Genomic DNA, 1,056,074 nt, shown 5'->3' on the forward strand with positions numbered 1-1,056,074 from the left:
ATGACCTTCTTGGCTTCTTTCTGGTCTATTTGCGGATTCTCAAGAAGCATGGGCTTGTACTGTGGGTCACGTTGCCAGCTACTGTTAAAAAGGGTGCTGCAAGGACACTTTGTACACATGGACACACACCCAACTGCTGATAGAGCTCTTAAAGATAGTGGAATCAAGCATTATGGGGATAAGGCAGCAACAGGATACTGATTGTGGATGATCAACCATGATCATAATGAATGGTGGTGCTGGCTCAAAGGGCCGAATGGCCTACTCCTGCACCTATTGTCCATTGTTTATTGACTATAAAGATTCCACTTTTCATGCCTACCTGCATGGCACGCCATCCATACCTTGTCTTGTCTTGCCTTATTGTGCCAAATAGCGCAGTCACGCAATCAGGCAGCTCACTTTCCTGGTTAACAGCAATGACCTAAGCCCTTATAGGTACCTGTCAATCAAGGGCTGCCATAGTCAGGCATTAGGTTGGAGTGGTCTTGCTCAGGGGTCCATGACTCTGTTGCCAGGAAATAAGCCACTGTCAATCCTCTGTCTTCTTAGCAGCCAATTCAAGGTGTAGGGCTAACACATTTGAGGAATGCATAGCCATCAGTCACGTTTATCCAGCACTGTCCGATTAGGTCATTCAAGAGGGTAGGGCCATGGTCAATCCATCAGGTTCAAGCGCAGAAACTAAATGGAAAGAAATGATTGAAAGTTTGGAGAGGGGAAAGCACCACAGCCACAGGAAAGAGATTTTGCAAGGTATTCCTCTAGATTAGGTGCCGGAGCTTGGGGGGAAAGTGTATGACAATTCTGAAGGGAGGAAATAGAATATGCAAAAGGGGTTGCAGTAAAGCATGAATGGGAAGTACTATTGTGATCGAGGGGAGGAGGGTTCATCAGGAGCTCCTTGGCTTCAAGGTAGGGTACAGTTCATGAGCACATCTGGTATAGCCGCCTCATATTGCAGGGTTTTGGGGGTAAAGTGAGTAGGTGCAGGGTCATACAGACATCTTGGTTGGGGACCTAGGAGGTATGATGCCAATGCAGCTCATGCTAAGAGCTGTCAGGAAGGGGATCTGGACATTCGGGGTCTCACTAACACACACAGATTGGGACTGGGAGCCACAGACTCATGAACACTCGCTGTTGGCTTCCATCTTGCTGGAAATAGAAACAACATTTTGAAGAAGAAAATGGCTGCAAATAATTTTGGCAGTGGGTGTGGTAGTGATTTGAACTGTGAGCAAGAGCCTGCAGGATCCATTCATGTGAGGGTCTTTAAAGAGAAACAGATTCATGCATGGTACTGGACACAAATGTGCAGGGTCCCACATTCCTGAGTTTCCTAGTAAATTAGCCCCCTGTTTGCTGTGCACCTCCCTGCCCTACACATTACTGACTGATTCATTCACAGTAAAACATCTGGAGACGTAGACCAGGGAAAGTGATAAAAGAAGGGAATATGTCAGTAGGACCTTGTTCCTTTTGCAGCATCATGCTGCAGAAGGCCTATAGCACCGTTATGATGTGTCCTGTATGGACATAAAGTTATGCATCATGCTAGAATAGTTACATTCAGGGCTTAACAGAGATAGAAACTATCAGATTTAATACTCAAAGAGTGGAATTTACAGAAAAGTGCCAGATAATGTAATTGTCACTTGTATCGCAAAAGTGCCCTGATACAATTTTTGCTTCCTGTCCTGCCCACTACATCTTAGTGTAGTCTGTGATTGTACAGCTGGCCTGGAGGGAGTCTCTTCAACACTGGAGCATGATGACCTTTTAAGGTTTGGTTAGGCAATCCTGGAGCCATTTGTGTCTGGTCAGAATATATATGTCAAGGGTCTTCTTGCTGGATGCAAGTAGACCCTCCTCCCTGTGAACTTCCAATAATCTTGGTGGGGGGAGGTATGAAGCAGGCAGAGCAAACATGGAGAGTGTGACCACCTCTAGAGTATCCTGAGAGTTAACTTCTGAGGGACTCAATGCCTCCTGGCATCATCCTTTCTATTTGTGAGGAAAGAGATGGACCTGTTGTGTAAGAAAGCAGGCACTTCATCCAGATGCATGGTCAGGAATAGGTGCAGAGGACAGGTATGTGGGATGCAACAGCACTTATTACACACAAGCTGCTGCAGGGCAGCAAGTTATGCAATCATCTGGCTACATCTAAGGTCATATTGGCAGCTGCCATGGCGAACAAGGTTCACCACCTCCAAAATCTGCTAGAGAGTTGTGCACACTTGCACTCCATTTCCCATAGAGTACACAGCATGTTCCCTGTCCCTCTGTAGTCATGCTTTTGGTGCTGTTGACCAATGGCTCATGTGTTTCAGTACAGGTGTTAGGAAGAGAGTTTACTTTGGCTCAGTCACAGTAGAAAAATTGGTGATATAGTTCCTGTCAAGTTTTGGCTTGGAGTGAAGCTTACAGGTGATGGTTCTTCCATGTTGTCTTTGGCTATCTATATGGTACAGATTGTGAGCGAGGATGTGATATTGAAGATCCCTTGCAAGTTGCAGCAATGTATTTTGCAGAAAGTATACCAAATTAATGCCCCAGCCTTCCCAACCCAGTGAAGCAGATAGCAACTTAGATGGGCACTAAGAATGGACAGCTTCAACTTGTCTGGCAGAAGACTTAGGAGTATTTATCTTCAATGTTTCTGCTTAAAGATTCAAATTGCCTGGGATCAATTTTCATTATGTATGGCATTAGTATGGTCGAAATCCAATCAGGAATAACATTTGTACAGGCTTATGACTGGTGTAGGTAACAGTTGACTATGGAACTTAAAGCCCCCGGATATGTATCAATTCTGATACTTGGAAGGCAGAATGTTTCATTGCATTTAGCTGGTTCCATAAAATAAGTTTAGCAATAAAATTAGCAAAAAATACAATTATGAGGCAGTTTTATAATAATAAACTAGCAATGGAAATGAGAGGTTCCTAATCTCCTCCAGCCTAACTTAATATAGTGTGTAAACATGATTGCCATGAAATATAATAGGCCATCTCCCAAAAGGAGGATGGGATTGCGACACATGAATAACTCATGCCTCTTGCTTCTGATGTAGGCTACACGTAAACTTTGTGCTGCTCTAGTATTGAAATGTGTTGTTGTGTAGCTCTATGGCTGAACAAGGGAAATATTGTATGGAGCTAATAAAAACAGGAAGTGCTGTAAAAACTCAGAGATCTGACAGCGTATGGGGAGAAAAGAAACTAATTTAATGTTTTGAGTTCGATATGACTTCAGAATTGAAAGTGGTTGAAAATTGAGATTTGTTTTGTGTGTTATCTGTGTCTACAGCATAAAGAAATCCAATTTGGTTTTATTTCAGATTTCTAGCATCTGCAGTATCTTATTTTAATTTCTCATAAGGGACTTGCCTGAATTTCAGTCCACATGCACTACGTTAAACAGTGCTGTCACTTGCAATTGCTGAATGCATATTTAGCTGTACTTGTTGAACGGATTACATTAACAGAAGCATTGTGCACCGAAGTGATGATATTAGTCTTTAAACAGCATTATAAGCCGCCACCAACGGACATATAGATATTTCTCCAACACCTTAACCACCACACAGCCTGGTATCCTCAGAAATCAGCCTGAGCTAAAATTAAGATGGAAAATACATTAAAGCGAGGATTCAAATGAATAACTGAAGTGGACCAGAAATTGCCCATCAGCCAAGTGTTCTACAGTCAGACCAAGCAAAGCACAAGCGAGGTTCCGAGGGACTCTCAGGAAGGCAGCCTAGACAGGGATAGGTATTCAAGTCTAGTGTGGGAACCTTAGAGATATTGACAGCTGTTGATTTCCCTACATACTCCAACCACAATCAAAACAACTGCCAGATATTTCAAAGATACCTAGCAGGTATTGGTCAGGGAACCAGTGGTGGACATTATCCGCCCAGTGGTGGAGGAAATTCTACTGGCAGGTCACAAGAAGGGGTTAAAGGCCTGTCTCAGGTAGTGCCAGAAGAGGTCACCATGCTTTAGTCCTGCATGTCTTTTACTTAAGAGAGAGTGCAACAAGAATTTAGTTGAAGCCTTTCCCAACTACAGCCACTTCCCATACCTTAACAACATGGAAGAGAAATCCAGTAACGGACTCATCAATAATATGCTTGCTGCCAAAATGGGACAAATGTCTCCTTATCTGACATGGAAGAAAAATCTCAGCCAATATCTTTTTAAAAAGTAGCCCAAATGGATAGGATTCTCTAGAACCCAAATTGGCTCTAGATCATGTGTTCTATAGCCAGAGATATATGGCAAAAAACACATAACAAAATAAGAAAGAAGACCACTAAGATAACCATAGCCATAGCAATGGCAATGGCAATGGCATTCAGTCTAGAAGATTCCTACGGCCAACCAGCTAAGTTTAGATTGCAGGAATGATTAAAAATCAGTATGATGAACTGGAAAAGTTAAAACTTGTAATGAAAGAGCAGGATACCAGAATACAGAAAAACCTGATCCATATGGGACAGTTCCAGTCACAATTTGAAAGAGCCTATTCCAGTGCGAGGACAGCCATTGGGTACTGGGAAGCCGTTTCAGTGTGCATTTACAAGCTGGAACAACAGGGTAGGGAGCTCTAAGCAAAAGTACAGGTTCTCTTAGTCTGGAACACAGAGGAATGCACACCAGACCTTAGTATAGAGCATTCAAAGTGTCAGAAACAAATACAATCTCTAGCAAACCAGGTCCCCACTCAGAATAGAATAATGTGTGCCTTCAGGGTCCTACCTCCCCATGGAGACACACACAGACACATTTGCACCAATCCACCACCCCACAGACGGACACCACTGCCATCTTTCTCCCAGATTGATCACCATGTCATAGAATCATAGAAACATACAGCTCAGAAACAGACCCTTCGGTCCAACCAGTCCTACTGAATATAATCACAAACTAAACTAACCCCACCTGCCTGCTCCTGACCCACATCCCCACAGCCCATTCCTTTTCATGTACCTACCTAAATGTCTTTTTAATGTTGTAATTGTACCCACATCCATTCATTCCACATGTGAACTAACCTCTGAGTAAAAAAAAAGCCCCTCCTGTCTTCTTTAAATCCATCTCTTCTCACCTTAAAAATTTGTCCCCTAGACTTGAAATCCCCCATCCTAGGGAAAACAAAACACCTGCCATTAATTCTATCCATATCTGGCTTTATTTACTAAACTTCTATCAGATTGCCTCTCAACCTTTTACATTCCAGTGAAGAAAGTCCCAGCCTATCTGATTTTTCTTCTTAGCTCAGACCTTCCATACCTGGCAACATCCTGGTAAATCTTTTCTGCACCTTCTCCAGCTTAGTCCAGCAGTCCATCCTACTGTACCTGAGGACCAACAACTAGGGAGGGGCTCTTTGACAAGATGAAGGTAGCGGTCCTCACCCCCACACAGTAAGACAGACCCCATACAGGCTCTACATAAGTGCCAGAAACAACAAGGGGAACGACCCTACCAGCTTTGCCCAGAAACTCTGGGTCCAATTTATCCAAGTTTTTGGGGGCTCAGCCTGCACCTCTCTTACCAATGAACAACAAAAAAAATTGGGCCTGATCCCTTGTCTCGCATGCCACAGAAAGAGGGAGAGATGTATGTTGGGAATCAACTTCTCCAAAGACTCCTATAATGAGGCTTGTATCCTCCATAAATTAATCACTATATGGGAAAGGGACGTAAGGGTATAGCAGATATCCAGAAAATCTGTCCGCATAAGCGCAGGATGGGTTTTTTATAGCACTATCCATCAACCCTACCCCAATCACAACCACCACCACCAGATTAGAGTAATGAAGTAAGCGGCATGAATGCACCAAGGAATTCCAGACAGGCTCCCCCTGCATACAAGCTCCCTACCCTCAGAAGAAGAGAACTCTCACATATGAACCCCAAACCCAATCTGTGCCAAACTGTGGCTGAACCGGTCACCTAAGATTCCAACCCGGCAATGAGAAGTTTTGAAAAAGGGGCCATCCCACAGGTAACCATGCTGGCAGCAGCAGCTGGAGCAAAAGCAGGCTGTGGCTTATACATTGAGGATGAAAGGGGCAACACTGTAACAGAAATAGCTTCAAATGAGTGCACATAGTAGCTCATCAGGAACAGCTCCTGCCATCACTAAACATCTATTTGCCCATTGGATGACAACCCACCCCTCAACACTATATCCTGCATACAGGGCACATTTATCTTGCTTTTCTTTTATCCTCTTTTCTGATACATAGAGCATCCAGGAATAAGCGACAATTTGACAATTTTCTAATGTCATGTAGAATACAGTGTTGGATACCAGACCAAGATATTTACAAAAGCTATTATTGTTCTCCATTTGGGAAATGCACCAGAACTGTTATTGCAGTACAGCGCTGCGACCCTTCCAGAACATTCGCTGTGTATTAGGTAAAAACGTAGTGCAGGCACCAGGGAAAACGATGTACTCAGATACCCTCAGATACCATAATATGTGTAGATGGGACCCTCGGGATCCACTCTGCAAAATCGGTGTCACAAACAGCTCATGGTATACAGGAAAGTCCATGGGAGTTCCACATTGTTTTGTATGAGTGTGGGCATCACACATAATTGATGCAGTTTTTCTAAGAACGGGAGCATGGTTGTGGGATGCCTCGCACACAGCCCAGAGAAGAGTCAGAGTTAGGACAGCAATGCCCCGGGAAGCTCCACCAGAGAGAATTCCTAGAGTACGAAATTAAAACGGGCTAAAACCAGAAATAAAGGATCTTCCCCCAGCATGTCCCATACACACACCAGGCCCTTACAGAGGACTGTCATTAAACACACAGCTGAAATCTTGTTTGATAACATTTGGATCAAAGAATCCCTACAGTATGGAAACAGGCCATTCAGCCCAACAAGTCCACACCGTCCGTCTGAAGAGCATCCCACCCAGACCCATTCCTCTACACCTGATTTCCCCATGTCTGACTCATTTAACCTAAACTTCCCTGGACACTATGTCCAATCCACCTACCCTGCACATCTTTGGACTGTGGGAGGAAACTGGAGCACCCAGAGGAAACCCAAGCAGACATGGGGAGAATGTGCCAACTTCACACAGACAGTCGCCCAAGGGTGGGACCAAACCCAGGTCCCTGCAGCTGTGAGGCAGCAGTGCTAACCACTGAGCCACCATGCTGCTCCCATCTCACTGACCAATCCTCTATTCCCTACCTGCATTCACCTATCACCTTCCCACTTACCCTCCCCAGCCCCATCCCTCCTCTATTTATTTATTTCTGAGCTTCATTCCCCCTCCCCATTTCTGAAGAAGGGATCTGACCCAAAACATCAACTTTTCTGCTCCTCTGATGCTCCCTGGCCTGCTGTACCTCTCCAGCTCCACACTGTGTTATCCAAACAAATGGGCAGGGTCACCATGAATGCCTATAATATGCAGACAGTGGTTATAACGTAGATGGAACTCCCAGAGATATCATTATTGTCATTTCTATTTGTTCTGATTACCGAATGTTGTCTGTGCATCACAGTCCTGTATAGATTATAACAATAGGATTTTTCTTTCTTTGTACATATAGTTATATCACATTACAGACACAATAGCTTCCCCACAAACATGTAGGCTTGCCTGACAACAAACAGATCCAATTTTTACAATTAGGTTTGAATTTCATTTGCATTAGCTTTTCATTTAAAGGGGAGGAAATGTAGCCACTTCCTGGCTGATACATTGCTAATTTGGACAAACTACAAGAGATGTTAGGTACATTGACCAAGTAAAACTCTGAAGTTACAAAACCTAAACAACAGACGCAGCGTACACACAGTAGCCATGATATTAGCATAATTTAAAAGGCAATATTTATCCTGGACAGACCTATCCCCAACAGTTTATCTACCAAATAAAGGAGGTCCCAGACAGAAAGGAACCAGGTCCTGCAGCACAAAGAAACAAACAGTCGCATGGCATACAATGATTGACGATGTGTCAAACTAATAAGTGAGTCTCCCCTGATGAGCCAGAACCATAGAAAGTTCCAGAAAACCTTCCAAAAATGTTTAAAAACTCGGTTCACTTACTGACCAATCTCTTGGACTCTCTTGAACTTTCTGAGGAGACTGGCATGGCAAAAGGCATGGATCTACTGACCATCCAGACAGAGAGAGGAAGAGAGACATCAACTTTGCAGTCCCGCAGAGACAGGGGAAGTGGCTGCACAATTCTACAAGATCACAAGTCTCAGGAAGTATTGTAAGCTTAAAGAGCTGAATAGGATTAGAGACAAGATAATAAAATGTGAGGCTGGATGAACACAGCAGGCCAACCAGCATCTCAGGAGCACAAAAGCTGACGTTTCTGGCCTAGACCCTTCATCAGAGAGGGGGATGGGGAGAGGGAACTGGAATAAATAGGGAGAGAGGGGGAGGCGGACCGAAGATGGAGAGTAAAGAAGGTAGGTGGAGAGAGTGTAGGTGGGGAGGTAGGGAGGGGATAGGTCAGTCCAGGGAAGACGGACAGGTCAAGGAGGTGGGATGAGGTTAGTAGGTAGCTGGGGGTGCGGCTTGGGGTGGGAGGAAGGGATGGGTGAGAGGAAGAACCGGTTAGGGAGGCAGAGACAGGTTGGACTGGTTTTGGGATGCAGTGGGTGGGGGGGAAGAGGCTGTGGGTGGGAGGTCCCCTGTGGTGATGAGGTCGTGAATGGTGTTGGAGATGATGGTTTGGTGCTCGGCTGTGGGGTCATGATCGAGGAGGCGGTAGGAGGTGGTGTCGGAGAGTTGGCGTCTGGCCTCGGCGATGTAGAGGTCAGTGCGCCATACTACCACTGCGCCACCCTTGTCTGTGGGTTTGATGGTGAGGTTGGGGTTGGAGCGGAGGGCTGCCCGTTCTGCGGGGGAGAGGTTGGAGTGGGTGAGAGGGGTGGAGAGGTTGAGGAGGTTAATGTCTCGACGGCAGTTGGAGATGAAGAGGTCGAGGGAGGGTAGGAGGCCTGGGGGTGGTGTCCAGGAGGAGGACTTGTGTTGGAAGCGGGTGAAGGGGTCAGTGGAAGGAGGGTTGGGTTCCCGGTTGAAGAAGTAGTCATGGAGGCGAAGACGGCGGAAAAACTGCTCTATATCCAACCGTGACTGGTATTCGTTGATGTGTGGTTGTAGGGGGACAAAGGTGAGCCCCTTGCTAAGGACTGACCGTTCGTCCTCAGTCAGTGGGAGGTCTGGGGGGATGGTGTAGATGCGGCAGGGCTCAGTGTGGCTGTCTCCTCTGGGGTTGCTGGCTGTGGAGGTTGTGGGCGGAGCGATGAGGTCGTCGGCCGTGGGCGGGGTTCCGTCGGCGTCGGCCGTGGGCGGGGTTCCGTCGGCCGTGGGCGGGGTTCCGTCGGCGTCGGCCGTGGGCGGGGTTCCGTCGGCGGTTGGAGGATGGGGGTGGGCGGCAGCAGCTGCGGTGAGGGTGGTGTGTGGGGTGTTGTACCTGGACGTGGAGGTGGTGACTGCGGCAGCGGTTCCGGAAGTTCTGTGGCCGGCGGAGGCGGATGTGACGTCATCAGTGGGGTCTCCGGCCGTGTCCTCATGGTCAATGGCGGCGGGTGCATGGTGGGGGAGGGGCAGGGACAGAGTCGGGATTTAGGAGGCGCAGGAATCCTCTTGTGGGTGGCAGGGGCCCGTGAGTTGGTTGTACTTACGATTTTTGGTGTCCAGTAAAGCTGAGTGGAACTGGGTGTTCAGTCTGTGGATCCTGCGGAGGATGAAAAACAGCAGAGGTCCTTTGCAGGTCTGGGAGAGGGAGGCTCTGAGCTGGGGCAGGCTGGATTGCAGTGTGTGGAGGTGCCGGCGCATGGCTGCGAGTGTCTGTTTCAGGACTCGCAGGGAGAAACGCTTCTGAAGGGTCTGAATATTCTGGGTGTAGAGGTGGTCACGGTTGGGACCAAATTGGGAAGGCTGAAATGTGGACTGGAGTCCCTTGGGGATGATCTGGTTCCGTAGGCAGGTGCTGAGGAAGGTGATGTGGCTGTGGTACCTGGTTTGCTTCAGGACATGGTCGAGCAGTTTCAAGGCCGAAGAGATGCAATGGGAGAGAGATTCCCTGAGGTTGGTCCGGAGGGAGGAGGGTAACTTCTTCAGGTTAGGCATCCCTGGAAGAGGCTTCGCAGTGAGGTTAAAATAGTATCAGAGATAATGGGAACTGCAGATGCTGGAGAATTCCAAGATAATAAAATGTGAGGCTGGATGAACACAGCAGGCCAACCAGCATCTCAGGAGCACAAAAGCTGACGTTTCTGGCCTAGACCCTTCATCAGAGAGGGGGATGGGGAGAGGGAACTGGAATAAATAGGGAGAGAGGGGGAGGCGGATCGAAGATGGAGAGTAAAGAAGATAGGTGGAGAGAGTGTAGAGGGGGAGGTAGGAAGGGGATAGGTCAGTCCAGGGAAGACGGACAGGTCAAGGAGGTGGGATGAGGTTAGTAGGTAGATGGGGCTGCGGCTTGGGGTGGGAGGAAGGGATGGGTGAGAGGAAGAACCGGTTAGGGAGGCAGAGACAGGTTGGACTGGTTTTGGGATGCAGTGGGTGGGGGGGGAAGAGGCTGTGGGTGGGAGGTCCCCTGTGGTGATGAGGTCGTGAATGGTGTTGGAGATGATGGTTTGGTGCTCGGCTGTGGGGTCATGATCGAGGAGGCGGTAGGAGGTGGTGTCGGAGAGTTGGCGTCTGGCCTCGGCGATGTAGAGGTCAGTGCGCCATACTACCACTGCGCCACCCTTGTCTGCGGGTTTGATGGTGAGGTTGGGGTTGGAGCGGAGGGCTGCCCGTTCTGCGGGGGAGAGGTTGGAGTGGGTGAGAGGGGTGGAGAGGTTGAGGCGGTTAATGTCTTGACGGCAGTTGGAGATGAAGAGGTCGAGGGAGGGTAGGAGGCCTGGGGGTGGTGTCCAGGAGGAGGACTTGTGTTGGAAGCGGGTGAAGGGGTCAGTGGAAGGAGGGTTGGGTTCCCGGTTGAAGAAGTAGGCATGGAGGCGAAGACGGCGGAAAAACTGCTCTATATCCAACCGTGACTGGTATTCATTGATGTGTGGTTGTAGGGGGACAAAGGTGAGCCCCTTGCTAAGGACTGACCGTTCGTCCTCAGTCAGTGGGAGGTCTGGGGGGATGGTGAAGATGCGGCAGGGCTCAGTGTGGCTGTCTCCTCTGGGGTTGCTGGCTGTGGAAGTTGTGGGCGGAGCGATGAGGTCGTCGGCCGTGGGCGGGGTTCTGTCGGCCGTGGGCGGGGTTTAGAGATAATATTGTTTTGTGGCTATTGTAACTTATTTCCTAATAAGGTTGGGATTATTTTGCATTGGTACTGGTTTATGTTTATAGTGATTTGACAGCTTCTGTATTGTGGAACAAGTGGGAAAATTCATTCATAACATTCTAGTTGGAATTGTCTAATTTGTATTAAGGAGGAACTAGACATCACAATACAGATCTACTTGGAAGGGAAAAAATTGCTTTCTCACCAGTAACAGCCATGTGATAGATTTAACTTCCTGTGAACAAAGTTTTCCCACTTGAAGATATTCATCACCTTTTTGTCTTAGCAATTACTTTGATTTTGACAACTGTCCAGAATTTGGAGACCAATTTGCACTAATCTTAGATACTATATTACAACATTTAGTTAACATTTGTGAGACGACTTTCACCATCTAGTTTTTTATTTTATCAGAGCAGGTTGGACATTCAAAAGTTTAAAATGGTCCTAATTATATAAATCACTTGTTTGTTTTGTAAGGTAAAAAACACAATTGTACTTCAAAGAAGTGAGCTTGGCAGCTATGATTCACTAATGCCATGGTTGATATAATTGAGCTTGATGCTCTCTTTCCCAAGAATACAGTTTTTCTCAGCTACCACATCCGCTCACGCAATTAGGACAAGATCATTTCCACCAGCCAGATCAGCTGGGCCCCTGTGCAGTTCTGCATTTCCAGTAGTTTGTATTCCCTTACGTTTAATTTCATACAGAATACCAATTTCCTACATTTCACCATGATTGACCATAATTTAAGATGCCTGAATCTTAAACTCTGGATTGCTTGAGACAACAAGATATAGAGCTGGATGAACACAGCAGGCCAAGCAGCATCAGAGGAGCAAGAAAGCTGCTGTTTCGGGTCTAGACCCTTCTTCAAAAATGAGGGAGGGGAAGGGGATTCTGAAATAAATAGGGAGAAAGGGGGAAGTGGAAAGAAGGAGGATAAAGGAGGAGACAGACAGGTCAAGGAGGCAGGGTTGGAGCCAGTAAAGGAGAGTGTAAACAGGGATTAGGGAGGGAATAGGTCAGTATAGGGAGGACAGACAGGTCAAGAGGGTGGGATGAGGCTAGTAGGTTGGAGGTGGTGTTGGGGTTTGAGGTGGGAAGAGTGGATAAGTGGGAGGGCAAGTTAGGGAGGCGGGTACCTTCTGGGCTGGTTTTGGGATGTGGTTGCGAGAGGGGAGATTTTTAAGCTTGTGAAGTCCACATTAATACTGTTGGGCTGCAGTGTTCCCAAGTGATATATGAGATGCTGTTCCTGCAACCTTCGGGTGGCATCATTGTGGCACTGCAGGAGGTCCAGGATGGACATGCCATCCTAGGAGTGGGAGGGGGAGTTGAATTGGTTTGCTACTGGGAGGTGCAGTTGTTCAGTGAGAACCAAGTGTCGGTGTTCCACAAAACGGTCCCCAAGCTTCTGCTTGGTTTCTTCGATGTAGAGGACGCGGGGAATAGCGGATATATTATACCACTTCAGCAGATGAGCAGGTGAACATCTGTTTGATGTGGAAGGTCTTCTTAGGGCCTGGGATGGGGGTGATGGGGGAGGTGTAGGGGCTGGTGTAGTACTTCCTGCGGTTGCAGGGAAAAGTGCCAGGTGTGGTGGGGCTGGTGGTGAGTGTGGCAGAGACAAGGGAGTCCCGGAGAGAGTGGTCCCCCGGAAAGCAGATAAGGGTGGGGAGGGAAAAATGTCTTTGGTAGTGTGGTCAGATTGCAGATGGCGGAAGTGTTGGAGGATGATGCGTTGGATCCGGAGGTTGGTGGGGTGGTACGCAAGGACTAGGGGGATTCTGTTTTTGTTGTTGTTGCGGGGAGGGGTTTGAGGGATGTGTTGCGGAAAATGCGAGAGACATGGTCAAGGGTGTTTTTGACCACTGTGGAGGGGAAGTTGCACTCTTTGAAAAACGAGGATATCTGGGATGTTCACTTCGGAACCCTGCAGCCCAACGGTATCATTGCGGACTTCATTCAAGCTTCAAAATCTCCCCTCACCCGGCTGCATCCCCAAACCAGCCCAGCTTGTACCCGCCTCCCTAACCTGTCCTCATACCTATGAATCCTCCAACCTCAAGCCCCACTCCTATCTCCTACCTATTAGCCTCATCCCACCCCCCTGACCTGTCCGTCCTCCCTGGACAAGCCTATCCCCTCCCTAACTCCCCACTTACACTCACCTTTACGGGCTCCAACTCTGTCTCCTTGACCTGTCTGTTTCCTCTCTGCCTACCTTCTCCTTTATCCATCTTCTATCTGCCTCTGCCTTTCTCCCTATTTGTTTCAGATTCCCCTTCCGCTCCCCCATTTCTGAAGAAGGGTCTAGACCCGAAACATCAGCTTTCCTGCTCCTCTGATGCTGCTTGGCCTGCTGAGTTCACCCAGATCCACACCTTGTTTTCTCAGATTCTCCAGCATTGGCAGTTCCTATCATCTCTGGATTGCTTGCCAAGATCTCTGTGTTTCTCCACTTCTATTCCTCTTTTAAGGTGATCCTCAAGAAACCACTTTGACCAACTTATTTTAATGCCTCCTGCTGTCACTGTTCACCGTCAATTTTACTTACATTAAGTAATTTGGAACTTATAGAGTTTAAGGAGCTTACAGTGTTAAGGAGCTATATTAATGCAGTATCTTGTTTAGACTGTCAACACTGAGTGTAAGACCAATTAAAGACTAATGCTGAGAATAATTTCAGCTGCCCTCAAAACCAATGTAAAAATATAAGATAGGAATTAAGGCAGTAATCAAGAAAATGACAGCTCCTATGGAATGGATTCCAGTTAAACAACCCAAAAAGCTGAGAATTTGTTTCATCAAAATGATCTAAATGAAGCTGTGAAACTCCTGCATCCTGTTTCTTTGTTTATATAGATGTCATTGCTTTATGCCAACCATTAAAAAGGATTTTGCTATAACGTGTAAAAGCATAAAATCCTCACAGCAGACAGCCAAATATAATTTTTACAGGTATTTCAAGCCATTGCCAGATTTGAGTATTTGGGAGTCAGTCAGGGTTCAAACCTTCCAGGATTTCAACAACAGTCAGGCCAAATGGCAACTCGAGACCTGCGTAAAGTAAAGTCGTGTTACCTCAATTATGCAAAGTGGATGGGAATGACCAAACACATTTTCATAAACACAGATGCATATGCAACACTGGCGAAGTCGTTTCTTCACCACAAGTGGCCAATAAGAAAGAGGTGAAATTATCACCCGCATTGATCAGAAATCAACCATCAGTCCAAGAAGTCCACAGCACCCCAGCAATGAAGCAACAGTAGATACTGCCACCGCAACACGTAAGATGAGAACAGCACTTCTTGGAGAAGAATCGTCGCCCTGATGACCTACAAATGACAATAAGCACACATATCATTAAGTGACCTACACAATTTAAACAGAATAAATTTAAACATTAAAGTGTAATGCTGCTAGTGCATAAGAACATTCATGTATTTCACATAAATAATGTAAACTGTAGCATGTGCATTTCTTTTTGTACAAAAGGAGGGATGTTTGGGATTGAAATTCAAAGCTGTAATACTGCATCAATGCTCATAGTCATGTGACCTAAATTAGAACCCCTACAGTGTGGAAACAGGCCCTTTGGCCCAACAAGTCCACACCAACCCTTGGTGCATCCCACCCAGACCCATCCCCCTACAGGGGCCCGAACACTACAGGCAATTTAGCTTAGCCAATCCACCTAATCTGCACATCTTTGGACAGTGGGAGGAAACCAGAACACCCCAAAGCAACCCATGCAGACATGGGGTGAATGTGCAAACTCCACACAGACAGTTGCCTAAGGGTGGAATTGAACCTGGGTTCCTGGCACTGTGAGGCAGCAGCGCTAACCACTGAGCAACCATGTCACCCAGAGGCATTCACTGCAGGTACTCATCTTACAACCTGTTCAAGCAAAACTGTTGGCCTGTGAACTGGATGTCAAGGGTAATGGATGATATGCAGAAAAGTGGTTTAAGTGGTTTTAAAGCCACAATTGCTTAGCCATTATCTTATCGAAAAGTGAAGCCTACTCAAGGGGTTAAGTATCCTATCTCTGCAGATAATTCTCATGTTCTTTAGACTTCTAACTTTAAAATGAATTTTAGCTTAGCCAATCCACCTAATCTGCACATCTTTGGACAGTGGGAGGAAACCAGAGCACCCCAAGGCAACCCATGCAGACTCAAAAGAGTTTGGCAGCTTCTGTACCTGTTGCCAAACAAAATATTCTAGAATTAAATAAACCATTCTGAGATAATGTTTTTATTATCATATTTTAAAATTAAGATTAGAACTTAAAACTATTTTAAAACATGAATTGTACATTATAATTACTAGGTCTCTTTGAATCCCAGAATTTCCCTTACTCATTATGCATTTGGCAACATCTAATTATACTACAGCAGAGTGTGCATCATTCTCTTGTTTTTTCATACAAGCATTAATTGTGAGAAGCAGCTGCATTTCTGATAAGTATAAATCAACATTTAAAATTTGAGACATCCCATCAGTTCTGGTTTGGTGTTACTTGTAACAGCTATATTGTATACAAATCAGTCAATGTATACATTAATTAATGACATTTTAAAAATACACTAGATTTTAGCACCTTTATGGTCCTTTTTAAAGAGAATTTTAAAAAAAATAAAATTTCTAGTAGTGATTAATTGCTGATGAGCAATTCCAGTTGCTATTGTGAACTAACGCTCCAAGAAACCCTTTAGAAGAATTGATTTCTGACAAATCCGCAAATTTTTATTCATAAAAATCTGATTTGATAAAATTTATTCCCAAAGGTATGAGAAGATCTGCGATTAAACAAAGACATTTTCAGGCAGATCAAAACTGATAGGCTTTCCTGAAATGTTTAATAAATATAAAAGCCAAAAGTGTATCTGCAACAATCCAAGTCATTCATCCAACTCAGGCAAAGACTATTTAAGCCTTACTGAGAAGCATGATATATAGAGAGCAGTTGTATGACCCAAAGCTTATTGATCAGTAACCTGGCCATTTCCTAATTTATTAAAGAGGAGATACAGCCATCTCTCCTAACCACTCACCCAGCATCGTAGCTGTTGGTGAGACTGAGACTATTCTAGAAATGCTGCTGCTTCTGTTTGTACTGTATAAGTAAGATATAAAGGATGACTACTTTCCACATAACAACATTTTTGAGTGAGATCTTAAATCTCAGGAAAAATGATTTCCTTAAAGGAAATGGAATGTCAATGGAAGAATGCCAGCAACCAAAATATTTATTTGGTACTTAGGTCAGATCAACTGAAGCTTTCCCTCCCTCACAAAGTAGAAAGGTGTGTCTGCAAATCTCAACATGTCATATTTCATGCAACCCTTCACTATTCTGAATAACACAAACGTCCAACCCAATTTAAAAAGGACTTCGTCCTACAAGTTTGAAGGGGGACTGGGCCTGCAGAGATCATTTTGTGCAAATCCAGGAGTGAAACAGAGTTTTTGAAATGTTTAAATTTAGTTTTAATTTAGCAGCAGTTAAGATGAGTTTTGGCTTTCGTTCTCCTGAGCTTTCCCAAATCGTTTTCATTCTTTTTAAAGTATTTGTCTATTTCCTATCAAAATGCTTTTAGAAATTTTGCTTCTATTACAGTTTGTATTAGACCATTCCAAGTCCTAATAATTCCCTTTATTTCAAAAACCTTTCAGGATCTCTTTTAGCTCTTTGTCTGAGAATTTACAGTGTTAAGAATTGACCATTCAGTAAAAATCACTTTTCTCTTATGCCTTATTCATACCTTTCATGTTAATTATTACATTCCATTTAGGCTATGTCACACTTTGCACAATAAAATGTGGATTTTTTAATGTGTCTTGAGGGTCAATGTAGTACGTTGAACACTAAAAGAAATTATCTTGTTATTCTATTCAACCCAGAAATAACCTTCTAATCACTACTCTCCATCACAAGACTCACTTACTTCCTCCCACATTTCCTCTATTTCAACTTATGTTACAAAAAAAACTCTTAACCATGCCTTTGTGACCTCCAGACATGAATATTTCAAATGCTGCCCAACTAAACTCCTTTCCTCCATATTCAGTTTGCATCAAATTCATCCAAAATCCTGCTGTTCCACAATTCTCATGTTTGTGTCTACTTTTCTGCATGATTGAACCTCTCAGTTTCTCATGTAATCAGTTCTGGGCATTCTTCTGTCCTCCGCTGGCTACAATTGGCAACATTACCTTCTGTTACCCCTCCTAACATTTACTTTGATTCAATAAACACATTTCATTTCATTGTACAGTTTAGTGAATTGCCATGGATGCTTTTCCATGCTAAAAGCTTAATATAAACGCAAATTAGATTAGATTAGATTCCCTACAGTGTGGAAACAGGCCCTTCGGCCCAACAAGTCCACACTGCCCTTGGAGCATACCACCCAGACCCATCCCGCTATAACCTTCACACCCATGAACACTACGGGACATTTAGCATGGCCAATCCACCTAGCCTGCACATCTTTGGACTGTGGGAGGAAACCTGAGCGCCCGGAGGAAACCCACACAGACACGGGGAGAATGTGCAAACTCCACACAGACAGTTACCCGAGGCTGGAATCAAACCTGGGTTCCTGGTGCTGTGAGGCTGCAGTGCTAACCACTGAGCCACCGTACCACCCCGAACTAAAAATTAAAAAATAAAAAATTATTTTATTGAAGGAGAAATTAGATAACAATACCTGTGACTTTTATGCTGTTAAATATTTGTGACTGTAAATTCTATTCCGTAGATTTGAGGTTAAATTTTAGGTTGGTCCTTCTGTCAGATCTGAAGAGCTGCTGCACTGTCAGATGTGCCATCTTTTCCATGAGATATTAAAATATGATCCTCTTTAACCTCTTAGCTGGGTATGAATAATACCATGTTGTTTTATAAAGGACAGTATGAAAGATCTCTCTGATTTTCTGGGTGATATTTATCCATCCTTCAAGACCTAAAAACAGGCTATCTGGTCATAATCTTGTTTTTATTCATGTTATCTTGCTGTGGGTAAATTGATTGTAGTGTTTCCTTTGTTACAACAGTGACTCAAAATAAAAACAAATTAGCTATAAAACACTACATGATAATCTAAACACTTTGTTTATGGGCAATGCTACTGTTAGGTGAAATATTGAAATCCACAAATGTGAAAGGTGGGAGAGCTGAACCCGGCCAAGTGTGACAAAATTGATTTTGTCTGTTGCACTGAACTTTGTTTCAAGTAGGAAACATGTTACCAGACCACAATGATTTTTTTACAGTAAGTTTTAAATAAATTGTATCTGCAAAAATACATCAACCCAGCTGTAAAATTCTTGGGATATTGGCTCTTCTGAATCTCATATGGGTACATATGTAATGCATGGCTGATCTTTGCTTGTCCGCAGAAAATCAACCTGCCTGGGCTGCGTATTGGTGAGTGTGGTTGTGGTTTTAGTTTGACTATGCTAAAGTACGCTCTGAAGAAACATATCTGAAAACTTTCATTAGATACTCTTATGTGCGCATGTAAAAAGAAACCTCTCTTTCTGGTTTCTGAAAACAAGTCACCAAAGACACGAATAAAGGAAACTAGGCAATCTTCTTTTAAATAATTGCAGAACCAAGAATCTCCAAACAATTATTCAATTGTCAAATTCAGTGTGACCAGCATCACTTATATTAACGGCTGCAAAGTTTCAACTCTATTGGTCACGAACAAGTCAAGGAATGACATGACTATATATTGTTAATCTTACATTTCGCTTGGACTCTTGTCTTATTTCTAACCTGTGTGTACGTTCTGAAGAAGGGACACTAGATCAAAATGTTAAATCTATTTTCTCTCCACAGATGCGGCCAGAGCTGCTGAATTTCTCCTACAATTTCTGTATTTGTTTCAGATTTCCAGCATCGATAGCTCTATGTTTCATATTATCATGTATGTATATCATGTTTTATTATTTTTTCTCGCATTTTAGTCTTTCTTTAATTCAAGAATGCCTGGTTATGTTGGATCTTTTTAAAACGTAAATACATTTGGGTTTGTTAAAAAGCATTCACAAGAGAATGGATGCTTCTTAAAATAGCCTTATTGTAACCAATTGAAGAAACAGTTAAGTAAGGAAAGGGAGCCATTTCAATCCTCATTCAGGGCTGTAAACATTTGGGGTAATCCATCCAGAATCGTAATGATTTGGGGACCCTCCTCTGGATCCATTCATTACAAATTCGGTCTTCTCTCTGTAATTGTGCACACAGATGAAATGAATGAATCAGAGTCAGGCAAGTAAATTGCTCCTTTGAAAACAATTACTAACAATGCAAAAAGGTTTTCTTGACTATGAACCTCAAAAGTATGGGAATGTCTACTTTTTGGTGTCAATGCTCTTCTATAAGTATTAGGGGACATTGCTTTGGATGAACTTTTTGGTTAAAAGTTCTGTCCCTTGAACAGTTAATATATTTGGTGAGGCACCCAAAAACATAGAAAACCCAAAATTTTAAAGGAGATTGCTCATGATCAGAAAGTGTGTAAGTAGAAAATGAGGATGTTAAAACAACAGAGCAGCAGTGGAGAGATTAAAGTTGGCTGTATTAGAATTTCAAGAAAGAGAAGGCGAAGAAAAAGATGGAGGGAAAGTAATGAGGGAGAGAAAATGAAAGAAAGAGAAAATGAGTGGTACGGAGAGAAAAGAGAATTTCAGAAAATTGAGATAAACAGAGTTTAAACTAAAAGAGTGCAAACTGAGGAGCAGGAATCCTACTCTGTCTTTCAATTAAAACAGTAGCTCAGAGTCAAGGCCTGAAGCAATTTGTCCATTTAATTTCTAAATTTGATGAAGTAGAGGTGAAAGCCTTCTTCATTTTTTTGAACAATTAGCATTACAATAAAAGTGAACAGTCCAATACTGGTCCTTGTTGCTGCAGAGTGAACTTGAGGGAAAGCTCATGAGGTTAATATTCCTCTGCTTAAGGAAGGTGCCATCAACTATGTGACAGCAAAAAGAGCTGTAGCATCAGATGCATACTGTCAGGAATTCCACATTGTCAGGAAATGGCCTAACCAGATGCACCAGAGATTTGAAAGGATTTTAACAAGTGGTTGTGCGCAGTTAAGATGGAAGCCTCTAATGACATCCTCTATTAAATAATTCTCCATGAGGAGTTTAAAAACTCCATACCCATCACAATAAGGATATACCTAGAGGATCAGAGTGACAAGGTACAGGCAAGAAACCACAATTACAAATGATGAGAAATGTCTTCGCTCAGAGAGTGGTCAGCCTGTGGAATTTGCTCCAACAATCAATGTCAAAACACAGCCTACTTTCAAGGAGTTGGATATAGCACTTTGGTGTAAATGGGTCAAAGTAAATGAGAGAAAATCAGGAGCTGAATGACCAGCCATGATCATAGTGAATGGTGGAATAGGCCTGTAAGGCCAAATGGACTGCTCCTGCTCCTATTTTGTATGTTTCTATGATTGGCTCATCAATCCACAAAAATGAGTACAAGAAAAAAATCCTTCCCTAGTCCCCCTCAACTAACCAGAAAGGATTGTGCTAGAAGTGATAGAACACTGAGCATTCATGAGAGAGATGGAAATGCTTGAACAGAAAATGTGCTGAGATGGAAGATGAGGCCAAGAGGCCCCAGTGTTTTAACTTGCAAATGTCTAAGTCAACTGCTAAATTTTGGAGGAAAATCCAACGGGATTTACTGGGGCACAGCATGTCTTCCAGAGAGTGAGGGTGAAGTTAAACAAATCTCAGACAGACCTAGATTTTTTGAACCAAAGAAAGAGCGACCATCACATTTTCCCTAGGTCAAACAAACAAGCCTGCAATGATACTCAGAGTAGTCAAAATATACTGCTGGGAAATGCATGGGTTTATAACACTTGGGAGTGCATTAAGTTAAAACTTGTTGTGAAAGAACATAAGAAATAAAAACAGGAGTAGGACATTCAACTGCTCAAGCCTATCCTGACATTCTATAAGACTCTGAATGGTCTACACAAGGTCCCAACTCCTTTTCATGTCAGGCTTTCATAGCCCTCAACTTCTCAGTATTCAAAATCTACCTAGCTCCTCTTTAAATACTTTCAATGATCTAGGTTCCACAACTCTCCGAAGTATCAAATTCCAAACATTCACTACCCACTAAGGGAAGAAATTCCTCAAATCTCAACTTTAAACAAGTGTTCACTTATTTTGTAACTATGGACTGTGCACCACTTTCTCAACAGCAACTAGGGATGGATAATAAATGCAGGCCAGCCAGTGACACTCATGTCCCATGAGAGAATTTTTTAAAAATGTCCTCATATTCTAGGTTCCCCCACTAGTGGAAACACATTCTCAACATCTGTCCAGCCAAACCCCCTTAGAATCTTGAATGTTTCAATAAGATTACATCTTAGTTTTCTAAACATTAATGAAGGGAAAGTTCCAACCTGTTTAGCCATTCTTGATAAATCAATCTCTTATCCAAGGATTCAGCTCAGTGAATCACTTTTGAACTGCTTCCAATGCCAGCGTATCCAATGGAGACTAGAACTGTGCACACTGCTAAAGGTGTGGCCTCACGAACACCCACCTCAGCTATAACAAGACTTTTCTATTTTTAAACCTCAATACCCTCGAAATAATTACCTGGCACACTTGTGTGATAATTTTTGGTTTTTCATGCAGGAGAACACCCTGATCCCTCTGGTCTGCACTTTTTAAAAGTCTCTTTCCATCTATTTTTTTCCAAACAAAAGTATGTCTTTTGATTCTTCCTAGTGAAAGCTTGACCTCACATTTTCCCTTTCTCCAAGTCATTAATAAATATAGTAAATAACTGGGGCCTAAGTAGACTCTATTTGCAGTATAAATATTGGTTTTCCCCTTGAATTGATGTTTTTACAAATTGCTGATTGGTATATTCTCTCCCCTTCCTGTCCACCTTCCACAAGGATCATTCCTCCAGGACATTCTGGTCCACTCCTCCTTCACTCCCAACACATCCCCAACTGCCCCATGGCACATTGCCCTGCAACCAGTGAAGGAGCAACACCTGCCCAATCACCTCCTCCCTCCCCACTATCCAACGGCCCAAACATACCTTCCAAGTGAAGCAATACTTCACCTGCATTTCCCAGAATCTAGTCTACTGCATTCACTGCTCACAATGTGGCCTCCTCTACATTAGGGCAACAAAGCATAGGCTGGGTGACCACTTTGCGGAACATCTACTTTCTGCTCGCAGAAAAGGCCTTCAGCCTTCATGTAGTCTACTAATGTGGTCTACTGTGTCCGCTGCTCCCAGTGTAGTCTCATCTATATCAGTGAGACCAAGCAGAGGCTCGGAGGCTGCTTTGTAGAGCACCTGTGCTCTGTGCGCAACAAACGCCAACACCTTCCAGTTGCGAACTGTTCCTGTTCTCTGGACATGCCCATCCTGGGCGTCCTCCAATATCACAATGACACCACCCAGAAACTGTGGAGTAGCACCTCATATTCTGCCTTGGGAGCCTACAACCCAATGATCTCAATGTGGGCTTTACTAGTTTCAAAGTCTCCCCACCCCAGCCTCATCCTATGACCAACCCTCCCTCTCATCCCCACCTCCTTGACCTGTCTGTCTTCTCTCCCACCTATCCACTCCTCCCACCTCACTGACCAAACCCCACCACTGCTTACCTGCACTCACTTATGACCATCCCACCTACCTTCCCTAGCCCCACCCCATTCTCTCTATTTATTTTGGAGTTCCCTTCCCTCTCTCCTATTTTTGAAGAAGGGTCCTGATCTGAAGCGTCAGCTTTCTTGCTCCTCTGATGCTGCCTGGCCTCCAGCTTGTGTTCCTCCAGCTCCGCCCTGTGTTATCTCTGATTCCAACATTGGCAGTTTTCCCAGATACCATCAACTCTAAGAAAAGCTCACCAGACCTTAAATATTAACTCTGATTTTTAATTCATAGATACTGCCAGACCTGCTGAGCTTTTCCAACAACTTCTGTTTTTGTTCCTGATTTACAGCATTCACAGTTCTTTCGGTTTTATTTAGCTTGTTCAAAGACGCAGCACAAATATGAGTCAAATAGTCTTATGACTACTGCAAAATTGAGTGTTTCTTTTCTATGATACAACATGTATGGCATTTATTTTTCATTAAATGCATCAAGTATTTTTGGATCTGAAGTCTATCCTCCATCAATGAATAACGTACAGCGTGACCCACTTGTGTAGTGCACTGGACATGAAGCCTCACTTTTCTCACAAGCATCTCAAAAATCAAAAATTTTAAATAGTACACAAAGATACCTTATTTTACTTGATTTTCAAATCCAGTTTGATTAAAAAGAATGGACCAGGTTAACAAAAATGACTATTTGTAACAAATAATTCGACTCTAACTATAGGTAAACAGTAGACATATAACACTATTGTTTAGTCTTGTTATTGTCTAATCTCTTATAAACCCTGCCGTGCATACATACAGACTTGAAAAAGAAAACATGAGTTATGGACAGAGGGAAAAATTTGAAAAGCAGCTCAGTGGTTCCTGTTCACTAGAGTTGCTGAGATGATTCTTGTTCAGGCAGAATTGTGCTTCTCATCCATCCTTCTCCACATACTTTCTCTGTTTTACAAGAGGTACGGGGTAGCTGGTTAGCTTATAAAAGATTTCTAACTCATTAGTTAAGAGTCACAACCTATAGAAACTGCTGAGGAAAGGTAAACTTAGATTTTCTTTGTGCTTCATGTGGCTTATTGAGGAAGAGGTTCTACACTGATTGTCATCCAAAGACTTTGCTGTATCTTGTTCGTAGCCACAAGCTGTTCAATTACCTTAGAACTGGCCACATGGTTATTAGTATGCAGAAGGCCTTTGTCATTGATAACTTGTCATTAGACTGTGGAATTAGCAGCTTCTTGATGCCAACTTGGGATCCAGCTGTATACAACCCTTCAGCTCCATCTCATCTACAAACTGTACTTCACTCATTGTTTCATAAGCAGCTGCATTAAAAGATGCTAGCAATGAATGTCAGGTTATTTGCTTTCAAACATGTATCTCCAGATATCTTCTGTTTTTAAAGGCGCTCTTTTCTCATTTCAATCTATAATTAAAAATGTGGATGATATAGTCTTTACGTTCATTGAAAAACAATCGTGTTGACAATCATTTTGAAAGTAACTTCTCAGCGGTAATTTGAGCCTACTTCCAGGTTTACCCTGGAAAATATTGTGGATATAATGCACAATATTGATATAATTCTAGTTGAAGTTACCTAGCTGAGAATATTTAATGCATTTACAGCAGCTTTAGAAATTCACTGATTTGTGTTTTCTGTGCTAAGTTATGCTTATAGCATTGATCTCAGCACAATGGCAGCATTATGCTCCCTACAAGACTGAATGTGACCTATATGGCCCAATGCAGCAGAACTGGCAGTGTCAGGCAAGCCAGAGGCCAGTTTGAGTCAGCATGATATCATTGTTATCAACATGTTGTTCCATCACCTGACGACATGCTATTTTAATTCAATCTGTGCCACAAAGTAAGCTTGTTTAGCTTTATTGAACTAAACTCAGGTAACAGTAGAAAGAGATTATGCTGTTTGCATGAAAATGTTCAGTAGCTGCCTGGCATGACAAGGTACGATGCAGAAAATTTATCTAGCTGACAATCAATGAGCTAGTTCACAACATGGCCCTGAGTTACAAGCCAGTGATCTCATAACTAAAGTAGCTGATGTCATTCCAAATTAAACAGAATATTTGAGATACGCCTTCTTATAAGAAAACTAAAAAGACGATTGATTAAGTTGAATTTCTGTGTTAGTAAATTAATTTATTTGAAAATAAGCTGGACGATTCGAGAAAATTATACGTAAAGAAAAGTTTACAATTGCACATTATTGTTCATGTTCTTAAGATAGTCCAACCAACCTACTTTTGAAACTGTTGTTTTGTAGGTAACATTGCAGCCAAATGACACATACAATCAGTCGATTTGTTTAAATGATGCTATTAGACTGATTAATGTTGTTTTTGAAAATGTATATTTAAGCACAAAGGTACAGCCTTAGTTTAACATCTTATTTAAAAGAAAACATATTTCTCACCCAGCACATGCTTTAGCTCTGTGCGGATTGGCATTGAGAAGTTCAGAATACATTTTTGATAACTGTATTTACTATACTGTGTTTACTGTTCTGGTTTTGGATTTAAAACTGAGAATTACAGTTTGTTTTCCACATGATTTTCTGTTTCTCATTTGGAGTTAAAATGGCTTTAACTGTTGCAGAACAGATTAACCAATAAACCAGAAACATTAGTCCATAAGTTCAACTGTGAACTACAGTTGGATAATTTTCAAACTGCTGAAATGATGTAAAGGTAGTCAGGGCAGCCTATGAAAGGCACTGAAGAATGTGACAGGGTGAAGAAAGACTGGTTTCCTGGGTAGGCATTGGAAGCCCGAGATAAAAGAGTGAGGCCGACCTTCACTGGAATTAAGTTCCCATTCTACAGATATCTTATTCAGTGATCATAGAAGGAAATGGCAGAAAGCAGCAGGATCAGTTAGCTCAGCACTGATTCTGATGAAGGCTCCTTGCAATGTTGTACACTAAATTCTCAACAGCTTGCCATGAAATCTTGCAGACAGTCAGCAAACAGCCACTCTTTAGATGAGGAATTTACTTAGAAGTATTAGAATCAACATCACATGCTTGAAACAAAGCAGACACACAAAGTTACTACCTCCTCTTAGTTCAAACAGTTGCTGTTCGCATTTAAAATAATTAAATAAATGAGCAGCATTTGAATTTAACGCTGCTCATAAAGGGAGCAAAGAATAGTACAGAACAGGAACAGACCCTTTGGCATGCCAAATCTGTGCCGGCACCGGATGCCTTTCTAAGCTAAAATCCCTTTGCCTCTATATGGTCCATATCACTATATTCCTTGCCTACTCACGTATCTGTCAAGATGTCTCTTAAACTTTGATATTGTATCTACTTCTACCACCTCCTCAGGCAGTGCATTCCAGGCACTTACAACTTCTGATGGAAAAAAATCTTGTCTCTTACATCCCCTTTAAACTTTCCCCCATTTATCTTAAACTTATGTCCCCTAGTACTTGATGTTTCTACATGAGAAAAAGAGACTCTAATTACCAATGCCTGTCATAACTTTGTAAACTTCTACCAGGTCACCCCTCAGCCTCTGACATTCAAATGAAAACAAACCACATTTATCCAATCCCATCTCACAGCTAATACACTCCAAACTAGGCAACATCCTGGTAATTTTTTTCTGTACCTTCTCCAAAGCCTCCACATCCTTCTGGCAGTGTGGCGATCGGAACTATATACAATTTTCCAAATGTATCCTAATAAATTCTATACAGTTGCAACATGACTACACTGATTTTTATAACCTATGCCCCGAATGATGAAGGCAAGCATGCCATATGCCTTCTTGACCACCTTATCCACTTGCATTGCCACTTCCTGGAGCTGTGATCTCTCTTTATGTTAATGTTCCTCAGGGTTTTGCCTTTTACTCTTTACTTCCTTCTTGCATTGGATCTTCAAAAATGCGTCACCATGCACTTCTCCAGCTAAATGCCATCTGCTATTTCTCCACCCAAGTCTCCAGCCCATCTACATCCTGTTGTATCCTTTGACAATTCTCCTCACTATCTGTGGTGCTGTCCATAAACTTACTAATCACCCACATTCTCCTTCAAATAGTTTAAATATATCACTAACAGCAGGGGTCCCAGTACTGATCCCCATGGAACAAGACTGGTCACAGAGTTCCAATCAGGGAAAAAAAACCCTTATATTGCTACATAATAAAATGTGAGGCTGGATGAACACAGCAGGCCAAGCAGCATCTCAGGAGCACAAAAGCTGACGTTTCGGGCCTAGACCCTTCATCAGAGAGGGGGATGGGGGGAGGGAACTGGAATAAATAGGGAGAGAGGGGGAGGCGGACCGAAGATGGAGAGCAAAGAAGATAGGTGGAGAGGGTGTAGGTGGGGAGGTAGGGAGGGGATAGGTCAGTCCAGGGAAGACGGACAGGTCAAGGAGGTGGGATGAGGTTAGTAGGTAGATGGGGGTGCGGCTGGGGGTGGGAGGAAGGGATGGGTGAGAGGAAGAACCGGTTAGGGAGGCAGAGACAGGTTGGACTGGTTTTGGGATGCAGTGGGTGGGGGGGAAGAGCTGGGCTGGTTGTGTGGTGCAGTGGGGGGAGGGGATGAACTGGGCTGGTTTAGGGATGCAGTGGGGGAAGGGGAGATTTTGAAACTGGTGAAGTCCACATTGATACCATATGGCTGCAGGGTTCCCAGGCGGAATATGAGTTGCTGTTCCTGCAACCTTCGGGTGGCATCATTGTGGCAGTGCAGGAGGCCCATGATGGACATGTCATCAAGAGAATGGGAGGGGGAGTGGAAATGGTTTGCGACTGGGAGGTGCAGTTGTTTGTTGCGAACTGAGCGGAGGTGTTCTGCAAAGCGGTCCCCAAGCCTCCGCTTGGTTTCCCCAATGTAGAGAAAGCCGCACCGGGTACAGTGGATGCAGTATACCACATTGGCAGATGTGCAGGTGAACCTCTGCTTAATGTGGAATGTCATCTTGGGGCCTGGGATGGGGGTGAGGGAGGAGGTGTGGGGACAAGTGTAGCATTTCCTGCGGTTGCAGGGGAAGGTGCCGGGTGTGGTGGGGTTGGAGGGCAGTGTGGAGCGAACAAGGGAGTCACGGAGAGAGTGGTCTCTCCGGAAAGCAGACAGGGGTGGGGATGGAAAAATGTCTTGGGTGGTGGGGTCGGATTGTAAATGGCGGAAGTGTCGGAGGATAATGCGTTGTATCCGGAGGTTGGTAGGGTGGTGTGTGAGAACGAGGGGGATCCTCTTGGGGCGGTTGTGGCGGGGGCGGGGTGTGAGGGATGTGTCGCGGGAAATGCGGGAGACGCGGTCAAGGGCGTTCTCAATCACCGTGGGGGGGAAGTTGCGGTCCTTAAAGAACTTGGACATCTGGGATGTGCGGGAGTGGAATGTCTTATCGTGGGAGCAGATGCGGCGGAGGCGGAGGAATTGGGAATAGGGGATGGAGTTTTTGCAGGAGGGTGGGTGGGAGGAGGTGTATTCTAGGTAGCTGTGGGAGTCGGTGGGCTTGAAATGGACATCAGTTACAAGCTGGTTGCCTGAGATGGAGACTGAGAGGTCCAGGAAGGTGAGGGATGTGCTGGAGATGGCCCAGGTGAACTGAAGGTTGGGGTGGAAGGTGTTGGTGAAGTGGATGAACTGTTCGAGCTCCTCTGGGGAGCAAGAGGCGGCGCCGATACAGTCATCAATGTACCGGAGGAAGAGGTGGGGTTTGGGGCCTGTGTAGGTGCGGAAGATGGACTGTTCCACGTAACCTACAAAGAGGCAGGCATAGCTGGGGCCCATGCGGGTGCCCATGGCCACCCCCTTAGTCTGTAGGAAGTGGGAGGAGTCAAAAGAGAAGTTGTTGAGTGTGAGGACGAGTTCCGCTAGGCGGATGAGAGTGTCGGTGGAGGGGGCCTGGTCGGGCCTGCGGGACAGGAAGAAGCGGAGGGCCTTGAGGCCATCTCCATGCGGAATGCAGGTGTACAGGGACTGGACGTCCATGGTGAATATGAGGTGTTGGGGGCCAGGGAATTGGAAGTCCTGGAGGAGGTGGAGGGCGTGGGTGGTGTCACGGACATAGGTGGGGAGTTCCTGGACCAAAGGGGAGAAAATGGAGTCCAGATAGGTGGAGATGAGTTCGGTGGGGCAGGAGCAGGCTGAGACGATGGGTCGACCTATTGCTACTCTCTGTCTTCTATGACTAAGCCAGTTCTGTATCCATTTTACCAACTCACCATGGAATGCATGTGACTTCACCTTCTGTATTAGCTTGCTATGAGGAGCATTATCAAAGGCCTTGCTAAAGTCATAAGATGACATATACCCACTCTACCCTCATCAATCATCATTGTCACTTACTCAAAAAACTCAATCAAGTTTGTGAGACAATGATTATCCCCCCACAAAGCTGTGCTGGCTATCGCTAATAACTCCATATTCTTCCAAATGTGAACAAGTCCTATCCCTAATATAATAGTTTACTCAAGAATTTCCAACAATTTAGTCTATTGGATAAAATATTGAAGGAGACTGACTTAAAATGACAATGCTGTCAATGGTATGAAGAATTGACCTTGAAAGTATAACAAAATGTATTTTGAAAATGGTCACTTTGCAAATATGGTTTCGACCTTTATGAAATTGATGGTATTTCCTGAATAGTGTGTTAAATTAGAGTCCTAGGCCAATTCTGGTAGTGGGTACCTATTCTTTTACCCTTCCCTTTCAATAAGCTGACTTCCTTAATAATTGGACTTGGTGGTCACCTACCAAATTTGTATTAATTAATGTAGTATACCTTTTGGTTTATATAGGGTCTAACATTGCCTTCAGGAGTTTGAGTGGTAAGATAAGTGTGTTCATTAACCCTTGGTCCGGTTGAGGCTCTTAAGTGGCCACATTATTGTAACTTCAGTATTTCAGCATCACCATTTTCTCACAGCAAGTGAAGGTACAAACCAAATCTGGCATGTGGGGTGGTACCTTCCATCAATTATTCTGTGCCTTTCAAGAAGAAGCTCCTCAATGAGTCAAACTTATTTTAAAGTTCTGCCTCAGTCTTTCAAACCAGGTCACTCAAAACCTTTGTCCCCCTCATTGAGGTCTGCCAGCCAGGCACTGCTGATACCCTGGACTTAGTTTCAGTCCGGCCTCTATTAGCTTCTCTTCTTCAAAGGGAAAATCTAACCCTTAACCAACTACTCCCTGAATCTGAGATAACAAGGTGTAGCGCTGGATGAACACAGCAGGCCAAGCAGCATCTTAGGAGCAGGAAAGCTGATGTTTCAGGCCTAGACCCTTCCCAAAATGTCAGCTTTCCTGCTCCTAAGATGCTGCTTGGCCCGTCGTGTTCATCCAGCTCTACACCTTGTTATCTCGGATTCTCCAGCATCTGCAGTTCCTATTATCTCTCCACTCCCTGAATCATCTCTCTTGAGTCATCAGGTGGCAGAATGGGAAAATGTGCCATCTGAAAAATTTGCACTGTGAGTTCAAGAGATTTCTGGTCCAATAAACAAAATTATTCTCAGAGTGAAGCTGACACATTATCATGCAGAAGATTCCCTTTAATATGGTCACCCAAAATATTTCATCAATTCTATGACCATTTTAAAGCATTGGATCAAGTTACATTCCCATCCACTGAACTGTGCAGTTTTCTTGCTTTAGCATATTGAATATAACCAGAATTCTACTATTCCCCACTGACAGGTTAGCAGGCATCAAACTAAAGGTGTAAATCCCATTACTCATCTGATTTTATGAGCAGAAGGTGAGGACTGGGGCAGCCTTTCAGCCTTTGTCCTAGTTGATGTTCAGTTAAATATCTCCTCGTCCTCAACAATTTTCTCGCAATTGCAAGTTGTCAATTGCAGCTTGAGAAATGCCTTAATGATGCCACCATGACTTGCATCAGTCATATTCAGCTTCCTGTAAGACCAAATGCACTGAACAAAATAGATGCTGAGAATCCTCAACATGCAAGCCAGAACAGGTACTTGGCTTTAGGGTTTGATGAGGAGAAATTTCTTCATGCAGAAAGTGGTGGGCCTGTGGAATTCTTTGTGACAGAAAGCAGTTGAGACCATAAAATTAAATGTTTTCAAGAAGAAGTTAGATTTAATTCTTAAAGCTAAAGGATTCAAGGGGTATGGGGAGAAATCAGGAACAGATACAAAGCTGGATGATCAGCCGAGATCATATTGAATAGCTGAAAAGCTCAAAAGACTGAATGACCTACTCTTGCTCCCATTTCCTATGTATCTATGTTTGTAGCTTGCTGCTGGCTGCAACCATCTTCCATTTTGCTCAGTACTAAATACCATCTTAGGGTATAATCATTGGCCACCAGCTGTATTCACGCATGTGAACGGACATTGGCATCCAACATTTGCCATCTCCTCATGACCATTATGGCACCTCATTGATCCACTTGCAGACTGTTCAGGAAGCATAGAATTTCAATGCAGGGTGTGCCATCAATTCACATTGAAAAGCCGTTGCAAGGGCACTTAGCATGTAGGAGCAGACACCCAGCTCACCAATTGAACTAGGCTGTATCTCAGGACTGCATGCTTGTTCTCTTAGCACTCATGTACTTAGCTCCTACTGTTTGCTTATAGCATGCATGCCTTGCCTTTCTATCCAGTGCATCGCTTGTTAGTGCATTGGTGCTTCAGTCAGAATGAAAAGCTGTCAGTATTGCTCTATCGATGCTCTTTTGTGCATACACAAAGGCATTGCTTGTCAGTAGGGATCTGACCAAGGGATTTCATTATGAATGGCATACCAAGATATCATTCTAACATCTGCAGCAAGTGCCAGCTGCCTGCACTGCAAATACACAATACATTTATCCAACCAAATGGCCATGCCTGAAAGTGGATGGGGCTAGTCCTTAGTCCAGACAAGAGGGGGCTACTGTGTGTCAGGGATCCCAGTATCAGCAGTCACAAGCACAGACTACACATAGTCTAGGGGCTTGGCCGCTGTCAGTTGCCTGTTCAAGTTGCTCATGGTCACGGAACTGTTCAACCACAATCTGAGTAGTGGGTAATGATCACTCCTATAGGTCCAACAATAGATGACGTTGTTGATTTGATCACCAAGCTGGCTTGATTTGGTTCAGACATTTCATCACCATGCTAGGTAAAACTATCAATGAGGCCTCAGATGAAGCAACTTTGTTCTACTCCACTTGGAATTTATACTGTCCCGTCCATTATGGTAAGTTGTGTCATTTCCAGTTTTAATCTGTACAGATTTGTACATGGGGCCCAATTCTGTATGTTTGTTGACTGTGTTATGGGTTGAGAACCATGCCTCTAGGAACTCCCATGCTTGTCTACGTTTGGCTTGGACTACGATGGTTATGTTGTCCCATTTAAACTGATGGCCTTCATTGTCCGAGTGTACTGAAATTAGGGAAAGTCTGTCATGTTATTTTGCTGCTAGCTGATGTCCATGTATTCTGATGGTTAGTCTCCGTCCCGTCTGTCCGATGTCATCAGAGGCCTCACTGATAATATTACCTAATATCGAGTTTTGAGAAGATTTGTAGCTCAGGTTGAGGTTCTGGATGTGAGTTTGTTCGCTGAACTGGAAGGTTAGTTTTCAGACATTTCGTCACCTTTATTTTTATTTGAAAAAATATACTTTATTCATAAGATGTACAAAAAATAAAACATTTATACACCTACCCAGTCATGCAAGCCGCTCCGGGTTACCCGGGGGTACGTACACCAACTAAAGGAAAAAAACAAATAAAGTAGAAAAAACAACAAAGCAAAGAAAATACCCCAGCAGTTGTCACCCCGCACAGTCCCAGTTGGCCCCCTGACCAGTTGGGGAAGGCACCAGCTGGGCCCAGTTACCAGATAGGGCCCTTTTTTCTATTCTGGACTGGGGGTTTCAGACCGTGGTCTTTCCCCACCACGCCTTGGCGGTGGCTGCCCCAAGCTTTAGCGCGTCCCTCAGCACGTAGTCCTGGATCTTGGAGTGCAAAAGTCTGCAACATTCGGTCAGGGTCAGTTCTTTCAGCTGGCAGACCAAAGAGCGTCTTTCATCGCATTGATGGTCCTCCAGGCGCAGTTGATGCTGGTCTCGGTGTGCGTCCCGGGAAACAGCCCGTACAGCACAGAATCCCGCGTCATGGAGCTGCTCGGGACGAACCTTGACAAATACCACTGCATCCCCCTCCAGACCTCCTGCGCACAGGCACACTCCAGAAGGAGGTGATCGACAGTCTCGCGCCCGCCTCAGCCACCTCGAGGGCAGCGTGCGGTGGCGCAGAGATTCCGGGCATGCATAAAGGATCTCACTGGCAGAGCCCCTCTCACCAACAGCCAAGCAATGTCCTTGTGCTTGTTTGAAAGTTCTGGCGATGAGGCATTCTGCCAAACGACTTTGGCAGTCTGCGTGGGGAACCACACGAGGGGATTCACCCTCTCCTTTTCCCGAAGGGTCTCGAGGATACGACGTGCTGACCACTGTCTGACGGCCTTGTGGTCAAAGGTGTTTCCTTTCAAAAATTTCTCCACGAAGGACAGGTGGTACGGAACGGTCCAACTACTCGGAGCGTTCCGTGGCAACGAGGCCAGGCCCATTCTTCGCAACACCGGGGACAGGTAGAACCTCAGTAAGTATTGACACTTGGTGTTTGCGTACTGAGGATCTATGCACAGCTTGATGCAGCCGCACACATAGGTAGTCGTCAGGGCGAGGGTGGCGTTCAGTATGCCCTTTCCCCCATTTTCCAGGTCTATGTACATGGTGTCCCTGCGGACCCGGTCCATCCTCGACCCCCAAATGAAGTGGAAGATGGCCCGGGTGACTGCAGCGGCGCAGGTCCAGGGAATAGGCCAGGCCTGGGCCACGTACAACAGTATCGAAAGCCCCTCACACCTGACAACCAGGTTCTTACCCACGATGGAGAGGGACCGGAGCGTCCACCTGCCCAGCTTCTGCTTCAATTTGGTGATAAGCTCCTCCCAAGTCTTAGTGCACGCCCCAGCTCCACCGAACCAAACACCCACCACCTTCAGGTAGTCTATCCTGACGGTGAAGGGGATGAAGGAGCAGTTGTCCCAGTTCCCGAAGAACATGACCTCGCTCTTACCCCTATTGACTTTGGCACCCGAGGCCAGTTCAAACTGGCCGCAGATGTCCAATAGTCTACTCACCGACCGACGATCGGTGCAGAAGTCGGCGACATCGTCCATGTACAGGGAGGTCTTGAACTGAAGGCCTCCGCTGCCTGGGATACTCACGCCCATCAGGCTCACGTCCTTCCTGATGGAGGCGGCAAAGGGCTCCACACAAAACACGAACAAGGCAGTAGAGAGCGAGCAGCCTTGCTTGACTCCAGATCTGACAGGAAAACTGTCCGATTCCCACACGTTGATCGAGACTGCACTAACGATGTTGGTGTAGAGCAGCTGGATCCAATTGCGGATGCCCTCCCCGAACCCCAATTTGGAGAGGACGTGCCTCATGTAAGCATGAGAGCCCCTGTCGAAGGCCTTCTTCTGGTCCAGGCTGACGAGGCAGGTGTCCACCCGCCTGTCCTGTACTTAGCCGATCGTATCCCTGATGAGCGCGAGGCTTTCAGCGATCTTCCTGCCCGGCACAGCACAGGTTTGGTCAGGGTGAATCACCAACTCCAGGACAGACCTGCCCCGGTTGGCTATGACCTTGGCCAGGATTTTGTATTCCACGTTCAAAAGTGAAATGGGACGCCAATTCTTAGTTTCTTCCCTCTCCCCCTTCCTCTTGTAAATGAGAGTGATGATGCCCTTCCTCATGGACTTACACATTTCCCCTGCCCGAAGAAACGCGAGCACGTCTCGTCCTGCTCCACGGAGCAGACCCTGGACCGGAAGATTATCCGGGAGCCCTCCGCGGCGAAGAGCGAGGCTTGCTGGCCCCTCACCTCGCGGAGGTCCTCCGTGACATCGGCCCCCATCAACTGCAGAAGGAGCAGGTTCTGCACCCTTTTCTGGAGTCGCGACAGCTTTCCCTGCCTCTCTCTCGCCTTCTGAACACCCTTGAGGACAAAGAACCTCTTGATGTTCTCCTTCACCGTCTCCCACCAGTCGCCTGGAGACTCAAAGAGGAGTTTCACAGTTCTCCAACCGGCGTACTCCCTCTTAAGCTCCTCGACGTTCTCTGGGGTCAACAGAGTCGTGTTGAACTTCTACGTCCCCTTGCCGGCCGGCTGGTCGTCCTGTAAGTGACAGTCGGCCAGCAGGAGGCAGTGGTCAGAGAAGAACACCGGCTCGACTCCGGTGGACCTGACTGAGAACGCCCGTGACACAAACAGGAAGTCTATCCTTGAGCGAATAGACCCGTCTGGCCGCGACCAGGTGCATGTCCGCTGCGCTCCGTCTGCAGGGGTGCTGAAGACGTCGAGCAGCTTGGTGTCCTTCACCGTGCCCAACAGGAATCTGGACGTGACGTCCAGTTGACTCCCCCCACCGGCTGTCCCCACTCCGGATCTTCCATCTGCATCGATGATGCAGTTGAAGTCTCCACCTAGGATGACCGGCCTGGACGTTGCCAGCAGGGGTGGAAGCCGCTGCAAGACGGCCAACTGCTCACTCCGTACCGCTGGGGCGTACACGTTGATCAGCCTCAGGGGAGCGTTCCTATAGGTGATGTCAGCCACTAGGAGGCGCCCCCCCCCCCACCGCCTCCTGAACTTGAGAGATGGTGAAGTTGCGCCCCTGCAGCAGAATAGCCTGGCCCAAGAAGCGACAGTCGTTAACCCCCGACCAGATCGAAGGCCCACAGGTCCAGGCGCTGGACCATCTCCTGTACCTGCTGAGGTGCAGTATCCCGTACTCCTTCAGAAACAGGAGGTCTGCCCAGACGGTGGTCAGGTAGGCCAACGTGGACACACATCTTGCGGTGGACTTCACACTGCGCACATTAATGCTCGCAACTCGTACCCCGATTGTGGGCAGTGACCACAGTACCCTCCCCAAGTCCAAGGTCCAGCCCCTCCATCTGTCTCTTCATGCTCATTGCCCGGGATAACTGCTGGACGCTCTCCGGGCTCAGGAAACCGACGGTGCTGCCTTCCGGGTGGCATCCCCCCGTCAGGGGTACGGAGGCAGGAGAGTCCGGCTCTGGGTCAGGCTGGGGACGCGCTGTTTCCTCCTTCCTGCCTGGAAGTTCCGGGGGTCCCTCCAATGCCCCAGCAGCACGTGACTGGGTGTCGGAGGGAGCCTCAGGACGCCTCCCGTCATCTGGAAGCGTGGTGCTGCTTTCCTTCCCCCTTGAGATCTTTAACTTCTGCTTCGGGCGGGCCCTCTCCGAATCCCCCTCGTCAGAGGAGCTCTTATAGCCCCCGTGTAGCTGCCTCTTCCCGCCTGATGGTTGCGGTTCCTGGGCCTGCCGACGCGCCTTCCTCCTCGCTTTCCGGACCGTCGGCCACTCCCCTGGGTCACCTGTCGCCGCCTCCATTCACTCCGGGTTGTCGGGGCGGGGGGAGCAGAGCCTGCAGGGGTGCTTTGCTGGCCTCGGGTCTGTCCTGCGGGGCTGGGCCCTCCTGCACGACCTGGCCCTCCTGCACATTAGTGGGGTCCTTGCTGAGCCCTGGTGCCTTCCTCTCCTCCGGGGGGGCTGGCCCCTCATTGCCCTGCCGGCGACCTGGGCGTAGGTGGTACCCCGCTGCGAGAATGCCCTATAGAGGTGGCCCGCTTCCCCGCAAAGGTTGCAGCTTTTCTCTTGGGGGCAATCCTTTGCAAGGTGTCCCTCCTCCCTGCAGTTCCTACAGATGGTGGCTTTGCAGTCGGCCGCCACGTGACCTGACCTACCACAGGCATGGCAGACTTTAGGTTGCCCTGCGTAGGTCAGGTAGCCCTTGCTCCCGCCGATCGCGAAGCTGGACGGTGGGTGAACGACGTTCCAGTCCGCACCCATCCTCAGCGTCACCTTCACCTGCCTCTTACTGGTCCAGATGCCAAAGGTCCCCTTCCACCTTCATGTACCTTCCAAGGAAGGTCAGGACATCAACTGCTGGCACATGCGGGTTGTGCATGTCTACAATCACCATACGGCTCCTCTGCGCTGGCATCACAAACAGCAGGACAGCGGTCAATACAGAGAGGGGGCCCTCACCTCCTTTCTCCTTGAAGACCTCCAGGAAGCGCTCGCAAAGCTTGGCACTCCTGAAGGTCACATCGTAAAAACCTCCTCCGGGGAAATCATGCAGGCAGTAAATGTCCGCAGCAGCGAACCCACAACAGTCAAACAGGACCCTCTTCACGAAGAAGGTGCGGTCCACAGGTGCACCTTCATCCACCTTCTTCACGGAAACGTGGATGGTGTTCCGGACCCCCTGACCTGGGGCACGAGCACTTGCCGCAGCCATCGTTGCAGGTTGGCTGCTCCCCTGAACCAGCGTTAGGCCGAAGCCAGCATTAAGATCCACTGGTTGCAAGGGTGCACAGCCAACCCGATGTCTTCCTTTCACCTCCAACACAGCGCTCTCCTCCTCTCGGTCCACAAGAGAGTGGGTCTTTATTTTGTTCCAGATGTAAGCTGGTTCACTGGGGTTGAAGGAGAGATAATGGTAACTGCAGATGCTGGAGAATCCAAGATAATAAAATGTGAGGCTGGATGAACACAGCAGGCCAAGCAGCATCTCAGGAGCACAAAAGCTCCTGAGATGCTGCTTGGCCTGCTGTGTTCATCCAGCCTCACATTTTATTATCACTGAGGTTGAAGGTGTGTTCCCAGATGTTTTGTCACCATTCTAGGTAACATCAACAGTGAGCCTCCGACGAAGCGCTGGTGTTATGTCCCGCTTTCTATTTATCTGTTTAGGGTTCCTTGGGTTGCTGATGTCATTTCCTGTTCTTTTTCTCAGAGGATGGTAGATTGATTTGGAGCCAATGTGTTTGTTGATGGAATTCCGGTTGGAATGCCATGCTTCTAGGAATTCTCGTGCGTGTCTCTGTTTGGCTTGTCCTAGGATGGATGTGTTGTCCCAATCAATGTGGTGTCCCTCCTCATCTGTATGTAAGGATACGAGTGATAGTGGGTCATGTTGTTTTGTGGCTAGTTGATGTTCATGTATCTTGGTGGCTAGCTTTCTGCCAGTTTGTCCAAAGTAGTGTTTGTCACAGTTCTTGCAAGGTACTTTGTAGATGATTAGCAACCCAAGGAAACCTAAACAGATAAATAGAAAGCGGGACATAACACCAGCGCTTCGTCAGAGGCTCACTGATGATGTTACCTAGAATGGTAACGAAACGTCTGAAAACTAACCTTCCAGCTCAGCGAACAAACTCACATCCAGAACCTCAACCTGAGCTACAAATCTTCTCAAAACCCGCTCGCACCTATGGGCGCAATACGCTAAAACCGGCCCAAAGATGGGAAACCAATGCCACCCAACAGAGTGCCACCCGCGAACAGCTGTACTTCCTGCATGAATGCCTAAGGAAACAGGTACTACCTAAATGTCTCAAATACAAACCTCCCCTTAACACCCCACTAGCCAAAAGAATAGCCGAGCAAAACGGCAGCAGAATGCTTCGAGAAATGATCAATGATGCCCACAACAGACTCCGTAAATACAACCGAGAAATTTCGCGCCAAAAAACGTTACTCACTAACGCGACTGACCATGAATGGACAGACACAGTACAACGAGCCATAGACATCAGACAACGGCAAACACAGAAAACGAGAAAACTAGACCCGCAGAAAAAAACTAGACAAATTCACACAAAATAACAGACAGCACAGAAGCATGGATAAAAAAACTTATCTGACCGACCATAACAGATACTGAAAAAGACGTCTTAGCAAGAGGATTAAATTACAACTTCCGGGATGCGGACAAGAAAGATTTCTGAGCAGCGTTAGAAACAACACTGAAAGACAACAAACTCACGGAAGAAACCCAGCAAACCATCAGACAGACAGTCGCACCAACATTAAGCAGGAAAAAGGAAGAAAACACACGCAACACATAAGAAAGGAAAGCCCTAAAAGGACTCGAAAGATAAAAACATCGTTATCCTACCTGCAGACAAAGGACGCTTGACAGTCATTTTAAACCGAACAAACTACATTGAGAAAGCGAACGCACTGCTTGCAGATACCGACACTTACCATCAGGTGGCGATAGACCCGACGCCACAACTAGAGAACCGAATGACAGCCTCACTCAAAAAACTTCAAAAATTTGGAGAATTAAACAAGAGAGACTTCCAAAAAATGAAACCAGGTGGATCCAACACACCACGCTTCTACGGACTACCAAAAATTCACAAACCAGGGGCCCCCCTCAGACCCATAGTGTTGCTACCTGGAACACCAACCGACAGATTAGCCCAGGAACTACACCAAAGACTGAAACACCTAGTAGAAGACTCCCGCCACTCCATTCACTCCACCCAAGAATTCCTGAACACCAAAGACACCAAGATGGAAGAGGATGAAATAATGGTATCCTTTGACGTAACAGCCCTGTTCACATCCATCAACATCAACCTGGCCAAAGAAACACTGACTACACTATTAGAAGAACCGAAGACACATACACCAGACACCACCAACCTCATCAGCAGGGACAACATCATCAAGCTAGTGGACCTATGCCTCACCACCCACTTCACTTTCAAATACAAAACCTACAAACAAACTAATGGTACACCCATGGGATCTCCGATATCAGAGTTCTTAGCAGAGGCAGTAATGCAGAGACTCGAACAAACAGCTCTGCCAATCATCCAACCCAAACTTTGGGTCCGCTACGTGGATGACACCTTTGTCATCACTAAACAAAACAAATTAGAGGAAACCTTCAAGACCATCAATAATACCCTTACTGGCATAACATTTACAAAAGAGGACGAAAACAACAAACTGCCATTCCTAGATGTCACAGGAGAGCGAACAGTCAATGGGGAACTTCAAACCAGCGTCTGCAGGAAAACAACACATATGGACCAAATACTGAACTACAGGAGCAACCATCCCAACACCCACAAACGAAGCTGCATTAGAACATTATTCCAACGAGCCACTACACACTGCAGCACAAAGGAACTACGAAGAGCAGAAGAAAATCACCTATACAGCGTATTCAAAAAGAATGGGTACCATATGAACACAGTCCGCCGATTTCTCAGCAACAAACCCAAACAAACAGACAAAATGGGCCCAGAAACCATAACCGCTCTCCCCTACATCAAAACATTTCCGAAATGACTGCCAGACTACTCGGACCTCTTGGCATGAGGGTAGCTCAGAAACCCACCAACACACTAAAACAGCAGCTAATGAACTTAAAAGACCCTATACAGACAACAAGCACAACAAACGTCATCTACAAAATACCTTGCAAGAACTGTGACAAACACTACATTGGACAAACAGGCAGAAAGCTAGCCACCAGGATGCATGAACATCAACTAGCACAAAACGACATGACCCACTCGTATCCTTACATACAGATGAGGAAGGACACCACTTTGATTGGGACAACACATCCATCCTAGGACAAGCCAAACAGAGACACGCACGAGAATTCCTAGAAGCATGGCATTCCAACCGGAACTCCATCAACAAACACATTGATTTTAGCCAATCTGCCATCCTCTGAGAAAAAAACAGGAAATGACATCACCAAGGTAGGAAATGACATCAGCAACCCAAGGAAACCTAAACAGATAAATAGAAAGCGGGACATAACACCAGCGCTTTGTTGGAGGCTCACTGATGATGTTACCTAGAATGGTGATGAAACATCTGAGAACAAACCTTACAGCTCAGTGAACCAGCTTACATCCGGAACAAAATAAAGACCCACTCTCTTGTGGACCGAGAGGAGGAGAGTGCTGTCTTGGAGGTGAAAGGAGGACGTCGGGTTGGCTGTGCACCCTTGCGACCAGTGGATCTTAATGCTGGCTTTGGCCTAACGCTGGTTCAGGGGAGCAGCCAACCTGCAACGATGGCTGCGGCAAGTGCTCGTGCCCCAGGTCAGGGGGTCCGGAACACCATCCGTGTTTCTGTAAAGAAGGTGGATGAAGGTGCACCTGTGGACCGCACCTTCTTCGTGAAGAGGGTCCTGTTGGACTGTTGTGGGTTCGCTGCTGCGAACATTTACTGCATGCATGATTTCCCTGGAGGAGGTTTTTACGATGTGAACTTCAGGAGTGCCAAGCTTTGCGAGCGCTTCCTGGAGGTCTTCAAGGAGAAAGGAGGTGAGGGCCCCCTCTCTGTATTGACCGCTGTCCCGCTGTTTGTGATGCCAGCACAGAGGAGCCGTATGGTGACTGTACCTATGTACAACCCGCATGTGCCAGCAGTTGATGTCCTGACCTTCCTCGGAAGGTATGTGAAGGTGGAAGGGGACCTAACTGACATCACGGACCCCTTTGGCATCTGGACGAGTAAGCGGCAGATCAAGGTGGTGCTGAGGATGGGCGCAGACGGGAATGTCGTACACCCACCGTCCAGCTTCGCGATCGGCGGGAGCAGGGGCTACCTGACCTATGCAGGGCAACCTAAAGTCTGCCATGCCTGTGGTAGGTCAGGTCACGTGGCAGCCGACTGCAAAGCCACCATCTGCAGGAACTGCAGGGAGGAGGGACACCTTGCAAAGGATTGCCCCCAAGAAAAAAGCTGCAACCTTTGCGGGGAAGCGGGCCACCTCTATAGGGCATGCGCGCGGCGGGGGACCACCTACGCCCAGGTAGCCGGCACGGGCATTGCGGGGCCAGCCCCCCCGGAGGAGGGGAAGGCACCAGGGCCCAGCAAGGACCCCACTAATGTGCAGGAGGGCCAGGCCATGCAGGAGGGCCCAGCCCCGCAGGATGGGCCCGAGGCCAGCAAAGCACCCCTGCAGGCTCCGATCCCCCCCCCCGACAACCTGGAGTCGATGGAGGCGGCGACAGGTGACCCAGGGGAGTGGACGACAGTCCGGAAAGTAAGGAGGAAGGTGCGTCGACGGGCCCAGGAACCGCAACCATCAGGCGGGTAGAGGCAGCTACAGGGGGGCTATAAGAGCTCCTCTGATGAGGGGGATTCGGAGAGGGCCCACCCGAAGCAGAAGTTAAAGATCTCAAGGGGGAAGGAAAGCAGCACCCCGCTTCCAGGTGATGGGAGGTGTCCTGAGGCTCCCTCCGACGCCCAGTCAAGTGCCGCTGGAGCACTGGAGGGCCCCCCGGGACTTCCAGGCGGGAAGGAGGAAACAGCGTGTGCCCAGCCTGACCCGGAGCCGGACTCTCCTGCCTCCTCATCCCTGACGGGGGGATGCCACCCGGAAGGCAGCACCGTCGGTTTCCTGAGCCCGGAGAGCGTCCAGCAGTTAGCCCGGGCAATGGGCATGCAGGGACAGTTGGAGGGGCTGGACCTTGGACTTGGGGAGGGTACTGCGGTCACTGCTCACAATGGGGCGAGTTGCGAGCATTAATGTGCGCAGCGTCAAGTCAACCGCAAGATGTGTGTCCACGTTGGCCTACCTGACCACCATCAAGGCGGACCTCCTGTTTCTGCAGGAGTGCGGGATACCGCACCTCGGCAGGTACGGGAAATGGTCCGGCACCTGGACCTGTGGGCCTTCGATCTGGTCGGGGGGTAACGACTGTCGCTCCTCGGGCCTGGCTATTCTGCTGCGGGGGCGCAACTTCACCTCTCAAGTTCAGGAGGTGGTGGGGTGGGCGCCTCCTAGTGGCTGACATCACCGATGGGAACGCTCCCCTGAGGCTGATCAACGTGTACGCCCCAGCGGTACGGAGTGAGCAGTTGGCCGTCATGCAGCAGCTTCCACCCCTGCTGGCTACGTCCAGGCCGGCCATCCTAGGCGGAGACTTCAACTGCATCATTGATGCAGATGGAAGATCCGGCGTGGGGACAGTGGGTGGGGGGGAGTCAACTGGACGTCACGTCCAGATTCCTGATGGGCACGGTGAAGGACGCCAAGCTGCTCGACGTCTTCAGCACCCCTGCAGACGGATAGCAGCAGAGGTACACCTGGTCGCAGCCAGACCGGTCTATCCGCTCAAGGATAGACTTCCTGTTTGTGTCACGGACGTTCTCGGTCAGGTCCACTGGCGTCGAGCCGGTGTTCTTCTCTGACCACTGCCTCCTGCTGGCCGACTGTCATTTACAGGACGACCAGCCGGCTGGCAAGGGGACGTGGAAGTTCAACACGACTCTGTTGACCCCAGAGAACGTCGAGGAGCTTAAGAGGGAGTATGCCGGTTGGAGAACTGTGAAACCCCTCTTTGAGTCTCCAGGTGACCGGTGGGAGACAGTGAAGGAGAACATCAAGAGGTTCTTTGTCCTCTAGGGTGTTCAGAAGGCAAGAAAGAGGCGGGGAAAGCTGCCGCGACTCCAGAAAAGGGTGCAGAACCTGCTCCTTCTGCAGTTGATGGGGGTCGATTTCACGGAGGACCTCCGCTAGGTGAGGGGCCAGCAAGCCTCGCTCTTCGCCGCGGAGGGCTCCCGGATAATCTTCCGGTCCAGGGTCTGCTCCGTGGAGCAGGACGAGACGTGCTCGCGTTTCTTCTTTCAGAAGGTGCACAAAGAGAGCTCTGTGCTTAGCCGGCTGAAGGAGGACGACGGCTCGGTGACGTCGTCTGGGCCCGACATTTTGAGGATCAGCAGATCCTTCTATGCCGGACTGTTCGACACGAAGCCCACGCACAGCACGGCCTGCGAGTCGTTCCTGTCGTCTATCACGGAGGTCTTAGACGATGGCACGAGGGAGTGGCTGGACCGGCCAATATCCCTGGACGAGCTGACCAGAGCCCTCAAGTCCTTGGAGAGGAATAGGACTCCCGGAAGCGACAGCTTACCGGTCGAGCTGTATTCCGCTCTGTGGGGCCTGGTCAGCCAGGACCTGCTGGAGGTGTACGATAGTGCGCTTCGGGCAGGGGAAATGTGCAAGTCCATGAGGAAGGGCATCATCACTCTCATTTACAAGAGGAAGGGGGAGAGGGAAGAAACTAAGAATTGGCGTCCCATTTCACTTTTGAACGTGGAATACAAAATCCTGGCCAAGGTCATAGCCAACCGGATCAGGTCTGTCCTGGAGTCAGTAATTCACCCTGACCAAACCTGTGCTGTGCCGGGCAGGAAGATCGCTGAGAGCCTCGCGCTCATCAGGGATATGATTGCCTACGTACAGGACAGGCGGGTGGACACCTGCCTCGTCAGCCTGGACCAGGAGAAGGCCTTCGACAGGGTCTCTCATGCTTACATGAGGGACGTCCTCTCCAAATTGGATTTCGGGGAGGGCATCCGCAATTGGATCCGGCTGCTCTACGCCAACATCATTAGCGCAGTCTCGATCAACGGGTGGGAATCAGACAGTTTTCCTGTTAGATCTGGAGTCAGGCAGGGCTGCCCGCTCTCTCCTGCCTTGTTCGTGTGCTGTGTGGAGCCCTTCGCCGCCTCCATCAGGAAGGACGTGAGCCTGAAGGGCGTGACTATCCCAGGCAGCGGAGGCCTTCAGGACAAGACCTCCCTGTATATGGACGATGTCGCCGTCTTCTGCACCGATCATCGGTCGGTGAGTAGACTATTGGACATCTGCGGCCAGTTTGAACTGGCCTCGGGTGCCAAAGTCAATAGGGGTAAAAGCGAGGTCATGTTCTTCGGGAACTGGGACGACTGCTCCTTCATCCCCTTCACCGTCAGGACAGACTACCTGAAGGTGCTGGGTGTTTGGTTTGTTGGAACTGGGGCGTGCACTAACACTTGGGAGGAGCGTATCACCAAATTGAAGCAGAAGCTGGGCAGGTGGACGTTCCGGCCCCTCTCCATCGCGGGTAAGAACCTGTTTGTCAGGTGCGAGGGGCTTTTGGTACTGTTGTATGTGGCGCAGGCCTGGCCTATTCCCTGGACCTGCGCCGCTGCGGTCACCCGGGCCATCTTCCACTTCATTTGGGGGTCGAGGATGGACCGGGTCCGCAGGGACACCATGTACAAAGACCTGGGAAATGGGGGAAAGGGCGTACCGAACGCCACCCTCGCCCTGACGGCTACCTTTGTGTGCGGCTGCATCAAGCTATGCATAGATCCTCAGTATGCAAACACCAAGTGTCACTACTTACTGAGGTTCTACCTGTCCCCATTGTTGCGAAGGATGGGCCTGGCCTCGTTGCTGCGGAATGCTCCGAGTAGTTGGACCGTTCCGTACCACCTGTCCTTCATGGAGAAATTTTTGAAAGGATACACCTTTGACCACAAGGCCGTCAGGCAGTGGTCAGCACATAGTATCCACGGGACCCTTCGGGAAAAGAAGCCGGTGGATCCCGTCGTGTGGTTCCCCATGCAGACTGCCAAAGTTGTTTGGCAGAATGCCTCATCGCCAGAACTTTCAAACAAGCACAAGGACATTGCTTGGCAGGCGGTGAGAGGGGCTCTGCCAGTGAGATCCTTTATGCATGCCTGGAATCTCTGCGCCACCGCACGCTGCCCTCGAGGTGGCAGCCGGGGCGACGAGACTGTTGATCACCTCCTTCTGGAGTGTGCCTATGCGCAGGAGGTCTGGAGGGGGATGCAGTGGTATTTGTCGAGGTTCGTCCCGAGCAGCTCCGTGACGCGGGACTCCGTGCTCTACGGGCTGTTTCCAGGGACGCACACCGAGACCAACATCAACTGCACCTGGAGGACCATCAATGCGGTGAAAGACGCTCTTTGGTCTGCCCGCAACTTGCTGGTCTGCCAGCTGAAAGAACTGACCCTGACCGAGTGTTGCAGACTGGCGCACTCCAAGGTCCAGGACTACGTGCTGAGGGACTCGCTAAAGCTTGGGGCAGCCGCCGCCAAGGCGCGGTGGGGAAAGACCACTGTATGAACCCCCTCGTCCAGAATAGAAAAAAGAACCCCATCTGGTAACTGGGCCCAGCTGGCGCCTTCCCGAACTGGTCAGGGGGCCAACTGGGACTGTGCGGGGTGACGACTGCCGGGGTGGTTTGATTTGCTTTGTTTTTTTTTTCTCTGTTTTGTTTTTTCCTTTAGTTGGTGTACGTACCCCCTGGGTAACCCGGAGTGGCTTGCATGACTGGGTAGGTGTATAAATGTTTTATTTTTTGTACATTCTATGAATAAAGTATATTTATTCAAATAAAAAAAAGTGACGAAACGTCTGAAAACTAACCTTCCAGCTCAGCGAACAAACTCACATCCAGCATATTACCTAGTACGTTGTAGGGGAAGGTTCCATGGGGCTGTGAGGGTGGTGTTTCAAGTGAAATAAGAGTAAACCAGGATGTCCCAGAGGAAACGGTCCCAAGAAAAGGTGGACAAGGGAGGGGAGGGTAACATATTTCTGGTGGTGACATCTCACTCGAGGTGGCAGAAATGGCATCTGATGATCTTCTGGATGTGGACGTTGGTAGAATGTTAGGTAAGGACAAAAGGAGCCCTATTGCTGTTGTAGAAGACAAGAGAGGGGGTGAAGTCGGAAGTGCGGGAGATGGTTTGGATCTGGTTGAGGGCCTGTCGACAACAGTGCTGGGGAATCCTCAGTTTGAGGAAGAACGTAGATATTTCAGAGGCTCCCTTGTCAAACTTGGCCTCATCAGAACATATGCAACAGAGATGGAGGAACTGAGAGAAGGGAACGGAGTCTTTGCAGGAAGCAGGGTGAGAGGATGTATTGTCCAGGTAGCTGAACGAGTTGATGGGTTTGTAATGGATAGTAATGGCCAGTCTAACTCCAAAAAATGGAAACAGAGATGTCAAAGAAGGGAAGGGACCACCAACATCTATATCCAGATCATTTGCCACCTCCAGCATGATGCCACCATTGGACACATTATCCGCTCCTCTCCCTTGGCCACCTTCCACAGGGGCCATTCCCTCCGTGACACCCTGGTCCACTTTTCCTTCACCCACAACATCAGCCCCACATCCCATGGCACCTTCTCCTGCAACCATCAAAGGTGTAACACCTCTCATTTACCTCCTTCCTCTCCAGTGTCAAGGGTCCAAACACACCTTCTACATGAAGCAGCACTTCACTTGCATTTCCCACAATCTAGTCCAGTGCATTCACTGTTCAAATGTAGTCTTCACTACATTGGAGAAATGAAGTGTAGACTACGTGACTGCTTTGCAGAACATGTATATTCTGCCCGTAAAAAAAACCCAGAGCTTCCAGTTGCCTGCCACTTTAACATACCACTCTGTTCCCTGGCCAACATCTCTGTCTCAGGCTTGTTACATTGTTCCAGTGAAGTTCAGTGCATGCTGGAAGAACAATGCTTCATTTTCTGCTTGGAGACCCTGCAGCCCTCTGGACTCAATAATGAGTTCAATAACTTTGGGGCCTGAATTCTTGCATGTCCTAGAACCTAACCCACACACTTGTTGTCACTTAGCCTGCCATTAAACACTGCCTATTGTTATCCACTAATAGTCTCCATTAACAATTATTCACTGTCTTAGCCAGATCACTATTGACTCCTTTGTCTTTCCAACTGTTTCTCTCTCTTTTGGGCCTCTATATCCACTTATTGTTTACTCCTTACCCCTCCACCCACCATCTTCTGCATATTACCTGACATTTTCCTAGGTACTATCAGTTATTAGGGAGGGTCACTGGACCTGAAACTTTAACTTTGATTTCTCTTCACAGCTCTGCCAGATCTGCAGAGCTTTTCCAGCAACCTATTTACAGTATCCAAAGTTCTTTTAGTCTTTATTTAGGAAATTAATAAATGCCATCTGTACAAGGTCACACCAGTTTAATTTGTTTTCTGATGATATGGTCAGTGCTATAGCCTGGGCAGTAGCGTTTGGTAACTTAGCTGGTTTCCCCAGGTGTAGGCTACCATCACCTAAGCAGATGTGACACAATACAGCAGAATTCATCCACAGGAAGAAGTTAGGCATTGCCAAAAGGAGACTAGAAGTTGAACTTTTTTTGCCTTGTGCTTATCAGAACTAGGACACAAGAAATGGGCTTAAAAGAAAACAGATACCATTTTATACAGAATGAGCGGGTGCTGATTAGTTTGGCCATAATTAGCACAGACAGCAAGAACAGTTAACTGTCAATCCCAATTCTCAGGTTAGGTACATAGATTTTGATAAGGCGATGTCTTGCTTTGGGGATGCAGTAGAGTCTCTTTTGATCTCTTAATTTGAAAAATGTGCAATTCCTTTTACCTACATAAACTGGGTCTTAATTAAGACCTTAAGTGAGGCCATAACTAAGTTAGCCTGGCAGCTATCATAACTCCTACTTACAGGATCTCTGCCATATACCTAGTGCATTTGGTGGTCCAGGTGCTTTATAAAGCTGGTTACTGGAGGACAATGAATACCCACTGTGAATATGGCTCATGCCATAATCATGCAAGCCCATAACTGATACAGAGCGCTAATATAATGCTGCCCATACCGCGTCCGGCACTGTTGTGAAACAGACAATAAGGTTTCAGAGTTTGTGGTTCCACTGCTTGAATTAGCCTGAAGGGTTGAGGAGGTTGTGCCATCCAGTATAATCCAGACAAAGTATCCCACATCATCCTGGTGTGCTGTGCTCAGCAAAATTGGAGCAGGAAATGAGGTGGTGTGATGGTGATAAGCAATTGACAGTGTGGGATTAGTCTTCTGAGGAGGAGGACAAGGACATTAGGGAGGAGCAAGCTCTATTTGTACATGCCAAGACTCATATTGTTCAGTTGTTAAAAGCTGATAAAAAGCTGGTTCTGAGGAAGGGTCACCGGACCTGAAACGTTAACTCCGCCAGACCTGCTGAGCTTTTCCAGCAGCTTTGTTTTTGTAAAAGCCGAATAGAACTTGATTTATAACTGGTTCCAGTAAATAACAGTTAGGTGCAACAGACCACTTGGCTTGTCAAACAGACATCTGTCATGATGTTAGAATTTTGTCTGCAGTTCTGGCGTGACCTGCATCCTTATTCATTTGCAATTGCTTTTGCTGGTTTAAATAAAAGTTCATTTTTGGAATTATCCAATTAGTTACTTGTGTTGAAGTTCACTTGTGAGACAATGTTAAGATGTGAGTCTACACGGGGAACAGTATAGCAGTGACCTAGAGACTGTACTTAAATGGGATGTATCTAAAGCCAGATAAACTGCATGTCATTGTGTTTGAAGAGTGACTAGGGTAGGAAAATCATTTGTGTGCAAGGGAGTATTAGCCTATGCATTATGAGCAATGTGGCTTTACAACTGCTGTGCCGTTACATTACCAGAGAGGAGTAACATTGGCTGGGTGCAATAGCCTTTCAAAGAGGGCACAAACGCAAGAGAAGTCAATCTTTGCACAGATATCTGCTGAATAACAAGTTGTTCTGAGAATGGCACATAATAAAATGGGATGGAATTGGGCATGAGGAATATCATAGAGTAAGTAACTAATGAGGCAAGTTTGGTAAGATATGATGAGAAAGCTCACTAGGTCTCAAGGTGAGAAAACATCTGAAAAACTCAACATAACTCAAATTTATCCAAATTATTGTTAGATTCTGCAAAATTATTCTCAATGGTGCAGCTGAGATCATTGGTCATTAACTTCCTGAGACTGAACTTCTACTCAAAGAGGTGAAGAAGGCCAAACTCTAGCCAACAAAAGCTCAACAGGACATTGAATGAATATGGGCAAAACAGGGGTTTTGGGTACATTCTTTTTGAATTCTTGAAAACAAATTGTGAAACTATGTCATTTGAAAATCCTGCTCTTAATGCTCATAAACGCCACTAGTTTAGCTAAACATGACATAGGTAAATCATCGATAATAAAATGTGAGGCTGGATGAACACAGCAGGCCAAGCAGCATCTCAGGAGCACAAAAGCTGACGTTTCGGGCCTAGACCCTTCATCAGAGAGGGGGATGGGGAGAGGGAACTGGAATAAATAGGGAGAGAGGGGGAGGCGGACCGAAGATGGAGAGTAAAGAAGATAGGTGGAGAGAGTGTAGGTGGGGAGGTAGGGAGGGGATAGGTCAGTCCAGGGAAGACGGACAGGTCAAGGAGGTGGGATGAGGTTAGTAGGTAGCTGGGGGTGCGGCTTGGGGTGGGAGGAAGGGATGGGTGAGAGGAAGAACCGGTTAGGGAGGCAGAGACAGGTTGGACTGGTTTTGGGATGCAGTGGGTGGGGGGGAAGAGCTGGGCTGGTTGTGTGGTGCAGTGGGGGGAGGGGACGAACTGGGCTGGTTTAGGGATGCAGTAGGAGAAGGGGAGATTTTGAAACTGGTGAAGTCCACATTGATACCATTAGGCTGCAGGGTTCCCAGGCGGAATATGAGTTGCTGTTCCTGCAACCTTCGGGTGGCATCATTGTGGCACTAGGTAAATCATCCCTTGATTTGCTCTAAATCAGTGGGCCTCCTTTGGAATTATACAATGTCAGCCAAATTTATGGAACTATGGTTGGGTCTGTTGCGACAAACACAACTTCAGAACGGTATGTTGTCTCCCTGGTGCTAGAATCAAGGGTGCCTCAGAGCATCCTGGTGGGGGAGTGTGAACAGCCAGTTGTTGTGGTTCACAGTGGTACCAATGTCATATGTGGAAAAAATGGGATGATGCCCTAAAAGCAGGATAAGCGTAACTACAATAGATGAGGTGTGAGATGGCTATAATGTATTGAAAAATGTTACTGAAAGGAATGACAGTGGATAGACAACGGCTAACATTCAAAGAGAAAATTGGTGAAGTAGAAACTACAAAAATGTTCTTTTTCCTGTCTGTGTTAAGGAAACAGTAGCCAAACTATGGCCACAATGGGAGTTAGAGATAGTATTAGTTGAAAAGAGGCATTCAAATTGGCAAGAGAAAACAATTGACGTGATGATAGGGGAGAGTTTAGAGGTCATCAAAGGTCAATCAAGTGATTGATTAAGATGGAGAAAATAGAATATGATATTGAAGTGAGCTCGCAAGGAACATAAGGACTGGTTGTAGAAATTACTGTAGGTATGTAAAGAGAAAAAGATTGGTGAAAACTGATGTAGTTCCCTTAGACTCAGAAACAGAGGAAGTAATATTGGGCAACAAACAATGGCTGACAAACTAAATTCACTTCAGTCCTCACAAAGGATGACATGAATAACATAACTGAAATTATTGGGAGCACAGCAGTTAGTGGAAGGGAGGAATTGAAGCAAATTTTAGAAATAGTGTTGGAGAAATTGTTAGGATTGAAGGCTGATAAATCAACAGGCCCTGATAATCTACATCCCAGAGAGGTTGTAGAAATAATGGCCAATTTCCAAGATTCTTTAGATTCTGGAACAGTTCCTACAGATTGGAGAATAGCTAATGTAACCCCACTATTTAAAAAGGGAGGTAGAGGAAAAAACAGGGAACGATAGATCTGTGAGTTTGACTTGCAGTCCTGGGGAAGATCCTAAAATCCGTTACCAAGAATTTTACAGCAGGGCATTTAGAAAACAGTGGTAAACAGAAAAGAGAATCAGGCACAGTTAGCATGGATTTACAAAAGGAAAATTATGCTTGACAAATTTCCTGAAATTCTTCAATGATGTAACAAGGACAGTAAGTGAGGGGATCCGATGGATATCGTTTATTTGGACTTCTGGCAAAATCCCATGTAAGACAGTGATGCATAAAACTAAACCATTTGGGGTAGTGTATTGAGATGAATAGAAAATTGATTAGCAGATAGGAAACGAAGATTAGGAATAAATGATAATGGGAACTGCAGATGCTGGAGAATCCAAGATAACAAAGCGTGAAGCTGGATGAACACAGCAGGCCAAGCAGCATCTCAGGTGCACAAAAGTTGACGTTTCGGGCCTAGACCTTTCATCAGAGGAATAAATGAGTCAGTTTTTATCGGGCTAGTCTGGCACCGTGGGAATCGGCACTAGGATTCCAGCTAATCTCAATAAATGCTTATGAATTAGATGATGGAACTAAATGTAATAGCTCAAAATTAGCAAATGAAAGTTGGATGGTAGGCTGAGCTGTGATGAGGATAAAAAGATATTGCAGCATGATTCGGACAGGCTGAGTGAGTAGTCAAATGTATGGCATATGCAGTGTAATGTGGATAAACGTGAGGTTACCCACTTTATTTTGTAGATATAGAGAGGCAGATTATTATTTTACTGGCTGTAAATTGATAGCAAAATGTTCAACAAGGCATGGGTATTCTTGTGCACCAGTCTCTGAAATTAAGTGCGCAGGTACAGAAGGCAGTAAATAAGGCAAACTGTATGTTGGCTTTCATAATGAAAGGATTTGAGTGGAGGAACAAGGACGTCTTGCTGCAATTATACAGGCTATTAGTGAGGCCACACCTGGAATAATATGCACAGTTTGGTCTCCTTATTAGCGGAATGATCTTCTTGCTATGGAGGGAGTGCAGCAAAGGTTTACCAAATTGATTCTTTCGATGGCAGTACTGACATATAAGGAGAGATCGTGTTGGTTAGGACTGGATTTTAGAAGAATTGGGAGGCAGGGGATTTCACAGAAACCTATAAAATTTTAAGAGGACTAGACATTTTAGATGTAGGAAGGATGTTTCCGATGAAGCTTGAGTCAGAACCTAAGACGATAGCTTAAGTAAAAGAGATAAAACTTTTAGGACTGAGAAGAGGAGAAGTTTCTGTCCCCAGAGAATGGTGACCCTATGGAATTCACCGCCATAGAAAGTGGTTATGTCCAAAACAAACATTTTCAAGAAGGAGGTAGGTACAGCAGTTCTGGATAAAACTATCAAGGGGTATGGGGAGAGTGCAATTAAGCAATTAAGTATTAAGCTTGATGAGGGTCAACTGTTCAAATTATTCCTGCTCCCATAGAACATAGAACATTACAGCACAGTACAGGCCCTTTGGCCCTTGATGTTGTGCCGACCTGTCATACCGATCTCAAGCCCATCTAACCTACACTATTCCATGTACCTCCATATGCTTATCCAATGACGACTTAAATATACCTAAAGTTGGCGAATCTACTATCATTGCAGGCAAAGCGTTCCATTCCCTTACTACTCTGAGTAAAGAAACTACCTCTGACATCAGTCCTATATCTTTCACCCCTCAATTTAAAGCTATGCCCCCTCGTGCTTGCCGTCACCATCTTAGGAAAAAGGCTCTCCCTATCCACCCTATCAACCCTCTGATTATTTTATATGTTTCAATTAAGTCACCTCTCAACCTTCTTCTCTCCAATAAAAACAGCCTCAAGTCCCTCAGCCTTTCCTCATAAGACTTTCCCTCCATACCAGGCAACATCCTAGTAAATCTCCTCTGCACCCTTTTCAAAGCTTCCACATCCTTCTTATAATGCGGTGACCAGAACTGTACACAATATTCCAAGTGCGGCCGCACCAGAGTTTTGTACAGCTTCACCATAACCTCTTGGTTCTGGAACTCGATCCCTCTATTAATAAAAGCTAAAACACTGTGTGCCTTCTTAACAGCCCTGTCAACCTGGGTGGCAACTTTCCATCTTCTATATTTCTTTGGCTGTGACAACAGACGTTACTGTCATTGATTCTGGGAGTGTATCCATAACCAGGCTCACAGTTAAATACACCAGGAACTATATGAAGGCAAATAGGTTGTAAATCATTCAACTTTTATTTCTGAAATCAGGGTTTTTTTTGGTGCAGATAAATGGCTTTCACTTGATCACAGTTTTATAATAGAAAATGTATTTTAACTTACAAGACACGGGAGTGAGGAGGGGGTGCACTTGGGTTGGGGGTTGGGTTGGGGCGGAGGTAGCAGGTTTTAAATTGAAACCAAAACATACAGGAAATGAACAAGATATCTGTTCCTACCTAAACCACAGGCAAGATGGCTTATACATTTCCATTCGACCTTCTGTAAGCAACGATGCATGCTAAACAATTGTTTTCCTGAAACCTAGAAGCTTTAACATGGAAATAGCCAATAGCTCAGACCAGTTAAAAGATGCCAACTTCAAAATATGTGCATAATGGCTAGAGTAGGCCAGAAAATATTTATAAGTTGCATGACTTTATAAAAAGGAGTACCCTTCCCTAAGAGTTAGTAAGAACTGCTAATGCTGGGGTCAAAGAAAATAGTGTGGAGCTGGAGGAACACAGCAGGCCAGGCAGCATCAAAGGAGTATTTCTGAAGAAGGGTCCCCACCCGAAACGTCAGCTTTCCTGCTCCTCTGATGCTGCTTGGCCTCCTGTGTTTCTCTAACTCCACACTGTGTTACCCATCTCTAATATGCCTGCTCTGGTCTCCTTAAGGATCACTAGTTAGCCTAGATAGTGCCTGGCCCAACACAGCAGGTACTCAGGACGCACGCACCTTTCTGCCCCTTTCCTATGCATGAAAATTGCAATGAGAATCTTCAATCTGTATAGAATCCAATCTGTATAAAACCCAAATCTAAGGGCTGAATCGGGAGGACTTTGGCATTAAACCTTCTCATATGGGAATATATCTCTCAGCTGAGAAATGCATAAGCAGCAGTTGAAAATCTGTACAATTCCATTGCTAAGGTGAACTAATGTAAAAAATTTGCTTTGGGAAGAAGTATAAAATATTCAATGACATAACAATGACTTAACTGACAGAAAAGTAGGTCTCAGTGCAGAACAAGCCATTGGTTTCCTTTCCGAACTTTGCGCTATTGCTCAGGGTGGACCTCATTGCTTATATGAAAATAATCTGTTATTTTAGGGGTTTAACTTTTCCTTTCTATTTGTACACATGATCTCACCTAGAACTTAAATACTATTTCATAAAAAACATGGAGAAATTTTATCTTAACAACAGTAACATTATTTTGTAACTTTAAAAACTGAGTTTCTTACCAACAAAAATGAAATGAATTCTCTTCAGTAATAGAATGTGAGGCTGGACGAACACAGCAGGCCAAGCAGCATCTCAGGAGCACAAAAGCTGACGTTTCAGGCCTAGACCCTTCATCAGAGAGGGGGATGGGGGGAGGGAACTGGAATAAATAGGGAGAGAGGGGGAGGCGGACCGAAGATGGAGAGTAAAGAAGATAGGTGGAGAGAGTGTAGGTGGGGAGGTAGGGAGGGGATAGGTCAGTCCAGGGAAGACGGACAGGTCAAGGAGGTGGGATGAGGTTAGTAGGTAGCGGGGGGTGCGGCTTGGGGTGGGAGGAAGGGATGGGTGAGAGGAAGAACCGGTTAGGGAGGCAGAGACAGGTTGGACTGGTTTTGGGATGCAGTGGGTGGGGGGGAAGAGCTGGGCTGGTTGTGTGGTGCAGTGGGGCGAGGGGACGAACTGGGCTGGTTGAGGGATGCAGTGGGGGAAGGGGAGATTTTGAAACTGGTGAAGTCCACATTGATACCATATGGCTGCAGGGTTCCCAGGCGGAATATGAGTTGCTGTTCCTGCAACCTTCGGGTGGCATCATTGTGGCAGTGCAGGAGGCCCATGATGGACATGTCATCAAGAGAATGGGAGGGGGAGTGGAAATGGTTTGCGACTGGGAGGTGCAGTTGTTTTTTGCGAACTGAGCGGAGGTGTTCTGCAAAGCTGTCCCCAAGCCTCCGCTTGGTTTCCCCAATGTAGAGGAAGCCGCACCGGGTACAGTGGATGCAGTATACCACATTGGCAGATGTGCAGGTGAACCTCTGCTTGATGTGGAATGTCATCTTGGGGCCTGGGATGGGGGTGAGGGAGGAGGTGTGGGGACAAGTGTAGCATTTCCTGCGGTTGCAGGGGAAGGTGGTATCAATGTGGACTTCACCAGTTTCAAAATCTCCCCTTCCCCCACTGCATCCCTCAACCAGCCCAGTTCGTCCCCTCCCCCCACTGCACCACACAACCAGCCCAGCTCTTCCCCCCCACCCACTGCATCCCAAAACCAGTCCAACCTGTCTCTGCCTCCCTAACCGGTTCTTCCTCTCACCCATCCCTTCCTCCCACCCCAAGCCGCATCCCCTGCTACCTACTAACCTCATCCCACCTCCTTGACCTGTCCATCTTCCCTGGACTGACCTATCCCCTCCCTACCTCCCCACCTACACTCTCTCCACCTATCTTCTTTACTCTCCATCTTCGGTCCGCCTCCCCCTCTCTCCCTATTTATTCCAGTTCCCTCCCCCCATCCCCCTCTCTGATGAAGGGTCTAGGCCCGAAACGTCAGCTTTTGTGCTCCTGAGATGCTGCTTGGCCTGCTGTGTTCGTCCAGCCTCACATTTTATTATCTTGGAATCTCCAGCATCTGCAGTTCCCATTATCTCTCTTCAGTAATAGTTTGGCTAGATTTAGTCAATTTTCCAGAAAAAAGTTGTGCGTAATACAACACTTTAATTAGCACTCAACTAGCAATTTTCATAGAAGATCAGAAAGGAGGTTGAAACAGGGAATAGAAATGTCAAGCTGAAAATTGAATACTATGGGGCAAGGCACTGTCGGGAAAGTTTATGGGATTCTTAGGGATCTGCATTTCAGTTCCTAACATGCTGTCATGAAACTGCAGAGGAGCAGTGAGTATTGATATTAGTCATTATCTCAGTTTACTAGTTGAAAATATTTCATTCATTTGTAAAGAAAGCATTTTTAGTTTTGCTTCTAATATCAAATAGAGGAAATCTGACCAATTGTTCATACAGTACGGAAGGAAATTCACTCTGCATCTGGTGTTGCCGTGAAGCTAATACCAAAGTCAAATCAAGGAGCATTTCATTTTCTAACCTTAGTGTTCAGTAACTAGACAATACTTAGCTCAGAAAAATACATTTGAAAATACATTTACCCTTTCTGTGGAGTAATTCCTGATTTCCATTCTACATGCCACAAATTGACTTTTTATGAGCACAATCAGCATTTAGCACCTAGTGTGCCTCATTAACATTTGTTGCCAAAGATCAGTATGGTACTTAACTTTGCTTGATGCTCCAAAGTTACCTTACTAACAGCATAGCACAGGCTGTTCTCAACATATGTGCAATAACAACAGATGGCTCCCTCAATTGTAAGGTCAGCAGCAAATTTAAAGGGGTTCAAGAATATAAATACATTGATCTGTGGGTCTCTCTCCTGCTGGCTGAGTGTCTTTTTTCTGACACTGGAATTCATTATTGTTCTCATGGGTAAACTTTGTAGGAGGGAAGAGAAACATCATTTTTGGATTACAAGTCATAAGTAACTAGAAGACAGCATAGAGTTTGTGATTATTGTATTGGACGGAGATCAATTAGGAGACAGTTATGCACATGTAGTTTTGAATATATAGTTGTGGAGTTCGGCCAGTTCTTGGATAGTGCTAAGAAAAGTTGGGAGATGACGGATAACAGTGTTCAATGACAGAAGAAATAATTACCCAGTCTACACTTGAATTTTATTTCACTGCCAATTTAAAATGAGGAAACATCCCTGAGGTAAGCAGGTTTCAAATATACACCAAATGCTTTGCATGGATGCTCAGTGTTTTGGGCAGAGTAAGCTGGTTTTTAGAATGAATTGCAATTGATTTCACATCTTCATATAACTATAATTTCCATGTAAATTTCATGAAAATATTAGTGTGAGATTCAGGCAACAGGAAGATAGGGAGCTTAGTCACTTTAAGCAGCAAATAACAACAAACTGTTGCAGCATTTAAAGACCTGCATCCAATGTAAGGGCCAGCTATAGTTGGTTTTGCAAGTTCTTTGATCAAAATTTTGTAGAGCAGGTAAACTGAAGGGACACTTCCATCAATCCACCAGGCTCCTTGAATCTAGATGTACTGGAGGCTATGTTATGGAAAGGAAATCCCAGTTACAAGAAGTGATGAAAAATCTAAGCGCAACTGTTAAAATACAGCAGAAGATGATGACTCAATTCTAAATTACTTGAAATGCCTCACACAAATGGCACAAAGTGCACTTCACATACTTTTAAATGTTGTACTATGTAATTATGAAAGGGGGAAAGAAAACTTCCTGACTAAAAAAAATTTATAAGGTAAGGCAATTATGGATTGAGCCTTTCGAAGAGAAGCAATCTCTCATGCTGATTGGCGTTTTGCCCCTTTCTTTTTATGAAAGATTACAACTCTGCATTTTTGACAGGAGATTTCAATTGGTGTTCTTTAAGAAATGCTGAAGTACTTCCATTCTGGCAATTCTTTTGCAATTCTTATAGAGAAAGGGAGGGTGGGTGGGAAAGGAGGGAGCAGGATGAGATTGGGTGAATTGAGTGGATAGAGAACCGAATAGGGTAGGGCTTAAGGCCCCAGAAATGTCAGGTCAAGGTCTGAGGTGTGCAAAGCGTTTAGAGAATTGTAGTTGGAGTTGATTAAATTGTTGCTGATAAGTTAAGCAATGAATTTGATGGTGTAACTTTTCTTTATTAACTATTTACTTAATTTGTTTGGATCCGTTCAAGTACTCTCACTTAAATGGACACTTTCAGCAGGTTCCAGACGTAGAGGATTTCCCAGCAAAATTTTCAATTTCCAGGGCAATTCCTTTAGAGTATGCTACGATGGAGCTTTCCATCATACAACTCCTATTTATGCTGGAATAGTGGCTGTTTGGTTAGGGATACGTTTGAGTCGATATTTATAGCCCTGTGCGTAATATACCCAGAAAACATTTCTCAAGCAATTATTTCGCTGGTTGCTGCCAGCCTATTGATGTTATCTTATCCAAATGATCACATGACTTCTATTTTGAAATGTAAAACATTTGTAACTTTTCCAGGAGAAATTAAACTTGTTAAAATGTACAATCGTTGTGAATTTCATAATTTTGAACAAATATGAAATTAAGTGATGGACATTAAAAAGCAAAAATCTCTGACCATTATTAAAAAATTACACCAGAAAATATATCTTACACTTTCAGCAATCAAACATGCTTCAATAATTTCTAAAGAATCCATTGTTACAAACTATGCTTTGGTGCACTTCAGATTTATGTTATTGAAGATTGGGTATAACTGCACTTATTTGATCATTTACTAATTTTAATGTATTGGAAAATTAACTCTCCAGTACAGTCCTGAGGGTGTGGGGCATTGTCAAAGGTGCAAACCTTTGGATGCTATATTAAGCTCTCTATGATTCTATGATGAACTTTCATCCCTCACAGGTGGACACAAATGATCACTTGGAAAGTTTGAAAGGAGAGTGGAATTTGCTAAAGCCCTGACCAATATTTATCCATCCAGTTAACAACAAAGTTTGTGAAAACTTACTGTGCTTAAAATGTTTGCAGATTTTCTTACATTATAGCAGTGTTTAGAACCATAGAGTTGCAGAGCAGGGAAACAGACTCTTTGCTTCAATGTCCATGCCAACCAGATATCCTAAATTGATCTAGTCCATTTGCCAGCATTTGGCCCAAATCCATCTAAACCTTTCCCGTTAATCAAGCAATCCAGATACCTTTTAAATGCTGTAATTGCACCAGCCTCTACCACATCCTCTAGCGGCTCATTCCATACATGCACCACCCTCTGCATGAAAATGTTCCATCTTTCATTCCTTTTAACTTTCCCCTCTCACCTTAAACATATTCTCTCTAGTTTTGGACTCCCCAACCCTGGGAAAAAGACCTTGGCTATTCACCATATCCATGTCCCTCATGATTTTATAAACCTCAATAAGGTCACCTCTCAGCCTCTGCAGTTCTCCCTATAGCTCAAACCCTCGAAACCCAGTAACAACCTTGTAAATTTTTCCTGCATCCATTCAAGTTTAACGGCATCTTTCCTACAGCAGGGAGACTAGAGTTGTATATAATATTCCATTAGAGGTCTAAACAATGTCCTGTACACCCACAACATGACCTCCCAACTCCTATACACAATGCACTGATCAATAAATACAAGTGTAACAAATGCTTTCTTCATTACTTTGTCTACCTGTATCTCCACCTTCAATGAACTATGAACCTGAAGCCCAAGGTCTGTTTGTTCAGCTACATTCCCCATGACCCTATCATTAAGTGTGCAAATCCTGCCCTCATTTGCTTTACCAAAATGGAACACTTCACATTTTCCTAACTTAGACTTCAACTGCCACTCCTCTGCCCATCAGCCCATCTGATCAAGGTCCTGTAGTATTGTGAGATTACCTTTTCACTATGGATTACAGCACCAATTTTGGTTTCATCTGTAAACTTACTAACCATTCTTCCCCTACTCACATCCAAATCATTTATATAGATGAATAACGTTTACAATCCATAAGTTCTTCATTCACTCTAAAGTGCTACTAATCCTCCTGAGGTAGTAAATTAGGTAAGGACAGAATTTCATAAATTTCTGCCTTTGTGTTTCATAGCATGCATTGTGTCTCTGTGCAGCAACAATGCTGTGGTCAACAGTGTGCACTGTGTCTCTGTGCAGTGATCAGCACTGAAACGTGTGTCGCTATGCAGAGACCGTGCTGCGATCAGCAGTTAGCAATGCGTTTCTGTGCAGTAGCAGGGCTATGATCAACAGTAGGCAGTGTGCCTCTGTGCAATGGCACTGATGACAAGTTGGCAATGTGTCTTTGTGCAGTGGTAGTGCTGTGGTCGGCAGTGAGCAGTGTGTCTCTGGCCAGTGGCACTGATGATGAGTTGGCAATGTGTCTTTGTGCAGTGGCAGTGTTGTGATCGGTATTGAGCAGCGTGTCTCTGGGCAGTGGCTGTGCTGAGATTGGCAGTGAGCAATGTGTCTCTGTGCAGTGACATTGCTGCAATGGGCAATAAGTACAATGTTTCTGTGCAGCAATCAGCAGTAAGCACCATGTCTCTGTGCTTACAATGCAAAAGCTCTTCATTCATTGTAAAAAAAAATGAGGTGATGCATTTTGTAAGGCCTAATCTGGAAAAATGTGAGGTGATGCATTTTGGAAGGTCTAATCCAGATGGAAAATATACAGTAAATGCAGAACCCTTAAGAATACTGGTAGACAGAGGGATCTGGGTGTACAGATACACTGGTCACTGAAAGTGGCAACTCGGGTGGAGAAGGTTGTCAACAAGGCATATGGCATGCTTGCCTTCATCGACCAGGGCAATGAGTCTAAAAATTGGCAGGCAATGTTACAGCTTTATAGAACCTTAGTTAGGCTGCAGTTGGAATATTCTGTTCAATTCTGGTTGCCACATTACCAGATGGATCATGACTTTGGAGAGGTACAGAAAAGACTTACCAGGATGTTGCCTGGTATGGAGGGCATTAGCTATGCGAAGAGGTTGGAGAAACTTGGGTTGTTCTCACTGGAATGATGGAGGTTGAGGGGCGACTTGTTGAGCCCTACAAGATTATGAACAGCATGGACAGACTGGACAGTCAGAAGCTTTTTCCCAGGTTGGAAGATTCAGTTACTAGGGGCCATAGGTTTAAGGTATGAGGGGCAAGGTTTAAGGGTGATGTATGAGGTAAGTTTTTTACACAAGGGTGTTGGGTGCCTGGAACTTGCAGCCAGGGGAGGCAGTGGAAGCAGATACGATACTGAATTTTAAAGGACATCTTGACAAATACTCAAATAGGATGGGAAAAGAGGGATACAGTCCTGGAAGGGTAGGGGTTTTAGTTGTGAAGGGCAGCATGTGGGTGCAAGTTGTTGAGCGGAAGGGCCTGCGCCTGTGTGGGAATTTTCGTTGTTCTTTGTATCCTCCCGAGGTAATTAAAAATGGATAAGGGCAGAAATTTACAACCCCCGATTTTGTGTTACATAGCATGCATTCTGTCTCTGTGCAATGGCACTGCGTTTATCAGCAACGTGCAATGTGCCTCCGTGTTGTGATTGGCAGCCAGTGAGTTTCTTTCCAGTGGGCGTTCTGTGATCAACAATGAGAACTCTTGTTCTACTCCTGTGCAGCAGCAGTGCAGCGATCAGCAAGAAGCACTGTGTTTATGCAGTGGAAATGAAATGATCAGTGTTATTTCCGTGCAGTGACCGTACTGTGATTAACAGTTAAGCACTGTGTCTCTCTACAGAGATTAGCAGTGTACAGTGACAGTGAGCACTGCGCCTCCGCGAAGCGGCCGCTTTGGGGGTTGTATTGGGGGCGGGGCCGGGCCTACGGTCACGTGACACACTGTTTACATCCTCAGCTGTTTTGCCGTCGGACTTGAGGAAGAACGTTGGTGAGACGGAGATAGGCCGAGAAGGGGCTCTAGCCTTGCGGCCTCATCGTCCCCGTCCAGCTTTCACCAAACGGTGTGTGTCGGGGGCGGGGGAGGCGGCCTCATTTGTAAAGATATGTGTGAGGAGGGCGGTGCTGCTGTCAGCCCGCTTGTCCCTTGCCGGGTGACCTGGAGTTTCTGACTCTCTCCGGTTTGAGGGGAGTGTTCTTATCCCTCAATCCCTATCACAACTAGGTTCCCGGACGTCCTCCCGGCCCGCAGTCTTTGCAGGAGGCCTGACGCCTGTGACGGGGGACGGGGTGACGGGGAAACGGGATTTTGCAGGCCCGGTTTTTGGAGACTGTGAGGAGCAGACAGACTGGCTCCTTTTGTTTTTATTTGCTGCACGATGCTACAGATATATGAGCAACTGAGCCCTATGATCACGGTCTGTCTGCCCACACAGACCAACTGCTTCACTCTGAACTCTCCCAAAGTCTGCCAGCGTTAACTACTCTCCCTTTGATCTCTTCTGGAGGAAGTACTAATCTCGCCTTTTCACAACTGGCTGTGCTTTGTTGTATTTTTCCAGTCATTGAAGTCCTGAGTCGTGAACTTAGCATGTAAACCGCCAGGGTTTCTGCTAACGTCGTCATTTTTTTTTCTTGGCAGTGATCTCAAATATGGTATGCTGGGAGTTGAAGTTTTTAAGGGACTTATTTATCCATTTAACTATTCACGCAGTAGTCAAAGCAAACATTCGGAGAGAGAAGGTTTTAAATACCGCCTTGTATTATTTCTGCTGGTGAAGCGGACAATCGACATGTGTTCTTTTTGTTTGCAGGTTTGAAGAAAAGACCGACGTGGAAATGCTGCTGATTTTTATTTTCTATAACTTTGCTTGAGATTTGCTGCCAAATGTCCAGCCTGTACCTATCAAGGTTATGTTATTGTTAATCATACACTATTGTGAGGAAGGCCACTAGATTTCTTTTTGGTCTGGACATGACTGAGGTTTTGTGCATGTTTATCTGAAACTTGAGTATTTTTACGGTACCTTGTTGAATTCATGTTAACTTGTTGTAAAAGTTGTTTCATAAATTCTGACTGGGTAATCAAACTGCAGGAGGCCTTTTGATTCGTTGCAAGTGGCGTGTAAGACCCTGTGCTCAGCTTGGAATTCAGTTTGTTACTTAGGGTCCTGCTAGTAATAGGGCACAGTGTCATTTCTCTGCTTGTGAAACAGTTTTTCAGCAAATCATAATTAGGATTCAAGTGAAGAACCATTGTCCCAAAGGTCTTTGCCTCTAAAAGCAATGAAAAAAAAACAAAAAAAACTACAAAGAGCCAATGTTTTTGCTTTGATTCTTCATGTAGAGCATTGGAAAATTACCTGTTCTCATTATTGCCTTCCTGAAATTAAGGTTGTGCATCTGCAGCTGAAGGGGTGCGTATTGAGAAAATGAGTCCATGTATGTAATCTGAAGAGAAGAAAATGCTTCATTACAGAACTTGAAGTTTTGCTTAAGTTATTATTTGTTTCTTTTTGTAATTTTCAAGTTATTCCTGTTAGATGCATGGAAACAAATCAGCCCAGTGTACCAAGAAAAAAAGTCTCAATGCTGGAGTTAAATAAGAAGTAGGAGAGCAATGAGTACTGGCTTGGTGTTTATGTCTTTTGAGCAGTTCCATTTATTGAAATTGTTTGTGAGAGTATTGTATTTACTTGCTATTCAACTATGTGTATTAATGAAAAGTTTAAAGCATTAGGGAAAGTTTGAAGCTGGTTAGGAGGTGACTGCTCAAAGTGGAATGTATGATAAATACACTTCAGAAAAGTAGCTTATAGAAAACCAGTTCTGAAGCGATACTGGTAATAAAATTTTATTCATTCATAGGCTTTAGCATTGAGTAGTATGGATTGGGCCTAAGACATTGTCACAATGCATGTTTATGCAGAATACATTGAAATTAGAAATCATTTTTTAAAAACTTTGAAAGCATAGATGTTTTTAACAGGAAATGCTGTATTTTTTTTTGAAGATGCATGATTGCATGTATGAATATATTGCTGCAATCTTTTGGGCAGTATGTTTTCTTGTGCCCTGTTAGTGATTTTTTTTCAAAAATATTTTTGTGGCTATGCCATCACATTCTAATCATAAAGGCTCACAAACTTAATTGAAATGAGTAGATATACTCACTACAGAAGCATGTTCTGGCAAAAAGAAAACTTGTTGCTTCTAACTTTTTCTGTTTTTAAATCCCTGGTATAAAGGAATTGCATTATAGAGAGCCTGAGAATATCGTTTGTAAGATATTTCAGAAGTAAATATGATAAATCTATTTGATCTGTTGCAGGTGCTTATTTTATCCACAATTTTAATATGAAATGCATCATGGTGGAACTGGAGAATTTGCTTTGCACTTTGAAGTTGAGCGACTTTATGGGTGAAGTTTCTTTGGCTAAGAATAAAATTAAACATTGCACTTCGTTTATTGCACTGAAGTAACTAAATTTCTGACTTAAATTGACACAAGTAAAGCCTTAGAATGATATTTTATCAACTTTCAACACTGAAATTGAAATAAGAATAGGCCATTCAACCTATTTTCTCATCCAGTTACAACATAGCTGATCTGTATCTCAAATCCACTTATCATTTGTTCCATTTCTCTTAATGCTCTTTCCCAGCAAAAATTGGTCGGTTCCAGGCTTGAAGGTTCTAATTGACTGAACATCCACTATTATTGTGTGATCAGTCAGTGCCAACACTCTTCCATGTGTAAAAACCAAAAGAACTGCGAATGTTGTAAATCAGGAACAAAAACAAAGTTGCTGGAAAAGCTCAGCAGGTATGGCAGCATCTGTGAAGGAGAAAACAAAGTTAACGTATCGGGTCTGGTGACCCTTCTCAGAAGTTCTGAGGAAGAGTCACTGGACCTGAAATGTTAGCTCAGTTTTCTTCTTCACAGATGCTGCCAGACCTGCTGAGCTCTTCCAGCAACTTTGTATTTTTACTCCTTCTCTGTGTATTTTGATGATACCCAGCAGTGCCTTATGACTATCTCCTTAGAGTCATAGAGACATACAGCATGGAAACTGTCCAACCAGTCCATGCTGAATGTAATCCCAATCTAAACTATTACCACGTGCCTGGTCCTGGCCTATATTCCTCCAAACCTTTCTTTCATGTATCTATCCAAATGTCTGTTAAACTTTGTAATTGTGCACGCATCCTCCACTTCCCCAGGAAGTTCATTCCATGTGCAAACCACCGTCTGTGTATTAAAAAAATTGTATCTTTGTCTTTTAGTCTCTCCTCACACCTTAAAAATGTGCCTCCGAGTCTTGAACTCCCCCCATCCATGGGAAAAGGCAACTACCCCATTTACACTAACAATACCTCTTGTTATTTTGTACACTTCTGCTAGGCAGCCTCAACCTCCTATGCTTTAGTGAAAAAAGAAGTCCCAGCCTTTGTTTTTTGTAACTCAGATCTTCCATTCTTGGCAGCAATCTGATAAATCTCTTCTGAATCCTCTCCAGCTTGACTATATCCTTCCTGTAACTGGGCAACCAGAACTGGACACAGTATTCCAGAAGAGGCCTCACCAATGCCCTGTACAACATGCCTTCACAACTCCTATGGACTGAGCAAATCCCTTTTGATCCTCCATTGTTTCTGATTTGGGGTTATATGTTTGGTATCAGTTTTTCTTTTTATGAACAGAAATTCCTTCCAATTAAACAGTGGGAAGAGCAAAATAATTTGATCCTAGATTTCCGGTGCAGCTCTGGCTGGCCATTTGCTTTGTGCCTCCATCGACTTGAACTCATTGCATTTGTTGCTGTCCATATCCTGATCAGCACCAAGTCCACTTCATCCTTTCAGCTATTTTTGCTGACTTGTTCTAGCTCCTAATCTGCCAGTGCCTTCACTTCAAACATTTGTTGTTTTTAATCCTTCCGTGGCTTTGTACTTCCTTTATTTTATGTAAATTACCACCTACAATCGTCAGACATTTCTATCCTTTTAACTTTTTTAGTTCTCCTTTCCTTTTAAGGCACTTCTTAAACTTGCCTCTTTGACCATATCTCTTCTAATGTCTCCATATCGCTTGGTGCCAGATTTTTGACTGATAGCACCAGTGAAGAGCTTTAGAAGGTTTTATTGTGTCAGATCTACCATATAATTGCAAATTGTCATCAATGCCTCGATTTCCATTGTGTGCTGTGTAGAAAAACTATTTCCTGATTATTTTTCATTCCAAAACAGCCTGCTACAGTTTTAAGATTGTACCTTATCTGCATTCTCTACCCCCCAGCAAATGGTACTTTCTGTTTATTCACTTCTGAAGTATGGGTGAGCCTGACTGAGCCGGCATTTCTTGACAATTGCTTGTTGCCCTTAAGAATGTGGTGATGAGCTGCCTTCTTGAGCCACTGTGATCCATTTTGCATAGGTAAAACCACAATGCCATCGGGGAGAAGATTCCAGAACTTTGACCCAGTCATGTACGGTGCTATCAATGATATATTTCCAAGCCAGTATAGTGGGTGGTTTGGAGGACAACTTGCAGATGGCATTCCCATGTATTTTCTGTCCTTGTCTTAGTAGATGGTGATGATCACAGGTTTGGAAGGTACTGTCAGAAGGGCCTGGTGAATTTCTGTAGTGTTTTTTGTAGGTGATACATACTGGGGTTACTAAGTGTTGGTGGTGAAGAGAATGGATGTTAATGAATGTGGTGCCAATTGAGTGGTCCACTTAATCTGGAATGTTGTCAAGCTTATCTAGAATTGATGAGTTCACCTTCAAATAGACAAGTTGGGAGTATTTCAACACACTTCTGACTTGTGTTTTGCAGATGATAGGCAGGCTTTTGGGAGTTAGGAGTTGAATGACTCACGGGATTCCTAGCTTGTGACTAGCTCTTATTGATGCAGTATTTATATGGCTAGCCCTCTTCAGTTTCTGGTCAGTGGTAACTCCAGGACCCTAATAGTTCAGGATTCAGTGATGGTAATGCCATTGAATGTTTGAGGGATGACGGTTAGATTATCTTGTTGGAGCTGGGCATTGTCTGGCACTTGTAGGGCGTTAATATTATCTGCCACTTTTCAACCCAAACCTTTATATTGTCCAGATCGTGTTGTACTGCTTCAGCACCTGAGGAGTTGTAATTGGCGCTGAACATTGTCCAATCATCAGCAGCCATCCCCACTTCTGAATTTATGACAGAACGAAGGTTATTGATGAAACTGAAAATGGTTGGGTTTAGCACCCTCCCCAGAGGAGCACCTTGCATAGAGTACAAGTCATCAGGATTGTTGCTGAAATGTAGTCAGCATCTGTAGTCTTCACGGTATTCAGTGCTTTCATCCGATTCTTGATATCATGTAGATTGAATCGAATTGACTGAAGGTTGGCATTTGTGATGCTGGAGACCTTGGAGGCAGCTGAAATGGATCATATCTTGGCACTTCTGGTTGAAAACTGTTGCCGTTGCTTCAACCTTCTCTTTTGCATAATCGTTCTGGGTCCCCCCTCGTTGTGATGGGAATATTTGTGGAGTTGCTTCCTGAAATTAGATGTTTTAATTGTCCACGACTATTTATGACAGCAGAACTGCTGAGCTTTGATCAGTTGTGAAATCACCTAGCCCTGCCTTTCACTTCTACTTGTGCAGTTTTGCATTCAAGTAGTTCTTTTTTACCACATTACCAGGTCGACACCTCATTTTTAGGCAAGCCTGAAGCTGCTCCTGGCATGTTGTCTTACACTGTTCATTGAATCTGGCTCAGTGTTAATGTTAGAATGGTCAACATGTCATGCAGTGCAGTTACAGATTTCACTTAAGTACAGTTCTGCTAATGATGGCCCGCAGCACCTCTGTGGATGCCCAGTCTTAGTTGCAACATCTGTTTGAAGTCTATCCTATTTAGCACTGTGATAATGTTAGTTAACAAAATGAATAGTATTCTCAGTGTGAAGGCTGGACTTCATCTCCATCTCCATAAAGACTGTGCGATGGTCACTCTTAGCAAGACTTTCATGGTGTGTCTGCTGGAGATAGATTGCTGAGAATGAAGTTTTTATACTTTTCCTTCTCATTGACGTCCCTCACTACCAGCATATCAAGTCTGGCAGAAATGACCTTTAGGATTCAGCCAGCAGAGTTGGTGCTGGATGGTGAAATCCCCTACTTGGAGTATTCTCTGTGTCCTTGCCACCTTGAGTGCGCCCTCCAAGTTGTAATCAATATGGTGGAGCATTGCTCCATCAGATAACTCCTTCTCATATCCACAAGTCAAGTGGCTAAAAAGCTGGACATTTCCTTGTCCATGTTACTTGTGATGCCATGACACTTCATGGCATCTGGAGTCAATGTCGAGGATTCCCAAGCAGCTCCCTTTTGAATATATACCACAGTACTGCCACCTAGGATGGATCTGCCCTACTGTTAGGGGTAGTAGTGATGATAGTGTGGTTGTTATCTTATATGTTATAAGGTGTGATTCTGTGAACGTAACTGTAAGGCTATTGGTTGACTAGTCTATGCAAAAGCTTTCCCAATTTTGGCACTAGCCTTTTAAGTGTTAATAAGGAGCACTTTCAGGGTCGATAGGGCTGTATTTTCAGTTGTCATTTTGGTGGCTGGTTCAATGCCAGGCGGTCCATCTAATTTAATTTTTTTTTCTATTTTGTTTGATACAACTTTATTGCCTACTCAGCCATTTCAGAGGTCTGTTAAGAGTCAAAAACATTGCTATGGGGCTGGAGTCAAGCTTAGGCCACTTCAGGTAAGGACAGCAGTTTCCTTCCCTGAAGGATATTAGTGAACCAGTTGGGTTTTTACAATAATTGGCATAGCCAATGCTGGCCTCTTTTAATTCCTGATTTTAATGTTAATTGGATTCAAATTCCACTATCTGCTGCTGGGGTATTGGATGCTGGGTCTGTAGAACGTTATGGAAGTCTGGATTTGAGTCCACTCTTACTCATCATTTTAAAGATCTCAACTTTCTAAGGTCAAGGAATGACAGCATCATACTCAATTTCATTGTGCTGTATCCGTCCAAGGCTATATTTTCTGATGCATGAAGCCAGGTATTGTTGGAAGTTGGTAGTGTAGTTGTAATGCCACTGGACTAGTAATGCAGTACTTCAGGCTTATGTTTTGTGAGCCTGGGTTTGAATCCCACCATTGCAGATTGTGCAGCATCACATAATTTTTATTGTACTTCATCTCCATTGACAGGCCAGTATTCCTTTTGGATACTTACCTGTAACCGGCACTGAAAACGTGAAACACTTGTGGAGGCAAATGTACTAAATTAGTATATTAGTAACATACTGTGCTCTAGTGAAATAAATAAATAGTTACAATAAAGAATGTAGTAATGAAATTGGGTACAATCAAAATTGAGTATAATAATGAAGCATTGCAGATGCTGGAAATCTGAAACAAAAACAAAATGCTGAAGTAAATCAGCAGGTCCGACAGCATCTGTAAAGAGTTTTTGCTTTAACTCTAATGACTTTTTTTTTCAGAGTTCACCATTCCAAAGAAGAACCATTGGACTCAACATTAGCTTTGTTTGTCTCTCCACAGATGATAGCAGACACATTGAGTTTATCCAGCGTTTTGTTCTTGTTGAAGTTTTCCGGCATCTGCAGTATTTTTCTTTTATTTTGTTAAATCAGATCGTATTTATGCGACTTGTGGGATGAAGTTGATGAGGGTTAACATGTTTGCAAATTTTTCTCAAAGTGGGTATCCTCAAAGTTCTGCTTAATAGCCTCGTTAGTAAAACGCAAGTTAAAGTCGCAGTGGCTGGTGCAGAGCAGTGAATGGTTAGGTATGGAAATGACTAATATTTTTACATACAATGAAAAAAAATCAATGGGGATTTACTAAGCACAATTCTAACCTTCTAACTGCAATACTCAGTACGGTTGTCATTAGCGACCAATTAACACCTGTGCATGGACGTACATAATCATTGAAGATGACAGCCCAAATTAGAAGGATTTGTGCAATCCTTGACTTCAATTAACATAGACTGAGTACAAAAGCAAACAAATCCTGGTTAAGCCTCAGTTGGAGGCACTGTGCCCAATTCTTTCTACCACTCCTCGGGAAAGATGCCCTAGACCTTCAAAAGAGGACAGAATAGATTTACTGGGATGAGAAAATGGAGAATATATGAACTTTTTCTCCTTAGGAGCAAAGAAAATATAATATTGAAAATCTTAAAGATTTGATAGAGGAATGAAGAATACTTGCAGCAAAGAATTACTTCTGTTTCCCAGCCTTCTATCTGTGATATAACAGATAACTGTGATGAAAGAACCAGAAGTAACATACATTTTTTTCTAATGTGTTTGAAATGTTGTGATCTGTGATATACCTGGCAGTGGAAGCATACTCAATCATTTTTAAAGTGATTGGATAAATATGTTAAATGGGGAATTACAGGACTAAAGGAAGAGCGTTGAGGTAATGGTCTTCAGGAATTTGATTGAGTAGCTCTCCCATGGGTCCATGTACTTTTACTTCTCCTGACCTCCTTAGCCTTCCACTATCAAGGAAGCTCTGATTTGTTTTCTGAACTAAACAGAGACATGTTAAAGTGAATCTGAGTGAATGCTATCTGGCATGTTTGATTGTAAAGGCAGTTACAATTCATGCATTTGACAAGCCTACCATTTTCTTATCTTTTAATTATGGTCCTTGCCATTACCTTTAAATTCATTTATAAGAAGTGGGTGTTGCTGGCTAGGCCTGGCAAATGTGATAGTGAGCTGCGTTCTTGAACCACCAATTCTTGGAGGGTAGGGACAGGCGCATGTTTGTTATGTGGGGAGTTCAATGATTTTGATCTTTTGATCATGAAGGAATGGTGATGCAATGTCACTTAGGTATCTGTAGGTGGTGCTGCTTCCATATATCAGTTGCCTATGCCCTTCTAGCTGTTATAGATCATTAAATTTAGATGATGTTGTCAAGCAAGCCTGGATGAGTTGACTTTATCTTACCCACATTAACCTTTGCCACTGTCTTTTTCATTGTTATAGTTTTTTTTCTGTTGGCTTTCGAATCCCTTCTCTTTGGTTCATGTTGCTTTCCCATATTTGTCGCCTTTTAATGCCTATTTCCCCATGTGCTGGATTTCCACTCCGCTGCATTTATGTGAGGCATACTGCCTCGTGATTTCTTGATTAACTACACAAACAAAGGCTTTATACTGTGCCAAATACCTATTGAATATTGAAATTACAAAGTGTAGAGCTGGAGGAACACAGCAAGCCAGGCAGCATCAGAGGAACAGGAAAGCTGACATTTCAAGTCAGGACCCTTCTTTGGAATCCCGAGCCGAAATGTCAACTGTCCTGTTCCTCCTCTGCCTGGCCTGCTGTGTTCCTCCAGTTCCACGCTTTGTTATCTCTGACTCCCAACCTCTGCAGTTCTTGCTATCTTACCTGTTGAATATTTACCACTTCAGTAGACTTGCTTGTTAATATTTGAACTCAATTTACTGTACTGTGTATTGTCTGCACTTGTTTTTTTTCAGTCTTTGATGTATAATTTCTGAGTCCCTTGTTCAAACTTATTTTCAAATTGAATTATATTGGCCAAGATTTTGTCAAAATAATGGGGAGGCTAATAGCATATATGTATAGGAACTGCAGAAGGTTTGTAAAAATGTTAATTTGGTTTCTGTCTATTTGAATTACATTGAGTGGTCTAAAATTGCTCTATTTGCATGGTAGAGTTAGAACTAAACTTGCCGTAGAAAGTTAAGCCATATAATTTTAAGCCCAAGCACTATTTTAATAGTTTGTCATCTTATCTACAAATTTTCACTGTACGATGTTAAACAGTAGCAGTATTCCATCTACAAGATACTCTACAAAAATCCAGTAAAGTTCCTTAGACAGCACCTTTCAATTGAGTCACCTAGAAGCTTGAGTGCAGCAGATATATTGAGATGACATCATCTTGAAATTCCTTTCCCAGCCACTCGCTACCCCGTATTGAAAATATACTGCCATTCTTTCACTGTTGTCTGTTAAATTCCTGGAACTCCCCCTCTAATGGCTTTGTGGGTATATTCGCACTAAATGAACTGTAACGGACTGAATGGATAGCCGACCACTTCGAGGGCAAGTAAGGATGGGCAGTGATTGCTGTTGCAACCAGTGAAGTCCACATCACCAAACTGAACTTTTTAAAAATAAAAGGCAGATGTCAATTTCTCCCAAACTGAAATTTATTACTTTGAGTATTACTTGTTGGAGGAGATTGTAGAAGTATAAAATTTAAACTTTTTTTTATTTTCATACATCCTTTTTCTCATGCTTGTACTCGCTACCGTTATATTTTTTTTCTTTTTGTTCTCCGTTTGATATTAAATTCAGTCAGTCTAACTTATAGTTCCTTGGCAGCCCTGCTGTTTATTTTTTAAACTTAAATTTGTTTGGCTAAGTAGATAGAGTTTTGCCAGTGCCTGACTCTTTCACTGGGCTCTTACTTGTTCTTTTGCAACCGTTCGTCTCTCACACAAAATTGGAAATCTTAAATGTATAAGGATAGGCCTACTGATGAATCCTAGCTCACTTTGACCATGATTTTGAAAGATATTGCCAGCTTGTTGAGCAATCCTGGTTTGGAATCAAAAGAGAAGAGAAAATGCCAGAACTGTTTAACAAGTCTTATTTTGTAATCTTATGACTTTCAGTGAAGGCTGAGGAAAGAGTGATCATATTCTATGCCCCACTCAGAATTAACATAGCAAGCAGCTAGAAGTTCTGCTAGCTTCCAGACTAAGCAACTCACCCAGTGGCCACAAAAACAAAGTTGCAAGAAAAGCTCAGCAGAACTGGCAGCATCTGTGGAGGAGAAAACAGAGTTAACGTTTTGGGTCTGGTGACCCTTCCTCAGAACTGATGGTGGCTGGGAAAACGTCAGTTTATATGCAGAAAATAGGGAGCTGCGTGGGGTAGGGAGTGAATAATAGGATAGAGCCCAAAGAGAGAGAAAAACAGTTGGACAGACAAAGGAGATGCCAACGATCAGCCTGGGAGGGTGAATGGGGACTGTTAGTGACTGAAAACGGGGAGGTGTGTAGTGGCAGGCTATGTGGTAATAAGGCCTGGTGTGTGGGGTGGGGGTGCTGGGACATGGGGGAATTTAGGCCCTAACATTATTGAATTCAGTATTGAGTCTGGAGGGCTGTACGGTCCCCAAGCGGAAAATGAGGTGTTGTTCCTCCAGCTTGCACTGGGCTTCACTGGAACACTGTAGCAAGCCGGAGACAGAGATATTGGCCAGGCAGCAAGGTGGTGCAATGAAGTGGCAGGAAACAGGTAGTTCAGGGTCTTTTTTGCGAGCATAATGTAGATGTTCTGCGAAGCGGTCGCCAAGTCTATGCTTCGTTTCCCCAATGTAGAGGAGACCACATTGTGAGCAGCGAATGCAGTAGACTGGATTCTTGGAAGTGCAGATGAAGGTACATTTTGGCCCTTGGATACTGGGGAGGAAGAGGGTAAATGGGCAGGCGTTGTACCTTCGCCAGTTACAGTGGAAGGTGCTGTAGGGCTATCGGGAGGTGTTGGGGGTGAAGGAGGTATGGACCAGGGTGTCCCAGATGGATTGGTCCCTGCGGAAGGTGAGCAAAGGAAGGGAGGGGAATATGTGTAGTCCCAGTAGTCATGAGTGAGTACAGAGCATGCAGTTGAAAGAAATATGTTGAAAGAATGTTTTTTCATTTGTTTATATGAAGTAAGCAGCACTGACCAGGCCAGCTGTCAGCGTCTGTTGCTGTTGGTGAGGCAGTACCATGAACCACTGGGCCCTTGGTGTATAAGAACACTCAGTGATATTAGAAAGGGAGTTCCAGGATTTCGATCCAGTGACAGTGAAGGAACAGTGATATATAGCTTGGGAATCCTTTATCACAGAATGTTGCACCAATTGGCGGTCAGATCGAGAATACTTTCCTCTTTTGGGTCTGCTGTAAACCTTCAGGTCCTTTTGGAAGGGAAAAATTTGTTAGACCTTAACTGACTTAAAAAACAAAATTGTTTTTTTTTAAACCCCAGAGAGCCAAGTTCAGCGCATCTACAGCTCCATTTGGAGTTGGGGGTGGGGAGGCGGAAACTTTGCTTGCCCCAAACGAAGCTGGAAGCAAATCCCCCCCCCCTCCCCCCCCCCCCCCCCCGACCACCGCCACCACAACCACCACTACCATCACCAAAGGGCTGGACCTCAGCTTGTGTACAAGTCTGTTTGGGTTTGCTTCTGAAAAGACCTTTTGGTTTTTAGGTCTTCTTGATTTTCTGATAGGTAGATAATTGGTACCTGACCTGTGGTTCCAAGTCAGGATGGTATGTGGCTTAGAGAAGAACTTGCATCACCTACAACTGCTATTCTTGCTGTTCTAAATGACAGAGATAACATAAGGAAGGGCTGCAACAGGAGCCTGAGTAAGTTACTTCAGTGCATGTTATAGTGAATATTGAAGGTGGCAGCTGGAATGCCAGTCAAATGAGTTTGCTTTCTCAATGTTGCTGGAGCTGCATCCCATCCAAGCCAATGGAGAGAATTTTTCCACACTCCCTTCCAATGTGCTATATACATATTACCATCATGATCTATCAACAACTTGAGGATTGCTATTTGTCTAGAATTGTCATTCACAATATGTATCAATGCTTCAAATGAGTAAACTAAACATAGTACCTCCCAGTTTTCAGTCACCACAAAGCTGGGTAAGATGGTAAACTGCGGGGAGGGCACAGATGCTTCAGTGTTATTTTGACAAGTTGATTTGAGTGAGCAAATGAATGTCAGATAAAGTATAATGAGGATTAATGCGAAGTTATTCTCTTTATGTAGCAAAGCAAGAAGCCGATTAAAATCTCAATGATAATAGATTGATAATGGGGAAGGTGCAACAAGACACAATATCCTTGTCTATCAGTCTCTAAAAGCATGTAAGTGCAGCACTTGTGAAGAAGGCAAATGTTGTGTTGGCCTTCATAGCAAGAGGACTTGTGTACAGGAGCAGGGTTGTATTAATGCAATTGTACAGGACCTTGAGGAGACCACACTTGGAGTACTATGTGCAGTTTTGGAATCTTTATCTGAGGAAGGATGCTCTTGTTGTGGAGAGAGTGAACCAAAGATTTACCAGACTGGCTCCTGGGATGGCAGAAGCGACGCAGGAAGAGATCGTAGAGTCATTAAGATTAAATTCACTGGAGTTCACTGGGGAATTTCATTGAACCTAATACAATTCTATCAAGACCAGACTGGATAAACGCAGAGAAGGTGTTCTTAATGACTAGGGAGTCCCAGAACCAGAGGCTACTGTCTCAGCCTACAGGGTAGGTCATTTAGGACTGAGGTGAGTAATTTCTTCACCAAGGGAGCAGTTGATCCTGTGGAATTTCCTGTTGCAGAAAGCAGTTGAGGCCCAAATGTTGGAAGTTTTCAAAGGATTTGAGGAGAAAGCAGGAACAAGGAACTGTTGGGTAATCAGCCATGATAATATTGAATAGTAGAGCAGGCCCGAAGGGCTGAATAGACTACTTCTGCTCTATTTTCTTTGTTCTGAAACCATATATAAAACAATTGGAACGGGGCAGAAACTGAACACTTGTATGAGAAGCTCTTCTTGATTCTGAGAGTATTTCATCATATATCTGACATGTGGCTTTCAGATATTGGAGAGTTAGGAAGTGAGCTACTTGCAACAGGATTCCTAGACTGTGATCTCCTGCAGCAGTATGAATACTGCACTGTATTTATATAGCTAGTCCAGATTTGCTCTTTGGGCTCAGAGAGTCCTCAGGATGTTGCTGTTGCCAGTGTTCAGCAATGGTGATGTCACCGAATGTCAGGGGGTAATGATTCAATTCTGTCTTTGAGATTGTCGTTGCCTGCATTTGTGTATCACAAATGCACTCAACTGGATGTTGCCAAGGCCTGGCTACATTTGAATATGGGCATTCATGTATTTGAGGAGTTACGAATGGCGCTAAACATTATGCAGTCAGTGAGCATTGTCTCTTTTAACCTAAGGTTGGAGGGAAGATGGATGAAGCAGTTGGAGATGGTCGAATTTGGGATACAATTCCTGAGAAACTCCTGCAGAAATCCTTTAGACTGAGACGTTTGACTTCAAACAATTACCACCATCTTTCTTTGTGGTCAGCAATATTCTAAGCAGCAGAAATATTTTGACTCCAGTTTTTACCTTAACTCCTTGATGCCATTATCTATCAGATGCTGCCCTGGTGTCAAGTATTGTCTTTTTTTTTGCATCAAGGCTGTAATGAGGTCAGGATCTGAGTGGCCCTTGTGGATCCAAAATTATTTTATGTTAACCTAGTATTCCTTTGCAACTGCTGCTTGGTAGCACTATTGATAATGGACTGTTGAAATGATAGTTAATCAGGTTGGGTTTATCATGCTTTTTATGAAAAAGCTTAGAACTAGAATTATATTTATTGTCACATACTCGCATGAGTATGGTGAAAGGTTTACAAGTTGCCACTTACAGTGATATCTTGGGTACCAAGTTACCTACGTACAGGTTCTTAAATACAAATTCTTAGGGAATAGATAGAAAAATAAAGAAATAAAAATCCCAGAAATAAATTAGAAAAATAGAGAGAAACGAGTTCAGGATAACAGTCCTTTCAACTCAGACTGTGCTGAACTTCACCTCATGGAAGCCTGAGTCCATGATGGGGCCAGGAGTCTGCACTGAAGTGATTTAAGCTGTAATAATTGGAAATAAAATATCTGCCTGTTTTCATCATGTATACCTGCAGTTGCCCAGGAAGTTGCTGTGGGAGGAAATGTGGGTGATCAAAAAACAGATAAAGGTATCAGGGAAGAAAGAGAATTTCTTTTAGAATGCGAAGGCAAAGGGGAAAGATATTTTGTGGATCACACAGGAGATGCTGAAAATGGTACAAAATAATCTGAATGTAGAGGTTGATTGGGTGGAAGGTGAGACCAAGGGTGACTCTATTGTTATATTAGGAGGAAAGGGAATAGGTGTCAACATAAATGTGGAGAAGGTGCGTAATGTGGACGAGGGTCCTGTCTGCCAAGATAGAGGGAAGTCCTCAATTGGTGATAAAAGAAGGCGTATTGAATGTGCTGGTGCAGGAGGTGGCAAATAAACTAATTTTTTCCACTAGGTGTTGAGATGGAAGGAAATCCTAATCAACATACTGTGCAAGTCACTTCACTAACGCTAAGCTTTGGTTAATGGGTTACTTGGAAATGGAACCTGATGTTCGTTCAAAAACTGCTTTCTGAAACACTATGCCAAATGCATTTTGGAAGTTCATTAGTTTTGCTCGTTGAACTGTTCCTCTCCTCCCACTGTCTGAAAATTTGACATCTGCATGGCAGCCCCTTTTTTGCTTTATGTAATTCATTGCCCCACTACAATTTTAATACAACTGTAATTTACAAAAATATGCTGACATCATAAATATTTTAATTGCTAACATTATAATTTGCTCTTTTTTTCTGTTGCAGTGGTGCTGTAGAAATGCTCCCACATTTATCTCAAATTCAGGTTTGGGAATCGTTTGCCTTGGCTTTTGGCAGTAGAAGTGGATCCAATGTCTTCCTAGATAGACTTATTTGCAGTACATACTAACTTAACTCTCTGTGCTTCACATCAGTTCTGAGAATAAGTTTAACTTACTTTTGGGTAAGTCCTATAGCATATTCAATCTATTGTATACTGATCTTGATATTTTCACAGTTCAACTTGATCTTACTTTCAGTGTTCACATGTTGCTTTGTTTGTGATGTATTTCTCCTTTACTAAATATCAGTGAATTAGGTATTTACCTAATTATTATTCATTACAATATAGATTTCATATTACTAAAAGTCATTTTAAAGTACATTCTGCTTTTGCTATGACTAAACCTGAGACTTTGGAGTCTGCATGCTTAAATGCTCATTGCCTCCATCAACTGAGAATTAGAGATTTTGAAACTAAAGCTGCCTAGAATTAACAAGTTAAACCAAAATGTCAGAGAATGAAGAAAGTGAAGGAAACAGGTCAGAAAAAGCCAATGAAAGTAGAAATGTGGGTTTTAAGAATAAAACAAATTGGAGTCAGTCCTTGTAACAGGAGAGATGTAAAACTGATTAGTTTTTTTTTAAAATGCTGTACTACTGGGAGGGAAGACAAAATTAGTTTGATAGTTAGCTTGTATGTATATCTAGCCTTTCATGTAAAAGGCAAGGGGAGGCGATTGGCTTTTGGTATTATCACTAGATTATTAATCCTGTGCTAATGTTATAGGGACCTGCATCCTGCCACAGCAGGTAGTGGAATTTGAATTCAATAATAATCTAGAATTAAGAATATAATGATGACCATTTCATAGCTTCTGACTGTCAGAAAAAACCCATCTGGTTCACTGATATCCTTCAAGGAAGGAAATCTTCCAAGCCTTATGTGATCTGGTCTACGTGTGACTCCAGATCCACAGCAATGTGGTTGATCCTTAATTGCCCTTTGAAATGGCCAAGCAAGGCCCTCCAGCTCAAAGGCAACTTGGTGTCGCCCATAAATGCTGGCCAGCCAGCAACACCCATGTTCCATGAGTGAATTTAAAAAAAAAAACTTCGCATAAAAATTATATTTAGTGCCTTTTGCTACATTGTACTTCGATAATATGCTCATTTCTGAGTAAGTTAGGGATTCAGGACGGTTCCAGTTTGCTTTCCTGTATAGTCAACCAGGAAAAGTTTTAAAGGATTAAAGCCTACTCTGGCTCCTGAATGACTATCAAAACCCCTTCATTCCAATGATCTGACTACTCACAACTGCCTATCCTGTTAGCTTGCCCACCACATGCTACGCTTCCCTCCTTTGTAAGAAGCAGCTTTGGAACTTTAAACCTCTGAATACGCCAGTTACTGCTGTGAAGAAAGAGTCTATGCTTTTACCTCCAATGGTGATCCTGTGCTGTGTTGAAACATTGTCCCATTAAAGGTGCACTCCATGTTTCTTGAGGCTTGAGTCAGAATTTCACCACAAACAGTATTAGGAGTGGCAAGCACAGCAATTTCCATTCCTCCAAAAATTCTGGTCCATAACTGTTATGATGCCACGGTCTGACCAGCTTGCTGATGACCTCGCTTGTTGAAACTGAGAAAAGCTACATTTAAATATTTTGAAATGGTTTGAAAGCTTGAGAGTTGAATCTAATAAACAGTTTGTTGTGATAGATTGTTGGGATGGCAAGTCTCTTGCAATGTCAGTCTGCAAATTGCTGATTTGCTTCTAAGTGACCTAGAAAATGGGGCAGGAGTGTTTGCCAAAATTACAGCCCACAAAAGTTTATGCATTACTGACAAATTAGGTATTAAACTAGGAAGTTGGCACTGTAAATGCTGATTTGGTTAATTTTTGTAGTATCTAATTGTATATTCTCCTGCATGTTGGAATTTGCAAAGTAAATACGTTGAAACAAGTAGAAGTGTTTTTTTTCAAAGCATGTGTGTTCAATCTGCAAACTTGTCAGTCATTACTGAAGCTGCAATAAATAATGATTTTTTGTTTTGTAATTTTTAGTTGTTTTCCTAATCTAAATCGTCTTAGACTAGATCAGTACTGTGCAATGCTTTAAATGACTTTAATTTAAATCTGGGTACCGATATGTGTGATGGAGCAGGAATTCGATCAGGGTGAAAGACAAGTACAGTTCACAACATGAGGTACTTGATAGTCAGTGTTTTCAGTTGTATATAAATCCCTCTTTTTACAGTAAATTTAAATGTTTAATATTTAATATCACTTTGGACTACAAACATCTTTTAAATGATGGGGGAGCCCAGCAGCATCAGTTCAAAAGTTAAGGCTGAAGAATTTGCAATAATCTTCAGTGTCAAGAATCCTTCTTGGCCTCCTCCACACATCTCAGAATCACAGATGCCAATTGGTTCACTTCATGTGATGTCACAAAATGTTTGGAAGCATTAGATACTGCAAAGGCTATGGTACTATTACCAGAATGCTATTAGGGCTTAAGACTTGTATTATGGGACATGCTGCGTCCCTCGCTGAACTGTTCCAGTGCAGCTGCAATACTAGAATTTTCCTTTTTTCTTTAATTCACTCGTGGAACATGGGCAACACAGGCTGGCCCACATTTATTGAGGGTGGTGATAGGGAGTTGTGCTGGAGGGTTGGTTTTTGGTCTGGAGGCCTGTGATTAGCGGTGATCCACTTTTTTGTTTGTCATTTTATAAAAATGATTTGTTTGGGAATATAGGAGGCATGGTTAGAAAGTTTGCAGATGACACCATGCTTGGTGTTGTAGTGAACAGGTAAGAAGGTTATCTAAAACTACGAAGAGATTTTGATCAATTACATCAATAGACTGAGGAACAGCAGATGGAGTTTTATTTGGACAAGTATGAGGTTATGCATTTTCGTGATACAAACAAGGACAGGACTTGTACAATTTATGGTAGGGCCCTGGGTAGTGTTGTAGAACAGAGATCTAGCAGTTCAGGTATATGATTCTTTGAAATTTGCATCACAGGCAGATGAGGTAAATGTAGCAGACTTGCGTTCATTGCTTGGACCATTGAGTATAGAAACTGGGGGACATCATTTTGAGATTGTACAGGGTATTTTTGGGGCCTCTTCTGGAGTACTCTGCAGTTCTGGTCCCACTTTTATGGGAAGGGTATTATTAAACTGGAGCGAGTTCGGAAAAGATTTACCAGGATGTTGCCAGGAATGGAGGTTTGAGATATAAACAAAGACTGGATAGGTTGGGACTTCTTTGACTGGAGTGTAGGAAGTTGACGGGTGGCTTTTAAGATTTGTGAAATCATGAGGGACAAAGATAAGGTGAATAAACAGGGCATTTTGCATAGAATGGATGAGTTCCAGACTAGAGGGTATTTTTTAAGGTGAGAAGAGAAGGATTTAGAAAGGACTCGAAGGGCAAATGTTTTTTACACAATGGTTTGTGTGTGGACTGAACTGTCAGAGGATGTAGCAGATGCAGATACAGTTGAAACATTTAATCAAGATTTGGATAAGTTAATGAATACGAATGCCTTTGAGGGATATGGGTCAACTGCAGGTAGGTGGGATGAGTTAAGGTTGGGAATATGGTTGGTGTGGACTGATTAAACCTTACCTAAGGTATGGTGACCCTCGGGTTAAACGTGGAGGAGCCCTATGTTGGGGCTATGGTGCCTTTACTTCCTTGTACAAGGCTGATCCTAATCCTGTTAGACAGTGGCAATTATTTTAAACAATGAAGAAATATCTATGATTTTTAGGAAAAGCGATATTAACAAAGATGGAAGACTTGAATTCTGCTTTAGATTGCAGATTCTGCTTTTTTTAACTATACATGTTATGACACATTATAAGTTGGTTATGATGTGGCTTTCTTAATGATTCACATTAACTACTACTTAGACTGTGCTTTCTTTGACATACTCAAATTTTCATGACATGTTTTCTTGTAAAATGCGTATGCAACCTAGCATGTTGATGTGCAGTGATGTTTGCTATCAGAAATTTTAGTGTCTCATTAATCATGTTTTGATTTTCCTTTTTTATGTATTTCTGCTTATCTATTGTGAGATTCCATTGGTACCAACAACACTCTTCATTTAAGCAACCATTCTTCATACATGTAGCCAGATACTAAGATTAGATCAGCAATATTTTGTATTTGGATTTTTATTGTCTATACTCCTGACATTTATATATTTCTATTCTACATCAGAGTAGTTGCTCCCTGTTGATAACTAATTACAAAGTAACGTTAGAGAAAATGCCTACTCTAGTGAATTTATTTGATCTTTATTCCAGGAGTGTTTTTAGGATAAGAATTGTGCTTGATGTAAATCAACAATTTCAACTAGACTTTAGATTAAAGGGTTTGGACAGTTCATTGCAATCATTAAGGTATTTTTGTCCAGTTAGAGTTTCACAGGCAACATGGAAACATAGTGTTTATTATTATTTCCCCACAAAAAGATCAGTGTCAATTGATTGATTATTGACTGATGGCTGAGTTGGAGGTGTTGCATGACGTGGCAGGACTCACTGCAAACAATATATTACACAACAAATCATGCTGATTTACAGTTTATTTAAAAAAAGTTTGAGCAAACAACTTGTGACTGAAGTTGCAACACCTTCCCAAAAGTCCGAATGATTTTCCCCATCAAACTACACTGATTGAAGGCTAGTTATAGTGCCACTTGTGTATACAATTAATTTGTCACTTTTATAATAATATGGTGTTTGGATATGATTGATAGAGATTAATCCATCTCCATTTTGGCAAGGAATCATGTATGGCCACATAAGGATTAATTAAGTATCAGAGATAATGGGAACTGCAGATGCTGGAGATTCCAAGATAATAAAATGTGAGGCTGGATGAACACAGCAGGCCAAGCAGCATCTCAGGAGCACAAAAGCTGACGTTTCGGGCCTAGACCCTTCATCAGAGAGGGGGATGGGGGGAGGGAACTGGAATAAATAGGGAGAGAGGGGGAGGCGGACCGAAGATGGAGAGTAAAGAAGATAGGTGGAGAAGGTGTGGGTGGGGAGGTAGGGAGGGGATAGGTCAGTCCAGGGAAGACGGACAGGTCAAGGAGGTGGGATGAGGTTAGTAGGTAGCTGGGGGTGCGGCTTGGGGTGGGAGGAAGGGATGGGTGAGAGGAAGAACCGGTTAGGGAGGCAGAGACAGGTTGGACTGGTTTTGGGATGCAGTGGGTGGGGGGGAAGAGCTGGGCTGGTTGTGTGGTGCAGTGGGGGGAGGGGATGAACTGGGCTGGTTTAGGGATGCAGTGGGGGAAGGGGAGATTTTGAAACTGGTGAAGTCCACATTGATACCATATGGCTGCAGGGTTCCCAGGCGGAATATGAGTTGCTGTTCCTGCAACCTTCGGGTGGCATCATTGTGGCAGTGCAGGAGGCCCATTGATGGACATGTCATCAAGAGAATGGGAGGGGGAGTGGAAATGGTTTGCGACTGGGAGGTGCAGCACATCCCTCACCTTCCTGGACCTCTCAGTCTCCATCTCAGGCAACCAGCTTGTAACTGATGTCCATTTCAAGCCCACCGACTCCCACAGCTACCTAGAATACACCTCCTCCCACCCACCCTCCTGCAAAAATTCCATCCCCTATTCCCAATTCCTCCGCCTCCGCCGCATCTGCTCCCACGATAAGACATTCCACTCCCGCACATCCCAGATGTCCAAGTTCTTTAAGGACCGCAACTTCCCCCCCACGGTGATTGAGAACGCCCTTGACCGCGTCTCCCGCATTTCCCGCGACACATCCCTCACACCCCGCCCCCACCACAACCGCCCCAAGAGGATCCCCCTCGTTCTCACACACCACCCTACCAACCTCCGGATACAACGCATTATCCTCCGACATTTCCGCCATTTACAATCCGACCCCACCACCCAAGACATTTTTCCATCCCCACCCCTGTCTGCTTTCCGGAGAGACCACTCTCTCCGTGACTCCCTTGTTCGCTCCACACTGCCCTCCAACCCCACCACACCCGGCACCTTCCCCTGCAACCGCAGGAAATGCTACACTTGTCCCCACACCTCCTCCCTCACCCCCATCCCAGGCCCCAAGATGACATTCCACATTAAGCAGAGGTTCACCTGCACATCTGCCAATGTGGTATACTGCATCCACTGTACCCGGTGCGGCTTTCTCTACATTGGGGAAACCAAGCGGAGGCTTGGGGACCGCTTTGCAGAACACCTCCGCTCAGTTCGCAACAAACAACTGCACCTCCCAGTCGCAAACCATTTCCACTCCCCCTCCCATTCTCTTGATGACATGTCCATCATGGGCCTCCTGCACTGCCACAATGATGCCACCCGAAGGTTGCAGGAACAGCAACTCATATTCCGCCTGGGAACCCTGCAGCCATATGGTATCAATGTGGACTTCACCAGTTTCAAAATCTCCCCTTCCCCCACTGCATCCCTAAACCAGCCCAGTTCATCCCCTCCCCCCACTGCACCACACAACCAGCCCAGCTCTTCCCCCCCCACCCACTGCATCCCAAAACCAGTCCAACCTGTCTCTGCCTCCCTAACCGGTTCTTCCTCTCACCCATCCCTTCCTCCCACCCCAAGCCGCACCCCCAGCTACCTACTAACCTCATCCCACCTCCTTGACCTGTCCGTCTTCCCTGGACTGACCTATCCCCTCCCTACCTCCCCACCCACACCTTCTCCACCTATCTTCTTTACTCTCCATCTTCGGTCCGCCTCCCCCTCTCTCCCTATTTATTCCAGTTCCCTCCCCCCATCCCCCTCTCTGATGAAGGGTCTAGGCCCGAAACGTCAGCTTTTGTGCTCCTGAGATGCTGCTTGGCCTGCTGTGTTCATCCAGCCTCACATTTTATTATCTAAGGATTAATTAACCTATTTTTTCACTAGAATCCCTGCAAGCATGGGTCAGTTCTCTGAACTTGCAAAGTGTCTAGCAATTAAATTAGCTGGACAGATTTACAGTATGTAAAACTCTAGAGGGCTGTCCAGTTTCATTTGATTCAAGGCATTACAGATAGACATTTTAAAATGTATAAACATCAACAGGATTTTAAAATGGGCTGCGGTGATCTTGTCTAACATGACATTTATAATTTTGCGCAGTTACATTTTCTGTTATTGTGCATGTGCCTAACTAACTAGATAACGTCTAAGAATTATTTATTAATTCCTTAATGGAAAGTGCAGATGTATTGGCCACAAGAGATAACACAGTATGGAGCTAGAGGAACACAGCAGGCTAGGCAGCATCAGAGGAGTAGGAAAATTGACAATTCAGGTCAGGACCCTTCTTCAGAAATTTCTGATATTTCTGAAGAAGGGTCCTGACCTGAAATGTTAACTTTCCTACTCCTCTGCAGCCTGGCCTGCTGTGTTCTTCCAGTTCGACACTGTTATCTCTGACTCCAGCATTGGCAATTCTTACTATCTCTTGGCCATAAGTATGTTTTGCCCAGGAAGAAAAAAATAGCCTCTTAGATTCAAACCCATGGATGGAATCTGTTTTGGGACAAGCAAACAGAAGAACAATAAAGTCAGTGCTATTCTACTCTTTGAGATCTCATATATAGTGATATTTGAAGTTTGCTTGCCCCCCGATCTGTTTAGCTGTTTAGTCTCTTGATGTCATTGTGGTGAATTTGTGTTGCATTCTCTCTCACCCAGTGTGTCCACTGCTAATTGTGCAGTAAGGTATCTGGGAGGAGAACTAGTTAGAGTTTGGCAGTGCATTTGACGTAAAATAATATGACTAAAACCTGAAGCATGGCTTTTGTGTTCTGAGTAGTGCAGGCTTTGCAGATTCAACTTGAAACAGATAATTTTGTTTGTTTGTCGCAGGTAGTTGGCCTAAAAATACTAAGTACTTCTAAAATTTATCATTGTTATCTCATACTATTGTTTTACCTCAACTTCCTGAGCCCCATGTCTTGTATATTTCCCTTTCGTGTATCATCCTATCAAATGCCTTTTATTAAGTATACCATTTCAAATGGTTGCCCTTTTTATCTATACTATTAGTTTATCCTTCAAAAGCACTCTACATTTATTCGAGCTTGATTTCCCTTTTGTAAACCATAGTGACTTTGCACTTTTGTCTGATCATAAGATTTTCTTTGATAAGATTTTTTTAAAGGAGTTTCTGACATTCTCTCAGTCACTGATGGTAGGTTAACTAACCTGTACTTCCTCATTTTATCCATTTGTTACTTGAGAAATGAAGAGTGTTACATTTACAAACTTCCTACTCCTGATGAGACCATTCTAGAATTGACAGAATGCTGAAAAGTCATAATGACCATATCAGTTATCTCCGCAGCCACTTTTTTACCCAGAAACTTCAAAGTTTGTATAAATGACTTGGAGGAAAATGTGGTTGGTTTAGTTAATAAGTTTGTGGATGATACAAAGATTGGTAGAGTTGTGAATAGTTAAGACTGACAGAGTACATAGCAGGATATACATTGGTTTGAGGCATGTGCAGAAAAATGACAGATGGAGTTTAACTGGGACAAATGTGAGGTGATGCATTTTGGAAGGCCAAGTACAGGTGGAAATTATACAGTGAATGGCAGAACCCTCGTGAATATTGAAATGTGGATGGATCTGGGTGTGCAGGTCTGCACATCACTAAAGCTGGTATCGCAGGTAGATAAGGTAGAAAAAAGGCCCATGACATGCTTGCCTTTATTGGAAGGGGCATTGAGGATAAGGAAAGGCATGTTATGCTGCAGCCTTTCTGAACTTTAGTAAAGCCACACTTGGAATGTTGCATATAGTTCTGCTCACCACACTACCAGAAGGATGTGGTTGCTTTGGAGAGGGTACAGCTAAGGTTTCTCATGATGTTGCCTGGTATGGGGGATTTTAGCTATGAAGAGAAGTTGGATAGACTGGGTTTGTTTTCACTGGAATGCAGGAGGTTGAGGGGCAATCTGATAGAATTTTATAAGATTGTGAAAGGCATGGATAGAATGTAAAGTATGAGGCTTTATCCTAGGGTAGATGGGTCAATTACGGGGGGGACACAGGTTCGGGGCACAGTGCGGATCAATTTGAGATGTGTGAGGTAAGCTTTTTACAAAAGGTGGGGAGTGCCTGGAATGTGCTGCCAAAAGAGGTGTTAGAAGTAGACACAACAGCATTCAAGAAGCACTTGGATGAATACATGAATGGGAAGGGAATAGAGGGGATACAGATCCTATAAGTGAAGATAGTTTTAGTACGGAAAGGCAAAATGTGTTGGAAGGCTTGAAGTGCCGAAGGGCCTGTTCCTGTCTGTTCTTTGTTCTCTGCAGAAGATGCAGTTTGTAATGATCTGGTAAACAATGGTTTTATCCCATGTTCCCTTGGTAAATAATAGGACACAAGCACAAATAAACTTCTTGGTTGAGAAATAGTGGTTGAGAATTTTTAACTCCAGTTGTTACGCAAATGGACTTTATCCGAAAAAAAACAGTAGTGAAGGACCTGTGGGACTCGATATGGGCAGCAGAGTAGCTAATTGAGAAACACTCAGGCTCGTGCAGTTGAAGGGGGATAATGCGCTCAGCTGTATTAGACAGTAAATTGTTTGAGAAGGCTGAGACCATCGTTGTGTAAGATTTCTTATGCTCGTTATAATTTTGATAAGAGGAATTTTGGGACAGAAATATGACTAGAGATTCAAACCTGAGGAAAGGCATAAATTTGGGAGGCGTTAGTACTTTCAATGATGTTGAAGTGAAGTTGTAAGTGATGACTTACCTGGCAAGAGTGGTAGAATTAATGTTCTCTGAGTGGGATTCTAGCAGGTTTGAATGACGAAAACTGTTGATATTAGCAAACATGGAAACTTAGAAATTGGATGGTTATTAATATAGCGGGAGTGGAGTTGAAGGAGTTGTACATAGGGTTGAATAAGCATCTTTGCTTCAGTGGGCAACCGGAAGGGAGAGGCAGGTGATCAAATAGTCTCCAGTCTTGCTGACGAAATCCATTAGCGTCTCATTATTGAAAGTGAAGCTGGGGAATTCTGGATGTTAAGTTTGAAAAGATTGTTTTTTGTTTGCTTGCATTAGAGAAAATAAATTAGCATGTTTCTTTGCATTTCAGCTGAAACTGCAATAATGAGGGATTTTAGCAGACAGAAATAAGTAAGAAAATTTCTGAAGGGCTGAATCAATCTCCATTTAAAGAAGGAAGGTTTGATCAGGAATAGTCAGCACGGCGTTATCAGAACTAGGTCATGTCTAACAAATTTGATAGAATTTTTTCAGGAGATGATGAGTGTAAATGAGGGTTGGTGCATTTATTATAATTACAACAAAGCCTTCTGTAAGATACCATGGGGAAACTGCAAAGATAAAAGCACTTGGGATCCGGGATAACTTGGATCTGAAATTGGCTTGGTGGTGGTAGAAGGCTGTTTTTACAGCTGGAGGCTGATGTTGATTGGTGTAACACAGGGATCGCTGCTGGGTCCTTTATTGTTTATGATATATGTAAATGATATAGAAAAAAAAATCTGGACAGGATGATTCGGGTTAAAAAGATCTTTACACATGACAAAGATTGGCTAGGTGGTTGACAGTGCAGAAAGGATGTCTTGGGTTACAGAAGAATATAGGCAAATTGGCCAAATGAGCAGATCAGTGGCAGTTGGAATTTAACCTTGATGATAAATTTTAAGTGATACACTTTGGCTGAAGTAACAAGACAAGAGCATATTTGGTGAATGGCAGGACACTAGGAAACTCAGGAAAAGAGATCTCGCATATTCACGGACCCCTGAAGGCAGCAGGACAGATTCGACGGGCACATTAAGATGTCATAGTATATCAGAGCTATGGATGCAGGTTTTGACATTTTTATTGGTGCAGACTCAATGGGCCAAAGGACCTCTTCTGTTTGGTATGATTCCAGGAGCGGCACTCCTTCGTGTTTAGCTGTGTGTGTCCGGATCTGGTTAGCCCACATTTTCATTGAAGTCTGTGTTCCTCAGATTCGAAAGAAGGGTAAAAGGATAGAAAACTAAGGAGAGCTGTGTGTAGGCTCTCTGAAAGTAGCTTTAAAGTTGTAGCATGTGAAATTGCTGATATTAGAGAAGCATGCAGCAAAGGCAGACTGGTTTTAATGAGGAGTTTTAGTTTGCTTATCCAAATATGAGCCAGGTAATATTTCAGAATGGCAGTGAATTTCTTGAATGTATCCAGCGAGAGATTTTTCTTTGGCCATCTTTTTTATATAGTATTCTCAGCTGATGGATCATCGGCATTAACTGTAATATTATGTTATTTAAAAAATATGGTTATTGATTTTTTATGATTAAGTTATAAAACTTTTTACTTAAGATGTGGCTTCTGTGTTTTTATTTGCAAGAGGTTCCTTGTTGCATTTTCTGTAGAAATCAATACATTGCATATTTTTCAGGGTGAGGTTCAAATAATCTCTGTTTTTAAAATATTCATATTACCAAGCCTAGGAAGCAAGTGAAAGCAGTTAGAAAATGGTTTTCTTTCTATATTAGACTTGAAGGAAACTGACTAAGCAACTTGGCATTCATGATTTGTGGATAAGCATTGTTCTTAAAATGTAAATCTGTACCATTAATTTCATAGAATCCCTGCAGTGTGGAAAGAGGCCCTTTGGCCCAACAAGTCCACTCTGACCCTCAGAGCATTCCACCCAGACCCGTCCCTCTAAAACCCATCAAATCTACACATCCCTGAACACTACAGGCAATTTAGCGTGGCCACTCCGCCTAGCGTACACATCCTTGGACTGTGGGAGGAAACATGTGCAAACTTCACATAGTCGCCTGAGGGTGGAATTGAACCCGGGTCGCTGGTGCTGTGAGACAGGAGTGCGAACTACTGTGCCGCTGTTTTTCTTCAGCTAGTTTGTGGAACTTGGAAATTAAAATTTAAGTGTGTTAGTATATTTGCTGTTTGTAAGGAGATATTGAATCTGCTCCCACATGAATACTAATGACAGTGACGTTTACCTTGCCACCAGTTTTCTTGAATGCCCAGCTGCTTATGTGCTATCAGTTTAGATGTTTAGCATCATTTTAGATGAGCCAGAAGTTCTCGCAGCTGAATGTAGGATAGATGCTGTCCTATTCATCCGCCATTACATTATTTTAACAATAACATCTGGATTGCCCACAGGACTTCAGCAAAATCTCAAAATTTGGCTGTGTTAAGTTTCTGCCTGTCATTCATGTTGCACCAAGATCTTTTTTTTTGCCTTTTTTGAAATGTCATTTTTGCCTGATCTACGCTTGTATTCTGACCTGCTACAAAATCTTCAAACTCAACTTCTTCATTCATTCATTCAGTCTAGGCTTAGCTGTTTCTTTCACATGTGTTCAGTGTATAATAGCCAGAACAGGCTATAAGAGATATCAAGGAAAGGGCTTGTGGAACAGAAGAGGGAATTATTTAAATAAGTTTAATAAAAGGGATTTCAGGTTGTTGTGCAAGATATTTTAACCCTATCCAACCTTTTGTAAATTGCAGGCATTTAGTTGCAGAGTTAATTTGCATGAAGTATAATTGTATTTTGCAGGTTTCTACACATTGCACTGTGCTGCAGTATTGTGATGTTGCCCTAAGGCATCAGTGTCCAGGCTTGCGAAGTGCTACACTGTTGTCATCGACTGCTCATGCATTATCAAACAAACTCCATGTTCTAACATTTTGTGGATCTGAGCTGATTTCCAACGCAAGGAGCCATGGGTGGAGCAGTGAGTGCTGGTGAAGACAATGATGATTTAATTGATAACTTAAAAGAGGCTCAATACATTCGTACTGAGAGAGTGGAACGTGCCTTCAGAGCCATTGATCGTGCAGATTATTATTTGGAGGGATATAGGGACAATGCTTATAAAGACCTGGCTTGGAAACATGGCAACATACACCTATCAGCACCTTGTATCTACTCTGAAGTCATGGAAGCACTGAAACTTCAACCAGGATTGTCTTTCCTGAACCTTGGCAGTGGTACTGGATATTTGAGTACAATGGTGGGCTTAATTTTAGGTAATTCAATTTTTAACTACTTCAGTGTCTGTTTTAAAATTTGAATTCTGATTTGCCATTGTGCAGAGTTGTCCAGAAATATTAAGGTAGTAAGCAATGATTTGTCATAAAATCTAGTGCCAAAGAAGTCACTGATTAACCAAATTATTTATATAGAAAATGATAGCCAGATGTCTATGCTTTATTTTGCATTGTCAGTAAATAGCACTTCTGTCTGCCAATAATCAAAGGTTTTGAATCTCAGCCCACATTTGCACAACTATTCCCTAAACTTAAAGCATCAATGAAAAATAGCTTTTCATTTTACTTTGCAGTCCTTGAGCTTTGGGTGCTAAAGTTGGAAACTTGCACTACCTATTGGTACAGTAAATAGAATTTCCACGATACCTTGGAATGCTGCTGCTACACCATCTCTGCATCCCCCAGCACTCCATCAGGATTCTGGGCCTTTGCTTAAAAAGGGATGGGTGGGAATTGAGGAATTTTGAAGCAAATATACAGAAATGTTTTGTTGCATATTTGAGAAAGTGGACATAATAAATTGACGGAAAATATTTTGGTTGCAGTGTATGAGCAATTTTGAGACAATTTATGTGGCAGGCATACATGCTTGGGAGGGATAGGTAACTTTGAACCCATGGTTTCAAACTAGATGAGGTTTCCTTCCCTCTGCTGGATTTTCTAGAACGTTCAATCAAAATAGTTAATTTTGATTAAATAGCAACTATTTTACTGTTTCATGCTAAAACTGAGCTGGTTTGAGGATGGGCCACCATTATTTTTTACCCAGCAGTTTCTGTATTAACAATTGTGCAGTGGTTTAGTTATTTGTTGTATACAAGACTCAGTTGTTGTGCTTCGTAGGCTTAATAATAGTCACTGAACCACATATTGTTGGTCCTCTCTAGATTTTGAGTTTTGTGTTAAGATCAAGATACTTGTATGCTTGCTCAGTATTCATAATGCTAATCAGCTTATATACACCTCGTATTTAAATCTATGCAGAATTTGCTGTGTCCTTCTACAATTGGAGTTTTGCTTTTACCAGTCTCTCTCTCAAACTCTTTGGATATAATTATTCGTCTCGTAGTAACCACGCAAGTCTCTTCTATTTAATTACAGCAGGGGAAAGAATATTGGCAACTGTGTAAAAATAATATTGAAATATATATAGGAAATACTGGAACTAGTTAGCATGTCAGGCAAGCATCTACTTTTTTAAACGAGAATAATATTGTCCTGATTATTTGTAAAGTTTGATACAATTCTACAGATTCTGACCATTAAATATACTTTAATGAGCATAAACAGCGAAAATGCCTTTAGTACTTGAGCTACTTTTTGACATTTTTATTCCACGAGATGGTGCAAAAGTGCATTTTTCAAATTGCTATTTTCAATGTAAAATTAATTGCATTTTTAAATGAGTAATTGTGAAATGTGTGAAGATGATAGCATTGCAGTAATAACTGCTCATTAACAGGACTAATAATACTGCAATGTCTAAGATTTTTTTTCCTCCTGATATTTAAGGTGCCAGCAAATGGTGCAACTGGAAATCCTACAATGCTTTTACGCTGTGCGTAAAATTCTTGGCGCTGCTTTTGAAGTTTAATTCTGGTTTAATGAGGCTGTCAAAATGAAAGGCCATTATCTCTGCCTCTCTGACATTACTCAACCTCTTCCTGCCTCAGCACTGACATTGCAATATCATCTTTTTTTGAAACCTTCATCCATATCTTCATTATGTCTAGACTTGACTATTTCGAAAACAAACTCCTGGCTGATCTCCCCCATTTATACCCTATTTTTAATTTGAGGCCATTCAAAACTCTGCCTGCATAATAACTCCATACTCATCCTGCAAGGTTCTTGGTCAAATAGCATTTTGATTTTTAGAGTCCTTTGTATTTAAATTCTTGTATGGCCTGGGTCTTATCTAGGCAATCGTCTCCAACCTCTCAGCCCTCTGAAATGTCTTTAATTCTATTGTGTGTGTATTCCAAATTGTAATTGCACCATAATTGATGCCATGATTTAAATTGTCTTGGCCCTAATTTGTGGTTGCTCCAGCTTGCTCCTTTTTGCCTTGCTCCTTGCTTTTCTATTTTGACCCTTGCGCTTAGCTAGAGAGACCTGTGTTGAATTTTCTGACTTAATACCTTCTTTATGTAACTTTATACCAGGCTCTGGTTTATAATGCAGCTATGGAGTACCTTAGGATGTTTACTGGTATTAAATAGCCTATATAAATCCAAATTTTGTCCAAAGTTAGAGGGAATCAATTTGATATGTCAAAGCATTTAAAATTTTATAATAAACTGAGTGTAGATAAAACATTTGCAAAAAAACACACAATTCCAAGTGAGTTTCTCTTTAACAGGATGAAGTTGGACCTAAGATAACAAGGTGGAGAGTTGGATGAACACAGGCCAAGCAGCATCAGAGGAGCAGGAAAGCTGATGTTTTGGGCCTAGACCCTTCGGAAATGGTGGGGGGGTTGAGGGATCCTGAAATAAATACGGAGAGAGGGAGAGGTGGATAGCAGTTGGATAAAGGAGAGGATAGATGGAGAGTAGACAGATTGACAAAGAGGTGGGTATGGAGTCAGTAAAGATGAGTGTAGGCGGGGAGTTAGGGAGGGGATAGGTCAGTCCAGGGAGGATGGACAGGTAAGAGGGTGGGATGAGGCTCATAGGTAGGAGATGGGGGTGGGGCTTGAGTTAGGAGGAGGGGATAGGTAGGAGGAAGGACAGGTTAGGGAGGCGGGGACAAGCTGGGCTGGTTTTGGGATGCGTTAGGGGGAAGGGAGATTTTGAAGCTTGTGAAACCCACATTGATACCATTGGGCTGCAGTGTTCCTGCTCCTGTGCTGCTTGGCCTGCTGTGTTCATCCAGCTCTATACCTTGTTATCTCAGATTCTCCAGCATCTGCAGTTCCTACTATCTCTTAAAGTTGGACCGGTTTGGTTTGAGTGAACTATTTAGCATTTGGGATCCATTCGATCTTCAATCACTCGGTTATTGATTGAGTGAACTGTTTTGCCACTTCAAAGCTAGTTAACAGTACAAAACAGTTCTGTGCAAAGTATGTTTCTTCAACATTGTTGTGTGTGTGTAGTTGAAAATTTTTTATTGCCTGGTTACATGAGGGTGGCATAGCTTTCTTCAGAATCGTCTTATGTAATGAAAGCCATGCTATATTTTAAAATAAATTTGTCTGAAACAGTTTCTCATTCTTTACCCAATTTTCTCTAAGATGTTCTTATGATGACTAAAGTAAATCTTTTTATTGAATGAAATTATTTGTGCATAACTCGGATGTGAATGTAACATCCCTATTATAATTGCTCATAGCTTTAAGTTTTGTTTTGAGTTAACCGATAAATGTTTTTGAGTTTCTCACGTGTTCGATTACCAATGGTTAATGGTTGATTGTAAGGTTAACCAAGGCTTTTATTCATTGGAAGGTTTCAGAGTATAGTAAATGCTTTAAATTACATTGAGGACTGGATGCTGTTTTCAGAAGAAAGACATTTTAACCACCATTGGAATATTCCTGGTCCTATGAAGAAGGAAACCAGGCATTTAGATCTGCTGCCAGGTGTTTACCTCTGCTATTTTTGGTTGTGATTTTCTTGCCTGTTGCCCCTTTTCCACTGTCCTAAACCACTGCATTGTTCCAATTCTCAGAAGTTTTTACTTTTCTTTAATAATGACTATTGGTAGCTTCAGGTGATGTTCTAGCAACACCCAAGTTGCGCAATACCTACAACGATGATTCTGTGTTTTTTTTTAGCATAACAGCTATTGACCTTCTGCTTTACTGTAATCTATCCTTTTTGGTGTTTCCTCTTTCTTGGCTTTAGGAGGAAAAAAATGAGCAGGACCAACTAAGAATTGTAAAGATGCCTAAGAGAACATACACCAGAGTTATCTCAGACTTGCACCCCATTTCCATGATCTCCTATAGTTGTAGTTACAGTTAATACAACTCTAATGTTCTACTCAAGTTGTTTTGAACCAGACTCATGAATTAATATTATGGTTTTTCATACTGCTAGTTTCCTTGTGTCTGTGGTGCCAGAGCAGCTAGTGTTTGATACGAGGAGCATCAGTTCATATGAATGCATGTTATGTGAAAAAATACAGTAAAAATGCTTGTCCTTTCTGCATTGCTCATAACTCATGGGTGAATTTTAAAAAAAACAAAAAACTAGTTACTGTTACACTCCTACCCACTTCTGATGACACTAAAGCCCAGCGATGTTTGGGTGACTAACGTGTAGTGTGGTTCGTGCTGTCAACCAGATTGTGATTACACTTTAGAAGGAAGACATTTGGAAGGCTTGGTTAAATCACTAGGAACTCTCTAGGACGTAATTAATCCTCACATCATGTTGTGCTGTGTGCAGCACACAATTGTTGGTAGTCCTTCTAAAAAACTTTTCTGCGTTGGTGACAAACTGGATCTGTTGCTCTTTAATGTTCTAAGGAATCATTTAGCAGCTCACTGAGGCAGCTTTGTCTAAGTGTAATTAAAGATCTCAGTGATGAAAGTTTTAACACAACTTTGTGTTCATGAGCAATTAAGCGTGTGCATCATATGTATGGTTATTCCGTTAATCAATCAGAATAAATGTGACCAGACAAAGATGTTACTTTAGTACAACAAGAATAGTCAAATATTTCTGTTTATGTTTATAGAGATAATTATTTAAATAGTTATGTACACGTTCCTCCTGTGCATACCCGTGCCTACCTTGTTGCCTTTAACACTCAATTTTTTGGCGCTCCCTCCAATACCGGATCTATTCTTGTGGGTGGCAGTTTCTGATTGAAGTATTACAGTAGTGTCTTCTGGGGATGGAGGCAAGTCTCATCTTTTAAACCGAAAAGTACCAGCCGTCAAATGCAGCTCTCATTACCAACCTATTGCTTAATGAATTCTGTTTGCTGCAGAAGGGCTAGCATGGGAGTACACTGGCATCGTCCTTATACCTGCCATTCCACTAAGGCTGAGGATATTGATCTTGACAATTTTCAGGTTTACATAGGAGCACAGGTAAGCCATTCATTTTCTTGAGCATGTTTAGTTATCAGTATCATGATTGACCTGTACCTCTACTCCATCTAACTGACACATTCCCCAATACTGTGACTGAATAAAAGTCTGTCTAATCTCCGTCTTGAAATTTTGAATTGACCCAAAGCCTTTTGGAGGAAGAGTTTTGCAATTCTCCTAGTTCTTGTTAGTACAGAATAAACTGTACTTCTTCTATTTCAGAATTGCATAAAGTTTCCCAAGATATTTAAACTTTTTCCTGCTGCACCAGCTGTGATTTTCCTGCCTTGCCTGACATTCTTGAATTGGCCAGATTGTGTAATTTTATTAATCGATCTTCTAAAACTCTTTGCTGGAACTGAACCCTATTGTTTGTTGCACTGTTGGTTCCGGCCCAACCCATGACCTGAATGTGGGTTTTGTCATGACTGCTGAGAATAAAGTGTTGGAAATCAAGCCCCATTCATCCATGAGTTGTTGCAAGTGTAAAAGATGACTCACTCAATTTCTAAAGATGGTAGGAACTGCTGATGCTGGAGAATCTGAGATAACACGGTGTGAAGCTGGATGAACACAGGCCAAGCAGCATCAGAGGAGAGGAAAGCTTGATGTTTCGGGTCGGGATTTCCCCCCCACTTCTTTTTTGAAAAAGGGTCCTAACCTGAAACGTCAAGCTTTCCTGCTCCTTTGATGCTGCTGGGCTTGCTGTGTTCATCTGGCTTCACACCGTGTTATCTCATTCAGTCTCTAGGATGGTTTATGTCTAACAGTGGACAATTCCTAAGATAAAAGACACTCACTCGAACCAGGTTATAATTGTCGAACAAGAAACAAAAATTTTATGTTAGAGGATAGGTTTGTTGGAATAAATGAAGGGAAGAAACACATTATTAATTACTAATATGAAAACATACTCCTTTTAAATCCAAACATGTACACATTCATTCACAAATAGGTTAGTCAAGGAAAAAAAGTATTATTTTAGGAATACAATGAGTGGAAAATATGAGTAAAATGTCACAATGTCTGTCGATCAGAGCCCAATCCAAAAATGGGTGAAAATAAGTGACTTTCACAGTTTTATTTTGGATTTTGGCAATGATACAATGCTTTTAACAACCGCAGGGAGCCACCATTTAGTCGTTGGTCAGTTGGAGCTTGGCTTGAGTTACAGGGTTTTTATTCTTTTTACAAGTCTGTTATTTTTCCATTCAGGCAGAGAGAGTGCATAATCTTGCTGACAAACATAAAGCTCTCTCTCTGTCTCTCCTCTCAGTTCTGTGATAGACTGTCACTAAAAATAATCCACAAACTGTTGCTGGGGCAGTTAGTTACCATTGATATTGCTAGTTGAAGAGTTGATTTCAAGATTCTTAGTTTTGCTGGTCAATTGTGAATCTGATATTCTTATTTCTTTTGACCACAACTAAATTCCAGTATTTGGAGAAAGAGAGCATCCTTTTGTTGTCCTCTTCCTTTTGTCTGGCTTACTAGCTGTCTGACTTTTAATGCTCTGAATAAGAGAGTCCCTTTACCTGCAAGATAGGGGTGATTGGAGGATTATTCATCAGTTATTACCTTGGCATGCTAACAGTTGAACCCAAGCTGTCATAGGTGCATTAGCCCACTAGTCAATAAGCGCACTCCAGTAAAGTTGAAACCAAATTTTTAATCCTCGCTCCTTGTGTACTCTTCAAGGGGAAAAACATGAAATGTCTGGAGATTGGGTTGGAATCTGCAAAGGATAGCTTGCTGTTGAGAGTTGTCAGTTCCTTATTTTTATATTCACAAGTTCTGTTTTCGTTCTTTTTTCTTTTACTACTTGAAGAAGTGATGTTTTAAGTTCCCTTTGCATCTTTAGGTATGTCATTAATGGATCTATCTCTTCATGTAGCCATTCAATTGCCATTTTTAGCTTTATCAGCCCTTTTTCACAAAGCAAACTTTTGATTTAGAATTTTTAAATATCCATGGTACTCAGACCTGTGATCATGCTAACAGCTACAGGGAGAAGTCTACGGTTTGACACTCATTACCTATTTCCTTTTGGGGAGCCACACCAAACTTAACTATAAAAATCCTCCTTCTGAGTTATAACCATTCGAAGATTATGAAATACTCCCAAGTGCAAATTAATTTTACTTCAGTAGTATTTCAGTGCTTGTCCTTTCGCTTGTCCTTTCAGCAGTCTTCTTTATTCCTGGACCCTGGCTTATATAATCAAATCCTCAATGCTGATGACATATAACAGCCAATATAAGTAGGTATGACATCTAAAGTGGCTCATTACAAGATTGCTCCATTGTACTAGTTTTGCATAGAATTATGTAGTAAATACAACACAGAATTAAAGACTATATTTAGTTGGCCAAGCTGGATCACACCAGTGCTCTAACAAACCTCTTGCCACCTGTGGATTTGAGTTTTATAGAAAAGCTTGATAGGTTCACTTTTTTTTTTAATTTTCCCCACAGGAACATAGGATGTTGAGAGGTGACATTGTCAAAGTTTATAAAATAATGAGGTGTTTAGGATAACTGTCTTTTCCCTAAGGCAATTTCAAGACAAGGTGGACCTTTTCCAAAGTGAGAGAAGAGCGAATTAGAAAAGACATAAGGGTGGTTTGCATGTGAAATGAACTTCCTGCAGATGTGGGTACTAAAAAACATTTAAAAGACATTTTGGATAAGTACGTGAATAGGAAAGGTATGGAGGGATATTGGCCAGGAGCAGGTAGGTGGAACTAGTTTAGTTTGGGATTATGATTGGACCAAAAGGTCTGTTTCCTTGCTGTATGACTGACTGACTCTATCCACATCACTAACTGTTTATTTTGTCCTTGGGCATTTATGTATTTTCTTCTTAAAGTGAAAAGTCGCTTATCATTTATCAGTTGTTTGAGAGTTCTAAAGAAGAACTTTGCTGGCAAAAACAAGTCTCTAGAAAAGCTCAGCAGGTCCAACATGGTCTGTGAAGAAAAATCAGTGTTAATGTTTCAGGTCCAGTGACCCCTCCTCCGAACTCAGTTCCTCAGTTTTGAGGAAGGGTCACTGGACCTGAAACATTAACACTGTCTTCTTCACAGATGCTGCCAGACCTGCTGAGCTTTTCCAGCAAATTCTGTTTTTGTTACTGATTTACAGCATCCGCATTTCTTTCAGTTTTAATCTTTTCCTGATGATTGTTAGCATGCAGTTCTGCCAAATTGTTACTGTTAGGTGTAATATTTCAGTATTTTCACATATAGTTAAAGGGTGTCAATAAAGTTAGATGAGTGATAACTTGCAAACAAACACCATTTAACACTGAAGTGTGGAGCTGGAGGAACACAGCAGGCCAGGCAGCATCAGAGAAGCAGGAAAACTGACATTTTGGGTTGGGACCCTTCTTCAGAAATGAGGTTCATTTCAGCCCATTTCTGAAAAAGGGTCCTGACCTGAAACATCAGCTTTCCTGCTCTGATGCTGCCTGGTCTGCTATGTTCCTCTAGCTCTACACTGTGTTATCTCTGACTCTGCATCGGCAGTTCTTACTATCTCCATTAACTATCAAAATTTATTCTAGATTCGTTACACGGTTTGTGAAAATTGATTAAATCCTATTTTTGTGTAATATTTTGGCATGCTGAATAGTTCTTATGCCTTACTGTATGCATCCCGTATCTGTTAGAATGTGATATTTAAGTGCTCCTTCTGTGAACATGGTTTTCTGTGTGGGAGGCAAGTGAGAGGAATGTTAATAGAGGAAAGCTTGTCTTCATATATCATTATATTTCATCACTGTGGTGCACCTGCACTAAATGACTGCAGTTGTTCAAGAAGGTGGCACATCGTGTCCAAGGCCAAAAAATACTGGCTTAAAGCGGTGCCCAATATCTTATTAATCTGTATTACTGCTACGTTGTTCTTATATGAATATGTTCTTGTAAAGGACTGTGGAACGTAATGCCTTGTGGTTCTCTTAAGTGACTATTGGTCAGGATATTAAGCAGTAATCAGAAGAGAGAGGTGCTGGATCTGATTGAATTTGCAAGGTGGGGGACAGAATTTCTTTGGTCAAAAGGTCAGTGCCATATCACTGGAGAAATATGGCAAAATAAAATTGGGAAGGTAATGTATCTTCGTTCATGCCCAAGCAGGCATTCAGATCCTTGTGCACTTGATGGGGAAAACCATTTGAACCAGCCGAGCTCGTCCTCTCCCTCCACTGCATCCTAAAACCAGCCCAGCTCGTTCCCGGCTCCCTAACGTGTTCTTCCTCTCACCTCTCCCCTCCTCCCACCTCAAGCCGCACCTCCATTTCCCACCTACTAACCTCATCCCGCCTCCTTGATCTGTCCATCCTCCTCGGACTGACCTATCCCCTCCCCACCTCCCCACCTATACACTCCTCTCTACCTGAACCCTCTACCTATCCCCCTCTCTGAAGGGTCTAGGCCCGAAATGTCAGCTTTTGTGCTCATGAGATGCTGCATGGCCTGCTGTGTTCATCCAGCTTCACACTTTGTTATCTTGGATTCTCCAGCGTCTGCGGTTCCCATTATCTCTGAGCTGCTCCACTGATGGATGTGATGTGCTGCTTAAACTATCTTCGTAAGACAACTTTCGTTGAAGTACTTCCAACATATGTAGATCCTTCCTTGTAAAAGAAAGCCACACCGGTATATAGCACTTCAGATATCTTGGGCATATGCTACATAACAGAAACGTAGTTTTTCAACTCAGTTTGCAATAAATAAGAACATTCTGTTAGCTTTCCTAAATACTTTACCTGCATGTTGGCTTTGCCGATTCTTGCACCCAAATCCCTTTGCAGCCCAGAGATTGCCAATTTCTCACAATTTAGACTTTTCACTGTAACTGTTTCACATTTTCCCATATTATACTTCATTAGAAGGTCTTGTCAACAGACCTTAACCTATCTATATCCATTGTGGCTTCCTCCATCCTCTTCACAATTTGTTTTTTTTTAAGATTAGATTAGATCCCCTACAGTGTGGAAATAGGCCCTTCGGCCCAACAAGTCCACACCGCCCTTTGGTCCATCCCCCTATAACCCACACACCCCTGAACACCACAGGCAATTTAGCATAGCCAATCCACCTAGCCCACACACCTTTGGACTGTGGGAGGAAACTGGAGCACCCGGAGGAAACCCACGCAGACAGGGGCAGAAGGTGCAAACTCCACACAGACTGTTACCGGAGGCTGGAATCAAACCCAGGTTCCTGGTGCTGTGAGGCTGCAGTGCTAACCACTGAGCCACCATGCCGCCGTTTTACTACCTATCTTTGTGTCAGTAGCAAATTTTTAAAAATGAGTCTTCCGTTCCTTCATTCGAAGTCTTAGAGTCACAGCACAGAAACAGATCCTTCTGCCCAACCAGTCTGTGCAGAACATAATCCCAAACTAAACTAGTCCCACCTGCCTGCTCCCGGCCCGTATCCGTACAAATTTTTCCTATTCATGCACTTATCCAAATGTCTTTTGAATGTTGTAATTCATTTTATGTAAACTGTAAAGTCAAGGTTGCAGCACTGATTTCTGTCGCATAGTACTTGTGCATTGCCAACAGAAATTGGCCCATTTGTAGCTGGGTGTTGTTAGGCAGTTAATCTCCCGTGCATGCCAATTTGGTGCCCCAATGTCAAAAATCTTTATCTTACGCAATAACCTTTTTGTTTGAAAGGCTGAAGTATGTTTGTTTGGATGGTCTGAAAACATGTATTATCATGGTGGCAAATTCCTGCACAAAGTTCATGCTGCTACTTTCATTTGATCTTCAGCTAGAGTTTCCCACTTGTTGTGATTTTTATATTCTGAAATTTGCCTTTCCTTGGCATCATCTTTTGAGTGCACTGCTAGTTATTTGGCAGTACCTAACTTCTCATGCTGCACATTTTTAGGGGTGTGCCCAAGCCAATGGAGCAGCTTTGCATGATTAGCTTGAGCATGTTTGCTTAAAATGGATGACTCCATTGATAAAGTTATCCTTCCATATGATGTTAAGAATGCATACCAGAGAGAAGTTTATTGAGCCTTCCTTCTTGCTAGATGTAAATTTACCTGGCTTAATTGACATATAGAATTATGCTGGGGATAAAGACTTTGTAGATAAACACCTTGATCTTACAGGCCACCAAGTTAACCTTTAAAAATTCCAGGGAATATAATCCTTCCTTTTAATTTAAATTCTTTGGTGTCCAGGTACCTTCCTGGTATTTTATGCTGCAATACCTCCAAGTATAGTATTTGTACTGTAAGGTGTGAGGCCATTCTGCTGCAGAAGTACAGCATTTTTAAAGGGCAAAAGATCAGTCTGGCCCATTGGTTCTTCAGAGATAGTAAGAACTAGTGATGCTGGAGCCACAGGTAACACAGTGTGGAGCTGGAGTAATACTGCAGGCCAGGCAGCATCAGAGGAGCAGGAAAGCTGACATTTTGGGTCAAGACCCTTCTTCCATAAATGGAGGAGGGGAAGGGGCCTCTGAAATAAATAGTGGGGGGGGGGGGGGGGCGAGGTGTTTGGGCTGGGGAAGGTAAGTGGGATGGTGATAGCAGGTAGGTAGTGGTGAGGAGTGATCAGTGAGGTGGGAGAGAAGACGGACAGGTTAAGGAGGCGGGGATGAGTGGGTGGGTTGAGCTTTGGATGAGAGAGTGGGTTGGGCTTTGGATGAGGCTGGGGGGTGGGGAGATTTTGAAGCTATTAAGTCCACGTTTAGACCATTGGGTTGTAGGCTCCCAAGGCAGAATATGAAGTGCTGTTCCTGCAGTTTCCGGGTAGTGTTGGGGGAGGAGGCTCAGGATGGACATGTTGTCCAGGTATTGGGCGGGGAAGTTGAAGTGGCTCACAACTGGGAGGTGTTGTCGTTTGTCGCGAGCCGAGCATAGGTGCTCTACAAAGCAGTCTACAGGCCTCCGCTTTGTCTCTCCAATGCAGAGGAGGCCACATCGGGAACAGCGGATACAATAGACCGCATTAGTGGATTGTAGGTGAACATCTATGGAAGGTTTTTTGGGGCCTGGGATGGAGATGAGCGGGGAGGAGTAGGGGCAGGTGTAGCACCTCCTGCAGTTGTAGGGAAAGGTGCCAGGTGTGGTGGGGCTAGTGGGGAGTTTGGAGCAGACGAGGGAGTCGTGGGGAGTGGTCCCTCCGGAAGGCAGATAATTTGGGGAGGGAAATATATCCTTCCTAGTGGGATCAGATTGCAGGTGGCGGAAGTGTTGGCAGTTCTTATTATTTCTACAAGAATATGGAACTTATTACTATTGAAAGTAGTTGCAGCAAAAACCCTAAATGCGTTTAAGGGAAAATGAAGCAAGAATGAGGGAGAAAGGACTAAAGGGCTACACTGAGGAATCAAAAGAATGAGAAGACGCGTGACACACCAAACCTGTTAAACTGAATTGCCTATTTGCATGTAATGTAGTGTCTATGTTTGATGTATTCTCAAGCATTCAGTGGATAAAAACAGCATGAGCTCGTTGTAAGAAGTAATTTTTCCCATTGTTGAGCACCCATGCTTTTTAGGCCACTTGAGCATTTATTCATGTTCAGCTGAAATGTCTGTTCTCTTGCCATTTCCCAACACGTTGTTAAACTGAGCACCTGCTTGCCTGTCAGGTGAATATAAAAACATTTGTGTACTGTTGAAATGGAAATTTCTTGACATTTATCTCAAAGAACATTATGCAAGTTGAATTCCTTGAATTACAATGTTTCCTTTGCATTAGACATTGGCACTGAAAAATATCAACTCATGGGTTCAAAAGTAACAACAGGCAATTTTTTTCCATTTTAGAATACTTTACTTTTCAAAAATAAAATTGTAGCCATGGAAGAATCAGTACGATATGATAATTGCCACTCAGTGTTTCCATTTACTCCAGTTAAATTTCACAAGCTAACCAGAGTCACCGGTTTTGAGGACGGACGTGATTGTGATGTTGAAGCCATAATCAGACCAGCCACTGTCTTATTGAATGATAGAGCGGGCCCAAGGGGCCAAAGAGACAACTCATCCTAATTTATTCAATAAATAAATCAAAGACTTTCTGAACAAAAAAGACATCAAACTGGGTAAACACTGTAATATTGACTTTCCCATTCCTTTTCTTCCTCCTTCTCATTCATAATTCCTGCCCTTTAACACCTCATCCCATAAAAGGCTATTTATTGTTGAACAGTAACAGCACCTTTTGCTGTCATTCCATGCCATACCACGCCGATACTGGAGTAAGCTAGTATTCTCTATGTTGGGATGAAATGTTTGCACCAACTTCTGCCAAAAGCTTGACATGTCCAATACCACATTCAGGTGTAATGGGAAGTTTGCCTTGAATGCCTATTATCTAAACTTGGTTGTTTGATCCATTTGGCTTGAGCTTTAAGCTTGCACTGACCGAATAAATATAAACTCCTGTAACATTGAAGTTTATTATGCTCATGTCACCCAAACCTGCAACATGATTGCTCTGGAAGATTTTTCCAAAGGGATTCTAACACTAGTCTCAACTGGCAAGTTAGACCTTCTATGCCCAAACCAATATCTGTCTTGACAAAACTGATTTGATGTATAAAAATTGACTGCACTCAAAGTGGATTGTCCATCATAAACCTTTTGATACTTGTCAGTTGAACAGGTAACCTGAAATTTATTTTAACGTTTAATATCCCAAAGATATTAATTCCAAGCACACACGTTTGCTCAACTGATTGGGTTTACTCAGAAGGGATCTCGGCAGGGAGTAGGACGCACAGTATGGCTTTTTTTAACAGCAATTCTTATTCTTCTCAACACAATATCCTCTGATTATATTATCTTGGACATTCGTCAGGGAGCTTTGAGCTCTTTTATTTTGTGTTTTATTTAGTGTTTTATTAAATGTAATCTTGCATAAACTTTTTATCTTCATGTTGATGTTGGCTAGCAAAATTGGCTCATTGTTTCTGATGGTAACAGGTTGAAGATCTCATTCTAAACAAAAAAATCTAATCTTTTCTCCCAGTACTTTGTAGCTCCCAGCAATATGTAAGATCTTTACTTGATATTGGATCTTGGATTATTTCAGCTGCTGTTGTAATGCTCTCTCAGCTGCTTCTCAACCTCTGTAAACTTCAGTTCATCCAAAATGCACCGGGTAGTCTCTTGTCTCTCACTATGTTGTTCTTGCCCATTTCTGCTGTCTTTGTTGACCTATAGTGGCTCCCTGTAGTAGAGTACTTAAGTTGTAATCATCAACCCTGACTTTTTTTCTGCAATAACCTTCCCTTGAATTCTGCTTCACTAATTAATTCTGACCTTTTCGCTCATTAACATCTTCCTCCTCTGTGCCAATAATTGATGGTTGTGCTTAAAGTGCCATAACTCCTGCTCAAGAATTCCCTCCAATGTCCCTGCTAAACTCCTCTGCATTTTAACCTGCTTTTCTTTTGCTAATAAATCTTCTGTGAAACCTTTCACAAAGCTGTTGGCCAGACTGTTGATGTTTCTGTTTCTGATTTATGCTTCTGTTTAGCACTTTGTGATGTTATCTACCATTTTACAGCAAGTATTTATATAGTCTGTATTTAGCTATCATAAGGAAGTTTGATGTTTCTGTCTTTTGAAGAAATGATGTTTGTTTATGAATTTTTAAACATTGTCTTTAGGTGACCTATACCTGTTGAGTTAACGATCCGGGGGTTAGAAATATGGTTCTAAGCAAGATGCTATAATGTCTTGGAATTGGTTTCAAGCTCACACCTGATGATAAAACAAAGTACTTACATGGCTTTAATGAAGTCCCAGATGCAAGCACAAGCAGTTTCCATGTCTCTGATTCTATTACAATTTTCATTTCAGTTTATATCCACTTTAATTATCTTCTGTAGGTCACTACTGCCACGATTATGCAGCACATATTTAATGCAATCCAGGAAACATTACTTTTCAACTTTATAATAAGAATTTTCACTCTAGCAAGGCCCAATAGATTTAAGGGCATTATTGCAACCGATTCGATAGGATTTTCTGCCTCCAGATCTATTGCCATGTCTCTGTTTGATATCCTCTTTGCTCAAGTTTATTTAGGCCTGATGTTATTAGATTCCCTATAATGTGGAAACAGGCCCTTCGGCCCAACAAATCCACACTGCCCCTTGGAGCATCCCACCCAGACCCATCCCCCTATAACCTGAACTATGGACAATTTAGCATGGCCAATCCACCTAGCCTGCACATCTTTGGACTGTGGGAGGAAACCGGAGCACCCGGTGGAAACCCACACAGACAAGGCGAGAATGTCCAAATTCCATGCAGTTACCTGAGGCTGGAATCGAACCCGGGTCCCTGGCGCTGTGAGGCTGCAGTGCTAACCACTGAGTCACCGTGCCGCCCAAATACATGGATTATTTCCTAAAACATTTGTAGTGTCGCTGGCAAGGTCAATATTTTGTTTGATTTCTAATTCAAGTAAGAAGATGATGTATCATCTTGAATTTATCCAATCCATGTAGTGAATGGGATCCCACAATGTGTTAAAATGCATGAATTAGGAGCAGAAGTAGTCCTCCTTCAAGCTCCTTAATCTTGTTCCATCATTTAGTAAGATTAGGGGTACTGTACTTGTGTTTCGAATTGTGCATTCCTACTTATGCCTGATTTAATATTTTGTTTCCTTTCCCTAATGAAATTCTGCCTTAAAATTTACTTAATGACCCAGCCTCCTTCATCGCCTAAGGGAGAGAATTCCAAAGTGGCACAACATTCGTTTTCATTTTTTTTTAGGGATCGGGATCCCAATGTTAGGAATATTTCTGGAAACTACTCCACGTTGCATCAGGGGCTGATGCATGCCCGGAGCAATTTGAGGGGGTGGGCAGTTATTGCCCCATATGGTACCTCTTGTTAAGGAGAACTGGCAGTCTTGAGTTCAAGAGATGGGTGACCTGATGGTGTGCTGGTTCCTCGTCAGCTACCAGGCGATCACCTCCATCCATCAACTGGGTTTTGACCTCAACTGGAGAATGCCAGGTCTCAAGATTTCTAGTCAGGCAAGTAATCACCATACCAATGCATCACATTTGGCTTCTGTTTGTTTGAGGAAGTGTAAATGGATTTGCTTGATATTTTTTTCTGGAATTTTCCAATATCTTAATTTGTAAAAGATTTTAGACTTGGCCTCCAGATCTTTGGCTGAAGTTTAGAAGAATGATATTTTTCAAGAATTCCCTTGCAGCAGTCTCCTGCACAACAAGTGAAATGACCAAATCTGGTACTTTTGGGGTGAACTGCTGTTTAGGTCCAAATTAAAGAATAAGCCTTTTGTCTTTTTGTTCTAGGAATTCAAGTCATTCTACACTAATAATGCAGCAACTTCTTTTTTGGTCATGAGATACATGATCTGGTGACTGCAAAAGTACTGCTGTGCACTCCTGAAATATTTAAATAAACTCATTTGTAGCCGATTTGCCTCTGGCTAAGCTGGTAGTAATTCAACCAGATCAGAGAACCCACTGTGGTTAAATTCTGTGTATCAGCCTAATTTGGTACAGCTGTTGAGGAGAGGTTGGTCTGGTTTTCTAACTGAAAGGGAAGAAAAGAAACCAAGCTCAGCAAATGCACACAATGTGATTTGTCCAATGATGTGCATGAACGACTAACACTCTAAAATGTATCTTGCAGTTAATTGAAATCCATAAAGCCTTGCCAGCTGTTTTCAGGCTCACTTAATAAGCTGAAGCTATTCAAAGTGTTGAGTTGAATCATGTCATTTTGAACCTTTTTAGAGGAAAGTTGGTGGTACTAAATGGAGTGAGAAAAGATGAGCAGAAAAGAATTTCAGATAGACAAATTAATTGTTCATTATATCGATTTTTTTTCCATTAAACAGCTAATTTCTATAAGATATAAATGTGTTCTAAATAATACATATTCACTTATTCAAATATTCATTAACTTAATAGTAAATTGAAACAAAAGTATAATGTGATGATCCACCTTTTTGAAGAATGACTAAGATTTTAATAGCAGGCACAGATACAGGAGCTAAAGTAATTAAAAGTTGTGTTTACTGTTCATTGTTTCTCACCATTGGGTAATTGTAAAGGAATGCTTTCTGTAGGGAATTTGATGTGGACAAACAGACTGGAAAAACACAGCAGGTCAAGCAGCATATGGAGGAAAAGCTTAGTTAACGTTTAGGGCATTACTCATCCTCAGGACTGGATGTAGGGCTAGAGAGAGCTGCAGATAAAGGAGTGGGAGGAAAAGGATGGAGATGGAATGGTGGTGATAAGTGGATACCAGTGATAGGTACAACCTGGTTGGTTGACAGGAGGGATGAATCCAGTTGGTGGCTGGAAGGGAGTGTCAGAAGGTGGAATGGAAGAGAGGAGACAGGGCTGGAAGAGGAGGTGAGGGATGATTGCCAAGGTTATTTGAAATTGGAAACTCTGTTGAGCCCTCCAGGCTGCTGGGTGCCCCCAGGTGGAAGATAAGGCGTTGTTCTTCAGATTTGCGTTGCAAGTCACTATGACATTAGAGGAGGCAGAGGACTGGCGTGTCGGAGTGGGACTCGGACGAGGCATTGAAATGGCTGGTGACCGGAAGGTTAGTTTGGCTGTTACGGGCCAGATGGAGATGCTCAGTAGAACAGTCACCTAGTCTACTGATGTAAAGACACATTGGGAGTGCTGGATGAAATAAACTAGGTTGGAGGTGATGCAGGTGAAGCTCTGTCTCACTTGAAAGGCCTGTTTAGGGTCTTGAATATAGGTGAGGGAGGTGTTGTGTGTTCAGGTGTTGCATCTTCTACGGTTACAAGAGAAGGTACTGGGTGGGTTGGAATGGTTGGTGAGGAGTGAGGTGCAAACTGAGGAGTAGTGAAAGGAATGGTCCTTCTGGAAGGCAGAGAGGGGTGGGGAGTGGAAGGTGTTCCAAGTGGTGTGGTCTAATTAGAGTTGGCAAAAGTATTTGAGGTTGATACATTCGATGTAGAGGCTGGTGAGGTAGAAAGTGAGGACGAGGGGGCGCTATCGTTATTATGTTTGGAGAGGGTGTGGTGTTGGTGGTTAAGAGCTGAAATGCGGTGGAGGGCTGCCTGGATGCTGGTTGGGTGGGGGTGGAGGTGCGAAGGGCATTGTTTGTTTGAAAAAGTGGAAATCTGGGATGCTTGGGAATGGAACGACTTGTTACAGCAGATGTGATGGAGGAATGGGAAAATGGGATGGCGTTGTTGCAAGATGCAGTGTCGGAGAAGGTGTACTCTAAGTAGTATTGTAGTATGTGGGTTTATAGTAAATGTCAGTAGGTAAGCTGTCACCAGAAATGGAAACTGAGAGGCCAAGAAGGGGGATGAAGCTGTCTGAGATAGGCCAAGTGAATTTGAGAGTGGAAGTTGTTAGTGAAGTTGATGAACTGGAGCAGTTTAGCCTGGGTGCAGAATGCAGCACCAATGCAGTCATCGATGTAACGGTGGAAAAGTTGGAGCAGTACCAGTGTACGCACTGAAGAGGACTGTTTGACATAACTGACCTACAGGTGGGTGTAGCTGGAGCCCATGTGAGTGTCCGTGGCAACCCCCTCAATTTGGAGAAAGTGGGGAAAATTTGGAGGAAATTTTTTTTTTGAGGCTAGGCGTATGGATGGGTCTGTTGGAGACGAACAAAGTGGGGGCCTGTAGGCCGCCCTTGTGGGGTATTGCAACGTTTAGGAATTAAACATCCATAGTGAAGATGAAGCGCTGGGGGCCAGGAACCTGAACTCGCCAAAGAGGTGGCAGGGATGGTTTGTGTCCCAGATGTAGGTGGGAAATGCCTGGACCACGGGGGAGAGAATGGAGTCAAGGTAGGAAGAGATGCGTTGGGTTGGGTAGGAGCATGCAGAGATGATGGGTCATCCGGGGTGATTGGGGTTGTGGATCTTGGGGATCAGGTGGAACCGGACAGTGTTGGGCTGGGGGACTATAAGGCTGGAGGTGGTGGAGAGGAGGTCATTGAAAGCGATGAGATCATGATGGCCTGATGGGCCATGGTGCAGTCACCGTCAAGGGGGATATAGGATGTGATGTTGGAGAGTTGGCGTTTGGCCTCTGTGGTGTAGAAGTCCATCCTCCAGGCTACCACTGCCTCATCTTTGGCAGCGGGTTTGATAGTGAAACGGGCATTAGTGTGGAAAGAGTGAAGCACTGCGGGGGAGTGGGGGCTCGGGGAGTGGTGCGTGCGGAGAAATGGATGGCGTGTTGGCAGTTAGCAGTGAAGTGGTCCAGGGCTGGTAAGAGGCCGCCGGCAGGGGTTCTCCAAGAGGAGGAGGAGGGGAAAGGTTGAAGATGGGAGAAGGGGTCCCCGGAGGGTGGTTGGGAGTCTTTTATCGAAGAAGACAACATGGAGCTCCACATTGTGGTGGAAAACCTGTCTTATTGAATTATTGAAAAATAAAAACACTTGAGTATGTAGAATAAGATAAAGGCCCAAAAGATATGTGAGCACTGTTTAGATCTGAATTGTTAATTGTAGTACCCACATTGTTGATTAAGGATACTTGTCCTGCATTGTATCTGCAACTGCACCTATAGGTTTGACCTGAGAATTTTACCACAGTCTTAAACTGCTGTGACACAGATTCACTGTCTTCAGAAGTATAACTTATTTGTTCTTCAAGCTAAGAGATTTGACATAAGCTAATAATTTGGCTATAGAAAAGCAGTGGGTGGAAAACCGTTTGCAGTCATGTCACATTCCACAAAAGAGCACAGTCGTCCCAGTTCCCAGTCCTGCCACCCAATTCATTAGGGTTGATGATGGCACAGTGACTCACTGGCTAGCACTGCTGTCTCATAGCGCCAGGGACCTGGGTTCGATTCCACCCTCGGGCGACTATATAGAGTTTGCACGTTCCCTCTGGGTTGTTCCATTTTCCTCCCGCAGTCCAGAGATGTGCAGGTTAGGTGGATTGGCCTTGCTAAATTGCCCATAGTGCCCAGGGATGTGTAGGTTAGGTGGGTTAGACAAGGGAAATGTAGGGGAATGGGTCTGGGTGGGTTGCTGTTCAGAGGGGTAGTGTGGACTTGTGCCGAATGACCTGTTTCCACACTGTAGGGATTCTATGAATCTATGAATTGGAGTTGCCACAATTTGGTGGGTCCAATTGATTTTTCTAACGCAGCTCCTGAGAATAATTTGCACATTAGTGCTGAAGGTTGATTTTGATGTGCATGATAAGATCATCGGCAGTTGTGTTTTGCATTGAATATTTTGAGTTTTCTATAGGGACATCTGTCAATCTTTATTTCTGTATCTGTTGGATTGTGGTAATTATCTGTTATACCCAGTGTCTTGTGCATTCTCCATTCACCATAGCTGTAGAAGTGTAGGGGATGACCACCTTCCCATTAGAATTTAAAGACAGCTCAGAGCCAGTCAGAGACTGGTATTCAGCAGCAAGTAAGTCATACCTGTCTCCCCAAAGGTTTAAACAAAGATTTAAACAGCCCACTTGAACACCACCCAACAAACCACTAGCTTCAGCATTCACTCCATTCACCACTGACACATAGTACGCACTGCTGTCACTATCGTTGCGATACACTGCAGCAACTCACTGAGGGTTCTTAGCATCTTCCAAACCTGTCACTTCTGCTAGCAAGAAGGGCAAGACCATCAGATGTGTGGGAACACCAGTATCATCTGCAGGTTCATCTCCAAACTGTATAACATTCTGACTCGGAACTATGTCACTATTCGTTCCCTCTTGCGAAGTTAAAATCCTGGATGTGCCTAACAGCATTGCGGGTGCCCTGTCCCCTAAGGACTGCAGCAGTTCAAGAAGGTGGCACAGCCGTACCTGCTGCAGGATGGTTGGTGATAAACAATACTTGTTGATCCATCTATTGATATTCATATCCTATAAATGAATTTAAAAAGCAGAAACAGCCATCAGCAGCATCCAGCTACTGAAAGCAGAGACAAATAATATATAGCATGTTAAAGACTTTGTAACATGAACTTCAGGCTGTTGTGGGAACTGGAATGTAGTAGAAATGTTAGGTAATGAGGAAAGAAAGCAACGCAGAGTACAGATTTTTGGAAAATGTGCATTGAAAAGCAAAAGTGCTGTTTTTCATATTTGGAGCTATGGGAAGCTAAGGAATCCCATGATAAATGAAAAGAACTGTTTGTTTGTAAACTGGCAGAATGGTCACCTTTCTTTTCCTGTTGCAGTTACATAATGCTGACAGAATAGCTAACTCCAGTTATAGCATAGCAGCAGCAATGAACCAACAAAGTGAGTATATATTTTGCTGATTGCTCGATGTTCTGTAATGAGTCACTGTGCTCAATTTGTCCACACTGATATTTGTGCTGTACTCCAGCCTACTTCTGTCTGTTTATTCAGCTCTTTCAGTATCTACACTCTTTTTATCCTACTGTACTTATCTAGCCTTGTTTTAAATGCATCTACACTCGGGTGTCACCTGAAGTTGTGATTGAGTTCCTTAGAGTGAAAGCTTTAGTTGATACAATTTCCCATGGATATTGATATGCAATCTACAGTTGAGCTGTGTTAGACATTGTTTTGGTCTGGACATAAAGAGCACAAGAGTTGAGATACTTTACTGTACTTGGACTCCTCCTAAAATAAGACAATTCAGCACATCCTTTTGTATGATACAAACGCTCCTGCATTTTTAGATTGATCGAGCTCCATCTAATGGCACATGTTAATTAGTGCAGGGAGCTGCGAGTCTCACCACCAGATGGCGGTATCGGTGCACGTTCAAATAGAAGCCAAGGAACGGGGTAATAAAGTGTGAAGCTGGGTGAACACAGCAGGCCAAGCAGCATGTCAGGAACACAAAAGCTGACGTTTCGGGCCTAGACCCTTCATCAAAGAGGGGGATGGGGTGAGGGTTCTGGAATAAATAGGGAGAGAGGGGGAGGCGGACCGAAGATGGAGAGAAAAGAAGATAGGTGGATAGGAGAGTATAGGTAGGGAGGAGATAGGTCAGCCCAGGGAAGACGGACAGGTCAAGGAGGTGGGATGAGGTTAGTAGGTAGGAGATGGAGGTGCGGCTTGAGGTGGGAGGAAGGGAAGGGTGAGAGGAAGAACAGGTTAGGGAGGCAGAGACAGGCTGGGCTGGTTTTGGGATGCAGTGGCTCCCGCGTCTCCCACATTTCCCGCAACACATTCCTCACACCCCGCCCCCGCCACAACTGCCCAAAGAGGATCCCCCTCGTTCTCACACACCACCCCACCAACCTCCGGATACAACGCATCATCCTCCGACACTTCCGCCATCTACAATCCGACCCCACCACCCAAGACATTTTTCCATCCCCACCCTTGTCTGCTTTCTGGAGAAACCACTCTCTCTGTGACTCCCTTGTTCACTCCACACTCCCCTCCAACCCCACCTCACCCGGCACCTTCCCCTGCAACCGCAGGAAGTGCTACACATGCCCCCACACCACCTCCCTCACCCCCATCCCAGGCCCCAAGATGACTTTCCATATTAAGCAGATGTTCACCTGCACATCTGCCAATGTGGTATACTGTATTCATTGCACCCAGTGTGGCTACCTCTACATTGGGGAAACCAAGCGGAGGCTTGGGGACTGCTTTGCAAAACACGTCCGCTTGGTTCGCAATAAACAACTGCATCTCCCAGTCACGAACCATTTCAACTCCCCCCTCCCATTCTTTAGATGACATGTCCATCATGGGCCTCCTGCAGTGCCACGGTGATGCCACCCGAAGGTTGCAGGAACAGCAACTCATATTCTGCTTGGGAACCCTGCATCCCAATGGTATCAATGTGGACTTCACCAGCTTTCAAATCTCTCCTTCCCCCACCGCATCCCAAAACCAGCCCAGTTTGTCCCCTCCCCCCACTGCATCCCAAAACCAGTCCAGCCTGTCTCTGCCTCCCTAACCTGTTCTTCCTCTCACCCATCCCTTCCTCCTACGCCAAGCCGCACCTCCATTTCCTACGTACTAACCTCATCCCACCTCCTTGACCTGTCCGTCTTCCCTGGACTGGCCTATCCCCTCCCTACCTCCCCATCTACACGCTCCTCTCCACCTATCTTCTTTTCTCTCCATCCTTCCTGGCCTCCCCTCTCCCTATTTATTCCAGTTCCCTCTCCCCATCCCCCTCTCTGATGAAGGGTCTAGGCCCGAAACGTCAGCTTTTGTGCTCCTGAGATGCTGCTTGGCCTGCTGTGTTCATCCAGCTTCACACTTTATTATCTTGGATTCTCCAGCATCTGCAGTTCCCATTATCTCTGAGCCAAGGAACAGGAACAGTTGGAAACAGCCTATTGGACCTAAAGTAAGAAAAAGTGACAGGAGACATGGCCGTGAGGGCAGATTATGTTGGTAGGCGCAGCCAGGGGAGAAGAGGTCACTGTCTTTGCAAGTCAACCTTGGCTTGCAGTTCCTCAGAATTCTCCAAATATATATGGCATTGACCATGTTCTTGTATCCAATAACTTGCATAGTGTTAAACTCAAAATGATGACTAGATTAAAATAAATCCCAAAGGTAAAATAACATTAAAGAGAAACAGCATTAAATGGGATGACATTCTGTGTACTATTTGCTTTAACCACTCCACATGGTATCAATTTCCATGTTCTCTCAATTCTGAGTTCAAGATGTTTCTTCTGAATTTCCCATTTGATTTGTTAGTGACATCTAATTACCCTGTTATTGATATATGGAACACTGACTCTGTCAAGCCTTTTATAGATATTTTTTAATCTGCTTGTTCAGGGATGTAATTGCACACCTCTGGAGCAGATGAGACTCGAACTCAGCCATCCTGGTTCGGAAGTGGGGACACTATTATTGCATTACAGGAGCCCATTAGACCTTAATTAGAAGATATCGATTAGATCACAACTTAGCCTTCTCTTTTTCGAGAGAAGCACTGGGCTTGTCTGTCCAGTGTTTTAATCTCCTTTTCTTTATAACATGGAACTGGCACAATACGTGATGGCAAGCAGAATTATATGTACACTGTCCAATATTTTTATTCCTTCATGAGATGTTGGTGTTGCTGGCTGAGCCAGCATTTATTGCCAGTCCTTTAATCCTCCTGGACGAGATTCTCATGAGTTGCCTTCTTGAACAGCTACAGTCTTCAAGGTGCAGGGATATTGACTGAGTGACAGTAACGAAAAGGTAATATTCATCCAAGTCAGGAAGGCATGCCTCGGAACTTGGTATTTCCATGCATCTGCTATCCTCATCCTTCTCAATGGTAGAGGTCACTGGATTTGGAAGATACTGAATGAGGAGCCTGGGTGAGTTCCTGCAGTGCATTTTATATTAGGTACAGCTGTGTGTCACTGTGCACCAGGTGGTGAAAGAATTGAATGTTGTAGGTGAATTGGGTGCCAGTCAGGTAGGTTGTTTTGTCTTGGATTGTGTCAAGTTCTTGAGTGCTGTTGGAACTGCACTCATCCAGGCAGTAGAGATTATTCCATCACACTGCTGTGCCTTGTAGATGGCAAGCAGCTTGAGATGAGATGAGAGCAAGAGAATTCCAAGCCTCAAAGTTGCCTTTGGGGCCACAATGATTACTTGGCACAGCCAACTCTGTTTCTGGTCAATGGCAATCCCAGGATTAATGGGAAATTCAGCGATGCCATTGAATTTCAAGGAGTTATGGGTGGTCTCTTCCCCCACCCCTCCCCTTTTTTTCCTCTGTCTGTCTCACTGTTGTTTGAGTTGATCATTGTCTGACATGTTACAAGCCAAAGTTGCATATTGTCTAGATCTTGCTACAAATGATATGGTTGTGTTAATGTCCGAGGAGTGATAAATGATGCTGAACTCGCCAATCACCTGCAAACATCCCACATTTGACCTTGTGATGGACAGAAGGTCATTAACAAAGCAGCTGAAAATTATTGGGCCTGGGAACCTACTGAGGAACACCTACAGAGATGTTCTGGGGCTGAGGTGACTGTCCATCAATAACCGCAACCATATTTTTAGCTAGGCATACTGCACTCAGTAGATGTTTTTCCCTCATTCCTATTGATTCCAGATTTGCCGGAATTCTTGATGCCAGACTCCATCGACTGCTGCCGTGATGTCAAGGTCAGTCACACTTGTATCATCCCTGGAATTCAGCTCTTCTCTTTATGTTTGGGCCAGGTCTGTAATGAGTTTAGGAGCCAGGTGTGGCCCTGGTGGAATCCAAACTGAACACCAGAGGGCAAGTTATTGCTGTGTAAGTATTGCTTTACAGAATTGTTGTAATACTTTCTGTCACTTTACTGATCAAGGGTAGGCAGATAGAGAAGTAAATGGCTATGTTGGATTTGCCCTGCTTTTTGAGCATGTGACATACCTGGGCCATTTTCAGTACTATTGGATAGAAGGTAGTATAGTTGCTCTACCAGAACAGCTTAGCTAAAGGTGTCAAAAGTTCTGGAGCGCAAGTATTCAGTACTATTGCTGGAATGTTGTCAGGGCCCATGACCTTTGCAGTATCCAGTGCTGCCAACTGTTTCTTAATTTTCTTGTGAAATAAATTCATTTGATTGAAAAAAACATCTATGATGCTGAGGACCTCCTGGAGGACACAGAGGAATTGTTCACTTGGCACATCTGGCTGGTGTGTTGGCCTTTCCCATCATTGACGGTGGAGATACTTGTGGTCTATCTACCACTGTTCATGACTGGCAAAACTGCAGAGCTTATGTCTAATCCATTTGGTCGTGGGATGTAGCTTCACCAGGTTCACACCTCAGTCTTGGGTATGTCAGATGTTGTTTATGGTAAGCCTGCCCCCTCTCTTCACTGAACTCTGATCAATCTTCCAGCATGATATCAGTGCTGAAGTGGGATATATATCCATCAGATTACAGGTTTAGGATGTGTATAATTCTGTGATTGTTTGCTTGCAGATCCAGTTGTTCCATAGTGTGCAGACATTTCATTACTATTCTAGACAACATCATCAGTGCAACTTCTAATTGAAGCATTTGTGTTCTGCTCAATTCCGAACTTGTGATCCTGTGGTGTGGTGGGTCTCGTCACTTCTGATTCTGGCCTTTTTTTTAAATAGTGGTCTGTATACGGGTTCTATTTCAGTGTGTTTGTTAATGGAGTTCAATGTCGAGAAACAGACCTCCAGAAATTCCCTTTCATGACCGTCGTTCACTTGTCCCAGTACAGTCACTTTGTCCCAGTCGAACTCATGGCCTTCATTGTCTATGTGTATTGCTCATGTCTTTTTACTGCCAGCTGGTGTTCATGTATCCTGGTCGTTAGTTTCTTCCCTGTTTGACCAATGTAATGTGTGTTACACCCGCTACATGAGATTCTGTATATTCTGTTGACTGTTGGTATGGAGTCTTTGGCATTTCACGTGGTGTTAATGTAGGTTTGTGTACAATCGTGAACCTACACAGTCTAAGGAGTCTGGTTGTCATTTCCGATATATTTTTGATGTAGGGTAGAGTTACTGGTGTCTTCTGTTCTACCTTGTCCTCTAACTTTTGTTTGTTTTTGTAGACATCAGCAGATGAAACATCTTGGGTATCTGTTGTCAGTAAATACTTTGTGCTGGTGTTCGTCTTCGATTTTCTGGAGTTCTGGAGTGTTGCAGTGTAATGTGGCTCATTTAAATAGTGTCTTAATGCAGCATTTGTATATGGTGGTTTGGTTGCTTATTGAAGAATTTGGTCCCTGTGTGTGGCCTTCCTGTACGCGCTAGTCTGGAATCACTGATAATCTCTGTACCATTATATCGAAGAATGGGACCTGTGTGTTGTTTTCATCTTCTCTCTAGTGAATTTTATGCTTGCAAAGATGTTGTTGGTAAGTTGGTGGGTTTCTTATACTTCTGGTGCGTTTGATTATTACGAATGTGTCATCCATGTAACAACCATAATTTTGGTTGGATTATAGGAAGAGCTGTATGTCCAGTATCTGCATCATTGGCTTCTGCAATGAGACCCAAGATGGATAATCCCATTGATGCTCTGTTGATCTGATTGTATATTTGGCTATTGAATGTGAAGTGCATTGTGAGGCATAAATCTAGTAGTTTCAATAATTTGTCCTTGCTGATGATGTTGGTGCTGTTCAGGATCAGTGCTCCTGGTCCTTCCAGTAGTGTGTCTAGTATCTCTCTGGCTAACTGATTGTCAATGGATGTAAGTAGTGCTGTGACATCAAAGGAGATCATGGTTTTGTCCTTTGTCAATTTTTGTGTCCCTCAGCTATATGAGAAATTCTTGGGATGTGGGGATCTGCTAATGAGGTGTTTTAGTCTCTGTTGTAATTCCCTCGCTTGCTTGTGTGTAATTGTGCCTGGTAAGGAGACTATTGGTCTGAGAAGCTTGGGGAATCCAAAGAAGCGGGGGCTGTTTGACCCATCTTGGTTTCGTGCTGACATAGTCAATATTAGTAATCTCTCCTGCATATTGAAGTTTCTTGAGTATCTGTGTTATCCTGTTCTCTAGCTGTGGTATGTATATAATTCTGTTGGTCCTGAAAGCTTAGAATGCCATATTGCTGTCCAATCTTGGATTTGCCCGCTCAGTTTGTAGTCTGCCCCATCTAGTTGTAGTGCCATACAATATACTAGAGGGTTTTGTCAATGTGAAGATAGATAGGATCTCTACAGGATCTGTGGTGTGGTGATCACTCTCAGATTCTCAGAATCCCTACAGTGTAAAATCATTTCAACAAGTTCACACTGACCTTCAGCGCATCCCACCCAAACCTATCCCCCTATAATCTATATATTTTACATCTCCCTGAACACTATGGGCAATTTAGCATGGCCAATCCACCTAGCCTGCACATATTTGGACTGTAGGAGGACACTGGAGCACCTGGAAGAAACCCATGCAGACACTGGGTGAAAGGCAACAGTCTGTGTGGAGTTTGTACAGAGGATGGAATTGAACCTCAGCAGTGCCACCACTGAGCCACCGTGCTGCTCCTACTGATACTTTCGTGACAGACAACTGCAGTGAGCAGAGTGGTAAGAATGAGGTGAATAAGACTTCTCTAATATGGTTACTTCCCTTGCCACCTTCAGATTTAGTCGAAGAAGACTTGACCAGTCTCATCAGTAGTGGTGCCATATGGTTGAATTTAGAATACAGATGGAGAGTGTGAAGATAAAATCCAATACCAGGGCCCTCTGCTTGACTACAATAGAATGAGGGAGGACTTGGCTAATGTAGACTGGAAACAAAGATTTTATGGTGGGGCAGTTGACGAGCAGTGGAGGACTTTCAAAGCAATTTTTCAAAGTGCCTCAAGGATTGGTGTTGGGACCGCAATTATTTACCATTTATGCAGATGATTTAGAGTTGGGGACCACGTGTGAGGTGTCATAGTTTGCAGATGACACTAAGGTGAGTGGCAGAGTAAAGTGTGCAGAGGACTGTGAAACTTTGCAGAGGAACATCGATACATTGGGCAAAAGTCTGGCAGATGGAATACAATGTAAATAAATGTGAAGTCATACTTTTGGTAGGAGTAATAATAAAAAGGATTATTACTTGAATGGTAAAAAGTTGCAGCATGCTGCTATGTAGAGGGACCAGGAATCACAGAAGGTTGGTCTGCAGGTACAACAAATAATTAGGAAGGCAAATGGAATTTTGTCTTTCATTGCTAAAGAGATTGAGTTTAAAAGCAGAGAGGTTATGTTGCAGCTGTACAAGGTGCTGGTCAGGCCACACCTGGAGCACCGTGTGCAGTTTTGTCTCCTTAATCGCAAGGACATACTGGCACTGGAGGGGCTGCAGAGGAGGTTCACTAGGTTGATTCCGGAGTTGAGGGGGTTATCTTATGAGGAGAGATTGAGTAGATTGGGATTATATTCATTGGAATTCAGAAGATTGAGGGGGGGAATCTTATAGAATCATATAAAATTATAAAGGGAATGGATAAGGTAGAAGTAGAGAGGATGTTTCCACTGGCAGGTGAAGCTAGGACAACAGGGCATAGCCTCAAGATTAGAGGGACCAAATTTATTACCGAATTGAGAAGGAACTTCTTCACCCAGAGGGTTGTTAATCTATGGAATTCCTTGCCCAGTGAAGTAGTTGACACTACTTCAGTAAATGTTTTTAAAGCGAAGGTAGATTTTTTTTGAACAGTAAAGGAATTAAGGGGTACAGTGAGAGTGCACATAAGTGGATCTGAGTCCACGAAAAGATCAGCCGTGATCTTATTGAATGGCGGAGCAGGCTTGAAGGGCCTAGTCCTGCTCCTAGTTCTTATGTTCATATGTCAAGCTGTCTTGATAGGGAATTCAACGCACACTCACGCAGAATATATATGTGCGTTTGTCACCTTTAGCATTTCCACCAGTTCGTGCTCAACATAGAGGAACACTGAATTCTGAGCAAGGTGGTTCATGGGCATCAGCAGAGGTTTCCTTGTTCATGTTTGACATGATGTCATGAGATTTCATGGAGTGCAGCGACAATGTTGAGGACTTCTGGGCAACTTCCTCCCAGCTTTATTGACTGTAGCACTGACTCTGATGGATCTACTCCACCAGAGGGACAGGACATGCAATGATAGCAGTGCTAAATCATAGTAAGAGACACACACAGATTTTTCATGACTGATGTTATACATTTTTGATTTGAATATATATCTTCATTCAAAAATCCCCTGCGCTGGTAACTACCTTTTGTTTAGTCATATGTACTCCTCCAATTCACTTTGTTTTCTAACTTGTTGTGAATGATGTGAGTATTCCTGCGAAAGTTATGAATGTGAGGATTAGATCTTGGGACGGGGCCGTAGAGTCGGACAGGGCCGAATTACATTTTTGATAACACATTTTATCCTTTTCCAAAGTCATTAATAACAAGTGAACACTTTTTTTGTTTTAGACAATGTGGTTTTGTTGGAGCAGCTCATTTTAATTCACCCTGACTAACTTGATTTATTTTTGTTGGTGTTGACTTGAGAAATAAACATTGATCAGAGAACCAGAAGAATTTCACCTTATTTTGAAAATGACTCCAGTGTCTCTTTAAACATCCATCTGAGAACATTGGAACCTCAGTTTAATGCCTCGCACTTTTGTTTTTAGAAAAACGCTCCCCTCGCGATGTCATTCTCACTAAGCTGTTGCACTGGTGTCATTCTGAATTACTTGTTCAAGTCTTGCAATGGTCTTTAATTCACAACCTCCAACTCTAAACGCACAAGTACTGAGCCAAGTTGATTTTTTTTAAGAAGGGTTAGAAATTTTGCTTGTTCTTAACTAATGAGCTAAATGGACTAATTGACTTTTCTGATCCAGATTTAGATTGTGTTGTGAAACATGATTGTTGCATGATACATTATGGGTTCCAGTCTTCTGATTTCTTTATAATTCTTTGCTGTCTAGGCCCTTTTGGGATAAACCATGGAATTGAGATTCATGCTGATGTAGTAGATTATGCAACAGAGAAGTTGGACAATTTTATAAAAAACAGTGACAGTTTTGATAAGTAAGTATGGAGTTATTTGAACTTATTTTCCTCAGATTTTGTTCTCCCAAGTTCTACTAAGTTTTTTTTTCTCCCAGATCTGAGTACACAGATGCTGGTTTTTTGTTTTTTCTTTTTTTTTGTTGAATAATCTTTGTGTTTGGTTTCACACAAATTTTGTGGTCTTTGACAGTAGCCTTTGTTCTTAATGATAACATGTTCTTATGATAATATCCTGAGATATAGTCTTGACCCAGAAATAGAAGTACAACATTTTATTTTGTTGTTTTGTGAAGAAGAACTTGAGGATTTAGCAAAAACAGCAACTTGTATTTGTAGCGTATTTTTAGAATGTTTAAACATCACAAAATGCTGCTCTTGGGTATTATAAAATTAGACCAAGCAACGTGAGAACAAATTACGTAAAAAGACTGGAAGATGAGTCTTAGAGGTGGATTGTAAAACATTGCCAAAAATGGGTTGCATAGGACCAGGGAGTGCAACAATCTGAGCAATTTTAAGACTGGACGAGATATTATAATTATTAGCAAGGTGCCAGATTGTTGAAAGATTTGAAGCCAAGATAAGCATTTTTAAAAAAAAAAGCCAAACTGGGAGCCATTATAGGTGAGTGACCAGAGGATTGTTGGACAGCATTTAGAGCAAGTTGGAACATGGGTATGAGAGTTTTTGATCTCAAATTTAGGGAAGATAGATGTGGAAGTTGGCCAGGTGTGTATTCAAGTGAGAGTAGGAACCAACCCTGAACTCCTCAGGACTGTACCACCATTCTAGATCTTGAATGCAAGAAGTGTTAGGAATAAGGGCGATGAACTTAGAGGATGGATCGGTACTTGGAACTACGATCTTGTGGCCATTACAGATACTTGGATAACACTGGCTGGAATAGTTGTTGGATGTTCTGGGATATAGATGTTCCAAAAGAAATGGGGAGAGAGCTATAAGTGGTTGAGCATTGCTAATCAGGGATGGTATCACAGCTGCAGAAAGAGAGGTCATGGAGGAGGGTTTGTCTACTGAGCCAGCATGGGTGGAAGTCAAACAGGAAAGGAGCAGTAACTTTATTGGGAGTTTTCTATAGACCACTCCTCCCCCCCCCCCCCCCCCCCCGCCCCAACACCACCACCAGAGACACTGAGGAACACATTGAGAGACAGTGTGAGGAAAGGTGCAGAAGTGATAGGGTTGTTGTCATGGGTGACTTCAACTTGCCTAATATACACTGGAACCTCCGAAGTGCAAATAGTTTTGATGGAGCAGATTTTGTCAGGTGTGCACAGGAAGGATTTCTGACTCAATATGTAGATAGGCTGACTAGAGGGGAGGCCATATTGGATTTGGTGCCTGGCAATGAACCAGGTCAGGTGTCAGGTCTCTTGGGGGAGAGCATTTTGGTGATTAGATTCCTTACAGTGTGGAAACAGGCCCTTCGGCCCAACAAGTCCACACCGCCCCTTGAAACATCCCACCCAGACTCAGACCCATCCCCCTATAACCCCCACACACCTGAACACTACGGGCAATTTAGCATGGCCAATCCACCTAGCTCCGGTTTCCTCCCACTGTCCAAAGATGTGCAGGCTAGGTGGATTGGCCATGCTAAATTGGGTATACCCAAGGTTACTGCAGAAAGCAAGGGAAGAGATTATTGTCCCTTTGATGATCTTTGTGTCCTCACTGTCCACTGGAGTAGTACCAGATGATTGGAGGGTGGTAAATGTCATTCCCTTGTTCAAGAAAAGGTATAGAGATAATCCTGGGAATTACAGAATGGTCAGTCTTACTTCTGTGGTATACAAATTATTGGTGAGGATTCTGAGAGATAAGTATTTATGATTATTTGGAAAAGCACAGTTTGATTAGAATTAGTCAGCATGGCTTTGTGAGGGACCGGTCATGCCTCACAAGCCTTATTGAATCCTTTGTGGACGTGACAAAACATATTGTTGAAGGCACAGCAGTGGATGTGGTGTATGTGGATTTTAATAATGCAGTTGATAAGATTCCCCATGGTAGGCTCATTCAGAAAGTAAGGATGCATGGGATTCAGGAGAATTTGTCTGTCCAATAGAAGACAGAGGGTGGTAGTAGATGGATAGTATTCAGCCTGGAGCTCGTTGACCAGTGGTGTTCCGCAGGAATCTGTTCTGGGACCTCTGTGTTGTTTGTGATTTTTAGAGTGACTTGGATGAGGAAGTGGAAGGGTGGGTTAGTAAGTTTGCTGATGCCATGGACGTTTGTGGTGTTGTGAATAGCATGGAGGGCTGTTGTAGTTTGCAATGGGACATTGACAGGATGCAGAGCTGGGCAAAGAAGTGGCAAATGGAATTCAACCTGGAAGAGTGTGAAGCGATTAATTTTGGAAGGTCAAATTCTAATGCAGAATATAGGATTAGTGGCAGGATTCTCGGCAGTGTGGAGGAACAGAGGGATCTTGGGGTCCACATCCATATATCCTTCAAAGTTGCTACCCACGTTGGTTGAGTTGTAAAGGAGGCTTATGGTGTGTTGGCCTTCATTTGGCAAACGAATTAAGTTTAAGAGCGGAGAGGTTATGTTGCTGATCTGTAAAACCCTGGTTAGACATCACTTGGAATATTGTGTTCAGTTCTGGTCGCTTTATTACAGGAAAGATGTGGAAGCTTTAGAGAGGGTGCAGAGGAGATTTACCATGTGGACTGGAATGAGAAAAGAATGAAGGAGCTAGGGCATTTTTCATTGGAGTGAAGGAGGATGAGGGTGACTTTATAGAGGTGTACAAGATGACGAGAGGCATAGACAGAGTGGATAGTCTGAGACTTTTTCCCAGACTATTACAAGGAAGCAAAATTTTAAGGTGATTGGAGCAAGGTACAGGGGAGATGTCAGAGGTACGCTCTTCACACAGTGGTGAGCATGTGGAATGCGCTGCTGGCTGTGGTAGTGGAGTCGGATACTTTAGAGACTTTTAAATGAATCTTGGATAGGCATGTGGATGATAGTAGAATGTAGGGTATGCAGGATAATTTGATCTAAGTAGGATAATGGATTGGCACAACATCGTGGGCCGAAGCACCTTTACTGTGCTGTATTGTTCTATGTTCTATCTTTCATTTCTGAGAAACACGTAACAAAACATGGAGGTTCTGTCAGTAAAATTTCCTTCCCTAAAGGACGTTCATGAGTCAGACAGCCTTTTACAACAGTCAAATTAGTGGTTACCATTAGACGAGCATTTTAAATATTTAATTCCAATTTCACCATGTGGAATTTATGCTGATATCTTTAAAGCAGTAGCCTGAGCTTCGGGTGTGGAGAAATTTCTCCTCATTCTTGGTCTAAAAAGGCTTCTCCTGAGACTCCAACCCGTGGTTCTAAACCTGCACAGCCAAAGGAAACATCCTGTCTTCATCCACCTTGTCCATTTAAGAATTTTACATATTACAATATAAAGATATTGCATTCTCCTGAATTGTCAAGAATATAGGCACACCCTCCTCCATCTATCCTTCTTGGACAATCCCTCTGTCCCAAAAATTAGGGTTCGTGAATCTCTGCTGCACATTCTGAATGGCAATTTTATCTTTCCTTTTGGTAAGAAGACCGAAATGGTATGCACGGATCTGGATGGATTTTAATCAGGATTCTGTTCAGTGGAACAAGACATATTTACTCTGCTTTTCATGTCGTCTTGTGATAATTGCATATGTATGCTTGCCTTCCTAATTACTTGCTTCATCTGCAAACATATCCAGGTCCATTCAGATGTCACTATTTATCAATTTCTCACCATTCAGGAAGTACTCTGCAGTCCTCGTTCCTCTTAGCAAAATTAACGTCAGCATTATATTGCATTTACCATGTTTGTGCCACCTCCAATTTCCTGCTGAAATTTCCTTGAAGCCTCTTTGCATCATCCTGAAAATACATTCCCACATAATTTTGTCATCGATAAATTTGGAATATTACACTTGGCTCTGACAGACAAATCATTGTAGATCATGAATAACCTGGACACAAGCATTAATCCTTGCATTTTACAATGCCTACCAACCTAAGAATGACCTGTTGTATAAAAAATATCATTCTTTGTTTTATTTCCATTAACTGATTCTCACTCTGTGTATATTCAGCCCTACCCCATGTGCTGTAATTTTATCTATTGATGTCCTGTGTAGAACTTTATCAAAAGCCTTCTGAAAATCCAAACATATTGCACCTGGTTTCCCCTTCATCTGTTACAACTTGCTTGTTGAGCATTTCCACTTGTAATTATGTTTACCCTGCTCAATCAGATCATTATTTCTAAAGTGCCCAATTATCACATCCTTTATAATGGATTATATTACTTCTCCCTGCTACTGATAATCTAGAGTCCTGTGTTTCCTTCAATTAAATTTCAATCTACAGGCAGCAGTCTTCCTTAGGAATTGCTACCATTGTTGCATCCATCCGGTTCCATTCTAATCCGGCTAATCATAGTCAAAGAAATCATCCAGGGCTCCTCTTTCCATTTCTGCATTGAAATCTTTGCTGCCCCCCAAGAATCTGTCCTTGAACTTCCATCTCTCGCTGTTGGGCTGTCCCTTGGCAGTAGCATCCGAAAATACTGTGCAATTTCTGCAACGGCTGGTGACAATCAGTACTACTTCAAGACCTCTGTCAAACTGTCTACTACCTCTATGTTGCCAGATACTTCCTTGAAACAAAATTCAGTACAGAATGAACGTACCCAGTCCCATTTGTCTGTATTTGGTCGATATCCCTTTTAAACCCTTTTTATTCATGTACCTGTCCAGATGTTTTTTTAAATGTTGTAATTGTACCTACCTCTAACACTTCCTCTGTCAGATCGTTCTATGCATGCACCACACCCTGCATGAAAAAGTGGCCTGTTAGGTCCTTGCTAAATTTTTGTCCTCTCACCTTGAACCTCTGCCGTGATGTTTTGGACTATCCCACCTAGGAAAAGGACCTTGGCTATTCACCCTCTCCATGCCCCTCATGATTTTATAAATCTCTGTATGGTCACCCCTCAGCCTCCAATGTTCCAGGGGAGAAAAACTCTAGCCTATTCAGCCTCTCTCTTTATCTCAAATCCTCCTGTCCCAGCAACATCCTTGTAAATATCCTTTGTAAATCTTTTCTGCACCTTCTCAAGTTTAACAATCTATGACAGGGTGACCAGAATAATATGCTATAATTCTAAAAGTGGCACAACAATGTCTTGTGTAGCTGCAACATGATCTCCCAACTCCTATATACAGTGTTCTGACAAATGCCGCTGCCTTCACCCAGTCTACCTGCAACTCCACTTTCAATGCGCCTGCACCCCTAGCTTTTTATATTCAGCAACACTCTCCAGTACCCACTGTAGGCTGTCTAAGTCCTGCCCTGATCTGATTTTACCAAAATGCAGCATGTCACATCTATCTATCTGCCACTCCCGTTGGCCCATTTGATCAAAGTCCCTTTGTGCTGTGAGATAATCTTCTTCATTGTCCACTACACCTATTTTGGTGTGATTTGCAAACTTGCTAATCGTATGTCCCATATTCATATCCAAATCGTTTCTATGAATGATGAATAGCAGTGGAATCAACACTGATCCTTGTGGCACACCACTGGTCACAGGCCTGTAGTCTGAAAAGCAATCCTCTACCACTTTTTCGTTCTGTTTCCTACCTGTTCTCATTATTTTAGTTGTAAAAAATAGATTGAAGGTCATTAACTACATTTTTACTTAAAAAAAATTGCCGTTCTGCATGTCAAAAGTATTGATGTTGTTTTGCCATATTTTGGCTAGAGCCACTTATAAAATGGGGGTGGTTGTCCATATGGTCTCCTGCCAAGCTTGTATCCATTTACAAAATATGTAGTAACATGTTATCGTTGTTTGTAAATATTTACTTTTAAATCCTAGGTTTGAATTTTGTGAGCCAGTATTTGTGGTTGGGAACTGCTTAGATGTTTTGTCAGACAGCCTACAGTATGACCGTGTGTATTGTGGAGCCGGAGTTCAAAAGGATCATGAGAATTACATGAAAATTTTTCTTAAAGTTGGTGGAATTCTTGTTATGCCTATGGAAGATCAGGTGATGTTACCCTTTAGAGTGATATTCAGCAATTTATTTACCCGTTACATTGTCTGTCATTAATTCAGTCTTTAACACATCAGAATGCATACAGTTCAGTCGAAGCTTCTTGCCTATGAGATCAGAGTTCAAATCTAACACAAACTAATAGATTCACAAACCAAATACTGCAGATGCTGTAAATCTCCAATAAAACAGGAAGTGCTAGACAAACTGAGCACAAAATGAACAGTTTACCTTGTTATTCAAATGACTTGGCTGTTTATGTTTTGACATTTTAAAAACAATCTGATTTCTGCTATTTAAAACCTTAACTTACTGAATTATCAGCTAATTTTTCTGAATGAGTGGTCTTGAGTGCAGAGCCTCCCTATTAGGGAAGCACATTAGGCAAACACTGTTGACTACTTGTAATACATTGGAAAAGGATTAAAATTAAGAAATAATGATCTTGAAAAGTAGATTATCAGAACTTGTCCATGATTACGTTTGAGATTTGAACCCATTGTCCCTATCCATGGAGACAAATTGAAATCCAGATCGCCATAATTCTGTCTATTTAAAAAAAAGCGAGGCTGTCTGCGTTCAGTTCTTATTGATGTACATTGACAGAATAAGTCAGACTGTAATTTATCATTAATTTCCAGTAAATTTGCCTGGCAATTAATTTGGAAATTGTGTTGAAAGAAAAACTATATTGATGGAATAGTTGTTATCATATTGTATTCATGCTGTACTTTGGAGGTCCGAATCAACTACTGTACCAAAGTGAAAAATCATAGTTTACCTAAACTTTGGCCTATGCCAAGAAATGCAGAGATAAGCATTATAAAATATTTTTACTTATTTATGATATGACTACTCTTGCCTGAAGGCATTTCTTCCTCATTTGTTAGTTTTAATACAACTGTTATTCATAAAATCACTACAATGTGGAAACAGGCCCGTTGGCCCAACAGGTCCACACCAAACCTCAGTGCATCCCACTCAGATCTATAACTTATGACCTACCTAATCTACATATCCCTAAACACTACGGGCGAGTTTGCATGGTCAATCCACCTAGCCTGCACTTCTTTTGGACTGTGGGAGGAAATCGGAGCACCTGGAGGAAACCCACGCGGACACAGGAAGAATGTGCAAACTCCACACAGTCGCCCAAGGGTGGATTCGAACCCGGGTCCCTGGTGCTGTGAGGCAGCCTTGCTAACCACTATGCCACCCTTGTTGGCTCAATAGCAAGTCTGTTGAATTAGAAATGTCGACAAAATCATCATCAATAACAGTAGCATATCCAAGCTGGCTTCAACAGTATGTTGCAGAATTCAGAATGTCTGTTGCTTAAGCGAGTCGGTGTTGCCAAAAATCTGCTTTACGTTTGTAGACATGTAGAGCAAAAACAAAACTCAAGATTAGCAGTGGAGACTACTTGCACGTTTATAGAAACAGTGGATCACAAAGCACTGTTTTCTGTATCCTGAATGAGATTTATGTGTACCTCTGTTTATGAACTTGTATCACTTATCAAATGTCATCCTTCAATACAGCTTACTCAGATAATACGCACGGGACAAAATACATGGGAAACCAAAAATATATTGGCTGTTTCATTTGCTCCTCTTATCCAACCAACTAGATCAGATTGCTTCAAGTCAGAGAATGTAAAACTTCGTAAGTAATCAAAACTTTTCTTCAACAAAAAATTAACTTGTTATTTTGCTGTTCAAGCATGGGATCATGAAGAACAAGTGTTATTCCGACAAAATAAACACACCTGTAATGTTACTGGCATGCAATTAGCATTAATGTATGAAATCATTTGAGATGCTGTAGTTTAAATGTAAACTATTAGAAATACTAAAATTGTACAAAAAGATCATTTGAACCTCGTAATTTTAACACCCAAGCAGTTAGTCTTATCTTTGAGGACTAAGTACATGTAGTTGTTGGCTAAGAAAGTCTAAACTTTTATTTTGAAGGAATCTAATTTAATTTGTGATTGATATTAAACTGAAATCTACACTTAAATTCAGTACTTACAAACCTTGAGGGTTTTTTTCCCCCAAGAGTTCCAGTGGAAAAAGCAACTTAATTAAGAATTAACTGAAACTGGACTCACCTAAAAGCTTATAAAGCCAGTCAACTTCATGCAACTTAGTGCTGAGTGTGACTTACAATAGAGTGCTGGAGTCAAATGAAGGTTGGATTTTTTGGTTGTTTTTTGCCTAAACATTTTCAGCTTCCAGGAATTGTTTCTTGCTCTGCTACAGGAGAATAAGCTGGTTAATTGGTGAGCATCTGGTAAGTGATTAAGGCTTATTCAACTCCTGAGCTTCAAATTGGTGTAACAGCAGTTAATCAGATTAATAAAATAATAAGAACATAAATATAAAGCTAAGTACAATAATTAAATAGTTCCTTAGAACATGTTAAACTTGGATGGACAGGTAATGAGTCACAGTTGCAACATTGATACCCATTTTGTCCAGTATGTATTTGCAATATATGTTTAAAGTACAAGCAGCTTCAGCTCAGACTTTGAGCTGGAAGCTGAGCTACAGACATCAGCACGCATCAAGGATTCGTTTGTACCAGGATGGAGTCACATCACTTCGGTTTAGATTATCTGAGTTGGCAAGTATTCAGAACTAGGTGAATGTGACTGGGTCTGCTTATCTGCCTCAAATGAGGGCAGGAGCGCAAGACCCTCAATTATTGCAATTACCCAACAGTTTGAGGGTCTTTCATCTTGTTTGGATGAGCATGACACATGCAGGATGGGTGAGCTACCTAATCATGGCACCATAATGCAGGAAACCACTTGAGAACAGAGTAAGAAAAATATAGGTCAAGTAAGGATCAAGGCAGTGAGAAGGATTGACACCATTCTCTATAGCAAAAAGCCAGGACATTTGTGTTGTCTGAGTGGTACACTTCTGGGCTAAAGTTGACACAACACAAATTCTTGAAGTGTGGGCAACATTTAGGAATGACAGGAAAATAGGAAGAAGTAAATGTTTGGCTTTGTTATTAAATGATGCCATGTGCAAAGTAGAGAGGGATGATGCAGTCAGGCAGAGCAATATTGAAAGAAGACTAAATTGTGAGGGGTACAGGCAGGTGATTTTGTGGCCACAGAAGAGGCCCCAGGATGATGTGTTGCCTCCCGGGTGCCAGGGTCAGAGTTGTCTGAGCAGTTGAGAATGTTCTGAACGGGGAGAGTGAACAGCCAAAGGTCATTTGTGCATATTGGTACAAATGACATACATAGAACATAGAACAATGTAGCAACAAAGGCAGTGGGGTCCTGGAGTTAGGTAAGAAGTTAAAAAGCAGGACCTCAAGGGTAGTGATTCCATGATTACTCCCAGTGCTACGTGTCAGTGAAGAAAGAAATAGAAAGGCCAGATGAAATGCGTAGCTGAGGAACTGCTATAGGAGGCGGAATTTTCAGTTCTTGGGCCTTTGGGCTCTCTTCTGGGGTGGAGCTAACCTGTACAAGAGGGGCAGGTTGCACTTGAACTAGACGGGGTCCAGTATTGTTATGGTAAGTTTTGCTAGTATTATCGAGGAGCGTTTAAACTAGTTTGGCTAGAGACTCTGAATAAGGGAGCAGCCATTGAGAAGTCAGGGGAAAACGCATAAGCCATTGAGAGCAAGTTTACTATTCAGGATAGCCAGGGGTACAGTAGAGGGAGGAAAAAGACTTTTGGTTTAAAGCGCGTTTATTTCAATGCATAAGACCTGACTGGTAAGGCAGATGAGCTCAGAATATGGATCGGCTTTGGGGACTGGGCTATTTATAGCCATAGCAGAAAAATGGCTGCAAGAAGGGTAGGACTGGCAGCTCAATATTGCAGGATAGGGAAGCTACAGGTGTGACAGAAGTACAAGTGAGGAAGGCGAGTTGCCCTTTTGATAAGGGAAGATATAACAGTACTAATTTAAGATTTTCTTAAGGGACCATCAAATGAGGCCAAGCTAACAAGGTGAAGAACTGGATGAACACAGCAGGCCAAGCAGCATCAGAGAAGCAGGAAAGCTGATGTTCTGGGTTGAGACCCTTCTTCAGAAATGGGGGAGGGGAAGGGGATTCTGAAATAAGGAGGGGGGAAGTGGATAGAAGATGAGTAAAGGAGAAGATAGGTGGAGAGGAGACAGACAAATCAAAGGTGCAGGGATGGAGCCAGTAAAGGTGAGTGTAGGTGGGGAGTAAGGGAGCGGATAGGTCAGTCCAGGGAAGACTGACAGATCAAGGGGGCAGGATGAGGTTTGTGGCAAAGAGATGGGAGTGGGACTTGAAGTGGGAGGAATGGTTAGGGAGGCGGGGATGAGCTGGGCTGCTTTTGGGATGCGGTCGAGGGGAGGAGAGGTTTTGAAACTTGTGAAGTCCATGTTGATACCCTTGGGCCGCAGCAAAATGTGAGATGCTGTTCCTGCAGCCTTTGGGTGCTATCATTGTGGCAGTGCAAGAGACCCAGTATGGACATGTCGTCCAAGGAGTGGAAGGGGGAGTTGGCTCTTGGAATGAAGGCCTGTGACTAGTGGTGTGCCACAGGGTTGTTATTTGTTATTTATATAAATAATCTGCATGTGAATGTACAATGCATGCTTAGTAAGTTTGCGGATGATACAAAATTAGGAGGTAATGTTGATGGTGAGGGATGTTGTCAAAAATTACGGCAGGATCTTGATCAGGTAGGAAAGGGGGCTGAGGATTGGCAAATGCAGTTCAGCACAGGTAAGTGTGAGGTGTTGCACTTTGGAAAGCCAAACCAATGTAAGAGTTATACAGTAAACGGTAAGGTCCTGAAGAGTGTTATGGAACAGAGGGACCTAGGAGTACAAGTACAAAGTTCGTTGAAAGCGGTATCACAGATGGGCAGAGTTTGGAAGAAGGCATTTAGCATGCTGGCCTTCATTGTTCGAGGCATTGTATGCAGAAGTTGGGATGTTATGTTACAGTTGTACAAGTCGGTGGTAAGGCTGCACGTGGAGTATTGTGTACAGGTTTGGTCACCCTGTTATAGGAAAGACATAGTTAAATCTTCTTTGCACATTTTCTAGCTTATGAGGATGTTACCAGGACTAGTAGGCCTGAGTTATACGGAAAGGTTGGCCAGGATAAGACTGTGTATTCCTTGGAAGCTAGGAGAATGAGGGGTGACCTTGTCGAGGTGTACAAAATCAAGAGGGGCGTGGAAAGGATGAATGCATATAGTCTTTTTACCAGGGATAGGAAATTGAAAATGAGAGGGCATAGATTTAAGGTGAGTGGGGATAGATTTAAGGAGGCCCTGAGGGGTGACTTCTTCAAGCAGAGAGTGATGCGAATATGGAATGGGCTGCCAGAGAAAGTGGTTAAGACAGGTCCAATAAGAACATTTAAAAATCTTTGGGATAGTTACATGGATGAGAAGAGTTTAGATTGATACAGACAAAATGCAGGCATTTGGAACTAGCTGAGTGGGGGGACCATGGTCAGCATGGACCAGTTTGGGCTGAAGCGCCTGTTTCATGCTGCATTACTCAATGACTCTGTGATCTAAGTTCAGGAAATCAAGATGTGGTTACAGTTTGTATGGCAATGAGAAATGGTAAAGGCAAGAAGTCTCTTGTGACTGTGGTGTACAAGTGCCTCACTGTAAGTGGAGTATAAAGGGCAAAATAACAAGAGCTTATCTGAAAGGCACAATGGTAATGAATGGAGATTCTAATCTATGTAGCACCTAGAAATGTCACATGGACAGAAGTAGCCTAGATGAGGAGTTAATTGAATGTTTTCAGGATAGTTTCTCTGAATAGCATATTCTAGAAATAACCAGGGAGAAGCCTATATTAAATGTGTTATTGTGCACGGAGATGGATTAATTAATGATCTCCTAGTGAAAACATCTCTAGGTAGCCAGTACCACAGTTGAATTTTATTTGCAGTTTGAGGGAGAGAAGAGAGTGTGCTTGAGGCACTGTGGGCAAATATGAAGGAGTGAACGCAGAGCTTGCTGAAGTGCATTAGTAAATTAGTTTAAAGAACAGGTCAGTAGAAATGCAATAGTTGATAACTTAACTTAACGTTTTACAATTTGCAGAATAGGCAAATTTCAGCGAGTAAGAAGAAAAATGAGGATTGGATCTATCTCCCATGGTTAACTAGAAAGGCTAATAATAGTATCGGACTAAAAGAGAAAGCGGGTTTGTGCAAAGACAGTTGGCAGGTCAGAAGATTGAACAGAATAGCCCCACTTCTGTTGAAGATTATACATAGCCTTCCTTTGCTATTTGCAACATCATAGGTGAATAATAAAATATAGTAATTAAACAAGAAAGCTTTTTCTTCCTTTTCCGCAGCACCAGTGACTGTACGATGCCTCCAGGACTTGGCAAGAATTTACATTCGCCGCAATCTTAGGAACTTGATAAATCAAGAGATTCAGGCCAAAGGCATTCCTCAGAAGGCTGCACCAAAACGAAAACGCAAGAAGCTTCGTAGGCGTAAAATTGATACCTATGTATTTGTAGGCAATCAATTGATACCTCAGCCATTTGACAGTGATGAGGATGACAAAATGGAAGAAAATAAAGAAGAAAAAGAAATGAATGAAGATCTCAAACAGGAAGAAGCTTCCCCAAATTTACTTCGAGAGAGAATTCTGAGTCTGCCACTACCAGAATCTTTGAAAGCGTACCTAACCTTCTATAGACAAAAATAGCACTGAACAAAAATAATCCTAAAGGTATCTATGTTCACTGGCTTTTCAAAATCTCAAATGTAATGTAGCATTTTTCTCAAGTAATCACTCCAAAAATGATATTTGCTTGACTATAAAGGAAACAGGTTTCAAATAGTAAATGTATGATTAAATTGGTTGAACTTGACTACTTTTAATTAATCATATCAGTTCACGTTTGAAGATTAAAGCAGAATACTCCTTCAGATATACACATTAATCTTGAGATTTCTGATGGCATAATAACTTTTTGATGCAAATAATATCACATTTTCTATGAGAAGATGAAAAGTAGGTTTTTTAAAGTTGCATAAAGGTTTTAAACATTTAAGTGGTGAATGCCATTTAATATAACTTGATTAATCAGATTTGCTACAGCAATTAGCAATTTTTACTTTTATTATCACTTCTCTTCGTAAATCATGCATGTGCAACCAAATGATAAATAAGTCATAAAGCAATGTACTTGTTTAACATTGAACTGTGTTAATCTAAAGGAATATTTCTTCTGACAACGCAAAAAAAAATCATCTGAGCAGTTTAGTTCAAAAGTGTGGATTTATCTGTACCATCGATAATTGTGCAGCTACTTAATGATGTGTTTACTGCCCACAAGTAATATATGGCAGGTCCTTTTAATTGGGCTTTGATACAAGTAATTGTTCCATATTCTAATTACATGTATGAGGATGAATAATATTAAGACTCAAAATATTGTACAATCTCCTTATACTGCAATGCACTTTAGAATTTAGGAAAATTTTAAGTTTGCCAAGACTATTCTTGACAAAACTTGCTCTGTGTTTTATTATTTTTGAGCTATATTCTTCAAGTCTTAGAAATTGAAAATGCTGTTACCTTTTTCACTTTAAAATTACTTTGGGAAAGTAAATACCCTTAAATAATACTCTGGGACCTTAGGAATTATGTAGCAAACTTGCAAAAAAAGTCAGGCAATATACCATCGCCACTGATTTGCTTACTGTAGTACTTTGCTCATTTGCACCTCTCCTGAAACCTTAGTTTGGGTACAGCTCAAGGAGAGGTCACTGAGGGATATTTTCTTGATAACACGTACAGTAGGTTGTACTTGGGTACCAAGATGATTAATCCATGGTGGATTGTGAACTTGGTAATGATACTTGGAATGACATTCAGGTAAATACTAGGCTTTTTTTTACAGACATTGAAAAACCTTTTATCTGCACTGTTTGTCGTTTGATCTATTATACAGTAGTTTAAAAAAAAGGTGTATTTTCATAGGTAATGTAATTTTCTGCAACTTTGATCAAGAAATATAAATTTATGTTTAGAAGTGTTGCTTTTGGTGTCAAATATGTTTTTTTTTTCATTTCATAGAACTGCTACTCTTTAAATAGTAATTCTATGAAATCTAAATTTAAATGTTTGCTTCTGTATACATTTATTTGGGGAAATATTTTGCAATAAAATTGATATTCTTTGTCATTTTTGTGTGCTCACAAGTTTGTAACGTCTGATTTTTGATCCCGAAAATTGAAATCAAAATGTTCCTTTTAAAGTTTTTGGTAAGATTTGTCATTCGGATTGTGGATGAGGTTGTAGACTTGTTCGCCAAGCCGGTTCATTTGATTGCACGTGTTTTGTATTCCTGCTAGGTAACATTGTCAGTGTGTCTCTGGTGAAGCATTGTTGTTCTGTCCTGCTTGTTGTTTCTATGCCTCAGTTTGCTGGGGTGGTCGGCATTACTTCCGGTTCTGTTTTTCATTGAACTGGACCTGACATACAAACCAATGTATTTGGAGTTCTGGTTGGAATGTCAGGCCTCCAAGAATTCCCTGGCATGTCTGTTTGGCTCATGCTATTATGGATGTGTTGTCCCAATCGAATTTGTGTCCTTTGTTCATGCGCAATACCCTCAAACTGGCTGAAGATGGGAGACAAATGCCATCTGCTGGAGTGCGACCTGCGAATAACTGTACTTACTGCATGAATGCCTCCAAAGCAGGTACTACCTCGGTGCTTAAAATATAAACTACCTATCAACAATCCACAGACATGGAGAACAGTTACACAGAATGGGTACAGAATGATGAGGGTTATGATTAACAATGATCACAACTGCCCTCACAAATACGAGTGGGAAATTGCTTGCCAAAAAACTTTGAACTCCAACGCAACCGACCAAGAATGGACAACCACACTGGAATAAGAAATTGCCATACAAGAACAAAAGACCAGAACAAAAAAGAACAGTCCTACAAGGAAAAACTATCCAAGCTCACCCACAACCATGACATGGACAACATGGAAACATGAATCAAGAATATCTCCAACTGACCACTTACAGACACTGAGAAGACAGTCCTAGTACGCGGACTGAGTTATAACTACAGAGACACAAAAAAAACTGATCTCGTGGCTGCACTGGAATAGACTCTGAGGAAATAAAACAGACCATCAGACAGACTATATCCCCAACACTGAGGGGAAAAGGTAGGTGGAACACACTCTGAACATGAGGAGAAAGCCTTGAAAAAATTCCAAAGACAGAAACATCACAATCTTAAATGTGGACAAAAGATACACTATACTAATCCTTAATAGCTTTCTCAATCTATTGGACTTTAACTATATACTAGTAGATATTGACACCTACCAACACATAGCAATAGACCCAGCACTGCAGTAGGAGAACCAGAGAACAACCCTGAAGAAATTATACAACTTGGGAGATATCAGCAAAACAGACTACCAAAAAAATGAGGCCAGTGGGGTTCAACACACCGCTGTTATGGAGTCCCTACGGTACACAAGCCAGGAGTCCCTTTCAGATGTATTGTCTCACTACCAGACGCACCAACGTATAGACTAGCCAAAGAACTACAACGGAAACTGCGATGCTTAGTTGACAATGCTACACATTCCATCCACTCCTCCCAAGAATTCCTCAGCATCCTTAAGGCTACCATAATAGAAGAAGACAAGGTTATGATATCTTTCGATGTAACAGCACTGTTTACATCCATAAACATTGACCTAGCCAAAGAGACAATTGCCACACTGCTGGACAAATCAGGAAGGAAGGCAGGCATCCCATGACAGCAACAGCAACAAGGACAGTACCCTGAAACTGCTGGATCTGTGCCTCACAACCCACTTCACCTTCGACTATATATTCAAACACATCAACAGAACACCAATGGGATACCCAATATCAGAACTGATTGCAGAAGCAGTAATGCAAAGGTTAGAATGAACAGTGCTTCCCCACTATACAACCCAAACTCTGGGTCTGCTATGTAGATGACACCTTTTTGATTATCAAATGCACAAGACCAGAAGAAACTCACTGACACATGAACAACATTCTCACCGGAATAAAATTCACAAAAGAAGAGAGGAACAATAACTGACGACCCTTCCTAGACATAATGGTTGAACTCCAGACTAGCGTATACAGAAAGACCACACATACAGACCAGATACTTGATTGCATTGCTAACGACCCCAATACACACAAACGGAGCTGCATAGGCCTTTATTCAAATGAGCCAACCCACACTGCAGCAACAACAGAATTGCACAAAGCAGAACAAGAGCACTTGTATGGAGTTCTTATAAGGAATGGATTATCATAAAGCAAAATCCGCCGTTAGCTCCGCAACAGACCACAAGAAGAAGACACACCATGGCCAGACACACTAGCCACCCTACTGTACATCAAAGACATATCCAAGAAGACCACAAGACTACTCAGACCCTTGGTATCAGGGTGGTCTACAAACCAATAACTACCTTGCGACAGCTACTGACAAATGGAAAGGATCTCATACTCATAACAAATAGCGCTAATGCAATATACAAGATACCATGCAAGGACTGAGAAACATTAGGCCAAACCAGAAAAAAACTGACAATAGGAATACACGAACACCAATTAGCAACCAAGACATGACCAATTGCCATTGGTCTCAATACACCACAGACAAAGAAGGGCATTAATTTGACTGGGACTACACATCCATGATTCACAAGCCAAACGGACATGCCAAAGAGTTCCTGGAGGCCTGGTATTCTAACTGCAACTCCATCAACAATAGACAATAGGTGCTAGAGTAGGCCATTCGGCCCTTCGAGCCAGGGCCCACCATTAATTATGATCATGGCTGATCATCCACAATCAGTATCCTGTTCCTGCCTTATCCCCATAACCCTTGATTCCATTATCTTCAAGAGCTCTATCCATCTCTTTCTTGAAAATATCAAGAGAGTTGGCCTCCACTGCCTTCTGGGGCAGAGCATTCCATATGCCCACCGCTCTCTGGTTGAAGAAGTTTTTCCTCAACTTGGTTCTAAATGGCCTACTTTATTTTTAAACTGTGTCCTCTGGAGGCAGGAAGCAAGTTTCCACTGATGGGTGAGTCCAGAACCAGAGTGTCCAATCCCTTAATAATCTTATACATCTCGATCAGATCCCCTCTCATCCTTCTAAACTCAAGTGTATACAAGCCCAATCGCTCCAATCTTTCAACATATGATAGCCCTGCCATCCCAGGAAATGACCTCGTGAGCCTATGCTGCACTCCCCCCAATAGCAAGAATGTCCTTCCTCAAATTTGGAGACCAAAACTGCACACACAATACTCCAGGTGCGGTCTCACCAGGGCCCTGTACTGCTGCAGAAGGACATATTTTCTCCTATACTCAGTTCCTCTTGTTATGAAGGCCAGTATGCTATTAGCTTTCTTCACTGCTTGCTGTACCTGCATGCTTGACTTTCATTGACAAGAACACCTAGATCTCATTGTACTTCCCCTTTACCTAACACATTTGATCTGCACCCAGTATACAACCCACTGAAAAACAGAACTGGAAGTGATGCCAACCACCCCAGCAAACTGAGACATATAAATAACAAGCGGGAATGAACACCACGGCTTCACCGGAGGTGCATCGGCGATGTTACCTAGCAGGGTGACAAAACGTCTGAAAGCAAACACCAGTTCACTGAGCAAGTCTATACCTAAAGTGTACTTTTTAAAAAATGTTCAGAAAGGCACCAGAAAATGAGTTTCGTCTGACTTTTAATGAGCTATTGCATTTTATAAAGTTGTGAATAGTTATTCGCTGAAATATTTACAGATCAATGATTCAGATTTTCCCCGCAGCACTGTCTAATGATATGTTCCATAAACTCCTGCCCATTTTGTTGTTCTTAGTTTTGAAATGAGTTGAAGGATCCCACCTTCGAAGGGACTAGCATCAAAATAAAGATGCCATTTTTAATCATGTTCTGCTCAGTTTAACGGTGGTAAATCAAGAATGCCAATGTATCTGCAGCTACACCTGATTTCATTACACTATGCAGATTCCAAATGGAATTGAATAATCTTAACAACAGTGATCGTGTGCTAACATAGGTGTAGTGTAGGCAACCATTAGATGTTGATGGGAAAGGGGGAAATAGAGAGCATACTGTTGAATAGTCATTTTGGCATGTAGTGGGAGAGTCCTACAGAAAGTTTCGGTGATTTTATTTAGTCAAAAAAAAACCTTTCTAGATTCCATTCTGAAACTATTCAAATGGGTAGACATTTTGTCACCTATCTTTTCTGGACCCAGCGGTAGACACTTGCAGCCGGAGTCACATGCCCTGACACCGTGGAGAACCAGGAATTATCTTTTCAATTGTTTTGTTTTTCTGTGTAGAAATGGACTGTTTCTGTATACTAGCTGATTTTTATTTTTCACTTCTGTCACGCTGTCTGTCTCACTCCTGTGATTTGACCAATAATTACGTCACTGTCCTGATTGAAATTAGGAACAATTAACTTTTAAAGCATTCATGGAGCAAATGTATTATGGAGTACCTAAATTTATTTGATCAAGGATATCCATGGAAATTGTATATTTGATTTTGGCATTACAGTTCATTGAATTTAGTATATTTAAAACAAAGCCAATAACAACAATGCTGCCTTATTGAGACCCTCATGGTTGGACAAATCAATTTTTTTTTCGTACATAGTTACCATACTTGTGTTAAAACATAATTAACTAGATAATAATGAAGTGACCTAACTACAAGGTTGTCTTTAATGAAAGAAAAAGGATTTTTAAAAAAAATCTTCTAATTCTGAGAAACATTGTTATTTGACTCTAAACTGTTGGGTGAACTTTAAAAGTTGGTTGATGGGGTGGAAGGAAGTTTCTAGATAGATGGGAAGGTAATTGTGTTTAAAGATTCCTAGAGTCCTTGAGGGTTAGATTTCTTTTTTAATTGAGTCCTGACAGTTTAGCTCTGATCTTGCTTCTTCAGGCAATGGTGAATATGGTAGATCTTGTGTTTGCAATGAATGATCAATATTCCAAGTTGCTTTGCACTAGGCAGTGAGTTTTGATTTTGATTGGGTTTGATGAAAAACAGGCAGGAAGGGTGGGAAAGTGAGTCTTTACAGTACTTGCTTACAAATCCATTTTTCCTTCTCCGTTGCTACACCAGCCAGCCAGTGCTGAAGGTTCATTTGTATATTCCCATGTCTACTCATTATAATGCGTGTGAATTTAGTATGATGCAAATTTCTTGACACTGTGCTTAGTGTCTGGTTTCATTGTTTCAGTGCTGATGATTTTAGTAGACCCTTCATAAAGCTTGCTTCAGCATCTGGTCGTGGCATTGTTTTAGATAGTATTTGACTTTACTTTAAAAAGGATTTTGATTTTAGCCCATATTTTCTTGAAGTAACGCATGAACGAGATGAGGTTTTACAACAACCCAGAAGCTTGCAATCATCATTACTAATGTCATTATTAATTTGACTGAATTTAAGTTCCCCAGTTGCTGTCATGTGACTTGAGCCCATGTTTTACCAATAATTAATCTAATCCTTTAAACTGCAGACTTTAGTCCATAAAGTTCTCAGGTAATGGAAATCAGGTGATGGACATTGAATATCAATAGTCCATTTTTGCCATTATCATAACAAAAAATATTGCAATAGCCTTTACATAAATTGGAATACTTTACATTTACTGAAGATTTGTGAGTTTCTCCTGAGATCTTCATGTAATTGAACAGGCCAGTTCACAACCAATAAACTTTAAGATGCATGAGCCAGTGGGATCTGGAGTGCTGGATTTTTGTACTTTCATTTCTACCCTGCTTCATGGTTAAAACATTTGGTCTGAGCATGTTGCAGCTTAGTGGATAAGTTATCATCATTTTGAATGATTGACCATAAGCTTCTCCCCTTCGTTGATGCCTGTGCTGCCACATTTCAGGAGAGGAGGTGGTGTACAGGTAATTTCACTGGATTAGTTATCCAGAGCACAGCAGGCTAATCTTCGAAGGACATGCGTTTGAATCCCATCATTGGTAAATGGTGAAATTTGATTTTTTTTAAAATCTAGAATGAAATGGCTGCTCTAAAGGCGAATATGTAACCATCTGTTGTAATCATATAAGTCATAGAATCCCTGCAGTGTGGAAACAAGTCGTTCGGCCCAACAAGTCCCCATTGACCCTCAGAGCATCCCACCCAGACCCATACCCCTACAACTCACCGCACCCACACATCTCTGATCACTATGGGCAATTTAGCATAGCCAATCCACCCAACCTGCACATCTTTTGGACTGTGGAAGGAAACCGGAGCACTTTGGACGAAACTGTTTAAAAACCCATCTGGTTTTCTGATGCCCTTTTTTAGGGAAGGAAATCTGCCATCCTTCCCTGGTCTAACATGTTGGTGACTCCAGACCCACAGCAACATGGTTGACTCTTAACTGCCCTGTGTAGCAATTCAGCCCTGTCAAGGGCAGTTGGAGATGGGAAATCCAACAAAGGTCTTTATCTAATGAGTGAAAAAGAGAGCATGCTTGAGTGTATTTTCTTTGTCTTTCTAGAACGCTGGTGACTTTGGAGTTCAAGAAACACGTCTGAGGTGGAGAGGTTTTTTCAGCCATCCAAATGCAGCATGCATTCCATAGCTGATTTTGTAGGCATTTTACCTGAAAGCTTGAAGAGGACACAGCATTTGTCCAATGGCCCTGTCATTGAATCTGAAGAATACAGTGATGGCATTACTGGTCAAATTTATTTAGTTCTCATCTATATACTTTCAGGACTCAGTGTTCCCTCTAAACTGTGCAACTGCTCTGCTCCTCCAATAACCCATGCTGTTTGATGGCTAGCGCATTCACTTCCAGTGTCTGTAGTTGCTGCTATAAACGGTCTTTGGAGATCTGAACATTGGCTTGAGAAATTAGAGAGAAAGTAGCCTGCAACTCCTCTGGACACTAGAATGTTGTTTCATAGTGTTTTATTCTTGAAACAGTTGCACTGTTGTTCATAGAAGGCTGAGTTGGTATTGGATCTCGTTGGTGGCCTTCTGAGAGATGTGGCTGCTAGTTTATGGGAATGCTCAACATTTTCTAGACTTGCCTTCAATGTATATGAAGGTAGAATATTTGATAGACCAAGTCTGTCCATTGAATCATACTCATGTAGTACAGAAAAGGCCCTGTGGCCCATTGAGTCTGTACTAACAGAAATGTCTTGCTACCTGCAGTGGTCCCACTTCTTAGAACTAGGCCTATAGCCTGAAATGATACGACACTTCAAGTGCTTTTTCAATTACTTCTTAAAAGGTGTGATGTTTCCCACCTTAATGATCTTCCCAGGCAGTGCATGTCCCCATTTTCTTGTTGAAAGATGTTTCACTCAAATCTTCTCTTAAACCTGCCTTTCACTTCCAAATTGTGTTCCTTTGTTATTGACCTTTTGGCTAAGGGGAACAGCTGATTTTTGTTCCCTGTCTCGGTGCCTCTAATAATCTTAAAACCCCTCCATCAGCTGAACCCCGCTCAACTTTCTCTGCTCCAAAGAAGAAAAAAGGTATCCAGCCTCTCGTGGCTGAAATACTCCATCTTGTTTATTACCAAGAAAAAAAATGAATCAACTATCCATTTATATACATCCAATCTCGTAGTTACAAAATGCAATGGTGAGTAGAATGTTGTGTGTGAATTGGGTGGGACGCAAAGTGAAATTTTCTGTAAAATTTACAATTACCTCTGGTGATTGTCCAGCTGGAATTTAGGAAGACACTTGGTACTGGTCAACATTATAGTCAAATGTATAGGAACTCTGTCCATAAGACAGAAGATGTAATAAAAGTATGGACAAACCTAAGCTTTTCTGTTTATGTATAAAATTTATGCGGAAGGATCTACATTTGCAAATTAAGGGTTGTAAAAATGTGTTTGTGCAATGCAGGAAAGATTTAGAACAGGAGACAGTGCTAAGCATAAGGATTACATGGGTGGTGGCGCAAAAACTTCATTTGGATTTCAAGGAGGGACTACTCAGAATCTTGTCAAATTCTTACGTCCATAAGTGTAGACCACTCAGTTGGAACTCCATGGCCCAATTCTTGGAAATGAGTGGGAGAAAAGACAGACAACTGTTCTGGTGTGCTGAAAGGGCATAAGATCTTCTGCCTGGAACTATTATTTAGTCGTTAAGCGCTTACTATAAATTTGATCCATTTTTTTTAAAAAATGCCTTTTTTAAATCATCTTAACCAGATGACTGCCTGCCACCCAGCTGTCCCAACTGATACTTGATTTGATAATTGAGTGACATTTTGGAAGGGAAAGTCAGGTCAAAACTTGCAGTGATTAGAAAGTAAAATGTAATCAAAAGTAGGGAAGATTTGAAATCATTGTGATGGGTAGGGAATAAAGATAATAGGGTGGGAAAAGCCACTGTTGGCAGTGAAGATTTTTTTTTAGTGGGGGGTGCGAAGAGACAGCAGCTACAACTGACATAAGGATAATGTACACTCCCTTGAGAGGCTGAGGAAACTCTTCCCTCGGAAATTAGATCTTTAAGCAGTAATTTCTACGCCTACTAATGTGGTGCTTATTTGGGTACTGCCTTATTTGTGAAAGAATAGACATTCAAGCAACTGAAGCCATGCCTAATGGCTGTTTTTATCTTATTCCATCCATTTGTTAAACTTGGGCAGACCAAACAAGCAAATGAATGCATTTTGAACAAACAGACTATGGGCAGTGCTGCAGTTTGGAGGGACCGAGGTGGACATGTCCACCAAGGGCGGCATGGTGGCTCAGTGGTTAGTGCTGCTGCTTCACAGCACCAGGAACCTGAATTCGATTCCACCCTCGGGCAACTGTCTGTTAGGAGTTTGCACTTCCTCCCCGTGTCTGCTTGAGTTTCCTCTAAGTGCTTTGGTTTACTCCCACAGTCCAAAAATGTGCAGATTGGGTGGATTGGCCATGCTAAATTGACTATATTGATCAGGAATGTGTAGATTAGCGAGGTTATAGGGGACTGGGTCTGTATGGGATGTTCTGAGGGTCAGTGTGGACTTGTTGGGCCGAAGGACCTGTTTCCACACTGTAGGGATTCTATAATGATTCCCTTTAAGATAATGGAAGCAGGTAGTTGATTAAGTAGTGGGCAAGTGGGGCACATGAATTTATGAGCAAAGTTAGAGTTTAAGAGCAGGGAGTTATGCTGAAATGTATTAAAAAGTTGGTTAACAACAGCTGGAGCATTGTTTGTATTTCTGGATCCACATTATAGGAAGGAGTTAATAGGAGAGGGGACTGAGGAGTTTTGAGGATGTTGCCTGGGCTGGAGGGTTTCAGTTATGAAGAGATATTGGGTAAACTGGGCTTGTGGTGGGGTTGGGTGAGTAGTAAGGATGATAGAAACTCTCCGTACATTTAAGAAATATTTCTCTGTATGTATGAGATGCAAAGGTATTCAAGGCTATGGGGCCATGTACTAGAATATTAGATTAGATTCCCTACAGTGTGGAAACAGGCCCTTCAGCCCAACAAGTCCACACCGCTCCTTGAAGCATCCCACCCAGATCCATCCCTCTATAGCTCCTGAACACTAAGGGCAATTTAGCATAGCTGATCCACCTCGCCTGCACTTCTTAGGACTGTGGGAGGAAACTGAGCACACCCATGCAGACGCAGGGAGAATATGCAAACTCCACACAGACAGTTGCCCAAGACTGGAATCAAACCCGGGTCCCTGGCGCTGTGAGGCTGCAGTGCTAACCACTGAGCCACCGTACCACCCATAGTTAATGGGTTGCTTTTGATCATAGATTTGATGGGCTGAAGGACCATTCTTTTTTTCTGTGCTTTGACCTTGATGACATTTTTTTTGTAGATTGAAGCGCAGCTCTTTGAAGTAACTTGAGTGTTATTAATACAGTGGGTAGATATGAGAATGGATTGAACTTCAAATGGTCCTCTAGTTAACCTGTGTTTCTTGGTGCTACTCATGTAAAAGTAAACATTCTGAAATGAAATTTTAATGCTCGACTAGCAGGTTTTCTTGTATCAGTTATACATCATTGACAAGTTGGTGGAGTGGTAAGAGTGACAGGTGACTTTCAGGGCTAAGAAAAGGGTACAGTATCCTCAGCTTCATTAATGGGGATAGGGTATAAGAGCAATGAGATGATGTTGAACGTGCATAAGACACTCGTTAGACATTGGCTCATGTGTTATGTACAATTCTGGATGTCATGTTTGTAGGAAAAGTATGTAAATACATTGGACAGAGTGCAGAAGCAGTTTACAAGAATGAAATTTCTCATCCCTTGAACCAGCTATGAGAACAAATTGAAGAAGCTAGGTCTGAGCTCCTTCGAGAGAAGAAGCCTCTGAGGAGATCAACCAATAGGTTGTAGAAATCATGAATAGGCCAGCAAGTATAGATACGGAGAAACTGTTCCCACTCCTAAAACAAATAAGAACAAGGGGTCATCGATTTTAAAATAATCTGCCAAAGGAGCAAGAGTGATATGAAGGCAAACATTTTCACTGTGAGTATTTAGTGTATAGAATGCATTGTTTGGAAATGTGGTAGAGCATAAACTATTTTTAACCCTTCTAATAGCTTGGTTTAGAGACTGATTTGTACGTAGCTATATTTACTAATGATACGAAGATTGGTCAGAAGACAATTGATACAAAGAATCTGTAAAAATACATAGATTGGTTAAGAGATTGGGTAAAAACTTAACAGAATACAATGTATGAAAATGAGAAATTGTCAACTTTGGACTGCAGCAGCATGTTCAAATGGCGAAACATTGCAGAATGCTGTAGTACAGAGGAATCTGAGAGTTAGTGAGAGTGTACAGTAAGTCTGTGGATAAGTATGCTGAATGTTGAACTTTATGGAAAGAGAATGGAATACTTACAATATTTAATGGAATATAGAATAGTTCTATATTTACTGCTTTGTGAAAAGACCAAATCCCCTCTGACTTTGGGAATCTGCTTCCTCCCTTTCTTTCCTTCACTCAAGGTTATTGTGTAACAGTGATACCCTATTAAGTTATTGTACGGCATTATTATGCTTTCTGCTGGTGGCGCGGTGCTCCACCTCCGTGTTAGTGAAATGATTACTGAATCTAAGCATTATTAACTTACTTATTCCACCTCTGCGAGTTACGTGGTTATTCCCCAGAAGTGTTAATGGTATGATTACTCCATCTCAGTGTCAGTGATGTAATTTCTCCACCTCCGCATCTGTGTTTGCTTCAGTGTCGCTGATCTGATTACTTTAGTTTCAGTGATGTGTTTACTCCATCTCTGCATCAGCGATATGATTCTCCACCTCATGTTAAGTGATTTGGTTCCTGTCCCTCAGTCAGTTACATGATTACTCTACTTAAGCATTAAGCACATGATCACTCAAACTTAGTGCAAATGATATGATTACTGTACTTCAGCGAGAGTGACGTGATTACTCCCATCTTGATTTCAGTGATGTGATTTTTATCACCTCATCTTAGTGACATGATTGACACTGAAGTAAAATAATGTTGGGACTAGTCTCCCTCAGTGTCAGTGTTGTTATTACTCCACTCCAAGTGTCAGTGATGTGATTACTTCACCTCAGCATCAGTGTGATTACTCTACCTCAATCTACGTGATTATTTCAGTGACAATAACATGATTGCTTTACCTCAGCATCAGTTACGTAATTTCACTACCTAAACATCAGTGGTGTGATTACTGTACCTCAGTGCAATTGGTCGGATTACTCCACCTCCCTATGGTTACATGAGAGTCAGTGACAAGATTACCCCACCTCAGTGCAAGCAGTAAGATTATACCATCTTAATGTCAGTGACGTGATTACTCCCCCTTAATGCTAGCGATATGATTAGAATATGATTGATGCCACAAGTGAGCAAGATGAGCGTAAAGTGGAATCAGCCATTTTCATGAGACTTGGATTGTTTTGCATAGTATTTTATTAATTCTGAATCAGAGGCATTTAAATTCCCAAATGTTGTTGATCCCTGAGGCATTGTAAAGCCAAGAAAATGGAGGAGTCTGTGCATCATGTCTTATCTCGTGACTTGGGTATTGAGCACATGAGCTCCTCAACTGAGAGGATGTCCACCCTTCTGAAAAGACAGACATAGTGCCACTCTGATAGGCTGCAATAGCTGCACACGGGTATGCAAAGAAAGTAGGAGACTTTAGTATTGAGTATGCTGTATTGCTGATGGTTCAGAGATCCTTGGAGAGGATGTCAGCTGCATCAAAGCTGGTGCCTTTAACCAATGTGAAAGGGCACCGTGAAAGTGCTGGGATGGTTGAAGACGCTGAAGAAGTCTACTTCTCAGATGGCACCAGCAACAGCCCTCACCTTCTCGGTTTTTTAAGGTCAGGAATCATCCATGCACTAAGACCCAGTGACAGAAGTCGCCCCTGCAATGACATCAGAACATCCGTGAGGAAGCCGGAAACTACCAATATCTTAGCCAAATGGAAAGATAAGGGATAACAAGGTGTAGAGCTGAGTGAACACAGTAGGCCAATCAGCATCAGAGGAACAGTCAAGCTTTCCTGCTGTTCTGATGCTGCTTAGCCTACTGCGTTCATCCAGCTGTATACCTTGTTATCTCAGATTCTCCAGCATCTGCGGTTCCTACTATCTCGGAGAGACAAGGGAGCAGGTTTCCTACATTTCATTCTGAAGCACGGTGGGAACAGATCTAAGTTGAGCGCATAAGCACACAATGCCAGATCCCCATTTACCCTTTATGGGTGCTGGGGGTAAGGATTTTTTCTATATTATGGTTAGTTTATCATATTTTTGATGACATTGACCCTACTTGTGTGTTTTTAAAGTTTCTTGACCAAATTGAAATGAAATTTAAGGGGGGTGGGTGGGGATGGCACCAATCCATCAGTTTGGTGTGTAAAAGTCCAAGACCCTTTTATTATAATCTTAAATCTTTAATTTTTATTTGGCTGCAGGCAGTGACTGCAATACTGACATATGGCCAGTGCTTCCAGAAATGGTTTTCTCTATAGATCCTCGAATCCACGCTTGCAGCCATGTGCCAGCATCTTCTCTCACTGCAGTTAGCCTTACCCTAGCTCCGAGCTTCTCTTTTTCGTAAGCCTGAAAAGGACCTGTACTGTTTTTCATTCTACACAGGATCCATACCCACATTGCTTTTTCTCCACCCTATTGGACATCAAGGATTGTAAGTACACCAAACTTGCTGGTCCTTACCTCCAAACACAGACACTATCCAATACCCTAGACCTAGCCCTATTCACCACCTCATTCTTAATTCATCCAATGCCATGAACAATGTGGTCACGTGAACTGCTCCAGCTGTCAGCGCTGACAACATCTTTGCTGCCAACAGTGCCGCTTCCAACACCGACTACATAATATCTGCTTATGTCGTTGACCACATCGCTATTTCCACTTCTGTCCATGTGACTGTTCCCGTACACCTACCCACTCCCAGCTCCAGTTTTACACCTAGCGCCAACCCCAAGCCCTGCCAGAAATTCACCATCTGCCCCCAGGCCTCCCCCTCACTTGAGGACGAACATATCAATGAATTCTGTACACATCTGGATGTCAAACTTTTTTTTCTGCTACCTCTGCCTCAGTGCCTATTTCTTTGACTGTGAGTCTAACTCACCCTCTGCAAACCTCTTATCCTGCCTCCAACAAATCCCATCCTCCTGGACATCACCCAGTGGCCTCCTACTCTCCCTCAACCTCTTTATCTCCAACTGCCATCGCAACATCAATCGCCTGAATCTCTCTACCCCTCTCCCTCCAACTTCTCCCCAGTAGAATGCGCAGCCTTCTACTCTAACCTCAACCTCACCATCAAACTGCTGATCAGAGGGGGTGGGTTGGTGCGAGGCGGTGTTATGGCAGACTGACTTCTACATTGTGGAAATTAGGTGTCCGCTGTCAACCTCTTCTCACCATCCCCTTGATTTATGATTCTCACCCTGATCACCAAACCATCCTCTCACAGACCATCAATAACCTCATCACCTCAGGTGACCTCCCACCCACAGCCTCCAACTTCATCATTCCCCAACCCCCACCATCTGTTTCTATCTTCTTCCCAAAATCCATAAACCTGACTGCCTCAGTTAATCCATTTTCTCTGCCTGCTCCTGCCCCGTTTTAACTCCTCTCCACGACTGCATTTTTTTCTCCCTGGTCCAGGAACTCCCCACCTACATTCAGGATTCTATCCATGCTCTCAACCACCTCCAAGACTTTCAATTCCCCGGCACCCAACACCTCACCACCTTCACCATGATATTCCAGTCCCTGTACATCTGTATTCCCCACACAGATGGCCTAAAAGCCCTCCGCTTCTTTCTCTCCTGCAGGCCCAACCAGTTGCCTTCCACCGACACCTTCATCTGCCGAACGGAACTTGTCCTTACTTTTGACTTTTCTTTTAACTCCTCCCACTTACTACAACTAAAGGAGTGTCTATAGGTACCTGTATGTGTCTGAGCTATGCCTGCCTCTTTGTATGGTATTTGGGACAGTCCCTCTTCTGCTGTTAGACTGGCACCGTCTCTCACCTCTTCCTTCACTATACTGATGAATGTGTCGGTGCTGCCTTCTGCTCCCACAAGGGGCTTGAACATTTAATCAACTGGATTAACACGTTTCACCCCAACCTCAAATTCACTTGAACCATCTCTGACACCTTCCTCCCCTTCATGGACACCTCTGTCTCCATTTCTGGCAACCGTCTCATTTATTTCAAAACCACCGATTTCCATAGCTACCTTGACTGTACTTCCTTTCACCCAGCCTCCTGCAAGAATGTGATCCCATATTCTCAATTCTTTGCCTCTGCCACATCTGCTCCCAAGATGGAACATTCCATCGCCAGGTGTCCCAGATATCCTTGTACTTCAAGAACCACAGCCTATCCTCCCTCCCCAGCAAAAATAAGGACAGAGCCCATCTGGTCCTCACATGCCACTGCTTCAACCTCTGCACCCAACACATTATTCTCCACTACTTCCACCACCTGCAAGCTGACCACCCCCCCCCCCACCAACTAAAGAGATTTATCCCCCCCCCAAACCACATCTGTCTTTCGTAGGGACCACTCGGTGACTCCCTCATCTGTTCCAGCAACCCCACCACACCTGGCATCTTGCCTTGCAACCAGAGGAGGTTTTACACCTGCCCCTACACTGCCCCTCTCACTTCTGTGCAAAGCCCCAAACAATCTTTCCAAATCCGACAGGGATTCACCTGTATGTCTCCAACCTGTCCTACTGTAGCCATTGCTTCTGATGTGGTCTCCTCTACATCGGTGCGACTAAGGGCAGATTCAGTGACTGATTTGCAAAGCATCTGTCCTCTGTATGCTATAATCAGCAACATCTTCCAGTTGCCGAGGAGATAGTAGTTGCCAACCACTTTAACTTCCCCTCTCACTCCCTTGGTGACATGTCCATCCTGGGCCTATTCCAGCGTCACAATGATGCCACACGCAAACAGGAGGAACAACACCTCATATTCCACTTTGGGAGCTTACAGCCTGAAGGCTCCCATGTAGAATTCACCAGTTTTGACATCTCCCCAGCCCGGGTGTCATCCTATGTCCTGCCCCCCTCTCTCATCCTCATTTTCTTGACCCGACATAACCTGTCCATATTCTTACCCACCTGTCTGACCAATCTCCACAACCTCCTACCTGAATCCACCAATTATCCCACCTACCTTCCCCCAGCCCTAGCCCACCCCTATTTATTTCTGAGCTCCACCCTCCCCTCCCCCCACCAGTCCTGATGAATGGTGTAAACCCAAAACGTCAACTTCCCTACTCCTCTGATGCTGCTTAATCTGCTGTGTTCCTCCAGCTCCACATAATATTGACTATAGTCAGTGAGTATCTGAATACAAATTTGAGACCAACTGCTTGGATGGGTGCACTCTCCCGAAACATGGCATTCATTCAGTTGGAGGACCGTCAACTCTGGTCTGCCCGAAACATGTTAGCTTTCCAGAACAAGGATTTGACCCTGACCTAATGTGACAGACTGGCACAATCCAAGGCCCAGGTCTCTCTGCTAAGGGACGCACTAAAGCTTGGGGCAGCTGTCACCAAGCGACAGTGGGGAAAGATCACTGTCTGAGGTCTTTCTATGAAGTTAAATGAGAGTTTGTTCAGTTATCAGGCTTTCCATGGTACCTCAATTATATATAACTATAACCTTTAAACATGTAAAAGATGCCATTGGTTTGTTTGTTGGACAGAGTCAAATGTCATTATTTGTTTTCTTCATATACTACTGTACAGAACCAAATTGCTTTATGGTTTTTTATGTATATATTTTTTAATGAATAAAGTATATATTTCTGAAATTTGAAAAAAAATGCAGTGATTGACTGGTATGTAGTGCACTCAATGTCAGCATAGTACCTCCTTCTGTGCTACTCTGGCCTCCAGCCCAGGAGATGCTTCTACTGAGTGTGCGAGAAACCTGCTCTCATTGCATTTTCCTCAGCTCTCGCACATTTGTTCACCAGGAATGTCTCCTTGTGTGGGGGAGGGGGCAGAAACCTGGCCACCTTTCTCATCACCTACAAGTGTTTCCTCCCACCCCTCCCAATGTTGCTAATCACACATCACTTTGTACCCTTCCCTTGAAACCTATATCACATTCAAGGTGTAATACAGCATTGGCCCTTTGGCTGCACTTCCAAAACTGTGCTCCACACTTGTTCCAGACATTGCCTCCCACCCTCTCGGAATTTGATATTACAAGCCAGAGTGTCAAAAGGTTCAAATGAATCAGAGCAAGAATGACAAATGAAATAACCCTACAGAGGCTGGTATCCCATCACCAAGGCATTCTTTATTTACATATGAGCAGTCCTTGACTATAATACTGCCTCATACAGAATCAGGCACCACCATGTCAGTATCTCTGACATAAAAAGATTACATGTCAGCCAGGACTCCCTGAACGGAACAGGCTCACAGTCCCAATCAGGAAACTTGCACTCTATGATGTTTAGTTTGCTGACCTTGCTACAATCACTTCAAGATATTGATTAGTTTTATGTCATCGAGAGATACTTTACAAAGCAAACTGAAGGCTCATCTTACGAAAGATAAACATGACTTGGTATAAACAATGAACATGGGATAAAAGTACGCATGAATTCAAAGCCAACCAACAGAGGGCAATAAAATGTGAGGCTGGATGAACACAGCAGGCCAAGCAGCATCTCAGGAGCACAAAAGCTGACGTTTCGGGCCTAGACCCTTCATCAGAGAGGGGGATGGGGAGAGGGAACTGGAATAAATAGGGAGAGAGGGGGAGGCGGACCGAAGATGGAGAGAAAAGAAGATAGGTGGAGAGGAGAGTATAGGTGGGGAGGTAGGGAGGGGATAGTTCAGTCCAGGGAAGACGGACAGGGCAAGGAGGTAGGATGAGGGTAGTAGGTAGCTGGAGGTGCGGCTTGGGGTGGGAGGAAGGGATGGGTGAGAGGAAGAACCGGTTAGGGAGGCAGAGACAGGTTGGACTGGTTTTGGGATGCAGTGGGTGGGGGGGAAGAGCTGGGCTGTTTGTGTGGTGCAGTGGGGGGAGGGGACGAACTAGGCTGGTTTAGGGATGCAGTAGGGGAAGGGGAGATTTTGAAACTGGTGAAGTCCACATTGATACCATATGGCTGCAGGGTTCCCTGGGAAGGAGATCATCTTCAACACCATTCATGACCTCATCACCTCAGGGGACCTCCCACCCACAGCCTCCAACCTCATTGTTCCCCAACCCCGCACGGCCCGTTTCTGTCTCCTTCCCAAAATCCACAAACCTGCCTGCCCTGGTCGACCCATCGTCTCAGCCTGCTCCTGCCCCACCGAACTCATCTCCACCTATCTGGACTCCATTTTCTCCCCTTTGGTCCAGGAACTCCCCACCTACGTCCGTGACACCACCCACGCCCTCCACCTCCTCCAGGACTTCCAATTCCCTGGCCCCCAACACCTCATATTCACCATGGACGTCCAGTCCCTGGACACCTGCATTCCGCATGGAGATGGCCTCAAGGCCCTCCGCTTCTTCCTGTCCCGCAGGCCCGACCAGTCCCCCTCCACCGACACTCTCATCCGCCTAGATGAACTCGTCCTCACACTCAACAACTTCTCTTTTGACTCCTCCCACTTCCTACAGACTAAGGGGGTGGCCATGTGCACCCGCATGGGCCCCAGCTATGCCTGCCTCTTTGTAGGTTACGTGGAACAGTCCCTCTTCCGCACCTACACAGGCTCCAAACCCCACCTCTTCCTCCGGTACATTGATGACTGTATCGGCGCCGCCTCTTGCTCCCCAGAGGAGCTCGAACAGTTCATCCACTTCACCAACACCTTCCACCCCAACCTTCAGTTCACCTGGGCCATCTCCAGCACATCCCTCACCTTCCTGGACCTCTCAGTCTCCATCTCAGGCAACCAGCTTGTAACTGATGTCCATTTCAAGCCCACCGACTCCCACAGCTACCTAGAATACACCTCCTCCCACCCACCCTCCTGCAAAAATTCCATCCCCTATTCCCAATTCCTCCGCCTCCGCCACATCTGCTCCCACGATAAGACATTCCACTCCCGCACATCCCAGATGTCCAAGTTCTTTAAGGACCGCAACTTTCCCCCCACAGTGATCGAGAACGCCCTTGACCGCGTCTCCCGTATTTCCCGCAACACATCCCTCACACCCCGCCCCCGCCACAACCGCCCTAAGAGGATCCCCCTCGTTCTCACACACCACCCTACCAACCTCCGGATACAACGCATCATCCTCCGACACTTCCGCCATTTACAATCCGACCCCACCACCCAAGACATTTTTCCATCCCCTCCCCTGTCTGCTTTCCGGAGAGACCACTCTCTCCGTGACTCCCTTGTTCGCTCCACACTGCCCTCCAACCCCACCACACCCGGCACCTTCCCCTGCAACCGCAGGAAATGCTACACTTGTCCCCACACCTCCTCCCTCACCCCTATCCCAGGCCTCAAGATGACATTCCACATTAAGCAGAGGTTCACCTGCACATCTGCCAATGTGGTATACTGCATCCACTGTACCCGGTGCGGCTTCCTCTACATTGGGGAAACCAAGCGGAGGCTTGGGGACCGCTTTGCAGAACACCTCCGCTCAGTTCGCAACAAACAACTGCACCTCCCAGTCGCAAATCATTTCCACTCCCCCTCCCATTCTCTTGATGACATGTCCATCATGGGCCTCCTGCACTGCCACAATGATGCCACCCGAAGGTTGCAGGAACAGCAACTCATATTCCGCCTGGGAACCCTGCAGCCATATGGTATCAATGTGGACTTCACCAGTTTCAAAATCTCCCCTTCCCCTACTGCATCCCTAAACCAGCCTAGTTCGTCCCCTCCCCCCACTGCACCACACAACCAGCCCAGCTCTTCCCCCCCACCCACTGCATCCCAAAACCAGTCCAACCTGTCTCTGCCTCCCTAACCGGTTCTTCCTCTCACCCATCCCTTCCTCCCACCCCAAGCCGCACCCCCAGCTACCTACTAACCTCATCCCACCTCCTTGACCTGTCCATCTTCCCTGGACTGACCTACCCCCTCCCTACCTCCCCACCTATACTCTCCTCTCTACCTATCTTCTTTTCTCTCCATCTTCGGTCCGCCTCCCCCCTCTCCCTATTTATTCCAGTTCCCTCTCCCCATCCCCCTCTCTGATGAAGGGTCTAGGCCCGAAACGTCAGCTTTTGTGCTCCTGAGATGCTGCTTGGCCTGCTGTGTTCATCCAGCCTCACATTTTATTATCTTGGAATTCTCCAGCATCTGCAGTTCTCATTATCGCCAACAGAGGGCAATGTTGGCTTTGGTAACACAAGCCAATGAACAAATTGCTAATATTTTACAAATCCTTTTTATTTGTTAATTAGCAGCTGATGCCATAATGGTAAATATTTAAGTATATATCAAAACAGAAATATCTTTACTATATAAATTGCACAGTCTAAGCTTTTTCACTCCTTAGGAACAATAAATCCTTATTTTAAAAAAACCCATTAATTTCAAAGTAACTGATCCTACTGAGTAACACTAACCTGGTCCTAATTACTATCCAGTGATCCGTACTAAAAGAATGTGTAGACTATAAGCAATGATCAAATCTATAATGATTTTAATGCTCGATTGCTTATTATGATCTCTGTCTGAAGTCACACAATAACAATTGCTCTTGGGAGGTGCTCATTCAGCTAAACGATGATCAGCTTCATTTAGGAAAAGTAAAGTTCAAGTAAAACAACGAGAGGGAGGAAATAATCTGATGCAGATTACTTTACCAGCTTTCAGTTAAATATAAACAAATGCAATAAAACCTTTGTTTGTTTTTAATAAGTTTTAATATCATTGTTGTAAAAGTATACATGTACTTTAAATCAGCAGTGATATCTTAAGCAATGTTTAAGGAGCAGGGTTGATTTACTTGTTCAAATCAGTTTCATTTACCTGAAAAATTCCTGATGCAACATAGAAATACCTTCAAAACAAACATCAGTAATTTTATTTTATTCCCTATTTCACCTTGATCAAAAGATAGCTTTGTACACATTTACACAAAATTAGAATTGAAATGGTCACACATAAGCTAAATATATATGTTTTGCATCTAACAAGAATTCTGTTTTGACCACTGCTTCATCTAGGTAAAAGATGTTTGTTCAAGAACAACGTATTGCTGATGGTGGATATCTGAAATAAAAACAGAAAATGTTAGAATGACTCCGGTATGATCCAGCAACAGCAGACAGGAACAGCCAGAGGTTGACAAAATGATGTGAAAAGTGCTGAGGGGGATGTCTGACTTGTTCTGGTGCCACAGCAAATTGCCACCTGTGGGAACTTAGTGTTATGACCAGTTAAGGGCTATCTCTTGTCAGTGAGGGCATATTATGTTTTGTGGAAATGCTTGCTGCTGTGTGGGGAGATGGTCAGCTCAAACCTGATGGGTTCTTGGAGCAGTGACTGGATGTGAAGTGGAGTCCTTCTCCTTGGGCACGCCATGATTCATGGAAAGACTCCTAGTTGCAATGGTCAACCCAAATTTAAAAGAACATTAAAACTAAGAGCAGGGGAAGGCCATTCAAGCCCTTGAGCTTGCTCTACCGTTTAATACCATTTTTCCGTGGGGGGACACAAAATGATTCTTTTACCCCCTTTCATCCCCTACAGCAGGACTCCTCCAGTCATAGAAAAACTTGATACAATATTTGACACAGGTTAGTGGTCTTTCATTTTCAATTCAAATTTCAATTTTCAATCAGGGTTAATTAATTAAAAGCATAGGCTTCGGTAAAGAAAACAAATGTGGAAGTCTGTAATAGGTTGAAGGGCAGTTGAAAACAGTTGATCATAAAAGGCCAAGGGCATTGGTTATGGGAACATAAAGAATATGTGAGATGCGAATGACAAAGTCATGAACACCTATAACAAAAGCAAAAGAGGTCAAGGTAATGAAACGGGCAAATGACAGGAAACAATATGTGGAAGGAGAATGGAAGAGCCTAAGGTTATCATTCTCCTTTTGTTTTTATTAATACATGGTATTGGGGTGTCCATAGTTGCTCTTAGGAAGGTGGTGGTGAGATGCCTTCTTGAAGCACTGCAGTCCATTTGGTTTGGGTAAACCCACAATGCTATTGAGGAGGGAGTTTCAGGATTTTGATCCAGCAACACTGGAGGAATAGCAATGGTGAATGATTTGAAGAAGTAATTTGCTGTTGCTCTTGTGTTAGTGGTCGTTGGTTTGAGAAGCCCTTGACCTAAGAATCTTTGGTGAATTTCTGCATAGTATCTTTTGCCAGGTACATAATCTGGCTACTGAGTGTCAGTGGTGGAGATAGTGAGGAGTATCATTAAAACAGTCAAGTAGGAGACTTCATCCTAGTTGTTGTTGGATGTTGTTGGAGCTGCACTCCTCGAACAAGTGAGGAATATTCCACTTCTGTCTTGTAGATGATTGGCAGTCTGTGGGGAGACACAAAATGAGTTACACACTGCTTGATTCCTAACCTCTGACCTCTCTGGAATCAAGAAGGCTGCAAACTGCTTAAATGAAAGATGAGGTGCTGTCCTGGTGCCTCCCTTGGCCTTTGTTGTAGAAAGTTAAGGACAGAGGGGTCAGAATGGGAGCAAGATAGAAGATCAAAATTTCAGGCAGCTGACAACTCAGGGTCAGACGTGCAGACTAAGCAGTCATCTATTAGCATTTAGTCATCCCAATGTAAAGAAGACATTGAGAAGAGATTGTTAGTGCTGTATGTTACGAATTCAGACTGTGTTGGATTCAGTGGTGCCAGTCAATCCCAATTTTGACAGGCCTAGACTCATACACCCTATATAATGTTGCACAATATTTTTAGGATGATATAACAATAGGATTCCATTCTGACCTAGCCAGAATATTTGTATCATGCACACTTGTATTTTTTTTTAAACTGGTTGAATTGTTCAATACAAATATTAGAGGTGAGTTTTGAGTCCATCTCTGTATGACCAACTCGTCTGGCTTTAATATTCTTCTGGCCAGCAGCACTTTCAGTTATGAGACAAGGTCTCTGCCGCTCTCCAGGAAGATGTCCAGTTTCTGGTAGCTGCCAATCAACTGCAACTTGGAGCCAATGCTGATAACTATTCTTAAACTGAGGAGGAGGTGATTTTTGCTGGATCTACATTTCCCAGGGGCTTAATGTAGGTTCCAAGAGGAGAGGAGTGGTTAGGCTGGTGCTGGAAATGGGCAGGGAAATCTGCATGGGCTTAGTTTTTGTTGGGGTGGGAGCCACTGGGATGAAGGCTCCAGTTGGCACCCAGGACCCAGAAAGATTCCCTCTGCTTTAAAATCACTGCCAACAGGGACAAACATGACAAGCTATATGTTTGTGTTTTACTCAGTATACTATTTTTCTCCATGTTGCAGAAATTTTGTTTGTACAAATTTGGATTAACAAAATTGCTGCATTTGAAATTGCCCATTTGTCATTCCAAACCTGTTATGTGATATGATACACAATACGGTGTTTGTGATCAGTCTGTGTGTAAACTATGAACCCATACATTGTGTTTCACTGGGATGGTACAATAGACTTGCAGGATTAATTGCATCCCTACAAATTCTGTAAAGCTATTCTTTGAAAGTTATGACTGTAACGTTTTAGTATGACTTCTCTCTGAGGACCACCCTGTGGTGAAGGTGACGAGACTTGACTTAATAAAAGTTAGCAATCACCATTAGGATGTAATGTATGTGGTGGAAGAGCAATTAGTTTTATTTGCTGCTGAATGAATTGATCACAGAAGATAACTTATGCAGTTACAATGTGTTACAGCTATTGTTCCTTAAAGACATAAATTTCTGGTAAAGCTCAACAGGTCCGGCAGCATCTATGGAATGAAATCAGAGGTAACGTTTTCGGTCTGGTGACCCTCAAAACTGACGATAGCTAGACAAATGTTGGTTTATTTGCAGAAAATAGTGTGGGGGAATGGGGTAAACAACAGTTGGGGATAGAGCTGAAAGTGAGAAAAGAACAGTTGTACAGACAAAAGAGTGGATAACAATCTGGCTACGAAGGTGAATAGCTATTAATGGAGACAGTTAATCACTAACAGGGGGTTGTGTGTTATAGCAGACTGTGTGATAGCAAGGCATGATACGTAGGGGTAGGCGCGAGGACATGGGACAGTTCCAGCCCTAAAGTTTTTGAATTCTACATTGAGTCCAGAAGGCTGCAGGGTCCACAAGCGGAAAATGTGGTGTTGTTCTTCCAGCTTACGCTGAGCTTCACTGGAGCACTGCAGCAAGTCTGAGACAGAGACATTGGCCAGGGAACAGGGTGGTACGTTGTTCTCAATTGTTTGCACTCCATTTTGCTCCTGGCTGTCTGTACACTCCCTCAATGTGATCACTGTTGAACTGTGTCTGCACGTGCTCTATCTGATTCAGTCAACAGTGTAAATTGAACAGCCACCAAGGATGTACAACCAATAATATTGTGCTTGCAATCTGAGATAGGGTCCTAGGGAAAATGCAGGAAAGTGGAATTGTATATTTTCAGGTTAGCCATGATGTCATTGAGTGAAAGGACAGACTCTGGGCTGATTTTCTATTCCGATGACCTGTGGTTCTACGGTTGCTCCAAATCTCAAGTTCTGAACAATTTTCACTGCAACATTATTGAGTAGTTTTTATTTTCATAACTCTGTTCCTCCCTATGCCCTCAATCAACTTTGGCCAAAAATATTTAGGGTTTCTAACTATACTGGATTAATAATTAAAATCGTTGCCATTTTTTGGCTATTTTGAACTTGATAAAATTTGAGTAATTTTAAAAGTATGATCTTACACTAACTATACTTCGTGATGTTTTTATTGAGGTTGGTTGGGTCGCCAAGCTGGTTTGTTGTTCCACAGATGTTTCATTATCGTGCTTGGTAATATCTTCAGTGCAGCCTCTGATGAAGCATCGGTGTATTTTCCCGCTTGGTTTTTAAACTCTGGGGCCCGTTGCAATGGATTGCCTCACTTCCGGGTTTCCTCCATAGTGGAATGTATATGGGTCGAGTTCAATGTGTTTATTAATAGCCTGCTTCATGGAGGGCCATACTTGAAGGAATTCTCATGCTTGTCTCTGCCTAGCCTGTCACAGGATCTTGGTATTGTCCCAGTCGAAGTCATGGTTCTCCTTCTCCTTGTTTTTTTGTAGTTCTTGGTGTTCATAAGACACAACCAATACTCACTCATCTCAATCCACATGGACAAGGAGAACCATGACTTCGACTGGGACAACACCAAGATCCTGGGATAGGCTAGGCAGAGACAAGCACGAGAATTCCTGGAAGCATGACACCCCATAAAGCAAGCTATTAATAAACACATTGAACTCGACTCCATTTACATTCCACTATGGAGGGAACGTGGAAGTGAGGCAATCCATCGCAATGGACCCTAGAGTTTAAAAGCCAGGTGGAAAAACACACCGATGCTTCATCAGAGGCTGCACTGAGGATGTTACCAAGCACAGTAACGAAACATCTGAGGAACAACAAACCAGCTCAGTGAGCCAACCAATCCCAACACCCACAATCCAAGCTACAAATCTACTCCAAAACTTGTGATATTTTTAATTCAGAACAAATTCTGCAACAAAATTGTGACAAATAGTTCTGCATAGTGTTATATAGCTGATATTTTAAAGAGCATCAAAATTACTTTAATAGGTTTAACTATGTATCGCAATTATTTTTGTAAGCGTCTAGTAGAGTTTCATTGTTATTACAATAAACTCCTCTCCGGCTTTGAATAAAGACATCATTATAAACCAAAAGGAATTTGAGCATAAGTAGTATAATTCTCTGATAAGAAATGACGCCAAACAATCGCCCCATCCCCCAAACTTTAAAATGTGATTTTATGATATGATTTGATTTGATATTGCAACGAACTGTTGAGATCAGAGTATTTTTGTTAAATGGAAACCATATGATTGAATGATTGGAGTGTAGAAGGATGAGGGGGAATCTAACTGAAACTTTCAGAGTATTGAATGGCCTGGACGAAGTGGATGTTGGGAAGATACTTCCATTGGTAGGAGAGTCTAGGACCCAAGGGCACAGCCTTAGAGTAAAAGAACATTAAAACTAAGAGCTTTTAGAACAGAGATAAGGAGAAACTTCTTTAGCCAGAGAGTGATAAATCTATGGAATTCACTGCCACAGAAGGCCATGGAGGCCTGGTCATTGAGCACATTTAAAACTAAAATAGATAGGCTCTTGATTATCAAGGGGATCAAGGGTTACAGGGAGAAAGCGGGAGAATGGGGTTGAGGAACTTATCAGCCATGATTGAATACCGGAGCAGACTCAATGGGTTGAATGGCCTAATTTCTGCTCCTATATCTTATGGTGTTATGGCCTTATGATCATATTTCTAAAACAAAAGTCAAATGATAAATAATGAAACATACCTGTGCAATTCTATATTAACTCCTTATAATTTTTCATAAGTTTCTGACACTAATTTTTACACTCTGGTGATTTATTTGCATTACTGTATATAAATAATAGATGTGAATGCATTGACAAGGAAATCACAACCATTATCAAAGTAAAATTAATAAGTAAGGCCCCTGTATGGATAATGTTTATGATCCTTCTTTCTGTCTGATTCTAGAACAAAATATATGTCTATGAGCTGAAAACCTTTTTCATATATCTCTTTTAACTTTAGTCATGAAAATCAAGGAGAAGTTGATCGTTGGTTTGGACACAGTTAAGTAAACAAGAAAATCAAATACAAGGGTCTAAACTTTGCACGCAGACATTAAGCCCGAACAAAAACTTTGATAACATTGTACAAATACCCTTTAGAAAAGAAACTCCATTGGGGCGAACACAACTGCATAATTTTTGTTCAGTACAACTAAATACATATTTAGCAATCTCACTGTCTAGATTGCACAATGTAGAATGTTCTTTTTAGAACAAACTGTAGGAGTCGATTATTGATCTTAATGCATGAAAAATGTGCATTTCTTTTACATTATTATTGATCGTTAATAACCACCTCAACTCCTAGATCTACAGTCTCCAGAGATTCCTGTCCATATAGAGGCAAAACTGCACGCAGTATTCAAAATATGGTCTCATCAATGAGCTGTATAACTGAAGCATGCTGTCCTTACAAAGATATTCAATTCCTCTCATTAATAAGGGGCTGAATCCCACCAGCTTTCTTGATTAAATGTTGCACCTGCATACTAACTTTTTGTGACTCATGCACCAGAACATCTAAATCCCTCTGCAACTTCAAGTTTTACAGTTGCTCTTAATTTAAGTATTTCACTCTGCTTTGTATGTTTCTTCCTGTTAAAGTAAACAATTTCATGTTTTCCCACATTAACTCTATCTACCAGACTTGCCCACTCACTCGCTGTGTATCCATCTGCAACTTCCTTATATCCTTTTAACGGCATTGTTTCCTACCTGTCTTAGTGTTGTCTGTGAATTTAGCTACCCTTCCTTCACTCCGCTCTTACACTGTTGATGTACATTGTAAAATGTGGAGCTGCAGCAGAAGGTCTTGCAGGGTTCTACTCATTACATACTGTCAATCAGGCACATTTAGGTATACTCAATTTACTGTCAGCTAATCTTATATTTGTGCGAACGTCTTACATATGAGCTTTTATTTTTTTCTGATGACCTTATCAGAAACCTTCTGGAAATCACAGTTCAGACGCCTATAGTTATTCTTTATCTACAGCACGTCCAATGGATTGGTTAAATATGATTTCCCATTGATAAAACTGTGCTGACTCTTCTTGATTACCCTGAATTCTTTGTACCCTCTATTGGTAAAACAGATGCACAATATTTTCTCAGGTAATCTACTATTAATTTCTATTCTCAATCTCTATAGGGTCAACACTCGCTTTACTTTCCCTTCTCCATTTTAAATAATTGCAGAAACTGTGCTATCTCTTTTTGCATTCCTAGTTAACTTCCTCTTAAACTCTAATTTCTTCCTTCTGATTAAACTTTTAGTTTTTCTCTGTTCCTTATACTATAACCTATCATTCTTAAGACTCATCTTTATGCAGTTTAATGGTTTTTACTTAACCCTCAATTATAGCTGTGGACTTGATCACATTATTTGGTAATAAAAATGTTAGAACAGTCAGTACATTGCATATAGGAGTTAGGTGGTCATGGTGCTGCTGTACAGTACATTGTTTAGGCCACTTTTAGAATACTGCATGCAATTCCGGTCTCCCTGCTTTAGGAAGGTTGTTGTGAAATTGAAAGGGTTCAAGAAAGATTTACAAGGATGTTGCCAGGGTTGGAGTGTTGAGCTAGAGGGAGAGTCTGAATAGGCTGGGCTATTTTCCCTGGAACAGTGGATGCTGAAGGGTGACCTTATAGATGTTTATAAAATCATGAGGGGAATGGGTAGGGTTAATTGGTAAGGTCTTTTCTCGGGGTAGGGGGACTCCATAACTAGAGGGCGTAGGTTTAAGGTGAGAATGGAAAGATTTATAAGTGACATAAGGAGCAACTTTTTCCACACAGAGGGTTGTACATGTTTGGAATGAGGTGCCAGAAGCAGTTAAGGAGCCTGGTACAATTACAGCATTTAAAAGGTATCTGGATGAGTATTTGAACAAGAAGGGTTTAGAGGATTATGGTCCAAATGCTGGCAAATGGGGCTAGTGTTTTTTAGGACATCCAGTCAGCATGGACGAGTTGGACCGAAGGCTCTGTTTCCATGCTATGACTCAATAACCAACACCAGTGGTTGATCCCTACGAATATTTGAAATTACAAAAGATATTCAATTGGAAGCAAAAAAAAGGATAATGTAAAATGTGTTCAATCCTATACAGTTCAAGTGCAAAAATAATAATATTAATCATGTTCAATTGCTTAATGGGTTAATAAAGCACCCAAGGATCACTGAGTCACGCAGATCAAGAAAATTCTATTTTATCTCAAATAAACTGATAATAGCTATAAAAAGGTGGTAAAAATGCTGATAAATTGTAGGGAGAAAGGAGAAGTATGCAATAGCTGGAGGTAGAGCCTAGACAAAGAGAGAATAGCAGTTAGGCAAAGGGATGGATAATGGTGAGCCAGGGAGAAAGAAAAACTGATAATAGGGACCATTAGTAGGTGAAGGTGGGTTTGCTGTGATAAAAGCAGTCTATGCCATTAGCAGGGCCTGCAGTATGGGGATGAGTAAATGACATGGAAGAAGGAGTTCAAGTTCTAAAACTGTTGAACTCTATCGATTCCTGAAGGATGCAGGGTCCACAAGTGGAAAATGAAATGTTGTTCTTCCAGCTTGCACTGACCCTCGCTGGAGCACTGTAGCAGACCTGAGATGTTGCTGTTCTTTCTCTCTGGGCTCCACCTCCACCTAACGTAGACGCCTTCTACCACCCTCAACCCTCACTGACGCACTCCTCCCCATTCCCCCTCTTCAGCATATATGCCAATTTTTCCTAGCTACAATTGGCTCTGAAGAAGGGTCAATGAACCTGAAATGCTAACTCCACTTTCTCTCCAGAGATGCTGATAGATCTGCTGAGTTTCTCCAGAAATGTTTTTTGTTTCATATTTCCAGCATCTGCAGTTCTTTGTGTTTTTTTAACAGAATCAACATTCTGGTGTTGATCTTTAGAAATTATTTAGCATATTTAGTTATTATCATAAATAAATAAATACCTTCCTTGTCCAGTTTTAGTTTCCAAAATGTTCTCATAGTTTTCGAGGGAAAAGGCAAAAGAGGTTAAATAAAAGTTAATATTTCTGACCTACAGCTTAATAACAATGCTTAGCCTTGCCTGTAAAGTGGAAGATTTTGTGCTTTACTTCATTGCTGAGATGTATAAAGGACGTTGGTTTAAAGTTGCATCTTTGAAGTGAGTCCTTTCTTGTCCCTCCCTGAAATGCCTCAGGCTCTTATGTAAAAACAGTACTGGTAATTTTGTATCTTTACATCATTAGAATTACAGTACTGCAGTTCTGGCAGTATTTTTGTGGATAAAGCTGCTGGAGTTTTTCCCCCCTGTTCTGTGCTGAAATTTGATCCTGGTGGTGGTCTGATTGGACGCTTAGACTGCCTTAAACTTGCCCAGACTTCACTCACTGTTTCATTTCAGTTCTGCAGCTTGAGACACAGCCTCTACTCTGATCTCGCTCAGGATGGGAGGAAAATGTTTCCTTTTTTTAACTATTTTCTTTCTTCTCTTCCCTGCAATTTTCTGCTGCCCAAGCCGGTGCCTTTGCTTCAAAACCACTGTCCGTTGTATGCACTTGATGCTGGATCATATCCCTAAGGTAGCACCGCAGACTGTCATCCTGTAAGTGCAAACTTTTTCTTTTGAGCTTTTGTGAAAACTTGCTTCACAAGCTGAGTTCAGTTAACTTCTGACTTATTAAAATTGTGTAGATTAAGGAACTGCTTAGTCTAAATTGAAGCTGATGAAATAGGCCAGACGAATTTCAGTTTAAGAATACGTTCAAAACATATTTGGTGCTGCTGATAAGACTTTTGCAGATAGTTTTTACTTCCATTTAGAGCTGTAACTTATGCATTCTTTTTCCATTATGAAACTGATGTTACAATGACTGCTTTGGAATGAATGGAGAAGTACAAGAAGAATGCCAACTAGATTGAAGTGCATTTATTAGAATCTGCTGAGATTTGTTTGGGTTTTTTTGCAAAATTAGTTTGTCTCGTTCTTAAATTACTGTAAACCTACAATTTTCAGATTTGTCAACATAGGAATAGTTGCAGTTGATTTCAGCTCATGGAAAAGGGATATTTTAATAAGGTGAGCAAAAAAAACACCATTTTCAGACAGACATTGTCTCTGTTTGAAAGCTGTTAAGTATTTTCTGCAAATTGTTAATAAATTCAGCTTTATTTGCTGATAGCTGAAATAATAATCTCCCCCTCTGGACATACTTTAAATCTGTAAGGGCAGCTTGACATTTAGGAAAGACAGCTCTATGGCAGTATTGAGTTTTGAAAATTAATATTATTTGCTGGAGAGGTTCTGGAATTATACTGATTTCTGACGTGAGCAAGCCCTTTTCACTGTTTTAGTGAACCTATCATATCTTTTTGCTATATTTCGGAAGTTCATGGTAATATTTACATTTCAAAATTAAAGTGTCAACAACCAACAGTCATTAAAATGAGTGTTAGGGTTGAGCCTGGAGAAGACATGGTTAAAGGCTGTTACTACCCTCTGACGGCCATCATTTATGCAGCATAGTTTGTGCTGGAGTGAGGCCAGCAGGAACTCCACCCCACTCGGAAATGAACCTTATATTTTCTAAAACTTTTGGATTAATATCATTCTGGATGGTTCACAGAATCTCATCCAACTAAATCTATTGCTATGGATCCAAATAAGGATAGTGTAAATGGGTTGCTCGTATGTCATGACCATTTTTTCGGAATATCTGTGGGAAATCGACCACTTATGTGAAGTGTATGGTGGATGGCTTGTTCTACCCCAGGATAGCTGGAATGTGCTGCAGAGAATCAAGTGCTTCTGATGTTTTGTCACACACAATTTTTTTTTGAAATGTACTATTTGATCCAGTAGAAGAAATGGTACAGTGACACTTCTCCAATGTATTTGACCTAATGAGTAGAGGAAGCAGTTATGACAGCCCCTTGTGGAGAGAGGGAAGTGTGGTAGTAAAAGTGTCTTGCTGCTATCACTGGCTGTTTGATGTTGAAATCAGAATTTTACTCTAATTCTCAGGTGTGTTGATTTTTGTTGACCCTCCAGCACAGGTTACCTGTTAAGTGCGGAGAAAGGACAGTTCAAGACGTCATGTTTATGCAAGCTACATGGAAGGACTGAAACTGGTCCTGAATATTGTGAAATTTTAACAAAGGACGATTAATCCACTTTCTTCCAGATTACTGGCCTGAGAATAAAGATGATATCTACCCCACCAAGAATCATTCCGTGCCCTGACAAAGGCCAAACAACCAATATAGACCTTTGCAAAATTTTGGACCACTCAGGTCAGCCAAAACGTCTGTACCCTTCCATTTGGGAAAAATAAAGAACATGCAGGAAACAAGCAAGGCGCCTTCAGATGTTCACCTTTGCTACTGTCTGAAGAGAACCATCCTTGCAAGGCAGGTTATAGAGCCATAGAGTCATAGAGAGGTACAGCACAGAAACTGACCTTTTGGTTCAACTCATCCATGTCAACCAGACATTCTACATTAATCTAGTACCACCTGCCAACATTTGGCCCATTTGCCTCTGAATCCTTCCTATTCATTTACCCATCCAGGTGCCTTTTAAATGTTGTAACTGTCATAAGTGCCATACCTAAAGCTACTAAGTGTTATACCAGGTCATTGGTTTTGTCTTTGACTTTAGCTGCTGCTACCAGAAAAATCACTAATGAGCTGATTTGCAGGAAGGCAACCCATAGTTTCAAGTTATACAGTGTTTTGACATAACTGAGGAAGTCCCCATGTTGCCTTTCTTTGCTTACACATGTGCTGTATGTCAAAAAAGAGCGACAAATGAAAACACAATGAAATTAAACATGCGAAAAACATCTTTAGTTTTCAATTTGTTCACACAGTAACTTGACCTTGTAAGTTTATAGAAATTGAAAAAGTGTTGAGTTAGCTGTAGATAAACATCATAATTGTTTTCTGCTTAGCGTGATCTCTTTGGACATGTCCATCATGTCATCAATGCAATCAATTCTGTTTGCTGTGTTTTTGAGCTGCAGTGCAAAATCTGGAATATCTGGAAGCCTTTGTGGCTTCAACTGGTGGAACAGGCAAGGCTGAAGAGGCTAGCATTCATCAGACTCTACAATGTGATCAGGGTCATAATCTTATGTTATTCGTTGATACATTTTTGCTCACCTTTTTGACCCTTGCCTCAAAAATACTACAGGTCTTTCAGGCATTTTTATCTACCTCAAACTGAAATTAGCAAAACAACGTGCCTTATTTAGATTTCCTGTCTCAAAAATGGCAGATTTTTTTGTCTCATCTGCAGTAGTGCAGACTGTAGCATTTACGCTGCCCTGGCTCACTTTCCACTATTTCATGTTTCAATTTTTAAACATTATCCGGTAAAAGAAAGTGAAACAGTCTGATTTCATTTGTTTAAAGATGTCTCATTGTGCACACTTGTTCAAGGTGTGTGTAAGGCTGATCTGCAGCCACCACTGCAGGCTTGACCAGGATTAGGTGACCTAGTGTGGCCTAACTCTTCTTTGGTTGATACGATTACCTAACAAGTGTGCACAGTGCAGTTAATCTGGAATTCCCCAATCTAAAACTTTGGTTTATCATGGACATCCTTTTATTGGATTTCCTTTTCTGCCAGTGGGAATGGCTGTCAATTCCGTGCAACCAAAATTAACAGAATTTGACTCATCATGATTCACTGTTCTGACAGCAATTTGTACAGTCTGCTTTTAAATTGTATCTGTGAGAGACAACCATGACAGGTGAAATATGTTGACAGCCTTGGAGTTAATGTCACTGTAAGACTTTCAATTAATGTAAATGATATTCTTTTGGGATATAATTATTAAGTAAAAACATAATTACAATACAATTTCTTGTTGACTGTGGTTGAGATAGATTTGGGTTTTGTCAGGATACATTTGAAAACTACAATAGTTGTATCTTTCATGCAGCCAGCATGATTTTGTTTGTGTCTGTGGGTCTATTTTAATAGAGCATTCGGAGGAGCATTACAAGTCGACATCTTACTCCCAATCATAGTGCAAGATAATGGATCAGATGACCAACAGCTTGTCCAAAGAAGTAGGTTCTAATGCATGTTTTATAGGAGGAAAACAATGTAGAAACACTGAGCGGTGGAGAAAGGGTATCACAAATAGCGGAGAGCTTTGAAAATTTGGAGGCACAAAGGGCCACAATGGGAGAAGAACAAATATTTCAGAGGTGTATGGGGTTGGAGGAGATAACACAGATAGGGAAGGACAATACCTCGGAAGGATTTGAAAACCAGCATGAGAAATTTAAAGCCAAGCCATTGCTTTACTGGGTGCTAATATAGATCAGAGAGCACAGATGACGGGAACAAGATATGAGTTAAAACACGGGAAACAGGTCAATTTGATGGAGTCCAGCCAGGAACTGCATCTTAATGGTGTGCCTGGATACAAAGAAGGAAGATGAACTGAGATGGGAGAAGTTGAAGAATGTTACAGATGGAATAGATGGTCTTTGTAGTGGCATGACTGATCAGATGCTCATTTTGGAATTGAATGTGACACAAAAGTTGTAAATAGACTGGCTTAACGCTAGACTTTTACATTGGTAGCTAGGGAGCAGAGATTGGAATGGAGACCGAAAATAATGCTTCAGTATTTGCAATGTTTAATAAACGACATTTCTTATCCAGTACTGCATGATGGATAGCAATGTGATATTTTTGCAACAGTGGAGGACATGAGTGAAGTGGTGGTGACGTAGAACTTGGGTGTCATCAATGTACATGTGAAAACCAGTACTGCTTTCTATTAAGTCAGATCTAATAAAATAGGGTGCAGATTCTTAAAAAAAGGATAGATAAACCAAACTACACAGTGATTTCTAATGCATAGTATGCACAAAACTCCAGATCAAAGCGTAACTGTAATGTGAAAATAACACTAAAGCAAAATACTGTCCAAGCAGAAAATGTGAAATAAATATCAAATGTTGGAGAAACTGAGTCAAATTTTGACTCAATCTCATTCTTTTTCAGGTATTTTCTGAAGAAGAATCATCATACTGGATTCCATGTTAACTCTATTCTCTATGAATAAATTTCTCCAGCAGTTTCTGTGCTTTTCATCCAAAATAACATTTATCTATAAATGTTATTCATTTGTATTTAACTGTATCCAGATCCAAACACTTGGGGAATTAGCAAAGGATTTGTTTGCATGCACGGAGTTAAACTTCCTAGCATTAACATAGGAATGATTCATTGATGGTGGTTGATGGATGAAAAAAATACTTTGGATGATTTGATGATGGGGAAAAAAACCTGTATGGTTTTATGTAAGAGCACTTTTGGAAATGAAAAAATAATATTGGGTTGGGATACTGACACAATCTGACGTCCTCCAGCTTTGAGTATTGAAGTTGAAGGCAGGCAGTGAACTCCCTTGGAATTATTGGTTAAGTTTGTCAAGTTAATTAAAAGCCAATTAAGAACTAGTTTAATTCTCATTTCTTCAGGTTTCAGTAAGGGATCATCTTCCTGACATGGCAATAGCTATGGTGAGTTTGCAGTTTGAAGCACTTCTTCTGAAAGTGCTTTCACAATTGACAGGTGATTATCAATTTATTGTAAGGCACTTCATCAATGTAATTCTTCACTTAATTTCAGTTGAACTTTCTTTGAACACATAATGGGAGCAGCCTTTACAGCTCCGCCTTCCACCTCTGATGGTCAAAAATGACAGCTCTTCACCACCAAGTGGTCCAGAAACAGCAGTAGCAACATAAGTAGTCTCTTACTCAACCACTGTTCTCCACTACGTCACAAGTGTGATTGGCATTGCAATCCAGCTGTAAAGAGACAAGGCCTCTTACTGAGAGCTTCTCGTCACTACTAACATCTTTAGCCTCTTGGAGCAAGACCTCTTTTTAATTGGAGCATATGAGTATGCACTGACAGTAGTTGACAAGGCCTGAGCCTATGGAAGCTGGTATCCCAGCTGTGTGGGGTGGCATTCAAACGAAAGACATTACCGAATGAGGTAGGTCGAGGTAACTTTTGGTAAACCCTTACCTCCCCTTCCTGATGCCTGATTCCTCAATATAGGCACAATGCGCACCTTTGAATGAGAAAAGATCGCACTCTGGTTTGTATTTTGATCTCCCTGCATGGCAGATCCTCTGCCAACCACTGGTTGAGTACTAGTAGTGGCAGAATAGGGTAAGTGTATATTCATTTCCTAATTAAAGGTCTACATTAGTGCCTCCGTGAAACGGCTGTCTCCCAGCGAAGATCCCCCACACCCCCCACCTGTCTTCTGATCAAATGCCACCTTGCTACTTGAAAGAGTCATTAACTTTCACCCAGAGTGCAGGTTTTGCCATTTAATAATTTTTTAAAAATGTCAATCACTTTTCCCGCCCTCCTTGGATCCTCACATCTATTGGAGGAATGGTATTCCTGTTCTGCTGACTTTCTACTGGGTCAGAAAGGTTGCCTTCTGCCAGAGTTGGATCCTCTGTACAGTCCTCTCGGATCCCACAACAGGGCGGCATGGTGGCTCAGTAGTTAGCACAGCTGCCTCACACAGCGCCAGGGACCTGGGTTCAATTCCAGCCTCAGACGACTGTCTGCATGGAGTTTGCACATTCTCCCTGTGGCTGCGTGCGTTTGCTCTGGGTGCTCCCACAGTCCAAAGATGTACAGGGCAGGTGGATTGGCCATGCTAAATTAATTGCCTATAGTGCCCAGGGATGTTTAGGTTAGGTGGATTACACATAGGGAAATCAGGTGTAGGGGAATAGGTCAGGGTGGGATGCTTTTTGGAGGGGCGATATGGACTTGTTGGACTGAATGGCCTGTTTCCACACTGTAGGGATTCTATGATGATATCCAGGTAATTATGAGGGAGCATTAGAATGGTTTTACTAAGATGCCTCTCCATTCTTCTGTTTACTACAGCTTCAAAGGTCCAAGCACTGGTGAACCCTTGGAATCCAGGCTCTGACCCCTTCTTAATTAAAATGCATCTTTCCTTTGAAAGAACTGACGCACTGTCCCACCTGCTGTCCTTAATTGGTGACACAACCTGAGATGATTCAAAAGTGATCCTATCATTCCGTCAAGGATTCTGCTCTTAATTATCTGCAATATATTATTTGATATCTCTTTTGGTCCACAACATTATATACACATATTTGTAAAGTCATGGTTGAGATGATCACACTTATAGGAGGTTACATTAGTATTTCACAAGAATGGTTTTTTAAATTAACATTTCTGGCGTACATCATACATTTACCCATGCAGCGTACTTTAAAATGCTGAATCTAATTGTTTTGTTATGGGCCCTTTAGGATTGCCTGAGCTTTGGTTGGGGGTAAGTAAATAATGAAATTCTGTCTGCATGTTTTTGCAGCTTGACAGGATTAGCTAATCACTCTTAGCTTAGGGTGAAGGTTTACATTTAATTAATTGCTCTTGTCATGCTGATCTACAGTTAGTGTTTAAAAGACATTTCTTATCATGTACTTATCCAAATGTTTGAGGAGATATGGGCCAAATGCGGGCAGGTGGGACTAGTTTGGTTTGAGATTATAGTAGACATGGACTGGTTGGACCGAAGGGTCTGTTTCCATGCTCTATGACTCTATCTACGTTGCCTTCGGGGTGACAGTGGGAAGGGCTGTGGTGTGTTTGGGGGACAGGATTAGATTTCATTTTTTGAATGATGACTCTTGCCAGGACATCCAGGAAGGTGCTCTGGTTCTTCTTGGCATACAACAGAGGCTATGTGTTACCTGCTTCCACTGGGCACGTGTTGCTTGGATGCTTTCCTCAAATCCTGTTGTGGCAATAGTTGTGCATGATAAGGTGAAATCTGCACCTTATCTGTAACTAATAAAATACAGTATGAAACTTGTAAGCAACATAAACATTTAAAGTACAGTATTCATTTCTTAAAACAAGCACATTTTTGTCAAGATAATAAAATGTGAGGCTGGATGAACACAGCAGGCCCAGCAGCATCTCAGGAGCACAAAAGCTGACGTTTCGGGCCTAGACCCTTCATCAGAGAGGGGGATGGGGAGAGGGAACTGGAATAAATAGGGAGAGAGGGGGAGGCGGACCGAAGATGGAGAGTAAAGAAGATAGGTGGAGAGAGTATAAGTGGGGAGGTAGGGAGGGGATAGGTCAGTCCAGGGAAGACGGACAGGTCTAGGAGGTGGGATGAGGTTAGTAGTTAGATGGGGGTGCGGCTTGGGGTGGGAGGAAGGGATGGGTGAGAGGAAGAACCGGTTAGGGAGGCAGAGACAGGTTGGACTGGTTTTGGGATGCAGTGGGTGGGGGGGGGGGAAGAGCTGGGCTGGTTGTGTGGTGCAGTGGGGGGAGGGGACGAACTGGGTTGGTTTAGGGATGCAGTTGGGGAAGGGGAGATTTTGAAACTGGTGAAGTCCACATTGATACCATTAGGCTGCAGGGTTCCCAGGCGGAATATGAGTTGCTGTTCCTGCAACCTTCGGGTGGCATCATTGTGGCAGTGCAGGAGGCCCATGATGGACATGTCATCTAAAGAATGGGAGGGGGAGTGGAAATGGTTTGCGACTGGGAACTGCGTCCCTAAACCAGCCCAGTTCGTCCCCTCCCCCCACTGCACCACACAACCAGCCCAGCTCTTCCCCCCCCCACCCCCCCACCCACTGCATCCCAAAACCAGTCCAACCTGTCTCTGCCTCCCTAACCGGTTCTTCCTCTCACCCATCCCTTCCTCCCACCCCAAGCCGCACCCCCATCTACCTACTAACCTCATCCCACCTCCTAGACCTGTCTGTCTTTCCTGGACTGACCTATCCCCCCCCTACCTCCCCACCTATACTCTCTCCACCCATCTTCTTTACTCTCCATCTTCGGTCCGCCTCCCCCTCTCTCCCTATTTATTCCAGTTCCCTCTCCCCATCCCCCTCTCTGATGAAGGGTCTAGGCCCGAAACGTCAGCTTTTGTGCTCCTGAGATGCTGGTTGGCCTGCTGTGTTCATCCAGCCTCACATTTTATTGTCTTGGAATTCTCCAGCATCTGCAGTTCCCATTATCTCTGATATATTTTTGCCAAGACAAGTTTTCCCACAGTACACAGTGACCAACATAACAAGAATTTTGTGAGCAAAACTGGACACTGTTAAATAGTTTGCTCACCACACAATTTCTATTTTACTCTCAAGGTGGAGAAGTTATTGTATTTCCATCAAGACAAATATTTCAAAAAGGGTTTGTTTTCTCATAGTGATAATGGGAACTGTAGATGCTGGAGAATCCAAGATAATGAAGTGTGGAGCTGGATGAACACAGCAGGCCAAGCAGCATCTCGGGAGCACAAAAACTGACGTTTCGGGCCTAGTTTTCTGATAATGTTGATTAATGCAAGTATGCTTGAGGAAGAAAATTGAGTTGCCTTTTAAAAAAAAGTATGGCTAGCTTTTTAAAAACAAAATAAAAATATCAATCCTTAAAAAAGAGATATTTTTGACTAATATTGAGGATGAATTCTTTGCCCACCACAGAACTTTCCTTCGAGTGCTGGATCCAGCAAACCAGATTCGGAACAGTTTATGCCACGAGAGAACATGGCCTTTGTGGAAAAAAGTTCTTGGCCATCTTCCCATTTGTTTAAAATGCATAATTGATGTAGTCTTCTATAATGTGCATTTTCATTTGCATGTGACGTTATTGTGTGGGATAAGAAGAATGCCCTTCTACAAAGTTGTGTGCCAAACATCTTGAAGGTTTTAACTGATCATTGCTAATCGTCTTGACATGGATATTTTCATTAGGTCAAGGATGATCAACTTTTTTCCCTGTATATATCATAACTTTTTTAAAATCCTATTTTAAAAGGATGCATTTATTAAGTTTTGCTTTTTTCCAGTCTTCTGAGTCAAAATGCTGGTTATAGGAAAATGTTAAACTGAGTTTGCATTTTTGTAAACACAATAGGCTGTGTTTTCCCCTAGCTGCATTGTGGTAGCCCTGAAGGTGGTGGCGGGTTAACACTGTTGTTGAGAAAGGATCGGGCTAGTTGTATTTTGAAGGCAGGCGTTGGGAAGATAGGAAGTAAGCTACTGGCACTGAGGTGACACATGGCAAAGTCCTACGGACTAGTGGGTGGTGTGGCAATGGCTACTAGTTATAATTTAGGCAGAATATCCAGATTGCTTCAACACAAGAACACCGTCAGGAAGGCGTATAAAGCAATTGAAAATAAAATGGTTCAACAATGGTGGCTCCTTTGAAAACAAGGCACAGAGGTCATTGTAGACTGCAATAAACAGTTGAAGAGATGGGTGGAATAATACCTTGAGTTGTAGTCACCAATAGCATAGAATATGGCATTGAGATAAATGATCAGTGATGGTCTGGAAAGACAGAACAGACTCATAGGGCTGAATGGCCTACTTTTGCTCTTATGTTCCTATGTTGCCATTCTTCTTGAATCCTCAAACACAGGCAACTGACACTACTGCAGCAGCTTGTGGACTTTGCTATCTCTGCTGGAGGATGAATAATGGATCACAAAGGGTTCCAATGTCATCAAACATGGTTGTGCTCTGCCACCATCTCTCATTGACATGTTCTTCTCTTTGATGCTGTCATGATTTAAGATCATCTACAGAGAATGCTTATTTTCAATGTGAAAGTTGACAGAAATATCTTCATCCTTGCCCACCTGACATTCAGGACAGAGGTATATCAAAACCTTCTCAGAGAGTTGTTTTATACTGTTGATTTATTCTCCTAACATTGCATACAAAGGAATAACTTTTTCTGGGATGTGGACAGACTGTTTTATATCTGTAAAGAATTTTGTTTGACCATCAGCACTAGGAGAATAAATATTATAATCCAGAATGTTGTTATACTGACGTCAACCAGCATTTACAACGTTAAACAGAAATGTCTGTGAGCTCTACGGTCAAAGGAACACGTCATTGATGCTGAAATCAACACACAATTGCAAATGGTGCAGTTGTTATGTTTAAACTCAGTAAGTGATCACAGCAACAGCAACCTGACTGAAAATATCAAACTGAGTCCACCAAATTTGTGACTTCCGTGCAGTACCCCACAGTTGTAAAACTTGGACAAGATTTTATAGAAAACAGGATAAAAGGCTGAACAGTTTTTGTGTTTGTTGTCTCAGTCATACTCTTGCCATGTCTTGGTAGGAAAAGGTCACCAACTTTGAGGTCCTGAGTATGCCAAAACAAATCTGCTATCTGAGGAGCTCGAACAGTTCATCCACTTCACTAACACCTTCCACCCCTACCTTAAGTTCATCTGGACCATCTCTGATACCTCTCTCTCCTTCCTGGACCTCTCAATTTCCATCTCCGGCAACCACCTGGAAACCGATACCCATTTCAAGCCTACTGACTCCACAGCTACCTAGAATACACCACCTCCCACCCACCTTCCTGCAAAAATGCCATCCCCTATTCCCAATTTGCTCCCAGGATGAGGCATTCTAGTCCCGAACATCTCAGATGTCCTTGTTTAAGGACCGCAACACTCCACCACTGCCACACCCCACCCACACCCCCCACCCCCAGTGGTCGAGAATGCCCTCAACCGTGTCTCCCACATTTCCCACAACTCATCCCTCACACCCCCTCCCCACAATAACAACCAAAATAGAATCCCCCTCGTCCTTCCATACCACCCCACCAACCTCTGGATCCAACGCATCATCCTCTGACGCTTCCACCATCTGGAATCCAACCCCACCACCACAGACGTTTTTCCCTCCCCACCCTTATCTGCTTTCACACTCTCACTGTGATTCCCTTGTCTGCTCCACACTCCCCTCCAGCCCCACCACACCCAGCACTTTTCCCTGCAACCACAGGAAATGCAATACTTACTCCTACACCTCCCGCTTCACCCTCATCCCAGGCTCCAAGAAGACCTTCCACATCAAGCAGATGTTCACCTGCACATCTGCTAACCTGGTATACTATATCCACTGTTTTAAATGTGGCCTCCTACACATCGTGGAAACCAAGGGGAGGCTTGGGGACCGCTTTGCAGAACACCTACGCTTGGTTCACAACAAACAACCGCACCTCCCAGTCAGGAACCATTTCAAGTCCCCCTCCTACTCCTTAGCCAACATGCCCATCCTGGGCCTCTGGCCGTGCCATGATGATGGTACCCGAAAGTTGCAGGAACAGCAACTCTTATTTCGCTTGGGAAACCTGCAGCCCAATGCTATCAATGTGGACTTCACAACCTTCAAAATCTCCCCTCTCCCAACTGTATTCCAAAACCAGCCCAGCTTGTCCCCACTTCCCTAACCTGTCTTTCCTCCCATCTATTCCCTCCTCCCACCTCAAGGGCCACCCCATCTCCTACCTAGTAGACTCATACCGCCCCACTTGACCTGTCCATCCTCACTGGACTGACCTATCCCCTCCCTAACTCCCCATCCACACACTCACCTTTACTGGCTTCACCTCCGCCGCCTTGACCTGTCTGCCTGCTCTCCACCTATCTTCTCCATCTTCTATCTGCCTTCCCCTCCCCCCTTTCTGAAGAAGGGCTTAGGCCCAAAAAATCAGCTTTTCTGCACCTCTGATGCTGCTTGGCTTGCTTTGTTCATCTAGCTCTACGTCTTGTTATCTCAGATTCTCCAGCATCTGCAGTTCCTACTATATCTGAGTGCAGGACATCTGTGCTGTCTTACCACAGTGATTAATTGGATGGATGATGACTTTATACCCAAGGTTATTTTTCTGTAAGGTGAACTGACCATGAGCAGTGACACTCTTTGACATGTTTTTTTGCTTCTGGGCATCTGAGCCTCCATACCTCTACTACCAGGATACCTGCATCTGAGCTGTGAAGATAAGTGACATTGACTACTAGGACGTAGTCGCTGACAGTCATGACATCTAGCAGCTGTTTGTTGGGCAGAACATTGGAGGAAGTGAGTAGAAACAAAAGGTCAATTGGCCAAGGAGAGTGATGAGAGAAAACAGATCACTGAATTGTGCACCTTCTCATTTGACTGTCTTCCTTTGAAGTAAATCAAGTGGAGACCACCATGTCAGAGTGGAGTTCCTGATCCATGCCTGATGGTGCTAAACACAAATTTGATCACCATGATGCAAAACTCAAGACTTCAAGACTGACTGCCATCATGGAATGCATAATTTCGTTAATATATTCTGTTTCTATAGTGAGAGATTTTCTTGATTTCATGGATGTCTGTGCTAGCAAATGAAATAATTTGCCACAGTTATTGACAACATTATGTAAATTTCTTTGGATGTTTTTTCAAATGCTTCTCAGAAACTGAGTCAAGGCACATTGTTGAAGGTTTTTTTTCATGGCACACAGATCAGAGGCCCACATTGTGGATATTTCTTTTATATGCGCAATAGGAACAAAGTTTGAGTCTACTCCAACTCATTTCTTTCAGGATTCATGTTATCAGAATATTTCTTGTCTTTGTTGTAGAAAAATGGGCTGAATTTAAACCCTGAAATCACTCCTGAAATAATGTTTGGGAAAGAAATAACTGAGATTCAACTTACAATTGATGCCTTCTTGCCGAAGTGATGAATGCTGTTTAGAAACTGCTAAATATTGCTGTGGTTCTTTGAACAACAGGAAATTCTTGTCTAAAAAATCCAAAAAACTGTGATGCTGGCAATCAGAAACAAAAACCAAAGTTATGGAAAAATCTCAGCAGGTCTGGCGGTATCTGTGGAGAGGAAGCTGACAATATTTGAGGTCCAGCGACCCTTCTTCAGAAAATCTGGAGTGAGTCAATGAATTTGGCCTGGAAATGTGCAGCAGGTTATTTTGAATCATAGTGTTTGCATTATTAATATATTTTTAATAGCTAATTTATTTGCAGTTGTAGAATATGTCTGCACCCAGAATCGGAACATATATGTTTCAGAGTATTTTGTAATCAGAACATTTGTTTTTGAGATTCTTACTGAGAAGAACAATACAAAATTCTTCTCAGCTGTTATAATGAGAAATGAAAATAAAACATGCATGAACATTCTTAAGACTATAATGCAAAATTATTACACAGAAAAAAATACACATCATCAAACCACTGTCTTGGTTAGTCCAGTGAGTATTAGAAAAGTTTTAATGTCTTATTTACTGTATAATATTTGCTGAGGCCATGCTTTCCAATGTAACAATTTCCTATTGAATTTCTAATGAATGCTCAGTGCTTTATACTAGAACAGGGTGAAAATACATAGTGCCTTGTGCTTAATCAACATGAATTCCCTTTTTACAACTGAAAATAGGCCTGAACAGTCATTATAATCATTAGTACACAGGACAGAACAAAATGGAGAGTAATCGTGGCAGTTTAAGAATTTGAAGTCTGGCACTTCATAATATTCCATGACTGTAACCAATTAAACACATGATTGTTTTTATGACCACTGGGAGCCTAATAGAAGAGATTCCACAGGTTGGAATTATTGTTTGGTTGGATACAAAAGGCAACAGTACAGTTCACTGTTAAGTGAAAAGTTTTAATGCATGAACAGAAAATGCATAACCAAGCTTAAATTCTTTATTTTCATTTTAAAATTTTTTTTGGACAATTCATCATTAACTGCTGAAAGCATTGCCATTATGAGGCAGGGGAAATATGTTGTGCCAGGAACACATGCTGTTTGGCACAACAGTTGTTTCAAAGTGATGAAAGATATCTCAACTGAAAATGGGTTTTTGCTGACTCTGTCAGATATTCAACAATACCTACATGACTTAATTGAAACCTATCATAGCACTATTACACCTTAAACAGCATTAGGTTCATTGGATTATATTCATCTTGAATAAACACATATTTTTAATTAGCCTACACAGCAAAACATGGTAAAAGCACAAACATATCGACAAGCCCAGTATATTTTTCATATGTGAGGCAAAATCAAAGCCAGATACATTGAAACAAATAGATTAATTGCTGGAATAACTCAGAATGAAGTAAGGTGATTGGACGCTAAAGATTAACTCTGCTTTCTCTTCACAGATGCTGCCAGACCTGATAGGTTTACCCAGAAATTTCTCTTTTTATTTCAGATTCATCATTCACAGTTCTTTGTTTTATTTCATATATATTGAAGCCTGTCAAAACTATCTTCGTGTCTTGATATATTCAGTTGGGAAAGTTCTGTTTAAAAAAAATTCTTAATTTCAAGTTTTTGAATGAGATGTGAGAATTTGTTAAAATTGTGTCTGTTTGAAAATTTTCAACACTAGTATTAAACTTTAACTGTTTCTATTTTTAGGAGACATTTACAAATCTAATCTGTGGAAATAGGTCTCACTGGCAAGGCTGGCACTTTTCTGTAATTGACCTTGAAAAGGCGATGCTGAACTGATGCTAGTCGTGTGGTGTTTGTGCATTCACAGTACTGTTGAAAAAGGATTTCCAATGAAGGAACAGCAATTTTTTTTTGAGTCAGGATGATATGTAATTTAAAGAGTTTGTATGTGGTGTTAATGTGCACCTGTTGTTATTCTCTTTCTAGATGATAGAGTTTATGGATTTGCAATGTGTTGCCAAAAGTACCTGAGTAAATTGTCATAATGCATCCTGTTTATAATACAACACCAGGTTATAGTCCGGCAGGCAAATGTGATAACAAAAACGTTCAGAGCCTCGCTCCTTCTTCAGGTGTTAGTGAGGTGGTGTCAGTCACAGAATTTATAAATAAAAGGTCAAAGAGCCACACCACTAGTAAGGATATATTTAAGAAAACTAAGATGCTGTTAAATTTTTAAACAGTTAGAAGGTTTTAATCATTTAAATGTATCTGTAAATCCCTGAATTTCTTTCATGTCATTGCCCTGGGAGAACTAAAGGTTTTATCAGTGTAAAGAAAAGGTGACATTTTAGATCAGAGAATGTGTCTTTGATGTGAGACTTGTTTAGAAGCTGTTTGTGTTTTGGTTTCGAGTCAGATTGGTTTTATTTCAAAAGTAAGAATTTATAAAAGGCCACATTGACTGACTGTGGAGAAAATGTGTGCTCTTTGAACAAAATAAAATGTATCTGCAAATGCAAATTCACACAATAGATTTGTGTGTGTGTGGGGGGGTGCGTGTAGGGGAGAGAGAGCGAGAGGCAGGTAGACAGAATATGTGTGTGAGTGAAATGGAGAGGAGAGAGAGAGAATGTGTGTATGTGTGTGTGTGTGTGAGAGAGAGATGACAGAGAGACAGGTCGAGAGAGAGTGCGCACGTGTGGGGGGTAGGGAGAGAGAGACAGTGCGCGCGTGCAGGTGGTGGGGCGAGGGAGAGAGACAGTGCACGCATACGTGCGAGACAGAGAGAGTGCGCGTCTGCAAGGGGAGGCATGAGGGAGAGTGCGTGCGAGGGGGGGGAGAGAGTGCGCGCATGTGAGGGGGAGAGAGAAAATGCGCGTGTCCGAGGGGGAGAGAGAGATTGCGCGCTTGTGAGGGGGGTGCGAGGGGGAGACAGAGTGCGCACGTGCAAGGGGGAGAGAGAGGGTGTGCGCATGCGAGGTGGGGTTGCGAGGGGGAGAGAGGGGGTGCGCGAGCGCGAGGGGTTGTGGAGATAGTTTCCTTGAGGGGCCGCAGGACACTTTGTGTGGTATATTTGTGAGGGGGAGGGAGACTGTGTGTGTGGAGTGGGTGTGGGTGTGTGAGCGGGGTGAGTATGTGTGACTGGGGTATGTGAGCAGCGTGAGTGTGTGTGTGTGTGAGTCACTTGGGTGGGTTTGTGAGCGGGGTGTGTGTGTGTGCGTGCTTGTTCGAGTGGGTGTGTGTATGACAGTGTATAATGTGGTGTGGTGGGGTTACCTGTAGTGTGACATGAACCCAAATCACAGTTGAGGCCATCCTCATGGGTACCGGACCTTGCTACCAGCCTCTGCTCAGCGACTGTGTTGTTGTGTTTCCAGAAGTCTGCCTTAGAGGACGTTTGCTTGAAGATCCGTGGCTGAATATCCTTGACCGCTGAAGTGCTCCCTGACTGGGAGAGAGCATTTGTTTTTGACGATTTGTTGTGCATTGTCCATTCATCTCTTGCCATTGCATCTGCATAGTTTTGCCAATATACAATGCCTTGGGGCATCCCTGCCCGCAGTGTATGAGATAGGCAATGTTGGCTGAATCACATGAGCATCTGCCATGTACGTGGTGGGTGGTGTTCCCAGGTGTGATGGTAGTGTCCGTGTCAATGAACTGACATATCTTACAGAGGTTACTATGACAAGGTTGCATTGTTTGTGTTCTATGTCCTGAAGGCTGGGTAGTTTGCTGCAAATGATGATCTGTTTAATGTTTGGTGGTTGTTTGAAGGTGAGAAGTGGAGGAGTAGAGAAAATCTTGGCAAAGTTCTCATCATCGTTGATAATGTGTTAAAGGCTGCAAAGTATGTGGCATAGTTTTTCCACTTCCAGGAAGGGTATCAGATATATTCCATGTCTGTCTTCTGAGGAGGTCATTATGTTTTCTCGCAGTGGAAGGTTAGAACTGGCAATCAATGAGTTGAGCATTGTATCCTGTTTAATGTAAGCATCCTTCAACACCTTCAGGTGTCCGTTGTGATCCTCCTCATCCAAACAGATCCTGTGTATGTGTGGGGCTTGTCTGTAGGGGATGGCTGTTTTAATATGTTTCAGCTGAAAGCTAGAGAAGTGCAGCATCATGAGGTTATCTGTGGGCTTGCGGTAGAGTGAGGTACTGAGATGTCTGTCCCTGATGGAGATGTGTGTGTCTAAGAATGAGACTGATTCTAAAGAATAATCCATGGTAAGTCTGATGGTGAGATGAAACTTATTGATATTGCTGAGTAGTTGTTTTAATGATTCCTCGCCATGAGCCCAAAGGAAGAAAATGCCATCAGTGTATCTGGTGTATAGTGTTGGTCGGAGGTCCTGTGCAGCAAAGAAGTCTTGTTTGAACCAGCGCATGAAAGTGTTGACACATTGGAATGCAAATCTAGTTCCCATGGCTGTATCAAGTGTCTGGTGAAGAACTGGTTGTCGAAGGTGAAGAAGTTGTGGTCAAGAATGATGTCTGGAATTTGACTGTTGAGTACTGAGGCTGTTGTGGTGATGCTAGTGTAGAGTGCCAAAACGTTCATTGTGACATGGAGTGTTCCTGGTTCTACTGGTCCATCGGTGCTGAGCTTCTGTAAGAAATCCATTGTGTTAAGACAGAAGCTGGGCGCTCCCTGTACAATAGCTTTCAAGATGCTGTCGACATAGTCAGAGAGGTTCTTACACAGGGTCCCATTGCTTGATACAATGGGACGTCCAGGTGTGTTGGTTTTGTGTATCTTTGGAAGGCAGTAGAAATCCTCACGTGGGAGGTACGTGGGATGAGAGCGCGTAGAGTAATCTGAAGGGTTAGATGAAAAATCTTGATCAATCTGTTCAGTTTATGGGTGCGTTCTTTGGTCGGATTGGCAGGTAGTTATCTGTAGTGTTCCTGTTTGTTCAGTTGTCGTTACATTTCCCTGCAGTAGTCCATTCTATTTTGTATGATGGTGGCTTCTCCTTTGCCCACTGGTTTGAAGATATTGTGATTGCTCTTGAGAGTCTGGATGGCGTTGCGTTGTGCCTGGGTGATGTTTTGTGCTACCTTGTGAGCACCTTTTTATGGCAGATGAATCTGGTGTTCATGCATTCTCTGATGGCTCACACATACCTGTCAAGCCCTAGGCAACGGCCCTCTAGAGGGGTTCAATTTGACTCCTCCTTTGCCTGCTCCCCATGGATCTCTCTGTCGACTGGTTATCTCATTAGGCTCACTGCTGACATCTTGAAAGATTCATCTGATAAATTTCTCTGTTGAGTTGCCTGCGAGACCAATGGGGTCCATTTTGGTGTGGGGCAGAAATTGAGTCCTCGGCTGACAACTTTGATCTTGTCTGGTTGAGGAGTGTGGTCAGATACGCTGACGATGGATTTTCCCGTGCTGGTACTGCTTTCTGTGGTACCAGGGGAGACTTGGTTATTGCCGGTGGTGATGCCAAGTTCCTCTTGCTGTAGAGTTGATGTATGAGACGATTGAGGAGTTTGCGAGAGGTGCTACAGCAAAGTCTCTCAGCGTAATCAGTGTTGTACGTTGACTTGAGTGGGTTTGTGATCTGTGGTCCTTCTGGGATCTTTTGTGCTTTCTTGCATTTCTGTAGAAACTTCATGTCTATGTCGATATGTGCAATCTTCTTGGAGATCCTCTCTACTTTAAGCTGGCAGTTGGTGGTGTCTTCAGTGGCTATGATGTGGAGATGCTGGTGTAGGACAGTAATGGACAAGGTCGCACATCACACAACACCAGCCTGTAGTCCAAAAGGTTTATTTGCAAACATTAGCTTTCAGAGCCTCCTTCAGGTGTTAGTGAGGTGATATCAGGCACAGAATTTTTCAATAAAAAATCAAGATGTCACACCACTGATGAGAATGTATTGAACAAACCTAAGATGCTGTTAAATATTTAATCAGAATGTTTTAATTGCTTAATTTTGTAAATGCCTGAATTCCTTTGAAGTCACTGCCCTGAGAGATCTAAAGGTTTTATGAGTGCTCTCTCTCTCCTCTCTTTTTTCCCTCCTCTCTTTTTTCTCTCCTCTCTTTTTTCTCTCCTCTCTTTTCTCTATCTCTCTCTCTATCTCTCTCTATCTCTCTCTCTATCTATCTCCGCCCCCTCTCTTTCTTCCGCCCCCTCTCTTTCTTCCGCCCCCCCCATCTCTTCCGCCCCCCCCATCTCTTCCGCCCCCCCATCTCTTCTGCCCCCCATCTCTTCCGCTCCCCCCCATCTCTTCCGCGCCCCCCATCTCTTCCGCCCCCCCCATCTCTTCTGCCCCCCCATCTCTTCCGCCCCCCCCCCATCTCTTCTGCCCCCCCATCTCTTCCGCTCCCCCCCATCTCTTCTGCCCCCCCATCTCTTACGTCCCCCCCATATCTTCCCTCTCTCTCTCCCCCACCCTCCTTCCTCCCTTTTCTCTCCCATCCCCCAAAATTTGTATTTGTGGATACATTCTATTTTACTCAAAATGTACACAATTTATAGACTGTCAGTCAATGTAGCATTTTATAAATTCCTACTTTACAACTAAAACCGGGCTGATTCCAAACCAAAACAACAGAAATATTCTGAAGAAGGCCTCACACCTAACATGCATTGTCATTACACTTTACCTTTACCTTCATTTCTCTCACAGTGACTTGAAAGGACTTTGGGATTTACATATACAAATTAATCAATTAAAACCTTCTTACTACTTACAGATTTAACAACATCTTAGGCTTCTTTAACACATCCTCAGCAGTGGTGTGACCCTTTGATAATTTCTTTATAAATTCTGTGTCTGATACCACCTCACAGAAGGAGCGAGGCTCTGAAAGCTTGTGTTTGCAAATAAACCTGTTGGACTATAATCTGGTGTCATGTGATTTCTGACCTTGTCCACCCCAGTCTGACATCCAGCACCTCCACATCATGGGTATAATATACTCTGCTACTTCTTTGTGCTAATTATGATGGGAGTAAATGTTGTAACGTGCTAAATGGAGCAGACTGCTTTGATATTTTTTCCCTCAATAGGTTCAAGTCCTTAATTTTGTTCGAGCCGCACATACCCAGACAAGTGGAAAGTATGTTGACACTCCTGACTTCTACCTTGCAGAAAGTGCACTGGTACTGGAGAATCAGAGAGTTTTAAATTCACAAACTCTGGCCTGCTTTCGTCACTACAGCCACATGAGGGATCTAGACAGAACCCACATGTTGTTTATTGAGAATTATTTTATGTTCATTGTAGTGAATTTGTTTTTCATAGCTTTGAGCTTCAAGGAATGTAGTTAGATTTCCTCTTGTTGGAAGTTTTCATTGCCTGGTCCTTTGAATGTTACTTGCTCCTGGGAATGATATATCCTGATGGGCAGAGTTTGGTTTTATTTATTCATGGAATAAGGGAGTCACTGGCTACGCCAGTATTTATTGCCTAGCCTTAATTGCCCAGAAGGCACTTATAAATCAGCCACATTGCTGTGGGTCTGGAGTCACAAGTATGCCAGACCCTGTGAGGATGGTAGTTTTCGTTGCTAAAGGATTTTAGTGAGGCAGATTGGTTTCTCTGATCAGCAATTATTCCTTGATCATCATTTATTGAAATCAGATTCGATCATCAGCTATGGCAGGATTTGAACCTGGATCCCCAGAACATTACTTGTGTCTCTGGATTAACAGTCCAGTGATAAAACCACTAAGCCATCACTTCCCCTTAATCATGTGATGTCACTTAACCCTTTTGAGTACTGAATGCCTTGTACAATATTTTACACTTATCAGCCCAATCTTGAGTATTGTTCCTCTTTAATGTAAATGCAAGTAGGCTTTTTCAAGAACAAAAACAGAGTTGCTGGAAAAGCTCAGCAGGTCTGGCAGCATCTGTGAAGGAAATAGCACAGTTAACGTTTTGGGTCCGGTGGCCCTTCCTCAGAGCACTAGACCCAAAACATTAGCTCTGTTTTATCCTTCACAGATGCTGCTAGACCATCTGAGCTTCTCCAGCAACTTTGTTTTTGTTCCTGATTTACAGCATCCACAGTTCTTTCGGTTTTTATTTTGACTTTTTCAATATCCGAGGAGTTGTGAATGGTATTGAGAACTATGCAACCATCAATGAATTTTCCAACTTCTTAATCTGTTATGAGGGAACTCTATTCATCAGGTGTCTGAAAAATAGTTGAGACAAGCATATGCTTTGACTTTAATTGAATTTTTCAAATAATAATTAAAAGATCAATTTATTCCCTGCACTTATTTTGTAAATTTAATGTGTGAGAACTAATGGGTGAGAAAGCCATAGTTCAAACAATACCTGCCTTTAATGCAAGAATGATCATCCAATGAAACAAGTTCTGTTTTTAATTGGAAATAATGGATTTTCAAATGTTTATTTTGCTTATCCGCTGCTTACAGGTATTTCCATAGCAATCTTTTCTTTTATTTGAATGAAAAAGAGAGCTTTGAGGATAGTGAAACTGCAGAGTTAAATTATGGGGCTAATAGTATGTAGCTAGTAGCTTTGCTTCTTTCTGACACTTGACCAATTTCAACTGTGATTTAATGTTTCTGGAAGGGACTGAATGCAACAGATCTTACCAGTCAATACATGTTTGATATTATATAACTAAGTAAAAGATCAATATATCAGTGTCTGAGAGGCAACTTGATTTAATTATGTTCACTTAAGTGCTTGTCCCTAGTTAGTAAAAGGGAGTTTATGAATGTCATACTACATATATTGATTTTTTTCCTTTCTGGTCTAATGCACCCAAGAAAAGGGGGAAGTCACAATATTGACAGGCCACATCCCATTGAATTGCAAAATTGTTGTGATATGATCTACCACTGAAACGTTACTGAAAAGTAAAGCCAGGTAGCCTGTGGAATCTTTTCTTCATAAATGATGTTTTGCATGAAGTGAATTCCTTTATAATTCTCCTGTGCATTCAAAAACATCTTTGAGGCAATTCAATTAAAAAGAATGCTGTTCTGAAAGCACTGTTGGAGCACATTATTTTTAATTTGTTCAGATGGGTTAACGGCTCATTCATGAGTAGTGCTGCCAAATTATCCTTAGAAATGAACACGGAAGTACCTCACCTTAGTGCACATTTCATTCCCTTTGCAACCTTTTATACTTCTCCCAAGTGGTGTTCAACATGACAGTATATTCATCAGCCAGGAAGGTGGGCCTCAGTGTAATTAGAAGGTTTCCTTGTCTACTTTTGACGTGATACCACAAGGACCCATGGGGTCCAGAGTCAATGCTCAGGACTCCCAGGCAACTTCTTCCCAATTGTACATCATTGTGCCACCACCTCTCATGAGTTCTTCCTGCCAATAGGAATGGTGGGATGATTAGCATGGTGTCTGGCCCAGTCATACTCATGGAAACCTATCTTACAGATAAGTGTTGTTTGACTAGTCTATGGGACAAGTCTTGTATGTTATTGAGGAGGACTTTGATGAGGCGACCAGGCTTTAAAGTTCTTGTATAGATCAGAACAGCTGATGCTGGAAATTGAAAGCAAAAACAGAAATTGCTGCAGAAACTCAGCAGGTCTGGAAACATCCATGGAGGGAGAAACAGAGTTAATGTTTAGAATTGTTCTGAAGAATGTTCACAGGATTGGAAACTTTAACTCTGTTTTCCACACCATGCACAATTTATCGAGCCTGTTAAACACACTTTTGCAAGTAACTAAATGGCATACTTTCGTAGTTATGGTATCAATCTACAAGCATATTATTTTGTGATGTCGGCATTGCTGACGGGACCAGCATATTTAATTTCCATAGAGAAGGTGTTGATAACTGCTGCATGCAAGAAGTACAAGAAGGGAGTTCTAGGAATTGAGACTTAGTAATGGAAAAAAACAGATATAAATCTAGTTCCAAGTCAAAGTGGTGAGTGGCATGAAGTGGAACCTACAGGAGGTGATATAGGTTATGAATTTGTGATGATATAGGTTATGGGTTTGAGTGGTTCAGTCAAAGCAGCCATGTTGAGTTACTAAAATGCATTGTGTAGATAGTACACATGGCCATTGTGTATCGATGGTGAAGGAAGTGACTGTTGAAGATGGTAGATGGGGAGACAGAAAAGCTATCTGCTTTGACCTGGATGTTGATTTCTACTCAGTTCAAGTTTATTCTATTTTTCATGTGCCTTTCCGATTTGATACAACCAAAATTGTCTCTGAAAGGAAAACCTGAGTTGATATTAGAAGCCAACCACTGCATAAGTCATTTTATATGATACTATAGTTTATACATTGAAGTATTTTATGAAGATAAACACCTAACCATTTTGAAATTAGATGTCTACTTTCTAAAATGTGTGCAATGTTTAAAAAAAAATAGAAAATTGGTCGGTAGTATGCGCCTGCAAGTGAGTGAGTGTGAAAAATGTAATTTAGCACAGGCTAGTACCTGGTTAATAATCCTTTCCAATGATAATTCTGGGGTTAGTCCATACTCTAAAGAACTGGGAGCCAAAGTTTAAATTCAGTAAGATAGCATGGACACTAATTTGGCAGCTCTTCAGTTTGGTTTAGCATGCAATTATAAAAATTACTTCAATTATTACTGAAATTTATCAATTATTATTAACAACTTTTTTGAGGTACAATGCTTGAATTGAACATAAATCACTTTGTTTAAGTGACTATAATAGAAATAGTCAGAAGTCCATTGACCATAGACCGTATGACGTAGGAGCTGAATTTGACCCATTAAATCTGCTCTATCATTCGATCATGGCTGATGTTTCTCAACACCATTGAGAAGGTCGCGATGAACCATCTTCTGCATGCAAAAAGGACAAGAAGGGAGTTCCAGGAATTGAGACATGGAATTGAAAAAAAATAGAAATCTAGTTCCAAGTCAAAGTGGTGAGTGGCATGAAGTGAAACCTGCAGGAAGCGGGGTTCTCCCTGTAACTCTTGATCTCCTTACAAATCAAGGGCCTATCTCTGTCTTAAATACACTCAATGATTTGGCATCTACTGCTTTCTGCATCAGTGAGCTCTACAGATTCACTTCCTCCTCATTGATGAAATTCCTTCTCATCTCAGTTTTAAAGGGTCATCCCTTCACTTTGAGGCTGTGCTCTCAGGTCCTAGTCACTCGCACTAGTGGAAACTAGTGTCAGCTCTGTCAAACCCACGCAGATTCTGTAAATTTCAATGAGATCACGCCTCATCCTTCTAAACTCCATTGAGTATAGACCTGAATATACAACCACTGCTGATATGACAAGACCTTTATCCCAGAATTCATTGCTGTAAACCTTCTCTAGACTTCTTTAGATACGAAGCCAAAAACTGCTCATAATATTTCAAATGTGGTCTGATCACAGCCTTATACAGATTCAGCCATACATCTCCTCTTTTGTATTCTAGCTTTCTTGAAATGAATGCTAACATTGCATTTGCCTTCCTGACTACCAAGTGAACCTGCATGCTAACCTTGAGAGAATCCTGAATTAGAACTCCCTAAGTTCCTTTGTACTTCAGATTTTCGAAGCCGTTCTAGTGAATAGTCTTTGCCTGTATTCTTCTAATCAAAGTGCATAACCTCACACGTTCTCACATTGTATTCCATCTGCCACTTCTTTACTCACTCTCCTAACCAAGTACTAGTACTCAGTAAGGGGCATCAAGTTGCTAAAGTTTTACCTGATCATACAACTGCTCTCTCATCAAGTTGCTAAAGTCTTACCCGATCATACAACTGCTCTCTCATTAAAGATAACCAACTGATGGTGATTTAACCTGAGGGCCACCATATCCAGGTGAGGGGAAAGATTGAGAAGGAGAGTCCTTCATTGTAACCTCAGCCGGCGCAGAGAGTGAATTCATGCTTTCGACATCACTACCTCACAACAGTTGTTATAGAGTTATTGTGTCGCCATAATGTTATCAGACCATAGGGCTGCTCTCTCATTAGAATGAGAGTAAGATGACTGGTGTTGATTTAACCTGAGGGCCACCATATCTCAGCTGGTAATGGGAATTGAACCCACACTTTTGGCATCACATTGCCTCACATAAGTAAGGGACATATGGTCAGGATAACAAGTATGAGTGACCCATTGACTGAGTAGATCAGTGAATTTTGTTTGTGTGGGAATTGAGTGTGCAGGGGCAAAGATGATTTTACTAGTTGCATTAAACTTCATTTAAAATGTGTGAAGTATCAGGCAGATTTCAGAACTAGTAAGGTTTTGTTAAATAGTTGAGAGGATTAGTATTAAGTGTTTTTCTTTAGTAGCAAGGTTAGATAAATTAGGTAAGGGTGGAGGGGTAGCACTGTTAATTGGTGGCATTGGAAGCATTGGTGATTCCTGATGTGACCTTTATTCAGGAGATCAGGATGTAGAGAATCAGTTTGCTTGGAAATGAGGAATAGTGGAGAGAAATCATTAGAGGGAGTAGTTTGCAGGCTGCCCAATAGTAACTACAATTTAGGATGAAGTATACAAGAAAAAATGGATGCTTTTCATTGCAATAATCATGGGTAATCTTAAATATAAACTGAAATGATCGAAATAGCAATGGGCGCCTGAATGAGTAGTTAGAGAATAAGATTTAGAGAAATTTTTACAGTGGCATATTCTAGAACCGATTAGGTTTCACTTGTCTTGCTTTTGTGCAATATGATTGTATTAATTAATTATTTCTATGCAAAGGCACCTTGTGTAGAAGCAACCAAAGTATGATTTGATTCTTAGAAACAGTTTGAAAGGAAGAAGTCTCAACTTCTCCAATCTATTTCCCTTTCAGAAAAGAATGTTTAGAGGAGATCTGTTAGCTGTAGGCAAATATCATGAAGAGTCTGTGCAGAAATGAAAGAAACATCTGGAAAATTGTTTCAATACAGTGAATGGTTAACTTGTGGTATGGGCTGCCTGAGAATATAGCAGGTCCGATTAAAGACTTTCAAAAGTCAATTTGACAGTTATCTAAAACAAGAACTCTGCAAGCAGGTTTGTGGGATGAATGTGGAAGTATGGCAGTTAAGTGGAATGTTTATTCAGAGTCAGTTGAGACACAGTGGGCTGAATGGCATCCTCACTATAACAACCTGTGATTTAGCTCAGTATCTTTCTTTTTCCCTTTGCAGCACCTTAGGACTTTTTCTTATAAGTATTATTGTTTCAATGATGGTGGGGTATTATACGAAGGTCTATTTTTACTATCAACCTATTTATTGCACGATAAATTTAAAATACCATATTTACTATTACCAACTCTCTTCATATAACACTGATCTCCAATTGTCATCTGTGAAACACATCAAATGATTACATTTATTTCATGATTCTGGAATAGGTTGTCTTCAGATCCATCACAACTGTATTTTCTTTGACCCTAAGGGGCTGAGAATTCAATGCCCAAAATAACTCTGGGCCCTGACCCAAGAAGAGCTTTGTTACTAGTTTAATTTTTAAGCATAAATGGTATAATAAGCCAGGTAGTGATTTGGCAGTCATTTAAGTACATCAAGCCTCTCAAGGAAGAGTGTGACAGATCAGAATATAGACATGGTTAGTAAGTTTGCAGATGACATCAAAATTGATGGTATAGTGGACAGTGAAGGAGGTTTACTATATTAAAAAGGGATCTTGATGAAATGAGTCAATAGGCTGAAAACTGGCAGATGGAATTCAATCTGGATAAATGCAGGCTATTGCATTTTAGTACAACAAACAAGGATTGGGCTTATACAATTAATGTTAGGGCCTTGGGTAGTGTTATAGAACAGAGGGATCTCGGGATGCAGGTGCTTAATTCTTTGAAGTTTGTGTCACTTATAGACAGGGTTAAAAAGGCATTTGGCATGCTTGCCTTCATTGCTCAGTCATTTGAATTTGGGGTTGGGAAGTCATGTTGAGATTGAACAGGACATTGGTGAGGCTTATTCTGGAATACTGTGTCAAGTTCTGGTTGCCTAGTTAAAGAAAGGATACTATTAAGCTGGTGAGGGTTCAGAAGAGATTGACCAAGATGTTGCTGGGTACGGAATTTGAGTTAAAAGAAAGGCTGTATAGGCTGGGACATTTTTCATTGTGGCGTAAGAGGTTGCGAGGCGACCAGATAGAAGTTTATAAAATAATGAGGGGTATAGATAGAGTTAATGGTAGTTTTCTTTGATGGGGATTTCAAGACTAAGGGACACATTTTTAAAGTGAGAGGAGAGAAATTTTAAAAAAAGACATGAGGGGCAATTTTTTTACATAGGGGGTGGTTCGTGTGTGGAATGAAATTCCAGAGGAAGTGTTGGATGCAGGTTTCATTGTTGAAAAGCTGTTTGGATAAATAGATGATTAGGAAGGGTTTGGAGGGATATGGACCAGGAGCAGGCTGGGGGTACTCGTTTAGTTTCAGATTATGGTTGGCATGGACTGGGTCGACTGAAGGATCTGTTTCCTTGCTGTATGACTCTATATCAACAATTTTAGGGGCTATTGCTGTGTTGTCATTTTGAACAGATTGCTGCTTAGAAGCACAGTGGCCTTACTTGGTGACACAGGATCAATGCTTCAGCCAACATTGGTAGCCCCACAATTTGTTGTAGAAAACACTGCAAATCAAGTTATTTCGGCCCTGCAATGAACTTGACAGCCGCATGCCAATGTTCATATGGGTTCTGGAGAGAGTGTTTGAAAGTTTTATTCTGTTTCACATAGATCCTTACACTAGGAGTTTAAGGGGCTGTTAATAGGAAGTCACATTTTAACCTGCTCTCCACCCCCCTCCTCCACCACCACCCACTCCCCGGCAGCCAGCTGAAAATTCAAGATTATGTTCCAGAGATATTCAGATCTCAACTTGGCCTCCAGATTCTTCTTTCATAGGCTGCTCTCACCATGTTCTGATCCTGCACTTCTCTGAAAACTAACCAACTATATCATTTATGCAACATTACAGCATGTCTTACTATGGTTTCCTTGCTCAGCCAAATATAGAATTGATTGTTAAAACTTCATTTTAATTTACAATCTGTATCTGAAATGCCACCAAATATTAACAAAGAACCGAATAAATTTGTGAAATCATAGAGCGCAGAAGAAAATCATTAGGTCCATCATTGCTTTTATATGTATTTTTCTGTGCTATCTAAATTTTTCCAAATCCTCAGTGGATCCCTATGTTCTGCACCCACCATCCTCCAAGAAATATAATTAAAACCAGCCTGAATTCCTGAATTTGTACCATGACACAAGTCAGACAAACACACACACTCAAAAATGCAACAAGACATTGTACACTTTGCATTGCATCAATGAACTGATAGAAATTCATAATATACAAGTTCTAGCTTTCAGGTTTTGCAGTCTCAAAGGTAATCATTTTTTTCATTCTACTCATGATGCTGAATCATCTACAATATAAGATTCCTTTCAATATAACAAATTTGTCTTGAAGTGGGAAGCAGTGGGATAGCAGTAATGTCCCTGGAATAGCTATCCAGAACTCGACGCCAGTGTTATGGGAAATGAGTTTGAGTCCCATTATGACAGATGGTCAAATTTGAATTCAATACAGTATGGAGTAAAAAGCTGATCTAATGGCAACTAGCTAACCACTGTCAATTGTCATCAAAACTCATCTGGTTCACTAATGTTCTTTAGGGAAGGAAATCTGCCATTCGTACCTTGTCTGGCTTTTAAGTGACTGCAGACTGACAGTAGTGTTAACTCTGAATACCCTCTGTACTGTTGGGGATGGGCAATGAATTGTGAGCGAATTTGTAATAATAAAGCTCACAAATGATTACCTAAAACCTTAAACTGAAATTATTTGTTCAGAATGTTAACACACCATTTTTATTTTTGTGGTTTTCCTTTACATTTATTGTTTATAATATTTTTCAATCAACATAAGAAACATTAAACAGAAGCTGAAAATACTTAGCAGATCAAGCAGGATCTGAAGAGTCATAGATTAACTTTAATCAAAACAGAGGTCTGATTCGTGGTACTGCATTGAATCATAAATGACTTATGTTATTCCTATTCAGGATAGCGTCATAGAGAAGTATAGCACGGAAACAGACCCTTTGGCCCAACTTATCCATGCCAACCAGATATGATTATAGTCAAGGGATTTCTTGGTAATTTGGCAGACATTATCAGAATTCTAGTGCTCTGGAGCTGTTGACTTAAAATTTGTATCAACTGATTATTTTGTACAACTGGCAGACTTTGTTATTTGCAGATTGAACACAGTCCGGCCAACATTGATGCAGTGACAATGATGCTGAATGGATGTATGCTTTGAGGCTTATGTAGTCTCCACTCCTTTGGCAGCTAATTTCAATGTAAAAAGGGAGCTATCTGCTTGATCTGAATATTATATAAATCATCTAATAGTATTTAAGTTTATTGGGTAGTTTAACGGAATACCTGGGAACATTTAAATTATGATCTTTGCAACTGACTTGAAATTCACTGCAACAAGTGTAAACTTGTATTGGTGTGAGGCAACTTTCTGGGATATGTCCCACTTTCAAATTAGAACTTTGGCACTAAGTAGGTGACATTTCAGAGAGTGCTGAGGGTATGTTGTGCTGGTAGAGACAATAGAGGGAGAAATTAACATCTATAGCACTCCATTTTTTTAGGAGTTACATATGCATCTGACACATACAAATAGGATGCAGGATTTCTGCATATATCTAAACAGAAGTTTGCCAAAGATCAACTTGGCGAAGGGGTTTGCATAAGTGACCATCAGTGTGTAAAGTGCACAGATAAGACACACATCAGTACGCACCATTGATTCAGTGCCAGTGCTGACAATTTCAGTCTCCATGCTCCAGCCTCCATTCTGTCTCAACCTTTCACAGCTGCGCACACCCAAAGAACAATGACTGGAAATCCCATTGCAACTTTTGAATGCAATTATTAACTACTTACACGTTAGTCATGGATTGTTTCTTCTGTCTGATGGTACAATTATACACACCTTTGGAGCTTTTGTACACTTGCCTCCAGTTTGAAAATTTTAGTTGGAATTATCTGAATGTGGTTGCAGCTTTTAAATCAATGGAGAAAACACACCTGGTGAATCAAATCACTCCCAGGTACTTGGGAGCATGATAAGGCTTTTACTGGAAACTGATCAGGAGACTGATGAGAGGCTGTGAAGAGCAGAACATGCTGCTACAATCGTGGAAGGGGTCTCTGGAGGAGAACATACCTGCTGAGGGGTATTGCCATAGTACCCATTTTGCCTCTACTTTAGTGAAGACTGTGCTTGAGATGTCCATGCTTCATTAACATGTTCATAACAACAATCTACCAACCAATTAAACCACAACTGCAACCTCATTCTAGGGTTGAGGTAGCATTGCCTGCAGGGCAGCAAAATCTCAACTTTTATGTATCTGACCACCCAATAGGCTCTCTCTCTGGAGATATAAACAAATCTTAACTTGCAGCACATGAGATGTCACTAAGGCTCTTCGTATATAGAGACACCTTTATCTCACATCCTTCTGTCAGAGATAAATAATTACAGTGAGCTTGAGTTTTCTCATGAATTGTTGGCTTTCTCATGGTACAGAATGCCATTTGCCACATGTAGATTGCATTGTGTATGCCTCACATACTCGAGCTTTTCATAAATTGAAAGAAATTCAATTCATGTGTAAAGCTGTGTGGCCACAGACAATGCATTGTACACAATCAACTCTCATGATTCCTTCACTGAGTGGCAGTCCCTTTAGTATTTACTTACTGTCATGAGGCAAATAATAGCTACTAGCTGATAAAAGGTTCTGTAATTAGCATGTGGCTAACATTTCCAGAACTATCCTTAACACACATGCATATAGCAGATCTACTACAAGAACATATACGATAATATAGAACATATCTCTGTTAGTCGTAGAGATCTACATCCCAGAAAAAGGCCTCTTTGCTTGGCATAACCTCTATGCTCTTAATGTCTGTGCCTTGACTTATTAAGGCGAGAATGCCATATTCCTTCCTAGCCATTTTATCCACCTATCCAGAAACCTTAAGGGACCAGTGTTACATGCACACCAAGGTCCCTCTAATCCTTTGTGCTTCTCAGGTTCCAACATTCATCATGTATTCCCTTGGAGATAGTAAGAGCTGCAGATGTATTCCCATGCCTTATTTGTCCTGCTCAAATGCATAACCGCATAATTATCCAGATTGAAATCCAGATTGTACTGGAGCATTTCTTCCAGTGTCTGGATCCATTTTAAAAGAGGCAACCAGTACCTTGTTGTTTGCTGCCACTACCACTTGAGCAGGTGTTTAGGAGATCTCCTGCCCACTGAAGATATGGAACATATATGTTATTTTCACCTTTTGCATCAAGGTCCCCAGTGCATGGCCTGACGAAATTGGTATATTCTCCCACATAGTGAGCAATTGCTCAAAATGCCACAGTTCAGATACAGTTTTGTAAAAATTGAATCTCCCAAAGTTTGTTGCATCCACAATGCATATCACTTTAAAGACTTATAGAACAGCTTACTGACACAAGCATGCAGAGTGAAGGTAGTGCACAATAATCATTTGAAGGAGCAGGTAGAGCCAGTTCTGTGTGCATCACAATGAAATGACATGTGTTAATTGTGTACTGATCCCCATGCCTGTTTTCAGTGGTTAACCTATTCCCTTAGATTTTTTAGATGAGCAGTTTACCTGGGGTCTGTCTACTTAGATGAACCAAAATATACCAAGGCAAAAATTTTAAGAGCCAGGAGTTCTCTCAATTGGCTGGATGACACTCATCCTCAATCAACAGCAAAGCAAATGAACTGGATATTCATGTCTTTAGTCTAGTAGGACATGGTTGTGTACAAACTGCCTGTTGCTGCACTTACCCACAAAAATCAACAGGAACTAATCTTTGAAAAAGCAATCTATTGGCTATGCCACATCTACATTGGGACTGAGAGGATGATTGTTTCTTACTCAAGGAAGTGTTGCTGTTAGGTCGGCTTTTATTGTTAACCAGAGATAATCACTTTCTTGTAAGAAAACACACTAAAATGCTGCAAAGTTGGATATTATTTGAAGGAAGATACCGAAAATAATGCCTGAGAGATGCAGAACTGGTCCAAGCATAATTGTGGTTCAAGGAAGCATAACGTTCTAGTAGACTGAACAGCTTCCCATTGATTCCTGTTACACAGAATTCCTGAGGCAGGCAAACATCTCAGCTTTTAAAACTGATCCAGGTATAGGATGTTCCTCAATAACCACTCAACTCTAAAGTTTTCAATCCTTAGCATGCTGCATTTGGCTGAGAGCATTTATGCAGAATTTTTTTCAATATTTGCTCACAGTTTCATGCTTTAGAGTAGTTAAGTTCTTTTGGCTGGATCTAAAAATTTACCTAAGTAGACTGGCGTACAAATGTTTGAACCACCTAACTTTTTAAAAAAATCTATACAAATGATGAGCCAAGTTATCTCTTTATCCAAATATTCTGCTCACTGGCAACATAAAATGCCTTTTCTATACAGCTTTATCGAACAGTTTAATCTGTTAGCAAAGAAGAATTTATTCAGTATCGGCATTGGAGTTTTACTGATTCCATTTTAGTGATAAAATTGTAATGAAGTGGGAAGTGGGCAAGAGGGAGAAATAAATAACAGAGTTGGCTCATCGAGGTGCTTTCCCCCTTTCACCAGGATGTCCATTGGGAACCAACTGTATTTGCTAGCAGTTTTCCCATTTCCTGCCAATTTGAGAATGCCAGCAATTAAAGACCTTAAATGACCATTAATTGATCACTTAAGGGTCTTAACCTGACACTTCTGCAGTTAGCTTCCTGCAAACTGACTGATTTCCTAAATGGATAACCAGGGTGGTCCTGACCCGAAACGTCAAGCTTTCCTGCTCCTCTGATGCTCCTTGGCCTGCTGTGTTCATCCAGCTTCACACCATGTTATCTCAGATTCTCCAGCATCAGCAGCTCCTACTATCTCTCTGACCAACCTGCTGGCTTTGGGAGGCGGCATCATTTGTCCCAAACACCAGGGGTGAATCATCAAAGGCTTGGTTTCTGAAATTTCCCTGCCCTTGCCTCCTACACCACCCCATCCTCGCCATGAGGCTCTCACCCAGCGAGCAGCATTACATCCTCTGAGTAGGCCTCACTTGATGGTCTTTAGGACCCAGATGCTGCTGACCTCTGTCTGGTAGCTACCAACAAACTGGGACACCACTGTTGAAGACTGCAATAGTTGAGGAAGTTGGCCAGTCAGATTATAAGCAGTCTGGTATACAACGTGGTGAGCATTCACAATGGTGGAATTTGTGAGTTTTTTGACACACCCACCTCACATTTAATCTCAGAAAAGGGAAGTCACAGCCAGTGGCTTGTTGCTCAATATTTTAAGTCTTAATGGAAAAGTTATGTAATATTGTCTTTGTGGCAGAGTCGTAGAAAATCTGTCAAAATAACGCAATGATAGTGCAGTGGCAAGTGCATAACATGGCAGAATGGAATAGATGCCTGAGGTTTTCCATATAAGTATTTCTTGTGATTTCTCCAGAGTACATAATTTACACAAATCAGTGTAAAACAATACTTTATAAGTTGATCAGTCAGATTGGAAAGAAACACTGTGACCAATATATGGTTTCTAAGCAGGAAACATTCACTTCTTGGGCACAAAATCGAACAAAAAGGGTTGGAAGCTATAATAAGCCACTATTTTCCTGATTACTTGATATCTCATGGAGTTGAATTCTCAGAGCGAGTGGAGATGCGTAGCTCTGAATCCCACACCGTGGAATCCTAAGCAAGTATGATGTTGAATGAAGTACTAGGTAACAAAACTTTCCAACTCATTTCCTTTGTCAACACTAAGCAACAACCATTCGCATGATCATCAAGAAGTGTGTCTCAAGCCGTGCATTTAGTCCCTCTTTAGTTCAAATGATCATCTTATTTTTAAATATAGGTGCAGTAGGAGACCATTTGGTTCCTCAAACAGGCTCCATCATTCTTTTGAAGGAGGGCTGATCAGACCGCAGCCTTAAATCCACTTCGATGTTCAGATTTTACTGATTCAACCTTGAATATATTAAATGACTCAGCTGTACTAGTGCTTGGGAACTGATTTCCAAATACGTAACAACCCTTTGACAGAGGAAATTCCTTCATCTTAGTTTTGAAAGAGACTCACATTATTTTTTAAACTGTGTCACTATTTTTCACAAGGGAAACTCTTCGCATTATTCCTATCAAGCTCTGTTAGAATCTTTTATGCTTCAATAAGATCACTTCTCATTTTTAAAAATTGGAATAGGTGCTGTTCTAACAGTAGGACCCCTTCATCCTAGGAATCAACCTAGACTATATTACTTTCTCTGCATGGATGTCATTCTCTACGTAAGGTGACCAGACTGAACACAATACTCCAGTTGTTGTTTCACCAATGCCCTGTATTCATACTTCCATACTTCCTTGTTCCACTATGTTGTAATATAGGCCAACACTGCAATGGTATTCTGGTTTCCTTTCTGTGCCTGCAGATTAAAATTTTTTCTTTTATGTATGAGCACACCAGATCTCTGACCCTACAACAGTACAATACTTCTTCAGCACTTAAGAACGTGGCCCTAGAAATAATGGTTGCATTTATAGTCAACTCTCAAAATTCTACACCCTCGGGAACAGTTCTATGGATTTTAATGTAAGTAATGTAACTGCTACTTCTTTTTAAAAAAAAGTGGTAGAAAGAAAACAGGGAATTATTGATTGGCTAGCCTGAATCAGTAGGAGGGAAGATGCTAAAGATTTAATAGCAAAGCACGTGGAAAACAGTGACATAATTGCACAGAGTCAGCATGATTTTATGAAAGGGAAATTATGTTTGACAAACCTATTGGAATTTTTTGGAGATGTAATTCATAGAAGTGAAGTAGTTAATTTGGACTTTCAGAAGGCATTCAATAAGGTCCCACATACGTGATTAGCATGTAAAATGTCCATGGGATAGGGGTACCGTACTAACATGGATAGAGAGCTGGCAGGCAGACAAAAAACAAAGAGTAGGAATAAACTGGTCAATTTTGAGTGGCATTCAGTGACTGGAGGGGTACCAATGGGATTAGTGCTTGGACCCCACTAATCACAAAGTAAATTAATGATCTAGGTGACAGAACTAAATGCATTATCTCCAGGTTTGTTGACAAAGCTGGATGGCGGGTGAACTGTGAGGAAGATGCAGAAATGCTGAAGTGTTATTTGGACAATTTGAGTGCGTGGGAAAATGCATGGCAGATGAAGTAAAATGTGAATAAATGTGAGGTTATCCACTTTGGTTGCAAAAATAGAATGGAATTATTATCTGATGGTGAAAGATTAGGAAAATGGGAGGTGCGTTGAGACCTGGGTTCCTTCAACACTAGTCACTAAAAGGAAGCATATAGAAGCAGCACGTAGCGAGGAAGACAAGTGGTATATTAGCCTTCCTTAGCTTTCAGGAACAGGAATATTTTGCTGCAATTGGTGAGACTACCCCTGGAGTATTGTGTGCAGTTTGGTTTCCTTATCCGAGGAAGGATATTCTTGCAACAGAAGAAGTATGGCAAAGGTTTACCAGACTGATTCCTGAGATGGCAAAACTGGCATGGGAAGAGAGATTAGGTGATTTAGGATTATATTCACTGGAGTTTAGAAGAATTAAGAGGGAATCTCATAGAAGCCTGTAAAGTTCTATCAGGACTAGACAGGGTAAATGCAAAAAGGCTGTTTCTGATAACCTGGGAGCCCAGAAACTGGGGTGATAGTCTCAGGAGAAAGTGGAGGCCATTGAGGATTGATCCAAAAAGAAATTTCTTCAGTGAGAGACTGGTGAGGTTGTGGAATTCTCTGGCACAGAAAGCGATTAAAGACAAAACATTTGAATGTTTTCACAGAGGAGATAGATATAGTTCTTAGGGCTAAAGAGATCAAATGATATGAGATGAAAGTGGGAACAAAGGACTGACTTGGATGATTATTCATGATCATGTTGAATAGTGAAAAAGCAGGCCAAAAAACCAGCACTTGTTCCTGTTTTCTATGTTTCTATGCATGTCCGACAGCACAGTGCTTCCTCAGTATTGATCTTGAGAGTGTTGGCCTTGATTACTGGGGACTCAAGTATAGATCTTCAGATTAAGTTAGTGTGAGAGAGGTAGTGCTACTCACTGAGTTGCAGCTAAACAATACCCATTTGCATTTACAACCTCTAATCTTCCCAAAACCTTTCCAGGTCAATGAAATGTTTCTACTTAGCAATCACTTATTTAACATAGTTGTCAATGTGTACATAGCAAGGTGCCACTATTACCAGCATGATAAATACATACCCCTCACCATTACAATCCCATCCCTTCATTCTTTCCCTCCCTGGGACCAGGCAGAAAGCATAACTTTACTATTTGTTAACAGTGCCATGGGACATTGTAGCCACTTGCCAGTACCACCATTTCCCAGGCCCCATATCCTGAATCATTTCTTCCTTGGTCCCTGTCAGGAACTAAGTCTTATTAAGTCATTTGAACCCAGGAGTACTAAAAGGCTTAGTTTGTGTCAATTGGAATATATTTAGATTATTTGAATCTTGAAGTTTTAATCCTTGATAAACAGCAAAAGCAGTTGGAGACACAAGAACACTTTCAATTAGAGTATCTTAGAATAAAATCACTAATATTTCGTTAGATATAACTATTGTGACCAAATCAGAAATCCAGTAATGAAAGTGAGATCATATTCACAGACTATCATTTGACTGCTGTCCTCAACTTGTGTCTGCCACAGGCTACCTTGCACAGGGACTTAGGAACAAGACTAGGCCATTGACTATTTGAGCCTGCTCTGCCATTTGATAAGATCATAATAAATCTGACTTCAGTCTCAATTCTACTTTCCAATCTGGTCCCATGGCCGTCGACACCCTCATCTACCAACATCAATCTAACCAGGCCTTGAATAATTTCAATGACCCTGCCTCCACTGCTGTCTGGGGATGACAGTGGCATAGACAAAAGAGAGAAAGAAAATCTCCTTTTTGTTTTTAATCTCTGTCCCAATTATAATTCCTCCCATAAAAGAAAGCACCGTCTCAGCAGCTGCCCTGCAAGTTCCCTCAGAACCTCATTGTTTCAATAAGAACATTTCTCATTCCTCTAAACTCCAACTGGTATAGTCCCATCCTGTTCAATGTTCATAAGATAACTCCCTCTTCATTCTAGAAATTTGTTAAATCTTTGAGCACAGCTGTAGGCTGTCATTCTTAATGTCCACTCCTGTAACTGCTGTTCAGAATATGAAGCAGTATTATAGCAATGTACAAACCAACGCATAATTTTTCTCTTGGGAAAAAATGAATACTTTTTGATTCTGTACCACTGATTATTACTTTTTGAGCTATAATCTTTTGACTTATAAACTGTTTTGTTTGAGTTTTGGTTTATTGAAATAAAATTTGATATCCAGTATGCATGTGTCGTTGTTTTCTTGCTTGTGTTTTTCTATTTACACTCAAACATTTTTTTTGCAGCAAAAATAAATTTTGTAAAGCTATATTCTTGGTGTGGTCTTGTACAAGTGTTGCCTAAGTTTAAAAAATCAAGTCCAGGGTCAAAAGCCCAACTCGCAGAGCTTGTTATTTTCCACAATGGTTATCTTTTGTGTCCTTTCTCTGTTAAGCTATACTGCAGGAGAGGAAGCCATTGCTAATGTGTTACTAAGGGCAAATGGTGACTGGTAGTTTTACAAATACTAGCCTACTGTCATTTTACCCGCAAATTCTGTGGATTGTGCTGGAGAAACTCACCAGGTCTGCCAGCATCTGTGGAGAGAGAAAGAGAGTTAACATTTCAAATCCAGCATGATAGTACTTCAGAACCAATTCTCCACAGATACTGCCATCTACATTAATCCATGTTCGATTTGTTGCATTTGGATCTGGAATTTCTGCATTAAAGACATTGCTGATGATCCTGACCCTTCTATTTTTAATAAACTCATCTGTATGAGTATGTGATTCATTTTGGAAGGTCGAATTTGAATGCAGAATACGGGGTTAATGATTGGATTCTTGGCAGTGTGGAGGAACAGAGGGATCTTCGGAACCATGTGTGTGGATCCCACAAAGTTGTTACCCAAGTTGATAAGGTTGTAAAGAAGGTGTATGGTGTGTTGGCTTTCATTGGCAGGGGAATTGAGTTTAAGAGCCGTGAGGTTATGCTGCAGCTCTATAAAACTCTCGTTAGACCATACTTGGAATATTGTGTACAGTTCTGATCAACTTATTATAGGAAAGATGTGCAAGCTTTAGAGAGGGTGCAGAGGAGATTTGTCAGGAGGCTGCCTGGACTGGAGAGCAGGAAACATTGAGGGAGGTACAGCTTTTTTCATTGAAGTGAAGAAGGACGAGGGATGACTTGATAGAGGTGTACAAGATGATGAGAGGCATAGATAGAGTGGATATTCAGAGACTTTTTCCCAGGGCGGGAATGACTATTATGAGGGGACATAATTTTAAGGTGATTGGAGGAAGGTATAGGGGAGATATCAGAAGTAGTTTCTTTACACAGAGAGTGGTGGGCGTGTGGAATGCGCTGCTGGCAGTGGTAGTGGAGTTAGATGCTTTAGAGATTTTTAAGCAACTCTTGTATAGGCACATGGAGGATAGGAAAATGTAAGGTATGCAGGGTAGATTGATCTTAGTCGGATAATAGGTTGGCACAACATCATGGGCTGAAGGGCCTGTACTGTGAGATACTGTTCTACGTTCATATTCTATGTGTGTTTGTAATGCTTGTTAATGTTGACAACTCAAAAATTAACTGGAAAGAAATTTGGCAAGCTGAGTCAAAAACAAAATACTGATCTGTTGTCATGATATATTAACCTCTAATTTTTAAAGTTGGATATTAACAGACCTGCTGTGTATGTCCAATTCTGTTTTTTTCTGTTATGGTGGCCCTCCATAGAATCTGAAAATGAAAAGAAATAAAATGTGCAGACTGGTTTATATTTGGTGATGTTATCAATTAAAGAAATGGCTGCAGAGATATTGAATGCTCTGGCTATGAGTTTTTAAAAGTACTTGGGATTCTGGTAGCAGATTAGAAGTCCACAATGTGCAGTGCTCTTCAAAAAAAGGAGGAAAGAGAAAACAAAGAACTACAGGCCTGTTAACCTGACGTCAGTCATTTGAAAAGAGTTGGAATCTATTGCTAAGGAAGTTTTAATGTAATTCGCATATCGTAGTTTAAGCAGGCAAAAAATCAACATGGTCACATAGAAGGGGAATCGAGTTTTGACTGTTTCTTTGTTGAAAATGTATCTAAGAGGGTAGTTAAAGGAGCACTAACAGATATAGTAGTCCAGCATTTCCATAATTCACTTGATGAGGCACCACAGAAAAGATTACTAGGAAATAAAAGGGCTTGTGGTGTTGGAGCTAATATATTGGTATGGTTACAGCATTGGTTAACAGACAGGAAACAAAGAGCATATAAATTGAGCATTCTTAAATCGGCAACACATAATTAGTGGGCTGCTGCAATGATCAATGCTGGGGCCTTAACTATTTGCAATCTATATATTAACGACTTAGCTAAAGAAAGACAGCAATATGTCTAGGTTTGCTTATGATTCAAAACAAGGTGGAGTTCTGATGGGTTCACAGGGAGGCTGAAAAGAGATACAGGTGTGTTTACTGAATGGACAATGAGAGAGTAAATGGAGGAGAGTGGGGGTGGGGGTGGGAGTGGGGATGGGTGGGCGAGTGGATTATGAGTAAGTTTGCAGATGAAAAAGATTGGCCAGGTTTGTTGACAGTGAGGAAGAAGTTCCTAGGTTCCAGGAGTATGTAAATGGATTGTTCAAATGGGAAGTGATTGACAGTTAGAAATCAGATAAGTATGCATTTGGAAAAAGTAACAAGACAAACAAGTAATGAATGTCAGGAAACTATTAAGCTCAGATGAACAGAGGGAGTTTGGGATGTTTTTCCATAAATCCCTGAAGGTAACAGGACAGGTAGTTAAGCAGGCATATGAGACTATTTAGTTTGGAGCTCCCTTCCCCCTCCCCCATTTCTGAAGAAGGGTCCCGACCCAAAACATCAACTTTTCTGCTCCTTTGATGCTGCCTGGCCTGCTGTGCTCCTTCAGCTCCACACCTTGTTATCTCTGACTCCAGCATCGGCAGTTCTTTCTACCTCTGAAATGAGACACTTGCTTTTGTCAGTTAAGGCATAAATTGTAAGAACAGGGAGGTTATATTGGAGCTGTAAAGTACTTTGGTTAGGCCACAACTGGCCACATTGCTGTGTATAGTTCCTGCTCCTGCCCTATAGGAAGGATGTGATTGCACTAGAGAGACTGCAGAAAGGATTCACCAGAATGTTACCTATGATGGAGTCTTCCTAAATTATACGGGACTTTTGAGAGACCACCCAAGGTACTGTATGCATTTTACCTTTCCATATCAAATAAAGAGGATATACTTAGAGTCATAGAGTTACGTAACACGGAAACAGACCATTGGACCACTAGTCCATGCTGACTAGATATCCGAGATAAATCTAGTCCCATTTGCCAGCATTTGACCCATAACTTCAAGACACTTGAATAAATTCTGATTTATTATTTATTCTCAAAACAATAAAAGTCCTTTTTAAAACAATTATCATCAAGCAGACAATATGTTTAATCCATGCATATGTCTGAAGATTTGCATGCTGCTGTTTTTGACTCTGAAAAGATTATCCATTTCCCCATAGACTACACAATTTGCAAATAAATCACAGGTTTCAAAATAAAACCTCATTGCAGACAGACCTCAGGAATGTAAATAAAATTTACCGAATGCCTTCACAATGTCTTGATTTAAGAAAAGCAGGTGTTCCTGTGGTTTTTCTAGTCTTACCCAGAGGAAAGGAATAATCTGACCTCATTTTACACAAGAAAGTTCTGTTGAATGAATATGACTACTGAATAAACCATTGACATTAAAGCAGGGTACATGACCAATCTGGTGTGCGATTGAGCAGTGTTGTGAGAAAATAATTAATTGACAAGTTTCAGACAAATCAACACTAACCATATTGGCAGGTATCACTAACAATGCTGTCAAGTGGCATTTACTCAGCTATTTCCTGTTCCCTGAAGCAAGAAATCAGTGGCATGAAAGTTCAGTGCAGCTGTAACTTTTGATGCTACTGGCATGAAATGACCACTGTAGTCCCTCAAGCAAACATGACAGTGTATAGATTTGTGATGGTATCACAACATACAGAATCAGCACTGACCCAAGAAAAGATGTGAATCTGGACCCTACAATTTCTTTAAAGATTCTGTTGACAATGAGAAATGGAGTTTTAGTGTGTTGTTTTATTTATAATATTGTGGATGGTTCAAAAGTTGCAGTGGAATTTGTCACAGCTGTCAGAATATTCATAGTTTTCAGTGCAGGTTGTTTGATGTTGGCCTGAGGTCTCCTTAGCTGTTTAATTAAATAAAAGCTTGCTGTTTACAGAGCATCAACCAGGCATGGAAAAGCCACCAGGAATAGACGTGTAATTCAAGCAGCATTGAATTTATTATACAGCATGGCAATGGAATGCACTGAATGTCACTTTCACTTGTTGAAGATGTTTCTATTTCCTCAATACAGTGATTAATCTAATGATGATGTTGTGAAAGAGGAGATTGTTATGGCAGAGGGATATCAGAATTCACGTAATGTCGAGGAGGGGTGCAGTCAATCCATGGGAGATGAAAATTAAGTATATCTTCTCTTGTTTTTAGCGCATGGTTGTGTAATGAAAGCTAACCAGGCAAAGGTTTATCTCATTTGACCATTGGTGTTAATTTTCCAACATGTACAAAGCCCAGATACTCCATTTCCTTATGGCCATGTAATGTTTGCATTCACCGAGGCAATCAGTTTGTCTCGCACTGTATAAAATTATGCTGCCCTCAATGAATGAAACAGAAAGTGCTGAGAAACACAATCAAACCAATGCAAAATATTGTTATGATACCAGCTATATTAGTCCTGGATAAGCCAGGCCCCTGACTGAAATCTGGTTTGATAGACCATATTTTGCTTTCTCTTTAAATTTAATGTGGTGGCCTTTCCTTGAAACATAAAACCAAATCTGCAGCATTGTGTTCTTAACAATAAAGCATAAGTTTATTATCAAACAAATGAACATAAAACAGAACAAATCAAGCTATTTGCATATTACACAATTTGAAAGATTTTGAAACACATGTCAAAACAAAATTCTATCTATCATATCTCTTTATAGCACTCAAACGTCAAAGCGAGAGTTGCCTTTAGTTTACTTCACATTTATAGGTGAAACTTACGTGCTGATTTCAATTCCTGGTCTTGAGGGCTTGATAACCACTTCCTTGATTATTCAGACTTAAACTTACTAATCTTCAGAACTAAGATTTCTGATCTGGAATTTCTAAACTAAGACACTTACACTGAGGTAACCTATTTCCCAACTGTTAATGAACAAATGCTTTCTCCAGGAAAAGTGGTATTACATCTGACCTCAGCCAGCTCTTCTGTGTACTGAAATAAACATTTTCCAATCTATAGATGCTTCCTAAGCAAAAATTACTCCATGTTTCCACTAAGCGAAAAGCAATATAATGTCCTGCAATGTTTTCTCCCTCGAATCATTAAACTCTCTCAATACAAACAAGTTCTCGTTATCATTGCGGGAAACCCTGGTCACATCTTATGGAACTCGAGATCTGGTAAGTGGATGCAGTGTATATGTAAATTGATTTGATTGATTTTGATTTTATTGTTATGTGTACTCAAGTACTAAAGTACAGGGGTACAGTGAAAAGTGTATCATGTCGTCACACAATCTTGGCACCATCTTGGGTGTAAGTACCTTGGTACAGAATTTTAAGAATGAGGTCAAATGAAAGAGCAAAGTTAAAAGTAGAACACTGCAGTAATTATACTAGAGTGGCACCTTCTTAGTTTTAATTAGAAAATAAATAAATAAAGCTACAAGTTCAAATATTGTAATCTTTCTAAAGTGCTTAGCCACGATAGGACCACACTTTAATGAATCACCTTGAGACCAGCAGTCCATGCTGGGGCCGTGCCGGGCTGAGAGACCACAATATACACTATGCAGGGCCAAGAAACTGCCATGCTGGGCCACTGAGAGATCGCCATGCCAGGCCAAGAGGCCGCCATGCTGGGTGGAGAGTCTGGCACCACAGCTAAACGTCTGCCATGCCAGACCAGAAGGCTGTTGCACCAGGACTGTAGGTTGCCACACCAGACTGAGAGGCTGCATTGCAACACGATGAGGCTGCCATACAAGGCTGGGAGGCCACTACGTAAGGCCAGGATGCTATGACACCAATGCCTATCCAAACACACTATCCTTGACTGACTCTCTTGTCACAGTCAATTTTTAATACACTATTTTTCAGTCTGTCAGAATTTGCAGTGCAGAGGGCATCATTCATTCTTTTCCTGTACAGTAAGCAGATTAACTTCAGGTTGTATCACACAATAAAACTCCAGGCTAAGGCAGTAAACGGGTAAGCTCCCAGTTCAGTGCTGTAAGACTTAACCTGCAGCCATTTGAGTATATTTCAAAACTGGAAATGCAGGATTCATGAAATCATCTCTAACAGCACTGCAGTAAGGTTCTCCTTGAAAAAAATAGTGCTATAATTACAACATACTTGTTTTATTTTATTAACATGGCGACACAGATAATGCTTGTTTATTTAACCAGTGTGTTTTGTGTCATAATGTTTGGCATCAAAATCATTTTGGCAGATGTTATTTTCAAATAAGAGACAGTTTTTGAAAGTGGAAGGTACCTCCGGGAAATCTGTTGCATGAAGAAACAAAGATGTTTTGGCTTTTTAATTCTAGCTTTCACTCCTGCTCTGTAATTAAAGAATTACAAATGAAAGGAAAGAGTTTGTTGCGTGATGGATTCCTGCTTTCTGGAAAATTGGCAGATGAATTACTGAAGCATCCAAATTAATTTTACTGATGATGGACTTAAACTGTAAATTTTCAGTTAACTCACTTTAGAGGTATGTTGTATCCTAATGCTTGCTTTTATCTGTGTCTTAAATTTAATTATAAGAATAAACGATCTGCCAGTAGGAGTGAATCATTTTTCATTTTAGCTTGTTCTATTGTTCAGTCCAACTATGGTTGATCTTCAGCTTGAACTTCACTTTTGATTCACCACAAGACCAAAAATCTGTCAATCTCAGACTTTAATATCTCAATGATGAAGACTCCATAACTGTTTGGATAGAAAATTCCAAACATTCCAAATCCTCTGAATGAAGACCTTTCTACTTATCTGAGTGCTAAATGATTTGTCCCTTATTCTGAGACTATGCCTTTTGGTCTAGGTTTCACAGCTACAGGAAAACACCATTTGGTGTCTACACCTGTCCTGCCCAGTTAGATTATTGGATGCATCAATGAGATCATATCTCATTCTTCTAGATTCCAGAGTAAATAGACTGAATTTACTTACATAATCATCATAAAAGCAACCCTCTTCCTCTTAGGGACCAATCAAGTGAAGCTTTGCTATAATACTTCCAATGCAAATCTTTCCTGCCTTAAATATAGACACCAAAAGTGTGCATACAACTCCAGGTGTGAACTTGTAGTGATTGCAATGAAGTCAGGCAGGTGGACTTCATAGAATATGAGTTCCCTGACTGGGGCTGTTCATCTGATCCAATCAGGGAGCCCTGGCTGACAGATAAGAACAAGAGTGTCAAAGATCCTGTTCACTCTGAAAGCTGGCTCTGAGGGAGCTGGATCAGTGTCAAGGACTCACCTCATGTAAACTTCGTGACAGGATATCCTCCTCTGTGGAGTTGTTCTAGTGGAGATTAGAGAAAAGCACTCTCCTGAAGAAACTGGCTCATAACAGTCATCTTTGAGTTGGGGTAAACATTTCAAACATTATACCGTTATTTGGGAAGACTGACTCATTCAATATTGTCAGTAAAGACTGGACACAGTATATGGAAGGAATGTGTTGTTTTTCCAGGGTAAATGACATGAGGCAGATGAAAAGCAACATGTAATTCTCCTGATAGCTTGTGGATCCACAGATTTTTTGGTTATTAGGGTCCTAACTTTCCTTGGGGCACCAGTGATTAAAAACTTTCAGGAGTTGATGGATTTTGTTGAGAAATATCATGGCACCACGCCTTCTCTAATTCTGAGGCAGTGTTGGTTTTACTCATCTTTTCGAGAACCAAGGGAATCCATATTGGGATTTTGACTAGGTTAAGACAGCTGGCAGATGCATGTGATTTTGGTTAACCCTTAATGAGATGCTGAGAGACCATTTGTATGTGGGATTGATGTAGCCATGCAAAAGCACCCACTAGCTGAAGCCCAGCTAGACTTCAAAAAGGCACTACACTTGGCTTTATCATTGGAAAGTGCAGCAAGTGGAGCATATGAGTTTCAGGGTATTCCAATGGAAGTGGATACCTCACCAATCCAACTGATTTTAGGGAACACTACTTGAGTGAAGGTAATTGCATAGCTTCGCTCAGGACATATCTTGAACAGAAGAATTGTAGGTCAGCCTACAGTAAAACACCAAAACAAAACAAGCCTTGACGAAACGGTTAAAATATTCTTCAGGAACCAAACTGGTAAGCCATTGTAGTTGCTGCTGGTATGTGGACTTGAGACAGCAAAAGACCCCCACCAGACCTAACCTGAGTAAAAGAACTCAGAGGTCAGTATCCAGAAGACTCTGGAAAGTCCATCTCTAACTGGTTTGGAACAGTTAAATTGCTTAGCAAAATCTGAATTAGACTCAATCAAAATAAATGCCTCATTAAATAGTCACTCAGTTCTAATGGAGTTCAATACTGATGTGGCGTTTCAGTGATCGCACAATGAGTCTTTAACAAAATTTGCTATGGACTCTAACCCTTAAGATTGGGCAAGACCTCAGATAGACTGAGAAGCTATACAAAGGAACTTTTACAGATTAGGGTACAACCTCGGTTCCTGTTTCTTATAAGAAACGGCTTGTTTAGTTACCACTGATTGTAGTAAAGGCTCGGGCCCAATTTTCTTGGGGTAAAAATAGTTCATAAAGTATCATCTAAAAAGGCTCAACATTTGTTTTTCAATTAGAAACTAGCTACCTGAATGAAGTCCTAATTAAATACCCAGAAGTATTTTAGGAAGGTCTAGGGACGATAAAAGGAAACAAGGCCACCTTACGTGTTTACCAGGAAGCAATTTCATGATTCTGCAAGGTCCGTCCAGTGTCATTTGCCTTTCAGGTGAAAGCTGAGGCAGAAATCAGAAGTCTGGGAATCATCAAAACATTCCAGTTTTTAGAATGGGCTAAAACTATCAACTGAGTTTTCGCCCATTGATTATGAAGCCCAATGAGTTCACCTTTGTGGGGATTCTAAACAAATGGCAAAGTGCTTTATGCAGCTGGATAAATACCCAATCCCTTGCATAGAGGAATTGCACACAAAGATGGCAGAAGGACTGTCCTCAAAAAGAATCAAGGGCTACGGGGAGAGTGCAGGAAAGTGGTGTTAAAATGCCCATCAACCATGATTTAAATGGCGGAGTGGACTTGATGGTCCGAATGGCCTTACTTCCACTCCTATGTCTTATGGTCTTATGATCTTATGGTCCTTCACAAAGCTGAAATTGAGCCATGCGTACTCTCAATTGTACTTAGATGAAGATTTCCAGAAGTACATTACAATTCATGCCCATAAAGGTTTGTACCAATATACGAGAGTGCCATTTGGGTATTGTCGGCCTGTACAATTTTTCAGTGGATGATGGAGAATATTTTACGAGGTCTACCCTGGACCTTTATTTATTTAGATGACATGCTAATAACAGGGAAGACCAATAAGGAACACTTAACGAACTTGGACATAGTCGTTAGATATTTCTCTCAGGCAGGCGTATTTAGAAGGGAAAAATGTATGCCCCAAGCACCGCAAGTGACCTACTTAGACTACAAAGTCGAAAAGACTAGGAAGATAAAGTGAGGGCACTTTATCTGGCTCCCACATCTGTAATGGACCTGAAGTGTTTCCTTGGGCTGGTGAATTGGAAGCTCATACATAACCTGACCTCCATCCTGGCACCTCTATATCAATTCTTAAAAAATGTCAGCCTTGGAAATGGCTGCGTAGCCAAGCCATAACCTTCGGCGAAGTATAGAAATGGCTATCATCCTCAAAAGTGTTGGCACACTATGATCCCACACGAGATCTGCATGACATGTGATGCCTCCCCATATGACATTGGGGTAATATTAACTCATACGTAGCCCTATGAAGAGGAATGCTGAATAGCATATGCATCCAGGACTTTGGTTAATGCAGAGTATAAAGACACCCAGACAGAGAAGAAGGTTTGGTAGTCATGTTTGGGGTGAGGAACTTCCACCAATGCCTTTACAGACATTTTCTGGATACACTTCCAGTCACAGCTGACAATATCTGACTTAGGATGCAGAGCAATCCAGTCCTGGCAAAACTGAAATAGCTGATGGTGAGGGTGTAAACCAAAAGGGCCGTCACAACCAGAATTGAAACCTTTCTGGACCCAGAGAGACCAGATCATGGTAGAAAATGACATATTATTATAGGGAGCAAGTGGGATTGTTCTGAGCAAAGGTGGCTGCCAGATGCTGGCTGAACTCCTCCAGGGACATGCTGGGTTCCCCATATGAAGTTGTTAGTGAGAAGTTTAGAGAAGTTTAGTGAAGAGGATTAGATGCAGACATAATTGCCAACAAGGACAAAAATAACCAACAACGTCATCACCCCACATTTGTGGGAATGGCTGTGTAAACCCTGAACTCAGTTACATGTTGACAGTGAAGGCCCTTTCATGGGCTCAATGTTCTTCGTCAGTGTGGATGCCCACGCAACAGTGGGTGGATGTGCACGGAGTTATTTCATCAAACACGGGGGTAATGATAGAAAAACTAGACATGTCTTTTGCAACACACAGACTTCTGGAAGTCTTGGTCACAGATAATGGACCATTGTTTACCATGAGGGAATTTGAGTATATCCTAAAGTTGAATGTTATTTGAAATATAAAGATAGCTCCATACCATCCATTATCCAATGGTCTTGGAAGAGTGCAGTTCAAACTTTGAAGGCAGAGAGAAGACCCCCCACCTGGTTAAGTCTGATCTTCCCAGACCTTGGGGGGAGGGTGAAATGTCATCAGGACTGCCAATGCCAGACACAAAACTCCACTAGAATGACAGATTACTTCAGGGGATGAAGTTTGATATAGGAACTACAGGAATGGCCCTGCTTGGATAAGAGGCAGGGTCAATACATCACAAGGTCCAGTGACGTATAAAGCAATGGCCCTGAACAAGACCACAGAGTAAATGAAAATTGCAAGCTCACAAATATTGCAGAAGCACAATGTACCCAGCTCCTGGATAGCTTCTCCGACTGTACCAGAACACGTTGTTTCTCTCTCTCCATCAAGCAGTGAAGATACCTCAGAATCTGAGATGTACAAGTCAGATGTCACCACCTTGACACCTTTGCCATCTGAAGAAAATGAATTTCTCCCAAGATGCTCTGGGTGCAAGAGGGGAGCTAGTGTGCATTATGCACTGCCCGTATCAGAGGATGGGTTGGAGGAACCTGACCCAGTGTTAAAGTGCCTCAGGAGGAGCTACAAAACAAAAGGATCAGCCTATGTCCTCAGACTCAGAGGAAGAGGGATGTAGTCATTGTAAGAATGTCAGTCAGGTGGACCTCATAGAATGTGAGTTTGCTTTTTGGGGCTGTTAATCTAGTCCAAACAGAGAGCCCTGGCTGACAGATAAAAACAGGAGTGTCGGATCCTGTTCACTCTGAGATTTGGTTCTGAGGGAGGAGAATCAGTGTCAAGGATTTGCAACGTTCAAATAAGAAGTTACTTGCTGATGGGATACCAGTCTCTGTGAAGTTATTTCCATCTGACCAAAGTGCTGAAGGATTCTAGTAAAATTCTTCTTCTTGTCCTTGCAATGAAGGCCAGCATGCCATTTGTCCTCCTATTTGATTGTCACATCCATATGCTTTTTGAATGTTGTATATGGGAATACCCAAGTCTCTTTGAGCAACCACATTTATAAATTTCATGCCTCTTAAAAATATTTTGATTTTTTATTTTTACTTATAAAATGAACAACCTAACATACTCCAGCCGCCACCTGTTGCCTCTTCTTTCAACCTGTCTCCATTTCTTTGCCTCCTTTGTGTGCCTTCACAGCTCACATTCCCTTCCAGCTTTGTATCATCAGCAAATTTAGATACATTACTTACTTTCTCTTCTTCCCAGCCATTAACATAAACTGCAAATAGCTGAGGCCCCCACACTAATCCTTATTGCATGCCATTAGCTATGACTTGCCAACTTGAAAATTCCCCAATTATCGCTAGTCATTTCTTTCCGTCCATTAACCTACGCTTTATCTCACAAATATATTGCTTCTAATTCCTTACACACTTATCTTGTGTATTAATTCTTTATCTGGAATCTTATGGAACACTTCTTGGAAATGTGCACACATTGCATTCACTGGTTCTCATTTATCAATCCTACTAGTTAGAATCCAAAGTACATTTCATAATTAGACAAATGCTCTTTCGATTTTGTAGCATGATGTAGAGTTTGTCTGGTCGTTATTGATTTTCTAAGTATACGTTAAGATTCCATGATTAATAGATTCTAACATGTTCCTAAGAACGAATGTCAGACCAACTGGACTGAAGGTCACCATATTCTTTCTTCTAATTTTTGTGATTAATGACTGTGACATTTTTAACTTCCAATCTGCCGAGATCAGCTGTTTAGAGAGGGCATTCAATTTATATCTTCTCCTCTGAAGTCAAATGCAAAATATCTGTTGAGTATTTCTGCTGTGCCCTCCTGCCTTGCTTCTCTTCTTCAAGTTGTCCTTTATAGCAAGGGTTCAAGAAAGGGAAAGAGTGAGCAGAAGGGGAAAAAAAGTCCATAAGCCCCGTTTCCGAGCTAGTGGACTTGTACTTCCTTGACATCAGAGGTGTAGCTTCAGACAGAATCTGGATCTTGAACTGGAAAGTAACTCCATGGGAGGAAAATGGTACCTGGGCAAGTTCAGGAGTGGAGAACAGGCCATATCTGGGAGTTTGGGAGTGGGTGAGACCGCAATTTGGAATTCAAGTTGGGAAGGAAAGCCCATAATTTGGAGGTCGTGTCAATCAGGTCAGACAAGAAACATTGTTAAAATTAATCTCAGGATACTCAAATGACATTATAGCCCATTTATTGACCTAAACATTGTTTAATAAAGCATGTTTTAATGCAGACTCGCTGTATTCTCATAAGATTTTTCCAAATCTGCTTTCACCTAAACCTGCCCCATACACAACCCCAGTCAACTTTTAGTTTAAAGCCCCATCCATTGTGTATTTACACAGATCACAGGGCACTTATCCCAGTTCAGTTTAAATGGGCCCATTCCAAAGAAGCAGCTTCTTCTTTCCTCAAACATGGTACCATTGTCCAATCTCAAATGCTCTTCTTTAAACCAAGTGTGAAATTCTCTAATTTTCTTGACCTTATGCTAATTGACCAATGGCTCAAGGTGCAAAATAACAATCCAGAGACAATAGCCTCTGAGGTTCTGTGTTTTACTTTGGAGACTAACTCCTCAAAATCTCTCAGCAAAGCATCATTCCTAGCTTTACCATATTGGTTCCCATATAAATTTGGCTTTAACTGATAATGCTAACTTAGCAGCTAAGAGCATAGCTATCAAATGTTATCTATCACAGGACACGAGATCACGTATCCTTTAGACATCATTACCTTCCTGTTGTGAACCTTTAGCTTTACAGTAAACTAAAATCTGCTTCCTGGAGAAGTGAGCTTTTTACTTCAAACTGAAAAGTAACAATCCAGCATTTTAAAGTTGGTACTGACACTGGGCAAAATTAATATGAAAGCACCACTGTAGAACAAAGATGTCAAGACCCTAAATAGATCCTCACATGTCAAAATTTTCATCATGCTTGATTTGAATAGAAGCATGAGAATGACATTGTTTTAAATCATTTTCATTTCTTGGGAACAAGAACTCATTTCAATGTTATCAGAGATAATGGGAACTGCAGATGCTGGAGAATCCAAGATAACAAAGTATGAAACTGGATGAACACAGCAGGCCAAGCAGCATCACAGGAGCACAAAAGCTGACGTTTCGGGCCTAGACCCTGCATCAGAGCCTCTGATGAAGGGTCTAGGCCCGAAACGTCAGTTTTTGTGCTCCTGCGATGCTGCTTGGCCTGCTGTGTTCATCCAGCTTCACACTTTGTTATCCACTCATTTCAATGCACTGCCTAAGGTTGTAAAAAGGAATAGAGTTGTAGAGTCATAGAGTCATACAGCATGGAAATGGACCCTTTGGTCCAGTTTGTCCATGCTGACCAAGTTTCCAAACTAAACCAATTCCCACCTGCCTGCATTTAGCCCATACCCCTTGAAATCTTTCCTATTCATGTACCTATCCAAAATCCAAATGTCTTTTAAATATTGTCACAGTACCTGCAACTACTACTTTCTCTGGCAGTTTACTCTACATATGAACTATACCCTATGTGAAAATGTTGCCCCTCAGGTCCCTTTTAAATCTTTATTCTCTCACCTTAAAAATATGTCCTCTAGTGTTGAACGCTCCATCCTAATGGAAAAGACCTTTAATATTCACTTTATTGTATGTCCCTCATGGTTTCATAAACCTCTACATCAACCTCCTATGTTTCCAAGAAAGAAAGGTCCCAGCCTATCCAATCTCTCTTTATAACTCAAAGCCTCCAATCCAAGTAACATCCTGGCAAACCTTTTCTGAGTCCTCTCCAGTTTAATAATATCCTTCCCGTAGCAAGGTGACCAGAACTCTACACAATACTCCAAATGTGGCCTCACCAATGTCCTGTACAACCTCAACATGATGTCCCAACTCCAATACTCAGTAGTCTGAGCAACAAAGGCAAGTGTGCTAAATGCCTTCTGAATCTCCTTGTCTTCATATTCGCAACTTTTAAAGAAAATTAAATACATAGAAGTATAAGTAAAGTCCATAAATTATATACTACGACAACTCTTTAAGATCACCAAGAGATTCGTCTGGAGCTGCCTAGGGATAATTACATTTTTTTTGTAAAACGCTCCCCTGTACATTAGTAGGTTTAGAAGATATTCTCAGGTTTCTAAGCTAAAGAATAAATCATATCTGTCATCATTGGCAAAACTTCAAATGATAATCCATGACATGACATTTAGTTTGCATTAAAATAAAAACAAGGCAATTGATTGACTTTGAACTATTCCGTGAATGCCCATGGACATTTCCACTAAGTGCTAATAAAGGTGTGTCTGTCAATGTTTTCATTGTACTTGCATTATTCATAAGATTGTTTTCCTTTTTTAAGGGCAGCCATTCTTACGAAAAGTTAAATTTTTTCAAGTATGAAAGCCATGTATGCATTTAAACCAAAAGATGCACATTATTTTAAGTGGAAAAAAAACTCTCATCTACCAATATTGTGTCATCTTTAACAATGACCTCAATGTTCTCATCAAGAACAGGTGATGTAATAATGAAGGAGATGCCCTTTTAAAGATAAAATTGCTCTTTTCTGCAACCCGCTGTACAGATCTATCTGTGTAATAAGAGCTATGAATTGGAGAATGTAATTATCATATTTTAAGTTGCAGACAATATACATATTGCAAGCCAAGACAGGACCCTAGAAAATGATTGTTGCTGCAATTTGAAGTAAAATTTCAGGTTCTTCACTTACTTCAGACAATTAAATGTTTGTATTTTGCAAAATGTGCTCTAGTTTTTCAATAGCCTAATTTAACACTCTGGAGTTCAACTGAAGGAATGTATTGGACATGATGTGATGAACGTCTATTTTTAATACCAGGCATGAAACAAGTCTTATTGCATCGGGAGACTGTTTAGATACCCATTAACTTCAATGAGTGGGTATAAAATGAGTGACTTAGCGCCTTTTGCCTGTCATTTCCCAGTAGAAAAAAAACAAAAGTTAACCTATTTCAGGGTAAAATTGGTCTTTGGAATAGGAAAAATTATTGGTTGTGCAAAATTGGCAATCACTTTCTCCATCCTTTCAGACCCTAACCTCCACCATCATCACCTGTTTTCTTTATCTATGACAGTAGTAGAAAAGAGAATACAATGATTCTAAAATTGCCTGACTATTCATTCGGCACTGAAGAATGATTTCACCTTCAATGGTCCCAAATTAGCTTGTAAAGTATTTAAGCTGAATCTATGGGACAGAAAAGTAGATTATGGCAATGAAGGAGAATTTTACATGTAGACCTAGTTAAAATGCTGTTTATGGTGATATGTTCTTGGCTTTGGTCCATACTTAGGTAAGAGAGAAGCCCAGATAGAGAGAGTAATATTATTGCTAAACTGCAGCTGTAAGCCAGGCGTCTGTAATTCTGAAGAATGTGACAGAGAATACTAGTAAACTCTATCCCGGATACTTCGCCGTCACTTCATATTAAAGAATCTTAGGCTTGCTGAAATCACTACAGAGCTGTAACAAATTACTATGCATTGAAATGTGGACAGCTTACAAATGATTCATATACAAAGCATGTGAATTCAGAATTGCATGTTTAGTTCAGCAGAACAAGTATCAGGATACTAATAGCATACGTAAATGTTTTGCCAAAATACAGCCTCCCACTCAGGCAAGCAGTCCTCAAGGATTATGAAAATTACAATTTGGCATGAAGTTGGCAATTTTGGTAAAATCAGTTGTTGAGGAGAATCCAGCATAAACAAGTTACTCATCCTGGCGTTATATGCTAAAATGTATTGGATAATTGCAAGTGAATATCCTCCACATTCCATAGAATCAAAGGGCATTATTTACAATTCACTAAACATAGGAAAGGGTTTAGTGACGCCCTAAATAGCCTGAGGCTTAATTCCCTGGAGCGTCAGAGGCGGAGGTGTGACCTTATAAGGTCTATAAAGTCATGACAGGCATCCGTAGGGTAAACAGTTAAGGCTTTTTCCCCAGGGTAGGGGAGTTCAGAACTAGAGAGCATAAGTTTAAGGTGAGAGGAGTAAGATTTAAAAGGCACCTAATAGGCAATATTTTCACACAGAGAATGATGTGTGTATGGCAGGAACCGCCAGAGGAGGTGGTGGAGGCTGGTACAATTACAACATTGAAACGCATGTGGATGGATAAACAGGAAGGGTTTGGAAAGGTTTAAGCCAAATGCTGACAAATGGGACTAGAGTAATTTATCCTATCTGGTCGGTATGGACATGTGGCACCGAAGGATTTGTTTCTGTGCGGTACATCTCTATGACTCTATAACTAGTTTTAGAAATAACTAATGGAAATAATTGTTAACCATGAAAACCATACTCCAAAATTTATTCCTGTAACCTTCATTCCAAATATATATTGTTGTTTAAAGCATTATTCCTTGTCAAATAATCTACTCATGTTGCTGTGACCATAACTAAGAAACTTTCACCAACAGGCAGACTTTATCATGTTTAATTAAAACTGAAGTTTTGATTCACTGGTCAGCCTTTCCTGCATGAAGCAATGCTCATTGGGAACATTCAATGGAAAACCATGGCACCTGAGACTATAATATTCAAATAAAAGAATGCTCCTAAGAGTATGATATTCAACTAAAAGAACACAGAGCTGAAGGCATATATCTCTTTCCTTTAAGCGTACTGTTCTGCTCAAAGGATGATGTCTCAGAGAATGCTTGATGGTTTGGTTCTTTAGTATTGCTCATGGAAATAGTGGCCAAAATTTTATTTGAGGCCATATATTTCTAGCCACCAGGGCTGTAAGCACTGCGGTCTGATGTGGTAGTTCCCAGGAGGCCACTCATGCTACCCAGTATGTGGTCCTGGGTACAGGTTATTTGAAATCGTTCACTTGCACCAAGCCTCCTTTGTCATTGCTTTGTCTTGGACTTGTCTAGTGATGGTGATAGAGGATACACAATCATACAATATACAGAAAAGGCTTGTTTTTGGATAACAAGCAGATTTAATGCACAGTAGTGATAACTGCAACTCTATTTCGTCAGGCGTAATTACTAGGGCTTTGGGGAGCTTGTCCAGATACATCTGCTTTAATTTTAACTTCTTCAAAACTGTAACCATAACTAACATTTAAGAACAGCAATCAATCGAGTGGCAGACACCAATGTTGCTGCCTGGTTTAGAGGACCAGCAGCTCACCAGCATCATCAGGGTTGCTGGGAGTGGTGGCTGCTGCTAACATTGCACGTGGAGGAAGGTGGCATATTTATGAACGTACAACCTCAAAGAAAGATAATTGGGACCTAAGAGTGCCCAGGCCTGAAACAGAAGTCATTCAGGGTTGACTGTGCTAATGCCAGGGGGTAGCCATCCATTAGTACAGATGGAATTTCTATTGGGTCAAAAATAACCCCCTCCACTCCAACCCAATCTTGGGAGCTCACTGAAAGACGCCTAAGGTTTTGCTGAATGGTCTTCCAAGTGACTGCAGAAGCAGAAGGAGTCCCACAACTGGGTACTGATTGGACTCCAGGCAGGTGGGTTTTCTACCACCTTTCCTGCCACTGGAACAATAGCATGATAATGAGAAAGCAGCAACCATGTGACATGATGCATTTCCACGCCATTTTGCCTATCTGCTTTCAAGCCCATCCCAATCTACACATTAAATTTCAACCAGCATCTTGCAAAAAAGAAAATTACACTTTTTAAAAAAATAATGAAGATGTGTTATTTCCTATCTATGTCTTTCTATTTTTAAAAAACTGTGCAAGAACCTGGGGTTTAAAGCCTTCAATCTATACTCAAACATAACTTGTAACCAAGCTCCGGATCTGCCAAATTTACTCCATCGTTTATTATTACAAAACATTTTCTCTGCAATAATATAAACATTGTTTGAAATATCACTTAGATTTTATAGAAAAGTGATATGTCTCCAGTGTGAGGCAAGAATTCCTGATGTTCCTTTTTAGATCAAGTGAAAGCTGTTTGCAGATGACAGTCATAATTCCCTTTCACACAGCTGACCTGGGTATATTAGATGACTGCAGTAGCCTTGTGGTTGGTAAACTGGTAGGTTTAATATGTGTACTAATTATTAGTATTACTAATTAATTACTAATTAATAATATAATAATTTTCTGAAGAAGGGTCTAGTCCTGAAACGTTAGCTTTCCAGTTCCTCTGATGCTGCTTGGCCTGCTGTGTTCATCCAGCTCTACACCTTGTTATCTCAGATTTAATATGTGCCTCTTATTAAATTCCAGCTGGTTACTGGTTCAACAATGGAAGTAATGATAGTGAATGAGTTCAATCCTAAGGAAGGATACACAAAATATATTGTTACTAATACATACACGTAACATTGATACAAATAATGCTATTAATTTCTATTTTGGTATAAGATTAAGAAATAGCATATTATCTAAATGGTGGCAGATTGCAGCTCAGATATGCAGAGTGATCTGGATGTTCCAGTGCATAAATCACAAAGATTAGTCTTGCAGGTACAGCAAATAATTAAGAATCCCAGTAGAGTGAAAAGATTCATTTCAAGGAAAATTGAAGGTTATACTTCATTTATACAGATCTTTGGTGAATCTATATCTTGAGCACTACAGTTGGTTTACTAGATCAGAAGAAACTAAAAGCTGCAGATGCTGTAGATCTGAAGTATAAACAGGAAGTGCTATAGAACCTCAGCAGCCGTACGGTATGTAAGGAGACAGTGTAGTAACAAATTGCGAAGAAGGATCATTGGATTTGAAATGTTAACTTTTGTTCTCTTTCCACATATGCTGCTGGACCTTCTGAGTTTCTCCAGCACTGTATTTTTAATTTAATACACTAATACCTGGAATGGCTGAATTGTCTTAAGTGGAAAGCTTGGACAGGCTGAGCTCGTATCTGCTGAAGTTTAAAATAGTCAGAAGTGAGTTGATTGAAACAAATGAGATCCTGAGGGGTCATGTCCTGGTGAAAAAGGTTTTTCCTCTTGTAGGATCATCTGGAACTAGAGACTCACTATTTATAATAAACAGTCTCCCATTTAAGACAGAGATAAGGACTGATTTTCCTCAGATGATCATAAGTCTTTGAGGTGTTCTTCCTGAAATGTTGGTGTAAGCAGAGTCTTTGAATATTTTTAAGTTTGAGGTAGATAGTTTCTTGATAAACAATGAAGTGAAAGGTTATCAGCGTAGTCCAGAATTTGGAGTTACCAAATTAACTGTGATCTTACTGAATGATGAAACAGGTTTGAGACGCTGAGATACTTTCTCCTTAAGGTACTTAAATATTTCTATGTTCATTGCTGCTTTTAACCACAGCTGCTCTTTTAACTTATTCTCCTCTTCGTATTAAACACATGATTAAACAATATAACTGCACTGTCGTTCTCACCTGTAATGCATGTTTACATTCACTTTCCAGCTTCATTTCCAATACTAAACACTTGATTGCAATCAGAAGTACAGACTGGGACTTTTATTTTGTTTATGATTATCAATTCAGCTTAGAACAGGTTTTTAACCTTAAATTAAACCTTACTCAGCAACAACAATAGATAGTTGGCTTGCTCACTGAGCTGGCTGGTTGTAGTTCAGACGATTTTTCACCATGCTAGGTAACATCATCAGTGTGGTTTCCGATGAAGCACTGGTGTTTTACTCCGCTCAGTATTTATATGATCCTGTCTGTTAGGGTGTTTTAAGTCATTTCCATTTTTTTTTGCAAGAGTGTGTATATGGGGTGTAATTCGACTTGTTTTTTGATAGCAATCCGGGTAGAGATCAGGCCTCCAGGAATTTTCGTGTGTGCCTATGGTTGACTTGAGCTAGGATCGCCACGTTGACCCAGTTAAAATCTTCCCAAGACCCTTCAACAACAACAAATCATTCTCCTATAACATGACAATTGCGTTCTTGTGTAATCTATAGAAAATCACCATATAAAATCGTATTACAGGGAAATCAGTGTAGAAAATCACCATACCTGTACAACAGAAAGTTCGCATTAGCCAAACAGGGTCCACAATTCATCAATCACATTACAGCCAATTTGTGTTAGCAAAACACGTGTTATAACAAAACTATGTGAATATGTTTATGAAACACGCCAAACCTCACAGCAACATCATGAAGCAAAATTAGATATTGAGTCACAAACAGTGATGTTATGGCAGATGACTGAAAGCTTATTCAAAGGGAGAGATTTTAAGAAGTGACTTTATGGGAAGAAGAGAATGAGGGATAATTTTAATTCCTATGATGTGGGCAACACTGACTGAGCCTGCATTTATTGCATATCCCAATTTCCCCTTGATCTGAGTGGCTTGGTAGGACCAGTTAAGAATCAATCACATGGATTTGGAACTGGAGTCACATAGACACTAAACAAAGTAATGACCCACTGATTACCTTCTCTAAAGGGACCTAGTGGAACAAAGGTTACTTTCAATGAGATTTGATAGTCATTGAATGGTTACCATTAGACTAGCTTTCCATTCCAAATTTTTTATTGAATTCAAATTTCATTATGTGCCATCATCTGATTTGAACCCAGATCATTAGCTTGGGTTTCCTGAAATTCTAGGTCAGTGGCATTGTGCCACTTTGTTCCCTTGAATTCAACAGTAGAAATCAGGGCCTCTGAGGGCATGGCCATTGATGGCAGAGTAATTAAGATTGAAGTTGTTGAAGAGGACAGAATAATATTATCACAGGTATCTCAGAGTTGTAGACTGGAGCATGTCACAGAGATAGGAAGGGGCACATCCATGGACTTACATGAAAAGAAGATAAGAATGTAAACCGAATCACCAGTTGACAGGAATCCAAAGTAAGCCACTATCATTGGAGATACAGACAAGTCATTATAGATCAGATTTGAGTGATCCTGCCACAAGTACATATTAAGGAGATCTTCAAAATGCTCTAGAAGGCACAAATATAACAGAATTTGCCTCAAATGCATTCTACGTAAACAAAACAAACAAAAACACATTGACGCGGTAAATATGTGAATTTCTCTTTATTTTCCAATTTGTTCCTGTGTTGACAATGACCTGCTCTTGTATAACAAAGGCATTGAAAAGTGTTGGAAGTCAGCTTTGTGAAAACATAGTTATCTTTTTAACCCAGTGTACTGTATTCAGAGGAGTTTGCCACATTATCACTATAGTCAAATACGTTTTCTGTATTTTTGAGCTGAATTACTAGCTCCAGGAGTGCCCTTTCTGATGCTGTTCCTGTAGGCATCTCCTGACCCAGTTCTTTGGGTATCCATTATCCTTGAACACTTGGAAGAGGTATTCTTCCTCCTCTTGGAAATTCAAAATCTTATCCCTGCCTCCTGTTAAAAAAAAAGGATCTGTTGGAACTAAGGCAGCATTTCCATATCTTCTCCTGCCTGGCATCTTTAAAGGCCCCAGGAATCAGTTTGACATATATTAAAAATTGAGCTATAGTTTTAGCATAAGTCTCAGAGGGAGACCAGGTTGGTGATCCTAAAGTTTTCTTTTTAAATCAAACTATGCAATTTTGTGATGAGTGAAAAACAGTGCAAGTTAATTAACTAAATTGACCAAATCGCTAAAAAGTATCTTTGGTTTCAGTCAGTATTCGTAACAAATATTAAAACACACAGTTTAGAACACTTCAGTTTAGAGACACCAGGTGGTTCGTTGTGTAGTCTGTCATAAAGAAGTACTAGTCAGTTAATTTGGGTTCAGCTGCTTGAAATGATTTTTTTGTTGCTTTTCTATGGGAAAAGAAATTGTGACAGTAATTTCCAAATCCTATTGTGAAAACCAAATTCTGTTCATTCACCGATTCATAAGATGGCTTTTAGTTTACCTTCTGTGAAGACGGGATGAATGTACATGATCACGCATGGAAAATTATAATGGGGTTATTTAGAACTAAGGTTGTCTATTAAAGCTCATGTTATGATTTAATTTGATACTTGGTAGTTAAGGATGCAATTAGAATTGTAGCAGGTATAAGATCAATTTTTCGAGTGGCAAGTGATGCTAAATTTGAAAATCTGTCTAGCCTAAAACCAAAAAAATTGTTAACTGTATCCTATTTAATTCCAGATTGAACTGAATGTCAATGCGGTGTAGGTTTGATTCTGTGGTGACAGCAGAATCAGGTGCTGACTTCTTTTGGTTCTGCAGAATAAAAACTGCCAGTATTATGACATTTAATATTACCACAGTATTTTGTGTCTCACCCTATTGAGTTGGAATCTGAATTCTGGTTGGGGTTGTCAGGAAAACCATTCCAAAAAAAAGTCAGTGGAAAACATTTCAATGGGCACCTGAATTTCCAGAAACAGTTGATGCTTTAAGAGTCTGTGGAAGCCATTAGTGGAGGTTTTGTAATTGGCCACTTTTACTCTGGAGAGCAATACATACTTAAATCCTAAAAATAACATTGTTAAGTGTGATCTAATTATTTCAGTGAAGTTAAGTAATTTTGCACATTTCCAGATGGCATTACTTATTTGCTTTGGTCCTAATTCATAGGAAAAGCATGTGAATTAAAAAGCATCTGTTCTCCAAATAAATGGTGAATGACTCCAGGATTACAAAACCAGGGTAACTTATCATCAGATTCAACCATAATGTAAGAAATGGCTGGTTTTCTTTGTATCATGTTAGTGGTACATTCAATAGTTACTACAAAACACCTTCTATATTTTACCTGGTATCTGTACTTTTATTTACTTTTCTATGATGTATTAATATCACCTTTGTGGCACAATTTATTTGCATGTTTGTATCAATGTTTTCATAGTTCATAAAAATTCAATTTACCAATAACAGTTTGAGCAGCAACTGAACTCTTCGACACTGAATTCAATCATGAAGAAATGTCTCTGGACTTGAATTGTTAACTTTGTTTCTCTCATCACAGAAGCTGCTAGACTCACTGAGTTTCTCCAGCATTGTGTGTTTTTGTTTGAAATCTCCAGCAGCGGCGATATTTTGCTTTAAAAGTGAGCCACTGCATTTGGCTTCGGCTTCCTTGGTTAATTTTGGATTTCTTTTTACTTCTGTCAACACTAGTGGCACCTAGTATTTTGAATGCACAACTGAAAATATGTAAAATTTATCAAAGTTTATCAGAGGCTCTGATGAAGGGTCTAGGCCCGAAATGTCAGCTTTTGTGCTCCTGAGATGCTGCTTGGCCTGCTGTGTTCATCCAGCTTCACACTTTGTTATCTTATATTAGATGGGAGCTCATTTCTTTGATCTGAATAAATGAGAAAATGTGAGTGAGGAATTACTTCTGGGCAAGGCTGGAGGTACTAAGTGACACCTATGTTTAACAAACATTTATAGCAATGATAGAAAGTAAATTCAAACTGTGTGGGAGGTCATAGATATTCTCTGTCATATGTACATTTGCATACTGAATTGATGGAATATAACAATGCATTTCTTCAATAGATTGACCTAGGGCCCCTACAAGTCTTCTGACATCATTTCCAGTTTGTTGTTTGTGGCGTTGTTTGCAGATGGTACCTCTCATTATTCTCCATGGGCAGTTCGCTGAGAAGCAGTGGAGAACTCCCACTCACCATGTTTCACTTGCTCAGTCAGAATTCCAATCAGTTCGTTGGAGAACCAGGCCATTGATCTGTTGAATGGTTTGTGGATACAGTTCTTTCTCCAAACTCCACAATTTATCTACCTCTCTCATTCTTGAAAGTCCTCCTCAAAACTTTGTATTTTGAAAAAAACTTTAAGCCTATCCTTTTAATATTGTGTCCTTTGTCTCAGCATCCATTATTTTCTGACTGTACCTCGATGAAGAGCACTGAAGTGCTTTGTTAAGTACAGTATATAAACACAACCTTTACACATTTATGTGTCATATTAACATTTTAAATGCCCTGCCAATACCAGTTACTACAGTTACAGCTAAGGAACCACGATGTTCTCAGCTGTTAATAAATACTTTCCATATTATTGGACAGAATTAAACATATTTTCTAGTCAATTGACATCTACCATAATGTTTTCATATTACATTTACTCTGAGGAATGCAGCAGATGTTTGCATTTGATGAAATAAGGGAGAATTTATCTTTTGGATTTGGAAGATCATTTAGTATTATAATCAAGTTTTATTACACTGTCACACAACACTAGTTCTTTCAACAGAAATTGGGACATATTATAAAGCATGACATCAACCATGTTAGTTTCTCTGCTGCTCTCGCTCATTCTAACTTATGTTCTTCTGAGGTTTTGGAATTCTGACTTCATAGGTCCAACTGTAACATTGTCATCAAACTTGCTGACAAGAATGGTTGCTGTTGCTACGTGGCTTATTAAATGTGACTTGTCAGAGGCTGAAGACCACCTTTCTGACTTGCCATTAGTGTTGCCTAGATATGACCTTTACTGAACATCAAGCTACGTTTTTTCTGAATTGGCACTGACCTCGTCTCCTCTGAAGATTGTCCCTCCATTGCTTCCAGCTCAAAGGCGCCCAATTTCAAATTACCTCTTTCACAAAATTCACATGCCAGAACTATCCTGGTAAATTCAACATTTCAGCCTATTCAAGTTTCATGAACTAAGTGCTTCCTATTTAGACATTTTTACTCCTCTTGCCCAATCTCTTCCTATTTATCAGAGATAATGGGAACTGCAGATACTGGAGAATCCAAGAGAACAAAGTGTAGGGAGCTGGATGAACACAGCAGGCCAAGCAGCATCTCAGGAACACAAAAGCTGACGTTTCGGGCCGAGACCCTTCATCAGAGAGCCTTCATCATCTCTCTTCCTATTTATGTTCATGTTCCTTTTAAAGACTTCTGTCACTTTATCAGGTTCATATCATAACTATCCTTTTTAACATTCTTAACATCCAACCCCTCTATGCCCAGGAGCCAACTTCAAGTGGGTCTTCAAGCTCTTTGATTTGATTTAATTTGATTCATTGTAGTCAAGTGTACCTAAGCACAGTGAAAAGCTTTGGTTTGTGAACAGTACAGCATAGCAAACAATCATAGCGAATCATAGCAAACAAGAACATACAGATCATAGGCTGCTTAGACAGAGTGGGGCATACAGGTTAGACTGCACTGGGAGATGTGCAAAGCAAGATCAACATTGGCAAGATCAATATTATTTGAAGTTGGGGAGTCCACTCATCAGTCTAATAACTGCAGAGAAAAAGCTGTTCTTGAACCTGTTGGTGTGTGAGTTCAAGCTTCTGTATCTTCTGCCTGATGGAGGAAGTTGTAGCAGAGCACTACTGGGGTGGGAGGTGTCTTTAACAATATTGGCAGACTTTCTGCAGCAACGAGAAGTATAAATAGGGTCCAAGGCTGTGAGGTTGCCTTCCATGATGGTTTGGACTGTGCACACAACCTTCTATTGTTTCTTCCAGTCCTGGGCAGAGCAGTTGCCATACCAATCCGTTATGCACCTGGATATAATGCTTTCTATGGTACGTCTTTAAAAGTTGGTGAGGGACCTCATTTCTAAATTTCCTAAAATGCCTGAAGAAGAGGCAGCATTGCTGTGCTTTCTTGACTGTTGCATTTACATGGGACAGAAAGGAATGGGATGAGAGAAAAATGTGTGAGAAATTAACAAATATGGTCAAGAACCTTGACAACCAGTGTGAAGCACGGGGGAAAATCCTCACTTAAGGAAGAAGGAAAGCATTAAGGAATTGTTAATGTGGAATGCTCTATTGAGTATCCAAGTGCAACTGAGAAACATGAAAATTGGCACGCTTACAGTAAAATGATGAGTGAACAAGAGTGGTTGTAACTGAGGGACATTGTAAGCTACATAAGAACATAAGAAATAGAAGCAGCAGTAGGCCATCTGGCCCCTCAAACCTGCTCCACCATTCGATTAGATCATGGCTGATCTTCTTGTGGACTCAGCTCCACTTAATAGTCTGCTCATCATAAATCCTTAATTCCTTTACTTTTCAAAAATCTATGTTTGCCTTAAAAACAGGACAGGTTGTCAGTTATCATTATACCTGGGAATTTGATGCTCTCAATCCTCTAATTATTGACCACTCTATCGAGGTGCATTGTTTCTCTTCATCTTCATCAATCCGAAGGTCAGAAGCAGGAATGTTCACTGATGATTGCATAATGTTCAGCACCATTCATAACTCCTTTGATGCTGGAACAGTCCATGTCCAAAGGCAAAAAAGACCTAGACAATATCCAGGCTTGTAGGGGCAAATTACTGCAGTTCAGGCTGAAAAGTTGGAAGTAACATTTGTGCCACACAAATATGAGGAAATGATCATCTCCAACATTTCTAGCCACACTCCCAGTCAACACTGACCAGATATTGAACTGGCCTAGCAATATAAATACAGGGTCTAGTTCTATTGAACTGGCCTAGCAATATAAATACAGGGTCTAGGTAGTATCCCTGCTTCTGGGCCATGAGACTTGGGTTCAAGTCCTACCTTTTCCAGAGGCACATAATAACATTTCTGAACCGGTTGATTAGAAAACAGGTACATTAAAAAGATTTTTAAAACCTATATAGAGAGCTAACAAAGTGTGGAGCTGGATGAACACAGCAGGCCAAGCAGCATCTTAGGAGCACAAAAGCTGACGTTTCAGGCCTAGACCCTTCATCAGAAAAGTGGGAATGGGGAGAGGGTTATGAAATAAATAGGGCTGGGGGGGAGGTGGATCGAAGATGGATAGAGGAGAAGATAGGTGGAGAGGAGAGTATAGGTGGGGGGGATATGTCAGTCCGGGGAGGATGGACAGGTCAAGGGGGCGGGATGAGGTTAGTAGGTAGGAAATGGAGGTGCGGCTTGAGGTGGGAGAAGGGGATAGGTGAGAGGAAGAACAGGTTATGGAGGCAGGGACGAGCTGGGCTGGTTTGGGGATGCAGTGGGGGCAGGGAAGATTTTGCAGCTGGTGAAATCCACATTGATACCATTTGGCTGCAGGGTTCCCAAGCGGAATATGAGTTGCTGTTCCTGCAGTGATAATGGGAACTGCAGATGCTGGAGAATCCAAGATGATAAAATGTGAGGCTGGATGAACACAGCAGGCCCAGCAGCATCTCAGGAGCACAAAAGCTGACGTTTCGGGCCTAGACCCTTCATCAGAGAGGGGGATGAGGTGAGGGTTCTGGAATAAATAGGGAGAGAGGGGGATGCGGACCGAAGATGTAGAGAAAAGAAGATAGGTGGAGAGGAGAATATAGGTGGGGAGGTAGGGAGGGGATAGGTCAGTCCAGGGAAGATGGACAGGTCAAGGAGTTGGGATGAGGTTAGTATGTAGGAGATGGAGGTGCGGCTTGAGGTGGGAGGAAGGGATGGGTGAGAGGAAGAACAGGTTAGGGAGGCAGAGACAGGCTGGACTGGTTTAGGGATGCAGTGGGTGGAGGGGAAGAGCTGGGCCGGTTGTGTGGTGCAGTGGGGGGAGGGGATGAACTGGGCTGGTTTTGGGATGCGGTGGGGGAAGGGGAGATTTTGAAGCTGTTGAAGTCCACATTGATACCATTGGGCTGCAGGGTTCCCAAGTGGAATATGAGTTGCTGTTCCTGCAACCTTCGGTTGGCATCATTGTGGCAGTGCAGGAGGCCAATGATGGACATGTCATCTAAAGAATGGGAGGGGGAGTGGAAATGGTTTGCGACTGGGAGGTGTAGTTGTTTATTGCGAACCGAGCGGAGGTCGCGACTGGGAGGTGCAGTTGTTTATTGCGAACCGAGCGTAGGTGTTCTGCAAAGCGGTCCCCAAGCCTCCGCTTGGTTTCCCCAATGTACAGGTAGCCACAACGGGCACAGCGGATGCAATACACCACAATGGCAGATGTGCAGGTGAACATCTGCTTAATGTGGAAAGTCATCTTGGGGCCTGAGATGTGGGCGATGTTTGAGGTGTGGGGGCAAGTGTAGCACTTCCTACGGTTGCAGGGGAAAGTGCCGGGTGTGGTGGGGTTGGAGGGTAGTGTGGACCGGACAAGTGGTCTCTCCGGAAGGCAGACAAGGGTGGGGATGGAAAAATGTCTTTGGTGGTGGGGTCGGATTGTAGATGGTGGAAGTGTCGGAGGATGATGCGTTGTATCCGGAGGTTGGTGGGGTGGTATGTGAGGATGAGGGGGATTCTCTTTTGGCGGTTATTGCGGGGACGGGGTGTGAGTGATGAGTTGCGGAAAATGTGGGAGACATGGTCGAGGCTGCTCTCAACCACTTTGGGGGTGGGGTTGGAGGTGGGATGTTGCGGTCCTTGAAGAATGAGGATATCTGGGATGTGCGGGAGTGGAATGCCTCATCCTGGGAGCAGATGAGGTGGAGGCGAAGGAATTGGGAATAGGGGATGGAATTTTTGCAGGATGGTGGGTGGGAGGAGGTGTATTCTAGTAGCTGCGGGAGTCGGTGGGCTTGAAATGGATATAGGTTATATAGAGGGCTGTTGTGATACAGTGGGACCATTCTTGCCTCTGAGCCAGAAGACCCAGGTTTAAGTGTCACCTACTCCAGAAGTGTGTAAGCACAAATTGGTTAGAAAATATCAATAAATACAGTGGCTATAAGAGCAGGTCCAGGAGTCCAGCAGCGAGTAAGTAACTTCCTAACTTCCCAAAACCTGCCGCCATCTAGAAAGCGTAAGTCAGAAGTGTAATGGAATACTCCACACTTTATTTGATGAGTGCAGCTCCAGCAACATTCAAGAAACTTGACTGCATTAGCTTGCTTGATGGGCATTATATCCACAAACATTCAAGTTCTGCACTATTGATGCTCAAAAATTCTCCTGGACACATTTTAAAAATGTTAACCCTGCAAAGCCTTTCATGCTTTGTCTAACACAGTTAATTTTGGAGAAATTGAAATCTCTTGCTATTATTACCTATTATTTTTACACTTCTTTGAGATTTGCCTACAGGTCTGTTGCTCTATCTTTCCCAGCCTATTTGGAGATCTCTTATTTTACCTCTCCCTCCATCTCCCCAGAATATCGAGCTGCCAGTTCGCCATCTCTCAACCATGTCTTTGTAATAAAAATATGACATGCCCATACATTTATCAACATTCTCAACTCATCTGCCTTACTTGCAAAACTTCTGGCATTAAAATATATGTCATTCAGTCTTGCCACACTCCCTTGTGCCTTAAATTGACTATTTTTGCACAGCCTTACAGATTGACGTGGTTCTTCTCCTGTCTGCTTTTCTGTGTATGGCCTCCTACAGATCTCATCTTCATTTCACAACACCCTGCCAAATTGGTTCCAGCTCCTACCAATTGTACTCAATAAGCTCCCTGCTCCCCTTCTGATTCAAGTGAAACCCATTGGGCTCATAGGGGTTTAATCTTTCTATGAAATGGACCTAGAGATCCAAGGATCTAAAGCCTTCCCTCCACCACTATATCTTCTATCCACCTACTCCTGTACACAACTAACTCGTGGCACCAGAACCAAAATAGAGATTATATCCATTGAGGTCCTGCTTTTTAATCTACCATTGGGCTCCCTAAAATATTGTTGCAGAACCTCATCCCTCATGGTTGTTGATCTAAATGTGAATTCCAATCTCCAACTGTACAATGTCCCACTTCAGAATGCCCTACAGCTGTTCAATGACATCCTTGACCCTGGCCCCAGGAAGTTAATACACTAACCTGAAGTCACATCTGTGGTAGCAGAAAAGCCTGATTATACCCCTTACTATTGAATGACCAACTATTATTCTTCTCCCTCTCTTTCTACTTATCCTTTATGGCTACACTCCCCAGAGAAACTGTGTAGGAGGATGTGCTGTGAGGAGGGTGCAGAATTGCTTCAGTGCAATTTGGACAAGCTGAGTGAGTGGGCAAGGGCATAAATTTGAGGTTATCCACTTTTGGTAACAAAAACAGGGAGGCAGATTATTATCTGAATGGCGATGAATGGGAAAGGGGGAGGTGCAGTGAGACCTTATATACCAGTCACTGAAGGTAAGCATTCAGATCCAGTAGGTGGTGAAGGAAGCAAAAATTATGTTGGCTTTCATAGCAAGAGAATCCCAGTGCAGGAGCATGGATAGCTGGCTGCTGTTGTACATGGCGTTGATGAGACCATTCCTGGAGTAATGCATGCAGTTTTGGCCTCCTCATCATAGGATCTGGACAATAAGGGAGTGCAACAAAGGTTTATCAGACTGATTCCTGGAATGGATGCATTGATGCATGAAGAGAGACAGAGCTGGTAAGGATTATGTTCATTAGTTTAGAAGAATAAGGGGTTGAGAGATCCCCTACAAATTTATAAAATTCTAACAGATACGACAGGCTAAATAGTCCAAATATCATGCAACACAAAAATAGACCCTTCATTCCAACTCATCCATGCTGACCAAGTTGCCCAAAGTGCATTAATTCCATGTGCCTGCATTTAGCCCATATCTCCCTAAACCTTTCCTATTCCTGTACCTTGCCAAATGTCTTTTTAATGTTGTTCGATTCCAGCCTCGGGCGACTGTCTGTGTGGAGTTTGCACTTTCTCCCCGTGTCTACGTGGGTTTCCTCTGGGTGCTCCGGTTTCCTTCCACAGTACAAAGATTTGCGGGCTGGGTGGATTGGCCATGCTAAATTGTCCGTAGTGTTCATGGGTGTGTGGGTTATAGGGGTATGGGTCTGGGTGGGATGCTTCAATGGTGGTGTGGACTTGTTGGGCCGAAGGGCCTGTTTCCACACTGTAAGGAATCTAATCTGATCTAACCTTCTTAACTGTCCAATATTGCTTCCTATCACATTTACAAGTCCAAGTGTGATAAAGCCCCCAGCTTTAGGAATTGGACTTGCCAGTTACACAAACATGCCAGTGTAGTCAGAATCACTCATAAATATAATCAACAAGGTTTGATCAAATCGGAGGAGGGTGAGATAGAGAGATGAAGAATAACTCAATTCAGAAATTTCTTAAAGCAGGTAAAGTTATATACAAATAAATCTACAAACAAGTTTCCTCAGAATGAATTTGTATATCAGAAGAACAACAATTGTAAGAGAAGTTTGTCTGGGATTATGTTTATAATAAAGTATGGCAAGGAATTTTACTGTTCCTGAGACCACACAGTTATAGTGGAAAGGCATGTAGAATGGCATGAGTAGTAAACCTGCCAATACCCTCCCTTTGCTGAGCTGCTCCACATAGTACAGTAAATGAATAAATCATCAGGCATACCACTGACCTAAGGTCTACTGAGGCCCTGAACTGCCCTTAAATAACCAGTGGGAGCATTTAATGAAATGATTCAAAATATTCTCCACCCAAACTGCACATAGGGGAAGGTAGTATGAAGGAGACCATCCTACTACTTCATCTCCAGTGAAAAGGCAGGAAGAAGGAATGGGGTATCTCATTTTTGGGATACACACCTCTCTACAACCATTGTTACCGACACCTCTACTACCATACTGGCCATCAAACACCTGAGCAGAGCAGGAAAATGTTATCTGTCACCATGTGGCTAATTGGAAACAGCTAAAGTCAGAGAATAAGTTATGTAACGTTATCTTTAAAACTGTAACAATCTTAAAATATTGTTTGTGTGTAAGTCAAAATTTCCAGACCTGTAAGGGTATAAGATTTATTTTTAGATATGTATACATTGCTATTTACATTTTAAAGAAAGATTCAGAAGGTGTTAGAGGATCTTCACAGAACACTATCCCATTTATTGCAGAGGGCAGTTAAAAACCAACCACATTTCTGTGGGTCTGGAGTCATATGTAGGCCTGACCAGGTAAGGATGGCAGCATAACAGGAGCAGGAATAGTTGTTGCATGTTCTGGGATATTGATGTTTCAAAAGAAATCAGGAGGGAGGTAAGAGAGGTGGGGGAGTGGCATTGCTAATCATGGATGGTATCACAGCTGCAGAAACGGAAGTCATGGAAGAGGGTTTGACTACTGTGTCAGTGTGGGTGTAAGTCAGAAACAGAAAAGGAGCAGTCACTTTATTGGGAGCTTTCCCCTTTAACGACAGAGACACTGAGATTGGGAGGCAGATTTTGGAAACATGCAGAAATAATAAGGTTGTTGTCATGGGTGAATTCAACTTCACTAATATCAACTGGACCCTCTGAAGTGCAAATGGTTTTGATGGAGCAGATTTTGTCAGGCCTGTCCAGGAAGGATTTCTGACTCAATATGGAGATAGGCCGACTAGAGGGGAGGCCATACTGGATTTGGTGCTTGGCAATGAACCAGACCAGGTGTCAGATCTCTTGGTGGGAGAGCATTTCGGTGATAGTGATCATAACTTCCTGACCTTTAATAATGTCATGGAGAGTGATAGGAGTAGAGGGTATGGGAAAGTATTTAATTGGGGGAGGGGGAATTACAATGCTATTAGGCAGAAACTGCAGAACATAAATTGGAAACAGACGTCCTCAAGAAAATGCACGGCAGAAGTGTAGAGGTTTTTAAGGGAGTACTTGCTACAAGGACTGGATAAGTATGTCCCACTGAGGCAAGGGAGGGATGGTATGATGAAGGAACCTTGAATGACAAGACATTTGGAACATCTAGTCAAGAGGAAGAAGGAAGCTTACTTAAGGTTGAGGAAGCAAGGATTGGATAGGGCTCTAGAGAGTTACAAGGTATCCAGGAAGGAACTGAAGAATGGATTAGGTTAGCTAGAAGGCATGAAAAAGCCTTGTCTAGTAGGGTTAAGGAAATCTCCAAGACATTCAGTACTTATGTGAGGAACAAGAGGATGGCCAGAGTGAGGGTAGGGTCAATCAGGGATCGTGGAGGGAACTTGTGCGTGGAATCAGAGGACGTAGGGGAGTTTGTTAATGAATGCTCTGCTTCAGTATTCACCAGTGAGAGGGACCCTGTAGCTTGTGAGGATAGCGTGAAACAGGCTAATATGCTTGAACAGGTTGTTAGGAAGGAGGTTATGCTAGAAATTTTGAAAACATGTGGATAGATAAACTCCCTGGGCCGGATGAGATATACCGAAGGTTTCTGCAGGAAATGAATAAGGAGATTGCTGTTCGGGATGTGAGCTTGCTTGCTGAGCTGGAAGGTTAGTTTTCAGACGTTTCGTCACCATTCTAGGTAACATCGTCAGTGAGCCTCCAACGAAGCGCTGGTGTTATGTCCCGCTTTCTATTTATCTGTTTAGGTTTCCTTGGGTTGGTGATGTCATTTCCTGCATTGGTCCTCTGAGAAAAAGACCAGGAAATGACATCACCAATGCAGGAAATGACATCACCAACCCAAGGAGACCTAAACAGATAAATAGAAAGCAGGACATAACACCAGCGCTTCGTTGGAGGCTCACTGATGATGTTACCTAGAATGGTGACGAAACGTCTGAAAACTAACCTTCCAGCTCAGCAAGCAAACTCACATCCCGAACCATGACGTGAGCTACAAATCTTCCCAAAACTCGCTAGATTGCTCTACCTTTGGCAATGATCTTTGCATCCTCACTTCCATTGTCCAGAGAAGACAGAAAGGTCAAGGAGACAGGGATGAGAGGGAGATAGGCAGGATAGAAGACGGACAGGTCAAGGAGGTGGGGATGTGAGAACCTGGGGAAGGTAGGTGGGACAGTGATAGATGAGTGCAGGTAGTTAGTGGTGGGGATTACTAGCTTCAAAATCTCCCCATCCCCGGCCTCATCCCATGATCAACCCTCGCTCTCATCCCTGCCTCATTGACCTGTCCATCTTCTCTCCCACCTATCTGCTCCTCACACCTCACTGACCAATCCCCACCACTGCCTACCTGCACTTACCTATTGCCATCCCACCTAGCTTCACCAGCTCCTTTCATCCCTGCCTCCTTGACCTGTCCGTCTTCTCTGCTACCTATCTCCCTCTCATTCCTGCCTCCTTGACATGCCCATCTTCTCCCCCACTTATCTGTCCCTCCCACCTCACTGACCAATCCCCACCACTACCTACCTGCACTTATCTATCACCATCCCACCAAGCACCCTCAGCCCCACCCATCCTCTCAATTTATTTCAGAGCTCGCGTCCCCCTCCCTCATTTCTGGAGAAGGGTCTTGACCTGAAACTTCGGCTTTCCTGCTCCGCTGATGTTGCTTCAGCTCCACACTGTGCTATTTCTGACTGCAGCATCGGCATTCTTACTATGTCTGTTCTGGGACCTCTACTCTTTGTGATCTTAATGGATGACTTGAATGAGGAAGTGGAAGGGTGGGTTAATAAGTCTGCTGATGACACAAAGGTTGGTGGAGTTGAGTATAGTGTGGAGGGCTGTTGTAGTTTGCAACAGGACATTGACAGGATGCAGAGCTGAGCAAAGAAGTGGCAGATGGAATTGAACCTGGAAAAGTGTGAAGTGATTCATTTTGGAAGGTTGAATTTGAATGCAGAATACAGGGTTAATGGCAGGATTCTTGGCAGTGTGGAGGAACAGAGGGATCTTGGGGTCCACGTCCATAGACCCCTTAAAGTTGCTACCCAAGTTGATAGGGTTGTAAAGAAGGTGTATGGTATGTTGGCTTTCATTGGCACGGGGATTCAGTTTAAGAGCCATGAGGTTGTGCTGCTGCTCTATAAAATGCTCGTTCAACCACACTAAGAATGTTGTGTTCAGTCTGGTCACCTCATTAAACGAATGATGTGGAAGATTTAGAGAGGGGCAGAGGAGATTTACCAGGATGCTGCCTGGAATGGAAGGCAGGCCTTATGAGGAAACGTTGAGGGAACTAGGGCTTTTCTCGTTGGAGAATTGATAGAGGTGTACGAGATGATGAGAAGTATAGATAGACTGGATATTCAGAGACATTTTCCCAGGCCGGAAATGACTATCTTGAGGAGGCATCATTTTAAGGTGATTGGAAGAAGGTATAAGGGAGATGGCAGAGGTAGGTTTTTTATACAGGAAGTGGTGGGTGCGGAGTATACACTGTCAGTGGTGATAGTAGAGTCAGGTACATTAGGGACATTTAAGCAACTCTTGAAGAGGCATACAGATGATAGTAAAATGAAAGGTATGCAGGTTCAATTTGATCTTAGAGTAGGGTAATTGGTCAGCACAACATTGTGGGCCAAAGGGCCTGTACTGTGCTGTACTGTTCTATGCTCTTTCCTTCCCTGAAGGACATTAGTAAACCAAACAGGTTTTTCTGGCAATCAACTCATGATCATCATTAGACTCTTAATTCCAGATTTCTATTGAATTCAAATTCCACGATCTTCTGTGGATGTCAAACCCAGGTCTCCAGAATATTTCCTGCGTCTCTGGATTAGCAGTCCAGCAATTATACTTCTAGGCCTTCATCTTGTTCTAATTTATAATATCTGATCTGTTAGAATAAGCACACAATACCATCAATTCTTCCATTGGATTATACTCTAATTGTCAATATCAATAACAAAGATGGATCGAGGGGTTAGCATTCAGATTTGAATCTTTAACCTGTGCAGATCCTTTTTCCTTAAGTTTATTTTGTATAGGCTTATGATATGTACGACAGCATAGCATTAGAAAAAGTGAACAAATAAAGAGTCCTTGAAATCTTAAGGAAATTTTTCTTACATGAATTTATGTTTAACTTTTAGCTCATCAAATGCACATTTGCAAAATTGTCAACTTCATCTTAAGCTTTTGTATCAAACATTCAAATAGTATTCAGAATCCATTTGTCTCATCTCTGCTTCACATTCATAGCAAGAATATGAATGCAATCCTTGTACAATCTGTACAAGGGTAGAACTGTTCCTCTAAACCCTGGCAATGCATGATATTTAAACTAACCTGCACTGATGAATGCTGTACCTTTGCCATATTTGATCTTGGCTGTTTAATCACATGGAATGAATGGTTCTTTTACTGCAATATTTTCTTGAATGAATGAATGAACATTCAAAATTACTTTATTAATTTTCCTATTCTACCTGATGCTTGTCATTTTATTCACATCAGTGAAATTTTGGATGATTCCATTAAATGATTTTTTAATGCTTGTGATTGCTCTATTGTACCCGTCAGATTGCCACTACTATTGTTTCAAATCTTTTCTGATTCAATATGAAGGTTGCTGGGGATACAACATACATGCTGTCAATGAATGTCTGTGACTGATGTGTATTCCTTCCATAAATTTGTTGCTATTGCATTTCCCATTTCTCTGTAGTAAAAACAAGAAAAAAAAAGCCTTTAAATTATTTTGTCTAAAATACAAATTTGAGCTGGACTTAAAGTTTAAGCTTTATACATAAAAATCTTTTACAGGGTGTGAAATTCATGGACTCTTAATCTGCTGCTGTAGCAGATAGATGGTCCGATTCAGTTTCCGGACAATGGTAACTCCTGGCACCTAGGTAGTAGGAGAATTCAACATTGATAATGCCATAAATGTCAGAGAGGGTTGATTAGATATTCTTATAATAGAACTCCTCCAATGTGGAAACAGACTATTCAGTCCAACAAGTCCACACTGACTGTCTGAAGAACATTCCACTCAGATTCACTCCCCTCCATTTCTGTAACCCTGCATTTACCATGTCTAATTCACCTAACCTACATATCCCTGGACACTATGGGCTATTTAGCATGGCCAATCCACTTAACCTGCACATCGTTGGGCTGTGGGAGGAAACCAGAGCACTCGGAGGAAACCTGCGCAGTCATGGAGTGAATGAGCAGGGTCCACACAGACAGTTACCTGAGGCTGGAATTGAACCCAGGTCCCTGGCGCTGTGAGGCTGCAGTGCTAACCGCAGAGGCACACACACACACACACACACACACACACACACACCTTGGATGTCGAACCTATCTCATGTCCACTATATACACTCCCCAAAGTGAGATTCATACCCCTAGATCAATGAGCCATTGCATCCTCTTGTTGCACATTATCATTGCCTGGCACTTTATGGACATTGACTGCTTCAGCATCTGATGAATTACAATTAGTGTTGAACATTGTGCAATTGTTGTGGTGCTTCAGTAGTATCCCTTCCTTCAGGTCAGAAACTCTAATGTAAGTCCCACTTGCCTAGGAGGTATAGCTCAACATCTGTGAATGTAACCACTCCTGATGGAGCAAATGTTCTTGGAACAACTGAAGATGTTTGGGTGTACCCAGGAGAGATTTTATCCTATATTTTTATTGTTTTTAAATATGATTGAATCTCCTGTCGAATAACTCCATAGTAAATCAGGTAGGGTGTTGTGTTATATAGCCAGAAAGATGGGATAAGTCATAAAATGTAAGTGCACGGATTCTCCTCTTTGGGTAGAGCTATAGAAGCAGCTTGGCAAGTTAGATATCTTACACTTAACTCTTGATCCACCCATACATATCTCTCTGCCTATGAGTTACTAATGATGCATGGCAGATTGTTGGCAGGATTGATGTCACCACAAACATGCTTGCCAGTGCCAGATGGAAATGACAAATTTTCCCTTGTCAGAGATATGACTGTAGCAGCAGGTCAGACAGATAACACCTGAAAGGTTCTTATGATGAGATTAATGTCTCAGTTTGTTTTCCTAACAGAGCTTAAGCTAAACAGTTCCAATTAAATGTGTTTTCAAATCTTGATTAGTGCATGTAGTCTATTTCATACATGAATGATAACTTTCGTGTCAAGACCTCAAGGAAGAACTCAGACAACTGAAAGAATATTTATTGGCTGCTAAATTCAAAATTTGGAGATGGATGTTACCAGTGGGCTATCAGTGCTTGAAAAAGAAAATGGTGTGTGCTAGTTAAATAGCATGCTCTACAATTGGTGGTATGCCTATAGTAGGCCTACCCACTTCACAGTTTTATGAGCAGCATGGATCATAATGGTGGGTTGCTCGCCCATGGTTCAGCCAGTTAAGGTCCATTTAAAGGTTACATCTCACTCCATTCAGATTTAATAGATGCGTGTGAATGGTTTGAATCCAACATGTAAACGACAAACAGGCTGCTGCCCAATGCAAGGTGCAGGGGAGATGTGTTCCATTCTGGCCAATGCAAGGTGCAAGGGAGATGGTGGACAAACAGGAGGCTGGAAGAACACAGCAAACCAGGCAGCATCTGGAGGAAAAGAGCAGTCAACATTTTAGGTACTATTCTTCTTCAATATACCCAAACTGTGGACTGCTCCTGTCCTCCAGAGGCTACCTGGGTTGCTGTTTTCTTTCAGCCTCCAGTTTGTCTACCTTGGATTCCAATATCTGCAGATTTTTTCTCTTGAAGCAAGGGAGATGGTTTTTCCTTCTGGTCAGTGCAAATGCAAGAGAGATGCTGTGCTGTTCCAATTCCCCAGTGCATTAAGAGCTGACCGATGGTTTTCTCTGCCTCGTGTACCGTTCTTCAGCCCCTGCTAGGTAGGATCACCGACTTAGCTGGAGACCCAGCCCATCACTGAACACCTCCACATAGCTGCAGTATCAGCAAAGGTCATTGCTAGTATTTCAGCACTGCTGGCCATTGTCTCAGTAAATCATGGACATTGAGTACTAACTATCATGGTGATCAGTCTTCTATGGTTAGCTTAAGCATAATCCTTTATCTTGATTTGAAGTTTGAATAATTAGATCTATATCAAAGTATTGTCTAAATATTAATAGCTAACCCAGTATCAGCTTATATAATGGATTGGAATTTACTAGATTTAGAATAGACTTGGAGGCTAGAAGGCTGGTATGATGACAAGATAGAGATGGAATGTATGCCTGTTGTTTTCCCACTACCATGCCATCTTAGTAGAGCCAGGCAGACATCCTTGTTGCCTATGACCTGAATGAGCCACCTCAGTAATCAAACAAGAGTCTCTGCCTACCCCTGCTCACAAATAAGCAGCTTTGTATGTGTGGGATGGGGTTGGGAGATACAACATTGGGAAACCGCTAAGCAGTCCCTGGTGAGCCTACCAGTAGGTTCTGGATTATGGATCTGCACCTCAGACCTCTCACATGTCCGTAATGACATCCCTGGCAGCAATGGCACCACCTACCCTTTGCAACTTCCCATCTCCCAATATTTCCCCCATATCTCATCCTGGTGTGATGGTTAAGGATTAATTGTACTCCACGTTCAGCAACAAGAGAATGTTATTTGTAACTTTAGGTTATTTCATTGTTGTGAGAATGCAGGTATCTTACTGGAGTCATCCTGGAGACCAGTTACTAGTGCTGTACCGCAATGTTCGGTGTTGGGTCCACTGCTGTTTGTAATTTTTATAAATGACCTGGATGAGGGTGTAGAAGGATGGGTTAGTAAATTTGCAGATGACACTAAGGTCGGTGGAGTTGTGGATAGTGACAAAGGATGCTGTAGGTTGCAGAGAGACTTAGATAAGCTGCAGAGCTGGGCTGAGAGGTTGCAAATGGAGTTTCATGCAGACAAGTGTGAGGTGATGCACTTTGGTAGGAGTAACCAGAAGGCAAAGTACAGGGCTAATGGTAAGATTCTTAGCAGTGTAGATGAGCAGAGAGATCTTGGTGTCCATGTACACAGATCCTTGAAAGTTGCCACCCAGGTTGACAGGGCTGTTAAGAAGGCATACAGTGTTTTAGCGTTTATTAATAGAGGGGTCGAATTCCGGAACCAAGAGGTTATGGTGAAGCTGTACAAAACACTGGTGCGGCCGCACTTGGAGTATTGTGTACAGTTCTGGTCACCGCATTATAAGAAGGATGTGGAAGCTTTGGAAAGGGTGCAGAGGAGATTTACTAGGATGTCTCCATCTCAGGCAACCAGCTTGTAACTGATGTCCATTTCAAGCCCACCGACTCCCACAGCTACCTAGAATACACCTCCTCCCACCCACCCTCCTGCAAAAATTTCATCCCCTATTCCTAATATCTCCGCCTCCGCCGCATCTGCTCCCACGACAAGACATTCCACTCCCGCACATCCCAGATGTCCAAGTTCTTCAAGGACCGCAACTTTCCCGCCACAGTGATCGAGAACGCCCTTGACCGCGTCTCCCACATTTCCCGCAACACATCCCTCACACCCCGCCCCCGCCACAACCGCCCAAAGAGGATCGCCCTCATTCTCACACACCACCCCACCAACCTCCGGATACAACGCATCATCCTCCGACACTTCCGCCATCTACAATCCGACCCCACCACCCAAGACATTTTTCCATCCCCACCCCTGCCTGCTTTCCGGAGAGACCACTTTCTCCGTGACTCCCTTGTTCGCTCCACGCTGCCCTCCAACCCCACCACACCCGGCACCTTCCCCTGCAACCACAGGAAATGCTACACTTGCCCCCACACCTCCTCCTTCATCCCTATCCCAGGCCCCAAGATGACATTCCACATTAAGCAGAGGTTCACCTGCACATCTGCCAATGTTGTATACTGTATCCACTGTACCCGGTGTGGCTTCCTCTACATTGGGGAAACCAAGCGGAGGCTTGGGGACCACTTTGCAGAACACCTCCGCTCAGTCCGCAACAAACAACTGCACCTCCCAGTCGCAAACCATTTCCACTACCCCTCCCATTCTTTAGATGACATGTCCATCATGGGCCTCCTGCAGTGCCACAATGATGCCACCCGAAGGTTGCAGGAACAGCAACTCATATTCCGCCTGGGAACCCTGCAGCCTAATGGTATCAATGTGGACTTCACCAGTTTCAAAATCTCCCCTTCCCCCACCGCATCCCAAAACCAGCCCAGTTCGACCCCTCCCCCCACTGCACCACACAACCAGCCCAGCTCTTCCCCTCCACCCACTGCATCCCAAAACCAGTCCAACCTGTCTCTGCCTCCTTAACCTGTTCTTCCTCTCACCCATCCCTTCCTCCCACCCCAAGCTACACCCCCATCTACCTACTAACCTCATCCCACCTCCTTGACCTGTCCGTCTTCCCTGGACTGACCTATCCCCTCCCTACCTCCCCACCTATACTCTCTCCACCTATCTTCTTTTCTCTCCATCTTCGGTCCGCCTCCCCCTCTCTCCCTATTTATTCCAGAACCCTCACCCCATCCCCCTCTCTGATGAAGGGTCTAGGCCCGAAACGTCAGCTTTTGTGCTCCTGAGATGCTGCTGGGCCTGCTGTGTTCATCCAGCCTCACATTTTATTATCTTGGATTCTCCAGCATCTGCAGTTCCCATTATCTCTCTCTCCTTTACTAGGATGTTGCCAGGTATGGAGGGAAGGTCTTACGAGGAAAGGCTGAGAGCCCATCGATGGGATAGTGGATGATTACCTCCGAGACGGACGTTCTGTCGCATACTGGCTCGATAACAACTCCTTCCATGAAGGCAGTTACATCAGCTGTTTCATCGCCAGTCTCATTTATCGTTTTTTCGTCTGTGCCCTGCTTTATGTCTCGAAAACTTTTGTTGTAGAAGGTTTGGGTGGTTATGCTTGTCTCAACTGTAGGGTGGCTGCCCTTACGGTGCCTTCTACAATGTTATCTATGTCATCCGTTACAGGGTGAGCCGGCCCCTTGGGAGGGGTGACCGGTCTCAGCTCCGTGTAAGGTAGGAGGTAACGTCTCAAGGTCGCTGTCTCGGTCTGGACCGAGATGGACCTTGTTGTAGGTTTTAAACATGTACAACCTAATGACTTATCACAGCTGGCGGTTGTGGACAAGGCTGCGGGGGGGGTGGGGGGGGGCGGTGGTGGGTGGGTGGGTGGGGGGGGGATGTATATCCAGGACGCTCCCCAGCCGGACTGCTCCAGTGAAACTGGAAGAATCATACTGGTTTTTTTGAGGGTTGGTCTGTATAGACCACGGCCGTCTCGTACTTTTTCTGGTCGTTTTGTCACCCAGCAGCCTGGACTGCTGGGCTTACCAGTGGGGCCAATGGGGAGGCACGACATTACCAGTGGGGCCAATGGGGAGGCACGACACACACTATGCGCCAAAAATATGTCAAAACGTCATAGTGGGCAACTATGCGATCTTGAGGCTGTTTTCATTAGAGGGAAGAGGGTTGAGAGGTGACTTAATTGAAACATATGAAATAATCAGAGGGTTAGATAGGGTGGATAGGGAGAGCCTTTTTCCTAGGATGGTGACGGCGAGCACAAGGGGGCATAGCTTTAAATTGAGGGGTGAAAGATATAGGACAGATGTCAGAAGTAGTTTCTTTACTCAGAGAGTAGTAAGGGAATGGAATGCTTTGCCTGCAACGGTCGTAGATTCGCGAACTTTAGTCGTCATTGGACAAGCATATGGACGTACATGGAATAGTGTAGGTTAGATGGGCTTGAGATCGGTATGACAGGTCGGCACAACATCGAGGGCTGAAGGGCCTGTACTGTGCTGTAATGTTCTATGTTCTATGTAATTCATATAGGGCAAGTATATCAATTTAACCCCCAATAGATGACAAAATATATATTTTGCTGATGCTTAATTTGTTGATGAATAATGAAAAGCACATACGTGTGCAAATTTTATTTCAGTATTTTAAAGGTTTTTCATGCAGTACATACGGTCAGACATTAGCATTAGCAACACAATGTTCAAGAACATCAGAGTGGGTTGGAAGTGCTCTAGTTAGTTAATATAGTCATAGGGATGCAAAGTAGAATGATTGGAGACTTTTTAATGTAAATGTGTTTGAGAATAAAATCTTTTGAAGGTAATTTTGACTTATTAGTTTGTAATAACAGGACTTAAACTTGGGGTCTTTGCCGGCAATTTGAAGAATCAGGTTGGACTCCTTGGAGATGTATTTAACTTCTGTCCTGCCTTATCACAAATGGTTATTGGGAATAATAAGCCACTTTAAAAAAAAAGGCAAGTATTTGAAAAGAACCAAGGATAGGGTAGAAGAGAAAGTCAGAAAAATGAGGAGAGAGAATAGATACCTTCTGTTGAAGAATAAGTACTGGCAGAGAGCATCTGCTGTGATTTCATAATTAAAAACAAAATCTGTGTTGAGAAACTAATGTTCAGAAGTAATCTGTTCAAGATTTTTTTTTTGCACATAAACCACAACAGCAGGCAATCATGTTGGTTTGTCCTGGACTTGTTTATATATACCTCTTGAGCGGATCAGCCAAAACGCACAGCAGATGTTCCTTCATGTTAAATTATTTCTGGTATTATAGTTTCATGTCTGTAGAGTATTAAATGGAGGGTAGTGTCCCATGGTGTGTAACTAAACTGTGCCATTTTATGTAAGTATTCATAACAATGTAAGGTGCCAAACCACACCTCCACTGAGACATATTTAGTAGAATAAGGCTGAATCTTAATGATTTTTTTGGCAAAGTATCAGTTTTGTTCTTTTCACGAGATCTCTTACCATATCTAACAAAACCCGCCTCACCAACTACCTATCCCATTCCTAGAACACCCCTCTCATACGATTCTAACCTCAACCTACCATTCACCATTCTTGCGCATCTCACAACTGGCTGCATATATTCGTTGAAACACTGACATTGCTGTCATCTGCACCATAAAAAAGACTTTTGTCACTTGGGTGAGCACTGGCAATTCAAAGCTGTCCTGCTCATTAAAGGACAGCCTTCCTGAAGATTTCTGAGAAGGGGAAAATAGGCCATGATTCCCTGACAGGGACCTGAGTGCAGGTGGATGGGAGGTTGCAGAGGAGAGGCACCTCTTCTCAGGATTGGCCCTGGCAGCCTGGGCAGAGGTTTTCACCTTTGTTGTGAGGTCTCCAAGACAAGGTATGGGTGCTGTGAAGATCAAGTAAGTGCTAATTAAGCAAGTGCTAAGAGAAAAAGCCAGCACCCCTGAGTTGTAGCCTGGTCCAATCTGTGAGCTGGGTGCCTGTTCCTGAATACAAAGTTTACTTACAGCAGCCTGTCAGTATTATTAACAGTGTGTCCTGCAGTGAAGGCCACTACATCCAAAGTTGTCTCCATGTGGGTCAGGGAGGTCCAATGAGGACCCTGACGGAGTCTTGGATATTAATGACCTTGGGTTAAGGAGTGTGTGCACGTGGTGACAATGTACTGTGTCCTAAGGTGCTGCTTCATGATGACCAATATGGAGGATCTTTGCAGCCAGCAGGCAGCCAAAGCTGTAGCCTGCTCTGAGTAACACTTCGAGAATTTTCAGCATTTAGTTTACTCATGCCAGGTCATTGGATTGGAAGCTGCATAATAACAAGGTGAGATCTGCAGTTAATAAGATTTAAAAGCAATCCACTTAATAGAATGCTGCCTAGCAGGAATCTTAGCTTGATACTTAGAACCTAGTGAAAAAATATAGCAAGTTGCTTCTGATGTTGAGATAGGCTTGTAGGCTTCGCTGGACTTTTTATATAATTCTACCTGTCATATTTCCCTCATAGCCTACTTCACTCAGGCCTCTATAAACGCTGTAGTATTTATACAATAAGAGAATCTGATCAGAAAAAGTTGATTAGTTTTCTTCAGTCCTGAAACTTCTTATTCATACTGCCAAACAAAGTCTTTGAGATTAAAGCTTGGTCATGTTTTGCTGAATGCTGGTGTAGTGAGTGGGAGAATGGATGCAAATAGCTCAGCTGACTAGAACATGATGCAAAATAACATCAACAGCCAGGGTTCAACTACCATTCCCTACTCTGGCTGTTTTAAAAATGGAGGCCTACCTCCTTTCCTTTCTCAAGGGTAATGTGAATGATACACCTCGAGCTACCTAACCAATTCTGTCCCTTTTCCCTACTCCCTTCTCCCTTTTCCCTCCTGAGATATCTGTGGTTCTGTGCGGATGATAGATAATCATCGCTCTGAGGCACTGATGTCAGTTTAGCACCCAGACAAAAATATTAACTGAGATTAACCAACTCAAGGTTGAGTAAAGACGTGAATGTTCTCTGGCCTAAATTACTCCATGCTATGCTTTGCACTTCATTTATGCACTATCCTAAGCAGAAATCTCAAGAGGGATCCTTCATATTTGAAGCTCCATTGTTACTTTTCTACTCATTTAAAATTGCGTTTTCCAAAAACCTGGCACTATGGAACCATGATTTCTCATGTAAGTTAGTTGTAAGGAAAATGACATATAAAAACATTGATGCAAGAACACATTAAGGGATAATAGTTATGGAGTTGTAAGGAGCATCAGGATCTGCTGTTTAAGTAAAGATGGTGACTACTTTGGAACATTGAAACCGAGGAGAGATGAGGGTTGGTGTAGGTGTTTGAGGTGGGGGTCTGCATGTGACACATGCATCAACTTCTTAGAAGTTGTAATTTATTTTTCTCTCCTGCCTGAGTTGAGCAGATCATTTAGAATTCTTTCAGTTAGAACGTTACAATGTATCGAGTTAACACAGTGTGGAGCTGAAGGTACAGAGCAGGCCTGGCAGCATCAGAGGAACAGGAAAGTTGATGTTTCTTCAGAAATGGATCCCGATCTGAAACATCAACTTTCCTGTTCCTCTGATGCTGCCTGGCTTTGCTGTGTTCTTCCAGCTCCACACTGTGTTATCTTTGACTCCAGCACCCGCAGTTTTTACTATCTCTCAATGTATGGGGAGTTGGAATTGCCATTGGATCCTCCACTGGTCTGAACAAATTGCTTGGGAGCTATGTGAATCTGTGTTTTAAAGGTTGTTCCTTCTTTGGTTTCATCTCCTGCAGTAGCAGTTCCACTCCTGAATCTGTAAAACAGGACCTGCAGTAGGTCCTTCAGATATTCTCCAGGATAAGGACAGCAGGAAGGAATCTTCAATAGTGGCCTTTCGTCCCTATGAGTCTATTTGCTAGTCAGTCAGATAACGGTACAACTGTACCTTACTTTATCCAGCTGCCATTATAGATATTTTATCATGGTAATTTAAAACTGTCTCACCATGTGGAGATCCCATGGGAATAGATATTAAGCAGATTTTACTTCACATTGAATATTGCCTTCCATTCACTTCAATCAAGAATAAATCAGGCAGCATGTAAAACCAGAACTGTAGGATGGGTAGTTAGCGGACGGGTCGGATGAAAACTAATCCCAGCATCTCCTGCACCCCCCACCCACCATCGCCTTCACCTCCTCCTCAATCCCATCTCAAGCCTCCATCCCGCTGTGACAATGAAGCAAAGAGAACATTAACAGCGTATGCCACTCCACTTAAACACCTGACTGTCTTCATTGGCATTTTGAACAACAGTTCTGCAAACTGTTTATCAGCCCAGATTTGTTGCACAGCTAAATTTCTTCTTTTTATTGCATGCAGTAGAACATCTCAAGTTTTACTTGACACGTATAATGTCACGAGATCAAATATTATTGACATAATGTACATGTTTAATTTGTAATTCAAAACAAAACAAATTTTACATGAACAATTTTTAAAACTATAGCCTGTCTTTTGCTTCTGATTTCCAAACCGCACATCATAATAAATAGCTCTCATGAACAATTTTATTCAGGCCCGTTACTTGACAACAGGAAAGCTGGCAATATGGACAGTAAGTGTCAGAGCATATCTAATATTTTCCAGCTTACATGCCATTTTGCCAGCGATGGGAAAGCTAACAGATCTATCATCTGCCAGGAACCCACTAAGTTGTTAGGTTAAGTAATGCTGACTGCCTGTGTGAGCATCTGCCCATGTTGGACAAGCCTACCACTGCATGGAAAATCTGCTGGATAAATGCTACTTCTTCTCCTTGATCACTAACTTTGGCTTCGTCCAACCATATATTCTTTCCCTCCAGGATACCATGCTAATGTGGTACCCACATCTCACTGCTACAGACTCAGCACAAGCTCATAGTTCTGTTGCTAAGGGCCAGCACTGCTAAGGGCTGTGTTGTTGCTCTTAATTGAATAACGTCCAGGTCATAGCCATTTAATTGGTTGGTTATGGCAACACACCACTGAAAGGTCATGCAACTAGGCAAAGCACACTTGCCTCCCACTTTTGCCTCTATAAAATAATGTCTGCTTCCTGCATGAAATTTTCCCCAGTATTTCTCCCAGAAGTAATGTAATAGAGTTCCACAGGCAACAGTATTTGGACAACAACTAGAGCTGTGGCATATTAACACCCTGGATGAAAGAACTAAAGGCATTATTTTTAAGTTTACACATGACATCAAATAGGTTGGGGGACAGGTATTACTTAGGATGTTTGGAGGTTATAGAGGGACTTGGATTTGGTTAGGACAGTAGGCAAGCAAGTGGCAGACAGAAAACAACATTGGAAAATGTGAGGTCATGCACTTTGGTAGGAAGAGTAGAGACATAGACTATTTTCTAAATCTATTTATTAGTTATATTAGTTGAGGCTTAATGATAACCACAAAACTGGGAGGAGTCATGTTGTTTTTCAGAAAGTACCATTCAGAAAGTGAATCACAGCAACGATCTGAGAGGATGCCTCCAAATTGAAAGCCAATACCTTCAACAGGGCAGCACTCTGTCAATTCCAAACCAGCTGTCAGCCTACATTAGGTGGTCAAGCCTCTAACGGCACCCCTGCCCTCCAGATTTAATGGTTAGAGTGCTCCTTCTGGGTTAATGTTGACACCAATTGAAGGCATTTGACCACTCAGTAAATAAATGTAAATTGTTTAGGTAATTGGAATCTTAAGAACAGGCAAGATGGTTATGGTTTATATCTCACCATATTCAAAAGGATTCAGTCGAATTTTTGAGAATTAATCTAGCTGGAGTAAAGTGTTATAATGGAGTTTCAAAGGCATCAGGATAGTTTCAGTGTTCTGTATTTTAAATACCAAAGGGAAGTGCACTTTAACCTTTACTTTCCTATTTTCTTTGGAAAACTGTGAAATAATTTGTGTTATACCTTTAAGGATTGAAGCATTTCATTCATTTATTTTAACCTATGCTTTTGCATGACTCAAACAGGTTAGCCACATTATTTCCATTAAGGAGAAAATTCCAAACTGGAATTGCTTGAATTATTTCCTTTACACCTAAGTTGTTCTGAGCTAAGATAAACATTGTAAGTCTCTTTGATTTGCTTGTGGGTAACTAATACATCATCCTTGGAGTTGGCAGATGACAGCATTTTGAAAAAATAATTTGCAGACTTTACTCTGAAAGCAAAAATGACTGTTGGGTGATAGTCTCTAAGTGCAGGAATACTATTTGGGAGTAGAAGAGTCTACTGTGCAATTAAGACAAGTGAAACATTATTTTTCCCTGTAAGTGTTTTTCATTTTAATCTTCTTGGAGTTACAACTGCCAGAGCATATTGTTACAACCCAACCCTGGGTTACATTCTGGAATTCATTCCAGTTCCTGATGATGTACCCCAAAGTGTTAAGCTGCTAGGTTAGGAAGGATGAACTAACTACCCTTTTATTCATCCACGATCTTGGAATTAAGTGTTAACATAGTTCACAGTACTTTGGGGTTCTGATCCATTGTTTTAACATCATGGGGTTCTGATACGCAGGATAAAAATATTATGTACAAAGAAAAGAGACTTTATACAAGCCGAAGATCGTAGAATCACTATTGTGTGGAAAGAGGCCATTTGGCCAATCTAGTCAACATTCACCTTCCAAACAGCATTCCACCCAGGATCCTACATGATCACTGTAATCCTGCACTTACCATTGCTAACCCACCTAGCCTACGCATCTCTGGACACTATGGACAGTTCAGCATGGCTAATCCAGCTAACCTAGATATCTTTGGACTATGGGAGGAAGCCAGGGTACCCAGAAGAAACCCATACAGACACAGGGAGAAGGTGTAGATGCCACTTTGTCACCCAACACTGGAATTGAACCCGAGTCCCTGGCACTGTGAAGAACCACTGAACCAATGTGCTGTCACATTATGATGGGCAGTGATATAATAAATAATCATAGGTTATTTCCATTTGTCAGAATCATTTCAGCAAGGCACCTTCATTGATATGAAGGTCCAAATTGAGAACAGAAGTAGGTAATCAACCTGCTTCAGCATTCAATAAGATCATTGCTGATCTGATTATAATCTCAAATCCATGTTCCTGCTGACCCCAATAACTTTCATGCCCTTCCTTAATCATAGTCTACCAATCTCTGCCTTAAAAATATTCAAGAATTGTTGTTCAGGAATAGTGGTGCAAGCATAATTTGAAAAACTTGTGACCCTCAGATAGAAAAAGTGTCTCAGCTTTAAATGGGTAACTCCTGATTTTTAAGCTTTAATTTTAAAATATCTCACGAATTGATGAGATGGGACTTAGCAACATTTATTCCTATGGATAAATGTTAAAATGTTAAGTTCTCTGGTTCCAAGCATATTTTGAAAGAAATTTATTTAGTTATTTTATGAAAAAGATAATTATCTGAAATAGATGAATATTAAAGTATGTAGAAATTTAGCTAGAAAATAGGATTTGTTTAGAGGGTTCCCAAGGAGAAAACATTGGATGAATAGCTTACTTCTATGCCATAACGTTCAATGATTTCATTATAATGGCTACCATTTACTAAGAGTTATAAGGTTATATTGTATTCCTTATGCCTATTGCGTTTAATTTTTTTGTAAATTTTCTTTTCATGAATTATTAGCATTCCCCTCACTCTGAGATGAAACCTCATTGTTTCTTTTTACTTATTTCAATACAAAGTGCATTTGGTATTTGAAAAGTATGTTGAGACAATGTGGGCAAATTTTATATTTCCTTGTTTGGCAGATTCCAGGCAGAGATTATGAAGATGAGGAGAACGAAATACTCATTGCATTGTTGCTTGGTTTTGATTTTTACTGAGCTGATTTTTCAAGCATATCATGTGCCATCCTGAAACTTTAAATTAAATCATTATGTAATTAAATCAGTAAAATCCTCATGAAATGTTAACCTGGAAGAATGTAACTGCTGCATGATCAATGAAAAAAGGAACAATGGTGAGAAAGATGATGAGAAGTGGGAGGTGGCAAGCAGGGGAAATAATTGGGTTAGTTAGCCTGAAGAGACACGCTCACCCTTATTTAAGTCCTGGGTGAGCTGGCCAGTTGAGGACTTCATTCACCTGCCATCAATTGATGCCCTTAAGTATCAAATAATCCTCAGCTAAGGGCTGCAACTCACTGTGTACTCAATTACTTGCCTTGCTAGTGTTGGGGGATTTCAAATTCCTAAATCTTGAACAGTCGGAAGCACAGATGAGGCTCAACAGGGTGGCCTGCAGTCTCCACCCGGTGAGAAGACGATAAAAATGTTTTGCTTGATCACTGCCAGATCCTCCAAACAGTACATCACAATGATGGTCATTAGGAGTTAGCTGTAAGCCTTTGGTCAGAAATCTCTGTGGACCTGAGATACTAGTGTTGAGGCCAGGGAACTTGTCTGTGCTCTGTCAACACTTAGAGAGAGTTTGGCCCATGCTATGCTGAGTTATCTCAGTGCTTGTTGACAGGTGTTAGACAAATGGGAAAATCATACCAAGTGTGGTTTGAGCCACAAAGTCCTTGTGAAATAAGTTTTTAAAGCATCTCTTTCAAGGCCCAGAGTGAACAGAAGGAACCCCACAAGTAAATTAGCAGCTTTTCACGTTCGGACACAACCACGTTCCTGAACTGCAATTACCTTAAGAACATAAGTTGATACCCTGTGGTTACCTTAGAAACTGAGCTGCTTCCAGATCCCTGTTTACTGCCTATTTCCAGCCATTAGAGTTGCATAGTCAACTAGAAGCATGTTCTTGAGATGAGGTCACATTCCTGACTGAAAAGTTTACCCTCTGTATATTGAGGATCAGATTTGGAATAGAATCATATGGATTGCCATCCTTTTCTCTAAAAGAGCACTTTATTATTACTATTATTATTATTATTATTATTTTAGCTGAAACCAGGAAGTCTCTTTCTTCAGTGAATCTTTCTTCAGTGAAGTTGACTGCTACAGATGTCTTGGCTGTTAACCAAGCTGAGATTTTCAAAAAAATCTCAGTGGGGAAATTGTGTACTTTCAGGAAAGAAGCTATTTAATAAAATTAGGTCATTGATTTAAAAATAATAAAGATGTGTCGTAAAAGACATGGTCAATGCACTTGATCATTTGATTAAATACTACTTAAGAACATTGGCTATACTTAGCCATTGAAGTAAATCTATCAACAATCATTTACCAAACTATTTCAAAGATTTATATAAAGTCATGTAATTGTTAATCCATGCCTCTTTAAATGCAATGTCTGTTTTCCCTTGATGTTTATCTCTCTCTGTCAGGGCTGCAGATGGTCATGCTGATTCTTTGCCTCGCTTAGTAGAATTTATTTTTCATCTTCAATATGAGACACGAGAAACAATTTGGATCCAGAATATTACTTGAAATAATGGAGGTTGCTAATTCTGTGCAATATATACAAAAGTAGCTTCCACCCATTGATTTTCCATGTTCCACTGAATAACAAAGAACATCTTTGGTCTTCAATGTTTAGGTTATTTTACAAGTTAGTTTTACAATTATAACTAAATGACTTCCTTTTAAAACATAAAGGACATGTAGTTGTTTCCTTTTCTCTGGTTTCATTTAGATTAATCCGAGATTTTACAATCTCCAATCTTGCTTCTTGCTGATGTTGTCTCTCCCCTGGCTGACTGAGTTGTAATGATTGTGTTGTATGATTAACTGATAACAGCTGTTGTGTCTTCTTGTTCCCTGAAGTTTGAAATAATCAAAGTTTTAGATTCAGAATTCTGGAGCTTTATCAATTTCTTTTTGCTCCCCATGCTAGTGGACTGATACATTGTTACTTAGCACCTATTGCAAAGTAGCAGTAAATGTGGCACTTAGAAGTGTAAATATTTTCAAATAAACCTGCTCAGTTATTATTACACACATATGGATTGGGTGGGAATTAACTCTAATAGCAATTAGTTCCAGGCTCTTTTCGACTAATGTAACAGCTGTTCCAATCTGTCTTGCCCACAAGAGGAATAGAACCATAGAATGGAACTATTGAAATTTTACAGCACAGAAGAGGACCATTCAGCCCATCTTGTCAGTGCTGAGCCAAAGATACCCAAATGCCCCTTCCAATCCTATCTTCTACCTTATAGCACTTAAGGTGCAGATTCAGGGACAATTTAAAACAGTTTAGGGTTTCTGCCTTTATCACCAACTTAGGCAGATAATTCTAGACACCCACCGGCATCTGTGTAAAACCGTTTTCCTCATGTCTGCTCCTTCTGCCGCTTAGCTTGAATCTACGTTGTCTGTTTTTTTTGATATCTCCACCAAGGGAAACAGGTTCTTCCTTTCTGCTCTATCTCTAGCTCTCATAATTTTGTAAGATTCAATCATGTCATAGAGTCTCAGAGCCATACAGTACAGAAACGTATCTGTCCCGACCACGTTTCCCAAACTAAACTAGTCACACTGCCTGTGTTTGGACCATATCCTTCTAAACTTTTCCTATTCAAATACCTGCCCAAATGCCTTTTAAATGTTGTAACAGTGCCTGCATCTATCACTTCCTCTCGCAGTTCATTCCATACGTGAACCAGCATCTGTGCGAAAAAGTTGCCCCTCAGGTCCCTTTCAAATCTTCTTCTTCTGACCTTAAAAATGTCCCCTCTAGTTTTGAAATCCTCCATCATAGGAGAAGACCTTTACTATTTGCCTTATCTGTGCACCCAATGACTTTATATTCTCTATAAGATCACCCTTCAATCTCCTACGCTCTAGTGAAGAAAGTTCCAGGCTATCCAGCCTCTCCTTACAATTCAAACGTTTCAGTTCCATAAACATCCTGGTAAATCTTTTTTTGAACCCTCTCCAATTTAGTAATATCCTTCCTATAGCAGGGCAACTAGAACTGTACACACTACTGCAAATGTGGCCCCACCAATGTCCTGTACAACCTCAACATGACGTCATCCCGCAGCCTTCTCTGATCCAAGGAAAACAATCCCAAACTCTCCAATCTCTTCTCATGGCTTCAATTTTTTTTTAGCTCTGGCAACATTATAGTAAATCTTCTCTGCACATTCTTCAGAGCAATTATGTCCTTCCTGTGTTGCACTGACCAGAAATACAGAATGTACTCCATTTGTGGCCTTATCAGTTTCTCATACAGTTTCATCATTAATTCACTACTAATGTACTCTATACCTCTGCCAATGAAGGACAGCATTTCATATGTCTTCTTTACAGTCTTATCTACCTGTACTGCAACCTATAAAGAGCTATGCATTCAAGTGCCAAGATCTCTCACTTCATCTACCCCTCTTAATATATTCCCATTTATTGTTTGTTCCCTTTTACTGTTTGACCTCCTGGAATGCATTACCTCACACCTATCAGATTTGAATTCCAGCTGCTACGTTCCTGCCCATTCCAACAATCCATTCATATCATTTTGGAGCTTTCAGCTATCATCTACATTACGCACTACATGGCCAATTTTTGTGTAATTTGGAAATTTCCCAGTTGTCCCCCATGCCGTTCAAGTCCAAATCGTTAATGCATAAAACAAACAGTAGAGATCCCAGCATAAGCCCTTTGGGACACTACTTGAAACAGCTTTCCATTCACAAGGACAACTATCTATCATTATCCTTCATTATCTGTTACTAAGCCAACTTAGGGTTCAATTTAACACATTACCTTGTATCCCATGGGCTTTTACTTATTTGACGAGTCTGCTGTGTGGGACCTTGTGAAATGCCTTATTAAAATCTATGAATACAACACACGTTATGCTATCCTCATCAATCTTCCTTGATACTTCCTCAAAGAATTTAATCAAATTTGCAAGACATGATTTTTCCTTAACAAAGCCATGTTGACTATTCCTGATAGGCCATGCTTTCTAAGTGACAGTTTATCTACTCTCTCAAGATGGTTATAACAGTTTGCCCACTACTGAAGTAAGACTAACCATCCTATAATTGTTTAACATTTCCTTTGCACCCTTTTGAAATAACAGAACCACATTTACATTCCTCCAGTCCTCTGGCACCTCACCCTTGCATAGTGAAGATTAGAAAATAATCTTCAGATCATCTGCTATTTTCTCCCTGACCCCTCTCAACATCCTAGAGAGCAATCCATCCGGTCCTGATTACTTATCCGCTTTCAAGGATTCCATTTCCACTAATACTCCCGCTTTGTCCAATGTTTCATATTGCTCCTCTTGGATTACTCTATCCACATCATACCTTTTCTTTATGAATATGGAGATGAAAAAATAATTTAAAATTCTTCCCACATTTGTTGCATTTTCATACAAGTTCCCTTTTTCATCTCTGATAGGTTGAACTTCTTCCTTAACTATCCTCTGGTTTTTATTTACTGGCAAAACATCTTTTGTGTTTTCCTTTATCTAGCTGGTTAATGTTCTTTGATACCCTCTGTTTGATTTCCTTATTTATTCACTTGATTTGCGTACTTTTTGTACTCCTGTAGGCTATCTGCACTGTTGAATTTTTTGTGACTATCATAAGAATTATTTTTCTGTTTAATCTGGCCCCGTATTTTTCTAGATAACCACGGCAGTCTAGATTTGGCAGTATCATTCTTATTTTTGGAGGGTACATGTCTGCTTTGTGCCTTAAAGCTTTTTGAGCCTTCCACTGGTTTACCACTGATTTATCCTTCAGCAGTCTTTTCTAGTCCACCTCAGCTAAATCACTTCTTTGTTTTGTAAAATTTGCCTCCTCCCAGTTAAACTTTAACTCCTAATTTTTCTTTGTTCTTTTCAATGATAATATTAAATTTAACCAAATTGTGGTCCCCGATATGGTCGCCCACTGTCACTTCACCCATTCGCCCATCTTCCTTTTACGAAACTAAAGGCAGAATTGCATCTCTTCTTATTGGGCTTGTCACATACTAGTTCAAAAAAATTCTTGGGCACAATACGTGAATTTTTCACCCTAAATTTTCCTTATTGTTTGAAACCCAGTTGATATGGAGATAATTAAAATCTCCCACTATTATTGCCATCTTATTCCTACGTGCAGAATTTGGTTTACATACATGTTCTTCTAGCTCCCTCCCACAATTTGGGACTCTGTAGTATACTCTTAGTAGTGTGGCTCCGTGTTTTTTTTATTTCTAAGCTCAACCCATAATGCCTCATTTGTTAACCCATTTTGTATAACATTCCTTCTCGCAACTGTAATTGATTATTTAATAAATACTGCTAACCAGCCTCTCTTTTTTGTCACCAAGTCTAACCTGTTTGAAAACTCTATATCTAGCGATGTTGAACTGCCAATTCTACCCCTCCTTTCACCATTGTAACAGGATTGTATCATGCTGCCATGTCTCTATCTGTAGCCTTAGTTCATCTGCTTTGTTTGTAATACTCCTTACAGTGAAGTATAAACAGCTCAAACCCAGCAATTTGCTTTGCTGGACAATTTTTATTTCTTGTTTCTTTTGTCTTTCTGAGTTGTTGACCACATCACCTGCTAATGTTCCGCCTACCATTTCCCAGTCTGAATTTGACTGATCTAAGCCTACTCTTTGGTTCTCGTTCCCCTGCCATATGAGTTAAAGCCTCAGCAGTGGAACTGGCAAAAGCCCCAAGAGGATATTTGCCCCAGTTCTGTTCAGATGCAATCTGTCAAGCTTATACAAGTCCCACCTTCCCCAGAATGATCCCAACGCCTCAGGAATCTAAACCCCTCCCTGGCACGTATTTCTCCAGTCACGTATTCATCTGATCTATCCTCTTATTCCTGCTAACACTAGCATATGACACTGAAAATAAACCTGAGATTACTATGTTCGAAGGCCTGCATTTTAATTTATCTCCTAACTCCATATATTAAGCTTGGCTGTTTCCTTTGGGTCCATATCACTGTCTGTACTTCCCAGACTGAGAATGAGCACCATGCTCGTTCTTTCAGCCTCACCTATTCCCTTTCTCACCCAACTTCCTGTTTTCACCCAACTTTAAAAGCACTGTCATTTAACCTAACAGCAGTCACAATACAGGAATTAGACTGTGTTGCACAGAATTTCCAATTCAGAAGGAAGCCCTTAGATCTGTTACATTTATCTGACATTCCTGTGTAAATGTAAACAGCGTTTATAAGTACTGCTCTTAATACAAGGATGGAATGGAATTGTGCTGGCTTTCTCTTATCTGCATCTTATCTTTATGTTCAGTTCCTCTTACATATTATGCTGCTGGAATGAATATGGTGCATATTTTTTGAGAGATTTCCTACATTCTTTGGCACCAGTGATTACTTCTCCTGCATGGTCTTGTACTTAGTGAATTTTTTTTATTCTGTTGATTATTTGTAGGGGAACAATGTGGTGGCTGTAGAATCGGTCATTTCTCCCTCCGTTTCTAGTTCACCTCTTTCAAGACAGTGGTGGAGACTGAGTCATTACTTAGCACAGATCATTGCACTGCAAAGAGATTTCTGGATCCTTCATGGTTGTCTGATTGCATGTATGCAGTCATCTCCCAAGAAAGTTGGAAGTATTCTGTCTTAATTATACGTAGATGAAGGGTAATTTTCTCCTTCAGTTTATGGGCACTCATCTGTGTACTAAGTTTCAGCTGATGAACTCCATGATGACATAATTGAGGGGGTTGAACAGTTTGACCTGTTAAATCAGTTTAATTGCCTGTCTTCTGTTTTCTGTTGAATGTGAATTTTAAGAGAAATTTGCCTGTGCCCAGAATAGATTGAAATATCTCATTGTGTTCAATCTTTTCCTTTGCACTGAGAGACATACTTTGGGGTATGTGCCGTACTTGATTCTTGTGGTGAATTAGAGTATATTCAATGCAGTAAATTCATTTTTCTCCTCGTGGCAGGATATAAAGAAGGATAATATTGCTGTTGATTTCTTCAGGCTGATTACACATTTGCAAATTAAAAATTATTACTAGACAGCAGCTTTCAGATCAAAGGTTTACTTTTGGAGCAAGAGACTGTGGTGAATGAAAACACCACAGTTTCACATGTAGATATATCATGAATATCCATTCATGCCAAATTAGCTTTCTGATCTAATTTAAAACTGACTCCCATTGCTCTGAATGTTTTCACACCCAAGCAACAGGTTGAAAAACAATTTTGTGTATTGGCTGCTTCTTGTTGAAATAATTGGCACAGTGTGTGGTTTCTATATAGGGTAGTCAAATCACTATCAGCTTTACACCAACAATTTATTCATTACCGCAATGATATCATTTTTAATCTATAAAACTTCAGATTTCTATTATCTAGTTAGAATGGAATTTAATGCTATTCCACACAATATGTTTGGAGGGAGGCATTTAATCAGGGCGGTATGGGAACTCCACACCCTTCTTGTCACCACTCCAATCAAGTCCATGATGAGAATGTTCAATGAAAGCTTTTCCATGTTGTTGCCAATTAATATGTGAATAGGCAATTAATGTCCACTAAAGGACCCTATTCTGTTGCCATTAGTATTTGACCATTGGTGACCATGTCATGTGGGAAGCCCAAATTGCACTCATACCCAACCCCAGCGTTTCTCCATCTGAGACCCATTTCCTGTAATCATTTACTTGTGCCTAGACCCAGGGGGATCCTGGAGCCTGGGTGGATTCATTGCTGACAGCTGCCACCCCTATTCAGTGGTGCTGCAGATCATTGAATGGAACATGCCCCAGGAGTCTTCAGCCTCAACAAGATCCACCTCTTCTGAATTAAGTGCCCAAAAGAGGCAACACAGGACTCTCGTCACTGGGTGAAATTCCTATCACCTCCATTAAGTATCATCTCACATGTCAGATGGTTATTGGTAATGCAAGAAAGAGTCTGCTTGTACATTCAGCTCTATACCAATACTAAGGTAGCATAGCAACTGGAAAATTCTGACTCTAAAGCAAAACAAAGTGAGACTCCAAAAGGGATTTGCAGTCTTGCCATGTTTGGTTGTTGATAAAAGGTAGTGCACAATCTTGTCAGTGAACATGAACAACTTTTACTAAGTCTGTACACCAAGTACAGGAGAGAATAAGAGCGGACATCTCTGGAGCTATGTGATCAAACTCATTGTGACATAACTTCTTTAGTACATGCTCAGCAACAATAACATGATCCTAATGTTTGACTCACCTTTGTCAATTCTATAAACACCTAAATAAATAAAATCTTGTAAGATGGCAAATGTCTCAAAGTATTTTGTTAAGAAGGCATAGCTCTTCTTATAAAACAGTTGATGTTCCAGCTCAGAAGAGTGGCAGGGGAAGAGAAGTTGAAAATTCAATGCTTGTTAAACATTTCTAAAATCCAAATTTTAAAACTAACACTGCCACATAAGAACTACCAAACTCTTTTCACGAGCAGATTTTTAACTGGGACTATGTGCATTTCAGCTTCTAGTCAAATAATAAATTGCATTTATAAAGTATACAATATTTGAAGGCACTTCACATTTGACACTGAGCCATCGAAGCAAAGAAACAGCAAGTAACAAAAAACCTGTTCTGAATAGACACATCAGACTTGAAACATTAACTCTGTTTCTTGCTCCACAGATGCTGTCAAATCTGCTAAGTCTGTTCATCATTTTCTGAGTTTGTAATCAAAACTTGGTTTGAGAGAAAGCTATGAAAGGGCTGTCTTAAAGAAGAAAAGAGACTTGGAGGTTTGAGCAGGAAATTCCAGATCTTAAGGTACTGTCAGCTGAAAATACAGTGGAGTAGTTAAGAACAGGAATGCACAAGCCAAAATTAGTAGTGCAACTATTTAAGAGGTTTTTAAGCCTGGAGGAAATTTACAAATAAAGTGTCCTATCTAAATGTGTCACAACATGGCATAGCAACTGCTGTTCCCAAGACTATGAGAAACCACAAAGAGTTGTAAACACAACCCAGTCCATCATGCAAATCAGCCTTCCATCCATTGACTCCATTTGTACTTCCCACTGCTTTGGGAAAGCAACCAACATAACCAAAGATCCCTCCCACCCTGGTTATACTTTCATACACCCTCTTCCATTGGCAGAAGATGTAGAAGTTTGATTACACGTATGAACAGATTCAAGAACAGCTTCTTCCCTGCTGTTATCAAACTTTTGAATGGACCTCTCAAGTGTTAATGTTGATCTGTGTGCCTGTCTGTCTGTCTGTCTCTCTCTCTCTCTCTCTCTCTCTCTGCACCTTCTCTATGGCTATACCACTGTATTCTGCACTCTCTTCTGCTGCCCTTTGTATCGTACACTCTTCTTGCATAATATGCAAAACTACACATTTCACTATATTTCAGTTTGTGACAACAAAAGATCAATTAATCAAGATGGGGAGTTGAAATTAAGACTAAGAATTTTAAAATTGAGATCTTTCTTAAATATGAACTGAGGTAACTCAGTGAATACAAGCGAGGTGAATGACCAGGACTTGCTGCAAGTTAAGCTGTTCACAACAAAGCTTTGGATTACCTTGAGTTTACTGATGGTGAAAAATGAAAGGTCATCCATTAGGATGTTAGAGTGGTCAAGTTTAGACATAGCAAATGCATAGATTATGGTTTCAACAGATGTGATAAAGCAGGGACAAAGTGCTCCGTGTTACAAAGATAAAATTAGGAGATTTTAATGATGTCAGGTACAAGTTTGGCAGTGTAGTAGGAATGGAAACTTGATTGGAATGATTCAAGCATGGTGCTTGTGATAAAATGATATCTATTTAGGAAGTAATGCATGTTCAAGGATTTTGGGGAGGCTGGAGGTAGATTCCTAGTTTGCAGGGATAGAGGGTCAAGGGATCTTTTGAGGAGTGGTGTGATTTTGTCTGATGTTGAGGAGAAAGGGACCACCCCTAGTGAGAGAGAACCATTAACAGCTAATGTGGAAGCTAAGAAGAAAAACCGATGGTCAGCAGTTTTTTGAGAATAAGTTTAACAGAGCAGAAGGATGGTCTCTAAGACAATTTTGGCTAGGAAAAAGCTAGGGGAGGAGAGGACTAGATAGCGATATAAGTACAGGTCTGTGATCGTGGATTTGTGGGATTAGGGGATGGTTGAAGTTTGACTCATTGGGCTGTTGAAAGGAGGGAAAGTGGTAGAGGCAGCCAGTTGGATCATATTTCAACTTAGACGTTGAAATTGACATTGCATTCTTTGCTGTTATATGAAACAGTATTTCTGATAGATCTGTGTTTGCAGCTTATTTTAGGTTCAAATATGTTGCCAAATCTGTTCATAATTCACATGATAATTTAGGCTAACTTTATTGATCCTGTTGTGCCAAAAGGCAGCTACTTTTAGGGAGCAGGAGTTGGAAAAAGCACTGAACATGTCTTGGCTTTGTGCATATGATAGCTTTGTCATCTCCTTTATAATTAGTACTGCATTTTTATAAAGTAACTTATTTTACTATACTTATAGAATATATTCCATGAAGGTCAAATTTTTACACCATATTTTGTTGCATCTTTAAAAAATGGCATGAAGTTAAGGAACAATCAGCACATTTAAAGCCTAAGATATCATAGCTGTGCCTGCCCATTCACCAACGACATTGGCTCAAATTGATAAATATTGAAAGTTATGCAGGCACATCCAATTCACAGAAAATTAATCAGATCCAGTTGAGCCAATTACTGTCCTAACAGTCTACACTCAATTATTAGAAAAACAATGGAAAATGATGTCAGTAATACTACCCTGTGATACCTGCAGAGCAGTAACTGATGGTCAGCTTATTTTTGGGTACAGTAGGATGATCCATCTAGACTTCATCAAAGTCACAATCTAATCATGCTCAAAGCAGAATTGCAGAGGTGAAATGAGGGGAACTGGATTCTGGGTAATCCAAGATGGAGGATGGGAGAAAACCATGGCTGTTAGAGTTGCTTCTTTAGAGGTTTCTTTGAGTGCCAGAACTTAGTTTCTCGACTTCTTGGAGCAGTAATTACTGCTTTATAAACTGTTACTATTTCTATGAACTTTGAAGAAAATATAAACAATGGCTCAATAAAACAAGGGAAGTGAATAAAAAGGAGCAGCGAAGCTACATGAACAAAAACAAAATTGCTGGAAAAGCTCAGCAGTCTGGCACCATCTGTGATGGAAAACACAGAGTTAACATTTCAGGTCCGGCGACCCTTCCTTAGTGAAGCTGCATAACTGTCTGAGCAGCAGTGAACTTTCACAGCCTACAGCTTCTGCTGTGTAGTTTCAAGTATCTCTGAACATTGGAGTTTGGTCCATGAAAAGTAAACAAACAATGAAAGTCACAGCTCACCTTGGAGAAACTCAGCATCAGGACCTCCAACAGCTAAATGGTTTTTAAATGTAACCCTACTCTGTTTTTTCAAAGTCTACCATAGTGAGTAGGGTGAATTCTTTGTTTGATATGCATGTTTCACTAGGATCTGTCTCTGGGTTAAACCCTTCTGATAAATATTAATTATAGATGTCAAGTTACCCTAGAGCAGTAAGATTGTGCTATTTTCTGGGTCTGTAGATTGTTAAGGTGCAAAGATGGCCTTTATTAGAGTAATGTGCTTTTTCTGTTGGATGTCGGAGATTGGAGAAAATTTCAACATAACTAATGATTATGTCTGCAGTAAGTTTGTTTGCTTGCGATTTCTACTGAATTGTATGGATAGGTTAGAGTGGCAGTTAGAGGCAATGATAAATTCACAGGAGCTGGGGGAGTGATGGATGGCAGTTTCAAGAATGTAGAAAAACCACAGAAAAATTTGAGATAGGTGAATTATCTCTAGGAAAGCTAGGAGGGATAGATAGGTAGTGCAGGAGTCTCCTGTGGCTATCCCCATCTCATACAAGTATGCTATTTTGGAAAATGTAAGAGGAGATGGATCCTCGGGGGATGTGTCCCTCACAGCCAAGTTTCTGGGACTGAGGATGGCGCTAATGTAATGAGGTGTATGTCAAGTTTGAAGCGATCAATTGTGATGGGGACTGTCTAGTCTGAGGCACAAATAGACATTTTTTGTGGATGATAACCAGATATGAAAGTGTTGTGTTGCCTCCTGGGTGCCAGGGTCAAAGATGTCTTGGACAGGGTGCAGAATATTCTCGAGGGAGAGAGAGGGAGAGAAAAGGAGGTCTTTGTACACATTGGATCCAAAGACATAGGAAGAGAACAGGACAAGGGTCTGAGGCAAGGAATATAGGAAATTAGGCAGGAAGGTAAAACGTAGGTGTTTGAGGGTAGTACTATGTGGATTACTCCCAGTGCTATGTGCTAGTGAAAGTAGGAATAGAAGGATAGGGCAGATGAATGCATGGCTAAGGAACTGGTGCAGGAGAGAAGGGTGCACATTTCTAGATCATTGGAATCTCTTCTGGGGTAGAAGTAACCTATATAAGAGGGGTGGGATGCACCTGATTTGGATGGGTCTATTATAGTAGCAGGGAGATTTGCTACAGCTATATGAGAGCATTTAAACTAATAAGAGAGGTGTGGGGCTCAGAGAGGTAGTGAGAAGAGGGATCAGTCTGAAGCTAGTGCAATTGGGAAAAGGAGCAATTCAAACAGTCAAGGCAGGCAGGAGCAAAACAAAGAACGAGGTAGGACCGATAAATTACACTGCATTTATTTTGAAGCAAGAAGTCTGTCGGGTAAGGCAGATGAACTCAGGACATAGTTGGGAATATGGGACTGGGATATCATTGCTATTATGGAGACATGGCTCAGGAATGGACAGGTCTGGCAGCTTAATATTTCAGGGTATAGATGCCTATAGGATAGAAAGAGAAGCAGGAGAGGAGGGGCTGTGGTGTTTTTGATTAGGAATAACATTATGGCTGTACTTAAGGAGGATATTTCTGGAGTATGTGCAGTGATGTTATTTAGGTGGAACTGAGAAAGGGATGATCACCTATTTGGGATTGTACTATAGAAACATCAATATTCAGCAGGAAATTGAGAAGCAAATTTGTACATAAGTCTTAGTTGTCTATAAGAATAATAAGGTTTTTATAGTAGGTGAATTTAACTTGCCGAACATAAACTGGAACTGCCATAATGTTAAGGGATCGGACGAAGAGGAATTTGTTAAGTGTGTACAAGAAAATTTTCTTATTGCATATGTGGATGAACCTACTGAAGAAGGAGCAAAGCCTGACTTCCTCTTGGGAAATAAAGATGGGGCAAGTGATCCTTATTGCAGAAATGGAAAAGCTTCAAAAATGAGATGAGAGAGTCCAAGGACAGTAAGTCCCTGTTAGGGTGAAGGGCAATGCTAGGAGATGTAGGAAATGCTGGATGAAATTGAGGTTCCGGTCAAGGAAAGGTCAGGATCATTTCAGGTATAGACAGTTGGGATTAGGTGAATCCTGAGAGGAGTACAAGGACAGTAGGAGTATACTTATGAGGGAATTCATGAGGGCAAAGAGGGGACATCAGATAGCTTTAGCAAATAGGGTTAAGGAGAATCCAGAGGGTTTCTACGAATACATTAAGGGCAAAGAATTAACCACGGAGAAAATAGGGTCCCTTAAAGATCAGCAAGGCTGCAAATATGTGGAACCATAGGAGATGGGTGAGATACTAAATGAGTATTTTGTATCAGTGTTTACTATGAAGAAGGATATGGAAGTTTGAGAGCTTGGGGAAATAAATCATGATATCTTGAAAAATGTCTATATTTTACAGAGGAAGTGCTGGACGTCTTAAAATGCTTCAAGGTAGATAAATCCGCAAGACCTGATCACGTGTACCTTAGAAATTTGTGGGAAGCTAGGGAAGTGATTGCTGGGCTCCTCCCTATCTTCAGTAACCATGGATGAGGTATTGTGGCTCAGTGGTTAGCACTGCAGCCTCACAGCGCCAGGGACCCGGGTTCAATTCTCGCCTTGGGCGACTGTCTGTGTGGAGTTTGCGCATTCTCCCCATGTCTGCGTGGGTTTCCTCCGGATGCTCCGGTTTCCTCACACAGTCCAAAGATGTGCCGGTTAGGTGGATTGGCCATGTTAAATTGCCCGTAGTGTTCAGGGGTGTGTGGGTTATAGGGGGTTAGTTCTGGGTGGGATGCTTCAAGGGGCGGTGTGGACTAGTTGGGCCGAAGGGCCTGTTTCCATACTGTAGGGAATTTAATCTAAAAAAGAGGTACTGGAAGGCTGGAGATTGGCTAACATGGTGCTGTTATTTAAGAAAGGTGGTAAGGAAAAGCCAGCGAATAGCAGACTGTTGGACTTGACATCATTGGTGGGCAGATTGTTGGAAGGGATTCTGAAGGACAGGATTTGCATGTACTTGGAAAGACAAGGACTGAGGGATAGTCAACATGGCTTTGTATGTGGAAAATCATGTCTGATTAAGTTGATTCAGTTTTTGAAATAGTGACAAAGAGTATTGATGAAGGCAGTGTGGTGGACATTGTCTATGGAGGCTTTAGTAAGGCATTCAACAAGGTTCTTCATGCTAGACTGGTTAACAATGTTAGATCACATTAAATACAGGGAGATCCAGCTACTTGGATACAAAATTGGCTCAAAAGTAAGAGACCAGAGGTGTGCTACACGGATTGGTGGTGAGTCCATTGCTTTTTGTCATTGATATAAATGATTTGGATGCGAACAAAGGAGGTATGCTTAGTAAATTTGCAGATGACACCAAAGTTGTTGACTTGGGCAGCTAATAACGTTGCTTCAGAGTACCATTGGACCTTGATCAGATGGGTTAGTGGGTTGAGTAGTGGCAGATGGAGTTTAATCTAGATAAATGTAAGGTTCTGCATTTTGGTATAACAAATCATGGGAGGACTTATAAACTTGAAGTTAAGGTTCTGAGGAGTGTTGCCGAACAAAGAAACCTTAGAGTGCATGTTCTTAGTTCCTTGAAAGCGGAATCATAAATAGATAGGATAGTGAAGAAGGCATTTGAGACACATGCATTTATTGGGCAGTGCATTGAATATAGGAGTTTGGAGGTCATGTTGCAGCTGCACACAACATTGAATAGGCCACAGTTGAAATATTGCATTCAATTCCAATCTCTTTACCATAAGAAGGATGTTGTTAAGCTTGAAAGCATTCAGATAAGATTTACAAGGGTGTTGCCAGGCTTAGAGGATTTGTGCTATAAGGATAGACTGAATAAACTGGAACTAATTTCCCTGGAGCCTTAGAGGCTGAGGGTTGATCTTATAGATGCTTATAAAAGGGGCATCAACGGGGTGAATGGTCATGTCATTTTCCTCAAGGTCAGAGAGTCCAAAATGAGATATCATAGGTTTAAAGTGAGAGAGGAAAGATCCAAGAGGGACCTAAGGGGCAACCTTTTCATGCAGAGGGAGGTGCGTGTATGGAATGAACTGCCAGAGGAACTGGTATAGTTGCAAAATTTAAAAGGCATCTGGATGGATAGATAAATAGGAAGGGTTTAGAGGGATAACAAGGTGTAGAACTAGATGAACACAGCAGGCCAAGCAGCATCAGAGGAACAAGAAAGCTGACATTTCGGGCTTAGACCCTTTTTTTGATTCTTTTGAAGAAGGCTCTAGGCCCAAAACATCAGCTTTCCTGCTCCTCTGATGCTGCTTGGCCTGCTGTGTTCATCCAGCTCTACACCTTGTTATCTCAGATTCTCAAGCATCTGCAGTTCCTAGTATCTCTGAAAGGGTTTAGAGGGATATGGGCTAAATGCTGGCGAATGGGACGATGTTTAGGATATCTCGTCAGTGTGGAGAGGTTGGGACGAAGGTTCTATTTCTGTGCTGTCTATCTTTATGACTTTGTGACTATGAGTGAACGACCTCGACATGAAGACAGCTTTGACAGAGTGTGATATCGAATCCTAGAGTCAATGGATATCGCCATTGGCTGGTGTCATACCTCACTCAAATCAAGATGACTGCAGTAATTTGATGACCATCTTCTCAGAAACAGATATCACTGTCGGGGTTCCTCAGATTGGTGTTCTAGGCCCAAATACCTTTAGCTGCCTCATCAATGACCTTCAGTAGTGGTGACAAATACTGATTAATTTCAGCATTCAGTAATGTTCACAAATCCTGAAACATGGAAGCCATCCTTGTGCAAATGCAGCAAGACTTACACCACCCTTTAGGCTTGGGTTGATGTGTGGCATGACTATTGCTTGACACTTCTGGACCAGAAATGACCATGTCCAAAAAGAGCAAATCTAGTCACCTTCCTGTGACATTCAGCAGCATTGCGATCTCTGCGTTTTCAAGATCAATATCCTGCAAGTTACCCATGGCCAGAACCCTAACTGGACTAGCCATGTATTCACTGAGGTAGCAACAGCTGGTCAGAGGCTGGATGTTCTGCAGTGGATAACTTGCTTCCTCAGTCTCTGAGGCCTTCTATAACTGCACATAGGTCAGGAGCATAATGGAACACTTTCCCCTCACCTCAATGGATGTACCTCCAAAAATATACAAGAAACTTGACACTATCTAGGATAAATTTGCTCATGTACTCTGTACTCCAGCCATGGCCTTAAGCAGTTACTTCCTTCACCAATGGCACACAGTTGTACAACCTACAAAAAGTACTGCAATAACTTGCTAAGCCTCATTCAACTGCACCTTCTGAAACTGTGACCTTTCTAACACAGAAGAACAAGGATGGTAGATAAATGAGGGCACTAACTGCAAAATCCCCAAATCAATGGCTTTAAATAATATCACTGTCCTTCACTGCTACTGGGTCAAAATCCAGGAACTTCTGCTTATTGCTTTTTTGCTGCTCTTACACTGATTAGACTTCAACAGTTAAAGAAGGTGGCTCACCACCACCTTCTTAAGGACAGTTAGAGATAGGTGAGAAATGCTGGCCTTTCCAGCAATATGCATATTTAATAAAATAATTAAAGCAAGAATTTGCATGGATTAGTGACAATCTCTGGCACACAATGAATATTTCCTTTCTGTCACAACAGATAGCCATATTAGATCAGTTGTGTCCTTCTTCCATTATTCATTTTCAACAGAGGCTGATCTCTACCTCAGCTCCATTGATTGGCCCTTGTTCCATATTCCTACATTGTCTTATCTATGAAAACTCAATCTATCTTATTTGGACAATTGGAGTTTCCAAATATATCAACAGCTATTTGGGAAAAGATTCCCGACTTCTTACATATGTAAACTGGCTTGCTGAATTCTTTCCAGAATGGCCTGCTCAACCTTTAAGATTGTACCATCCTTTATACCAATACACTACCAGTAGAAATCTACTTTTATGATTTTATTGAACAGTCGTTCTCATTATAATGGAGTTTGCATGGCAGATGTAATTGGAAAAGATTGAAATCTGTTCATATCAACTAAACTCATTAGCTGCTACATTTATTCTGTTGTTCACATTTCTGTACTAATTGCATTTTATTTGTTGCCTTTACAATATTAAGTTCTGCCAGCATTGCAGTAAAAAAAAGAAAGTTACAAATCCTGGAAATCTGAAATGGCAACAGAAAATTTTATAGAATAGGCCCAAAATATCTGGAATGAATAAGGATAAGTTCCTTTCAGGTGTTCAGACAAAAAAAGTTCTGCATCCAAAACAGTGAAGCATTATTTTTCTTTAAAGACTTAGTTTCCAGTGTTTTTAATAATTTTTATTCATTCACTTGGCGCCATTTTATTTAAAAGTTATATTTTAACTGTCCACTGTGTGACTTTAGTGGGAACCAATAACCATATCTGAAGAGCTCCAAGTCCAGCTTGTAGATTTTTAATTTATGCAATGGGGACTGTACATTAGTTTCCTATTGAGATAAATCCCACTTAATTAAACCCTGTATCAAATTTTGCACAAAGGAGATTGCTGTAATTTAGTTAATAATTAATAAAACAAAGCAATAGCCAGCATTGGAAAGCTTCCTGTTGCTTATCCAACCAGGCCAATCTATCCGTTGGGAGTTTTGTTTTAACTGGTGGGTTATCTCGAGCTAAGTGGATGGAATCTGATCTCCCACTGGCAGGTCTGTGGACATAGCTTATGTTCGGGAGTAGTGCTCGGGAGCAGTGCTCGGGAGCATTGCAAAACTGCTTGATACAACTATCAGATTGCTTAATCTGTCAAAAGGGATTAATTTAATTCCTATCTACTCTTCCTATGAGTGTCAAATCCATCTGAACCCCAAGAGACCATTCTCACCTCTCACTGTGGAAATAGGATAATCACTCAGAGCAATGTATTGCAACTTTGAAACAAAGAATGATACTGATAATACTTAGCAAGTGAGCAGAGCCTGTGAAGCAAACTGACAGGTTAACATTTCCAATATGAATATTTCTTCATAAGTGAAATATCCTTGCAATCTTTTTTGAGTATAAAAACACCTCAAACGTTTAGAATATTAACAAGACATTGATATGAATAAAACCCAAAAGAACCGTGGATGGTGTAAATCAGAATCAAAAACAAATTGCTGGAATAATTCAGAAGGTCTAGTAGCATCTGTGGAGAGACATCAGAGTTAACATTTTGGATTGCGTGACCCTTCTTCAGAACTGTCCGAACTTTTCCAGCAATTCATGTGAATATCTAGGCCAAGATTTGATTGAACAAAAGTAGATTTTAGAAGCATAGCATTTTGAGTGAGATTCATATATAGATGCTTGACAGCATGTTGCCTGTCACCGAGGAATATATAACTAATCAGGTGTGGTTTAAACGTAAGGAGTCTCTCATATGGGACTGAAATGAGAAGAAATTTTCTCTGTTAAGGCCATTGGTGTTTGGAATATCTCTTTCTCAGTAACTGTCCAGGGTAGATCATTTATATATCCAAGGATTTTTGATTTTTGACTGACAAGGAAGTCCAAAGTTGCAGGCATCAGTTTAGAAAGTGGAACAAAGACCACCATTGGATCAGCCATGATCTTAGTGATTGATGGGCCTAAACCTATTTCTATTCCAATTTTTTTAATGTTCCAGTGTTCTTTAAGAGTATGACATGTAATTTGATGTGAATAAGTTTGAAGTAATACATTTTGCTAAGATGGCTAAAGAAAGCCAATGTAAAATAAAAATACTCTGGAGGAGTTGCATAAGTAGAGAAACCTTGTATTACAGAATTAAGGACTGGTTATAGACAGAAGAGGTCATTTGGCCCAACATGCTAGTGTTGGCTCTCTGTAACAGCAATGCAATCAGCTCACTCCCCTGCCTTTTCTTAATAGTCCTGCTCTTTCATGCTCCAAGAAATTATTTCCTTTAGAAAACTCAATTGAATGCACTTCCGTCACACTCTTTAGATAGTACATTCCAAATCATAATCACTAGCTGCATGAAACTAAGATTTTTGGTAATGATGTCGCTACTGCTTGGGCTAATCACCTCATTTAAATAAACAGTTCAAAATGCACAGTGAAGATACAAAGTACTAAGCAACAAAATCATGAGGAATATTGCTCACCACACAGACACATCTCCTACATTATCCCTGTAACCCTGCATTTTCCATGGCTAATTTAGCTAGCCTGTACATTTATAGACACTATGTGCAATTTAGCATGGCTAATTCACCGAAACTGCACATCTTTGTACTGTGGGAGGAAACTCACATAGACAGGGGAGAAAATGCAAACTCTACGCAGACAGTCAGCTGAGGGTGGTATTGAACCCAGGGCCACTGACTGCTTTTCCATCGTACTCAATCCCTCCCTGTTGTTTCATTACATGAAAAAAATGGATTCTTGGACTACAAGGACACAAAATCTTCTACTATGGTATGAGCAAGCATTTGATTTGACCATGGCCTGCACTCCAGGGCAATTGACATACCTACTGAGTGACTATGACGACATCCCCTGACTGACATGGACCCACTCGACCCAACGAAAGACTGCTCCTGATTGACTTTCAGACATGGCCATTTCCCAGAAGTACATAGAGTATGTTTTCCATGTAAGCTGCCAGCATTGTGCTGCACAGTGCCATGCCCACAAGCTTGGTTGTTCAGCACTGTTGACACATATAAGCTAGCTGTCACCTTTCGTATTTAAAAGAAATGCAAGACAGGCTGGCAACTCCCAATTAAGGTCAACATGACTGATTGCTTAAAAAAAAGCAAACTATGAACTATAAAATGCATTATATGTATTTGTATGAAGGCTGTGTGTGTCCAAATGTGAAAATTGACCGGATAGAAGCATACAAGTCCTAGGTGTCACTGACCTCCATGTAAAGCCCTGAAGAGCTGAAGTATATTTGAATTGAGAGCAGGATGGTGATATGTCAAGGTTGGTGCTTTGCTGTTGCCACCTTGCATGGAAGAAGAATTGAGGATCACTGTATCCATGGAGCATATTGCCATCAAACATGGATGATGGCAATGAAAGCATTTGGCAAGATTCCACTCTGACCTTTATGTCAGGAATTGGTTTCTTAAGGAAAGAAAAGTTTGGAAGCTTTGTGGAAATGAGGTGAATTGGGATATTTGTGAGACAGAAATACGTGGAAATGAAGTAATTTCCATTCATTAGACAGATTTTCAACCTGCTGTCTGAACCATAAAGAGAAAAGTGGAAAACTTCTCATTGATGTTTAAATTCTAATGTTTTTCCATATTTTCCCAAATTTCTCACCAATGTCCATGTTGTGCAGGTGTGTGGGACATTCCACCGATTGTTTCTCCACCTGTACTCAATTTCATTAAATCTGTTTGCTGTAAACTAATTGTTCCAGAAAAAGAATTAACCATTTTGTACTAGGTGCTCATAAAAGAGAAGTGATTTGCTGTGATTCCATCTGGATATTGATGAAAATGCGAAACAGGATGGGGTGGTAGTACATGCTTAGCTTGTTTGAAATGCCTTTATTAAACAATGAAGTGAATGCTCCTGTATCCACATACTGATTACAATTATTTTTGTCTAGTGATGGACCAAATTTTTCCAGCTTTAAATCTAAACATCAATCCTACATAAATTGAACATTGAATTGCAATTAAAGAAATTGTAGGATATTAATAAATCAGAGTTATTGCAAAGGGTCTTCTGGATGTAGACTGATTAAAAGATTCTTGTAAGCTCCCACTGTAAATGGTCCAGTTGATGACACCTTGGCTATATTCTGATATTAGAAGGCAAGAGCTTGTTTCAAAAATGTTTCGTATCCACGCTGTAACTGTGGTCAGTTCAAGCTCAGAAAATTAATAATTATTGCAGTGGAAGGAAGCTAACTATTTAATTAAACTAGTCTTAATAAGTTGCATTATATTTTAAAATCACGTCACAAAGAAAAGGTATTCATGTGAAATGCTGCATTAACTGCTTAAGGCACTGATGTCATTTTTAAATTCTACAATGTAATATGCTGTGTTCTTTCACCAAGTTTTTATCTCTTTGTTTGTGTTAAGATTTATAAGGAAAATCACATATTTATAGATGTGAGTTCTTCTCCTTCCTCCCTGCAGGTAGATAAGCTCAGTGATAGCCTACAATGTACCACAATAATATAATTAAATCTATTAGGTAATGCAATGGGTTGCTCCCTGAGCAGACAGCCAGAGTCATTTGGCAGAATGCCCCATCGCCAGAACTGTCCAACAAGCACCAGGACATTGCTTGCCTGGTGGTGAGAAGGGCACTACCTGTGAGACCCTTCATGTGTGCCTGGAAACTTTGCATCATTGCTGCATGCTGCTGTTGAAGCGGCTGCAAATTGGGGCCGTAGGTAGAGACTGTCTCATGTCTTCTGCTGGATTGTGCCTTTGCAAAGAAAGACTGGAGAAAGAAGTGATAATGGGAACTGCAGATGCTGGAGAATCCAAGATAACAAAGTGTGGAGCTGAATGAACACAGCAGGCCAAGCAGCATCTCAGGAGCACAAAAGCTGACGTTTCGGGCCTAGACCCTTCATGTGGAGAAAGATGTGTTTTTTTTTGTTGAGGTTTGTCCTGAGCACCTCCATGACACTAGACTCTGTGCTCCACAGTCTCTCTTCTGGGATGCACACTAAGGCAAACTGTGCCTGGAAGACCATCAACTTTGGTCTGCCCATTACGTGTTGGTCATCCAGAGCAAGAAGTTGACCTCAATCGAGCATTGCAGACTGGCACATTCCAAGGTCCAGGACTATGTTGTAGGGACACACTAAAGCTTGGGGCAGCTGCTACCAAGGCTCAGTAGAGAAAGACCACCTTTCTGCTGAATTTAAATGGGAATCTGTTCAGTTATTGGGCTCTCTGGATGCCTCAAATGTGTGTGTACTTGTATAAGTAAGAAATGTGTTACATTTGTTTGTTCTCTGTATTTAAAGACTGTAGTGAAGTGAAGTGCTCTAGTGACTATGTGTGTATATAACAACTTTTATGAATAAAGCATATTTTTGAGATTAAATGAAAATGAGAGATTGATTTTGTTTATGAAGTAACTCCACAGAAGCCAGTATCACATAACCAAATCACCATTTATTTACATGTAGAGAGTTCTTGATACTGATCCAGTTCCGTCAGAGCCAGTTCTGAGCATGAACAAGATATCTGACATTTCTGTTCTTATCCATCAGCCAGGGCTCCCTGACTGGACCAGATTAACCGCCCCAGCCTCACCTGGAGCAGATCACGCCCAATTTTCCTGTGTTCCCTGGTGGTCAAGTGGTTACGATTCAGTGTTCTCACTACTGCGGCCTGGGTTTGATTCCCAGCCAGAGAATGGCAGCTCTGTTAGGGACGGCATGGCAGTTCAGTGATAGCACAGCTGCCTCACAGCACCAGGAACCTGGGTTCAATTCCACCCTGGGGCGACTGTCTGTGTGGAGTTTGCACACTCTCCCCATGTCTGTATGGATTTCCTCCCAAATCCAAAGATGTGCAGGCTAGGTGGATTGGCCATGCTATATTGCTCATAGTGTTCAGGGATTTGTAGATTACTTCTAGGTGGGATACTTTGAGGGTCAGTGTGTATTTGTTAGGCCAAAGGGTCTGTTTCCACACTGTAGGGATTCTATGATGAAGACCCATTTGCCTCTTCAATCAGGGAACCCGTATTCCATGAGGTCCACCTGGCTGACCTCATTACAATAACTACAGTTTCCCTTGGTTGAGCAGCCCAGAACTTTGGTATGCAACCTCATTTTACGGAGCCAATCATTTAGGAATAAGAGAAGTAGAATTTTCTTCTCTGACAGCATTATGAATTTTTGGTATTCTTGATCCCAGGTGGTTGTGGATGCTCCATTTTTGTGTACACCCATGACTGAGATCATTATCTTCTTGATTTCTTAAAGAATTAAAAGGCAGAGGGCTGGGTGGGATGTGGAGTTGGGGCAGAAAATCAGTTATGGTTGTAATGGAAGAAGGGATCAAATGTCTACTGCTGGAAATATTTCTTCTGTACTGTATTCTATCTATCTTTATAGGTTGTTGTTAGCCTGACCATTGTTGTTTTCTGTAAAACTATTGAGTGTATAAATGGAATATTTCAATTGGAATGCTGAGTAGGCAAAAGCAAGCAAATTTTATTTTGCCATGTTACTATATAATAAATCTATCAGCAAAGTCCCTCCTTTTAAATTGTCATTAAATTGGTTGAAAGCAACATGCCATTTTTAAAATAATCTCAAGATTCAAGTGCCTTTACTGATTATTGTAACGGTTCAACATGAACAATAGGAAACATCATAACAAGAGGTCAGTGGGAGCAGTAATTCTAGTCATAAATTCCCAATCTCTTTAAACTTGTGTGCTATGGGTGAATTTATTCACTAGGTTGCCAGTAATTACTGTATTTGACACTTCCTCCCTATAATGTCAATTCCTAGAGTTAAATGTTACTATAATGATCTGTTAGCAAGAAAATTCTGTCTGCATTGTATGTGTTCATTGAAATAAGTTTTTGTCAAAGCATTTCATTGATGATAAATTCCCTGATCCTGAAAGACAGCAGGAATGCGAGTGTTATTTTTCTCTGCTTTTGGCCTATAAGTCATGTATGCACTGCGGCCTGTGTGCATGACTGGAGTAACTTTTTGTTTTCTAAGTATGTCTAAATTGCAACCCACAGACCTGACAAGTTCCTATTTACCAGCCAACATTTCTTTGTTTTCACATTTTTGTGCAATTATTGCTTCCATTTTGCTCATCTTCAGTGAACTATTTAAACATCCCATGCCTTGCAGATTAATAAAGTTTATAATTTGGGCAATGACCAAGCAATCTAGCGGTATTTGCACGATTCAGTAGATTAAAAGGCACCAGAGGCAAGGTCAGAATCAATTAGCCAGAAGCAATTAGGCCACTGGAAGACAGCATGACAGATCAAGTCCAGTACAGATAATGCAACAAATTCTTCAGTATGTATTCCATATATTTCTATTTATAAATATAAAATATATGTGATGTTTGACATAAATTTAACATCCTGGGCATTGTCTGAGGCTGAATTTGACTGTTTGCAATTTGATGGCATTTTTACCCCTGACCTGAGTCTCAGGCATAGGCACTAACATGGATGATGTTTTAATTGTATCAGTGTGAATTGTTTAGGCAGGAAACTTTTCAGAGTCAGTGAACTGACCTGGCATCTACTTAAGAGGAAAATATCTGATGCAGGCTGCAGGACAAGGTAGCCTGATTCAGGTTTTGCCATAGAACTGAAGAATGAACCATTGCTGAGAATCACACAGTCTTGGGACTGGTGGAGATTACTCAATTCCTGACTATTAGAAAGTATGTCATTTCCTAGAGTAGGAGATTGGGATTATCCAGTTCAGTGTAGGGTAGGTTCCAATCCTAAAAGATTGATCATTGACCTACAGTTCCCAAGTCTTACTGTGATGCTACTTACATTCTCCCTGATGCTTCTGCTTTTGCCTCAATTAAGTTGTTGGGTCTTGTAGCATCTTCCAAATCTATGACTACTCCCATCCAGAAGGACAGATGCAGCATGTATTCCAAGATGACGGAGGAGCAGGACTCCTGAGCTGGAGCTTGTCTACTCAATCTGTTTCTTTTCTTCCTCTCTCTTTTTGTGTTTTTTTTCTTTTTATTTAACCTTCTGACTGGGATGAAACTCAGCATGAACTTTCTGCCTCAGCATTTTGGACTCGAAATCCTGGCTTCAGCATCGACTTGGACTCCTAGCTTCAGCATGGATTCAACCCCCAACAATCCTGGCCCAAAGTGAAGCCTGATGCTACCTCAGCTGAAAGAATTGTTATTCTATCTTGTTATTCTGAACTCTTATTTCTCCATTTTTCTAAATTATTGCTGGACTTCTTATTTCTTTATTTTACTGCTTGGTACCTAAGATGGTGCCGTAAGTGGCGACTTGTAAAGTTTTCATTGTACTCATGTGAGTACATATGACAATAAAGCTAATTCTAATTCTAATATGAGAAAGCTATAATCTGCATGTTTTCTTCCAAGCCACTTACTATTCCGACTTGGAAATGCAGCACCCTTCCTCCTGTGTCACTAGGTCGAATTCCTGGAGCTCCCTCTAATGTTGTAGTGGGTTTATCTACACCAAATGAACTGCAGTTATTCAAGAAGGCAGCTCACTACCACCTTCTCAGGGACAGCTAACGATGGGCAATTAATGCTAGCCCAGCCAGCATTCTAGCATCCCTTGACACATAATGATTAATCATGCGACAATATTTACTATTTTGGCAAGTACTGACCATGATTTGCTGCCCTTGTATTACCTGTAATGCCAGATTCCATACATGCTTCATTGTAATATGAGCATATTGTCCAAGGTGTTCCTTGGATTTGATCCCTTTATCTTACAGTAGTGGTTAGGTATCCTTTTTGGAGAGATAAGTCACACTTTGGGATTGGCCTTAGACAGGCTTTCTGCACTGCATCTCAGAATCCGGGCAGCCTCTTCCTGGGTCACCTTGTCTGACTCCAAATCCAATTCATATAACCACGCCTAGAATCTGAAGTTGTTATGGCAATTTTTAAATGTTGAGTTTGCAAAGTCAGCATTTCTTCCAACTCTGTATCCCTGACCCACTAGCAAAAACTGGGGGCCTCAGGGTCCTGTCCCCTGAATTTAAAATGTAACTTTTAGTTAAATTTTAACTGTAAATATAAACTACGTGTTTAGATTTTTAGTGAGAGACTTAGACTTCTATTCCCTCAACTCACCAAGTGCTCAGCTCTCCATTCAGGCAGCACTCAGTCTTCAAGATATTTTAGTCAACCTGTCCAGGCATATTCTGACAAATGTATGGGCTATGTGGGACTTGAACCCAGGCCTTCTAGTCTGTTGGTAGGAATACTACCACTGCAGATTTGTAATGCAGAGTAATACCTACAGTGTGGGTTCAGCACTTGCTGATGTCATCATGAAGGATACTCCTTATCGATCTCTTCCCCCATCACAGGCAGGGTGACCCTCAGGTTAAACCACCATGTCTCTCTCTTTAATGAGAGAGTAACCCTATGGTCTGCTTGGACTCTGATGAATTTACAATTACCCCTCCATCACAACAGCCTTTGTCATCCTTTGTCAAGACGCACAAGCACTGGACTGAGGTCAGTTCTGAGGTCACCAGTATTACCTGCAGCACTTAAATCTTTTGGCCTTCATTTCTGCTCAAATCCTACAAAACCGCATTATCTTCAGACATTTTCTACACATTTCAAATCCATTGCCAACTTTCGGGGTCCATATCTGTCTGCACAGTGATCGATCTTCTGAGAGTCCATGCATCATGTTCAGTAAATCTTAAAGATTAAATTCTAGAGATAATGGGAACTGCAGATGCTGGAGAATTCCAAGACAATAAAATGTGAGGCTGGATGAACACAGCAGGCCAAGCAGCATCTCAGGAGCACAAAAGCTGACGTTTCAGGACTAGACCCTTCATCAGAGCTCTCTGATGAAGGGTCTAGGCCCGAAACGTCAGCTTTTGTGCTCCTGAGATGCTGCTTGGCCTGCTGTGTTCATCCAGCCTCAGATTAAATTCTAGAGTGGTTCTAGCATTATATAACTGTACTCAAGTAAGATGCTGGTCTCTGTTGGAGAGGAGGGGAGAATCATGGTGAGGAAAATAAAGATGGTAAGAAGTACATTATGAATTTTGTTACTATTTACAAACGTGAGAAGGCATAACTTTAAGATAATAAAATGTGAGGCTGGATGAAAAGCTTTTGTGCTCCTGAGAGGCTGCTGGGCCTGCTGTGTTCATCTAGCCTCACATTTTATTATCTTGGATTCTCCAGCATCTGCTGTTCCCATTATCACAGGCATAACTTTATTTAAGTTAATTATACAGTTTATTTGTGCTTCTTTTGAACTTGTTGATAATTCTACATTTCAAAGCAATTATTATTTTGCAGTTTATTTATTCTTATGGTATATCGTATGCCTAAGGGATGTAGGGCTTAATGTACCACATATAATGATTTACCCATGCAACTAATTCACATTAAAACTCCAGTTGCACACAGGCCATTGTGATTAGACTATAATGTGGAAGCTGGCTTTGTTTTATTAATGAGGTACTTTAGTTGATTTTGACTCTTCATCCATATAAATGCAAATGTGAATGCTGATGAAAAGTTTTTCCACATGTTAACTCTGCTTTTGTTTTTAAAACAATGACTTGAATTGATAAGCTGATCCATTCAGCAAATTGTTGATCAACATGACTGAGCTGATAACAGAGAATGCCAGTGCCATGGAAAGATTGTATTTGTCTTTCTTCTCGCTTTGATCTTCAGTTAGAGGAGCTAAAGAAAACAAAGAGAAATATTTGCTTGGTGTCGGATTCAATTCCTTATGAATTTGCTGCAGTAAAATAAATGTCAATGGGAAAAGGCTGCTCTTGTGCTCACCAAAATGTATGCTCATTGCATTCATACTTTTGGCTTGGAAAATGGAAACTGTCTTTAAGCTTAAGACTTGGTCAATCTGGGATCCAGACACTTTCTGTTTGGGGGAGCAGAGACAACAGGTTAGATTTTGTCAAATATGGCTTCAATTTTAACAAACTGAAATAATAAAGTCAGCTGCAAGAATGAGGTGACACTAAAGTTATGTCAGTGCAGTGCAACAGTTGACAGTAGAGTTGACTTCTGTAATTCCGTGCTATTAAAGAAAAAATGAATTCAGTCAGGATTCTTGCTTCATTCTGCTGACACTTTTGAAAAGTGTACATTGGTTATCAGGTAAAGACTGGAGTGGATGCCGCTGTGGAATCTGCCATGACTACTTTTAATTCTGGGGAGTGGCTCTTTGAAAAGCTACTAGTCACCTGCGGAATCATACCGCAGAAACAATCGCCAGATTCTGGAGAAAAAGAACAAAAATTATTTTCCAAACATCTCCAGTAATTTGATGAGGTGTTGGGGAACTGCATTCAAAGCCTAGTGCGATGACTCTATTGACCATGATTTGCTGCCCTTGTATTACCTGCAATGCCGGACTCCATACATGTTCCTCCATAACATGAACAACTTAACCAAGATGCTCCTTGGACCTTATCCCGATATCCTATGGTAGTGGTTAGGTATCCATTTTGGAGATATAAAGAACACTTTTTGGGATTGTCCTTAAGCAGGCTTTCTGCACTGTAGTCTCAGAAACCAGGCAACATCTTGGCTCTGGGATAGTAGGAAATGCAGATGCTGGAGAATCTGAGATAACAAGGTGTAGAGCTGGATGAACACAGCAGGCCAAGCAGCATCAGAGGAGCAGGAAAGCTGACATTTCTCAGAAATGGGGGAGGGGAATGGGGCTCTGAAATAAATACGTAGAGAGGGGAAGGTGGATAGAAGATAGATAAAGGAGAAGATAGGTGGAGAGGAGACAGACAGGGCAAAGAGGTGGGGGTGGATCCAGTAAAGGTGAAAGTACGTGGGGAGTTAGAGATTAGATTCCCTACAGTGTGGAAACAGGCCCTTCGGCCCAACAAGTCCACACCACCCTTTGACGCATCCCGCCCAGACCCATCCCCCTATAACCCTCACCCATGAACACTACGGGCAATTTAGCATGGTCAATCCACCTAGCCTGCACATCTTTGGACTGTGGGAGGAAACCGGAGCACCCGGAGGAAACCCACGCAGACACGGGGAGAATGTACACACTCCACACAGACAGTCACCCGAGGCTGGAGTCGAACCTGGGTCCCTGGTACTGTGAGGCTGCAGTGCTAACCACTGAGCCACCGTGCCGTCGTGGAGGGGATAAGTCGGTCCAGGGAGGACGGACATGTCAAGGAAGCGGGATGAGTCTAGGAGGTAGGAGATAGGGCTGGGGCTTGAAGTGGGAGGAGGGGATAGGTGGGACGAAGGACAGGTTGGGGAGGTGGGGACCAGCTGAGCTTGTTCTGGGATGCAGTAGGGGGAGGAGAGTTTTGAAACAAGTGAAGTCCATGTTGATGCCATTGGACTGCAGGGCTCCCAAGCGAAATATGAGGTGCTGTTCCTGCAACCTTTGGGTGGCATCATTGTGGGACTGCACGAGGCCCAGGATGGACATGTTTTCTAAGGAATGGGAGGGGGAGTTGAAATGGTTTGCGACTGGGAGGTGCAGTTGTTTAGTGTGAGCCGAACGTAGGTGTTCTACAAAGTGATCCCCAAGCCTTCGCTTGGCTTTCCTGATGTAGAGGAGGCCATATTTGGAACAGTGGATACAGTATGCCACATTAGCAGATGTGCAGGTGAACATCTGCTTGATGTGGAAGGTCTTTTTCGAGCCTTGGATAGGGATGGGAGGTGGGAGGTATATGGGCAGGTGTAGCCTTTCCAAAATTCACAAACCTGTCTGCCCTGGCAAGCTATGCCTGCCTCTTTGTAGGTTATGTGGAACAATCTCTCTTCTGTACATACACTGGCCTTAAACCCCACCTCTTCCTCCATTACATCAAAGACTGTATCGGTGCTGCCTTGTGCTTCCAATTCACCAACACGTTCTACCTCAACCTTAAGTTCACCTGGACCTCTCTCTCCTTCCTGGACTCCTCTGTTTCCATCCCTGGCAACCACCTGGAAACCAATATCCATTTCAAGCCTACCGATTCCCACAGCTACCTAGAATACACTTCCTCCCATCCACCTTCCTGCAAAAATGCCATCCCTTATTCCCAATTCTTTTCCTTCCACCGCATCTGTTCACAGGGTGAGGCATTCCACTCCCGAACATCTCAGATGTTCTTGTTTTTCAAGGACTGCAACATCCCCCCACTTAGTGGTTGAGAACACCCTTGACCGTGTCTCCCACATTTCCCACAACTCATCCCTCACACCCCGAACCCGCAATAACAACCAAAGCCCCCTCATCCTCACATGCCACCCCACCAATCTACGAATCCAATGCATCATCCTCTGACACTTCTGCCATCTGCAATCTGATCCCACCACTAAAGACATTTTTCCCTCCCCACCCTTATCCACTCTCTCTGTAACTCCCTTGTCCGCTCCACACTCCCCTCCAACCCCAGTACACCTGGCACTTCTCCCTGCAACTTCAGGAAGAGATGCTGCTTGGCCTGCTGCGTTCACCCAGCTCTACACTTTGTTGTCTCTCTTCCTCCCACCTGTCCCCTCCAATCCCCTCCTCCCACCTCAAGCCCCACCCCTATCTCCTACCTAGTAGCCTCATCCTTCCCCCCTGACCTGTCCCTCCTCCCTGGACTGACCTATCCCGTCCCTAACTCCCCACCTATTTTCACCTTTACTGGCTCCACCCCTACCAATTTGACCTGTCTGTCACCTCTCCACTCCTCCTTTATCCATCTTCTATTCTCGTCCCCCCGCTCCCTATTTATTTCAGAATCCCCTTCCCCTTCCCCATTTCTGAAAAAGGGTCTAGGCCCAAAATGTCAGCTTTCCTGCTCCTCTGCTGCTTGGCCTGCTGTGTTCATCCAGCTCTACACCTTGTTAGCATCTTGGCTCTTTCAATTGTTTACTTTCTGTAACTACTTAGATATGTTTGAGGGCATACACTTTAAAACCAAATATCTTGTCTTTGATCGCGTATTAGAAGGAATTACACCCCTTTCTCAGTTTTGCCAAGCAGAAGCTTTGTTGGGATATAAAGTAATGAAGTCAAACAACATAACAGCTTCTTAAATGAGCACTAATTGCCGTGTAGTACCACACTAAGTTGATTTTGTAATACATTGGCCCCAGGTCCCCCAGTATTCTTGGTTAAACCCTTCATGGCCTAATTCCATCCTGTCTCTATAACTTCCTTCCCCCGTTTATAGTTCTAAATCTGTATTTTCTTGTGCATTTCTCTCTTGTTTCAACTTACCAACTGTACCTTCAGATTTTTCAATGTGGCACACTGTGATCCCTGTCTGAATTTTCTCTGCCTGTTCATCTTCCTTACCTTGTATGAAATTCCCTTTAACATTCATTGCATTCGCCAAGCTTTTAGTTGACCTTCTAATACTTGCTTCTTTGGCTTGCCATCCATTTTGCTCTGATTTTCCTTGTAAAGTGCCTTGAGTTTTGCTTGTGTATTAAAGGTGCTGTGTAATATAAATGTATATTGTTGTTCCCTTAAATTGAAAGGGATTTCTGGGCATTCTGTATGATAACACTTCAGCCTGAATTGTTGGCAGTTTGTGACATCAGAAATAGGTGGTATTCACTAGCTGTAAGAAATGGTTTGAATTTCTGAGAATTTTCCAGAACCTCAGAATGTCATAAACATTCCCAATGTCCTTTTTGAAGTATAATCACCACAAAAAGAAAGTGAAATGCCAGACATGCACTGTAGTGTAAAAAACAGTCATATGGTCTTAAATTATTCCAATCCCCTTTAGGTCTGAAGAAGTAGTATTGGAATCAAACATTAACTTTGTTTCTTTTTCTGTTGATGCCAAACCAGCTGAGTTTCTCCAGCATTTTTTTTGTCAATCATGTAACATATTTTCGTAGTTATTGTTGTTAAGGACATTAGCAAAGTTTTCTTGTTACCTCGAATAGTGGCATAGGATTTTTTCGACCTTCCTGAGAAGGCAGGAGTGTGTCCAATTTAGTAGCTTATCCAGATGATGGCACTTCTATCAGTATAGCCATTCTTTAATACTGCATGCAAGTTTTGGCCTATGTAATGTGCTGAAATCCTAGAAATGAACATGAGCCAATGACCTTGTGATTCAGAGGTGAGAAAGTTATTCCTGTCACCTTCGAATTGCTGAAACTGCTGAATTGTAAAATGCAGGGTGTCAAAAGAAGTCTTAAGTTACACTAACATAAAAAAGACAACCTTTGCTACCATAATTATGATGAAAGCTTATACTTTTGCTTGAAAGCTTGAGGCAGATTCTTAGTCTTTTAGCTGAGAACGTATTGCATCTATTGTTTACTTTGTGTAGAGGGGTTTTTTGCCACAAGGCCAGGCAGTTTTCTCACCATACCTTACCACACTCAGTGCACTAACTTCCTACTCTGCGGCATCTGACACCTCTGAATGTAGCTCTATATTACCACATGTATTCCCACAACAACTCACCACTTAGCAGATATTTGCTGGCCAACCAGCATCCCTCATGCTGGTGCCATCTTTAAAAAGTCACTGTGCACCAGGACAAACATTGTTATTCCTCTCACTAGCAGCATTATGGCACAGAAGCCACAAATCCATGCTATGCACAGCACATAGCCAGCAAGGCCGACACACCTTTGCATTTATGACACCATTCTGTTTCCATCATTGCTGTATAACCCACCAAACTACACAGTTTACATATCTGTACCTACATCCTTCCTGAACACACTCCAAGTCACCCCTACTCTGTTATCAATACTCACTGTAGACCTGCGGTCTGTCGTTGCCCAAAAAGGAAACATGGTATATAAATAATCAATTGGACAAATACAAACTTAAGCTTATATCAACAGCCAAGAAAAGGGAGCATAAACACAACTAATAGAGGTTTAAGGTGGCTCCACAATGTAAGCCAACTGTGGCATGATGACAAATATTTCTTTACAATCCAGAATTGACTGTTGCACCCAGCTATCTCCTACTGGGACCAGTGTCAATCAGATCCTTGTCTGGCATGTAGCACTTGTTGCAGCTGATCTCCGTCATGGACAAGGGGAAGCCTCCTGCTTCCCAATGTCCTCAACCTTCTCAGAAGAATGTTCACATTCCCCTAGTTCCTCAACATTTATCACATCTGTCCATTCTTTGCTGCCATTGTGCAATGTAGAACACAACACATGATGATGTAGCACAGATTGACTGGACTATATTGGAGGTTCTCCCAGAAGTCCAAAGAGTAGAATTACATCTTCAGCAACAATAAACTCTTTTTCGTCATCACCCTCGTGGAAGCAAGGGCAGCATTATATTTGGGCTGGGCATCAGTCCGAGCCATGGCGTCATGAGCCATGATGACCAGGGTAGTCTTTGTTCCCTGGTAACTGGCCTTGTGAGTGCAGCCTTGCATTCCTTCAAATGTGAGAGGTACAAGAGTGGTCCAGGATGTAAGAGTCATGGCACCTGCCAGGATAGTGGGCATACAGCGCAAGGATCACTGGTCACCTGAAAGTTAATGGTTGGAACCCCTTCCTGTTGATGAATTCTACAGCATTTGGATACTGACCTCTCTGCCCAGTGTGTGCAGATGATTGCGCTGTACATGTGGTGAAAGACAAAGATGTTCCCAAGCCCTATTGTCCAAGCTGTAGCACTGACCTGACTGTATCATGACATATGAAGCTGGTGTCAGGAATGTGCCTTTCCCATCCCCAAGAAACGGAGTCAGGGCTGAAAACCTTTTGAACCTTCTGCAGCCATCGCCCTGAGGGCTCCTATAGTAGCAGCCACTCTCTCGGCTGGGTGCTCTTCATCCTCCTTGAGGTTTGCTGCTGCTCTTGGGTTTGCTGTTGGTATGTGCCCTCCTGCCCCTGCCTTTGCTTTCTTAAGAAGTCAACCACAACAACCAACATGTCACCAATGAGAGGGCATAGGATTCTCTGACCTGTGTTGGGGATATACTGAGTGAAAGAGGTAAGTGGTATAATGTTCAGACGAGTGTTGACCACGCTCCACCACTCCACTGAAACAAGCTGCATTCTAGTAATGAGGGCCATCTCTCTGTCAGTCGTTCAGCTCCTGCTTCAGCATACAGACTAATTTGGTGAGGGGCCAGCACATTCCTTCAAAAAGGGAGTGCCTGGTGTGGTTTGAACTTCTTTCCAGCCCTGATCCAGTCAATCATTCATCTTCTCATTGTATTCAGTACAAACCAGTCAGTACAGATGGTGAAACAATGTCTCTACCTCCCACAATACCCTTCGAAGTTGCACAAATAATTGTTTGTCTTTGGCCAGTATTCACCTCTTCCAGCCATCCCTGCTAGCTTCAGCATCATTGAGATGCCAATGTTAATTTGCAAGCACAGATGCCTTGGTGCAAATTGCCTTTGACCAGCATTTGACCAGCAAATGTCTGCAAATCAAACGTAGCTGGGGTTTGCAAATTTCTGATTTATGTATCAGTTCCTTCAGTGTCCTAGCATTCGGCGGATGTGAATCTCGTGCTTTTGCCAATCAAACTGACACTAACTGTAACCAATCTGGGTGTTGTCCCATCCATTATCTAGTGGCACTTCACTTCTAGAGAATGGCAAGGGATACAGGCAACGCTGTCACATGGGACTCTGCTTGAACGGCAGGTCTCTCTCACAAGCAGTCCTACCTGCCCCAACACTTCCCCTCTTGCGTTATTCTGACAGTTAATTTCCAAACAATCCCCTCTCTGAAGATTCACCATTTGGAATTTTGCCTCTATCTGTCCTTTCTGTCTCCTGAACATTGGCATTTCAAATTGGTGATGCACATTCTGCTCCTCTGGGCTTCTCCTGTGGAGATCATAGAAATGGTCACAGCCACTCATCATTTCCCCACCTTTCGTCCTGTAATGTACTATGGCTTCCAATCCTATTTTGCATTCCACCCTCCACCACCACCCCCACCCAACCCCTGCATCTTGAGTTTGCCACAATTTTATTTGTATCAAACCTCTAACCAACCTTGATAACTAGCTCCTGGACATCATTGTGTCTTCAGCTCTCTGAATAACAATGCTATTTCCCCCAGGCAGCTGACTCATGCTGTCAGTGGTAGATTAATGTCTTGCATCATGACATTCTATTATTACGTCTGCCCACCCTTTTGTCAAAAGCTTGAATGATGGAGTGAGATGCTCCCAAGGTTGATGTGGGCCTTGTCAGACTTGTTCACAAATCTGCCACAAATCTTACCATAGCCCAAAAGCCCTACAAGAATCTGTCTTTAGCTTCCGATATGTAGTTAACTGAGTTTTAGGTTTTAGGTTTCTAGTTCTACAAAGATAACAACTTTCAAGGTCAGAAACTCTTTGATTCTAGCAATGAGTCAGAATAGTCCAAGAAATCATGTGACTTAACTGCACAAGAGAAGCTACCCAGTGAGGTAATTGCAAAAGTGTTTCATCCTTTACTGATTACAAAAAAAAAGGCTAAAAGCAGGTTCAGTACAGAAGTAAACATTTATATGAGCAGATGTACTGTTTGACACCTTAAAAGTAATCAAAGCATTTAGTTTATTCTTAGAATTCAGGGAAACAAGTCAGTGAGCTCATCTGTGTCTGTATGTCTCTGAAAGACACAGTGATGGAAAGAATCACATCCGATGAATATGCAGATATTCACTGACAGATGCAAAGAATAACACATATGTTTGTGAATCAGAATATTGTTAGGTTAAGTATTGTGGATTTAGCCATGTATTCTTTAGTTTTGACTCGAAGCAATTTAAATCAGTTTCTTATTTCCCCTAACTTTCATGAGTTACTTGATTTGATTTATCAAACTTCTTCGAGTGCAGAAGAATGGATATCAGTCCTGATCAGTCCTCTGAGAGGATATCTCGCCGAAGTTATGTTTTAGTACATACACGATAACAACAGACAGAAGCTAAAGCTTAGGTTTTTTTTAAACCTTTCACCTATTTTCAACAGAACAATTATACATAGATAGAAGTTGAAGCAAATTCTGGGCTTTGTCCGAATTCCAAAATACATGTAATTTTATTGTTCAAATCTTCAGCCTAGAAATTACCACAACCTTGGAGTTTGCCTGAAATTGGCCTCATCTTATTAACTGAGATAGATTATCATAGCTCCAGAGGGATGAGATCAATTTGAACTTGTTAACTTATAGACAATAATCCTTCACAAAGTTCTCTTAAAGAAACTGCTAGGACAGGAAGAGACTTGCACAGAAGTCTGTGATTCTGTAATGAATTTATTGCTTTCTCCTATTAACAAAAAAAACATGGTTTTTGAAAGGCAGTGATGTAAAAATGAATACATCTTGCTTAACTTTTGTGCAGAAAATAAAGCATACACATTTAAATGTGGCATGATCTACACCCAATTGCTTAGGCCCAATTTATGTCATTACTTAAAAAAGGTATTGGGTTATTCAAATGTGTTAATTCAGGTGTTAATCAACTCCTTTCTGAAGTTAGTCACCTAAGAGGATTCCTCAATGGTCCTTGCATCCATCAATTAAATACTGCATACTTAAAAAGTTATGTTTTTAAGAAATATTGACATACGAATCCAGGAGCATCAATGCAGTCCCAATTCCACAAGTGTCACGGTCACAATCATCTCCCATTGCCCCCTTTCATCTCCGCATTCAAGAAGTGTACACAGGTGACTGCCAGTGAGGCATGCTGTCTAAAATCAGGCAAGCTGGCTCTAGAGATGGGATCACCCAAGCTTTTTGGCTGAAGACAGAGAACAGGCTTCAGCAAATTTCTACCCCATCGTATTTCATACAGTTGCAACGTATGACTTTTACATCCCTGTTTTCCAAGGATGTTTCAAAGTTATCTCAAAATGCTAATCTGGAAGTGTTCGATAAGATAATGGTTCTGAAAGTGCTAACATTTCAGTGATTACACCTTTTCTAGTGAATCATAGAATCTGTGCAATGTAGAAAGAAGCCATTCAGCCCACCAAGTCTGCATGAACCCCTTGAAAAGCATCCCAGCTGGACCTTGTCCCTATAACATTGCATTTCCCATGGCTAATCCACCTTGCCTGTACACCCCTGGACACTAAGGGCAATTTAGCATGGCTCTGGACTGTTGGAAGAAACCCATGTAGACAAGGGGAGAATATATAAACTCCAGGCAAACAGCTGTTCAAGGCTAAGATTGAATGTGGGTCTTTGACACTGTGAGACAGCAGTGCTAACCAATGAGCCACTGTGCTGCCCCGATGTCACACAGTTAGTGTGTGGAGACTGGCAGCTCTGCTCTAGTTTTCATACAGTAATATAGCATGGAAACAGGCCTTTCAGCCCAAACTGGTCCATGCTGACCATGGTGCCCACGCAGCTAGTACCAATTACCCGCATTTGGAGGGATATATCCCACTATACCCTTTTCATTCATGTACCTATCCGAACATTTTTTTAAATGTCGCTATTGTACCTGCCTCAACCACTTTCTCTGGCAGCTAATTCAGTATACATACCACTCTCTATGCGAAGAAGTTGCCCCTTGGGTCCTTCTTAAATCTTTCCCCTCTCACCTTAAACTATGCCCTCTAGTTTTCAATTCCCCACCCCTGGGTAAAAGACTATGTGCATTCATTATATCTATGCCCCTCATGATTTTCTACACCTCAATAAGGTCACCCCTCATTGTCCTATTTTTCAAGGAATAAAGTCCTATCCTGGCCAACCTCTTCCTATAATTCAGGCCTACTAGCACTGGCAACAATCTCATACATCTTCTTTGCACACTTTCCAATTTAACTATGTCTTTCCTATTCAGGATCACCAAAACTGTACACAGAACTCCTAGTGTGGCCTCACCAATGACCTATTCAACTCCTATACTCAGTGCTTTGATTCATGAAGGCCAGCATGCTAAATGCCTTCTTCACCACCCTGTACACCTGTCGTACAGCTTTAAACAAACTACGTACTTGTGCTTCTAGGTCCCTTTTTTCCACAACATTCCTCAGTACCTTACCATTTATTGTAAAAGTATTGGTTTGCATTGTATTGGTTTGACTTTCCAAAATGCAACACCTCGCGCTTGTGGTATTGAATTGCATTTGCCATTCCTCAGCCCACTTCACCCATCTGATTAAGATCCTGCTGTACTTTATGATAGTTGTCTTCACTAACATTGACACCTTCTAATTTTGTATTAAGTGCAAACTTGCTAATCACGCCTTGTACATTCACATCCAGATCATTTATATAAATAACAAATAATGAAGGCCCCAGCACCAACCCATGTGGTGCACCAATAGTCGCAGGTGTCCAGTCGAGAAACAACCTTCAACCATCACCTTCTGCTTCCTATCATTGAGCCAATTTTGAATTCAATTAGCTAGCTCTCCCTGGATCCCATGCTGCCTAATGTTCATGACTAGCCTGCTGTGCGGTACCTTATCAAAGGCCTTACTAAAGTCCATATAGACAAAGTCCACTGCCCTACCCTCATACAACCTATTGGTTACCTCTTCAAAAAACTCTAAAAGGTTTGCCAGACATGACTTCCTGTGTCAAAGCCATGCCAACTGTCCCTAATCAAACCTTAACTATCCAAATTATGGTTGATTTGTCCCTCAGTATCCTATCCAATAACTTGCCTACCACTGATGTCAGGCTCACTAGCCTGGAATTCCCTCTGTTGTCTTAGCTACCTTTCTTAAACAATGAAACAACATTAGCCATCTTCCAGTCTTCCGGAACTTCGGAGGGAGCTGATGTATATGCACCTGCTCGCTAAGTCCTAGTAATGTGCCTAACCAAATGTAGTTATAATTATTGCCATCATGCCATAAAACGTCTTCTTATCCAAGAACAGTATCTCTTCTGGATCACTCTACAGTGGTGTACCCTTCTCCAAAAATCTCTGAATAAGTCCAAAACAGAACAAAGGCAAAAGAGGGTTAATGATAGTGAACAGCCTCAATCAATCCTTACCCAGGGCCACATCAGGAAGTAGCCATCTGGAAAACAACCACAGAATGTGTGACAACACTGAAAAGAAAGTATCAGTCATTAAATATAAACAGAAGCCTGATTACCATTTGCATATCAAAAGTTCAATTCTATGTATTAAATTGCCATTAGGGAGAATTTTGTCATCGTCCAGATGTTAGAATTCAGAAAAACACCACATTGTAAAATTGAAAATTCCTGAATACCTCATTCAAAAACAATGCAAAAATGTAAATAACGACCAAAACATTATTATTTAATTACACCTTGTAATAATTTTCATTTCTGATGAGTGGAAACAGGTTTATAATTTGTTAACTGAGTAATGCAGTTATTTTAAACCTTAAGATTCTCTCCAGACAGCAATTTTTGTGTTCACCCTTTTGTTATTACATGCGGGACATTAATGTGAATGTTAAAAGACAGTATGAAAACACTAGTGGCTAACAAACACCACTTCAATTTGAATTCTGCCCATTGCTAATGGCTTTCTATCTGTGCTGTAAGCAGTTGTCCTATGTGAAGTGAATTTGAATAGATTTCCTTTTGGGGTTGGAGCTCAGAACAAAATTGCTACTTTAATGTAAATATACCGAGAAGGATTGGCATGGGAGTGGATAAAGTAACATTGGCTCTGTTTCAGGGCAGAATTATATTAGAAAGGGAGTGAAACTATTCAATGCTGACTGCAGGAAAGGGCACTGGAATCACCTGGCATCATGCCATTTTTGCTAGAATTGTGTCCTGGTATGGTTATTAAAAATTGCAGATGGGAGAGAGTGAGCACAAGGATAGTCTTGAATTGACATTGTAAACTATGTGAGTTTGGTAATGTACTTTCTGCCATCGTCTAACCTCTGGAGTAAATTGTAGACCCTTTGCCCAGTCCGAAGCTACTATATATTGTAGCTCTACATATCTCATAACCGATGAATGACCATATAATAACCTAAATTGTGTCGTGATTGAGGATTCAGAATGCAGAAAAGCAATGCTTTTATAGTGTAAAATGCTGCATTGCTAATAGGATCATTGAAAGCTCAGTATGTTTGCACTTGAAAGCTTCCATTCTTATATGGAAATAGTAAGCTAAAGGAAGTACATTACTAGCATTCCTTTATTTCTGCAGAGGGATGGTATAGTGTAGGGAGTGGGGTAGATGGAGACGAAGGAGGGAGCAAATCCATAAGCAACTCAGAACAACAAATTGCAACATGCCTTCAATATAAGAAAATATGCCACAACGCTTTGCACGAGCATTTTAAAACAATATGACACTGAATCATATAATGAGACATTCGGTTAAGTAATCAAAAATTTAGTTAAAGAAATAGGTTTGCACCAGTGTGTAAAATGAAGAAAGCAAGATTGAGAAGTAGAAAAAATGTAAAGTGAAAATGCTAAAGTTTAGGTCCCAAGAATCTGAGGGTATGGCCATCAATGGTTCACTGAATTAAATTTAAATCTGGAATGTGCAAGAAGCCGGACTGGAGGCATGAAGAGATTTTGAAGGGCAGTGAAGCCACAGAAGATTATGGGGAAAGGGATGGGTGAGGCCATAGATGGATTTGAAAATGGGGATAAGAATTTTAAAATGAGTTTTAACCTGACAGGATGCCAATTTAGATGAGAGAACACGGTGGAATTTGGGTGAAATAAGATAAGATGGAGGCAGCAGAGTTTTGGATGACATCAAGCTGAGGGAGGGTAAAATTTGAGTGAGCAGTCAGGGATATGTTGGGAGAGTCAGGTCTAGAGGTAATAAAGACATGAATGAGAGCTTGAGCAGCAGTTTCAAAGCGAAAACATTAGCTAGAATCAGTAGAAAACTGCAACAATGTCTACCTCTAACCAGAGTGATCAGTTTGTACATGGAGCTTTTGGAAGAGTTAGTAACTTATATCAGAAATAACTGTATGACTCAGACATTGAGCATGCCGCAGTTGTCACATGTTGTGATTTACCAATGACAGATGACCTCTGACTTGGGAAGCTAACTGAGATGTGGCCTCTTCGTTCAGTTTCTATTGGCTGTTGTCCTGTTTCTACTATATGAATGCAGATGCAAGGCCATCCAATGAATTAATTCTGGATTTTGAATGTATTGAGGCACAAAAGCATGCTAAAGTGCACATTCCCACTGTATAAATTGCAAACACAGAACCACAACACATTTACAAGCAGAGTTGAGGGGATTTCTGTCACATACCTTCATAACTGCATCATGGCACATCTCTGATCCATTTAGAATATGGGTCTGGACTTTTATGCTGCACTTTACATTGAGAAATGCTTTACAAAGCACTTTGCATACCCAACTTGTTTGGATCAGAGTGCATCTCATGGATCTGCTCTGTTGGTAGTCAATCACTTTGTGCTTAAATTAGTACTCACAGCATCACTGCCTTGCCTTACCTTGCCATTTTACACTTTGAACCCTCAGCTGGAGTACCAAGGCTCACAGTACTTCTACCTTGACTTGCCTTTTCATGCAGACGCATAGCCATGTAGTTTGTAGTGGTTGTCAGGAGTCATCAGTCAAGAAGGTGGTCACATTGCTGCATATCACTGTTCTCTGTCAGTCTCACGTGTACACCACATGTCAGCAGTTTACAAGCAAACACGCAAACAGTCATTTCTCAAAGCCTAAGGGGTGTAGTCATCACTGAAATCAAGGGAGATACCTTTCATTCAGTAGGTTGGGATTGTGTGGGAAGAGGGGTTGGAATCCTGGCACAGTAAGTTAAAGGCAGAGTCCAATATCAGTCCAGGGACTTGGACTAGTCAGGGTCAGTCTCTTTATAGTCCAGAGCCATGGTCAGCCTCATGCCTCCAGTCCAATCAGTGCGGACAGTCTCGGGAAGACAGTCAGGAACCTGCACAGAGATTAGTCATGGGTCTGGTCATTCACTGTTCAGGGCTGACTGTCTAAGGAAGGTAAGGGCGCAGGCTGAGGTCAATCCTGGTGGTTCATCAAAGGGATTTATGAGGAGCCATTGCTGTAGGACTGAGGAGAATTTTAATTTTGGGGGTTTAAAGGGGATAAAAATTGTATATGAGGATAATTCAGTACTTACAGAAGGAAATGATAACGCATTGAACTGAAAGTGGTAATGTGACTACTAAGTCTGGCACAATAACTCAATGCATGAGAGGAGGTGAGTAAATTAGAGAGAAGTAGAGTTAGGTAGATGAATTGTTTAGGAATGCAGGAGCATTTAAAGTTGATGGGTTTGACAGGGAGGTCTTCGAGGAAGGGAATGTTTACATTTTATGGCCCATCAGCAGTAAGAGACTGAGCCTGGACTCACTCTGTAAAGAGTGACTGCTTTTTAACTTGCATTGGACTGTGAACAACCAGTGTTCAATGAAATTGAAAATGACCATTGGCAAAGTAAATGTTTTGTTCTGTGAGGGAGGATGACTTCATACTTGGACAATATGAGGCCTTTTACAAATTAATGGCATGGCTAAGTGAAAGAATTTCCTCATCTCAGTCTTAAATGCCTTATCGAGATTACATCCAGTAAATGAGGTATGTGGGTAGGCACGTCCATCAGAGTTTTCTGTGGCTTGTTTCATCAAAATATTCATCCACATATTTTGCAACAGAACTTATATGACAACCTCTTATTCTGTGGAGCAACTTGTGTACTATGCTTTCCCTTTCATCTTCTGTGTACTTTTGCCTGGTATCTCACCACAGGGAGATCCTTCCTCTGACATATGTTCAGTGTAAGTATCTAAAACGGTGACTGCAATTGTAAGATTGAGTGCCTCTTTATTTTCATTGTGCTCTTCCTCTTCCTTCACTGCTTTAGCAGAAGATGACAGAGAATAGTTGTGCGAGTTTAAGGATTAGTTATACAGGTCTACTTGTTACTAAACATTTCCATATTGTGGCGACTGTGGCTTCAATTATACTATTTCTTATGGACGTGAACATTCTTTACCTTGTATATGTGTAGGCACATTTCTTCTCCAGTACTTTCCTGTAACCTGGTATTAGGTATTGTGTTCTGTTGCAGGAAAAGGAGGAATTGCATCAGCGAGCATAATGCAATACGTTTGAGTGATGTGACCAAATGACTTGAAAAGTGGCCAGTGTTTATAAGTTGTAAACTGTGAATATGAGATTGAGTCCTGAAGCAACTGCTCAACTCCAAATGTGCTTGCAATAGCAGACTCGCAGGAGGTTGGTGGAAATTATTTAGGTATGCCTCCAGATCATTCCTGAAGATATCAGACTATCAGCATTGACTCATGGGAGGCCCAGTTCTTCAACTGATCAAAATGCAGAAGTTTTTTTCAGGAAGGCACTTCATTAGGAGCATGCAGAGCTAGGAAATGAGACATCGAAGAGAGAACATACACTTCCAAACAGCACACCTTAGTCCTCCAAGCAACACCTGCCACACATGTATCAGAGACTTCCGATCACGTATTGGACTTGTCAGCCACTTCAGAACCCCTAAATAAGTCATCCTCAATCCCAAGGAACTAAGAATTTAAAATAATGTAGAGTGAATTTTAGCAGTTGGTTTGTGTAAAATGAATAACTTGTCAAATTTATGTATATTTTTCCTGAATTTACCAATATCCTGCATATACTCTAGGAGTACATGTCAGTGATTGGAATACTTAACTGTTAAACTGTAAATATTTTACTGGCTGCTATAAAATCTATTCAGTCATTATAGAATAATCATGTTTCAGTTTTTTTTCAGACCAATATTTTTTAAAAAATCAATTTATGACATAGGTTTCACCTTAATTTTCTGGTAATAAAACAAAATTATTAGACACCCTGTGGACTATAGCAACATTCCTGAATAATTTGTGTTGAGGTCTATAATTTTAATCAATGCTCAGAGCAAACGAGTCACAACTGCAGTGAACTGCAATAATAAAAGCGACTTGTTTTCTTTTTGCCACTGGCACACATCACTGAAACGAAACAGAGTGGCTTCATCTCTTTGAATACTGAATGTCTTCTGGATCTTGCACGTTTGTCAACAGCTAAAAATGAAGTCTTGTTCACTGGCTACACTGTGGAATGCTGAGACAGGCTATAACATGGAGTAACAGAACACAGGTCTGCATTTGCAATTGTCCACATAGTAAGCTCCAGATTTCAATTACATCCCTGTCGGTAATTGACAAATAGAAGTCAGGCATTTCCTCTCCGGGAAGTGAAAGAAAGACACAAAGATCAGTCATTCCATGAAAGAATATTCCATAAGAACTTTTAAGAAGGTCTTTCACTTGCTGTATCAAAGTTGGAATTGCTTTACTTACTTATAATATGTTTATCTTTGAGTACAACAATGAAATGAGAGGGACGAAGCAAAAATTTCTCTACAGTTAACACTTCACAGCCCATCACACTGAGAACGAATGTTGAGAAGTATAACTGCTTTATTTTCCAGAGTGTTTTTAATTAACAACTTGTCAGCATATAAGAAGGAACTGGAGCATCAGAGCCACAATAATATTGAATTAAGCCATAGCATCAGTATCAGAAACTTGTGTCTTTTTGGATAGAGGATCAATTGTACAAGCTACATTTGACCATATTTGGTAGTATGATAGGGTAAAGATTTTCAAGATTCTCCTTCCTTGACTGTGGTTACTAACATATAGTATTAGACAGGTTAGAACCCAGAAAATGCTGAAAAAAAAATGATATTTTGACCATCTAGCGGAGCTGAAGGAAGCAGGATTACTGTTCCAAGGTGACATTTAATTATTGGAACAATCCAGTTGACACAATAGACGAGATTTAGCTGCAAGCTTTGGGATCCTGACTTTGCGACCACTGCGTGAGTTAATCCTGAAATATTGATTATTAAGGAGATAAAGGGTTTTAGCTGAAACAAGCATTAAGAATATATTGTCTGAGGAGCATTGGATTGAAATCTGCTAGAGTGCAATGAGAGTGAGTAAAATCCAACCAGGAAAAAATGATAAAATCAAAATAGTTAACGGAGAAATCCAGGAAAATATTAAAGATCACTGTTCTGAAATATAGGAGTGTGAATTGATTGGTTATGCATGTGACAATAGCAAATTAGATTAAAATGATAATGATATTTCAGGGCAAAGGTAACATGCAAATTCACTTGGCAGTTAGGAAGGCAAATTGAGTTTTTTCATTTGTTTTGAGAGGGCCAGAATACAAGAGCATGGATGTACTGCTGAGGCTGTGTAAGGCTGTAATCAGACATCATTTGAAATATTGTGAGCAGTTTTGGGCCTCACATCTAAGGAAGGACGTGGTGGCCTGGGAGGGTGTCAGGCAGTTTACAAGAATGATCCTGGGAATGAAAGGCTTATCCTATAAGGAATGGTTGAGAGCTCTGGATCTGTGTTTGATGGAGTTTAGGAGGATAATGAGGAATCTGATTGAAATTTATAGAATACTGAGAGACCTAGATATTGTAGATATGGAGAAGGTAGAGATGCAAGGACTTACAGGCACAGTCTCAGAATGAAGAGATAATACATTGAGCTGGGATGAGGAGGAATATTTTTAACAAGAAGTTGGTGAATCTGTGAGCTCATTGCTGTAGACTACTATGGAGACCAGGTTATTGAGTATATTTAGACAGAGGTAAGTTCTTGATTAGTAAGTGGATCAAGAGTTACACGGAAAAGGCAGGGGAATGGGGTTGAGAAACATATTAGCCATGATCAAATGGCCTAATTCTGCTCCTATATCTAATGGATTTATGGTTGTAAAATAATAATTATAATGCAGTGATGGCTTTGGTTTGACTAGTGCTCTGAACTTAGCATTCCTGGTTAATACACTTGCAAGATTGATGGAAAGAGATAAAGAGGTCTGGGGTAACAGTGCTGGTACAGGATTCTATTCAGAATTATCTAGTGATTGTATTAAAGTGTAATTTATGTGGATAGAGTTAAAAACTAGGAAAGGGAAAAAAAACAATTTTTTTTGGATTGAACTTAATGGCTTTAGTGATGCCCATGGGCAGGTAAACTGGTGGAAACCCCAATGTAGCCATTTGCAGCAGCCTTAATGGGATTAAATATATATCAGGCAGTTAACTTGGATATTCCTGAAAAGAACAGCATGTTTTATTAAAAAGTTTCATCTTGCACTGATCAGGACATTTTGCAAGAATGCAAATTCAACGGAGAAACCAACATTTATAATACATGAGGGAGCAGTACTAATTGGTTGGGAAGTGGACTCTGATTAGTAGAGATGTCGCTGTGGAGAAAGCTCCCATTACAGAAATGCTCCATTACAGGAATCTAAAGTGCCAGCTGCTGTGTGATCATAGTTGGTGAATTATTATTGTGTATACACACAGTAATTGCCCTTTGTGTGGGTTTGTATGTTCTAGAATGTGACAATTCAAGGAGATGGCACCTGATGGTTATTGGAGAATGACCTTGTAAAGCTGTAAGGTGAAAGGTCTGCCTAGGGACTTCAGTATCTCAGCAGGGATGGCAGTAGTCTGAGCTGGCTGGCTTTCAGACCACAGCGAGGACCCTGGGAGAATGAGCACTGCCTTCCTAATGGAAGTCACCAGCCTTCTGCTCTTTGGAGCCATTGCTACTGCCATTACACCAGAGTGATGCCTAAGCGATCCTGATAGTTTCTTGGATTGGAATTTGATGAACTGTGGTGACACCATTTAAACCCCATTGTGCAATATAATCCTTGACCATGACAAAAGTCTGTGTTCCTACTGCAATACTCAGACATTGCGTGAATGTTGCAAATGCTATAAGGACATTGTTAGAAAGCATTTGGATAATCAAGAATCACCATAACCAACTCTATGATGCTTAACAACTCCATAATAAAGTTATAATCTTGTGTGTGTCATAAAAATAAAGAGTTGTTACAATCCAGCACAATCTTTAGTGAAAATTGCATTGGAAACTTCACAACATTAACTGACCTACTCTTTAACAGTGCGGCAGCTTATTTGCCATTGTATGACATGGTGAATGGATTAAACTAATCGCAGTGTCAGTAGGGACAAAAAGGTTATTTTCGAACAACAAAGCTTCTGCTCTGTTCCAATGTTTCTGTGGTAGAGAACTGTTTGGGAACTGGTTTCATTAACTTTTAAGATATTTGAGACCAAGAAACTGATTTTCTATTGAGTAGATTTTGTGTAGAAGCAAAGTTAAATGCTGAGGTCTATGAATTGGACCCATTTAGAGAGAGTCACAGAAGCTGGTCAGTTAATTAATTGTCTCAAATTTTCATGTCAAAATAGGGTGAGGCTGCTATCATTTGTGATTGCAAATGCTATAGCAACTTCAAACAGGGAAGATGTGGATGTTAAATGTAGAAATCCCAATATTTTCAGAGATATGTTACTATACTTCTAACTTGTTAGATGGCATGTTGTTGTCAGGCTTACAAGTTGAATGCATTTGATTGGTTTAGATTACTGTACTACTGACAGTAGGTACAAGTGAAGTTGTCACAAAGTCACTTCAAGTCTGAGTACCGTTTTAACAGCATGAAAAGTGCTTATGAAACTCTTCAATTCTTAAGAATTTTTCCTTTCAGTCACTTTTTCTCTAAATTCAATCTTTCTTTCTCTCTTTATTTCTCCTACTGTAGCTTATTTGACATTGAAGACACCATTATAATTCACCCTACATCTTAGTCTTTGCACCATTAATTTCACAATAAATCAGCCTGTTTGGATATAGAAATGCACCTGTTCACTCGGATCCCAGATGCCCTATAAAGAGCAAGCGCCACTTTCATCACTCATCCCAGCAACTTGCATCAGAAAATATCATTGCCATTAACAGGCACAGACAAGCTTAATAGACAGTGAGTGCTGTTCAGTCTCCTGCCACAGGAACTGTTGGATCATTTGCCAGTAAAAGGGTGTGCATGCAATCTGTAAAAATGTGGAAACTGTGCAATGATTGAAAATATGCTTTCAGCTGTGAAAAGATCCACAGAACATAATTACACAGTTTTATGTCATGTATAAAAAAGATTGAATAAAAGAAATGCCATTGGGGCCTTTTATATGTTTGTTATTTATTCAATACATTTTACTGCAAAAAAAACGCAACTCTGAGAATGCCATCTTTCTATTTCAAATTAGTCACGGTTATTATGGATGGGCTATAATAACACCTACTCCTGCTACACTACCTATTGTATCTTGCTGCCTTATGAGTATAATGGGATGCTCCAAGGGGCGGTGTGGACTTGTTGGGCTGAAGGGCCTGTTTCCACACTGTAGGGAATCTATTCTAATCTAATCTAATCTAACCAGGCTTGATTGATTCAAAATGGGACTGGCACCAGTTTCTGGGACCTCCTTTGGAGGGGAATTCCTATGCCTATTAAAAACACATATTCTACTTGATGAATTGTATCCCACAACAATGCTCCCAACCTTGAAAGACAATCTAATTGAGGGGTGAACTTGTTGATTTCAAAGCAGTGTAGTTTCCATGATCAAACAGCTAAGATAATATACAATTAAATTAAATATTGATTGTGTTTCAATGATCACTGTTAGATGTTCTCTTGGGTAAAATTTCATCACTGCACAAAGTAAAATGCAGGACATTTTGGGGAAGCTTTGCAAATACTAGCATGTTTTTCAGTGAAGTTTAGATTAATGGAATTAATAAGAAGTACAGACTTAGCGTTAATCAATCTTTTTCACGTTTATTTTCTCCTTTAACAATCCATTCAAGAGTTTGGCTTCTTATGAAAAATGTTTAAAACAATTGGCTACAAGTATATTTATAAGTCCTCATTCAGTTCAAATGTTGAATGAATTCTATGTTGTAAATCTTTTTATTTGGTAGTTTTATTCATAAGTTAGCTTTCCATTCACAATATTGATATCTGAATTTACATGTGATGCCATAAAGTATGTTTTATGAACATTCTCAGCACATACATTTGGCTGCCAGGATCTCATATTGGGAGTTTAGGAGCAAGGCTAGTATGCTGTGCTGGATTTTATATTCATCTTAATCATTCCAATCCTGCAGGGCTCACTAATTTCTGTAACACCTTTCAATGCATGCTAGAACATAAATTTAAAGAAATTTGATGAAATTTAGACTCCAGGTGCCACATAATATGTATTGCAGATTTTGGTATTACGTATAATACCACACCCTGAATGCATCCAACTTTTTAACTAAGATAGATATATTCCTGAAAGAAGACTTATCTGTACTTTAGCAGCAGAACAAATCACAAGGGGTCTATAGCTCCATAAGCACAAAGATGTTTGTTGACCCTTCACTAGTCTACTGGAATTCGGGGAGTTCCTTCAATTTGTCTGGGGATAGTAGGCATTCATAGTTCTAAGGCTTACATTTGTGATTTTATGGGACGTGAGCGCCATTTTGTTCATCATCCATTTCTGCATACTTTGCTCGGCCTTTTCAGAGGGCAGTTAAAAGTTAACCACATTACTCTGTTCTGGAGTTAAAAGTATGGATTGCAGACTTTCTCTGTTAAAGGCAATAGTAAACTAGACTTTTGTTTTACAACAACCAATGATCACTTCTACTGAGTCTAATGTTGTATTCCAATGTTTTATTAATCTAAATTCCACCAGCCATCTTTGTTGTATTTGAACATAGTTGTTTGACTCTCATGTCTGTTGACATTACCACTACACCACCACATTCTGCCTGGGTCATTGTGGACTGGCTTGGATTGAGGATTGGCTGTCTGACAGAAGGCAGACAGTTGGGATAAAAGGCTCTTTTTTCGGAATGGCAACTGGTGACAAGTGGTGTCCCGCAGGGTTCAGTGTTGGGGCCACAGCTGTTCACCTTATACATTAATGATCTGGATGAAAGGACTGGGGGCATTCTGGCGAAGTTTGCTGATGATACGAAGATAGGTGGACAGGCAGGTAGTACTGAGGAGGTGGGGAAGCTGCAGAAAGATTTAGACAGTTCAGGAGAGTGGTCCAGGAAATGGCTGATGAAATTCAATGTGAGTAAATGTGAGGTTTTGTACTTTGGAAAAAAGAATAGAGGCATGGACTATTTTCTAAACGGTGAGAAAATTCGCAAATCAGAAGTGCAAAGGGATCTGGGAGTGTTGGTCCAGGATTCTCTAAAGGTTAACTTGCAGGTAGAGTCCGTAATTAAGAAGGCAAATGTAATGTTGTCGTTAATCTCAAGAGGGTTGGAATACAAAAGCAGCGATGTGCTTCTGAGGCTTTATAAGGCTCTAGTTAGGCCCCATTTAGAATACTGTGTCCAATTTTGGGCCCCACACCTCAGAAAGGACATACTAGCCCTGGAGCGTATCCAGCGTAGATTCACACGGATGATCCCTGGAATGGTAGGTCGAACGTATGATGAATGGCTAAGGATCCTGGGATGTACTAATTAGAGTTTAGAAGGTTGAGGGGAGATCTAATAGAAACTTACAAGATAATGTATGGTTTAGAAGGGGTGGACGCTAGGAAGTTGTTTCCGTTAGGCGGGGAGAATAGGACCCGTGGGCACAGCCTTAAAATTAGAGGGGGAAAATTTAAAACTGAAATGAGATGACATTTCTTCAGCCAGAGAGTGGTGGGCTTGTGGAATTCATTGCCACGGAGTGCAGTGGAGGCCAGGACGTTGGATGCCTTCAAGGCAGAGATCGACAAATTCTTGATCGCAGAAGGAATCAAGGGCTACAGGGAGAGTGCAGGGAAGTGGAGTTGAAATGCCCATCAGACATGATTTAAATGGCGGAGCTGACTTGATGGGCTGAATGGCCTTACTTCCACTCCTATGTCTTATGGTCATATGGACCATGACTATCTGATTGGAGACAGGCCATCTCCTGAAGGGAATGTGTCAAATACCCTTGGTCTATCCTTTTGAAAAGCTACTAATGATTACAAAATACAGTAATTGAAACTCTGTAGAAAGTGCTTAATACAGGATATACGTGGCGTTTTGATTTTATTCATCTTGTAGCCCCAATTCATCACTGACACTTATGTTAATTTTTGTTGTCATAAACATGACGTAAAATGGGAAAGAAAATACAGGAGCTCTGGATGTGAGTTTGCTCGCTGAGCTGGAAGGTTAGTTTTCAGACGCTTCGTCACCATTCTAGGTAACATCATCAGTGAGCCTCCGACGAAGCGCTGGTGTTATGTCCCGCTTTCTATTTATCTGGTTAGGTTTCCTTGGGTTGGTGATGTCATTTCCTGTTCTTTTTCTCAGGGAATGGTAGATTGGCTCCAAATCAATGTGTTTGTTGATGGAGTTCCGGTTGGAATGCCATGCTTCTAGGAATTCTCGTGCATGTCTCTGGCTTGTCCTAGGATGGATGTGTTGTCCCAATCAAAGTGGTGTCCTTCCTTATCTGTATGTAAGGATACGAGTGATAGTGGGCCATGTCGTTTTGTGGCTAGTTGATGTTCATGTATCCTGGTGGCTAGCTTTCTGCCTGTTTGTCCAATGTAGTGTTTGTCACAGTTCTTGCAAGGTATTTTGTAGATGATGTTTGTTTTATTTGTTGTCTGTATAGGGTCTTTTAAGTTCATTAGCTGCTGTTTTAGGTCTGTTGGTGGGTAACCAAAACCTACAGACAAACCAACGGTACACCCATGGGATCTCCGATATCAGGGTTCTTAGCAGAGGCAGTAATGCAGAGACTCGAACAAACAGCTCTGCCAATCATCCAACCCAAACTTTGGGTCCGCTACATGGATGACACCTTTGTCATCACTAAACAAAACAAATTAGAGGAAACATTCAAGACCATCAATAATACCCTTACTGGCATAACATTCACAAAAGAGGAGGAAAACAACAACAAACTGCCATTCCTAGATGTCACAGTAGAGCGAACAGCCAATGGGGAACTTCAAACCAGCATCTACAGAAAAACAACACATACGGACCAAATACTGAACTACAGGAGCAACCATCCCAACACCCACAAACGAAGCTGCATTAGAACATTATTCCAACGAGCCACCACACGCTGCAGCACAAAGGAACTACGCAGAGCAGAGGAAAATCACCTATACAGCGTATTCAAAAAGAATGGGTATCCTATGAACACAGTTCGCTGATTCCTCAGCAATAAACCCAAACAAACAGACAAAACAGGCTCAGAAACCATAACCACTCTCCCCTACATCAAAGACATTTCCGAAATGACTGCCAGACTACTCGGACCTCTTGGCATCAGGGTAGCCCACAAACCCACCAACACACTAAAACAGCAGCTAATGAACTTAAAAGACCCTATACAGACAACAAATAAAGCGAATGTCATCTACAAAAAAACTTGCAAGAACTGTGACAAACACTACATTGGACAAACAGGCAGAAAGCTAGTCACCAGGATACATGAACATCAACTAGCCACAAAACGATATGGCCCACTATCACTCGTATCCTTACATACAGAAAAGGAAGGACACCACTTTGATTGGGACAACACATCCATCCTAGGACAAGCCAAACAGAGACATGCACGAGAATTCCTAGAAGCATGGCATTCCAACCGGAACTCCATCAACAAACACATTGATTTGGAGCCAATCTACCATCCCCTGAGAAAAAGAACAGGAAATGACATCACCAACCCAAGGAAACCTAACCAGATAAATAGAAAGCAGGACATAACACCAGCGCTTCGTCGGAGGCTCACTGATGATGTTACCTAGAATGGTGACAAAATGTCTGAAAACTAACCTTCCAGCTCAGCGAGCAAACTCACATCCAGAACCTCAACCTGAGCTACAAATCTTCACAAAACTCGCTAAAATACAGGAGCTCTCAGAAAACCATCTTAACTCACTGGACCTTAATTCACTACCCTAAAGAATCCCTACAATGTGGAAGCAAGTCATTTGGCCCATTGAGTCCACACTGATCCTTCGAAGAGCATCCCACCCCAACACTCCCACACCCCCTAGACACACATACCTAGGCTATCCCCGTAACTCTGCAATCCTCCTAACCTATGCATCCCACAACACTATGGGCAATTTAGCATGGCCAATCAAACTAACCAACACATCTTTATATTGTGAGAGAAAACTGGAGCACCCAGAGGAAACCCACGTAGACACAGGAAGGATGTGTGAACTCTAGACAGGCTGTTAGCCAAGGGAAGAATTGAATCCAAGTCTCTGGTGCTGTGAGGCAACAGTGTTAACCGCTGAGCCACTATGCCATCCCAATATTCTCTGTCAGAATATCCAGAACCAGGTATGATGGAAAATGCGTAGAAGACAAAACTCACCATTTGGGATACAGCTATAACTAGCAAGTTAAAATCAGTTGACTTATTTATTACCAGTAAAACAGCATTTTCAATGGTTAATGTTTGAATTATAATGATTATCTTGCAGGGACCTGAGATTTAACAGGATCAGAGAAATTCCACCAGGAGCCTTTAAGAGGCAGAAGAACCTGAACACACTGTGAGTGATTATTCAGTTTGGCTTGTTAACTCATTCTATACAGTTTGCAAGAATACTATGGAGATACACCTGCGGACAGGGATTCTGCATTGCAGATCAAAAAGAATATGTCACTTCTGTCACTATCATTTGTTCTAAACAGTGTTATATTTTTCAAGCTAAATGAAAATAAAATTATTGTACATATAAAATTGAGCTCATATAAAATCGACCACAAGAGTTTTGCTGAAAAAGCTAGTTTTTCATATACCGAATGAAAACGTCAGTGCTAGTTTATCAAAGGCCAAAGCCCAAAAATTTCAGGGAAAGAAATCTGAACAATCACATTTAAAATCTCAATTCATTACCAATGCGTTTTTGGAAAAAAGTTACAGTTATTTCATTTCCTCAATCTTCTACTTGTAAATTAATGCAGGATCAATGTGGATCCAACTTGATGCTTGTAATGAGTGGCAGATCGGTGAGCAGTAAAAAGCAATAAATACTGAGATTAATGGAGAGAAGAACTTCTCTGGTAGTTTATAGAGTTAATTGTAGGGCCTTGGGAAGTGTTACCAAACAAAGAGACTAGGGGTGCAGGTACATTGTTTGTTGAAAGTGGTGTTGCAGGTTGACAGGGTAGTAGAGATTGCCTTCATTAGTCACTGCATTGGGTGTTGGCATTGGGATGTCATTTTTGCAGCTGTACAGGCCACTTGTAGAATATTGTGTTCAATTCTGGTGTCCCTGCTATAGGAAATAAACCTGAAAGGGTTTAGAAGAGTTTTACAAGGATATTGCTGGGATTGGAGAGTTTGAGCTCTAGGGAGAGCCTGAATAAGCTGGGGATTTTTTTTCTGGAGCATCAGAGGCTGAGGGGTGACATTATAGAGGTTTATAAAATCATGAAGGACATAGACAGGGTAAATAGCCAGGGATTTTTTTTTCCCAGAGTATGGGAGTCTAAAACTAGAAGGCTTAGGTTTAAGGAGAGAAGGGCAAGATTTAAAAGGGACATGATGGGCAACTTTTTCACGCAGTAGGTGATACATGTATGGAATGAACTGCCAGATTAAGTAGTGGAAGCAGGTACAATTACAACATTTAAAAGACATGAGTACATGAATAGGAAAGGTTTAGAGGGATATGGGCCAAACTGTGGCAAATGGGACTGGATCATAGTGTCATAGAGTCCTGTTGCACAGAGGCTGGTCCTTTGGCCCAAAATGATCCATGCCAATGAAAATATCAGTTGTACTACTCTTTACAACTTTCCCTAGATGTTCATTGTTTTATTCCGTCAATGTCCTTAGACATGGTTTTTGTGTAAGACATTGCAGATGTGAAGCTATAACATAGTGAGGTCGTTGACTTGCTCACCGAGCTGGCTTGTTTTCATTCAAACGTTACATCACCATGCTAGGTGACATCATCAGTGATGCTCTGATGAAGTGGTGTTATTCTATTCCGCTTGGAATTTATACAGTCTTGTCTGTTATGGTGAGTAGTGTCAATTCCAGTTTTGATCTGTATGGGTTTGTATATGGGGTCCAATTCTATATGTATGTTGATTGCATTATGGGTGGAGAACCATGCCTCTAGGAATTCCTGTGCAGATCTATGTTTGGCTTGGGCTACTGTGGTTACCTTGTCCCAGTTAAACTGATGTCCTTCATTGTCTGAAAGTACAATAAAGTACGAGGAGAGTTTGTTGTGCCATTTTGCTGCTAGCTAATGTTCATGTATTCTGATGGCTAGTGTCTTTTCTGTCAGTCCTATGTTAGAACATAGAACAGTACAACACAGTACAGGCTATTTGGCCCACCATGTTGTGCCGACCTATTATCCTACTAAAACCAAAGCAAACAAATTTCTTTGTGATGATGTAATGACATTAATGTACAATTCTATGATTTCCATACCATGAATCAGGGTACTGACAATCAGATTCATATTAGGGCATACAGTGCCCTCTGTTACTGTCTATTTAGTAGGTATCTGCAGATGAACACACTGGCCACACTGCCCTATATCAAGAATACATCGGAACTGACAACAAGACTCCTAAGACCACTAGGAATCATGTTAGCACACAAGCCCACAGCCACCCTATGACAAACACTCACAAGGACTAAAGACCCCATTCCCACAACATGCAGAATGAATGTGGTCTATAAAAAAACCAAGCAATGACTGCCACAAACATTACATCTTTTGATAACAAAATGTGGGGCTGGATGAACACAGCAGGCCAAACAGCATCTTAGGAGCATAAAAGCTGACATTTCAGGCCGAGACCCTTCATCAGAAAAGGAGGATGGGGAGAGGATTCTGAAATAAATGTTCTGGATGCAGATATGGTCACGGTCGGGGAGAAATTGGAAAGGCTTGAATGTAGACTGTAGTCCATTGGGGATGATCTAGTTCCATAGGCAGGTGCTGAGGAAGGTGATGTGGCTGTGGTACCTGGTTTGCTTCAGGACATGGTCAAGTAGTTTCAAGGCTGATGAGGTGACAAGAGAGTTGCAGTGGGAGAGAGATCCCCTGAGGTTGGTCCGGAGGGAGGAGGGTAATTTCTTCAGGTTAGGCATCCTGGAAGAGGCTTCACAGTGAGGTTAAAATTGTGATCAGAGATAATAGGAACTGCAGATGCTAGAGAGTCCAAGAAAACAAAGTGTGTGGCTGGATGAACACAGCAGGCCAAGCAGCATCTTAGGAGCATAAAAGCTGACGTTTCGGGCTAGACCCTTCATCAGAAAAGGGGGATGGGGAGAGAATTCTGAAATAAATAGGGAGAGTGGGGGAGGCGAACTGAAGATAGATAGAGGAGAACATAGGTGGAGAGGAGAGTATGGGTGGGGAGGTAGAGAGGGGATAGGTCAGTCTGGGGAGGATGGATAGGTAAAGGGGGCGGGATGATGTTAGTAGGTAGGAAATGGAGGTGCGGCTTGAGGTGGGAAGAGGAGATAGTTGAGAGGAAGAACAGGTTAGGCAGGCGGAGACGAGCTGGGCTGGTTTTGGGATGCAGTGGGGCAGGGGAGATATTGAAGCTGGTGAAATCCACATTGATACACCTTAGGCTGCAGGGTTCCCAAGCGGAATATGAGTTGCTGTTCCTGCAACCTTACGGGTGGCATCATTATGGCACTGCAGGAGGCCAGAATGGACATGTCGTCTGAGGAATGGGAGGGGGAATTGAAACGGTTCGCGACTTGGAGGTGCAGTTGTTTATTGCGAACCGAGCGTAGGTGTTCCGCAAAGCGGTCCCCAAGCCTCCACTTGGTTTCCCCAGTGTAGAGGAAGCCACACTGGGTTCAACGATGCAGTATACCACATTGGCAGATGTTCAGGTGAACATCTGCTTGATGTGGATGGTCATCTTGGGGCTTGGGATGGGGTGAGGGCGGAGGTGTGGGGACAGGTGTAGCACTTCCTGCAGTTGCAGGGGAAAGTGCTGGGTGTAGTGGGGTTGGAGGGGAGTGTGGAGCGCACAAGGGACTCCCGGAGAGAGTGGTCTCTCCGGAAAGCAGACAAGGGTGGGATTTGAAAAATGTCTTTAGTGGTGGGGTCGGATTGTAGATGGTGGAAGTGTCGGAGGATGATGCGTTGTATCCAGGGGTTGGTGGGGTGGTATGCAAGGATGAGGGGGATTTTGTTTTTGTCACTTATTGCGGGGGCGGGGTGTGAGGAATGAGGTGCAGGACATGCGGGAGACACAGCTGAGGGCGTTCTTGACCACTGCGGCGGGGGGGGGGGTGGAATTTGCGGTTCTTGAAGAACGAGGACACCTGGGATGTGTGGGTGTGGAATGCCTCATCCTGGGAGCAGATGCGGTGGAGGCAAAGGAATTGGGAATAGGGGATGGAATTTTTGCAGGAAGGTGGTTGTAACAGAGGAAGAGGTGGGGTTTAGGATCAGTGTAGGTGCGAAAGAGGGACTGTTCCACATAGCCTACAAAGAGGAAGACATAGCTTGGGCCCATGTGGGTAGCCATGGCCACCCCCTTTGTCTGTAGGAAGTGGGAGGAAGCGAAAGGGAAGTTGTTGAGGGTGAGAACGAGTTTGGCTAGGCGGATGAGGGTGTCGGTGGAGGGGGACTGATCGGGTCTACGGGACAGGAAGAAGCAGAGGGCCTGTAGGCCATCTCCATGCGGACTGCAGATGTATAGGGACTGGGTGTCCATCGTGAAAATGAGGTGTTGGGGGCCAGGGAATTGGAAGTTCTGCAGGAGGTGGAGGGTGTGGGCCGCTCCAATCCCAACCACACCATCAAACCTGCAGACAAGGGAGGTGCAGTTGTAGTATGGAGCACTGATCTTTACATTGTTGAGGCCAGATGCCAACTTTCCAACACCTCCTCCTATCGCTCCCTTGATCATGACCCCATCCCCAAGCACCAAACCATCATCTCCCAAATCATCCATGACCTCATCACATTGGGTGACCTCCCACCCACAGTCTCCAACCTCATTGTTCACAAACCTGCACATCCCGCTTCTATCTCCTTCCCAAAATCCACAAACCCACCTGCCCTGGTCGACCTATTATCTCCGCCAGCTCCTGCCCCACCGAACTCATCTCCACCTATCTGGACTCCATTTTCTCCCCCTTGGTCCAGGAACTCCCTACCTACGTCTGCGACACCACCCACACCCTCCACTTCCTCCATAACTTCCAATTCCCCAGTCCCCAACACCTCATTTTCACCATGGACGTCCAGTCCTTATACACCTGCATTCCCCATGCAGATGCCCTACAGGCCCTCTGCTTCTTCCTGTCCCATAGACCCGAGCAGTCTGCCTCCACCGACACCCTTGTCCGCCTAGCCAAACTCGTCCTCATCCTCAACAACTTCTCTTTCGATTCCTCCCACTTCATACAGACAAAGGGGGTGGCCCAAGCAATGCTAGCCTCTTGGTAGCTTATGTGGAACAGTCCCTCTTTCGCATCTACACTGGCCCTAAACACCACCTCCTGCCCCAATACATTGATGACTGTATCGGCACCACCTCATGCTCCCAAGAGGAGCTCGAACAGTCCATCCATTTCACCAACACCTTCCACCCCAAACTTCAGTTCACCTGGACCATCTCCAACATGTCCCTTGCCTTCGTGGACCTTTCTGTCTCCATTTCAGGCAACCATCTACAAACCGATGTCCGTTTCAAGCCCCACTGACTCCCACAGTTACCTGGAATACACCTCCTCCCACCCACCTTCCTGCAAAAATTCCATCCCCTATTCCCAATTCCTTCGCCTCCACCACATCTGCTCCCAGGATGAAGCATTCCACACCCGCACATCCCAGATGCCCTCGTTCTTCAAGGACCGCAAACTCCCCCCCGCAGTGATTGAGAACGCCCTCAACCGTGCCTCCCGCATTTCCCGCACCTCATCCCTCACACCCCGCCCCCACAATAAGCGACAAAAACAAAATCCCCCTCGTCCTCACATACCACCCTACCAACCTCCGGATACAACGCATCATCCTCCGACCCCCACCACTAAAGACATTTTTCCATCCCCACCCTTGTCTGCCTTCCGGAGAGGCCACTCTCTCCGGGAGTCCCTTGTCCGCTCCACACTCCCCTCCAACCCCACTACACCCGGCACTTTCCCCTGAAACTGCAAGAAGTGCTACACTTGCCCCCACACCTCCTCCCTCACCCCATCCCAAGCCCCAAGACGACCATCCACATCAAGCAGATGTTCACCTGAACATCTGCCAATGTGGTATACTGCATCCGCTGGACCCAGTGTGGCTTCCTCTACACTGGGGAAACCAAGTGGAGGCTTGGGGACCGCTTTGCGGAACACCTACACTCGGTTCACAATAAACAACTGCACCTCCAAGTCGCGAATCATTTCAACTCCCCCTCCCATTCCTCAGACGACATGTCCATCCTGGGCCTCCTGCAGTGCCATAATGATGCCACCCGTAGGTTGCAGGAACAGCAACTCATGTTCCACTTGGGAACCCTGCAGCCTAATGGTATCAATGTGGATTTCACCAACTTCAAAATCTCCCCTTCCCCCACTACATCCCAAAACCAGCCCAGCTCGTCCCCGCCTGCCTAACCTGTTCTTCCTCTCGCCTATCCCCTCCTCCCACCTCAAGCTGCACCTCCATTCCTACCTACTAACCTCATCCCGCCCCCTTTACCTGTCCGTCCTCCCCAGACTGACCTATCCCCTCCCTACCTCCCCACCCATACTCTCCTCTCCACCTATCTTCTCCTCTATCTATCTTCAGTCCGCCTCCCCCTCTCTCCCTATTTATTTCAGAACTCTCTCCCCATCCCCCTTTTCTGATGAAGGGTCTAGGCCCGAAACGTCAGCTTTTATGCTCCTAAAATGCTGCTTGGCCTGCTGTGTTCATCCAGCCCCACACTTTGTTTTCTTGGATTTTCTAGCATCTGCAGTTCCCATTATCTCTGATTGTATCTTTTGATCTTCCGCTGCTGCATTCTAAACATTTCCCAATCGTCATGCTTTCTACTGTTTTTTTGGCTTCTTCCTTTGGACTGCTACTAAATTTAATTACTCATTTTAGCTTTGATTGGGCCACTTTTTCTTGTGGGTTTTTGCAAATCTGCTGTAAAATTTGTATTCATTCTTTTAATTAACCTAGACATTACTTGTCTGTTACAATCTACTTTGGCTAATTGATACTTAGCATATTTTAGATTTTTGTTCTTACTACATTTACATGTATTGTCACCTTCCAGCTTGACATTTATAGCTCAAAACCATCTTTTTCAGACATCTGCAGCCTAGCTTCGCACAATCTCAAAACTACCATCAAGCCCCAGTTGAAATTCTCAACAATTTTAACATGGAGCATTGCTCCGCATTCCCATCATTAACTTTTCTGCAACATTAATTGGACTCCAAATCCTTCAGCCCCTCTCTTGTTGTCCAACTGCATAGGATTGGTTTTAGATGGTTTCTGTTCTGTATCTGGGCTCCTTCAAACCAAAAGTCATTTCATGGGGATTAGAATATCTCTCTTTTTGATTTAACTGGAAAATTCTTGCTATTAATCATATTAAGTTTATTACACTATAAAAACTATTTACAAATGACATGAATACGGCCTACACTACAACAGAGACTGTTTGGAGTACACAGCGTGTCTCTGACAAGTTACTGCTTTACTCTGATTAAAAGTTCCTATGACATCGTCACAATAGGCGCTGCTTACTGCACTCAGTTAATGGTTAACCCTTTCAGGTCCACATAAAATAGGTCCAATCACACCAATTAATAGGATACACAATATCTCCAAGAAAAACTTCACTAGTTGCTTCTAAGAATCTATTCTCCGCTCTATTCTTCACCTGAATGTATGATTCACTTGATCACAATTTTTTTTTCATTTGCTGGATGTCAGCATCCTGGCTGGCCAGCATTTATTGCCTGTCCTGAGTCGCTTCTTGATCAGCTGGTGATGAGCTATCTTCTTCAACTACTACAGTCCATGTACTGTAGGTTGATCCACAGTGCCATTAGTGAAGGAATTCTAGAATCATGATCCAGTGGCAGTGAAGGAATGGTGACATATTTCCAACTCAGAATAGTAAGTGGCTTATAGGGGAACTTGAAGGTGGTGGTGTTCTCATGTATTTGCTGGCCTTGTCATTCTAGATGGAAGTGGTAATGGGTTTAGAAGGTGCTGTCTGGGGATCTTTGGCAAATTTCAGCAGTGTATTTTGCAGATAATACACATCAGCATTGTGGTGGAAGGAGTGGGAGTTTGTGGATATTACTAATCAAGTCGGCTGCTTTGTCCTGGAAGTTTCTTGAGTGTTGTTGGAGCTGCATCCATCCAGGCAAGTGGGGAGCATTCCATCACACTCCTGACTTGTGCCTTGTAAATGGTGGGCAGTCTTGAGGAGTCAGGAGATGAGTAACTCACAACAGTATTCATAGCCTCTAGCCTGATCTTGGTAGCCACCGTGTTTACATGGTGAGTACAGTTGAGGTTGTGGTCAGTGGTGATCCTAAGCGTGTTAATAGTGGGGCATTCAGTGATGGTAATACCATTGAATTCAAGGAGCAATAGTTAGATTGCCTTTTATTGGTGATGGCCACAGCCTGGTGTTTGTGTGACATGAATGTTACTTGCCACTTGTTAGCCCAAGCCCAGATATTGTCTGGATTTTATTGAATTTGAACATGGACTGCTTCAGTATCTGAGGAGTTATGAATGGTGCTGAACATTGTACAATCAGCAAACATCCCCACTTCCAATGGAAGGAATATCATTGATGAAGCAGTTGAAGACGGTTCGGTCTGGGACACTATCCTGGGAGACTACTGCAGAGTTGCCCTGGAGTTGAGAACACTGACTGCAAAGCTACAACCATCTTTCTATGTGCCAGGCATGACACCAACCAGTGGAGAATTTGCCACTGATTCTGATTCAATTCAGTTTTGCTCTGGCTCCTTGATGCCAGACTTGGTCGAATACAGCCTTGATGTCAAGAGTTGTCACTCTCGCCTCATATCAGGCATTCAGTTCTTTTGTCCTTGTTTGAACCAAGGCTGTAATGAAATCAGGTTCTCATCCAGGTTTTGTGTTCTCACAAATTTTCTCTGATGGTTGATTGTCTCAATGTTGTCTTGGTCAAGTTAAACTTAACTTTCCAGTACAACATGAGGAAGCTACATTTTGTTTCTATCAAAAACTCTGATTGCCAATATCTCCTTTCACCTCATCAGCTAATTTCTCAGGCTGATGCAACTTTAATTTATTAGTCTCTGATCTGAGCATTAAAGTCTCCATCCCATTTTTTCTGCCAAGACAACCTGTGTTGCATGCATTACTGCTACTACCTCCACGCACCATCCCCAGTCTATAATATTCTGCCTTCACTTGTGCCTGGGCCTCTCTTTTGGCACTGATTTTTTTAACTGTACACTTGTCCCAGCTTTGAGCAATTCATGAGAAATCAGCTCGCTGATCTCTGTCCACTTTTCTTAAACAACTGCTATTTATATAGCACCTTTAGTGTAACAAAATATCTCTGGATATTTCACAAGAGCATTAAACATTTTGAGACTGGAACACATGAGATAAAATGGGGAAAGTGGCCAAAAGTTTTGTCAAAGAAGTATGTTTTGATGGGAATTTAGAAGTTGGAAAATTTCAAAGAGATGAAGGAGTTTATGGAGGAAATGGCCTTGACTTACTTAGACATGGCTGCAAGTAAAATCGAGGATATTCAAGTGATCAGAATCAGATGAGCACAGGTTTTTGTATGGTTGTGTGGCTGTGGAAGATTTCATAGATGGGAAATGATGAAGTAAAGGAAGATTTGAAAAGAAAAATATTTAGAATCAAGGCATTGTTTATCCAGGAGCAGAGGTGGTTTAGACGGCACAGAGGTGGTGGGGGAACTAGACTTGCTGCGCATTACACCCCTACTGCAATTCTCTCTCACTGTCCTGGAGAATGAGGCTGTTGGAAATGCGGAGCCCTCAAAAATACTTCTCCTGCCAGTGAGAGATGGCCAGAACCAAAGAGGGGAGTTGGCAGTGCTGCAGTGGGGACTTTGTGGCAGCACTGCAAAAGTTAGAATAATGAGGGGCAACTGTCTTCAATGATAGAAGGATCTGTAACAAGAGAACATAGATAAAGAATAATTGGTGAAAAAGATTTAGAGGGGAGATAGGGATAATTATTTTTAAAAATGTGCATATATATGATCTAACAGTTATTTCCTGAAAGGGTGAAGGCAACAGATTAAATAAAGGTTTTCAAAAGAGGATTGAGAATTGTACAAACAGGTAATATGATTTTCTTGTTTTATTCCATCTGTTTTAAGATTGGATCAAGATAGGAAATCTAGTTTGTTTTTTTAATTAACACTTTTTTTCTTAACCATTCTCAGACTTTTGCCTTCCATATATTACATCCACTAAAAACTTCAGTGGCCACCAATTCTGTGTTCAGCAACCTTATTTAGCCTTCAATCCCTCGAAGCATTCAGTGTTTTAAAATATTAACTCATGGGCTGTGGGCATTGCTGGGTAGGCCAGTATGTATTACTAATCCTAGCTGTCCTTGAGAAAGTGGTGGTGAACTGACTTCTTGAACTGCTGCAGTCCATTTATTGTAGGTAGACCCACAATGCCACTAGGGATGGATTTTGACCCAGCAACACTGAAGAAATGGCAATGCATTTCCAAGTCAGGATGATGAATGCCTAGGATGGGAACTTGCAGGTAATGGTGTTCCTATGTTTTTGTGCCCTCATCTTTCCAGAAAGGTGTGTTTGTGGATTTAGAAAGTGTTGTCTAAGAAGTTAATGTGAATTTCTGCAGTACATCTTCCAAAAGCAGCTACTGAACATTGGTGATGGAGGGAGCGGGTATTCGTGGATGTGGTGCCAGTCAAGTGGGCTGCTTTGGCCTGGTTGGTGTCACACTTCTGGAATGTCTTTGGAGCTGCACCCATCCAGGCAAGAATAGGGAAAGTGTTCCATCACACTCCTGATTTGTGCCTAGTAGAAAGACAACAGGCTCTGGGGAGCAGGAGGTTTAGTTACACACTGCAAGTTTTCTGGCCTCTGACCTGCTGTTGCAGCCACAGTATTTACATATCTGTCGGTGTGAGGCTGGAAAAGCACAGTGGGTCAGACAGCTTCGGAGGAGCAGGTAAGTCACCGTTTCAGGCCTGAAATATTGACTTACCTGCTCCTCAGATGCTGTCTGACCTGCTGTGCTTTTCTAGCCCTACACCAATAGGCTCTGGCTTCCAGAAACTGCGGTCCTTATTGTCTCACAGTACTTATATGATTAATTGTTTTTAGTTTCTGCTGTGCTGCATGGCTAGCACTCAGTACCATTGGAACTATTTTTGAAAACTTGGAAGCTTTTATTCTCATCTAGAAAACCTTGCATGTCGGAGCCCTCTTTGTCTTCGCTGTCCGATCCATTATTATCTGTGTAATCTCTACCAGCGCAAATTGTCGCCCTAATTTTGGTTTCCATGAAACCTTCTTTCTCTGTCTCCCTCATTGGTAGTCAAACCATCAGCTTCCTTTTTGTCTGGAATCCTTCCTTGACCTTTTTGCTTCCTGACCACTTCTCTTTATCATCCCACTAAATCTTCCTCTTCCTGAGAGTCCATTTTTTGAAGTGCCTTTTTAAAAATAATTAAAGGCAATATATAATTATACGTTGTTTTGTTGCCTTCAAAGTGAAGAGTTCATAATATTTTTTGTGTGAAGCACAATCATTATAAAAATGAAACTTAACTGAAGACTTAATTTATTTTCATCTCACATATCTGTATTCATTCATTCATTTAGACTATATGACTTACTGATAGGGTGGCACAGTGGTTAGTATTGCTGCCTCACAGTACCAGGGGCCTGGGTTCGATTCCACCCTCAGGTGACTGTCTGTATGGGGTTTGCACATTCTCCCTGTGTCTGTGTGGATTTTCGCTGGGTGCTTTGGTTTCCTTTCAGTCTGAAGATGTGCAAATTAGGTGGATTGGCCAAGCTAAATTGCCTGTAGTATCCAGGGATGTGCAGATTGGGTGGATTAGCCATGGGAAATGCAACATTACAGTGATGGGGTAGGTACAGGTGGGATGGTCTTCAGAGGGTTCGCCTGGACCTGATAGGTTGAATAACCTGTTTCGACACTGTAAGCACTCTATGATAATGAGATTAATGAACACTGGAGTTGATTTAACAGCTTTTGGTATTGCAGGTTGGATAATAGGAAATGGGAATTAGTGGGTAATAGATATTTTTCAGAGGATAGAATGTTTGTAGCAGAGTTTCCACAGGGATTGTGCAGCACTGTATCACATGCCTTTTGGAAGTTCATGCAATTATTTACAGCTTTGCACTCAGCATCTCACCATTTTGCCCCTTCAAGAAAAAAATATTCTAGCAATTTAATTAAGTGCAACATTCCCTTAAGAAATTTGTGCTAGTTTTCCTTAATTAATCTGTGTTAATCCATGGACTATTAATTTTGTCCCATATTATCATTTCTGGAGGTTTTCCCATTACTGCAGTTAAACTGATTGGCCTGTAGCTCCTGGTCTTTTCTTCGTACAGATGTGAATATAGATTAGAGAATGGGATGTATTCAGAGATTTGCTGTACTGTCTGCTGCTTTAATTTTAACTGTCTCTGATAGGATCCTCCCTTATCATTAAATCTCATTTTAACCTTTGTGATGACATATATTTAAATGTGCTACATGTGTAGCTCTCACCCTCACATATATCCCACAGTGATGCCATCTGCTGTTCAAGTTAAAAACCTAGAGCTGAAGCTGCTTCAAATGACATTTCCTGCATAAATAGGAAGTGTCTTGAATGGAGTTCTTAAGCACTGGACAAAACATGTACATCAGTGGTTAGAGCACCTCTACCATTCCTTTATTTCTTCATTAGTAGCCTTGTTGCTGCTAATAAATAAGACTAATGCTAAGAAATGTATCCAATACCAATACAATTTTACTGATGCAAATAAAATTTATTCCCTATAATAAACCTCACTAATACTGCTAAACCCATGATACTAAACACAACTTTGCAGTGGTAACTACAGTGAGTAAAAATACAAGAATCCTCAGCTAATTGCTTGTTAATTGTTTTTCATTGTTCACATTTTTAAATTTACATTTGTTTAGATTCAGTCACTAAGTGTACTCAGGACCTTTCGGGTCAGTACCCTTCATCAGGAAATGCTCTGTGAAGGGAGAGAATTAAAAAGTTCTGATGAAGGGTCCTGACCCAAAACATTGACTCTCCTGCTCTTCAGATGCTGTCTGACTTGCTGTGCTCCTCTAGCTCCATATTTTATCAACTCTGACTTCCAGCATCTGCAATCCTTGCTATCTTCTACTCACCACCTTTACAACTTATGACTCAATGTTACAGTTTGAGGTTTTTTTCAAACCTGTTCTTCTGCACACTGTTGTAACTACAGTAATCTATCCCCACTCTCTTCTAGTTAACAGTAGGCTATAAGCTTTATCTATTGCCTTCACCCTCTCTCAGATAACAATAGATCCAAACAACAGTCTGTTCCCTCTGTGTTCTCCCCTATAACTATAGACCCTGAGCCTGAATTCATTTTTATCCTCTCCCTTCCCAGCGTATTGCTCTGCAAATCTGCTGTCTCCACTCTTTCCCAGGTAACAGTAAACCCCAAGCCTTGGTCTTTACACCCTTTCCTTCTGGTGCATTGCATTATGAGTCCACTGCATCTGCTTTCTCCCAGGTAACTTGTTCCTTGGGGTGAACATTTTTCTGTAAGTTTAAATATACTGAAATAATTCAAGTTTGCATGTGCTTGTGTTGCATTAATGAAACTTTTGGAAATCATAAATCGTATTAGCCGTGTTTTCTGGATAGCAGAACAAACTTGACAGACTAAATAATCCTATCTCTACCCTGTTACAAAATATAGTTCTCACTCTCACCTATGCAATTTAATTTTTAATTGCTACCACTAAGAGTCTCAGGGTTTAATTACAACAACACTAGATGTACCTCGTTGACCAATTCTGTGGGTTTTGTGACGTATCTCTGTGGCAGTTGTTGGAGATATTCATTACCAAGTGCAGCACAGTTAGACGAGTCTCCAGGGTATTGAGTTTGCTTGCACCATTTCCCCCACCCAGCCAGATTTCTACAAGTTTAGGTTGTTTGATCTAAAAGGTACAATAGAAGATAAGATGCCAGATCAAGCTAATGAATTAGAGAGCAATATTTTTGTTCTCCTAATGACAAAAATATTCAAATTCTTACCTCCTAGGTTTATAAGGACATTGAAACACATAATTAGTCCGAACAATGACATGTAAAATATGATAAACTATAAAAGTATTTACTGTATCACATTTAGGCTATAACATGCTGATTTTTAATATCCACATTTCCCAAATTAAACTATTAAGAGCTCCATCAAACAAGGCCACAATCTGAATAGCTATATTCCTTTTCACAGAGAGGTGGTGATTATGATGTTGTCGTATTACAGCCCTAGCTGTTACCAGTAACAACAACAGCATCTCAAATAAAAAGGGACTGAAAGTCTGCTGTAAGCTTTCCCAAAACAATGTTGAGCATTTTTACTCATTTTCTTATAGCACCATCGGTAAACAATCTGGTTGACACTTAACTGCTCTTTAGGCAATTAGGAATGAGTAATAAAAGCTGGTCTGGCCAATGACACCCATATCCTATGAATGAATAAAAAAATGTAGCTTTACCATTGTTTCAGAAATGACTTTTTTTTTGCAGAATACACATTCACAGTTAGTTTCTATGTTAGATATTGATAATAGAATGATTTCTTCTGCAGTTGACATTCTAAAGAAGGGCCAACTTAACAGCCAGTGTTGTCTTGTGAAGAAAGGCAATGCAACACGAGATTTAAGAAGTTCATTTATTAATCTAATACTCTGAGCCTCCAAATCCTTCACCAGAATTGCACCTACAACGGAGGGTGGAATAGAGCTGGGGTCATTGGGCATGATTGGATTGTAGCTAGGACATAGGTGAGGGTGGTTTGGTTGGGGAGTTGACAATATTGGTTTGCATGCCAGCCCAACAGAGAATAAAGGGAGTCCATGCTTTTCAGGATGACAGTAATAGACAAGTCTGTGTCAACACTTCTGAACCCACCCTCAATATGGCATCTAGTGCTGATGTTTCAGCTTTCCTTGCAGTATAAATAGGCTTGGATTATTACTTGCTTTCAAGCAGTTTCACACTATTTTGGATACCAGTGCTCCAAAGGGGCTTGCAGAGCCTCAAGGAAATGTATGCTCCACCTGATTTCTTAGATTGCTGAGGTATGTGGTAATGGCAGTGTTTGAGATGGTACAATTCCAAGATATGCTTTTTAGATGCTTAAAATTCTCAACAGTGAATGTCAGCAGCCTTTTGCTCATCATATATGACATAGACAAGCTGCAGAGCTGGGCTGAGAGGTGGCAAATGGAGTTTAATGCAGACAAGTGTGAGGTGATGCACTTTGGTAGGAGTAACCGGAATGCAAAGTACTGGGCTAATGGTAAAATTCTTGGTAGTGTAGATGAGCACAGAGATCTCGGTGTCCACGTACACAGATCCTTGAAAGTTGCCACCCAGATTGACAGGGTTGTTAAGAAGGCATACAGTGTTTTAGCTTTTATTAATAGAGGGATCGAGTTCCAGAAGCAAGAGGTTATGCTGCAGCTGTACAAAACTCTGGTGCGGCCGCACTTGGAGTATTGTGTACAGTTCTGGTCACCGCATTATAAGAAGGATGTGGAAGCTTTGGAAAGGGTGCAGAGGAGATTTACTAGGATGTTGCCTGGTATGGAGGGAAGGTCTTACGAGGAAAGGCTGAGGGACTTGAGGCTGTTTTTGTTAGAGAGAAGAAGGTTGAGAGGTGACTTAATTGAGACATATAAAATAATCAGAGGGTTAGATAGGGTGGATAGGGAGATCCATTTTCCTAGGATGGTAACGGCGAGCACGAGGGGGCATAGCTTTAAATTGAGGGGTGAAAGGTATAGGACAGATGTCAGAGGTAGTTTCTTTACTCAGAGAGTAGTAAGGGAATGGAATGCTTTGCCTGCAACGGTAGTAAATTCGCCAACTTTAGATACATTTAAGTCATTATTGGACAAACATATGGATGTACATGGAATAGTGTAGATTAGATGGGCTTCGGATTGGTATGACAGGTCGACGCAACATCGAGGGCCGAAGGGCCTGTACTGTGCTGTAATGTTCTATATCTATATCTATATCTGTATTTACATTACAGCCACTAGGATGGCACTGTGAGAGAGCATTTGGTCAAATAAAGACATCTCAAAGCTCGACACAAGGCAAATGTGTGAAGGTGGTGTAATTTAGGAAGTGATGTTAGACAGAGCCATAGGTACGTTGTTTTAGTTTATGACTTTTATTTCAGGAGTTTGGTCTGAGGAGCCTGGGATGATACGCAACAAATCGATTGAAAGGCGTGGAATTGTGGAGAATAAGATCTCAGGGAAAACCCAGTCTAAAAATCTACTGATAGATAATTTGTCTGGTGCAAAAGGGCCCCTAATACATACGCACTTTCTCCATTTCCACCTCCTCCTCTTTGGCACTATTTACCCCTATCCTCCATTCACCTCTTCCTCCATATGAGCTCTCTGACATTCTACTGGTGTGAGCTGCCTGATCATAGTAATGAGTTCATGGAGAATGCAACAGATCGCCATAAACTTGGAAACATGCTTTGAGGTTTGACGGTTCATTGGAGGGAATTGTTGTTTTGGAAAACTGACCCTTAGACCACATTGTTCCATGGTGGCTGGTTGATGGAGAAAAGACAATAGCCAGATGTAGGTTGGATCTGCATTGTCACCCAGCAGCCAGCCTCTGATAATTCATGGTCAACAGGTATGGCTGACTGATGGCGAATGACTGCATCACGTTTATTGCCAACATTGTAGGCATCCACTGACAGAATCTTTAGTGCATTGTTACATGCTAACTTTTCATTAATTGAGTGGTAAACTAATGTTTGTGATATTTCTCTACTCTCCACAGTCTTTCATCCACTTGGGCAAAATCAAAAGAGATAAGCATTTCCTAAGAGAGATCATTGCTAAATTAAGACATCAACTCAACTTTCTTGACTTGTCTCCATATCCCTTGATTCCCTCAGGGCCCAAAAACTTATTGATCATGGCCTTGATTGTCAACCTTGCCTCGATTGGTAGCACTTTTGCCTCTTAGTCAGAAGGTTGTGGATTCACATCACCTTTTGGTATTTGAGCATAAAAGTTGATGAGGGAGCACTGCACTGAGAGGAATCAGCTTTCTTTCAGATATAAGATGCTGGAGAATCTGTGATAACAATGTGCAGAGCTGGATGAACACAGCAGTCCAAACAGCATCAGAGGAGCAGGAAGGCTGATGTTTTGCACCCGAAACGTCAGCCTTCCTGCTCCTCCGATGCTGCTTGGCCTGCTGTGTTCATCCAGCTCTGCACCTTGTTATCTCTATCTTACTTTGTGTTAAATTTGACTCCAACTGGTGGGAGGGTTTTCAGTCTGATTAACATTGACTGCAGTTTTACTAGGAGTCTTTGAGACAACATGGTCAAATGCAACCTTGACATCAAGTGCAGTCACTCTCATTTCACCTCACCTCTGGAATTCAGCTCTTCTGCCTATTTTTGAACCAGGCTATAATGACGTCAGGAGCCAAATAGGCCCTGGAGGATCCTCAATAGAGCATCAGTGAGCAGGGTATTGCTAAGCAAGCGCTACTCGGTAGCATAGTTGATAATTCTTTCATTTTGGATTTATCCCTCTTTTTGTGTATATGACATGGCTGGAAAATTTTTCATATTGATTAGTATGTGCCCCTTTCTATCTATGGGACAACTTGGCTAGGGCCACAGCTAGCTCTGGAGTACAATTCTTCAGTACTTTTACCAAAATGTTATCAGCCGCCTAGGCCTTGTAATATCCAATGACTTCAGCCATTTCTTGCAATTACGTTAAATACAGCGTGAAGATGAAAGGTCTAGGCCCGAAACGTCAGCTTTTGTGTTCCTAAGATGCTGCTCGGCCTGCTGTGTTCATCCAGCTCCACACTTTGTTATCTCAGATTCTCCAGCATCTGCACTTCCCATTATCTCTTGCAATTATGTGAAGTGTATCAAACTGACTGCAGATTGGCATCAATGATACTTTGGACTTCAGTCACCTGGTCAATACATTACAAGCACAGTATGATTGGAACCTTGCCTGCTTTTGGATTGTAAATATTCCATAATCCACTGAAGCATAAGTGAGCGAATAGAAACTTGTAAGTGAAATCACCTCCTACGTCTATTCATGGTTCTTGTGGTGAGGTCACGTGCCAATCTTAAATGCATCCGTTTAGTTCAGTTTCTCTATCCAAAAATGGTGTGCATGGCTTTTTCTCCCATTTTAAGGGATATTACATTGGAATATAGCTAAATGGGTCAGATTTCAGCCAGTTTGTAATTACCTTTCCTGTATTCTTCTGAGAGGAAACCCACAGCAGAGACATTAAGCCATGGAAAATCAGACAATAACTTTCCTTCTAAATGACCAGAGGTTTTGTTGACAAGACTCAACTCGTAGCAGAATCTTAACAAAGAACAATGAGAACAAAGAAAATTACAGCACAGGAACAGGCCCTTCGGCCCTCCAAGCCTGCGCCGATCAGATCGTCTGTCTAACCTGTCATCTATTTTCTAAGGGTCTGTGTCCATTTGCTCCCTGCCCATGTACCATGTACCTGTCCAAATATATCTTAAAAGACGCTAACATGTCTGCGTCTACCACCTCCACTGGCAACACGTTCCACGCACCCACCACCCTCTGTGTAAAGAACTTTCCACGCATATCTCCCTTAAACTTTCCTCCTCACACTTTGAACTGTGACCCCCCAGTATTTGAGTCCCCCACTCTGGGAAAAAGCTTTTTGCTATCCACCCTGTCTATACCCCTCATGATTTTGTAGACCTCAATCAGATTCCCCCTCAATCTCCGTCTTTCTAATGAAAATAATCCTAATCTACTCAACCTCCCTTCATATCTAGCACCCTCCATACCAGGCAACATCCTGGTGAACCTCCTCTGCACCGTCTCCAAAGCATCCACATCCTTTTGGTAATGTGGAGACCAGAACTGTACACAGTACTCCAAATGTGGCCGAACCAAAGTCCTATACAACTGCAACATGACCTGCCAACTCTTGTACTCAATACCCCGTCCAATGAAGGAAAGCATTCCATACGCCTTCTTGACCACCCTATTGACCTGCGTTGTGACCTTCAGGAAACAACGGACCTGAACACCCAGATCACTCTGTTCATCAATTTTCCCTAGGACTTTTCCATTTACTGTATAGTTCGCCCTTGAATTAGATCTTCCAAAATGCATCACCTCGCATTTGCCCGGATTGAACTCCATCTGCCAAATATCTGCCCAACTCCAGTCTATCTATATTCTGCTGTAATCTCTGACAGTACCCTTCACTATCTGCTACTCCACCAATCTTAGTGTCATCAGCAAACTTGCTGATCAGACCACCTACACCTTCCTCCAAATCATTTACATATATCACAAACAACAGTGGTCCTAGCACAGATCCCTGTGGAACACTACTGGTCGCAGGTCTCCAACTTGAGAAACTCCCTTCTACTACTACTCTCTGTCTCCTGTTGCCTAGCCAGTTTTTTATCCATCTAGCTAGCACACCCTGGACCCCATGTGACTTCACTTTCTCCATCAGCCTGCCATGGGGAACCTTATCAAACGCCTTACTGAAGTCCATGTATATGACATCTACAGCTTTTCCCTCATCAATCAATTTTGCCATGTCCTCAAAGAATTCTTTTAAGTTGGTAAGACATGACCTTCCCTGTACAAAACCATGTTGCCTATCACTGATAAGCCCATTTTCTTCCAAATGGGAATCGATCCTATCCCTCAGTATTTTCTCTAAAAGCTTCCCTACCACTGACGTCAGGCTCACCAGTCGCTAATTACCTGGATTATCCTTGCTGCTCTTCTTAAACAAGGGGACAACATTAGCAAGTCTCCAGTCCTCCGGGACCTCACCCTCACATTGTTATTACCTACAATGGACTTTTAAAGAAATTTCCTGCAACTGTGCTGTAAACATGTATTTCAGAGCAATGTTTGTTTAGCTCACTGCCCATAAAATTTTGATCATAAAGTTACAGGAGAGAATATTATTTGGATATTGGGAAAGTGTTTGCAGGCCTTAGGCTTCCAAAGGCTGGGAAACAGAAGTGGACAAAACATTCGCCATTATCATCACTGAATTTCTCATAACAATATCAACATCAACTCAAATAAAAAGCCAAAATAATGAGGGGTTATTACTTCCTGGCTCAAAGTACTATTGCAAATGATCAACAACCTGTGCTGATAATTGCATCAGTGGGAATTTCAGTTGCCTATAATGCTATAAGCTGTCCTAGACCACAGTATGTTCTCCATGTTCACAATTTATTCAAAAAGGCAGCAGTATTCTGAAAAGTTCAAATGTTAAACACTTATAGTGAAAATCTCAAAGCTCCCTTTCTAATTAGCAGAAAACTAATCTCAGAAAAGCCATTTTTTTTTCTTTTTCGAATCAAATGTTCACATAGCTATGTTGATCAAAGCCTGAAGCTTGATGGAATGTTACTTCTTTAAATGATATCTTATGGCTTACCATACAAAATAAAAATGAGAATATTTGAAAATGTGATCATGTTAAAGTATATTCGATGTTTTTTCTGAAAGGCTATCGATGATTTCTATGGCTCAGTAAGTTGTGAAAAAATACTTTCCCACCTACAAATTCCTGGACTAGGAACTTCCCGTTTTTAAACTAGGTCTGAAAGTGATTGAGTTTGCAGGAGGGAGGACTGTGAGCTACAGAGATGGGAAGACTGCAGGATCTTCTGACAATCAGGCAGCTGTTTGGTTGCTTGCATCCCAACTACTGGAGATAAAAGCTGGGCGCTGTAGGAAATCCCAGTTTTTATGAGTTGCTGACCAGTTTGTGGTTGGCAGCTCCAGAATTTGGTAGACCTGGGTCAAGACCATGGCTGCTGCTGGGACAATGACCCTGCCCCCTGGATGGGTGCTTGTCCACTGGAAATGTTGTTTGGGGAATTTTCTGTGTTGGGGACAGGGGGAGATGGGATTAGGGGAATTGGAAACAAGGACAGGAAGATGAGAGATAACAAAGTATGGAGCTGGATGAACACAGCAGGCCAAGCAGCATCTTAGGAGCACAAAAGCTGACATTTCGGGCCTAGACCCTTCAACAGAAGATGCCTTCCCCCCTTCATCAGAAGATTGCTTCCCAACTGTCTATCCAGGTCTAGTCCCTCCATTGCATGCAAAGGGCCTAGGCCCGAAACATCAGCCTTTGTGCTCCTAAGATGTTGCCTGGCCTGCTGTGTTCATCCAGCTCCACGCTTTGTTATCAGTGGAGAATGAGGACATATTTTCAGCTACAAGACAATCAACAAGTGATTGGCTTTTTTGTTTCTTTTTAAACTGATCTAAACTATGGCTGTGTGTTGTGCCATTAAAGTAATTGGTTATTAGCTACAATATTGAAATAAGGTTAAAGACACCAAGTGCATGTGTTCAATTCTGCAACTGGCTGAGATTATAATGAAAGACACTCTTCCTCACCCTTTCCTCTCATCTGAAGCATGGTGAGTTTCAGGTTAAACCATTACCAGTCATCTCTTTCATGAGATAATAACTTTTGGTCTTCTGGAACAATACCAACTTTACCTTCTTCAAGTAAATACAAAACATTTTAAAATAGCAGGTTTGGAGACAAATAACCAAATCTGCTTTGAGAAATGTAATACAAATGGAAAAACTTCATTTTCCAGTGTAAAACCACATTTGTGGGCTGAAAAACATCAAAAGAACTTGGGCTGGATTTTCAATTACAAGTCAGGAATCCACAATGGAGACCAGTTCTAGTCCTGGCATTGCAATAGCAACCCATTGTATAGCAAGGGGCTCTTGTGGTAAAGTGGTGGTGTCCCTGCCTCTCAGACTGTTCCTGAGTTCAAGACTCACTTGCTTAAAGACGTGTGACAAACTATCTAAAAACAGGTAGATTAGAATTTTCCTCCAAACAGCTGTAGGGGTTGGGCTGTTAAATTTTCAATCCCAAAATACTTTGGCATTCATGGAATAACCTTTTTCTGCCTTAATTGGATATTTAGTCAGACTGCTCTGTATGGAAATGAGGTTTTCAAAGGACATGCTCAGTTTTAATGAAGGCAGAACAAAGTGTTTGGTCGAATGTACTTTGCTAAAAATGAACTGGTTTTACTCAAAACTGTAGAAATCAATCTGAAAAAAATGGCAATTTTGATTTCCTGCTAAATTTTTACCAGAGAATTGAGTGTAACTGTTTATGTTAATTTTTGCAGCTCATGCGTTAATTTTTAGTGCATGCTGGTTAAAATGGTGATCGGGGAAAGTGAGACAGGCACAGTGGTAAAGGGGACAGTCAAGACCAAGATGGCAGCTACCTTTGGGTCCTTTACTTGCCCCAGTGGATCATTCTGTTGGCCACAGTTTATTTGAGGAAGAGCACTCATAGACTGCAGGCAGCAACTTTTACCTACTGATTTGGCCTTATGAAATGGTCCTGTTTACTCCTAGTTATACACTACTGTGGTAGGATACGGCTCTTAAGTGACCCTTAAGTGGCAATGCAACAGCCCCAGTTAGTGCTGTGTTGAGAAGGCCACACTTAATCCCTCCACTGTGGAGGGAAGTGTAGTGTAGGAAAACCAAGAAGGCAACAGACTCAACATACGAATGCTCCCTGCCAGATAATCCAGCCCCAATCCCCATGCCTCAGGGTTGACTCCAACATTAGATTCTGCCCATGGTATGAGGTGAGTTTTATGGGGCCCTATGGTCATCTCCAAAAACTAAAATCCTGTCAGAAGAGTGCCTATGAGAAGGCCATTTTAGACTGTGGGTTATTGATTAGTTCAGGCTGAGTTTTGAGGAACAATTCCTGATTGTACAGCATCTCTGTAGGCCCAGAAGTTGTAGGTTTATGCATGGCTCACTGCTCATAATACAGCCAGTCCCTGAAGAAGAGGAGGCTCTGGAAGCTGGCCTTCAGTTAATTCTGGAGTGCCAACATGGTTTGATGGCAAGGTTCTAACATGGAGAGTGAAAGAGGAAGAGAGTGGAGGTAGAGGAGGATTTGGTCAAAGGAGGAGTTACAAAACGGGGGGAAGGGGTATGTGACGCCTTCAGGAGTCCTCCCCTTCTTGCTTAATATTGGCTTGGCTGTAAAATGTAACAAGTTAGCATCCTCCTGCCATGGATAAGATAATGGTGGGAGTGGAATTAAATACTCTCATATCCCTTAAATGGCACATTAAAGTCACATTTGAGGTGAATGGGCCACACTGAGAATAGTGGACACATTGGGTGTATGTTGTAAGGTGACACGCAGGCTATGGTGTTGTATTTTTCTGAAGCCCTGATCTTCAAACCTACCATTGGACTACCATTAACTCAAGCCCAACTTTACTGATGGCTTTAAACACACAAAGCAGCTTATAGCCACAATCATTTTGAGAAGATTTTCAATTTGTGACCACCAACATCTGGGATGTTATAGGAATTTTGTTTTGACCACTTATATACCAACCCTCAGCTAGTTAGCCAAATATTTTACTTAGTGTTTGTTGAAGGATAGACTTTGGGGGAAAGTGTTGAGAACTTCCCACAAGACCATGGAAGCCTGGCTCTGCTGCAATGAAAATGTTTTTTGTTGCTGAAATTTTGAATAAATAGCAACCAACTTGTCAGTGGAAATATAAATGTTTGCATCTGAAATGTAGATTCAGTTAATCCTGAAATGCTGCTGACATTGGATAGTTTATATTTTGAAATTGTACCCAGAATTTCATCACATATTCTCTATTCTCCATTCTCAAAATGGCCATTTACCAAGTTTTTCCATTTGTATTACATTTCTCAAAGCAGATTTGGTTATTTGTCTCCCTCCAATTGTGAATGATCAAACATCCCACTGTTCATTCTAGATATAACACAAAGATCAAGCACAGCTTCTCACAAAAGATGTTGATGAGCACAAATCTACTATGAAGGAGTGATTGTGTCCTTTGTCTGGGAGGTGAGGTGAATACCTCCTGAACTTGTCGGTACTGCCAAATATTTGAAATACTTTATCCACAACCTTTAGATCTTCACTCTGCTCCACTTCCTGAGGCAGAAACTGACAGTTATATTAGATTAGAGGATGTATTGAACCTGCTTTTCTCCAGTTCTCTAAATACTCAGCCATGTTCTTATTATTCCTGTTGCATTGCTCAGTATCACATGCAAACATCACTGACTTCTGCTTCCTGTCTTAAAAGTTTTTGTCATGAAAATCACTGAAGACATGCAATTCTTTCCTTTTTCATTTAATCTTGTAGTCTAAAGTTCATTCGGTTAATTTTACACATAGCAACACAAATGCAGCTAAATTCAAACGTTCCTTCCTGCCCCAGGTCCCTGACACCTAATGGCATAATTTCATAAATACCCCTAAAACTTTTTTTAATTGTGGAATATTATGATTAAGTATTAGCTGTCCATACACTTGAATTGGTCCAATTTCTGTAATAACTCAACGGAAACACTGGTGAAATTCAAAATTCTGTGTTTCTAATTTACTTTTAATTCCTCTGAGTATCAGTATGTTTATCGCTGTCCCAACTGCCATAACCCTGGTTATGTTATGACCATGATGTTTTAGGTCCCTTGAATGAAATGACAGAGTACACTTTCTCACCCTCTTTGATCAAACTAACCATTTCTTGCAATGTCATAATCAACATGATTGTGAATGTCTCAGCTATTTTTCAGTGCATTTTCATTCTTCATTCACAATACTGGTTACCTTACAGATGACACATCCAGTTTGGATACTCAGCAGTATTGCTCCACATATTACACCAAATACAAACCACTTCCGTGCATTTAGGCTATCTTCTTAAAAGGCCAAGGAATTTTGTCTGAAAGTTTTTGATTAGAATCTTCTTCTGCAGCCTCCCCATGCTTTTGTTTTATTTACTCAAGGGATGTGGGCACCTCTAGCATTAGTTTCCCATCCCTGATTGCCCAGAAGGCAGTTAAGAGTCAACTACATTGTTGTGGATCTGGAGTCACATATCAATCAGGTAAAGATGACAGATTTCCTTCCCGACAGGATGTTTTCTTTTCCTGACAATCAACAATGGTTTCTTGGTCATTGTTGGACACCAAATTCCAGATTCTTTATTGAATTCAAATTCCATCATCAGCCATGGCAGGATTTGAAGCTGGGTCCCCAGAACCTTATCAAAGTTCCTGTGTTAATAGTCTAATGATCATTCCACTTGGACATCATCTTCCTCTTTTATGCAATGCCCAAATTCTAATATATATTCTCATCAGTATTGACAAGTACCTAAACATTTGGAAAGAAAGCTATTGTTTGACTATCTTAACTGCTATTTTCTGGCATTCACTGTGTTCATTGATTCCAAAATTGACAACGCATTGGTGGGTTATTACCAGGTGGATTATGTTTCTCATGTGTGTTCACATATGTCCTATTTTCTGACCTTTACTTGTCATTTTGCTTATCAGAAAATTCACTGTTATTGTCCACTAGCTTGGGGTGCTGACACCAGTTTAGGCTCCAATTGGTGGGAGTTTGCCCGTGTTCTAAAAATGAGGTTTATATCAAACATACAGATAGGATCAGGGTTAGTACTTTTTCATCACTATCCTGCTTTTGTTCAGTTTATGCTAGATTAGAAATTCTAGTTCCTGCAAAACCAAGCAAACAGCTGACTTGTGGATTCTTCCATGGTGTTGGAGAAGGTAAAGGCAAAGTTGACATAGTCTTACCAGATCATAGGTCTACTTGCTCATTGCAGAAGAGTAACTGGAGTTTGTTTAACCTGATGGTCACCATAACTCAGGCAAAGGAGGGGTTGAGAGGGAAAGTTCTTCACAGTAACATCAGCCATTGCTAAAGAGTTGATAACAGGAAAGAATGGAACCTTTAAAGACAGGATTATTTAATAGTAATTATCTAAGAATTTCTGCTTGTTGCTATAGACAGGAATCATTCTTTTTACAGAACTTAGAACATAGATCGGTACAGTACAATATGGGCCCTTTGGCCCACGATGTTATGCCGAACATTTACTCTAATCCTAAGATCTATCTAACCTCCACCCTTACCTTATACTATCATCCATATGCCTATCTAATAGCTGCTTCAGTGCCCCTAATGAGGCTGACTGTACTACCCTCTCCGGCAATGCATTCCACACCCCGACCACTCTCTGAGTAAAGTACCTACCTCTGACGTCTCCCCTATATCTACCTCCACTCACTCTAAAACTATGCCCCCTCGTAATAGCTACCTCCACCCTAGGAAAAGGTCTCTGGCTACCTACTCTATCCATACCTCTGATCATTTTGTACACCTCTATCAAGTCACCTCTTATCCTTCATTGTTCTAAAGAGAAAAGCCCTAGCTCCCTCAATCTTTCCTTGTAAGACCTTCCCTCCGTTCCAGGCAACATTCTGGTAACTCTCCTCTACACCTTTTCCAACACTTCCACGTCTTTCCTGTAATGAAACGACCAGAACTGGACACAATAGTCCACAATAGTCCAGATGTGGCCGAACCAGGCTTTTGTATAGCTGAAGCATAAGAGGTAGAATGGTAATGCAACAGGCAAGAAGTAGCTGTCTGGTCTGTAGACTAGTGACCAATTACCGATCACAAAGTCTTACTGCCTGTCAACAGCAGTGTGGTTGGTTCTTAGGAAGCTGAATATCTTGGATCTGTAGACAAGGCAAGGAGAAGCTGTCAGATCTTCGCCAGCTAAGGAGTTTTCTCTTTACCGTGCAATAAAAGCCAATTCAAGTAGAAGAAAATCAAATTAACTTTACTTCAGTCATCAGAAGCTATGATTTTTAATTGATGTGTCAAGAGACCTTTTATGAGTGTGAACCAGCCACCCTGTGCCTCCTGCCAACAAGCAAAAGCACCCCAAGAAGGAAGACCAGAAAACGATGTTCTGCCAAGTGCAAAAACCACCTCAGCAAGGCCTATGAACTACTTCAAAGACAGAAATTGCTGGAAAAGCTCAGCAGCTCAGGCAGCATCTGTGGAGGCAAATCAGAGTTAGTGTTTTGAGTCGAGTGACCCTTCGTCAGATGAGAAAATGGGTCACTCGACCCGAAATATTAACTCTGATTTCTCTCCGCAGATGCTACCAGACCTGTTGAGTTTTTCCAGCAATTTCTGTTTTTGTCTTCTGTTTATAGCATCCATAGTTCTTTCAGGCTGGATTAAACTGCTTTCCTGGTTTTTTGGCCCACCACCGTAACACCCATCTAATTTTTCCTGTGTATATATACACGTGTGTGTAAAGTGAGTAGGTAAGGTGGACTTGACAAAGAGGTTAGTGTTTTAACTAGTCAAGCTAAATGCCAACAGTTCATAATTGTATTTCTGTAGCCAGTCTCTACATTGTTGTAAGAAATAGTAATTATTGTTAAGGACAGAAATCTGTTCCATGCTTTTTCTCAACCTAGGTCTAAAATACAGGTAAATTGGGGAATAATGCAAATTTTTCAAAAAATTCTTCAATTTTTATGATGACTCCTGGATAAGTCGGACTTGACTTCCAGTGTATGTAACGTCAGTCACATGTACTTCCACAGGGCAGATGAGATAGTTAGAGATTCAGCAGAATCTCAGAAAGGAGGCAAGAGCCCAAACACAGTGTCAACAGACAGAGGATCTACTCATTCCAGATGCTTGAACTCCAGTTCTTCAACAGTTTCACATGTGCAGTCTCTGAGAACAAGCCCTCTTCCTCATTGAAGGAGGTCCATGTATTGTCAATGGTTGAAAAAGTGTCTGTGTTCGGATGCTTCACCCCCTGATCACAACCACCCTAGGTCTCTCTGCTTCATCAAATTTTGCGCTGTCTTCTCTTGTAAATGACAGAGGGTGTTGAGAATGCTGATGTTGGTTTGTATGCAGAGTCGGGAAGGAAAATGTTTAAGGGGGATCACTGTGAGGTGTGAGAGGAGAAGTTTCTGAATATGAGTGTTGGGTGTTTACAAGGGGATTTGAGGTGATTACAGAGAAATGAGTGGAGCTGAAAGGTGTGTTTGTCTGAGCAACTCTGTGCAGAAGATGGCCAGGAAAGTCAAAATGTGGTACCTGCTAATATACCACTTCACTTACTCACTTTGCTCAGGGCATGGATTCTTTAGAGGAACCGTCTCCAGGTTAAAGGGCAACAGTCCAATGATTACTATTAATTACCAATTACAATTCTAAATCAAAGTGCTAAATATTTTATATCATTTTACATGTGGAGACACTAAACAATTTTATTGTAGTCTAAGTAACTTAACCTTAAGGACTATAAATTAAACATTATTAGCATGGTATCCAATTGTTGTAGAGAATGAATTACAATCTGGACTTTGTACCCCTTTATTTTGCCAGAACCATTGTTCCCTATTCTGTAACCATCTAATCATCCTTTAGGATACTCAGTAAAAGTAAATTTAACCGTAACTCTTCATTCAAAAAGACTAAAAGTAGTTAAGTAAACAGAAAGCTTTGATTGCAATTCCAGAAGGTTTATTAGAAAGTAAAATTATACTTAACAAACTCTAAGTACTTTGGCTATAAGTCCTTTTTCTTACTCTCTGGTGTTGGTGTTTCTGAGCATATAGAGAATCTCTTGGCACTTTAACACAAATTCATCTATAGGCCTTTTATGAAGTTTCAAATTTTTACCCTTTTCTGACTAGCACTCCAACTCCCATTCAGAGCCAGACTAGTCTGGGGGACTGTGGTGGTTGTTCATGTGGATGCTGGAGATGGGAGAGGGTGTAGGGGGGCAGCATGGCGGCTCAGTGATCAGCATTGCTGCCTCATAGCACAAGGGACACAGAGTTGCTTTGGGCAACTGTCTGTATGGAGGTCAGGCATTCTCCACACATATAGTTGGTTTTCCTCTGAATGCACTGGTTCCATCCCACAATCCAAAGATGTGCAATTTAGATGGATTGGTCATATTAAATTGCCTGTGATGTCCATGGCAGTGCAGACCAGATGGTTTAGCTGTGGGCAATGCAGGGTTACAAGGGTGAATCTGAGTTGGGGTGTTCTACAAAGGGTTAGTGTGGACGCAATGGGTTGAATGGCTTGCTTCCATACAGTAGGGATTCGATGATTCTATAACTGTAGTCTAATTTGATTGGTTTTTAATTACAACCTTATGCTGCTAAGTCTCTTGTGAACAGTCATTTTGATATTGCACAAGACCCAATTCACTTCCTCTTATCTAATATTGAATTTTTTTCACATGATTCTATTAATCTCCATTGAAACAACCTGTTGATGGCATCAGGATCTGTGTCTTTCAGCTGGCAGTGATCACTGGAGTGTGCTTTAATTTCACATGCATAGCCATGTAAATTACATTAGTAAATTATAATCACTGAATATTTATGCTTCTACTTTACTAAAACTAATTAAACAGTGCTATAACTTAATCAATACATGCATAAATCATTGTAGCATATAATCAATATTTCAAGAATTCATTGTAACTGATTAATTTATCCTCTTCCAATGATAAAATATTAAATTCACTGATTGACCAGTGTGTAAGTGCTACCTAAATCTATCTATATCGGTAGGAGAGTCCTGATTATTTACTTATTTACATACTTTGACCCTTCCTCACTCTTGCTGGCACCTGGCATCATGTAATGGCTTGGCAGAGTTAAAATAACATAAAATCCTAGGGATAATAAGGGAATCAGTACTCGACAAAATTCCTCGCAGGCCACAACAAAAATGTTCAAGATTGCCTGAGTTCTACCTTTAAAGATATTCATTTGCTATATGATACCGTCTTTGACAAGCTAAGAACTGGTTCCAACTTCCTCTTAAAGGAATGCTAAAAGTTAATAGGCACCACACCAGCTGGAAATAGATTCCAGGTGTTCACAAATCTTGGGAATAAGAGGACTCAGATAACATTCAGTTCATTCATAAACATGCCAACTGTTTAAACTTATCCCCTAGTTCTCATCAATCTGTTGAATTAACAATCACACAATGGCATGCTATCCAGCTCCTGAATTGTTTCACAGACCTCTATCAGGTTCTATCTGAGTCAATGCTCCTCTAAATAGATCAAGGTCTATTAACCAATGTTAAAATTTATAGAGCAGCTGTACAGTAAAACATATTTTAAGTTATTAGGTATAAACATATTACCGTTTATACAGAATAATATTTGGACGTGATGTTTATGTTATGTTCAGTACTTAGCGCAAGAAGTACTTCTGAAATTATTAGCATAGCGATGATTTCAAAAATGACTAAGATACTGGGATGTTTTTGACTTCCCCATTGGGTTTGTTGCATGACGAAATAATGCTGTATTTATGATTTCTGGCAAGATTCTCAAACAGTTGTACCTCTTTGAATTGAAGTAAAACAATGCCTAAAAATATAATTCAGAACAAACACATTAAAAAAAACTATGTATGTATTAACTTAAATCATTGAATTTGCTACTGCAATTGCATTATGTACAACTTATACAATTGTGGATTCTTCCAAATATTGATTTCCTTGTTCAGTAAATAACAATATGAAGGTGTATTGAGTATAGGAGTTGGAAGGTCATGTTGCGGCTGTACAGGACATTGGTTCGACCACTTTTGGAGTATAACATGCAATTCTGGTCTTCCTGTTATAGGAAGGATGTTGTGAAACTTGAAAGAGTTCAGAGAAGATATACGAAGGTGTTGCCAGAGTTGGAGTGTTTGAGCTATAGGGAGATGCTGAGTAGACTGGGGCTAATTTCTCTGGAGCATCAGAGGCTGAGAACTGATCTCAGAGAAGTTAATAAGGTCAAGAGGGGCATGGATAGGGTAAATTGGCAATGTCTTTTCTCCAGAGTTGGGGTATTCCAAAACTGGAGGGCATAGGTTTAAAGTGAGAAAGGAAAGATTTAGAAAGGACCTAAAGGGAAACTTGTTCATTTGGAGGGTGGTGCCAGTATGAAAAGAATTGCCAGAGGAAGTGGTAGAGGCTGATACGATTACAACATTTAAATGGCTTCTAGATGGGAATATGAATAGAAAGCATACAGAGGGATGTGGGCCAAATGCTGGCAATTGCAACAAGATTTATATCGGATAGCTGGTTAGCATGGACAAGTTAGACCAAAGGGTCTGTTTCCAGGCTGTATACCTTTATGACTTTATGATCACAAAACAAAAGAAAAGCTGTTATTTGTTCTGGGTCTTTCAGAATTGATCAAATAAAAATACCAAAATATCAAATTGTCTGCCAATATATGTTACAAAATTAGTAATTCTCTTGAGAGGACAGTATCCTTTCTGAATTTTAAAACCAGGTTTTCTTGCTGTTATTTGCTTGGTGTAAATCTAAAATGCCTCCATATATCTATATGTTTTGAAAGCAATGTCTCAATCAGCGTCATATTTGTATTGAAAGCAGATATTTTGATTACCAGACAATCAATGGTCTTATCATTTCATGCTGTCTGTGATTAATTACAATTAATTATATTTGTATGCAACATCTATTATTTATGAATTACATTAACTTTCAAGGCAACGTCAGAAAAATACAATTCAGGAATCCATTAGCTCACCTTAAGTTAATTTTTAACATATCATGCCTAATAATGAACTATTCCATCTGTATATATTCTGTTTATACATATGAAATGAATCAAGGTTTACACCTGTTTTTAATAGTGGAATAAATGCTTTGGAATAAAATCAGAATTATACTCACGTGCAATGTGTAATTATGCCATTGCTGTTATGTTTTTGCTTCTTGCACATTCCTGTTTTTAATTGCTCCATCATGGTAACCATGCTTATTTTGCACTATGCATCATGGCCAGAAAGTCATTTTACCTTTAAGTGACATGTTCATCGTCTCATCACTGTGAGATACTACGCACACTGTCAGTATGAAGGCCTCATACTCCATTTTACCCTGGAATAATTTGAATCGTGCTGCTTAATTGTAATTGTTTGCTGTAATAAACACTTGTTGGATTCTTCAATACCACACTATCTGCACTTCTGATATGAAATGAGGGATAACAAAGATGCTGCTTCATCAGGTAAACACAAAATCAAATCACACTATGATTAGCAAAAGTGGCCTTCTGTAAAAATAACTTCAAGGTCTTAGTGGTAGATATTTGGAAACTTAATTGAAGACCGACCTGACAATAGTTTTAGTCATCAGAGAACTGGGACAATCAGAAGAATCTATTTCCGAGAAGCAATTTCTCCTCATCTCAGATCTGAATGGCTCACGCCATATCCTTAGGTCCTACCACTGATTCTGGTCTCCTTGGCTATTAGAAACATCCTTTTCTGTGTTTTCCTCACTAACCCAGTTTGAATTTTCTAGGTTTTTATGAGATTCCCCCTCATTCTTCTGAACGCAAGTGAATATACTCCTCACCAATCAAGTCTCTCTGCATATGTCAGTCCTGTGATTCCAGGAATCAGTCTGGTAAATTTCCATTGACTGCATTCACAGCCAGGACATCCTTCCTCATATAAGGGGACCAAAATTACATATGGAGACTAGATCAGGTTTACTTCCCCTAAATGACTTTTGTGAACCAAATGGGTTTTAATGACATCTGACAATAGTTTAATCATTACCATATATTTTTAATTAATAGTATTTATTTTAAATGCAAGAGGGCAAGCCAGGAACAGCAGTGGATATTCTTAAAAATAAGTGCTAACCTACTGAAGCCTCAAAACAGGTCTACTTACATGCCAAACAGCATAAGCAGCAAGTGATGGAAATGATAAGTGGTCCTAAACCAACAAAATCCGATTTGAGCTTTGCAGTCCTTCCAGATCCAGCCATGAATAAGGATGAACAATTGAACAACCCTCATTGAAGGAGGAAGCTCAATGATAGGGGAGCCCAGAACATCAACGCAAGTGAGTAGGTTGCAGCATTTGCAACAATCTTCAACCAGAAGTGTGGAGTAGATGATCTGTCTGTGCCTTCTCCAGAGATCTCCAGCCTTACAGCTGCCAGTCAAGTCCATTCTGTTCACACGATGTTAAGAAAAGGCTGAAGGCACTGGGTGTTGCAAACCCTATGGGTCATGAAAACATTCCAGCAAAGGTGCTGAAAGCTTGTCCTCCAGAACCTGCTGCATCCGTATCCAAGCTGTTCCTGTGCAGCTGTAATACTAGCACCTGTTGACAATGTAGAAAATTGACAGGTATATGCTGTGCACAAAAAGCAGGATCGATCCAACCTGCCAATTACCACCTGCTGGCAAATTGGTAAGGATGAGCTGGAGATAATGGGAACTGTAGATGCTGGAGAATCCAAGATAATAAAGTGTGGAGCTGGATGAATACAGCAGGCCAAGCAGCATCTTAGGAGCTCTGCTTGGCCTGCTGTGTTCATCCAGCTCCACACAAGGATGAGCTGGAGTATGTTTTTCCCTCTTGTTGGTTCCCTCACCACCTGCCACAGTTCCAGTCTAGAAATTATGTTGTTTAGGATTTGACGGGCTCAATCAGTCGCTGCTGAGCCATTCTTGGTGGTGGACATTAAAATCCCCAGTACCAGAATAATTTTGTGTCCCTGCCATGCTGTGTGCTTCTTCCAAGTATTGTTCAACATGGAGCAATCCTGATTCATTAGCCAAGGGAGGATGGCGTATAGGAGGTTTAACCTGAAGCCAGATGACATTATGGGATCCAACGTCAATACTAAGGACTTCCAGGGTAACTTCCTCCCGTCTGACCCACCAGTGAGATGGGACATATCCAGGGATGGTGGTGGTGGTGTCTGGAACCCTGTCTGTGAGATATTATATGTATGAGTATGACTGTGTCATGCTGTTGCTTGACTAGACTGTGAGACAACTGTCCTAACTTTGGCACTAGCCCCCGGATATTAGTCAGGAGGACTTTGCAGGGCCGACAGCACTGTTTGTGCCATTGTCTTCTCCAGAGCCCAAATTGATGTCAGGGAGTCCATCTTATTTCATTTCTTTGTTGAGACTTTGTATTGATTGATACAACTGAGTGGTATCCTACGCTAAATCAGTGGTCAGTTGGGAGTCAACCACATTGCTGTGGGACTGAAGGCCAGACCAGGTGAGGATGGCACATTTTGTTCCCTGAAGGACAATAGAGAATGGGATGGGTTTTTTCTGACATTGACAGTGGTTTCATGGTCATCGGTAGATATTTAACTACAGATTTTTTTTCTTGAATTCAAATTCTACCATCTGCTATGGTGGGATCCAAACTCAGGTCTCCAGAGCATTAGCTGAGTTTCTAGAATAATAGTCTAATGATAATGCCACAACGTCATGGCCTCCCCTATAATTGTTGGTGAAAATCAGCAGGAGGTTTCCTTGCCCATGTGTTATCTGATGACATTTCATAAGGTCTGGAGTAAACCTTGAGGACTCCTGAGGCAACTGCTTCCCGACTGTGCATGACTGTCCTACCACCTCTGATAATCCTTGGTGTGTCTTGCTGATCGAACAAGACCGACCCAGGCGTTTTGTTTTTATTCATGCATCGGCTATGGGTGTCACTGGCTCGGCCAGCATTTATTGCCCATCACTAGTTATCATTGAGAAAGTAGGGTGAACCTGCTTCCTGAACCACTGCAATCCACAGAGGGAAAGTATATCTACAACCCTGTTAGGGAAGGAATTCCAGGAATTTGATCTAATGACATTGAAGGAACGATGATACATTTCCAAGTCTAAATGGTGAGTAGCTTAGAGGGAAACTTGAAAGCTGTGATGTTCTAATACATTTGTTGCCCGTGTTCATCTAGATGGTAGTAGTTATGGGCTTGGAAGGTGCTGTCTGAGGAGCCTTGGTGAATTTCTGCAGTGCATCTTGTAGATTATGTACACTGCTGATACTGAGTGTGGATGATGGAGGGAGTGAATGTTTGTGAATGTGATGCTAATTAAGTGGAGAGCTTTGTCCTGGATGTTGTCAAGCCTCCTAAATTCTGTTGCAACTGCAGTCATGGTCGAATAATATTAAAGGTAAAGTCATGTGGCATCAGGGGTGAGCTGGCAAGATGGGTACAGAACTGACTTAGTCATATGAGACAGAGGGTAGCAGTGGAAGGATGCTTTCTGGAATGGAGGACCGTAACTAGTGGTGTTCCACAAGATTCAGGACTGGGACCTCTGATGCTCATGATGTACATTAATGATTTGGAGGAAAATATAGCTGGTCTAATTAGTAAGTTTGCAGATGATACAAAGACTGGTGGAGTTGCGGATGGTGAGGAGGATTGTCGGAGGATACATCAGGATATAGATCAGTTGGAGGCATGGCCAGAAACAAAACAGCAAATGGAGTTTAATCCAGACAAATGTGAGGTGATGCATTTTTGAAGGTCAAGTACAGGTTGATATTATACGGTAAATGGCAGACCCTTAGGAATATTCCTATGCAGAGGAATCTGGGTGTGCAAGTCAACAGATTACTGAAGGTGGCAGCACAGATAGATAAGGTAGTAAAAGAGGCTTATGGTATGCTTGCCTTCATTGGAAGCGGCATTGAATATAAGGATAGACAAGTTATGCTGCAGCTTTATAGAACTTTAGATAGGCTGCACTTAAAATATTGCATGCATTTCTGATCACCACACTACCAAAAGGATGTGGATGCTTTGGAGATGGTACAGAAAAGATTTACCAGGATGTTGCCTGGTATGGGTGATTTTAGCTATGAAGAAAGATTGGGCAGATTGGGTTTGTTTTCACTGCAACAGAGGAGGTTGAGGATAGAAGTTTATAAGATGGTGAATGGCATGGATAGAGTGGAAAGTATGAGGCATTTTCCCAGGTTGGAGGGGTCAATTACTAGGGGACACAAGTTCAAGTTGCGAGGGGATTAACTTGAGAGAGATGTGCGAGCAAAGTTTCTCATACAGAGGAGAGTGATTGCCTGGAACATGTTACCAGAGGAGGTGGTGGAAGCAGACACAATAGCAACATTCAGGAAATACCCAGATGAATACATGAATAAGAAGGGAATAGAGGGATACAAATCGTGTAAGTGAAAAGTTTCAGTATGGAAGGGAAAAATTTTCAGGCTTGGAGAGCCATTGGGCCTGTTCCTGTGCTGTATTGGTCTTTTTTTTTGTCCATCTAGGCAACTGGGGAGTATTTGACCACACACCTAATTTATATATGTAGATGGTGGACAGGCTTTGGGAAGTCGGGAGGTGAGTTATTCACTGCAGAATTCCTAGTCTCTGATCTGCATTTAGCCAAAATATTTATGTGGCTCATCCAGATCAGTTTCTGGTCCATGATAACTCCCAGGATGATGCTAATGGAGCATTCAGTGATGATCATGCTCCTCTCTGATGAAGGGTCTAGGCCCGAAACGTCAGCTTTTGTGCTCCTGAGATGCTGCTTGGCCTGCTGTGTTCATCCAGCTTCAGACTTTGTTATCTTGGATTCTCCAGCATCTTCAGTTCCCATTATCTCTGATTGAATGGTAAAGGTTGGTGGTTAGATCCATGTTGTTGAAAATGGTCATTGCTTGGCATATGTGTGGCATGGCATGAACATAACCAGCCACTTGTCAGCAGAAACCTGCATTTTGGACTGCTTCAGTATCGGAAAATTCACAACCAGTGCTGAACATTTTGTAACCTTTGTTGAACATTCTCACTCTGACTTTATGATGGCTGGGTATGGCCATTATCCTGAAGAACTCCTGCAGAGATGACCTGGAGTAGTGATGTCTTACCAGCTCAGACAATGTCTGCGACTTTGTAAGTATAATTCCATGCTGTCAGGCTGTTGGTTAATTAATCCATGGAAAAGCTCTGCCAATTTTGGTGCAAGCCAGTAGATATTGGTCAGGAGGACTTTACAACTTTGACAGGACTACATTTGACACTTTGCCTGGTGAGGGTTGGCATTCTAGTTCCATTCTTTACTTCAGAATTTGTAGTGTTTTGATAGCCAGCAAGGATTTCTAAACAGGATGTCATATTCTGCTGACTTCAGAGAGTTTTTTGCAAAAGATCACTGGAAGGGTCTATGAGGGTAACATGATGTGGTGTACATGGACCTTCAAAAGACATGCAATACTGTATGTAACAACAGGCTGGTGAGAAAAGCTCATGAAATAAAAAGGACAACAGTAAAATGGATTCAATGTTGATTAAGTAAAAGGAAAAAGTGGAAAATGCATATATTTAGGACAGAAGGATAGTGTGTAAAGGAGTTTCCCAGGGATCAGTATTGGGAGCGTTCTTTCTGCCAAACCATTGGATGATGGATGGTATGGAGTTGTCCTTATATGATTTTAGGAAATGCGCAAATTCCCTGCTGGTAAATGATGGCCTGTTATCTATGACTAGCAATTATAGAAGTCTGTGTTGCAAAAGATGCACGCTGTTCTTATATCACCATCTCTGGATATGATAAATGAACTCCATGCATGTGCAGCCATTTTGAGTGAGCTTCCACAAAGGCTAAGCACTTTGAGTCCATAAAAAGACCTGCATAGCCGACATGTAATTGAGTTCAGCGTTTACCCACAAATGTGTAATTTTTGTTTTTGTTGGCACTCTGGGCATTGCCCCACCAATGCAGCCATGTCTGCATTGAATCCAAGCCACCAGACATAACGTCTCACCAACGTCTTTATTTTGGAAACCCCCAGATGACCCTGATGGAGTTCAGCCAGTATCTGGTGACAACCTTTGCCCAAGACAATCACTCTTGCTCCCCATAATCATGTGTCCTCTGCTGTGATCAGGTCTCTCCAGGTCCAAAAAGGCTTCAATTCTGGTTCCCTTTTATTTCCCTCATCATCACCAGCTATTTCAGTTTTACCAGGACCAGACCTTTTTGTGTCCAAAATCTGATATTGTCAGCTGTGGCTGGAAATGTGTCCAGAAAATTTAAAAACATGACAGACTGTTTCAGCGGCGGTATGATTGGTGTTGTATTTGCCAGCAAGTGGCAGTTCAATGTATCTGCATTTGTTATTTAATGTTCCAGACAATATTCAAACTTGTAATTTGTATGTACTTAGTATAAGAGCCCAATGCTGAATTCGACCTGTAGCTATGGGTGGCACTGCATTTTCCTCTTTAAGTAGACCTAACAAACCCGGGGTTTGGGGTTCATTATTATTACAAATTTATATCATAAAAGTTATTGGTGGAACTTCCTGACTCCAAATATCCCTGCCAAACCTCGTTTCTCTATCTGGGCTTATTAATGCCTTGCATTAGTTGAAACCTGGATGCACAAGCAATTGGGCATTCTTCTCAACTGGGCCACCTGTGAGTTAATACTACTCCAATGCTATATGGGGGAGGCATTGCACGTCAGTCCCAGATCTCACATGGGATCATAGAATGCCCACAACTTAGAGGATGATAGCTGTTTCTTCACTTGCTTAAAGCCTATGGCTTGGCTATGTGACCATTTCTAAGGCTGACCCTTTTTTTTAAGAATTGATGCAATGGTGCCAGGATGGAGGCCAGGTTATGTATGAACTTTCCTTGGGCCACTGAATTATTATGGAAAGGCCTAGGCTCTGCTACAGATGTGGGAGTTGGGGCACCTTTGATCATCCTGACTTTATCTTCTAATAGGTAACCCAGTTTTGTTGATTCTGTGGTCCAAGTAAATCATTTGAGTGCCTGAAACACACATTTTTCCCTTCTAAGGCATATGCCAGCCTGGGAAAAAAACATTGAAGGACTATTTCTAAGCTCTCTAAGTGTTCTTTATTGGCCTTCCCTATTATTCACAGTCGACTAAATAAATGGCGACCTGGGGTAGACCTTGTAAAATGTTTTCCATCTTCTGTTGAAGTATTGCACAGGACAACGATACACCAAATGCAGTCTCGTATATTAGTATTAATTGTAGCATTCTTCTGAGAATCCACATCTAATCACTGTCATAAGTACGCATGGGCCATGTCCAGTTTTGTGAAGGATAGCATCCCCTGCCAGCATTGCACATAAATCCTCTATGCGAGGGATCAGGTATTTATCCAGCTGCGAAAAACAGTTTGCCATTTGTTTAACATTCCTATAAAGGGAAGCCAATCTTATGGTTTTCACAATCAATTTGACTGGTGCTGCCCATTTCGCAAACTGGACTGATTTGATGGTTCTTTCACTTTCCAACCTCCTGATTGCTGTCTCTATTTTTGCATATGAGGTAAATGGCACTGGGCGGTCCTTGCAGAATCATGGCATTGCTTCCTGGTCAACATACAGGGTGACCTTGACTCCTTTGATAGTCCCTCGACCTTGATGAAAAATTTCCAGGTATTTAGTTAGGTCTTCAATCAAGCAGCTATTTTCTAATCAAAAAACATATTGAAAACCCTTGATGCAACTATTTCAGAGGCGGCTCTCAGAGTGATCACAACCTCTGACACTCTTGTTCAGACCTGTCAGCTAGGGGTCCCTGGGGCTGTTCACCTGGTCCAATCAATCAGGGAACTCATATCCTCATATCCTACAACCTGACTGACCTTGTTACAATCACTACAGCAAGGAATTGGCAATGCTCACATTGTAATGAATAGTTCTTTTGCTGAGGGTTATGACAGTTTACTTATTTCTTCAGAATATGATCCCATCTGGCATGAAGCTGCCATCACCAACGTGTTCCTCACCCTTCACACAAATACTATTAAACATTTTTGTATGATTTTTAGTGTGCACTGAACACTGAGAAACAAAGCAGTGACTAACAGTTGAGGTAATTACTAATTCCATAATCTGTATTACCATACCAAAATTTAGCTGAATAGCTAATAATTGGCAAAAATGCTGCTAAAATATAATGGAAGCCAATAAGCAACATCATTCATTCTTAATTAAGCAAATCAGGTTTAATATAGCATTTATTATCCTTACATTTCCATCCATAAAATATAGTTTACCAACAATTTTGTGGAGAAAGGACAGCCTTTGCTTTTCAGCTGCAACCTGTTAGGTCTGTCGATTGAAGCATGGATTTTCCACTTTCCCTATACAGTAAACAACCAATTGATGATATAATGAATACCTGCTTGCAACATAAAGTTCCTTTTATACTTACAAAGCAAAATTTTAAGTCCACTTTTTGTTAAAATCCCCAACTATGTGATCTGCATCAACATGAGTGTTTCTTGTGGCCTCAAGTGAGATTACCAATTACATGCCTATTAATATCAAGTTTTGAATACTTTGGCTGTGCATTAGGGTTTTATTGGTCTGTTTAAAATCATTACGCTTAAGCCCTCTATAATGAGCTTGCACTGGAATCAACAGCAAATTTGCCAGGTAAAGGAGACCATTGCATGGTTATCTTTGCGGGATGTTTAGACCTAATATTCTGGATTGGCATGAGGAGTGAAATGTGTACATCCATAAGCCAGTGTACATGATCGACCCAACTCTGGAGAAAAACAGAACATGACAACTTGCTGCAGTTATTGGACTCAAGCTGTTATATATAATAATCATGCCTCTGTGGTGTATTTTAATAGTTTATTGACCCAAACAGCACTTAAAACTTTATGACTGACAGTTCAGCTAACTAGTCACTTGTATGGCAGGCACATTAATCATATTCTGCTCATGGCTGTAAAAGATCACTTGATCCAAAGGCAAACCACGGAACAACGAAACTATTTGAGCTGTTTTGGAATGTAATTAATTTTTAAAATTTTGATCCATTCACGGGAACTTAGCCAGGACCTGTTATTCCCTTTGTCATACATAGACCTAATTCAACTTTATTCAATGTAATTCTTTTTGATTTGCGTTTTTTCTACTACTTCCCCTAATCCTTCATCTCCACCGCATCTGCTCCTAGGATGAGGCATCCCGCTCTCATACATCTCAGATGTCCTTGTTTTTTAAAGACTGCAACATCCCTCCACTTAGTGGTCGAGAACTCCCTCAACCATGTCTCCTGCATTTCCTGCAGCTCATCCCTCTCACCCCGTCCCTGCAATAACAACCAAAAGAGAATCCCCCTTGCCCTCACGTGCCACCCCACCAACCTCTGGATTCAATGCATCCTTCTCCAACACTTCCACCATCTGCAATCCAACCCCACCACCAAAGACATTTTTCCCTCCCCACCCTTGTCTGCTTTCTGGACGGACCACTCTCTCCATGACTCCCTTGTTCGCTCCACAATCCCCTCCAATCCCATCACACCCGGCAATTTTTCCTGCAACTGCAGGAAGTGCTACACCTGCTCCCACATCTCCTCCCTCTCCCCCATCCCAGGCCCGAGAAGACTATCCACATCAAGCAGATGTTTTACCTGCACATCTGCTAATGTGGTATACGGCATCCACTGTACGCGTTGTAGTCTCTTCTACATTGGGGAAACTAAGTGGAGGCTTGGGAACTGCTTTGCAGAACACCTACGCTCAGTTCGCGATAAACAACTGCACCTCCCAGTCGCGAACCATTTCAACTCCCCTTCCCATTCCTCAGATGACATGTCCAACCTGGGCCTCCTGCAGTGCCACAATGATGCCACCCTTGCGTTGCAGGAGCAGCAACTCACATTCCGCTTGGGAACCCTGCAACCCATTGGTATCAATGTGGATTTCACAAGCTTCAAAATCTCCCCTCCCCCTACTGCATTCCAAAACCAGCCCAGCTCATCCCCGCTTCTCTAACCTCTTCTTCCTCTCACCTATCCCCTCCTCCCACGTCAAGCCACACCCCCATTTCCTTCCTACTAACTCATCCCGCCTCCTTGACCTGTCCATCCTCCCTGGACTGACCTATCCCCTCCCTACCTCCCCACCTACACTTACCTCTACTGGATCCATTCCTGCCTCTTTAACTTGTCTGTCTCCTCTCCACCTATCTTCCCCCCTATCCATCTTCAATCTGCCTTCCCCGTCTCCCTATTTATTTCAGAATGCCCTTCCCCTCCCCCATTTCTGAAGAAGGGTCTAGGCCCGAAACATCAGCCTTCCTACTCCTATGATGCTGATGGCCTGCTGTATTCATCCAGCTCTACACCTTGTTATCATTGAAATGAATGAACCTATACTCAAAGAAATCACAAGAAACAACAATCTTGATGAAATTACCAGCTAAGGAAGATCAACAGCTACGTTTGAGCATGAGATTTCACAAAATAGCAACAGTAGAAGAAAAAATGTGCAAAAAGGACACATTGTACATACATATTTGAGGAGGAAACATGAAAAAGACAATGTAAAAACACTGAAAAAAACAAAGAGTAGATAGAAAATTTACATGGCGCAAAACGCACATGATAAAAAACCTAGGCCATCTGTCCACTAGCCATTCATGGCAACACCTATCAATACTGAGTCACTCCCTTACTGAATGGCAATGTAATAAGTATGGAGGTGGATACCAGAGCAACAGTTTCATTGATACCTGAAAGTGTGTATTAGAGGCAGATGAGTCATATTGTACTGCAACCCTCAAAAATTGTACATATGCATACACAGACAAAGTGGTGACTTTAGGGTGTCGGATCAACTCAAGTGTTGTGTTACACGGTCTGTTTGAAGGAAATGAGATTTTCCAGTTTTATTGAGCATGGTGGGAATGTAGTCAGAAACAATCAAACCAAATAGTTGTCAGATCCCTTGTCAGATTCTGAGGTATAGCCAATTTATGTGAAACCAAGAAATAGAAAAGGGCAGATAATTTTGGTGGGATTAGTTTATGTACCACTCAGCAGCATTGATAATGTAAATGACAACATATAACAAGAAGTTAGAGGTACATGTAACAAGGGGTATTTCAATTTGCGTGTAAACTGGGTAAAGGTGATTCGCGCTAATGTTTTGAAAGACAAATTCTTGGAACATATAAGAAATGGTTTTCCAGAATAGTATGTTGTAGAATGAACTAGGAAATTGTTTGTTTCAGATCTTGTATTATGTAATAATCCTGTTGTAAATAAACCTTTAGGAAAGAATGACAATAATATTATAATATTTCTTAATGACTTTGAACGTGATGCAATTCAATCAGAAAATAGAATCTTAAATCTAAATAAACATAACTTAGGAAGATATAACAAGCAAATTCACAACAGTAGATTGATAAACTATTTTAAAAGGTATGCTGGTGTACAGACAATGACTAATAGTTTAGAAGAAAAATAAATCCTTTCAAGAGAGAAAATCTGGTAAAGAAAGTGTTCTAACTCTGGCGCATAAAATAAATCAAAGAATGTATTAGATTAAAGGAAGAGTATTTTAAATTTACAAAAACATTGTAGCCTAAGGATTGGGAACATTTTGTAAATGAGGGCCAAAATAAAGATTGAGAGCTCATGAGAACCATAAAAATGGACAGTCAGAACGTTCATGAGCTCGTAAAATGGAAAAGACATGCAAAATCAAATATGAATCCATTACAAACAGCCAGAAAAATTGATGAAGCAAACAGAGAATGCTTGGAGGAACTTAGCAGATCTGGCAGATTTTATGCAGAGTGAAACAAAGTTAATATTTTGAATGATCTGATTTCTTCAGAAATTGTGAGACTAAGGAAATAGCAGAGAAACTAAACAAAACAAATACTTTATGTCTGTCATCACAAAGAAAAATGCTCAAAGCAAGAGTAGTAGAGAAGCTAGGGATTAGTGTAAACAAAGAACTGTAAGATATCACTACTAGTAAAAATGAGTAAAAATAAAGTACTGGAGCAATTAATGGAACGGATGAGATGTATCCTAGTGTTGAAAGAGGTAAGTATAGAAATAGTAGATGTGTGGGCATTCATATTTCAAAATTCTACGGGCTCTGGAATAGTCCCTTTGACTGGATAGTGGTGAATGTAACCTCACTGTTTAAGAAAGGAACAGAGAGAAACTACAAGCCTGTTAACCTAGTTGTGGGAAATCCTTAGAGTCTATAAAAAAAGAGTATGATAACAAGACTGTTTGAAAATTCTGGTAAAATTAGGCAGATTACACATGGATTAATGAAAGGGAAATAATATTTGACAAATCTATAGGATTTTTTTCATATTTAGCTAGCATAATAGACAAAGGAGTACTGGTGAATGTAGTATTTATATTTTTACAACATGCCACGCAAAGGATTAGAAAAAATTATAGCACACACGATTTGTGTGGTATGGTACCATAGATTAAGAATTGATTGAGAGCAGACAGAAGTATGAGTATGAACAAACGGGTTAGTTTCTTTTGGCAGGCTTGGACATGTTGGGTATTGTAAGGATCAGTGCTTAGGTCCAAGCTTTTTACAAGTTATATGAATGATTTGGATCTGGCAACTAAATGTAACATTTCCAGGTTTAGAGGTGACGGAAATCTAGGTGGATAGTGAGTTATGATAAGTTTGCAAAGATGCTTCAAGGGGATTTAAAGAGGCTAAGTGATCAAACAAAAAATGGCAGATGAAATACAGTTTGAAAAAATGTGAGGTAATTCATTTTGGTCGGAAAATCAGAAATGCAAAATATTTCTTAAAAAGAGAGAGGCTGTTTCTGCTGTATGGGCACAGCAAGAAATTAAGGCAGCAAATGGTGTATGAGCCTAAATTACAAGAGGATTTGAGTATAAGATTACATGTCTTTCTGCATTTATTTATGAAATAGCACTTCGAGTGTAGTATACAGTTATTATATTCAGCTGTACTGCAGTTCAGTGGTTGGTAACGATGCCTCCAAGCACCAGAAACCCTGGTTCAATTCAAGCTAATGGGTGATTATGTTGAGTTTGCACATTCTCCCTTTGCCTGCATGGGCTTTATTCTGGTGTTCTGGTTTCCTACAGCCCAAAAATGTGCAGGTTGGGTAGGTTAGGCCATGCTAAATTGCTTCATAGCATCCAGGATTGTGCAGGCTAGATGGCCATGGTAAATGTGTGGTATGGGAACAGGGTGGAGGGGGGAAGCATTTGGAAGGTTGGAGTAGACTCACTGGGTGGAATGGTCCCTATATGCACTGTAAGAATTCTAAGATTTTAAGGTCTCTCTATCTCAGGAAATGGACTTCTGCCATTGAGTGAATGCAACGTGTGTTCACCTAACTGTCCTATGAAGAGAGAATGGGCAAAATGGCCTTGTATTCTCCATAGTATCGAAGAATGAAAGATGACCTCATGGAAACATTCAAAATGCTCAAAGCAATAGTTGGGGTTAATACTGATAAGATGTTTCCTCTGGTTGGGAAGTCTAAAACCTGGGAGCACAATTTGAAAATAAAAAGGATGAAGATCATTTTTGTTTTAACTTGAAGGTTTTTGAATCTAATTCCCAAGGTAGAGCGATTGTCTTATGAGGAAACACTAAATAGACTGAGCCGCATCCTTTTGAGTTTAGAAAAATAAGATGTGATCTCATTCAAACATACAAATTATGCAGGGATCAACAAGGTAGATGAAGAGCTCAGTTGTGACTGTGACCTCCCACAAGACAGAGCATCCCTGAAGAGGTCAAATGTCCCAACAAACTCAGGAGCCCTTGGCTTGTGACTGAACACAATGAAGAAGATTCATTTAGGAAAGCACCAAACCTTTGAGAGATTTTGTTGAAAACACATAGAGGCAAAGTTAAGTCACAAAGGAAATGCACAAATATATCAATACCTTATCTACCCAACTCTTCAAGTACCACCTATTTTAAATGTAACAAAGTCTGCAGATCTAAAATTGGATGCACCTACATAAAAGTTACCCACCTTTTTCCCCATGCTCTTCAAAATTTTCCTTCAGAAAATTATCTAATGCACGTTACAATAAAATAAATAGAAGTAACTACTGTTCCATCAAGCCAAGCATTCCAAATCCTAACTATGTGCTATGTATAAAAGATGAAGAAATAGAAATAAAGACATGAAACAAAGTCAAAAATAAATCTATAAAACTAAATTTAAAAATTAATGATCCAATAATAATTTGCCAAATGCTGGAATTAGACTGAATAGACTAAACTATTATATTTCTGGACCACGGTGATTTATTTGTATTGAAATTAGAATTAACATTCTCTTCAATGGATACCAGTGCTCTTAATTAGCGGCCTTGACGTCCGAAAGTGGGTTAAACAGGCCATCTATGTGCGAGTCCAGAAGGTTCTTAAAATAATGAGAAGTTAATCTTTTGTTGTGAATTTTGTGTTTGAGGCATACTGGTCAGAGAAGACAAAAATCAAGGATGGTCTTTAGGTTTAGACTTTGAACCGTAGGACTAATTGTATTGATTATACATGAATGCCAATTAACGTCCGTACATGAATATGCCAGGCTTAATAGATAAAGACAAATTATCTGTTGTATGCTCACGTGAGTTTTTTTTTGCACACAGAGTTCTAACTCTGCCTACCTTCTTATTCATGCACAGTGATGTGCAGTTTTGTGACAATGCAAATTTGCTTCAGGATCTCGAAGCCCATAAGCAGCGGTTATCTCAAGATAACAAAGTGTGTAGCTGGATGAACACAGCAGGCCAAGCAGCATCTCAGGAGCACAAAAGCTGACGTTTTGGGCCTAGACCCTTCATCAGAGAGGGGGATGGGGAGAGGGTTCTGAAATAAATAGGGAGAGCGGGGGAGGCGGACTGAAGATGGATAGAGGAGAAGATAGGTGGAGAGGAGAGTACAGGTGGGAAGGTAGGGAGGGGATAGGTCAGTCCGGGGAGGACGGACAGGTCAAGGAGGCGGGATGAGGTTGGTAGGTGGGAAATGGAGGTGCGGCTTGAGGTGGGAGGAGGAGATAGGTGAGAGGAAGAACAGGTTAGAGAGGCGGGGACAAGCTGGGCTGGTTTTGTGATGCAGTGGGGGGAGGGGACGAGCTGGGCTGGTTTTGGGATGCAGTGAGGGAAGGGGAGATTTTGAAACTTGTGAAGTCCATATTGATACCATTGGGCTGCGGGGTTCCCAAGCAGAATATGAGTTGCTGTTCCTGCAACCTTCGGGCGGCATCATTGTGGCACTGCAGGAGGCCCATGATGGACATGTCGTCTAAAGAATGGGAAGGGGAGTTGAAATGGTTTGCGACTGGGGGGTGCAGTTGTTTATTGCCAACCGCGCGGAGGTGTTCTGCAAAGCAGTCCCCAAGCCTCCGCTTGGTTTCCCCAATGTAGAGGAAGCCACACTGGGTACAGTGGATACAGTATACCACATTGGTGGATGTGCAGGTGAACATCTGCTTAATATGGAAAGTCACCTTGGGGCCTGGGATAGGGGTGAGGGAGGAGGTGTGGGGGCAAGTGTAGCACTTCCTGCGGTTGCAGGGGAAGGTGCCAGGTGTGGTGGGGTTGGAGGGGAGTGTGGAACGGACAAGGCAGTCACGGAGAGAGTGGTCTCTCTAGAAGGCAGACAAGGATGGGGATGGGAAAATGTCCTGGGTGATGGGGTCGGATTGTAGATGGTGGAAGTGTCAGAGGATGATGCATTGTATCAGGAGGTTGGTGGGGTGGTATGTGAGGACGAGGGGGATTCTCTTAGGGTGGTTATTGCGGGGGCAGTGTGTGAGGGATGTGTTGTGGGAAATGTGGGAGACACTGTCAAGGGCGTTCTCGACCACTGCAGGGGGCGGGGGGGATGTTGTGGTCCTTGAAGAACTTGGACATCTGGGATGTGCGGGAGTGGAATGCCTCATCCTGGGAGCAGATGCGGCGGAGGCGGAGGAATTGGGAGTAGGGGATGGAATTTTTGCAAGGAGGTGGGTAGGAGGAGGTGTATTCTAGGTAGCTGTGGGAGTCGGTGGGCTTGAAGTAGACATCAGTTTCTAGCTGGTTGCCTGAGATGGAGACTGAGAGGTCCAGGAAGGTGAGGGATGTGTTGGAGATGGCCCAGGTGAACTTGAGGTTGGGGTGGAAGGTGTTGGTGAAGTGGATGAACTGTTCGAGCTCCTCTGGGGAGCAAGAGGCAGCGCCAGCCGAACTCGTCCTCACCCTAAACAGCTCCTTTTTCAATTCCTCCCACTTCCTACAGACAAAGGGGGTGGCCATGGCTACCCACATGGGCCCAGGCTATGCCTGCCTCTTTGTAGGTTACATGGAAAAGCCCCTCTTCCGCACCTACACTGGCCCCAAACCCCACCTCTTCCTCCATTACATTACATTGTGGGTTACAGGGGGATGGGTCTGGGTGGGATGCTCTGAGGGTTGGTGTGGACTTGTTGGGCTGAAGGGTCTGATTCAACAGTATAAGGATTCTTTGATTCTATGATGATAATCTCTAATTATCTGAGCCTACTGGCTGATTTCTATATTAAGAATATGTGTCATTGATATACCATTATTTTCTAATTATTTTATAAACTCTGGTCCAGCTATTACTATTTCCTGGTATAAAATGATCAACCTGTATTATTCACGTATAAATGGACAGCCAATTAAAGGAAATGGAGCAGAAAATCACGTATACCATCACGATAAGGATGCAAAACATCCCAAGTCTGAAATAGCTAAAGTTTGCTTGGATTTTGATTTTTGTTCAATGGGAAATAAGTGAAAGCTTTAGTGGTTAAGAGTTAACACAGTGTGGTGCTGGAGGAACACAGCTGGCCAGGCAGCATCAGAGGAGCATGAAAATTGATGTTTCAGGTCAGGACCCTTCTTTGGAAATGGGAAACAGGAAGGGAGCTCAGAAATAAATAGAGAGGAGGAGTGGGGCTGTGGAAGGTAGGTGGGATGGTGATCGGTGAGTGCAGGTCGGCAGTCGTGCTGATTGGGCAGTGGGGTGGGAGGAGTGGATAGGTGGGAGAGAAAATGGGCAGGTAGCGTCAGGTCAAGGAGGCAGGGATGAGAGGGAGAGTTATGCGTGGAATGAGGCCGGGGTTGGGGAGATTTTAAAACTGGTGAAATCCATGTTTAGGCTGTAGGGTCCCAAAGTGGAATATGAAGTACTGCACCTCCAGTTTGCGGGTAGTGTCATTGTGACACTGGAGGGGGCCCAGAATGGATATGTCACCCAGGAAGTGGGAGCTATAAAATGGTTTGCAGTTGGAAGGCATTGTCGTTTGTCACACAGTCTCCAAGTCTCTGCTTGGGCTCACTGATGTAGAGGAAGCCACATCAGGAACAGCAAATGCAGTAGACCAAGTTGATGGGTCTGCAGGTGAACCCTTGTCTAATGTGGAAGGTTTGTTTTGTGCCTTAAATGGGGGAGATGTAGGGGAAGTGTAGCACTTCCTGCAGTTGCAGGGAAAGGTGGTGGTTAGTGGACAGTATGGAGCAGATGAGGGAGTCACAGAGAGAGTGATCCCTCTGAAACCCAGATAGGGGTAGGGAGGGAAATATCTCTTTGGTTGTGGGGTTGGATTGTACGTGGTGGAAGTGGCGGGGAATGATACGTTGGATATGGAGTTTGGTGGGGTGATTTATGAGAACAAGGGGAATTCTGTCTTTGTCTTTGTTGAGGGGAGGGGTTTTGATGGCAGAAGTGCAGAAAAGGCAAGAAATGCTGTTGAAGGCATTTTCGATCACTGGAGGGGGGGATGTGACGGACCTTGAAATAGGAGAACATCTGGGATGTGCGGGAGTGGAACATTCCATTTTGGGAGCAGATGCGGCGGAAGAAGAGGAATTGGGAGTAGGCGATCACATTCTTGCAGGAAGGTGGGTTAGAAGAGGTGTAATCCAGGAAGCTGTGGGAGTTGGTAGGCTTGAAATAGATGTCCATTTTGAAGTGATCACCAGAGATGGAGATAGAGGTGCCCAGGAAGTAAAGGGAGGTATCTGAGATGGTCCAGGTCAATTTGAGGCTGGGGTGAAAGGTGTTAGTAAAGTTGATGGTCTGTTCAAGCTCCTCATGGGAACATGAGGTAGTGTCAATACAGTTATCAATGTAACGGAGGAAGACGTAGGGGTAGTGCCAGTGTAGCAGCAGAAGAGGGACTGTTCCATGTATAGCTTGGGCCCATGTGGATACCCATGTCAACTTCCTTAGCCTGTAGGAAGTGGGATAAAAACAGTTTCAGGGTGAAAAAGATTACCAGAGGATTGCAGAGGACGAGAGATCCACTGAGATCTTTCTGGAGGGAGGAGGGCAACTTCTTCAGGGTGGGCATTCCACAACTACCCAGTTCAAGGACCATAACATTTCCCCTCCAGTGATCAAAAATGTCCTCAACTGCATTTCTTGCGTTTCCTGCACAAACCTTTTACCTCAGACAGGGGTTCAGTGCTGTATTGTTTCTGACTCCAGCATCTGCAGTTTCTGCTATTCCCAATCCTTCAGTGATTCCCTTGGAAATGAACAATGTAGAAAGACCTACCCCTCCCTACCTCCCCACCTACACTCTCTCCACCTATCTTCTTTACTCTCCATCTTCGGTCCGCCTCCCCCTCTCTCCTTATTTATTCCAGTTCCCTCTCCCCATCCCCCCTCTGATGAAGGGTCTAGGCCCGAAATGTCAGCTTTTGTGCTCCTGAGATGCTGCTTGGCCTGCTGTGTTCATCCAGCCTCACATTTTATTATAATGTAGAAAGGCAGTTGAGTCAAGACTTTTGCCAGAAAGAGTAGCATTTCAATTCTAACTATTACCTACCTGATATATGGTGTTTCACTTCATTCAAACACATTGCATGATTTTTTTTTCTTTGTTGAAGATAAAAAAAATGTGATGATAAAGTCACAAAATACTTTGATTAAAAATAATGTTCTTGTTGCTTCAAATCTCTTTGATTGCTTCTTGCTCCTCGTTTCATCTTTCCCTTTTTTAAATCTGTTTGTTCTTTTAAAATTCTACTCATGGTTTTAACAGAATTTGAGTTGAGTCACTATTTTAAAACTTTACACTGTGCTTTCCAAACATAGATCAATTGATCTCTTCACTCATTCAATGCTAACAGCCTTCAACATTTCATTATAAATATCTAAACAAGAAAGCACAGATTTACATTAAGAAAAACAATCAAATTATGATCCCCTAAAATGTAATTCTTTTAAAATTGATTAATAATCAACCATTTCTTAGTTTCATCTGTGTACATAATCACAAACTTTCTGAAATGAGTCATAGAGTCATACAGCATGGAAACACACACTTCGGTCCAACCAGTCCACACTGACCATGTTTCCAAACTAAACTAGAGCCACCTGTCTTCTCTTGGCACATACCTCTCCAAATCTTTCCTATTCATGAACTTATCCAAATGTCTGTTAAATATTGTAAATGTATCCACAACGTTCCCTGGTAGTTCATTGCTGTATACTTGCTGGATGTGTAGTTGAGTATTGTGTGTGTTTTAATGCATTGTAATGTTCAAAAGTGTTGCAGGATTACAACAGAGTGTAGACAGTGCACCTTGAGCTGCCCACACACACCCACATCCTTGCCACTCTACAACAATGGCTCAACTTTGGCTGGGGAAAGTAAAAGTCATCTAAATGATGTTGTTATTCATGCACAAATTTGACAGAAGATTGTACTGAAGAGAAAATCCCCCATGAATTGCAAATTGTTGCAAGTTGCTGGCCAATTAACCCTATTTGTTTCACAGAAATGAAATGTCATGCCTAGCCTTCCTATGATTTTCAAGAGTTTGTTGCATTTTCACTTTAAATATCCATTGAAATCACTACAGAAATATAAGTTTAGTAATTAAAAATATAATTGCCTTTTAATAACATGCTAATTGTTAATGACTGCCAAACAATACCCTGTCCAAAAAGCAAAAGAAATTAAGTGGTGTCTTCATTTATCCAGGTTAGAGTCAGAGGATGATACTGTACCGAATGTGGCTATTCATCTTATTATGTCGGTGTTGGTTCTTTGAAGGAGGTATCCAATTAGTTCTACGTCCCCCTGTTATTTAATGCCCCGTTGTCTCTGCTTCCTCCATTATTTCAATTATTGCATTCCATGTAACAACTTGATTATAAAAGGCCTTCTGGCATTCTGACTCTTTTGTCAATTGTGTTAATTCTGTATCCTCTGGTTTTTGCGTTATTTGTTGTTGAAAACAGTTCCTCCAGTTTGCTGTCAACACCATGGGTAGTTTTCAATGCTGCTGTCAAAAATCCAAATAACTTTCTCAGCTGTGAAAAAAATCCCAACTTCTCTGACCTCTTCACATCATGAAGCCTCTCATTGCTGATGCCATTTTGACAAAACTTTTCTGCATCCTCTTGGAGATGCACAAAATTAAGCATCATATTTCATGTGAAACCCCACCAGTGTTTACTAGAGGGTGGGCATAGCTTCTTTCCTATTCTCTCTCTCTATTGATAAAGCTAAGGATCCCAATGCTCTTTTTTTAACAAAAAAAAATTGATTTGCCAATATGTTCTGCCACTTTCAAATATTTTGTATATCCATTCTTCAGTCTTCCTGTTGATGCAATTGGCAGAGGGATTGATTTTAAGAGCTGCGAGGTTATGCTGCAAATCTATAAAACTCTAGTTAGACCAAACTTGGAATATTGTGTTCAGTTCTGGTTACCTCATTACAGAAAAGATGTGGAAGCTTTAGAGAGGGTGCAGAAGAGATTTACCACGATGCTGCCTGAACTGGATGGCAGGTCTTAAGAGGAAAGGTTGAGGGAGCTAGGGCTTTTTTCATTGGATTGAAGAAGGAAGAGAGGTGACTTGATAGAGGTGCACAAGTTGATGAGAGGCATGGGTAGAGTGGATAGTCAGAGACTTTTTCCCAGGGTGGAAATGATTATTACAAGGGGGCATAATTTTAAGGTGAATGCCGAAAGGTAAAGGGGAGATTTCAGAGGTAGGTTCTTTACAAAGAGAGTGGTGGGTGTGTAGAGGTATCTAGGCTATTCCCCGCCTCATCTTTAAACTCCAATGAACATAATCCTGACACAATCTCTCCTCATGTATCAATCTTGCCATCCAAGGAATCAATTTGATAAAACTCCATTCCTCTCTGCTACAGCAAGGGCATTTTCTGATAAGGAGACAAAATCACCTCACACAACATTCCAGGTGTGGCCTCAACATTGTCCAATTACAAGAGCAGCAGATATCCTTGTTCCTATACTCATGTTCCACACAATAGATCTATTGGCAAAATTAATCAATCTCTGGTTGGAAGGGATACAATATTGTTTAATGAGTAGTCCTGCTGAAGTTTAGATTAGATTCCCCACAGTGTGGAAACAGGCCCTTCGGTCCAACAAGTCCACACCGCCCCTTGAAGAAACCCACCCAAACCTATCCCCCTATAACACACTCACCCTTGAATACTACGAGCAATTTAGTATGGCCAATCCACCTAGCCTGCACATCTTTGGACTGTGGGAGGAAACCGGAGCACCTGGAGGAAACCCACGCAGACATGGGGAGAATGTGCAAACTCCACACAGACAGTCGCCCAAGGCTAAAATTGAACCTGGGTCCCTGGCGCAGTGAGGCTGCAGTGTTAACCACTGAGCCACCATGCCACCCCATGGACTGTAACTCTTTCAACAATAAAAAAGCTTGGAGGCTGAATATTCTATCGAGCATTCACACCTATGCCTTGACAAATTACAATTGTTTGGTTGTTTCGAATTTAACTAAACATTTGGCAGTTAACTTTGCCCTGCTGAACTCTGTATGTGGCAGTTCGGCTACTATTCAGAATCCACTTGACAACCAGTAAACACCTTCTTCTCTACAGTATTAATATTGCTAATGTTATACAATTTAGGTACTTCAGCAGAAAAAAAGTTATACATCTGAGGGGATAATAAAATGTGAGGCTGGATGAACACAGCAGGCCAAGCAGCATCTCAGGAGCACAAAAGCTGACGTTTCGGGCCTAGACCCTTCATCAGAGAGGGGGATGTGGGGAGGGAACTGGAATAAATAGGGAGAGAGGGGGAGGCGGACCGAAGATGGAGAGTAAAGAAGATAGGTGGAGAGGGTGTAGGTGGGGAGGTAGGGAGGGGATAGGTCAGTCCAGGGAAGACGGACAGGTCAAGGAGGTGGGATGAGGTTAGTAGGTAGCTGGGGGTGCGGCTTGGGGTGGGAGGAAGGGATGGGTGAGAGGAAGAACCGGTTAGGGAGGCAGAGACAGGTTGGACTGGTTTTGGGATGCAGTGGGTGGGGGGGAAGAGCTGGGCTGGTTGTGTGGTGCAGTGGGGGGAGGGGATGCACTGGGCTGGTTTAGGGATGCAGTAGGGGAAGGGGAGATTTTGAAACTGGTGAAGTCCACATTGATACCATATGGCTGCAGGGTTCCCAGGCGGAATATGAGTTGCTGTTCCTGCAACCTTCGGGTGGCATCATTGTGGCAGTGCAGGAGGCCCATGATGGACATGTCATCAAGAGAATGGGAGGGGGAGTGGAAATGGTTTGCGACTGGGAGGTGCAGTTGTTTGTTGCGAACTGAGCGGAGGTGTTCTGCAAAGCGGTCCCCAAGCCTCCGCTTGGTTTCCCCAATGTAGAGGAAGCCGCACCGGGAACAGTGGATGCAGTATACCACATTGGCAGATGTGCAGGTGAACCTCTGCTTAATGTGGAATGTCATCTTGGGGCCTGGGATGGGGGTGAGGGAGGAGGTGTGGGGACAAGTGTAGCATTTCCTGCGGTTGCAGGGGAAGGTGCCGGGTGTGGTGGGGTTGGAGGGCAGTGTGGAGCGAACAAGGGAGTCACGGAGAGAGTGGTCTCTCCGGAAAGCAGACAGGGGAGGGGATGGAAAAATGTCTTGGGTGGTGGGGTCGGATTGTAAATGGCGGAAGTGTCGGAGGATAATGCGTTGTATCCGGAGGTAGGTAGGGTGGTGTGTGAGAACGAGGGGGATCCTCTTTGGGCGGTTGTGGCGGGGGCGGGGTGTGAGGGATGTGTCGCGGGAACATAACCAGCCCAGATTGAATAATAGAGTTGTTCACATAATTGCTTTAATTGGTCCAGGTACAAAAGAAGTTAAGAAAATTCACTTTTTTTAATATCCTGGAATGAATAAATGATTTGAAAAAAAGCAATTTTTCAATAATTTCTTCCCTCTTTCCAGGGAATGTTTTGCAAATATTTGCTCGTTGTAGTCTATTAATCACCAACCAGTGGAAAGGATGTAGAGAAACAAATCTGCTGGGAAATTGCAGAGGGATGGCAACCTTATAGACTAATCAAATTGGGAGACTTCAGTTATCCAAATAAAGAGTGGGATACTGTTTGTGTAAGGGGCAGCAAAGGACAAGTATTTCTGGCTTGTGTGCAGGAGAATTTCCGATAGTAGTGAACTGTTAGACCAGGTTCTCGGAAATGAGGTGAGCCAAGTAGATCAAATGTCAATGGAGGAATATATAGGACACAATGATCATTGCAAGTTTTGGGATGATGTTAGAGAATGATGACCATCAATGAAAAGTAAGAAAAATTACTTGCTGGAGAGCTGACTGAGATGGGCCAAGAGCAGAGCAGGGCAAGATTGGCTGGAATGAATGATTGGCAAGAAAAAAATGACCTGAACAATGGGCAGTCTTCAAAAAGGTGATGGTTCACATACAGACAGGGTATATTGCATCAAATGGGAAACAAATCCAGGGTTCCCAGCATGACAAAGACACTAGAAATAATGAAAAAAATTGCATTTTATGTAGAAAATGCAATCGAGAACCAATAGGAATACCCAAGGTTCAGAGGGGATGTTACAAAGCAAATAAGAGAAGTAAAAGAATTTTGAGAAAAGACAGGCAGCCAATAGAAAGAGGTGTTCCATACTCTTCGGTAGACATGCAAATAATAAAAGAGTGAGTTTAAAAAAAAGAACTGGGGTCAATTAGAGACCAGAAAGGGATTTACACATGGAGGCAGTGAGCATGGCTGATGTGTTAGATGAATGCTTTGTTATCTGTCTTTTCCAAAGAGGGGTGCTCTCAGGCCATAACGACAGAGGAGGAAAGGGTTCAAAATTGACAAGAAAGAAGTGTTAGATAGACTGTAGGTCCTTAACTTTGACCAGGCACTTGAGATTCTTCCGAAGATTTTGAAGGAAGTGCAAGTAGAAATTACAGGGACCCCCACCATAATCTTTCAGTCTTCCCTAGTCGTGGAAAATTGCAATGTTCAAGTGTAAATTTGAAGGCCAGTCAGGACAGACAAATTAGTTTAACCACTTTGGTGAGAGACTTCCAAAAACAAGCATTCAGGATAGAATTAGTTGTCACAAGAAAGGTGGGTTAATAGGGAAGGAACAGCATAGCTTTCTTGAAGGAAAATTGAGTTTACTAAATTGTTGAAATTTTTTCAAGCAGTAACAGAAAGGCTTGATGAGGGTAACATTGTTACGTGGTGCACGTGGACTTTCAGAAGGCATTTGATACTATACCACACAACCGACTTATGAGTATTATTATAGTTCATGAATAAAAGGACAACAGCAATGTGGATACAGAATTGATTGAATGATGTGAAACAGAATAACGGATATTTTCAGGCTGAAGGAATGTTTGTAGTGGAGGACCTCAGGGGTCAGTTCTGGGCTTGTTGCTTTTCCTGATATTTATTAATGACCTAGATCTTGAGCTGCAGGAGACAGTTCTAAAGTTTACAGATGACTCAAATTTGCAAGTGTCATAACTGTAAGGAGGGCAGTGTAGAACTTCAAAAGGGAACAGGCAAATGAGTGGACGGGTAGGTCACTGATAGGGGTTCATGCTGAGTTTGAGGTAATGCACTTGGATTAGAGGAACGCTGAAAGACAGTACAGAATAGGGAATACAATTCTAAAGGGGATGCGGGGGCAAATGTTCCTGAATCTATATGTGCACAAATCATTGAGGATGGCAGGACTGGACAAGAGCAAAATTAATAAAGTATACAATGTTCTCAGCTTTATTAATGGGGCATAGAATACGAGGGCAATGAGGTGATGTTGAACTTGTATAAGACTCTATTTAGACCTCAACTGATATATTATGTACAGTTTTGGGCATCACATTTTTGGAGAGATGTGAATGCATTGGAAAGAGTGCAGAAGAGATTCCCAAAATGTGGTTCCAGAAATGAGAAATTTCAGCTATGAGGATAAATTGAAGGAGCCAAGACTGTTGGAGAGTCCCCTTTGGAGAAGTGAATGTTAAGAGATCTGATAAAGGTTTCCAAATCATTCGCAGTCTAGATGGAGCAGATGAGGGATAAAAACTGTGTTTAACATGAACAAGAACCAAAGGGCATAGATGTAAAGCAATTGTGAAAGTAGCAAATGTAAGGTGAGAAAATACTTTTTCACATAGTGAGTATTTAGGGTATCTTATTTACTAGAATTCCTACAGTTTAGAAACAGGCCCTTCAGCCCAACAAGTCTACACTGACCATCAGACCATCCCATCCAGACCCATCCCCACCTAATATATACATCCCTCAACACTACGGGCAATTTAGAATAGCCAATCCACCCAACCTGCACATCTTTGGCCTGTGGGAGGAAACCAGAGCAAATCCACGCAGACACGGGGAGAATGTGCAAACTCCACATAGACAGTTGCCCGAGGGTGGAATCAACCGGAGCCCCTGGCACTATGAAGCAGCAGTGCTAACCACTGAGCCACCATTATGGAAGAAGATCTTGTTCAATTGCAGCAAAATTGGACATTTGTCAGGCTTGGGCTAACAAATGGCATAAAACATTCAGAACAACACAAATGGCAAGCACTGACCATCGCCAACAAGAAAGAATGTATCCATTGACATTCAAGGGCATTACCAACTCTGAATCTTCCACTATGAACATTCTCTGTGTTATCATTGACAAGAAACTGAACTGAACTACCTACTTAAATACTGTGGCTACAAGAGCAGATCAGACCTTAAGAGTTCTGCAGCAATTAACTCACCTCTTGACTCCCCAAAGCTGCAAGGTGCAAGTGAGAAGTGTGATGGAATAATTTCCATTTGCCTGAATGAATTTAGCTTCAACACTGCTCAAGAAGAGCTGAATGGAAATTTGGAAGTGACAAATTTAGAGCGCTACAGAGATAGGTCTGGAGAATGGAACTGGCTGGGTTATGCTTTTGGGAGCTAATACAGACGTGATGGTTTGAGTGGCTTCCTTCTGAATGTAAAATTCCATGATTCTTTAAGAGGTGCAATGAGGAATTTACAGGAGCTGGAGGGTGTGATGGATGGCAGTTGCAGAAAGGGAGAAAACCACAGATGCAGTCATGTAGATGGGTCACCTCCAAGAAAGGTAGGAGGGGTAGGCAGGTAGTGCAGGAGTCTCCTGTGGCTATCCCATCTGAAACATGTATGCTGTTTTGGAAAGTGTAGGGGGTGAGGGACTATCAGGAGAATGTAGCACCGACAGCCAGGTTTCTGGTACAAAGACTGGTTCTACTGTAACAATGGGTACATCAGATTCCAAGCATTCTATTGTGATAGGGGACTGTCTAGTCAGAGGCACAGAAAGATGTTTCTGTAGCCAACTATGAGACATTGGAATGGTTTGTTGCCTTCCTGGTGCCAGGATCAAGGATATCTCAGAAATGGTGCAGAATATTCTCAAAGGGGAGAGAGTCCAGCAGGAGATCATTGAACACATTGGAACTAATGGCATAGGGGCAGATGCATGTGCGGCTGAGGAGGTGGAACAGGAGACAATGATTCACATTTTTGGATCATTGGAATCTCTTCTGGGGTAGAAGTGCCCATATAAGAAGAATGGGTTGTGCCTGAATTGGAAAGGGACTAACAGACTGGTGGGGAGATTTGGTAGGGCTGCTCGGGAGGATGTAAACTAGTAAGATTGGCTGGGGGCCACCCAGGGAGATAGCAAGAAAGAAGATTAGTCTACAAATGGTGCAGTTAGGAAAGGAGCAATCAAACAATCAGTGCAGGCAAAATAAAGCAGAGAATGAGATAGGACTGATAAATTAAACTGCATTTATTTCAAAGCAAGAGGCCTATCAGATAAGGCAGAAGAACTCACAACATGGCTGGGATAGCATAGCAATTACAGAGATATCATTCACGGATGGACAGGACGGGCAACTTAATATTCCAGGTTATATATGCTATAGAAAGGATAGAAAGGAGGGCAAGAAGGAGGGGAAAAGAAGTTTTTGATTAGAGATAACATTATAGCTGTACTTAGGGAACATATACCTTGAAATATGTTCAGACAGATTATTTGGGTGGAACTGAGATTTAAGAAAGGGATGATCACTTTATCAGGATTGTACAATAGAGCTCCAATAGTCAGTGGAAAACTGAGAAGCAAATTTGTAAGGAGATCTGTAAGGAGTATGTCTAAGAATAACATGGGTGGTAATGGTAGGGGTTTTAACATTCCAAACATAGACGGGGACTCCATAATGTTAAGGGCTTCAATGGAGAGAAATTTATTAATTATGTACAAGAAGATTTTCTGATTCAGAATGTGGAAGTACCTACAAGACAAGGTGCAAAACTTAACCTACTCTTGAGCAATAAGGTAGGGCAGATGACTGAGCTGTTGGCGGGGGAGCACTTTTGGGCCAGTGAACATAATTATATTAGCTTTAAGCTACTGATTGGAAAGGATAGAGCAGATCTAAAAGTTAAAGTTCTCAAGGGAGAATGGGTAATTTTGATGGTATTAGGTAAGAACTTTCAAAAGTTGATTGGGGATGGTTGTTCATAGGCAAAGGGATGGCCAGAAAATGGGAAGCCTTCAAAGATGAGATGGGTCAGTTTTTGTCCAGAGTGTGCAGGAGGACTTCCTGACACAGTATGTAGATAGGCCAACAAGGGGCAAAGCCACATTAGATTTGGCACTGAGTAATGAGCCCGGCCAGGTGTTAGATTTGGAAGTAGGTGAGCACTTTGCTGATAGCGATCACAATTCTGTTATGCTTACTTTAGTGATGGAAAGGGATAGGTGTATACCACTGGGCAAGAGTTATAGCTGGGGGAAAGGCAATTACGATGAGATTAGGCAAGATTTAGGGAGCATAAAATGGGGAAGGAAACTGCAGGGGATGGGCACATTAGAAATGTGGAGCTTATTCAGGGAAAAGCTCCGGTGTGTCCTAGATAAATATGTACCTGTCAGGCAGGGAGGAAGCTGTAGAGCGCGGGATCCGTGGTTTACGTAGGAGGTGGAATCTCTGGTCAAGAGGAAGAAGAAGGCTTATGTTAGGATGAGATGTGAAGGCTCAGTTAGGGCACTTGAGGGCTATGAGGTAGCCAGGAAAGACCTAAAGAGAGAGCTCAGAAGAGCCAGGAGGAGACATGAGAAGTTGTTGGCGGATAGGATCAGGGTAAACCCTAAGGCTTTCTATAGGTATTTAAGGAATAAAAGAATGACAAAAGTAAGACTAGGCCCAATCAAGGATAGTAGTGGAAAGTTGTGTGTGGAGTCAGATGAGATAGGGGAAGCGCTAAATGAATATTTTTCAACGGTATTCACTCTAGAAAATGACAATGTTGTCGAGGAGAATACTGAGATACAGGCTACTAGACTAGGTGGGATTGAGGTTCACAAGGAAGAGGTATTAGAAATCCTTCAGAAGGTGAAGATAGATAAGTCCCCTGGGCTGGATGGGATTTATCCTCGGATCCTCTGGGAAGCCAGGGAGGAGATTGCCGAGACTTTGGCATTGATCTTTGGCAATGAACTCGTCATTGTCTACAGGAATAGTGCCAGATGATTGGAGGATAGCAAATGTGGTTCCCCTGTTCAAGAAGGGCAGTAGAGACAACCCTGGTAATTATAGACCAGTGAGTCTTACCTCAGTTGTTGGTAAAGTGTTGGAAAAGGTTATAAGGGATAGGATTTATAATCATCTAGAAAAGAATAAATTGATTAGGGATAGCCAGCACGGTTTTGTGAAGGGAAGGTCATGCCTCACAAACCTTATTGAGTTCTTTGAGAAGGTGACCAAACAGGTAGATGAGAGTAAACCGGTTGATGTGGTGTATATGGATTTCAGCAAGGCATTCAATAAGGTTCCCCACAATAGGCTATTGTACAAAATGCGGAGGAATGGAATTGTGGGAGATATAGCAGTTTGGATCGGAAATTGGCTTGCTGAAAGAAGACAGAGGGTGGTGGTTGATGGGAAATATTCATCCTGGAGACCAGTTACTAGTGGTGTACCGCAAGGGTTGGTGTTGAGTCCACTGCTGTTTGTCATTTTTATAAATGACCTGGATGAGGGCGTAGAAGGATGGGTTAGTAAATTTGCAGACGACACTAAGGTCGGTGGAGTTGTGGATAGTGACGAAGGATGCTGTAGGTTGCAGAGAGACATAGATAAGCTGCAGAGCTGGGCTGAGAGGTGGCAAATGGAGTTTAATGCAGACAAGTGTGAAGTGATGCACTTTGGTAGGAGTAACCTGAAGGCAAAGTACAGGGCTAATGGTAAGATTCTTAGCAGTGTAGATGAGCAGAGAGATCTCAGTGTCCATGTACACAGATCCTTGAAAGTTGCCACCTGGCTTGGCAGGGCTGTTAAGAAGGCATACAGTGTTTTAGCTTTTATAAATAGAGGGATCACGTTCCGGAACCAAGAGGTTATGGTGAAGCTCTACAAAACTCTGGTGCGGCCACACTTGGAGTATTGTGTACAGTTCTGGTCACCGCATTATAAGAAGGATGTGGAAGCTTTGGAAAGGGTGCAGAGGAGATTTACTAGGATGTTGCCTGGTATGGAGGGAAGGTCTTACGAGGAAAGGCTGAGGGACTTGAGGCTGTTTTCATTAGAGAGAAGAAGGTTGAGAGGTGACTTAATTGAAACATATAAAATAATCAGAGGGTTAGATAGGGTGGATAGGGACAGCCTTTTTCCTAGGATGGTGTCAGCGAGCACGAGGGGGCATAGCTTTAAATTGAGGGGTGAAAGATATAGGACAGATGTCAGAGGTAGTTTCTTTACTTGGAGAGTAGTAAGGGAATGGAACGCTTTGCCTGCAATGGTAGTAGATTCGCCAACTTTAGGTACATTTAAGTCGTCATTGGACAAGCTTATGGGCGTACATGGAATAGTGTAGGTTAGATGGGCTTGAGATCGGTATGACAGGTCAGCACAACATCGAGGGCCGAAGGGCCCTGTACTGTGCTGTAATGTTCTATGTTCTATGTTCTAGATAATGAGAATCCAGCAACAGTATGTTCCTGTTAAAGTGAAGAGCAAGGTTGTTAGGCGTAGGGAATATTGAATGACTTGAGGTTTTTGTCAGGAAAAAGAATGATGCATATGTCAGGCATAGACAACAGAGATCGAGTGAATCCTTAGGAGAGAACAAAGGTGGTAGCTGTATAATTAAGAGAGAAATCAAGAGGGCAAAGAGGAGATATGACAAAGCTTTGACAAATAGGGTTTAGGAGAATCCAAAGAGATTCTACAAATACATTAAGGATAAAAGAGTAAAAGGGAGAGAACAGGACACCTTAAAGATCAGCAAGACCACCTGTGTCGAACTGCAGAAGATGGGGAAGATACTAAACAAGTAATTTGCATCAGTGTTTACTGTTGAGGAAGATATGGAAAATAGAGAATGTGGGAAATATTCCTTGGAAAATTTCCATATTACAGAGCAGAAGGTGCTGGATGTCTTAAAACATATAAAGGTGGATAAGTCCCCAGGACTTGATCAGGTGTTCCTTAGTGCTTTGTGCGAAGCTGGAGAAGTGATGGTTGGACCCTTACTAAGATATTTGTGTCATCAATAATCGCAGGTAAGGTGCCAGAAAACTGGAAGTTGGCTAATGTACTACCATTATTTAAGAAAATTGGTAAGGAAAAGCCAGGGATTTACAGATCAGTGAGCCATCAATGGCGGGCAAGTTGTTGGAGGGAATCCTAAGGGACGGGATTTACATATATTTGGAAAGGCAATCACCGATTAGGGATAGTCAAAATGGCTTTTTGTGTAGAAAGCTGTGTCTCACTAACTTGATTGAGTATTTCTGAAGAAATACAAAGAGGGTTGATGAGGGCAGAGCAGTGGTCATGATCTATATGGGCTTCAGTAAGACATTTGACAAGGTTCCTCATGGTATACCGGTTAGCAAGAACAGAACACGGAGTACAAGGAGAACCAGCCATTTGGCACAGATCTGGCTCGAAGGTAGAAGGTGGTGGTGGAGGGTTGCTTTTCAGACTAGAGGCCTGTGACCAGCAGTGTGTTACAAGGATCAGTGTTGGGCCCATTGCTTTTCTTCATATCTGTAAATGACTTGGATGTGAACATAGGAGATATGGTTAGTAAATTTGCAGATGACACCAAAAGTGGAGGTGTAGTGGACTGCGAAGACGATTACCTCAGAATACAATGGGCCTTGATAGATGGGCTAACGGGCCAAGGAGTGACAGATGGGGTTTAATTTAGATAACTGTGAGGTGCTGCATTTTACTGGGAAGAGTTGCTGAACAAACCTTAGAGTGCAGGTTCATAATTCCTTGAAAGTGGCGTCCCAGGTAGACAGGATAGTGAAGAAGTATTTGGTAGGCATACCCTTATTGGTCAGTGCATTGAGTATAGGAGTTGGACGGTCATGTTGTAGCTGTACAGGAGATTTTATTAGGCCACGTTTGGAATACTATGTCTAATTCTGGTCTCCCTTCAATTGGAAGAATGTTGCATAACTTGAAACAGTTCAGAAAAGATCTACAAGGATGTTGCCAGGGTTCAAGGTTTTGAACCTCAGGGAGAGGCTGAGTAGGCTGGGGCTATTTCCCTGGAGTGTCGGAGGCTGTGGGGTGACCTCATAGAGGTTTATAAGATCATAAGCAGCATGGATAGGGTGATTAGACAAGGCCTTTTCCTCAGGTGAAGGAGTCCAAAACTGGAGGTCATAAATTCAAGGTATGAAGGGAAAGATTTAAAAGGGACCCAAGAGCTAACCTTTTCATGCAGAGGGTGGTGCGTGTATGGAATGAGCTGCCAGCGGATGTCATGGAGGCTGGTACAATTGCAACATTTAAAAAGCAGCTCGATGGATACATGAATAGGAAGGGTTGAGAGGGATATGGGCCAAATGCTAGCAAATGGGACTAGATTAATTTAGGATATCTGCTCAGCATGGACGAGTTGGATCAAATGGTGTGTTCCCATGCTCTAGAACTCTATTACTCTATGACAGTAAGTTTAATGCCGTCAAGGATAAAACAGTACACTTGATTGGAACCACATTCACAAACTCCCCCTTCCACTAACCGCAAACTAAACTAATCACACCTGCCTGCTCCTGACCCAAATTCTACAAAAACTTTCTCATTCATGTATTCATCCTAATGTCTTTTAAAAGTTGTAATTGTGCCCATATCTATCAATTCCTCAAGAAGTTCATGCCACACGTGAACCGCCCTCTGCGTAAAAAATTTGCCCCTCATGTCTTTATTAAATCTCTCTCCTCTCACCTTAAAAATGTGCCTCCTCATCTTGAAATCCACCTTCCTAAGAAAAAGGCACCTACCATTAACCTTATCTGCACTCCTCATGGATTTTATATCAAGTCTGAACTTACTATGCTCCAGTGAAAAAAAGGGTCCGTGTCTATCCAGCCTTTCTTTATAATTGAAACCTGGCAAACATACTGGTAAATCTCTTCTGAATACGCTCCAGCTTAATAATATCCCTCCTATAACAGTGATTAGAACTGGTATCGTATCCAGAAGAGGCGTCATCAATGTCCTGTACAACCTCAACGTGACTTTCTAACTCATATGCTCAAAGGACTGAGCCAGAAAAGCAAGTGTGCTAACACGCTTGGATGTTTCTGTCAAGTCACTTCAACTACAAGAACACACATGTATTTTTTTATTCCACTTGTGGGATGTAAACGTTGCTAACTGGCCAGCATTTGTTGCCAATCCATAGTTACCATTGAGAAAGTGATGATGAGCTGTCTTCTTGAACTGCTGCAGTCCACCTGTTGTGGGTTGACCCCCAATGCCATTAGAGAGGGGATTTCAGGATTTTGACCCAGTGACGGTGACAGACCAGTGATGTATTTCCAAGTCAAGATGGTGGGTGAAGTGGAGGGGAACTTGAATATGATGGTGTTCTCATATATCTGCTGCCCTTGTCCTTTGAGATGGAAGTGATCATGGATTTGGAAGGTGCTGTCTGAGGATCTTTGGTGAATTTCTGCAGTCCACCTTGTAGATAGTACACGCTGCTGCTACTGAGCATCGGTGGTGGAGGGAGGGTTGCTTGTGGATGTAGCGCCAATTGCGATGGTTGCTTTGTCCTGGATAGTGTCAAGGTTCTTGAGTGTTGTTAGGGCTGCACTCAGCCAGGCAAGTGGGGAATATTCCAGCATACTCCTGACTTGTGCCTTGCAGGTGGTGGACAGGCTTTGAGAAGCTAGGAGGTGAGTTATTTGCTGCAGTATTCCTAGATTCTGACCTGCTCTTGTAGCCGTTGTGTTTATGTGGTGAGTCTGATTGAGTTTCTGGTTAGTGATAACCCCCAAGGCATTGACAGTGGGAGATTCAGTGATGGTAACACTGTTGAATGCCAAGGGAAGGTGGTTAGTTTGTCTCTCATCCGTGATAGTCATAGCCTGACATTTGTGTGACATGAATGTTACTTTCCATTGGCAGTCCAAACATGGATATTGTCCAGATCTTGTTTCATTTGAACATAGACTGCTTCAGTATCTGAGGAGCCAGGAATGGTGCTGAACATTGTGCAATCATCGAAGAACGTCCCCACTTCTGACCTTATGATGGAGCAGCTGAAGATGGTTGGGCCTAGAACACTACCCCGAGGCACTCCAGCAGAGAAGTTCTTGAGCTGGGATGACTGACCTGCAGCAATTATGACCATTTTCCTACATATTAAGTATGACTCCAACTACGGGAGAGTTTGACCCCTGATACCTATTGATGGCTCATATATCTCTATAGGATGCATCTTCTGGCTTTTAGACTGCTTCCTTAGTGCTCACTCATTTTGCACTTCTTTAGGAGGCTACCAAAACCTGTGACAAACTGTGGGCTTTTTTGCGGGGCAGACAGATTATTCCATCTGATGTACTGAATAGTCAAGGTGTGTTGGTTTATGGCTCTATGCTATATCACACTACTGCATGCACCGACAGCTTAGGTGCACTGCATGTACGTCCACAAAATGGCCAGTCTCAAGAGTCAAAGTGGATTAATTCTTAATGCAGTAAAGAAGGAATATAGCCCACGAGGGGTAACTGCCACAGTTAGTCAAAAGGTTCAGCAGAATTCAATCCAGAGGACTGGTCACAGTAAGTGAGGTGAGGTGAGAGTGACAGCCCTTGAAGTCAAAACTGTATTCAGTTGAGTATGGCCTCAAGGTACCCTAGCAAAGCTGGAATCAGGGCATCAGGGTGCAAACTGTCCATTGGTTGCTATCATATTTGGCACAAGGAAGATGATTGTGGTTAGAAGTCAGTCATCCCAGCTCTAGAACATCTCTGCAAGAGTTTCTCAGGGTGGGTGTCCTAGGCCAACCATCTTTAACTGCTTCATTAATGACTTTCTCTCCATCATAAGGTTAGAAGTTTGTGGATGATTGCACAATTTTCAAACAGCTATCCCATCCCCTCAGATAATGAAGCAGTCCACACTAAATGCAACAAGATCTGGACAATATCCAGGCTTGGGCTATCAAGTGGCAAGTAACAATCATGCCAAACAAATGCTAGGTAATGGTAAACCGCTGCCCCTGAAATTCCACGGTGTTACAATCCTTCACTGCCAGCATCCTGGGGCGGGTTTAACATTGACCAGAAACTTAACTTGACTTACAATAATATTACAATGATGACAAGAGCAGTAAGTAGCAGTAAGTAACTCACTTTCTGACTCCCCAAGGCCTGTCCACTATCTATAAAGCACAAGTTAGGAGTGTAATGAATTACTTCCCACCTGCCTGGATGGGTGCAACTCCAACAACTCAAGAAGCTTGGCACCATTTAGAACAAAGCAGCCCACTTGGTTGACAGCATATCCACAAGCATCCACTCCTTCCACCACCAATGCATAGATATCAGTCTTGTGTACAAAATACAAGATGCACTGCAGAAATTCATCAAGTCTTCTTAGGTAGCACCTTCCACATCCATGAGAGATAATGGGAACTGCAGATGCTGGAGAATCCAAGACAACAAGATGTGAGGCTGGATGAACACAGCAGGCCCAGCAGCATCTCAGGAGCACAAAAGCTGACGTTTCGGGCCTAGACCCTTCATCAGAGAGGGGGATGGGGAGAGGGAACTGGAATAAATAGGGAGAGGGGGTAGGCGGCCCAAAGATGGAGAGAAAAGAAGATAGGTGGAGAGGGTATAGGTGGGGAGGTAGGGAGGGGATAGGTCAGTCCAGAGAAGATGGACAGGTCAAGGAGGTGGGATGAGGTTAGTAGGTAGATGGGGGTGCGGCTTGGGGTGGGAGGAAGGGATGGGTGAGAGGAAGAACAGGTTAGGGAGGCGGAGACAGGTTGGACTGGTTTTGGGATGCAGTGGGTGGAGGGGAAGAGCTGGGCTGGTTGTGTGGTGCAGTCGGGGGAGGGGACGAACTGGGCTGGTTTAGGGATGCAGTTGGGGAAGGGGAGATTTTGAAACTGGTGAAGTCCACATTGATACCATTAGGCTGCAGGGTTCCCAGGCGGAATATGAGTTGCTGTTCCTGCAACCTTCGGGTGGCATCATTGTGGCACTGCAGGAGGCCCATGATGGACATGTCATCTAAAGAATGGGAGGGGGAGTGGAAATTGTTTGCGACTGGGAGGTGCAGTAGTTTGTTGCGACCTGAGCGGAGGTGTTCTGCAAAGCGGTCTCCAAGCCTCCGCTTGGTTTCCCCAATGTAGAGGAGGCCACACCGGATACAGTGGATGCAGTATACCACATTGGCAGATGTGCAGGTGAACCTCTGCCTAATGTGGGATGTCATCTTGGGGCCTGGGATAGGGGTGAGGGGGGAGGTGTGGGGGCAAGTGTAGCATTTCCTGCGGTTGCAGGGGAAGGTGCCGGGTGTGGTGGGGTTGGAGGGCAGTGTGGAGCGAACAAGGGAGTCACGGAGAGAGTGGTCTCTCCGGAAAGCCGACGGGGTGGGGATGGAAAAATGTCTTGGGTGGTGGGGTCGGATTGTAGATGGCGGAAGTGTGTATTCTAGATAGCTGTGGGAGTCGGTGGGCTTGAAATGGACATCAGTTACAAGCTGGTTGGCTGAGATGGAGACTGAGAGGTCCAGGAAGGTGAGGGATGTGCTGGAGATGGCCCAGGTGAACTGAAGGTTGGGGTGGAAGGTGTTGGTGAAGTGGATGAACTGTTCGAGCTCCTCTGGGGAGCAAGAGGCGGCGCCGATACTGTCATCGATGTACCGGAGGAAGAGGTGGGGTTTGGGGCCTGTGTAGGTGCGGAAGAGGGACTGTTCCACGTAACCTACAAAGAGGCAGGCATAGCTGGGGCCCATGCGGGTGCCCATGGCCACCCCGTTAGTCTGTAGGAAGTGGGAGGATTCAAAAGAGAAGTTGTTGAGGGTGAGGACGAGTTCGGCTAGGCGGATGAGGGTGTCGGTGGAGGGGGACTGGTCGGGCCTGCGGGACAGGAAGAAGCGGAGGGCTTTGAGGCCATCTGCATGCGGAATGCAGGTGTATAGGGACTGGACATCCATGGTGAAAATGAGGTGTTGGGGGCCAGGGAATTGGAAGTCCTGGAGGAGGTGGAGGGCGTGGGTGGTGTCACGGACGTAGGTGTGGAGTTCCTGGACCAAAGGGGAGAAAATGGAGTCCAGATAGGTTGGCTTCTTGCTGGAAGGACAAAGGCAGCACATACGAGGGAATAACATCATGTGTAATTTCCCATCCAAGCCACTAATCATCCTGACTAGGGAAATTTATCACTATTCTTCCCCTGTCAGCTGGGTCAAAAACCTGGAATACCCTCCCTGGGTCCACCTATAGCACATAGACTGCAGCATTTCAAGAAGGCAGCTCACCACCAAAGTCAACTATGGGCAGAAAATAAATGTTAGCCAGCCAGTATAACACACATCGCACAAGTGAAGAGAAAAAAGAATCCTGCAGATCGTAGCAACATGTGCTATGTCGGTTGGACTGTTATTGAGACATCAGTCTGCAGCTGACCTGACAAAGAAAGGGACTGAGTATGATGCAGATGGACAAAAGTGTGTTGATTTATAAGTCAGAAAATGTTAAGTGTGGGTGAGAGGAAATGCAGAGGGCAGGACAGTGTTAGCAATTTGGGAGGATCAGATGGATTAAAGCTATGGAATGGCCATGATGAGTGCCATACTGATGTTGCAGTCATGAGTCTTGATGAGAGCTGTGTGCAATGGGACAGTTAGAGAGAGTTCTGGTCCCGTGAGTGTGAGGGAGCAACAAGCATTTCTGCATCTCCTGTCACACCATTCCATCTGAAAGACAAGAAGAGGCCAATTGCATAATTAATGAGCTAAAGAGCGGAAGATTGCGTGTGAAAAGTCAACATGAGTCATGCTAGAGCAGCTGGCATGAATCTCACAAAGAAAATGACAAAAATAAAGGGGAAATTCAGCCTTTAAATCATTAAGATAATTTTATTTATTTGCTTAGAAAGTGGCCAAGTGAGCTTTAGACTTAAGGCATCTGGATATACCAGTACTGCAGTTATTATGCAATTTGCCTGATTAAAGTTGCTTATCAGTTCATCACATTAATACAAAACCAGTTTTAGAATCTAACTGTTCAATGCCAAAGCTTTTAAGTGCCCTCTAGAGCAGTCTGCAAGAATCTAGGGCAATTATGTTACTTTTTTCAGATTATGATCCTCAAAGGAGTCCAATCAAAAAGCAACAATAATGTTGGCGACCAGTGACATATTGACACAGCAGAATATATATTTGATAGCTTCACTCCTAATTATTATCTTTTGTTGTCTGACCTCATGAAAAGCAAATCATTCACATAAACATTTATTTCAGAAGCTTGTCATTTGTTCAGTTGGCTTCTTGAAGGTACATATATGTAAAGGATGGAAAAGCTATATCCTTTTTTAATGAACCATTATACAGGAAATAATTTAACGAATTTTCATAGAATTCCTACAGTGTGGAAACAGGCCATTTGACCCTATAAGTCCACACTGACTGCTGAAACAGCATTCTGCCCTATCCCTGTAGCCCTGCATTTCCCATGGTTCATCCACACATCCCTGGAAACTACAGGCAATTTAGCATGGCCAATTTACCTAACCTACACGTCTTTGAACTGTGGGAAGAAACCAAAGCACCTGTAGGAAACCCATGCAGAAATATGGAGAATGTACAGTCTTCACACAGACACCTGACGCTGGAATTGAACCCGGGTCCCTCGCACTATGAGGCAGCAGTGTCAACCATGGAGCCACTGTGCCACATTTTCATGCACAGTAAGGTTCAATTAAGTGAAGAAAATGACCAGTTAATCTGTGTCATCTGATTTTAAGAGAATAATAGATTTTGCCAAGATGAATTAAATCTTAAAAGAGGAAAAGATTCTGTTGTGTAGTAACACTTTGTTTCCATTTTAGGAATTGATATAAATTATAATTGAGCGTGACTTTGCAAAAGAACAGCTCACAGAATGTGTATATCAATTGACTAGACCAGCATTTGTTACTCACGCCTAATGGTCAATATTTATTGTCACTCTCTAATTATCCCTTCAACCCAATGGCTTGCTGAGCCATTTCAGAGGGAAGTTAGGAGTCAATCACATTGCTGTATATCTGGAATCTTATATTTAGACCAGACAAGGTAAGAGTGGCAGATGTCCCTCACTGAAGGACATTGGTGAACCAGATTTTGTTTTTTTTGTTGATCAAAAGTAGCTAAATCATCACCATTTAGGTCAGATTTTTTATTCTAGGTTTTTACTGAATTCAATTTCATCTCCTGTCCTGATGCAATTCAAACCCATGTCTCAGAACAGGCATCAGGAGTGAGCTGGCAAGGCCCCTCATGGCCAACTGGTACAAAAGGTGAAGTCACATGGTTTTGAGGTGAGCTGGCAAGATGGATACAGAACTGGGTTAGTCATACGAGACAAGAGGGTCGCACTGGAAGGATGTTTTTGGACGATTATGACTAGTAGTGTTCCACGGGGTTCAGTGCTGGGACCTCTGCTCTTTTTAATCTACATGGGTGATTTGGAGGAAAACGTAGTTAGTAAGTTTGCAGATGATAAAAAGATTGATGGAGTTGGGATTGGTGAGGAGGATTGTCATGAGTCACAACAGGATATAGATCAGTTGGAGGCATGGGTAGATACATGGCAGATGGAGTTTAATTCAGACAAATGTGAGGTGATGCATTTTGGAAGGTCATGTACAGGTGGAAATTGTACAGGGAATGGCAGAACAGAGTATTGTTATGCACAGCATTCTGAGTGTGCAGCTCCATAGATCACTGAAGGTGGCAGTGCAGGTAGATAAGATAGTAAAAAAGGCCAATAGCATGGTTGCCTTCGTTGGAAGGGGCATCAAATATAAAGATAGGAAAGTTATGCTGCAGCTTTATTGAACTTTAGTTAGGCCACACTTGGAATATCGTGTGCAGTTCTGGCCACCACGCTACCTGAAGGATGTAGAAGCTTTGAAGGTGATACAGAAAAGGTTTCCCATGATGTTGCCTGATTTTAGCCATGAGGAAAAGTTGGATCTACTGGGTTTGTTTCCACTGGAACTCAGGATGTTGAGGGACGACCTGATATAAGTTTATAAGATTGTAAATGGCATGGATGGAGTGGAGATTATCATTATCATTCTTTTTCCCAGGATGGAGGGGTCATTACTGGGTGACACAGGTTCAAGGTGCAGTGGGGGTCAAGTTAAAAAGTGACGTGTGAGGCATGTTTTTCACACAAAGAATGGTGAATGCCTGGAACATGCTGCCAGAAGAGATGGTTGAAACAGACACAACAGCAGCATCTAAGAAACATTTGGATGAACCCATGAATAGGAAAGGAATAGGAGTATATGGATTCTGTAAGTAAAGACAGTTTCAGTATAGAAGGACAAAATGTCACAAAGGTTCTGTTCCTGTGCTGTATTGTTCTTTGTTAATCTGGAATGTAGATTACTAGTCCAGTGACATTAGTGCTACACCAACAGCTCCTCTACTCCCATGACAATGATAAAGTGTTCATAATAAAAGAATGTATAGTTCTGCAGCAGTGAGACATCCGAGGTACTTCAGAGGATCATTATAAAAAAAAAGACACTGAGTCACACAAGAAGATGACCTAAAGTTTAGTCTAAAAGGTAAGTTTTACAAAGTGCCTCATTTGAGATTAGTGAGATAGAGAGGCATAGAATTAAACGGAGTGAACTCCAGAACTTGGACTGTAGGTCAAATGTAGGCACACCCCGACTAATGCCAATATTAAGTGCAATAGTGCATGATTTTCATGCTTGGATCAATAATATTTTGGGATTTTAAAGTGGAGAGAGAAAAATAAATTTTGGAATGGAGGTCCTACAGATATGGTGAGCCACTGAAGCACTATCACAAATTAAGATAGCAGAAAAGGTTTAGTCCAAAATGAAATTTCTTGGGATGTGCCTCCTTTGACTATTATACAGTCAATTCAGTAGGAAGAAAATATAATGATAATTAAAGCTTAGATTTGTTTGGCAACACTTTTTCAAGTGCCAAGAAAGATTGAACCTATACTATCCTTGAATACCAGGTTATTGGCAGTTTAGATATTGAGGAGTGTGTCTCATCGTAGGTCTTTCATGTTTAATTTTTCTTAATGTTTGCTTTCCTGTTAGTGTGGTTGTACAAGAAGTAATAGGATAGATTTTTAACTTGCTTCACAAATGTAATATTTGAATTAAAAATCAAATGGTTTTTATAATGGCCATTAATGTCCTTCATGACTAATAATTGTTTTTGATAATTAAAATAAATGTAGATTTGTATTAGTAATGGCAAATTCACGTGCCACAAATAATCATTGAGAGTTATTATTGTTAGATATTATGTTGAAATTTTAAGTACAAAAATCATTTTATCAGTGAATTAATTCTTAAGCTTAATTTTTGGAATTCACATAGCAATTTTGACATATATGGTGGAGTAGTCAAAGCACTGACCGAAGAAGGGAAAACTTTCTTCCTTGTACAATGTGTAACAAGAACCTGTTCTTTCTAAAGAACAAGTCCCTCGTATCTTGGAATGGAAAAAACCATGAAAATCAAAATTAATATTTTGTTTTCTATTCATACAGATTATTGAACAATAACCAAATCAAGAGAATACCAAGGAAAACATTTGAAGACTTGGACAAACTGAAATACCTGTAAGTGTTTAAATTTGTGTTGTTGTTCTAATGATGTTACACATCATAAATGAAATCTATTTCAGTCCTCCGTATTGTGGTCATTGTATTGATTTTGATTCTGGACCAGCAAATTATCCATAACTGGCTGCCTGATACTGCTGGCAGAAGGTCCAGTCTGTTTTGAAGGCTGGAACTCATTATCATGCTGTCAGGATAGGTGATATGTCAGAATATTGACTGAACTGGACTAGTCATGTAAATATTGTAGCTACACGAACTGCTCAACTGTTAGACATCTTGAAGTGAGCAACGCACCTCTTGAGCCTTCAAAGCCTTTGCACCAGATACAAATTACAGTTGAGAGTGTGATGGAATACTCTCCAATTGCCTGGATGAATGTAGCTGAAGCAACATTCAAAAAGCTTGACACCATCCAGGACAAAGTAGTATGCTCGGCTGGCAGCACATCCACAAATATTCACTTCCTCCAGCACCCGTACTCAGTAAGTGCAGCATGTATCATCTGCAAGATGCACTCAAAGTTACAGCTCATAAAATAAATTGCTAGTTCACTGACATTACTACTATGCTGCTGCCTCCTGAACATATACACTTAGATCTCTGTGCTCCTGTGCACCTTTCAAAGTTTCACCCTTTATATTCTAAAGTATCACATTGATCATTCTATCAAAATGTATCACCTCACACTTCTCCATATTGAACATCATTCGTCATGTATCTGTCCACTTCACTAACTTGTCAATGTCCTTTTGCAGTTGTAGACAGTCCAGTTTATAACATTTCCAAGCCTTGTATTGTTTGCAATTTTTGAAGTTGCCCCTTCTGCATCAAGGTTTAGATATTTGACATACGTCAAGGAAAACAAGGTTCCCAGAACTGACCCTTGGAGATCACTATAAATCCTGCTCCAACCTGAAAACATATTCATTAATTGTTAGTCTCTATATCCTATCCCTTGGAAAAATTTGTGTCCATGTTGCTACTGTCCTATTTATTCCATGGGATATAATGTTGCTCACAAGTCTGTTCTGTGGTACTGTATCAAAAAAGTTTTGAAATACACGTCACTCATCTCAACACTGTTACACTCATCAACTCGTTCTGTTACCTTTTAAAAAAGTTTTAAGTTGGTTAAAGATGTTTTTTCCTTGAGAGATCCTAATTAGTAGCTATGTTTCCGTGTGACTATTAATTCTATTCCACATTGCAACTATTTTAAGAAGTTTTCAAACCACTAATGTTAAATTGATTGGTCTGTAGATTTCTGGGATTATCACAGAATCCCTACCCTGCAGAAAGAGGCCATTTGGCCCATCCACTCTGCACCAGCCATCTGAACAGCATCCCACCTAGACACACACCCCCATTCTATCTCCGCATTTATAATGGCTAATCCGCCTAGCCTAAAAATCCCTCGACACAACAGGGCAATTTAGCATAGCCATTCTACCTAACCTGCAAAGCTTTGGACTGTGGGGAGGAAATTGGAACACACAGTGGAAACCCAGACAGACACAGGGAGAACTGGCAGACTTCACACAGTTACCCAAGGCTGGGATCAAACCCAGGTCCCTGGCGGTGTGAGACAGCAGTGCTAACCACTATGCCACTGTGTTGCCTTTGAACCTTTATCCTTGAACCTTTTTTGAACAGGGATGTTATATTTACAATTCTCCAGTCCTCTGGCATCACTGATGAGTTGAGGGAAGACAAAGATAATTGCCAGTGCTCCTGCAATTTTCTTTAAAAATTCTTGGAAGCATCCCATGGAAATATCCCATCTTACTACTTTATCTAATATAAACATTGTCAGCTTATTCCAATGTCACCTCCTTATCAATTTTAACCCTTCTAATGACCGATAGTACATTTGCTTTATCTTTGTCCACTCCTAACTTGATCCTCCAACCGCCGACGGAACCCCGCCCACGGTCGACGCTAACGGAACCCCACCCACGGTCGATACCGGCGAAACCCCGCCCACGGCCGACGGAACCCCGCCCACGGCCGACGACCTCATCGCTCCGCCCACTACCTCCACAGCCAGCAACCCCAGAGGAGACAGCCACACTCAGCCCTGCCGCATCTTCACCATCCCCCCAGACCTCCCACTGACTGAGGACGAACGGTCAGTCCTTAGCAAGGGGCTCACCTTTGTCTCCCTACAACCACACATCAACGAATACCAGTCACGGTTGGACATAGAGCAGTTTTTCCGCCGTCTTCACCTCCATGCCTACTTCTTCAACCGGGAACCTAACCCTCCTTCCACTGACCCCTTCACCCGCTTCCAACACAAGACCTCCTCCTGGGCACCACCCCCAGGCCTCCGACCCTCCCTCGACCTCTTCATCTCCAACTGCCGTCGAGACATTAACCGCCTCAACCTCTCCACCCCTCTCACCCACTCCAACCTCTCCCCCGCAGAACGGGCAGCCCTCCGCTCCCTCCGCTCCAACCCCAACCTCACCATCAAACCCGCAGACAAGGGTGGCACAGTGGTAGTATGGCGCACTGACCTCTACATCGCTGAGGCCAGACGCCAACTCTCTGACACCAACTCCTACCGCCTCCTCGATCATGACCCCACAGCCGAGCACCAAACCATCATCTCCAACACCATTCACGACCTCATCACCTCAGGGGAACTCCCACCCACAGCCTCCAACCTCATTGTTCCCCAACCCCGCACGGCCCGTTTCTATCTCCTTCCCAAAATCCACAAACCTGCCTGCCCTGGTCGACCCATCGTCTCAGCCTGCTCCTGCCCCACCGAACTCATCTCCACCTATCTGGACTCCATTTTCTCCCCTTTGGTCCAGGAACTCCCCACCTACGTCCGTGACACCACCCACGCCCTCCACCTCCTCCAGGACTTCCAATTCCCTGGCCCCCAACACCTCATATTCACCATGGACGTCCAGTCCCTGTACACCTGCATTCCGCATGGAGATGGCCTCCAGGCCCTCCGCTTCTTCCTGTCCCGCAGGCCCGACCAGTCCCCCTCCACCGACACTCTCATCCGCCTAGATGAACTCGTCCTCACACTCAACAACTTCTCTTTTGACTCCTCCCACTTCCTACAGACTAACAGGGTGGCCATGGGCACCCGCATGGGCCCCAGCTATGCCTGCCTCTTTGTAGGTTACGTGGAACAGTCCCTCTTCCGCACCTACACAGGCCCCAAACCCCACCTCTTCCTCCGGTACATTGATGACTGTATCGGCGCCGCCTCTTGCTCCCCAGAGGAGCTCGAACAGTTCATCCACTTCACCAACACCTTCCACCCCAACCTTCAGTTCACCTGGGCCATCTCCAGCACATCCCTCACCTTCCTGGACCTCTCAGTCTCCATCTCAGGCAACCAGCTTGTAACTGATGTCCATTTCAAGCCCACCAACTCCCACAGCTACCTATAATACACCTCCTCCCACCCACCCTCCTGCAAAAATTCCATCCCCTATTCCCAATTCCTCCGCCTCCGCCGCATCTGCTCCCACGATAGGACATTCCACTCCCGCACATCCCAGATGTCCAAGTTCTTTAAGGACCGCAACTTTCCCCCCACAGTGATCGAGAACGCCCTTGACCGCGTATCCCGTATTTCCCGCAACACATCCCTCACACCCCGCCCCCGCCACAACCGCCCTAAGAGGATCCCCCTCGTTCTCACACACCACCCTACCAACCTCCGGATACAACGCATCATCCTCCGACACCTGCGCCATTTACAATCCGACCCCACCACCCAAGACATTTTTCCATCCCCTCCCCTGTCTGCTTTCCGGAGAGACCACTCTCTCCGTGACTCCCTTGTTCGCTCCACACTGCCCTCCAACCCCACCACACCCGGCACCTTCCCCTGCAACCGCAGGAAATGCTACACTTGTCCCCACACCTCCTCCCTCACCCCTATCGCAGGCCCCAAGATGACATTCCACATTAAGCAGAGGTTCACCTGCACATCTGCCAATGTGGTATACTGCATCCACTGTACCCGGTGCGGCTTCCTCTACATTGGGGAAACCAAGCGGAGGCTTGGAGACCGCATTGCAGAACACCTCCGCTCAGTTCGCAACAAACAACTGCACCTCCCAGTCACAAACCATTTCCACTCCCCCTCCCATTCTCTAGATGACATGTCCATCATGGGCCTCCTGCACTGCCACAATGATGCCACCCGAAGGTTGCAGGAACAGCAACTCATATTCCGCCTGGGAACCCTGCAGCCATATGGTATCAATGTGGACTTCACCAGTTTCAAAATCTCCCCTTCCCCTACTGCATCCCTAAACCAGCCCAGTTCGTCCCCTCCCCCCACTGCACCACACAACCAGCCCAGCTCTTCCCCCCCACCCACTGCATCCCAAAACCAGTCCAACCTGTCTCTGCGTCCCTAACCGGTTCTTCCTCTCACCCATCCCTTCCTCCCACACCAAGCCACACCCCAGCTACCTACTAACCTCATCCCGCCTCCTTGACCTGTCCGTCTTCCCTGGACTGACCTATCCCCTCCAAACCTCCCCACCTATACTCTCTCCACCTATCTTCTTTACTCTCCATCTTTGGTCTGCCTCCCCCTCTCTCCCTATTTATTCCAGCTCCCTCTCCCCATCCCCCTCTTTGATGAAGGGTCTAGGCCCAAAACGTCAGCTTTTGTGCTCCTGAGATGCTGCTTGGCCTGCTGTGTTCATCCAGCCTCACATTTTATTATCTTGGAATTCTCCAGCATCTGCAGTTCCCATTATCTCTGATACTATGCTCCTTTCTAACTACCTTAGGTCCTCCTTACTACTTCCTGACCTACATTCCTTTTCATCTACCACAAATTTAGCAGTACTTTCTGTCCTTATTCTAGTCACTAACGTAAATTGTAGAATGTTGAGACCCCAGCGCTTTTCCCAAGGGCACATTATTTGTTAAACCTTGCAAATCAAGAAATGTCTCACTTATGTTTAGTTTCTGTTTCATGTAGCTAACCAATCTATTCATGCCAATATGTCAACCCTACACCAGGATCTTTTATTTTCTACATAATTGATGTAGCGTCTTATTAGGTTTTTCTGGAAATCTGTGTATAGCAGAATCACAGTTCCCATTTATCCACAGTTTATGTTACTTCATCAAAGAACTCAACAAATGCTTAAACAAGACTTCTCATGTTTAACAATATCTGTGGTGAGAAAACAGAGTTATTGGTTCATTGACCCTTCTTCGTTAACTCTGTTTTCTCCCCACAGATGCTGGCAGACCTACTGATTTATCCCAGAAATTTCTGTTTTTGTTTCTGATTTCCAGCATGTGCAGTTCTTTGTTTTTTTTTATTTCTCTTTCTATGTTGTCTCTGCCTGATTATCTCGAATTATTCTAAATGCCCTGCTATATGATAAATATTGAACCAACTCACCTGTGCTACAGTTCTTTCTGTCCTCCACTAATTTTAATGAGGAAATTACATTGCCATTTTCCAATAAAATATGCTGCTCTTTAGAGCTAAAATCTCAGTCTGACATCCAGATGTTTGTGAGCAAAATAACTTAATCTTTAATTCAAATGCAGTTACCGCCTCTTGCAGATAATCATTTGGCCTGAAAGTGTAAGAATCAATTAATGTTTTACGTTGCTGGATATTTCCTGGGAGGATTCTTCAGGATTCCTCTGGAGATGTCATTTTGTAGAAATTCTACAGATTATCAGAGCATACATGCGGGTCCAGTCAGCATTTATAGGATGAATGGTGATAATGGTGGTCATGTCATGAAAATGCAATGCACTAGAATTATAGGAGATAGGAATTTAACATGACTGCTGTTAATTAACTTTGCTGGTACCATAGGATACCTCAAAGGACATTTCTTGAGAATATGATTCCATTATCTGGCCTGTTTATCATCTGAAAACATTCTTGCCTCACTTATCCACCAACATTATCTGCTTCCTTCCGACAGTGCGAGGGGTTTGCAGACAAGAACTTGCTGCATGTAGTGGTATTCATCTTTGCGCTCAGCTTTGTATCTGTCATTTCCCTCAGCCTCAGCAGTGGTTGTCTGCATTAGCTTTTACCTGTTTCTTGGACCAATCTTTGCAGTATATTTTCCGAGAACCTTTTCAACAATTTAAGTATTTACAGGACCTAATTAATTATAGTACTTGTTGTGTTCCACAAGTGTTCGCTAAGGAATCCAGACTTTTGCATCAATTATAAAGGGATGAATGGCAAATTGTAGCATGGGTTTTATTTTTCACCAGTTAGGGAATATGCGATCAGCTCCCTAAGTTGTATTATTATCCCCTGCTACTTCCTGTGCAGTGAAATACTTGCTAGGGCTTCCAACTGTCAGTCTTCATCAAGTCTACTTCCCTCTAGTTGCTTTCCATCATAACTCATGATCTATGTAAGAAATTGATAAAGGCACTTCCTGGCTATCCTTGATAACAAAGTGTGAAGCTGTGTATCCTTCATGCAGATGGCCTCAAGGCCCTCCGCTTCTTCCTGTCCCGCAGGCCTGACCAATCCCCCTCCACCGTCACCCTCATCCGCCTAGCCAAACTCATCCTCACCCTTAACAACTTCTCTTTCGATTCCTCCCACTTCCTACAGACAAAGGGGGTGGCCATGGGTACCCCTATGGGCCCAAGCTATGCCTGCCTCTTTGTAGGTTACGTGGAATCAGTCCCTCTTCCGCACCTACACAGGCCCCAAACCCCACCTCTTCCTCCGTTACATTGATGACTGTATCGGCGCCGCCTCTTGCTCCCCAGAGGAGCTCGAACAGTTCATCCTCTTCACCAACACCTTCCACCCCAGCCTCAAGTTCACCTGGGCCATCTCCAACACATCACTCACCTTCCTGGACCTCTCAGTCTCCATCTCAGGTAACCAGCTAGTAACTGATGTCCATTTCAAGCCCACTGACTCCCACAGCTACCTAGAATACACCTCCTCCCACCCACCCTCGTGCAAAAATTCTATCCCCTATTCCCAATTCCTCCGCCTCCGCCACATCTGCTCCCAGGATGAGGCATTCCACTCCCGCACATCCCAGATGTCCACGTTCTTCCAGGGCCGCAACTTTCCCCCCGCAGTGTTCGAGAACAACCTTGACTGCATCTCCCGCATTTCCCGCAACACATCCCTCACACCCCACCCCTGCCTCAACCACCCCCAGAGGATCCCCCTCGTTCTCACATACCACCCCACCAACCTCCAGATACAATGCATCATCCTCCGACACTTCCGCCATCTACAATCTGACCCCACCACCCAAGCCATTTTCCCATCCCCACCCTAGTCTGCCTTCCGGAGAGATCACTCCCTCAGCGACTCCCTTGTCCACTCCACACCCCTCCAACCCCACCACACCCGCACATGATGTTCACCTGCACATCTGCGAATGTGGTATACTGTATCCATTATACCCAGTGTGGCTTCCTCTACATTGGGGAAACCAAGCGAAGGCTTTGGGACCGCTTTGCAGAACCCCTCCGCTCGGTTCGCAATAAACAACTGCACCTCCCAGTCGCAAACCATTTCCACTCCCCCTCCCATTCTTTAGATGACATGTCCATCATGGGCCTCCTGCAGTGCCACAAAGATGCCACCCGAAGGTTGCAGGAACAGCAACTCATATTCTGCTTGGGAACTCTGTAGCCCAATGGTATCAATATGGACTTCACCAGCTTCAAAATCTCCCCTCTCCCCACTGCATCCCAAAACCATCCCAGCTCGACCCCTCCCCCCACTGCATCCCAAAACCAGCCCAGCCTGTCTCCACTTCCCTAACCTGTTCTTCCCCTCACCCATCCCTTCCTCCCACCTCAAGCCGCACCTCCATTTCCTACCTACCACTTCATCCCACCTCCTTGACCTGCTCATCCTTCCTGGACTGACCCATCCCCTCCCTACCTCCTCACCTATACTCTCCTCCCTACCTATCTTCTTTTCTCTCCATCTTCAGTCTGCCTCCCCCTCTGTTCCTATTTATTCCAGTTCCCTCTCCCCATCCCCCTCTCTGATGAAGGGTCTAGGCCCGAAACGTCAGCTTTTGTGCTCCTGAGATGCTGCTTGGCCTGCTGTGTTCATCCAGCTTCACACTTTGTTATCTTGTATTCTACAGCATCTGCAGTTCCCATTATCACTTATTCCTGGCTATCCTTGACCTCATTCACACTAAATTCCAAATGAGCAATGTTCCCTTTTTATTCCAATGCATTGGACGAACTAAACACCAAAGCAGTGTAAGTGGAGATACCAATGATGGACTAATGTTGGGGATTTCTTATAAATGCATAGTAAACCCGTCACACATCGTTACAATGTGCTGTGTATTGGACAGAGCATTGAATAAAGTGGATTCATGTATGAAAGAGAGAGTCATTTTGGAAATGCTAAGAATAGTAAGAATTATTCAATCAAGATATTTGAGGAAAATATTTTATAGAAAATGAGAAAGGGACAGATAAATGGTGTTGTAGTAGATAGCTACAAGAGATGATCTGGCACATATTTTGACAAATATTGAATATTAAAATAATGTATTTTGTATAGTGTTTCTACAGTTTAATTCCTGATTTTTTTCAGCTATCTGTACAAGAACAACATTCGTACAATTGATAAGCTGGCATTTAAAGGGCTTATGATGCTGGAGCAGTTGTAAGTAAAATTCATATTTATGAATATTTTAGATTTTTTGTAATATTAGTGATACATCTCTATTACTTTTGAAGTCTTTCGCCCTGAGTTTTCTAGGAGTCTGCCTCAATCACAGATCCTGAAGGTGAGTCCAGCATTACCAAAAGAGACAGATATATGCAAGTGTTCTTTTGCAATGTTTGCAATAAAATGCCTGTATTCGTTCTGCTTGCAGTATTTGCAGGCTCTTTTGCACTACAGAAATGCAACCAGACATTTCAAGGAGCTTTACAGCTGTTGAAGTGCTTTCCAAGTGTAGTGACTATTGCAGGAAACATAACTGCAAATATGTGCAAAGTAAATTTCAACAAACAGAATTATCCTAATGAACACCACCTATTTTGGTTTTGTGATGTTGGTTATTGGTAAGTATTGGCCAGGACACCACCAATAACTGCAGTGCTCGTCTTCAAAATAGTGCCATGCATTCTTTTGCATTTACCCAAGCAAGAAGATGAGTTTAGCATCTCATTTTATAGATATCACTCCCAGCAGTGAATACTTCTTCAGTACTGCACTGGAGTGTCAGCCTTAACTATCTGCTGAAATCGTGCAATGGGAATTCAACACAAAATCTAATGACTCAAAGGGCGGGTGCCACCAACTGAACCACAGACAATTTTTTAGTCCTAGAAGAGCAATTGTGTTCTTGGGCTTTGTTAAATTAATCTGCTGTGAACTTAGTTACAGTATGTTAGGAAAGCTTTGATGTCTTTACTAAGCTTAGAATGGTACAGTTGCTTGCAATGAAATAACATTGGTTCTACTTGATTAATTAAGAATAACTTTCCAGGACTTCCCTAAAAAAGTTGTGAAACTCTACCCAAATTATTTCTTTTAAGTAAATGCACTCACGATAAAATCAAATTTTACAAGATTATGGTGAAACCAGGTTTCATCCCACTTCCTGGTCACCACTGTCAGAATTCAGGTTTTCCACCATTTCGAGCCCCAGAAAGTTCACAGCCTTTGTTTTTAACTGTTGTTTAATTAGTTTCTCCTTTCCATTTTATCTACAAATCACATTTAATGCAATTGTTCCAGTGAGATGAAATACTGTATCAATTGATGCAATGGTATTTCTCAGTTTGAGCATTCTCCAAACTCCGATCACTAACCCAACAGTTCCCTTCATTCTGTACAGATGCCAAACTTCCACTCTCAATATTACAGTTGCAAAGGGCATTCCCTCACAAGGGGGGTTAGTGGATGCAAAATTGGACTCTGTAGTACCTGTCTATGAACGCTACAGATGCTGTTCATATGCGCATAAGAACGCATGCACAAGACATGCTCATGCACACATGCGCACGCACACATGCGCACGCACACATGCATGCACACAGTGATATTGACAAAGCAGTTAACAGGGACATGGCAAGTGTGCTTCAGAAGTATCCAGGATAAGCAGACCATGATGCCAATTAAAAGGCAACACTGGTTTGGTGCCAATGTTGCCATTTTGAAGCTTAATGCTCCAACCAGTGCCCTCGCCCAGCTGAATATATATTTTAAAGAAGGAGCTCTCATTAGTGCTATTAAATGGGATCATCAATGAATTTCAGGTTAGTTTTGGTTGATTCATACTGGCTGTGATATTGGTTTTAAATGTTCCTTTATTTCCATAGTTCTGCAAGTTGTAGAGGTTTTCAGAGGATGATAAGGCAGATGCTAAAGGACATTATACTGACTCCCAAGTTCTTCCGTACAAGCCAACTGACCTCTGACATGGGTGCACTGGTCAACATTTCATCCATAACCAAGAGACAAACACAGGATACACAGAGCAAGAAGAGGGAGATGAAGGAATGGTCCCAGCACCGATCCTTGTGGCATACCACTGGTTACAGGCCTCCAGTCTGAAAAAAACAACCCGCCTCCACCACCCTCTGCCTTCTACCTTCAAACCAGTTCTGTATCCAAATGGCAAATTCTCCCTGTATTGCATGTAATCTAACCTTGATAACTAGGCTACCATGAGGAACCTTGTCGAAACCTTACTGAAGTCCATTTGGATCATGCACACTGCTCTGCCCTCATCAATCCTCTTTGTTACTTCTTCAAAAAAACTCAGTCAAGTTAGTGAGGTATGATTTCCCACGCACAAAGCCATATTAACTATCCCTAAACAGTCCTTGTCTTTCCAAATACATGTAAATCCCATCCCTCAGGATTTCCTCCAACAACTTGCCCACCACCATTGTCAGGCTCACTGATCTATAGTTCCCTGGCTTTTTGTTAGCACTTTTCATAAATAATGGCACCGCATGCTGCCTCACAGTACCAAGGACCCAGGTTCGATTCCACCCTCGGTTGACTATCTGTTTGGAGTTTGCACATTCTCCCCATATCTGTGTGGGCTTCCTCCAGGTCTTCTGGTTTCCTCCCACAGTCCAAAGATGTGCAAGTTAGGTGGATTGGCCATGCTAAATTGCCTATAGTGTCCATGGGTGCTTAGGTTATTTGGGTTAAACATAGGAAATGCAGGCATAGGGGAATGGGTCTGGGTGGGATGCTCCTTAGAGGGGCAATGTGGACTTGTTGGGCTGAATAGCCTGTTGGGAGTCCATGATTAGCCAACCTCCAGTCTTCCGGCACCTCACTTGTGACTATTGATGATAAAAATCTCTCAGCAAGGGGCCCAGCAATAGCTTCCCACAGAGTTCTAGGGTGCACCTGATCAGGTCCTGGGGATTTATCCACCTTTATGCATACTAAGACCTCCAGCACCACCTCCTATATAATATGGATATTTTTCAAAATGTCACTATCAACTTCCCCACATTCTCTATCTCCCATTATCCTTCTCCACAGTAAACACATGCAAAATACCCATTTAATATTTCACCCATCTTCTTCAGTCACACACAGCGGTAACCCTGCTGATCTTTAAGGAGTCCTGATCTCATCTCAGCTACCTTTTTGTCCCGAATGTATTTATAAAGTCCCTTTGGATTTTTCTTAACCCTATTTGCCAAAGCTATCTCACATCCCTTTTTTGCCCTCCTGATTTCCCTCTTAAAGTATACTCCTACTGCCTAAATACTCTTCTAAGGTTTCACTCAGCACCTGCTGTCTATATCTGACATACCTTAACCAAAATTTCAATTCCCCTCGTCATCTAGCATCCCCCACACCTACCAGCTTTGCCTATCACCTTAACAGGAACATCCTTTCCCTGGAGTCTGATTTTCTCATTTTTGAAGGCCTCCCATTTTCCAGCCAACTCTTGCCCCCGCACCACTGACCCCTCAGTCACCTACACTTGCCTTATTTCCCATGAGTAGGTCAAGCTTTGCACCTTCTTTAGCAGTACATCCACATACTGAATCGGAAAATTTTCTTGCACACACTTTACAAATTCCTGTCCATCCAAGGCTTTAAGAGTGGCAGGTCCCGTCTATGTTTGGAAAGTCAAAATCCCCTATTCTAACAACCCTATTATTAAAGACCCTTAAGCCCTTACTCAGTTGTGCATTGCCCCTTAGATCTCCCATGCTCACTCCATCAATATTGACTATGTATAGAACAAATGAGTCATGTAAGGAAGTTTTAAAATGCTTGCTAAAAGTCACCCATTCAAAATTCCCCATTGAAAAGACGTTGAAATTATTTCAGATGCCATTTCTGCCACGTCCAGCAAGGTGCCACCACCAGGCACAAATTCTCTTCTCCTCCCTTGTCCATCTTTTGCGGGGACCGTTCTCTCTGGGACACCCTGGTTCACACTTCCTTCTTCCTCAACACCCACCCCCACTGCCCTACCGCACCTTCCTCTGCAACAGGTGAAGGTGCAACACCTGCCCATTAACCTCCATCCTCCCCACTATCCAAGGGCCTAAATATATCTTGCAGGTGAAGCAATACTTCACCTGCACTTGCCAGATTCTAGTCTACTGCATTTGCTGCTCACAATGTGGTCTTCTCTGCATTGGGGAAATGAAACGTAGACTGGGTAACGGCTTTGCAGAATATTTATGTTCTGCTTGCAAAAAAGACTCTGAACTACCTGTTTGTTGCCACTTTAATGCACCACTCTGTTCCCTGGCCAACATCTCGGCCTCTGGCTTCAGTGTTCCAGCGAACCTCAACACAAACTGGAAGAACAACACTTCATTTTCTGCCTGGGGATCCTGCAGCCCTCTGGATTCAATGTCAAGTTCAATAATTTTAGGGCCTAAATTCTCCCATGTCCCAGCCCTCTACCCAACAGACCAGGCCTTGTTACCACGCAGCCTGCCATCGTACACCATCTGTTGTTAGTCACTAATAGTCCCCATTAACAACTATTCACCCTCCCAGCCTGATTGTTATCAACTCTTTGTCTATCCAACTGCTGTTCTTTTTCTTCAGGCTCTATCCTATCATTTGCTCCTCACCCCATCCTCCTCCTGCTTTTTTCTGCATGTAAACTGATGTTTTCCCAGCCACCATCAGTTCTAAGGAAGGGTCATCGGACCCGAAACATTAGCTCTGTTTTTTTACCCTTCACTGATGCTGCCAGACCTGCTGAGCTTTTCCAGCAACTTTGCTTTTGTCGTTGAAATTATTACAACCTTATAAGGTGATCAATGAGACACTGCCACTCATACCTTCAGTCGCAAAATATTTATTCAACTTCACACCTCTTAATCTCGTTCAAAAAAAATTAGAAGACCAAAAAAAAATAATAACTTGCTAAAAATTCAAGGCAAAGATTCTCCTTGATGCTATTTTGACACTTTGCTATATACCTGCTTCTCCAGATTGCCTAAGTATGAATGTTTGGCTGAGCTGTGAAGCTAACTAAATGTATCAGCTGAACAATTGTTTGTTTGCACTGGCTAATATAAAGTATTGACAAACAGGAGGCCGGAAGAATGCAGCAAGCCAGGCAACACCTGGAGGAAAGGAGCAGTCAATGTTTCTGTGCAGATCTCCCCTCCAGGAAGCTGATACCTAAGTTCACCTTTCCCCATGAAAACCATCTCTAATGTCTCTAATATATGTTTAGTGTCAATCCTCAGCCCTAAGCCAACTTAATAAAACACTAATGAAATGTCACATTGCAAATTGAAACATATCTTAATTATTCATTATGTTTTCACTTTTTTAGCCTCTACATGAATTCATTCCACACAAATATTTTAGTCTAAATTCTCCAATGCATTCTGTCCAGTTTGTATCTTGATAGGAGTGCTGGAAATTTACTCATTTTATGCGTCATTTCTCTTTAGTTTGGAAAAGCAAGATCCTCCCTGAAACAGCTAAAATATTCCCTTAAATTGACAAACATGGTCAGGAATTTCCTGCCTGCTTTTCCTCAGATTTAAGCATGGAGGGTATTCAGTCATATTTATGCTAAAATGAGTTAGATTCTGATAATAAGGGTGTGAGGGTTTGTGCAGCAGCCAGGAAATGTGTAATGACAGGATTCTTAAGGAGGCTGTTGAATGTAATGGTAGCATCTGATTTTTTTTTAAAGTAAAAGGTCTGTTTCCAAAATGCAGCCAGCCAATATGAAGACTAGCTAGCTGTAGGTTTCAGGCAAAAGCCAAGGTTAAATGGTCATGATGAAATTGTTTATCAGGATCTTGGTGGTGGAGAAAGGGATTCAGATCTTGGGTTGGGCATAGAAGTTACAGATTAGATCCCAGGCAATGTGGGTATTTAGGCAGTTGGCAAGGTTATGTAGATTACAGACAAGCATTAGAATGGAATAAAGATAATGTTGAATTTGTCAATTTGCTCTTTGGGTAAGCTCAACTGTTCAACAAAATTATAAATGATCTTTTACTTCAACTCCCATCTTCCATCATGGTCCTGATATACCTTAATACGCTATTAACTTCTGTCTCACCCACTGTATATTTATAAGTAGCTGCAGAGAAAGAATTCCAAAAGTTCACAGCTGTTTGGCTGTAGAAATTTTTCCTCATCTCAGCCTAAATTGTCAACTCCTTATTTTGAGATTGTGACCCTATTATGTCGATTTTCCAGCCAGTGGAAACATTATTGCAATATTTAGTCTAAGAACTTTGTGGCTGTGATTTACATTGCCAGGGGGAGATTCAGGACAAATCACACCACTGTGAATATGATCGTTTAAAAATAGCCTCTTATATTTCCAATGCTTAGTCTGGGGACACACAGGTTTGAGATTCTGAGTGGATGATCCAGGAAGTACAAATGATGTTGTTGGCTGCCGAGGAGGGATGGGCAAATAGCCAACTGGGACTCCTGCTTTGTTTTCATGCATGCCTTACACTATCAACCCCTTATTATCCGTGCCCCATTTATGCCATCTCCTGCTCTTTACTTACCTCTCATGACTGTTCAAAGCCATGTACCAACTCATGAACCATCAACATATTCCCCCATTATCCTTTGTATGTTTGTTTTTGCCAACCTATGCTCACCCGTCCATCTTTATTAGTTCCTAATACTTCCATGCTAATCTACCATGGTTCCTCATACTCCAAATTCTGCCAAAATCATCAAGTGTTTTTATAGTCTCAATACCAACTCATACCTATCTTTCTTTGCCCTTTCTTCCCATGCCAACTCTCTTAGTATCTCCAAAGGCATGGATATAAAATAAAGCTATCAGTTTATTGATCATATATCTATTAAAATATATATTTTCATTTTATCCGTTGAAAGCCTTCAACTAATCCCTTACATAACCAACATTTCGATTCTATTGCAGTTACATCTGCCTAGCATAACACTCACTTAATAGCCAACCAATTCTGAACACAATAGTTTTGGAATCTGTCATATAGCATAAATTCTATAATATTTTATGTTAACATGTACTCTTAAATCTTTTTTTAACTAGACATTGGACAGCCTTTGATAACTTTGAATGTACCAATAGTTTTATGCATATTTTAAGCACAAGTGTGCCTTTGCACAAACCCAAAGGCTGGCTTTTTCCTCCCAAAGCATATCTTATCTTCACCAAAGAGGGAGAAATATAGAATATTTTTCCAACATTTTTGTCTCACAACTCTTACTTTAAATTACTCCAAACACTCCCCATGACCTATCAGTATTAAATCTAATGCCCTCTAGCCTCACCTATAGCCTATTAGCCCTGAATGTTATGATATTTCAAGTGCTCATCCAAGTACTTTTTAAAGGGTGTGAGATTTGGTACCTCTACTGTCATGTACTGCAGTGCATTCCACATTCCCTCCTGCCTCTGGATGAAAAACATGTTCCTCAAATCCCCTCTAAACCTCCTGTTCTTCACTTTTCAGTTATGGCTGCTCGTTACTGATCCTCCGACTAAGGGAGAACGGCTACTTTTTATCCATCCTATCCACATCTATCATAACCTCATGTAGGCCTATCAGGTCCCCCTCAACCTTTCCTGCACCAGTTAAGACAACCTGAGTCTACCCAGTCTCTCTTCATGGCTAAAATACTCCATCTCAAGAAGCCCCCTGGCGAATCTCCATTACTTTCCTTCCCGTGCTACCACATCCTTCCTGTGGTGTGGCAACCAGAACTGTACGTAGTGCAGTGCAAGATGAATCTTTGACCAAGTGTTTTTTTTCAATAATAGTCAAGTTTCCTATTTGTTTACTGTCAATCTTTTTTACCTTAACAAACATTGTATGTTTTAACATGATGGAAGTTTTTCTTTCTTTCTGAATGTTTCAATTGATAATTAAACAACTTCTTGATTCCATATAAATACATATACACTCCAATCTTATATTTGTTTTCCATAAGTTGATTTTACAGGGCAGCACGCTTAAAAATGTGCAGTTTAAGTGGCCTGGCCATGAAAAATTGCTCATAAGTATCCAGGGATGTGTAGACTAGGTGGTTTAGCCATGGGAAATGTAGGGTTACAGGATAGGAGTTTGAGTCAGTGTGGACTTCTTGGGCCGAATGGCCTGTTTTCCCACAGCATAGAGTCAATGATTCTATGATTAAAACTTGAAGAATAATCTGTGTTACTTCTTGTTTTCTTGACAAGGCACTTCATCAATCTGATTAGGTGCTTAGCCTGCTTGAGGTTGGATGGCAGTAATCTGCTATAGTGGGCTAAACATCACAATAACATTGGAATGGTGACAATCATGCTTATTTTACATCAAAGACAGTGCCACTGATGAAAAGATCAGAAAATAATTGTGTCTTTAAAATCAATTTATTCAGTTGAAGGCAGCAATGCCAGAATATGTTTTTGGTCAAGTTTCATTTTCTTCTTTGAATTACCTTATAAAATGTATAGCAATAATGAATAAAGGAGTTTCAGTGCTTAAATGGACTTTTGATAACTTTAAACAATTTATATGATTTTAACAGAGTGTAGCACTTTCCATTTTTATCCAGTTAACCAAGATGAGCCAAGTATCTGTCTAACTGGTGATCTCTTCATTGCCAATGAATGCCAGACAAAATCTTTAAGCTTGCCAGCAGCTGTACTGTCTGTTAACCATATCCTTCCATCTGTTCTTGGCAATTATATTTGTTAAGAGTGTTTCTGCTGAATTGTGTTTAGGATTTTAGTCTGGCTATTATATTAGTGCTTTCCAAGACTGATTACTTGAATGTCTTGATGTGGTGTTTCAATCCAAATAGGACATCACCTGCTGGGAATGATAGAGAATTACCAAGAGGATTCTTTACTGGCCTAAAATAAAGCACACATGTCAGAGTCCAGAAAATTGTCAGTTGCTTGGAACATTCCCTAACTGCAGTATTACTTTTATCCTTCTGCCTGCATCTAAACAAAAAGGTTTGGATCTTCAGTGTGGTGAGGTGTATTCAACAACAGCAGGATTGCGTAGCTCATTCTAATGTTCTTCAAGCAATTCCTCCTTTTCATCAAACATGAAAAGTACCAAGCATTTAAAGCCTCCAAATTATGAGACTCCCACAGCTGAAGCCCCTCCTGAGCTGACAGGCTCTCATTACTACCTGCTGTCTTGAACAGACGGAAAATGTTGTATGCTTTTTAACTTTTAAATGTTGAGCCCTGGCGGAAGTTTTCATACCAACCAGTAGTGATGTGGTTTGGGCCCAGCATTGGCCCCATTAGGTAAGTTGGAAATAGTTGTTTTTTTATTGCTTTCTGTGGGCAGGACAAGCAAGAATTCATCTGCTGACTCATGCAGGAAATTTTGGACGCTCCTCAACTGTGACCTTGACAACACTCCCATGATCGCAGTATGACATGGAACAACTGCCAGCTGATCTTACTACTTTTCAATTGTTGACAGGTTGTAATTCTTACAGTCCGGTTAGGGATCATTAACATTTCAAGAGAAATCTAATGCCAAGTTACGCAATCAACAGAACTATGTCATAAAATTCTATTTTCCAATAAAAAACACGGATTGGAATTTTACTATTTGAAATTCAAGAATTAAAGCAAGTGAGTTTCTTTGTATCATATCCACTGCATTCTGGGGCAAATTATTGTAAAATCATGCAATTTGAAGCTCATAACTTTTTGTCACAAGATGTTGCATGAATTGTTTGGTGAATTGTGTATTGAATGTGATGGACATTGTCGCTGCTAATGGAAACATCTGGCATCCAAGGCTCTAGCACCATATCTGAAGGCCAGCTATATACTATACCACTTCAGATACTGCAAGATAGGAGCATTGCCTCAGCCTCTGGGCAGTTGCATGAAAAATTTCAGCAGATGGCACACAAGCAATTTAAGCTAGCCTCTTGCATTATGGAGAAAGCTGACACTGGCAGATAAAGCAAAAGAGAGAAGGTCAACCCTCTTCCCTGCTGACTGCAACAGTTGAACATCTCTCCAGACCCAGATATTCCAGGCAGTAATAGCAGCAAGGGTCAGTTCTGCTTCCATTGTGCAAAGGGGTAGGCAGCAATGCAGAAAGAAGGCCAATGATATCCTGTGCTCTGCAAAGGTAAAGTGGCACCTTCTTCTGTCTGCTGCTCCACACACAGGCATTACTCACTTCATTCTTCCCACTACAAATGTATTTCACCAAATGTAATGGATTGCAACCCTTAGAATTATATTCATCATGTTAATTATTTTTTGATGACATTATTTGTACTTTATTAATTGGAGTATATTTAATTGCAAAAATGTTTCTAAACACTTGTAATCTATTTACAGTTAATAACAAAAATAACTATGTAAATCAAATCAACTACTTAATGAAGATTGCTAGTTTTATTGTATCTTTTACATGTCATGTCTATAAATTCTGTAGTTTTATGTCCTGACCTGTATTTAACTGTCATATGTATGACTATTAGCAGGTATGAGGATGTAATAACTTCTCTTAGTTCAAACACTTTAATGGTAAACAGTCAAATAGATTCAACTACTTTTCAAAAAGTTGAAATCTTATGTTAATCGCTTAAGATGAAACTTAGCCTTAACAAAATTAAAAGTAACAATCTCAATCTCTGTTCTTGAATCGATTGACCTCATCAAGTGTGTTGTCATGAACCCTGGTGCCTTTGGAGCTAGAGAGAGAAAAAAAAGTTGTGATTATTCCTATCATGAAAAATATGTTAATGGGTTGAATGCAGTATTTGTCACCTTAAACAAATATCAATTGACAGGTTGCTATTTATTGGTATTTGCTACGCAACCTGTCTGTCAGAATTTTATGGCAGTGACACATTATTGAATATTGACTGTGCAAAAGATGAAAAGCACAGGATATTCTTCCTTAAACAACTTAAAGTGATAAGCATGTCACTTTAGAATTAGTATTTTTTTTCTCTATCCCCTCTTTTGTTTCCTACTGCAATAAATTGGAAGGTTTTCTTCTTGTTAATAATATCTTGTATTTTGAAAGTTATTCAGGTTAACTAACCATGGAAAGTTGTTAAATTCCAATGCCTAAATGTTGTGTGCACCATTTGGGTATATGTTTAACTCTAAGTTTGAAACTGAAAGGAATCTCAAATGTGACAACTTAAATGATTAATTATTAGTGACTTCATTTTTACATGGTGATTGAATTCCACTCCTTAATTTCCATTCAGCAGGATCTCAGACCATGAATATAGTTTTGGGTAATACATGCATCTAAACTCTGAGAGAATGTCAGAACTCACAAGTGATACAGTCTGAGCAAATAGTTAAATAATCTTTAAATGTTGGATTTAAAAAGTTACCTAGCTGCAGATAAGGAATCCTCTATCTGCTTTATAATTTCCTTTTACTAACGTTGAAGAGGTTTGGTTGGATTGTAAGAAACCAGATGCAGTGGTAGTGACAGTAATGGTTGCAACTAAAGACAGCCTGTAGCACTGAATGTTCAGAAAGATGCCAACTGCTTTAGATATCAGGAAATTACAAATTCTAATCCATGTGCATGAAGTCATATTGTTAATGTTATAGCAAAATAGAGGGACGAACAATTAATTCTCCCCTTTCGAATCCATCATCACTCCGGAAAAGTTGGGAAGAGTCCCAGTTCTTACAATTAATGCTCTGTGTGAATCATATAAGAAAAAAGTGTAAGCGTAGTAACAAGACCATAGTAACAAGAACAAGTCAGTGCTTAAAGCATTGATGCTTATATCAGGTTTCCAGTCTTAGTTGCATCTTCAATTTGAAACAGCTTAGGTTGGATTCTGAAATAAAGCACATCCCAGGATTCAATTCTGAATGCTAACTCTTAATGTGAATTGTTTCAACAGATACATTCATTTCAACCACATAGAGATACTAGAGCCAGAAACCTTTCGTGATCTTCCCAAACTGGAGAGATTGTAAGTGATGCATGGACTACTGTTTCATCTGCTATATGTGTGTTTTTGCCTAGAACTAACTTTAGAACTAACTAATTAACCTAATGGCTTTTTGCATTGTGCTGGAATCCCAAGCATTTCCAGTCTCACATCCCTCAAAGAAGTGGATTATAGTATATATTTAGTTTTAACAATGTTATTCATAAGACACTTTGATATTTCTGTCCCGAGTAAAGGAATGCTCAATGGAAAATTCATGACCTGTCCGAATGTCAGTCTCCCCTCTTTAGTTAATGTTGAAGTGGCCCATGAAATTGTCGCTAGAACTAATGTCACAATGCTGTGGCTTTAAGAGGTGTATTTTTTCCTTTGTTTTGAAGAGAGGTTTTAAGGCAGAGGTGGAGCAGTCTACCAAGCCACTGGAGTAAGTAGCTTGGCGGCCTTGGGTTTATTTTTAAAAAAAGCTTTGGAACAATAGAAGCAATCTGTGTGGGTCTGGTCAAAGTCTCACAGAACCAGGATTTTTACTTTTAGTTTTCAGTAGTTACAGGTGGGGTCTTGAAGAGTTAGAAGCTATTCTTTTACTTCTCTCAGTTACAGCCAAACGCTGGGGGTTCTCTTCCTGCTATTCGAGTTGCATGTGAGATAATCTTCTTTCTGAATTTGTCTTTGGCCAAGGGTGTGTTTATAGGATGTTTCTATATTGGAATAATTAATTAATTATATTTACTGTATCTATTATTCTGTTAAGTTTTCGAGTAGAGCTAAGTTATTCCAATTTCTTCTTTCTTTTGTTATATATTAACTGTAGTCGATGAATAAAGTGTCTTTTGCATTAAATCTGGTAGTTTGACCAATCAAATTACATTTGCCTTTAAAGTAAGAAAATATTGGAGTCTAGACTATTTTCCGAATATTCTGTGGGTGTTTGGTCTGTTCTGTGACACCATGTTGAAAAAGGAGGTTGATATTTTTTCTTCATGTCCTAACTGTGTGTTTGCAAACTTGGGTTCATTGTGTGGGTGGATGTGTGTATTAAAATTGACTGTTTCTAAGATAATTGAAAATATCAAGGGTGAATGAAAATGCATTTCTCAAATATGTAATTGAGAATCAGAGGATCGAGACAGTAGCAAGAGAAATAGGTATTTGCTGTGAATGTTATCCAACTGATGTAGAAGCATCTCACCTAAGCTAAGGTTGGCGTAGAATTTCACTGAAAAAATTCCAGTGTAGCCGTATAAAACAAAATAAAACAGGAAAATAGTATTTAAGACCAGGCAGGAGTAAACCATTCAGCCTGTTGAGTTTACCGAAGTGTGAAACTGGATGAACACATCAGGCCAAGCAGCATCTCAGGAGCACAAAAGCTGATGTTTTGGGCCTAGACCCCCCCTCTCTGATGAACGATCTAGGCCCGAAACATCAGCTTTTGTGCTCCTGAGATGCTGCTTGGCCTGCTGTGTTCATCCAGCTTCATACTTTGTTATCTTGGACTCTCCAGCATCTGCAGTTCCCATCATCTCTGAGCCTGTTCAGTTTGCTGTGCCATTCAATAAAACAATGTCTAATCTGGTTCTGGCCTCAACTTCACTTTCCTGGACATCATAATCTTCCTTATTCATCAAAGATGGATTAAACTCTGCCTTGAATAAATTCAAAGGCCTAGCCTCCACTGCTTTCTGGGGAAGGGAATTCACATCAAAGTCTCACTGAGAGTAAAAATACTTTTTCACCACTATCTTAAAAGGGAGATCTTAAATTCTTAAACAATGTCACCTAGTTTCAATTTCCTCAAAACAGGAAACATCCTCTTGGTATCCACCCTACCAAGTCCCCCTTAGGATCCTCTGTGCTGTGGTAAGATCATCCCTTTTTCTTCTAACCTTCAATGGGTATAGGCACAATCCGGTTCAACATTCATTCACAAAGAAAAGCCTTCTTCTCAGGAGTGGGTTGACTGAATTTTCCCTGAACTGCTTCTCAAGCAATTATCTATTTTTTTTATCAAATACGGAAACCAAAACTGTTCACAATGCTCCAGATGTGGCTTCACAAACATGCAGCACAGTTACAATAAAGCTTCACTACTTGTAAATTAAATTCCCCTTGCAATAAACAATAACATTGCATTTGCCTTCATAATTGCTTCTTGTCACTGCATACTGACGTTTTTCTGATTGTGAACCAGGGCGTTCCAGGCCCTCTGTGACACCAAGTTCTGTAATCTCCATTTAAATAATACACGGCTTTTCTATGCTATCCAACAAAGTGAAGAAGTTCACATTTTCTCAAATTATACACTCAAATTTTTGCCCCTTCACTTTAGCTGTCTTTCCACCTCTACTTGACATTTTACTTTCTCCTATCTGTCTACGAATCATTGGCAAATTTAGCAACCGTGCGGTCAAACCTTTCATCCAAGCCACTTTGTAATTTATTTAATTGTTTTTATTACTTAAAACTTTCTGATTAAGATTACAGAGTATATGCCTATGTCTAATAAAATCTTCCAGAAACATTAATGAAATGCAATAATCTGAGATTCCTCATGAAGACAAATATGTTCTTCAGACAAAAAAAATTTGCAATTACCCATAACTTTAAAAATATTTATGTTTAAAACTGCTTTTCTGTATAATTGAAACAATATTTAAGATGTATTTTTCCTGAAGTCAGACATTAGGCTGTCAGACTGGAATAATTAAACATGCAAAAATCTCTTGAGATTTTCAGCAACAGTGATCATAAGATATCAGAGCATAAGTAAGCCATTCAACCCACTCCAACATTTGATGAGATTCTGGTTGATCTAATAAGCTTCAACTCCACTTTCCTGCCTTGATTCCCTTACTCATTAAAAATCTGGCAATCTCATCCTTAAATACACTTAATGATCTAATCACTACAGCCGTCTCTGGTTTAAAAAAATCTTCAGGTTCATTACCCTCTGGAGGTGTAATTCCTCCTCATCTCTGCTTTATATGACTGAACCTTCATTCTGAGATTATACCCTCAAGTCCTAGAATCTCCCTCAAAGGGAACACTCTTTCCACATGTACATTTCCAAATCCTCTAAGAATCTTGTATGCTTCAATAAGGCCTTCTCATTTTCCTAAACTCCATTGAATACAGGTCCTAACTACTCAACATCTCCTCATAAAATAATACTTCCATACCTGCATTAACGTAGTGAACCTTCTCTGAACTGCCCCCAATGCTAATATATATCTTGCATTAGATAAGGGGGCCAACACTGTTAATAGAATTCCAAATGTCTGACGAGTACCTTGCATAGTTTTAGTATGACCTCCCTATTTTTAATACTCAAATCTCTTTGAAATAAAGGTCAACATTCCATTTGCCTTTCCTATTACTTGTTGAACTTGTATGCTTGGTTTTTGTGATGTATGCATGAGATCTGCCAAATCCCTCTGTGGTGTAGCTGTCAGCAGTGTTCCTCAATTTAAATAATTTTCAGCTCACCTATTGTTCCACCAAAATAAATAAAGTTACATTTTCCCACAGTATATTTCAACTGCAGGGCTTCTGCCTACTTGCTTACCCTATCTACGCATCTCTGCAGACTATTTGTGTTAACCTCACTACATATGTTCTCACCCATTTTTGTGTCATCTGCAAACCTGGCTACAGTACATTTTCTTTTCTCATCTAGGTCATTAATGTATATTGTAAATAATTGCAGCACCAACATCCATCCCAGTAGCACTCCACCAGACATAGATTACCATCTGAAAATGCCCTTTTCCTAACTTTCAGTCTCCTATAAGTTAGCCAATCCTGCTAATATTGTATCTCCAACATCATGGTTCTTACCCTCCTAAGTAGTCTTTATATGTGGCACCTCATTGAATGCCTTCAGGAAATGCAAATATATTACATCCACTGCTTCCCCTGTATCTATCCTGTTTATTACCTCCTCAAAGAATCTAATAAATTTGCTTGCCACGATTTCACCTTTGTGAAGCCATGCTGACTCTGCTTCATTATATTTTGTATTTCTAAATGTTCTGCTATTCAATCCTTCTGAAATAGAATTCAACATTATTCCAAATAATAAATGCTCAGCAAACTGACCTTTGACTGCCTGTTTTTTTTTTCTTTTGTCTTCTTCCCTTTCTAAATAAAACATGTAGAAGACATTGGCAGTTTTTCCATTTTCCGACACTTTTTCAGATTGTAAGGTTTCTTGGAAACTACAATAAGTGCGTCAATTCTCTCTGTAACTATTTATTTAAATATCCTAAAATGAATTTATTTCCTGTCTTTCTGGCCTTACGATTTTTCTGTATTTTTTTGGATTTTTATTCATAACTTCTACTAAGAAGATTGTTGAAACTAAGTTTTCAACTCATCTGTTATCTCTTAGTTTCCCATTGCAATTTCCCTTGTTTTGTTCTGTCAAGTTTAAAGAACTTAGACACTTTAGATTTCCTCCTACTTTTTGTTTAGGGATATTATTATATTTATTTCCTGTTGTTTTGGCCTTATGAATTTTCTGTTTTTTTTTGGATTGTTATTCATAACTTCTACTAAGAAGACTGTTGGAACTATTTTTCAACTTATCTGTTATCTCTTAGTTTCCCATTACAATTTCCCTTGTCCCATTCTATGAGGGCTGAATATTCACTTGGTTTCTCTAAGCCTTTTTATATATTTAATGAAGCTTTTGCTGTCTGTCTTAATAAACTTTACACATTTTAAAACTTTCCCAACTATCTGGCTTACCATTAACCTTTGCCACATAATATTTGCAGTGCTATCTCCAACTTTCCCAGTTAACCATGGTTGGCTTAATCCCTTCCTAGAATCCTCTCTTCTCATTGGGATATGTCTTTTCTGTGAGCCACGAACTATTTTCTTAAATATCCTCTACGTTTCCTCAACCATCGTTGCTGCTAACCTCCTATCCCAGTCTAATCCTGCTAGTCCCCAATCCTTTGTAATTACATTTAAGTTTAACACAGTTGTTTCTAACCCAAGTTTCTCCCTCTCAAACTGAATATTAAATTTTACTATGCTCTGATCACTGTTTCCAAGTAGATCTTGTAATCTGAAGTAATTTATTAAACTTGCTTCACTACATATCACCGGAACCAAAATAGCCTGTTCCCTGGTTGGATTCATGACATATTGTTCTAGGAAACAGTATATAATGCTCCCTATGAATTCTTCCTCATTGTGACCTCTGCCAATCTAACTTTTCAAATCTACATGTGGATTTAAGTCACCCATGATTACTGGTTTTGCCTTTGTTATATGGCCCTTATTTCTCCTGATTTACTCTCTCTCCTAAAGTATAGCTAATTTTGGGGAGTTACAGATGCTCCTACCAGCATCCACATTCCCTTTTCATTTCTTTTCTCTGCCCATATGGATTCTTCATCTTTCGGTTCAGGATCATGTCTCACTTTCATACTAAATCTATTCAGTACTAACAATGGTAACACACCATTCTTTCTTTCCTCTCTGATGAAGGGTCTAGGCCTGAAACGTCAGCTTTTGTGCTCCTGAGATGCTGCTTGGCCTGCTGTGTTCATCCAACTTCACATTTTGTTATCTTGGAATTCTCCAGCATCTGCAGTTCCCATTATCTCTGATTCTTTCTTTCCTTCCTGCCTGTCCTTTCAAACTTTGATCTCCTTGTAACCTAGCCTTCATAACGGCTGTAAGAACATACCCATTACCAGGCATTTGTGCTGGTAATTAATTTACTTTACTCGGAATGCTAGAATGCATTCTTGAATAGAAACATTGATTTTGGTCTTTTACCAGTATACTTTTCCCCTTGCTTAACTCTGTTTACTATATTGATTCTATATTTATACACTCTGCCTCTTCGTTTTCCAACCCTGCTTATTGTTGCCTAATTAACTGCCCCGTAATACTTCCATATCCTCTTCCTTTGTAAGCCAACATTGCCTTTCACTTAAATTTTCTCCCCCACACCCCCCCCCCGCAATTAGTTTAAAGCCCTCTCTGCAGTCTTAGTAATTTGATTCATCAAAACACTGGCCCCAGCACAGTTCCAGTTCATCAACCTTTTAGAATTTTGTTTTTATTTACATAATACCTCTTCTGAAACTCTAGCGTTAAAAATCCTTTTTTTTCTTGGAACAGTTACTTTATACAATAAAGATTTTTAAAAATGGGATTTCTAACCCAAACTAGTTATAAATCACAAAATGAACTGGATTATTTCACATAATTTAGCATACACTGTGAAGGGTTACGTGGTGAATAAAATACATTGCAAATTGTATTGAATAAAGACTGTTCATAATGTATCAAAGTGATCCGTGAGCCCTAATTGCTGGTGAACAAGCTCCTACAATCAGCTTCTATGGGAAATGAAATGTAAGTTTCTTGATGTTTGCCTTAGTCCCAATGACTATCATTCTGTTTGATTTGCATTTATGATTTTTTTCAAGTAAAATCAAATGACATTAAATTTCTACATATACTCTGTAGATTAGTGCAATGTGTTTCAAAGCTGTTATATATCAGACATTGTCTTGTAAATCAGAGTACTATTGTAAATGTAAGATAACAAAGTGTGAAGCTGGGTGAACACAGCAGGCCAAGCAGCATCTCAGGAGCACAAATGATGAAGGGTCTCGGCACGAAACGCCAGCTTTTTCTCCAGCATCTGCAGTTCCCATTACTATTGTAAATGTGTTGCTTTTCACTTAGATAGAGGAAATGGGTATGGTTTTATCTGCATGCAGGTATAAATATATTGAGAAAACACAACAAAATTATTTTCACAAAGTACACAGACCACATGAATAATCATCAAAATTAAGCACTCTGTAACATTTATTTCCCAATTTGCATTATAGATTTGCCCACAACAAACACATTTAAATATTACAATATACAATATACAATAGTAAAATTGAAGTCACTGAAGTTTTTTGCCACATTTCTTTATGAGATGTAGATATTGCTGACTTGGCCAGCATTTATTGTTGACCCCTAATTGTCCTCAACTAGGTTGTGTTGAGCTGCATTCTTGAACCACTGCAGCTCATGGTGGTAGATACATCCACCGTGCTATTAAGATGGGAGTCGGAAGAGAGATTAAAAATATATTTCAATTGAGAAATTCCAATCTACATGAAAAGGTCTTCTTCCAACATTAAAACAGCAAAATACCTAGAGCCAACAACTAATGAAATGGTTCATGTTTTTAATAGGCTAAATTTCTTAGCAAAACTAAATGATTTGCCCTGGATGCCAATTACGTTGGGAGTAAAAAAAATCTTGATAGTGGTTGGAGGGGACTATACCAAGGGGTAAGAAACTGTTCACTGTGGTTGTGACTGAGGATTCTGAAGGCCTGTGTTGACAGCCAAAAGACTTCCGTTCGTGGCTAGATGGAATATTAATGAGGGAAGAGGAAGATCGAGTTGTTGTGTTCCATATTGGAATCAATGACATGGGTGAATCCAGGAATGATGTTCTACTAAAAGATTTTCAGGAGCTAGATTTCAAGTAGAAACACAGAACATTAAAGGTAATCATCTCTGGATTGTTACCAGAGCCTCATGCCAATTGGCATGGGGCAAGCAATTAAAAAAATTAAATGTGTGGCATAAAGACTGAAGTGGGCAGATATTATTTCAATTGATAGGGCACACAGGGAATAATGAAATATTCCATTGAGAAGGAAGCCCGAAACGTCAGCTTTCTTGCTCTTCTGATGCTGCTTGGCCTGCTGTGTGTTCATCCAGCTCTCCACCTTGTTATTCTATTTAGAAGATCTCAATTTAATTTGGGGTAGGATCTGTGTCCTGGTCAGTTATGAGCATGGCTGTAAACAGTGTTTTAAACTAACAGACTGGGGTGAGGTTGAAGAGAAATTTCAAAATCCAAAGAAAAAGTTTGAGCTTTGGACCACTGTAACAATGTAGATAAAGACAGATTCAGAGAGAAAAGAATAGAGGGTTTAACAAAAAGTGTACCTCAATGAATAAAGTAATTGCAGGGAATAGAGGGAAACAAATGAAATTAACTTTGCCTGAATGTATAATTGGCAATAAGATAGAGAAGTTAATGACATAAATAGATGTAAATGCTTTAAATTTAATTAACAGCGACAGAGACATGGTTGGAAGGTGATAGACGTTAGGAAATAAATATTCTGGGTTGGAAGGTGATAAATGTTAGGAAATAAATATTCTGGGATAGCCAGTATTTCAGAATGACACACTTAATTGAAAAGGCAGAGCGATAATTTTGGTCAATAAGGATGACATGAAGATATTACTAAAAAAGATTTTAGCGTCAAGAAACAATGAAGTAGAATCAGTTTGTGTAGAATTTAAGAATAGCAAAAGTCAGAAAATACTGTTGGAAGTAATTTATAGCTCCCCAAACTTCCGCTACACTAAGGATAGATCATTAAACAAGGAATTATTAGTAACAAAGAAAATGTAAAAAAAATTGAAGATGTGGGGAGAGACATTGAAGTTTTCAAATAGACAAGGACAATCAAATCAGCAAAGATGGCCCAAAAGATGGTATACGTGACTGTTGCCATGGTGACACCAAAGAAACCCCTGACATGTGCATATCAGCTCCTTAGCATTCTCAGTCCACCATTGGTTCGAATTTCCCTTGTTCTTCTTTGAAACTGCAGTTTTGCTGTTTGATGAGTACTCCTCATTGTCATGCTGCTGATGTTGTTTCATCTAGCTTGTAGAGCTTTCCTTTATTAATGAGGACTTGGACAATGTGGTCATTCTCATTGAACCAGTCTCGGTGGTTTCTGGTCTTATAGCTAATGGCTTATTCATAGCACAAGATAATACAGCTCTTTCTAGATTTCCTCCACTCCATTAAAATTAATAACTTTGAAGATTTTTGAGAAGATATTGTTGGACTTTCGCCAGTCTGCTCTGCTCTTGAAGCTCCTCAAGGTTGAGCTGCTTTCTAAATTGTTTCTTTGTCTTAACTGCTTCTGATGGCATTTAGTGTACAGTACATGAGCCAATGATCTGTCCAGCAGTCATTTGGACTGGTCACTACTTTGGTAACGAGGACATTGATTTAGTCTCAGGATTGGACAATGACGTAGATGATCATGTGCCAATGTGTTGGTGATGACCAACCTGTGATATACATTTGGTGAGCTGGAGAATCCCATTGGAATTGTAATTCTTGATTCCTTCCTTTCTGATAGTTCCATTCCAGAGTCGGGTGTGCTTTCAAATCCTGGTGTTGGACCAAATCCACCAAATTTTACCTAGTCACCTTTTTACTCCCTCTGTAGACTCTGACATCCTCACTTGTCTTCCCACTTATTTTTGTGTCATTCACTCACTTGGTAATAGAACAATCTTTTTCATTGTCCAAGTCATTAATATATATTCCAAGTGAATACGCATCAAATTTAGCTAGCAAAATGTGGGGCTGGATGAACACAGCAGGCCAAGCAGCATCTTAGGACCACAAAAGCTGATGTTTCGGGCTTAGACCCTTCATCAGAAAAAAATCAAATTTAGCTTAGGGTTTCACTCCGTCAAAGGGTATCAAAGTGATCAGTCACAAATCTGTCAGACTACATATAGGGGAGGTTAATTTCCTATTAAGCTTAGACTATTAATCCAGGACCCAAGTAATGTTTTGGAGACCCCAGTTATAATGCTGCCACAAAATCCGTTGAATTGAAATTGAGTAAAAATTTGGAATTAAGTATCTAATAATGACTATGAAATCATTTTTGATTGTTTCTTAGAAAAAATATCTGATTCACTATGTTCTTTAGATAAATTTAACAAGAATAGCTTATTAGTTACATTGAAATGAGCTAATAGTTTTATTTACAGTGATACATATTTAGGGTTTTGATTGAAACAAATTGTGCCACAAATGCTTCTGCTTAGAAATGGCATATTACAGCTCACAAGTACAATAATTTTGTAGAAGTTAGCATAATATATTTGAAGTTAACTGATTGGATAATGATTCAATATATTTGACAGGCATGGGCTCTGACAAGCACATCCACTCCCGGTGTAAATGGTTGAAATGCTGCCAAAGTAAATTAATGGACAAGTCAACCTTTCTGCATTTTCTTTAGAAAGTTCTGGAAAATGAAGAATTAATGGCTTTGCAATGTTCACTGAATAGCAATCTATTCATGCCTTTGGCCCTATATCCAGGATATTTTGTTAATTTAATGTTAACTCATCATATATATACATTTTTTCTGAAAAGGGTTTAGGCCTGAGATGTCAGCTTTGCTGCTCCTCTGATGCTGCTTGGCCTGCTGTGTCCATCCAGCTCTACAACTTGTTATCTCAGATTCTTCAGCATCTGCAGTTCCTACTATCTCTGATATATATACATTTGTTCTGTGAACAGCAAGCAATGACATAATAAGAAGAAATTTCATGTGCTAAATACCTAAACTCCAGTCAGCTCTAATTTTCAATAAAATCCCATTTCAAAAGGTTAGTACGAAGGCACAATGCTTTCACTATATTTTTAATTAGACCAGCACAGATATAGTTAGGACTTGCTGATTAAATTGTAGCAGAGATAAAAAATGTAAGGTTTGTGCAAAGGATTTGTGCCAAAGATTTCAATTCCTTCATCCGCTCAAAGGATGTTTCCTAATGAGCATCTACCCAGCAAGTTTTGTTTCTATTCAATAGAATTTAGAACTTAGTTGTAGAGGTTATGAGAAAGTAATTAGTTCCAAGCAGCTGAGGTTAGTGGCATTAAAAGATAAAAATGTGGAATTGAAATTTAAGTAAGGGATTAACTTTGGTTTGAGTAATTGGATGAGGTTTTGTAGAGTGTAACGTGATAGAATAGTATTGCTGAAACTGAAAGGAAGGATCTATAAGATCATTGTAAATCCAGCCTAGATATGTCATGCTGAAATTTGGATAACATCAAGGAGAGAGGGACAACAATTAGATACTACTGAGATGCATTTGTGTGTAGTAGTGAGAAAGAAGAAAATTTGTAACCGGGACATCACAGGGTCAATGAATATTGTGGGAGTAGTGAAGAAAGTAGTCAAGCAGAAATTGAAATGTTGTACAGAAAGAGAGGAAATTAGGAGCAATATGTAATGGAGATGGTGTCTCCTAGAGGAAGTGAAAGAGGAAGGCCTAAGATTGGATTAAAAGACATGATGACAAGTAGGAGGGAATAGAGACGAATGATTGATCAGTATTGTGGTAATCCCAAGTAAAATATGAGAAGCTAAAATAATAATAATCATTATAATTATTAAAATTCAGGATTTATTTATTTAATTTAGCTTGACTTCAAAACTTTAGTTAGTCCTAATAGCTGATGCCTGATCCCAATAACACTGGCTGAAATACAACTTTTATGGAAAAATTCTCCGACTATATAGCAAGCTACAATATTCATTCAGTTGATTCAGTGCCATCAACATATCCTTAGTCAACCTATTGCTGTGTTTTCGTAAACTGTCATTTATAATATTTAAGACATATCACAATAAGTACAGGCACAATGGTAATACAAATCTTTAAAACCAAATTCTGACGTCTACCTTTTGAAAGACAGAAAGTCAAGATACTTCTGAGGGTCACTAAATATCTGTTGTGGATTCAGAAACTATTATATCTTGACAGAATACAAAGATGACATTCTATATGATGTGACTCACTACGGATAAAGGCAAATGTAAAAATAAAACCTATTCGATATTGTAAGATACGATTTACCTTTCAAACACAAAGGCCTTTGACTGATTGAAACACAGAAAAAGAGAAACAACAATCTAGATTGTTGTTTATTGAAGTCCAACAGTACATTTTTAACAGTGACTCAACACAACATGCGAGACAGCAATCTTTGCTCACTGCTAAAAGGTGACATTTAACAAAAATCAAACCAGTTTTTGAGTGAATTCCATTGAGAAATTCCTGAAAATAAATCAGGTCCCACAGCCACAGTATCTAAGCAGCCAACTAATTTGCTACAATGTTTTGAAAGAGAGCGCAGATATCTCTTCTCCAACCTGTTTCGCCTTAATGTTCACTTGAGAAATCGTCTCCAGACAGATCCATTGCAAGAAACTACACAGCTGCTGAGGGAACACTATTTTCTAAAAACTTTCAGACCAGCCAAAGCATCATCACAACCAAAAAATATTCAGCTTAAATAAAGTAGAGACTGAATTAAACTTTATTTTTACATCTACTGTTTATTTTCAGTTGTATCTGAATTTGTATTTATCTGATACTCTATCTGATCACACAACACCAAGTTATACTCCAAAAGGTTTATTTGAAAACACCAGCTTTCAGAGCATAGCCCCTTCATCAGGCTTTTTTTTTGTTAGCCTCCAGGGCATAAATGTGAGAAATAAAATAACCTTTCATTTTTAACTATACAAAAGCATTCACCTGGGTTATTAAAATTGAGTAAATCAGTTCAGGGCCAAGAAGATATATCCACATGTAAATATGTTGATCATAGACAAAAGGAAGGTATGAAATTTGTTTCTGACAACAATTATGGACACAATTATTTTAATCTGGTTTCTACAATTACATTATGCAGTACAGTTAGGACAATTACGACCATCTTTGTAAAACAGTAAATTGGTTAGAAGGGCTTTAAGCTGACCTGAAATACTACATATAAAATTGCTAATTTTTTAAATTTACTTTGCTGTTGATACATAGATAGGTAAGATAGGTGGACAGTAACTTGTCAAATGGACATAAAGAGTCTTCAAGGGGATTTATATGGGTTTGTGAGTGGTCAAAGTATTGGCAGATGCAGAATAATGTGGGAAAATGTGAACTTGTCCATTTTCAGATGTATGTTATTTGAATGGAGGGATAGTTCAGAACTACATGGTACAGGGTTGTATCATGAACCCTGGTACATGAATAATCAAAGTAGTTTGCACTTACCCCAAGTGATAGAAAGCAAAACGATATATTGATAATTATTGCAAATGAAATGGAATAGTAATGTAGGAAAGATTTATTCAGCTGTGCAAGATCTTGGTGAGACTACTTGAATATTGTATGCAGTTTTGGTGTCTTTATTTGAATAAAAAAAATACATTATCCGCATTAAGTGGTTAGCACTGCTGCCTCGCAGCACCAGGGACCTGTGTTTGATTCCAGCCTCGGGTGACTGTGCAGAATTTGCACATTCTCCCCGTGTCTGCGTGAATTTCCTCCAAGTGCTCTGGTTTCCTCCCACAGTTCAAAGATACGCAAGTTAGGTGGATTGGCCATGTTAAATGCCCATGGTTTCCAGGAATATGCAGGCTAGGTAGATTAGCTATGGGAAATTCATGGTTACAGGATATGGGGTTGGGTCTGAGTGGGATGCGGGTCAGAGGGGCGGTGTTACTCTAGGGCTGAATGGTCTTCTTCCACCTTTTAGGGATTCTATGATTTTATTGAAGCGCTTAAGAGAAGGTGCACTCAACTTTTTATTCGGATACAGGGCTTATTGTATGAAGAAAGGTTGAGCAGGTTCAGCCTATACACATTAGAATTTAGAAGAAAGATAAGTGATTTTATTGAAATATACAAGATTCTGAAGGGAATTGACATGGTGGACCCTGAGTGATTGTTTCTCCTCATGGGAAGACTATAATTAAGAAGTACAGTTTAGGAATTGGGGAAAGGACCTCATTTAGGACTGAGATGATGATGTTCTTGTCTTCTCAGAGGTCATTAGTCTGTAAAATTCTCTTCCTGGGATAGCAGTGGAGGCTTCATGTTTGAATATATTCAGGGCTGAGTTGAATAGGTTTTTGATCAATGAGGGAGTCAGTGCATATCAGTGCAGACAGTTGAGGTCACAATCAGATCAACCATGATCTTAGAAAATAGCAGAACGGGCTGTAGGGACTGAATAGCCTACTACTGCACTAAATTTTTCTTTTTTGTGTTTATGTATTTATGTAAGTATAGTGAATAGTACAAACAAAAACATAAATCAATCACAGCCATTCACAAATATCTCACCTTATTACACTTGAGATCACATGAGGGAATGGAAGTGTTGACTACCACAAAATCAGTCAGAGTTTCACGTTCGTTAATAGCAATATCAAGTTAAAAGAATATGCAGGAACATAAGTGAGACCAGGTGAGAATTAAATGGCCATAAATGGAATCTTGTCACTAGGCAATTGATTGTGTGAATTTGAAGATGCTCTGTAATTGATCTTTCAACTGAATCAGACATTCCATGTTGGACTCCCAGGCAGGCACAAATAATAGAGACAAAAAAAACCTGCAGTTACTGGGATCCAAGGTAGACAAATAGGAAGCTGGAAGGACACCTCTTGTTTATCTACCTAAGTATCAATAAGTGTGTCAGATCAGATCATAAAGATTAGTCTGTCAGAACATACACTAATCCTCAAATTGGATAGAAAACACTAGTCTGTCACACCAGAGGATAGAAGATTAATAGTACAGGTATACAATGCGCTGACTAAAAGAAATTCCATTCAGAAAGTACTTCTGATCATGACTTAGAAATATTCCAAATGCTAAATAAATAATGAATCAATTTGAACTGAAATCATATCTGTTAAGTAGACAAATGGTTGCATATAACCTATCCATTTTTGTTTGTATTTGGCAAGGTCACCAGGGAAATACATTCATTTCTTTGAATAGGCCATAGGATCTTTAATATCCATCAAGATGGATAAATAAAGACCTGGTTGACAACTCTGACAATGCAGAACACTAAGATATCAACCTAAACTATGCACTCAAATCCTAGATCAGACATGAACCTCTTACCTTTGGGGCAAGTGTACTAACAGGGATTGTGGCTGGCACTTGTTCAGTGAATGGTAGCTCAGCTTATTTTATTAAAGAAAATCATTCATCTGTTGTGGTCATCGCTGGTTCAGCCAGCATTTATTGCCCATGTTATTTGTCCTGGTGAAGGTGGCAGTGAGCTGCCTTCTTGAACCACTGCAGTCCGTATGGTGTTGCTTGACCCACAATACTATTAAGCAAAGATTGGTATATTACTATGTGCATGCTAAACTTGTGAAAACATTTGTTGCGTGAGCTTTGTCAGACATGATTGTTCTGTATAGTCAAAGCCCATAAAAGTCTACATTGTAACTAAATTGCCAGCCAGTTAAAAGATAAGGTTAAACTAACCAGCTTGTTTTCAGACATGGATTCCTTTTTTTACAGTGTGCTACTAAGAGAGTAAAGAAAACATAATAGAAATAAGTAATGCAGTTAGTTTACAGAAATATTATTTTCTTTATGCAATACACTTAATAAGGAGCAAACTTGATTATTTTTATTAACTTGTCTTGTTCCTTTCTCAGATTTTTACACAACAATAAAATATCAAGAATTCCTGCTGGAACTTTCACTCATCTGAGTTCACTAAAACGACTGTAAGTGCTGTAGACTTCAGCCAATTGCTTAACATTGGTCTGGCTTTGTATACTATTTTAGAAATTTATATTTTTGAGTTGCATAATGTGTAGATTCCTCAATATGTTTGAATTGCTGATATGATGTATAATTGCAACTATTATGTGGGAAACCACTGTATTTATGAATTTACCTGTGGTATCTTTAAATTAGATTTTGCTGCTAACAGTTCCTGCCTTTATTTAAGTCACCCCTGTGTTTTTCAGCTCAACAGTACTTGCCCACAGAGTTGCTGAAAATGTGACTGTCAGCAGCACACTAAGGGTAACAGCAATGGAAAACCCACATGAACAGGGTACCACACCAACACCCAACCAGATAGGCAAAACAAATGAAAGAAGATTAAAGAGGAAGGTGAATTCAAAGTCAAATCAGATAAGATAGACAAATAGAGACAGACACACAGGTTAGGTTAAAGGGGAGGAAAGAGACAGAAAGTAAAAAGAAAGAGAAAAAGAAAAAAATTAAATTGTGAAAAAATGTAATAATGAAGGAATAAGACTCCACACTTGTAGCAGTAACTTTGTAGGAAGGCTGATTGAAAGCTACTATGTTGTTAAAAAGACAGGGTGACATGGTGGCACATTGGTTGGCACTGCTGACTCACAGTGCCAGAGACCCAAGTTTAATTCCACTTTGGGTGACTGTGTGAAGTTTGTATGTTTTCTCCATGTTTGCATGGGTTTCTGTGGGGCACTCCACTTTCTTCCCACAGTGCAAAGATCTACAAGCAAGGCTAAATTACAACACTATGTCCAGGATTATGCAGGCTAGGCGGCTGTGGTGAATACAGAGTTACGAGTGTAGGGTGGGGATTGGGTCTGGTGGGATGCTCGTTGTTGGGCAGTGCAAACTTGATAGACGAAATGACTTCTATCCGTAATGTAGGGATTCTATGATACTGACACTGCCAATCACTAGCTGCAGGGTTTAATTCATATCTACTGTACAAAAACAGTAATATTCAATGTATGCTAATGACATCTAACTACAAAGATCAGTTTTTCAGATAGATTGACATAATCCATCAACTTCTAGCTATATGCACTTACCCATTTATCTGCTCCTTGCTTGAAATTGCTGTACCCTATCCACATAGCAAAGCAAATGTCATTAGCCTAACCTTTACTCTGCAACAAAGTTGGACGTAATGCATTTCAAGTTTAACAATCATAGTTCGTCAGCAGCATTTTTAAGGTATGCAAACCACTGAATTACACAACTGACAGCACAGCAAGAGAGAGACCATGTAGTGGTGTTTACACTGATCATAGTCCTCCTACTATCCAACAGTTTAAATTTAAGCATTTGCTTTGTTAATGATGCATGAGCCAAACCCTGCCCTCCTCTAGAAAATGAAATGCTTCTGAAAAGTAAATGTTGCATCTTACATGTATTTGAAAAGGCAAGGACTGATTATGGATAGTCAACACAGCTTTGTGTTTGGGAAATCATGCCTCACTAACTTGATTGAGCTTTGTGAAGAAGTCCTGACGAGGATTGATGAGGGCAGAACAGTAGTTGTGATCTCTGTGGACTTAAGTAAAGCATTCAACAAGGTTCCTCCTGGTAGACTGGTTAGCAAGGTTAGATCACATGGAATACAGAGAGAATCAACTTTTTAGATACAGAACTGGCTCAAAGGTAGAAGACAGATAGTGGTAGTGAAGCGATGCCTTTCAGACTGAAGGCCTGTGACCAACTGTGTGCCACAAGTATTGGTGCTGCGCCCACTTATTTTTGTCATTTACAGAAATGTAATTTATTTGAACACAGGAGATATGGTTAGTAAGTTTGCGATGACACTAAAACTGGAGGTGTAGTGAACAGCAAAGGTTACCTCAGAGTACAACAGAAGCTTGATCAGATGGACCAATGGGCCAAGGAGTGGCAGCTGGAGTTTAATTTAGATAATTGTGAGGTTCTGCATTTTGGTTGGGCAAATCAGGGCAGGATTTATGCTCTTAATGGTAAGGTCCTGGGGAGAGTTGCTGAACAAAAAGACCATGGCGTACAGGTTCATAGTTCCTTGACAGTGGAGTCAAGAGTAGACAGGATAGTGAAGAAGACATTTGGTATGCTTGCCTTTATTGGTTTGTGCATTGAGTATAGGGTTGGGCAGTCACGTAGCAGCTGTATAGGACATTGGTTTGGCCACTTTTGAAGAATTGAATGCAAGTCTGGTCTCACTGCTATAGGAAGAATGTTTGAAACTAGGAAGGGTTCAGAAAATATTTACAAGGATGTTGCCAGGTTTGGAGGGTTTGAGATATCGGGAAACACTGAATAGGCTTGGGCCATTTTCCCTGGAGCGTTGGAGGCTAAGGGGTAACCTTACAGATGTTTATAGAGGGGCATGGTTAGGTTATCTAGGCAAGGTCTTTTCTCTGGGGTGGGGGAGTCCAAAACTAGAGGGCATAAGTTTTAAGGTGAGAACGGAAAAGGGACTATAAAAGGGACCTAAAGGGCAAACCTTTTCATGCAGAAGGTGGTGCGTGTATGGAATGAGCTGTCAGAGGAAGTTCTGGAGGTGGTACAATTACATTTAAAATGCATCTGGATGACATATGGATAGAAAGCATTCGGAGGGTTATGGGCCAGTCTGGCAAATGGGACTATATTTATGTAGGATATCTAGTCAGCATGAAGGAGTTGGACTGAAGGGTCTGTTTCCACGCTGTATATCTCAGTGATTCTATGACTCCTATGCATGGTGAATCCAACTTTTTACTGTATTCTTTATTTTTTTTCTCCCTTTCTTTGCCCATATTCAAAGCTTGAAATCATCCTGTAAGAATAAGTTTTTTGCAGATCTTTGTTGATAGTTTACGGGTTGACATAATAAGTAGCTGAACTCTGTTGACTAGGAAGGTCCTAGGTTTGTTCCACATACTGTGCTGCATTAGTTAATTGTAAATTGACCTCAGTAGCCTGGATGAGGAAAGGGGGAAATAGAAGTTGGAGTGCAGCCCCTAACTGCTCTGTAGTGGCCCCTGTTGGAAATGCGCTTATGGGATCAGATGGGCTGAAGAGTGGATTTGGCTGTGAGAGCATTATTACAATTTGCCTGACAAATCTTATTGTCCATTTTGTGCAAGAAGGATCACTTTGATTGATACCATGCTTAGTGGTCTGCATGGATCTTCTGAAGTGTAGGAAGAAGAGGGACAATGTTGCTTTAAAATGGAAAAAAAATTGAATTCAACACTATTTGCACGATGTAATATAGGAATGTTACACCATGTCTTGCAGGTAAAGAGAAGTACCATAATTTTGTCCTTGTCTTTATGTGATTGCAGACGCTTGGATTCCAATGGCCTGGTCTGTGATTGTCAGCTAATGTGGCTGGGAGAATTACTGAAGAGCTATGCCCAAAACAGCAAAACGCAAGCTGCGGCAACATGCGAGTATCCCAGGGAATTACAGGGCAGATCAGTTGCCTCAGTAACAAAAGAGGAGTTTAACTGTGGTAAGTTTTATGGCAGGATGGATGATCTCGATTATATATCAATGCTATATCTTTTATAGGCTAAAACATAGAATGGAGAAAATGAACAATAAATAAAATCAAACTCATTAAATACATGAAAGCTCTTAAAATTATGTTGCATGTCTATAATGTTCCTTTATACTTGTTAGGAGATTTCTTCACAGTTTTTTTATGTATTACTTCATCATTTTGAAGGTAGAATTCCAATTCACTCAAAAGTAATTCACTTAAAGCAAATAAAAACTGAGTCCTTCATCTCATTTAAAAAGTAATCAAGAAAAATCTCTTTCCCATATTAATGGACAAACACTTGTCATTGTACAATGTTCCTTTGTTTATTATTTTAAATTGATAGCACCTATGTTAAAGAAGGTCTGGTACTTGAATATAGGCTGATACCATATATTCTGTTCATAGAGATATGCATCCAATAAATGAGGAAGAAACTTTATACACAAACTAATACTCAGTTTGAGCACTGCCAGGGTCCAAACAAAGATGAAAAATTTGAAGCACAGATATGCGGTGAGAATTAATGTCATTGAGACCAAGGCAAAATTTAACCAAATCTGGCATCAAAGAACCCTAGCAAAATTTAAGTCAGTGGGAATTAGGTGAGAACTGATTGAATCATACCTAACACAAATGAAGATTCTTGTAGTTGTTGGAAGCCAATCATCTCAGTCGCTGAAGAATTCCTTAGAACAATTATTATGGCCGAAATACATTCAACTTCTTCATCAATGGCCTTCCCTCCATGATAAGGTCAGAAATGTGTATGTTTGCTGATGATTTTGGAATGTTGGTAAAACTCATAACTCCCCAAACACTGCAGCAAACCATGTCCATATGCAGTAAGACCTCGAAAACATTCAGGTTTTGAATATGTGGCAGGTAAATGGCCCATCCCACAGAAAAACTTGCCATTCAATAGGATTTCCATTGCTGAATGTGCAGTCTCCTGAATTAGTGAAATTCCAATACTTAATAGGTTCCTTTTCAAATCTGACCCACAATTTACAAAGTGCATTGCAGGTCATCCATCCTTCTTTGACAGCATTTTCCAAAGCTGCAACCTCTATCATCTAGAATAACAAGTATAGTACTCATGGGAACAATACCACTCCAACTTTTTCTACAAACCATGCATGAACCCAGCCTCATACTTTTTCACTGCTCCTACCTTGTCACCAAGTCAAAGTTCTGGAACTCCCTTTGGAATAGAGCTTTGGGCACATCTACACCAGTAATGGTTCAAGGTAGCTCACCACTAATGTCTGAAGGGCCAATTTGCTGCATGATCTACAAACTTTTGACTTGTTGACATTTTTCTTCATACAAAGTGATCAGAGTTTGAAATTCTATTTTGCAAGTGCCAATTGATGCTATAACAATAATAAGTTTTGAACCTGAATTTGACTGATTTTTGTCAGTTAAAGGCTTAACAGATTTGAGTGAAGATGATTTATGGATATGGATAATGATGGGATAGTGTAGGGGGAGGGGCTTAGATTAGTTCACAAGTCGGCACAACATCGAGGGCCAAAAGGCCTGTGCTGCGCAGTATTGTTCTATGTTCTATGTTCTATTTATGGAGTAAGTTTGCAGATCAGCCATGATCTCATTGAATAAATAGGTTTGAAGGGCACACAAACTACTGCACCTCCCAGTCGCAAACAATTTCCACTCCCCCTCCCATTCTTTAGATGACATGTCCATCATGGGCCTCCTGCAGTGCCACAATGATGCCACCCGAAGGTTGCAGGAACAGCAACTCATATTCCTCCTGGGAACCCTGCAGCCTAATGGTATCAATGTGGACTTCACCAGTTTCAAAATCTCCCCTTCCCCAACTGCATCCCTAAACCAGCCCAGTTCGTCCCCTCCCCCCACTGCACCACACGACCAACCCAGCTCTTCCCCTCCACCCACTGCATCCCAAAACCAGTCCAACCTGTCTCTGCCTCCCTAACCTGTTCTTCCTCTCACCCATCCCTTCCTCCCACCCCAAGCCGCACCCCCATCTACCTACAAACCTCATCCCACCTCCTTGACCTGTCCATCTTCCCTGGACTGACCTATCCCCTCCCTACCTTCCCACCTATACTCTCCTCTCCACCTATCTTCTTTAATCTCCATCTCCGGTCCGCCTCCCCCTCTCTCCCTATTTATTCCAGAACCCTCACCCCATCCCCCTCTCTGATGAAGGGTCTAGGCCCAAAACGTCAGCTTTTGTGCTCCTGAGATGCTGCTTGGCCTGCTGTGTTCATCCAGCCTCACATTTTGTTGTCTTGGATTCTCCAGCATCTGCAGTTCCCATTATCTTTGAAGGGCTTAACAGTCCAGTTCTGGGCGCCCTATTATAGGAAAGATGTGGATGCTTTGGAGAGGGTTCAGAGGAGGTTTACCAGGATGCTGCCTGGACTGGAGGGCTTATCTTATGAAGAGAGGTTGACTGAGCTCGGTCTCTTTTCATTGGAGAAAAGGAGGAGGAGAGGGTACCTAATTGAGGTATACAAGATAATGAGAGGCATAGATAGAGTTGATAGCCAGAGACTATTTCCCAGGGCAGAAATGGCTAGCACGAGGGGTCATAGTTTTAAGCTGGTTGGTGGAAAGTGTAGAGGGGATGTCAGAGGCAGGTTCTTTACGCAGAGAGTTGTGAGAGCATGGAATGCGTTGCCAGCAGCAGTTGTGGAAGCAAGGTCATTGGGGTCATTTAAGAGACTGCTGGACATGTATATGGTCACAGAAATTTGAGGGTGCTTACATGAGGATCAATGGTCGGCACAACATTGTGGGCTGAAGGGCCTGTTCTGTGCTGTACTGTTCTATGTTCTATGTTCTATTACTTTGTTTTTAATTCTCTATCTGCTTTTAAACACATTGATTAAATCACATCTAAACGACCAAAGCTCATTGGATTACAAGTTAAGTTTTTGCAATGAATAATAATTTTACCCCTTAGTCCTTGCTATCATTTTGGTGGCTCAAGTCTATGCTGTTCACAAGGCCACTTTGAATTTCTTCAGGTTAGGTGTTCAAAATTGACCTCAGTTCCGGAGATAAGATCTGATTGAGGCCCATTACAACTGAGGCATAACAATCTCACCAACGTAAAGCCCAAACTTCTATGAGCTTTATTGATTACTTTTTCTACCGGCTGACTAGGTTTTAGTGATCTGTGACCATCACCATCTAAGTATTTTGCGCCTGTTTAGCTCCTGAACTCTCGTTTCTCACTACTAATAAAAAATCCAATTTTCCATGTTCAGATCTAAATCTTTTCCTGTGGTGAACTATATCTATCTGTCCATTTGCGAAGAAAAGCATTGTTTATTCATTTATCCAAGCTATTAATCTGTATGATGAAAGATTGATGCTATGGCATAGACTGTCACGAACACTGCTCATCACATCCTGCTATCTTAGTATCTCACCTCTGAACCAATGACTAAATCGTTTCACAAGGACCCCACCAATTTGCATACAGTCTGCAGAATATGTGTGTTTAATGGATCAGATGTTTTCACATGTTTTATAGTTTCTTCTTTCTGCTTTATTGCTAAGGCCCCAAATTACTGTGGGATGGCAGATTATGGTTGGTTAAATATGAGGCTGGAGGATTTTTACATTCCAGCCATACCTTCTCAGTTGCCAGTCTATGTGCCTGAAGGCTAAACCATGCTGGGAATGTGAACACATCTTTCACTTTACTTCCCCAAGTCTATGAGAAGCTTTAGAATCATGCCCTGGGGGGATGTGAAATTTTATCTAGTATATTACCAATAGGCCTTGCAGAGCATGAATTTTTTTCACCTAAAAGCTGATGTAGGCCCTTATGAAACTTTAGGAAGGTCTCAATATGTGCAAAAGAAAAGTAATTAGTCGTTAAAGCAATCGGCAACCTTTCCATTGTGTCCCATAGCATCCTTTGAAATGGCAACTAACATTGTGTTTGAAATAGTTTCACAGAAGTCAATATCCCAATACCAACTCATCTTTTACTTACACGTACTTAGTACTTGACACTGGGCCAGCTTCCTCAGAGCCAGCTGTCAGAGTGAACAGAACCTCTGACACACCTGTTCATATCTGTCAGCTAGGGCTCCCAGATTGAACCAGATTAACATCCCCAGTCAAGGAATTTATATTCTATGAGGTCCACCTGGCTGAGCTCATTATGATCACTGCAGCATTCAACCTTCTTGTCTCTTTAGATGTTATCGTATTATCTTACATAATATAGCAAATGCTTCATACACAAAACATTTATAGTGTAACCTACTAAAGTAATGTGTTTTGTAAAATTAAATATATTTGCTGGTTCAGAGATTTACTCTGGGTATCAACAATTCACACTTCCAATTACCGTTTGCACACAATTCATTTATTTGACACTCAAAAAGGAGCTTATATTCAATAAGACTTAAACTTGTGAGATTCTCCAGTTAGATCCTTCAACACTCACATGGTTACACCACATTAATCAAGTTACAGGCTTGGAGTGAATGCAGGAGTTGAATATCACTTTACTCAAATTATCACTAACATGTTTCGCGCTTGACCGTAAAAGTTTATACAATCAGTTGAACTCCACTTTAAAGGTTCAGCTTGTTCCACCAGCCGTCTTTTTCAGACACTTGTCTGGTTGTTTCTGTTTTTTTACCATTAAGTTCCTCCTTTTCCCCTTCAAATGTCATACTATTAATGGAGTTTGGGGGTAGGAGATAATAGACATGTCTGTATCTATCTGCTTTGACTATTAAATAGTCCATTTCTGAGATTCGGGTCAAGTTAACATCTTGTGGCATTAGAGTTGAGATATTAGAATTTTCAAAGCTAAGATTTTCAATTTCAACAGTCATGTTGACATAATGTTTATGTTTAAGCACTCAAGTAGCCATTTTCAGCATAACATTAAAAAAAACTTGCTTCGTAGAAGTGCATGTGGTAATTTATTTCAAAATATTTAAGCAATGTGATTCTTTATTTAGAATATAAATGACAGGTAACTTTAAAGAGGGGTGATGAAAAAGTATGCATGTTTAACAGGAAGCACAAATTACTTGTAAGCAAACATGGCAGTTTGCACTAATAGCATGTAAATACTACGTTAACTGGTGCACTGTTGGACCATTTGCAGCTGAACCAGATTTACAATTAAAATAAAACAAAAGATGCTGGAGATCACAGTGGGCCAGGCAGTATCCATGGATAGAAATCAAGCTAATGTTCTGAATCGAGATGACTCTGCATCTGCAGTAATTTGCTCCTACATTTAAACAAAGCTCTTTGGATTAACTGGCCAATAACAGTTGTTTGTTCATCAGTTTAGTAAATTATGACCTATATATCTAAAGGCATATTGTAACACATTGTAACACAATTTGATTTCACCATTTTATTTCAATTTCAGCTTGTATTTAGAGGAAGCTAAACGCTGTTGAAATGAATGAAAATAGACTTCAATTTGGCTTTGATTTTGTCGAACATCCCTGATTTTAATTGCTCCTTCATTGGTATCAGTACCTTCAGCTGCCTCAGTCAAAAACTCTGCAGTTCTTTATATCTTCGGTAACTGTTACTTTCCTGTCTGTTTTCTCCTAAAATGTTCCTTAAAATATGTTTATTTGATAACATATTAGTTATCAGTCCTTGTGCAGCTAGGTGTTAGATTGTGTTTTATAGTGCTTCTGTGAGCACTTTGGGTTTTATTCTGTTAAAGGTGCTGTGTGGACAGATGTCATTGCTGTTGTATTTGGTAGGAAGCAAACACTCCAACATTAACTCCACACCTACTTATTTCAACATTTTCAACTTCCAATTTGGTTTGTTTTACAAAATTCAAGTCATTAAGTCAGAAGTTGAAAACTGTTTGGAACTGTCATTAATGAAAAATATGATATATAATTGTAAGTTGTGCTGTCTGTTTTCTTAAAATATTCATTTCCATTGGATTTGTATTCCCTTACAAAGTAATGTCTTTATGTTGAAAGTAAATTTTGTTTATGTATATAAATCAAACTAATTCTGCTTTATGTGACTTATTTGCTGAATTGGACTAAACTAAATTTTTTTCACTGAAGTAATTTCCTTCTTAACTTTCCTAAACTGTCCTTTCTCCAGAGGGTGCCATGGGCACCCGCATGGGCCCCAGCTATGCCTGCCTCTTTGTAGGTTACGTGGAACAGTCCCTCTTCCGCACCTACACAGGCCCCAAACCCCACCTCTTCCTCCGGTACATTGATGACTGCATCGGCGCTGCCTCTTGCTCCCCAGAGGAGCTCGAACAGTTCATCCACTTCACCAACACCTTCCACCCCAACCTTCAGTTCACCTGGGCCATCTCCAGCACATCCCTCACCTTCCAGGACCTCTCAGTCTCCATCTCAGGCAACCAGCTTGTAACTGATGTCCATTTCAAGCCCACTGACTCCCACAGCTATCTAGAATACACCTCCTCCCACCCACCCTCCTGCAAAAATTCCATCCCCTATTCCCAATTCCTCCGCCTCCGCTGCATCTGTTCCCACGATGAGGCATTCCACTTCCGCACATCCCAGATGCCCAAGTTCTTCAAGGACTGCAACTTTCCCCCCACAGTGGTCGAGAATGCCCTTGACCACGTCTCTAGCATTTCCCGCAACACATCCCTCACACCCCGCCCCCGCCACAACAGCCCAAAGAGGATCCTCCTCGTTCTCACACACCACCCCACCAACCTCCGGATACACCGCATCATCCTCCGACACTTCCGCCATCTACAGTCCGACCTCACCACCCAAGACATTTTTCCATCCCCACCCTTGTCTGCTTTCCGGAGAGACCACTCTCTCCGTGACTCCCTTGTTCACTCCACACTGCCCTCCAACCCCACCACACCCAGCACCTTCCCCTGCAACCGCAGGAAATGCTACACTTGCCCCCACACCTCCTCCCTCACCCCTATCCCAGGCCCCAAGATGACTTTCCATATTAAGCAGAGGTTCACCTGCACATCTGCCAATGTGGTATACTGCATCCATTGTACCCGGTGTGGCTTCCTCTACATTGGGGAAACCAAGCGGAGGCTTGGGGACTGCTTTGCAGAACACCTCCGCTCTGTTCGCAATAAACAACTGCACCTCCCAGTTGCAAACCATTTCCACTCCCCCTCCCATTCTTTAGATGACATGTCCATCATGGGCCTCCTGCAGTGCCACAAGGATGCCACCTGAAGGTTGCAGGAACAGCAACTCATATTCCGCTTGGGAACCCTGCAGCCCAATGGTATCAATGTGGACTTCACCAGCTTCAAAATCTCCCCTTCCCCCACTGCATCCCAAAACCAGCCCAGTTCGTCCCCTCCCCCGACTGCACCACACAACCAGCCCAGCTCTTCCCCTCCACCCACTGTATCCCAAAACCAGTCCAATCTGTCTCTGCTTCCCTAACCTGTTCTTCCTCTCACCCATCCGTTCCTCCCACCCCAAGCCACACCTCCATCTCCTACCTACTAACCTCATCCCACCTCCTTGACCTGTCCGTCTTCCCTGGACTGACCTGTCCCCTCCCTACCTCCCCACCTGTACTCTCCTCTCCACCTATCTTCTTTTCTCTCCATCTTCGGTCCGCCTCCCCCTCTCTCCCTATTTATTCCAGTTCCCTCTCCCCATCCCCCTCTCTGGTGAAGGGTCTAGACCCGAAACGTCAGATTTTGTGCTCCTGAGATGCTGCTTGGCCTGCTGTGTTCATCCAGCCTCATATTTTATCATCTTGGATTCTCCAGCATCTGCAGTTTCCATTATCACTTTCTCCAGAGCAACTGTTTTACACAGTCAGGCCTAGCCAAGACTTCTGCAACCAGGCAACTGCGCAAATGAAACTCGAAAAGCTTTTATTTTCAAGCTATGTTATTTCTACAGGACCATCTAAATGTCATGTAACATTGGTGGGAAAACACCTGAGAATCGTTCAGTTTAGCTTCTATCTGAAAGTCTAAAGCAGTGCTGTGTTTAATTTGTTTGTTTCTAAACTCACCCAATATAAACAAAACCTCATTACTCTCCAGGAAGTCTCTCTCAGACTGTATTTTAAAATATGACTGCAGAAATACTTGCAAGTAAATCAATAACCCCCTTCACACTCAGAAAACGTGCCAATAGTTCAACGTTTAAAAATCCAAAACAAATGATATTAAAGCATATATTAATCGTTCACCTCACAACACTAAAGTTGTGAAAGATCTGATGGAAACTGCTTTTTTCAGCTTCAGAAAATGGTGAGGGCAAGCTGAATTTATCTCAAAATTGATTAGTGCCAGAAATTTTCATTTCAGTTGCTCAAGTTTTCATAATAGATGTAAGTGACATTAGAGATTATGGTAATGAAATGTTTTGGTCGAATTTGTAAATTGTCTTCTCTTTAAGGAATGAGGCAAAAATAATTTGAAAGGTTTTCTCTTTGTTAGCTGATCTCAGTCTCAGCAATAACAGGGAAGCTCCAGTTGTAGGGAGAAGAACCTGTGTGCACTTAAACTGTGCCACAGTAAAAGTCATCACTTTCAAAAGTGGGGTAGAACAGATTTGTACTTTGTGGGTTGATATAATTTCTTGCATGTTGCCCCATATGATTTTCCTTTCTGAGCTTTGCTGTCCTAATCATGCAGAAACCTTATATTTTGTACATTTTATATCATGCATTTGTGTCAGGCTATACGTGTTAAATCTGAATTCCCTTTCTGTTCAATGTATAGTTACTGATTTAGTAAATTGTATGTTTTATACTTGCAACATGACTGTTTTGGCAAGGCTGACAGTTATTACCCATCTTTAGTCTCCCTCAGGTGTTTGTAGTGAACTTTCTGATTGAACTGTAGTTAGTGGTTGAATAAAACTGACTCATTTGCTAGGTTGCCTCAAAGAGCAATTAAGAGTCAACAGCTTTTGAGTTGGCCTGAAGTCAAATTCATGCCAAACTGGATAAGGATAAGTGGTTGTCTTTCCTGTAGGAGGTTAGTGAATCAGTGCACAGTGGGTCAGCATGGTGGCTCAGTGGCTAGCACTGCTGCCTCTCAACACCAGGGACCCGGGTTCAATTTCTCCCTTGGGCGACTGCCTGTGTGGAGTTTGCACATTCTTCCCATGTCTGTGTGGGTTTCCTCCAGATGCTCCGGTTTCCTCCCATAGTCCAAAGATATGCAGGCTAGGTGGCTCGGCCATGCTAAATTGCCTGTAGTGTCCAGGGATGTTTGGGTTATACATGGGGATATGCAGGGGTAGTGAAATGAGTCAGGGTGGGATGCTTTTTGGAGGGGCAGTGTGGACTGGTTGGGCCAAATGGCCTGTTCCCACACTGTAGGGATTCTATGATTCAGTGGAGATTATGGTCATGTGGACTTACACAAGTTTCTTATTTCTGGATATTTTTAAACAAAATTCAAATTCACAGCTGCATAATGGGATTTGAACTCATTTCCTTCCTTATTAGTTTAGTTCTTGGATTAGTAGGCCATTAGCGCGATCCCTATTCTGTTATTAGATTTAGTGGTCCATTCACATAATCCTTAAAGTATTTCTGTTATACAATTATTATTAGGATGTTAACATGATCTACTATAGCACTATTTACACAAATGGGTACTTTTCTCCTTGGCAGAAAGGGCTATTGCCTCCATATTTGCATCTTTTAGTGATGTGCACGGCCTCTGTGATTGGGAGTACCATTTGGACCGATGTTGCTTATGCATTTTTGTCAAGTGATACTGTCGCAACATTGTTTCTGGTTAATTCTCTGGAATACTAAAGGAATCCACATCAGGATGTGAATCAATATGTATTTTCCCCTATTGCAAGCTCCTAATTGCTGTATGAGCATTCCAAGTCCTGTTCACCACATTCATAGAATTACCTGCAGTGTGGAAAGGGTATTCGGCTCACTGAGTCCACATTGACCTGACCAGACCCATCCCCTACCATAATCCTGTAACACTGCATTTCCTATGGCTAATCCACCTAGCCTGCACATCCTTGGACTCTATGGGAAATTTAGCATGACTAATCCACCTAAACTGAACAACTTTGAAGTATGAGAAGAAGCTGAAGCACTCGGGCAAACAACATATACACACAGGGAGAATGTGCAAATTTCACGCAGACAGTCAGCTGAGGCTGGAGTTGAACACCCGTCCCTAGCACTATGAAGCAGCAATGCTATCCACTGAGACTGAGGAAGCCCCAGATGTTTGGCCTTTGAGATTCTAAGATATTCTCCCACCAAACTCATATGACATTAAGGTGGCCCTTAAGGCATTCTTCAGCAATTACCTTTTTCAGACCCTTTTACACAAATATATCGTTAATTAACCATGTTTTCAGGATTTGTCAAGTGCAGGCATTTGCATAAGGGAGAGAAATGCAGTCAAACCGATTTCTTGATTATAACAGCCTTAAATTACAAGAAACATCCACATAAACTAGGGTTACCACGGGAGTGAAAAGCTAAGAAGCATAGATTAAATAGAAAGCTGATTTTGTAGTTGGATCATGATGTGTTTATGTCTGGTAGTTCAAACCACTGTAAGAATTTGAGTGAGGTGAAATAAATTTGATCAAAATTTTGATTGATTTCATTGTCACATGCACCAAAATACAGTGAAAAGCTGGTTTATGAGCAGTACAGGCAAAGCACAATAAACAAAGGAAGTACATATCAAAAAGCTGGGAGGCGTACAGGTTACATTACTTGAGGCTAGAGCCCATTCAACCATCTGATAATGGCTGGAAAGAAGCTGTCCCTGAACCTGCTCATGCATGAGTTCAAGCTTCTGTACAACTGCCTGATGGAATGGGCTGTAGGAGGTCTTTACTAGGTTATGATGGGACTTTGATGATATTAGTCATCTTTCCACGGCAGTGAGCCATGTAAATATAGTCGATTGATGGAAGTTTCTGTGATGGTATGAGCTGTACATACCAACTTCTGTAGTTTTGTACGGACCTGTGCAGCAGTTGCTATACCAGATTGTTTTGCATCCATGTACCTGTAAAAATTGGTGAGGGAGCCTATGGATGTGCCAAATTTCCTGAGCCGCCTGAGGAACAAGAGGCATTGTTTTGCCTTCTTGTCTGTTGCATTTATGTGGGAAATTCAGGACAGGCTGTTGGTTATTGTCACTCTGAGGAACTTGATGCTCTTCACTCTCTCAACCATAGTTCCGTTGATGTAGATGGAGGCATGTTCTCCTCCTTTCTTTCTGAAGACGGTGATCAGTTCTTTAGTTTTCCCAATGTTGAGAGATAGATTGTTTTCATTGCACCACGTCATCAAGCTCTGTATCTCCCTTCTGTATTTTGACTCATTGTTGTTGGATGGTGATGTCATCAGCGAACTTGTAGATGTTTGTTTGGAATTTGGAAACACAGCCATAGGTGTACAGAGAGTACTGTAGGGAGCTAAGGATGCATCCTTGGGGGGCTCCAGAGTTGATTGTTTTTGTGGTGGAAGTGTAGTTACCTATTATCACTGATTGCGGCCTATAGGTCAGAAAACGGAGGATCAAGTTGCAGAGGATAGAACTGAGAACAAGATCATACACTTTTTGAGATCACTCTAGAGGGGATAATGGTGTTGAAGGCGGAGCTATAGACAATGAGCAAGAGTCTGACATAAGTGTCTTTGTTGTCCAGATTTTCCAGGGATGAGCGTAGGGCCAGGAATGAGCGCAGGGCTAGGCATATGGCACCTGCTGTGGACCTGTTATGTCAGTAGGCAAATTGTAGTGAATCAAGGCAGGGTTGATGTGGGCCATGACCAGCTTCTTGAAGCACTTCATGATTATTGAAATGAAAGCTATTAGATGTTAGGCTATCCCCTCCCTACCTCCCCACCTATACTCTCCTCTCCACCTATCTTCTTTTCTCTCCATCTTCGGTCCGCCTCCCCCTCTCTCCCTATTTATTCCAGAACCCTCACCCCATCCCCCTCTCTGATGAAGGGTCTAGGCCCGAAATGTCAGCTTTTGTGCTCCTGAAATGCTGCTGGGCCTGCTGTGTTCATCCAGCCTCACATTTGATCATCTTGGATTCTCCAGCATCTGCAGTTCCCATTATCACTGTTAGACTATAACCTGGTTTCGTGTGATTTTTAATCAAGACTATTGTGACCTAAGTCTTTTCAGTGGTCTGGGGACTTTAGATGGCATACTTTCTCTCGCTATCTCTCTCTATCTCTCTCAAACACACACACAGACACAGACACAGACACAAAAGCACAAACATGCACGCAAATGCATATAAATCCATGGGGTGAATTATTTCATCCAAGATGTTTGTGTACATGCAGATACATTCTATTTTGTTCAAAAAAGAAGTGAATGTGAGTCAAAGGGAGAAATCTTTAGGTACAAAGTGAGAAATCCTTAAAAAAATAGATTGCATGTAAAGCTACATTGTGCAGGAGATGATATGAGCGCTTATAATTAAGCGAGAGCAATCTGTTGTTTAAAGTATTTGAATTTAAAAATACCTTCTTGTTTGAAGTATCCTTCACATAATTAATAGAGGGTTTGTTACAGTAAGTGAAATCTAGTCCACCAGTCTTCTTACCATTAGCTTCATGACAGTTTGTTTCTTTTAGCACATCAGTTTCTCTGCGGGTGATAACACAAGGATCAGTCTAACTCAGTTTGAAATAAAATGAGGTACTACAGATCTATTCACTCATTTAATTTGATTTGATTTATTGTTATTGTTACATGTACCAAGATACAGTGAAAATTATTTTTTGCATGCTAGCCAGACAGATCATAGCTGGCATAAGTACATCAAGGTAATAGAAATATAGAAACATAGAACACTACAGCGCAGTACAGGCCCTTCAGCCCTCAATGTTGTGCTGACCTGTGAAACCAAATTGAAGCCCATCCAACTTATTCTATTATTATCCATATGTTTATCCAATGACCATTTAAATGCCCTTAAACTTGACGAGTCTACTACCGTTGCAGGCAGGGCATTTGATGCCCTTACTACTGTCTGAGTAAAGAACCTGCATCTGACATCTGTCCTATATCTATCACTCCTCAATTTAAAGCTATGTCCCCTTGTGCTAGCCACCTCCATCTGAGGAAAAAGGCTCTCACTGCCCACTCTATCTAATCCTCTGATCATCTTGTATGTGTCTATTAGGTCACTTCTTAACCTTCTTCACTCTAACAAAAAAAGTCTCAAATCCCTCAGCCTTTCCTCATAAGACCTTCCCTCCATACCAGGCAACATCCTGGTAAATATCTGCTGCACCCTTTCCAATGCTTCCACATCCTTCCTATAATACGACGACCAGAACTGTATGCAATACTCCAAGTGCAGCCGCACCAAAGCTTTGTACAGCTACAACATGACCTCATGGCTCCAAAACTCAATCCCAATACCAATAAAACCTAACACACCATACGCCTTCTTAACAACCCTATCAATCTCAGTGGCAACTTTCAGGGATATAGAGTAATATGCAGAATATAGTATTAAAGCTACAGAGAAGATGCAGAGAAAGGATAAATAAGGAGTTATATTTTCGTTCCAGAGAATGCTACACGTGGTCAGCTCTGGAGAAGATTTTCTTTTCTTTGAGGAATTTCTTGAAGAAGAGTCATTTTTATTCAGTTACTCAATTAAGTGATTGATTTTACTTAAATTTTATTTGTTGGAGTTTTTCATTTTTTTCCATTTTAGCATTATTTTGTGCAGGTAATGAAAGGTAGTTTATTTTATATATGAGGTGTTATTGAAACATCCAGTTTTTGTAGGCTTAATGTGATTAAGGCCATACATGAGGAACAGAGTGAGGTATCTAGTAGATTTAGCAAAGTTATTACCCAGCAACTTCAGTCAGATAGATGGGTCACTGTCACGAAAAGTGTAAGAAGGTAGTTCAAAAGTTCATGGTGGCTATTCCTCTACCAAATAGATACCCAGCTTTTGAAACAGTTGGAGTTTTAGAGGGATATGAGCCAGGAGTAGGCAGGTGGGGCTAGTTTAGTTTGGGATTATGATTGGCATGGACTTGTTACACCGAAGGGTCTGTTTCTGTGCTGTAGGACTCGATGACTGTAACTCTCTATGAGAGTTCATAAGTCTGATAACAGTGGGGAAGAAGCTGCTCTTAAATCTGTCAAAAAAATCTTATTTTTGTCACAAGAAATGCTAGAATAAGTAACAAACATTGTGATAATTGGTACAAAAACAGAAATTGCGAGAAGAAGATATAAGTGGATTTAGCTCACCCAGGCCAATTAGACAAACAGTAGTGTCAGAATGTGGTCAAGGGAAGTGCAAGGAGGTCCTTATGGCAGTGGTGCCCATTGCTGTTTGTAGGTCCTTGAAACACAGGGAGCCTGAAAGCAGAGACTCAGGGCAAAATAGGTGGCCTGGGGTCAGAAATGGCCACTCAAGGGCATCAATTGTTCGAGACGTTCTATATCCCTGTCTGAATCAGGAGAGACTGGAAGGAGACATTTTGTCTACACCACTGCATCCTTCTCAATTAAATTAATTCCCACCCACCTCACAATTGCTCCTGGGGGTGAGAAGCATTTACTTCTGTTCATTATGTGCTCATGGCAAATAACAGTAAAGCACACTGAGATTCACAGGGAGTGTAAACCCTCAACCAAACAGCTGAAATCATGATTGCCTATTCTGAGTGTAACCACAACCTCAAGTCTCTGTTCATCAAGAGTCCCACACCTCATCTTTCCACCTTCCCATTGCCACTTCATGTCAAGGTATAGTGTTTGGTCATTACCAAAGATGACATGAACAATAATGTTTTTACACAGGTACTGGTTGAATGCCAGTGGGTGAATGTGATGAAGATGGATTCAGTTGTGGATTTTAAAAATGCTTGTATCTAAAGGGAAAATGTGTGTAAAGTAATGGGGGAGAAAAAGCAGAGGAAAGGGACTAAGCTAAGTTACCCTTGCAGTGAGTTAACACTGGCACACCAAGTGAAATAGTCTTCTCCTATGCTTAAATATTTTATGATAACAGAACATGGTGGAATAGTCTAGCAACTCATTCAGTTGTACTAAACTTTTAAGGAGAAAACAAAAGGAAGAACAATAATGAGTGGACCAAATGGCCTTTGTACTGGAAATAACAGCAGCATGTGCAGCCTTGATGACCCTGAAATTCCTCCATACCAACTTCTGGATGCTTATGCAAAAACGGGGAGAACTGTCCCCTAATGTGTCAAGTAACAGCATGATATCATTATACCCACTGAATCACACCTTGTGGGCTATGTGACTGACCCCACCATCATCACTGGGTTTGTCCTATACTAGAACCAGGAGAGATCTATCAGTGTAGTAACACATGAAATCTCATGGCATTAAGGTAAACATGGACAAGAAAATCTCCAGCAGATTACCTCCTGCTACTGTCCCACAGCTGATAAATCAGTTCTGCTCTATGTTAGAGACTACCTGGATAAAATACAGTTGGTGGCAAAGGCAGAGAATGCACACTGGATGGATTACTTCAATATCCATCACCAAGATGTGTGCATGTATAGAATGAACTGCCAGAGGAAGTGGTGGAGTCTGACTCAACTATAACTTTTAAAAGGCATCTGAATGGGTATATGAAAAGGTTTTAGAGGGATATGGGCCAAATGCTGACAAATGGTGCTAGATTAACTTAGGTTATCTGGTCAACATGGACGAGTTAGGCTGAAGGGTCTGTGATTCTATCACTGTATACTAGTCTCACTATGAACTTAACTGACAGACTCTGGAAGCACATAGAAAGACATTGCTGCTAGACTGGGTCTGTTGAAGTGGTGTGGGAACCGAATCAAAAGAAAAGTATACTTGAACTCATTGCCACCAATCTAACTGTTGCAGATCCAGCTGTCCATGACATTATTGGTAGGAATGACAGTCACCAAGCCCATGTAGAGACAACGTTCTGTCTTCACATTGAAGATATCCTCCACGATATTGTGTGACATTTCCACTATGCTGAATGGGATAGATTCAGAACAAGTTCAGCAGCCAAAACTCTGACATCCATGAGGCAGTTTGGACCATCAGCAAAAACAGAATTATATTCAAACATAATCTGTAAATTTTTGATGCAGCCTATTGATTCATAGAATAATACAGGACAGTAAATCAAATAAAGTGCCAGGCATAACTTTACCTTAATATACACTTCCACCAGCTTTAAAGCAGCAGTGTAACGAAGTGAAACATTCATACATTATGTTCTTATCTTCTGAGTTAATTTTAATAGTGTGCACTGTTAGAATCCTGCAAAGTCCAATGTACTGGAATGGAATATTTTTGTTTTAAATAAGTATACTCTTTTGGTATGCATGTAATGCAACTCTTTTTTTCCAGCAAGGCCACGAATTACTTCAGAACCACGGGATGTGGACGTAACCTTAGGAAACACTGTTTACTTTACCTGTAGAGCTGAAGGGAATCCCAAGCCTAAAATTGTCTGGCTACATAATAAGTGAGTATAGTTGGAAAATGTTTTGGGCTATAATTTTAATGCTAAGATGTCAGTGAATGACCTTCTTTAAATATAGTCTTTATTCATTGGTACAGATGGCCCTTAATAATTATTTATTTTTTAAAAAATAGAAGTTTGATGAGATGCAATTCTAATGTATGTGATAAAATTGCTAACATTGAATTGAAATTCTATTGAAATACAATCTTACGCTGCCAAGCAAATAATTCAAACAATAAGAAAATTAACTTATTGAAAATAACTGGAGAGTTTTTAATCAAAGCATTGTAAGGATGAAGTAAAAACTCCTACATAATTTTTACCCAGGCTATTTTCAATTTGTTATGAAAAAGGGGAAAGGAAAAATTACAGGATTGAAAATGTCATGTTTTTCCAACTGAAGCTCACCCTTTTTTTAAGCAAAAAGATTGATTTACACTGAAAACCATTCTCACAAACTTTTTAGCCTTAAAATTACAGCAAAAAGCGAACATTCCATGAACTAATCAAATTATTTTGAAATAAGACTAATTACTAACTGCTCTTCCTTTCTCCCAATATTGGCAGCACTGCTTTCAGTTAACTAACTAACTGTCATATCAGGAGCAGAGGAATGCTAAAATGGAGGCTCCAAGACAACAAAGTGTGGAGCTGGATGAACACAGCAGGCCAAGCAGCATCTCAGGAGCACAAAAGCTGATGTTTCGGGCCAAGAACCTTCATCAGACAGAGGGATGGGGAGAGGGTTCTGGAATAAATAGGGAGAGAGGGGGAGGCGGACCGAAGATGGAGAGAAAAGAAGATAGGTGGAGAGGAGAGTATAGGTGGGGAGGTAGGGAGAGGATAGGTCAGTCCAGGGAAGACGGACAGGTCAAGGAGGTGGGATGAGGTTAGTAGGTAGGAAATGGAGGTGCGGCTTGAGGTGGGAGGAAGGGATGGGTGAGAGGAAGAACAGGTTAGGGAGGCAGAGACAGGTTGAATTGGTTTTGGGATGCAGTGGGGGGAGGGATGAGCTGGGCTGGTTGTGTGATGCAGTGGGGGGAGGGGGCGAATTCGGCTGGTTTTGGGATGCAGTGGGGGAAGGGGAGATTTTGAAGCTGGTGAAGTCCACATTGATACCATTGGGGTGCAGGGTTCCCAAGTGGAATATGAGTTGCTGTTCCTGCAACCTTCGGGTGGCATCCTGTGGCACTGCAGGAGGCCCATGATGGACATGTCATCTGAAGAAGGGGAGGGGTAGTGGAAATGGTTTGCGACTGGGAGGTGCAGTTGTTTGTTGCGAACTGAGCGGAGGTGTTCTGCAAAGCGGTCCCCAAGCCTCCACTTGGTTTCCCCAATGTAGAAGAAGCCACACCGGGTACAATGGATGCAGTATACCACATTGGCAGATGTGCAGGTGAACCTCTGCTTAATGTGGAAAGTCATCTTGGGGCCTGGGATAGGGGTGAGGGAGGAGGTGTGGGGGCAAGTGTAGCATTTCCTGCGGTTGCAGGGGAAGGTGCTGGGTGTGGTGGGGTTGGAGGGCAGTGTGGAGTGAACAAGGGAGTCATGGAGAGAGTGCTCTCTCCGGAAAGCAGACAAAGGTGGGGATGGAAAAATGTCTTGGGTGCTGGGGTCGGACTGTAGATGGTGGAAGTGTCGGAGGATGATGCGTTGTATCAGGAGGTTGGTGGGGTGGTGTGTGAGAACGAGGGGGATCCTCTTTGGGCTGTTGTGGCGGGGGCGGGGTGTGAGGGATGTGTTGCGGGAAATGCGGGAGGCGCGGTCAAGGGCGTTCTTGACCACTGTGGGGGGAAAGTTGCAGTCCTTGAAGAACTTGGACATCTGGGATGTGCGGGAGTAGAATGTCTCATCCTGGGAGCAGATGCGGCAGAGGCGGAGGAATTGGGAATAGGGGATGGAATTTTTGCAGGAGGTTGGGTGGGAGGAGGTGTATTCTAGGTAGCTGTGGGAGTCGGTGGGCTTGAAATGGACATCAGTTACTAGCTGGTTGCCTGAGATGGAGACTGAGAGGTCCTGGAAGGTGAGGGATGTGTGGGAGATGGCCCAGGTGAACTTGAGGTCGGGGTGGAAGGTGTTGGTGAAGTGGATGAACTGTTCAAGCTCCCCTGGGGAGCAAGAGGCGGTGCCGATACAGTCATCAATGTAACGGAGGAAGAGGTGGGGTTTGGGGCTTGTGTAGGTGCGCAAAAGGGACTGTTCCACGTAACCTGCAAAGAGGCAGGCATAGCTAGTGCCAATGCGGGTGCCCATGGCCACCCTTTTTGTCTGTAGGAAGTGGGAGGAATGGAAAGAGAAGTTGTTGAGGGTGACGACGAATTCGGCTAGGCGGATGAGGGTGTCGGTGGAGGGGGACAGGTCGGACCTGCAGGACAGGGAGAAGCGGAGGGCCTTGAGGCCATCTGCATGACGAATACAGGTGTATAGGGACTGGACATCAATGGTGAAAATGAGGTGTTGGAGGCCAGGGAATTGGAAGTCCTGGAGGAGGTGGATGGCGTGGGTGGTGTCACGGACGTAGGTAGGGAGTTCCTGGACCAAATGACTGTATCAGCGCCACCTCTTGCTCCTCAGAGGAGCTCGAACAGTTCATCCACTTCACCGACACTTTCCACCCCAACCTCAAGTTCACCTGGGCCATTTCCCACACATCCCTCACCTTCCAGGACCTGTCAGTCTCCATCTCAGACAATCAGCTAGTAATTGATGTCCATTTCAAGCCCACCGACTCCGACAGCTACCTAGAATACACCTCCTCCCACCTACCGTCCTGCAACAATTCCATCCCCTATTCCCAATTCCTCCACCTCCACCGCGTCTGCTCCCAGGATGAGACATTCTACTCCCGCACATCCCAGATGTCCAAGTTCTTCAAGGACCGCAACTTTCCCCCCCGCAGTGGTCAAGAATGCCCTTGACCGCGTCTCCCGCATTTCCCGCAACACATCCCTCACACCCTGCCCCCGCCACAACCGCCCAAAAAGGATCCCCCTCGTTCGCACACACCACCCCACCAACCTCCTGATACAACGCATCATCCTCCGACACTTCTGCCATCTACAAACCGACCCCACCACCCAAGACATTTTTCCATTCCCTGCTTTCCGGAGAGACCACTCTTTCCGTGACTCCCTTGTTCGCTCCAAACTGCCCTCCAAACCCACCACACCTGGCACCTTCCCCTGCAACCGCAGGAAGTGCTACACTTGCCTCCACACCTCCTCCCTCACCCCCATCCCAGGCCCCAAGATGACTTTCCACATTAAGCAGAGGTTCACCTGCACATCTGCCAATGTGGTATACTGTATCCATTGTACCCGGTGTGGCTTCCTCTACTTTGGGGAAACCAAGCGGAGGCTTGGGGACCGCTTTGCAGAACACCTCTGCTCGGTTCACAATAAACAACTGCACCTCCCAGTCGCGAATCATTTTAACTCCCCCTCCCATTCTTCAGATGACATGTCCATCATGGGCCTCCTGCAGTGCCACAAGGATGCCACCCGAAGGTTGCAGGAACAACAACTCATATTCCGCTTGGGAACCCTGCAGCCCAATGGTATCAATGTGGACTTCACCAGCTTCAAAATCTCCCCTTCCCCCAGCGCATCCCAAAACCAGCCCAGCCTGTCTATGCCTCCCTAACCTGTTCTTCCTCTCACCCATCCCTTCCTCCTGCCTCAAGCCGCACCTCCATTTGCTACCTACTAACTTCATCCCACCTCCTTGTCCTGTCCGTCTTCCCTGGACTGAACTATCCCCTCCCTACCTCCCCACCTATACGCTCCTCTCCACCTATCTTCTTTTCTCTCCATCTTCGGTCCGCCTCCCCCTCTCTCCCTATTTATTCCAGAACCCTCTCCCCATCCCCCTGTCTGATGAGGGTCTAGGTCCGAATCGTCAGCTCTTGTGCTCCTGAGATGCTGCTTGGCCTGCTATGTTCATCCAGCTCCACACTTTGTTACCTCTGTTTGTTTAAAAGCCTGGTTAGGAGCTATTTGGTCAATTCTGAGGTGCTTTGAAGATATAATGTTTAATGCACTGTGAACACGAAATTAGAAAATCTGATTGACTTCTCTGTGCTGTAACATTGATCAGGGCCACAACTAATGTCCTAAAGGGTTTTTTGCTGGTGTGGTTTAAACTAAAATGGTAGAGAGATGGTAACCTGTACAGGGAGACAAAAACAGGAAACAAAGGCAAAAGAAAATAACAGAATATGAAATAAGGAAAGTGATAGACAGAGAATTCAAAGGCAATAATCAACTAGGGCCATGATGCAAATTAACACAAACAGGATTGGAATGTTAAAAAGAAATGTCTTGTGTCTTAATGAGTGGAGCATTCATAATCAAGTACATGAATTCATTATACAAATAGATATAAATGGACATGATATAACTGAGATTGTTGAGATACAGCTTCTGCATGAAACAAGTTTTCAATTTTCAGGAAGGTCAGGCAAAAAAAGAAAAAGAGGTTGGGTAGTATTGAAGATTAAGTAGGAAATAAAAGCAACAATGATAGCCCTGGTGAAGTAGAATATATATGGGTGGAGCTTAGAAACACCATGGGTAGAAAATATAAATCCCAAACTGTAGTGGTAATGCTGGGGACGGCATTAAACAGAAAATTAGAACTGCTTGCATAAAAGGTCAGCAGTAATCATGGGAGACTTTAACTCCGTATAGTTTGGTCAAATCATATCAGTAACAATACTGGAGAAGAGGAATTCATGGAATGTGTGTGAAATGGGTATCTGGATCAAAATATTGAGGAACCAACTATTAAACAGCCCATTCTAGACCAGGTCTTGTAATGAGAAATGAAGAATTTGCAGCCTTGCTGTGTGAGGCTCCTTGAAGAAGAGTGGTTGCAATATTGTAGAATTCTTCATTAAAACAGAAAGTGACATAATCAATTCTGAGACTAGGGTCCTGAATCTCAATAAATGAAACAATGACAGTATGAGGTATGAGCTGGGGAAATGCTGGTTAAAGGCATAACAGTGGATAGGCAAACATTTCAAGAATGCAATAATGGAGTGCAACAATTGTTCACTTCCATCTGGCACAAAAATAAAACAAGAAAGGTTTTCTGACCATGACTAACAAGGGAGATTAGGGGCTGTATTTGATCCAAAGAAGGGACGTATGAATTGGCCGGAAAAAAAACAAGCAGACATAATAATTGGGAGCAGATTTAAGTTCAGGAAAGGAGGGCAAAGGGATTGATCAAGAGGGGAGAAAATAGAGAAAAGGAGTAACTTATGGGGAACATGCAAACTGACTGTAAAAGCTTCTATAGATATGTGATGAGAAAAAGATTAGTTGTAGATCCTTTACAGGAAGAAACAGGGGAAGATATAGTGGGGAAGAAGAGATGGCAGATCAGTAAACTACAAACTTTAATTATCTCTTAATAAAGGCCCCAAATATTTTGGGACATGCAGGGTCCTATTGCTGGATATACTGAGTGATATCAGTGTGAATAGAAAATAGTGTTGGCTAAATTGATAGGAGTAATGGCTGTAGAAACAGTGGATGCATTCTTGAGCATCTTCCAAGTTTCTAAATTTTCTGAACTGTTCCTGAAATTTGGAGGGTAGCAAATGTAACCCTGCTATTTAAAATGGATGTGGAGAGAACAAGCAGATCATTAACCAATGAGTCTGGTATTGGTTGTAGGGAAGCTGCTAAGTGTCTGTTATAAGATAAATTAATAATAAAGCACTTGGAAAACAACCACAGGATCATACAGAGATGGTTAGATTTATGAAATGGAAATCAAATTTGACAAAACTGTAAGAAATTTTTGAGAATGTAACTAATTGAATTGATAAGGGAGAACCAGAAGAGCTGAATTTTAAGAAGGCTTTTGATAAGATTCCACATAATAGATTGACATATAAAATTAAAATACATGGGATTTGAGGTAGATACTGACATGGATAGACAACCAGTTGGCAAACAGTAACAAGGAGTAGGAATAAATGGGTCTTTTTCTGAGAGGCAGGCAATGATTTGTGGCGTACCACAGAGATCTGTGTTGGGATCCTGGCTACACAGAATGAATATTCATGATTTAGATAAGAGAGCTAAATATAATATCTTCAAGTTTTCAGATGACACAAAGCTTGGTTAGAGGGTGAGCTGTGAAGAGGATGCAGGGATGTATTAGTGTGACTTGGACAATTTGAATGAGTGGGAAAATGCATGGCATACATGGTATAAAGTGGATAAATGTGAGGTTATTCATTTCGATAACAAAAACTGGAAAGTAGATTAATATCCTAATGACAATAGATTGGGAAAGTGCGAGGTGCAATGAGACCTGGGTGTCCTCATAAATCACACTGAAAGTAGGTCGAGATAACAAGGTGTACAGCTTGATGAACACAGCGGACCAAGCATTTGTATTTTTAGTCTCCTTCTGAGGAACACTTTTCTAAGTATGGAAGAAGTGCAATAAAAGTTTAGAATGAAGAACAGCACAGGAATAAGCCCTTCAATCCACCAAGAATTTGCTAACATATACTGCCTTTCCAAACTCAGAACCATTTACTACATTGTCCATATCCCTCTACTTCTGCCTATTCATATGTTTATCAAGATGCCTCTTCACCACTGATATTGTATTGGTGACCACCACCATCTCTGGCAGTACATTCCAGGTACTTACCACCCTCTGTGTAAAAAAAAATCTTGCCCCTCACATCTCCTTTAAAATTGCCCCCTTTTTAATCTTAAAAATGAATCCTACTAGTTGACACTGCTACGCTGGGAAAAATATCCTGACTATTCATCCTATACATGCCTCTCATAATTTTGTAAACTTCTATCAGGCTGCCCCTCCTCCTTTGATGTTCAAGTGAAAAGAAACTGAGTCTGTCCTATCCTTCTTTCTAGCTAATACCTTCAAAACAAGGCAATATATTGGTAAACCATTTCTATACCTTCTCCATAGCCTCCACATCCTGCTGATAGTTTGATGACCAGAACCACAATATTTCAAATGTAGTCTCAGTAAAGTTCTATACAATTGTAACATGACTTGCAAATTTTTATACTTTATGCCCTGAGCAATAAAGGCAACTATGCTATATGTCTTCTTGACCACCTTATCCACTGTGTTGTCAATTTCAGAGAACTATGGGCCTGTATATCTAGATCTCTCTACATGTTAATACTACTAAGGATTCTGCTAATTACTGTGTACTTGTCTTATGCATTAGATCTCCCAAAATGCATCGCCTCACATTTGTATGAATTGATCTCCGTCTGCGATTTCTCTGCCCAAGTCTCCAGTCTATCCATATCCTGATGTATCCTGTCACAATCCTCTTCACTACCCGTAGCTCCTCAAATCCTGATTTTCATGGAACATCACTGGCCACACATCCCCAACCAGAAAAACATACTTCCACTCCACTCTGTCTTCTATGACTAAGCCAGTCCTGTATCCATCTTACCAGCTCAGTTCAGATCCCATGCAACTTGACCTTTATCGTCAGCCTGCCCAGAGGCTCATTGTCAAATGCTTTGTTAATGTCCATGTGGACAATATGGACAATACTCTCATCAGTCATCTTTGTCACTTGCTCAAAAAAACTCAATGACATTTGTGGGACATGCCCTTCCCTATCCGAAGGCATGCTGCCTATTGCTAATAAGTCCATATTTCCTCAAATGTACGAAAGTCCTGTTCTAAGGAACTTCACCAACAATTTTTCTACTACTGACGTAAGGCTGACCAGCCTGTAATTTCCTGGATTATCTCTGTTGCCTATCTTAAACCAGGGACATGTTGGCTTGCTTGCCAAGCTGGCTGGTTATCATACAGACGTTTCGTCACTGTGCTGGGTAACATCATTAGTGTGGCCTCCAACAAAGTGATGTTGTTCCACTCTGTTTGGCATTTATATGATCCTGCCTGTTAAATTGGGTTGTGTCATTTCAGTACTTTTTTGCACGGGTTTGTTTACCGGGTCTAATTCCAAATGTTTGTTGATTCCATTACGGTTTGAAAACCAGGCCTCTCTGAATTTCCGTGCCTGTCTGTGGTTGGCTTGAGCTAGGATGGTCACTTTGCTTCAGTTAAATTGATGGCCTTCATTGTCCGAGTGCACTGAGATGAGGGAACATTTGTTGTGTCGTTTTGCTGCTAGCTGGTGCTCGTGTATCCTGATGGCTAGTTTACTTCTGGTCTGGCTGATGTAATGCTTGTTGCAATCATTGCAAGGTATTTTGTAAACTACGTTGGTCCTGCCTTTCATAGGAATGGGGCCTTTGGTCCTTGTGAGTGATTGTTGTACTATGCCTGAGAGTTTGTAGGCTACTATGGCCTGTACATAGTAGCCATTGAAGTTTCATTATTAGTTCTGATATGTTCTTGATATAAGGTAGTGTGGCCAGTGTCTTGGAGGGTAATGTGTCCTCTTGGCATTGTCTATCTTGTAGGTACCTGTGGACGAATTTGTTGGGATATCCTTTGTTAGCAAATATCTTGTATAGGTGCTCTTCTTCCTTCTTGCGTAGTTTTGGCAAAAGGATCAAAGAGCCCATACCCATGACATGCAGGACCAATGTAGTTTACTGACATCGACTGCAACAAACATTACATAAGCCAGAATGAAAGAAAAGTAGCCATCAGGATACACGAACACCAGCTAGCAGCAAAACGACACAATGAACTTTCCCTCATCTCAGTGCACTCAGGCAATGAAGGCCATCAATTTAACCTGGACAAAGTGACCATCCTAGCTCAAGCCAACCACAGACAGGCATGCAAGTTCATATAGGCCTGGTTTTTAACCATAATGCAATCAAAAAACGTGTGCAATTAGACCCTATATACAAACTCATGAGAAGAAGAATTAGAAATGACACAACCCAACATAACAGACCAGATCATATAAATTCCAAGCAAAGTAGAACAACATCACTTCATTGGAAGCCGCACTGATGATGTTACCTAGCATGGTATCAAATGTCTGTATGATAACCAGTTAGCTCAGCAAGCAAGCCAACAATTTCAACCACAACCTGAACTATAAATCTTCACAAGGACCTTAAATGATATTGGCTATTCTCCAATCTTATGGGATATTTCCCGTTACTAAAGATATTACAAAATTTTGGCACAAGGCCCCAGCAATTTCCTCACTTGCCTCACTCAGCATTCTTGGATAGATCCCACTGGGACCTGGGGACTCTGTCTACCTTTAATGCTTTTCGAAACCCCCAATACTACCTCTTTTTTACATTGACATGCCTAAATGTTAACATGCCCCTCCTGATACTCACCATCCACATTCTCGTTTATGAATACTGATGCAAAGTATTCATTAAGGACTTCACCCACTTCCTCCACCACCATGTATAATTCCTTCTTTGATCTTGAGTGGACCTTCCTTTTCCCTCAATACCTTCTTGCTTCTTATGTATATACATATAAAATATCTTGGGATTTTCCTTATTCCTCTTTGCTAAAGACATTTTGTGGCACCTTTTAGCCATCCTGATTCCATTTTTGAGTTCTTTCCAGCTATCTTTATATTCTTTGAGTTGTCTGGCATGACTGAAGTATTAAGAGAGACTAGATTAGTTAGGATTATACTCACTGGAGTTTAGAAGAATGGGAGTGGGGGGAGATCCCATATAAACCCATAAAATTAAAACTAGACTAAACAGGACAAAACACAGGAAAGATGTTCCTGATGACCAAGGAGCCCAGAACCAGCCGTCGCAGACTAAGGATCTGGATTAGGCCATTAAAGACTGAGATAAGAAGAAATCTCTTCACCTAGGGAATGGTGAGCCTGTGGAATTTTCTACCTCAGAGAATAGCAGAATCCAAAACATTGTTTTCAATAAGCACTTAGATATAGTTCCATATCTAAGCTAAAGAGATCAAAGTGTAAGGGGAGAATGTGGGAACATCCATGATCATTTTGAATGGCAGAGCAGATTCAAAGGACCAAATGAACCACTCCTACTCCTGTTTTCAATATTCCCATGAAACCATGTACTTGAATACATGTTACTCTTTTCAATTGAAATTTAAGCAAGATTGTATTTTCAAATTTAAGCAGATTGTATTTTCAAATCAAAATAAATCCATGTTTTTAAAATAAGCCACATATGAATGGCTGCTTAATTAAATGTACAGCATCATAAATGTTTCCTTAAAAAGTTTCAAACAGCTTATAAGATGTCAAGAGGGTTAGAAAACCATCATTAGGACAAACAATAAGCTATGGGGCCATACATGTTGGCCAATATTTTTGCTATCCTTTCAGCATGTTATCTAATCATGAAATGTCCAGAGATGTCTCTCCATTCATCATTCTATTACAGATTTAACCTCATGAGGGTTCTTCTTATGTGCTATCCATGTATTTAATTTTTGAGGAATCAAATTTATCCAGTCATCTCTTCATGGTCCCATCTGACTAATGGTTAATGGCGTGTTTGTTCTACAGTTTTTAAGAAATAAATCATAGTTCATTTAGTCACTTTATGGTCAGCACTCTTAGGTTTAAAAAAGGGTAAGGTATCTTGCAAATAATAAGATGTAATGACAGAAAAATAGGTGGGAAGGCAAATGGTGAGGATAATATAAAGAGTTTGCAGCAGGCTATAGACTGGTTAAGAGAGTGAAAAAACTTGGCAAATGTGGGAAATTGTGAGGTCGTACACTTTGTCAGATAGAATAGAGATGGCGAATGTTATCTAAATGGAGAAAGCCTGCAAAAGCTACAGCACAGAGGGATTTGGGTGATATACTAACATTATTAGGTTGATCCAAGTTGTGGATGGACTGACTTATGAAGAGAGGTTGAGTAAGTTGAGCCCTTACTTCTTGGGGTTTAGGAGAATGAAAGGCAACCTTATCAAAACCCACAAGATTCTTAGAGGACTTGAGAGGGCTGATGAGGAGAGGATGATTTTGCTTGTGGCAGAGTCGAAGACTAGCGATCATAATTTCGGAATAAAGGGTCACCCATTTAAGTTAGAGATGAACTGGAACTGGTTCTCTGAGAATACTGAATCTGTTGAATTCTTCGCTGTAGGGGCCTGTGAGGCTGCTTCATTAAGTATATTCAAGGCTCAGATGGATTTTTAATCAGCAAGGGCATCAAAGATTATGGAGAAAAAAGACAGGAAAGTGGAGTTGGTTATCAGATCAGAAATTAACTCATTGAATGGTGGAAATATTTGATGAGTTGAATGGCTTACTTTGACTCCTATATCTTATGATCTTATGGTCATAATTCATCAGTACAGAGTATGTTGATTACGTTAGTTGTTGGTGACAGCACTGTTGTCGGGGAATTAGCAACAAACTGACCATCACTTCAGTGTGAAATGTGGCCCATGGGCTCTGTGTTCACTGAGGGAGCTTAGCACATTCTTTTTAGCATTCCTGTCTGTTTTCTGATACATAATCACATTAAAATGGAAGGGCTATAATGTTTGGGCAAAATTCATAATTGACATTTATGCTATGCCATATAGTTTCCTGCAGCAATGGCATAATGAAAATCATGTCCTTTTAATTCACTGAAGATACTATTATGCTCAGCGATCCATGACAGTAGTGCATTCAGTATTTGTCTCATTTCTTTGGGGCTTCCACTGATCCTTTGCCAAAATTACGGATCATTGTTGAGATCAGGAGAATGACTTCAAAAATTGCAATTGCAGATGTAATCCTCTGATATTAGTGGAATTGATATTTATGTAGTTTACAATGTGGCTTAGAAAGAATTTGAAATTAACTGTCAGAACTGTCCCTTGCACGGCCATTAAAATGTTCATTTCTATTGACAACATGAATGGAAGGAATAGAGATCCCTCAGTCGGATTCAACGAAGTCATAACTGGCAAATATACAAATAGAAGAGCAGACATTCAAGTGCATATTTCTGAATACCTAGACTTTTATTTATTCCAACAGTATAAAAAAATCAATGGGAGGACTCATCATCTGTAGTCAATGGAAAAGAAAAGCATATATTTATTAATGATGAATGACCAATAAAAAGATTTGACAGAATATAGCACGCTAGAAAATGACTAAAAATTAAAAAGGAAGGAAAACAACATTTGAGCGGAAGTTACTGAAAAATATAGTGAAAAATCTTACAGTGGTCTGAACACCATGGACTATAGTGAGAAATGTTACAGAATTTCTGGTGAAGCCTATCTTGACACTGGCAACAATTTGTTCCATCTTTAATAAAGTTCCAGGCATGACATGGGATTTTTGCTAGCAGTAAGTGACCTATTAAGGGCGATTATTACTTGTTATTGACCTTAATAAAAGCACATGTCACCTCTTTAATTTGCAGTTTCCTATCTTACGACTCTCTGTAGTAAATTTGATGGCAAGAATTCTCAGCACAGAAGTCAGAGCAGATACCTGACGACTTCTGTTACTCAAGATGCAATCCACGGTCACCAAATGCATGTTCTCCTTGTCCATGGGCATTGGCATCCTCTCAGGATTTTTATGGCATTTCTGTGATTTATTTGCAGGACACTTAGGAGATGCAGATCTGCATTGTAGAGTGCACAAACAACCAGCTTTGAAAGGTTGTTGGAGGGACACTTTCTGTACAGGAACAGGCACCTACCTCACAGATTGACCAGTCTGCATCTCAAGGATGCAAACTTGCTCATATAGCACACATACAATTGGAGTTTGTTTCCTCACAGCATCTATACCTCCTTGTCTTGCCACACCATAACGTACCTGTGAAGACATTTTTACTTTGGTCAATCAGCCAAACTTTAAGGTTATGAGTTCTGCCATATTGACATGTTTTCTTCAACAGACACATTATCTGGCTGGAGGTGTGGGGTACACGTTGCTATATGGCACACTGAGATATCAACAGTCTTACATCCAGTTTAGGGAGAAAAGTGTCAATCAGAGGATCTCTATACATTAAGTCATAGGCACAATCAGCACAATCAGCGGGGCCAACACAGGCAAATACATGATACAAACCACAGTCATATTTAATTTGCAATCATTTCATTGTCTATTTGCAATTCATGCAGAATTAATACTTGTCAAAAGCAATTTACACCATGCCACTGATCCTTGAAAATTGAACGTTGACTTGATGGTGCAGACGTTAGCAACAATGATTGAAAATGCGGGTGACTGCTGGCTAAAGGCCAACCATAAATTGTGAAGTTTCTAAGGCTGCTATGGGAGATGGAAGTGATCACTTCATCACCTGTCATGTAACTATGACAACAGACGTTATTGAATTCAGTGATCCTTCATGGTTGACGTGGTTCTGATATCTGAAGGGGATGTAATGTTTTGAATACTGAGCCCGTGCATGACTGAAACTGACTGAATGGTGGAAACATGACCCTCATTATTAGAATGCAGCATGTCTCAAAGTGTGAAGAGGTGTGCTCAACCCTCATCTGCAGGGTGTGCAACCATTGACTGTTCTAAGCACTAAGAACCTATTTTGTGCTTTATTTTCACAAAATAGGTCTTTGCCAGATGCTCTGCCGCTGGTGGAATGTTTGTCCGTTCCTAAGAAAGTGAAAGAGAATGCAGGAGGACCTGAGTTTTTCAAACCCTGACTTAATTTGATGGGGATGAGTAAGATTACATGTTAACAGATTCTCTGTATGTCCTGGGACACTGTGACAGAACTGTGCTGGATGGTAGGGCAGAACCTGGAAGCTGCAGGAATGAGAGGCCAACCTCTTCCAGTGTCCATGAAAGTGACGTCAGCTTTAAAGTGCAATATGACTGGCCCTGCCTGGGAGTGACGAGTGACCTGTGTAGGATCTCTGAGTTGTGCATTCACAATGTGTCAGGACAATAACTGATACCAAATGTTTCCAAGATCACACCAGTTCATTTCATTCCTGATGATGGAGTCAATGCAGCAGACTGGATGACAGGATTTGGGAAAAAGCTGCTTCCCCCAGGTACAGGCTGTCATGAATTGTACACATATCTGATGCTTAAAGGGTCTGATCATAACACTGCAGAATGCATCAACAGGAGTGGGCTCCATTCTGTTAATGTTCAGGCAAACAGTGATTGCTTAACCAGAACCTTGAGATGTGTGTCCTACTACTCTGATAGTTGCCATGACGACTGCGTACTGGAACCTGGCATGATTGAGGGCCCTGTTTGGCCGATAAGGTGAGTTACTCAGGGACAACAGATACCCACTGCAACCATGGCAATGGTTGTGCAACCTGCTGACACTCAGAACCCCCTCATCTCAGCTTTGCAATCTACCACTATTCAGGTAGTAGTGGAGAATTTAATTTCTGCTCACATTATACTCATTTATCAGGTCTTTATTCATTCCCTTAACCTAATCCTTCTTATGTTCTCTTCACAGCATACTTTCCTAATAATCATTGTATTTAGCAACTCATTCTTCAGTCTCTTCATCTAAGTTATTTATATAAATTGGAAAAAGTTGAAGTACTAGCATTGATCCTGGTAACATGTCACTCATTACATCTTAGAAACCAGAAAATACCTGCTCTCTTGTTTCCTGTTAGCTAGCCAAACTTCCAACCATATCAGTTTCTAACATCTTTCCCTATTATCTTCGATTTTCTGCAATTATCTTTGACATGGTGCATTATCAAATTTGTTCTGGAAATCTAAGTAAAATATATCCACCAGTTCCTCCTTAACCACAGCACGTTACTTCCTCAACAAACTCTAACAGTTTGGCTAATCATAATTTTCTTTCACAAAATCATGTTGGCCTTGGCTGGTTACTTTGAATTTTCCTAAGTGCCCTGTTATAATGTCTTTAATTATAGCATCAAACACTTCTACTATGATATATGTTAATCTAACTGGCATGTTCTTTCCTGATTTCTGTCTAACTTACTCTTTTAATTAAGGTATGCTTTTAAAATATAATAAAATCTTCCCTGAATCTGAGGAAAATTTTGTTAACTTAAAGCCAATGCATCAATTATCTCATTAGGTAATTCTCTTAAGACCTGAGAAAAAAGTCCATTAAGCCCTCTCAGTGTCACTTCTCTAGTGCAATGCAGTTTCTATTTTGAGTTCCTCCCCCTTTTTAATTTGCTGATTTACACTTTTTTTGGGATGTTACTTGTGGGATGAATAGAAAATACTTACTAATTTGCGGTCTCCTTAGTTTTAATAACTAAATCCCCAGACACACTTTCCTTAGGACCGATCTAACTCTGTTGCTTATAAAACTTTAAAAAATGATCAATAAGAATTTTTACTATTTGTTCTTATGAGCAACATCTTAAGTTATTTTGTTGAGTTTGTTTGAAGTTTCTTGCCTGATTAACTATCTATGCAGTTCTTATCGCACCACTCTTACCTGATTTTAGCTCCATCTTACCACTCACCATTCCTGGAATAATTCACAACTCAGTAGATATCAGTTAAGAGGCTGGCATCCCTGGCATACATGCCATCTTGGAATGGTGTCTATGCTCGTACACGAGTCTTGGCTGACACTTTCTTGCACTCACAGCCCCTTTCTGTCACCCCAGTCACTGTTTAACCAACCAGCATTACAGTTTATCTGTCTTTTGATAATCCAGTCTAAGCACCATCTAGAAATCACCACTACACTATTCCCAAAGCCCACTGTCGACCCACATCTGGTCATTGTCCAGGGAGTGAACATCACATACAGGCAAACAATTGGACAATTCAAAACATGATCTTCTAAATAAAGTGTCAGTAAAAGTGAATATAACAAACTAAACAGAGGCTAATGTTTGCCTCTGTAATGTAAACTAAATGCTGGCATCGTGACCAATAACTATTTTGCATTCTGTAATGGTCGGTGGCACATAACTCTCATCTGCTGGAACTGGGTGTCAATTAGGTCTTGTCTGAGCTTCCTCTTCCTCACAGTCCTCATCCTCCTTGGACTGCAGAATACAGCAGGCCAGAATAGTGAGGCATGCGCTAGCTGGACTACACTGCAGCACCTCCACTACACCAATCCAAGCAGTGGAACCTTATCTTTAGAAGCTCGATCATCTGCTTCATCATGGCCTCGGTCAAAGAATGGGCAACATTGTATCCGCACTCTGTGGGTTGACTTGTGAGGAAAGACTGAACAGCTAGGCTTGGAGTTTAGAAAAGTCAGCAATGATTGGATTGAAATTTTTGATATCCTGAGGGGTCTTGACAGGGTGAATTTGGAAAAGATGTTTTCTATTGTGGGAAAATCCAAAACAAGGGAGTGGTTTAAAATTAAAGATTTAAGATGGATATGAGAATGTTTTTTCTCATAATAATGGTGCATGAGTCTTTCCACAAATAGGCAGTGCCAACAAAGTCCCTGAGTTTTTTTCTGAGCAAGATTTAAATAGATTCTTGTTCAGCAAGGGGTGAAAGTTTATTGAGGTAGGTTCCTTCCAGATGCCAATTCTAATCTGAAATAAAATTGGCAAGTACTGGAGAAACTTAGGTTTGATGACATCTAGAAGCTAGTATCTGACAGCATCTGATATGACTCCTTCAGAACAGTTCTGAATTTACTGTTTTGGAAATTATACTTTAATATATATGAAGTCATTAGCACTCATAGAGCCCAAGTAAAGGGTCAAACCCAGCTGCAACTTTCAGTCGAATTTTCTGTAATGGGAAACACCCTGCTTTGAGAATGGAAGGTTGTAAAATCAGTCATAACGTTCTAATCTCATACTGGCTTATTTCAAAAGGCGGTTTTAAATAACGAGTAATTACATTTTTCTTATGCATTTGACATTACCTTTTAAATTTTTGAAGATAGAAATTTTAAATGCCTTAACACTTTTTACAGTTGCTTTTGACAGTTATTTTTTAATCTGTCACAGTTGCTTTTGACAGGATTGTCATTTCCAATGGCATTTCCAATGAACTTGAAAGTTGATCAGTTAGCGTATCTTTTTAGCACATTGATATCAACTTTTAAGTATTATTATGGCATCTTGCCTCTCTCATAACGTCTTACGTCTCCTAATGATGTCCAGGGTATGTCTTAGCTCTTGAATGGGATATAAAAGCCTAAGCCTAACTTTTTGACCTTTACAATCAGTTTCAACTTCAGTAACATGCCAACTTAGAGTTCTGTAACAAATATGCTTCCAATTTTGCTACACATGGCAACAAGAAAACCATTTTTCTCTGCTTTTGTATGTTACCCAAAATTAAGCAGAAGAGTTCATGTGTCATGTGAGACAATGTTCACTGTTCATATCCATATGTTTTTTTTAAGCCATGAATTACACATGAAAAATGACATTCGTCGGAATTTACTAGATGATGGTACCTTGATGATTCAGAATGCACAGGAATCTGACCAAGGAACATATCAGTGCATGGCCAAAAATGAATTGGGAGAGGCCACAACTCAAGGCGTTTTACTACGATACTTTGGTAGTCCAAGTAAGAATCAACAACTTTAGTGTGTTGTTTGTTTCTTTCCTGTTTTATTTATTCATTTTTTTCTTACAGCTGCTTTAACTTGAATTCTAAAAGAGATATTAAGCATTTTTTTGTTATTTTTCAGGCTTTTTTTTCTTTCTTTGTGGAAAAACTGTGAGATAACGATAGTGTTTTTTTTAAAAATAAAGTCATGGTGCACTGCTCTTAAAATAAACCCATAGCAATAGATATTAAAGACTTGTATTAAAACTAGTTTGCAGAATTTCCCAAATCACTACTTACTGTAACTAATATAATATGGGTCACCCACTCATAGTAAGGCAGAGTGACTACAATACCTCAAGAAATAGGAACAGACTATTCAGCCCCTCAAGCCTGTTCTGCCATTAAATAAGATCGTGGCCACATTCCTGCCTCTTCCTTGTAACCTTTGATTCACCAACTGGATCAAGAATGTACACATCTCAGCCTTAAATATACACAAGAATTCTGCTCCCATCTCTTTGTGTCGCAAAGATTTCCAAAGACCCTGTGAGAGAAGGCTTTCTCCTCATCTCAGTCTTAAATTGGTGCCCCTTTATCTAAGTGTATACTTTCTGGTCCCTGACTCTCCTATTAGGGGAAATATTCTCTCAGCATTTACCCTGCCTGTTTAGCCTTTGTTCATAAGACAATCCCTCTATAGCAGGGATCATCCAAGTGAATCTTCTCTGAACTGTCTCCAGTGAAAGATAACTTTCCTTAAATAAGGAGACTAAAAGATATTACTGCAGGTATGATCTCATTAGCACCTTATAAAGTTGCAGTAAGACCCCCTATTCAGACTCCAGCCCTCTTGAAATAAGGGCCAACATTCCATTAGACTTGTTTACATGCCACACCTGTGTGCCAGGTTTTTGTGTTTCATGCACAGCTATGCCCTGAGTCCCTTTGTGTTGCAACTTTCTGTAGTTTTTCTCCATTTAATTATTACTCTGATCTTTTGTTCTCCCTTCCAAAGTGAACAGCTTTGCATATTCCCACATTATACTCCATGTGCCAATTTTTTGCCCAGTTACTTAACCTACCAATAAGTCTGTGTAAACTGTTTGTATGCTTCTCACAACCTGCCTTTCTACCTGTTTTTGTGTCGTCTGCAAATTTGGCCACAGTTCTTTCACTTCCTTCCTCCAAATCATTAATATATAGTGTAAATAGTTATGGTCACAGCACATATCCCTGTGGAATCCCACTGGTCACAGATCACCAACCAGAAAAAGAACTCCTTATCCTCACTTGTCATTCCCTGTTCGAAGCCAATTCTCAATCTATGCCAAAACACTACCTCCAACACCATGGAATCTTATCATAAGACCTAACATTTTGTGAATTATCTTGTTGAATGCACTCTGGAAGCTGAAATTAAAAAAAACTACTGGTTCACCTCAAACCACTTTGGTTGAGACATCATCAAAAAACTCTCATAAATCAGTTAGACATGATTTCCCTTTCCTGAAGCCATGTTAACTCTGTTTGATTAGATTACGATTTTCCAAATGTTCTGCAATTACTTCCTAAATAATTGATTCCAATACTTTTCCAAAAACAGATGTTAGGCTAATCAGCCCGCTTTTTGCTTTCCTCTTTTTTTGAATAGGTGTGTCACATTAACAGCTTTTCAATCCTTTCATAATTCTCCAGAATCTAAGGATTTTGGGAAATTATAACCATTACATCTACTATGGCATAACATCGAGGGCCGAAGGGCCTGTACTGTGCTGTAATGTTCTATGTTCTACGTCTGTAGCTATCTCCTTTAGGATCCTAGAATGCAAGTCATCAGGGCCAGGTGACTTATTTGCCTTTAGCACCATTGGTTTGTCCGGTAATAGTTCTTTAGTAATAGTGATGGTACTTCATCAAATCCCTATAGTGTGTAAGCAGTCCATTCAGCCCACCAAATCCACAGCAAACCTCCAAAGAGCATCCCTCCCCCTACCCTATCCCTGTAACCCTGCATTTCCTATGGCTAATCCAACTAGCCTGCGTATCCCTGGGCGCTATGGGAAATTTAGCACGGCCAATCCATCTACCCTGCACATCATTGTACTGTGGGAGTAAACCGGAGCATCCAGAGGAAACACACATAGACACAGTGAGAATGTACAAACTCCACACAGATGTTTGCCTGAGCCAAGAATCAGACATGGTTCCCTAGCACTGTGAGGCAGCAATGCTAACAGCTGAGCCACTGTGCCACTGTATTTAATGCCTCCTCTGTATTCTTTGGTATTAATAGAATGCTTGAAGCATTTTGCAGTGCAAGGATTGATGCAAAATATGTCTTTAACTCTTCTGCCATTTCCTTGTTCCCAAAGCCATCTCCTTATGTATATTTTCTAAGGGGACTATGTTCATTTGAAGAAAATTCAATTGTCAGATTTTGTATTTGTCATTAGTTAGACTTCATAGTTTATTTTCTCTCTTCATTATCTTTTTAATCTGCTTTTGTTGGAGTCTGAATTTATCCCAGTCTTTGGAACTGTCACTGATTTTGACCTCCTTATATGGTTTTTCTTTCAACCTAATACTCTCTTTAACCTCCTTGGTTGGCCATGGTTGGTTTATCCCAGTCTTAGAATATTTCCTATGTACTGGGATGTACTTTTGCTGAGAATCATGAATTACCTTCACAAATGTCAATCACTGCTTGCTTACCATCATTCCTGCCCAGCTCACTTTTAGCTAATTTCATTCTCATTTCATTACAATTCCCTTTATTTAAGTTAAACACAGTTGTTTCCGACCAAAGTTCCTCCCTGTCAAACAGAATATTAAATTCTATCATGCTATGATCGCTACTTCCTAGAAGATCATTTATTTAGAAGTTATTCATTAAATCTACTTCATAACCCATCACCAAATCCAAGATAGCCTGCTGCCTGGATGGCTCAATGGAGCTATCATTAATGCTCTTCATGAATTTGTTATTGTTAGCTTTTCCAATTTGAACATTAAAGCTGCTCATATTAATGCTGTATTTTTTTTACATATTATTCTGTGTTGATTTATTGCATTTCCCATAGCTGGCTACAGTTTGGGGGTGGGTGGGGGGCGGGTGTGGGTCTGTACACTACTCCTACCGATGTCTTCTTTTTCTTTCTCCTCCACCAAAAATAGACTCTACATCATCTGAGACTAGATCATCCATCTCAACTATACTAATTTAATTTCTTCTTAACAGTGATATCCTGTCACCTTTTCTGTCCCTACTGCCTTCTGAGAGATAAAATATCCCTGAATGTTATGTTCCCTGTTTTGATCATCTTGTATCCATGTTACTGTAATGGCAATTAGATTGTATTCATTTATCTTGATTTGCATTATCGGATCCTTTTATTCATTTTGAGAATACGTCAGTTGATTTAAAATGAAGTTTGATTAGATTTGCAATTTAATCAGTAAGTTTACTTCCAGTTAGTAAGCAAAAAAAGTTAGAAATCCTTTCATTCTTCGTTTCAAAACCTGGAGGAACACGTGTGAGAGTTAGATCATAAGACATAGGAGCAGAATTTAGGTCATTCAGCCCATTGGGTTTGCTCCGTCATTCAATCAAGGCTGATAAGTTTCTCGACTCCATTTTCCTGCTTTCTCTCTGTAACCCCTGATCCTCTTGACAGTCAAGAACCTATCTATCTCCTTCTTAAATATACTCAATGAACTGGCCTCCATGGCCATCGAACTACCACTCTCTGGCTGAAGAAGCTTCCTCTTATCTCCGATGTAAAATGTCTTCCCTTTATTCTAAGGTTGTGCCTTCGGATCCCAGCCTCTCCTACCAATGGAAACATCTTCCCAACGTGCACTTGTCTAGGCTATTAGGTATTCTATAAGTTTCAATTAGACCCACTGCATCGTTCTAAACTCCATTAGACCCAGAGTCCTCAAACGTTCCTCATATGTTAAGCTTTATATTCCTGGGACCATTGTCATGAACATCCTCTGAACCCACTCCAGGGCCAGTACATCGTTCTTGAGATATGGGGCCCAAAACTACGCACAATACTCCAAATGTGGACTGAATAGACCCTTATGGAGCTTTAGAAGTATATCCCTGCTTTTATAGTTGAACCTTCTCAAAATAAGTGCCAAAGTTGCATTTGCCTTCCTAAATACTGACTCAACCTGCAAGTTTACCTTGAGTGAATCCTGGACTAGAACTACCAAGTCTCTTTGCCCTTCAAACTTCTGAATTTTCTCCCTATTTAGAAAATAATCCATGCTTCTATTTTTCTTACCAAAGCTCATGACCTGACACTTTCCCGTGTTGTACTCCATCTGCCACTTCTTTGCTCACTCTCCCAATCTGTCCAAATCCTTCTGCAGCCTCCCCGCCTCCTCAATACTACCTGCCCCTCTCCATGTCATTGTATCATCTGCAAAATTAGCCAGAATTCCCTCAGTTCCTTCATCTAGTTCATTAATGTGTAAAGTGAAAAGTTGTGGTCCTCACACTGACTCGTGCGGAAAATCACTTGTCCTCAGCTACCATCCTCAGAAAGACCCTTTTAACACCACTCTCTGCCTTCTATCTATGCTAGTATCTTGCCCCTAACATCATGGGTCCTTACCTTACTCAGCAGCCTCTTGCGCAGCACCTTGTTAAAGGCCTTCTTGAAGTTTAGATAGAGGACATCCATTGGTTCTCCTTGTTCTAACCTGGTCGTTACTTCCTCAATGACTTCAGACAGATTTGTCAGGCATGACCTCCTCTTGATGAAGCCATGCCGACTTTGCCCTCTTTTACCATGCATTTCCAAGTATTCAAAAATCTCATCCTTCACAATGGACTCTAAAATCTTACCCACAACTGAGGTTAGGCAAGTTGGCCTGTAATTTTCAGTCTTTTGCCTTACTCCCTTTTTAAACAGGTCTGTCACATTATTGATTTTCCAGTTCTATGGGACCCTCTCTGACTCTAATAATTCCTGAAAGATCACCACTAATTTCTCCACTGTCTCTTCAGCTATCTCCTTAAGAACTGCAGGGTCTAGCCTATCTGTTTGTGGATTATTTAGCCACTTCTGGCCATGCAATTTTTTGTAGCACTTTCTCCTTGGTGATGGCCGTCATATCCAGCACTGCCCCTGACTCTCTTGAATTTTTGGGATATTACTTTTGTCTTTCACTGTGAAGACTGACGCAAAGTAATTAATCAGTTCCTCAACCATTTCCTTGTTCCCCACTATTATCTCTCCAATGTCATTTTCCAGTGGCCCAATGTCCACTTTTGCCTCTCTTTTTCCCATTATGTATCTACAGAAACTATTACGGTTGTCCTTTATATTACTGGCTAGCTTACCCTCATCTTTAATCTTCTCCTTCCTTTTTCTTTTTTTATTGCTCTCTGTAGATCTTTGTAAACTTCCCAATCCTCTGGTTTTGCACTGCCCTTCGCCACATTATGTGCTTTCTCTTTTACTTTACGCTATCACTAGTCAGTCATGGTTGTCACATCCTCTCTGTACCATGCTTCTTTTTCCTATGGATGAATGTTTGCTGCGTCTCCTGAATTACTCCTAGAAACGCCTGCTATTGCTGTTGGCTGGCTTTCCTGCTAAGATCCTCTGCCAGTCAATTCTGCCCAGCTCCTCCCTAATGCCTCTGTAGTTGCCTTTATACAGTTGTAATACTATTACCTCTGATCCTATCTTCTCCCTTTCAAATTGCAGAGTAAATTCAACCATATTATAATCACTGCCTCCTAAGAGTTCCTTCATCTTAAGTTCCCTTATTAAGTTTGCCTCATTGCACAACACTAAGTCCCGTATTGCTTGTTTCCTAGTGGTTGAAAAGGGAGGGGAGTGAATTTTAATTGTGGTTCTGTATGTGATCTGAAATATGCTAATGCAAGTTTCATGGAAATCTCTGAGAATATAATTAAGGGTGCAGTTGTGGTAACATCCTTAGATGGTAGAGTAAAAAAAAATTCAGCTGCTCCACAGGTGGATAATAGCACCTCTGGGTAGATTGATTCCAAAATATCTGTAATTGATTCAGTCATTTTTCTATGTCATGGTGTTTTCAGGTCAAATTAATATAATCTGCATAACTGTTGAAAAAAATGGGTCAAACTTGTGAAGTTTGAGAGGCAATTCAAAAGTATTCAAATTCAAAACCCTCCAACTCCTTGGATCTCCAATGGGCCTATATTAAAATGAGCAATGAACGATAAGTATGGAGCTGAATGAACCATCCACCATCCCAGGCCCCAGGAAGACTTTCCACATCAAGCAGACATTCACCTGCACATCTGCTGATGAGGTATACTGCATCCGCGGTACCCTTGTGGCACCCTCTACATTGGGGAAACCAAGCAGACGCCTGGGGACTGCTTTGCAGAACACCTACGTTTGGTTCACAATAAACTGCTGCACCTCCCAGTCGTGAACCATTTCAACTCCCCCTCCCATTCCTTCGATAACATGTCTATCCTGGGCCTCCTGCAGTGCCACAACGTTGCCACCCAAAGGTTGCAGGAACAGCAACGCATTCCGCCTGGGAACCCCACAGCTCAACGGTATAAATGCGGATTTCACAAGCTTCAAAATCTCCCCTCCCCCTATTGCACCCCAAAACCAGCCCAGCTCATCCCCACCTCCCTAACCTGTTCTTCCTCTCACCTATCCCCTCCTCCCACCTCACGCCGCACCCCTATTTCCTACCTACTATCCTCATCCCGCCCCCTTGACCTGTGCATCCTCATCGGATTGACCTATCCTCTCCCTCCTCCCCACTTACTCTCACCTCTACTGGCTCCATCCCCGCCTCTTTAACTTGTCTGTCTCCTCTTCACCTATCTGCTCCTTTATCCATCTTCGATCTGCCTCCCCCTCTCTCCCCATTTATTTCAGAACCCTCTCCCCATCCCCCTTTTCTGATGAAGGGTCTAGGCCCGAACCGTCAGCTTTTGTGCTCCTAAGATGCTGCTTGTCCTGCTGTGGTCATCCAGCTCCACACTTTTGTTATCTCGGATTGTCCAACATCTGCAGTTCCCATTATCTCCGAATGATTGGTAAGTCATTGCTGGCTAATCGAATTCTCTGAACCATCACTTGCTTCAATAAATTTTCTTGAAACTTTCGTTACTGTTCAGATTTTGAATGGCTTGATCAGTTCTTCATAACCATTTTGACTGTAGTAAAAGACCACATTATTGTATTGTCATGTTCCGATGCGATTGATGTTATATTGTTTTTAAACAAATCTGAGAAAATTAGCAACCATCATTTTATAAAGAACATGTATTTTAAAACGTTTCTTATTCCTTTTTTCTGTGATGCCATCTGATGCTACTAATTAATATCCCAAAAGCACAGATCTTGCTTATGATAACGTTAACTGACCTTGTGTGATCTAAAAGTAATATACAATGGGGACTCTGAAGAGCTGAATTTTTCTCTGCTGCTCCATCCACAATTGACAACCTAGAAATGTGGAAGAATTAGACAAAGCGTTTCTATCTGGATCTCGTTTTTGTTCCTCCTCCCACTTCTGGATAGCCTATTCCTATTTGTTCTATGTAACTATAAGTGGCTGTTTTTGGTCCCAGATTTCTGTCCGATTTCACTCTTTATTAGAACATAGAACAATACAGCCCAGAACAGGCCCTTTGGCCCTCGATGTTGCACTGACCTGTGAACTAATCCAAGCCCATCTCCCTACACCATCCCATCATCATCCATATGCTTATCCAAGGACTGTTTGAATGGCCCTAATGTGGCTGAGTTAACTACATTTGCAGGCAGGGCATTTCATGCCCTAACACCCTCTGAGTAAAGAACCTGCCTCTGACATCTGTCTTAAATCTGTCACCCCTCAGTTTGCAGCTGTGCCCCCTTGTACAAGCCAACGTCATCATCCTCGGAAAAAGACTCTCACTGTCCACCCTATCTAATCCTTTGATCATCTCGTATGTGTCTCTTAAATCCCTTCTTAGCCTTCTTTTCTCCAATGAGAACAGGTCCAAGCCCCTCAGCCTTTCCTCATAAGACCTTTGCTCCAAACCAGGCAACATCCTGGTAAATCTCCTCTGCACCTTTTCCAATGCTTCCACATCCTTCCTGTAATGGGCCAACCAGAAATGTACGCAATATTCCAAATGAGGCCACACTAGCATTTTGTACAGTCGCAGCATGACAACATGGCTCCGGAACTCAATCTCTCTACCAATAAGACTTAACACACCATATGCCTTCTTAACAGCACTACAAACCTGGGTGGCAGCTTTCCGGGATCTATGTATATGGACACCAAGATCCCTCTGCACATCCACAATATCAAGAATCTTTCCACTGAAGCAGTATTCTGCCTTCCTAATATTCCTCCCAAAGTGAATCACCTCACATTTATCTGCATTGAACTCCATTTGCCACCTTTCAGCCCAATTCTGCAGTTTATCCAAGTCTCCCTGCAACCTGTAACATTCTTCCACACTATCCACCACTCCACCGACTTTAATGTCATCTGCAAACTTACTAACCCATCCACCTATGCCTGTGTCCAAGTCATTTATAAAAATGACAAACAGCAGTGGTCCCAAAACAGATCCTTGTGGCACACCACTAGTAACTGGACTCTAGGCTGAATATTTTCCATCAGCTACCACTCATTGCCTTCTTCCAGAAAGCCAGTTTCTCATCCAATCTAAATCTCCCTCAATCCCATGCCTCCTCATTTTCTCCAATAGCCTACCATGTGGAACCTTATCAAAGGCTTTACTGAAGTCCATGTACACCATGTCAACTGCCCTACTCTCATCCACATGCTTGGTCACCTTCTCAAAAAACTCAATGAGGTTTGTGAGACACGACCTGCCCTTGACGAATCCCTGTTGACTATTTCCAATCAAACTGTTGCTTGCTAGATGATTATAAATCCTATCTCTTATAATCCTTTCCAAAACATTTCCTACAACAGACATAAGGCTGTCTTGTCTATAATTACCTGGGTCATCTCTACTGCCCTTCTTGAACAATGGCACAATCCTCCTGTCCTCTGGTACTAAACCTGTAGACAATGATGACTCAAAGATCAAGGTCAAAGGCTCCACCATCTCCTCCCTAGCTTCCCAGAGAATCTTCGGAAAAATCTCATCCCGCTCAGGGGATTTATCTACCTTCACACCTTCTAGAATTGATAACACCATCTCCTTACTACCCTCAACCCTTTCAAGTCTAATAGCCCGTATCTCAGCCTTCTCTTCTACAATATTCTCCTTTTCCTGAGTGAAAACAGATGAGAAATATTTGTTTAGCACCTCTCCGACCTCCACAGGGTCCACACACAACTTCCCACTTCTGTCTTTGACTGGCCGTATTCTTACCCTAGTCATCCTTTTATTCCTCACATACCTATAGAAAGCTTTAGGGTTCTCCTTTATTCTACCTGCTAATGACTGCTTATGTCCCCTCCTTGCTCTTCTTAACTCTCTCTTTAAATCCTTCCTAGCTAATTTGTAACTCTCCATCACCTCATCTGAACCATCTCATCTCAACGTCACATAAGCCTCTCTCTTCCACTTAACAAGAGATACAATTTCTTTAGTAAACTTCTTTATTGCCTTCTATATCAAATATTAGCTTTCTATATTAACTTCTAAATTAAATTTATTTATTGCCACTGTCTCTATAAACCCAAGGACACCCAGAGAAAGTTAGAGATATTCTGAGGTAATAGGGATAAGTTCCCTAATTCGGTTCAAGAAGAGGATTGAATCATAGTCTGTTCCCATGTGACCGTCAGTGTAAATTAGATTATTTTGTTATTAGATCAGACTGTCAGCGTATTTTAGATACCACTCTTGGTTGGAGTCTAAATGAAGTGTTGTGCTTGTGGAGCTCTTCTTGAAGTTCTATTTGACTCTGCATTCATCTGTTCTGATGCTATTTAAAATGCTCCCCTCAATCATTTACAGAAGTTCCTATTCCAAATAATTCCAGAATAAAAAAAAGTTATTCTTGTGTGTGTGTGTGTGTGTGTGTGTGTGTGTGTCTACACCAGTAGAGCACAATTGAGAAAGATTAAAATAAACAACCCTGCTGCATTAACCATTTGTACTGAATATTTAAGATAACATGGTAAAGAGCTGGATGAACACAACAGGCCAAGCAGCATCAGAGGAGCAGGAAAGCTGACATTTCGGGTCAAGACCCTTCTTTTTGAAAAGGAAACGTCAACTTTGCTGCTCGGCCTGCTGTGTTCATCCTGCTCTTTACCGTGTTATCTCAGATTCTCCAACATTGGCAGTTCCTACTATCTCTGTACTGTATTTTTAGCCCACTTGCCAGTGAAAGAAGATTAATTTTATGAGAAAAAATGTTTGAAATATTTAAAATTACTACTTTAATGCCGCATAATTCTCTCTGTAGCGAAGCCCAGTTTTGTGATTCAGCCACAGAACACTGAAGTCCTGGTTGGATCAAGTATCACTCTGGAATGCAGTGCAATTGGACATCCCCAACCTCGAATTACATGGACTAAAGGAAATGGAGAGCTCCTCCCTGCCCACTCCAGGTACACCACAACACCCTCAGGTGGCCTCTTTATTCGGAATGTTACTCTCCAGGACCATGGCCAGTTCATTTGTCACGCCAGTAATAATCAAGATTCCATCCAATCCTCAGCATCCATCATTGTACAAGGTAAGCGTGACTGTGCTGTTGCTGAATAATGATGCTGGGTTATAAAGGAATGTCAGCATTTGGAAAATATGTTCTGATTTATTTTCATAATATACAAATGTGTATTTACTAAGCTGGGTTTTCCAAAATTGAGCAGTGAAATGATGAAAAATTAAGACCTATGATAATTTTCCATTCCCATCTGCTTTTTAATGAGTTGAAACGAAAGGTAAGGCTGCCAAAATCTGTTCATTTCCCTATGTAAATGTTTGCAGTGTGCCTGATGACCGATGCTCCTGGCAGTTGTGCCTGGGGCAGGAAAGAAAGAATCCCACTGGTTCTTCCGTAAATTCTGCCAAGAATCCACTCTATCTGAGTAATGAGCTCCAAACCAAGAAGATTAATCAGATTCATGGCATGTTTAGGACAGTGGGTAGAATATCCTCTCCAACTGTCTTCCAATGGAAGGAGTGGTATTAGGTTTATTAGTTCATGTTTCAAAAGGTTTACATTGTTTTATTGCAACTAATATGATAAACTAATGGTATTTCAGAAGTATAAAAAGAAGTTTGAAACAATATTAATGCTGTATTCTTATTGACTGAAATTATTTAGGTGCTTGGAGATCAATTCACGTGATGATGGCTCCTCGATGTCTGCTAATTTAAGCATGTATATTGATGTTTCATTTTAATTCAGTTCAGATCATTCTATGGGATTGCACTGACGAAATTATGATTTTGGATTGTGTCATTCCTCCTTCAATAGTTATTGCAATATTTTCCTATTGTTAATTTTATCTCCTAGTTTTGCAGATGGTGCATACATAATTTATTCTACAATGTATAGTAGCTAAATTTGCCAATGACACCGTGACAGACAGGAAAGTAAGTTGCCAAGAGGAGGTAGAGAGTCTATAGGTTAAGTGAGGAAGGAAGCATTTTGGCAAAATGAATATAATATGAAGAATATAAAATAGTCTATTTTAGCAGGAAAAAAATAAAACAGTATGTTACTTAAATGAAGAGAGACTGCAGGACTTGTAGGAACACCTAGCATCAACTTCCATTTGTAGATGAGAGTTTTAAAATCCACCACCCTTTGCTAGATCAGTTTTAGGTTTAAATCTGAGATTGATAATTTTTTGTTAAGCAAAGGCACTGAGAGATATGGGCTAAAGGCAAATATGTGGAGTTAGACCACATATCAGCCATTATCTCACTAAATGACAGACAGCTGAATGGCCTTATCCTGTTCCTATGCTCCAAGATGCATCCTAATATCTCTCCTGAATGGTCTGACCCTAATTTTTAGATTATGCCCTCTGGTTCTAGAATCTGCAATTAATAGTTTATCTTTATCAGCCTGGGGGCTTTGATCAGATCACCAGTTAAAATTCTACATTCTAAAGAATACAAAGCTAATTTGGATAACCTCTCTGACCAAGGGCAATATATCCCTCCTAAGGTGTGGTGCCCAGATCTGTTCACTGTATTCCAAGTGGTGTCTAACCAGGGTTTTGCATGTCTTTATACTCCAGTCTTCTAGATATAAGGCCAGCATTCCATGAGCTTTCTTGATTCTTTTCTGCATCTGTTTGTGGCATTTCACAGGTCTATGCACCTGAAATTCTAAGTCTGTTTGTATCTATTGTATTTAACTTCATATCAGGTCGAAGATCCCCTGATATATCTTTTTTTGGTCCAAAAGAGATAAATTCTGACATTGATATCCATCTGCCACAATTTTACCCATTTCCCTAATCTGTCAATATCCCCTTCTAATTTTATGCTGTCATCTACATTTTCCACAATGCCATCTAACTTTGTATCGTCAGCAATAACTTTCAGTGCCATTTTCCAAGTTGTCAATAAATAACTTGAAATTTGAGGCCCAAATATAGGTCCACCAAACATCATTAGTCATATCCTGTAACCTTGAGTACCTACCCATTATTCCTACTTTCTATCAATCAAATTCTTGGCCATGTCACTAATTTACCATTAATTCCTTCGGCCTCTACTTAAGTTAACAGTCTTTTTCATGGAGATAGCAAGAACTGCAGATGCTGGAATCAGAGACAACACAGTGTGGAACTGGAGGAACACAGTGGGCCAGGCAGCATCGGAGGAACAGGAAAGTTGACATTTCGGGTCTGGACTCTCCCCCGTCAACTTTCCTGCTGCTCTGATGCTGCCTGGCCTGCCGTGTGGCTCCAGCTCCACACTGTGTCATCTCTTACATGGGATTTTATCAAATGTTTTTGAGAAGTCCAGGTAAACAACATTTCCTTACCCAACATCCACTACCTTAGTCATCTCTTTGAGATGTTCAATGAGGTTTATCAGGCATGAGCTCCCATCACGAATCTATGTTGGCTCTGATTTACAAGGTATTTTCAAGGTATTCACTTACCCTGTCTTTGATTACAGACTCCAACAATTTCCCCACCACAGATGTTAGGCTAACTGATCTGTAACTCTCTGGTTTTTCTCTTTCACCCTTCTTAAGAAGCAAAGTGATATGCAATTTTTTGAACCAGAGGAATGACTCCTCAATTTAGGGGACTTTTTAAGATTATAGCTTGGGTGTTTGCAACATGCTCCCCTATTTCCTTTGATACCCTTGGATGGAAACCATCCTGTCCTAGGGATTTGTCTATATTTAATTCCATTGATTTCCTTATTCTCGAAGTTTTACCTGCATTAATGTTATATAACCTCTGTCCCCCTTACACTGTCAATTTTGTCTGGACTCCAGCAAGCTATCCTTCTCTTCTACTATAAATACTGATGCAAAGTCATTATTGAACAGGTTTGCCATTTCCCCATAGTTGTTCACAATATCTCCACTTTCATTCTTTAGTGGTCCTGGCCAGCCTACTTTCCCCTAATGTGACTGTAATATTTCTTGTCCATTTTCATGTCCCTTGCAAGTTTTGTTTCAGAATCACTTTTACTAGATCTTGTAATCTGATTTGTGACCCTTCAATAGTCTTTGTATCTTTCCTGTTCAGCATGATATTTGCTGGTTTTTGTGTTTTTGTAGGCCCTTTCTAGTAGTTTTCTGTTGTCCCTCGTTTCTTTAGTTATCAATGACTTTTTCCCTGTGAAATAGAGCTTTTCCCTCTCAAAGATATAAGCTAGTTCTGAATGTTGTTAAATGTTTCGTTAAACATCCTCCAGTATTCTTCAGTTGTTTTACTGGCAGATTTACCCGTTCTTTGTGGAAAAGTCTGTCTCATCTCATTAAGGTCAGCATTACCAAATCTAAACTTCCAGTATGTGCGTTATGCTTTTTGCTTTCAATCACTTCATTGAATTTGATATTTTTATGATCACTGTTTGACAAATGACTTTGTGGTACAAACGGATCTTGGTGTCCAGATACATGAATATCAGAAACCTAGTATGCAGATACAGCAAGTGATGAGGAAGACAACTGCATTGCAGAAGAATGGATTATAAAAGTAGGAATTGATGAGATGATGTCTGGATACTATGTACAATTTTGGCTTTTTTTAAAGAAAATCTATATAACTGCTTCAAAATCAGTTCAATGGAAGTTCGCTTGATTCATTCCTGGGATCAAAAGTTTTATCAAGAGATTTTCTTATGAGGATGAGTTGAACAGGCTAGACCTATATCCTTTAGAGTTTAAAAGAATAAGATGTGGTCTAACTGATTTTGAGGGAATTAGATACAGCATAGTTTAAGAATAAGGGGTCTTCCTTTTAAGGTGGAGATGAAAAGTATTTGCTTTCTTCAGATAACAAGGTGTGGAGCTGGATGAACACAACAGGCCAGGCAGCATCCGAGGTGCAGAAAAGCTGATGTTTTGGGTCTGGACCCTTCTTCATTTTCTGAAGAAGAGTCCACACCCGAAACATCAGCTTCCTGCTCCTCTGATGCTGCTTGGCCTGCTTTGTTCATCCAGCTCCACATCTTGTTATCTCAGATTCTCCAGCATCGGCAGTTCCTACTATCTCTGCTTTATTCATAGAAGTTATTTGAAGCTGTGATTTTGTATTTACACAAGGATTGGTTCAATTTTTGAAACAAATACGAGGCATGCGTTATGGGTTGCCGACTAAGTGAAGACCAAATCAGATCAGCCAAGATCTTATTGAATGATGGAGCAGGCTTAAGGCCGAGCAGCCTACGTACTGCTCCTACATTCCTGTATTGTCAGGTGCTAGGTAATTTATCCTGCTCTCTGTTGGAAAGGTTTTCCTGGAATTCAAAACGTGGGCATCCCTTTTCATATTCTCCTCATGCAAAAACACTTGCACTTCATCAGCCAACAAAGAGGAATTGAATGCTTTGTCATTCCATCAATTGATGTGCATTCCATTTCTTGCATTCATTTGGGCCTACCAACCCTTAATTTTTCCCTGTCTCCTTGGTAAATTTTGAAGAGACTTCCAGATATTTAAGTCAATTTCAACATTAATAACATTCAAGCTTTATCACAGACTCATTGTAGAATCCCAAAAGACTCCCAGACCTCAGGTTTTCTTTTGCTACATTCTAATTCTTTAATGTCAATCGAACAGTACCCTTCTTTAGTAAGATATGGATGGATTTTAAAATCAGTTTATTTAATGGGGAGTATTTTGTTGAACATCTTGAATCATTTCTTTAAATTTTTAATACATTTTGTCTATTGCTTTCATGGATCTTCTTTTTCCAAAAATACCTTTCCAAATAAAAAATGTTTTCAAGCTGTTCTTTGTCGAATTCTTAGCAGGTTCTCATTTTAATATTACTGATCCATGTGAAACATACTATGGAATCATTCATGTCACATTGGAGAGAGGTGTTACCATGGCCTTGTAAAACTGATCATTAATTTACTTTTTTGACGCACTTACAAAATAATTGGGCTTCTTAAAGGCCAATCTATCATCATCTACCGCTACACTTACAAATATGTATAATTCTTTATTTCAGTGTAATTTGCTAAGAGTGATGATTAAAACCAATGCTGAACATTTCAGACAATACGTGCTGAAGGGATCTTGCTCTCAGAAGCACCAGCATGTTCTAAAGCCTGTCAGTAATGAAAAATAGATGTATGACACGTCAATGCCATTATGAAGAGGTATAAAAAGTGAGAGGACTTGGTGGGTGTGTTTCTTTTATCCCGATGCAAGACCGCAGCACAATGGCTCAGTGATTAGTACAGCTACTTCACATTGTCAGGGATCCAGGTTTGATTCCAGCCTCAGGTAACTGTTTTTATGGAGTTTGCACATTTTCCCCATGTCTGTGTGGGTTTCTTCAGGGTGTTCCGTTTTGTCCCACAGTCCAAAGGGATGCAGGCTAGATGAATGAGCCACAGTAAATGCAGTGTTACAGGGATGGACCAAATGGCCTGCTCCCACGCTGTAGGGTTTCTATTCGATCCTAAGGGGCAGTTGTATATTGACGGTGCAGAAATGCAATAACATATTCATAAGTTGTTGAAGATTGTTAAAAGAACTGTTTTTTTTAGCTGTGGGTCATTTGATAGCATCCATTCATTTGAATTAGAAAGTTGTCTGTACATGTCCTGCTCCCAATACTTGGGTAAAAAAATGGAGAATTTATTGAGGAAGTGCTGCGATGTTTCAGGTTTCCTTTTTTTCGCAAAGTTACGTGGAAAGCCTGCCTGGTCTCTTAGGTAGATTCAAAAAAATGCCAGAATTTATTCCAAAGAGGACGTCAGGAGTCCTTACATTTTTTTTGTGGGATCACGCTTTATGCAACTTGTTATATGTGATTGCTTTAGTGTAACAGTGCCCCATGAATTTGATAACGAGGTAAGACTTGGAATGTTTGAGGTTCACTGATCGTTGAAAGTGATAGGACAGGTATTCTCAGCTTTATTAAAAGGGGAAGAAAATATAACAACAAGGAATTCATGTTAAATATTAGATACTTGTGTAAGATACTTATTACACCTCCAATGAATTATTGTGCACAATCAGTGGCCGCTATTATAGAAATGATATAAATGCATCAGAGAGAATTCAGAAGCAATTTAGCAGAATGGTTCCCAGTAAGAGAAATTTCAGTTACGAGGATGGATTGAAGAAGTTGGGACTGTAGTCCTTGGAGAGTAGAAGCATGAGAGGTTTTCAAAATCATTGGAGGTTGGATAGAGTAATCAGGGAGAAGCTGTCCTACTCGTAAAAGGGCATAGATTTAAAGTAATGTGCAAACAAAGCAAGGGTGATGTGGGAAAAATGGTTTTGCACAATTTGTAGCTAATGCATTGATTGAAAATGCAATGGAGGCAGGTTCATTTGAAGCATTCAAGAGGGCATTAGATGATTATTTGGTCAGAAATAGTGTGCGGGGATATGGGGAAAAGGCAAGAGATTGGCACGAGATCATCAAACCAGTGTAAACATAATGGACTGAATGTTCTCACCGTAACATTTCTGTAATTGTATGTGCACTAGGCCATCTTCACAATAGATTTCTATCTCCTTCTCTTTTGATTCCCAGTGGTTAGTGCATGCTTACAATGACAACATGTCTGGTAGTGGCAGACAGATAGTTAAGTTGTTTAGTGAGCTACTTGGTGGTCTCTTCATGAAAGGTCTACAAACTTAATCCTTCCGTTTGAGCCTCCCATTGTGTCCACACCCCAACAAATCAGACGAGGTAGCCACACCATAAGAGTTTGATAATGCATTGCTAATGATTGTGATTTAATTGACCCAGCAGAGAATGGCATGGCATCTTTGCATGGCCCAGCCTTGCCGAGTGTGGAATTTGTGGGTGTGTATTTCTATGAGCTTTGTGATGTATCAACCCCTGCCTTGATACTGATAAAGGATGGTGGATAGTGCTTGGCCATGAGCAGCACTTAGTTTAGTCACAGAGTGAGGCTGTTGGTTTCCCTGTGCCCTGTTTGGATGTGCATAGTCATTAATTGACTATTCTCCTTAAATTAAACTGGCAAATACCTTCTGAAATGGCTTCTTGTCAGAAATGACCCTGAAAATGGGGTCCCAAAGCCCATGGGAATATTCAATCCTATATTTAAAAAGTAGTCAATTGATTGTAGGCACAAAACCCAAAATTGCTGGAAAAACTCAGCAGGTCAGGCAGCGTCAGTAGAGAGAAATCAGAGCTTATCATTCAGGTTCAGTGACCCTTCTTCAGAATAATTATGAGTTTTTCTAGAAATTATGTTATTTGTTTCTGATTTCCAGCATCTGCAGTTATTTTAGGTTCTTTTGTTTGATTGTAGGTGCTTTGCGGTGACTTGAGTCATGAAAGAAGTCATACCACACAGGTCGCTATTTTTTATGATCTGATATCCAAAACATGTTTCACAAATGTGGCCTTACATATGTTCCTCAATGTGCCATATTTAAACTGAATGTGGTTCAGTATCAAAAACAGAGTTATTCTTGTAAGTAAATGGCAGCTGACAACCGTGAAAAGAAAACTGATAACCAGCTAAAGAAGTACTGAATAACAAGGAAAATTGACTCAAAGTCTTAACAGATTGGCTAGCACTTTGGAGAGGGAAAGGTAGACCTAAAATCTCCTCAGATGCTACTTGACTTGCTGAGGATATTTTCAGTATTTTCCTTTGCTATCAAAAAGATGGTGAATTACAAAAAAAATCTTAGAACTGTAACTCAGCCTGTAAGTAAAATTCGAATGCCTTATTGGCATGAGCATTTGCCTCCTCAGTATATAGACTTGGCAAATAGAGACTATAGTGATACAAGTATGCCTGGACAATGCCTTAACTGGACCTTTAGCCACTGGACTCTCAGGCAATAGCATATGGGAAGGAAGGGTGAGAAGTTTGCCCAGCAAAAGAATGGAAAATATGAACAAATCTTCCAAGTATTGATGACTGAGTGAAGAGGAAATATTTGGCAAGTTCAAGTAGTGTGCAGAATAGCGAGTGGCATGTGTCACAGTGAAGGGAGAATGGGGTAAGTTTAACTCATGACTGCCTACTTCTTCTTAAGCCTGAGGGAGTAGGGTATTGTTTGGTTTGCAGTTCTCCCTTTTTACTCCCATTCTTAACTGAGGTAGGTCGAGGGGTTTACCCAAATCCTGGTTTTTGTACACCAATAAACCCATAGCAAAATAATAAAAGATTGGTTTAATAACTAAATATGGAGAATTTCTTAGCTATACCATTCTCTCTCTCTCTCTCTCTCTCTCTCACACACACACACACACACACACACACACACAAAAGCATTTAGGAAATTCAGAAAGACAAGACAGGAGAGCTTATAAATGAAAAACTCTGGAAAACACAGGGGTATTAAAAATTGGTTATAATTTCCGATGCTCCAGTGAGCTGGGCCCAAGAAAGTGTAAGTATCTTTCCAGCCAGCAACCTGGAGAGATCAGGGTCCAAGGCAAGCTGACAATTCAGATTGGAGGCTTGCTGTCCCTCTAAAGGAGAAAAAGCAACTGATTTAGAATCCCAGATTTGTATACTTAAACATTTTAATTGTTTCTGATTTCAGTCATGTGACAATGGCAATCATTTCAAGTGCTAAGAGCCCATCTCATCTAAGAGTCCACCAAGATCATTTTTTACATAAATTAATTAAAGCACATAAATTGTGAAGAAAATGTAGTTCTGTTTAGGATTTCTCTGCATTCATTCTGTCAGCAAATGTGAGAATGGCCCAAGTTAGCAATATAATCTGGAAAACACTGCATGGAATAAAATTAATTTTAAGAAAGTGTGTTGGTTCTCTGTAATTCCATTTCAGTCTTTTGCCTACCTATTATTCTGTATCACTGAATGGAAAACAGAAGTGAAACAGAAGAGTTTGTGGTAGTGGGAGGGCTGAGAGGGGAAATGGTCTCACTAGATTTTGAAAGAGAACACATGGTTATTATTGACTTTCTTGTCTTCATAAGTCCCATATGTGTAAATCTTGTTTTAGTTACGCGACTAAACAAAGAGCAAAAGGCAGGGTAACACAGCAGAAATCTGTCAGCTCATGTAGAGTACAGGGAACAGTAATTATACAAGGAATGGCAATTCATTAGAGACTTTGTATTGTATTCCTCAAACTAACTGAGGTAGTTGGCAAACTTAAGCGCTGAAGTCATTTCTTTATGTAGTTAGCAGTTGAATGCCAATGCTAGCTCATTATACTTTGCTTTAATTTAAGTCACAAACCAGCCAATCATACGAGTGACATTGTTTGATGCCAAGTTCATATTCCATCACACAAAATAGAATTGGCATTACCCAAAGTGAATAGCCACTTTTTGTTTACATTGTTACCTTCTAAACTTCAAGCACCGTGTTATATGGAAATGTTATTCTGGGATGTTGTTCAAAGTTTTAATTTTTTTTAGCTAATCTTAGCTGTCACTTTAGTGTCCAGTGTTCAGTCACTCTCTTGAGGGAGACTGGTCCAAGTGTAACATTAATAACATGTATTATTACATCAGCTTTAAAATAGGAAATAATTACAAGGGCAAGTGGAGAGGTAGACATTCATCGTCATTATACAGGCATCGGCTGACTTCAGATCCATCGATTATCTTGCTAAAGGGCAACATACAGATGAGAAATAGGAATGGCTCAAGATAACAATATAAGGGACAAAAAAAGAGAATGCAATCCTGAAGGTGAACTGCCTATAATTGGATGCCTATATCTGGAACCAAACAAATGAATCAAACAACATTCAAGACTTTAGAGCTATAATTGACAATGTTGGTGGTTACAGAGAACTGCGTGTAACATAAGATTTGAACATGCACAAGGCCCAAAAATCATGAAGTAAGGATTCCTTTTTCTGATTGCATCAGGTCAATATAAACAGGAGGAGAAATATAAATAAAGAAATATTGACACTATATACATGGGTTGATCATTCCATTTATCTGAGGAATTCTTTTTTCTCCCTGCCCTCCCTTCCCATCAGCCCTCTCTCCACCAAAAACACTCTTTTCCAGCAAGATTTTGTTTTATCGACCCCAGATGTCTTCCTTCAGCATCAACATCAGTTTATGCCCCAAAGAATTGCTCAGCTCTCCTTGCTCAATGTCTTCCGTCATTGTCGCTGTCAGCTGCTGGAGGTCCTGTTACTTAAGGGCGACAAAAATGATTGAAGTATCAAGGTGAGGATTACAGATATGATTAATGTTGGCCTAGGATTGTTAGGTGTTGAGGGAAAGGTGAAAATGAAAGATTCATACAGGATTGTTTTCAGTAAGAGAGTAGAACAAAGATACCTAACGTAACAACATGTTCAAGGATTTTGTAATAGATAGAGCCAGAGATGGGGTAGTAGTCAATGAAGCAAATAAGTCATTTTCTTTTTGAGGTTGAGAATTCCACAGGCTCACCATGCTCTGATTAAAGAAATTTCCCCTCATCCCAGTCCTAAATGGACTACACATTCTGTTGAGACAATTGGCAGCACTTGTAAACATATAGAGATGGTGCCTTACGCACAGGAATCATTTATAGTATCACTGGGGGATAGGCATAGATTTGAATATTTGAGGTTGCCACTGATTGCCAACAATATGACTCTGTCATTGTCTCAGTGATTTCTCCATGTTATCCAAAGATCAGATATAACAGCAGAAAAGAGCTTTTTTTTTCTCTGCCTGGTTCTCTTTAATAGAAATTTGTATTTCACAAAGTAGGTGGTTTCATTACTTCCTATGCACATCATAAATTGTGCAACCAAACTTCCACTACATGTTAATAAAGTGTGAAGCTGGATGAACACAGCAGGCCAAGCAGCATCTCAGGAGCACAAAAGCTGACATTTCGGGCCTAGACCCTTAGGCCCAAAACGTCAGCTTTTATGCTCCTGAGATGCTGCTTGGCCTGCTGTGTTCATCCAGCTTCACACTTTATTATCTTGGATTCTCCAGCATCTGCAGTTCCCATTATCTCTTCCACTACATGTTGCTAGCATGCGAAGATCCCAACTAGAAATATATAGTTGGAAAATTATTCCAAAAATGTTCTGTCATGTATGAGACATGGTTTCAAAAGCTTTCATTATAAGCTGTGCTTTAGTATGTGTTGAATTGCTAAATACTTGCAATAATTTATTTTCTGTCTGAGAGAAATTAATTTTGTGAGCAAGCTAAATGAAAAACACTTGAAGAACTACTATAACCTTGGAATGAAATAAACAATAGCTTGAGTCCCTGTGATATCAATTTCCATTTTCATTTCTGAGGAGAATTACATGCAACATTTTCACTCATGTATTTAATGTGGTGTTGCCTGTGTTGTTGGCTGCGACTAGCTGTGATATCCGTTGTCTTCCTTGGACGCAGCAACACCAGATATTGTCCTCAACGGCAAAGCTAATCAGGATTTCTCTTCTGCTCCTTCAACAAAATGTCTCACCCCAATATGCAAACATAAAATGCTACAAAGACTCAGCATGTCTGGCAACAACTGAAAAAGAATTAGTGTTTTAAGTCCAATAACAATGTATCATTCCCTGTCCCTTTATGTGCCTGTTTAACTGGATTTCCTATTTCTCCTTCTCTTCTACTCAGTCCCATTTTTTCTTTACAAACTCAGAGGGGCAAATCTGGGTTACGATAGTGCAGTTAATGGGAATAAAATACAGAGATTAGAAAATGTATTGCAAAACACTATTGCCTATCACAAAATCACAATCTATTCCATGTCTTTCTCGCAAACACTGTATATAAAGATAGAAAAAAGGAGCAACAGTGGGCCACTCAGCCTAATGAGCCCGTTGCAGCAGTCAGTATGATCATGGCTGATCCTATATCTCAATACGGTATTCTTGTTCTCTCCCCATACTATTTGAGGCTTTTAGTGCCTATGCATTTCTTTATTAAGTATATTCTATGACTTGACCACACAGCCTTGTAAGGTTGAGAATTCCACAGGCTCACCATGCTCTGATTAAAGAAATTTCCCCTCATCCCAGTCCTAAATGGACTACACATTGTGTTGAGACAATGATCTCCTTCTCAAACATCCCCTCTCTCAAGCAGGGGGAGCATCATCCCTGCATTGTTAGGCCAGCCCTGTCAAAAGTTTATGCATTTCAATAAGGTCCTCTCTCATTCTTCTGTGTCCCAATACATGCAAAGTCAGAAGTCATATGACACCTGTTGGACTATAACTTGATGTTGTGTGACTTATAACTTTGCCTACCCCACTCCAACACTGGCACCTCCACATCATGGCTACCATTAAGTAAAGGCCTCTTCAACTCAGTCCGTCCTCAGAAGTCAATCTTGCCATCTCAGGAATCAGTATGGTGAACTTTTACAACATTCTGTTTAAGGCAAGCATTTCATTTCCTAGGTAAAGGAATCAAAATAATGCACAATACATCAGGTTTTGTCTCACCAAAGCCCTATGCAATTACAAATGTCATAAGACACCCTTTCTCCTGTACTCAAATCCTCTTGTGATGAAGGTCAACACACCATTTGCCTGCCTAACTACTTACTATACCTATTTACTTCCTTTCGATGATTGATGTAACCAGGACTCATTGCAAATCAACATTTCTCAATCAATCACCGTTTAAAAATACTCTGCCATTCTGTTTTACCTACTGAAGTGGATAACTTCACAATTATCCACGTTATACAGTGTCTGCTATGTATTTACCCACTCACTTAACTTGCCTAAATTTGAAGCCTCTTTACATCCTCCTCACCACTCACAATCCCACCTAGATTTATATTTTCATTACACTTGGGAAAAAATGACATTGGACTTCCTCAATAAAGCATTGATATACATTGTGCCAGCTCGTAACACCATGTACCACCTTGTACCACCTTGTACTATCTTCAAATGGGCCTCTGAGGGAACCTACTCTAACTTTTGCTTTTATTCTTCCTCTCAAGTTCCTCTCTATTCATTTATACAGCAAGAGGACTCCTTTCTTCTCCTTCTCCATCCTAAACAACATCTTTTATTTTCCTAACCCACCCCACTCTCTAACCTCTCCTGGGTTATTGGCTGCTGCGCTCCTAAAATTTGAAATATTGAAAGCTTATTCATCAGTGCTTATGTATTGGTTATTGTAGGTTATCTGAAATAGAAAGCATGTCACTTCGTAAAGCTATGTTGTAGCTTTTGGCAATCACTGTCTTACAAATGACTGTAGTCAGTTGGTATCTAAATATAAATGACATTATTTTGTTTGCTATTATAATGGAGTACATTCATTTTAAGTTGGTAAAATAGGCTAATTTCATTGTTAATGTGGTGGTCAGGGGTCAGTCATATTGGGTTAATTGAATGATTAATTCAGTTTTTTATGTTTACACAACTATAAGTAACATGTACGTTATCATTTTGTTAGAGATTGGTAGAATTTATTCTTTATTCATTCACGGGATGGGGGCATTGCTGGCTAGGCCAGTATTTATTGACCACTCCTAATTGCGCAGAGGGCAGTTATGAGTCAACCACAATGCTGTGTGTCTGGAGTCACATGTAGGCCAGACCCCCTAGGTGAGGATGGCAGTTTCCTTTCCTAAAGGACATTAGAATCCAAATAGCCTGCATCACAAATAACTGCTATTGCTGATACATATTTTGTATACTAATGTTTATTTTCAATGACTGCAAATAATAGTAGTTCTCATAAGATGGTAACAAAACAATTACTGTAAATGTGGTTTTCTATTGGAACAAATAGGGGTGATATGTATTATACTTGTACTTTACAGAATATTTTGTTACCAGTGTAAATATAAGGCCCACTAAGGGCAATTTTAATATTATTTGAACTACATATCAAAACTTATTTTCAAGTTTTTTTCAGTTGTGAATGTCACATTTGTTGATAATGAATACTCATGCATCATATGACACAAACCATTGCAATCCTCATCATAAAACGGTTGTTTAGATTTTTTTTAGCAAAGTGTGCAATGAGAGTGAAGTAGACTTTGGTCTTTTTGTGGCATCAGCCTGTAATACACTGTAACAATATAAAAAGATGTTTGTTTTAAAACAGCTGTGTCCTTCCCTTTTGAGCTTTTCGTACCAGTTGGCCTCATAATTTTCAAAAGGCAATCTGTACTCCTCCCTGTTCTCTAAAATCAAACACAATTACTTTGAAACTGCCCATGGCAGACTACGGTTTTAAAAATGTGTTTACTATAGTGTAATGGCAGTTTTCAATTTACTTAGCTGTGCACCAAACGTACCATAAATCAACGGCTGCACAATATATGTTCATGGGGAGACACAAAGCACATGCTTAAAAAATACAAAATATCAAGCGTGTAATAAGGATATTTAAATCAGAAGGAAAAATACAAAAATTGAGATAAACACAGAAATCTGTGTACAAAACTAAACAATTGTTGGCTGGTTACAATATGTAGAGAGATACCTTGGCCTATTGTGTCCACACTGGCTGTCTATATTCATTACCTTGCTCCACTCCCCCTCCCTGTAGCTTGCTGTTTTTTTTATCTCTAGTTGCTTATGCAATTCCCTTTTAAAAGTCACAACTGAGTCTATCTCCAGAACCTTCTCAGATAGTGCATTACAGATCATAGCCACTCACTGCACAAAAATATGTTTTTTTTCCTTGTCAGCTTTGATACTTCTGTCAATCACCTTAAATCAGCATCCTCCAGTTCTTGACTCCTGCTCTAATGGGAAGAGTTTCTCCCTATTTAGTCCATCTAGACTTCTCATGATTTTGACCACCTCTATCAAATCTCCTCAAACTTCTGAAAGAGGAACACCAGCAGATTCCCTAGATTGTCTTCTTAACTGAATTCCCTCATTTCTGGAAAATTGTTAGTATGTCTGCACCCCGTCCAAAAGCTTCATATCTTTACTAAGTGTGGTGTCCAGAATTTTTATTTTACATGTTCTTTCATTAGATATAGGCATTGCTGGCTATGCCAGTATTTGTTGCCCATCCTTAATTGCACTTGAAATGGTAATGGTGGTGAGCTGCCTTCTTGAACTGCTACATTCCATGTGATGAAATGACTCCCACTGTGGTCATAGAAAGGGAGTTCCCGGGCAATTTTTGTCACTCTCTCAAGCTCTTTTTTGGATTTTGAGCAGATGGCCCTTATTAGTACCTAGCCACCGCAATGAAAATCCAAAGATTCAGGCAGTTTCTCACAATTTGAGTTTATAGAGTTGAGATTTTTTTTTGGACATACATTTCCCAACTCAGGATCGAATATTTAGCCTAATACTTCAGTTGATGTTGAGCCAGTGTTACGTAGAAACATAAAAAATAAGAGTAGGAGTAACTCATTCAGTCCATTGAGCCTGTACTGTAATTCAATATGATCATGGTTAGTTATCCAACCCAGTACCCTGTTCCCATCTTCTTTCTAAACTTTTTGATCCCTTTAACCATAAGAACTACATATTTTGAAAATATTTAATGTTTTAACCTCAACTTCTTTCTATGACAGAGAATTCCACAGGCTCACCTTCTTTAGGTGAAGAAATTTCTCCTCATCGCAATCTTACATGTACTACCTCATATCATTAAACTATGATCTATTGCTTTGGTGTCCTCAGTCATGTGGATTATCCATCCTGTGGTAGACAGGGGTCAGTCATGTAAATTAATTGAGTGAGAATTATTTAAGTTTCTATGAGATTCCCTTCTCATTCTTTGAAATTGCCATGAATATAGTCCTTACAGATCCAGTGCCTCCTCTTATATAAATCCTGCCATCACAGGAATCAGTCTGGTAAACCTTCAATGCACTCCTTTCATGGCCAGTATGTCCTTCCTCAGATAATGAGACCAAAACTGCATGCACAATTCCAGGTCTCACCAAAGCCATTTACAATTGCAGCAAGATATCCCTGCTCCTGTACTTGAATCCTCTTGCTATGTAGACCAATATACCATTGAGATCTTTGCTGCATGCTGCACCTGCATGCTTACTTCCATTGACTGATGTGCAAGGACATCCAGGTATCAGTGCAGCTGCTCTTTCCAAATCTATAATCTGTGTTTGCTAACAACATAGATAACCTTACATTTATCCAGATTATGTTTAATTTAATATGAATTTGCCACTTACTTGGGGGAGATGATTACCTGCTGGAATTATTGCTGGACTGTTAGCCCAGAGACCCAGATAATGTTCTGGGGACCCAGGTTCAAATCCCGCCGCAGCAGATGGTGGAATTTGAATTCAATAAATATCTGGAATTAAAGAGCCTAATGACAACCACGAATCCATTGTTGATTGTTGGAAAAACCTATCCGATTCACTCATGTCCTTTAGGGAAGAAAACTCCCACTGTTACCTCGTTTGGCCTACATATGACTCCAAACCCACAGCAACATGTTCGACTGTTATGGGTAATTAGGGATGGGCAATAAATGCTGCCTGGCCAGCAATGCCCTCACTTTGCGAATGAATAAAAAGAAACTCTACTTGTCTAAATGACACTGAAGCATCTCTACATCCTCCTCCCAGTTCAGCCTCTCAACCAGCATTGTGTCATCTGCAAACAAAGAGATATTACAATTAGTTCCTCATCTAAATAACTGGTGTCCAAGTACTGACTCCTGCAGTACCCCATGAGTCACTGGCTGCCTCTCAGAAAATAATCTGTTTCATCCTACTTTGCTTCCTGTTTGTGTTTTTTAAAAGTTCATCATAACTTCCAAGATTTTGTACTCTATGCCTCAATAAGAGAAGTAATGTGCATTAAACACAGGGACTGATTTGCATTTTGAGTAGGCTGAGCAATTATTTCACTTATCCAAAATTCCTAGTGACAGGCCAGCAATAATATGACATCCATGCTTTCTTGACATTTTGTGAGTGTGACACAAGTACTGAAGTTGGTCTCGAATGCTACTGACTGGGGATTGGAATGATTTGCTGTAAGGTAACTGTAAATCCAAGGACCCTCTTGTGTGAATGGTTTGGTAGCTGTTTGAAGAATTTTTGTACTCTTCCTGGTCAGACAAAAGTCAGTATAAAAATAGAAATTGGGATGGTTTTTGTGAGGACGGTTAGTGAGGCTGCTCTTAATTGAGTATCAAAGCAGAGAGAGTATATGGTGTTTACATTTTCCATTAGCACCAGAAAATTGTATCAAGGTGCAATGTGCATTTGCTAGATTGCTTTTAAGTGATTAAAAATGAAATGTAATGTTAGAAAGTGAAACAAGTGATGTATACTGCGATGGTCTGCATGAACATGGATTGCACAAAATCTTGCTACTTCTTGTGATATAAAAGTTCAAGAAGCTACATTGCTTTGTGAATGCCAAGATACTGGTACAGAGCTAACAAAACAGCCTGGATGACCTCCAGTGCTTTTTTGGGTATGGGTCAAGAAGGTAGACAAAATGTATCAATGGAATAAAGGCGAGATTATCATTGTTAGTGGCAACTGCCACAGGAACCCTGACATCACTGGCCTCGAGAACATCAAGCTGATGTCGTTGCCTCCCAACACCATTGCCAAGTTCCAGCTTTGTGCTTCCAGGTTTGGAGGTAATTTGGTGACCTTTACTGAAGATAGCTGATCTCTCAAGTTATCAAGACCATCGATGAGCAGCATGAGGAAGGCATGGAAGATGATGATGGAAGCCATAACTGCCAGTGCTTCTCAACATTGGGTTCAAATGGTTTATGACTGAGTAAGAAACAAGAGCGAGGAAGAGCAAGATGAGGTCAATAAACCCAGTGGTGAGGCTTTGTTTCACTTGCTTGTGAAAGGTAAGAATGAAAATGGCAGCAGAAACGGCCGTAGAAAATTATGCTGAGGCAAAAGAAACCATATACTGCACAAGGATCTGTCGGATGAGTCAATCAATAGATGTTTTGCATTCTTCAAATAAAAAGTTCTAGGACGCCAAATGACCCTGAAGCATCTGAAAACTTCAAGCCCACTAACCTAGTTGCTTCTGTAGTTGAAATCACAAAGGCTGTAGGGATATTCAGAAATTTCATCCTTAAACTTGAAAGCATCAAAACCATGTTTATTGCATTGATGAATCATCTGAAGCCAACACACAAAGCTAAAAAAGATTACTAAGGTTTTTAAATCTAATTCACAATATTTTCCAATGCCTTTTATGGTGCAAAGTCATTCCCTTGAAATGTATGATCAAATTGAAAATAAAGCCATTTTCAGATATTTCTTGGTTTACTTAGTTTTCATGGAGTTTTAGCAATGATTGTCTTCTAGGGAAGTTGTGTGACAAAGGGGACTCTGAAGCCACTTTGGAGCATTGCATAGCCTAGATTTGGGATTGGGTTCCTTATGATTTGACTCACTATGATTTCACTCTATTAGGAGAATTGAATATCCCCATTATTTAACTCTAACATGCTTGCACTCTAATTTATTTGTAAATCCCCTCTAGTCGGTGCCCTATAGACTTATACTGGGCAAAGTAATGTTGTCTTTATTATTTTTTAACTCAAATCGAATGTTAATGACTACATAGAATTACTGATGTTTAGTGCGTCTTGTGCATGAGAAGCTTAATTCCAGGACTTCTTGCTGTGGTTGAATCCAAAGAAATGTCTTCCTGGGCCATTTCAGAGTGTGGCTAAAAGCCAAACAAGTTGCTGTGGATCTGGAGGCTATATGGTGGTATGCTTTAAATGTGGTTTCTCCCAAAATAGCTGGACCACTAATAGGTCAGAATGTCAAATGTATCAACAACTGACTGCACCCTGGCTTCTGGGATCACTGAGTGGGGGAGGGTGGGTGAGATCTGTCTTCTCTAATATTCATTAATAGGTTATGGGAATTCCTAGATAGGCCAGCATTTGTTGCCCATCCCTAATTGTCCAGAAGGCAGAATAAATCATATTACTCTGAGTCTGGAGTCACACATATCACATATGGGGGTGGCACAATGGCAGAGTGGTTAACGCTGCTGCCTCACAGCACCAGGGACTTGGGTTCGATTACAGCCTCGGGCGACTGACTGTGTGGAGTTTACACATTCTCACCGTGTCTGCGTGGGTTTCCTCTGGGTGCTCCAGTTTCCTCCCACAGTGCAAAGATGTGCAGGGTAAGTGGATTGACCATGCAAAATTGCCCATTGTATTCAGCGAGGTATAGATTAGGTGGGTTATAGGGGGATGGGTCTAGGTGGGATTCTCTGAGGTTCGGTGTGGACTTGTTGGGCCGAAGGGCCTGTTTCCACACTGTAGGGATTCTATATCATATAAGTTGAATTACACATGGAATATTTCTGCAGCAACCACAAAAACGGAATAGAGATTCAGGATGGATAATACCCTGGTCTATAATCTCAGGTGCAAGATCCAAGAGACTCCATTCTTCCCAGGGTCAGCCACTCCAACCAAGGAGGCATGGATGGAAGTGGTTAAGGAATTGTAGTCCCTCCAGGTTGCAGATGGTGCACAAAGAGAATGTGGTCTGGTGATGGCAGGAAAAGTGAGTTGTAAGTTTTCTAACATTTTCTGCTTCCATGTCCCGCAGTGCAGTTTTCCCCAAATTCTCATTTCTCTCTGTCTGTCTGTCTCTCTCTCTCTCTCTCTTTCTCTCTCACACACACACACACACACACACACACACACACACACACACACAAAAGTCGTGCATCTTCACAATAGCCCCTATCACCACCATTTCTGCTTCTCTCAACTCTTTCAAGGGTCATTTGTACTCGTCTGCTAACTACAAGTAGGAGAACACATTGACTGCGTTTCATAGGGTTTCATGGAATCACTACAGAGTGGAAGCAGGCCATTTGGCCCATCAAGTCCACACTGACCCTCTGAAGGACATCCCACCTAGACCCATGACCCACCCACATTTTCCCTGTAACGCTGCATTTCCCAAGGTTGACCCATCAACCTGCACATCCCTGGACACTATAGGCAATTTACCATGGCCAATCTGACTGACCTGCATAGCTTTGGATCATGGGAGGAAACCGGAGCATCCGGAGGAAATCCAAGCAGACATGGGGAGAATGTATAAACTCCACACAGTTACCGGAGGGTGAAATCAAACGTGGGACCCTGGCACTATGAGGCAGCAGTGCCAAACACTGAGCTACTTTGCAGCCCTTTCTGCCCTATCACTGGGAAACTAATCAATAATATTCAAAATTGCTGAAAAAGTATGGAGGACATTGGGTCTGCGTCCACTTGTGAGCCTGTCACATATGATTATCCATGAGAGTTACTACTTTCCAGTAGAGCTCCATGCCTGAGAGGTTGTTGCATTTATGACATGGACAAACTCTTCCAGCTTTTGATAAGGCTGTCCCATGCCTCAGAAAACTCTGGCACCTCTCACTCCTAGTCCATGAATTTTCACTTCATGTATGGCTTCTGAGATTCACTATCAAGTGGAGCCTAGCAGAAGCTATCCACTAATGGAGATACTCCATATTTATCATTGCCTCACTCACCTGATGTTGCTCACTAGTGACAAAATGCTGCCCGATAGTTGTGACTATCTCTGTGCTGGTGGACAGGGTGTGTGACTCAGAAAATAGTGCATCCGTGGAGAAGATCTCAATAATGAAGCACATACTTAGGATTATTTCCAAGACATCAAGCATTTCAGAAGTTGACATGATCATTTATGAATGCAATTGCACAACTGAAGATAGTAATCAGATCCAATTTCATGATTACATGATGTTTCACTCGGTCTTTGTCATACCCTCATCTTTCCCATTGTAATTTCTTAGTCTGCTACCACTCAGCCAAACTCCACGATTTCCTTCTGCATTGACACTGGAATGTAATGGACGCAGCACACTTCGTTCAACATCTTTCCTGGGAGTTATAACTTCTCATTTCTGGCAATATGTTAAAAAGTTAGAAATAGAAGAGTTGAGCGACATGGTGGCTCAGTGGGTGACACTGCTGCCTCACAGAGCCAGGGACTCGGTTCAATTCCAGTCTCAGGTGACTGTCTGCCTGAAGTTTGCATGTTCTCCCTGTGTCTGCATGGGTTTCCACTGGCTACTCTGGTTTACTCCCACAGTCCAAAGATGTACAGATCAGGTGTATTGGCCATGTTAAATGTGGGGTTATGGGGATAAGTTAGGGAGCTGAGTCTGAGTGGGATGCTGTTTGGAGGTTTGGTGCAAACTCAAAGGGATGGATGACCTCTTTCCGCACTGTGGGGATTATATGAAATACATTATGAAATACATGCTCTTCCTTCAGGAATCAGATGTTCAAGGTCATCACTTTGGCCCTGAGCACAAGTGTTTTCTATGAAGTGACATTTATCTATGTAGCTGTCAGTTCTCTGTCTTTCTGCGCAGAAGCCTGTTTAGGAGGTGAGAGAATCATTATTGTGAGACTTGCAAGGCCTTTACCCTGATCATCATCAAGAGGTACTTGAAGCATCTAGGTCTTGTTCATGACAATGCAACTGTTGACCTCCTCAGCTACCTCCAGCTATGGCTGATTGCTCATTCTAAGAATAAGAAGACCATGAGAAATAAGACAGTCTAGCTGGTCTCCTCACCTTTCTGTCCTCCAGAAACGGATCCTGTGTTGTTCCCTCAGTACATCTGAGAATAGTACCCAGGAGATATTTGTTAATAGCCTTGTACAGCCCTTCCCTGTCTTGCTTGCATTTTCTAGTGAAGCCATTTTCGAATTGAAATAGTAGCAATCTCACTGCAAACATTGTGAACGTTGCTGGCAGGCTTTTAAAACTTCTGTGTTCATTCACTCTGCTGACTCGCCTCCCTGCTAGCCATCAATGATTCGATAGCAACACCAGAGGCAACTTTCTACCTGAATGCCTTTGGAAGATTAGTTTGGAAGGGCCCCTACTCTCATATCTAAGACTTCTGATCTAGAAGAAAAAATCCTGTCATGCAATTAACTAGGATGCTATGATTCCACTCTTTGTTTCCATGTTTCAAAACAGATAAAACATCAGATAAAAATACAGTATAAAACACATAAAATGCCTTTCAGACAGGCTCACATGCAAATGAGCTCTTATTGCAAGTGTGGATACTGCCAGCAATATATTCATTGACAAAGACACCATTCACAGAGATCTGGCAAGTCAGTGAGGCAAAAATACATCCAAAGGGAGGAGTTTTGAGAAATTTGTTTTAAATGTAACTTCAATAAAGTACTTTACATTTAATGTTTTCTCATGTGAGTTATTGGTATTTACTAGATGTTTAAATGTAAATAATCAAGTTTATGGGGCAAATAAATTAGTTCAATTCTGGAAAATAATGTGATCCTGATTACCCAGAGTACTGATATCCATTTGGTCAAATTGACTTGATGCCTGCTGCGCAGACATTTAGCAGACTATGGAAAATATTGTCAGTAATTGCCTATTGTGTTGAAGATTCACTCATAAGGTATGTGCTAAGCTTTTTATTGCCACAAAGAAATTGAGCTGCTTGTTAAAAAATAAGGCTTAAGTGCCTGAACACAACTGTGACAATAACATTGCTAAGGAATAGGCAGCATAGAAATAAAAACAGAAAATGCTGGATATCAGTAATCAGATAGCATCCATGGAGGGAAGCAGTTAAAATTTCAGGTCAAGAACCTTTGACCAAACCTCTCCACAATGCCAGAGTGCGAGCCTGAAGAGAGATGGGAGCCATTCCAGTGTAGTTACACAACTGTAATCTGTTTAGCAATGTGAAAATTTGTGCAAATATGCCTTATCCCTAAAAAAACAGAACACATCCAATGGCAAATCATAAACAAAATGATGAATGTTAGGCATAGTTGTAGAAGATAATCATTTCAGCTATAACTATATGACTATAGGAGTTCCTCAGGATAATTTCCTAGGCCTAACCATCTTCTGCTGCATCATCAATGACCTTCCCTCCAACATAAGGTCAGAACATTAAACAGCCCAACTAAGATGCCTGCTGTAATCTTCTGACTGGATTTAGCAGTCAGGAGCTTCTCAAAAATGAAAATCAGCCAGACTGTCTATGCCTCTTTTAATTCATGAAGGAACTAAAATGTTAACTATGTATTATAAATTGTCATAGAGATTACATTTGTCCAAGAAAATGACCCTACACAATTGAATTTTAAGTGCACCTATCCTGCAACAAGTTATGTTAATCATCTTCTGTTTAATCCGTAAAATGAGATATAGTCTGTTGCAAACCTTTGTCTAAATGGTAACCATTCCATGCCTCCGTGAAGGCTTGGTCACATGATTCAAACAGTTCAGAACTGAACAATCTTTTAACCATACAATGATGAAATTGCAGTCAACAATGTTCTATATAGTATTTATTGATGATGCATTAATGACTTTCCATTTAAGCTCTAGATTAGGCCATAGGCACCTGGTTATCTGCAAAGTAAATTTTTATCTGAGTAGTAATTAATTTGCTTTTGCCTAGACCGTGAAGCAAAGGATGTGTTTCAGCTATTCCTCAGGAAACCTTCAAAGACATTTTTGAATAAGCTAAATTCTGTACAACGCCTGAATTATTGGCTAATCTATCATCCCTAAAAAAGGTATTCCAGAGCACAGACATAACAAGGTGTAGAGATGGATATACACAACAGGCCAAGCAACATTGGAGGGCAGGAAAGCTGACGTTTTGGGTCTGGACCCTACTTCAGAAAAAAATTCTCAGATTCTGTACCATCTGCAGTTCCTATTATCTCCAGAGTACAGACTCCAGCTTTCGTGTTTTGGGCTCCTTCTCAAAAAGAGGAACGTTGATAAACTAGTATTCTTTGGTTGTTAAGTTGTCACTAATTGAATAATCTATTTATTCTTTTCAATATATCTTTCCTGGAATGTGGTTGCATGTATGCTAGTAATGCATAGAATCACGCACTCCCCACACCCCCATCCCACTCCTTTAAATCTAAGAGTGTTTGAAATAATCCCTACTTATAGTTTAACTTTAGAATGGTATTGTTACAGTCAACCCAAAGGTAGAGTGATGAAAATGCAATCTTAATCTGTTTACATGCAGATGTTGAGAATAGGGAGTGATATTGATTTTAAATCTCTCAAACCTATTTGTAATAGTTACTTCCCTCCTGCCTCCCCAAAGCTTGTCCGTCTTCTATAAGGCACATATTAGGACTATAATATAATATTCTGCACCCCTTGGATGGATAGAGCTCCAACAACACTTAAGAAGCTGAACATCACCCATGCAAAGCATCTGGCTTGACTAGCACCTCATCCAATACCTTCAACATTCACAAATGTTCAGCACTAATCACAGTGCCAGCAGTGTGTATCTTCTATCAGATGCATTGGAACAATTCACCAAGAGTTCTTAGACATCCTTCCAATGTGATTGCTGGGTTAGTTGGTAGAGAAAAGTGTAGACCTTGTGTCTAGTATATTTACCATTAAGACAAAGGTTTGCCTTGCGGACAACAGAAAATTTACTTTGAGGAAATTTCTGCTCATAGATAGATGATTTTGAATTGTAAGAAAAGCAATGAAGAAGTGAATTTAATATTTCAAACCATCTTAAAGACATGAACAAAAACACAGGTTGTTGGAAATGTTGAGTAGATCTGGCAGCACCTGTGAAGAAAAATCAGTGTTAATATTTCAAGCCCTTCTGAGGAGGGGGTCACCTGACCCGAAACGTTAACTCTGATTTTTCTTCATAGATGCTGCTAGACCTGCTCAGCTTTTCCAACAACCTGTGTTTTTCTTCTTGATTTACAGCATCTGCAATTCTGCAGTTTTCATCTTATCAACATTGCATGATACATGAAGGACAGGCAATAAATGCTGATCAGCTAGCGACATCCATGCCCCACAAATGCTTCAAAACAGTTTGCAACATTGTCGCATTCGTGCATCGGGGAGAGTGATAACTTGTTATTTCTTTCTCAGCAATCTACTCCAAAAAGGCCTGGGCATTGAGATTCCTAGATGGAAACCGAAGTAAAAAAAAACCTCTATCATTCTACTGATTTTACCTCATGCCATTGTGATTTAATTCCTGAGCTTTCCTAAAAGTGGTGTAAATTACCAGATGAAGGTCAGTTCAGATTGCCTATGGCTGATATTACACTGCTCCCATATGGCTTAAAAGAGATGATAGTATACAGACTGTGCTAATAATGCAGCCATAAACAGATCTGGCCAGTAATATGATTCTAGTGATAATGGGAACTGCAGATGCTGGAGAATCCAAGATAACAAAGTGGGAGCTGGATGAACACAGCAGGACAAGCAGCATCTAAGGAGTACAAAGGATGACATTATGGGCCTACACTCTTCATCAGAAAAGGGGGAGGGGGAAAGGGCTCTGAAATAAATAGGGAGAGAGGGGGAGGCAGATCAAAGATGGATCAAGGAAAAGATAGGTGGAGATGATTCAGACAAGCTAAAGAGGCGGGGATGGAGCCAGTAGAGACGAATGTAGGTGGGAGGTAGGGAGGGGATCGGTCAGCCCAAGGAGGACGGACAGGTCAAGGGGGCAGGATGAGGTTAGTGGGCAGGAAAAGGGGTGTGCGACTTGAGATGGGAGGAGGGGATAGGTGAGAGGAAGAACAGGTTAGGGAGATGGTGACGAGCTGGGCTGGTTTTGGGATGCAGTGGGGGGAGGGGAGATTTTGAAGCTTGTGAAATCCACATTGATACCATTGGGCTGCAGGGTTCCCAAGCGGAATATGAGTTGCTGTTCCTGCAATCTTCGGGTGGCATCGTTGTGGCACTGCAGGAGCCCCAGGATGGACATGTCATCTAAGGAATGGGAGGGGGCGTTGAAATGGTTCGTGACTGGGAGGTGCAGTTGTTTATTGCGAACCGAGCGTACGTGTTCTGCAAAGTAGATGATTTTAGTTACAGGTTTTCATGTTATATGTCTACCAAAGCTGCTTTGGTGAAACAAAGCATTCTCCTATAGAACTCCTCACTGAGCAGTCCATAAGATTCTCTGCTAATTACTTCGGAAAGAAAGTATGTTGGTGGGCTCATCCTCCTTAAATGCTGCCTTACTGTTCTGTTCTCCATCTGTCCTGCTACTCTGCCACAAAATAAAATGAATCACACTTCCAAATATCTTCTAATGTGCAAGGAATCAATTTAAAGCTTCTCCTGGCTGCAGGAATTAAAGTAAAATATTTGTCTGTGTATCAGATAAGTGGTATATTACTCATTTATTTTGGGTCTGAGTTATGAATTTTGGTCATTCAAATACGTTGCTGTACACACACACACACACACACACACACACACACACACACACACACACACACACACACACACACACGAGAAAGAGAGAGAACTGTGGTCTGAACTGAAATGCCACAATGATCATTTTCCTTCAATGCTTGCAAAATCATACTTTGCTGGTATTTTGTGTTTACATCCCACTTTGAAAAAGGCTAGTGCAATGGGAATTTTCTACTTTAGTGGACTTATTTTATTTCAACTATGTTATCTAATCATTAGTTACATCGCTTATTGAAGACTTGATTTTTCACAAACAATTCCATGATGCTGTGAACTGAGGATGTAATAGGCTTGCTACATTTCCCTCTGTTCCATAATATTTAAATTAAAGCTTTTAGTATATAGCATAGGTATGCAGTTTCAATAATTGCCAGTAAATGCTTCCTTGTGTAAGACTTGCAGTAACTTAGATGAACTGAAACTGACAAATAAAACCAAAAGAAAAAGTAATGATAATAAATGTGCCATAGAGTAATAAAACTAAAACAGTCTTCAGTGCATAGTTATGATTCCCATAACAGCTTTTAGATGCACTGTTTTCATTATAGAGCTCCAGGTGGGCAGACACAGCTCAAAATACTTCCTGCAAATATTGCTAGGTCTGGTCTAACATTTATGTTACAAATTGTTGATTTTAGAGCTCCTTACTTAGAGTTTTAAATGTGCGTTTGAAGGCCTTGTCAAATTAATTTTTTGGAGGAGATATGATAAACGTGTTTTCATTAAGCACTTTATTAACAGAGGGAAATTTTTAGGCAGAGTTGGAGTTTTGCATGGCAGGCATGCCATTTGTTTTTTGCCTACCTTCTCATTGCACTGTTTTTTATGGAGAGTCACTGTGCCTGAGAAATATTATACTTTCGATTAGAACAGAATGAAGTGTTAAGTGCTTTGGCCAATTGTATCATTTGCCAATTGAATGGTTCAACAGCTGCCTTTAGAGAGTCTGCAAGACATCACTCAAAACAGCTGTCAAGAAAACGTGCAATCATTTCTAAGTGGGTGCAGGATGTAGTTCACCCTGCATTGCCCCAATTAACTAAAACCTGCTTCGGCTTCTCTGCAGCTGATTGCACCCTGGGACAGGGAAACATTCCAGAAGCTGCAGTGACATTTTAAGGTGTCTTCTCCTAGCTCTGGCCCAGCGACAAGATGGCTTACAATGGCCTGGTACAGACCTGGTGTTCTCCCAGCGTGGCGGTCTTATACAGGAATGGTGGTCTCAGCCTGGAGTGACATTCTTGTCCCGGCATGGATGTCTCATCCCATTCTGGATGTCGTCTTCAGCAGCTTCTGGGTCTCCCAACAGCCCAGCATGGAGGTTTTTTCCCACTGCAGCAGTCTCATCTTGGCATGGAGGTCTCATCCTTGCTTCAGAGATGGTTTTTGTGGTTTCCAACAGCCCAGTGTGGAGGTCTAATCACAGCAAGCTACCTAGAATTTGTTCCCCCAAAATTCAGTTATCAGTTAGTCATAAATGGAAGAATCATTATTGAGTATCATTTCAAAATTTGTTGCTGTAAGACAATCACTCCTTGTGTCATCTGAGAGTCTTGGTGTCATTACATTTCATTGGCACTGTGAATGGTGACTTCAGCTAACCTAACATGTGGAAGTCCTCAACTCAAAGATCAAAGGGTTCACATGTCCCTCAACTATGATTGACAACTCAGTAAGTGGATGCCTCAATTATTCTCTCAGCAAAGTGGGATTTCTTTTTTAGACGCTGAAGAGGAACTCAATAAAGAAATTTAGAAGTTATATTCACATTTACAACACCAATATGTCTCCAAGTGTTTCACAGCCAATTTATTTGCTTTTGACATCTAGTAACTGTGGATTCTGTGTTCAGCAGAAGGAGTTCTAATGGTTTAAAAATCTGGGTATGAAAGGTTTATCTGCATAAGTAGGCTTGCACAAGATTTACTGTTCTGTAGCTTTATTATTTTCCATAACAGAATAGGAAAAACAAAATTAATTCTGTGAAAACTATAGACCATTCAAATTTTGTGTTTAACATAAGCAAATTAATTGATGATTTGAGGCATGTTACATCACAGTCTACTTTCCACCAAAAAAAATGGGAAGGTGACATGGCAGCAAATATGATAACAGTTTTTTTTATAATTTTATGTCAATCTTCTGTTAAAGTGGGCAATTTTACAATGAGATAAGCAATGATCGGCTTCACTCTTTGTCCTCTCTTCCTTCGCCAGACTTCTGCTTGTGGAAGGATATAATTGCCATTTCAATGAATAGTGAACTCTAAAGATTTACCAGCTGTGGTCATAAAAGAACCAACAGGACAAATTTCTTGCCAAAGAAACAGCTTGGTTTCTATTTTCCTTAAATCGGTGCAAGTGAAATATTGTTTTCTCATACATGCTTGTATCCATATATTCACCCAGATGCTGTCCAAGGGGATCTTGTTGTAAACTGACTCTTAGGTTATTTATAAGGCAGTGTACAATCAAGTTAGCAAAAATATCTTTGCTTCTGGAAGCAAACATATTTTAAATATGTTTTGTCCGCTGGTTCTTAAGTAATTAACATGCACACTGCCAATCTGAAAGCTTGTCAAATAGGATTTGAGGAGCACATGATTGCCTTTTTTTTTCTTTTTCTTCTTTGGGATGTGAGTATTGCTGTGAGTTTGTTATCTATCCCAAATTGCACTTCAGTTGAGTGGCTTGCCGGGCCATTTCAGAAAACAATCAAGAATCAAACTCATGGCTGTGAGACTTGGAGTTACATGCAAACCAGATAAAGTTAGTTTAGTATCAAACATTTTCTTCCCTAAGGGAGAATTAGTGAACAAGTTTTGTTTTTACAATTGCCAGTAATTTCACAGAGACTTCTACATTGAATGAAATTAATGGGGTGTGATTTGAACATGTCTCCCGTGCACTAACATGGACTTTTTGACTACTGGTCCAGTGGTATTACCACTATGCCACCCTCTTTGTTCCTGGTCTTTGTGTGATTGAAATATTTTGTTATATTAAATTCAAATTTTGTATTTGCTTACTTGTTGAGGTGATTTCCTGGTGTAAAATGATCCCGGTCAATAGATTTCCAGGAATACAAGGTACAATGCTGACCGTAGCTTGATCCTAATCTGATTCCTGCACTAATTTGGCAACAACCTTGATATGTTTTGATAATTAAGGTTAAAATATATCTTCACAGAAAGTTGCTAACTGTCACCTGTCAATATTTGAACATAAAGGAGCAGAATCCTAATGGGATTCTTTTGATGATCTACTTCATTGAAAATTCGAGGAAGCACTCAAAAATCTGGATTTGACCATTTATAACATTTCTCCAAGTTACCTGCTGACCTTCCCCATTTGAGAATTGGGGGAGCCTGGAATGATGTGATGTGCTTTGAATATTACTTTTGATATTTTACAAAAGAGGCTTTCTGCATATTTCTTACTAAAGGAAACTACCAACTGGTCATAAAATCAGCTAGTGTGTTACTTGAAACCAAATAATAAGTTCAAATGCAAGGTTCTGGAGTAGATCTGTAACTCGGGTTGAGGATGCTGTGTTTGGCTCACTCGCTGAGCTGATTCGATAGTTCGCAGATGTTTCCTTACCCTACTGTGTAACATCAGTGCAGCCTCCAATGAAGTGCTGTTGTGTTTTCCCACCTGGTATTTAAACTCTGGAGCCCATTGGATTTGATTACCTCATTTCCAGTGGCGTATATATAAAGTCCAGTTCTATGCGGCGACTGAACCAACCGCAGCAAGTTCAAATACAATTATAATGTGTCTCCTTCAGTCTAAAGAGCATTCCTAAAGAGGCAATAATTGGCTATTTTATTTCATCTTCACAACATGATTAGTTTTCTGGATGAGCACATCACTCCCACACAATGGAATGAACATTGGGTGGATTTCATGATGGATGATAATTTGTTTTCATGTTTAAATCCCACTTGGTTCTTATTTTTTTTGTCATTGTTCCTGGCTAATGTAAGCCCTAATAGACGGTGGGTCTCATAATGGGTGAGACAGGGGAACAAGGGATTTCTGTCAGAATGATTTTGACACTCCACCGCAGATCTTATTTTCTTCTGTATGGGCTACCAGTCCGGATACAGTCTGCTGAACAAGTTTTGCTCTCCATCAGGAGTAGGTGATACGGTGGCTCAGTGTTTAGCAATGTTGCCTCACAGTGCCTGGGTCCTGCCTTCGATGCCACCTTTGGGTGACTGTGTGTATCTTGCACATTCTTCCCTTGTCTGTGTGGATTTTTGCCGGCTGCTCTGGGTTCCTCGCACAGTCCACAGATATGCAAATCAGGTGGATTGGCCTTGCTAAACTGCCCGCAGGAGGTGGCGGGTTACAGGGATAAGGTAAGGGGAATGGGTCTGGGTGGGATGCTCTTCTGAGGGCTGGTGTGGACTTCTTGGGCTGAATGACCTGTTTCCACCCTGTATGGATTCTATTCTGTGAAGACTTACCATGTAGCACACCGCATTAGCAGGTAAGTAACCAGCATTAATGAGATCCTCACTCTTGTGGGTGTCTAGATAAAGCGTTCGGATGGTGAGTTGAAGGGGAAGTCTGAATAGATTTATTTCAGAAGAATGGACTGAAGGGTAATGGCAGATCTCTGTATTTGTTACTATTTCTAGTGAAGTTCTACAAGGCTCAGTATTTGGTCTTTTTGGTCTCTTTCCAATGATTTGGACTCAAATATGATGGTTGTGATTAAGAAATTTACAAAGTGCTCTCGGGGTGCAGTAGTATTTCCTCCAACTCTTGACCAGGAGCCCAGGTTCAAGTCTCACTTGTCCGAGAGGCGTGTAATAATATTTGTGTGTCACAATAATACAGGTTGGTCAGTAAAATTGATTAGATTTTTAAAAAGGAAATTTGGAAATGACATAAACTTGTCTGCACAATTGATGATGCAGACAAAAATTGCAGAAAAGTATAAATAGATTTTTGTTCATGAGATGTGTCTATCTCAGGATAGGCCAGCATCTGTTGCCCATCCCTAATTGCCTAGAACACAGTCAAGCATCAACCATATTACTGTGGATCTGTTCTCATGTCTAGGCCAGACCAATTAAGAGTGGCTGATTTGCTTCTCTGAAGGACGTTAGTGAACCAGATGGATTTTTGCAATAATTAGCAGTGTTATATGGTCAACGTTTTAACTCCAGATTTTAATTAAATTCAAAGTTGAACCCATGTCACCAGAACATCAGCTTGGGCCTCTGGTTTAGCATCACAGTGAAAATATCACAAAGCCAGCACCTTCTGTGAATATTTGCCAAGGTTTCTAGCAATCTTCTCTGTCTTAAATTTGTTTAACAGAAGGCTTGTGTTTAACCTCATGGGATTTAATTATACTAATGTAATAGTTCCATCGGATATGTTATAGTCAAACACTAATGAAGTATCTTGGATAAGTTCAAATTTGTCACTTCTAAAAGAATTTAAAGCTGACAAACTGACAATCTGAACTGACATAAAACCAAGAAACAAATGCCGAAAATACTCAGCACATCAGACAGTATCTGCGGAGAAAAATAGAGTTAATGTTTCAGGTCAGCTACATTTAATCAGAACTGAATTGCAACATGTAGCATTATCAGTCTTTACAATCAAAAGTAGTCTCCCTGCCCATGAGCCAGGAGACCTAGGTTCGAGCTCTAGACATTCGTAATAACATTACTGAACAGGTTGATTAGAAAATTTTAAAATATCTACATAACTGTGGCCTGGGTCCTTTGCTCATTCTGGGCCTTGGATGTGTACATGGCCAGCAGCAGCAGTGCCTTTCTGGTAGTACTGCTGAGCCAGTTTAAGTAAGTCAGCAACTATTAAGAAGGTTTCTGCCCCTTTGGATCATTCCACGGGAAAGTCTGCCACTGGCCAGTTAAGTGCCTGATTGGCAGTTCATGTGGCAGTGCTTCTGCAAAAGCAGCAACTTTGGGCTTTTGGAGACTCTCATTCCAAGGCGTGCAGGACTTGCTTGATTACAGTATAGTCTTTTCCAATCTTTAGTTTCATGAAGTATACTTAGGATTTTCACCCCTCTTGACTGAAATTGGCACAAGAAACTCAGAATTTGTACATCTGAATAAAATTCTTGACTTGAGGGACATGTTAACTATTAACTAATGCCAATACAGTGTTTTACTCAGTTGTTTAAAGTTTCCACATTAACAACAAGAATTGTTTTAAAAGTAAGTAAAATTGTTTGAATTTTCATCAATTTAACCTAAAACTCTCCTGAATTTTACAACAAAGAAAACATTGGTCGCTTTCTTTCTGGATATTCTCATGAGTTTTGACATGTCAACATGTAGCATTATCAGGAATATTTTAGCGTTTGTTTGGAGTGTTAGCAATGTTTCGCACTGTGAGACATGTCATTTAAACCAAGTCTGCATTGACAAAAAGCAATCCTTCCTACTGCCTGCCACGCCTTATCATTTTATAATTCCTGTCTTGCTCCATTCACAAATAATAGGTAAGCATTTGCTGTCAAGATAAATGTCACTCACCATTATTATTTATGTAACTTCAAACCAGCGGCATAGCCTCCCTATCAAATGTCCAAATACTGTTGGGAGTTGCAACACTACATTGTTAGCTTCTTAAAAATGACAGGCCACAATAACAACAATTATGAATTTGCAGTACACGTGCAGTTATTAAATACACAGGATACAAAATTAAGAATTGTTCCTTTTGAGCCAGCTCCTATTAGTGATGTGACCTGTTAATTACTGTCAATCAACTTCACTTTCACAGAAAATAGTAGCTCCAAGTGTAATCCTATTGTTTTCTTTAGTTGGCTTTAGGCATTTTAAAGTTGTGAAATTCTAACTTGAATTTTTTAACTTTTCTGTCTTTTAATCCAACCTTTTTGTCTTATCTTTGTCTTTCTCAATCTCATTTGATACTGAATTTGTTCACTTGAATTTACTCATCCTTCTCAGCCTTTTGCACCATTATTTTCATAAACCTTCAGTGTCATCAGTTAAAGAGAAACATATCAACTTGGTCTGTTCACTTTTGTACCTGATGCCCTTTTTCTCTTAATGCAAAATTATCAGCCTGAACTTTCAGCAGCTTGCCATAAAAAGTTAGAAATCTAGGTGTTTTAGGCCAGGTCTAATAGAAGATGCTATTGCATGCACTATCAAAGCAAATTATGGCCCAATGAACATGTTTCTCTGTGGAATGTTGCTATTGTCATAGGATATTAATGTCATACGGACTCATGAACAGTGCAGAGGGCAGAGTAAATTCCATGTTTTCCTGAAATTTTTATATCACACTATCAGTCCTCTCACCAAAAACAATCAGAATTATCATAATCTGCTCCTGTTAAAATTAACAATGATTACAATGTTCCTTTATCTGCTAATCCACAGTGATTTAAGACTTAAAAATAATTGTACTCGTCACCTAATAATGGCAAAATTCATTGCATCAAGATTAATGTGCCAAAAAGAAAGCTGAAGTCAAACTGTATTCTACATTCTTGTCTATGCTTTACTTTGAAACTTGTTCCTATAAATTATCCAGAGAAATATCCTGAGAAAGTTGTACCTGCTTCAAATCAAAACAACTTCTGTTACACTTTAGTTTATTTAGATTTTTTTTAGTTGAGTTAATTATTCTCTTTGAATTGCTTTGGTCAAAGGTATGCAAATAGTATCACAGATCAGCATTTGACATGAACATTAATTATATATGCAGCTCCTAAACTAATGTTTTTGCAGGATAAGATGGTCGGATCCCTAATATTGTCATGCCTTTTTTTTTAGTACTAAAAATATGAGAATGAAGAGTATTTCCGAACTTGTTAGACTTGAGTGAGCCCATCAACTAATGCCAGTGCGCTGCTAGTAGTTGTGTGTGGAATCACAAAACTTGCTTGGACTGTCTGCAGTACCAACTGATGTATTGTTGTCATTGGCACAATACTCCCTCTGAGCCATGCGGCCGCAATCAGTTCCAGAGAACACTTTCTGAAAAATGTTACTTAAGTTTTTGCCTCCGCTAGTGCTGCCAGACCTAAATTTCCCCAGAACTTTATATTTGTTTCAGATCTCGAGCATCTACAGTATTTGCTTTTACTAATGAATATTTTACTACCCTACATTTGTACCTGCACTAGAAAATGAATACACAAAGCACAGCCGCATAGGATAGGACTTCATGAAGTACCTCAAGGAGACAGTTCACTATGAACGTGAAATTGAAAAGATAATTAATGACTAACAAGCATGATATTTTTTCTTTGATTGCTGCTTATTTGATGTTAAATACATCTCTTACCAGTTGTGCTCCAAACAAGTTTGCTTAATCAAGTCAGACCAATAACCATTTCTGCCAATGGTAATTGTTTCCTATGCTCCACAGTATATCAAAACGATTGTGTAGCATTTAAACTTGGTTTCTATATTAAGAGAAATCTGCATAGAAATTCTATTGCATATAAAACATAAATGTTAATGTATGTTTCACAGAAATAAACATAAATATTTCTGTGCCCTGTAACAAATTTCTGTGTTGGTAACTATTGTTTCCCTATTAATAAAGGCACTTGAGCAACTAGAGAATTACAGACTACTGAGGACAATAATAGAATTTAAAACATGACTTCCAAATGTCCATTACAAATGCACAAAATATTCTTTCAGATGCAGCCACCAAATAATAAGTACAACACTTACCATGCATAATTATTCTTGTACTAAACCTCACAGGTGACATATGATTAACTGACTTTGACAGTAAGGCTGTATTTGACAGAATGCAGTGGCAAGGAACCTAAAATTGAAGTGAGTGGCATTCTGGGAAAGGAAATAATTGCTACTTCCAATCGTAACTACACAAAGGAAGATGGTTGAAGTTATCAAAGGCCAATTATCTCAGCCCTAAGACATCATTGCTAGATTTTTTTCAGTGCAGTAGGGGAAGGCAAGGTACATCAATATTAGGCAGAAACTGGAGAACTTTGATTGGAGGCGACTGTTTGAGTGTAAATATCCATTAAACAGTGTGGGAGCATTTCAAACAGCAGTTGATGAGAATATGTTCCTGTAAGAATGAATGCCAGGTATAACAATTATGTGAACCTTGGACGACCAAAGGTGTTATGGTCTTCTGTCAAAAAGTAAAAGGAAGCATACGTCAAATCCAGAAGGAGGGAGCTGACAAAGCCCGTGAAGTAGAAAAGCAAAGTAGGAATGATCTTAAACAAGGAATTAGAAGGGCTAAAAGGGGTCATGAAAAGTTGTTAGCACATAGAATTGAATTAAGGAGAATCTCAAGGCTTTTTATACATATGTAAAATGCACGTGGTTAGCCAGGGAAAGGGTTGGCCCGTGGAAGTACAAAGGAGGAGTTCTATGTGTGGTGCCAGAAGAGGTAGGTGAGGCCCTAAATAAAAACAAAAAGTGTTGATATTCGCCAAAGAGAAGGAATAGGTGGAGGATGATCACAGGAAAGTGAGTTGTCGAATTTCTAATCCAAGTCCTATTTAAAGGGAAGATGTGCTGTGCATCTTAAAAAAAATTAACGTAGTTAGGTCTGGGGTCCTGAAGGGATCTATGCCAGAATACTGAGGGAGGCAAGAGAACAAATTGTTGGAGCATTGATTGACATCTTTGTATCCTCTTTGGCAAAGGTGAGGCCCCATAGGATTGGGAAATAGCCATTGTGGTCCCATTGCTTAAAAAGGATATCAGGGTTAATCCGAGAAATACCAGGCCTGTGAGCATCACATTGGTGGGAGGTAAATTGTTGGAAAAGTTTCACAGGAATGAGATTTGTACACATTTAGATGCAAATGTACTTATTAGCAATAGACAGCATGGTTTTGTATGGGGAAGGTTGTGCCTCACTAACCTAATTCAGTGTTTTCAGGAGTTGATGGCGATGATTGATAAGGGAAATGTGATTGATGTTGTCGATGTGGACTTCGGTAAAGTTGTTGACAAGGTCCCTCATGGTACTGAAGGTGAAGTCACATCGTATCGGGGTGAGCTGGCAAGATGGATACAGATCTAGCTTAGTCATACGAGACAGAGGGTAGCAGTGGAAGGATGTGTGTTGGAGTGGAGGATTGTGACTAGTAGTGTTCCACAGAGATCAGTGCTGGGACATCCACTGTTCATAGCCTACATAAATGATTTGGAGGAAATCATGGTTGGTCTAATTAGTAAGTTTGCAAATGATACAAAGATTGATGGGGTTGCAGATAGTGAGGAGAATTGTCAGAGGATAAAGCAGGATTTAGATCAGTTGGAGGCATGGCCAGAAAAATGGCAGATAGAGTTTAATCTGGACAAATGTGAAATGATGCATTTTGGAAGGTCAAACACAGCTGGAAATTATACAGTGAATGGCAGAACAGTTAGGAGAATTGATATGCAGAGGGATCTGGGTGTACAGGTCCACAGATCACTGAAGAGGGCAGTGCAGGTAGATAAGGTAGTAAAAAAGGCCAATGGCATGCTTGCCTTCATTAGAAAGGGGCATTGAGTATAAGGATAGGCAAGTTATGCTGCAGCTTTATAGAACTTTAGTTAAGCCACATTTGGAATATTGAGTCCAGTTCTGGTCACCACACCAACAGAAGATTGTGAATGCTTTGGATAGGGTATAGAAAAGGTTTGCCAAGGATCTTACCTGGTATAAGCGTCATTAGCTACAAAGAAAGTTTGGATAGATTAGTTTTGTTTTCACTAGAACGCAGGAGGCTGAGAAGGGAACTTGACAGATGTTTATAAGATTGTGAATGGCATGGATACAATGGAAAGTAGGAGGAATTTTTCCAGGGTGGAGCGATCAATTACCAGGATACACTGGCTCATCGTGCATTGGGGGATATTTAAAAGAGATATGTGATGTATTTCTTTCATACAAATGACAGTGAGAACCTGGAATGCACTGCAAGAAGACGTGGTGGAAGTAGAAATAATTGCAGCATTCAAGAAGCACCTGGACGAATGCATGAATAGAGGAATATAAATCCTATAAGTAAAAACAGTTTGGTATGGAAGAGCAACATGTGTCACAGCAGACTTGGATGGCAATGTTGCTCTTTGGTCTTTGTTCTTGAGTTACCACCGACCATAAACTGAACTAGACCAGCCCCATAAATACTGTGGCTGGACTAGCAGTCAGAGGTATGGAATTCCACAGCAAATAACTTATCCCTTGATGTCTCAAGGATTGTTCACTTTCCATTCAGTAGACTGGACATGAACTGCATTAGAAATAGGAGCAGATTTAGGCCATTCAGCCCTTCAAGCCTGCTCCACCATTCAATAATGGACTGCAGAATTTTAGGGATGGGCAAAAAGTGACAGTCTTACCAGGCATGATCACATCCTTCAAATGAATGAAAAAAAAACTTCAGTAATTAAATTTATAGTAAAGGCAGTGTTTTTCTTCATCATAAATTGTCTCAAACAGAGCAGGCAAACAAACCTAGAATGAACTTTAATGACCATGAAGCTAGTAAAGTCCAGAGCTCATTCTATTTATTTCAATCAAATTTCCTCTTATTCTACCATAAATTATTAGGGGAAAATATTTCACTTAGTGCTGACCAGTAATGATTCTCTGGTACAGACATTGTCCTGTCCAGGCAATGAACTATGTGGCATGCATAGAGTCCTTCGGAGGGTTTCCTCCAGGTGCTCCGGTTTCCTCCCACAGTCCAAAGATGTGCAGGCTAGGTGGATTGGCCATGCTAAATTGCCCATAGTGTTCCGGGATGTGTAGATTAGTGGGGGTTTTAGGGAGAACGGTCTGGGTGGGATGCTCCGAAGGTTGGTGTGGACCAGTTGGACTGAAGGGCCTATTTCCACACTATAGGGATTCTATGATTCTTTGATGATTATGATCCATGGTGCTGTCGGGTCCCAGGGAATCAACAAATAATGCAAGAAGCAGTGCAACCCAAACATATGTTTTATTTATTCTGATAAAGCTGACAACTAGCATTTAGTTCCATTCTTATCAATCTAATATTTGTCTGTGAATGAAATGCAAGCGCATCTCTTCCTGCTCCAACACAGTTACCTCAGCAATCTTTTAAAGATATTCCTGGGCCTCCTTTCCTCATCTACAGGAGCAGCATCATCCAACTTGAAGGCATAACATCAATGTTTCACACAAATGCTGACAACCCTGGTTCTACCTCTTCACCACCTCTCTTGATTCATCATGACTATTAAATCTTCATCCTAGTTCTCTGTCGTCCAGTACTGGATGAGCAGAAATGTTCTTCAATTGCGTATTTTGAAGTTCGAAATCATTGTTTTTGCTTTACATTCCAAACCTCATTCTCTTGCTACTGACTGTATCTGTCTTCCTGGTAATGCCTGAGACCAAACCAGATTGTTCACAATTTTGGTATTACATTTGGCACTGACATAAATCTCTGACAACATATTTGCACAATCTGTAAGACCAGATTTTTTTTTTATTTCTGTAATATTGCCTGACTTCACTTCTGCCTCAACTCATCTGTTGCCGAAATACTTATTTATGCCCTTGCTAGGCTTCATTAATACAGTACAAGATTAGGGAGATGAACTTATACAGGCACTGGTTAGACTTCATTTGGCGTATTGTATATAGTTTTGGGTGCCACACTGTAGGAATGATGTGAATGCATTGGGAGAATGCAGAAGATATTTCCTGTAATGGTACCAAGGTCCAGAAAATTCAGTCATGAGGAAAAGTTGAAGAAGTTGGGATTGTTTTCCTTGGATGGGATTGGAATTGGAGGGGATTAATAGAAGTTTTCAAAAACTTGAGGGATCTGACAGAGTAGGTAGAGAGAAGCTGTTGCCATTCATTAAGAATTGGGAATCCAGATTCACAGTGTTAAAGTGTTTTGCAGAAGATGCTAGTCTTCCACATTCCACCCTTTGTGCACCATATGTCATCAAACATTTTGCTGCTCCTGACCTAACTTACAATGCCATTCAGCCATCATTCCTACATTAGCTCCCAATCAAACCAGGTTTTGGAACTCCCATTCTTACTTGCAAATCCCTCTGCAGCCTACCTACCACTTATCTTTGTAACATTCTCCAATTTTACAACCCACTTCATTAATCTAATCTGCGCTGCTTGAGCATCCTTGATTTTAATTCCTCCACTTTTGCTGCCTTTAGCTGGAAACATTCTAGGCTCTGTAATTTCCTCCCCAAATCCCTTTGACTCTCGATACCTCTTCTTTCAAGACACTTGTCACTCTTCTATCTCTGACCAAGTTTTATAATGTGATACTCCTGTAAAGTGCCTATGTATGCAAAGTAAGTCATTGGTAGAGTATCATTTTTATTTCTTTCGTTGAGATTTGTCAGAAAGAAGTTTAAAATTTCTCTTTTTCATATTTGATAGATTTCATTTTAAAATAATTGGACAAATTGTTCATATTCTTTGTTCACTCTTTTGTCACTTGAGAAGGTCATTTATCTCAGATTAGACTTCATTGATGTAATTAGGGTCTGTCACTGACCTACCTATGACTAGAGCCCATGAGAGTTGTGGTGAGGAATGTTAGCAGGGAAAAATGGACAAAGGTAGCTCTTAAAGGGGTGGGAAGATAGAGCTGTTGAAACTGCTGCTGGTTGAATTGCTGTCTCGAAGGACTTTCCGAGAATGTCAAGAGACCCACGTAAACTGATATAATAAAAGCTGGTGAACACAGCAGGCCGAGCACGAAAGCTGACATTTTGTGTCTAGACCTTTCTTCTAACCCTACTGTGAAGCCTCTTCTAAGAATTAACCCCATCACATAAACTGATTCTGGGTTTTATCAAAGGGGACTCAAGGCTAAAATAGCTGCAGCAGTGTATAAAGGTGGAGGAGTAATTTGCTTAGCTAAAGATAATATGACAAGAACCTGGAAAGGGAGAGTAGGAACCAAGAGGGACTATGAGAAAAAGAAATGAATATAGAAATAATGGACTTGATTTTGCAATGGCAGCTAAAACATACATGCAAATAGACAAAGAGGGAACTGGGTTGCAAATGCACATTAGGGTTTAGAAAAGAAAGAAGTTTCTAACTTTGGTCATACACTCATTATTTGAATGTTACCACAAAAAGTTATAATATCAAATTATCCAATCAATATCAAACTACCAACACATGGGTGTAAAATTTCACCAGTTCTGTAATCTCACCAAATATTAAAGCAGTGCCGAAAACAAGGCCTATAAACCTAAGACAACAAAGTATGGAGCTGGATGAACACAGCAGGGCAAATGCTGCTTGGCCTGCTGTGTTCATCCAGCTCCACACTTTGTTATCTCGGATTCTCCAGCATCAGCAGCTCCTATAAACCTAAGATTGTTTTATGATTTTTCCCCTGAATCTCTCCTTTTGTATTTTATGGGTTTTCAACGTCAATTAGTGGTCTTTTTTCCAATTGTCAAGTCGTTTATTAGGTAAGTGTCATAACCCTCCATTTATGATGAGTTCCTAATGTTTTATTGGTGAAGCCATTGAGCCTGATCTCTGGTTTGTATGGACTCTGAGAGACAGCAGTAGATCAAATGTAAGCAAAATACTGTAGGTAACCCATGACATCATGTCGTTTTGTGGCTAGTTGATGTTCATGTATCCTGGTGGCTGGCTTTCTGCCTGTTTGTTCAATGTAGTGTTTTGGAGCCAATCTACCATCCTCTGAGAAAAAGAACAAAAACACTACATTGGACAAACAGGCAGAAAGCTAGCTACCAGGATACATGAACATCAACTAGCCACAAAATGACATGACCCACTATCACTAGTATCTTTACATACAGATGAGGGAGGACACTACTTTGATTGGGACAACACATCCATCCTAGGACAAGCCAAACAGAGACACGCACGAGAATTCCTAGAAGCATGGCATTCCAACCGGAACGCCATCAACAAACACATTGATTTGAAGCCAATCTGCCATCCTCTGAGAAAAAGAACAGAAAATGACATCATCAACGCAAGGAAACCTAAACAGATAAATAGAAAGCAGGACATAAAACCAGCGCTTCATCGGAGGCTCATTGATGATATTACCTAGAATGGTGACGAAAAGTCTGAAAACTAACCTTCTAGCTCAGCGAGCCAACTCACATCCAGAAACTCAAGATAACAAAGTGTGGAGCTGGATGAACACAGCAGGCCAAGCAGCATCTCAGGAGCACAAAAGCTGAAGTTTCGGGCCTAGACCCTTCATCAGAGAGGGGGATGGGATGAGGGTTCTGGAATAAATAGGGAGAGAGGGGGAGACGGACCGAAGATGGAGAGAAAAGAAGATAGGTGGAGAGGAGAGTATAGGTGGGGAGGTAGGTAGGGGATAGGTCAGTCCAGGGAAGACGGACAGGTCAAGGCGGTGGGATGAGGTTAGTAGGTAGGAAATGGAGGTGCGGCTTGACGTGGGAGGAAGGGATGGGTGAGAGGAAGAACAGGTTAGGGAGGCAGAGACAGACTGGGCTGGTTGTGTGATGCAGTGGGGGGAGGAGGTCAACTGGGTTGGTTTTGGGATGCGGTGGAGGAATGGGAGATTTTGAAGCTGGTGAAGTCCACATTGATACCATTGGGCTGCAGGGTTCCCAAGCGGAATATGAGTTGCTGTTCCTGCAACCTTCAGGTGGCATCCTTGTGGCACTGCAGGAGGCCCATGATGGACATGTTGTCTGAAGAATGGGAGAGGGAGTTAAAGTGGTTCGCGACTGGGAAGTGCAGTTGTTTATTGCGAACCGAGCGAAGGTGTTCTGCAAAGCGGTCCCCAAGCCTCCGCTTGGTTTCCCCAATGTAGAGGAAGCCACACCGGGTACAATGGATACAGTATACCACATTGGCAGATGTGCAGGTGAACCTCTGCTGAATGTGGAAAGTCATCTTGGGGCCTGGGATGGGGGTGAGGGAGGAGGTGTGGGGGCAAGTGTAGCACTTCCTGCTGTTGCAGGGGAAGGTGCCGGGTGTGGTGGGGTTGGAGGGCAGTGTGGAGTGAACAAGGGAGTCACGGAACAGTGGTGTCTCCGGAAGACAGACAAGAGTGGGGATTGAAAATGTCTTGGGTGGTGGGGTTGGATTGTAGATGGCGGAAGTGTCGGATGATGATGCGTTGTATCAGGAGGTTGGTGGGGTGGTGTGTGAGAACGAGGGGGATCCTCTTAGGGCTGTTGTGGCGGGGGCGGGGTGTGAGGGATGTGTTGAGGGAAATGCGGGAGATGTGGTCAAGGGCGTTCTCGACCACTGCGGGGGAAAAGTTGCAGTCCTTGAAGAACTTGGACATCTGGGATGTGCGGGAGTGGAATGCCTCATCCTGGGAGCAGATGCGGCGGAGGTGGAGGAATTGGGAATAGGGGATGGAATTTTTGCAGGAGGGTGGGTGGGAAGAGGTGTAATCTAGATAGCTGTGGGAGTCAGTTTGCTTGAAATGGACATCAGTTACTAGCTGGTTGCCTGAGATGGGGACTAAGAGGTCCAGGAAGGTGAGGGATGTGTTGGAGATGGTCCAGGTGAACTTGAGGTTGGGGTGGAAGGTGTTGGTGAAGTGGATGAACTGTTCGAGCTCCTCTGGGGAGCAAGAGGCGGCGCCGATACAGTCATCAATGTAACGGAGGAAGAGGTGCGGTTTGGGGCCTGTGTAGGTGCGGAAGAGGGACTGTTCCACGTAACCTACAAAGAGGCAGGCATAGCTGGGGCCCATGCGGGTGCCCATGGCCACCCCCTTGGTCTGTAGGAAGTGGGAGGAATCGAAACAGAAGTTGTTGAGGGTGAGGACGAGTTCGGCAGGGCGTATGTGGGTGTCAGAGGAGGGGGACTGGTCGGGCCTGCGGGACAGGAAGAAGCAGAGGGCCTTGAGGCCATGTGCATGATGAATACAGGTGTACAGGGACTGGACGTCCATGGGGAAAATGAGGTGTTGGAGGCAAGGGAATTGGAAGTCCTGGAGGAGGCGGAGGGCGTGGGTGGTGCCATGGATGTAGGTAGGGAGTTCCTGGACCAAAGGGGAGAAAATGGAGTCCAGATAGGTGGAGATGAGTTCGGTGGATCAGGAACAGGCTGAGACAATTGGTCGACCAGGGCAGGTAGGTTTGTGGATTTTGGGAAGGAGGTAGAAATGGGCCATGTGGGGTTGGGGAACAATGAGGTTGGAGGCTGTGGGTGGGAGGTCCCCTGAGGTGATGAGGTCATGGATGGTGTTGGAAATGATGGTTTGGTGCTCGGGGGTGGGGTCATGATCGAGGGGCGGTAGGAGGAGGTGTCGGAGAGTTGGCGTTTGGCCTCAGCGATGTAGAGGTCAGTGCATCATACTATCACTGTGCCACCCTTGCCTGCGGGCTTGATGGTGAGGTCGGGGTTGGAGCAGAGGCGGCAGAGGGAGCAGAGGGCTGCCCATTCTGCGGGAGAGAGGTTGGAGTAGGTGAGAGGGGTACCCGCATGGGCCCCAGCTATGCCTGCCTCTTTGTAGGTTACGTGGAACAGTCCCTTTTCCGCACCTACACAGGCCCCAAACCGCACATCTTCCTCCGCTACATTGATGACTGTATCGGCGCCGCCTCTTGCTCCCCAGAGGAGCTCGAACAGTTCATCCACTTCACCAACACCTTCCACCCCAACCTCAAGTTCACCTGGACCATCTCCAACACATCCCTCACCTTCCTGGACCTCTCAGTCCCCATCTCAGGCAACCAGCTAGTAACTGATGTCCATTTCAAGCCCACTGACTCCCACAGCTATCTGAAAACACCTCCTCCCACCCACCCTCCTGCAAAAATTCCATCCCCTATTCCCAATTCCTCTGCCTCCGCCGCATCTGCTCCCAGGATGAGGCATTCCACTCCCGCACATCCCAGATGTCCAAGTTCTTCAAGGACCGCAACTTTCCCCCCGCAGCGGTCGAGAACGCCCTTGACCACATCTCCCGCATTTCCCTCAACAAATCCCTCACACCCCGCCCCCGCCATAACCGCCCTAAGAGGATCCCCCTCGTTCTCACACACCACCCCACCAACCTCCTGATACAACGCATCATCATCCGACACTTCCGCCATCTACAATCCGACCCCACCACCCAAGACATTTTTCCATCTCCACCCTTGTCTGCCTTCCGGAGAGACCACTGTTCCGTGGCTCCCTTGTTCACTCCACACTGCCCTCCAACCCCACCACACCCGGCACCTTCCCCTGCAACAGCAGGAAGTGCTACACTTGCCCCCACACCTCCTCCCTCACCCCCATCCCAGGCCCCAAGATGACTTTCCACATTCAGCAGAGGTTCACCTGCACATCTGCCAATGTGGTATACTGTATCCATTGTACCCGGTGTGGCTTCCTCTACATTGGGGACCGCTTTGCAGAACACCTCTGCTTGGTTCGCAATAAACAACTGCACCTCCCAAATGCGAACCCCTCCCATTCTTTAGATGACATGTCCATCATGGGCCTCCTGCAGTGTCACAAGGATGCCACCCGAAATAGGAGCAGATTTAGGCCATTCAGCCCTTCAAGCCTGCTCCACCATTCAATAATGGACTGCAGAATTTTAGGGATGGGCAAAAAGTGACAGTCTTACCAGGCATGATCACATCCTTCAAATGAATGAAAAAAAAACTTCAGTAATTAAATTTATAGTAAAGGCAGTGTTTTTCTTCATCATAAATTGTCTCAAACAGAGCAGGCAAACAAACCTAGAATGAACTTTAATGACCATGAAGCTAGTAAAGTCCAGAGCTCATTCTATTTATTTCAATCAAATTTCCTCTTATTCTACCATAAATTATTAGGGGAAAATATTTCACTTAGTGCTGACCAGTAATGATTCTCTGGTACAGACATTGTCCTGTCCAGGCAATGAACTATGTGGCATGCATAGAGTCCTTCGGAGGGTTTCCTCCAGGTGCTCCGGTTTCCTCCCACAGTCCAAAGATGTGCAGGCTAGGTGGATTGGCCATGCTAAATTGCCCATAGTGTTCCGGGATGTGTAGATTAGTGGGGGTTTTAGGGAGAACGGTCTGGGTGGGATGCTCCGAAGGTTGGTGTGGACCAGTTGGACTGAAGGGCCTATTTCCACACTATAGGGATTCTATGATTCTTTGATGATTATGATCCATGGTGCTGTCGGGTCCCAGGGAATCAACAAATAATGCAAGAAGCAGTGCAACCCAAACATATGTTTTATTTATTCTGATAAAGCTGACAACTAGCATTTAGTTCCATTCTTATCAATCTAATATTTGTCTGTGAATGAAATGCAAGCGCATCTCTTCCTGCTCCAACACAGTTACCTCAGCAATCTTTTAAAGATATTCCTGGGCCTCCTTTCCTCATCTACAGGAGCAGCATCATCCAACTTGAAGGCATAACATCAATGTTTCACACAAATGCTGACAACCCTGGTTCTACCTCTTCACCACCTCTCTTGATTCATCATGACTATTAAATCTTCATCCTAGTTCTCTGTCGTCCAGTACTGGATGAGCAGAAATGTTCTTCAATTGCGTATTTTGAAGTTCGAAATCATTGTTTTTGCTTTACATTCCAAACCTCATTCTCTTGCTACTGACTGTATCTGTCTTCCTGGTAATGCCTGAGACCAAACCAGATTGTTCACAATTTTCCCAATTCCCAATTCCTCTGCCTCCGCCGCATCTGCTCCCAGGATGAGGCATTCCACTCCCGCACATCCCAGATGTCCAAGTTCTTCAAGGACCGCAACTTTCCCCCCGCAGCGGTCGAGAACGCCCTTGACCACATCTCCCGCATTTCCCTCAACAAATCCCTCACACCCCGCCCCCGCCATAACCGCCCTAAGAGGATCCCCCTCGTTCTCACACACCACCCCACCAACCTCCTGATACAACGCATCATCATCCGACACTTCCGCCATCTACAATCCGACCCCACCACCCAAGACATTTTTCCATCTCCACCCTTGTCTGCCTTCCGGAGAGACCACTGTTCCGTGGCTCCCTTGTTCACTCCACACTGCCCTCCAACCCCACCACACCCGGCACCTTCCCCTGCAACAGCAGGAAGTGCTACACTTGCCCCCACACCTCCTCCCTCACCCCCATCCCAGGCCCCAAGATGACTTTCCACATTCAGCAGAGGTTCACCTGCACATCTGCCAATGTGGTATACTGTATCCATTGTACCCGGTGTGGCTTCCTCTACATTGGGGACCGCTTTGCAGAACACCTCTGCTTGGTTCGCAATAAACAACTGCACCTCCCAAATGCGAACCCCTCCCATTCTTTAGATGACATGTCCATCATGGGCCTCCTGCAGTGTCACAAGGATGCCACCCGAAGGTTGCAGGAACAGCAACTCATATTCCGCTTGGGAACCCTGCAGCCCAATGGTATCAATGTGGACTTCACCAGCTTCAAAATCTCCCCTTCCCCCACTGCATCCCAAAACCAGCCCAGTTCGTCCCCTCCCCCCACCGCATCACACTACCAGCCCAGCTCATCCCCTACCCCCACTGCATCCCAAAACCAGCCCAGCCTGTCTCTGCCTCCCTAACCTGTTCTTCCTCTCACCCATCCCTTCCTCCCACCTCAAGCCACACCTCCATTTCCTACCTACTAACCTCATCCCACCTCCTTGACCTGTCCGTCTTCCCTGGACTGACCTATCCCCTCTCTACCTTCCCACCTATACTCTCCTCTCCACCTATCTTCTTTTCTCTCCATCTTCGGTCCGCCTTCCCCTCTCTCCCTATTTATTCCAGAACCCTCTCCCCATCCCCCTCTCTGATGAAGGGTCTAGGCCCAAAACGTCAGCTTTTGTGCTCCTAAGATGCTGCTTGGCCTGCTGTGTTCATCCAGCTCCACACTTTGTTATCTTGGATTCTCCGGCATCTGCAGTTCCCATTATCTCCAGAAACTCAACCTGAGCTGCAAATCTTCTCAAATCTCATTGTATTCTTCCAGTTTCTCCATTTCCGTTGCATCTGTTCTGATGCTGCCATCTCCTACTGGGCTGACTCTGACATGACCTATTGTAAGGTTGAACTTTAAACTTATTTTTTCATTTTTCTATTTTGTACCTCGGCATCTTTGCATCTGAGATAGTGTAAGAAATGGTAATATTATACACTTTTCACTGTGCTCTTGTACTTTTGTACTTGACTACACGTGACACTAAAACCTAATTCCACACTATTTCTATTCTAATTCCACTGTTACCTCTTCACAATATTCCCTTCTATTGTGATCGACAGGCCCTCAGCCAAGCCCGACCTATCTCCTGGCCTCACCCATTCGTCTCCTTCCCTGACAATGATAGGGTTCCTCTTGTCCTCATTTCTTACTACACTGGTCTGTGCATTTAAAGGAACATCCTTTGCTGAATCTGCTACATGCAGCACGATGGCACCATCAAACACATCTTCCCTTGTCCTTCATTGTCACCTTTCTGTAGGGACCATTCCTTCCATGACATCTTGGACCACTCCTCCATCATATCTCCTTGCTTTCCCATGGCACCTTCAATTGCAATCGCAGAGGCTGTATTATTTTACAATTCATCTCCCGTCTCCTAACTGTTCAAGGCCCCAAAAACATCTTGCAGGTGAAACAGCATTTCACTTGTAGTTTTTTTCATTCTAGTCTGCTGATTCTCTGCTCACTAATGTGGTCTCCTTTGTATTGATAAGACAAAACGTTTGGGGAATGCCTCTGCTCAGACTGCAGCAATGACCTTCCAGTTTCTTGACATTTCAATAAACCACCTTAATCTCATGTTAACATTTCTGTAATGGGCCTGCTGCAGTGTTCCAATGAAGCACAACACAAGCTCAAAGAACAACAGATAACAAAGTGTGGGGCTGGATGAACACAGCAGGCCAAGCAGCATTTTAGGAGCAGAAAAGCTGATGCTTCGGGCCTAGACCCTTCATCAGAAAAAAAGAGTTTAGGCCCGAAGCATCAGCTTTTGTGCTCCTAAGATGCTGCTTGGCCTGCTGTGTTCATCCAGCCCCACACTTTGTTATCTTGGATTCTCAAGCATCTGCATCCCATTATCTCAAAGAACAACACCTTATTTTTCACACAGGAACATTACAGCCTCAACACTGAATTCCACAATGATGTTTGTGCTCCATTTTCCTACATTCCTTACATCCACTTCCTAACAGCCTGTGTTGTTTATTTTGTTCTCAGTTAGGAGACCCATTCTTGTCCTTTCCATGTTAATTTTCAACCACTTTATTTGTTTTCTTTCTCTTTCATTTCCATTAACAACCATTTCGTCTTTTGCACTGGACAATATCTGTCCCCTCCACCTCTCCTACACCTGTGTTGTAAATATTAAAAGATCATTTTCCAATCTCTTTTCTATTCTGATAAAGAGTAATTTTCAACTCAAAATGTTCACTCTGTTTCTCTATGTACACATGCTGAGTGTCCTTAGTAATCTTTGTGTTTCTTTTAGGTCAAATGTGATTGTTTGTTATATTGAGGATTCTCTTCAATTGGCCATTCTTTCCCCTTTGAGGTCAAAGATTCCAAATGAGCACAAAGAACTGAGGATGCTGAAGATATGAAAGTAAAACTGAAATTGCTGGTGAGACTGAATAGGTTAAGCAGCATCTGTAGAAGGAGTGAAGAAGAGTTTACATTTAGAGTCTCATGACTCTTCAATAGTTAACTCAGCTTTCTCCTCATAGATGTTGTTCTGCCAGAAACTTCTGTTTTTGTTTCATAATTTCCAACTTTATTTTCTACTTAATTGGTGCCTTAACTGTATTTCCCTGAATATTCCTATATCTTGGAACCAAGTTGACATGAGACATATTTTTGAAAAGATGGAAGGACTTGTAAATCTTTAAGAATAGTATGCTGGATCTTCATAGCTGGAACCTCCTATTCCATTTCTGACATATCCGTTTGGGCCGTTAGGGGAAAGAGGAAGGACCTGATTCACTCAGGAGAGAAACCTAAAGTTAGCAGGCCGATTTGAACTGTATTTTGATGTCAAACAGAGCCAATTTTAGCCACAGGTGTGAAGTTATGCAGTGGAAGGAGACAGACTTAAAAGTTGAATTGGGTCTGAATAACAGTCTGATCTGTATTTTTGTTTTAATCATCTGCTATTTAAACCTAAAGAAAAAGCTACAACAAGGGTTTAAAATGATGTGGATGTACTGGTGTTGACCAGGCCAGAAATCAAACAACACTAGGTTATAGTCCAACAGGTTTATTTGAAAATACAAGCTTTTGGAGCCTTATACCTTCAGGTGTTAGTGAGAGAGGTAAGTATTGGAGTATTAGATTCCCTACAGTGTGGAAACAGGCCCTTCAGCCCAACAAGTCCACACTGCCATTTGAAGCATCCCACCCAGACCCATCCCCCTATAACCCACATACCCCTGAACACTACAGGCAATTTAGCATGGCTGATCCACCTCGCCTGCACATCTTTGGACTGTGGGAGGAAACCGGAGCACCTGGAGGAAACCCACACAGATACGGGGAGAATGTGCAAACTCCACACAGACAGTCACCTGAGGCTGGAATCGAACCTGGGTCCCTGGCGCTGTGAGGCTGTAGTGCTAACCACTGAGCCACCGTGCTGCCCCTAGTATCAGACACAGAATTTATAAGTGAAAGATCAAAGGGTCACACCACTGATCAGGATGTATTAAACAAACCTGAGATGCTGTTAAGTTTACAGTTAGAAGATTTTAACTGATAAATATACATTTGTAAATCCCTGAGTTCCTTACAAATCACTGTCCTCAGAGAATTAAAGGTTTTATCAATATAAAGAGGTGACGATTTAGGTCAGACAATGTATGTCAGGAGTGAGGCCTTGTTTAGAGTCTGTTTGTGTTTTGGTTTGGAGTCAGACTGGTTTTATTTCTAAAGTAGGAATCTCTAAAACTGTGTGTGTGTGTGTGTGTGTGTGTGTGTGTGTGTGTGAGAGAGAGAGAGAGAGAGAGAGAGAATATGTGTGCATCTGTGAGGGAGAGGGCAAGTGTTTACTAGTGTGTGTGTATCTTTTGGAAAGAGAGTGTGTGCATGCGTGGGGGGGGGGAGAGGGAGAGTGTGTGGGGGGAGGCAGAGCTTGTATGTATGTATGTGTTTGTTTGTGAGGGAGAGAGAGTGAGTATGTACTAGTGTGTGTATGTGTGTGTGTTAAGTGTGTGCGCTTGTGTGGGAGAGACAGCGGGTAAGCGTGTGTGCTTGTGTGGGAGAGACAGTGCGTAAATGAGAGAGGATCTGTGTGCAAGAGTGTGTGTGTTTGTGTGTGTGTGAAAGTGTGTAGTATGGTGGGGTCACCTGTGGCATGAACCCAGGATCACAGTTGAGGCCGTCCTCATGGTACCGAACTTTGCTATCAGCTCCTGCTTGCCGACAGTCTGTTGTTGTGTATCCCCAAGTCCACCTGGAGGGCGTTTACCCAAAGATCTGAGGCGGAATATCCTTGACCGCTTAAGTGTTCCTCAAATGGGAGGGAACATTCCCGTCTGGCAATTGTTGCACGTTGTCTATACATCTGTTGCCATCGTGTCTGCATGGTTTTGCCAAAATACCATGCCTTGGGGCATCCTTGCCTGCAGAGGATGGGACAGACAACATTGGCCGAGTCACATGAATATCTGCCATGTAGGTAGTGGATGGTGTTCCCAGGTATGATGGCAGTGTCCATGTCAATGGTCTGACATGTCTTGTAGAGGCTGCCATGACAGGGTTGTGTGATGTTGCGATCGATGTTGTCCTGAAGGTTGGGTAGTTTGCTGAGAACAATAATCTATTTAAGGTTTGGTGGTTGCTTGAAGGCGAGAAGTGGAGGCATGGGAAAGATCTTGGCAAGGTGCTTACCGTCATCATTAATGTCTTGAAGGTTATAAAGAACATGTTGTAGTTTCTCCACTCCCAGAAGGTACTGGATGATGATGGGTACCCGATTGGACGTATCCCGTGCCTGTCTTTTGAGGAGGTCATTATGGGTTTTTAGATGTTGCACATCGGAACTGGCAATCAATGAGGTGAGCATCGTACACTGTTCCTATGAGGGCATGTTTCAAAACCTTTAGGTATCCGTTGAATTCTTCCTCATCCAAACAGATCATGTATGTGCATAGGGCTTGTCTGTAGGGAATGGCTGTTTTAATATGTTTAGCGTGAAAGCTAGAGAAGTGCAGCATCGTGAGGTTATCTGTAGGTTTGAGGTACTGAGATGTTCATCCCCAACAGACATGCATTTGTCCAAGAATGAGACTGATTCTAAAAAGTAGTCCATGGCATGGCTGATTGTGAGATGAAGCTTGTTGATATCACTATATAGTTGTTAAAGTGATTCGTCACCCTGAGTCCAAATGAAGAAAATGTTGTTAACGTATCTGGTGAGTAGCATTGGTCAGAGATTCTGTGCAGCAAAGAAGTCTCGTATGAACCTGTGCATGAAAATATTGGCATATTGAGGTGGAAATCTGTTCCCATGGCTGTTCCGTGTGTCTGGACAAAGAACTGGTTGTGGAAGGTGAAGGCATTGTGATCGAGGATTAAACAAATGCACTGCAGGTTGGAGTCTGGAAGTTGGCAATTGGTGGTATTGACTACTGAGGCTGTTGTGGCAATGCTATTGTCATGTGGAATTGGCCTTCTGTTGGACAACTTCAATTGACAGGCTAGATTTGTCATAGTTTCTGCAATAGCTGTGATGAAGTCTCAGAAAATGAAGGCTACCAGACATGGCACTCACCATGCGCCATGGTCACCATGATGCTGCTTCTGAGATTGGCAGCCCAACTCCACCCAGCTGCCTGGGATGAAGATTTCACATTTTGGGATACATTTTAATGAGGCAGGTCAGCAGTTTGGGAATTTCCAGACTGAAGCTACCTTCTGCAGTATTGAAAATCAGGCGCGGTGTGACCTTTTGGCACTTGTTCCTGGAAATCATTTTAGTGATGGTATAATTCGAACATTTAGCCCTGTATTGGTACACCATTTGGTAATGGCCAGGCAACCTTACTTTCATAACCAACCATTTACTTGTCTATGCAATATTTTAGCCTTTTCAGTGCAATGAAGATTCTCTCAGCCACTGAGTAGAAAACAGCAACAGCCCTGTTCAAAACTTAATTTACCAACAAAATGATACATTTTTATTTTATTGAGAAATAATATATCTGTTCAAAATGCTTTTAATCTTAAGTAAACTAAATATAAATTATTGAACTGAAATTTCGATTCCAGTGCAGTAAATTAAGGCAATTCATTATTCTGAACAAGCTTTCATTAATTTCTCGCAGTAACTAAGCTTCTTAAACACATGCTAGAATGACTAATTATTTTCCTTTGTAACCATCTTAAACTACATAATTACAAAGCCATTGAAGCAAGACAGCATTTGAACATTGAATTAACAGATAATTTATTACTTTAATCATGTTTCTTATTCAACAAATTATTTCCCTTCATGCAAATTACTTGTTGGTCTACTGGCATAGATATAGTTATAAATGGTTAATTCCCTACTGGAATCGACAATGAAGTTTCAATTGACAAATTATTTATATTGGGGATACTTTGTTGATGTATCTCAAAATTTCGATCCACTATATTGCAAAAAGAAATTAACTAGCATCAACCTTGTTCTTATACTTCTTAAAATAAAAACAAATGAAAGAACTGCGGACCCTGTAAATTTATGCTTGCTTGCCTCCTTCTTGATGTAGCTGTGGTTCCTCGTAATAATCCTTTATTTCCACTGCAGCCTGCATTTTGCATGATTATTATGTTTTAAACATTTATTAGTAGTCAATTATTAAGCAAATTTGCTGATCACAAAACTGGCAGGAGTAAACCAACAATTTACTGCTTGCCCAATTTTATTTTCAGTTGAGGGTAATGCAAAATAAATTGGGCAGTTAGTGTAATCCACTCAAAAGTTTGAAAAGCTGGTTACATTAAAAATGATGATAAATTCTTTCGGATTCTCGATTTCTCATTGTTTGCATCAGCTATAACTTCATCTCATTTAAGAGTCATGTGCCATTTTGACACCCCTCCCACTGCAATCGGCAAGACTTTTTTTGTCTTTTCTCACTGAATTAACCACATAGAGGCCGATATCCCATCACCAAGTCACCCATTATTAACCTGTGCACAGTACATGGGATGGGACCTGCTGACTCAAAGCCAATCTCTGGACTGAGGTGACCTTCTGAATCTCCTGTTGATGTCTGGCAGCCGGGGCTTTCTGTTTGGCCCAGGTTAACAACACCAATCAAGGATCTCATAGTCAATGAAATCCAACTGGCCCTGGTTCCAAACACTATACTTGCCATCCATATTTCGACAATTAATGTTTTCTTGTGTGTTGTTTCTTTTTCAAGTAGTTGTGTGTTGATTTCAGGACTTTGACCCATCCTTCATTTCTCCCTTCCCTTCCTGTATGTCTTCACATCCTAGGCTGGTCCCTACCTTCAGGAACAGAGTTTGCTATTACATTTTTAAATACACCCTCAGCTGATGACTGCTCTGGAATGAACTATCTAAATTTTCCATCAAACAAGTTTTATAATTGTTGCATGTTGAATGAGCGAAAGTCAAAAGGAGAAGCCATGAAAATGTTCTAAAAGCTGGATCCAGATTTCAGCTTCAATGAAAGTATATAGTGATTTTTTTAGATTAGATTAGATTCTTTACAGTGTTGAAACAGGCCATTCGGCCCAACAAGTCCACACCGCCCCTTGGAGCATCCCACACAGACCCATCCCCCTTTACCCACACACCCTGAACACTAAGAGCAATTTAGCATGGCTGATCCACCTAGCCTGCACATCTTTGGACTGTGGGAGGAAACCCACATAGATACGGGGAGAATGTGCAAACTCCGTGCAGACAGTTACCCAAGGCTGGAATCGAACCCCAGTCCCTGGTGCTGTGAGGCTGCAGTGCTAACCACTGAGCCACCATTTTCTCCTGATTTATTTTGTAGCTGTCTATTTTTCACATTATTGAAAAAATGTTAGTGAACAACGTTTGAGTCATGCTCCACTCTCCAGTCTTTGTATACCTAATTTATTGGATTACAGAGGTTAAATTTATTTACTATGTTCAGCATGGTTCCTACTCCATCATGGGCAAATAACTTTGTGGTAAAAACATGAGAATGAGCTGTTCTACAATAAAATTAGTTCCATTTTTATGGTTTTTTTGGCCTTATCTGCATTAATTACATCTGTTATAATAAACATTGCAGCTCTAAATTTCCTTGTTTTGCACCTGCAATCCGCTTATCATAGACAATATAGAGAATGGAAAGGCACAGCAGCTGACAGCATTATCTGGGACTAACAAAATTGAAGACGTTTATGAGTCTGAGAGATTGATGAGTGATTTCTGCAGCTGGGTGAAATTTTTTTTGCTGTGATTCTTTTTTAACCATTTTCTCTCTATTCATATTTTACACGGCTTCTGAATGTCACACAGCAGGCGTATTTAACCCTGAGCATTCATTTGCTGCTGCTTCTCAGGAATCAGCTTTCCCAATGACTACACGATGAGGAGAAGCAGCAACAAATGGGAACAATAGTTTGGAGGCAACAATACAACCCACCAAATAATTAACCACCCCTCACTCCACTCAGATGTGCAAGCAACAAAAACCTTATGAGTTGATGTTTAAAGAAGAGTGCACTTCAGCAAAGGGAAAGCTGGGAACACTGCCACTTTTTGTGAGAGGAGCTGCAGCCATGCTTATATTTGTACTTTTTAATTCTGTGGCACAGGTTTGGCTGGATTTATCTATTACAGCTCTTACTCCTACACAGCTCATAGTGAAAAGAATTCCCCTTCTACAAATTCATTCAAAGCTAAAGTGGTTCCTTTCTTATGAAAATAAACAAAATTCTGTCCAGGATCCACATCCATCACAGCTAATTTTAACAGCTTCTTTAAACTTTCAATCAAATTGTGAATTCAGAACCCATTGTTGAGAAAATTGGAGTTTTTAATACCTAGCCGATCTCTGTAATACCATCAAAAGTGCATGGCACATATTTGTCAGAGCGACCCATGCAGACTACAGAAGTACTAAGGACTCTGTCATCTTTGTGATCATATTAAAGCAACAGTGAGATAGATTCAGGATGCAATAAAAGGTACCTGCATTGCTCCTACAGGAAATCTCCTAATTCCTGATCAGGAGGAATTACCAGCCCCTCAGAAAGCAGATTTTTTTCTGATAAATGGGTGTGATGAACTATGCCATAATTTATTCCATTTTTACAATGCTTCATGCCCTGTGGAAAAAAAACAAACAGCTCGTTAGTCTTTATCATTTATCACATTGTGGCCATTTTCACAACAATCCCTTTTTGAATGTCTCTAGTTGAATTTCTGTCTTTCCCATAATATTGAAACATCTCAGAACAAATTTGCAAATTAATTTATTATGAGTAGACTATTGTTCAAAATTGTTTTCCTCTTCTACCTCTTTTCAGGTTTTGGCATGGTGAACCATTCTATTCTCCTCCAGATTCTCTGTGCCATTTTATATTTACCTTGGTATATTTACCTACATCATCTCAAGGGCTGAGTGATGCTCATGTCCTCTCAAAACTTTTCACCAATGTCACATCACTTCCCACCCAGTATCATCAAGGCCAAGACTAGGAGTTCCCTCTGGTACTGATGTTGGAGCAGGTTGGTTTAATACAACTCCGTATGTGATACTGAAATATTTGTAGCTCAGATTGAGGTTCTGGATGTGAGTTTGCTCGCTGAGCTGGAAGGTTAGTTTTCAGACATTTTGTCACCTTTTTTTTATTTGAAAAAATATACTTTATTCATAGAATGTACAAAAAATAAAACATTTATACACCTACCCAGTCATGCAAGCCACTCCGGGTTACCCGGGGGTACGTACACCAACTAAAGGAAAACAAAACAAAACAGAGAAAAAAAAACAAAGCAAAGAAACCGCCCCGGCAGTCGTCACCCCGCACAGTCCCAGTTGGCCCCCTGACCAGTTGGGGAAGGCGCCAGCTGGGCCCAGTTACCAGATAGGATTCTTTTCCCTTTTCTGGACGAGGGGGCTCATACAATGGTCTTTCCCCACCGCGCCTTGGCGGCGGCTGCCCCAAGCTTTAGCGCGTCCCTCAGCACGTAGCCCTGGACCTTGGAGTGCGCCAGTCTGCAACACTCGGTCGGGGTCAGTTCTTTCAGCTGGCAGACCAGCAAGTTGCGGGCAGATCAAAGAGCGTCTTTCACCGCATTGATGTCCTCCAGGCGCAGTTGATATTGGTCTCGGTGTGCGTCCCCGGAAACAGCCCGTAGAGCACGGAGTCCCGCGTCACGGAGCTGCTCGGGACGAACCTCGACAAATACCACTGCATCCCCCTCCAGACCTCCTGCGCATAGGCACACTCCAGAAGGAGGTGATCAACAGTCTCGTCCCCCCCGCAGCCACCTCGAGGGCAGCGTGCAGTGGTGCAGAGATTCCGGGCATGCATAAAGGATCTCACTGGCAGAGCCCCTCTCACCGCCAGCCAAGCAATGTCCTTGTGCTTGTTTGAAAGTTCTGGCGATGAGGCATTCTGCCAAACGACTTTGGCAGTCTGCGTGGGGAACCACACGACGGGATCCACCCTCTCCTTTTCCCGAAGGGTCCTGAGGATACTACGTGCTGACCACTGCCTGACGGCCTTGTGGTCAAAGGTGTTTCCTTTCAAAAATTTCTCCACGAAGGACAGGTGGTACGGAACGGTCCAACTACTCGGAGCGTTCCGCGGCAACGAGGCCAGGCCCATCCTTCGCAACACCGGGGACAGGTAGAACCTCAGTAAGTAGTGACACTTGGTGTTTGCATACTGAGGATCTACACACAGCTTGATGCAGCCGCACACAAATGTAGCCGTCAGGGCGAGGGTGGCGTTCGGTACGCCCTTTCCCCCATTTCCCAGGTCTTTGTACATGGTTTCTCTGTGGACCCGGTCCATCCTCGACCCCCAAATGAAGTGGAAGATGGCCCGGGTGACCGCAGCGGCGCAGGTCCAGGTAATAGGCCAGGCCTGCGCCACATACAACAGTACCGAAAGCCCCTCGCACCTGACAACCAGGTTCTTACCCGCGATGGAGAGGGACCGGAGCGTCCACCTTCCCAGCTTCTGCTTAAATTTGGCAATACGCTCCTCCCAAGTCTTAGTGCATGCCCCAGCTCCACCAAACCAAACACCCAGCACCTTCAGGCAGTCTGTCCTGACGGTGAAGGGGATGAAGGAGCGGTCGTCCCAGTTCCCGAAGAACATGACCTCGCTCTTACCCCTATTGACTTTGGCACCCGAGGCCAGTTCAAACTGGCCGCAGATGTCCAACAGCCTACTCACCGACCGACGATCGATGCAGAAAACGGCGACATCATCCATGTACAGGGAGGTCTTGACCTGAAGGCCTCCGCTGCCTGGGATAGTCACGCCCTTCAGGCTCACGTCCTTCCTGATGGAGGCAGCGAAGGGCTCCACACAGCACACGAACAAGGCAGGAGAGAGCGGGCAGCCCTGCCAGCCTCCAGATCTAACAGGAAAACTGTCTGATTCCCACCCGTTGATCGAGACTGTGCTAACGATGTTAGCGTAGAGCAGCCGGATCCAATTGCGGATGCCCTCCCCGAACCCCAATTTGGAGAGGACGTCCCTCATGTAAGCATGAGAGACCCTGTCGAAGGCCTTCTCCTGGTCCAGGCTGACGAGGCAGGTGTCCACCCGCCTGTCCTGTACGTAGGCGATCGTATCCCTGATGAGCGCGAGGCTCTCAGCGATCTTCCTGCCCGGCACAGCACAGGTTTGGTCAGGGTGAATCACTGACTCCAGGACAGACCTGACCCGGTTGGCAATGACCTTGGCCAGGATTTTGTAGTCCACGTTCAAAAGTGAAATGGGATGCCAATTCTTAATTTCTTCCCTCTCCCCCTTCCTCTTGTAAATGAGGGTGATGATGCCCTTCCTCATGGGCTTGCACATTTCCCCTGCCCGAAGCGCACTATCGTACACCTCCAGCAGGTCCTGGCCGACCAGGCCCCACAGAGCGGAATACAGCTCGACCGGTAAGCCGTCGCTTCCGGGAGTCCTATTCCTCTGCAAGGACTTGAGGGCTCTGGCCAGCTCGTCCAGAGATATCGGCCGGTCCAGCCACTCCCTCGTGCCATCGTCTAAGACCTCCGTCATAGACGACAGGAACGATTCGGAGGCCGTGCTGTCCGTGGGCTTCGTGTCGTACAGTCCGGCATAGAAGGATCTGCTGATCCTCAAAACATCGGGCCGAGACGACGTCACCGAGACGTCGTCCTCCTTCAGCCGGCTAAGCACAGAGCTCTCTTTGTGCACCTTCTGAAAGAAGAAACGTGAGCACGTCTCGTCCTGCTCCACGGAGCGGACCCTGGACCGGAAGATTATCCTGGAGGCCTCCGCGGCGAAGAGCGAGGCTTGCTGGCCCCTCACCTCGCGGAGGTCCTCCGTGACATCGACCCCCATCAACTGCAGAAGGAGCAGGTTCTGCACCCTTTTCTGGAGTCGCGACAGCTTTCCCCGCCTCTCTCTTGCCTTCTGAACACCCTTGAGGACAAAGAACCTCTTGATGTTCTCCTTCACCGTCTCCCACCAGTCGCCTGGAGACTCAAAGAGGGGTTTCACGGTTCTCCAACCTGCGTACTCCCTCTTAAGCTCCTCGACGTTCTCTAGGGTCAACAGAGTCGTGTTGAGCTTCCACGTCCCTTTGCCGGCCGGCTGGTCGTCCTGTAAGTGACAGTCGGCCAACAGGAGGCAGTGGTCAGAGAAGAAAACCAGCTCAACACCGGTGGACCTGACCGAGAACGTCCGTGACACAAACAGGAAGTCTATCCTTGAGCGGATAGACCCGTCTGGCCGCGACCAGGTGTACCTCTGCTGCGCTCCGTCTGCAGGGGTGCTGAAGACGTCGAGCAGCTTGGCGTCCTTCACCGTGCCCATCAGGAATCTGGACGTGACGTCCTGTTGAATCCCCCCACCCGCTGTCCCCACGCCGGATCTTCCATCTGCATCGATGATGCAGTTGAAGTCTCCGCCTAGGATACCGGCCTGGACGTAGCCAGCAGGGGTGGAAGTCGCTGCAGGACGGCCAACCGCTCACTCCGTACCACTGGGGTGTACACGTTGATCAGCCTCAGGGGAGCATTCCTGTAGGTGATGTCAGCCACTAGGAGGCACCCCCCCACCACCTCCTGAACTTGAGAGATGGTGAAGTTGCGCCCCCGCAGCAGAATAGCCAGGCCCGAGGAGCGACAGTCGTTACCCCCCGACCAGATCGAAGGCCCACAGGTCCAGGCGCCGGACCATTTCCCGTGCCTGCCGAGGTGCGGTATCCCGCACTCCTGCAGAATCAGGAGGTCCGCCTTGATGGTGGTCAGGTAGGCCAACGTGGACACACATCTCGCGGTTGACTTGACGCTGCGCACATTAATGCTCGCAATTCGTACCCCCATTGTGGGCAGTGACCGCAGTACCCTCCCCAAGTCCAAGGTCCAGACCCTCCATCTGTCCCTTCATGCCCATTGCCCGGGCTAACTGCTGGACGCTCTCCGGGCTCAGGAAACCGTCCGTGCTGCCTTCCGGGTGGCATCCCCTCGTCAGGGGTGCGGAGGCAGGAGGGTCCGGCTCCGGGTCAGGCTGGGGACGCGCTGTTTCCTCCTTCCCACCTGGAAGTTCCGGGGGGCCCTCCAGTGCTTTAGCGGCACTTGACTGGGTGTCGGAGTGAGCCTCAGGACGCCTCCCATCACCTGGAAGTGGGGTGCTGCTTTCCTTCCCCCTCGAGACCTTTAACTTCTGCTTCGGGTGGGCCCTCTCCGAATCCTCCTCGTCAGAGGAGCTCTTATAGCCCCCCTGTAGCTGCCTCTTCCCGCCTGATTGTTGCGGTTCCTGGGCCCGTCGACGCACCTTCCTCCTCGCTTTCCGGACTGTTGTCAACTCCCCTGGGTCGCCTGTCGCCGCCTCCATTGGCTCCGGGTTGTCGGGGGGGATCGGAGCCTGCAGGGGTGCTTTGCTGGCCTTGGGCCCATCCTGCACAGCCTGGCCCTCCTGCTCATTAGTGGGGTCCTTGCTGGGCCCTGGTGCCTTCCTCTCCTCCGGGGGGGCTGGCCCCGCATTTCCCCTGCCGGCGACCTGGGCGTAGGTGGCACCCCGCTGCAGGCATGCCCTATAGAAGTGGCCCGCTTCCCCGCAAAGGTTGCAGCTTCTCTCTCGTGGGCAATCCTTTGCAAGGTGTCCCTCCTCCCTGCAGTTCCTGCAGATGGTGGCTTTGCAGTCGGCCGCCATGTGACCTGACCTACCACAGGCATGGCAGACTTTAGGTTGCCCTGCATAGGTCAGGTAGCCCCTGCTCCCGCCGATCGCGAAGCTGGACGGTGGGTGTGCGACATTCCCGTCTGCGCCCATCCTCAGCGTCACCTTGACCTGCCTCTTACTCGTCCAGATGCCAAAGGGGTCCACAATGTCAGTTAGGTCCCCTTCCACCTTCAGTACCTTCCGAGGAAGGTCAGGACATCAACTGCTGGCACATGCGGGTTGTACATGTGTACAGTCACCATACGGCTCCTCTGTGCTGGCATCACAAACAGTGGGATAGCGGTCAATACAGAGAGGGGGCCCTCACCTCCTTTCTCCTTGAAAACCTCCAGGAAGCGCTCGCAAAGCTTGGCACTCCGGAAGGTCACGTCGTAAAAACCTCCTCCGGGGAAATCCTGCAGGCAGTAAATGTCCGCAGCAGCGAACCCACAACAGTCCAACAGGACCCTCTTCACGAAGAAGGTGCGGTCCACAGGTGCACCATCATCCACCTTCTTTACAGAAACACGGATGGTGTTCCGGACCCCCTGACCTGGGGCACGAGCACTTGCCGCAGCCATCGTTGCAGGTTGGCTGCTCCCCTGAACCAGCGTTAGGCCGAAGCCAGCATTAAGATCCACTGGTCGCAAGGGTGCACAGCCAACCCGACGTCCTCCTTTCACCTCCAAGATAGCACTCTCGTCCTCTCGGTCCACAAGAGAGTGGGTCTTTATTGTGTTCGAGATGTAAGCTAGTTCACTGAGCTTGCCGGTTTGTTCCCAGATGTTTCATCACCATTCTAGGTAACATCATCAGTGAGCCTCCGACGAAGCGCTGGTGTTATATCCCGCTTTGTATTTATCTGTTTAGGTTTCCTTGGGTTTGTGATGTCATTTCCTGCGTTGGTGATGTCATTTTCTGTTCTTTTTCTCAGAGGATGGTAGATTGGCTCCAAATCAATGTGTTTGTTGATGGAGCTCCTGTTGGAATGCCATGCTTCTAGGAATTCTCCTGCGGATCTCTGTTTGGCTTGTCCTAGGATGGATGTGTTGTCCCAATCAAAGTGGTGTCCTTCCTCATGTGTATGTAAGGATACGAGTGATAGTGGGTCTTGTTGTTTTGTGGCTAGTTGATGTTCATGTATCCTGGTGGCTAGCTTTCTGCCAGTTTGTCCAATGTAGTGTTTGTCACAGTTCTTGCAAGGTATTTTGTAGATGACGTTCGTTTTGCTCGTTTGCAACAAGCAAAACGAACGTCATCTACAAAAATACCTTGCAAGAACTGTGACAAACACTACTTTGGAAAAACAGGCAGAAAGCTAGCCACCAGGATACATGAACATCAACTAGCCACAAAACGACAAGACCCACTATCACTCGTATCCTTACATACACATGAGGAAGGACACCACTTTGATTGGGACAACACATCCATCCTAGGACAAGCCAAACAGAGACCCGCAGGAGAATTCCTCGAAGCATGGCATTCCACCAGGAGCTCCATCAACAAACACATTGATTTGGAGCCAATCTACCATCCTCTGAGAAAAAGAACAGAAAATGACATCACCAATGCAGGAAATGACATCACCAACCCAAGGAAACCTGAACAGATAAATACAAAGCGGGACATAACACCAGCGCTTCGTCGGAGGCTCACTGATGATGTTACCTAGAATGGTGACGAAACGTCTGAAAACTAACCTTCCAGCTCAGCGAGCAAATTCACATCCAGAACTGAAATATTGTGCTCCCGTCTCCTTAAGCTGTAATATGTTCTGCACTTACACATGCAACTGAATCATTTATAAGCAAAATTACCACGCTGAGCCTGCCCTGCATATGATAGAGTCATAGAGTCATACAGAATGGAAACAGACCCTTTGGTCCAACTCTTCCGTGCCAACCAGCCATTCCAATCTGACATAGTCCCGTTTGCCGCATTTGGCCCATATCCCTCTGAACTCTTCCTATTCATATACTCTTCCAGCTGCCTTTTAAATGTTGCAATTGTATCAGCCTCCACCACTTCCTCTGACAACTCATTCCATTCCATATAGGCGCCATCCTTTGTGTGAAAAAGTTACCCCTCAGACTTCCCCACCGCAGGAGAAAGGAAAAAGCCTTTGGCTATTCATCCTATCCAAGCCCCTATGATTTTCTAAACCTCTATAAGGGCACCCCTCAGCATCCGTCACACCAGAGACAAAATTCCCAGCCTACTTAGCCTCTCCCTATAAATCAAAGCCTCCATTCCCAGCGCCATCCTTGTAAATCTTTTCTGCACCCTCTCTGGTTTGACAACATATTTCCTATAGAAGGGAGATCAGAATTACACACAGTATTTTAAAAGTGTCCTCACAAATGTCCTGGATAGTCACAACATGACATCCCAACACCTATACTCAATGTTCTGACCAGTGAAGGCAAGCTTGCCAAACATCTTTTTCACCATCCTGTCAACCTGTGACTCCAGTTTCAAGGAACTATGCACCTGCATCCCTAGGCCTCTTTATTCAGCAATACTCCCCAGGGCCCTACTATTAATTTTATAAGTCCTGCCCTGGTTTGCCTGACCAAAATGCAACACCTCGCCTTTACCTAAATTAAACTGCATCTGCTACTGCTTGGCTGATTAGCCCATCTGATCAAGATTCTGTTAGACATAGAACAGTACAGCACAGGACAGGCCCTTCAGCCCACAGTGTTGTGCTGAGTTTTTACCCTAAACCTAAGGTCTAGCTAACCTCCACCCTTACCTTATACTATCATCCATATGCCTGTCTAATAGCTGCTTAAATGCTCCTAATGAAGCTGACTCCACTCCCCTTTCTGGCAATGCATTCCACGCTCTTGCCACTCTCTGAGTAAAGAGCCTACTTCTCACGTCTTCCCTATATCTACCTCCACTTACGTTTAAACTATGCCTCCTCATAAGAGCTACCTCCACCCTCGGAAAAAGTCTCTGGTTATCCACTCTCTATCGATAGTCATACCAGTTATTGCCAAAATGTATGTGTGTTGATATTTTTTAGACTTCTTTAAAGTTGCCAAGGTCCACATGTAAGTTCTGAAGGACTCTGTGAAAACTTCAAGGCTGCTACGCAAATCATTCACAGACATGGATGCAGTAATAGACATCTGCAAAAAACCATGTAGGTCAATGCTTCATATCCTGGCAAATGTCATAATGCTTTCAAGTTGCAAGTCTGCTTTGCCAGCCACTTTGGGCCATCAAAAAATTAAGGGGTAGCAACTGAGCTAAAGAGCCAAGCCACTAACAACTGGGCTTCTAACTCTTACACACAACATAGAAAAGTATAGCACAGTACAGGCCCTTCGGCCCACGATGTTGTGCCGCGGAATAATCCCAATCCAAAAATAACCGAACCTAATTTACATTCCCCTCAATTCACTGCTGTCCATGTGCATGTCCAGCAGTCGCTTAAATGTCACTAATGTCTCTGCTTCCACGACTACCACTGGCAAAGTATTCCATGCACTCACAACTGTCTGGGTGAAGAACCTCCCTCTGACATCTCCTCTATACCTTCCTCCTAACACCTTAAAACTATGCCTTGTGGCACTCAATCCTGCCCTGGGGAAAAGTCTCTGGCTATCGACTCTATCCATGCCTCTCATTACCTTGTACACCTCCATCAGGTCACCTCTCTTGCTCCTTCTCTCCAGAGAGAAAAGTCCGAGCTCAGTCAACCTCCTCAACCTGGTAAACCTCCTTTGCACTCTCTCCAAAGCCTTCACATCTTTCCTATAACAGGGCAACCGGAACTGGACACAATATTCCAGTGTGGTCTCACCAGGGTTTTGTAGAGCTGCAGCATAACCTCGCGGCTCTAAAACTCGATCCCGCTGTTAATGAAAGCCAAAACACCATATGCTTTCTTAACAACCTTATCCACTTGTGTGGCAACTTTGATGGAGCTATGCACTTGAACACCAAGATCCCGCTGTTCCTATACACTGCCGAGAATCTGCCTTTCATCCTATATTCAGCATCTAAATTCGACCTTCCAAAATGCATCACTTCGCATTTATCCAGGTTGAACTCCATCTGCCATTTCTCAGCCCACCTCTGCATACTGTCAATGTCTTGCTGAAGCCTGTAATAGCCCTCAATACTATCAACGGCACCTCCAACCTTTGTGTCATCAGCAAACAAACTAACCCACCCCTCAACCTCCACATCCAAGTCATTTATAAAAACTACAAAGAGCAGAGACCCAAGAACAGACCCCAGCGGGTCACCACTCAGCACTGACCTCCAGGCAAAATATTTACCATCTACAACCACTCTCTGCCCCCTGTCAGCCAACCAATTGTTGTACTCTGTTATAATCTTCTTCATTATCTACTACATTGCCTTTTCAGGAAAATGAGGCAGTGGATTGATTTAATTGGAAAGAAAAATTAATTCCTTCCATTTCTCTGCTTGGTACAAAAATAAACCTTATTTTTCAGATGCCAGATGCAGTTATGTGTATGATTTAACATTGTACAGAGGATCACACAACAAGTAAGTGTTATTGTATTAATAGAGTACCATGTGAAATGGTCCTGCATCTACACTATTTCTAGTCAATTCCATTAAGTATATTGTTGTCATGTCTGGTATAATTAAGTGAATTAGGTCAATCTCTACATAAGCATTTATTTATCTGAATTCAGGAACTGCCTGTTTTGATGTTTTATTTATACAAATAATACTTTGTTTAGTTTGCATAAATGACAATAACCATTGATATATGAGAGTTTATCTTTATTTGATTTACTTTCTCCACGTTTATTTCTTAATAGTTTTTATGTTAATGATTATATTTATTTTATCTCCAGCTCCCCCTAGATTCACAGTTGCACCAAAGGACCAAGAAGTTATTGAAGGGCACACTGTGGATTTCGACTGTGTTGCTGAAGGTAATCCAATTCCAGTCATCGCTTGGACCAAAGCAGGTAATTATACACAGTGTAATTATTAGGTATTATGTTTGAATTGTATGAACACTATATTCTAACTGATACATAATATTTTCCTGTTGAATTTTAGGCTGTACTACTTAACAAGCTATCTCCAAATGTTAACAAGAATAATATTAATGCAATTTAAATGTGATTCAATTTGATTTAATCCTGCATCCACATTTTAGTGAAACTTGTACATGTTTCTCATGCTTTCTGTTATCCACCTAGTTTAATTGGCTGACTTCTATTTCATTTCCTGGATAGGTGTAAAGGACCTTTCGTTCTTCCAGGAGATTAAGTCATATGGGATGGATGGGTGTTGGGAATGTGGGCTGGATTTTCATAGGTCCTTTAAAAATGGCAGTAGGTTGAGATCTGGAAGTCCCACCCTGAATTATGAGAGATCCTATTTTTATCTGGTGAGAGGATGATAGGAACTGGGGTCATTCAGGCGGCACAGTGGCTCACTGGTTAACACTGCGTCTCACATCGCCAGGGACCCGGGTTCGATCCCAGCCTCAGGTAACTGTCTGTGTGGAGTTTGCACATTCTCCCCGTGTCTGCGTGGGTTTCCTCCGGATGCTCCGGTTTCCTCCCACAGCCCAAAGATGTGCAGGCTAGGTGGAGCCATGCTAAATTGCACGTAGTGTTCAGGGATGTGTGGGTTATAGCGGGGTGGGCCTGGGTCTGGGTGGAATGCTCCAAGGGGCGGCGTGGACTTATTGGGCCAAAAGGTCTGTCCCCACACTGTAGGGAATCTAATATCTTCAACCCAAATTCAAAAGGGCCATTTGAACTCAGTGCTGAATTTAAATAGACACCATTTTCACTTCAGTAATGTAAACTGTGGGAGTTACAGATCTTTATAGAAGTTATAAATGTTCTTGAAGATGAGGTCTTTAGAGCTGCTGCTCCACCCCAGCTTGAGGTCTCCTGGAAAGCGAGGAGCAGGTCCAGGGTTGATTCTCCCAGCTTAGACTTGCAGGCTTGGACAAGGCTTCAGGTCCGTAGCTAGGCTCAGGTGCCTGATGGAGGAGAAGTGGAAGTCTTAGCCCAACGGGTGGTCTCCCAGTGTGAAAATCTGCTTCATACTCAGCTTCCAGGCATTCCAGTGGCCCAGCAGGCGGTCTCATCCAGGTATTGTGGTCTTGACCTAGCATGGTATTCTTCTTCAGTGCAAACCTTTGGCCCAGTATTTGAGCGGCCAGTGAGGTAGTCTTGTCCTGGCTGTACCTTCAGCGTATTCCATTGTTTTCTAATCAATTGTCTCCCAGCCCAGGAGCTACCCAGTGGTAAGTCTCCTCTGTATCCTGTCTTGTGCAATCACATTCCTCCTGTGATGTAGATTCTGGAACTGCACACAATATCCACCCTCGGGTCACTGTCTGTGTGGAGTTTGCACATTCTCCCTGTTTCTGCATGGGTTTCCTCCGGGTGCTTCGGTTTCCTCCCACTGTCCAAAGATGTGCAAATTAATGGATTGGCCAAGCCAAATTGCCCATAGTGTTCAGGAATGTGTAGATTAGGTGGGTTTATAGGAGGATGGCTCTGCGTGGAATGCTTTAAATTCGGTGTGGATTTGTTGGGCCGATGGGCCTATTTCCGCACTGTAGGGATTCTATGGATTCTATGAATACTCTAGCTGTGGCCAAACAGGTATTTATATCATTCCAACATAACCACCCTATTCTTAAAATCCATGCCTCAGATAATAAGGCTAAGTGTCCCATATGCCTTCTTATTCACCTGTCTTACTACCTTAAAACCAGTGGACATGTTCAATAAGTTTAATCTGATCCTCAATGCTTCCTAGGTCCTACGATTCATTTATTCTTTTGCCTTGTTTGTCCTGACCAAGTGCATCACCTCATGCTTATCCAGATTTAACTCCATTTGCCCACTATATTCTTCTGTAACCTAAGGTTATCCTCCTCACTATTTGCCATCCTACCAAATTTTGCATTATCTGCAAACTACTGATCAACCTCCTATATAAAAGTATAAATCATTTATATATACCACAAATAGCAAGGTCCCTCTACTGATCCCTGTGGAACCCCAGTAGACGCAAGCTTTCAGTCATAAAAACATGTCTTGACCATTACCCTCGGCTTCCTTCCACTCAGCCAATTCTGGATCCAATTTGCCAAATTTCCTTGGATTCCATGGATCATCCCTTCACTGTCAGTCTCCCATGCAGCACAATAACAGAGCCTTCCTGAAGTTCAAGTAGATTATATCAAAAGCATTGCCTTCATCGATACATTTGGTCACCTCTTCAAGAAAGTTCAATCAAGTTGATTAGCCATGACCTTCCTGTAACTAAAGCATGCTGACTATTTTTGATTAATCCCTGCCTCTCCCTCAGAATTGCTTCTAATCATTCCCCCACCACAGAGGTTAGACTGCCTGGCCTACAGCATCCTGATGACCTCTTGCTTCCATTTTGAACAATTATACCACATTGGCTGTGTTCCAGTCCTCTGGCAACACTCCTATGACCCAGAGAGGAATTAAAAATTACTACCAGCACCTCTGCTTTTTCCTCACTTCCCTCACTGAACAACCTGGGTTACCTTTTGAGATAAGAAGGTGAAGAGCTGGATGAACACAGCAGGCCAAGCAGCATCATAGGAGTGGGAAAGCTGACTTTTCTGGCATTGACCCTTCTTCAGAAATGGGGGCAGGGAAGAGGGTTCTGAAATAAATAGGGAGAGAGGTGGAGGCAGATAGAAGATGGACAGAGGAGAAGATAGGTGGAGAGGAGACAGACCAGTCAAAGAGGCAGTGCTGGAACCAGTAAAGCTGAGTGTAGGTGGGGAGGTAGGGAGGAGATAGATCAGTCCAGAGAGGACAGAAAGGTCAAGGGGGCGGGATGAGGTTAGTAGGTAGGAGATGGGCGTGGGGCCTGAGGTGGGAGGAGGGGATAGATGGGAGGAAGGACAGGTTAGGGAGGCGGGGACGAGCTGGGCTGGTTTTGGGATACGGTAGGGGGAGCGGATATTTTGAAGCTTGTGAAGCCCACTTTGATACCATTGGCCTGCAGGTTTCACAAGCGGAATATGAGTTGTTGTTCCTGCAACCTTTGGGTAGTTTTGTTGTGACACATTAGTGGCACATTCTGCCCCCTTGACCTGACTGTCCTCCCTGTACCTATTTCCTCCCTTCCAAAACCTGCCTCTTTGACCAGTCTGTCTCCTCTCCACCTATCTTCTCCTCTATCCGTCTTCTATCCACCTCCCCCCTCTCCCCATTTATTTCAGAATCCCCTTTCCCTCCCCCATTTCTGAAGAAAGGTCTAGGCCCGAAAAATCAGCTTTCCTGCTCCTATGAGGCTGCTGAGCCTGCTGTGTTCATCCAGCTCTACACCTTGTTATCTCAGATTCTCTAGCATCTGCAGTTCCTACTATCTCTGGGTTACCTTTTATCTGGTTATACTGAAGATTGAAGTAGGACTGACGAAGGGTAATACGCAAAACACTGATGACTCCTTTCTTTGAGATGCTGCTTGGCTTACTGTGATCTTCCAGCCTCCTGTTTGTCCACCTTACATTTTATCTGCCCTGGAGATTTATCTACTTTTAAAACTGCCAAACCACTCAAAACCTCTTCTCCATCTATGTTAACTTTTTTTTTCAGTATATCACAGTCCTTCTCCCTGATTACCACATTGTTAATTTCATGAATGACTCAAAGTATTAATTTTGAACCTTTTTTGTCAATTTATTAATATAATGACATTAACCTATTAAATTACATCCTTTGGCTCAGCATACAAATTACCACTGTGTTCTTTAGTGGACCCTGCTCATTCCCTCATTATTCTTTTACCTTTAATGTTCCTGTAAAATAGTTAGATTTTTCTTTCTTTTACCTGCGATTATTCAGTATTTGCTTGAGTTTCAGGACTGCATACAACTGATATCATCAAAAGTCACGTGTTATGGTTTAGTGACATTAACAGGTTTTTTGAAAGGTTTTGTGGTACAGTGGGTAGTGTCGCCTTTGCATTGGTCTGGATCAGAATGGTGTCAACAGTTCAAACCCTCTTCTAGCTAGAGTGGATATGGCACCTGCCACATTGCCCTAACTATAGTAGGGTCATGGTGGTATGGTTTGGGGAGGCAGTGGCTCAATGGTAATATCATCAAACTAGTAAGCCAAAACACCTGACTAATACTCTGAAGACTTAGGTTTACACTTCATCATGGCAGATTGTTTCAATAAAAATCAGGAAATGAAAACCTGGTCTAATGACAATCATTTAACCATTTCTGGTTGGCATAAAAACTCATGTGAGCGACTTGGGTTTGATAACAGTCCCTACCTCTGAGCCAGAAGACACAGCCTCAAGTCCCATCTGCTCCAGAAGTGTCTCATAACATGGCTGAGCACATTGATTAAAAATATCTAACAACTCTTGTGCTCATTTTGGAAAATACTCCTTTATAATTGTGATGTCGTAATGATTGAACACAGCATGACTCTCTCCACAGATGTCTGAACCTGCTGAGTGTTTCTAATATTTTATTTAATACTAAAATTAACACATCCATCTTCTGCAATATTTTGTTTCTGTTTAAAGTGTATGGTGTTAGAGACATGAATCATGCAGCTTAGAACATAGGCACAAAACAAATCAAAAAGGCTAATTGATAACCCTTACCTTAATGTTCTTTTGCAATTGAAAAGACTTGCATTTACTTTCAGACGCTGAATTCAGGAAGGATATACTAGCTGCAGAAATGGTGCTGAGCAGATTATCCAGAGTTTTAAAATTTTATTTATTCTTTCAGGGATGTGAGCATCAGTGCCTCGGCTAGCATTTATTCCCCACCCCTAATTATCTTTATGAAAGTGGTGATGAACCACTACAATCCATACAGTGCAAATCCATCCATTATGCTAGTTAACAGAGAGATTCATAACTTTGATCCAGTGGCAGTGAAGGATATCGGATATAGTTCCAGGTCAGAGTGGTCTGTTGCTTGGAGAGAAATTTGTAGGTGATAATGTTTCCATGCTTCTATTACCCTTTTCCTGTCAGTGAAACAGGTTTCAAAGGTGTTTTAAATAATGGCAGGTTGAATAATACTTTGCTATATTCCCTTGAGTGTAGAAGTTTGAGAAATCATCTATTGATAATTTAAAATGTTAAAATGGTTCAACATGCTAAGTAAAGCAATGTTAAATTTCTGTGCCAGAAGGATGCAGAACAGAAAAATACAATCTTGAATGAGGCTATTCAGTATTGAAGTCAGGAAGCACTTTATCCTATATTGTAGCAGAGATCTATAATTCTTTCCCTAAGGAGGCTGTAGATCAATTTAAATTTTCATGTTTGAGATCAATAGATTGTTATTACATAAGATATCAAATGATCTCGATATAGATCAATACAGTGTCAGTGTGGAGCTGGGAACACACAAATTCAGGCAGCATCAGAGGAGCAGGATCAAGGGTACGTAGACTAAGTTGTCTTTGTTAATATCTGGTGAATCACATTATAAATACATTGTTAAGGATTGTTAATGTTAAGAGAAGTAGTTAGTGGCTATTTATTTGTCTCTGAACACTTCTAATATGGATCAGTTGGGATACTAGATATTGAACGAGAGAAATAAGACTGATCAAATCAATCAACTCTTTCCATAATGAAGAGATGTGTATCTGGGATTTTATTTCATCAATTGGTTTGGAATATATTAACAAATAATACTCATGCTAGCATGTGGGGGAATATTAAATAACACAATGTATTTTAACTTACTTTCCTCTTTGTAGTCATTGTTGTAATAAAATGCTTCATCAATGATTACTATGGAGGAAAGATGATAACAATGATAGAAAGTGATCTTACACTAACTGATGTTGTAATTTATTATTTTAAAAAATACCTGATTTTTGCAATGACTGAAGAAGTACTTCCCTGCTTTCCATTTACAGGAGGTCAGCTTCCCAATGATAGAAGGCATGCTGTATTACCCACAGGAACGCTGAGAATTGTAGAAGTTGCTGCTCATGATCAGGGACAATATGAATGCCAGGCGATCAGTGTTGTACAAGTCAAACTAGTTCCAGTGCAGCTAAAAGTGCAACCCAAAGGTATATTTATATTTATATTTACTAATGGGTTCTGAAGACGTGTTGTTATTGGACTGAAAACATTAACTCTGCTTCTCTCACCACAGATGCTGCCAGACCTACTGAGTTTCTCCAATATATTTGTTTGATAAAGTATTCAACATTCATATGGTTTTGCTTTCTTTTAAATACATAATTTGTTATGTTGATGTTGTGGTTCTATAACATAAATGATAGTTACATGTTAGAAGTCACATCTCAGTGATATGAACAACACAAACTATTATTCTGAGGAAGGATCACCAGAGCCAAAATGTTAACTCTGATTTTTTTCCTTCATAGATGCTGCCAGCTTTTCCAGCAACTTCTGTTTTTGCTCCTGATTTACAGCATCTGCAGTTCTTTTGGTTTTTCTAAACTATTATTGTGCATTTTCATCTTAAAAGAAAACCATTGGTCTTTTTTTAAAATGTCTCCATTTTAGACAATTATTCTTGTAAAATTATTGCCAATACTTGTACTGTCCATTAATTTATACAAGGAGGCCAAAACTGCATGGAGCACTCCAGGCACAGTGTCACCAAGGCCCCGTACAACTGCAGTGAGAAGGCGAGTGGGCTTGTGTCACAGTCTGCACTCAAATCATCTTAAAATGAAGACCAACCTACTACCCGCTCCACCCGCTTGCTGATTTTCAGCAACTGGTATACCAAGCTACCCGGGTCTTGTTGCACCTCTCCTTTTCCTCAATCTATCACCATTCAGAAAATCTGCTTTCCTGTTATTGTCATCCTGTTATTTATAATCTTGCGCTTGTGCACATTATAAGTCATCTACCGTGAATTTGCCCACTTGCCTTGTCCAAATCACACTGAACATCTCTATCCTCTTTACAGCTCACCCTCCCATGCAGTTTTGTGTCATCTGAAAACTTAGACATATTAAATTTAGTTCCTTCAACTAATTCTTTCTTTCTGCGTGTATGTTATATGTTCTACCTACTGTTATAACTGGATACTCTGAATTTCCAATGAACCCCCAATCATAATTTTGGTATTGGTTAATCAGCACTGTCTAATATATTGGACTTCTATAGCTGATTTATGGTGGGCACAATGTGATTTCTAGACCTTGATAATATGAAGGTAAAAATGGATGGCAAGAACTTTGCACCCAAGATCTTATGATCAGAGGCCAATATAATCAATTTTATGCAAAGCTCACTTCCTGTCTCATGACCCAACAATTTAATTGCAGAATTCTGCAATTACTCCTGGAAAACTGTCCAGTGCTGCTATAATAAGACTATCATAGAGTCATAGTCATACAGCACAGAAATAGACCCTTCAGTCTGACCCGTCCATGCTAACCGGGCATCCCAATCTGATGTAGTCACATTTGCCATGCGCATTTGACCCATATCTAACTAAATCCCCCTATTCATATCCCCATCTAGATGCTTTTAAATGTTGTAATTGTACCCACCTCAAGCACTTCCTCTGGCAGATAATTCCATTCACACAACAAGCTCTGTGTGAAAATGTTATCTGTCAGGTTTCTTCTAAATCAAATGTAAATAATGGCACCATATTAACTAACCTCCAGTCTTCTGGTACCTCACGCATGGCTATGGATAATACAAATATTTCATTGTGGGCCACTGCAGAAGAGATTGCTGGGTCCTTAATGTTCTGGGATACACTTGCACAAATCCTGGGGATTTAGCTATCTTTATATGTTTTAAAACGTCCAACAGTTCCTCTTCTGTAATTTGAATTTTTCTCAAATCAAGTTTCCTAGCTTCCATGTCTTTCTCCACAGTAAGTACAGATATGAAATATTTGTTTAGGAACCACTGTCTCCAGTGGTTCCATATATAGCTGGCCACATTGATCTTTAAAAGGTATCTTATTCTGTCACTAGTTACTCTTTTGCCCTTAATGTACTTATTGAACTCTTTGGATTAACCTTAAATTTATTTGCCATTGGTATCTCATGTCCCCTTTTGCCGTCCTGATTTCTCTCTTACGTCTGCTACTACTGTCCTTATATTCAGAGGGATTCACTCAATCTCAGCTGTCTATACCAGATGTACACCTCCTCCTTTATCTTAATCATAGCCTCAACTTTATTAGTTATCCAGCATTTTCTGCATCTACCAGACTTGCCCTGCACACTGACAGTAAAATACTGCCTCTGAATTCTCATTATCTCATTTTTAAAGGCCTCCCACTTCCCAACTGTCCCTTTACCTATGAACAGCCTCCGCCCGATCAACTTTTGAAGGTTCCTGTTTAACACCATTAAAATTGGGCTTACCCAATTTAGAAGTTAAACTTTCTATTCAATTGTATCCTTTCCCATAACTATTTTAAAACTAATTGAATTATGATCACTTGCCGCAAAGTGCTCCCCCACTGACAACTCAGTCGCATTTTTTTTAAAAAGTGTATTCACTTGTGAGATGTGGGCATTGCTGGCTGGCCAGAATTTATTGCCTGTCCCTTGTTGCACTTGAGAAGGTAGTGGTAAGCTGCATTCTTGACCTGCTGTAGATTGATTCACAACAGCATGAGGGAGGGAATTCCAGGATTTTGACCCAGTGACAGTGAAGGAACATCAATATACTTCCAAGTCAGTGTGGTGAGCTGCTTGAAGGGGAACACGAAGGTGGTGTTGTTCCCATGTGTCTGCTGCCCCTATCCTTCAAGATGGAAGTGTTTGTGGGTTTGGAAGGTGTTGTCTGAGGATCTTTGGTGAATTTCTGCAGTGCATCTTGTAGACAGTACACACTGCTGCTACTGAGTATAGTGGAGGGAGTGAATGCTTGTAGATGTTGTGCCAATCAAGCGGGCTGCTTTGTCCTGGATGGTGTCAAGCTTCTTGAGTGTTGTTGGGGCTGCACTCATCCAGTCAAGTGGGGAGTATTCCATCATACTCCTGACTTGTAGATGGTGGACAGGCTTTGAGGAGTCAGGAGGTGAGTTATTTGCCACAGTATTCCCAGCTTCTAGCTTGCTCTTGTAGTCACTGTGTTTATGTGGTGAGTTCAGTTGATTTTCTAGTCAATGATAACTCCCAGGATGCTGATAGTGTGGAATTCATTGTTTGTAACACCATTGAATGTCAAGCGGCAGTGGTTAGGTTGTCTCTTATTGATGATGGCCACAGCCTGACATTTGTGTGGCACGAATGTCACTTGCCACTTGTTAGCCCAAGCCTGGATATTGTCCAGATCTTGTCGCATGTGAACATGGACTGCTTTAGTGTGTGGGGAGTCATGAATGGTGCTGAACATTGTGCAATCATTGGCAAATATCCCAATTCTGATCTTATGATGGAGGAAAGTCATTGATGAAGCAGCTGAAGATGGTTAGGCCTAGGAAACTACCCTGAGGAACTCATGTAAAGATATCCTGGAGGTGGGATGATTGACCTCCCACAACCACGACTATTTTCCTATACGTCAGGTATGACTCCAACAACCGGAGCATTTGCCCAGTGATACCTATTGATTCTAGTTTTGCCAGGGATTCATGATGCCACACACAGTTGAATGCAGCCTTGATATCAAGGGTTGTCACTCTCAGCTCACCTCTGGAATGCAGCTGTTTTGTGCATGTTTGAGCTGAGGCTGTAATGAGATTAGTAGCTAAGTGGCCCTGGTGGAACCCAAACTGGGTGTCGCTGAGCAGGTTATTTCTGAGCAGGTGCTGTGTTATAGCACTGTTGATGACATCTTCCATCACTTTACTGATGACCGAGAGGAGACTGATGGGGTGGTAATTGGCTGGGTTGAATTTGTCCTGCTTTTTGCGTACAGTATATACTTGGGCAATTTTCCGCATTGTTGGGTAGGTATCAGTGTTGTAACTGTACAGGAATAGCTTGGCTATGGAAACAGCAAGTTCTGGAGGGCAAGTCTTCAGTGCTATTGCCGGAATGTTGTCAGGGCCGGTAGCCTTTGCAGTGTCCAATGACTTCAACCGTTTCTTGATATCACAAGGAGTGAATTGAATTGGCTGAAGACTGGTATTTGTAATGCTGGGGACGACTGGAGGAGGCCGAGATAGTTCAGCACTTTTGGCTGAAGATTACAAAAGATAAGGCTGAAGCATTCGCAGCATTGATGCACTGGACGCTTCCATCATTGAGGATGGGGATATTAGTGGAATCTCCTCCTTCAGTGAGTTGTTTAATCGTCTATCGCCAATCACAACTGGATGTGGCAGGACTGCAGAGCTTAGATCTGATCCGTTGTTTATGGAATCGCTTAGATCTCTCTACCTCTTGCTGCTTTCGCTGTTTGGCGGCTCCACCAGGTTGGTACCGCAACTTCAGGTATGCCTGGCACTGCCCCTGGCATGCCCTCCTGCACTCTCAATTGAACTAAGATTAATCCCCTGGCTTGATGGCAATGGCTGAGTGGGAGATATGCTGGCCATGAGGTTACAGATTGTGCTGGAATACAATTCTGCAGCTGTTGATGGCCCACAGCACCTCATGGGTACCCCCAGTCTTGAGTTGCTAGATCTGTGTGAAGTCTGCCCCATTTAGCATGGTGATAGTGCCACACAACATGATGTACGTTGTTCTCACAGTGTGAAGGCTGGACTTCATCTCCACAAGAACTGTGCGATGGTCACTTTTACCGATACGATCATGGACAGATGCAACTGCAGCTGGCAGATTAGTGGGGATGGGGTCAAGTATGTTTTTTCCCTCTTGTGGGTTTCCTCACCACCTGCTGCAGACCCAGTCTAGCAGCTATGTCCTGTAGGACCTGACCAGCTTGATCAGTAGTGCTGCTGTCGAGCCACTCTTGGTGGTGGACATTGAAATCTCCTGCTCTGAGTACATTTTGTGCTCTTGCCATCCTCAATGCTTCCTCTAAATGTTGTTCAACAGAAAGCAGTACTGATTCATCAGCTGGGGAGGATGGTATGTGGTAATCAGCAGGAGGTTTCCTTGCCTATGTTGAAGCCATGGGACTTCACTAGGGCTGGAGTCAATGTTGAGGACTCCTACAGCAACACCCTCCTGACTGTATACCACTGTGCCACCACCTCTGCCAGGTCTGTCATGCCAATGAGACAGGACATATGCAGGGATGGTGATGGTGGTGTCCAGGACATTGTATGTAAGGTATGCTTCCAAGTATGATTATACCAGGCTGTTGCATGACAAGTCTGTGAGACAGCTCTCCCAATTTTGGCACTAATCCCCAGACATTAGTGAGAAGGACTTTGCATGGTCAACAAGGCTGTTTCTGCCATTGTCTTTTCCAGTGCCTAGATCAATGCCCAGTGACCCATCCAGTTCCATTTCTTTGAGCCTTTGTAGCAATTGGTATATCTGAGTGGCTTGCTAGGCCCTTTCAAAGGGCAGTTGAGAGTCAACCACATTCTGTGGGTCTGGAGTTCACATGCAGGCCAGACCAGGTGAGGGTGGCAGATTTCCTCCCCGAAGGACTTTAGTGAACCAGATGAGTTTTTCCAACAATCAGCAATGATTTCATTGTGATTAGTAGATTCTTAATTCCAGACTTTTTTTTTGAATTCTAATTCCACCATCTGCCGTGTTGGGGTTCGAACCTGGATCCCCAGAACATCAGCTGGGTTTCCAAATTAATAGTCTAGTGGTAATACCACTAGACCATAGCCGACTCACAGTAATTTAACTATAACACCGTGTTTGCCTGTTAGAATATCACAGAACTAGGGATGTAAAGTTTAGAGCATAAGTTTGGAAGTTAGTGATTCAAGTGAATGAATGGCACATCAGCATAAGTGGGTTAGGCCAAGGGAAAACTGTTTTAGCATTTTATATCGAGTAAATGCAGAATCCTATTGACAATAGAAGATAGTTTGATCAATTTACTTGAAACACTACCTAAGTCCAAAGTAACTTTATGTCATGAATTGATAACAGCAAAATAGTCCTAAATTTTTCCTCTGAAAAATACAGTTGATATGTACAACTTCCTTTCAGCAAGATATTCAAAATATTGAAATTTGTCAAAAATTGGTAAACAAAGGGACCTCCTTGGCTATCTCAAATCTGCTTAAACTTAAATGTGTGGATAGGTCCCCAGGATACCACTTATATCAAAATATATAATAATGTGTACTATGTGTAATCTTTCATTATAACAATTATACGGTACATTTTACACTTTAGTTCAAATCAACTTTGTTTATTTCTGGAGTCTTTTTGTTTGTAAATAGAGGAGTCCATGAATATAATACAACAGGAGAGTGAGGATGATATTCAAAAAGGCTTGTTCCTAGTATGTTTCAATGTGTATATCACACTGTAGTTTATGTGCAGACCTATATTAGACACTACTTCACGGAGAAATAAAAAAAAATCCACCATCCCATCATTACATCTGTTTTTGAGTATTTAATTTTCTCAAGAATATTATAAGCCTGATAATTTTTTTTCCTCTTTCCGTCTGTCAGGATTCCAAGTCCACAAAAGTTTTGATCAGTGACCAATTTGATGATCTCATGATAGAAATTAATTAAGTATGAATTAGTTGTGTCCTGCATACAATCACTGTCACAACAGATTATTCATACAAAATATCGTAGTGTTGCTAAATTTGTAACTAATTAGATGTTGGATATTTGGGATTTGATTTGCTTAACTAATTTGGTTGTCTTTTGCCAAAAAGACAAATTTGAACTGTTCCATGTGTTTCTTTTCCAATTACCATTATAAGAATAGCTACAATACAAAAAAAAGTCTATAATAGAACAGGATTTCAACCAGAGCTTGTACTGACCTGGCTAACATATCTAAGCAATAACAAGAGATACACTGTTGATTACTTATGACATAGTTGGCCTTCCAAAGATCCTTATGGAAATAAGGCCTGCCAATATTTCATGTTTGGCAAAAGAGCAAGAATAATTGTATCATACTTGTTTTGGGTTATCATTAAAAATGATGCAACAATGGCATTGTACGTATATACAAGCGGCTGGAAAAAAAATGACAAACGTTTTTATGGAGTTAATATCCCTTTAAATCTTGGTTTATTTTGGAAGGCTGAGCTGTGAAAGGAAACATTCATTTCCTAATAAAATATTAAGAAATATTATGAAATCAACAAGCTGTTCATTCACCTGTGTGGAGTTAGGGAAAGAATTTGCATTTACAATGCACCTTTCATAATCTCATTTGGTGTTCAAAACTGTTTTAGTCCAATGAGATGCATTGAAGTATGGTCACTATTGAAATGGAGAAGATGTGCCAGAGTCAAAGTCAAAGTCAGAGAGAGCCTTTACATCATGGAAAGATGTAAATAGAGACCCATTCGCCCATTATTCCCACGTCAGTCATCAGCATCCATTATAAGCCCTTTTTCTAGCACTTGCCCTGTAGACTTGCTGATTGCAGATGTTTCGTCACCCCGCAAGGTAACATCTTCAGTGCCTCCAGTGAAGTGTTGGTGTTCTGTTTATTATTTATATGCTTCAGTTTGCTGGAATGGTTGGCATCACCCCCAGTTTTGTTTTTCAGTAGATTTTAATATCAGATCCAGTTTAACTTGTTTGTTGATGGAGTTCCGGTTGGAATGCCAGGCCTACATGAATTCACTGGCATGTTTCTCTTTAGCTTGTGCGAACATGGATGCGTTGTCCCAGTCGAATTCGCATCCTTCTTTGCCCATGTATGTTGAGACCAGTGAGAATTGGATGTGGCTCATTTGAATGATGTCATAACCCACTGCAGCAACCCAGAATTGCGCATAGCATAACAGGAGCACTTATATGGCATTTTTAGAAGAAATGGATACCTAAAAAGCCCAATCCACCATTGACTCTGCAACAGACCATATCAAGAAGACACAACATGGCCAGACACACTAGTCACCCTACCTTATATCAGAGACATATCACAGATGACCACAAGTCTGCCCAGACCCCTGGGTATCACGGTAGCCCACAAACCAACAACCGCCCTTAGACAGCTATTGATGAACATACAGGAGTCCATACTCACAACCAATAAAACTAACCTAATACACAAAATACCATGCAAGGACTGTGAGAAACATTGAATAAGCCAAACTGGAAGAAAACTGACCAAAAAAAGGATACATGAACATCAAGATAACAAAGCGTGGAGCTGGATGAACACAGCAGGCCAAGCAGCATCTCAGGAGCACAAAAGCTGACGTTTCAGGTCCAGACCCTTCATCAGAGAGGGGAATAAGGAGAAGGTTCGGGAATAAATAGGGAGAGAGGGGGAGGCGGACCGAAGATGGAGAGAAAAGAAGATAGGTGGAGAGGAGAGTATAGGTTGGGAGGTAGGGAGGGGATAGGTCAGTCCAGGGAAGACGGACAGGTCAAGGAGGTGGGATGAGGTTAGTAGGTAGGAAATGGAGGTGCAGCTTGATGTGAGAGGAAGGGATGGGTGAGAGGAAGAACAGGTTAGGGAGGCAGAGACAGGCTGGGCTGATTTTGGGATGCAGTGGGGGGAGGGATGAGCTGGGCTGGTTGTGTGATGCAGTGGGGTGAGGGGACGAACTGGGCTGGTTTTGGGATGCAGTGGGGGAAGGGGAGATTTTGAAGCAGGTGAAGTCCACATTGATACCATTGAGCTGCAGGGTTCCCAAGTGGAATATGAATTGCTGTTCCTGCAACCTTTGGGTGGCATCATTGTGGCAATGCAGGAGGCCCATGATGGACATGTCATCTGAAGAATGGGAAGGGGAGTTAATATGGTTCGTGACTGGGAGGTGCAGTTGTTTATTGCGAACCGAGTGGAGGTGTTCTGCAAAGCGGTCCCCAAGCCTCCGCTTGGTTTCCCCAAAGTAGAGGAAGCCACACCGGGTACAATGGATACAGTATACCACATTGGCAGATGTGCAGGTGAACCTCTGCTTAATGTGGAAAGTCATCTTGGGACCTGGGATGGGGGTGAGGGAGGAGGTGTGGGGGCAAGTGTAGCACTTCCTGCTGTTGCAGGGGAAGGTGCCGGGTGTGGTGGGGTTGGAGGGCAGTGTGGAGCGAACAAGGGAGTCACGGAGAGAGTGGTCTCTCCAGAAAGCAGACAAGGGTGGGGATGGAAAAATGTTTTGAATGGTGGGGTCGGATTGTAGATGGCGGAAGTGTCGGAGGATGATGCTTTGTATCTGGAAGTTGGTGGGGTGGTGTGTGAGAATGAGGGGGATCCTCTTTGGGCAGTTGTGGTGGGGGCGGGGTGTGAGGGATGTGTTGTGGGAAATGCGGGAGACGCGGTCAAGGGCATTCTTGACCACTGCAGGGGGAAAGTTGCGGTCCTTGAAGAACTTGGACATCTGGGATGTGCGGGAGTAGAATGTCTCATCCTGGGAGCAGATGCGGCGGAGGTGGAGTAATTGGGAATAGGGGATGGAATTTTTGCAGGAGGGTGGGTTGGAGGAGGTGTGTCCTAGGTAGCTGTGGGAGTCGGTGGGCTTGAAATGGACATCATTTACTAGCTGGTTGCCTGAGACGGAGACTGAGAGGTCCAGGACAGTGAGGGATGTGTTGGGGATGGCCCAGGTGAACTTGAGGTTGGGGTGGAAGGTGTTGGTGAAGTGGATGAACTGTTCAAGCTCCTGGGGAGAAAGCAGCGGCGCCGATACAGTCATCAATGTAACGGAGGAAGAGGTGGGGTTTGGGCCCTGTGTAGGTGCGGAAGAGGGACTGTTCCATGTAACCTACAAAGAGGCAGGCATAGCTGGGGCCCATGGCCACCCCCTTTGTCTGTAGGAAGTGGGAGGAATCGAAAGAGAAGTTGTTGAGGTTGTGGACGAGTTCGGCTATGCGGATGAGGGTGTCGGTGGAGGGGGGCTGGTTGGGCCTGCGGGACGGGAAGAAGCGGAGGGCCTTGAGACCATCTGCATGAGGAATACAGTGTATAGGGACTGCACGTCCATGGTGAAAATGAGGTGTTGTGGGCCAGGGAATTGGAAGTCCTGAAGGAGGTGGAGGGCGTGGGTGGTGTCACAGACGTACATAGGGAGTTCCTGGACCAAAGGGGAGAAAATGGAGTCCAGATAGGTGGAGATGAACATCAGTTAGCCACCAACAGACATGACTAGTTCTCTCTGATCAACACACAAGGACAAAAGGAGGACACAAATTCGACTGAGACAACACATTCATAATAGCACAAGCCGAACAGAGATATGCCAAGGAATTCCTGGAGGCTTGACATTCCAACTGGAACTCCATCAACAAACACATTGAACTGGACCCGATATACAAAAACAAAACTGGAAGTGACTCCAACTACCTCAGCAAACCAAGGCACATAAATAACAGTGGGACAGAACACCACTGCTTCACCGGAGACGCAAGGACGATATTACCTAGCAGCGTGACAAAACTTAAGCAATCAAACACACTGGGTCAGCAAACAAATCTACAACCTCATCCACAACCTAAGCTACAAATCTTCTCAAAAGCTTTGAATTTGGCCTGTAGCCTTGTATGCTATGACATTTCAAAACTTCATCTAAATAATTCTTTCATGTTGTTATGGTTTCTGCCTCAACCATTTTTTGCAGGCAGTGAGTTCCAGATAACCACAACCCTCAGGGTGAATTTTGTTTTCTCCAAATCCCATCTAAGCCTCCTCTTCGTCATATCATGAAACTCTGGTTATTGATGCCTTACCAAGGGGAAATGTTTCTCCTCATCTACCTTGTTTATTCTCCTCAGAACTTTATGCCCCTCGAACAGAACTCCCTTGGCTTCTCTACAGTAAGGGGGTCCAACCTATCTAGTTTCTCTTCAGAGAATTGTTCAAGCCCAGGCAACATCATAGTCAACCATTTTTGCATGGTTTCTAGTGTAATCACATTCTTTTATAGTGTGGTGACCAGAATTACAAGCAGTACTCAGCTGTGGCCTAACTAATCGTAAAGTCATATCATATCTTCCTTGCTCATGTTCAGAGACTAATAAAGTCAAATATCCCATATGCCTTGTTTACCACCTTCGCTACCTATTCTGCTCCCTTTAAAGATTGGTGGATATACTCAGTTATTTCCTATTGTCGTGCAGTTGAATGTGCACTCGCTTCCCTTTTAATCCTTCCAAAATGCACTATTCCACATATTTACAGGAACATGTTAGACCTACACACTTTTTTTACCCTTTTGAATATCTTCCTCTTGTCTGATATGAATTTCTTGCAAGTAGATGCTCTTAGACAACTTTATCCAGATCCTGTCTTCTTTCATTCAAATTGGCCTTACCCCAATTCAGAACCTTTTGTAGATCATCGATTCCCTTCATTGTGGAAACAGGACCTTTGGCCCAACAAGTCCACACCGACCCTCAGAGCATCCCACCCACACCCATCCTCCATAACTCAGCTAACATACACATCCCTGAACACTATGGGAAATTTGGCATGACCAATCTGCCTAGACAGCACATCTTTGGACTGTGGGAGGAAACCGGAGCACCCACAGGAAACCCACGCAGATACGGAGAGAATGTGCAAACTCCACACAGACAGTTGCACAAGGGTAGAATCGAACCTGAGCTCCTGGCGCTGTGAGGCAGCAATGCTAAGCACTGGACCACCATGCTGCCCCCTGATGAACTACACGCCCAACGTGGGGCTCGAACCCATGACCCTGGGATAAAGAGTCTCATGTTTTCCCGACTGAGCTTATTTCTGGTCAATCATTGTCATTACACATTCTTAACTTAATGAATTAAGATTCTAGGTGACAATCATTGAAATGCAACCCTTGTTTTGCTTTGATCCCTAAATTTAGGTTCAGCACTCTCTTGTATGACATTCTACATGTGAGCTTAAAGCACTCTCCTGGATAAATTCTAATAATTATAAGCCTTTCACATTGTTTATCCAAGTTAGCATTGGATAAGTTGAAATCCCTTGTGATTATTACTCTATTGTTTTTACAGTTCTTGGGACTTATCAGTATATTTGTTTTATTTGTTTGACTGCTTGGGGCTCCAATGCGTGCCCCTTTTTTTTGGCTTTATGTTCTATCTATATGGCCTCATTTGAGGAACTTTCTTAGAAATCATACCTCCTTACTGCTGTAATTGACTCCTTGATCAATATTGCAACACCACATCCTCTTTTATATTCCTCCCCCCATTCCGCCTAATGATTCTATACCCCAGAATATTGAGCTGCCCATCCTGTCTGTCTGTCATAACTATGTCTCTATGATGGGAAGGATTTCACATGCCCATGTGTTAAATCAACATCCTCAACTCATTTGCCTCACTTGCAAATCCCCATGCTTTAAAATAAATCCATTGACCTTGCCAAGCTCCCTTGTGCTATATTTGCACTGTTTTCTAGACTTGGTTCTCCCCTCTTTACTAATCCTAACCCCACCCCCATCTGCACTCCATATCCCATCCCCTGCCAATTTAATTCAAACCCCCAAGAACTGTATTTGTAAACGTCCCCACGAGGAGCTTGGTGCCATTCTAGTTCAGAAGCAACCCATCAGACTTATACAGGTTCTATCTTTCTCAGAAATGAACACAGTGATCCAAGAATCCGAAGCCCTCACTCCTTCTCCAAATCTTCAGCCATGTATTCATCCTCTCTGTGCCTCTTCAGCCATGCCCTGCTATTCTAGATCAAGACTGATTATCATAATGCCATTTTCCTGTACTAACTCCATATACACAATTGAATTACTCTTCAGAAGCCTATGATTTCTGCCTTGAATCTGCTCAATGATTAAGCTTGGACAGCCTAACAGGATTGGAAGGTTCCAACAATTCACCACCTTGAGTGAAGGCATTTCTCCTCATTTGAGTTTTAAATGACCCGCTCATTATCCCAAATTAATGTCACCTGGTTCTAGAGTCATTAGCAAGGGATAAACATCTCTAATTCTTTGATCTTCTGTGGAAACAGTTCCAGTTTCCTCATGAGACAATATGCCAACCCAGTAATTAAGCTAGAGAACATCCAGTGAAATCCCTCTATGGCAAGTACATCTTTCCTTAAACAAGGAGACCCAAGCTGTGCAAAATAATCACAGTATAAAACACTCAAACAAAATTTATCAAAGAAGATTTCTCTTACAAAAATCCATGTTGACTCTGTATAATCCTCAGTCTCATCACTATTTTTAGCATTCTGAAAAGCCACTTCCTTTGAATTAGTGCAAAAATTTTTTTCTTATTAACCGTGGTTAATTCATCTTTCCCTTTGAGTATTTGTATTGGCAACTAAGTTATATCCATTTACCTCAATTTGTACATTCAAATAATCCAATATTTTATAAACACTATCAACATTCAGATAGAATGTCTTTAATTTAACCTTGTCAACAATTTTTCTGAAGGAGGGTCTAGGTCTGCTGTGTTCATCCAGCTCTACACCTTGTTATCTCTTTGTCAACATTACCCTCAGTTTTGATCTTATTTAATGCTTCTCATTGCTTTGTTTGTCTTCAGTGCTTGCTTATTGTTATTCTACTTTTTTTAGCTAGTTTTGCCTTCCCCAAATCTGAGCTCCTATTAAGTTCTGCCTGTGCTTAAAGGTAAGGCAAGGCAGAGATGCTGCAAGTAACCAAGTAGGTGCAAAGTGAAAGAATGCCAAGAAAGCAAGCTAAGAGAAATGTACCCTTTTCTGATGCGTGAGTTGGGCACCTGTCCTGACACACAAAGTAGCATGCCAGCAACATTGCAGTGGCAGGTGTCAGTGAACTTCAAGTGTAGCGCTGAAGCAGTGAATTGTGTTATAACTCAGTTCAAGATGTGGTGGCTGTGATGATGTAAGAAGGCTAGTACTTTGTCAATGCAAAGGAGGATGAAAATGGCTGTTGCTATGGAGAAGTAGTTGGGGAATGCAAGCAATGATGGATCCCAGGAAGAAGCTAGTGAGCTGCAATTGTTAAGTTGCAGTTCACATTTCAGAGCATTTAGTTTCTGGCCAGTGCATGGGAGAATAACAAATGGCATATAAAGGAGGCAAAATTACATGATAAATAAGATTTTATTGCTTAAAAATATGTCCCTTCCTGTTTTCTAGCAAAATTCTCATCGAGCCATTAAAATTTTAAGCAGAAATTTGGACTTTCAGTCACAACAATGAAAATATCATTTTTCATTCTTGCCATATTTTTCCAACTTTCTTGTCATTGCCTACATTGTGCAGAGGGTGTGAATGAATCATGTCATTCATTTTTCAGTTATCAACTGGATGTTCAATTTTATTTTAAAGTTATTGGCCTTTACAGTAGTCATTACAATAAGACGCATGACCAGATAATCCATATTAATTATGCTGGTTGAGGGATAATAATTAGCAAAAATACTCCGAATTCCCCACTACCTCAGTATGATGCCTTTGATTGTTTACATCCGCTTGGAGACGTGATTTGTCTTGGTTAACATGTGATCGAAAAGATAATTATCAATATATAGCTAAGTTTGAAAGTTATTTGACATTTTCATGGATCAATTTTAAAATGGTTGCAGATTTTGAGGGATTTAATTCAATTAGTAGGTCCAATGAGAATTTTGATCTGTTTATATTATTGAAGGAGACTTTTCAATGGGGCAATAGAGTTAATATTGCATTTGATCTGAACAAGTAAGGGAAGGAAATTTGAATCAGAGTTACCATTACTAATGATAATTCAAGATTCTCACTGAGCATCTTCTCAAGGGCAACTAGGGATGGGCAAAAAATGCAGACCCGTTCTATGAATGAATAATGGATATTTATGACAACGTGATGATGATGATAAGGTCAGACTTGGCTCTGACATCACGCGTTCATTATATTTTGTCCATACTGATCTTTGAACAACGTAATGAAGCTTGGTCACTGGCACAGTATGAACCACTGCCTTCAGAAAAGTAACATCTTGAAAAGTGGACAAAAAAGAACCAGCCGAAACCGGAATCGTTTGAAAGAAATATAAACATTTTGAAGGTTAACAGTAGAAAGATAAATGAATAATCTAACAACATTAATAGTTTCTGCGTTGGCAGAATGAATAAAATATCATTTGTAGAAATCAAATGGCCAGGCTGAACTGTAAAATGTGGGGATGAATGGCTTCATGCCATTTTTTGTAAAAACAGCACAAAAAAAATCAAATCTGTTTCTTTGCCTTGCCTGAAATTCTGACAATATGTGTTATCAATTTCTTTTCAGTGATACCAGTGTTTACTGATATTCCTGGGGATATCACTGCAGAGGTTGGGCAAGATGTAAAGATATCCTGCAGTGCTCAGGGAGAACCACGTCCCATAATCACCTGGACAAAGGTAAGGGAGAAAACATTGGTGAATAAATACATTCTGAACATTTTTTTCCCCTAAATTGTTAATCCATAGAATATAATTGGTGCAGGTAACATTGTAACACTAACATTCAACTTCATATAAAATATAAACTGCTGCTACTGAATCAAGTGCCTCTTCAAGACTTTGAATAATATTTTTTTAAAAGTCACAAAGAAAAGCGAGCAATTGTTCCAAGTTGACTTCATCTTTAATTTTCAGTTCTACCTGCCATTGGAGAAATGGAACTGCTATTCAAAGTTTTCTTCAGTGTGGGGTTCAAAATACAAATTTGCCACCTTATTACATTGGAAATCATAAACAACAATACTGTTGCTAATTATGTTGCTTTCAAGTAACAAAATGCTTCTCAAAATCTCAACTTGAAGGCCACACCCATGCAAATATTTAACTTATTTATTGGTGAACACCGAAAAATTCACATGTTCTTCAGAATCTTTAATTCTTCAGACATTCAAAGTTAAAAATTCCTTAAAGGATTGCCCATTTTATTTCAAATGTTTTACCTATCTTCCTTTTGATTTGTGGCTTTTGAGTTTTAAGCTACTTTCATTGGTAACACCTCACACCTCTGATTTTGAGAGTATCTTTGAGAACCTTGATATTAGCTTTCAGTTGTGTGCTGTCAAAATAAGAAGTAGAATGTACTCTACTTTGGGCCTAGAATATGTGTTCTCCAGGTTCATTCCACAAGAACGTCACTCATATTATCTTATTTTGAGTGCACACTTATTACACATCTAATGCACATTTAGGCTCCAGATTTCACAGTTCAAAGTTTTAAAAGTATTTAGAGAAACAGAAGGAGTGTTATTTTTGTTCTGATTTTAATACAGAATATTTTAGTTGCCAATTTGGATGCTTCCATCACCAGAGATCAATTAAATTCTGACACAGGCAATACTTACTCATATATGAACATGCATTGGAGCAGATGTAGGCCATTTAGCTCCTTGAGCCTGTTCCACCATTCAGTAAGGTCATGGCTGACCTGATTGTAACTTCAAATCTGCATTTGCGCCTACCACTGATGACCAATCATCCCCTTGCATAACAAGAATTAATCCACTTTTGCCTTAAAAATAATCAAGGGCTTCTATTACCATTTAAGGAGAGAGAGTTCCAAGGACACTCAACCATCTGAGAGCGATAATTTTAAATTAATGTGCCATACCTAATGTTATTTTTTTAAAAAAGGCTGTTAGTTCTAAATTTTCCTGTAAGAGGGAATATCCTCCCCACATCCACTACAACAGCCGCACAAGGTATACTTGAGTAGCAGCCTTAAAGAAGCAGGCTACTTTAGAAAATAATAACAGACAGCTTAAGCCATAAAGCAATCATGAAACTATTAGATGTAAGAGCAGAAGTAGATAATTTGGCCCATCAAGTCTGCTTTGCCATTCAATGGGTTCATGGCTAATTTGATAATCTTCAACTCCACTCCCTGCCTTTTCACTATAACCTTGAATTTTTCAGTAATTAAAACATCTATCTCAGCTTTGATTGCACTTTGAGCTAGATTTAATGCACTCTGTAGTGAATAATTCCAAAGGTTTACTAATCTCTAAGTGAAGAAATCCCTCCCCATCGTACCAATGGGCTGAGGAGTGGCATATGGAGTTTAATTTATTAATTTAGATGAATGTGAGTTGCTGTAGTTTGGAAAGGCAAATCAGGCCAGGGCTTATACACTTAATGGTAAGGTTCTGTGAAGTGTTGACGAACAAACAGACCTTGGAGTGCGGGTTCATAGTTTCTTGAAAGTGAAGTCGCACACAGATAGGACAGTGAAGAAGTCATTTGGTATGCTTGCCTTTACTGGACAATGCAATGAGTACTGGAGTTGGGAGGTCATATTGCAGCTGTACAGGGCAATGGTTAGGCCACTTTTAGAACACTGCCTTCAAATCTGCTCTCTTGCTATAGGAAGGATGTTGTGAAACTTGGAAGAGTTCAGAAAAGATTTACAATGATATTGCCAGGGTTGGATGGTTGGAACTATAGCAAGAAACTGAATAGGCTGGAGCTAATTTCCCTGGAGTGTTGACCTTATAAAAGGTTTATAAAATCAGAATGGGCAAGCATGGGATAAATAGGCAAGATCTATTCCCTGGGGTGGAGACATCCAAAACTAGAGGACATCGGTTTAAGGTGAGATGAGAATGACTTTAAAAAGAGATTTAAGGGGCAAATTTTCATGCAGAGGGTGGAATGAGCTACCAGAGGAAGTGATAGAGACTGGTACAATTACAACATTTAAAAGACATCAGGATGGGTATATGAGTAGGAAGGGTTTAGAGTGATATGTGCCAACTGCTAGCAAAATGGGACTAGATTAGTTTAGAATATCTGGTCAGCATGGACAAGTTGGACTGAAAGGTCTGTTTCTATGTTGTACATCTCTGACTCTCTGTCTTAAATAGACAACCTCTTATTATGAAATAACGTCCTCTGGTCCTAAAATCTCCCACAATGGGAAATAACCTCTCCACATCTACCCTATTAAGTACCCGCAGAATCTTGTTTGTTTCAGTAAGGTCATCTCTCATTCTTCTAACCTCCATTGAGTGCACTGAACCTTTTCTGGATTACCTCCAATACTAGTATATCTTTCCTCAAATAAGGAGCCAAAACTGTTCACTTTATTCTAGGTATAGTCTGACTACTGTGTTATGCAGTTTTAGCAAGACCTCCCTATTTTTATACCCTATTGCCTTTGAATTAAAGGTTTAATGGTCTATTTTCCCAAAGACCAAAATTAGTGAAGATAGACAACAATACCTCCTCCATGAGAAATATTATCAATGGTGCCATCAAGAATGCATTCTCAGCCGCCTACTGTACTCCCTATATACCTATGACTGTGTAGCTAAATTCCAAACAATGCCATCTACAAGTTTACTGATGACACCACTGCGGTAGGATAGATATCAAACAATGATTAGTCAGAATACAGGAAGTAGGAGATAGATTGCTTGGTGTCATTGTGTAATGACAAGAACCTCTCAGTGTCAGCAAAACAAAAGAACTTCAGGAAGAAAGGAGGAGGATACATCCTCATCTGTATCGACAGAGCTGAAATAGAGAGGACCGACAGTGACAAGTTTCTAGAAGAGACAATAACCGACAATCTGTCCTGGACTTCCCATGTGGGTGCAACAGTCACAATGGCATAACGATGCCTCTTCTTCCTCAGGCAGCTTAGGAAATTCAACATGCCCATAAGGACCCTCACCACCTCTACAGATGCACCAAAAGAATGCACTCTATCTGGGTGTATAATGACCTGGCACAGTAAGTGCTCTGCTCGGTACTATAAGCAACTACAGAAAGTCATGCATACAGCCCATACTATCATGGAAGCCAACCTCCCTTCTTCCTTTGTAGCCATCTTTAATGGTTTTATGTACACATGTAATCAAGTTGCTCTGGCCCTGCACACTCTCAAGAATAATACAATTAAGACTGGAATATCTCATAAGATTGATTTCTAAAATTTCAGTTTTTTTTATATGACTCAACATCTCATGAAAAAAAATGCTAAGACTCCACAGAGGAATCTAAAAACATTTCCTCCAGTGTTCTTCAAGATGGAAGTGTTACTGCATAACTCACCTTGGCTCCTTCAACAGTACCTTCCAATCAGTCAAACTCTACCACCTTGAAGGACAAGGGCAGAAAATGCATGAAACAGTAGTACCTGCATGTTTCCGTCCAAATCACCCACCATCTTGACTTGGAGCTTTTTTGATGTTCTTTCATTGTTGCCTGGTCAAAATCCTCAAATTTCTTTCCTAACAGCCCCATGGGCATCCCTACACCTGAAAGACTGCAGTGGTTCAAGAAAGCCAACACGTTCTTCCAGGCAATTTATAATAAGCAATAAATGCTGGTATAACCAGTAATGCCCATATCTCAAGAATGAATAAAAATCACATGAATTTCACAGGAAATCCTTATGCATGGTTCTCCTTCAAATTAGTTGATTAAAAAAGTCTGTTGTTGTTTCAGAAAAAAATGTTTAGAAATATTTTGCTTTATGCACATGGACGTGTTGTCAGCAGAGGAAGGTTTTTATCTTTTCTGAAAGTTTATTTTGTGGAGGAAAATATATTTAAAGCATATATAAAATTAATTTCTGAAGTAGGGTATACAAATATCTTATTAGTAACTGTTTGTTAAACAGGATGGAGTTCAAATTACAGACAGTGGCAAGTTCCATGTTAATGCAGAAGGGACACTTGCTATCAGGGATATTGGGCAAGCAGATGAAGGACGATATGAGTGTGCTGCACGGAATATGATTGGCCAAGCAACAACAAATATGTTGCTAAGAGTGACTGGTAGGCGATTTATTTTACAATAGTGTATCTCTTTGATCATTTCCACAATTCTTTTAATGTGATTGGTTAGAATCAAACCGCATAGACCTGCTTAGAATAACTACAGATATGTGTGGATATTTGCCTGGGTGATTATGTATCAAGGTGATGAGATTATCAGTGTCTGCACGATATACTGATCTTTTAAAACGTTCATTTTTGTTTGCCTTTCCCTCTGTACAGAAGAATGTTAACAGACCTTTGGTTATGGTAATTTAGGCGGATAGCTTGATTTGACAATTGTGGAGAAAATAAGAACTTCAACTAGGCTTTACTTATTACCAGTAGAAGTTATTATATCAGGTTAATGGTTAGTGTGACCAAAATCCCATTATTTTGTTTGAGTCCCAAGAATTGCTGCCCTGCGAGTATCCAGGACAAGGGTAAAAAGCAAATATTACGGATATGTGTTGATATATCGGATATTGCTGTGAAGTTTTACCAGCAGGAAAAATTTCTGTGTTCTACACACAATTAATGAAATATCTGACCCATTTTTTGAACCAATCTATAATAAAGTTAATTTCTATTTGACAAAATTCTTCTCTTTCTCATAGTTCCAGAGAGGGGTCGAACTGGTGACCACTTTGTTGAGTCTTCCATTCGTGAAGCTATCTTTAGCATTGACAGTGCAATTAATTCTACACGGAGGAAACTATTTAACGAGTAAGTTATGTTTCCTTTGCCAATCTTCTTGAGATGTGATTTCTTTTGGATATGATTTTATATTTGGTGGATATTTGGTCTGTCATTGTAACATTTGCAGCAGGCTTTGCCTGTGAAAATACCAAATATGAACCTGATTCTATTCTCATTATATAGCTACATGTACAACCTTTGAGCAACAGTGACTAGATAACAATTACAGATGGGAACAATAGCTAGTTTTTAACCTTTTTTACTTGAAGCCATTTGTATTGCCCTCACAGGTTCCCCGTTCACAACCAACTAACTCAATATAAACCAGAACTTGAGCTTTAGTCAACACAACTGAACTGATTATTGCATTAATGAAACTAAGTAATTTGCTGAAAGCTTGGACAAGGTGTATATATTTACCTAGTTGACATAAAATGCTTCCATGAATAACTTTCTCATACAATGTAAATTAAATGTTACTACACTTTGCCAATTATGCCAATCACTGATAAAATGACTTTGAGAGAGTGGCACAGTGGCTCAGTGCTTAGCACTGCTGCCTCACAGCACCAGGGACCCAGGTTCAATTCCATCGTTGGCCGACTCTCTGTGTGGATTTTGCACATTCTCCCCATGTCTGCGTGGGTTTCCTCTGGGTGCTCTGGTTTCCTCCCACAGTCCAAAGATGCGCAGGCTGGGGGATGGATCTGGGTGGGATGCTTCAAGGGGTGGTGTGGACTTGTTGGGAGGGAGAGAGAGAGAGGGAGGGAGAGAGAGAGAGATCCCTTTAAGTTTTCAATGAAGTAACATGCATGCTGAGTCCACATCAGAGAAGTGATAGTTGAATTTTCTTGGCACTTACATAAAGATCCTTTCCCTGGACGACTTAACCAGTGACAGTCAATGTTGGCATGGTACGTGTCTTTTAATTTAACCTGCTCATTCCAAGCAACTTCAGGGCCTGTGTTATCTCATCCAGGATGTCCGCCCAGTGTATCTGCATCAGGTAAGTAATACCTTTTTGCAGAATTCATGAATTTGGAGACAGTATGGCTGGAGCATAAGCCAGTCCAGATTGACTAGTTCTTTGGATTGTTCGATTGGCAGAGTGCAATTAATGTACAGAAAATGATCACACTGGGTTAAAGGGGCAGCAAACGTGCAGTTATTCAAATATGTGAAGTAACAACATTTTTATTTACATAGCACCTTTAGCATTGTGATATGACAGTAATAGTCAAAAGGGAATATCTTAAGAAAAGAAGAAAGCTGGAGAGATATAGGGAGGAAACTCTAGAGCTTAAGACCATGTCAGAATGGTAAAAGTTAGGGATCTGTAAAAGAACATAATTGGACAAACAAACAGAGAAACCTTGAAAAAGGTTACAAATGTAGTGGGGAGGTTGGCCATGGAGGGTTCTGAAAACAAGGATAAGAGTCTTCAAACTCAAAGAGTTAAAAGGGCTGCTGGTCTATGTTTTTCCAGTAGGGTTAGCAGTATGCTCACTGATCAACAAAGCATAGAGCTAGATGAACACAGCAGGCCGAGCAGGAAAGCTGATGCTTTGGGCCTAGACCCTTCTTCAGAAAGAAGGCTCTAGGCCCAAAACGTCAGCTTCCCTGCTTCTTTGATGTTGCTTGACCTGCTGTGTTCATCCAGCTCTACACCTTGTTATCTCAGATTCTCCAGCATCTGCAATTCCTACTATCTCTGCTCATTGATCAAGTAGTTTTGCCTCAAACAATCTGACTGTTGTTCCCACATGGATTGTGCAGATTGCTGGCAAGACCAGTATTTATTGTCCATCCCTAGCTTTCATTGAAAAGGTAGAGTGAGCTGCTTTCTTCAGTTGTTAATGTCTGTGGCTTGAAAGAACCACAACACAGAATTTGCAGGTAAAAGAATCACAATATACTTTCAAATGATGCATGACTTGAAGCAAAACCCGGTGGTAGTTTTCCTTTTCTAGATGGTAAATGATTGTGGGGTCAGAAAGCATCATTACTTCTGCTCCAATTGCATAATTACTGCACTGGCCAGTTATCTGATTTGCATCCATTTATTATTTTGGCTGTTTGCAAAAGAGCTGGCTGGTAATTTGGGGCATAGTTTGACATTGGCAGAATGGGAATGAGTGCAGAGATAATAGGAACTGCAGACGCTGGAGAATCCAAGATAACAAAGTGTGAAGCTGGATGAACACAGCAGGCCAAGCAGCATCTCAGGAGCACAAAAGCTGACGTTTTGGGCCTAGACCCTTCATCAGAGAGGGGAATGGGGAGAGGGTTCTAAAGTAAATAGGGAGAAGGGGGGAGGTGGACCGAAGATGATAGAGGAGAAGATAGGTGGAGAGGAGAGAATAGGTGGGGAGGGTATAGGTCAGTCCAGGGAGGACGGACAGGTCAAGGAGGCGGGATGAGGTTAGTAGGTGGGAAATGGAGGTGCGGCTTGAGGTGGGAGGCGGGGATAGGTGAGAGGAAGAACAGGTTAGGGAGGCGGGGACCAGCTGAGCTAGTTTTGGGATGCAGTGGGGGAGGGGAGATTTTGAAGCTTATGAAGTCCACATTGATAAAGTTGGGCTGCAGGGTTCCCAAGCGGAATATGAGTTGCTGTTCCTGCAACCTTCGGGTTTGGGGAAACCAAGCGGAGGCTTGGGGACCGCTTTGCAGAGCACCTCCGCTCGGTTCGCAATAAACAACTGCACCTCCCAGTCGCGAACCATTTTAACTCCCCCTCCCATTCCTTAGACGACATGTCCATCCTGGGCCTCCTGCAGTGCCACAATGATGCCACCCGAAGGTTGCAGGAGCAGCAACTCATATTCTGCTTGGGAACCCTGCAGCCCACCTACAAAGATAATAAAGTGCAACTTTAAAATGTAAATTCACATTCAGATTCTTTGGTGCGAACTCGAATTGCTATCCTGTAAATTTCAAGTTCTGACCCATATTCTATCTTGGTTAAACAGATGTTCACCTTGCAAATGGATATAGGATTTTAAAGAACCATCCGTCTGCTGCAACCTTGTGGGAGTTAGTATGAGTAAAGAAGAAATGGTACAAGCTGCCCTCTCAAGATGTCAGCATGTTTAGTCTGTTACAGTCGTCTCGATGACTATCTGGTATAGTTCCAGAAAATCAGCGGGGCCTTTCTGATGAAGGGTCTAGGCCCGAAACGTCAGCTTTTGTGCTCCTGAGATGCTGCTTGGCCTGCTGTGTTCATCCAGCCTCACATTTTATTATCTTGGAATTCTCCAGCATCTGCAGTTCCCATTATCTCTGGGGCCATTCTACCCTAGCAGAAATTGATACGTAGCAGTGTTCAGCCAGTCCCTTGCAGTTATTGCAGATATTCAATATCCTGCCAAGGGAATTGAATACCATGAATGAACATCTGGACCAACTGCCAGTCACAGTTATGTCATAACTTTCTAATTATAATATTGTCTATTTATAAAAGAAAAGGCTAATCTAACTTTCAAGCAATAATTTTTAAAAATTTAAAAATAGTTGCCAGAAGCAACATAACTCACTCTTGTTGATTAATTGCCAGCCACAAGCAGCTAGAATGATATGTTATCTCAACATTAACACAATGGATCCTTGAAGGTGTGAATATTCAAAATTTCTGGGTCAAGAAGAAACTGGAAGAAAACCCCACAGGGAATTCGAGCATGATTAATCTTTCATTGTGGGACAATGATTTGTTTAGAGTTGGTATGGCAGACATTTGAAGTTTGATCCATTTTGAAACCAAAATTCCCCAGGAAAGTCTCTGGCAGGCAACATCTTCAGAGAAGTGAGAGTCCTCAGATAAAGAGAGATTATTCAGAAATAAGCCACAGTTTTGCTAAAAAGAAATCTGTAAGTGCTACAATCACAGAACCAGCGCTGAACAAGAAACACACTCTCCCATTCAAATCCTGCTCAATGTACTGAATCTGCCTGCACAAGCAAACTTCCGACGTCAACTTTAGAAGGCAACATGGTTACTGATTTCTGCTTGAGAAAGAGAAATCTTCAAAATAAAAAGCCAAGCCTGCAGCCATAATGGACTAGTCAGACTTCTTTCTTTAAACATTCTTAAATTAAGACAGACCATCAAAGCTTGTCATCTTTCTCTCATCAGGACTAAAATGCAAGAAACAGGCATGGTGTTTTCCCCTCAGTATTCCTTTTATCAAGTCTGATTCTGCATTGAGTTCTGTTGAATGCAGAATGAAAATCTTTGACTTTTTGTCTCATTTTAGACATTCGAGTCTTGTGCTTTGATTTTTCATGCGAATATAGCACCCATGTTCAAGAAAGGAGAGGAAAGAAAAGTATACACAGTCTAATTGGCCTGACATCAATCATCAAAAAAAATGCTCGGATCTATTTTTAAGGCAGCATAGGACATTTAGAAAGCCAGAGTATGCCTATGTAAAGTCATCATGGTTTTATGAAACAGGACTCATATTTCACAAATCTATTGGGACATTTTGAAAGATGTTACCATTACGATAGATGCTAGGGAATCAATAAATGAGGTGGATTTGGATTACCAAATGGCATCGAATAGGACACAACATAAAAGTGGTTGGGTTAGTAGATTTACATAGAGGAGATAAAGGAGGAGGATAAGAAAGAACATCCCAGATGTCCAAGTTCTTTAAGGACATCCCAGATGTCCAAGTTCTTTAAGGACCGCAACTTTCCCCCCACAGTGATCGAGAAGGCCCTTGACCGCGTCTCCCGTATTTCCCGCAACACATCCCTCACACCCCGCCCCTGCCACAACCGCCCTAAGAGGATCCCCCTCGTTCTCACACACCACCCTACCAACCTCCGGATACAACGCATCATCCTCCGACACTTCCGCCATTTACAATCCGACCCCACCACCCAAGACATTTTTCGATCCCCACCCCTGTCTGCTGACTCCCTTGTTTGCTCCACACTGCCCTCCAACCCCACCACACCCGGCACCTTCCCCTGCAACCGCAGGAAATGCTACACTTGCCCCCACACCTCCTTCCTCACCCCTATCCCAGGCCCCAAGATGACATTCCACATTAAGCAGAGGTTCACCTGCACATCTGCCAATGTGGTATACTGCATCCACTGTACCCGGTGCGGCTTCCTCTACATTGGGGAAACCAAGCGGAGGCTTGGGGACCGCTTTGCAGAACACCTCCGCTCAGTTCGCAACAAACAACTGCACCTCCCAGTCGCAAACCATTTCCACTCCCCCTCCCATTCTCTAGATGACTTGTCCATCATGGGCCTCCTGCAGTGCCACAATGATGCCACCCGAAGGTTGCAGGAACAGCAACTCATATTTCGCTTGGGAACCCTGCAGCCATATGGTATCAATGTGGGCTTCACCAGTTTCAAAATCTCCCCTTCCCCGACTGCATCCCTAAACCAGCCCAGTTCGTCCCCTCCCCCCACTGCACCACACAACCAGCCCAGCTCTTCCCCCCCACCCACTGCATCCCAAAACCAGTCCAACCTGTCTCTGCCTCCCTAACCGGTTCTTCCTCTCACCCATCCCTTCCTCCCACCCCAAGCCGCACCCCCATCTACCTACTAACCTCATCCCACCTCCTTGACCTGTCCGTCTTCCCTGGACTGACCTATCCCCTCCCTACCTCCCCACCTATACTCTCTCCACCTATCTTCTTTACTCTCCATCTTCAGTCTGCCTCCCCCTCTCTCCCTATTTATTCCAGTTCCCTCTCCCCATCCCCCTCTCTGATGAAGGGTCTAGGCCCGAAACGTCAGCTTTTGTGCTCCTGAGATCCTGCTTGGCCTGCTGTGTTCATCCAGCCTCACATTTTATTATCTAAGAAAGAACTTGTCGTTTTCAAGTTGGTAAGCTCTTATTAGTCGATGCTGCAAGATTGCCCCTGGGATAGAGCCATATATAATCTATCATTATAACTTGAATGAAGTGAGCAAAAATAATGTATCTAGGCTTCGTAACAATTTAAATCTACTTGGGAAAGTAATCTATGATTTGGCTGAGAGCTACAGAGCAGAATTTCTGAATATTTTGGGGCAGATTCTCTAATTAAATATCTCCGTGGAGTCAGTAACCCCAAAAGCACAGTTTCTGCTGCCACTGGAGAGTGGAATTAAATGCCTTTCCCTGAGGGGGGTTTGAAAGTTGATAAGTCATTTAGCCATGAGGGAGGATGGCAGGAGGGGACCCTGTCACCTTCCTGCCTCACCAATAATAGGTCCAAGGTGGAAAGCCTAATGTCCTTCTGCTCAGCTACCAATTGAGGCTATTGGTTGGGTAATTATAGCTCAGATAAGGGCTTCATGCTGCTGCCATTAGTATTCAACCAGTAAGGGGCAGGGGTCTCAGCATACAGGTAGCCTGAAAAATAAACCCTGCTGTATTTTCTTGCAGGCTTTGATGGGCTGGGTTTCCGGTACAATAGCACTGAGTACCTGATCAGGGATTAGGCATCAAGAAGGGCTGCGACTGTTGAGAGATGTCTTTCCTGCCAACGTTCCTTCTCAGTGACCTCCAGCCCACAATTCCCAACTTACTGTCATTCAGTTTTGAGATGAGGTCCCTCAGCAATGCTGCACCTCTGGGGAGTGTATTGTCCGCAACTGCTAAATGTCTTACTGGCACTGTCTGAAGTATACAGTTGCTGTCCTTAGACTGGCTGTTGCAGATTCAAACTGTGGTCCCATGACAAGCTCTGACAAAGTCCCAAGGGTATTATTGGCTTCAGTCACTGCTGTCAGTTACATTGTTTGTAATAGAGACCTTCCAGCATCTGATTGGCTGTCAGATATCAAAGACAGAATACCCAGGGAAGGTACTGCACTTAAATGTTCCCAAGAATCAAAAGCCCCAGTAGCAGGATTCCTGCTGCAAATTGGAAATTTTAACACACATGAGGCTCAGTGATTGGGTTGGTAGAGGTGCTGCCAATTTTGACGGTAGACATCGGGCTCCTCACCACCCATATTAAATTTCACCCAATGTGATAGGTCAACTAACTTTATGAGGACTCAATCTCTATCAAGAGTTACTGTAAGTATTTCCAGCAATTTCTGTTTTTATGTGAAATGTTAGCGTTGAGAGAGATTTGGGTATTCTTCTACACAAAATACAATATGTTGACAACAAGATAGGGCAAACAATTAGAAAGACAAGTGGTACATTATCCTTAATTGCATGGGGTGGTGTAAATGATCAATAAAATCTTAGTGCAATTGTAATGGGCTAAAAATGTGTACAGTATCCTCAGCACCAACAGAAGGATCGACCTATCTCGTTTTGGATCGGATGAATCAAGTTGTCTGCTGAGGAACACAGTAGAATGGGCCCATATTCCCTGGAGATAGAAGAATGGGAGATATTTTCATTGAAATATGAAAGATTGTGAGCAGTCTTGACAATATATGCTGAGAGGATTTTTTTCACTGACTAGATAGACTGGAACTTGGGGACAGAGACTCAGGATAAACGACCAGCCATATTGCATTTAGATGAGTAAACATGTTTTATTTCCACTCAGAGGGTTGCTAATAATGTTTCCTTTAAGCTGAATGACCATTCAGCAAGATACAATAAAGTTAACCTTTGAACTTTCCTCATATGCCTGGGAGCACATAAATAATTCTCCCCTTAATGCCATTAAACAAAGCAATGATGATTTTAAAACTTTAGAATTCTCCACTGTGGAGGGCTGTGGATGCTCAGTCATTGGATACATTCAAGACATGGATAGGTATCTCTGAAGATATTTCGTGAGTGGATAGGAAACTGGAGTTGAGTTTGAACAGTCATAATTTTATCAAGTTGTGAAGTGTACTCGTGGTTGTATACATAACAAATAGCAGCTCCTATTTCAACATTCTTATGCAATAATTAAGGACTTGAATATCAAAAGATTTTACTGCAGACTTCTGTTTGCAAATAATTTAACTGCCCTCTTCATAATTAGAAGCGGCGCTTCCACGCAACATTATTTTTATATATAGTAGCCAGTCTTCATTCTGAATGTCATGGACATGGCTGTTTTTAGTGACATGAAGGATGTGAGGAAGGAGGTATCAAATATTAAGGCACAGAAGTACTTGTCACATTTCAGACTGGTGATTGAGAAGGTTAAGATCAACATGTTTAGATTTGTGGTCTCCAGCTAAACCTACACCGCTCGAGATAAATAGGGAGAGAGGGGGAGGAAAGGAGAAGATAGGTGGAGAGGAGACAGACAGGTCAAAGAGGTGGGGTTGGTGCCAGTAAGCTGGCTCGAACAAGCCCAGTTGCTTCCTAGGTGGTTGGTGAAGATGCTGCTCCTCATCCAATCGTTATATCCACCAACGTGCATATGTAATACTGGGAGTTGTATCTGGTAGAGTTTAGTCAGAGTATGTAAAACCAAGCCTAGGAAAAGTAGTATGTGGTAGCTTACCACTATTTAAATATTCAGTTAACTCTGAAACACAACCATCTCTGTAAACCACTGAAATAACTCCTTAGAAGCCAGACACAACAAGGTGTAGAGCTGGATGAACACAGCAGGCCAAGCATCAGAGGAGCAGGAAAGCTGAAAGTTTCAGGGCTGGATCCTTCTTCAGAATGAGGGAGGGGAGGGGGATTCTGGAATAAATAAGGAGAGGCAGATAGAAGATGGATAAAGGAGAATATAGGTGGAGAGGAAACAGACACATCAAAGAGGCAGGGTTGGAGCCAGTAAAGGTGAGTTTAGGTGGGGAGGTAGGGAGGGGATACGTCAGTCCAGGGAAGACAGTCCCCAAGTCACTTTGTGGAACACCTTTGCTCAGTTCGCAACAAACATTTGCACCTCTTAGTTGCTAACCATTTCAACTCCCTCCTCCCACTCCTTGGATGACATGTCCATCCTGGGCCTCCTGCAGTGTCACAACGATGCAAGAACAGTAACTTATATTCTACTTGGGACCCTGCAGCCCAGTGGTATCAATTTGGACTTCACAAGCTTCAAAATCTCCCCTTCCCCAACCGCATCCCAAAACCAGCCCAGCTTGTCCCTGCTTCCCTAACCTGTCCTTCCTTCCACTTCAAGTCCCACTCCCACCTCCTACCTACCAATGTCATCCTGTCTCCTTGACCTGTCTGCCCTCCCTGGACTGACTTATCCACCTACACACACCTTTACTGGCTCCAACCCCGTCTCTTTGACTTGTCTCTCTCCTCCCTACCTATCTTCTCCTTTCCTCCCCCTCTCTCCCTATTTATTTCAGAATCCCCTTCCCCTCCCCCATTTCTGAAGAAGGGTCTAGACCCAAAATGTCAGCTTTCCTGCTCTTCTGATGCTGCTTGGCCTGCTGTGTTCATCCAGCTGTATAGCTTATTATATCAGATTCTCCAGCATTGGTTCCTACTATCTCCAGAGAAGCCAGTGTCCATTACCAAGTCACTCATTATTTACATGTGAACAGTTCTTACCTTTAGCACTGCATCATTCAGAGTCAGGTATCAGACTGTCAATATCTCTGACACTCTAGATTTGTCAGCCAGGGCTCCCTAATTGGGGCTGTTAATCTGGCCCATTCAGGGAACTCATTCAATGATGTTGAGCTGGCTGACCTCATTACAATCACTGCAGCTGCCTTCAGTTAAAATCCCCTTCAGTTAAAATCATTGAGACTAATTCCATAAAATTTTACCCTCAGGGTTCCCTGATAATTCCATTCATTTAAAATAGCAGAAATTGACCAGAAGTCAAGCATTTAGCTGCTCAAACCCCTTTCCAAATTAAATAAGATCAAAGCTAATTTGTACCTTACCTTCATTTTCACACAACTAATTTTATACTATTTGATCCCTTTATCAAACAAAATTTCCTTCATGAGGCCAAGAGTTGCACATATTTATTACATACAGAGATAATGGGAACTGCAGATGCTGGAGAATTCCAAGATAATAAAATGTGAGGCTGGATGAACACAGCAGGCCAAGCAGCATCTCAGGAGCATAAAAGCTGACGTTTCGGGCCCAAAACATCAGCTTTTGTGCTCCTGAGATGCTGCTTGGCCTGCTGTGTTCATCCAGCCTCACATTTTATTATCTTTATTACATACACGTCTGTTTCCAATGGGATGGCAAATCATTTTTGAAACTTTAATGGTCTACATGCTTGAGCAATTAGAGGTTGTCAGATCTCTAATTTTAGTTCAGAATTGCACATTATTGGTTATTAAATTGCAATTTTTATAAAATTTTCATATGTTTTTCAACATTTTTATATTTGGAACCAGAAACAAAATGTTGGAATGTGTGCGTATCAAAACTAAGAATAGCAAAATTTGAGAGTCCATAATTCATGGCAGCTGTAGTTGTAGCCTTGATGGCTGAATTCGGAAGTGAATCCTGTCATCATGGTGCTACTGGGTTGGAACTGATTTGGGGTAAATAGATCAATATATTATACATCAATTGAAATGAAAATGCACATTTTTAAAGGAATTACAAGACCTGAATATCATCAAAAAATAAACAGTTCTGTCTGCATTTTTTTTCTAGACAGCCACTTAGCCCAAATGATCTGCTGGCTTTGTTCCGTTATCCACGGGATCCCTTTACTGTGGAGGCCGCAAGAGCAGGAGAAATCTTTGAGCGGACTTTGCAACTGATACAGAACCATGTCAAGCAAGGCTTAACTGTGGACTTCAATGACATAGGTATGGCCCCAAGTGAAAAGGAAAGCATAGACCTAGATTTTTTAGTCAGCAACAAATCAATAGTACTCACTGCCAATTTGTAGAAAGTGCCCTGAAAAGATCTAGCTATCTCTATGATGCAGGGCCTTTTTTTGTAGTGGTGGTTCAAATCTGACATGAATTTAAACTATCCTCAGGAATTCAGCAACATCCATGTCAGAAATGCTAAGCAATTAACTAGATTAACATATTCTCACAATCAGCAAATCAGGAAGTAAAAGACATTGAACCTCTTACTTTTTGAAAAGCGATATTGGAAAATGATTGTGATTGGTTTGCGATTCAAACTAAAACAAGTTTAAAATGTTTTACTTTTAATATAATATGTAGAATTTTTGACATTAGAGAAATCTGATGTCACAAATGTAAAATTGATTTTTCCACTGTTAGAATCTTTATTAGTAATTATGAACTTAGAATACCATTGAAAACCCAGTTATGTCTTGTTTAACAATGTGTAGGTTTTCAAGGGCTTTTGTAATAAGCACTGTTGACAATAGGTTCTCATCAGTTCAAAGATTTCTTGTGTGTCTCCATCCGTGGCAACCTTAGAAGTTAGGAATGGGACAAAATTATACAGTTCCCCAGCCACTATTGTGAAGGTTTGGGTGTCCTAAAATGCAGCATAAGCTTGCACAGTAAATTCCTACCTGTCCTGACAGCTCCCCCTTTTGGGAATAGTGGAGATGATAGTGGCCCACTCATGCTTATGCCTTCTGAGATCCTTTAACGGAGGCAGGCAGCTAGAATTGGCAGGGATGGATTCCTTATTAGCTCTTCAGATGAAAGAGTAGAACCCCTGACATCTGCATATTGTCCCTAGAATCATAAGCAAAAGCTTTGGAATGTTCACCATGTTCTAAACCCATGTAGGCTTACAGCGATGCTTTCGGTTTCAGTGCTGGAGTGCCACAACTGTGTTATTTTTTTAAATCATTACCCCACAAAACCCAAGAAAAATAATGATAGATTACCAATTATTGCTGACATTTCCAAAAACATAATATAAAATACCAATGAGATATTAGTTTATGTTTTCAATTTGTTTATTCTTTCTTGGAACATGGGCATCACTGATATCTGTCATGATGTTTGAGCCAATTATTTCTTCTGAAGTTATATGAAAAATTATACTCTACAAATATAATTTGTATGTGTTAGAATGAAAGCCAAACTATTTGATGTTACTAAGTTAGTAGAGAAAAGGAATCCATTCAGTACACCTGTTCAAAAGAAAACTCTCCAACTCCTGATCAGTGTGTTTTGCTTATCTTTGTAAGCAACTTATCCAAAATTGAATTTTCTATGTTTATAACTCATTAGGTGCTATTTTAACTTATATAGGTGAAAAATAAATAGCGATATTATTGTCACAGAGGAAGTGCAACAAAAGTACACCAGACCTGTCCCTGGATAGTGGGGCTGTCTTAACAAGAGAGATTGGGCAAACTAGGTCAATATTCTATAGACTTTTGAAGAATGATATGTCATTTAAGCTTACAAAATATTGAAAGGGATAGACAGTTTAGATGCTGAAATAATGTTTCCTCTGGTTGGGGAGCTTAGAACCAGGAGGCATAAATTTAACAAAATTAGGAGATTTTTTTTAAACTAAGAGTTGTAAACCTTTAGAATTCTCTATCACAAAGGGCTGTCAAAGCTTAGTCAAGTATGTTTCGGGTAATGACTGAAAAAATTCTAATTACCACTGGGATGTAGGGTTATGGGAATTGTGTAAATATTATTGGTGAATTTCCTTACTTCCACTCCTATGTCTTATGGTCTTATTGCAGGGAAGTGGTGTTGAAACGCCCATCAGCCATGATTAAATGGTAGAGTACCTCGATGGGCTGAATGGCCTTACTTCCACTCCCATGTCTTACGGTCTAAATAAAAAGGCATTGAAGTAACCAATCAGCCATGATTGCATTGAATGATCAGATAGGTCTACAAACTGTATAGCCTTTTCCTGTTCCTTTGTAACTAAATCAGCAACTTTTTGAATAACTCAAGTAATTCTTTCTTCACAGTGGTTAAAGTTAAAATTGCACCTGATGTGAAGAACTCCGAGATCAGTTCTACATTTCCCATTCATAACTAGAAGAAGGTGTACCACAATGCCTAATGGATTAATCTGTAGTTGTGTTCCATATTTACATTTGTTATTCTTGTCTTGTTGTCGATTAGCCTTAAATAAGTGTGTGGTGGTGTGTGGTATGTGCATTTTCCCTCTTATCACTAATTGTTAATTTATCTACTGAGATGGTTCTAACTTCGGGATATTTACTTTAACTCCAATTCTCACAATTTCCATCTGTATCTTGAATTAGGCATGTTCTTACTATGGCCAGTCTCCTACACTCATTACTGGTTTCCCCATAATTTACAACTACTCAGCACTCACCTTTCTGACATTTAATATACATTGCGCGTGACAAGTTAGCTTTGCTCAATTAGCAGTTCAGGTGGAACTAAAAGATTCCATGCATTAGTCAAAGAAGAGCAAGGAGTTCTTTTTATATTTGAAGCCTGGTCAATACTCTTCTGTTAATCAAAAGCAGAGAAACAGCTTATTTGGTCATTTGTCTCACTGGTGTTTGCAGAATCCTTCAAATGTACAATTTGGCTGTTGCATTTGATATACAGAAACGATTTCAAAGTACATTGTACAAAATGCTTGAAGACACGATAAGACACAAATCTTCATTTGCTTTCAAATGTGTTAATAATTTTGCACCATAACTAGGTAATTGCACAGCTATAAAATATTAAACTTCAGTAGGGTAGTATTCTAATATTGTGTCACAAAATGGAAGACCACAGTATTATGGGACTACAATTCTGAATCATTTGGGTTCCTGGACGTGACTGTTCAGTTGAAGAGAATGGCAAGTAGTGAATAGCCTCCTTTCTCGGGCAGGAATGCATCTGGTGAGTCAATGGTTGATTGATTGTATTATTAGAAACAAATTATGAAACCAAATCAGAAAGAGGAGTTTTTTCAAATTATTAAAATTAGAAAATTAAAGTCTATTATTTTAATCTGTGTAGTAAAACATCAGATTTAAGTTAATCTTACTGATACTATTGAACCAAATAATCTGAAAGCACCCTTTTAAATGAAAATTCTGTCTATATTCACCTTTCAATTTTGCCAGATCCAGGAAGGCAATAGCTCGATGCTGTATCATTGCTGGCTCCCAAGAGGAAAACTAAGCACCTACTCAAAAAGAAGGGAAAAAAGATAAATGGCTGAATGTTTGGGTCATTTTTTTAAAGGATGTTGTGTAGTAATAGAATAGGAAGAAATAATTCAGTTTTGACAAATCAGTAAGAATTTATGGGAGAAGTATGTTAACCAGGCTAGAGATCCAGTAAAACGCTTAAAACTCATTAAAATCTTTATTCTTGGGTATACACCTTATGAGAATCTAATTACATAGATTTTACTGCTGTATGACTCCAGATGATCTCAGCTTTTGTCTGCTATTGGATTCTCAAGGTCTTGTAGCCAAGTAGTAACATGCAATGAAACAACTAGCATTTGTTTTGATCTGTGTTCCAAAGGCCCATTGTTCACTTAGTTCCTTACAGTCTCTTTCAGCTTTCAAATCATCACTTTTTGATTTCATTTTTAAACATCTTTTGAAATGAAATAGAATATAGAACTGTACAGCACAGGAACAGGGCCTTTTGGCCCAAGATGCTGTCCTGAACATAACACCAAATGAAACTAATCTGTTCTGCCTGCCCTTGGTCCACATCCATCAATTCCTTGCACGTTCATGTACTTATCTAGAGGTCCCTTAAAACACCCCTAACATATCTGCCTTCACCAGCACACCTGGCAACACGTTTCAGACTCCTACTACTGTGTAAAAAACTTGCCCCTCATGCCTTCTTTGAACTTTGCCCCTCTCATCTTAAGTGCATGGCCCCTAGTATTAGATACTTCAACTCTAGGAAACAGATTCTGACTGTCAACCTATCTGCGCATCTCTTAAATTTTATAGACTTCAAACAAGTCTCCTCTCAGCCTCTGCCACACTAGAGAAAACAACCTGAATTTTTCTAGCCTCTCCTTGGAGCCCATATCCTCTTATCCAAGCAGCATCCTGATAAACCTCTTCTACACCCTCTCCAAATCCTCCACATCCTTCCTGTAATGTGGTGACCAGAATTGAATGCAACACGCTAAATGTGGCCTAACCAAAAAGTCTTATAAAACTGCATAACTGGCTAAAGTGTTCTGCCTACTGTTGTCAACTTACCTTGATAACATTGCGTATTCCACGGGCAGGATTACATCAACATTGGGAGCAAATGCCCATGCCTGTAACAACTCATTACAAGTTTTTAATCCAAGAAGGCAATAAGGCTTTCAGTTGTAATCCAGACCAAGATCTGGCTGAAGAAAAAGAGTCAAGTTTGTATATTTTGCCTTTCAGCTCCTTTGAGCATCCAAAGTAATAGCAATGGATCCTTACACAATTGATTTCTGCTTTGTCTTTTCCACTTCAAACTCATTTTTCAACCCTCAGACATATGATTATTCTTGGCCAATGCAAATGCTGCTAAGACTATACTTGTTAGAACTCTGGTCACCATATTACAGGAAGGATGTGGAGGATTTGGAGAGGGTGTAGAAGAGGCTTATCAGGATGCTGCCTGGAAAAGAGGATATGGGCTATAAGGAGAGGCTGTAAAAATTCAAATTGTTTTTTCTGGAGTGGCAGAGGCTGAGAGGAAACTTGTGGGAAGCCTATTCTCTGGGAATAAACCTAGGAATGCTTCCAAACTGCTACTTCAATGTACAAAAGGGAGAACAAAAGAAGCACTGCTGTCTGCCTTCCACAGATGTAAGTGCAGGTTTTTTTTAGTGGGCATTGGGGCTGATTGTGAAAGATCCAGGTTTTAGCTGCTTTTTCAATTTGTTCCACTCCACACCACGATTTTGGTTAACTTATGCAATTTTTATTGCGTAATTTCCAGGCTAAAATATTCAGCCATTTACTTTGCTCTTCTTTTCCAGGTGATTAGATCTTTAAAACATTTCATGAAAGCCAGCAATGTGGTGTCACAGAGCCGTGGATTTATGGCTCTGCTGACAGTTGATGCTAGCATCCTGGCATAACTCTGGTGAGTTGAAAGTTTAACTTTAATTTGCATTTTTGGGTGATAATGCAGGTAGAGAGATAGTTAATGGCAGTAACTAACTAGTACCATAATACTTTCATATTGAACGACAGTTACTGCTAAGGTTTACTTTCCCTGCAATTAACTAATATTTTCTATGGCCTCATGACTTGGCAAGACAATTTTCATGGCACGTAAACCAGCACAATGATTTATTGCAGCATGCCTTTCTGTTGATCACTGTGGGTGAATTGTTCTTCAGAAATGTACCTCATTAAGTACTTAATCTAATTTGCACATTGGGTGATGTAAACGTATTGGAAATTCTGATTTTCTTTGTATTATTCCAGATATCTGTTCTAGTTTGCAATGAAAAGAAAAAAAATTTATAGAAAATTGCAACAGAGCTTGTTCAATGTTCTCTGCAGAGTACTTTAAGTCAAATAAAATATGTATGAGAATTGTGATATACATGCACATCAAATAAAACCAACAGGGCATCTATTTTTTACTGAAAGCCTATTTTGTTTCCACTGAACAAAATAAGCAGCAAAAGATAACAGTCAGTGACTCAAGTTAGATTGTACAACCTTAGCTTTCTCTGTGCCATGTGAGTGAGATTTCAGAAGACATTCTTTAGCAGAAACACCTGGGAAATCGCGGAGGATGTTGATTAGCAGATGATCAATAAATTATTATTTATCATAATACTATATATTTAACCAGAGAGTTAATACTAATAGGTGGTAATGATTTTTAGCATGTAATCTGTATTGCAGAATTGGACTGAGTTGTTACCATTGAGTTAGCGCTGGAACCATACTTCATAAGTTTCAGCATGTACTTTGGTTATTAAATAAATTAAGAAAGGACATTTGAAAAGATGGGGGCCAACTTTGCTTTGATCTTTAGTTTGAGTGCTATTCTAGGATCATTCTAGGATGGACATGTCATTTAAGGAATGGGAGGGTGTGTTAAAATGGTTCGCGGCTGGGAGGTGCAGTTGTTTACAAGCTTCAAAATCTCCCCCTCCCATTCCTCAGACGACATGTCCATCATGGGCCTCCTTCAGTGCCACAATGATGCCACCCGAAGGTTGCAGGAACAGCAACTCATATTCCGCTTGGGAACCCTGCAGCCCAATGGTATCAATGTGGACTTCACAAGCTCAAAATCCCCCCCCCCCCCCCGCATCCCAAAGCCAGCCCAGCTCGTCCCCTCACCCCCACTGCATCCCAAAACCAGCCCAGCTTGTCCCCACCTCCCTAACCTGTTCTTCCTCTCACCTATCCCCTCCTCCCACCTCAAGCCACACCTCCATTTCCTACCTACTAACCTCATCCCACTTTCTTGTCCTGTCCGTCCGCCCTGGACCGACCTATCCCCTCCTTACCTCCCCACCTATACTCTCCTCTCCATCTATCTTCTCCTCTATCCATCTTTGGTCTGCCTCCCCATCTCTCCTTATTTATTTCAGAACCCTCTACCCATCCTCCTCTCTGATGAAGGGTCTAGGCCCGAAATGTCAGCTTTTTTGCTCCTAAGATGCTGCTTGACCTGCTGTGTTCATCCAGCTTCAACACTTTGTTGTTATCCCTAAATAATCCATGTCTTTCTAAGTGAGTTTACTTTTATCTCCTAATTTGATTCTAATAACTTGGCCATACACCGAACACTGCCTGTAACTCTTTCAGGAATCCCTCAAGCACTTTTTAAGCAATGGCTTATAGATCTCCAATCTTCTGCCACATCACCTGCATCTAGTATGAACTGGAAAATGATGCTATGGCATTCAATATTTCTTCCCTGGCTCCCTTCAACAGCCTGAGATACAATCCATATATCCCTCATGCTTTGTCTACTTTCAAGGATGTTAGTGGTTCCTCTTACATTATGCTTATAGTATTGAATATTTCAGATTCCTTTTTAACAATAATGTCCACATCATCCCAATCTGTCATGAAGACAGAGACAAATTATTCATTAAGAACCTTGTTCACAACTTCTGCAATTATGCACAAATTACCATGTACATATCTGATAGTTTGCTTTTTCCAGAGTTAACTTTTTGCTCTTAATGCACCAATAATTTATTTTTGTGTTTTTCTTGATTTTATACAATCAATATATTTTCATATCCTCTCCATTTTTCTATTTTTTTTAAATTTCATCGTTGCACCTACTGTACACCTCTAGGTTCTCTGCAGTATTAAGTTTTTTGGGAGGACCCCAGATTTACCAAAGCCAGTCTTTAGCTTTATGGAGACATGTCTAAAATGAGCCTGTAGAATTTCACTTTGAATGCCCCTCAGTGATCTGGTCTTTTGAATAGCTCTACCCAATCTATCTTCACCAGATCATCTTTCAGCCTCATAAAATCTGTCTTCCCCAGTTTAGAACTTTTACTCTTGTTTTATATTTTTCCTTTTCCATAAAAAGGCTTTAAATCTTATTGTATTGTGGTCACTTTCTTCAAAATCTTAACCAACAGCACAACATCATGGGCCGAAGGGCCTGTATTGTGCTGTGCTTTTCTATGTTCTATGTTCTATGTTCTAACGCTACTTCATCCATTTAACCAGCTTAATTTTCTAAGACTGAATCTAGAATTGCAACCATTTCATTGCATTTGTTATATGTCTTCTAAGAAAAGTATTCTTGGATGTACTTCAAGAGTTTTGTGCCCTCTGTGTCTTTCATACTGTTCATACCCCAGTTGATATTAGGAAAATAGAAGCCCTCAACTATGCTGCTGCTATCTGACTTCCACTATTTGGGGTTCTATTTTACACTTCTAGTAGCCTGGCTGTTCTTTTTTTCAAAGTTCCATTCACGTGGCCTCATTTGATGTGTCATTTTAATATATCATCCTTCCTCACAGCTGTAATTGATTCCCTAACCAGTGGTGCTACACTCCCAGCTTTTTGACCTCCTCTGTACCTGGCCTGACGACTCTATGTGCAGGTTGAGCTGTGAATTGTGTTGCTCTTTAAGCCAAATTTCTATTATAACAACCATGCAACCATGAGACTTTGTGTGGTCTCAGATTATGAGCTTTCTTTACTTTAGTGTTTTCATTTACATATATTGGGTGGCATAGTGGCTCAGTGGTTAGCACTGCTGCCTTAGTGCCAGGAGCATGGGTTTGATTCCACTCTCAGGCTGAGTGGCATTTGCGTATTCTCCGTGTCTATCTGGGTTTTTTCTGGATGCTGCAGTTTCCTCCTACAGTCCAAAGATGTGCAGGTTATGTTGATTGGCCATGCTAAACTGCCCATGGTGTCCAGAGCTCTGCAGGATAAGTGAATTAGCCATGAGAATAGGGATAGTTAGGGAGGTGGGATTGTTGAGATGCTTTTGAGGGTTGGTGTAGACTTGATAGGCCAAATGGCCTACTTCCACATTGTAGGAATTCTATTATTTTGTACCGCTTTAACATTAAGTTGCTATGCTGAACATATTTCATCAACCATTTATCTTTCAGTTATTTGCTAACTTTCTGCCTCCTATTCCCTGCTCGGAATTTGTCCTGTACTGATCTGTTCATCAGGTTCCCATCCCTGCCAATCTAGCTAAAACCCTTCCCAACTGCGCCAATGAATCTTGCTTTGAATTTATTTGTTCCAGTCCTGTTCAAGTATAGATAATCCACTAAAGGAGACAATATGCCATTCTGGAGACAAGTCTAAAGTCACAGAAACGTCCGTCTGTACCCTTGACTAACTACCAGAACTGCTCTTCACCTCTTCCTCCTTGACAGCCTTGTGGTATTATCGCTGTACTATTAATCCAGATACCCAGATAATGTTCTGGGGACCCGGATTCAAATCCTGTCATGGCAGATAGTGAAATTTGAATTCAATAAAATATCTGGAATTAAAGAATCTAATAATGACTGTGAATCCACTGTTGACTGTTAGAAAAACCGATCCAGCTCACTAATGTCCTTCAGGGAAGGAAACTACCATCCTTACCTAGTCTGGCCAGTATGTGACTCCAGTCCCAGTGCAATGTGGTTGACCCTCACCTGCCCTCTAGGCAATTGGGGTTGGGTAATAAATGCTGCCTAGCTGGCGATGCCCTCATCCCATTAATGAATAAGAAAATAAAGAGCCTGTTGTACAGCTGAGCTGCCTGCGGTGCCAAGAATTTGGCCCTGACTACACACCTGAGGCCCCAACCCCCCTCTTTGCTATCCAAAACAGTCAATTTGTGAATGGGACCTAGGGACTTCCATAGTATGGGAGTATCCATGGTAGTCTTCGGCTGCCCTATGGATGCCTGTTCTATTTCTGCTTCCAACCTCCTGCCATTTGGGGTGACCCACTTCGCTGAATATCCTATCAACATTACCTTTGGTCTCATGGACATGCCGCAGTGACTCCAGCCTCCACTTGAGCTCTAGAACCTAGAACTGGTGATATTTTCCACACGTGCTTTTCAAGGTCCTGTATAATGTCCATGGCTTTCCACAAAGCACACAACACATTCCTTGTCACTAATCTGCTGTCTGCACCTTAGCTTTACTTGCATTTGGTAGCAAGGTGGCTCAGTGGTTAGCACTGCTGCCTCACAGACCCAGGGACCCAGCGTCGACTCAATCCTCAGGTGACTGTGCAAACTCCACATGGACATTCTCCCTGTGTGTGCATGGGTTTCTTCCCACGGTCCAAAGACGTGCATGCTAGTTGTGTTGGCCATGCTAAATTGTCCATTGTGGTGTTCAGGGATGTGTATGTTAGGTGGGTCTGCGTGGAATGCTTTGAGGTTTGGTATGGACTGATTGGGCCGAAGGGCCTGTTTCCACAGTGTAGGGATTTCTAACACCTTAATTTTATTTTACCTTGGTTTATTAATATGAGCTTTCTTTTAAAAATAAAGCAAAAAAGTGTTTCTGGTCCAGATCAGAAGATCTGGGCCATTTGTATTTCTACTGATTGGGGATCCACAATGGTAGGTTAGAAATGATAGTATCATTAGACAAGTAAACTGAACTGCTGTGCTTGCATTCCATTACTGTGTTTTAAGTTGCTTTCTACTCTCAGTCATGTTGTAATTCCTTAATCCAGTACATCAGGGGCTTATTGTCACCCGATTTGTCTGCTGGTTAGAAAATGAGCTCCAATAGAATAACACCAAAAGGAAAAGTATTCACTTGTGAAGTTGAGCCATGCCCAAACAGCAACCACAATCTGCTAGTAATTTCTATTGAAAATGTGCTTTGAGTATTCAACACTGCTCTTATTGCAAAAACTAATTGTATCTCATTTATTAATTCTCTAATTTAGAGTTAGAATTAATTTTATTTTTTTAAAAAAAACTGCATTTATTTGCTCCTTCCACACTTTCTTCGGTTCAGGTGTTTATATTTTAAATTAGACGGAAAGCTCTGTGTCAAGACAGAGGAATTTTTCAAATGGGTGAGAGAAATTGATCTCCAAGGATAGAGTCGCTTATGTTAACTATTCCTGCTTCGGTTTATTTCTTTCAGACTTCCGCTACAACGATCTTGTTTCTCCACGTTACCTGGACTTAATAGCCAATCTCTCTGGGTGCACAGCGCATAGGCGATTCCCAAATTGCTCAGACATATGTTATCATCAAAAATATCGAAGCCACGATGGTACATGTAACAACCTCCAGCATCCAATGTGGGGAGCATCACTCACAGCATTTGAGAGAATTCTAAAACCAGTTTACGAAAATGGTTTCAGCCTTCCGAGAGGTACTGATTCCAATCGCCTATACAACAGCCACCTCTTACCACTCCCTCGCCTTGTTTCAACAACAATGATTGGGACAGAGGCAATAACTCTAGATGACAAGTTTACACATATTCTGATGCAATGGGGCCAATTCCTCGACCATGACTTAGATCTAACCGTGCCAGCTCTCAGTATGTCTCGGTTTTTTGATGGAGAGTCTTGCAGTTTTGCATGCAGTAATGATCCCCCTTGCTTTCCAATTATCATTCCAGAAAACGATCCTCGAGTGAGAAATACTAGATGCATGTCCTTTGTTCGCTCCAGTCCAGTATGTGGCAGTGGTGTGACTTCCTTATTGATGAAATCAGTATATGCCAGAGAACAGATCAATCGCCTAACGTCATATATAGATGCATCAAACGTATATGGTAGCACAGACCGCGATTCCATGGAAATTCGAGACCTAACAAATCAGCGTGGTCTGTTAAAAGAAGGTGAACTTGTGCCAAGATCTGGTAAACACATGTTGCCTTTTGCCACAGGTCAAACTATAGAATGCTTGAAAGATGAAAATGAAAGTCCAATTCCTTGCTTCCTTGCAGGAGATCACAGAGCGAATGAACAGGTTGCACTGACAGCCATGCATACCTTGTGGTTCCGTGAACATAATCGTATTGCCACTGAACTGCTGAGATTGAATCCTCACTGGGATGGCAATACTGTTTATCATGAAGCACGAAAGATTCTTGGAGCGCAGATGCAGCACATCACATACTACCACTGGCTCCCCAAAATTCTTGGAGACGTAGGAATGAAAATGCTTGGACCATATAATAGCTACAATCCAAACATGAATGGTGCTATTTTTAATGCTTTCGCCACAGCAGCTTTTCGGTTTGGTCATACATTAATCAATCCTATTCTCCAACGACTGAACAGTTCTTTTCAACCAATTCCAGAAGGTCACCTTCCTCTTCACAAAGCTTTCTTCTCTCCATTCAGACTTATCCAAGAAGGGGGTATTGATCCACTTCTTCGCGGACTTTTTGCATCTGCAGGAAAGATGCGAGTCTCTTCAGAGGTTCTCAATTTGGAATTGACAGAAAGGCTTTTTTCCATGGCTCATGCTGTAGCTTTGGACTTGGCAGCAATGAACATTCAACGGGGTCGCGATCATGGCATCCCCCCCTATTCGGATTACAGAGTATTTTGTAACATGACTGCTGTTCAGACCTTTGAAGACTTGCAAAATGAGATTAAGAATGCAGAAGTGAGGGACAAACTAAGAAGGTGAGTGCCATCTTATTGTGAAAATCCAGGCATGGTGGAAGAGAACGGATTTTTCCTTTAGTATAGTGTTGAAACTCGTAAGAAGATACCTTTCATCTGAAGTGGTCTAAATAAGTTGGCAGCACTATCAAGGAGTATGAGTATGAGGAGTTTCAATGGGAGTTATTGATTTTTTCAAATTCCAGGTGACATATGTGGTGTTGGACAGGATTTGATATACATTGGCACAGGCCACTTCTATGTTGAGAGAAATTTTCTTGGGATTTTCTCAAGAGCTACTTTTAGTTTTTGTTTTCAAAAGCTTTTTTAATTCTAACAAAGTAATTTATTAGATGTAGTGATGAAGTAACAATACTTCTTGCATTTGCGTTGACACATAGGTAAAGTCAAAGTCACCATAGTCACTGCTGGAACATTTAGCTGCACTCTCATTAGAGAGGAATCACAAGTGATGGTTTAACCTATGTGGCACTATGTCTCAGATGAGGCGAAGGCTGAGAAGAAGTCCTTCATGGTAACCTCAGCGAGTGCAGGAATTGAAGTCACATTGTTGACATTATTCTGCTTTGCAACCAGCATCCACCCCCAGCCAATTGAGCTAACCCACCTCTAGACAAATGGAGTATTTGCACTTCCACAGAAGCAGCCCAGCCACTCGGGCTTATTGTTATCATTTGGTGGCCCTGGGTCACCACCCTATCACTTACTGAGGGAACAGGAAGAAGGTAACAGATCACTAATGAGTCTACCAGCAGCAAGCATAGGAAAGAACCTGCCAGTGATTAGAGTTTCTTCTATGATAGTGATGTCCCCCCCCCAACCAGTTGGGTGCTCCCATGACTGAAGTTCTTTCCCCAGACACAGTGAGGGTGTTTTTGTCCTCCACCCCTTTATATTTTACTGCAGCCATCTAATAATCAGCAGCTTAAGGAACCATTAGTCATGAAAACCGCTGTTGAAATAATACATTTGGTAGTTCTGTTATAATTAAACAGCACACACAACACATGCTAACTCAGGTTATTTATTTGACCATCAGCTGTGCAAGATTTGCTGCTATCCATGCCAAAACATTGTATATTTTTCATGTGCTACAAAGATAAGCACCTTTTGAAATTTAATTGAATAAAATTGAGAATCAAAGTTTACATCAAAGCAATGCATCTCACTTGGAAACAAAATATGTTTCTTAACAAGATAATAAAATGTGAGGCTGGATGAACACAGCAGGCCCAGCAGCATCCCAGGAGCATAAAAGCTGACGTTTCGGGCCTAGACCCTTCATCAGCGTCAGCTTTTATGCTCCTGGGATGCTGCTGGGCCTGCTGGGTTCATCCAGCCTCACATTTTATTATCTTGGATTCTCCAGCATCTGCAGTTCCCATTATCAATGTTTCTTAACAAGTTGTGCTGCAGTTCAGTACTTGTCGACGACTCAATGCATAGATTGGGTTAGCAGCCTTGCAGTGCTCTTCACCAATGTCAAAAGGTGTAGGTATAATCTTGACATAGAAAAACAATAAAGGCCTTTTACTTTTTGACTATTTAGACTGCCATATTCACATCTATAGTTTGGAAATTGCAATGGGGTACATAAAAATCTTCTCCCCCTCTAAGTAAAAATGGCATAACTGTTGAAAATTTGAAAACCTGTGGGCCTACAAATTTGATGACATCAGTAAATAAGTGCATGCAGCTATTAATGTAGATGCAGGGACTTAAGTCTATTTTCTATATTCATAAGAATCATTATCCAGCTAGCTAATTGTGTAATTTCCTGATATTCATATTATAAAATGGTAAAGGTGTTTTTGACTACTTACAGCAATCAATATCCACGAACTAGTTCTCAATCAAAACAGTTTTGGCATGAAGAAAACATGTCCACGCAATATTCTCCTGGCTCCTTCTCATCTTCCATGCTCCAGCAAGTTAAACTCATCTAAAAGTAAACTGCTCATACCCTAACTCACACCAAGTCTTGTTCAAACATATTACTGTGCTTGCAGCTTTATATTGGTTCCTAGTATATCAGGGCCTCAATTTGGCATTTTCATCTGTTTGAATTCCACTATTGCCTCAATCCTTCCTAATCTTTCTTAACCATAAAGTCTCCAAGATATCTCTGGTCATCCAATTTGCTCTATTGTGCATCTCGTAATTCAGCAACTTTATAGATACCCAAGACCCAAGCTGTAGAATTTTCTTTTAAATATGCCTGGTTTACTTCTTCCTCCATTACTAAAACACTTTCTGGAACCTGCCTCTTTGTTCAAGCTTTCAGTAGTCAACCTTAACACTGTCAGTCAAATCTGGAAATTTGGATCAGAGGCTGAGAGATGTTTTGGAATTTTCCACATTTTGGGTTGAGCTTTGTTCAAACTTTTGGGCAGTACAAGTCAAGCTGGGTTGCTTGATGTCAAATGATCACTTGAAGCAATGGGATAGACAGCTGAATGACATAGTGAAGCCAATAACTACCCTACTGCTTCCATTCATTGCCAAGAATTGTTCTAGTTTTCATTAAAAAAAGGTTGAAGCATGGTACATTCTAAAAGTGGCTTTTAGACAATTATTAGACAGCTTTATTTAAAGACACTATAACTGTAACTCCTTATGTGGGTTGGTGTCAAATTTTGTTTTACAAAAATTCCTTTAAACTGCCTCAGACTTTTTAATAAGGTGAAAATGCTAAATAAGTGCAAACAGCTATCATTGTACCACATGGTAATATAGAATGTTGTGTATCACATGCAGTCAGCCAGAATGGTGATCCAATTTTTCAGACATTTCATGAATGGTAGTTTCAAACTTGCAAGCTAGAAACACTTTATAAAGCATTGCTCACTAAAATCTACTTTGAACTCAGGTTATGCAAATCTTTCTCAATACCTAAGCATGAAAACTCTCAAAAATAGTGATTAGAAAAGGAGTAAATGTCATTATAGTCATCGTGGAACTAAAAACAAAATCATTTTGTGCAAGCCTCTGTGAGCCATTTTGTTGCCGCTTCCCCTTGTAATACTTGTTTTTGAGAAAGAACAAAAATCTTAACTAAAATGAGAACAAAGAATTGTCAGGGTGATGATACAAATGTAACAATGATTTTCAGTCTTCCAAAAGTAATTGCTAATAAAACTGGGACAGGCACAGTGGCTCAGTGTGTTAGCATTGCTGCCTCACAGCACCAGGGATAATAAAATGTGAGGCTGGATGAACACAGCAGGCCCAGCAGCATCTCAGGAGCACAAAAGCTGACGTTTCGGGCCTAGACCCTTCATCAGAGAGGGGGATGGGGTGAAGGTTCTGGAATAAATAGGGAGAGAGGAGGAGGTGGACCGAAGATTGAGAAAAGAAGATAGGTGGAGAGGAGAGTATAGGTGGGGAGGTATCAATGTGGACTTCACCAGCTTCAAAATCTCCCCTTCCCCCACCGCATCCCAAAACCAGTCCAGTTCATCCCCTCCCCCCACTGCATCCCAAAATCAGCCCAGCCTGTCTCTGCCTCCCTAACCTGTTCTTCCTCTCACCCATCCCTTCCTCCCACCCCAAGCCGCACCTCCAACTCCTACCTACTAACCTCATCCCACCTCCTTGACCTGTCCATCTTCCCTGGACTGACCTATCCCCTCCCTACCTCCCCACCTATACTCTCCTCTCCACCTATCTTCTTTTCTCTCTATCTTCCATCCGCCTTCCCCTCTCTCCCTATTTATTCCAGAACCCTCACCCCATCCCCCTCTCTGATGAAGGGTCTAGGCCCAAAACGTCAGCTTTTGTGCTCCTGAGATGCTGCTGGGCCTGCTGTGTTCACCCAGCCTCACATTTTATTATCTTGGTTTCTCCAGCATCTGCAGTTCCCATTATCACAACACCACGGACCTAGGTTAGATTCTACCCTTGGGCCATGTCTGTGTGGAGTTTGCACATTCTCAAGTCTGCGTGGGTTTCCTCCAGGTGCTCCAGTTTCCTCCCACAGTCCCAAGATGTGCAGGTTAGGTGGATTGGCCATGCTAAATTGCCCCTCGTGTTCAGGGATGTGTAGATTTAGGTGGGTTAGAGGGGGAATGGGTCAGGGTGGACATGTTGAGATGAAGGACCTGTTTCCACACTGTAGGGATTCTAAGAAAACTCAAATTTATAGCAATATAAAACTATCAGAAAATTTGATAGTCGTTTCAAACTTGAAGTGAATGTGGAAAATGATAAAAGTTTCCTATCAATTAGAAATAAACCTTTAGCTATGAAGTCACTTCTTTATTATCTATAAAAATGGTGTCATTATTGGACTGAGGTCAGCCAGGTAGACCTAAGAATAAGAGCTCCCTGTTTGGACCAGATTAACAGCAATCAGGGAGTCTGTTTGGGAAGCATGATTTGTTTGATCTTGCTGTCAAAGACTGGGTCCAGTATGTGGAAAGAATGCATTTTATCTTCCCCCTTGGCAAAGTGACATTGGGACAGACAAAAAGCAACAATGAATTCTCCTGACAGCTTGTGGACCCACAGCTTTTTTGTTATTAGGAGCCCAACATTTCTTCAGACACCAGAATGCAGCTAGTAGGTTAGCATCAATTTCAAACATGAGGCAGAGTACTGATGTGACTTCCATAGAAGAGGACAATTTCAGTTAAATGAATCACAGAAAGCAAAACATTGCATATTCATCTGGAAAGGGGAAAGAGTTCGAGACTTGATAATGAAGATTCCAACTTGATCAAGAACTCACTGCTGTTAAAAATAGAATACCTCACAAATAGTTCAGAATGTAGCCTCCCCATCCCCCTGTCAGCTCAGTCAGGGCCAATTAACCTCAAAGTATGCATATTCCAAAACTGTGCTGTATGACAGATGAAAGAACACTTCTGTAAGAAGTTTGGCACTGTTGTGAGCTGAATCCCAAAAGCAGAACATATACTTGAGTATTTCAAGCCATGATTGGATGCACATAAAGAGTAATTGTCCTCCTAATTAAATATCCAACATAGAAAAATAGTTAGAACAAAGGGCCGAGTTGACTTTTTCTGAAACCATGAACTTTGTGTACTTAACCCTTTCCTTCTGAAAACAGGGCAGTAACACCAGCTAACTATGATCTTTGCAACTCTGTGCGATCCGCAGTGGGGTAAAAGAATTGTTTTGTGGTACTGATCGTCTTTAACATATCTTTCTTAAAATGGGGGGGGGGGGGGGGTTGGTAATGTGGTGCAATGAAAACAATTTGTCTCTCAATGTCAACAAAACTAAAGAACTGATCACTGACTCCAGAAATTAAGGAGGCGAGCACATCCCCACCTATGTTAATGGAACTGAGGTTAAGAGAGTGAAGAGCATCAAGTTATTCAGAGTGACAGTAAAAGACAACCTGTCCTGGACTTCCCACATAGATGCAGCAGACAGGAAGGCATAGCAAAGCCTCTTCTTCCTCCTCAGGCAGCTCAGGAAATTTGAAATATCCATAAGGAGTTTCTCAACAATGTCTATAGATGCATCATTGAAAGCATACTGACCGGTGCATAACGGCCTAGTATCGCAACTATACTGCCCAGAACCACAAGAAACACAGAAGGCAGTGTGTACAGTCCAGACTATCATAGGAGCCAACCTTCCATCCATGAATTCCATTTACATGGAATAGAAAGACAGTCAACACCCTGGTAATGATCTCTTTCATCAGGCAGAAGATAAAGAATCCTGACACACACACACAGGTTCAGGAACAGCTTCTTCTGATCTATTAGGCTAACGGATGGACTCTAACTTCCAATAATATTGATTTGATCTTGCCTGGTGCACACCCTGTGCAATCTAATCTGTAAGCCTCTGTCTAAGTATTTTTGATCTGTACATCCTTTGCTTACCATGATTTGCCTGTACCACTCAGAAGATTTTCACTAATATTTTCATTAGGTTGGCTGGCCAGCTCAGAGTTAGTCCTCAACTGAAGGGACTCTAATCTCTTCAGAGATAATGGGAACTGCAGATGCTGGAGAATCCAAGATAACAAAGTGTGAAGCTGGATGAACACAGCAGGCCAAGCAGCATCTCAGGAGCACAAAAGCTGACGTTTCGGGCTTAGACCTTTCATCAGAGAGGGGAATGAGGAGAGGGTTCTGGAATAAATAGGGAGCCGGGGGAAGCGGACCGAAGATGGAGAGAAAAGAAGATAGGTGGAGAGGAGAGTATGGGTGGGGATGTTGGGGAGGGGATAAGTTGGTCCAGGGAGGATGGACAGGTCAAGGAGGCAGGACGAGGTTAGTAGTCGGAAATGGAGGTACGGCTTGAGGTAGGAGGAGGGGAGAGGTGAGAAGAAGAACAGGTTAGGGAGGTGGGGACAAGCTGGGCTGGTTTTGGGATACATTGGGGGGAGGGGAGATTTTGAAGCTTGTGAAGTCCACATTGAGCCCACATCTCCCTCACACCCCGCCCCCACCACAAACGCACCAAGAGGATCCACCTCGTTCTCACATACCACCCCACCAACCTCCGGATACAACGCATCATCCTCCGACACTGCCGCCATCTACAATCCAACCCCACCACCCAAGACATTTTTCCATCCCCACCCTTGTCTGCCTTCCGGAGAGACCACTCTCTCCGTGACTCCCTTGTCCGTTCCACACTCCCCTCCAACCCCACCACACCCGGCTCCTTCCCCTGCAACCGCAGCAAGTGCTACGCTTGCCCTCACACCTCCTCCCTCACCCCCATCCCAGGCCCCAGGATGACTTTCCATATTAAGCAGATGTTCACCTGCACATCTGCCAATGTGGTATACTGTATCCACTGTACCCGGTGTGGCATCCTCAACATTGGGGAAACAAAGCAGAGGCTTGGGGACCGCATTGCAGAACACCTCCGCTCGGAGGTGTTCTGCAAACAACTGCACCTCCCAGTCGCAAACTATTTTAACTCCCCCTCCCATTCCTCAGACAACATGTCCATCATGGGCCTCCTGCAGTGCCACAATGATGCCACCCGAAGGTTGCAGGAACAGCAATTCATATTCCACTTGGGAACCCTACGGCCCAATGGTATCAATGTGGACTTCACAAGCTTCAAAATCTCCCCTTCCCCCACTGCATCACAAAACCAGCCCAGCTTGTCCCCGCCTCCCTAACCTGTTCTTCCTCTCACATATCCCCTCCTCCCACCTCAAGCCGCACCTCCATTTCCTACCTACTAACCTCATCCCGCCTCCTTGACCTGTCCACCCTCCCTGGACTGACCTATCCCCTCCCCACCTCCCCACTCATACTCTCCTCTCCACCTATCTTCTCCTCTATCCATCTTTGGTCCACCTCCCCCCTCTCCCTATTTATTTAAGACCCCTCTCCCCATCCCCCTCTGATGAAGGGCCTAGGCCCGAAACGTCAGCTTTTGTGCTTCTGAGATGCTGCTTGGCCTGCTGTGTTCATCCAGCTTCACAGTTTGTTATCTTGGACTCTAATCTCTTGTTTATGTTGGTCAGCCAAGGCTTTCCTGATCGGCCCAGGTTAACAACCTTGTATTTAATGAGGTCTACTTTGTTTCAATCACTACACTTCTCTTTGATGCTATTGAATGCTTTCAAGTTGTCTACAGACCATAGCTACTTACAACAAAAACTGAAGGAAAGACATTCAACCTTGATCTCCAAAGGATCTAAGGCAGTAGCTTTTATTAATAGAGGGATCAAGTTCCGGAACCAAGAGGTTATGCTGCAGCTGTACAAAACTCTGGTGCGGCCGCACTCGGAGTATTGCATACAGTTCTGGTCACCGCATTATAAGGAGGATGTGGAAGCTTTGGAACGGGTGCAGAGGAGATTTACTAGGATGTTGCCTGGTATGGAAGGAAGGTCTTACGAGGAAAGGCTGAGGGACTTGAGGCTGTTTTCATTAGAGAGAAGAAGGTTGAGAGGTGACTTAATTGAAACATATAAAGTAATCAGAGGGTTAGATAGGGTGGATAGGAAGAGCCTTTTTGCTAGGATGATGACGGCGAGCACGAGGGGGCATAGCTTTAAATTGAGGGGTGAAAGATGTAGGACAGATGTCAGAGGTGGTTTCTTTACTCAGTGAGTAGTAAGGGAATGGAATGTTTTGCCTGCAACGGTAGTAGATTTGCCAACTTTAAGTACATTTAAGTCGTCATTGGATAAGCATATGGACATACATGGAATAGTGTAGGTTAGATGGGCTTCAGATCGGTATCACAGGCCGGCACAACATCGAGGGCCGCAGGGCCTGTGCTGTTATGTTCTATTTTCTAAATCTGTGCCTATTACTCAGCTGCTGTATTGATATTCCATACTGAGGACCGCTCCTGTGGTAATTTCCAAGGTAACCACTCCCGCTACCTTGTGATAATTGTAAACTCAACTAGTATGTAGTGCTGGGCAAAGATTAAAATCTTTTTCTGCCATCCTTTTTGTTTTGTCCTTGGCCTTTCTACTGATTATTGGTAGAGGATACACCGTCTTAGAGAATGCACTGAGGAGGTACTGTTCTTAGATACCAAGAGGTTTATTTCATGATAGTAAATGTGTATAACTCCATTTGTTCGTGTTTAATTATTAATACCTTACAGAACTGATACAGACACATCTGCTTTCTCTGAAACCCACTGTAAAATGGCTTATTGTCACCCATCAACTGTGTCAGATATCATTGTAATGGGTTATGCAATTTAACTTTAAGTCCTTTGGTAACTACATTATACAACAAAACCGCTGTGATAGAACCTGCCTAAAGAATAAACCACATTGAAAAGAGATGAACAGAAATGAAAAACTCAGTTGGCTGAGAAAATAGGACTGAGCGAGAAAGAAAAGGTCGAGAAAACCATTCACAGTCTCTGTCTATTGTTTTTACTACAGCAATTGCAGTAGAGATTGCAATGCCAGAGTGGGGCTCCTGAGCCATACCATGAGATGCTGAACAGAATTGGCAGCTATAGTGCAAAAAATAACCCATCTCAGATGACAGGCTGCCATTAAAAAATTGATGCAGAGCTCCTGGATAAATCAATCTTCTAGCTTTTCTTGAAAAGCAATAAACAAACCTGTTGAAATAATTTATGACACATTCTAACAGGAAGAATGATATGACAACTCTGAGGCCTAAATAAATCATCCCAGACTGTTCTGACAATAATAGGAAACAGCTGACAAACATTATGAATTAAGTGAAGAGAAAAATGAGCAATATAGTAAAAATACTGGTTTAACAGACATTAATATAGCATTTAATGCCATTGTGGTTCAGGTGGTGGTTATGGACAACAACATTTCTCATAATATTTTAATCAAAAAAATCAAATAGTTGAAATTGGATGAATTGTGAAATCTTCCCAGGTCCTGAATGATGTAAGCATTTGCAACTGAGGTGAGAAAATGGACTGAAATCAGCAGTAATGAGATTCTCCAACTAAGTGCTGAACAGTGAAATGGGAATGTTAGCAGTGAATGGCAAGAGAGTTATTTGCACCTGTCATTATTAGTTAATCTTACCTCATTTATATACAGTTTCCCATTCTCCCACATGTCTGATAGAAACTAGACAGCAGCAATTCCCGGCATAAGAATTAGAGCAGTTACCTGGCAACTCCCCACTGGCTTCTCTGGCCCTCCAGCTTGGTGGTCATCACTGTCACTTTGAGATTCACTGAGTGAAGGTGGCATCAGTTCCCCTAATCATGATCCAGATTGCAAATGAAGATGAAAATGGCCGCAACCACACCTGGAGTAGTGGGTGGGTGGTCGGTCCATCCAAGTGTTTCATTCTGAGAGCGAGGGGACTTTACCTTTATGCAATGGAAGGACATTCAAAGGACAATAGCATTCAAGCACCTGTGACATCGCTGATCAATCCCACTGACTGTGGTGCACAAGAAATGTATTGGCCAGAAAAATTCAACCAACTTGCCAAAATTGTAATCACCTTCCACAGTCCCATAGTCTGCACGTGGTGCAGGAGCTGCTTGCTTCACTCCTTGAAGCACATTGTGTAGACCTAAGGATGGTTCAGCTCTGTACCTTCAATGTTGTAGTTGCAGACTTTCTGCATGAGCCTCCTAGAGAGCATTCCATCTAAACACAACCCTCTACCTATCAGCGTAACTCTCACATTAATCATGGCCAATCCAACTAGCTTATACACCCCTGAACACTATGGATAATTTAGCATGGCCCAACCTTGTCCTGGAATATAATTTTACCCGTATATCCTATTTAGGCTGAAGGGTACCATGTCCCAATATCATTGCACAGGCAAGACCACACTCACACCCACACAGTAGCCCTCCCTTGCTCAACAAAGCCCTGATCCCTCTAAACAGCCAAAACCTTATCTAAGATTAATGAGATTAATATTTTATAATCTATTGGTATTGGGATCAGACCTAAGACAGGTAAATGGATTTCAGGAATGCATCAACCATGATCTGTTAAAATGGCTTATTCATCGTATTCCTATGCAAAAATATACATAGAGGAGATTAGGGATAAGTGGAGCAGTTGTCCCTGGCAGAGGTTAAAGGCAGAGTAAGGGGAAATCTAGTTTCCGTGTGCAGGTTACAGTTGGCCTTTCTATCTACTTGCCCACCAACACTACCTCAATCCCATACCTTTTCTAGGAGTTTGCAGAAATTAATATGGCATTTGACCTCCCTACTCCCAACCAACCGATGCTCACAAATACTTGTCTAGCATCTCATTCTTGTTTTTTTTTAAGAATCCAGCTGTGTAAAATAAAAATAATACGATGTAAAGTCAACAGTCCAGAATTTGACACTTCATGTGACAGCCGTTTGCCATAAAATCTTCAAGCTGGTTGCATGATGCTATGGATAATATCAATCATCACTGGATGTTCCCTGAGCTCATGGGATTCAACTATGAGGAAGCACTAGTTAGGCTGTGGTTGTTTTCCAAAGAACAGGAGAGACTGGGGACTACCTGAGGTGTAGAAATTTGGACAGAGCTTAGACAGGATAGATAGCATATAAACCCTACCTTCAGTAGAGGGGTCAATAGCCCGGAAAAATAGTTTTCAGGTGACAGGCAGGCTTAAAAGGGGATTTAAGGAAAATAAGACTCACCCAGCGCCTTGTAGGTATCCCAAACCCACTGCCCGAAAAGGTTGGTAGAGGCAGAAATCCTCTGAGGGCTTCAAATGCCGTAACATATAAAGGCTATGGGCTGAGTGCTAGAAAATGGAATTATAATAGATGTATATATTTGACGACCAGCACGGGCATGAGTTGAAGGGCCTCTTTCTGTACTATAAAAACTATACAACAGTAGGATGTACAAGACTGTTGAAACTCAGCATCAAAATGCTTAGAAAACTTCATTCCATCACAGGTAGGCACTGTGGCAACATCATTGAGTTCACGGAGATGTTATGGAGGTAACCGTTAGTCCTTTAAAGCCTTTGAATTGTTCTAGAGTCAGTAAGATGTCACCATAGCCAGCAGAATCAAATTTTCAAAGCCCATAGCTCTTTGATGTTTTGAATATCTTCCTTAATGTTTTTGTACACATAGCTCAGCCTTTCAAGGAGGATAAGATTTGATAATAAATTTTATATGATGATAAATAACTTAGCAAATTAGATTAAGGGATGTTCCAATCAGAAATAAATAGCAGATATTTAAGGGGATATTTCAAAATATATACGATAGAGGCATTGAGAATGAAAGACAAATATTATGAGGGGAGGACTGACAATCTGTGATTAATTGAAAAAATTAAAGATTGTTAAAGGCAAAGTATATAATTATGCAAAGATAGGTGGCCAGTGGAAGGAAGAGAATATTTAAAAGTTAAAAAGGACAATTGGAATTTAGAGAAGGGCTAGTCAAAATATGAAAGTGAACAGGATGCATTTCTATAGCTTTTTAGAAGATGAGTCATTGGAATGATCATTAACCCTATGGAAAGTTAGTTAGGGAATTAATAAAAGAACATAAGGAGTATGCAGATTAATTAGATGATTGATGAACTACTTTGCACTTCACTTGAAAGAGTATTAACAACATCTCTGAAGTAGCTGTAAATCAGGTGATAGAACAGAAAATTACTGGGGGCAGTCCCAGTTAGACTTCATCCTAAATCCTTAAAGAAACTATTTAGCGCGTTAGTTGATGCTTTGGTTTTAATTTTCCTGAACATTTTTGATTGAGGGACAGTCCAATTAGATTGAAAGGCAGTGAAAGAACTTTTTATTCAAAAAGGAAGACAAAGCAAAAAGCTGCAGGCCAGTTAGCTCAATAGCTGAGAGAGAGAATGTTACAAACTGTTATTAAAGTTGTTACAGCAGGATGCTTGGAAATGTTCATTGTAATCAGGTGAAATTACAATGGTTTATTCTAGGGAAATTATGTTTAACCATTGTAGTTCTTTGGACGAAGTATCATGTACTGTGTGTGAAATGTACTGCAGTTAGATGTGCAAAATACATTTGATAAGATGCCACATCCAAGATTATCATGAAAAATAAAAGCTCAGAGTAAGGGGTAACATTTTGGCATAAATAAAAAGATTGCCCAGATGGCAAGATGTATTGAGTGGTAAATCGGATCAGTGCAGGTTAGTTAGATGACAGATGAAGGCACCAAGTTATTGGTTGTTATATTTAATAATGCTGTCAATATAGGTAGGAAAGTAAGTTGTGAAGGAGCCTATAACTCCATAATAGAAAGAAAATGATCTAAATGGTGAGAGGTTGCAGAGCACTGAGAACTGGGCCTCTGAGTACATGAGCTGAAGAGGTTAATTGGCAGGTGCAGCAAATAATTAGAAAACTAATGAAATATGATTGTTTGGTGCAAGGTTATTTGAATACAAAGGCAAAGAGGTTATGCTTTAATTATACTGGACTTTGGTAAGATTGTATACTGTGTATAGTGTTGGTTTCCTCAGTTAAGAAAGCATGTAAATTTATTGGAAACAGTCCAAAGAAGATTTACCAGAATAGTACATGGAATGCATGGGCTATCTTGAAGAAAGATTGAATAGGCTAGGTTATATCCACAAGTATTTAGATGTGCAAAAAGGTAACTTGGCTAAACAATCAAGATCCTGAGCAGTCTTGTCAGATTGGAGTCACAGAGAAAGGTCATTCAGCCCACCAAGTGTGCATTGACCCTGTGAACAGCATCTCCAACCAGACCCAACATGGCTCCTTTTTCGTCACCCCATACCCACAACGTGCGTGGGGTTTTCAACCACACCTAACCCAACATCCCTGAACCTGGACAATACATGGTAATTTGCCATGACCAATTGACCTAACTTGTACATCTTGGGTTGTGGGAGGAAACCAGAAGATTCAGCGGAAACCCAAGCAGACAAAGGGAGGTTGCGCAAACTCCATACAGACAGTCACCCAATGCTTGAGACAAATATGGGTTCTCTTTACAGCCCACTTGCTATGTTTAAACATAACACATTGTCTATACAAAACAGAAATAACGAGTATATTTTCCTCACAAAGAATCATGAGTATTAGAACTCTTCCTCTAAAGCAGTTGAAGCATATTCTTTGAACATTTTATTAAAAAGGTAGATTCATTCTTGTTAAAAAAGATCTGATACTTTTTCCAAGGGTAAGCTAAAACGTGAATTCAGCCATCATGAACATTAGTTAATGGTGGAGCAAGCTCAAAGTGCTGAGTGGTCTACTCCTGTTCTAATTCATATGTTCCAAGTCCATAAAAACCAAAAGAACTGTGAATGCTGTAAATCAGGAACAAAAAACTCTGTAAAAGCTCAGCAGGTCTGGTCGTATCTGTGAAGAAAAAAAAAGTTAACGTTTCAGGTCTGATGACCCTTCCTGTTCTGAGGAAAGGTCACCAGACAGGAACGTTAACTGTGAGCTTTCCTACCAACTTCTGCTTTTGCTCTAAGCCAATATTTTGCTGCTTTTTATATTGTGTGCATTCTGAAATATCTGAAATGTTTGACACTGCATTATGTATTTGGCACATTTGTATCAAAGAATGAAGTGTAACGTGGTGACAACCTAATGTTTGAAGATGTCTGAGAAGTATACAAGCCTTAACCCTTCATAAATCAGGAGAATAGATGGGTGTGAAAGTAATTACCGTGCCTTAATCATCTGTAAGTGATTCTGCAGATCTATTAGAACCCTAGAATATGCACCTTCATTCTGGGACATGTTCATACATCATAGTCTGCAGGCACCAGGTCTCAATGAGATTATTCAAACTTCAGAAAGACACAAGGTTGTAATATAACCTACTATGACACATTAGCAGGAACAAAAACTAAATAGTTGACTCTGGAAAGCTAACTTTAAGCAGCATGGCATAGATAGGACCCGTTGCTGCTGCTTGCTGTTCCCAGAAGAGGTCAGAAGGAGGTTAAAACACTGAAGATTGGGCTGATAAGAAAGAAAAAAAGTGTGTTCCATTAACAGCTGACAGTTGCCAATGGTAAAAAGAAGACTGTCCAGAATTTATTTTACTTTTGATGTCTGCAGTACAAATTCGGACCAAAATTAGTAATTTTGGGCAAAGCTTCAATAAAGCCAGGAAAACAACAATCTTAACAGTCCAAGCAATGCAGTCATAAAATACTCTTTTGCCAGTGAAGCAGTGGCCAATAATGATCCTGCAACTCAGGGAACAGAAAGCCTTCCTTGCTGGTGTAAGTTGCAGACAGCATTAAAAATCCCCGAAACAATCAGAAGGTGACAACAAAATTTCTAAGATTCCTTTAGAAGGCATTGCATCTCTTATCTGATTTTGCTCTTAAGGCTTTGGAGTTAGTTTTTTGGATCTCAAAAGTTTCTGAAACAGAAAAACGAGCTATTAAATTTAAAAATTGCTATATGCAATGAATGCACCACAGTCTAAACACATCGGGCCTGTACAACAATTATCTTAAATGTTCTGATAAAATACGATCACCACTTGATAATCTGAAGTTGAACTTCAGAACACTCTGTGGAATTCATGTCCTTTAATCCATAAAAGATAGAGACTATTGATTAATTTATAAAAAGTATTCAAATGATTTTGACATGCTGGCAGAACCTACTGACAGAATGTATCAGTGATAATGGGAACTGCAGATGCTGGAGAATCCAAGATAACAAAGTGTGGAGCTGGATGAACACAGCAGGCCAAGCAGCATCTCAGGAGCACAAAAGCTGATGTTTCAGGCCTAGACCCACTCTCTGATGAAGGGTCTAGGCCCGAAACGTCAGCTTTTGTGCTCCTGAGATGCTGCTTGGCCTGCTATGTTCATCCAGCTCCACACTTTGTTATCTACTGACAGAATGGTTTGGTTTGTGATAGCTTTCCAAGGACACCTCATGGCCAAAAGGTTACACAGTGGAAGCATTACAATAAAACAAGTTGCAGGTACAAAGCTATATTACCAGGTGGACAGAAAATACAGGCTAAGTGTAATTTGTCCTCTAATGGATTAATATGCAATGTATGGAAGCCAAGTAAACATGTGTGCACAACTGTATGTGTGTACCGTGAAATTACCCAGATCTTTATCCTGTATACAAAGCCTGTGGCTCTAGAAGTATAAATGCAGAGGGCACAGACTTGAACAAGTGGCTCAACAGCATGAGGAGCTACAACGCAAAGCTAGACCAGTTCTGTATCATAAAGGGGAATACCAAAATAGTTAGTTAAGTAAGCTGACATTAAGTAAGATGAACATGCAAGAATGCATTGGCACGGTTGTACCAACAGCAGCCTTTGCCACAGTCCAAGTTTTATGACCATTATCACAAGATCAGCGTAATAAATATGCAAACACTAGATACTGCACAAGTATAAACATCCTTCACTGCTTACACTAAAATGTATGTACCCATGGACATGGCAAATGATAATTCAACCAAATCAATGCCAGATGATTTTGTGCACAGTGGCATAGAGATTCCAATTTGTGGATCTAGTAGTATTGATGAAGGGGACATTATGGATGTTGTTTATTTGTACAGTAGGAAGACTTTCAAAATGCTGAAGATATTAGTGTGCAAAATTAGTACACATGGGATTGGAGGTAATGTGTAATTAATACAAAGCTGGTTGGCAGAGAAGAAAAAAAAGGAATAAATGAGTTTCTTTTGCCAAAATACAGGTACTGACTAGTGGGATATTGTAGGAAATCAGTGCTAAGATAGCAGCTATTCACAATATATATTAATGTTATCAATTAGGGAACAAAATGTAATATCTCCAAATTTGCAGATGACAAACCTGGGTGTGAGGAGGATGCAGACATGTGTCAGTGTTTTGACAGGTTGAGCAAATACATATCAGATACAGTATAGTGTGGATAATGGTGAGGTTATCCACTTTGATAGGAAAAATAGGAAAGCAGATTATTATCTGACTATAAATTAAGGGAGGGAAGTGTGCAACAAGACCAAGGTGTCCTTGTACACCAGCTACTGAAGGCAAGCAAGAAGGTGCAATACATATATGTTGACTTTCATAACAAGAGTGGGTTTTAATACAGGAGCAGGCATCACTTGCTGCAATTGTACAGGCCTTGGGAAAATTGTTACTGTTAGAGAGGGAGTGCAGCTAAAGGATTACTGGACTGATTCCTGAATGTCTGGGACTGAAGTATAATGAAGGGTTGAATTGTTAAGGATTATTTTCGTTGGAGCTTAGAAGAATGAAGGTAGATCTCATTGAAATGTATAAAATCATCACAAGAGTCAACAGTGGAAATACTGGAAGGATGTTCTCAGTTGCGATGCAGTCTAAAATCAGAGGTCACAGTCTAAGTATATGGAGTGAACTATTTAAGGCAGAGATGAGGATTTTTTTGTTTACCCAGAGAGTGTGAATTTGGGAATATGTTACTGCGGAAAGCAGTCAAGGCCAAAATATTGTATGATTTCAAGAAGTTGGATGTAACCCTTGGGTCTAAAGGAATCAAAAGGATATGGGGAAAAGCAGGAACTATCTATTGAGTTGGATGATCAACCATAAATCATGGTAAAAGGCAGAACAGGCTCAAAGGGCCAAATATCCCACACCTGCCCCTGTTTTCTATGTTTCTATTGGGAGCACTCGAGTGTCTCTAACAAAACTCATTCTGGTCACCCCAATAGTCTATTTTATGGGCAGCCTACTGCTTTCAAACAACGTATCCTTGGTAATCATTCATGGTATCAAGACAATGATGAAAACCATAGGTCATGAGTACCACCACGGGGGTAAAAAGGTACAATGCACTTGATGCCGCACCATATTCCAACCTAACAAACTTAATCCCACAGCAGAATCAAAACAGAATCAGTATTTGGTCAACAAGTGTGAACAAACCATTCCAGCCATCATTCATTGATACTCCTTGCAATACAAAATCCCCTAACAAACATTGTGAAAATATACGGCAGCCTCCAGCAAAGAACACAATAACCAGGTTTGGTTGGATAAGTAAACTGCCGTTATATTTCAGAGACTTGTAAATTTATTGTTTTCTTAAATGATTTATACAGATACAATATAGATTTATACAGTGCAGAAAAAGGCCCTTTGGCCCATCAAATCTGCACCAACATAACTAAAGGTGCACTAATCCCAATTTATCCCATATTCTTGAATGTGATGATATTTGAAGTGCTCATCCAAATATCTTGAAGGCCAAAGTTTCTGGCATCCACTACCTTCCCAAGCAGTGCATTCCAAATTCCCACCACCAGCAAGTGAAGATGATTTCTTCCCCTCCATCCTGCCCCACCAAATCCCCTCTGAACCTCCTGCCCCTTGGTCTAAAACTGAACCCTCTCATAATTGACCTAATAATCAAAGGAAACAGCTGCTGTCTATTCACCCTGTCCACATCCCTTAATCTTACACACCTCAACTCATGTGCCCCTCCCCCTCAGTCTTCTCTGCTCTACTGAAAAGAAATCTAAGCCGGTCTAGTCTGCCCTTACAGCTCAGTTTCTCCATGCCGTGAACCTTATTTGCAATGCCTATATTGCTATCACAACCTTCCTGTAGTGATAGGACCAGAACTACACACTAGTTCTCTAGTTGCGGCCTGACCAATGCTCTGTACAACTCCTTCACCTCTTTGCTGTTATACCATGTGCCATGACAATGAAACCAAGTGTCTCATATGCCTTCTTAACTATCCTATTCACATGATCTGCTGATTTCAGCGATCTGTGAATAATTACCCCAAGATTTTTCTGTCCCTCTCAGCTACCCAGCGTCCTGCTATTCATTAAATACTCCCTCATCTTGTTTCTTCTTCCAAAGTGCATCACTGGTCTGCTCGTCTGACCAACTTGTCTGGATCTTCATGAAACCTACAAACATCATCTTCACTTAATATTCCTGCCACATTTTCATCTCTATCATTTATGTATAAAGTAAAGCATGCAGCACTGATCCCTTGTTGTATACCACTGGACGTCAGCCGACAGTCACTCAAAACAGCCTTCTACCACTAAACCAGTTTCTGATCCATCTCACCAATTGTCCTTGAATTCCATGTGCTTTAACCTTCTCAGGGAGAGTGTCCCATGTGGGACCTTGTCAAGAGCTATGCTAAAATCCATTTAAACTACAACTGAACTTCCCTCATTGATCACATTTTCAAAAAAAAACAAATATGTTAGGCATGTTCTTCCTCTGACAAAGCCATGATAACTATCCCTAATTAATCTGTGTCTTTCCAAGAGGGTATTAATCCACTATTAAAGAAAATTCTGGAATAGTTTCCCTGACCCTAACATGAGACTTACCAGTCTGTAATTTCCTGGTTCATCTACCACTCTTCATAGGAAGTGAAACCACACTAGCCATCTTTCAGTCCCCTGAAATGTCTTCCATAACCAGACAGGAATGAAAAATTTGTGTCAGAGCCCCTGCGATTTCCTGCCTCCTCTCCCACACAATCCTATTAAATGATTTAAAACATATTAAAATTTGTTTCTTTTAAAGTAGACATTTAACTCTAAAAAGAAAAGAGATGTTGTGGTAGGGTTTAAACGTACTTTTGTGGGTCCATGTTCCCAAAACTACTAACAATCACTCCTACTTAACAGGATGCAATGTATTATTCAATGACTTGTAGTCAGGCTACAGCAGGTGGTAGGAATTAGATGCATATGCTTAGTTCCCTAGTTAACACTTTTTGCTTAAAAACGTGTAGACCAAAAACAAAGTCCCTAATTATTGTTTTACAATGTGTGTGTTTGGTATGTTTATAGCAGAGAGAAGAATATCATAATTTAGTAACCGTTGCTTACATTTATGTACTTTTTATTGAAAAAAATTCGAGGTGGCCGCTCAAATCAATGACAGAATTATGATTAGATTGGTCAGATTTGCAAGAATAGAGTTCAGAATTAGCAATTCTGAAAAAAAAGCAAATTGCCTTCATTGCAACGTATTAGGTATTATTCTGCAAATGGTTTGTTAAATTTGAATCTGTAGTGTTGGAATAGGTAGATGATGATTGTGCAAGGTATCGTATAGCTGGTGAAATCCATCATCGGCTACATACTAAACTGTTATTGATTTATTTGACTTTATTTTCACAGGTTTAATGGGTAACTCAACATCCAAGTCTTCACTTTAGCCGATTGCTGCTTCCTGATGCTAATTATCCATTTTTGCTCATTCAATGTCTGATATTTTGGATTGGGGTCTAATGACCCTGCAGAGTAGAACATAACTGGCCTGAATAACATCCAAGGCTTTTAACCATTTAAAACATTGTATGAAACATTACCTAGTTATGAACTAGTCAATATCATTATTTTATTATTTCAGGTTGTACGGCACACCACAGAACATTGATCTTTGGCCAGCACTGATGGTTGAAGATGTAATTCCTGGTACAAGAGTGGGACCCACCCTCATGTGTCTGTTTTTAACTCAGTTCAAAAGGCTGAGGGATGGTGACAGGTAGGATACTTCTAAGAAGAGTAAAGAATATGTAGCATGGCAGTGTTAGATGATACATTCAACTGTGAAAAAACAATTGCATTACAGATATTTGAGGTAAACTGCAGAGTGGAAGTATGTGTCATTCATTCCTAATACCATGTTAGTTTTTTTTTGCTTAAAAGGTATCAGTGTTTACAGCGATTTCTTTTGATCAGCTATCAAGCTAGAGTCTGTAAAAATGAAATTTATTAATATATTTGTAAGTAATAAACTTGGCCTGGTCCATGATGATGATGATGACATAACAACAATGCTTTCAACGCATTAAGTATTTCTTACATTTGGCAACTTTCATTAGGGCATTAAAACAGTCAACCCAGATTTTATGTTCTGGCTTAAAAATGAATATTAAAGATTCAGTGAAATTGCATACTTAAATTTAACTTGTGGACAGTTTTAGCTGCAATTTGTGTAGGGAATAAACTATTGATAGAAGCAGGAGACAAGTTGAAACATTTGTAAGATAACAAAGTGTGAAGCTGGATGAAGACAGCAGGCCAAGCAGCATCTCAGGAGCACAAAAGCTGACGTTTCAGGCCTAGACCCTTCATCAGAGGTCTAGGCCCGAAACGTCAGCTTTTGTGCTCCTGAGATGCTGCTTGGCCTGCTGTGTTCATCTAGCTTCACACTTTGTTATCTTGGATTCTCCAGCATCTGCAGTTCCCATTATCTTTGCAACATTTGTAAGCCACGATTTGCTCATTTCATATGCTTTGGGGGAGTTTAAACTTAAGAACATATCTGATGAATGATCTCCATTGTTGAGATAGAGATTGATTTAGTTTAACTGCAGCAGTTAAGAAGCTGCCTTCTTGTCCTTTGTTATGCAGCACTCTTTGTTAAAGAGACAGGGACAGAGTGAGATGGTAGAAGGTGAATTAGCATCAGGGACAATTGCTCTGGTCAGGACCAAAATCGTTGTTGCCTTCCATGAGTGTGAGACTATCCACACAGAGTTGCTTGGAGGATGAAGCAGAAAGCCAAAACAAAGCATGCTATTCAAAAAGTATGGCAGAAGGTGGCCATGCAAGCAATGGGCAATCAGCAATGCATCAATGAGTCTGCAAATGGTAATAAAACTCCATAAATATTTAGTCACTTCAGCAGATAGGCCAAGTTAAGTGAAACTGTGTAGACAAGCATTTAGGAAACACTCATTTCCTCATTGTTCATATTCATATGATGTCGCTGAAGAGGCACGAAACACTAATGATCTGAAATCTGTTTCTTGATTGATGACCAACAGTACTTAGCAATAATACACCAGAATCAAAATACAAGCTAAATTTGAAGACTTCAAATTTCTGTTGCTTTGAAAATAAATAGTAACATGCATGTTACGATACAAGTGGAGTTTCAGCTGCATTAAATGCTTCTGTACCTGAAAACTAGTGGATCTCTAACTTTGTTTAGGAATTATATCAAAAGCAAGAAGATTATGTTTCTTTTAGCTATTTTGTCCTTTTTCTTTCAACAAGCAGTTTTTTTTTCTTCTTGATTTCTTATGGTGAAGATGAAATTATTCCTGACTCCTCAGAAATTAAAATGGAAATGTGCATGGTTTCTGACAGTGCACGTCAACAAAATCTTAGTTATGTTAAATAACTTTCTCAAAATCAACTGAATCAATAAATGTTGATTTGCAACTCACATCTCCAGTAAGTCTTGGTTTATGGCTCAGTCTCTATGTAGAAATTGACCAATTGTCTTTTTGCTGATATGTGGCAGCTAGGTTTTAAACAAACAATTACAAGTGCAATTCAGGCCATTGGAAGCTTAAAAAAAGTCAAATATTCAAGTTAAAAAAATTCTCCTTTTTGTTTAAATATCCAAAGCTAAGTTACTTAAATATAAAAATTGTTTCTTGGTTTGGGTGAGAAAAGCAAGATTCTGCTAAATACATGCATTTAACTTTGTGCATTAAACTTGATCTACATGATACAGACAGATGAGTTTTTTTCCTGAAGGTTGTGCAACATTGGAATATTCTACCTCAAGGCAAGTAGAGAAGATATTTGAGTATCTTTTAAGACAGATGTGGATAGAATTTTGTTCAGCCCATGAATCAAGTATAATCAGGGGTAGTTGGGAATAAATAGTTGGAAACACAAGCAGATCGTTCATGATCTTATTGAATGGTATGGCAGGCTTTAAGAACTGAATTCTTTTGGTCTAAATGTTCCTATTTCATATGCAGCTCAGCTCTCTCACAATCTACTTGCAAGTGATTGAAAAATTGTACATAAACAATGCATGTTAAAGATGCAATATCCATCTTAGATTAGAGAAATGGTCTCTCGTTATATCCCTGGGTATTGCTACTTAATATGTGGAAATTGGTCAGTATGGGCATTGTTAAGGCAAGGAAAAGAATATCAAAGGCATAACTGAAACTTCAAATGGCAAGTACACAAGACATTTTGAATAATAATGATTACTTTGATCAACTGCAGAAATTTGATTTAATCCAATTTCCATGAACTAAATCAAAATTGTTAACCTACCTCTGTGAAAGTAAGCTCAACCCCACATGATTTGTCTAATCAACCATCCTGGGATTTGGCTCAACGGACTGAGAAAATAATTGCTGTTGTGAAGTCAAATCATCCAATTACTCCAGGCTAATCCAAGACACCAAAGGACATTCAAAACTCTGCCTTCCGTGAAAATTGTTTCTTTTGTGAACTGTCCCTGGATTTTTCTTGATACCGGATATTAAGAGTTGATACAATTTTGTGCTTAGAATCTAGATGCAATCCACTTAGCTGCCTGGCCTCTCAATGTCTTTGTGTAACTATAATTAAATTAACCAAATCACCATTTGGCTAACTTATAAAAAAATTCTAGAACATTTTATTGAATTCAAACCCACATCCCCAGAACCTTGAATCTGAATTACTAGTCCAGTGACAATACAGGACACTACACACACACGATCTCCTTAACTTCATTGCACCTTTTGAGAATCAAATAACTTGTGGCTTCCTGTTGGGATTGTGACAGCTCAAAAAGTATTAAACCTCCTCAGACCAGTAAATTGTCAACACAATTACCTTGCCCCTTGCTCTCTCCCTCAGTTTATAACAATTGCTACAATCACAACCTATTCTGGAAATAATTCCTTATGCACACTCTACCTTTTCCAATTGTCACACCAATTCAGTTTCCATTTCCTCAGCAAAATCCTGAAATATAAAACAAAACTTTCCTAACAATTCAATGCGCAACTCTCCCATTTTCTTGATTTAATTTGGTTTGCAACATGCCCGTAATACTGAGACTCACATTTAGCAGAATGATACTCTCAAGTTGTACACTTGCTGAAAAAAGTAATGTGACACACAAACTCGATCTTCCACCCATCAGACTGCCAGGGCAGGGCGCAGCATACGGTTTCAAGGGTTGGGGGTTACAGGGAGGGTTTCAGAAGCTTTCAGCAGCCTTTTTGCTTCGGCCCCACAGTTGTGCATAGGTCAATACAGAACCAGTCACAGCTGCTGAATTTGGACTTCAAATTTATATTCCTTCGCTTTGAAAACAGAATCATCAACTAAGTGACAGGCATGCAAAAGGTAGAATTGATCTTGCTTTCAAACTTATATGCATCTTTTATTCAACTCTACTTTTAACTCCATCAGTTTTTAGCTAATAAATAAAATCTAATAGATATTATGTTTGTGATTATCATTTTTAAATTGCAACCCTCAAATAAAACTAACAGGAGGGTTAAATGAGCTATGCAAATTCACAGATCAATCTGACAATACATATGATAACAAAGTGTGAAGCTGGATGAACACAGCAGGCCAAGCAGCATCTCAGGAGCGCAAAAGCTGATGTTTCAGGCCTAGGCCCTTATGACAATACACATGGTTTGGTTGTGACAAATGCCTTAAAAAAATTAAAGAAGAAAGCTCTGATCCTTGGACAAGCTGTCACTGCTCAATCAAAAATCTCAACATGTCGTGACTTGCAAATTCTTCTACACTGTCAGACAATCTGAATATGAAGTGAAGTGGACTCAATGCAGGGTTGGAGGGTTTGAGCTATTGTGAGGGCTGAATAGGCTGAGGATATTTTCCCTGGAATATTGGAGACTGCGGACTGACTTTATAGAAGTCCATAAAATCAAAGGAGATGGATAGAGTAAATAGATAAGGAATTTTACCCAGTGTGGGTGTGGGCGTGGGCATGGGCAGTCTGAAAGTAAAGGGCATAGGTTAAAAGGTAAGGGAGGGGGAAGGATTTAGAAAGGGATCTAATAGGCAACCTTTTCCACACAGAGGTTGGTGCATGCATGGAATGAGCTAACCAAGGAATTGGTGGAGGTTGGTACAATTAGAACATTTAAAAAACCCTGATTGAGTATCTGAATAAAGAAGGGTTTAGAAGGATATGGGCTAAAATGCTGGCAATTGGGACTAAAGATCTATTTAGGATTTCTAGCCTGCATAGATGAGTTGGACTGAGGGGCCGGTGCAGTGCTGTGCATCCCTATGACTTTAAGATGCAAACATTAGGAGACCAGCTGCCACATTTACTTGAGCCACAAAATGTGAACAGGAAACAACTTAAAAGGTATTAGTTTGAGGCCTGTGTTCTCAGCACCTTTTCATACTGTTAGGAAGCAGAGATGATTTACAGTGATCATAACAGCAACGACGACAACTTGGGTTGTGGGTGTGGAGGTTGGTTGGCTCGCCGAGCTGGTTTGTTGTTCCGCAGATGTTTCGTTAGTACTTGGTAACATCCTCAGTCCAGCCTCTGATGCAGCAGTGTATTTTCAAAACTCTGGGGCCCGTTGCGATGGATCACCTCACTTCCCGGCTTCCTCCGTAGTGGGATGTATATGGGGTTGAGTTCAATGTGTTTATTAATAGCCTGCTTCGTGGAGTGCCATGCTTCCAGGAATTCTCGTGCTTGCCTCTGCCTAGCCTGTCCCAGGTGTTGTGTCCAGTCAAAGTTGTGGTTCTCATCTCAATCCACATGGACAAGGAGAACCACAACTTTGCCTGGACACAACACCAAGATCCTGGCACAGGCTAGACAGAGGCAAGCACGAGAATTCCTGGAAGCATGGCACTCCACGAAGCAGGCTATTAATAAACACATTGAACTTAACTCCATATACATCCCACTACAGAGGAAACCCGGAAGTGAGGCAATCCATCACAAATAGACCCCAGAGTTTTAAAACTCAGGCGGGAAAACAAACCAACGCTTCAGAGGCTGCACTGACGATATTAGCAAGCACAGTAATGAAACGTCTGTGAAACAAACCAGCTTGGCGAGAACAAACAAAAGAGAACAACCAAGCCTTTACCAGAGGCAAATGTACTGACCTGAGACAGGTTTGCAAGGTGGACAGCGGATATATTCACAAGGGTATTCTGTATGATAAGTTAATTTGTGTTAGAAGACCATAGGATGCCCACAGATTCACTTTTCATAAACTTTTATTTTCATGCACCAGCAACAATAAGAGAAATGGTGATATTACCTGAGGGTAAGTATGCATTGCCTCACAAAGATCAGCAGCTTGACAAATGATTCTAATGCCACAAGAAAGCACGTGGCAATTATAACATAGTAACAGGATTAGGCCATTCAGCTCCTCAAACCTGTACTGCTATTCAACTGAGATCATGGCTGGTCTGTGTCTAACTCCATATCTGCCTTTGGCCCATGTCTTTTAATACCTTTCCTTAAAAAAAGTCTTATTTAAATAAACAACTGATCTAGCATCAACTATTTGTGGAAGAGAGTTCTAACGTCTAATGTCTACTACCCTAATGTCTACTACCCTCCGTACAGAACGGCTGCCTAACATCTCACCTCAGCAGTCTGGCCCTAATTCTCAAACTATAAACCCTGGTTCTAGAATCCCAAACCAATTGAAATAGTTTGTCTTCATCTATCCTGCTAAAAATCTTGAAGACTTCAACCAGCTCACCCCAATCATCTAAATTCTAAAGAAAATAGGCCTAATTTATGTATCTCTCCTCATAACTTGACTCCCGAAGTACAAGCATCTTTCTTGTATAAAAAAGGTACATTGTTCTGTCTCCAAGGAGAGTGTATCCTTCCTAAAACGTGGTGCCCAGATCTATTCATAATACTTACATGGGGTCTAACCAGAGTTATAGTTAGAACGTAACTTCTGCATCCTTGTTCTCCAATCTTCTAGACTGAAAGGCCATAATTCTATTAGCTTTCTTCATTCGTTTGTTTGGACATTTTAAAGATCTGTGCACTGAACCCTCAAGATTCTTTGGACATCCACAGAGATCAGAGATCATAGATCATAGAATCCCTAGTGTTGAAACAGGCCCTTAAACCCAACAAGACCACACTGAGCCTCCAGAGCATCCCACCCAGACCCCATCCTCCAATAACCCTCCTAATCTACACACCCCTGAACACTATGGGGAACTTAGCATGGCCAAATCAATCCACCTAACCTGCACATCTTTGGACTGTGGGAGGAAACCGGAGCACCTTGAGTAAACTGATGCAGACATGGGGAGAATGTGCAAACTCCACACAGACAGTCACCCAAGAGTACAATCGAACAAGTGCCCCTGGCCCTGTGAGGCAGTAGTGCTAACCACTGAGCCACTGTGCCACCCTTTAACTTCATACCATGTAGAAGATACCCTCATCTATGCTTTAGTCTAATATGGATAACCTTACACTGAACTCCATTTGCCACAAATTTTGCCGCTTAGTCTATCAATATCCCTTCATAATTTTACACCATGATCTAAACTGTCTAAAATTGTCTCATTTGGTGTTGTCAGCAAATTTGGATATATGAATTTCTATTTTATTATTCAAGTTGCTAAAAGATAATGAAAATAATTGAAGCCGAAACTCAGATACTTGTCAGAAAAATCACCAGCCACATCCTGCCAATTTGAGTATTTACCCGTTACCCCTACTTTATGTTGGTTGTCTCGTAACCAAATTCCCAATTATGTCAGTAATTTGTCTTCAATTCCATGGGCTTTTATGCGACATCCGTAGATACACGGAAACAAAAACAGAAATTGCTGGAAAAGCTCAGCAGGTCCAGCAGCACCTGTGGAGAAAAATCAGAGTTAAAGTTTCAGGTCCAGTGACCCTTCCTCAGAACAGTCACTGGAACCGAAAAAAAATTATTAACACTGCTTTCTGTCCAGATGCTTCTGACCTGCTGAGCTTTTCAAGCATTTTCCATATTTTTGTTAGTTAGCCACCATGTTTGACTATGGGGAAAATTGCATTGACAACATCCTCAGTTTTTACTGGGCCAGCATTAGTCATGATCGCCACTTTCCCTTTAAGTACAAAAATTCTTCTTGTTGATTTAATGTTCTTTGCAAGTTTCCTTGCAAAATCTCACATAATAGCTCTTATAAGCTGTTTGTGGCCCTTTGCTGGTCTTTATATCATTCCCATTTGGCAGAATTTATGCTGATTGAGGTAAGTAAGCCTATGAGGTTGAGCTATTCCCTCTCGGGAATATCAATTGATGTTCTTACATTTTTTTTTCTTTAAACATCCTACACTACCTAAAGCCTTACCTAAAGGTAAAAATCCTGTAGCTGATTCACACTTTGAACATGATCACTATTTGCTAATTGTTCAAAATTAGGTTACTAGTTAAATCTGGCTTATTACTGATGTAAATTGCTTGTCCTTTTTTTGCATCCAGGATGTATTGCTTTGGAAACTCTCAGATACACTCTAAAAATGCACTTTTTTTTCCTGCAAAATGCTTGTCTGCTTCACCCCAATCTCCATTAATACTACTGTCAATACTATTGTCTTTGCTATACATTTCTCAATTTCTAAATTTATACAATTTAGCACTTCAGAGTTATTACCAGGGGTTCTGTACACTATTACAGTTTTAGATCACTTACTGTCTGTCAGTTTCACCCATAAATGTCTCCATTGTATGGTATGACCTCATTATATCCTCCTTCACTACTGAAGTTAATTTTATTTCTAATCAGTAAAACTTCTCCACTTCCTCTGTCATTTTCCCTGTCCATCCTATAAACATTATAGCCTGGTATATTTAGTCCCCAATCCTGACCATCCTGCAGCCATCTCCGTAACAGTGACTGTATCATAGTCTTATATTTGAACTTGTGCCAGCAGCTGATTTTAATCTATTCCTCCATATGTTCATATGTAGCATTTTCAAATCTGGCCTTGAAATTCTAATCTCTCTCTCAGCACTGATGCTTTATTCAGCTATTTATTATTTCTCTTTTTTCTAGTTTAATCAAAACACTTCTTCTAGATTTGCCATGACATGCCTGCAAATGAACTAGCAGTATTGACGCTGTCCTGTTGTAAATGCTAATGCATACACTGTATGGAGGTGCACATAATATCAATGTCACTGTTTCACATTTGAAATAACACTGTCATTGTTCCACTTCAACTAAAATTTTTCCAAAGCTATCTATATAGAAACATACAAATTATCTTTTTGGGTTGCAGTTCCAGTGAACCCACCCATGGACTAGGAGACTCGGGTTCAATCCCACCTGCTCCACAGGTATCTGACATCTATGAACATGTTGATTAGAAAAGTAGGTTTTTTTAAAAGAAAATATGAATACACAAATTAGGTACAAGAATCGGGCACTCAGCTCCTTAAGCCTGCTTCACTATTCAGTAAGATCAGAGAGTCATTAGAATCCCTACAGATAAAGGCCATTGAATCTGCACTGACTTTCCAAAGAGCAATCCACTTCCCCATCCTATCCCTGTAACCCTACATTTCCCATGGCTTAAACCACTTAGTGGACACTTCCCTGGATACTGTGGACAACTTAGCACCTAACCCTGCACATGTTTGCGCTGTGGGAGGAAACTGGAGCACCTAGGGGAAACTCATGCAAACACAGGGAGAATGTGCAAACTCCACTCGGACAGTTGCCCAAGATGGGAATCAAACCCAGGTCCTGATGCTGTGAAGCAGCAGTGCTAGCTACTGTGCCATCATACCACTCTATCATAGGTGATCTGATTACTTCAGATTTTCACTTTTTCCATTAAACTATCTACCACTACCCTAAAAAAAGCTAGATGAAGCTTTGAGGGAAGAGAGCTCCAAAGAGACTCAACTTGCGAGAAAAACAATTTTCTTCATCTGTTTTGAATGATGGACCCCTTATTTTTAAACTGTGGATTAGAGTTCTAAATTATTGCATAAAGGGGCAATTTTAACTCTATTCTGTCAAAATTGTTTAGGATTTGTGTCTAAATTCCAGTCATTACAAGCCTAGCATCCAATATCTCCAAGACAGCTCATCAATTCCAGAAAGTTTTTAAAAAACTCTTGAATTGCTTCAAATGCGTTTATACTCTTACTTGATATGGAGATCTATACAGTACATAGTACTCCAGATGTGATCACACAAAGGGCCTGTATAACTGAAGCATAACATCCCTACTTTTGTATTCAATTCCCACAATAATATTCCAGCTTAATTATTCGCTATACCTGCATACGAACTATTTTGTGAATCATTCACTAAGGCACACAGATCCTGACCATTTGAGCTCTGCAATCTCCCAAAATTTAAATAATGTGCACTTTTTAATTCTTCCAGCTGAAATGGACAAGCTCAAATTTCCCCATATTATATTCCATATGGCAAGTCTTTAATCACTCATCTTTTATCGAAATGACTTTTGATAATTTTCTTATGTCCTTCTCACAGCTTACTTTCCTACTTGTTTTTGTCATTGGCAAAATCAACACTCAAGAAGCTCCCTTGATTGATATCACATTCACAAGCATAGACTTATACTACCATTGACACACATAGCACTAATGTGTTACATCTGCAAGATACATTGCAGAATTTAGTGTTCTTTAGATAGCACCTTCCAGCCCCACAACCATCTAGAATCCAATCCATTTACAAGGACATGGGCAACAGATAAATATGAACCCAGTCATCTGCAAATTCCCCTCCAAGCTGTTCATCATCCTGACTTGGAAATATCAATTTTTCAGTGTCACTGGGTCAATGTCTTGGAATTTCCCTCCCTAACAACATTTTGGGGTCCCGATGGGCTGCACCAATTAAAGAAAGGTTCACTATCCCCTTCAAAGGTCAAATAGAATGAACGATACATCCTGGTCCAGCCAAAAATGCCCACATTCCATGAATGAATAATGAAGAAAAGTAACAGTCAGACTTTGGCTTTCCATTCATTACATTTTGCCAACCGATGATTTTTATGCCTATTCTCATTTCCCTGTTAACGAGCCAATCTTCAATCCATGCCAATAAGTAAGTCTACACCATGAGCTTTTGTTTTCTGCAATTATCTTTAATGAGGCAGCAAACACATTTTCTTAATTTGTTCAAGGGTGTGGCCATTGGCAGCTAGTTCAGATTTCATTGCCCATCACAAATTGTTCTGGATCAGGGTAATGGCAAGGTGCATTCTTGAACTGTTGCACTGCTTGGAATGTTGAAATATTCATGATGTTGCCAAGAAGAGCGTTCCAAGATTTTAACTGAGCAATAATGAATGAATGGCAGTGTACTTCCAGGTCAGGATTTTAGAGAATTGGAGGGTAGCTTGCGGAGCTGATGTTCTCATGCATCTGCTGCCTTTTGTCCTGAGTGATAGCAGTTATATGTTTGTAATGTGCTGTCAAAGCAGCTTTCCTAAGCTACTGCAGTGCATTTCATGGATGGTTCACACTGCAGCCACTATTCATCAGCAAAAGGAGTGACTGCTTAAATGAATCACTGAAATGCTATGCCACAAAAATACACTACTCACTCCATTGTATCTTCACTAAATCTCCAAATAACCATTCTTGCTCGGTAAGATTCTCTGGTCTTTTCCATTTATCTCTATTCAAGTAATTACCCAAAGGTAATATGTAATGTTCCGTTGAATACCTCAATTTTCTCTGCCTCCAATATACTTGCAGGCATTGCATTCTCACCAGAACCACTTATGTTTGGATATTTTGCAAAACTCTTTACATATGTGCCCTCTTGTTCTGAATTCTTTTATGAGCAGGAATAGTTTCTCCCAATCTACTCTATTCAGCCCTCTCGGGATTTTAAATAAGCTATGGCAGATTTCCTCTTAGGCTTCTTTCTGAGGAGAACAATCCAAATCTCTCCAATCTCTTCTCATAACTCAAATTTCTCATCCCTGAGTTTAGAACCTTTTATTTGTTGGAAGTCACTTCTGCACTCTGTAAAATGTGATCACATCCTTCCTATCGTATGGCACCCAGAACTGTGCACGATAGTCCAACTGAGATTGAACATATGCCTTTTATGAGTTCAACAAAGTTCATCGCTCTTGTCTTTTATGGCTCTATTAATAAAGCCTAGGATATTATATGCTTTATTAACTGCTGTCTCCGCCATTCCTGCCACCTTCAGTGATTTATGCAGAGGTTAACGAGCAGATACTTTGACCACTACACTCTTCCAGAATTGTACCCTTTATTTTATATTGTCCACATTCTTCCTACCAAAGTGCATCATCTCACGTATCACGCATCATCCATGACTTGTCTATCTCATTTTGTTGTCCTACACTGTCCCCCACTGCTTAGAATACTTAAGTATTGCAAAAGAAATACTCCACTTGCAGTCATATGTAGCTTCTCTAGTTTAGGTTTTGGTCAACGGTGACGCCTAGAACATGAATTCCCAGCAGAGTAAATTACCATCACTTCATTGGAGGCCTCACTGATGATATCAGCTAGCATTGTGATGAAACGTCTGAACAAAAACAAGCCAGCTCAGTGAGCAAGTCAACAGTCTCATGTCATTAAATGTCAGTGGGTAATGTTTAGATTCTCCTTTGCTGGAGATGATCATTTCTGTCTCAAATGCCATGCAATGTTACTTTCCACTTATCAGCGCAATCCTGGATATTATCCAGATCTTGCTGCATATGGACACAAATGTTTTCGTTAATTAAGGAGTCACAAACAAACCTTGAGCGCTCAATGAACATTCCCACTTCTTACCTCATGGTAGAGGAAAGGTCATGAATGAAGTCACTGAAGATGGTCCAGCCAGGGACACTACCCTGAAAATTTTTTTTAAGTGATGTCCTGGATCTGAGATAATTAATCTTCAAACTACCTAGCACAAAAGGAGATGGTCGCATGAACACAATCAGCAGAACACGTCTTCCTTGACTCTTATTGATTACCGTTTTACAAGAACTCCTTGACGTCATACTCTGGCTGGGTTACTTGATGTCAAAGTCAGTCATTCTCAGCTCATCTCTGGAGTCCAGCTCTTTTATCCATGCTTGGACTAAGGCTGTAATAAGGACAGAAGCTGAGTAGCTTTAGCAGAAAACAAGCCAAGCATCAGTGAACAGGTTATTGGCAAATAAATATCACTTAGTAGCACTAGTAGCAAATCCTTGCATCACTGAGGATCAAGAGTAGAAGGAAGGTGGTGATTGGCTTGGTTGGGTTTATTCTTCTGGAAATTTATTTACAGTACATCCACCAGTTCCATTTTAATCCATAGCACATGTTACTTCCTCAAAGACACTCCAATAAATTCATTAAAAACTTGATTTCTTTTTAATGACACCATATTGACTCTTGCTGATAACCTTGCTTTTAAAATTTCAATATTCATAATTTTCTAATAGCATTCTAAATAGCTAACCTTTTCCATATCAATAATGGGTGGCTGAGTAGCCAAAGATAACTGCTTTTTCTCCCTTTATCTTTTTAGTTAAAAAGCTACAGTTGATATTTTCCATTCAAATTGAACCTTGCTTGAATCAGGATAATTTTAGAAAATTGAAACTATGCTTTAATTATCTTGCTAACTAATTTTCTTAAGATCCTATGATGACATCTGTCAGGACCTGGGGACTTGTCAGCCCACAACTCCAACTATTTGTTGGGTACCTCTTCCTTGGTGATTGAAGGGAGGGAGGAACTCGAGAAATTACAATGTTATGATTTACATTTATTTCTGGCCTCTTCCCAGTGCCCTCAGCACAGATGATCTGTGTGTTCCACAGAAGTTAAGATCACCTAGAATCCTTTTGATTACAAATCTTCAGCAACTGCCTGTCTGTCTGCAGAAATCCATGTTTAATATCCAGTTTCCTTGCTGTTTCCTTGTTCTGCTATATCTTCCAATTCTAATATCCGTTCAGAGATAGTAAGAACTGCAGATGCTGGAGGATCTGTGAAAACAAAGTGTGGAGCTGGATGAACTCAGCAGGCCAAGCAACATCTTAGGAGCACAAAAGCTGATGTTTTGGGCCTAGACCCTTCATCAGAAAAAGGGGGATGGGGAGAGCATTCCGAAATAAGTAGGGAGAGAGGGGGAGGCGGACCAAAGATGGATAGAGGAGAAGATAGGTGGAGAGGAGAATATAAATGGGGAGGTAGGGAGGGGATAGGTCAGTCCGGGGATGATGATCAGGTCAAGGGGGCGGGATGAAGTTAGTAGGTGGGAAAATGGAAGTGCGGCTTGAGGTGGGAGGAGGGGATAGGTGAGAGGAAGAAGAGGTTAGGGAAGCGGGGATGAGCTAGGCTGATTTTGGGATGCAGTGGGGAGGTGGGAGGTGGGGGGTGGGGGGGGTGGGGTGTTGGTGTGTGTGCCAGATTTTGAAGCTGGTGAAATCCACATTGATACTATTGGGCTGCAGGGTTCCCAAGCGGAATATGAGTTGCTGTTCCTGCAACTTTCCTCAGCACCTGCCTATGAAACCAAATCATCCCCAATGGACTACAGTCCATATTCAAGCCTTCCCAATTTGGCCCCAACCATGACCATATCTACATCCAGAACATCGAGACCCTTCAGAAGCGTTTCTCCTTGCAAGCCCTGAAACACACACACGCAGCAATGCGCCAGCATCTGCAGGCACTGCAATCTAGCCTACCCCAGCTCAGAGCCTCCCTCTCGCAGACCTGCAAAGGACCTCTCTTGTTTTTTTATTCTCCGTAGGATCCACAAACTGAACACACAGTTCTACTCAGCTTTACTGGACACCAAAAACTGTGTACAACAAACCTACGGGTTCCTCCCACTTTAAACAGGATTCCTCCACCTCCCAAATCCCCAGCCTGACCCTGCACCTCCCCCACAATCTACTCGCTGCCATTGACCATGACGCCACTGCCAGTGAACACACCGATGACGTCACATCCGCCACCGCCGGGCACACCACATCCAGGATCTCGGACATGGCCGCTGCTGGAGCCACCGCCTCCAATTCTTACATGAACACCACAAACATCACTGTCACTGCTGCTGCTGCCGCCACCCACCGCCGACACTGCATCGTCCACTGCCAATGACCACACAACTCTGCCCACCACCGACAGAACGCCACCCACATGATGTCGACGGAACGCCCCCCCCCCAATAGCCGACACAACCCCCGCCCACAGCCTCCACAGCCAACAACCCCAGAGGAGACAGCCATACTGAGTCCTGCCGAATTTTCACCATCCCCCCCACACCTCCCACTAACAGAAGACGAGCGGTCAGTCCTCAGCAAGGGGCTCACTTTTGTCCCCTTCCACCCACACATCAACAATTACCAGTCACGTCTGGACATCGAGCAGTTTTTCCATTGCCTCCATGCCTACTCCTCCAACTGTGAGCCTAACCCTCCCTCCACTGACCCCTTCACCCACCTCCCACACAGGTCCTCCTCCTGGACACCACCCCCAGGCCTCTTACCCTCCCGACCTCTTCATCTCCAACTGTCGGTGAGATATCAATCGCCTCAACCACTCCCCTGCAGAACGTGCAGCCCTCCACTGCCATCCCAACCTCACCAATCAAACACACAGACAAGGGAGGCGCAGTTGTAGTATGGCGCACTGACCTCTACATCGCCGAGGCAACACTCTGACACCATTTTCTACCGCCCCCTGGATCATGACCCCACCCCCAAAGCACCAAACTGTCATCTTCCAAACCATCCACAACCTCATCACCTCAGGTGACCTCCCACCCACAGCCTCCAACCCTGCACCACCCACTTCTATCTCCTTCCTAAAACCCACAAACCCGCCTGCTCTGGTCGACCCATTGTCTCCACCTGCTCCTGCCCCGCCGAACTCATCTCCACCTATCTGGACTCTGTTTTGTCTCCCTTGGTCCTGGAACTCCCTACCTACGTCTGTGACACCACCCACATCCTCCAGGACTTCCAATTCCCCGGTCCCCAACACCTCATTTTCACCATGGCCGGCCAACCCCTATACACCTGCATTCCCCATGCAGATGGCCTCAAGGCCCTCCGCTTCTTCCTGTCCTGCAGGCCTGACCAGTCCCCCTCCACCAACACCCTCATCTGCCTGACCGAACTCATACTCAACTTCTCCTTTAACTCCTCCCACTTCCTACAAACAAAGTGGGTGGCTGTGGGTACCCGCATGGCCCCACCCTATGCCTGCTTCTTTGTAGGCTACGTGGAACAGTCCCTCTTCCGCACCTACACAGGCCCCAAACCCCACCTCTTCCTCCGTTACATTGATGACTGTATTGGCGCCGCCTCTTGCTCCCCAGACGAGCTCGAACAGTTCATCCACTTCACCAACACCTTCCACCCCAGCCTCAAGTTCACCTGGGCCATCTCCAACACATCCCTCACTTTCCTGGACCTCTCAGTCTCCAACTCAGGCAACCACTTAGGAACCGATGTCCATTTCAAGCCCACCGACTCCCACAGCAACCTAGACTACACCTCCTCCCACCCACCCTCCTGCAAAAATTCCATCCCCTATTCCCAATTGCTTCGCTTCTGCTGCATCTAATCCCAAGATGAGGCATTCCACTCCCGCACATCCCAGATGTCCTCGTTCTTCAAGGACCGCAACACCCTTCGCAGTGGTGGAGAACGCCCTCGACCGAGACACCTGCATTTCCCGCACCTCATCTCTCACACCCTGCAATAACCACCAAAAGACAATCCTCCTAGTCCTCACATACAACCCCACCAACCTCCGCATACAACGTATCATCCTCTGACAATTCCAACATCTACAATCCAACCCGAAAAACTAGACATTTTTCCATCTCCACCGTAGTCTGCCTTCTGGAGAGACCAATCTCTCCGGGACTCCCTTGCCCGCTCCACACTCCCCTCCAACCCCACCACACCCAGCACTTTCCCCTGCAACCGCAGGAAGTGCTACACTTGCCCCCACACCTCCTCCCTCACCCCTATCCCAGGCCCCAAGATGACTTTCCACATCAAGCAGATGTTCACCTGCACATCCACCAATGTAGTATACTGTATCCACTGTACCCATTGTGGCTCCCTCTACATTGGGGAAACCAAGCGAAGTCTTGGGGACCGCTTTGCAGAACATCTACCCTCGGTTCACGATAAACAATTGCACCTCATGGCCGTGAGCCATTTCAACTCCGCTTCCCATGCCTTAGATGACATTTCCATCCTGGGCCTCCTGCAGTGCCGCAATAATGCCACCCGAAGGTTGCAGGAACAGCAACTCATATTCCACTTGGCAACCCTGCAGCCCAATGGTATCAATGTGGACTTCACAAGCTTCAAAATCTCCTCTCCCCCCACTGCGTCCCAAAACCAGCCTAGCTCGTCCCCAGACAATAAAATGTGAGGCTGGATGAACACAGCAGGCCAAGCAGCATCTCAGGAGCACAAAAGCTGACGTTTCGGGCCTAGACCCGTCAGCCTAGAAACGCCAGCTTTTGTGCTCCTGAGATGCTGCTTGGCCTGCTGTGTTCATCCAGCCTCACATTTTATTGTCTTGGAATTCTCCAGCATCTGCACTTCCCATTAGCTCGTCCCCACCTGCCTAACCTGTTCTTCCTCAAGCCGCACCTCCATTTCCTACCTACTAACCTCATCCCGCCCCCTTGACCGGTCCATCCTCCCCACCCCCCCCACCCATAGTCTCCTCTCCACCTATCTTCTCCTCTATCCATCTGCGATCCGCCTCTCCTTCTCCTTATTTATTTCAGAATCCTCTCCCCATCCCCCTTTTCTGATGAAGGGTCTAGGCCCGAAACGTCAGCTTTTGTGCTCCTAAGATTCTGCTTGGCCTGCTGTGTTCATCCAGCTCCACACTTTGTTATCTTGGATTCTCCAGCATCTGCAGTTCCCATTATCACTGCAGAGGAACAGACCAGTCAAAGAGGCAGGGATGGAGCCAGTAAAAAGTGAGTGTAGGTGGGGATGTAGGGAGGAGATGAGTCAGTCCAGAGAGGGCAGACAGGTCAAGGAGGCAGGATGAGGTTAGTAGGTTGGAAATGGGGGTGGGGCTTGAGGTGGGAGGGGGGGATAGGTGGGAAAGACAGGTTATGGAGGTGGGGAAGAGCTGGGCTCGTTTTGGGATGCAGTAGGGGGAGGAGAGATTCTGAAGCTTGTGAAGTCCACATTGATACCATTGGGCTGCAGGGTTCCCAAGCAGAATATGAATTGCTGTTCCGGACCTCCGGATCCAACGCATCATCCTCCAACACTTCTGCCATCTGCAATCCGACCCCACCAAAGACCATTTTCCCTCCCCACTCTTATCTGCTTTCCAGAGGAACCACTCTCTCTGGTGACTCCTTTGTCTGTTCCACACTCCCCTCCAACCCTACGTCACCCAGCTACACCTGCCCCTACACATCTCCCCTCACCCCCATTCCAGGCCCCAAGAAGACATTCCACATCAAGCAGATGTTCACCTGCACATCTGCTAATGTGGTATACTACATCCACTGTTCCCTTTGTGGTTTCCTCTACAATCACGGAAACCAAGTGATGGTTTGGGTTCCACTTTGTGGAACACCTACAGTCAGTCCACACTAAACAACTGCACCTCCCAGTCGCAAGCCATTTCAACTTCCCATTCCACAAATGGCACTTCCATCCTGGGCCTCCTGCTGTACAACAACGATGCCACCCGAAGGTTGCAGGAACAGCAACTCATTCTTCTTGGGAACACTGCAGCCCAATCATATGAATGTGGACTTTATAAGCTTCAAAATCTCTCTTCCCCCTACCGCATCCCAAAACCAGCCCAGCTTGTCCCCACCAACCAAACCAGTCCTTTCTCCCATCTCAAGCCCCACCCCCATCTCCTACTAACCTCATCATGCACCCCCTCTCTGGACTGTCCTATCTCCTCCCTCCTCCCCACCTACACTCACTTTTACTGGCTCCATCCCCACCTCTTTGACTGGTCTGTCTCATCTACACCTATCTTCTCCTCTATCCACCTTCCCCTCTCTCCCTGATAATAAAATGTGAGGCTGGATGAACACAGCAGGCCAAGCAGCATCTCAGGAGCACAAAAGCTGACGTTTCGGGCCTCGACCCTTCATCAGAGAGGGGGATGGGGTGAGGGTTCTGGAATAAATAGGGAGAGAGGGGGAGGCGGACCGAAGATGGAGAGAAAAGAAGATAGGTGGAGAGGAGAGTACAGGTGGGGAGGTAGAGAGGGGATAGGTCAGTCCAGGGAAGACGGACAGGTCAAGGAGATGGGATGAGGTTAGTAGGTAGGAGATGGAGGTGTGGCTTGGGGTGGGAGGAAGGGATGGGTGAGAGGAAGAACAGGTTAGGGAGGCAGAGACAGGTTGGACTGGTTTTGGGATGCAGTGGGTTGAGGGGAAGAGCTGGGCTGGTTGTGTGGTGCAGTGGGGGGAGGGGACGAACTGGGCTGGCTTTGGGATGCGGTGGGGGAAGGGGAGATTTTGAAGCTGGTGAAGTCCACATTGATACCTTTGGGCTGCAGGGTTCCCAAGCAGAATATGAGTTGCTGTTCCTGCAACCTTCGGGTGGCATCTTTGTGGCACTGCAGGAGGCCCATGGTGGGCATGTCATCTAGAGAATGGGAGGGGGAGTGGAAATGGTTTGCGACTGGGAGGTGCAGTTGTTTATTGCGAACCGAGCGGAGGTGTTCTGCAAAGCGGTCCCCAAGCCTGGTTTCCCCAATGTAGAGGTAGCCACACCGGGTACAGTGGATGCAGCATACCACATTGGCAGATGGGCAGTTGAACCTCTGCTTAATGTGGAAAGTCATCTTGGGGCCTGGGATAGGGATGAGGGAGGAGGTATTTCAGATCCCCCTTCCCTTCCCCCATTTCTGAAGAAGGGTCTAGGCCCGAAACATCAGCCTTCCCACTCCTTTGATGCTGCTTGGCCTGTAGTGTTCATCCAGCTACTCTGCACCTTGTTATCTCTAATATCTGTTCACATTCTTTCTTATTCTAGCTTTAGTCTACTATGCATTGTTCACTCCTGTTTGGATAACATTTTACTTATTCTGTTATTTTTAATATAGAATAGGGAGCTCTTATTTCTGTCTTGACTTGGCCAGCCAGCTAAATTCAAATCAGCTTCACATTTGGCCTTAATCCATGCTAATTTTTATTGCATTCAATTGGAATAAATATGCAAAACAAAACATTTTCAAAATATTTATTCTAGCACTTGTTCTGTTGCTTGGAAACATAGTCAAGGGCCCCTTTATATCTAGCAAAAATGAGTCACACTTAAGACATAACAAATTTTCTCTCTTCTATAATATGTTAGCTTTGAACGTAACTTGGTTCCAAGCAGAACATATTTTCCACACCATACAAGTTTACCTTCTGAGATGTTGTCATTGACAAAGATTTAAAAATGTTACGAGCTGTCTATTTTATTACTTTCAATCACAGACCTCATCATTTTTAGTGCATAATCATGGATTCTACTCATTTTGCTGCCAGGCTCATAGGATAGGAATAGTATATTTAATACAACTACCTGTTCCAGCTGAGGGTTGGAACATGGCAATATCCTCAATTCTATTTACCCAATACAAAGAGAGATGCTACAAATGATGTAAATCTAAAATACAAAACAAGAAATACGAGAAAACCAGAAGAGGTCAAGAAGCATCTGTGGAGAGAAACTGAGTAGATAGCTTACAGTCAGAAATTGTTTTGAGTTATCAGATGTGGTCCTGGATAATCATGCCATACAAAATCTTGTTGATACCAACCTGGAAAATTTCAAGTGGCTCAGCATCTACAACTTTTCAGCAGATAGGCACGTCAGATGTATACAATGTTCTGTAAAAGAACTTTTCCTGATTTTACACAATCGGAATTGCAGATGCTGGAGAATCTGAGATGGCAAGGTGGAGAGCTGAATGAACACAGCAGGCCAAGCAGCATTTCTAAAGAAGGGTCTAGACCCAAAACGTCAGCTTTCTTGCTCCTCTGATGCTGCTTGGCCTGCTGTGTTCATCCAGCTTTACACCTTGTTATCTATTTCTTTCTTTACCAGGCATAATTTTAATATTATGCCTCTTGTTCTAGATTCACCAAGCAGAAGAAATCTAAACGTTTACCCAGCACTTTTCTTACAGACCCAATAAAAATAACTTCAAAATTTACCTTACGTACTTTCCATACTTCAAGTGTAACATCCACATCAAATGCTCATCTTAGCATGAACCTCAGAAATGTATCAAGATCCAATTTAAGCAATGAGACTCCACATTACTTGTAATTATGAAGTTCCAGTCCAGTTCCAGTTCCAGCTAGGTGCTGTTGTGCAAAGACTTCAAGACCCTGGAACAACCTTGTGATGATGTCACAAAGTTATAATTCACTCGGTAAAAGTAGCACATTGAGTGGAGTTAGCACATTCTCACTGGAAACTGAACATTACTACACCAGCCTAAAACTTAATCGAGAAGATATACTAGGTTTTAACCTATGGTTACATATCTGTGATTATTGTATATATTTATTTATTTCATCATGTATAGTGTTACTTAAAATCTAAGCTTTAAGGCAGCCTTTAACTGTCCCTTCTCCTTGACCAGTCCATCTCATAGTGATCATCTCAAACCCAAAGTGTAGCATCAAAATCAAACCATAAAAGAGGTGCCTCTATCACTCTTAGAAAAAAATATTAAAGTAGCTTAGGTGCAGAAATCATACACTGACTACATCACTTCCATCATAAAATGTATCAATTTAGTTACTATCTTAATAGTGCTGTATAATTACTTTTTTTTTGTTGTAACTTCTTACCTAATTGATTTCTACTCAGTGGAGGGAGCTAAAGTTCACTGCCTCAATTTATTAATGCAAATTAAAAATGTAATGCCCCAATGTTGTGGTGTCAAAATCCTGGAATTTTATAACAGCACATAGTGTACTAGCCCCTGCTGATTGCAGCAATTCAAGGAGGAAGTTGCCCACTACCTTCACAAGGACAATGTAGAATGGGTATTTAATGCTGGCCTGGCCAGTATTACCCATGTCCCATGAATGACTATTAAAAGGGGGAGACCTAGGGCATTTTAGTCAATAGTCATTCCCTATCCCAACAGTCAGTCAGTCATCCTCTAAAAGTACCTTTGGTCAATTTCTTATCCATTCCAAATTGCATTCCCCTAAATACACACAGCCCTCAGCCTAACTATAATCTTTTGTATCAAACTTCAGCAAAATGCCTCTGAGGTTTACTGTTCCATTCTAATATCCAAAACACTTCCTCCAAAATAGCAGAGATTAGTGGGAGAACCTGTATAGAAATTCAGTCCCTGCACATTATGAGACTTAGTGCCTTTGTGCCTTTGTTTTCGGTGTACAATTAGTCAAAAGGAATGAATGAATTTCAGAGATCTCTCTTCTAAAACTATGTTGACCACTGTTTTCTAAGTGGTTTTGTACTAACATACTATACCTTTATTCTTTTTAAAAACACCCCACGTGCCTTCTGTTGAAACATTCTGCTGCAATGTACTTCTTTTGATTGTCCTCTTATTTACTTCAGTTTACCTCTTTTAGTCTTGTGTCTTTGGCCTATTAGGTTTTTAGCACAACTCTCCAAATAGTGTAGTGGACAGCAAAGGAGGTTACTTCAGAGAATGACACGACCCCGACCAGATGGGCTGAGGAGTGACAGATGGAATTTAATTTAAATAAATGTGAGGTGCTGCATTTTGGAAAGGCAAAGCAGGCCAGGACTTACACAGTTAATAGTAAAATCTAAGGAGTGTTGCTGAGCAAAAGGACATGAATGCAGGTTCACAGTTCCTTGAGAGTGAAATCACAGGTAGTCAGGGTAGTGAAGAAGGATTCACAAGGAAGGGTCTGTTTCTGTGCAGCGCATCTACGACTGTGACTCTAACTAGATGACTAAATAATCTCCATCATACCATACAGATAATAGGCATCCGTAGACAAAAAGTTGTGTTCTCTAATGTGAGCCAGGAACTTTTCAACTGCAGAGGTTTCTCAAGGTCAGTGATTACTACACGTATTTCTCAAGGTCAGTGCTTACCACACGAAAGAAAGTGGACAAGTTTTTTTAATTGTGGGATTTCACATGCATCTTTCAAAATTCATATTTGCCTTCACTGGACTTTAATGTATTGACTGATACCTCACAGAACAGAAAGGTATTACACTTCTTTCTTATGGAACTCTGTCACATGTTCACGGAAGGATCCAATTACAAAGTGGCTTTTCAAAATTAGAATCAAGGATTCAAACAGAGAACTGCATTTGTGGTCTTTTCAGATCACCCTGGCTGCTACAAATCAGCATTCAAAAAGTGAGGGATAGATTTCAAGAAGATTAGATTACCTACAGTGTAGAAACAGGCCATTCGGCCCAACAAATCCACATTGCCCCTCGAAGCATCCCACCCAGACACATTCCCCTATAACCCACACACCCCTGAACACTACGGGCAATTTAGCATGGTCAATCCACCTAGCCTACAAGTCTTTGGACTGTGGGAGGAAACCGGAGCACCCAGAGGAAACCCATCTAGACACGGGGAGAATGTGCAAACTCCACACAGACAGTCGCCCGAGGCTGGAATCGAACCCAGGTCTCTGGAGCTGTGAGGCTACAGTGCTAACCACTGAGCCACCGTGCTGCCCATCACTGACCTTGAGAAACCTCTGCAGTTGAAAAGTTCTTGGCTCACATTAGAGAACACAGCTTCGTGTCTAGTGATATCTATTATCTGTATGTGATTTGTAATACAGTCATGGTAAGTGTACACATACTTGTGTACATACGTGTACACAGTACTCCACACTGCCAGGGTGACCTTTATTGAATGATAACCCTGCTGTTGCTATCTACTGGGGAGAAACACAATGGGTCTCCACGTCGATATGGAGCAATGGGCGGTTCGCCTCATGAGGAATAGCTGCATGTGGTTGACAGAAATCCGAGAGAGCGAGAATGTCAATTAGGCATTCAGGAGCTCTCAGAACATGCCTAAGGGATGCCACCTGAGGAGTAGCCATTTGATCCTGTCATGTAGAATCAATTTTACATTCTGACAGCAGAAGAAATATGCCCACAACCACCGTGGAAAGAATAAAGATGGATGATAGTGTGTCGCATATGATGCTTGATGAAAAGAAGGTTCTCAACCTGACCAAAGAGGGAGGAGGCATTGGTCCTGGTGTCAATCTTTGCCAGAAAGAGAAACACCCATCAGATAATGGAGGAGGAGGAAACAGGAAGGCCTTAACTCTAATTGTTTGTGTTCTCTAAATTAAGTATTTACAGTATGGAGGGACATGTCTCTGCCTTAGCAGTGACCTGCAGTCCACCTCTGAGTGTGAGGGTGTCAAAAAATCTAAAAGGGTACAGTGACATGTCATCACCCTACAGCCTTTATAAGTGCTAATACATTGAACTCCGTGCTTATCTATTTATAACTCGAAAAGGTACAGAGTTAGTTACAATCCTAGAAACCTTCACGGAATTATACAGCAGAGTTCCTGTTGAATAGTCCAGACAATGGAATTGCAATTTGAGTAGGCTGGTTGAGAGTTTGTTTACCATCCTGCCTACAGTTGGTCAGGCCGTTTACTGTTTCTGGTCTCCTCATCAGCATCAGAAACTGTGAGGAGTGGGTATCCCTTCTCACTAACGGGCAGTGTGTGAAGCCAGAACAGCTGTGGTGTCAGAGAGTGCAGAAATAAACACATTTCTATAATGATGTATCATGAGTGCTTCCTGGGAAGCAAGCCATACTTCCAAGAGATATTTCTGGTGGCCACATGAGTTGCGCATTTCTTACGTATGAAGAATGCAATGGAATTTACACAAGCAATCTTTACACACACTGCCAGTTGAAAGCCTACAAATAGCCTCTCAGCCGACACTCTTCTCTGCCTGATTAACAAGATCAGCATCACCCACAAACCTTCTGGCTCTCAAACAGGAGAAGGGTGACCTGCTCAATGCAGCAGTATATTACTATCCAGGATAACCCACACCAGTCCCCAGAGGCTCCCTAGAAGGAGATATATAGATACATTGGCATTCAGAAACCTTTACTCCAAGCATAGCTACTGAAAATTGACAAAAGGAGATACATCCAAGTATTATTTCCTCAATAAATAGTTATCTTCAATAAAGCCTGTTGCTGTTTACCTGCAAGAGTGTAGGTCTCACATTGTTACATCACAACCAAACCCTGCCTCCACCACCAGTGGTTCTATCGTCTTCAGGCCTCAGACTTGTCATGCACCCCGTAATATTGGTTAAATTTTTTGGAAAATATTAAAAATGTCATAAAATATAGATGTTCAGTTGAGCAAGACATAGTACACAGGCTTCAGCAAGTCATTAAAAATTCATAAAAGCAGAGAGGAGAAAAAGTGTGTGCATTCTTAGAATTTATTATTCAACTAGAACAAAAATTTTAGAATTATTTGAATTGAAGAAACTGACAGGAAATGATGTTGATCAATATATAGAAGTTGCAACATTGAGCAACATCTGTACAATTTGCAATAAAGAATTCTACATGGTAAACTCTAGAAACAAACAGCAGGTTCGTCAGCCTCTAAAGAAGAATATCACTAGGATCAGATTCACCAAAGAGGAAAAGAACAAACAGCTTCCATTCCTAGATGTGAAGGTGGAACGCAGGACCAATGGGGAATGTCTAACAAAAAAGGTACACAGGAAAGCCACACACACTGACCAAGTACTGAATTTCAATAGCAACCACCCTAACACCCACAAGTGAAGTTACGTGAAAACTCTATTTAAACAGGCAACAATACACTGCAACAACACAGAACTAAGCTAAAAAGAAGGAGTACCTCTTCCATGTATACAAGGACAATGGATACCGGAACAACTGGGTCAGCAGATGCCTATTATTACATTGAACAACACTCAGGAAGATACTACACACCCCGACATTCTCATCATGCTAATCTTACATGAAGATATCTGAACTGACCGCAAGACTCCTGTAGGCATCAGAGTAGCACACAAACCCACATCAACTCTACACCAACTGCAAACCAGAACCAAAGACCCATTACCCACTATGGACAGGGTGAACATCATTTACGAGATCCCCTGCAAAAACAGCGACAAACACTACATTGGACAGACAGGAAGAAAATTAGCCACAAGAGTACATGGAGATCGACAAGCAACAAAAAAAAAAGGCACAACCAATATTCATTCAACCCTATCCAAGTGGATAAGGACAACCACCAGTATCATTCGAACAACACCAGGATGCTGGGACAGGCCAGGCAGAGACATGCATGGATATTCCTAGAGGCTTGGTTCTCCACTAAGAAGGCCAAACACATAGACCTAGATCCTATGTATACTCCACTGTAAAGGAAAACCAGAAGTGAGGTAACCCAGCTCAATAGACACCAGAGTTTAAACACCAGGCAGGAAAACACAACAGCATATCATTGGAAGCTGTATGGATGATATTACCCAGTAGTATAATGAAACAACTGCAGAACAACAAACCAGCTCGGCAAGTCAATCAACCACAACTCAAGCTACAAATCTACTCAAAAAACCTTAAAGAAGAATAACTGACTCAGAGATAGTAAGAACTGCCAATGCTGGAATCAGAGATAACATAGTGTGAATCTGGAGAAACACAACAGAGGAGGCAGCATCAGAGGAGCAAGAAAGCTGATATTTTGGGTCAGGACTCTTCTTCAGAAATGGGGGAGGGGGGGGAAGAGAGCTTTGAAATAAATAGAGGGAAGGGGGTGGAGCTGGGGAAGGTAGGTGGGATGATGATAGGTGAGTGCAGGTAGGCAGTGGTGGGAATTGGTCAGCGAGGTGGGTGGAGCAGATGACAGATAGATCAAGGAGGCAGGGATGAGACCAGGGGTGGGGAGATTTTGAAACTAGTAAATTCCACATTGAGAGCATTGGGTTGTAGGCTCCCAAGGTAGAATATGAGGTGCTGCTCCTCCAGTTTCTGGGTGGCATCATTGTGGGGATGGATATGTCATCCAGGGAGTGGGCGAGGAAGTTGAAGTGGTTCGTGACTGGAAGGTGTTGCTATTTGTCACAAAGAGTGCAAGTGCTGTACACAGTGGTCTCTGAGCCTCCGCTTGGTCTTACCAATCAGAGGAGGCCACATCAGGAGCAGTGGATACAGTAAACCACATTAGCGGATATGCAGGTAAACATCTGTCTGATATGAAAGGTTTTTTTGGGGCCTGGGATGAAGGGGGAAGGTTTCAGAGCAGGTGTAGCACTTGCTGCAGTGGCAGGGAAAGGTGCTAGGGGTGGTGCGTCTAGTGGGGAGTGTGGAGTGGAAAGGAAATATATCCTTGGTTGTGGATTTCAATTGCAGGTGGCAGGGAATGATACATTGTGGTTAGTGGGGTGAAACGTGAGTACAAAGGGGATTCTGTCTTTTGTTTTTTTTTGTTGTGGGGAGGGGATGCGAGGGTAGATGAGAGGGAAACACAAGAGATTCCTCTGCTGTGTCTGCTCCCAAGATAGGTGTTCTACTCCCGAACATCCCAGATGTCCTCTTATTTCAAGGACCAGAGCTTAGAAAGGATGCTGACTGACACCCTAATAAAGAGTTAGTGAATTAACAATTTACTCACAGGTCTCCATCCATTAGAGAACTAGCAGAAACCTTACACTACTTCTGTGCAGGATGCCAAATATGCTTTAATCCCTTAGCATCTAGCTGGCCAGCTTTGGTCAGAAATGCTCTTGATCACATGTTTTGCATTTCCTGCACCGCCAGCCTCATCCCACGTTCAACCCTCCCTCCTTGATCTGAGACAACCTGTCCACCTTCTCTCCTACCTCACTGACCAATCACCACCAGAGCCTACCTGCACTCACCTATCACCATCCCACCTACCTTCCCCTTCCCCTTCCCCTTCCCCACCCCTCCTCTCTATTTATTTCAGAGCTCCCTTCCCCCTCCCCTATTTCTGAAAGAGGGTCTTGATCCAGAACATCAGTTTTCCTGCTCCTCTGATGCTGGCTGGCTGGCTGGCTGGCTGGCTGGCTGGCTGGCTGGCTGGCTGGCCGGGCTCCTCCAGCTCCACACAGTGTTAACTCTTAAAAGAAGAATATGTGGGTTATTAGCTTCAAATGCAATTTTTTCCACTCAAACTTGAAACAGGAAGAACTGAAGGAAACAAGAAAGTAACACACAGCATCAACATTAACCAGCATAATCCTGTTTGGTTAGCAACGCTCTTGGACTTGATTCAAATAATTGTGACTTGAGTGCATAATTGTAAGTAAACAAAAATGACTGCACTGCCAGAAGTGTCATCTTTCAGATGAGATAGTGGGGGTGATTTTGTATAGAAAGCAGGAGCAGTACCATGTCCCGGTTCTTGTGCAATTTTAGGAAATTTGCCAAATCATTTATTAAACCAGATGGCAGTTTACTCCTGGTGACAGAATGGGGTTCCAAAACAAAGAAGTGATCAATTTCAAAATTTTTCAGTTGTTTTGTTTTAGGAACTTCCAGCAGTCCTTTTAAAAACAAAAAATGCCAAAAACATCTAGAATGGATGCTGACTGACTCCCTAAAAAAGAGTTAGTGAATTAACAATTTACTCAAGTCTCCATCCATTAGAGAACTCACAGAAACCTTACACTACTTCTGTGCAGGATGCCAAATATGCTTTAATCCCTTGGCATCTAGTTGGCCAGCTATGGGTCTTTCAGTCAATTAAACTCTGCAGTTGGCAGAGCTGACAACCCATGTTTAGCCCAATATTTAAAGTCAATGATTCTTCATTTAACATTTGTTTTTATTCCTATAAAGATGACTAATTAGTCATAATTGTGTCAGATCAAGGAGGCAGGGATGAGAGGGAAGGTTGGACATGGGATGAAGCTGAGGGTGCAGGAAATGCAAAACATGTGATCAAGAGCATTGTTGCTTCAATAGGCCTTGTATACTCTGTTGATTTGTAATAAAAGATTGAAACTAGCAGCAGTAGTTGTAGTACCCTCCCATTCCATGAAACAACCAATATGTTGCTCACTCATTTACAGACCCATGCGAACATTGCATCAGGAATTGAGCAACAGCTGAGTGGTTAAGGTGATTCTCTGGTTTTCATTTGCTACTGGCCTGCATTTCAGAAACTACAACAAATCCATTTTTTTCTTTAAAATTAAGTAAAGGTTTAAAATTTATATAAGCCAGGAAACCATCAGTATCTCTAAAATGGTTTTATAGTGCAATCTCAAAAAAATTATTGATTCAAACAATCTTTAGAAAGACAGATTGATTTCGCATTGATTTTTAAAGCATTTATAGGTCAGCACTGTTCACCATTGCGTCAGTGAGTAAGGAGTTCTATGAGATAATACCTCCTAGTTCATTTTAATACACCAGCTATGTTGAAAGTCAAACAAAAGAACATGATGAGAAGTGCTATTTGCTGGGATGAAATACTTGCTTGTTTAATTGATGAAAGGCAGTTGAATTTCTTTCAACAGCACAACATACGGGCAGGGAAAAGAGCACATCTGTCTAGCCCCATAAGGTAACGCTACCGTACGAGAGTCACAAGGATCAGGATTTGAGCTGATCCCCTACCCTAGCTAGTGGATATATTTGATACTGCAGCTTGTTCTTTCGTGTTATCTGCCCAACTGAAAGCAAGCTTATCGATCTGGCCGATTTCTGGGTGAGTAATTGACAGAAACAAGTATTTAACGTTCTCTATCAATGACCAAATGTGAGGCAGCCATCCACACAAACCAGAAAGACTATCTTGGAAATAAATAATCTATCAACCATCTTGCTTCTCAAGGACAAACCTACAATAGAACCATTTGCTAGATGGAATTGTCACTGAGACACCACTTGACATCTCAAGATTTATCCTTAGGTTATATTTCAAAATCTTCATTATCAAGATAGCCATTTCAGGTGCTCATGTTAGGTTTAGCTAGCACTGCCCCTAGAAATATTGGCAGAGTACAGGCATTATTTTGTGATCTTTATTCAACAAGCAGAAGTGGAAGCAGAAATCTACTGAGGGAAAATTATGGATAACGGTCAACCCAGACTTCAATATTTCCCAACTGAATCGCCATCTTCTCCCTACCCAAACATCCCACACGCCTCACTCCAATCTATGTAATAAGTATGAGGTAACATGCACATTACATCTCTACTTTTTAATATGTTTTATTCTGCTGAAAATGATTATCATGAGTCAAATTTAAATAGAAGACGTGTGCTCCAAAACGCTAATGTCATACAGAATTAATAGGCATCAAAGCCTTCAGTCACTAGAAATACAGTCAATAGAGGCCCACAGCATCGGAAAAGAATTTTCAGCCCTTCAAAATTGAACAAAATGATTTAGAGTGAAGCAAACTCTGATAAACTGTACTGTTAAAAATTACATATTGTGGTTTTTGAGTTAAATAATATTTAATTTGAATATATATTGTTTCATGTTGAAATTAAATAACATTCAAAGCCACATGCATCTTTTTATATATCACCCTAGGTTTTGGTATGAAAATCCAGGTGTATTTACCCCAGCTCAAGTAACACAACTGAAGCAAAGCTCCCTAGCAAGTGTGCTCTGTGATAATGGCGATGATATTCAGCAGGTCCAGAAGGATGTCTTTTTAAAAGCAGAATACCCCCAAGGGTATGTGACCTGTGCTGAAATTCCAAAAATGGATTTGCGATTATGGCAAGATTGCTGTGAAGGTCAGTTCAATCCAATATAAATTAAAGTAACATGTACTGCTTATAACCTTTCATTCATTTCCATTAAGTTTAGATCATTGTTGTGTAGAATAAGAGAAGAAATTATTATTTACTTTTCCAAGGAACATTGCCTAACGTTGCAGGGTTTTATATGATCTATTTATACATCCCAAGATTTTACTTCTCCCTTCCTTGGAACCTAGGCTATAATGTCCTTCAAATTTCCTCAAAGTGAGATTGGTGAGTTTTTCTTTATATCATGAAGCATTAAGAATATACAAATCCAAATGATTTTTTTCACTGGTATTTATTGAACTTTTCAAAAGCATAATCCTGAAACACCAATAGCTCAGTGAATATAACCAATATTCAAGCAAGTTGACTGATACTGGCAATTGGCAGGTTGAAGGTGGGGTTGGGTCGTACAGGGGCTTTCAAGTGTGGGTGTGTTGTGGGGATCAGGAGTTGGGGTATTGTCCTTTCAGCCACAGGATGGCCTTTATCACCAGGATGTCCCTTTGTGGCTTATGGAGTAGCTAAGGATTCTCTCACCCAAGAACAGGAATCCACTGAGAAAATGCCAGGATTTACCTATCAGTTTCTCAAGCAATAGAGTATTTTCCTGATGCCTATTTAATGCTGTTGGATGTGGGAGGTGTCATTCAAGTGGGCATTTAATTGGCTCAATTAGCTACCCAGTAGGTAGTCAAGATGCTGATGTTTGTGACAATTTGATGGTGATATGTCAAGGGTTCCAATCACCACACCTTCCCCTTCATATTATCAATATTTCCACCCTCTAGTTGTAGCATAAAGGCTACTTTGCTAATAGTTGTGTTCATCATCACTTATGTCACATGACAATAATATTTCTCGCACATGATTAGGGTATGGAATATACTGCCTGGATGTTTGATGGAACAAAAACAAAGTTGCTGGAAAAACTCAGCAGGTCTGACAGCATCTGTGAAGGAGTAAACAGAATTAACTTTTCGGGTCCGGTGACCCTTCCTCAGAAGGAGGCAGGTTCAATTGAGGCATTAAAGAAGGCATTAGATGATTTTCCAAAAACATGCAGGATTATAGACTAGAAATTGGCAGTAAGTTAAAATTCTCAGAAAGCTGGTGAAGACATGATGAGCTGAAAAGCCTGCTTCTGCACCATAGTGATTCTGTGACATTGAACTAAACCTGAAGGATGAAGATCCCAACAGAGTGCTGCTGAATCATGTTTTTATCAGATTGTAAGTACTTAGTTTGCACAAGTATGGTGTTCACACCACCTCTGTCAAAAGCACCCAGAACCTGGTTATGATATTTAAACATGTGGAAAACATCTGCAAATGTTCACTGAGGATCCTGGGAATAGAATGAAAACCTAGGGAGGAGCTGTAGGTTGAGGGATTCATTGCTGTTTCACTGATAAGAGTGTGATATCAAATCATGTTCGATCACATGAATCTCAGACCCAAGGGAAGAAGGTTCTAATGAGGCTCTGCTAAACTATGTAAAGAGTGTAAATAGTTAATAAAGGTTTATTTTCCACCAGTATGGTATCCAGTCCTCATCTGTCAAGAACATCAAGAACTTGGATCCAGGTTGTGATGTTTAGACACTACCCATTTTGAAAAGGCTGGTAAAATCAAGCCCTGAAATTCAAATTACTAGAATTATGATGTATCATTTTGACACATCTAATGCATACGAATGTATCTGTCTAATTTCATGCAGTGGCAGCAGTGATCCAAAGTTTAATAGAATCCTGTATACTACATCAGAATCCAGGATATGCCTTAGGAAGTTGGATATTAGTAACCTTAATGGCACTAAGATTCCAGATTGTAATGAAGCCCACATTAGAAAAAGTGACCAAATGGTTGGTCAAATAAATCATTTGCAGAATGGTTTTAAAGATGGGAAGAGAATTAGAAAGATGGTGAGCTTTATGGAGAACATTCTAGTGTGTAGGGCCTAGATACCTAAAAGCCTGGCCAACACTGGCATGACAAATGAAGTGGATGACATAGGAAAAAGCAAAATTGAAGGAATTTAGAGTGATGAAAAGAATAAGTTTAAGAAGAGATATGAACATCAGGATAAGAGTTTTTAAACATTATATGCTGGACTTGTAACCAGATTATATTACTGAACACAGAGGCGAACCGAACTTCTTGTGAATTTCAATGTAAAAGCTGAGTTACAGAGTAGATTGTGTTTATGGAGGCCAACCAAGAAACAATTTTACAGATGAAGTTGAAGATAAATGTTAACATTGAGAAGTATAATGTCAGAGAGAACCGGAAACTGACATTAAGAAATTATTTGTATCACTAAATAAAGTATTAATTATTATCTTGAGGTAAAATTAAGAATGTAAATTCTATAGTAGCAAGTATGTATCTTCCTCAGAATACAATGGAGGAATTGGAAATTACAAAATATCTATTTCTCAAGGTTATTAATACTTTGAAATCTGACAGCTAGTGAATTGCTTTTTTAAACAGTATCCATAATAACATTACAACATACAATGGTTCTTCTAATTGTGTTTCCTCCATTTACGAGTTCGTTTAAAAGTTTCACTTACTTTGCTAAAATGTTATCATGTTTTAACATACATTTTTTGTGACAATTGATGTCCTATATTTGGTTGAGTGTATGCTTTGTGTTGTTTTTATCTGTTTTATGTACCTCCTTTTGTTTTGCCTTTTGTGCTGTTGTAACAATTTCTGTCTGTTTCTCCTGAAGCGTGTCATCTGTTACCTTATTTTATGTTACAAGCTCTTCTTTCAGGTCTTGTATCTAATGTTCACGAATTACATAATCGTACATCACTGCTTATCCAACGCTACAATCGCATCTACCACCGTGCTCGTAATTACAAGAAGAGAGGCGAGTTACTGTAAAATTTTCAACTACTATAGCGTTTATAAAGTAGAGAGATGATTAGTATTATTAGTGTGCTTTATTGAGTTAAGAATACAACTTTAATAGACCAAGAATATATAACAAAACATGTTAAAATTGAGATCCAAAGTATTTTTTTGTTATTCCACGACAATCTACTACACGTCAGGGCCAATTTTTACCTTCATCAATTGGGCTGTGTACTGAGACAGCGGGTCATTCATCCATTATACAAACTCTCCCCATTAGACTTCCACTGACTAACAATTTTCCAATTTACTCCTGTGGCTGTGATAGTTATAATCGCCCACATATTGTCGTCCAGCAGTGTATCATTCATGTGGTGCTACAATGCTTAAGGCAGAATTTCAGCAGTGTTTACATTACCCAATTGTGTCTGCACACTTTCTTGAAAATCTGCTATTTTTACTTGGACCAGTCTATTTATGATTCCAATCCCATATTAAAATGGTTTTTGAAGGACTTTTTGTAGGAGTTTAGTGTTTAAAAAATAAATTGAACCTATGCAAGTAGGCCAACAACCATTATTTCAGGGCGACTAAGGATAAGCAATAAACATTGGTTTGTTTTGGAGATTATATTCATATCATATGAGCAGACAGGAATAAAAAGGCTGTTTCCTGATGAAAGATTTCTATTAATGCCACATATTTCCAGGGATTGTTGGTAAATATATTTGGCAAGCTAACTGTTTAATTTATAATTAGTAAAACCTGGCTGATCTCACTAAGCAGTTTAAAATTAAACTTTAAACTTAATTACATGGACTTTCTGCAAGAAATTTGCCACTCTTTCTGTGCTTAATCCATTTCTGCAGTATTTTCATTGAAGCCACACTGGAAGATAATGAGAACTCCAAGAAATTGTACCCCATTATGTCACAAAATAATACGTAAATGTTAGGACCTACAAAGTGCATAATTTTGCCTCAAACTTTAGATGATGTCTGAAAACTGTTGTAGTTAAATTCCATCATTTAAGCGCCACCCCTCAGTGAAATAAATACCCTGAAATTCAATAACCAGTATTCACCTTCATAGTTTGAGGTAAAAATAATTTTAAATCCTTGTAATTCAAGATGCATAAGGATCAAACAAGCAAGCACAAATAAATGTTAAAGGCCATTCAAATAAATTCAAGCCTAATGTTATCGTGAAAGTCTTTCCTTTGATTGCTGATTGTATACAGTGAAGCTGTGCAGTTCATGTTCCTCATTTGCACTTCCAGGTTTGCGGGAGTCCTTTTCCCATATGCGTCAGCAACTCATAAGACTGTCTAAGCTGGTGACTTATCTCGAGGAGACAGTTTCAAAACCTGTTAATCGAGGCGAGTCTTTTTAACAACATGAATGCAAACACAGAGTTCAAAATTCATGCATTATTATCAAAGGGAACAAATGCAAAGGTATAAGAGCAATTCCATCCAGAAGCATTTGCATCTTATACCAGACATCTTTGATATGGCGATCAAAGATCTATTTGAATGCATACCATACTAAAATACATATAGTTCTTTTGGAATACATTTACAATCTTTTGAAAAGACAAAAATCTGTCAATATCTGGTGAAAATAATATAAATTTTTAATTGCTGTTGATGACAAAGAGTAAATTAAGAAATCTTTTACGATCTAGATTATGCTAGGATGTAAGAGTTTTTAAAAAGAAACTCTGAAATGTAAGTTGATCACAATTCTGATTATTTTTCTTTTGCTCATTGCATGGATATGTTTTAACAAGTAAGTAAATATGGAAAATTCTAAGAATATTTAGCAAGATTAGATTGATGTAGTCCAGATTTCTTTTCATTGTTACATCTAAAAGCTTTTAGTGGACAATAGGTAAACTTCAAAGCTATTGGTAAATGCTCCAAAGAGCAATGATCATATACAATACATTCCAAAACTGAAGAAGTTGAATCTTCTGACTGGAAATAAACAAACAGCTTAAAGATGACGTGAATTCTGTTTCATCTAATTACAATACAGGCATTAGTCAAATACCTGCAACAAAATATACTTAATATTGAAGGAACGGTTTAAAAAAAGTTACATTACACTCTTCACTAAAGTGCAAGTCTCTATCTGCTGCTGTCTGTCTGTTACTGTTGAATTTATGTTGCGTGTGCTTGTTTTCTAACGCTGATTTCCCATTTGCGTATATTGCATTGATGCAGATTTTCATTCAAGGTTGACTTCTGTAAGTAATTTTATGTTCACATTGTCTTTCATATGATTAAAATTCTAACAGAATATATTCAAAATGCTCACCAGATCCAATAACAACTATGGAAAGAGAAATAAATTAAAGTTTAGGGATAGCTAATTCTGAGGTTTATTGTTACTGGAAAAAAAATTTGACATATAATAGATTGGAGCAAATATAGAGGCTGACAGAAGTGTGAGTAGAAAAAATGAAAGGGAAAGACTATGATGATACAGAACATAGAAGATACTAAATGACAAAAGTATTAGTTGTGCAAGGAATCAAAAGTGGTATGAGACATTGAAGAAAGCTTAAAGGTGTGTGTAGAGGAGTTGTAAGTTATCAGTTACAAGAAAATTTGGAGCAGTGTTACGAGTATTAAGTATTAATCATGATTATTTTGTCACTTGACCTACTACCAGCTACTACACTAATTTTCATTCATTCCCTTTCTTTCAGTCTGCCAAAGCTTTTTTCTATCACCTCCTACATGCCCATCATTAATTTGGAAAGTACTACTTTAATCTTTTAAACTTTCAGGGTCTAGAAAATGATAAAGATTTCTTCTCAAATGTTACAAAAAGGCTACTTCTACATTTGCCACCTCCTACCTATCAATGAATTATCTTTTCTAACTCTCCAGGACCATGGAATTTGAACAATCTAAGCTGAAAATTAATATGATTGAAAAAGAAGCGTAGACTGGATTTGCACATCTATTGTAGAGACAATAGACAATAGATGCTGGAGTAGGCCATTCGGCCCTTTGAGCCAGCACCACCATTCATTATGATCATGGCTGATCATCCACAATCAGTATCCTGTTCCTGCCTTATCCCCATAACCCTTGATTCCACTATCTTTAAGAGCTCTGTCTATCTCTTTCTTGAAAGTATCTAGAGATTTGGCCTCCACTGCCTTCTGGGGCAGAGCATTCCATATATCCACCACTCTCTGGGTAAAAAAGTTTTTCCTCAACTGCACTCACTGCAGAGTGTTGGGAGACAACTGAGAAGAATCCCAATGCTTAATATGGAACCATTTGAGCCCACAGAGACTTTGCTTAGAAGTGTAGTTATGTCTCCCCTAGTGTTAATTCCTTCCCCAAATTTAAGTCTTGCACACCTATTTGCCTGCAAATCAAAATGTGAAGCCACTCTGCAATTCTTAACAAATCACTTACCAACTCATGCAGGCCGCCAATTTTTCAAATCTCATTTGTCTTGCAGTTACTTCACAAAAGCAGAATTTCATGAAGTCGGGCAGCACGCTAAAATGGGTTTTAGCAAATAATTATTATTAAAAATTCAGAGTTAATTTTACCAAGGAATCATTACCCTAGAAGGGTCTAGGCCCAAAATGTCAGCTTTTGTGCTCCTAAGATGCTGCTTGGCCTGCTGTACTCATCCAGCTCTACACTTTGTTATCTCTATTACCCTAGTACCCAGCAGATTTTCATCAATTAAGATACTTACCCCTTGAACAGTCATTTACCATTGGATACAATGACTCAAAAGTAGACTTGGGTAATGGGAGGGTGACATCACAATGCATTTTTTCCATTATTAGCCGCAGCAAGAGTGGCTGGATCAACATCAATGTTCCACAGGTATTGGCATTGCTTTACTGGACAAGAAGGAATGTTAGCTGAATTGAACGTAATCAGGCATCAGATTAGTAATTATATTCAAAATTCTTCATATTCTGAACTACCTTTGCAACAACCTGGAGATGTTGGCACACTTTCTTGCCTCCTTAAGAACTGAATCACGGAAATATTGCTGTGCACAAGAGGCCTTTTGATGATCATGTCTACTTCCCATGTGAGCATTTCACTTGATGCTAGTGTTCTGCTTCTTCTTGTAATCCTACACATCTTTGCTTAAACACCTTTTGAATGCCTCAACTGAACTTGCCTCTATCACACTCTAAGGTAATGCATTGTAGACCATAACTATTTGCTGCATGAAGACAAATTTCCTCAATGCTTTTACCCCTTATTTTAGATCTGTTCCCAATTATTGAGTGGGAGCAGTTTCTCCTTAACTACTCTATCCTCACTTTTCATTATTCTGAATGCCTGTTTCCGATCTCCTCCTCGCCTTCCCTTCAAGAAAAAACTGTTCCCAATTTCTCCAATCTATCTTCATAAACTGAAATTCCAATCTCTCAAGTTATTCTTGTAAACATCTTTTGCATTATCTCCAATGTTTTTGCTTCCTTCTGGGATTAGAATAGTGAGGCTGAACACAGGACATTCCTCTTGTGTCAACAATCAGGATTTCAGCCAGGTGCAAAGCTGACAGCATCAAATTTCCATCAAATCAGAACACTTTGAACATGATTTTTAAGTTGTTACATGTCTGGACAGTTTCTTTGAAGGCAAATAGCAGTTGCATACTGTCAGATTAGAAATTACACAGTGGTAAGATTTGTTTTATATTTTTGTTTACTCTGCAAGCTAGGATTTGGGGATTTTTCTCTCCCTGAGAGACTGGGAGAAACAATTCTTCACACGGAGCCAGTAATTAGACTTGCTCATCTCTCATTTTTAAAAGGGCTAAAATTTTCTTCAACAATTGCAGCATTATTATTTCAATCCTCTATTGGCCTGTATACAAGCCCAGAATTTCTTTACAGCTATTCCCTCTTGACATTTCATCTTTACTGAAACTGCAATGGAAGCTCCTTCTTCTGGTGTTGTTGGAGTTCCCACCACATTTTTGGTAAAGTTGGGGCAACAGAGCTGGAGAAACTCCAAGGAAATTCCCTGTGATATGGATGAATTTCTTTTTCCTTTGGATACAGTGTACCATTTCTAAAATGAAAGCTGCATATCAATGCATTTCAGAATTTCTGCTATGAAAAGAAATCTGTCTAATTTCCAAAGGGCATCACGTACTTGCTATACTTGAAACCCAGTAAAACAAGGGTGAAATGATTGTTGCATAAAACTGTAAATTTGTGACATATTTGCTTAGCCCAAGGGTAGCAAGGTGAAATGACAGTGCAAAAGGAATGTAGAATTGTAATTTTCATGGAGATTCCTGGGATGGCAATATAAACAGATCACTGGAGATGACAGGTATCTTGCAGTGCTTCAGAATTAACTCTTATTTTTGCAGATTGTAGAGCAAGAGAACAATCTAATGCACTTTCACAGCAGTTCCGTAGTAAGCGTTCATCAGAATTCAGTTATCCAGAGGATAAGCATACAAGAGATTCTACAGATACATCTGATATACAACAAGGAAGGTAAGTCACTTTTGGTGGAAATACTGAAAGATGGTATTTGAAGGGAGACAATCAAATTAATGTCAAGCACCAGTTGCTGGTCAGATCCCACAACGTCGTTTTGAACCAAATATAATTTTGTTGTATATATTCACTTGAAAGATCACCATATCTCATTTGCACCCGCACTAGTTGCAAATTTGTGTCTTATACATTGTCATTTTGCAGCATACTCACTTCAATGTGATGACTTCATTTCTGTGATGAACTACAACAGAACATTTTTAGTTTGCAACATTAAATTATCATAATGCTGAAAACCCTTATTGGTACATGGTGTTGGAGTGAGGCATAAACTGTATCTAAGACAAATAGATACCATATGCAAGATGATTAGGAATTCATGGTAAATGCCAGTACGGAATAAGAAATTGGCCGAAGGTTATAAAACAATAACTACTCGGGGAAGTCTTTATCCTCTGTTTTTGGGAAGTACTGAGCAAAGTCCCATTAGGCTTTAATGGAGAGAGTCTACTATTGTTTCTAATTTGCATTTACTGAAACCTAAAGCAAACATATCAAATTTGCAAATTATATCAGACAGAGAAGGACAATCAATTTCGAGAAGTCATCTTATAAATAACAACGAATGGGATAATCTGTATAAATGGGCAGGACAATGAGAGATCACATTTAATGCAAACAAGTATAAGATACTCCACATGAGAAGAAATTGATGTACACACAGGCTGGAATCTTATGCCCTCCTGGTGGCAAGTTTGTACAGTGTCGGGTGTTTTTATTTGGGTGGGAGGGGAATTTAATTTGGTGGGAGGATAGTAGCTGGCAAACCCACAATCTATCTGCCTTCACTGAAATTGAGTCTGTAGTCTTTGGATGACTTTCCTTCCCCAGTATCAATTGAAGCCCGTAAGTGTGTAATAAATGCCAACTTAAGGGTCACACCTTACTGCCAATGACAGTGATCCAGCATCTGGCTCCCTGTTGGTACTAGTAACTATACATGGTAGACAGGAATTTTATTCCCAGTGTCAGTATTCCCCAAAGAAAAGCCTGTTGCTGTCATGTCAAGTGCCCAAGTGGCAAAAAGTGCGGTAACGTCACTAGTAAATCAGCAACGCAAGGGGGTCTCACTGGCTGTCCATCCAGTATTTTAGAATGAAATTGAAATATGCCAAGGAATTGAAGGGATGTGATAGTTGACTTTGGCAAGATCATGTTTAGGGATGTCATATGATTTAAAATAAGGCTGAATTTGGACACTGCAAACAATTGTTCATTTCTGTTCAGATCATTGGACATTGTAGGACTGCAGGTACCTGTGGTTATAGAATTCGTCTGGAGTATTCAGAATGTCCTTCTGAAATGAAGAAATAGGTGAGGAAAAATGACCAACCGACAGTTGTAAGGGACAAAAAAGTTTTTTTTGTTAGTTTGAAAAAAGTCCATCTAAAGGCTATTTCTTTTCTTTTGAAAAAATAATTATTTAATTTGGAGTTTTTCAGGGGATTTTTTAAAATTTATTGATTGTCTGGCAACACTTTCAAAAAGTGTAGACAGCATTTTGAGAATTTACTGACTATAGTGTACCCACTTCATCTGTTACTGATAATAATTGGATCGTTTGTATGTTAAAAGATTGACTTTTTTTTATGAATACCAGGTACAAGCAAGGCTTCAGTAAATTTTTGAATTCAACAGTTTTTCCCAGTAATGACAAGACTCCCCTGGATTTCAATGGCTTCGTTGCAGATGTGCAAAAGACTATCACTTCCCTTCGGAGCCAGGTTTGAAAAAATAATCTAAATGGCGTTTATAAAAGGAAGAGAATTTTTCGAGGAATCTACATGTTTACCTTAAATTCAGACATACAAGTAGCCTGATCATTAACATTTGCAACATTTACTGTTTAAGAAATTAAGTGTGTTCTGAATGTCAAACAACAACATAATTTCTAATTGCAGAGCCTAAGAAGTAAAATACAATGTTAGCAAATGAACCTAAAAGGAAACAGAGACATAAATCTTAAAAATGGACTTCTTATTGTGCAAGGATATTGCAGAGTCAGCTTCTACTTTAGGGTTTCCCAAAGTTGGGTTGGGACCCAAAATGAATGAGTTATGAGTTCGAGAGAGCAATCGCTGCGATGAAATATTCAGTTACTCATGGCAGAAGTAGGCTATGTAGACAGAATTTAGAATTTATAACTGATGTGCTCTCTTTCTCATGAGCCCTCTAGTTGTGGAGTTACCCCTACCAACTATAACGGCTCTCCAGCCTAAAAAGAAGGTTGCAGTGAGAAAATTATTTGTAAGTACTGTGCTACTAACTGCTGTTCTGACAGCAATTTCATGGCCATGAAGGAATTATCTGCCCTGGATGGATAAACAGTGCAGTTCCCCATGAAAGCACTGAAGTGTTTTGAAATATAACGTGGGAGGACCTTCAGTTGGATCCCAGAATACTATGGAGCTTCTGATGCAGTGAAGTTAGCAACTGCCTTAAGTATTTGCTTTGAGGTTATCCCAAGTTGGTTGGGCTGAACCATTTCAACTCCCCCTCCCATTCCTTAGATGACATGTCCATCCTGGGCCTCCTGCAGTGCCATAATGATGCTACCCGTAGATTGCAGGATCAACAACTCATATTCAGTTGGGAACCCTGCAGCCTAATGGTATCAATGTGGATTTCACCAGCTTCAGAATCTCTCTCCCTCCCCCCCCCCTCCCCCCCCCCCCCTCCCCCCCCCCCCCCCCCCTCCCCCCCCCCCCCCCCCACTGCATCCCAAAACCAGCCCAGCTCGTCCCCGCCTGCCTAACCTGTTCTTCCTCTCCCCATCCCCCTCCTCCCACCTCAAGCCGCACCCCCATTTCCTACCTATTAACTTCATCCCGCCCCCTTGACCTGTCTGTCCTCCCCGGACTGACCTATCCCCACCCATACTCTCCTCTCCACCTATCTTCTCCTCTATCCATCTTCAGTCCGCCTCCCCCCCTCTCTCTATTTATTTCAGAATAGTCTCCCCATCCCCCTTTTCTGATGAAGGGTCTAGGCCCGAAACATCAGCTTTTGTGCTCCTGAGATGCTGCTTGGCCTGCTGTGTTCATCCAGCCCCACACTTTGTCATCTTGGATTCTCCAGCATCTGCAGTTCCCATTATCTCTGGTTGGGCTGAACAGCCTGTTTCTATGTTGTGATTTCTGAAATATTTCCACATAACCACAGGAGACACTGCAAAAATCTCTATTGCATCATTGTTTGAAACAGGTGACTTATGCATTGTCTGCCAAAGCAAGAATGAATCATTTTTACATGAGCAATGGGACAGAGCTTTACATTATTTATGAATGGTAGGATTTCCAAACGTTGTGGGTGTTATTCATGGCTTCATAAATTTTCCGTACCTCCAGTAATCTTGAACAGCAAGGGCTTATATTCCCTCCATATTCAGCTTCAAGAAATCATTCTTATCCTTCAACTCCAATCTATACAACATATTTGCATGTTATGGAACTAATACAATAAATGGTGAGACTAACGAATAAAATGAATAGAAAAAGCAGGAACAGAAAATCAAATAAACTGGCACTCAAACCCTAGATATGACTAGAGGTTGCAGTTCTTGAATTAGCAGCACACTTCCTTCATGTAGACTCAACAACTGTGGTCTATATCTAGAAGCAAGAGGCTGGTTGGCTAGTTTACGATAGTGAACACCAACAAGTGCGGAGTCAATTCCTGCACTGTTACAATGAAGGACTCTCCTTTCCAACCTTTTCCCTCATCTGATGTGTGGTGACCCTCAAGTTAAACTACCACCAGTCAACTGTCTCTAATGAGAGTATAGTCCCATTGACTGATAAGACGATGGTGACTTTACCTTTTATTGTTAAACAAATACCAGCAGGGCACATGTGCATATGAACTGAAGATTTCAAGCCTTCCACAGTCTCTCCTCCTGCTCTTAAACTCTAAGCCTTGGCTAATAAGGGAAAATATGCCTCTTAACCACTTTATCTACCTGCTCCTGCTACCATAAGGAACCAGTGTGCATGCATACCAAAATTCTTCTAATCCTCTGTCCTCGGCCCATTATTCATCATGTAGTCCCTTGGTTGTCCTGCCAAAGTCCATCATTTCACACTTATCTAGACTGAATTCCATTTGCCACTGATCAGGACTCCTGACCAGCTTTACATCCTCCCATAACCGTCTTAACTGTTTATCATCCCACTAATTTTCATATCATCCACAAACTTACTCATCGGCGCTCATACATTCAAGTCTAAATCATTTATATATACTATTAGCTGCAAGGGCACTAACACTGATCCTGGAGAACTCCACTGGACACAGGCTTCCAACAACAAGAGTCACAACCACCACTTAAAGCCACTCATCATCCTGACTTGGAAGTATATTGCTTCTCCTTCAGTGTCTCTGTGTCAAAATAGAATTACCTCCCTAATGGCATTGGCAGTTTACCTACAGCACATAGAATGCAGCAATTCAACTCACCACCATCTTCTCAAGGGTAACTAGGAGCAAGCAATAAATGCTAGATCAACCAGCAAGTGAATAAATAAAATTGTGTCCTCCTTCATTTCTTAAAAAATGTCTTCTTTCCATAAACTTTAAACATAAGTATACTAAAGGCATTGAACTACTCTTTTCTTAGTCATAGAGCTCTACAGCACAGAAATAGCTCTTCCAATCCAACTCATCCACGACAACCAGATATTCTAAATTAATCTAGTCCCACTTGGCCCACAACCATCTAAACCCTTCCTGTTCATACACACATCCAAATGCCTTTTAAATGTTGTTATTGTACCAGTTACCATCATCTCCTTTGGCAGTTCATTCCAGACATACACCACCCTCTGCATGAAAAGGTGTATTTTAAATCTTTCCCCTCTCACCTTAAGCCTATGTGCTCTGGTTTTGGACTCCCCAGTCCTGGAGAAAAGACCTTGACTAGTCACCCTACCCATGCCCCTCATGATTTTAAAAACCTCCACAATGTCATCCCTTAGTCTCCCATGCTCCAGAGAAAATAGCCCCACCCAATTCAGCTTCTCTCTATAGCTCCAACCCTCCACCCCTGGCAACATCTTTGTAAGTCCTTTCTGACCCCTTTCAAGTTTCACAAAATCCTTCCTATAGAGGGTGACCAGAATTGAATGCAGTATTCTAAGAGTAGCCTAACAAATATCCTGTACAGCCACAACATAACCTCCCAACTCTTATGATCAATAAAGGCAAGCTTACAAAACACTGTCTTCACTATCCTATCTACCTGCAACTCCACAGTTAAGGAACTTTGAACTTGCACTCCAAAGTTACTTTGTTCAGCAGCACTCCCCAGGACCTTACCATTAAATGTATGTCCTCTTTGCAAACTACAGCACCACATTTATCTAAATTATATTCCATCTACAAGCGCAGGGTCAATTCCTGCAATTCACTGCCCAGTGGCCCATCTGATTAAGATCCCATTATACTCTGAAGTAACCTTCTTCGCTGTCCACTACATCTCCAATTTCGGTGGCATCTGCAAACTTACTAATGATGCCTCCTATGTTCACACCCGAATCATTTATATAAATGGTGAAAAGCAATAGACCCAGCACTGATCCATGTGGCACACAACTGGTCACAGGTCTCCAGCCTGAAAAATGGTGGGCTAGTCCAAAGTTTTTTTCAGATTAAAGTTTCCTTTCTTCATAATAAATTGCTTTAATAAGAAAATTTAACAATTATTACAACTATCTGATTTTTTATGCAACATTAACATTATTGGTAAAAGTTTTTGCATTGGGAGTTCTAACTATTGGCATCAAAATAACACCTTTAAATGTGAAGGACCACTGGAACTGGTCCACCCAATACCTAACACTCCTAATTGTTAACTCTGCCATCTACTCTGCCTGATATTTTAGTCTCAAAATTCATCAGTGTTCCCTCGATGATGCTAATTTTATATCCCACTGGGTTACCATTAACGTTGGTTCCACAAGTTAGCCTAACTTCTAAATAAGAGTTAACTGAAGCACTTTTAAGCCTAAAGAGATTTCAGTCGTTGTCCATCATCTTCTGTCTAAGCTGTATTCAGCTTTTTACCACTTTTTCATTGTTGATTTCTATTTCTTGAAAAATGAAAATCATCAAGCATTCACTTTGCTCACTTGTGCTTGCTTCATGTCTAAACACCTCCTCCACAGTCTGACATCCCCTTCACTGCATTTAAATTTAAGCATTACACAAAATATGACCTGACTGTTGCATTATACAGCTTTACGTGTAACCTTGGTAATCTAGTGTTAATTCTTTTTTGGCTGATTATTCCTGTATTTTATTTGCTTTTTGATTGCCCCACCACATTGTCTAGACAGAATGTGCCAGAAGTCATAAAATATGCTGATACATCTGTAGTGTAATAAAACAAATCATTTCGGTCCGACTAATTAGCCAGTACTATCATAGCAAAAATGATTTTCTGTATCATAAAATTTAAAAAGTCTGTTCATAATAACTTTTTTTACCTTCCTCATTTTATTCTAACCAGTCATTTTTAGTAAAATAATGTTTACACTAAGAACAGACAGATAACAAAATGTGGAGCTGGATGAACACAGCAGGCCAAGCAGCAGCATAAGAGCACAAAAGCTGATATTTTGGGCCTAGACCCTTCATTTGATGACGGGTCTAGGCCTGAAACCTCAGCTTTTGTGCTCCTAAGATGCTGCTTGGCCTGCTGTGTTCATCCAGCTCCACACTTTGTTATCTCGGATTCTCCAGCATCTGCAGTTCCCATTATCACTAAAAACACATAAGTCTGTTTCTTCACCACTCCTGTAATGTTTTGGTTTAGTGGACTCTTGTGATGGCTAAACTTCAACGCATTGAAAAACTCATGCTGTTGTAATTAGCATAATCTAGACAACTTTGACCATTGTTAAATTACAAAAAGGTTTTTTTTAATGATCTGTGTTATTTACGTCCGTTTAAAATGAAACCCCAGTCAAAGTCCTCAACACTCTTATTCCTCAGAGTTTGTGTTTTCAGGGCATTAATATGTACAATGCTGTTTCTGAAAATTCTCAAAGTCCTTTACATCCACAACAGTTTAGTCTGAAGGAAAGCACTTTGATGTACCCAAATACAGGATAATCTGATGAAATCCAATGGGACAAATAACACGTTAATCTAGATATAAACATACGAACAAGGAGCAAGAGTAAATTAATCAGTTCTTTGACCTGCTCCACCATTCATTAAGATCACAGAATATCTGATATGAATCTCAACTCTACATTCCTGCATATCCATGATAATCTTTCATCCCCTTGCTAATCAAGCATCTATCTAAATCTGCCTTAAAAATAAAGGCTCTGTAACGTCAACACATTCCAAAGACACTCAACCTCTAAGAGAAAATGTTTTCCCTCATTCCCTGTCTTAAACAGGCAACCTTTATTTTTAAATTATAACCCCTAGTTCAAGATTCTCCCACAAGAGGAGACATTCTTTCCACATCCACCGGTCAAGTACCTAAGGATTTATGTATTTCAGTGAAGTCACCTGTGACTCTAAAGTTCGGAGAATTAAGGCCAAGTCTGTCCAACTTTCCTTCGTAAGGCAAGCAACATTCCAGGTGCTGGTCCAATAACAAAAACACAAAATGCTGGTAAAACTCAGCAGTTCTGGTAAACCTTTTCTACATTACTTCTAATGCATTAACATCCTCTGTATGTCTTGTAACCAGTACTGTACACTCTACTCACCTTTTAATTGGCTTTTTCTTAAATTCCTCCTTTCTTTTCAATTCCCAATGTATCGCTACTTCTGGCGTGTTAACTGTACAAAGCAATTTGTCTACCATCTATTTATCCTACATTATTAATTCTCCAGCCTCCCTTGTTACAGGCCAAACGCCTACTTTGTTAACTCTTCTTTTTTTCTGAATGTCTGAAGAAGCTGTTTTGATATGGTTGACTTCCTTTTTTCAGGTACCCCAATTATTTTACTTCCTTCTTAATCATTTAGTAGTTCTTTGCTTTTTAAATATTTTATCCAGCCTTCTGTCCTGCCACCTATCTTTGCACAATTCTATGCCTTTTCTTTGAGTTTGATAATATCTTTGACATTTTTAATTAACCACAAATGGTAGGTTCATCCATTAAATTTTTTATTTGTTGGAATTTATGTATTCTGCATTTTTTTGGGAATAGCTCCTTAAATATTTGCCACCCCCATCTCTATTTACCTAAATTGCCAGTTTCATTTCACAAACTCTACTTTCATTCCATCATAATTGCACTTGTTTAAGTTCAAAATAGTCATTTTGGAACCAAATTTTTGTCCTTTTAATCAGTATGTAAAATTCAACTATATTATGATCACTGCTACCCAGCAGCACTTCCAGTATGAGGTCAGTAATTAAACCTGTCTTGTTGATCAAAACTAGCTATAGTTCAGTTTATACTCTGAATGGTACCATAACATCCTGGTGTAAGAAATTTGTCCAAAAACTTTCAGCGAATTCCTTACCCAGACAGCTTTTACCAATCTGATTTTCCCAGTCTATGTGTAGGTTAAAATTCCCATGATAATGGTTGTATCTTTTTGACAAGCTCCCATTATTTATTCTTTGACAACCTGACCTGGCATGTAATTTTGGTTAAGGGTTCGTACAGATCTCCCACAGGTGACCTCTTAACTTCATCTTTCCTCATCTCTATGTAGACTGCTTGTGTATCCTGGATTCCTGAATATAGACCATCCCTCTCTATTGTCCCAATAACATTTATAATTAACAGTTCCACTCCTCTGTCTTTGCCTAGCTTCCTGTCCTTCTTTAAATATCACATACCTTCAATACTCAGATTAAAATTTCAGTTGTTCTGCAACCATGTTCCAGTAATAGTCGATGGATCAGACTGTTTATCTCGATTTGTTTTATTAGATAATCTGTTTTGTTTCAAATGCTACATGCATTCAAACAAATACCTTCAGTTTTGTCCTTTTTATTATTTTTGTAATCTCTATCCTTATCTGCTGATTTTCTCACATTCTGAATCCCTTCCTGCCATTGTCTGTTTATCATTTCCCATGATATTTCTTCCTTCTGTTGCCTATGCTGGTGATTCACAATAGTGTTGATGAAATAAGGAAGAAAAGCATTTCATTTTCAAATAGTGCATGTTAGCTTTGATTGAGCTACCAGAATGAACCAATGGATTCTTGGTTTGACATTTTACTGAAGAATTGCTACAGCATGGTGCTGTAATAGAATACCACTTTAGATTATGATCAGGCCCCAGTTGAGACGCTTTTGGTTGCAGAGGCCCCCAGTTCTGAATTCCCTCCCTACATCTCTCAACTCTTCTACCTTATTTTTTCCATTTAGATCTTTTACGATCCTCTTTGGCCAAGCTTTTGGTCACCTAACCTATGCCTCCCATTTTTTGTGAAATACGGTAGATGAGTAGACCTAATTTCCCCACTGGTAAGAAAACGTTCTGCAATTAAGTTGAGGCAGGGATGGACAATGGCGGAAACTGGCAATGTGTTCTTAATTAGACTTTTTTTTTAATCATTCATGGGATGAGGGTGTGTCTGCCTAGGCAGCAGCTATTGCCCATCCCGAATTGCCCAGAGGGTAGTTAAGAGTCAACCCCAATGCTGTGGGTCTGCATTCACATACGAGCCAGACCAGGTAAGGATGGTAGTTTCCTTTCCTAAAGGGCATTCGTCAACCAGATGGATTTTTCCAACAATTGACAATGGATTCATGGTCATTATTAGACTCTTAATTCCAGTTATTTATTGAATTCAAGTTCCACCATCTGCCATGGCAGGATTCAGAGCCAGTTCCCTAGCACGTTATCTGGATCTCTGGATTAACAGTTCAGCGATAATACCATTTAGCCATCACCTCCCCTACTAAGTTTAATGATGATCTAACGGACAGCAATTATCCCTGTATACTGCAGACTTTAAAGATGAGTCGGATGTTAAGTGTTAGTGTCACATATATTCTGAGTGTCCAGAAAGCTGTCCAGCAAACCAGATAGATTTTTATGTTTCATAGGTAATTAGCACATGAATAAGGATCTTTGCATTGGGGAAACTACTGAAAGCAACCAGACTTCTGAACTCAACATTACTCTTCCCTCCTGCAACACACCCATCCTGCCCTCTCTCACCTTTGGCTTAGGCTTCCTTGTTGATCTTATACCTCTGAGCAGCTTCTAATGCCTCTAATGCATCCACCACTTGCCTCCGCCCCAACTGACCCTACCCCGTAGTGGGTGTCTCAAAATTCAGCCTCACGTTTTCATAAACATGATCAGTACTTAGTGTGGCCAATGTGTTAGGGACATCGCAGATTTTCAAAGGATGTTTTGTACGGACATTTACATTGAACCTGGCTAAACATACAAAGAACATAATGCCATGCATATTTATCTTCTGGTATTTGAATTATGACAAGCCGTATTCTTCCAGTGAGCAAGGTACACACCCATGGCATCTGCCCTTATGGATAAATTGGTAGTGGTTCCTGTGCCTATAAAATAGATTCAGCATCAATCTAATCCTCGGAGGATACCACAGCAAGCAATCTGCATCTTCCACCAACTCAGGCTTTCACCCAAATGCATTCTCTTTCTGGAATAAAATTAAGGGCAACCCACGAATTCAAATAAACAAGGGACGTACAAGAAATACAGAGCATGGAGGTTTCTAAACAATGGATAACTAAAATGCTTGTTGAACTATGCAGCAGCAAAAAGACTGACCTATGTAACAAGAGACTAAAATGACTGTGCTTGAAATGTAGGACGGAACTTCCCCAGTTTCAGTTAAAATCTGACCAGTTGAGGTTTGTGGTGCCCAGTATGCTATGTCTCGGAATTCTTTTTTTTCACGTTATCTTCCACTCTTCATTTTATTAATGATGAAGTCAGGCACTTTGGCTCCTTCCTGAATGGCAGGGAAGGCAGAAATGCTCATTACTGCCTGGACCTTCTAGTCATTCCAGATGCCATATTTATAATCCAGCTGCACACAAAATCAAGTGTTGCAAGGCAAGAGCTGCCCCTTTCACTCTGGCCTTTGATCATTAGCCACAAAAAAAAGGTCCAGAAAGGTAAATTACTTCCCGCTTTGCTGATTGGGAGTTGGGGATTCTGGTAGACAAAGAATGCAGAGGACAACAATTGTTTGTTTCTGCAAACTATAAAAGGCGGTCATGCCATCAGACTCAACCAACCTGACTAAGATGGCAGGCTGGATTAATGCTGTCTCGTGGATGAAGTGGAATGCAGCAAGGAGAAGTGCCACCATCTTCTCTCTGCTACCTCACACACACACGGCCAGCATTCTGTCTAACTCTGCCAATCTCAAACCTCACCAAAGTTAAAAGGACTACTCTCTCAGTATTTCATGCATCATATCCAATTAACTGCTCTCACCCACTTACTCTTCCCAAATTCCGTGTCTCCTATTCACTCAGTGGGAATACCTCACAACCAGTGGTGATTATTTTTATCCTAATTAGATATGGAAGTGTCATTTCACTGTTAGATCAGGAGAAGTTGAATTTATTTAAGGAGATGAGCAGCCTATTCAGACATCCCAAGTATGAAATAGTTTTAAAGCGTTGTTCATCTCTCTCAAGCAACCGAGCCCTTGATGACAGAGAGCCTCAGATACGAAAGTGAGGGATCCTTGAACTGTTAAGTTGCTCACAAGAGAGGGATTGCATTTTAATGTGGATGTCAGTGGGCTGAACTCAGTCTGCATGGATCGTGCTGTGGCCTGCCCAACACCTATCATTGCGCACTCCCAGGTAATTTGAAAGAGTACAGAATTTGTGATGAGTCTACATACCTACATATCAACGGTCCACCTTATATCCTGTTAAGATGGTGGCATTGGAGTAGCAGCATTCTGACAATTGACACCAGCCTGGTCCACATCTGCCTGCTTTATTTTTCCCTTTTTACTTTTGCTTTTGTTTTCTTAATTCTTTCTTCTTACATTCTGCCTCAGTTGCAGTGGCATTTGTGAGAGCAGGCCCTGAGTGGAATGGTGGACGAAGATGGCTGTGTGAGCCCGAGGTATGGCCAGCCTGAGTAAATGTTGAAAGTGGAGACATCCTGTGGCAACGGCGACACCACCAGGATGAGGCTCTTCCCCAGCCCAAGGCCTCCCAGTGAGTGAGGAGCACTTAATTCCCTTGTCCAGACTCGCAGGCAGAGCTGAAGCTCCAGGTCCGTGGCTAGGCCCCGATGTCTGACTGTCCTACCGCAGGATCCTACAGCACAGACAGTGGCTGCATCGGTGAGGTCGGCCTAACATAAACTCATGATGGCAGTAGAGATCAGCAACTGTTTGTTTCAGTGGTGGTGCTATGACAAAACGTGGTTGCAGCAATGTCGTCATTTCAGCAACATAGTCTCAAGGCATCAGGATGGACGATCCTGGGTCCAAGCCATTGGCCGAGCTAGAAGTGGGAGCTGTTCCAAAGACCACATAACCTTATTGAGATCAGCCTTTAAGATTAATTTTATTTTATTTTTCTGGCTTTATATTGTGTTTGAGTTTACTTTCTGTATTTTAAGTTGGCGCCAGAGAGTGGCGACACTAAACACTTGACTGTATTTGTAATAAATGCATAAATAAATAAAATCAAGTATCTCTGGAGTGAAATGTTCATTCTCTGTACAAGGTTTTCAAGGGAGCAAAACGCCATTCAAGGCTAGGAAATGCACAAAAGCATATTTGGTTTAGTTGTCTCGACAAGTCAATCTCAGGAATTAGGCTAGTGAATTTTTTTTTAAATGCTTCCAAAGTCTGTATATTCTCTCAAATATGGGGACCAAAATTGTACCCAGTAATGCAGGGGTGGCCTCATCTATACCATGTACAATTGTCAAGACTTTCCTATTTTTAAACATCAACCATAAGCAATGAAGGCCAAAATTCCACACACTTTCTTAATTGTTTGCTATACCTTTGTGCTGAATTTTTGTTTCTTGCGCAGGAACATCCAGATCCCTTTGTCATGTACATTTTTAGACACTCTGTTTAAATAAAAGTCTCCCTTTTCATCCTTCCTACCAAAGCTCCGACATTCAATTCCATCTGTCAGGTTTTGACCAAATACTCAAAACTGTCTGTATCACCTTGTGGTGAGGGCATAATAATTCCACAACATGCACTCTCACCTGTTTAGTATTTGGATATGTTTACACTCTGCTGCCTCTTTCAAGAAATGAATATAGGTAGTAAGTAATTGAGGCCAGAAGACTGATCCTTATGGGACACCACTAGATATGCGTTTTCAACCTGAAAAATACCTATTAATTCCAAATCTCCATCATCCATGTGTTAACCAATCTTAAATCCATGCCAATAAATTATTGCTTATACTGTGAATAATTATTTTCAGTAATAACATTTTGTGTGACACCTCTATTATAGTTTGTTGAATTCCATTACATATTATTTTATGGAATAACTATCTGACTTTCTAAATTCTTCACATTCTGTACATGGTTTTATATGCATTTATTGGTTAATCTGTCTTATAAATTTATGTCCATATCTGTTAGTTGATTATCCAAACCTTTGTCAGGTCTAATTGATGAGCCCACAATTCTAGATGCATTTTGCAACTTGTCTGTTTCTGTTAGGATGTGGTAATTTGATAAGGATGTCACCCATGTGAATATTCCTACTTACTTTTTGTTTCCATTAATTATACTGGTCATTCTTACAGACTATCAAATGGAAATTTGTATGTCAATCACTTTACACTTGGTTTCAACCATTCTTCTGTAAAATAACTCCAATTAGTCTTATATTTGAAAGAAACCTTAGTTGTCAGTTTCCACCTTGATAACAGCTCTCCTGTTGTCAACAAGTTCAAACTAAGAGACTTGCAAATCAATCTTATGATATGGTGCTGTATAAGTTTTGTCAAGTTCCATTGAGCATTGCTCTCCATAAGGTATAGTGAGTTTTCCTGCGATATTATCCTAAATTTATCATTAACTACCGACCATATCCTATATGGTACCCTCTTGTCCAATCCTCGTTCAATTCTACTATTCGCTGCGTCTGGAAGAACTCACCATTCAGTGGATATCCCTGAATGGGCTGGCATCCTAGCACTTATACAATAATTGTAAGCCTGATACGCATCTGGACAAAAGCTGTCAGCCTGGAGATGTCCTGCATTGTTCCTGACATCTGCTCTGTACATGAGGATGAGAGAAATTTCATGCCCACTGTGTAGACAGGAATCAAGAGATGCTAGCAGATGGGGTGCAGAGCAGGGGTATCCTCTTCCTCCAAGACTACCAGAAAATGCCATGGCACCAAATACTGCCTGGTCTGAGATTCTCACCTGGGTCATTGCAGTCTCAAAGATCTGGAGGAATCTCCAGCAGGTAAATGACGCCTAGTTCTCACTGCAACTCGCACTCTCTCTACCTCTGCTACTTCACCCGCCTCCCACGAAGGCTTATGCACTCTCACTGAACCTAGCGCCCCACCTTCCTAATTCTGAATAGCATCTTTGCTGCCTGCGTACTTACCTGGGACACTTACCATCTTCCTCCCAACAGCTCCAGCACGAACAGCTTTGCTACACAGTTTCATCTCACTCAATCTACCCTTCCTCTTATCCTGGGAGAAGACAACTGACAATAGGGCAGAAAGTGCCAAGATGGATGGTGGGCTGTCTGATTAGATTAGATTCCCTACAGTGTGGAAACAGGCCCCTCGGCCCAACAAGTCCACACCATCCCTTGCAGCATCCCACCCAGACCCATCCCCGTATAACCCACACACCCCCGAACACTACGTGCAATTTAGCATGGCCAATCCACCTAGCCTGCACATCTTTGGACTGTGGGAGGAAACCGGAGCACCCGGAGGAAACCCACGCAGACACAGGGAGAATGTGCAAACTCCGCACAGACAGTCACCTGAGGCCGGAATCGAACCCAGGTCCCTGGTGCCGTGAGGCTGCAGTGCTAACCACTGAGCCACCATGCTGCCCCACATGATGGTTGAGAAGATCTTGACCACCCCAAGTGGCGACTGTACCAGGAGCCTCTGACCAAAGACAGTCTCCATTAACTTGTTCTGAGGACTGCTGACAACCACGTCAAGCACCATGACTTTGTGTCTGCTCCAAATGACAAGACAAGACAGAAGTAATATGAGGCTGGTAGCTCTATATGTGTGTCAAAGCACAAAAAGTCAGGGTATTTCAAGGCAGACTACAAAAGGATCAAATGAGTGAGTTTTAACAGAATGAGCACTGATAGTTGAGAAAGCAGCCTGGTCCAAATCATAAACTGTTGTCTGCCCCTCTGCACAAAATGTACATACAGCTGTGTTTTAATGCTCATTGTTAGTGCTCCCAAAGTGTCACTGTAAAGTGCAGCAGTAGAAATGACTCTTAAATGTGCCATGAGTGTGTTGAGAACTGGCAGTTGTTGGATGCTCATATCCATGAATGTGGATGAGGCTGGTGCCCTGAAATATTGTAGCCAAGTGTCCAAAATGGCAGCCTGAAGGAGCAAACAATGAGCTGAAGTCACCAGGTACTCACTGACTTTTGTGTAGAGAGTTGTTGCCATCTACTTTCCACACAGCAGGTGGTAGGATAGGAAGCTGCATATTAATAAGGTGAGATTTCCAGTTGGTGATGGTGCAAGCAAACAGCAATCCACGTTGAAAGAAAGCTTGCCACTCCATAGTGAGAATCTCATCTCACTGCCTGAAACAATGTTTGAAAATATAATGAATTGTTCCCACAAAAGACCTTGCTCAACTTTTCATGCAATTCTCCAACAACTCTCACCATAGTCCACTTCATCGAGGTCTCTTCCACCTGTAGACTTTGCTTGTGTAGATATTTTACTGATTCAACAGTCTCTCTCCCAGTCCTAGTTGTTTCTCTTTTAAATATTGAGACATGACTTAATCAATTAACAGCCATCATCTCTTTCCCTCTAACCTCAACTACTTACTACCAAAGTGCTTGTTAGCTTTCTCTTGTTACTTAATTTGTGCCTAATTGTTTTTACATCATTCGTTTGAAAGGGTGATTTTAACATTTTATTCTGTTTTTATATCAAATGGGACCCAGGTTTCTTTGTTTAAATGATTTTTCATACATGCATGAGATATGTACACTTCAAAAAACAGTGTACATTTCAAATCTTTATTACAAAAATTAAGATATACTACTTTTACAGATTAGAAGCTTCCAATCAAATATTTCTACAAATAATAATTGCTAATCAAAAGTTTACACATTCATTCACCCATATCTCTAACCAACAGTGTTCACACAGTAAAAGCAAAGTCATAATAGTCCTGGAGGACCACAGGACTGCTGTCTCATTATAGCGAGAGGCAACCTAAGGGTCACCACACTTTTGGTGTAGGGAGGTAGAGAAAGAAGGACCTTCAAAGTGACTTCAACCAACGTGGAAATTGAACCCATGCTATTGGCATTACTCTACATTGTAAGCCAGCCAACCAGCCAACTCAGTTAATCAAACCCACACTGTCTCTTTCTAATGGTCTTCAGGGAGGATACTGATTTTAGCTTGCATAGACTACATTGCAGGTTAATTTGCATGACATTGTCCAATCATATTCAAACTAATGTGCACGATTGTTAATCATATTATTACACGTTCACATTTTTGAGCTGTAAGTACGTAGTTGAGATTAGCAGAATACCTCCACTGCCTATTTTTTCCCTTTCACTTTGATATTTTTTGTTCCTGTCCAATCTTCTAATCAGCCACTAATCTTTGCAGATGAGTGCACTTTTTTCTTTCAATTTAATACTATATTTAAATTGCTTAGTTAGTCACAGGTGGTGTGTCCTTTGCCAAGAGTTTTTTCTCTCTCATGGGATATATCTTTGCTGAGTATTATAAAATAGCTTATTAATTGCTGCTGCATCACCACTGATCTTTCCTTTAACCAATTTCTCAGTTCAGTTTTAACTAACTGTCCTCATATTATCATAGTGGCCCGTATATAATTTTAAAACATTAATCTTAAACCCATTCTTCATCCCTCAAACAGAATGTAAAACTGTATACAAATTGTAATCTCTTTGAAAGAGACAAGATTTTTAGAGGATTTGAGAGGGTAATTGTGAAAGGGGTCTTTTGTCTATGAAAGAGTCTAGAAGTTAAGGGCATAATTTCAGAATAAAGGATTTTACATTTAAATCAAAGATTAGGAGGAATTTCTTCTATCAAAGGGTTGTGAATCTGTGAAATTCATTATTGTAGTAGGCTGTTGCAGCAGGATCATTAAGTATATTCAAGGCTAAGACAAATTTTGATTCAGTAAGAATAAAGGTTATGAGGAAAAAACAGGAAAATGAGTTGATGATCAGATTAACCACAATCTCACTGATTGGTGGAACAGGTGAGATGGGACAATAGCCTACTTCTATTTCTTTATACTGATTAAACTTTAATTAATCTTATCACGTTGTCAGATCTAGAATAGCTTGCTATCTGGTTCACTCTAGAACATGCTGATTCAAGATCATCCATCCCAAACAGGGCCTTTGGTCCAACAAGTCCACACCAACCCTCACAGCATCCTACCCAGACCCATTCCCCCTATGACCCACCTAATGTGCACATCCATGAACACCTTGGTCAATTTAGTATGGCTAATCCACCGACTATGCACATCTTTGGACTGTGGGAGGAAACTGGAGCACCCAGAGGAGCCCATGCAGACACAGAGAGAATGTGCAAACTCTATATTGATAGTCACCGAACAGTGGAATTGAACCTGGTTCCCTGGCACTGTGAGGCAGCAGTACTAACCACTGAGCCACCTGAGCTAATAAACTGTCTCTAAAACACTTAATTATTACATATTCCTAGATTAAACACTAATAAATGTAAAATTCAACCCCTACAGGACATTTCTGTGTTTTCCATCGCTTTTTACAGAGTGGGTAGAAACGTGAGACAGTGTGGTGTCTTTGATAGCACAGTACTTCAATAATCTTTTTTAATCAGGCTTCCACTGTGCATCCAGAAGCTGAATTTTCATTTGCATTTACCTGCTGCAAATGAGCTTCTCCCAGCCTATCTGGGAAGCCTTTGAGAGATCACTTCTACTAAAAGTGATATTTTTCTCTATTCCCTCCGATGGTTGCTAGTGCTCTCCTGTAGCTAAACAGTTTTCCAGTTTAAATCTCCTACCTCTGCTTTTCCCATCTGGGAGCTAATGTTTGGTTGTCTACTTGGTGACAACTGAATAAAAACTATTTATATTGAGGGTCCTGATGCATAAATTTGGCGAAAACAGGATATTGGCTTCCAGTAGCTTCCTCATCAATCTAAGACTGTAAGAAGTAGGAATAGTAGGCCCTTCAGCTCGTCAAGCCTACTCCATTATTCCATAGGATTATGGCTGATCCCAAATTCCTCATATCTACTTATGTGCCCTTTGCCTGTAACTCTTGATTCCCCTACTAATCAAGAATCTATCTCCACCATAAACATACACAAGGACTCTCCCACACAGCTCATGTGGCAAGGAGTTCCAAAAAACTCTCATACCCTCTGAGAGAAAAATTCCTCCTTATATCAGTCTTCCAATGAAGGCTTTTTATTCTGAAACAATGCCCTCTGGTTCTAGACTCTCCTATGAGGGGAATCATCTTCTCAGCGCTTACACTGTCAAGACCCTTAAGAATCCCATATGTTCCTATAAGATCATAAGAACACAAGTACATAAGAACTAGGAGCAGGAGTAGGCCATGTGGCCCCTCGAGCCGGCCCCGCCATTTAATAAGATCATGGTTGATGTTTTTGAGACTCAGCTCCACTTACCCACCCACTCACCATAACCCTTAATTCCTTTACTGTTCAAAAATTTATCTAGCCTTGCCTTAAAAACATTCAGCGAAGTAGCTTCAACTGCTTCACTGGGCAGTGAGTTCCACAGATTCACAACCCTTTGGGTGAAGAAGTCCCTCCTGACCTCAGTCCTACATCTGCTTCCCTTTATTTTGAGGCAATGCCCTCTAGTTCTAGTTTCGCCTGCTAGCGGAAACAACCTCCCTTATCTATTCCCTTCATAATCTTATATGTTTCTATAAGATCTCGCCTCATTCTTCTGGATTCCAATGAGTATAATCCCAGTCTACTCAGTCTCTCCTCATAATCCAACCCTCTCAACTCTGGAATCAACCAAGTGAATCTCCTCTGTACTCCCTCCAGTGCTAGTATATCTCTTCTCAAATAAGACCAAAACTGCACACAGTACTCCAGGTGTCGCCTCACCAGGACCCTATACAGCTGCAGCATAGCCTCCCTGTTTTTAAACTCCATCCCTCTAGCAATGACAGACAAAATTCCATTTGCCTTTTTACCTCCCATTCTTCTAGACTCCAGTGAGTAGAATCCAAACCTGTTTAGCTTTTGCTCATATAACAATTCCTCCATATCAGGGATTATCCTAGTAAACCTTCTCTGAACTGCCTCCATTAAAATGATATCTTCCCACATAAGTGGATCAAAACTGCCCACAGTTCTCCAGATGTGCTCTCGCCACCCCTTAGCACAGTTACAGTAAGCCTTCCCTTTTCTTTTAATCTAGTTCCTTTGGAATAAGACTAACATTCCATTAGGCTTTCTAATTACCTGCTGCACCTGTGTGCTAGCTTTCTGTGGTTTGTGCACAATTATCTCCAAGTCTCTTTGCAGTGCAGCTTTCTGCAGTAGCTGTCCATTTAAATAAGAGTCTGTTCTGTTGTTTACCATTTCAAAATGAACAACGTTGTAATTTTCCATTTTATACTCCAAATGCCAACTTTTTGCCCATTTATTTGATCTATCAATATCTTGCTGCAAACAACTTGTATTCCTCTCACAACCTGCCTTTCCAACTTTTTGTGTTGTCTGCAAATTTAGTTGCAGTATATTCATTTCCTTTCTTCAAGTTATTCATATATACTGTAAACAGTTACAGTCCTAGCACTAATCCTTGGGAAACACCACTGGTTACAGGTCACCAGCCTGAAAAAGAACGCCTTATTCCCACTCACTTCCTGTCCATTAGCCAATTCTCTACTCCTGTCAATATATTAGCTTCAACACCACGGGATCTTATCTTTTAGCTTAACCTTTTGTGAGGTATTTTGTCGACACTTTGTATTGCAGCAATTCCTTTTTCTACACTTCCATGGGATGTGGAGGTCTCTGGTAAGAGAAGCACTTTCACTCAAGCCTTTCAACAGAGTGGCTTACTAGGTCATTTCAGAGTCAACTACATTTTTATCAGTCTGGAGTAAATCGGATGGGCTTTTCCCCCAGTGACAATAGTTATCATGATCACTACTCTGAGACTAGCTTTCAATTTTAGCTGCTATGGTGAGATTTAAACCTGTGTTAACAGAGCATTAACCTGAGAACCTCGATTACTAGTAGAGTGATGCATTCCCAACATGCCCCCTATTTCAAATTTCAAATGTTGGGTCAAAAAACATTCTTAATGACATTTAACACAGAAAAGTGTGAAATGATTTATTTTGGAAGAGCACAGAGTTGTGATATGAAATAAAGGCTACAATTCCAATTGGAATTCAGGACCTCATTGCAGATGTACCATAAGTCATTAACAGTTGCAAAACAATTTGAGAGGGTAGTTAATAAAATACATAGTATCCTACTCTTTACTAATAGAGGCACTGAGTACAAGAGCAAGGACTTTACATTGGGCTTGCATAAAACAATTTAACTATTACTTCCAGTTATGTCAAATTTTAGGAAGTATAATAAGGCATTAGAGAGGCTGTAAGAAAGATCCATGTGAATGGCTGCAGATTTGAGGAACTATGTCAGTGACATAGGTCAATTGAAGAAATTAGGAGATTTGATAGAGGTATTCAAAAATATTAGTGATTTGATGAGAGAGTAGATAGGAAGACCTATTACAACTGATGAAAGGATTACAAATGTCAGGATAAGCTGATTGATAAAAGAAGAAATCAACACATGAGAATCATTTTCACACAGTGAGTCGTGAAGATCTGCACTTTTCTGTCTGATAGTGTGTTGGAACTGAGTTCAATTATAGCATTCAAAAGGGAATTAGATTATTATTGGAAAAAGGAGAAGGTGAGAGAATACCACTGGGGGAGTTTCTCATTTGGAGAATTGTCACAGACATGGTAGTCCCAGAGGTCTCCTTTTATATTTGAACAATTTTACAATACTGTGGGTATGACACTCCAAAAGGCATGTTCAAAAGGTAGTGAGAGAACTGGCACTGTTGAAAAAGTGAACTGAATTGTTGTTCCCTCTACAGTGCTGAATGCTATCAAAAAAAGATTGGTTTGCAATACAACGAGGGTCCCAATGTTTTGACATTTTCTTAAATACTCTATATTATATTTTGGGCAGATTTTATATGCAGCAATAGAGCAAAACTAAGCAAACAGAAAAGTCCTTTGTTAAGCTAAAAGAAAAATTTAAAAACCAGTGAAACTGGTCAGTCTCATTATTCCAGAGATTATATCCTTATAGTAATGCTTTTCTTTTAAAGTAAACCAGATGTAGACTTGGGTGATATGTGGGGGGATTACAATTGTCAACAATTTTTATTGCATTAATCATTACTGATATGTATAATAACGAGTAGTAAAAATTCAGCTACTTTTAGTTACCTTATATCTTGTATATCTCTCCTTAAAGATCAATCAACTTGAATCACGTCTGAAACAGAATGGCTGCATGGATGAAAACGGAAATCACAGGAATGAAAATGATCATTGGAAAAAGGAAGACTGCACTACCTGTTATTGTAAAGTATGTATAAAGTTGCAGGTGATGTTATTTAAAACACAGTCAACCCACAGGCTTGTAATACTTCGTGGTCCAGCAATTTTGATGGCCACAGAGTCTTTGAAGCATTGTCGACTGGAATGCCATATCTGGATAATTCATTTCCCAGTGAAATTGATTCTGTGAAAATTGAAGTTTTGTTTGATAATTCCTGTACAATAAAGCCAATTAATGTTGGGAAATTTAGAGGATTTTGACTCTTTTAATGATCAACCAGCATGAGTTACAGGTTGAAGAAACTGCTCTGAATCCTGAATAATTATTAAACTATATGCCCAACTTATGATAGAATGCCTGACTCTTGACACTCCAAACTCCACTGAATGCAAACATAGGCCTAAGCCTGATCTAACCCTGCTGGAGCTGACACCATTCCAGTCACACCCTGACCTAATCTAGCCCAGCTTTGTTGGAGCTGACACCAGCCTGAAACAATCCTGCTGGAGCAGACAGCTACCGTTAACCTGTTGATCCTGACTCAATTACCCATCCTATTGTAGCACACTATTACATACCTGGTACACAACCCCTTACCTGTGTACCTACTTTAAGTATCCTACATGGTCAGTCACAGTCAAAGTGCATTTGAGACCTTTAACTCTGGAAATAAGACAGCAAGTATTAAAATAAAAGGTGAGTGACCAGGCCTATAATGCCACTGTGGATTTCCCCCCAGTTGTCTCTGATTGACACATTTGGAACAGGCCACACTCATAGCTGAAGAAATCACTGATAGGTAAATAATTATTTTTGAAGAAGAATGCCATCGGTCAAATCTGTTTGGATAGTAATTGGAATACCTGGTCCGAGATGTTACAACCAGTATTACTTTATTTCTGACATGAACCAATTTATTTCAAAGCTGTTGGTGTCACTGTTAAAATAAGCCTAATCTGTTAAAATGAGATTGTCTAGTTTCCTACTTTCTGTCTTTAAATATTACATAGTTTTACATAATGCTGAAGGTTACCAGGCATCATGGTTCTCGTGCTAAGAAAACCCTGAAGACAGCCCACTATGAACCCAATGGTTGTCCTCAGCAATCTAATTTTGGGAGCAGCACGAATAGCCTTAAGGAGAACTTTTTGCCTCTTTATCAGCCAGCTGGATGACTGGCAGCTCTGTAGTCACAGCAGCACCAGCTGGAAGCAATTGTGCTTCTGGGACTACAAACAGTTCTACCATGTTAGGGAGCCCAGGTTATTCAGTGTTCAGGGGTCTCAGCAAATTGGTTGATGGGTTCAAGGGGTCAAGGGGCAGGATCATTTAAACAATATTCAGCCCTTCTGCTAAAGTGCATAACCTCATATTTTCCCATATCATATTTCATCTGACAAGTTTTTGCCTGCTCAGTTAACCTGTCTTTACCACTCTGCAGATTCTTCCTGTCATCCTCAGCACTTCCCTTCCTGTTTTTGTGTTATCTGTAAACTTGGCATTTAAAGTTACACTAAATCCCCTCATGTAAATCATTGATGTGTATTGTAAATAATTATGACCTCAGCACTGTGGCAGTCCACTCTTTACAGGTTTCCATCTTGAAAATGCCTTCCTTATCTCAGTTCTCTGTCATCCATTTGTGAACCAACCCTTAATCCATGCTAACATACCACCGCAACACTGTGATTCTTATCTATTTTAGTAGCCTTGCATATCATACCTTATTAATACCATTTGGAAATTATTATTACCTATCCTGCTTGAAGAATTGCAATAAATTTGTCAGATATAATTTTCCCTTAACGACATCATGCTGACACTGCTTGGTTATATTATCTACAGTATGTGTTGAAATGACTCCACAGAGGCTGGTATCTTATTACCAAGTCACCCTTTATTTACATGTAGAGAGTCCTTAACACTAATCCAGCTCCTTTAAAGCCAGCTCTCAGAGTGAGCAGTATCTCTGACACTCCTGTTCTTATCTGTTAGCCAGGGCTCCCTGATTGGACCAGATTAACAGCCCCAATCAGTGAACTCATTTTCTATGAGGTCCACCTGCCAGAACTCATTACAATCACTTTACATGTATAATAAATGTTCTGCTATTACTTCCTCTATAATAGACACTAACACTTTACCAATGATAGGTGTTAAGCTAATTGACATAGTTTCTTCCTCCATCACTTTATACATAAAGGTGTTAAATTGGCTGTTTCCCAACCCAATGGGGTTTTTTTCCAATCCTAAGCATTTGCTGAGAGAAAAAGCTTTTCCTCGCTTCACTCCTGTCTCTTTTATAGATCACATTAAATCTATGCCTTCTTGTTCTTGTTCCTTTAGCGAGTGAGAACAGCTTCTCCCTATCTGCTCCATCCAGCCTGCTCATGATTTTTTGAAAATCTGTCTAATCTCACCATTAAATATATTCTAGGCTGAGGTAGACAGACAGGATCAAGGGGCAAGACAGGAAAGTGGACTTGAAGGACAACAGATTAGCCATTAGCTCATTGAATGTTAAATTAAACTTGATGGCCAAATGACCTACTTCTGCTCCTACACCTTATGGTCCCATGCTTTAGGTGGGTTTTGTCAATGTCAGGAGGGCCTGCAGAACCTCTGACTGCCATACCAGAATTTCAATGAGTCCACTGTTCTTTCTGGGCCAGTTTTCAGTTCCAATTTCCATTTCCATAATTGATAGCATGTTGTATGGTGGGCAGGATAGTCATCTCATCAATTTATAATTATAATCAAATTCTGCAGCATCCTTCCTTATGAACCGTATTCTACAAGCAACAACATCACACTGTGGATAGCTACTTCCAGGTGTGATCCATATCAGGATATCTAACTCCCACACTGAGATCAACAGCAGTTTGATACTTTTTTGTTCAATGTCCACCAACATGCTTTTTATGAACAGAATATCAGTCTTCTTCCAACTTGTAAGCACTACCTGGATCATGCCCCATGCAATTATACTTTAAAATCTTCAAATGACATAAAACATGCAACTTCAGATCTTAAAAACTGGTCATTTGCAGGCATATCAAAAAGTTGGATTACTGTGTCCTGCGTTACATGAATTACATTCCCATGCAACTTTTTTTTTTATTACCAGCTCACAATATTTCAGGAAAAAAATAGACAGTCAGCAATTACAAGTTGTCCCCTCATGATTTGACTGTGGGTATGAATGTCATTCATTCTTGATAATTAACGCACTCATACAATCTCTCGAGACAAAGGAATATTATCCCTTTGAAAATAAACGATAAAGAGTTAGCTTGGTGAACGAATAATTCAGATTTCGTATACATTTGATTACAAATATGGCAAAAAGTAATTATTAATAGATGTCCGTTGTGAACTGTGCTTGCAAAATGAGAATTGATGACTAAATCTATAATTGAAATAGAGTTTTCCAACAAGAATGTCCAGTGATCAGTGATGGCTAATACAAATGGCAGGAAGTCTTAACAATTCTGCTGATTCTTTCTTTCTAGAATGGCCAGGTGACCTGCTATGTGGAAAAATGCCCCCGTCTCAAGTGCTCCAAATCTACCAAAAAGAAAGGGAGGTGTTGCCCTGTCTGCATGAAGTCAGCAAGTAAAATTGACCTTTTTGCATAGTTCTGGAAAAAAGGAACACAGTACTTGGGGAGGAAAAGACGTGTTTCTCAGCCTCTTGCAATGTCTACTGATGTCTGGATAACAAAGACAGGGAGGGAATGAACTTTCTGGCCACATGTTGGCCATTGCTGGCACACTGCACTAGTCCCTTTTCTCACTTTAAGCAATGCCCCATTTGAAAGAAAGAAAATCAATTTAAACAAAGTGTTAAATTAGCCCTCTGTAATGAATTTATGGAATTATTCAAATATTAAGCTACTCACATTGTAAACCTTTTGTAAAAATAAAAATAGAAAATGTTGTGAGTGCTCAGCAGGCTGAACAGCTTCTTTGGAAAGAGAATTGAAGTTAACTTTAAAATTTGTTGAATATATGTGATTCTGATGAAAGCCTGAAATGTTGATCTGATTTTGTAGTTGGTGGTGAAGTAATGGCGATCATTTTAATACTTTAAGAAAGCTAACCTCAAGCATCTAGCAATCTCTGTGGCACTGAGGGACTTTCCTTTTCCCAATGTTGATTTGAAATTGGTGGTATAATTGAAGAGAACCTCCAGGCATTCGACAATGCTGATGCCAAGAAACTGAAAAAGCGGTAGTGATATTGATACAGTCTCACAGAAAGCAAATTAGGAACTAAAATGCACTGATGATCCTTTAATTTCAATTAAATTTTAAATATCAAAATAAATGATTGGAAAATATTCATTGAATTAAGTCAGAAGGTAAATATAAACAAGATATTATTTTTAACAAATACTATGTTAACATAAAGGAGACATTTCATCTTCCACAAATGTAAAATTAGGTTTTAGCGGAGGAAATATTGTGCAGCAGTAATTATAAAACCTCGTATAATCTTCACAAAATCCAGTGCCACATCATTCAATCAGATGCAATTTCTTCAGGATGGGTCTTGTTCTTGTCAGTTCACTGATTTCTGATTGATTGCAGTGTGTAGGCACCTCAACAGCATACCCCGTGGAATAAAGGACAATTGCTTACACAATTTTCAGAGGCTGTGTGGCACAGTGGTAGTATCCCTGCCTCTGGGCCAGAATACCTAGGTTCATAGTCCCATCTATGCTAGAAACATATCTGAACAGGTTGAATCAAAATGCGTACAAAATTTTCATACTTAATTGTGCCCATGTATTTTCAGAGGTTGCTATCAGTTTCAGGTCAATAATGACAACAAATGTTTGCAGTATCACTAAAAAAAACTCCTTAAAACCAACCTGCTACAACTGTTTCAGAGATAGTAGGAACTGCAGATGCTGGAGAATCTGAGATAACAAGGTGTAGAGCTGGAAGAGCACAGCAGGCCAAGCAGCATCAATTGTTTCTCTCTTCATAACTGCTGCATGTTTTGCTGAATACCTCCAGTGTTACTCATTTCTTAGATTTCTAGTATCGCCATATTTTACTCTTGGCATAAAGGATTTGGAATTTATTTGAAAAGCATCACTATTTAACACATTATCAAGGTACCTTATCATTTTAAAATTCATTACTCAGATACTGCAGTTTATGATTTGCATTTTAATTAATTAATTTTTTAAAGCAGTGATTAATATTAAGGTAACATTCACTGAGAAGTGATTGTGTTGTCTTCACAGACACTATCCAAAGACAAACCATTTGGTATTTTCCATCTAAGCACTCACTGTGTTGCTTGAGAGAATGTCAAAAGCCATGATGGTGATTGTGTTAAGACCCATTTTCTTCATTCTACCAAATGTACCTCACACCTTTTTAAAGCCAGGGATGTGTTGTGCACAAATATGGTGCTGATAATTTTGCCTCAAAATTGGATTGTTGTTGGATTGTATTATTCTTTTCTACTTTTATATAAGATTTGTAACAATTCAAGTATAGTACCAATGATCTGATGTAACACTTGAAATGCTCAGTTTTAAAACCTGTTAACAAAGTAATTGGAATTTTAAACATTGAGCAATGAATATTTGAAATGTCACGTATGTTACTACTCTTATATTTCTCAAGCTTTAAGAGCAATTTACATACCTGTATATGCTTTGACCTATGGTACTGCACATATGTGAAATTTGTAGCTACAGAACAGTGCATTTCTTTCTCGAAAAATAACTTTTATTTTAAAATATTACACTTCTATGGATAGGTTGGTATCCGAGACTCATGGTGCTTTAACAATTTTTGTGATCATTTATATTTGGTATCAGTGATAATATATCAATTCTTTTGTACATTCATTGTAGCAGAATTATGCTGAAAATTGTAATCATCTTTATTTAGTCTGAAGTGATTGTATTTTAAATTTTAATTTTATTTATAACTTCAATGCACACATCCAAATAAAAATCTGGATAAAGAAAAAAACTTTTTCAGGCATTGCTGTAGCCCATTAGAGTAAATGATGTTTATATTTTCAAATGCATTTTTAAAATTAAAGTCATTGTTCATATATTTGAATAGTTTTAAATATGGAAAGTTTTTTTTTCTTTGATATTTGATGTTGACGAATGGATAAATATTGATCAAGGCACTCGGGAGAACTTCCTTTCTCTTTCTTGAAACTGTGGTTTGGATCTTTTATGTCCTTTTTCATGTTTAAGCAACCAAAATAGGACTTGAGCCCACAATATGCTCAGAAATCAGAGCGCTACTGCTAAGCACAACTGATATTTATCATTAACTTGCATTTTAGCTTTCTCTGCTTCATTGATAGTAATCCATGTGTAACCCAGGTTTCCCGTCTTTGGTATATTTAAGGGAAACTAGATGGGCATGGCAGAGGGAAAAAAAGTGGACCAATTTGGCAATAGATAAAGTAGAGTAGGAGACAAGTATGCCCATGTTCAGCTGAGTGGTTTCTTTCTATCCTGTTAGTTTGTGCAATAACATCTGTACTTTCCCAATTTTGACAGTTAATACTTGCAAATCTAAAAGAATTTCATGCGTAAAAGGATTAATCTGCCATATCATTTCAATGACATATGCCAGTGGCAAAACATTTGTAAAGAGAATTTCTTTTAATGTAATGAAAAAGCCATCTGTCTTCTAGTTATGACTGATATGTACAATAACATGTACTACAAGTTTTAGGTGACTTTATAAAGGTACAATAATACTAAGAGTCGTAATCTCTGAAAATGATACTGAATATGTTTCAGTGAATACTTTTTTGTCTGTAGTCAGCAAAATAGAGACCATTAAAAATTTTAAAGAGTGGCAGCTGGGGTACTTCCTTGGAAATATTTAGAAACATGCAATCTTTATTTGACTTGCCTTTTTTGGAATATTGCATTCAAATGTAGCATATTATTGTATTACAAATAAAGGTGAAAAGATTTATCTCAACAATCTATGATATAACTAAGGCAAGTAATTATTTGCACGACCGATGACCAAAGCAGTAGGTGTTCTGATGCCAAAATGCTCCCCGCCCATCCGGCCACTACCCAGCGTTATCAAAAAAGAGATCATAAAAAAAGGCCACGGAATAGAATCATAGGCCATGAAAGTTGTCTCTGTAAACATGTTTTTTTGGCGCTATTTTGCCTGTATTGGCAACTGTGGTGAATACTCCAAATGTTACTTTAGTGAAGACATTAGCATGTGTGTAGGAAATACATGCTTGAAGTGTACACAGTAAACAAATCATGACATTAACTAGTGTATAATGCTGAATTCAGACTAATAATTCCATTTGGAGCCAAACATTTGAGCTAATGTACTTCTTAACCTCATACATTTGAAGAGGTACTTAGCAATTAGAAGGACTCACCATGTGCTCCATTCATGGGTTCATCAACTTAACCTCAGGTCTGTTTCTGATCAATCCGGTAGCTTCTTTCGTTGTTTAAAATTCTGAATTCCAGAGTGAGTGGTGAAGTGGGTGTTGAAGAACTTGTCCTTGCTTCAAGGATTCTGCAAAACCATTTATCCCCAGGCATAGGTGCGGCAGGTCCCTTTGCACTACTGAATGACACAGGGATGAACAGAGGTAACACAAAGCAGAGCAAACTGCTAAAATAGGCAGGTAAAAGTGTTGAGAAATGCTCTTAGAATGAGGTCACAAAGTGAAATTCACATACCCAAACCTCAGTGAGAAACTGTGGAAGGAAATTTCCCAGCACACTGGAGATGGGTTTGGAAGCATTGAGGCCAGGAAGATTTAGGGGGAAAAAATCTGTTGGCATGTTTTCCCATTTAGCTGCTTTCCTGGGGGTTGGATTTTGTAGAAAAGTAAGCAAGAATCTCACTCTGCATGACTGAGGGAGGGTTGAAGTTATTGAGGAGACAATAGGAGATTGTTGTCATAATAGTTAGAATGTTCAGCTGCTTTCAGAGTCAGTGGGTCTGGAGGCAGAAGGCAAGACTTGGTGTCTCAATTCCTCCCCCGTACCCTTCCTGCCTCTCCCAAAATTATGTTCTGTGGGAAAGACCAAGCTTGACCTTCCCACACTATCAACCATCCCATCCTGTTAACTAATGATCACTAAATACCATTTAAGTGTCTGATCCTTTCCAGTCTGCAAATATCTCAGCCACAGGAGAGACAAGGAAGAGTCAGACAACCTGAGTAACAAACAGGAATGAACCTGGTCTGTTTCAGTCATGGTAAACCAAGCATACGAAATAACGTGGCTGACATACAGAAAAGAAACAGAGACATTCTTTCAGCACAGTCCATGTCCATGGTCACTAAAACCATAAATCTCTGTGTGAGCCTAGAGAAGGAACGTTTTCAGGGGTGATGGTCCGTAATGTTTCAAATGAGCTGGAAAAACAAATTAACATTCTCTGAGACACAGGTTGTTTACAGACATGACTGCTGGGAAGAACTGAGTGTTTCTAACCAGAAACAGAACAAATTCCCCCCGTGATCGTCCAAGGAGACAGCATTGAGGTGCCATTAAGGTAATTTTTTTTTCGAGAGGTAACTCATTACTGGGCTGGTAACAGCGGGTTTGGTCCTATGTTTGCCACGCTGGGTATTGACCAATTATCTTGAAATGATCTCTCACACTAGAGGGTAAGGCTGCATAAACTCCACAGTTTCTCAAAAATTTTATAAAAGGTGCAACAGGTTGAAAAGGTACAGAAACGCAGTAAAATTGTAAACGAGTCAGAGGAATTTTCAAACATTCCAAACAACAGTGAGGGAGACATTCCACTTAGTTGGAGAGCCTGAGGAGAGTCATTTGAACATGAACAGGGCTGAAACCAAGCCAAATGAATTATCTGAGATGGAAAAAGTATTTCACAAGTACAAATTAAACTTTGCCACAGGAAGAATTGAGACTCCAGGGTAACATTTAAGGGTTATTAGAATCTACCATTGAACCAGATGGCCTTGACTGCTGAGATAGCACAGAGGTTAATCACACCCTTTAGTGTGCAGTTGCAGAATACAGCTAGAGGAATAGATATCGTTGAATATGGTTCAAAATATGACATGGTTCAAAACAGGATTATAAGTTAACACACAGACTTCTGAATCATAGTAGACACGGGAAATAGGCTGTATCAATAGGGAAAAGAGGAAGGGGAGATGTAAGAAAATGAAAAAAAATGAAAAGACAAAGGGAAAAAAACAAAACTGGAGAAACAATCCCAACCTTTCAAAGAATGTAGAAGGCAGAGTTGTAGGACTGTGCCCTAACATTTTTTTATCATGGAAAACCAGGCCATAGAAAAACAACTCTCCTAGCTTACAAAAAAAGACGTGTATTTCTTCAACACTGTCTATATCCATGGTTGTTAACTTGGTGATCGGGTATAAGCTAAGATGCAGATACAAAGTGTTAGAAAACCAAAGACAAAATTTAACACAAACTATTGACCTTATTGACACAGTTAAACAAAGTTCAATATATGAAGAAAGAGGATAAACTGAAAGAATTTAAAAAAAACCTTTAAAAATACAAAACGTCAAATAAAAGCAAAATAATGGAGTTCTGAAATCAAAACAGTAAATGCAGGAGAAACTCAGCAGATTTGGCAGCTGAAGAGAAATACAGTTAATGCTTTGAATCTGATATGATACTTTTCATTTCATCTTTTGATTGAACATAAAAAGGACCTTAATCACAACCTTGTAACAATAGAAAGAATTTCAATTTGAGAAGGGACTAGTTACTGATGGAGGAGGTCATTGCTTAGATGTTACCTCAAAAAGGAGAAATTAAAAGGTTCAAATCTAGGAAGTGCACAGGAAATGCAACAAATTTTCTCGCAGCAAGCAGTGGAGGTTGATCCTTGAATATATTCAAGGCTCATTTAAACTGTTTTTTTTTAATTCAATAAGGAGGACCTCAGTTATTGGGGACATATAAGAGAGTAGAGTTAAGGTGGCATCAGATCAGCCAGGACTTTATTGACTAGCAAATAGACCCAAAGCACTGACTAACCCATTCCTGCTCCTAATTTTTATGCTCTTATAAAATCAGTGAAAACCAGGGGCCAAACCCTCTACAAGTCAGAATCATACCTCCATAAAGGGCATTAATTGAGATTGTTAGAAGCCATACCTCTCAACCTGATCACTCTGATGGGGAATGGACATGTAGAGAGATTGCATGTCCATGTTGGAGGAGGAGTCCAATGCAGAGGAATTGGAAATTGTGGAAATGGTTTATATTTGTGATTCTTCTGAAGGTCTAAATGTGAAGAAACTGAACAAGGAGTGAAAAGTAGAGTCAATATAGGAAAAAATCAGTTCAGTGGGGTAGGTACAGACTGAAAAAAAATCTGCCAGGACAGTTCTGTTTGTGGATTTTGAGAAGGAAGTAGAAGTGGGTGGTGTAGCTTTGGTGGACTATGAGGTGCCACCTTCGGTGAAGATCTCCAGGGGAAACGAAGCCAGTAACATTCATGGAAAGTACAGCCTAATGTTCAAAAATGGAGTCATAGTCCGGGGGAGAAAGGAGGAAGTGTCAAATAGTTGATATTTAACCTTTGCGATGAAGGTTGACATGCCAGAAAAGAACAGCACCACCCCTAACAGCAGGTTTGAGTGCAGCAATTTAAATGGAGACAGGATAAATCAAATGAGGGGAGCAGAGAAATTAAGGCTGCCAATGTCAAGTTGGCAGTTCTTGACGAAGGGACAAATATAGGTAAAATGCCAGAGGGAGGGATCCAGATAGAGGGAATAATTAAAAGAGTCTATGGAGCAGGGAGAGCACTCCTGTCCACAGAAGTGGGCATAGACATGAAGGTGATGGAAGAAGAGTTCACCATCATGTTGTGCCTAAAATTCATTGAGGTATGGGTATAAAGGGAAAAATTTAAGTCATTTGCTGACCATCAGCTAGGTCTAGCATCAGAGGGAAGGTGAGAGGCTATATCACACTTTTTATCAACTGTAGTATGAGGTTATAGTGATTACACAACAAAAGGTGAGAGTAAAAGGAGGGATAGAGGAGGATGGAAGGGGAGGAGAAGAAGAATCCAAAGGAGTATCATTACCTGTGAGTTTTTGAAACTTGCAATCATAAAAATCTGAAAGGAAGAGAAAATGTTTCTTATTAAGGCATTGAATGAGCTGAAGATTGAAATTGGTCTGGGGACCAGCACAACTTTGAAACAGTGTCAGGTAGTACCAATGGAGAAAAATATCAAGAGTGTGCATGTGATGGCACATCCCACTGAATGAGGATCTCAGGATATGGCAGGAGAAGCTGCCTGAGGAAGGTTGTATGTCTCGGAGATACCAGGAACCTGGGGTCAATTACTCCTGATATCACATTGTATTGAGTATAAGAATAAAAGGAAAGAGATGAATGCAAGGATGGAAAGATGCTGCAGGAGGGTGTGTTTTAGATTCCTGAGTCATTGAGGTCATTTCTGGCAGAGGTGGATGCGTTATATCTGAACAGGAATTTGACCAACATCCTAATGAGGAGGTTAGCTAATGCTGTTGGGGACAAGTTAAATAGATTGCCAAGGAATGTGGCTGTATTAAATATACAGAGGGAAGAAATGCTGAGATAGAATTAGAAGTTAAAACAAGGTAAGTAAGCCTGGAAGGCAAAGGAAGTGTAAGCTAGATATGAAAGAAGTGAGTTTAGCAAGGCTAAATAGAATATGTTTTATTGCAAGGAGACGGTGAAATCAGACAGATGGACTGATGGCATAGGTACATAGGAGTGTGATATCATAGCTATCACCAAGACATGCTGAAAGATGGGCAGGATTGGCTGACCCACATTGCTTGTTTTAGGGTATACAGATGAGATAGAGAGATGAATAGGAGGGCTATTCACAATAGAAATTAATTATCGTAGTGAGGAGGGATTATATCTTGGAAGCATCATCAAATGAGGCCATATAGGTAGAAATGAAGACAAAACACAAAGGGACAAGCAAGCTGTTGGCTGTGGAACAATCAAGGAGAGGTAGAGGATCAAATGTGTAATCAGATTTTAGAGAGAGGTAAGAACAATAAGACATTAACAGTGGGGGAATTTACTACTTAAATTTTAAATGTTAAAGAGGATAGTTTTAGCATAATAATTTATATTCTAGCACTTTATGGAACCGTAGTAAACAACGATGTAATGTGTTTTGTGCCAATGCCACTCTTTTATGTTTTATTGACACAATTGTAGTAAAAATTATTGCAATGTAATTTAATTCATCCTTTGTGAAGTATCATGCAACAAAGGTGGGTGAGCTTGTAAAGCATAAATTGTAAATTACACTCCATTCCATTATTGAAAAAATCAGAATGACTTAAAATGATTGCATTAACTTTGTTATTAATTATTATTGGAACAAATAAACGTACAAAGAAAACAGCATAGCTGATAAAAAGTGTGGTGTGTTACTATTGTCAGATTATCTGGCAATCACATGAAAATTGCTCATTCTTTTTGTGTTAAGAAATGTTTAGTATTTTCTTCCCTTGTATTGCTCCTCTAATTTTCGTTATAACAATAATTTACCTTCTAGCATTGAGCTGTATCAAACAACAATCCATTTATTTTGTTCACAATGTTGATATATAATATCCTCTACATATTAATATATTAATATTTTAATTTGTTTTATACATTAAATGTATAAAATTACACAATGTTCTGCATTTTGACATGAGGTTCTGATCAGGGCCCCTTCAAAAATGTTGAATTCTGCTTTAAATCTGACAGATCCTACATTTTGCAGAATAGCAAGGGGAAGGCAAACCAAGCACACTTTTTTTACAGCATATTTTGTCATTTAAATGTCTAGCCTCACAGACAGCTACTATATCAGCTCCTGAGAAAGGATAATTATGTAGAATAACTATGAGGTTAAGGTGCAGGAGGGTAGGGTGCCAGGTTGTCAAATGGGTATTGTGCTGAGTGGGTGGTGGAGCTGGGGAAGGGGTGTGATGGGAGGTGTGAGCGACAGGAGAAATCCAATCTGGTAAGGGTTATGTTGGTAGCTAGCCAACATTTATTGTCCATCCTTAAATGTCCTTGAGAAGGTGGTGATGAGCTGTCTTCTTGAACCACTACAATTCAAATGGCATAAGTAGTTCTACAAGGCTATTATGGATTTTGACCAACAACATTGAAAGATCAGCGACATTTTCCAAGTCAGGATGGGAAATGGCTTGGAGGGGAATTTTGCAATTGGTGGTTTCTCCATGTTTCTGCTGCCCTTGTCCTTTTTGATTAAAGTGGCCAATGCTTTGGAAGATGCTTTCTAAAGGACTTTTGGTCAATTTCTAATGTGCATCTTGCAGATAGTACACATTGCTGCTACTGAGCATTGGTGGTGGACACAGTGAATATTTGTGGATGTGTTGCCAATCAAGTGGACTGCTTTGTCCTAGATGGTGTCAAGCTTCTTGAGTGTTATTGGGGCTGCAGTCATCCAGACAAGTGGGCTATATTCCATCACACCCCTGACTCGTGCTTTGGAGATGGTGGACAGGCTTTGGGGAGTGAGGAGATGGGTTACTCGCTGCAAAATTCCTAGTCTCTGACCTGCTCTTGTTAGACACTGTATTTAAGCAGCAAGTCCAGTTCAGCTTCTAATCAGTAATAACCCCTAATTCATTGATAGTGGAGATTGTTGCATGCCTGAGTAACAACTGACTTACATGTAGGGACCCCTCACCTTGTACAATCTAAATGGATACTTTTATACAATCTAAATGGATACTTTTACAATGTTTTGGACATTGGTAATTGCCAAGAGGAACATAAACTTTCCCAGGCAATTCCTTAACAGTCTGCCATATTAGTAATTCTGCAGGGTCCCCATTTGCAACTCCCATTTATGCTGCAAAATGACTATTTGACCATTGGAAAATCCACACAATTACTTAAAATGATTTTTAATATGGTCATTTTCAGGGGCTGAAATTGAAAATAATTTCTGCTAGTTTTAAATAAATAAATTTATGATATTTATTAGTTCAAGTTACTGAAAGAGTAGCATTACTACTGTAGTAAGCCATTGAATAATGTTCCATGCTCATTTTTTAATTTCCTGAGGATAAACCATTCCTTTATTTAGGCAAAGCAAACCTTAATTCATTTATGTCAGATGCTCAAGTTTTGATTGAAAGGCTTTGATAATACTCTGCTAGGAAAGCTGCAATCTGAATACAAATCTTGTTTTTCTTTAATTAAAGTATCATTTCTTCCAAAGAAATGCTGACATTTTTACAGCATGACTGAATGCCTGCCAACAAGACAACAGAGTTCTGCAAGTACAGAAAAAAATGCTCCCAAAACATAGCATCCAAAAAAACTGACTCATTTACCCTGTTTACACAGCTGGTGGTAATTCAATTGGCAGGTTGCTAACATAAACTGGATACTTCCTCTGTAAATTGAAGTAGTTTATACAAAAGCCTATAAATGTAATCTGACTAGAAAAGCATGCATAAAGGCACAGTGGAGGACATTTAAAGACTGCAAGTTCCATCTGCATATCACCCAGGTAACTTGAAAAAGCCTAGAGTCTAGTCACTGAACCATACTGACATGAAGCAGCAAGTTTTCTTTAACAACAGTGCAGAAATTAATTATATAAGAGAAGGAAAAAAATAAAAAATCCTGTGGAGCTAACTTCAACATGAACATGAACTTTTTCATAAATTTGAATCCTATACTTTCACAGTTCTTATGATCAGTATAGACATCTAACCAAACTCTACTAGTTTGGAAATTTTACAAACTAAAATGCTTTTGCTGACGTAATTTGTTCCCTTAACTGCCCTGAATGATTCATTCTATGAAAGGAACAAATCTTGCTTCTAAGTTCAACTGTGTGCCTTTTGAACTGAATTAAAAACTTGCTGAACCTACTTTTGTTGGAATTAAGAACAAAGCCAATGGCCTTAAACATTTACCCTACCAATAATAAACACAACAGTATAAATGTCTTTCCATTAATGAAAAGACTTTCCAAATTTGAATTTTTTTAAATTAAGTACTTCTATTCTGAAATAGAAATTCCAAAAATGGTATTAAAGTGTATAGGTTACACACCTTTAAACATCTTTAAAATCAGTTTCTACTGCCTTTTCAAAAGTTACCTGCAACTGGATAAGTACAGCTCCACCAAATTTTGGATTTTTTTTTCAGTGCTCAAAATTGGAACACTATTTCTTCCCTTTCTCCTTCCAAGTTATAAACTATCCTGACCGGAGAATGTAATGTCATTTAAGGTCACAGGACCAAAATCCTGAAGCAGCCCACCTGATTTACCAAATGGATTGCAGGAGTTCAAAAATGCCAAAATAATGATGGAAATAAATGTTGGCCTATTTATAATCCTCATATCCCCAGAATAAATTACAAAAACACTAAGCACTTGCTAAACTTTAGACAAAGATATAAATTCAATTATTCTAAAATAAGGAAAAACATTGGTTCCTTTCCAACATTTTCTTGTCACCTTGATGATGTGGAGCACAGATCAGGAAGACTGCAAATTTGATCTCTGGCCTCTGCTGAGTTTAATTCAGTTAATCTTGTTTTTTTTGTAATTGGAATACAATTGTTTTCATTGGGAAAATAATTGGGGAAATTATTTGCCCACTTCCCATCCTTAATCCCTCAAAATGCATGTGTGAGAAAAGAATCCACATTGCAGATTTTAATTGGCCTGTTCTCATTGTGCCTCATTGCTCCAGCTCCTACAAACTTTCATGTGATTCATTAGAACACTTGCCTGAACATATCAAGATCTGATTTTGGACCTTTCACATTGTTTGGCATAATCCCTGTCTCATGCTATTTCAATTCTCTGTTCCATTCCCACCCTGACATGCCTTTGGCCTTTATTATTGCTTCAGCCAAAGCAACAGACGTTTTGCAACCCTCTGGCCTAAATTAGCAAAGTTAACAACTTCTGACCTTTCTCACTGTTCATATTTTCTATTTAGCTATAGATATTAGCAATGAAAATTTATGTTCCCGGTTTCCATGGCTAGTGAAGATAAGCAAGTTACAGGATTTGGAACCCTACCAATTGGATCACATTGTTGGCAAAATTTCAGTTTTTTGACGAATGATGCCACATATCTCATTCAGCCAGGGCTGTGAGCTGATTTCATATTCAACTGATTGGATGAACTGTATTATAATGTATGTATGATCTCTTTAAATTAAACCTTTGCAGTGATCGCATTTGTTTTCTTCCACCACACTCCTAGTTTAACTTACATTGTCCTCATATTTACTTGTAAGTTAAATGTGGATTATTTGCTAAAGGGACGAAAACAGTGGAGAATGTGATGTATGAGAAGTATAAAAGGAGAACATACCTTTCTGTAGGTTAAACATAAATTGCCTACGAAAATAGTGATTAATTGAATGTGTTTGGAAAGATTGTTGCAGTAAAAATTGTAAAATGTAAAGTCTTTTAACTATTCACTGGAAGTCTGAATTTCTTTTTAAATGTTACTGCTCTCAACGGGAATCGTAACAAGAAGGCATTTCAGTTGTTCCTTTATTTACGGCATCACATCGTTGCTAAGCACCACGTTGCCTCCTCGATGCGATAGGAACGGATTTTCACGAGCCAGCACCGACAGATCAATAGATGTTTACAGTAACGTGATCAAAGATTCAAGGTTTCTACACGATCGACCAGAAGAGTGAGATAGTTTTGTAAACATGTCGATTTTGTCAGTTCATTGTTGATTGCAGTTCGTGTGTTTGGCTGGAGTGGTACAATTGTTACAGACAAAAAAAATCACAGCTGACTAGACATCTCCACTCATTTCACTTCCACTCCCCCTCCCATTCTCTAGATGACATGTCCATCATGGGCCTCCTGCACTGCCACAATGATGCCACCCGAAGGTTGCAGGAACAGCAACTCATATTCCGCCTGGGAACCCTGCAGCCATATGGTATCAATGTGGACTTCACCAGCTTCAAAATCTCCCCTTCCCCTACTGCATCCCTAAACCAGCCCAGTTCGTCCCCTCCCCCCACTGCACCACACAACCAGCCCAGCTTTCCCCCCCACCCACTGCATCCCAAAACCAGTCCAACCTGTCTCTGCCTCCCTAACCGGTTCTTCCTCTCACCCATCCCTTCCTCCCACCCCAAGCCACACCCCCAGCTACCTACTAACCTCATCCCACCTCCTTGACCTGTCCGTCTTCCCTGGACTGACCTATCCCCTCCCTACCTCCCCACCTACACTCTCTCCACCTATCTTCTTTACTCTCCATCTTCGGTCCGCCTCCCCCTCTCTCCCTATTTATTCCAGTTCCCTCTCCCCATCCCCCTCTCTGATGAAGGGTCTAGGCCCGAAACGTCAGCTTTTGTGCTCCTGAGATGCTGCTTGGCCTGCTGTGTTCATCCAGCCTCACATTTTATTATCATTGACTAGACATCTCATTTGGTTGAAAAAACTAAAGCAGAGTCTGGAGTTGTGGTTGAGGGAATGCAATTTCAGAGATTGGAAGGGCAGCACTATGGAGGAAACTGCGCTTGACGTTCGAATATGTCCCATTCGTGTCGAAATTAGAACAACGATCAAAGCACGAACCTCAAAGCGCTTAAAGTCAACAGGAATGAACAAAATCATCGCTGCTAACAATATAGGTGAGGGTCAGCCAGACCATGGACAAGCTGATTATCGTGATCTGACAGAAGGACCAAGTGAGCAGCAACCATCTTCCAGTGAGGGTTCTCCTGGACAGCTGAGGGAGCAGCAAGGCTCCAACCTCCATTTACATTTCTTACTCACCTGATGCTAGCTTTCTGGAGCTAAAGTTCATTTGTGAAACTGAGACAACTAAAGGAAACTAATTTCAGAGAGGAAACTTGGTTTGACAAAGATGAAGTGGACATAGTGTCCCCTTTCTGGTTGTCTCACCGGCTTGAAGCCATTGAAAAGTGTAAGGTAGCCATTATTTTCTTGTCAGAAAGCTACTTTAAATGCCCCATCTCTTTAATGGAAGGTAAAATATTATTAGAGAGACTGAGATCATCAGAGAAAACTGTTAAGATCTTCCCTGTCTTACAGAATGCTGTGAAGGTTCCCAAAAATCTGGCACAGTTATTGGATGGAGTTATGGATCTGACAGGAACAAGGATAGCCAGGAACACTTTGGCTAAGAAAAGTGCACTAGTCATTGGTAATCTGAGTGAATAGATAAAAGAACACTGTTTTATAAAAGTGCCTTCCCGAAACATAACACCAATTCTGGAATACAGCCAAGAGTTTATGGTAAAGAAACTGTTCAGTTGGACAGTGTGATGTCCAGGAATGGCTATACCATCTGGGTGTCAGGGAATGTTACAGACAGACACTTGCAGAGTACATGATTGATGGCTTTCTTCTGCAACCTGTTACAGATGAAGATCTTTCTCAGTATCTAGGTAATACTTGTGCATTTATGGGATAACTATTTTCAAGGATTTATTGTTTATTTAAAGAAATATATCCACAAATCAAGTACATCAATTTGACAAGAATGAAAAAATTATTTACCCTGTGTGCTATGTATAGAAATCACAAACACTAATCTTTTGATTTTTAATTCACAATATACTTTCCTAATTAGTGTTACAGAGTAGGGTATGAGGTGTTTAAAAACAAACTCAAACGTTGTTTCAAGCATAGACCAATTAAACACATTTCACATCATGTATACTGAGACTTCAAGACAAACACCAAATTGGGAAGGTGTAGATAATTTCTTCATTTCCCTAGAAGTTGACAAAAGATTATACCTGTATATATTCAACCATGGGATGCGAGCATCACTGGCTAAAACTTATTGCCCAACTCTAATTGTCTAGAGAACAGTTAACAAACCTTCTCTGATTAAGGGTCTAGGCCCGAAACGTCAGCTTTTGTGCTCCTAAGATGCTCCTTGGCCTGCTGTGCTCATCCAGCTCCAGTCTTTGTTATCTCGGATTCTCCAGCATCTACAGTTCCCATTATGCCCGTTAACAAACCACATTGCTTTGATCTGGATTAACATATAACCCAGACCAGGTGAGGATGGCAGATTTCCTTGCCTAGGAGACATTAGTAATCCAGATTGGGTTTTACAACAATAATTGGAGGCTACCAGTTGCCATTAGGCTAGCTTTTTATTGGCAGATTTTTTTTTCCAATTTAAATATAAATTTCACCATCGGTCATAATGAGATTCAAACACTTGACTCAAAACATTAGGGTGGGGATCTCGATTACAGGTCTAGTGAAACCACTACCACATTACCATCTTTCCTTAGATATAACTCTGTCTTACATTTGTACATAGAGAGAGATACACACAATGTAGACTTTCGACTAACTTAGGCAATTCCCTTGAACCAGGCTCCAGTACTGCCAGTGTAAATTTGTTGGATAAGTGGTGCTTATTGCAGTTGAATGGGATTAACTCCAAGGCAGCACAGTGGCTCAGTGGTTAGCACTGCAGCCTCACAGCGCCAGGGACCCGGGTTCAATTCCAGCCTCGGGCGACTGTCTGTGTGGAGTTTGCACATTCTCCCTGTGTTTGCGTGGGTTTCCTCCGGGTGCTCCGGTTTCCTCCCACAGTCCAAAGATGTGCAGGTTAGGTGGATTGGCCATGCTAAATTGCCTATAGTGTTCGAGGGGTGTGTGGGTTATAGGGATATGGGTCTGGGTGGGATTCTTCAAGGGGCGGTGTGGACTTGTTGGGCCGAAGGGCCTGTTTCCACACTGTAGGGAATCTAATCAAATTCTCAGCCTTTCAACAACTTGGTCAAGATTCACAGTTCATTAGAATCGTAAAGGCCAAGTTTGACACAACTGCTTTGAAAGGTTGAGAATGTTCACCAAAGGCAACCTCAGTAAAAGTGATATTAAGAACTGCCAATGTTGGTGTCTGAGATAACACAGTGTGGAGGTGGAGTGCTACATCTAGACTACACCTCCTCTCAACCACCTTCCTGCAAGAATATGATCCCCTACTCCCAATTCCTCCACCTTCATCGCATCTGCTGCCAAGCTGAAGCGTTCCACACCTGAACATCCCAGATGTCCTTGTATTTCAAGGACCTCAACATGCGCGCCCACCCCCCCCCCCATCAGTAGTTGAAAACACCCTCAACCACACCTCTGCCCTCACACCCTCTCCCTGAAATAAAATCAAAGACAGAATTTCCCCCTGTCCTCATGCATCACCCCCTTAACCTCTGGATTCAACATGTCATTCTCCACCACTTCCACCACCTGCAATCTGACCCCACTACAAAGGATGTATTTCCCTCCTCACCCCTATCTACTTCTGAAAGGACCACACTCTTCACGACTCCCTCATTTGGTCCAGACTTGCCACTAGCCCCACCACTCCCAGCACTTTTCCCTGCAACCACAGGAGGTGCTACACGTGCCCCTACACCTCCCCCCTCACCTCCATCCCAGGCACCAAAAAATCTTCCACATTAAACAGATGTTCACATGCACATCTGCTACTGTGGTCTATTGTGTCTGCTGTTCCCGATGTGGCCTCCTCTATATTGGTGAGACCAAGCGGAGGCTCAGAGACTGTTTCCAGAGTACTTATGCTCGGTTCACGACAAACAACAACCCCTCCCAGTAATGAACCACTTCAACTCCCCCTCCCACTCACTGGACAACATGTCCATTCTGGGCCTCCTTGAGTGTCACAACGATACCACCCGGAAACTGAAGGAACAGCACCTGAAATTCTGCCTTGGAAGCCTACAACTCAATGGTCTTAATGTGGACTTTACTAGCTTCAAAATCTCCTCTCCCCCCCAACTTTATCCCAAGACCAGTCTTTTTTTTTTCTTTCTCCCTCCCTCCCGCCATCTCATCAACCTTCTCTCCCACCTATCCACTCCACCCACCTCACTGACCAATCCCTAACAGGTACACCTGCTATCACCACCATGCCTTCTCTATTTATATGCATTTACATCTCATTATTATCTAATCCCACCTCGTTAAAAGCAGTTTTCTAATGACCCATTCACTAGATAGAAGCTAAATGGTACCTTTGTACCTAAGTTGGTGCAGTAAGTGGTGACGTATACACTTTTCACTCTACTCATTGAGTATATGTGAAGATAAAGGTTAATTCTAATTCTTATTTATACAGATAGAGAAGGGAACTCTCTTTGGAATACGAGTGTAGTAAAATGATGGATTTGGGATCAATAGGATTGTATTTTTACCACATTTTGAAATCTGACCACTTATATTGCAAGTAAATGGATTAGTTTATTCCATTTTATGTTTGTTTCTTTTGCATAATAAACTTCAGTTTTATTTTAAAACCATATCAGCCACATTGTGTGCCTGTGTTTCAGTAAAAGATGACCTTGTTAAGTTAAAAAAAAAAGGGCAACGTATGCCAGGCTTCAACCTGAGAACTTTCGTGTTAGAAGTTAGAGATGGTTCTGAACAGAAAATAATGGTGTTACAGTGAGGATTAATGCCGGACTTCAAAGATGTCTTTGAATAATGCTGAAATTGGGAAAAGACATAAATGTATATATACCTTGCAGGAGAGATGAGAGCGAAATTGTGTAGTAGTGTATATGCGGTTAATTAATTCTTAACCTCCTGAACTTATGTTGAGTTTAACTGCTCTGGAGGAAATAGTACATCTAAAAGGAATAAGGAAAAGGGCCTAATTTTGAATAAAAGTTAGCATAATCTAAATTTCAGAGAGCTTCATGGAGTTTTTTTTTTCTCCATGGCCTGTAATAGTTAACTTAAGCAATTTTTCTGCAGCTTGCCCCAGTATGTATGCAACACACCCCTTTGCTGCTATGGTTGTTCTATGTGTGGCCATCAATAGTGTAAGCACTTGGCACAGCTGGAATCTTCCAGAATTCCTGCCTTTAGCATTTATTTGAAATCCAATTGTGCACCAGGTCAAAAGCTGCCAGCCAGGAATAGCCCTTTACAGTGCACTTAAAGTGAGGAAATTGAAAAAGCAAAGCTTCTATGGGCACATATAGGAGGCTTCGATGAAACTTCATTGGAAATATAATCTCACATTCACAAATTCATTGTCTCTTTTTGCCATCACCTGTCTGACCAACTGTGATGGTAAGTGAAGCTACAAGAATGTAACGGCAACTAAGTACCTCATCATCAGAAGGTCTATCATGACAGCCAGTCTGACCTGCCCCTGTGCTCAATGCCTTCATCTTCCTTCTCAGCAGATTTCTGCTATGATCTTTACCATTCATCACACTCCTCTTTGTCTTCTTCACTTATGCAGAGGACTGCATGAAAGAAATATGCATTGAGTTTGTGGAGTGCATTCCAACTTCACATCAGACCGAGCGAAGTATAGTTTCCTAATCTTTGGAAGGCCTAACATCAATCCACTCTTCGTAAGAGGTGAGGAGTCAAATGCTGGGCAGCACACCACCCGTCCTCTGTCTTCCTGCCTTCTTGTGGTCTGTTTGCTTCCTGGAATGACAGAGAAGTAAGTATTAAAGGAAATAAAAAGGTTGGCTTGGCTGCTCCTGTTAGCATAAATGTAACGATGTGGGATGTTCTGAATGAGTGAGCAGGTATTCAGAATTAGTAAAGAAAGTGGTCAGGGTGGGTGATAGGAGGGTGATGTTGCAGCCCAATGTGGTGAAACATGAGCCTTGGTGAGAAGTGGGTGAAGTAGCAGAGACTGAGCTTGTGAATGTGAGGTACTGCACAGAAGTTGGTGCAAATTATACTGGTGAAGTTGAGAGGTCATTGACAGTCTTCCTACACTACTATACATTTCTACAGAAAACTGCGATGATACTTACCCAGACAGTAACCTTGGGCCAGACATGGTCTGTTGTTGTGGACTCATCTGGCTTTTCTGGGGAAAGATCCTCTACCAGGATCCCTGGGTCCCTGTTCACAAAGCAGGGCACCATTCTTCCGTTGTCTCTTATCTTGGGATGAATGTCAGGAAATTTGTAGGGCAGCTCTGAACTGATGGTGCTTGCCTGAGTGCACAATGGTCATTTAAAGATGGTGCCAAATGCCAGGTATGCTGGTCTTTTCAAGGATATCCAGAATGTTGTAGCTAGGATTAGAATGGGGCTAGATTCGGATGTGAGGAGTACCATAGTCATGAGGTAGTTTGTTAAGGAAGCGAGTTTTGTAAAATTTGACAAGAAATCTGGCTCACCCTCATGAAGTGAAACCCTCTGTGAAACTTGACAAAATTGACACTTAGCCAAAAAAATCTAAGATTCAGCCTAGCATGTCTATTATGTAAGCTTTGGAACATGATACAGGTTTGACACTGATATGGTACAGTGTCATCCAGCAACATATGCATTACCCTTGACTGAGCATTGCTGGCAATCTTGACAAGCTGCTTGCTTCATGTCTGCACTTTAAGCCAAGTCAAGACAGAAGTACTGTGAGGCCAGAAGTTCTTATTGGTGCGGCATTGGTGTGCACATGACACAATGAGGCAAGGCAGTGAATATCTAAATGGCACAAAGTGAGTGTGCAACTGAAGACCATTGAGCTACACTGCTTCAATGCATGAGAGGAGTCCCTGTCCTCGTATGGAAAATGGCCTGGTAGCAGCACTATAATGACAAGTAACAATGTGTGCCAAAGTGCAGCATTGAGGTTATTAAGAGAATTTTAAATGAGTGGGAGATACGCCATGATGATGTGGTGAGGCTGGCGTATGTCTGGTGCTAACCTCCTTTAATAAAGGATGCAGGTGGTCCTTCCCTATGTTCTGGGCCCTGAGTTGTTGGAACTGTTGGCCAGGCTGGAGGTCTTAAGGAGCAAATGGTGAGCTGGAGCGTCCAGGTGGCAGGTTTGACTCTAGTGCTGGCAACTATTGCAGTCTACATTCTCTCCATCGCCTGGTGAATAAAAAAAACTGTATATAAATGAAATTTGGTAATATTGAGGTACTAACGTAAGAAAATAAGCTTTTTGTTATTTTTTAGCAACATTCTCAAACTGCAGTTTAAACCTTGGGTGGAAAATTAGACCTTTCTTTCTTGATGTCAAGAGCAACATTTTTCAATCTTGCCTTAATTTCCCAACTGACTTACCTATTTCATTCAGGGACTGGAAAGATTTCGTGCCACTTTATTCTTTTTAAGCACTTAAAATTTATCAACATCAAGGGTAAATTAGTCAGAGATAGTAAGAACTGCCGATGCTGGAGTCAGAGATAACACCTGGTGGAGCTGGAGGAGCATAGCAAGCCAGGCAGCATCAGAGCAGCAGGAAAGTTGATGTTTCGGGTCGGGACCCTTCTTCAGAAATGGGGCATTTCTGAAGAAGGGTCCCAAACAGCAACATCAATTTTCCTGCTCCTCTGATGCTGCCTGGTGTGCCGTGCTTCTCCAGCTGCACACTATGTTATCTAAGGCTAAATTAGTGATGAGTTGTGCATTTCATGTCAAAATCAAACCTATTTTTATAGAAGGAATATGATTTATTACAGAATGAGGTATCTAAACTAATAAAACAGAATGATTGACTCTCAGGTCTCAGAAATTAAAGTGCCTTAATCTCTATATATAATATCTTTCAAATCTTAGGTATCTAACAAGCTCACTATGTATGAAAGGTGACAGTTTCCAGTCAGTTTCCGAGCACCATTTTTGATAACTGATGTCAATGTCTTAGTGTGCAGAGCAGATTTATTAGACTACTACCTGAGGCTAAATAATTTCAATTATGTTGAGAGTTTGGAGAAATTGTGATTGTTTTCCCTAGAAAAGAGAATGCTAATGAAAAATTTCATAGAAGTGTTAAAAAATCATGCAGAGCTTTGATTTAATAAGTTAGGAAAAGCTACTTTTATTGGTAGGAAGGCCATTAACATAGATTAAAGGTAATAGGCAAAGAATCAGTGGTGACAGAACGAAACAAGAATGCATGAAGATAGCTTGATCTGGAATGCACTGCCAATTACATGAAGTAAAATCATATCTGTAGTTATGGGGAAAGGACAGGGAGTGGGACTAAGTGGTTAGTGTTTTCAAAGAGATGGCACAGGTACAGGAAGCTGAATGGCATTCTTCTATGCTGTATTAAGATATTAATCAACAATTTTAACAACTTTTAAAACTAATAAAATTATCCAAATATACTAATTTAAAAAACATTATCTCTGCTGAAGCGCTGTTAATCAATTTGCATCTGGAGATATGTCCACGCACCTTTGTCAATTTTGTCTTAATGCAGGTTCGTAGGTGTTTGCAGCACAAAAGTAGACCATTCTGCCCATTGTGTCACAACATTTGAATATTTAAATACTCCTTAAATGTTGGAAAGTTCTCTGACATAATCATCCTTTCAGATAATAAATTCCACACTCCTACCACCCTCTGAGTGAAAAGAGTTTCCCTCAATTCTCCTATTAGCATTCTACCTCTTACCATAAAATCTATGCCCCCCACCCCAACCTACCAATGAGAAAACTGCCTTCTTGTGCCACCCTGTCTATGTCCCTCATAATGTTATACTGATCCCTTTTCAGCCTTCCTTGCTCCGTGTGAAACAACCCCAGTTTAATCAATCTTTCCACTTAGCTCTATTCTCCAGGCCAGGCAGCATCCTGATAAAAAAAATATTAAAATGTGAGGCTGGATGAACACAGCAGGCCAAGCAGCATCTCAGGAGCACAAAAGCTGACGTTTCGGGCCTAGACCCTTCATCAGAGAGGCTCCTGAGATGCTGCTTGGCCTGCTGTGTTCATCCAGCCTCACATTTTATTATCTTGGAATTCTCCAGCATCTGCAGTTCCCATTATCTCAGCATCCTGATAAATCTCTTTTGCACCATGTCTAAAGCATGTTCAGAACTGCATGCAGTACTCCTGTCCACAATCCTATTTCAAAAATCAATGGAGATTTTTATTATTCTTTTATGCAAGGGTCACTGGCAAGCTGACAATATGTTGCCTATCACTGAATATCCTTGAGGAGGTGGCAGTGAGCTGCTATCTTGAACAGCTGCAATCCATGTGGTGTATGTACACATAGATTACAAAAAAAGGACAGACCAGAGTTATAGCTTTTTGATCCAATGACAATGAAGAAATGAGACTATTGTTCCAAGCCAGGATGGTGTATGGCTTCAAGGGAATTTGCAAATGTGGAGGCATTTCTGTGCATCTGCAGTTGTGGTCTTAATAAGTGGTGGAGATTGTAGGTTTGATTGGTGATTTCAAGGGCACTTGGCAAGTTGTTGCAGTGTCCCTTGTATATGGCACACACTACTCCTGGGTGGCATGGTGGCTCAGTGGTCAGCACTGCTGCCACACAGCACCATGGACCTGGCCTTGATTGCAACCTCAGGCGACTCTGTGTGTGGAGTTTGCACATTCTCCCCATTGTCTGCATTGATTTCTACTGGGTGCTCCAGTTTCCCCCCACAGTCCAAAGATATGCAAGTTAGGTTGATTGGCCATGCTAAATTGCCCATAGCAGTCAGGGTAGTGTAGGTTAGGTGCATTAGCCATGGGAAATGCAAGGTTGCAGGGATGGGTCTGGGTGGGATGCTCTTTGGAAGGTCAGTTGGCCTGTTTCCACACAGTGGGGATTCAATGATGATGTATTAACAGTGGAAAGTGTGAATGATAAAGGATGTGGATGGGGTTTCAACCCAGGGGTTACTTTTTCCTAAATGGGTTTGACATTCTTGTATATGGTAGGAACTGCACTCATCCAGTAAGTACAGAATATTCTTGACTTTGTAATCTATAGTGTTTAAATTAGGGTGGTACATACATGCAACATATATTTCCATTCGCTCTTAAATGGTATTCATCATCTGCTGACTCACAATCTTCTGAATATGCTTAGTATTCATTGAAGTCTACATAAGAAACGAAAAGGATATGCATGTCATCTTTAATGTTGATGGAGTGGAAGAAGTGTGTATATGTAATTGCTGAGGAATCCAAAGTCATCAGATCAATGATGTTCTGTGGTGATGAACTAGATCTCCATATTTCATCTAATAATTGAAATATTTAAATAACTTTCACTCACAGGGAAAACATATTTTCCATTTTCGATGATAAAGTCTATGAATGGAACTGTGGATTACTAGTAAAAGTGGTTGAAAAGTGATCCCACCTATGTGCATTTGTGAAACAGTGATCTGGGCACAACTATACTTGTGAAATACATAACAAATTGAATGTTAGTGTAAAAGTTTCTGTTATATTCAATACTTTGTATAATCGGTTACATTAAATGCATTGGCTGGTTCATTGGCATTAACTGAAGCCCATTTCGATGATCAAGCATTTAGAATAGATACTTGATTAAATATACACAAAAGAACTAAATATATAAGAAGTAGATGCATTAGGAAATTTTATGTTGCAAGCAGAAATTATTTAATGACTAACTGATATTAGAATTTGGAAATTGATATAAAAGGCTGAAATCTAGACATGCAATGCCCTGTTAACAAGATATATGTCACAAAAGAATTTTGGTGTGCAATAGAATGAATTTATTTGGGATTAATTTATTTCTTTCACAGATTTATTTCTATATTATACTACATTAGTTAGCACTTGGACAAAATTAAATCATCTTCCTTTGCTTCATTAGGCCTTCAAATTAAGCAGCAAACAAAAAGCTAGTAAACCAAACTACACTTTGCACCTTTAAAGCATCAACAAAGCCAAAATGTCCGCAGTGTATTTTCAGTTTCAAAGCTGCATTGTTTCACTCATGCAGTTGATAGCTAGTTTCTAAGGTTTGTCAGCCTGTCACCCACTTACTGGCTGCCAGAGTCTCCATAACATAAGCTCTCATGATAGACAACTCTATATCTACTTGCTTACCAGAAGAACACATGGAGATGCAAGAAAAGAAATGTCTATCATAGCAATTCTGGAGCGTTCTTTGTTGGTCAATGCATGTTAATTTAAAAAAAGAGTTTCGGTAACTGAAGATGCCTATGACAAATCAAATCATTCACACTGAGATCAATGTGTGGGTGAACCGAAAAAGATGATTTACAAAGAATTTCTATGGAAGCAGATATTGAACAGAATTTATTTTGGTGGAATATATGGCACTTAACTCTATTTAGTCTCTCAAACTGTTGCTGGAGACATTATTTTCTGCAAGAATTCTAAATATAGAATTTAATCTTTGCGCACATTCACTCACAAAACTGGTCAAACATCTGCTCCCATCCAGTTTGTTTTATGTAACCTTATAACATTGACATCTTGTTATGGTATTTTACATTATCATCATTACACTTGCTGTTGATTTTAGCTGTATTATGCTGCAGCATTTTTCCATGTATTTTTGTGGATCTCTCCTGTAGAGATATTGAAATTAAACCAGGTAACTATTAGTGTAAATGTTCACTACATCCTCTTGAAATTCCTCTGTCCAAGATTCCTTAAGAGGGCATATAACTGATTGTGATAAAAAGAAGGAAAGTGACAGGAGTGGATGTTTAGATACCAAAAAACCTGTGCCTTCTACTTTGTAGAAGTGTTGATTTGTTATATTTCACCCTGTAACACTGTGGATTATGAGAGATGTGATCATTCTATAAGAGAATTCTCCTTGACATCGCCAGGGACCTGAAATAAAATGTCAGCCTTATTTATGATATCCCAGTGAATGCAATTTATCTGCCATCTACCTGACTTAATGACTGTAAATCATTAATGATTAAAAACTGAAAGAACTGCAGATGCCGTAAATCAGGAACAAAAACGAAACTGCTGGAAAAGCTCAGCAGGTCTGGCAGCATCTGTGAAGAGAAAATTGGAGTTAACTTTTCGGGTCCGATGACACTTCCTTAGTTGTGAAACATTAACTCTGATTTTCATTTCGCAGATGCTGCCAGACCTGCTGAGCTTTTAGAGCAACTTCTGTTTTTGTTTCTCATTTATAGCATCTGCAGCTCTTTTGGTTTTTAATGTTGTATGGCTGCTCAGAGTAGCAGCTATTAGTCATAGATTATTTGTGAAGATTATATTTTAGTTCAGAGTGAAAAAAAGATGAGTTAGTGAGAAATCCTGTAGGCCATATCTTCCAGTCTTGTCAGTTTGCAAGTTCCTAATACTCCTCTCCATTCGTTAAGTTTTTGGTCTTTCAGTTGAAAGAGCCCTTGAATGAATACACTCCCTTCTACTGCCCTCATATTTCTGTCTCACTTTATATACCAGTATGCAAGAAATAATGCAGTATGATGAATGTATCATAATGCAATGTTTCAGATCACAGAAAGTATTTCAAGTGGACGTAGATAGATTGATAGATTTTTGAAATATTGAGAGTTGAAGATATGATGAGTTGGCACAAAAGTGGACTTGAGGCCTGGAACAAATCAACAATGATCTTGTTCAAAGGCAGGACTGTTTTAAAGGGCTGAATGACTTTTTCCTGCTCTTATTTCTTATGTTCTTACACATTGAGGAGCTGCATATCAGGATAGAATAGTATTAAGACATATAAAAGACGGCAAAGGTGTTCAAATATTAGTGATGGATAGTAGCATGTTCAGAGTCTTGTAATAATAGCAAAAGCATTTTGAGCTATCTCTTGGTGGTAATGAATGTAAGATGGTTGATGAGAAGTTGGGATCGAAAATGCTCTGAATGCTAGTGGTATAAGTAGTGAAGAATTAAGTAGACAGTACCGAATGATATAACTTTCAAGATCTAATTTGGAAGTGTTAATCACCGATCAATGAATTTAATTTGACTTTGGAGACATATGTTGGGTTTGGCAACTGCAGAGTGCTTTTGGAAATCCTTACCTAGAGAGACTTCTGACTATCCCTGATTCAGTTAACCTTTTATACTCCTATCTCCAATGTTACATTCAAAAAAAATACAAGATTTCCTCTGCCTGCTACTTTGACTTAGTAGTCAAAGCTCACCTCTCTTTTGTCACCTGCAGGTTGTATTTAAATAATCTCAAAGGTACCTTGCTCCTCCGTAATGTGGTGAATGGTCATTCAACAGTGCCAATAGCACTGGAATACTATAAGTGAAGGAGGAAAGTGGAAATTTGGTGAAAACCTTGCACTCACACGATTGGGTACTTTCTGCTGATGTGTCACCTGAGAATGGGCCTAACCTTTTTCTTTGTTCTTTCATTCTTTGGAGAATGTATCTTTTCTAGTTAGTGTTCTGGTTTGTGATGTGGTTACACAGCCCTTTACTTGAGGACATTTTTACAACATGTTTTTATACTTAGTGGACTGATGGTGAATCTACAATAAAAATATAAAATGTAGTTTGAAGATTACTCCTGGGAATTACTTTTGATGTAGATATTTAGCACATTCTTGATGTTTGATGTTGCAAAATGTTTTTGTAACCACACCTAACAAAACTGGTAAATCTGTTGAAGATTGGTATAAGTTGAACAGTGAAATTATTGTACTAATAGCCTTTACAATTGCAACTGTCTAATGCATAATGTGATAATTTCTACTTGTTCTTATTTGTATTCTCATACAAAGCAAATCACATTGCTGCCACCTCTATAATTTTAATATACAGGATTATTCAAAGCATCTTACTTTGGTACAGAGAAAACGTTTACATTTCTCTAGAATTAGATTATAACCGATGTGCAGAATTTTGAAAGAATGAACAAAATATTAAGATGAAGGTACGTATGAAATATTATTAAAGAAAAGGATAATATTTCACATAAAATTAACTATTTGTGAACTAGAGCTAAATCATTAATGTCATGGAATTACTGAATAAGTATAGCACAGAAGAAAGTAATTTCGCTCATTGTATTTGCACCCGCTCTCCAAACAAACATTACACATGGATTATTCTCCTGCCTCCTTCCCATAACCTTATACCTTGCTCCTTTCAAATAGCAGTATGACTTTCTTTTGAGTACCTTGATTTAACCTGCTTCCACAACAATTTCAGGCTGTGCTTTCCAGACTCAAACCAGTAACTGCAAGTAAAAGCTGTTTCTCATATCGCTTTGGCTTCTTTTGATAATTGCTTTAGATCTGAGCCCTCTTGTTCTTTATTCTCCAACAAATGGGAGTAGTTTCTCCCTACCTAGTCTGTACAGAATACGTAACTTTGAATACTTCAATCACATCTCTACTCAGCCTCCTCTTCTCCAAGAAAAACAGTCCCAGCTTTTTTAACATATCTAGAGGTCTGAACTTCCTTGTCCCTGGGACCATTCATGAAAAAACATAAAGGCACAGATTCTGAAAAAGAGCCGTATTGAACAGGAAATATTAACTCTGCTTCTGCCACCGCAGTTGCTGCCAGACCTGCCGAAGTTATTATTATAGTTGTGACTTCAGTGCTACATGGTTCTTTTTTTCTATGCCCAATAACAGAAAAGGGATTAATTCCTTCCAAAGATTTAAACCCAACAGCTTGTTCTGCAGAGATAAGGGGAACTGCAGATGCTGCAGAATCCAAGATAACAAAGTCTAGGGCTGGATGAACACAGCAGGCCAAGCAGCAGCTTAGGAGTACAAAAGTTGATGTTTCGGGCCTAGACCCTTCGACAGAAAAGGGGGATGGGGAGAGGATTCTGAAATAAATAAGGAGAGAGGGGGAAGCGGACTGAAGATGGACAGAGGAGGCGATAGGTGGAGAGGAGAGTATGGGTGCGGAGGTAGGAGGGATAGGTCAGTCCGGGAAGGACGGACAGGTCAAGGAAGCAGGATGAGTTAGTAGGCGGGAAATGGAGGTGCGGCTTGAGGTGGGAGGACGAGATAGGTGAGAGGAAGAACAGGTTAGGCAGGCGGGGATGAGCTGGGCTGGTTTTGGGATGCGGTGGGGGAAGGGGAGATTTTGAAGCTTGTGACATCCACATTGATACCATTAGGCTGCAGGGTTCCCAAGCAGAATGTGAGTTGCGGTTCCTGCAACCTACAGGTGGCATCGTTATGGCCATGTCATCTAAGGCATGGGACGGGGAGTTGAAATGGCTCACGACTGGGAGGTGCAGTTGTTTACTGCGAACCAAGCGTAGGTGTTCTGCAAAGCAGTCCCCAAGCCTCCATTGGTTTCCCCAATGTAGAGGAAGCCACACCAGGTACAGCAGATGCAGTATATCACACATTAGCAGATGTGCAGGTGAACATCTGCTTGATGTGAAAAGTCATCTTGGGGCCTGGGATGGGGGTGATGGAGGAGGTATGGGGGCAGGTGTAGCACTTCCTGTAGTTGCAGGGGAAAGTGCCGGGTGTGGTGGGGTTGGAGTGGAATGTGGAACGGACAAGGGAGTCGCGGAGAGAGTGGTCTCTTCAGAAAGCAGACAAGGGCGGGGTTGGAAAAATGTCTTTAGTGGTGGGGTTGGATTGCAGATGGCAGAAGTGTCAGAGGATGATGCGTTGTATCCGGAGGTTAGTGGAGTGGTGTGTGTGAGGACTAGGGGTCTTCTGTACCTCATCACTCACACCCCGCCCCCGCAATAACCGCCAAAAGAGAATCCCCCTCGTCCTCACATACCCCCCCACCAAAACCTTGTCTGCCTTCCAGAGAGACCACTCGCTCTGCGATTCCATTGTCCGCTCCACACTCCCCTCCAACCCCACCACACCCAGCACTATCCCCTGCAACCACAGGAAGTGCTACACCCACCCCACACCTCCTCCCTCACCCCCATCCCAGGCCCTAAGATGACTTTCCACATAAAGCAGATTTTCACCTGCACATTCGCCAGTGTGGTATACTGCATCCGCTGTACCCGGTGTGGCTTTGGGGAAACCAAGCAGAGGCTTGGGGACCGCTTTGCAGAACACCTACACTCGGTTTGCAATAAACAACTGCACCTCCCAGTCGCGAACCATTTCAACTCCCGCTCCCGACATGTCCGTCCTGGGCCTCCTACAGTGCCATAATGATGCCACCAGTAGGTTGCAGGAACAGCAACTCATATTCCACTTGGGAACCCTGCAGCCTAATGGTATCAATGTGGATTTCACCAGCTTCAAAATCTCCCCTCTCCCCACTGCATCCCAAAACCAGCCCAGCTTGTCCCCGCCTGCCTAACCTGTTCTTCCTCTCACCTACCCCCTCCTCCCACCTCAAGCCCCACCTCCATTTCCCACCTACTAACCTCATCCCGCCCCCTTTACCTGTCCGTCCTCCCCAGACTGACCTATCCCCTTCCTACCTCCCCACCCATACTCTCCTCTCCACCTATCTTCTCCTCTATCCATCTTCTGTCCGCCTCCCCCCTCTCCCTATTTATTTCAGAATCCTCTCCTCATTCCCCGTTTCTGATGAAGGGTCTAGGCCTGAGAAGTCAGCTTTTGTGCTCCTTAGATGCTGCTTGGCCTGCTGTGTTCATTCAGCTCCGCACTTTGTTAGCTTGTTCTGCAAGCTACTTATGTAATAATTTAATGCATTATGAGCCTAACTCCCAATTCCCTATATGAAAAATCTAGCCTCAGGATCAAAAGGGAAAACTCAACCTGGATTCCAGATCATACAAATATATGAATATGTGAATTAGGAGCAGGAGAAAGTAATTCAGCTCCTTGAGCCTGCTCCATTATTCGCTAAGATCATACCTACTGTCTATCGCCAATAACCTTTCATTCCCTTGTTTGTCACTAATCTATTTAATCCTGCCTTAAAAGTTTTCAATGACCCCATCTTTGCCACTCTCTGGGGAAGAGAATCCAAAGATTCATGAACATCTGCTCTTCATATCTGTCATAATTGGATGACCCCTTAACTTTAAACTATTTCCCCCAATGCTACTCTCTCTCACAAGTGGAACTATCCTTTTCATTTAACATATCAAGTTCACTCAGGATGTTATGATTTTATAAAACCACCTGTCATTTTTATAAACAACTATGGATACAGGTCCCTCCATTATAAGGCAACTGCAAATTTTTCTTCCACCACCGTCCCCATCCTCACTTCCATTTCAGGTATCGGTCAAGTTAGCTTTTTTTGTACTGTCTCGAATACATTTAAATCCTTTCTAAATGATGAGGCTGAAATAGCCTAAGTATTCTGGATGTGACCGCACCAATGCTCAGTGCAAATGTAGCAAAACATCCTTATTTTTATATTCTATCTCCCTTGCAATAAGCAACAATATTGAATTTGCCTTCCTAATCATTTGCTGCACTTATGCAATGACTTTTTTGATCCTTGTACCAAGGCATGCAGACCTTTCTGTCCTTCAGAGTTCTGCAATTTGTCTTTATTTAAATACTTGCTGCTTCCCTATTCTTGAATCCAGTTAAGATTGCTTGTTAGAGACTGCTGCTGTAAGTAATCATGTCAACCATGGTTCAGTTGGTAACAACCTTGCCTGAGCCAAAAAAGTTGTAGAGTCAGATACCACTCTGGGACAGGATGTCAAAATCATTTGCTAATACTCCACTGGAATACCAAGGGAGAGCCCTTTTATTAGCAGATGCTGTATTTTAGATGAAACATCGCACTGAGGTCCTATCAGCTCTCCCAGATGTATGCAAATGATTCCACAGCACTATTCCAGAGAAAAGCAGTGAAGCTATCCCCAGACTCCTGGTCAATATTTATCCCTCAATCAACATCTTAAGAGCAGATTATCTTGTCATTATCACAGTTTAGTTTGTGGAAGATGGTTGCTGTTCTACCAATATTATAATAGTGAGAATGCTTCATGTATACCTTCATTGTAAATTGCTTTGGGATGCCCTGAGGTCATAAAATGTACCATTTAAACACACATGCATCCCTTGTTTCCTTCTCATGCAGCCTGGGTAAGAATCAAAGGAAAGTAAAAGTAAAACACTGCAGCTGACAAAACTATGAAATAAAAACAGGAAATGTTGGAGAAATCCTGCAGGACATAGAATGCATGAGACTGTGTCTCAGATACAGCTGGATTATAACATGCAGTCTATCTCTCAGATACAGCTGAATAATGACATGAAGACTGTCTCTTAGATACGGAGATAATGGGAACTGCAGATTCTGGAGAATCCAAGATAATAAAATGTGAGGCTGGATGAACACAGCAGGCCAAGTAGCATCTCAGGAGCACAAAAGCTGACGTTTCGGGCCTAGACCCTTCATCAGAGAGGGGGATGGGGTGAGGGTTCTGGAATAAATAGGGAGAGAGGGGGAGGTGGACTGAAGATGGAGAGAAAAGAAGATAGGTGGAGAGGAGAGTATAGGTGGGGGTGTGGGGAGGGGATAGGTCAGTCCAGGGAAGACGGACAGGTCAAGGAGGTGGGATGAGGTTAGTAGGTAGGAGATAGGGGTGCGGCTTGTGGTGGGAGGAAGGGATGGGTGAGAGGAAGAACAGGTTAGGGAGGCAGAGACAGGTTGGACTGGTTTTGGGATGCAGTGGGTGGAGGGGAAGAGCTGGGCTGGTTGGTGGTGCAGTGGGGGGAGGGGACGAACTGGGCTGGTTTTGGGATGCGGTGGGGGAAGGGGAGATTTTGAAGCTGGTGAAGTCCACATTGATACCATATGGCTGCAGGGTTCCCAAGCGGAATATGAGTTGCTGTTCCTGCAACCTTCGGATGGCGTCATTGTGGCACTGCAGGAGGCCCATGATGGACATGTCATCTAAAGAATGGGAGGGGGAGTGGAAATGGTTTGCGACTGGGAGGTGTAGTTGTTTGTTGCGAACTGAGCGGAGGTGTTCTGCAAAGCGGTCCCCAAGCCTCTCTTAGATACAGCTGGATTATAATTTGCAGATTGTCTCTCAGATACAGTTGTACACTAGCCTGCAAACTGTCCATCAAGTATGGCTAGATTATAATCTGCAGACTGCCTCTCATATACAGCTGGATTATAACATAAAGACTGCCTGTCAGTTACAGCTGAATTGTGACATGCAGACTGTCTCTTAAATATAGCTGGATTATAATTTGTAGATTGTCTCTCAGATACAGTTGTATATTAACCTGCAAACTGTCCGTCAGATATTGCTAGATTATAATCTGCAGGCTGCCTCTCATATACAGCTGGATTATAACGTGCGGGCGGTCTCTCAGATACAGTTGGATTATAACATGCAGACTGTCTGTCAGATACAGTTGAATTATATCATGCAGACGTCTCTCACATTCAGCCATATTACAACATACAGTCTGTCTCTTAGATACAGCTGGATTATAACTTCCAGGCTGTCTCTCAGATACAGTTGGATGAATAGGTCCAGGCTGTCTCTCAGATCCATTGAATGATAACTTGCAAACTGTCTTTCAGACACAATTGTATTGCAACATTCAGATTGTCTCTCAAATACAACAGGATTTTAACATGCAGATTGTCTCTTAGATACAATGGGAAACAAAAAAGTACAGACTGTCTCTTAGATACACCTGGGTTATTACTACTTATATGCTCGTGGCAGTTTGTACACAAGGTAAAGTCACGTGGTATCAGAGGAAAATGTGCAAGATGGATGCAGAACTCGCTTAGTCATAGGAGACAGAGCGTATGGTGGAAGGATGCATTTTTGGAATGGAAGGCTGTGACTAGTGAAGTTCCATAGGGATCAGTGCCGGGACTCTGCGGTTCATGATCAACACCATTGATTCAGAGGAAAATGTAGCTGGTCTCATTAGTAAGTTTGCAGACAATACAAAGATTGGCGGAGTTGCGGCAAGTGAGGAGGATTGTCAGAGGATACAGCAGGATATAGAGCAGTTGGAGGCATGGAGAGAAAAATATCAGATGGAATTTAATTCCGACAATGTGAGGTGATGCATTTTGGAAGGGCAAGTACAGTTGGAAATTATACAGTGAATGGCAGAACCCTTAGGAGTATTGATATGCAGACAGATCTGGCTGTGCAGGTCCACAGGCCACTGAAGGTGGCAGCGCAGGTAGATAAGGTAGTAAAAAAGGCCCATGACATGCTTGCTTTCATTGGAAGGGGCATTGAGAATAAGGTTAGGTGAGTTATGCTGTAGCTTTATAGAACTTTAGTTAGGCCAACAGAATATTGTGTACAGTTCTGGTCATCACATTACCAGAAGGTACAGAAAAGGTTTACCAAGATATCTTACTTGGTATAGGCGTTGTTAGCTATGAAGAGAGATTGGATGGACTGGGTTTGTTTTCACTGGAACGCAGGAAGTTAAGGGGCGACCTGAGAGAAGTTTATAAGATTTTGAATGGCACGGATTGACTGGAAAGTTTGAGGCTTTTTCCCATTTGGAGGGGTCAATTTCTGAGGGACACAGGTTCAAGGTTGCAATGAAGGAAGTTTAAAAGAGATGTGCGAATTTTCGCACAAAGGGTGATGAGTGCCTGGAATGCGCTGAGGAGATGGTGGAAAAATACACAATAACAGCATTCAAGAAGCACCTGGACGAATTGATGAACAGGAAGGGAATAAAGGGATATAGATCCGGTGAGTGAGGACAGTTTTAATATGGAAGGGCAAGATGTGTCATTGCAGGCTTGGAGGGCCAAAGGGCCTATTTCTGTGCTGTATTCTTTTTTATTCTTTGTTCTTTGTTCTATAATGTGTAGAATGTCTGGATTATAACATGCAGACTGTCTCTCAGATATAATGGGAACTGCAGATGCTGGAGAATCCAAGATAACAAAGTGTGAAACTGGATGAGCACAGCAGGCCAAGCAGCATCTCAGGAGCACAAAAGCTGATGTTTCAAGGGTCTAGGCCTGAAACATCAGCTTTTGTGCTCCTTGAGATGTTGCTTGGCCTGCTGTGTTCATCCAGCTTCACACTTTGTTGTCTCTCAGATACAGTTGGATTGTTATTTGCAGACTGTCTCACAGATACAGCTGGATTAATAGGTGCAGTCTTTCTCTCAAAAAGAGTTGGATTATAATGTGCAGTTTGCCTCTCAGATATAGTTGGATTATAAACTGCAGACTATCTCTCAGATACAGCCCGGAATAAAAAGCGCAGACAGTCTCTCAGACACAGCTGGATTTCATCTTGCAGATTGTGTCTCAGATACCATTGAGTAATAACATGCAGTCTGTCTGTCAGACACAGGTGGATAATAACATGCCAACTGTCTCTCAGAAACAGTTGGATTATAACCTGCAGACTGTATTGCAGATTCTGTTGGATTCTGATGTGAAGCTTGTCTCTTAGATACAGGTGGATTATGACGTGCAATCTGTGTTTCAGATTCTGTTGGGTTATAATGGCTAAGTGGATCAGTGGTTAGCACTGCTGCCTCACAGCGCCAGGGACCTGGTTTCGATTCCAGCCTCAGGCGACTGTCTATATGGAGTTTACATATGCCCCCTGTGTCTACGTGGGTTTTGTCTCGGTGCTCCAGTTTCCTCCCACAGTCCAAAGATGTGCAAGGTACGTGGCTTGGCCATGCTAAATTGTCCATAGTGTTCAGAAATGTTTAGGTTAGGTGGGTTAGACATGGGAAGTTAGGGGAATGAGTCTGGGTGGGATGCTCTTCAGAGGGGAAGTGTGGACTTGTTGAGCCTAATGGCCTGTTTCCACACTGTAGGGATTCTATGATCATAATGTGCAGACTGTCTTTCAGATACAGCTGGATTGTAACAGGCAGACTGTCTCTCAGATACAGACGGCTTATAAATTGCAGATTATATCTTCAGCAAAAGTTGATAATCTGCAGAGTCCTACGTGGAGGCTGATTATGTACTGAAAACTCCGACTTGGGTACAGGTCGATTATAAATGTAGACTGTGACTCTTGTACAGATTGGGTATAAACTGCAGGCTGTGTCTTGAGCACAGGTAAATTATAAGCTGCAGATTGTATCTTGAGTGCAGGTGGGCTATAGACTGTGGATTGTGTCTCGGGTACATTTAGATTATAAAATGCAGACTGTGTTTTGGGTGCAGGTGCATAATAAACCGCAGACTGTGTCTTCGGTGTAGTGATTTATAAAATGCAGTCTGCATCTTGGGCACAGGTATTTTAGAAACTGCAGACTGTGTCTCACATACAGCTAGATTATAATCAGCCAACTGTATGTCACATATAGGTGAATTACAAATTGTAACTACTCATGGTTTCATCATGAAGCTATATCCTTTTCCTTTTCTATGATTTAGGTTGAGCCAAAATGGTCCATATATTGCTTACTAGAGATGTTGGGATTCAGTGTTGTTCCCTATGCATTGTGGATTCTGCACTCTGACAGGAGTGGAGCACTTCTCTCAGATGCCACTGTAACAGCCTGGGAAACACTTAGGCCTGGAAATTCATGGCTGCAGTGTGTATCACAGATATACTCTTAGCACACTGTTGTCTGACTATGGCTATGTTAAATGAGAAATCAGAGTTCAATGCTCCCTCTGTCCCACACTATACAGCTGGTTAATAGTGAGGTGGCTGAGTGAGTGTCTAACTCAGTTCTCTGAAGTTGATCTTTCCTGATCAGTTCTACTGCTTCTTGAACCTATGTTCTAACAAATAATTACCACTCTGTCAGTGTCTTTAATTTTACTGATATGACTTAGTATATTTGGAACACATTATGTTATAAAAACTGTTCTGCCATGTTTAATATACAGTATTGTATGCAAAGGCCAGGTTAAGTTACAATAACTTGCCCAGCATTATTATTACACAGTATGTTAGGAATGGTTTAAGTTATGATAACTGACTCAGTGCTGTACAGAAGAATAAGAATATTATGTTATGGTAACACCCATTATTATTGAGTAGATACTTTAATGGGGACATGTTCTATTCCAGTAACTCACCCAGTATAATTGACATATTCTGGAATCTGGCCACATTCTATTACAGTAATAAATGTAATATTATTGATATACAATATAATAGGAACATGTTTTGTGCAATAACTTAAGCAGTATTATTAGTAAATCCTCGCATAGGAACATCTTATGATACAATAACTGAACCAAGAGTAATTAGTAAAATCCTCTTTGGGTTGTACAAAATTTGCCTATTGCAGAAAAAAATGCACACAATTTATTGAAGCCTTTTACTCATCAGGACAATTTGTAAAGTTCATTTCCTTTAACTGTGGTATTTCTTTGGATGCAAAGAGTTTCAACAAGATGTGTCTACTCAGCAGTTCTGACATGAATGATATCTTCACCCTATCTCTCTGATAACTGAAGTCAGCTGTTGAGCTGCTAATTCTCTGTGATTACTCAGGCTTGGGTGGGGAGGTTAAAGTGGACCACGTGAAGGACAGAGGCTGGAATCTTCCTGGGCAGTTGAGAACAAGTGTGGGACCTCTACGGATGTTTCACTTTGTTCGATATGCTGCATTCATACAAACTGTTCTTGTATTTGCTGGGAAACTGGGTGAGGGTGGAGCATTCTTCTGGAATGTCCAAGAATTTTTGGAATACTGCATTCAATTCTGGACTGCCTGCTACAGGGAAGATGTTGTTAAACTTGAAAGGGTTCAGAAAAGATTTATGAGGATGTTGCTGGTTTTGAGGGTTTGAGCTATCGGGAGATGCTGATTAAGCTAGGGCTATTTTTGCTGGAGGTGAGGTCGAGTGGTGACCTCGTAGCGGTTTACAAAATCATGAAGGGCATGGATAGGATGAATAGACAACATCTTTTTTCCAGCATAGGGGAGTCCAAAACAAGAAGACAGAAGTTTCAAAGAGAACAGAAAGAATTAAAAAGGACCCAAGGCACAACCTTTTCACACAAAGGGTGGTGCATTTATGGAATTTGCTGCCAGACCAAGTGGTAGGGATTGGTACAATTGCAATATTTAGAAGATATTTAGATGGGCACATAGATTGGAATGGTTGAAACAGATATGGCCCAAATGCTGGCAAGTTGGACTAGATTAATTTATCGGGTCAGCATGGACAAGTTGGACCGAAGGGTCTGTTTCCACACTGTGTAATTCTATGACTCGTAACATCTGTGGATAGAGAAACAATTAATACTTCACAGCTGAAGATTCTTTTTTGGAACTGAAACAGATTAGAAAATAGTGTTTTCTATGCTGTTGACAACAGGGAATGAGGGGCAAGTGGAACAGATAATGACGGGTGCCCAGAGGAAAAGACAAGGACAGTGTTAGTGATAACAATAGTAAAGGAGAGTTTGGGTACATGCAAAACACTTCTGTTCTGTCTGTAAGAATGACCCCAGTGTTTCAGCCATTTCAATAACTGTCTTGCTCCGATATCAACATTTCTGTTCCAGGCCTGCTACAGTGCTCCAGCAAAGCTCAACACATGCTGGAAGAACAACTTTTATCTTTGACTTAGGTACTTTACAAATTGCGGGACTCAATATTGAGTTGAACAATTTCTGAACATGAGTTCTGTCCTCCATTTTCATTGTGTTTCATTTGTGTCTAGTTGGCTTTGCTCTCAGCAGAACTGACCTTTTCTTTTCCTAGTCAAGCCTATCATTTCCACTTATTTGACATCTCAATCCCTCTGAATTTGTGCTACTTGAGTCTGCACCTTAGGATCACATTGCCCTGTCATTCTAGTTTAAAGTCTCCCCAGTTACATTGGGAAATCTTGCTTCAATGGTATTCATCAGGGTCTGTTCAGGTTGAAACAATCCATGTTGCAGAGATTCTTAATTCACTGAACCAATTCCAACATCTCAGAAATCTGACACCCACCCTCCGACACCAGTTTACCAGCTACGTGTTCAATCACTCAATTCTTGTATTTCAACCCTCACCAGCACAAATGGAAATTAATTAAAGAGCAGGACCTCAGGAGACTCTGAAACAATCTGCCTTGTTCCGTTGGATTGTTGGATAGTCACCCATTCCATTCTTTCTCCATGCTTCTAATCTGTGGTGTGGCCACCTCCTGCAAATGCACCATAGCCAACACCAATCTCTGCTATTGAGCTGAAACCAGTAACTCTAGCTTTTGCAGCTGGTTCACAACTTTCTGCATATGCTAGCATTTAGGTCAGAAGACTCAATGGCTCATATATTACAGATCACATGTTCCACATGACCATGCATCCCTGCTGTGTCTTAAGTTCTTCTATAAAATCCTTACAGTATGAAAGCCGGCCACTCTGCCCATCAAGTTCACATGGACCCCCTGAGAAGTATCCCACCCCTTTTCTGATGAAGAGTCTAGGCCCGAAACGTCAGCTTTTGTGCTCCTAAGATGCTGCTTGGCCTGCTGTGTTCATCCAGCTCCATACTTTGTTATCTTGGATTCTCCAGCATCTGCAGTTTCCATTATCTCTGATTACACTCCAATTCTACATTTCCTAATGCAAATTCACCTAATCTGCACATCTTTGGACTGTGGGGAGAAACTGGAGTACCCAGAGAAAACCCACACAGACAAGGGAAGAATATGCAAACTCCACACAGTCACCGGAGGCTGGAATTGGACCCAGGTCCCTGGCACTGTGAGGCAGCAGTGCTAACCACTGAGCCACTGTGCTACCTTTATTTTACTATGGTAAGCATCTATTAGTTTATTTTACTTTGGCTTAATTTTGCTTCCCTGCTGCTCATATTTCTGACTTAAATCTAAATAAGTATTTCTACAAAAATGAATTTTTCTAACTTTCAGCTATTTAAAGATACTCCCCAAGAATGTTTCATTTGCAATCAAAGGAATTAACTATTTTCCTCCGAAACCTTTTCATTTAAATTCAGATTCTTTCCTCAGCATTGTATTAACAATGAAGCCACTCCCTTAACTTTGCCTTCGTATTGAACTTTGTGCCTCTTCTCTTGTTACTGCTTTTCTTACTGTAAAGGCATTTCCTGTTCTCAGTAAAATTTTAGAACTTGCAGCCTCCTCTCTTACCATTGTCTTTACATACTTGGAAAACTAAGAGTATGTGTTGAGCCAGAGGATATAAATAAAGTTCTGAAGAGACCTCCTTGCTTCATTACCAATCATGAAATTAGAAAACTTGTCACAACTTACAAAAGCAAAATCTGCACTAACCCAAATGTGAAGGATGGTCACTGACAGGTCAAACTAAATAAAAGCAGCACCTTTCTAACTACATTCTGGATGCTGTTCAGAAGATGCAAATGGTTCTATATGTTTCTAGGTATTTCCATGGCTCCAGGGAAATATCAATGCAGACAACATGAGTTAGTGAACTTCTGAGAGTTGTCTATAGTGGATGATTGATTAGAAGAACTCATTACTGTCCATGAACAAAATTTAGTGGGACTGCTATTTAGAACCCACTAGATGAAACTGCATATGAACACACAATAAATTACAATTAAGGATGTTCAAAATCAAGTGTACAGGTCATATGTTGAAGCTAAAGGTCTTTATCTAGATCCCCAAAATGTATTAAAGTAGTAATCGACAGTTACAATAAAAATGCAATAATTAATTTGGTTCATCAATTATTTAGGAAAATTCCTGCCTAATTTGTACTCAGACTGTGAACCATTATGTAAGTGCATTGTCAAGGAGATGTAGCATTGAGGCATTGAACAAGAAACAGCATGACTAAAATCAAGTAGCAAGTGACAGCAATGCCAGTGCTGAAATACTGTTAGTAAATGATGAAGTCAACCTAGTGTTATCACAATGGCATAGGACATGAAGCAATCCTTATGCAGCAAAGCCAGACAGTTGCATTTGCATCCATGTATTAACACAAATGTAATGATACTGCTCTCAGATTAAGAAACAGTGCATGCAATTGACTTTCATTTCGAACATTCTTATCAATACACACTTTTATAATTGAGCAGTTGATTGTAATCTCCATGATATTGGAGACCATGGGTCTAAATGATCAACACAATTCAATTCTTAAGCTATGATTTGATTCATAAGTCTCTGAAATATAGCTGGAGCATTTCCAAAACCAAACAGCATGCCTTAATGTGATATAATCTATTTGATGACAGGCAAGCATCTCAATAGGCCTTAACATTGATAAAATTGGCCAGTCCCCTTCAACAAATCAATTTTATAAAGAAATGAAGCACTACTAATAATCGTAATATAATCTTAGAACTGAGGAATTGGATATGAATCTATTTTCATAATTATATCCTGTGCTCTATAGAAAATGTAGTTAATCCATCCAGTTAAGCAACCAATACTGCTGGTGAATTCCAGCTGTTTCAGCTAGGTTTAATCAAGTGATTCTTCAGCATGTATTGAATCTCTGTTTCTACCTGAGCTTGCTCCTCTGGGCTCACCAATAAAGATGTTGTTTTATCAGCACTGAGTTTCCTACATGTGCATCATATCTAGAAAATGTATCACATTCAGGTGTATATTTATAGGTTTCCTTATGTTTTCTAAGAAATCTCCACTAGGTCTTCACCTTGTCCTGCCTCTAAATATGGGAACATGGAGTCAAAATGACCTAGTAATTCAATATTGGTAATTGTCAAAGGTTTGCTTTGTGAGCTATCTATCTCACCTTCCACCTTATTTCATTATCTCTATCATCTTCCACTAATGTTATCACCTGACACTTTTGTGCATTTTTAGTCTTTTCCTTACAATAGTGTTATGTCAGCATATTCACATTATATAATTAATTCTTCTTCCTGTGATCAGGAGTGTCCATTAGTAAATCTCTTGACTAGCTCTCTTAACTAGGTTTTGTAGACAACTGAATTTCACTTTCACATTCACCCTGCAAAGGCAATATCACTGATGTTTTAACTATTGCATGAAATGTTCTAATCATTGCATGTTTGGTGGCCCTTGTTTTTCTTTTTGTTTGTCAAGTTTTTAGATATTTTTGCTCAAGCGCTATTTTACATACTCTAGAGAGTTTCTTTGGAAACATGAACAAATATCAGGAACTCTCTGCCTAAAAGAATGGTATGAGAATATTTAAGAAACATTTAGATAAACACAAAATGCCACAACATACAAGGCTATTGGAGAAGTGCTGGAAAAAGGGATTAAAATAGATAGGTGCTTGGTGGCATGGACACGATGGGCCAAAGGGCCTCTTTCCAAGTTGTAAACTAGCCTTGTAAAAGACCTTGGTGAGAAAACACCTAGAATGTTGTATGCAGTTTGGTTTCCTTATCTGAGGAAGGATGTTCTGGCTATGTAGTGAGATCTATGAATATTTACTAGACTGATTCTTTGGACAGCAGGACAGATGTATGAGGAGAGATTTGATTGGTTCACGCTGTATTCACTGGAGTTTAGAAGATTAAGGAGGAATCTTGTAGAAACCTATAAAAATCTAACAGGACCAGACAGGAAAGTAACAGGAAGGAAGTTCACGATGATTGGGAAGTCCAAAACCAGGAGTCACAGTTTGAGAAAATTGGGTAGGCTATGTACGACTGAGATAAGCAGAAATTTATTCACCCACAGAGTGGTGAGTTTTTGGAATTCTCAGCCACAAAAAGCAGTTGAGGCCAAAACACTGAATATTTTCAAAATTAATTTAGATACAATCCTTAGGCTAAAGGGATCAAAGTGTGTGGGGAGTGTTGGATCTGCCCATGGCTGAAGTAACATAATATGGCAGCCTGTAGTTTTAGGCTGTCATAAGATGCCTGAAGAGAATTGGTAGCTGAGGCAGTAGTTTACACAGTCAGAGTCATGGCCTTTGTACTCATAGCAACCAGATCAAAATTTTAGACATTTCTGATAAGGGAAGCTTGGATGAAAGCCTTTTAGCATGTGAATTTAGAGCTCACGATTGTGGTGATTTGAACCAGGTGGACCTTGTTGACTATGAGGTCCTTGATTGAGGTTATTACCTGGGCCAATCAGGGAGTCTTGGCTGACCAATATAAACAGGTGATTTCAAATCCCTTCAGTTCAGGGGACTAAATTTGAGTTGACTGGCCACATCCAGTGTACTGTGCATAAGTAAATAAAGAGTGACTTGGTGAAGAGATACCAACATCTATGCAGTTATTTCAACTATTTAATGTGGGAAAAGAAAGGGAAAGCTCAATCCCTCTTAGTTAAGACTCTTTAGGCAATTATAATTACATATACACATATATATGTTCATACAATATGAGTGGTAGTAGTTTCAATTTGCAGTGATTTTACTTTGTTAAACATTGAGAATTTAATTAGATTCCTGTACACAGTCAGTGCTAGGCACAAAGACAGTTTTGGAAAGAAGTACCCTTGAAAAACCTAGATAAGCACCTGGTACCAGCTAGTCCAAAGACTTTTCATTTGTGTTTGATTTATTATTGCCATGTATGCCTAGGTACAGTGAAAAATTTTGTTTTGCATGCAATACCAGCAGATCATACCACACAAAGTACATATGGGTAATAGAACAGGTCAAGGAATACAGTGTTATGGTAGCAGAGAAGGTGCACAAGGCCAACTTTAACTTTTAAATTTGAGAGGTCCATTCAGAAGTCTAATAACATTAGAGGAAGAAGTTGCTCTTGAATCTGTTGATACATGTATTTAAGATTTGGTTTCTTTTGCTCAAGGGAAGAGGTTAGAAGAGATTGGAAGAGATTGGAAGAGATTATAACCAGGAATGATTTTTCATTATGTTGGATGCCTTTCTGAGGCAGCAAGAAGTATAGATGGAGTCAATGGATGGAAGGTTGACTTGAGTGATGGATTGGGCTGTTTTCACAACTTTGTATAGTTTAGAACAAAGAACATAGAACTGTACAGCACAGGAATGGCTGTTTGACCCACAACATTGTGCCGAACATGATACCAAATTAAACCATTCCCTTCTGCCTGCCACTGGTCCATATCCCACCATTCCTTGCATATTTATGTGCTTGTCTAAAAGTCCCTTAAATGCCCTTAACCTATCTGCTTTCACCACCACACTTGGCGATGTGTTCCAGACTCCTACCACTCTCTGTGTAAACAACTTGCCCCTCACATCTCCTTTAAATTTTCCCCCTCTCACCTTAAATGCATACCCCTAGTATTAGACATTTCAACTCTGGGAACATGATTCTCACTGTCAATCCTATCTATGCACCTCATAAGACCAAAGAACAAGGAACATAAAGGAATGCAGCACAGGAGCAGGCCCATCGGCCCTTCAAATCTGTTCAGGCAATATTTCAACCTTCCATCTAAAAAATGTCTCCACTTGCAGATCCATGTCCCTCTATTCCTTTCCTATTCATGTGCCCATCCAGGTGCTTCTTGAATCCTGTTATTGTGTCTGCTTCTACCACCTCCACTGGCAGCATGTTCCAGGCACTCACCACACTTAGTGTGAAAAATCTTGCTTCACATATTTCTTTTAAACTTCCCACCTCACACCTTGAACCTAAGTCCCCTTGCAATTGACTCCTCCATCCTAGGGAAAAGTCTCATACTTTCCGCTCTATCCACACCATTCACAATCTTGTAAACTTCTATTAGACCGCCGCTCAACCTCTTGTATTCCAGTGAAAACAACCCCAGTCTATCCAACCTTTCTTCATACCTAAAAATCCCTCAAACTAGGCAAGATCCTGGAGAACCTTTTCTGTACCCTCTCTAAAGCATCCACATCCTTCTGGTGGTGTGGTGACCAGAATTGTACAAAATATTACATGGCCTAACTAAAGTCCTATAAAGCGGCAGCACAGCTCATCAATCCTTATACTCAATGCCCCTTCTAATGAAGGCAAGCAAGCCGTAAGCCTTTTTTACGATCTTATCTTCCTGCGCTGCTATCTTCAGTGATCTGTGGACATAATTTTATACAAGTCTATCAACCCCTCAGCCTCCATTGCTCAAGAGAAAATAACCCGAGTCTTTCTAGCCTCTCCATATAGCCTATACCCTCTAACCCAGGCAGCATCGTCTGCATCCTCTGCAAAGCCTCCTCCAGCTTCCTGTAATGTGACAACCAGAATGGAATGCAATATTCTAAGTGTGGCTTAACCAAAATCTTTTAAATCTGCAACATGACATCCTGACTCTTGTGCTCAGTTCCCCGACCAATAAATGTAAGCATGCCATACGCCTTTTTTACCAGCCTAGCTACTTGTGTCAGAGATAATGGGAACTGCAGATGCTGGAGAATCCAAGATAATAAAATGTGAGGCTGGATGAACACAGCAGGCCAAGTAGCATCTCAGGAGCACAAAAGCTGACGTTTCAGGCCTAGACACTTCATCAGAGCAATGATGAAGGGTCTAGGCCCGAAACATCAGCTTTTGTGCTCCTGAGATGTTGCTTGGCCTGCTGTATTCATCCAGCCTCACAGTTTATTATCTTAGCTACTTGTGTGGCCACTTTCAGGGAGCTATACCCAAGATCCCTCCATACATCAATGCTGTTCAGAGTCCTGCCATTAACTGCCATACTTTTTCTTAACATTTGAACTCCCAAAGTGCAGCAGCTCACACTTACTTGTATTAAACTCCATGTTCCATTTCCATGCCCATTCCTGCAACTGATTTTTATCCCACTATATCCTTGACAACCATCTACACTACCCATAACTTCACTAATCTTTGTATCATTTGCAAACCTACTATCTCAAACAGCGGAGGTCCCAGAACAGACCCCCCAGGAACACTACTAGTCATGGATCGCCAGCCTGAAAAACGCTCTCCCGCCATTACCCTCTGTTTTCTATGGGCAAGCCAATTTTGAATGCAAGCAGCCAAATCACCATGGATCCTATGCATCTTAATCTTCTGGATAAGCCTACATGAGAGATCTTGTCAAAAGCTTTACTAAAACTATATAAACAACATCCACTGCTCTATCCTCATCAATGACCTTTGTCACCGCCATGAATAATTCAACCAGGGTAGTAAGACATGTCCTGCATTGCACAAAGCCATGCTGACCGTCCCTAATTAGACCATGCTTTTCCGAATGTGCATAATCCTATCCCTATGAATTCTCTCCAATAGCTTCCCAATGACTGATGTGAGACTCGCTGGCCAATAGTTTCCTGGATTATCCTTACTTCCCTCCTTGAGCAGAGGAACAACATTAACTACTAGCCAGTTTCTTACGGTCCTGGGCAGAGCTGTTGCCATACCATGCCGTGATGCATCTAGATAGAATGCTTTCTATGGTGCATTTATGAAAATTAGTAAGAGTCTTTACAGAAATCACAAATTTCCTTAGCCTCCTGAGGAAGTAGAGTTATTGTTGTTGTGTTTTCTTGATCACTGCATCAAAGTGGGCGGGTCAGGACAGATTGTTGGTGATTGTCATTTCTAGAAACTTGATGCTTTTGACCATCTCCACCTCAGCTCCACTTGATGTAGACAGTGTTGTGTCTTCCACTTGCTTCCTGAAGCCAATGACTAGTTCTTTGAAAATCATTTGATGTTGATAACATTGAAGTAGAGATTATTGCCTTTACACCATACCACCAAGCACCCTATCTCATTCATGTATGCTGTCTCATCATTGTTTGAGATCCGGCCTACAATGGTGGTGTTGTCAGTGAACTTGCAGATGGAGTTAGGATTAAATTTGGCTACACAGTCATGAGTGTACAGGGAGTATAGTAAAAAGCCAAGTACACAGGCTTGCAATGCTTGCAATGTGCCAGTGTTTGGGCTTGTTGTGGAGGAAGTGCTGTTGCCTATTCTCACTGATTACAAACTGTGCATCATGATTTTTCTTAAGTAGTAAAGCGTAGAAAGAAAAGTCTGATCCCACCATAATCAACACATTTTAGGCAATTGCCACTACATATTAAATAACCTATATGAGTATTTGAAATTATAAATGCAGCTGGCAAACTAACATCACGGGATTTAACTGAATTCTTATGGGCAAGCAACCTTAGACGATAGGGAGAAACCTCCATCCTGTGAGGAGGGAGGGTTGAATATTGGGTGCAAATCAAAGTATTGGAGTGTCGTTGAGTAGGATGTATTGTGAAAGCCCAAGATAGGTGATAAGAATATCTGGTAACTATCACGAGATCATGGGAAGACCTAGGATTGTCCATTGAATTATTCATCATTGACCATGCAGTCACAGGGTTAGATGTGTGTGTCAGAAAGGAAGCGGCAAGCGCTGATGTTAATATTGCACGTAATTGTTGTAACACGGAATGTATAAATATACTATACCAGATTGGGACAGTCGGAGTGTCTTGGAGTCTCTCTCCAGAGGCCTCTCCAACACTGCATTGGTAAGAAGCTCCAAATTTGTGCTGCTGATCAAGTGACTAAAAACTCCTCTTTGAAATCTCTCCTCAACAGGGAGAAAGGAACAGGTTACTGATTTGGATGCTCAGCCAATATGATAGTGAATGGCGGAGGATGTTCAAAATGCTGATTGGCCTACTTCTGTTCCTAATTTCTATAACCACTAATTCTGAACTCCCAATATCAGGAATATCCTTCTGTTACCCTGTCTAGTTGTGTTAGAATTTTAAACGTTTTGATGAGGACTCCCTTCATTCTTCTAAACTCCAGTGAACAGAGTCCTAACCAATCCAACCTCTCTTCATATGTCAGCCCTGCTATCCCAGGAATCATTGTAACAAACTTGTTGACCTTAGATACAACTGCACAAAGTGGATAAGTTCTCACCACCTTTAAACACATGCAAACTAGGTGTTTCCAGATTCTTGTGAGCCAGTAGCTTTATCTGCCCCAAAACCTCCCTTCTCATCTCTGTGCAAGGCCGCAAATAATCCTTCCAAATCTGGCAGAGATTCACCTGCACTTCATCTAACCTCATTTACTGTATCTGTTGCTCCTGATGTGGTGTCATCAATATCGGGGAGACCAAACACAGATTCGGGAACCAGTGTACAGAGCGCCTGTGCTCTGCACACACCAACTAAGCCGACCTTCTGGTTGGCATCCACTTTAACTCCTGCTCCCCCTCCCCTGGTGACATGTCCATCCTTGGACACCTCAACTGTCAGAGGCCAATCATAAATTGGAGGAACAATGCCTGATATATTGCCTTGAGAGCTTATGGCCCAATGGCTTGAATATTAACTTTGTCGGCTTCAAAATTGCTCTGCCCCCCACCAGTCTATCTTCTGACGCACCTATCCACTCCACCCTTCCCACTGACCAACCACAATACCCCCCTACCTGCATCACCAGCTTCAAATCTCAATTTTTGCATCTTTATAAAATGTGGACTGCAAGAACAAAGAAATCTGTGTAAAACAGGGATTTACCAGGATGGCTGCATGATTTCACAGTAAGGAGTTTGATACCTATTGTGAATGCTAATTATTGTGGCTGTAGGTTTCTGCAGTGAGCAAACAATCCTCTTGAATGGCTTCACATCTTTCACAAGTGGAAATGCTCAGATGGAAATGAAACAAATTCTGCACCTCACACTGAGTGTATTTGTAGTCAATTTCCATTTCCAGTGGGTATTTACAAGTAAATGATATTGGAAGGCAATACAGGTTTCATTTGCCATAGCGAGTCACTGGCTTAGACTACATGGCAATGAAAGGCATCCCTGAAATCTCCATGTTCCTTACTTCCTGGTACTCCCTGTCAAACTTATTTGGACTGAGCTTCCAAATAATCTCACACACCCTTTTGAATTACAATTGTCAATACTACCCCTTGAACCCTGGGCTTAGCTTCGTTATGTCAACCAGCATGCTGCACAATTCCTCTGTCAAGGCCAGGGTGGTATTGACCAATGATGAACCCCCTTCCCACAGTAACCCATGTCCTCCAATCTACAATCATCTCTCCCCTTGTAAGTTGAGTTGGCATCTGTTATAATTGTTACCCCTTTGCATCTCAGCATGATAACTCCAATCCCCAAAATTGAGTCCCACAGTTTACCTCCCACAACAATGGCGCCTCATAAACTCACCCGTTGTGTTTGAGTGGAACAGACCCAGTGAACTGATCATGGTCTACCCCCTTGAATGATTGGACAAAGTGATGAGTGAGCAGACTCCTGACTGATGTCTGTCGTGTTCCATAACAGACTCACTATGACTTCCCATGCTGGTAGCTCTGGACCAACAGGGCTGACTGTGGTCAACTTCTGATACTACAGTGGTATTAAACCCTCTGGCCATGCCCAAACACTTAAATTGATATTGGAGGCTGCCCGTGATGTCTGTGGTGGGATCATCTGATTGAAGGGTGTATCAACTGACTTTACTGAGTAATACTGCTAGTAAACTAAGAAAATAAGTGAGCAGTTCTGAGGTGCACCCTGGTTCAGTTCATGAGTTGAGTGCCTGTCCTTGCATCCTGTCCTAACAGTAGCATTCCAAAGTAAGATGTTGGTGTGCTGCAAAGTGCAACACTGAAGTGTAGAGCTGTATAGTTAAGTGGACTGGAGATATGTCATGGGAAGGTGGTGAGCTGGTAAATGTCCAATGTCAACATCCATGGCGAGAGGGTGTTGGGATGTTCATAAAGCACAGTCTGTGCAGTGTGCACTAAGATGTTGGTGACTGCTGTTCAAAACAGAGAGCCAAAGGATCAAACAATGAGCTGGATTTGCTCTGTTTTTCAAGTCAGGAAATATTGCTATCTGGTTTCTACCTACTAGATGGAAGAATAGGAAACTGCATTTAAATGAGGCAAAAATGACAAGCTAATTCATAGAAATAGATGCTCATTGCTCACTAGTGAAATTCTCATCTAGCCATTTGATACATGTTTGGAGAAGCGGACCTGCTGCCTTCGGTGTTTAGAATCTTCTCACTGCTACTCTTGCCCCATTTTCTCAATTTTCCTGCCAATGGTCACATTTTTCAATGGCCTGAAGTATTCTCCCTCTTGTTTGAGAGGTTCCTAGGCGATTCATTTTCTTTTTCCTGAGTGATTAATTAGCTTGGCTATGTGGGATACAAATCTTGCCATGTAGTTTGCAATTTTCATAAATGTTTGGAGCTCTGCAAATCTGACGATGCAAATGTCATAGTGGCTTCTAAGTTATCTGGGTCTGCTGTGATCCCTGCAGTCTGAATATTATGAGCCAAAAAGGTTATCATGCTATTAAATGTCAAGCCAGCATTTTGTAACTTTCTCATAACTCTCCTTACCATGTCATCATGTTGTGCTTTAATGGATACATGAATGAAATGTTCCTCCAAATGAAACATCTTTCAAACCTTTCAACATACGACTAGGGATAGACATGATGCTAAAAGGCAGGATGTTAAAAATAGTAATGTCCAAAACATGTTATGAATGTGATTATTATTTTGCTACCATTGAAAGATCTTTCTCTTGCATATTAATAATCTTTTTCTGGTATTTGAGCATTTTTTCAAAGACGGATCAGTTTGCAACGTACTGTTAGACACTTTTCTTACTCTTTCACCCCATTCCACCAGCCCATCCACCTTGTTTTCTTGTTATTATCATGGCCACTAAACTAGTCTTTAAAATTGCCTGTAGCTTTTCCTAAATATCTCCAAATTATAAGCATGCACATTCCAAGAACCCACAGTTTTATCCTGTGTCTATTTGTAATCACAGAACCCCTACAGTGTGGAAGAAGGCAATTTGGCCCATAGTGTCCACACCGACCCTCAGAAGAGCATCCCACCCAGACATACCCCACTACCCTATCCCTGTAAGCCCGCATTTCCCTTGGCTTACAAACCTATCCTGCAAATCCATGGACACTGTGGGCAATTTAGCATGGCCAATCTACCTCACCCACACATCTTTGGACTGTTGGAGGAAACCCACATTTACATGGGAAGAATGTGCAAACTCCATACAGTCACTCAAGGGTGGAATCAAACTGCTCCCTGGTGCTGTCAGGCAGCAGTGCTAACTACTGAGCCACCATGCCATCCATTGACATTCAAGTGAATTCTTACTGTTGACCTGCTTTCCAGTTCTATTTTCGTCGATTATTTTAGTACCAATATCAGCTACAAACGCCACAAAGAAGATATTTGGCCATATCAAGCTCATATTATGCAATCCAAGATGAGTATTCAGTCAAATCAAACATTTGATTACATGATGGTAGGTTATTGAGTTTTTTAATTCACAATAAAAACCTGGGACCAAGGTTCAGATATCCAGAATTACCAGAGCAAAGAGTGATTTGCACTCATGATCATCAGTTTCTGCCATTGAATCTTTCAACATGATTTTATGGTCAATAAGGATGTTTCAATCACTTTATTACATGTCTCAGACCCTTAAGACATGGATGACTGATCTAAAAATTCCTTCAGCACCTCAACCATACCTTGGCAAGCCTTTTCAGTAGAACTGGAACCTGATTTAACAAGGATATCAGAATATGTCAATGAATCCATATTGGCACCGCCTGCAAACCATGAAACATAATTAACATACAATTAACATCTCACCCTCCCCCCAAAGTAAATTTCAAATGACAATGACACAGTAAATTGCAAACTCATACAGGTTCAGTCCAGTACACCCAGTCCTTGGAATATTTAATAAGGAATTTCAATGTCATAATTCAATATAATTCTATATAGAGAGGTTACTGAAACATTTTTCTTTCACCTTCATTAGTTCAGCTTCAGTATTCTCCTGTGTAATTAGTGAATTTGCTTAAAATATTCAAAAGTTTCAATATTATAATTCAATAAGAACAGAAATTATAATTGAAAATGCTGGCAACTAAGAACTGATCAATTTTATTATTCAGTTTTCTATTCACACACTTTAATTTGTGCAGCTTTATTACAGAAATAACTCTTGTCTGACTATTCTGTTCCTAGTTACGTTCAAATATCATGGGATTAAATATCTTTGTCAGTACCTATTAGCTTCCATAAAAGCGAACAACTGGTGCATGCTTGCCAAGGATTATTTTTCATCACTATAGTAACTTCTTTCTCTACAGCATTGTTTTGTCTGTCTGAACATGTTCAGGGGCAATGCTTATCTAATTTCATATGTATGAGAAGCCTGAAAATGGAAATTAATTATACACACAGTGGTAATTCAATATTGTTTACTTTGTGAGAGAGCTCAGTTTAAAAGGCTGAACTCTGGACAATTAAATGGTGAGTTATTTAGTGATTGTGTAATACTTTTAAAAATTTTCAAGGTTAGTCCTGGGATTCATTTACTTCTCTTTAAAAAAAATCATTATGACTAATCATTCTGCCTTTTGTTTTTAATAGCTCCACTGTAGCTTGGATAGTTAAGGTGCTGAATATGCAAACTATGTACTTCTTTCTGTGCTGAGCTCGCTGACATAAGCTGGCACGGTTGAATCAGCCTTTGCACCACCAGGCTAGGGAAAAAAAGATTAGCTGGTGCTTACATCTGATTGCTATCCAGTGATCTGCTGGAATTGTGTTATGTGTGGTTGCTAGCTAAGGATAATATCAAGATTGTTGTAATACCACCATCAGAACAATTAGTGTAGTGACCTTTACTGAAAAACACACATATATTCTGGGTTAAGGAAGCAGACAGCACACCCAATATATGGAACACATCTTAGAAAGGACAGAAAGAAAATTGAAGTGTCAAAGGAAACAAATAAAAACTCTCGTTGAAGTTATTTTCTGAGATGTACTGTTCATTGTTTCTCCATTTAATTACAAATTCTTGGAATGATAGAATTCAAAACATGGGAGGAAAATTCCTTCTCTGCAGAATTGTAGCCAATTTTCTTTTATACTCATTGAAATGTTGCAATCAAAAATCTTGTTACATTATTACCTGCCTGTTCTTCCTCTAAAAATGTCAGTCTGAATCACTTTTGTTTCTAGTTTCTTCATTTTTAACTTCTATCTGGTAAGAGAATGTATCTCATAAAACACTTTCCAGGCCTGAAATATTGAACAGGACCAGTACAAAATCTTCTTTTAGAAACTTAATGTAGCAATAACTTTAATGAAGTTTCTACAGCTAATTATTTTTGCCACCAAGTGACATTGTATCAAGGCATTTCCTGATAGCGATGGGCTGGACATTCTTTGGAGCAGTTTTCTCTTTGTTAGAAGTGTAAGAGAAACCCAAGATTATTCTTTTTAACAAATGTTTCCTTTGTGCGTCTGGTGCTATAATATCAAAGAGACCCCTGGGCAAACCGTCACCCAAAGTATGGCTTTACATGCACAATATACAGGAATCATGCAATTCAGCAATACTAGCTGCCAATCAAGAACAGAACTTTCACACTGGGAAGAATCCGCAGGAGTGAATATCCAGACTTACCAGAAAGCAAGGCGTCCAAGAAAAAATAGATTGTGAAGAAAGCAACATTCTTTAGCAATCAGGCTCTGAATAAGGCATCTAAAATGTGCTAGTTTACTTCTGAGTATTCTGGACTTCATCTTTGTAAAGGTATTGCATAAGCAAAGCTAAACCACTCATAGTATGTAGACTGGAAAGGTTAAGAAAGCGTGCAACATTGATCTGATGTCAGTTTTATCATTTTCGTGTCCAGGCTCAAGCGTATGGTTTAAAACCCCACAGCTGAATCACTTTTCAAAAAAGCTGACCCCCTGTGATCTCATAACAACAAATGCTTTTAACCTTAAGAAAGCCAAGAAAAGGAAACACCAAATGTGAAATTCTGATCTTTTTGAAAACACAGAATATAAATGGCTTTGTTAAGAGATTCCAAGGTGAGGAAACAGCAAAGCAATGAAATACATATATATTGAGTGAAAATATGGATAAACTAATAACATACAATTTAAGTGTATGAAGTATATTGCTTCTTATTTTGGTCCTACATTTTGTCCAATATGTAGCTTTTTATCTTCTGCTATTCCTTTGCTGCCTTCTCTTCACTTAGCCCCTGGTTACTCCGATAGCATGCAAAGTATACTGTGTGGATGCAGATGACTAATAATAGATAAACCCTCATGGGGAAAAATGATCACCAATGAACAAAGTCAGTGCCTGACAACAGCATAGATATCTCTAGCAGAATTTGGCTGGTGAAAGACCTTGCTTTCAGTTTATGCCCCTCACTGCTCACAAGCTGCAGACAGAGCTTACTGCAGACAGGTCTGATCAAAGTGTCCTGAATCCTCCAATTCCAACACCCACTCAGACAGTGCCCTCTCCCTCGCTCACACAGGTTCAAGACAGACCCCTCTCCTCTACATGCAATACACTACACACACACACACGCACACACACTCTCCTCTGTCTCTCTCATTCACGCATGCATACACACAACACAGATTGCTGTCTCCCCACACATAGACCCTCCCTGTCTCTTACTCATACACACATACAACCCTTGTCCTCACACAGACGCACCCTTCTTACACACACACACACACACACACACACACACACACACACACACACACACACACACACACACACACACACACACACACACACACACACCCCACAAAACTGGTGGAGAAACAACAAAACAACAATTAGGATTCTTCCAGCCCCAGTGTTCTTATATTTCATCTCACTTTCAAGAAATAATTTTCAAGAAATTAAGAATTAGCTTCCTAACATATTCAAAACCTGCCTGCAGATTTTGAATAACGAAATGTGAGGCTGGATGAACACAGCAGGCCCAGCAGCAAATCAGGAGCACAAAAGCTGACGTTTCGGGCCTAGACCCTTCATCACAGAGGGGGATGGGGTGAGGGTTCTGGAATAAATAGGGAGAGAGCGGGAGGCGGACCGAAGATGGAGAGAAAAGAAGATAGGTGGAGAGGAGAGTATAGGTGGGGAGGTAGGGAGGGGATAGGTCAGTCCAGGGAAGACGGACAGGTCAAGGAGGTGGGATGAGGTTAGTAGGTAGGAGATGGAGGTGCGGCTTGGGGTGGGAGGAAGGGATGGGTGAGAGGAAGAACAGGTTAGGGAGGCAGAGACAGGTTGGACTGGTTTTGGGATGCAGTGGGTGGGGGGGAAGAGCTGGGTTGATTGTGTGGTGCAGTGGGGGGAGGGGACGAACTGGGCTGGTTTTGGGATGCGGTGGGGGAAGGGGAGATTTTGAAGCTGGTGAAGTCCACATTGATACCATATGGCTGCAGGGTTCCCAAGCGGAATATGAGTTGCTGTTCCTGCAACCTTCGGGTGGCATCATTGTGGCACTGCAGGAGGCCCATGATGGACATGTCATCTAAAGAATGGGAGGGGGAGTGGAAATGGTTTGCGACTGGGAGGTGCAGTTGTTTATTGCGAACCGAGCGGAGGTGTTCTGCGAAGCGGTCTCCAAGCCTCCGCTTGGTTTCCCCAATGTAGAGGAAGCCACACCGGGTACAGTGGATGCAGTATACCACATTGGCAGATGTGCAGGTGAACCTCTGCTTAATGTGGAAAGTCATCTTGGGGCCTGGGATAGGGGTGAGGGAGGAGGTGTGGGGGCAAGTGTAGCATTTCCTGTAGTGGCAGGTGAAGGTGCGGGGTGTGGTGGGGTTGGAGGGCAGTGTGGAGCAAACAAGGGAGTCACGGAGAGAGTGGTCTCTCCGGAAAGCAGACAGGGGTTGGAATGGAAAAATATCTTGGGTGGTGGGGTCGGATTGTAGATGGTGGAAATGTCGGAGGATGATGCGTTGTATCCGGAGGTTGGTGGGGTGGTGTGTGAGAACGAGGGGGATCCTCTTTGGGCGGTTGTGGCGGGGGCCACAATTAGAGGTAAAAACATATTGTAAAATACTTTTAAAAGATCTTTTTTAAAGGATAGATTCTATTACCCAAACAATGTTTCAGAGCACACGTCTTGCACACCACTCTTGTACCTTTTAATTCTGCATCAAAGCCACTTCTCCTGCTTGCTGGAGACCAACAATCAAATTAGTCATTTCAGGTCCTGCAGAAATTTACCTACACAAGTCCAAGGTCCTGACCTGCTAGCAGCTCTTCCACCAACCCCCTAGTCTCAGGTTCTAGCCTGAGGCACTCTCGCACATGCAACTGACTCCCAGTCCTAAGCAATATGTCTCCCTTTCCTCAAACAACCCAGACCCCAAGGCCCCACACTCTTTGCCCCAGTTCCATTCTTTCCCTCAAAAGAAGGATCCAAGATTCCTCTCCATCTCTCTCCCCTAGGTTCTGAGAATCCCTCAGGACTCTTGCCACACGTCCTCACTCTCCAATTCTCTGGTATCTCTATACTCCCTAACTAGCCCAAATATTTATCATCTACACACACAATGTCTATAAAGTACCCAGTGTTTAATTATCCAAAATCAACAACATGTATCTATAATCCACATATGCAGTGTCTATGGTCTACACAGACAGGTCTGAGGCTAAGGATTTTGCAGTAAGTAACTCACGTCCTCACTCCCCAAAGGCGGATGTAGCTTCCAACTACAAAAATACCATCTGGTTTTTGCCGGAGGTGTATACATGAAGTGAATCAAGAAAACCAGATTCTGATGATCTACGCAATGAGACTCAGAGTGGTGAACATGTTTCACACTGTCAATCTCGTAGAAAATATCAATGTCATCCCACCTCTTGAGGTGTTTGCAAAACTCAAATTTTCTATCCTCAGAAAGTTTATGACTCTATATTAATGACTAAATCTGCCAGAGGCAAAATGTTAATAGACTAACCCTGCCAATCTGAAACAACATGTATCCACAGAAATAAGAAGCCATGAAAAAATCAATAAATGCAAATCATTCAGCATTCAGTAAAGATTGCCAATTCTATACACAGGATTATTAGTGCCGGTGAGCAAGTACAATCAGTCTACTTGGACAATATAAATGTTGTACACCATAAAACACCAGTTGGATCAGCCAAAAAGGTATACTAGCATGCCATGACCTGACACTAGCCATCATCCATGGAATTAGCCAGACTTTGGAGGGACAATGGAAACTATAGCAGATATTCATTTTTACTTTCATAACTAGAAATGAAAAGCAATTTCTTCTGAATTACAGCAAGTAAATTCTCTGCTTTCTGTTCTGGAGAGGAAAAAGAAATGCAAGTTCCAGATGGAATAAAAGGCTGAAATACTAGCTCTGGATAAATCCAAACAAGACAGCCTCTGAGCTGATGAAGACTTTAAGGGTTACTTCTACTCAGCTCACAAAAATTAACGAAGAGCTAGAAGAGAAAGGAGGGTGGCAGGATGAACTACAAGCTGTGTATCATCAATTCAATGAAGCAGTTGCCACCTTACAGGAAAGCCTGAAGCAAATAATAACTAAAACAAATCCAGCCCCATAGGAGCAGCTATAGAAATATTGGCTAGAGCCCAGAGTAATGTTAGAGAAAATGATAGCCTAACAAAAACAGGTTGAAATGCACAGCATAAGAAGATGTAGATTACTTATTTAGCAATCCTCTCAGAAGTAAATGCCAGCAAAAATTTTCTAGTGAAAAATCTGAACCTGGATGTAATAGATAACAAGCAGCCACTGTAGCTGCAAGTGGAAGACAAGAAAACATGAAGAAAATAAATTGAAGAAACTGGATAATTAGAGCATGTTGTAAAGAGGAAAAATAGAGAGAACTCAAAAAATCTAGAGTGTAAAACCAGAACTTCAAAATTTGCAAGAATTTTTAAGGAACTAAATAGTAAATACCAAGAAGATTTGAAGCACTTGAAATAACTCGAGAAACAAAATCAGTCAGTAGCTAATCTGAAAAAAAACTTGGCTGCAATATGTCACAACAAGTACATTGTGGTGTAACAATTGCAGCCCACGAAAGAACAAGTTGACAATACTTCCAAACAAAGTCACCATCATGAGAGCTGGATGTATCAACGAGTTAATATTTGTCATAGAGACTCATATGCTGTCTTGTTATACTCTTGTTAAACTTTCTTTGGAAAGGAATGGAATATTATATGTACCTTGCTTTTAGAAGAATTAATCTTTAAGAAGTCTGTGTGCTGTATGTACATAATATTGCAACTCTGCCCGTCAGTCTGCTGTGGGTTTTTAAGTTGCACAAACAGGAATCAGTTAGTTGCTCTGATGTCAGCCTCAGTGTCTGCTGTACTGTCAGCTTTACTGCTTTAAATAAACTCACCTACAGAGTTAATCAATACATGATGAGCAGTTGATTATTGCACCATGACCATGACCAAGATATTAGAAATATCTTTCAGTTTGCCATGCACAGTTGCATAAAGGAAGTCGCTGAGATTTTCTGGACCCACAGACGGATGACCCATCTCTTTTCCTCATCCTAAGACAAATGGCAGAGTGAACATAAGGTTTATCGCAGACTGTGTAATGCATTTGATTCCACCAACCTTGCTTTGCATGCATCTCAGATAAACACAGCAAACTTCCTGCCCATAATATCAAGTTGAACATCCTCATGTGGATGGTCAAGCTCAGTGAATGCATATTAACATGTCTTCTCCTAAATACCATTTCACTAACCTCTCAGGTTGTTCATTGCATCACTCACTTATCTGCACTCTCTAGAACTCAGGTTTCACACAGAATGCCCAAATGCTTCACCTAAATGTCAGACCTATTCCAATGATGCCGGCCTCAAAGCATGTTCCCACTACTTCCACAGTTCTTTAGCTATTCAACTATGGGGGACACATCACGAAATACTAATGCAATGCGGTTATAAAAGTCCTAGCCTACCTATTGCAGGTTAAGGTGATCCACTCTGAAAAGGATTAGAACAGAGCTATGGAAGACAGGAGATCTGCACTTGCTGAACCCCATGAAGATCACAGCATGATTGAGGCAATGGTATCCAGCATCACTGAGAATGTTCACAACAACAGTATATGCTTGTTATGTACAATTCTCAATTCTCAACTGACCTTCATCCTACTATGGTAGAACATAGAATACAGAACAATACAGCGCAGAACAGGCCCTTCGGCCCTCCATGTTTCACCGACCTGTGAACTAATCTAAGCCCCTCCCCCACACTATCCCATCATTACCCATATTCTTATCCAAGGACTGTTTAAATGCCCCTAATGTGGCTGAGTTAACTACATTGGCAGGCAGGGCGTTCCACGCCCTTACCACTCTCTGAGTAAAGAACCTGCCTCTGACATCTGTCTTAAATCTATCACCCCTCAATTTGTCACTATGCCCCCTTGTACAAGCTGAAGTCATCATTCTTGGAAAAAGACTCTCACTGTCCACCCTATCTAATCCTCTGATCATCTTGTATGTCTCTATTACACCCCCTCTTAGCCTCCTTCTCTCCAATGAGAACAGACCCAAGTCCCTCAGCCTTTCTTCTTAGGGCCTGTGTTCCAGACCAGACAACATCCTGGTAAATCTCCTCTGCACCTTTTCCAATGATTCCACATCCTACCTGTAATGGGGCAACCAGAACTGCACGCAGTATTCCAAATGAGGCCGTACTAGGGTTTTGTACAGTTGCAACATGACATCACAGCTCCGGAACTCAATCCCTCTACCAATAAAACCTAACACACCATAAGCCTTCTTAACAGCACTGTCAACCTAGGTGGCAACTTGCAGGGATCTATGTACATGGACACCAAGATCCCTCTGCACATCCACAATATCAAGAAACTTTCCACTGAAGCAGTATTCTGCCTTCCTAATATTCCTCCCAAAGTGAATCACCTCACATTTATCTGCATTGAACTCCATTTGCCACCTTTCAGCCCAACTCTGCAGTTTATCCAAGTCTCCCTGCAACCTGCAACATTCTTCCACACTGTCCACCACTCCACCGACTTTAGTGTCATCTGCAAACTTACTAACGATCCATCTATGCCTGCGTCCAAGTCATTTATAAAAATGACAAACAGCAGTGGTCCCAAAACAGATCGTTGAGGCACACCACCAGTGACCTGACTCCAGGCTGAATATCTTCCATCAACTCGTTGCCTTCTTACAGAAAGCCAGTTTCTAATCCAAACTGCTAAATCTCCCTCAATCCCGTGCCTCTGTATTTTCTCTAATAGCCTACCATCTGGAACCTTATTGAAGGCTTTACTGAAGTCGATGTACACCACGTCAACTGCCCTATCCTCATCCACATGCTTGGTCACCTTCTCAAAAAACTCAATGAGGTTTGTGAGACACGACCTGCCCTTGACGAACCCATGCTGACTATCTCCAATCAAATTATTGTTTGCTAGACGATTATAAATCCTATCTCTTATAATCCTTTCCAAAACTTTTCCTACAACAGACGTAAGGCTCACAGGTCTATAATTACCTGGGACATCCCTACTGCCCTTCTTGAACAAGGGCACAACATTTGCAATCCTCCAGTCCTCTGATACTAAACCTGTAGACAATGAGGACTCAAAGATCAAGGCCAAAGGCTCCACCACCTCCTCCCTAGCTTCCCAGAAAAACCTCGGAAAAATCCCATCTGGCCCAGGGGATTTATCTACCTTCATACCTTCTAGAATTGATAACACCTCCTCCTTACTAACCTTAATCCTTTCAATTCTAGTAGCCTGTAACTCAATAATCTCCTCTACAATATTCTCCTGTTTCTCAGTGAAAACAGATGAGAAATAACCATTTAGCACCTCTCCAATCTCCACAGAGTCCACACACAACTTCCCACTTCTGTCTTTGACAGGCCCTATTCCTACCCTGGTCATCCTCTTATTCTTCACATACCTATAGAAAGCTTTAGGGTTCTCCTTTATTCTACCTGCTCATGTCTGCTCATGTCTCCTCCTTGCTCTTCTTAACTCTCTCTTTAAATACTTCCTAGCTAATCTTTAACTCTCCAACGCCTAATCTGAACCATCTTGTCTCATCATCACATCAGCCTTCCTCTTCCGCTTAACAAATGATACAATTTCTTTAGTAAACCACGGTTCCCTTACCTTGTCGCTTCCTCCCTGCCCGACAGGAACATACCAGTCAAGGACACGCAATATCTGTTCCTTAAACCAGTTCCACATTTCGATTGTCCCCATCCCCTGCATTTTGCTACCCCATTCTATGCCTCCTAAGGCTTGCCTAATCGCATTATAATTGCCCTTCCCCCATCTATAACTCTTGCCCTGTGACATGTTCCTATCCCTTTCCATTGCTAAAGTAAACATAACCGAATTATGGTCACTCTCTTCAAAGTGCTCACCTAGCACTAAATCAAACATCTCGCCTGGTTCATTACCAAGTATCAGATCCAGTGTGGCCTCCCCTCTTGTCGGCCCTTCGACATACTGAGTCAGGAAACCCTCCTGCACACATTGGACAAAAACTGATCCATCCGACCTACTAGAGTTATAGCATTTCCAGTCAATGTTAGGGAAGTTAAAGTCTCCCATAATGACCACACTGTTCCTTCCACTCCTACCCAGAATAGTTTTGCCAATCCTCTCCTCCACATCCCTGGAACTTTGTGGAGGCCTATAAAAAACTCTCAGCAGTGTTACCTCTCCTCTCCTGTTTCTGACCTCAGCCCATACCACCTCAGTAGACGAGTCCTCATCAAAAATTATTTCAGCCACCGTTATACTGTCCTTGACCATCAAAGCCACACCTCCCCCTCTTTTACCACCTTTCCTGACCTTAATGAAACTTCTAAACCCTGGAACCTGCAACATCCATTCCTGACCCTGCTCTTCCGATGTCTCCGAAATGGCCACAACATTGAATTCCCAGGTACCTATCCATGCTGCAAACTCACCTACCTTATTCCGGATACTCCTGGTGTTGAAGTAGACGCACTTCAATCCAGCTTGCTGTCTGCCAGCACACTCCTGTGACAGTGAGGTCCTGTCCATATCCTCCCTATGCTCATCCTCCTGTGTACTAGAACTGCACCTCAGTTTCCCATTCCCCTTCTGAGCTAGTTTAAATCCCCCCGAATAGCCCTACAAAATTTCCCACCCAGGATATTAGTGCCCCTCTGGTTCAAGTGGAGACCGTCCTGTTTGTAGAGGACCCACCCTCCCCAGAATGAGCCCAATTGTCCATGTACCTGAAGCCCTCCCTCCTGCACCATCCCTGCAGCCACGTGTTAAGCTGAAATCTCTCCCTGTTCTTTGCCTCGCTATCATGTGGCACGGGTAACAAACTAGAGATAGCCACTCTGTTTGTTCTAGCTCTCAGCTTCCGCCCTAGCTCCCTGAAATCCTGCCTGACGTCCTTATCCCTCTTTCTACCCATGTCATTGGTGCCTATGTGGGCCACGACTTGGGGCTGGTCACCGTCTTCCTTCAGGACCCCAAAGACACGATCCAAGACATCACGGACCCTGGCACCTGGGAGGCAACACACCAACCGTGAGTCTGTTTCGTTCCCGGCAAATCTTCTATCAGTCTCTCTAACTATTGAGTCCTCAATGACTAACACTCTCTTCCTATCCCCCCTTCCCTCTGTGCAAAAGGGGCAGACTCCGTGTCAGAGACCTGCACCCTAGTGCTTGCTCCTGGTAAGTCGTCCCTCGCAACAGTATCCAAAACGGTATACTTGTTTTTCAGGGGAACGACCACAGGGGATCCCTACACTTTCTAACAGATTCCCCCTTCTAACAGTTACCCAGCTTTGTTCATGCTTAGGTGTAACTACTTCCCTGTAACTCTTGTTTATCACTGACTCTGCCTCCCGAATGATCCAACGTTCATCCAGCTCTGGCTCCAGTTCCCTAACGCGGTCTTGGAGGAGCAAGAATTGGGTGCACTTCCTGCTGACGTATTTGGATGGGACATTAGTGGCGTCCCTCACCTCATACATCATGCAGGAGGAACATTCCTCTACCTGCACTGCCATCCCTGCTAATCCCCTAATCAGAAAGTAAGAAAAAGAGAAGCTTACCTGATTTGCCAACGATCACTTATTTAGCTGAGGGATGACGAAAAGGTCCCTCCCTTCCCAGAAACCACCGCTCCAAGGTGCTGCTGCTGCTGCTGCAACCAGAAATGGAAGGTTCCAACGCTCGAGGTAAGCTTTTGAAGTTTTAAAAATCTCTGACTCACCGGCTTCCTGACAGGCCCCTGGACCAAGCTCCCGCTCGTGCTGCTGCTGCAACCAGAAATGGTATGACGCGCAAGTTGCTGATGATAGCCATCCACCTTAGTTTTCAGTCAACCAACTTACATTGCTCAACAATCACCTTTTGATTTTCTGTTTTAAAACACCCATGAGCCTTGGACAGCTCTGGAGTTTGCTTGTACGTTCTCCCCATATCTGCATGGGTTTCTGCCAAGTGACCCGGTTTCCTCCCATAATCTGAAGATACGCAGGTTGAGTGGATTGGCCATGCTAATTTGCTCATAGTATCCAGGGCTGTGCAGGTAATGTGGATTGTTGTGAGAAATGCAGGATTACAGGGATCGTGTAGGGGGTGGGTCTGGGTGGGATGCTCTTCAGAGGATCAGTATGGACTTGACGGGTCAAAGGACTTGCTTTCCCATTTTAGGGATTCTATGAACTATTTATTCTGTGAACTGTCACCTGCCAAATCACAGAACATCCAGAAGGAAGTGAGAGAACAAAACCATGGAACTGATGAAGAAGCAACATCATGGTACACACTGCTACTAGCTCAGGTACTGACACCATTGTTTTAAGAAATGAGGGGATGTAGGGTGAGGTGGTGGCTCTTGTGGCAGAGTTACTGTCCCTACCTCTGAGCCAGGAGGCCTGAGTTCAAGTCCAGGCTGATTAGGAAAATAACCAACTCAGATGAGGTGGGGCTGTTGTGGTTCAGTGGTAGTTACCTACCTCTGAAGAAGGAGGTCCATGTTCAAGTCCACCTGCTCTACAGGTAGTAACAACATCTCCATAGCAAGTTGATTAGAAAATATCTAAGCTTAGAGGAAGATCTCAATCAGATGTATGACAAAATGTTTTGTGCATTCACTAGTCTGCCAATACAATCAGGCATTGTTGAGAAGCAGCGAGGAGTTCAAATAAAACAGTTTAACATCGAGCCTCCCCAACTGTGCATCCTGTGCTTTATCTGCTTGTCATGCTGCTGATCCCATGCCCTGTGCAACCTTAGTACAGTTCAATTTCCTTTTGAATAAAATATTAAACTAAGACTCCCTCTTTCCTCTTTCAAAGATATAGAAGATTCCATTATGTGAAAGAATGAGAGGGGAATTATTCCCGATGTCTTATCTAACGTTTATCATTCAATCAACATTGTGGAAACAAATTATTTGGCCATGTTCACATTGCTGTTTGTGACTAAGGTAATGACTAGAAGGGTCTAGGCCCGAAATGTCAGCTTTTGTGCTCCTGAGATGCTGCTTGGCCTGCTGTGTTCATCCAGCTTCACACTTTGTTATCTTGGATTCTCCAGCATCTGCAGTTCCCATTATCACTGTTTGTGGCTATTTGTGTCCGCCGTTAGCTGCAGCATTTTATGTATTATAACAGTGACAATACTTTTAAAGTACTTCATTTGCTACAGAAAATTTTAAAATGAAAAATGCTATATAAATGCACTTTTTTCATTTCTTTTTCATTCCTTTGACCTCTCTGTGAGAATTCAGCAACATATTTGCCAAAATCAAGAATACATAGCACTTCCAAAAAGGCGGTGAGCATGATTTTGTGACCCTGCATAGTCAGGAGTAATCAATTAGCATGGGAAGTCACCCAAAAGTAGAACTGACCATTTTCCTTAGTGGGGCAGTGATGGCTTAGTGGTATTATTGTTGGATTGTTGATGTCGAGATCCAGGTAATGTTCTGGGGACCCAGGTTTGAATCCTGCCATGGCAAGTGGTGGAGTTTGAATTCAATAATTAAAAAAATCTGAAGTAAAGAGTCTAGAGATGGCCGTGAATCAATTGTCACAAAACCCATCTGGCTCACTCGTGTCTTTTTGTTGGGGGGGGGTGCACAATGGGAATAAGTGTAACTAGGACCCATGTGGGTGCCCATAACCACTCCTTTGACTTGGCAGAAGTGAGATGAATTAAAGGAGAAATTGTTCAGTGACAGAACAAATGGAGAGTGTTGTTGGTGTGAATTGTTCAGGCCTCTGGTTGAGGAAGAAGCCAAGAGTTCTCAGACTATACTGGTGGAGAATGGTTATCCCTGGTGAAGAGGATGCAGTTTGGGCCAGGGAGCTGGAATTGCCATTATAATTGAGGGAGTCTGAGGAATTATGCCTGTAGGTGGCCAGGGTCTAGACAAATGGAGAGAGGATGCAGACAAGGCAGGAGGAAATAACCTTGGTGGGACAAAAACAGGCTGATATGATGGGCCTACCAGGGCAGTCTAGTTTATGGTTTGAGAAGGAGGTAGAAGTAGCTGTCAAGGATTGGGAGACTATTAGTTTGAAAGCAGTGGGGGGGGAGATCGCCGAAGCTAATGAGTTCAGGCAACGATGTCTTGATGTTCAGATGCAGGGTCATGGTCCAGGGGATATATCTCCACCTATTGTTAATACCTCTCCTCTTTCCCCCACCCCATTTTCTGCAATATATGCCAACCTTTTCCTAGCTACTATCAGTTCTGATGATTGTTGGACAGAAACATTAACTCTAATGGTTCTCCAAAGTTACTACCAGACCTGCAGAAATTTTCCAGCAATTTCTGTTTTTGTTTCTGATTTCCAGCCTCTGCACTTCTTTTGGTTTATGAAGTTAATATGGAAAATGTTTTAATAATTATGCACAACATGCTAATACATTAAAAATAGATCCCTGCTACTTGCTGTTCGGAACTTTAGCCTGCTTTTAGTCTGTCACTAAATTACTTCCCAACTTTTATCACACTGTTTAGAAGCTGACATTTGAGTTCCTGGCCACCCATCATGACCCATCATGACTCAACTCATTTCCTACTTGATGGGACTTCCACTAAATTTTGTCCATTAAGTGAAAATTTCATCACATTAAGATGTGTTTTTAAGGGGAAAGCCAAGGCATCATGTTACTGTCAATGGTCTTTGTAATCTCAAACTTTAGGCTAGTGTCCTGGTTACATGGGTGCAAATCCCACCAAAGCACATAGTGAAACTTGAGTTCAATACAATTTAGCATTAAAACTAACCTAATTGTAGCAAAAATTGAAACAGCTTCTGGTTTGTTGACCCTTTTTGGGAAAGTAAATCTGTCAGGAGGCTCAGAAATGACTCCAGACCCACAGCAATGTGACTAATTCAGAAATGGCCTAGCAAACCAGTCTGTGCAAAGGCAATGTCTAAATCTTACAAATAAATTTTCATTAAAAGTTATTAGCGGTCTACAGGAAATCTGTGCCCTCTGCTTCCAACAGTTTAAGCGTGGCGTACATTAGATGAGGTTGTTCAATCTCTGAATCTGTGTGAGGCCTTCATGTAACACATCACAGGAGACAATGTTGTGTATGGGTGTGAGTTTCCAAAAGGGTTAGTGCTGTGGAGTACCTTAAGTAGCACCCACTATTATGATGTCAGATGAACCTGTTGAGAGAAAGGCTTAGAAGCTCAAAGGATTAAGACCTTTGAGTCTTCATCATATCCCATGTAGTACTGTCTATCATATAAATGTAATATATAGTGATTACTATTCTACAATAAGCTACAGTTTAAGAGAAGAAACTCTTCTTGCTGAATGACCAAGTGATTTCCCTCTACCGTCAAGCCCTGTTTATTCCTACTCTGGAGAAAATGGTAGCAGCAAATCTACCTTGTAGTAAGCATTCATACAGAGAGCTTGTACAAGTTGATGAGCAGTGATACGAATTGTTTATACAATACCTGGAAGTGGACAGAACAATCATGGCAAGGAGGCAAGAGATTGGCAAGTGGCTGGTGGTGGCCACACCTTCAAATGAAAGCACAGTAAGGCACTGGCTTGCTTGGAGTCAGTGGTAGAGGAAGGATGTCAGAAGGGAGCCAGGCTCTGCTCTATGGGACAGGCTCTGTCATTGTAGCAGTTTCATCCTATGTGTACAAGTGGCACCAGAATGGCAGGTAAACTATTGGAGAAAGGATACAAATTTGAAGCAAGGCAGGTCAGTTTGCAGGGAACGCAGAACCTCTGAATGAGGGTTGAGAGATTAAAGGCAGTATAAGGATATGAAGAATGGCGCAAAGAAATGATAAGAAGGTTGCTGGTGATCGGAGAAGATTAAGGCTGAGAGATAGGACGTTACAGTCACAAATTTTGAGCCAACATTGAGGGCAGGAAATTCCAGAATAGTTGGGGAAGGAACAGAGTAACACTGGGAAGCTTGAGAATGACAGAGGGCAGTGCAGGTGAATGAGTTTCCAAGCTATTTTTTCTTGCACAAGTACATGATGTCTCAGAATAATATGCATCAAAGAAGATCGATGTCTTGCAGAAGATGACTGTGGAAAGGAAGGAGTTCTGTGTGTGATAGATGGATTGTTCATGCATATTGCCTGGTTAAGGGAAGTGCTCTAAGGAAGAAGGTTTTATCAACAGAGGTACTCTTTATCTTTGCCTGACTTCTTCACACAGTTCACTTCATGGATTTGCAATTGGTACCATGCACCCAGTCTTTTCGTGAGATCAGATAGTACAGGCGAGGAGTTGCCAGAAGAAGGCATTGGTCACACAATAACAGAGACCTTGAGGCAATCAGCTGGCACCAGAGGAAGAGGTGGGAAATGAAGTGAAAGGACATTGCTAAAATCATGCCAAGATACCGTGACAGCATGAAACCTCTACAACAAACACAGAGAAAGCTAAGACGCAGCAGTTGGGGTAGCATCTTTGTAGAAAAAAAACTGAGTTCATTTTGAATTCAATACATATTGGACTCAAAATGTTAACGCTCTTTCCCTGTCCATTGATGCTGCCAGAACTGTTGAGTTTCTCCAGCACATTCTGTATTTGTCGCAGATTACCAGTATTCATAGCATTTTGCTTTTGTTTGATGGAACGTCTGTTTATTTAGGAAAGAAGGAACTTGTAGTTAAATAGACTCTTGATTACCTTTTTATTCATTTCAATTGCTTTCCTGCCAGATCCAAACGGACTCATTACTGGACAAATCTACACTCTGTAAAGCTGGAAGATGGCAGAATAAAGCCAAGATCCCAACTTGGCATCATTTAAGGGGATCTAATTCCCCACATACAATGAAACCTGCCTCCACCTAGCTGTTATCATTAGTCCAGATCTCTGAATGTCTATTTAGCTAACATAGATAATGTGAACTACCCCTGAAGTACATTTATTTGGGCACTTCAGTATTTCATAATAATTGGATGCATCCAGTGAACTTCCTTTAAATGCAATACAAGACATATCCTTGGATACATTTATTCTTATTAATTAAAAAGATAATTATTTGATTGTTTTGAAAGTTATTCAATTTCTTATCTTGGATATTATAAATTTCTTCTAATTAGGGTATTCAAGAAGGCAACCCAAAAATAAATGTGCAAGGGTACATGGAAAAAGCAGCAGATTGGTATCAGATAATAATGCTTGCTTAAGGAGCCAGTGTAGGTACGATGAGACAAACTATCTTGCTCTACCATAATGCTTCTGTGAGTCTGTGATTTGCTCAAACAGCTAAATGAAGGCAAATTTTCCCAGTAGTGTTCCAATAACAGAATCAGAATTTGTGCTTCATTCTTTGTTCTGCTGTGGATGTTAATAAAAAATGATTTAATGTAAATGGCATGCTGCAGGCAAAAACTACAAAAAAATAACAAGAATGAAGATGGATAGGAATTCCACAATTCATTTTGAAGTTTTATTAAGTTCTGAATATCCAGCTGCAACTTAAGGTGCAACTAGATATTTGTAAATGAATCAAAATTACAAAGACTAATCATTCTCCATCAGATTACAGGAAGCCTGAAATGTTCACATTAATGAAATTATTAAAAAACTTGCAAGAGCAAAACTAATCTGCTACAGTTCAACGAACTTCTGTTGCTTTTGTTTCCTCTGAAATGAACTGCATTGGTTAAATTTTTGTGGCATACAAATCAGCTGTAAGGAAGTATCACGAGATGTGGATTTTTCCCACTCCCTGGAGATGAGTTCAAGGTGGAAGCTAAGATAGCAGTTGGTTCCTAGAAGATACTGAATCTTAGCCAGGACATTTCTCTGACAGGTTCCCAGAGACACGCAGCCAAGGTGTTCTTAAAGCTGTAGTTAGTGAAGATTTATCAGCCCATCAGCACTTTTCTCCCTTGAATAGCTTTTGCAACATTGAGAAATCAACAGTTCACTGAAGGTTGCTTCAAACTTAATGGAGCCAATCTTTCTAGAAAGCAGGCAGCAATGGCCATCAAAGCCAGAAACAACATTTTTTTAACAAGCTGCAGCAAACACAAATCCAGCAGACAGTCTTCTCCTCCATGTTGTTTGATTACCTAAGATAGATCTTTTTCTCTTTAATGTTGAACAGATTAGTTAGGTCACATCCCTATGGCGGCACTGCCCCATTCACTGCTGACTTATGTTAGAAGTCTGTAGCTCTCCTCAGTGGGACTTTGAAGTTTTAGAACTGCTGGCACTCTGACAGTAGGCCTTCGTCAGTCGTATCACAATGTTAGTTTCACTGCTGGATAGTACAATCTCTGGACAAACATTTGGGTCCAATATCAGGGTCCCAAAGTACATAAGAAAATGCGTCCATGGGTTCCAGCGTGAATAACTCTGACTTTTGTGAGTTTATTGATCCATTTAACAAATCATTACCTCATAAAGCACAGCACACTAATAAATTAATGCAACCTTACTGTTCTCGAAAAAGGAATAATAATTTCCTGAGACATTCTTCTCATTTTGGAATTAAGGATTATATTCAGAAGTCAACATATTCAATTTTTAGTAATCCCAATTTTCTGTCAGTTGATTTCAAAGGCTAGAAAACTAGGATTACCACACGTCAGGCATGCAAGTCTCAATCATTGACATCTCTGGTCAATGCTGCTGGGAGTGAAGTATTATCATCTTGGATGTACACAGTTCAATGTTATTAATATACAATACTGATTTGCTGTCTCCTTTAGGCATTGACAATCGTGCAGTGAGGTGGAGGGTCTTACGCCAAATCATCACCATTGTAGAAAATGAAAAGCAACGACCTGTGAGTTGAATAATTTCTGCCTATTTATGTTCTTTCTTCACATTTCCTTCCCTATCTTATGATGTCTGTCAATAACACCAAATTGTGATAATGGTTATCATTAGAGTTAAGAACATCCCAAAGTCAGATTTCCACTTACATGGAAAAAAATTAAGCTAATATGGAACTACAAATAATTTTGCCCCATTCCTTTACTCAGCAACACTGAGAAACTGGCATTTAAGTGACATTTTAGCTTTGAAAGAAAAATTAACTCAAGTTTTTTTTAGCATATACATAGTATGGTACTATGCATTTAAATGAATGTACTGACTTCATAAAAATAGCTGCAGTCCATTATCATATTCTGTTGAGTTATTGTGCTTATGCATTTATCTGCTTATACAGCCACTTTTCTTATTCAGTCATTAGTCTCTGTTTTAAAAAGGTTTCTGATTTAATGAAATATTATCTAGATTGAATACTTATATGTAAATGTAGCTGTAGTGTTCACAGTGCATACAAATAGAATCTGTGTAACGCATCTGCCCTAAAATATATTCATCATACTCACAAATTCTAATGTCCTGATACGATACCATTCAGAGAGGTGCAGATCTTGGCACATCTGTAATTTGCTAATAGCATTTAATTTTTGTTGATTGGCCTATTTGCATTATTATTCACAACGCCACTTGCAAATTTGGACATGTGCAGATAATACAGTTGTCATGTAAAAAGATAATTGTGAAATTTAAGGGAATTTAGACAGTTAAAGGAATGACAGAAATCATGGGAATGGGGGAACACAAACGTTTACTGATTTAAAAGGCATCACCCAGTTAGTTAGCAGTCTTCATCAAGAACTTAGGAAGGGAGGCTGAAAAAATTAAGAGGCAAAGGGTACATATCAGCAGCAGCCATTAGGTAAATGATTAAGCTGACCATTTGACTGTTCCTCTACTTTCTATTAAATCTAGTGATCATGATCCCTAGCCATCACTCCATCTGCCCACGGACACAATCCCTCGGTTTGCATTTACAGCATGATTTCAAGGAGATAGAGACAGGTTTGAGCTTTGTCACTTGCTCTCCCATCACTAAACAGCAGAGTTGCTGCAGAAATTCCTCTTTTGACTCTCTATTGACTTTCAAGATACCCAACTCATTTGCATGAAACCATGCCTATATGTATATGTTGCTGAATTTCATTGGAAATATTCTTTTTTGTTGCTCCATGATCACCCTGGTCAGACTGTTTTCCATGTAATACCATATAAATCCTCACATAATATCATTAAGCCTGTCTGCAAATCCATCAAGATTAATAGCCACTTGTTGGTTATTGGATGTTGTGTCACAAAATGAGCTTCCACACGCTCTGATTGTGGTGAAGTTTTTTTCACCTGTCTGCTGAGGTGGTAGCCCAAGGGCTAATGGGTGAGATGAAAATTGAGTCTAGCCATACATGATCCCAGCTAATATTAGTACTAGTCAAGTCAGATCCATTATGAAATCTAGCTCTTTTTAAAATTTAAATGTTGTAATCTTTCACTGAAACAGGGCTGCATATTTGATTTTAACAATAAGACATGATGTTATTTGCACGTAAAAGAAATAGAAATAAAATTAAACAAACCAAGATAAATAAGAAGCACACAATTTGAAAGGTTTTGTATCAAAGCAAAATAAAATTGCATTTACTCCCCAATATTATCAATTTAGACCCTAAGACATTGGCTCAAATTTAGGCCTTTTGATCCTCCGAGGCTGCTCCATCTGCTATGTTTCTGAACCCCATTCTCCTGCCTTCTCCTTTGATCCTCTTACCGATCACGAAATTAACTAATTTCTGTCTTAAGTACACTCAATGATTTGGTCTCCACAGCCCTCTGCAGTTATGAATTCAACACATTAACCACCCTCTAGTGGAAGAAATTCCTCCTTGTCTCGTTCTAAAGGATCGCCCCTTCAGTCTGAGGCCATTTCCTCGGATCTAAGACTCTATTACTCGTGGAAACATCTTTTCCATGACCACTCTATCCAGATCTTTCAGTATTCTATAAGTTTCAGTAAGATCCCACTGCATCCTTTTAAATTCCATTGAGTACAGACCCAGAGTCCCCAATAGTTGCTCATATGATAAGACATTTACCCCCACGATCAACTGAACCTACATGTTAAATTTATGAGTATCCAGAACTAAGACTCCCAAGTCCCTTTGTGCTTCAGATTTCCAAAGCCTTTCCTAACTTAGAAAAAGGTTACACCTCTATTCTTCCTAGCAAAGTGCATAACCTCACACTCACCCAGGTAGTAAGCCATCTGCCACTTCTTTGTCTGCTGTCCTAGTCTGCCCAAGTCTTTCTGCATCCTCCCCACTTCCTCAACAGTACCTACCCATCCACCTGTCTTTGTGCCATTTGCAAACTTAGCAATGATGCCCTCAGTTCCTTCATCCAGATTGTTAATATATAACGTGCATATTTGTGGTCCCAATACGGACCCCTGCAAGCTCCGCAAGTCGTAGCTGCCATCTTGAAAAAGACCTCTTTATCCCCACTCTGTGCTTTCTGCCAGTCATCCAATACTCTATCCATGCCAGTACTTTATCCTTAACACCATGAACTCCTGTCTCATTTAGCAGCTTCCTATGCAGCACCTTGCAAATCACTACCTGGAAGTACAAATAGATCATACCTGCTGCCTTGCCTTTGTCTAACTTGCTCATTATCTTCTCAAAGAGTTCTAACAGATTTATCAGGCATGACTTTTCCTAATGTGGAGGTGCTGGTGTTAGACTGGGGTGACAAAGTCAGAAGTCACATGGCACCAAGTTATAGTCCAGCAGATTTATTTGAAGCCATGAAATAACTAGAGAGCAATATCGATAAAATCACCCACCATCAGACATAACATGGCCTGCTCTTCACAATCAGTCTTATTCTTAGACACAGGCATCTCCATCAAGGACAAACACCTCAGGTGTCCTTCCCTGATGGACGTGCATATGTCCCAGCCCACGGATAATCTCAGAACGTTGCACTTCTCTAGTTTCCATCCTAAATTTATTAAACAAGCTGTCCGCTACAGACAAGCCCTGCGAAAACACAGGATTTGCTCAGATGAGGTGGTATGCAACAGACACCTAAAGATTTTGAAAGATGCCCTTATAGGAACAGGATACAATGCTCAACTTATCTATCACCAGTTCCAACGCACCATAGCACAAAACCTCAATGACCTCCTCAGAAGACAGAGATAGGATACGACAATAGAGTACCCTTTGTCGTCCAGTATGTCCCTGTACCGGAGAGAGTATGCCATGTTCTTTGCAGTGTTCAACATGCCATTGATGACAACGAGCATCTCGCCAGGAGCATCCCTATGTCTCCACTTTTTGTCTATAAATAGCCCCCAAACATTAAACAGACCATCGATTGCAGCAAACTACACAGATTTCAGGACAACATTGACCACAACACCACAACAATCCTTCCAATGGCAACTTCTGCAAGACATGTCAGATCATCGAAGTGCATACTACCATCACGTGTAGGAATATCACCCACCAGGTACATGGCAGATACTAATGTGACTTGGCCAATGTTGTCTATCTCATTTGTTGCAGGAAAAGATACCCCAAAGCATGGTACATTGGTGAAATCACGCAGACGCTATGACAATGGATGAATGGACATTGCGCAGCAATTGCCAGACAGGAATGTTGCCTCCCAGGCAGGAAACACTTCAGTTGTCAGGGACATTCAGCTTCCAATCTTCGGGCAAGAGTCCTCCAGGGAGGCCTTCAAGATACACAACAATGCAGAATCACCAAGTAGAAACTGATAGCCAAGTTCTGTACTCATGAAGATAGCATCAACCATGATCTTGGGTTCATGTTGCACTACATATGGCTCCACCATGCTGTTCTGTATCTGTTAAATCTTCCCTGCTGTCCTGTTTTGACAACACCACCTTGATAAATTGTTGTGCTCTATCTACCTTAATTAGTTTGTCCAGTTTTCAAGTACTTATTATTTTGGTTAGACTCTCAGCATGCATCTCTTATACCTATTCGATGCAGTGCGGAGCTGGAGGAACACAGCAGGCTAGGCAGCATCAGAGGAGCACGAAAGTCAACATTTCGCATTTGATGAAGGGTGTAAACCCAAAATGTCAACTTTCCCGCTCCTCTGATGCCGCCTGACCTGCTCTGTTCCTCCAGTTCCACAATGTATTGACTCTGACTCCAGCATCTGCAGTTCTTGATACCTCCGAGTGATTCTTATACCTATCATGTTATTCCAGTCATTTAGTTTGTCTCCAGAACGACTTTGTTTTTATTTTTTTGTAATTATCTCTCCACCTCAGTTTATCGGATTATAAACCATCACTATAATTCAGCTGTTGTCACTTTACTCACACTATCTGACAATTTTGATCACCTGCAGAGACTTATTATTGGACATTCTACTCACATACGTTTGTTTGATCTTTTGATCTCTCTGCCCTTAATCTCCCTGTATATAAATTCTGTGTCTGTGGGCTCTTCTCTCTCACTTCACCTGATGAAGGGGCTATGCTCCGAAAGCTTATGATTTTAAAAAAACCGTTGGATTATATCCTGGTGTTATGTGACTTATGACATTCTCTTGACAAAGCCATGCTGACTCAAGCCCATTTTACCATGAACTTCCATGTATTCTATGATCTCACCCTTAATGACCGAGGTCAGGTGAGCTAGACGATTGATTACTGTCTTGTGTGTTCCTCCCTTCTTAAACAGAGGTGTTACATCAGCAATTTTCCAGTTGTCTGGGACTCTTTCTGACATTGCCATTAATCAAAATCCACAGAAATTTTCCTTCCCTATAAAATCTGTATGATTGACTTAACTGCGTCTTCTCTGTTCCAGTCCTCTGAGATGTGAGGCATTTTCTCTTGACCATTCACACACGTGATTTCAGACACCATCATTGCTTTAACCTGCAGTGTTCTAACAAAACCCTGGTGGTCTTTAAGTTTCACAGACAGCACACTTCAATTAGGAAACTTATTTCCTTAACTTTTCTTTTTAATTCACTCATTCATGCTGGGCCAACATTTATTGCTCATCCCCAGTTGTCCATCAAAAAGGTGGTTGTGAGCTATCGTCTTGAACTTCAGCAGTCCATCTTCTTTAGTTAGACCCATAAGGCTGTTAGGTAGGGAATTTAATGATTTTGATCCAATGGCACTGAAGAAACAACGATATATTTCCTAGGCAGGATGGTGAGTAGCTTGTATGCGAACTCATGGGGGATGTTACTCCCATGAATCTTCTGCACTTGTCCTTATTGATGGAAGTGTTTGTGGTTTGAAACGTGAGTCAAAGGATCTTCAGTGAGTTTCTAGCTCGTACATGTTGTAGATGGGACGCACCGCTCTTACTAAATGTGAGTGCTGGGGGTAATGTATGTTTATGGTATGATCCCAGTCGAGCAGGCTGCTTCGTTCTGGATGCTGTCAAGCTCCTTGAGTATTGTTGGAACTTCACTCATCCAGGCAATTGGGAAATATTACATCACACTCCTGACTTGTATCTTGTAGATGATGGACAGGCTTTAGGATGTGAGTTACTGTCTACAGTATCCCTAACCTTTGACTTGCTACTATATTTATAATGTTAGTCCAGTTCCATTTCAGGCCAGTGGTAACTCCCAGTTTGTTGATAGTGATTGTAACACCACTGAATGTCAAGGGGCCAGAACAATCTTATTTTTCAAGGGGAGTCTATACTTGCACTTGACCCGAGTCAGTTTTCTTACAAATTGCCCAAAAGCATTTCAGCTAAATTCAAATTTAAAAACCGGCACATCCTACATCTTACTAAGCTAAGGCTTAATGTATTTTCTTTCCTGTTGTAAAACCCCACAGTATAGGCAAATTTTCATGAACATTTTATTGACTGGGTACTGGCTTAAGCTCATTCTGGCAGGGCTGACCTAGTTAATTTTAAAATTCCTTCACAAAACTACACCAATGTCTGTATATCACTAGTTTAAAATCCAAACTCCAAACCAATGATATTAGTATTGATATATGTGTAATTCACAAATCTTTCAACACACTGAGTTTTAATGAAAATTAATAATAACATTATTAACACCTTTAATAACAATATGGTGCTCATAAGGAAATAAAAGAGCATAAATGCTTATGAATTCCAATTAGTAAAAACAACCTTGGGATGTCTTCAAATGATGTCGATATTACTGTGCCCCTTAAATTAACTTCCCTATTTTTTATAGTCTGAGCAATATTGGGAATCTCAATACAGCTGTATGCAATTAATTTGAATGTAATGCATGCACAAAGATCAGGAAGTTATCTGCAAGATACCCTTATCCGTTTGTTAGCATTCAAATGAAGCCTCCTGTTAACTGGATCCTTGTTTTCCATGATCCATTAATTACTAGAAATGTTTTGCAATGGTACTGGCCATTAGGCTCCATTATGCCATGAGTGCACCCTTGTATTTCTTCCAAAAGGGAGAAATAAATTGTTCTCTCAAGTTAATTCATAACCAGAGTGGACAAACACTGCAGAAACTTCATTCTGAATATTGCTTAAATTGTTCGAGTGTGGCACCATTTATAAATGGTGCAAAATGTACAATCTAATGGCATGCCAAGTACAAAAACATTTTTCATCTTTTCTATAGTGATGGCTTCTGCATCACAATTATAATACGAAGAATTGATTTTGTTGACACCTGTTAACAAACCAGAAGTAAGCTCTTTTTCAACGTGTTGATGCTCAGCTCCACTCGCAACTCCTTCTACAATAACGCAGTTCCATATTAATTACAAAAGAAATTGACCAATGTCCAGGCTTGCTATAACACATGCATTCAGACATGTTAATACACCGTATTGACCATTTATGAAAACAAAAAACCTAACCAAATCCTCTCAGCCTTCAGCATCATGGCTGTAGTGATTGCAATGAGGTCAGCCAGCTCATAGAATATGATTTCCCTCGTTGGGGCTGTTAAGCTCGTCCAAACAGGGACCCCTGGGTGACTGGTAAAAAGAGGAGCATCAGACATTCTGATACCTTGGGTGCTGACTCAGATGAGGCTCTTCCAGGGCCAAGGACTTTCCACCTATAAATAATGACTGACTTGGTGACAGGATACTGGCCTTTGTGGAGTTACTTCAGTAGCTACCTTCAATTCTTCCAATGAAACATTTTGGGATTATCATTGATCAGAGACTTAATTGGGCCAGGAATATAAAACATTTCATGTTTACCATACAGCAGGATGCTACTCAATGCATCATTATCGGGCCAGCTCAATGTTAGTTAAATCCAAAACTTATATTTCGGCTCTCTCTTAGGTCTGTAGTTCTTTCTCTATTCAGTTGAGGTCCATACCTCAATCACAAGCTACAGCAAAGAATACCATGGTTCAATGTTAACTAGGAAAGAGGGATTTTTTTCAAATTCTCTTCATCAGAACCTTCCTTATTTATTTTAGAAAAAAATGACATTTATATTTCGGATGCCCCTTTATTAGTTTAGCTTCCTAACCTAAGTATCATCCAGGAGATTACGCATTGAGTATTCACTTAAATGTTAATGCATACCATACAATGTCATGGTCAACACTGCTCACAGTACTGTAATGGTGACCTCCAAACAATATGCTACAAGTTCGCAGCAGTAAATCTATCCCATGGTAGTGCCATGCAACACAATGTAAAGATTGGATGTCATTTCATTATCATTTTGCAGTGGTCACAGATAGATGCATTTGTGGAGGTAGATTGGTACAGATGACATTAAGTAGTTTTTCCCCTCTTTTTGATGTTTTTCTGTTATGCCTCATGATCAGTACGTCAGTATAACTTAAAGAAACAGTCTCAATATATCATCACTGTATAGTCCTCATGCTTCATGTATTTTGCCAGGGAGCACTTGAAGTGCAACATGCTGCTGGAGGCATGCAGTTCATTTGTAATCCAATAGCTTCGTGGTAACTCAGATATTATCTGTTTGTGAATGTAACAGTTGTCTGTAATAGCAAGATGCAGTAAACATTTTTTGGAGTCTTCAATACCATGATACCCACACCCAGACTCTTTATATTATAGGAGACAATATAAACATTTCCACATTGGGTAAAATACCCTGCTGGAAGCAAGTTCATATTAGTTCCCTCATGTCCTGCTGCAGAACCAGCCAGCTCTGTGTTTTAGGATTCAGCCACTTTATTCAGTGGCACTGCTACCAAGCCACTTTTGATGATAGACATTGAAGTTGTCCACCTGGAGCACATTTGATGTTCTTGCCACTCTCAGTGCCTCTTGGATTGGTGTTCTACATAGAGAAAGACAGATTTATAAGCTGATTGGGTAGCTTAGATGTTAATCAGCAGGACCTTTCCTTCCTCATGTTTGACCGATGCCATGAGACATAAGAATAACATATCACTGTGCCACCAGCCTTGCTGGGTTCCTAGGTGGGATAGAACGTACTTGGTATGGAGCTAGTGGTATCTGTGACATTGTATATGAAGTATGATTCCATGAAGTTAACTATGTCAGGCAATTGCTTGACTAGTCTGCATGACACCCCTCCCAATTTTGGCACAATATCTCATATGTTAGCAAGGAAGACTTTGAAAGTTTGACAGGGGTGTGATTTTGTTTGTCTTTGGTGCCTAGGTTGATGCCAGGTGGCCCGTCTAGTTTCATTCTGCCCTTAGATCTTGAAGATGTTTTATTCAACTCAATCACTTACTAAGCCATTTCATCTGGCATATAAAAGTCAACACCATTGTTGTAGGTTTGGAGTCACATATGAGACACACAAGTAAGAAGAATGGATTTCCTTCTTTAATGGTATTAGTGAACCAGGTGGAGTTTTTATGGCAATTGGCAGTGGTCACATGATTGCTATTAGACTGTCATTTATTTCCAGGTTTTATGACGAAATTTCATCGTCTAACATAGTGGGTTTCAATCTCATGTTTCAGGACATTGACCTGCATTCTGGATCACTAATCCAGTGACATTATCAAGACATGCGACCTTCCCTGAGGATCTCAATTGAGCTATAAGCAGGAAGTCTGAATACAACATCCCACCCTGCAGTGAGTTAATTGGTGGTAGTGTACAGGAGGCTGCAAAGTGTCCAGTTTTCCATTCCATGCCTTCTGGCCTGATTAACTATGCTTTCCAGCACCCAGTCTGCGCCTGCGGACACAGGGCATTAATGACTGAAGTTCCTTTACTCACTACTTGTTGTTTTGTCATAATCTGAAGATTGTGCAAAAGTTCACTGAAGATGAAACAATAAGCTTCCTTTTTCAAGATAACAAAGCGTGAAACTGGATGAGCACAGCAGGCCAAGTAGCATCTCAGGAGCACAAAAGCTGACGTTTCGAGCCTAGACCCTTCAGAGAGGATGAAGGGTTTAGGCTCGAAACGTTAGCTTTTGTGCTCTTGAGATGCTGCTTGGCCTGTTGTGTTCATCCAGCTTCACACTTTGTTATCTTGGATTCTCCAGCATCTGCAATTCCATTATCTCTGATCACAGCTTCCTTTTTCAACGTTGACTAATGCAACATGCCACACAATAACTTTTTGAAATGCTCCATCACAGCAGTTCAAAAAAGAATCTACATACCAACTGTTGAAATTCATGTTGACACTTGGTGTTTGCTCCTTCTGGTCTGCTGCCTCTGTTGGCCTGACTCTGGTAAATATGCTTTATATAGACCCTACCATCTGGATCTGTCTCACATTGTCACATTGCATAGGTAGCAGCAAATCTCGTGGTCTTCAAGATAAACATGTGAATTATATTTTAGCCTTGGTCCTCTATCACAGTCAGGATCTCTGTATGATCAGTTTAGAAATTCAAGCTTATAATACTTGACATTAGTAACTCAATTATTATTCAGTTCTGAAGGCCATCAGTGCACTGTGAATGTCAGTTCAAGTAAATGAGTCTTTTGCAGTGTTACTGTTTTAACATTGATCTATGTTCATTTGATTGTGAAGTCACAAATATTGTCCATCCTTTTCTGAGAAGGTTCTTACAATCTATTGAATTCTGAATGATCATTAGTGATATTGAATAACCTTATTCTTTTAAGGAGCTGTAAATGACTTGAAGTGTGTAATGCATGAATAGTTATCTTTTGTGATTTGAAACAGGTCTTATTGTCACTATTGCTCCAATTGTGATGTACATGGATGACTCAATTTCCTGAGGACAGTTAAATGCAAACACAAAAAATCCTTCTGTTGCAATGCTTCTGTGTCCATTATGGGAGCAAAATGAAATTGAAAAACAGTCTCTGAAATTATATGACAAACGTAGTCATTTAGGTTGGAGAGAAAATGGTTATGTCCACTGATGTTGTCCATGCTTATTTGTTATTTTAGCATTTTTATAGTGCCCTCCACAGTGAAAACCAATGCAGTCTAATATTTTAGATTATCTGCTCTTTTCCTTTAGCTATTCTCTTTCTTTTTATATCTATATTGAAGCTTTTAAAAAATATTTCTTGCCAATTATTTTCATAATCAATTGTCGCCTCCTCTCTTAGTCCTTTGCACTTTACTATCTCAGTCTGTTTTAACATAATTTAATATCCCCCACTATCACTGCATTGTAATTCTTGAACTTTCCTGTAAGTTGCCCCTCTACCTCCTTTCTATTGTTGGTATACACTTAGTTGTGAGATAGCTCTTGTCTTTGACCCCTCATATATAACAACCAGTGCAATGAATACTGAAAGTTTAAGTATGTGTGATGTCCGGATTGCTTGAAGCAACTTTCGATGTAACATTGCTTGATCTTCATCTGAGTCTTTATCCAAAATGCTATCATCTCATCTTATGTGGACAGAAATGCCATGTATTTTTACAGTTCAATTATTGGTTTTGTCTTGGCATTGTGTTTTATTTTTCTTTCTGTCTCTACTTTAAGCTAAGTTGTTCATTGTTTCAGTATGAACATTATTCAGATGTGACTATGTGCCAATACGTTACAATGCATTTCATTTAAAATCAGTTATCTGTCCATCGGAGAACTGGCATATTCGAGCACGGGCTGTTCGCTTTCACTCAGACACTGTGTACTTGATTTATGATCCTGCTGATAAACATCTGGCATTCTTACTGAGAAATGAACTACAAAAAAAAGGCCTTCAGGTAGGAACTGTGAAACGTTTAATTACATTTAGCCATTGAAAATGCGCTTTTTTTTGCTTCAAATGTATCTTGAAGATATGCAGCTGAATAAAACAGTAATTTCACATGACTGTTTAATTTGCAATTGCCATTGAGTTCTGAAGTGATTCAGACAGTGATCCGCACCACAAACATGCATAGGCCAACGAGGCACAATACCCCATTATAAATATTCCTCTGATTCAGTTTTAGGCCATATGTATTGCTCCATGATTTAGTTTGTGACAGAAAGCTGTGCTTTTATTGTTGTGGCACAATGTAAAAATCAATAGTATACAGCACCTAAGGATTGAATAATTCTTGTCCACATCCTGTGTAACTCAGCTCTTAATTTAGATGCACTATCATAACAAGGCACAGGTACTTCCACAGAGGTAGAAGAAAGGCAAAGGACGAAATTGCATTCAGGGCAGAATTGTGCTATCTTGGATAACCACTAAAGGAAGCCTGACGGCAGTTCACCCATTTGTTATTTACTCTCTATTTGTACATCTTTGAGCAAAATGGAGTGAAACCATAAGAAATACCAGTCTGTATCATGTTTAGGTAAATGGGTTGTGGAGGTGAAAAAGAAGCTGTTCAAGTTGTAGTATGAAAGATTCGAACTGGAAAGAAATATGTTTCTACACAAAGAATTCATAATTTACAAGTGTCCAGGTTAGGATAACGGTTGAAAAGGCATTTTATGACTTGATGTTGCTTTCAAAACTAGAATGGGTTCTTACAGCAACTCTCTGTCCACTGCAATATTAAAACCTCACTCCTCTGTCTGCTTCCATAATATCATTCAGCAGATCTAGAATTCCTATGATGCCATGTCTTTTGTGTTGTAACCATGATTATCTCAATAGTAACATTATCACAACTAAAAGATGAACAGTTGAATATTGTCTGATTTCTACATGGAGAATGCACTAATTAATGATGATTGTCAGCTGATTGACAGTCATAACTCTACCAAGCAGAATCCTTTGCCAACCAATCAACATTTGTCTCTGATACAACATAGGCATTGTTACCTTTAAATTGGTAATCTTGCAAATTGTTCTGTTGAGGACAAGATGAAAAAAAAAATAATTTGTGAATGGTACAACCACAACAGAACAAAGCTTGTATGGCTCAAAGTTACCAAGTACTGCAGATGCTGGAGTCAGAGTCAACACAGTGTGAGGAACCCAGCAGATCAGGCAGCATCAGAGGAATAGAAAAGCCATTTCAGTTGGGACCCTTCTTCGACTTTCCTACTCCTCAATGCTACCTGACCTGCTGGGTTCATCCAGTTCCACACTGTGGTTGACAGAGTTTGTATGCTTTCTTTGTATAACCTATTCAGCAGCATGAATGATGACTGATCTCTATTTGTTCACATCTCTTTCATCTGCTTAAATTTCTGATCCATATCAGTTATCCCAGCTTGATAGAGTTTATTGTAAAGTACGGCCTGCCAGGTGCAGTAGATTTGTTTTTTTTTATCATGCATGGTCTGGTAATCATGAATGTGTAAGTATAGAACCAACTTCTTGGGTAGGATTGAGAGTTGAGTCTTCAGCTGTCTCCCCACCAGTAGCTGTGACAGTATTAGACCATATTAGAGTGGAGTATATCTCCAATTCAACAGCGTTGAATAGAAGTTGAGTCTCATTTTGAAGAACTTAACCATTCTAGTCCCACACTCAGCTTTCCCATTAGCTTGTGATAATAATGATGAACTTGTGATATGCTTAAATCGTAAACTGGCTGTGAAGTGGCTGAAACGGTCATTTAAAAACTATGGTCTGTTCTCTAAAACAACCACTTTAGGGATGTTATGTATCACAAAAATCATGTGTAAGACTCAGATAATTGTTTCCATAGTAGTTATATGCAACTGATTAATCTTGATCCATCAGGAGAAAAAAATTGGTGATGATGTGGCAAGACTCTCCATTGAAAACAAACAAAACTATCCCACATATTTACAAGGTCTGGTAGGGAAGTTGATGGTCATTAAATGTTCTTTGATCCAACCTGTGGATGGCACATAACTGACAACTGTCAATAAGTTCTTCAATGTCCCTGGAGGCCCCAGGCCACCATACAAAGTTGGTATGACAACTTGTCTATTATATGCTGCTATATCATCAACAATGGTAAAATGTTTCCTGTGTTTGAAACACGTTTTCATGGCCATGTAATTCAGCTTTTTGAGTAGCCAACCCTCAGTGTATAATCATCAGTTGTTGAGACATTACTGGTCTCACCTTTCTTCTTGCTGATCTGACAAGGCTAGTTGTGGCACCATGGACTGGGTGTATGACTTGGATGATGTCTTCAGGACATTGGAAAAGGTTGTCAAACATTACTCTGGTGGATGCATTTGCTGGTGTCTGCATTTTTCTCCATAGGTAGAATATGTCATTTGTACGTATGAACATTTAAATTAAGACCAGAAGTAGACTATTCAACTCTGAAGTCTTCAACACTGACTTCCAAATGTTAAAATACTTGTGTCAATCAGCATTTCAGAAAGCAATTTCAAAAGAGCTTGTCATTGACTTCAGGAAGCAAGATGGAGGGCATACCCCTACCTGCAACAATACAGCTGAGGTGGACATGGCTGAGAGCATCCAGCTCCTAGGAGTGACAATCACTAACAATCTTCCCTGTTCCATCCACATTGATATAGTGGTCAAGAAAGTACAAAAACACCTCTACGTCCTCAGGAAATCAGCATGTTCATAGAAAGCATTCTGTCTTGGTGCATCATGGTTTGGTAATGATAACTGCACTGCCCAGGAAAAACTACAGAGAGTTGTAAACACTGCCCAGTCTATCACTCAAGCTAACCTTCCTTCCTTTGACTCCATTTATACTTGTCAATGGGAGCAGCAACTTGCTTTTGCCTTTTCTTTTCTCTTCCATTCTATTTACATTACTATTTTGCTTTGGTAAGGCTTGCAGATGAGCGTGCCACAGGACTGGTGATGAGAAGCTGTGAACAGGCCCTGCCCAAACCTGTTCCAGGGCCCAGTGAGAGACTTGGTGATCAGTGCCTTAAGCAGTCCCTACCTGAGCCTCCGAAGAGGGATCCGGCCATCGGAAGCTGCATGCAGACCCTCCCCAAGCACGTGCCAGGAACATCAATAGTTGTAGAATCGACGGTGGTGGCAGCATAAGAAAGAGATGAGAAGCAGCAGCATCAGCAACGGCCAGCACTCAGCTCCTCCCCAGGCTCCAGGCTGTGAATTGGCCCTGCTGCCTACTTGGAGATAAGACTTAAATAAGACTTTAGTATCTGGACGTTTCTCATTCCTTTTGGCTTTGTTTTCTTTATTTCTGTTTTTTTTAAAATTCTGGTTTAGGAATCAAATGTGCAACCAGGATGGCATCAGGGAATGGTGACTTTGTATAGAACATTGAACATAGAACTCTACAGCCAACAATGTTGTGCCCAACATGCCGGCAAATGAAACTAATCCGTTCTGCCTGCTCTTGGTTCATATCCCTCCAATCTTTCCATATTCATGTGCTTGTCAAAAAGTCCCTTAAATGCCCCTATTGTATAGCCTACACCACCAGCCCTGGCAATGTGTTCCAGATGCCTACCACTCTCTGTGTAAAAAACTTGCCCCTCACTTCTCCTTTGAACTTGCTCCCTCTAACCTTAAATGCATGCCCCTAATATTAGATTTTTCAACTGTGGGATAAAGATTCTGACTGTCAACCCTATTTCAGTATCTCATAATGTTATAGACTTCTATCAAGTCTCCCCTCAACCTGCGTCACTCAAAAAAAAAGCAGCCTGAATTTTTCTTGTCTCTCCTTAAAGCTCATACCCTCTAATCCAGACAGCATTCTGGTGAATCCAAGATAATAAAATGTGAGGCTGGATGAACACAGCAGGCCAAGCAGCATCTCAGGAGCACAAAAGCTGATGTCTTGGGAGGGTCTAGGCCCGAAACGTCAGCTTTTGTGCTCCTGAGATGCTGCTTCGCCTGCTGTGTTCATCCAGCCTCACATTTTATTATCTTGGATTCTCCAGCATCTGCAGTTCCCATTATCTCTGATAGCATTCTGATGAACCTGTTCTGCACCCTTTCCAAAGCCTCCACATCCTTCCTGTAATGTGGCGACCAGAATCAAAACATAATACTCTAAATGTGACCTAATCAAAGTCTTATAAAGCTGCACCATGACATCTGACTCCTGTATTCAGTTTCCCAACCAATAAAGGCAAGCATGCCATATGCCTTCTTCACCGTCCTATCTACTGATGTGGCCATTTTCAGGGAGCTACAGACTTGAACCGCAAAATCCTTCTGTACATCACTGCTGTTCAGAGTCCAGCTGTTAGCTCTACACTTTTCCTTGACATTTGATCTCCCAAAGTACAGCACATCACACTTATCCAGTTTAAACTTATCTGCCATTGCTTCATCCATTTCTGCAACTGATCTACATCTTGCTGTATCCTGTGACAACCTTCTCAACCGATCTTTGAATCATCTACAAACTTACTAACCTATTGGGAGGCTTTTCTGGAGGAAATAGCCAGCATACAGGTCAAATATGTTGCCACGAATACATAAGGTGGGACCAGGACTGGAGAACCTTGATGTCAGTGCAAGAGGATAACAAGAAAAAGAATAGTACCCCCAAGAACTTCAGAGGTTATCTTTGTTTGTAGCTTGAAAATATGGGCACAACTCTCAATGAATACTTTTTGCATAGGTGTTCAAATTGGTGAAGGATGATGCAGGTACAGACATCAGGATGGAGGACTTTAAATTATAGAAGAAATTAACATAGATAGAGAGGACGTATGTCAGGGTTTAAACACATTGAAAATAGATAAATTTGCAAGCCCAAATGTATCCCAGCTTGAGGGAGGCTATGGACGAGCCTTGTGACTTGCACAGGTTAAAAATACTGTTTGTTTTTAATAAAAGATAAAAGTAACTGTTGATTTTAGGAAGTATTTGATAAGGTCCCTCATGGCAGTAGAGTCATGAAAGTAAGAGTCCTGGGGCAAAAGGAACAAAGGTACAAAGATCCAAAATTAGCTGAGCTGCAGGAAGAAAAGAATGGTAGTAGTGGAATATTTTCTGTGACTAAAATCTCTGATGAAGGGTCTAGGCCCGAAACATCACCTTTTGTGCTCCTGAGATGCTGCTTGACTTGCTGTGTTCATCCAGCTTCACACTTTGTTAACCAGTAAGGTTCTGTAAGGTTTGGTGCTGGTAGATTTTGTTGTTTGTCGTATACATTAATGATTTGGACTTAGATTAGAAGAATCAAGGTGCTCAATATGAAATGAAATTTGGTACTGCGGTAAATAATGAGGAGAACATCAGTAGCCTGCAGAAGGATATCCATGGTCAGGTTGGTAGAGCACTGGCAAATGGAGTTCAATCCAGAAATACATGAGGTAATACATTTGGGGAGAGAAAACAAGGCAAGGGATAACAAAGTGAATTGTAGGACCTTGGAGAGTACTGGAGATCAGAGGGATTTTGTTGTATATATCCACATATCCCTGAAATAGGTAGATAAAGTGGTTCAGAAGGGAAACTTGCCTTTATTTGTTGAGAAAAAGAATAAGAGCAAGGAAATAAGGAATATGAGCAAAGAATATCAAAACTCTATAAAGTGCTGGTTAGGCCACAGCTGGAGCACTGTGGCAGTTCTGGCACCACATTATAAGAAGGTAGGTGAAGAGCAGATTCACCTCGCTGGAGGGTCTGAGCTATGAGGAAAGACTATGGTGTTGTTTTCTTTGGAGCATTGAATGTTGACAGGGGACCTGATAGAAGTGTATAATGAAATGCATGGATAGGATGGATGAGAAGTCCATTTTTTTTCATTTGTAAAGGGATGAATAAACAGTGGGGTATAGATTTAAGGTAAGAGAAGGCTAAAAGGAGAGTTAAGGAGACAATTATTTCTACTTGGGAGCTGACTTGTTTGCGTGTGTTGCCACAGCTTCCAGGGCTATTAGCCAATAGCTGAAAAACAGGATTAATGCAGCCAGATCTTTGTTGACAAATATTGATAGGATGGGATGAAAGTTTCAGTCTTTGCTGTATAAACCTAAGAGTGAGACAATATTTTCATTAATCCCATGAAGGCAAAATGATCATGCAACTCTAATTTACCTGTGTAATTCTGTGAGCTTTGTCAAATTTCTTTTGATCATATCTTTGTTCCAGGGGTTCAAAACCAAAATACTAATTTTCTGCCAAAAAAATCTAGCACTTTGATCTGGGGCTGTTATGACCCACCGAACTAAGGAAAGATCTACTCCCCTTTCTATGTCTACACCTATAAGTTTAGGCAGGGAGACCTGTTTTCTAAGATAAATTCTTTGTGTGTGTGACTGAGACATTAGGACTTCGTTCTTCAATTCTAAGACTGTTCAAACACATGATTCACCAACATTTTCAATCAAAACTTTAATGTAAAAGTGAGCAAAAGTTGCCCTCAGAAACAGAATGTAGAATTTGGTATAAAAATGTGGTAAAAGTGAATGATTATGATATTAATACTATGGGAAACAAATGTGGAAAACCTATCCCTGTCTCTTATCATGTATCCAGCTGTGTCCTTATCAATTTGCAACAATGCAGTCAGAACAAAAAGGGACCACTTGATGAAAGACAAAACCTTTCTGTGGACAATCAGTTACTTTATCCAGCTTACTTTCTCTATTGCTCTAATATTTTAGTTGGATTGGGACCAAATTTATTTCACCTCCATTCTAATCAAATTTGAGTCTCTCTCTTAGCTATATATCAATCAAAAATTCAAAGGTTGTCCTTATGTTGTCATCTCAAACATCCTAAAACATACATTGGTTGTACCCCTAACATAAGTACTTCAATGAATGCGATACTGAGATGAACAATACCATGACAAAGATATAATAATTTAAAAACAACAAAATTAAATCTTAGAAGAAATTTCTTGTTTCCAATTTTTGGGCATATGTCTAAACCAGTAACATTAAAACTAATCAGTACTGATTTTGGAAAGTCATCAGTTTTGTTTTATTAATTTGATAATTATTTGAAGTGCTGATAATTCATAAACAGATTGACCATCAGTCTTTTGGCTCTTGCTTATGATCTTTATGAATGTCACATCCAGTGCTTGCATAATCCACGTAAGAGTTCCTTCCTAACATTGGTAATACTCTTCTGCTTCTCCTATTGTTCAGGGTTGTAAATATTTTTGTGGTCTAAAATTATAAGTACAAGCTGCAAAGTTGAAGCCTGAATTTACTGCAGCTGATTTATCAAAGTAACACTTCATATGTCTATATACTATTCTTTTGCTTTTTTCAAAGGAGGTATTAAAACTTTAAACCACTGAGGAATATCAGATAAATGGAGGGCTCATTTCCCTGTATTGTTGACTATAATTTCTAAGTTACAGTATCTGTACCAAATTATTTCAAGTGTAATTTGCGACATTTATTATGCATTGATTGCATTTCAGGACAGCGCTTTAAATGAGGCTTGTTTGAACTTCTCTTCTGATAAATTTGCTGCGCTACAGCTTGCCTTAAGGCCAAAGTGATCATATCCCAAATATCACATTTGGGCACAGTATAAAATGATGTATTAATCTGAACAGCCATTTTCAGAAGGATTACATTTCTGAGAATGTCAGAATGCATCATGTACTTGTGTTTGTTCAGAGTAAATTTGTTCTCAATAAATTGATCTAAGAGGGCATGTTATTTTAACCATTTTTATATGCAGTATATGTAGATATATTTATATATACTAATATGCATTATACTGGAACTTTAACTTCAGTGAAATCCTCTACTTTTTTTTTCAAATAGTACCTAATGCTTTAGACATTCAATCTTATGGAAATCTGAATCAAAATGCAAGTAACTGTCATGACTCATGGTGGTATTCCACTGGAAATCAAAATCCACTATTCCTGGAGTCATCACAAATGTGATCAAGTTTTTCAATTAACTAACTAATTAAGGTCAAAATAAATGCACAGCGGGTTTTTATCATTTAAAGAAAAGTATCTATTTATTGTAATCAAATTGTTTTTAACCAGAGGTAAGAAAGAAACATGACCAGTTAACTTATTAACTTATAACAACTCTACCATTTTTTAACAAAAATCTCACCTTTATATCCAAACAAAAAGACAGAAGACAAGACAAAAGCATTATAGATGGGGAGGGAAAGATCAGGGAAGGACAGTTCTGTTACCAGATTGAATCACAGGAGCTGATGAATTAGTTTCTTCTCCTTCTGATTTTTTGCTGATAAGATGAGATTCTTTCACATTGATGGTTTCTTTCATTCACTGGCTGAAAATCTGCCACATTCAATGTCACTGATGGTGCCTTTCACCACCACCATCCCCCCCCACTCCCCCCACCCCCACCATTTTCTTTTCAGTGGGCTATTTGGAGTTTACAGTGAAATCAGCAGTGTGACTAACTACTGGCACATTTTCTGTTACTTCTCCACAGAGGAGGGAGGGACAGAGAGAGAGATTGAGGTGTTTTTCATTTACAACATAAACATTTCTGCTCTACTATCCACATACAGGGTAGGAGCTACACACTGAGGAACCAATCAAGTAGCTGTTACTATACTGAGTCCTCCTGGGCTTACAATAACTAGTTGGCTAAAAACCAATCAAAGGACTATCTCAGGTCAAAACCACCCTGAACATACACATACATATGGAGCCAACATGTCAAACATCCTCACAAACTACTGAAATAAGACAACATTGTAGGTGCAACTCCCAATAAGTACCAGTAATTCATTTATAAAAGAATATATTTTCTTTTGTAGTTTCCTTAATTTAAAGCAGTATCTTTTCCCATTATTTGGCCCACAATCCAACAAATAAAATTGATCTGATAAGTGTTAAGCCAAGCAAAGGCCTATCCTCAAATTTATTTCCTTTTGAACAGTCTTCAAAGATATATATTCACAGTGTGTATTCCTGAATTGAATGCTTACTGCATGTAATGAAAGCATTTCGACTGTAAATTATTCAATCCTAAATATAGAATTGGATACTAACTCAACAGTGTGGAAGTGGGGCTTGCTGTTAGGTCAGAAACAAAAAGAAATGTGCTTCTAAAAATCATACTAAATTGAATGCCAGGCCATTCATTTTACTTCAGTACGCTGGTCAATGTCAAGCAGATGGAGAGGTTAGTTGGTTGTTGCCATGTTGAACATGCCGGCTCACTACCCTGTGTGAGTCAACAATGTTCATAATGGTGTTTGCTAGTCACTCCATCATCTTTAAGTGTAGGAAGCCACAAAGCAATCTTGGTCTAGTGTGGTAAAGGAAAAGCACATTCTAGTCTAGAAATTAGTGTCTGTTTTCATTTACAAGAAATAAATTTTTGTGGATTAACAAATAGTTTCAAGTTACATTGATGTGATGAATTTTATTATCGAGACATTGAGTAAGACACATCTCAGTGGGTGGTGCTTATGAGATGCCTCAGTATTAACTCTTTCAAAAGCTTTTAGATAATATACACAATTGTTGCATGGATGACTGAAGGAAACAGCCAAAGGGAGGACAGATGAAATGGAAGTCCTTTGGAGGCTTAGGTTGGTGGAGAGTTGGATGTGGGGAGGGTGCAGGGTTGAGCTTTAGAAAGATCAAAGCCCTGACAAAAGATTATGTTTAAGTTAAGTGAAAGGCCTAGAGGTATTGGGAAAGGGAGAGTGATTACTAAGGTGGTGATCAGCAGGGATAAGGGTAGAGATCAGAAATATTGAAGACAGATTGGAAAAGCCAGCAGAGTTTCTAATTGTGGTGTTTTAAGGAATCAGGTGAAAGAATCAAACTGATTAATCTTCAGAATCCACCAGTCCTCACTGGCCTTATGTTCGCCAGGATTGCCATGGCTAGAGGAGAGTTTAATATAAATAAGTTAAGAAATTAAAATTTAGGTATTTGATTTAGCTCAGCTTTTGACCATTTGAATTCCAGAGTGGCACCAAGACCACATTTTTAAAAAATATCAAAGCACATAAACACAATCATTCAAAATTAAGAACAACATTTTAGAACATCATTATATTTTCATACTTGTACATTTATAATTTCCTGTGGAACATGAACATAGTACACAATCCTAGATAATTTAATGGTTCGGGCCTTTTTGCCATAGTAATGATGAATCAGTCAACATTTGTTTTGTTACTTTGTTTCTGAAAAAGCAGCAACTGAAGTCTACACATTCACTTTTGAACATGGAATTTAGGCTTGAATCTTCCAATCTTGGTCAATGTTCCTATTTACAAACCAGACAGACAAAAACAAAAATCTACTTAAATTGGTACAACATTCTGGGCCCAAACATTCCAGCTTATGCAACGCAACAATCCTCAGAGAGTAGTGTGGAGAATTTTCATAATAGTCACACCCTCTTTTTGTTTCTTGCTGTAGTCTTCCATAAATAAACACAGATTAAAGGTTCCAATACCTCTTTGTCAAACTACTGAGATGAAGCTGCATTTTAAGTGGGTAAGGGGTAGAGTGGCACATCAGTGAGGGGTTAGGCCAGCAGGCGGACTGTTGGCTGAGGTGCAAGATATCTGGGTAAGTGAGTGAGGTGGTAAGTAAGTGAGGGCCTCAAGTAGCAGGTGGGTAAAGGAGTAGGGTGGCAGGTGAATGGATGACGGGTTAGGGTGGTTTGAGGAATGTAGTTTAACCAGGAGGCGATGTCAGGTGAGGCTGGGTTTGGAGTCCGAGATGGAGAGTTCCAGGCCAGAGACCTCACTGTCAGTAGAGGTGGATTCGGTGTGTGGAGGTGGAGAGGAATGGGGGTTTGGATATCTGAGCGGGAAACTGGTGTTGAGGGAGGCGTCAGTGTGTGTGATTGACGCAGTCCTTGTGAGTGATGGGGGCGGGGATTGTTAGTGGAGAGTGAGGGTTTCAGTCTTATGCAGGAGTTAAAGCAGATTTTAATCCTTTAACCTTTCCTGAAGCACTAAAAAAAAGTTTGTTGTATTAGCTGGTACCTAACCCCCATGTTTCTTTTCCCAATCTTTTATTTCATTCACTTTCCTTCACTATATTTACATTGTAATTAATAATTTCCAGTTAGTGCATTTTACTTTCTAGCATGCCATCTGTGAAAAGTCTGCAATGTGATTGGCCACTTTTGTACTTGATGACACCGCCATTGTTGGGTGCCTGGAGATCCCCTATAAATGGCACCAAATATAAAATGTCGGAAAAGGGAAATCAATGCCACAGAGACTGCTAGTTCTTTGTGATCAAGTTCCTTCAAGATCAATTGCAAATAGTGTTGCTCACCACTGAATGAAGTCTAGATTTTTGTTTATGTTGAATTAGGCATATATGATGTTAACTAGGATTCTTTTGGTAAATGTTGTCAAGATTGTTTTCACGATTTATGACTGCCTTTTGGTGGATCCCATGATGTTCTACACAAAGATAAATCTAATTAAAAAAAACACAATAAACGTAGAACTGAATCTACTGGTCATACTATACCTCAATTTTCAGTATTCAAGATGAGTCAGACTAGCACGTCTCATTTGTTAGTTTTATTGGTTTTCCCTTCAAGGTAGTAAGGGACGACAAATTGTGTATGCTTTTTCTAACACAAAGTCAAAATCAAAACTGAAAATAGAAAACTGGTGGGAATACTCAATTAGTTAGGTGGTATTATTGAGAGAGAAGGAAAGTTGATGACAAATTACTAGATGCTATTGCACATGAACACAGTTCATTGAAAGGTCATTGGCCTGAAATTTTAACATCGTTGCTATTTACACAGACACTGCCATTCCTGCTGAGTTTATTTTACAGTAGTTTTGATGTTCAAATGTGTATGACATCTGGTAGTTAAAATGTGAGCATGGTTCTAGCTCTTGCTACAGTCAGTTATATATTGTAGAAGACCATTAGGATCATCTTCAAATTTGTGACATAAAGTGGATAACTGAAGCAGCAGCAAGCCGTCATTGCTAGTTGAAGTAATATCAAGAGCAGAAACAAGCAATTGATTAAACAGGTGAAATAACTGAACAGACGCTGGATCCCATCACCAATTCACCCTTTGTTTACTAATGCACAGTATACTGACTGTGGCCAGCCAGCCTGGTGTCAGTCTTCAACTGAAGAGAATCTAATCTCCTGGTTATGTATTGTTTAAGTCAACCATCTTCCTCCACAGTACACTGGCTGTGGCCAGCCAGCTCAGAGTCAATCCTCAACTGAGGAGATTCCAATCTCCTGTTTATATTGGTAGCCAAGGGTTTCCTGACTGGCCCAGGTTAACAACCACAATCAAGAACGTCATAGTTAACAAGGTCCACAAGCTCAGGGGTGTAGGCCTGGTCTTTCGCTTCTAGCTTCTCTTGTGACACTTTCGCCCCAGATCTGGTTTCTCCAACTTGGACTCAGACACACGTGACATGTACTGGATTGGGGCCTGTCTTTTGTGTCCAGAACATCTCTGAAGAGTCTCCTTCTCTTCTTCAGCAGCAGCAGTTTCAAGGCTGCATCTATTTTGGACTCTCAAGTTTCCTTGACACGAGTTGGAGGGGAAGAACCTACGGTTTCTGACAGCCTTCTCACTGTTCTCAGAGGCCAGGTATGTTTTGTTCCCGTCTCGTTTGTGAGTTAATTGCATTCAGGTGATCCATGTGTTTGTTTTGAATGGTATCACCGACCCGAATTTTGTAAGTCATGGGACATGATCGTTTATCAACCTTGCCTTGTACACTCACAGGGCCATTCCCATGGTTCCAGCACCAAATGCCATCCCCTGAATTAAGTTGCCTCTCTCGCTTAGAGGTGGCATTTGCTGGCATTGGTGTTCCTGCTGCCACTTCACTCTCCCCCATCCACTGGTCTGGAAATATCAGATTTAACCTGGTACAAAACCTTCTCCCCATCAGCAAGTCCGTTGGAGCTATCTCTGTTGTTGCATGTGAAGTTATCCCATAATTCAACAGGAATTGGGATAGTTTGATCCCAACTGATGCTGTAGGCTGCTTCTTTAAGCCTGCCTTCAACACTTAGGCCACTCTTTCCATCAGAATATCAGGCTGTCAGACGATGGATGATAGGGAGCTGTCCTTATGTACCAAATACCATTCGACTTCAGGAAATATTCAAACTCCCTGCTGGTAAATGACCTCCCACTTTCTGTGACCAGTACTTCTGAGAGTCCATGTTCATAAAATCATAGAATCCCTACAGTGTGGAAACAAGCCATTCAGCCCAACACATCCACACTGTCCCTCTGAAGAACATCCCCCCCCCAGACCCATTACCCTACCCCTGATTTCCCATATCTAACCCATCTAACCTAAACGTCCCTAGGCACTATGGGCAATTTAGCATGTCCAATCCACTCCGCTGCGCATCTTTGGACTATGGGAGGAAACCGGAGCACCTGACGGAAACCCACGCAGACATGAGGAGAATGTGCAAGCTCCACACAGACAGTCACCCGAGGCTGGAATTGAACCTGGGTCCCCGGTGCTGTGAGGCAGCAATGCTAACCACTGAGCCACCTTGCTGTCCCTATGTATCGTGAACAATGCTCACAGCTTCTCAATCAGCATCCCTGAGTTTGCTGAATGAACTTTGTGCATGTCCAAGACAACAAAATGTGAGGCTGGATGAACACAGCAGGCCAAGCAGCATCTCAGGAGCACAAAAGCTGACGTTTCGGGCCTAGACCCTTCATCCTCTCTGATGAAGGGTCTAGGCCCGAAACGTCAGCTTTTGTGCTCCTGAGATGCTGCTTGGCCTGCTGTGTTCATCCAGCCTCACATTTTGTTGTCTTGGATTCTCCAGCATCTGCAGTTCCCATTATCTTTGCGCATGTCCAACCACTTTGCACGTACTTCCACAATGACCAGGAATATTGAGCCCATGAAAGAACATGCATTGTCGACGTGCCATCGAGTCCAGAGTTTACCTGTCCATTCCCATGAATGTGGGGACGCCGCTGGTGGTAATCTTTGTCCTTGTTGGCGCTCTGGGCACTGTCCCACCAATACAGCTATGGCGGCAACCAACCCTGGCCACCAGACATATCTTCTTGAGAGCATCTTCATCTTGGAAACCCCTGGATGACCGTGGTGGAGTATGTTCAGTATCTGGTAGCCACCTTTACTTGGGAAAATTATCCTTGTTCCCCATAGCAATATGCCGTCCTCTGTGGTGATCTGATCTCACTGTGTCCAAAAAGGTTCCAATCCTGGTTGTGATGGCCCTTCTGTCTCCCCCATTACCACCAGCTGTTTCAGTTTCACCGGGACAGGATCTTTTTGCGTCCACAATCGGATATTGTCCGTGCTGACTGGAAAGGTGCCCAGAAAGTTTAAAACCAAAACAGACTCTTCTAGGGAAGGCGCCACTGGTCAAGTATCTGCCGGGGGATGTGGGTCAAGGCATCCGCATGAGTCAATTGGCTTCCTGGACGGTGTTATAGCTTGTACTTATATGCACTGAGAATAAGGGCCCAATGCTGAATTATACTGGAAATTATGAGAGGCACTGCCCTGACTTCCTTCAGTAGTACTAGGTTTGTGATCTGTTATCATGACAAATTCCCAATAAAGATACTGCTGGAACTTGCTCACACCAAAGATGACTACCAAATGTTCCTTCCCTATCTGAACACGTTTGTGTTTGGCATCAGCCAGAGTCCAGGAATTTTATGCTATTGTGCTTTCCTCTCTGTTGGGCCACCAATGAGACAACACTATGCTGATACTGTACAGGGAGATATTGCATTGTCAGTACTACTTCTCACTTTGTATGGTAGTGGGCCAACACCGTTGATGACAATAGCTGAATTTTCACTTCTGTAAAGGCTTTGCGACTATTTCCAAGGCTGGCCCTTTTTCAATAGCAGGTCTAAGGGTGCCAGGTTAGAGGCCAGGTTATGTTTGAATTTTCCATAATAATTCACAAACCCAAGGAAAGACCTAAGCTCCAGTACAGACATGGGAGCCGGGGCTCCTTTGATCACCCTCACTTTCTCTTTCCATGGGTTTAACTCGGCTTTGTTGACTTTGTAACCAAAGTAGGTCACTTGGGACACCTGGAACACACATTTTTCCCTCCTAAGGCCTGCGTCCACTTGGGAGACATACTTATACAATATGTCCAAGTTCTGCAAGTGCTCTTTATGGTACGTCATCCAGATGAATGGCAACCTGGGGTAGCCCTTGTAAAATGTTCTCCGTTGTCTGCTGGAAAAAAGTGCAGGCTGATGATATTCCAAATTGTAGTTTTGTATATTGATATAAACCCTTATGGGTATTAACTGTAGCATACTTCCAGTCTCTTACAGTCGCAATTGCAGGCAGGTCCAGCTTCATAAGGGATAGACTTCCCAGCTAACATTGCATACAAGTTTATGGGAGGGATTGGGCATTTATCCAGCTGCAAGAAACTGTTTACCATTTGTTAAAAATCCCCACAAAGGCAAACCGAGCTGTCAGACATCACAATTTGTATAACCGGTGCTGCCTGTTCTGCAACCTGCGCTAGTTTGATGATTCCTTCGCTTTCTGCCTCTACTTTTGCCCACAAGGTAAATGGCACCTGGTGGGCCTTGCAAAATCTTGGAATTGTGTTCTGGTTAACATGTAAAATGGCTTTGGCTCTTTTGATAGTCCCAAGCCCTTCTTGAAAGCCCCCTGGGTTTTTAACTAAGGTTTCACTGAGGCAGCTATTTTCCAATCAAAAATTTTTGAGCCAATCCAGGTGAATCTTTTTCAATAAATTCCATCCCAACAGGCCTGGACACAAGCCTTTTACTGCTCTCAATGGTAATTGCACCAACTGCTTCTCACAGGTGACTGGAACTAAAGTAGTACCTTTAATTTGCATCAATTCCCCAGTGCATGTTCTCAGTATGGTTGAGGTCTTGTGCAAACCTTAAAGGTTGGAGCCCCGAGCAAATCTTGTTAAACCATAGATATAGCAGTTCCAGTATTGACCTCTTTGGGAACTGGGTGGCCATTTAACCAAACATTAACTTAAATTGGCTCTGATTTGGTTGTCACTTAGCAATTTAGTTGTTCCAACCCACATGTAGAGGAATTTTCCAGGGTGTGCACTCTCCTGGGTACCAGCCTATGAGTTTTCCTACTCAAGTCAGGTCTTGTCGGATACTTTTGATGTCTCAAGTCCATGTATCAGCAACAACTACAATGGCTTGCTGGCCTAGATCCTGAAATACCGTTTAGCCATTTGGCCGAAGCTCAGTTTTGTTGTGGGGTTCTGCTGTGGGTTGGTCTAGGATCTGTCGGTCCTGTGTGAGGCTCTGTGATTGCCTACGCTCAAGTGGTGTTCCCCAAGCTTGGTTGGAGAGATAATGGTGTCCATTTCCATTGGGGTTGTCTATAGCTCCCATGCTCCACTTGCTGCGTTTTCTAATGACAAGGCCAGTTGCAATGACTGTTTGAAGTCAAGTTGGGCTCAGTTAGTAGTTGCTTCTGCATGGTTACATCATTAACCCCATTACCAAATGGTCTCTCAGCGCCTCATCCAGGGTCAAGGCAAAATCACATCCCTCTGCCAGTCATCGCAACCTCGTCAAAGATCCCAATACAGAAACTTCCAGTTCTTTAACAGCTGAATGAAACCAATTGTGTCTTGGGATTAGAGGAGGTTTGGCATCATAACATTTCTTAACCATGTCTGTCAACTTTTCATCAGAGAGGGGGATGGGGAGAGGGAACTGGAATAAATAGGGAGAGAGGGGGAGGCGGACCGAAGATGGAGAGTAAAGAAGATAGGTGGAGAGAGTATAGGTGGGGAGGTAGGGAGGGGATAGGTCAATCCAGGGAAGACGGACAGGTCAAGGAGGTGGGATGAGGCTAGTAGGTAGATGGGGGTGCGACTTGGGGTGGGAGGAAGGGATGGGTGAGAGGAAGAACCGGTTAGGGAGGCAGAGACAGATTGGACAGCAACTCATATTCCGCCTGGGAACCCTGCAGCCTAATGGTATCAATGTGGACTTCACCAGTTTCAAAATCTCCCCTTCCCCTACTGCATCCCTAAACCAGCCCAGTTCGTCCCCTCCCCCCACTGCACCACACAACCAGCCCAGCTCTTCCCCCCCACCCACTGCATCCCAAAACCAGTCCAACCTGTCTCTGCCTCCCTAACCGGTTCTTCCTCTCACCCATCCCTTCCTCCCACCCCAAGCCGCACCCCCATCTACCTACTAACCTCATCCCACCTCCTTGACCTGTCCGTCTTCCCTGGACTGACCTATCCCCTCCCTACCTCCCCACCTATACTCTCTCCACCTATCTTCTTTACTCTCCATCTTCGGTCCGCCTCCCCCTCTCTCCCTATTTATTCCACTTCCCTCTCCCCATCCCCCTCTCTGATGAAGGGTCTAGGCCCGAAACGTCAGCTTTTGTGCTCCTGAGATGCTGCTTGGCCTGCTGTGTTCATCCAGCCTCACATTTTATTATCTTGGAATTCTCCAGCATCTGCAGTTCCCATTATCTCAGTCAACTTTTGGAAGGTTTTACTGTCTGCTACCTCTGCAAAAGTTAAGCCTCTTATAACAGACAATTCTGGGAGTCCAAATGCAGTCAGGAGGACTACTCATCCAATTTTATCTTCCCCAATGTCATTTGACCAGAAAAATGTGCAGTTTTTCCACATACTGGGCCCAGTCTTTGACAGAGGGTCAAATGAGTCAAGCTTCCTAAATAGAGGCATGATGCCTGAAATGCTTACCCGAACTCCAATTTGACAGTTGCAGGTGAACGCTGTTCAGGCACGTCCTGTTTTCTCTCTTTGACAATGAAAAGCAGAAATCGGAGTCCCAACACCAAGTCACCTTTTATTTACTAGTGCTCAGTGCACTACTGTGGCCAGCCAGCTTGCAATCAGTCCTCAACTGAGGAGATTCTAATCTCCTGGCTACGTATTTTTTTTAACAAAGGCTCAGTATAGGACTCATACACACAAGTTAGGTCAAGGAACCATCCACTGAAATAATGGTACCAAGGCCTGGTCCTATCACCAAAGTATCCTTCAATTCATTTGTTCACACAGTACACTAGCTGTGGCCAGTCAGTTTGGAGACAGTTCTCAACTGAGGAGATTCTGATCTCCTGGATATATTAGTCAGCCAACGCTTTTCTGATCAGAGCTCTCTGATGAAGGGTGTAGGCCTGAAACGTCAGCTTTTGTGCTCCTGAGATGCTGCTTGGCCTGCTGAGATCATCCAGCTACACACTTTGTTATCTTTCCTGATTGGCCCAGGTTAACAACCCTAGTCATGAACTTTGTAGTCAACGAGTCACTGCAACAAGTTTGTTTCAGTTTACTGAATAGTCAAATTGCTAAGATGGCAAATTCAAACATTCCAAGTTGTTAGTCCAGTGGCTAGATGATTAGACTGTTGTAAAATTCTATCAGCAGCATAGACTCAATTTGCATTATGTCTACGGTGGTTCATGGAGCCTGCCTTCTTACCTCGCCCCACACTTGATGTGGAGTAGTTGCCCTTAAGCTTTATTACCAATTGCCTCTCTTTAACGGTGAAAGTTTAGTTTATGGTTAATTAACTATCTAAATTTTTAAACATACTGCCATCTGCATCACATCAGTATTATAGCACCGCATGTCTGTATACCCCTATAGACCAAACACACAATTCATAATTTTCAATATGCTTTACCTTTTAGGTTTTATCTTTTGACAAACTAGTCCAATCCATGAAAGAATTTCTGCAGATCACTGGTCCCAAGATTGCAACGGCAAAGAAAGTGGTTGTCTTACTGACTGAAGAAGCAGCAATCTCACCATTTGTTTGTCACCAAATTTTGTTTTCTGAGTGGTTGGGAAGGCCAATTACGACTGCCATGTTTAGAAACTCATGGAACACGTTTTGTCCATTGTTGAAGACTATTCTTGGTAGGTCCTCATGAAATCTATGTTACCTAAGGGATAAGTGTTGGCCAATTTACTGGTGAGAATTTTCCTGCTCTTGTCTGAAATAATACTATGGGATCATTACATTTATGTGAGAGGACAGAAGGAAACTTAATTTCATTCCTCAATGAAAGGATGATTCCCCTGAGATGTTAGCATTTTAGAATTTCAACATTAATTCAGGTTAGTTGGAAGAGAGTATGCAAATACACCATCACATTGTATGATACTGTCAAGGCTAATAAAGCAGATAATATCTTTTGACAATTTGTCTCCCAACTCGGTTGATAATCTTTAATTTTATAATTTTATATTGCTCTAAGATGGTGCCATTTCGCTTCACCAAGCAAGTGTCAAGAACCAGAGGTAATTGATTTAAAGACTGCCAGGAGAAGCAATGATTTTATGATACCATGGTATTTCTATAATTTGCCTGCACAGTATTGATCCACTAAAGCCTCAAGAGTTTTAATTAAAAATCTGTTAATTAATCACAGCAATAGAAATCTGAAATGGGTGCCTCAGCTTGTAACTCAAATGGTATATATGCAATCCTCAAACTGGAAAGCTTACCCTCTCAGGGAAGTGGGGTTGGAAACTGTAGAGATGGTCAGATTTCAATACATTGATTAACAAAAACAAATGTAAAGATGTCATGAGTCATGCTTTTACACCACTGCTGTTATCATTTCAAATGCACTGCTTGTAAAGGAGGTGGAGCTAGATTCGAGTTCAGCAGTAACTTTCAGTGGAAATTCGGACAAATCCTTGAACGGTAAACCATATAGGGCTGTAGTGAAAGAGCAGGGAAATGTAATTAAGTCAGAAAGCAAAAAAACAGAAACAGAAACAAAAACACAAAGAGAAATTGCTGGAGAAGCTCAGCAGTTTTCACAGCAGCTGTGGAGGAAAATCAAAGTTAACATTTCAGGCCAAGTAACCCTTCCTCAGAACTCAGACTCTTCCAGTTCTTGGCCCAAAATATTAACTCTGTTTTCTCTTCATAGGTGATGCCAAATCTGCTGAAATTTTCCAGCAATTTCTGTTTTTGTCTCTGATTTACTGAATCAGCAGTTAATTTTTGTTTTTAAATAGAATTAATGTTTATCAATGAGCTGGCACAGACAATAAAGAGCAGAACAGCCTCCTTCTGCACTGTAACATGATATGATTTTGTGATTTTTTTTGATTTGGAAAGAAACATTTAATGAATTGAATAGAATCTTTGATCATAAGCTTTGCCTTCAGATAGCATCTGCTGTGCCTGGCAGAGAATATGTGCTATTTTACGGCAAAGTACACAATTTTAGAAGGCCACAAATTCACAATTAAAATTTTTAAACATGAACTTAAAAAACTGGTTCTGGAAGTTGTTGATCAAAATATTGCTCCTACATTCCTCTTCCAACTATAGGAACTGCATCTGTAATCACTTAGCATCTTTTGGGCTTTTGTATTTTCTTTTGCGGCTGTTTGCAATTTATCCACGTTCCCAAGCAGTGCCTGCATTAACAGAACCATTTGTCAAGGAAACAAGTATTTTTGGCCACTGCACCTCCATGAGTTTTGTTTAAGATCTCAGGATCCAGTTTGAGCTAGCCTTATGCAGCAATATTTCAAATTAGTTTTAACTGCCTGTGTATTATGGATTGTGGTTACCCATATCTCTTTGACGTTCCTCTATCCAATATAATATGAAAAGCAATCAACTACTAAAGCAAAATTAATTATTTGGCGCTTTAAATAGTAGATAATTTCACACATTTACATGAAATTCCGTGTACATTATAGTTAAAATGGGGTGATAAAGCAGTCATAATTGTTATTATAGTTAAATATTATGTGCCCATATGGGGCAAGTAGTGAAGTCAGCTTGTTGAATTTTTTTTGGCACTCCCAATACTTAGTACATCAGATTTGCATTTACAGGCCATTGCTGGGATCAATATTAAAACACTATAATATCCCGACTGAATGATAGTGCTTTAACAGTCTAGTGATGACAGGGTTGTTTTCGGAGAGAAATGTACTGTCGATTTAAAAGGATCAGCATGGTTCTGTTGTTTTTTCTAATCAACCTGTTCAAAGATGTTGTGACACACCCCTGGAACAGATGGGACTTGAACGCAAACCTCCAAGCGCTTAGTTAGCGAACCTACTACTGCATCACAAGGGTTGTTATAACTAATTAAGGATTGTCCAGATATGAAACTTTATCTATCCATTCCGTATTGATTCCAAATCAAAAATCACCCAATGTAACCAGAAGAAATTTACACAGCTACACGATGGTGTCAAAAAAGGAGCATAAGCATGCAACACAATACAGGTGTCATCAAGGTAGTGGTGGCAGCAGAGCCAGGGTCTCCTGGTTGTGATAGGCCCTGGAGTGGGAACGCCTCATTATTGGCAAGGTGCTGGCAGCAGCTCCTGGCTGTGGTAGGCCCAAGCGAGGGTCTCCTGGCTATGAGTGAGGCGGCAGCAGCAGCAGAGCTGAGATCTCTTTTTTGTGGAGCAAGTATAGGTCCAATGACAAAGACATGGCACCTGAAGAGTGGCGAAAAACGCCAGTGCAGGTGTCAATTGTCAGGCTGGTTCATGGCTGAGGACCCACTGGTGGAAATGGCGGAACAAAGGTAGACTCTTGCAGCTTTATCTTTTTATTCTTTTTGTTTTTGAAGTATTTAAATCGAGGCAGATTGTGACAAAAGCTGAAGTTTTTCATTGTATTTTTACTGTGTTGTTCATTGTCAGGACAAGTGACGATAAATCAACATTAATTCATTGGAGAACATCTAAATTGTTCATTGATGGAAATACAATACTTTTTTATGGGAAGATGGGATGTGGTACATCAGGGATGGAGAGCACGGGAGACCTAGTTGGAGAGGTACTGAACACTAATCAGGCAGGAGTGAGGACTCTTTCTCAAGCCAAAAGGAAAATTCTGCTCCGCTTGACACATAAGGAAACAAAATTAATTGTCAAACTTACCTGCTACATCTCTTTACATCCACGACTTAACTCACATGCTTTCAGGTCTCCAAGTTAAATTGGAGGTTAGGTCGTCATAACATCATTGGTCTGTTTCTTTAAAGAAGGTCCTGATCCTTTCTAGCAGGACTCCCACTTATCAGTTCAAAAGAAGTGCATTTGGGGCCTGCAGAAAAAATGCAAGATTGGAGGGGTTAAGATAATGTGCTGTTTAAAAGGCCTCCACATATTTTGATTACACTTCTGTCTTTTGTGATCTGTTACTATGTTAAAGTTGCCACAAAAATGCCACTTGTTCTGAGTAAGGGCTTGTTCCATTTGGCAGTGCTAGCCTATGAACACCAACATTCCATTATATCGTGGACATAATTGCCATTTCTAGTCAAAAGTTTTAAGCTTTACAACTGTGCACTCGAGTGCTACTGGAATCAACTAAGCGTTTTTCACAAGCATTAATGATTTCGTTGAACCTTATTTTAGAGATGGGCTTTAGTGTGCAGTATGCAATTACACTTGTTGCCTTGGTCATTATAATGTTACAACCTGACAGAAACAACAAAATATGGAGTCATAGGTAAAAAATAATAGACAGATGCATTATTCACAGACCATATAAACGGCTCTGTAGTATATACTTCCAGTCATATGAGCAAATCATTTATTGAGTAGCAATGATAATAAAAGAACTCTAATCTTCCTGATCTAAGATGGAGTTTAGTGCAATGAGTGATAGCTGTAGCTTAACATAATTATTTTGGAACAGTTGTTGCAAGATATTTCATATCCAGAGAGTTTTATTGATGTTTCAGTGCAGGAGAAATCTACTTGTATAATGTTAGGGATATTCACTTTGATTGAAAAACATTGTTGATGATCTTTTGCTTGGCTGATTATTAGATGAATCTTAGGAGATGTGCTTTTAGTTTTGGGCCGTATTTCAGTGGAAGATTTATGACTGTTACTGCTTCCAATCCTTACGTGTAAATGTACCACGTATGTATTTTAGTTTTTAGTATATATTTGTGAATGTTAAAAATTACTCGAAAAGATTGGACCAAAAGTACTTTTTATTGCCAGAAACATTAGACAGAAATTTCTCAGTGCCTTGACAATGTTGAAAAATATTAGAAAGTTGGAAGAACATAGTGAGAATGACTAAAAATAAGTCCAATTTTCCTTATGGTTTCAATGGCTAGATAAGAATCTTGCTAGCAAGTAGCCATGGAGCCTATTTGTGTCCGTTAACATCTCATTATTACCTAATCCCATTTTATTTATATGCAGGTACCAGGGAAGTAACGGAGGGTACTAATCTCTGGTTTGAAATCAGAGTAGTTTCCTGGTGACTGCAGCTCATTAAAGCCTTCTCCTGGCATCCATCTTGGCCAGTAGTTCCAAATGTCTCGAGGCATGCTGCATGGGTAGCAACTGCCTGGACAGTCTGTTGTGAAAGTCAGCATTGACAGACTACTGGCATCACTACATCATCATTTGTACATCTTAGATTAATTTATAATACAGTTGGAGCAGAAACAAAGTTGCTGGAAAAGCTCAGCAGGTCTGGCAGCATCTGTGATGGAGAAAGCAGAATTAACGTTTTGGGTCCGGTGACCCTTCCTCAGAACGTTTTGGAATTCATCAACACCTTACATTGCAGTCAGGGAAACTAACAGCTGACAGCTGGCAGCTGTCAGGCCACATTGCATGTATGCAATCTCATGCATTGGAACAAGATGCATCACTGGGCTCCTAGCTTGATTTCTTAGCATTCATTCACTTTGCTGACCACCAATAGCCACAGTGGCAGAGCACATGCTTACATGCACATCTGTCAGCCATGAATATTTGGCTGAACCTTGCTTTCCATAGTTGGGTACCAGACAATCTATGGAGGCAACCAGATACACACATGCTAGAGCCAGCACAATGCCAATAATGCTAGTGGACTCTTCTTGAAGCAGTTGAGGACATTGCATCATGTTAGGAGAGATTAAAGATGTCTGCAAATACTCCTGCAAGCTGATCCATGCAAGATTTGAATGCATGGCTAGGGAGTCCATCTGAGCAAATTGCTTTCCATGCATTTGCTTTCTCTGGGTTCTGTCTCCACTTATCTGCTTACTCCTTCTCCTACCATCCCTACTGCCAACCCTTGTTATCTGCATATGTACCACCTATGCCTAGCTACTATCAGCTCTAAAGAAGGGGAACTAGACCTGAAATGTTCACTCTGCTTTCTCATCACAGATACTATCAAATCAATTTCTCCAGCAAATTTTGTTGGTGTTTTAAATCTTCAGTGCCCACAGTTCTTTGTTTTATTTTAATGTTTGGAGAGGTTGGCTTCTTGCAGACCCAGTGATGAGTGACCGAGATGCATATGAATTTGGTTGGTACCTGCAGAAGATAAGATCGTGAAGAGGATGTGGAATATGCTTAAGCATCTCAAGAATTTGATTACAGTGATGGGAATGGAGTAAAAGTGCTCCACAGTCCACTGAAGCTTGATTGTGGGATATGGCAATCTTGGCATCCCTATATGAGCAGTTTGGAACCTCTCCTGCTCACTGAAGGACCCTCTCCTTATGGAAGGAAACATATATTAGCAATCTTCAGGAAATTGCAGAGGGAAGGAACGTTCAGAAGTTTGTCACTTGAGGTGGATGAGAGCCACCTCAATAGAGCCACTTTTATAGAAAGTTGCAGCACGCTATAATGAAAGTGGTTGACCATAACTTGTGGGATGAGGTGGATATAATAGCAAATTGAGATTAGATGTGAAGTAGCAGAAAGAAGATGTGACAGTTATCTTGATGGAGTGCAGATGTTCATTAACATTCTTATGGCATTGCTGTGTTCATCTGTAATGTGGGCACTGCACTGTCCACTTTGAACTGAGCTGACAATGTCTAGTGCTGGGGTCTCATCTAGTGATCTTGAGGAAAAGTGAATTTTCACTTTTCACCTGGACCTCTAAGTACGTTTAAGCAAAGTGGTGTGCCAACGTGACATGGTGTTTCTAAATATACAGCACAACACTGTGAGGGCAATCCCTGGTTTGCAACATTTAAAATAGATTTAAAGATGGCACCCGCAACATGAACACGAAAGGGCCATAGCATCCACAACATACTTCCACTTTTGCTGATCTTCAGGATTGATGCCACGCAGACAGAATGCATTATTAATGGATTTAGCAGTAGACAATTGTGTGAGAAAAGTCACCCCGGGTTCACAAAGTGAAACGCTGCAAACTAGGTTGTAGAAAATATTCTCAAAAGATGGGAATATTCAAACCATTGATAATTAAGCTAATATGTTGTACAGTGAAAAGAAATTTTATTGGGAACATGTATACTTGCTTGAGAATTGCTGTTATAGGTTAACAGTAAGATAACTCCTTTGAATTATTTTTCAGAGTGATATTAGTGCCATTCTTATTAAAGAAAATAGTGGAATAAATCATTAAATCATGAACAGATTTTATTTTACATTGGATATAGGACCTTAAGTTTGTTTTCTAAGTTAAAGTATAGAGATTTTTGTTTTTCTAAATAGTTATCCAAATTTTGATTGGGGGTCAACTTTGAAAATAAATGCTTAGCATTTGCGCAAAAGCAACCTCCATCAAAAGTATGAACTTCTGCCACATCCTTATCAGTCTTGTGTCTAATCCCTGTTTGGAGTATCTAGTCTGAAATACTTTTAAAAAGAGCTGCATAAGATGTGCTGGCATTTAGATAAGCACTTCAGTATCAAGTCTCTCGCAAGCCCAACTTGATTGATAAGGTATGAGAGTGAGTATTGCAGGCAAATGACTTAGAATCCCTACAGTGTGGGTAACACTATAAACCCCTAAATCATAAATTGTAAACTTGCAAGTTTTCTTTTCACAACTTGTGAGAATTAGAAGCAAATTAACACGTTTCACTTACATATAGAGGAAAGAAAATATTCTTCTCATTCTGTTCGCAACTGTAGAGTTTAATTCTTTCATGTTTGATTGGTGAGCCTGTTTCCAATTGGCGATAAAGACGCTTGATTAGTTATGCCTAGATGCAGACTCAGAGTTTTCTCTGCATAGCTTGAAGGTCCTTTTTTAATTCATTCATGTGACATGACTACAGTTGACTGGGTCAGCATTTATTGTCTGTTCCCAGTTGCCCTTGAGAAGGTGGTGGTGAGCTACCCTCCTGAATCACTGAGGTCCATTTGGTGTATGTTATTGGGGATGAAGTCCCAGGATTTTGACCCAGTGACATTGAAGGAAGAGAGATATATTTTCAAGTCTGGATGTTAAGTGACTGAGAAGGGAACTCACAGATGGTGGTGTTCCCATGTATTGTTATCCTTGTTTTTTAGAAGGTAATAGTCTTGATTTTGGAATTTGCTGTCTAAAGACCCTTGGTGAATTTTTGCAGTGCAACTTATGTATAGTATACTCTATACTGTTGCTACTTACGGTCTGAGGTGAAGCAAATGTTTGTGGATGTGGTGCCAATCAAGAGGGCTGCTTCTTCACTGTTGTTGGTGATGCATTCATGCCAGCAAGTAGGTCAGTATTCCATCACATTCCTGACTTAAGCCTTGTAGATGGTGGACAGTCTCTTGAGAGTCAGGACACGAGTTATTCGCTGCAAGATTCCTAACTTCTGACCTGCTCTTGAATGAAACCATAGCCGTGTATTTATGTAACTATTCCATTTCAGTTTCTGGTCGATGGTAATCCCTAGAATGTTGATTGTGCAGGATTCAGTGATGGCGATGTCATTCAAAGCCAAGGGGTAATGGTTAGAATCTCTATTTTTCAGATTGTCATTGTGATGTGAATGCTTCTTGCCACTTGAATACTATCCAGGTCTTGATGGAAGATCATACAGATCGCTTTAACATTTGACAAGTCATGAATGGTGCTGAAAACTATGTGGTCTTAAGTGAACATCCCTACTTGTGACCTTATGATAAAATTTTACATTGCACATGGGGGCACAGTGGCTCACATGTTAGTATTGCAGCCTCACAGTGCCAGGGACCCAGTTCATTTCCAGCCTTGGGCGACTGTCCGTGTGGAGTTTGCAAATTCTCCCCGTGTCGGTGTGGGTTTCCTCTGGGTGCTCTAGTTTCCTCCAACAGTCCAAAAATGCAGGCTGGGTGGATTGGCCATGCTAAATTGCCAGTAGTGTTCAGGGGTGTGTGGGTTATAGGGGAATGGGTCTGGGTGGAATGCTGCAAGGGCCACTGTGGACTTGTTGGGCCAAAGGTCCTGTTTCAATGCCATAGGGATTCTATGAAATGAGTCATGCATGCAAAATCAATAAACAGATTTCGGAATAGTCCAATATTTGCACTGCTTTCTGAGTCAAACATGTAGGCTCTTCTTGAGGTTGTTGTTTTGAAGCACAGGAAAAAGTATAACTTTTTTGAAAACCCCAGGAGGTGGAGCAGGTGAAGTTTTAACTGTGAACCTATTGAGATTGGTTTAGCTGTATGAAACATTATTTCAATTTATCCTTGATCTGTTTGGTATATAATTTTGTACTTTAAGCTGAATTGAACATCTTGATATGCTTCATGTTGTGTTCATTACGTCAGTATAATAAGCCATGATCCCAAAGGGTGCCCTTTCCACTCTTTTATCTTTCTTTTGTTTTACATTCCCTTTCATGTAGAAGAGCCCCCAAATAACTGTTTTAAATTGGAGACATCTTGAAAGCTTCAAGAAAGGAAACATTTCTACTCATGATTCTTTGCTGGCAATTGTGTGCAAGGATTTTTCCCAAACATTTAGTGTGGAATTGATCTTGACAGAAAAGCCATCAGGAAATCTATGGAATTTCATTGACCAAATTCACAGGTTCCTAATTTTTCAGCCGATAATTTTAATGACTAAAAATTTAGTTAGCCTTCAAATAAAATCTGATCTATGCCAAAACATTTTTCTGTCTACTTCCCTGCTGAGCAATGCTCTGCATGTCATTAAGCCAACTATGGCCACATTTAGATTTAAAACAAACACATTGCTTAACATTGAGCTGGACTCCAAGAAGTAATGTGGGTTCACGATGAAAATCCAATACATTTTTGGAAACCTAGCTCTATAGAATGATATTATTCTATGACATTCCAACTGTTATTAACTTTGTAACAAATTATCTTACACTGCTGGTGACTCTTGTGGTAGCCTGGCTGAGAAGGTATAGTATCATTATCTGTTCTTGCACCTCCGGGTAGGAGTTAGGACAAACTTCAGGAAGTGCTTCTTCATCTACAGTTTGGCTGGTCTGCCTGCAATTACCTTCTGATCGCTGGCAAATGAAAGCCTGCCAAAGGTACATTATCACTACATTGTGCTAATTTTCATAGAGAATTGGTACTAGTCCAGAACACAAACCATGTACCATGGCATACTATTGATTCAAACTCATTGTAACAGTGCTAAGGACAGGTATTCTTTTGGAATTGCATCAAGGAATCTTTCTTTGCACCCAGCAGTGATGTATATGCTTATATTTGTTGACTTAAGTATTATAGTAAATTTTCTGATTGTGAATGTCAAGCTTTAAAATATTCTAATTGCCTTCTAGGTGATAAGCCAGCAATAGCCTTTGACTTGCCATTATTTGAAAGTGCAGTGGATATTTTGACATACCATCTCCGTCCAAGACCAAAAATAACAGGTGTTATTTTAGAACAAGCCTTTCTGAATCAGATGGCAGAAGGAGTGAAACCATTGCAGGCCCTGGCTACTTCACCTGCAGGTAAGTTGAGAACTATTTTTCATTCTAAGTATTATTTCAGATGTATTTCCCTCGTATTCTACTTAGATGGACTGTTCTTACATACCCTTTGAGGTGAAGATAAGACATTTCACCGGGGGAATTTGGTCTGCTTTATCTTTCAGGTTAGCATTGCAGCTTTTACAAATCATAGCATCTTAGATCGCAATTGCATTTGTTTTTATCCCTAGGATCCCAGGATTATTATAATATACTAATGCAAAGTTTGTGTTAGAAACAATTTTTACTGCCATTGTTTTCAATACATGGCTCAGGAACAGGCAGCTGGGATCAAGAGAAGCCCTAGAGGTATAGAGGGGATACAGAAGTTTACTGAAGAAGGAAATCAGGTCAGCTAATAGAAGACATGAGATGGCTTTGGCTGAGAAGATAAGGGTGAATCCAAAGAGATTCTTTAAGTATATTAAAGAAAAAAGAATAACGAGAGAGGAAAGGACCCCTCAAGGACCAAAGTGGACATGCGTGTGTGGAACGGCAGGAGACGGGTGACGTCCTCAATGAATATTTAGCCTCTGTGTTTACTGTGTAGAGAGGCATGAAGACATGGGAACTTGGGGAAATTAGAGGCAATATCTTGGGGACAGTCCATATCAAGGTAGAGGAGGTGTTGGAAGTATTAGAATGTATGAAGGTGGATAAATATCCTGGTCCTGATCTGATATATCTGAGAACCCTGCAAGATGCTAGAGAAGATATTCTGGCAGCCCTGGCTGATATATTTGCATCATCATTAGCCACATGTGAGGTCCTGGGAGACTGGAGGTTCTTGAATGTTGTGCCCTTATTCAAAAAAGGCTGCAAAGGCAAACCTGGGAATTATAGATCAGTAAGCTTAACCTCTGTGGTAGACATGTATTTGTTTGACCAGGAGTGGTTAACATGGCTTTGTGCATGGGAGAGCATGCCTCGCAAATTTGTTCTTTGATGAAGTGACCAGGGAGGTTGATGAGGGCAGGGCAGTAGACATAGTCTACATGGATTTCTGTAAGATCTTTGGTAAGGTTCCACATGGTAGGCTGCCCTGGAAGGTTAGATCGCATGGAATCCAGGGAGAGTCGGCAAATTGGATATACAATTGGCTTGATGGTAGGAAGCAGAAAGAAATAGTAGAAAAATGCATGTCGTACTGGAGGCCTGTGACTAATGGTATGCCTCAGGGGTTGGTGCTGGACCCATGGCTATTCATTATCTGTATCAATGATTTGGATGAGAATGTACAAGGCAGATGACACTAAAATTGATGGTATCATGGACAGTGAGGAAGATTATTAGAAATTGCAGCAGGATCTTGATGAGCTAGGGTGGTGGGCCAAGAAGTAGCAAATGGTGTTTAATATAGATAAGTGTGAGGTGTTGCATTTTGTAAAGTCAAATCAAGGTAGGAGTTTCATGGTGAACGGTAGGGCCTTAAGGAGTGTAGTGGAACAGAGGGACCTTGGAGCTCAGATGCATAGTTCTCTGAAAGTGGAGTCACAGGTAGATCGGACAGTGAAGAAGGCTTTTATCATAATGGCCTTCATCAGTCAGGTCATTGCATTTGAAAATTGAGAAGATATGCTGCAATTGTACGGGATGTTGGAGAGGCTGCAGTTAGTGTATTATGTTCAGTTTTGGTCGCCTTGCTATAGGAAGGATGTTATTAACCTGGAAAGAATGCAGAATAAATTTACAAGGATGTTGCCAGGACTCAAGGGACTGAGTCATAGGGAAAGGTTAGATAAACTAGGACTATTTTCTTTAGAGTGTAGGACACTGAGGGGTGACCTCATGGAAGTCTATACAATCATGAGTGGCATGGATATGTTGAATGCACTCAGTCTTTTTCCCAGGATTGGGGAATCAAGGACTAGAGGCATCAGGTTAAGGTAAGAGGAGAAAGAATACCTGGGAACCTGAGGGGCAACTTTTTTACACAGACGGTTGTATGCATGTGGAATGAGCTGTTGGTGGACGTGGTTGAGGTGGGGAAATTAACATTATTTAAAAGGTATTTGGGCAAATACCTGGCTAGGAAATGTTTAGAACTATATGGTGGGCAAGTGCAGGGAAATGGGGTTAGTCCAGCTGGTCGGCATGGACCAGTTTCGGCCAGAGGTCCTGTCTCGATGCTGCAGAACTCTATGACATCTACTAATAGAAAGAATTCTGATCACTGATTAGGAATGGACCTAAAGCCTGCTTTCACCCTCCAGATGCCATTATTGTGCGTCAGGCATATCTTAGTTGATAGCACTGTCATCTCTGAATAACAAAGTTCCTCTGTCCATGTCCCAGACCAGGTTTTGACAAAATTAAGGCTGGTCGCCATTTTAGCAGAGAAGAGCACAGCACTGTCTAAGGGCTGTCACTTTCAGAGAACTGTGCATCTGAGCTCCCTTTCGTTCAGATGTACATATTAAGTTTTGTAAGGGCTTGTGATTGTGTAAGTAACACTTCACATATGGTTGAGTTAAGAGGACATGACTGAGAGCTGACTGGAACGATCATAGTTTCAGCTGTTTAATCCCTAGTTATAGAGAGCTGTATATACCTTATTAATAAATAGTAAACAAGTCACTGTCCAATCATGTCAACAACTCAATAATCATCTCCAGCTATACTAACCAATATACAACCAGAAAAACTAAATCCATAACAAAGGCTGATCAAAATAAAAAAGCCCAAAATATAGATCCATAGTTGATACCGTTACACATACAATCTCACAAAGAGACAAACCAGAAGAACAAGCAGCTGTAAATGCTCAGTACTCCAGGGAAGGGCATTGAAGAGATTATTGAAATAACTTAAAGCAGTTTTCAACATCTTTTCACTGTTCGATAAATTAAAAGAAACAACTCCAGCTAAGAAAATCCCCGGGGTGACACAAGAACAGTATCAGCATGTGAATGTTTCAAATGCTGGAAGGAAATTTTAAAACTTCAGGTAAGCCACCTGAACAAAAAACTGTGACTCTTAAATTTATTCTGCCAGAGATGTTTGGAATATAAGAAAGACCAAATGAAACTCAACTCAAAACCAGTTACTTTGGAGAAATAGAATCTTGAGGTTCCAAGTTGCTTCATGAGTGTAAACAAAAACAGGTTTATTTAAAATCACATGCTTTTGGAGTGCTCAGAGATAATGGGAACTGCAGATGCTGGAGAATCCAAGATAACAAAGTGTGAAGCTGGATGAACACAGCAGGCCAAGCAGCATTTTAGGAGCATAAAAGCTGACATTTTGGGCCTAGCATGAAAGCTGATGTTTCAGGCATAGACCCTTCATCTGATGAAGGGTCTATGCCTGAAACATCAGCTTTCATGCTCCTAAGGTGCTTTTGGAGTGCTGCTCCTTTGTCAGGTGAAATGAAGAGAGCACCCAGGCACAGACTTTATAATCAGAGCGATCAAAAGATCATACAAATAGTGTGAGTTAAGTGTCAACAGGTCAAATAAACAGGTCTCTGCAGGTGATCAAAAGTGTCAGAAGGTGTGAATAAAGTGTCAAATAACTGATGATTCAGTCAAAGAACATGCCTGCCAACACAACGGACTGACCAAGACATTTGATTCAGACCTTCAAAATATCCTACTTCTAGCATATTTCTTGCATAGAAGTCTTCTACTGCCTTCCAAAGATACACAAAGCCAACACCCCTCGATGTCCCATTATATCATGCAATGGGACCCTGTGTGAGAACCTCTCTGGCTATGTCAAAGTCATCTTGAAGCCCATTGTACAAGGAACCCCTTGCTTCTGTTGTGATACTACAGACTTCTTGTAGGAACTGGGCCCCTGTAGACCAGTCAAACCAGGAACATTCTGGTCACAATGGACATTTCAGCAGTCGACACCACCATCCCCGACACCAAAGGCATCACTATAACAGCCTCAGAACTCAATACCAACAACTGCCAATTTCCAGACATTATTCTACAACTCATCCACTTAATCTTCAACCACAACATCTTCACTTTCGAAAGTCAGCTATTCATCCAGACACACGGAATAGCCATGTGGATTAGATTTGCACCCCAATATGTCAACATGTTCATGCAAAAGTTCAATCAAGATTTCTTTGCTGTATAGGACCTCCAACAATGCTATAGAACAGATACATTGATGATATTTTCTTCCTTTGGACTCATGGCAAATAATCACTGAAACAAGCATACAGCAATATCAATAAGTTTCATCGCACTATCAAACTTACTATGGGCTACTCTTCAGAATCAGTCTCATTCTTGGACGCACTCATCTCCATCAAGGACAGACATCTCACTCTATCACAAGACCATGATTAACCACAAAATGATGCACTTCTCCAGCATCCACCCAAAATATGGATGTGAGTTTGCTCGCTGAGCTGGAAGGTTCGTTTTCAGACGTTTCGTCACCATTCTAGGTATCATCATCAGTGAGCCTCCGACGAAGCGCTGGTGTTATGTCCCGCTTTCTATTTATCTGGTTAGGTTACCTTGGGTTGGTGATGTCATTTCCTGTTCTTTTTCTCAGGGGATGGTAGATTGGCTCCAAGTCAATGTGTTTGTTGATGGAATTCCGGTTGGAATGCCATGCTTCTAGGAATTCTCTTGCATGTCTCTGTTTGGCTTGTCCTAGGATGGATGTGTTGTCCCAATCAAAGTGGTGTCCTTCCTTATCTGTATGTAAGGAAACGAGTGATAGTGGGTCATGTCGTTTTGTGGCTAGTTGATGTTCATGTATCCTGGTGGCTAGCTTCCTGCCAGTTTGTTCAATGTAGTGTTTGTCACAGTTCTTGCAAGGTGTTTTGTAGATGACGTTCGTTTTATTTGTTGTCTGTATAGGGTCTTTTAAGTTCATTAGCTGCTGTTTTAGTGTGTTGGTGGGTTTGTGGGCTACCCTGATGCCAAGAGGTCCGAGTAGTCTGGCAGTCATTTCGGAAATGTCTTTGATGTAGGGCAGAGTGGTTATGGTTTCTGAGCCCGTTTTGTCTGTTTGTTTGGGTTTGTTGCTGAGGAATCAGCGAACTGTGTTCATAGGGTACCCATTCTTTTTGAATACGCTGTATAGGTGATTTTCCTCTGCTCTGCATAGTTCCTTTGTGCTGCAGCGTGTGGTGGCTCGTTGGAATAATGTTCTAATGCAGCTTCGTTTGTGGGTGTTGGGATGGTTGCTCCTGTAGTTCAGTATTTGGTCCGTATGTGTTGTTTTCCTGTAGACGCTGGTTTGAAGTTCCCCATTGGCTGTTCGCTCTACTGTGACATCTAGGAATGGCAGTTTGTTGTTTTCGTCCTCTTTTGTAAATGTTATGCCAGTAAGGGTATTATTGATGGTCTTGAAGGTTTCCTCTAATTTGTTTTGTTTAGTGATGACAAAGGTGTCATCCACGTAGCGGACCCAAAGTTTGGGTTGGATGATTGGCAGAGCTGTTTGTTCGAGTCTCTGCATTACTGCCTCTGCTAAGTACCCTGATATCGGAGATCCCATGGGTGTACTGTTGGTTTGTCTGTAGGTTTTGTTATTGAAAGTGAAGTGGGTGGTGAGTCATAGGTCCACTAGCTTGATGATGTTGTCCTTGCTGATGAGGTTGGTGGTGTCTGGTGTATGTGTCTTCGGTTCTTCTAATAGTGTCATCAGTGTTTCCTTGGTCAGGTTGATCACCAAACAAAACAAATTAGAGGAAATCTTCAAGACCATCAATAATACCCTTACTGGCATAACATTCACAAAAGAGGAGGAAAACAACAACAAACTGCCATTCCTAGATGTCACGGTAGAACGAACAGCCAATGGGGAACTTCAAACCAACGTCTACAGGAAAACAACACATACGGACCAAATACTGAACTACAGGAGCAACCATCCCAACACCCACAAACGAAGCTGCATTAGAACATTATTCCAATGAGCCACCACACACTGCAGCACAGAGGAACAACGCAGAGCAGAGGAAAATTACCTATTCTCCCATTTTTGGCCTGATAACAGTAATTTAATCTACATTGTACATTTTAGCCCTAGTAGCTTTCGTTACCTGCTGGTGTAATACATCCATTTAATTAATATTGTCGACAATTAGAAAACAGGACAGAAGTAGACCATTTGGCCCCTTTGAGCCTGCTCTGCCATTCAACATGATTATCTTTGGTCTTCAAAGTCTGCACCCTGTGCCTGCTTTTTCCCTATAGCCTTTGGCCCTGCTTTTTCTTGTTTGCTCAATGACAATTCAGTCTTTTTAGAAGATAATCAGTAACTTATAATTATGGTAATTAAGCTTAGATAATAGTGCTTGTATTAATGGGCAGACAATTTTAGTTATCATCTGTATTCATAAGAAGTTATTGATATATTAAAGGTTGAACACTCATTTGGCAGAAGTTATTCCAAAAGAATGCCAACTGGAAAACTAAGGTTTATTAAAATATTCAGATCCTGTTTCACAGATATTTCTTCCTAGTAAAAATGTTTTTGAAGCATTAATATCATAATTTAAGTAGATGAGGGCATTCATATGCAGATCTTTGTTTCCTGAATATTTAGCTAGAAGGTCTTTAAGGTTCATTGTTGGTTTCTTAATTTTTTGCTATTTAAAATGCAGACATTTGGTGGAAGATGAAATAGACCAGAACCATGACTTAGAGATTGAAAGGCGCCAGTGATTAAATTGTCAATATCCACCAAGATGTCATCAACTCTATCTATAGGCTCTGTCACACTCGCGGCAGTAAGTCTGGACATTTGAAAAATTGTTCTAATGGATATCAGTGATAACTTTGAAAAATATTCTGATAGATTTTAAATCAAACTATGCTAGGTTGAACTATAGTAACATATCATGAGAATTCTGTTCATTATAAATTCACAGACTGCAGTCTTAATACCAATTTTAATTGAAGCCTTCGAGTAAAAGTAATAGTTTTGGAAATAAAATGTACACATGACATGAAATTTCAGAAATTAAATTTACACAATGTATCGTGATAGAATTTTGCTTAAACGCTAATTTTGGATGTTGCAAGTGTACTTCCAAGAAAATAGGCAGTAGGAATCTTCCAAAAAGCGTTTTTGAATGCTTTGAGTTCAGCGGAGTTAGTCAGTGAACTCCACCAATCCTCCAACTGTACCTACAACGGCAAGACAAGGATGACACTGCCAAAGGCTATCAAGTTCACTATACCCTCAATTCTCATGCCTCAGAATAACCAATAATAGCATCAATTTGCCTTGCAATGTTAGTTCAATGTCATAAACCTACTCCCATGTGCAAGAAGAAAACTCTTTATTGTGATCTTCCTAAACAGAAAGAAGCTGGGGAGCAGGCACATGGTATTTTCAGATTGGCTTGCAAGGGTGCAATAAACCATTAACTGCATGACGCAGCTCTGCAGGCACCACCTCTCAATGGAATGATGTGGAGAAATTGTAGAGGTTCAACTCCCTGAGTGTGCACCTGGTGTGCAGTAATGCACAGAGAATTATTTAGGTCAATGCCTGCTACCCTAGGAACAGTTCATTACTTACATTTTCTATTTACAGTCAGCCATTCAGTTATCTTTGTGCCATCATGCTGAATCAATGGGTGGGTGCTTGGAGGCAAGATTTAATTCCTCTCTTGGTGATTTATGATATCTCTTCACCACATGAATGTACATTGACAGGGTAGAGCCATGCAAGGGTGAGTTGGTGGCGCAATGGGTTCCCAAATTCAAGGATACTACTCTGGTTACATAGGTTCAAATTCTACATTGGCAAGTGGTAGAATTGAAATTTGAGCCATAAAATTCACCATGGAACTATCACCTGCTGTCATAAAACCCACATAGTTGATTCATGCTATTTAGGGAGGGAAACCTGCCGCCCTTTTGCTTTTTTTATACTCTGTTATGTCACTCCAGCTGGTGACATTTTCTAAAAAAAATTACCATAGCTTAGCTTCATGACAACTACTTAGGTGTCGTGTTTTTGGGGCATATTTTCCATAATGTAGCTGCTTATCAGGAACATTAACACATAAGTACATTTACAATTATTATGTTACTTTGCCTCAGGCAAGATTTATTGTGACAGTTTTATCTTCTCAAACTATTTTATTTCCAGCCTCATCATTAGCCTCCTACCATTATGCAACCAACGATCTGGTTTGTTGTGAAACTAAATTGAAAATTTTCAGCTGTCTGGACTGAAAGGTATTTCTCTGCTCTCTTTCAAATTAGCCTAACTTTCCAGTCATTGGATGATCCCACAGTGTCTCCCCTGGGGGCCAATCTCCAGCTCATTTATCCAGTTCAGATTACTGCTTTTCATAGCACTCGGAAAGATGTAGTCCCTTTATTAATTTTAAGTTTTAATCCCTCTTCACTGTTCCCTTCTTTATTTGCCAAATTCCCTTCCATTCTGTTTAACTTCTTTTCCCCCAAATCCCACTGTTTCAACTCCTTCCTTTCCAACTCATTATCTTGCTTCTTTCTCCTTTTATCTCCTTTTATTAATTTTGCTCTTCTCTCCTATCTACCGGTTCTCCCTTCGTTTCACCTGTTTTTCAACATCCTTCCTTCACGTGTCTTCTTTTTCATCACATCCCTCCCAATATCTTCAATCTTTTTTTTCTTCAGTTTTCCTTTCACATGCCTATTTCTTCAATCTCTCCTCACCATTCCCATTCTTTCCACTACTCTCTCTTTCCCCTCTGCACTCTCCATACTTCGAGTTCTGTATTTATAATCTTACTCTCATTCTTGTATTCACTCATGCAGCATTGGCATTGCTGGCCAGCCAACATTTTATAGCTCATCCCCATTTGCCCTTGAGAAGTGGTGACAAGCTGCCTTCTGCAACTGCTGCAGTCCATGTGTTATAGGTTGACTAAAATGTCCTTAGAGAAGGAATTCCCAAAGGACATTTTGACCCGGTGACAGTGAAGGAACAGTGGTATATTTCCAAGGCAAGATAATGAGTGGTTCAGAGTGGAATTTGCAGATGGTGGTATACACCCATTGTATACCCATACCTATGTATGCTCCCTTGTCCTTCTAGGTGGAAGTGGTCATGGGTTTAGAAAGTGCTGTCTATGGATCTTTGGAGAATTTCTGCAGCACAGCATGGAGATAGTGTACACTGCTGTGACTAAGCATCATTGGTGGAGGTTGTGGATGCTTATGGATGTGGCACCAATCAAGTGGGCTGCTGTTTGGTGTCAAGCTTCTTGAGTGTTATTGGAGCTACTTCCACCCAGGCAAGTGAAATATTCCATCACACTCTTGACTTGTGTATTGTAGATGACGGACAGATTTTGTGGAGTCAGGATGTGAGTTACTTACCACAGTATTCTCAACCTCCACTCTGGATTTAGACAATAGACAATAGATAATAAGTGTTGGAGTAGGCCATTCAGCCCTTCGAGCCAGCACCACCATTCATTATGATCATGGCTGATCATCCACAATCAGTATCCTGTTCCTGCCTTATCCCCATAACCCTTAATTCCACTATCTTTAAGAGCTCTATCCATCTCTTTCTTGAAAGTATCCAGAGACTTGGCCTCCACTGCCTTCTGGGGCAGAGCATTCCATATATCCACCACTCTCTGGGTGAAGACATTTTTCCTCAACTCTGTTCTAAATGGCCTACCCCTTATTTTTAAACTGTGTCCTCTGGTTCTGGACTCACCCATCAGTGAAGATATGCTTCCTGCCTCCAGAGTGTCCAATCCCTTAATAATCTTATATGTCTCAGTCAGATTCCCCCTCATCCTTCTAAACTCAAGTGTATATAAGCCCAGTCGCTCCAATCTTTCAACATATGATAGTCCCGCCATTCCGGGAATTGACCTCATGAACCTACGCTGCACTCCCTCAATAGCAAGAATGTCCTTCCTCAAATTTGGAGACCAAATCTGCACACAATACTCCAGGTGCGGTCTCACCAGGGCCCTGTACAGCTCAGAAAGACATCTTTGCTCCTATACTCAATTCCTCTTGTTATGAAGGCCAGCATTCTATTAGCTTTCTTCACTGCCTGCTGTACCTGCATGCTTGCTTTTGTTGACTGATGTACAAGAACACCTAGATCTCATTGTACTTCCCCTTTACCTAACTTGACTCCTTTGAGATGGTAATCTGCCTTCCTGTTCTTGCCACCAAAATGGATAACCACACATTTATCCACATTAAACTGCTTCTGCCATGCATCCGTCCACTCACCTAGCCTGTCCAAGTCACCCTGTATTCTCATAACATCCTCCTCACATTTCACACTGCTACCCAACTTTGTGTCATCAGCAAATTTGCTAATATTACTTTTAATGTCTTTATCTATATCATTAATGTATATCGTAAACAGCTGCAGTCCCAGCACCGAACTTTGTGGTACCCCACTGGTCAATGTGTTTATAAGGTGAATCCAGTTGGGTTTTTGGTTTGGTAACCACAAGGATATTGATAGTGGTAACACCATTGAAGATCAAGAGATGATGATTAGATAGTCACTGTCTAGCATTGCGTAACATGAATGTTACTTGTCACTTGTCAGCCCAAGTCTGGATATTATCCAGGCCTTGTTGGATTTGACCGTGGACTGCTTCAGTATCAGATTGAAATCCCCCACAGAGAGTATATTTTGCACCCTCAGTGCTACCTCCAAGTGTTGCTCAACATTGAGGAGTACTGATTCATCAATTGAGGGAGTTTTCAGCATGAGGTTTCCTTGCCCATGTTTATCTGAAGCCATAAAACTTCTTGGGGCCTGGAGTGAAAGTAAGTGCTCCGATGGCAATTCCCTTTGAACTGTATAGCACTGTGCTGCTACCTCTGCGGGGTCTGTCTGGCCGGTGGGATGGGACATATTCAGGAATGGTGATAGTGGAGTCTTGAACATTGTCTGTAAGGTATGATTTCATAAGTATGATTATGCCAGCCTGTTGCTTTACCAGTCAGTGAGACAGCTCTATTAATTTGGGAACTAGATATTAGTAAGGAAGACTTTACAGGGTTGACAGGGCTGTTTCTGCTGTTAACTTTTCCAATGCTTAGGATGATGACCGGTGGTCTGTCTGGTTTCATTTATTTGTAGAGACTTTGCATTGACTGGTACAATTGAGTGGCTTGTCAGGCCACTTCAGAGGGCAGTTAAGGGTCAATCACGCTACACTAGGTTTGGAGTTACATGTAGGCCAGACCTGGTGAGGATGGCAGATTTCCTTCCCAAAAGGGTGACCCAATGATTAGCAGGGAGCCAGGTTCGATCCCACTGTTGGGTGACTGTCTGTGTGTAATGTTTGCACATTTCCCCTATATCTGTGTGGATTTCCTCCCATAATACAAAGGTGTGCAGGTTAAATAGCTTGGCCATGCTAAATTTTCTACTTAATTTGAATATTAGGCACAAGTTATGATTAAAAGAGATAGTAGGTGGTTGTGTACTCTCGATAGAGTACAATTAATTAATTGCTTAATGTTGGCAACAAACAGAATGAAATTCTTAGGATACGGAGCTTCTCTAAAGGAGAAAATGCAGAAATTGCAAAGTTTAACATGGGTGAAAGATATAGGACAGATGTCAGAGGTAGTTTCTTTACTTGGAGAGTAGTAAGGGAATGGAACGCCTTGCCTGCAACGGTAGTAGATTCGCCAACTTTAGGTACATTTAAGTCGTCATTGGATAAGCATATGGACGTACATGGAATAGTGTAGGTTAGATGGGCTTGAGATCAGTATGACAGGTCGGCACAACATCGAAGGCCGAAGGGTCTGTACTGTGCTGTAAAGAAAAAAAGAGACTCAAAATAACTTGTGTGAAATACAAGTAGCTTAACAATACATAATACAGTATTAATAATTTTGTTGTGAGAATTTATTGTGTTTGAATGTCTGGAATTCCCAGAGAATTGGGGGCTCAATTGCTGAGAACATTTAAAGAGGAACAAGGTAGACTTTTGTAATATTGATGGGTTGACTGTTATAAGGAACTGACAAGGAAGAGGATTTGAGGTCTGTGGAAGATCAACCATGATCCTATAAAATGGTGGAGAGTAGGCTTGAGGGGTTGAATAGCCTACCTCTGATTCTGTTTCTTATGTTCATATGTGATACAGGCTAAAATAGTTCTAGGTAGGTTTTAGGATCCTGCAAGCCAAGCAAGACAGTATTGCAAAATTGATAGATTTCAAAAATGTAGGTATGAATGCAAAATGTGATTAGCTTATGCCTGTTTCTTCCAATGAAGGTATATGCAAACTTAATATGCAGCCTGTTCATTTATGTGACAGCAGCATGAAGCCCAGCACTTGACTGTGTGGTTGAATGGCTGCTTACTTCAACAGGGGATCAAAGTTCATGCAAGATTACATCACTTATGCCAGGGAGTAATACTTAATTCCAGCCTGCACCTCTTAAAGGGGATATGCATTCTGGTTTGAGTAAGCACATGATGGTTGTATGGGAGAAGAGATTGTTTGCAGGAGGAAAACTGACTAATATTTTAATCAAGGAAAATACTGACTCCCAATGTTTTCAGATACAGCAGTGGAAGTTCATCACAAAAATGAGCCTAGTGGACCTTCTCTTAACTGCTTTTGGTGTAAATATATCCCTCCTTCAGTGGGGAACGAAAACTGTACACAATATTCCTGGAATGGTCTCATCAATGCCATGTCCACCTGCAGCAAGATATTCTATGACCCTTGTAATAAAGATCAAAATTTTTCACCCTCAAGCTAAGTGTGAAATTTTGGTCTTGTTATGGTCACTCTTATGAATGGAAACCTTCACATTGCCTAGCTCTGATCCTCCAATGCCTACATGCTTGTTTTGTGACTTTGTGACCAAGGAAACCAAGAGCACTCTATTAAACAGCATTTTAAATCTCTGTCTCTAATTAAATAATAATCTGTATTCCTGTTTTTTCCTATCAAAGTAGACAACTCCACATTTTGCCTCATTCCACTCCACCTGCCAAGTTTTTGCCCACCCTCTATTTATCTGTATATCCTTTTGCAAATTTGTTGCATTCTGTTCACATTCTGTGTTCCTTCTAAATTTTGCATTATTCACAACTTCAGTTACAATAACATCTTCCATTTATCTGAGTCATTAATATAGATCAATATAGTGAAGCCCCAGCACTGATCCCTGTGGCAGATACAAAGCTGAGAATTCTGTAGTGAAAACCTTACCTGAATGCAAGTCCACCATGTAACAGATACAAGTCAGGGGTGTGATGGAAAACTCTGTACATGCCTGAAGCTTTATATCAATGCAGACAAAACAGCCTGCTTAATTGCACCCCCCTTCCAATTTCAACATTTATCTCTTCATCGCTGATGCATAGAGATTACAGCGCGTACCAGATACAAATTGTACTGCAGTAACTAAACTCACGGCCATTACCACCTAGAAAGATAAAGACAAGACAATAAATGCATGAGAACACTACCACCAAAAAGGTCCCCGCTAAACCATACAACAGCCTTGCTTGGAAGCATATTACCACTCATTCACAGTCTCTGCGTCAAAATTCTGGAATTTTCTCTTAACAGTAATGTGGGTGCATCAAATGCATCATAGTGATTCAAGATGCTGGTTATCATCTTCTCAAGGATAAATAGAGATGGATAATAAATTCTGGCTTAAACAGCATCACCCGTATCCTGTAAATGAAACATGAAAACTAATTCACTAATCACAGTTTGTCAACCTATAAATAATCCATTTACTCCGACTCAGTGCTTGTTAGTTAGCCAATTCACTGTCCATGCTGATATATTACTTTCAAACTCATAAGCTTGTAGCTCATGTGGTAACCTATTATTGAGTCTACAGCTCAGACTCAAACTAAATTATCCAAAGACTCATCTGACGCTCTATGAAAGAAAACTTTCAAACTGAATAGCCTGTGAAGGGCACGTGGTTAGGTGATGATGCCTGAGTGAAAAATCGACAAAAAAGTAGTAATATATTTGATTCATGTGGGAATTCATTGCGTGGGAAAGAGATGCTGTAAGTAGTTTTATTGTAGCAAGCACAGTGAATTAAATATCAGTTGAATTTATCAGTGCTGGTGAGGTTTTATTAATAGTTTATTAAGCATGGCAACTTTTTTTTAGCAAAGGAAGGAACAAATAAATAGAAAAATGACACTGTAGTTGGAACCTTAAGAATATACATTCTGAATTATGGAGCTCCAGAACTTTCCTCAATTCCTGAATAACATTTGTTCAGGTAGTGTCATCAAGTGCAGCAACTTTAGACTCGAATTTGGAATTTGATCAATGACAGGTATCACTGTGTTACATGCATGAGGCTAAGAACTATGTGGTTAGCACATTGAAAGTGTAGTCACTCCATAGCTTAGGAGCATACAAAGATTAGAAATGATTGTATGGGCATGCCAGCTTACTATACTGTGTGAGCTGGTGCTCAAGATGAAGGGTGCTGCCACTGTCCTCCTGAAGTGTACTAAACTGCAGGACATTTGTTGAGGAAAACCACTTCCTAGACTAACAGGACTATAAATTATTGCATGTTCAAAAATAGTTGCAGGTTACATTGATATAGTCACTGTTACAGAGACTTTGGGGAGGTCAAGATATTGGATCTCACTCTTTGAGATCTTCAGATAACACAGTGCAGAGCTGGAGGAACACAGCAGGCCAAACAACATCAGAAGAACAGGAAAGTTGACATTCTGGTTCGGGGCCCTTCTTCTGAAAAAGGAGGCCTACTGTGTTTCTCCAGCTCCACACTGTGTTATCTCTGACTCCAGCATCGGCAGTTCTTACTGTCTCTTTGAGATCCTAAACTGATTTTTCCGTAGGTCTACATGACATCTTCATTGTTGGCAATGCTGAGTCCTCAGTATTAACCCTTTCAAATCCTTCCAGACCCAAATACAATGTTGGTGATGAACAAGCAATTAAAAAGATCAGACAAGTAGTACAGAAGCCCTCATTCTCCAACCAGTACTCAGTTCTTAATACTATCAAGAATGATGGTTCATTTGGGGAGTGCAGTTAGAGCCTGGTCCATAGTACCACAGGTGGCTTTTCTGCATTAAGGGCATGAGGAAGGCTGGAAGAGTTACAATAATAAGTGGTCAGCTAGGGGAACGGATATTAATGTGGAATGGTGTAAAACCTGCCTGGTGCCTGGGTCAAATGTCGTTGAGTGACTACAGAGCACCCTAAGGGAAAAGCGTTAACAGTGAGTAGTTGTGGTATGGGTGGAACTAATGCTACCGGTAGAAAAAGGAATGTGGTCCTGCAGTCAAAATTTAGGAAATCAGGTTGGAAATTAGCAAGCAGGACCTCAAAATTAATAGTTTCCAGATTGACTCCAGTGCAACTTACAAGTGAATATAGGAGTCAAATGATATGATGGATAAATGTGTCAGCAAGTTTTGAGAAGATTTGTAGCTCAGATTGAGTTTCTGGGTGTGAGTTTGCTCGCTGAGCTGGAAGGTTAGTTTTCGGACGTTTCGTCACCATTCTAGGTAACATCATCAGTGAGCCTCCGATTAAGCGCTGGTGTTATGACCCGCTTTCTATTTATCTGTTTACCCAAGGAAACCTAAACAGATAAATAGAAAGCTGGACATAACACCAGTGCTTCATCGGAGGCTCACTGATGATGTTACCTAGAATGGTGACGAAACATCTGAAAACTAACCTTCCAGCTCAGCAAGCTAACTCACACCCAGGATAAATGTGTACATGGAAATTTGGCGGAGGAGGGATGGATTTTGATATTTTGGGACATGAAGTCTGACTCTAAGGGAATGCTAGAAACAGTAAAAGCCAGACTGTTTGCACCTGATCAAAGACAGGACTGAGTTTGTTTGGAATGTTTTGCTAGTAATTTAGGGAGGTTTCAAATTAACTTGGCAGGAGTGTGGGAACCAGGGGCTAACATCAGAGAGGAATACCAAAGAACATAACATACTGGCAGAGAAAGATAGTAATAGAATAGAGAACAAAAGTTACTAGATTGGGTCAGAGCAAGGCAGAAAGTAAGCCTAAATGAGAGTTACTGTACATTTAAGTGACTAAGCAAAGTGTGATAAAAAAGATTGTTCAATTGTAGGCCCAGGTTGCCAGCTAGAAATGTGATGCTATGCCTATAACAGAGACTTGGGTCAAGGAACAGCATGACAGGGTCTTAAGTATTTTTGTGTGCAAGGTGTTTAGGAAAGATAGGAAAAGACAAAAGGGTGAGGGTGGGGATGTGGGTGGAGTGGCAATTTAAATATACATGAGGGAATCACAATTCTGGAGAATGGATGAGGTTCAATTTGGAGAAGTGTGAGATGACTCATTTTGGTAGGAAGAACATGGAAAGATGGTATAAAGATTTACATCTGTAAACAGGGTACAGAAGCTGAATGTCCTGGGTATATAAACTTGCCAAGACAGATTAAGGCAGTAGTAGTCACAGTATACAGTTTCCTAAGCTTTACTAATAGTGACATACCGTAACTTGTTATAGTAATTATTCAAGACACTAGTTTGTTCTTAGATGGAATATTGCCTCCATTTCTGGGCATCACACTTTAGGCAGACTACGAACACATTGAAGAGATTGCAGACAAATTTTACAAGAATAGTACCGGGGACCACGAATATCACTTACAGGGCAGAATAGAGAAACAGTAACTGTTCTCCTTGTAGAAGAACAGGCTGGATGCAGAGAAATGACTAAAGCATTCAAAATCAAGAGAGTTCTGGGCAATGTAAATAGAAAGAACATGTTAACATTTGTAAAAGGATTGAGCACACATGAGTAGAGATCTAAAGGAATTAGAGAAAGAAACACAAGTGTGATGGAAGAAAGCTTTTTTGATGCAACTGGAATGCACTGTCTGAGACTGTGGTGAGGGCAGGTTCAGTTATTTAGAAGCGATCAGATGGTTATTTGATAAGAACTAATATGTAAGTTATGGGGAATAGAGAAGAGAATGGTATTAAGTGAGATTTGGAGAGTTGATGCATAAACAATGAGCTGAAAGTCCTCCTTTTATACTGAAACAAGTCTTAATTCTATGATATCAAAGTTATCCTTTAAGAAAGTTGAATAACCATGAACAAGGCCACATTTTCTTCAAATGGCAAGGCCTCAATCACACTGATATTACAGTTAGAATCATTTATATGTGATGCAACATTGCCACTCACTGGTGCAAGAGCATATGGAACAAAAGGATCACATGACTTGTTTCAGAATTGTTTCTGAGTAAGTCATCTGATATTACTTGTAACCACTCAGTTAGGTATGTGGTTATGAACTATTTTTAGTTGTTTGTTGTTTATTAGCAATGAGGGGTCTAGACAGCAGAAATCCATTATAACTCCAAGAATGATTACCTAATTGATGAGTGTACAGAATGATAGATTGATACAACATAAGAGACAATATGGTCAATTATGCTTTTGTTGGTCTCTTCAAAGAGCTATCCCTTTAATTCAATTCCTGAATGTGTATTGCTTTGTAATCCTGAAATGATTTCCCCTCAATAATTATCTGAATCCCTTTGCAATGTACTGGGTGTGTTTCAATGCTGCCATGCCATGTTGTAGCTTTATTAATTCTCCCATATGTAAGATTCACTTTTAGATTCACTCACTTGCTCCAGCTGCAAAGCACCTCCCATTTTAGAAATGCCAGTTGGCTCTAAGTATTATAGGCTAATGTTGAGCTCCCCAAACACACTCCAGATCTGTCCCCATCTAAGCATGAAGCAGTATGGGTCCAAATGTTCTACGTCAGGCTTGCAGCACAAACTTGGCATGCAGCCTGCTTCAGAAGCACTGTATCTCAGTTAAATCTGCCCTGTAATCAGTATGCCCCACTGTATTTTCAAGCTCTCTTCAATTTTGTGGCCAATAGATATTAAGAATGAAATCATATTGACAGAGAAAAATGCCAAAAATGGGAAAAGAATTATTTGAAAAGTCAATCCATTAAGAGTACTGTAGTAAGAACTGAAAATTTTCTAAAAATCAATGGCATTAATAAAAGTTAGAATTTGAAGAAATAAGAAGACATTATAAAGCTGATTTTAAAATATCAGTAAAAGAAAATCTAAGTAAATAAAGTATTCAAGTGTAAGTATGTTTTTCAAGGGAGTCTGTAAACACAAGAGGGATAAACAACAGCAAAGAGTTGATGAAATTTTCTCCTCCCTGATGTATTGAGAACAATAGCTACCGTGATGATTTAGGTAATGAAGTCCAAAAACGAGATCTTGCTGTTGAATATAATCAAGTCCTCCCTCCTAAAGTGGTGAAATTGATTTTTCGTGATCAGGTGGCAAAAAAGGGATAGATATGCATTTGTATCATATTTATTACCCTTGGTGCCAGAATAAACTTCACCTTTCTCTTGAGGGTGACCGTTCTTAGATTGAGCAGGGGGCCATCAAAATAAAGAAGACAGGGCAGTGATCCATTGAGCCATCCTAATAGCCATCTACAATTTTTTTATTCCTTTACGGGATGTGAGTGTCACTAAAATGCCAACATTTATTGCCCATCTCGAATTACCTGGAGGACATTTAAAAATTAACCATATTCTATGGGCTAGAACTGTATGGAGACCAGACCAGGTAAGGATGGTAGATTTCCTTTGCAATGGTGAGTCAGATGGATTTTTATGACAATTAACAACGGTTGACCGTTAGACTAGATTTTGTTCCAGTTTTTTTTTTATCCAGTTCAAATTTCGTTATCTACCATGGCTGATTTTGAATTCATGTCCTCAGAATATGAGTTTACAGTTCCAGTGACACTACTACTACACCACCCTCTCCCTATATTTTCTAGGTGACTGAGGTGTTTTGAGATTTTTTAACAGGTCTGAATGTTACAGCTGAGTGTAATGGATGCTGATTGGTATGCTCTGGTAATTTCGAAATCTTAGATGAATGTCTCTTGCTGGGGGCTCAGAGCGTTGCCCTGGTCATCTGAGAACTCCTGCACAGAAGTAGGTTTACTCTCCTTGGCCTGAGGAGGTAACAGGATCACAGGTAGGAGTAAGGCAGGGGGACAAGGCACCTCTGGAGTATCCAGAATGAAGCTCCTGTGGTGCCTGAAATTTCTCCTTCTTTATGTAGCTGCCTGTGGCTCTACCCTGTCTATTTGAGGAGATGGGGCACCTCCAGTGAGGTCAAAGCATTTGGATCTTTCACCTTGCTGTTACTAGAGTGATGGAATTATAAGGGCATTCTTGGCAGCTGCTGAGTGGTCTGCTGGACCTGGGCCTGTAAGGTGGATACTTCTATTTCCATAGATGCAGCCAGACATTTGCATGCCAGAATCACCACAGTGGTGAGAACTCTATGTTTTATTCCAGCCTAGTGAGGGCCTCTGGTACTTCTGCCTGGACTTCACGCGTTTCTCTCTGCAATGTGGCATGGCCAAGTCTATGGAAGCCCTCTGAATTTCAGAGACCTCAAGTACTACTTCTTCCACCAGCTGCAAACATGCAACAGTGATACACCCACCGCATTGGTGTGTCTCTGATTTAGTCCAGCTAATGTACCCATCACAGTGATTGCCTCTGTGCTAGTGGAGGCATGGGTGAACACCCTGCTCATATGTCCTCTGAGGTTTTAAAGTATTCCTCTTTGGAGGTGGTGTCCCACAGAGGGGTGCAGGCCATGGCATCTTTCAACACTAGAAATGAGCTCACACAACCAGAAGAGGAGAGTAAAAAAGTAGCTGGTAAGGATGCAGATAGCTTGGATAGACAAATGTGTTAGTCTTTGTGTTAACCTGAGAGGAACAGAGTTGAGTGACAAAATGACTGAGCCCTTTAGTAAACAATGAGAGTCAGTGGCACAGATCTGTGCTGTGATCTTTATTGAGGCTGGATGGGAAGACCACCTGGTACCATCTCCTGGGAAGAGAACATCCCTTTTGTCAGAGACCTTGTTCAGCAGCATCTCCAGGGCAACATCAGTAAACTGGGGAGCCATCACAGTTTACTTGATGAGAATTTTTGGGCTTCTGTGGCTGACCACAGGCTGAATGGAGGTCTCTTTCTTATATTGGCTGAAGTGGGTCCAGCTGACTTTTAGTTGGAGTCTTTCCTCACAACATGTTTGCCATATAATTCATGAAGTAACTCAAACAACATCTCATTGACATGGGTAATAGTGAGATAAGAAAGTAGTGATGTCAGTTAACTCACTCCAGACAATGATGGATATGATATCCATCAGGCTCAAAGCCATACTCTAACTTCAAATGGAAAATCCTGACCAGTGCGTTAAATGATTCCCTTGGCAACAGCTATCAAGTATAAACACAAATACCAACCTTTATACACAAAAAGGTTCTGAGGAAGGGTCACTGGACCCAAAACGTTAACTCTGTTTTCTCCTTCACAAATGCTGCCAGTCCTGCTGAGCTTTTCCAGCAACTTTGTTTTTGTTCCTGATTTACAGCATCCACAGTTCTTATTGTTTTTATTTACCAACCATTTTAATTTGACCTACAAAATTAGAACATTTGATGTGTTGTGAAGCTGCTGTAATGAAGAAAGTCAAAAATTTAAGGAGCCAATTTATAAGCTATGTCTTTAGAGTTATTTGTGCTGGTATCAGTCATTAGTAACACGTAGTCCAAATGTTAGTAGGACAATGTTATTTCTTTGTACTCATCACAAAAGACAAATGAAATGGTACCCTTTATATCTAGAGAGGAGGGTGATATTGTGGCACACTGTTAGCTCTCTCCTCTGAATCAGAAGCTCTAGTTCAAGATCCTCTGCAAGACTTGATGACTACGGAAGGTGCATTGAGAACAAAAAAGTTGAATATCAAATTGTAAATCCTTACAACATACCTCAATGGCAAGCTGTAAAAGCAGGAGGGGTTGTTGGTTAGCCATTTTAATAGAAAGAAATAGGAGCTGCTGTGATCACTATCCATCGCTTTAGGCTACAAAATGTGAGCAGAAGTGCACATTGCCACACCAACATTAATTTCTTGAATGTCCAGTTAGCTCAGTTGGCTGAAGATCTAGTTTAGATCAGTTTGTTACCAACAGCATGGGGCTCAAGTCCCTATTCTGGTTGGAATAGATTTAGAATCTTCCTTCTAGTTTGGTTGGCCCTGCCTTCAGGCAGACAACTCAAGTAGAGGACACCTAGAGATATAAAATATAAAGTAGAAGAACTTTTACTGCAAATCCAAAAGGATAAGTTTAGACCAGATCTAGAGAACTGTGCTTGGTGTGGACACGGAAACCTTGGAACGACATATTGATGTTGTAGGGAGTGCATAATGCAGAATCTTCTGAATGTTATTTGGTCTTCAAATGCTAGTTCGCACAAGCTAACTTTGTGTTCACTGTAAAATAAAAGCTTCAGAATTTTTGAACTGAAGAATTTGGGATTTGGAAAGAAATAGCGTAGCTGGAGAAGAATGTTTTCTGGTCTTATTTACTGGACTCAGTTGTGTTTGGGTTGAATTATAAGTTTTAAGTTGGCAAATAGCTTTAAGCTGAGGGGTGAAAGATATAGGACAGATGTCAGCGGTGGTTTCTTTACTCAGAGAGTAGTAAGGGAATGGAACGCCTTGCCTGCAACGGTAGTAAATTCGCCAACTTTAGGTACATTTAAGTCGCCATTGGATAAGCATATGGATGTACATGGAATAGTGTAGGTTAGATGGGCTTGAGATCGGTATGACAGGTCGGCACAACATAGAGGGCTGAAGGGCCTGTACTGTGCTGTAATGTTCTATGTTCTATGTTAAATGATCACAAGACTGACCTGTATAAATTTAAGCCAGAATCAATTTATTATATGTCTTTACAGCTACACCTAGACTGCCTCCAAGCCCTTCCCTCTGTGTCACTTGACCTACTTTCTTAAAGGGGCAGCACACACTCCCAAGTAAATACATAATAAGGTTCTAAACTTTTCAATTGAAATTAGACACCATGGTCTACAATAGATATAGACTACACTGCATCAAAATCCAATGAGAAAGGTGGATCAATTCTGATCAGCAGAATGTACTATAGTTTGCCTTGAATCAAAGGAAGAAACTTATAAAGATGCCAGGAAAATGTGGTAAATCTGAGGATGGAGACCAATTTAGAACTCAGCAAGCAGGACTAAGAAATTTATAAAGAAAGGGAAAAGGTATATAAATGCAAGCTAACAAGAAATGTAATGGAGGACTCCCCTTTAACGATGAGAAAAGCAAGGACAACTGTGGACCCGTTGATAGTGGAGAACGGGTAAATGGCGAAGAAAGTAAACAAATGCTTTGTGTCCAACTTCATGGATGAAGATACAGAAAATCTCCCAAAAATAGTAAGCAGTGAGAGACTTATGCAGCTGAGAAACTGAAAGAAATCAGTTTTGATTAAGGTGTATTACTTGAAAGATTAACTGGACTGAAGGTTCATAACTCTTTTGCACCAGATGGACTACATCGTAGAATGTTGAAAGAGGTGGCTATAGAGATAATACATGCGTTGGTGATTGTCTTCTAATATTTTGTAGGTTCTGGAATGATTCTTTCAGACTAGAACGTAGCAAGTGTAACCCCACTATTTAAGAAGGGAAGGGGTGGAAGAATGGAAACAACAGACATGTTAGTTTAGCAACAATAGAAAATAAAATTTTGGAATCAATTATAAAGAGTTTGATAATTGGACACGAAGAAAATAATGAAAAAGTTGGCTGGAGTCAACTTGGATTTATGAAGAGAAATCATGCCTGACAAACTTATTGGAGATTTTGTATTGCATAGATTAAGGTGAACAGGTAAATCTGGTGCATTTTGGTCTTCAGAATGCTTTTGATATGATTCTATACAGGAGATTAGTAACAAAATTTTATCCCATGTAATTTAAAGGTAATAAACTAAAGGTAATAACCTGATATGAATTCAAAATTGGTTACCAAACAGAAGGCAGAGATTAGGAATAAATTAGGAATAAATGGTAGACTATTACCAGTGGAGTACTGTGAGGTTCAGTGTTCAACCCACAGATTTTCACAATCCACATAAATGCCTTGGGTGTGGGGACCAATTACAATATTTCCAAAATTGTTGATGATGCTCAATTGGGTGGGAATGTATATTATGAGAAAATACTATTAGGAAGGTGCAAAGAAGCTTCACGTGAAATTGGGCAGGCAGTGCATGGTGAATGGAATATAATGTGAATAAGTGTGAACTGTAGTTTTTCACTTTGAAAGATAAAACAGAAAGACAGAGTATTACTTTAACAGTGAAAGGTTTGGATGTTTTGATTCCAAAGGGAACTAGGTGTTCTTCTTGAGGGATTGAAGCTAGCATGCAAGGGAAACAATCAATAAGGAAGGCAATTGGTATGTTGATCTTCTTCACAGTGGGATTTGAGTACAAAAGTAAGGATGTTCAGAGCCTTGATGACGCCTTGCCGAGCTACTTGTGTCCAGTTTTGGTATCCTTGTCTAATATTACAAAATTCTTACAGATTATGACAGTGTGAATGTAGATTGGATGTTTTCTTTACTATTTGGTTCAGAACTAGGGGACACAATCTCAAATGAAGGGATAGGACATTTAAGAATGGTGCAACAGTTCGACAGTGTCAGTTAATGCAAAGGAATTTTACTCATAGAATTGTATTCCTCTGTATTCATTATTCCATTCAAAATTATTAACACATTCCCAAACCAATTTATAGATTTGTGAGAATCTGCACTTAATTCTTGCATTTTTATGTCCGTTTTGTTCTAAACCATTGCTCTTGCTCAAAATGAAAATATGGACAGATTCTTCTGCTTTTGGAGGTGGCATGGTTGAAGGTGTGAATTAGGTAAAGTGTGACCTATCTGAACCCTGTTGCCTTTCTGCTCTTACCAGAATTAAGTTCTGGCTAGGAAGATCCATGATCAACCTTCCAATCCCACCACCACCTGAGGCCCTTAAATGACCAACAAATGATGAACAGGCTTCAGCCCTCTGTGGCTGGGATTGGTTAGATAGCTGAAATGACGATGGCCCTATAAACCCTGCTCTGTTCTCTTTAGTAATATCTGAGGGCTAGCACTAAAATTGGGACAGCTGCATCACAGACTAGTCAAACTACAGTGTGACTGCTTCTGTACTTATGACTGTTCCATACAATATCATCATCATTCCTGGTTGCATCCCATCCCATTAGTAGAACAGACACAGAGGAGGTGGTGATACAGTGGTATATAATCAAGTAGGAGTTGCTTTGGGATCATTCAACATTGATTCCAGACTTCTTGAAGTCTCACGACATGAGGTCAAACTTGGGCGAGAAAACCACCTGCTGATAAGCATGAACCACTTTCCTGCAGCTTATGAATCAGTATCCCTCCAGAGGATCATAGATCATAGAATCCCGACAGTGTGCAAACAGGTCCTTTGGCCCAACAAGTCCACACAGCATCCCACCCAGACCCAGCCCCTTAATCTACACATCCCTGAACACTCCAGGCAATTTAGCATGCCCAATCCACATAGCCTGCACATCTTTGGACTGGGAGGAAACCGGACGAAACTCACGCAGACAGAGGGAGAATGTGCAAACTCCACAGACAGCTGCCTGAGGGTGGAATCGAATACAGGTCCCTGGTTCTGTGAGGCAGCAGTTCTAACCACTGAGCCATCGTGCCACCCAAAAAATGCATGTTGAGGAAACGTGTTGAACTCACTACCTGCAAGAGGCACCGAAGTCGGCAAGGGCACAGAATGTACTCAGGCTGGGGACTTCAAGACGCATCTCCAACAATGGCTTGGCAGCAGCACTACTGACAAAACTGGACAAGACTCAAAAGACATGGCAACTAGACAATGCCTGTAGCATGTCAATACTGTGTAATTCAACAAGAAGGAAAAATGCATTTAATCTCATCCTTGCCAGTTTGCCTGCCGGAGATGCATCTGTCCATGACAATATAGAAGTGATGTCTGCTGTGATGTCAATGTCGATCTTCACATTGAGGATATGCTCCATCATGTTGTATGACACTAGGACAGTGCTAAATGGAACAGATGTCAACTGATCTAGCAACTCAAGCCTCAGATTCCAAGAGCACTATGTGCCATCAGCAGATTTGGAATTATATTCAACCACAAGCTGCAACTTCATAGCTCAATATATACTGAATTCCACCATTACTGTCAAGCCAGGGGATCAACTCTAGTCCAATTAAATGTGTAAGATGACATGCCAGGAGCAACACCAGGCAAACCTAAAAATGTGGCGTCATCCTAATAAAGATAAAATACAAATCACTCGGAGATAGTAAGAACAGCAGATGCTGGAGTCAGAAACAACACCGTGTGGAGCTGGGGGAAAGGGGTTTGAGGACAGATGTGCAGGTAATGCAAAAGATGTGGTTGAAGGCATTTTTGATCACCGAAGGCAGCAAGTCACAGTCCTTGAAATAGGAAGACACCCGGGATGTCGAGGAGTGGAAAGCGTCATCTAGGGAGCAGACGCAGTGGAGGTAGAGGAATTGAGAGTATGGGAGAGTCTCAACAATAATGAAGACAGAATTCTCCCTGACCCTCACATACCACTGCACCAACCTTCACATCCAGTGTATCATTCTCCACCACTTCCGCTACCTATAATGAGACGTCACGACCAAAGAGCTATTTCCCTCCCCATCCCTACTTGCCTTTCGTAGGGACTGTTCACTCTGCGGCTCCCTCATCCACTCCACACTCCCCACTAACACCACCAACCCGGCACCTTCCCTTGCAAATGCAGGAAGTGCTGAATCTTCCCCTACACCTCCCCCTCACCTCTATCCAAGGCTAAAGGCAACCTTTGCATATCTGACAGGAATTCATATGTACATCCTGCAACCTGGTCTCCTGTATTGTCTACATCAGTGAGACAAGACCAAACGCCGACTCAGGGACCATTTCATGGAGCATCTGTGCTCTGTATGCAATAATCGACAACACCTTCCAGTCGCCAACCATTTTAACTCCATTTCCACCTTAATGACATGTCCATCCTGGGCCTTCTCCAGTGCCACAATGATGCCATACACAAACTGGAGAAGCAACACCTCATATTCCACTACAAGAGCGTACAGCCCCATGGCCTGAACATAGAATTCACCAGTTTTAAAATCTCCCTAGCTCTGGCCTCATCCCATGTCCAAACCTCCTTCTCATTCCCACCTCCTTGACCTGACACAACCTATCCAGCTTCTTCCTCACCTATCCACCCCACACTTCCCACAGACCAATCCCCATTACCCCTATCTGCATCTACTATCACCACCCTACCTACCTTTTCCCAGCTCCACCCATCTTCCCTCTTGACTCCTTGACCTGACACAACCTGTCCATCTTCTCTCCCACCTATGTGACCCATCCACTCCACTGATCAATCCCCGCCACTCCCTACCTGCATCCACCTATTACCATCCTACCTTCCTTCCCCCAGCTCCACCCCTGCTTCCTTCTAATAATTTCCCAGCTCCCTTCTCCCTCCCCAGCCCTGAAGAAAGGTCCCAATCATAAACCTTAACTTTCCTACTCCTCTGATGAAATACAAGTTTACTTGGATGCAAAGCATCAGAAGCAGCAGCTGATAGAGCCGAGCAATCCCACAACCAACAGATCTGATCTCAGCTCTGAGTTCTGCCATATCCGATCATGAATGCTGGTGGACAATTAACAACTCATTGGAGGAGGAGGTTCCAAGGATATTCCCATGCTCAATGATGGAGAGCCCAGCACAAAAGTGCAATGAATGAGGCTGAAGCATTTCCAGAAGAGCAGATTGATGATTCATGTCAGTCTCATCCAAATATCCCAAATTAGCTAGCCCTGCTGCCTCACAGTGCAAGTGGCCCAGTTGGATTCCAGCCTTGGTTGACAGTCTGTGTTGGGTTTATACATTTGCCTCATGTCTATGTGCGTTTCCACAAGGTGCTCTGGTTTCCCACCACAGTCCAAAGGTTGGGTATATTGGCTATGCCAAATTGCCCCATAGTGTCAAACAAAATGCAAGCTAGGTGGAATAGCCATGGTGAATATGGGGTTGGTTGGGGTGTGTCTGGGTGGGATGTTCTTTGGTGGGTCTGTATAAGCTCAATAGGCCAAATGGCCTCTTTTCCATATTGTTGGGATTTTATGATCACAGATATCAGTTCTAAACCAAGTTAATTCATTCCATGTGGTATCAAGAAAGGGAGGCACTAGATGCTGCAAATGCTATTGACTCTGACAGTATAGCAGCAATACTTTTGAAGGCATGTGTTCCAGAACTTGCTGCACACCTCGCCAAGCTGTTCCAGCAGAGCTACAACACAGGAATCTGCACAAAAATTGTCCAGTGATGTTCTGTACGGTCTCTTTATCACCCATGTGCTGGTTTGTGATTCTGTGTGATATCAACAGAATGGATTTGATTTCCATGCTAGCGGAGGTTAAAATAAAGGATTCTCCTCCTCAATCCCACCTCTCACCTGAGTGTTACCATCAGTCATTTCTCTCCAATGAGAGAACTTTACATTTAGTGTATGCTTAACAAGGCATTTGACCAGGTCTCACATGGGAGACTGTTCATGAAAATTGAACTCATGCAATACAAGGGAATGTACTGAGTTGGCTTCAAAACTGTCTCAGTGACAGGAAACAAAGGGTAATTGTCAACTGGTATTTTTGCAAATGGAAAGTGGTTTTCAGTGGTGTCCCACAGGGCTCAGTTTTGGGCCCCTTGCTGCTTGTGGTACTTACTAACGATTTAGAATGAAATATGGCAGCACAATTGGGAAATCTTCAAATGACACAAACATCGGCCACGCAATTGATAGTGAAGAGGATGCAGTTGACTGTAGGGTGATGTCAATGGCTTGGTTGAGTAGCTGAAAAAGTCCCAGATGGAATTCAGTCTGCAGAAATGTGATGCTCTGCATTTCAGGAGGGCAAAAAAACAAGGGAATACACAATAAAGTAGAAGATATTGATAGAGGTGAGAGCATAGAAGAGTTGCGTAGAAGAATGTTGCCAGGGCTCGAAAACAGCAGCCAGAGGAAAGATTGGAGAGGGTAGGATTATTTACTTTTGAACAAAAGAGACTGAGAGATTACTTTGTTGAGGTATTCAAAATAATGAGGGATTTAAATAGAATGCAAAGAGAAATCTGCTTCCCTCAGTGAAACATTCAATTTCCAGTGACAAAGAGATTTGTAGAAGGATTAGAAGGGACATTAGAAAGAAAACTTTATCCCTCAGAATATGATGGTGACCAGAATTTTGCAGCCTAGTTTGGACCCACACCTGATGTCCTGTACCTATGAAGCTACGGACCAGGTGCTAGAACATCAGAATGGAATGCGTAGGTAGTTTGTTTATATGGCACAGACAGGATGGTCTGAATGATTGATTGTTTCTTTGCACAACATTTCTATGATTCTATGTTGGCCACAGAATTCTCTTCCTTTCAACCCTTATTTCTGATTCCAGTTCCATCTCTGTGGTAAATTACCTGTATGAGCCTCTTTAGTTTGATATCACTATAGTGCCAACAAACATTCATGAGAGATTCTTTGTTATTTCAACTAAGATTCAGTGTGTATATTTCCAGTTCTAAATCTACAAGGCCCCTTCAAAGAGTACTCTACCATGCAACTAAAAGCCACAATATCACAATTCAATAAAAACAAATACAGAAAAGTGTGCAAGAGGGAAAGCTGATTAATTGGAATAACAATCAAATTTTAGTTGTTAAAGAAGACTACCAGACACTATACAAAATCAAAACTAGATTGTGTGAGTACAACAATTTTTTTAAACATAATTTTATGTTTCATTGTATGGAGGTAACTTTGACTTATATGTAAGTTTGTGTTTATTGGTTGTGTAATAGAGTAATCCGGTGAAGAATATTACATGATATTATGATTAAATAACTGTCCATAATTATTCCTGTTGTGTTATTTTTAATCGAATAGTTCTCAACCGTGATGTCTTGCTCACTATTTTAACTATATATACTACTTCTATGAAAACGTAAAATTGATCACAGATGCTTTTGATGCTTTGAGAGACATATTTTTTGTGATATTGTAGGAACGAAAATTGTAATTTGAAAAGATTATTATCTTGTCTATTATACAATGGTGCATCATATGCTTGACATTAAATTTGAAGACTTTTGACATACAGCATTGTGAAATGTCTTATGTCCATTTGAGATGGCAGATGAAGTCTCATACTAATGGCTCATCCTGAAGGTGACTTGTCCAATAGTCCATCAGTCTCCCAGTATCATATGTGTCAGCCTTGAAGATAGAGTCATGTAATGATTTGGAAAATTGTTTCTTTAACATTGAGATTTGGACTCTACGTAAACACTGCAGATAAGATGACTATCTCATTCCTCCACTAACTGTCAGATTTCTCAGTTTGAATCCAAAGGATGAGCAAGATCATGTGCTAGATTCTTGTCTTTTTTGACAAGAGAACACGGTATTGGCCTAAGTCTTTCAATCAGTGCCAGAACCCTGATTGCGCATCTTTGTTTTTGAGGTGTTGAATTTACATTCTGAGCTATTGTTCACAAGTATTCAGATTTCACCTTCAATTATCTGAACTCTTTTTTTTAGGGTGAAACTGTGTCAGATAGCATTAACTTATAACAGAAACAGTGCTTACTAAGGAAACTTGGTGGGTATGGCAGTATTTGTGGAGAAAAAGCAGAGTTAATGCTTTGGATCCAGCAAACCTTCTGCTTTTGTTTCAGATCTCAGTATCTGCAGTTATTTGTTTTATAATAGCGTTTATTTATAATTCTGCTCAGAGAAGCTATGAGAAGGATTGCCGTGCACAATTTAAATTTCATATTTGCAAAACAGTTTTGCTTCTGAGATTTGAGCGAATATGTTAAGTTTGAAATCATGATGTTGCATATTCATAATTATTACCTTTATTAAAATATTGAACAGAAGAACGATTGACTAAACAATCTTATCTGTTAAAGATGTCACACTGTGTGGTTCTGAATAATTATTAGGTTAAAGCAAATGTAACTTTTCCATATACCAGTTTTAACCTATGACAAAATCAATTTTTGTATTCATTTGCACAGTGTGGACTGGCAGCCAAACAAGGTTATAACATACTATAAGAGCAAGGTGATTCAGTGCTTGAAACATTTTTTCCAACCTACTAACAAGGGCAGGACTCTCTAGGAGAATTTTAATAGGTTACCAGGTCAATTCAAATGTCATGAAAAACATTTCAAGGATCAGCGTTAGTTTTAGTTAATTAAAGAGAAGCAGTGAAAGTGAACTGACAAAGGGGGTGGCAATGGGCACCCGCGTGGTCCCAAGCTATGCCTGCCTCTTTGTAGGTTACGTGGAACAGTCCTTCTTCCGCACCTACACAGGCCCCAAACCCCACCTCTTCCTCCGTTACATTGATGACTGTATCGGCGCCGCCTCTTGCTCCCCAGAGGAGCTCGAACAGTTCATCCACTTCACCAACACCTTCCACCCCAACCTCAAGTTTACCTGGGCCGTCTCCAACACATCCCTCACCTTCCTAGACCTCTCAGTCTCCATCTCAGGTAACCAGCTAGAAACTGATGTCCATTTCAAGCCCACCGACTCCCACAGCTATCTAGAATACACCTCCTCCCATCCACCCTCCTGCAAAAATTCCATCCCCTATTCCCAATTCCTCCGCCTCTGCCGCATCTGCTCCCAGGATGAGGCATTCCACTCCCGCACATCCCAGATGTCCACGTTCTTCAAGGACCTCAACTTTCCCCCCGCAGTGGTCAAGAATGCCCTTGACTGCGTCTCCCACATTTCCCACAACACATCCCGCCCCCACCACAACTGCCCCAAGAGGATCCCTCTCGTTCTCACAGACCACCCCACCAACCTCTGGATACAACGCATCATCCTCTGACACTTCTGCCATCTACAATCCGACCCCACCACCCAAGACATTTTTCCATCCCCACCCTTGTCTGCTTTCCAGAGAGACCATTGTCTCTGTGACTCCCTTGTTCACTCCACACTGCCCTCCAACCTCACCACACCCGGCACCTTCCCCTGCAACCGCAGGAAGTGCTACACTTGCCCCATACCTCCTCCCTCACCCCCATCCCAGGCCCCAAGATGACTTTCCATATTAAGCAGAGGTTCACCTGCACATGTGCCAATGTGGTATACTGTATCCATTGTACCCGGTGTGGCTTCCTCTACATTGGGGAAACCAAGCGGAGGCTTGGGGACTGCTTTGCAGAATACCTCCACTTGGTTCGCAATAAACAACTGCACCTCCCAGTCGCGAACCATTTTAACTCCCCCTCCCATTCTTTAGAAGACATGTCCATCATGGGCCTCCTGCAGTGCCACAATGATGCCACCCGAAGGTTGCAGGAACAGCAACTCATATTCCGCTTGGGAACCCTGCAGCCCAATGGTATCAATGTGGACTTCACAGGCTTAAAAATCTCCTCTTCCCCACCGCATCCCACAACCAGCCCAGTTTGCCCCCTCCCCCGACTGCATCCGAAAACCAGCGCAGCCTGTCTCCGCCTCCATAACCTGTTCTTCCTCTCACCCATCCCTTCCTCCCACCTCAATCCGCACCTCCATTTCCTACGTACTAACCTCAGCCCACCTCCTTGACCTGTCCGTCTTCCCTGGACTGATCTATCCCCTCCCTACCTCCACTCTCCTCTCCACCTATCTTCTTTTCTCTCCATCTTCGGTCCGCCTCCCCCTCTCTCCCTATTTATTCCAGAACCGTCTCCCCATCCCCCTCTCTGATGAAGGGTCTAGGCCCGAAACGTCAGCCTTTGTGCTCCTGAGATGCAGCTTGGCCTGCTGTGTTCATCCAGCTTCACACTTTGTTATCTAGCAGTGAAAGTGACCCTATTTTGGTTGGAGGTTGTGAAAGGCTGCTATCTTTGTGATCAGAGTTAATGGAAACTGCAGATGGCGTTTCGGGCCTAGACCCTTCATTAGATGAAGAGCTCTGATGAAGGGTCTAGGCCTGAAACTTCAGCTTTTGTTCTCCTGAGATGCTGCTTGGCCTGCTGTGTTCATCCAGCTTCACACCTTGTTATCTAGGCTGCTATCTTTGGACTGCTGGTCAGTCAGCTGTTTAGTAACAGGACGAAGAGGTTACAGTCAACTCAGATGCTAATTTAGGAGTTATCAAGCAGTCAAGGTGCAGAAAAAAAACCTAAGGAGTTGACAACGTTGCAGAAGATTTTTGGCACAGCGTTAGAAAGAGTTAAGGCTCAGAGAGGACTCAGGGAGCCTTTGCTACTTTTGTGAAGTTGACAGTTGGTTGAAGGAGGCCACAACCTTTGATGGGCTTGATGCCATCAGAGCAGCATTGGATCTTGGAGAATTCTTGTGTTACGGTAGCTTAGCAAAGCTAGCTGTCTGCTAGAGGGCTGCAATTGTAGATTGCAGCCTCACGTATAGTTTCAAGGGAAGATGTTGAGGTGGCAGGACGTTTCCAGTCATTGAGCAGCCTGTAACAAATCGGCTTTTGAAGGAGTTCCAAATCCTTGTCTTCAAAAATAAAGAATGGGAAATGCTTTTAACAGAGACAGGATTTTAATGAGATTTGAAGTCCCACAGTGACACTAATGTCTGAGATAATGCTCAGAAATTTGTGTCATCTACCTTGACTACATTTACCATTTGATGTACATTGTGGGCCTTTTGACCACAGTTTATCTGTTATCACATTTATCTCATATTAATTCTGGCTGTTAGATTATAAGTTGTCTTTGTGTATAATCATACATAGTAGCTTATTTTGCTTAGTAAGGTTTAGTTTGTCTGTTCAAAACAGTTAAGTATTTTTAAATTTACAAAGTAAGTATTGTGTTTGCTCTTAAAGCTATAAAAGGATCTAACTATTTTTGAGTGGTACATTTTAAAACAACACTTTTACAAACTTTTAAACAGAGGCATTAAATCATGTCTATTGTGCAAATTTTAAGCCTTTTGTCAAATATGACTGATGAGACTGAAACAAAATAAAAAAGGGCATACCAAACATCCTTTTCACAAGACATGTCTGTATAAAATGCTCTGAATTTGGTACTTTATCCAATCGCTGCTGTCTTCAATAAATTGGAAGTGTGCCAATTTGCAATTTGAGATACCACAGCAGTAAATGCTACTCTGAGAATGTAAGATTGCATATATATCCTTCACTAAAGCTGTCCTTGGTATTTTTGAATAATTCTGGTCTCCATTGTTATTATCTTTTACTCTGATAAATACAAAAATGAAAAATCACAATATAAATGGCTGAGAAGAGCCTAGAGCATTAATGGCGTCACTTCTTTTCTGTAGTGCACCCAGACATTTTCAGCACATGGACTGCAAAGATTTGAAGAAGAAGTTATATATATCACCATTATTGATGCTGTACGTAGTGATTAGATTCTGATGGATTTGCAACTTAGTAATCAATCTCTTCTCTTGCTCCCTCCAACTATTCGTTCCTACTATTAATCCTTTGATAATACTGACAATCTCGGATAAAGCCAAACAACATCCTTGACTGGCTTAAATAGCAATGCTTCATGTAAAAGTTTGCAGTTGAATATCAGTGGCCTATTTAATCATGGGAGCTGTGAATCCAAGCTCATTCTCTGTTACCAACTATCTTGCATCCATGCACTCTTTTCATCAGGTGTTAATTCATAATGACAACGAGAAAAACATTTTTGATGATTTTTCCTTGTCCATCCTTGGGCATGCCCTCTCTGGATCCTATGAATGGTTGGTTGATTCAGCTCAGATTTGTGATCGAGGCCTGCATTTTTACCATTGTTGCAATGGTAGAGGAAGTTGAAAATCAGAAATGCTGTCACTGAACATGGAATATATTATTTTCAGAATGACTAGAATGGGAGAGGAACATCTAAGTTGCTCACAAGAAGCAGCAGTTGGCTCCACTCATGTCTGAGTTTGGTAACCAATGTGAGTGAAATGCATCAGACACAGATTAGACCTGGTAGAAGCTGGTCTGAGCCCAGTGGATTCATCTGGATTGCCAAGGTTCCCCATTGGAAAGGTAACATGCCCCTTGGACATTGACCCAGGGCACTTTTGGGAAGGTTTGGTATGCTTTAGGAGGGGTAAGCTGCTCTTTGGGAAGGTAAGGTTCCATTTACAAGCAGTCAAGTGCCCTCTGGGAGATGTGAAGAACGTTTAAACACTGTTAAAAGTTGAAATGAATGTGCTGAAAAAGTATATAGAATCATTAATTACCAATTTCATTCAAACACCGAAAAGTGTCAGAGCAACTGTGTTAAAAGTGTTGAAAGGAACTGTCAAAAAACTTTCGAAAGTGTCACGGGTAAAAACCAAAAGTCTCAAAAGGAACTATCGAAAGGACGAGCAAATTGTAAAAGCATTTAAAACTCACATCCTTTTAAGTCTTGGCAGAAAAGATATGTTGATAAAAAGAAATGTTTGATATATCACTCTGTCAGTTGACATAAGTCTGAAGGCTACATATTTGAAATTAACAATTTTCTATTGTCACGATAGAATTGCTATTCAATTTGATTTAGCACTCCAAGTAGATTTGAAATCTTCGAAGTGAAGCAATAAATTCCAGTGTTAATTTTTGTAATGAATTAGGAGCTTCATGGAAAAGTTTGTTTTTATAAGGGATTATGTAACATGTAAATGTAAAGTTTTCTTTATGAATGGGAGGTTTTTTTTCTAATATAGGTATTCGTAACAGACACTTAAATATATATTATTTCATCTCAGCATGAGCCATGAGATTCTGGATGTGAGTTTACTCGCTGAGCTGGAAGGTTAGTTTTCAGATATTTCATCGCCTTTTTTTAATTTGAAAAAATATACTTTATTCATAAGATGTACAAAAAATAAAACATATTTATACACCTACCCAGTCATGCAAGCCACTCCAGGTTACCCAGGGGGTACGTACACCAAAAAAAGGCAAAAAAAAGAAAAAAAAAGCAAAGAAAATACCCCGGCAGTCGTCTCCCCGCACAGTCCCCATTGTACACCTGACCAGTTGGGGAAGGCGCCAGCGGGGCCCAGTTACCAGATAGGGCCCTTTTTTCTATTCTGAACGACGGGTTTCATATGGTGGTCTTTCCCCACCACGCCTTGGTGGCAGTTGCCCCAAGCTTTAGCGCGTCCCTCAGCACGAAGTCCTGGACCTTGGAGTGCGCCAGTCTGCAACACTCGGTCGGGGTCAGTTCTTTCAGCTGGCAGACCAGCAAGTTGCGGGCAGAGCAAAGAGCGTCTTTCACCGGATTGATGGTCCACCAGGCGCAGTTGATGTTGGTCTCGGTGTGCGTCCCAGGAAACAGCCTAGAGAGCAGGGAGTCCCGCGTCACGGATCTGCTCGGGACGAACCTCGACAAATACCACTGCATCCCCCTCCAGACCTCCTGTGCATAGGCACACTCCAGAAGGAGGTATTGACAGTTTCGTTCCCCCCGCAGCCGCCTCAAGGGCAGCTTGCAGTAGCGCAGAGATTCCGGGCATGCGTAAAGGATCTCACTGCCAGAGCCCTTCTCACCACCAGCCAAGCAATGTCCTTGTGCTTGTTTGAAAGTTCTGGCGATGAGGCATTCTGCCAAATGACTTTGGCAGTCTGCGTGGGGAACCACACGACGGGATCCACCCTCTCCATTTCCCGAAGGGTCTCGAGGATACCACGTGTTGACCATTGCCTGACGGCCTTGTGATCAAAGGTGCTTCCTTTCAAAAATTTCTCCACGAAGGACAGGTGGTACGGGACAGTCCAACTACTCGGAGCGTTCCGTGGCAACGAGGCCAGGCCCATCCTTTGCAACGCCACGGACAGGTAGAACCTCAGAAGGTAGTGACATTTGGTGTTTGCGTACTGAGGATCTACGCACAGCGTGATGCAGCTGCAGACAAAGGTAGCCATCAGGGCGAGGGTGGCGTTCGGTACGCCCTATCCCCCATTTTCCAGGTCTTTGTACATGGTGTCCCTGCGGACCCGGTCCATCCCCGACACCCAAATGAAGTGGAAGATGGCCCGGGCGACTGCAGCGGTGCAGGTCCAGGGAATAGGCCAGGCCTGTGCCACATACAACAGCACCGAAAGCCCCTCGCACCAGACAACCAAGTACTTACCAGCGATGGAGAGGGACCGGAGCGTCCACCTGCCTAGCTTCTGCTTCAGTTTGGTGATACGCTCTTCCCAAGTCTTAGTGCACGCCCCAGCTCCACCGAACCAAACACCCAGCACCTTCAGGTAGTCTGTCATGATGGTGAAGGGGATGAAGGAGCGGTCGTCCCAGTTCGCGAAGAACACGGCCTTGCTCTTACTCCTATTGACTTTGGCACCCGAGGCCAGTTCAAACTGGCCGCAGATGTCCAACAGCCTACTCACCGACCAACGATCGGGGCAGAAGACGGTGACATCGTCCGTGTACAGGGAGGTCTTGACCTGAAGGCCTCCACAGCCTGGGCTAGTCACGCCCTTCAGGCTCACGTCCTTCCTGATAGATGCGGCGAAGGGCTCCACACAGCACACGAACAAGGCAGGAGAGCGGGGGCAGCCCTGCCTGACTCCAGGTCTGATGGGAAAACTGTCCGATTCCCACCCGTTGATCGAGACTGCGCTAACGATGTTTGTGTAGAGCAGCTGGATCCAATTGCGGATCCCCTCACTGAACCCCAATTTGGAGAGGACGTCCCTCATGTAAGCATGAGAGACCCTGTCGAAGGCCTTCTCCTGGTCCAGGCTGACAAGGCAGGTGTCCACCCGCCTGTCCTGCACGTCGGCAATCGTATCCCTGATGAGCGTGAGGCTCTCAGCGATCTTCCTGCCTGGCACAGCACAGATTTGGTCAGGGTGAATTACCGACTCCAGGACAGACGTGACCAGGTTGGCTATGACCTTGGCCAGGATTTTGTAGTCCACGTTCAATAGTGAAATGGGACGCCAATTCTTAATTTCTTCCCTCTCCCCCTTCCTCTTGTAAATGAGGGTGATGATGCCCTTCCTCATGGACTTGCACATTTCCCCTGCCCGAAGCGCACTATCGTACACCTCCAGCAGGTCCTGGCCGACCAGGTCCCACAGAGCGGAATACAGCTCGAACGGTAAGCCGTCGCTCCCGGGACTCTTATTCCTCTCCAAGGACTTGAGGGCTCTGGTCAGCTCGTCCAGGGATATCGGCCGGTCCAGCCACTCCCTCGTGCCGTCGTCTAAGACCTCTGTGATAGACGACTCGGAAGCCGTGCTGTCCGTGGGCTTCACGTCGTCCAGTCTGGCATAGAAGGATCTGCTGATCCTCAAAATGTCGGGCCGAGACGGCGTCACCGAGCCGTCGTCCTCCTTCAGCCGGCTAAGCACAGAGCTCTCTATGCGCACCTTCTGAAAGAAGAAACGTGAGCACGTCTTGTCCTGCTCCACGGAGTGGACCTTGGACCGGAAGATTATCCTGGAGGCCTCCGCGGCGGAGAGCGAGACTTGCTGGCCCGTCACCTCGCGGAGGTCCTCTGTAACATCGACCCCCATCAACTGCAGAAGGATCAGGCTCTGCACCCTTTTCTGGACTCGCGACAGCTTTCCCCGCGTCTCACCCTTGAGGACAAAGAACCTCTTGATGTTCTCCTTCACCGTCTCCCACCAGTCGCCCGGAGACACAAAAAGGGTTTTCACGGTTCTCCAGCCAGCGTACTCCCTCTTAAGCTCCTCGCCGTTCTCTGGGGTAAACAGAGTCATGTTGAGCTTCCACGTCCCTTTGCCAGCCGGCTAGTCGTCCTGTAAGTGACAGTCGGCCAGCAGGAGGCAGTGGTCAGAGAAGAACACTGGCTCGACGCCGGTGGACCTGACCGATAACGCCCTTGACACAAACAGCAAGTCTATCCTTGAGCGGATTGACCCGTCTGGCCGAAACCAAGTGTATCTCCGCTGCACTCCATCTGCAGGGGTGCTGAAGATGTCGAGCAGCTTGGTGTCCTTCACTGTGCCCGTCAGGAATCTGGACGTGACGTCCAGTTGACTCCCCCCATTCGCTGTCCCCACGCCAGATCTTCGATCTGCATGGATGATGCAGTTGAAGTCTCCACCTAGGATGACCGGCCTGGACGTAGTCAGCAGGGATGGAAGCCGCTGCAGGACGGCCAACCGCTCACTCCATACCGCTGGGGCGTACACGTTGATCAGCCTCAGGGGAGTGTTCCTGTAGGTAACATCAGCCACTAGGAGGTGCCCCCCCACCACCACCTCCTGAACTTGAGATGGTGAAGTTGCGCCCCCGCAGCTGAATAGCCAGGCCCGGGGACCGACAGTCGTTACCCCCGACTAGATCGAAGACCCACAGGTCCAGGCGCCGGACCATTTCCCGTACCTGCTGAGGTGCGGCATCCCGCACTCCTGCAGAAACAGGAGGTCCGCCTTGATGGTGGTCAGGTAAGCCAACGTGGACACACATCTTGCGGTGGACTTGACACTGCGCACATTAATGCTCGCAACTCGTACCGCCATTGTGGCAGTGACCGCAGTACCCTCCCCAAGTCCAAGGTCCTGCCCCTCCATCTGTCCCTTCATGCCCATTGCCCGGGCTAACTGCTGGACGCTGTCCGGGCTCGGGAAACCGTCCGTGCTGCCTTCCGTGGGGCATCCCCCCATCAGGAGTATGGAGGCAAGAGAGTCCGGCTCTGGGCCAGGCTGGGGACACGCTGTTTCCTCCTTCCCGCCAGAAAGTTCCGGGGTGCCCTCCAGGGCCCCAGTGGTGCGTGGCTGGGTGTCGGAGGGAGCCTCAGGACGCCTCCCGTCACCTGGAAGCGGGGTGCTGCTTTCCTTCTTCCTTGAGATCTTTAGCCTCTGCTTTGGGCGGGCTTCCTCCGAATCTCCTTCGTCAGAGGAGCTCTTATAGCCCCCCATAGCTGCCTCTTCCCACCTGATGCTTGCGGTGCCTGGGCCCGCCGGCGCGCCTTCCTCCTCGCTTTCCGGACCGTCGTCCACTCCCCTGGGTCACCTGTCGCCTCCTCCATCGACTCCGGGTTATCGGTGGGGAGAGGAGCCTGCAGAGGCGCTTAGCTGGCCTCGGGTCGCTCCTGCGGGCCTGGTCCCTATGCACGACCTGGCCCTCCTGCACATTAGGGGGGTCCTTGCAGGGCCCTGGTGCCTACCTCTCCTCCGGGGGGGCTTGCCCCGCATTGCCCCTGCCAGCGACCTGGGCGTAGGTGGTCCCCCGCAGCGGGCATGCCCTATAGAGGTGACCTGGTTCCCCGCAAAGGTTGCAGCTTTTTCTTGCGGGCAATCCTTTGCAATGTTTCCCTCTTCCCTGCAGATGGTGGCTTTGCAGTCGGCCGCCATGTGACCTGACCTACTGCAGGCATGGCAAACTTTAGGTTGCCCTGCATATGTCAGGTAGCCCTTGCTCCCGCCGAACGCAAAGCTGGACGGTGGGTGTACGATGTTCCCGTCTGTGCCCATCCTCAGCGTCACCTTGACCTGCCTCTTACTGGTCCAGATCCCAAAGGAGTCCATGACGTTGGTTAGGTCCCGTTCCACCTTCACGTACCTTCCAAGGAAGGTCAGGACATCAACTGCTGGCACATGCGGGTTGTACATGTCTACAGTCACCATACGGCTCCTCTGCACCGGCATCATGAACAGCGGGACAGCGATCAATGCAGAGAGGGGGCACCCACCTCCTTTCTCCTTGAAAACCTCCAGGAAGCGCTCGCAAATCTTGGCACTCCTGAAGGTTACATCGTAGAAACCTCCTCCAGGGAAACCCTGCAGGCAGTAAATGTCTGCAGCAGCGAACCCACAACAGTCCAACAGGACCCTCTTCACGAAGAAGGTGCGGTCCACAGGTGCACCTTCATCCACCTTCTTCACAGAAACGCGGATGGTGTTCCGGACCCCCTGACCTGGGGCACGAGCACTTGCCGCAGCCATCGTTGCAGGTTGGCTGCTCCCCTGAACCAGCGTTGGGCCGAAGCCAGCATTAAAATCCACCAGTTGCAAGGGTGCACAGCCAACCCAACGTCTTCCTTCCACCTCCAACACAGTCATGCTCTCCTCTTCTCGGTCCACAAAAGAGTGGGTCTTTATTTTGTTCCGGATGTAAGCTGGTTCACTGAGCGGGAAGGTTCGTTCCCAGACGTTTCGTCACCGTTCTAGGTAACATCAACAGTGAGCCTCCGATGAAGCAGTGGTGTTATGTCCCGCTTTCTATTTCTCTGGTTAGGTTTCCTTGGGTTGGTGATGTCATTTCCTGCATTGGTGATGTCATTTCCTGTTCTTTTTCTCAGAGGATGGTAGATTGGCTCCAAATGTGTTTGTTGATGGAATTCCGGTTGGAATGCCATGCTTCTAGGAATTCTCGTGCGTGTCTTTCTTTGGCTTGTCCTAGGATGGATGCGTTGTCCCAATCAAAGTGGTGTCCTTCCTCATCTGCATGTAAGGATACTAGTGATAGTGGGTCATGTCATTTTGTGGCTAGTTGATGTTCATGTGTCCTGGTGGCTAGCTTTCTGCCTGTTTGTCCAATGTACTGTTTGTCACAGTTCTTGCAAGGTATTTTGTAGATGACGTTCGTTTTATTTATTGTCTGTATAGGGTCTTTTAAGTTCATTAGCTGCTGTTTTAGTGTGTTGGTGGGTTTGTGGGCTACCCTGATGCCAAGAGGTCCGAGTAGTCTGGCCGTCATTTCGGAAATGTCTTTGATGTAGGGGAGAGTGATTATGGATTCTGGGCCCATTTTGTCTGTTTGTTTGGGTTTGTTGCTGAGAAATCGGCAAACTGTGTTCATTGGGTACCCGTTCTTTTTGAATGCACTGTATAGGTGATTTACCTCTGCTCTTCGTAGTTCCTCTGTGCTGCAGTGTGTGGTGGCTCATTGGAATAATGTTCTAATGCAGCTTCGTTTGTGGGTGTTGGGATGGTTGCTCCTGTAGTTCAGTATTTGGTCCGTATGTGTTGTTTTCCTGCAGACGCTGGTTTGAAGTTCCCCATTGACTGTTCGCTGTCCTGTGACATCTAGGAATGTCCTGATGTAAAAATTATGTCATAATAAAATTTATTATAAATTTATTATAACATAATAAAAATTATGTCCTGACCTTCCTTGGAAGGTACATGAAGGTGGAAGGGGTCCGAACCAACATCATGGACCCCTTTGGGATCTGGACCAGTAAGAGGCAGGTAAAGGTGACGCTGAGGATGGGCTCGGATGGGAACATCGTACACCCACCGTCCAGCTTTACGATCGGCGGGAGCAAGGGCTACCTGACCTACGCAGGGCAACCTAAAGTCTGCCATGCCTGCAGTAGGTCAGGTCATGTGGCGGCCGACTGCAAAGCCACCATCTGCAGGAACTGCAGGGAGGAGGGACACCTTGCAAAGGATTGCCCACAAGAAAAATGCTGCAGCCTTTGTGGGGAAGCGGGCCACCTCTATAGGGAATGCCCACGGTGGGGGACCACCTACGCCCAGGTCGCTGGCAGGGGCAATGTGGGGCAAGCCCCCCAGGAGGAGAGGAAGGCACCAGGGCCCTGCAAGTACCCACCTAATGTGCATAGGGACCAGGCCGCGGACGGACCCAAGGCCAGAAAAGCGCCCCTGCAGGCTCCGCTGTCGCCACCGACAACCCGGAGTCGATGGAGGAGGTGACAGGTGACCCAGGGGAGTGGACGATGGTCCGGAAAGCGAGGAGGAAGGCGCACTGGCGGGCCCAGGCACCGCAACCATCAGGCGGGAAGAGGCAGCTATAGTGGGGCTATAAGAGCTCCTCTGACAAAGGAGATTCGGAGGAGGCCCGCCCAAAGCAGAAGCTAAAGATCTCAAGGGAGAACGAAAACAGCAGCCCACTTCCAGGTGATGGGAGGCATCCTGAGGCTCCCTCCGACACCCAGCCACACGCTGCTGGGGCCTTGGAGGGCCCCCTGGAACTTTCAGGCGGGAAGGAGGAAACAGCGTGTCCCCAGCCTGACCCAGAGCCGGACTCTCCTGCCTCCGTAGCCCCGAAGGGGTGATGCCACCCGGAAGGCAGCACGGACGGTTTCCTGAGCCCGGAGAGTGTTCATCAGTTAGCCCGGGCAATGGGCATGAAGGGATAGATGGAGGGGCTGGACCTTGGACTTGGGGACGGTACTGCGGTCACTGCCCACAATGGGGGTACGAGTTATGCGCATTAACATGCGCAGCGTCAAGTCCACCGCAAGATGTGTGTCCACATTGGCCTACCTGACCACCATCAAGGCGGACCTCCTGTTTCTGCAGGAGTGTGGGTTACCGCACCTCAGCAGGTACGGGAAATGGTCCGGCGCCTGGACCTGTGGGCCTTCAATCTGGTCGGGGGGTAACGACTGTCGGTCCTCGGGCCTGGCTATTCTGCTGCGGGGGCACAACTTCACCATCTCTCAAGTTCAGGAGGCGGTGTGGGGAGATGCCTCCTAGTGGCTGATGTTACCTACAGGAACGCTTCCCTCAGGCTGATCAACGCGTTCGCCCCAGCGGTACGGAGTGAGCGGTTGGCTGTCCTGCAGCGGCTTCCACCCCTGCTGGCTACGTCCAGGCCGGTCATCCTAGGCGGAGACTTCAACTGCATCATCGATGCAGATCGAAGATCTGGCATGGGGACAGCGGGTGGGGAGAGTCAACTGGATGTCACGTCCAGATTCCTGATGGGCACGGTGAAGGACGCCAAGCTGCTCGACGTCTTCAGCACCCCTGCAGATGGAGCGCAGCGGAGATACACCTGGTCGCGGCCAGACAGGTCTATCCGCTCAAGGATAAACTTGCTGTTTGTGTCACGGGCATTATTGGTCAGGTCCACCGGCGTTGAGACGGTATTCTTCTCTGATCACTGCCTCCTACTGGCCGACTGTCACTTACAGGACGACCAGCAGGTCGGCAAGGGGATGTGGAAGCTCAACACAACTCTTTTGGCCCCAGAGAACATCAAGGAGCTTAAGAGGGAGTACGCTGGTTGGAGAACCGTGAAACCCCTCTTTGGGTCTCTGGGCGACTGGTAAGAGACGATGAAGGAGAACATCAAGCGGTTCTTTGACCTCAAGTGTGTTCGGAAGGCGAGTGAGAGGCAGGGAAAGCTGTTGTGACTCCAGAAAAGGGTGCAGAACCTGCTCCTTCTGCAGTTGATGGGGGTCGATGTCACGGAGGAGCTCCGTGAGGTGAGGGGCCAGCAAGCCTTGCTCTTCACCGCGGAGGCCTCCAGGATAATCTTCCGGTCCAGAGTCCGCTCCGTGGAGTGGGACGAGACGTGCTCGCATTTCTTCTTTCAGAAGGTGCACAAAGAGAGCTCTGTGTTTAGCTGGCTGAAGGAGGACGACGGCTCGGTGACGTCGTCTTGGCCCGACATTTTGAGGATCAGCAGATCCTTCTATGTCGGACTGTACGACGTGAAGCCCACGGACAGCACGGCCTCCGAGTCGTTCCTGTCGTCTATCACGGAGGTCTTAAACGACGGCGCGAGGGAGTAGCTGGACTCGCCGATATCCCTGGACAAGCTGACAAGAGCCCTCAAGTCCTTGGAGAGGAATAAGACTCCCGGGAGCGACGGCTTACCGGTCGAGCTGTATTCCGCTCTGTGGGACCTGGTCGGCCAGGACCTGCTGGAGGTGTACGATAGTGAGCTTCGGCAGGGGAAATGTGAAAGTCTATGTGGAAGGGCATCATCACCCTCATTTACAAGAGGAAGGGGGAGAGGGAAGAATTGGCGTCCCATTTCACTATTGAACGTGGACCACAAAACCCCGGCCAAACTCATAGCCAACCCGGTCAGGCCTGTCCTGGAGTCGGTGATTCACCCTGACCAAACCTGTGCTGTGCCGGGCAGGAAGATCGCTGAGAGCCTTGCGCTCATCAGGGATATGATCGCCTACGTGCAGGACAGGAGGGTGGCCGCCTGCCTCATCAGCCTGGACCAGGAGAAGGCCTTCGACAGGGTCTCTCATGCTTTCATGAGGGATGTCCTCTCCAAATTGGGGTTCGGTGAGGGGATCCGCAATTGGATCCGGCTGCGCTACACCAACACCGTTAGCGCAGTCTCAATCAACGGGTGGGAATCGGACAGTTTTCCCATCAGATCTGGAGTCAGGCAGGGCTGCCCCCTCTCTCCTGCCTTGTTCGTGTGCTGTATGGAGCCCTTTGCCGCATCCATCAGGAAGGACGTGAGCCTGAAGTGCGTGACTAGCCCAGGCAGCAGAGGCCTTCAGGTCAAGACCTCCCTGTACATGGACAACGTCGCCATCTTCTGCACCGATCATCGGTCGGTGAGTAGGCTGTTGGACATCTGCGGCCAGTTTGAACTGGCCTCGGGTGCCAAAGTCAATAGGAGTAAGAGCAAGGCCATGTTCTTTGCGAACTGGGACGACCGCTCCTTCATCCCCTTCGCCGTCAGGATAGACTACCTGAAGGTGCTGGGTGTTTGGTTCGGTGGAGCTGGGGCGTGCACTAAGACTTGAGAGGAGCGTATCACCAGACTGAGCAGAAGCTGAGCAGGTGGATGCCCCAGTCCCTCTCCATCACGGGTAAGAACCTGGTTGTCAGGTGCGAGGGTCTTTCGGTACTGTTGTATGTGGCGCAGGCCTGGCCTATTCCCTGGACCTGCGCCGCTGTGGTCAGCTGGGCCATCTTCCACTTCATTTGGGGGCCGAGGATCGACCGGGTCCGCAGGGACACCATGTACAAAGTGCTGGAAAATGGGGGAAAGGACGTACGGAACGCCACCCTCGCCCTGTTGGCTACCTTTGTCTGTGGCTGCATCAAGCTGTGCGTAGATCCGCAGTACGCAAACACCAAGTGTCACTACTTTCTGAGGTTCTACCTGTCCGTGGTGTTGTGAAGGATGGGCCTGGCCTCGTTGGCGCGGAACGCTCCGAGTAGTTGGACCGTCCCGTGCCACCTGTCCTTTGTGGAGAAATTTTTGAAAGGAAACACCTTTGACCACAAGGCCGTCAGGCAGTGGTCAGCACGTAGTATCCTCGAGACCCTTCGGGAAAAGGAGAGGGTGGATCCCATCGTGTGGTTCCCCACGCAGACTGCCAAAGTCGTTTGGCAGAATGCCTCATCGCCAGAACTTCCAAACCAGCACAAGGATATTGCTTGGCTGGCGGTGAGAGGGGCTCTGCCAGTGAGATCCTTTATGCTCGCCCAGAATCTCTGTGCCACTGCACACTGTGCTCGAGGCGTCTGCCGTCGGGGGACGAGACTGTCGACCACCACCTTCTGGAGTGAGCCTATGTGCAGGAGGTCTGGAAGGGGATGCCGTGGTATTTGTCGAGGTTCGTCCCGAGCAGCTCCGTGACACGGGACTCCATGCTCTATGGGCTGTTTCCCGGGATGCACACCGAGGCCAATATCAACTGCGCCTGGAGGACCATCAATGTGGTGAAAGACGCTCTTTGGTCTGCCCGCAACTTGCTGGTCTGCCAGCTGAAAAAACTGACCCCGACCGAGTGTTGCAGACTGGCGCACTCCAAGGTCCAGGACTATGTGCTGAGGGACGCGCTAAACTTGGGGCAGCCGCCGCCAAGGCGCTGTGGGGAAAGATCACCGTATGAAACCCATTGTCCAGAATAGAAAACAGGGCCCTATCTGGTGACTGGGCCCAGCTGGCGCCTTCCCCAGCTGGTCAGGGGGCCAACGGGGACTGTGCGGGGAGACGACTGCTGGGGTATTTTCTTTGCTTTGTTTTTTTTTTCTTTGTTTTGTTTTTGCCTTTAGTTGGTGTATGTGCCCCCTGGGTAACCGGGATCAGCTTGTATGACTGGGTAGGCGTATAAATGTTTTATTTTTTGCACATTCTATGAATAAAGTTTATTTTTTCGAATAAAAAAAGTGATGAAACGTCTGAAAACTAACCTTCCAGCTCAGCGAGCAAACTCACATCCAGAAACTCAACCTGAGCTACAAATCTTCTCAAAACTCATGAGCCATGAGACTTACATATGGTGAAATCTTGATGAATTGACATTTAAGGCAAAGGATGATTGGCATGAGGCATGTATAAGCATGTGGCAGTGCTAAATTGGTGCAAGTGCTGTAATGAGCCGTGAGATTTGCAGAAAGGCCTAGGTTGCCATTAGACTTATAATGGGTCACGGATGTGTTAAGGGGTAATGGGATAAGTTAACATAGGTGCATAAGTTAGCATAGAAACATCACAGGAGTAGGCCATTTAGCCTTTTTAACTTGCTCCGCCATTCAATAGGATCGTGGTTGATAATCTATCTTAATGCCATGATCTTGCTTTCTCCCCATGCTCCTTGATGTGGTTAAAACATAGAAGTATATCTGTCTCTTTCTTGAATATATTCAGTGAATTGGCCTCCATAGCCTCCTAGGGTAGTGAACCACAGTTTCAATACCCTGTCAGGGGAGAAAGTTTTCCTCATATTAGTCCGAAATGGTTTACGTTGTTTCTTGAGTCTGTCCCCTAGCTCTAGACTCTCCAACCAAGGAAAACATCCTCCTTGCATATCTAATGAAGGGAAATTGCTGTGGCTGCTGGAAATCTGAAATAAGCACACAAAATGGTGACGAGTCAAACACAGTCTGGCAGTATCTGTGGAGAGAGAAACAGATTTAATTTAACAGATTTTTTGATCCCGGAATAACTTCTTCAGAACTGATGTTATTGTACCTAGTCAGTCCAGTTCTGTTAGAATTTTATATGTTTCAATCAAATTCTTAAATAGATGAGGGGCATTCGGAGTCTGCAGAAGGACATAGGTTAATATTTTGACCCTGATGTGGTAATGGAGTGGGCAAAGGCACAGCTTCAGCTGGAATGTTGAATGAATGATCTATCTTGACCTCTTCCTGGCGACTCCAAAATCACAGATGCCAATCTTCAGCTAAGTTAATTCACTACACTTGATGTTAAGATATTACTAAAAACACTAGAAATGCAATGTGTATGAGCTCTGTCTACAGCACAGTACTAAATCCGCTTGCTGCAGGAATTGTCTTGCCCAAACTCAAGATATTCCTTTACAGGCCCAATGAAGGCACCTACCCAACCATCTAGAAAATTGCCAAGGAATTTCCAGCCCATTAAAAGGATAACAATGCCAACCTAGCCAATTGTTGCATGACCAGCTTATTCTCAATTATCAGTCAAGGAAGGGAATGGTGTTTTCGATTAAGGAATATATTATTGTTATAACTAGGGAAAATATTACTGAAAAATTGTCCAGAGAAAATAAATGGGTAACAATTACAAATAAGAAAGGAAAAATCACTTTGATGGGATTATACAATGGGCTCCCCAATAGTACGAGAAACAAATATGTATGAAGAGTGCAGATATATGTAAGCATAATAAGTTTGTAAAAATGGGGGATTTTAATCTTCCAAACATTGCCTGGGACTACTGTAGTGTTAAAGGTTTAGATAGTGAAGAATTTGTCAAATGTGCTCATGAACATTTTCTTTATCAATGTATAGATGTTCCTACTAGAAGAGGAGCAAAATTACGCCTTCTCTGGGCAATAATGCAGGGCAAGTGACTGAAATAAAAGTGAGGGAACATTTTGTGTCCAGTGATAGGGTACGCCTTCCACAAAAGTCAAAGTTTTTAATTGGAGTAAGGCAAATTTTAATGGCATGTGATAAGAACTTTTCAAACGTTGATTGGAATAGTCTTCAGTTCAAAAGACATCTGACAAGTGGGAAAAATTCAAGAGTGTGATGTAGAGACTTCAGAGGCATTTTGTTCCTGTTAGAGTAAAGGGTAAGGCTGGTAAGGTTAAGGAACAATGGATGAATAAAGATATTGAGTTTCTAGCCAAGAATAAAAAAGAATCTAAAATTATAGCCAACTTGATTCAATTGAATCTCTTAATCAAAATAAAGAGTGTAGGGGCATTCTTGAGAGAGAAATCAGGAAGGCAAAGGGGAGATATGAGATAGCATTGGCAGATAAGGTTAAGGGTAATCTAAAGAGATTCTACAAATACATTAAGAGCAAGAGGGTAACCTGAGACAGGGCTGGGCCTCTTAAAGATGAAGGAGGTCATCTTTGTGTTGAACCCCAGGAGATCGGTGGAATACTAAATTAATATTTTGTGTCAATTTTTACTGTGGAGAAAGAAATGGAGTCTGGAGAATGCAGAGAAATAAACTGTTTTAAAAACAGTTCACTTTACAGTAGAGCAAGTTTGGGAGGTCTTGGAGAATATAAAGGTGGATAAATCTCCGGGACTTGATGTAATGTATCCCAGAATGTTGTGGGAATTAAGGGGGGAAAATATGAGACCTCTTGCGGAAATTTTGCATCGTCTATAATTACAGGTGTGGTGCCTGATGACTGGATGGTAGCTAATGTTGTACCTTTGTTTAAGAAAGGCTGTATGGTGAAACTGGAGAACTATAGACCTGTGAGTCTGACATCGCTTGTGGGTAAATTGTTGGAGGTGATTATAAAAGGTAGGATTCTTGGACATTTTAGAGGAGCAAAAATTGATTAGGGATAGTCAGCCTAGTTTTGTGTGAGGAAAATCGTATCTCACAAACTTGATTGAGATTTTTTGAGGAAGTTACCAGAAAGATTGATGATGGCAGAGCAGTAGGCTTTGTTTATTTGGATTTTAGTAAAGCCTTTGACAAGGTTCTGAATGATAGACTAATTAGTAAAGTTAGGTCACATGAGATTCAAGGTAAGCTTGCCAGTTCAATCCATAATTAGCTTAATGGCATGAGACAGAGATAACAGTGGAGGGTTGCTTTCTGGACTGGAGGCCTGTGAGCAGGGATCAGCTCTGGGTCTCCTTTTGTTTGTAATTTATATAAATGATTTGGATGAGAATATAGAAGGCATGATTTGTAAGTTTGTGGATTATACCAAAATTGGTGGCATTGCAGACAGTGAAGAAGGTTTTCTAAGTTTGCAAAAAGATCTTAGTCAAACGAGTCAATGGGCTGAAAAATGACAGATGGAGTCCAATTAGGATAAATGTGAGATGTTGCATAACAAACAAGGGTAGGGCTTATACAATTAATGATAAGGCCTTCGGTAATGTTGTAAAACAGAGGGACCTAGGGATGCAGGCACGTAATTCTTTGTAGTTTGCATTACATATAGACAGGATGGTTAAAAAGGCATTTGCCATGCTTGTGTTCATTGCTCAGTCCTTTGAGTGTAGGAGTTGGGATGTTATATTGAGATTGTACAGGATATTAGTGAGGCCTGTTCTAGAGTGCTGTGTCCAGTTCTGATCACCCAGATACAGGAAGGATATTATCAAGCTGGAGAGGGTTCAGAAGAGAAGCACCAGGATGTTGCTGCGTGTGGAATATTTGAATTTTGAGGAAAGGTTGGATAGGCTGGGACTTTTCCACTGGAACGTAGGAGGTTGATAGGTGACCTGATAAAAGTCTATAAAATAATGAGAAGTAGACAGAGTTGATAATTGTTGTCTTTTCCCTCAGATGGGGAATTTCAAGACTGAGAGGCACATTTTTAAGGTGAGATGGGAGACATTTAAAAAAGGCATGCGGCAAATTTTTTTACATAGAGGGTGGCTTGCGTGTGGAATGAACTTCCTGAGGAAGTGGTGAATGCGGGTACAATTACAATGTTTAAGAGGCATTTGGATATATATATGAATAGGAAAGATTTGGAGGGATATGGGCCAGGATCAGTCAGGTGTGACTAATTTAGTTTTGGATTATGTTCTGCGTGGATTGATTGGACTGAAAGGTCTGTTTTCTGTGCTGTATGACTCTATAACTCTGTAAGTATATAGACAACAATGCTGAAAGCACCACTTACTTGGAAATGACCTTCTCACTGATGCTTAGATTCTACCAGTCAGCTATCACTTGGCCTCAATACAGCCTTTGCCCAAAAGTGGAGAAAATGTTAGTCTTTTGACAATATCAGTCTCGCAAAATTGAAGTTAATGTGATTTGGCAACACAATTCCCTGCTGGTTGGAGTTATAACTAACAGATAGGAAGGTGGTTGCAGTTATTTGAGTTAATAATCTCAGCCTTGAGACCTCTCTGTATTCCTTCTCTACTGTCCTAGATCCAAGCATCTTTAGCTAATTCATCAATGACTACACCCCATCATTGGTTCGGATGTGGAGCTGTTCACCGATAATTGCACAATCTTTAGCATCATTTGTGAGTCTTTCCTAACTGAACCAATCAGTGACTACAGAGAAAGCCAGGCTTGAGCTGACATGTTGCACATAAGTTACCAGCTCTTACATGAGGGAACCTAGCCATTTCCCCTTGAGAGTTAAGTGTTATCGTCAACAAACTTTGAAGATTCAGCGTCTTGAGAGTTGCCATCAATCAGAAATATAACTGTGATTGCAAAATAAATAGTGTGGTTACAAAGAACAGGTCAAATGCTGGATATTCTATACATATAGCACGCACCCCCACCCCACCCCCACCCCCCGCCTAATTCCACAAAATTTGCCCAACATCGAAAAGTCAGAAGTATGGTGGAATGCTTGTCTCTTGACTAGCTTGAATGGCCTCATTTCCAATATCTTAAATATTCATTTGCACACCATCTGCACAATGGTATTTTTTTTTAATTACTAACTCATGGAATGCAGATTTATTTGTTAAGTTAATATTATCTGCCCATTCCCTAATTGCCTTGACTGACACGTTGGTGTGTTACTTTCAGCAATGCAATACAACATTTCTGTTAGAAATCGAGCCCAAAGATTTTGACTCGACAGTGTGGAAGGAACAACAGCACATCTACATGTCAGGATAGTTTGTGGCTTGGAAAGGAGTTTGCAGGTGTGTATTCTAATGCATCTGCTGTCATAGAATCCCTATGGTGTGGAAACAAGCCACCCAGACCAACAATTCCATGCCAACCCTCCAAACAGCATCCCACTCAGACTCACCCCTCACCCTATCTTTGTAACCTTGCATTTCCTATGGCTAATGCACCGAACATTCACATCCCTGAACACTATAGATAATTTAGCACAGCCAATCCACCTAGCTTGCACATCTCTATACTGTGGGAGGAAATCAGAGCACATAGTAGAAACAGGGAGAACATACAAACACCACACAGTTGCCCGAGGCAGAAATCGAACCTGGATCCTCATCACTGTGAGGCAGCAGTGCTAACCACTGAGCCACTGTGCCACCCTACTAAGCCATCGTGCCCCACCATGCCCTCATCCCTCTACTTAGGAGAAGTAATAGTTTTGATGATGCTGTTGAAGGAGCCTTGGTGATTTACTGCAGAGCATGTTGTAGATAGTATGCAATGTCAGTTGTGAAAGGAGTAAAGTAGGAAGTGTTGGGTGGTGGCAAGCAGATTCCTTTGTCCTGTATGGTGTTAAATTTATTAAGTGTTGTTGGAGCAGGCAAGTGAAGCTTATTCTATCATAATTCTGACTTGTGCCACGTAGATTGTGGAAATTATTTGAGGAGTCAGATGATCAGTTGTTCAGCACAGAATTCCCGACCTCTGACCTGGCCTTGTAGTCACAGTTTTTATATGGTTGGTGCAGTTCAGTTTTTGGCCAGTGGTAACTCCCAGGTTGACTGTGGGTGATTCAGTGGTGATAATGCTATTGAATAGCAAGGGGTGATGTTTAAATTCTCTGTTTTGGGAGATTGTCATCGACCAGCACTTTTGTGTCATGAACGTTATTTACCATCCAGAAGATGCACTATCATAATGCAATGAACTCCTACAATGGGAGAGACAGTGGCAAGGTAGCAATATTACTAGGCTATTGATCCAGAAGGCTAAAACTAATGTCTTGAGTTTAAATCTCATCATGGCAGTTCTGGATTTCACATTCAATCAATAAATGTGGATTTAAAAACCAGCTTCGATAATAGTCACCGTGAAGCTGTCATTAATTGTCATTAAAATCCATGTAGTGCACTCATGCCATTTAGAGGAGATCTGCCCATTTTGCTTGGCCTGGCCTAGATCTGACTGTGCTCTTACAGAAATGTGGTTGACTTTTAACTCATGCCATTTAGAGGAGATCTGCCCATTTTGCTTGGTCTGGCCTAGATCTGACTGTGCTCTTACAGAAATGTGGTTGACTTTTAACTGCATTCTGAAATGGCCTAACATTTTGCTTGGCCTGGCCTAGATGTGACTGTGCTCTTACAGAAATGTGGTTGACTTTTAACTGCATTCTGAAATGGCCTGAGACCACTCAGTTCAGCCACTATGGATAGGCTGCAAATGCTCACCCTACTAGTGTAACCCACATCTCATGACGTTAATTTTAAATGAATGCTTTCCAAACCTTGATCTCTATTGCTTAGAAAATCGAGGTACCAGGCATGTGGGAACATCATCGTCTGAATATTGCCTTTGAAGCTACACAACATCCTCACTTGGAACTCTTTTCAAAATCTGTGAGCTCCCTTCCAAATAGCATATACATTATATGTACATCAACAGTTCAAGAGGGCAGTTCACTGCTATCTTCTTATGTAAAATTTGGAATATACGCTTTCACCCGACTAATGAATAAAAGTAGAACTAAAATATGAAGCCTTGGTTTCATCCACCCTTCCTTTATTTTGGAATAGATATAGATTAACTCCCTTATGAACTCCACCAACATCTCACATGGAAAAGGTATTTTCTCAGAGAAGGAAAAAACAGGTGGTAAATTGTTTAGGTCTACATAAATAAAATCAAAATACACATTGAAGAGGGGTTAGTTGTATGGAAATCAAGGACTGACTGTTGTCATATCTTAGCCAAATGTCAATTTTGTTGAGTTTCATAGAGGGTTTCTTTCAGTGAAATTTCTTGCCATATTGTCTCAAACAGAAATTGCTGGAAAATCTAATCTGGTATGACAGCATCTGTGGAGAGAAAGTAGTTAAAGTTTCATGCCCAGTCTTCAGAACTGATTGTATCTAGGAAAAGGTTGTTTTTAACGCAGAAGACTGGGTGAGGTAGGAAGTAAGGCGTAGACGATAAGTGGAGATGGAGCCCAAGGAGAGAGAAGACTAGTTGGACAGATAAAGGAGTGGATGATGGAAAGCCGAGGAAGATGAATGGCTGATAATGGGGACTATTTGTGCCTAACAATGTGTAGCGTGTAATAGCAAGCCACGTGATAACAAGACCTAGTGTGTGGGGTTTAGGGTAAGGTCATGGGAGAAGATGCTCAGTCCCTAAAATGTCTGAACTCAATATTGAGTCAGAAGAGGGTAGAGTTCCCAAGCGAAAAATAAGGTGCTGTTCTTCCAGCTTGTGCTGACCCTTGCTGGAGCACTGCAGCAAGCCTGAGGAAAAGATGTTGGCCAGGGGACAAAGTGGTAAGTTGAAGTGGCAGGCAGCTGGAAGCTTGGGATCTTTTTTGAAAACAGAACTTTGGCGTTCTGCAAATCGGTCATCCAGTCTACAATGTAGAGGAGACCATATTTTGAGCAGCAAATGAATTAGACTAAAGTGATTGAAGTACAGGTAAAATGTTGCTTCACCTGGAAGATATGTTTGGACCCTTGGATACTGAGGAAGGAGCATGTAAACAAGCAGGTATTACACCTTCTGCGGTTTCAGGGAAGGTGTCATGGGGCTGTGGGGTTGGTGTTGGGAGTAAATTAGGAAGAACGGTCTTTGTGGAAAGCTGATGAGGGAAGGAAGGGGTATATGCATCTATGGTGGCACCCCACTGAAGGTGGCAGAAATGGTGACTAATGATCTTGTGGATGTTAGCATTGGTGCTCCTTTCCTCTCTTGTCTGGATTTGGAAATGTTTAGCAATTTTTCTTCCAATTTCCAACCCACTCTCACCTTCAACTTCCTCCCTTCCCTTCCTCAACATCTCTGAGGATAGGCTGGCCACCAATAGCTACTACAAACCAATTGACTCCCATAGTTAGATCAACTATACATCTTCACACTCTACTTCCAGTGAAGAATCTATTCCATTCTCCTAGTTCCACCATCTCTGTTGCACCTGTTCTGATTATGCCAACTTTGACACGGATACACCAGAATAGATTGTTATCCCTGGTGCTGTCTTTAAAATTCCATCGTGCATCTGGACGGGCAATCTCAGTCTAGAGTTGCCCTGATTGACTGGTATATGCCCCAGATATGACAGAGAAGGGAAATAGAGACTTGTTTTGTGTGCAGAGCTTGGAGATCCTCGAGGAAGGCGTGTTGCGATTGAGGGCTATCCTCTTCTTCCCCTAGGACAAGCTATAGAAATTGCAAAACCAGACCCAGTGGCCTATCATCTTTTGAGACTTATGACAATATCCACTTTTCCTACCATGTCCTCAAAGAGATATGTCAGATAAAACAAAAATAAGCACAGTTTACAAATTGTGTCAGGTCCTGGTTTAAGTCAGAATCTTTGGTATGATATATTAGAAGCTAAATCTGCACTGATCCAAACAAAACAATTGTCATAAAAGGGATCTGGATTTTTATGCCTAGAATTTGTTTGTTATCAGAGGAACACAGCATAAGCAGTAATAGTACACTGTGCTGATGATTAGCATAAATGTTGCTAATTTGGGGAGAGGGAGGGAGATTCTTGAAAGGAATTGATGCCTGGACCACAAAGGAAAACAGTTAAATATGACAGTATTACAAAGGGTGTTGCTCAGGACAGTTGAGTGTTGCTTTTGAAAGAAAGGGAATGGAGTAAAAGGGTACCTTGTCTCGTTCTCCACTACCTCTATGAGGTAATACTTCTAATCAAGCTCCTACATGCCGTTTTCAACTGCTGTCTGTTTGGTTCTCAGCTGAGAAATAGCCATCAAGCTGTTTCACAGACTGTGGGATGTGAATGGTGCGATTGGTGCTTCTTGACTGTTCTATTGACGCACAAGGCCTGTTCAAAGAACTTTCCAGGTAAACCTGTAAATGGGCTAGGATCACTTCAGGCAGAAGGATGCTTCAGTATACCAACTCTTGGTTATTAATTGTAATTTTTAGGAGCAAATTGTCAGAAATGGTAAAATACATTTTCACCGATTCATATCATGCCTTGAGTGACCTAACCTATTGTTTTCAATATCTAGACAATATGTTAGAAATGACTTGTAGCCTGGAAAGTTGTAATTTTAATGTTCATGTACTGTGCAAGGCTCCCACTCTCCAGTTCCTCAATAATCCTGTCTACGTGCAGCTAGCTTACTATTTGGATTGACTGATTTCCTACCTACACACAACTGACAAGTTGAGTAGGATATTCATTGGCTGCACACAATAATCCATGTTTCTTGATGTCAACTTTGGATGCATTGTACGACCTCTATGCTGACTCTGAACCTGTTTCAACTGGAAGAGTTTATGCGCCTAGGTGCTCCACAAATATCTCCTGCCCTTGCCATTCTGCTGAAGAACTCTCTTACCAAAGAGTTTGAAAACACGGACAAACTCAGCAATGGAAATTGACGTTTATCATATTTTAGCACCCATGTCAAGGAAGCAATGGATTTCAATGCAAATTACATCTAAAATGTTTTTATTTTAGCAAATTTATGCCTTATTATTTATTTTCCCACAATTACTTTCTGTCACTGGATGTTATCAAAGTAAAATTGAGATCTCACTTGCCTTGTGACTATTGATTCGCGGTTGGTGATCAGAGTCTGGATCTATAGTACAAGCTGAGACTCATTAATACTTCTTCTCAGATTATATAAGGAAAGAATGACTTTACTTTGATATTACTCCTTCTATGACCTCAGGGTGTCCCAATGCACTTTACAACAAATGAAATACTTTTGAAGAGCTTTCATTACTGTGATGTGGCGTTGTAATGTAGAACATTTTGTTTCAACATATTCCATTTAGGAGCCACCCACAAACTAATGATGCAGGACCAGATGCATATTTGAAAGGATTGTTCGAAGGGTTGGACTTACCAGGAGGTGTTAAAATTGAATAGACACTTAAATCTCAAGCCTCAAAGCCAGGTATACAATAAAATCTATCTGTCATTTAACTTTCTATTTTTATTAACACATTATGGATGAAGGAAGAAAATCAAAGCAATCTTTCAGACTGGGAGAGCAGTTTTACACCTCATAGATTTCTTCTCAATTTCTCTCAAAGCTTTTTGGGAATTTCAATGAAATTAAAAAGTGAAGTACAATTTCTGCAGCAGTCTTTTCAATTATTCACTGCACATTTGGCAGAAAAGATAAAGAAATGCTGGAGAAACGGTTCAAGTTCATCCTCCAGCATTTCCATGGTCCTGTTGCAAAGCTATGGCAGACAACTGGGAATAACTCCTGCAGAAATTAACAGTACATGGACTTTTAAAAAAATTTATTCATTTTGTGGGATGTGGTCTTTATTGCCTGGGCCAGCATTTATTGCCCTTCCCTAGTTGACTTTGAGAAGATGGTGGTGTGCTGCCTACTTGAACCACTGCAGTCCACATTCAGTGGGTGGACCCACAATGCCATTAGAGAGGAAATTCCCTAAGGAATGGTGATTTATTTCCAAGTCAAGGTATTGAGTAGCTTGGAGGGGAACTTTAAGGTGGCACTGTTCTGATGTACCTGCTGTCCTTTTCCTCTAAATGAAATGGTTGTGGGTTTGGAAAGTGCTGTTTGAAGATTTTTGTTGAATTTCTGCAGTGCATCTGGTAGATTGTATACACTGCTGCTTCCGAATGTCAGTGATGGAGGGAGTGAATGCTTGTGGGTGTAGTGCTAATCAAGAGAGTTGCTATGTTATGGATGATGTCATGCTTCTTGAGTGTTGTTGGGGCTGCACTCATTCAGGCAAGTGGGGAGTATTCCATCACACTCCTGACTTGTGCCTTGTAGATGGACAGGCTTTGGGGAATCAGGAGGTGGGCTACTTGCCACAGTATTCCCAGCTTCTGGCCAGCTCTTGTAGCCACTGTGTTTAGGTAGTGGTCCAGATGAGTTTCTGGTCAATGGTAACCCCCAGGATGTTGATAGTGGGGAATTCAGTGATGGTAACACCATTAAATGCCAAGGGGTGGTAGTTAGATTGTATTTTATTGATAATGATCATAGCCTGGCATTTGTGTGGCATGATAGCTACTTGCCACTTGTCAACCCAAGCCTGGATATTGTCCAGATCTCGTTGCATTTGGACATGGACTGTTTATGTATCTGAGGAGTCGTGAATGGTGCTGAACATTGTGCAATCATTGACAAACATCCCACTTCTGACCTTATGATGGAATAAAGGTCATTGACAAAGAAGCAGAAGATGGCTGGACATAGGGCACTACACTGAGGAACTCCTGCAGGCGCGTCCTAAAACTGAGATGACTGACCTCCGACAACCACAAGAATCTTCCTATGCATCAGGGTATGAGCCTAACTAGCAGAGAGTTTGCCCCAAGATTCCCATTGATTCCAGTTTTGCCGAGGCTTCTTGATGCTTCTTGATACTCAGTCAAATGAAGCCTTGATGTCAAGGACTGACAGTCTCACCTCCCCTCTAGAATTCAGCTCTTTTGTCCTTGAATCAAGTCTCTAATCAGGAGCTGAGTGGTCCTGGCAGAACCCCAGGTGGACATCACTGAGCAGATTATGCCTCAGTGGGTGCTTCTTTATAGCACTGTTGATATACCTTCCATCACGTTACTGATGATTGAGAGTTGGTTGGGTTGGATTTGTCCTGCTTTATATGTACAGGACTTCTAATAGGCAATTTTGTACATTGTTGGGTAGATGTCAGTGTTATAACTGTACTAGAAGAGCTTACTTAGGGGACCAGCAAGTTCTGGAGTGCAAGTCTTCAGTTCTATTACTGGAGTTTTGTCATGCCCCTCAGCCTTTGCAGTATCCAGTGCCTCCAACCATTTCATGGAGTGAACTAAATTGGCTGAAGACTGGTATCTGTAATCTGAGGAGCATTGGAGGAGGCTGAGGTGAATCATCCACTCAGCAATTCTGACTGAAGATTGCTGCAAAACCTTCGACCTTTTCTTTCACACTGATGTGTTTGGTTCCTCTGTCATTGAGGATGGGGATGTTTTTGGAACCTCCACCTCCTCAGTGAGTTATTTAATCATCTACCATCATTCGCAACTGGATGTGGCAAGTCTGCAGAGCTTAGATCTAATCCATTGGTTGTGGGATTGCTTTGCCTGGCCTATCATTTGCTACTTATACTGTTTGGCATGCAAGTAGTCCCGTGGGTGGCTTCACCAAGTTGACAGCTCATCTTCAGGTGTGCCTGGTGCTGCTCCTGTCATGCCCTCCTGCACTCTTTATTGAACCAAATTCGATCCCTTAGCTTGATGGTAATGGTTAGTGGGGGTTATGCCAGGCCATGATGTTACAGATTGTGCGGGAGAACAATTCTGCTGCCGTTAATGGCCCACAGTGCCTCATGGATGCACAGTCTTGAGGCCCCAATTGGCGTTCATCAACTGCCTTGTGGTTACATGTAGGATCTTTTCCAGACTATTGGAGCCAATTCACAGATACTTATCTCATTAATCATTAGCTTCTACTTGTTTAAATGCATTGCTCGTCCCAGTGTCACTGTGTCTGTAGGATCCCTTTTAAATAAGACTCAGCTTGCAATTAACCTACAGCCTGGATTCATACATGAAGAAAAGCTTAATTAGTCTGTTATTTGTCTTTCTTTGATGCCCAGTTCTTGAGATGCTAGATCTGCTTGAAATCTGTCCCATTTAATATAGTGATAGTGCAACACAATTGGATGAGTGTGAAGGTGGGACTTTGTCTCCGCAAAGAGTATGCAGTGGCCTATCTTACGGAGACAGATGCATTGACAGATGCATCTGCAGCTGGCAGATTGGTAAGGATGAGGTCACGTATGTTTTTCCCACTTGCTGGACCCAGTTTAGCAACTAGGTCTTTTAGGACCTGGTCAGATTGATCAGTGCTGCCAAGCCACTGTTGGTGATAGACATTGAAATCCGCCATCTAGATTACTTTTTGTGCCCTTGCCATCCTCAGTGCTTCTTCCGTGTGTTGTTCAACATTGAGGAATACTGATTCATCAGCTGAGGGACGATGGCACATGGTAATCTGCAGGGGATTTCCTTGCCAAGGTTTAACCTGAAGCCATGAATCAATATTGAGGACTCCCAGGGCAATTCCCTCCCAACTGTATACCACTGTGCTGCCATCTCTGTCTGTCCTGGCAGTGGGACAGGACCTATCCAAGGATGGTATTGGTGGTTTCTGGGATATTGTCTGCCAGGTACAATTCTGTGAGTAATACTCTGTCAGGTTGTTGCTTGATTAGTCTATGGGACAGCTCTTCCAATTTTGGTACTAATCCTTAGGTGCTAGTAAGCAGAAGTTTGCAGGATTGACAGGGCTGTTCTGCCATTGTCCTTTCTGGTGCCTTGGTTGATGCCAGGTTGCATTTCTTTGTGACGTTGTAGCATCGGTACAACTGAATAGCTAGCTATTTCAGATGGCAGTTGAGAGCCAATCACATTCCTGTGGGTCTAGAGTCACATAGGCCAGACCAGGTAAGGATGGCAGATTTTCTTTTCTGAAGGGCACTAGTGAACTAGACAGATTTTTCTCACAATTGACAATGATTTCATAGTCATCAGTAGTTTCTTAATTCCAGAGTTTTTTTTAAAATTGAATTCAAATTCCACTATCTGCTGTGATAGAACATTACCTGAGTCCCTGGATTAATAGTCTGGCAATAGTATCACTTGGTCATTGCCTTCCCATGCAACGTTCTGCAGGAATTATGGAGCAATACTTGTCTCACTGGAGAATGCAAGATCAAGTAAGATAACGTGATTCTGTATTGGATTGTTAGTCACTTATGGGGGATGAGTGGCTCTCTGATGCTTCTCTGGCATCTGCAGGAAAGTTCAACATCTGTCCCAAGTGCAGGAGGTGTCGTAGGTGGGTATTTCTCTACCCTTCTACATCAGCAAAAAATATCTGGCAGCCATGGCCAATCTATAACTTTTTTTTTAATGTTTCCTAATTGTATTGCAATCGTCCAGAGCCCAGACTAATTTCCTGGTCCGCCTTCAACCAACCTCCTGGTGGGGCTTATGTCGCAGACACAGATGTGAGGTTCTGTAGTTTCTTATTGTAAGTCACTTCCTCCCCGTCTTATGTTTGATACATTAGAAGTAAGACTTAGAAGACAATGGTAGAAACCACTTTTACATAATATTAAATGCAGTGAAACGTTCATTTGTGCAGAGCAGTTAGTCAGATTGTCTGTCACCAGGGAGTAAGAACTCACTTGAAATCAGAAGACATTTATTTATTCATGTGGGTGTGGAAGCTATTATAGTTTGGGATTGAAGTTAACAACCTATTCAATGATTTCAGGTAATATGGAATGAATGATTGCGATGCTGCCAAGAGCGGATTTCTCAGGGCAGTTCAGTGTGTGGCCAACAATTTATCTTATGGCCACAGTCATAATTTAAGATGTTTTTCATGATTCAAACATCATAAATAATTAATTCCAGGCACTGATTTTGTATCTTAAAACAAAAGCTCAGCAGTTATTAAATGCACAATAAGTTTAACAGAAGAAAAATTAAACAACAAGGTAAACTGATTAATGTCAGTGCTCTAAACCAGAAACATTTGTTTTCAGCCCCTATTCACACAAAAGACAAACATACAAATAAACAGAATTAAGGGCTAAATAAAGCAATTAAACTGACCAGATTACTTAATTGGTTTTTAAAATATATTGTTTCATAGACATAAATATGAACCGTTTGGTTGCTTTTCTGAAACAGTGATTAGGGTCACCTTTTCAGTTTACTCGGGATGTGGAGGTGCCGGTGTTGGACTCGGGTGGACATGTTACAATTTACATGGCACCCGGTTATGGTCCAACAGATTTATTTGAAATCACAATGTTTTGCTGCTCCTTCGTCAGGTTCCGTCCTGACGAAGGAGTAGTGCTTCAAAAGCTTGTGATTTCAAATAAACTTGTTGGACTATAACCTGGTGTTGTGTGCCTTTTAGCTCAGTTTACTCAAGTATAGGTAGCAGTACTTTGAACTCAGCTTTCTACTCTCTGAATTTCTAGAAGCTGGCACGGGAGATTAGGTACAGAGCTTTCAAATCTTTATTCTGTGTCATCAGCAATCAATCTCATCTGTCCTAGAAATCACAGTCCAAAAACAACTTCAATGATGATTCTGGTAACACAGTGTGGAGCTGGACAAACATAGCGGGCCGGGCAGCATCAGAGGAGCAAGAAAGTTGACATTTCGGGTCGGGAACCTTCTTCAGAAATGGGGGAGCAAGTAGGAAGGCAGCTCCGAAATAGAGAGAGTAGGGGTGGCACTGGGGCAGGTAGGTGGGATGGTATTAGGTAAGTGCAGGTAGGGATTGATGGGGATTGGTCAGTGAGGTGGGAGGAGCAGATAAGTGGAAGCGAAGACGGAGAGGCCAAGGAGGCGGGCATGAGAGGGAGGGTTGGTCATGAGATGAGGCCGGGTTTCAAAACCTCCCACCCCCGGCCTCATCCCATAACCAACCCTCCCTCTCATCCCCGCCTCCTTGATCTGTCCATCTTCTGTCCCACTGATCCACTCCTGCTAGCTCACTGGCCAATCCCCACCACTCCCTACCTGCACTCACCTATCACCACCCTACCTACCTTCGCCAGCCCTACCCCTCCTCTCTATTTATTTACCAGCTCCCTTCCTCTCCCCCATTTCTGAAGAAGGGTCCTGATCTGAGAAATTAACTTTCCTGCTCCTCTGATGCCGTCTGGCCTGCTGTGTTCCCCCAGTGCTGCACTGTGTTATCTCTGACTCCAGCATTTTTACTATCTACAATGATGATTCTGTTCTGACAGACTGATTGATTGTTTCTTCCTGATGCCCAATTAGCATTCATCAACTGCCTTGTGGTTGCATATAGGATCTTTTCCAGACTTTTGGAGCCAATTCACAGGTACTTATCTCATTAATTGTTAGCAACTTCTATCTGTTTAAATGCATTGCTTGTCCCATGGTCACTGTCTCTAGGATCCCTTTTAAATAAGACACATGTAATTAACTTTCAGTCTGGCCTTTTACATGAAGAAAAGTGTAATTGGTCTGTTCTTTGTCATTTACCACATTGATTCACAAAGTCATCGTTAGCTCCAAAACAAAATTGAAGAAAGAATAAAACTGAAACAAGGAAAATGCGGCAAACATTCTAATACTTGACACTATCCAGTTTTCAGAAAATGATCAGTTTGACCACTGGCAAACATTGCAAATATGTCATGCTTTCTGCACCATTTTAATCATTAAGACTTGCTTAAGAGGTTTATCACTTACTTTTAATTAACTTTGACACGAAACTTTAGCTTGCATTTGCTGTTCACCACTTATTTGTCATCCAATTAACTGTAAGCTATTTAAACAGCAAACTTCCATTACAGTCTCCAAATTCAGCTGATAAATAGTCCACATTATCACATCTGGTTTGTTGCATGTGTACTAAACAAAGCTTCAAACTTCACATAAGCACATTGATTAAGTCTAAAAATGCACACTTTAAAAATCCATAACTACTACTTGATCATTATGTTAGTACCAAGTTTTGCACATTTTCTCCATCTTATTCTATTTTTGTTTACTTTATTGCACTTCTTTATGGCCAATCCAGTAAACTTTAGGTTGATATCTACAATCTAATGTCAAGTGATAATGAACAGTTGTTTTTCTCATTTCAGTTGTTTTCATTGTCTCCCTAGGATCTTTCTTCATTACCCTTCTTCAAAAAAAAACTCTTGCCCTGTCCAGTCCTTGGAAACTCTCCACAGGTCTTGGATGTGCTGTTGCCCTGTATATCTGCTCCCATCTTAAGGACTTCACATGAATCCCTCCAATCAGGTTTCTACCCACTGTAGAACTGAGACAGATCTCATCCAAGTCGCTAATAGTTTACAATATGACTGTGACAAATGTCCTTCCTATCCTTCTCAACTTGTCTTTGACATGATTGATCACACTATTTTCTCTCGATCCTTTCCTCTGTCATCCAATGGGATGGCACTTCTCCAATATAGTTCCACGCTTATCAATGTAACTGGAGCCAAAGATACATTTACAATTACTTCCCTTGCTCTTCTGAACAGTTACTTTTGAATTGCCCCAAGGATTCCTTCCTTTTCTCATCTGCATTCTTCACTTGATAATACCGTCTGAAGGTAGGATGTTGGTTTTCTCTCAAAAGTTGATGACCTCCACCTCTGTCTCCATACCCTACCTTGTTAGTAATGCTAAACAATCAGACAGTTTGTCCAAAATGGGCAAATAGAAATTTCCTCCAATTCAACTTTGAGAGGACTGACACTATTGGTTTTTTGGGTCCATATTCTAAACCTAGTTCACCAGGTTTTGACTCCATTCCTCTCTTTGGCAACAGATTCAGATCTGTTCACATCCTTTGTGTCACATAAAACAAGACATGAGCTTCTGCCTCATATTTGGGCCTTCACCAAAACTGCATATTTTTACCTCCATGGTGATTGATTAACACTTACAGATTCTAAGGGGATTTGACAGAGTAAAAGTTGAGAATATACTTCCATTTGTGCCGGATCTCAAATTAGGGGACATAGTTACAGAATAAGGATTTAGTCACTTAAAACTGAGATAGGTTAAAATTCAGATAGTAGTGAATATCTGGAATTCTACAGCCCAGAGAACTGTGAAGACTAGATCACTGAGTATTTAAAGAAGAGTTAAATGTTTGAAATATCAGGGAGATGACAACTATTCTGAGCTGGTGCAAAAGAGGACTTGAGGTCAGGCAAGATTTAGCTAGATCTTATTGAATGGTGGACAAGCAGTTCTTTCTATCTCTCAGGCTTAATTGTCTGACTCCTCTTTCCATGTTTTTGTGTTTTTATAAAATTTTGATTTCACCCTTGTTTCAGTTAATCACCTACTGAAGCCTTCATCCACACTTAGATTCAACTCTTTCTGGTTCATCTCCCAATTTTCAATCTACATAAACTTAAAGTCATCCAAAATTCTGCTTGAAATATTTTAATTCAGGGTGAGTCATGTTCTCCTCTTAACCCTATACTCACTGACTGACACTGGCTCCGAGCCAAGCACTGTCTTGGTTTTAGGTTCTCGTCCTTGCTTCCAAATGCTTCCAAAACTTTGTCCCTTCTTATGCTTGAAAGAAACAGAGATAAGTTCATGCACACTTTTGATCATTTGGAAGGTAGTGAGAAGATTGGTGAAAGGTTATAAAGCTGAATATCAGCCCCATTAAACTGTGTCATGAACTCTCCTATGATCAGCAAATCCTGGTGTGGGACTTGAACCCAGAGATAGGGATGTTACTGCTGCCCCACAAGATCACATCTTTGTAAGCTCTGCCAATTCCACAATTCTCCAAGATAGTTATAATCCTCTAATTCTGGCCTTCTGTGCATTCTCAATCATAACTGCTCCACTATTGACCTTGGGTTAAATTGTCTAGGCTAATGTTCTGGAATTCCGTTCTGATAACTCTCTGCCACTATTTTTTTTACTTATGACACTTGTTAAAACTACCAGTCATCTGACCAAATATCCTGTTATGAAGCTCTGTGGCATATTTTGTTTTATAATACATCTGCAAAGTGCTCAGGGATAATTCATTTCGGTAAAGGTGCAATATAAATTCAAGTTTTCATTCTTATTGTGCTTGACACTGGTTTGTTGAGATACTAAATGCAAATCCTAGAACCCCATCATATAGCAATAAATTTATGAAATTAACCTTTCCATTGCAGTTTTAACAATACAAATGAGACTGCAGATATGTGATAGTGCCTGTCACAGAATGTAAATTTTCATGCGTGGTGTGATTATTTAAGGCTTACATTCCTTTTAAAGGAATACATTACTTTATTAACATTTCCACAAAAATGCACGTTCTTTTATCATTGAGTCTAATAAATTTGTTGAAGGTTGGAGCATGTTCAAACATAATTTCATTTTATATGAACATTGGATGCTTATGTTTAATGGCATTTTTCTCTTCTTTATTTTCATTTTTCAGCATTTTAATTAATCCTGAATGAAAGTTTCTACTGATGCTGATCTGAAAGTAGCCATCAAATTTGTGAAATCAAACGTTTACCTTTCTTTTCTCCCTTTTTGCTCTGAAATGTTGAAGTCATCAAACACATGGTTCATTTCAGTTGTCTAGTGCATTTTAGCTGCACCAACCATTCCTTGTTCTAAGTCTGCTTGCTGCTTTCACAACCTCCGACATTATTTACATACATAATTCGCACTGGATTTGACAAGTTGGATTCAGAAAGGATGTCTCCTTACTTTGAGGGCGAGACTGGGTGTAATATCAGAAACAGGAGACATAGCCTCAGAATAAGGGCAGGTGATTTAGGACTGAGAGGATGTTGAATATTTGGAATTCTCTGCTCCAGCGGACAGTGAAGGCTCAAACATTCACTTTGTTCCATATATCAAAAGCATCAAGGGATATTGAGGAGGTGCAGGAAAATGATGTTGATGTAAAGATTAACTGTGACCTCATTTTACTGGACACTTTTTTGTGTTAAAGAATCCCTGCAGTATCTAAATTGGGATTGTATGCAACAAAGCAAGCATGACCCATGGTTAGTATAAAGTGCAATTGTTTACAAACTGAAAAATTTGGCGTTGGAACAGCCAAATACCTTGAGAATCATTAAGGAGTTGGTTGCCAATTAATTTGCTTGAAAGTGTTCACTAAAAGGCTACATTATATTTTGCTGGATAACAGTTTAATTAACTATTTATGTTAACATTAATAGCAACCATTTGACCAGGAGAAATTGATTTAAAGTTACGCTTGGCTTTCACTGCCTGCCTGTTGACTGAAATAGACTGATTTCACTCTGTTTAAGGAGAATTTATAATACACATCAGGAAACTTCATGGAATACTTTCTCATGACCTTGCCAACACTGTATTTTTTTTAATGGGAAGTCTCAGGTCTTCACCTAAAAAGAGAGCCATGTGCAACTCTATCTTAATTTATATGTTAGATGTCAGAAGGAGAATGGGATTGTTTGGTCTTGGGCCTTCCTGTACTGGCTGAGGAACTGAAGAAGGTGGTGAGGGCAAAAAAGTGGAACAACACCTGAGAGGGTCAGGCAGGACATGAGGACAAGGGCATTTCTCAGCAGGAGCTCTTATCCACCATAGTCTTCAGAGAGTACACCACTTATATTCACATGACCCAAGGCCAGTGTATGAGCAAGCTACACTTTACCAAGGGGCTGTGACAGAAATCTTTGACAATGTCTGTCAAATTAACAGTTTTTAAATGTTACTGGAACCTTCTAGGTAGTCATGAGATATAAATTATCAAACACTGTCTTCCTTTTCAGGTTTGCAAAGCAGAGCTCTCAAGTTCTACACTCAATTAAGGGTGATTAGATATCATTGTTGTCTAAGAAGACCAGAGGCAGAGAGCTGGATTACTAGATTCCATAGGTCTGAAGAGTTATTGATGTAGCATGATTGGATAATACATAAATGTTATTATGAAAATATATCATCAGTGAGATCTGGTTACTTCACATGGAACTGGGTGCCAAGTGTGTAAGGTTCCATAGATGCGCTCACTAAGAAGTAGCATTGTATTCAATAAGGATTGTTCATGTTTACTGACATGGATATGAATATGACCTTGCAACAATCAACTGCACACACTTTTATGACCATATGAGAGCCTCATTCCAACTCAAGAATTTTTAAAACAGGAGGGAATCCATTTTTTTAGTGTGCATCTTGTGTGAGATGTAAAACAGGTGAATGGCTGGTATACTTGAAGCATCCACAGAACATTTATAATGAGACAATCATCTATCCCACAGATCTGAGTACATTACAATGTGTGTGGCTGGTTATTGACAAGGGATAGCTTCTGATGCCATGTTTCATGACTCTTCTGAGAAAACCTCAGACATCAGCTGAACACATTCTTAATGATGGCCACTTGCCACCAGGGATATCACTGTGTATCAGTGTGGTCCTGAAGCAGAGGTTGAATGCCCATTTAACATTCAGCTTGGAAAGTCTTTAGACAATTGGTGACTTGCTCCATGGTTCACAATGACGTGGTCACGAAAGACCAGCTGTTAAGGCCAGGAGCCACAAGGGGGACTGGAGGACTGAAAGGAGGGACAAGGGAAAGGGAAAAGGGAAGGGAGACGGGAAAAGGAGAAAGGGAGTAGGAATCTCCACTGAAAGCTTGCATCTGGAAGGGATGGTCATGGTCACCTAATTGAAGACTAAATATGAGATGACCTGCATCATCAAGCAATGAAGAATTGTCACACATTGCACCTTCCATGAATTAGGATCCATAGAACAGAGTTAAGAACCGTGGCTATTACCTCTTCCAACATACAAAGCATTAGGTACCTCAGGGCCTCTTCCTCCCAGGAACAGAGGACAGCTTTTGCCTTTGTACCATCTCCGTCATGAGATGTATGAGGTTTTGTCTCACCTCTCCATCATTTCCCGAGATGTTTTCTTCTCTATTAACCTCTTTCAGCAGCATACCCCTCATCTTCATTGGAAATTGGTGTGTACAAGCTATATATTTAACTGCTGGAAAATTGTCTGATCTACTTTTGAGTACAAACCCTACAGTTGTCATTTCAACATCTTCAGACTATATTTGATTATGATCATTGCATATTAGACTACAATTTTTGAGCTAAGTCAATAAACCATGCAGACATTCATTGGCATGTTGCTGTTTAATACCTAGAATCACCTTTGTCCAAGATAGCTCAATTTATTCCTTTTATTGGCTTTACATTATTTGTTGTTTTTAAAAACACAATTTTTCACCTGATTCTTTGTCATGAATTAAACTCCTAGGTGAATTTTGGAACACTGAGCATTTTGTGAACCAGGAACTTCATCACCAATCCAGAAATTATGTGGAGCCTCCTTTTCAATAATGCTAGAATTGACAAGTTTGAGCAAGTCTGTGGTAGGAATTTTTAAGAACTCCTTGGAGAAACCAAAAGGAAACTCATCCACTGTACCCGGTGCGGCTTTCTCTACATTGGGGAAACCAAGCGGAGGCTTGGGGACCGCTTTGCAGAACACCTCCGCTCAGTTCGCAACAAACAACTGCACCTCCCAGTCGCAAACCATTTCCACTCCCCCTCCCATTCTCTTGATGACATGTCCATCATGGGCCTCCTGCACTGCCACAATGATGCCACCCGAAGGTTGCAGGAACAGCAACTCATATTCCGCCTGGGAACCCTGCAGCCATATGGTATCAATGTGGACTTCACCAGTTTCAAAATCTCCCCTTCCCCCACTGCATCCCTAAACCAGCCCAGTTCATCCCCTCCCCCCACTGCACCACACAACCAGCCCAGCTCTTCCCCCCCACCCACTGCATCCCAAAACCAGTCCAACCCGTCTCTGCCTCCCTAACCGGTTCTTCCTCTCACCCATCCCTTCCTCCCACCCCAAGCCGCACCCCCAGCTACCTACTAACCTCATCCCACCTCCTTGACCTGTCCGTCTTCCCTGGACTGACCTATCCCCTCCCTACCTCCCCACCCACACCTTCTCCACCTATCTTCTTTACTCTCCATCTTCGGTCCGCCTCTCCCTATTTATTCCAGTTCCCTCCCCCCATCCCCCTCTCTGATGAAGGGTCTAGGCCCGAAACGTCAGCTTTTGTGCTCCTGAGATGCTGCTTGGCCTGCTGTGTTCATCCAGCCTCACATTTTATTATCTTGGAATCTCCAGCATCTGCAGTTCCCATTATCTCGGAAACTGCTGTATGCCTGGTCCTACAAAGAAAGCAAAAATAATATTAAAACCATTCAGTCTATTTGTACCTATTACAGCATTGCAACTTCAATATCTTGGAACTCCCTTTGTTTTGGCACCGTGGGTGTAATGATGTAAGTTGGACTACAATATCCTAAAAAGGTAGCTCACCATCACCTTCTCAAGGATAGCTAGAAATGGATAATTAATTCCGGTCTGGCCAGCAATGTCTACATCCTTGAATTCATGATTTTTAAAAAATGCACTGCATGTGGTAACAATTATGTTCACTATAAGAAAGTGGATTCTCTATTTCAGTTCAGGAAAATAACTGATATCCACATGAGATGCTCACAAAGCATATTCAGTCAATAGTATCCTGCTGTAAACTCTGCAATCCCTCTTGTTCACTGTGCCTGCTTGTCTTTGATAAGAAGAGAAGGGATTAAACTCTCTCTCACCGTATGAGAGAGACACACTGTTCTTTTTCAAGCAACAGTACTTTGTACACTATGACAGGTTGCTTATATTCCAAACAGCATCTTGGGGAGAAAGAGGAAGCAGGACACTGAGTTGGATGATCAGACATAATTATATTGAATGATGAAGGAGGCTCAATAGGCTGAATGGACCACTACTTCAATTTTCTATCTTTCTGTATGTTAAAAGTGAAGCGCTACTGTCACCTTGACAGCTGCAGATAATGTCAGCCTGTCCCTGTTTTATAGTTATAATTGTGCCATCAAGAGTCAGTAGATTTCAGTAATGACCTCTATAAGCAAGCTCAAGACATCTCAAACATGATCGTTGATGAAGTTGAGATAAGAGAATTGCCACAGGCATATTAATCCACTTGCCCTCTTAAATCAACTTTCAGGCAGTCGTTATGCATGTATCTTCATCCTTAAGCCGGCAGAAACCTGTTTCAATGTATAAACAGACATCCGTTACAGCTATAAGGTCCAACTTTTGGACATTTCAAGGATCATTAAGTGAAAGGTCTGTCGTGCACAAGATTATCTTGCTTCCTCCAAGTGTTACGACGAAGAAACTGTGTTAGGCCTTTCCCAAAATAATTTTTTCTAGGAATTATTTTTGACAAACCCCCACAGATTTCTTTCATCCTGTTGCTGATTTAACATGCGCTCTCATACATCTCTGTTCCTCCCATCTTGAGTTATCTGCTGACCAGGTGTTTACAATGTAGGCAAATTCCCTTCCTGATCAGAGCGTGAGCTGCTATAGTGCAGCTGCTTGTCATCTGCAACTCTTTTTTTTAAAAAAAAGCCTGAATCTGAAAGTGGTGTTTTGCAGGTACTTTACCAATGTTGTTGCATAGCCCAGTTGTTTCTCCACATGACATTTCAAGAATAATTGTGGATATATAACCATAAGTAAGCTTAATACAGGCAAAATGGGACAATGTATCAACTTTTTTTCTCTTGTTTCTGTATTTGTATTGCAATGACTTTTGCATCAGTAATTCTGATGTTTGAATTAGCACCACTTGCATTAGGCCTCACACCTATTGTTGGTCTTGAACAAAATGAAAATGAACAAATGAAAGTACAGCACAGGAACAGGCACTTCGGCCATCCAAGTCTGTGCCGAACATCATGCCCTAATTAATCTAAAAACAAAACTGCCATTTTTCAATCCATATCCCTCTCTTCCCTCACTATTTATGCATCCATCTAGGTGCATCTTAAATGTCTTCAGTGCACCTGCTTCCATCACCACTTCTGGTAGTGCATTCCAGGCTGCTACCACTCTGCATTAAAAACCTCCTTCACACATCTCCCTTAAACTTTCCCCCTCTGACCTTGAACCTTGTAATTGAAGCTTTAACACTGGGAGAAAGCCTCTAACTATCTACCCTATCTATGCATCTCATAATTTTGTAGACCTCTATCATGTCTCCTCTCAGCTGCCATCTTTCCAGTGAAAACAATCCTAGCCTTTTTAACCTTTCCTCTTAGTCAATGCCATAAAGACTAAGCAACATCCTGGTGAACCATCTGTGTATTCTCTCCAAAAGCTTTCACATCCTTCTGGTAGTGTGGTGACCAAAACTGCACACAATACTCTAAATGCAGTCTAACGAGGGTTTTCTATAGCTGCAACATGTTTTGCCAACTTGTGTACTCCAAGCCCCGGGCGACGAAGGCAAGCATGACACATGTCTTCTTAATCACCTTGGCTAACTGAGTTGCCACTTTCAGGGATCTGCATGTCCAGATCCATCTGAATGTTAGTGTTCCTAAAGGTTCTGCCAGTTACAATATAATTCACATCTAAATTCGATCCTGCAAAACACATTATCTCACATTTGTCTGGATTAAATTCTGTCTGCAATTTTTGCGCTCAAGTCACTTATCTATCTAAATCCTGTTGTATATTTTCACTATTGCTGGTACTATCAGAAATTCCACCAATTTTGTCATCAGCAAACTTGCTTATTGGACCACCCACATTTTCCTGCAGATCATTTATATATACTACAAACAATAAAGGACCTAAGGCTGACCCCTGTAGAACACCACTAATTACTGGTCTGCATTCTGAAGAACATTCTTCGACCACTACCCTCTGTCTTCTATGACCAAACCAGTTTTCTATCCAGAGATAGTAGGAACTGCTGATGCTGGAGAATCTGAGATAACACGGTGTGAAGCTGAATGAGGGCAGGCCAAGCAGCATGAGAGGAGCAGGAAAGCTTGACGTTTCGGGTCAGGAACCTTCTTCAGAAATAGGGAAGGGGAAGGGGATTCTGAAATAAACTAGTTTGGTGCTCCTGTCTCCCAATTTATTTCAGAATCCCCTTCCCCTCCCCCAAACGTGAAGCTTTCCTGCTCCTCTGATGTTGCTTGGCCTGCTGTCATCCAGCTTCACACTGTGTTATCTCAGTTTTCTATTCATCTAGCTGGGCCATCCTGGATCCCTTGTGTTTTAGTTTTTGTACCAAAAGTGTCCTCTGAAGTATATATCAGAGACACAGTTTAGAACCAGAAGAAAGAACCTGAAACTGAACATTGTGAGACTTGAATTGCTTAATATTAATCAGAAGTAAATGACATTTTAATTTTCCGTTGCATTTTAGAAGCTTTTTCTGCTTACAAAATTAAATTTCAGGAAAAGTCGTGCTGTACTTGCTTTAGATGCTGTGCAGTCTACAGTTTAGATGATACGTAAAGTGAACAGTGATTGGTGAAAAGTTTCAAAATCTCAGTATAACATACATTTCAATCTAGAATAGTTACTTTAAAGATATACTCATCAGGATAAATGATAACGTTTCAGAGATCCAGGATCAACCTCTTCTTTGAAATAATCATCCCAAATTAATTAATTAAGTCAGATTAAAGTCAAAGATAACATATCTGGTAGTAGGCCTGTCAAAGGAGCAGGCTCTGTAGGCCTCTTTCCTATTAATGTCTTGTGCTCATAGCAGTATTTTTGTGAATAGTATGGTTTTCATAAGAATGTGTAATCCATTTGTACAAGTGTGTGTTATTTTTTATTTCAGGTGTTGGCTCAATACATTGGTTAACTCGGGCATTTTAAATTTCACAGCATACTCCCTAGAGAATGATAATCAGGAACAATAATGCTAGAATATAAATTTGGTATTTCTACGTAATGTAATGTGAGTTCTTTCAATAATGTTTCATAAAATCTGTCTGAGACAGAGGTGTTTTCGTTATTGAATCATGACAATATTTGTCTTCCAAGCTGCCCTTATAGTTTTCTGAAGGAACTTGCCCACACACTAAATCATGTGGAAGTTATGGACTTGTCCTTTGAACTAATTTAAGCTGGGTAGTTTTCCTCACTCACCGGAGCTAATTTCTAACTTCGCTGTCTCGGCAATAGTATGGTGGAGCAGATCAGCAGCCCATTATGGAAGTGACTCAACTTTTAATCCCACTGGTAATGTAAATTAGATTCTGCAAAAGATGAACAACCTGGCACACTAAATGACTGCTCAGTCAATAAAACTGAAAATGACCCCATGAAGATCCCAGAGCATTATTTTATCAGATTTTGTATGTGGCGTTTAAAATGAGAAGAGGAAGATAATCACCTGAACTGATCTATGTCTACCAGTTCCTTGTAATGAGCTAGGCTGGGGAAAAGCTTTTTGATTCTTGATTGGTATATTTATCTTGCTAGCTATTGCAATCTAGTCATAGGTAGTTAATGGTGGAGTTAGGAAATTCCAGGTTAAACTTTCCTTGTCAACAATTCACTTAAATCTTCCTAAATAACTGACGAAAATCACTCTGGAACTCTCTCCTGACTGTAAATTGACACGCGACTCAATATGCATTATGAACTGATGGGATGGAAAAGATTGGTCACTCTACATTACTTTGCACCGTTGATCCAGACTGAACGTAATGTTTTCATTTGCTTACTAACTTTGTACAAGCTTCTGAAGTTGAATAAAAATTAAATTGAGTAATAACCGGATCAAGCATATTACAAATTGTCAACAGTGACAACTTCCATTTATATTGAATTTTTAACAGTGAACCCCTCCCAAAGATGCTTTCAATAAATATAATCAAAACAAAAATTGAAACAGTCAAAATTAAACCATAAGTAGAAACGATTAAAATCTTGGTTGACAATGCGGTTTTTACAAGGGTCTTAAAGAAGTGGTGAGGCAGGCAGGTTTAGGAATGAGATTTCCAAAGGTCAGAGTTTAAATGACAATGGGATCCAGAGAACGCAAGAGTAGAAAGAATATAGAACAGAACAGCAGGAAAAGATTAGAGGCAGGAAAGATTTGCAATGAAGGGACCCAAATGTGAGAATGAGAATTTTAAATTTGATAACTTGGGAGATAAGAAGAGCAATAAATATTAGCAGGAACAGGGATATTAAGTGAGTGTTGACAAGGTGCAAAATAGGATGCCAACAAGATTATTTGAATAACCTGAGAACAAGGACTAGGGAACCAGGCAGGCGAGAATTGGAATAAAACCTGGAGCTAACAGCAGATTAAGTATCAGTTTCTGCAGTAGGTATGATCCAGGTAGGCCAAAGCTGGTCATGATATGAAACTGAGGTAGGTGATCTTTCTGAGGACATGCAATCAAAGTTGACCTCTAGAAACATTTACAATTTTGAGCTTGCAAACAGTGACTTGGGATGCACGATGGGCTAAAGGGCTTTTAACAAATTGGGATCTGTTGTCTACAATTTTAACCCACAGACAAAAAGAAATTGGAATTGGTAATTTGTCACCTTTGAAACCAATTTTTGAAATAAAAGAAACTGCTAAAGGTTTTCTTGATAGTGTAGAAATGTTTGCATTCACTATCCACTCTTTCCTAGTAGAATAGGGTGACTACTTTTGAGAATTTAGAAGTTCTGTCCAACAAATAGTTACACAATTTAGAGAAGCACCCAGAACTAGAATTTTACCCAAAGTCTGAGAAATCTGAAATTTTAAAAAGTGTCAAACAGTTAATAGGTTTACTGAGGATGCTGAAACAGTAACAATGGAGAAGTTAAAACTGGAGCAGTGGAAACTATAATTTCAAGACAAAAGTGCAGGACCATGAAAGAGCAAAGAGAAGAAAAATAATTTCTGAAAAAAAAAACCAGCAGGAAAGAGAGTTTAAACCAAAAGAACTCAAGCAAAAGGGCTAGGAGTCTGTGTGTCCTGAAGAGTGCACTGCCTCAGATATAAAGGCGGAAACAGTTTTGTTTGCTCATATGATTCTTTTATTTGAAAAGGCAAAGATAGAAACCTTTGCTATATCTTTCGAGCAGACAGCACAGCAGTTAAAATGACCAGTTCAACAATGGTCTTTATTGCTGCAAAGTCGGCTTTTATGAAAAGAACACAAAGTTTACTCGCTCTTACTTAAAGAAAGTGACATTGATTATAAGGCAGTAAAAAAAAATCAAATGTCTAAGAAAGCAGAGTAAATGTTTCAAGCCCATTGCCTTTCCAGGAGAACTAGACTTGCATTCACAATTTTGCCAGAAATTTCTATTTTTGTTTCAGATCTCCAGCATCTGCAGTTCTTGGTTTCATATTAAATGTTTACCAATTAGTGCCAAACGCGTAACGTCAAAAATTCTAACCCTCTGAAAATGGTTTGCCCTGACATATCTGGGATTTGAAAGGCTTAAGCAGCTTCCTTTGGACAAGCAGCTGTAAAAGAAATTGCCTGGCATTTTGCTGCCTATATAATCACACAGTCCATGTTCAGGACAATCAGTGGAGGCTAAGGTGACAATACATACAGAGGACCCTCCAGCTTGGTTGTCTGAAACCTTTTTTTCAGGAATTTAGATGATCCCAAGGAGATAATAAATGGAATTTGTACATAGAACATGGAACTGTACAGCGCAGGAACGAGCCCTTTGGCCACGATGTTATTCCAAACATGATCCTAAATTAAACTAATCCCTTCTGCCTGCCATTGGTCCAAATCCCTCCATCCCTTGCATATTCATGTGCTTATCTAAAAGTCCCTTAAAAGCCCTTATCATATCTGCCTCCACCACCCCTGGCAGTGTGTTCCAGACACCTATCACTCTATATTTAAAAAAAACTTCACCCTATTGTCTCCTTTGTCTCCTTTGAACTGCGCCTCCCCCCCCCCCCCAAGCTTAAATGCATGCCCCCTCATACCAGATATTTCAACTCCGGGGAAAAAAGATTCTGACAGTCAACCTTATTTATGCACCTCATAATTTTATAGACTTTTATCAAGTCTCACTTCAGCGTGTGCTGCTCAAGGGAAAACAGCCCTTGTTTGTCGAGCCTCTCCTTATAGCTCATATCCTCCAATCCAGGTAATATCTTGGTAAACCTCTTCTCCACCCTTTCTAAAGCGTCCGCATCCTTCCTGTAATGTGGAAACCAGAATTGAATGCAATACTCTAAAATGTGGCCTAACCAAAGTCTTGAAAAGCTGCAACATGACATCCTGACTCTTGTACCCAATTCACTGACCAATAAAGGCAAGCATGCCATATGCTGTCTTCATCACTCTATCTACTTGTGTGGCTACTTTCAGGGAGCTATGGACCTGAGCCCCAAGACCCTCCATAGGACAGAATAAGATGGTTTTGCTAACAGCCCAGCAACTGATCAATTGCTGAAAACACTCGCTCAGACCCTCCGTCCCTGAGAAACCTGCTTCCGTTGTGTCTGAGCCAAATAGTAAAGGAAGAAATATGAGCCTGGTATCTCTGGATGAGGGAATAAAGCACAAGAACAATGTAAGTCAGAAGTGCTGTGAGCATCCAGCTAAGTTTAAATTGAGTGAGCACTGAGAGCAAGTGAAGACCCCAGAGATCTAGCCTGGTCCGGTTCATAAAATAATCATAAAGTATCATTACTGCAACATTCACAATGATGCAATGAGGTGCAACACTGAAGCGCAGCAGCATCCTGTATATGAATTGGATTATTGCATTAAGGGTTTTTAGAGGCTGGCATGTATCGTTGCCCATAGACATATTGTCGCAGAATCATGTAATTGTTGCATACCAGAAGGAGGCCATTTGGCTCATCTATTACCTAGTGCCAATCTCATGACTTTCACTCATCCCTACGCATCTCTCCTACCCAAAGAATCATGTAATTTCTTCTCAAATGTCTCAATTGAATCTGATTCCACCACTTTTCCAGCCAGTGCATTCCATACCCTAACTGTGCAGCATTGTGCATGTCCTGAAATGGCAGAGCCAGGTTTCCAACATGGGGGCCAATCAAAGCATTTAGCAAATTTGGTACCTATCCTGTCCTTGTCAGGTTTTCCTGCTGTTTAACTTGTTTACCAATCTTAGTAATTTGTGCATTGTAGAGTTAACAAGGTATTTAGTAAGCATTGACCCCTGTCAACTTTCATCTCGCCACTACCTAGTGAAAATCTCTCAATACCACTTGTAAAACACATAAAAGATGGACCAAGATAATGTGAATATCGTGATAGTTCTCACTGAATTTGTTGCCCAATTCTATCACATATCATGCCATGGCCCACATCATTCAGACCCTTATAAGATTCTGCCAATTTGTTTTGTTAGTTGAAGTGAGATACCTTTTGGTACTTAAACTGATATCTGTTAAAACAGCAATCCATTTGGTATGGGAGAAAAGCATCCATAATGTAACAGACCTTTTAAAATGAATCTTCTAGTCACCTACTAAGTGGTAAGATGAATAATCCAAGGAGAGCCATTTCTCCACTTCCCACTCAGGAACTTAATGTCTATGGTATCCTGTGTGGAATTGTAAAAAAAATTGGAATCCAGAAACTAGTTAAAACAATTTTAAGCATGGGATGAACTGAAGTAAACTTCAGCTCATAGAATATTGGATGTCAGACAATTAATCTCAACTCCGAGGTAGAGGGGAGTTTGGGCAGACATTTGCGGCAAGTGGGTGGGAAGTGTGAACAAAGGCTAAGAATGAAGTCCTAAGAATGACTGTGAGTTAGCAAATACAAGTTGACAACATTTACCCCCACAGTGTGGAGAAGATCATTGACCTTCTTCCTGAGTTGCTGGGTATTCCTCTCCAGACTATGAATATTAACAAAGGTGGCAACCTTGAACGAGGCTGGCAGACTCCAGTGTTGTTGTCATCTCTGCCAATCCTAAGAGAAAAAAGGACTGTCCTTTTCTACATCACATTGTCAACTGGGACCTCCATGCCTTGAATGACTAAACAAGGTGACAATTTCTGTCAGTCTGACATTTCTGGGCTACTTGGCAGGAACTGCGTGGAGCAACTATAGAGCGACAGCACTTAACTTAGTGCACAAATGTGTTTTTAATGTCACATTGATGCCAGAAATCCCAGGTGGTCCCAGCAGTGATGAGTACTTCTGACTGCAGCAAATGGGAGGATATAACAAGCAAGATGCCTTAAGAGTGTTGTACACACAATGAGACGGATTTCAGAGGTTAGCAACTTCGTTAGACCTCGTGAAGGCCTAGGTGAAACTTGCAGAAATTGATGCAGTGCTTTCTAGTACTGTACTAGTAAAAAAACAACCTAATGCTTTCTTGGCATAAACCCAAATCCTGAATTGTCATTAAATTCTTCTCTAATTTCATTTCAATCCACGTTATCAAATCAGTTTGCCCATTTGTGAGAATGAACATCTTATCATTGCATCTTAAGAAGATATCTTTGCATCTGAATAAGTTATTGTCTCTGCCTAATGCAATCTTTAGGAAAGGAATTTGGAGTGCTTTTACTAAAATGAACCTGATAACAGTGATTGACAGTATGGGTTGAAAGAAACCTTACAGCAAAATATTTTTTCAAAATGTCCTGTGTGATATATACAATTCAACATTGATTTGGCTGTGAATGAAATACAGCCATATAAATTATGTCATGACAAGAGCAACTTAGGGGCTTTGATTCTGCAGCAAGTAACTCCGCTTCTGCCACTCCAAATGCTGCTCAATGTCTGTAAAGAACATGTCAGGAATATAATGGAATAGTGTCCACTTGCCTCAATGAATGCAGTTCCAACAACACTAAGAAGATTGCTTTAATCTAGGACAAAGTAGAACTGCATCCTATGTGCCACCTCCAACATTACAACACCAGCGCTCAACGACAGTAATCTCTATTATATACAAGGTGCATTCCCAATTTCAACAGTACTTTTCAGAAATATGACTTTAACCGCCTAAAGTGACCCAGGTAGCAGACTACCAACTGCAAGTTCCCCTCTAAATCACACACCATCCTGATTTAGAACTGTATTGATATTATTTTACTGTCACTCGGTGAAAAATCTGGACTTCCCTTCCTAATAACATTGGTTGCCCATATCCTATTTGGGCTGTATGGTTCAAGAAAGTGACTTACCACACTACCTCAAGGGCCATAAAGGATTTACAATGATGTTGACATCCCATGGAAAAATGAATAGTAATAATAATAATGATACACTTTCAACTGATGATTTCCCTTTGTAATATTTCAGATTTTACACTAAAACATAATACTCTAATAATTAGTTTAGTAAACCTCAGGGCATCAGTGCAGAAATATCTCCTGGGCATCAGTTAGCTGGATATTGGTTTATGATATACAATGATGGTAACAGTATGGGTTCAATTTCGATCAGGGCTCAGGTTACAATGAAGATCCCTCTTTCTCCTCAATTTCAGCTGTTGCCTGAGGTATGGTGTCCCTCAGCCTAAACCACTCCCAGTCATCTCTTTCTAATGAAGGAATAGCCCAATGGTCCTCTTAGGCTAAGGCAATCTTACTTTTTAAATTTTATTTCATGGCGATATCCTGGCTTGACCATCTTCAATTGTTTCATTAATGACCATCCGTCCATCATTTGGTCAGAAGTGGAATGTTCACTGATGGTTACACAATCTTTAGCACAATTTATAACTCTCCAAATATTGAAGCTGCCCATGTCCAGAGGAGGCAAGACTTGAACATCATCTAGGCTTAACTGATAAGTGGCAAGTAGCATTCATGTAGTACAAGTGCCAGGTAATGACTAGCTTCTACAAGACAGAGTCTAACCTCCATGCTATGACGTTATTGTGGAGTACTTTACATGGACAGTCAAAACATGGTCTTTCATTCAAATGTCAAGCAGTCTTTATTTTACACTAGTTAAAAGGAAATCTTTACTGGTAAGCCAGCAGACTTCTGTAACATTACAGAATTTCAAGCAGATTATATACTATTTGAATTGTGTTTCAATTGTAGTGCTGGCTACAACCAATTGACACTACTGAAAAGCAATGGAAGTTAGAACATCACTACAACGACACACAATAACCACCATCATGTAATCTAACTCAGAAATAGAAGAGGCCATTCTCACAGACAAATAGCCCAGACAACACGTTTTCATCCCTGTCACAGAAGGAGAGAAAGCCTTTAATATACGATCAGTTTGAGAGTCAGGAGTGCCTCACCTTAATGGAACATACTGTTTTCAGTAGTAGAAATAATTTTGGCACTGAGTGTCTGTGCAGAGCAGACTTGTAGGACCAAAGTAGGTGTTGAGTACCAATGATACAACAGGATGTCCCCAGGGGATGAGGTTGCAGTATTAATTACCAGAACAAACCCCATATGACTTGCGTGTCTGCAATAAAGTTGCATTGTTGCTTTTGCAGTTTGTAAGTTTAATGTCTGAGAATCAGTTTTAGCCTACAATTTTTGTATGTCTTGAAGTCTCCACTTCAACATTCAATGGCATTACCTTCCATTATGATGAACATCCTGGGGGCTACCATTGACCAGAAGCTGAACTGTTTTCACCATATAAATACCACAACTACAATGATGTTGGGAATCCTGACCCAGTAACTGACTTTCTCTCTCTCTCCAGTATCTGCTAATCATTGACCAGCTACAAATCAGGAGTGTGAAGGAATACACCTCAGTTAGCTGGATAATTGCAGCTCCTGCAACACTCAAAAAGTTGACATATCTAGGAGTTGCTCTTGGTGTATTTGTAGTATCTCTTTAGATTATCTTTAGCTTTATCTGCTAAGGCTGCTATGTTGCACCTTTATTTACAAAAGGCTGCAAGGAGAAGCCTGTGAGTCTAACATCAGTGGTAGGTAAGTTGTTGGAGAGGATTCTGACAGATTCTGATGGATTTACATGCATTTGGAGAGGCAACAACTAGTACTTGGGGATTGTGGATAGTCTGCATGGCTTTATGCATGAGAAATCATTTCACAACCTTGACTGAGTTTTTTGAGAACCTTATCAAGAAGATAGATAGAACTATGGGTTTTGACTAAAGGTCATGAGAGCTGAAACGTTGACTGATTTTTTTCTCCACAGATGCTGCCAAACCTGCAGCATTTTTCCAGCAACTTCTAGTCAAGGTGTTTGGCAGGCTTCCTTTATTGCTCAGACCATTGAGTATACAAGTCAAGACATCACGTTGAAGCCACTTTTGGAGTGCTGTGTACAGTTTTCGTCACCCTGCTATGGGATTAGAGAGGGTACAGAAAAGATTTACAAGGATGTTACTGGGAATTGAGGATTTGCGTTATAAGGAGAGGTTAGGTGTAGGTTAGGTCAATTAGCCATGGAAAATGCGGGTTTACAGTATTAGTGTAGAGGGGTGAGTCTGGGTGGGAAGCTCTTCAGAGAGTCAGTGTGGACTTGTTGGGCTGAATGGCCTGATTACACTGCAGCAATTCTGAGAGGCTGAATAGGCTGGGTTCTTTGTTTCACTGGACCCATCGGAGGATGAAGCATGTCCTTATAGAAATTTATAAAATTGAGGGGCATAGATATGGTTAATAGCCAAGATCTTTACCGAGGGTAGAAGAGTTCAAAATTAAATGGCATATTTTTAAGATGAGAAGAAAAGAGACCTGAGGGGTGACATTTTCACACTGTGGGTGGTTCATTTGTGAAATGAATTGTCAGCAGAAGTGGTAGATGTAGGGACGGCACTTAAAAAGATATTTGGACAGATACTTGAATTGAAACAGTTTAGAGGCATAAGGGCCAAACTTAGGCAAATGGGACTGGTTTAATTTGGGAAACTAGCTGGACTGAAGGGTCTGTTTCCATGCTGTATGACTCTATGACAATGAGTCTATGACAAAGCAACCCTCTTGACTGACATCCCATCACCAGCTTCAACATTCAATCGCTTACTACAGATATACTGCAGCACCCGTGTGCACCATATCCAAGATGCAATGCACTAACTTGGTGAGGCTTTTCTGACAGCACCTTCTAAACGTGAATCTCTACCACTAAGAAGAAAAAGGTGGCAGAAGCATGGGAATACCACAGAGAAATTGCTCTCCACATCACATATCATCCTGACTTGGAAATATATTACCTTTCCTTAACTGCCATTTGGTCAAACTCCTGGAACTCCCTTCCTAACAGGAGATGGGTAACTCACCGTACCCGTAGTGGTTCAAAGAAGCAGTTCACCTTTTCATTCTCCAGGACAATTAGGCATGGACCCATTAAATGCTAACTTAATCTGCAATGCCCACATCCAATGACTGAATTTTAAAAAATACTTTCAGAGCTTGGAGCTTGAGGAGTTGCCTAAAGGCAATGATCTTCTTTGATATATTCTTAAATCATGTTTTTTTGGACAGCTAATAACTTTTCCTCACATGAATTCAGTTGTCTAAAATGATAGATTCACATTACTTACGATAGTAAATACATATGTATTTTATTCTTGTGAAAGCAGAGGAATAATTAACTTGTGCGTCTTGCCCACCGGGATTTAGCACTTGATTAATTATGATTAGCACAGTGTTAATAAGTTTGCAGTTTCAATTAACATCATGCTTTTGTAGAATTCCCTGGACAACTGCACCTCATTTGTACCTTTACAATATCTACTTAAGATGTGCCCGGGAATCCCAGAGGTCTAATAGATAAGGCATTGGTCCCTTAAGTGAGGGATTGTCGGCTCAAGTCTCATGTAGGGTAAATTGAGTTTTGTGGTGCTTGCTTTAGTTGTTCAGTGGTACAGTCTTTGCCTGCCATGCGGAAGGTCCAGTTTTGACTTGTGGCCAATGCACAATGGCCCTTAGTCCGGCACAGTGACTAGCACTACTACCTCACTGTACCAAGGACCTGGGTCTGATTCTACCCTTGGGCAACTGTCTGTTGGAGTTTGTACATTTCCCTGGAAGGGTTTCCTCCCATAGTCCAAAGATGTGCAGGTTAGGTGGATTGGCTGTGCTAAAATGCCCATAGTGTTGAGGGATGTGCAGCTGGGTGGATTAGCCATGGGAAATGCAAGGTAGTAGGGATTGGGTGGGATGCTGTTCAGAGGGTCAGTGTGAGCCAAATGGCTTGCTTCCACATTGTAGGCATTCTTTGGTAAATCTTTTCTGAAGAATAATCAACTAAACAATTGTATGAAGACATTTTAATTTGCTCCAGGTGCAGTTAAAGATTTACAATCTATTTCCATTTTACCTTCCTTTTCTACACACTTCCTGCCCTGAAAACCCAGCCAGCCTCAATAAATGTGCAAATTGTGATTTTTATTGCATATATGGTACCCTGATGGAATTTCAACGGATCTTGTACCAACCTTGGAGCAGGGTTCTACTTTAGGCTCTGCAAGTTCAATGTATTGTTCTGCTTCCAATGCTCATCCACTCCTCACCCTCCTCTAATGTGTGAATTTTATCAATAGGATCGTAAACCTATTGCTGAAGTTTATTTTTCTGCAGTCAAACAATCTTTATGAAGCATTATGAACAGCAACTTATCACTTTTCAAGGACACGTAGTACAAGACATTTGCTTAACAGAGAAGCTATCAGAACATTTTAAGCTAATTACAGAAAGAGTATTGATTAACTGAATAATGTAAAAACTTACGGATATTGCTAGGCTCACAAAGCTTTCTTATAGCAGCATATCACACTTGTGCTACTTCGCAAATTCATCCCCATATGCAGTGTCTACGCAGTTAGCTTTTTAGTTTGTTTTGAAATGTCCTTTTATTTTATAACTGCAATCTGTAGCAGTTCTGCAGAATTTTAGCTTGATTGAATAGAGAAACAATCTACCCTTAAATAAACAGATGACTTAAAAAGATGGACTGAATTTAATGCTGAGTATGTTCCCCACACCCTAGAATGCATAAGGGGGTGAGTCTGGTTCTATACTGCAGTTGACAATCTGAGATAAGAGGCATGACCTCTAACCCCCTCCAGGAGAAAGTCCATCCTTGAGTTGTTGGTCATTTGGAGTATTACAGTTAACTGTGGGTTACTAGTGCATTTTTACTCACTTAAGTGCTTCACTTGAGACAAGGATAGGCAGTTTTCCTGATATATGCCCCTTTACTCATAAATAAAATGGAGGTGAAATGGTTGATTTAGCGAAGGACATGCTGTAAATTGAATAGCACCCTTATTTTACCCAAGTGTCTTCCTCCTCACAGATGGCCCATAAAGCCCAGCTCCAGGATATCCTACAACTGTATGCTTTACCATTTCTGTATACACTTGCATGAAAATCTCAAATCTTTGGTATATCTCACTTATTCTCTTATGCACAGTCATTTTAACATTGACTTGGATAGGCTGTGCAGTGATGAATTACATTTTATATGAGCTGACTACTTGTCAGAGAAGAAAGAGAGTAGTAAAGGCTCCAAAGGGGGTTTTATATTACCATAAAGTTGTATGAAGATTTCATAGTAAGCATATAAATAAAGGTTGTTAACATCATGCTGAATGAAAAGAATAATTTTATAAGACTGGTTGATTTCCTACAGTACTACTCACATTAAATTGTTTGACTGCCTGTCTTTATAAGGCACTGTTATATTACAACAGTGACTACATGTCAAAAGTTTCATTGGCTATAAAGCACTTTGATATACCTTGTGGTAATGAAGAGCACTATATAAATTGAATCTTACCTTTATTTTACTACTTTAGGTGCTCGCCTACTGCTCACAAATTCTCCATTCCATGTTGTACCTTTTAATATCTCCTTAAACCCATATGTTCATTTCATTTGTATGTTTTCGTATCTATTTTGTTGTCATCCATTGCAGAGCTCTTTGTCCACTTCTGTATGTCTTTCACTGCTGCTATATCTTCTTTTGTTGCTGTCACTCATCATCGGCTCCCCAGGGTAATCCTTTGGTGACATGGATTTGAATCCCACCAGAAAAGATGGTGATATTCAATAAATATAAAATGTAGAAACAGTGTAATGATGACCGTTGTTAATTGTTGTAAAAACCCATCTGCTTCACCAATGTCCTTGAGGAAAGAAAATTTGACAACCTCACCCGGGTGAAGAATTGGGTCAATTCCCATACCACTCTGTTTTGGAAGAGCTGGTTCTCGAGGGAACAGCCTCCAACCTTATAAACATACAGAATAGAAGCAGAAGCAGATCATTGGGCTCTTCCAACTTAATCTGCCATTTGATAGGATCGTGGTTGATCTCTATACGTTCCAAGCTCCACTTTTCTATTTAGCCATGATAATCTTTGATACCCTTGCCTAACAAGAACCTATCTATCTATATCTTAAATATATTCAAAGATCCCACCTCCACTACATCTGAGACAGAGTTGCAAAGTCGTACAACACTCTGAGACAAAAATAATTCTCCTCTTTTATCTGTGCTATAAAGGAGATCTTCATTTTAAGAGTTCCCCTTAGTTCAGGACTGACCCACAATAGGAAACATCTTTTCCCACACCCACCTTGTCAAGATTATTCAGGATCTAATGCAGTTTAATCAAGATACTTCTTACTCTTAAAATTCAGTAGAGTATAAAGAGCGGCAGCCCACCCAATCTATCCTCATGAGTTAAATCAGTCTATTCAGATATCACTTCAGGAAAACTTCTCTGAACTGAACCCAAAGCATTTACATCCTTCCTTAAATAAAGAGTGCACAACTAACCATACTATTTAAGATACTATCTACCAATACCCGATACAACTAAAATAAAAAATCTTTACTTTTATGATCAATTCCTCCTTTTCATAAAGATTAGCACCCCTTTAGCCTTCTTGATTACATGCTGTACCTGCGTTCTAATATTTTGTCACTCTTTCACCAAAACAACTAAATCCCTCTACACTTTGGAATGCTGCAGACATTCTTCATTTAAGTAATACTCTACGTCTTTTATACTTCCCATCAAAATGAATGGCTGCAGATCTTCCCTTATTATACTGCAGCTGCTAGATTGCCACTTATTCAACTTGTCCGTATATGCCTGCAACATCCTATATCTGCGTCACAACATACTTGCCTACCTATCTTGACATTGTCTGCAAATGTAACTACCATGCCTTCACTAGCTCGATCAAAGTTATTGATGTAAATTATATGAAGTTGAGACCCTAGAACAGACACCTGTGGAATTCCCCTATCCACATTCTGCCAATCAGACGAAGACCTATTTATGCAAGTATTGTTTTTTTTTGCCAGCTGGCCAATCTTCTATTTGTGACAATGTTACACTCAACATCATTATTTTCTGCAATAACCTTTATCAAATGAATTCTCGAATCGTAATGTGGTACATATACAGGCTCTCCTTTATTAATAGTGCATGTTTTCAACCAAAGAACTCCAACAAATTGGCTAAGCATGGCTTCTCTTTAATGAAATCATGTTGGCTCTTCCCAATCACCTTATGTTTTTCTGAGATAATAAAGTGTGAAGCTGGATGAACACAGCAGGCCAAGCAGCATCTCAGGAGCACAAAAGCTGACCTTTCAGGCCTAGACCCTTCATCAGAGAGGGGGATGGGGTGAGGGTTCTGGAATAAATAGGGAGAGAGGGGGAGGCGGACCGAAGATGGAGAGAAAAGAAGATAGGTGGAGAGGAGAGTATAGGAGGGGAGGTAGGGAGGGGATAGGTCAGTCCAGGGAAGACGGACAGGTCAAGGAGGTGGGATGAGGTTAGGAGGTAGGAAATGGAGGTGCGGCTTGAGGTGGGAGGAAGGGATGGGTGAGAGGAAGAACAGGTTAGGGAGGCAGAGACAGTCTGAGCTGGTTTTGGGATGCAGTGGGTGGAGGGGATGAGCTGGGCTGGTTGTATGATGCAGTGGGGGGAGGGGTCGAACTGGGCTGGTTTTGGGATGCAGTGGGGGAAGGGGAGATTTTGAAGCTGGTGAAGTCCACATTGATACCATTGAGCTGCAGGGTTCCCAAGCGGAATGTGAGTTGCTGTTCCTGCAACCTTCGGGTGACATCCTTGTGGCACTGCAGGAGGCCTATGATGGACATGTCATCTAAAGAATGGGTGGGGGAGTTAAAATGGTTCGCGACTGGGAGGTGCAGTTGTTTATTGTGAACCGAGCGGAGGTGTTCTGCGAAGCGGTCCCCAAGCCTCCGCTTGGTTTCCCCAATGTAGAGGAAGCCACACCGGGTACAATGGATACGGTATACCACATTGGCAGATGTGCAGGTGAACCTCTGCTGAATGTGGAAAGTCATCTTGGGGCCTGGGATGGGGGTGAGGCAGGAGGTGTGGGGGCAAGTGTAGCACTTCCTGCGGTTGCAGGGGAAGGTGCCAGGTGTGGTGGGGTTGGAGGGCAGTGTGGAGCGAACAAGGGAGTCACGGAGAGAGTGATCTCTCCGGAAGGCAGACAAGGGTGGGGATGGAAAAATGTCTTGTGTGGTGGGGTCGGATTGTAGATGGTGGAAGTGTCGGAGGATGATGCGTTGTATCCAGAGGTTTGTGGGATGGTGTGTGAGAACGAGGGGATCCTCTTTGGGCAGTTGTGGTGGGGGCGAGGTGTGAGGGATGTGTTGCAGGAAATGCGGGAGACGTGGTCAAGCGCGTTCTCGGCCACTGTGGGGGGAAAGTTGTGGTCCTTGAAGAACTTGGACATCTGGGATGTGAGGGAGTGGAATGCTAATTTCTTGGGAGCAGATACGACAGAGGCAGAGGAATTGGGAATAGGGGATGGAATTTTTTGCAGGAGGGTGGGTGGGAGGAGGTGTATTCTAGGTAAGGTCTAGGCCGGAAACGTCAGCTTTTGTGCTCCTGAGATGCTGCTTGACCTGCCGTGTTCATCCAGCTTCACACTTTATTATCTTGGATTCTCGAGCATCTGCAGTTCCCATTATCTCTGATACAACCTTATGTTTTTCTAACGGGTACAGTCATAATCTCTTTAATGATCAACTCTGACGCATTTTCCATTAGCGGCATCAAAATGATTGGCCTATTGTTTCCTGTTTTCTGCCTTCTTCCTTTCTTAACCAGATTACTAATATTTGCCACTTTCCAGTTGACTGGATCCTTTTGTGAGACTACAGAATCTTGGAAAATGAACATGAATAAACCTCATTAGAACCACTTTTAAGACCTTTGGATGAAAGCTGTCTGGATCTGATTACTTGTCAGCTTGCAGCTCCGTCATTTTCTTAAGCATCACTTTCCTGATGATTATAAGTTTGCTAAATCCTTCTCTCCTTTCCTACTCTTACTGTTCTCAACTGGAATTTATTTTTATATTCTGTAGTGAAGCAAAATACTTGTTAATTTCATTTGCCATTTTCTTCTTATCTACTGCTCACTCTGCATTCTGCTTCTTTAGAGGATGAAGACACCCTTTCCTTACTTGTGTTTTACTTGTTGTACTCTAATTTCTTCCACCTGGATTAGCATTTTAGTTTAAACCAATTCTCTGCCATTCTTTGTACTCTGACCGACCATCTGCCAGGCCACTTGGCTTTGAACAGCTGTAGGCTTATTCCTTATGTTTGAAACTACATTGGTTAGTCACAGATAGTAAGTTCTCCCTTTAGAATTTTTTTATATAGAAATATACTTATTGTGAATATTCTGAAATATATCTTACAATGCTTCCATGTGTCCGTGTTACTTAGTGTAGTATTAAATTTCACAAGAGCAGGCTTCATGTTCATGCTGTCATTGTTGCCCTATATAGGTTTAAAATACTAAACTTAGACTCAATCTTCTCCCTTTCAAACTGAATGTTAAATTCAGTCCATAAGATCATAAGATACAGGAGCAGAATTGTCATTCATCCTGGCGAATCTGCTGTGTCATGGCTGACATGTTGTTCAACCCTACTGCCCAGCCTTCTTCCTTAACCCTTGATCCCCTTTACCAATCAAGAATCTATCCATTTCTGTCTTAAATGCACTCAATGACTTAGTCCCCACAGGCCACTGCAGCAATGTATTTCACAAATTGATAATCCTCTGGCTGAAGGAATTCCTCCTTATCTCAATTCTAAAGGGTAATCCCTTCAGTCTGAAGCCGTGCCCTTGGGTCCTGGTCTTTCCAGCTAACATGTCCATATCCACTCTATCAAGGCCTCTCAAGATTCTGTAAGTTTCAATCGGATCGCTCCACTTCCTTCTAAACACCATTGTGTACAGATCCAGAATCCTCAACTGTTCCTGAAATGACAAGCTCTTTATCCCAGGAATCATTCTTGTAAACCACCTCCGAACCAATCCAAGGCTAGCATATTGTTCCTTAGATATGGGGATTAAACCTGCTCACAATATTCCAAATGCAGATTGACCACAGCCTTATACAGCCTCGGCGTACATTTCTGCTGTTGCATTCCAGACCTCTTGAAATGAATGTTGACAGTGCAACTGCCAACTGAATCTGCACGTTAACTTAAGGGAATCCTGACCTACGACTATCAAGTCCAATTGTGCTTCAGATTTCCAAAGCCTTTCCCTGTTTTAAGGAAAAAGTCTACATCTCTATTCTTCCTGCTAATGTGCGTAACTTCACACTCTCCCATATTGTATTCTATCTGACACTTCTTTGAAGACTCTCCTAGCCTGTCCAATTGCTTTTGCAGCCTTCCCACTTCCTCAACACATACCATTGCCTACACTCTTCTGTCATCTGAAAATTTAGAAACAATACCCTCAGTTCCTTTGTTGAAATCATAGTATTGTGGTTGCTACTACCAATTGCCCATGAAGCAAAATCCAAATTCCCACACTAGATTTTGTATTGATTTGTCTAATTTTATGCATTCTATACCAATTTGCACTCCAAAGATTTTCCAAAGACCAATTTACTCCAAAGATTATAACCTTAGAAACTAAGTATTTTTTCGATTTAGTGTCTAGCTCCTCATATTCTCTATGTGGGATCTACTTCCATGTTCTACCAAAGTCATTGGCGCCATCATTGACCATAACCACTGGACCCTCCCAAACCTCAAAATTGGACAGGCAACACAGCCATACGATTGCTCACTCTTTGTTGTAGAGAATGGTGTCAATTTCCCTCAATGTGCTGTCATCTACTATAATAGCATTACTTGTTGAACCCATAAGACAGAGGAGCAGAAATTAGCCCATTCGACCGATTGAGTCTGCTCTGCCATTCAGTCACAGCTGATGAGTTCCTCAACCCCTGACTTCAGTAGCTTGCCCATCTAACACATGGCCCCGATTCTTGCCAAACAGTTTGAGAAAAGCTCAAACTTACTCGAGAGTTCCAGAGACTAACATTCCTGTGCTTCTGTGCTTTACTTTATTTCTCTCACAGTCAAACATCCCAGTTCCGAGGAAGAGTCACTAGACCTGAAACAGTAACTCTGATGCTGTCAGACTTGCTGAGCTTTTCCAATAACTTCTTTCTTTGGTACACATTCCTGTCCCTGAACACTGACCAAATCAGAAGACTAACCAAAGTGGTGTGACTGTCTCATGATTAAAATAAAGTATCCAGGTATCCACCCTGACAAACTTGTAAATGGGAAGTGTACCACAATCTCCTACCTACTAACCTCATCCCACCTTCCTTGACCTGTCCGTCTTCCCTGGACTGACCTTTCCCCTCCCCACCTCCCCACCTATACTCTCCTCTCCACCTATCTTCTTTTCTCTCCATCTTCGGTCTGCCTCCCCCTCTCTCCCTATTTATTCCAGAACCCTCACCCCATCCCCCTCTTTGATGAAGGGTCTAGGCACGAAAGGTCAGCTTTTGTGCTCCTGAGATGCTGCTTGGCCTGCTGTGTTCATCCAGCTTCACACTTTATTATCCTGTGATTTCTGTGCTGGATTTTGTGGAAGCATTCATCAAGGTATCAATGGCCTGTATGAAAACCCCTGCCTGAAGCAAAAAGGGCTTCCAGTATATCTTTACCTTCCTTAATGTAGCTGCCTGTTTCCCAGAGCTTTGATTAGAACTGATTGGAATTATTTTTGCTCTATAATCTTGCTTGTTGAATCTCTAGGAAGTGATTAAGGTTTTTACAGTTCTTAAATTAGAACATTATATTAATTTTAGCACCAACATGTGTATAATGTCTAAAAAGCAACATACGTCAATGATTTGGGGAGGCAATGACCTAGTGGTGTCATCGCTGAACTGTTAATCGAGAGATCCAGGTAACGTTCTGGGGACCTGGATTTGAATCCCGCCACGGCAGATGGTAGAATTTGAATTCAATGAATATCTGGAATTGAGAGTCTAATGATGACCATGAATCCATTGCCGATTGTTGGAAAAACCCCTCTGGTTCACTAATGTCCCTTAGGGAAGGACACTGACGTCCTTACCTGGTTTGGTGTACATGTGACTCTAGATCCACAACAATGTGGTTGACTCATATCTGCCCTCTGGGCAACTTGGGATGGGCAATAAATGCTGGCCTCGCCAGCAATGTTCTCATCTCGTGAATAAATAAAAAGATTCACATAATTAGGATGGCAGTTCAGGTGTTGTGTTAAGGTTGCAGCATGTGATCCAGGGCATAGACCTCTGCAGTAAATGTTCAAAGTTTCAGCAGCTTTAGCTCACAGTTTTTGAACTGCAGGCTGAACAATTGATATTGTAATGCATCAAAGAGGGTAAAGGTTACCTGGATTACCAAATGCTGGTGGAGGTAAGGGTGGGTGGGGATTCTGTGTATCGACATGCTTAGCCATTGGAATTTCATGAGCTAGCTCCAATGTATCCCTACTGTACCTTGCAGAACCATTAGCAAATGGAGGTGCAGCTTGGGGTGGGACGAAGGGATGGGTGAGAGGAAGAACAGGTTAGGGAGGCAGAGACAGGCTGGACTGGTTTTGGGATGCAGTGGGTGGAGGGGAAGAGCTGGGCTGGTTGTGTGGTGCAGTGGGGGGAGGGGACGAACTGGGCTGGTTTTGGGATGCAGTGGGGGAAGGGGAGATTTTGAAGCTGGTGAAGTCCACATTGATACCATTGGGCTACAGGGTTCCCAGGCGGAATATGAGTTGCTGTTCCTGCAACCTTCGGGTGGCATCATTGTGGCACTGCAGGAGGCCCATGATGGACATGTCATCTAAAGAATGGGAGGGGGAGTGGAAATGGTTTGTGACTGGGAGGTGCAGTTGTTTGTTGCGAACCGAGCGGAGGTGTTCTGCAAAGCGGTCCCCAAGCCTCTGCTTGGTTTCCCCAATGTAGAGGAAGCCACACCGGGTACAATGGATACAGAAATCACAGGTTAAGGTTAAGTGTTTTTTTTCTCCACAACCTGTCAGCTGTGACATGTTCTGTACTACCTTACTTGTATCTACATGGAGCTGTACAAATGCTGGTTGAGGCAAGCTGGGGATTCTATGCACTGACCTGCTTAGCCTTTGGAATTTCATGAGCTAGCTCCAATATATCCCTACTGTACCTTGCAGAACTACTAGCAGATGGATTGTGGAGCGCTCTCCATTTGCAAGTTTGTGGCAGCGAATAGAAACTTCTTTGCTCTTGAACAACATATCAAATGATAGGAAATTTGGGAAAGTAAGATTAGATCAACAGTAATAAGACTCTTGAAGTCAAGAGCAAGTGGTCAACTCTTCCATCAAAGTCCTCAGTGTCTATATAAGAATCCTGCAGCTCAGTGGTGAGAAGCCAATTCACATCTATCTATATTCATTAGCGTGTCATTTTTAGTTAATCCCAGAAATATACAGTTTTCCATGCTGCTACTGTTGGATAGAAACTAGATTGTGACAATTCCCTACACAAAATAAGAGTATTTACCTAGTGACTTCAGCTCAACACATGCCCCTCTTGCCCTCCAACATGGGCATCAGGGCACACTTTATGGGCAGTGACCGCCCTCCCTTCCCTGTCCATAAACATTGGTTTCAGATAATTACCAGTCTCATTACACCTGTATTTTCAAGATGGGATTCCGAACTTCAGTATTGCAGTTTGGAGCAGTTTGCTTCAAGGACACTTTACACACAGGGATTCATCTCATGGACTGGACCAGGCTGCATCTCAGGGCTCATCACTTGCTCTCTGAGCACGCACTCACTTTGCACCTGACTTTCAGCTCACAATGGCCTTTCCTTGCCCTTTTTTTAGGCTTTGTCCCCTTGGCCAGGCTTTGAAGACTGATAATATTTCTGTCTTGCCTTCTTGTTTAGCACAGACACAAAGCCATGCGGCTTGTCGTGGTTGTCAGCAGTCATCAGACAAGTGTGTGGGCATGACATTGTATGCCACTGTGTGGCATACTGCATTATTTGCTAGATGTATACACGGCAAACACGCTGCATGTACTTCAGCCAAATGACCATGTCTCAAAGTCGAAGGAATGTAGGCACTGTCAAATTGAAGGAGATACCCTTCAGTCGTGGTGGTCTTAGCACAGTAAGTCAAGGATAGCCTCTGATATAATTCAAAAACCTTTGCATGGCCTGGTGGTCACTTGGAATGGTTGGGGTAAGGGGGTTTGTATGTTTGCACCCTACAGCTTGTGACTCACAGCATGAAGTGCGAGACTGTTTCATTGTGTTGTGATCTAAATTGCAAATGCGCAAAACAGATGAAAATGGCTGCCACCACACCTAGAGTGAGCATGAGGAATGAGCTCCATTTTCACATGATGTGAGGCCTTTCAAGGGACAATAGTGATAAACAGACCCCCAAGCAGTACAGGAGAAAGCCAACAATGAACACCAAATGCTGTATGTGAATCCTGGACATTGATTTACTGAGTGAATTCAAAATCTTAGCCCTAAGCATACCATATACCATCATGAGTCAATCTCACTGGCAGATGTGGATGTTATTACCTTTCATCCTGCCAAGTTGTTGCTATGGGGCATATGAACCCCACCAGCAAATATTGAGAATGACTCCCACAGGCTTTGGTCTTGACACAAGGTTATACATGCTATGGAGTATTCTTGTGCACCTGGTGGATGGACATGTAGCTTTTTCAAATTTTTTCATCAATATCTTGGCACTTACTGCACACCAAGCCAGAATAGAACAAAGAACAAAGAACAAAAAAAATTACAGCACAGGAACAGGCCCTTCGGCCCTCTAAGCCTGCGCCGATAGAGATCCTCTGTCTAAACTTGTCATCTATTTTCTAAGGTTCTGTGTCTCTTTGCTCCCTGCCTATCCGTGTACCTGTCCAGATACATCTTAAAAGACACTATCGTGTCTGTGTCTACCACCTCCGCTGGCAACATGTTCCAGGCACCCACCACCCTCTGCGTAAAGAACTTTCCACGCGTATCTCCGATAAACTTTCCTCCTCTCACTTTGAACTCATGACCCCTAGTAATTGAGTCCCCCACTCTGGGGGGAAAAAGCTTCTTGCTATCCACCTTGTTTATACCCCTCATGATTTTGTAGATCTCAATCAGATCCCCGCTCAATCTCTGTCTTTCTAATGAAAATAATCCTAATCTACTCAACATTTCTTCATAGCTAGCACCCTCCATACCAGGCAACATCCTGGTGAACCTCATCTACACCCTCTCCAAAGCATCCATATCTGTTTGGTAATATGGCGACCAGAACTGGATGCAGTATTCTAAAGGTGGCTGAACCAAAGTCTTATACACCTGTAACATCACCTGCCAACTCTTGTACTCAATACCCCGTCCAATGAAGGAAAGCATGCCAGATGTCTTCTTGACTACTCTATTGACCTGTGTTGCCACCTTCAGAGAACAATGGACCTGAACACCCAGATGTCTCTGTACATCAATTTTCCCCAGGACATTTCCATTTACTGTATAGTTCGCTCTTTAATTAGATCTTCCAAAATGCATCACCTTGCATTTGCCCAGATTGAACTGCATCTGCCATTTATCTGCTCAAGTCTCCAATCTATCTGTATTCTGCTGTAAGCTCTGACAGTCCCCTTCACTATCTGCTACTCCACCAATCTTCGTGTCATCTGCAAACTTGCTAATCAGACCACTTATATCTTCCTCCAAATCATTTACGTGTATCACAAACAACAGTAGTCCCAGCACAGATCCCTATGGAACACCACTGGTCAGAGGTCTCCAATTTGAGAAACCCCCTTCCACTTCATGCCTTTTCCAGCAGTGGGGTTGGCTGGCCCTAGCCTCCTTCCCTGTCACTACAGGCGTCTTTACCTCATGCTGAGGAAATGTGGATAACTCTTCTTTCAATTCAAAATCCCAATAGCTTTCAGAGATTTGTTTAAGTTCATCTATACCCTCTTGGATGCTACTACAGGGATTCATAGCTGCAGTCAGAGCCGTAGCCTTGTCTGTTTATGCTCTCTGACTGATGACGTTCCCTGAGTGTATGTGCCCGGGATCACAGCAAACTGTCTCCAGGGTGTCCAACGATGAGAACTCAAAGTCCAGAGTTATTTCATTTTCAGGAAAGGTAAATGGAAAGGAAAGGGAGGTGGTATAGTGTTGCTGGTAAACGAGGAGTTTCGCGCAGTAGTAAGGGATAACATTAGCCTGGACGATTTGGAATCAGTGTGGGTGGAGTTGCAGAATAGCAAAGCAAAAAAGACATTAGTGGGAGTTGCATACAGACCACCAAACGGCAGTTGTAATGTTGGGCACTGATTCAAACAAGAAACTAGATGCATGCAGTAAGGGTACAGCAGTTATTATGGGTGACTTCAATCTACATATTAATTGGACTAACTAAACTGGTAGCAATGCGATGGAGAAGGATTTCCTGGAATGTGTGAGGGATATGTGAGGAAACAACGACAGCCCAAGCCATCCTGGACTGGGTATGGTGTAATGAGGGAAGATTAATTAGCAATATTGAGGCGCGACATCTGTTGGAGAAGAGTGCCCATAATACGGTAGACTATTTCATTAAGAGTGACACAATTAAATATGAAGCTAGGGTCCTAAACTTAAAGAAAGCTAACTTTCATGGTATGAGGCATACATTGGCAAGGATAAGCTGGCCAAGGATACTTAAGGGATTGAAGTGGGTGGGCAATGGCAGATATTTAAAAAACACAAGGATGAGCTTTCAACAAAAGCAGCAAACCTGAGGACTGGGAGAAATTTAAAGTTTAGCAGAGGAGGACAAAGGGTTTAATTCAGAAAGGGAAAATAGAATATGAAAGTAAGCTTGTGGAAAACATAAAAAACTGACTGCTAAAGCTTCTATAGAAATGTGAAGAGAAAAGACGAGTGAAGACAAATGCAGGTTCTTTGCAGTTAGAATCATAATGGACAACAAAGAGACTTCAGACCAGTTGATCAAATACTTTGGATCTGAATTCACTAAGAAGGATACAAATAACCTTCAGGAAATGCTGGAGGATAGAGGGTCAAGCAAGAAGGAGGAACTGCAGGAAATCCTTATTTGTCAGCAAATGGTAATGGGTAAATTGATGGGATTATAACCCGATAAATTCCCAAGGCCTGATACTCTGCATCCCAGAGAACTTAAGGAAGTGGCCCTAGAAATAATGGATGCATTGATGATCATTTTTCAGTTTCGACATTCTGTAGACTCTGGAAGAGTTCCAGTGGACTGGATGGTAGCTAATGTAACCCCACTCTTTAAAAAAAGGAGGAAGACTGAAATTGAGGAATTATAGGCCAGTTAGCCTCACATTGGTGGTGGTGAAAATGCTGGAGTTAAACATTAAGGATGTAGTAACTGAGTTTTTGGAAAACAGTGACAGAATTGGTCCTGGAAAATCATACTTGACAAATTTTCTGGAATTTTTTGAGGATATGATCAGTTGAGTGGACAAGGGTGAATCAATAAATGTTGTGTATCTGGACTTTCAAAAGACTTTTGACAAGGTTCCATGCAAGAGGTTAGTAAGGAAAAATAAAGCTCACGGTATCAGAGTTATGCATTGACACGGATAGAGAACTAGTTGGCAGACAAGAAGTGGAGAGTTGGAATAAACTGGCCATTTTCAGAGTGGCAGTGACAAGTGAGATACTGCAGGGTTCAGTGCTAGGACCTCAACTGTTCACAATATATATTAATGATGTGGATGAAAAGATTGAATGCAATATCTCCAAATTTGCAGATGACGCTAAGCTGGGTAATGGTGTATGCTGTGAGAAGGATTCTAAGAGGCTGCAAGTTGACCAGGAGAGACTGGCTGAGTGGCCAAATTTTTGGCAAATGTAATATAATGCAGATAAATGTGAAATTATCCACTTTGGTGACAAAAACAAGAAGGCAGATTATTATCCGAATTGTAGCAGTTTGGAAAAAGGAGAGGTACAATGAGGTCTGAGTGTCAGGGTTAAACAATCACTAAAGGTTGGTGTGCAGGTGCAGCACATGGTGAGGAAAGCTAATGGCATCCTGGTCTTCATACCAAGAGGATTTCAGTATCGGAGTAAGGAAGTCTGGCTACAGTTATACCGGGCCTTGGTGAGGTCATATGTTGAGCACTGTGTGCAGTTATGGTCTCCTAGTCTAAAGAAAGGCACTCTTCCTATTGAGGGAGTCCAGTGAAGGTTCGCCAGACTGATTCCTGGGATGGCGTGACTGACATATGAGGAAAGACTGGATCAACTGGGGCTTGTACTCACTAGAATTTAGAAGAATAAGGGGATCTCAAAGAGACATGTAAAATCCTGATGGGACTAGGCAGGCTAATTATGCAAAAAATGTTCCCAATGTTGGGTAAGCCCAGTACTTGGGGTCACAGTCTAAGAAAAAGGGGTAAACAATTCAGGACTGAGATGAGGAAGAATTTCTTCACTTACAGAGTTATGAATATTTGGAATCCTCTCCCACAGGAAGCTGTTGAGGCTAGCTCATTAGATAAATTCAAAAAGGATCTGGACATGGCCTTTGTGGCTAAAAGGATCAAGGGGTATGGGGGGGGGTGCAGGAATGGGGAACTGAGATTGCATGATCAACCATGATGTATTGAATGGTGGTGCAGGTTTGAAGGGCCAAATGGCTTATTTCTGAACCTCTTTTTTATGTTTCTATGTCTCACTGGCTTTTTGCATAGCCTCCAACAACTTTTCTTTAGTAGTTGAAACACAGAGGTTTATTGGCCTCATCTTTTAACTCAGCACTACCCTTTCTTTTTAGCGGAGAGCTCCCTCATTCTCTCTCTCCCTCGCTCTCTCTCTCTCTCTTTGCCTGCCTGTCTCTCATGGGTGTTCAGTTTCCTATTACTATCCTCACCTATCCATGGTTGAGGCCAACCAGGGGAAGGTTTCTTTGGAGACATGAGTTTGTGGATCAGCTCCTATTCATTAGCCAATGTGGCTATCTTCTTGGACACAGTCATTCTGTTTTTCAAAGTTTATTCCAAGTGGAAGGGGAAATGGAGATTCTTGAACTATTTCAGAGAGGTTTAATGACTGAGGTCTAATGACTCGACATTAAGCAAAACACAATATATTTAAACAATGTAATTAAAATACACCAAAGAAACAGGAATTTAGAACAACTTTCCTCTATTCAAAACTTACCAGAATAATAAGGTATAGTAACTGTTACTAATTAACTATTCCAATATGATAACATGCCAGAAACACAGCCCTTGGCAAAAAGGAAAATTCAGACACAGATTCTTACATTCAGTTATTCCATTCAGGAGTCAAAAACATAAAGTCATACAGCATTGAAACAGACCCTTCAGTCCAACCAGTCCATGCCAAACATAATCCCGAACTAAATTAATCCCACCTGCCTGCTCTGGGCCAATATCCATACAAACCTTTTCTATTCATGTACTTATCCAAATGCTTTTTAAATGTTATAATTGTACCTAAATTCACCACTTCCTCAGGAAGTTCATTCCAATGCAAACCACCCTCTGTGTAAAAAAAATTTGCTCCTCAAGTCTTTTTAAAACTCACTCCTCTCACCTTAGAAATGTGCCCCAGTCTTGAAATCTCCCATCCTAGGGAAAAGACAACTACTCTATCTATACTTCTCATTGTTTCATAAGCTTCTATAACACCGCTTCTCATCTCTTACACTCCAATGAAAAATGTCTCAGCCTTTCTAGCCTTTCTTTATACCTCAAACCTTCCATACCGGGCAACGTTGTGGTAAAAACCGAAAAAAAAAACTGCAGATGCTGTAAATTAGGAACAAAAACAGAGGTTTCTGGAAAAGCTCAGCAGGCCTGGCAGCATCTATGAAGCAAAAATCAGAGTTAGAAGGGTCACTGGACCCGAAACATTAACTCTGACGTTTTTTTTCTTCACAGATGTTGCTAGACCTGTTGAGCTTTTCCAGCAATTTCTGTTTAACGTCCTGATAAATCTCATCTAAACCATAACAAGCTTAATAGTACCCTTGCTATAACTAGGTGATCAGAATTGGATACAGTTACTGGGGCCTGAGATGGGGGTGAGAGATGAGGTGTGGGGGCAAGTGTAGCACTTCCTATGGCTGCAGGGGAAAGTGCCAAGTGTGGTGGGGTTGGAGGGGAGCGTGGAGCAAACAAGGAAGTCCCAGAGAGAGTGGTCTCTCTGGACAGCAGACAAGGGTGGGGATGGAAAAATGTCTTTGGTGGTGGGGTTGGATTGAAGATGGCGGAAGTGTCGGAGGATGATGCGTTGTATCCGGAGGTTGTTGGGGTGGTATGTGAGTACTAGGGGGATTCTCTTTTGTTGGTTATTGCGGTGGCACCGTGGGAGGGATGAGTTGTGGGAAATGTGGGAGACACAGTTGAGGACATTCTCGACCACTGTGGGGGAGAAGTTGCGGTCCTTGAAAAACAAGGACATCTGTCAGTGGAATGCCTCATCCTGGGAGTGCATGCGGCGGAGGCGAAGGAATTGGTAATGGGGATGGAATTTCTGCAGGAAGGTGGGTGGGAGGAGGTGTATTCTAGGTAGCAGTGGGAGTCGGTGGACTTGAAATGGACATCGGTTTCTAGGTGGTTGCCTAGATGGAGACAGAAAGGTCCAGGATGGTGAGGGATGTAATGGAGATGGTGCAGGTGAACTTGAGGTTGGGGTGGAAGGTGTTGGTGAAGTGGATTAATTGTTCGAGCTCCTCTTGGGAACTCGAGGCAGCGCCAATGCAGTCATCAATGTAATGGAGGAAGAAGTGGGATTTGAGGCCAGTTTAGGTGCGAAAGAGGGACTGTTCCACGTAACCTACAAAGAGGCAGGCATAGCTTGGGCCCATGCGGGTACCCATGGCCACACCCTTTGTCTGTAGGAATTGGGAGGAATCGAAGGAGAAGTTGTTGAGGGTGAGGATGAGTTCGGCTAGGTGGATGAGGGTGTTGGTGGAGGGGGAACTCTCTGTGCCTCTGCTGTCGCTTGCAGACATTTTCTTTAAATCTCCAAGCACATCATCTTTTAAAGGGCCCACACACTCTTCCCATTTCCCCCCCACCCCCCATTATCATTTTACAAACAAATTCTAACATCCTGCCTTTCAATCCACATGTACTCTACCCAATTTCACAGCATAGCTACCACAATTGGAAAGTGAATGTCCCTACATAGAAACTTTGGTACCCATGGCCACCCCCTTTGTCTGTAGGAAGTGGGAGGAATCGAAAGAGAAGGTGTTGAGGGTGAGGACGAGTTCGGCTAGGTGGATGAGGGTGTCAGTGGAAGGGGACTGGTTGGGTCTGCAGGACAGGAAGAAGCGGAGGGCCTTTAGGTCATCTGCATGGGGAATGCAGGTGTGTAGGGACTGGATGTCCATGGTGAAATTGAGGTGGTGGGGACCGGGGAATTGGAAATTCTGGAGGAGGTGGAGGGCGTGGGTGTTGTCACATACGTAGGTAGGGGGTTCCTGGACCAAGGGGGAGAAAATGGAGTCCAGATAGCTGGAGATGAGTTCGGTGGGGCAGGAGCAGGCTGAGACAATGGATCAACCTCGGCAGGCGGGTTTGTGGATTTTGGGAAGGAAGTAGAAGTGGGCGGTGTCGGGTTGGGGAACAATGAGGTTGGAGGCTGTGAGTTGGAGTCACCTGAGGTGATGAGGTCGTGAATGGTTTGGGAGATGATGGTTTGGTGCTCGGGGGTGGGGTCATAATCCGGGGGCGGTAGGAGGAGGTGTCAGAGAGTTAGTGTCTGGCCTCAGCAATGTAGAGGTCAGTGCGCCATACTACAACTGCGCCTCCCTTGTCTGTGGGTTTGATGGTGAGGTTGAGATTGGAGTGGAGGGCTGCACGTTCTGCAGGGGAGAGATTAGAGTGGGTGAGAGGGGTGGAGAGGTTGAGGTGATTGATATTTCGACAGCAGTTGGAGATGAAGAGGTCGAAGGAGGGTAGGAGGCCTGGGAGTAGTGTCCAGGAGGAAGATTTGTGTTGGACGCGGGTGAAGGGGTCAGTGGAGGGAGGGTTAGGCTCACAGTTAGAGAAGTAAGCATGGAGGCGGAGGCGGTGGAAAAGCTGCTCGATGTCCAGACATGACTGGTATTCGGTGATGTGTGGGTGGAGGGGGACAAAGGTGGGCCCCTTGCTGAGGACTGACCATTCGTCCTCCGCCAGGGGGAGGGTTAGGGATTGGCAGTGATGTTCCCTGTGGGCTGCGCATGCAGCTGGCATGACCTTCCCAGCACGGCTATCGACATGTCAATGCAGATCAATGCATTGACCTCCAATCCTGGAAGTTGCTGTACATGGACCTTGGCTGTTTGTGAAGAAGAAAAAGAAATTAGCAGTTATTGCACTCATTAGCACCCCACCTAAAATCGTCAATGTTTACTCCTTCCACCACTGACGAACAGTGGCAACTGTGCACCCTTTACAAAATTCACTGTAACAGTTCATTAAAGCTCCTTAACCAACAAATTCTATCGCTGTCTACAGACTGCCAGTCTTCCATGCTCATGAGTAAAATATGAGACTTTACATGTCTACAAAGTGTGACTATCTGGGCAGTTGCAGAGTATGTATGAGTCCTGTAATAATGAACCCTTAGGAAAGCTCACTTTCTATGAAGAATTGTCATCCATGAACACCAAAAAATCCTGCTTCATGCATGAAAGTCTCCTTTCAAATTAAAGACATGAATTAGTATTGGCAAGGTCAAAGTGTTGCAAAATATCATTATGAAGATAGTAATATTTCACTCAGTGCTGAAATAAAGTCAGAGAAACTGAGTGCCAGATGGTTTCGGATTGCTCATATTTAATTCTGTCAGCAGGTAGTACTGTTGCCTCTTCTTTCTGGACATGCGCAAAGAAATCCAATGATTCCCCATTGCCTCTTGCTCTGTAATTGACAAATTTAAAATGGCTAGGGAGCTACTTCTCCCTCAGACTTCTGTACTGTGCCATATTCTGTTATTAATGCTATTAGCGAGCTTAATGGAATGTGTTCACTTGATTAAGGACCATATTTTGTGAGATTCAGTATGAGAGAGGAGCATGAAATCACATAAGGATAAGTGACATGTGGACAATTCATTTAAGTAATGTTATGAGAAGCCATAGTTTCTTTGCTACCTACTGAAACATTGATAGCATTGTACTTGCTTTTGTAGAGCCTTCACCAATTTGACAGCAAAATTTTATGCATTTTTAAACTGTAGTAAAAACATAGAAGAGATGAAGTGTCTCATCAACAACTTAAAAATTAAGACATTACAGTTGAAACAGAAATTTAAACTTCCATTCTGCATATAGTTCCTTTCAGAATAATTTCAATGCCACTTGACAAAATGCCTTAAACTTACAACATTTTAGAAGTGTTTTATCACAGTAATGATTCTTTCATTGCTCACAGTACAATGGCTTGACAATGATGAAAGTGATCTGAGATTAAATATATGATGCATCTGAAAATATGGTCATGTTTTTAATAGAATTTTGCACTACATTTTTTTAAAACAATGGTCCTGTTATTTTGGAGTCTAAGAGCAAACCACTTGGGATGAATAATTGGAAGGATAAATCGGCAAGTTATAGTTAACAAGAATTTATGGTGAGTGACAAAATAATTGTCTTGAATATATGTTCTGCATTTAAAAAGTTGAAATTTTACACAGCAGTGGCGTAAATCAATGAATGAAGAGAAAAGAAGTGCCTGAATTAACAGAATGGATGCAAAGAACACAAATAGTTAAATACCTTGACCAGGAATAATCTTTGTCATCTCGTTCTATTCAGACTAGGCAAATTTAATTTTAAGGCTCTCTATCCGGATGTTTGCATCAAGTCAGTAAATGTTAATTTCTTTCTTTAAAGTCCAATAAATCTTAGAAATAAGCTTCAACATATAACAAAAAATGCCAATAGGTGTCTGCTTCCAGTGCTGACCCTTGGAGGCAGCAGCAGAGGTGGATTTGAGCCCAGTGCAAGACCCAGGGGCATCGGCATACACTGCATGGGCAAGGTGAGCCCAAAGCAGGCTCAGAGTGGTGGCAGAATCGGGTTTGACCTGGTACTGTACCCAGCAGCATTTGTGGCTTTTGTGTTGGTGAGGTCCAGTAAGAACTCAGCAGGAGGCATAGTGGAGGTGGGTTGGCACCAAAGAGTGGTGACTTACGTTCCAGTGTAGTGAAGGGGACTTGTGCCTGGCTATCAGGCTCAAGGCCCCTCACAAAGCACTTAATGAAAAGGACTGTAGAGTTGATCACCTAGATATACTAGCACTGGAGGGGTTGCAGAGCAGATTCACTCGGTTGATTCCAGAATTGAGAGGGTTGGATTTTGAGGACAGACTGAGTAGACTGAGATTATACTCATTAGAATTCAGAAGAATGAGGTGAGATCTTATAGAAACACATTAGATTATCAAGGGAATAGATAAGGTAGAGGCAGGGAGGTTGTTTCCGCTAGCAGGTGAAACTAGGGATAGAAGACATTGCCTCAAAATAAAGGGAAGCAGATGTAGGACTGAGGTCAGGAGGAACTTCTTCACCCAAAGGGTTGTGAGTCTGTGGAATTCCCTGCCCAGTGAAGCGGTTGAAGCTACCTTGCTGAATGTTTTTTGGCATGGCTAGATCAATTTTTGAACAGTAAAGAAATTAAGGGTTATGGTGAGTGGGTGGGTAAGTGGAGTTGAGTCTCGAAAAGATCAGCCATGATCTTATTGAATGGTAGGGCAGGCTCGAGGGGTCAGACGGCCTTCTCCTGCTCCTAGTTCTTATGTTCTTATTTTCTCATACTGCAACATGTCTAACTCTTTGACTGATGACTGCTGACAAGTATGACAAGATGCCTGGCTTTGTGTCTTTATTAAAATGCAAAGCACAATAGAAATTCTGTGAGCCTTTAAATTCTAGCTGAATGGGCAAACTGCAAATAGCCAAGTAATGCAGGAATGTTCTCAACATTGATGTAGGCAAAATATAATTAAACACTAAGACAGGAAACCAGCAGCCCTGAGATGCATCTGGTCCCATCCATGAAATGTTTTGCAATGAAGGGTGCCAATGCATACTATCATGCAGCAATAAGGTGCAGAACTGTCTTACAGCATATTGGAGTTGTGTGGTAAAGATCTGCTAAGATTGATATCTGTCCTATGCTAACATTTATAATTGAGAAGGGGGAGGTCAGCTGCAGGGCGTGGCACAGTGAGTGGGGTGTATGCCATCACTACTTGTGGAAGGTTCACTGAGATGTGGCCTGGTGCCCACGTGGCGGTCAAGAAGATCAAGTGGCGAGCTAGAGTCTCCAGCTGAGGACTATAATTTTCATGTTGACAATTGTCAGTTTCTGATTTCTATCCGCTGGTGAAAAAAATGGGAAACTGGTTCTTAGTAAGGCAACATTAGGTACTAATTCATGCAAAAAGGCCTCTCACCACTCAGTAATGAGAATTTCAGCTCATCATACAACACTTAGTTGCAAAATGGATTATTTACTTTTGATGTTGAGAAGTTCCTCAATGCTGATCTCACATGAGTTTCTTGAGGGTCAAACCTATGCTGTTTCATGCCTAGGAAAATACCTTCCAATATCATCCTGAGCAAATTGTTGAAAATTATCGTAAAACCCTGTCAAAATTTTTAAAACTGCAATTCAAAAGCAAAGTGTTATATTCAATATTGAAGCAATTTTAGTACATCAGTTTCATCAGAAAGCATTGTTATGAATGTAATGCCAATGGATATCAATATTCAATTTTAATCAAAACTGAAAGAACTGTCGATGCTGTAAATCAGAAACAAAACCAAAAACAAAGTTGCTAGAGAAGCTCAGCAGCTCTGGCAGCAGCAACAACAGAGCAAAGGAGAGCAAATCCAGGGTTGAACAGTGACAGCAGATAAATACCAGAGGAACAGGGTCAGTCAGAGTGGATGTCGAGCTGAATCTAGGGTGAATGTCCTGAGGTAACTTCACAACTCAAAAAGTGTCGTAGACTTGGCTACTCAGGAGCCAGGTTTATAGACAGATTGAATAATGTCTGGAGAAAGTACTTACTTTTTGTAGTTGTAATTTGCTTTAAATAGAGATCAGGAGTGAAAGATCTGGCAGACCTGCTGAGCTTCTCCAGAAACTTATTTTTTTGCTTTCGTTCAACTTTAATCATTTGAAGTTAAAATCTGAGACTTCCATAGTTTTTTAAGAATGAACATTACTGACTTCTGATTTTATCACTTAAGCTAGGGAGGGCTCAGAAGAGATTTATGAGGATGTTGTCAGGTTTGGAAGGTTTGAGTTATAAAGAAAGGCTGGATAGGCTGGAACTTCTTTCACTGGAGCGCTAAAGATTGAGAGGTGACCTTATAGAGATTAATAGGGTTAATGGTAGCTTGTATTTTTCCTAGAGTGCGGGATTTCAAGACATATTTTTTAGGTGAGAGGAAAGAGATTTTAAAAAAGACATGAAGAGCAATTTTTTTTACACGGAGAGCTGTTTGTGTGTGGATATGGGCACAGTTACAATGTTTAAAAGACAGTTGGATAAGTACATGAATAGGAAATGCTTGGAGGGATATGGGCCAGGCCTAGTCAGGTGGTATTAGTTCAGTTTGGGATTATGTTTGGCATGGACTGGTTGGACTAAAGAGTCTGTTTTTGTGCTGTATGATTCCATGACTTTATGACTGTATGGCTTGATAAGGTCCCTCATATCAGACTGGTCAAGAAAGTTTTTAGCCCATGAGATCAAAGGCCAAGTGACACATTTGATCCATTTAAAATTGACTGAGAGGCAGGAAACAATGTGATGGTAGATGGATGTTTCTGTGACTGGAAGCCTGTTTCCACTGCAGCTGTGCAGAGTTTGGTGCTGGGGCCTTTGTAGTTTGCAGTGTAAATGAATGATTTTGATTCAAATATAGGGAGTAGGATCAAGAAGTTTACAGGTAACCTGAAAATTGGTAGGGTGCTAATAGAGAGGAGAATAAACATAAACTGCATGAATTTATCAATTGGCTGGTCAGGTGGGAAGGAGAGTGGCATGAAGCATGCAACATGGAAATGTGTGGGTAATGCACACAGGGAGGGCCAACATGGCAAGGGATTGCATTATGAATGATAGAACCCTGGAAGGTTTTGAAGATCAAAGTGATTTTGGTGTGCATATCCACAAATCCCTGAAGGAAGCAGGGCTGGTAGATAGCGTTGTTAAGAAAGCTTAGGGGATATTTGCCTTTATTAACCTAGGCATGAAATTCGACAGTAAGGAGGTCCTGCTGCAACTGTATAAAATGTTGGTTAGGTCACACCTGGAGTATTGCATGCAGTTCTGGTCATTACTGTCTAAAAAGGATATATCATTGAAGAAGGTGCAAAGGAGATTTACTAAGGCATTGATTGGCTAAGGGAGCCTGACATATGAGGAAAGTTTGAATAGCGTGGGGTAGTTTTCCTTGCAGCAGCAAATGTTGAGATGGGACCTGATAGAGGGGTATAGGATTAGAAGGGATATAGATAGGATGGATAGGAAGCCACATTTTCCACTAATAAAAGTTTCAAACCAGGGGACATAGATTTGAGGTAAAGGGTAAAAGGTCAAGATGCGAATTAAGGAGAATGTTTTTCAACCAAATGGTAAATAGGAGTCTGGAACTCACAGTCTGAAAGGGTGGTTGAATCAGAAACTCTCACAACATTTAAATGGGATTAATGTAAAATGTTATATATTGACTGGCATGGACACGATGGACCAAATGGCATCCTTATCTGCTGTAAAATTATATGAGACAATGAGTTAATATGACCTAAATTGGCTGCTGTCAAGTCCAGGTAACCCACATGAAATATTCCAAACTGGCCACATTTGAACTATCATTTTAATCAAGAGGCTTGAAACATGGCAAGGCATCAAGAAATTCACATGTCTTATTTTATTCATATTTGCATGAATGGCAACCCTATGATGTTGACAACCAGTTACTGTGCTGGAGCTACTTAGAATATTGGTGGCAAATTTAATTCCCCACCGTTGTTGTTCAGCAAGTTTTCTGATGATGCTTCAAATATATAAGTTGAATTTCATCATATTGCTTTCTGCAATAACGTGTATGACAAGAATTTAGGGGTTGATCAATCTCAGCAATGACAGCAGCAACAGCAGAGCAAAGGAGAGTAAACCCAGGGTTGAACAGTGAAAGCAGGATAAATACGGAGGAGCAGGGTCAGTCAGAATGAGTATGGAGCTGGATCTAGGGTGAACATCCTGAGGTAACTTCACAACTCAAAAAGTGTCATAAACTTGGCTACTCAGGAACCAGGTTTATAGATAGAGTGAACAGTGTCTAGAGAAAGTACTTACTTTTTGTAGTGGTAATCTGCTTTAAATAGAGATCAGGAGTGAAAGATCAGAGCCTGGTGACAAGTGAGTAAAGTTGTGTAATCATTTTCTGGATGATTGCCTTTAATGGACAAGATTGATGAGTTGATAAGGTTTGAAATGGCAGGAGAACTTTGCCCTATGGCATATATCCTCCTGCAATATGAGGGAAATCAGGGACACTCCCAGTGTCCATACTGATTATGTAAGCAAGAAGTGTGTTCAGCTGTAGCTCCTGAGTTGCCACATTGAGTGCCCAAGCTGTAGATGGACTCACTTTGGAGCATCCATGAGGCCAAGAATGTTGTGGGTAGCATGTTTAGCAAGCTGGTCACACCACCAATTTGGACTACATTGGCATAGAAGGGCTTGGCGACCACCAGAACAATGAGCAAGCTTGGGCAGGCAGTGCGGGAGGATTGAAGTGTCCTTCAAAGGGAGTTCAGGCAGTTAGGTAGGAATTTGAAAATTAGGACCGCTAGGTTTGTATTCTCAGGATTACTTCTTGTGTCACGCACCAGTGAGTCTAGGAATATGAAGATGGTACTGTTAAATATGTAGCTAAAGATCTGGTGGACGATGTGGATCATTGGTGTATTTTTCAGGCAGGTGAGAGTTGGACAAGAAGAACAGATTGCAGCAAAACTGAAGGAACACCAGTATCCTGACAGGATGGTTTGCCAGTGTCCTTGGGAGGATTTAAGCTTGTGTGGTGGGGGGAGGGGGTTGGGGGGGTGGTGGTGGGTGGTGGTGGGATCTGGAACCAGAGCAGTACGTCAGCAAGTAAAATGACCCAGGAGGAGTCAGAGACTAAGGTAAGACTAAGAGGAGGAATAAACAGGGAAAGGCTATTGAATGTGGCAGACTGGCGATTTGATTATATTTATTTTAATGTGAAGAGTATGACAGGCAAGGCAGATAAACAGAGATTGGATTAATTCATATAACGAGGGTGTGCAGCTATTATGGAGACTTGGTTGAGAGAAGGACAGTACTGGCAGTTTAACATTCTGGGATTTAGTTGTTTCAGGCGAATTGGCCAACAGGCCGTCAGGCAGTGATCAACAATAGTGTCCTTGAGACCCTGCTGGAAAAGCGGAGGGTTGATCTTGTTGGGTGGTTTCCTGAGCAGACTGTCAAAGTCATTTAGCAGAATGCCTCATCGCCAGAACTTTCCAACAAGCACCAAGATATAGTTTGGCTGGTGGTGAGACGGGCACTATGTGTGAGATCCTTCATGCATGTCCCGCCTTGCAGCACCACCACACTCTGACCACAAAGTGGCTGTTGGGTGGGGGAACTGTGTCACACACCACCTTCTGGAATCTGCCTTTGCAAAGGAATTCTGGAGAGAGATGCGATGATTTTTGTCAAGGTCCATCCCGGGCAGCTCCATGATGTTCTATGGTCCGTTCCCCGGAACACACATCGAAACAAACTTCAACTGCGCCTGGAGGACCATCAACTCAGTGAAAGACACTTTTTGATCTGTCTAAAAGTTTCTGGCCTTCCAGTTGAAAGAGTTGACCCTGACCAAGTGTTGCAAACAGACACATTCCAAGATTCAGGACTATGTGCTAAGGTACACAGTAAAGCTTGGGCAGCTGCGGGGAAAGACCACTGTCTCAGGTCTTTCTGCCAAGGTCCAAAGAGGGTCCATTTGTTATTCAACTCTCCCATTGCCTCCAATGTATGTAAATATTGTCCTAAGAAAGATCTTTGTTTGTTTTTACAACTGCAGGGAATGCCAAATTACTCATGATTGTTTGTTTCACATGCAAAGACTGTAGGGGAATGCTTCATTAATTGCATATGGACATAAAGAATTTTAATGAATAAAGTATATTTTTTGTAACAAATATACAGAAGGATATAAAAGAGATGGGAGAATTGTATTTCTGATAAGGGAGAATGTTGCAGCCATACTGAAGAAGGACACTGTTGAGAGCTCATCCAGCAAGGCTATATGTGCAGAGCTCAGGAACAGGAGGAGGTGCAATCACTTTGATGGAATTGTACTACAGGCATCCCAACAGCCAGTGTGTGATAGGGGAACAGATATGTGGACAGATATGGAAAAATGTAAAAATAATAGGGTTGTTCTAGTAGGTGATTTTCACTTTCCTAACATTGACTAGGATTCACATCAGATGCTGAAGACAGAGAGACCCTTCAAAGAATTCAAAGAAAGAAGGAATGAATTCAGACAAGGAATTAGGAGGGCTAAAAGCAACCATGAAATGCCTTTGGCAAACATATTTTGCACAGCTAGGGAAAAGGTAGGTCCAGTCACAGGCAAAGGAACAAATTTATGCTTGGAGCTAGAGGGCATGGGCGAGGTCCTTAATATATATTTTGCATTGGTATTCTCAATGGAGCAGGACATGGTAGATGATGAGTCTCGACAGGGGTACATTGATATTCCGGGGTTTGTAAATGTAAAAAATTAGGAGGTGTTGGGTGTTTCAAAAAGTATTAAGGTAAATAAGCCCCCAGGATCTGATGGGATCTATCTCAGAATGCCAAGGGTGGCAGATGAGGAAATTGCTGGGGCTTTGTATGAAATCTTGTATTCTGTTTAGTCACAGGGGGGGACCCAAAGGAATGGAGGATAGTCAATGTTCATTCTTTGTTTAAGAGGGGCAACAGGATAATCTGGGAAATTCCGGGCTGGTGAGCATTACAACAGAGATAGGGAAATTATTGGAGAAGATCATTGAGTGACATGGTGGCTCAGTGGTTACCACCGCTCACTCACAGTGCCAGGGACCTAGGATCAATTCACTCTCAGGTGACTGTCTGTGTGGAGTTTGCACATTTTCCCTGTGTCTGTGTGGGTTTCCTCCAGGAGCTCTAGTTTCTTCCCGCAGTCCAAAAATGTACAGGTTGGGTAAATTGGCCATGCTAAATTGCCCATATTGTCCAGGGTTAAGTTAGGTGAGTAGCCATGGGAAATTCAGGGTTACAAGGTCTGGGAGTGGGTCTGGATGGGATGTTCCTCAATGGGTTGATGTGGACTTGATGACTGGATGGCCTCCTTCCTCACCATAGGGATGCTATTATTCTATGAAGGTTCTTAGAGATAAGATTTACTCACATTTGGAAAAATATGGACTTATTAGTGATAGGCAGCATAGCTTTGTACGAGATGGGTGTATCTCACAAACGTGATTGAATTTCTGAGGAAGTGATAATGGTGATGGATGAGGACAGGATGATGGATGTTATCAATATGGTCTTCAGCAAGGCCTTTGACAAAGCCCCTCATGGCAGGCTGATAGCAAAGATGAAGTCACATGGGATCCACAGTGAGGTGTTAAGATAGATGCAGAACTGGCTTAGTCATAGAAGAGACAGAATAGTGGTGGAAGAGTATTTTTCTGACTGGAGATCTGTGACCAGTAGCATTCTGCAGGGTTCAGTACTGCGACTTCCATTGTTGGTAACATAAATCGTTTGGAGGAGAATGTCGATTGCATGATTAATAAGTTTGTTGACAACACGACGATTTGGGGAACTGCGGATAGTGACAAGAATTGCCAGAGGATATAGCACGATATAATTGGCTGGAGACTTGGGTTGAGAAATGACAGATGGAGTTTAATTTGAATAAATACATGGTGATGCATTTCTAATAAATCTAATACAGGAGGGAAGTAAATGCCTCGTAGCATCATGTTATGGTGGGGATCTAGATGTACAGGTCCACAGTTCCTTGAATTTGGCAACACAAGTTATTAACATGGTGTAAAGCTGGATGAACACAGCAGGTCAAGCAGCATCAGAGGAGCAGGAAAACTTGACGTTTCGGGTCGAGACCCTTCTTTATTTCTGGAGAAGGGTCTCGACCCGAAATGTCAAGCTTTCCTGCTCCTCTGATGCTGCTTGGCCTGCTGTGTTCATCCAGATTCACACCGTGTTATTTTCCAGCATCAGCAGTTCCTACTACCTCTACACAAGTGGATAAGGTGGTCAAGAAGGCATATGCCATGCTTGCCTTCATCAGTCAGGACATAGCGTATAAAAATTGACAAGTCTTGTTGCACCTGTATGGAACTTTAATTAGGCCACATTTTAACTATTGTGCTCTGGAACACCAGAAGGATCTGGAAGCTTTGAAGAGAGTACAGAAGCAGTTTACCAGGATAATGCCTGGGTTAGAAGGTATTGCCTATGGGGAGGATTTGGACTAAGTTGCTTTGTTTTCATTTGAACAATGAGGAATGACATAATAGAAGATTGCAAAGTTGTGAGAGGCATGGATAGAATGCAGAATTGGAGTATTTTTCCCAACAGAAATCTCAATTACTTGGGAACACAGATTTAGGTTAAAAGCAGGTAAGCTTAAGGATATGAAGGACTGGAATGGTTGTTGCAGGTTCCAGGATTTAGATGTTTCAGTAAGAACAGAGAAGATGGTAAAAAAGGGGGAGGTGTGGCATTGTTGGTCAAGGACTATATGATAGTTGCAGAAAGGATGTTTGGGGACTCGTCAACTGAGGTAGTATGGGTTGAGGTGAGAAATAGGAAAGGAGAGGTCACCCTGTTGGGAGTTTTCTATAGGCCTCCGATTAGTTCCAGAGATGTAGAGGAAAGGATAGCAAAGATGATTCTTGATAGGAGTGAGAGAGACAGGGTAGTTGTCATGGGGGATTTCAACTTTCCAAATATTGACTGGGAACACTATAGTTTGAGTACTATAGATGGGTCAGTTTTTGTTCAGTATGTGCAGGAGGGCTTCCTGACACAGTATGTAGATAGGCCAACAAGGGGCGAAGCCACATTAGATTTGGTACTGGGTAATGAGCCCGGCCAGGCGTTAGATTTGGAAGTAGGTGAGCACTTTGGTGATAGCGATCACAATTCTGTTATGTTTACTTTAGTGATGGAAAGGGATAGGTGTATACCACTGGGCAAGAGTTATAGCTGGGGGAAAGGAAATTACGATGAGATTAGGCAACATTTAGGGAGCATAGGATGGGGAAGGAAACTGCAGGGGATGGGCACTTTAGAAATGTGGAGCTTTTCAAGGAAGATCTCCTGTATGTCCTAGATAAGTATGTACCCGTCAGGCAGGGAGGAAGCTGTAGAGCGCGGGAGCCGTGGTTTATGAAAGAGGTGGAATCTCCGGTCAAGAGGAAGAAGAAGGCTTATGTTAGGATGAGATGTGAAGGCTCAGGGCGCTTGGGGGCTATGAGGTAGCCAGGAAAGACCTAAAGAGAGACCAGAAGAGCCAGGAGGAGACATGAGAAGTTGTTGGCGGATAGGATCAGCGTAAACCCTGAGGCTTTCTATAGGTATTTAAGGAATAAAAGAATGACGAGAGTAAGATTAGGCCCAATCAAGGATAGTAGTGGTAAGTTGTGTGTGGAGCCAGAGGAGGTAGGGGAAGCACTAAATGAATATTTTTCAACTGTATTCACTCTAGAAAACGACAATGTTGTCGAGGAGAATACTGAGATACAGGCTACTAGACTAGGTGGGATTGAGGTTCACAAGGAAGAGGTATTAGAAATCCAACAGAGGGTGAAGATAGATAAGTCCCCTGGGTCAGATGGGATTTATCCTAGGATCCTCTGGGAAGCCAGGGAGGAGATTGCCGAACCTTTGGCATTGATCTTTAACTCGTCATTGTCTACAGGAATAGTGCCAGACGACTGGACGATAGCAAATGTGGTTCCCCTGTTCAAGAAGGGCAGTAGAGACAACCCTGGTAATTATAGACCAGTGAGTCTTACCTCAGTTGTTGGTAAAGTGTTGGAAAAGGTTACAAGGGATAGGATTTATAATCATCTAGAAAAGAATAAATTGATTAGGGATAGTCAGCACAGTTTTTTGGAGGGAAGGTCGTGCCTCACAAACCTTATTGAGTTCTTTGAGAAGGTGACCAAACAGGTAGATGAGAGTAAACCGGTTGATGTGGTGTATATGGATTTTAGCAAGGCGTTCGATAAGGTTCCCCACAGTAGGCTATTGTACAAAATGCGGAGGAATGGAATTGTGGGAGATATAGCAGTTTGGAAATTGGCTTGCTGAAAGAAGACAGAGGGTGGTAGTTGATGGGAAATGTTCATCCTGGAGACCAGTTACAAGTGGTGTACGGGAAGGGTCGGTGTTGGGTCCACTGCTGTTTGTCATTTTTATAAATGACCTGGATGAGGGAGTAGAAAGATGGGTTAGTAAATTTGCAGACGACTCTAAGGTCAGTGGAGTTGTGGATAGTGACGAAGGATGCTGTAGGTTGCAGAGAGACATAGATAAGCTGCAGAGCTGGGCTGAGAGGTGGCAAATGGAGTTTAATGCAGACAAATGTGAGGTGATGCACTTTGGTAGGAGGAACGGGAAGGCAAAGTGCTGGGCTGATGGTAAGATTCTTGGTCGTGTAGATGAGCAGAGAGATCTCGGTGTGCATGTACACAGATCCTTGAAAGTTGCCACCCAGGTTGACAGGGCTGTTAAGAAGGCATACAGTGTTTTAGCTTTTATTGATAGAGGGATCGAGTTCTGGAACCAAGAGGTTATGCTGCAGCTGTATAAAACTCTGGTGCGGCTGCACTTGGAGTATTGTGTACAGTTCTGGTCACCGCATTATAAGAAGGATGTGGAAGCTTTGGAAAGGGTGCAGAGGAGATTTACTAGGATGTTGCCTGGTATGGAGGAAAAGTCTTACAAGGAAAAGCTGAGGGACTTGAGGCTGTTTTCATTAGAGAGAAGGAGGTTGAGAGGTGACTTAATTGAGACATATAAAATAATCAGAGAGTTAGATAGGGTGGATAGGGAGAGCCTTTTTCCTAGGATGCTGACGGCGAGCACGAGGGGGCACAGCTTTTAATTGAGGGGTGAAAGATATAGGACAGATGTCAGAGGTGGTTTCTTTACTCAGAGAGTAGTAAGGGAATGGAACACTTTGCCTGCAACGGTAGTAGATTCACCAACTTTAGGTACATTTAAGTCGTCATTGGATAAGCATATGGACGTACATGGAATAGTGTAGTTTAGATGGGCTTGAGATCGGTATGACAGGTCGGCACAACATCGAGGGCTGAAGGGCCTGTACTGTGCTGTAATGTTCTATGTTCTATATGTAAGAGGCAGGTTATTTTAAAAACAATGGTGTTAAGTGCCTGGAATGCATGCCAGAGGAGATGGCAAACACAGATATAATCGCAGTGTTTGAGAGGCATCTTGACATATCTGTGAATATGTATAATCTATGAATAGACAGAGAATAGATGGATACACACCATGTCGATGCAAAAGGTTTTTAGTTTAGAAAGGCATCCTGTATCAATGCAGACTTGGTGAGCCGGACGGCTGTTCCTGTACTGTACTAATCTTTGTTCTTTGTTCTAAATCAATATATTCTGCACAAATTATTACATTTAAGTATCACTGGTAATATTTGTCTATGGTTTCATGAGATATACAAGAATTGTACTTCAAGTTTGTGGAATTACACATGTAAAGATAATTAATGTCATTTGGATCATGTAAAAGTTGTGAGAGTTGTTTTTCTTTCACAAGATTTGATAGCACTTCATGAGCTTTGAACAACTGAACAATTTAAAGTACTAATGAGTTTGCGATAAAGCCTGATTCCAACCCTTCTATGTTTTTTCTCAACTCCCACACTGGTCCTGCCGTGACATGGATTGCTTTAAGCACAGCTGACTCATTATCTTCAATTCTTGGTCCTCATTAACACTTTTTCGGTTTCTCTTCTATCCTAGCCTACTATTAATAATTCTCTGCCTATCCCTTTCATGTCTCGTTTTCTGGGCTCCATCTCCCCTTACCTGCTCACCTCTTCCCCCAGCCACCACCCCATCTCAACTTCGTCTTCATCGTAAATATCATTTTTCCCTACCTAGTATCAGTTCTGATGAAGAGTCTCCAGACTCAGAATGTTAACGTTGCTTTGTCCCCACAGACCTGCTGAGTTTTTCAAGCAACTTCTTTTATTTTCAGATCTCCAGCATCTGCAGTTCTTTGTTTTACTTAAATAAGTCATTTAAATTGGATTGTAATTTCTAAACTCAATAAATAAAAATACAAAATGAACAATTCCCTTGGAAACCTGAAGGCATACCCCTGCAGAATAATCACAGAACTCACAGAAATAAACAATGCTGCCCAAAGTATGAAGCATCCTGTGCTGTCATGGGCCACAGTCAATTTTATCTTTAACAAATGGTAAATAGTATGGATTATAAAATGGAAGGAATGGTTGCACACCATTTTGCCCAGGTATCTCTATGATACATCATTTCCCGAATAAAACTGAATGTTTTGTTTAAGAATTCTATCAGTCAAACTAAAATATGACATGATAATGAGTATTTTCTTTTCTCAATATATGAACTAAATTTAATAGTCATGATTCTGACACCAAGCAATGGTCAGAAATAAGGTGGCAACCCTGTGGTATGCAAATGAAAAAACTCTGATTAAATATAAGAGAAACAGATATGCATCTGAACTCACCTGGATTGCAACTTTCTCCCCTCCAGGTGGCACAAACAAGGGGCACCCCACCCAACTGTTGAAGCAGTTCAGATTGGCTGCCAGGTTAGGGGGTGCAGGAATGCCTTTGATCTCCACTGGCATGTGCAAGCATTGGGTGATTGAGAACTAACCCTGCCCTTGAGCCTGAACTCACTTTTTTCTTGCTGTGACTCCTGAATGCTACACCCCCCACCCCCACCACCACCACCACATCAAAGCAGTTTGGTCTTCATGATGTTGGTTTTCCTCCTAGCAGCTACATCTTCCTTCTGATGTGAATGTGAGATCTGGCAACATTTGATTGGCGTTCGGCTCTCAGTAGGTGGGACATCAAGCACAGAGGACAAGATTTCAGAGAAAAGTCTACTGCTGTCCTCCAAACTGCTTGATCAGAGGAACTTTCATTGGGCGTTCCTCTGAAGCATCAGCATGGCTGCCTCACCACTTTTTGAGCAAGTAACTGAGACAACAATAAAAACAGAAGATTCCCCACAACCTATCTACCAGGCTTTATTTACAGCACTTTAAAAGGTCTGTAGTATGTTTAAAGTCCAGCTGGTTCTTCAGTTTGTTTATTTTACTATGAGCTCACACCCAGAATTAACCATCAATAATAAGCAGACACACACAATTGAGCACAGGGCAATTGAACACTACGCTTGTTACATGCACGATTCGTCACACCAATCATGGGATGACATGGTGAGGTCTAAATGGTACCATACATGATGGCAATCAAAGAGCAATTAGCTATTTTACTATCTGTGACAAAGACGAAACAGACCATAACAGTGACACATTGGTGACTCTCAGATCTTCAAGAAAAAGATAGATCAAGTTTCAGATTTTAAATCAAGGGTTATGGGGAGAAAGCGAGAACATTGGAGATCAGCCATGATCATGTTGAATGACGGACCATGATTGAAGGGCCAATAGCCTATTCCTGCTTCTAGTTTCTATGTTTCTATCTATCTGCATGTTCACACTACCTGTAAGTAAGAAGCAACCAATATTGTGAAGAGAAGGACTACAGATAATGTTGGAGGAAGAGAAATCCAAGGCAGAGTGGGAGTTGTGGGTTCATACAAGTGACATGTTTTGCTTTCCACAATAGCTTTCAAGAGCCATCACTGAACTATTCTCATCACTTCTACAGAAAGAAACATGGGCACTCTACCCCTAAGGGAACCATTTTAAACTCTCTTGATGTTTCCTTCAGATGTGAAGCAGCAAGAATAATAACAACAGCATACATCAGCAATAAAAGCATTTTGGAACATTACATGCTGCTCATGTGGCTTAGAGATCTGATAAAGGCAAATCATTGTCTCTACTCTGCAGATTGATGCTTGGAAATTCTAGCTCATATAGCTTTGTTTAGATTTGATATGATTGTCCATTTGATGAGTAATGATTGCGTGTCATATTTCCCTGCAGCTTCAATTTTTTGGCCTTTTGACATTGATGAGATGGAGCCCAAAGTATTCATCAGCTACCAGTGGGATGTGCAATCAAAGGTGAGCAATTATTTGTACACCATCACTATATTTTATTGAAACTTCATGTACTCCATAAGAAGTAATGTGATGTTTAATGATGAAGCAAGTCCATGAATTTTATTTTATAGTGCAGTATTATCTGTCAAATTAACAATACTAGAAGTTTTATTTTGATTTAACTGTTGCATAACAAATCCCTGAAGTGGCTCTACATTTGTGGTACTTCAGTCTAAAATCATATTATGCAGGATCTAAATTTGGACAATATCTGAAATTCCAATTTACCTGGAAATATTCCTGTGGTAGAACTTCTGGAACTCATAAACAATTGGCTGTTGGGACTACTTTTGAATCTTGATCCTGAGTGCAGCAGCACCTGCAAAATACTTGTTATGGCTTTTGCATAATAGACATTGTAGGACAAATTCCAAGGACCTGGATGGCAACTGTGACCGGATAAAATGTAAAAACCAAGGAACAAAGAAGATGTTTATTTTCAAAACTACCTAAATGATGACAGTCCTCAATTTGAGAGACCCTCTTTAATGTTAAAACAAAGGCTTGTTTTGCTTTTGTCCCTGTACTTGTGGCATTAGCAAGTGGAAAACTTCTGTAAATGCAATCAGTAACCACAAAGTTTTGGGCCAGGCAAATTTTATACAGTGAAAATTTAATTGAATATTTTGGTGGTCTGGAATGTAAGGAACCACTGTTTCATAGAAATTCCGGTTCATTCTAATAATATTATAATAAAATGATTTGACAGGAGCAGTATTAAACAAAATAATAAGGAGATATTGGGTCAGTTGACCAAGATCTGGTTTAAAAATTTCACGGAAGGCGAAGTCACATGGGATCTGCAGTAAGCTGCTAAGATTGTTTACAGAACTGACTTAGTCATAAGAGATAGAAAGTAGCTGTGGAAGGAAATTTTGTTAATGGAGATCTATGACCTGTGGTTCCACATATCAGTGCTGGAACCCCTGTTGTTTGTAATATACATCTAAATGATTTAGAGGAGAATGTAAGTGGTCTGATTAGTAAATTGTGGATGACACCAAGATTGGGTAAACTGTGGACAATGAGGAAGTTTGCCGGATGACACAGCTGGAGCCTTGTGCAGAGAAATGGCAGATGCAAGGTGCATTTGGTAGATCTATTGTAGGAGGGAAATATATAGTAATTGATAAATATATAGTAACCCTTAGTAGCATCAACATACAGAGGGATCTCAGTTTATGTAAGTGGCTACACATGTGAATAAGGTGGTCAAGAAGGCATATGATATGCTCGCCTTCATTAGTCAGGGTATACAGTTTGAAAACTGGCAAGTCGTGTTGCAGCTGTATAAAACTTAAGCCAGGTCACATTTGGAATATTGTATAGAGTTCTGCTCATCACACTGCTAGAAGGACATGAATGTACAAAAACTGTTTACCAGCTTAGTTTGGAGTGCATTGGCTATGAGGAGAGATTGGACAAATTTATTTTGTTTTCACTTGAATGTCAAAGGATGAGGGGGTGACCTGAGAGATGCTTACAAAATTATGAGTGGCATGAATTCCCCAGCTCCATTGTCAACAGGGCCCTTAAGCAGATCCAACACATCTCCGGCACTTCTGCCCTCAGCCTTTCTCTTGCCTCCCACAACAGCGACAGGGTCCCCTTTATTCCCCACCTACCATCCCACCACCATCCACATCCAGAAGATCATCAGGTGCCATTTCTGCCACCTCCAGCACAATGACACCACCAGACAAATATTCCCCTCACCTCCCTTGTCTGCCTTCTGCAGGGACCACTCCCTCTGGGACACCCTGATCCACACTTCCTTCACCGCCAACACCCTTCTGAGGAAGGGCCGCTGGACCCAAAATATTAATTCTGTTTTTTCCTTCACAAATGCTGCCAGACCTGCTGAGCTTTTCCACTCTGTTTTTGTATCATTTTTTGCATTTATCCACTTAAGATCAGCTATCATTCTCAATTCCAACGAGTATACATCAGACCTACTCAACCTTTCCACATTAAGATAGCCGCTGAAAGTTATCTGTTTGTCATAGCTATTTAATTCTTGTTAGATAACCAATCCTCGCTTCTCTATGTATGAACCTCCAAATATCAAAAGCCCTTATCTTGTGCCATTCAGTGGAGCCTTATCAAACCTTCGCGGAAACTCAAACACTTTACTGCTGGTTCCCTGTATCAATTATGTTTATTAAATCCTCAAATAATTCCAATAAATTTGTAAAATATGATTTTCTTCCATGAAATTATGTTAACTGCATGTTTTATTATGGTGCAGCAATCAGAATTGAGTTGTGCAAGAGGACAGAATGAAATAAGTGCAGATCCCTTGGAGGGCAGTGGGGCTGCAGGAGATGACAGCGATTTGGAGGAGTAATTCTATAGAGGAATTTGAAAACAAGAATAAACATTTTAAAATCAAGGCGTTTCTTGACTGAGAACCAATGTACACCATCAGGCACAGAAGAGATAGGTCCCAGAGTGAATCTGTCTCTAACAATGAGTTGATGTTTCAGCAATTATTTTCAACTCCCTTTTATATCTAATGTTAATATAAGTAATAAAGCTCGAGCTTTGCTTGCTCTGAAATAGAGGAATTTTAAATGGTTAAGAGCACTTGAGATCAGTTCTCTGCTCTTTGTACCAGTAAAACAGCGAACAATACCCCTAATGCAAATTTAGTAAAATACACCAAAACATAAAACAATAATTATTTCAGCTATAAAAGCAAAAAAAGCAATGAAGTATTCAACGTGCCATGCAGCACCTGTGAAGAGGAACAAGGTTTATATTTCAGTTCAATGATCATTCATCAGTAAGTGCACACAGCTAGGAAAGAGAGATCATACCCAGAGTAAAATATTGCCTGAGTGAGTATATAGTTCAGGGAATTTGGACTAAGCAAGGGAACAAGCAGTGCTGAAGAGGTGCTTTTTGCAAAGTTTTCTTTGGCTCATTGTTGGTAAGTTTTTTTTTAATACGATAAATTAAAACTGCAGGAGAAGAGTCCCAGCGCAAGAGCACGACATCACAGGTAAATTGTGAGTAAATTGGTTGGTGACAGCTACTAATTTGACTGTCTATTGTAGGTTACTATCAGATTGAAGGGAAATAGTGGAAACATTTGCAGAATACAAGCTAAAAGATCAGTAGGATTTTTTAAAAAAATCAAATTAAGAACCAAGTAAACAAAATAGAGGCGCAGGGCCAAGAGATGTGTTGTAACTGCATGACGTGGGAACTGATGGTCCCCATTGTGTTTCATAGTGAAAACATTCGTAGCAAATGTTCGTTGCTTGAGTAACACAAAGTTGATGAGCTGGCGTCTGAGCTGCACGCACTGCAACACATCAGGGAGGGGGAGAGTTACCTGGATGCTCTGATTTCAGAGGCAGTCACTCTCTTAGATTAACTACCTCAAATTTACTCAGTGGTCAGGGACAAGAGGGTGTGACTATTAGCAAGGCAGATATAGAGATCCAGAAGGTAGTGCTGAGGGAACCTCAACCCTTGAGTTCATCTAATGGGCTTGGTATTCTTGCTTCCTGTGTAGATGAGAGTGGGGGTTGTAGGAGGAGGAGCAAACTAACCATAACACCATGATATGTGGGGTGGGGGGAGGGGGGAAAGAAAAATGTAGTTATAATCAGGGATAGTGTAGCCAGGATAGTAGACACTGTTCTCTGTGGCTAAGAATGAGAATCCAGAAGGCTCTGTTGCCTAGGTTCAGGATATCTCATCTGGGTTACAGAGGAACTTGGAGTGTGAGAGGTGAGATGCAGTTGTTATGGCCTATATTGACACTAGCAATATAGGTAAAAAGAAGAAACAGGTTTTGCTGAGGGAATATGAACAGCTAAGGGCTAAATTAGAAAGCATATTCAAAAGGTACTAATCTTTGGATTGCTACCTGAGCTAAAAGCAAACTGGCACACGGTCAACAAGATTAAAGATGTAAATCATTGATATGGGAGGAATGGGTTTGAATTCATGGGACATTGGCATCAGAAATTGGGAAGGAGGGAGCTGTTATTACGGTACAGGCTCCACCTGAATTATGCTGGGACCAGAGTCCTGGTAAATCACGACTAGGGCTGTGGATTGAACTTTAAGCTAATTAGCTGGGGGCGTAGGAGTGTAGGTGACAGTCAGTTGCATGACAAATTACAGAATATGTTGAGGTGGGGGGAAATCAACAAAGGTTATTAAATTTTCCAGATCAAGTAATAAGACACAAAATATGCAACGAGTCAGGAATCTAAACCTTAGACACAGAAGATAAGGGGACAGCTATGAGAAGGAGGGTAGTCAACACAGGACTGAGGGTGTCATACTTAAAATGCATGCAGTATATGAAACAAGGTAAATGAACTTGTAGTATAGATTGAAATTGGCACAAATGATGCTGTGGGCATCACGGAGATGTGACTGCAATGGCATCAGGACTGGGAACTAAATATCCAAGCATAAACGTCCAATCAAAAGAACAGGCAATTGGGCAAAGGGTGCAGACTGTTCTAGATTTGGTGATGTGTAATGAGGCAGACTTGATTAAGGAGCTTAATGTAAAGGAATCCGTATGGACCAGTGACCATAATATAATGGAATTCATTCTGCAGTTTGAGAGGAAGAAGCTTGAATCAGAGTAAAGGTAACAAAAAAGACATGAGGGAGGAGCTCACCAGAGATGATGGAAGGGGAGCTTGGCAGGGAAGATAGTGGAGCAGCAATGGTCGGAGGTTCTGGGGATAATTTGGGAGGCATAACAAAAATTCATCCCAAGGAAGAAGAAACATACTAAGGCATCCATGGCTGACAAGGGAAGTCAGAATAACTGTAAAAATAAAAGAAAAAGCATAAAATGTGGTGAAGATTAGTGGGAAACCAAAGGATTGGGACAGTTTAAACACCACCAGAGGACAACTAAAAAAGCAATAAGCCAGGAGAAAAAGAATAATAAGGATAAACTAACTTGTAGAATAAAATAAAGAAGTGTTTTAGATTGATTAAAGATAACAGAGATGAGAGTGGACAGTCGACTGTTGTAAAATGAGGCTGCAGAAGTAGTAATGGAGAATAAAGAAATTGAATAGGTACTTTACACTAGTTTTCATGGTGGAAAACACCAGCAATGTACCAGAACTTTAAAAGAGTTGGGGGCAGAATGGCAGTGGCCATCACTAAATAGAAAGTGCTGGGGAAGATAAAAGTTCAGAAGTGGTTAAATGATCTGGACAAGATGGATTACATCTCAGAGTCCTGAGGAGATAACTGAGAAGATTATAGAGACAAGGGTGGTGATCTTTCAAGAATCTCTTGAGTCATGGAAGGCCGCAGAGAACTGGAAAATCACTAATGTTACACCCCTGTTTAAGAAGGGAGAGAGGCAGAAGATAGGAAACGATAGGCCGGTTAGCCTGACCTCGGTCCTTGGTAAGATTTTAGAATCTATTATTAATGAGGAGATTGTGGAGTACTTGGAAGTGAATGATAAAATAGGGCTGAGTCGACACAGCTTTGTCAATGGGAGTATATCTGATAAAGCTGTTGGAATTTTTTGAGGAGGTAATAAGCAAATTAGACAAAGGACAGTCATTGCATATGATCAATTTGGATCTCCAGAAGGCCTTAGACAATGTGTTGTAGAGGAGATCGGTAAATGAGATAAAAGCCCAGATCGGTAAATGAGATAAAAGCCCATGATGTTATTGACAAGGTACTGGCATGGGTACAGGATTGGCTGACCGGCAGAAGGTACAGAGCGGGGGTAAAGGGGCCTTGAGGTTGTAGACTTGCTGACCGAACTGGTGGCTTTGGTTGAAAATGTTTTGTCACCCTGCTAGGTAACATCATCAGTGCTCCTCCAGTGAAGTGTCGGTGTCTGCCCCGCTTATAATTTATATGCCTCGGTTTGCTGGGGTTATTGGTATCATTTTTGGTTTTGTTTCTCAGTGGTTTGTAAACAGGGTCTAATTCAATGTGTTTGCTAATTGAGTTCTGATTGGAATACCAGACCTCCAAGAATTCCGTGGCATGTCTCTGTTTGGCTTGTGCAATTATCAATGTGTTGCCCCAATCAAATTTGTATCCCTCATTGTCTGTGTGTAGTGAGACAAGTGAGGATTGTCGTAACTCTTGGTGGCTAGTTGGTGTTTGTGTATCCATAAAGTTAGTTTTCTTCTGGTTTGGCCAATGTAGTGTTTCTCAGAGTTTTTGTATGGTATTTTGTATATCGCCCCAGTTTTGCTGGTTTTGGGTATGGGATCCTTTACATTCATTAGTAGCTGTCATAGGATGGTTGTTGATTTGTAAGCTACTCAGATACTTAGGATCTGAATAGTTTTGTGGTCAATTCTGAAATATCCGTGATGCAAGGTAAAGTGACAAGTGATTCTAGACATGTTGTGTCTTCCTGTTGTGGTCTGAGTCGGAGGTAACAGCGGATTGTACTTTTCGGGTATCCATTTCTTTTGAAGACTCCGTATAAGTACTCCTGTTCCTTTGCATGGTTTAAGGTTGCTGCAATGTAGTTGTGGACACAACAGTATCCTGATGTAGATCTGTTTTTGGGGTTTGGGGTGGTTGCTAGTGTAATTGATATTTGACCTGTATGTGTGGTCTTTCTGTATATGGTAATCTGGAGTTCCCTGTTGTTTTTGTGTTCTACCATTATGTCCAGGAAGGGTAGTTGATTGTTTTTCTTCTTCTCTCATGAATTTTATCTCAATAAGGTTGCTTGTTTATGTGTCAGTGGGTTTCTTCCTGTTTAGTGCGTTTAATCATAACAAAGGTGTCATCTACATATTGGACCCAAAATTTGGATTGTATAGTGGGGAGCACTGATGTTCTAACCTTTGTATTACTGCTCCTGCAATCATTGGTGTTCCGTTCATTTGTTTGTATATGTTGTCATTGAAGGTAAATTGGGTTGTGAGGCACAAGTCTAGTAGTTCATGGTGGTGACCTTATCCATGTTCTTGGTGCACTAGGTTGTCTGCTTACTTGACTCATCTAGCAATGTGGCAAATTTTTATTTGGCTAGGTCAATGTTTATGGATGTAAATAGTGCTGTTACATTGAAGGATAGCAAGATCGCATCCATATCAATCCTGGGTCCTCAATGATGTTGAGGAATTCTTTGGATGAGTGAATGGAGTGGGTGGTGTTGGCCACTAAGTGCTGTTCTTTAGCAAATTTATATGTTGGAATATCTGGCAGTGAGACAATGTGTTTGCGAGGACCCCCTGTTTGTGTAACTTGGGCAGTCAATTGAATTGGGGTGTGTTGGGTCCCTCTGGCTTTATTTTTCAATAGTCTGCCTTGCTGATGTTTCCCAAGTTGTGTATATTCTTCAGTCATTGTAATCTGGTTTCTGACCTGTGATGTTGATTCTATTGCCATCTGTTGGTAGGTGTCAGTATTTGCTGGTAGTGCAGATAGTTCCACCCAGAAACCGATATCCATTTCAAGCCCACCAACTCCCATAGCTACCTAGAATATGCCTCCTCTCACCCACCTTCCTGCAAAAATGCCATCCCTTATTCCCAATTCCTTCGCCTCCACCACATCTGCTCCCAAGATGAGGCAATCCACTCCCGGACATCCCAGATGTCTTCAGTTTTCAAGGTCCGTAATTTCCCCTCCACAGTGGTCAAAAATGCCCTCGACCGTGTCTCTCACATTTCCCACAACTCATCCCTCACATTCCCTGGCCGCAATAACAACCAAAACAGAATCCCCCTCTTCCTCACATACCACCACACCAAACTCTGGATCCAACGCATCATCCTCCAGCACTTCCGCCATCTGCAACCTGACCCCGCCTCCAAAGACATTTTCCCCTCCCCACCTTTATCTGCTTTCTGGAGGGACCACTCTCTCTATGACTTCTTTGTCCACTCCACACTCCCCACCAGCCCCACCACCCCCGGCACTTTTCCCTCCAACCGCAGGAATCGCTACACCTCCTGCCTCACCCCATCCTAGGCCCCAAGAAGACCATCCACATCAAACACATGTTCACCTGCACATCTGCTAATGTGGTATACTATACCTTCTGTTCCTGATTTGGTGTCCTCTACATTGGGGAAACCAAGCAGTGGCTTGGGGACCACTTTGCGAAACACCTATACTCAGTTCACGACAAATAACTACACCTCACAGTCACGAACCATTTCAATTCCCCCTCCCACTCCTTGAACAACATGTCCATCCTGGGCCTCCTGCATTGCCACAACGATGCCACCCGAAGGTTGCAGGAGCAGTAACCCATATTTAGCTCAGGAATCCTGCAGCCCAACGGTATCAATGTGAACTTCACAAGTATCAAAATCTTTGGTCCCCTGGCTGCAGCCCAAAACCAGCCCAGCTCGTCCCCACCTCCCTAATCTGTCCTTCCTCCCAACTCTCCACTCCTCCCCCCTCAAGCCCCACTCCCATCTCATACCGCCTAGCCTCATCCCACCTCCTTGACCTGTCCATCCTCCCTGGACTGACCTATCCCCTCCCTAACTCCCCACCCACACTCACTTTTACTGACTCCAACCCTGCCTCTTTGACCTGTCTGTTTCCTCTCCACCTATCTTCTCCTTTATCCATCTTCTATCCACCTCCCACTTTCCCTATTTATTTCAGAATCTACTGCCCCTCCCTCATTTCTGAAGAAGTGTCTAGACCCGAAAAGTCAGCTTTCCTGCTCCTCTGATGCTGTTTGGCCTGCTGTGTTCATCCAGCTCTACACCTTGCTATCTCTGCTAGTAGTACGTTAGCTTTCTCGATGTATTGAGTACTGTTGTGGATTACTGTCATGCATCCTTTGTCTGCTGATAAAATTAAAATGTTCATGTCTTTCCCGAGTCTTGCCAGGGCTTTCCTGTCTTTTGTGTTGAATATGTCCCACTTTCCTTTTTTGCTCAGTGTTGGAACTACCATCTGTCTAATGGTCTGTTGTACTTCTTCTGTGAGTCTGTTGTTCTTTTGTGCTGCTTCCAGTGTAGCCAGGAAGTCAGTCATTTTGGCCTCTCTGTAGTTATAATTCAGTTCTCGTGCACATTCGGTCTTCTCAGTGTCCATAAGAGGTCAGTCCAAGCTGTTTTTAATTCATGAATCTGTGTTGTCCATGTCATTGATGTGGGTGATTTTGGACAGTTTTTCTTGGAGGGATATTCTTTTCTATGTTCTCGTCTTTTGTTGTTGTATGCTGATGGCTTATTCCAGCATGGATGTCCATTCCTGGTCAGTTGCGTTGGAGTACAGAGTCTTTGGACGTGCAGTTTGCTGCTCGTACTTGTGTAGGCAGTTGTGCGCATTGTTGATCATAATTTCATCATTCTGCAGTTATTCTGTTTAGCTGTCCTCCATGCCTGTGGATTGTTGACCACTGATTTATACTTTATGCTTTGTGGCAGTACCTGCTTTCTGAGCTATTTGTGCAGGAAGTATAGTTGTTCGGGGGTTGTGCTTAATCGGATGGCATTTGTTTCCCATCTGCGGGCCGGTTTGAGGGTGTTAAAATTTTTCAAGAAGATTTACAGTGCAGGTTGTGGATGAGGTTGCAGACATGCTTGCCGAGCCTGTGGAGTTGGCTACAAACATTCCATTACCCTGCTAGGTAACATCGCCAGTGTGCCTCCAGTGAAACTTCGGTGTTCTGTCCCGCTTGTTATTTATATGCCTCAGTTTGCTGGGGTGATTGGTATTATTTCTGGTTTTGTTTCTCAATGGTTTGTACACAGGATCTAATTCAATGTGCTTGTCTTAGGAGTAGATCAAGGGTAATGGGGAGTATCAGCCATGATCAAATGGCAGAGATAGTAGGAACTACAGATGCTGGAGAATCTGAAATAACAAGGCGTAGAGCTAGATGAACACAGCAGGCCAAGCAGCATCATAGGAGCAGGAAGGCTGAAGTTTCGGGCCTAGACCCTTCTTCAGAAATGCATTTCTGATGAAGGGTCTAGGCCCGAAACGTCAGCTTTCCTGCTCTTATGATGCTGCTTGGCCTGCTATGTTCATCCAGCTCTACACCTGGTTATCTCATGATCAAATGGCAGACTAGATTCAGTGGTCGAAATGACTTAATTCTGTTCCTATATCAAATGGCCTTATGGTCTAACTAAGGAAAAATAGACATGTCCTTGAGGTTTTAAGTTGTGCAAGGCGTCAGAGGAAATAAGAATTGGAACAAAAAGGTCTGTGATGAGAGTCTGAGGGCAGAAGAGATGAAATGACTAAAAGTTGTGTCCAGATCAGCTGTGAATGTTTGAATGGTCACCGGCCAATTGAAGGAATGGAGAATTAAACAAAAAAAAGAAACAGCTGAAATAAAAATAAAACCTGAAACAAAATCAATGCAAATGTCAAAATCTAAGGTTGTTGAACTCATTGTTGAATCTGTTAGACTGTAGAGTGCCTCCAAGCACCTGATCCAAATTGTTTGTAAGCATGCTGTGTTCATCATCCACAAATGAGAAAATGGTTGTGGTACAAAGCAATTCTTCAGAGGCTGTGTTCTCTCTTTACAAGGGGAACATTTCATCTTGTGTCTGAGCAGGAACTGTTGTCAAGTAACAATAGTATACAATAGTAGAGAAGGTTTTCCTATCAATTAAAAGGTTTATAGAAAATTTAAGGTAGCACCTCCTGCAGTGCCAGTTTCATCTAGTGACCAATTATGGAGCCCTTAAATATATGAGGTCCAATGAGGAAAACAAAATGTTGTGGTACCCTTTGTCTTTGACATTTTAACTATGTTGTTTTGAGATGTCAGAGGCTTTTGGGTATGTTGTTGCTCTTTCCTACGCATACTGCCTTGCAATGGTGACTGCTGGAATTGATGGTTGATTGATGTTTTGGAGGTGGTGGTGTGTGGTGAGCAGTATGAATAGCAGGGTGAATGTGGGCCGCATGTCAGCTGCAGCCTAATAAGGGCCCAAATTGTAGAAGAAGGCTGTAGCTCCTTCAAGAACCTACTCTTTTAAATTCATTTACAATTGGAGGAGGAGGATGGTTTCCCGGGTTAGAAAGGTGAAGTTGAAATGTTATCTGCCTTTGTGCTGTACAGATTGAATGAAATGGTTTGGAACTTTGATTGTTTAATGTCTTCTCCTTGTAGGGAGAAGAGGCTTGGAGTTCTACAAAGCCCTATACAACTTGTGAAAACTCATATTTACTTAAAATTTATGATCTATTTAATCAGAAGCCATGCATCATGATGTGTAATTAACATTTTTCTCACCATGTGGCTGGTTCAGAGATCCAGAGTAACAGGGAAGTTGTAGCCAAAACCTCAACTTTATCTTTATCTTTATCTTAGAAAGTAGTGTTATCCTGAAACAAATGTTTACTTTGTTCTTTTAGTAATAACCCACAGCATTAAGTGTAACAAATGATCGAGTAACTTTGAACTACCATTGGGTATGAATTCTGGAGATGTTAAATGACAATACTTCATTCTCCTGTTCAAATAAATGATCTGTGCTTTTAATATGGAGGGTATTCTTTCTGTCTAACAATGAAATTGTTAGTTGCTTCTTTGTTCAATTCTCAAGGCAATGAAGGTACAGTGGCCTAGTTTATCAGAACATAACAGATTACTTCTCGGCTCTTGAGGTAGTGTCCCTACCTCTATACCAGGCCTGGTTCAATTCCCATCCCCTCCAGGAATGTGTCATAGCACATCTGAACAATTTGATTAAAAATATCTATAATTCATCGTTATATAATGTATTGTTGAGGGTTTGTCGTGACACATTTAACTTGTGAATTAATTGTTCGGTAGAACCCAACTGATGAGCAGCATTGTTTACTTCAGTTGTCTTTCCAACTTAAGCTGGAAATTAGCGAATATTATGCAATCAATAATTGTGTACACATTTGTTTGCATCCATGTTTAGGCTAGTGAAGTACAGAATTAGAGAAAATATATTTATTCTGCACATTAACATCAACATTTGTGATCAGGATTTTCTGGAAAATGTCCACAGCAAGCTGCAATATAAAGTCTGGTTGAGATGATTTATCTGGAGGCAGAAGGACGACTAATGCAGCCACTGTCACATTCAGCAAATTTATTTTGAACTTGCCCTTCAAAACAAAAAAAACAGTTCTGGAGGAAGGAAAACCTCCTAATACAAATGTTGCACAGTAACATTGTGCGTGCATGGATTAAAGTCATTTGACCCAACCAATAATTCATGGCTGATTCAATAAGTTGGCATTTGACTGTGATTGATGTGTACATGTGATGCATGATGTTGGCATGAGATTTCTAACTCGAGGTTTATAACAGAGGGTGTCTGAAATTAGAAATGTTGGCAGCTACACATTTCTTAAAGAGTTACAACTGCCAGAATAGCCCCTGGAGATGTGTTTGCAATCAAGCTAATAAGAAAGGCATGCCACCTAAGAGCTGCTTATGCCCTTTAATGAGTTGATACTTCACATAGTTGAATGAACGATTAGGTTAATTGAAGCTGGTAACAAATGCTTGTGGGTTGAGAGGGAAAGAAATTATAATGTTTTTCAGTTTCATGTCACATTGGCTGATTTGGCATGTTATATGAAAGAACCAATAACCAATAAGTCATGCATTTATTTCACAAGGAAAATAAACATAATTCATTTACCCAAAACCTATTTAGAATGGTCAATCATAGGATTGTATTTATTAATTCAAACAGCAATTTATTAATTCCTGTCATAACAGTATGGACATTGAGTCAAAAAATCTTTGACATCCAGCGTGAGTCTTCTATGATTATCAACTTTTGCTAGTTATTGATATTAAATAAACACAAAGAACTGAGGATGCGGGAAATTTGAAACAGAAACAAAAATTGCTGAAGAAACTCGGTAGGTCTGACAGCATCTATGGAGAAAAAGAAGTTAATATTTTAAATCCAGAGATCCTTCTTCAGACTCTTCGTCAGATATTTAGTGACCCTTCTTGCTTTAGCTTTCTGCATTTCATTTTTACCTTTTCAGTGAGATGAACATACTCAAATCTATTTGTATGAATAGCAGTTTTCTACATCGTGGTGTAGGCATGAAAAATTAAATGTGCTATCTTTCTACATATTTTATTTTGCTCACTAACAAAACCATTTCAAATCTTTCAAAGATGGTAAGAACTGCTGATGCTGGAGTCAGAGATAACACTGCGTGGAGCTGGAGGAACGCAGCAGGCCAAGCAGCATCAGAAGAGCAGGAAAGCTGATGTTTCAGGTCAGGACCCTTCTTCAGAAAATTTCAGGTCCCAACCCGAAATGTCAGTTTTCCTGCTCTTCTGATGCTGCCTGGCCTGCTGTGTTCCTCCACACTGTGTTATCTCATTTCAAATCCTTTGCATTTCCAAATTGATAGAGTTCATTTTCTTGAAAAATATTTAGCAGTTGTTCTTTGGGTGTCAATTGGAGCAGCTAATAAATCTTTTACATACTCACATTAAGGGCTTACTGTTCACTTAAGACATCAACTTCAAAATGGCTCTGAAGTAAACTATATTATCACTGGCCACACATGTTACTATACACCACTGGAGCAAGTGAGACTTGAGACCAGGTCTCCTGGCCTAAGGGAAGGGACTCTACCTCTGCTACGCAAGAGGGCTTTATCATTGGTCACATTCATTACTGAGTACAACCATGTCTTTTGGCTTATATTTTTTTCCAAATCTATGTACTTGAATGAGAGCCCAGAGAAGCCAGAATGGTCCCAGAGTTGCTGCATTAAGTGAAACAAAATTGCAGTCAAGACGTTATTTCTTGTTTTTCATCAGTGCCAACATCATCCCTTAGCCCGACAACCTCTGATTACCCTTGCTAAAAATTCTCAGCTAAAAGTTGCCTGCATTGGCATTTCTCCATCAGCCAAATGTACTTTTTCACAACCACAATAACCACAATGGGTTCTTTATTTGGCACCCTTTCAAGGGCCGGAATTTAAACATCAAGTTTTGTCTACTTCTGAGAAATAACATTTAGATGCATTCAGTTTGAATTTTTGGGTCTGATTGAAGCAAGATGACTGCACAATGAATAACAAATTACATCAACATGATAATGCAAACCATATTCCCTGTCCTTAATGTGTTCACAAGCAACCTACTTCATGGTAACTGATTGACAGTGACACAAAATGTGCCTGTCCCAGAATTTTCCTGAAAGTACCAATTCATATCTCTGAGAAAGTGAGAAGTAGACCCTCAGATTTTCTCAATAGACATAATTGAGCAAGGCAAAAATTATTTGATTGAGCAATTTTTGAGCAAGTTAATTTTCCTCTTCCCATTTGAAAGAAGAAAGTGGAAGACGAGATCACCTATCTCTTCTGAAACCCATGTACTTTCTTGTCAATGCCTTTAGTTTTTGCATGATGAAAAATCTGTGACATGATTTATTGATTTTCAAGCATGTGCATAATGAGCCCATGAATTGCAATTTACTGGTTTGGTGCTCCCTGCTTAGTCATAGAAATATTAACCTTTTAACAATCATTGCTTAATATTTATAGGTCAAACTACTTCTCGAAATCAATTTTTTTACTTAGATATATTAGTGGTTCAACATTCATGCTGTAACAATGCCATCTATTAAAATCTTCCTTGAGTCAAGACATTTATTAGCTTTGTTGCTGATAAAAGCATAACTAATTAAATCACTGTTGGTAATTTTGGTCCATTTGTGTTGAACATATTATTTGGAAATAGCCTGTATTTTGTTACACAATGTAACAAAATTTAGATATCACCCTGACTTTGTTATTGAGCCTGCTGATAAGGGTGGTGCTGTTGTCGTCTGGAGTACTGACGTCTACATTACAGAGGCTGAGCGCCAGCTCTCAGATACCACTGCTTATCTTCCCCTAGATCATGACCCCAACATGATGCATTAGGCTATTGTCTCTACTATGATAACTGATCCCATTTTATCTGGTGATGCTGCACCCCTCACTGATTCCAAGCTGATAGACCCTAGCACTGCACAGCTCGCTCCTACCTCCTTCCAAAAATCACAAATAGGTCTGTCCAGGCAGACCCATTGTTTCAGTCTGCTCATGCCCACAGAACTCATCTCTTCTTACCTTGACTCAGTCTTCTCTCCCCTGGTCCAATCCCTGCCCACATACGTAGATGATTCCTCTGATACTTTACACCAGTTTCAAAACTTTCCAGTTTACAGGTTCTAACTGCCTCCACTTTACCATGGATGTGCAGTTCTTTTACCCAGCCTTTCCACACCAGGAGGGCCTTAGGGATGTCTGCTTTTTCCTGGAGCAAAGGCCTGAACTGCCCCCACCCACAACCATCCTCCTCTGCTCGTCCTTACCCTCAACAACTTCTCTTTTAACTACCCCCATTTTCTTCAGGTAAGAGGTATAGCCATGTGTACCCAAATGGGCCCTATTTATGCCTGTCTCTTCGTGGGTTACGGGGAACATTCCTTGTTTCAGTCTCATTCCGACCCCCACCCACAACTCTTTCTCTGATAAATCAACGATATCATCAGTACTGCTTCCCTCTATCATCTGGAATTGGAAAAGTTAATTGATAACGCTTCCAATTTTCACCCTGCTGTCACTTTTATCTGGTCTATCTCTGATTCCTCTCTTTTCTTTCTCGACACCTTTAGACTGGCGTCTAATCTCCACTATAAGCCCGCTGACTCCCACAGCTACCTGGACTATACATCCTCACATAGCAAGGTGCAGAGCTGGATGAACACAGCAGGCCAAGCAGCATCAGAGGAGCTGGAAGGCTGACATTTCGGGCCTAGACCCTTCTTCAGGCTCTGCAGTGGGGTTAAAATTGTCTCAGAGATAGCAGGAACTGCAGATGCTAGGGAATCTGAGATAACAAGGTGCACAGCTGGATGAACACAGCAGGCCAAGCAGCATCAGAGGAGCAGGAAGGCTGATGTTTCGGGCCCAGAAGGGTCTAGGCACAAAATGTCAGCCTTCCTGCTCCTCTGATGTTGCTTAGCCTGTTGTGTTCAACCAGCTGTGCACCTTGTTATCTCAGATTCTCCAGCATCTGCAGTTCCTGCTATCTCTATACATCCTCACACTCTGCTTCCTGTAAAGACTCCATCCCATTCTCTCAGTTCCTCTGTCTCCATCACAAACGTTTAGATGAGGCCAACTTTGACAGGGGAGCCTCCAAAATGTCCACCTTCTTCCTCGACCGAGGATTCCCCAGCACCATTGTCAACAGGGCCCTCAACCGGGTCTCACGTATCTCATGCACTTCCACCCTTATCCCTTCTCTTCCCTCCTGCAACAGCGATAGGGTTCCCCTTGTCCTTACCTACCATGCCACCAGCGTCTGCATCCAAAAGATCATCAGACGCCTTTTCAACCACTTCCAGCAAGATGCCACACCAGACACACATTCCCCTCTCCTCCCTTGTCCGCCTTCTGCAGGGACCATTCCCTCCAGGACATCCTGGTCTACTCCTCCTTCACTCCAAAACACCGTCCTGCAGATTCTCCAGCATCTGCAGTTCCTACTATCACTGAAATAATTCACCCTCCTAACCTGATCGTTATCAATTCCTTTGTCGATCCAACTGCTCTTCTTTCTCTTCGGTCTCTATCCTATCGTTTTCTCCCTACCCCATTCCCCTCCCTATTTTCTGCATATGAACTGATGTTTTCCCAGCCGCCATCAGTTTTGAGGAAGGGTCACTGGACCTGCAACGTTCACTCTGATTTTTTTCTTCACAGATGCTGCTAGACCTGCTGAGCTTTTCCAGCAACTTCTATTTTTGATCCTGATTTACAGCATCCGCAGTTCTTTCAGTTTTTAACAGAATTAACATTTATTCTTCCAAAGTTGTTTTTCAGTATTTGTAACTATACATTGGGAAGTAAGGCAATTTTTTTTTAAAATCTGCTGTAGAATCACAGAATCCCTAGACTGTGGAAGCCATTGAGTCCACACTGACCTACCGAAGAGCATGCAACCCAGATCCACTTCCCTACCCCGCCCTTGTAACCCTGCATTTCCCATGACTAATTCACCTAACCTACACATTCCCAGACACTGTGGGCAATTTAACGCGGCCAGCCAACCTATTTAACCTGCTCATCTTTGGACTGTTAGAATAATAGAATGTTTTCTTATTTCCGTCAATAGGTATATTATTATCAACAAATTATTTATTTTGTCATTAATTACAACACTGAAATGTGTTCACAAAACTTCATGCTTATGTGTTTACATCATTTAAACTAACCTTATGTAAATTAACACAATTTCCAATTTTACAGGTGCAAAAGGTGAGGACGTATTTGGAGGCTAATGGTTTGCCTTGCTGGGCAGATTTGAGTGTTCGAGGGCAATCGCAGTCAAATACTCGTTCATCTCTAGCGTTCGATACAATTACGGAAACATTGCAAGGCCAGATTCAGAGAAATATGAAGGTACAATAATTATCAAAATAAATGCAGATATATTTCTTAGCTGGCATTTCCTTGAAATCAAACATCCCTACGTCAATAACATCTTCATGATTTGTCTCTTCAACTGTTTTATTTATTCAGGCTAATTATTGACCTTGAGATAAATACAAACTGCTTACTAAAGTGTTATTTCCTTTGTTAATGTTGAACTAGCTTTATGTAAAGACTATTTTTAAAATACTGAATAATTAATTCAAGGCAAGTTGAACAAATGCAAGAAGGGTTATTTTTAATTTGAGATGTTTACCACTTTTGAAAGGACCATATTACAGGGTATTTGGTTAGGCAAGGTTAATGCATTGCACTATCTTTGATATCACTGGGATATTGTCATGAGGTGTTGTTACAAAATGAACGTGAAACAAATGAGGAATTGCAAGAGGTCAGGGAGGGATTTCATAGAATCCCTACAGTGTGGAAACAAGCCCTTCGGCCCAACAAGCCCACACCGACCCTCAGAGCATCCCATTCAGACCCATCCCCTCTGACCCACCTAATCTACATCCCTGAACACTATGGGCAATTTAGCATGGCCAATCCACGTAGCTTGCACATCTTTGGACTGTGGGAGGAAACCGGAGCACCCAGAGGAAACCTACGCAGACACCGGGAGAATGTGCAAACTTCACACAGGCCGTCGTCCAAGGGTGGAATGAAACCTGGGTCCCTGGCACTGTGAGGCAGCAGAGCTAACCACTGAGCCAACTTGCTGCCCCATAGATGCTTTAAGAACTCCAAAGGTGACTTTGGGACTAGGAAGGGAAGCGCTGGAGGAAATTCTATCCTTTTCAAGTTGTGAATGACCTCATTATAGTTAGTATTACTAAATATAATGGTTGATCTCTGCATCCTCATATTTGGTCTTTTGAGAGGAAAATGTCCCTTGTTAAGATGTTACATTAATAATCCTTCTTCAGAAATGAATGGTTCAAATATTAAATAATATTGAATTTTTGTGATACATAAAGCTAGTTTTCCCATCAGTGCATATTTGAGTATTAATTGTAGATTACTGAGAGTCCTCTTTGCTAATTTGTCCACCCTGGCTGATCTACTTTCATTTTCAGAGCGCATGTGCCACAATCTGTAGCAGTTTAGCTTTGGAAAAACATTGAAAGCACTATTTACAAGAAATGATGGCTACGTTGCAAGGATAAAATGAATATGGATAAAATTGCTGGTAACAATTTTAAAGGCTTATAATATTTTTAGTTGTTATTTCAGCACTTGCAAAGGCCCTTTGAGTTGTAAAAGTGTCTTGCAGAATTCAGTGGCTGGCACTTGTTGCCGCAAAATGATGAATGGTTCAAAATTGCAACCAGGTTAATCATTGAATCTGTACAGTGCAGAAAACAGCCATTTGGCCTAACAAGTCTCCACCATCCTCTGAAGAAGCCCCCACCCTGTCCCGGTAATTGTGGCTCACCCATCTCACCTGCACATCCCTGGACACTATGAGGAAATTTAACGTGGTCAATCCACCTAACCTGCACATCTATGTACTGCATCAGAGGAAACCCACACAGTCATGGGGAGAATATGCAAGCTCCACACAGATAGTCACCCATGTCTAGAATTAAACCTGGGTCCCTGGTGCTGTGAAGCAATAATGTGCCACTGAGCAGGTCTGATGATTGAAATGGATACAATGAGTTTGGGGAAATTAATTGTCGGTGCAGAAAAGGTATTGGAGAAATTCAAGGGAATAAAATTTGATAAAGCCTTAGGGTCTGATAATCTATTTCATTAGGTATTAGAAAAGATAACTGCATACAGGTTGTGTTTATGCTTGCTCGGATTTTCCAAAGTCCCTTACATTCTGGAAATGTATCCGTAGACTGGAAATTAACAACGTAACACCACTAGTTTAGAAAAGGGGAGACAGAAATCAGGGAACTACGGGCCAGTTAGCTTGCCATCAGTCATCAAAAAGCTTCTAGGATATGTCTTGGAAATGCAATTTGGAAAGGATGATATGGCTTAAAGAAATGGAAATCCAATTTGACAAATCAAGTAGTGCATTTTTTTGGGTTTAAAACTGATGACGGAAAGCCGGTAGATGTAGTTTACAGTCCAAAGATGTGCAGCTTAGATGGGTTGGCATTTCTAAATTGTACGTAGAGTCCACAAATGTGCAGCTTAGGTGGATTAGCCATGGGAAATGCAGGGTTACATGGATAAGATAGTGGGGTGAGTCTGGGTGGGTTGCAATTTGGAGGGTCAGTGTGAACTTGTCAGGCCAAATGGCCTGTTTCCATACTGTAAGGATTCTACAGTGATGATTCTATGATCATTTTAAAATTGCATTTGATAAGGTTAATAGAGTTGGGTGAAATATTATGTTGAACATAGGATCTGTTTTTTGACAGGAAGCAGAACGTAGGGATAAATGGGATATTTTCAAATTGACATGATGTGACCAGTGAAGTGCTGCAAGGATAAGTGCTGGAACATCAGCTATTCACAATCTGAATTAATGACTTCTGTAAACAAACTAATGTTTGTAAGTTTTTTGAGGATACAAAGCTATGACTGAGGTAAGGAGAGAAATAAGGAGGGTATAAATAAATATAGATAGATTAAGTGAGTGGGCAAATTGGTGACATATGTAGTTTAGGTGGGGAAGTATAAGTTTACCCACTTAAGTATTAAGAATGGAAAGTAGAATATTTTTCATAAGGCATGAAACATGTCGATGTTGAGTCTAAGGCCTGCCCATGTTTGAAGGACACAAACTGGCCAACAGGGTTAAACAGTATTAAACAGCCTGCTCCAGCATTAAGACACAGAATGCCCAACAAGGGATAAATAGAGCTAAAACAGCATGCTCCAGTATTTAACTGAAACATAATGGTACCTTTGAACAGGGCTACTTCAAGGTGAACAGGCAGCTTACAAGCGAACGTCCGACGGTTTGATAAGAGGATGCTTAAGATTAGACACAAGATCATTAAAATATGACAAGTGATTGATTCCAGCTTCATTAAAGAAGTGATGTTGTCCCATTAGGTGAATAGTGCCAGTTTGAACAAGGGGTGTAAATCTCAGTCCATGAACCAGTCAGCCTAACTCAATAAAAAGCTATGAAGACAACATCTAAAGTTATTTTGTAGTAATCAGTTGTTTCTTTGAAGTTAACACAATATTAAGAAATAAGATCTAGCTAAAGATTCTTCAGATGATCATAGAGATATATTTCAATAAAAGTATAGATAATGATATAACCAAAGTATAACAGAAGTGTTAGGGGGAAAAGAAAACATTTGAACATGGATGTGAAAGTTAATTAGCTTTGGGAAGCAATCTTCTTACCCCTAAAACGAAGCCTGGCGAGTCCTGAACACTATAGATTGTATGCAACTTATTAGGTAATAAGTGCTAACAGCAGGAGTAGCTGTAAAACCATACAATACTACAAATCTTGTAGCAGTTAGTTAAAACCAACTATCTTTTGTATTTTTTAACATATAATTGGGACAGTGGAAAATATAAGAGGAATAACAGAATTTGATAGAGCACATGGATGCAATGAATAACACAATTCCAGCAGTCCTTACAGTTAAGGAAGTCTGGAACAGGCCCGAAGGAGTATAACCTGTACCTTTGGAAAGTGAATTAATAGGATGCACAGAAAGATTCCAAGGCCTGGAGAATAAAATGTCTGGTAAAAACACCATGAGATCATGGGAGCCTGGAGCTGTCCATAGGAATGCCCATCATTGATTAGGTGTTCCACGGGATTGGGTATATGGGATAAAGGGGAGAATACAGTGACCACATTGAATGTGATTATTGTAACACAAAATGTATAAAAATGCTGTATTTCACTGTAAAAATCAGAGTGCATCATTGATTTTTCTTTTGACCTGAGCCATAGATTAAGAGAATGACCAGGTTCTCATGTTGAGGCCAGATTTGGGGAAGATCTTTTGTCCTCTGCCTTGTTTAAATATGAATAAAGTCTGCCTGCCTCCTGTGTCTTTGTCCTCAGACAGGGGGTGATGTCCGATATTCAGGAAAGCTTGGGCGTATTTATACAAAGAACCCAGAAAGGTAGCCTAAATGATTAGCCCCTTATCCTGAAGTTGTGCAAACAAGACAGGATTTTGTCTTTTGTGGCAATGGGATTGGAGTATGAGATTAAAACATTTTTGCAACAATTGAACAAGGTTTTAGCCAACAAGACAACACTCAGAAAATCCATGCAATTTCTCCTTAAGGTAAAATACAATTGGATTGAAGGCAGTAAAGCAAAGATTCATGAGATTTGCCCCTGGGATGAGACAGTTGTAGTTGATGAGAGACTAAGTAAATTCTCTAACTTCGAAGAATGAGAGCTGACTTTGCAGAAACATATAAAGTTCTGAAAGGTCCTGACAGGATAGATATTGAGCTCACAATGTGGTCTCCTCTACATGGGGAAATGAAGCATTGACTGATAATCATCAGAAGGGTCTAGGCCCAAAACGTCAGCTTTTGTGCTCCTAAGATGCTGCTTGGCCTGCTGTGTTCATCCAGCTCTACACATTGTTATCTCACAATCTATTGGCGACCTTGTTAAGTACAATTTGGGGTTTGCAAGGATAACTCCCAGCATCCAGAGATGGACATAGAATCCCTCAGTGTGGAAACAGGCCATTTTGCCCAACAAGTCCACACCAACTCTCCAGAAAGCATCCCACACAGACTCACACCCCTACCCTATCCCTGCCACCCCGCACCTCCCATGGCTATTCCACCTAACAACACATCCCCAGACACTATGCGCAATTTGACATGGCCAATCCACCTAACTTGCACCTCTTTGGACTATGGGAGGAAACCCACACAGGCACAGGGAGAATGTGCAGAGATTAATGGTTCCGCAAGATTTCAGTTAAGAGGATTGGCCTCGTCTCCACTACCCCATCCGCAGTACCTCCAGATCTCCATCTCAGAAACGAGGAGTGAGCTTCACTTTACGCAGGGTCATCATCTCAATGGTAAGGCTCAAACATAGCCATGTGAGGGATAGTTCCTGGTTTGCAGCATCTGAAGTGGTGTGAAGCTGTGTTTTAAACATTCTACTAGAGATGTGAAAGCTTGAAGATCTTACCATTTTTGAGCATTTTGTTACGTCACAAGATTTTATTAAGAAGCCTGCCTGATATTTTGTTTGGCAGGGGTGTGGGACACTGAATAAGAGAGGGCCCACCAAGAAGGAGGGGAAAACACATTAGCCATCAAGAGCTGGTTTAGTATTCAGGATGGCCAGGGGAACGGTAAAAGGGGAGAAAAGACCTCTGTTTTAAAGTGCATTTATTTCAGCACATTCGGCCTGACTGGTAAGGCACATGAGTTCAGAGCATGGATTGCTCTGGAGATGGGGATATTTTAGCCATAACAGAAACATGGCTGAAAGAAGTGCCAGATCAGCAGCTCATTGCCCTTTTATTAAGAGAGGACATAACGACGGTGGTTAGAGAGGATATTATTAAGGAGTCATCAAATGAGGCCATATGGTTAGAACTTAGAAACAATAAGGGGGTGGTCACTCTGTTGGCTTTGTATAATAGATCCCAAATAGCTAACAGGCACTAGAGGCACAGATGTGTAGAGAGATTGCAGATACTTGAAGGAATAATAGAGTAGTATTACGTGGAGATTTCGATTTCCCCTGTATTGACTGGGCCACCCACAGTGTAAAAGGCCCGGATAGGGTGGAATTTGTCAATTTTGTCCAAGAGAGTTTCATAAATCAATATGTGGAGGGCCCTACTCAGTGCAACACTGGACCTCCTATTAGGAAATGAGGTTGGGCAAGTAACTGAAGTGTCAGTAAGAGACCACTTTGGGTCCAGTGACCATAATTCTCTTAGTTTTAACATAGTTATGGAAAAAGATAAGACATATCCACAGGTTAAAGTGTTGAACTGGACCAGGATCCATTTTGAGGCCATTTGGCAGGATCTAACAGAGCTTGCCCGGGTGAGTCTGTTTGAAGGAAAAGGAACGAATGACAAATGTAAGGCTTTTAAAAGTGTGATATCAAGAGCCCAGGGAGAGTATGTCCCTGGTTGGGTGAAGAGTAAAGCTGGTAGGTTTAGAGACCCCTGGCTGACAAAGAAAAGGAAGAAGGCATGCATTGGGTTTAAGCTATCAGGCTCAAGTGAATCCCTGGATGACTATAAAAAGTGTAGGAGCATACTTTAGAGGTAAGTCAGATGAGCATAAAGAGGATATGAGGTGGATCTGGCAGATAAGGTTAAAGATGATCCCCAGAGGTTCTATAGCTATATTAAGAGTAAAAAGGTGGCTAGGGAGAGAATGGTTCCCCTTAAAGATCAATGTGGCTGTCTATGTGTGGATCCACAGGAGATTGGGGAGATTTTTTAATGAGTAGTTCTCCTCAGTGTTTACTGAAGAGAGAATTATGAGTGCTAAGGAAATAAGGGAGACAAGTGGGTTTGTTTTGGTCCACATATATATTACCAGAGAGGGGATGTTTGCAAACTTAGATCATATTAAGTTGGATAAATCCCCAGACCTGATAAAGTCTATCCTCAGACTTATGGGAGGCTAGGGAAGAAATTGCAGAAGCCCTTGCAGAAGTTTTTGCTTCATCTTTAGCCATTTGTGAGGGTCCATAAGACTGGAAGGCTAATTTATTTCCATTATTTATGAAAGTTGGCAAAGACAAGCCAGGGAGCTACAGGATAATAAAATGTGAGGCTGGAAGAACACAGCAGGTCAAGCAGCATCTCAGGAGCACAAAAGCTGACGTTTCGGGCCTAGACCCTTCATCAGAGAGGGGGATGGGGAGAGGGAACTGGAATAAATAGGGAGAGAGGGGGAGGCGGACCAAAGATGGAGAGTAAAGAAGATAGGTGGAGAGAGTGTAGGTGGGGAGGTAGGGAGGGGATAGGTCAGTCCAGGGAAGACGGACAGGTCAAGGAGGTGGGATGAGGTTAGTGGGTAGCTGGGGGTGTGGCTTGGGGTGGGAGGAAGGGATGGGTGAGAGGAAGAACCGGTTAGGGAGGCAGAGACAGGTTGGACTGGTTTTGGGATGCAGTGGGTGGGGGGGAAGAGCTGGGCTGGTTGTGTGGTGCAGTGGGGGGAGGGGACGAACTGGGCTGGTTTAGGGATGCAGTAGGGGAAGGGGAGATTTTGAAACTGGTGAAGTCCACATTGATACCATATGGCTGCAGGGTTCCCAGGCGGAATATGAGTTGCTGTTCCTGCAACCTTCGGGTGGCATCATTGTGGCAGTGCAGGAGGCCCATGATGGACATGTCATCTAGAGAATGGGAGGGGGAGTGGAAATGGTTTGCGACTGGGAGGTGCAGTTGTTTGTTGCGAACTGAGCGGAGGTGTTCTCCAAAGCGGTCCCCAAGCCTCCGCTTGGTTTCCCCAATGTAGAGGAAGCCGCACTGGGTGCAGTGGATGCAGTATACCACATTGGCAGATGTGCAGGTGAACCTCTGCTTAATGTGGAATGTCATCTTGGGGCCTGGGATGGGGGTGAGGGAGGAGGTGTGGGGACAAGTGTAGCATTTCCTGCGGTTGCAGGGGAAGGTGCCGGGTGTGGTGGGGTTGGAGGGCAGTGTGGAGCGAACAAGGGAGTCATGGAGAGAGTGGTCTCTCCGGAAAGCAGACAGGGGAGGGGATGGAAAAATGTCTTGGGTGGTGGGGTCGGATTGTAAATGGCAGAAGTGTCGGAGGATGATGCGTTGTATCCGGAGGTTGGTAGGGTGGTGTGTGAGAACGAGGGGGATCCTCTTAGGGCGGTTGTGGCGGGGGTGGGGTGTGAGGGATGTGTTGCGGGAAATACGGGAGACGCGGTCAAGGGCGTTCTCGATCACTGTGGGGGGAAAGTTGCGGTCCTTGAAGAACTTGGACATCTGGGATATGCGGGAGTGGAATGTCTTATCGTGGGAGCAGATGCGACGGAGGCGGAGGAATTGGGAATAGGGGATGGAACTTTTGCAGGAGGGTGGGTGGGAGGAGATGTATTCTAGGTAGCTGTGGGAGTCGGTGGGCTTGAAATGGACATCAGTTACAAGCTGGTTGCCTGAGATGGAGACTGAGAGGTCCAGGAAGGTGAGGGATGTGCTGGAGATGGCCCAGGTGAACTGAAGGTTGGGGTGGAAGGTGTTGGTGAAGTGGATGAACTGTTCGAGCTCTTCTGGGGAGCAAGAGGCGGCGCCGATACAGTCATCAATGTACCGGAGGAAGAGGTGGGGTTTGGGGCCTGTGTAGGTGCGGAAGAGGGACTGTTCCACGTAACCTACAAAGAGGCAGGCATAGCTGGAGCCCATGCGGGTGCCCATGGCCACCCCCTTAGTCTGTAGGAAGTGGGAGGAGTCAAAAGAGAAGTTGTTGAGTGTGAGGACGAGTTCAGCTCGGCGGATGAGAGTGTCGGTGGAGGGGGACTGGTCAGGCCTGCGGGACAGGAAGAAGCGGAGGTCCTTGAGGCCATCTCCATGCGGAATGCAGGTGTACAGGGACTGGACGTCCATGGTGATTATGAGGTGTTGGGGGCCAGGGAATTGGAAGTCCTGGAGGAGGTGGAGGGCGTGGGTGGTGTCACGGATGTAGGTGGGGAGTTCCTGGACCAAAGGGGAGAAAATGGAGTCCAGATAGGTGGAGATGAGTTCGGTGGGGCAGGAGCAGGCTGAGACGATGGGTCGGCCAGGGCAGGCAGGTTTGTGGATTTTGGGAAGGAGATAGAAACAGGCCGTGCGGGGTTGGGGAACAATGAGGTTGGAGGCTGTGGGTGGGAGGTCCCCTGAAGTGATGAGGTCGTGAATGGTGTTGGAGATGATGGTTTGGTGCTCGGGTGTGGGGTCATGATCGAGGAGGCGGTAGGAGGTGGTGTCGGAGAGTTGACGTCTGGCCTCGGCGATGTAGAGGTCAGTGCGCCATACTACCACTGCGCCTCCCTTGTCTGCGAGTTTGATGGTGAGGTTGGGGTTGGAGCGGAGGGCTGCCCGTTCTGCGGGGGAGAGGTTGGAGTGGGTGAGAGGGGTGGCGAGGTTGAGGCGGTTAATGTCTCGACGGCAGTTGGCGATGAAGAGGTCGAGGGAGGGTAGGAGGCCTGGGGGTGGTGTCCAGGAGGAGGACTTGTGTTGGAAGCAGGTGAAGGGGTCAGTGGAAGGAGGGTTGGGTTGTTGGGAGCGGGTGAAGGGGCCAGCCCAGCTCTTCCCCCCCACCCACTGCATCCCAAAACCAGTCCAACCTGTCTCTGCCTCCCTAACCGGTTCTTCCTCTCACCCATCCCTTCCTCCCACCCCAAGCCACACCCCCAGCTACCCACTAACCTCATCCCACCTCCTTGACCTGTCCGTCTTCCCTGGACTGACCTATCCCCTCCCTACCTCCCCACCTACACTCTCTCCACCTATCTTCTTTACTCTCCATCTTCGGTCCGCCTCCCCCTCTCTCCCTATTTATTCCAGTTCCCTCTCCCCATCCCCCTCTCTGATGAAGGGTCTAGGCCCGAAACGTCAGCTTTTGTGCTCCTGAGATGCTGCTTGACCTGCTGTGTTCATCCAGCCTCACATTTTATTATCTTGGAATTCTCCAGCATCTGCAGTTCCCATTATCCCAGGGAGCTACAGGCCAGTGAGTGTGACATCAGTGGTAGGCAAGTTATTGGAGAGGATACTGAGGGACAGGATCAACCAACATTTGAATAGCCAAAGTCTAATTGGGGATCATCAGCATGGATTTGTGCATGTGAAGTCATGTCTGACAAATCTTTGAGTTTTTTGAAGAGGTAGACAAGAGGATAGATGAGGGTAGGGCAGTCAATGTTGTCTGCATGGACTTTAGTAAGGTCTTCAACAAGGTCCTGCACAGCAGGCTAGTTGAAAATTAGGTCAGATGGGATCCAGGGAGAGCTAGCTAATTGGATTCAAAATCGGTACGATGGTAGGAAGCAGAGGACAATGGTTGAAGGTTGTTTCTCAGACTGGAGGCCTATGACTATTGATATGCCACAGGGGTTGTGCTGGAACCTTTGTTATTTATTATTTACATAAATAATCTGGATGTGAATGTACAAGGCATGATTAGTAAATTTGCAGATGATACAAAAGTAAGAGGTATCATTGATAGCAAAGAAGGTGATCAAAAATTACAGAGGGATCTTGATCAAGTGGGGGAGTGGGCTAAGGATTGGCAAATGCAATTCAGTGCCGATGTGTACAAGGTGTTGCATTTTGGAAAGTCAAACCAAGGTAGGACTTGTACAGTAAATGGTAAGATCCTGAGGAGTGTTGTAGAACAGAGGAACCTAGGAGTACAAGTATAAAATTTATTGAAAGCAGCATCAGAGGTGGACAGGGTGATGAAGAAGGTACTTAGTATACTCGACTTCACTGGTCAAGGTATTAAGTATAGGAGTTGGGATGTTATGTCAGTTGTATAAGTCGTTGGTGATGCTGCTCTTGGAGTTCTGTGTACAGTTTTGGTCACCCTGTTATAGGAAAGACATAGTTAAACTGAAAAGTGTGCAAAGAAGATTTATGTTGCCAGAACTAGTAGGCCTGAGTTAGAGAGAGAGGTTGGCCAGGATAGGACTTTATTCCTTAAAACATAGGAGAATGAGGGGTCATCTTATTGAGCTGTATAAAATCATGAGGGGCATAGATAGGATGATTGCATATAGTCTTTTACCAGGAATGAGTGATTAAAAATGAGACGACATAGTTCCAAGGTGAGAAGGGATAGATTAAGAAGGTCCTGAGGGGCAACTTGTTAATGCAGAGAGTGATGCGTATATGGAATTGCCTGCCAGAGAAAGTGGTTGAGGCAGGTACAATAGCAACATTTAAAAAAACATTTGGGTAGTTATATGGCTGGGAAGGGTTTAGTGGAATATGGTCCAAGTGTGGGCAACTGGAACTAGCTGAGTAGGCACCATGGTCAACATGTACCAGTTTGGACTGAAGGACGTGTTTCCATGCTGTATTACTCAATTACTCTATGACTCTATATTTAAAGAGGTGAAAAGCAGAAGATTGTGCAAGAAAATTGATACCAGGTGTTGTCAGAATGGACACTATAAAGCTCACTTGCCACACTAACCATTAATGTAAAAATTAAATTCAAATTACTGAGTTTGCTTTAGAAAGCGCTGCCTAATTAGTTATGTACCACTGCATTGAGTATTTCTACACAAGACAAAATAACAACAAAAAGAACTTAGGATGCTGGAAGTCAGAAACAAGAACAGAAATTGCTGGAAAAGCTCAGCAGGTCTGGCAGCATCTGTAGAGTGAAATCAGAGTTAACATTTTGGGTCCAGTGACCCATCTTCAGAATTGGTGAGAAGAACAAGTGGACAGTCAAAGGAGTGATAACAGTCAGCCCAGGAGAATGAATGACTGCTAATGGGGACTATTAGTGGTTCACAATGGGTTGTGTGTAATAGCAGACTTTATGATAACAAGGTCTGATGTGTGGGGCTTAGGGTAAGGACATGGGAGAAGATGCCTCGAACCCTAAAACTGATTAACTCAATATTGTCAGAGATAATGGGAACTGCAGATGCTGGAGAATCCAAGACAACAAAATGTGAGGCTGGATGAACACAGCAGGCCAAGCAGCATCTCAGGAGCACAAAAGCTGACATTTCGGGCCTAGACCCTTCATCAGATGAAGGGTCTAGGCCCGAAACGTCAGCTTTTGTGCTCCTGAGATGCTGCTTGGCCTGCTGTGTTCATCCAGCCTCACATTTTGTTAACTCAATATTGTGACCAGTAGGCCTTAGAGTTCCCAAGCAGAAAATGTGATACCGTTCTTCCAGCTTGCACTGAACTTTGCTGGAGCACTGCAGCAAGCCTGAGACAGATACATTAGCTAGAGAACAAGGTGTATTGAAGTTGCAGGAAACTGGAAGCTCAGGATCTTTTTTGTAAACTGAAGACAGCTGCTTATTTCCCCAGCATAGAAGAGACCATATTGTGAGCAGCAAATGCAGTGGACTAGATTTCGTGAAGTGCAGGTAACAAGCTGCTTCACTCGAAGGTGTGTTTGGACTCTTGGATACTGAGGAGGGAAGAAGGGAATGGGCAGATATTACACAATTGCAGGTGAATGTGCTGTGGGGCTGTGAGGGAGTATTGTGAGTGAAGGAGGGGTGGACCCGGGTGTCCCAGAGGGAACCGTCCTTGCAGAAGGCTGACAGGGGAGGGGAGGGGAATATGTGACTGGTGGTGGCAAAATTGGCAGATAATGATCCTCTGGATGTCAGTGTTGTTGGGGTGTACGTGAGGACAAGAGGACCCTATTGCGGTTGTGGTACGGAAAAGGGGAGAGAGCTGAAGTGGAGGGTTTGGTTTGGATCTGGCAAAGGCCCTGTCAAATATGATTCCAGTGAATCCTCAGTGGAGGAAGAAGCTAGACATTATGGAGGCCCTCTTGTTGAAGTTGGCATTATCAACAGTGTTGCAATGGAGACAGAAACTGGGAGAGTGGAATAGAGTCATTATACGAAGCAGGATGTGACGATGCATGGTCAAGGTAACTTTGGGAGTCGGTTGGTTTACAATAGATATTGGAGGCCAGCCTACCCCAGAAATGAAAACAGCTGTCAAGGAAAGGAAGGGAGGATCATAGGTGGACCAGGTGAAGGTAACAGTGGGATGGAAATTGGAAGCAAAACTGATAAACGTTTCCATTTCCAGATGAAAGAGGGAAGCCGTACTGGTAATTTTGTGATCTACCTGGGAAAGAGATGTGGGTGGGGGCCCGAGTAGGATAAGAACAAGGAATGTCCCAAGAAATGAGCATAGAAGTAAATGGAAGAAGAGTTCAACATCAGATCATACCTGAAATTCATTAAGGTAATTGCACAGTGGGCTAAAACTGAGACCTTTCTTCAGTATGAAAAATTCAACAGCAGAGAACAGAAGGTCAAAAGGAATAACGAATACACAAATACACAAGAGGTGGGGCGGCACGGTGGCTTAGTGATTAGCACTGCTGCGACACAGCAGCAGGCACCCGGGTTCAATTCGACCCTCGGGTGACTGTGTGGAGTTTGCACATTCTCCCCGTATCTACTTGGGTTTGCTCCAGTTTCCTCCCACAGTTCAAAGATGTGCAGGTTAAGTGGATTAGCCATGCTAAATTGTCCGTAATGTTCAGGGATATGTAGCTTGAGTGGGTTATAAGGGTCTGGGTGGCATGCTCCAAAGGTCAGTGTGGACCTAGTTAGACCAAAATGCATGTTTCTATACTGTAGGGATTCTGTGTGAAAAGAGGTGGAATGGGAGGGCCATGAGGGTTGCATCTGTGTTGGGCCTGAAATATTGCATCTTGTGTTCCTTGGTTCCTGAAAGGAAAGGAAAAACTTTTTAGCTAGCATGTCAAATGAGTTGAAGGATGAAGTGGAACTGGGGAGCAGTGCAGCTCTCAGCCAGCATCAAGTGGTGCTGTTTGGAGAGAGGGGACAAGACTGTGCACATGATGCTGCATGGCATAGAGTGTGGATCTCAGGATGCGGTGAGAGCAGCTGAGAACATCACAAAGATATCTATGATTCTGGGTGAATTCAAAACACCAAGGTTAAAAATTGAGTTGGAATCCACGTGGGGTAAGTCTGAGCCAGAGACAGTTATTAATGAATATGATGTGTCACAGAAATGAGCTTTAGCAAATACCTTGTCAAACACTAGGAACGACCACAAAATTATTGACTGTGGACAAGAAAAAAGATTGGAACGTAAATCCTATCGGAGAGAAGAGCAGAACTTCTTCGGGGGTATTCCTGAAAGAGATGTGGCAGTGAGTTAAATAGTAAATAACAAATGAAAGAACTGTGAATGCTGGAAATCAGAACCAAAATCAGAAATTGTTGGAAAAGCTGAGCATGTTCAGCAGCATTTGTGGAGAGAAATCAGAGTTACGGGCTTCAGATTGGTATGACAGGTCGGCACAACATCGAAGGCCGAAGGGCCTGTACTGTGCTGTAATGTTCTATGCTCTATGTTCTATGTTAACATTTTGGATTCAGTGACACTTCTTCAGAACTCCAACTTTTTTTCTGTAATTTCTATTTTTGCTACTCAGGACAAATGTGAACAAAAACACAACACTTAATTTTCTTCCTCCACTTGAAAGTTATCATAAGAACTAAAAAGCCTAATTATGATTTAATGAAGCTGATATGATGATTCAGATTCAGTACTCCAAGTTCTTGAACCCAAGTCAAAACTACAACTTTAGAACTTAAAAAAAAAGAATGCTTCCACTTATACAGCTCTTTTCATGACCTTATGGCATCCAGTAGTGCTTCTGCTTCACTGTCAATTGAGTCATTTTTGATGTGTAGTCTTCTTTGTAAAATAAAGACATAACATTCGCATTTGTTTAATGACAAGCACAAGTTAATGATAGGCTTCTTTTAAAAATCTGACACCAAATCTGACCCCAATTTGAGCTGTGTGTTTAAAGTACTCAGACAATTTAACTGAGATGAAAGGTATTTACGTCAGTAACACAGGTTAGACAGCCTGCTCCTGACTATTTGCCCTCTCTTAGTCCGATTCCTGTAAGCATGAGTCCAGATTACAAAATTAACCAAGGTCTGGAGTGAATTAAAAGTTAATGTGGCATGCTCATTCAAGCTGATGGCACGTACTGAGGGAAATAAAAATGTTCTGCTGGTGCAATAATGTTTACTATTGTGGCCCAGACAGAGATGCATTGCTGAGATAATAACCTGGGCCTCAATGCAACTTCATGGCAGATCAACAGTTGACATGCATTTCTCACCTCAACAATTGCAGAAATGTCACAAAAGTGAGACCATTCAACATTACATTTGCAGGGCTCATTAAGATCTTTGAGCTCATTAGCAGAGACAGAGTCTTTGCATGGAAATAATTTTTTCTTTCCACAAAAATATGTGCAATGCTGACAGATAAAAATGGAACAACATCAAATGCTTTCATGATCAACTTCAAGGTTAAAAAATAATCACGTAACACCAGATTATAGTCCAGTAATAATGGGAACTGCAGATGCTGTAGAATCCAAGATAACAAAGTGTGGAGCTGGATGAACACAGCAGGCCATGCAACATCTCAGGAGCACAAAAGCTGACATTTCGGGCTCTGATGAAGGGTCTAGGCCCAAAATGTCAGCTTTTGTGCTCCTGAGATGCTGCTTGGCCTGCTGTGTTCATCCAGCTCCACACTTTGTTATACCAGATTATAGTCCAACAGGTTTATTTGAAAATGCAAGGTTACAGAGTTCAGCTCCTTCCTCAGGCCTACTTTGTGAGAGAAAGTATAAGACAAAGAGTTTATTAGCAGAAACATAACAACGCTAAAACTGGACATCTCTTGTTGAATCTTTAATCAGAAAGGAGACTACTGATTAAAATTCAAAATCCAGATTCCTTTCAAGCCATTATGCTGAGATAATTAAAGGTTTTATCAATGTATACAAGAGGTGACATCGCAGGTCAAACAATGCATTTTAAGTGTGAGCTTGTGCTTAGAATCTTTCTATGTTTTAAACTGGGATCAGCTTTTTTTGAGCAAAACAGAATGTGTCTTTAACTATGCAAATATCTTTGATGAAATAATTCATGTGTCTGTGTCCATGTATGTGCACATGTCTGTCCTTGTGTGAAAGAGTGTGTGTGAGAGAGTGTCTGTGTAAGTGTGCGAGTGTATGTGTATGAGTGTGTTGTGTGAGAGGGTGTGTGTATGTGTCTGTGTGTGTTAGTGGTCAGTGTTGGGATCTTTGTGATTTGTTATTTAGATAAATAATCTGGATGTGAATGTACAAGGCATGATTAGTAAGCTTGTGGATGATACAAAAATAGGAGGTATCATTGATAGTGAAGAAGGTTATCAAAAATTACAGAGGAATCTTAATCAGATGGGGAAGTGGGCTGAGGATGCCAAATGGCCTTACTTCCACTCCTGTGTCTTATGGTCTTATCTACGGGGAGAGTGCATGGAAGTGGAGTTGAAATGCCCATCAGCCATGATTTAAATGGTGGAGTGGACTCGATGCGCCAAATGACCTTACTTCCATTCCTCTGTCTTATGGTCTAATTGGCAAATGCAATTCAATACAGATATGTGTGAGGTGTTGCATTTTGGAAAGTCAAACCAAGATAGGACTTGTACAGTAAATGGTAAGATCCTGAGGAGTGTTGTGGAACAGAGGGACCTAGGAGTACAAGTACAAAGTTCGTTGAAAGCTGTGTCACAGGTGGACAGGGTGGTGAAGAAGGCATTTAGTATGCCGGCCTTCATTAGCCAAGGCATTAAGTATAGGAATTGGGATGTTGTGTCACAGTTGTAAAAGACATTGGTGAGGCCACTCTTGGAGCTCTATGTATAGTTTTGGCCACCCTGTTATAGGAAAGACATAGTTAAACTGGAAAGTGTGCAAAGAAGATTTATGAGGATGTTGCCAGAACTAGTTGGCCTGAGTTGCAGCAAGAGGGTGGCCTGCATATAGTCTTTTTCCCAGGGATGTGGAATTGAAAACTAAAGAGTATAGGTTTAAGGTGGGGCGGAATAGATTTAAAAAGGACCTGAGGGGCAATTTCTTAATGCAATAAGTGGTGCATGTATGGAATGGGCTGCCTGGGAAAGTGGTTGAGGTGGATACAATAGCAACATTTAAAGAAAACATTTGGATAGGTACATTGATGAGAAGGGTTTAGAAGGACACTGACCAAACTGACCAAATGCAGGCAATTAGAACTAGCTGAGTGGGCACCATGATCTGCATGGACCAGTTTGGACCAAAGGGCCTGTTTCTATGCTGTATTACACTATGATTGTGTGTGTGTGTGTGTGTGTGTGTGAGATAGTACATAGTGTGGTGGAGTCACTTGTAGTGCAACATGAACCCAAGATCATGATTGAGACCAACATCATGGGTATGGAACTTGGCTAGCAGTCTCTGCTGAGTAATTTTGCACTGTTGTGTACCTCAGAGGACACTTACCGAATGATCAGAGGCTGAATGTCCTGTGAAGTGCTTCCTCATTGGGAGGGAAAACCCCTGTCTGGTGACTGTTGCGTGGTGTCTATTTGTCCATTGTCATAGTGTGCCCATGGTCTCGACAATATACCATGCCTCCGGGTCATCCTTGCCTGCATCGTATGAGATAGACAACGTTAGCCAAGTCAAATGAGTATCTTCCGTGTACGTGGTGGGCGGTGTTCGCACGTGTGATGGTAGTATCCATGTCGAAGATCTGACATGCCTAGCAGAAGTTACCATGGCAAGATTGTGTAGTGTTGTGGTTGATGTGGTCCTAAAGGCTGGGTAGTTTGCTGCAAGCAATAGTCTGTTTAAAGTTTGGCAGTTGTTTGAAGGTGATAAGTGAAGGTACCATGAAGATTGTGGTGAGGTACTTGTCATCATTGATAATATGTTGAAGGCTATGAAAAACATGGTGTAGTTTCTCTGCTCCGGGGAAGTACTAGATTACGAAGGGTACCCTATTGGTCATATCTTGTGTCTATCTTCTGAGGATGTCATTGCAGTTTTTAACAATAGGCAGCCAATTTTATTGTTGTTACCTTTCTGCTTATAAATTCTGTGTCCTATACACTCTTCTCACACTATGCCTGAGGAAGGAGCTGAGATCCAAAAGCTTGCATTTTTGAATAAACCTGTTAGACTATATCCTGGTATCATGTAATTTTTGACTTTGTCCACCCCAGTCCAACACTGACACATTCACTTCATAATCAGCAGCAGGGTAAAGCAGGGCTGCATCCTAGGACAAATTCTGTCTAGCATATACTCATCCTTGCTTTTATTCTGCACATTTAGCAACGTAATTGAGGGGTGAACCTGCATGTCAGAGCTGAGTCAATGCATTGGAAAACTTTGTTAACTTGAGTTTGTAGAGACTAACAGACCAGAAGGACATGGATAAAGAGGACCTTAGAATTAAAAAACATTCTTGACCTTGGCCAATACTTTCTTTCAGTGCCAACTTTGGAATAGATTGCTGCTAATGAATCATAGAGTCATAAGCTCTGTAGAACAGAAAAATCCCTTCAGCCCATTGAGTTTGCACTGATCAAATACAACCACCTAACTATTCCAATCCCATTTTCCACTGCTTTATTTGGCTTGGCATCGCAAGTGTGCATCTAAATATTTCTTTAATATTAAAAGCGTTTATGTCTCTATCACCTTTATGGACAGTGAGTTCCAGATTCCTACTACCCTCTGCATTAAGAAGAACCCTTACATCCCATCTATACCTCCTGCTCCTTACCTTAAATCTATGCCCCCTGGTCATTGATCCCTCCACCAAGGAGAAAAGAGGTTCCATCTCTCCTCTTTATGCCTTTCTTAGTTGTATTCGTCTCAATCATGTCTCATCTGCTCCAAGAAAAAGAACTCCAGTTTGTCCAATCTCTCTTCATATCTAAAACTCTCTAGCTCAGGCTACATTCTGGTAAATCTCCTCTGCACCTCCTCTCCCAGCAATCGCATTCCTCCTAAAATTTGGATGCCAAAACTACACACAATACTTTAGCTGTTGTCCAACCAACTTTTTAGATAGTTACAGCATACCTCCGTACTCTCAAGACTTAGATAATAAAGGCATATACCCTCTTAATAAAAAAAACCCAAAAGGTAAATTGGAAATGAAAACAGAAATTAGTCGGTTCTACGGAAGGGTCACTCAAACCAAAACATTAATTTTGTTTTCTCTGCATAGATGCTGCCAGACTTGCTGCGCTTTTGCAGTAATTTCTGTTTCTTTGCCTTCTTAACCGCTTTATCTACTGGGCTGGTAGACATGCGTACCAGGGTCCCTCTGATTCTCAGTGCTTCCCAAGCTCCTACCATTCATTGTGCATTCTCTTGTCTTGTTTGTTCTTCCCAAGCCCATTTATGTGGATGGAAGTCCATTTTCTACTGATCAGCCTATCTGATTAAAGCCCAAATCATTTATATACACCACAAATAGCAAAGACCCCAAATATTGATGCCTGTGGAACCCCACTTGATACAGGATTTCGGTCACAAAATCAATCCTCTACCATCATTGTCAGTTTCCTTCCAATCAGGCAAATTCCCTTAGATCCATAGGACTAAACATTGTCTACTTTCCATGTGAACCTAAATAAAAGTCTTGCCGAAGTCCATGTAGACAACATCAAAAACATTGCTTTCATCTACACTCAGAAAATTCAATAAAGTTAGTCAGACATGACATCCTGTTAACAAAACAATGCCAATCGTTCTTGATTAATCCCCACCTCTCCAAATATAGATTAATTCTATCCCTCAGAATTGCCTCCATAGTTTCCCCAACACTGATGTTAGAATGACTGGCTTGTCCCTGGTTTATCCCTTGCTCTCTTTAGAGTAACAATACCCCATTGGTTGTCCTGCAGTCCTCTGGCAGCCCTCCTGTGGCCAGGGAGGAATTGAAAGTATCGCCAGTGCCACTGTTAGTTACTCTCTTCCCTCACTCAACAGCCTGGAATATCTCACGCAGCCATGGAGACGTTTCTATGCTTAAGTCTGTCGGATCACTCGGAGCCTCATCTCTGCCTATGTATGCTAATTTATTTAAATACAGGACTCGTGGAGAGAGTGGTCTCTCCGGAAAGCAGACAAGGGTGGGGACAGAAAAATGTCTTTGGTGGTGGGGTCGGATTGCAGATGGCAGAGGTGTCGGAGGATGATGCGTTGTATCCAGAGGTTGGTGGGGTGGTATGTGAGGACAAGGGGGATTCACTTTTGGCGTTTCTTGTGGGGACGGGATGTGAGGGATGAGTTGCGGGAAATGCAGGAGACATGGTCGAGGGCATTTTCGACCACTGCGGGGGCGAGGTTGCAGTCCTTGAAGAATGAGGACATCTGAGATGTACGGGAGTGGAATGCCTCATCCTGGGAGCAGATGAGGCGGAGGCGAAGGAATTGGGAATAGGGGATGGAATTTTTGCAGGAAGGTGGGTGGGAGGAGCTGTATTTTAGGTAGCTGTGGGAGTTGGTGGGCTTGAAATGTTGGAAGATAAGTCTCTGCAGGTGGCCATGTGAGTTAATGTGTAAAGTGTTTGTAAAGTAAATGTCAGTGCTGTGCTGTCATGACAATCAGGCAGAGCCATAGGAATATACAAAAGGCGACATCTCAGGTCAGAGATTGAATTGTAGATGTGAAGCTTTATTCAGAATCTGTCAGAGTTTTAACCTGAAATTAGAATGATTTCATTCTGAAAAAGCTAGAATTTATGACATGCCACATTGACTGACTGTGACTACAAATTATGTGGTTTTTTTTGAACAAAATGTGATGTGCCTGCATATAGACAAATATCTTGGATAGGTTTATGTGTGTGTGCGTGCGTGTGTGTGTGTGTGTGTGTTGGATGAGAGAGAGTATACGATCGCGAGATAATCTGCATGTGTGATAGTGTGTTTCTGAGAGAGAATGTGTGTAAGAAAATATTTGTGTGAGTGTATTTGTGTGCACGTGTGTACATAAAGAGTGTGAGTGTGAGACAGTGTAATAAGTAATTCAAAATTATACAAACTATTTAAGGTAGAGAGATCATAACAAGTTATAAGGTGAAGCTGTCAAAACAGGAAAGTAAGGAAGGTTTTATGGATACAGTGTGGTGGGCTCACCTATACCATGACATGAACTCAGGATCACATTTGAGGCCAGCTTCATGGGTACGAAACCTGGGTATCAGTCTCTGCTCAGCGACACTGCATTGTAGTGTATCTCAAGAGTCCACCCCGAGAGGACATTTACCTAAAGATAGGAGGCTGAATGCCTTTGACCGCTGAAGTGTTCCCCAACTAGGAGGGAGTATTCCTGTCTGGAGATTGTTGCATGATGTCCATTCATCTGTTGTCATAGTGTCTGCATGGTGTCACCAATATATCATGCCTCAGGGCATCCTTGCCTGCAGCAAATGAGATAGACAAAATTGGTTGAGTCACATGAGCATCATCCATGTATGTAGGTGGTATCCTGCACATAGACAGGATCTGCTCAGATGAAGAAGAACGTGACAGACTCCTGAATATTTTAAAAACACCCTCATGAGAACAGGATATGATGTTCAACTCATCGGTTGTCAGTTACGACATGCCACAGCAAAAAACTGCAATGACTTCTTCAGAAGACAGACAATAAGACTGATAGGGTACCCTTCATTGTACAGTACTTCCCTGAAGCAGAGAAACTATGCCATGATCTTCACAGCCTTTAACATGCCATCAATGATGATGAGCATCTCACCAAGATCTTCCCTACTCCTCTATTTCTCGCCTTCAAACAACTGCAAAACCTTAAACAGACCATTATTCACAGCAAACTACCCAGCCTTCCGGACAACATTGGCCACAGCACCACACAACCCTGTCATGGCAACCTCAGCAAGACATGCCAGACCATTAACGTAGATACTGCCATCATATATGGGAACACCACCCATCATGTTCACGGCAGATACTCATATGACTCAGCCAATGTTGTCTGTCTCATGTGCTGCAGGTAAGGCTGCCCTGAGGCATGGTATATTAGTGAAATCATGCAGACACCACGACAACGAATGAATGGACACTGCGCAACAATTGTCAGACAGAAATTTTCCCTCCCTTTTTGAGAACACTTCAGCATTCAAGGCCATTCAGCCACTAATCTTTGGGTAAACATCCTTGTAGGCGGACTCTGAGATATGCAACAACACGGTATCGCCGAGCAGAGACTGATAGCCAAGTTTCATATCCATGAAGATAGCCTGAACTGTGATCTTTGGTTCATATCATGCTGCAGGTGACCCCACCACACTATTCTATATCTATAAAATCTTCCTTACTGTTCTGTTTTCACAGCATCGCCTTGAAGACTTGATCCCTGTACCTTATTTAGTTTGTATAGTTTTGAATTACTTATTACATTCTCCTATACACACTCTCACATATGCGCACTCTCACACACAGTCTCACACACTCACACAAGGCACACATGCACACACTCTCTCTCCCACGTGCACATTCTCTCCCTCACACACACATACATAATATCAATCTATGCAGTGAATCATTTCATCTAAGAAGTGTGTTTACTTGCATATACATTGTATTTTGTTCAAAAAATACCAACAGCTTACAGTCACAGTCAGTCAGTGTGGTATATTATAAATTCCAGCTTTTTCAGAATGAAATGATCTTAATTCCAGGTTAAAACTCTGTGACAGATTCTGAACAAAGCCTCACACCTACAATTCCATGTCTGACCTGAGATGTCACCTTTTGTATATTCCTATGGCTCTGCCTGATTGTCATGACAGCTCAGCACTAACATTGATTTTATAAGCGCTTTACACACAGCCTAACACTCTTAGTCACCTGCAGACACTTATCATCAGACACTCCACTCACACCAGTTGTATGATCTTTTGATCACTCTGCCTATAAACTCTGTGTCTGTGTGTCCTGCTGTCTCACTGCACCTGACGAAGGTGCTGCGCTCTGAAAGCTTGTGTAATTCCAAATAAACCTGTTGGACTAAAACCTGGTGTTGTGTGACTTCTGACTTCATCTGTTATCCAGTTTGACTAGCCCTGTTAGCAAAATTAGAGACCATGCTTTCATATTTAGAGGCAGAAAAGCTGAAAGACCTAATGATGTTACTTTCCAAATTTGGAAGTATCAATTTAAGACAGTAAGGGCAAGCCATAGTATAAATATTTAGCCATATATGATGTGTATGTAGGAGAATACTATCGTATAAAACAGGATCTATTTTGCTTAAATCCAGAGCAGTAGCAGCTTAAATTCTCCATTGGTATTAGTGACTAAGCCAGATCATTCTATCAGATTTTGCACAGGTTGTAGAATGCTCAATATATAACAAAGGCACATTCCTACCAAATTCGTCACTTGGAAAATGTTAAGTAAACAATAAATGAAATGCTCTTCAGTGGAAAATGAAACTCTGGGATTGCAACAGGCTATTAAACATTTTAATGTATGAAGTTGTCATTGCTGCAAAGAGAATCTAGTATATACTGAGCATAACACCTTAGTTTTTGTGGAAAAAAAATTACAACCGAAATGCCAAATTATTCTGATGAAATTTACTATTACAGCCAAATCTTTTCGAGATTGTTTTCCCTGCAACATGAACAATGTAATCACTGATGTTTAGTCAATAACCTTGGCAAATTCAATGTTGTTTGAATTGATTAAATATTATGAATTTATCAGAGATAATTCTGTAAGTTAAATGGAAAGAGAGAATGAGAATGCATGTGTGAATGTGTCAAAGTATTTTTTACTTAATCTATACAATGAAATACAGTTAAAAATGATGATTCATGTTTGCAAGGGTGGAAGTGTTATAAAGTCTTTTTATGTGTAATGTTGTTGTAAACACAAGTCTTGAAGCATTGTGGGGAAAAAGGAATTTAGTTCATGTTTAGTGAACACACCTGAATTAGTTCCTTTAATAGAGGTAATTGAAGATTCACATTATATGTTTTTTAACAAACCTTCCAAGAAATCACATGACTGCTTGCATTGCTCTGGATCCCACTGAGGCTGTTTTTGAACAAGGATTGCCTTGCAGAAGTTTCTTATTTTTATCTGATTGGTGGAATGGCTACTTAGACCAAACTGTGCAATTATTCATTTCAGTTCAGGGGGAAGCTTATTGTTCATTTGCATATATGAGTGAAGAAATATCTTGATTTGATCTGATTTATTTAATGCTGTCGTATACATCTAAGTACGGTGAAAAGCTTTGCGTGTGAGCAGTACAGGCAGATCATAATAAGCAAGGACATGCAGAATATAGGTTGCTTAGAGTGAGGCTTACAGATTACACTGCACAGGAGGTGCACAAAGCAAGATCAACATTAACAAGATCAGCGTTATTTGAAGTTAGGGAGTCCATTCAGCCATCTAATAATGGCAGGGAGGAAGCTGTTCTTGAAGCTGTTGGTTGCGTGTGTTCAAGTTTCTGTATCTTCTGCCTGATGCAAGAAGTTGTAGGAAAATGTTACCAGGGTGGGAGGGGTCTTTGATGATGTTGGCAGCCTTTCCATAGCAATAAGAAGTATAACTGGAGCCCAGGGATGGGAGGTTGGCATCTATGATGGTCTGGGTTGTGTAAACAATCTTCTTTAGTTTCTTATGGTCCTGGGCAGATCATTTGCCATTCCAGGCCATTATGCACGCAGATACTATGTTTTCAATGGTGCATCCGTAAAAGATGGTGAGGATCCTTATGATCATACTGAATTTCCTCAGCAGCTTGAGGAAGCAGCAGCTTTGTTGTACCTTCTTGACCATTGCATCTATGTTGGAAGTCCAGGTTGTTGGTTATTGTCACTCCTGGGAACTCAACGGTCTCGACCCTCGTAACCCCTGCTCCATTGATGTAGATTTGACCGTGTTTGCCACCTTCCTTTCTGAAGTCAATCATCAGTTCTTTTGTTTTGCTGACATTGAGAGAGAAGTTGTTATCTTGCAGCATGACACCAAGCCCTCTATCTCCTTTCTGTATTCTAACTCATCATTGTTTGATATTTGTCCTATTACAGAGATATCATCAGCAAACATGTAGATGGTGTTCATTCGGAATTCAGCTATACAGAAGTTGGTGTACAGGGAGTACAGTAAGGGACTGAGAACATATCCTTGGAAGGCTCCAGTGTTGAGGTTATCGTGGAAGACATGCAGTCGTCAATCTTGACTGATTGCAGCCTATGCGTCAGGAAGCTGAGGATCCAGTTCCAAAGGGCAGAGAGGACACCTAGGTTTCAGAATTTTGAGATCAGTCTGGAGGGGATTATTGTCTTGAAGGTGGAGCTGTAGTTGATGATTAGGAGTCTGACTTAGGTGTCCTTGTTGTCCAGGTGTTCCAGCGATGAATGCAGGGCTAGGGAAATGGCATCAGCAGTGGATCTGTTACGTCTGTAGGCGAATTGCATGAGATTGAGGCAGGCTGGGATGCTCGTGTTAACGTGGGCCATGACAAGATACTCAAAAGACTTATTGATTGTGGAGGACACAGCTACTGGTTGTGGTCACTAGGGCATGCACATGTGTTTTCTTTGGTACTGGAATGATGATGGTCTTCTTGAAGGGGACTTAAGCTTGTAGGACAGAGAGGTTGAAGTTGTCAACGAATACCTCCAACTGCTGGTCCATACAGGATCTAAGAGACTCTGTCCAAGCCCATCACTTTTCTTTGGTTGACTCTCAGGAAAGCCAATCTGAAATCCTGAGTGGTGACAGAGGGACCAGGTGCATCGGGGCTGCCAGAACAGGTGACACTATGCTGCAGGCATTCTGCTCAAACTGAGCTTAGATAGCAATAAGCTGATCAGGGAGGTATGTGGTTTTGATCACGATCTTGCTCTGCTTCATTCTGTATCCTGTTATGTTGTTCAGACCATGCTATAGATGGTGGGAGTCTGTGTGGCTCGTTTGGGCCTCTAACTTGGCTCGGTACAGCCTCTTGGCATTTCTGATGGCTTTGCAGAGGTCATATCTAGATTTTCTGTATAGGTCTGCGTTGTCTCACTTGAATGCTGCATGCCTGGTCTTCAGCAGTCAACGGATTTCCCTGTTCATCCACAGTTTCTGATCGGGCAACACCAAGATTGACTTCTTTGGCATACAGCCCTGCTTGCATTTCCTAATGAGGTCCATGATTGTGTTGGCTTGCAGTCTAGGTTTCTCACTGGGTACTTCAATACAGTCCAATCGACCAATTCCAAACAGTCCCAGAGACGCACTTCTGCTGCGTCAAAATGGTTGGCTAGGCCTCCCCTGGGGTGGGACGCTGCTAGGTCATAGTTTGAGATTGAGCTGGACTGGTCTCCTCAGGGATGGGTTGTGGTGGTAGGATTTCTGCTCCTGAATGGTCCCGGGTGTTAGTGGAGTGTGTCGTCTGCTCCCAGGGGTAAGTATGTTGGGCCTGGTTAGGCTGGGCTTCACCCTGTATGAGTAGTTGCGGGATAGAGGGGATAGGCCTGAGCTGGTCTGGCCTTGTCAGTGTTGTGTTGCTATGGATCTGGGGCTAGGTACTGGGCTGGTCGGGTGTTCTCGGTGTCGAGTTACTGTCAGGACCCGTTTCGTTCTGGGTCAGGGCCAGGTCACTGCAGGGTTATGAGTTGGATCTTGGTTCTGGGTATTCTCATATGTACCCTGGGATTACGAATTCAGCGTTGATAGTACTCGGATCTAGATGTCCTTAGGATTCTGACAGCTGTAAGTAGATACAAAAGGACATTATTAGTAATTTTCATAGACTTAGAATTTTTGTTTAAAAGTGTAGAATGGTAATAAGAAATTTTAGAATAAGATCTGCAGTAGAGAGCTCACAAGGAGTCGCCCAGTGTCAGTTGACTGATGTACTTCCTGAGCAAGCTGTATCTATAGACATCTTTAGAGACAACATGCATAACTGGTGACTTGAGCACACATCACAGTGCTGCAAAGGAACAGGCCATGAAAAATATTACCTTTAATCATTTGCCTTCAAGAATAACCCATTGATCAAGTCTTGTATTAGAATGCCAAACTCTGGAGAGAAATCTTTTTTCTATTTTCCTGCAAAATGTCTGTGCATGCATTTGCATGTATGTTTTAAGAATGTTTAGAAGGATAAAAATGTATATTGCTGCATTACTGACTCAATATATTAAACAATCATTACACCTTTATTGAATACATTTTGACCAAATAAAAACCACAATTGTGTTTATTATGAAACCTGGTTGATGTTTTTGATGTCTAAATCCGATATACCAGGTAATTAATTAGTCACTTTGGTAAATAGAAAAGATATTTTAATTTTACGCTATGACCTGTGGAGTAGTAGGACTAGAATGACACTGTACTACTCCAACCTTGGATGTAGTGTCATCCTGCATAAAAATATATTCCAGGAAATTTTTGAGCAAATACCGTTACATCATTAAAGGAAAAATTCTATATTTGAAGCAATGATTGATACAAGGCAATGAGATGAGCGCAGGATGGCTTACAATCTTTTATGTTGTTTTAATATTGAAGTAACTCTGAATTGAAGGATTAATAGCTTACACTGTAGTGTGTATATCCTGATATATATTAGTGATCCGGATCTTGCTGTGCAAACACAGTTTCAAAGTTTGCAGATAATATGAACGTTGGAAGCATTTTAAACTGTGGGGACATTGTGTAACTCCAAAATGACTGACTTTGTTTGACAAGTTGGTGGAATGGTTGGATAGTTGACTGATAATATTCAATGCAGAGAAGTGTGAGGTGATACACTTTGTTAGAAAGAAAATTGAAAGACTGCATGAAATATGGGGTCTAATTTTAACAATAGCTTGTTTGCAATGCAGTGTGACGCAAACAGCATGGATTTAATTCACACACTAAGGTTTCTGTGAAGGATTTTTACAATCAACCTCTCCCCTTGCTTGAGATGTAGTGACCTTCAAGTTAACAAAAAAAATCACCAGTTGTCCCTCTCTAATGAAAGAATAGTCCTAGGTCTAGTAAATCTAAGGTTAGACTTAGTTGGATCATTGTGCACAGTTGTTGGTGCAACATTATAAAAAAGATGTGAATGTATTGGAGAGAATGTAGGGCAATCTAGAGGAATGGTTCCAGGAATAATTAGCGCCAGTTATGAGGATAGATCGAAGGAGTCGGGAATGTTCCCTTGGACAGAAGACAGCTGAGACAATATTTGATAGGAGTTTTCAAAATCATGAGAGGCATAGATATAAGAGGCAGGGACATGCTGTTCCTGCTTAAAGAATGAATAAGAATAATTAGGTGTAGATTTAAGGTGATGTGCAAAAGAAGCAAGGGTAATGTGAGAAACATTTTTTTCACACAGTGAATAGTTAGGTTGTGCAATGCACTCTGTGGAAATGTGGAGACCATTTCAATTGAGGTATTAAAGAAGGCACTGGATGATAATTAGAATAGAAATAGTGTGCACAGTTTTTGGGCACAAGTAGGAGATTGGCATTTGTTAATGATGCTCATTTGAAGAGTCAATACAAGCATGAATGGTTGAATGGCCTCCTTCCATATTATAACAACTCACTATATAATCTAAACATTTATAATTCTATGATTCTAATAGCTGCAACTTGCCTTTAAAGAATGCTTTATGTAGTTCAATGCTGATTGTTCTTAGTGATATCATATGTTTGGATTTTATTAAACATTTTGTAAGAAAAGGGTTTCATTTTCTATAAAAGGTATAATTAATTAGGGAGAATTCAAATCAGAAATATTGCTTGATCATGTAAATGGTGTGCAAGATAATGTAGTATAATTTTCATTCAGTTTGGTAAAATTAGGATTTATTCCATTTCGTTTTCAATATTTCCATTATCAGTTAACAGATAACAAATTTCTTGCATTCAGCTGTTTAATGCATCAACATAATTGGATATTACACCCCTTATTTAGTGTGAAATTGTGCTTAAAAATCCAATTATATTGGTTAGGGGGAAGCTACCAGGAAATTCTAATTTAAATTGTACATGCTCCAAAGTGCATTTTCAAATAATCACTCACTGCACTATTTAGATTGTAGAAATACCCAGGTCAAATTAAATATTAAAATTGTGTTTGTAAGGAATGCTGAAGCTCACTTTTAACATTATCTTTCCCAATACCAAGTTTCATACTTTCTGGAACATTTCATACTTCCTTATTCATGCCTCACAATGGCACAAGCTACAACTGATTGCATAAACTAAAAGACAGATATAGAGAGCTTATATTAAAATAAGCACCTTTCACATCTCAAAAAAATCCCACAACCCCATGCCACGCCATCAAGTGCTGTTGTAACATAGACAAATACAGCCAGTACTGCTATCAAATGACACAGTAACAACAATGGGATAATGGCCTGGATTTTTGATGAGTCATAGTGAATTAGGAGCTGTTTTAAAATGGTGGATGGATCCTGATTCCTGAATTCCCAGTTTCTGATTTCCCAAGGTTCTCAATTTTCCCCAGGTAGTTTTTGAGGTTGTGGGCTGGTTAAGTTGTGTTCTTGCAACCTGCAGTCTTGACATGGTCAGCTTCATGCTGGGATCAGCTTGTCACAAATTTCATAAAATCAGGGTTTTTAAAGGACCAAAAATTAATTTTACTTCAGAGGTGTTGTAAGCCATCTGCTTCAGGATGAAACATTTAAAATAAAAAGGTAAGTTAAAAATGCCTTTCTCATGTCTCCCATGCAGAACCACCCTCCCTTCCATCACCAATGCATCCATGCATCTGTAATAGGTAGATTGGTGATGATGAGGTCAAGAATGTTTCCCACCTTATTGGCTCCTTGATCAGCTTTCATAGGCATTATCCAACAGCTATGACCTTGAAGAATATTGTTACGAAACCATTCTCAAACCAATTGTCATTGAAGTATTCCACACAAATCACGTTCTGTGCCATCCCAATCGGTATTCAACATGGAAGAGAACTAAGTCAGCAGCAGCGGGCTTGTGATACATAGTAATCAGCAGGAGCTTTTTTTGTTCATCTTTGATCTGATACCACAAGCCATAATGTAATCTGGAGTCAATGTTAAGGATTCCGTGAACAACCCCCTCTGAGTACATTTCCTTATGCTGTTTCTGGAACATTGTAGACTATTATTCTTTGAATATGACTATGTCAACATCTGGCTTGACTAGCACTTGAGACAGCCCTGCAAAGAACACCCAGAGGACTTTGAAATGTTGTCGAAACTGGCTATCTTGTTTCTAGTACCGAAGGTAATGCCGGATGTTCAATCTGGTTTCATTCCTTCTCAACTTTGTTTGTAAGGAATTAGGTGCCAGTCTTGATTCGCTTGTATTGAATGGGCTTTCATCAATAAGATTTTTGTTTAAGATTAGATTCCCTACAGTGTGGAAACAGGCCCTTCGGCCCAACAAGCCCACACTGCCCCTTAGAGCATCCCACCCAGCCCCATCCCCCTGTAACCCACACCCCCCTGAACACTACAGGCAGTTTAGCATGGCCAATCCACCTAGCCTGCACATTGTTGGACTGTGGGAGGAAACCGGAGCACCCAGAGAAAACCCACGCAGACATGGGGAGAATGCGCAAACTCTGCACAGACAGTTGCCCGAGGCTGGAATCGAACTCTGGTCCCTGGTGCTGTGAGGCTGTAGTGCTAACCACTGAGCCACCGTGCCACCCCCAGATTTAATGTCATTAAGTCTGTGAACAATAAAGTCGCTATAGTCACAAAGGACCATAACACAATTCTCGCATTAGAGGGAGAGAAATAACTAGTTGTAGATTAACCTGTGGATCACCATGCCTCAGGCAAGGGGAGAGACGAGGAAGTCACCTCAGTTGGTACAGGAATTGAATCCTCACTGTTGGCATTACAAACTAGCTGTCCAGTTAACTAACATATCTGACACCCAAAAGTCTAATCAATGCTTAGAGATTCACTTTAATTCATTTCAGCAGTATTTTATGAGATCTCTTCATGGTGGATACTGGGTTAGTTGTCAGCCCAGGCACATGGAAAATGGCAACGGTGGGATAGATGAGTTTACACGAAGTAGCATGAATGGAGCCTGGAGATTTGTCTGAGTCGTGATGCTGTGCGTGCAACGAGATCTGATTTTTGTTTTTATTACTACACCAGACACTGAGACAGGCCTTTTAAAGAGCCTGCCAGTTTCAGTTTTGTGTGCTGCCACAAGCGTCAATGCTTGGTCCCAGCTGTTCATAAACTGTATCAATGATTTGGATATGATGATTAAACATGACATTTCCAAGTTTACAGATGAAGCAAAGTTAGGTAGAAGTGTGAGTTGTGAGCAGGATGCAAAATCACCTCAAGAGGTACAGAAAGGTAAAGGCAATGGGCCAAAAAGTAGCAGATAGAATACAAGATAACAAACTGTGGAGCTGGAGGAGTACAGCAGGTCAGGCAGCATCAGAGGAGCAGGAAAGCTGACGTTTCAGGTCAGGACCTTGCTTCAAAAATTGGGGATAAGTAGGGGAGCTCTGAAATAAATAGAGAGCTACGGAAAGTGAGTGTGATAGTGATAGGTGAGTGCAGGTAGGCAGCATTGGGGATTTAAATTACAAACATGTGCTGCTTCATTGCACTGGAATAAAATAGCCTGAAGGAATGGCCTAATAGATAATGAAGTTGAAGCTCAAGTAGTGCAACAAATCTCTACAGGAGAAATTGATTTTATCTTGGTGAGTTATCTGGTTGGTTCAAATATATGGCTTGAATACGACTACTGGAAGCAAAATAAACTGCTGCAGGAAGAACATCTTGTATACTAGCTGTTCTGGACTTCATCTACTATTATTAGCATTTCATTGACTTGAATTTATAATAATATAGGTCAAAGAATAAATAGTAGGTGAAAACTTATTTGGCTTTCCTTCAAAAATTAATAATGCGCTACCTGTGGCATTATTAGATTTCTGACTATTTGTCAGTTTAACCAATCACTGTAAGAAGCAGCAAGGAAGAATGAGATTAGCACTCAGCAGCTTTGAGGTACTGGGTGAATCAGAATGGCTGTAAATTTTCTAGTTCTTAAAGTAGAATGAAAAGGTTAAGCTTCTATCCATTGAAATAGATGATAACATATCAAAGAAGAAGCAGAAAGTAGGGTCAGAGTACTCTGAATCCATTTTGAAAATGTACTCATCTGATGTGTTGGACATGCCAGCTGATCTCAATGAACCCACATATTGTCTGTGTCACCAGGTTTCTTATGGAGAAATGATTGGCTGCGATAACCCAGATTGTCTAACTGAGTGGTTTCACTTTGCCTGTATGGATCTTGCAACAAAACCAAAAGGAAAGAAAACCATCTTTTTCAAAGATGTACCCAGGAAAGGAAAAAGAAATGAAGCTACTCTCTGGAGCAGAAAGGCTGATGGAAGCAGGGTCAAGGCCCAAAAAATCAGCTGCCTTGCTCTTCTGATGCTGCTTGGCCTGCTGTGTTCATCCAGCTCTATACCTTGTTATCTCAGATTCTCCAGCATCTGCAGTTCCTACTATCTCTGAAGCTACTCTCTACTCATTTGTCTCCACAATGTACTTTTTGTTCTGTGTCTTCAAACAGTTGCAATTTTTTCACCTTCTCAAATTTGTGACTTGCAGGTGAGGGTGGGTAGGGGATTGGTTTATTTTTCTCATAAAACTGGTTTAATAAGAACCAGCTGTGGTTTCTGACATTTCATTTCCAGGTATTTTATCTGTTTTGGACATTGGAGGTGATTCTGTAACTTAGTAATACCAATTAGTCATAATAGATGGAGTTGACAGGTTGCACATCCATTTCAGGATTGATGTGTGTCCCATAGTATCCAGGGATGTTTTGAGATAGACAGAGGGAAATGCAGTGGTAGGGGAATAAGTCAGGATGGATGCTGTTCGGAGGGGCATTGTGGACTTGTTGGGCCAAATGGCCTGTTTAAACACTTTAGGAATTCTATGATTCTATTCTATGGCAAATTTAGAAAAAAGTGATCTATTGAAACATATAACATGTTGATAGAATTGGCCATGTTTGATACCCAGAAGTTGCTGCTTCTTTTGGTGGTAACTAAAACTAGGAGACATCATTAAAAGTGAGAAGTTCTTCTTTGAAAATGAAGATGAGGAGACTTTTTTCACTCTCAGATAGTCATGACAGTATGAAATTCTCTTCCCCAAGAGATCATGGAGACTGGTTTTTAAATTTCTTCAAGGCAGAATGAGTTGGATATCTGAAAAAAAAAGAGTATTAGAGTGCAGACAAGCAAATAGATCTCACACCACAACCAAATCAGTCATGATCTTATTGAAGATGGAGCTGGTCTACATATATTCCTAGGTCCTATGATCCTATGGTTGTCAGTCCTGTGTAGATAAAGTCATAGAGAGACAGCTTGGAAACAGACCTTCAGTCCAATTCATCCCTGCTGACCAGATATCCCAAATCTAGTTCCATTTTCTAGTATTTCATCCATATCCCTCTAAACCCCTCTTATTCATATGCTTTTTAAATGTTGTAACTGTACCAGCCTCCACCACTTCCTCTGGTAGCTCATTCCTACATGCACCACCCTCTGTGAAAATGTTGCCCTTTAGGTCCCTTTTAAATTTTACCCCTCCCATCTTAAAGCTCTGCCATTTAGTTCTGGACTCCACTACCCTGGGAAAAAGACAATGGTTATTCACTGTGTCCATGCCCTCCATGATTTTATAAACCCCTGTAAAGTCACCCCTTAGCATCTGATGCTCCAGGGAAAATAGCCCCAGTCTACTGAACCTCTCCCAATAGCTCAAACCTTCCAACCCTGACAACATCTTAAATCTTTTGTGAACCCTTTCAAGCTTCGCAGCATCTTTCATTGAGCAGGGAGACCAGAATTGAATGCAATATTCCAAAAGTGGCCTAACCAATATCCTGTACAGCTGCCACGTATCAACCCAAGTCCTATAGTCAATGCACAGACCAATAAAGCCAAGCGTACCAAATGCCGCCTTCACCACCCTGTCTATGTGCAATTCCACTTTCAAGGAACCATGAACCTGCCCCCTAGTTCCCTTTGGCAACACTGCCCAAGACCTTACCATTAAGTGTATAAGTCCTACATGATTTGCCTTTCCAAAATGCAGGCACCTCACATTTATCTAAATTAAAATCATCTGCCACTCCTTCTTCCATTGGGCCATCTGATCAAGGTTCTGAGGTAATCTTCTTGGCTGTACACTACACTAATAATTTTGGTGTCATCTGTAAACTTATTAACCGTACCTCCTATGTTCACATCCAAATAATTTATATAAATCATTAAGAAGCAGTGGACCCCCTACCAATCCTTGTGGCATATCCCTGATCACAGGCTTCCAGTCAATAAAGCAACCCTCCATCACTACCCTCTGTCTCCTACTTGTGTGCTAATTTTGTACCCAAATGGCTAGTTCTCCCTGTATTCCATGTGATCTAACCACGCTAATCTGTCTATCATGTAGAACCTTGTAAAATGCCTTACTGAAGTTCTTATAGACAATGATCTTAGTAAAGAGAAACTTTGAGACTTTTGAAATTTTTGAACCCTTTAACAATGTTACTTGTGGGAGATATGTGTTCAACATAGATCAATGAGAGAAGGAACATATTGTAGCAGTATTATTACATCAGCTGAATTCTGAGAGTTTGGACAACTTAAATATGATCTCATTAGTTTGGATTTTCTTAGGTATAAGAAATTTCACAGTGAGAGTACATCTGGTTGCCAAAGAGCCAATACATTATGGTGAGACACAGATGATGCCCAATAAGAACAATATAATTTTAAAAAAGGAGGAAATACTTGTGTAATGGCTAGGAGAAGGATCGAGGCTACTATACAAGGGAAGTGGGAATATGTCTAAGCAGCATCAGAGGAGCAGGAAAGCTGACGTTTCGGGCCTAGACCCTTCCCCCATCACTTCTGAAGAAGGGTCTAAGCCCGAAACTTCAGCTTTCCTGCTCTTCTGATGCTGCTTGGCCTGCTGTGGTCTTCCAGCTCTACACCTTGTTATCTCAGATTCTCCAGCATCTGCAGTTCCTACTATCTCTGGGAATATGTCTAGCATTGAATAAGCAAAGTTTATCTGTAAGAAGCTGAATCACTTTAAATGCAAATGTATAGCTGAAAAGAAGTAGACCAAGCCTGTAAAGGTCGGATGCTGGAGTGATGTAATGATTTGGATGTGCTAGTGTTGAACTGGTGCGGACAAGGTCATAAATCACACACCACCAGGTTATAGTCCAACAGGTTTATTTGAAAACACTAGCTTTTCAAGCCTCACTTTTTCTTCAGGTTTTAGTGAGAGGTAGTATCAGACACAGAATTTATAAGTAAAAGATCAAAGGGTCATTCAACTGAACAGGTTGTATTAAACAAACCTGAGATGCTGTTAAATCTTCAATCAGTTAGAAGGTTTTAATTGATTAATATGTATATATAATTCCCCAAATTCCTTGTAAATCACTGTCCTGAGAGTGCTAAAGGTTTTACTGTATAAAGAAGAGGTGACATTTTAGGTCAGACAATGTGTGTTAGGTGTAAGGCCTTGTGTAGAATCTGTTTGTTTTTGTTTGGAGTCAAACTGGTTTTTACTTCCAAAGTAGGAATATACGAAACGCCACATTGACTATCTATCAATTAATTGTGTGCTTTTTGAAAAAAAATGGAATGTATCTGCAAATACAAAATCACCTCATAGATGTCAGACTGTTCTTGTGACAAATCATTCTACACCACATAACAAGTTAGTATCATCAGATCTAAGAGTGAGAAATAGTTATCACTGTTAGAATGATCGCAGGTGAAGGCTATCAAGTGAGTGTGAAGCAGCAGGTAGACAATGGTGATTCATGCAACATTTTTGCTTTGCAGATCTGTGCGAGTTTTTTATTCAGGGATGTGAGCTTTATTGGCTAATCCGACATTTATTGCCACATTTGAAGACTAAAAATGAGGGCTCAAACAAGAAGCCATTGAGCGTAAAGTTGAGGCAATATGATGAAACAACACTCATTTTGACAGGATAAATTAAGCTGAGACCTCAAAGTAATGAGAATAACAAAGCTCTGCAGTTCCAGATAAACAAAATTGACTCATCTTAGCTGAAGTAGTTGTAAAGCTTGCACAGGTAACCCTAAATGTGCCAGAAGAAGTTCGTTATGTTTTGGAGGCCATGAAGCAACTGACTACTGAACTGATACCAGAAGGCTGCAAAGATGGTTTCATAAGTCTTGGATGTCTTTCTGGTGAATATTATTTCAAAGTAGATGAGAGTGGGAGGTATCTGATGAAGAGAGTTCTGGTTGTCCTCAAGCCCGACCTAAAAGACTGCATTGAATTAAACTGAATTAGGTTTATTGTCACATGCACTCTCGTGAGTACAGTTTAAAAAGTTTACAAGTTGCCATTTACAGTGCCATCTTGGATACCTAGGTACAGAATCTTTGCTTTTGTTATTTTTATACTTTGTAACTAAGTTTTAAAATGTTAAACATCACAGTTCTTCTTACTATAAGTGAAAGAACAAAGAAACGTAGTTAACAGTTCGACACCACAGTTCATAGGCGCCTAGCCAGGCTGTGTTTACAAGGGCTTGATCTCCCTGCTTCGGTTTTGACCTAGCCCCCACCACTGCCCCAAGCTGCTTGCTGTCACCATCTTATAGCCTGTACCTGCTACTACCACCACAGGCTTCCTGTTCCTGCTCTCACCACTGACAGCCTTGGGCTGCCTGCTCCCACTTTCTCAGATAGCAGTGCTGAAAAGGAAGGGAGCAATCAAGAAATTAACATATACAGAATGGATTAACAGCATGGAAGCAGTGAAGAAACGTGAAATATTTAAAGTCCACATAGATCCAAAGGATCTCAAGAAGGTTTTGATGAGTTTTCACTGTCTCATGCCAGCTATTGAAGAAAGTTTGCTTTAACTTGCCAAGGTAAATTTTTTTCTACTGTTGATCTGGAGGATGGATACTGGCAAGACAAGCTGAATAAATACAGTCATTTTCTGGATGATATTTGGGAGATATGGATGGTAGAATATGCCATTTGGTACTTCCACTGCTCCAGAAGGGTATCAATACAGACAGCATGATGTCATTAGTGATCTTCTTGGATGGAATCCATTGTCTGCTAGTCTGTAGATGTGAAGATATGATGGGAGAAACCGTCACAGTACACCATCAGAATCTATTCGTAACTGCTAGGGAGTGCTTACCAGATAACTTAAAGATGAACAAGAAAACAATGCAATTGAAGATGCTTAAAGGTAGTTGTGCAGATCATGGACTGATAGCGAAAGGACTTTACCCATATCCTGACTGCATGATAGATTTATCAGTGATATAGTAACTAACAGATGTGAAAGCAGTGTGTCGTGTTTTTGTGAACTACCTGAAGTCCTTACCTAACATACCATCAAAGTGTAAACCTGCGCACAAGTATACTGCGAAGATAGAGTCGCACTGAGAGACAGAACAGAGTCATAGTCATACAGCGTGAAAACAGTCAACTATCAACAACATAATAATAAAATGTGAGGCTGGATGAACACAGCAGGCCAAGCAGCATCTCAGGAGCTGCTTGGCCTGCTGTGTTCATCCAGCCTCACATTTTATTATCTTGGAATCTCCAGCATCTGCAGTTCCCATTATCTCTGAAACTATCAACAACAGCTTGACGTGCTCTAGATGTCACCAACTGATTGAACATGAAAGGCAAATATCTTGCTGTGATCAAGCATTTGCAATGGAATGATCCTTCACACCAAAAGAACATTGCCTTGGAGTTAGCACATAACCTGTCAACAACTCACACATGTAACGTTAAAAGATCTGACACTTTAGAGATTATAGATAAAATACTTATGCAGGAAGTGACCAGACTTAACAGTTTTACTTCACAAATGATTTTCTTTTGACCATTATATTTTTGGTGACTTGGGTAACTTGTAAGTGTTAATAATAATGCACACATACTTTAATATTTTAAGTAAAAGGGCATGTTTAGATGAAGTCTTTAAGAATCTTGCACGTAACTGCCTTGCTGTTATCGTGTGATGTCCATTGCAAATTGCTTTCACTTTAGAGTGAGCAGCTATGAAATACGGTGTATGAAACACTGAAGGTGGTCCATTTTTAAAAATGATCTTGTTTTGTTTACAAAGGTGAATTAAGGAGTGAAATAATTTTGCCATTCAATGACAGACATTCTAAAGTTATGCATGACACAAGATTCAAATCAAATTGTGATTCACCACTGCACAAATATCAATATTCTGCTCTCCATGAAGGTTATGTATGATGAACATTTTATTTTTAATAGAAATATCAAAAAGAAACCTATCCTTATCAGAGATCATTTGCAACTGACAGCCCTGGTTTTGCCACCTTCTATAATGACAGAGTAATGCTTAAGATTCTGCCAATTTTAAACATTTCATTTTAGTGTTGAGTGCTGGTTGCTGAATTTGAAAGTAAAGCTGCACAGATATCCAGAATACTTACAAACATCACTTCTTTTGCACGAAATAAATAGATATCGTGCAGATGAAATTATCCATCCTCTCCTTCTTCCTCCAAAACCCCGCCCAGTTTGTAGACTTTTTTTTCAGCTGTGAGGGGCCAGCAATATATAGTGGACAACCAGTCATCTATTCTGCATAACCCAATTAGACTGGTGACCCTGAGACATGGTGCATTATATTGCCTTTGTAAATAATGTTACATTTCAGTAATTAAGAAGTTGCTATTATTGTGGGCAGAATTGGAATAGTCAAGACGAGAATGAATAAAGTCATGAATGAGGATCTTAGCAAAGGGAGGGACAGAGATAGATGATATTACGGAAGTGGAAGGTATCAGGCTGAGTGTCATACTCAAGCCCAGTTTCTTATGATTTCCAATCTCTTCAAAAATGAATCCCTCCATTGCTTATAGGGCTTCTGATATGTCAGTGAGAGAGAACCTTCCGTCAGTTTTTTTAAACTTTGGGTGTTGTATATTAGGCCCCAAAGCCACTAAACTTTTAACAGACATGCTCATAGTATCATCGCTGTATCCTGATTTGTGATCCGAGGATATAAAAGTCTCCAATACCATTTAAATTCAGATTACTTCAGGCACAGTATAAGGTGCAAATTTTCTGCTATAACTGAATAACCTAACACTAACTTGGACCCCTCTGTCTCCAACTGTAATAATTATACATATGGCCAGCTGTAATAATGTTAGATGTTTCATTACCATATTATCCAGGCCTAATTTCTTAGGCTGCAAGTGGTAACTTAGGCATTCTCTCATCAGAGAAAAAGGAACACAAACCATATCATCAGGAGTCAGATTGCTGTCCTTAAGATTGTCATCTCAATCCCGGTCATTAATTTACCTGAGCCTTTAAATCTAGCAACACAGGTTGAGAAAATGCAATAATACGGGACTGGTACTGAGAATTGACCTAACTCGATGCTTCCTTACTCCCCCTTGGCATCTTCCTATGCAATAACAGAAGGCGTAACACTTATCCTTTCACCTCTTCTGTCCTCACGGTCTAAGCCCCCAAACACATCTTTCAGGTGAAGCACTGCTTGTACACTTTCACTTAAGTCTACTTCAGGCACTGTTCACAATACAGTCTCCTTTATATTGACAAGACCAAACACAGACAGGGTGACCAATCTGTGGAATACCTCAACCCTGTCCATAGCAATGATTGTCTCTGTTGCTTGCCATTTCGAATAAAGAATCTTTACTTCATGCTAACATTTTCTGTCCTGGGCCTGCGTGATGTTCTAATAAAGGACAAAGCAATATTGAGGAACAGCACCACATTGTCTGCTTAGACACTTTGCAGCCTCAAGATCTCATTACTGAGTTCAATACCTTCAAAAACTGACTGCATGATGTCTATTCTCTATTTTTCTTAGATATCACCCCTTCCCTCCTACAACTTTGTCTTGTTTGTGATTTACTTTGTGTGTAGTAGAGAGGACAATGCTCTCCCTTTCATGCCTTAATTTTTATATCCAATTTACATCTCTGTTTTTCTTTCCCCACCATTAAGGTCTTCTTTGTCTTTAGTTCCATGCCAGCTTGCTCCCCCTCTACCTCTGTCAAAAACGTTAAAAATATTTTTCCAACACCTGAAAAAGCAATCGAACAGACTCTCATGTTTTCTTAAATTTATTTATGGGTTAAGGATGTCTCTTGTTCAGCCCAGACATTTCCTGGGTCTCTGGAATAACAATCTCGTGACACCGCTAGACCATTGCCTCCACATGCGCAATAATTCTGTTTATCTCACCACAGATGATGCCGGACCTGCTGAGTTTACCTAGTATTCTTCATGTTTGTTTGGCAGTTTACTCTCACTCATCACAAAACTGGAGCGTTTCCCAAGTTAATGCCTCCACTACTCAAAGTCCACTTGGCAACCAGTTTTTTTTGTCATATAATATTTATACTGTTTTCACTTTCCTCTGGTATGTTATGGAAATTTATCTGAGTGCAAGATGAAACACTTTGGCAAAATGACTTCTCAGCAATATTCAATATTCACATTATTGAAAATGCTGTCCTTGCCACAGATTTCACTTCACTGTAATGCAAATTAAGCTTTCAGTTTATTCAAATATATTCTACTCAGAATTACTAACATTAAATGTTCTAGAAAGATTTTCCATCTTTATTTTGTGATCTTTAAGAGCCAAACATTATGTATGTTAAAATGAAGCATACATATTCTGATTCAATATCTCTAAGTGGTCTGCTATGTCTGGAGATATCAAAGATAAGTGAAAAAATGATTGCTTTCATATCTTTTTATTGCAACATTCAAAAGGAAAGCTGTGGAGATACTTTTTCTACAATTGATAAACTGATTCTGTTTTACCCATTTCCAGATAAGCTCACTATCTTCATTATGTTCTTAGAAACACTATAAATATTCCAGTGTGTTATTAACATTTCACCAATGTTGGTCAATTTCATAGCTCAGTACATTTATGTAATCAAATTATATCATTGGATTTTCAACTATATAGATCAATTATATTGTTCATGCAATTCACAAGGAATTTTGCACTGAGTACATTCTGTTTACATCATATTAATTTTTCTAGGCGCTGCGTGCATTGACAGAAAAATTAAATTTTTGATTCACAGCAATTTAGCCGGTAAAATGAACCTGCAGTACATGAACCTCAATAATATTAAAATAATAGAATTTGATTCACTGTTTGCAGACAGAAAACTGCATTCAGATGCAATTAGCCTACATAAATTGAGAGTTTGGTCAAGCAAGCCTGACTTGCATTTAATTATTTCTTCAAGCGAGGTTGCCAATGTTTGACAGAATGAAGGATTCCTAAATTTATCACAGGAATATCTTGCATGTTTTGTTACAGCTAGTTCTGAAGGTGTTATGCTGATGTTGCATAAAGATGCATGCAATGATATAGAGGCTGAAGAGATATGCATGAGGAGCTTGAGCAACTCATCAACTTCACTGACACCTTTCACCTCAATATCAAATTCACCTGGACCATCTCAGACACCTCACTTCCCCCTCTTGGACCTCTCCAACTCCATCTCCGGTAACTGTCTCAGCACCAACATCTATTTCAAACCCACTGATTCCCAGAGGTAACTTCACTACAACTGCTCTCAACCATCATCCTGCAAAAATGCGATCCTTTACTCCCAACTCTTCACCTCCAAAGCATGTGCTCCCAAGATGGAATGCCCACTCCCAGACATCCCAGATGTCCCCCTACTTCTAGGACTGCAACACCACCGCATCCCCCCCCCCCACCTCCAGTGATTCATAATGCCCTCAACTGCATCTCTTGCATTTCCTGCACTTCTGCCCTCACAGCCCCTAACCCCAATGAAAATAAAGAGAGATCCCTGGTTCTCACATACCATCCCACTAACCTCCGCATCCAAGGTATCATCCTCCACCATTTCTGCCACCTACAATCCAACCCCACCACCAAAGAGCTTTTTCCCTTCCCACCCTTATCTGCCCTTAATAGGAACCACTCACTTTATGACTCCCCCGTCTGCTCCACACTCCCCACCAACCCCACCACACCCGGCACCTATCCCTGCAACCACAGGGGTTAACACGCCTCCCCCTGCACCAGCTCTCTCACTTCCCATCCAAGGCCCCAAACAATCTTTGCATATCTGACAGGGATACACCTGTACATCTTCTAACCTGGTCTACTGTATCTGTTGCTTCTGATGCGGTCTCTTCTGCATCGGTGAGACTAAGCACAGACTTGATGACTGATTTGTGGAGCATTTGTCCTCTGTGCGCTATAATCAATAACATCCTCCATTGGCAACCATTTTAACTCCCCCTCCCACTCCCTGGGTGACATGTCCATCCTGGGCCTCCTCCAGTGTCACAATGAACCCACACATAAACTGGAGGAACAGTGCCTTGAGAGCTTACAGGCAGATGGCCTTAATACAGAATTCATCAGTTTCAAAATCTCTCCACCCCTGGCCTTATCCCATGTCCAACCCTCCCTCTCATCCCCACCTCCTTGACCTGCCACAACCTGTCTATCTTCTTACTATCTCTGTCTATCTTCCTTCTCACTAATCCTCCACCACCCCTCCCATGACCTACCTCCACAAACTTCTACCTGCCTTCACCTATCACCATATCACTTACCTTTCCCCAGCCCCACCCTCGATATATTTCTGAGCTCCTATCCCCTGTCCAGTCCTGATGAAGGGTGTAAACCAGAAATGTCAACTTTCCTGCCCGAGGCTGCCTGTCTTGCTGTGTCTCTCCACTCCACAACGTAGTGAGGTTTGAATGAACATCTGAGGGGATCAGATGTGTTCTGCGCAGATCCTGATCTCCCAAATAATTATGCCTAGCAAATTTAGGAAAACAACCTACTGTTGTCATGCAATAAAATACCTGGCTATTTAAGACAATTGCCTGTTCTGTTTAGACTCACCAGTAATCTGTCCTTTATCACTGATAACTAGACAGGACTGCACTGAGCACAGAAAAGAAAGATTTTGAGGATCCTGAAATTTGATGATCAGTGATTGGCAGACAGTTCCCATTTGACAATGAAAATAGGAGTAGTAATATTCCTTGAAGAAAAGTGAATGAAGAGCATTGCTGCTGTCAGATGGTACAAACAGTCAGCAACTGCAAGTCACCTACTGTAGTTGGCGAGGTAACAGGGTGGCTTCACTGTTACAAATCTTCATCAAAGAGCTTGCAAGAGGTGCAGGGTTAGAATGTGATCTGGGGAAAGAGAAAAGAACAAGCACAATGAGAAAAGACAGATTTTAGAAAGTAGTTCTGGAGGGCGCAAATTAAGACTCCAGGAATGAGGTTATATAGCATTGAGGGAAGAGGAATAGAGAACAAAGAGCAGAAAGAATGTAAAACAGTTCTCACCTCTCAAAATGAAATTTCCACCATTGTAAGATAACAAAGTGTGAAGCTGGATGAACACAGCAGGCCAAGCAGCATCTTAGAAGCACAAAAGCTGACGTTTCGGGCCTATACCCTTCATCAGAGAGGTGCTCTCTGATGAAGGGTATAGGCCCGAAATGTCAGCTTTTGTACTCCTAAGATGCTTTTTGGCCTACTGTGTTCATCCAGCTTCACACTTTGTTATCTTGGATTCTCCAGCATCTGCAGTTCCCATTATCTGTTGCCACCATTGTAATTAGGTTTCATGAGGCACAGCTGCAAGGGAGAGTGAAAGGGCCAAATCAGCAATTTATAAGGTCTACAATGGAGAAAAACACAGAATTTCAAGAAATATGGGGGAACAGTCAAGCAGAATAGAAAAGCCAGAAGAAACTTAATATTTAAAAGGACCGTTCGATAGAATTTTTCTTGGGAAAGTTTATGAAAACCACAGCTGGTGAACTTTGTTAAAGAAATTGTACAGAAGAATGAACATTGTTTTTTGACCTGAAAGTTGAAAAAATGTCCACTTGCCTGTGAAGAAGCGGGAGAATGCCATATTCGCTGTAGAAGTTTGGAAATACGATTTTGGTTGATGGAAAAATCCAACTCGCAGCACAAGGTAACAGAATTGAGAGAAATTGAATATCAAAGTTTGAAAGCATTAAATCAGTACAGAACAGCTGTTGAGCAGAATTTAAAGCTTTATTAGTGAATTTATTACAGTATTGATCTAATAAAGATTTTAAAAGAATAAGTAAACTTTGCAGCAACAAAATTGACAACAGTATTAATGAATACAAGATTGCAAGCTTAAAGACCACAGATTATTAACAACACTGATATGGTATAGATTTAAAACAGCTTTAAAAGGAAAACGAATAAATAACCAAATAAATAAATAATCTCTCCAAAGTTATTGAATGTAAGAGACAGGAGATGGGCCTAACAGAACATAGGATCAGACACCTTGGAAGAAACAACTTCAAAGATGCAGAATTGCTCAAATTAAACACAAAACCTAAGGCTGAATATTTATTGTGTTATTCTATTCAGTATGTCCTATAGCAAATAATGTTAAAAATTAATAAAATACCAAAGAAAGTACAGAAAGGTTGTTTTTTTAAGACCTTTGATAATTTTTATTTGAAAACAGTGAAATTCTTGACTGAACAAGATTTAATAGGGGGATTCAGCTCCCAGGAGACTTCCTGTATAATATGAACTATGTTTACAGATTACTAGAAAGCTATGACTTCTAAGATCTTGCATCATGATTGATAAGGTACAGAATTATTGTTCAAATTCTTAGTGAAATTTTCTCAAGTTTCTTAGAGTTCAAGGATGATTTAATTTTGCAACAAGTTATTAAAATTATTCTAGAAGCAGAAACTTCATAGACAGGCTGACAGACAGATCTTGAGAGGTTACATGGAGCTATGGGTACCTGCATGGGCCTAAGCTATCCCTGTCTCTTCGTAGGTTACGTGGAATAATCCCTCTTTCATACCTTCACTGGCCCAAAACCCCACCTCTTCCTCCGTTACATTGATGACTACATCAGCGCCGCCTCGTGCACCCACAAGGAGCTCAAACAGTTTATCCACTTCACCAATGCCTTCCAACCGCAACCTTAAGTTCACCTGGACCGTCTCTGATACCTTTCCCTCCTTCCTTGATTTCTCTGTCTCCATCTCCTGCAACCACCTAGAAACCGATATCCATTTCAAGCCCACCGATTCCCACATCTACCTAGAATACACCTTCTCCCACCCACTTTCCTGGAAAAATGCCATCCCCTATTCTCAATTCCTTCCACTCCACCACATCTGCTCCCAGGATGAGGCATTCCACTGCCGTACAACTCAGATATCCTCATTTTTCAAGGACTGCAACCTTCCCCCACACCAGTGGTCGAGAACGCCTTCATCTGTGTCTCCCGCATTTCCTGCAACTCATCCCTCACACACCGCCCCTGCAATAACAACCAAAACAGAATTCCCCTCATCTTGACATACCACTCCACCAACCTCCGTATCCAATGCATCATACTCTGACACTTCCACCATCTGCAATCAGATCCCACCACCAAAGACACTTTTCCATCCCTACACTAATCTGCTTTCCGAAGGGACCACTCTCTCCGCGTCTCCCTTGACCGCCCCACACCCTCCAGCCCCACCACACCTGGCACTTCTCCCTGCAACTGCAGGAAGTGCTACATCTTCACACTCACCCCAACCCAGGCTCCAAGAAGATCTTCCACATCAAGCAGATGTTCACCTGCACGTTTGCTAGTCCGCCATTCACGATGTGGCCTCCTCTACATCAGGGAAACCAAGCGGAGGCTTGGGGGCCACTTTGTGGAACACCCACGCTTGGTTCACAACAAACAGCTGCACCTCCCAGTTGCAAATCATTTCAACTCCCTCTCCCACCCCTTGGACGACATGTCCATCCTGGGTCTCCTGCAGTGCCACAACGCCGCTACCTGAAGGTTGCCGGAACAGCAACTCATATTTTGCTTGGGAACCCTGCAGCCCAATGGTATCAATATGGATGTCACAAGCTTCAAAGTCTCCCCTCCCCAACCACATCCCAAAATCAGCCAAGCTTGTCCCCACCTCAGTAACCTGTCCTTCCTCCCACCTATCCCCTCCTCCCACATCAAGCCCCACCCCCATCTCCTACTTACTAACGTCATGCCACCTCCTTGACCTGTCCGTCCTCCCTTGACTGACCTATCCCCTCCCTAACTCCCCACCTATACTTACTGGCTCCACCCCCACCTCTTTGACCTGTCTATCTTATCTTCACTTATCCCCTCCTTTATTCATCTTCTGTCCGCCTCCCCATCTCTCCCTATTTATTTCAGAGTCCCGTTCCCCTCCCCCATTTCTGAAGGATCTAGGGCCAAAACGTCAGCCTTCCTGCTCCTCTGATGCTGCTTGGTCTGCAGTGTTCATCCAGCTCTGCACCTCGTTATCTCAGATTCTCCAGCATCTGCTGTTCCGCCTATCTATAACTGAATTGACAATGTGTTTATGGTTCACAATCAACACTTCACACTTTTGAGCTTGTCACATGTCTTGGCCTCAATGGTGTTGTAGCAAAAGGAGCAAGTAGAGTGAAGAGAACAATTAGTACAGTAACAAACCATCAGCTAGCAATCATTCATGGAGCTACTCATAGCAGATTTCAATAAGTTTCCTGTATTTGTGGCAAAACACAGCCAAAAGAATGAATCTAGTGGGGATGTTTTGTTTTGTTTCATACTATCAAAGGAAAGAAGTTATAGAATTTACAGGATTGATGCAAATGTTCAACCTTCAGGCTTCTAACGGAGAACAGTCAGTGTGAGTGATAACAATAGTGTTGAGTGCCAGTGACCTTTCAATAACATGACTGAGAATATCAAAATTCGAATTCATCAATTAAACTGCCACAGAGTGACTGAAGTCATTTAACCTAATCAACAGACAAGTAAGTGCTTCACTGCAGACATACCAGCTGATTGAATGTGAGTATTTTCTTCTACAAAGTCAAAATGAGTTACAAACGACTCCATGGAACCAGACCATTACCCAGCTCTTTTAACTTCAACTAATCTCTAAAGCATCTCTAATAACCTGGAGTTGTGTGATTTCTGACCTTGTCCATCCCAGCCCAACACTGGCACCTCTACAGAATCTCTAATAACAGTGGGAAAATTTAATGAGGGTGATGGATGTTCAGCCTCAACCTTCCAGTTCCTCTGTATATTCCCAAGATATAAAGGAGTAGTTATCCTCAAATATTGCATCAGTTCATTCAAAATAGTCATTTGACTGTTCTGTCTTATCTTATAGACAGAGCAGAGATAAGAAACATCACAAACAGCACTCCTCCTCAGACATGTCAGCTTCAGGATATCTCTGTAGGAGTTTGTCAGGTTAATGTCCAAGGACCAACCATCTCCAACTGCTTCATTTATGACTTTCCCACAATCATAAAGTCAGAAGTAGAGATGTTCACTGATGATTTCGTAGTGTTTAGCACCATTAACTATTCCTCAGACTCTGAAGCAGTCCATGTCCAAATGCAACAAGATCTGGACAATATATTCAGGCTTAGGCTGACAAGCGGCAAGTAACGTTTACACCACATAAATGCCAGGCTATGACTTCACCAATGAGAGATAATCTAACTATTTCCCATTGACATTCAAGCTGTTACCATCACTGAATACCCCACTATCAACATCCTGGGTGTTATCATTGACCAGAAATTCAACGGGACTTGCCAATTTAACACAGTGGCCACAAGAGCAGGTCTGACTCTAGGAATACTGCAGTGAGTAACTCACCTCCTGACTCCCAAAAGTCTGCCCACCATCTACAAGGCACAGTCAGGAGTGTGGTGGGATTCACTCCACTTGTCTGTATAAGTGAAGCCCCAACAACACTCAAGAAGCTTGACACCATCCAGGGCAAACCTGCTTGATTGGCGTAGTATCCACAAGCATCCATTCCACCCACCTCCGGCGGTCAGTAGCAACAGTGTCTACAAGATGCACTGTAGAAATTCACTAAAAATCCTCAGACAGCACCTTCCAAATACACAGCCACATTTATCTAGAAGGACTGGGGCAGCAGATACATGGGAACACCAACACCTTGAAGCCACTCGCCATCCTGACTTGGAAATATATCAGCGTTCCTTCACTGTCACCAAGTCAAAATAACTGGAATTCCCTCCCTAATGGCATTGTGGGTCAACCCACAGCAGGTGGACAGTAGCGATTCAAGAAGGCAGCTCACCACCATCTTCTCAAGGGCATCAAGGGATGGGCAATAAATGCTGGCCAGCCAGTAATGCCACATCCCACAAAAATGAATAAATAAATAAAAGCGAAAATTAACTAGCATGGCATTTCTACAGGCAGTCCAAATCTAGGTGCTATTGTGTGTAAAGTATTGTTTTAGGCATGTCAGCCAAATTCTGTTGTATGCAAGAGTGCTCCAGTAAGAGTTAAGGGATATTGAATTGTCTCACCAAGGGAATGAAACAGCGGCATTAACAGGATTGGTGAAGATAGGACAAAATTAAAGCGGCTTTGTCTAATGTGGTCAGAAACAAGGTCAGTTCTTGTATGATAACAAAGTTTGAAGCTGGATGAACACAACAGGCCAAGCAGCATCTCAGGAGCACAAAAGCTGACATTTCGGACCTAGAACCTTCATCAGAGAGGGGGATGGGAATAGGGTTCTGAAATGAATAGGGAGAGAGGGGGAGGAGGACCAAAGATGGATAGAGGAGACGATAGATGGAGAGGAGAGTATAGGTGGGGAGGTGGGGAGGGGATAGGTCAGTCTGGGGAGGATGGACAGGTCAAGGAGGCGGGATGCAGTGCCACAATGTTGCCACCCGAAAGTTGCAGGAACAGCAACTCATATTCCGCTTGGGAACCCTGCAGCCCAATGGTATCAATGTGGACTTCACAAGCTTCAAAATCTCCCCTTCCCCCACTGCATCCCAAAACCAGCCCAGCTCGTCCCCTCTCCCCACTGCATCCCAAAACCAGCTTAGCTCATCCCCGCCTCCCAAACCTGTTCTTCCTCTCACCTATCCCCTCCTCCCACCTCAAGCCGCACCTCCATTTCCCACCTACTAACCTCATCCCGCGTCCTTGACCTGTCCGTCCTCCCCGGACTGACCTATCCCCTCCGCACCTATACTCTCCTCTCCTCTCTACTATCTTCTCCTCTATCCATCTTCAGCCCACCTCACCCCTCTCCCTATTTATTTCAGAACCCTCTCCCCAACCCCCTCTGTGATGAAGGGTCTAGGCCTGAAACGGCAGCTTTTGTGCTCCTGAGATGCTGTTTGGCCTGCTGTGTTCATCCAGCTTCACACTTTGTTATCTTGGATTCTCCAGCATCTGCAGTTCCCATTATCTCAGTTCTTGTATGCACCCTCTTGTAGCTACCCCTTTGCAGGTCTGACATACAAGAAGATGGACTGGAAGGCAATCTTGCGTATTAGATTAAATTAGTTTCCCTACGGTGTGGAAACAGGCCCTTCAGCCCAACAAGTCCACACCGCCCCTTGAAGCATCCTAACCTGCCCCATCCCCCTATAACCCACACACCCCTGAAATTCCTACCACCTTCTTTTGTTAGAACATACCAACTATTCAAAAGGAGATGTTACACTCAGCAAGAATAAACTGATCTTCTCAAAGGAAGTTATACAATCATAGAATTATAGAATTGCTACAAGTGTGGTTTTAACTGTATCAAGCACTCTGGCCTGATAGAGTAGAAATCATGCTATATAATTGTTGCAGTGGGTACAATGATTGCTGGGTTTTGATGGTAGGAAGATGACTAAAGGTAAAGCAAAAGTTATTTTTTAAGGTGTTGAAAGGAGGAGCATGGTTGAGAAGTGATGTTATTTAAGGAGGAAATTCAAGAGTGTGAGGTCTAGCTAGCTGAAGCTGCAGCTACCTACAGTGAAATGAGCAATGAAGTGCATGATTCATATAAGTTCAGAGTTAAAGGAACAGGAAGTTTAAGGTGGAGTTGAAAAGCTACAGCAGAAAATTAGAGATAGCAGGGAGTATGACATTAAGATGCTTAAATGTGAGGCAAGCGTCTCACTTCTGATGACAGCCTTGCACACTGTAAAGAGACTTTGAGAGATGAGGGGCTTGCGCACTTTTTGTAGCGTACCCAACTGTTTGAAACATTCCTCTCCTGCACCCAATTTGGAAAGAACTTACAGAATAGTTGGGGCTGAAACCACCATTTGTCTGAAACTTCAATAGCCTCAGAATTGATTTGGCTCATCAACTACAGGCTCTGGTCAATGGTGATCATGTGAAGACCCATGGTAGGAAAGAAGTCATGATGGTACAATTGAACTTAAGATGAAGATGGATAGTAAAACTTGGGCAAATACTTTTTACAATGTTTTATTCTTCTTTAACCATGGCAACAGTTGCCCAATATTTCTTTAAGTGCAATAGGCTTGATGGACTGCATTCCATTTCTTGACCAACTCCCTCCAGTAATTTGTACCTTCAGAGTCTTTAGAGTAAGATGGTTTTCTGCTGGAAGGAACACTTGTTTGTCGTAGAGCTGCCAAGCCATCTGCTGTGAAATAAGCAATTGTCTGTATTATTTCTATCATCAGTGTTGTAGCATAAGAAAGATTGGTATACAAACCAAAAAGTGCATTTTTGTCTTAAAAGTCAACAGTCAATAATGGGTGATGGTTGACCTACTTATAAGGCTAACATAGATTAGACGAAATTCTTGTGAATGTTTCCTACTTAAAGTCAACTTACTCCAAGAAGTTAGCTAACTGAAAATCATAAGTGATTGAAGGCCTGATGTTGCTGATTTTACAAAAGGGATCAATTAAAGTGAAGATGTAATCAACCAAATGGTAAATGTATATGGCAGCTGAAGTTTCAACTATAATTTATACTTTGAGAAAAGTAACATTTTCTATGACAAACTGATTTTGCAAATCATGCTATTTTTAAAATCTGTTGCTTGGGACGCTTTGCTCCTTGCAGTAATCAGATTAATCAATTTATTTAAAATAAAGAGTTAAAGATATTTTCCTTATGAATTTATTCCATTCTGCATTCATAAAACAGATCATTTGAAAATCTAGGAAACGATACATTTTAAACCTATGTCATGGAAAAACTGACTGACTGAGGACGAACGGTCAGTCCTGAGCAAGGGGCTCACCTTTGTCCCCCTACAACCACACATCAACGAATACCAGTCACGGTTGGACATAGAGCAGTTTTTCCGCCGTCTTCGCCTCCATGCCTACTTCTTCAACCGGGAACCTAACCCTCCTTCCACTGACACCTTCACCCGCTTCCAACACAAGTCCTCCTCCTGGACACCACCCCCAGGCCTCCTACCCTCCCTCGACCTCTTCATCTCCAACTGCCGTCGAGACATTAACCGCCTCAACCTCTCCACCCCTCTCACCCACTCTAACCTCTCCCCCGCAGAACGGGCAGCCCTCCGCTCCCTCCGCTCCAACCCAAACCTCACCATCAAACCCGCAGACAAGGGTGGCGCAGTGGTAGTATGGCGCACTGACCTCTACATCGCCGAGGCCAGATGCCAACTCTCCGACACCACATCCTACTGCCTCCTCGATCATGACCCCACACCCGAGCACCAAACCATCATCTCCAACACCATTCACGACCTCATCACCTCAGGGGACCTCCCACCCACAGCCTCCAACCTCATTGTTCCCCAACCCCGCATGGCCCGTTTCTATCTCCTTCCCAAAATCCACAAACCTGCCTGCCCTGGTCGACCCATCGTCTCAGCCTGCTCCTGCCCCACCGAACTCATCTCCACCTATCTGGACTCCATTTTCTCCCCTTTGGTCCAGGAACTCCCCACCTACGTCCGTGACACCACCCACGCCCTCCACCTCCTCCAGGACTTCCAATTCCCTGGCCCCCAACACCTCATATTCACCACGGACGTCCAGTCCCTGTACACCTGCATTCCGCACGGAGATGGCCTCAAGGCCCTCCGCTTCTTCCTGTCCCGCAGGCCCGACCAGTCCCCCTCCACCGACACTCTCATCCGCCTAGCTGAACTCGTCGTCACACTCAACAACTTCTCTTTTGACTCCTCCCACTTCCTACAGACTAAGGGGGTGGCCATGGGCACCTGCATGGGCCCCAGCTCTGCCTGCCTCTTTGTAGGTTACGTGGAACAGTCCCTCTTCCGCACCTACACAGGCCCCAAACCCCACCTCTTCCTCCGGTACATTGATGACTGTATCAGCGCCGCCTCTTGCTCCCCAGAGGAGCTCGAACAGTTCATCCACTTCACCAACACCTTCCACCCCAACCTTCAGTTCACCTGGGCCATCTCCAGCACATCCCTCACCTTCCTGGACCTCTCAGTCTCCATCTCAGGCAACCAGCTTGTAACTGATGTCCATTTCAAGCCCACCGACTCCCACAGCTATCTAGAATACACCTCCTCCCACCCACCCTCCTGCAAAAATTCCATCCCCTATTCCCAATTCCTCCGCCTCCGCCGCATCTGCTCCCACGATAAGACATTCCACTCCCGCACATCCCAGATGTCCAAGTTCCTTAAGGACCGCAACTTTCCCCCCACAGTGATCGAGAACGCCCTTGACCGCGTCTCCCGTATTTCCCGCAACACATCCCTCACACCCCGCCCCCGCCACAACCGCCCTAAGAGGATCCCCCTCGTTCTCACACACCACCCTACCAACCTCCGGATACAACGCATCATCCTCCGACACTTCTGCCATTTACAATCCGACCCCACCACCCAAGACATTTTTCCATCCCCTCCCCTGTCTGCTTTCCGGAGAAACCATTCTCTCCATGACTCCCTTGTTCGCTCCACATTGCCCTCCAACCCCACCACACCCGGCACCTTCCCCTGCAACCGCAGGAAATGCTACACTTGTCCCCACACCTCCTCCCTCACCCCTATCCCAGGCCCCAAGATGACATTCCACATTAAGCAGAGGTTCACCTGCACATCTGCCAATGTGGTATACTGCATCCACTGTACCCAGTGCGGCTTCCTCTACATTGGGGAAACCAAGCGGAGGCTTGGGGACCGCTTTGCAGAACACCTCAGCTCAGTTCGCAACAAACAACTGCACCTCCCAGTCGCAAACCATTTCCACTCCCCCTCCCATTCTCCAGATGACATGTCCATCATGGGCCTCCTGCACTGCCACAATGATGCCACCCGAAGGTTGCAGGAACAGCAACTCATATTCCGCCTGGGAACCCTGCAGCCATATGGTATCAATGTGGACTTCACCAGTTTCAAAATCTCCCCTTCCCCTACTGCATCCCTCAACCAGCCTAGTTCGTCCCCTCCCCCGACTGCACCAAACAACCAGCCCAGCTCTTCCCCCCCACCCACTGCATCCCAAAACCAGTCCAACCTGTCTCTGCCTCCCTAACCGGTTCTTCCTCTCACCCATCCCTTCCTCCCACCCCAAGCCACACCCCCAGCTACCTACTAACCTCATCTCACCTCCTTGACCTGTCCGTCTTCCCTGGACTGACCTATCCCCTCCCTACCTCCCCACCTATACTCTCTCCACCTATCTTCTTTACTCTCCATCTTCGGTCCGCCTTCCCCTCTCTCCCTATTTATTCCAGTTCCCTCTCCCCATCCCCCTCTCTGATGAAGGGTCTAGGCCCGAAATGTCAGCTTTTTTGCTCCTGAGATGCTGCTTGGCCTGCTGTGTTCATCCAGCCTCACATTTTATTATCTTGGAATTCTCCAGCATCTGCAGTTCCCATTATCTCATGGAAAAAGGTATATGTTTTCTGTGCTTCTCATAGTATTCCATGTGTGTTCCCAGCATATTCACATTTTCTTTCAACTTTAACCCTCTTGCAATCAGTTAAGTATTAGCCTCAAAGTCTGAAAGGATATGCCCGATTGTTTCAATAATTTTGCTGAAAGAACTGATATGGAATTGTGATGCCCCGAAAGCTAAAAATAGCAGCCTAGCAACAGTAGACATTTTATAGCCTAAAATAACTTGCCAATTTTCTTCCTGTTGATGAAATTCCTCATGATTTAAATACAGCATTTCAATTAATTACAAATTCAGAAAGTTAACTCCCATAAACAGTAACTTCCAAAAAATATATGTAACATCTCTTCTTCACAATTCTATTCCTCAGTTGATGGAGAGTACAAATATGGTTACAAAAGCAGGTTACAGACTAAGACTTCTCCACTAAGTAACTCAGCTCCTATCTACCCAAAGCCTGACCACCCTCTGCAAGTTATGAGTGCGGGGGATGGTGAAACTCCAACAACAGTCAAGAAGCCCAGCACCATACATGATAAGGCAGCCCACTTAATTAGTATCCAATTCACCACATCCAAATCCACTGCTTCCAGCACCAAATACAGTGGCAGGAGTGTGTAATGTCTACAAAATACATTGCAGCATCACCTACCTAACCTATCAACTTTAGTACATAGAAGGACAAGGTCAGTGGATACATGGGAACATCACCAACCGCAAATAATAAAGGGAATCATGTACCTCTCAATGGTGCAATATGATTGCATTCATGTTCTAGTGAAAAACACTAGTCTAATATATCAATTTGAATTGTTCTAATGTTTCGTAGTGATCAATACTTATTACATTCTTTTGTTTTAAATTCTCTTGCAGGTAGCACAGGCAGTCATAAGCTGTCTAACCATAAGGCATGTCCAATCTGACAACTATTACAAAGATATGCAACTTGCTGAAACTTTGCAGAAACCTATAGTTCCAGTGCTGCTCCAAATACTGGGCTGGCCTCCTCGTGGAACCTCAATTAAAATGCATAGGTTCCTTTTTAACTTTCCAGTCATAGATCTCACCAATGACAAACTCTTCCATCGAAACCTCAGGCTCATCTTGAAGAGGCTCAGACAGGATATTTTTAAAAAAATTAGCACCTTTCAGTCTTTGTTCTGTTTGTAATGTTTATTCTGTTAACTGCAGCATCAACTAATGCTAAGAAAATTTTTGTTGCGGCTGAAATAAATGGTGACTGATAAATAATTAGGATGAAGCATAAACTGTAGTTCAAGTATCAGCGATATCCAAAACAAACAATCCAGTAGATAACAAAGTATGGCACTGGATGAACACAGCAGGCTAAGCAGCATCTCAGGAGCACAAAAGCTGACATTTCGGGCCTAGACCCTTCATCACAGAGGGGGATGGCAGAGGGTTCTGGAATAAATAGGGAGAGAGGGGGAGGCGGACCGAAGATGGAGAGAAAAGAAAATAGGTGGAGAGGAGAGTATAGGTGGGGAGGTAGGGAGGGGATAGGTCAGCCCAGGGAAGACGGACAGGTCAAGGAGGTGGGATGAGGTTAGTAGGTAGGAAATGGAGGTGCAGCTTGAGGTGGGAGGATAGGTGAAAGGAGAACAGGTTAGGGAGGCGGGGACAAGCTGGGCTGGCTTTGGGATGCAGTGGGGGGATGGGACGAGCTGGGCTAGTTTTGGGATGCAGTGAGAGAAAGGGCGATTTTGAAGCTTGTGAAGTCCACTTTGATACCATTGGGCTGCAGGGTTCCCAAGCGGAATATGAGTTGCTGTTCCTGCAACCTTCAGGTGGCATCATTGTGGCACTGCAGGAGGCCCATGATGGACATGTCATCTAAGGAATGGGAGGGGGAGTTAAAATGGTTCGTGACTGAGGTGCAGTCGTTTATTGCAAACCGAGCGGAGGGGTTCTGCAAAGCAGTCCCCAAGCCTCCACTTGGTTTCCCCAATGTAGAGGGAGCCACACCGGGTAAAATGGATACAGTATACCACATTGGCAGATGTGCAGGTGAACATCTGCTTAATATGGAAAGTCATCTTGGCGCCTGGGATGGGGGTGAGGGAGGAGGTGTGGGGGCAAGTGTAGCACTTCCTGCAGTTGCAGGGGAAGGTGCAGGGTGTGGTGGGGTTGGAGGGAAGTGTGGAGCAGACAAGGGAGTCACGGAGAGAGTGATCTCTCCGAAAGGCAGACAAGTTTTCTTTTTCACAGAAGGAGCGGGAGCAGCGGAGGAAGTGACGAGGACCAGAGGGGCAGCCGGGAAGGAAAGCAGTGAGTATAAATATTCACCCTTCGACACCACCGGCCATTTTGAGTGCAAGCAGCAGTGGAGGTAAGATGAACCCGGAAGACTGCAGCTAAGGTAAGGCAGTTTTTTAAAATTACTTACCAGTAGCGGGCAGCGGTATTTTCTTTTTCACAGAAGGAGCGGGAGCAGCGGAGGAAGTGACGAGGACCAGAGGGGCAACCAGGAAGGAAAGCAGTGACCATATATATCGGCAAGGCGGCTAAACCCGAGACTCTACAACTGTAGTGCCTCCCACCCGCCCTCCTCCTCTAGCCTAGTTAATAAGGTAAGGTTCATTCTAAACTTTATTGAATATAAGTTTGTTATTAATTTTATAGCAACTTGAACTAAGCCTTCTACTTTAGTACTGAGTGGGTGTTCAGATAAGTGGGGTGTGGATGCTAGGGCGGTTGATTGCTCCTCCTGCATAATGTGGCAGTTGGGAGACATGGCACACGTCTCCGCTGGCTACATCTGCGGGAAGTGCACTCAACTCCAGCTCCTTGAAAACCGTGTTAGGGAAATGGAGCTGGAGCTGGATGAACTACGGATCATTCGGGAGGCAGAGGGGGTAATTGAGAGGAGTTACCTGGAGTTGGTCACTCCTAAGGCTCAGGACAAGGATAGATGGGTTACAGTTAGGGGGAGGAAAGGGGACAGACAGGCAGTGCAGAGATCCCCTGTGGGCATTCCCCTCAGCAATAAGTATACCGTTTTGGATACTGCTGGGGGGGATGACCTACCAGAGGAAAGCCATAGTAGACAGTTCTCTGGCACTGAGCCTGACACTGTGGCAAAGAAGGGAAGGGGGCAGAATAGAAAAGTACTAGTGGTAGGGGACTTGATAGTTAGGGGAATCGACAGGACATTTTGTGGTCAGGATCGGGATTCTCGGAAGGTATGTTGCCTCCCTGGTGCCAGGGTCCGGGACGTCTCCGATCGGGTGTATAAGGTTCTAAAGGGGAGGGCGAACAGCCAGAAATCGTGTTACATATTGGCACTAATGATATAGCCAGAAAAAGGATTGAGGATATAAAAAGTGATTTCAGGGAGTTAGGATGGAAGCTGCAAAGCAAGATGAACAGAGCAGTGTTCTCTAGTTTACTACCAGTGCCACGAGATAGCGAGGCGAGGAACAGGGAGCGGGCGCAGCTTAACACGTGGCTGCGCAGCTGGTGTAGGAGGGAGGGCTTCAGATATGTAGACAATTGGGATGCCTTCTGGGGAAGGTGGGACCTGTACAAGAAGGACGGGTTGCATCTGAACTGGAAGGGGACCAATGTCCTGGGTGGAAGGTTTGCTCGAGTAGTTCGAGAGGGTTTAAACTAGTATGGCAGGGGGGTGGGAACCTGAGCTGTATACCGGAGGTGAGAGTTGATGCAGGTGAGGCAATAGCAAGAGGTAGACCAGCTAGTGGGAAGGATTTTCCTGGGAAGGAACCAAGCGATCAGTTAAAGTGTGCTTGCTTTAACGCAAGGAGTATCAGGAATAAAAGTGATGAACTTAGAGCATGGATCAGTACCTGGTGCTATGATGTTGTGGCCATAACAGAGACATGGGTTTCTCATGGGCAGGAATGGTTGCTGGATGTTCCAGGGTTTAGAGCATTTAAAAAGAATAGGGAGGGGGGAAAAAGAGGAGGGGGTGTAGCACTACTAATCAGAGAGGGTATCACAGCTACAGAAGCTTCCATTGTCGAGGAAGATCTGCCTACTGAGTCAGTATGGGTGGAAATTAGGAACAGCAAGGGAGTAGTCACCTCGTTAGGGGTTTACTACAGGCCCCCCAATAGCAGCAGGGAGATTGAAGAAAACATAGGTCGGCAGATTTTGGAAAAGTGCGGATGTAGTAGGGTTGTTGTAATGGGTGACTTTAACTTTCCCAATATTGATTGGAACCTCCTTCGAGCAGAAGATTTGAATGGAGCTGTTTTTGTAAGGTGTGTTCAGGAGGGTTTCCTAACTCAGTACGTTGACAGGCCGACGAGGGGAGAGGCCATTCTAGACTTGGTGCTCGGAAACGAGCCGGGGCAGGTATCAGATCTTGTGGTGGGAGAGCATTTTGGTGATAGTGACCATAACTGCCTCACATTCTACATAGCTATGGAGAAGGAGAGGATTAGGCAAAATGGGAAGCTACTTAATTGGGGAAGAGGGAAACTATAATGCGATTAGACATGAGTTAGGAAGCATGGACTGGGAGCAATTGTTCCATGGTAAAGGCACTATAGACATGTGGAGACTGTTTAAGGAACAGTTGTTGTGAGTGATGAATAAGTATGTCCCTCTGAGACAGGCAAGAAGGGGTAAGATAAAGGAACATTGGATGATGAGAGCGGTGGAGCTTCTCGTCAAAAGGAAGAAGGTAGCTTACATAAGGTGGAGGAAGCTAGGGTCAAGCTCAGCTCTAGAGGATTACAGGCAAGCGAGGAAAGAGCTCAAAAATGGTCTGAGGAGAGCCAGGAGGGGGCACGAGAAAGGCTTGGCAGAACGAATTAGGGAGAACACAAAGACATTTTACACTTATGTGAGGAATAAGAGAATGGTTAAAGAAAGAGTAGGGCCGATCATGGATAGCATAGGGAACTTGTGTGTGGAGTCTGAGGAGGTAGGGGAAGCCCTGAATGAGATTTTTGCTTCTGTCTTTACGAAAGAAACGAACTTTGTAGTGAATGAAACCTTTGAAGAGCAGGTCTGCATGCTGGAATGGATAGAGATAGAGGAAGCTGATGTGCTGAAAATTTTGTCAAACATTAAGATTGACAAGTCGCCAGGCCTGGACCAGATTTGTCCTTGGCTGCTTTGGGAAACGAGAAATGCAATTGCTTTGCCACTTGCGAAGATCTTTGCATCCTCGCTCTCCACGGGAGTCGTACCTGAGGACTGGAGAGAGGCAAATGTAATTCCTCTCTTCAAGAAAGGAATTAGGAAAATCCCCGGCAATTACAGACCAGTAAGTCTCACGTCTGTCATCTGCAAGGTGTTAGAAAGGATTCTGAGGGATAGGATTTATGACCATCTGGAAGAGCATGGCTTGATTAAATGCAGTCAACACGGCTTTGTGAGGGGCAGGTCATGCCTCACAAACCTTATCGAGTTCTTTAAGGATGTGACTAGAAAAGTTGATGAGGGTTGAGCTGTGGATGTGGTATATATGGACTTCAGCAAGGCATTTGATAAGGTTCCCCATGGTAGGCTCATTCAGAAGGTCAGGAGGAATGGGATACAGGGGAACTTAGCTGTCTGGATACAGAATTGGCTGGCGAACAGAAGTCAGCGAGTGGTAGTAGAAGGAAAATATTCTGCCTGGAAGTCAGTGGTGAGTGGTGTTCCACAGGGCTCTGTCCTTGGGCCTCTACTATTTGTAATTTTTATTAATGACTTGGATGAGGGGATTGAAGGATGGGTCAGCAAGTTTGCAGACGACATGAAGGTTGGAGGGGTCGATGACAGTATAGAGGGCTGTTGTAGGCTGCAGCCGGACATTGACAGGGTGCAGAGATGGGCTGAGAGGTGGCAGATGGAGTTCAACCTGGATAAATGCAAGGTGATGCATTTTGGAAGGTCGAATTTGAAAGCTGAGTACAGGATTAAGGATAGGATTCTTGGCAGTGTGGAGGAACAGAGGGATCTTGGTGTGCAGATACATAGATCCCTTAAAATGGCCACCCAAGTGGACACGGTTGTTAAGAAAGCATATGGTGTTTTGGCTTTCATTAACAGGGGGATTAAGTTTAAGAGTCATGAGATCTTGTTGCAGCTCTATAAAACTTTGGTTAGACCGCACTTGGAATACTGCGCCCAGTTCTGGTCGCCCTATTATAGGAAGGATGTGGATGCTTTGGAGAGGGTTCAGAGGAGGCTTACCAGGATGCTGCCTGGACTGGAGGGCTTATCTTATGAAAAGAGGTTGACTGAGCTCGGACTTTTTTCATTGGAGAAAAGGAGGAGGAAAGGGGACCTAATTGAGGTATACAAGATAATGAGAGGCATAGATAGAGTTGATAGCCAGAGACTATTTCCCAGAGCAGAAAAGGCTAACATGAGGGGTCATAGTTTTAAGCTGGTTGGAGGAAAGTATAGAGGGGATGTCAGAGGCAGGTTCTTTACACAGAGAGTTGTGAGAGCATGGAATGCGTTGCCAGCAGCAGTTGTGGAAGCAAGGTCATTGGGGACATTTAAGAGACTGCTGGACATGCATATGGTCACAGAAATTTGAGGGTGCATACATGAGGATCAATGGTCGGCACAACATCGTGGGCTGAAGGGCCTGTTCTGTGCTGTACTGTTCTATGTTCTATGTTCTAAGGGTGGGGATGGAAAAATGTCTTGGGTGGTGGGGTCGGATTGTAGATGGCCGAAGTGTCGGAGGATGATGCGTTGTATCCGGCGGTAGGTGGGGTGGTATGTGAGAACGAGGGGGATCCTCTTGGGGCGGTTGTGGCAGGGGCGGGGTGTGAGGGATGTGTTGCGGGAAATGCGGGAGGCGCAGTCAAGGGCGTTCTCGACCACTTTGGGGGGGATGTCGCGGTCCTTGAAGAACGTGGACATTTGGGATGTGCAGGAGTGGAATGCCTCATCCTGGGAGCAGATATGGCGGAGGCAGAGGAATTGGGAATAGGGGATGGAATTTTTGCCGCAGGGTGGGTGGGAGGAGATGTATTCTAGGTAGATGTGGGAGTCAGTGGGCTTGAAATGGACATCTGTTTCTAGCTGGTTACCTGAGATGGAGACTGAGAGGTCCAGGAAGGTGAGGGATGTGTTGGAGATGGCCCAGGTGAACTTGAGGTTGGGGTGGAAGGTGTTGGTGAAGTGGATGAACTGTTCGGTCTCCTCTGGGGAGCAAGAGGCGGCGCCGATACAGTCATAACGTTACGGAGGAAGAGGTGGGGTTTGGGGCCTGTGTAGGTGCGGAAGAAGAACTGTTCCACCTCACCTACAAAGAGGCAGGCATAGCTTGGGCCCATGCAGGTACCCATGGCCACCCCCTTTGTCTATAGGAAGTGGGGGGAATTGAAAGAGAAGTTGTTGCGGGAGAGGACGAATTCGGCTAGGTGGATGAGGGTGTCGGTGGAGGGGGGCTGTTCGGGCCTGCGGGACAGGAAGAAGCGGAGGACCTTGAGGCCATCTGCATGTGGAATACAGGTGTATAGGGACTGGACGTCCATGGTGAAAATGAGGTGTTCGGGGCCAGGGAATTGGAAGTTCGGGAGGAGGTGGAGGGCGTGGGTGGTGTCACGGACGTAGGTGGGGAGTTCCTGGACCAAAGGGGAGAAAATGGAGTCCAGATAGGTGGAGATGAGTTCGCTGGGGCCGGAACAGGCTGAGACAAAAGGTCGACAAGGGCAGGCAGGTTTGTAGATTTTGGGAAGGAGATAGAAACGAGCCGTGCAGGGCTCGGGAACAAGAAGGTTGGAGGCTGTGGGTGGGAGGTCCCCTGAGGTGATGAGGTCATGGATGGTATTGGAGATGATGGTTTGGTGCTCAGGGGTGGGATCATGATCAAGGGGACGGTAGGAGGAGGTGTCAGAGAGTTGGCATTTGGCCTCGGTGATGTAGAGGTCAGTGCGCCATATTACAACTGTGCCTCCCTTGTCTGCTGGTTTGATGGTGAGGTTGGGGTTGGAGCGGAGGGAGCGGAGGGCTGCCCATTCTGTGGGGGAGAGGTTGGAGTGGGTGAGAGGAGTGGAGAGGTTGAGGCGGTTAATGTCTCGATGGCAGTTGGGGTTGAAGAGGTCAAGGGAGGATAGGAGGCCTGGGACTGGTGCCAGGAAGAGGACTTGTGTGGGAGGCAGATGAAGGGGTCAGTGGAGGGAGGGTTGGGCTCCCAGTTAAAGAAGTAAGCGTGGCTGCGAAGGTGACGGAAAAACTGCTCGATGTCCAAATGTGACTGGTATTTGTTGATGTGTGGGTGGAGGGGGACAAAGGTGAGCCCCTTGCTTAGGACTGACTGTTCGTCCTCAGTCAGTGGGAGGTCTGGGGGGATGGTGAAGATTCAGCTGGGCTCACTGTGGCTGTCTTCTCTGGGATTGCTGGCTACGGAGGTAGTGGGCGGAGCGATGAGGTCATCGGCTGTGGGCAGGGTTCCGTCGTCGTCGGCTGTGGACGGGTTCCGTCGGTGGTGGGCGGAGTGCCATTGTCGTGGGTGGTGGGCGGAGTTCTGTCAGCAGTGGGCGCAGTGCTGCTGTCTTCAGCGGTGGGCGAAGTTCCGTCGGCGGTGGGCAGAGTGGCGTCGGCACCAGCGGTGGGTGGGGTTCCATCAGCAGTGGGCGGAGTTGTGTCAGCGGTGGGAGAAGCGGGGTGGGCGGCAGCAGCAGCGGTGAGGGTGATGAGTGTGGTGTTAGTTCTGGAAGTGGAGGCGGTGCCTGCAGCAGCGGTCACGTTCGCGGTCCCGGAAGTGGTGTGCCCAGCGGTGGCGGATGTGACGTCATCGGTGGGTTCACCGGCCATGTCCTCATGGTCAATGGCGGCGGGTGCATGGTGGGGGAGGTGCAGGGACAGGCTCGGGATTTGGGAGGTGGGGGAATCCTTTGTAAGTTGGCAGGAGCCAGTGAGTTTGTTGTACTTATGATTTTTGGTGTCCGGTAAAGCTGAGTAGAACTGGGTGTTCAGTCTGTGGATCCTGTGGAAGATAAAAAACAGGAGAGGTCCTTTGCAGGTCTGGGAGAGGGAGGCTCTGAGCTGGGGCAGGTTGGATTGCAGTGCCTGGAGATGCCGGCGCATGGCTGCAAGTGTCTGTATCAGGACTCGCAGGGAGAAACGCTTCTGAAGGGTCTGAACCTCAAACAATCCAGTAGTACTGGTTTAGCACTGAAAAAGAGTCATACCTGATGCCAAAGCATTCTTTCTATTTCTCTCCATAGATGGTGCCAGACCTGGTAGGTTTCTCTAGCATTCTCTATAGTAGCATCATCTATTTTCTCATCTACATATTTTCAATGGCAACCTTTTAGAGGCTTTAGTTACAGATAGAACAAAGACGCCAAAGATCTTAAACTAGTTAATACAAACAGAAAGACATTGCTAGTCTTAGGCATAGAAAAAACAAGTGCAGTAAGATTTCAGCAGATCAGTATTTCAGCGCAATCAAAACTTGTTTTAGAACACTTTCCAACAGCCCATCGTGTATTAAGGCTAGTCTGAATTAGAATGTAACAATAGTTAAACCAAAGCTCTTATCTTCAGTTTCTTCAGTACTTCTAACATCTACATACTCCTAGCTTTGCCTCCGTTAGTTTTCCTGGCTGCTTACCAAGTTCTGAGACCTTAGATTCCTTCTGGACTCAAGCTGGCCAAATGCCTGGAAGTTTTACTTGAGACTGAAGTGATGCGTTAAATTGATTAATGGAAAATATTCAAAGTATTAAAGGGATATTTTAAAAAGTAGCATAGCAATAGAAGCTAAAAGTTAATAACTTCAGTTGCTAGAAATCTGAAACAAAACCAGAAAATGCTTTAAGCATTAAAACGGTCAGGCAGCATATGTTGAAAAAATGAGGCAGTTGATACTTCAGGGGTGGGCATTCATCAAAATTGGAAAATGTTTCTGGTAAACAGCATGTTGACAAAAAATGCAGAATAAGTGCTTGGGTTCTAGGACAAAGTATCATAGTGCATATAGATTTGACAATATTAGTCATATGGTAGTACTTGAACTTGGATGGAACTTGAATATTTCTTTAGAAAAGACTAATTTTGTCAAAGCTTTTCACTTTGCAAAGTTTTCAAATCTTTGAGCAACAAATGAAGCTAACTGTATCATTCAGCTGCTATTTAGTGGCAAAATGTTTAGTGTTTGCGATTAACAAGACTGCTGTCAGGCTGATGCTACCTATGTAGGCCATATATCCAAAGATTAGTGGAATGCATCAAAGTGCATATCCCTTTCACTGTTCACAACAAGCAAGGTATTGTTGATATCTGACCAGTCTGCATTTGCAAAATTCAAAACAACATTGGATATTATTCTGCCGTTTGTCAACAAGAATTACATCGACAATCTTAAAGTGGCTGTCAATCAGTTTTGCAGTGTAGCACACTTGCTTGCTTTGAAAGATCCACTTATTAATATACAGCACACTGTGCTTTACACATATTGCAGTGTTTCAATTCAAAAAGACAAATGACAACCATTCTCTAGTTAACTTCTGAGAGTGTTCCTCAACCAATCTGTCGAAAATTTAGAAATGTCTTGCCAGTTAAATATCTCCCATCATCTAATTTGTCCTTTCTCTATGCCAATGTATCTACCAATCAGTCACCTCGCCAACCAATCAGCACTCTTCCCTCATATTATAAGTGCTGTTTTTCCTTTATATTTGTATTCTTGTTAATTTTCCTGATGAGTGCAAGATGAAAAGCACTTTTTTCAGAAATATTCAAAGTTTGATATTCTTCAGCATTATATATCTGTAGATACTTATTATTTTTTGAAAACAAAATTGACACATTAGATAAAGAAAATGATTTCTAGTTTCATGTCATGTTTATAAATGTTACACTGTGTCCTCTAGTTTATTTGCATACATTGTCTACTTTGGCTATCCTGATTACGTTTGCATGATCAATACTTCTGAGCCATTCAAACTCTTGGACCGTCATTGTCATTGCTGTCAATTTTCTGCTTTGCCATGAAAACAAATTCAGTTCATTGAATCTGTTTTCAATACTTTAAGATCTAACTTCAAAACCCATTCTTGTGACTCTTTTTTGAAGTCTCTTCAATACTGAATCCGTTCGAGTGTACAAAGGTGAACAACTTATTTTAACTAATTGACCTTTAAGAACAGACAATGTTTTAGAATTTTTCTCGTATAATTAATTTATTTTCACTTGACAGTGTAATTAAGTAAACAAGCAACCATGAGAAGTTGTCTGAGAAAGGATCTAGTTTGATGACAAAATGGCATTTTTACATTCCATACTTTATGAAGTGTATCTGTTGCAGTGACATAATGTTGGAACTAAACCAGCTAACCTATTTAAAATTAGCTTCATCTATACATGAGCTCTAAATATTGAAAACCCGTAACAGTCACAGGCCTTTAAATTGTATCCGAGTTCTGTTTTAATTAGTCAAAGGAAATATGCATTGTGCATTGACTGTGCAAATCTTGATGTAGTCATGAATGGACATGTTTGCCCCCAGGTCTTTATTGTAGTTTTAATATCCAATAAAGTGAATGCCACTGGCTATGTTTTGAATTCATTCTTTCTTGATTACAATAACTATTTGCAACTTGAAATTTGCTACTTCAGTCACAAAAAAATAGTTTTGAATTCAACAACAATTAACCTTTGTTAATTAAATGTGGAGTTGAAAAAGCACATCAGGTCAGACAGCATCAAAGGAGCAGGAAAGGCAATGTTTCGGGACAAAACCCTTCGTCAGCTTGGAACATTGACTTTCCTGCTGCTTGGATGTTGACTGACCTGCTGTGCTTTTCCAGTTCCACATTTATTGACTCTAGCTCCCAGCATCTACAGCCCTTACTGCCTCCAATTAACTTCTGATAGTTGCACAATATTATTGTGTTCATATTTCAGCAAATTCTGCTGCAGTTAATATTCACAAGACCAACAACTTGTTCAAACATTTTCAGCTTTGTGTTCATGGCTTCTGTAGTAGCCTCCTGGCTGTTAAAACACAGATTGCCAACAAGTCGAACAGCAAGGGATGTTGGGTTTACTGACTAAGTTAAACTTTGAAATCACTAAATCCACACACCAGGCACAGTGAAAACTAGCAGCCAGATTTTAGTGAAATTATCAAAATGCAAAAGGCAACAGTTATCTCTGCACAGACATCCCAACAACTTATTCACTAAACAAAGTACAGCCCATACAGAAAGACACAAGGTCTGCTACACAAAGAAACTGACAGTAACATGCCATCTAAACAATTAACTTGTGTTTCAAACTATTAAGTGTCTACTGCATTCAGTCTTCCTGATGTGGTCCTCTCAAAATCAATGAGACCAAACATAGACTAGCTGACGATTTTTCTGAGCATCTTTGCCTACCTTGAAACAGCTAGCCTAACCTCCCAGTTACCACCCATTTCAAGTTCCCGTTCCCGCTCCCACTCCCCCTCTGACAGGTCCATACTCGGCCTCCTCCAGTATCGCAGTGAATTACATCACAAATTTGAGAAACAACACCTTATTTTCTGCCTGGGTACCTACGGCCTGGAGGACTTTACATTGAGTTCTCTAATTTTAAATAACCTTCCCACCCATCCCCCAGTTCCTCTTCCAGCCTCACCTCCTCCCTTCCATCCCACCTACCAACCAGATTCATCCCTCCCATCGACCTACTGGGTAATACCTACTACCAGTATCCACCTATCACCACCATTCTGCTACTCTCCTCCATCAAAGCATATCTGCAGCTCCCACTTTCCCCACATCCGGTCCTGAAGCAGGGTAGTACCAAAAACTTTGACTTCTCCTTTCCTTCAGATGCTGCCTACTTGCTGTGTTCTTTCAGCCTCCTGTTTGTCTACCTTATATTCCAGCAAATGCAGTTTTTTTTGTCTCAAAAGTGTATCTCCCTGATAGGCCAGCGCTATAGAAAGTTCTAGAAAACCATCTAAAAGGTATAAAAACAGAGTTCACCTGCAGACTCCGCTCTTGAAACCTCTCTTGGAATGTTCTTGGATTTTCTGGAATTGTCTGAGGCCTTCCAAGGAGACCAGAACGACAAGAGGCAGAGACCAGCTGACTATCCAGAGAGAGAAAGGAATAAGGCAGACTTAAAGACCTAGAGTCAGAGCCACAGAGAGTGTAACTGTGTAAATTTACAAGAGACTTGGGAAGTATTGTAACTTTAAGAGTTCAAGTAGGATTAGGGATAGTAAGTTTAGTATCACAGATTATTGTAATTTTATTCCTAATAAAGTTGTTTTGTATTGGCACCAGCTTGTGTTCATATTCATTTGACTGCTTTGGTATTGTGGGACCCATGGGCAAATTGATTGATTCATAACATTCTGGTTGGAGATGTCTGCCTAATCTCTGGTGTTCTAACTCAGTTTACACTTTTATTTACTTTCTGAAATGAAATAAAAATTCAAAATGAATGAGAATGTTGAAGGGTCATAAGATGGTATAGATTCTTTTTTAAAGATGTAAAAAGAGACTTAATATCAGATATTTGCATTTCAGAGAGGATGATATAAGAGCTTCACGTTTGCCATTAAACAAAATGATAATGTTTATATAATATCAACAAGTATATAATTACACATCCGCATCAGTATCCTGAGTCAACTTTACCACTGTAAACTCCCATATCTACATTTATAATGAGAACTGCTTACGGAATCTTACCATGTTAGAATCAAATTCCCCCACTGATGTTAGAGCTTGTAGAAAATTTGTTCTGCATCTCCTAGCCTGTAGTTCAGAGAGACTCCTATTTTGCAATTAGCTCTACTCTGCTTACTCAGTTGGCATATGTTTTGTTAAAATATTACACAACTTTTCCAGTCTAGAATATTTGGGAGAAATCATTACAGGATTTGGGAATTCTCTTGATTATTGAAAGACTTGGAGTACCTACCATGCATATGTGAATTGAAGTCTTGGTTGGTAAAACAAAGTACAGTGCAACAGAAAACAGAGGAGCTGAATATTATTTAAATTGAGAGAGACTGCAGAAAGCTACAGAAGGAGAGATTTAGCAATCCTCTACCATGAAACACAAAAAGCTAGCATTGAAGTTCAGTGGGTAATAGAAAACGTAAATGGAAAGTTGGCCTTTATTTCAAAGGGAATAGAATAGAAATGTAGGAAAAGTTTTGCTCAAACTACCTGTTCTTCCTCTCACTTATCCCCTCCTCCCACCTCAAGCCGCACCTTCATTTCCCACCTACCAACCTCATCCCACCTCCTTGACCTGTCCGTCCTCCCCGGACTGACCTATTACCTCCCCACCTATACTCTCCTCTCCACCCATCTTCTCCTCTATCCATCTTCGGTCCGCCTCCCCCTCTCTCCCTATTTATTTCAGAACCCTCTCCCCATCTCCCTCTCTGATGAAGGGTCTAGGCCTGAAATGTCAGCTTTTGTGCTCCTGAGATGCTGCTTGGCCTGCTGTGTTCATCCAGCTCCACACTTTGTTATCTTATATAAGTCAATAATTCTGCCACAGCTGGAAAAGTGTGGAAAGTTTACTCACTTTGTAGAAGACAAGATATACTGTCACTGGAGGCAGTCCAGAGAAGTTCTATTAGGCCAATACTAGGTGTGGAAGGGACTGACTTCTGAGGAGAGGTTGAGTTCTTTGGGCCTGTACTTATTGGAGTTTAGAAGAATGAGAATATTATTGAAACATACAAGATTTTTTTGGACTTGACAGGATAGAAGTGGAAAGGTTAATGTGGGAAAATCTAGGGCATTATTTCAGGATAAGGGGCCATATAGTGAAGAGATGAAGAGGAATTCCTTCTCAGAAACTAGTGAATTGGTAGAATTTTTTTTACCTTAGAGGGCAGTTTTGGCTGAGACATATAAATCTCTAACCAAGAAGTGAAGCAAGGATTATGGTGAAAAGACAGGATAGCACAGTTGAAGATTATCAGATCAGTTAGAAGTTTATTGAATGGTGGAACAGAGCTGCTGTATTGAATGGTAGAACAGAGCTGATGGATTGAATGGTGGAACAGATCTGATGGATTGAATGGCTACTTATGCTCCCACATCTTACGGACTTAAACGCAGATAAAGTGTCAACTGCACTACTGGTTCCCTATAATCGATTTCACGCTAGCAACCAAAAAATAGCTTTATTCCATTAACTGCCAGGTGACTCGTGATCAAACATACAAGCTTCTACAACTGAGACCGTATTGGTCATACAGATTTCTTAATTCTTTTAGGATAACCTTAAATCCCTTGATTATTTGAAGGAGAAACTGGACTGAGAGAAAAAAAACATTCAATATGATGCAGGTTCTATGCAGAAACTTAGATCTTAACACCTTTATGATAACCAGACATGCAAATCCAATCCACTGGACTTTAAGTTTGTGACTCATTGGAAACTGGGAGGGGCCTGTTAGCACAAAGAAATTAACATATTCTTCATTCATTCATTCAGGATATGTAGTTGCTCTCAGATATAGGTCTGTTTTTATCATCATTGCAGAAGAGAGCACAGAACATTAAAGAGAAGCAAATAACCGAAGGTAACATTTTTATGCTGACAACTGTAGAAAAGGCAATTATCAAGACATCATTAAAGGCTTTGCATGCTTGACCATCAGAGATGATTAAATGAGAGCCTGCCAGATACATGGTGACACAATTAAATATCAGACAGCCATATGACATGCACCAATCATGTTGAAATAAGATTCTGTTCACAATAAAAAATTGAAACAATCTTACTGTAACGGCTCTTATGTATGTAATATATTCCAGTGGACCTTCCAACAACTTGCAGGAGTTGTCCCAGCTTGAGGATGACAAAGATAAGCACTCAGTGGAGGGCATACACCCTTTGAGTTTCACTCTACAGGACATGTGCAGATAATGCACTAGCTCAAATCTTCATACTTCGATAGGACCAGTAAAATCAAAAGTTGTATATTGACTCACCCATCATTAAATGAAGAAGTGCAGATGATGGAATCGGGGTGAGCAGTGGAGGGTCTGCTTCAAAAGTGGGCTGCTCCAAGCTTTGACCAACTGGACACAGATTCTGCACCTTGAGGGCCAGTGAGTACAGAATGTCACATGCCTTGACCATTGTGGAGAATACCATTGGCAAGTCGAATACATGTTGGTAGCAGTCTAGAAATCTTGTGAATATTCAAATAAATGTTTATTATGTGTTTATAAACCAGCTGCACATTGTTAATCATTTATCATTTTCAGAAGGGGGTCTTAACATATCAGATTTATTTGGAGAGGTAAGATACTTTCTTGGAGAGATAAGGGACTCTTGCATTCGTGCAATTTTGAAGAGGTCAAATGCAAATTGGAATTGTTAAATGTAGACTCGAATATATGTAAAAATTGGATAAAATAATCAGGCTGAATTTTCCTAATCACTGAACAAAATGAGCAATAGCAAATTGGGAGAAAATGACATGCTCATAAAAATGAGATTTTTGACATCCAGAGAAAGAAAGTCTGACTTTGCAACCAAGTTTTGAACCATAGGGTGAGAGTTTTGATAGTGAATGATAAGTGGCCTACATTATGCAGGCATCAATATCTTATTATGACATAATCTTGTCTTATATGCATGCAGTTTCCTATTCTAGCACATACCATAACAACTCTAGATGGCGTTAATTCCCAACATGACAGTCACAGCAGGTGCCTCCAGCTTGCTATTTGTTCCACTAGGTCCCTATGTAGGACTGCTATCCCCAACATCTTAGGCTGTGCTTAATGCACTGCAACTACCTCCCCCACCCCCACCACCTCACAAACCTAGCAAAGTTTGCATTGGACATGCACTAGCCTCATCAGATCTTCATGGCTTATCTCTGCCTCATTTAAAGTATAGCTGTCTGCTTCAATGCTGCACTTTGGAGTGCACTGGTGAAGCTGCTACCAGGTCTCTTTATGGGCAGGAACAAACAACCATCTCCTTGGTTCAACCAGGGTATATCTCAGAACTCCTCAGTTACTCTCTTAGCCTCACTTACTTGGGTGTTCACAACATGTCTACCTTGGAATGCCTTTTTGCACTTTGCTATCTCATTTGGAACTTATAGGCCCTTTTGTCTTGCTGTTTAGTACAGACACAAAGTCAAACAGCATGTCATGGCTGTTAGCACTCTTCAGTCAAGAACTAGTTGTTTAGATGCAGAACTGTCTCGAAGGTAGAAGACAAAAGGTGGTGTTGAAGGCCTGTAGAGGCCTGTGACAGATGACGAATAGTACATCACAAGGCCTGGTCTGGGTCCGCTGCTTTTTGTCATTTATATAAATGATTTGGATGTGAACATAGGAGGTATGGTTAGTAAGTTTGCAGACGACACAAAAGTTGGAGGTGCAGCAGACAGCAAAGTAAGTTACCTCAGAGTACAATGGGATCTTGATTGGATGGACTAATAGGCTGAGGAGGATCAGACGGAGTTTAGTTTAGATAAATGTGAGGTGTTGCATTTTGGAAAGGCAAACCAGGGCAGGACTTACACACCTAATGGTAAGGTCCTGGGGAGTGTTGCTGAACAAAGATACCTTGGAGTGCAGGTTCACAGTTCCTTGAAAGTGAAGTTACAGGTAGATAGGATTGCAAAGAACTAATTTGGTATTCTTGCCTTTATTGATCAGTGTATCAAGTATAGGAGTTGGGATGTCATATTGTGGCAATACAGGACATTGGTTAGTCCACTATTGGAATACTGTGTAGAATTCTGTTCAACCTACTACAGGAAGTATGTTATGAAACTTGAAAGGGTTCAGAAAAGATTTACAAGGATGTTGCCAGGGTTGCAGAGTTTGGGCTATAGAGAGAGGCTGAATAGCGTGGGGTTACTTTCCTTAGAGCGTCGAAGGGTCAGGAATGATCTATGGAGGTATATAAAATCACAAGGGGCATGGATAGGGTGAATAGACAAGGTATTTTCCTAGAGGTGAAGGAGTCCAAAACAAGAGTGCATAGATTTAGGGTGAGAGGGGAAAGATTTAAAAGGGATCTGAGGGGCAACTTCTTCACGCACAGGGTGGTGCACATGTGGAATGAGCTGCCAGAGGATGTGGTAGAGGCTGGTACAATCGCAGCATTTAAAAAGCATCTGGATGGTATATGAATAAGAAGGGTTTAGACGGATATGGACCAAATATTGACAAATGGGACTAGATTTATTTAGGATATCTGGTCAACATGGATGAATTGGACTCAAGGGTCTGTTACCATGCTGTATTATGTCTTTTTGACTGTAAGTGAACAGATGAGTAGCTATATGGCACCATGCTACATTTACCTCATACATATAGCATGCACCAGCAAACTGTTTTCTGAATATCAGCTTCAGGTATGTCACAAAGTGTAAGGTCTAAGTCCTCAATCAAGTCAAGGAGACGGACTTCAATCAGGTGGTTTCAGCATAGTAAGTCAAAAGCATTATCCAATCTCAGTCTAGGAGTCATTCTGCCATTGTAAGGTTAATGCTGCACAACCAATTCCACAGCCTATCATTATCACATCATTATGAAAGGGTACCTTTCAATCTACAGTTTAACTGACAGCTCCAGAGTGGTCATAAATTCTTGTTATGTGTGTTTAAGAATACACATCCTTGTTTTTATAAGGGATTTGGCACTTGAGTGAAATGTTTACTTCATAAGCAATTATGTGTTTCAAAAAAAACAAATTTAATAAATGCAATCGATGTATTGAACATTATTTGTTTCATCTTGTTATAATTCCTGAGTCCTGACCAGGGAAGGGAGAATGTTAGCTGTCATGGACGGTATAAGAAAGGAGGCTAGTAGAGGGACATTGGTTGTTATGATGGGTATGAGGAACTAAATAATGAGGGGGAAATAGGTTAGTGCAAAGATAATGATGGACAAGACCTGTGTATTACATGGATAGGGTATGGGGAGTCGCTAGGGGTGGTAAAGTGGTGTGAGCAGTTGAGGCATGGATGTTTTGTTTTATTTTATATAACTGGGAAGAAATCCTGAATTGCCAACAGAAACCTTTAACACTGTCCACCTCGAGATCCAGAAACCTCTGTTGATGTCTTTACTCTGTTTCTGGGAAAATGAGCCTAATCCCCTTTAATACACTGCTAGAAGCCAAATCTGACCAAGCAGGGCAATTTCTCCCTGGTCAGGATCATAAAGTTAGGAATTTGCAGAGTCTAAGACCAGGTGAGAGGCCGAGGTTTAGGCACATAGGCTAAGGAGGATAAATGTTGATGATAAGGCTTCATTGTGAGATGTGTGATGTCTGGGTGATCAGGGAAGAAATTGAGCAAGGAAAATTTAAAGTAGCTGCAAAGTTTGAATGTTTATGGTGAATGTTTATTGATAGCATTGGGTTGAGGTTTTTTGGATACAGATAAATAAATCTTTTAACCTACCAATTCTGTCTTGGCTTGGCTGCAAACCATTTGAGGCCTTGACATCCAGAAGATCATATACTTGCTGTCATTCTCAATTGCAGCAGAAAGATTAATTTCGCCTTCCGATTTCTACCTTCAACATAAATATCTGGCCCATTGCCATATCTTCAGCCTTACAATTTCTGCTTATGCTGTAAGCACAAGAAACCCATGGAATTTAGTAAATTGCAAAGGCCACATTAATATATCTCTAACTGGGCAACTGCTGCACTGAAATCGACAAGCCCCTGCTCCTGCCTCTCCACTGGATATTAAACCCACATGTATAGTCACCTGTACATGAAAGGCCAAGGCCACATCCACAATGCAAGCATTCATGAGATAAACTTCCACTCTTCAAAGGAGTTCTGTAACTGTCAGCCCAGCTGCAGTTCGCTTGGTGTTGTTATGCACTTTGTGATGAATAGTAGTTTAGATAAGCCATATTTTGTAACACCACAACACAAATTATGCAGAGCTTGCAGGCTGCTTCAGGCATTCCCAGGTGACTGCAGATAATAATCATTTCTAGAGAACAACATTCTTTTATCTTTAGATCCACGAGATTAAGCACTAACTCTTTAATCAGCTGCTCTCTTTCTAAATCCCATGGTCCTACTCAATAATGATCCCTGATCTACCTAGTGATCTTTCACGTCACACCATCTATGATAATCCCTCAAGGCATTGCAAAGTTGCAAGTAATTGTGACATGCAGGATGACTAATGCTGAGTACCATGAGGTGGCAGTTTCTTTCATTTAACTAAGAGCTTGGACTGCTTCTTGGAGGATAACTACAAAACAGCAGGGAAAGGTATGATAGCCTATTAATTTCTAAACACCACTTAAATAATGGAAATATATTCAAAATGAAATATCTGCTGAAGTAATGAACAATACTTGATAGAGAGTATAAATAAAAATAGAAAATTCTGCAAATACAAGTCAAATTTATTAGCATCTATGCAGAGAAAAATATACAATGTGACATTTTGGAGGGTGAGCAGAGATAATGGGAACTGCAGATGCTGGAGAATCCAAGATGACCAGGTGTGAAGCTGGAAGAACACAGCAGGCCAAGCAGCATCTCAGGAGCGCAAAAGCTGACGTTTCAGGCCTAGGCCCTTCATCAGAGAGGTTCGTCCAGCTTCACACTTGGTTATTTTGGATGGGTGATCTCTTTTTACAACTGAACGCAGAGCAAATCAAATGTAGAATGCAGGAACTGAAAAGAAAATAATGTACATTTTAAGGAAACTAGATAAAAATAAATCGCTTAAAGGGATAGAGTGACCAGCAGAGGGGATCTAGTGAACCAATGGTGAGGCATTAAAGGAACAAATGAACATACAAAAAAACAAGATGGTACAAATTCAAGTTAAGACATGGAATCTGAAATCAAAACAAACTGCTGTCAACTAAACTAGGGCTATTTTTCATATTCACTGTAATGTGTAGTGAAGGGATAGAAAGAATTTACATGCAATAAGAAACAGCTTGTAATTTCTAATTCCTGGAATATGCAGGTTTATAATTCATGTTTAGCATTCATGATAAATTACACAACATGCATAAATTTCATCTATCAGATTATGTGGTATCTTGAAGAGAGATTCAACCTATTGCTACTACACAAAGTTAAATATTAATTAAAACACTACATTATGAACAGAGCATCAATAATATTACAAGCGGTAAACCATATAAACAACATGAAATGCATAGTCAGTTCTCCTGGAGTTTAGAGCCTCATGGATGAGATTATGGACCAAATCATCTCCTTCCAACTATGCCAACAAGTTTCTTTCAACAACATTTGACATTATTTCAATTGTGGACAGAATGTGACACTAACAGGCTCTCATTGTCCTGGATCAAAATTTACCTCTGGCAAAAATATGCAATGACGCATTGAGTGCTTCTATTAATCCATGGAATAGAACCCAACCTCATGTTGTCTACCTATCTTAAAAATGTTCAGCAAATTCTCATTTCACTTGATGCTACAACTGTCTTCAGATTATTATAATATGGTAGCAGAACACTCTGCCACTTTATTGGTTACATATTCCAGGACCAGCAGGATAATTAAATAACCAAAGTGCCTTAATTGTCCTTGCATTATGATTTTTAAAAAATGGTGGGAACTACTCCTCTTAACAAGGAGTTAACTTCTCTGCATTTCAAAAGGAAACAATCCAAGACTTCTGCAGTCAACAGGGACAATGGGGTAGTGGTACTGTAACTGGCTGCTATACCACAGCCTAGGATATGCTTGCGAGATGTTACTATATTGGAATAGCTGTTGTTTAGTAGTTTAATAATCTGTTATTCTGTTATGTTTTACAATAGAGTTTAAGTTAGATTAATGCTTTCTTTTGTTTGTATTTTAATTGTAGAGTAAGAATAAAGTATGTTTTGTTAAAGCTGAGTAGTGTAACCAAGTGAATTACATCTGGAGCACAGCATCATACATTTGCCTTTAAATAAGAGAAAGTTAGGGTCTAAGCTAATGCCGTGATATATTTGAAAGGGGTTTGGTCTGGTCAATAACACTCCCCAGGGCCCTGCCATGAACTGTGCAAGTCTACCCCAGTTTGTTTTTACCAAAATCAAACATCTCGCATTTAGTTGAATTAAGCTCCATCTACTATTTCTCGACCCACTAGCTCAGTTGGTTAAGATCCCATTGCGCTCACGGATAACCTTTTTCACTGTCCACTATACTACAGACTTTGGTGTCATCACAAGCTTACTTACAATGCCTCCTATATTCACATCCAAATCGTTTATCCAAATGACAAACAACAAAAGACCTAGCACTGATTCACATGGCACATCACTGGCCACACGTCTCCAGTTCGAAAAGCAAATCTCTACCACCACAGATAACATTGTGTGAAGCTGGATGAACACAGCAGGCCAAGCAGCATCAGAGGAACAGAAAAGCTTGACGTTTTGGGTCAGGACCCTTCTTCAGAAATCGGGGAGGGGAAGGGTATTCTGAAATAAATAGGGAGACGGGGAAGACAGATCGAAGATGGATAAAAGGAGAAGATAGGGTGAGAGGAGATAGACAGGTCAAAGAGAAGGGGTTAGAGCCAGTGAAGGTGAATGTAGGTGGGGAGTTGGGGAGGGAATAGGTCAGTCCAAGGAGGACGGACAGGTCAAGGGGGTGGGATGAGATTAGTGATTAGGAGATGGGGGTGTGGCTTGAGGTGGGAGGAATGGTTAGGGAGGCGGGGACTAACTGGGCTGGTTTTGGCATGTGGCCGGGGGAGGGGATACCACCAGCATCTGTTTCCTTCTGTCAAGCCAATTTTCTATCCAATTGACTAGCTCTGCTTGGTTCCACGTGATCTAACTTTACTAACCAACCTACTAGATGGAACCTTGCCAAAGGCCTTGCTAAAGTCCATGTAGACAACATCTACCATTCTGTCTTTACCTATCTTATTGGTAACGTCTTCAAAAAACACAATCAAATTTGTGAGACATGATTTCCCATGCTCAAAGCTATCCTGACTATTCCTAATAATTCTTTGTCCTTCCAAGCATAAGTAGACACTGTCTCTCTGAATCCGTTCAAACTACTTTTCCACTGTTAATGTTAGGCTCACTGGTCTACTTTTCCTTGCAGGCTTTCTTAAATAATGGCACAATATTAGCTGCCCTCCAGTCTTCCGACACCTCACTTGTGGTGATAGATGAAAAAATATCTCTGTTAGGACTCCTATAATTTCTTCCCTAACTTCCCACAGCATCCTGGAATGCATTTGATCAGGTCCAGGGATCTTCGTACCATTTTGCAATTAAGACTTCCAAAGCCTCCTCTTCCATAACGTGGACTCTTTTCAAGATGTCACTATTAATTTCCCCAAGTTCCCTAGCTTCCATGTTTTCCTCCATGGTAAATACTGATGAGAAACATTTTTTTATGATCTCACCCATCTCCACACATTGATGACTTGGTTGACCTTTTAAAGGGCTCTGTTCTCTCCCAGTTACTCTTTTTCCCTTAATATACTTGTGGCTCTCTTTGCATTCTCTTTGACTCAACCTGCCACATCTCATGCCCCTTTTTGCCCTCTTGATTTCCCTCTTGTGTACTCCTACACCTCCTCAAGGGCTTCACTTGATCTTTCTTACTTTTGACTAGAGCCTTAATATCTCTAGTCATCCAGGGTTCCCTACTCCTGCCAGCCTTGCCCTTCACATTAATAGCAATATTCTGGCCCTGAACTCTCATTATCTTACTTCTGAAAGCCTTCCACTTTCCAGATGCCCCTTTACCTGTGAACATGCTCCCCCAGTCAACTTTTGAACATTCCTGTCTGATACCACGAGATTAGCCTTGCCCCGTTTAAACTTTAACTTGTGGACTAGACCTATCCTTTTCCTTAACCATCTTAAAATTAATAGAATTAATGATCACTGGTCCTAAAAAGCACACCCACTAACACCTCAGTCACTTGCCCTGCTTTATTTCTCAACAGAAGGCCGAGTTTTGTCCTTTCCTAGTAGAGCCATCTACATATTGATGAGAAAACTTTCCTGAACACACTTAAATTCACCCCTGTCCAAACCCTTAACTCTGTGGCAGTCCCATTCTACTTTTGGAACATTAAAATTCCTTACTATTACAACCCTATCATTCTTACATCTATCTGAAATCTTCCTACATATTTGCTCCTCAATTTCCTGCTGTCAATTGTCGGCGGGGGTGGCGGGGGGAGGGGGGTGGCGGGGTGTGGTGGTGGTGGTGGTGGTTGGCAGGGGGGCACTGTAATACAATCCCTTCAAGGATTTCACAATTCCACACATAGTTTCACTGGACAATCCCTCAGGAATATCCTCTCTAAGTACTGTTGTGATACATAGAACATAGAACATAGAACAGTACAGCACAGAACAGGCCCTTCAGCCCACAATGTTGTGCCGACCATTGATCCTCATGTATGCACCCTCAAATTTCTGTGACCATATACATGTCCAGCAGTCTCTTAAATGACCCCAATGACCTTGCTTCCACAACTGCTGCTGGCAACGCATTCCATGCTCTCACAACTCTCTGCGTAAAGAACCTGCCTCTGACATCCCCTCTATACTTTCCACCAACCAGCTTAAAACTATGACCCCTCGTGCTAGCCATTTCTGCCCTGGGAAATAGTCTCTGGCTATCAACTCTATCTATGCCTCTCATTATCTTGTATACCTCAATTAGGTCCCCTCTCCTCCTCCTTTTCTCCAATGAAAAGAGACCGAGCTCAGTCAACCTCTCTTCATAAGATAAGCCCTCCAGTCCAGGCAGCATCCTGGTAAACCTCCTCTGAACCCTCTCCAAAGCATCCACATCTTTCCTATAATAGGGCGCCCAGAACTGGACGCAGTATTCCAAGTGCGGTCTAACCAAAATTTTATAGAGCTGCAACAAGATCTCACGACTCTGAAACTCAATCCCCCTGTTAATGAAAGCCAAAACACCATATGCTTTCTTAACAACCCTGTCCACTTGGGTGGCCATTTTAAGGGATCTATGTATCTGCACACCAAGATCCCTCTGTTCCTCCACGCTGCCAAGAATCCTATCCTTAATCCTGTACTCAGCTTTCAAATTCGACCTTCCAAAATGCATCACCTCGCATTTATCCAGGTTGAACTCCATCTGCCACCTCTCAGCCCATCTCTGCATTCTGTCAATGTCCCGCTGCAGCCTACAACAGCCCTCTACACTGTCAACGACACCTCCGACCTTTGTGTCGTCTGCAAACTTGCTGACCCATCCTTCAATTCCCTCGTCCAAGTCATTAATAAAAATTACAAACAGTAGAGGCCCAAGGACAGAGCCCTGTGGAACTCCACTCACCACTGACTTCCAGGCAGAATATTTTCCTTCTACTACCACTCGCTGTCTTCTGTTGGCCAGCCAATTCTGTATCCAAGCAGCTAAGTTCCCCTGTATCCCATTCCTCCTGACCTTCTGAATGAGCCTACCATGGGGAACCTTATCAAATGCCTTACTGAAGTCCATATACACCACATCCACAGCTCGACCCTCATCAACTTTTCTAGTCACATCCTCAAAAAACTCGATAAGGTTTGTAAGGCATGACCTACCCCTCACAAAGCCGTGTTGACTGTATTTGATCAAGCCATGCTCTTCCAGATGGTCATAAATCTTATCCCTCAGAATCCTTTCTAACACCTTGCAGACGACAGACGTGAGACTTACCGGTCTATAATTGCCGGGGATTTCCCTATTTCCTTTCTTGAAGAGAGGAATTACATTTGCCTCTCTCCAGTCCTCAGGTACGACTCCAGTGGAGAGCGAGGATGCAAAGATCTTCGCAAGTGGCGAAGCAATTGCATTTCTCGCTTCCCAAAGCAGCCGAGGACAAATCTGATCCGGGCCTGGCGACTTGTCAATCTTAATGTTTGACAAAATTTTCAGCACATCAGCTTCGTCTATCTCTATCCATTCCAGCATGCACACCTGCTCTTCAAAGGTTTCATTCACTACAAAGTTCGTTTTTTTCGTAAAGACAGAAGCAAAAAACTCATTTAGGGCTTCCCCTACCTCCTCAGGCTCCACACACAAGTTCCCTATGCTATCCCTGATCGGCCCTACTCTTTCTTTGAGCATTCTCTTATTCCTCACGTGGTGTTTCCCTTATCAAAAATATCACTTCCCCATATCACTTGCCTCTCTTTCTATTCTGCCATTAGTACCTGTGCCCCAGGACATTGAAGCTGAGGCCGATCCCTCCCTCAGCCATATTTCTGTAATAGCTATCCCAATCCCATGCTCCCATCCATACCTTAAGTTCATCTGCATTCACTTTTAAACCTCTTACATTTCATATCAATGCAGTTGAACTCATCAAACTTCTTTCATTCCCAGCCGGGCTCTTGACTGCCCTTGACTATTTAACTGCTTTGTCTAACTTCTGTACTAGCCTCAACCTTCTGTTTGGCCTCTCTACAGTCAAGGCCCTCCCACTACCCGCCACACACCAGCTGCCACCCGCCAGGAAAGTTTCAACTCTTCTCTGTCAAAAATGAGTTGAGAGTACTGAATACAAGATAGGATATGAACACTTACAATATCCTAGGGGTAGTACTGAATATTTCTACTCTGGAACTAGCCACATCCTAAGCCAAGATGTTCCGGCGCGTGGCATCTACCCAATAATCTGGAAAATTATTCAAATATAACCTATCCAAATATAGCAGGAAGAATTCAATCTGGCCAATTACCATCCATCAGTCTATTGTCAATCATCAGTGTTACTCAGACCCAGGATATGGTTCCACAAGTTATAATTGTTCCAGGCAGATAATCAAAATTGTCAAGCCACTGGGTGTGAAGGGGTGCACTAGCTCCAATTATTTTTTAAACAAGTTCAACAAGGTTTCTGTTGTGGATAAATTTCTTCTAGACCAAATGAATTTCTGTATTACAAGGAGTTAATTTAATCAGTTTTTCCTGAGTTGATGGAAGAGTGAGTTTATTAGCCACTATACACAGAAGAAAGAATAATGTAATACATCTTCACATAGATTAAAAACAAAATTGAGTTCAAAAAAGATACAAATTAAAAGATACATTAGTCAGCCTCTGAGTCATTTGAAAAGAGTAGATAATGGGAGTTTGATAGTTAATAACTCCCTTTATAGATTGTTGGCTCGTCAAATTAGTAGTAATACTTCTATCCCATTTCTTTTTGATGGTGGTTGATTGGTAGCCCTTCACTTCTGTTTTGACTGGCTTTAGCCAGCTAGCCAGTTTCTAACATTTAAAGTGAAAGAAAATCCTTTAGCTGCATTGCTAAAATGTCAAACTGCAATGAGCATGGATCACAGCTGTACTCTTTTTTAACTCCTTCTTAGTCAGTCAAACACTTTCTTAATTTTTAATTTCTACACTTCAATTAAATGTAGTTAAACAGATAATAATGAAAGACAGCCAAGGTTTTCCTAATGAAAGAGAGTGGAGTTTCATTACTGTGCTGAAAAACAACTGATTGCAAAAATAAACACACAAAGAAATACAGGTAATAAGTTTACAAAGAAGGGGGTGGTGAGTGGAGGGTAGGATGCAGACCTAGTATAGAAAGAAGGTAAAGACAAATGAATTAACAAACCATAGCAGTCTCTTGGGTTGTGATAATGGAAAGACCTGGGCTCAACCGAGATTTCCAATAGTATTCTATTGAAGTTGCACCAGAAAATTGAAAGAACCCTGGTGGAAACTTAACCCATAGTCTTTAACTTATCCAAGAGCTACAAAATAGAGCAGAGATCTGTTAAATAACGTAATGGTTCTGAAAGAGTTAATATTGAAACGGCACAAAACTACACCCAGTCTGAAGATATGACATGGTGTTTGGTGCAGAAGAAGCAGTCTAATACGAGATACAAATGGAAACAGAGCAATGGCTCATTGGTCTGGGGGTATGATTCACACTTTGGAGAGTGTACATTACAGACATGTGAGAGGTCCCAGATTGAAATCCTGGAGAAGCTATGATTGATTTCCTACAGTTTAGGATGGCTGGAATGGCTCAGTGGTTAGCATTGCTGCCTCACAATGCCAGGGACCCGGGTTTGATCCCACCCTTGGATGACTGCCTGTGTGGAGTTTGTATGTTCTCCCTGTGTCTGTGTGGGTTTCCTCTGGGTGCTCCAGTTTCCTTCCACAGTCCAAAGATGTGCAGGCTGGGTGGATTGGCCATGCTAAATCGCCACAGTGTTCAGGGGTGTGTAGATTAGGTGGATTAAAGGGGGTTGGGTCTGCATTGGGTGCTCTGAGGGTCGGTGTGGACTTGTTGGGCCAAAGGGCCAGTTTCCACACTGTAGGAGTTCTATGAGATGTGCCATCGTGGTACCTGTTAGCCTTAACAATAATGTCTAAGTAGTCAAAGTAACTTGTATCTATTACTGTCATTCACTAAACATGGTGTGTAGAACAAGTGCATCTTCTTGTTAAGTCTCAATAGGGTAAAGTCTCCTTTACCTGTACTAACAAATAGGTCCTTTGACCCAGCATGTAAAACACTCTACAAATCTTTTCCTATTCTCTTTCAATATTAACATTTTCCTGCCTCACTTAGCACATTATCTCTTCACCGTATAGAGCCACCTCACCATGTAACAAATGATCCTACTGATAAGAATTCACCATGTGCCTTTCTCAATCTAGAAACTGGGGAGGTGACCGCCTTGGTGGTATTATCATTAGAACTATTAATCCATTGACTCAGGTAATGCTCTGTGGACCGGGGTTGAAATCTCATCATTGCAGATGTTGAAATTTGGTCTCAACAGCAGGCTGAAGTTTAAAAACAACCATGGACCTGTTGTTAATTGTCAGGGGAAAAGCCCATCTGGTTAACCATTATTCTTTCAGGAAGGGCAGTGTTATTTTTACTTAGTCTGGCCTACATAGGACTCCAGACCTGCAGCAATGTGATTGACTCTAAACTGTCCTCTGGACAGTGGGATTGAGCAACAAATACTGGTCCAAACAGCAACACACACATCTCGTGAATGAACAATAAAAAACAAACTATTCACACCAAATCATCATACAATGCAATCAATGTTGTAGTTTCATTTTTCTAAGATGCAGACCTGGTTGCCTTCTTACAAATTTGGTGTTTAACATAAAACTAGTAGTTTGGTTTCTGTCTAAGTAAGTTTACCATTAACTAGCATCAAAGCTATAACCCTGTAGTAGTAAACAGCCGCATGAAAACATGGTACATTTGTTTCAGTAGCTCAAACATTTGATAAAGAAAATAAATGCATTCATTGTGTGGGCAGTCAAGACATATTTGTTTATCTTTCCATTCTGAAACACAATAATATTCTCAACATTGATACTAACATTATATTTGCATGTTTTATTTTGTTTATTGCCTGGAGCAAGGAATTTGCTTCTTGGGATTTATATGGGAGGTGTAATATTAACTTAAAAAGTTACACATTTGTTTGTCTCACTGGATGTTGGCAGTTGGTAAGTAAGGGAATCTTAAATGCTTTGTAAAAATCTAATTTTTGTTTCTATTTAACACACTGAAATTTACTGTTTTAATTCAAAATTTCCTAGCCTTAAGAAAGATTTAACCAAGTGCCTAATGGAAGAACTGTTAAAGTTAGATGACTAATGAAAGCAGCCGAAACAGAAAAACGAAAATGTATTTTATTGTAACTGAAATCAACAAACTCTTCTTCATCCAGAATTAATAAAACAGGCATGTCACTGCAAATTAACATAGAGAGAAGCTGAGAAAAGAGCACTGAGGTTTGGTAATTGGGTGAGTTAAGAGAGAAGGAAAAGAAAGTTCCCTTTGATTGTGCTTTTCTTCCAATGTTTTAATCCTCTAGGAATTGACTTTTACTATTGTCCGGTAAAAGAAACTTTCAGTTTGGTAAGTGCCTGGTAACTTATTAAGGTCTATTCTACTTCTAAGTTTTAAAATAGTGCATAATATTGTGGTGAGGTTAATAAAATATTTAAAGAAGAAAAATATATCAGGTCGTTAATTAAAACATACTAAGGATGGCAGGAAAGTGATGTGTCACATCTGCAACATGTGGGAGCTCCTGGTTGTCAGTATGGACGAAGGTAAATCTATTTATGGTAATTTGTTGCCATTGGAGGAGTTTTCACTCAGACATTATGATCAGGAGGCTAGGTTGGCATAGAATTTGAACAGTTACCTCAATGCTTTGTACCAAGAGGAGGTCACACTTATTAGGATAGGGTCTTCTGATTTGATCAGGGGCCAATGACAGCGGAATGTTACTGCAAGTGAGGCAAACAAGAAGATCCAGAGGACAGGAGAACTGGAGCTTCGGCCTTTGCAATTGTCCAATGTTTTGAGGTACTTCTTGCTTGTTTGGATGACAGCAAGGGCTACACAGTCAATGAACTAACCATAGCATCACCTTACAGGAAGCTATTCAAGTGGAGTACACAAAAGGAATGAAGAGGTAGTAGGGAGCAGTGTAATCAGGAGATTGACACTCTCCCCTGCAGCAGACAATGAGAGTCCAAAGGCTGTTTTGCCAGGCCCAGATATTGCAATATTCACCCAGGATCGGAGGGGAACCTGCAGTAGGGAAGGGGTTGTGTCAGGATTGGAGGGGGAATAGAATCAGTCATTGTGGTGTATAAAGGATCAGTGATATAAGCAGATCAAGGAAATAGTTTCTTTACAGTCAGTATGAGGTGCTAGACACTGAATTAAAAAGCAGAATATCGAAGCTAATAATGTCTGCAATATTATCTGAGCCTGAACAAATTAGCACAGGGTAACTAAAGTTAGAGAAATAAAATAAAAGCTGCTGCGTTGAGAAAAGAAATGATAAATGCAAAAAAGATATCTGTGAGAGTTGTGCACTGCAATCATACAGTAAAATGAAGAATAAGGAAAGAAATAATGGACATTACTGAGAAAAGCATGAAGATAATAATGAGTGATAGTAATCTACATAAAGACTGGAAAATACCTATGAGCAAAAGCAGCCAAGAAGAGGAGATCATAAGATATTTTTGGGGTAATTTCGTAGAACAGCACATCGTGGAGCTAACTGGAGAGCTATGTTAGATCGGGTAATATGTAATGAGATGGTGTGAACTAATTCTGGCCGTTCTAAAAACTTCTTGATTCAACTTTTTTTAGCTTTTTCATTTCTGGTATTTATAAAATGTTTATGTTTTGGAACTGCCTATAATTTAGAATAAAACAAAGGGGTTCAAGTGATCTGTGCTGAAGGCAGTCTGTATTAGGACTGAGTGAGAGGGCTGGTAAAAGAAATCACAGATTATTTTGCTGCATAAAAGGCGTAAAGACAGCAGCATCTGCTATAATTGTTAGACTACTAGTTCTAAAATATCAAGAAGGCGATCAGAGTATCAGGCTGGAAACAGTTGCATTCATACTATTTGCATCCAAAGTAACAGAGATTTGGTGTCTCAAAGACAGCTAATCAATATTTATACAGGGATGAAAGGAGCTTGTAGTTCACATTTCCATGAAGATGAGCATCAAAAGTGGAAGAGTTACTAAGATATCCCAGAAAGTTCACAGACACAGTTAGGCCGTCAGTTTTGAGGTCACAAAGAGCAGATAAAGGCAAAGAATTTCTATGGTTCACCATGGAGGAATGCAAGTGGGATTGAAAGATCAAATTCATAAGCATATAAAGTGAGGCTAGAGGATTCACTTAGAGGGAAAATTAACAAATAACAATGTTTGCTTTGAAAGATTGGTCTGGAGTTAATACTTACTAGGCTAGGAAAGCAAAGGAACAAAAGTAAAGTGTGTACATTATCCAGAACAATCAAAAGACAATAAAAGGGTTAAGAGTAAAACAGGCCTATGCAGTGTTTTTTGAGCAATGTTAAAAGAAGAGGGAACAAAAGTCCTGTTCTCTAAAGAAGAATTTGCTGACAAAACAATATTCAGTCAAATAGTTTCAGAGATAATAGGAACTGCAGATGCTGAGAATCTGAGATAACAAGGTTTAGAGCTGGATGAACACAGCAGGCCAAGCAACATCAGAGGAGCAGGAAGGCTGACATTTCAGGCCTAGACCCTTTTTCCAAAAAATAGTGCCTTTTACTCTGGAAATTTGATTCCATTTTAAGGTTTTCAGTTTCTACAGGAATTGTATCAACTGGGGATCTAAAAATCATCTTGCTAGTACTTTCTACTCTGTAGCATTGAAGATGACTTCAAAATTCCACTGAAGAACACAAGAACAAGAGTAAAACATTCACCTTCTCAAGCCAGTCCCACAATTCTATAGGATCATGGCTAATCTTTCCCAGGCCTTGATACTCTTTCTTGCCACCTTATCATAGCCTTCGTCAGTTGGATATTTCCTCCACTTTAAATACTTCCAGTATTCCACAACTGTCTGGGTAGACAATTCCAGAGAAACACTACCTTCAGACAGAAGAAATTTCTTTGCATCTCAATTTGCCCACTTATTCTGTATCTATGTCACTTAGTTTGAAACTTTCCTATAAAAGCATTTTATTTTCATTAAAATCATTTAGCATTCTTCTCAGCTTATATTAATAACCCCTAACTTGTTTCATGAATCTAGAGAAGCCAACCACTTCATGCTAGAAACCAGCCCAGTTAATCTCTTCTAAACTACTTCTTGAATACAAAGGCCAGATTACAGGTGACATGGTGGCTCAGTGGTTAGCACTGCTGCTTTACAGCACCAGGGAACTGGGTTCCAGCCTTGGGTGACTGTGTAGAGTTTGTGCATTCTCCCCGTGTCTGTGTGAGTTTCCTCCCACAGTCCAAAGATGTGCAGTTAGGTGGATTGGCTATGCTAAATTGGCCGTAGTGTTCAGGGATATTCAGGTTAGGTAAGTTAGATAAGGGAAATGCAGGAGCATTGGGTCTGGGTGGGATGCTCTTCGGAAAGGCACTGTGGACTTTTGGGCTGATTGGCCTGTTTCCACACTGTCGGGACTCTATGAAAAAAAGCAGTACGCAGGGCTCCAGTAGCAGCCTCACCGACACCTTGCACAATTGTAACAAGACATTCCTATTTTAACCTCCACCCTGCTTGCAATGAAGGCCATAATTCCAATTGTGTTCATAATTACTTGTTACACCTGCATGCTACTCTTTTTTGCATTTCATGAATGAGAACACCTTTGCGCTGAACGTTTTTAGACTCTGCTAGCCTGAGAAAAAGAACTTGGCTGCACCAAACTTATGCCCCTCATGATTCTATAAACTTCTAAAAGTCATCTCTGAGCCTTCAACACTCCAGGGAAAATATTTCCAAGCTTTTCAGCCTCTCCTTATAGCTCAAACCCAGCAACCCTGGCAACATCCTTGTAAATCTTTTCCGGGCTCTTTCAAGTTTAACAACACCTTTCCTATATCAGAGAAATCAGAATTAAACGCAGAAGTCCAAAAGTGGCCTAACCAATGTCCTGTACAACTACAACATGACATCCCATCTCGTATACTCAAAGCACTAGCCAATAAAAGCAAGTGTACCAAACAGCTTCTTCACTACCCTGTCTACCCATGGCTCCACTTTCAAGGAACAATGAACTTGCACCCCAAGGTCTTTTTGTTTGGCAGCATTCCCCAGGACCTGCCCTGATTTTCATTACCAAAATTTAACTCTTAACATTTATCTAAAGTAAGCTCCATCTGCCATTCTGTGGCTCATTGGTCCATCTGATCAAGGTCCCATTGTACTCTGAGATAACCTTCCACACTGTCCACTGCACCAGCAATTTTGGAATCATCTACAAACTTACAAACCATTCTCCTATATTCATATTCAATTCATTTTCTTGAGATCTACTACCAACCTGATTTTCCCAGTCCACCTGCATATGGAAGTCTCCCCATAATTATTGTAATAGTGTCTTTCTTACATGCCTTTTTACTCACATTAGATTCCCTACAATGTGGAAACAGGCCCTTCTGCCCAACAAGTTTACACCGCCCCTTGGAGCATCGCACCCAGACCCATCCCCATATAACCCACATGCCCCTGAATATCTGATCTCCTGATTTATTTTCTCCACCTCATCGAGTTTACTGCTCAGAGGCCTGCACCTAACTCCCATCAGGATCTTTTTCCTTTGCATTTCTGCAACTGTATCCACAGATTCAATGTTTTGCACCTTTAAGTTACCTCTTGCCTTCGATTCAATTTCATTTCTTATGAGCAAGGTAATCCCACCCTATCTGCCCATTTGCCTGTCCTTTTGATAGCATGTGTATCTTTGGATTTTTGGTTCTCAGCTTTCACCCTCTTGCAACCACATCTGTCTAAAACCCACAACATCATACCTATTATTTTCCATTTGTGCTATGAGCTTATTTACCTTGTTTCATATGTTGTGTTTATTTAAGTACGACACCCTCAATCCTGTATTGACCGCCACCATTCTTCTCATTATTGTCCCTTTGTCTGCTGTGCATGAAGTTAGATTCCTGACCCTTTCTGAACTCTGTGTCCTATTATTTGTTCTAGAAACTTTAACAACTTGCTGAGTCCTCCCCACCCTTAAGGTTTTCCAGAATTGTCCATGCAACTGTACCCACAATTCCACTATTTAGTTTAAACCCCTATCCTCGGCCCCTACTTATGTGATTCACCAGGACTGTGGTCCCAGCATGATTCAGGTTGGAATCTTCCTTATTTACCAATTTATATGTTGGCCTAGAGTGACTCTTTCAACTCTTTCAATAGATTCCACCTGTTACTTCATTTTTCCCTTGCTTTTTTTAAACCCTTTTTTTTCTATCCAAATAATTCTAGCTCACATTCTGTTACTCTTGTATCAGCATCACCTCCACATGGATATCTTGTTTTATTCCCAAAGCTAACACCGACCTTTTCGTTTTTGCGAATTCTTCTAGAAATTCAAGCACCTTTGAATATTGAGTTCCCATTTCTGGTCACACTGAAACTGTATCTTTGTTGAGAGAGTTTTGTAAAAAAAAACTCAGTAGTGGCACCATTTGTTCTATAGACACCTTTTTTGACACTTTCTAAGCTTTATTTTTGTTTTAATTTCTAAATTAGTGACTGTCAACGTGATAAATGAAATGACACAATGGTAATTTCTTGATAATTGACATAACATTTGATGGAACTATCCCTTGAACCAGAGTTGATTGCAATTTGAAAAGTTTCAGAATTTACTTTCATTCTTGTAATGTTTTCATTAAGTAAATTTGTAGCTTGTAAGTTTTGTGCCTTTCCAGATTGTGTTGTGAATACAACACAAAGCAGGTGATGTTTCTATGCTTACTTTTGTCTGCACCTCTAACTTGTACTCAAATTGGAAAGATTTTAGTTCATTCAAGTGAAAATAATTGTCAACATTATTTTTATTTGAAAAAGATGAACGATTATTTGGAAGATCATTGTTTGTAGATGGCAAGTACTCAAGCCTTTCATGTTTGCTTTAATCTGTAAGCCTAACCAGAACTGTTAAAGGATTGTACATTGTCTTGATGAAGTGGTGATGCTTGAAAACTGCCTTGCCCCATCAAATCTGGCATGTCATAAAGCGTTAGTCTCATCTAATTGTAGCCGATTCTTTTATAGTTTTCTTTAAGTAATTGCTATATTTTTTGCTAAAAGAATGTAGATTTTAATTCTGAGTGATCTATTTCACATGAATGAAGAGAAGGTTTTATGCACAAAGGGGTTGTGAAGACTCTGATTGGCGGTCAGTATGAAGATTTGCATCAGCGTAGTCACTGCTACCAGAAGGAGGACCTCAGCAAGACACCATCTGAGTTGAAATGAAGACAAGTGTCCAGCAGATTGACTGTGAAAATGATGTTTGGTGGCTGAGGTGATGATGTGCATTGATACAGTCAATGATACTAAACAGTGGCCTATGGAGGGAGTGTTGTCCTGCATGAGAGAGATACTTGGTGAGGTAGGTAGGTCCTTACAACTTCTATTGCTTATAATACTATGATCTGTAAGGGTAGTACATGGAGCAGGAAAGAAGGGCCATGAGTAACTAGATTTGATTTAATTTAATATAAAGGGCAATGTCATAGAAGGAGAGCTTAAAGTCCTGGCTTGCTCCTCTTGTCCCATGCGGCAGACTGGGTACAGTTCCAGTCAGCATGTGTGCAGGAAATGTTTTGCATAAGTTATTAAATAATGAGAGGTTTGGATAGAGTTGATGGTGGTTGTCTTTTCCCTAAGTTGGGGAATTCCAAGACTAGGGGACATATTTTTAAGGTGAGAGGAGAGAGATTTATCAAAGACATGAGGCAATTTTTTTACACAGAGGGTGGTTCACGTATGGAATGAACTTCCGGATGAAGTGGTGAATGTGAGTACAGTTACAATGTTTAAAAGACATTTAGATGTATACATGAATAGGAAATGTTTGGTGGGATATGGGCCTGGAGCAGGCAGGTGAGACTAGTTTAGTTTGGGATTTGGCATGGAGTGGTTGGACCAAAGGGATTGTTTCTGCACTGTGTCTCTGGCTCTATCCAAAGAGCTTTTACTAGCATGACATACTGCTGTCAACAAATTCAACACACAAAAGTCAAATATAATAACTAATCATGCTAAAAATGTACACTGCTACCACTATATACACAAAAATAAATTAATTAATCTTTGGTATGTTTTGCAAATTACAATATTTTTCTTCCATGTTTCTAGCAGCACATTTTGTATCACTCAAACATCAACTCTCCACTTCCTGCAGCTCCGTTTCCCCACACATTTCTGATTAAACATGGAGTTTTAGGGACCTATATTGCTTCCTTCCCACACATTTTGAAACATTCGAGGTCAGATTTACATTGTGCATCTTATTGTCATTAACTGACCTCACCAACGGGCGACCACTCTACACCAAGCATTCATAATGGACCATTCTTCACCACCAAGAGCAGAGCAGCATATCAGAATTTCCCCTCATATATTATAACATAATTAATTCAAAGTCTTTTTGAATCACTCTAATTGTTATGATTTTATTACTGCTCTATCTTGATTAAACATGGTAGAATTATTTCTAAATTAGCATCTTATGAGTCTTTTTAAGACAAAATAATAATATGACAAGCTTTTCCTGAGTGACAAAAATCAGATACTCAAGTGATGGGCGACCTTGCAAAGAGTAGGCTATTTAGGAAATGCGTAAACTACAGAACAGTCACTCATGGTTAATTGTTTCTAACTGGAAATGTACTCATTTCTGAGATAGTAAGAACTGCAGATGCTGGAAAATCTGAGATAACAAGGTGTAGTGCTGTATGAACACAGCAGGCCAAGCAGCATCATAGGAGCTGGAAAGCTGACATTTTGGGCCTAGACCCTTCTTTGAAAGGTCTAGGCCCAAAATGTCAGCTTTCCAGCTCCTATGATGCTGCATGGCCTGCTGTGTTCATCCAGCTCTACACCTTGTTATCTCATGTACTCATTTCTGTTTGTCTACACTGCAGGCAAAAAGGAACACAGAATTTAGTTAAGATCCACAATCATTTAGAGGCCCCTGACATCATATTAATTGGTATGCTTATATTATTGCTAAAGATTAAAGCAACTTGTGAAAATAACAACAAAAATAAAGATTGAGAAATTCATGATGAATTAATAATAATTTAAATGATTCAGAAATGGATATCAAGATGTAAATGTTAATTTAAAGTAATTAGTTGCAGAGATCATTGCAACAGAGATGTGCAAAAGTGATTTTCTTTCATTAAATGTATAAATAATGTATAATTCATAAACAATATCATTGTTCTAATATTGTTACAATAATGGCAAATTGAGACTATAGAACCTTCACTTTTGTCATCAGATTCTCATACCCAAGATCCTTTATGGACTAAAATAGTTCTTTACGAAAAAGAAACATGTCTCAAGATTGGCTGCGGTGGTCACCTAACCACAGACTGAGGCAAATTTTTGAAGTTTTTGGGAATATTCCAAAGAAGGGTCATTGGACACAAAAATTAACACAGTTTCTCTCCCCACGTTCTGCCAGACCTGCTGTGCTTCTGCAGCGCTTTCTCTTTTTCTTTCACATCTCCAGCATCCATAGTTCCCTGTTTTATTATATACAAGTGAAGTAGGGCAACTTTACTCCTATACTCAAATCCTCTGGCAATGAAGGCCAGCATACTATTTGACTTGCTAATTTTTTTGCTACACCTGCAAGTTCGCTTGTAGTGACATACAAACAAGGGCACCCAGGTCACTTTGGACATCAATGCTTTCTAATCTTTGAAAAAAATATTCTGTACCTCTGTTCCTCTTATAGTGGATAATCAAATTTGTCTTTTTCACATCTTAATTTATTTACGTTAAATTCTATTTGCAATTCACAAACTTTGATATATTGCATTTAGTCCCTGATGATGTGAATCAGCAATGCTAACCACTGAGCCATCATGCTGCCAGAGTGTTAGGAATACCCAGCAGTGAAGGAAGTTGGTTAAAGATCTGATCTGCTTGGCGAGGGTATATACTACCACCGTCTATCTGCTACCTTACACACACTTCATCTTTGCTACTGCACTGGCCTCCTACCAAGATTCATGCTCTACCACTCTCATTATTACATGCAGCATCTTCCCTCACTCACTGACTACTCCAACCCTCATACTTCCTATCCATCATGGCCTCTGCACTCCTTCTCCTTTCTTCACTAGAACTTACCATCTTTCTCTCATCAGCAGCAGCATTAGCAGCTGTTGTATCACTCTCATATCACTTAATCCCTCCCCTTCTTTTATTCCAGGGGAAAACTGCCCATATGAAGGCAGAAAGAGCTAAGATGAGGAATAGGCTACCCAACATCCTACTCCTCATTAACCATGAGGATAGGAACCTGATCCTGACCTCCCTGAGACACTCATTGACAGTGCCAAAGCCTCTGGGCTGAATTCAGAAGCTGCCCTTGTTTTACTGTACTGGGACCTTTGGTAGCTCATAGCATCCTTGACTTGACAGAATAGCCCTGATAATCACGATCAGCATCCTGACTTTGTGCCTGTGGTAAGTAACAACTAAAATGAGCTGGGGTGGGGGTTGGGTGCAGATGCAACAAAGTGCAAGGACACAAAGCAAAGCAGGAACGTTTTTCAGCATTCAGGTAGGCACAGCGTGAATGGGCACTAAGAGCAAGCAAGCAGCCCTGACGTGCAGTCTGACCTAAACAGCCAAGTACTTATGCAGCAGCATTTCAATTTTAGTTGCTAGTGTGTGCCAAAATGCAACTTTAAAGTGCAGAAGTATCTTGTAAATGGATTGGAAAGGTGCCAAGATTACCCCAAGATGTTAGCAGGTGTTGGTTACCAGAGTCTATGGATGTAGGATTCATGTGGCTGAAGACCTAGGATGTGCTCTAAGATCATCTACAGTATGCAGTGTAGTGCAATAAAGGCTCCTTTGATTGATCCTTAAAAAATCATGACCTCTATCATCTTGAAGTGCAAGAGCAGAAGATATATGGGAACACCTCCACTTGAAACGTCCCCTTCACACACTATCCGAAATTGGAACTGTATCACCATTAATTCTTTGCAACTGTGTCAAAATCCTGGAACTCCCTCCCTATCAGTATAGCAGGTATGCCGATATCACATGGGCTACAGCTATACAAGAAGTGGCTTGCCACCAGATTTTCAGTGACAAATGGGGATGGGCAATAAATGCTGACTTTGCCAGTGGTACACTTGAAAGAATTTTTAAAACGTCATTGAAAACATTTAATTTCCCTTAATAACTTAAGCACATATAAAAATTAAGATTTATGTGTATAATCCCTCATAAGACAGCTAAACCTTTAATTTTTAAGTTGTCAATCAAACTGCAAAATGATAGCCACCATACACAATGAAAATGGGTTGAGAAAAGTAGTTAAATAGTAATAGTGTCCCAATAATAGCATTTAAGATTGTGTAACAAACAATTATTGAAATGATTAGAACAAGTTTTATTTTTCTTCACAGAAGCAACTCTTTTTTTCCCAAATTTTAAAAAGACAGTCCATTTTAAACAACTTAACCTTTTAACATTTTTGCATATTTTATCCACCCTTTCAGAGCAACTACACCTTCTTTATAAGGTCATGGAACGCACACTGTCATTTGAGGTTATTCCTGGAGTGAAAATTAAGTCTTTCTGTGTGCAGTCCAGTTTGGTGCATTTGGTAAGATGGAAACTAATTATTAATGAGGTGAGTTGTACTTCAAACAAGGAATTTAACAAGCAATAATCCGTGAGTGTCAACTCATTTCTGCCAAGCAAAGGGCTCACCATGACACTTGTCAACAGCATGAAAGATGGAGCAAAATAATCCCAACATTGAGATAAGTTTCACCAGCCTTCTTATCCAGTTCTACCATGAATCTCACCATTATTCCTTTAAGATTCTGCCCATATGCAGTGTCAGAAGTTGTTTTTTTCTTGAAGAAGGGGACGTTGGAAGACGATTTGATACAGGTATTCAAAATTAGGGAATCTCTGAACAGAGCAGATATGTAAAAACTGGCCCTATTGGTGGAAGAATTAAAACCATAGGGCACAAATTTAATGGAATTGCTTAAAGAAACAATGATGAAATTAGAGAAAAACATTTTTGAAAGCAAGTGGTTTGGACCTGGAACACAATGCCTGAGAATGTGGTATAATGTTACATGTCTCCATTGTCTAACTAACCTCTCATAAGACACATTTTGAGAAGTAGAATGCTGATGCACTTTCAGGTTCAGCTTGAACAGCACAAAATACATCTCATGCCAAAGTCTAGAAGTTTTGTCTGTTATTATTTATCTGGAATTAGCTGCAATGAGTTGTTCTCCACATATGGTATTAAGTGATACTTGACAGAGCAAAGTGCCTTGAGTAACATTACTTATCCTCTTTCCCTTTTAAACAATGATCCAGGAGTGGCATTTCCTGTAATGTTCTTTTCCTCACCACTGAAGCTTCCACTAATTTCTCATCAACATTTTGATCACTTACCCTGACATGGATTTGCAAGCTTGATTACGGAATTGCACGCCATCACATTTTTAGAATGAATGTTAAGTGGCATGCAGCAGTTAGCAACCATTCTGGTATCCCAATGGTGGATTTTACTGTGAGGCTGCCAATGGTATCTTTCAAAACAAAACAATTCTCGTAGTGGCATGACCTTCATTGCATACATGCTCTGTTTCATTTTATGATTGGCATGTCAGTATCATTGTTTCACACTTTGGACTGGATTTTACAAAGATTTAAGGACCTTTACATTGAGACCTCTACTTGCAGGTAGAGTCCATAATTAAGAAAGCGAATGTAATGTTGTCGTTTATCTCAAGAGGGTTGGAATATAAAAGCAGCGATGTGCTTCTGAGGCTTTATAAGGCTCTAATTAGGCCCCATTTAAAATATTGCGTCCAATTTTGGGCCCCACACCTCAGGAAGGACATACTAGCTCTGGAGCGTGTCCAGCGGAGATTCACATGGATGATCCCTGGAATGGTAGGTTTAATGTATGATGAACGGCTAAGGATCCTGGGATTGTATTCATTAGAGTTTAGAAGGTTCAGGGGAGATCTAATAGAAACTTACAAGATAATGTATGGTTTAGAAGGGGTGGACCCTAGGAAGTTGTTTCCATTAGGCAGGGAGACTAGGACCAGTGGGCACAGCCATAAAATTAGAGGAGGTAAATTTAAAACTGAAATGAGATGACACTTCTTCACCCAGAGAGTGGTGGGCTTGTGGAATTCATTGCCGCAGAGTGCAGTGGAGGTCGGGACGTTGGATGCCTTCAAGGCAGAGATTGACAAATTCTTGATCTCAAAAGGATTCAAGGGCTACGTGGAGAGTGCAGGGAAGTGGTGTTGAAATGCCCATCAGCCATGATTTAAATGGCGGAGTGAACTTGATGGGCCAAATGGCCTTACTTCCACTCCTAGATCATCTCGTCTTATGGTCTTGTGGAGATCAAATGGATGCAATACAATCTTCTGTGATGAGTCCACGGCCATGAAAATGGGAAAGGAGGTAATTTAAATTTGAAAGGGAGTTTTCCCTAAATCAGTATAATGGTCCAGTTGATTTCAGTGAGGCAAAGACAAATGCAGTCAGGTGACAATTGCAGAATAAAAATTTAAACATTATCATTCATATGGTAGTCACCAACTATTTCAATACTTCCATTTCTGTCACAAAAATGTGCCTGAGGCAATATTTCTTATATCCAAGCACATATAGACGTAGATGAAACAGTGTTACTTCTGGGTGTGGTAAAGTTCCAGATCACAGTCATGATCACAAATCAAGATTATGGTTGATCTAAAGTTAGCTCAGGATATGGAAATGCTCAAGTATACGTATAAAGAAAGTAGAAACAGAAGCTTTGTCATTAAGCAGGAAGAACAGGAGTTGTATTTAGAGACAAGGAAAGACAACATATGGAAAATGAGTAATAGGGATGAAGATAAAATTCCATAATAAAAATGAAAGTCAGAAGCTCACAAATTACTTCCTTCATTTACTGCAGTGTCTGCTATATCAGAAAAAAAAAATACAAGTCCCTAAATCAAATGCTAGGAGGACAACGGCTTGAAATTGCTAAGTACATTATTTCTTTAGATGAAGTTAGCATTTTACTGGAATCTGATGATATATCCTATTACTTGCCACAGATAATAGTCAAGAGAAAAAATTTTCCCTTGTGCTTCAGAGCAGTTGCTAGTAGGAATTTTCCTCCAGGATATTTTGCCTGATGCTCCAGCACTTATATTATCCTTCACAACAGAGGGAACTGGATGTGGACAAAAGTCTGACAGACATCTATTACAGCTAGCAACAATGCACAAACATTACATTCATAGGCCCATAAGTGTCTGGGTTAACATTCAGGCATTAAGTCATACAGAGCAGTATGCTTCCAGTAGTATGCTGTGATTCAAGTGACCCCATATGATATGCTATGATAAAGTGATGATAACATAAAGCATTGTTTTTAAAGGTATTCTGATATACACTGTAAAGAAAAACACTTTTGTCAAATCTTTTGAACTCCCATGAGGCCATAAGCATAAATGGTTGTCCACCTCTGCTCAGTTAGTAGCTAATCCAATTGCTAGCCTTCCACAAGAAAGGTCCCCAATGACAAAAATGTATCAGAGAGCTGTTACAGAGATAGTAGGAACTGCCAATGCTGGAGAATCTGAGGTAACACGGTTTGGATGAACACAGCAGGCCAAGCAGCATCAGAGGGCAGGAAAGCTTGATGTTTTGGGTTGGGACCCTTCTTCAGAAAGTTTTCTGCTTGGCCTGCTGTGTTCATCCAGCTACACACCATGTTATCTCTGTATCAGAGAGCTGTCTTGATTCTACATGTGAACATTACCTGAAGAGTTGGGAACAATACTGAACATTGATGATTGCACAATGAGCGTCCATATTTCTTACCACATAAAGCAGCCGAAGAACATCACGCTGAGGAACTCCTACAGCGTTGTTATGGGACTGAGATGATTGACCTCCAACACAGCAACTACCATTCCTCATGATTAACCAGTGGAGAGTTTTCTCCCAAATTTCCATTGACTCCAATTTTGTTCAGCTTCTGGATGCCATATTTTGTCAAAAGTTGCCTTGATGTCAATAGTAGTCACTTTCATGTCACTGCTTGAGTTGAGATCATTTGTCCATGCTTGGACCAAGGCTGTAATGATGTCAGGAGCTGAACAGCGCTATACAAATGCAATCCCTTTAGTGCCAGAAATGTTGCAACTTGGAAAAACACTTAACCAATATATATTTAAATGCACTCTCTTTTTCAACTCTGCAGCATTTGTCCTTAATATATTATCATCAGAAAAGGATGATCACAGAATTTTTCTTGCAATCAATTATTGGCATATCACAGTCCCATGCTGATTCTAACCTCTTGTGTTATCCCTGTATTGTTCAGAATCTTTAGTTTCTTCATAAGCATCATTCATAGCAGAAGTTATCTCACTCATGCAATGCTTTTGTCAGCAGCAATTTTAAGACTCATATATTTTATCAAGCCAAAACTACTTTCACAATTAAACTTTGGCATTTAGCCTGACCAATTTAGATTTTCTTGAAAGAGGTGTTAGGTACAAAATGCTGTACCTAATTCTAGCTCCTAGACTGCAAGTGCATTAACTGAATGAACCAAATCTGTCTAAAAGCATTTATCTAATTTAAATTTGTATGAACTATAACAAATACTCAGCAAACATGTCTTTCAATTTGTGAAATGGCAATGAAAAAAACATGTTTAACTAAAGGGAAAATTCAAAATCAGCTGTGAATCCTGTGACAAACAAATGTTGTATCAGAAGATTGGAGGGAGGCAAATGTTGCTCCTCTTTTCAAGAAAGGGAATAGGGAAATCCCTGGAAATTACAGACCAGTCAGTCTTATGTCTGTGGTCAGCAAGGTTTTGGAAAGAATTCTGAGGGATAGGATTTATGACTATTTGGAAAAGCATAGCATGATTAAAGGGAGTTAGCATGGCTTTGTGAGGGGCAGGTCATGCCTTACAAATCTTATTGAGTTCTTTGAGGAGGTCACGAGACAGGTTGATGAGGGTCAACAGTGAATGTGGTGTACATGGACTTCAGCAAGGCATTTGATAAGGTTCCCCATGGCAGGCTCATTCATAAAGTCAGGAGGTATGGGATACAGAGTGATTTGGCTGTCTGGATTCAGAATTGGTTGGCTGACAGGAGGCAGAGAGTGGTTGTAAATGGTAAGTATTCCGCCTGGAGGTCAGTGCTGAGTGGTGTCCTGCAGGGCTCTGTTCTTGGGCCTCTGATCTTTGTAGTTTTTATAAATGACTTGGATGAGGAGGTTGAGGGCTGAGTTAGTATGTTTACTGTTGACACAAAGGTTGGAGGTGCCGTTGATAGTATCGAGGGCTGAAACAGAGGAGCTGAAACAGAGGGCGAGAAACAGAGGGGCTGAAACAGAGGGGCTGAAACAGAGGGGCTGAAACAGAGGGCGAGAAACAGAGGTCGAGAAACAGAGGTCGAGAAACAGAGGTCGAGAAACAGAGGGCGAGAAACAGGCTTCAGCAAGACATTGACAGTATGCAGAGCTGGGCTGAGAAATGACAGATGGAGTTCAACCTGGATAAATGCGAAGTGATGCATTTTGGAAGGTCGAACTTAAATGCTGAATATAGGATTAAAGGCAGGATTCTCGGCAGTGTGGAGGAACAGCGGGATCTTGGTGTTCAAGTGCATAGCTCCCTCAAAGTTGCCACCCAGGTGGATAAGGTTGTTAAGAAAGCATATGATGTTTTGGCTTTCATTAACAGGGGGATCGAGCTAAAGAGCCACGAGGTTATGCTGCAGCTCTACAAAACCCTGGTGAGACCACACTTGGAATATTGCGTCCAGTTCTGGTTGCCCTATTATAGGAAAGATGTGGAGGCTTTGGAGAGTGTGCAAAGGAGGTTTACTAGGATGCTGCCTGGACTGGAGGGCTTGTTTTATGAGGAGAGGTTGACTCAGCTCGGACTTTTCTCTCTGGAGAGAAGGAGAAAGCGAGGCGACCTGATCGAGGTGTACAAGGTAATGAGAGGCATGGATAGAGTCGATAGCCAGAGACTTTTCCCCAGGGCAGGATTGACTACTACGAGGGGTCATAGTTCTAAGGTGTTAGGAGGAAGGTATAGAGGAGATGTCGGAGGGAGGTTCTTTACCCAGAGAGTTGTGAGCGCATGGAATAGTTTGCCAGTGGTAGATGTGGAAGCAGAGTCATTAGTGACATTTAAGTGACTGCTGGACATGCACATGGACAGTAGTGAATTGAGGGGAATGTAGGTTAGGTTATTTTATTTTTGGATTAGGATTATTCCACGGCACAATATCGTGGGCCGAAGGACCTGTACTGTGCTGTACTCTTCTATGTTCTATGTTCTATGCTTTGGATATTTAAAAAATATCAAGCCTACATAAGATTTCACTGAAGGGTTTTTTTTAAATACTTTTCCTCTCCTCCTTTAGCAAGAGATTTCATTCCACAGCTTGGAGAAAAGCCAGGTAAACCATTTTCAGAGTTTAGATAATGCTCCAGTGCAGCCAGTTTCTGACTTTTCTCAGCAATTCTTCTTCTTCCATTCCTAACATCTGAGCAGAAATCAAGAATTCACCACAGAAAGTCTCAGAAATAAACTTGTGCACCTCACTAAGTGGTGCAGCAAAAAAAAAGAAAAGAAATTGAAAACCCTTGCTTGAAGTTCAAAACAGGAAAGTGTTCCATTTTCAGTGCACTGAGAGTGACAGCATTATATTTGATAGATGTTTGATGTTTAACAGTTTTGGATGCATTTTGCAGCTGCATTATTACATTACTCTGATATGTCACTGTAATTGTTTCAATGATATTCATGAACTATATTGCAATCTCATACCTTATTGATGGCTAGAAAGGAACTGAGCAACTTATATCGTAATGACAGTCAATGCAGCTTATTGACTAACCAGCCAGGTGGTGTTCTTGACAGTGGACAGTTCACCAGATTTTTAAAAAATTCCTCAGAGTTAAGGTTAATCTTTTGACGTCACATAGCTAATAATTGAAAACATATATAAATACTTGTTAATATAAATATAATATAAATACTTATTAGTCCACAGAGATGACATTGATATCATAAGTTTATCACTTATCTTGCAGTGAATTACAATTGGACATGAACATAGGAATTAGGAGCAGGAGTAGGCTCTTCAGCCCCTTGCGCTACCACTTAATAAGATAGTGGCTGATCTGATTGTGGTCTCAACATCACATTTTAAACTCTAGTGATAATCTTTGACTCTTTTGAATTCAAATTAAACCCATTAGACTGTCAGTCAAGCCTTCTGGATATGGAGTATAGTTGAATGGTGACCATTAAACCATATAAAAACCAAAAGAACAGAAGAAGGGTCACCGGACCCGAATTGTTAATTCTGTTTTCTCCTCCACAGATGCTGCCAGACCTGCTGAACTTTTCCAGCAACTTTGTTTTTGTTGTTGTTGTTGATAATGAAACCATTGTTGACTATCATGAAAAAGAAGCATCTGGTCAATTAATGCATTTTAATCTTCACATAAAGGATGCACTTTATGGAACTGTGTGGTACGAAATTTGTACTAAATGGTATAGATTTTGAACAGACTTAGTACTTGATTCTTAATTCCAGATATTTGTTGAGTACAAATTCCACCATCTGCTGTAACAAGATTCAAACCCATGCCCCCAGAACATTACCTGGACCCCTGGATTCATAGTCCAGCAATAATGCTACTGGGCCATCACATTCCCTTAACTTATGTGTTACACAAAGGTAAGCAATCCAAAAGCTCTAAGTTCTAAGAGTAAGTGTCCGCTTAGCCCCAGACAGGAGAGAACCCTGCCATGTCAGGAATCAAGAACTTCATCCATATTCAAAGGGAAAAACTGGATCAGTAAACAGACATGTGTGAGGAAATTGTTGTCATTGTCCAGAATGTAACAAGTTGCTGATTGCCATGGAGAGCCAGGTCTAGCACTCTCAAGGGCTGCTGGAGAGGTGCACACAATGCATTCCATCATGCCAGCTATTATTGCTCAGGATGAAAGATATGGCAACAGGGAGGAAGGGAACATATTGGGCAACACACAAAGGCATTGCCAATAAGAAATCCAGCTGGAAGAAAACCAATTAAGGCTCCACAGAGATCTCCTCTTGGGATACTCCAGAGGTGACTCGACCTCTTACCTCCATCCTGCCCCTTTCTGATTCTCAGAAATTGAATCTGCACGGGGTCTATTTGCCTTTAGGAAGAATGCACCAGTGTCATAGAACGAAAGGATCCAGGAGTGAAGGTACTTAATTCTTTACAGTTTGCGTCACAAATAGACGGGATGGTTAAAAAGTCATTTGGCATGTTTGCCTTCATTGCTCAATCCTTTGAGTATAAGAGTTGGGATGTTATGTTGAGGTTGTACAGGATATTTGTGAGGCCTCTTCTGGTCGCCCAGCTAGGAGAAGGATATTTACAAGCTGGAGAGATTTATCATAGAATCCCCACAGTGTGGAAACAGGCCCTTCGGCCCAACAAGTCCACACCAACCTACACATCATTTCACCTAGAGCCATCCCTCTACTCTACACATCCCTGACCACTACAGGCAATTTAGCATGACCAATCCACCTAGCCTGCACATCTTTGGACTGTGGGGAGAAAAAACCAAAGTACCTGGAGGCAACCCATGCTCACACAGGGAGAATGTGCAAACTCCATACAGACAGTCACCCAAGGCAGAATTAAACCAGGGTCCTTGGCACTATGAGGCAGCAGTGCTAACCACTGTGCCGTCCCTAATCATTTGTCCTTGCCTTGTTTTATTATTTCAATTTTTTTTCCTTAATTCATTGATGGGAAGAGGGCATTGGTTGTTATGCAGTATTTATTGCCCATCCCTAATTGCCCAGAGGGCAGTTGAGCTACATGTAGGTCAGACCAGGTAAGGTTGGCAGTTTCCTTCCTTAAAGGGCATTATGAACCAGATGGGATTTTCCAACACTCAACAATGGATTCAAAACCATCATTAGATTCTTAATTCCAGATATTTATTGAATTCAAATTCCATCATCTGCCACGGCAGGATTTGAACCCAGATCTCCGGAACATTATCTGAGTCTCTGGATTAACTGTCTAGTGATAATACCACTAGGCCATCCACTCCCCTAGTAAGCTTGAAGAATAACAATTCATCTTTTGACTCACCACTGTTGTATAAGGTAATGCTTATGAAGGGCTAATGTTCATGTTATACCGGCTCCACACAATTTCACTGATGTTGCACACTCTGTGTGGTGCAATTAAAAAGTTCTCCTGTAGCTTTTGGAGGGAGCAAATGGTTCTGTATGGGTTCTATCAAGTCATAATGATTATGCTTGACCAGCTATGCTCAATTATTATCATGCAATAAACCTTCTTGTCATCTTCTGTACATACTGTTCGGGGATGTATCCTATACTGCAATTAATAGATGGACCCAAAATGTAGGAAAGACAAGGGAGGATTAACTTCAGACAACCCTTATTGCACTCCACTTACTAGAAATCGTGACAAATACCACAAAATACCACATACGAAAATCTAGAAATATACCACAACTGAGTTCAGCAATTTCAGTTCACACCTTCTTCCCCCATTTTTTTCATAATTCCTTGATTAGATCTTTACACTTTTTATTCTCTAATTTCCTTGGCTTAGTCCTCGAGTGGCAAATAATCAGGGTTGAAATTTCACAGGCTCTGAATTTTGTGGATAATAGTAAGGCAGTTGGGAATATACAGTGAAAATGAGATTGTTAACATCAAGAAGTCCAACTTGCAGCTTAAGGCTTTAGTGTGCAGGTAAGAATCTCAAACAAAAACTCTCAAAGAATTGAGGATGCTGGAAATATGAAACAAAACAGAAATTGCTAGAAAAACGTAGCAGCATCTGTTGACTGAAAGCAGAGTTAACTAAATTCTGAGGAAGCATTACTAGACCTGAAACATTATCCCTGATTTGACCAAATCTCCACAGTTATGATGCTAAGGGAAGGAGCTCTCAGTCCAGGTAAGAGGATTGTGGTCAGTTAATGGGCACCACCACTGTCTGTCAAGGGCAGCATCTGATCTTGCCACCTGTTTTGCTCCTCACTGCCCTGTTGTCAGCTGTTTTCTCTTGTCATGAGACAAAGGATTGAGTAAGACAATGTTTTGCTACAAGTATACAAGCCACTAGTCAGACTACAGCTGGAATACTGTGAACAGATTTGGGCCAGTTATCCGTGGAAAGATATATTGACATTGGAGGCAATCCAGAGAAGATTCACTGGGTTGATCCCAGGGGATTGCATATGAGGAGATGGTGTTCATTCACATTTAGAAGAATGAGCGAGGACCTTATTGAAACATGCGAAACCTTTTTTGGAATTGACAGAAGGGTTATTGAAAAGAGTTTGTTTCTTGTGGGAGAGTCTAGGACTAGAGTGCATAATGGCAGAGTGAGGCATTGACTAGTTAGGACAGAAATGAGGAGGAATGTCTTTTTTCAGAAGATAATGAATTAGTAGAATTCTTTCTCATTGAGGGCTGCGCATTATGATTCTCTTTACTAACTCATTCACAAGCGCTCAGTGGTTAGTTTCTTGTGATTCATGCATGAGGACTTCCAAATCCCTTGGTGTTGCAGCTTTCTGCATTTTTAAAAGGAGTATCTGCAAAAAAAAGTTTGGAAAAGTTATGCCTGTATCCATTAGAGCTTAGAAGAAATGACATTGAACGTTCTAAAGGGACTCAACAAGTTGGACTTTAAACGGATGTGTCCTTTTGCGGGAGGGACAAGAACTAAGAGCATGGTCTAAAAGTAAGGATTACCCATTTAAAATGGCAGTAAGGAGAAATTTGTTCTATCAGATATTATGAGTCTCTGGAATTCTGGCCCCAAGAGCAGTGGAGGCAAAATCACTGAATCTTTTTAAGGCAGAGATAGATAGTTATGTTTTTTCTTGGGTCAACTACCACTCCAAGTAGAATTACCTTATATGTAATCTCTTTGAATATATATTGCAAAGCTGGCTTTGTTCGTTAGTAGGCTTCAGTTAAGGAGGTGAGTGTATAGCTTGTATGGCAATGTGCTACATCAAGACCAGACCTATGCAATATGTTAGATCATATGCAAACATACTATATATACAGAAAGCAAACAGTGAAACGTCAAAGAAGTAGCCTTCACTGAATTCATGGAGGCACCCGTCAACCAGGGAAAAACAAAACCAGAAGTCGCTGGAAAAGTTCAGTAGGCCTGGCAGCATCTGTGAAGAAAAATCAGAGTTAACGTTTTGCGTCTGGTAACAGGGACCCTGGCTCACTTAGTCAATTGTAGCTTCCAATTTCAATCCAGACGATTGGTCACAGTCAGGCATCCAGTTGGAGCCTTTGGATGACTATTTGGATAGAAATTATGCAGAAGAAAATGGAGAAAAAGGAGGAGATCAACATTTGGTAATGATGCTTGTTTGAAAAGGTAGTGCATGTAAAATGGCCTGAATGGCTGCCTTCGGTGCCATAACAATTCCTTGGGTCTGATTCTGTGAGGAAATATAGGGTTAGGAATTAAGCACAGGAAGGTGGTCATGCAGGGAAGGAGAGAACACTTCATCTTCAAGGGGAAGAGTGCATGATCATACCTGGCATGATCACTCTATATGGAATGATGAACCAGTGCAAGCTGATGTAGATGAAATGGACAAGGAACACTATGCAACTCATGGAAGAGCTACCAGGGTGGGTATCTGGATATTCAGGGCCTCAACAAGTAGGCGCAGTGCATGGCAGTAAATGGCTGAAGCATATTGCCTGTTGCCTTCCATTGTGCTGGAATTTAAAAGTACATAACAGGAAGGAAAATGCCTGTGACTGCACTCAGAGTGACCAGGAAAGTGGACTTGTGAGCAAGGAGACTACAGGGCCCACCGACATGAGACCCTTTAAAGGGAAACAGCATTGCACAGACTCATGCACTATGCAAGAGACAGACCTGCAGGGTCCCTAATCTGTGACAATCCCTAATTTAAAAAATACGTATTAGTTCCCAATATGCTGCATATCTCCCAGCCCCACACGTTGCAGACCAACTTATCCACACCAACATTTTTGGACACAGAAGTCAGGGAAAGAATCGGAATATTTTAGGTTAAAAGGCAATGGGAGCAGCAGAACCCATTATTGTGTATATTCTTCATTCATCTTGCTTCCAGATGCTGCAGTAGATCTGAACACAGATATCCACATATCCTGTGTTGATAGATTTAGGCATTATGTTAGCACAGTTACATTCAGGGCCACACAGACACTCAAACAAATAAATGAAGAGCCAAAGCAATGAAATTTAAATGAAACATTCCTGTGCCACCAAAGTGCCTTCAAAAAATTCTCTTCCTTCTCTCTCACCCACCACAACTCAGTGTGACCCATGGTTATAGAGGCTAGTCATAGAGACACACAGCATAAAAACAGATCCTTCGATCCAATCAGTCCATGCAGAACATAATCCCAAACTGAACTAGTCCCAAGATAATAAAATGTGAGGCTGGATGAACACAGCAGGCCAAGCAGCATCTCAGGAGCACAAAAGCTGATGTTTCGGGCCTAGACCCTTCATCAGAGAGGGGGATGGGGAGAGGGAACTGGAATAAATAGGGAGAGAGGGCGAGGCGGACCGAAGATGGAGAGAAAAGAAGATAGGTGGAGAGAGTATAGGTGGGGAGGTAGGGAGGGGATAGGTCAGTCCAGGGAAGACGGACAGGTCAAGGAGGTGGGATGAGTTTAGTAGGTAGATGGGGGTGCGGCTTGGGGTGGGAGGAAGGGATGGGTGAGAGGAAGAACCGGTTAGGGAGGCAGAGACAGGTTGGACCGGTTTTGGGATGCAGTGGGTGGGGGGTAAGAGCTGGGCTGGTTGTGTGGTGCAGTGGGGGGAGGGGACGAACTGGGCTGGTTTAGGGATGCAGTAGGGGAAGGGGAGGTTTTGAAACTGGTGAAGTCCACATTGATACCATTAGGCTGCAGGGTTCCCAGGCCGCTTGGGAACCCTGCAGCCTAATGGTATCAATGTGGACTTCACCAGTTTCAAAATCTCCCCTTCCCCTACTGCATCCCTCAACCAGCCCAGTTCGTCCCCTCCCCCCACTGCACCACACAACCAGCCCAGCTCTTCCCCCCCACCCACTGCATCCCAAAACCGGTCTAACATGTCTCTGCCTCCCTAACCGGTTCTTCCTCTCACCCATCCCTTCCTCCCACCCCAAGCCGCACCCCCAGCTACCTACTAACCTCATCCCAACTCCTTGACCTGTCCGTCTTCCCTGGGCTGACCTATCCCCTCCCTACCTCCCCACCTATACTCTCTCCACCTATCTTCTTTTCTCTCCATCTTCGGTCCGCCTCCCCCTCTCTCCCTATTTATTCCAGCTCCCTCTCCCCATCCCCCTCTCTGATGAAGGGTCTAGGCCCGAAACGTCAGCTTTTTTGCTCCTGAGATGCTGCTTGGCCTGCTGTGTTCATCCAGCCTCACATTTTATTATCTTGGAATTCTCCAGCATCTGCAGTTCCCATTATCTCTGAACTAGTCCCACCTGCCTGCTCCTCGTCTATGTCCCTCCAAGCTGTTCCTATTCATATATCTATCCAAATGTCTTTTGAACATTGTGATTGTATCTTCATTCACCACTTCCTCAGAAAGTTAATTCTACATGCAAACCACCCTCTGTGTAAAAAGGTCGCCTTCATTTCTTTTTTAAAGTCTCTCGCCTCTCCCCTTTAAAAGGTGCCCCCAGTCTTGAAATTCCATATCTTAGGGAAAAAAGCAACCACCATCAACTCTACCTAAACCTCTCATTGTTTTATTAACTTATATCAGGTCACCTCTCATCCTCCCATGCTCCAGGGAAGAACGTCCCAGCCTATCCAGCCTTTTATTTTAACTCAAACCTCCCATACCCAGCAATATCCTGGTAATAGAGCCAAAGTCTTTGAGACTTGAACCAAGAGATCTCTGGGTCAGGTTAGCACCACTAACCAGTTGGCCACTCCAGTTTCTTTATAAAGTTTCTTAAAGAACAGTCAGCATTTACTCTGATTAAACTCTTTTGTAGATACAGAATTAACGGTTTTCAATACCTAATGTAGTAATGTCGGGGGGCAAATAGAGCCGTCCACAATCTTATCACTTTACATGTCTATGATTGCTTTTAATGAGTTATCTATACTTTATGCATTTCAAATCTTGATCAATGACAGTAGCACAGTATGTATTTAATCCAATATCATAATGTTAGTGAAACTCTTCTGGTTGCTCTGGTTTTAAAAAAAAGCCAAAAATATTGGGTGAAAGAGGGTGCTGTCAGTGGTGAGTCTCCTGGCATCTGTGGAGGTGGAGGTAGGATTTCAGGTTGGTGCAGAGCTGGGTAGGTTGAGGGGTGTCAAAATTCTTGGACAGGTGAAAAGAGACAGGGTGAGAAGGAAACAGGAGTGAATTGTCTTTTTTCGACTGGAAAGCAGTGAGATTAAAAGACAAAAGGATTCATGGTGCAACGGATGGTAATGGGACAAGGAAAAAGTAAGCCTGTAGACACGCTGCAAAGATGAGTTTTCAAAAAAGTGGTTTAGCTTTAATTCCAGAGAATCTCAAAGAGTTTCTCCCTGTCAGCCCGAGCAACTTTACTCGTGTAATTATACGCTGCTAACTGCATTAAATATGCAGCATGCCTCCATGTTGCCACAGCTAAGCTGTCTTGTGCTCAGCAGTGCCAGAAATACTTGTCGATGCCAGGAACTTGCAGTGTTTGGGCCTCAGGCACCATATTTAATTCTCAGTTCAAATGCTGCAGGCCATGAAATCCCTTCACAGTTCATATCACTGAAGAATTGCAAAGGAGATGTCAGACATGCAACTTGGTACCCAATTTCTTGTACATAGAACCTGGAGGTCCTAGTAGATGGGATGGTGAAGAAGAGGAGCATTCATTGTCCCCTGGATGGCTAGAAACAAGACCCTGCCAACCTGGTCTGAAGATGCCTTTTCTCCAGGTCCGGAGGATTATGCAGCAACTCTGCAAAAGTTCAGTGAATGTCTCAATTCCACAAGGGTAAATGTCGGCATCTTCTGTCTGCTACTTCGTTCTATCTGCATTAGTGTGCCCACCTCCTACCATGGTCTACCAATCTCACTACTGCATGCAGCATTTTCCTTCACTCACTGTACCTATACTGTCCCCCAAACTACTAAGTCTTTCTGCCCTCTTCAGTGCCTGCTCACTCACTGGGACACCGCACCATATTTCCTGTGATACAGCAACTACTTTCTAGTCTAAATCAGATAGTTCTCTTTTGTTGTTTTCTCATCCAGTCCCTCTCATTTGCCCAGGGGTGGTGGTATTTCTCACATTGCCCAGTTCTGGGTCAGCTGGGGTCCTGCCTCCATTTCTGTCTCCACAGATGTTGGGAGACTTACTATTGACAGCCCTTGCTCTTATTTAAGAATTCTGGCTTTTGCTTTGAAACGTTGTTCCACAAAACAAACAACTGTACCAACTAATTTCATCTTACACAATCTTTTGCCTCATTACAAGAGAAAACAGCTGACAATAGGGCGGTGAGGGGCAAAACAGGTGGCAAGATCAGATGCTGCCCATGACAGACAGTGGTGGTACCCACTGACAGACCACAGTCCTGAACTAAGAACTACTTCCCTTAGCGTAACAGCTGTGGAAATTTCAGCAGGTGAGAGAAAAGGCGAATGGTATGCTGGTTTTTATTTTGAAGCGAATGGAGAATGAAACTAAGGAGGTTTTGCTAAAAGTATGCAAGCCTCTATTCTAATCATAGCTGGAATACTGTGAACAGATTTGGGCCACTTATTCATGGAAAGATATCTTCTTTGGACTGCCTCCAAAGCCAGTATTCGCTGGGTTGATCCTAGGGCATTGCCATATGAGGAGAGGGTGTTCATTGTGCTCATTCGTATTTAGAAGAATGAGAGGTGACCTTATTGAAACATGCAAGACTTTTAGGATAATAAAATGTGAGGCTGGATGAACACAGCAGGCCAAGCAGCATCTCAGGAGCACAAAAGCTGACGTTTCGGGCCTAGACCCTTCATCAGAGAGGGGGATGGGGGGAGGGAACTGGAATAAATAGGGAGAGAGGGGGAGGCGGACCGAGGATGGAGAGTAAAGAAGATAGGTGGAGAGAGTGTAGGTGGGGAGGTAGGGAGGGGATAGGTCAGTCCAGGGAAGACGGACAGGTCAAGGAGGTGGGATGAGGTTAGTAGGTAGCGGGGGGTGCGGCTTGGGGTGGGAGGAAGGGATGGGTGAGAGGAAGAACCGGTTAGGGAGGCAGAGACAGGTTGGACTGGTTTTGGGATGCAGTGGGTGGGGGGGAAGAGCTGGGCTGGTTGTGTGGTGCAGTGGGGGGAGGGGACGAACTGGGCTGGTTGAGGGATGCAGTAGGGGAAGGGGAGATTTTGAAACTGGTGAAGTCCACATTGATACCATATGGCTGCAGGGTTCCCAGGCGGAATATGAGTTGCTGTTCCTGCAACCTTCGGGTGGCATCATTGTGGCAGTGCAGGAGGCCCATGATGGACATGTCATCAAGAGAATGGGAGGGGGAGTGGAAATGGTTTGCGACTGGGAGGTGCAGTTGTTTGTTGCGAACTGAGCGGAGGTGTTCTGCAAAGCGGTCCCCAAGCCTCCGCTTGGTTTCCCCAATGTAGAGGAAGCCGCACCGGGTACAGTGGATGCAGTATACCACATTGGCAGATGTGCAGGTGAACCTCTGCTTGATGTGGAATGTCATCTTGGGGCCTGGGATTTTGACTTTTAGGAACTTGACAGAAGGGTTGATGAAAAGAGTTTGTTTCTTGTGGGAGGGTTTGTTGCCACAGGACCATAATCTCAGAGTGAGGCATTGACTAGTTAGGACAGAAATGAGGAGGAATGTCCTTTCTCAGAAGATAATGAATTTGTGGAATTCTCTCTCATTGAGGGCTGTGAGACATTGCATTATGATTCTCTTTACGAACTCACTCACAAGCACTCTGTGTTTACCATATTGCGTTTCCATTCACTTATTCATAAAATCACATTTTTGTAGTACATTTCAGTCTTACAGGATAAACTAAATTAAACATCCCTTCAAACCTCATTACTGTTTCTTTACTCCTTTCAGTTCTTGTTGGCCCCATGCTACAAGTATGTTTAGACCTGTTTCTGCATCAAAGGCTATCCCTGAATAAGTGTTAATGCGGTAATCCACTCAGAACAATGCCATCCCTGCTATCATGTCTCCTTCACTCATTCAAAACTATGGAAAGATTACAATATTAATTAGCCCATAATAACCATCTCTCAGAACCTGAATAGGTTGCAGGACATCACAGTTTCTTCTACTAGCATGTCCTTACAGTCTACTGCTGTTTATCCCTCTGAAATTTCCTTAAAGATTACCTATTTCTATAACACTGTACTACAAATTTCTAACTTTTATTTGGGACGACCATCTTGTACTAATGTATGGATTTATACTTTTTAAATACACATTAAATAGGGCCGCTACCCCCCTTAAGAAACTTACAATCAAAACAGTGCTTCTGAAAGACTGCATAAATGAATGTGTAAGACCTGTCAAAACCTGCAATAGTAAATGAAATCTCATGACCCAGCTGCGGGAGATCAGTTTAATATCTTCTACACTTTTATTCAATACACATATAATTTCTCATTTATTTAGATCATGTAGGTAGAGTATTTTTACTGACTTTACTAACTTTAAAGACAAAAGGACTAATACCACTTAATTATGCAAACTCAGATGGGACAGACATTCTAATTCCATCAGGAGTAACAGCCAGCAGTTAGCAAGTGCTTAAACCATCTCCTACTTCCCCAGGAAGATGTCATGCAAACTTGTGTATAATACATACAACTATGTGACATCATAGTCTAAAATTTTGTATCTATGTAAACACTGTGTATAAAAGAGGCTACTGTAAAACTGTAGAGATAACACAGTCTGTAGCTGGAGGAACACGGCAGGCCAGGCAGCATCAGAGGAGCAGGAAAATTGATGCTTCAGGTCAGAACCCTCTTTCAGAGCTGTGAAACTGTACTTTGGATTCCATCACCATCTCAAACAATGCCACTGCAGATGCTCAACAAAGAGATTATTTTCTCCACTCACTGACCTCAGTCATTATTGAACACAATCCCACAGATCTGTCAAGGTTTGGTCATTAAATATATTTAAGACTGAAGTGCATAGATTTTTAGCTCGTAAGGGAATGAAGGGTTATGATGATAAGGCAGGAAAGTGGAATTGAGGATGATAAATCAACTGGGATCTATTGAATAGCAGAGCAGACTCACTAAGCTGAATAGCCTACTACACCCCTTACATTTATTGCCCCTGTGACTGCAAGAAAACATCACTGATTTTATAAAACAAAAATAAATGCTGTGCTGATGGATATCTTAAGAACAGAGTGCTGGAAAACTCAATATTCTTGACAACATCTGTGATGAAAGGAACAGTTAGCATTACGTCCACTTGTATGTTCCATTCCCCTTGCAATAAACAGCTAAGTTTAATTTGCTTTCCGAATCATTCAGTGTACCTGAATACTACCTTATTTGTGATTGTTCTGCAGAAGATCCTTCTGTACCTCAGAATTCTGCTATTTATCTCCATTTAAATAATGTGCTGCTTTCCTATTTTTACTGCTAAAGTTTACAAGTTCACCTTTTCTCCATTGTGCACTTTCTGCCAAATTTTTGACCACTCACTTAACTTATCTTTTACTTTTCAGACCTCAAATCCACATCACAACTTATTTTCCTACCTATCTTTGTGTCATCAGCAATTTTAATACCATGGATTCAGTAATTTCATCTGAATCGTTGAGATAAGTTGTAAGGAATTTAAGCCTTGGCGCTGTGACATGCCACACATCACACCTTATCAACCTGAAAATGAACAGTTTATGTATAAAATCTGTTATCCCAGCGTGGAATATATCTTCAATCGCTCATAGGTAACTTCATGGGGATTTAGAACATACTTGTAATGCTGAACCAGTCCAGTGTCAACCTTGGAATAAAGGTAGCAGCGTGTAAGTATAGGAAAGTCAAGTAGACATCAATAGATAACCTGTAAATATGAACATACTAGAATAAGATGAAAATTCACCAGTTTCAAGATAATTACTTCCAAAATATATGGTCTATGCACATTGCTTCTCAACATATCACTCACCTTATTACCCAAATTTGGTCATACATTTTCCGTTTCCAGGCCTTTCCTTTCAATTATATGATTTTAACATCCATCAGAACAGCTGCTGAATCAATCAAAGTATTCAATTTGTTCAAAAAAAGAAGCTGGTGGAAAAGCTCAGCAAGTCTGGCAGTATCTGTGAAGAGAAATTGGAGTTAACATTTCTGGACCGGTGACCCTTCCTCATAAACGTTAACTCTGATTTCTCTTCACAGATTTCACTTCAGCAAGGCATTTGATAAGGTTCCCCATGGCAGGCTCATTCATAGAGTCAGAAGGTATGGGATACAGAGTGATTTGGCTGTCTGGATTCAGAATTGGTTGGCTGACAGGAGGCAGAGAGTGGTTGTAGATGGTAAGTATTCTGCCTGGAGGTCAGTGCTGAGTGGTGTCCTGCAGGACTCTGTTCTTAGGCCTCTGATCTTTGTAGTTTTTATAAATGACTTGGATGAGGAGGTTGAGGGGTTAGTTAATATGTTTGCTGATGACACAAAGGTTGGAGGTGCCGTTGATAGTATCGAGGGCTATTGCAGGCTTCAGCGAGGCATTGACAGTATGCAGAGCTGGGCTGAGAAATGACAGATGGAGTTCAACCTGGATAAATGCGAAGTGATGCATTTTGGAAGGTCGAACTTAAATGCTGAATATAGGATTAAAGGCAGGATTCTCGGCAGTGTGGAGGAACAGCGGGATCTTGGTGTTCAGGTGCATAGCTCCCTCAAAGTTGCCACCCAGGTGGATAAGGTTGTTAAGAAAGCGTATGGTGTTTTGGCTTTCATTAACAGGGGGATCGAGTTTAAGAGCCGCGAGGTTATGCTGCAGCTCTACAAAACCCTGGTGAGACCACACCTGGAATATTGCGTCCAGTTCTGGTCGCCCTATTATAGGAAAGATGTGGAGGCTTTGGAGAGTGTGCAAAGGAGGTTTACTAGGATGTTGCCTGGACTGGAGGGCTTGTTTTATGAGGAGAGGTTGACTCAGCTCGGACTTTTCTCTCTGGAGAGAAGGAGGAAGAAAGGCGACCTGATCGAGGTGTACAAGGTAATGAGAGGCATGGATAGAGTCGATAGCCAGAGACTTTTCCCCAGGGCAGGATTGACTGCCACGAGGGCTCATAGTTTTAAGGTGCTAGGAGGAAGGTATAGAGGAGACGTCAGAGGGAGGTTCTTTACCCAGAGTTGTGAGCGCATGGAATATTTTGCCAGTGGTAGTTGTGGAAGCAGAGTCATTAGTGACATTTAAGCAACTGCTGGACATACACATGGACAGTAGTGAATTGAGGGGAATGTAGGTTAGGTTATTTTATTTTTGGATTAGGATTATTCAACGGCACAATATTGTGGGCTGACGGGCCTGTACTGTGCTGTACTTTTCTATATTCTATGTTCTAGATGCTACCAGGCTTGCAGATCTTTTCCAGCAACTTTTTTTTGTTTCTAACTTACAGCATTAGCAGTTTTAGTTTTTATTCAATTTGTTGGAGTCTGCCATTTTCTTTCTCCATATGTGTTCTTTCTAATGTATAAATTGGGTTTTAATCCAGAAAATTATACCAGAAACATCAGAACTGAGTATGTTACAATCCAATGAGTCTCCTCCGCTCACCTTCTTCTTGGGACTGCATTGTTGCTGTTGCATCCAAGATACATCTCTGCTTTAAGAGCTATAGCCCAGCTTTCAGTTGTGCTAACATACCAGGAACTTTTGCGTTTTATGGAGTTGTACCTACGTTGAATGCCAATTACATGCAGCAATCTTACGCAGTGAATCTTGTTGCCCTTTTTGATGGCTGATTTCAGTTTTGACCATTTTATGTGTTTTTCTTAAATGATTTTATTAAATCTGTATTTGAATTATCCGGTTCAAATGTAAAGTCAATACTGGCTTTCCAAACACTATGCATTTCCCCACAAAGTCCATTAAAATGTGCTGGCAAAATTTCAAATTCAGCACTTTTATTTGGAAGAAAACATTTAACCAGCAGCTTTTGTTAAAGACACTTCCATCAACAAGTTACATATCCTAGAGAAGTTGGATGCAAAAGTATATAATGCTGTATCTGTTTCTGGAGAACATTGTGGAATGTTGGGCATTAATTGTAACCACACTTAGAAATAATGTTATCAAATGATTAGTAAATGCTCTAAGATAAATTTGTAAAATTTTTTACAGTGACTGTGGTGAATTTGAATCTGCAATATACCATTGTTTCAATATGCTGGATTTGAAAGAATTAATCTGGTGGCAGTTTAGTGGTACTCCACACATCCAAGAAACAAAAGCCAACTTGAGGTTTACATTCTGAAATCATCAAAACTGAGGTTGGTTAATAAATCATAACATTTTCAAGTATGATGTTCACACTTTATATCCTGGTGGCCTAAAGATTTAGTCAGCTTATTTTTGTTATTAACACATTGTTTTAACATAGTTACATGTTTAAATTTGAACTGAGTTTTCTGCTCACAATCAGACATTTTTTCATGGTTAGGCTGTCACATCATCACCACTCAAATACTTTGCTGATCTATCAACTGGAGCTGATGTCTTCAATTTCTCTGATGGAAGATGATAGCTATAATTTTGTTCTCCGTGTAATACATTCATTTTGTTACCTTGCTGTATATTCAATGTTGATTAAAGCTGTTTTAGTACTAAAACTAAATGTTTCTGCTTTTAAAAATTCTATTTTCTTCTATGTTCAATTTTCATTAATCAGAATGGAATCTTAAGAGATAAATGAAGAAGAAGGATTTTCTAGAAGGATTTTCAAAGATCTGTGGAAATTTTCTCAGACTAGCTTTAATCAATAAAATTCAATTATTGTTTGACTGTGTCAAAGATGGCTAGCATAACATCATTCACATTAATTTTTGTACATCTAATATATGTTTGTGCCTAACTGAACACCATGCACGCAGATTCATGATGTCTTACTTTATACCGTTTTTCATATGTTAATTAATAAGATTGATCAAACTGTTGGTTGCCAAATAAAACAAAAATTTGTCTCTCAAACCATAAAGATGTCAAAGATTTCAGGAACGTCACAGTTAGGGCTTTGATACATAGAATTGAAGTAACAGTCTTGATTCCTTCTTTTTATTGGTTGCAATCAATTTTTAGGCCATTCTTTAAAGTATCTTGAATTGCTGGTAGTAAACTTAGCCATTGAGTAAATAGTTCAGAAATGTGTTAACTCATTATTAGAAGTCTTCATTGTGCTTCTTAGCTTAATTTTTTGGACGGAAATGAAACCTTTTTATCCCTTGCCTTAAGATATTTAATTTCTAGTTGTATTTAGTAACCATCCTCTATTTGCAGTTAGTTCAGATTTGTCCTCTAGCTGCAGGCAGGCTTTTACTACTCTCTTAACGTAAAGGTTTGTTTTTCCAATTACAGACTGTAAAAGATTTTCTTCTTTATTCATTCACAGGATGAAGGTATCACTAGCTAGGCAGCATTCATTGGCCATCCCTAATTGCCCAGAGGACAGTTAAGAGTCAACCACATTGCTGTGGGTCTGGAGTCATGTGTAGGCCAGGCCAGTTAAGGATGGTAGTTTCTTTCCCTCAAGGATATTATTAGTGAACCAGCTGAGTTTTTCTTGACAATCGACAATGGATTCATGGTCATCATTAGATCCTTAAAGCCAGATATTTTATTGAATATCTATTTTATTGATCACAGTCTTCTGGTGGAGTTTTCTGTTTGAACATGTTTCCTTCACACTAGCTGTTCAGCTCTGTATTTTTCTGGCTGCCATTTGGTCCTAAGCTGCACTGACAACTTTTTTTTTCAAAAATGATCTTTTGACTTGTCCTGATTTCCAAACAATTGCAGGTCTGTTTCTTAATCTTTGCTGCTTCTATGATTTTCTAGGTAGTGTATCTCATTCCTGTCATGAGCTTTGATACCACAATAGGAGTTGGAGTTGGCTTTGTGACAGGGGAAGAGGTATGGAGGAAACAAGGTCAATACAATCTTCAAAGTAAGCCTATTTAGTATACATTAATGTGAAATAATGTTATACATAATCTTAAATATACCAGGCTCTGACTTATATTTACATTAGGTAATAACAAATCTGTTCTCTGAGAGCTCCTGCCCATGTGCTCGTGTGATTCTTCCAGTCTGCATTGTAATAGTCTGGGGTGGGGAGCACTTCCAGAAAACGAGTGTGTGTTGACTCTGGATGAACACAGCAGGCCAAAACTCTCATTGCTCTATTTAAGCGTAGTGATGTGTAGATCCTTGACATTATTGCAAGGTTCCTCCAGAGTTCTGTAGCCCATACGCAACAATTCCAGACCCACTGAAAGAATAAATGTTGTTTCTCTCCAGTCACGCTCGGCAGTAAGTGAATGTGACAGTGCCAGGCAAGACATTTTGGAATCACAGCTGAGAATTTGTGTTTTTACCTTGTTTAAACATCTGGAACAAAGCACAGCATCTGCTAGATTAGTAAGCATTCAATCAAGCAAATTGCCTTGTGGAAGTGAATACCAAATGGAGCCTAATTAGAATTTTCTGTAAATGTATAATATTAGAGACAATATCATGCTAATGGTCGACAATCCACCCTGTGATCTGCTCAACAATAAATTCAATAACCTTGAAAGAATGGATTTTTAACATCATCAATATTCATGAAACTGGTGATTCTTATTCATTTTTCATCATTAGTTTAATACACAAGGTTCAATTGAATAGAAATGAGATAAAAAAAACCTTATGGTGCACTTAAAACAGTGTATCAGAATCAGATCTGCTTTGATTGACCAGCTGCTATTGTATCAGCATCAATGTTTTTGCTCAAATACTCAGATTTTGAAGAGAATTATTTTGAACTATATAACATTCAGTGCACTTTCAAGGTAAGCAACTTTATATTACATAATTATTTCCTCCTACATGTGTAAAATGTGAATTATGCTCAATTTGTAGATTCACACAATTATTTAGATCTCTTCCAGATGGTGATGTGGCCTAAACATCTGCACTCTCACTGGTTACTGTTTGATCTTGTGGTCTCTTTGAAATATCATATTTTGACACATCTTCAATAGGCATTTCATTTTCATAGATTTGAAACATCAGTGGAAAAACTTCTGATGTCCTCAAGATAGAATCCCCTTTCTGGCTGACTTTCAATTTTGAATGTTAGAATCAACTATGATCCGAGTAAAGGGAGAGCAAACCTGAAGTGCTGAATGGTCTACTCCTGCACCTAGGAATTCATAAAATAAAAGTAGGAAATAATAAGTGCCTTTTGCTTGTTGAACTCAACCAAGGGGAACCTGAACAGAAAATGAATAAGGAGGGAAAGCAAACATAACTCAGATTTGCAATCACTTAACCGAACAGTTCTTTGTTCAGAGTACTATGTAGCATGTTAGCTGATTAGTGCTTGATGCTGATCAGTTGGTATCTTCTCAAAATTGCTGAATCATCTGGCACTTGATGCAAGTCATGATGTATTTTCTAACAGGCAACGGGTTATTATTTTTTAGAATCTAATGCCTGTATTAGGCAGGCGCTCCTAGCTCCCCTTACCTCATACTTGTGGACCAATAGAGAGGGCTTGCACGAGTTAATCTTAATCTTTTCTCTTCAACCTCAGTGACAAAATTTAATTGATGATTCCTTATTGCTGGCTTCAAACAACAGAAGAAATAGGGTGTTATCATGGCTAGAGGATAAAATGGGTGTAATTCCTGTTTGAGTCTCAGGATTTAGCCCACAATTTTGATATTAATTGCTAATGAACAGAATTCAGAACCCACTTGGAGATGTTAAAACAAGTTTAGGGCAAAAGAATTGATCAGATGCAATTTCCATGAAACACTATGTGTGAGGTCCACGCACCTGTCAGTTGAAGATGTGCAGGAACTTGCCAAACCTTTATCAACAGCATCTTCTAAATATGTGACCCTTAGCACCTAGAAGGGCAAAGATAGAAGATACATGGAAACACCATCAGCTATAGTTTAACCTCCAAGCTACTCAACATCCTGACTTGGAACCAAATTACCATTCCTTCACTGTTGCTTCGTTAAAATCATCACTGAATCCTACACGATCAATATCGTTGGGGTTACCATTGACCAGAAACTCAACTGAACGCATTACATTAGCACAGTGGCTGCAAAAGCTGATCAGAATCTAGGAATATTTCAGTGAGTGGCTCACATCCTGACGCCTGAAAACCTGTCCACCATCTGTAAGGCACAAGTCAGGAATGTGATGGAATACTCCCCACATGTCTGGATGGGCGCAGCTTCAGCAACACTCAAGAAGCTTGACACCATCCAAGACAAAACAGTTTGATAAAGACAAATCCCCACTTAGATCTAGGACACCACCCACACCCTCCACCTCCTCCAAGACTTCCAACTCATGGTCCCCAACACCTCATCTTCACTGTGGACATCCAATCCCTGTATACTTGTATCCCCTTTACAGATGGCCTAAAAGACTTCTGCTCCTTCCTCTCCTGCAGGCCCAACCAGTCCTCATCCACTTAACTGAACTTGTCCTGCCCCTTGACAAGTTCTCCTTTAACTTGTCCCACTTCCTACAGACTGAAGGAGTGGCCACAGGCACCCACACGGGCCCAAGCAATGCCTGCCTCTTCATAGGATACGTGGAACAGTCCTTCTTCCGCTGCTACACTGGCTCTATTCCCCCACCTCACTGTCCCACAAGGAGCTTGAACAGTTCAACTTTACTAACACCTTTCACCCCAACCTCAAATTCACCTGGACCATTTCTGATATGTCTTTCTCCTTTCTGGACTTCTCTGTCTCCATCTCTGCTGACTGCCTCAAAACTGACATCTATTTTCAAGCTCACCAACTCCCACAGCTACCTAGACTATACTCAATTCACCCACCTTCCTGCAAGAATATGACCCCCAATTTCTACCTCTGCTACATCTGCTCCCAAGATGAGCTCTTTCACTCTCAAACATCCCAGATGTACTCTTATTTCAAGGACTGCAACTTCCCCCTTCCAATGATCGAAAATGACCTTAATTGCATACCTTGCATTTCCCCTACCCCTACCCTCACATCACCTCCCCTCAACAAAAATAAAGATGAATCCCCCTTGTCCTCATATCAACCCACCAAATTCTGCATCCAACATATTATTCTCCGCCATTTCTGCCACCTACAATCCAACCCCACAACTAAAAATTTCCCACCCCACCCCTACCTGCCTTTCATAAGGACTGCTGTCTCTGTGACTCCCTTGTCTGCTCCACACTCCCCATTAGCCCCAGCACCTTTTCCTGCAAATGCAGGAAGTGCTACACCTGCCCCTAAACCTCCCCTATTCAAGGCACAAAACAAACCTTCCACATTAGACAGAGGTTCACCTGTATATCCGTCAATGTGGTCTACTACATCCACTGCTACCGATGTAGTGTCCTCTACATCGGTGAGACCAAGTGGAGACTTGGAGACCATTTTGTAGAGCATTTGCACTGTTCACGACAAACGACAATACCTTCTGGTCATGAACCATTTTAACTCCCCCTCCTACTCCCTGGGTGACATATTCATCCTGGGACTCTTCCAATGTCACAATGACACCACCCACAAACTGGAGGAGCAGCACCTCAAATTCTGCCTCAGGAGCCTACAGCCCAATGGCCTAACCATGGATTTTACCAGATTCAAAATCTCTCCAACCCTCCCCTCACCACCCCCCGACCTCATCCCATGACCAACACTCCATCTCATCCCTGCCTCATTGACCTGACAAACTGTCCATCTTCTCTCCCACCAACTGCCACCTCACCTCACTGATCAAATCCCACCAGCTCTCACCTATCAACATCCCACCTACCTTCCCCAGCCCCATCCCTCCTCTCTCTATTTGTTTCTGAGCTCCATTCCTCCTCCCCATTTCCAAAGAAGGGTCTTGACCCGAAACATCAGCTTTCCTGCTCCTCTGATGCTGCCTGGCCTGCTGTGTTCATCCAGCTCTACACAATGTTATCTCTAACTCCAGCAGCTGCAGTTCTTACTATCCCAAAGCAGCCTGCTTGATTGGCATCACATTCATAAGCATCCAGTTGCTGAGCAGCAGCAATATGTACTGCAGACATTCACCAATGATCCTTAGACAGCGCCTTCCAAACTCATGACCACTTCAACCGAGAAGGCCAAGGGCATCAGATTCATGGGAATACTATCACCTGCAAATTCCCCTTGAAGCCACTCACCATCTTGACTTAGAAATATAATTGTTGTTCCTTCACTGTTGCTGGGTCAGAAATCTGGAATTCCTTCCCTAAGAAACTATTCTGAAAGCTTTCATGAATTTCCTTATTCAGGATACTTTTGCTCATTTGACTTTTCTAATCAATGTGTGAGTTAACTTCCTGTGATACTACTATGCCTTTCTGACAAGTTCCCGTTATTCCTTTTTCCCTTTGTCCTCCTCCCTGTCATGTGGTTAGAGGGCCTTTCAGAGGTCAGTTCTTGCCTGTGTCATTTCTCATTTCTGGTCAAACTGCATCCTTGTTTTCCACACTTAGGTAATCCCTCTCTTTTGTGCTCTTACTACCACTAACTAGAGAGAGCCACTTGCTCACCATTTTCCAGCTTCACATACTTCCTAAATGTTTTATTCTCCTCAATTTTCTCGTCCCCACTCTTGTCATCTTGCAGCCCGCTCATAGATTCATAGAGTGTACAACATGGAAACAGACCCTTCATTCCAATTCATCCTGCCAACCAGCTTTCGTAAATTAACCTAGTCCCAACTGTCAGCATTTTGTCCATATCTCTCTAAACGCTTCCTATTAATATACCCATCCAGATGCCTTTTTAAATGTAATTGTACCAGCCTCCACTACTTCTTCTGGCAGCTCATTACACGCACTTGCCACCCTCTATGTGAAAAAGTTGCGTCTTCAGTCCCTTTTAAATCTTTTCCCATTCACCTTTACCCTATGCTCTCTCATTTTGGACATTCTACCCCAGGGAAAAGACCGTGGCTATTCACTCTATCCATGCCCCTTATAAACCTCCATAAAGGTTATCCCTCAGCCTCCAATGGTCCAGGGAAAATAATCCCAGTCTATTCAGCCTCTCCTTACAGCTTCAAAACCTTCAACACCTTACAACACCTTGTAAATCTTTACCGAACCCTTTCAACTTTAACAACATTCTTCTGAGAAGAGGGAGATTAGAATTGAATGCAATAGTCCAAAAGTGGCCTAATCAATGTACTGTACAGCTGCAAAATGAGATCCTATAGTCAACACACTGTCCAGTAAAGGCAAGCATACCAAACAATCAGAGATAGTAAGAACTGCCGATGCTGGAGTCAGAGATAACACAGCATGGAACTGGTGGAGCACAGCAGCCCAGACATCATCAGAGGAGCAGGAAAGTTGATGATTTGGGCCCTGAAATGTCAACTTTCCTGCTCTTCTGAAGCTGCCTAGCCTGCTGTGCTCCTCCAGCTCCACTCTGTGTTATCTATGTTAAGCATACCAAACACCACCTTCACTATTCTGTCTACCTGTGGCTCCACCTTCAAGGAACCATCAACCTGCATGCCAAGGTCTCTTTGTTCAGCAAGACTTTCCTTACCATTAAATGCATAAATCCTGCTTTGATTTGCCTCTCCAAAATGCAGCTCCTCACATCTGTCTAAACTAACGCTATCTGCCACTCAGCCTATTGGCCGTTCTGATCAAAGTCCCATTGTACTCTGAGGTAACATTCTTCACTGCCCACTAACCATTATTCTATGTTTGCATCCAAATCATTTATATAAAATGATGAAAAGCAGTGGACCCAGCATCAATCTTTGTGGCACACAGCTGGTCGCAGGCCTGCAGTCTGAAAAGCAACTGCCCATCACCAACTGCTGTCTCCTACGTTTGAGCCAGTTCTGTATCTAAATGGCTAGTTCCCCCTGTATTGCATGTGATCTAACCTTGATAACCAGTCTGCCACGTGGAACCTTATTGAACACCCTACTGATGTCCATATAGATAACATCCACCACTCTGCCTGTATCAATCCTCTTCATTACTTCTTCAAAAAACACAATCAAGTTAGTGAGACATGATTTAACATGCGCAAAGTCATGTTGACTATCCATAATCAGTCTTTGCCTTTCCAAACACATGTAAACCCTATCCCTCAGGATCCCTTCCAACAACTTGCCCACCACTGATCAGGCTCATCAGTCTATAGTTCCCTAACTTTTCTCTTCCCATTTTCCTTACATCGTGGCACCATGTTAGCCAACTTCCGGTCTTCCGATACCTCAGCTGTGACTATTTGATACAAATATCTCAGTTATTACAATGGCTATTGGGTATATGCGCACAATTTAGAATGCAAATGGAGTTTTGGCCTTTATTGCATGGAGGTTGAAGTTTGAAACTAGGAAAATCTTTCTACAGTAATGCAAGGTGTTCGATGTTGTTTTGTTTTGAATGTAATGTGCCTTTAGATATGGAGGCTTCATTTTTATTTTATTCCTTTTGCAATCTCTAACCTATCTATTGGTTTACTTTTAGATTTGTACTCTCTATGCCTTCCTGTCATTGAATACTGGAAATGATAGACATATCTCTCTCTACCGCCTTGTCTTACACTTTGATTTGCCACACTTTCCAAATTTAATCCCTTTTTGCTACCATTTAGTTAAAGACCCTTTCTGCCTCCCTAAATCCACAACTCATGAACACCATCCCCAGTGTAATTGATGCAGACACTGTCTCAACAGGGCATATCCCACGTTCCCCATAGCTAGTGTCAATGTTCCACAAACCAGAAACTGATTCTCCCACACTTGTCTTGGAGGCAAACATTCATCTTTCTAATCAAGTTTGCCCAATGCCAATTTAAGTAGTTCACATAGCAATCTTACAGTTTTGATTTGTGAGGCATTGCCTCTTCATTTGGAATTTGCATTTTCCATACATTGATTGAGCAGAACTTGCATCTAAGTCTTATCTGGGTTGTCAGTACCTACATGAGCCACAATGAACAGCTTCTCTTCTTCCAACTGCAATTCTTCTCCAACCATCAGCAGATGTCCTGAACTCTGGCCAGGGAACTGGCCAGTCAAAGCAATCCATCGGACCTTATGCTTTTGCTGCACAGAATGATGTCAATTCCTCTGAATATACCTCCCCTACTACTACTACATTTCTTTCATCTTTCCATCATCTGAATGGCTGTTTATACTGCAGTGCCATAGTCAGTTTGCAGATTAACCATGCAGCTCCTACTCTCACTGAAACAAACTGAATGAACTTTAAATTTTTGGACATTGCACTTCTACTGTTTGGGCCCCCTTACCTGCCTCACTCGCAGACACACTCTCCTGATCTTGAATACTGAACTAAGAGATGTGACTGCTTCCTAATTCAAAATATCCAGTTAACTGACTCCCAGTGCATTGCAGTGTCTGCAGTTCAAATTCTAGCTCATAAACAGTAATCTAAACCTGTTTGAACTTCAAATACTTACTGTAGACATGTTTGCCTTAGAACAAACTGGTGTCCAGGAGCTGTGTGTTCTCACACACCACACCACCAACCTCCGGATACAACGCATCATCCTCCGACACTTCCACCATCTACAATCCGACCCCACCACCCATGACATTTTTCCATCCCCGCCCGTCTGCTTTCCGGGGAGCCCACTCTCTCCGTGACTCCCTTGTTCGCTCCACACTGCCCTCCAACCCCACCACACCACACCCGGCACCTTCCCCTGCAACTGCAGGAAATGCTACACTTGCCCCCACACCTCCTCCCTCACCCCTATCCCATGCCCCATGACGACTTTCCACATTAAGCAGAGGTTCACCTGCACATCTGCCAATGTGGTATACTGCATCCACTGTACCCGGTGTGGCTACCTCTACATTGGGGAAACCAAGTGAAGGCTTGGGGACCGCTTTGCAGAACACCTCCGCTCGGTTCGCAGTAAACAACTGCACCTCCCAGTCGCAAACCATTTCCACTCCCCCTCCCATTCTTTAGATGACATGTCCATCATGGGCCTCCTGCAGTGCCACAATGATGCCACCTGAAGGTTGCAGGAACAGCAACTCATATTCCGCTTGGGAACCCTGCGGCCCAATGGTATCAACGTGGACTTCACCAGCTTCAAAATCTCCCCTTCCCCCACTGCATCCCAAAACCAGCCCAGTTCATCCCCTACCCCCACTGCACCACACAACCAGCCCAGCTCTTCCCCTCCACCCACTGCATCCCAAAACCAGTCCAACCTGTCTCTGCCTCCCTAACCTGTTCTTCCTCTCACCCATCCCTTCCTCCCACCCCAAGCTGCACCTCCATCTCCTAGACCTGTCCGTCTTCCCTGGACTGACCTATTCCCTCCCTACCTCCCCACCTATACTCTCCTCTCCACCTATCTTCTTTTCTCTCCATCTTCAGTCCGCCTCCCCCTCTCTCCCTATTTATTCCAGAACCCTCACCCCATCCCCCTCTCTGATGAAGGGTCTAGGCCCGAAACGTCAGCTTTTGTGCTCCTGAGATGCTGCTGGGCCTGCTGTGTTCACCCAGCCTCACATTTCATTATCCAGGAGCTCTTGCTTGTGCCACCTGCATACATTCCCTATCTTGCCATCTTAATGTGTTCTAGTTATGCAATTAAGTAAACAAATAATTAGGTTAAATAATTATAGAACATAGAACATAGAACAGTACAGCACAGAACAGGCCCTTCAGCCCACAATGTTGTGCCGACCATTGATCCTCATGTGTGCACCCTCAAATTTCTGTGACCATATGCATGTCCAGCAGTCTCTTAAATGACCCCAATGACCTTGCTTCCACAACTGCTGGCAACACATTCCATGCTCTCTCAACTGTGTAAAGAACCCGTCTCTGACATCCCCTCTATACTTTCCTCCAACCAGCTTAAAACTATGACCCCTCGTGCTAGCCATTTCTGCCCTGGGAAATGGTCTCTGGCTATCAACTCTATCTATGCCTCTTATCTTGAATACCTCAATTAGGAAGTGCCTTTGTGTTTTCCCTAATTCATTCTGCCAAGCCTTTCTATGTTTTGCATATATTTTATTAAGCTTACCATCAGTTGCTATACTAATTTGAACTTTAGGAATAGAATGAAAAAATATATATCAAATAGCTTCTTCTCCTTTGGCAAAGTAAACATCAATTCTTTGCTGTCAAATAGCTGAACAAAAGCAAAGAAGCATCTCTTTCCCTTTCTCCACTAACTGTCTTAATGATCCAATGTCCAGCACTCAAATTTAAGTCACAATTCCTTAATCATTCAATTCCTAGCTCAGAATTTTAAATCACACTGGCACTAAGTTGGCTAGTTTTTTATGTTCCTAACATAAAAAGCCTATCCAACCCAATTATGGATAATCAATTTTAGCTGCTTCTTTAATTAACTGCTTTTTCAGTGGACACCTTGTTAAAATTATGCTTGAGGCTGAGAACCTTAGAACCCAAACTGTAGGTTTAATTTAAATGCTAACTAATGCCCAGTGCAAATTGTTGCAAAGTTGGGTACAGAACTTGTGTGTTGGGAGACAGAAGGTTAGAATTTAGTGTTTGCAAAACACTAGCAGCAAAAGCATTATGTGATGTGCTTTTTCTATGCTTAGAGATTTAAAAAATATGTCTGTGAGCAGCTTCTAAGTTTGCAAGTACATAGAGAGCACCTGAATTGAAATATTTGGAGCAGCAGTTTTTACCAAAGCAACAAGTTTTTTTAAATTTAGCTAATCAATTTGAACCAGGCACTTAGATACCAAACACCAATTAAATTTAAATCTAATCGTTTTGACAACAAAGAACCAAACCTAATGTAAGAAATTGATATGCCATCCAAATTATAAAAGAAGGAACAGTTGGGCAAAGACAGGAGAACAAACTGCCATCTGCTAAAGTTAACAGCCATCAACTCTCAAGGGAGAATCATTGCCTCTCACAGACTCCTCTAATTCTTAGAGAAAGCATCATCTAAAGAACAAAGTGGGACATGTATTTATTGGTCAGCATACCATTAGAATCTTATGTTATTTGGGAATAGGTTAGAAGGTGTTTATTCAGTTTATTAATAGTTGAGTTAATATGTTCACTGTTAGAGTTAGATAAATAAATTGTTACTTCTTGATTTATAAAATGAGTGTCTGTGATTTATTTTGTTTAACCACTAGAAGTTGCTGAATGGCAGCTTACACCACTTTTCACATTCCTTTTACAGATTATAGGGCGAGTTGCTCCTCTTTGGGTGCTTTGGCTTTAGTTCTCAGAGAGGGGTCAACCTCCAGTTATAAGACAAACAACCTTTAATGTCCACAAAAGTAAACTAAAATCCACAGCCAGCATTCAGCCCTAGATCAGACTGAGTTGGCTGACTGAGTTAGTAGAATGAATGATGTTCAAATGTTGATAAAGTTTTGATAGTGTCTCAGAAAACTTCTGACATATTTCAAAAATCCTCTTCAAAACTCCAGCAGTGAGAGAATATTGCAAGTCAATATTACTTTAAATGGTGCTCAGAATCCTAAGAATGAATTGATTATTTCTATTGCATTAATTCAGGTGCAATCCACCAAGATGTTGTATAGCCTCTTTAACGAATGACAAACAACAATTTATGTATGAATCAGTCTCTGTCAGTGTGACTTTTTGAGGGCCACTCCTAATGCATGCTTGAACATTACCAACTTTTTTTGCATTAAATCTGGGCTAAATTCACACTCAAACTCAAAATTCTAACTTGATCAACTTAGAGGCCATTTACCATCTGAGCAGGTTGTCAATCCAAAACATAGATCAGCTCCCCACTTCTCCCCGGTGAAGTCAGGGAGGTGGAGCAATAGGTTTGGTGGAATTGAAGGAACAATGGCTGAGTTTGGTTGGTTACAGAGAATTAGGCAAACCCACACCAGTACCTAGTGGGTTCATTTCTCATGGGCATAAAACTACTGCAGATGTTCTTAAAGTGGCACTTGTGTCTACACCTGTCTCATGGAAATGAGATGACCTCTCACTGGCACTTCAAATTATCATGGGGCTAGTACTAGAGGACATTAGTGAGCAATCCCATAAGTATCATTGGGATCACATTCTAGAAATTTTGTCTTATACTTCAGATATAAATTGTTACACTTTTCAATCCAATATGAGAAATACTCAGATAAGAAAAAAGTGCCAGTATTTTATTCAATTTTATCATAGTGCTCAAATGTCAAGAATAAGGTAAAAACAAACAAATCAGTCTTTGATTTGTATTCAATAACACAATAATTAATCTTAAAATAACATTTTTGGACGCTATATTAGTGAACATCATTTGTAGATGAAAGTGAGTTCAGGATGATGTAGAGCTGGCTGGATATCATGTGATTAAAAAAAGTCTCCATAGCTTATTTGAAGAAATGTTGAAATCACTTTTGAAGTCATCTGATTTGGAACATGAACTTCTTAGATTTTGTCCAAGTTTAGGGAAAACTAGGAGCTAATGATAATACATCAACTCAAAGATGTTGGAATCAAGCCAGTATATGAACTCAATAGATGTAAATAATCTGACAAATTGAGTACATATAACACCTAGACATATTACCCTGCATTGATCTAATTTGAAGAGGAATGTAGCATTAGACATATTAATCTATTTAATCAAAATGATATGAAATGTGCTCCAACTGAATGGTTTGCAATGTATAAAATAATAAGCAACAAAAATCTCCTGAAGTAAACATTGACAGAGTTTGATTGAAAAGAAGTTGAGTTGATGCAGTTCTTTTAATTCTCACCATAGCTATTCAGAAATAATCTTACTGTCAATCTTTTTTAAGCTATACCAAACAGGAAGAAGTCTTCTTCTCAGTGCTGCCCATTTTGGGAGGTTTTGGGAGAATCGGTTGATATTAGCACTTGCAGGGTGGGCTTCTCCAGTGAGTGGAATACTGCTACCAACTAATGTTCCCTGTAATATATTTTTCTGCTGTGTGGAACTTCAAGATCTGTGTGTAGCAGCAGCTTCTGCAATGTGTTGGCGCACTGACTAACATGTCCAGAACCTCCCAACATCGGACATGTATTTTAGAAAGAATGCTGGCGGCAGGTGACTGAAGTCATTTTGAGACCTGCAGTCCAATTTGGCAGCTATCAGACACTTAACTGGTTGGTGTGGTACTCTTTATTGTTGTCAAGATAGACAATCCATCACTGAAGGCCCTCAGGAGCGATGTCCACAACTAATATTGTTAAACACCTAGATGCATGACTGTCATTGTAGTCTGGATTGAAGATAATTACAGCAGCCTTGTTGGGGCCTATCTGGGATCCCCTGATGAGCAATAGAGGAGTGTTAGTTTTAAGGCCAGATGGGGGCCTAATCCATTAGATGGTCTTATTGCCAAAAGTTCTCTTATTTGGGTACCAGGTGCCCAGGTTGGAGAGCCATCCATTCCAGGCCACAGGCTTGCCTAGTAGGATTTGTTTGGCAAGTTGTGCATATTACATGGTCTCCATTTGCCACCACAGACAAAAAGGCAGCAAAAGCCAGATGGGGCTATCTAATACAAACCTTAACTTCGCTTGTACTCCCTTACTTGGCCTGTTGGGTTTTTTTTCTGCCTTCAGCGAATGTGCGTTTTTGCTTTGAAGCCAATCATGAATTCTTTAATTAGTAGTCATTGCATATCTACCAGCAAACATTCTACATATTTTTCCAATCCATCACAGCCAAATTCATTCTTGTATCTTGAAGTTTGCCCTTGTTTATATATCAGTCAGGTTCCAAATTAAACTTTATGTTTATTGAACTTAATGGGAAATTCAATCATGCTATGATCGTTATTTGAGCATCTTGAGATTCCTTTACAACAAAGTAATTTGTTAGCTTCTTTCATTGCATAAATTTATATATATGCAAATACTCACTCATGGAATGCACATGTGATTGGTTAGGCCAGCATTCATGTCACTTTCCTGGTTGCCCTTGAGGAGGTCACATTGAGCTGTTCTATTGAACTACTTCAGCATATTTGCTTAAGTAGACCCACTATGCCATTAGGGTTGATTTCTGGAAGTTTAATCCATCACAGATTCCAGAAGGATCGGCAATATATTTCTGAGTCAGGGTGGTGAGTGGCTTGCAGGGGATCTCGCAGCTGGTGGTCTTCCCACATATCTGTTACTGCCATTGACATTCTGGATGGCAGTGGTCGTAGGTTTGGAAGGTGCTGTTTAAGAGTCTTGGTGAATTTCTGCAGTATATTATGTAAATAGTGCACTCTCAACTACTGAATGTCAGTAGGACGGAGAGTGGATGTGGCGCCAATCAAGTGGCCTGCTTTGTCCCGGATCATTTTAAGTATCTTGAGTGTGGTTGAAGCTACGCTTTTACTGAAGAATACTCCATCACACTGCTAAATTCTGACTTGTGGCCTGTAGCTAGTGGACAGTCTTTAGGGAATCATTCATTTTCAGTCATTCAATTTCATTCATTTTCTTCCTGATGAAAGTAATAGAATTTAATAGATCATTTATCTGGTCACCTGCCATTTGCTGGACTGTAGCCCTGCCTTCACTTTCCACATCCAATATCCCTGCACCATTCGGCCTCCAGAAAAATGACCTGGAGGGATTGGGTGGCTGGTATTGGTCTACCCACATGTTAGCTGACTGGTCAAACATATGTGCCTGCCTGCCTCTGTGCTCACTAATACTTAGGCCTAAAAACTAATTTTGGTTACTCTCTCAATGACGCCTGACAATTCCAGCATGTTAGATAACAAAGTGTGGAGCTGGATGAACACAGCAGGCCAAGGAGCATCTTAGGAGCACAAACGCTGTTTTATTTCAGAATGTCAGAATCTTTTACATTTTTCTTTTAGAGTAAATTAACAATATCTATCCCCTAAATAGCAATGGGCCAATTATCGCAAGTAGTTAACTGAATTAGTCCATAAATCAGATCTTGATGGTAGAAAAACATTGAGTAATTAATCCTTTACAATTATCTTTAAGTCAACCACACCACCCTTAAATTAATGGAAATATATTCTAAAATACCTACTAAGCACACCAGGTCAGACTTCAGTAACAGTGATACTATAACCACAACCATTAATCAGCTAAACTCTATCACAATTATTAACACATTATATCAATTTCATTGCAAAATATTGAGGTCAATTTTCACAGCTGCTTCCAGCAAGAACAATGCATTTAAATGCCAAGTGTCACAGGACAGAATTTTACTGTCTGTGTGGAATAACAGCACTCTCTCTGGCTGGTATTAACGTTGCATTATTTAATAGTGTTCAGCAGGCAACTTGCATGACAACTAGTCCTGAAATATTATATCAGAGATAATGGGAACTGCAGGTGCTGGAGAATCCAAGATAATAAAGTGTGAAGCTGTATGAACACAGCAGCCCAAGCAGCATCTCAGGAGCACAAAACCTGACGTTTCGGGCCTAGACTCTGATGAAGGGTCTAGGCCCGAAACGTCAGCTTTTGTGCTCCTGAGATGCTGCTTGGCCTGCTGTGTTCATCCAGCTTCACACTTTATTATCTTAGTCCTGAAATATTCATGGATTTGCCAGCTCCATGTAAATGAGACCCCCTATTCCTTTGCATTCTCACAGTATTGCAGAGCCTGCTGGTAATATTTTGGAACCTAGGGCCAAATTTTCCAGGGGGAATAGGAAGCAGGAAGCAGGAGGCATGAGTGATGCTACCATCCTCTCTCTACCGTCCGTATTTTGGGAAATTGAATTTTTCTGGTATCTGGGTCTTAATTAGCCTGGAAATAGGTCTGTTATCCTCATAGGAATATCCACACCAGGAGTAAAGGTGGACTGACTCAGGATTGGGTAATTTAAAGGGTGTGCCTCTGTTCCCATCCATTTCTAAATACATCAGCCTTGATCTCCTAATGGGAACAACAGCAAAATAGTGATCTGCATTTGGAAGGCATCAAGATTTATTCCAAAAAAATTGCAAATGCTATAATTCAGGAACAAAAACAAACTCAGTTCTGAGGAAGGGTCACCGGACCCGAAACATTAAGTCTATTTTCTCCTCCACAGATGCTGCCAGACCTGTTGAGCTTTTCCAGCAACTTTGTTTTTGATCAAGATTTATTCCAAAGTAAAATTGTCAAGGAATCAACATTCATTCCACCCTTTAACTTCTAACACCACCAACTCTCTACACCAGATTTCACCCTTCACCCATTCAACAAGGCCCTTGAACCTCCCTTCAGAGTTATGGAAAGGTGCCATTGCATGTAACAGCAAGGAAAAGTACTTGCCAGCCAACCGAGGGAGCATGCTTTCAGAGTACTCCCAGGTGAATAGTTGCTTCCCATCCACTTTGACGGAATGCCAAAGCCTCATGAAGTCTATGTGGAGGAAGCTGCCCTCTAGCTATGCAGGAGACCCCTAGTAAGTCAAGGCTCTCCAGACCTTGGATCATCACCGTAATTTGTTATCATACTATGGACATGTCAAATGGTAAATGAATAATGTATCTGTCTGAGATTTCCCACATTGATCTGTGTGTTCAAGTTTGGAAGATAGAACGTCCTTCTCCTTCGACATAGCGCTGGCTAGAGAGTGAATATTGTGGAAATTTGGGAAATGTTCACATGGTATTTTTATTAAGGAATACTTTGGTAATAAGATTGAGTTCAACCACAAACCGAATTCTGTGTCGTTTTGTCCTACTCAATGATATGAATGCTTGGGTAAGTTGCCTTTAATACATAAACTGGTTGAAGTATACAAAGCATGAACAGCAAACTGGATATCGCTTACTGCAGGAAACTTTATCAGCTTCTGCTGTCAGGGTTACAGAACTGCGCCTGTAAGCTAAAATTTAAGATTTTTTGATAGCACAGTGGAGGAACAGTTTTACTTTACTCTTTCACGGAATGAGGGTAACACTGGAATGACTGTAGATCTGCAGGTGGGTCTCAAAGAGCTATGATAGCTGTGCATTGTGGAAAATTGTGACAAAGCATATCTCTTTCTTTTCTGCTGTCACATGTTAATTTAACATTACAGGAATGAAAGTTCTTCCAGTTGGGAAGTGCACTATGCTATTCTTAAGGCCACATTCCTAATGGCTGTGAGAGTGCCACCAATTTCTATACTAATGGCAGACAATGCAATGCGTGTGAAGCTAACTGCCTAAGAGCAAATGTTGTAAAATGAGTTCATAATTGTTCCTTCTGAAAACAATATTGGTTACCTCCCATGGGCTACATTCATAAACCTTCCAGTGAAAAAAATGGATCTTTTGTAAAATCAGATTTCCTTAGCAGCCATATGAGTAGCAGGTGACGAACACGGATATGTGAACCTAAAACTGGAACCTATCCACCCCTACTCTCCATCGGCCACCCACAAATGTCCTCCAAACATGACCCAACTCCATCGACGAATCATGCTGGAGCTTGCAGCCAGCAAAATTGATGGAGACCCAGTGATACTCAACCTTCCCTCTCTTACCATTGCCACTCTCCCTATCACCCTAGAGCCTCCATCTGTTACTCTTGAACAGCAGTTGGTAACCTTTGAGATCTGTGACCTGCCCTTACACTAGCTGGATCTTCAAACTTCATATTCTTCCTTTTATTGTTAGCCTGCCATGTGTTGCCTCCTTTGGTCACACAGGACCAGAGCTCTGCATTGATGGAACCAGCCCTATTAGCCAGAATCTGGCTTCTATTTGGATACCTTCTCCTCACTCATGTTCCCACACATGCCAGTGCCCCACACATATCAGTGTATGAAGTTCAATCACTACCACTGTCTGCCTGGCACCTTCACCAGCCCAACTGTTAGTGTTTGAGGACCAACCACTATCAGCCTCTCACCTCTGCTCCATCTTATGATTATTAGCGGAATGTCCAGGTTCTTCTGCTTCTTTCCCTTTGCTACTGACATGAGCAAAAACAAATTCTCACCTTGGGTCCAAAGATTGAAATGCCTCCTTTGTTTACACCACCTTTGTGCTGTTGGAAAACAAGAGAGGAAAATTTTCTGCACTGCTGACTCCATCTTGAGGGTAGGAATTAATTTGTTGAAGCTCTCATTTTATTAGTATTCGTGGTATGCAAATACCTGGAAAATAATAGCTTGCTACCTGGCTGCCTGAGGGCCACAGAGCTACTAACATGCCACTAACTATTTCTCAAACAACCAGATGTGACGAAAACAGGGTTTTGTTTCCTGCCTATCCCTCATTACTGCTTATTTCCTACATATACCATACACTTTAAACTCCACCCATAATACTGTACAATGTACTTTATCATTTTATTTTATGTACACTTTCAATTAATTTAATCTTTTCCATATTTACAATGGTGATAGTTTGCCAGACGGCAGAATTCAGAATAATTAACATGTTTATCTGACTTGATGTTCAATTACTGTACGAGAAAAAAAGGCCCTTTTTGAAGTTTAGTATAGTCAGCTACTCTTCAGGTTTTCTGATCTGAACATCCAATAAACAACTTCCCAAGTATTGTCTTGCAACGGTCCAAAAGGAAGTGTATGCAAGCAGCCACGCTACTGCTCATTGCCGACATAACAAAGTGTGGAGCTGGATGAACACAGCAGGCCAAGCAGCATCTTAGGAGCACAAAAGCTGATGTTTCAGGCCTAGGCCCTTTCTAGGCCTGAAACATCAGCTTTTGTGCTCCTAAGATGCTGCTTGGCCTGCTGTGTTCATCCAGCTCCACACTTTGTTATCGTGGATTCTCCAGCATCTGCAGTTCCCACTATCTCTGCTCATTGCCAACAGTTTATTGCACTTGTCTTCACAAAGCGAATAATACTTATATCATGTTCAATAATGTCAAGTAAAAAATTTGGAAAATACCTCATTTAATGGGTCAATAGATCTTCCATTCACAGCACTATCACGACACACATTAATCAATACAGATATAAATCATGCTGCAGTGCCCGTAAATTTCTGATGAACTGGAAGGAGGAAAACCATTTTGCTGTGTTTTAAATTCTTCTTGTCTCTTTCTCTTGGTTCTTGTCCCCATGTACTGTTGTAAAATTTGACCACTGCCGATTCCTGGCTTCCGAATTGAAAATCATAATACCTTTTTGGAGAAGGGATATTAGTGAGTCCAACATGATATAAATGAGTTAGTTAATGTGTCCCATGTTTTTACTCATACTTAGGAAAATAGCACAGGGCAGGAATCAGAGGAGAAATTTCCAACTATGCTGCTCAGCAGCCACTTTATTTGTCATGCCACCTTTATTCTCACATAATGGGGAAATCCCAGCCCTATAAAACTCTATCAATCCAATCACCTGTCATGTGTAGGAAGGACTTGCAGTTTAAAAGTGAACTTATTTGACAGCATTATGAAACCATCTTCTATTAACAACTCCTATTAAGCCCTAAGGTAGGACTTATACCAAGAGCTTCTAGCTCAGAGGCAGGGATGAAACTCACTGCATCACAAAACTGCCTTCTGAAAATGCTCTTTTGAATAATATATAATGAATTTGCAATGATTTTATCATCACAGTTTTAAAAATAAGTGTAATGCAACTATAGACATCTACACATTAAAGAGAAATCAGTATTAAGTCGTCTCCAATATACTTCTGTACACAATTTACATGTAAGTTAATGGTTCCAAAGGGGTTAATTAATGTTCATGTTGCATTGTGTATGCCATCAGAATCATGAGTGGAGTCAGTCTATGGGCAAAGACAAGGACCAAAAGGAGTAACGTATCAGTATCTAAGAACCCATTAATTATCCCTGAACAAATGTAGTTGTGCCTTATTTTCCACTTGAGAACCTTGCAGCCTTCTGAACTCAATATCAAGTTCAATAATTTTAGGGCATGAACATCACCTTCTCTGTTCCAAAACAGCCACACACCAAGCCTTGTCATCACAAGGACTGTTACCATAAACAACCTATTGTTAGCTACTAATAATCCCCATTAACAGCTATTCATTCTCCCAAACTGATCTTTACTAACTCCTTTGTCTGTCCAACTTCTTTGTCTCTCTGGGCTCTAATCACAACTATCATTTATTTCTCCCTCTTCCCTATACCTTCTTTAACACATATGTCAACCTTTCCCTGGCTACAGTCAGTGCTGAAGAAGGGACACTGGATCCAAAGTGTTAACTCTGCGTTCTCTCCATGGATGCTGCTGTACCTGCTGAGTTTTTCCAGCAATTTCTTTTTTGAATTCTGACTTCCAGCATCTGCAGTTTTTTTTTGGTTTCAATGTAGTTTTGCACATTTCTGACTTGGAATAAACCTTTCTGATATCTAAATGAAGTGTCTCTTTTCTGGATAGTTCAACATTTACTCTATACTCCAGCATTACTAGGCCCAAGACAAAGGAAAATTGATAGCAGCAAACTATCTTGAATCATTGGACGGTCAATTAATTTCTGCCAGTTTGCTGACAGCTTTTTTTCCAGCACTTTGACTTTAGTTTAACTTCAAGAGGGATGGATAAACAATCCTCTCAAACTAGATGAATCAATCACTCAAACATTTAAAGAGTCAATATACCTTCATTTTAATGTGATTTCCAAAGTTTTCTTCCATTTTTCTTGAGGATAGCAAAGCCAAACAGGTAAAAGGAAGCAAGAAAGGTCAGAGCCATACAGTATTTACAAATTTGTGGGCTAAGAGGATTGGGAATGTTTCTAGGCTTAATAAATTTGTTTCTCTACTGACTCTATGACTAATGACTGCTCCTCTATGCGATCACTGACTTCCCTCCAATCTCCGTGGGTCCCCACCTCAAAGATTTGATTTCCCCGAGGACCTATATTTCTCCATCCCCAGTCTCCAGTCCTCCCTCCCAAACATTCTCCAAGTCTTCTGACCTGCATAATTGATGACTCCCGAAACTTTGCAGTCTCTTCCGTACCTGGCATCTGCTCCAGGGCTGCTGACAATCAAGTGGCTAGACGGTGAATGGGAAAGCTTCTGAAACGATTTAAAATAAAAACAAAGTGCTGGCAATAGTCATCTGGTCAGACAGCATCCTTGGAGAGAAAAAATATTTAACAAGTTAGTTTATTGGGGATGTTTTTCATCAAGAGAATGGGAGGGGGAGTGGAAATGGTTTGCGACTGGGAGGTGCAGTTGTTTGTTGCGAACTGAGAATACACCTCCTCCCACCCACCCTCCTGCAAAAACTCCATCCCCTATTCCCAATTCCTCCGCCTCCGCCGCATCTGCTCCCACGATAAGACATTCCACTCCCGCACATCCCAGATGTCCAAGTTCTTTAAGGACCGCAACTTCCCCCCCACGGTGATTGAGAACGCCCTTGACCGCGTCTCCCGCATTTCCCGCGACACATCCCTCACACCCCGCCCCCGCCACAACCGCCCCAAGAGGATCCCCCTCGTTCTCACACACCACCCTACCAACCTCCGGATACAACGCATTATCCTCCGACACTTCCGCCATTTACAATCCGACCCCACCACCCAAGACATTTTTCCATCCCCACCCCTGTCTGCTTTCCGGAGAGACCACTCTCTCCGTGACTCCCTTGTTCGCTCCACACTGCCCTCCAACCCCACCACACCCGGCACCTTCCCCTGCAACCGCAGGAAATGCTACACTTGTCCCCACACCTCCTCCCTCACCCCCATCCCAGGCCCCAAGATGACATTCCACATTAAGCAGAGGTTCACCTGCACATCTGCCAATGTGGTATACTGCATCCACTGTACCCGGTGCGGCTTTCTCTACATTGGGGAAACCAAGCGGAGGCTTGGGGACCGCTTTGCAGAACACCTCCGCTCAGTTCGCAACAAACAACTGCACCTCCCAGTCGCAAACCATTTCCACTCCCCCTCCCATTCTCTTGATGACATGTCCATCATGGGCCTCCTGCACTGCCACAATGATGCCACCCGAAGGTTGCAGGAACAGCAACTCATATTCCGCCTGGGAACCCTGCAGCCATATGGTATCAATGTGGACTTCACCAGTTTCAAAATCTCCCCTTCCCCCACTGCATCCCTAAACCAGCCCAGTTCATCCCCTCCCCCCACTGCACCACACAACCAGCCCAGCTCTTCCCCCCCACCCACTGCATCCCAAAACCAGTCCAACCTGTCTCTGCCTCCCTAACCGGTTCTTCCTCTCACCCATCCCTTCCTCCCACCCCCAGCCGCACCCCCAGCTACCTACTAACCTCATCCCACCTCCTTGACCTGTCCGTCTTCCCTGGACTGACCTATCCCCTCCCTACCTCCCCACCTACACCCTCTCCACCTATCTTCTTTGCTCTCCATCTTCGGTCCGCCTCCCCCTCTCTCCCTATTTATTCCAGTTCCCTCCCCCCATCCCCCTCTCTGATGAAGGGTCTAGGCCCGAAACGTCAGCTTTTGTGCTCCTGAGATGCTGCTTGGCCTGCTGTGTTCATCCAGCCTCACATTTTATTATCTTAACAAGTTAGTTTGATGACTTTAGATCAGAGCAGATTATCACCCCAAAACATTTACTTTGGTTCTCTCCACAAACACTGCCTGACCTGCTGAATATTTCCTGTATCCATAGCATTTGTTGTTTGAAACAATTGAAAAGATGGACTAGAGTTAACTCCAGCAAAACATCTGAAAAAAAGAGATAACAAGATGTAGAACTGGATGAACACAGCAGACCAAGCAGCATCAGAGGAGCAGGAAGTCTGACGTTTCGGGCCTAGACCCTGAAGAAGGGTTCCATTTCAAAATCATCATCCTCCCTTGTCTTCAAGGTCAGGAAAGGTATTAGGCTCATGGCAGTATAGTGGCTCAATGATTAGCACTGCAGCCTCACAGCACCAGGGACTCGGGTTCGATTCCAGCCTCAGGCGACTGTCTGTTTGGAGTTTGCACATTCTCCCTGTGTCTGCATGGGTTTCCTACCACAGTCCAAAGATGTGCAGGCTAGGTGGATCAGCCATGCTAAATTGTCTGTAGTGTTCAGGAGTGTGTGGGTTATAGGGGAATGGGTATGGGTAGGATGCTTCAAGGGGTGGCGTGTTCTTGTTGGGCCAAAGGACCTGTTTCCACACTGTAGGGAATCTAATCATAACCCATTAACTGTGAATTCATAGTGCTATTAGAATCATCAAATCAGAATTTTACCATACAGGGAAGGCCCTTTGGACCATTGTGTCTGCATTGACAACACTTCTTCAAGAACAAACTTCATGAGTAATGATACACTCCAGAAAGTTACAATATTCAAAGAGACGCACCTGCTGGCAACTATTTCTCATATATAATCTGGGTGCTTTTAAATAGCTTCTTTTTCATATTCTATTTTTTTAAAAATTCACTTATGGGGTGTGGGCATCATCCACTTGGCCAGCATTTATTGTCCATCCCTAGATGCCCTTGAGAGGGTATTGGTGAGCTGACTTCTTGAACTGCTGCAGTCTATGGACTGTAGGTAGGTCTATAATTCTGTCAGAGAGGGAATTCCAGGATTTTGATCCAACAACACTGATAGAACAGTGATAGAACAGTGAGTGGCTTGGAAGGGGACTGGCAGCTAGTGTGTTCCCGTGTTTCTGCTGCTCCTCTCCTTTAAAATGGTAATGGCCATGAGTATGGAAAGTGATGTGGTCAAGAGGAAGGAGCCATAACAATGAGATAAACCAAATTTGCTTAAAAGGAATCTGGATGTTTATTCACCAATTTCTTACTCATTAAATTATTATTCATTCCTTAATAATGCACAACACACAGAAATGTCAAGAAATGCATACCAAATAAGAGTGGCTAGTTGGCTGAGATTGGTCTTGCGAGAGCAAATTCAGTATCTCAGAGAAAGGAAGCAACAAATACAGAGGAGGAATAGTTTTGCTTTCTCATCCGGTTAGCAAAGCTCGGTGGCTACTTAATACGGGAGAACATGCATTTCCCAACTGCTCAATATGACACTCCTCAAAAAACCTTGCAAGTAAATAAAATAATCTTTCAGTTAAAAATAATTATTATTGAAATACATACTCATTTCTGAAAAGCCTGTTAGAGGAAGAAAGGCACATATGTTCTGTTATAAAATAATTGCAACTTTCACAAATAGGAATTATTGGTCGTGATTTGGACCTCCTGCCTGTCCCACTGTCCCTATCCCAATGTATCCTGACAATATTGCATGTTGGAGATTGGAATTGTTGCACCACTCCAATATCCCAAGACTTCTCAATGTCACAACCCTGCCTCTACCTCTGATCTAGAACCATACTGGCCTTGCACCATATACTATTTTAACAGGTGGCTTTAGTCAGCTAGAAGGAGTCTCAGTCTATATATGTGAGGGCCGTGTTCAGGTTCAAAACCACTGTCAAGTCTAAACTGCATGGTAACATACCAGGGAAGGCCAAGGCCAAAAAGTAAAAAGCTCTAAAGAAAGACAGGAAGATTCGAACCAGTTTTTCAGAATAATCTTGCTTCCTTGTGGGATAAGAGATGCTAATGTGCTTCACTTGGCCTCAGAGGAAATCTAGGGTCCATTCTTGCCTCACCCCAGCCTTTCCTTCAGCTCTATCATTGTTTCCAATATGTAATCCTCCTTGCCAAAGACCAATCTGGCTGGGCCAGTTATCATCTGCTGCCATTTTTCCTGACTGCTGAACACTGCGCTATCTTGTGAGCATTGGGTTTAATTGGGAATTTGGCCTAACCTTTCAAAAGAAAACTTGAAGGTTCACCATTTCATGTCGACTTCCTTGAGCTCACACTTAGGGTTGTGTAATTCTTCTGGTTCAGTGATGTCACTGGCCTCATCTATGTTTTCAACTCTTATGTACCCTTGGAAATGGATAGCAAATTACACAGATCAAGGGTAATTAGGGATGGGTAACAAATGCCTTGCCACTAACGCCCACATCTATGAAAACAAACACTCTTCTCATTTCTCATCCTAGTTAAATGTGAGATTTCCATAATTACACATACAGTGCAAATACCGTTTCAATCAACATAAACGAACAAAAGCTCCTTATCTATTATCTGTAATAACTTTACATTTCTGTTCAGTATTAAGGGAGTACCAAACTGTTGGACGTGCCAGTTTTAAGGTATTAAACCCCGGCAATCGTTGGGCTTTTAATCTGATGGTTTACAAAGAAGTTTAGGACAATTCCAAGCAATGGCAGGTATGTTAATAGTGACCAATGCTTTGAAAGTACTTCCTTGGTTGTAAAGCATGTTGAGAGATACAGTGAAGCCATGAAAGACAGCATATTTAAATGAGTTTTTCTACAATACTGAGAAAAGTAGAAGGTCAGAATGGTCATGACACATTGTGCCAGTAGGAGTATTTGCAGTGTAATATTATATGATATCATTTAAATTACAGTCCAAACTTATTTGGAATTGTGAATATGCCTGGCAGCTGCTGAGATAAAAGTCAACATTCTACAAAGGGACAAAAGTGAAATAAAGGAAAATATTAACAACAAAGAACAGTGTGAATTGTCTTCTGTGTGAATTGCTGTGTGATTAGAATGAACAGTTGCCCAATTCCTGCACCCTCAGTTCTATTCCCACTAAACTACGGACATCTAACTTCTCTTCCTGGTTTCTTTGTTAGTTAACACAAATGTTTTCCATTCTCAACAACTGCTCCTCTCTCCTTCAAATATACTGTCATCATTCCTCTCATCAAAACAACACCTGGAACACCAACCATGCAAACCGCTGTACAATCTACATTGCTGACCCTGTACTTTTAAACTACGATGACCATTTCTAGATTCTCCCAGAAGAGGAAACATTGTTTCGACATCTGCCCAGTCAAGTCCACTCAGTATCCGATCTGGGTAGGTGAGACCACACTGACCTTGATCAATCCTTACGGATCTATATAGAGTCAGATACAAATGTAAAAAGATTTCTCTTCCCACCCTTGCAATGTTACTTCAGGTTACTCATAAGAATCTACCTTCAGGCCCCTCTTATTTCTCATCAATGTGCTGCTCCTCAAAGATATCAGGCAGATTATTCCTGGGAACTTCTGCAGAAGCAAAAATTTGTAGCTGTGGATTAAATATAGAACATAGAACAATACAAGTCCAGGTCGTAGAAAATTCTTAAGAAATTCTTAAAGTCTCAGAAAATTTCAGCCAGGTCAGCTTTCCAGAACTTCACGTTTGGAAATTTCTTTGGCATTAATTAGTATGGCCTGAATACTCATTTATGACACAGCCCACTGGAATTATGCTCGTGGGCAAAATTTTGTTATCAATAACTGGAAACAGTGTGCCAAACTGAATATCCACATGCAGTCAAGTAGACTTCTTCCTGAAAGCTCTCTACAACTTCTTCCATACTTGGATCTGTTATAATCAAGCCTTTTCTTTCCGCAAATGCTCGATGCTCTCCATGTCAATCAAGGCATGAGAAGTCTCAGTCATGAGCAATCTTGCTTGTTGCAGGCAAACATTTACAGTGTAAAGGATGAAGCTTGGGCCCACTAACCTTCCCAATGGAGATGGGGCATTAGCAAATATGATTAAAGCAGATAGCCAGGGCTCAACTGAAAAGGGATTTGAAATGGAAAAGGAGCCATACTGAAAAGAAAGCTCAACAGAAAAAGTTCCCAGAAATGTGGGTAGGGCAAAACGGGGGAATGCGGGGAGGAAATGTGTATGCAGGGAGGTAAATCAAGGCAATAGGGCCTACAGGAAAAAGAAGGGTAGAAACTCTGCATCAATCATTGGAAACACAATGAGGTAGGCTGTGTACTGTGGAGAGTGAGTTGGCATGTGAATAAGCAGTGGAAGAGAGAAGTGGGCATGGGAATCTGTATGAAAGTACAGTGAGGAAAAGAATGGACATTTTAACACAGATGGTGAAAGTCATGGTGTGCGATTGAAGAAAAATAATACGCAAGAAGCTTGACATCATTGAGGATCAAGCAACCTATTTATTATATCCACAGGTATTCAGTCACTCCACCTCCAACATGCAGTAACAGCAGTCTGTAGCATCTATAAGATGCACTGCAGAAACTCACCAAAGATGGTTAGATAGCAACTTCCAATCACATGATCACTACTGCTTAGAATAACAGGGACAGCAGATACTTGGGAACATCACCATCTGCTAGTTCCTTTCCAAGCCACTCTATCCCAAATTACAGAACTACCAGTGTTTCAATGTCATTGTGTCAAAATCCTGGAATGCCCTCCCTAACAGCATTTTCCGTCTCCCTTTTAAATATGGAGAGCAATGATTCAAGAAGAGACAGTTCACTATCACCTTCTTAAGGGCAGCTAGGGACAGAAAATAAATGTTTTCCCAGTTAGAGAAGGCTGTATTCTGAATGAGTTTTTAGAACAGAGGCACAGTGGTTGTGGAGTGGCACAGTGATTAGCACTGGTGCCTCACAATGCCAGGGACCCAGGTTCAATTCCAGCCTCAGGTGACCCTCTGAGGGAGTTTGCACGTTCTCCCTGTGTCTGCATGGGTTTCCTCCCACAGTCCAAAGATGTGCAGATTAGGTGGATTGGCCATGCTAAATTGCCTGTAGTGTTCAGGGAGGTGTAGATTAGGCGGATTACAGGGGGATGCGTCTGGGTGGGATGCTCAGAGGTTCGGTGTGGACTTGTTGGGCCAAAGGGCCTGTTTCCACACTGTAGGGATTCTATGATTCTATTCTATGAAGACACCAGAGGAAGGGAAAAGGCCATGTACAATGATGGGGGAACACAACCATCATTTTTTTGATCTGTTTACAAAATAAGATCTCTCAGAACATTCTTGGTACAAATGGGAGGGGCTTGAGCTACACTCCTACAGTGGAAAAATATCCAAACAAGTGAATCAACACAGAATCTGAGAAATGCTGTTGTGCAAGCACTCAGGTCTGTGTCGAAGCGAAATACTTTGTGCAGAACAGAGGCAAATAAGCTCCTATAGCTCCAAACACCAACATCCGAACCATGTCCTGCTACTAACTAAACTTTGACAAGGAAGGCAGCCAAGAATTACTGCGAGTAGTGGTGTTGTTGCTAATTTTATTTCACATTCAGCAGAAGTATTCACAGGCTCATATATAAGCCAATTAAAGACATGGGGTTGAAGCAGTGATACAAACTATGGATTTCAAGGTCGTATGGCACTATTGCAGGGGTAATGAAGGCCATCGAGAGTTAGATTTAACTAATTGCCACATACAAGGACAGCAATGTCAAGATGAAGGTTATCGATGCCTTGCAAATGTCAGCACCGGGAACAGGAAAACCAGTCACGAATCATGAAGGATCTAGCTCACAATGTAGAGCGTCCATAGAGCAAGATTTCACCAAAGTCATGAGCATAAGAGCCCATAGAGTAGATTGAAAAGGTCAAGATCTCAAATGAAAACATATTTATCATTCCTGATCTTTCTTCACAGACAATATTTCCATGTCAAATGTGTGATCACCTAAACGCAGCAGCTGAGTTAACCTTGAAAGCAAAGTGTGAAGCTGGATGAACAGAGCAGGCCAGGCAGCATCTCAGGAGCACAAAAGTTGACGTTTTGGGCCTAGACCCTTCATCACAGAGGGGGATGGGGAAGAGGGTTCTGGAATAAATAGGGAGAGAGGGGGAGGTGGACCGAAGATGGAGAGAAAAGAAGATAGGTGGAGAGGAGAGTATAGGTGGGGAGGTCAAGAGGGGATAGGTCAGTCCAGGGAAGACGGACAGTTCAACGAGGTGGGATGAGGTTAGTAGGTAGGAAATGGAGGTGCAGCTTGAGGTGGGAGGAAGGGATAGATGAGAGGAAGAACAGGTTAGGGAGGCGGGGACAAGCTGGGCTGGTTTTGGGATGCAGTGGGAGGAGGGGACGAGCTGGGCTGGTTTTGGGATGCAGTGGGGGAAGGGGAGATTTTGAAGCTTGTGAAGTCCACATTGATACCATTGGGCTGCAGGGTTCCCAAGCGGAATATGAGTTGCTGTTCCTGCAACCTTCGGGTGGCATCATTGTGGCACTGCAGGAGGCCCATGATGGACATGTCGTCTGAGGAATGGGAGGGGGAGTTAAAATGGTTCGCGACTGGGAGGTGCAGTTGTTTATTGCGAACAGAGCAGAGGTGTTCTGCAAAGCGGTCCCCAAGCCTCCACTTGGTTTCCCCACTGTAGAGGTAGCCACACCGGGTACAGTGGATACAGTACACCACATTGGCAGATGTGCAGGTGAGGTTACTAAGGTTAATAAAAAGGAGGAAGAGGAGAAAAAATTGCATGATGTCTACAGAACTAGAGATACAAGATTCAGGGTGCTGCAGCTGTGGATTAGCCAGGACTGCATGCAGTGTCTTCAGTATCACCAAGCAGTTGACTGAGATAACAGGCATTGCAGCTACCTACAGATAATTGAAGTGCAATGTTGGTGAATGTCTCTGCACACTTCGGGAAGTCTGTCAGCTGTATTGGCCATCCCCTGCAGCCAGATCTGCATGTGAGGAAGCACTATGTCTGTGGTAATGCATTGTAATATGGATTGAGATTTGGTTAACAGACAAAAATAGATAGTAAAAATAAGTGGGCAATTTGCAGGATGGCAGCTTGTTACTAGTGAGGTATTGCAAGTAATAGTGCTAGGTTCCCAGTTGTTCAGAGTCAATGTAAATAATTTGAGAGTCAATTAGCTCAGCTCCTGCATGGCTGGTTTGTAATGCAAAATGATGCCAACAAGCACGGGACAACAAGTTGTAGAGCTGATGAACACAGCAGGCCAAGCAGCAGGAAAGCTGATGTTTCGTGTCTAGACCCTTCTTCAGACCCTTCGAGCATGGGTTCAGTTCCTGCACTGGCTGAGGTTACCACAAAAGGCTGTCCTTTTCAACCTCTACCCTCACCTGAGGTTGCAGTGACCCTCAAGTTAAACCACTAGCAATCATCTATCTAATGAAATAGCAGCCCTACGGTCTGGTAATTTTTTATCTTTTAAATAATTTGCATGTGGAAGCCAATTGTAATGCTGGAAGAAGATTCAAGAAGGTTTAGAGCAGACTTCGACAGGTTTTTTTTAGATTAGATTAGATTCTCTACAGTGTGGAAACAGGCCCTTCGGCCCAACAAGTCCACACCGCCCCTTGAAGCATCCCACCCAGACCCATCCCCCTATAACCCATACACCCCTGAACACTACAGGCAATTTTAGCATGGCCAATCCACTTAACCTGCACATCTTTTGGCTGTGGGAGGAAACCGGAGCACCCGGAGGTAACCCACACAGACACGGGAGAATGTGCAAACTCCACACACAGAGTTACCCAAGGCGGGAATCGAACCCGGGTCCCTGGTGCTGTGAGGCTGTAGTGTTAACCACTGAGCCACCGTGCCGCCCCATTGAGGTTGAGATTTTAAAAATTGTTAATAGGATATGGATAACAAGGTGTAGAGCTGTATGAACACAGCAGGCCAAGCAGCATCAGAGGAGCCCTTTCTTCAGAAAATGATATGGATGTTGTTTGTTTGGACAACTTTTATTGTCTATCTCTAATTGCCCAGAAGATCGTCAGTAGTCAACCACATTGCTGCTGGCCTGGCATCACCAGACCAGAAAAAGCACAGTAGATTTTGTTCCCTGAAGAATATCAATGAATCAGGCAAATCTTTATAACTTACAACAGTGGTCACATAGTCGCTAGTAGACAACCTTTTAACTCCACAATTTTATTAAATTCAAATTTCACCATTTGTCATGGTGGGATTTGAAACTGAGTCACCAGAATATTAGACTAGGTTTCTGGAAAACTTAACAAGGAATCCAAAGATGGTAATTGACAAATTCAACTCAACTCTTACTCTGAACGGCCTCCATATCAGACATGAGGCAACAAAATTTCACAGCACAATTCTTGGGTTCTTGTTTTTAACGCTTACTCATTTTTCATCTACCTCCATGCTTGCACCATCCATGCCAAGCTTTGTTCAAGGGCAGAAGTCACACAACGCCAGCTTATAATCCAACAGGTTTATTTGAAATCTAAAGCTTTTGGAGCGCTGCTCCTTCATCAGGGGATGTCAGCATTGTCTGATGCAGGGGCAGTACACTGAAACCTTGCAATTTCAAAATGACCTGTTGGGCTATTACCTGGTGTCATGTGACTCTGACCTTGCTCACCCTAGTCCAGCACTGCACCTCCAACATCAAAGCTGTTCTCAGCTGGAGACATTAATCTTTTTTATTTCCATTTTAATGCACTATTTAGCACCCATACACAGCCAGGCTGCCTGTCATGCTTGTCAGTATTGAAACATTTTGGAGGGCTGGGGAACATCTTGGTGAACACTGCACTGACAAAGCAACACCTAAAGCATGTGCCAGCTGCCCGCACAGATAACACACTGCACATTCATTCAACCAAATAGCCATTTTAGAAACTGATGGGCATTAGTTATCAGTGCACTTAAGTGGGGCTATTCTTGGTCAGGTAGTCCCAGTGCTGTCAATCACAGACTCACCACATAGTGCATGGGCTTCAACTCAATTGGTCATCTGCTTGGCAGGCTCCCAGTCAGGAGATCTGACCCAGTACTGTCCAGGAAGTGTGCAGTGGTTAGTCCTACAGGGCCAGCACCAGCAGTCAGAATTGTGCAGTTATTCAGGAAGCTGTAAAAACAGTGGTCGGGTCTGGTTATGTATAGGGGACTGATTATTGAAGTTGGTCAGATGTCTTGTGTGGATGCAATCCTGGAATTCCATTCAGCAATCTTCCAGGAGCGTATTGGGGGAGCATTTAGTGGCAGCAGGGGTTCAATAGCAGAGGGCGTGGGAGAGGGAAAGTAGATGCTTTGATTGCAGTTCAACTAAACAGAGTAACAGGGGAGGAGGGAAGCTCAAGTTGAATGGGGGGAGTTTGGAACGGAGAGAATGGTACAGTGTGGGATGGGGTTATTGATTGTGACTATTACAGTGATCTCTGCGAAACAAGTAAGCACGTGGATAATGGGCATCAGCAAGATGCAATGGCAGGATTCAAAGGGCAGAGACGACAGTTGGAAGTGAAGTTCAAAGTGGTGGGCTGTAAGGACAATGTGAAGGACATTCAGGTACTTGGGGGATGGTCCGTGTTACCTGATGACGGAGGTATGGGGTTTGGGGAGGGGGTAGTGGGGCCTGGTGCTGATGGTGTCCCATGTAACCTGATTCCCAGCCATATTTTTACCTTCTCTAGATGCAAAATACTCCTGGAAAATGGCTGGGATAATGACAAGGCTGGGTATACTAAGTATCAGTCCAATGGTTGAAAGTATCAGATCCACATTTGCTGGACACGACGATATTGTAAAAATAAAAACAGGAAGCAGTCATTTACAAACTTCAGCTGTAGTCTTTTTACAATTTCATATACGTTCAGACTGAGGATGCTTAGGAGTCAGATGTTGGTCAGGCCAATTTTTGCCATGCCATTAGTTTTTACAAACTGAACCTGAGCATCTCAATAATGTTGAATTTAACATCAATGCAGGTACAAAAGGCCAATGGTGGCTGAAAGGAAACTACTATTAGCCCCACCTCCAAGAGTCCAGTGCGAGCCACACAAGTTTGTGTCTTTAATCTGTGATGCAAGGGTAATGATCGTCTATATGAAATGCAGTGTGCGGTTCAGTGTTTGATGTGAGTGTGGGGGTTGGTGGGTAGTATTGTGCCACAACACTCAGCCAGTGTGGTTTACCTCCAGTGACTGTAGATGCTGAGGTGAAACGTGCATGCCCAAGATAGATGTATCCCTGTTATCTACGTCCAGAATGTCTTACTGTATAATAAATTATAAGCCTCATCAGTAAGGCATTTTGGTGACGACTGTCCAGAGGTCTAAGAACTCTTTTGCTTCTTTTCACCAAAAACAATGGGCCCTGCCACTACTGGCTTGTCAGTCGCAGCAGGCGCCTACCTAAGAAGGTGAAGACATGTGCAGGAGGACCATGGCCGACAATAAGCCCAGGAGCAGCATCAGTCCTTGGTGGTGGAAAAGGAGCACACAGCTCAGGGAGAGATCACTGTCACAGGGCTAGCCAGGGTGTGTTGCGTCCACAGGAGGATGAGCGTTCTTCCGCCCTGACTCCATTTCAATCAGCATATGACACAACTGAGCTGGTTTCTGGAGCAGCAGTTGAAGCCAGTAGTGGAAGGCCACCTTCTCTCAAAAGCTGCACAGCACATTGCAGCACTGAACTTCTGCACAGTTGATATCTTCAAGGTAGTGATAGGTAACTGGTGTGGACACTCTCAGACATACACCACAAATGCATCAGGATAGTGACCAAGGTCATCTGCAGAGAATCATACTGCTGGTTCATTGCATTCCTTCAGGATCAGTTTGCAGTATGAGTCAAGAAGTTAGCAGCATACAATTAACACTAAGACAGCCATTTCAAACACAATGCATGTGAAATTTTTATCAACATGGAGGTGTTCCTTTCCATTACTGTTTGGATAATTTGTGATCACCGTTACCACTTCCTGCAGGTGGGGTGCCCACTACCCTGGTAATTGCCAATATATTTTATATATATATCAGGAGTGCATTTGTATACCTGGAGCATTTGAAAGTCAATGTGCCATACAGGGCTGGTTGCTGGAGGACCAGGACTACTCGCTACAACCATGGCTCATGGCAACATTCCATAGCACTCTGACTGACGCAGAACACAGGTTTAATACTAAATAAAAACCAAAAGAATTGCATATGCTGTAATTCAGAAACAAACAGAATTTGCTGAAAAAGGGCAGGTCCAGCAGCATCTGTGGAGAAATATCAGTGTTAATGTTTCGGATTGAGACACCCCTCCTCAGAATTCAGAACAGGTTTAATACTACTCATTCCTCAGCCAAGATTGTGCTGGGGCAGAGTAGAGGGCTCTTGAAGTTATGGTTCCAATGCTTGGATGGGTTCAGAACCAGCCTTCCTGAATGGTATAGATAGAGTTTCTACATCAACCAGGCATGTTGTGAGCAGGCAATAGGTGATATACTAGATACAGAAGAACTGTGGAAATGGAAGCAGTCTTCCAAGGAGGAGGATGACACTGAAGTGGAGAAAGCAGTTGACGTCCATGTCAGAGTTTGAAGAGAAGATCGATGATGGAAACATTCTATTTCCCTCAAGTTTGTTGGCGAGAAAATTATCGACAACTCCCCAGGAAGAGGATTCCTTGTTCTTCCCAGCCCATCTGACCCAACCCCACCCAGCAGCTACTGGAAATTCCCTGAAGGAAAACTGCTAAAACTTATGAACATTGCGGCTGGTGCAACTCATCATTTATACCTCAAAATGGAGTTCCAGTATGACCAGTGAATTCATTTCAGAGTATTACTGGAAAGGAGTTTGTCAGTACCTTCGGTACAAGGAAAATTACCCTGACAACCATCTTCCCTCTAAATGAAAGTATTATCCAACTGCCCCCGATACTTGCCTCCCTCCACACCACATTCCCACTCTTTCTGCCCAGTCTTTTTCCTTTGCACCTATTTCTAGAGTTCTTCTGCAGCCTCGACCTTTCTCTTCTCACTTTTCTCCCTTTCTTGTTCCCTCCTTTCCCTTAACTCCAATCAGCCTTTTCTCCTGAAAGTAAAAGCAATGTACTGCAGCCGTTGGTGATCTCAAATAAAATTAAAGAATGCTGGAGATACTCAGCCTCTGCAGAGAGAGAGGATGAAGAATCATACTGGACTCAATGTTAACTTTGTTTCTCTCCATAAGTGCTGTCAAACTTGCTAGGCTTCGCTAGCACTTACTTGCCTTCACTGCCTATCTTGGCAAAAATATCATCTTCTTCCCCTGCTTAACCTGAGAAGTCTTGAATTTCTATGTAAACTAAGGAGATCATTCTGTTTTCTGAAGGGGATAATTGTATGCTGAAAGATTCAAACCTAACACTCAATTTTCTGAAAAATTATGAACCACAATATCTAAGCAAGTGTGTCCCAATCTGACCTCACTTTGTTTTAATTTTGATTGCTTATAGTGCACTGTAAAAATGTACAAACGTTAATCTTCTGTACAGATCAAAGGAGCAGTTTACAATCATCAATATTTCTTCAGTCTGCAGATATTCTGACATTGATATTGAGATCTGACATGTAGCAATACTGAACAAAAAATGAGATTTACAGGATCTGGTAAGATTTCATAATTCTATCCATTATAAATGAATTTAGCCTCATTTGTCTGAGAATCACTTAAAAGCTTCCTTACTGTTTTGATCAATCATGAGTACAGCACAAAAACTATTTTGTCTTCTGAAAGCCAATATCATTACTGCTCCACTAAATCTATTGATTGAAGAACTCTTGTCCATTAACTGCAATAAACTTTACAATATAACCCTAATAAAAGGTTAATTCAATGCTCTGAGCACTGTGAATTCAATATTAACAAAAATAACTGTTGACAAAGGAATGTTTTCCTGTCAAGTAGCAAAACATAAATACCCAAAAGAAAATGGAGGTGAAACTTTCTAAAAATCAAAGAG

General features: G+C 41.8%; 2 protein-coding genes across 5 annotated transcripts; both read left to right on the forward strand.

The window, feature by feature from the left end:
• Nucleotides 1-61,908: 61,908 nt before the first annotated feature.
• Nucleotides 61,909-135,376, forward strand: pcmtd1 (protein-L-isoaspartate (D-aspartate) O-methyltransferase domain containing 1). Of its 3 annotated transcripts, none has more exons than XM_048529394.2 (7): nt 61,909-62,051; nt 77,531-77,708; nt 90,137-90,609; nt 121,045-121,147; nt 127,050-127,221; nt 128,769-128,892; nt 133,570-135,376. In XM_048529394.2, exons 3-7 carry the CDS (start codon nt 90,303-90,305, stop codon nt 133,929-133,931), a joined length of 1,068 nt encoding a protein of 355 aa, XP_048385351.1. In that variant the 5' UTR covers nt 61,909-62,051; nt 77,531-77,708; nt 90,137-90,302; the 3' UTR covers nt 133,932-135,376. The 3 variants fall into 3 exon arrangements, with proteins under 3 accessions (XP_048385351.1, XP_048385353.1, XP_048385352.1); XM_048529395.2 differs by lacking the exon at nt 61,909-62,051 and adding an exon at nt 62,189-62,643; XM_048529396.2 differs by lacking the exon at nt 77,531-77,708.
• A 29,658-nt stretch (nt 135,377-165,034) lies between these two features.
• Nucleotides 165,035-664,196, forward strand: LOC125452046 (peroxidasin homolog). 2 transcript variants are annotated; one of them, XM_059646061.1, is made up of 26 exons: nt 165,035-165,222; nt 306,422-306,493; nt 379,270-379,341; nt 387,926-387,997; nt 399,683-399,754; nt 415,086-415,157; nt 418,497-418,666; nt 435,072-435,189; nt 452,456-452,625; nt 463,035-463,307; nt 528,634-528,750; nt 534,706-534,864; nt 550,003-550,115; nt 554,341-554,497; nt 555,094-555,202; nt 565,695-565,852; nt 576,519-576,752; nt 577,005-578,022; nt 597,802-597,936; nt 627,776-627,984; nt 630,778-630,876; nt 632,140-632,238; nt 636,242-636,371; nt 638,035-638,158; nt 658,151-658,264; nt 661,750-664,196. In XM_059646061.1, exons 1-26 carry the CDS (start codon nt 165,065-165,067, stop codon nt 661,873-661,875), a joined length of 4,350 nt encoding a protein of 1,449 aa, XP_059502044.1. In that variant the 5' UTR covers nt 165,035-165,064; the 3' UTR covers nt 661,876-664,196. The 2 variants fall into 2 exon arrangements, with proteins under 2 accessions (XP_059502044.1, XP_048385914.2); XM_048529957.2 differs by lacking the exons at nt 630,778-630,876; nt 632,140-632,238 and having other exon boundaries at nt 576,519-578,022.
• The last annotated feature ends 391,878 nt before the right edge of the window (nt 664,197-1,056,074 follow it).

Source organism: Stegostoma tigrinum, chromosome 5 (assembly GCF_030684315.1).
Source record: "Stegostoma tigrinum isolate sSteTig4 chromosome 5, sSteTig4.hap1, whole genome shotgun sequence".
In the NCBI taxonomy this organism is placed as follows: Eukaryota; Metazoa; Chordata; class Chondrichthyes; order Orectolobiformes; family Stegostomatidae; genus Stegostoma; species Stegostoma tigrinum.

Coding starts and splice junctions, on each gene's coding strand:
- pcmtd1 (XM_048529394.2), top strand. CDS start 90,303: ATGGGTGGAGCAGTGAGTGCTGGTGAAGACAATGATGATTTAATTGAT. Junction 90,610..121,044: donor AATGGTGGGCTTAATTTTAG/GTAATTCAATTT, acceptor TTTGCTGTCTAG/GCCCTTTTGGGATAAACCAT. Junction 128,893..133,569: donor GTCAGAGAATGTAAAACTTC/GTAAGTAATCAA, acceptor CCTTTTCCGCAG/CACCAGTGACTGTACGATGC.
- LOC125452046 (XM_048529957.2), top strand. CDS start 165,065: ATGGGAGGAAAATGTTTCCTTTTTTTAACTATTTTCTTTCTTCTCTTC. Junction 534,865..550,002: donor GCTAAAAGTGCAACCCAAAG/GTATATTTATAT, acceptor ATTTCTTTTCAG/TGATACCAGTGTTTACTGAT. Junction 578,023..597,801: donor GTGAGGGACAAACTAAGAAG/GTGAGTGCCATC, acceptor TTATTATTTCAG/GTTGTACGGCACACCACAGA.